The sequence below is a fragment of the Neofelis nebulosa genome, chromosome 8, assembly GCF_028018385.1.
Source record: "Neofelis nebulosa isolate mNeoNeb1 chromosome 8, mNeoNeb1.pri, whole genome shotgun sequence".
Lineage (NCBI taxonomy): Eukaryota > Metazoa > Chordata > Mammalia > Carnivora > Felidae > Neofelis > Neofelis nebulosa.
The window spans coordinates 126,698,004-127,632,979 of record NC_080789.1 but is presented as its reverse complement, the minus strand read 5'-3'; the positions used below and the strand labels follow the sequence as shown (position 1 = coordinate 127,632,979).

Here is a 934,976-nt window from a genome sequence, read left to right as displayed (position 1 = left end):
AGAGGGAGGGAGGGAGGGAGGGAGGGAGAGGGAGAGAGAGAGAGAGAGAGAGAGGATCCCAAGTAGGCTCCACGCTCAGCAAGGAGGCTGACATAGCACTTGACCTCACAACTCTGAGATCACGACCTGAGCTGAAATCCAAAGTTGGATGCTTAACTGACTGAGCCACCCAGGTGCCCCCTCATGAAGTACATTTTACTTACATGGCACATGAATTGTATTATGTCTAATATATATTGATAGGTGTATGTGTGCATATACACATATAAAATACACATATATATTTGTATGTGTGTGTTTATACATAAACAAGGTCAGAAATAAGGTTAAATGTAAATGATAGTTCTATCCTAGCGGTGAGTTACTTTTTAAAACTTGTATTTTGGACTGCACTGTATTGCTGGAGTTTCTTTCAGGCATGTGTACTTTTTTGTAAACAAACACAGTTATCATGAAGAGGTAAGGGGGTGAGGAGTGGGGTAGGAAGAGGGTCAAGAGGAGAAGCATTTGATGCAATGAGAGAACTCCGGGGAAATAGCCAGGTTGGTGCGAAAACAAACACATACAAAATGGAGCATGAGGGTGTGGCCAGAGGCAAGATGAGGGCAGAGAGAGATCCTGATGACCTAGGACCTTGAAGGCTGCTTCAAGGACTGAGGACTTCATGCGAGTTTGAAGCAGGAAAGAATGATGAGATTTGTGAAATAAAAAGATCCCTCCTTTACAAACCTACCGAGGTGGCTGCTGTTTACAGAGGATTAGTAATGGAATATATTCATCGCTGGCAAACTTTAAAAGAAAAAAAAAAACCCAGAATATACCAGGAGTTTCACCTGAAATGACGTGACTTTTTTTCAGTCCTGCTGGACTCGTCTATGCAGCCAGCGTTTCCACCCTGACTGGCTTCTGTGGCTCTGAAGTGGGTTCTGGTTTTTGCTTTTGGTTCTGCCGCCATTAGGAGATTACACAGACATAATCTCATCTGTGTTTTCCCGGCACAGCAGAAAAATGGAGCTGTGATTAGTTATAAAAGGTAGTTCCTCGCTGAAGACTGACAGAGAGGGGAAAGGGAGGGGGTCCAGGGGAGGGAGAGCGAGGAGAAGTAAAGGAGAAAGACAGAACTGCAAAACTAAGTACAGTTGGTGGAGGCACATAACGGAGCTGAAGGCAGAAAACAAAAAAAAGAAAAAAGAAAAAAGAAAACAAAAGAAGGAAGGGAGGGAGGGTGGAGAAAGAAAAGAAAGGAAAGAAAATGGAAAGAATCAATACCAGCAGATGTGGGTTGATCCCTTCAGGCCCCAGCCTTGCTGTAATTATTTAGCTCAATGGGTTTGGGCACCAGAAGGTGAACCCCAAAGGGCTTGAATCAGACCCATCACTGTGATCAATTAGTTTCACTGCATCCCCGGCTATGCCTCAGCCACTTTTGTTCACCTCGGGTCATGTACTTCACTTTCTCACACCTCAGATTATTTTTCCATAAAATGGGAGCAGCAATATTTTTTTTTACCTCACAGGACTGCTTTGAAAATTTTGCATAACTTATTTGAAGGAAGCCAGAATGTCAATATTTAAAACAGAATTCTCGATTGAGAGCTAATGTTTTTGCTTTCCTCAGTTTGTCAATAAACAGAGAGTCACTAAGGGACTACTTTTGTGTTTAAAACACTCTATTCGAAATTCAAAGCTGTGGGGGAGACAAGCGTAGGTGTTAAAAAGAGTCCCTTTTTATCAAAATTCACAACTTCTGGTCTTCCAATGACAATGTTAAGAACATGAAAAAGCAAGCCACAGACTGCAGGAAATATTTGTCAAATATATATAATGTGCATACACACACAGACACACACACACACACACACACACACACACACACACATACACAGATGACAAAGGACTACACCCAAAAATATACATAAAGAGTCTTATAAGATGAACAACCTAATTTTAAAAAGTGAGCTAAAGATATAAATAGACCTTCACAAGAAAAGATATATGCATGGCCAGTAAGCACATGAAATGATGCTCAACATCAGTAGCCATCACTCACAATTAAATATCACTATATACCCATTATAATGACCAGAACTAACAAGACCTGACAATAACAAGTATTGGAAGGTATATGGAACAACTGGTGGTAGGGATATTAAATCGTTCAGCCCTTTTGAAAACAGTTTGACAGTTTCTTAGGAAGTTAAATATGCACTTGTTATGCATCCTACCACATTACTACTGCATTTTTTAAGATGTAAAGCTTTCTTTATTTGTAGATGACATGATCTCCAATACAGGAAATCCTAGAGTCGACAAAAAAGTCACTAGAACTAATAAGTGAGTGTAACTACTACTGCATATTTGCCCGAAAGAAATAAAAACATACGTTCACACAAAAACTTACTCATGAATGTATAAAGCAGTTTCATTTATGATAAGCAAAATGTAGAAACAAACTAAATGTTCATCATCGAGTGAATGGAGAGTGGATACACATATGTGCTACCTTCACATAATGGAATACTAACATTAACAAACAAGAAAGGAATGAATTACTGATATGTGCGACAATGTGCATGAATTTCAACAGCATTATGCTGAGTGAAAGAAGTCAGATGCAAAGTACCACACTCTGTAAGATTCAATCTCTATAAAACTCTAGAAAAGACAAATCTAATCTATAGTGACAGAAAACAGTTTAGCAGTTGTCTAGGGCTGAGGAGGAAGAGAAGTGACTGGGAGGAGACAAAGAGAACTTTTGGGGTGATGAAAATGTCCTATATCTTGACTGTGGCAGTGGTTATATCAGTATACAGATTTGTCAAAACTTACTGTTTTGTTTAAGAATACAAATGTATTCTTAAAATGGGTGCATTACACACACACACACACACACACACACACACACACACAAATATATATATACATCTTAAAAATTGATTAACTTTCTAAAAACAAAAAACAATCCTTACACCAAAGGGCTTGCAGTCTAAGAAGCACCGTATATCTTTAGGGTACTTTATTCCAAATTCTATCAGTTTGAGGAGGGGGAGAATTTTCTACTAAGGGATCTTAAAGCCTGTTCTAATATTAACATACTTTCTATATTAATGTTACCATCAATCATATCTCAATCTATAAACTGACAAAGATGCTAAGTAAATCAAATAGCATACCAACTCCCTCTACTGACATCCTGACTATCCTTTATAATGTCATCTGCCTTCAAACAAATCGAATTTTGTCCTAAGAGGTACTATTCATAATATTTGTGCCATCAGTTTTACATTGACTGCACATGCTGGCTAATAACAAGGTTTTTTAAGCTTAAGAGACTTAAGTGACATTTGAAAAATATCTGAGATGAAAAATATAGTAGATGAAGAATTTCCTTAATCGGTATAATCTCCTACAAATTGATTATCACCATTTATAACTGGTTCGTGGGAAAAATGTAAAAGTCTTGGACTATTGTCAAAATAAATGTGTTACCAACGATCATTTATATTATGAAAAGAGAATTAATAATCAAAAGCTACTTTTTCATATCGCTTTTACTCCAATTATTTCCAATTACTGTCACTCATTCTTTTGTGGAACTTCTTGCCATTACCTTTCCATGACAAGTTTGAGCTCTGGTGGATCCGGTGGATCCACAGGGAGCAAGGATTTTTGTGCCACTGCAGAGAGTGCTGGTTATAGCAAAAATAACGGACTTTGGCTACCCAAGAATGACAATATTTCCTTGCTGCCTTAATCCTCGCAGTGTTCCTTTTCTGGTTCAACCTAAAGGTGCTGATCAGAACCGTGTCAACCAACATGTGATGAAATGGTCCCCTTTTGTGCCAATTTTTTTTTTTATTTTTATTTTTTATTTTTTTTTTTAATTTTTTTTTTCAACGTTTTTTATTTATTTTTGGGACAGAGAGAGACAGAGCATGAACGGGGGAGGGGCAGAGAGAGAGGGAGACACAGAATCGGAAACAGGCTCCAGGCTCCGAGCCATCAGCCCAGAGCCTGACGTGGGGCTCGAACTCACGGACCGCGAGATCATGACCTGGCTGAAGTCGGACGCTTAACCGACTGCGCCACCCAGGCGCCCCCTTTTGTGCCAATTTACAGTGGCTTTTAGTGTGGGGGGATGCAGGGACCTCACTTTCTCCTTGATTTGCAGCCATTAGGGAAACCGAATGCTAAGGATAAACTGAAAGTCTTCTAGAGTTAACCAATATGGAAACCCTACCTGATGTGGAAAATAGGATTTTTGGTCTGGCATCCACCTCTGGTATCTCTTTTTATGTCATACTCAGTAATGGACTTCATTCTTGATTGAGCCAAATTTATCACTACCTTAAAATGAACCAACAGGTGCCCCTGGTTCGTAAGGTGCTGGAGAAAGGGTTTTAATTTAATCCTCTGAACCTCTCTACAAAGTAGGGTTATTTGTTATTTTTTTCCATTTTGCACAAAGGAAAACTGAAACTCAGAGTGGTTATATAATTTCCTCCAAGGACACACAGCTAATAATTAGAAGAGGTAGGAGTCAAATGTAATCTGTCTGATTCCCAAGTCACTAAGGCCCGAGACTTTCTTATCAGGAAACTTGGTGGCGACTTATTCCGACATCAAGGACAGTCCAACCACATTCAATGCGAGAGAGATTTTGCACAGAGAATATGAATAGATTCACACTAAATCTAAAAGTCAATCTGAGATATAGTTTTGACCTTGCAATATACTGAAAAGAAATTAGAATAAGAATAGTAGTTACATACATTCATCCTCTACTGAAACTCTACTAATTTATAAGGTTGATAAAACAAATTCATTATTTTAAGACCTAATCAATAAATATTTTGGAGGTTAGATTGGCAGCATCCAACAAAGTTTAGAGTATTTTTTTTGACTCAGTATTTCTAATTCTAGGATCTGTCTTATGGTAAAACTTACACAAGTATTGAAATATACATACATATATATATACACACACACACATATATATATGTGTGTGTGTGTGTGTATATACATACACATATACGAAAACATATATGTATATATATATATATATATATGTATATATATACACATAAAAAACATTCCTTGCAAAGTTGCTTATAGGAGCAAAAATTGAAATAGTCCAAGAAGGCATCACTGGGGACTGGTTTAAAACATTTTGCTGCATTTATTCAATTGCATTACCATGTAGGTTTAAAAGAAAGAGGTAGATTTACATGCTGTAGGAGGTTATCCAAAATATATTAGGTAGAAACATATGTTGCATAACAATATGTATACTATTTTTGTAAAAGTAAAAGATATCTATTTGTATGGATAGAAAAATCTGGAAGGATAGATGCTAATTGTTAACAGTGGTTATCCCTGTGGGAAAATATTGATAAGAAGGGAGGGGAATCTTTTGTCACCTTAGGAACTCCGAGATGTTTGCAGTGCTAGTGTATGTGTGTGTTTAAATAGAGGGATTTGAATTTACAGTGCTCTTTGCTTTTTATAACATGTTCATATATATATTCATTAAAATAACTGAAGAGATCAAAATGCTAACAATGGTTATCTCTGGATGGTGGGGGCTAAGATTTACTTTTAATCTTGTGCTCTCCATATTTTTATACTTTAACATTTTCTTTAAGGAATATGCATTAATTTTATAATCATAATAAATTGTTGGGGAAACAGCCTTCTTTCTGGAATTTGGCTTTATCAGCCACCACAAAATGGGTTAGCTCAAAGGAGTAGGATGTCCTTTACCTCTTGAGGCAAAACAATGCATTGTCAACATTTAGACTGACAAAGCGGACTGCTGTAGTAAACTGAGCATATATAGACATTCTCTTATGTCTCAGGTGGCCTGGCAGTGTTTGTTTGAGACTACGATCGTTCAGTCACTCAACACAGACTTCTTAATCATTTGTTGCGCTCAGTAGGCAAGGTACTCAAAACGAATGCAAGAATGAGATACAATACTCATCTTTAAGGGGAAGAGCAGGAACTAACTGAGCAGAGAAATACCCATACGAGAAATAGCAGGCAATCTCCAACACATAATCTGAAGGTTTAAACGGTGTAACAGAGGTCAACAAGCATTACAGCCATCAGGGGGAGTCAGAAGAGATGCCAGTGTCCATGGCATGGCAGCGCATTTTCTTCGTTTGACATGTGAGATGCATCAGCCTTAGGGAGCTAACTGCTGTTACTTAGCAGAGCTCAGATTGACTTCTGTTTCTTGTGCCCCTTCCGCTAGGGTGGGTTTTCTCAGTCTTGGTGCTATTGACATTTGGGGCCCCTTATTCTTTGTTGTGAGAGGCTGTCCTGTGCATTGCAGGTGCGAGTCAAACTCTACTGCCTAGCTGTAACAATCAAAAATGTCATTGCCGTAAACTACCCCCGGTTAGGAAGGCTGTACTAGACCAGGCTGATTTTTGATAGATTATGAGAAAAGAGGAAGCATTTAAGATAGGGGATGAGATGGTCAAATATGCTATCCACTTTGGGGGCATGTGCAGGAAATGAGTCTGAGTCGGGTGTATTCAGTACTACACCAACATATATTAGCGAATGGTAGAAAATACAGTTACATGGGCAAAGTAGGATAAGACTCTGGAAATACAGATGTACCTAGACCTAAAAGGAAATGTAAGGTCTTTGTGAAGTTTGAATAGGGAATTGTCATGATGAAATAACATTTAAGGGAGGCTGGCTTGTGTGCAACATGAGGATAGATTTTATGGGGAACAGACTGGATTTGGGGAAACAAGTTGTGAACAAATAACAATATCCCTGACAGCTAAGGGAGTGCGACTGGGTGGTGGCAATGGTGACAGGAAGGGAGGGCAATAGATTAAATATATTTTAAGGGAACGTGAACTGGGCTTGGCTTGATATGTAAGAAGAGGAATTAATCAAAGATGTCAAAGTTTCTGATACCGCGTGACCGCAAGAATAAGGCAAAAAGGGACAGTTACGGGAAAAGTCAAGAAAGGAAGCCAGCTTTCATTCATCAGTAATCATGAGTGTCTCCATTATTCGAAGAATTTGAAGTTATGAGGAGACATCCAAATGGAAGTGACCACTAGACAACTGGAGATACAGGCCAGTGTGAAGGTATGTAGTCCACACTTACCAGTCCCAAATGTGGAGATATGATCTCAAAATGGTGAGACCAATGTTGTGGATGGCTTATGGGCTTGCAAATCTCTTTTTTGCAAATGTGAGTGACACAAAATACAAAGACCTGAACTCACAAGCTTAAAGAAAACAAAACAAAAAAACTACCCATGAGGCCCAGACCACAGGTACAAAGTGTTTCCAATCCTATTCATTTCTCACTCGGCCATTCCCTCCTGAAGAACATATAGGATACAGGCTGAGAAGACAAGATTATTTCTCTGAGGAGTTCATTTTATGTTTTTAGGTATCATCCACAGAGATTTATTTACTGCCAAATTAAACTGGAGCTATATCAGCTACTGTACAAAGATAACACAGATGTGGTCCCTGGCTTCTAGACTTACTTTTACAAATAGATAAAGTATTCACAGATAGAATACAAAATTCTAAACAATGCAGAAATAGGAAATATGCACATGGGGTATAAGTTGAAAGCATTGGAGAGGAGAGTAGTATTGGGGAGAGGGTACCACAATCATACAAAATGGTACCCAAAGGCAATGCAATATAAAAATGAGGGGGCAGGGGTCCCCCACCACCTGAATAATGGATCTACTCCATGATCTTAAGCAAATAAGTTCAATTCTATCTGCTCAATGCTACTGATACTATCTGTTTGAGAACACACTCATCCATTTGCTTCTTTAACAAACACTGATTTAATTTTACCTCCATATGCTGGTCCCTGTGGGTAGGGAAATGTAAAAATGAAAGCAACATAACCCTTACCTTCACAGGAAGTTGGTAAAATAACATAAAATAGGAGGGGATTCTATCAGTTAGGATGCTCTTGACTACAAGAAACAAAAGGTCCAACAAAGTGTAGCTTAAATAGTAAAGATACTATCTCGGATAAAAAAAAAAAAACACGCCTCAAAATAGAAGATTCTAAGGTTCGTTAATTCAGTCAACCAGTGTCATCAAGAAGGACCCAGGTATTTTTTTGCCTTTGCACTCTGACATCCTCACAATGATGGCTTCAGTATGTAGGCTTGTCTCTATTCATGGATAAAAATGGCTGCCCACAGTTCCAGGCATCACGTCCTGAGGCAACTGAGATTGAAACTGTTAAGTCTAAGAGAAGCAATGCATATATAAACCATGGATCCTGATGCATAGAAATTACTCAACGGATGTTGGCTATTATTATTTTTGGAATTATGTTACACTATTTAGCGCCAGAGAAAATGCTTGTATTAGTTTGCTATGGCTGACACAACAAAGTATCACATTGGGTAGCTTAAATAACAGAAATTTATTGTATCATAGTTCTGGAGGCTAGAAGTTTGAAATCAACCTGTCAGCTGGATTGGTTCCTTGTGAAGGAAGGATCTGTTCTAATCTCTTTCCTTAGCTTGAGGATGTCTACTTCTCTCTTGGTCTCTGCACTTTATCTCATTTCTTTGTGCCTTTCTCTTCAATGGCATTCTTTTTGTAGGGACACCAATCATATTGGATTTCCAATTTCCAAGTAAGTTCCATTTGGAGATACAGGAGGTTAGGACTTAAACACGGAATTTGGGGGAGAACATATCGATCCATATTACTGTTCATCAATGTGCTTTAGTTTAGGTGCCTTTATTTACTAGTGCTTTAGGGGCACCTGGGTGGCCCAGGCAGTTAAGCATCTGACTTTTGGTTTCAGCTCAGGTCATGAATTCATGATTTGTGAGCTCAAGCCCAATGTTGGGCTCTGCACTGACAGCACGAGGCCTACTTGGGATTCTCTCCCTCTCTCTGTCTGCCCCTCCCCTACTCATATTCTCTCTCTCTCTCTCTCTTTCTCTCTCCAAATGAATAAATGAACTTAAAAAAAACAAAACAAAGACCTGTCTTTTTTAAAAGAGAGGAAATTAAAAAAGAGAGAGAGGAAATAAGTGGGGAAACAGGAATTTGGCCAAGTGTTCTATGTATCAGATCTTCCTTCCAGTTAGCAAATTCTCTTTCTCTAGGAGTGGATTTACCATACACTGGGAGACGAAAGCAATTGCAGGATATTTCCCATTAAATGAGCTCTTTTTAAAAAGAATTATATTATCTTTCCCTGGTTTTATTTCCTTTACTCTTTTCATCTCCAACTTCATCTCATTTATTTCCTGTTCTTTTTAAGAAAAAAAAAAAATTCTGGGCGCCTGGGTGGCTCAGTTGGTTAAGCAGCTGACTCCTGATTGCAGTTCAGGTCATGTTCTCACAGTTCACGAGTTCAAGCCCCGCACTGGGCTCTGTGCTGACAGTGTGGAACTTACTTTGGATTCTCTATCTCCCTCTCTCTCTGCCTCTCCTCTACTAGCGCTCTCTCTCTCTCTCTCTCTCTCTCTCTCTAAAGATAAATAAATAAACTTTAAAAAAAAGAAAGAAAAAACTTCTGCTTTATTCATTTGCAGACTTCCCAACATGGGGGAAAAACCCAATGGCCAAGAGACGGTGAGCACATTCTTGTTTGTTGCCATCCTTTCCTCTCTAAGACACTGTGTCTGGAATTCAGCCATGGTTGATGCCAACCACAGACTAAAACAAAGCATAATACTTTTTACCAACTTATACATTCTCCTGGGTGCAGGAGGAATTTGTAAGCTATTAAAAGTTGAGTGAGTGTTCTCAGCTGCTCGAGGGAAACACCGAGACCATCTGCATGGTCTGTCCTTTTTTCATCTGGGGCCATAGCAACTCTGTCCTTGGCCTGGAGGGAAGATGGATAGAGAAGAGCCCCGGGTTTCATTTCTGGAAAGGGAGAAAAGCTGAGTGGGCACCTAATAGGGATTCTCCCTCCTGCTCCTCAGCAGGACCGCAGGCTTCTTCATTACACCAAGCTGAGAAGCAGTCTGGTCTCAGCTCCTTCTCCTAGCCCAGCCTCCTGTCTCCCTCCCTCTTCCTTCCCCTTTCTTTTCCACCAGACCTACTAGTGTTTGGGAACCAGGGTTTTTAATTTTGTAAATCTGAGCCATCCAACCCAGAGGCACTTCTACTCGCACATTCTCTGCATCCGCTTGGTGAAATGAAGGACTGGGCGTTTGCCCGGCTCCTCAATTAAAATGATCGGGTTCGCTAATTGTGATTACTCGCAGATGCCCTATTCACACTTCCAGGTACAATTTTTAATTTCAAACTAAGCTTCTGAAAACCAAATTAAATACTTTTCCTTTCTTTTTTAATGCTTACCATTAATATTTTGTGAGAAGAAACGAAAAAAAGTTTTAGCATCTCCAACAGTGTGTTCCATGAGTTTCCTGGTGGGAGGTGATAAAGGCATTTTTTTTAAACTGACTAAAAATGGTTAGCCACAGCACCATGAAAATATCTCAGAATGTTTTAAAATGAAAAAAAAAATTCTGTGACATGGAAATAGCAATTTAGAGGGGGGTCCAGGGTTTGTTGGCAGCTTTGAATGGCCGATTTTAGTCTTCTCTGGACCTCCCTCATGATTTCCACACCAATTTCCATCTACATCAAAAAAGCAAGCCTCCTGAGGTACAGAGGGGGGGAAAAGTATGGGACCATTTGTTATTTTGGACACAGATGATTCCAACCGAGGGAGGACATTAAAATGTTTCAAGAAACACAGCCTTTGAAATACAGCAATAGATTCACATCTATAACAGACTCTTCTGTAATATAAACCCCCTCAATGGAGTGTGGAACCCTTTTGTGACTCTCTATGCTTCAGATCCCACCCCCTAGGCACCTTTGTAAGTCCTGGAATTTAGCTTTAGCCTTTACTGATGCTTAACAACCACTTGTGCCACACGCAGATCTAGGCATAAAATTATGGCAGACGACATCATTCTAAAAACTTCTACCATTTTAAACTTTCTGGAAATCCACTGCCTTGCTATATATTCCCAGGGGAGGAGGAACACTGCACTTGTAAAGTGCTTTGCATCCTTTAACAGGAGGATTGCGGTTGATGTGGCTGGAAACCAAAAATAATTTAACCTAATTTGCATGTCCAGAATGGAGGTGTGATGGAGGCTCCATTAGTATTTCCTGTTACTTCAAATAATACTGAATGAAAACTCCCATGATCCCAGGTGTTAATTCCCCAAATAATTTTATTAACATGCAGATTTTTCATGACCATTTCTCTGCCACCCCTGTCTCTCTCCTCAATGTTATTCTAGTAGTGCTAGGCTTCCGATGCCCACAAACCAGCCTACTCAACAGTTTCCACTCGAACATCTTTCTAGATGCTTATTCATTCTGGTCGTTCCTTCTTTTTCATTTACTCAGGCTCCCCTTAGTTCGGAAGAGCTGCTTAGGGCTGGGAACCTTCTGGAGGAGAAGGAGGATGCCAAGGGTGGCAAGAGAGGGCAGGGGAGACGGAACTACAATTACGATGTTTCTGCGCATCTCGCAGAATGTTTCGGCCATCCTGCAACAGTGAGAAAGAGCACCGAGCGGAGATATGCAAACCTATCATTTAGCACTACCATGTTATGCTGGGATTACTTAAACTTCCACGAGACAGCACACAAAGATCCAGGCACCTGGGAAAATGGGAGATAGTTCCCTTTGGCCTCCACCTCTTTGTTACTTCGGGAAGGAAAGAAATCTAGTCCCGACACGAACAGGTTGGTCTACAGAGATTCACTGACAGTGTGTGTCTCTGTTATGGTGGATTAGAATTTTACTCAAATACAGTCCTCTGCTTTAGGAAGTCTTCAAAATGTGTATGAGACTGCCAGTTTCATTTCACTAGCCCTTGAATGTACTGGATCTTTCTCTAAGTTTTCCTAACCAACCAGGCTCGTCTTTGGGAGAGTTTGGTCTATTTTTCTCAGATAACTATTGAAGGGGGTTTGTCTTTGCTTTTGGGGGTTGTTTCTGCCCATCCCCAAACAAATCTCTGGGATTATCCAAATACACACCTTGTTACATCACATTCCGGACATGGGGGCTTTTGCCACATGGGCCTTGAGCCAGCTGTGATTTGACCTGGGAAGTCTGCCTCCATGGGTGGTGTTAGCACTGAGTTTAGCAGGATGACAGAATAACTGTAATGTCATGTTCTTGGGCTACTGATGATTTGCCTTTGGTAACTCTAAACTTTGCCCAGACATCAGAGTTCTACATCACTCTGTCACTGTCACTCTTTGGAAGAGGAGTGAGGCGCACTTATGTACGGTGACTATGCAAGTCTTGTGGACCCACCACATGGGCACGCCTTCTGTCAGTTTGTGTCTGGTCTTCTCTTCTAGCATTTTATTTCCCGATCCCTGACTTGTGCCTGGACATCCAAATTCTTGTCTTGATGTGTTAGCTAATTTGCTTTCAAGAAGACTTAAATTTCTGGGGTCAACTGACCTCTCTGAGTTTCAGTTTTTCCCTCCTGTCAAGTGCAGGGATTGGACAAGATGGCCTCCAAAAACCTTGCCTGAACAAGTCTTCCAAGGTTCTCTGACATCCTGTTTTCATGCTAGGATCTTTTTTATTTAAGGCGGGGGGTGGTGGTGATGCATATAGGACAGCAGTATTTCATTTCCCAAAGCTTTGATCAAACTAAGTTGTCTGAGTACAGAACTGGTATCTCCACTCTCGTCTCCATATAAAATGGCATAAGTTGCTAACTATATGCAAGGAAGCATTTCTTGAGAAAATGTGAAAAATGTCAATGTGGTTAGAACTCTTTTACGATGCATACATATGATCTCTACTTTACAAAGTTGGTGATCTCTGTTCTCTTGCGGCCAGAAATCAACAAGAAAAAAAATCAGTGAGCAGCTAGGGGGGCTGTGTTGCTGCCCTTTGAAGAGTAAAATGGCAAACTAAAAGTTATAAAAGAAACATCATTAATTGACTGAGGGTGATGATTTGGTGCTTAGTATTGTTCTGGTGTCATTATATAGCCCTGAGTTTTTGACGGTTTGCTAAATGATGGTGCAATGGGAAACTTAATTTGTGTTAGCTGCTCTTCATGGTGGAATTAAGTTTACTAGGTTATTTAAAAGCAGTGGTCAAGGGGTGCCTGCGTGGCTCCGATGGTTGAGCATCCGATTTTGGCTCAGGACGTGATCTCATGGTTCGTGGGCTCAAGCCTCGCATTGGGCTCTCTGCTGTCAGCGCAGAGCTTGCTTTGGATCCTCTGTCCCTCCCTCTCTCTGCACCTTCTTGGCTCATGCTCTGTCACTCAAAAATAAATAAACACTAAAAAAAAAAAAGTTAGTGGTCAGAACAATCAGATTAAATATCACCATCTCAGCTTTTGGTTTCCCACAAAGACTTTTTCAGAATGGACAAACCACTACTGTGGAACAGAATGGCCATCATTTTGAAAATGCCAGAAAAATAAATGGTGGAACTGTTAACCTTTGGTATCCACACAGCAAAGTGGCCTGACAAAGCTTATCACCCAGGTACTACTGTGCCAAAGCACAGTACATCTATTTTCTGCTTCCTCAAAGTGGCCTTCTAAATATCTACATCAGATCATATGAATCCTCTATTTCAAGTCCTTCTGTGTATTCCTTTGGCACTCATGATGAACTACACATTCCACAAGATGGCTGAAAAATCCCTATGTTTATTTACTCCGTGTTTCCAGTGCTGGGACAGAGCAAGGCATGTAGTCTGCATCTGATGAACTTTTGCTGAATTAATGAAAATCCTGTGTCATTGTTCTGCACAAGGCTCCAACTTGAACCCCTTTTCTCTGTCTGGTTAAATTCTGCCTTCTTCCAGACAAAACATCATTCTCTCAGGTTTTCAGGGATGCTGTAATCACGTCCTTTGTATTGTTCTTTCTTATAGCACCAAATTCTTCTATTTCAGAAGATTATCAAATTTCTTTTTATTTTTTTATTTTTTTAATGTTTATTTATGTTTGAGAGAGAGAGAGAGATGCAGGCGAGTAGGGGAGGGGCAGGGAGAGAGGAAGACACAGAATCCGAAGCAGGATCCAGGCTCTGAGTTGTCAGCACAGAACCTGATGTGGGGCTCGAACTCACAAACCACGAGATCATGACCTGAGCCAAAGTCGGATGCTTAACTGACTGAGCCACCAAGGAGCCCCAAGATTTCTAATTACATAATTTCTAATTACATAATTTTCTAATTACATAATTACTTATTTGAATATTAGTTTATAATGTCTCCCATTAGGCTACACGATCAATTTCCACGGGGGCAGAGATTGTGCCTACTTCAAAACTGTATATTCTGTAAGTAATACAGTCTAGTGCATGCTCAATAAATATTGATTCAAAAAATTATTTCAGAGGAACCACTGGCATGTTAAAATTAAATTTTTATTTACTTATCCTAAATATGTAATACACGTAGACAGTTTTTTTTAAAAAAGAGGAGACAGTGAAAAGCAAGTCCCCCAGTTTCTAGCCCCAGAAGTGACTTCTCCTATGATATATGTATCTATATATATGTATCTCCTTCCAGAGATAATCTGTGAGAATAAGCACATATTCATATCCACATTTATATCCAGTAAATGTTCCCTGAGGAATGAATTAGTAAATCACTTCTATTTTCACAAACCCATTATGAAAGTTTTTAGGGGTTACCTGGATGAGAGCTTTTCATTTTGTGCATAAAACTATATAAAATAAGCCTCACCTAGGCAACAAAGAAAAAAAAATAATTTAGCCAGCTCAGAAAAACAAGAAAACCTTGTCATATTGATTCTTTTTGTCCTTGTTTATAGCTCTGGATTAGAAAATAAGCATGAATACAGAATGTCACCCAACAGCTGTAAAGAAATGAGATTTCTTTAATGAGGTGACCAAAAAAGTTTTTCATTCCTCAAAAGAGAAAATGACATTTTTAGCATGTTCCCCCGCCCCCACCCCACCCCCCGTAGTGGAAACTTCCTGATGAAAGAGAAACCATTCGGGTTCTTAACTGAGGAACTGGAGGCACAGCCAGGAATGAGGTACAGCATCTCCACATAGCACTCCTGGGACTCACAGTCCCAGCTAGATCCTAGGATGTTGGCCACACACAGTTCTGGCTCAGCCAACAACAGAATAAAAACCACATACATCTCTGGTTTGCTCTGGTTTCTCCAATCCCACCAGAGGAGCAATAATGGCCAGCCTCACATTGTTCTGTGGTCCTCACTGGCCTCTTTGTTCCGAGAAGGTCTGTTCTGAGCCGGTTCCCAATGCCTAGATACATTTCCTAAAGCTGCTGTCGCAAAATACCACCAGCTTGGTGGCTTCAACCAACAGAAATGCACTGTCCCATAGTTCTGGAGGTAAGAGGTCCAAAATCAAGGTGTCAGCAGGCCACGTGCCCTCTGAAGACTCTATGGAACGTTCTTTGTCCAGTGTTTGATGTCGCCAACAATCCTTGGCATCTCTTGCCATACAGCTGGATCACTCCATCCTCTGCCTCCATTGTCACATGGCCTTTGCCCCACGGTCCCCCCCCAGTGTCATTACATGGCCTTCCTGTAAGGATACCAGTCATTGGATTTAGGGCACACCTAATCTAGTATGACTTCATTTTAACTTAATTATATCTGCAAAGACTGCATTTCCAAATATCATCACATTCTAAAGTTCCAGGTGAGCATGAATCTTTGGGGGACACTATACAACTCAGCCTAGTACCCAAGGCTGATGACCTGTGACAGAGGGAAGTGGATGTCAGCGCCCAAAGGAAGGTCTCCATAAACGCAAACATGGCGGCTCCCGCCGACTGCAGCTTCTTCCCAGCCCACAGAACCCAAGTTTCTTCACACGTGTCCCCCACGCACCTACAATTAACACCACCACATTCTCACACTGCTTATTTTTAGGTCGAGGATGACTTTTATTGCCTTTCACAAAAATCTTTTTCACTGCTGATCCTCGCAAGACAGCAACAACAAAGCTCCATCCTACACTGGAGTTTTCAATGGTTGAACAATCTTGGAGCTAAGACCTCGCCTCCAGGCAGGGCCTTCCCTGATGGAAACATTGGTCTCGCACTGCGTTGTGATTTAAGAAGTGGCTCTTTGTTAAGATCCCGGTTATACAAGTGAAAAATACACCACCCACACAAGCAGCGAGACTGTCCGCCTGGTGTGACGGGGATATTTTGGGTGGTACTCTGGGGGAGTTATGAATGGGTTGGGCCGCGTTCCCTATTTTCAGCTGTTAGCCAGTGGAAGCTGCTTTCCTCCTGGGGCAGGAACGAACCTGTTTGGCTGACGACACCTGTGCACAGAAAATACCACTTGCAGAGCCCACCGGGCAGTATAAACATCGAAAAGACGACACCTCCAGAGACAGATAAAGTTGGCCCACAGTGAATGTGGACACTGAGATGATTTCTGAGGTGGTGAAGCAGAATCCTTGACCTCAAGGAACTGTGTGCATGGTCAGCTGAATAATCAACAGCCTGTTCCGTTCTTACACGAGGAACCCAACATGTTCTCTTAGTAGCGGTAAAGACCCATTTCCCTGATTAGGCGCCTTTCCTGATGACACCACCACATTCTTATCCAACCCCGTTTCCTCCATTCACCTCCAATTCCTGGCCCTGCAAACTTATTAGAGGTGTCGCCTGATTCTTCAGCAAGTCTCTAAGTATCCCAATAGGAGACACGACCTCACCATTTATAAAATTAGTATAAACGCTCAGATAAAATAGTAACAAGATGTTTGCACTATCCTGTGGAAACAGCATTCATTCATCCACCGATATTGGAATGTCCAAAATGCTCTAGGAAATCTGCTAGGTACGAGGGCAACAGAGTGAATAAGGTGGGGTCTCTCCTCAGTCTCTGAGCTGCTACAAACAAAGTCACAGGTGGTCTGATCATGTCGGGCCAAAACTACTTGAAAAGAAAACCCAAGGAAACTTGCCTCCTATTTCGGGAGGGAATGTTCCTTGGGTGGGTCACATGAGAGAATCCCCTTTGGAGTAAAATAGTTCCTCGTGGAGGAACTATTTCTGCTGCATTTCTGAACGAGATAAAAAAGGCCAGAGCTGTTCTCAGGAGTGAGGCTTTACCTGCTTTGGTCAATACATCACTTGCCATCAGAGAGATGCTGTCACCTTACCAAGCACGGAGAAGAGAGAGAGTAGAAGCCAGAGTCAGCATTTATAGAAGCAGGATAATGCTTCACTAACCCTGCTGTCATCATGTACTCACTCGAATGTGTTAATAAAATGAACACTTCAGGAAACCAAAAGCAGCAACTCCAATTTAAGAGATGATGTGAAGGGAAACTGTTGCCTTTTACAGAGACTACAGGAGTCTTGCTTGACAGAAGAGTGGTAATGTCAGATGGAGAAAAGGACGTCTGCTCTAGGAATCAGAAGAATCTTCTCCTACATCCTTCCTCCACCACTCACTAGCTTTGGGCCCTCGGGAAAGCTCTCTCGTTTCTCCGGGGTTAAATTTCCTAGGGAATGACAATGTCCGTACCAACATACTGTGCCCGAGACATGAAAGTCCCTCAGGAAATAAGTTATATGGGTCCTATGAAATAAATTCAGGAGGAAACGAGGCAATGGCAAATTACCACATTCTATTATGTATGAAATGAGTATGGGTGAGAGGCAATACCACAAAATATTTATATGTGGTACTAATAGAAACTTGACATTTCTAAAGACCACAGGGATCTCCTCGTCTCCTATTATTATTTATGGAAAGACGAATGACACGTAGCCACATACTTGTGGATGTATATATGTATATATACGTGTGTGTGTGTATATATATGTATATATATGTATGTATATGTATATATATACACACACACACACATATACATACAGAGAGAGAACATGCAATGACTTACACACATTACACTATATGTACACATATATAATCAAAAATATACATGAATGATGAATGCCTAATTTGAGGTCACAGAGGGTCCAGGGTAACAACAGAGACCAGAAGTACTTGGGTTGCTGGTTCTTCTGTCTTTAAACGTCACATTCCAGACAAGTGTATTTTGGGGAACATCCACAGGTTCTTCTGAAATTGACTCACACTGGACTCTAGAGCACATGGATTTAAAATTTTTTTTTTAATGTTTATTATGTTTTGAGAGAAAGAGAGAGAGAGACAGAGACAGCATGAGTGGGCAGGGGCAGAGAGGGAGGGAGACACAGAATCCGAAGCAGGCTCCAGGCTCTGAGCTGTCAGCACAGAGCCTGATGCGGGGATTGAACTCATAAACCGCGTGAGCATTACTGAACCATAGCCAGACGCTCAACCAACTGAGCCACCCCAGGTGCCCTTAGAGCACATGGATTTTGCTTTGGGACCCTTCCTCTAGATGTCTTAACAGGTAAATTAAATGTAAAGTCGTAATAGGGGTATAAGGCCCTTCCAGTTCAAGCTGCTACAGGAGAAATCAATGGTTATTTGAAGACTTTAAATAACCAAGTATGAAACAGTTGGGTCACTGCAAGAGAAACCAAAAATTCAGGTAAAAGTTCGAGTTTTTCCAGGGTTGAATAAAGTCTCACCTATAGTATTCAGAGGTTATTTTTCTCTTGTGCAAATTTGAAAAAAATAAATCAAATGGACACAAACCATGCAACAGAAAAGTCTACAGGTATGCCTAAGAATGTCCCTTTCTTTCTTCCTTAGTATTAGCTTTGTATTATCCAAATGGCAGTAGTATTGAATTCAATTAAACAAACATTTATGGAGCTCTTAATGTGTACCAGGCATCAGTCTAAGTGCCGGGGACATAATGGAATGGAATAATCGGGTGACTTTTTTGGTGAAGGGCTAAAGAGTAAATACATTTGGCTTTTGGGTCATACTCTGTCATAAGTACCCGGCTCTGCTGTAGTGGCACCAAAGCGACCTCATGGAGACTCTATTCTAAGGATGACACAACCAACATTCTGGGGTTAGAGACAGGCAACAAACAAAATAAGTGCAATTTATTTTTAAAAAAAATTTTTAAGTTTATTTTCAGAAAGAGTGCGGGGGTGTGCAAGCAGGGGAGGGGCAGAGAGAGAGGGAGAGAATGTCAAGCAGGCTCTGAGCTGTCAGCACAGAGCCCAATGCTGGGTTCGATCCAACGAACCACGAGATCATGACCTGAGCCAAAATCAAGAGTCAGCTGCATAACCGACTGAGCCACCCAGGCGCCCCCGAATAAACTGCAATTTAAAACAGGGTGATCAAGGTAGGCCTTATTGAGAAAGTGACTTCGTAACAAAGATTTGAAGTTGGTGAGAGAGTTATATTTGGGAGAACATTTTAGGAAAAGGACTGAAGGCACAAAAGCACTAACATGGGAAGAACCTGGAGGCCAGTGAGGCTGGAATAAAAGCAAGTGAGAAAAGAAGAGGAAAGGCAGATAGATGATGTGAGGTCTTGCAAACCATGTCACTGGAAGACACCGATGGAAGATTCTGAGAAGTGTGCTCTGATGTCTGTGTTAAAATGATCACTGCTGACCAGAGATTGTAAGAGAGCAAGAGCGAAAACAGGAAGATATTCTGGAAGAGATTCTAATAATCCAGGTGAGAAGTCGGAGTGCCTGGACCAGGGTGGAAGAAATGTTATGAAGTCTGCAGTCCTGGTTATATTTTGAGGGAAGAGCCCAAAAGAACTTCTGAAGGGTACATGGCGGGTATTATGACTGTAGAGTTTTATTGGAAACTGCTAAAAACTTAACTTGCAATTGAATATAACACACAAGTTATTTAGCACATCGTGGATAAGTAAAAGTAAAAACAGAGAAAGTTAGGGTCAACTTCTGTTCTGTATTTCTAGCAATTAACACTGACACAATGACTAAGAAAACCCAATTCCTTTTAGATTCAGAAAACTTTCATTCTGTATCTACTCCAAATTATCATCATGAGGATTCACCTATGTTAAGTGGTTTCTAAGCAGTTTCTATCCGACAGAGTAACTCTGATGAGGCTCTAGGCCAGTTGCTTGATCCTACAGACAATATATCCCAATACGAGTTCCAGCAATTATAAGTGTGGCATCATGCTTAGTGAAAAAGCAGTTCTGTGTCAAATGTTCCTGAATACCTTAGCTCCTTCTCAGAGATTCAAAACACACAGTAAGATGGGAAAGACTCTGTAACCCTGCAGGAAAAAGAGTTTCTTTACCCACAAATCTATTTAACCCTAACCTTTTTCTCTTGCTTCCACCTTTTCTACTTGCTCCTATCCTGACTGGGAAAAAAAAAATTCCATGGACTCAAGATAAATAGAACATTTAACTTCTAGCCGAGAAAGAGAAACACTTCTCTTCTAGATCTAAGAAGCATTACACAACTTATTCCCAAATAATCTTGTCCTGCTTATTTCACAAAGTAGTTGCAAATGCAACTACGTACACACAAGTATTCTGCGCACTGTCTAAGGTATCCAGCACATGGGCAAAGTAAGTGTTTTACATAAAGAAGAGAAGTCCAAGGAAAGATGCTTCAAACCAGGAACAAACAAAAATAGTCTGGGTTCCCACACAGGCTTAGAACACTGGAATAAAGGCAACCTGGAGACCGCAAAGCATTCCCAGTGACAAATACTCTCATCATTGTGCTGAAAAGGTCAGGTTATTTTTGTTAAAAAGCTACTCTTTGGAGAGAGTGACATTACCAAGATGGCAACATAGACTGTCCCTGACACTGTTCCCCTTCACAAGAACAACAAATGTTCCTGTAAGAGACACCACTGAGAAAACCCTAGAGCAGACAAAATTGACTTTAAACCAAAAACAGTAAAAGAAGAAAAGTTCATCATAAAATTATAAAGGGGTCAATCCATCACAAAGATTTAACAAATGTAAGCGTTTATGCACTCAAGAATGGAGCACCTAAATATATAAAGCAAAAGCTAACAGAGCTAAAAGGAAAAAGAAACAGCAATACAATAATATTTGGGGGTTTTAATACTACACTCTTTAATGGTGGATAGATAACCCAGACAGCATCAATAAGGTAATAGCACATATGAACACTACTATAAACCAAATGGACCTAACAGACATATATAGAACATTTTATCAGTCAACAACAGAGTACACATAATTACCAAGTGCACATGGAACATTTTCTAGGGGAGAACATGTGTTAGGCAACCAAAACAGTCTTAAGTCTTAGCAAATACAAGAAAACTAAAATCGTGTCAACTATCTTCTCTGACCATAATGGTATAAAACTAGAAATAACAGGAGGAAAACTAGAAAACGCATACATAAATGGAAATTAAACAACACTCGCCTGAACAACTGATGAGTCAAAGGGGAAATAAATTATTATTAGACAAATGAAAATGGAAACAACATACCAAAATTTATGAGATACAGCAAAAACAGATCCAAGAGGAAGGTACATAACAATAAATACCCATCTTGAAAAAAATCTCAAAGAAAGCACCCAACTCTATACCTCAGGGACCTAGAAAAACAAGAACTGAGCCCAAATTTAGCAGAAGGAAGTAAATAATATCAGAGCAGAAATAAATGAAACATAGAGCAGGAGTGCAATTGAAACGATTGACAAACTTACAGTTAAAAAACAAACCAGAGTTGATGCTGTGAAAAGATAAATTTGGCAAACCGTTAGCTAGACCAAGGAAAAAAACAAAGGACCCAAATCAGCAAAATTGTAAATGAAAGAGACATTACAACTGATACCACAGAAATACAAAAGGTCATAAGGAATTACTATGAACTATATGCCAACCAATTAGACAACTTAGAAGAAGTGGAAAAATTCTCAGAAAAATGCAACCTACCAAGACTGAATCAGGAAGAAATAGAAAATCTAAACAGGCCAATTACTAGCAAGGAGATTGAATCAATAATCAACAATTTCCCAAAGAGAAGTCCAATACCATACTGCTTTGCTGATGAATTTTACCAAACACTTAAACAAGAATTAACATCAAGCCTTCTTAAACTCTTCCAAAAACTCAGAGAGGAGTGAGCACTCTTGAACTCATTTTATTAGGCCAGCATTACCCTGAATGATAACAAAGCCAGAAGGGATACTACGAGAAAACGACAAGTCATTATTTCTAATGAATATGGATAAAAAAATTCTCAATAAAATACTAGCAAACTAAATTCAATAGCACATTAAAAGGTTAATTGATCATGATCAACTGAGATTTTAGTATATGTGCTGCCGAAGCAAGCACAATGATCAACTGAGATTTATCCTTGGGATGCAAGGATGGTTCAGTATACACAAATCAATAAATATGATAAATCATGTTAATACAACAAGAGAGAAAAACATATAATCGTCTCAAAAGACACAGAAATAACTTTTGACAAGATTCAACATCCATTCATGATAAAAAAAAAAACCACTAAACAAATTAGGTATTAGGTATAGAAAGAACATACTAACAGAACAAAGGGCATATTTTCATGAAAAGCCTACAGGAAGTCCTAGCCAGGGCAATCAGGCAAAATAAATAAAAGACATCAATACTGAAAAGGAAGAAGTAAAACTGACTTTCTTTGTAGATGACATGATTTTATATATACAAACTCATGAAGTCTCAACCAAAACACTGTTAGACCTTATCAATAAATTCAGTAAGGTTGCAGTCAATGAAATTAACACACAAAATCAGTAGTATTTCTACACACTAACAACAAATTTTCTGAAAAAAAATAAAGAAATCGATCTCATTTATAAGAGCATAAAAAACAATAAAATACTTAGGAATAAATTTAACTAAGGAGATGAAAAATGTCTACTCTAAAAACTGCAAAACAGTGAAGAAAGAAATCAAAGAAGACACAAATAAATGTAAAGGTATCCCATGTTCATGGACTGAAAGAATTTTTATTGTTAAAATGTCCAACCACCTAGAGCCATCTATATAGATTCAATGTAATCCACATCAGGATTCCAATGGCATTTCTTACAAAGGTAGAAAAAACAATTGTAAAATATATATAGAATCAGAAAAGACCCCAATAGCTAAAACAATCCTGAGAAAGAACAAAGTGGGAGGCATCACACATCCTGATTTCAAGCTGTATTATAAAGCTACAGTAATTACATAAAACTATAGTAATCAAAACAGTATGGTACTGATATAAAAATAGATACATAGATCAATGGAAAAGAATCAACAGCCCAGAAATAAACCCACGCATGTACGGTTAATGGATATTTGACAAGGGAGCCAAGAACACCCAGTAGAGAAGAGATGTTGTCTTCAGTAAATGGTGCTGGGAAATTGGATATCCACATGTTAAAGAATTAAACTAGACCCCTGACATTAGTCAAAAAGGATTAAAGACTTAAATGTAAGACAAGAAACTCCTAGAAGGAAACATAGGAAAAAGGCTTCCTGACATGGGCAAAGATTTTTTGGATGGGACACCCCAAGTACAAGCGACAAAATTAAAAATACACGAGTGTAACTACATCAAACCAAAACACTTCTGCACAGCATAAACAACAATCAACAAAATGAAAAGACAACAACATACAGAATGGGAAAAAAAATATTGGCAAACTATATATCTGCTAAGAGGTTAATATCCAAAATATATGAAGAACTTATACAACTCAAAAGCAAAAAAATCAAATAGTCCAATTAAAAAATGGGTTCTTCTATTCAAGAGCTTGAATAGACAATTTTCCAAAGAAGATATACAAATGGCCAACAGATGAAAAGGTGCTCAACATCACTAACCACTAACCAGAGAAATACAAATTGCAATCACAGTTAGATGACATCTCACACCTGTTAAGAATGGATATCACTGAAAAAGGAGATAACAAACACTGGCCGGATGTGGAGAAAAGGGAAGCCTCATGCACTGCTGGTGGGAATGTAAGTTGGTGCAGCTACTATGGAAGACAGTATGGAGGTTCCTGAAAAAAATTAAATATAGAACTACTATATATTCATCAATTCTGCTTCTGCGAATATATCCAAGGAAAAAGAAAACACTATGTTGAAGAGACATCTACATCCCCTTGTTCACAGCAGCACTATTTTTACAGTGGCCAAGGCAGGGAAGCAAGCTAAGTGTCCAGTGATAGACAAATGAATAGAGAAGATGTGGGGTATATACACAACAGAATATTATTCAGCCATAAAAAAAGAAAATCCTGCGATTTGCAACATGGATGGACCCCAAGGGTGAAATTAGAGAAATATAAACGCTGTGTGATCTCATTTATTTGTGAAATCTAAAAAACGAAAACAAACCAAACCATAGAAAAAGAGGTCATTTGAGGTTACCATGGGATGGGGAATTGGATGAGAATACTCAAAAGGTACAAACTTCCAGCTATATGATCACTGAAGTCCTGGGGATGTAATGTATAACAGAAGGACTTCAGTTAACATTGCTGTATGGTCTATTTGAAAGTTAAGAGAGTAAGTCTTGAACACTCATCACAAGGAGAAAACTTTTTTTTTAATCGATATGAAATGATGGACGTTAAATTATGGTGGTAATCATTTCACAATACGTGCAAGTCAAATCATGACGTTGTGCACTTTAAACTTACACAGTGCTGCATATCAATTATATCTAAATAAAACTGGTAATAAAAACTACCTTGTAAGCTGTGGATAAAATGTTAATTAGGGTATCAAGTAACCAAAAAGAGTGTGTGGAAAAACGTGAAAACCCACGTTAGTGACAAGGGAAAAAAAAAACACCCTGAGATTTTATACTATGCTTGAATTCAAATATATGTTATTTTCTGGACTGCTTAAGATATGCATTTCATCTTGAAAACAAATATTTAATATTTTTTGATTACAAAAGTATACATTATCACTATAGAAAATTAAAGTACAGAGTATTTAAAATTAAAAAAAATAATAGATGATGGGGACTAAAGAGTACAGTTAACATGATGAGCACTGAGCAACATATCGAATTGTTGGGTCACTCACCTGAAACATAACACTGTATGTTAACTGTACTGGAATTAAAATTAAAAAACTGAATAAAAATTAAAAAAAAATTTAAAACATTTATTTTGAGAGAGTGCATGTGAGAGTGAAGAGGGGAGGGGTGGAGAGAGACAGGGAGAGGGAGAATCCCAAGCAGGCTCTGAACTGTCAGCACAGAGCCCCAGTGTGGGGCTTGATCCCATGAACAGTGAGATCATGACCTGAGCTGAAATCAAGAGTTGGATGCTTAGCTGACTGAGCCACCCAGGTACCCCAAAATACAAAAATGTTTAAAAATAAAATTAAAAAACAATCTTAACCCACCACAGAGAGATAATTGATCAACCATAAAATCCTGGTCCATTTCCATTTAATTTTTCTACATGTACGTATTACAAGCACAATTTCCTTTTTATACAACGAGGACCATATAATTTTTTAATTTTACTTTTTTTTACTGAACTGGATAGGACATCTCCCTTTGCCCTTATATATTGTTCCGTAAGTTTAATGTCTTCAGAAAAGTCTGTCACGTGGATGGATACATGGGGGGTGGGGGTAGGTATTCTTCCATGAGGGGTGGGGCAATGGCTTTACCCCTCATGTCCACTGTGTAAAGAGTTGAAAGGGCGATTTTCAAACACAGCTCTCTGCGCACATCTCTGACAGGGTCCTCAGGATAAATTGCCGGAAATAAAAATTCTGGGTCCGAGCACACAATTTTGAGGTTTTGCTACATGCTATCAAAATGCTAGCACCTTCCTGGAGAGAAATTTATATTCCCAACAGCAGGTGCCTAAGAACGTTTAGCTCATGTTACTCCCCACCACTAACTACGGCCTTGAAAAAATATTTGCACATTTCTCATTGTTACATTTTATTTTTGGTTTGATTTGTATTTTTTTGATTACCAGTGAGCTTGGACGTTTTTTCATGCTCCTTAGAGAGATTTCCTCTCTGTGAATTTATGTGTACTGCCTACATTTCTATTGAGAGTGTTCATCTTTTAAAGAAATTATTCGTAAGAGTATATTGTGATATTTTTACTAATGCCTTGTTGCCACTTCACTTTTAGACAAAAGTCTTTCCGATCCACAACACAGGCATTGTCTTTCCTCCAGCATTATGAGCTAAAAAATCAAATTAAACAATTCAGGCCGCGGCAAAGATTGCACCTAGAAAACTTCAGTCAGTCTTAACCCCAAACAGGTGAGGACACCTGGGGATTCCTTAGCCCACAGGAATGTTCTATCAAGACCTTTTCCAGAAACAGTGCCTGTGATCCACGGTCTTTCTGATTTAAATGCCACGTCCAACTCCTAAGTAATTCAGGATTCGTTGTTGTCGTGTTTTGATTCTGGCTTTTCCTACTTCCTGGCAGTCCTGGTCTTGGGGGTTCCGCTGTGAAAGTGAAGGGAGGGGATACAGAGGTAGAGATGCCCCGATCTGTCTGACAGTGTTATGCCTTCACACTCCTTTTGTTCCAAGGCACTGGTGTTGGCAGGCCTCGTTAGCACAAGGGTCCTGTGCCTGGGTTTATTTTCACTTACATCCACATGACTGTTGGTAAGAACACAGCTGCCTATCACAGATGCTAAACAATCGGTTGTTTAATGACCCTGCTGCTGCGGTTTCTACCCCACAAGTGGGGTGGGGGGAGAGCGTGCCCGTTTACACAACCTCGCTGGCACCATCGAAGCCACGCGGAAGAATGCTCTGATGTGAGATTTTCTGCAGTGATGAGAAACATACTTGAGTTTTTCTCCCTCCGTTTCACAACTTTTGTCTACCAGCCACTGGCAGAAGTCACCATTTCTTCAGCTAAGAAATGCTGCTTTCCAAAATCCTTTGGCAGAGTCTCCCAGAGATTTGTTTTTCTGCTCCTTCCTAATTTAGAAACAGTCTTCAAAGGAACACACACACACACACACACACACACACACACACACACACACACACACCAACTAACCAACCTAACAAATCCATGTGAGAAGACACCAACTCTGATGTAATTCTGTATTTCTTTCCCACAAAGTTTCAGAGTTTATCATCTACAACCAATACAATCTGGACGGCATAGTTTGATGGGAGAAGGTAAACAAAAATGTGTATACCCCCAGATCATTCTCTATTCAAGGAGCACCATGTGATACAAATTCAAGATTTTATTAAAAATTACTTGTAAGTTAACACAATACCTTGATGGTTAAGGAAAGCTTTTCACAAAGCAAAGTAATGAGTTCTGTGAATAAACAGAAGAGCGAACAGTGTTAGTGGTGACATTTAAGTGATCGCATGATTTTTTAATTATTCTTTTCAGAACACGCACCTTAGTGAACATCTATTCAAGGAGCTGCGGTCTGTGCCTCCTCTGGAATTTGCAGTTGAATTAGAGCTTTGTTTCCTGCCTTTGGCAGTTGTAAGGAAACAAATGGAAATGATTTTGAGAACTTATAAAAATCTACCACCTACCAAAAGCATGTTAAGAGGTGAAGTGGTTAAGTGCTAGAAGGAGAGAGTGGAAAAGCGACACACACATTGTATTTATTGGTGGTATACAGTAACAGGGAACAGAAGTAATAACAAGGAAGAGGAGTAACGAGAAGTCCAGCCCATGCCAACCCTTTATTTGTTCTTGGCTGTCAGGGGTTTCCGGCTGATCTTTTTCGATTTGTCATTATTTTTCTTCGGCGGTTCTGGGTTCGCCTGCATGTGTCTGCCGTAGAGGCTGAAAAGAGAGAGGAAGAAACGTGAGATCCACCTTGCTAACACAGGAAAAGCTTTTACTGGTAGGGCTTTGGAGAACAGATTATTATTATCCAGGAATATTCAGGAAGCCAGAGAAGACTAAAAGATGCCTTCTGCTGTCTCCGGCTCATACCTTTTATTTAGGAATTTGAAATTCTCTTCCACATGTGCGCACACACACGCAGTGCATGATGAGGTCAATTCTGGACAAGTGTCCCGGAATTTCACGTTCACTGGGCAGAGTGTGACAACACCAAAGGCAGAAGAGATCTGGGGCTGTGAGAACCGGTAATGCTCAGCCCAGCTGTTCCGGAATGAAGCTCTAACGGCTGTGAGCGTTTAAGTCGACAATGACAAAAACTGGGTCGAACTGAAGAGACAGAGTGTCCATTTAGTGAAAAGTGAGCATCACGCCTGGCCGGAAAGCCCAGGGGCTGGATAATGTGACAGAGAGCAATGGTGTCCGAGCCTGCTCAGGCTGCTCACACGTGATTGATGGCAGTGGGATGGCGACCACACATCAATGCCGCGTTAATAAGTACCGTTGATTAAATGTTGACAAAGTACCCGACAATTACAGCGGGTGGCATTCATCCCAGAGCGATGCTAGCCTGTGGCGACGAGGATTGAACCAAATGGCAGATAATAATTAATCGATAATTTATGAGTGCTTCTGATTAAACAAAATTAAAAGCCACCCTAAAATAAATACGGCTCAATCTTAACCCCCCTTATTGATATAATTGTGTCCGAGAGAGAGCCTGGCATGTGTCTCAGTTCCTCCGGGGAAAGACAATGCCTGATCTGCCTGTTGTGATGGTCTTGTGCCAAATGAATGGGACGGGATGACACAAGGACTGACCTCCCGGTACAAGGTGTCCCTCGTTCTAAAGTCCACTCAAGGCATCGACACCTCTCTTGATGCTCGCACCCTGCCAGGCAAACTGGTGGCATCTACCAATGCTCTTGAGGACGTGGACAGCGTGGCTGGCAGGCCAAGGGATGGACCTAGCACACAGAGCTGGCCAACTGATGGAGCAGTTAGAGAGGGTTGACAGGTGATAGTGTGGTCTATCTTCTCCAGAGGCTTCCGAATGTCTCCCTAGAAGTGCTCCGAGCAGGTCCCACCGGCAGTGGCCATGAAAATAGGTCTCTGCTCCCAAAGAGTTCAGAATGCAGGGTCTGGAGCTGGCAGCACGGACCTATTAGCCGGGGGACATATGTGCAGCCAGGTCCTGGGAATGTTCTCCAGGTGAAGTGGAGGGGGGGGGGGGGGTGTTGTTAACCACATGCCTGACAGGTAACATTAGAAACTGCAAGCTCGCTTTCAACTTCTGTAGAAATGAGCTTTAAAGACTCTTGCTCCTCTCACGGAGAGGCCCAGTCCTGCTCAGCCTGAGAGCGTGTCCCTACAGGAGAAACACCTCCTTCCCCAGGACAGCTTGTCCTCTGGGAAAATGGATCTTTTTGAAATCCACATGAGCCCTCCTCCAATGCTCCTCACTTTAAAAAGGGCCAGGGATGCCCCTGAAGTCTATGTCACGGACACCAGACGTCCTGGAGCCCAGGAAAGGAACCACTGGTTTCAGCAGAGAGTAAGTTTCTGCCCAGCTGTCCTGCTGTTGCTGCCCCGACCCCATTGATGTCCCTGTCCCAGTTCCTGGGACTTGTGACTACCGACTTACACAGGCAAAGGGGCTCTGTGGAAGCAATTAAGCATCTCGGCGATGGCAAGCTTGTCCTCTATTATCTGGGGACCCCCCCCCCCCTTCCTTCAGTCCTGCAGCATCTCTCCCACCACATGCATCAAACAGGTTAAAGAAACAGCCACGGTAGACTCATCTATTATATCCCTCAGCTTTAGCAACACATGCCCTGAAACGTACTTTTTCCTCTAAGAGCCCCGGCCTAACCCCTCATCCCAGGATGCGGCTTTCTTTGCGTTAACACAGCAGTGTGGTGTGGGGTGTGCCCGGGAGGCCTCTGCTGTCCAAGCTCCCCTCACCCGGCATATGGCAAAGGTCTGATTCTGGTCTGTGCATTCATAGGTTCCCTCCAGCCTCAAGGATCTCTCCTCTAGTTTGCAAACCCCTACCCCCATAAGGGGGAACAGTATACATGTTCTTGCTCACAGATAGCATTTAACTTTAAGGCTTACAAAAATCTGCAGAAATAGTTTATGAACTGGGAAACCCGGCAACAGCGACACAAATAAGAGGTCAGAGGAGGGAAAAGAGAATAAAGATCTGATAAGGGCCCCAGGTATCAATCACATCCTGAATGAGTAAGAGCCGAGGTGGGCACAGAAGGGTTCCCAGAAGAGGTCGGGGTTTCGCTGGGCCTGACGGTGGTAATCCACCAAAGTCATTTTAGAAGGGGGTGCAAAAGCTGTTTGGAACTCAGCAAGGCTCCCCTTGTTAGGGAGGAACCGGAATGTTCCAATGTTTCAATGTCTGCCTTTTTATATTCAGACCCCACTGTGCCTGGATCTCCTGGGGCGACACAGCAAGTCCCTACAGAGGGCCAGATCAGAGAGAGCATTCCTGAACTTGACGTTGAAATCCTCCTTTTGCAAGTTATTAGCTGCTGACTCTGGGCAAATGATTAGCATCCCCCCCCCCCCATTCCCTCGCTGTGCCTCAGTTTCTTCATCTGTAAAAACAAAACAAAACAAAACAAAACAAAACAAAACAAAAAACGATGCTGCTTTCTTAGCAAGGAGGCTGCACTAGTGAAATAAACCCAGTACCTGGTATGTCTACCAGAAGCGGTCAGTGGATGCTTCCTGAGACACAGGACTGATGTGGAGTTAGAGTCGGAGGGATTAAAGACAGACAATTAAATGATTACTTCCTTAGGACTTTTTGCTCTGAAAAAAATGACATGGTATTTTCTATCAGTGCCAAACCCACGTGTCTCTAGGAGAAAGGTTTTATTCCTCTCTGAAGAAAGCAACTAAGGCAGAACTAAATGCATCCCCGCCCCCCACCACCCACCACCCATTTCCTCGGTGAGTCACTGCCAGAGCCGGGATGATGCCGTGTCCTCCCGGTGATCCCTTATTCCTCCAGCTGAGTGGGCAGAGGAGAGTGGTGATTTACTAAGTGGCCATTCCCACATGGAGACATCACTGGGGCAGAGCGGTAATGACCAGCATTTTAGGGTCCTAAGTCTGGGGTTCCATTCCTGGCTCTACCAGTGATTAGCCATGGGGCTTCCATTGTGTAAGTGTGGTAGGCAGAATAATGGCCCCCCAAAACAGGGACATTCTGATCCCTGAAACCTGTATCATAAAGGGACTCTGTGGAAAAGGTTAATTAAGGATCTAGAGCTGGAAGATTACCCTGCATTTTCTTGGTGGGCTCAGTGTCATCACCAGGGTCTTTAGAAGAGGGAGGCTGGAAGGTCTGAGTCAGAGAGATCTGAACATGGTACACTGATGGCTTTCAAGGAGGAGGGAAAGGGCTACCAGCAAGAAATGCAGGTAGCTTCCAGAAACTAGAAAGGCGAGGAAATGCATTCTCTCCTGGAGCCTCCAGAAGGAAGCCACCCTGAGGACACCCTGATTTCAGACTTCTGACCTCCACATCCATAGGAAGATATATTTGTTTTATTTTCAGCCACCAAGTTCATGGTACTTTGTTACCACAACAGGGACCTAATACAGGAAATAACCTCTCTGGGTCTGACAGGGCAGCCTGGAAGTGAGAAGTCTGCTTACCTTCAGCAGAGGAGGAACGGGAGACTTCTGGGGTAGCAGCTCATTGAAAAGAATGACAAGTTAAAAAACTGTTTCAAAAAGGACAAAGGATGCCCCAAAGGGGGCAGGGGAAAGGGTGCTGTTTCTATCAGAAGAAAAGGAAACAAGTGGAAAAACTGTCCTCTCTGTACTATAGAAGGATTGGACGCTCCGTGGCCCCTCTGTTTTCTGAAGCTAATGCCTTGGCCCATGTTTTGAATGGACCCAGATTTAACTTCTAGAGGTGAATGAGTGAGACGTGGAGAGGTCAATGCCTTTGAACGAAGCTTCTCAAGGGGAGGGTGCACGCCACACCACACAAGGCCGCGAGGGGAAGTACCAGGGTCCATTAGGAGGGAGAAGGAACAAAGCAGGAAGCAGAATCCAAGTACTTCAAGGTGGTTTCATGGGAAGGAAAGGACGGGGTTGAGTGGATTTAGGATTGCACAGTTTGAATAGTTCCCAGGGGCTCAAGGCTGTCACGGTGGTCTCCAGGTGTAGGGGACCTGGTCCTGGGGTGATTTAGGGCAGGGGAAATACTGGCTTGGAGTGTGAGTTTGATACAGGAGGTGGTCAGGTGTTGGCTTCGAATCGGTTGGTTTGCGTATCAAAGGCAAAGTAGCAGATAAGTTGGTCGCTATCTCTAGGAATTAAGCTAGCCCTGGAAAGGGCAATGTCTCTCCAGCCAGTAAGACCTCCAAGATGTCAAAACATCATAAAAGACAGAAAATAAACAACATGACTAATCAATGCAGTCATGGCCTTCAGGATGGCTTCTGTCTTCCTGACCCTGTATCTTCCTCTCCTGACACACCTGCCTCTCAGCCTTCCTGAAGATGGCTTCTCTCTTGCCCCACCTGCTAGGTCTACCTCCTTCCCCTGGGAAATACCCCACCAGCCCTCAGACCCTGGCACAAGGCACTTCCCAAGCCAGCATGTCTCCCTCATGCTCCGTTCAGGTGGCACCTGTCCGGCCCCACGTGAGCCCATGGCACCCTGCCCGGGGGACCCAAGACAACAGACCTGGGGCTTCACTTACCTCTGCATTCTGGCACCCTGCTCGCCCTCAATGACGTGTGACCTCGGGAAAGTGACTACTTTCCATAGTCAAAAGTCCTCATCTGCAAGGATGAGGCTCCAGGAGAGAATGCATTTCCTCGCCTTTCTAGTTTCTAGAAGCTACCTTGGAGGGCTTGGGGGAAGATTAAATTAGACACAGAAAAGGTCTGGTCTGTGCAGGTACTTAGCAGATGTTCCAGAATGGCAGCTGCCGCCTTTAACCTCTCACAGGAGGTCCGAGACTCAGGCTAAGCTGGCCAGCCCCTTCCACTTGAGCACACAGTTGCCTTGGAGCACACAGCAGATCCAGGAACGTGGCCCTGCCAGCTTGACAGTGGTGACAAAAGGAGCCTGGCTCAAGGTCACCAACAGTGCAGCCGCTGCAGGTGGACGAAATGTTCGACCCACAAAGTGGGGGGACCCCATGTCACACAGTCTTAGAAACTCTTCTCTCCCCTGACATCTGAGGTTTATGGGGGGAAACTGGGAGATGATAAAGGAGTGGAAAAAACCAACAAAGAACAATCCAAAGTGACAGGAACGGTTCCATTATGCACAGGAGTCTGATGAGCATGCTTCTGTCACTGAAGAGAATCTCAAAGGCTCTCCCATGGCTGCTCTTGGCTGTGGGAGATGAGCAAGCCAGCACCGATCGGCCCCCCGGGGGCTCTCTGTTCTCATCTGTGCAGGAGGTGGGGGGTGGGGGGTGGGCCCTGTCCCGAACAGCGGCTGAATTCCTGCTGAAGACCACCCCTGGAGGAATCCTTGTGAAACGAATCCAGGGAGAGCCAGGGTCATCTGACTGATCACTTCGGACGCATCTGGTTACAAGCAGCCTGAGCGCCGGCCACTTGAAGCAACTGAACACGCCTGCCCGTTGATGTCTGGGACTGCAGCAAAAAATTCCAGCCCACCAGAATCAGAATAAAGTTTGCAACTAATATCAGGGCAGGTGATATGCACGCTTTTCAATTACTGCTATGTAAACTTGCCATATGTATATGGGCATTTTCACCGTGGGAAAAGATCCATTCGAGTCTTATCCTTTCTTTTGGATCCCAGGCTCTCTCACAGACCCCTCAGTCCCTCCAAGCTGCGGCAGAAGACCACCGTGGGCCCACCCCCTTCCTTCCTGAAAATTTCCTCCCTTGGCTGCAAATAGACTATCTTGGTTCTTAGTCTCTCCTTCTGACACTTCTTCAAGTCCTTATGTTTCTGCTGTCATCTTTGTTTTTTCTTTCCTAGAAAGGACATCTAATTTTCCAGCTTCAATGATTACCTCTTAGAAACACCTCCACGTCCCCACCCCCTACGGAGCCAACCACCGTCTTCAAACCCTGCTGTGCCTTATTCCCACCTGGACACTGAACTATTAAATCCAACCAGGGCACGGAACAGTTCCCTAGCCCGACTTTCACAGGTCTGTCCCTCTGTGTCTCCAGACCTTCAGGATCAAATCACTTCAGTGGTTTTGACACCTGCCTCTTTTTTTTTTTTGGTTATCCCATGAATGAAGTTTGAGTGAAGCTTCCCCTGCAACAGGCATTCTGAGTCTGGGCCCAGGGAAGTATCCAAAACTCCAAGCAAAGCTCTATGTGTTTTTTCAGCAGAAGGAGAACGCAACTTTCAACAGCTTCTCAAAAGGCTCAGTTATGTAACTCAATGGATTAATTAGTCACTTTATGGTGCTTACTCTTATTTTCACAAACGTGTGATTTTATCTATTCTTTTTCGCCTTCCCGAATAGAGGCCCCTATCAGATGGTCATTAGATTATTATAATGGGTCCTTTCATTCCTCCAACGTGTCCTACGACTGGCAGAATAGTCTCTCCTTGGTTTACGCATGGAAAATGGCATCCACTGTCCACCAGGTCGTATCCCCAACCTGATATGTGTTATAAAGCAGCCACAAAACGGATCACGTGATGCTTAACTCCGCCAACCTTGTCTCTCTGTCCACCAGCAGACCGGAGCACAGTAAGGCTGTTCTGGAGGAAGGCAGAGGGGAGCACAGTAAAGGGGAACCGAGGGTGAGCTCTGCCACCTGTTAACTGAGTAACCCAGAGTCCTTTCTCTTTCCCCAATGTGTGTTACCTTAACTGGAAAATGGGAATACGTGCGGTCAGACCGGCTTGGGCTCATGCGTGTGTTTGAAAAATAAAATGGTGCTAAATCGATCCAAGCCCTGGAATTAGCTCTTCCTCCTGGGCAGCATTCCTTTTGGTCTGTTTCTTGCTGATCTGGGTTAGTATCATCAGGAATGCCTGCCTGCCTGGGTCCTTCTCTGCAACTTAGATCCCACCCGTAGTTTTAGGCTTTTCAGAGCTTTCGTCCCCCTGCCCCAATTTCTGCCTTCACAAAACACTACGCGAGTTATCAGGATTGCACCATTAAGTCCATGATGATACACAGGTTCCTGCTCTTGGCTTGTTGGTTTGAACTACCAGCAGAGTGCCGTGATAACGACACGTTACAGTTACGGCTACCAGCCATTCAGCGTTCGCTGCCACGACAATCCAGGGAAGAAGGGGCGTTTCTTATCTCCGTTTTTCAAAGGAGGAAACTGAGGCTCAGCAAGTTTAGACCCGGATCAAACCCAGGCAACTACGCCAAAGTTCGAATCCTTAATGCACTATGTTATCTTGTTTTCCATCTTTTTTTTGCATTTCCTAGATCTGTCTTCTCAATAAGCCTGCCATTTTCTTGAGGGTGGGGACTGAAGAGTTCACTTCTTTTGTATTCTGTATACTCAAGGCACTGGTAGAAGCATGTTGTGTGCTATGTAAATATTGTGTTTCCGAATGCCAGGTATATGAGAGGTACAATATGCTGTTCTTAAGTCATTTGCTCGTGTCATATGCCTCCCTCCTGTTGTTTTGGGTGTTTCCATGGAAAGTCCTTATACAGACCAAGAAAAGAACCAATTTGAGAATCCAAGTTATATGGCCAGTGACAATAATAGAGAGAAATAATTCTGTTTATAATCTGTAATCTTATGGTAAGTTGCTAAATTTAACATGTCTACAAATAAATCTGTGGACAAAGTGTGAAGCCTAGATTATTAACAAGCGTTTGCAGTATCTTTATTTATCCTATCTAGCAGCTATGAGGGGCTGGTGACAGAACCTTTAGCACAGAAACTGCTGAGTCTTAAAGAAGAAAAAAAAATTAATAGTTAACCATATTCCCGGGAGAAATCTCATTAATTCAAAAGGCAATGATTTTTTGAGATCAAGCCTCCAAGAGATGGTTCCATGCAGGTCGCTAATGGCAGTATGTGTCTTTCACGTTTTTCTCCATTACAACCCTCGCCGCTCTCCGTTCCCCAACACCCAGTGTAAAGGAAAGTATAAACATGCATTTGAAATCCACGGAAATAGCCAAAAGGAATTTGCAGATGGCCTAAGATACAGATTAAGCTATACGACAATATAAAATATAAACCGGGTTTTAAAACACCCTATACATTCTAGACTTACTCTCTGCCCCACTGGAGGGGACAAATGAGGCTTCTGGCAGAGCAAAGCTAACAGTCTCATGCACAAAAGATGCTCATTAAACTTCATCATCCTGTCTACTCTAATGATGCTTTTACTTAATAAAAATTCCCCGAGCAGTTGCAAGGATATTAGGCAAGGTCTTTGGTTATGTATCAGAGGTCCGAGCTGTCACGAGCAAGCATGCAGTTCAGGGGGTATGTTCCCTGGGGAAGGAGCAAATCCAGCTTTCACGGAATACATGCAGAGCAAAATCAATAATTCCAACTTGCTTCCCTGCTTAAGCATTTAAGAAAATAGGTAATCCTTTTAAATTAAACTGTGAAGTGCTAAATGTTGCAATTTCCAGAATAAACTAAAAAGCAAGAGGAAACAAGTCTAAGGGCATTTGTAAGTTTCCCAAACAAGCTTCCTTAATAGACTTCATACCTGGACTGCATATTTTTTATGGAGAGAATTATTTTTTGATTTCATACTTACCACTTGTAGAGATTAAAAAAGAGACATCCAACCACATATGTGTGTGTCTGTAATACACACATATATGTACAGACTTCACCATAAACACAAAGGAAAAATTATTTTCATATGTGCAATTCACCCTCTTCAAAAATTACACTTAAAAAACACTACTATTAAAATTAACTAAATGGAATCTGACTCTCAAAAGCTAAATAATAAAGTAATTATATAATGGATCCCTTAATGCGGACAGCTGGATATTAATACTACATAACCGTGAATTATGTATTGAGATTATATAACTTACTTTTTAAAATTTTGATTTCTTTACTCATTTATTTTTGAGAGAGAGAGAGAAAGAGTGAGCAAGGAGCAGAAAGAATCTCACAAGGTGCAGAGAGAGAGGCGGGAGCGAGGGTAAGCGTGTGTGGAGCCTGGAGTAGGGCTTGAGTTTACCCGAAGTGGGGCTTGAACTCACGAACCAGATCATGACCTGAGCTGAAGTTGGGTGCTTGACCTACTGAGCCATCCAGAAGCCCCTATATAATTTCCTTTAGAGTTCACGACCTGCCAAACAGACCTGACTGGAGAGGTCACATCAGTTAGGGCAAGAGTGAGGCACCAAGCAAACTCCTGAATTTAAAGGTAAAAAAGACTGTCCAGCTAGGTGTTCGATGATAACATGGACACAAAATGAATCAAAGCATTAACGGGAAAAATCATTCCGAATATCTCCAGCTCAACTCCAATGAGCGTAGACAGTAAACTGACTGATGGTATTAACAAAGCTGGAGAGAGAATCTGTCCCTCAGAAGTGTTGGTTTTGGTCAGCGATACAAACAACGGGATAAATGCTCACAGTGGGCATCTGAGGCGCCTTCTGGAGAAAGGGGAGTTCTGGGCATGCCCGGCCAGGGCTGTCTCTAAGAGGAAGCAGCGAAAACAAACACGGAGCTGCCCCCCCCCCCCCCCTTCACACTCTGAGCCACACCTGTCAGCTCTCTCCCCTCTTCCACTTCTACCCTCCCACATTCCCAACCCCCAGCATGTGGGCAAATGGGTAAGGCCCCTGCCCACTTCTGAGGTTTGTAGTTGCTATTTACCTGGAATATTCTTCTCCTGGTGTCCCGGAGACAGGCACTATCACCATCCCCGTTTTACAGATGAGGGTATCGATGCCCAGAGAGATTAAATGCCTCTGAGGTGAGTAGCTATGCTGCCTCAGTTTTAGTGTCAAAACACAACTCAGTCACAGGGCGCCTAGATGGCTCAGTCGGTTAAGCGTATGACTTCGGCTCAGGTCATGATCTCGTGGCCTGTGGGTTCAAGCCTCGCATTGGGCTCACGGATTCTCGCTCTCTCCTCTCTCTCAGACCCTCTCCCGCTCATGCTTTCTCTCTCTCTCCAGATAAATGAATAAACTTTAAAAATAAAAACATGACTCAGTCTGAAACCTTTCCCTTTTTCTGGGGGACAGTGACTATTCATACATGAGCCTATGGCTAATTTAAGCCAACTGGAGAAAAGACTTAAGGTTTTCCCTCAAACTGCCATGGGGAAAAGTCCTTTGTTTTCTATTTATTTCAGTTAGGAGCCCAGAGCTACTGTCAGACCTGCTGACATCTTGTGAAGAGAGCGTTCCTGGGAGAGAAAGCAGCCAGACAAAGCAGAATTGGAAGACGGAGAGACGTGGGTCTGACGACATCGAGCCCTCACACCACGCCGGGCCTGAAGTTTACCGTTATCGCTGATTATTTTTAGTAGAAAATGACCAAATAATCGCCACTCCTCTTAGTTTTGTGTTTCCTGCAATCAAAGGGACGCTGAGTCCTGAAGGACACATCGGTCTCACCTCATCGGTCTCATCGGTCTCACCTTTCTCCAAATGCGAAATCCTAGGGGAGGTCCTTTTGCCCACAATATCCATCACATTCTTTTCCTTCATATCAAGAGTCGCCATATAATTATTTTATTTATCTGATTGTTTGTTCTTCCCAGCCTCCCTTAACAGAAGGTTAACTGTGGGAGAGTAGGAACCCTTCTGTCTTGTTTGGTATCCTGTGTGACTGGATACCACGGGCATGAAATGAACACTTGTTGACAGAGCGAATAAAAGCATACATCATCGCACTTCCTAGGGTATACTCAAAGTATCTACGTGGGCTTCCTCCCAACTGGATTATTAGTGCCTCTGAAACAGGGACTGTCTTAATCATTTTGTTTCTCTAGGGCCCACCAGCCACTAGTCACCTAATACATATTTAATGGCGGACTGAAAGAGCATCTTAGCCAACGCATACGTTTCCCAATGTCCTCAGTTCTATGCTCCTCGGGCTGAGTATACATCAGCTTCCCACTGAGAGCTGACTACTGAAAGAATATGTGCTATGCAGACCGAGGCAAGTGTTCTGGCCTTTGGAAGCAGCTACCCTCTGTTAAGGAATCTTGGTTTGTACACCAGTTTCCTATGTGTTTTCCTGTGTTTCTGCAGCATTTCTGAGGCTGGAAGGCTGACAGTGCGGCTGCAAGTTCAGTAAGCGCATCACCGCGCAATTCCGCGAGGCCTCTTGGGACCCCGGTCTGCCATCCTCTCGTGGATACTCTCTCCCATAGCCCTGTGGCCAGGGTCTGCCAAAAATTCCTTTAAAGCACGGTGGACTTTTATGGAATACTAATCCTATCTGATACTAGTAAGAACTCACTGAAGATAGTAACTTTATAAAAAAGAATTAAGCTGAAATGAAAATGATGAAACCAGTGGGGTCCCCCCTGCGTTTCCTTTGGAAAAATTAAAAATCGGAATAAATTTTTCTGGTCATGGAAAGGTAAGAGTCTTTGTGGCCACACGTGGGTCCTTCACAAATGGCTCAGGGTTGTTCACGACCTCTCACGTGATTCAGCTAGTGAGTGAGCACAATAGCAACACCCATCTAGCACTTACTGTACGTTAGCATTTCTTTAACAGGCTTCTGTGGCATTTTCCATCTAGCAGCTCGCGTAAGCTTTAAGCAGTATCACATGAATGACAGAAGCCAGGTGACTCCAAATATAAGTGATACGACAAGTGAGGAACTAATGGCACAGGACTAGGAACACTAGCGTCTAAACAGAAGCTTTGCTTTTTCTTTTTTCCATCTTTCAGACAAGGAAAAACGGTAAAAGCAGATTGAGAGGTTATTATTCACACCCCCCCCCCCCCCCCCCGCCCTTAACAATTTGGACTCTCTGTTCCTGAGACTGTTCCTTCCTCAGTTTCTCTCTGTCCAGCTGGCTTGGTGATTTGGCCATGGCAGGGGACTCATGGCCAAGCCCACAGAAAGCTAGCCATCTCTTCAAATTTAAGTACAAGCCTATAGGTTCCAGATGCAGGGCAAAGAACTCTGAACTAGATTCACAAGTCTTTGGAATTAATCTTGTTATCTGGGTAATCTGTTTCCCCAGATGGAAGATGGGGTGTTTGGACCTAAATAGGGGCAGTAACTGTCCAGCCTGGATGCTGCCACACCCCTCACGCAATGACTGAGCACAGCCTGACGGTACCTCAACCCCTGTCCACCTTGAACTGTCCAGGCCACGGCTTCAACCCCCTCAGCGTTGGACATCTGAATGGAACTTGCCGACTTTACACATGAAGCTTGCATAAGCACTCTGCTTTTATTAACTTGTCTAACCCTTAAGCAAAATTATGTTAAATGAAACCTTACAGGGCTCACATCTCTGAGGTTCCTTTTATGTTCTGCTCAGATTAAGGCATGATGCTTGCGGTCTATAGACCACACTGTATTACTTGCCCCTACTTTCTGTGCGTGGATTTTCTGTGAGGTGACTCATGTTCTGCTCCTAGATAAAGCCAAGACATTAAAATAAAAAATGAAAAGATGAAAACGAAAAAATAAAAACCAGAAAGCATCCATCTACGTACAGGTGGACTTATGCACACAGCGCTCTATCCATGAGGCTCTCAACGGAGGGATTTCAGGAAGTGGCAGGTACAGACCAGTAAATGCTGCCCAAATGCCCCAGCCTGCTTCCCTGGTGAAGCAGAAAGCCTCAGATAAGCTGAGCTCTCTCTAAAGCGGCAGACCCCACCCTTGCAACATGGCCTATCAGGTTGAACTGTGCTTTTCATCCATTCCTGACACCAATGTTTGAATCACTGGCCATGAATAAGGAAAGACTAGCAGGAGGGGAGGAGACCAGCTTTTGGTGGCTGAGAGACAAAGTGGTATTTGGGAACAAGCCAACAACTGTCAAAAGAATAACGGAGAAGACACGTATGGGAGCTCGACAGGAGACAAGCCTGTAGGTCCCACCCTTCTTTGGTTACACTTTCATGTTTCTGAGTTTTGTGGAGAAAACCTACTCCCAAAAGGAATGGAACATTTAAAAAATACTTTTAGCCCTGATGTATTCATCAGACTTAGTGTGTGTCATCCATTTCCTCCTAGATTTTGTAAATCAGATTTTTAAGAGTCTCGAAGAAATTTATGGTCTTCAAGGGCAAAAAGGTTAAAAATGAAGATGTCTGTGGTTTGTGCTTGATGTTAAAAATTATATCAAGGATCCATCCATGCGCTAGCAATAAATCTGAGTGGGGACCCCAGGAACCTATCAAGAGGAGGAGAGGACTCTGTCTTGAGGCTCAGGTTTTAGTTGTTTGATGCCCTCGACAGGCCTTGTAGACTCAGAGCAAAACTGTGGCCGTGGGCGGGGAGGGGAGAGCTCATGCTTGTCACAACAGACCTCATCCAAGAACCTCAAGTGTTTCATCTAGGAATCTCACCCACAAAACACTCCTGGAAGGTGTGAGAGCATTCTAAATACAGATGGTGAAAGTCAAAGCAGGAGGTGGAGATGCCAGAGGACCAGGGTATCTGTGGAATACCGCCCAGGGCTGCTCTTTTCTTATGCTTTCCAGGATATCCAGTGGTTGTGGCCATGATGTGGCCAACAGGATGACACTTGGGCAAAAAATGACGAAGGAAGGGGGGCACAGGAGTTATTTCAAATACTGACAAACTGTCTGCAACAACTGAATCAAACTGACCTATGTTCTCAGGGAAAAATACCCCTGAATACCTGCTATTCAATAGCTATTCAAGATGTCTGCTCAGGACACCTGGGTGGCTCAGTTGGTTAAGCATCTGACTCCTGCATTAGGCTCAGGTCATGATCTCGTGGTTCATAAGATCGAGCCCGGCGTGGGGCTCTGAGCTAACGGTGTGGAGCCTACTTGGGATTCTCTCTCTCTCTGCCCCTCCCCATTTGTGCATTATCTCAAAAAAAAAAAAAAAAAAAAAAAAAAAGATTTCTGTCCAATATATTTCCTCCAGAATGGCAAAAGCCCCTTTTAGTCAGTACTTACTATACTGAATACCTAGTGATTCCCCTCATCAATATTTCAGAAAGTTCTTTTTAAAATTTTATTTTTAAAACACATATTAGTACTTCTAATTTGTAGACACGTACTCTATACTTTCATATATCTATAGACTAGCTCCGTCCGAAATATAAAATCCATACAGATAACTTTCACTTTTCTAGTAGCCACATTAAAAAAAGTAAACAAATGAAATCAACTTTGATATACTTTTTAACCCAATATATCTAAAATATGATCATTTCAACATGTAATCAATATAAATGTGATTGACGACCTATTTTATCCTTAATTTACAGACAAAAGACTTAGCAAATCTATCATATAAGTTTAATGATTTTTTTTTTTTTTTTGCCCTAAGTGTCTTTGAAACCTGGTGAGGATTTCACAGCACATCCTAATCAGACAGGTTACAATTCAAGAGCTCAAGAGCTGCATGCTGTTTGTGGTCACATGCTGCACAACAGAGAGAGACCATGTGAATATGGTGGGGTCAAGCCTTTCTTGTACTAGATGAAAGGCATTCTGAAAGCTGATGGGACTCTTTCTTGGTGCTTGGGTAGTTTTTGCACTTCAGCAAAAGGAAGGATGGACACACACACACACACACACACACACACACACAGTACTTTTTAAAAAAGTAATCCCACTTAGCTAGTAGGTTCTTCCCTGTTTCCAATTGCTTACAACAGTTCCGAGTATGAGCCTGGAAAAGTCTTCAGGCCAATACAAGTAAGTCCTAAAGCCCATGAACACTACTTGGCTGGAGAAAAGCATAGTTGGGCCTTCTCTTTCCCAAAAGCAACAACACATAAAAACGGCTTTAGGAGCCAAAGGTCCTGAGCTCACAGCTGACCAGGCTGCACTTTCCACAAGGCCTTCCGTAGCAGGGGCTCAAAAAGAAGCAGGTGTAGGTCATGTGGACTCATGAGTTTTGCCATTTCCCAAGCAAGCCAGGCTTCCTCACTCAGCTGCTTCTTGTGAAGTGGCAAATACCAAGTCTAGACTCTGGCTCAGTCTCCATGTCCGTCTCTGATCTCTGGGCCAGGGAGTCTGGAGGGTGGGTCTACAGAAGCTCACTGCAGATGTCCACAAGGCACGGCATCCGAGTCATGGCTGTGCTTACAATAGACTGGGGACAAATGTTCAATGTACTGGCTCTCCCATGGCTGACAGTAGTTTTAAATTCTCCATTCCTCACCAGGATATTTTTTCTATGGAACTCAGAAATAAGAAATTGAAACCTAAAGGAAGGGTGAGAGCCAAAGACTTGTCTACTATGGAGCTCCCAGACATGCCTTTGTCGTTCTTTTGACAATTGTTGACTTGTTCCCAAACGCCACTTGGCTTCTTTCCACCCAACAATACAGTCCCCTTACCCACTAGCCTCTTTGGGCTCCCTTGCCCTGCTCGTGTCTCCCATATTACTGGGGCCTGTCATCATTGTCTTTGGCTAACACTGATGGTGACCGTCTCTTATGGGGGCACTTTGAAACTGCCCACAGTGAACAGTGTAATACTGGCTAGATATAAAAGTTCCAGACAGAATTAGTGGCTGTGTAGCTTGAACTATTCTAAGCCCAGTTCTTCAATCTATAAAATAGGAATTTTATTCAGACCTACACTGCCTACAATTGTGAGGAATGAATGAAGCAATCATGCAAAAAGCTTATCACCGTGTCTCGCCACCCATTAAGCATGAACTATTTTTTTCATTACAACTACGCTTAAGAGAGGTTAGGTCAGTTTTTCAGGATTTCTAGCAAATGAAAAAGGAAGGGCCCAAGTCCCGATGTGTCTGATTTCAAAATCCAGCCAGCTTTTCCAGAAATAGAGAAAGTGAGTGACAAAGAGCCCAAGAGAGTCCAAGAGAGTGCACGCAGGAGAGCGAGAGAAAGCAAGAGAAAGGGTAGCTCTCTCTGTGCTCAGCATCTGTGAGGAAGTTAAAACACCTGGCAGACGTTAGTCCTGGTTTTGAAGTTCATCTATAACAACTGGCAGCTGGGTAACCTTGGCCAACTTACCTAACCTCTCTGAACATGCTGTGCCATCTGGGAAGTGGGAATGACACTCATAGTACATACCTCATAGGGTCACTAGGAAGATGAAACCAGAGTGTTTAGCAGGTACCACACAGGTGCTCAGTAAACCGAGGCTGTTACGCACACTGTGCCCTGAATTGGGATTGCCCATTGTAAGCTTGGTTGAAAGCCAGAGCTGAAAAACGGGGTTGTGTGCTACAAGTTTCATGCAAAACACAGTCTTGTCCCAAAGACATGGTTTTTTAAAATGTCACATGTGTGCTTGAGGAAAAAGGCAAATGGCAGAGAAAATCAGGTGAGGACCTTCAATATAAAATGGCTAACAAGCCTGGTCACTTTCTGACCCTGGTCTTCATTGAATATTACACAGGGCCATGCTAGTCAAAGAGAAGAGAATCATGGCGAATCTTCCAGCAAGAAGGTTCACGGGCTTTTGCTCTGTCCGGGGTCCTGAATGGGCGGCTTCCCAGGACTAAGTGAAAAAAATGAATAAGGGCATTGAGCACATTGTGGTCCTCCTCTTGCTTCAGCTCTCCCATTCACAGGCTAAGCTATTCTCAGATCTATTCAGATGGGAACCACATTACGTAAGAGTCAATAATCTTTATGGTAACTCTGCAGTGAAAGTGTCATTTGTTGTAATGAACACTGATCGTAAGTTAAGCCCCTAGCTACTCTCTCTGTTATTTTTCATTATACTGTTCCTTGCTCTGTTATATTTCAGGAGTACTGAGGGAATTCATCCAACTATGTTCGCTAGTCAGCTCTTCGTTACTCAGATTACATTCTGCTAAGATGCAACGAAGCAATTTGCAAACACACGGATTCTCAAGGAAATGCATCAGACGCTGGTTATATGTTCTCCTTGCCAATGCCAGCGGGCACCCGCCCCTCCCTGGTCATTTGTCCCCTTAATTTGCTATTTTCCTCTCTATTTATCTTCCACTCAATTCACAGTATGGTTCTTTGGACCCAAATCCGAGAGACTGTTAAAGTGTTTCTGGGTAGTTTTTCCTTCGGTAATGACTCTTTGTTCAATTCCACACCCAGAATAATGTTTCCCAAATCATCATCGCCTTTCATGTAGCCCTCACTTGCAAACACCACTCTGCTTACATTACAGTCATTCCCCCCTCCGGCTGCTTTAAAGGGCACTAACTCCAAAAGGGACACCAGTGAGGGAAAGCTGGAGGTTTTCCATTTCTTAAAAGCCCAGTATGAAAAATTCATTTTGCATGGTGTATATTAAGCTCGAGAGTGGAATTTCCATATGCCTCTGTGCTTCGTGCTCTTGGACGTGCTTACGGGTAGGCTGGGAGTCCTCAGAGGGACCACGTCATCGCCATACCTCAGAGGTCCCCAGCATAATGGCTTGGAGACCAGGTGGGCTGGACCTCTGGCCACAAACACTTGCAGGTTTCACCACTCTTACTGAGTCTGAGGCTTCCGTCCATCCCCAGCTAATACTGGGCATCTCCACTTTTTCTGTGGCCATCAGGTTTGATCGTGTTTGCCATGGTGCCAGGCAATTTAATTTAAAATATTAAGAATAAAAAAAATGGCACCTGCAGACACCAAAGTTCTGGGTTTGCCACCCTGGATATCTTTTTAGGGCAGACTTGGCTGGGGATGTTCCCTTTTCAGAGAAATCTAGCTCAATGAAGTGAAATGGATTCAGACAGGCAGGCTACAGTAATGCCATATCTCTTTTACTGTACTTTTCTCCGGATATACAGCAGACAAAAGCTGAGGAGAAGCTTTTATTAAAATGTCTACAGCTCTTTAGAAACATTAAAAAAATTTCCCCCAGACATGATACAGTGCTTCTGGTGAATGCAGAAGGCTATCTATTCACGCATATGAAGATAACGTGTACTGCAAACCAGTATCCAACAATCCTGTGCCAGGTGGTACTCCTTGGGAATTTTGTGGTTGTGGGGAGGGTGGGCATAGAATCAAGGCCACAAAATAAGAGTTCAAGAGAAGGGTAAGGAGGCTAATTTCTTTAAAGGTGAGGTGAGCCATATGGACTCTAACATAACGAACAAGAAGGACAAAATTGGTAAACGAAGTTCCCCTCTACTTAAGGGAAATAATCGCGCTGAGTAGTTAATTAACCAAAATCTCAATTTCACATTAGGTGTAACACATGGAAACAGTAAACAAGCAAAAGCATCAGAAAATTTTAGCAGATATAAATTAGGAAACAGCTAGCATTTGACAAGTATAACTATATGCAGAAGCTAAAAAGAAAGCTTGCTTACAATGGTACAGATTTACCCCACGTTCAAGAAGAATCATTAAGGAATCTATTGGCAAACAGAACCTGTCTGAGGCTCATTTTACTCGTACATGAAAGAGGCATTCTCTGTGCCACCTAATAGGGTTAGTTATGAGGACCTAATGTCAGGTACTCAGCACCTTAATATGGTTCCCCTTGAACATTAAGGGAATAACTACTATCCAAATGGCCCAAAGTACATGTATTTGTTGTCAAATACTAAGAAATTAAAAGTGAATGGGAATGCATAGATGGAAGGATGCTTAAGTAAATACGTGAGGTAACAGTCCCGTCATTTAAAAAATGTTCTAGGGGTGCCTGGGTGGCTCGGTCGGTTAAGCGTCCCACTTCAGCTCAGGTCATGATCTTGCGGTTCGTGGGTTCCAGCCCCCCATTGGGCTCTGTGCTGACAGCTCAGAGCCTGGAGCCTGCTTCCAATTCTGCATCTCCCTCCTTCTCTGCCCCTCCCCTGCTCATGCTCTGTCTCTCTGTGGCTCCGAGCCAATAACTGTTAAACATTTTTTTTTTTGGAAAAAAATAATAAAAAATGTTCTATACATTCTGCCGGCAAACAACTATCACTGTGGCTTATGTAGCAGTACCAGTCATGTTTCTACTCCAGTCTTGTCAATTTGGTCCAGTTACAAGTCTTCACTAGTGAAAAAGTTGATGGTGACATGGTCCATAATGAATTACCCTTCTGTGACAGCAACATGAATGGCCGCTGTCACAAAAAGTGAACTGATCTAGGCATGCGGCAAGTTCCTCACCCTTTCTTTTTACAGGTAAGGCCGAATCTCATCCCAGAGGCATTCATATTAAAAACCAGTCACAACAGAGGGAGTGGCCCCACCGCCCGCTTCCCATCAGGACGTATTTTGGCTGTGTACCCCAAGGAAGGAGCCTGCATGCTTCCTTCAACAAAAAAGTAGCTTCCTTCAGCTGTCTGCCCCAAGGACAGCAAATCAGCTCTGAAAGACTGCTGACCCCAGACCCCAAGGACACATGTACATTTATCTGTAATGTGCAGAATATGGACGTTTCTTCGCTGGAATTGTAGAGAAAAAGTAACTGTGACAGGAATCTAAACTGTATCTTCCTTCATTTTTAACTTACAAATTTCACTTTTAAAACAAATAGAATATATTACAACCCATTTAGAAAATCAGAACAGGGTTGGGTGCCTGGGTGGCTCAGTCGGTTAAGCGTCTGACTTTGGCTCAGGTCATGATCTCATGGTTCATGGGTTTGGGCCGCGCATAGGGCTCCGTGCTGACAGCTCAGAGCCTGGAGCCTGCTTCGGATTCTGTGTCTTCCTCTCTCTCTGCCCCTCCCAGACTCATGCTTTCTTTCTCTCTCTCTCTCAAATATAAACATTAAAAAAAAAAAAAAAAAAAAAAAAAAAAGGAATTCAGAACAGGTTGAAAAGAAAACAGCCAAAAGTCTCTCACTTAAACATAAATTCTACTAGCATTTTTTTTGTGAATATTTTTTAAGTTTTCTTCCAGAGTATATATGTTTTAATAGTAATCATCATGGCTTATATTATAGTTAGGTTTCTATTTTTTTTTGAAGATTTTTTGGATAATTTCTACACGCCACATGGGACTCAAACTCATAACCCTAAGATAAGGAGGCACGTGCTCTGCCAGCTGAGGCAGACAAGTGTCCTTAGATCGAATAATCTTAAATAGATGTTACTGCATTAGTATTTGCCACATCATAAACAGAATTATTGGCAGGCCACCCGTGAATCCATACTGTATGTCATAACTGAAGCAAACATTTCTTTGTTTTGGGGACAGACTGCTTCCAATATTGTTTTTAACAGAATTGCATCTTTAGTAGTGTGGCTTTGGGCAAATCATGTAACCCAGCCAAGCTTCAATTTTCTCAGTGAAAACAAACAAACAAAACAAAACAAAACAAAACAAAACAAAACAAAACAAAAAATAGGAATAAATGATATTAACCAGCATCATTCAAGAGAATACATTTAAAACAGTAAGTATCTCGCAAAGACACAGGCCTCCACTGGTGTTTACTACTGGTGGTAACAAATGAAATCATTTCTCACAATGAGCCTGTCTGCATCTAGGTCAGAAACACACGAGGGGGGTCAGGGAGATCCAACCTGCTCTTACAGGGAAGGGACCAGGTGCTTCCTGAGCAGGTATCAGGAGAGGCCAGGGCCACTTCCATTTTGGGGGTAGGGAAATTATGGGCACAGTCACAAAAAAACTAAAATGTGGTCACAAAAAGTACAGTATATTTTATATTTTAAAATTTATTTTTGATATATACACATATACGTATATATAGAGAGAGAGCGAGAGAGAGCGAGAGCACGAGAGCGAGAGCGAGCTAGGGAGGGGCAGAGAGAGAGAGGGAGACACAGAATCTGAAGCAGGCTCCAGGCTCTGAGCTGTCAGCACAGAGCCCGGTATGGGGCTCGAACCCACAAACTGTGAGATCATGACCTGGGCTGAAGTTGGACGCTCAACCGACTGAGCCACCCAGGCGCCCCAAAAAAGTACAGTATATTTTAAATATATATACCTAGCAAACCGACAATTTAAGACAACAACAACATGACTCATATATAACACAGTGCTACTCAACCAGGCTCGATTTTGCCCTCCACCAGGGCTCTTTTTGGCAGTGTAGAAACATGTTTGGTTGTTGCACCCAGGGGGTGTGTGGCTGGCATCTCCCATCTAGTGGGGGTGTGGTGTGTGTGGCTGGCCAGGGATGCTGCCCAACATCCTATAATGCACAGAACAGTCTCCAAGAACAAAAAATTATCCAGCCCCAAAGTCAATAGTTGAGGTTGAAAAATCCTGGTGTAAACAAAACTTACAAGTCAAATGAAACCAGAGGCCCTTACTGAATATTAAAGCCCGGAAGAAGTGGGTCTGTTTCCCGAACCCCACTCAGCCCCCGAGGACGGAACATCTCCCCCCAAGCAATGTCTCCCAAGGGTGTTCTGTGAGATGATTATGTGTGGAGATTCCAGCCTTAATTACTATGTATGTTTATTAATTGTAAGTGATGCCAACTTATCATCTAGAGTACGGCTAAACCATTTCATTTAAAAATCATTTAAAAATAAATTTAAGAATGAGAACGGATTTAAGGAAAAATATTAAACCTGTAACAACAGAGGTGCTACCCGGCTATGGTGAAAGTCACTCCCTTAGACAACACGGTTTCTGTACACATTTTATTTTTTGTACAGATACTCTTTAACAGATTCGAGGCTGACAATAACATGAGGTTAGTAAATTTCTCCAAGTTACATAATGGAAAGAGCAGGAAACAGCACAGCCCTACTGTTTCCAAGGTTTCTTTTTCTCTGAAGGGAACTGTGCTTTTAGTGACGCTCAGAGATGTCAGAACCAGGCCATCAGGGCGGCATGCCAAAGACAGGAACCGTTCAGGACTGTATCAAAAGCAGAGGGTAGGATTCTGGAAAATGCTCCAAGAGTTTCTTAGTTGGGCCAGGACTGTTCTGGATATCTGGATTTAGTGGAAAAGGCCGTTTATAAAGCAAGGCTGGGCAGGGTTCATGCCCACACACAGGCGGGTACAACCGGGATGGAAGTCACTAATGCGAAGAGATGTACAAGGTCCGAGTTCTGTGGCAGTGTGAGGACAGAGAGGGGGCGCACTCAGCCCCCTGAGAGGAGTCTGAATCTATAGACAAAAATGGGCACGTCTAAGGCTCAAAGTTCAGGACTCTTGACTGAGAGCTCTCCTTGGATGGTGTGAGGGAAGCGCTACCCAAGAAAGTCCGTGAAGCAGGGTGGAGACTTGTGGGACCGCTGCGCCCGCCACGGCGCTGGGTCGGGTGCTTTCACGGAGTTGTCGGTTTACAGATTCAACGCTGCAACCTGAGTTTCTAGGGATGAAATTAAGAGAGAATTGAAAATTGGCCAATTTGAGCTTGAAGAACAAACACGCAAACTACCGCAGAAAATTAACACTGTCGGGCAAAGTAAAAATAAATAAATAAATAAAAGCCTATTACAACTTAATCTTCATATAACCCTTCAATCGCTAGTGATTCAAGGAACTAGAACTTGATGGATATTACCACATCAGTGTCAAAAGAGACTTGGAACACAGAAACACGGACGGACGTTCTGAAGGGCTTCCTATTAAGCCCCTTGTCTGGGCACTAGTTTATTAAGGAGCTGAGTGGTCCCTTCGCGAATACACAGCGCACTGAGTTTGTGCTCCAACCACCACCTCTGCCCTCCAGCTCAGGGACCCAGGAACCTACAGGAGACCACGCCTGAGCCCAAGCGTAGGTACGAGCAGCACCAACAGGGTCACTCTTTTTTTTTTTTTTTTTTTAATTTTTGTCATGTTTGTTTATTTTTGAGAGACAGAGACTTACACAGAGCGTGAGCGGGGGAAGGGCAGAGAGAGAGAGGGAGCCACAGAATCCGCAGCAGGCTCCAGGCTCTGAGCTGTCGGCACACAGTGTGACATGGGGCTCGAACCCACGAACCATGAGATCGTGACCTAAGCCAAAGCTGGATGCTCAACCAACTGAGCCACTCAGGCACCCCAGCAGGGTCACTCTTAAAACAGCTGGTGGACAGACTGGGCACGGAGGAGCGGGAGCAAACGTGCCGGCGTGCCGCCCGTGACTTCCCTTTCAGGTTCAACCGGCCCTGCTCCCTTCCTCCCCTGGGGCTGCCCAGGGCTCCGCACCCCTTGGAAGTCTCCCACTCCTCTTCGGAGCTCAGCTGTAGTCATCCCAACTCCTTCTGCCTACAACTGTGGTCTGCCAGCTGGTCCTCAAACCTTTTTGTCCATGCCACTGTAACTGGGGACGTGATGCTCTCCCAGCCCTTTATGCTGGCTCACTACTGGGACGCCAGCACAGGGAGGACACCGCGTAGAGAAAGCGGTCTCCCACCCCAGTGCCATGCTCCTGTTCTGCCGCCTTTCCCTTCCCTGTCCCGATACTGCACTCAATTCGGTGGAGACCCTGAAGGCCAAGACAGTATCCTATAAATCTCTGTCCACACGGCCTGGTCTCGTACACACCAACTATACTTAATACAAAATTGCTCGTGTGCTGATGGATTAAAAGAAGCTCCGACTCACTCCCTTCCTAGGTTCCTAAGAAGAAATACACCATAAAGCTGAAGGATACAGCTGGCTTCCTAATTAATATTAGTCACTTGGCAGTTCTTAATTAAGAACTCCAAAATAAAGACCCACCTTCCTACCATGCCAAGTACATCTCACCTTCATTAGTATTTAAGAGCTGTACCACGACTTCATTTTTATGCTCTTTTCTCTGGCCTGCCAGATGGGAACATTAGCTGCACAGTATTTATTAATATAATAAACAAAGACAAGTGCAGAAGCTTGGGGGAAATTCAGGCAGAATTAGTCACTGCACTCCTTTAGCACAAGCTTTACATGGAAGCGGAAGGAAGCCTTCTCTTGTCGTGCAGGAAGCAGCTCTCTGCCCCAGTCACCACCTACAAAGAGCTTCTGTGCCCTGGGGGTCTGGTGTGGGGTCCCCAGGCCCGCCCCCCACCTATTTTTGTGATGCTCTGAGGGGCACTGATTCAAGGCTTGCCTGTCCAAACCACCTGTGCCCTTGGGAAGGCAGGAATGTCAACTTTGCAAACCGGGGAAAGATCTCAAAAGACAAAAAGGTCCTATCCCTTTCAAGATGGTCACACAGTCACTGTGGGTAGCAAAGCAGGGTTCCTGTGGGAGCCAAGTCCCCAGCGTGTTCTGACCAGGAAGCACACGGCATTTTCTAGCTCTGTGTGTGATCGTCAGTCACCAACTGGTGAGTGTTCCCTTCCTCAAGCCTCTAAGCTGGCCATCGCTGAGTGACCCACATCCGTGTCCTGCTAAGAAGAGCGTCCGCTTTCATTCTCAAAAGTGTCCTCTTTTGGCCAATCAACTATTTGGTCACCTTACTGAGGAGGAAATGAGAAAGTAAAAGGACATCAAGAAAAGGTGGGCGAGTGGTTATCAACAGGTTATGCATGCTCCCTCCTTCTAACGGCCCAGCTCTAACCAGGTGTGGGAGCTGCTGTCGGCAGTTAAAATGAACTCGAAGCCCAGTTCTGTTTCTCACCGGCTGAGTGACCTTGGGGAAGAGGCTCACACTCAAGCGTCCCAATTTGTGAAAAGGCAATCAACACAATGGCATTGCAGGTTTGTCGTGAACATTAGGTCATGCATGCAAAGCACCTGGCCAGAGGATATAGCCACAGCCAGGGATGAGGGTGGGTGTGTGTGTGTGTGTGTGTGGGGGGGTGGGGGGTTCAATGAATCTCACATCACAATTCTGAGAAATGACCTGCAAAGCCTACATGTGTTTTAACGCAGGTTAAATGCAGGGATTCTAGCGTCAAGGACAGTCTGGAACCCAACTTCATTATTTCCTGCCTATGTGCCTTTGGGAAAATGACAGAGGCTTCAGTTGCTACTCGTGAAAGACAGAGATGAAACCAGGGTATCCTTGCCTCATGGGGTGACCATAACCCCCTGAAGACCTTTTCTAGAAATTGGTGGGGGCGTTTGTGGTTGTCCTCATGCCTGGAAAGCTATAGTGGCATTTACTGGATGAAGGCTGGGGAGATGATGTCTTCTGATAAAGCCAGACCTGGTATGTTGAGAGCGGTCTCCTGGGCCCCAGGAGTCCTCAACGTCCGTGGGACATTCGTGTAGATGGAAATCCTAGAACCTCAATTTGTTTTATGGAGGAACACAAAGTATTTTCTGTCCAGCATCGATGTAGACTGGATATTCCAGCCATGCAGCTTTTGTGCAAATCGAGATGAGGCCATATTTTGCTATGTTTTTGGAGCTTTGCTAAGATTCGTTCGCCATCTTGGAAAATCACATCACTGACATCGAGACATCTTATAGTATCTGGGTAGCCCATCTGTCCTATCTCTTTCTGCCTGTTTAGAGCTGCCAGATATCCAGATAGGATTTCTATGCACAGCTGCAAACATCTGACCACTATGACCCATCCCCCAGGGTAGCCAGGAGCAGGCTTTTATACATTCAATGAATTCAGTAATAAGCCACACTCTTTTCATTTCTCCACTATGTTACAGTTGGAAAATTACAATGACTTTGAAAAAACTACGTGTGTTGGTTACGGTAGCTACAAATCTGTTTCAGGACCGCAGTGGCATGACCCAAACAATGGTCACATAAATGATGTGAGAGGTTTGGGAAACACTGCACTTTCTCTTAGGGCTGCCGGGAATATAAATGTGGTAACTGAAATCAGAGCACTGCACAGAGAGCCTCGTGTATAGTAACTGCTCAGGAAACGTTAGTGACTTTTCGTATCAGTAACGTTACCAGTAACCACCCCTTTCACCTAACGCTGCTTGACTAACCACTAGTATAAAATGAAACTCACCTTCTGGTTCTCTGGCTAATTCCATCCAGAGGTGAGACCGGCAATGGTGAAGGGCATTCTTTCCTGCATCAGAGGGAGACTAATAACATATGGCAAGATGCCCAGAAGGGAGAGAGACTTTTCCCAATAGCTCTGACACTCACAGAGGGTACTTCATTAGCCTGTCTATTACAAACCACTTCAGACACATATTTATTGACAGCAATCTGCCAATTGATTAAACATCTCAATATATGAAACTGACTTTACATTAATTAGCAGTTTGGAGAACATGATCCTAGAAGTTAGGATGGATAGTTTTGGAGATCCTGGCAACACTTCATTTGCTTTAACCTTTCTGTAAAATATCAACAACACACTATAAAAACAAGGAGCTGGTAATAATCTTCCTCCATATCACATTATGTACACACACGTATTAACACGTTTACATACGTTTCACGGGGGCTCGATTTATAGTGTCCTCTGTTTATGTTTTTGCACGTAATACTTAATTTTTTTCAATATATATCTTAAAACCCTCATTGAACATGTAATATAACTGCCTCTACATGATCTAAGTTTCAATTTTCGCTTGTTAGGTAGAATCCAGTGACTGCAAGAAATGTTACATTTTTCCTGTATGTTCTATAAAACGTTGTGCATTTAAGAAACAGCCACGTGAGACAGGAAGGAAAAACATTCGTTGCTGCATGCTGCGTATTCGTTCTTAACGATAAATATGAGTAATTATTTTACACGACATAGGATTTTTCACTTTGGAGCTGTTTTATAAGAAATATGAACTTTGAGGGGAAAAACAGAGGGCCGGGGAGTCCTGCAATTAGCTCAAAATAATAACCCTGAGAAGTATGGCTTATCACTAAGTTTTAGCCTTCTCTCTTTTTATTAATTCTTACTGTTTACTAATTGGACTTTACTGTTTGAACTCCCAAGCAACCCGGGATGGTTTTTTTTCCAAAGTAAAAACAAACCCAAAAAAAACCCCTGTGTTCAACTCCATAAAAAGCAAGGTCCACGGAAAAAGATTTCTCTTTTTCCAGCTTCTCCTGCGTTCAGGTCCTATGCCTTCCTCCTGAGTGTCGCGGTCTTCTGTCGCGATTTGAGAATCGTATTCCTCAAATTCTTCACTCCTGGCCACAACACTATTAATGTGGTTATCGTGGCGTGATACTCAACTGTGCTCTTCTGCCAAGTAGCACAGGGTTCACGTGCAGTCCTGCCAGACGTACAAAGCTCCCAAACTTCTGTGTGCACGGGAATTACCTGGGGCATCTGGGCACGTGCCGATTCTGAGTCAGTGGGTCGAGGGGCCCGAGATCTTCCATTTCTGACCCATTACCAGGTGACGCCCAAGCTGCCGGTCAGGGCACTCCACTGAGTATCAGGGGACCTGAGATCGGGTCCTTGTATTAATTAGCGAAGGTTTAAAAGAAGACCCATTGGCAACAAGATGATCTAGGAACAGTGTGGCCTCAGTGCACAGTGACACAGAACGTGCAGTAACAGGAAAAACAGAGGGCTACCTGAGTACACGTCTTCCAAGTGATCACATTACAAGTTTCCATCTCATTCCACCCGCCATGCACCCACCAATTACTGAGCCCCGCCTTTGTGACAGGTGGTGTCACTAGCAAGCTGATCGGAACATTATGTGATGGTTCTGTGAGTCATAAAGAAGCTCTGGATTCCAAGCCCATCTTAACATTCCCTGATGTGTAAACCCAGAGAAGTTCCCTAGTCTCTCTGGGTCTCTATCTCCTCATCTGCAACAGGGACAGTACCTACATACACCCTACGGGTACAAGGACACTAACAGAACCTCCCTCTTAAGGTTGTGAAGAATGAATGAGATCATGTCTCTGTCAGTCTGGACACATCTAATTACTCATGAAATGGCAGATGTTCTTAGAAATAGTGACTCTAACCTCAGGCAGCACAGAGGATGCTACTTTTGAAATTCAACTTGTCCCAAATGGAAAAAAAAGTAATTTTGTTTGGTTTTCTTTTCCATTTTGGTAGCACAACTATTAGACCCATTAAACTTGAAAATCACCTTTTTTACCCACTAAAATTAAAAAAAAAAAAGTATAGATTTTAAAAAATGAGGGTGACCTAAATTCACTTTGGTTAAATGTGTTGTTCCACAGATGAGAAATTGGGGTGTGGTTGGGCCAAATGAGTCGACCAAAGTGACAGGTGGTCGATGGCAGAAATGTGCTCAGAAACTCCCGGAAACCCCAGGCCGGGCTCTTGTCCGTCTGACTGCCTGGCCCTAGCCGAAGTCACCCAAAAGGTCTCAGGCAAGTTGACAGGATCCAGAGATAGCCACCTGATGAAACCGCTGTCAGTGTGTGATTATCGAAGATCCAAAAACTAAGGAGTGCAAAATGGTAAGTCTTGTGTCCATTTAAGAAAGGAACACGCCCGGTTGGTGATACAGCTCTTGGGCTGTATTAACTTGGCGTCCGCGGGCTCTGTAAGGACACAGGGCTGCTGCAATGCACAGCTGGGAACAGACCCCGAGGGTGGGGCCCATGCTCTCTTTACCAGGATGGGCAGGGCTCCCATTCACATACCTACTTGAAGTAATGCTCAGCAAGTCTCTGTGAACTAGTGAGTGCACGAACGAGTGTGAGAATAAACGAAGATACTCCCGAGCAAAGCCAGTGTTCATGCTGTTGGCTTGGCCCCTGGCCTCGTCACCCCTTCATCAGAACGAAAATGCCCATCTCTACCTGTGCAGGGGTACTCTGCCACCGCCCAGGTTTCTGTGGAGCAGAACTGGGATGCATGGGAGGCTCGGAGTCTCTTTAAACACAGAGGGTTTTCCTCCCTGGCTCATAAGAGGGAGAAGTAAGGCCACTGAGTTGCTGCCCGGTAAGAATTAAAATCATCAAGAAAAGGCTGAAAGAGGCACAGAGAAATGAGATTTAATGAGTGTCATTCCCTTAAACTTCCTGTTCATCATACCTTGCACTTATACCCTGGAAGCAGGAAAAACTTTCAGGAAATTCAACCGAAAGGGTAAGTGCAAAAAAATTTCAAAGCCTTTCAAATAGCTCCTTCTGACACAACTGTATCCTCAACTGTGCCAGGGAACAAAGCAATGGATCTTTGTGGACCTGTCTTTGCCTCTGTCTACGTTTTTTGGGCTAAGAGTGGTGCAGGAGTGGGGGCACTCGCTGTACTCTGACTTCCCCAGGTAAGGCCTAAAGGCAAGTTTGTTTCTGCCAGACAATCTTATCTGATGATTATGGAAATGCAACATTAGACAAAATTTATTTTGTATATTGTGACTATATATCAGCCACCGAATTTAATAGGAATTATGAGTCACTTCACTTTCCTTGAGGAAAAAACACTATTTAAAAATCCATGGAATCCCAAAAAAAGTACGTAGGGGTGTCCTTTATTTACTTAGTCATTAAAGATGATTCAAGCACATATGCTGGAACGTTGCCTGTAGCCTATCAAAAAGCCTTACTAAAGAAAGCCAGCCCATTCAATACATACCTACTTGAAATAATTAAGACATTTCCTGTTCTTTTCTCTACTTTCCCCACTAATGCTGGATTGCCTTTTTGCAATCTCCCAACAGGTTTTCATCCTTTCCAGCGATCAAGGATCTGCTGGCCTCCTCCTTGCTTGTCCCCAACCGGAGCCGGCGACAGCATCCGCCGTGCGTCACACGGCCCCGTGAAGTACGCACCTGCCTTCATGTCTATACCTCATTAACGTAACCGATGATGAGAAAGAATGACATGGTACCCAAAGCCCGTATTAGCGCAGGCCAACTCCCAAAACATCCCTTTGTGAGCTGGGCAGCTTTGTTCACTACATGATTCCACGCTACAGGTGCGTTTCATGGTTCTTTCTCCAGTGCTCATGATCCATTTAATTGAAAATAATTCTTCCCAGGTAGAACCTGCTAGAAATTTTACACAAACCCAGGACACAGCATGAAGTCAGATTGGATAATCAAACTCAGACATTATGAGAACACCTTCCCAAATGTCACCTCAAATTTAATCAATGCCTATTTTTGCCTTTGCATTGAAATATCCAAACTCAAACCCCTCTTCACCGGGAAGTAACAATTAATTAACCACTTGTTCAGTCCTTTCCCCGTGAACACAGAGGGAGAAGCTGTTGGCTCAGGTCACAGTTAACCAAAGCTGCCTGGCTTGATCTGCCTCGCTCTGAGTTGTTCCCCAGGACCCAACCCACAAAAAAGAAATCCTTTCATATTTTATGGTGTTTCCTTTTCACCGCCACCAACAAACATCAACAGATTTGGGTGCAAGGGCCCAGGGGTCCCAATCATAATTAGCATCCAACTGTCTGCCAGCAAACCACTTGTGATAATTAATCCGGCCGTCACAGACAAAACTGTCATGTGCCATGGGAGAGGATCGGAAGACAAGCTTTTGCCTGAGAGCTGCACTGCCGTCATCGGCCAGGGACGGTTCAGACCACGTCTCCAGAGGGAACAATTTCCAGCACTAAGATGACTGAAGCCGCAAACAAGCTCAGGGCACATCGGTGCTGGGTCCTGCCTTCACGGCGGGGAGCACTCACTTTTCGGAGAGTGCACTTGCCCAGTGCTGTGCACTATCAGGACCTCAGCTGACCCTGTGTTGCCATGAGTCTCACAAAAGGAAACAGAGAAGGGTGATTTTATATATATATATATATAAATTATATATATATATATATAAATAAATAAATATATATATATGTATATGTGTGTGTGTGTGTGTGTGTGTGTGTGTTTTACCATGAATAACTAGTACTACCAAAGGATGATTTCTAGAACACCTTGAAATCCCAAATGGTCCCCACTCCTTCAGCAACAGCTCACTCTTCTTAGTTTTCATTTAAAGGTGACAACAGTCATTCGATGTTCATGCTAACCAGCCAGGAAAGAGAAAGGGAACTTCGGCGGGTGGGGCAATTCAGAATCCTCCAGTAGGCCTCTGCTGCCACTATACTCCTACCACGGTGTTGTCTCCCTGAGTTACATTCACTGTGGGCCTGGGGAACCCCCCGAACCCTCCTATTACACCCCTAAAGAGTGTGTGTTTCCTGTTTCCATCCCGCACACAGCGGGGACCCCAGCAGTGCTCACTCCCACCATTTTCAAGTTTGGTTTTGGACGGAGTCAAAGAAATGGGGGAAGAGGGAGCCTTCACTGACACTCAGAGCAAATGTGACAGGGTGTGTGCTTCTGGAAGCCGTCCAGAGAGGCACTGGAGCTAATCTAATTAGCTTCTGCCTTGACTGACAAGCTCTTCTGCGTCCTCTCTCAGCATGGGTTCTACCCCTAAAAAGGGTGGGTGGGAAATTATTCAGCGCCTGTTCTGTTCTCCTACTATTACACATCAAAACCTGCACTGAGGTCGAGTTTGCCTTCTTCTGACAACGTGAAAAACACATTCATGTGATTTTTTCCCCCTTTTGTCTCCCCTACTACAAAACAAAATCCACAAAACAAGCCCTCCACCAAATAACCAACAATGCACCAGATTTAGCAAACTACGTCAACTATGGAAAACAAACTGCTTTCTGGAATGTATGAATATAGGAGTGAAAACACAAGGCCTTTTAAATCTCTTTGATCTTGACTGCTCACTCTTCTCTTAATTAGAGGTAACCTAGACCTCATTGGTTTATTAGCGAGAAGTGGGATGTATCTTAAAAAAAAAACCCAAGAGGGCTGTAAAAATAAGTCCCTGTTTAGGATTCAAAGGTGTCTGCCACTCTGAGTTAAGTTACGGATGAAAGCGAGCGAAGAGCAAAGCCGCCAACATCGTATTCTAACCACACACCCCACAACTGATTCTCAATGAATTCTTTCTATGGTGAACTACTTGGCTCCGCTCTAACTCTTCTGTAAGAGCCACGGAGAATATAAATAACTGCAGAACCTCTGCTGCTCATGAAATTAAGACTCTTGCATCTCCCTAGATACCAACAAAGCTGAGTGCCACAGCACAACCCCGTGAACTGTGCTGGCCACCAACGGAAGGGGCTACCGGTGGGCTTGCAACCACTGGCTCCTTTAGTCCAGAGTTTCCCACTCCCACCGCAAAGACCTTTTGGACCAGGTAGTTCTTTGTTGTGCAGGGCCCCCCGGTGCACTGCAGGCTGTTCAGGAGCATCCCTGGCCTCTACTCATTAGCTGCGCGTAGCATCCCCACATCAGATATGGCAACGGTGGGGTCTCCAGTAACTGTCAAATGTCCCTTGGGAACCAAACTGCCCTGGTTGAAAATCACTGCTTTTGCATTACAAATACGTGGACTTTTGAACAGCTATGAAGAATGGAAGCCCAATGGAAGAAAGGAGTCATCTTTAGAGATCAAAGTAAAGACAAATCAGAGCCACTTAAGAGATGATGGTCCCTGACTGGGGAAAAGAACGCTTACTTGTGTGGTTCTTCACCCCACTGAGAAAGAACAAAAATAAAATGCCCATGATCTAGTCCCCCCTAGGGAGAGAAACAAAACCAGACACAGCTGCCACTCCATGCTAGTGGTGCAGATGCTTTTGGCTTTAGATTCTTTCCCCATGTCACAGAAGAAAGGTCCCACGGCATGGGCTCGGTAAGGTTGTACCCTGTGGGCATGTCCTGAGAAGTACGTGTGTTCTACAGTGAATGTGCTGAGGTAGTGAGTTCTAGGTCACTCTAGGTTCTCAAGCAGATGCTGGCTGACAATCAGGCCAGGGATGCTGTGGAAGGCACTTCGCACGTTGCAAAGAGTTCGGCCTGACCTCTAAAGTTCAAATTCAAGATCCCCTATGAATGCCTTTCAAAACCCAGGTCTTTCAGAATCGCTTCTGAGAAAGCAGAGGGCATTCATCTGTCCCTGAGTGGATGAGGACCTCACAACCCCAGGACCCCGAGGGGTGACGGGCACCAACTGGCCATTTGCCTCCACTGCCAATCACAGCTTAGTCAAGACTCCCCACTGGCTTGGAGCGGTCTCCCAGTGGCTTGTCCCTCCCCTCCCCTCCCCTAATTCTCATTACCCTGAAAGGCAAATTATACAGGAGAATGTGATCTCACACTGATGTTCAACCTGTCTTTTCTAGCATCCTCTATTTATCAGATGGCTTCAACCACGGGAACATGGCGCCCCAGTCTTTGCTGAAGCACATCCTTCACTGTGCAGTGCTGAAGGGTGGGAACAGACAGCTGAGATGTCTCGGAGACATGCAGCCACGTACACGGAAGCCCATGTATGGACAAGACGTACAGAAAGACGGCAATGGGGTGCTCTCTCCCGTCGCTGGAAGGAAACAGAAATGTTCTCTGCTCTCGGCCGGAGAGCGCCCAGATGAGCAGGACACTTGTCCAGTGGTTCTGCAGTAGTAACAGAGGCCAATGTTGCATTCCTCTCATTTCTAAGCAAGCCACAGCAATCCCAACAGTGCACGTGTAGGGAGTTTGTTCTTAAATCACCCAGCTGTGTCTCCCAGGATGTACGTCCTAACAAAAGCAAAATGGGAGCTATTCACAAGCACACAACTTTTCAATATAAAATTCTGAGTTGAATTCTCTGTCACCTTACAACATTTTCTTCTAAAGACTACATCATTTCCACATGAAACTGTGTGCTTCATATAAGCCTAATCCGTTTGCCTCTGCACCTTACATTCTAGATTTTTTTCCTGTGTCCTGCACATTAAACGCAACTCAACTCCCGCAGAATAAAAATGTGCAGGTATCAGGCTTTCTGTCTGTTTATGACCATGTGGTTGAATTTCAGCAAAACTCACAGAATGTGGGATCTCAAAAGGGAACTTGCAGATGACCTCGTTTATATCTTCCGTGTAGCTTCTGGGGAAATTGAGTCTGTAATAGTTCGGTGACTTTGCTAAAACTCGGTAATTACTAAGCCGAGACCATGAATTTCTGCTATCTTGCATTTCCCATTTACTATACGTTTATTTTCTACCCAACAGGGTGAAGCATTCGCCTGGTTACTTTTGCAGAACAGCCACTTCAGAAAACTGGCAGTTTCTTTCCAAGTTAAATATATGTCTATTCTACGACCCAGTGATTCTGTTTCTAGGAACCTACCCAGGGGAAATGAAAACATATGTCCATATAAAGACTTGTACAAAAATGCTCATAGCAGCTGTATTCATAATAACCCCCAACTGGAAACAATATTAATGTACAATAATAGGCCAATGGATAAACAGATTGTGGTGTATATATAAACTGGAACATTAGTTATTTTCACAGGTATTCTGGGCAAGCTCTCCTGATGCAGTGAGCACAAAGAGGCAAGTTCAATTCGCGTGGATTATCACCAGGGTCCTTTGTAGTCCTGGCCATCTTCACTCATTTCTTTGGTACATCCCTTCTCCCACTGCTAGCCGATTTTATACCTTCTTCTCCCAAACCTCAAATACTTTACAACTTCCTCATCCATCCTGCCTCCTCTCATTACCCTGCATCAAGTGCCTGGATCCCTAGCCAGGTCAACCCCTCTGCTTGCTTTCCGGACCCCCAGCCCTTCTACCTTCACGATGACATTGCTCTAGCAACTGTCCCGTCTCCATCATCGATCCTTCCCCCAACACGTTAACCGTTCACATTAACACAAAACACACTTTATTCTTGCCTGTCTGGACCCAATATCCTCCTCCTGCTATCGCCCATCCCTGCCTTCCCTCGGAGCCAACTCTCCAAAGACATATCTGTGTTTTTTTTTTTTTTTTTTTTTTTTTTAATGTTTTTTATTTATTTTTGGGACAGACAGAGACAGAGCATGAACGGGGGAGGGGCAGAGAGAGAGGGAGACAGAATCGGAAACAGGCTCCAGGCTCCGAGCCATCAGCCCAGAGCCTGAAGCGGGGCTCGAACTCACAGACCGCGAGATCGTGACCTGGCTGAAGTCGGCCGCTTAACCGACTGCGCCACCCAGGCGCCCCCGACATATCTGTGTTTAACACATTCCAAGCTAATCCTCCTATTCCAACCTCTTTGTTAACAAAACAAGCTCCTAGTTTTGATGAGACCTCAGCATTGTTAACTCCAAAGGGCAATCTCAAGTCTTATCTTACCCCAGTTTTCCACGGCAGCTGGAAAAACTGATAAATTTCCACCTCTCTGACACCACTAATTTATATGCTTTCTGGAACATTACGCTTTCTTGGCTTGCTTTATGATTGAGGGCTCGCTCTCAGTTCCCTGTACTGTTTTTTCCCCTCCTGCTGCCTCTCAAACACTGGGGAGCCTGGGGCCTGGTCTCTGGACCTCTTTGTACTCCCTAGATGATGGTCTTCAGACTCATGACTTTCAGTCATGCTACCCACCCTGGACGCTCACACTTGGATCTCCATCCAGGTCCTTGTCCTGCCTCCAGAATATGACAGCCACCTGCCAACCAGCCCCTTCAGCACATCCAAGCTCCCCCACTCTCTCAAATCCACTCCAATCCCAGGATTCCATTCAGGCAATGCCAACTTCTGGCTTTCCATCCCACGTCCAACTCACCAGCAAACTCTGTCAGCCTCTCCCCTTGTGCTGCTTCTAATCCATTCCATCTCAGCCACCCCACCACCACCCTCCTGCTCGGGTTACTGCAATGGCTTTCGAGTTGTCTCCTCTGCTCCCCCTTTCACCCCCCAGGACCAGTGATCCTTCTAAATGATTAACCAGATCTTGTCGCTCTTCTGCTCAAAACACACCCATGGCATCCTGTCTCATGGAGAGCAAAGCCAACTTTTGTCACCATCATCTCTTTGAGCTCACAGTGGCTTCACTCTTTCTTCCCGCGTGGGTGTACCTGTGTGGACCACTCCTCGCCTCAATTTCTGCACGTCCTTCAGGTCCCTGAGGCCTTTCTTGACACCTCCCACCCTCTCGCTCTCTTGCCATCTAACATTTGTTCACTGACTGTCTCTCTCCACTAGAATGCAAACTTCCCCAGGACAGGTATTGTATTTTATTCCCTGTTGGACCCAGGGCCAGTAATAGGCACTGTAAATCTTGGTGGAGTAAACGAATAACAAAAGAATACTACGCTTTGTATTGAGTGGAACACGCTCCTTCTACTTCCTGCAACCAAAGCATTATAAATAAATTACATTAGCAACAAATTAGCTCGCTGAGACCATCCGAGCTCTGTTCTCCAAATCGCCATGAGAGAATCAATAGCAGCGAATCAAACCATGAAGAAATTCAATCTTGCCTCCACATGAAATCAAAACAGCATTTATGGTATGCAAAGTTACTTATTAATTTGATAAACATTTCCGAACAGGCAACTGTGAGCAGAAACTAGCTGAAGAGAAAAAAATGAGGCGGTTGGAGCCAGAAGGAGGTTTCTTGTAGTGCAGGCTGTCTACATATCTGTACAGCAAGGGATTTGCCGTGACTTTCACTCCCTTTGCCCCCCTCACCCTTTATTTAGAGTTTAAGCCAATCTGGAAAAGCTGACTGTGGGAAACAGACAGCTAATTATAGGGTTGTGTTAATATAAAGACAAAACTGATTAGGCAATATTAATAACTGACAGCGAGCAGTTAGAAGACACTATAAACACAACTAGTAAAACCACTTAAAACTAACGCTCAGATCAACCACATGCTATAAAGATCATTTTTTGCAGTTAGTAATGTGGACCCTTAAAGAAGAGATTTTCCCAGCATACAAAAGAGTTGGGCGGGAAGAATAAAAGACACAGAGAACAGTGTCCAGACCACTAGAATCTGAACAATTAAAGAATCTGGCACACGGTTTCTCTGACACTCTATTTCCAAAAAGATCAAAGCAGAAAACCGTAATTGGTTACATTTTTTATGGTACTTCACAGCCTTGAAAATCACATGAACGGGGCGCCTGGGTGGCGCAGTCGGTTAAGCGTCCGACTTCAGCCAGGTCACGATCTCGCGGTCCGTGAGTTCGAGCCCCGCGTCGGGCTCTGGGCTGATGGCTCGGAGCCTGGAGCCTGTTTCCGATTCTGTGTCTCCCTCTCTCTCTGCCCCTCCCCCGTTCATGCTCTGTCTCTCTCTGTCCCAAAAATAAATAAAAAACGTTGAAAAAAAAATTTAAAAAAAAAAAAAAAAAAAAAAGAAAATCACATTAACAATCATCATTATATCTTCTACCCTGACAAAATTTGTGCTGTGGACAGCACAGTGTAACTAATGTTTAAAGCAACAACAACAAATAAAAACCACAGACCCAAAATGGCATCACTTAGGTTAAGGCCCCATGGCGGTAAATCAAGACTTCCCACCTAACCTAACTGCAGTTTCAACCTTCTAGATATGTAGCCTTCAATGAGTTAACATGTTTAGTACTAGGAAATTTTACTGATAGACCCCTTCGGCTCCGCGTAGGAGGGCAACTTTGCCTCAACAATGCATTTCTTGCTAATACATTCCTTTCTTCTTTTTTAAAAAAATTTTTCTCTGCCTTTTAAAGCCTTTCTTTTGTGGGTGGCTCAGTCAGTTGAGCCTCTGACTTCAGCTCAGGTCAGGATCTCACAGTTGGTGAGTTCGAGCCCCACGTCAGGCTCTGTGTGGACAGCTTGGAGCCTGGAGCCTGCTTCGGATTCTGCGTCTCCCCCCACCTCTCTCTCTCTGCCTTCCCCTGCTTGCGCTCTCTCTATTTAAAAAATAAACATTAAAAATGATTTTAAAAATACCTATAAAAGCCTTCCGTTTGTTGGGCTCCGCGAAACTCCCCTCTACTTGCTGGATGGGATGCTGTCTGATCCACAAATGGTTTACTTATTAAACCACATTATTAATTATTTTATTAATTATTAATTTAACAATGATTTAATAATTTTATTAATTGATTATTAAACCACAAATGGCTTAATAAAACCAATTACATCTTCAGATTTACCTGATTGAACTTTGTTGAACTCCATATGCTTTTTACATGTTTTATATATTTTGATTTGTATATTTCATAGAGAAAGAAAGTGAGGGTAGGACACTTCCAAAAACAAAAACAAAAACAAACAACAACGCTCTAGGGTCAATAAAGTTTGGGAAATGCTGCACCCTGCATACCCTACCTAGACACCAAAGATGAACACTCACCTATCAGCGAACAGTTTTCCCCAAAGTTTTCCAAGCTTCTTTGAACAGAACGCCCTTTAACGGGCCTATTAACATCCTTGCAACATACACAGATCACCCTAGCCTCAAGAGTCTCCAATATCACTGGGTGGCCTCAAAAGACTTTCCAGAACTGAGGCCCCAGTGGGTTTGTGATTTAAAATAAAATCTTGATGAAAATGACAAGCATCAACTAGCCGGGTGCCTGCTGTTACAGTAGTCAATCACCGAGTGTGAGTTTCTTTGCTTCGGTGTAAGGACAGGGGCTGGAGGTGTTCTCTCAGGGGCTTGTTGAGAAGCAGCTTGGGATGGGATGAGACTGTGCTTTCCCTGAGATGACAGTGGCTACCCAGAGGCCAGCACGCAAGGAGGCTCTGAAAAGCCTGAGCTAAAGTATGCCACACGTGCCATTAAGATACACAGAGCACAATCTAGTCCATCTGATAGCTTCTGACATGCACTGAAGCCTGGAGATGCTGGGCTGGAGGAAGAGTGTTAGACAAGAAAATTCTACAATGCAGCATAAATTCAATCCCTTACAGTTTTCCCAACTGCAAGGATGGATGTGGACCTCACGGGGTAATCATGCTTATTAAATACACGTGAAATGATTGTGATACATCTTCACTCCCGTTTCTTAAATCACTTCGTGAAAGCCAGACTTGGCGTCCACAGAAATAACAGAAGGCCGTACAGAATGATCTCATTATTAAAAGTACCTTTGAATGTAAAATGATCTTGGACAATTATTCGGTTGTGATCCTGCAGGACTCTGCTGCTGTTTATGAGTGCTAACGTATGGGGTAAATTATTTCCCTGATATCACGCAAATGGAACTTCTGAATTCATTATGCATAAATTGTTAAGTTATAAAACACGACTGCTAATAAAACCGTGGCTACAAGAAGTGTGATTAAAGTCACACGTGACTGTGACCTATTAAACAATAATGTATTAATTCATAAAGCTGTATGCAGCTTATCCAGTTCCTATAATTAAAATATGCTTCATCACTAATTGCCTTACCAACCCTTAAATTTCCCCGAAACTATTCACAAATGATGGCAAAACAGCAGCTCTTGCTATTATACGTCTTCTGGCATTGGTAACTAAGAAAACACTTGTAATAAAAACTTTTTATCTCTGTTCTAACGCAATCCTATTGATTAGTCGTAGATTTACGGCTGGAAAATATTTTGGTAAAATGAATGCGTGTTTAAAGGTAGGGGGAAAAATATCCAGGCACAGAAATTGAGGGGAATAACAATGTTTCACATATTTCTGCCAACATATTAACTAATACAGCAAAAAAAGATCCTTGATATGTCATTTGCTGACTGATGCGTGCACAGAGCTGAGGCTCCAGCACGGAATTTTATTGCCGAAGACATTTTCATCTGCAGCCAAATCACCAGGGAAACACTTTGTCAAACAACTTCATTCTGCATGGAGACTTTGTGACAATATTGGCATCCTAAGAATTTGTTCGGGCTTTTCCTATTGTATCTACCTGTCTGTGCCTGGAAATATTTACAGCAACATTGCAATTCATGCAGACGTTTGGTTTTAGCACCGAGAAACAACCTAGCCAGCTCATGTTTTATCTCCCAGAGAGTTTAAAGTTAAGTGCTCCGAAGTTATATGTTTTTAACATAAATGAGACAATATATTTTGGGAAAAATTCATATCAAGCCTCCAATTCATATTAATAGGAACGGATCTGGCATGGGGCACTTGCAAAGTTAGAGACCAAAGTTCCTCTGCAAGCAGCTAATCTTTTTGCTTGAGTTGGACCAGAAAGTTAAATAATTAAGAAAGAGGGAGAGGGAGGGAGGGAGGAAGGGAGGGAGGAAGTGAAGGAGGGCAAAAGAGAATGGGGAAGAACATAATACATGGCTTGTTGGATTCCAGTTATTTTGAAGGGTACTTTTAATTTTAGACCCTGCATTTATTTTGTCTAAAGTGAGAACACAACCCCTCAAAACAGCCCTGGACACTTCACCCTTCCTCCTATCCAATCATCACACACATGCTTCCAACTTTTTCCCCTCAATAACTTTCTCAACCTCTTCATCATCCCCTGGTCCAAGCTACACTGCCTCGTATCTGGGCCCCTGCTGGGGCCCAGCAAGTGGTCTCTGTACCTCCACCAGCCCCTTCACTCTGTTCGGTGCGCGGAGTCGAAAGCGACCTTTCCAAAAGCGAACCCGCTCACACTCCCGCCCTGCCGCACTGGCCATTTTCCCTTCACTCCGGGATAAAAATCCTCAGATGGGCTACCGGCTAGCACCAGGTGGTTCGCGCCCAGCACTGACCTCAGCTGGGACCAGTCTCTTTGCTACAGGCAGAGTCAGCTCCTCACATGAGCCTTGCCCTCTGCTGCCACAAGGCCTTGGCGTGTGCAGCTTTCCCCGCCAGGAATGCCCTTCCACACTTGCTGCTGGACTCCCCTTACCCTTCTCATTCCTTCACTTGTTAGCTCCTGCCACTTCTCACAGCTTTCTGGGCTCTCAGGTCCCCTGCTGCAAGATCTCACAGCACAGTGGACTTCTCCTTTTCCATACTTAACGAGTTTCTGATACGTATCTATATTTGAGACTGCGTAGAGAGTGACTTCCCTATTGCACTGTACCGTTCACATGGGCAGGGGACAAATCTAGCTTCACATGAGTCCCTGTCTTGAATGCAGAACAGGCGCTCAATCAATGCAACTGAAGCAGGGAGCCGAACAATGGGTCCCCTCCTCTCAATATTAGGCAGGAAGCCTACTAGCCTTCCCACCACCACCACCATTGAAACTAGGACTCTGCAGAGCCACACAGGCAATCACCTGATGGGATGGCCTGTCACCAGCAAACTGTTTAGGTTATCAAGGTTTTTTTTTTGCCTCAAAGTGGAGGGAAGAATTAAACAAGGCTATTTACACTCTCACTCTCACTCTCTCTCTCTCTCTCTCTCTCTCTCTCTCCCCCCACCCTCTCTCTCTCTCTCTCTCTCACACACACACACACACACACACACACACACACACACACACACTCCTATATTGGTATGGGCTGTTGTGGACACATCTTTATTGAGACAGTCATAGAGAAGGGCTTGGTCTGTGTGGAGGTGCTCACGGAAATCAGTTTGATTTTAGTCTGATTTTTATCAGACTTCCTCCATCATCTCACACATTACCTGGTGACAGAAAAGCACACTGACGTTATTAAAGTTACAAAAAAGCAGATGGGTGTGCAAAGGCAGGTAGGGGAGGAGGGAAAGAAGCAAACGACATGGGAAGAGACGGTTTGGGAAAGCAGTGAATGATCGGCTGAGAACCGCAGACCAACCAGGCGCTGCTCTGTGGAGACCCGGAGATCTGGACAGAAACCGGTGGAAAAGGTAGAAACTGTACCAGTACCAGCTTCTGACTTTGAACTCTGGTTGGCAACAGAAATCTCCCACCAGCTACGGCATCTGGATCTCTAATTTTTTTCATCGGCATTTTTTTTCACACACTGCGTGCTGTAGGCTGAGGAAGATCCACTTTCTTTTGTCTTAAATTTTCTGGCCATTAATTATATCCAGGATGGCATGTTGCCATACAGTAGGTAAACAAAGAAATATCGTGCCTGGATTTGGAGGGATATCGGTGTAATGTAAAATTATATTATTCATAAAACCCATTCTGTAACATTCTTTCCCATTCATACAGATAGACAGTTTCTTCAAGGATGCTGAAGAACAATCGATTAGGTAAAAGCACCAACCTTAAGCCTATTTCCAAAAGACTAACCACCTCATAGAACAACATCCTTGTGAATGCTCCATTTGAAATTTATATACGATTCTTTGCTAGCCTCGAGATTTCAAATATTTATGCTTTTCTTTACTTTTTAAAAGTTATATATATACACCAGGTTTCTGGTATATAATATATGCAGCACAGAAAAATCTCACGCTTAATCTTTAAGTAATAAGCCAAAAGAGAAATTTATCAGTGTGTTAAAATTAAAATGTTAATTCTAAAAGGTAAATAGTTCTTTTTGGTCAACACATGTGTTTATTGCTTAATGTACACAGGAGACAAAACCAACCAACCAACCAACCAACAATCAAAAAAGAAACTCTGAACAATATTTTCATAATGAAGGGATGTATAAAAGAGGATGGCTATTCAGAGATACTACTATGAAGGATTGTTAAGGATTTGTACAGAGCTCCTTTACTTAAAAATCAGAATGAGATTTTTATGAGAAGCAAACACAATAACATCCTGCCATGTGAATCATATAGATTTGTCTGGACAACATCAAACACACAGAGATGATTTGTGGAGAAGGGTAAGGAATGTGATCTGTTACCGAGAAGAGGGTTACCCTTTACCTCAGAGTGGGTTTATTGTGGACCCTTGAAGATGTAAAAATGGTTTTTGCTATGTGAAAAATGGTATAAACTCTTGTTACACCTTACTCCACCTGCTTCCAAGAATTAAAATGACAACTTGTGTCATAATTCACTCCCACCCAAGTAACATATAAAAGTGATAATACGTCAAATGATCCACTTCGTTACAGATCCTGGTACCACCTGTGTTGACCATGTAACCTTGGGAAAATCACCTAACTTCTCTTTGCTTTGATTTCCAAATCTACATAATCCTGACAGGGTTGCGGTTCGGCTGAATTAGAAAATACAAGTCCATCACCTCCCACCTCCAGCCCCTGAGCTGTGCCTTGCACAGCCCAGCCCAATAAAGAGAAGCCGTGTCAACGATCGACAACGTGCCCACAACGCACCCGGATGAAGACGACCTACAAATGACACAGGGGATTCATGTTTCCAAAGTGAGTTATCACCACAACAGTAACGTTTCCGGACAGTCTAACAGATTTGAATTTAAATACTGGCCTTTCCCACTAAGTACAGCGGGACCACAGTGACAAGGACAGGGTACGGAAGTGGGCTGTCCCACCTGCCAGGTGCCCTGCCCTGGGCTTGCCGTGCGCGATCTCAGTTATTCCTCACGCCAGTCCTAGCAAGTAGGCAGTATTTCTGATTTTATGTGTTACAAAAGAGGATATCGACATGTAGGTGAGGTTAAAGGACTTGCTCAAGGTCACACAGCAATGCTGGATTGGAACCAGACTCTGTGAGTCTCCAAGGCCTTGGAACTAACTGCCACACAGAGTGCAGAGTTCCGATGTGTGCATACTGAATGGGTCTGCACAAAGAAGGGAAGGGAAGGGAAAGGAATTATTTATGGTGAACTGGAGGGTAATGTTCACAGCACAAAGCACTAGGAATGAGAGTTTTCTCATCGCTATTAACAGCGATCTTACGCTAAAATATGTAACATGATGTATATTTAATTATATTTAAGAAAACACTTGTACTAATAACTGAGCTTCAATTATTTCATAGCATTTTTGCAAGAGCTTATTTGCCGTGAAGGCATTCCAGAAAATTCCCTGTTCTGGATCTAATTTTATCTACAGGAAAATAAAATCTGGGGAATTGTGTGACAATAGTTAATAGTTCTGAATCCTCAGCACCCTCTTTCCGGGGGAAAAAGTAATGCTGGAAAGGTTCCAGAAGTTTCAACAGACAAATCTATTTCTCCTTAAGCCATCAAACATCAGAACCAATTGGCAAAAGCATGTTATATGGCTTTGTAAAATATCATGTCAGGGTTGCAAATTTAGTAAACATAAATGAGGATTTGAGCTCATTGGGGATGCTGAAAGTTGCTTCTCCTGTACATCTTTTCAAGATGATCTTGGAGTGTCTTTAAGAGGCAGAAGTGTACTAGGTGAGATTTAGTACCAAAGGTGGTTTTATCTGTAAGCTCCACAGAAGCTGATCTTTTTCTACAAAACCATTATAAGTGCTATCAGAAAGAGAACAGAAAACAAAACACCTGAAAATAAATATTTAATCAGGGAAAAGAGTAAAATATTTTACAAAAGAAAAAAATTATTTTACACACACAGAAGACCCAGGGAGGTCATTTCATATTTCATCAATTTCAGACTACAAATCACACATTTTTCTAAAAGGAATTTTTTTTGGGGGGAGGGGGGTCAGATATCAGTTGGGCACTAAAAGGGATTCTCATGTGTGTTAAAAAAAGGACAAGTAACACAAGCAGCTTCGGCACCAAATGGACACAGCTCTTATTCAGCTGCTGAGTGAGATCCTGTCCCGTCTTAACAGATATGAGAAAGCACTTTCCCCCATCACGAAGGCTGTCGTAAAGGAGAAAGACACCAGCCCAGCAGTGCTATACAAAACTGTCGCCTACAACATTTTGACAGTCAAGAAATCAAGATCCACAATGGCCACTCGTTGTTCTCAAGAGTCAGGAGCTGTGTCTTTTCATTCTGATTGCCCCCCTTCTTGGTTCAATGACTGAGACAGAACTGTTCACGGTATAACGAATATGGCCTCTGCCACGTTTTTCTTTCCCCTCTTGATCAAAGCCCTTCTCTCCAGCAGAAGTAAACTCTTCCACCCTTATGTTCCCACTGTTTGGTGTTCATGCTTCCTTCCACCATCGCGCCCCAAAGACTTTACTTCATATATTCGTTAACAAGTACTGTCCTTCCTTTTACCCTGTATGCCACCGAGGCGGCGCCCAAAGCTCTTCTCAGCTTAGGTACAGGCATGGCACACGGTAGCAGATACTTCTGGCTAGCAGTTTCATCAGGTCCCACGGTAGTGAGTACCAGTTTGTAAGATACTCTCCCAACATGAAAACCTGTGAATAAGCACATGAAAACAGGCTCCACATCACAGCCGGGATGGAAATGTAAACTAAAACCATAGTACCATTTCACATCCACTAGGATGGCTATCATCAGAGAAGACGAAAAGGAACACGTGAGGGCCAGGATGTGGAGACACCGGAGCCCCCACACATCGCTGGTGTGAATGCAAAATGGCGCACACCCTCTGGAGAACAGTCTGGATGCGAACTGTATGAATATGCTAAAAGTCACTGAACTGTACAGTTCCAATGGGTGAGTCGTATGGTCTGTCAATTATTATCTCAAGAAAGCCGTTAAAGAAGCAACAACAGGTGAGCTTTCAGCACGTGACTGTTCTCTGGCCCATAAGCAAGAACTGGAACGGTGTCTGACTGATGCTCTCCGAATCACGTTTTTCAGTCAGGTTCGTAACTTGAGGAACCAGGAAGGACACAAGGGTGAGTGAGGCAGTTATGCAGATGGCGGAGACAGACAACCAACATTCGCTTTTCCCCCAAAATTCAACAGAAACTTCAATGATTCACTCTCGTACTTAAAAGCAATGGCTTTTTTTTTTTTTTTACAGAGAATCAAATGTACCTGGATTCTATACAGAAGATTTCCAACAAGGGTTTCCATAATTGCTGTTGAAAAGCAAGATAATGTTTTCTAATTACTAGCTCTGCTTAACCCAACTATTAAAAACAGGGAACAATGGGGGTAAAAAGTGCTACATTTGTCCAAGTCTTAAAGTATACAAGCATTAGTTATGGCAGATGACTTTTAGGTTTCTTTATAAGGAGGTAGTATATTCCTTTTCCTCTTTCTGCTAAGTGTCCTCTAAAATGAGATTCTGTCCTGAGACTTCTAAATAGTTAAGGGAAATCCACTTAAATATTTCTTGAAAAAATACCACGAGAACTTTATGAACCTGGACATCAAAGACCTTAACAATCTCATTTTTATTTTTAATTTATTTTTTGAACCATCAATGCAGCTTTAACTTCAAACGCGTTTTCACTCAAATTTATTCATAAGACAAACACCCTGACAAAATGTAGATTAGGAGGGGTCCTTGTGAATCGCGAAGACACAATACTCAGCGTGTTTGAAAACAGAATTAAATTACTCTCCCTCTCTGAGATACGCATCTTATTCCTTCAATATCCAAACAACTAGGATAACTTATTTATCCAAGTCAATTAACAAAATTAAAAAGAAAAAGTGCGTTCAAAGGGAAGAATCTTATCGGCATTTAAAAAGGAGTACGGTACCTGAAAGAACCCAAGACAGAGCTTTGTAAACCCTAAGAGGTCCTTAAATACAGAGCTAAGAAAAGAAGACAAAGACGAAGATTTTAACTTTGCTACATGGGAGAGGCACAAAAAGAAAGAAAAGGAAATCAAAGACTTTGTTACCACTATCTTGCAAATCACGATAGAGAAAAATGCACCAAGGGGTAGAAACATCCTCTCCTCTCCTCCCCACTAAATTCTTCACAGGCAAGTGATTTCTGTAGGGGGATGGATGGAACACAACTGAGTTCTTCACTGAGCTCAGTATGAAAATCCTTGGCAGGAAAAAGACACAAGGATCTTCACACATCATGAGTGGTTGACTGAACGGCCCAACGTTACTGGAAATCACTCCTTAATCTTGATTGAAATGAAATTTGGTAAGACATTAAGGACATTTGTTGGAAAAAAACCCATTTACACACAGTGATAAAATGAATTCCCAACTTGATAACCATCGAAAACTTTTTATAGTACTGAACACTAGTTCAGGACTTCTGTTTAAAAAACAAGACGTGTTCTGCTCTCGAAAGCTCTTCCCCAACTCCACTCCCTACAAAGGATGAATTTGGAGCAGGCATTTCTCATCACAAAGTAACACACCTGTAGAATGCTTTGTCAACTTACACGTATGCAATTATCTCATTACTTTAGACAATAACCAACTTGCTTCTTTCCCTTAGGCTCAATCTGTAATAATGGAATAATGCTAATACAAAACTAAATTAAAGCACAAAGACACGGGCATTGAGGAGGGCACTTGTTGGGATGAGCAGTGGGTGTTGTACGGAAACCACTGTGTCAATAAATTATGTTTAAAAAAACAAAAACAACAACAAATGAAACATGAAGGCATGTCCACTCTGTAAAAGCAGAGACCATCTTCTTAGCTCGTTTTGGTTGTTTTAAAGATCCTCTGTATCTGCGGGCACGTCACAAGGTTGAGAAGATAATAAGCAGGCTGGTACTGTTCCATTTATCACCTTCCCGATACAACAGAGGTTTGAATAAAGACTGTACGGTAAGTAGTAGCATAGACAGCGAAGCATGAGTTTAGCAACATTTTTCTTCCTGCTCGAAATAATGGCCTACTGTCGGTGTTTGTCAAACATGGCACACAGTAGTTGCTTCATGAACACTCGCTGCTACTGATAACCATAGTGAAAAGGGTATCCTTTGAGGAGAGACTCTAACAGACAGGTACCGAAAAGAGACACGATGGCAAGAGGTGAATTTAAACTAACACTCTGAAAATCAACGAAAGGAAGCCCTGAAAGACTTTTTATGTTTTTGTCTACAAAAGAGAAGGCAGTGAATTTTTCATAATATATATTTCATTCGGGTTTTTAATATTTATAACTGATGCGTATGATTTATGAACAAAAATGTGAACTATGGAATTTATTTAGATCTGATTTACTAGCATCATCTTTATTAGATAAATTAATTTTTTATTGTCACATATCCAAGATGATTCTCTGCCCATGAATTTTTACTACGAAATAGTTTAAAAATTTAAATGCTATAGGCTATAGTCTAAGTTTTTACTACTGAGCTATCATGTTTCTTTTGATGTTACGTCTAAAGTTTATTTTTCAAGCTGATGTCAAACAAGGCATGTGCGATCGAATCAATGACACGAAATTACCTCTTCATTCTTTTCTTTCCAGGTTAAAAGGTGCTCTATTCTCTCTAGGCTAAAAGGCGTTCTGTGTTTAATGACGAAACTTATTCACTTATTTTGCCTATTTTTCATCTAAAATTTATTCGAGGAAGAGCCAGTTCAAATTTACATTTGAAGGAAAAATGCCAAATGCTCACCCTTCAAGATTGTATTTTTTACCTTCCTTTAGCATAAGCAGATAAATTCTCCATGTCACTGCTGCTGAGTTTCCCCTGCTATTTTTATTTTCTACTGACAGAATATTCAAAGCTGACAAATGTTGTAGAACAGACATAGTTATTAAAAGCTTCAATTTACAGCAAATAGTGACAGTTTGCTTTTGCTGCTCATAAAGCAAAATCGAATAGGTGTAAATACACAGGGAAGGTAGAACAAACATACTTTCGATCTTTTTAAAACAGTTCCAATAAGCAATGCTCATTTGACGAATTATTCCAAAAGTATTAGTTTAGTCATTGATTCAAAAGATAAAAACAGAATGATGGCTGGCAATGTTCAGTAATACTTTAAAAACCTTACTTATGGTCATCCTTTATATCTAAGGAATGCTTTTAAAAAATCACAGATAAGTGACTTAAAACACAAGACGGAGAGTTCTGTACTAATCAAGAGCCATCATCTATCTGCAGGAGGAAAAAAAAAATAAGGCAAATAAGCAAAGTACTTCCTGGTTTGCCTCTGAGATGAATTTCCTAAAATTGACAATCACCCAGATTTTTAGTACATTTTGCTAATTTCTGAGGGGAAGAAAGACTTCTGTACACAACAACTACGGAAATTCTGGGTAATGGAAGGGGTCAGATAATGTCAAACACCAAAACGTTTCTGATATGGAACATTCCAAAACCCTTACATGACCTCCGTGGAGGCTGAATCACAGTAGTGGTAAACCATAAAACATACTGCCAGCAGAATTTAGTAATGGGAAGAGAGACCTGGAGCGGGGTGGGGAGAATGGACACGGGAAAAATCATATAGAAAAAGCAAGCAAATTGTCTCCCATTCAAAAGTCATGTCCTCGGCCAAGGGGCTAATTCAGAAAGTCTGCTGTAAGGCTATGGACGAGGGACAGTCAACGTGAGGAGGTGATGGACAATGCCCCAAAGCAAGAAAATCAAGGAGGAATCTGGAGAAAATGAACCATACCCAAACACAGACAAGCTTCTGCCAAAACTCCCAAGGTGACAGGAATGTTCTATATCCTGACAGGGGGGACCTCGATATATTCATTTGTCAAAACTCAGGGAACTACATGCTTACGGTCTACGCATTATATTATGTAACTTCAATTAAAAAAAAACTTACAGATGCATTCCAAACATATATTTATTTTATTGCATTAGATGCAAAATTAACAGTCTTCTGTTAGTTTTTTTTTTAAACTTTCTTAAAGAGAAGAAAAATATAAAAGGGAGAACTGAGAACATCTGCCGGGGGGGGGGGGGAGATAAAAAAACAGGAATGGAGCAGAGAGATAAACCATCAAACTCTGAGTCACCATTGAAAAAAAAAAAAAAAAAAATCTTTCCAAAGACTCAAATGGTGCTCCCGGGAGCAAGTGAAAAAAGGGAAGGAACGATGCCTCATATTTTTGTATGACTTGACATACATTATCTACATTTAATAAAGAAGCTTTTGTTTAATAAACTAGGCGGTGAGGAGCATCTCCGTTGTAAAGTCGATGAAAGACACAGAAGAGTTCAGTGATGTGCCTAAGGATACACAATTAGGGACGAGCCAGGATGCAAATAGCTCTCAGACTCCCACACATAACTCATCTCACAAAACAATACTCTGTGTGCATAATGTGTGTGTGGTGTGTAAAACATAAAAAGAAGGACCACTGTTAGCTTCATATAGTAGAGATGAGGCTTTCCGCCTCGCCTCCACACAGGATGGGCGAGTATAAATGTGCTGGAAACTATGCACATGAACTAAAACAATCAAGGGTTCTTTTTCTTAAATATTCATTCATTCCGTGGCTTCAAATCTGCAACATTATACTTGGGTATGCAAATATATATCAGCTAAACGCTTAACAGCCTAAGAGCTTCTGACTAGATATGTTGAGTATAATTTTATTCTCTTAGCACAATTTTTAATTACGATTTGATTAAAGTTAGTTGTACTTGATTTTAGGAGAGCAGGCAGAAGAAAACGCCAGACAAGACTGCGTTTTCCGTGGATTAGTTACCAAGATGTGCTTTTTGGGAATCTCACAGAAAGTGGGAAAGCATGGGACTCTCAAAGGGATTACACAGAAGTTCACTGAGGCCCAAATGTGACACCAGAGGTAATGGATGCCTTGGCTGGTCCTGGAAGCAGTGTTCTCACTTATACCCCTTAGCTTCCTACGCACACACACACACACGATTCTGCACTAGCAATGCCCTTCCTTCCATATGCTCTCTGGTAACCTCAGCTGCCCAGCCTCAGTCACCGCATGACCTCGAAGCACAAATAATTTGCCCTATGTGGTTCACTGCACTTACTCACACTTAAAACACACATCCCCACCCCCACCAAGCAGCAAATCGGTATAAATTTCAAAATCGCAGTCACTGAGGCAACCCACATATATCTTTCCTTCCTAAATAGAAACATACATTTTGCATTCCTCTGTAAAATGTGCAAAATACAATCTACTGACTACTCAGTGGATGTTTCAGAATGTCATATGGGTGCGAACCACCCATTTCAATTCAATTGTGACAATCTGTAATATTAACTCTCAAATGGAGTTTGTATGTTCTTCCACCATGAGAAATGGAGACCAGTTATAGGATGATAAAGGCAAAACCACTGCTAACATTTAATGACAACCAAAAAAAGGGCATAATGACAAAAGTGTGGTGCTTAAGAGCACAGGCTTGAGTCTCAGACTCCTGTTCAGAGCTGGGCTCTGTCACTCAGTAGCTGCACGACTGAGGGCAAAAAATCCAACTGGCCAAAGCCTCAGTTTGCTTATCTATAAAGTGGGGATGATTATTTTCTTTCAACTTCATAAATTATTCTGAGGAATCAATAAGAAAACTTACATGAAGGGCTTAGCAATAAAACATGTGGCATATATGATCAATAGTTATATAACTGTTATATATAATTTTGTATATGTGTATACATAATAACGCATATATAACTAACTCTGTAACAATTATTTGAACAGTGCTATAATAACAAAAATGCACTAAGTGTGTGCTTCCTTTTTTCCCTTAATACTTTACGAAATTTTATTAGAACATCTATTTACATGATGTGACTGAAAATGTTAAGTTGTATGTTGTTAGAGAAAAATCAGACAGTCATAGAAAGCATAAAGAATAGACACCACATACAATACTACCACTTGCAAAAACTATATATACTATATAGTATAATACAAGCCCATAGTTTTTTTTGTTTGTTTTGTTTTTTTTGAGAGAGAGCGTGCGTGTGAGTGGGAGAGTGGCAGAGAGAGGAAGAGAGAGAATCCCAAGCGGGCTCCACTCTGTCAGTGCAGAGCCCAATGTGGGGCTCAAACTCATGAACTGTGAAATCATGATCAGAGTCAAAATCAAGAGTCAGGTACTTAACCGGCTGAGCGACCCAGGCACTCCAAGAAAACTATAGATATTTAAGGTCCATCCTTCAAAGCTTTTTTTTTTTTTTTTTTTTTTTCTAATACAAATGGGCTTGTAAGTATAGGTATATAGGCTGCTTTCTAAATTCATAATATATTATGAAAATTCTCCAAAGCCTTTCGTTTTATACATTAAATGGCTGTGTAGCATTCAATCATATTCCTGCATCATTATTTCCTTAATCATATATGGTGGGGCCTCTGGTATTTCCCATCATTGCTATTATAAATGAGGTTAAGTTTTTGTTGACTTGTCTATCTGTTAAGAGTACTATAATCATGTACAAAATAAAGTGAAATAAAGCAAGCTAAAGAATCCCACTTCTTTTAAGGCTTTAGCCAGTGACTTTCAGGTGGGGTTGTGATGAAGTACAAATGATTTCTTGGTGACTGCAAAACTCCCTTCCATCATGCATCCTTGGCCAAGCAAGCATGCAAACCATATGCCCAATCACGTACTTGAATTAACAGAGGTAAAACTGGAATGACTCACCTGACCTAACAGAAATGGCTTATGATGTACTTCCATAAACACATTATGTAATACACAAAGTAGAGTAGCCTTAACAAAAGTGAGAAATTTTACTCAGGGTTTTACGGGAAAAAATTGTGAGAATATGTCATTTAATAATAATAAAAAAAATCTCTTGTACTATTTAATCAACAAAATTAGAATCAGCAGAAACAAAATGAGACACTAAACATCTTAGTAGCTGTCTATAATGTTTTTCAGTACCATAAAAACAGAAGAATCAAAAGGATAAATAATGTTTCAAGGAAAAAACACCCTTCACTTAAATCCTGGAAACATGCAAATACAATACAGCTTCGTACACTCAGGAAACTGGTTCTTTATTCCGCAGAGATTTTTCTGTCAGTGTTACAAGCTAAAAACAAAATATGAATGACAAGTGCACATACTTAGCTGATGGAAAATACAGAGTCCAACAGTAACCACATTAATCTCTCATAGAGGTTATGTGACTTCCAGGCAGAAATATTGATTCAGACCTAGTCTCCTGCCACCAAGTTTGACAAGTATTCTAATCTGAGCTGGGAAATTTCTCCCCAAAATGGTAACTTCCTGTATTTCCTATAACTCATCTGGCTAACCAGCTAACTAACTTGATGGTCTAGTTTAATTCATGCATTAAGACCTCTTCAATAAAAAGGCTGCTGGATAATAAGAGTATGTATACACAGATTTCACAGATACTGAGTTATTCAAAAGCTACCAATTGAAAGAAGCAGGCAACAGTGTCCATGTAGTTATTCTAGGTTAGATTTTTAGCTTTGGCGGGGGGGGGGGGGTGTTTCTCTGCATTTTTTTTTAACATTACCACACATCTTAACCATGCTCAACAACAGCAGCTATTCAGTAACAATTCTAGAGCTTAAAATTAGACTTTGGTGCGTGCCTAACTGAGAGTTTGGAAAATTCTCATCCTGCCTCTCCCAGAGTTTCCTCTAGTTGCCCCAGGGTCATCCCCACAGACCGCTCTTGAAACCGTGGTCGTCTGAGTCTTCAGTCCTCCTTGGCCCATGTCACAGCACAAGATTTTCCAAAGGATTCTTTTTCTAGTGGATAATTGGGTTTTGTGGCATGAATGTCTTCATCTCAAACACAAGGAGTTCTAGTGGCTTATGCCTTTTCCTTTCCTCTAATCACCGTGCGTCTTGTGTTTTGATTTTTCATTTTGCACGTAACTTGTATGCCAAGTTAAATCACAACAGAAATAAAAGCATGATACAGGAGACTATTCCTTAACATTTTCTTTTGAATTATCTAAACTTGGGGGTTGGGATTAAAAACAAACAAACAACAACAACAACAACAAAAACCTGGTATCATCTGGTATGTTGTGAATCTCTCAGCAGATCTTTCTTTCCTCTTGAAAATATAAACCAAATCTACCCCCGTGCTCAAGGTTTGAGCAGAGAATATTTTGGCTTCAAAGATAACTTAGTGCTTATTAAGAAAGCAATGTAACTTTTTAAAGTTACTTTTCTCCTTACATGTGATAAAACGCAAGGAAAGTCAGACTGTATTTGGCTGCCTGGGTCTTGGAAGGGAATAAGATGATGAGAACATGAGAAACCCCTCTACTCTCATCCTTCCCCACCAACAGTACTGCCCCAAATTTTCATCTGGCCAAACTGGTAGATATCAAATGGTATCACTGTGATTTAGATTTCCGGCTCTCAGATTACGGAGGCTGATTGCCTTCTATGTTCATTCACCAGTCATGTTTCCTTTTCTTTAAAAATGTGTGTTCGTACCTCTGACCTATTGTTATTTTATTCATATGATTTCTTTATCTGTTTTAGATACTAATCCATCGTCAGTGATATATGTTGCGAGATTACTTCTCCCCACTGGGGTTTGTCTTTTCAATTTGTTCAAGATACCCTTTGGGGTGCCTGAGTGCTCAGTTGGTTAAGCGTCCAACATTGGCTCAGGTCATGATCTCACGGTTTGTGGGTTTGAGCCGCACATCGGGCTCTGTGCTGACAGCTCAGAGCCTGGAGCCTGCTGGGGATTCTATGTCTCTGTCTCTCTGTCTCTCTCTCTGACCGTCCCCCACTCGCACTCTGTCTCTATCTCTCAAAAATAAACGTTGAAAAAAAAGATATCCTTTTGATAAACCATTTATTTTGCATATAGTTGAATTTATCAATTATTTTCCCTAGCAGTTTGTGTATTTTGGGTTTGGTATGAGAAATCCTCCCCCCTCCCCCCGCTTTTTTTTTTTTTTTTTGCAGTTTCTTTTATTTTATGATAAGGCTAATTTCAAATCTACATTAAACTAAGTTGAATACAAAATCTTAGTGCAGGAAGTCTGGTGGTCTCATTTATAAAAACGTATGACCACCGTGCTTAGGTCTTCGAGTTTCAGGAAGGATCCTTCAGACGGCTTTGTATTTGCATGTTTCAGTGCTGGAGCACAGGGAGAGACCTCGTGTTCACTCGGCTTTCACCAGCCCCCAGCACCTCGTCTCCTCTGCAGATCACTTTCAGCTAAAGAAATTATGTCCACAAACTTTCCATCCCCTGGCTTTGCCTCAGGTCTTAAATTTTCAGCCTCATCTTCACTAACAGTTTCTGTCATAAGGTGTATGATACAGTCTGAAAACCATGGATCCATACATGCAGCTAGACAGCACTTACCACCATCACTTTTGTTGCCAGTTTCTTCCTTAAACTCCCAGAGAGAATCTCAGTCTTAATCTCTCTCTCTCTCTTTTTTGGTTCATTGAAAATTCCACAGTTTTGAGGCACCTGGCTGGCTCAGTCAGTTAAGCCTCTGACTTCAACTCGGGTCATGATCTCGTGGTCCGTGGGTTCATGCACGGAGCCTGCTTTGGATTCTGTGTCTCCCTCTCTCTCTGCCCCTCCCCTGCTCACGCTCTGCCTCTCTCTCTCTCTCAAAAATAAACAAACATTAAAAAAAATTTTTTTTTAATTACAAAAAGGAAAATTCCAGTTTTACTTTCCTCTTAAAACTTTGTTCCATGATTTAAAGATTCAACTATTTAGGGGCACCTGGGTGGCTCAGTCAGTTAAGCATCTGACTTTGGCTCAGGTCATGATCTCCCGGCTTGTGAGTTCAAGCCCCACGTCTGGCTCTGTGCTGACAGCTCAGAGCCAGGAGCCTCTTCAGATTCTGTGTCTTTCTCTCTCTCTCTCTGCCTCTCCCCTGCTCACACTCTGCCTCTCAAAAATAAACATTAAAAAAATTTAAAGATTCAACTATTTAATCTACCTGGAACTGACTTTCTGTGTATGTCAGTCTGTTTTTTTTTTCTTCACATGTATAATCTTGTAACTGCATCGTTAATGAACAGTTCATCCTCTCCCCACTGATCTGCAACATGCATTCTGTCATAAAGCAAGTTTGCATGTATGCATGGTACTGTGTATAGGCTTTCTATATAGTTCCAGTGGTTTCTTTGTCTACACCAATACCCTAATTCCATAGTCTTGATTACAATAGTTTTTGTTTTTTAATGTTTAAGAGAGCGCAAGTCGGGGAGGGGCAAAGAGAGAGGGGAGCAGAGGATCTGAAGCAGGCTCTGTGCTGAGAGCAATGAGCCCGATATGGGGCTCGAACTCAAGAACCGTGAGATCATGACCCGAGTGGAAGTCAGACGCTTAACCCACTGAGCCACCCAGGCCCCCCAATTACTATAGGTTTATAACAGACCTTGGTCTCCATAAGGCAAGACATCTTATCTCTCCTTTTCTGGTTCTTTTTTGGAAAGGTCCTGGTTATTTTTGACCCTTTGCTTTTCCAAAGAATTCTAGAACTAGCCTGTCAATTTGAACTATGCTTTCTCTTTGGGAGCCTGCAGTGCCACCATGATGTGTCTAAATATGTATTTACGTTGCTTGTTATGCAGGGTGTTGTCTCCATATGAGCATTCTAATCTTTCAACATTTCTGGAAAATTCTGTCTTGATACCTTAAACAAATTACCTCTCTGCTACTAGGAAATAATTTTCCACTGGACTCCTATTTCTGCATGTTTTGTGAGCACAGGCACTGATAGCTTTGGCTCTGGGATAACTTTCCAAGGATATCTGTATAGCAAACAACCTTAGAAGACAGTCTCCCTCTGGAGCAGAGAGCAGATTTGTTTACTGTCCTGGAGATAAAATAATGTCTCCCTCCTGGCCAAACAAAGAGCAGATTTGCTTATAGTCCATTTTATTTTTATTTTCTCCAAAAAAATTTTTTTTTAAGTTTAGTTTTATTTATTTGAGAGAGAGAGAGAGAGAGAGAGAGAGAGAGAGAGAGAGAGAGAGAGAATGAATCCTAAGCAGGCTCCATGCTATCAGTGCAGAGCTCGATGTAGGGCTTCATCCCATGAATCATGAGATTATGACCTGAGCAGAAGTCAACAGTCGGATGCTTAATCGACTGAGCCACCCAGGTGCCTCTATAGTCCATTTTAAAAGATTGAGGGGTCTCTGGATGCGACTCTGACTTTCTGCATGTCCCACTCTGCATCACCCCCGGGAGACATGGGGGGCAGGGGGAGCTGGCTTGAACATATAGCTCATGCTGCTTACTACGCTGTAATAAGATCCTTCGCGTTTGGCCCAGGAGTCTCGCGTCTTCAAAAACCATCTGTGAAATTGTAGCAAGCTCATTTACTAAAATAAAGACAAAATTTTCCTTATTTATTAAATTGTTATTTGGATGACGTTTCAGATCCTTCAATTCTGGACCACTCCCTCCATTTTCAAGATTTTAACATCTGGAATTCCAAATGGACATATGTTCCACCTTCTCCTTCTATCAGCCCTCTAACTTACTCTCGACTCTTTCCCACCCCCGCCGTCTCTCTGCCCTTCATGTCAGATGTCCTTCCTAATCTTTGAGGCCATTCACCCCTCTTCAGCTGTGTGTAATCTTCTACTTAACCCACTAATGAGTTTTTATTTCCAACTATTCTTTTTTTTTTTCTTCTTCTAATTCTATTTGCTTCCTTTTCAGATCTTTCTATGTTTGATGGTCTCTTATTCCTTGTTCAATTTTGTTCGTATGGACTTCCTGTACATTGGTTTTATATCCAAAACCAGCATCCCAGTGTTCTTAGGCATGGCGGATCTAATCTATTGTTTCTGTTGACTTCTGTGAACTATGCCTTGTGTTATTCCCCATTTGGTAATTTCTGGATTTCTCTGTTGAGTGTCTGCCATTTTTTTTTTTTTTAATAGGTAACCTTGTATAAGCTGAATCTGTAGGACCTTCTGAGAGAACAGGACTGTTAATGTTTTCCTCCAGAGAGGACTTAAATGCTTATATTTACCAGGTCCAGAGGGTTCTGCCAATCCAGAAACTTGTTATTTAAGTTTCTTAGGCTAGGGTTTCCATGACCTTGCAAGAATTGTAAATTTATGCCCCAGACTCACTGAAAACAAGCTTGTAGTAACAAATGCTCAAAGATGATGACTACAACGTTACTACCTTCCTTCCCCTTAGACCAACAGCAAAACAGTTTTCCTCAACTGCTCCCTTTTCCTGGGGAGCTCATTTTCTTGTCCAGCTCTCACTCGCACCTGCACCTGAGGGTACAGTTTCTATGAAGGTTCTTGCTCTGTGAATGTTTCATGTTTGGCCTTCCGACTGTACTCAGACCCCAGAACTCCTCGTCTCTTTTTGCCCAAGGCAGTTAAGCTGCGAGTCCCTGATGCAGGCAGTCCCAGTAGGGCAGTCCTGGCCTCTCCACCATACCACTTTGGTTTCAAATTACTATACAGACTTTTTGCCTTACAGATTTCCCTTACTCTCTTCCAAGTTGAACAGAACATCTACAAGGCAAGTTTCTCTGATTTTTTTCTGCATCTAGTCTTTCAGGGTGAAAAGGCTTCCAGAATATCTGCTTTCCCACACACTACCATTTACCATGTTTTCTTTTTTGTCCACCCAGCCAAACCATGGTCATCTTTTGTTCTGCAAGTGCCTTTTAGAGATGTTTGAATTTAGCTGACCATGCAAGTAGGCAAGAGAGACTGAAATAACAGCTTTTCTGTAAACTACAACATTTAGACCAAAAGCATTCTGCAGCTCCCATGCAGCTGGTCTAATCTGATACTACATTCATCAGGCTGACGTTTATATGTTCCTGTGAACAAATGCTTAAGACAAAGCATTTGCACTTATCATTTTACCCCATGTGGCCAGGGTAGCTATAGGTACCACTTTTCTTTGAGAAACATAGGTGAATTCTGTGACTGAATATCTCATGAAGCAAAAGACCGGAAATCCTTGCGATCCAATATTTAAGATACACCATAAACTACTACCATATACTTGAAAGAGAAGCCGCCTTAAATTTTTGTTGAATAACATAATACAGCTTAGTTTCTTAAGGTCCCACAAAGACTTCTCCATGTTCACTTTCCTAATAAAACTACACTGCCACTTTTTAAACCATCCTTCTCGTACACATCCTGACCTGTCGTAACTCTTAATAGACTTTTGGGCATCTTAATTTTGGCCGTTTTTGGTCACAGCTTTAGAAATATGTGTTTGAGGGACACCTGAGTGGCTCAGTCAGTTAAGCGTCTGACTCTTGATTTTAGCTCAGGTCATGATCTCATGATTTATGAGTTCAAGCCTCACACAGGACTCTGCACTGACAGCATGGAGCCTGCCTGGGATTCTCTGTCTTCCTCTCTCTCTGTTCCAAGCTCTCTCTCACAAAAATAAATAAATAAACTTAAAAAAAAAAAAAAGAAGTATATTTTTGGCTATTGGAAACATGAAAAAAAATCAGAGACTGTAGAGAAGAATCAATAAACGAAAACGCCCTTCAAATTCTGTGTGTTTAAAGCCCAGATGCTTCCAGACATCAATTAGTTAGATACTCTCTGATAGTTCATATGCTAATTCATGCTTACTTTAATTAAAGAAAAAAAACTGGAAGCACTTTTTCTTGCCGTTTTGAAATGAAGGGACAAAATAAAGGAATCAAGCAAAAGAAGACTATTCTGTGGCGTTAAAGAGAAGATTAAATTTGAATGTAAGCCAAGGCTGACTGGGATGTTGGCGGTGGTGATAGTTTGGGGGGCATCTCTCAGCAGTCTTTGAAAAGCCCCTCTAAATTTGAAAGCATGAAAGCATATTTACTCATAAAAACAAGAAAGGAGTCAGAAATCATGACATCATGAAAAGCCCACTCTTGTTCCTTGGACTGTTGCCTTCTCTTCACGTGGCCTGTACACCTTGAAGTATCCACCAGTCACCTCTCTATGGGTCATGACTAGACTAGCACCCATGTCCACTACCGTTCTGAAACAGGTTTTTCAGGATGGTCCATCCAAAGTCATCCTGCTCTAAACCAGGGGCACTGTGTGTTCACATTCACCAGGAGGAAGAATCATTTGTAACGGCCTCCCTCGTTCTGCCCCTTTTTGTGCCCTCCGAGTGAAGAGTCTTTACCTTGGGAAGATGAAGGGATTAAAAATAAAGATGGATTACTATTTTAGGTTATAATTTGTTCATTTGGGGATCTACTTTCTTAAATGGAAGGAGCTGCAAAGCTTCATCAAGACTCTGAACATTTCCTCCTACTGCTCCTGGTAATGGGTTAAAAATATTCTTCAATTAAGCCTCAACACTGCTCTGCAGAGCAAGCCTGCGACCATTAGCTCTCCCATCGTGTGCTCAGAGCAGGAGGCTGACAGGCTGGGAGCGGTGCTGACAACCAGAAAGGTCACAAAACTCGCCACTCGTGGAGCAGGAACCACCACCTGTGTCGTCAGTATGCAAAGGTCAGCCATTGGTCACTCTCAGTCTCACATGTGGTCTCCATGAAAACACACAAGAAGGACTCCACTCAGCACACCCCACAAGGCAGTGTGACAACAATCTTGTTACTTTAACCACAGATACAAAAGTGCAGCTGAGTGGGAAGGCGAGAGCCTAACCCCATGCTGTTAAAGAGGTGAAATCACTCCTTTTCATTTTTTCCCATGATGAAAGACTGGCCCCAGACTCAGGGTGGTCAGTATCTCCCAAGAAAGAGAATGCCCAGGCAGGCAGTGGGGTCAATCTGGGAGTTGGTGAGCAATGGGGCACTTTCAAAGAGGAGCAAGTTCGATTAATATACACTCCAGGAATTCCAAAAGGGACTGGGGTTAAATATGCCCCCGTGAACACTGCTTACGGTACAAACACTGACCTTTCCTTTACTGAGAATTTTATAGAACACACTAAAACATAATAGCTGAGAAGCATCTAATACATCTCCTTTAACACATGACTCTGATTTATAAGGAAGAAAGGGTTCATTTTAATGTTAGAAATTTATGAGATCTCCAGGGAAATTCTACACCACTTCAAGGGCATTCCCTTTTCCGACGGATACGGCTATTGTCCCATCGAGGCATTCAGATAGAGCTGCTCACATTCACTGAGGACATTGCTAGTTCGAGGACAGTCAATAGTTTTCTCCATGACTCTTGGGTGTACAGAAATGTATTTCTAGAGGATTAACAACCACCAGGACATCAAATCAAGAGGAGCTAGAAGTGTTATATACTGGATAAGAAGTCACATACATAACACAATGACATCTAGGACAGGTTCAATGAATGTGCCTGTGGATAAGTCAGCATTTTAGTAAAATAGATGGAACACTTAACTTTGAGCCAGAAGACCTGGGTTATAGAGTCTGCTGTCCTAGCTTGATAATCCTGAAGAGGTCACTCAATCTTTTACAGCTGCCTTTTTCATCCACACAAAGAGAGAGGGGATTAAACTAGACTGTCTGAGACTCCTATGAACTCTAGTATAATTAATATTCTCTAGTTTAAAAAGCTTTTATTCTTCTTTCCTAACATCATCTTCTGAGTTTGTACCAATTTAGAGATGTGTTCTCAGTGCTCTGTCTACATCATCTCATGGAATCTTCTTTAATAACCCTGCAAGGCAGACACCATTATCATTCAATACTAGAGATGAGACAGTGCTCAAAAAGTTAAATAAATAAGTAATAAGTGGTGGGCTTAGGATATGAAATGAAGGCATTTCAGCTCCAGAACTCACCACCACAACTACTGTCACACTGACTACTACTGTGGCCACAGCAACACACGACTCAACAATACCTAAAGCAAACACAGCTCTCCATAAAAATCTACATAAAGATTGCGCACTTCTATTTTCTATTATTCTGAAGAATACACATCTTGTCCGAATTTTTAGGTAACAGGAATATTTAGATACCTGAAGATTAATGATACAATAACTTTCCATACTAAATAAAGATTTCTGTCTGAAATACACTCCCTTAAGAAAAAAAAAAAAACAACTTGTGATTTTCCTATGGAGACAGATGATTTCTTCTAAAGCTATGTAAAAGATCACATTAGGCAAAATAGAAATGATAAAATATGTATTTAGGAGATGGTGATACTGAAAATATTCCATGGATCATTCTAAAATTTAGACAAAGTTCTATTACAGTGCCATGATAAAATGGACAAGATAATATATTGAATCAAGGAACAAGAACTCAACAGTTCATCTGGGCAGCTACGCAGTTATGAATAATTTTAATAAATATGCAAAGCTGGTATTCTGCCACATAAAATAGCTAGGCAATTGTGAATCTGAAATATATTTTTAGACTATAATGTATCTGTCCTTGGAATTAAATAATTGATTGTCACTTTCATGAATACTACTATTTTTGATTTTAGGATATCTGCATTTTGTCTTGTTCTTTCTTAAGATTAATTCTAGTCTCTTCACCATTTTATCTGTGACTATTTTATAGATTAATTTTATAACTCAATTTTTATTCTACAGCTAGGTTTTTGCATACCAGAATACACTGCTGATCACTTGCCAAATGCATTTCTATACCCTAGAGATAACACCGCTGAACTAAGTTCAAGGATATGATTTGAAATAATAAATCCTATCTGCACCACACAAAATATATACACGATGACATGGAATACACACAGAAACAAATGCATCTTAAAGACCAAAGAAAGGACAAAGAAGTACTCACCTCTTGCTGTCTATGAATGAGGACATTAACAACTACACCGTCGAATTACATGCTAATTTGAAAATATTTACTCTAGCCTTTCCTAATGGTCCATACCCAAAAGACTGGTTCAGACAGTTATGTTAACTACCACCATATCATAAAGACCCTGGATCCATCTTGTTCTCAAGGATAAAACCAACAAGTTTTTCATCCTTAGCAAGGATGAAACTTATACCTAGCTGCCGATCTAGTTAAAAAATCAGCTCTGGAAAGCAACAAATTTTTCCAGATTCACTTTTCTAACTGTATTTAGTACGGGTACCAAAAAGAAGTAGGGAATAAAAGTTAAGAGCCTTGGATACCAGGTGAGACTCTGTCTTGGGTCTCAAGCTAAGTCACCTCTAAGCCTGTTTATAATTAAAGCCCCTCAATTATTGAGTACTTACCAACTGACACGACCTAGTGTGCACCAGGTGTGCATTTTCTCAGAGTTCTTCTAACAATGCAGTTGTACTATGGTACCACAGACAACTGTATGACAGTGCAGTGCAATGAGAATAATACTATAAAAATACAGTAGTAACTCTACATATGAAAAAATATATGCAATGAGCCTTGTATCACATAATTTCACAGATAAATATAACATTATAAGAGCAGTAAGTGCCAAGACAGGCACAAGGTATCTTGACAATAGAAAAGTGTGGTGAGTTGACCTCAGACCTTGAGTAAGACTGCGTTTGAATTCTGGTTCTAGCACATTATATATTATATCGCTGGGCAAGTTAGTTAGTTAATGCCCCTGTATTTCAGTTTCACCCTCTGCAAAGTGCAGCTAACCTCTATCTACCTCATAGAGTTGTTATGATGATTAATTAGTAAGTCTTCAATAAACAGATGTGGGTGCTTTCTTGCTATTGTAATTATCTGATCTTATCAAGGGGTGAGGGCAGTGGGGTAGACTCCTCAGATAAAGGGATCCCTAACTTAAAATTTGCAGAATGGTGGGGGAGGAGGGGTGCTGGGTAGGAGAAATATTTCAGACACTTGAAGAGGTTCAATGAACACAATATGACATGAACTAGCTAGCTAATCTTAGATCATTTAATCATTTGGGGATTCAATTTCATCACCTGAAAAATAAGGAGGGAAATGAGATAATCTCTATGATTTCATGATACTTATACTTCTATAAAATTTGAACACAGTAAAACAAAGCATTGGAAACAGATTTGAAACAAACAGGTTTTACTCCTTTTTCAGTTCCAAATGCAGCCCAAAAGGCCTTAGATGTAAATTTTAAGACCATTCCCACTTTATCTCCTTTCTACTCCCCTTGTTCTGGTCTCCCTCATTATTAACTTTCCTACATCTGTAAATAAAAGTAATCACGCTGCAGTAACCTTGTTTTCCACCTGTGAAGGTGGTTTACATTTCTCTAACTGTAATGTTAATTTTCTCCTTCAGGAGTATCATCCATCGACATGATTCCAGGTGGCTATGTTTTATCAAAAGGACTGCTGTATATAAATATGGCCGGATGTTTAAATTTATGTTTACATTTACCAAATTGCTGATATGACGTTATATATATTTATGACCAAATCTTCCTCCTTAGTTGGCAGGCTGGTGTCTAGTTAAAGGAGAGGCCCTGGGAAGACTTAGCCAAAAGAAAGATGAACTCTATCTCTAGCCTAATTGGCTTCCTAAATTCTAGGACCATAAAACATCATCCTTATTAGATCTCTCTCCATTGAGGGTAGTCCAGAAAAGTCAAATTCAGGGTATATAACACCAAACTCATCTTTCATTCCTTCCTGCCCTGCCTCCTCCCTTTCCTCCTGGGTCCCTGTTGGACAGCACTGGTCAGCACCACGGATAGCTCCACAGGCACTTTTAGCTCCAAACTGTGGGATGAAAAAACCATCTTTTACAGCTTGCTGGGAAGAAATGGGTGGAGGGCATGGGATCTGAGCTATTTTTTATTATTTTAAGGTCAAATAATGTAACATGGAGTTTAACAGGCACTATCTCCACAACGATTCTATCACAGTGGCACTAATAATTCTTCATTCGTTACATTTAAAATACTGTCAACTTTATTTGGAAAATTTTTACCCATACTCAAAAGTCAAGAGAATAATATAAGTCCCCATGTACCCATCCATCCCGTTTCAAAAACTATCTATACAGGGCATGTTCTATTTCATTTATTTTCACTTCTACTTCTCTCCTCCTTAACTATGACCAAATCTAAAAATTCCTTACTCTCATCAAATATCCACTATCCAAATTTCCTGATTATCTAATATATCTATTTATCTATCTATCTATATACATATAGATAGATAAATAGATAAATAGATATTTGCATTTTGTTTGAATGAGATTTTCTGAAAACATACTGAATGTGTTTTAATAAACTGTAGTTATTATTCTTACTGATAATCCAAACAGTCCCAGTTTTGGCCAGTGGGACCCTCTTCAACCTGGCATCTCAAATTCTTCTGACACAGTCTTTGATAGCTTCCTTGCTTTCTAGATTGAAAGGATATTACAGGCTCCATTGTATATTCTCCTCATAAAGACCTGGAATTAGCTTTTTTATTTTATTTTTTTTTAAAGATCCCAGACTTCTTTCAGTGGGAAATGGTATTTAAAGACACAATCCAGGGGCACCGGGGTGGTTAAGCATCCGACTTCAGCTCAGGTCATGATCTTGTGGTCTGTGAGTTCGAGCCCCACATTGGGATCTCTGCTGATCCTCTGTCCCCCTCTCTCTACCCCTCCCCTACTTGTGCTCTCCCCCAAATAAATAGATATTAAAAAAAAAAAAAAGACAACATTCCAGAAGCTAAGAGTGGTATCGCTACTGTATTAGTCATTTTTTTTTTCTAGGTCTCTTTGGTGGGCAGGGAAAAAAAAAATTTTAAGGGAAAAAAAAAATCATTAGTTTTTCCTGTATTTCCAATTCTAATTTGTGATTGTAGGATTTAACTTCTCTAATTTTTGTTATCTCCTTGCTCTTTTGCTGAAAATTTTAATCCTTAATTACACTAACATAATTACTCTTTGCTTTATACTATAATAAATACGCAATCATTTCAAAAACAATGCAAATGTTATTCCTAATAATATATCTGAAAACATATCACTTCCTCCAGTTCTTTCTGTCATGGGAGTTTAACCTAATAGAATGTAAAACCAAATCACTGTATTTTCAAGTCATTTATAACAGTTTTTAAACTGTAAAAAAGAAGTATTACCAAAAAGTCCACAAAATATATATCCTTTTAACAATGCAAGTTCATTTAACAAGAATTTAAAAATGAATAATCATGTAACCATTACCTAAGACAAGAATGAAAACAAGGTAGAGCCACTCTCCCTGACATCTCCTCCCTTTCCTCCAGAGTTAATCAGTATCCTGACTTTTGTGAGAGATAAAAAAAGATCCAAATAATCATGAGATGAAAACTATAATGAGATAGTTATCAATTTTTAATTCAAAGTAACAAAAAAGATCTAAAATGACACTCAGAACACAGGATTAAACAAACGAACAGAACATAGCTGTGGAACAACTACAAGAGGCTAAATAAAACATGTATAAACAGAGTCCTGAAAAGAGAGTCAAGCCTGGGGGACAGGGATGGGGAGGGAGAGTGAAAAAAATATTTGTAAAAACAACAGCTGAAAATTTTCAGATTTGATGAGAACTATAAACCCACCGATCCATTAAGCTCAGCAAACCCCAAGCAAAAAAACAAACAAATGGACAAACAAACAAAAAGCGAGGAAAACTACACTAAGGCACATTAAAATCAAATGCTCAAAACCAGTGATAGAGACAACCTTGAAAGCATCCAAGGTTGGGCGAAAGGGTTACATACAAAGGAACAGAAGGAACACAGCAGATTTCTTGTCAGGAACAATTCAAGTGAGAGACAGTGGAACAAAACCTTTAATGAAAGACAAAAAACTGTCTATCCAAGATTCTACACCAGTGAAAATATCATTCAAAAAATAACGTGGAAGAGTTCTGGAGGTATATGAAATCTGAAATAATTCATACGTGGAATATCCACACAATAAGAAAAGCTAACAGAAGTCCTTCTAATAAAAGGAAAAATATAGATAGAAATACAGACCTACACAAAGGAGTGAAGAGCACTAAAAATGCGTAAATACCTAAAAGCATAAACACATAACAAAATGTATAAGAGGCTTTACTTCTATTTAGATCTCTACAAAATAGATTTCACTGATACAAAAGTAATAAAAATGTAATGTGGAGTTAATAACATTAGAAGTAAAATGTATGACAACAAAAGCATCTGGAGGATGAGATATCCAAGTATATTATGTTAAAGTTCTCCTAACTCTATGTGAAGTGATAACATCACTGTGAAATGTCAAAGATGTAAATTATAAACACTAAAGCACACCCTAAAATTAGAAAAGATTACAACTGGTAAGTCAACAAAATAATGATAAAATGATGTCTTCAAAAATATACAATCCAAAAGGCACAAAAAAATAAAAGTGGGAAAAACAGATGGAATAGGAAAAAAACATATACTAAAGGATAGATTCAAACCTGTCCACATCACTAATCACATTGTGTAAATGGTTAACAAACCCCAATTAAAAGAGACTGTCATATGAGATGGAAAAATGGGTCCAAACTATATGCTGCCCACAAGAAACTCACTTTAACATAAAGATATAAAGAAGTTAAAAAGCAAAAAAGGAAAATGATATACCATGCTTACATCAGTGAAAATAAGTATGGAGTACAGCTACATTAATATTTAGCAAAGTCGATTTCTGGCCAAAGAATGTTACTATCGCTAAATAATTTCACTTCATAATGTAAAAGGAGTCAATCAACAGGACATAAACAAACTAAATATTTATAAATCTAATTACAGACCCTGAAACTACATGAAGCATAAACTGACAGAACTGAGAAGAGAAAGAGACAAATTCGTAATTATAGTCTGAGACTTACACCCCTCTCTCCATAACTGATAGAACAAGCAGACAGAAAATCGGAAAGGATCCAGAAAACTTAAACAACATAACCAACCAGTCTGCACCCAAATGGGTAGAAAATACTGAATATGCAAAAAAATATGAACTTTGATCCACACCCCACACCATATAAAATATGAACTCAAAATGCATCACAGACCTAAATGCAAAACCTAAAATTATAAATTTTCTGGACTAAAACAAAGGAGACAATCTTATTAATTTGAATTAGGCAAAGAATACTTGGATAGGACACCAAAAGTACAATCCATAAAAGAACTAACTAGACTTCAACAAAATTACAAATATTCTTCAAGAGACACTGCAAAGAGAATGAAAAGAGAAATCACAGAAAGACAGAAAAGCTTTGCAAAGTATACAAATGAAAAAGGATTTCTATCTGAACACATAAAGAATCTCAAAAGAATAATAAACTATTAAAAATGGATGGATTTGAAAATTTCACTAAGGAAGATAGACGGATGGCAAAAGCTCAACATCATTTTTCATCAGATAAATGCAAATCAAAACCATAATGGGAACCTACTATAATGGATAAAAATGAAAAAACTGGCCATGCAAAGTGTCGACAAGGATATGGAGGAACAACACTTAGACACTGCTGGTTGGTACAGAAAATGATACCATCATATTGAAAATGGCTTGGCAGTTACTTAGGAAGGTAAATCTGTACTTACCATACGATCCATCCATTCCACTCCACATAAAAAAAGAACAGCACATATCCAATCAAAGACTTGCACACAAAAACCCATCACAAGTTTATCTGCCATAGCCTCAAACTGGAAACAACCCAAACGTCCCACAAATAGGCAGCTGGATAAATGAACTATGGTATCCCCACTCCATGGACTACTACTAACCAATACAAAGAAATGAACTACTGATGCATGCAAGAACAACTCTCAAAATCATTACGCCGAACTAAAGGAGCCAGTTTAAAAAGAAAACAAAGAATACACGCTGTATGTCTCTATATAATACTCTACAAACGTATAGTTAGGAAGTAAATCAGTGCTCACCTGGAGACGGGCTAAAATGAGGGACAGCATGAGGCAGGGATAAGGTCCACACAGGAGCACAAGCAAACTTTTGGGTGTGACAAATAAGTTGACTCTCCTGATTCTGGTGACTACTCTACAAGTGTATACCCACATCAAAATGTATTCAATTATGCACCTTATATATGTAGTTTATTGTTTAACAACGACTCAATAAAGATGCTAAATTAAAAAAAAAAATCAAATTGGCCCAATGTTATGAAGCTAGCAAAAGGTAAGAGTGGGATTTGAACCAGGGAAACTGCCTCCGGAGCCAGTGCTCACATCCACTGGTCTCCTGCATGCCTCCTGGAGCGCGTTTATGCACCGAAGCCGCACAGGCTTGATGTTAAGTGACTGAGCCCTCCTCTTCCTGTGTTCCCTCCCAGGTAGTACCAAGAGACACTTCACTGTGTGTTTACATTTCCTTTGGGAGAATCCAGAAGCCCTTTGGGTTCAGGAAAATGCTTCTCTAGGGTCCCAAGTTCGCCTGGCACAAGTGTGCACCTCCAGAAGCCGGCAAGGCTCTGAGCCAGAAGTAGGCTGATCCTGGCTGTGGTTCTGACGGCTGCCGTGCAGCCTCTAGTTCTCTTTTGTAATGGAGGCAGTTACATTTATTGTCGAAAGCAGGAATCTTGGCATAACGTAAACAGAGTGGTGACAATTCTTTCACTCACGTGCTCTGTTTTGGTGGTGCACGTAAATTAAAACTAAGTCACACTGCTGCCATCATGTGCCATGCCACCTTTTTGTCCTTCAACACACAATTAGCAGTAAAAATTTGACAGAGAGAATTTTGTTTGCAATCTACAAAACTAATGAAACTTGTGAGACAATTTGATATCAAACTTGGAAGTAGTGCCCTGGCAGATCGTTCTGTGTGCAGACAAGCCAAATATTTCTACGAGCACACACACTACTCACCCTTGTTGGGAAACTCCTGAGTTCAACAAGTCAGACAGCACATCAGTGACACGGGTGAGGGAGGGAAGTAATGGCAGGCAGCCTCCTCCAGGCTATGGCTCCTCTTCAATGCAGCTGATGAGAAGTCGATTGGTTCCCCAAAGCCGGGCAACTACTGAGGGCTTCTCTATACCCTTTCACATCTAGGTTTTTACGTTCAGAGAATGGGCTCCAAGTACTTTTTCTAACCTGTCCACCAAACTTATTTCGAGGGCTGGAGCTAGGGGGGGATGAACTATCTCCCATTCCCTTCCTTGGGCTTTTCTATATGTTTCTAAGCAGTTGTTATAGTTCAAAGCCTGCCAGTTCACCTTCTACAGAGTCTCTCACACCATCATGATGGAAGGCAGCAGCCACACCTGCATCATGGGGTGCTCAAGTGGCCAAGAGCTAGGTCCCTCCCATTGACCCCCGACAAAGGTACCTGTTAGAAGATGGAGCCTGGCTGATTCAAAAAACAGAAACACAAACAGGCTCACGGGCTGAACCTAGGTCAAATACCCCCTTGAGGGCTGTTAGTTTTTTCCATATTACCCTCAAACATTCCACGTGTGGGGTTTCTTTCAGAGCCTAGCCGAAAAGAGCTACGAGATATGATGGGGAATGGCTGGCTAGGGAAGGCTGCAGCCTTGGAAACATCACAGAAACATTTATGGTGATGGAAGCGACACTAATAATATCACGAAATCTTAGCAACTCAGACACGAGAAGAAAAAGGGAAACACTTAAGAATGTGTAATGGATGTGCGACAGAAGGTTTTTAAAACTGTTCCTCCAGCAGCAACGTCGAACCTGCAGGCAGCAACGTATACTTGAAAGAAACACCAGTCTCATTCACCGAGGATTTCGAGAGCTGAGGGGGTGCCAGGCACTGTCTGAGGCTCCTGGCGATGCACAAGTGCACAAAACAAAGTCCCAAGTCTCGGGGGAACCTTCACTCTAGAAGTTACAGGCAGGGGTGCGTGGTGGGGTCTGTTTTAGAGACGGTGATACAGAAGGTGTTTTGCTGAGCTGACGTGTGAGCAAAAACTTGAATGGGATGAGAAGGAGCCAGACGTCATTTGGAGGTTAAATCCAAGAGCAAAACTATGTGTGTTTACAGACAGATATTAGTGCCCAAGAAAACAAAGACGGTGAACACACATCAGAAGTTCAAAAGGTTGTACTGGTATGTCTTTCCTGCTTCTGTCTTTCTATCTTTTAACTGAATGGGAGTCTATCTAGAAACCAGGTGATCCACACCTTAGTGTTACTGAGCGGCTCACACCTTTGGTTTTTTTCACTATAAAACCCAGAAGGAAATTACTGTTTCTTTCTCTTTTTGGGTGTTCTGGGGATAGCGACAAGGTTTCCTAGACTTCACACACTTAGCAGTTCATTCCAGAACACTTGAGGCCGGGTCAGGAAGAAAATAACGGCATGCAAATGTGGAGTTGCCAGTCATGTAAACGCATGCATGATTTAGTATGTGGCACTTGGCAAAGGGGGAACTGGGTTAATAAACTCCAATAACTGGGTGTCCGGGTGGCTCAGTCGGTTAAGCGTCCGACTTCGGCTCTGGTCATGATCTCGCAGTTTGCGAGTTAGAGCCGTGTCAGGCTCTGTGCTGACAGCTCGGAGCCGGGAGCCTGCTTCAGACTCTGTGTCTCCCTCTCTCTCTCTGCCCCTGTCCTGCTTGCTTGCTCGCTCTCTCGCTCTCTTGCTCTCTCGAAAATAAACATTAAAATATCTTAAAAAATAAAAATAAACTCCAATAACAGAGTAAAGCCAAGACAGATTTAATGTTCAGGTAAACCGGAATGGTCAACGGAACTGCACGCTCCTTTGAACACAGGTAATTTTTCTGTTTTGTCACTCTAATGGCTGGCAGATCTCATGTCACTCTAACTTTGATGCCTGTTTGGAAGATACATACTTCTGGACCTTAGGTTTTGAATTCTAATGTTATCTGCCACTTAAAAGAACCAAGACTCCTTGGAGAAAAGTCAGTTCTTTTGTTAAGAATTATAACCTGGGACTGGCGTTAATAAGAAAACTAAGACACAGGGGAGCCTGGGTGGCTCAGTTAAACGTCCAACTTCATTCGGCTCAGGTCACGATCTCGCGGTTTGTTGAGTTCGAGCCCCACGTCAGGCTCTGTGCTGACAGCTCAGAGCCTAGAGCCTGGAGCCTGCTTTGGATTCTGTGTCTCTCTCTTTGCCACTCCCCTGCTTGTGCTCTCTCTCTCAAAAATAAATAAACATTAAAAAATTCTTTTTAAAAAAGAAAGAAAAGCGAGACACAAAGAAGAGATCACAGGGAAAACTTGGGAGGGGCTGTAGCAGCCAATCTGATTTCAGTCGCTGGTACCTGAATGTTATATCCTATGCTTTCAACTATAGGATGGGGATATGGCCCTACAGGGCACTGGGATTTAAAAATTTTTTTCAACATTTATTTATATGTGAGAGAGAGACAGTGCATGAGTGGAGGAGGGATAGAAAGAGAGGGAGACACAGAATCTGAAACAGGCTTCAGGCTCTGAGCTGTCAGCTTGAAGCCCGATGTGGAGCTCGAACCCACAAGCTGTGAGATCACGACCTGAGCTGAAATGGCATGCTCAACCGACTAGGGCTGGATTTAAGAACAGAAAAGCTGAATGATGATAACCGTACCATTAAGCGTCATACTTTAACTTCCTTTTGAGAATGTCGGTATAATCTCGGCATTTCCTTTCTCTTCCTAAATAATACTCAAAAAGCAACAGGTAGAATATGAGAATATGAATTTTTTTATTAAATTCTTTTTTAAGTGTTAATTTATTTACTTTGAGAGAGAGAGAGCATGCGTGTGAGCGAGCAGGGGAGGGGCAGAGAGAGAAAGGTAGAGAACCTCAAGCAGGCTCCACGCTGTCAGTGCAGAGCCCAAAGTGAGACTTAATCTCATACACTGTGCGATCATGACCTGAGCCCAAATCAAGAATCAGACGCTTAACAGAATGAGCCGCCTAGGCACCCCCAGCAGTGCTCTTTTGAGTAAGATTGATGGAGTTTGTTGTCTGGCTCTACCACTCGGGTAAACCTTGGTCATTTTACTTAATCTGCAACTCTCCATTTTCACATCTGAAAGCCAGGTGAACTGACACTTAAGTCTTATGGAGTCATAAAACTGCAGGAGATGAAGCCTGCAAGGAACCTATCAGGGCCTCGAACACAGCAGGACATCCATGAATGTCAATTCTCTCTCCTCAGTGTAACTAAGGCAACTTCTCTCACTCACTAATCCACCTGGATGTTAGTCCATGAATAAAAGAAAAATGGAGGAAGCGGAGAGGGTACTGGACATCCGCATGTTCCGAATGTTTCTAGTAAAAGCTTGTATAATGTATTCACATGCTGGTCTCGAGGGAGCATTTGCCTCGTATCCCATTGTATCTTTCTCTAACCGTGTTTCAGTATCAAAATAATAAAGATAATAGACATTTTCATTCAATCAACCTCATGACTGGTATGTTCCCTGTTGATCTTATTAAAAGTTTATATAAAAATAAAAAAGTCTGTTTCAGAAAACTAGAAAAAAAATACAGTTCCAAGATTTTAAGTATTTCAAAGCAAAAACTGTTATTAACAAAATTTGCATTCCTTAGGAATTATCTAGAATTGAGTACCAAAATAAATTCCCTAGTTGCAAGACATAGTCTATTAAAAGATCACCACTCACGCAGTTTCTATTGAGAATGCACAGGAACAGATTAAAAATGCTCATAATCTCACATAAACAGTCTGAAACACACACGTCATCTTAACTTACAGCCAAAAAAAATTAAATGAGAGAGAAGAATTATAACAAAAAAAAAATCCATGTCTTATATGAGAACCTGAAGCTTAATCTCATCATCTCATATGTAATGAATTCTTCGAACATCCATTCTTTCTTATTTCAAACTCTCATGACATTTCAAATATAGAAAAACTTACTTTCAGTCACTTCAACTCTAAGGGGGGAAAATACCTCTATTTAAAGAAACTCAGCGCTCAAGTACGTTGTTTTTTTCCTTATTTTCCTCTGTTACATCTTTGTGAATGACCACCTTTTCCCATCTCACATTGGATTATGACAGAAAAATGGATTGTTGCAGATTCTTCCAAGGATGCAGGAAAGCCTGATGCTATATCTGTGACATGTTATAAAAAAACATAGGATTTCACAATACTTAAGCAAAGAATAGGAATGATCAACCTCATTAAGTAAGAAACCTTCTTTCAAGCTCTCTCAGAGAATCCCTTTCTAAGACTCAGGACTTCTTTCTTATGAACCTTCTTTAAGAAGGTTTGGGTGTACCTGGTTAAAGAAAGACTGTAAGAAGGGTTCTACTCAACTGAGCCAAATGAACGGAAAAGAGTTACCACAGGAGACAAAAACCAATCACAGGCATGCATTCCTCAGACATAGTGAGGGTTTGGTTCCAGGCTCTACAATAAAGCAAATACTTATTTACTTATTTTAATCAGTAAGCCAAACGAATTTTTTGGTTTCCCAGTGCATGTAAAAGTTGCGTTGACATTATCCTGTAGTTTACTAAGGGTGCTATAGTATTATGTCTAAATAAATGCATATTTTTGCTAAAAATGCTGACCATCACATGAGTTTTCAGTGAAATCATCATCTTTTTGCTGGTGGAGGGTCTCCCCTCGATGTGGATGGCTGCCGACTGATCAGAGTGCTGGCTGCTTGATACTGGAGTGACTGCGGCAATTTCTTACGATAAGACAATAATGAAGTTTGCTGTCTCGACTCACTCTCTTTTACCAACAATTTCTCCGTATCACGTGATGTTGTTTGAGCATGCTATTCACAGGAGAACTTCTTTCAAAAGTCAATCCTCTCAAACCCTACAGCTGCTGTATCAACCAAGTTTGGGTAACTGTCTAAACCTTTTTTGTCATTTTGAACAATCTTCAAAGCACCTTCACTTCACCAGTAGATTCTGCTTTAGAAGACCACGTTCTCTGCTCATCCATAAGAAGCAACTCCTCATCCAGTCAAATTTGACCATGAGACTGTAGCCATTCAGTTCCATCTTTAGGCTCCACTGCTAATTCCAGTTCTCTTGTTATTCCTACCCTATCTCTCAGGGAAGAGAGGCCAGAGGAGTAGGACAGAGACAGGGGAACAGCCCATCAATGGAGTAGTCAGAACACACAACATCTATCCATTCAGTTTGTGTCTTAGATGGGCGCGATTCATGGTACCCCACAACAATGACACTAGTATCATCAAAGATCACTGATCACGGATCACCATAAGAAATGTAGCAATACTGATTGGGATTGCATTGAATGTGTAGATAGCTTTGGGTAGTATTGACATTTTAACAATATATTTTCTTCCAATCCATGAGCACGGAATGTTTTTCCATTTCTTTTTTCTCGCAGCTACAACAAGCAATCCTAAAATTTGTATGGAACCACAAAAGACCCCGAAGAGCCAAAGTAATATTGAAGAAGAAAGACCAAAGCAGGAGGCATCACAATCCCAGACTTTAGCCTCTACTACAAAGCTCTAATCATCAAGACAGCATGGTATTGGCACAAAAACAGACACATAGACCAATGGAATAGAATAGAGACTCCAGAATTAGACCCACAAAAGTATGGCCAACTAATCTTTGACAAAGCAGGAAAGAATATCCAATGGGAAAAAGACAGTCTCTTTAACAAATGGTGCTGGGAGAACTGGACAGCAACATGCAGAAGAATGAAACTAGACCACTTTCTTACACCATACACATAAATAAACTACAAATGGATAAAGGACCCGAATGTAAGACAGGAAACCATCAAAACCCTAGAGGAAAAAGCAGGAAAAAACCTCTGTGACCTAAGCCGCAGCAATTTCTTACTTGACACACCTCCAAAGGCAAGGGCATTAAAAGCAAAAATGAACTTTGGGACCTCATGAAGATAAAAAGCATCTGCACTGCAAAGGAAACAATCAACAAAACTAAAAGGCAACTGATGGAATGGGAAAAGATATTTGCAAATCACATATTGGACAAAGGGCTAGTATCCAAAATCTATAAAGAACTCACCAAACTCCACACCCGAAAAACAAATAATCCAGGGAAGAAATGGGCAGAAGACATGAATAGACACTTCTCTAAAGAAGACATCCAGATGGCCAACAGGCACATGAAAAGATGCTCAACGTCGCTCCTAATCAGGGAAATACAAATCAAAACCACACTCAGATATCACCTCATGCCAGTCAGAGTGGCCAAAATGAACAAATCAGGAGACTATAGATGTTGGAGAGGATGTACAGAAACGGGAACCCTCTTGCACTGTTGGTGGGAATGCAAACTGTGCAGCCGCTCTGGCAAACAGTGTGGAGATTCCTCAAAAAATTAAAAATAGATCTACCCTATGACCCACCAATAGCACTGCTAGGAATTTACCGAAAGGATATAGGAGTACTGATGCATAGGGGCACTTGTACCCCAATGTTTATAGCAGCACTTTCAACAATAGCCAAATTATGGAAAGAGCCTAAATGTCCATCAACTGATGAATGGATAAAGAAATTGTGGTTTATATACACAATGGAATACTACGTGGCAATGAGAAAGAAATATGGCCTTTTGTAGCAACGTGGATGGAACTGGAGAGTGTTATGCTAAGTGACATAAGTCATACAGAGAAAGACAAATACCATATGTTTTCATTATGTGGATCCTGAGAAACTTACCAGAAGACCATGGGGGAAGGGAAGGAGGGAAAAAAAAAAAAACGTTAGAGAGGGAGGGAGCCAAACCATAAAAGACTCTTAAAAATTGAGAACAATCTGAGGGTTGATTGGGGGGGGGTGGGAGGGAGGGGAGGGTGGGTGATGGCTATTGAGGGCACCTGTTGGGATGAGCACTGGGTGTTGTATGGAAACCAATTTGACAATAAATTTCATATTAAAAAAAAAAAAAGAAATGTACCAATAATGAAAAAGCCTGAAATGTGAGAATTACCAACACATGACACAGAGATAATAAGTTGGCAAATGCTATTGGAAAAATGACACCAACAGAGTAGTTCAACACAGGGATGGCCACAAACGTTCAGTATATAAAAAACCTCATTATGTGAGAAGCATAATAAAGCAAAGTGCAATAAAACGAAGCATGCCTGCATACAGCTACATGCTTTGTGGTTTCTTAGCTTCAAGGGCCCTACTGGTTATTCTTTGGTTTTTAAACAATCTGTTAAATAGTGATATTAATATTTAATAGTGTACAAAATGATACATATTATATATACATGTAATATATGTGTAATATATACACATAATAAACATGTGTATATATATATATGTAAACATAAACATCTATGTATACATTGTGTACATAGATACAGAATGATATAACAGCTAGTAATGCACAAAATAGAACATTCAATCGGTTCCAAATGGTAAAAAGGGAGACTATGTCTTGCCCTGCCTGCCTCTACCCATAAAGTTTCCCTGCCTGGAGATAACCACCTATACCAGCCGGTACACTATGTCTCTCTCGAAAATATTCCAAACATTTAAAACACAACCACACACTCCAGACAGCATGAAACACTCTTCTTGATGGACAAAGAGAAGGCACAAGAAATGAACACAGAGTCTGCAGGTTCACATAGAGGAAGGTCTCGCTTTCCAAATACAATTTGTTTGTGAAGTTAAAACACAATTTCATTTCTAATATGGGAGTATGGCGGGAAAAAGAGATCAATAGAAACAATGAAAGACTACTGTGAAGACAGAATTTTCACTCAATACTATACTGTATAGTGAGAATGGATTTTAATGTTTTGACTATTGTTTACTGTGCACAGCAAAAACAAAAACAAAAAACTGTAACTTGGTGCATTCTAGATGCCAGAAAGGTGTTTTGTTTTTTGTTTTTCTTCTTTCTTTCAGGAATCAGGGCAGCCTATCTGAGGCTCCTCTGCATGAGGCAGGTCATTTACAGAAAACACAGAGGCTATGCTACAAACAAAGCCCAGGCATGAGGGAATCTTGAGTAATGCTCTCAGAAAGATTACAGCCTCCTAAGGGAAAGAAAACATGTACTCAGTTCCCTTTGCCAACAAATAAAGGTGGTATTCACAGAAATGATCAACAGCATTTATAATGAGTTTAGCACAATGCCTGTCACATGGTAAATACTCAATAACTGATCATTATCATCATTAAAATTGCTACTAAGGAAAAAGAAAAGGCACTGAAGAAGGATGATAAAAGGGATTTGGAATAGATGGGCAATAGGGAAATATTCACAAAAAGGTCTCTAAGGAAGCAATATTTGATACTTGAAAAACACCTGGGCATTCAATAGGTAAGTACGGGAAGAAGGAACATTCCAGGCAGAGAAAACAGCACTTAAGGAGGTGCGAGGTGGGAAGCAGGTTGTATCTCTGATGGGAAGCAACCCAGCCTCATCTTTTGGGTCCACTCCCAGTGGTTCCGTATTTAGCTCCTCAGTGCAGCTCAGCTCTTCCTTGGGCCACTGCCATGACCCTTCTGTCTTGTAGACAATTGGGAGTCTGGTACCCTCAGGACGGGGCTCAGGTGATGGAAAAGCTCCTCTCCCAACAGCTCATCTCACACGATGAGGATCCAATCTTTTTTTTCCACGCTGTCAGAATGGTGTCAAAAACAGGGACAAGAATACAGCAGACGTAAACCTGTGCCTCATTTCTCAGAAGGTACACGCGGAGCCCGTCCACAAGAGCGGCAGTCTGCCTACTGCTGCCTCCCCAGGCCACTTCAAAGAGTTCAAGCTTAGTAATCTCGCTCCAATTGGAAAGGACAGAGCTTGATAGTTCTGAACTCTGGATGACAATGGTAACAGAATCCCAAAGAAAAATGTAGATCCTCTTTTAAAATAAATGCTGTAAGCGTATCATTGGAACATGATGTTTCGTACTTTCTGTCTGTTTAGCATCCCCAGTCCTACAGTCAGACCCAACGGAATATTCTACTGGAGAAAAACAAAGAAAAGAGGTTTCACCTAAGAAGGTAACGATCACCCTGCTGATTCTTCGCATGAAATTGTAGGTAAGTTCCCTGATACTGGTTGTAAATATAACACACAACCGACAAAAAGCACAGTCTTAAACGATCCTTTACATGCCACTTTCTCTACCCTATTAAGATGCTCGTTGTTTCTTTGATTTATCTGATAATAAATTTTTGATGACTGGTAAGTCTCATAAAATTGCTCTGGTGCTGACTACACTGATTAATAAGTCTGAGGAATCGAAAGTGTCAGGAATTCATGTGTAGGAATAAGTTACTGCCAAACATATATTAGGTATTCCATAAAATATAGAATAAAAAGGTTGATCTGGTAATTTTATCTTGTATCCATTTTCCTGTAACAATTTATATTCAGGGTCATCATCATCTTCTGTTGCCTTAAAAAAAAAATCAATGAAGTAAAGCCATATGGAGGGGCAAATTAAGGAATTAAACTAAATTTTTTAAAAATAATGAATATAGACAATAAAACATGTTTCCCAGAGGGGGAAAAATGGAATTAAAAATCATTGCTGGGGGGCGCCTGGGTGGCTCAGTAGCTTGGGCGACTGACTTCGGCTCAAGTCATGATCTCACAGCTCGTGAGTTCAAGCCCCGCGTCGGGCCTGTGCTGACAGCTCAGAGCCTGGAGCCTGCTTCAGATTCTGTGTCTCCCTCTCTCTCTACCCCTCCCATGCTCATACTCTGTCTCTCTCTCTCTCTCAAAAATAAACATTAAAAAAAAAAATGATTGCTGGGGCAACTTTGAGATGATCTAGTTTGAATCACTCACTTTGAGATGGGGAAGTTAAAAGTGGGTGTGAAGAGGCCGTCTGCCACCGACCAGAAGGTGGGACAAGAAGCCACCTCTAAGGACCAGGACATACACTAAGAACAGACTTCTTTTTCCTCAGATCAGAGTATGCCTTTGTCTTTACGTCTTGGTGCATCATAAGAAAATATGCACGCTATCTCTGATGTCTCTCTCTCTCCCTCTGCTGGGAAAGCAAACCTGTCTTAATTAGGTAAGAACAGAACTCCCTACTTTGTTATGAGTAGTCTCATTCTTGCCTGTAAAGACTCTGGAGACAAGGTAAAGAAAATGAAGCAAAGTTACAGGGCTCCAAATGTGGTTACCGCAACTCTGAGACGAGTCAGGAAATCCCTGATCCCTTACTGAGTACAATGCTAGGAGCTACCATTCAAGACCACAAAGTCCCAGGGAGAAGATTCCTTACTTACTAGCATGGGTCCCACGGCATGAAGCAGACAGGGGGACAAACAAAGGCCCCCTGCACAACATCTCCCCTCTAGAAGATTCTGTGAAAGAAACAGCATGGGGTCCAGGGGTTGGTGCTCTATGTAAGCCTTCCTTGTTGAATTCTCTAGCCAAATGGGACAAAGGAAGGGGCTGTGTTAGGTGCCTTTCATTCCCAAGGAACGTTTAAATCCTGACCAGTTTCTGTTTTAATGTGGTCTGCTGTTACAGGAAGATGAGAAGTAAAAAACACTGACTCCTCTGCCAGGAACAAGAGCCTATCACATGTGTCCCTGAAATCAAACAGGAGTCAATCTGCATGCTTTGGGGGAACAGAACCCCAAAAGCCAAGCACATTAGGAGAGGCATGGGGTGGGTGGGGGGTAGATCAAGCCTCACACAGTCAGTGAAACATACTAATAAACAGAACATGCCTACAGTGAAGCTATGGGGGTGGTGGAGGAAAAGAATAGAGAAAGTGGTGGACAAATAGAGAACTGAATGCAATTTGTGGGCATCTGAGTAACAAGAGTGCCATGGGTTAACTGTACCCCTATCCGCTCCCAAACTCATCTGCTGAAGTCCTAGCCCCCAGCACCTCAGAATGTGATATTTGCGTCCTTATAAGAATGGGAAATTTGGACGCAGAAACAGATAAACACGCAAGGAAGATCATGTGAAGACACACGGGGAGAAAATGGCCATCTGCAGGCCAAGGAGAAAGGCCTGGAACAGATCCATCCCTCAGAAAAAACCAACCCCTCCAACCCTTGATCTCAGACTTCCAGCCTCCAGGACAGTAAGATAATAAAGTTCTGCTGAATGGCTTCAACAGCCACAATTAGACAAAACTAGGTATCAGCAGGAAGAAAAAGAAAAAAGCTATGTGCTTATCTGGTAAACGTGACATCTAAAACAACCACATCCTCAATGATAATTTATTTATTTTCTAAAAACACACTATCTACTTGGATGGAGAATAAGACATACATTTTGAAGGTGATGAAACAGTGTATGCTACAAGTGAGACTACCTAAAAATTAACTGTTGTGGGGAATATGCCTGAGGAACTGCCGGAGCTTGCACTCCTGGGTTAACAAGGCATAAAGAATTAGGAAGCCACAGAATGTAAGCATCCAAGATTAGGTAATCAAGATTACATATTTTGTGACAACGCCCCCCAACTTAGTACAATAGCTGCTTTCACAGGAGAGAAGGACCAAAATAGGTAAACACCTAAACTGGGCTCTAGACCAAACCAGGGTGAAATTGCCAGGAGCAGAGCTAATTAGCAAAAGAAAGGTGCCTTGTTGACCCTGAGGTAGCATGCTGGGTCTTATCCCCTAGGCTAGCTAAGATAAAAAGACCCAAAGGGGAGCCTCTTGCCCACCCAAACAACCATCTGCCTGGCTCCAGGATTTTGTTTTGTATTGACCCAACCCCTAACACAGCAGTATCTTTGAATCCTTATTTCCCCACACGCATGAGTTAATGTTCAAGGTTTCACTGTCTCTTTCTGCACATCTATCACGCGTGTAAGCCTTCTGATCCTAATAAAAATGGAGCACGGACCCTCACTCTGGGCTCTTGTCTCCTCCTGAACATTAGCCTCTCTTGCATTTTAATCCTGTGTCCGCTCTCTTGCTGGACGAGACAACTTCAGACCCAGAGTCTACGACAAACTATTACAGTGGAAATAGTATTTTTTTAAATTTTTTTTTTAACGTTTATTTATTTTTGAGACAGAGAGAGACAGAGCATGAACAGGGGAGGGGCAGAAAGAGGGGGAGACACAGAATCTGAAACAGGCTCCAGGCTCTGAGCGGTCAGCACAGAGCCCGACGCGGGGCTCGAACTCATGGACCGTGAGATCATGACCTGAGCCGAAGTCGGACGCTTAACCGACCAAGCCACCCAGGCGCCCCAGAAATAGTATTTCTTGACCACAAACTTTTTGTACCATGAGTCTTTTTTTTTTTTTTTAAGTTTATTTATTTAGAGAGAGGGTCGGGGGGAGCACACAGGAACAATTGAGGGAGAGGTAATGGGAGAGGGGGAGAGGGAGAATCGCAAGCAGACTCTGCACTGTTAGCTGCGGGGCTCAAACTCACAAACTGTGTAATCATGAGCTCAAGTTGGACGCTTAACCAACTGAGCCATCCAGGCGTACTGATACCATGAGTCTTAAAAATATACATGAAATAATATACACACAGAAGAGGATAAAATATGAAAAGTTGTTGCCCTAATGGCTGACAAATAAATTGGAACATCAACAAGTGCCTATAAACGTAACTCACAGTTGAGTTTTTTATAGGATAAAGCTGATTGAAACTCCTTTCATATTGTAAACATTCTAAACCAGAATAGCTGACAGTACTGAACTCCCAAAAATTTACCAAAAACTCCTCCTCAAAACCCTCCAGTAATTCGCAACCAGAATAGGAGACCAGGCCTCAATGAAAAGCCCGCATGTAATAAAACAAGGTATTGCTGTGTAGAGAATAGAAACCACAAGGTTTTTCTTTATTATAAAAGCACCACTTATTAATTTATCTCTCAAATAAAAACTGCAAATACAGGCAATAACTCATCTTAGCTGGACAGAAAGCATCAAGCATTGAACTTAAGACGAATGGAAGTTAAAAAAAAAAAGTTGTCAATACGCAAGGCTGATCAATTTCATTTCACTGAGGAGGTCAATACTCAATAGATCAATGTGATTCTATCAAGTGAATACCATCTAAAAATGGAACTCAAAATAGCTCTTGAAGAGGAAGTAACCTGACACATTTCCCTTTCAGAGGGCAAGCTGGGTCTAGGCTATGTTGATTTTCTCCTGTCAAGTGGAACAAATTATCTGTATTCTATTTACTTTAAATTGAAACTGTAACGAATCACGCTGTACATAACAGTACAGCTGTACAAGACAGGCTTAATGCAAGCTGGACAGTCAACATACAAGCGAGGAGATGGGGTGGGGGAGGGAGGACATGAAGGTTCTGTTCTTTACAGTATCACATAAAGGTGTGAGGTTCAGAATAAACATCACTCTTCTCCCTTTGACGTGGAAGTTGTGTTTTTTTCCCATTTATTCTAAATGTATTCAACTTTTTTTTTTTAATGTTTGTATTTAGTTTTAAGACAGAGAGAGACAGAGCATGAGCAGGGGAGGCAGAGAAAGAGGGAGACACAGAATCCAAAACAGACTCCAGGCTCTGAGCTGTCAGCACAGAGCCCGATGCGGGGCTCAAACTCACAAGCTATGAGATCGTGACCTGAGCCGAAGTCGGATGCTTAACCGACTGAGCCGCCCAGGCGCCCCTAAATGTATTCAACTTTTTAGTGGTAAGGACACTAGTGGCTACATAAAATGCAGAAAGACTGACACAGCTCCTGCCCATCGGCCAAATATGCCCGAACCTGTCCCCACAGGGCTGGCAGGCCAGCACAATGTGGCTACAGCGTGACCACACTGGAGGACCACAGCAAACATGGGTTTGGGAGGGAAGCTTTTCCAAGTGTATGCATATATTCAAGTCAGAGTAAAAAACATCGTGAAATATGTATAAGACAGGGTTTCCCAGATGCGTTCAGGAATAACAGGTAGCATCCTGAAGCTAGCTTGTAAACCCTGGCAAGGTTCAACTTTGACCTTACTATGTTTAGGGGGTAGAGGTTCCCTCCTTTAACTCTCCCAAACTTCAGGTGCACCGGCAATATCGAATGGGAAACACCTTCCATTTAAAAAACCGAACCACTTTGCACGAACTATAAAATAAAATAAAACTAGAAAAATAAAGCTTCACAAGGCATGTAAAAACTTCATGTATTGAAAGAAATGTGCACATGTACAAAGAAAATGGAAAATTACTAATTACCTCTCAAGTTTACCTGAATAATAGTGCTAAACAAGTTAAAAGCAGAAGAGCAAAAATCCTTTTAAATGTAAATTACATTAATCTAATCAAAAAACTTGTAAGAGAGAGAAAATTGTTATGTACTCTTTTCTCACGTGATCTGTTTGCTTCCTGTTACCTTAAGAGGGAGGTATTAATTTACCAGAGCAATGAATCGCTCATGGCCACAGACAGCAACAGGTGAATGAGTATGTCAAAGGACGACAGCTGATACTACATCCCAAATTACGTCTGTTCAGTGGAATAAACAGGTCTCAACTCCTTGTGCTGGTAACATACTATCTGGAGAAAAAGGAGCGCTATGTAATTTTACCACTGAAGGTAACATCAGATAAGGGATATGACCTCATACTACCCAAAATATACTTTATGGACAGTTTCCCTTTTCTCTTTGCTATTTCTTAGCGATGTTAGATAAATGCAACATATTTGCATGCAAATAGATCTGGAGATGTCAAGAATTTGAATCATATTTTATGTTATGGTGCAAATGTGATAATATGTTTATTAACAAGAAAAAAATCCACATATATAACATCTATAGAGGAAATATAAATTACCAGGCACCCAATACACAGTCAACCTTTAAAAATAAAAACAATCTTTTATGTCCAAAGCTTTAGGGGGGGAAAAAACCCAAAACTGGTTCTTCATTTTCACGTCTACTCTAAGGAAATATTGTTTTCCTCTGACTTAATTTGAGCTGTTTTCAGATACAGTAATGAAAGAGAAGTCTACGTTTTTTCTGCATTCCTAAGTCACTATGTAAAATTCACTAACTGCTAGAAAGGTCCTGGAAGTTTAACACTCTCCTTCATCTTTCCATGATATTTATAAAACCATCTGCTAGTTCTGTGCATCCATTTTTATACTTCACCAGAGAATAATAAGGTTTGGAAAGTTTTGTTAAATGGGATTTCCTTCCTGAAAGGCCTGTCTTAAAATGTACGGGTGGGGGGGGGGTCACCTATTAGGTTTGAAATGCTTTAGCCTTTTGGTAGACCAGATATATCTGTTATCTAAGGATCTTCTAGGTCACAGACTCAGCAGGCATTAGAGGATATGACAGTTGTTTAATAAAGCCCATTTACGTCCACTAGAGCCTGTGATAGGTTGGCACACAGTGAAGAAAAAAAGAAAACATTACTTAGTTTTAACTGTACGAGTAAAATAAGTTTGGAGATGATACCCAGAAGATCAAAGTATTCCTCCTTATAAGCCGAACAGGATGACTTATTTTGCTAGATTTGTAGTGAAAAGAAATTGCTGGCATTTTTCTCATCACTGCCCACCATCCACCAAATACTGCTTTGTTAAAATGTTTCCAAGAACCGGCATGAATAATAGTATGGCCAGTCTCCACTGAAGATTAAAAAAGAAAATAAAGTAAGTGAGTGTGGCGTCTTCCCCTAGAGACAAAAGCAAGTCACAAGACAGGAAAATGCCAGGGAAGCATCCTTTGAGTTATGCCGCTCTGGAAATGAGGCTTAAGGACAGCCATGCTTCGCAAATTGCAGCCTTCATGAGGGTGCCTGTTTTCCAAATGCCTCTTTCAACCAACACATTTTCAGCCTAACATTTGTCAAACCTCTTCTTTTGTTAAGAGTTAACTTGTCAGCTTTTAAAATGGCTTGCGGTTCCCATCCACCCTCCTTGATGGAAATGTGAAAAGTGTGAGTTACTCCCTTTCACAAAGAATCTTGTCAAGGATCCTGACTCTAATCTGACTTCTCCTCCTGGAGGTTAAAAAAAAAAAAAAAAAATCTACCTTCTGGAAACTAAACAAGTGGTGACTATTCTATCATAATTCTGCTTCACAGAAATAAAAGAGGTCAAACAAGGAGCAAACCACCACCGGATACAGCGTTAGGAGGTGACCCTATGGCCTAAGGACAGCCTGAAAAATGCTAATGTACTTGTAGGGTGTACTTGTAGGGTTTGCTCCTCAAAAACTGGATGAGCGGCTTTTTTTATGCAATGACACCAGCCAATATGTTCCCTGGCTGAAAGTATGACAAATAACAAAGAACAGTCCCCACCTGAGAAATGAGTTGGAAGGCATGATGAATGCCCCAAGCGTGTTCTACAGCACGCTACCATAACATGCTCCCGGCCACACCTACCCGCGTCTCCCCGGCCCCTGCTCCACTGTGCAAGTTCCTATCTTCCTCGTGTCAAATCCTCTCGGAACATTTTAATTCTTCCTCAACACTGATTGCACTGTTTTGTTTCCAATGTCCGCGGCTCCTCTTGGAGTCCATTAGAGCCTGGAAATCAGATAATCCGTCTTCTCCACCTGCCGCTGCTCTACACTCAGAAGGCCTCTGAGGATGTGCCTGGAACGTGAAGGTCGCTGTGAAAGTCGACCGCAGACATGAATGAAAACGAGACATGCCGGTGAGGTGTTTACTGATCTCACTTAGGAATGGGTCGATTGGTTAGAAAAAAGGAAAAAAAGGAAGCAGAGGCGTTGGCAAGTAAGTGCCAAAGCAAAATGAAAATGTGCTTTCATGGGAGTCGTCTCAAGATCGATACACAAAAAAGGGACTTTTTGCTGGAAGGGCTCTATGTGGCTTACACAAAAAAGGACAAGCGAGAGTAGAAACCGCAGCTTTTAGAACGGAATATCTAAGGTGAAGGTGCTGAATGTGAAATTGGCTTTTTTGAAAAAAATATGTGTAATGAATAAACCGGCTCCTTCAAAGTCATCACATGCCCAGCTTTAAAAAAAAAGTAGCCAAGCACCTGCTTAATTAGAATAACATTTTTTCAGGTAGTTGATAAGGATGCAAAAGGTCCTCTAATTAGGAAGTGGCTGCTGAAAAAAATTAAAGAATTAAGTTGGGTTCTAGTTACATGAGGACACAGTAATGTACAGCTATTCATATAAAAGAGGTTCTTCCCTTTTATTGTATTTTTTAAGTTTACTTATTTTGAGAGAGAGAGAGAAAGCACGAGTCAGGGAAGGGCAGAAAGAGAGAATCCCAAGCAGGATCGTCAATGTCAGCATAGACCCCTTCACCGGGCTCAAACTCACGAACCGTGAGATCATGACCTGAGCCCAAACCAAGAGTAGGAAGCTTAACCGACTGAGCCACTCAGGCGCCCCAAGAAGACCTTACATTTTAACACTCAGTGAAACATAATGGTGGCATTTTTGTGTAAGTACTATTTTAAAAAAGACTAAGAGTCTGACTTAGCATCTAACTTAGTTAATAGGCCACATGTTCAGGTAGTACGTTCAGTAAAGGAGTGAACCCAGAAGATGTGGGAGAATGGGCGAAGGACAGAAAGCTGAAATACCAAGCCACTAACACTTCTCTCCTTCCTAAGGAGAAGGGGAGAACTCTGAGGGAGAACTCTGAAGGGTCCCTGCCCTTAAGGAGGTCATATCAAGTGTATCCTCCCAGTTGAGGCTCCCACAGACTCCTCTAAAAGCAGTGAACGTTGTACTAACTGGTCCCCCAAGAAAGGGGGTGATGACTCCCCTACGCTTACTTATGCTTGTGGATGCTCATGTCACTGTATAAAGGATAACGTCGTTCTCCAGGAGGAAATCAGAACATAGGCCAGTGGGCAAATTGTTTACATTACTCTGATCCTCAAAACTAGGATGCTAGTAAGAGAGACGGGGCCAGAGGCAACAAATACGCTACTGATGAAAATGCTGTGTCATATACAGTCCCTTTCAAAGAGCCCACTAACGAACTCAATCGAAGCCGTGAGCCTCATTCATCCAGCATCCTAACCATGTTCAAATAACCAGAAATAGTTCGTAACATACAATAGTTTGTGTATGATGGTGATTAGTCAAGGACTTGGAGTTAACACAATATCCATCAATTCAAAATGTAATCTTTTAAAATGAAATTAAAATTAGAAGTGCTTTTATAGGCAATGTGCTCTAATACTCTATAGATTATAAATTAATGGATGATAAAACAAAACAGGGTTATCTAGAATGAAAAACAGAATATTTTCCCCAGTTCTGAGTTCATAAAAGCTCGTTTGTGTATTTTTCTCTATGTTAAGGTATATACAATGATTTTCTGAAAAGATAACCTACAAACGAAGATCTATGGAGACTCCCATTTACTGAGAAAATATCAGACCTCTATCTAAAACTGATGATAGCAATGATTAACAATTTAAGAGGAAAAAAATGAACAATACGCTGCTCATTTGCAATTATATTTTCACACATTTTCATCATGAACTAATTTCCAAGGCTGAGCTATATTCATATTTAAAGACACTATATATATCATTGCAAGTAACTAGGAGGCTCATGAAACAATAAAACACATCTTCTGCTTCTCTCAGTTTACTCGAGGTAAGTCTTGAAAGGCATATTGTAAATGTCACGGTATCATCTTAAAAGAAACCTAAATTGTGCTTTAAGCGGCTTTCACATATGAGGATATGCTATCATTTCAGCAATTTAAGCGTATTTAATTTTAACGCCATCGTTCTTCCCGGATCATCTTCTCTGTGGCTCTGCCCGAGGCAAACAGGACTACAACAAGTCCTAGATGTGAGACCAGGAACACGGTACACGGGAGGAGGGTCCAGAAGCACACAGCTGACAATCTACCGGCAGGGATTCTGCCCTGTGGGTTAATCCTGACCCGCTGCCCCAGCACGGACTCAGTGAGGCCTGTGTTGAGTGGGGGGGATTTTTTTTAAGCCCCAAAAAGCAAACTCCTAACTGAATGTGACCTTTAATGATTCTCGCGCTCTTCTCTAGTAGCTGGGATGTGAAATTCTCAAAGGATGGTGCTGGACACAAAATCTGATTAAATCAGAGTATGGATTTTTTTTTTTTTTCCTCCAGTCTCTTCTGTATTTGTTTAACACTAGAAGGGACTAGATTTCACCATTAAGGATCGGGAAGCACTGCGATAAATGATCATTTCAACTGAGGGATGGGGGTGGGATGAGGGGGAAATAACGTCAGAAGATGCAGGAACCAACAGGGCAAGTGGGGATGGAAGAATTCCAGCTGCCCTTTGACACAATGAGGAAGAAACAGGTGTGGACAGTTAGGCCCTAGAGCTGGCTCCCCAAGGTCGCCCTTGACCCAGGGCAAGGACTTAAGGGATTTTGATGCTGTGACTAAAGCTGGCTGATTCCTCCTCCTCTTTTTCTGCCTTTTCTTTTTCTCTTAGAGAGATTATCATCTTGCTAGAGTAAGAGCTTCTAAAGAATAGAATGATGCTTTCCTAGTATCTCCTCCTAATGCTATAAATAAACTGCTTAACAATTTTGTTCATAACATTTCTTATTCTTTGCATTCAAAGGAGAAAAAAGTACGTGCTGATCTTAATGTGTCTGGTGAATTTCGTTAGTGCCATGAATATGCAACCAATTTAATGCCTTAAAATTTTTCTCAACAACTTTGGTGTGAATTCCCCTTGAAAACGTCAATTAAGAATAATCTATAAATAACAGGGGCAATTACTACCTGTGGTTATTAATAAAACATTTAAAAATACTATAAGCTAACTGCCACCAATATGACAAGGTCATATGATAGTTTTTAAAAATGGCATAATTACAAATACTGTAAAACGACAGTCTACTAATTTAGAGAATCAGTCTACTTACTATTTGTATGTCTCAGAACGGATATATTCAAACACGTGGGACACGCCAAGCTGGAACTGGTCAGCAATGGGGGTAACCCAGGGATTGTTCTCTGCTTTGAACACTTGCTTCTGACCAGTTAAATCCAAGTTTCCTGAAATGATGGAAGGAAAAGAGGAGAGGTGACGTTCATTTCATCTAACACAAATCAGGTCTAAGGAGTCCTGCCCAGTAACCACGGCACAACCCAAAATACCTCTTGGATCATTTGAGTTGATTTTTTAAAAATGTTACTTCAAGTCCTCACTGGTATGCAAGAAATGTTAGTGATAGTACCCTGGCCCAAGAAATTAACAACGGAAGGAAGGAAGGAAGGAAGGAAGGAAGGAAGGAAGGAAGGAAGGAAGGAAGGAAGGAAAAGGAAAGGAAAGGAAAGGAAAGGAAAGGAAAGGAAAGGAAAGGAAAGGAAAGGAAAGGAAAGGAAAGGAAAGGAAAGGAAAGGAAAGAAAAGGAAAGGAAAGGAAAGGAAAGGAGGGAGATAAAAAGGTAAGAAGGAAGGAAACCTGGAAGGAGTTCTTGCAAATGCAGCACATACTTTATTTTTCTAGGTATTTTTTACAGAGAAGGAAATGACCCATCCAAGACTGAAAGATACAAGCCTTTTAGAACCTCCTGAAATTCTATTTGACAATGTATATTATTGCTTGTCCAATCTCATCTAAACCCAATCCAATCAACATCACCATTCATCAAAGCAGACCATGAGTGAAGGAAGAGAAGAACGTTGCCCAAGTAAAATTATTGTTTTATTACTCAGGGACCATAAGCACATCACAGAATCGGCACTAAATGAATCTCATTAACACAGCTGGAAACTCACATCTGTATACTCCTTACCAGCTGATGAATTAGCTTTAAAAACCATTTCTTCATTTGATTACCTACCAATCCCTAAGGTCAATAATTGACATCGCTTTATAGATGGAGAAATGGAAACATGGCAAAATTAAGTAATATGTCCAAGATCAGAACATGTCAAAGTCGGGATTTGAACCCAAGGCTCCTGACTCCAAATCCTGTATTCTTTCTACGCTGTCTGGTGAAGCTTTCAGGTTACATATTCTAGATCAACCACGGATGAGTTAAGGAAGGTAGCATAACAAAGTCAGCAAGTGCCACCCATCTGAATATCATCTGTTAATAGTCAGCTGACCTTTTCCCCCCCGTTTGGTATATTCAAAAATGGTAAAGGCTACGTGTGAAAGAGCTTCCCACCACACGCTTGCCTACACAAGAGACAAGGACAGCACGGTGTTGGAGCAGCAGCATATTTAGGTTACTTGGCATCAGACTCACCAAAAGCCTTCCCCTAAAGGCCCTACTGAGGAAGTCCACTTTCAGACTCCCAGCCTGCAGGACAAGAGACTCACCGATTATTCTTCCCAAGATACATCCAACGTGCCTTGCCTGTCCAGTTTTGAAACTTTACTTGCCAATTGTGTCACAACTGATAACTCAGGATAAGGAAAATACATTCTGGGATGCAAGTATACCATGAAGCACATAATGTCCTAGCTGATCTGAACTTAAGAAATGCACAAACATTTGTACTGGGAAGATGGTGTAATACTTCTTCTTAAAACAATTGATGGTTTCAATTTGTCTTCTTGTTATACGAACTTGTAACTATTCAGAAAAATAAAGAAAAGACCAATATAAAAGTGATTACAATTTAATAAAATGCTTCTCAAGAAAACAGATATTACCAAATATAATGAGTGAGTAATTCGTCATTTTTCCAAAGCTACTTAGAATTTGTTGGTGTCAACTGCAAAAATAAGCAGATAAATTTCTCTCCAAGATTATCAATATTGTCAGTTTCCTCATCCTAATGGTTAAACATCATTAGTCAGATATTAAATCACTGGGTAAATTAATAGGCTTTATTCTCTAAACCAGGAGTCAGAAAACTGCCTCAGGCAAGTCAAAATCCCTGAGTTGTCCAAATTCTCTTAGCTGCATATCCTACTTGGGTGTGAGCTCTAAGTCCTGAGCTATTTGTTTTTTATCTTCTCCTGGGGAGGGGTTTTAGCTTTCCAAGAATAAAAATTTGTATCTTGTTTAAATTCCTCTGTAATTATTTTTTTCTTTTAGGATCTTGTTTGCTGTCTCTATGTCCTCTCTTCCACATAATTCTATTCCTTTTTCCAATTTTTTCTTTTCCTAAAAATGAATATAACATCTGAAAAAAAGTCTTCCGTTTAAAAACAATTCTAGGGGTGTGTGGGTGGCTCAGACGGTTAAGTGGATGACTGTTGATTTCAGCTCAGGTCATGATCTCACACTTTGTGGGATCGAGTCTCACATCAGGCTCCATGCTGACAGCACAGAACCTGCTTAAGATTCTCTGCCTCCCTCTCCCCCCTCCCCTGCTCTCTCCCTCTCTCTCTAAAAATAAAAACAATTCTAAAAGAGACAATAAAACCAATTCCATATTTAAAAAAATGTTTAATGTTTATTTATGAGAGAGAGAGAGAGCGCATGCAAGCAAGGGAGGGGCAGAGAGAGACACACACAGAATCCGAAGCAGGTTCCAGGCTCTGAGCTGTCAGCACAAAGCCTGACACCGGGCTTGAACTCACGAACTGTGAGGTCATGACCTGAGCAGAAATCGGATGCTTAACCGACTAAGCTACCCAGGCACCCCAACAATCCCGTATTTCTTAAGTGGCCTGTTTTAAACGTACAGTGAATATGCTGCCCATTGTTCTTAGGAAGCATGGTCACTGAGGGAAGGCCCCACAGCAGGCAACAGTCACCATGGTATAGCAAATTCACTAATAAGCTGGGAGTGGAGGCAGTGGAAGTAAACACCTCTCTTAAAATCTTCACCCCATAAACAAGCTATGTTTATCCTGCCTCTGAGGCCTGCCCACTGACATCGGCATGAAACCAACTATGAAAAAATAAATAACAGACATCTGGAAAAATATACGTATTCCAAAGTGGCTAAGAAAAAAAGGAAGAGAAGCCACAAAAGGCATGAATGGCATAAGGAAGCAAACCATTTCCTAAACAAGGGGATCTCCCTGTTAGTGGCTACTCTGACCTGAAGATCTTTCCTCCTTGTTCCCCAAATCATCTATCCTACTGAGAAATACAGTCTGAATTTCTAATGGGTATAATTTAATCTGGTGAACATCTGGGACTCCCCAACATTCGCATATCACCAGGAATTAATTCAACGGGATTGCTTTCTCTTAACATGTGGTTCAGACTAGTCTGCGGAAGAGGGGGAGGATGAGGGAAGGGAACTCGATACCTGGAGCACAGAGCACTTCTCACCATGCTGTGTTTTCAGGGCCCTGGGTCCATGTGAGAAAACTGTGGACCAGGGACAGTCTCCAGGAAAGACCCCACAGGCAATCCTCAGCTCGGGGATGACGTCTATGGGACAGTGAGAGAAAGAAGACTCTCTTTTCTCCTGGGCTGCATCATAAGCTTGCTTCCACCAAGGTCCAAGGGTTGTCCCGAAAATGCGGGAGTACAGGTATGCTCTGAGCGAAGCAAATCTTAATGGATCATCTTTGAGCTTGAGATACAAGTACATGTCTCTGTGCGAAGGAAGAGCCTGCTTCCTACCACCTACCCACTTGGGAATGCACGTGGCCTCTTGTTAACTTATTAGCAGCCTCTTACGAAGCCGGCAGCCTTTTTAGTGGTAATCCTCTGAAAATCACGTACTAAAGTTCTATGCTCCCTGACTGCCACACATGGAAGACAGAGCTAGAGGAGTAATGCCAAGAAAGGTCAGCCGTGTTCTCTGGGCCCTTTTGTCTGAAGCCTCTAACCCCCTGGAGATCTGTCAGTCCCTAGCAATGTCTCTATTTAAGCGCTGTCAACGGAGACAGAAGAGACGGAGGGGACTGCTAATGACGTCTGCTAACTGGAGCACGCAGGAGCAGGAGACGCTGGATGCCAGCTAGACACGTACCCTTTGGGGAAAAGGAGTGCGAAAGTCGGGGTACAACACAAAGGATCATGGGATATTCATGAGCATTCTCGTTTCTACCACTTTACACTCATCTGTGCATTCCAGAGGGGGAGGGGGCCTGGGGCACCCTCTCCCCCACCCCCATGTGCTTAATTTTAGTATCAAACACAGCTACTGAGTCAGATTCCCAGATCTTCACCGGGCTGCCAGAATTGGCAGGGAGTGATTCAAGTTCCCTGGGGGGAGGGGGCGACCCAAAACAATAGCTCGGTGGTGGTCGAAGCTGCTCTTGTAAACAAAGAAGCAGGAAGACCATGTTTAACATCCACAGCAAACCCTAAAGCAGACGACTGCTGCAGGTGACAGAGACGGAGATCGGATCGTGCAAGCCAAACCCGGGCACTGCCTCTTCGGAGCTCTAACCCGGCTCGGGGTAATAGGACGTGCTTATTTTGCTTTTCAACTTAATGTCATCGGCGGAGAGCACAATACCTGCCTCTGTGCGGCTGGAATCTTCCCAGCCGGCTATTTGTCTCCGGCCTCCCTACCTGCTGGTGTGCCAGCCCAGAATGCAGCAATTTCAGAAGGGGGTTAATATAATTAGAGTAAAGCTGGACCATTATACTATGTGAAAAGATGACACCCGTCTCATATTGGCCTAGCAACAAGTTACCCTTGCCTCAGCAAAGCTCATCTGTCAGCTGTCGGAGGTAGGTTCCCTTTTAAGTAATAACATGCAGGAAGCGTCTCGCCCCCGCTGTCAGTCAGGATGCAATCCCCCTCACTGCCGCACGCTTCAGTGCGTCTAGTTAGGCGCCCTCGCCCAGCTCCTTTATTAGAAGCCTGAGCGGCGCTCTGGTGGTGTTCTAACAAGGATCAGGCAGCAGGATTAAGCACTGTGACAAAGAGGATCTAATAAGCTAGAAAGTGGTGCATCTACAGACAGGCTGGCTGGCTCCCAGACATAGATTCACTCTGCTCACTCTTCGGTGGGAAGGCCCGGGCCACAGGGGAAGCCAGCCAGCCAGCCAGTGATTAGCGGTGACCCCCTGACCGAGGCTGCTATGAAGATCATATATCACTCAGAGGCTTATTCTGTAATCGCAAATTGGATTTGCCATTTTATTACCTGCAAAAGGACCACATATGCTTCTTTCCAAAGCCGCTGGTACAGTAAGCTTTGCCGTGCCACCGTAATTTTGTAAGCACTAAATCATGCAAAACAATCGTTCTCCTTGCTGGTTACAGATGGGATTGAATGCAATAGGCAATTGCGGCCCCATTAATAAACATGGTCATTTTCACTTACGGAAATTGGTTATTTTCATAATCACCCTGTTCAGAATTCTTCCTGTGTACTTGGAATTCTGAAACATGTGGCCGGTAAATATTATTTATCATATATTAGGAAATCCAGAGGATCTGGGCCAATTTTTCACACCATCAAAGCGGCATTCCCTTCTTTCGTAATTCCAAAATTCCATGGAGCGTTTTTAAATTAATGCACTCTAAAAGCCAGGTGCTCACTCCCAGAAATCTAAGGCCATGGTCTAACAAGGTAAAAGTAGCAAACCGTGACTGACTGGGCAGTCTATCATAAGTGTACTAGGTTCGCCCAAATGCAGATAATTGATTTGCTCTGGAAGGGGTCTAGATGGGACATTATGACAGCCGAAAGATCACCCCTGCTCCTCAGTGAATCCACACACTGAAGCTAACCACAAATGACTCCAACACAAAATACAAGCTACATTTACGGCTGCTCCATACATAAAGAGATACTCTATACCTAAATCTGTATAATTCTTATTACCACATACCATACCACTCATCGCAAAAGTACGTGATTATAGGTAACAACTCAATATGGAAGGCTCCAACTTTTCCCCTTCTTTAGCAAAACACTTTACTGAATGGAAAATGATCATATGGCTCATAAAATAATGCTTACATTGTAACAGTAAATGTTTGTGGTAATAAAACACACCGGAAACAAACAGAATGTTCACCAACAGGTGAGAAGCAGAATAATTTATGTTCCAGCCCTACAGGTATGGAATGGATTTATTTGCATGTCCTGGCCTAGAAAGAGGTCTACAGTATAATTAAAAATAATAATAAGAGTATTCTAAATTTGCTCTTATTTTTGAAAAAAGTACCTCAAAAAAATCCCATATATGTGCATGAGTAAATGTTTATGTGAAAAGTAAAAGAAGAAGGCACATACGTCAAATCGTGAATGTGGGTTTCCCTGAAGAGGGGAAGTTAAGGCAGGACAGGGATTTGAACCAGCAGAGCAAAGGATAAACTACTTATTTTCTCTTTTGAGAATTCCATGTGCTTACAAGTATGGATTATTTTTATAATAAAAGCATAAAGTACCCTGAAAGGAAATGCCAAATACGATTTCAAAATACATGAAGCACATTAATTAGCACAAGGGAGCCAATCTTATTTAAAATGGCATCGTCCATGGGGCGCCTGGGTGGCTCAGTTGGTTGAGAGGCCGACTTCAGCTCAAGTCATACAGCTCGTGCGTTCGAGTCCACGCTGGGCTCTGTGCTGACAGCTCGGAGCCTGGAGCCTGCTTCCGATTCTGTGTCTCCCTCTCTCTCTGCCCCCAACCCACTCACATTCTGTCTCTGTCTCTCTCAAAAGTAAATACACATTAAAAATAAAAAAATTAAATGGCATCATCCTACTACAGTGAACACCAAACTTCGTAGATGATGGTCTATAAAGCCGTAACTGGACTGAGAATCTAGATCTGAAGCTGCTTCTCTTTCTGGGCATCATCAATGCAATCAAAGTAAGCTGGGATGTCTCATGACAGCTCTCAAATTTATTCCGTGGGGAATTCGAGGCCACACTGTCATTCTGGCAATTGTCTGCTTAGCCTTTCTGGCAACACGTCATTCATTTAATACACCCAATGAATGCACTGCTGCTTTAGGATACATACTTAAATAGACAGCTGTTCTTCCGATCTTGTTGGGGAAGAGTACAAATAAAAAAAAATAATAATAATAATATCCTGCCAAATGGCTCCAACAAAGTGGCCTCTGATTTATATGTATCCCTGTGTACAAGGGTTCAGAAAGCCTTTTCACCAATGAAGAAAAATCGCATGTTACATAGGTTTCCCTCTGATACTCTTCTTGGCCATTTGAGATCTGTGTTCCAGGGTCAGATGGAAAAAGGGGGCCCTCGGTCACTTATAAACATGACGGCCCAACAATGGAACCGCAGCAGCCCCAATACACACCACCATGGTTGTTTCTTCCTGCAAGGCACCTTCTATGGATGTTAAATAAATAATTCGTGTTTTAACCTGCTGCTCATATAGGATTTCCCAATCATCCTTTCAAATGTGGGAGGTAATCTCATTTGTGCTTGCCAGATTTCCCTTTGTTATGTAATGCTACCAAGGGTAGACAGAAGCCCAGGAGATCTGGCCAGAGGACCTGGCTCCCGATCCCAAATAGCACACATCAACTTTGTGACAGACACGTTTGGGGTCAATCTTTGTTCTTTTTTTCTGAGGTTTGCCTTCCTCAGCTGTCCTGTGGGTATAACAGTACCAACTGATAGGACTACAGACAAGAGCCAACAAGTGTACAGAATGGTTCCATAAACTGGAAAGCACTATATACATTATGCTCCTCGTTATTATTACTTCAAGTGAAATCTGCAAAGGAGTGAAATGTATACTCGAAAACAATGTGCCTAAAGTGGGTTTGCTGAACGAATTTATAACCCCCGGAAACAGGAGGTGCCCTAAGTCAGTTATTATTTATGCGGTGACACTCTTACGAGGAAGGGGCCCTGTTCATGATCTTCTCAAGGGTCTGTGATTGAAAGGAGAGGAAAAATAAAATTTAGCAACACTGATTTCATTTCCTGGAAGTCTGAATGATGTCTAAACAGCAGCAGTCTGAGGCACCCTCCTGGAGTCAGTTCCCAGAGTACACTGGGGGCACCCACCGTCCCCCTAGGCCTCATTCTCTCCATTCTAATTCCCGAGTTCAGGACATCCTTATGACTGCCTGGGAAGCTGGGAATGTCAACACCGAGGGAGCTTCCGTTACCCTGGAGACTCCAGAAGTCACTAATTAATGCAACATAAACTAAAATAAATTTATGTTCAAAGAATAAGTTTCAGTATAATCTTTTTTAAGTTTATTTATTTTGCAAGAGAGCAAGTGAGCAGGGGAGGGGCAGAGAGAGAGAGGGAGAGAATCCCAAGGAGACTCTGCACAGTCCGTGTAGAGCTCAATGCAGGGATTGAACTTGAACTAACCATGAGACTGTGACCCGAGCCAAAATCAAGAGTTGGACACTTAAGTGACTGAGTGAGCCACGAAGGTGCCCTTCAGTATCATAACTTTTAATAGGATTGATAAATATATATCACAAACCAGCCTTCACCATAGCTGTTTAAGATAAACGTATACAGAAAGGCCACCTTCTTGATAATACTTTTTTTTCAGCCAGTGTAGCATTCAGTTCATCTTTTATCTCAGGTTCCTTCAACAATTCCCTCATTAGCAAGATTTAATATTTATAATAGCATTACCTAATTGATTCGTGATACTGCAGACAGGAAAAATTTGTTGTTTTCTTCCTTGAAGGCCCTCTAGTCCCTAGTTAATCCCTACAGGTATATGGGGCTCACCATCACACCCACATTGCCTAGTTATTTTTGTTCCATAGCACACCTTTAGAAGACCTGCAACTCCCTTTCAATGAAACATATGGAGTCTTGAAGAAGTAAGGAGCAGGCTGTATAAGAAGAGTAAACTGTATAAATTAACACCATTAGCATGTAAGAAACAAAATCCAAGACAGCATCTACCATTCATGCTTGTGAACACACAAGTATAAGGAAACGCAAAGACTAGAAGACAGTGAGTTCTATCCTGTTCACTTGCAGTTCAGAAACATCCTCCTCTCAAATTAGCACATATTCAAAAAGACTGGGGCTCCCAGGGTTGGCCAAGGGTTGAGAATTAGTTCCCAATATGGCTGGTCAGAGTACAAAATGGCACCTCTTTATGGAAAGGTAATTTGGCACTATATATTCAGAGCTATAAAAATGTTCATACTGTTTGACCTAGTAATTCCATCCTGGTAATAAATTTATGCTAAGGAAATGATCATAGATATCCCCAATGATTTATGAATACAAATTTTCAACTCAGTGTTGCTTATGTTCCTCCACAACATCTGTAAACAACTCAGATGTCTAAGGGCTTGGTTAACAAATTATAAACACTCATATTATGTAGCCACATGATTAAAAATGTTTTCAAATAAAATTTAATGACATACAGTGATGGTCATGACTTAATATTAAACTGAACACAATAGGCTATTGAACTCATAAAGTATGGTAGGTTTTTTTTTTTTTTTTTAAATAGGTATTTACACATACACGTAAGGAAAAAGGCTAAAAAAATACACATAAGTACCAACACACAAGAATAGAGAAAAGGTGGGAGGGAAGTACACTCATAATCCTAACAGTGGTCATTTCTGAACGACAGGATCAAGAAAGTTACCCCTTTCTGTGTTTCTCAGATTTTCTAAAGCAGTGGTTCTCAAACTTGGGTGTGCATCCAAATTTCCTGGAGGCCTTATTAGAACTTACAGAGCTTGTGATTTAATAAGACTTGGGGGACACAAGAAACAACAGGGGTTGGTGAGAATGTGGAGAAAAAGGAATCCTTGTGCACTGTTGGTGGGAATGCAAACCGGCACAGCCACCATGGAAAACAGCATGGAGGTTCCTCCCGAAGTTAAAAATAGAAGTACCCTATGATCCAGTAATCACACTACTGGGTATTTACCCAAAAAACACTAAAACACTAATTTGAAAAGATGTATGCACCCTTATGTTTACTGTAGCATTATTTACAATAGCCAAGATATGGAAGCAGTCCAGGTATCCATCAACAGATGAATGGATAAAAAAGATGTGGTACACACACACACAACAGAATATTACTCAGCCATAAAAAAGAATGAAATCTTCCCATCTGCAACAACATGGAGGATCTAGAGAGTATTATGCTAAGTGAAATAAGTCAGAGAAAGACAAGTATCACAGGATTTCACTCTTATGTGCAGTTTAAGAAACAACACAAAGATAAACAGAAAGCTAAGAAACAAAGACACACAAAGAAAAACAGAGGCCAACCAAAAAGATGGAACTTAACTCTAGAAAACAAACTGATGGTTCTTACCAGAGGGAAGGTGGTGGGGCTATGGAATGAGTGAAACAGGTGAAGGCGATTAAGAGTACACATATCATGATGAGCAATGAATAACATAAAATTGTTAAAAACACTATATTGTACACCTGAAACTAATAGAACACTGTATGTTAACTATTCTGGATTAAAATTAAAAAAAAAAAGTAGGTTAAAGCAATATAGAAAATAAATAAATAAATAAATAAATAAATAAATAAATAAATAAATTTTTAAAAAGACTTGGGTGAGGCCCAAGAGTTTCCATTTCTAACAAGTTCTTACAGGCAGATGATGTTTCTCGTGGAGACCACACTCAGAAAAAAGTCACTACTGATAACCGTAATTAGAAATTAGAAATAACTGTATAATGTGTAGGCATTTTAAATATAGACAATTATATCTGTCAATTACTCCTCAATAATGTTAAAAAAATTTGATCAAAGGTTTTTTAAATTTTAAATAAAGCAGCCAAAAAATAATAAATCTTGACTACTGAGAAAGAAATCTAACTTTTAGACAATATTACTAGTACTATTAAAGACGTCAAAAAAAAAAAACAAAACCACAGATCAATGAATACTCACCATTACCATCATTTTCATCACTGTAATTACAATAGCTCTTATTTGCAGAACGTGTACCATATACCGGTCATAGCTTCAGGTGCTTTGCGTACACATTATTCTAAGCAGTTACTAAGATCTTGCATGGGAAGTATTATCATCTCATTTAAGAAAAGCAACAACATTCAGGGCGGTTAAGATCCACATCCAAGGTCACATGAGTAGTACAAGGCAGAGCTGGGATTCAAAGGCCAATTTATTTGGGCTCTTGGTCTTTCCAGGACAGGACACGCATCTCCTACCACAAAAAGGTATTGATTGAGGAAGCACTGGAACAGTCAATAACTTGACCAGGTTTAATTAGCACCAGGGAGGCATCTGCGGAAATACACTCTTTACCTCCCTCACAGGTCTAGTATTCCATTATCAGAACCATTATCTTAAAGGTTGAAAGCCTAGTTGCCTCTAGGTTATTTTCTTTTTATATTAAAACACCCTGGTAGAGTAATGCATTATTAGGCTAATACACTTTCATTAACAGGACAGAGTGACTACTTTTAAGAGGTAGCATTAATACAGACAGGCATGCACTTCCCTATTCGCCGTTTTTACTCAAAATCTGCAACTATGCTTTGAGGTGGCTCATGTACAAATACACTGACTGTAACATTACTTATACGGAAGCTGATCAAGATCGAGATGTCAGTTTAACTCAGAAGCCCATTCAGGGAAGTTGGGAGGGAGGGGTCTTGTGGGGATGGAGTCTTAAACATATGTAGATTTCGATGCGATTTTATTTTCCAAATCATGTGAAAAGAGGAAATGACTGCTCAGATAACATTATAGGACATAAAAAGCCAGAGAAATATAAACTGATTCAATTAGTGTGAATACGGTCCCATAATCTTAATAATAATACTAATGGTGGGGAGCCTGGTAGCTCAGTTGGTTGAGCATCCGACTTCAGTTGAGGTCACAATCTCCCTGTTCTTGAGTTCAAGCCCTGCATCAGGCTCACTGCTGTCAGCGTGGAGCCCACCTCACATCTCTGTCCTCCTCTCTCTGCCCATCCCCTGCACTTTCTCTCTCTCTAAAGTAAATATTAAAAACAACAGTAATAATAACTGTAATGACCTTTCCAAAAGGCAACAACTTGTTTAATGGCTAACCTCAAAAACGGTTACTAAAAAAGTATGGCAATTGTTCCGCCAACAGGACCAGGACTGAAGTTTAAGTGTCATTGTAATATATTACCAGGTACTTGCTCATGAGGAAGTATGAAACGAAATTAATTTTATTTTTTATTTATATATAAATACCCCTGAATCCAACTTTATTAAAGGTTAAGTAAGGGATCAATCTACTACACAGGACCTAAACTTAAGTTATATGTAAAAATGGCTTGTTTCGGCTTTGCTCCTCACTCTGGAGCTTATATTTTTATTACTTTGGTGCCAGGTGCCACGCTCTCTGCAGAGGCTGTAGGTGGTAGGAGTGTGGATATTATGTCACGTAAAATATGTACTAAGATAATTAAGAATCGTGAGTGACACAAATGCTAAAACTACATGAAAAACTGCAACAATTGTAACTTAATTTCCAGTGAATTCAAAATTACTCATGCTAAAAGAAACCCCAAATGTTTTTTAGGTAATGTACTAACAGCCCATTTTAAGAAGTTTGATGAACTTACTTTTGCTTATTTTCAAGTGTAACAATAATAGCTTAGAACCAAGATGTAATGGAAAGAAAATCACAACTATCTTGAAGTGGTATTTCCATGTGTGTGAATACACACATGCATGTACGTACCCACATACACACTCACCCTACTGTAGCATCTGACAAATAAAAGCAAAGCAAAGACTACACCCAAAAGCAGAAAAGCCGTATAGTTGTGGGGAGCGGGGGGAAGTTCAAAAAATGGTAAGTTTCTACTTTTACAGATACCTATATACTTCTTTTTCAGTATAAGTGATATAAGGCAAATAAACATCCCAAACTAATATAAACAAGAGGACCTTACTGTCTGGTGCTAATCTGGAGTCAAGCACAGGCCAAGGATACAAGCTGATGACTATGTTAAAAAAATTTAATAATAAGCCTTAAGAAACAGGAAAGCCAAAGGACAATACAACTCAAGGTACAAAAGTCTGCCCCACTTCCCAAAGCTCTACTTAGACAATTTGCCATTCCTAATGTACGAAGGAAGTATTAACTATAAATAACCGAGAGAAAATGGAGATCTACCACAATTTCGGATTTGGGTGAGGATGATCACATCATGAATTTGTTTCCAGTATTTTTGGAAAGCCAACTGTCTTGGGTTAAAAATATGAAATCCTGTCACAGTTAACAAACAATAAAAAAGGAAAGTACTATGATACTCTACTCAAGGGAAAAACAATCAACAACTATGAGACAGTTTTCAGTGTGTGAAGGTGTTTCAGAGACTCAATTTATTTACCGAAGAATAGAGTTTGAATTAGCCAACTCCTGGCTTGGTTCCAGGCAGTGGCACTTCGCGACAAGTGTCGTGATTGCTACTGGTTTACCCAGCGTGGTCTATCGGCAAACTCCATCTTGCTACCGTCAAGAGTCAGACTATCCTGAGAGTCCTTAACCATTATCATCATAAACACTTATCAGAAGAAAAGAGAAACAGAATTAATGTCTTTCCAGTGACACCACCTGTTTAAAACACAAAATAACCACCTTAAGAAGTAAATAATTGATATGAGACATTTTTGACGCTATTTGAATTTATTATCTTATTTGATCTTCACCATCCGGAGACCTAAAGAGATGTTTAAAAAAAAGGGAAACATTTTTGCTTGGTAGTAAATTTGACATCAACAAATAAAAACAAATGGTGTCCTATGGCTTCAGCAAGAGCCAGGTCCCTCTCTTCGATAATGCAAATTTATAAGAGTAAGAGGGGCAAACCTAGAATAAATAAAGTAGGCTCCGTGCAGTGGCCAGAACAGCGGCTTCAATTTTTAAACAAGTGTATTTTACAAACGGTATTGTGGGGGCACCTGGGTGGCTCAGCTGGCTAAGAGTGTCTGACTCTTGATCTTGGCTCAGGTCACGATCTCATGGTTCGTGAGTTTGAGCCCTGTGTCGGGCTCTGGGCTGACAGCTCAGAGCCTGCTTGGGATGGTCTCTTTCTCTCTCTCTCTCTCTCTGCCCCTTCCCCGCTTGCACACTCTCTCTCTCAAAATAAATTAACTTAAAAAAAATTTTTTTTAATCATTCACAGGACATTCATACTCACTTTCCATCAACAATGTGTGACTTACTTGGGACGACCATGAGCAAACATACCATAGTGTTTCTTGCTTCTACACCTACCTCCATGCTTTCTCCCCTGTGCCTCCTGACAAAAACCCCATTCCATGTCACCTCTTCAGGGAAGCCTGCCTGGACTTCTCCACAGAAATCTGAGCCCTATGATTTTTGTCTATCACAGCACTTACTTGTTTTGCAGTACTTATTACATTGTATAATTTTTTCCTGGGTTGTTTTTTTCCTTTGGTCTGTTTTTCCACCTCCACTGGAAGCTCCGTGGGCACAGAAGCTCTTATCGACCGTCTTGCTCTGTGAGGTGCCTGGCTCCTCTCACAGCAGCGGCTGCTGTGTCTACACTCCCATTACATAACCAAAGTGGAATTACAACCAAATTGTTTCCCTTTCGGAGTCCTTCATGAAATAGGGTGGGCATTTTGTCTTACACGTTTTTCTTTTCCTGGCGTCTAATGCATTATGATGATGCGTTTCTCCAACGGGATGAGAGGTGGTCCCTCTCTGGGTGCCTTTCATCTGAACTGGGATAGAGTTTTAAAGGCAACTATACACTTGTCCACCTACACTTCATCCCAGGCCCACCACAGATTGCGACGTGTCCCCTTCTGTCCCACTTGACAGTAATGACTGGCACTGGAGACGTCACTGAGCTGGGCATGGAAAGACTACCCGGGAGGGGGAGAAGAAACACTAACAGCAATGCAGCAGGCTCTCACAGGTACGTCGAATCAGCAGACTATCCGTGTTTATTCCCAGCGTGCACAATGGCTTAAGTGATAAGCACATAATCTGAAAAGGAGGAAAATGCTTCTTGGATCTCCGCATCACCGACTAGCCTAGATGCCTCATCCATAGGATCTCAAAGGTGTCTGAGAAGGGGCCACAAAGTTAAGGAACAGAGAGGTTCAGAGAGGATTCTGTCGTTTCCTGAAGGCGCATAGCAACATTGAGATTCACACCAAGGTCTGCTCCTTCCTACATGCCACGGTCAGTCGTCAGGAAGGACCAGTTTGTCTGTTTGCTCATTCTTGCCCATTTTTCCTCCTTCCTCTCTCTTCCCTTTTCAAGAAAAAAACCACAGTGACAATATAAACACACTTTCAAGTGTGTTGGGGTCAGCACAAAATAGCCAACTATGCCTAGAACAGCACCTAACCATGGTTGTGATGTAAAACGTAGCTTATCCCATAAATTATTCTAGAAGACAAATAATTATATATACATATGTGTTTCAGAAACACGTCTGCAAATATCAATACCAAATAAAAATCAAATAGAAAACAGAAATGCACAGAATCACTGAGTACAGACAGTAGCTGAATTACACAGATGATCCTCATTTCACAATACAAAACATGTATGTGATGATGTATGTATGATACCAATAAGAATGTTTAGGGAATGAAAACGTCCTGAGTCTTTTACAGCTAACTCAGGTTCAGGTTCAGGAGAAAACCCTCCTTATTTCTCGCTAAACATTTTCTCACGTACTAGAGGTTTCTTATTAAGACTCCTACACCAAAAATGAATTACGCCAAGGACTGCAATTCTCTTTCACATGTTGTTTATGTGCACACACGCGACTTTAGAGATTACACAGGTTTCAGAAGTGATTTTATATGCCACCACAGTCCTATGCCGGGACTGCCGTCCAAAACAGCACAGACTAGGTGCCTTACACAACAGAAGGTTATTTTTTCACGGTTCTGGAGGCCAGCAGCCTAAGATCAAGGTGTCGGCAGATGTGGTTTCTCCTGAGGCCTTGCTCCTTGGCTTCTAGATGGCCACCTTCCAGCTGTGAACTCACATGGCCTGTGGGAGTACCAGCCTGGTGTCTCTGTGTCCAAATTTTCTCTTCTTAAAAGATACCAGTCAAATTGGATTAGAGCCCTCCCTAAGGGCCTCATTTTAACTTAATTACCTCCTTAAAGACCCTATCTCCAAAGAGAGTCACATTCTAAGGTGTTAGGTCTCCAGCATATGAATCTTAGTGGGGGTGGCGGTACGGATGGGCATGGAAACCAGTTCAGCCTGTAACAGCCACTGTCTCCATTTTCTTAATAGTCAAGTGGCTGGAGTTTCAGAAAGTCTGCCCTACATATCTGTTTTTGATTAATCAAGGTACTTATCCACTCACAAACACCTGTTTAGTAGAGTTTATGTCACAAAGATAAGAAAACTTGTCCCCAGTGAGCTTGTGGTCTAGTGATTCAAATGAATACAAAACAGAGATAATTACAACACAATAAGCCCTTGATTCAGAGTGGAAATGGAGGCAGAGGGTAGGACCAACTCGGGGAGTGACTCTTAACAGGATCTCAGTGGAGTCTCCAGAAAAAGGGGACAGGGGCAAAAAGCAGAAATCACAATGACAACAGGAAGACTGGGAGCTTTGTCTGGAAAGGCAGGCAGGGGGCGCTAGATCACCGGAAGCCTTATCTCGCAGAGCACCTGGGGCTTTATCTGCGTGTGCTTACACCAATGGAAGGTTTAAAGCAGGAAAGCCACAGCTCACATCTCCACAGACTACAAAGGTCAGTCATTTGGTGCAAAACAACGGTCTTTGCTGCAGAGGCACTCTGGTATGTGGCATGAGCCCTTAGCGGCTTCCTAAGCCGTGTCCTACACGGATTTGTTACTGAGAGTCGAATGATTTATAAAATGTTCTTTAAAAATCAGACTGGATCTGCGACCAGCTCTATAATGTCAACATGCTTATACACTCGGGTGAGAAATGGATGGAGAACAGCCAGTGTACCCATAACCGCAAGAGAAGAAACAATGCTCGGGGCGATCCTTATCCATTTCCATATACGGTATTTCCATTCAAATCCCAGATGCATTTAACTAAGACTCTAGACAGATCACACATGCTCTCCTCTGCATGATGAAGAACGTTAAGTGTTTACCTCCCAGGGTTATTAAGGGACTAGAATGGTTAATAAATGTACAGCTCTCAGAACGTTGTCTAACACACAGCAGTACAACAGAAATATATTCTATTACTACCACAGCAATTGATACTGCTCTACCGTTAAAGACGGTGAGAACTTCTGATCTAGAAAAGTGATGTGACTCTTATGTGGATCCTGAGAAACTTAACAGAAACCCATGGGGGAGGGGAAGAAAAAATAAAAAAAGAGGTTAGAGTGGGAGAGAGCCAAAGCATAAGGGACTCTTAAAAACTGAGAACAAACTGAGGGCTGATGGGGGGTGGGAGGGAGGGGAGGGTGGGGGATGGGTATTGAGGAGGGCATCTTTTGGGATGAGCACTGGGTGTTGTATGGAAACCAATTTGACAATAAATTTCAAAAAAAAAAAAAAAAGAAAAGAAAAGTGACGTGAAAAACCCTAAGAATGGACACCCTGGCTTTTACACGGCAAACACATGAAGAGTGGTTTTCACTCTTTGACACAGTTGTGTCTTCAACACAATTCAGGAAGAGAAGAACACTATTTCAAACATGATGTGACGGACCTATGGGATATCAACATGGAAACGGTCACGAGGCATAGGATATAGGGCCTGCATTCTCAGGTAAGTGGAAGAGCTAGCTGGAGATTATGAAGGTGGAACTTATAAGTAATACAATACACAGTAAGTTAAGTGTCTTTAAAACAGGCCTGCCTAGCATTTATGCAAGAGCCAAATAGACAACATTCCAGAAAACACAGGTGGGAAAAAAAAAATGAAGCTTTCTGAAGAGCAGACTACTTGTATGTAATCCAAACTACTATATATTTATATAAAATATTATGTAATTTAATATATTAATTGACAAGGCACTTGGGTGGCTCAGCTAGTTAAGCATCCAACTTCGGCTCAGGTCACGATCTCACAGTTCCTGGGTTCGAGCCCCATGTTGGGCTCTGTGCTGACAGCTCTGAGCCTGGAGCCTGCTTGGGATTCCGTGTCTCCCTCTCTGTCTGCCAATCCCCCACTCACACTCTGTCTCTCTCTCTCTCAAAAATAAACATTAAGAAAAAAAAAAAAAAAATATATATATATATATATGAATTGACATAATGTGAGCTGTAGGAGTAAAAATCTGATTTTGTTATTCTTTTGGCATTTCTAGCTATGGACATCATTTGGTGGGTCAGAAAGACAAGGAGACTATCAGACATAAAGATTAAATTTCTCTTTAATTATATAACATCCAGTATTTTCTCATCCTTTAGATAAAAGCGCTTCCTCAAAACCGTTGCTGCCACTTTAAATCTTTAAACTGTGTATATTCTTCAAAGAAGTGCGGCTCCTTTGTAAAGTCACCACTCTGTTTTCAGGGGGCTGCCATGGTGGTACCAAATGGCACGCAGCAGAACACGAGGCACCTCACTACAGTTCAGTGAGGCATGGGAGCAGGAGCTCCGATGGCAGTTTTCAGATGCTATTTGATGATGAATGATAATATTAAGCTCCTACTCGAAGGCAGCATACAATAATTCTCCATTCCCTGATACTGAAAACCTGTAAAGGAACATAAAGCTAGCCTCATACTACAATTTACCCCCACTGGTGAAAGCACTCTTCTGAGGGAACCCCTCAACGAAAGCAGGGGGAAAAAGAGACAGGTCAGCAAGAGACTGGGCACGGAAGGGCGGTGGCCCTATGCCAGGTAAATTAGGAAGAATGCCGAGATGGCACCAAAAAGCCACTGTTTTCCCATAATGGTAAATCTGCACGATCGGCCTTAGATTTTATACGTACTTTTTCAGGGGCACCTGGGTGGCTCAGTTGGTTAAGTGGCCGACTTCAGATTGGGTCACAATTTCAGTTTGAAAGTTTGAGCCCCGCGTCAGGCTCTATGCTGTCAGCGCAGAGCCTGCTTTGGATCCTCTGTCTCCCTCTCCCTCTCCCTCTCCCTCTCCCTCTCTCTCTCTCTCTCTCCCCCTCCCCTGCTTGCTGTCTCTCAAAAAATAAATAAATAAATATTTAAAAAATATTAAAAATAAATAAACGTCCTTATTCAAATCTAAGGTAACTTAGGAGACATCCAGTTAACCAGGATGGAGTAAAAGCACTTTTCCATCAGGGGAAAGGGTTTCCCAGAGAAACCCCCTTCCACAGCAAACTACACAAGAGGAGCTGACAGGTGAGATGCAAGATGCCTCTTTGCCCCCTGCTGCCCAGGGCAGCAACGAGGGAGCAGAGGCAGTGGTGCCACAGTGGCACTCTGAGAGCCTCCGATCCCACAGCGGGCCCCAAATGGGGAAGGTCTCAAAGGTGGGAGAGATTTTGCTTTAAGCAAATACATAGCTCAAGTGAGAAGTGGGACACAGGCACAGCTAATTCCCATTGTAGGACTAGTGGGAATGAATGAAATACAGCCATATGCGACCACATAGATGGGCCTCTAAACACAGAATAACCTACTGAATGGTGCCCTTTATGTGAAATTCAAAAACAGCAAAATTCAATAATAGTATCAGAAGTTAAGGCAGTGGTTACCTGGGGGCAGAAAGGAAGGCCTTGCATATGACCAAGAGGCCTGAGGGGGACTTTTGAGATGCTGTTGGTTTTCTATTTCTTGATCTATGTAGTTGTTGCTTGAGTTTCTACAGGGTGAGAATTCACTAAGCCATAAGCATATGCCACATGACTTTTATCTATGTGTTATGCTTTAATAAATATAGTGGAGAAAGAGGGAGAGATAAAATAAGTAAGTATTCTTACACTTCCTCAGTCAGTGAAAAATCAGACCGGCCTCTGATGTCTGTCTAGCAACATTCAATGTCAAAAGACAATGCCCACAAAGATCCAGGAAAAGAAAAGGTTATTCAAGAATTTTATACCCAAATTATCTATCAAATAAAACAGGACAGATATTCTCAAGTATGCAAGAACTTAGGACATAAAACAGCCTCTCTGAAAAACAACTACCTAACAAATCTAGCCAATTAAGCAACAGAACAAAAAGCCATCAATCCACTTTGAAAAATAGTTTAAAAATGTAATTGTATTTACATATAAAACTTTGGTATTTATCTATAGATTGACACCTAGTGTAGGACACCTCAATATTATCAGTAATTTTTATTTTTACTTCACATGATCTTTTCGGAATTAATACCTTAATATTCTTGGTCAAGTGGTACAATTTTCGTAATTTCCTCATTTGATTGTCCTTTCTTAAATTCAAATAAAATTTAACATTTGAAACAATATTGTTTTTTACTTATAAATGTAGTTGCCTTTCTACCTCCTGACACACCCTTCTGTCCACATCAGAGACTCGTCTTGAATGACAATCACTAAAATGTAGTAATTAAGTTGCTGAGATTTTTTTAAAAAATGTTTATTTATTTTGACAGAAAGAGAGAGAGAGAGGATGTACATGTGCATGTGCATGAGCGGGGGAGGGGCAGAGAGAGAGGGAGAGAGAGAATCCCAAGCAGGCTCCTCACAGTGTAGAGCCTGACGTGGGACTTGACCCCACAAAATGCGAGATCATGACCTGAAATCAAGAGTTGGACACTTAACCAACTGAGCCACCCAGGTGCCCCTAAGTCGCTGAGATTTGGAGTGAATTTTTTGACCTTTGCGAATGTTTTAGTTATTTAAAATAATGAACATAAATTATAATAGCAATATGGTGTTTTTTTCCAAATTGAATTATTTGGTACCAAAACTGGTGTCCCTTCATTTTGTTCACCACTATCCCTACCCCTACCAAAGACGAGCAAAAGAAAAAGAAACCAGTATTTAATGTACTAAAAACACAGACCTCAGTATCTATGATTCGTCCCTACTGGACTAACTGAACCCTGAGTTTCAAGGAAGATCCGGTGGCTCAATGACAAAATAGGATCCCACACAAGAAAAGGAACTGTATAGGACTTGACTGTTTTACAAACAAAATTACCGTGGGGACACCTGGGTGGCTCAGTCCGTTAAGGATCCAACTCTCGATTTCAGCTCAAGTCATGATCTCACAGTTTATGAGGTTTTGAGTTCAAGCCTCACATCGCTCCATGCTGACAACACACAGTCTGCTTCAGATTCCGTCTCCCCCTTTCTCTGCCCCTTCCCCACTCTTACACGCACGCCCTCTATCTCATCAAAATAAATAAATAAACTTAAAAAAAAAGATGACATACTCTGATGACTGTGACGGCTAAACTTGCTTTCTTGTTGTCAAAACCAACACTTTGTGCTCCAGAACATTTTCTCTAAAAACTCACCTGGAGTGAACGAGGCAAGAGTTTCAAGCAACTGATCACTGCACATCCCTCCCAACGCAAGACGCCAGTCGGCGGTGTCCGTGGAGAGGCCCACCAGAGAAGGAACAGGTTTTCACCCCCACCCCTGCGGTGACAGCAGCCACTGACTTCAGAGGCCACTCATCTGGGAGGCAAGAGTAAAGACGTTCCACCTGGCGGAGTAGATAACTAAAATGGACACAAACGGATACGAATCCTCCCAACGCACCCCATTCAATTTTCCCATTAAACAAAAACCAGCTCTACCTTTTCTGAGATAAATATGTGTTTCCGGTAAATTCACAATCACCGTGAAGGCCAGTTAAAGTTCAAACATAAGCCAGCAAGCATTTTGGAATTCCTTTTTCTTGACCATGGCAGACTATGTGTTCAACTGTGGATGACATCTAAGTGTTACTGATCATGCAGGGTAATAAGAGAGCTGGAATTTCAGAGTTCCCATCTCTCAGAAGACACGCTACGGCTCACTCATGGCCACTGTTTTTGGCACAAGTTTCAGGAGACTCTTTAGGAGAACGTTTTGCATTTTTCACTCCAGATCCATACTGTGAACCAGGGACTGAAAATTCCAGTGGTGAAATGAGTAAACATTAACAGTAAAGCGATAAAATAAGAAAAATTTAAAAACAGTATCGAAGACACCTCTAGCCAAGCGGCGTCGTGCTAATGACTTCTACTTTTAGATGACAAGTCGTGCTATTTAAACAACAAATTTCACTGCAGACATCCTTCAGGAACAGGTACCAAGGCAACCGCATTGGTGCCAGGCTGTGGGGGGCTGTGGGAGGCTGCGGGGAAGCGGGGGCGTCAGAGCGCCTCGATATACTGATAACGATCCAAAACACCGCCACACACTTGAAAAATTATCTGAGGAAAAACTAAAAAACTGGACCTCATTCAACATCCATCTGGCATCCCCAAAAAAGAAATAACTTAGGACTCCCTGTCTCTTCAAAAACTTTGATATTTCAAAACTGCAAGTAAGGAAGAGTCAAGTGTTCTGAATGAGATTATTTTAACGAGGTTTTGTGGTTGACACTTTAGAGGTATTTCTGGACATGCCGTCGTCTTTGGCTGATTACTCAGGTACGGGATACGAAGCTAGCATCCTGTAACTTACTCCTCTCAGAGCAGCTAAAAGCACGACAGTGCTTCTGTCAAAATACGTCATAAAAGACTCCTATTTCAAAAACGGTTTTGTGTTAAAAACTATTAGTCATAATACCAATATGTAGAATGAGGGAAGAAACACAAACTTCATTTCTCCTCGATCTGAATAATGAAAATCAAGTTACACATACACCCACATGCTTCATCAAACTCAGACTCAAATCCCAGAGGAATGAGGATCCTCCAGTCAATAGATACACTACAGACCAGCCAGCTTACGTGATTCTGGAGGATGGGAGGTGGGCCCACCAAGAAGCGGGGGAAAAAGAAATGATTTTCACGAAAGCAGCTGCATTCTGAAGCTCTTGTGTACTTTACCATGTGGGGTATGGAACAAGCATCCCCCAAATATCTTCATGTCCCAATCCCCAGAACCTGTGGATGGCAGCTTCTATGGCAAAAAGGACTCTGCAGATGCGATTAAGTCAAGGATCATAAAATGGGAAGATTACGTGGGTGGGCCTGATGTCACTGCAGTGGTCCCGCTATGAGGGACGGAGGAGCCATCAGTGGGGTGGCCACAGACCAAAGAATGCAGCAAACACCGGAAAAGCTGAGAAAGGCAAGGAGCTTGATTCTCCCACTGAGCCTTCTGAAGGAACCAATGCTGCTGATACCTTGACTTCAGGTCTGCGCAACTGACTTCAGATGCCTGACCTCCAGAACCGTAAGAGAATAAATTGTACTGTTTTAAGCCACTAAATCTGTGGCAATCTGCTACGACACCAACAGGAAACTCATACACTGTGAAAAAATATTCTGGGTGCTTAACTACATTAGGACTTGCAGGTATTCATTCACAACATCACCTTTCCCCAAATGCCTCATGATACTATTCACAAAAGGTCTATGAACGTTGTTGCCTCCTGTCACACAAAGTGAGAGCAACATAATACATTTCTATCCTGATACGGAAAATTTCCAAGTTAAATGAAATGTTTTCATTCTTATAGAAGCTGTACAACAATATTAGCAATAGTATAAAAACAAATATGTACTTCACATCACACCCGGAAAACTGGGCATTCCTCTAATAAACCTATTAACCCTCCATGCCATTTCCATTTGACTGGTTGTCTTCTGTGTGTGTTAGGAAGTTTCAGTTAAAGAGAAAGAAAAATTAGGGGTGCCTGGCTGGCTCAGTCGGTAGAGCACGCAACTCCTGACCTTGGGGTTGTGAGTTCGAGCCTCACACTAGTGGTAGAGAGGACTTAAAAATAAATAAATAAAATCTTAAACAGAAAAAAAAATTACTGGACAATCACAAGCTCCTGGCTACTCTGCCTGGGGAAGGGAGAAGGGAAAGGAAGGCTGGAAAACAAGTGGAAAACTAACTGTATGTCGTTATTGGCTCACTACCTGCCTTCCTACTCATCATGACCAAGAAGGAATATAAGAAGAACTATGATGTTGGGGCGCCTGGGTGGCGCAGTCGGTTAAGCGTCCGACTTCAGCCAGGTCACGATCTCGCGGTCCTTGAGTTCGAGCCCCGCGTCAGGCTCTGGGCTGATGGCTCGGAGCCTGGAGCCTGTTTCCGATTCTGTGTCTCCCTCTCTCTCTCTGCCCCTCCCCCGTTCATGCTCTGTCTCTCTCTGTCCCAAAAATAAATAAAAAACGTTGAAAAAAAAAAAAAAAAAAATTTAAAAAAAAAAAAAAAGAAGAACTATGATGTTATCGAAACAAAGATATTAGGACTCTCAGAGGCTGTCAGATTAGGACTTCAAGTTGATTAGGGGTTTCTTTTAATTTTTTTTTAATGGAATTTAAATATCCTTGCTTATGTCAAAGATGGCTTAACAGAAACAGCTGCAGTAACACCCCCCACCCCCATAACCAGGCCCTTATTTCCTTTGAACATTGACCCTGGGCTTAGTCACATGACTTGCTTTGTCCAATGGGACACTAGCAAATGTGAACCAAGCAGAGACTTGGAAAGTGCTTGGCTGACAGCCTGCCAGCCCCCAAACATGTGAGCGAGACCATCCTTCGTCAACAGCCATCAGCCAACCCCCAGCTGACCCGGATCCATGAGAAAGCCAAGTAAAAACGAGCTGCTGGGGCAGTCTGCACCAAGAAGTCTGACCAAATAAAATGGCTCTGTTTTTAATCCACGAGGTTTGAGGACGGTTTGTTGTACAGTAAAAGCTAACTTGATATCGTTAATAAAGTTAACACAAATACGTTGTAGAAATTTTGAAGAATTAAAAAAAAAAGTAGACCAACATACGAAGATACTAGTCAAAAACTTTTTGATTAATTCATTTCACTGTAGCTATCTAAACACTCTCTATAATTAGAATCACACTGCAAACTCAACCTTAGAGGGTACTGATGTTAGCATTTACCATGTCATTTTATATTCCATAATCTACCACGGTTTATTTAACCATGATTTTATCACTGGACTTTAAGGTGGCTTCAAAATTTTCATTATAAATACTGCTGCAAAAAAATTTACATATAGAAATTATTTATATAGATTTCCCCAGAAAGAAACATACTACAACAAAAGGTGAGGGGCTTCTGATTTTTTTTGAATTTATTTATTTTTGACAGAGAGGGCACAAGTAGAAAGGGGGCAGAGAGAGAGGGAGCCACAGAATCCGAAGCAGGCTCCAGGCTCTGAGCTGTCAGCACACAGCCTGATATGGGGCTTGAACCCACAAACCAGGAGATCATAACCTGAGTTAAAGTAGGATGCTTAACCGACTGAGACACCCAGGCGCCCCATGGTGATGAGCTTCTATAGTGCCTGATACATACAGTTAAAATACAGTCTGGGATGACCACACTAATTTACCACCCAACAGCAATGTACGAAAATGTTCATTTCACCAAACACCCACCATCACTTTGTATTACTATATTTTAAAGTCTCTGTTAACTGACATACTTAAAAATGGCAATATGACTTAACTTGCATTTGATTGCTAGTAAGGGTGACTACTTTTTCATATGGCTGGCCACCCATTGTCTCCCGTGAAACATGTGTTCTTATTAATTTTTCCTACTGAGATATGAAAAGTACGTGCCATCTACCTCCAACGCCTTTAACTGGAGCTAAGATAAGTTGATGAGGTCAGGGCAGAGATTTTTAACCACAGGTACAATGGTGCTCTGTATAGAAGTTGTTTGTGTGTGACCTGTCATGTACTTCTGTGCCCAGGGCCGCACACACGCCATTGTGGGGGGCTTAGTTGGCTTGTGCTCTGTATCCAGCCTTGGAATCAGAACTGGCCCTTCTGTTCCTGATGCCAAGAGGGATTAACTTGCTTCACCTCCTTGAGGCAGACCAGATCTATCTGGAATAGGTCAGGGAGGACAGAGAAACATGCAGACGCCCAGGCTCCTGAGATCGTGAGATACGATAAAAGCAACAGAAAAACCAGCTCACTCAGGACTCCACTCAGGCAAACCTCGTGACTAACCGGAGATCACACACGGGTGGTGCACGTACTGCCCTGGTGGGAAGAGCCAGTTGGAGGCCCCACCAGAGGGAAGGACGCTCTGCCCGGGACCCTCAATTCCAACTCCCAATAAGCCTGCTCACCGAGGGGCATCCCTAGTCAGAAGGTTGGATGCTGGGAGTATCTGATTTGATGTACTAACCCTTCTTTGCTCTTTTCTATACTCTCTCCCTCTGTATGCTTACTTTAATTAATTCCACACATTCCCTTTCCCTTATACTAAAGTTTTCCTCCACAAAACATAAAGTGTGGCTATCCTGAATTGCTATTACTCAGAACAAATGGTCAGGTGTATACATTTTTTTTCCCAGGGTGAATCCACTGCCTTCATCAGCTTCCTTAAGTAGTGCATGGATCTCATAAACTCTGAGAACCAACTGGCCTAAATGGTAAAGAAGAGACAGCATTAACAGGTTTCACCATTGGGATGCTCTAAGTTGTCCAACCAGTCACAGAATCTGTAACTGAATGAAAGGCAGGAGTTCTGGTTAGTGACCGAGGAAGATATATGAGGAGACAGGAATGATGGCAAAACCATAGGTTAAATGTGTATTTAAGTCCAGAAATTTAATACATATCATGATTTCCTTTTTTTTTTTTTTTTTTTTTAAAGGCCAGCTGTATGCTCATCTCTACCTGCTACGGGCTGTCTCATTATTGAAGTCCTAATCACCAATGTGATATTTGGAAGTGAGGCCTTTGGCAAGTGATTAGGTCTTATGGGTAGATAGATCCCTCCTGTTGGAATTAGTGCCCTTATAAGAAGAGACACAAGAGAATCTCTCTGTCCGCCATGTGAAGACATGACAAGAAGGAGTCTTTTTGCAAACCAGGAAGAGGGCCCTCACTGGAAACCAAATCGGCCAGCACCTTCATCTTGGACTCCCCAGCCTCCAGAACTGTGAGTTTAAGCCTCTCCATCTGTGACATCTTGCTCTAGAGCCCAAGCTCAAGTCTTTGTAGACCACCTGAAGCCATGACGGTCTTTGCCTGGGCGCAATCCTACCGCAGTTATAGCGGGTATCCCAGTTTATCAGTCCCTTAACTGTTCTTCAGGTTTCATTAGACTATGGGCTCCATTAAGAGAGAAGTCTGTGTCTTTCACAAGGCCTGGGAAGATATTAGAGAATACACACTTGATAAACATTTAACTGATTCCTAGTCGCTGCCACGGAACATACATATTGGGTGAAAGCAGAGAGTCTGACAGACACAGATTCTCCCTGTGGCACTCTGTCAAGGCAGCTCCTCTAGCCTTCAGTTTCCTCACCTGTAAATGGGCAAAACAGTAACCCCACCTCACAGGAGTGCCTTATTTAGGAATAACTATCTGATTTAGAAGAGGTAAGTGCTCATAAATCCTAGCTATTAGTATCATCATCATTATTAGCAGCACACTTTCAAGGTCACACATTTATAAAAACTGCTCAATTTAAGAGAGCAAAACGGCAACTTATGAAAAATCTTACCAACACAGAAAACTCCCTGTTGTTCAAAGTGGTGTTAGCTACAGTCTGTGCGTCGAGGTCATGATCTGACATAGCAAAATCTGCTAGTATGGAGTAAGAGAAAGTTGTGATAAACTGAGGTTCAAAACATTAGGAAGGATTCAAACACAGACCAGGAAGAGTTTTGTTAAAGAAGTAGGTGAACAGCTAAAGTAGCATAAAAATTAAAGAAAAAAGTATACTGAGTGAGGAAAAGTTCTGGAGTATCAATTAAAAGCATGCAAGAAAAGACCAGTCTTGATCTTTTGATCTTCTGGTCACTGTCCTAGGAACATAGTAAGCTGAGAAATCTTCTCCACACTGTTATAAAGTTGGGCAACTCACTTTTCTGCATTCTATTTCAGCAAATTATAGCTAGTGAAGTCTTTCAGATAGCAATTGCTTTTACTTCGGTCAACCGAAATGACCAAACAATGAACCTTTAACACCAACCATTGATCTTGTTAATTGCATCTGCCACTATATTTGTTTCTTTTGTTTCCAGTCAGTCCTCTTTCCAACACTATTCCAACTGTTAAATGGTCAGAACACACAAAGTGACAGATTTACTGCTCCACTGGCAATTTATATAACTGACTGCAACGTTGTTGTTGTAGTGAATCATGATTTATTTGTCTCACATTGCAGCACATAACCTTTTTAAATGCAAGGGGAAAAAGGCAACACCTCCTTAAAGTTTATATATTACCATCTACCACTATAACCTATGAACTAGATTTGAAAGAGAACAGGCCAAATAAGTCATGGATTTCTTTTCTCTTTCTGTAGCTATCACTTTATGCACAAACCATTCATGTATCTTGGGCTCAATATTCTTTATTTGCATGTAACTCACAGGAAGATCTGAGATGTACATAAATGATGCCCATCACAGTTAGCTAACAGAAGCCAGAATTAAAGGGTTCAAACAAGGAATACTTGGGGTGAGAATTCTAGATTTAAGAGTCCATGCATGGATTGGGGGCATCTTAAAATTCCCCAAGTTATACCTAAAATTTCCTATATTAAAATGCACATTTTGGGGAGAGTAGCTCTATAGTTTTCACTGGTTTCTCAAAGGGGTGATTCTTGGAAAGATTAAAAATGATGGCTTAAGGGAGCTAGACCTATTGTTGCAAAATAAAAGGGATCAAAGGCATGAAGAAGCTCGTGAACAATGAAATATCCAAAGACATCAAGTTTTACACCAAGGTTGTAACTAAAGAAATGAGAGAAATGATTGGTGCTATGGACTGAATTGTTTCTTCCCCCCTAAAATTCATGAAGTCCTAACTCCTAGTCCTTCAGGATGAGAGTATATTTGAAGATAGGGTCTGTACAGATGTGATCTGCTTAAAATGAGATTAGGATGGGCCCTAATCGAATATGGCTATTGTCCTTACGGGAAGAGGAAATCTGAACACGCAGAGTTATATGTGTATGCACAGAGGAAGAACCATGAGGACACAGAGAGAAGGTGGCCATTTACAAGCCAAGGAGAGAGATCTGGAACAAATCCTTTCCATACGGCCCTTGGAAGGAACCAATTCTACTGATACCGTGATGTGGAACCTCCAGACTTCACAGCTGTGAGAAAATAAATCTCTCTTGTTGAAGCTAACCACTCTGTGGTACTTTTTATGGCAGCTTTCACAAATTAAATATTTGGTCTTACCTACAACAGTGAATTAAGAGATAATTCAAAAAACAGTTAAGACCAGGGCACCAGGCTGGCTCAAATGGTAGAGAAAGTGACTCTTGATCTTAGGGTCATTAAGTCTGAGCCCCATGTTGGGCATAGAGTTTACTTAATAAAGAGTTAAAAATTAAAAAAAAAAAAAATGCAGTTAAGACCAAGAGATTATTTGGGGATTAAAAACATAGCAATACCAAGAGTGAAAGTGTAAAAGGTCTTGAGATATTTAAGTAATATGGAAGTTGACAACCATAATACTTCCACTCCTGCTACAGTACCCAGCCAGTGAGTGCAAGGTTGAGCAGATAAACAGTAAAAATCACATCCTGAGAACACCGTAAACAGGCAAGAAAGAGGCAGAAGATATTTACATTTCAACTGCTCACCCTGAAAGTTATCGAAAATTCATACAGACTTCTGCTTCCAGCCATGGTAACGTGACTAGAAAAAAATGTATAATGTTAATTGCTTCTAGATCCTGGACAAGCAGCAGCACCAAACTCATCATCTCTGAGAGAAAAGAAACAAGTGTGCGGAACCCCACGATCACCCTAATTTTCCCCTGGAAGCATCTCCAGACAGTCATGGAGGAAGTGGGAGATCAAGCAACATGGTGTCGCTGTTCAGCTAAAAGGAGAGAGATCAGAGTTTGAGGCTGTGGAGGGAGGAATAATGAGCCGGCGCAGGTTAGTAGAAACAAAGTAGCTATAAAGAAAAATAGCTCCAGAAAACTGCAGAGGGGATCTTTGAGTCTTTGGCTGAAGAGTAACTGCCATGTCCAGGGCAAGGCTCCTCAAGGCTAAGAAAGAAAGATAAAACAAAATAACAAGGGGAAAACTACAGAGGAGATAAAGCCAAATCATCACTGGCATTAGCACAAGGCTAGGAAACATTCATTTCCAGCAGCCAGAGAGGAGATACCTCACTGAACACCTTGGTCATTCGACAGAGATTTCAGAAGCCTTAGGAACGGACTCATCTAGCCCACAAGTAAAGGTGAGTCTGGACCAACTCCAAGCACGATTAAAGGCAGGCCTTAAAAAAAAAAAATCAAGCTGGTCACAAAGAAATTGCTTCCTTAAATGAAACTCAGCAGCCCACAAAAGGAGACAATAATATCTCTACATCAAAAACATACTATTCATATCTACAATGACACCATAATAAAAAAATACTAAGCATGCAAAGAAACAGAAAAAGGTGATGTATAAACAAGAGAAAAATCAGTCAACAGAAGCAGAATCAGAAATTAAATCAGTAGACCAAAAAAAAAAAAATTAAAACATATTTAAAATGTGTCCAAAAATTTAAAGGACAATGTGAACATAATAAGGAAATAAAGAGGAACTATTCATAGAGAAGTGCAATTACAAGAACTATATGGATATAACTGAACTCAATGATACAAGATGTGAAATGAGTATTTCATTGAATATATGCTTGTCAGGAGATTAGACACTGCAGAAAGATCTGTTAACTTGAAAACACAGCAAAAGAAACCACCAAAACTGAATCCAAAGAGGGGCACATGGGTTGAAAAAAACAAAATAGAAGAAAAAGTTTTGGGCAGCTGACTTGTGGAAAACATCAAGTGATCTAACCTAAGTGTAATCTGACCTCCAGAAAAGGAGTAAGAAATAGGAGGTAACTAGCTAAATAGGTAATAAGTAGGTAAATACATAAATATAGAAATAATGGCTAAAGTTTATCTAATTTGGTGAATATTACAAACCATATATCAAAGAAGTTCTACACAACCCTTGAGAAGAAGAAACAATGGAAACCGCAGGAAGGCACATAATTAAACTGCTAAAAATCAATGATGAAGAAAAAATTTTAAAGGCAAAGAAAAATAAGACACAGTACATATTACGGAGAACAATGGTAAAAATGACACCAAAACAATGCAAATTAGAAGACAACGGAACACTACCTTTAGAGAGTTGGAAGGAAAAAACAAAACTGTCAACCTAAAATTCTCTATCTAGAAAAAAATTCTTCAACATGAAGGCAAAATAAAGGCAATTCAGATGAAGAAAAGCTGAGAGAATTTGTGGCCAAAACAATACAACAAGAAATATAAAAGGAAATTCTTCAGGATGAAAGTAAGTTACACTCATATCTCTATCAAGGGCTAAAAAGCACTGGAAATGGTAAGTGTGCCTTGAAATACTAAAGATTTTTTTCTCTCTTGTTAACTTTTTAAAAAGATAGCTGACGTAAAAGAAATTATAGCACTGTTACTTGAGGTTTTAACAAATCAACTAATTTGACCTGATATTTATATAACACTATAGGATACTTAACCTTTTAATGTGCATATAGAAAATTCATCAACACAGACAATATACGGGGCCATAAACCAAGGCTATGAACTTTTAAAAGAGGAGAATCATACAGATTATGATTTGTGACCATAATTAAGGTTTAAATCAATAACAAAATGACTACAAAATCTTTGAAAACAAATCACCTCTAAATAACCCACATGCCAAGGAAGAAATTATAAGGGAACTGGAAAATATTTTTATTTATTTTTTATAGAGAGAGAGATAAAGAGACATGTAAGCAGGGGAGAGGGGCAAAAGAAGAGAGAGAGAAAGAGAGAGAGGGACGGAGGGAATCTTAAGCAGGCTCCACACTCAGTGCGGAGCCTGACATGAGGCTCGATCCCATGACCCTGGCGTCGTTATCTGAGCTGAAAACAAGAGTCAGACATGCAACCGACTGAGCCACCCAAGTGCTCCGAAAATAATTTTAAATGAAATGATGGTTAAAACACAAAATGTGTGGGATGCAGTTCAAACAATGATTAGAGAGAAATACATTTCTTTATTTCTAGAAACGCTTATAGTAGAAAAAGAGAAAGACTGAAAATGAATGATCTAAGCTTTCCCCTAAAGAAATCAGAAAAATCAGAGCTAATTGTTCTCAAAGTGAACAGAAGATAAGGAAATCAATGAAATACAAAACAAAGAATTAAGAAATTCGATTAAACACCAGTTTTTTAAAAAAGAAATAAAATTGATAAGGCCTAGCCAGACCAATCAAAAGCAAAGAAAAGAGAAACAAACCTAAATTACTAGTACCATAAATAAAAATGGGGATATCATTATAGATGCTACAGACCAACTTAGAAGAAACAAAAATTACCAATGCTAAAAGAAATAGAGAAAACTGAGGAGCCTTATATCTATGAAAATACTGAATTCATAATTCAGAACTTTTCTGCAAAGAAAATTCAAGACCCAAAGAGCTTCACTAATGAATTCTGTCAAACATTTAAAAATACCAATTTTACCAACTTTATGAGACCAGGATATCCCTGATCCTGTACAAAGATACTGTTAAAAAAAAAAAAAAAAAAAAAAAAGTACAGACCAATATCTCTCATGAACTGAATGAAATGGAAAATCTTTCGAGAAAATATTAGGAAATCAAATCTAGAAATACCTAAAAGTACAAAAAACAAAAACCACATTATCATCTCAATAGATGCAGGAAATGCATTTAACAAAATCTTAATACCTTTTCATGATAAAAATCATCCTACAAAGAACAGAGGGCACTTTCTACATCTGACAAAGGTCAGCTACAAAGAACTCACAGGAAATGTACTCAGTGGAGAAAGACCAGCAGCTTTCTGTCTAAGATCAGGAATAAGATAAAAATGTCTGCTCTTGTTACTTATATTCAACACTGTTCTAGAGGTTGTGGCCCAAGTAGTCAGGCAAGAAAATGAAATAAAAGGCATCTAGAAGAGAAGGGAGGAAGTGTAACTATCTCTAATTGCAGATGACATGACCTTGGACACAGAAAATTCTAAGGAATCCACTAAAAACTAATTAAAACAAACAAGTTCAGCAACATTACAGGACACAAGATCAGTATGAAGATCAACTATATTTTTCTATACCAGCAATGAATAAACTGAAAATAAATTAAGAAAAGAATTTTATTTACAATAGCATCAAATAGAATAAAATGTTGAGAAATACATTTAACAAAGGAAGTGTAAACCATATACTCTGAAATTGACAAACTATTGTTGAAGGAAATTTAAAAAGATCTAAAGAAAAGATATTTTATGTTCATGAATCTCAAATTTAATATAAGACAGCAATACTCTCCAAAATAATCTACAGATTTATCGTAATCCCCATCAGAACACCAGTTGGCTTCTTTGCAGAAATTGATAAGCTGATTGATTCTAAATTTATTTGGAATGTCAAAGGACTCAAAATAGTCAAAATAATGTAAACGAATAACAAAGTTGGAACTAACAAGTCCCAATTCAGAACTTACTAAAAAAGCAACAGTATTAACAACAGTGCAGAACTTATATAGGATACAACTATATACAACAATAAATAAACATGAGTCCAGAAATGAAATCACATATCTATGGTCAAATAAGTGTTAACAAGGATGTCAAGACCCAATGAGCAAAATAGTCTTTTCAACAAATGGTGCTGTAACAACTGGATAGCCACATGCAAAACAATGAAACTGGACCTTTATCACACCACATACGAAAATTAACTCAAGATGGATCAAAATTCTAAATGTAACTGACAAACTATAAAAATCCTGGGGGAGAGGGGGAATTGTGGAATGCTAGCTATAGGGTATTGAGTTTCTTTTTAAGCTAATAAAAATGTTCTAAAACTGTGGTGATGGTAGTACAACTCTGAGCATACTAAAAATGCTGAACTGTATACACCAAATGTGTGAATTATATGGTATGTAAATTTTATCTCGATAAAGCTTCCACCCAAAAAAAAAAAAAAAAAACCAGGATAAAAGAGTAATACCAAGTGGGATTTAGTATAAAAATACAAGACTGATTTAACATTGAACAATCACTGTCATTTGCCACAATGACAAATGAAGCAGACATATTAGTTATGCACTACTAAAGAACAGAGTACTGCAAAACTTGGAATTTAATACAATTAACATTTATTATCTTAACATTTTCCCAGGGTACGAATCTGAGAGTGACTTATCTAAGAAGTTCTGGATCAGGGGCTCTCAGGAAACAGTCAAGTTGCCAGTCTGGGGCTTGTCTAGCTTGACTGGGGCTGGATGATCCACTTCCAAGTTCAGTCAGTAAGGTTGTTCACAACAGAACAACTGGCTTTCCCTAAGAGTAAGTGATTCAAAAGAGAGTGAGAGAGACAAAGGACAAGACAGCATACCCGAGATGGAAGCTGCAGTGTCTTTTATAATTTAATCTCACAAGTGACATGCTATTATTTCTGCTGTATTATATTGGTCACAGAAACCCATAGGAGCAGACCACACAAGGGTATTAATACCAGGACACAGGGATCATTAGAAGCCACCCTGGAGGATGGCTACCAGAGGAGAAAAATCATATGATTGCCTCAATAGAGGGGGAAAGAAAAAAAAAAAAAAAAGCTTTTGGCAATATTTAATACCTATTCATAAAAACTTGAAAGAAGCCAGAAATAAAAGGAAACTTTCTCAACCTGATAAAAAAGTGTTTTTCTAAAGACATATAACTAGTATCCATTTAACAATGAACAATACTACTCTCCCTCTAAGACCAAGATAAAGCAAGGATATTCCTTCTCACGGCTTCTATTCCACACTGTAGTGAAGGGCCTGGCTGGTGTAATAAGACAAGAAAAACAATAAAGAATAGTAACCAGAAAAAAAGAAATACAATGGTCTTTTTTGGGAGACAAGACTACCATGTACATAGAAAATCTTAGGAGATATGCTGTGCTACGCCCTGCCAGCAACAACAATGAAAAAGCCAAACAAATAGATAAACAAAAACCCTATGAAAACTAGACTCATAAGAAAATTAAGAAAAATCACAGGAACCAAGGTCAATTTACAAGAAGTTGTTGTATTTTTAAGTACTAGCAATAATTAAAAATGAAATTTAAAAAGTTCCACTCACAATAGCATCAAAAACCGAAAATACTTAAGGATAAATTTAACAAGATATATGCAAGTAAAAACTGTAACATTGCCAAGAGAAATTTTAAAAACCTAAACAAATGGAGAAAGAGATCATGTTCACAGATTGGAAGGCTCTATATTGTTAAGATGCAAATTCTCTCCAAAATGATCTGTCAGTTCAGTCAAATTCCAATCAAAATCCCAGCAGGCTGACTCTGAAATCTATATGCATGTACAAAGGACACAGACTAGCCGAAACGATTTTGAAAAAATAACTTACACTACATGATTTTAAGACTTCTTATGAAGCTATAGTCATCAAGACAACATGGTAGTGCTATAAACGCAGAACAAGGAAACATAATATACAATCCAGAAATATATCCACATTTATATAGTAAATTGGCTTTTGACTAAGACCAAAGCAATTCTTTAGAAAGAAGAAACTCTTCTCTACTAATGGTGCTACAGCAATTACTTATACAGGAAAAAATATACATACCACACACTAAGTTTAATTCGAGCGGATCAGAAGAAAAAAAAAAAAAAACAGCATGCCATAATAAAAAAATAACAGGAAGGGGCTGGTGAGATAGTGAACGGTCAGGAGAGGGATCACTGAGGAGAAACCACATGTGAGTTGACACCTGAAGGTACCACCTATGCAACTATTCAGGAGAGGAAAATTCCAAGCAGAGTGCAAAGACCGTGAAGGACCACGAAGCAGACACGGAGGGTAGCCCATGAGCAACGGAGGGGCCAGAGCAGCATAAAAAACAGGGAGGCAAGATAATCTTGGGCCTCCAGACTCAACAGGGTACCTTCAAGAATTCGAAATCACAGAAGTGGTCAAAAAAGCACCTGGAGCGCTGTGTGAAGAAGGGATCGGATGGAGCGAGGTAGGAAGCAGGGAAACCGGTCAAGAGGAGGCTCTTGTGGCAACCCCAGCGACAGAAGGCGGTGGCACACTCTTGTCTTCAAGGATGGATGTTCCAGTCTAACACCAGAGCTGGCATTCCAGCAGATTTGGGTGTTTATTGTCATTTCTGCCAGTCATTTTCAACCGTTTGTTGTTTCCTTCAAAGGTTCCCTTTATGAGGGAAGGGATCATGTCTATTTCACTTACTGCTCTGCGTCAAACCCAAAAGGTCAGAGGAATACACCGTGTGAGGAGCTGCAGGTCAGGATGTGACATGGTAACATAGACAGGGGCTGTCCAAGGAGACGAGCCATTCTGCTTAGAACAGCAAATATGAAAGGTAACAGAGTACTGAGGTCTATTAAAATCACTACACAAACGTTGACAATGAACATGAGTGTGTAGGTTTTGGGTCTGTCACTAAATTTCTGGTGTTGCCAGCATAAAGGTCATCATCCTCCACTTCACCCCATCCCAGCCGTGACCCCCAAAAGACACTCACACAATACCATTCAGGACTAAGTTAGTATAAAATTGCTTTAAAAAAAAATACAGGAATAATGTAATATTCAGGAGATGCTTTGAGGGAGATGCTACATAAACGTAAGATATTATATACGTATTCGGGTGATAGGAACTGTATTTACAGATATGCCACTGGAATAAAAAAAAATTAAATCTAGAATCTCGGTACTGCCGATATTTCTCCCAGGGCAAGAATACATTTAGTGTCCTATTAAATCAAAGAATGGTCCACTGCAAAGAGTCGCATGCCTTACCAGCTGGTGTTAACACAGAATGATGCACATGTTCAATCACAGTGAACCTGACATTGGGCTTCCTGAAATTTATAATACGGAATGGAAACGTTTTATGTGTTGCAACTTCCCACCCCCTTTAAGGCAGTAACTCACCAGGCAGAAATATAATTCACTTAGCATTTTTAAAACCCACACTTAGAGCATTCTCTGGGGTTAAAAATTCACTGAAATAGAATATATAAAATGGAACTTGTTAAAAAATATCATGTAGGAGACTGACAGGAATCATTTTTGATTATCAACTAAGACCATGGGAATGAAAGAATAGGAAATATTTCCTATGAAGTATGTCAAAAGAGTATTAACATCGAAATAAAATGTAAGAGGATGTAATATAATTCAAACCAAAAGTCAAAGTTTGGTGAAGATTCTCTATGCCTCACGCTTTATTTTTCAAAGAATAAAATTAAGGCCTATGTTTGGAATCACTGTTATCTGTCATTTAATGATAAATGATGTTCTTCTAATTGGTTCAATACTGATACATGTACAGATATACTATTTAGAGGAATACTTTCGTTTTTGAGGGGGAGGGTTCTTTTAGCTCCTTAAAAAAATTTTTTTTTGAGTATAGTTGGCACACATTTCATCAAGTTTCAGGTGTACAACGTAGTGATTCAACATCTCTCAATGTGAACGCTTTGTTCACCCCAAGTATAGCTACCACCTGGTACCACACAACACTATTACAATATCGTCCATCCCGTAACTGGAATCCCGTATCTCCCACCCCCCCCTTCACCTATTTTGCCCAGCCCCCCACTCCCCTCTGGCAACCATCAGTTTATTCTGTGTATTTATAGGTCTCATTCTCCTCCTTGTTTTGTTTTTCAGATTCCATGTAGGAGTGAAGTCATACGGTCTGTGTCCTTCTAGGACTTATTTCACTTAGCATAATACCCTCTAGGTCCATCCATGTTGTAACAGATGGCATGATTTCAGCTGTTTTTATGGCTGTATAATATCCCACTGTACACGTCTACCACATCTTCTTTAGATAAACGCCCGTTTTTGAAGTCGACAGACCTGAACTAAAAATCTGGCTCTGTCAGTAACAAGCTGTGTCAGTAATGGAGCTTAGGGCACGTCACAAGCTCCCTGTACACTTTGGTTTTGCCACCTTCAAAAAGTGACCCAAGAGGGGCGCCTGGGTGGCGAAGTCGGTTAAGCGTCCGACTTCAGCCAGGTCACGATCTCGCGGTCCGTGAGTTCGAGCCCCGCGTCGGGCTCTGGGCTGATGGCTCGGAGCCTGGAGCCTGTTTCCGATTCTGTGTCTCCCTCTCTCTCTGCCCCTCCCCCGTTCATGCTCTGTCTCTCTCTGTCCCAAAAATAAATAAAAAAAAAAAAAAAAAAAAAAAAAAAAAGTGACCCAAGAACTTTCCTTGCCTACAGTACAGAACCGAGATTAAAGTCTATGGAACCATTTTGTAAATTACGACATTTTGTGTAACACTCAGGTTTTTATGTAATTCTATCAAGCCTAAAAGCAACTTCAAAGAAGTGTTTATGATCAACTGCCAAATTCAATTTTGTACAAGCAGCACAGTTTATAATTCCATGAAGTAAGTACGTGCCACTCACTACACTACGAAGCTAACTTATCATGACATCTGGCAACCATTTCACAGACTAACAATTACCTCTTGGGAGGTGCGTGTCTGTTAGCATCCGCTCCAGAGAGACCTTTTCCCTACAAAATGCTGCATTTTTACATTTTCCTGAGTCCTAGAACAGACGTAAAGCAAAAGCAGTAAATGGTCCTACCCTTTGATAACTTGGGGTAGTTACCACCGACTGGGGACAGGAGTTCCACCTTCCAGGGTAATTTGTGAAACTATAAGTTTGTTATTACAGAGGGCACCTAGGTGACTCCGTTGGTTGGGCATCTGACCCTTAATTTTGGCTCAGGTCCCGATCTCACGGTTCATGGGTTCGAGCCCCGCACTGGGCTCTGTGTTGGCAGTGCGGAGCCTGCTTGGGATTTTGTCTGTCTGTCTGTCTGTCTGTCTCTCTCTGCCCCTACCCCCCTTGCTCTGTATCTCTCTCTCTCAAAAATAAATAAACTTTAAAAAAAATTTGTTATTACAACTGTGACCATGGAATTGAAAGGACGCCAGTGCCAGGACTGTCCCACACCAAGTGTCTGTCACGTGGAGCCACTCCACGGGACCTACACTCTCCTCTATGCGCAGCACCCCCGCATGCCTCTCCCTACACCTACTGTGCTTCTCCTCGGCTTCCACGCCAGAAGCTGATGCACAGCCATTCTTCCACCCACAGGATAAGCCAGCCCATCACAGGGTGCCACGGGGAATCTGGATTTTTGACCTTCTCGGTCATTCTTCCTCTCCGGGTGCTCTGCGGTAAGTGCTTCTCCCTGTCAAAAGGGTGGGACTCGGGCAACCCCTATGGTTAGACTGCGTGAGAGGAGCCCAGGCTTCAGAAAACCAGCCTATAGAGAGTGAAAACTCTACAGTATGAAATCCAGCGTCTGTACACGTACACACACACACACACACACACGCGCACATCTGTGTGCCTGTATTCGTTTACCTAAGGTTTCCTGGGAAGTCGTCCTTACTCCTGGCAAGTGGCTAAATTCTCCGGATGGATTATTCTCTGATGCTCAGGACAGCACTATGAGGTGGGACCACTCTTACCCCCATTCTACACGAGGCGCAGAAAGTAAAGTAATTTGTCCAAAGTCATAGAGCATTGAACCCAAGCCTGGTGATGAAGAGGTAAGTGTCCACATTCTACTGTACACATTAAAACATGTGTTGTTGGTTTTTTAGACTTCTGGGTTAAGATAATTGGGAAACAACTGACAGAGTGAAAATAATGCAAAAGACAATGAACAAGACACAGCCTGGGACTTGACTGCCCAAAAAGAAAACTGCATTTCCTTCCTGCCTGCCTCAGTAGAGTATTTTTCTTTAGCTTCTCAACACCATAAAGAAAAGGATTAAGAGGTGTAATACAAAAGAGTTTAGACAGGTCTATACCCTCTTTCTTAATTCTGTTCCTTCTACAGAATTATAATTGGAGAAAAATTCCCAATTCCTGACATCACTTACTCTTTGAGTGGAACTAATATTTGTCTCTACTCTTCACAAATATGCTAGAAAGAATACATATACTTCTCCTATTTCTGTAATAAAAAATACTATTGCTTCCTGGCCTACACAGTAGGACACCAGGCCAGCCAGCCCCAGGTGTATGTGGCACTGCACACGTCCCTCCTACAGGCGGCTTAGATTGGTGCAGACAAGGTTGCAACATCTAAAACACTTTGCTCTGCTGCATACCCACTGACCAAGGCCATTTCCTTCTCTAATGGCAATTATCTGGGTGACAGATACGGGAGAAGAGGTCCCAGGACTGTCTAGGGGCCAAGAAACCAGAAACGACTCCAGCAAGAGCAAGTAACTGAACCCTGGACAACCGAGCGGAGACCATGCAAAAACCTGTAAGTCACATCCTCAGTTCACAAGACAACAGCGGTCTCGGGCGAGAGAGGAAATGCCAGAGCAGAGCAGAGGACCGCCGCTCAGACAGCACCTCCAGGAGGCTGTCCACTCTGGCGCTCTGTCTGTTCTGAGGACTGCTCGGGGCGTCCGTTTTTCCTTCCTCCCTACCGATGCAGGCCTTTCCTCCACTCCGCTCACTCATTCTGCCACTAATTAAAACCGGGTGAAACTTCATTCACTCACATCGCTGCTTTTGGCTAAAGGACGGGTCCTGAGGAGACATTCGGATTCAGGCAGGCTCCGGACAAGATTTCGACTGTGTCTGTTTCATGCTTTCACTGGCAGAATTAACTGCACATGTCAGGAAAAACATTTTTCCTCTGAAGCACAGCATGCCCACTGCACCAGCACGAGGGAGTCATCGTGGAGCCAATCAGGGGAAGCCACAGTCCCCAACCTGCCCAGATACCTGCCTGGGAGTGAGCCAGACACATCCCTCTGGCTTTAGGGTCTAGGAACCACAGTGCTCCCAGGCTCTATCTTCTACAGTCACACCCGGGGGTTCTCGTCCACTCGGTGGCATTACATTTATGTTCATAACGCCCCAAATCATCTATTAGCCCAGACCTCACTTCCAACTTCAGATCGCACTACCCAGCTATCCTCTCGATTAGACATCCAAAAAGGCATCTCGATCTTAAGACACCCACAACTCGGCTAATGACTAGCTCCTCTCCTCCCCACGTCTCCCCACCCACCCTTCCTGTTCTCTCTCCCATCCTTTTAGCTCCCGGGGTCTGAAACCTCCACTCTCCCCCTCACCCAGGTCATCACCAATTTCTGTTCGATCTGCCTTTGAAACAGACCCAGAAGCTGACCATTATCACCATCTGGATGAACGCAGCTGCATGCCTTCTGGAGGCTTCGGAAGAAAACACACTGCCTTGCTTTCTTCAGCTTCCAGAAGCTACCCGCATTCCCTGGCTTAAGGCCCCCTCCACGACAATCCAACCTCTTGGTTCTGTCATCACACCTTCGACTACTGACTACTGTCTCTGACCCTCCTGCCTTCGTCTTCTAAAACTCAGGTGATTATACTGGGCTCACCTTCGTAATCCAGGATAATCTCTCCATCTCAAGATTCTACATCACACTGGCAAAGTCCTTTTGCCATGTGAGGTGACAAATGCCCGGAGACGGGGGCATCTTTGGGGGCCATTATGCAGGCAGCCACGACACCTCACTCAGAGAAAAAGCCAAAATCCTTAACAATGCCCACAAATTCTCATGGGATCTAGTCCCCACTTCCTAACTGAGCTCCCCTCTCCCCACCCTCCTCTTGGGAGTGCTAAGGACTCATGCACTTGAAGTGTATTATATGCGTCCCTGCTATTCCTCAACACACAACTCATCTCAGGACGTTGGCACTTCCTGTTCCCACTGCCAGGAAAGTCCCCTCCCTTGTTCAGGTCTCTGCTTAAATGACACCAACTTATAGGCAAAACTTTCCCTGTTGACTCTGGTCAACAGAGTAATATTGCCCCCACCACAATCTAGACACTCCCTTCCATGCTTATTTTTTTCACAGAGTATTTACTATCTAATATGGTATCCATCTATCCACTCATCCACCTTCCCCCATTGCAGGATCTGTCCCTTGTCCTATCTCCAAGAAACAAGCATGAAGCAGGGGCCCAATAAACAGTTGAGGAGTTAGTGAATTTGACTTTATTGGAAAGTCAGTTCCTTGGAGACAAGACCTGGCCTAAAGTAGGAACTTAATAAATGTCTGAATGGGTGAATGACAGACCTGATTTGTACCTAATTTGCTATATGCATATGGACCAACATGAAATCAAGTGTACTACTTTCTAGGAATCAGACACAGCACGTAAAGTAACTTATTCAGGGATTTCCAACAAAAGGAAAGTAATAGAAAAACAGAAAAAACTCCAGCCAAACTCCTGACTTTATTTTGCCGTGTCCATGAACATTCTTAGACCTGACAAGTCAGAACACATCTGGATTCCACTGCTTGGTTCAAAGACGCTTACCAATAAGGCTTCAAGTTGTTAAACTCCAAATTTATTTTTATTTTCTTTAACGTTTATTTATTTTGAGACAAACAGCGTGAGTAGGAGAGGGGTAGAGAGAAGGAGAGAGAGAAAATCCTAAGCAGGCTCCACACTGTCAGCACAGAGCCTGATGTGGGGCCTGAACTCACAAAACCATGACATCGTGACCTGAGCTGAAACCAAGAGCTGGACACTTAACCAGCTGAGCCACCCAGGCGCCCCACCTCCCAATTTATTTTTAAAGGAAATTTCACAGAAATCTCAAAAGCATTTGCCTTGCTTATGCCGATATGTATAATATGAACATACAGGGGAGAGAGCATCATCCACACTTGAGGGTGCACCCAGAAGTAAGCCCGTAGCCAGTGGGTGCTGTCGGGACAGATATAATGCACTTCAAGGACATCAGTCCTTAGTGCTGCTCATTAGCTAGGCCAGGGCGACTCCAGACGATCATCTTAGCTACTGTGGACAAGCCAAACCAAAGACATTTCTGCTGTGGCTGTATGTCTATGGGGACAGGGTCGGGTGGACCCAGGGACCATGCACTTTGGAGGGTCTAGCAGAAGAGCACTGTTTTACAGAGGCCGTCTCATCTGCACTCTGCAGGGTATTACAACCTGCTGCTTACACCCCCACCCCCCTCCCCATGCTGGCCATCCAACCACCAGAGGAGAGCAGCTTTTCTCCTGCCACTAGGGGGAGTGAGCGGGTGCTGCACTTTCTGGGAATCCTTTTGCGGGCTGGAATGGAAATGAGAACACCACAGTGGGGAGGAATACTGACCTGGAGGACAGCCTGACACGATGCCAATCAAGCCTCTGTGACTCTTTAGCTGTGCCCCTACAGACAGTGCTAAGCTTCAGTGTTCTTACCTCTCAAAAGTCCGCTGACAAGTCTTAGGACAATTACAGGAGCTAGGGCAGGAAAAGCACTTGTCACAGCACCCTAATATGTACTATTATAATAATTATTATTACATTACTATGTATTAGATTATTCTTGACTCAAAAAAAAACCCCACCATTTAAAAATAAAGAATACATCTGTCTTCATCTCTAGTTTCGACCTCTAACAGAAACTCCCAGGGGGTCATGATTTATTTCCAGCTAAGTACTTGCCTGTCATTAGGGAAATCTGCCACGAGGCAGACGTTGGGATTAAGCTTTCCTAGGTATGGCTTGAAAAACAGTCATTTAGTGACTTTCTCCTCAACTGTACTCTTGAGTAAAATATAAATATATATATATATATATATATATATATATATATATACACACACACATACACATTAATAAATTATATATAATAATAAAAATTAATATATATATATATACATATAATTTGTTGCTGGAGAGCTTAACAGAAATGTTAGATAAGTAGGACTAGATTTTAAGCAAGATATTTAAATGGATAAGCAATATGATTTAAGATTTCAAAATATGTAAGGACATAGGTGTTCACTTGGGTTTATCTTCCTAACAAAGTATTACCTGACAGAAATCACTGATCAATGCCCTCACTCGCTTCTCTGCTTGAAAAATGAAATAAAATAACAAAACACACTTCAAAAGGAAGGAAGGAAGGAAGGAAGGAAGGAAGGAAGGAAGGAAGGAAGGAAGGAAGGAAGGAAGGAAGGAAGAAAGAAAGGAAGAAAGAACAGTTTCTCCTAATCACACTGCCCAAGAACGCACGCCAGAAGCATGGAGGGAGCTTTTCCAAATGGCACGAGAACTCGTCTCCTGCAGGGGGATTTTGATTCACCAGGTCGGGGAAGAAGCAGGTATGTGTATTCTGCCAAAGCCCCCCAGGTATCACTAATGCTACCAACCCTGGTCAACAGTCACAGTACAAACCTTTTCTTCTGACAAGGAGTTTTTCGACTTAAAAACGTTCGCAACGATCTTTCCTTGGTCCCGCAGCCTGCTCCTAAGTGACGCATGACAACTTGTAACTGTGAGGAAAACGTGCTGAGCTACTTCTCAGCCCTTCAAATTGGCTCAAGTTCCTCCAGACCTTTTACAACGACAAAGTTGACCAAGGAGATGGGGCAAGTGGTGCTGAAACTTTCCATCGTTCCATGAAACCACGGGAATGTTTTTCCTTCACACCAGCGCTGCCCAACAGAACACCCTGTGATGAAAACGTTCTGTACCTGGGTTTTCCCCGGGGGTAGCCACGAGCCGTACATGGATACTGAGCACTGGAAATGTGGCTTGTGGCTTCCACGAGGGGAGCATGGCTCTGGGCAGACGTCAAACTCTGCCTCCGCATGGCCTTCCCGGCACCTTGCCAGGTGAGTCCTCATTTCATTAACTCATTCAGTACCCATTCCTCAAGCACCAACCTGAAGCCTAGAGCATGGCAGGCACGGGGCATCCAGCAGGGAGGGAATATAAAACCCCACCCCGCTCTCATGGAGCTTTCGTTCCAAGGGGCAACCCCTGGCCTCTTTCAAACGGCCAGGTTCACTTGAGGTACTTGCTCAAAAAACTCTGGGTTAAATGTGGGTTGTTTTTTTTTTTTTCTTCAAATTATGGGATTCTGGAGCAGAAAAGCAAATATTCACAGTTTGAGGAACAATGCAGTTCAATGGATTGAAGGAGTGAGAGAACACGGAGGGTCTGCACGAGAGAAGAGAAGTAAACTCATGAAACCTTTCCAGAAGGGCAGAATACGTCGGCAACAGAGTAACAGGTTTGAACGTGATTTCCGAGGGACGTCATAAGCCCACCCTGGGCCATGTGAATGAGCAGGCAGAGGACTAAGATTCATCTGCCACAGAAGCAGGACCAGGGAATTCTCAGCTGGAACATATTTAGCAATTCCCATGGAAGTGGAGTCAGGCTAGAACCAAATGCACGATGGCAAAAGGTATCTTCACACAGCCATAACAAATACTTTATGTGGCAAAAGTTTTCAAGGGATTAAAACTACAAACTAAGAGATTAAAAAAACAAAACAAAACATAAGAGTGGTGGGTTGATTAAAAAGTTGTTGGGGTGCCCAGGAGGTTCAGTTGATTAAGCACCCGACTTTGGCTCAGGTCATGATCTCACAGCTCGTGGGTTCGAGCCGCGCATCGGGCTCTGGGCTGACAGCTCGGAGCCTGGAGCCTGCTTCCGATTCTGTGTCTCCCTCTCTCTCTGCCCCACCCGTTTGCGTGCCCTCTTTCAAAAAATGAATAAATGTAAATAAATAAATAATTAATTAATTGTTAAAGAAATCATCAGCCAGCAAAGGAGGAGACGCAGACAAGACCGCTACGACTACTCTAGGGCTGTTTCCCCCGACCCCGTGCCCAGGCCAAGCTGGGTTATTCTTCATCAGCAGTTTCTCTGGGTGCTCGGGCTGCCGAACACAGCAGCATGCCAGGTCAAACCCTTAACAGCTGAACCCTGGTCAAGGACAAATGCTTCTAGAAATTATCAGAAGGAGCACCTCGGAGGAGGGTGCTTGCCAAGAGGAGAGAGCGTTGCTCAGAACTGCCGCACCGGGATCACTGATATTAATGAAACCCCAAATTGACATCATCAGCAACCTTACCTAGTTCTGGGGGCAGAACGGTCAGGCGGTTCCCCTGAATGTGGAGTTCCTTAAGCTGAGTAAGCTCTCCGATTTCTTTAGGCAGCGAGATCAGGTCGTTATCCCTAAGGCTGAGCTAAATATAAGAAAACAAGGGGTTGTCAAAACAGTTTTCACGTAAAGAGGCGCTCAACAGAAACTCTCGTCCTTTCCATGCCCTCTCTTCTTTGAAGGCTCAATGCTTTCAATTTATTTACAAGTGCCTACAGATGAACAACAAACAGTATCGGGAGTGGTGGCTGATTCCTGCACAACAAACCTCACCCCTGCTCAAATTGACTTGATTCTACTCCTACAAGGGCTGCAGAAGTGAATTGATTTTCCAAGAATTTAGATAAATTACTTACTATCTGCAACTTTGTGAGCTTCCCGATATCTGGCGGCAGGATTTCAAAATCGTTGTCACTTAGATAGAGTGCGCGCAGGGTGGCTGCGAATTAAACAGCGATATATAAACAGGGTGGCATGAAATCCAACCATTTGAGGTCTGATCAATACAAGGGAGTCAGCTTTGATTAATAACCCCGGCTCGGTGAAAAGCCTGTGACACACCTAGGGCTCCCAATAATAAGAAGCAGGTCAAACTTAGATTTACTGGCTTATTGTGGGGCTGGTGTGGTCAGGAAAACATCTATATCCAAGAGGACTGACACAATTAGCAACCGTGGGCATCGGCAGTTTCTGGCACAGGGTTTCAAGACGCTTTCAGGAAAGAGAGCGACTTTTCTTCTATCATTTCCGATTCACATTTATGCTTTGCGTCCCTATGTGTAACAAAGAAAACCACTGTGACATTGGTGTCAACGCTTCAGGCAAAAAGGTTCTGTCGTGTAAATGCAACTATGTTAAAAATAAATAACTAAAAGGCTTTCCGGTGATGAAGGCCATAATCACAGTTCATTGTTTAATAATCGGGCTAATTATTATTAATTGTTTCTCTAGCCTTAACCACAAAAAATAAATGAGAATGAGAAATAAATGAGGACAAAGGAGCTAACATGACGACATGGGAATTCACAAATAGAGAAACCCTAACCCAGGCAGAATATCAGCGGTCAGAAATTTGTTCACAATATTACACAGCCCCGAACTACGGAAGGAAAAAATCCTAAGGCATCTTTTTTATCGCTGACCAAAAAGGAGAAGTATAATCAGAGGTCTGTTTTGTTTGCTTACAGGTATTCAATTACACTCAAATGTTTTAAAATTCGACAGAACTCTGTGTTAATATACACAACAAAATCTCCTTCATGGCCCATGAAAATATTTTAGAATTGGCTTCATCATGTGCTTGGGAAAATCTGGGGGAGAGAATATGCATAAGGTTATAAATGAAGTTTTGGAGACCAGCTCAGAAAATTCAGAATCTCTGGATGCCATACGTGTCACTATTTGGAGAAGCAGAACACTCATTTAAGGAAAGCAAATCTTTCCTAAATATTTTGTGAGTTCTCAGAAAAATCAGTTTTCCCTCATTTTTACGGGTATCTGCAGCAAGAAATCTGCTTGCAAAGAATACAGTCGAAAAGATAAAGTGTGTTTATCTATGACAATTTCTTGACGTTTGATTGTATTCTATAGATGAAACAGACCACATCATTGACAGTATTTTTTAGGAGGCTTAAAAAGTTGTCAGTAGCTTACTAATGCATATTTTTATATATAATTGGTTGAAATATCTTTGGGGAAATAGCTTACAAAGAGTTAATTGCAACATGGGAGAACACATACATTATTATTATTTTTTTGCATGCTCTTTAAGAAGGAAGTCAAGTTCTTTAGCTAAATGTGAGACTTGATCTCATTTAGGTACATAATCTCTATCTGGAAGTTAATATGACATTACTAAGTCCACTTGAGCTCAATGGTGTCAGCTAACTATATATCAAACATATATACTGCTGAGCTATGAAGGAATATTCAAAGAAATGTGCGAAGAAAAAAATATATACGTCCAATAATTTCTCTTGGAGTTTGGGCCCTGGCAAATAAATTTCACTTTCAGAACGCAAAGTACCATTTTAAGGAGATTTATAGAATTAAAAGTTTCTTACTAAGGTAGAAGAAGTTTCCGGGAAGAGAGTTTTCATTCAAGTTGTTGTAAGTCAAATCAAGGACCTCAAGAGCTGGGAGAGAGCCAAATCCTCGAGGCAAAGTGTTCAGTCTGTTCATGCTGTGGTTGGGGAAAAAAAAAATCCAAGACGTCACACACAAAACGTTTATGTTCAGACATCACCTCTGTGTCACAGGCCGAAGAGCCGTGTGTAAGAGACTGAAAACTCAGAAGAGGCCATGATTCTGCAATCACTTTATGTTCTTTTAACCAACACAGTAATTATAGTTAGAGAGCCTCTATGCTCATTAAACATCTGAAAATGTCTCATCATTTTCTGCAAGGAAGCTCAGTCCCTGTGTTACACAGAAACTTCAATCATCACAAAGTATCTGTCCATCCAGAGAAAAACTGCCTCACGGATGTGGCAATAATAATTCCTCAAAAGATACAGATTAAGCTTTGTCGTTTTTAGACATTTGCTTTATTTCATTTATTCCAATGGAAGAAAAAAAATCACTTTCTTGTTATGCAATTACTAACATTCAAAATGATCTCCAATTACAACAATGGTTGCCAGGGGCTGAAGGAGGGAGAAATGGGGAGTTGTTGTTTAATGGGTAGAGAGTTTTGCCTGATGAGTAACTTCTGGAGGTTGGTGCACAAGAACGTGAATATACTTAACGCTACAGAATCATAGATTTAACAATGGTTAAGATGGTAAATCTTATGTGTATTTCTTCATAATTGAAAACTAATATATATATATGTATGTATTTCCACTGAAATCTAAAGTAAATATACTGTTACTATCTTTTATTATTTTCTTTAAGACCCTTACTTTTCTTAATGTGGTTCCCTTTGAGCATACTTAAAAGAGGATTTAAAAAAAAAATTTTTAAATATTTACTTTTGAGAGAGATAGAGAGACAGAGCATGAGCAGGGGAGGGGAAGAGAGAGAGGGAGACACAGAATCCAAAGCAGGTTGCAGGCTCCAAGCTGTCAGCACAGAGCCCAACACAGGGCTTGAACCCACGAACCATAAGATCGTGACCTGAGCCGAAGTTGGACACTTAACCAACCGAGCCACCCAGGCACACCCCAAAATTTTGTTAGTCTAATATAAGATTAAAGGTAGGAGGATTGAAGGGTAGGAGGAACTGTGACATTAAAATGCTTCGATTGGGGCGCCTGGGTGGCTCGGTCGGTTAAGCGTCCGACTTCGGCTCAGGTCACGATCTCGCGGTCCGTGAGTTCGAGCCCCGCGTCGGGCTCTGTGCTGACAGCTCAGAGCCTGGAGCCTGTTTCAGATTCTGTGTCTCCCTCTCTCTCTGACCCTCCCCCGTTCATGCTCTGTCTCTCTCTGTCTCAAAAATAAATAAACGTTAAAAAAAATTGTTAAAAAAAAAAATAAAATGCTTCGAGGCCTCGATCCTTCTCATACTAGATACAATCCTATCCACAGCTGCCAATCACCCACCAACCAGGCCTCATAAGAAAAAATTGATAGCACAAGTAGAAACCGAGGTCAAAGCGATTTCTACCTTTTGGGTAGGAAAGTCACTGGTTAACTTTACACTTAATAAAAGTAACCTCCATGACCCTTTGCCATAATGACAACAACGGATTGTTTCTACCAATTCACCGTGTGTTCACCGTGTGTGAAGCACACTGACATCAAGTTTCACCTGGGTCACCAGAACGATCGCGTAGTTCAGGCAGGACAGCGCTTACTATCATCTCTTTAGAGCTGACACGAATTACGTGACAAGGACTTCTGGCTCGCCTGGTGAGGGTGACAGGTATCTGGGAGCACCTAGCCCCTCCCCCCGATGCCTAGATTCCAACGCAAGGATCTGAGGAAACTGAAAGAAAAATCACCAACACTGGACACAGCACGGAGGTGTACATTAGGTGTTTCTTTACCGCTCTAAGTTACCTCTTTTTGAAAATCACCAAGAAAGTTCGTGTTTCCAAACACAGTAGACTTTGGAAAGATGAGGTGCAGGAAAGCGCCAGTCAGCCTTCCTCAGAGCAAAGAGACATCTCCAGAAGGAGATCTCCATCTCCAGCCCAGAGTGAGCCTGAGTCTGTCCACCTGATGGACACAGGTGGTTCTCTTTGCTAAGAGAACCAGAGGTGGTTCTGAGCCAGAGGTGGTTCTCCTTGAGACAGAAACCAATACCCCCAGGGTGTCCGGATCACTGCAGAGGCCCCCCGTGCAGTGACAGCAGTGACGACAGGGAGCTCGCCAACCTGGCAGGCAGAAAGGAAGCCCCAACTCAAATGCTTAAGAGGGCCTGGAGGCGCTGCTGGCCACAAACAAGGAGCCGCAGGGGCGCACGTGGTCCCCAGCCATCTCCACGCCCACGCGTGGGACCGCGGCTCTGGGGGCCCCTGCGGGTGTCCGTGAGAGGTTACAGCAGGGGCAGACAGAGCTGGGTGACAGTCGGAGTCCAGCCTGGCGCCGCTAGCTGGGTGAGCTTGGGGAGGTTGCTCAGCTTCTCTGAGACCCAGTTTCTTCGACGGGAACATGAGGAGAGCAGTACTTTCCGGAAGGATCGCCAGGGGGCTGACAGCTGAGATGTCTGAAGCAGCTTGGAAGATCTGTGGCTCGCAAAGGGTCCTCGAGAAAGGAGAGTCATCACTACCACTGGTTTTCAGGAAGCCTGAGAGAAATTTTGACTGTTTCCAACAGGTAAGCTCACCCTGGGAGAAGACCGCTGTGGGCAGCCTGAACAACTGAGCGGGGCTTTCTTGTTTGGGTCGCCAGCTTACCCTCAGATCACCTCCAGTGTTTACACACAAAGTTGCTTACGGCGCTCATGCGTGCCATGATGGTATGAATTCTTCTGTCTGCCGGTGAACCTTGTCTCCAGTGTGTTTTGGAAAAGGGAAAGCGCCTGCACACGATGTAGAAATTTATAAAAGCAGGGGGTCGAAGGCTGGTCGACATCTTTTTCCTTTCTCTTTTTCAAAAGCTAGGAAGGTCCTTCCTAATGCTTCCCTTCTGGAACGTTTTGACTTCCAGAGGTCCTCTTGGGCTCCTCTTGCTTCAGTAAAACCTTAGTTATTAGCTAAGGGTAATAATTCTTCTCACGTCCACGGTGACCCACTCACACACACAGCCACTCAGAACTGTACTTACTGAAAACTTCTAAGTTTCGCATGATGAGCTCCAGCATCTCACGGTGTAAAAAACCATTCCAGAAGAGTTAGCCCATGGTGCTACTGTACTGAGATTATCCCAGAAATAATTACCAGCAAGTAGCCAATGTGGCTTTATATTCTGTAGAAAATGACCACAAAATGAACCACATTTAAACAATTAGAAACATAATAAAACTTTATTCAGAGGGCCTAAAAATCCCTTCAGGCCTTGCCATCATCAGGACAAACAGCAAATACCGTATATAACTTTGAAAGCAACTTCTGGTTGAGCGTGCTGTTCAGAATATGCATATACGTGGCCTAAATGCTGTGCTGTAGGGTCTCGTCTGTGTGTGTACAGACGCAATTTTTATTTTAACTCCAGTACAGTTAACATACGGTGTTACATCTATACGTAAGTCTCGGGTGTACAATAGTGATTCAACGCTTGCATGCGTCACCCGGTGCTCATCCCAAGTGCACTCCTTAATGCCCTTCACCTATTTCGCCCATCCCCCCACCCACCTCCCCTCTGGTAACCATCAGTTTGTTCTCTTAAGACTCTGTTTTGTGGCTGGTCTCCGTTCTTCTTTTTTCATTTGTTTTGTCCCTAAGTTCTGCATATGAGTGAAATCATATGGTGTTCGTCTTTCTCTGACTTATTTCCTTAGCAGCAGGCCTTCTAGATCCATCCATGTTGTTGCAAATGGCAAGACTTCATTGTTTTTTGTGGCTGAGAAGTACGTGTACACATACACACCACGTCATTCCTTCATCTACTGAAGGACGGCTTCTATGTTTGAGCTATTGCAAATAATGCTATTAACGCAGGGGTGCATATATCTTTTCAAATTACTGTTTTCGTATTCTTTGGGTACGAAAGTAGTACTGGGTACTAACACACAGTAGTGGGGTTACGGGATCATATGGTAGTTCTGGTTTTAATTTTTTGAGCAACCTCAAATGTTTTCCACAGTGACCGCACCAGTTTGCATTCCCACCAGCAGGGCATGAGAGTTCCTTTTTCTCCACATCCTCACCAGCAGTTGGTGTCTCTTGCGTTTTTGACTTTAGCCATTCTGCCAGAGGTGAGGGGATGTCTCATTATGGTTTTGGTTTGCATTTCTCTGATGATGAGTGATGTTGAGCATTTTTCAGGTGTTTTTTGGCCACTGAATGTCTTCTTTGGTGACATGTCTGTGTATGTCTTCTGCCCGTTTCTTAACTGGATTATTTGGGGTTTTTTTCGTGTTGAGTTTTTTGGTGTCTCCTGTGTGTCTATTTTTATTCAGACTGCTTCCTCTAAAGAGTCCTCTCTCTAAAACTTTCCTTAAACAGGGCTATGCAGGTATAATTCTTTATGCCATTTGAGAACAGAAATATCCTTTATTGAAACTCATGTTAATTCCTCTCCCAGAGAGCTAAGAATTTTTGTTCAAACTTTGACAATTCCATCTATATAGCAATGTAATTAAATACACAGAAAGTTTTACACAATGAATAAAACACCGAGAGCCAAAAATGCAAACAGCTCCAAAGACAACAGAGAGGGAACTAAGATGCGTTTGACTAAAAAAAGAAAACTTTTTAACTCTGTCCTAAGGTACCTCCAACCCAACTGAACAAAACCTGAGCTCACGATGTTATTCCCACAGCTGTCCCCATCTTTATTTCTATTTCAGCTGCCCAGACAGACCCCAGGCCTCACCCATACCATCAGTGACCGTCTTGTGAGTTTTAGCTCTTAAGTATTTTTCACACAAAACCCCTCTCCTGGCTGGGCATTGCCACTGCCCTAGTTCACCTGGAACACTAATTCAGCGTGCTTAGGGGTGTCCTGACCGCTTCTTACCCCAACCTCCCCTCCGCATGACCTTTCCTACAAAAATCCAATCTTTTCTCATACCTCCTGTTCTGCCTGCCGTAAAAGCTCCTCATGGTCCGCAGGATAAAATCAGAGTGCCTTTATTTGGCACCCAGGGCCACCCTGCCATTGTAGACATTTATTTATCGTTGGTTTCCCCAACTGTGACGAACGCTCCATAAAGGTTGGATGGCTACTACCTAGAATGGTGCCTGGCACATAGTTGGGAGCTCAGGAAATACTCAGGAACGAAATAGCAGACACTCGTGCTTCTTTACCTGGCCGCACCTCTTCCCTCACTGCTTCCTGCCTCACACTTTACACTCAGCAACACTGAACAACTTGTGTGGAACACGCAGTACTCTCAGCTTGTAAGCATGTCATTCTTTTATTTATTTATTTATTTATTTTTTATTTTTATTTTTTTTTCAACGTTTTTTATTTATTTTTGGGACAGAGAGAGACAGAGCATGAACGGGGGAGGGGCAGAGAGAGAGGGAGACACAGAATCGGAAACAGGCTCCAGGCTCCGAGCCATCAGCCCAGAGCCTGACGCGGGGCTCGAACTCACGGACCGCGAGATCGTGACCTGGCTGAAGTCGGACGCTCAACTGACTGCGCCACCCAGGCACCCCAACATGTCATTCTTTTAAAAAAAATTTTTTTTTAATGCTTATTTATTTTTGAGAGAGAGAGAGAGAGAGAGAGAGAGAGAGAGAGAGAGAGACAGAGAGGATGAGGGGGGGAGGGGCACGGAGAGGGAGACACAGAATCCAAACAGGCTCCAGGCTGTCAGCACAGAGCCCGACGCGGGGCTTGAACTCCTGAACCGCGAGATCATGACATGAGCCGAATTCGGACGCTCAACCGACTGAGCCACCCAGGAGCCCCACAATCATGTCATTCTTGTAGCCTAGGATGCATTCCCTCTGCCTCTGAGTCTGAGAAATTCATTTCCATGCATCAAATTTTGGCTCAAATACTGCCCCCTATGGGAATTTTCAGACAACCTCACCTGTTGACTAACCCCCTTGGCGGTCTCTCCCACCTGCCTTCAGACAACCTCCAGCATGTCAGTGATGTGGCTGTGAACCGTCACTGCTCATTTACAGCTGGCTCCGCCCCCACACTTCAGGCCAGGGACTGTGATTTTCACCACTGAACCCCAACACTAGAAAGGTTCCTGACACAGATGAGACACTTACATAGTCCTGAAGTAAATGAAACAAGGAAGAAAGTGATGATGACGGCGAGGGCGATGGACACAGCCAACACAACGTACTGCTTACCGCGGACCGGGTACTGTGCCTGGCACCTTATATATAAATGACTCGTTAAACCACTTAATCAAAAAATTAACAGTAAGAATGTACCTAGTTTTGTACAGCTAGTATACACATCTAGTTTTAGCTTCTTGCTTACATACAAATTAAAATCAAGACTTAATAATTCCCAAAACAAAGATATAAATGAGGGATCCTTTCTTTTCTGTTTTACCAGATGGGTACACAATCTCCATATGTGTAGGGGTAAAAGCCATCTGATTTAAGTCACATTCCCCTTTTCCTTTAAGCTCTACTTCCCCTCAGACATTAGGAAAGAGAATGCTCATGGATCTTTCTAAGATTATATCCTAAGCAGAGTGAACATCATATGAGTCTCTAACCAAACTCCCCCTAGAAAGAATATGCTCAACTAAAAATCCTTCCATGAATAAGATGTTTCTTTTTTCTTCATGATTGCTTCCTATGAAATTGATAAATACCTGGCCAGCTTCTATCACCATTCCATGTAAATCACTAGCTTAACTAGAGCATTTAATGGCTATAATTTAATGAATATGCAACTTCACACAGCGGATGAAGCATGAGCGGACAGCTTCACCTCACAGCTTTAACAATGAAGCTGGGATTCAGAAGCCCAAGTTCTGGTGTCATCTATGGAGTCTCATGGAGAGGGCTGGACCCCAGATAATGGGGTCCTCTGCCTGGCTCGGTCACTAAGCTCAGGGGCAATCAGGAAAGAGTCACTGAGGCTCTCGGAAAGGGCCTGACTTCCACTCCACAAAATGAAAACTACTGCCCATCCTACGTCCCTCATAATTGTTGAGAGGGTCAAATCCCGGCATGAGGACTTTGAAAACTGGAAAGTGACAGATGTATTATTATTATTCACTGCTACCTGGTTCTGCCACCTCAGCTGAATCGAACCTCCTCTCTTCACCTTTGTACAAAGAAAGACACGGGATTATAACCTCTCAACTACATAAAAGAATTGTAAGAATCAATGGAGCAGTGTTCGGACATGTATCTTCCCTCTCCCCCCTCACTTCTGTGGAAGGAAGACGTTTGTAAACGATTTCTACTTAAAACAGAGAAAAAAAATCAACCACACTGCAACTGGTCTGAACAGTTAACGCTATGCAAATAAGTCCCTTTCCAGTCAATGTAACTGAAATAAAATTTTGTTAGAAACCAAATATGACAAAACACACACACACACACACACTCCCTTACTGCACCAACAATTAGCTTTGCAATTACTTCTCTAATAGATATGCATAACGCAGCCCACTGAAAAGACATATTAAAAGCAGTAAAACTTTTGTTAAAGTCCTACCACACAAAAAGAAATTAGAAGTCAGTAACAGACACAGTCCCTCCTGTGCTCATAGCCTGCACGCGCCCTCCCCCTCTTCCTCTTCTTCTGTTCTTTTCTCCTCCAGGGATACTCACCCCAGATTCAGGTGTTTGAGTTTTTGAAGGCTGCTGATCTGTGTGGGCAGCTCCTCAATCTGGTTATTAAAGAAGTTCAGCACTTCCAAATTCTTCAGCTCTGCTATGTTTGGCGGCACAGCTAGGGAAACAAAGATGCTGGGTGTGAATAAAGGAACCTCGCTCTGCGTAAGGAACGCCAGCAACACACTGTGTTTTTCTTGCCCAGGAAAGAGAGATGAAACTCCAGTATGACCATCTGATTCACATATACATACATATTACTTTTTGTAGGTTTTTCTTAGGTTTGCAACTCACCATCGAGTAGAAATGAAAACGCTTCTTTAAAGGGCAAGAGAGAATTTCAGGCTGCCATTAATAGCCCATAGGTGAATATTCCAAAGCATAAATTCTTTTATAACTGCCATACGATGCCTCACAAGTACGACTGTTTTCTTCCTTTGGGTTTCCTTGCACCTCTACCTGAAGGGAGACCACAAACGCCAAAGCCCTTCCTGGTTAATGATACCTTCATCAAGGTGTTTCAATAATCTGATATCTGAAGAGCTGTTTTCTTTTTTTAAAGTTCATTTTTATTTATTTTGAAAGATAGAGTATGAGTAGGTAAGGACAGAGAGAGAGAGGAGAGAGAAAATCCCAAGCAGGCTCCCCACTGTCAGTACAGAGCCTGATGCAGGGCTCGAACTCATGAACCGTGAGATCATGACCTGAGCTGAGATCAAGAGTCAGACACTTAACTGAGCCACCCCAGGGGCCACATGAAGAGCTGTTCTCTTTACAGTGCACTAAATCACAATGTAAGTTCAACCTCAAATGATGAAATATTCAACCAACCTCTTTCATGATTTTGGTTTCTGGTCTTTATACCTTGATCGATCTCACACACACACACACACACACACACACACACACACTTTACAACAGATTAGCAACAGATCAATGCACTGTTATTACACAGAAATATGAAAAACCAACTCAGTAGCATTATATGAATACTAGCATGCAGATCAAAGGTTAAAATAAACCAATGAGGACCTAAAAGAGTCTTCCTTCCCTAGAGCATATACTTGCAAATATCAACTTGCAGGCCAAAGGCATCTTTACCTCAAAAGTACTAACTCTCCATTGGTAGCAAGGAGATCCCAGCCTTCCTACAAACATTTGATACAAACTGTTGGCTCGTCCACGGTTCACGTCAATTCTAACACCAAGACTACCCATGTTACCGAAACCACTGACATGGGCCTTGGGTACAGCACAGCAAAGGGTCATGTCAGTGCCTTTACTTCCCATCCCAACAACACCCTCCAGGGCGCACTCCGGAAGACTGGGAAAAACCAGGAGCACCTTTACTTAGAACCACTACAAAGGTATACATCCGATTCCAAACAGACATCTGAAATAGTTAAGGAGGGAGCCGCTGCGGGAGCTCTGGTGCATAACTCCCAGCGGAACAAGAATAAGGAGGACAGGCACACTGTTCGTTACAGTTCTGAGTCCTCAATTTCAGCTTCATAAAATGTCTAAGGTATTGATGATCTGACTTCTGTTAGAGGGAAGAAGCCTTGGTAAAGGCAAGGGAAATGCTTTCACTGGAGGAAGGGATTGTGAGGAATATGAATCAGTCTGGATTCAGACACTTGGGAGGTGGCAGCGGTCCCGATGGAAAATGCACAAGGCACAGTTACTCAAGGGGACGGTTTGGGGAGGAGATAAAAGGGTGGGTTTCCATGGGAAGATTGAGGCAGCTAGAAATTAACCTCCAGAAAGTGTACTCTTGGATACCAACATGAATGCATAGAAGCCCTACCTGTACAGTTTGGCCTTAAAAGCACATTTATAGGTGTGTGGTCGGGGAGACACTTTGCGGGGAATCAACGGCATTCACGTTGCATAAAGGATGGCAGAGAAGTTCACTCAGGTGCACCTGCTGAGTCGCTGGGTGTTGTCAGCTGACTCTTCTCTCCCCACAACGTTCAGCGTGTAAGGCACAGCTCTACTGATGACTACACCTCTGCTAGTCAGCCCTGCTCGGGGACCTCACCCTTTTCCCCTGTGCACCCTCCAGCTACCACTAAGCTTCTCTCACCGCATTCATCTGATTAGTTTGAAGAGCAATAAAGAAAGTTAGTGCAACCAGGAGAAAATGATGATCTCAATTTAGCCACAAACCAAGAATAATGCAGCCAGAATTACTGCTGCCTTCCCCAAGTTACTCTGCCAATGCAATTAAATGCTGGTCTGAAGGTATCGCCTTTTTGACAGCATGAGAGATTATTTCACTCTCCTTGCTAAATCAGTCCAATTTAAAACCACAAATTATGCTAAATGTGATTTAGGGCTTTGGTTTGTGGACACAAACAATAACCCTGCATTCAATTTACTCTACTTCTCCCAGCCTTTTGTATGCATATGAATTTTGTGGTTGAGACTCCATTCAAGCTAAAAAGGGAAAAACATTACACAGCTAATATTCTCTCTCAATTACAGAATTCCCGCCACCTGGCCGTAGCAAGACTCAGAAGAAATTAACATTCAGACCTGGCTGGATGGGACAGCGTCCACTCTTTCAGCCAGTATTTAGAGAATGCTTATGATGTGTATAGAGCCACACTTTTAACACCTAGCATTTCAATACGTCTGGGATTAAAGTGAGAAAGGTGATCTATTTAAAGAAAGTGAGTTACAAAAGAAGTCTCAGAGTCGATAAAGGGAAACAGCTCTTGGGCTTGGAAAACTAATTCTAATGAAATTATACATAAAAAAAGAACCAGTTAACAATATGAGCTGTGCAATAACTAAATTATACACACATGCAACATGAACAAATGCAGCCTTTAGGAAAAAAATGGCAGTAATACGTCACCGGTCAGAATACTCTGGTGAAATTTTTCAAGATCTCTGCCTGACACATTAGCATGAAGTATTTCAAAACATAAGTGAATGGTCAGCATCGATAGATTTATTTTCTTTAAAGTTTATTTATTTTGAGAGACAGAGACAGAGAGAGAATCGCAAGCAGGCTCCGCACTGTCAGCATGGAGCCCAGAGTGGGGCTCGAACTCAGGAACCGTGAGATCATGAACTGAGCCCAAAACAAGAGTCAGATGCTTAACTGACTGAGCTACCCAGGTGCCCCGATGTATTTCTAATTACACCCTTGCAACATGCCTTTTCGTCGATCTGTTCTGTTTGTGAATGTGACCGCAGCTGAGCACAAAGTCCAGAGACGACAAGGAGCTGAGTATACAAGGGAAACAGCGGGCCATGTGCTGTGTGGACACAGGAGTCCTGGCTGGATTGTGACCCTTTCTAAGTTCTCTTCCACCTGGCTTTAACATTCTACAATTCTCCAAAGAGCTGGATTAAGAAAATCAACAATATGGATTTAAATAATGCAACAAATGAGGTCCTCAATTAGGAAGCTCAGTCATGCAGAACTTTGCTTATGACAGAGCACTGAGTGTCATTTTCTGTCAAAAACGGCTGCTTTGATTTTAAGACTCCAGTTGCCACGTTTGAGAGAGAGGTCCCTGACCGCTCTCAGGTGTTCCCTGGCTCCTAAATGCCACATTCTGCTTTAGTCACAGGATCAGAGGACCACTGGGAACACTCTCGGGCCAGAGTTTCTGCTGTATTTTAGCAAGGGTGACAAAGATGTGGTCCTGCCACCCCAGGAACTATACCCAGGGACTAGCCTCAAGTTATCTTCTGGCAGTTAACAACAATTCAGACTAACGAGCCCAGCAGGAGCCTCTTTTCCTTCAAGCCCTCCTAAATCTAGAACCTGAACGTTATTCTCATTTGACGTGAGGAGCATGAGCCAGCCAGACTTAGCAGTCGGCCTCTGCAGTTCTGGGACAACCCTACGAGAGTCAGCCCAAGTCCCAGGGTGGGCTCCCCAGTCAGGGCCGGAAGGGGACCTGCCTAATCTCCTACATTAACACCCCCTGCGAGGCTCCCTCTGGCAGGAAGCCTCAGAAACCACTCGCTGGACATAATGGACAGGCCAGAGCGCTCCAACTCTAATCAACAGTTGACCCAGTAGCGAGCAAGAGTCAGCTGTCTCGTGCAACGGAAAAACCTGAAGAAACGACTGTTACGGCAATCGGACCTTCACTTGAGGAGTGTTTTGTTCGGGGATGTAAAATTAACAATTCCATAACCAGTAATTTGTTTTTAAAAGCCTACTAGTTCATCCACACAATAAAAAAAAGTACAGGTACACCCTGGAGCTGGGCTGCCCAAGGCGCAGTCACGACGGAAAGCAGTATGGACGTCCCTCAAAAAATTAAAACTAGAATTACCATATGATCCGACAGTTCCACTTCCGGGTATTCATCCTGAGGAAATGAAATCACTGTCTCCAGAAAATATCTGCACCCGTGTTCACTGCGGCATTAGTCACAGGGACCAAGATGTCCACCGATGCGTGGACGGACAATGAAACGCGGTGTGTGTATACACGACGCAACACCACTCACCCATAAAAAAGGAAATCCTGCCATTTCCAGCAACATGGATGGACCTGGAAGGCATCATGCTAAGTGAAGTAAGTCAGAGAAAGACGAAAATGGTATGATCTCACTCATATGTGGAAGCTTACAACACACACACACACACACACACAAACTCACAGAAAAAAAGAGATCAGAGTTATGGTTACCAGAGGTGGAAGATGGGGGGAGGGAAGGGAATTGGATGAAAAGTATTATAAATAAAGAAAAAAGAAATAAATTTAAATCTAGATTAGTTGCAGTTAGGTACAATTAATAATTCAGTTGCCTGGTCACACAAGCCACATGACAAATGGCTGGTGGCTGCTGTTTGGATAGCACAGATAGAAAACATTCCCTTCACTGCAGAAAGTTCTAGATAATGCTGCTCTAGGGTGGGGGGGGGGGGTCTCAAACTTTCGATGTAATTCGAGTACATCGGAATTACTGGAAGGCTTCTGACAGCACAGATGGGGGGTGGGTAATGCAAACCACAGAGTTCCTGACTCAGTAGGTTTGGGATCGGGCCCAAGATTCTGCATTTTCAACAAGTTTCCAGGGGATGCTGATGCTGCTGGCCCAGGGACGACAACGCTTTGTTCAGAAAACTTTTAATTTACTGAGGACATCAAAATCATTAATCCACTACGTATGTCCCTTCCTTCACGATATAATGCTAAGTAAAATCACCCAAATTAAGACTTCTCTGTCACCTCAGTAAGCTACTGAGACTCTGAGTTGATGAAAAGTGGGGGAAAAAAACCCCACAAAAGGCAATCTAGATGGTTGACTGACCCACCCAATCTGGGGGCTATAATCCTATACTTTCCAGTCAGCTTCTGCTTCCCCAGGAAGCTAGCATCCACATCCTCAGTTCAGAGGAAAAAACAAACACTAGAGGTCATATGGCGCCCAGGCACAGCTGGGCCTGGCACACACAGAACCAGGCCCAAGAGGCGGGACTTCCTGCTTATCACTCAAAGGAACAGGAAGTACACAAGCCCACTAGCTTACACACGTACCCAGTTATCCTGAGCACCTACAGGCAGCTAACCAGCAACGCCCTCAACACAGAAGCACCAAATGCCCCTAATGAAATCTCCAACATGAAGAACAGAGGTATCTTTCAGATTCCAAGTATCTTGGGATGGAACCCCTTCCACGGGAGCAGATGAAGTAGCACCAGAAGTAACTAAGCAGTATCTGTTAACGTGACTTCATGGGCCTCCCGTCAACAGCATCCACCTTCTCAGAAGACCCTGCCTCAAACCGTGCCCTTAAAAATCCTCACTTGTGGGGCACCTGGGTGGCTCAGTCAGTTAAGTGTCTGACTCTTGATTTCAGCTCCGGTCATGACCTCAGGGTTCGTGGGATGGAGCCCCACGTGGGGCTCTGAGCTGACAGCATGGAACCTGTTTTGGATTGTCTCTCTCCTCCCCCCTCTCTGACCCTCCCCCACTCTTTTTCTCTCTCTCAAAATAAATGAACTTAAAAAAATCCTCACTTGTAAGCTACTGGGGAGTTCAGGACTTTGGGGTATTAGCCCCCCAACTCTCTTGGGTGGCACCAGACCAACAGATAAAGCCTATTTTCTTCCACTGCAAAAGCTTGGTCAGTTTTTGTTGATCTGCTGTGCGTCGGGTGGAAGAACTCTCATTTGCTTCAGTGACACCCATACAAATCTTTATGGTGCAATCAGTACTGAGGAAAAAGAACAATGTAAGAGGCAAAGTTCTGAATTCCCTAGTTCATCGAATTAAGTCACTTAGCAGCAACTTCATCATGACCAAGCGTGGTCCTATGAAGAGATGCCCCTTGCTACACTTCTGGCCGTCAAAACACGGAGAATTAAATGGAGAATGCTGGGTGGTAATGACAGCACAGACAGACCAGCTGGGGTGCAGCCGATCCGGGGGCTTCTCGAACAAAAGCATCTTGTGGCCCGAGGCAAAGAAACAAAACTGAGAAGAGTGACAGGCTCTGGGAGCAGCAGGCACCCCGCAAAACATAAGGACAGGCGCTCGCCTGTGTGCAGCCCACGGAAGGGCCGGCGGGTCAGGCATTGGTCTTTAGAGCCATATGGTTGGCACCGACAGCCGGGTCCTCTTCAGCTACAAAAGGGCAGCAATAGACCATGCACCACGTTACCACCCATGGCTGCTGGGAAGCCGGAAGCCGCTCAGAACACATGTAGGTTTTCATCATAAGCACGGGTATGAAATCCGGAGTTGTGAACCCTACCCGCCACCTTCCACCAAACTTCTGAGTACTTAGAACTACGCTGTGCCTAACTATTTTTGCAGAAACACCAGGCTTTTTTGTTTTGGGGGGTTTTAGTTAATCTGGAGATTCCTACAAAGGAAAGGCACTAGGCTATAGCATGAAGGCCAAGAGGATTCGGCTTGCATGCCTCTTTGTAAAACTGAATTCAGGGCTCAGCCATTGCCTCCACATGGGAAACCAGGGGGGGACTGCCACCCGCCCCAAGGGTCCAAAGAGGGAGACTCAGAGAGGGTTCTTAATAGGAACCACTGCCCACGGCCAGGGCTAAGACCAGCACATGGCCGAGTGGTGGGTGTGCTCGGGCCCTGCAATGGGTGAAACGCTACCAACTCGCGCCAATCTCCGGAGTGCCACTGACCCACAGGCCACACAAAGCCCAAAGACACCATCATATGGAATAAGGCAGAGCAAAATAAATCAGACAGCACTCCTTCCCCAAACCTTTCCCCAAACCCTTCCCCAAACCCTATATTTATATTAAAAAAAGGAGACTTGATTGCCATAACAAATGAACATGTTCGGTTAGACTTTGACATGCTTCTGCTGCTTTGTAAGATTTCTTTAACAGAGAAGGATAAGGGAAGGTGGCAGGTAGTTAAATGAGGCCAGTTATTAGATCCCTAAGATAAAGTGCTACAAGAAAGTTATTAGAAAAATTACGAAAACCATGCGAATACTTCCAAAGGAGTGAGATTATTCATTCTCTGTACAATGAGGGAAGAAAGGTCACATAAGTGGTGAAAGCAAACGTTTCCTTGCCCCAGTATTGGATGAATTCAGTCCTGGTCAACCACCATCCATCCCCCTGTACTCTGAATGAGGTAAGGTGGGAAGAAACCAAAAGAACAGAAACCACATGAACTATGAACTTGGGGCGTTCCTGGCCAGAGTAAAAGGACAGCCCCTTTAATCCTCAGTAACAGGGACATTCGTCTATTCCTACCACAGACAGGACGTCTAGACTCATTATATAGAGGCCAATTCTTCCAGCAAATTAGCAATCACAGTCTTGAATGCCATTTTAATGATTACCTGTAAAGAAGAATCTCTTTAGTCTCGCATACAAATAATTACGCTCTTCAGAATTTTATACGCGAAAAAGGTCATTTGTATTTATAGTGATTAATGACTTTTGTTTTCTGGCCAAAAACACAAGGTGGGTAACGAACTAATTATATCTTAGCCCAAGAATGTTTAGTTCAAAAGTATACTAACGCTAACCAGCTTTACAGATTTCATGGGATTTTCCCCAAAGCAGCTATTAAAACAGTGAATTACAGTAGTTATGGGTTATTTAAAAACATAAAGTTTATGAAACAGTAAAACAGGTTCTCATTTAAAAGGATCTACATGTTCCTCAAGGTAAAAGTAAAATACCAAAATATCTAAATGTCCACCCAATAAAGGCCAACATCCCCCAAACCATTATTAGCTTTACAAACGACAGCAGCAATGCGACTTTAAGCTAATCAACAGTATTTACTAAGCACCACACCTAGAGGTACACATTTATTGTATCCTATCATGGGCCTCCTTAAGGTTCTGCAGCTTAAGTAATTTTACTAACCAAAAATATCCTGACTTAATTCACTGCAAAAAAAACCAAAAAACCAAACCAAACCAAACCAAAACAAAAAACCCCAAAACAAAACCCTCCTCTTTCAGCAACATTGAGAATAATCAATTCCACAAAAATCAGGGAAGAAAAGATACAAGCAAGCGTTACGGCAGATTTTACAGTATAAAGTCAAACATGCAAAAATATATGTCCCTGGGCTATAAAAAATGTGTATGCAAGGCCAAACAAATCTCCTAAAAAGCTGACAAGCACAGATTTCTGCTCCTCTGAGGATGCAAAATTTACTTGATTTCTGAATCTTTTATTAACTGCCCAGAGAGAACCAAGCAATGGTCTACACAATCTTGAGGAGGACTTCCAAAGCCGGAATTCTTTTAGGAACATACCTTGGGAATTACAGTCCAGGGCCTGAGACTTCACTGCCAGCAAGGCAGGATGTCAGCGAACAGCTTTAAGCAGGGAGCTGGGTGAGAGAAGCAGCACTGGGAGGAAAGGCAGTGGCATTCGATGGTCTGGAATGGAGTGATACGTAGTGAAGGACAAGCAGAGGACAGATATTTCTCTAGAAAAAGATGCCTAAGAAGTTCTGAGACATGGTGAGAAGGAAGAAAATGTGAAAACAAAACCAAAGTTCAATCAATGCAGAAAGCAAGCTCTGTGTCATAAAAAGAGCTATTCCAGGCTCTTAAATATCATTATATGATACACACACACTCAATCCTCGAATATTTTTTAAAAATGTTTATTTAACTTTGAGAGAGAGAGAAAGACACAGAGCACGAGTAGGGGGAGGGGCAGAGAGAGAGGGAGACACAGAATCCAAAGCAGGCTCCAGGCTCTGAGCTGTCAGCACAGAGCCCGACGCGGGGCTCGAACTCACGGACCATGAGATCATGACCTGAGCCGCAGTCAGACGCTTAACCGACTGAGCCACCCAGGCAGATGCCCCTCAATCCTCGAATATTAACATGAAGAGGGAGACATCAAATTCATACACAAACACAACATGCTTTGCCAACAGTTTGTGTCTTCTTTTACAGTTAAGAATGACTTCAGCAAGAGAGCACGCAGGGCTGCTTCTCTTCTTTCCCCATCTTACATTTCAATGCCAAGGAAGGCAGTAATTACATGAGGAAGAAAGAGAGTGGGGGATAAATGCCCATGGCTAGAAAAATCCACACAACCTGCACCAGTAGCTTTGGGAAGGCCCCCTCTAAGAATAACACCTTCGCCTTTTAACTTCTGGAATTCTCCCTACTTTTCCATTTGAATATGTTAAGATCCAGGGCCAAGCTTCCTCCTAGATGGACAGAGGTGGGATATTTAAACTGCACACCTACATCATTGGGAGGGGCAGCAGGGCAATGGTGAACACAGAAGCTTGGAGGCCGTGAAAAGCCCTCCACCTTCCAGCTCCAGCTGCTTGATGGCTCCAGACCTGTGGCTTCTATCAGACATAGAGTAGGACGTCAATACATGCTAGTTCTTTGCCTCCCTTCTTTCCACGCTCTAGTCATGATGTATGTAAGGTCGGCCCTTCAGAGTCTAAGAAACTTGGGAGGGCCTTACACGTCATCTGCCACACAGTGCACGTGGTGGGACAGGCGGACTTTGTGGGGCAAGAAGAGAATTCATCTCAACTTTCTGAAGGATGAGTAAGATTTGAAGAGGGGCAGGTCCTGCAGATACGAACCAGGTGATCAGAAAAGCATATATTCAGGCAGGAGGAAAAGGCTACAGGAAGAGTCAAAAATCAGACAAGAGGGTTCATACTAAAAATATCTGAAAAGGACGTGGATGAGTTTGCTAACTGGTGGCCAATCACATCAGAGTGGCGTTCTGTCCTAGCAGGCTGACTGGCAAAGAGAAAGAAAAATTGAAATGGGAAAGGCATTCATTCTCAAGGTTTTAAGGGAACTGAAATATGTATATACTGTGAAAATTACCCAAGGGAAATCTCACTAAAATGGACTTGGGAGGCCAGCAGGGGGAGCACACACGTCCTACCGCTTGCCAACTGTAGCTCCAAGAGGAAGAGCTGGAACTTGCACACAGATAACCACTTTACCATCTCTGCCGGAGGAAGAAAGGCTTACCTCCTCCCCCTGGCAACAGACCAGCCAATGAGAGACAGTCACAACTCAGCCAATGAAAAACCACTATACTTCCAGCAACCAGTTTACGCCAACCGGCTTTTTGTTTATAACAGCATCCCCAACTTCTCCCTCTCCTCCACAGAGGAGCTGCCCCTCTCCTTTGTTCTCCCAACTTGTCTATGGTTTTGCCACAGCAAATTGCAATTCTCTGCTATTCCCGAATAAGCCCATTTTTGCTGGTAAAACAATGGGTAGTTTATATTCAAGGTTAACAATATATATGCATTCCGCTCAAGATTACAAATTTTTTTTTTCAACGTTTTTTTTTATTTATTTTTGGGACAGAGAGAGACAGAGCATGAACGGGGGAGGGGCAGAGAGAGAGGGAGACACAGAATCGGAAACAGGCTCCAGGCTCCGAGCCATCAGCCCAGAGCCTGACGCGGGGCTCGAACTCACGGACCGCGAGATCGTGACCTGGCTGAAGTCAGACGCTTAACCGACTTCGCCACCCAGGCGCCCCAAGATTACAAATTCTTATTTAACAAAATGTAAATTTCAGCAGCTAAAGTAGGTGGAGCTTTTGAACATTTTTTACAAGTTATCAAAAGTGAATTTCACATTGTACTGAAAATCATCTTTTTAGGGGCGCCTGGGTGGCTCAGTCAGTTCAGCATCTGACTTCGGCTCAGGTCATGATCTCATGGTTCCGTGGGTTCGAGCCCCATGTCGGGCTCTGTGCTGACAGCTCTGAGCCTGGAGCCTGCTTCGGATTCTGTGTCTACCTCTCTCTCTGACCCTCCCCTGCTGTCACTCTGTCTCTCCCTATCAAAAATGAATAAAAGTTTTTAAAAAATTATTAAAAAAAAAAAAGTCATCTTTTTAAAGTTCTGTACAATTTTCCAGCAAATATCTCTAAGAAATAGCACCAGTATATCTACAGTGCAAATATACTGTTATCTTTCCCCTACTCTAGGGTTTCTAAATCTGAGTTACATGCACCCCTAAAGAATTTATGGATGGTTTTTATAGGATCCACAAAACCTATGTGCATTTTTCTAGGGGCCATTGACACAGTTTCACCCTATTAAAAAAGGCTGGTGAGTTATGAAATATTAAGAACGTCTGTAAAGAATATATAGACCGATGAAATGTAGCTCCTAGAATATCTTCTCCCACCCTTCTCCATAGTACACACATGAACGTGTGTGCACACACGTGCACACACACGCACACATACACAAAATTTAGGAGAAATAGTCAACAGATAATTTAGATATAAATTTTTGCTATTCAATCAATCGTGTTTGAGAGTCTTACTATAAATAGTAAAACGAAACGCTTTTCAAGATCAGCTTCCCCAGACAGGCCAGTTATGACCTGCAAAAGGACAGATCCAAACTGCCCCCACATTTATTTTCTCCACAGCCTGCCACCGTTCTCAAATTCTCATAACTGAAGTCATTCCATTTAAAAATAGACCGTGGAAGGATTAACACACTACACTTCAGCTGGCTTCCTTGTAGCACTGAGTAGGACCCCAAGAGAAGAGATCCTAGAATAGGAACGTATCAGTTTGTGGTGCGGGATCCGTGCGTCACCGTCTCTGAACTAAGGACACGTTGAGAGTCAGCTTCTCCAACTTCACCCAGTGGCCTCAGACTCGGCTGGTCCCGGACTACAAGGGCAACAGATTCTTCCGCATGATGACCCTGCAGGCTCATTTACTAACTAGAACCAAAAGGAACGACAAACTCCCAAGTGCACGTCACTTTTTTTATGGTAAACTAACCACCGGTATCATCGGATAGATACTGTCTAATTAATAGCTGCTAGACCCCAAGATACTATGTATGTAGTTCTCCAAATCCAATCATTCAAATGATGGCATAGTAACAAACTGATAAATGTGCACTAATTAAAAAAAATAAGCTATTGATCAAAGCCTCTGTATTATAAATACATTTATACTCTCTTAAAATGCAAACAGCAAGCTGTTTTGACATTGTCACAAGATAAATTCATGACACACAGACGATTTATTTTGCATATTCCCCCTCGATTTAATTTCATACAAGCCATGCACAAGAACTTTTGCATAAGGCATGACAAATAATCTATGGAAGAAGAACTGACTAGAGACTTCAGAACAGAAAGGTGCTGCACACTGGTGAAGGTCATTCTTATGAGTTGGGACAGTTAATTTTTCTCATTCATCTCAACAATCTATGAGCTCTGTAGAAAAGGGTTTAATTTATCAGGCTTTAAAAAAACTGCTTCATTTTCTTCAATATAATTGGATCTGCATATTCTGAGAATTATGCCATTATTTTCACGTGGAAAATGCCACTTAATTCATTTATAACAACATTTACCTTTAGCTATCTTATCAATACACATATCTACATAAAATTTTAAAACATCGTATTAACCTCTACGTATTTAAAACCTTACCTTCTATAAATTATTGAAATAGCTAAAAAAAAAAAACCCTAGTACTTCTTATTCATTATAATTTCAAATTCATACATAAGCTGTAACTAATAGGAAATAGTCTGTTAAAAAAAATAAAACATGTTTCGCCATAAAACTTAGGTTTACTGCCTGACTAGCCATTTCCGATACATTAAATGACAAGATACGGTCACATTAAGGCCTCATACTGCAGGCAAAACTCCTAAAAGCTCAAGGAAAGGTTTTATATGACAGTTCAGAGTTCAAAGTATAAAAGTGAACAGTTACATCCAGAGACCTGCACTCATGAAAGGTTTACACAGAGCTGGCTGTTCAACGTTTACACACAGTGAAATGATATCCTCTGCATTTCTTACACAAAATGATGAGTAGTTAAGCCTCAAAATGCATGAGTCATAAAATATAAAACACTATTGTCATATTCAAGGTGCTAGCAATATCTGTATGTGGGTTTTGCTACAAAAATAAAATTGTTTGTAAAATTAAGAAAAGCTTCATGTTAAAAAATTATGCCCAGAAATTGTTTTATCACTGACTCAGAGTGTAATTCATTTCATAAAGCATAGTATCCTTCCCGACACAGTGGTGTTTAGTAGAAAAATCTGTTAAAGTACACACAAAATGCACATTTCCCTGAGTTTTACATAGTTGTTTTTCTCTTTTTGATTCAGATCAAAGAAAGTCATTTTAATTAAAACTTCTATTAGGGAAGAAAATATTTAAAGAACTGTGATCTCTTTTAATGTCTCAGATTTGGCAGATTCGAGAAAAATAATACATGCCTATAGTCATCTGTTCAAATGTTTGGAGATTATCAAGATTAAGAATTTATTCTGTAGCTTTACATTTGAAAAAATACATGCTTATTAAAATCTGGTTACACATATACATATTTTAAACTTTCTTCCCCAGGAATAAAATCTCACATGTGCCAAATACAAAATACTACAGAAGGCGATAAAATTCTTCCGACGTAAAGAAGAAAACTTCGTAGCTTGAGAAAGCAGCCATAATAAACACTAAAAAATAGTATGTTGAGACTGAACGATAATTACAGGAGCAAAACAAAAAAATAACATATATCCTTAGAGGGATCTACCTCAATTATGGCACAAGCTGCACCACGTAAATGGCAGCAGCAACATACCCTACTGGACACAGCAGAACAGCCTGCAAAAAATTTAATCTGACAACACAAATTTGGTTTTTAATCTTTGGGCAAAAGACCTGGGGGGGAAAAAAATACATATCTCAACAGTGACCTCTGGTGGAAAAGTCCTAAAATGACAGCCTCAAAATGAAATTCTAAGACTGAAAACAAGTAGAAAACAAAAAGCACTTACAAAGCTAACGCTTCCAAACCACCATAAAAACCAGGTATGAGATTATGGAGCCAAATAAAAAGACTCAGCTTACACTGACTTAAAAAGCGGAGTAATGACAAAGACAAGGACTGGAACTGAGGGACAGACGCACAGGAAACAGCCTTTGAAATCACCGCTACGTTCCCTTCTTCCAACACACGGAGAGCTGGCAAGCCCTTGGGTATGTCATGTGTCTGCTCTGACTTAGCACAAAGCACAACTCATCACCTGCCAATCCATTAATCAACCAGCATTAACTGAGGGCCCAGCATCTGATGTTCACCATGCTTTTGGTACTTTTCTGAGGGTAGATACAAAACAGCATCAGACAGGGCTCCTCAGCTCAAGGAAATGATAAGGCAATTACCTCAGTGAAGGAATCAGTAAGTAACCTAGGCCCTTAAACATAGAAAACCACCTTTCAGTGTTAGAGGAAGAGGCCCAGAAGCTGTCACATCCGTAAGAGCAAAAGGACGCCCTCCTGAGAAGTGACAGCTGAGTCCAGGGGGGCCTCTGGGGGAAGGTGTGCCCTTGCTTCCTCCTAACATCAGCGCCAGTGTTCCCACCTGTGGATTCTTAGATGCACCTGAGGGGCGCCCTCCCAGCACCTCATTCCTCAACCAAGAAGGGTCCCTATGACTAGGAACGTGATAAGGACATCAATTTCCAGGACATAAGGTAATGCTTTTTTTTTTTTTTTTTTTTAAATAAGTTTATTTATTTTGACAGAGGGCAAGAATGAGCAGGGGAGGAGCAGAGGGGGAGAGAGAGTCCTAAGCAGGCTTCCACACTGTGGGCACAGAGCCTGATGCGGGGCCAAATTTCACGAAACGTGAGATCACGACGACCTGAGCTGAAATCAAGAGCGTGGACACCCAGGTGTCCCAGATAACGCTCCTCTAGGGCACTCATAGTCCAGTAGGTGTCGCACGAACCCACGAGTAAGAAACAGAGTGTGTGTGGGGGCCACATCGACTCAAGTCCCCATCCCACTTAGTCCTGACACCGTGCAGTTTGGACACAGACTGCTTGACCTCAGGCCAGCTGTCTCCTGTCAGGACCTCCCTGTCACCTACTGTTCCCCGCTATCAATCATTATTGTTTGACACAGGCAACTGCTGGCAAGCCACCACGTGCTGGGTGACAAGTGTCAAAGTAAGAAACGAACGGTCCCCACTTTGGAGAAAACTTCCGATCTGTCTGGAGAGAGGGAATAAATATCAAGCAGAGAAGGACAAGCGGGGCCACACTGGTGTAAGGGTCTGTGAACAACAGGAGTCTGGGGAAGAGAGATTTCCCACTGCCCAGGGCAGTCAGGGGAGCCTCGGGCAGAGGATGAGGAGGCAAGTCCGCGCAGAGTGGAAGAGAAGAGGCAAGGTGGCACAGGTGCAGAGGCAGGGCCGGCCAGGGGAGAGACCGACCCCCCATCCATCTGCCGCACTGGAGGAGGACACACTGGCTGGAGGAGGACACACTGGCTGGAGGAGGACACACTGGCTGGAGGAGGACGGGCCAGATGAGGGCGGGTTCTGAAAATCAGGCGAACTGCACCTTCCCCCAGGGGTGCTTGCTATCACAGCACGAATGCGGTTTCAGAAGGGGCAGCCCGGCGCCATAACCTCATCTTCACTCTGAAACCAGTCTCCCTGGGCCACGAAGAACCTGTGCTGGGCTCCCAGCTAGCACCTGCCCGATCAGAGCAGAAGGGAAGAAGGGAAAAGACTCACTCATTGCTCTGCCTTTCCTCTGAACGCGTCAGGGAGACGCTCCCATCTAGGAGAGTTGTTTCAGGCAGGGTGAGCCCCCCGGACTCTACCAAAACCCGTCCACGCTGCCCCAGTTCTCCCGGCTCAAATTTAAATAGTGATGCTGTAATCATGATGAACCTCTCATAGCGACTGGCTTGACAATTTGTAAGTATTCTTTGTGAACTCAGATAGGGAAAACTACAGAATCTCGGGCGAATGAAAGGATCATGTGACTGACCACGCCCAGCTTCCCGTGGCCTCACTTGGACCACGTGGACAGGACCCGTCGACGTCAAAACCACCAACAGGGAAAGAAGTCCATTTGATGCCATACGGTCCCTGATGGCTCTGCAGACACTGACTCCAGCAACACACGGTGTCCCCAAATCGAGGTCCCGGTCTGTGCAAGCCCGTCACTCATTCGCTAAGTACACAGGTGGAAATGTCAAACAACAGCGTAACTGGCAGACTCAGAGAAAAACACCACTACTTTTGCAAGATAAAAGCAGGGCTGAGCGGTTTATCTTTCGTGTCCCACTGGCTTTAATGTAGCAATGTCAGCCAGGTCCTATTAAAAAACACAGAAAGTGAAAGACACTGATTACAATACAAAGTGACAGGAGGGTGTGCTCAGCCTCTTAGATTTCATGCATATTTATATTTCCATCAAATGGACATATTTACTATAAATACTGGAAAAACCATAGCGAAGTCATTCATTTAAATGCCAGAAAAATAGTAAAAGATGCTAATTTGACCTTAGTGGAACAGATCGAGTGTCACTGACACTGCACACAATGGCTTGAAACAGAATTTACCAAGACGATTAATTAGAGTTTACTGGATTAGGTCAAGAGTGTCTCACATGGGGGGAAAAAAAAAGAACAAAAAACAAAAAGCAGGGAAGGAAGAAATCTGAAGTCTGAATCCATTCACAGTCAATGTTTTTAAGAGATACAATTTAACTCCATGTTTATGCCTCTCTAAATTCATCTTGTCTTAGATGCCTGGAGAAACAAACAGATTCACCCATCTAAGATTTCTGTCTTTGTGGACATGTAAAAAGAAATGAACTACAACTGAAAAAAATCTCAAAACGCCTGAAAGGTTTCTCTTTCTTTCTTTCTTTCTTTTTTCTTTTTTAAAGAACAGATAAATTAATGATGTAATAGGAACAAAGCATTTAAATGTAAACTCTTTTCGCTCTACTGATGATGCAAATCTAACCACGGGAACCTTGGCAATTAGCTATTTTTGTGAATTGTGCAACAGCTTCAGGAACTTCTCACGCAGTCTTGGGGAATTCAGGGGTTACACAGTCCACCTTTCAAGATAAAACTGCAGTACCCTCTAAACTAGGACCATGGTCTTAGTGGACAGCTGGACTGTTTGCTTTGAAACCCATGAAAATGCCAGCATATCAGCTAGTCGGTTAAGCGTCCAACTCTTGATTTCGGCTCAGGTCATGATCTCACGGTTTGTGGGTTTGAGCCCCCATCTCAGGCTCTGCACTGACAGTGTGGAGCCTGCTTGGGATGTGCTCTCTCTCTCTCGCTCTCTCTCTCTCTCTCTCTCTCTCAAAAATAAATAAATGAACTTTAAAAAAAAAAAAAAGGTCACATGAGACTTGGAGCCCTTACTTTCAGCTTCTATGACCACCATTACTCAAACGTGACCATTGTGCCACTCTGCCTTGGCCTTACAAGTATGTGCTTTTTGCTGAAAAGGAACTTATCTGCCTGCTTCCTGCACATGAGGGGCCTTAACTGCCTTCTTAATTCTCAATAATCAACAGCTCAATGACAATGTCTCGAGCACTATATAATGCACCCACACACACACAGATTCACGACACAAATCCCTCAACATGACACCCAGCTCAATTTCATGGGACTCAGAAAGCTCCCTAACAAATTCTCACCACATGATTAGAGAATCATTCAAGTCTGCAGGAAGTATGGCAAGCACAAGGAAGTGACAGTCAATTAGGAATGAGAAAGGAGAGTGGGTCCCTGTCATTACAATCTTTAAAGGCACAGCTCTAAGAATAAAATGTCCCATTATCACTCACATGAGGTATTGTCATAAAAATAGCTATCAAATGTCCTCTAGGTTAACCAGGCCATGACACCACCCATGCCCCCAGGGAATTCCTCTTGGGGACCAGACTCAAAATGTGAAAAATACAGATGCAGATTGATAGAACTTCTACAATTTTGTGGGTTTCCCCCGCTTTGATCAGAGAAGAAAAGTATCACTACAGTTAATTATTCCCCTTTTCAGGAGAAGTACAGAGAAAGCCAAGAACTCTTACATTATTATTTTGGAGTACTTTTTTTTCATGAAATACTAACGAATCTCCTGGCCATTCAGATCGCTGTAGCACTTACCACCCCTGAATGGGACCATTTCCAGAGAAGCAATGTCATTCTGTCTTCAGTTTACACAGGTTAGGCGAGAATTCTCAAAAAAGCACAAAATACAGGACAATATGCTCATGTATCATAGTGTCACCAAAAACGATTTTAGGTTTCCCCCAAATATCATCTGTCATGAGTGTCTTCAAAGGAAACAAAAGAATCTACAGTATCACAATATTACCTCAAAGTCAGAAAGTGTCTAACAAACGATAAAGTTAACTCACTTGTTAGCTTGTTATGGCTGAGGACCAGTTGTGTGATGTGGGATAAGGAGACTGTAAAAAAAAACAAAGAAACAAAAAAATCACAGTCAGTAAATGTACACAAATTATCCCCACACTCCTACAAGGTAAAGCGTTAAATTATTTTCACAGGTTGAAATGCTACCACTCACAAAAATGGAAGCAAGCCTTCATGTAACACTGTTAAATGTTAAGCCAAATTAAGAAAAGTTATACAATTAACACGGCAATTAGCACAGCAAGTTAGAGCTAACGAGATTGATGTCACAGGATCAAACATTACGAGGGCCGACTGGCTTTGCTAGGCGAACTGTTCTGCTGGCCTAGCCTGAGGCATCCATCTCAATAACGTGTGCCAGTCAGAAGAAGGGTCCCCAGAGCCTGGAGAGGCACAATGCCTTACCTGTACTCAAACGAACATCAGGGGCGCCTGGGTGGCTCAGTCAGTTAAGTGTCCGACTCTTGATTTCTGCTTAGGGCATGATCTCACGGTTCATGAGCTCGAACCCCACATCCGTGCTATCAGCACAGAGCCTGCTTGGGATTCTGTCTCTCTCTCTCTGCTCCTCCCCTGCTCATTCATGTTCTCTCTCTCTCTCTCTCTCTCTCTCTCTCTCTCTCTCTCTCTCTCTCTCTCTCAAGATAAATAAACTTAAAATTTTTTTGAATCATGTGAAGACAGAAAGATCATGTCACAATAAACAGGTAGCACAGTACTTCATCTATGTCCATTGGCAACCCAGAAATTCTTCTACACGCTATCAAGTTACTAACATATTAAAAAAAAATCCTCTGAAATTATTTTGGTTGATGTTGCCAAGCCCCTGCACATTGTTCATCAGTTTCATATAGTATTGTGAAGTTTTAAACTAAACAAGAACAGACTTGATTAAAAGAAGGTTTTCCAACCATAAAGAAAGAAAATACACATAGATCCACCAGGAGAAAAAAAAAAAAAAGTCCAAGAAGAAAAGTGACCTGCCTTCCATTTTGGGTTCTAAAGCTCCACAGGATGACCAGCATATGTTTTAAATACACATTATACATAATAAGCAAACAGATTTAGGCATCTTTCCAATATTCTTTCTCTAAGAACATTATTGTATTAATGCAGAATTTCTTCCCTAAGAAGAAGACAAAAATGTTTCTCAAGCAAAGTCTTAGCATGCCTGCAAGAAAATGAATAGATCACTCCTGACCATAACTTGTATTTTTTTTTTCAGTCCTCAGAAAGTTACAGGAAATTCAAAATGCAGTACAGAGACCTATTTTCCTGCCCTGAACCATTAGAGATTACGCCGCGGGCCCGATGCCCCATAAGCTCGGAGTATTCGTACGATGACATCCTATGGCAAACCACAGCACAGCCACCCAGGCCGAGGACTTCCTGTCACCCGTCGGAATCGCCTAATCGTTGGCCCTCACCTGTCTCCACCAAATGTCCCAATCATTTGTTCTAGAGAAAGCAATCCGGTTCAGGATCCCGTTGCACGCAGCTGCCGGCCCTCTTAGGTCACCTGTCGCCTGCATTTCTCTCTCCTGGACTTTCATGAGCTTGGCAACTGTGAAGGCTGCGGGCCAAGTTATTCTACACTATGTCCTCCGGGCAGGTTTGTCATCTGTTCTTAGATTTAGGTTAAGCATCTTTGGCAGGAGCGTCGAAGAAATGCTGCGCTCTTCTTCCTATCAGGTGGCACATGATTTCAGTCCGTCCTGTCACTGATGATCTTCCCTGGATCACTTCTGCCTGCCAGGCTTCTCCACTGAAAATGTATTCTTTTCCCCTTTGTAATTAATAAAGGGGAGAAGGGGGATGAGGAAGGGAGAGTACTTCATGTTTCACATTTCCTGTTCCACATATTTCATGATCCCCCACCAGGATAATCCTTACCCTCACGGTACGTCTGGCAATGTCTGGAACATTTCTGATTCTAACAACCATGGCCACTAAGAACCTAAACTTTCCCATGTGGCTCTCACTGCATCCGTATTAGGACAGCACCGGTCTAAAGCAGAGGCGTCTTGAGGGCAGGGGCCAGGACGCTTCTAAGTGTCCTACGAGGCACAAGGCAGCCCACTGCCTTGCAGGAATGTCCAGAGCTAAAAAACAGTGTGGGCGCTCCTGCAAAAACAGTTGGGCGGAGCAGGGTTTTAACTACTCAGGATCATCCAGCCCAAATGTCAACAGTGTTGCTGTCGAGACACTGCAATGTACTTCTTTATTTTTGTAGAGCTTTGTGATTTCCTATTGCAGTCAATGGATTATTATCTATTGTTATTATTCATGTCAGTGTTCAGATTGTCTGATTTGGCCAGAGGGAGCCCATCCAAGCTGGCTGCTGTCCTTGTGACAGGTCTCCATTGCTCCCTGAGCACCTCCCTGCTTGCTGGCACAGGATATCCCGGATCATCTTGTCCTTTTTCTGCCACAGCCCTGAAATCACCATTTCTCTAATGAGCTCTGGGTCCTTTTTGTGGAAAATGGTATTTATAAGACACAATCTGAACACCAGATGTGCTCACTGCTATTTGGGGCTCAGTATTCTCAGCTCCTCTCAGTGGACAGAGCTTGCACACGCATACACATGGACATACACACGCGCGCGCGCACACACACACACACACACACGATCTATACCGATTCACTATTCAAAACCTTGAGTTCACAACAATACATGCAATTCTAATACAACATCATTCGGTTCATTCTAGCTTTTTCCCTTTCCATATTTGTAATTCCCTTCTCTAACATGAGCACCCTGGCTTCCATTATCTCTAACCTACTTACCATGTAATCAATAAGCCTATATATAACTGCATGAAATGGAATTCTGTCACAGCTGGGCGGGGACGGCTCTATGCGTATTTGCAGGGGGACCCGGAAATCTGGTTCTGATGCTTGGTCAAGATCGGGACAAACAGAGTAGTTAGAGATGTACAACGTTCAGCTTAAACTTGAAACCCCCAGGGCCAGCTTGTTTACACTGTTTAGGGATACGGAGGCTGATGGCTTATGCCTGGCTACGAGGTACATGCCCAGTTGGGCATAAGAGACATTGCTGGACATTTCTGCCCAGGCTCTCCTCAAACACTGATTCCTCACTCACGTCTTGATGGTTCATAAATCTGGAGAGCAAGGTCCTGAGCAACTAAGAAACGACTCTGGGAAGCAAACCCAGTGAGCCGCTGAGGCCCCAGATGTTCACCAATGCTTTCTCACACCTGGTAAGCCGTATCCTGTGCCTTTATTAACTCCTTAGGTGAAGAGCCTCTGGGGAATTGGTGTCCTTTCCACTATCCAACTCAAGAACCAATGCAGTAACCAATCTCTCCTACCTCCCTCCCTCCTTCTGGGACACCTTTGCTTTGCACTCTGCTCAGACTCCCCTGCTCACTTGTTCCTCCACAGCGACACGCTCCTTCTCCTGCTTGGGCTGGAACCTCACAGGCCAGGCTCCCCCACCTACACAGATGCTCACCTCTCCCCGCACAGGTTCCCACACCCCGTTCTAGGCCACCAGGCCCTCCTGACCCCAACCACCTCTCTTTTTCTGTCCCACTGACTGGTTTTAGGATTGAAACATTAAGAAGGGGGAAGAGAAAGGCAATGGGGGAGGAGACGAGCATTTTCATGGTTTTTCAAAAGAGTCACAGTGGTGGCTTCTCCCATGATGTTTAAGATTTTAAACAGTGCAAAACATCTTGCACATTTTAAAAGTCAAGATTCCTTGTCCACCAATGAAGCATTCCTTGATCTGAGGTATACAGTCTGATATGGGGGGTGGGGGGAGGAGAATCTCAAACAGCTACCCTCATACCAAACCAGATGAAAAAAATTTATAGATGTACAGGTTAAGATTACGGTCACCTTCATGTGACAGCAGGCCACAAATAACGAAGAGTACACACAATGGGGGTTTGTCTCTCACTCACTCACAGGCGATCCTGTGTGTGCTGAGCAGGAAAACATCAGGGACCTTGCTCAACCATCCCCAACACATGGCTCCCACCTCATGGTTCAAGATGGCTGCCTGAGCTAAGCCATCCAGTCTGCATCCCTCTCAGGAAGACAGAAAAAAAGAAGGCTTCCTCCTTCTGAATACTTCTAGGAAGCTGCACATGGTACTTTGACTTGCAAGCAATTAATCACAATTTTGTAATACGGTGAGGCCTCGCTGCAAGGGAGGCAGAGAAACGTAGTCTTATGTTCCAGGTGACCTTGTGGCAGCTAAAAATCAGGGGCAGAAGATGGAGCAAACTGAAACCAGCAGACAACGAGCAGCCTCACATACTAGCAGACCACTCCTCTTGAGCGCCACAGGAATCAATCCTGATTACAAAAGAAAATGAACAATCTCCCGTCTCTTCCTGTCTTAATGTTTCCTAAAATATCACAACTAATTAGAAAAAAACTTTTTCGGCTCTTTCTCCCAGCCACCATTCACAATGGGAGGTTTAGTTAGGGAAAGCGGATTCTTTTCAATCATTTCCTCACGTCCCTTCAGCAAGCATTTAGCAGGAGAGAAAGTGACAAAGTTTACAAGTTCTTTTTTCTGGTTTAATAAAGAGAAATGCAGTTGTGGCTTCACCTGATAGCATCGCGAGGACATACTTTTTCTCTCATGCTATTGGGACAGAGCTACATGTTAAAGTAGGTGGGGGGGGGGGGGTTGGGGGGGAATTAGAGCAGTAAAGAGCAAGCTAATAAAAGGTCTTTGAGAAAATATTTAGGGCAACAAAGGACTCCAGGCCGGGTATGCGGGGAGGGCAGTTAAGTTGGACAGAATCAGAATCACAGAATCAATCACAAAGCCTGGAACAGGCAAAGACCGAGTTGCGACAAACGTATTTATACAGTCCGCCACTCCCCTCCACTTGGCAATGGTGAGCTCATTGTGAGTCTTGTATAGAAACTGTGCTGTTAAAAAAGAAGGGAGAAAGGGTCTACCAAAATAGAATAGATTATTTAAAAGCACAAAAGCCGCCATGGTCAAATACATTGGGAAAATGGAAGCAGGTGGTACCCACCGACCTACCTTGCAAATCTTAATCACACACTAGGAGATCTTTCACCGTGTGAATAACATACTTTAGCGGTCCCACTAGCCACAACCCATCAAGCATGAGCAGCACCAGAACAGGACGAACAAACTGTTATTAAAATTCCTCAAGCAGTATTAGACTATGCCTTGCCTAGGCATTTTCAAAGCAGAATATATTTCAAAAATCAACCAGATGACTACAGAGTGTGTTGACATACACAGTTAAAGCCTGCGGTGTCTTGCCCATCATTCTGCCTCTAGCCTTTAGAAATGGCACTTGGGTGAATAATGTTCTTCAGGCCAGAACGAACAGTGGGAAACAAAATTGTTGTGAAGGAGGTATTAGTGGAGGAAGGAGGGATGGGTGAGGTTGCTGGCACTGGACACGTGATTTATGACTATTTATTCTCCAGCCAAGAATGGAATCAGCAGGAAAATGCTCAAAAAGGAACCGGCCGGTTAAATAATTTCACAAGAAATATAATCAAGGACTCATTCAGGCACTCAGCACACTCAGAATGCTAACAGGCTCTACCTTGGACATTCTCTACGAAGTACCATCGGCTATGCGTCCTGCTGAGTCTGGGGACGTCTTGGATTATGCGGACTGCCCCTCTCGAAACTGTCCCGGTTTGGATGGCAAACTACGTAGTTTCTCACTTTAGGGGACACAGAACATGCCCCAAAATGCTAAAATGGAGGCTATGAAAGGAACAGCGACACAAGAGTAGCAGATTAAAAACGACAAAAGGTAGTTGAGAAAGAGGTGTTACTTATTATGGGGTGACACATCCAAAAATGCTTTAGGGCAGAGGGTATACCTGCAGGACCCAGAAACAGGAGGTTATGGATGCCATCCCAGGTTTCCCTGAGCAAACGGATGGAAAACAGGCAAAGTACGGGACTGGATGGGACAGCCAGTATTTTAATGGAATCAATCCAGAAAACTCAAAGAACTAAATATTCCTAGGAAAAGAATCGTAATTTCTAGATAACACATGGAAGCAGATATTATCATTATTATTATTATTATTTATAATCAGTTTGGGGGCACCAGGGTGGCTCAGTCGGTTAAGCACCCGACTTCGGCTCAGGTCACGATCTCGCGGTTTGTGAGTCTGAATGCTGCATCGGGTTCTGTGCTGACAGCTCAGAGCCTGGGGCCTGCTTCATATTCTGTGTCTCCCTCTCTCTCTGCCCCTCCCCCACTAGTGCTCTCACTCTGTCTCTCTCTAAAAAAAAAATAAACATTTAAAAATATATAAGAAAAAACAAAATCAGTTTGGCTTTTTCCTTCTCTCAGCATAAAGTAGGCAGCATAAGAAAAAAACCACTTGATGAGATCCACAGCACCATAAGATGACATTACAGCCTTGTTTTCAAAATAACCTAACATAACACAGTGATGGGCCCACTGGAAATTGTCTCTACGTTTTCTATTCGGCAAATGAGAAGGCAAATGTTTCCTCTGGTAGCCCTTCAGAGAAGGGACAAAGTTGTAACTTCACAGAATGGCATTTCCATCCAGAGGGAAAAAACAAAGCCAGTGTGAACCACAGGGAAGGAGACCTGAAAACACGCAATATGATATGGGACCTGAAGGATTCTGCTATCTTGCTATAGGTCAGAATTGGCCACCTCTGGATTTCAAATAAAAGGTTCTTAACTGGTGACAGAAATTGGACTGGAATTCCCAGTTTACCTCAGAGACTGCGTCCCAGAGGGAAGAAGTCAGAGAGACACTGCTGTCACCAGAGGGCAAATGGTTTACCCCTTTCTGACAGTTCTTGTGGAGGTAAAGACCTCCATGTTTGAAAAACTACCATACTTCTGGATATTCAAAGAGGGCGGCCTTGTTTGGCAACTCTGGGGGCATGATTCAAATTCTGTGCAATGACAGATTAGATCACAAATAGTGCCCTCCATTAATTCAATTCCCCCCAAAGTTGTAGGCCAAAAAAGAATTGATTTGAACTTGAAATATAGGACGGTTCAAATGGTTTTTCCACTTTGGCTCCCCAGTAGGCTGGAAACAGCCACAGCCCTAAATAACCCTGATTCGGAGACTCCAAAGGGATGTGGAAGCCAGCCAGATGTCAGCATCCGAAAGCAATGCTGACCAATTTGGGTTCTGCGTCTCTGTGATGCATGATTAAAATGCCTGCCTGTGTCGCATGGCTGAAATTATTTCACCCCTGGTAGTAAGATACAGATCGGATCTTCTTAAATATGCAGCTTTTGCCAATATATCAGAGTGAAGGCAGAAAATAAAATGTTCAATACTAAGATATAATACAAATATCATATTCATCAACACACCCAGAATCATAAAAACATTTTTTTTCTGAATATTGCTCATAACTAAAAACCTAAAAAAATAAATATATATATATATATATCACCAGGATATGAAAGCTTTCCCTTATTTCACAACTAATTATTGAAAGTGAGTTGAAAACTCTCCGGTAGCAAGGTTTTGAAGCTGCTTGACTAAATTATACTATTTGCAGATAACGGGTCTAACAACTGTAATTAAATTGCCCTTTCATTCAACAGGAAAGCAAATGAATGTACGTGACCAAAGAATTCACAGGTGTTGAGAACCCCCGTGAGCAGGTCACTGATTGGGGGCTTTCTGCCCATTGGGACATTAAGTCAAGAGATACTAGTCCCGAGTCACTGCGTGATTAAAAAAGTGGAGGCCACACCATTCCTGTTCAAACGCACCACCTCCCAGTCTCTCCTTCAGGAAAAAAATACAAAGAAAATCTGTACCTCTGAAGATGGCTGGGAGAATCCAAGAGAAAAATAGGCCAAGTCACCTAGGGTGTGCAGTCATTAATTGCTCCTGAGGTGTAAGGAGGGCCGTATTAACACATGCTCAGTGAACTGCAACTGTTTTGCAGGACCGAACTTGGGCAGTGTGACAGGGACAGCATGTGAGTGGGGCACACTGACTGCCCTCGACAAGATTACTCTGTAATAATAAGGGGATGCAAGAGAACACGAGGCCACATTGTGGAATGTAAGTGCCATAAAGGAGATAAGCTGATTTGAAAGTCCCGTGAAAAGGGAAAGGCTTGAAAATTTTTTCAGGGTTGGTAAAATCTTCACGGTCCAGACTCAATTTTATTCTGCATCCACCTACCTACCTACCTGCGTGGTGTTACAGTCTACACTACTTTTTCTAGCATAAACCACGTTATTGGTGTAACGAAAAACAGGTGCAGCTTTAGAAGTCAGTTACAGCATCCTAGAAATCAAAATGCTGAAGCCCCTCCCATTTTCTAGGTAAGGAAACTGCGGCCCACAGCGGCCAAGTGGTTTTTCGGGTGTCCCACCGACCACCGGACTTGGAACTAAGACGACAACTGAGGTCTTCAGATTCCACCCTGAGCTGCTTCTTTCCAAGACGGTGGAAATTCCAAACCATAATAAAAAGTATAAACGTGAATGGAAAACTCTGTTCTATCATCCTGAATAAAATATGACAGTTACATGAAGGGACTCAAAGCAAAGAATAACCAAATTCAAGCAGTGTGACATCCAAATCGTACTGCCACGAGATCCTGAGAAAATCACTGGAATTTTCTAAGGTGCAAAGTTCTCATCTTGAAAATGAAAGGCTGAATTAAATTATGGGACTCTGTGAAAGAAGCAAGAGTGGAGATAAGAATGAACTAGTATTTATGTAATGCTTACTACATCAATGTGCTATGCTGGGCACTTTAATAGCATCAAAACTGTTAAAACAAAATAAGGGAGTGACCACAATAGCCCAGGTTTGCCAAATGCTTGAGAGGTAGCTGGTACCATCCTGGGAACTGTACCACCTCATCCGTGCCTCACAGCGACCCTACATGCTAGTACTGTTATTAATCACCTCCCTCCCAATTTTAGATCAGAAAAATGAGGCAGAGGGCGGTTAAATAGCTCTGCCATGGTTTCAGAGCTCATCAGCAGAGACAACCCTTCAAAAGTTGTTTCCAAACTAAAAGCTGATTAATTTTCACTCTGGTTTTTATTGGCCAAATAAAGCAAATAAACGTCAACAAGAGGCCAACTGTTCAACATTTTTAAGACATTCGAAAGATTTAAAAAAAAAAAAAAAAAAGCAGCTTAATTCATAGGTTCGTTTTTTACCAAAATCAAGAATGGTTAAAATCAACACCACAAGAAACAACGGGTGTTGGTGAGGATCTGGAGAAAGGGGAACCCTCTTACATTGCTGGTGGGAATGCAAACTGGTGCAGCCACTCTGGAAAACAGTACGGAGGTTCCTCAAAAAGTTAGCAACAGAACGACCACATAGTCCAGCAATTGCACTACTAAGTATTCACCCAAAGAAAACAAAAATGCTAATTCGAAGGGATACATGCACCTCGATGTTTAGAGCAGCATTGTCTCTAAGAGCCATATTACGGAAACAGTCCAAGTGTCTGATGAACGGCTAAAGATGTGGCACACGGGCACAATGGAATATTATTCAGCCGTAAGAAAGAATGACATCTTGCCATTGACAGTAATATGATGGAGCTGGAGAGCATGATGCCAAGCAAATGAAGTCAGAGAAAGACAAACACCATATGGTTTCACTCATATGTGAAACTTAAGAAACAAAACAAACGAGGCAAACCAAGAAACACAGTCTTCACTAGAGAACACACTGATGGGGACCAGAGGGGAGGTGGGTGGGGGGCATGGGTGAAACAGGTGATGGGGATCAAGGAGCGCACTTGCGATGAGCACTGGGGGTTGTTCAGAAGTGTTGAATCGCTCTCTTGTACCCCTGAAGCTAATATAACACTGTACATTAAATAACTGGAATGTAAATAAAAACTTTAAAAAGACCAAGACACCAACAGTATCAAATATGTGTGCTTTCTCCATTTCAGACAACATGGTGCATTCTTTTTTTTCCTTTTTTAATTTTTTTTTTTTTTGATGTTTATTTAGAGACAGAGCACAAGAGGGGGAGGGGCAGAGAGCGCCAGGGACAGAATCCGAAGCAGCCTCCGGGCTCCGAGCTGTCAGCACAGAGCCTGACACGGGGCTCGAACCCACGAACCATGAGATCACGACCTGAGCCAAAGTCGGACACCCGACCGACTGAGCCACCCAGGAGCCCCCACCATGGCGCAGTCTCAACTTCCATGTGTCCCTGCGGATAAACAGGAAGGTAGGGCACAGGTATTTTTTTTCCTTCCCAGGGTGCGACGGCAGACAGTGCTATTTCCTCATTTCTCTGGTTCTCGGCTTCCACTGCCATCTCTGTCCACACGTCTTACTCCACCCCCAAAGCCCCACGTCTCCCTGCAAAGGCAAGTCCCCTTCAGAAGCAGGACGAGCTGGAGTCCTACCCCTGCTGCCTACACAAGAGCCATGCGGTTCCCCGAGCTGGAGCTCTAGTCCTGCCGGCCACCAAACACTTGAGGACCCTGTGCCACCTGCTCTCACTCACACACAAGACTTGATTTGGTCTCGTGCCGGTTCATCTTATTTTCACTCCTGGCGTTCAGCCTCTCTCTCCACATCGTCAGACACGGACCTCCGAGTGTAGTAAGGACCAGTCCTGGCAGTCAGTCTCCGGGACAGACCCATGCTCAAACCTGGGCCTGTCTCCTGTGACCCGCTACAGCATCTCCCTAGACCTCCCCCTGGCTCGTCATGTCTCCCCACGCTCCTGCTCCGATGCACCTTTCCATCTGCCTCCACCCTCTCCATACACGGATCCGGCCAGTGGATGTGTTCCAGGGGACGCCACCACACCCTCCCCTGAACCCATCACCCCCAAGACCGTTCACCTCTTCACCCCCAAACTTCCTGCCCCACCGGAGCTCACACAATGAGATCTTCCCAAATGCCCGAGCCTCAGCTTGACACACACACGATTTCCTAATTACTGACCGTAACGGCCACCAACTCCGCACCGGGCACTACACAGACACCGACTTTCATTGAAGGAACAGCGTGGTAGGTTTCCCATTTCCCCACTGACAAAACTGAGGCATGGGGACGCCGTGAGCTCTTTCTCAGGACACGTTAGTAATAAATAGCAACACTGGGATAATTGACTAAGACCATGCCTCCAAAGTCCATGTGCTGAGCCAGGACATGACACTCTCTCCTTAGATCAATCCTCAGGGTGTCGAAATATACCCGAAGAGGAAGCACTGCAACAACGAATCTCTCTTGGCACAGAAGGTCTAAGACTAAGTGAAACAGAAAGGATGGCAGACAGGGCCAGGTGTGAGAGGACCTCTCTACGGCCCCCTTGCCCACGGAAGCCCGTGCTCCCTCACCTGCACTGTAACAGCTCTGGAGCAGGATGCTGGGCTCCTAAGAAGCCACTGTCCAGCCTTCCCTCCCGAGGCAAGGAACAGACGGTCCCCGAGAGCCCCGAGGAGGGAGTGTGGCTTTGCCAGCACCCTGACTTTTGGACTTCTGGCCTCCAGGATTAGAAGAAAAGCAATCCCTGCTGTCTTAAACCATCCAGTCTGTGATAATTCATTACAGCAGCCACAGGAAACTAATACACCTGAACTTAAAGGAAAACAGTCTTTTCAGCACCTAACAAGGACTAAGCGTTTATGTAGAAAATAAGACTACCAGCAGACCTGCGGAAAGCAATGCTTTTTGTCAGAAGAAAACAGTAACACATTTACAATACTCCAGGAAAAGAAACTGTGAGTCTTTCTATCTAGTAAAATGGACTTTCAAGTAAAAGCAGCACAGGCTTTTACCCATCAGCAACATGTAAGAATTCTGGTGTTAATATCCTCATGACCCCTACTGAGGAATCTAACAGGTATAAGTTTCAGAACAGGTACAAGTCTGTGGGCTCTTCCCAAGGGAACCTGAGGGTCTGCTCTCCTACCAAGCTAAGACCTAGGTGACCTGCTGGCCACCTAGCTCTGAATAAGCGGGTGAGGATGATACCCCAGGTGGCAGAGAAAGGAATGGAAAAGAACGGAGATCCCTGGATGTCACAAGGAAGAGAGATGCCCACTGACCGAGAAGCGCACGTCTTGGACTGTGCTGTGAAAGGGACGCACTTTTTCCGCGCTTTAAGCCACCCACCAACTTTTCGGTGGGTCTTCTGTGCATGCAGCTTAGCCACTGACTCCAGATAATCACCATTTCCCCTCCCACAGTGAAAACTTCAGAAACCCGCACAACAGCCACATCTGTGTTACAGAACAAGCCATGGGAGTTGGACAAGCTGGGAGACTCCAAAGCTCAGGCTCCCAGAGCGCACGCTGGAAGACACAGGTAGGTGCCCGTCCGCAGTAGGACAGAAAGCCGAGCGATCAAGGCCTGGAGCCTGCCAGATTTAAGAACACAGTGTGTGTTCTTGGGAGATGGCAGAAGCCTGGCAGCACATTTTAGGAATCTTGATCCCCACATAAGAATAGAGAACAGACAGCAATAAAAAACCCAAGGACAGGAGCACCTGGGTGGCTCAGCTGGTTAAGCGTCCAGTCTTGATTTTGGCTAAGGTCACCATCTCGTGGTTCGTGACACTGAGCCTGGAGTCCCGCTGTGTGCTGACAGCCAGAGCCTGACTGGGATTCTCCCTCTCCCTCTTTCTCTGCCCCTCTCCCATTAGCGCACGTGCACGCTTTCTCTTAAAAAAAAAAAAAAAAAAAAAAAAAAAAAAATTAATAAACATTAAAAAAAATCTAAGGACATAATTTACAACAAAACTAGAAGATAAAGTAACCCCCAAAATTCCCACATACAAGTGGGTCAGAACAAACACCCCACAAGACCAACATGACATCAGCATCTGTGATGAAAGCAGAGACCGGCAACAGGGAACCTAACAAGCCTGGGAACACTGACCCCTAAAGAACTAACCAAATTCACTAGAAAGGGCAGTGCAACAATCTGAGGGAAGCAGCCAAAATTGGGGAGGGTCTGTCCACTGCAACAAAGGAGGGCCTGTAAGACCTGACTGGACAGGACAAGCCCAGCCCCTGTGACCTGATCACCCAGCACTACCTTCCAGGACAAGCCTATATTCAAAATTAACCAAGACAGGGAAAAAAAAGGGAACCAGTGTAATATTATGATTTATAATAAGTACTTATTTGGTCTTCCTCCCCTTTCTGGAACAGGTGTTAAAATCCTAGCAATATCTTAAGCTATAAAAGCTACAAAGACTTCTTTTATGTTAATGAGGTGACTTTTGGGAAGCACCTAAGACTGGGTGTGGTTGCCAGTGGATCCAACTATGTGATTAGAGTCTTACCCCATTGACCTCCAGGGGCGGGAAGGGAACTGGAGGTTGAATCAATCACCAATGGTCAATGATTTTATCAATCATGCCTATGTCATGAAGCCTCCATAAAAACCACGAAGGTGGGATTCAGAGAGCTTCCAAGAGGGTGAACACATGGGTATTTGTGGGGAGTGACGCTCCTACAGAGAACGTGGAAGTTCTGCACCCCTTTCATCATAACCTGCCCTATACATCTCTTCTATCTGGCTCTTCCTGAGTTGTATCGTTTTATAATAAACCAGTGATCTAGTAAGTAAAACCTTTCTCTGAGTTCTTAGAGCCACTCTAGTAAATTACTTGAAATAAAAGAGGGGTTCTCTGTAACCTCTTACTCATCTCCAGTTGGTCACTAGCACTGGTGACAATCTGGACATGCGACTGGCATCTGAACTGGGAAGGGGCAGGAGGCAGTCTTACAGGACTGAGCCCTTCACCTATGGGATCTAATACCATCTCACGTGAATAACATCAGAACGGAGTTGAATTGCAGGACACCCAACTGGTACTAGAAAGAATTGCTTAATGGTGGGCGAAAGTCCCTCCACATTGTAACTGGTGCTCCATCATAGCTGGGGATCCAAAGTGAAACTGACATCACTGAGAATCAATACCAAGGACAGAGGAGGTTCAGATACAAGTGCAGAGGGGAACTGGGCCAGGTCGTCATCGAAAGCAAGCTACTATATTTTTACCACTACGTGATAGCAAAAGAAGAGAGAGCTCTGGGATGTTAGAAAATCTATCCAGTACCATGTCTCCCTCTGAAAGATCACAAAAACATCTCATAAAAATGAGCAGCATAATAGTACCAAGAGCAAATCCAATGAAGTCAGTAGGAGAAACAAGAAAATAAGATGTAGAATACCATCCATCCGTATCCATAATGAAAGCCCACCAACCAGAAAGTTGTGCCCAGAAAACAGATCAAAACTGTTATCTACTCTTTCAAAACAAGGGAAAACACATTTTAAAAAATTATGAGACAAGAAACGACATAAACCAGAATTGGGAAAACTCAGGAATGAAAGATCAGAACTCAAGAAAGAACTGAAAATAAAAGAAAAAAATATCCCAGAAATAAAGATGGAGGAGGACGACCAAGATGGCAGAGCAGGAGGATTCTGGGCCTGTCAACTCCAATGGACACAACAAGGCTACAATTACATACAGAGCAACTCTGACAATGACATGAGGATTACCAGAATTACCAGCCATTCTACAGCTACAGATATGAGGGAAAAACCACAATGGGAAGGGAGGGAGTAGCAGGGATCTGGTCTGGTTGGGACCCACACCCTGACACAGCAACCCACAGGCAGGAGGGATATCACATCCTTCCCGAGCAGCAAGAAGTTCAAGACCCACATCAGGCACCCTCTCCCTGGGAATCTGCACTGGGGAGACAAGTCCCCATAATGTCTTGCTTTGCCAATCAATCAGGAGGGCTTAACTCTGGGAGAGCTAGCGGACTACAGGAAACCAAGACTCAGTCCTTCAAAGAACCATACACGAACTCATTCGCTCCAAGATCCAGCACAGGAGCAGCAGTGTGAAAAGTACCTGAGCCAGGTGTGAAGATTTATGCCTAATTTTAAGGGGTATGCTGGAGAAACAGGGATCTATAGGAATTTTCTCCAGGGATGAAAGTACTGGGAGGGTACCATTTTTCTTACCCTCCTTCTGCCTAGCCAGCCCAGCACTGGTGGGTGCCATTTCTGATACTATCCATCCACCTTGCTAGCACAACTTACTCTCCCTTGGCATTTCCCAACAGACCAGTCCCACTAACCCACCATGTACCCCTTCAAAATGGTTCTCAACCTGCTACACCCAGCAAGTGGCCTCAGCCTGAACCATTGCCCCACCCAAAGTGGTTGCCACTCAGGGTGGGGATCCCAACCATGCCGACCAGTGGCCTCACCACCAGCCACACTGGGAGCAAACCCCTAAACAGCATGCCCATGGCAGTCATAGTCCAGACATAACAGGGGGATGCACAAAACCCACACAGAGGATATCCTAGGAGAGCCTGGGTCTGGTAACCAAGGGGACTGCACTTCTGTACCCAACATGTCATCTTCTACATAAAGCCACTTCTTCAAACAGGGAGCCATAAGGGATTGACACACCACAGAGAAACAGAGTCAGGCAAAATGAGGAGACAGAAGAATAGGTTCCAAATGAAAGAATAAGACAAAATCTTGGAAGAAGAACTACACACAGGGAAGATAAACCATCTACCTCATAAAGAGTTCAAAACGATGGTCATAAAGAAAACCATCAAACTCGGGAGAAAAATGGATAGACACTCAGAATTTTAAGGGAAAGGCGTGAAATACAAAAAATTAAAGAGATTAAGAGACCTCTGTGCAACATCATGCACATAACATTGCATTATAAGGATCCCAGAAGTAGACCGAGGGAAAGGGCAAGAAAACTTATCTGAAGAAATAATTGCTGAAAATTCCCCTAGCCTAGGAAAGCAAACAGATATCCAGGGCCAGGGATCACAGACAGTCCCAAACAAGATGAACCCAAAGAGATTCAGACCAAGAAACTAATTAAAATGTCATGAATAAAGATAAACAGAAAATATTAAGAGAGCTTCAAGAGAGAAGCAAAAAGTTACTTACAAGGGAAACCCTATTAGGCCATGGGCTGATTTTTCAGCAGAAAATTTGCAGGCCAGAAGGAAGTACCATGATATAGTCAAAGTGCTGAAACGAAAAAACCTAAATATTCTACCTGACCAGGTTATCATTCAGAATTCAAGGAGAGAGAAAGAGCTTCCCAGAAAAACAGAATTTAAAGGAGTTCGACATCACTAAACCAGTCTTACAAAAAAACGTTAAAGGGAAAAAGAAAAGGCCATAACAAGAATTAAGAAAATTATGAAAGAAAAAAACCTCACTGGTAAAAGCAAATGTATAATAATGGCAGTGGATCAACCACTTATAAAGCTTATGGTAAAAGACAGAAGTTGTAAAATCAGCTGTATCTACAATAATTGGTTAAGAGTCCACAAAAATTTTAAATGTAAAATATGGTATCAAAAAGAAAATCTGGTGGGGGGGGGGCGTTTAAAAACGTAGTGCTTTTAGAATGTGTTCCAACTTACACAACCATCAACTTAAAATACTTGGGGTGTATACATAGGATGTTATATACAGACCTCATAGTGACCACAAACCAAAACCTTTACCAGGTACACAAACAGAAAAGAATCCAAACTGTTAACACTAAGGAAAGTATCAAATCTCAAGGGAAGAGAGCAAAAGAAGGAAAAGAACTACCAAACAACCAGAAAACAATGAAACAAAATGGCAATAAGTACATACCTATCAGAAATTAACTGTAAATAGACTAAATGATCCAGTCAAAAGACAAGGTGACTGAATGGATTTAAAGAAAAAAAAGACCCATTGATATATGCTGCCTACAAAAGGCTCATTTAAGACCTAAAAATACACACAGACTGAAAAGAATGGAAAAAAATATTCCATGCAAACGGAAATGCAAGGAAAAGCATGGGCAGCGATACTTGGGCAAAACAGACTTTAAAACAAAGTCTGCAGCAAGACACAAAGAAGGGCATTACATAATGAGAAAGGGACGAATCCAACAAGAATTGGACAATTGTAAATATCTAGGCACCTAACATAGCAGCACCTAAACATATAGAGCAAATAACTGACAGACATAAAGGGAAAAACTGACAGTAATAATCATAGTGGACTTTAACCCTCCACTTACATCAATGGATAGATCACCCAGGCAGAAAATCCGTAAGGACACAGTGGCCTTAAACAACATTAGATCAGATGGACTTACCAGATACGTATAGAATAATCCATCGAATAACAGCAGAACACACATTCTTTTCAAGTGCAAATGGCACATTCTCCAGGACAGATCACATGTTAACCCACAAAATGAGTCTTAGTAAATTTAAGAAGACTAAAATTGTATCAAGCATCTTTTCAAAACACAACAGTGTAAAGCTAGAAATCAATTACAAGAAAAGAACTGGAAAAAGCAAATAGATGAAGGATAAACATACTACTAAACAAACAATGGGTCACAAAGATCTCAAAGAGGAAATCCAAAAATGGAAATGGAAACATGGCAAAAATCTATGGAACATAGCAAAGGAGTTCTAAGAGCGAAGTTTATAGGTGCCCATAGTACCTAATATACAGACGCACCTCAAGAAACAAGAAAAATCTCAAATAAACAATCTAACCTTACATCTACAGGAACTAGGAAAACAACAAACAAAGCCCAAAGATAGTATAAGGAAGAAAATAATAAAGATCAGAGTACAAATATAGGAAACAGGGACCAAAGAAATAGAAAATATCAGTAAAACTAAGAGCTGGTTTTTGAAAAGATAAAGTGATAAGGCCTCTGGCCAGAATCATCAAGAAAAAAAAAGAGAGGGCCCAAATAAATAAAATCAGAAGTCAAAGACAAAGTTACAACAATATCACAGAAATAAAATATCATTACAAAAGACTACTATGAATAGATATACGTCAACAAATTTGTCAGCCTAGAAGAAATGGATAAATACACAAGCTTCAAAAATACACAAGAAATACACAAGCTTCAAAGACTGAATTAGAAAGAGATAGAAGGGGCTTCCGGGTGGCTCAGTCAGTTGAGCCTCCGACTTTGCCTCAGGTCATGATCTCGCAGCCTACGAGTTCAAGCCCCATGTCCGGTTCTGTGCTGACAGCTCAGAGCCTGGAACCTGCTTCAGATTCTGTGTCTCCCCCTCTCTCTGCCCCTCCCCCTGCCCATGTTCTGTCTCTCTCTCTCTGTCAAAAATAAATAAAACATTAAAAAAAAAAAAAGTTAAAAAAAAAAAAAAAAAGAGATAGGAAATCTGAACAGACCAAGAGCTAGTTACAAAACTGTATTGGTCATCAAAAAACTCCCCAAAATCAAAGTCCAGGATCAAACAACTTCACAGGTAAATTTTATCAAACATTGAAAAAAGAGTTAATACCTATCCTTCTCAAACTATTCCAAAAAGCCAAAGAGAAGAAATGCTCGTAAATTCATTTTACAAAGCCAGTATTACCCTAACCAAACCAGACAGAGAAAGACATTACAGCAAAAGAAAATCACGAGCTGATAACCCTGATGAACACAGATCCAAAATCCTCAACAAAATGTTACCAAACCAAATTCAAAACACAGTAAATGGATCATACACCAACGTCAAATGAGATTTAGTCCAGGGATGCAAGGATGGTTCAGTATTTGCAAATTAATTGAGATATACATCAACAAAACAAAGGATAAAAATCCTATCTCAATAGACAAAGAAAAACCATTTATCAAAACTCAACATCTACTTATGATAAAAACTCAACAAAATGGAAATAGAGGGAATATACCTCAACATAATAAAGACCCATGTATGACAAACCCACAGAAAACATACTCAATGGTGAAAATCTGAAAGCTTTTCTTCTAAAATCAGGAGCAAGACAAGGATGCCTATTCTTGCCACTTTTTTTTTAACATAATACTGGAATTTGTAGCCACAGTACTCATGCAAGAAAAAATAAAGGAATACAAATTTGGTGAAGAAAAAGTAAAACCGTCACTACTCACAGATGACATAACATAAATAGACAGCCCTAAAGACTACACCAAAAACCTATTACAATAAACTCATTAATGCCGTACAATACAAAATTAATATATACAAATCTGTTGTGTTTCTATATACTAAAAAGTATCAGAAAGAAATTTTAAAAACAACCCCATTTATAATTGCATCAAACAGAACACCTAGAAGTAAATTTAACGAAGAAGCTGAAAGACCTGTACTCTGAAAATTGCAAGACAGTGATGAAAACAAATTAACAGAAAGCAGTATCATGCTCATGCCTTGGATGAATATTGTTAAAATGTCCATTCTGCCCGAAGTACCCTTACAGATTCAAGGCAATCCCTATGAAAACAGAATGGCATTTTCTAAAACAAAGAATCCAAAAATTTGTATGGAACCAAAAAAGACTCTGAATAGCCAAAGCAATAGTGAAAAAGAGGAACGGTGTGGAGTTATCGTGCTCCCAGATCTCACACTTATACTACAGGGCTTTAGTGATCAAAACAGTATGGTAGCAGAACAGCAACAGACACAAAGGAACGAACATCAACCGAACGGAAGACCCAGAAATAAACCTATGCTTATATGGTCAAATAATTTACAAAGTAGGACCCAAGAATATACAATGAGAAAGACAGTCTTTTCAGTAAATGGTATTGGGAAAAACTGAACAACTACATGCCAAAAAAAATTAAAGTGAAACACTTCCCTGCACTACATAAAAAATACATTCAAAATGGATTAAAGACCTAAATGTAAGACATGAAACCATAAAACTTCTAAAATAAAACACAGTCAACTTTTGGGCAATAGTCTTATCAGTATTTTTTGGATCTATCTCCTCAGGTAAGGGCCACAAAGGCAAAAATAAACCACCGGGACTACATCAAACTGAAGACTTTTGCAAAAAGAAGGAAGCCATCAGCAAAACAAAGACATGCTGCTGAATGGGAGAAAATATTTGCAAATTATAGACCCAATCAGGGGTTAATATCTTAAATATATAAAGAACTCCTACAACTCAATTCCGAAACAAACAATCTGTTTAAAAAATGGACAGAGATCCAAAATAGACCTTTTGCCAAAGACATACAAATGGCAAACAGACACAGGAGAAGATGCTCAACACTGCTGATCATCAAGGAAATGCAAATCAAAACAACAATGAACACCTCACAAGTGTCAGAATGGCTACCATCAAAATGACAAGAACACAAGATGTGTTCCCAGTGTTGGTGGGAATGGAAAACTGATGCAGCTGCTATAGCAAACAGTATGGAGGTATCTTAAAAAATTAAAAATATAAATACCATACGACCCAGCAATTCCAATTCTAGTATTTATCAAAAAAAAAAAAACCACTAATAAAAACTAAACCACTAATTTGAAAACATATATACACCGTGTTTATTGTAGCTATTTACAATAGCCAAGACTTGAAAGTAACTGAAGTGTCCAACAGATAAATGGGTAAGGAAGATGTGATATATACATACTTGGCTATAAAGAAAATGAAATCATGCCATTTACATCAACATGGATGGACCTAGAGGATATTATGCTAAGGGAAATCACTCCGAGAAGGATAAATACCACACAAGTGCATATATGAAATCTAAAACACAAAACAAATCAATCAACAGAACAGAAACACACTCGTTGTTAATATAGTGAACAAACTGGTGGTTGCCAGAAATGAGATTGGGAGACGGGCAAAATAGCTCAATGAGAGTAAAAGGAATAAACTTCCAGTTATAAAAATAAGCAAGTCACAGGGTTGTAAAGTACAGCATAAATAATACAGTCAATAAAATTGTAACAGTTTTGAATGGTGACAACTGGTAACTAGACTTATCATGGTGATCATTTTGCAATGTGTGTAAGTGTTGAATCACTATGTTGTACGCCCGAAACTAACATTGTTATCAACTGTACTTCAATCAAAATTAAATTAAAATGCAGAGCTTAAAAAAAAAGATGAGACTCAAAGGCAGAGAAGAACAAATCAACATGGGGCACCTGGGTGGCTCAGCCAGTAAAGCATCCAACTCTTGATTTCAGCTCAGGTTATGATCTCACGGTTTATGGCAACCAGCCCCACATCTGGTGAGTGCAGGGCCTGCTTAAAATTCTCTCTCCCCCCCTCTCTTTCTGCCCCTCCCCAGCTCACGCTTTCTCTCGCTCTTAAAATAAATAAACATTAAAAAAAAAAATCAACACAAAAGAATGCCTTACAAGAAATAGGAAGTAAAGTGGAGATTTCTAAAAAGGAAGAAATAAAGAGATAAATAAGATTTGGGAGAAAATAATACATATGAAAGGCAGGCAAGATTAACAAATACAAAAAAATGCCTAAAGAAGAAAACACAAAGGGAACAGATATATACATATATAAAATAATGTGGAAAAAAAATTCCCTGAAATAAGAAGATTTCATCTTCCATAGTGCAAATATAAAGAGCATACCACATACCTGGGAAATAATCTACAAAGTCCCTTACCAAGACATAACTAAAATTACTGGACTTAAAGGAAAAGTAGGAAATCTGCTCAGCATCTCAAATAAGGAACTATGGTTTATATAGGAAATGAGGATATCAGGTTTTGGGGCAGCAGTGGCTTATGCTAGAAAGAAATGATACACATTTGAATATTCCAGGTAAGACACTGTGAGTCTTTATATCCAATAAAACTGACCTTTAAGTAAAGAGGATACAAATACTTCTCTATCATGAACGTGCAAGAAAAAACAAAAACAAAAAACAAAAAACAAAAAAAACCAACCCTGGAAAATACTCATTTTAGGGTCCTTCCTGTGAAATTTATCACGGCATGAGGCTCAAGCAATCAACATAGCAAGAGAGACTGACCTGAGGACTGGTGTAAATATATACAGGTAAAAACTATATAAGTATCTGTAGAACAAAGAGTAGATGATAGTTAAACAGGGAGAGAGTATAATAATGGATATATGCCCTAGAAGTTTAGATATGACTCATGTATTAAAAAACAGGGAGACGCACTATAAGAATTATAATAAAGCTGTATCTGGTTTCTAGGCCAGCACATCAAGAACCTGGAAATCGTTATTCTCATCATCACAAGAAAAATGCTGATTAAACAGAATATAAACAACTCGTCTTCAGGGCGCCTGGGTGGCTCAGTCGGTTAAGCGGCCGACTTCGGTTCAGGTCATGATCTCGCAGTCCGTGAGTTCGAGCCCTACGTCGGGCTCTGTGCTGACAGCTCAGAGCCTGGAGCCTGTTTCAGATTCTGTGTCTCCCTCTCTCTGACCCTCCCTCGTTCATGCTCTGTCTCTCTCTATCTCAAAAAAAAAATAAACGTTAAAAAAAAAAGATTTAAAAAAAAAAACAAAAAAAAAAACTCGTCTTCAATCCATAAGAGAAATGAGGTCACAGAGCAAACGACCACACAGAAAACCGCAGAGCCAAGTGATCGAGAATCACAGCCTCCCAGCAGCAGAAACAGCCAGTACTGCCGGCAACTGGTAGCAACACTTTCAGGGTGGCTAATTTCTGGAGACTGAGTCATCAAATCACTTGAGAGAGGAAAAACTCCTAGGCAGGAGCCCCACCGGGTTCTCAGGCTGAAAAATCACTGAGAAACATCCCCCGTTGCTTCTAGCGAGGAAGGGAGTAAATAAAAACCTTGAAGGGAGACAGCATTCTGTTTTTCTTAAAAAAGGAGAAACGATGTACCACACCCTAACCAACATGGGAGACAGAAATACCTGAGTCCAGTCTCCTCTCACCCTCCTATCTCACCTAAGGAAAGAAAAATGCTGAAAAGCAGTTTGGAAGGTAAAGGCCCAGGAACTCCCTCTCCACACCTCACCAATAGGGCTCCCATACAGTGACAAGGTTATAGCTGAAAAACTACAATGATCAGACACTACTAAGGAGGAGTCTCTAGGGAAACTCAAAGACAACAGGAAAGACAAAAACAAGGATACTGGAGGAAATTCTAGCCTATGAATCCTGTAGCCATAGCAAACAAACCTTCAACTAAAAGCCTTTTTACATCAGTTTTGTTTTCTTAAGACATCATGTCTGGCTTTCATCAAAATTACAAGGCATACTAAAAGGCAAAAACAAAACAAAACAAAACAAAACAAAAAAAACAGTCTAAAGAGACAAGGCAAGCAATAGAATCAGACTCAGATATAACAGAGACTTCAGAATTACCAGAACGGGAATGAATATAAAATAATTCTCATTGATATGTGAAGTGCAAAATTAGCCAGCATGCAAAAACACAAGAACACATGATGTAGGCAGAAGGCGACTCTAAGAAAGAATCAAAAGGAAATGTTAGAAATTAAAACAATGTAACAGGTATGAAAAAGGTCTTTGATGAGTACATCCGTAGACTTGACAGTCATGTGAGCTTGAAAATACGTCAACATAAACTTGACAAACTGAGAGAAAAAGAATGAAAATAATGGAACAGAATATCCAAAAACTAGGTGACAATTCCAAAAGGTGTTAATATACATATAATGGGAATACGAGGTGGGGGGAGGGGAGGGGGGACCACAGGGGTGGTGGTGATAAGGAACACGAAATATCTGAGGTACTAATGGCTGAGAACTTTCCAAAATTAATGATGGACACTAAACCACCAAACCAACATATCCTCTGTAGGTACTTACCCAAAGTTAAGGAGAGGATAATTACCTACAAGGATAATTACCAAAATAACTACACCTAGGCAGACAGTATTCTGCCAAAGACAAAGAGTAAACATTCACAGAACTCATGAAAGAGAGAAAAGAAGACAAAACACTACCTGACACGAACAAGAATAAAAACTGCCTTGGCCTTTTCTTTAGAAACCACGCAACGAAGGAGAGAGCAGAGTGAAATACTGAAGCGTTGAACAAGCAAACCCACCAACCTCCAAGTCTACATCCAGCAAAATTATCCTGGACTTTCTTGCACTAAGAAAAATCGAGAGATTTGTCTTGGGGAAAAAAAAAAAGTATTAAAAGAAGTTCTTCAGAGAAAATGCTAAAGGTCAGAAACTCAAAACTACATAAAGAAAGGAAGAGCATTAGAAACGTTATATAAAGTTATTATTAAATGGTCACACAGATAACAGTTTATAATTACAGCAACCAACGTATTCATTGGTTATTGCTTATGGATACGTACAATGCACTAAGTGACAAGAAATGGGAATGAGGATACTATTCACCAATTCAAAAAGATCTATGCGCTCCTATGTTTATTGCAGCATTATTTACAACAGTCAAAATAAGGAAGCAGTCTCAGTGTCCATCAATAGACAAATGGATAAGGAAGACATGGTCTACACATACATACACACCCACATACTCACACGAAATATTACACAGCCCTAAAAAAGGAGTGTGTTATGTCATTTAAGACAACATAAACAGACTAAAAGGGTATTATGCTCAGTGAAATAAGTCAGACTAGGAAAGACAAATGTCATATGATTCCACTCATAACTGGAATCTAAAAAAAACAATAAATAAATAAATAAACAAAAGGCAGAATCAGACCTATAAATACAGAGAACAAACTGATGGTTGCCAGAGGGTAAGGGGGTGGGCAGCGTGGGCAAAATGGTGAAGGGGAGAGGGAGATACATACCAATTAAAAGACAGAGACTGTCAAATAAAAAACAAAATCAATTATATGTTGTCTGAGATAAATAAACCACTTTAAATATGAAGCCACTGATAGTCTAAAAGTAATAGAGCAAGATATACCACACTAACACTTAAAAACAGAAAGGAAAAGCCAGAGTAGGCATATTAATTCCAGATAGACTTCAGAGGAAAGAATATTATCAAGGATAAAGAGGGGATTACAGAATGATAAGGGGGTCACTGATCCAAGAAGACATGACAATCTTCATCGTGCATGTAAATAACACAGCGTCAAAATAACGTAACGTAAAAGCTAATAGACCTGCAAGGAGAAACAGGCAAATCAACTATGGAAGTTGGAAATTCAACACCCCTCTATCAGTAATTGAAGGTCCAATAGGCAGAAAAGGAAAAACTAAGCAGCATCCATCAAGCGTACCTAACTGACATTTGTAGAATACTTCCTCAGCAGAATACATCAACAGGAGAATATACATTCTTCTCAGGCTCACATGGAACATTTACCAAAACAGACCACATTCCGGATACCTAACACACCTTAACAAACTTAAAATAACAGAAATCATACAAAGTATGCTCTTGGACCACAATGAAACTGAACTAGAGAATAGTAATACAAAAAATACCCAGCAAATCCCAATACGTGGAGATTAACAACATACTTCTACATAATACATGGGTCAAAGAAGAAATCTCAAGAGAAACTTAGAATATTTTGAACTAAGTGAAAATGAACTATGACTTAGTAAAATGTGTGGAATCCAGCAAAAGCAGTGCTTACTGGGAAGTTTATAGCATTGATGCCTATATCAGAAAAGAATGATCATCTCAAACGAGTAATCTAAGCTTCCATTTTAGGAAACCAGAAAAAGGAGAACAAAATTAAATCCAAAGCAAACAGAAGAAAAGAGACAATAAATACTAGAGCAGGAATCAAGAAACTGCAAACAGGAAACCGGTAGAGAAAATCCCTGGGACCAAAAGTTGGTACTTTGAAAGATCAATAAAATTGATAAACCTTCAGGCAAGTTAGCTATGAAGAAAAAAAGAGACCCAAATTTTGGAGGCAACCAGAAATAAAAGGAAGGTCATCACTACTGATCATGTTAATGTTAAAAAGGATAATAAAGGATCATGAAGAACTCTACATCCATAGATGCAATGTAATCCCAATCAAAGATCACGGCAAGTTTATTCTGTGGATGTCAATAAATTAACTTTATAAATGGGTGTCGATAAATTAAACTTTATATGAAAAAGCCAAAGACCCAGAATGGCCAATAAAATACTGGAGAAGAAAAGCAAAGTCAAACTCAGAAAACTGATACTACCCAACTTCAAAATTTACCATAAAGCCACTGTAATAAAGACAGCATGGTACTAATAAAAGAACAAACAGATCAATGGTCAGAACAGAGCCCAGAAACAGACAGGCGCAAATACAGTCAAGCGATCTTTGACAAAGGAGAAAGGCAATTCCGTGGGAAAAAAGGTAATTTGCCGACAAGGGGTGCTCAAACAACTAGACATTCACATTCAAAGAAAAAAAAAAAAAGAATCTAGACACAGAACTTAACGCCTTTCACAAAAATGAACTCAAGATGTATCACAGACCTAAGTGTAAAATGCAAAACCTTAGAATAAACAAAGGAAAAAATCAAATCAAGGTGGCCTTAGATTTGGAAATGACTTTTTATTCGTAACACCAAACACTATCCAAAAGCAAGAAGGTGGTGAGACTTCATTAAAATTTAAAACTTCTCCTTGGTGAAAGAAAATGGTAAGAAAATGAATAGAAAAGCCACAGACTGTGACAAAATTTATGCAAAGTAAGTATGTGGTATAGGATTGCTATCTAATGCACACCGATTTTAAAACTCAATAAGAAAACAACCCAACTAAAAAGTGGACCAAGAAACACCCCTCATCAAAGAAGATACACAAATGGCAAATTAGCATGTGAAAATATTGTCCACACCTCACGTGATTAAGGAACCGGAAATTAAAACAAGATACCACTATACACTACTACAATGGTTAAAATCCGGAACACTGACATCACCACATTCAGGCAAAAACAGAACTTTAATACATCATTTGTGGGAACACAAAATGGTACAGCCACTTCTAAAGGCATTTTGTTGGTTTCTTATTCAACTAAATATACTTAATCACCCAAAAATCTGTACGTGAATGTTTACAGCAGCTTTATTCATAATTGCCCAAATTCTGGAAGCAACCTAGATGCCTTTCTGTAGGTGAATGGATAAGTAAACTGTGGTACATCCAGACAATGGGGCATTATTCAATAATAAAAAGGTATGTGAAAAAACAAGTGAATAAAAAAGCAGGGGCGCCTGGATGGCGCAGTCGGTTGAGCGTCCGACTTCAGCCAGGTCACGATCTCGCGGTCCATGAGTTCGAGCCCCGCGTCAGGCTCTGGGCTGATGGCTCGGAGCCTGGAGCCTGTTTCCGATTCTGTCTCTCCCTTCTCTCTCTGCCCCTCCCCCGTTCATGCTCTGTCTCTCTCTGTCCCAAAAATAAATTAAAAAACGTTGAAAAAAAATTTAAAAAAAAAAAAAAAAAAAAAAAAAAAAAAAGCAAAAAGCAGGTCAGACCTATAAACACAGAATAAACTGATGGCAGCCAGAGGGAAGGGAAGGGAAGGGAAGGGAAGGGAAGAGGGAGATAAAGGCTTCCAGTTATAGAATAAGGCATGAGTATAAAAGGTACAGCACAGGGAATACAGTCAGTGATCCTGTGATACAGTGTGGTATCCTGACAGATGAGAAGTGCACTTGTAGGGAGCACAGCGTAAGGTATACAGACAATGAATCACTATGTTGTACACCTGAAACTAATGGAACATGGTGTGTCAACTATACTCAAAAAATTTCTAAGTAAAAAAAAAGATAGGCGCTCTCAAGGCAAGAAAAGACACAGAAGAATCTTAAACGCACAACGCTAAGTTAAAGGCGGCTTTCTGTAAAGATTACATACTATATAATTTCAACTATATGACATTCTGGGAAAAACAAAACTACGGAGACGTAAAATTTCAGTGGTTGCCTGGGGTTCGCAGGGAGGTAAGGAAAGAGAGAGGGAAAAATAAGTAGAGCAGAGGGGATATTTAGGGCAGTGGAAGTCTCCTGCACGACACTACGCATTGGTTAAAACCCACAGAGCGTTACAACACAGAGTAAACAGTAAACTGTGGACTGCAGTTAACTTATGGACACTGGTCTGTCAATTTTAATAAATTACCACACTTATGCCAGATGCCAATGACAGGGGAAATGGTGGGGGTTTTAATAATAGAAGAAACTGCTTTAAAAAATAAAGTCCAGTTTAAAAAGAAAAAAGAAAGAAAAAAAAAAAAAGAAGGGGGAGAGAATGGGGACAGCATACACACAAAACAACTGTTTTCAGCACTATCAGTGGGGACCCTGGTGTTGACCAAGTAAGTGAGACATTCCAATTCTACCAGTTTGTAGCCCCGAGGATCAGGATGCTCAGTGTAGAAGGAAACAGATGTGGAGCGTGAAGAATAACAGCCTTACGGTCCTACATTTGAATTGGAATTCATTAGTATCTTCTCCTTAAAAACATACTCTTCTTAGCCATGTCCATTAAAAAAGCCTAAAAACCACCAATGACCCAGCAGTAAAAAGTACGCATGGAGCCCACTTTGGGCCTAAAATACTTCCCAGTAACACATACAAACAAAACCAGGGTTTCTCAGAGGACTGGCCGATTCTACGTCTGGGGCAGGAAGTGACAGACACATCGGGGACGGCTTGGTACCTCACGTGGCAAGGAGGTTGGCGGAGACGGTCTTGCAAACGGAAAGGCCATGTCAAATGGATGGGAGAGCAAAGCAGAAGAGGCTCCCACGGGGCAAAAATGAACAAAAGGTGTTTGAACGAGGACAATGGCTGCACAGCTATGGTGCGCAAGCAAACACACTCTTTTAAGAAGCAAAAATTCTGATACCTGCTTCTACACTCAGAGCTTCTCATGTAATCGGCCTGGGGTGTGGCCTAAGCATCAGAAACTTTAAAGGTCCCCTAGGGTCTAATTTGCAGCCAAGTTTGCGAGCTAATAGCATAGAAGGTATTGGTCAACAGGCAAGGTCCTTCTCAGAGACAGGCTTGAGGTGTGGTGTGAACAAGCCTTCTGGGAAGACGGACCGGCCGGGTCGGACCAGCACGGTCTGTGAGATCTCATTATGCGTTAACAATGTTTACCCTTTGCCCATCACAGAAGTTTCCAGTATCCTCCCTATTTGGGGAAGTCTTGCCTTCCATTTTTACAAGTATGTAAGAGCACATTCCAGACCCAACAATTCCACTCCTGGGTCCACAACCCACAGAAATGACCGTGTGTGTGTTCACCAAAGGCATGGGCTCATAGGTTTACAGCAGCACTATTCATAACTACCCTCCTCTGGAAATGATCCAAATGTCCATCAACAGCAGAGTGGAGGAATAAATAGGGGCAGGACTCACACAGCGGATCCAAACCCAACTTTACGGCATGAATGACTGTCACATGATGCTAAGCAAGAGAATCAGACACTCAAGCGTGTGCACATATACTCCTCTTTTTAATTTTTTTTTTTTTCTTGAGAGAGTATGCGCAGGGGAGGGGCAGAGGGAGAGAGAAAAATCCCCAGCAGGCTCCACGCCCTGCACAAAACCCAACTCAGGGCTCAATATCACAACCGTGAGATCCATGACCTGAGCCCAAATCGAGAGTCAGACACTTTAAACCGACTGAGCAACCTAAACACCCATATAATTGTCTTTTATTTAATGATGCGCAAAAACAGGCAAAACTATGCCTTCAGGGTCAGGACGGTGTTTATCCTTGAGGGGACAGTGACTGGGAGAAGAAAGGCTTCCGGGCTCTCGATCGTGTTGTTTCTCGGTTTAAGAATGTGTCAGGCTGTACAGTGACACGTGCACTTATCCAAATGGTTGCTTCAAGAGTTTTTTGGAAGTGGATATTTTTTTTAGAGTGTGTGTAAGCGAGGAAGAAGTTTCCTGCTTCCTCGGCCCGATCGGTCTGAGCACGGGCAGGTCGGCATCCCCGAATGTGCTCCTACATCGACACCGAACTGTTAGCCCACAGACGGCAGTACCCTGGCGTCTACGACAGAACCGGACTGCTAGCGGTCGCTCACTGTGCACCTGCTGAATTAGCCGCTCTGTCCTTGTATGTGCATGCGCCCGTCGAAAATGTTAGGGACAGGAGGCAAGACAGCATCAGCTGAGAACGCAGCTTCTGAAGTCTGACGGCCTGGGTTCGAATCCTGGCTCTCTTTCTCATTAGCTGTGTGACTGGAAGTTAACTTAAGTTCTCTGAATCTGCTTCCTCAGCTATAAACTGGATGAGGATGAAGACAACAATCATAATGAAACTGTGGGTTTAAAAGAACTCATCCATAAGGAGAGCTTAGTACAATACCTGGTGCCTGGTAGGCAATGTGTGTTTGAACATCTGTGTGTGTGTATCACTATACTATGTATATACGGCATAGTATTTTAATTACGTGATCATTTTTCATCCTTCTAATAAAAAAAATTAAAAGGTACAAACATGTAATAGGTTAAACAGGTACCTTCCTCACGACCTAAAGGCTTAAGTATTTATAGCTCTGAGAAACCAATTTACACCTGAACATTTGCAAAACCATTAGTATACTGAGGCTGCAAAGCACGTCAGCAGTCTCTCGTCTCAGAGGCCAAGATCCCTTCCCAATAACCTGGTGTGCTGTGTGCCTTTCAGCCTTTCAATGGGCTCAGTACGGCCTAAAAATTGCAAACTATTCTGAGTCCAGAGAAATTACTAACATATATGCAGAGAAATATATTAAACGAAAAGATGCTGCATAAAGTACAGGTACATTATAACTAAAGTTACCATTTCATGTAATTCAGGTTTCTTATAAGAAGCAATATTTCCCCAACACAGTCTCTCCAGCACCATACTTCGTCGTGTTTTAAACTAACGTTCTGTTGGAAGACGGGAGAAATGAATCCATATACAACAGAAAAAGATCTCGCATTTGGTCACTAAATTCAGTTAAGATTTGTAAGTGTTTCAGAAAACCATAGAGGGGGAGGGTCACACTGACCAGATCAAAGAGTAAGTTGCTTCTAGTGGTTTCTTCGACCATTAACGTTCTGCAACAGCATGATAAAACTAAGTTTCCAAGCCGACGGGCCGGCCGAATGCACGTTATTTGCCCAGTGCGGGGTTTTTAAGGAATTCTGAAACTGACGGCCTTGAGGTCAGGTCTGTGCCCCAGTCGGCCCTGGAAATCATCACTCCTTAACATCTGAGCCAGGCCCTCACTGTACTTCAGGGGTGCAAAAACGTGCCACAGTGTTACAGAAGCGTCCGACACACTGCAGCGTGTACCCCACCACCGGGACTTTATAGACCCTACATAACCTTCCGACTCGCCATCTGTAAGATGCTGACAATTACCATGTGCACCACAGGGTGATAGAATGCAAGCGTAACAACCACTCACCCCAACATAAACATGTGTAGATCATTCAGGACCTCTGGTGTAGACGTTATGAGCTGAATTGTGGCCCCTCAAAATTCATATGCTGAAGCCCTAACCCCCGGTGTCTCAGAATGGGGCTATATCTGGAGACAAGACCTTTAACGAGGTGATGAAGTCGACACAGGGCTGTTAGGGTGAGCTGTCATCCAAGCTGAGTGGTGTCCTCATGAGAAGAGGAAAGTGGACACGCACAGAAACACCACACACGTGTGCGCACAGAGGAGAGACCGTGTGAGGACGCAGTGAGGGAGCCGCCATCTTTAAACCAAGCAGAGAGGACTCAGGAGAAACCAACCCTACTGACACTTTGAGCCTGGTCTTTCGGCCTCCACAACTGCGAGGCGTAAATGCCTGTTCCGTAACCTTCTAGTCTAGAGGGTTTTGTATGGAAGCCCTGGCAGACGAATAAAGCAGGGAGTGTTATACTATCATTTGTCTTCCTGGTTTAACCAACACCTCCAATCCAAAGTACTCTTTTACATCGGTAGGCATCACACACGGGTGAAATCTGCCCAAAGGGGGCCCTGCAGATTCCAGTTCTCTTGTGTTTCATTGAGAGAAATGCGCTGACTGGTCAGCACCTCTCCATTCAGAAGCCCCTGGGTCTCCAATAGGGTTCAGGCCGGCAAGGTAATTATGAAACATGACAATATTAAAGATACTGGGAATCAGAACATAACAAAGGTGAGGTTGCTTTGACTGTGAAGTTCATGGAAGTACCATAAAGGGGGCTATCTCTACCCAAAGGAGGCGGCATGAGGAGAAAGGAAGCAACCGCCTAGGTAGCACTGGATGACAAAGCAGGAGGAGGTGTAGAATGTCCTGAGGAAAACAGAGGCTCAACAGTGACCTCTGCCGGCCAGACACTTGATCTACATGGGGCAGGAAGTCCCATGAGAAGCCCTGAGGAAAACACAGTCTCAACAGTGACCCCTGCGGGCCAGGCATTTCATCTACATGGACTGTTCCTCAGCCACATCTTTATGCTGAAATTGCTTTAAAGAATAAAAAATAAACCAGGGTGCCCAAACATGCTATTCAAAGCAAAGGTACTGTAAAGAAATCATCTCTAGCTTTTGCTTGGCAAAACTATAACTACAGGAGTGGATCTCCTATAACTAGATAAAATTTCTTTGAACCAGGTTCCTGTAAATTTATGGAAAGAGGAGACGTGATGCGGCTCTCAATTAGTAACCATATCGATTTTAGCACTGATTAGCACAATTAAGAGCTGGCTGTAATGGCAAAGCGGTGGGTGTTAACAGTTTCTGATGCTAAAAATCCAACTACTGCAGATTGATTACATAGTTCACAGTTTTCTTAACATAGCAAATATTAATTTATCAATGGACAGTTTAAAGTTTCAGTAGGTTGGAAACTCCCAGAGACTTGGCTTGGATAGCACCCATCCTGAAAAAATGCTAGGAAGTTCAACACACAGTTATTGGGGGATTTGTGGTACTTCACTTAGTCGAAAATGGCCACCATTTTTCCATGCCTGTCATTCTCCATAGACACAAGCACATCACCACCAACATCCTGTGAAATGCCCTGCTGCCTCCCCAACTACCTCCCACGTTGACCAAGGCTCTGAATTTGCCGTGTGAGGCCACGGTTCTTCCTCCTGACCTTGTCACACCAGACATGCCCATCTAACTTCCTGGCAATTCTCAATCGGGTGGGGAATGAGGCACTGGGTGCCCAGACACCATGCAGCAGAGAGATAAGCAGGCGAAGGTCACTGGAGAAGCACCATTACCGAGAATTCTAAAAGCTAAACAGACACTGCTTTGCATTTTTTTTACACAATCATGGATAAAACAGATTTTCAGATATTAGAAATAGTGAAGATGAAGACTAATACGTGCCATGCTACTGAACTAAAGTGTGTGGCCCCAAAATTCATATATTGAAACCTAATCGCTATCTGTGATGGTATCAGGAGGTGGGGACTTTGGGAGGTGATGAGGTGAAAAGGGTGGAGCCCTCAGGAATGGGATTAGCATCCTTGTAAAAGACACGTGAGAGAAGCTCATTCTCCAGTCACCATGTGGAGGTTCTACGAACCAGGAAGTGAATCCTGGAAGCGAATCCTCCAGGAATAATGAATCCGCCCGCGCCCTGACCTTGGACTTCTAGCCTCCAGAACTATAAGAAATAAATTTCTGTTGCCTGTAAGCCGCCCAATCTAAGGCACTGTCACGACAGCCAAACGGACTCAGACATGATGCACCAGATGGCCCTCTAGGTACTTTACAGATAATGACTCACAGCGAGTCTCTGAGGTAGCTATTTACCTTCATCATCCCCACTTTATAGATGAGAAACCTGAGGCGCGGAGAAATGACGTGACTTGCCCAAGGTTACACAGCTAGTAACCAAAAAGCTGCTTCCAAAAAATAAGAGGCCGAGGCTGACCGAAGCCGCAACGTCAATTGACTCATTATTAAATGTTCAGTCACACCAAAGGCATCATATTTTTTCTTTCTTTATTTCCTATCTGGATGAGACATTTTCCGTTTTTACACTGTCCTAAAATCAGAACTAGAACACTGAGCAGTTTATAGCATGTTCCTGATGGTTGTAACCAGGCTTCCCTCTGGAGAGTCAGGGAGGGGGCCGGGTAGGGGAGTCCTGGGTCGTGTTCCCTCCCCCGCGCTGTGCTTTCTACCCTAGCCTGCAGAGGCACAGCTCTTAGCAGAGACCAATCCTTCTGGCGGAGCTTTCTCCAAGCACTGTGCCAGGTACAGAGGTAAGAGAGGCATGCACACCAGGACCAGAGGAGACATGTAAACCAGGTTGGATGGGATGGTGGGTTAAAAACAGCACCGGGGCGGGGCACCTGGGTGGCTCAGTCGGTTAAGCGTCCGACTTCAGCTCAGGTCACGATCTCGCGGTCCGTGGGTTCGAGCCCCGCGTCGGGCTCTGGGTTGATGGCTCAGAGCCTGGAGCCTGCTTCCGATTCTGTGTCTCCCTCTCTCTCTGGCCCTCCCCCGTTCATGCTCTGTCTCTCTCTGTCTCAAAAATAAATAAACGTTAAAAAAAAATTAAAAAAAAAAAAAAAAAAAAAAAAAAAAAACCAGCACCGGGGCAGGGAAGTGGATGGATCAATCATACCGTCTGTCAGCAAGCACTGACAGGGGTACAGGAGGCTGGCTGGGGAGAAGAGGGGAAAGGGCTTCCCAGGCCAGGATACCACAGGGTTAAAAACACAATGGTGGGCGTATCTATGCAAGTTAGAAAAATAAAAAAGGAAAGGTCTAAGAATTATAGCTAACGTGACATGTCCTCCAGCTCCTTTATCTTTCCTAGAAGACAGCCTATATTGATAAGAAAGTACTAAGGGGGTGACCACCTCCAGGTTTAACAGAGCTTGTGAAACAGCCCTTCCAGAAAACCCATGATTATGTTTGTTGATTATCTTGCATGGTCCTTTAGAAAGACCACTGCCTCGGGGCGCCTGGGTGGCTCAGCGGGTTAAGCATCGACTTTGGCTCAGGTCATGATCTCACGGTTCTAGAGTTCGAGCCCCGTGCCAGGCTCTGTGCTGTCAGCTCAGAGCCCAGAGCCTGATTCTGATTCTGTGTCTCCCTCTCTCTCTGCCCTCACTCTGTCTCTCTCTCAAAAATAAACAAAACATGGGGCGCCTGGGTGGCTCAGTCGGTTAAGCGTCCAACTTCAGCTCAGGTCATGATCTCGCGGTCCGTGGGTTCGAGCCCCGAATCGGGCTCTGGGCTGATGGCTCAGAGCCTGGAGCCTGCTTCGGATTCTGTGTCTCCCTCTCTCTCTGCCCCTCCCCCGTTCATGCTCTGTCTCTGTCTCAAAAAATAAATAAACGTTAAAAAAAAAAATAAAAAGAACATTAAAAAAAAAAAAGACCACTGCCTTGAAGGTGAGTTATTTTTCTTTATAATTTATCTGAAAGATATTTTAGCCTAACCTGAAAAAAAAAAAACCACCAAAAAACTGATAAAGGTTTGACATCCAGAGGGCAATACACTTGAAGAGATTAAAAAAAAAAAAAAAAAAAAGTCACAAAAGACTTAAATAAAAGAAATGAAAAAAGTCTCCCTGGCTACTAATGGGATTCTCTGCTCCCACAGAAGCTGATTACAGGGCCCTTCAAAAGCGGCTTTATCATCCAGGTGAGGACAGCTGCACACCGCACAGGTCTGCAGCGAAATCTCTTCAATAAAGAGAACAAAATTGCTACCATTACTCTTGGAAGCTTTAAGGAGAATGTGTGTGCAGATTTCACGCCACGTAGGAAAAAAAAAAAAATAAGAAGGAAATAAAATGAGGGAGTAATTTCAAAGAAAGAGCAACCTGAATCTTTAGGAATCCTAGGCCAAAGTGCCAGATGCTTCGGGATCTGTAAAGTTACCACAGAAAACGTCAACATCTGACACAAATGCCTGACCCAGCCTAAGGAGCCCGCTCTCCTTGGTCCAGACTGTCGACTGCGACGGAACTGGTTACGTCTGAGGCTTATGGGCTCTATCCGGATATTCCTATTAAAGTCAACATTCACTATGTGCTCACGCAGTACCAGGCACGGTGCTGAGCACTTGACATGCATCAGTGCCCTTGTGGCTAATCCAGTCCTACGAGGTGGGCACTTACATTTCCATGTGATGATGAGGACTCAGAGAGTTTAAGTAGGTTCTCTGAGGTTCCACAGTATGAAGATCTGAACCCAACCTATGCAACTCCAGGGCCCCACTGGTAAGCACTGTATTCTCCCACTCGGGGGGGGGGGGGGGGGGGGCGCTGGCTCCGCCCAGAATCTGGCTGGATGGAAAACAGCAGCATCCGTCTGATGTCTGTCTCTGGCCCATGAAGACTTCCCCATCAAAGCTTTTGGGACCTGAACGCCTGAAAATATTTTTTAAAGACAATTTACTGTCTCAGAGAAAGCAAAGTGCTGCATTTATAAGACACGATTCTCCCACGCAGAAAGGCAGACGGTTCACGCACTTCAAGGAAGTACAAAACTTCCATTCTTAGTTTCAAAACTTATTTCTTATCTTTTGCGAAACTAAACAAAGTAAAGGATAATGAAGGGAAAACTTGAGACACAACGACCATTCCCTGCCCATGCAAATGAGTTGTTCCCCGTGGTGAATCTTCATGCTAAGACAGAAAACCTCATGGTTACAGTTAAAATTTTACCAGTAAAGAAATAGGGGAATTCTTATGCTACAGTTTAAGTAACCAGGTCAAACACTTTAATATCTAGATTGTTAAAATATACACAGTAAGCATTATGCGTACTACCAATAAATGAGCCCCAGTCAAGAAATGGGCTTCTGGAGGCATCCTGGAACCTTCCAGACTCCAGGAGTCCAGAAGTCAGGCAGTTACAGCAGAGAGGGGCCACTCGGTGGGTCTCCACACACCCCAGAAGCTGGAGGAGGTCAAAATCTCCGAATTTACTCCCCCAACTCCCCGAGACGCAGCCTTGCTCTTCCTTAAGCTACTTCCCTGGGAGAATAAGGATCTTGCTCTGCACCACCTGATATTACACCGGAAACAGCTTTCTCAGGAAGCAAGTGGCTATCTTTTCTTCTTCAGTAAAAGCCAAGGCTTCAAAGAGATAATGCGAGTGAACCGAAATAGCTATGCCACTCTCCCTACTTATAAATATTACATCAAGAAACGTCTTCAAAGCCGAGGGCTAGAAAGCTCCTCGGCCATGATGGGGAGCAGAAAGCCACGGGGCCACAAGTACTACAGAGAGAGGCCTCCCGCTCACGCTCCCCATCCTCGGTTCCAACAGAGCCTCCGGCGGTCACCATGACCTAAGCAGAGCCGGGAAGCGGCAGCACAGGCACACATCCAGATCTGCAACTGCCACTTCAGTCCCGGGGACAGTGGCTCTGTTGCTGCCCCCAAGATGCCATCACCACTTGAGAGAGGCCGACACATCTCAAGAGGCTGAGATGCTAATTAGCACAAAAGCTAAAGCTGAAGGGCAGGCATCTTAGGGTCACCAAATACAAACACTCTAGGACTTCTCGCCCCCGTTCCTTCTGCAGAGATGGTTCAAGAGCACCAGCGCCCATCTGTCCTGGGCACAAACCACGCGTTCACAGTAAAGTTGACTCTGCTCTCTCCATGCCTAACAAGGAATCCATCATCTTTTAGGTCTCCTGGATATCTCCCCTCCTTCTCCAAAGTCACGTCCTGGTGTGGGTCTCATCAACTCTCGGGCCTAATCCGTCAGGCTTTCCGTGATCCATCCAACTTTTCTGAGCACCCACTGTGTCCCCGGCACTATAGAGCAGACAAGTATGATTACCGCACGACAGCGTTGCCCCCACTCTCCAATGTGGAGAGACATCTCCATGAAGAACACATCACAGTCCCGTGTAACAAGAGTCACGAAGCAAGGCATATCCAACTTCACAGAGAAAGGGCGGTGTTTGCTCGACACTGACAGAGAGGGCTTCACAGAGGCTATGACAACTAAGCTGACTCTTGACAGATAAGTAAAAAGATGTGGGGGGGAAAGGAGAAGAAGAAAACAATACTTCGAAAGCACAAAGACCTGAAAGAGTGTGCCCTGGTTCGGGATGGGCAATCTATTCAGTGGCTGGGAAAACAAATGTGTGGAAAGGACAGGCACTAAGGTAGATTTCAGTAAGATTCAGAATAGCTCTGCCTGTCACGCCAAAGAACCTGGAGCATTACTGTTGGTAATGAACAACCAGGAGAAGTGTTGAAGGGAGAAGGTCCAACCTTAAGCCACGTTCTGCCTGAAGAAGAGTTTTATTTCACCTATAAATTATTTTTCAGGGCGCCCAGGTGGCTCAGTCCGATGAGCATCTGACTTCGGCTCAGGTCATAATCTCGCAGCTCATGAGTTCGAGCCCCACGTCGGGCTCTGGGCTAACCGCTCGGAGCCTGCAGCCTGGAGCCTGCTTCAGATTCTGTGTCTCCCTGTCTGTACCTCCCCCGCTCATGCTCTCTCTCTCTCTCTCTCAAAAATAAATAATAAACATTAAAAAAATTATAAAGAAATTATTTTTCAAATTTTGGAATTGGTTGTCAACGTCTAAAACTTAGGAAATTTCATATAAAAATCTGGATTCTTGGCTTCTTAAAAAACAACTCTGGCAACACTAAATCCGCATCCCCAGGTGGTGACAATTGTTTGGATGTGAGTAGCAGGTGTAGCAGCCGCCCCCTTCAGATGAGATACCTCTCATGAAGTCCATGACCACCTTCACCTGGCCCCAATGGACATGCGACTTTGCAGTCTCTGGTTTAGAGAGCTACACAGTAAGGTATGTTGCAGAAAAGCAACACTTGAAAACAAAAGTGGGTAAACAGGCTCAGCAAAACCGGAAGAGGGAAAGTTAGGGAGACATCACAGTAGCACAAGAAGGCGGTAACAAAAGCCTCAACTAAGTAGAATAAAGAGCCAAAAAAGGGTAGAGAGTCAAGAAACGTTTAACATACTCCAGGCATAAGAATAGTGATCACATAACTTTTCTGTGGCAATTGTTCAAGGATCAGAGACTGTATTAGGAGAAAGGAAGCATGATTCAAAAATTATTTTCTTTTTTTAATGTTTATTTTTTTATTTTATTTTTTTAAGTTTATTTATTTTTCACAGAGAGATAGAGAGAGTGAGAGCGTGAGCTAGGAAGGGGCAGAGAGAGAGGGAGACACAGAATCCGAGGCAGGCTCCAGGCTGTCAGCACACAGCCTGACGAAGGACTCGAACTCACAAAGGGTGAGATCATGACCTGAGCTGATGTCTGCCGCTTCACTGACCCGAGCCACCCAGGCGCCCCAATGTTTATTTTTTTAAGAGAGAGAGCTTGCGAGCCTGCCCGCAAGCAGGGGAGGGGCAGAGAGAGGGAGAGAGAAATCCCAAGCAGCAAACTCAAGAACTGTAAGATCATGACCTGGACAGAAACCAAGAGTGGGTCTGACGCTTAAGTGACTGAGCCACTTAGGCACCCCCAAAATGATTTTCAATTGAAAATAAAGTGGGTATTAAGTACACTGTGTGGGAAATCCACCCAAATGCAAACGATCAGCATAGACAACAATGAGGTACAGCTACACCTATCTGTGTGATTCTTTCCCTGGACTCTCAGGTTCATCTTCCAATCGGAACGGAGCGTAATTCTGATTGCAAACTTTCTGGGCTAAGCTCTCCACAAGCGAGGTTGACAAGCAGGGAGCGGGATGTAAATCTTTACAACCTCTCATACCGGCCGCCAGCTACTTGGAAAATTTGTAAACCCTCCAGCGGCTCCAAGGGGAAGACCCTGCCCGAGAACTTACACAAGCCGTTGACATCCAGCATGTTGGAGATGCCCCGGTCACTCATGTCCACTTCCGGCTGGTTCTTCTCCCGGCTCTCCTCCACCAACTTTTTCAGAGACTTGGACATGTTCTGTAGCAATGACAACAACAAGCACGTGGGCGACGGCCAGGGTGGTGCAGGGAGAGAAAGGGGAGACGCCCCGGGCTGGCACTGTCCAGTTTTCCCCCAGGCTTGGATGGTGGGCAACAGCCGGCAGGGTCCGGGTGCAGGGAGGGGGCGGGGCGGGGCAAGAGCGTGGGAAGCGTCCAATACTACTCCGGTGGCGCGGAGAGAGACGAACCCAAGTGCAAACCACACACACTCACCGCCGAAGGCAGCACCTAACAGGTGGGGCGAAAGAACCACAGGTTTCCGCAGGGCGCACTTGAGTGGCAAGAGATGCACTCGTTCAGAGCAAAACGCGGACCGGAACGGGGAACACGCCCTGTCCCGGAGCTCGGCGCAAGCGCACACCCTGCGGCTCGCCGCTCCACGCCCCGCCCGCGCCTGACCCTTTCCAAATTAGGAAAACAGTTTACTAGACGTGGCTCTAGGGTGAAGCTCCGCCCACAAAGGAATGTGCACCCGAGGGCTGACCAATCACGTCCGTCATTTGGCCTGGCGACTCCGCCCCACCCCGAGGTTCGTTCGTCCCCCGGAATGCCTCCGGGTTTGCAATCCGCGCAGACCCGCCTGGGAGCCTGCGCAGTAGTGTTGGCGCAGGCTCGGTTCGTGGGCCGAAGCACTGAGTGCTTTGGGAGGAAGCGGGAAGGTTTGGAGGGGCATTGCGGGGTGAGGGTGTTGTAGCTGGGCTTGGGAGGTGGGGAAGGGAGAAGTTGCCTGTGTACTTCTTCTATAATTGAGGTTCCATTTATCAGCAGTCGCTGCTTCCCGCTGTATCAGGAGCTCAAACGCAAGAACTGCACGGGGTCTGTATTCCCAGCAGCACCCAGCTCGGAGTCCCGGACCTCTGTGTCACGTGAAGGGGAATACACACAGATAAATGACTTCTCTTTTCTTATACTGCACTCAAAATTATGACATACTTTAGTTTGCTTTCTATTGAATGATGAGTTTTTAAATGCAATTTTCATTGTTGGTTTTTTGTTTTGTGTGTGTGTGTGTTTTACTGGAGTTTCTAACTGCTTTTCTTTTTCTTCCTGTAAGCCTCTTTATCGTATCTCCCGTTGCTTTAAATCCACTCAATTCGGGGCGCCTGGGTGGCTCAGTCGGTTGGGCGGCCGACTTCGGCTCAGGTCATGATCTTGCGGTCCGTGAGTTTGAGCCCCGCGTCGGGCTCTGTGCTGACAGCTCAGAGCCTGGAGCCGGTTTCAGATTCTGTGTCTCCCTCTCTCTGACCCTCCCCCGTTCATGCTCTGTCTCTCTCTGTCTCAAAAATAAATAAATGTTAAAAAAAAAAATTAAATCCACTCAATTCTTCTTGAAGACTTTAGGAACCTACTAGCTTTCTGCTCTAACTTAGACTAATTATTTCTGCTCTTCCAGCTGAGAGCTGATCTGTGGTTTCTTTAACTGGGTTCCTGGGTTTAAACAGACCTTTCTTGTATACATCTTGCTGGAGTACCGCTCAAGTAAACTTCTCTGTGACCATGTATAGGAGGCACAAATTTTGAGTAGCTCTGTGTTTTAAAATGTTCTTATTTTGCCCAACCCTTTCTTATTTGCCTAGCATGGAATTCTAGGTTCAATATCAGTTTCTCTTAGATCTCAAAAGCATAGTTCGATCGATCTATGCTTCCAATGTTGACGCCCAGAAATGTGTCAATCTCCTCCAGTCTTTGCAGGAGAACTATTGTTTTCTCTTGGGAAGCTTTTGTGATCTTTGAATTGTTTATCATGTTCTGAAATGCCACCATAATCTAATTGGGGGTCTTTTTAAATTTAATCTGTTTAGCATCCGTTTGGGCCCTTCCTTTTTTAAATTTTTTTTTTCAACGTTTTTTATTTATTTTTGGGACAGAGAGAGACAAAGCATGAACGGGGGAGGGGCAGAGAGAGAGGGAGACACAGAATCGGAAACAGGCTCCAGGCTCCGAGCCATCAGCCCAGAGCCTGACGCGGGGCTCGAACTCACGGACCGCGAGATCGTGACCTGGCTGAAGTCGGACGCTTAACCGACTGCGCCACCCAGGCGCCCCCCGTTTGGGCCCTTCCAGCTGAAGATTCATTTCTCTCTTCCTCTCTGGAAATTTTTTTCTGTTATTTCTGTGAAATGTCTTTCCAGCCATTTTCTCTGATTTCGCACCTTCAGGAAATCTGTCAGAGGGCAGCATCCTAGGACAATTTCCTATAGGTATCTTGTTTTCCACCTCATGTATTTCATTAATTTATCTTTTTTTTACTTAACGTTTTCGGAGATATCTTAATGTTGTCTTCCAAACCTTCTATTAAAATTTTAAGTTCTGGCTATTAACCAAAAATACTGCCTAAGATCTCCTCCTTGATTACATTAGCCCCGAACTTTTGTTTGATGAGCGCACTCTTCTCAAATATCTCTGAGGATAACACTTTTAAAAAAAAAATTTTTTTTAATGTTTATTTATTTTTGAGAGAGAGAGAGAGAGAGAACGAGTGAACAGGGGAGGGGCAGAGAGAGGGAGACACAGAATCTGAAGCAGCCCCCAGGCTCTGAGCTGTCAGCACAGAGCTCGACACAGGGTCTCCACCTAAAGGGGCTCCATCTCACAAACCTGGAGATCATGACCTGAGCTGAAGTCACAGGCTTAACCAACTGAACCACCCAGGTGCCCCTTTGAGGATAACAATTTTCAGATTTCTCTTCTGTTGACTGAATTGTGTTTTCTTGTGCCCTTTTTCTGTTATGTTATCCAGTGATTTCGCAGTCACACTACTGCAGTTCTTCCTGTCTGGTGATTCTTGGTTGTTTTTTCATATTCACGCATGAAGATCGGAGCTAATTTTTCTAGATAGCCAGGGTGTGGTTGTTTTCCTCTTTTATTTGTGATGCGTATTTGTTTCCTTCCTAGGTCAGCATTAATTTTACCTGGGCTGTGCGTTAAATTTCTTCAGAGGAGGTGTCCCAGTTTTGTGCCTGCCGTGTAGTCACATGGCTGCCTTTGCAGGGGCAGGGAGACGGTGAGTGGCGCGCTCCAGCTAATACGGTACTTGCATTGCTGGTCTCACCTCCTCACGCTGCAGCTGCCAGCCCCATATCCACATAGTGCCTGGAAAGCCGATTCCCAATTCTGCTGCATATCTGTCTGGAGATTACTTTGGGCCGCAGTTTCTTTTTTTTCTGATTCACTTGTCATCATGCTTTTGTTCACTTCCTCTTTTCCAGAAATTTATTTTCATTTCTTCATAGTTCTCCTCTCCTTCCCTTCCCTTTTGCAAGTACAGTTGTTTTTTTTTTTTGTTTGTTTTTTTTTTTTGAGAGAGAGAGAGAGCGCACATGCTCATGTGTGAGCGAGTGGGGAAGGGATGGAGGGAAAGGGAGAGAAAATCCTAAGTAGGCGTCTTGCTGTCAGTGTGCAGCCTGATGCAGGGCTCAGTCTCACCACCGTGAGATCATAACCTGAGCCGAAATCAAGAGTTTGACACTTAACCAACTGAGCCACCCAGGTGCCCCTTGCCAGTGTAATTATTAATAAAACATGTCCCTAAGTTCCAGAATTTTATAACATGGAAAAGGGGCCCAGGCTCCTTGGATATGTGACCTGTGCAGTAACACAAAGTTCCATGCTTAGCTGGGCCCCATGTTTGGTTTAATGCTCTGCTGTCACCATCTTGAAATGTCTAATAAGATTTGAACAAGGGGCCCTGAGTTTTCCTTTTGGACTGGGCCCTGCAAATTATGTAGACAGTCATGCATGCAAAAGTTAATATTTATCAGAGCTTAAATCCCTTCCACAGCCTCACTGCCAAGTGCTCTGTGCTTGCATACAGTCTGTGCTTCAAAACTTCCTTCCCATTGGGAGAAATGTTCTACCCCCCACCCCCAGCCCACAGAGTGCTCCAATCAAAGATAGATATGGAAGATGCCTGGGCCATACGAGGTACACTAGATTATGGCAACTAGCAAATTTACATAAATTATTACATATGTCATTACTTCTAAAAATGCCTTTTTATTCTCTAGACTTCTATACATTTATATATAGTTACCAAATTAAAATTTGAAAAACAATTTTTCATGAAATATCCAATAGTTAAATATATAATTTTTCTTCCAATAGCTTCCTGTTTAAATGGATAGCCATGGGGTGATTTGTAATCCCATAGGTAAAAAGTTTTTTTTCCATTAACATTATTTTTGATGCTGTTGTATAATCTCTATTTTTTTACTAAACTAACAGCAATTACATTTAAAATTTTTTTCTGGGTCATATAACAATCTTTTTAAATAACTTTGACAGGCCTATGAAAATAGTTTATAATAATATTTAATAATATTTCATATTTAATAAGTTCACACCTACTGCTTCAGGCTGAATGGGAGGCACACTCTTGGGTGGTTGTCAAGGTTAGAATCATAGCTCTGTCACTCAAGTTTTATATAAGTTTTCAGACCTCCTTTTTCTCAACTGTAAAATGGGGGTGATCATTCTTAGTGTTTTATTTCAATGAGTGATATATGAGAATGACACCTCGCAGAGGGCAAGTGTTACATAGATATTTGTTCTAATTATTCTTAGGGTTTTTTTTAAGTTTATTTATTTTGAGAGAGAAAGAGAGAGAGGGAGCACCTGGGAGCAGGGGAGGGGCAGAGAGAGAGAGAGAGAATCCCAAGCAGACTTTGTACTCTCAACATGGAGCCCAATGTGGGACTTGATCCCATGAACCATGAGATCGTGACCTAAGCCAAAATCAAGAGTCAGACGCTCAACGGACTCAGCCACCCAGGCATCCCAGTTCTAATTTTTCTTAATATAATTAATATTGTTAGTACTCCCTTGGTAAGTGTGTGGCATATTTTTAACAAATTCCTTCCAGTAAACAGAGTTGAAATGTAATAGAAAATTATGGCAAATTATGACATCTCTTAGCCCCCAACTGTCACTGGCCCCGACCATGCCCTAGGGATTCACAAGAATGCCTGGAGTGACAGAATATTCCACTGGGTCCAGAAAGAGCCAGTGGTGGCCTCTTGCTGAGCTACCTCAAGGGTAAGTCTGGCCATTATTGGCCAATAATGGCCAGACTTACCCTTGAAGACTAAAAGGCATGAGGTTTGTTCTTCCTGCTAAGGTCCAGTTGTTTAGGGAGACAGAGACTCAAAGGGGAAAGAGATCAGGTAGTAGTGGAAGCCTGGCTCGCCCCAGTCCTGGGTTGCCAGATATAAGCAGGTAGGGATGGGTATTACCAGGAGAACTGAAATCGGATCGTGCTGGAAAAGGGTCCTAAAGCCACCTTCTATGCCAAGCATCAGCCCTTTGTTTGCTGGATCCTGGGGAGGCCGGAAGGGCGAGGTGGGTACTGGAGTCTGTCTCTTGTCCCCGCCCTGCTCTTCTCAAGTTCCCAGTGTCACCTAGAGTGGGATGGGGTCAGAAGGTAACCATGAGACTTTCCCTTGCTTTACGTTTGTACTTGCTTGTATTCCTTCAGACCCACGCGGACTATCACGTTCCATTAACTTCCAAGTAAGACCTCCCCTCACCCGCCCCTCAAACTCATTCATTTTTTGTTATAGCTTTTTGGATTCCGCTTTATGGCCTGCAAGCAGCATTTGGGTGTATCTCGATATTTAACAACCAGGAGGCCTGCACCAGTGTGAACTTGTTGATTGTTAGCTCTGTGCAGGGCTGATCGCTCCCGATGGAGCTCCGTGATCATGCAGTTTGGGAGCCAAAAAGTTATCACTTGGCCACCAGATCTGCGAAGGTGGCTTAACAAGTTTCACCAGCTAAGGAAATTAAAAATTTTGCCTCGGGACAGGCTCAGGAAACCAGACAAGATGGACGTGGGTAATGGGGTTTTTGAAGTAGGAGGACATCAGTTGTATGTATGGCTGTCTTGTTCACTACTTTATCCCTGGTTGTTCTTAGTACATGTCACGTAGTAAATGTTCAATAAGTATGTATAAATAAGTGAATTAAAACAGAACCAGCGGAAATTAGATGCATCTTATTAATGGGAGATGATATGATCTTATATATAAAAAACCCTAAAGATTCTACTAAGAAAACAAACTGTTAGAACTAATTAGTGAATTCAGTAAAGGAGCAGGATGCAAAATCAACATACAGAAATCAGTTGCATTTCTATTCACTAACAACAAACTGAGAGAGTAAAAAAGCAATCCCAATTACAACTGCATCAAAAACAATAAAAAAAGAACACTTAGGAATAAATTTAACCAAGGAGGTGAAAGACCTGTACATTGAAAACTGTAAGGCAATGATAAAGAGATTGAACAAGACGCAAATAAATGTAAAGATATCACATGTCCTTGGGTTGGAAGAATTAATATTGTGAAAACATCCATATTACCCAAAGCGATCTACAGATTCAAAGCAATCCCAATAAAAATTCCAAACTCATTTTTCATAAAAATACAAAAACAATCCCCAGATTAGTCCCCAGGAAAGACTCTACATAGCCAAAACAATTCTGATTAAAACAAAAAGATGGGGTGCCTGGGTGGCTCAGTCGGGTAAGCGTCTGACTTTGGCTTAGGTCACAATCTCACAGTTTGCAGATTAGAGCCCCGCTTTGGGTTCTGTGCTGACAGCTCAGAGCCTGGAGCCTGCTTTGGATTCTGTGTCCCTGTCTCTCTCTGCCTCTCCCCTGCTCTCTCTCTCTCTCTCTCTCTCTCTCTGTCTCTCGCTCAAAAATAAACATTTAAAAAATTACACAATAATATTGCCTATGTTTTCTTGAAACTTTGTGCCTCCTAGATATTTTAATGTACCTCCTGGGAAAGTGCATCTCTCTGTGCATAACTCTTGTGGATACCATTACTCTCATGACGCGACCTGAGATCAAATCCTTTTACTGTCTGACAGCTGCATATGTTTGTCTTGCCTTCAGATAAAATTCCCATCCTTTCACATGTTAGTGTCAAATTTCTCTATATCCTGTACCTTTGTGATTCATTTTCAGGTAAAAGAGCAAAATGTTGTATCTCCCCATACGGAATTTCATCTTGAGTTTTTGTCCATTGCCCCGGCTCGTCAGGACCCTGTGGATTGGATGGTTCCGTTCGGTGCATTCACGTCTCTGGCCAATAACAGGTCGTCTGTGAAAGTCATGTATCTACCCATAACACAGAGTTCAAGGAAGCGGGAATTGTAAAGGTGAGAATGTTTTATTCATGTGGCTCTGTACTCTGTGCAGAAGCAATTTTTCTGGCACTTGAGTATCCGAGTAGGATGAAGTCACACATTCCACAGCGCCTTCCTTTCACTTTGTCCCATGTTGTTAGGAAGACTTAACTTTGCATATTTAGCATAACATGTTTGGTTAAAGGCAGCAGAAAACTTTACAAAAGCGTTGTTAAGCTATGTAGGACTTTACATTCAGTGCTGGTAAGCTAGAAATGGACAATGGTGGGACATAGGTAAATGAAAGCTCAGAGAAGTTAAGGAAGCTTCAGCAAGGAGGGCTAACAGTCAATGCAGGCAGCATGGCTCCATAGTTCGTATTCTGAAGGATCTGCGTACTTCATCCACATGTAAAAATTCAACTTGAAAACCTACACCTGCTAGTGAAGGACTAAATGCTAATGAATTAAAAATGAGTGCAGCGTCATCACGTACAATTCATTACTGTTTATTACCCCTCATTTGACATTCACAGCGAAAATCATACTCCTGTTTTATCATTAACTTTTGACAGTTTCCATCACATTTGCTATAATCATTTCCAACTTTTTAAGGGATCTTAGGAACTTTTCGGCTCAAAGTGTTAGAAGGAAGGGTGACAAGCACAGCCAAGGCTAATGAAGCTACATTCTATATTAAAACAAAAATATAATGTATGCATATTGATTCCACACACACGTTGGTGAAAACAAAATTCAGATTATTCCCAGTGGCAGAGGCAGAATCCTGCATCAGGATGGCAGACATGTGCTCATGCCCGAGGGCCCCTGCAGTACAGCCGACACACCGTGTTACATAGTTAGCTGTCCCAAGTTAACCGGATGGCTGATGGCCGCAGTGCATACTCTGCATGAAATTTTACGAAGACCCGATGTGAGGAGGCCACAAAGGGAGCTATGTTCGTGTCCTAAAATTGGAAAAAAAAAAAAAAAAGTAACCAATTACACATTTTGCACATTTGAGCATCTTTCTGGAAACGTTAGCCTAGGAAGAAAGTACTACATAAAGAAATTTTGTTGAATTTACATAAACCTGCATATTTTTCTAGAAGGAATCTTGCTAAGAATTAATATGGATACCTCAGAAAAGAATATTGGTGGTGGGAGGTGAGGATCAAAGGGAAATGGAGATTAATTGGTAGTGGATACAGGGTTTCTTTTGGGAGAAAGGAAATGTTCTAAAATTGTTTGTGGTGACAACTCTGAACTACATAACTCTAAATCTACTAAAAACAATTGAATGTACACTTTAAGTAGGTGGATTCTATGGTACGTGAATTATACCTCAATAAAATTGTCATAAAAGTTGAATTTCCAATCCAACTTCGTACTAAAATTTTAATTTTTCTGACGGAAACACATACTTATTCTTCCAACTAAAACAATCATATCAGTAAAGTGTACGACTCTCCCCTGTTAACATCTGCAGTTTCCTTTTAGGGTTTATTTTCATAACCTTTCTGTCTTCAATAAATGGCGCCGTGAAACATGGATATTCGCATATAATAGAACGAAACTACACCACACATAAAAATCAACTCCAAATGAATTAAAGACCAGAAACCATGAAACTCCTAGAAGAACACATAAGCACTAAGCTTCTTGACATCGGTTTTTGGCAATGATTTTTTGGATGTGATACCAAAAGCAAAGGCAACAAAAGCAAATATAAACAAAAGGATCTACATGGAACTAAAAAGCTTCTGCACTGCAAAGGAAGCCATCAACAAAAAGGCAATCTACTGAATGAGAGAAAATATTTGCAAATTATGTATCTGATAAGGGGTTAACATCCAAAATACATAAAGAATTAAAAAACAATCAAAATTGGGGCGCCTGGGTGGCTCAGTTGGTTGAGCGCCGACTTTGGCTCAGGTCACGATCTTGCGGTCCGTGAGTTCGAGCCCCGCATCGGGCCCCTGTGCTGACAGCTCAGAGCCCGGAGCCTGTTTCAGATTCTGTGTCTCCCTCTCTCTGACCCTCCCCCATTCATGCTCTGTCTCTCTCTGTCTCAAAAATAAATAAACATTAAAAAAAAATTAAAAAAAAAACAATCAAAATATATAAAGAACTCAACTCAGTAGCAAAAACAATCCGATTTAAAAAATGGACATAGGACCTGAATAGTCATTTTTCCAAAGAATACAGATGGCCAACAAGTACGTGAAAAGATGCTCAAAATCACTAATCATCAGAAAAATGCAAATCAAAACCACAATGAGATATCCCTTCATACCTGTTAGAATGCCTATCATAAAAAAGACACGAAATAACAAGCGTTGGCAAGGACGTGGAGAAAAGGGAACCCTCGTGCACTGTTGGTGGGAATGCAAATTGGTGTGGCCACTGTGGAAGGCAGTATGGAGATTCCTCAAAAAATTAAAAACAGGACTACCATGTGACCCAGCAATTCTACTTCTGGGAATTTATCCAGAAAAAACCAAAAACACCAACTTGAAAAGATATCTGCACCCCTGTGTTCATCACAGCATTATTTATGATAGCCAAGATGTGGAAGCAATTTAACTGTCCATCAATGGACGAATGGATAATATATAGGATCTATATTTATAATATTATATATTTGTATATTTATAACATGATAAGGGAGTATTATCCAGCCACAAATTGAAGGGAATCCTGCTGTTTGTGACAACACGGAAGGTCCTTGAGGTCATTATACTAAGTGAAATAAATTAGAAACAGAGAAAGGTAAATACTACATGATCTCACTTATTTGTGGAATCTAAAAAAACGAAATGAAACGAAAACAAAAAACCAAATTCTCAGATATAGAGAACAAACCGGTGGTTGCTAGAGGTGGGAGGTGGGAGATTGGTGAAATGGGTGAAGGTTGTCAAAAGGTACAAACTCCCAGTTATAAGTAAGCCCTGGGAATGTAGTGTCTATTTGAACGTTGCTAAGAGAGTAGAGCTTAAAAGTTCTGGTCACACACACACACACACAAAATTCATGTCATACACCTGAATCTAATACGTTATATATCAATTGCATCTCAATTTAGGAAAACCAAACAACTCTTTAGATTTTTAGCTGCTGTAGTTCACTGCCTTATTAACTAGCAAGGCTGATAAATAAAGAGCAGAACGGTAAGAACTGATATTCTCTCTACTGTGGTCACATTTCCCTTACTGGAAAGTTCCGTATCTACTTTCACATAAAACGAGAAGGTGGCGAGGACAGACGCAAGCAAAATTGAGTCCCTGTCAGAATCCTATCTTGACGTTTAAGGGAGATCTATCACACCAGAACTTTACAAGAACAACTACTAGTTACTAGACCCATTTTCAATATCTCTATTTATTTCTTCAAATAATTCCTACGATTTTCAACAAGAAGTAGATAAAATGGAGTCAGGTGTTCAAATGGTCTGTAGTTGTATTCACGGAGAAAACAATATGGGTATTCAACCCTGGGAAGTGCATTGAAATCATGTATGGAGCTTTTAAAAAACAACGTACAACAGCCCCTGTCCTAGAAATTCTGGTTCAGTGGATGGGAGCGGGCACTGGAAGTCTGGACCCCTACGTGGCGGCCCAAAGCGATTCTGATGCAGTGGAGTCTGGGAACTATTACTATTAATTTAACGCAGTGCCCACTAGGTGGCACTCGTGCTCCCCAAACAGAAAGGAAAATCTGGAAACTGCTGAAATTTGCAAAAGGCTTGTGCTTTGTACTTTGCATGTGTCTGCCTTTAAAAGTGTACAGTAAGTTATCATTTAAAAATAATAAATGGGAATTTTATTTTTTTTTATTTATTTTTTTTTCAACGTTTATTTTATTTTTTGGGACAGAGAGAGACAGAGCATGAACGGGGGAGGGACAGAGAGAGAGGGAGACACAGAATCGGAAACAGGCTCCAGGCTCTGAGCCATCAGCCCAGAGCCTGACGCGGGGCTCGAACTCACGGACCGTGAGATCGTGACCTGGCTGAAGTCGGACGCTTAACCGACTGCGCCACCCAGGCGCCCCAAAAATAAATGGGAATTTTAAAATGTTTGTTTTACTCACTGCCCCACAATATGGTCCAGAGGCTGGAGAATTAGCATCCGGTCCATTGTAGAGTATGAGATAGTTCTGGACACAGTCTCCGGGATCATCAATGCTGACAAAGTAAAAGCTGACCGTGACAGGTCTGCCAGCAGGAGCAATGATGGTCCATTCACAGTGAGTGTTGTTTGGGTAAGTTCCCGGGTAGCCAGGGCTGGTGAAGGAGCCACTGTGTCCGTAAAGAGTTCCACCACAGCCTACAAGGAAACCAACACAGGCCGTTATATTCAACAAAGTGGAAACCATCTCCTTGTGAGGCAGGAAGACGGTTGCTATTTTCTCAAGGTGCTGAGACACTCTGCAAGAACAGAGGTGGCAGAAAGCCCTTTCCAGTTCCTTCTGTGGGCTATATCCCTCCCACTGCCTCAACACCACCTCATCCCACCTTCCCCCACCCCTACCATGTATTCTGTTCCCTGTATATCATGACTTGGGACCGCTTCCTCTGAGTCCTTTCTTTGAAAACAGTGGGTTGGGAAAACAAAGAACTTGATAAAATAGCTGTAGGCGAGAGTAATTCAAGTTGTTGTGTACTTTTGATGGCGTGGGGCTCTCCATATGCAGCAAGTTGATGATAATGACGGGAGTGAAGTAAAATTAAAAGTGGAATTCCAGGGCTGACCCGAAAGACTGTATCCTTGTAGGTTTTGACAATAATTATTTAATTGTAAAATGACTTTCCTGGGCTTATAACTGACAGTACTGAGATTGACATACTCAAAAACAGAGCCCTGTAAGTATTGGTGTTAATTTGCAAATGCTGTCATTATTTAGGCCAGATACCCTGGGCACCCAGATATCCCACTGAACAGAAAGAAACCTCATGGTAAGATTAAATGGCGCTGGGCTGGGTGTCTAACCCCTGGAGGTTTGGTCTTGCTTTTGCCAAAATCTTGCTGTGCATTCTGGAAAACTCATTAACCTCATTTTTATTTCCTCCACTGCAAAATCAGGGCATCGGAGATCATCTGTAAGCATCTTTAGCTGCCAAGATTTAAGTTATTTCTTGTCCCTCAGTATATTTAAGTCATTTTTATCATCCTTACCTGGAAATTTTTAGATATTTTGAAATACCTCAACGGGACTTCTCATAAAGATATTCCTCCTCTCTTGAGTGAAATATATTAACATGACTTAAATTTCCTCCAGTTACTTGATAACCAACCAACCAAACGTGCAGGAAGTTACTTGACTTCCCTGAAAAAATGCACTTTCACCCCCGGGACTGCTGAAAAATGACTGGTGCTATCAAAGGCACAGCTGTTTACTTACACCCAAGTATGTGTAAGTAATTTGGCTTTAGGTACACATTTTTTTTTAATTCTCAGAGAACTACCTTGATGATCAAACCGAAAGTTAAAAATATGGCAAAATCAGAATTTATAAAGGAATTTAAAAATGTATATCATATCTATGCTTTATATGTATGTATATTCATATATCTACTCTTTATATCTCTTCATATTACAAGAAACATGTAATGTAGAAATAATGAGTGAGAGTAGAATTGAAAAGGATATCTGTACTGTCATTGTTAACAAAAATCTCTATATTTATTGGAAAACAATACAGTATACAGATGGCTAAGAGGTAAGGTCACTTTTAATTGTCCTTTTTTATGAGACACCACCCCCCCCCCCAAGTTTTTCCTCACTTGCATCAATTTCCCTTACAAAGTGCAAGTGTCTTACCAGAGGGTGATGAGGTCCAGACAATTTCATACCCAAGACCGGAAGTTGCACCATCACTCTTAAACCGTAGGTACAGTTCATTGTTTTGAGAAAAGATAGGATTTGGCTGCAGGGTTCCACAGTATGTGCCCAGTAAGGGCGAGCTGCTGTCACTGCCGTTTCTTACCTTGAAAAATGAGCCATTAATTATTATACTTAAGCATTTTATTCTTCCTTCTCTGACTTTCCGTTGCCATCCACTGAGACATGAGACCATCTGAATGACAACCTCTTTTGGAAAAGCTTTGTCTTTTTGTGTACTTAAGAATGAAGAGTTTTCTGAACATACACCCAGAAGTCACGTTCTCTTGCAAAGGAGAGAAACATCCAGTTTGTAGATCAAAAACCATTTGCATTTGAATTCAGAAATATCTGTGAAATTTCAAAAAGATGGGAGGGGGATATTGCCTGCTCCATTTCCAGTCGCTTCTATTTTAGTTTATTCATTATACTGTGTGTATGCTTTTTTCCCTTTGAAAATTGCTTGGCTATGAAGGGGCTATGAAAAAAAAATCAATGTAGGATGTATAATAAAGTCCAAAACCAAAGGAATTTCTGTATAGGAAAAGGACACAACTCAATAAATTTATAAAACTTGACTATTAGGTAATTTTAAAAACATTCTGAAGCTGAATAGTTTTTTGTTTTTTTTAGATTCACTGCTTGGAGGAGAGGCATATAAAAAATGGCAATGAGTCAGTGTGTGAGAATGGGTAACCACAGTGAACTTGACTACCTTCTGTTCCCAGTGTTCCTTCTGCACATTCACAGCCTCCCTATTTGGAGGAAGACTCTTGAGGAGTATTAAGGAAATGTTACCCAGGCAATGGAGAGCTGGAACCAGCTCAACATGTATGAGTGGAGATTTTACTGACATATGTATTCAAAATTCTTGGAAGTTCCTCCGTTGCCTTTATAATTTCACAGTTTAGCATTTGGCTAATTGCTGGCTGTCTTAAGTCATAAGAGGCACAATGGTTAGTCTTCGTGTTGATCTAAACCGAGATTCTTTTTAGGTCTATGCAGTAGCCAGTGGGAGAAAACAGTGCCTTTTTGTCCTTTTTGGATTATGCTGCTAAGTGGCCTTGCCATAGTTGGCATAGCCAGTGAACTACCTGCATTCAGAGAAGGCTGCCATATTCAAGAATGCTGGAAGGTCAGACCTGCTACCACTCTATTCTTTTTTTTTTTTTTATGTTTATTTATTTTTGAAAGCACAGCGGGAGAGGGGCAGACAGAGAGGAGGACAGAGGATCTAAAGTGAGCTCTGCACTGAGAGTAGAGAGCCCAACGCGGGGCTCCAACTCAGGAACCGTGAGGCCATGACCTGAGCTGAAGTCAAACACCCAGCCGACTGAGCCACCCAGGCACCCCTACCACTCTATTCTTCCCTTTGGGTCTCTTTCCTCTGGGCCCTGTTTGAGAAGGCTGTGCTCTGAGAGCTTAAGTTCGATCTCAAGTCCCACTAGCATCCTATTCATTTATCTCTGTAGAGGGGGGATGGGACAATGAGAGCAAGAGACATCCTTGAGCCTGCAGACGATCCTGAAAAGGGGGGATGAAGGCACTAAAAACAAACGCAGATTCCATATGTGGTCCAGAGCTTGGCTTTTGTGTGGTAGTAACATGGTCCGAATCCTCACCAGGAAGTTTCTGTTCCTGCCGTGGTTAACGTCAATGGGATGGGGAGGTTTGCTGTTACGGCTGCCGATAAGCCCTGCTACGGTCTTGCCATCAAAAACCAGACTTGGCTACACTTTACAGGCCACACTTGCAGTTTCCTGTCTTTGCTTACTGGACAGGAAGTTTCAAACCAACTTCCATGGGATAGGAAGGGCAGCCAGGAGGAGTAGTTCCCACCTCTGGTGCTGGAGAGCTAGCCTGCACGTCCCAGCATCCAGAGGAAAATGGCAACTGTTAACTCCAGTCACTGACGGTCAGCTCAGGCTTGAGGTGGACCCAGGGTAGCTGCACTGTGACTCTGAACGGACGGGATTATTCTGTCCTTTCTCTGTATCCCCTCCTCTGGCTTCTGCCTCACACTTCACAGAAGTGGGTGAGGCACAAAGGTCTGCGTTTAATGCCCTGATTGATGCAAACAATACTGCAGTACTCTCATTTCCTCCCTGCTACATTCATCTCCTCCTCATTTCCTACCATGACAAGGATATTTGCCATGATAAAGGCCCAGGCTTCCTTCCAGCACTTGCTACACTATAGATGCAGAATATTCATTAGCAAGGGGCACCTATGTGGCTCAGTTGGTTGAGCATCGGACGCTTGATTTCGGGTCAGGTCATGATCCCAGGATAGTGGGATCGAGCCCTGTGTGGAGCTGCACACTGAGCGTGGAACCTGCTTAACATTCTCTTTCTCTCTGCGCCTCTCCCCTGCTCTTGCTCTCTCTCTCTCTCTCTCTCAAAGAAAAACAGAATGTTCATTAACAAAAGATTTGGATTAATTCTATAGGGGAGAGCTTCCCAGAATAATAAACTCCTTAACAGCTGTAGAGGAGCAAATAAACTGCTTGGAAACCTTACAGAAGACTCTTGTTTACATGAAACAAAGCCCATTTAGAGCAACTTCAGGTATGATTTAGATTCAAATTCATTTCATGGAGGAATTCAGCATTTTGTATATACAAGCCTCAGGTTTCACCTTAGTCTGCTCCCTAAGAGTGAATACATTTCCAAAAGAGTGTGCAAAGAACACCCGCGTGAGCTCTGGGGTTTTCATGGTAAAATATAGGCGCTGTGCTCCACGCACTGTCTGTGCTGGTAATGGGCTCATCTTCCTGTGAACAGCAATGTAATGGGTCTTCTCACTGAGTGTAGGTGGTGCAGGGCAGAAGGAATGCAGAGGGCGTTTGCATGGTACTGCTGAAGAATCACAAAAGTGCCAGCCCCCGGCCCCAGGAACATGGCTCTGCTTCCTCCAGGTCCTTGCCGGTTCTCTCTAAACCCACACATCGCCTCTCTCCACCCGGAAGCTTCTCTTCCCCAAACTGCATTAGGTCTGCTGACCGTGCTGATGCTGTTAGTCCTTTCCAGGTGTGAGGGAATTGACTCTTTCCTATCTGTCTTTCCCATGGACTCTGAGCCTCGGGGGCCCTGCCTATGTCTTGTTCCCTACTGGATTCCCGGTGCCTATACCTAGAAGGATGCTTGGTAAATATTTATGGGATGGAAGAATAATGAATAATCATGAACAAGTAAGGGATCCAAGATTAGAAGTAGCAGAGAAAGAGGTGAAAAATCTTCAGTGATCCATCTTTTAAATAGTTCTTTAGATGCGATCAAATGTACATTACCTCCAAGAAATCGTGCGTGCATTCACTTGAGTCCTCGATGCCAAATGAATGAAAAAAGAGGGAAATGGTGTGGTTCTGAGGGGCCGTGAGAGTAACAGTGCAATCCATGTTATTGTTATAATTATCTGGCCATCCCGGACTCTTGAGATTGCCAAATGCCTTGTTATACTCTCTGTTGCAACCTTAGAGAAAAAAAAAAAATCGCAATTAATGTAGGCATCCCAACTTTTAGTGTTCTTTCAACCTGACAGAATTCAAGATTATTACATTTGAACACACTTTAGAAAAAAAAGCTATTTCAACCCTCTCACCTTTGGGATAACTGGGGCCATAGGAAGTGAGGTAACGGCAAATAGCGCGGATGCAATGTGGTGTCTCGTTAACGTAAAACGCCCCCATGAGAAATATGAAATATGAGCATTCTCCTTTGAGGATGAACTTTCTAGAATTCTCTGTTCTCTTCTGATCACATTTAAGTGGAGTTGGTTGACGTTTAGGCCTTTTTTTAGGCACAAAGACTCTGCAACCATGACTGACTTTTGTATGAAGATTTCTATTTATATCCTTTGATAAGTTACTCATTCTGATAGAATCGGTAAATTGTTCATCCTTACCATTTTGGGTGAAACCACCAAAAGCTTTTCTATTTGTTTGTGGTTTGTTTTTAGGCCGGTTCCCGCCCAGTTTGGAGCCCAACATGGGGCTTGAACTCATGACCCTGAGATCAAGACCTGAGCTGAGATCAAGGGTCAGACACTTAACCGACTGAGCCACCCAGGTGCCCCACTATGTGTTTGTTGTAATCAAAAGCAGCTGTAGTTTTAATCAAGCTTGAAATGAACATCAAATAATTTCTCCTGGAAATAAATAAACTTCTCAATTGTTACTGTAGTCAAATAGCCCTTTCAAGATTTGTTGTTTTTTGGTTTGTTTTTTTTTTACAAAATAATTTCGTAAGACACAGTGATTTCTATTTGTGGCCAAGTGGATAATTAATAAAATAACTGGTGTACATTTAAATTAAATTAACTACATGGATTTGAAAAATATGCTGGCATTCTAAACATTTTAATTAGTGTTATTTTCACTTTACCTCCTCAGAAACCAGCTTTAGTCACCTGTGGACGTGGGCCTGGCTTCTAGTTACAATTTCTTACCTTGTTGTGGACATGGTTTGTGGTAACAGACCCAAATTTGCTTACAGGAGTCCATTCTAGCAGGAATTGGGATGGTGGCAGGTTTTCTGAATAACAGACAAAGTTCCACGGCTCACCTGCAATCTGATACGTGAAACCCACTCTGGAGTTTCTGTCGAGAACTTCGGATTTGAAAACGACAATTGCCGTACTCGCAGAAGAATAGAACGTCGGTATAGCCGAAGCATTTCTGCCACAGAACTGAATTCCTGGATTTCCATCTCTCTGAAATGAAATGAAAGCCAAATCACACTAGATTGAGTTTCAAAAGAGAATAGACCTTAAATCGAATGCACATTAAAGGGTGGCCTCAATATTCACCCACAGAAACTAGTTACAGTGTTCCAATCCTGCTTCACCCAGGCTCATGCTGGTCTTGGAATCCACAAAAGTCTCACACTCCCCGAGGGGTGCTAGGGGGAGGCCAAGCTTTTGCTGAAACCAGGAGACAGACACGAAGGACAAGACCCTTTCTCCCTCATGCAGCCTCACAGCCAAAGGCCTGTGCTGTGGCTCTGCACACACCCAGGCTGACTGAGCTCAACACAGTTGAGCTGGGGTTTTCCCATAGTCCGGAACTCCGTTGAGAGCAACCCAGGGGCACCTGGGTGGCTCAGTCGGTTAAGCCTCTGACTTCAGCTGGGGTCATGATCTCACGGTTCACGGGTTTGAGCCCCACGTGGAGATCAGAGCTGGGAGCCTGCTTCAGATTCTATGTCTCCCTCTCTCTCTGCCCCTCCCCAGCTCTCTCTCTCCCTCCCCCCACCCCACTCTCTCTCAAAAATAAGCAAAAATTAAAGAAAAAAAAAGACCCACCCAGTGCTCCTCCCCTTAGCTCCCAGCTCACCACCCCTGAGCTCATCCAACCACACTCTGGCCGCACTGTGAATCCCAGGAGGCAGTCCCTGCCTGCAATGAGGTCCCCATTTCCCCCTTGTAAAACCCGGGCAGCCCTCCTTGCCTCTCCGGATAGTAGGGTAATAGGGTCCAGCGCCTACCCATCCTTCCATAAAAGCCACTGGCACCGAAGTTGAGACATTTGTGGCCTCTAACTTTTGGGCGCCTACTGACAGGCCCGCTTCCCACTCCTGCTCAGAAGCTCTTGTTGCTGATGTATGTTTCTCCCCTGCACTGTCTCCTGCTGCTGGTCCTTCCCTAACCTTGCCCGCTGCCTCCTCTGAACTCTCACTGCAGTGATAGCTGCCCCCTGTATACATCCATCCATTTCCACTTTGTGGCCCTGAGTGAAGCTTGGGTCTCCAAGCCTCCACCAGGGGGCTGCAGGAGGCCATTCTTTCCCCATCCTCCACCCTTCCTTGAGTAGGACTAGTGGTGGGGGGCTGGGATGGTGGTGGGGGGGGGGGGTTCTCCAGGCTGCATCTATCCCCGGACCAGATCCAGCTCTCCCCTGAGGGTCTCCACCTCTGGCCAAAGGCTCCTCTGACCCTTCTCACCATAGCCACTTTCCCTCTGGCGTCTTTCCCTCATTAAAGACTTGGGGTGTCTCAGCTCTTGGCCATCCTCTGCACCCTTCTTCCTTTCTCAACTCATGGAGGTTTCAGTGTCTTTCCAGACGATCCACTGAGCACTGTAATCTGCATTCCTCCACACCAGCGCCTTTCTCTCCACCCTCCATGGCAGCCCCTGCCAGAGCCGGCCGTGGTGCCTTTGCCACACGATTCTTGCGTGAATGTCCAATGTCTTGCCACTCTCAGACGTGGTGAGAGTTCCAGTTTCTCCTAGTTATCAGTCACTTTCCTACCTCTCCTCCCAATCTACTCACGCTGAAACCCTTTGTTCTTTCCTTTATTCCTTCAGTCAAAGGACATCCTTCATTCATGACAAATACGGGGTCTTATTCAAAGCCAGTCCAGCTGCGGTTATGATCCAGAGCTGACCTGTGCACTGGAAGTAGGCTTTCTGCACCCAGGTGGTGGTCTGCTCCGATCCCCATTGTCTCAGCTTCAGGAAACAATGGGAAACTGAGAGCTTTAACCAAAGGGCCTTGTTCCACTTGGCTTGAAGACCCTCTAGGAAGGCTACCACCAGGGAATAGGAGTCTTGTTCTGAAAACCACTACCAGGGGAGTGATGGTAACCTTGCATGCGGACCATGGTGGGAGCCTAGGCTGTGTCTCACTGTCTGCCTTCTGAAAATTCAGCAAATACGGTATCTGATCAGAAGTCAGCTCTTCTCAGATCTCTCCAATTGGAGTCAGCCAGACTGGATTTTTCTATACCCACCAAGATCCATACGTAAACGAGGGGGCCCTGGATTTATAGCGAGGAGACCCTGAAGACTCAGGAAGTGATAGATTGGATTCTCTGCAACTGCCAGCCATCGGGGGGTTGAATATGACACTCTGGGAACGAGCTGGGGTGAATTAGCTGCTTCTCAAACTGCTAAAAGATAATTCAGGTATTCCGGGGGGTTCTCCCCAGGTATCTGGTCATGCCTTCTCACTTTACAGATGCTCCCTGAATAATCTCATTACTCGCATTATTGTAGCTACTGATCCATATAATGATGACACCCAAATCTTCAGGCCTTCTGTGAATATTCATGCATCTATGTCCAACTGTCTTCTCAATGTCTTGGCATCTGGGCAATTCTCTCTTTCTCTCTCTCTCTCTCTAACTAAAACAGCTTTTCCTTTTTTTCCCTCTCATATTACCATGAATATAGTCCCAAAGGACTGGTGCCAAACGGCCTCGTAACTGATTTCCCTGTGTTCCGCATGGACCCCTTCAGTTTGTCATACACACAGATCCCCTTCCTGCACAAATGTTTCTCTGGGCGTGGCCCTTGGAGCACTAATGGCAGAATACTGAAGATGTGCATCGAAAATTTAGGTTCCTGGGCACTGTGTAGGGAAAACGGTATCTGAGCGGGAGGTGGGGAGCCCTGGGGCATGCACTTTTATCTAGACACCCAGATGTTTCTTGTGCACATGGCAGTTTGACAGCTCCTCACCTACAAGACCAAGTGCAAGTTTCTTAACACCTAAATAGAGGGTTTTGTATATGGCAAAAATAGAGGGGTTTGTATATGGTTTTGTATATTTTGTATATGTGAGTTTGGGAATTTAATTATGCCCTCATTACTTCATGTGTTTCGTAAATACTGGTGAAAAGGCCACTAGATGTCACTGTCCTGCATCCTATAATTATTACCTCAGGTGAGTCCTGAAACTCTAAGTAGTTCTGGTCACAGTCTCGTGGGTGCAGTTGCAACGCCCACACAGTGATCTTGACCTGCTGATGTGGAGGGGCTTCGAGGACCCAAGTACACGTGGAAAATGGGATTTCTGGGTCTGATGAATTGGGTGACGAAATACTCTGGGGGGTCCAAGTTGCGTTATATGTTCCACCACAAGGCACTGGGGAAAAAAAGAAAAACTTGTAAGACAAGTTTTACTCATGTCTCTTCATACACACAATATTTAAAATTCACTCTTCCTTATCCTTCCAGTCCAAAGAACTCTGTTTACATCATTCTATAGAGAAGTTAGGATATTCTTGACTAAGAATTATACCAAATGCGTATGACCGATGAAACACAGAGTGATTACCATGGTGTTTAGAAACTGACATGGGGTTTACATAGGAATTAACACTGAGTTTGGTAATGAACATTGAGTTTGGTAATTAACGTTGTGTTTGCATATAGGCATGGCATTATTTTTAGTGCATAAATATACATATGTTTCATAGCAGTTAAAAATGTCTCAGTCTACTCACTGTCCACAATGGTATACGTAGCATTAAATCCTTGTCGTTCTACAGTTACGTCACTGACAAATTGAACCGTCAGGAAATTGCCAGAAGAGATAAAGGGAGCAGGTACAGTGGAACCACAAAACATTCCAGCCAAGTTGGCATTTTCACTATCCCCATCATACAACTGAAAAGAAAAATAGTTCATTAGTTATCCATTACTCCCCAAGAAGCTGCAAGCTTTACACTGAAATGGATGCGGAGTCACAACAGGTCATGATTAAGAATCTTACACTGATGTTGTTAGAGCTAGTTTTAGCTTAAGGACAGTTGCTAATGAGTCGGTGCAATTATAATGATCTTCAGTAAAAACCTCGTATGATGCCTAGAAATCTTTCCTCACTGCAAAGGTAATACCTGATTCAAAACTATCATGTCATTAGAGCCAGCAAATGCCTCACTGTCTTGCCCTGCGTTGCTCTCTCTTCTACTCCGGTGCAAGCCCCTGAAATCGCATGCGTGGGTTCTCAATGTGGCTTCCGTGTGGGGCTCCCTGGTTCCACTCTTGTCCCTCCCTAGCCTGTCCTCAGTATGTGAGCCAGAGGATTCAGTTCTGTACGTATGTATGTATGTATTTATATTTTTTAAATTGGCTTATTCATTTAAGTAATCGCTACACCCAATGTGGGGCTCCAACTCACAACCTCGAGATCAAGAGTCTCACGGATCAAGAGTCCGACTGAGCCAGCCAGGCATCCCCCAGAGGATACAGTTAAAATGTTAAGTCAGCCCGGGGCACTGCTAAAACCTCTCCTAGCTGCTCCCCAGTCACTCACTATAAAAGCCAAAGCCAACACAGTGGCCTTTAAGGCCTGAGAGAATCTGCTGTCCACACCACCCCTGCCGCCTTACTGTCCCCACGTCATTCTCTCTGCAGCACACTGCTGCTTCATGGGTGTTGAGTTTGTTGTTCCCTCTGCTGGAACATTCTTCTCCTATACACCCATACGGTTTGCTCTCCTTCATTCCTTCACGTCTTTACTCGAGTATCACTGACGCACTCAGGCCTTCCCTGACCACCCTACTTAAAATGTCAACTCTCCCCGAATTCCCTTTCTTACTTCCTGTTTGATTCTTCATTTAGAGCGCGCATTATCTTTACATACTACATATATCACTTAGTAATTGTCTTCCACTCTGAAGACAATGCAGGTTCACGAAAGCACAGGTTGCTGTCTGTTCTGTGCCCTGCCATGTCCCTAGTTTTTAAAGTTTATTTTATTTATTTTGAGAGAGAGAGCATGAGCCAGTGGGGGAGAGGCAGAGAGAGACAGAGAGAGGGAGACAGGGAGCTCGAACTCACTAACTGTAAGATCATGACCTGAGCCGAAGTCAGATACTTAACTGACTGAGCCACCCAGGCGCCCCTGTCCCTAGTTTTTAGAAGTGTCTGGCACATAAAAGGCACCCAGTAAGTGTCTAATAAATGAGTAATGCTTTGATTCCTCTCTCCACTACACACCCCTCCCAAACCTATCCTCCCCGTCTTCTTGATATCACTAATCTGCTCAGGCCTGAGACTTTAGTCATCCTTGATTCCTTTCTCTCACCCCTCCTGCCCCACATAGCTTCCACTCTACCTTCAACATCCACCCCAGAGGGCTCCTCCCCGTTATGACCATCATCGTCCTCCACCTTGGTTATGGTAACATCTTCCTAAGAGATCCGTTTCCAGCAAGCAGCCACAGTACCGTCTGCAAAGCTGACGGCTGAGTGTTTGCAGACTTAAACCAGATTACACTCCTGCTCAGCCTTAAATGCTCCAGTGGGTCCCCACTGCACCTGACACGAAAGCCCACGTCTTTATGGGGGTCTGCAAGCCCCTACCTGGAGTGGCCGGTTGCTTGTTCCAGGGCCCCACTCCCTGCCCTATTCCCATACCTTCTCCTGCCAGGAGGGTCTCTGTAAGGCTGTAAGCTCTGTAAGCTCCGGAATTGGGCACCCCCCCCCCCCCTTGTCATATGGTCTCAGCTCAAATGTCATCTCCTCAGACAGACCCAGCCCATCTAATGTTGCCTGGCCCCCAACATCTTCCTATTCAAAAGGCAGCTTATTTGTTGCTTATTTACTTTTCCTGGTCTCTCTTCCAATAAGAACATAAGTCCCAGGGCGCCTGGGTGACTCAGTCAGTTAAGCATCCAATTTTGGCTCAGGTCACGATCTCCCAGTTTGTGGGTTCGAGCTCCACGTCAGGCTCTGTGCCGACAGCTCGGAGCCTGGAACCTGCTTCACATTCTGTGTTTCCCTCTCTCTCTGCCCTTCTCCAGCTCTCACTCTGTCTCTCTCTCTCTCTCTCTCTCAGAAATAAACATTTAAAAAAATTAAAAAAAATAAAACAAAAGAACATAAGTCCCGTGGGTCGGAAGACTGATCATACACTGCGGTGTCGCCAGCAGCCAGAACAACTCCCAGCCTTGAGGAACCTTCTTCAACAGACACCTGTCCAAATAGTGGATGCCTGAATTCTCTTCAGGTGTGTTACCAGAAAACAGATTTCTCCAGCTGAATAATCTTCACGGTATTTCCAAAACAAGTATGAGTGTGTATAGCCAAACATTGAATTTATAACACAACTATGATGTGCTATAAACTTCAGAATAGCCGTGACCACAGACATTATTCGAAAATGCTGGGAATATGTAAGATAGAAATAATTTAAAATAAACAGAAAATAAATTTACCACTAGGTGGCACTGTTTCTCCCACTTACGTGTGAATTTGGTAAATTTAGATGGATAATCTGATCCCTCCCATTTTAGGACACAGCAGATTTGCCAAGTTTTAGGTAATGTACCTTTTCTGGTAAACAAGTTAAAATGTTATTATAATGGATACCACATTCGTACCAGCGTTTTAATTCTACATACCGTGTGCCAGATCCTATGTATATGAGGATGTCTAAGGCACTTTCCATATGTTCAATTTACTGACTGATGCTAACTAATTAGAGAGATCCATACATTGAATATACATATATATTTGTGTTTTTTCCAGTGCTTAGAGCAGTGTCTGGAATGTGGTAGGTACTCAAATAAACATTTATTGGAACCTGATGCCTTGATAGAGTACAGATCTCCCCACACTGTCTGACCACAGACTGAATGGTTAAGCCCAGTGGGTTAAGGCAGAGGTTCTCAGTGGGGGCTGTAGTATCTCCCAGAGAGCATTTTTTTTTGCAAAAGTGTCTTGTTTTGGGGGTCATCACAATAATTTGGGGCTATGACTGGCATTCAGTGTTTAGAAGCCACCTTGCAGAATCTCATGCTGCAATTCACGGGACAGCTTTGCAAAGTGAAGACTGATTCTGTCCCACATAACTTTTCCATGTTCTGCCAGACATTTCTGTAACAAAACTGTTCATTATTGTGTGACCCTGGAACCTAACTCCGTTCTCTATATAAACACAAAAACATTTTGCATAATGCAATTACTGTGTCGGTGGAAGGAGGACTCTACTTTGTTTTATTTGGAACTATTTTTTTTGAGTTTTTCCACTTTCTTGGAAATTCATATTGCAGATGGTGATATTAACGGCACTTAGTTGCAAATACAAGCCCCCCCCCATATTAGTTTAGATTTATGCTTTTGCATTTGCCATGATGCCACATAGAAGAATCTTGACGACTTTATCATGTGACATAAGGTAGTTGTATCAGCATTTACATATTTAAGTGTGCCCTATTTTATATACTTTCCTTTTATTCCTCCTTTTTCATTGCATTTAGTATGTTAATATTAAGTTTCTGAAGCTATGGATATGGGTAAGCTATAGCGTACATGAACTCAACTTCAGATGGTCAAGGAAGCACTATGAAATACTGGCTGTTCAAATGGGCAGATTAGGTTGAACAGGAAGTGCTCCTCTGTGATATTCCTCCAAAACTCAGCTCAGCCATCGCACAGAGGAAGGCTTTCCCAAACCCCAAAATGACGTCAATCATACCTTCTTCTCTACTTCTGTTCGCGGTTCGTATCTATTGTTTTTGTCACATTGTATGATAATTTATATGCTTATGTGTCAGTCTCCTCCTTTTTGCTGACAGCTCCTCGAGGAACCCTAACTTTATCCCTCCTTAACGACGGTGTGGGATGCCTGGCACATAATTATGCCACGTGACTCTTTATGGAATGGATGTGATGTTAATTTCAACAGACACGTTCAGTGAAACACACCGTCACGATGTACTGCAGCTATCTTAGTAACTTCCCGAGTCAAACCTTTCAAAAGCAAGAGTGATAGGGAGCCTGGGTGGGTCAGTCAGTCGGGCATCTGGCTTCAGCTCAGGTCATGATCTCTCAGTCTGTGAGTTCGGGCCCCGCGTCGGGCTCTGTGCTAACAGCTCAGAGCCTGGAGCCTGCTTCGGATGCGGTGTCTCCCTCTCTCTCTGCCCCTCCCCTGCTCACACTCTGTCTCTGTCTCTCTCAAAAATAAATAACCATTAAAAAAAACTTTAATAAAAAAAGCAATAGTAATATAATTATGAATGAATGATGGAATCACCACATTTTCACTTGTATATCTACCTACAGAAATGAATTAAATTAGCTTTTCTAAAAAGTGATTTGATCATAATATCTAAGAAACATTCTACAAGGAATCAAATGCCCCATTTATCACAGAGAGTCGCTTTAATGAAGATACCTCCAAGACTCCACATTCCAACCAATGTTCTTTGATCTGCCAGTTTAGTAAAAGCTGGAAAAGTTGCCAGTACAGGGACATTGCTTTCCTAAGAAGGAAAGCCAGAGTAGACCTGAACAGAATTTCTTCAAAAAAAAAAAAAAAAAAAAAGGAATAGGAGGAGAGGACATTTTATATTTAAGCTAGATGGTAACTTCTTGTTTTTGATATTGCTATTTTTCTCCCAAATAACTTGAAGAAATTCAGAAAATTGCTAGTTGTGTTAATAACAGTATCAAATCACACTCAGCAAATGAGAAGAAGGTCAATCGACGGTTCTCCTAGCAGGACCACACCCAAAACACCCTACATGAATTTACACCTATAATAATTTCTATGTAAATCAATTATCTTTAATATTTTAAGGAAAGGTGATTCCACAGCCAGCATGCCCATCCGGAATTACACAAGCTTGGGGAGGGGGAATAAATTTGTTTTTAAGTTGCATTTCAGACACAGTGCTGAACACTCCAGCATTCATTATCTTTATCTTCAAAATAGCCTTGCAAAATAGGTATGACTATTTGATTTTCTTCATTTTTTTAAAGCTTATTTATTTATTTTGGGGGGAGTGGAGGAGGGGCAGAGAAAGAGGAGAGAGAGTATCCCAAGCAGGCTCCAAGCTCAGCAAGGGACCCATTCGGGGCGTGAGTCCATGATCCAGGGATCATGACCTGAGCTGAAATCAAGAGTTGGACACTTAAACAACTGAGCTACCCAGGAGCTCCTTCACTTGTTTTTAAATAGATGAAATGATGGGGCACCTGGGTGGCTCAGTCGGTTAAGCATCCAACTTCGGCTCAGGTCGTGATCTCATGGTTCATGAGTTCAAGCCCCACATCAGGCTCTGTGCTGACAGCTCAGAGCCTGGAGCCTGCATCGGATTCTGTGTCTCCCTCTCTCTCTTCCCCTCCCCCACTCGCACTCTGTCTCTCTCTGTCTCTTGAAAATAAATACATGTTAAAATTTTTTTTTAAATAGGTGAGGTGATAAAGAACTGGGGAGGTGAGGAATCTTGTGGCAAAACTGAGTTAGAGTCCATACTACCTGCCTCCAGAGTTTACTACCTTCCTGTAAAATCAGGGTAGCTCTCAAACATTTAAAAAAAATTTTTTTTAATGTTTATTTATTTTTGAGAGAGACAGAGTGTGAATGGGGGAGGGGCAGAGAGAGAGAGAGAGAGAGAGGGAGACACGGAACCTGAAACAGGCTCCAGGCTCTGAGCTGTCAGCACAGAGCCCAATGCGGGGCTCAAACTCATGAGCTGTGAGATCATGACCCGAGCCAAAGTTGAACGCTCAACCGACTGAGCCACCCAGGCACCCTGCTCTCAAACAGTCTTGAATGTCAGCTTTGTTGTTGTGCAGGCCATCTGGTGTCGTTTTAGAAAAGAATTCAACCCGAACCGACGTCCCTTGTTATCTCCAATCTTTCACCAACTCCCTCTGATCTGACTTCTGTGCCAATGCTTTAGCTAAATGGCTGTCTATCAGTCAGAGGAGTTTCTTTCTTCGTCTTTACCTTTCTTGGCCCCTAACTTATCATTTAATGGTATCGACCACCCATCCTTGGTGGACCACTCTTCTCCCTTGACTTCAGGGACCCTCCACTATTCTGGGCTTTTACATGTTTTCCATGACTTGTCTGTTTCTCGTCCTGCGTCTGCTGTCCTCTCTGACCGCCTCGCTGCGTCCCTTTCCCAGAGTGGAGCGGAAGCCTGGCTTCCTAGTTCCATGCTGCCTTCCTGGAAAGAAAACAGGACTTCTTCTGACGGTAGAAGCAGTCCTTTGCTGTCTCCTCTCTGTGCTGCTCTCTTCTCGCTGGAGCCCTGTTCCAGCCTTTGCTCACCTGTCTGCCCTGCTGTCACCCAAACTAAACCCCTACCTTACAACACAGGGTCTTCTCCTAATTGAACTGACATTCTTTGGGCTTAGAGCTTAGCACAGTAAAAATACAACAGTATATAATTAAGTGCCCAATGGGTACTCCAACTCTGACTCTTCCTTCCCCCTTTTTAAAGAAAATGGCTTCTTTAAAATTTAAGACAAGTTTTAAACTTAAAAGTGCTTGCACCAGCTTGTGATTTCCATCTCTATCCCCTCCTTACCTAACGGTAACCTCTCCCTGGGGTCCTAACTCCAGACTCTCCGCTCACCATCTACCTGCAGTGCTGATTCCATATTAGTCTTCTGTAAATGCTGCTCTCATCATATTACTCAGTGGAAAGCCTTCAATCCTTCTTTATTTTCAACTGCATAAAATCTGAAGTCATTAATTTGACTTTTCAAGATTCTTTGTGATCTGGGTGTATCTCCACGTAGGCGATCTTATTTCTTGCTACTTTTTTGCAATATTCCTCTCAAAAAAAAAAAAAGGCAGTCCCTTCACCCCTTCAAGAACACACATATGCCAACGTCCATACTCCCCTTCTTTTTATGTGTACCTTGCCTGGAATGCCTTCTCTCCTGAGAATATGCTTTCCAGCACCCTATGAAGCCTTTCTTTTTAAAAAAAAATTTTTTTTTAACGTTTATTTTTTATTTTTGAGACAGAGAGAGACAGAGCATGAATGGGGGAGGGTCAGAGAGAGGGAGACACAGAATCTGAAACAGGCTCCAGGCTCTGAGCTGTCAGCACAGAGCCCGATGCAGGGCTCGAACTCACGGACCGCGAGATCATGACCTGAGCTGAAGTCGGACGCTTAAACGACTGAGCCACCCAGGCGCCCCTGAAGCCTTTCTTGTTCAAGCCAGGTCATCATGAACTTTCCTCCCTTTTAAACTTGCACATTGCTTCGAGCCTCTATCCAATGCATTAGCTGGCCCTTCAATATTGACTGTCCTGAACTGTTTATTATAGATTTGCACGTGTCACCCACTACCTTAACAATCAGATTTAAGTTCCCTTGGGCACAAATCTTGCCACACTTGTCTTCTGCCCCAAAGCATTGTAGAATACACTGGCTGATACTACTTAGATGGTTTAATCTGAAGTCATCTAGCCTGATGGGTACAGTAACTTAATATTAACGAGTCAGCAAAAATTCAGCTTCCTTTTAATGGGATTTCAGAACTAAGTTATTTTCTACATCTACAGGTCATATGGCCAGTAAAGATACAAACTTTATTCTAGGATTTGCCAAAGGTCTTTTGAGTGTCTCTTTCCATACAGCCCACCTTTCCACTGATCATCTCTCAACAGAGCATGAATGAAGAGGGAATCTTAAAGCTAATGTTATAAGCCACAAGCAATTTCTGGCTCATCCATCCAGATTAAAGATTAACTTGAGATGAAGATAGGACATCTGTAATAATAAATGTTATATCATTGAAGAATATGTCATTTTAACCACTAGCGGTACTCAACATTTCATGACTTCCTGAATGGCGCCAACTGGCATGTATCATATTAAAGTCCGGGTTAGAAGACTCTGTTAAGAAATACAATGGCCTTACCTTTACATAATCATATATGCATCTTTGTGCACTACTTGGTGCCTCCAGAGCAAATGTTTTGAAGGTGAGTTTAATCACTTTGTTTACAGGTGCAACTATGAACCATACACAGTTTAAATTCTTGTCATATCTTCCATTGGAGTCAGAATCAGGAGAGGCAAAGGTATCGCTTGAACCTGTCAGATAACCACCACATCCTTGCTGAGGCCCTGTGTTAAAGACAAAGACACATCACTACACAGACCAAAGGGAATAGATCTTAAATTTTACAGGGAGGGTTTTAAAAATCATATAGTTTCTAGTTCGGTCACACGTGCATGGACATTATCAGATGGTGCCCGGAGCTTCAGGTGGACACTATCAGATGGCTTATGCGGGTGTTGTTCCCACCGCATTAGCTTTTTTGTTCCATATTTCCTTTCTGCTCCTATCACCGACACTTTAGTCCCCGTCTAGTCACCTAAAAAAGTGGGGAATTGTATTTAGTTTTATGGGCATTTCGAGAACTGTGGATGGGATTTATTGAAGTTTTTCCTATCCTTGAAAAAATCCAAAAAAAAAAATTCAATTTTATAGAAAATAAAGTATTTTGCATAACAAAACTTCTGGAAAGCATGACCATATTTTACTTTTATGTTCTGCGTTTATGAACACTATCAGATGGAAAACTGAATTTATGAAGAATTTACCCAGCACTCCAAGAAAATTGGTTCTCAAGAAACGTTTTACTAAATAATCTGTCAGAAAGAGGCTGAGGGGCATCTCATCTAACACTATCTAACACATACTAACACTAACACATCTAACACTACTAACACTCACCTAACACACATCTAACACTAAGGTCCAGTTTATATTAAAACACTCTACATGTGTGATTTTTATTCCAAAAAGAAAGGGAAACTGAAAAGGAACTTAGTTGGGGAAAAAAAGTCTACTTTGAAATTCATGATAAAAATACAAACGACAGATAAAGAATACTCTCAAGGTGACAGAAAGTTCTACTACAAAAACATATAGAACAACATTATCAGAACATAGGACTTGGTTTTGTCCATTTCATAGTCCAAGTCAATTACTTCAGAAGTGACGTCAGAAGAGAGTAAAAGGAAGACAAAGTTATTGATGATTTTGAAACCGTGCACATGAGCTAAATTCAAAACAACCCTAGTAGGAATTGGGATTAAGTGGTCCAAAATAGTGTTCATAAAGCTTACATTCTGCACAAATATAGATCATTATTAGTTCCAAAGTTGAATCTCACTGACCCTGGCCTTTCATTTATCCGTCTCATTGTATTTATTGATCTGTTAACAGGGAAAGGATTGCTTTCGACATTAGGGGGCACCAGTATTTTGGACTTGGAGCTCGGCAGGAAGTGGAAACACAGCAGCCCTCCTGAAATGAGGAGGGTATCAGTTGTGCAGTGTTTCTCAGTACAGGTGCATTATTTAGTAGGTCAGGCTGCCCTGTCCAGAGCTTCTAAGTCAGGTAAAATGATAGATTATTTGCACAGTCAGATGTTTCCTAGAGTTGAAATGCATCCAAAGGCCCAATCCCTGATAAACCCATAGATGGTATCTAGGACAAAATTATTCTGAAAAGAAAGCAATGCCCAGGGCTGAACTTCATATTGCTAATGATTCTGCTCGTGTGAAACAGGCCCGCAAACTAAAGAAAGAGCTGGAATTTGCACAGCTTTTGTATCCAATGCGGACTGACTGTTACTTAAGAAAACCACTTAACCTGGGTGCCTGGGTGGCTCAGTCGGTTAAACGTCCCCCTTTGGCTCAGGTCACGAACCATGTTTTGTGAGTTCGAGACCCGCATTGGGCTCTGTGCTGACAGCACAGAGCCTGGAACCTGCTTCAGATTCTGTGTCCCCCTCTCTCTCTGTCCCTCCCCTGCTCATGTTCTGTCTCTCTCCCTCTCTCTCAAAAATAAATAAACATCAACAAAGGAAAAAGAAAACCACTTAACCTGATTGACACGCAAAACAGGGAAGAACAACTTCCCCTAACCGGGAAGAGTTAGGGTATTAATGAACTGACAAATGTATTTATTAAATATTGTTTTAATAGTCAAAAGAAACATATTTAACATTGAGGGGGGAAAAATAAATGGTAGTCCAACAGCAGTGACAAGACAGATAAATGACGATAATACAATTCAGAAAATAATAGGCGCCATATAAGAGGCAGGAAAGTCTGGTGAGTTCTGCAGGAAGGGAGAGATTACTTCGGGCTGTGAAGGATGTAGAACGTCCAAGGAAGAGGTGACATTTGATTTGGGTCTTGAAGGATAAACAGGACAAGACCGTGTGGAAATGGGATTGGTATTGGCACGTCTAGGTTCCTTCAGAACTTCACAACCAAAGGCGAAGTGTACAAGGATTTGGGTTATATGCATAGGAAAGCATGGTTCTGTTAGTAACAACGATAGAGTCCATGAAGGAGAATAACATGACTGGGAAACAGGACTCGCTGTTCTGGGGAGGGCCTCAACTGTCAAGATCATTGAGTTTGACCTTGAGAACCGTGTGCATTCTGTGCATAATGGGGATGCATTTGAAAGGTTTCAGATTAGAAGAGTGGAAGGGTCAGAATGCACTTTCTAATCACATCTGATGGAAACCCTATCTGATGGTAGCATCTCACGCAAGGGAGCAGGATGGACGGAGGAAGGTAAGACCAGGAGAGGGGACACGCCAATGGTGTGGGCTGGGGAGAAGAAGGGTGTAACACGCGGAGGTTTCTATGTGGGAAACTGGTGTTGCTGGGCTTTATTCTGTTCCTGCGTCAGCTTTAAAAATTAACTGTTATTTTTGGGGCGCCTGGGTGGCGCAGTCGGTTAAGCGTCCGACTTCAGCCAGGTCACGATCTCGCGGTCCGTGAGTTCGAGCCCCGCGTCAGGCTCTGGGCTGATGGCTCGGAGCCTGGAGCCTGTTTCCGATGCTGTGTCTCCCTCTCTCTCTGCCCCTCCCCCGTTCATGCTCTGTCTCTCTCTGTCCCAAAAATAAATAAAAAACGTTGAAAAAAAAAATTTAAAAATTAACTGTTATTTTTAAAAAGCTCCAACTGTCTTAGTACCACTTGTGTATTCATTGTTACTAACAGATTAATAAGGGCAAAATGATGACTGTACTTGGGCAGAGTGGGGGCTCTTATACACACTTAATATTCAGCAGTACTGGTGCCCCCAGGACTAAGGTCATAAGACAGACACACCCTCCCTCCAGGGAACCCAAAAGCAAACACACAAAATTCCTTGGTGTGGGCTGTCACAGACTGACTGATCGAATGGATGATTCTTAACTCTTTAGCCTCTCTCTTGGCAGTTCATTAGAATGGACAGGGTTTACTTTTCTGTGCTCTGATGTGAGGCTTGCCCGAGTGACCTAAGAATATTAATGGGCTGGAAGTAGGAAGGGGTCTGAAGTGGGCTTTGGGCTTTGTGGTTTTTGGCTGGTGCTCCTGTGCGCCATCCACCGGGAGCTCATGCCCTAGGTAGCTTCTGGTGAAAGACAAAGCGGGGTCACATAGAGCAGACTTGAACGCGCTCTGAAATATAAAGCCAAGTGCCGTCCTTCTGTGGCCTGGAACAGGCAGACGACGAGTCTGATGAGCCCCAAGTGACAACAATACATGCTGTGGGGATGAGCGCTGAATTTGGGTGATTTGTTATGCAGCATTGCTGTGGCAATAGCCGACCAAAACACAAATGGCTGGTTCGAGTTATTAAACTGTAATAGAGTGCATTGCTTAATTCACAGAATATACACACAGAATTTTAAAAAAGGAGAATTAACACGGTCTTCAGACAATCCTGGCCAGAATATTCAAATAACTGAAGTAAGCATAACATTATGTGAATGAATTCTATGATTCATACTATGTTTGAATAATATTGGGGCGCCTGGGTGGCGCAGTCGGTTAAGCGTCCGACTTCAGCCAGGTCACGATCTCGCGGTCCGTGAGTTCGAGCCCCGCGTCAGGCTCTGGGCTGATGGCTCGGAGCCTGGAGCCTGTTTCCGATTCTGTGTCTCCCTCTCTCTCTGCCCCTCCCCCGTTCACGCTCTGTCTCTCTCTGTCCCAAAAATAAAAAAACGTTGAAAAAAAAAATTATATTTGAATAATATTATATACTCAAATATACTATATTTGAGTAATATATTAATATGAGTGAATATAATTGACATAAGTATAATATTATATGAGTAAACACCTTTCGGTGTTTGTTTGGTGAAGGAAATGGGTATAGTTGCCCTATCCCCCCACTTTAGTACTTAAACATGGTACAACTGCTCTGTGCTTCTGCTCCTCCTACAGCAAATGGAACCATAAATGTTTGTATTTGGGGAAATATAGAGAGAAATATTAACCAAGAAGGATCCTTTACCAAAAACGTGCTTTGCCACACTACCAGTTCTGTATTTCTTTTCTTTTTTTTTTTTTTTTAACATTTAATTATTACTGAGAGACAGAGCGTGAACAAAACTGGAAGCAGGCTCCAGGCCCTGAGCTGTCAGCACAGAGCCCGACGCGGGGCTCGAACTCACACACCGCGAGATCATGACCTGAGCTGAAGTTGGACGCTTAACCGACTAAGCCACCCAGGCACCCCCCCAGTTCTGGATTTGTATAGTTCAGCAAAAACATGACATAACACGAAGAACTCTGTGACTGTGAAATAGTTTCATACCCAAGAAATTAATATCTGTTTACTATATTCATATTTTTAAATCTCCCTGTCCTTTTTAACTAGTATCAACCCTTAACCTTGACATGTCGTTTAGCACCATAAATCCATCATCTTCCTTGTTACTACACACATTCTACCATCCAGCAAACTCTCATCCATCAGCACCCAGTTCATCAGTCATGTCCTGTCGGAAACGCTCTATAACGACACTCCCTAAGCCCGAGAACAAATGCCACTCCAACCGTCTTCTCCACGTTGGAAACACTTCCTACAAAAGAGCTACTTCTTTAGAGAAAGAAAACGTTTGGCTACAGAAATAGTGGAAATATAAACCCATTGTAAGCAGTGAAATGTGGGTTGAGCTCTACTTAATTAAAAATCAGTAACCGAATCCTAAATTATTTCCCTCCAGGAAATTAAACCTCAGAATGAAGCTCAAGCCAGGACAAATCTGACAAAGCAAAATAGTTATATTATCTAAGACAAAACATCTTGAAGCCTTTAGTGGGGACAGATACATTTCTAAATAGTTATCATGAGGATTGACATTTTTGTGGCTGACGTTACATTGTGGCTGACATGCTATGGAGGTCTTCTGGATAGGATCTCTGCCTGCCTCTGGACGGCTACCACTTGGACACATGGCAAACGGGAAGCCATACTTACAGATAAAGACTGGCCTGACTTCAAGCATTTTCCTGTTCCCCAGTGAGCCAGCTGGGGCTTTAGCCGGTAGTTAAAGGAAACAGATAGAAGCACAGGAAACAGAACACAAACCCTTTAAAGCTGGTGCTTCAGGGAAATGGGGTGCACCAGATTAGCTTCCCTTCAACCACACAGGACACAGGGCTAGTGCTCCAGAACCCTTTCTTGGAATAAATCTGTGATTTTCAAAGCTGCATTATTCAATTGCCCTAAAGCCATGAATTCATTTTTAAAAATTCAGCTAGGTTCCAGATGAACGTGTTTCATCTTTTTCTCTAAAAGCAGATTGGATTTATTTTTCTACCCCCCTAACCTCAAACAGGCATGACCTTTTAGGTATTATATTTATGTTATACTAGAAAAACAATTTAGTGGTTTTTGTAACACAAATTATGTGTTCTTGTTTTCATTTGTTTGTGTTTGGTAACGTGACTCAATTGGACTCATTGTAAAAATCCTAATTTGAGACCCAGCCTAATTTAACTTAGAATATGTACTTAGTCTGGTAATACTTGGGAAGCATAAAACTAAAATACTAAAAGAAGGGTAATTTCAGCAACTAATCAGTAGCTATAGTCACTAGAAAAAGAGTAATACAATGTATAACAAACTTAGGAGAATTTTATCATTATCTTTCTACTAATTTCGCATTATTTAGATATTACTGAAAACACTTTATGTATGCATCATCAGTCTACATGCATTTCATGAGAATTAGTCTCACTAACTTTGAAGTTTTAAAAATGATTTGCTAAATCAAATGTTCTGATCATATTATCATGTCAGCTGTTGCAGGAAAGGATTTAGTATGATCCGACTTGCTTTCATGATAAAAACCCTCAGCAAACTAAGACTAGAAAGGAATTTTCTCGACACAAAGTATCTATAAAAATCTGCAACTAACATGATATTAATGGTGAAAAACTACATGTTTTCCTTGTAAGATCAGAAACAAGGCAAGGATACCTTGTTTTCATCACTCATGTTCTACATCATTTTGGAATTCTTGACAGTTAATAGGCAAGAAGAAATATATAGGCAGACTGGAGAGGAAGAAATAAAATTGCCACTATTTTTTTTTTAATTTTTTTTTTTTAATTTATTTTTGGGACAGAGAGAGAGAGACAGAGCATGAACGGGGGAGGGGCAGAGAGAGAGGGAGACACAGAATCGGAAACAGGCTCCAGGCTCCGAGCCATCAGCCCAGAGCCTGACGCGGGGCTCGAACTCACGGACCGTGAGATCGTGACCTGGCTGAAGTCAGACGCTTAACCGACTGCGCCACCCAGGCGCCCCAAATTGCCACTATTTTCAGATGTAGAACATCCCAAGGAATCTGCGTAAAAATTCAAAAACTACTGAGTTCAGCAAGAACTCAAAATATATGAACAATACATAAAAGTCAGTCACATTTCTATATTTGAATAATAAACATATGGAAACCAAAATTAAAAATATGATTGCTCCAAAGAAAACTAAATCCTTAGGTATACACTTCATGAAACACACACAGGATCTATGTGCTGAAAATGACAAAATGATAAAAGAAATCGGAGGAGACCTAACTAAACGGAGGGACATACATGTTCATGGACTGGAAGACACAACATAGTAACAATGTCAATTATTCCTAAATTGATGCACAGGTTTAATGTAATTCTTATCAAACCCCCAGCAAGATCTTTCTGTTTCTATTAAAAAATGCTCACTTAAAAAAAAAACCAACACGCTCATTTTAAAATTTAAATGGAAAACTATAGGCCCTTGAATATTTAAAATGATCTTGACAAAGAAGAATAAAGTTGTTCTCCACCTTATATCCCAAAGCATCACCAAAGGATGTGCCGATCAGTCTGTAGCCTCTGAAATGGCATGACCTACAACATGATACGTGTTTCTCCTTCTTCATAGAATGTTTTCCCAATGAATGCCTTTTCACCCTCCCAAGCCAGTACCATTTAAAGCTAAGATTTATTACATGCTAAATGAATGCCAGGGAATTTTTTAGTCTAACCTTCACCACAACCTCATCAGGTAGTTATTATTAGCATGCCCATTTCAGAGATGAGGTAATCAAGATGTAGAGAGGAAAAGTGTCCAAGGCCAAACTTGTTGGGATGTACAAGAACTGAGTTTGCACCTAGGAAGTCTTGCTCCTGAGCTTACACTCTTTTTTTTTTTTTTTATAATTTTTTTTTAACATTTATTCATTTTGAGAGACAGAGAGAAACAGAGCGCAAGTGGGGCTGAGGCAGAGAGGGAGACACAGAATCCAACACAGGCTCCAGGCTTTGAGCTGTCAGCACAGAGCCTGACGTGCAGCTTGAACTCATGAACTGTCATGTCCTGAGCCAAAATCGGATGCTTAACAGACTGAGCCTCCCAGGCGCCCCTAGAGCTTACACTGTTAACGATCACACTACAGTTCAGGGTTCACACTCTGTAATGCTTTCTCTAACAATCCTGTGTCCTTTTTACTCAACACCAAGGAAACACAGGTCCTTCTTTTCTGCCTCCACTGTCCTTGGCACATTCTTCTGTCAAAAAGCACTTATTATCCCAAATTTACAATTACTTACTCTTCTACTTTTTTAAAAAAAATGTTTATTTTATTATTTTTGAGAGAGAGAGAAGAGAGAGAGAGAGAGATGGGGGAGGGGCAGAGAGAGAGACACACACAGAATTTCAAAGCAGGCTCCAGGCCCTGAGCTGTCAGCATAGAGCCTGACGTGGGGCTTGAACTTACAAACCGTGAGATCACGACCTGAGCTGAAGTCGATGCTTTACCGAATGAGCCACCCAGGACCCCCTAACTCCTCTACTTTAAAAAAAAACACAAAACTTTATTTAATGAGAAAGAAAGAGAGAGAAAAAGAGAGAGAGAGAGAGAGAGAGAGCTCCTGTATGCACGAGCAGGGGAGGGGCAGAGAGGGAGAGAGGATCCCAAACAGGCTCCATGTTGTCAGCACAGAGCCTGATGCAGGGCTCGATCCCACACACCGTGAAATCATGACTTAAGGCAAAATCAAGTGATACTTAACTGCACCCAGGCACCTCCTAACTTGAATCAACCTCTCAAGAATACGGATCTTGTTCAGTTCATCTTTGTATTCGCAAGAGAAGTTCACTGCCTACACAGCAAGTAGCTGGTGAATACTTTTGAATAAACAATGAAGGAATGAATAGAAAATGTAAATAGTTATTAGGTGGATCTTCACATCTATGCTGAGTTTACAAGGGGAATTCTTGGAATTAAACATATTTCTTGATTTATAGAGTTGTTATTATATTATAAACACGTATTCGATGTATACAAAACAACGTTTTTGTCCTATGTATTAACCTGTTTTTAAAGCTAACTTAATTGATTTTTACGGCATATTTGATTGTCAAGAGACAATTAGCAGGATAACAATAAAACATCACTAAAAGATTTAAAACACCGCCTGAGCAGTGGAAAATGCTTCTGTAGCTAAAAATTTGCAATGATAAATCATGTTAGGTCTATTACTTAAGAAAATTTAATCTCTGAGTATTAGGTTTCAGCAAGCAGAGCAAATTTAATCATTTGTAAAACAGAGGATACATGAATTTGCAAACTACACTATATAAAAGAAGTACGACTTACACCGAAAGAATGGCTATTAGCAAAAAGACGAGAAAGAATGAAGCATTGGCGAAGATATGGAGAAAAGGGAGGCTTCTTGCGCTGTTGGTGGAAATGTAAACTGGTGTAGCCACTGTGAAAAACAGTACGGAGTTTCCTCCAAAAATTAAAAACAGAGCTACCCTATAGTCCACCAATTCCACTTCTAGGTATTGATCTGAAGAAAATGAAAACAGTGATTTGAAAAGACACAGGCACTCCCATGTTCATTGCAACATTATTTAAAACAGCCAAGTAACGGGGGCGCCTGGGTGGCTCAGTCGGTTAAGCGTCCGACTTCGGCTCAGGTCATGATCTCACGGTCCGTGAGTTCGAGCCCCGCGTCGGGCTCTGTGCTGACAGCTCAGAGCCTGGAGCCTGCTTCTGATTCTGTGTCTCCCTCTCTCTGACCCTCCCCCGTTCATGCTCTGTCTCTCTCTGTCTCAAAAATAAATAAACATTAAAAAAAAAAAAATTTAAAAAACAGCCAAGTAATGGAAGCAAAAGAAATGTCCACAGATGGATGAATGGATAAAGATGAGCAATATACATACAAAGATGCGTGCACACACACACACACACACACGCACACACACTGGAACATTACTCACTCATAAAAAAATGAAATCTTAAAAAAAAAATAAAAAAATAAAAAAAAATAAATGAAATCTTTCCATTTGCAACAATACGGTTGGACCTAGAAGGTATTATGCTAAGTGAAATAAGTACAGACAGAGAAGGACAAACGCCATATGACTTCACTTATGGGTTGAATCTAAAAATCAAAATAAATGTGGGGAGCCTGGGTGGCTCAGTCGGTTAAGCTGCTGACTTTGGCTCAGATCACGATTTCTCAGTCCGTGAGTTCAAGCCCCATGTCGCGCTCTGTGCTGACAGCTCAGAGCCCGGATCCTGCTTCGGATTGTGTGTCTCCCTCTCTCTGTTCCTCCCCTGCTCCTGCTCTCTCTCTGTCTCTCAAAAATGAAAAAATGTTAAAAAAAAACTTAAAAAATCAAAATAAATGATCAAATGAAACAAACGGACTCATAGATACAGAGAGCAAATGAATAGTTGCAGGAGTGAGGGGATTGGATGAAGTGGGTGAAGGGGACTAAGTGGTACAATCTTTCAGTTACAAAAAAAAAGTAAGACATTGGGATGTGAAGCACAGCATAGGGAATACAGTCAATAATATTGTAACAACTTTGTATGGGGACAGATGGTAACTAGACTTACTGTGGTGACCATTTTGTAATGTATATAAATACTGAAACACTATGCTATACACCTGAAACTAATGCAATATTGTATGTCAATTGTTCTTCAATAAAATAATAACAGAAGGATGGCTTTATTTACTTAACATTGACAATTATAAAATCAAAGTCAGAAAAAATCTTTAAATGTTCTGTTTGGAGAGAGCAGGCTTAATAGCAAAGCACTATTTAACCGTCATAAAATAGATTGTAATATAAAAGAATTTACGGAATTCATAAAGCCAGACAAAGTTTCCCACAGCTTTTTAAAAAATCATTTAAATGGGGACACAGAACCATTTGGTTGTTCTTCTTGATATATTAGCTTGTGCACTGTGCTCAGGATATTTCAACTTTTGTTACTCTGGTGGAGACAAAATGGAGACAAGGATTACTTTCCCACTTCTGCTCAAGACTTGCTAAGTGACCTTGGCAAGTCACGTAATGTCTTTGTGACTTAGTTCCTCATTTCATAAACTCATCTTTATAAGAGTACCAATCAGGGCTAAACCATAAAAATACATGTCCAACTCACTTCATTTTGTCAGAATCCTGTGGTAAGGAATTTTACTAAATTGGAAGGCATAATTTGGGGCTAGGTTTTATTTGTTACACAGAGATTTATTACCCTTACATTCCAATGCAACTGTATTCCACATAACTGTGCTAATTCTTTATCAAAATGCCATGGAAAGCCAATAAAACAGATGCGACATTTACTTGTCAACATCAGAAGACAATGTTATTTTATGGCATATATTCTGTGATATTGTAGAATTATACTAATATAATATGTATTGTGAGCTATAATATACATCTATTAAATGTATATTGCATATACATATATGTTATATATTAATACATGATATTTCATGTAAACATTACTTATAATATAAACATTACAAATATATAGTATTAAATATATGACTATATATTTATTTATAAATTGTAAATATAGCCTAGTATAACAAAAATATAACTGTTTTAGAATATAAAATTATAATACAAATATTATATAATATTAATCTTATAGATATGATATAATATGATTGCTGTAGTTACACACACTGTTTATGTAATATAGCCTATGGGCTAATGTACTATTTGGGGCTCGGTACAAATTGGAATGCTGTTATTAGAAAGCAGGTAGCAGCAAGAAGATGAAAGCAGAGAAAAGTAGCTCAGTCTACCCCAAACAGGAATTAGAGACATGACCTGCCTGTCAGACAACTCACCCCAGAATCCCTCTTCGTCCCTGGCTATGTTTACTGACTGCCACAGAGATGATGTGGGTTGATTAGGAAAAAGGCGAATCTGGGAGACAATTACACATGGTTCAAAGCTTGGCTTTGCCTCTTACAACACGTTGACCACAGACAAATAACTTAATCTCTTAACTTCCTATTTCTTCCTTTGTAAAATGGGACCGTCCCTGTCTTGTGGGCAGTTGTGTAGATTAGATGAGACCATCCAGGGAAAGCCCCTGTGCTACATCCAGAGCATAATGGATGCTCCGGGACAGGTGGCCACTGTCATCATGCCTTGGGAGTTTGTGATGTCTTCACTTGGGAGTGAGAGGAACATACGGCTACTGCACATTAACAGATTTGTTTGTGTATAAAATGACAAGAAGAATACAGCTCCATGGTCCTAGTGATGTTTTGTTTCTGAACTGATTTATAACCAAAGAATTTTTTAAGTGTTTATTGCTGACCAGAGATAGTTTGCTTTTATGCTCCTGCAAACGCTACATCAAAGTCAAGCTGTTCTGAGTAAGGATGATAATTATTATAGGGGATCTATGGTTACAAATAATGTAACTCAAAGCACCTGGGTTTGAGAACACCTGCGATGAGGCGGGGTTCCATTTTGAGAAGAGCTTATGTGGTTTAGGTTATGCAGAATAATTGCTTTCCAGGTCTTGTGCATCTGAATGTTTCCCAGTGTTATCTTACGGTTTACCACTAACTCAATTTTGTCACTCAGCTTGGTCTCCACAGCACCAACTGGTTTTATTTCCCCAGTGACAGCTCTACTCTTGGAGACCAGACACAGCAATCAGGTCATTGCAGAGGTGGGGGTGGGGGTGGGGGTGGGAGCACAGATTCTGATGTTGGAATACATTTTAATAAAAATCTTTCCTTTCCTTTTACTGACCTGGAATTTTACTCCTGTCTACTTGCTTTCATAAGGTTTTGGTGAACCAAGCATTGTTGTTTTCTTTATCGAAGCCCTGCGTTCTCGGCTCAGCAAAAAAACCTTCTCAGCAAAACCCACCAAGAAGAGACTGCAGATAACCTTGGGTTTGACATCATCTCTCAAGGGAAGTCCAATCAACAGTGAAATTTAGAAGGCTTAACAAGGGCGGAAATAAGCTTAGTCTAATTTTCTACAAATGGGTGTACCATTTCAGCTCACCTCATTCTCAGACTTCATCAGAGGGAGCAAATGACATTAAAAGAACAGACAAACGCCAGTGCTTTCGAGTAATACCCTCATTATTGCTAAACTGAGAGTTACTAGAGGAATGATTTATAAAATTATTCAAGTTGTAACTCAATTCTCTTATTGTATTTGTACTTTTAAAAGTAATATGGTTTGGCAGCTTTTATCTGGCTGTCAGGAAGCACATGGAAACGTACCCATATCAATATTTAGAGTTACTGGATATACTTAAGTTTATTCTTTTATTGTTTAGCTACAGATTTTTAGAGTGCCTCTCAACGTCCAAACATAACACCAAAACTGTGAAACTAAGAAATAACTAGAAACCAGAGTCTGATTCTGACATGTTGTGATATTTTTCTCCATCTGTTTTGACTATATTTTCCATCTTTGGGGCTGCAACTCTCGTTGCCTTTGTCAGTCTCCCTTTCCTTCTTCTCCTGTCCCCTCTTACAAACAAAGTCAAGTTCAGCTCCCTTGGCTCTCTCCCACTGCTCCTGGTGCCTTCTTTCAGCATGTTAGGGAGCCGTTTTCCACATGTTACGGCAGTGGGCAAAAATCCAGAGAGCAGACGCACATGACCCAAAGGTTGAGTGTCATCTAGAAGTCCTGATTCTCTTGGTATGAAAATGATCCAAGTTTCCACCCTGAGTCACAGCTGAACTGTATGAACCATGATTGGGAAGGAGGCGCATCTAGATATAATAATGTAGAGTCTATCATTTATATTACCTATAAGGTAATTGTTAAGGAGGTGCAATGTGCCCATTTATTCTTCAGAACAGTCAACCAGCCAATAGTGGTGGAGTATTACGTGCTAGACCTCTGCCAGGCATTAGCATTTAACCAGAATTTAGCTTTTGATTTCAGTTATAGTTATAAAACAAACATTAGGGTTTGCTAGTTAGATTTCAGTGCAAAGTGAGTAAGAACAAACAAAAAGATCAAGGCACCCTGGAGCGGTCCTGTTGATGATAATGACCCCAGCTGTACACACACCTCTTCCCCACCTTGGAGATAGGGTGGGGAAGGTCACGCAACCTTGCAGAAATCCAAGACCTCAACATTACTTTCTGATGACATAACAGCCTCTCTCTTTGACATCTAAGGAACTGTGCACAGGGATTAGCTACTTTATCCCCATCACATTCTTAAAAGAAAGAAAGTGATAATGTTTCAAACTTTTCTTTTTTCAGTAGATAAAAATGGAGCTCAAAAATGTTACAGGACCTTTCTAAAGCATCTTACCAGACAACGATGCAATGGAGCATTTATGTCATGGCCACCTGCTTTCCTGTCTATGGCTCTTCCCATCTGGGCACATTCCCATCTTGTGGAGCACGATTCATTTTGTCCTTGTTAAACATGCACTTTGGTATTTTTGCCATTGTCTCACAGCAAGGTCTGTGAACCTGACCGTATTGCCACCTGACTAGTTCTCCATATGGTGAACACCCCAGCTAGCAACCGGGAGTGGCCTCATCCTCAGCACGTGGGCTGTGGGTAACAGGGGGGCTGGGAGCTTTAGTCATACATCCAGTGTTCACAGTCTTAGGGGAAGAGAACCTCTTGTCCCCAATCCTGTCATCTTCCCCAGGGTGACGTCTTTGTCCTTCTAGGACATGTCATCCTGAAGGGTCACTTTTTACTCTCTCCTGGGCTACTCGCTGAGCAAAATGCCTACCAACCTCACACCTAATTAGGCCAGGGTCAGTTTTGACCCCAACATTTTGCTGAAGTATTATAGAAGACATTACTTTAAAACACATATGAAAGTACCACGGCACTGCATAAGTAAATGTACTTTAAATCCCTGATCTAATCAAGTATCTAGAAGCCTGACGCCTAACGTGACAAGCATGTTGTGAGTAAGACTGACTGAGCAGCACCCTGGCATGAGACCGGGACAGTAAAAGGCAACAGGGGCCTTGATGGTTTAAAAATACATTTGCAAGCCTGAAATGCTTCACAGGACATACATGTGAGCACAGTCATGGCCAAAGCAGCCCCTGGTGGTCAAGGAGGGACAAAAACTCAACTAGCAGAAGTGAACAGACTATAGGGCACTTAAAAGTGTCAATTCTGCACTATATACAGCATTCCCATTTCAGCCAAACCCACAGGACTGATGGCTTTTGAAACTTGATAAGATCATCGATACCAGTGACAATCAGAGGAAAGCAATGCACGCTCTTGAGAAAACACTCAGATAATTTCAGAGTTGCACAGATCCCTAAAGCCCAGGATGATCCCTTTCCTGGTTATCTTCTTTCAGGATGAATTATTCATGGAATGCTGGGGTGCAGGGGGAGAGAGAGGAAGGCAGATTAATGTTACAGTTAGATGTGAGCCCCCATGAAGGACCTGCCTTCCTTTCTTTTTACCTTATGCCCTGTGCATTACAGGCCTGGAATACAGAAGGAAACCCCATTTCCCTACACATTTAGTAATTGACACAAACTATAGGATATTTCCCCCAAATTTGTTCTGACCCATCAGCAATACAAAGGAGTTCACCTTATGATCACAGACTTATACGAATGGGGCTCTTTACTGACCTCTGAAACGTTGAAGTAAATTACTGTCAAGTGTATAATGTAAATAGTGAATGTGCAAAACTCCAGTGCGTGTCAAGATGAACGAAACTGGGATGTCACAGGCTAAAATGGTCTCGTCTTCACAGCAATTATTTACTCTGTGAAAATACTGTTTTCCGGACTGACCCGCAAATCCCCCGTCAAAAATTCAGTTGACTGTTGACTGTCGGGTCCACACAGGCTCTTTCCCCTCTTTACAGAAAAGTGGGGTGGCTTTCGATGGGTGAGACAGATGTGAAAGGTGCAGCTTACTGGCTAGTTTTTTTGTTTTTTGTTTTTTGTTTTTAATGCAGATCTGTAACTAAAAGGTTCTATAAGCCCTAGAATTCAATCTAATGTTATTGCTCTTTCCCCCACTTCCTTACCACAAACAAACAAACAAAAATCAAAATTGAAAAGTTATGCAGAGTGATCAGCAAACTCACCTGTGTGGTCTTGAAAGCTTTGTGAGACCAAAGCAATACGAAATGGTAACACCGAGGTTTTCAGTAAAAAATTACTATTAAAGATTACCTAAAATTACTTCTTAGATATTTCCAAGTGGCCAACGGCAATTACACAGATGAAAAAGAGGTCAAAGTCATGATCATGAAATGCAGTGGTCACACAACTCGGGCAACTAATGAGAGTCCACTTTTTGTTCCCTGCACTTGAACCCTTCCTATAACCGTGACCAGAGGAAAGCAGTCATTGACTGATAGAGCAAAGTGCTCATACGTGAACAGTGCCTCTGACAAGGCAAGAATTTTCCTCCTGTGCTGCTTCACTCCATCAAATCACAATAAGTCCACAGATGCCTTCTTTGTAGCTCAGAAAAACAACACGGTCATTAACGAGGCTGGGGAAACACTGACTAACTCGGGAAGCTTTGTGCAGATGACAACAGCGTGGAGCACTTTAAGACCATTTCAATAGTCATGTGAGAATAGATTAGGAAAAAAGGAAAACAACTTGAAAGCAGGTAGCAAGAACAAATGCAAATATATGTCATTTGATTCTAAAGTCTGTGCTAAAGGCAAGAATGTGTGAATTCTTTCGTGTATTAAAAAATAAAATCTCCAAAGGTAAATGAATTTTTCTTTCAAAACAGCCTCTGCGTTTTGCACACCACTTCACATAGGCAAGTCTATTGAGGCAATACTCCCTGTCTGCCCGTGAGACTGGCTCTCAAGTTATTGTTGATCGAGCCAAGTACGATAGGTGGCAAAGTGGTTTTCTGATACAATCTGTCATGACGTCTGCATTTTGTTAGGAAGCCTTCACACCACGAACGTCTAATTGCTTCCCTCAAGAAATGCACAAAAAAGCGACACATCAAACGTAAAGAAAGCTTAAGGTAAGCTTTGCTCTGTATCAGAGGGATGAAGGTGATCCACAGCATGGGGTAAAGAGAAAGAAAGAGTTTCAATAGTGACTCAGAAAGCTTATTGCAGAAAACGTCTCAGGTCTCTATAAGTCTTCACTCACAGGGAATGTGATTCGTTTGGTGAGCTGTTCATTTGCAGAACATGAATCACATCTATATCCAAATGGAGGAATCAAAGCACTTTGCAGAGTCAAACGTAAGTTTTCTTATACTGTGCCATTGACGCTATGAATATAGATAAACAGAATGGATTAACTCATTTAGAGTTTAAATGACTCAAAGCTCTGAGTCAATTTTATATAATTACTTCTCACACGCAGTGGGAATAAACGGTCTTCAATTTAACCTCACATCTAGCTTTTCCTTTCACCTCTAGAAGACTTCCAGATCATTCTCTCCAGCCCAAATTGCTTCTCGAGGATCAATTTCCTCCTGTATTTCTCCACTTAGGTATCTCTGAGGCCTCCAACCACAACTGCTCCAAACTAAGTCGAGTATTTCTTCCCTAAATCTTAGCCTCCTAAGGTGCCACTATCCAGAAATCGTCAAATCCTCTCCTCCTGCAATATGTCACCAACTTCCACACTGTACTTCCCACGCACTCTACCTTCTCAGTTTCTCTGAATTCTTACCTTTCCTTCATTTTCCATTCCCACTGTGCCAATGTGAGCCTTCAACCTTTCCCATCCAGAATTCTGCAGTGAGCTTCTTCTTGTCAGGTCACAGGTTCCCTCCTCTCCAGCCTTCCTCCACCCTGCTACCACTGTCACCTTTCCAGAAAGAAGTCAAGTCTGGCCATGCAGTTTTTACTTAAAATCCTCCCAAGGTTCTTCATCATTTTAAAGATAAAGGCAACACAGGTCATGAGGCCTTTTTTCCTTGATGGAGCCCTTGCCTGCTTTTAGGCTAAAATTCCACCATTTCTGTCAGTGATAAAATGAGGCTCAGTTCTCATTAGAGATGGTTGTGTACGTAGAGTTTACCTTTGTATACCTAAGAGGTATATTAGTTGAGTCATTTTTTTTAATGTTTATTCATTTTTGAGAGACAGAGACAAAGCGCATGTGGGGGAGGGCCAGAGACAGAAGGAGACACAGAATCCGAAGCAGGCTCCAGTCTCCGAACTGTCACAGAGCCCGACACGGGGCTCGGACCCACGAACCGTGAGATCATGACCCGAGCCGAAGTCGGATGCTTAACCAACTGAACCACCCAGGCGCTCCATTGAGTGATTGTTTTTTTAACCAAAATACAGCATATGTAATTTTTAAAACCAAAACTTTATGTGACCTATTCCTCAAAATTTAAATGAAAAGCAACTTTGGTCAGGTGAAAAAAAATAAAGCAGAAAAGTAACAGTCATGAAAGATAGATTCATATATCCACAATTCTTACCCAGTGTCTGATGGAAAGTTGTTTTCCAACCTCTTGCTGTTTGAAATGAATCTGTCTTGAATACCAGAAGCATGCTGTTATTGTTGCTCTTAATATTTGGTGGAAGAATGGACCCACAGAATTTTCCAAGAAGAGGATTACTGATGTTAGAACCATCATAAATTGCCAGATAGTCTTGGGAGCAGAAGGTGGAGGGAACCACATCAAAATCACTAAACCTGTGGAATGAACCTTGTTAATACTGAGATGTTCTCCATTTGGATTTCCATTACAGTATACCTTTAGTTCTTGTAAAAGAACAAAAGGAACCAAAAAATCAAAAAAAAAAAAAAAAAAAGACAAAGACAAAGACTAGAAGCAGAATATCCATGCTTTACTTGATAGAAAATATTAGAAACAATATGCTGTGTTACTGATTTGATTGCTATAAGCAAAAACTGACATTTAAGATCACTGTGGTTGTTAATAGGAACTTCACCACATATCTCCAGCTCTCTGCCTTCCTGATGTTTGGGAGAATTGCCCATCTGTGCACACTCTGAGGTTCACCATGGCCCCAAGACTTGCTTTGGCCACAGAAATGTAAGCAGTAGTGATATGCATTACTTTTTGGAAGATGTTTTTAAAAAGTTACTACTCAGTTGGCCATACTGCCTTCCCACTACACTGATGGACCATGGATTCAAATGTAGAAATGAAGCTTCTGTCAGCCTAGGCTGCTGAGTGACCAGGCCACATTGGACATACTCATACAGGTGAGGGTGAGAAATGAGCTCATGAAGCTACTGTGCTTTGGGCTTGCTTGGTACCACTCAAAACTATCCTGACAGATACATCCTTAGTTTTACTTTTATGGCCTGAGATACTATATGGATCTAAGGCCTACACTCTGTCATTTCAAGGAACTAATCCCAGAGTTCCCAAACAATCAAGCCTTTCCACATGGTTTATCTTTAGGATTTTAGGGTGTGTTGACTATAACATTTTTTTTCTTAAACCTATTTGAATTATTTGATATTCTTCCCTCATTGTTTTGGAAGTTCTTCTGCTTTCTCAGTTTTTTTTTCTTTTTGCTAGCAGCTACAATAAATAACATATCGGCAGAATAATTTGAAAATATCTAATTTGAAAATTCCTTTTAAGAGCCTGAAGGAAAAAAAAAAAGATCGGTAAATTCTTTTAAAGCTTTTCATTAGTTCAATTTTTTCCAAGCTGGTGATTAAGAACAAGATGAAAAATTCTTTATTTTCTTTAACCACATGTAATATTTAATGTCCTGATGATGATGATGATGATGATGATGGTGAGGGCAGAGCAATAGCCAGGTCATTTCTAAAAATACTGCATTTATTTTTATCCTCCTTGGATGACGCATTTATTTTCCACAATGTGCATTCACAAAGAAAGATGAAGATGTGAGTTTCCTAGAAGACTCAGAGAGGCTTTGGCTTTTTATGTTGTATCATTTTTCCCAGAGCACAGAAAATATGTGGAAAGTCCCACTGATAGAAAAGTTTATGTCACCAGCATACTTTGGGAGCACTGGTGGAGGAAGTCCTCTTTTACAACTGTCTACAACCTCTTTAATGCCTGAGGTAGTATCTCTTTCATAGGCTTTAGGTTCTTGGAAAGAGCCTAATAAATAATTTTCCAAACATGCTGACATGGACTTTGACTATGATGAGCCCAGGGCCCAGGGAGGAAACAGAAATCTACGTTATCAACATATGTAGTATATAGATCACCTATAATCCTGCGGACATAGAAGCAAATGCTGTCACATCATGGCAGATGACAAGACTGACTCCTTACACTTCTGTTCATAGGCCTCCTGCTCTGGACCATCTGACAGCTTTGGTTTATTCTTTTGTTCCTAGGACTTAAAGGGCTTTTTCACCCTTTGGGCACAGCTTCATTACAAATAATCCCAGGGGAGATCGGCTTTCTTCAAGATCCAGTCTAGAGACCACTTACTGTCTGCTACAGGAACCCAGTCAGGCTGGGTGAGACTTGTCTTTACGTCCAAAGACCCGTTTGATATATGAGGTCCCTGGAGGCAAACTGCAGAAAGGATATCGTTTTTAGGGATGAAAGTGATCACAAACATTTAGTCGGGGTGGTGGGGGGCTAGGTAGGGGAGAACCTAGCCCGTCAACCTTCTATAAAGAATTCTAGATTGCTGTGAACCACACCAGCTTTCAGAATTTTCTGCCTTAAACTGTATATCACTGAAATACAAGACTTACAAATACGTCATCTCAGATGAATGTGATTTTGAACTTTATCACTTAAAACTGCAGGTCGTATTCCCTTACTCAGTCCTGCAGGGAGTAGGTAGGATTAGGGGACAGTTTTACTGATGATATAGGCGATATTGAATAGTACCAGTTTAGAGGTGTTCTGATACATGGATAAAAATACACTTCTTAAGTAGTCAGGAAATATTTGCCCTTCAAGAGATAGCTCAGGAAAATATTAAGGACATGGCTTTGGGAGAAAATATGATGTGAATCCAGATTTTGAGTCTTCATTTAATAGCATATCACATTGAGAAAGTTATTTGACCCTTCTAAGCCCCAGTTTTCTCATCAGTAAACAGGGTTTAATAATAAATACCTCATATGACTGTTTTCAGAATGAAAGAAGGGAATTAAGTGAAGTGTCAATTAAAGTCCCTTGTGTATATAATAAGTGTCCAACAAATGGATACTACTTTGTCTTGCTGTTCCCAAGACAGGTTTATAATTTTACAACCCATTATACGAGGCTCTTTGGAAACTGTTGGAAAATTATAATATTCATTTTCACTGGCGGAGTGCCTGCTTTTCTCCCTAATCACTACTGGCTTGTGTGGGAGGAAGGACACCCATTTCCTGGATTTATACTTCACTCTCAACAAAAATTTCACTCTCCCTTCCTCGAGGTTCCCTTATATACCTCCAAGAAGAATCAGTGTTCTTTATCGTGAAGGACTGTCTTTTCCGTAAATAGAGCTGAACATATTTTAAAGAAGGTACATCTGTCTTACATACTTGAGCTGAATTACTCTGTCCTCTCTGCCGATGATGGTGTACAAACAGTATATATTGTTGGGGTAGTCTGAATGTGCATAGGCAGGGCTCCTGATGACCCCGATGGAGAAGTTGAACACACCGCCACAGGCTGCAATAGTAAACAGAGAACAAGTATTACTCATAGTATGAAAGAATAATTTTGAGATATCCTTTCTATTGTACCTTTTCCCCTAAGAGATATAACAATCATCTGTGTTAAAAAACTCAACCCCCCCTTCGTTGTTGTTTACAAATAATATTGATTGTTCCACTGAGCTCAGAGAAAGAGACAGTAAGGGAGTAGAAGCAGGGAAGAATACTTTAAGACACATCTTGGAATAGAATGAGTCTGAGTCAAATTAATGACCAGAATGAAAATAATGAGAAAGAACATTTCATGTGGTTGGGGTATAACTACCCTTTCCTTTCCTAACGTGGTTTTTTTTTTTTTTTAAGTTTTTAAAATTTATTTATTTATTTATTTATTTATTTATTTATTTATTTATAATTGTTGCTAGAGAGAGAGACAGAGCACAAGCAGATGAGGGGCAGAGAGAGGAGACACAGAATCTGAAGCAGGCTTCAGGCTCCACGCTGTCAGTACAGAGCCCGACATGGGGCTCGAACTCACAAGCTGTGGGATCATGACCTGAGCTGAAGTCAACCATTTAACCAACTGAGCCACCCAAGTGCCCCTTCCCTATGTTTAACTGACAGATTGAGAGGGATGACAGAGATAACTGGAAGCTTAGAAAAGGCATGCAGATTTGTTGTGAGCATCTGAACCCAGGAAGGATTGTGATCTGGAAATCTTTAATACAGATTAAAGATCTTAAATATAGAGTCTCCTCTGTCAAAGATAGACTATTATAAGGTGAAGTGTTGGAAATAGTTTTTAGAACTTTCAAGGTTAGTTCCTTTCATGGGCTCAGATGCATATATTTTGGGTCCTTTGTATTTTCATTTAGTTGCGAGACTGGTAAGGACTGTATTGCCCAAATTTGGAGTAATGGTCTTTAATTTAGCAAGCATGAAGAGGCTAGTTCTACTCCCCACCCTAACTCCAGCAATCAACAGCCCAGAGCCCTCAGTTATTTCTATTAATCAAAAAACAACAGCCATAAAAAGAGAATCAATTCCCATTATTAAAAATATAAAATTATTATTTTTGCTTGGCCTTACATATAAGGAGGATTGGATTATGCCACACAATGATAGAAAGTGCCCCACTCCTTACAGCGAGAAAGGCTTATGTTTATCTTATGATCCCAAAATTACAATGTTAGTATATTTTGATGATATCTCTATGGTTTATATAATGCCAATAGATATATTCCATTTACATCTCTTATAAATGACAAATTACAGCTGCCATTTAAGGTTAGTAAGGTTATTTGTTGGTTGGCTGCTTGCTTGGTCAGTTTATAGTCCCTCAGGTAAGCCCATTTTTCAAGGAAGGCAATTCTCTACATGCCCACAAGTATTCACACATTCAGACCTCTGGAGACAAATGTAGTGAATTAAACATAAGATTTGTGTAACCATTATTTTATTTCAGCTTATACACATTTATTTGGTCTCTGAAAGCTTATCAATGTCCCCAAGCCCCCAAATTTGTACCTTGTCAGAATTTGAAATCTTAAAGTCAACACTCTGTAAATGAGACTCTCATCATAGATACGGTAAAGCTTACCTACAGTATTTTGGGGAAAAGGAGAGATTAAAAACTAGAAGAACATAAAGCAGCATCTAAGTCCCCAAAACACCAGTGATGCCACAAGAATAAAACAACCTGATGCTCCTCTTCATTCAACAAGACAACTGGGGGAAGGAATGCTTACTGTGCCCACATCCATTCTCTTTGTGCCCATGGACCTACGGAACCACACAGAGCCACACTTTACAAATGGGGTTATTAGGACTCAGGTCACAGCTAATGTGAATGACTTGTAGAAGCCTTTTTCATGAGTCAGTTCCCAGTCTTCTCTGTGGATGGGGGGCAGTGAAAGAAAACGATTTAACTTTAGCAATGACCTTTGGTCAAGTAAAGACATAACAAAACAAAGCTTTGGCCAGATTTGTGTGCCCATGTTACTGAAACTGGGATGGCGTGTTAAAAATGGCCAGTGACCTGACCAAGTTTATTGCAGGAGAGGAAAAGACTATTGAAAATAGGGAAACATAATCTTATGGTTTTCAAATACATGATTAAATCGTCTATAGCGAATGAAAAGATCCTGGTAGCTACCAAGGTCGTTGCTCAATCCATGACCTGCCTTTTCACTTTGCCTTTGAAATAAAGAAGTTGCAAATTATAACAGAGTTGAATATATCAATCTTTTCTTTTCTATTAGACCTTATGCTTTTTGTATTTATTTAAAAATTATTTCCGAACAGAACATCACAACAATATTCTCTTCAACTTTTTTTCTAAATCATAAAATACTGCTTTTCACATTAGCAAAGTGATTTGGAGAAATGAAACAGGTATCTGGATAGTCGAGGCCAAAAGTCACCTTTATATAATACACTAACAACTAAAGACAGCAGGAACGTTAATTCTAACTTAAATTACCAAAAAAAATCCCAATCTTCCATTTGGTTTTCAAAGAGTAGTTCTACCCAAAGTTCATTGAAAAGGTCCCCTCCCCCCATTTTTTTGTTTTTTGTGTTGATTTTTGAAGAAAATGCCTGAGTATTTGTAGAGCAGGCATCTAATTGATAATTTTTCCCCTTAATGTGTCTGAGTCTTCAAGTAGTGATGTATGAATCACCATTAAAACTCCTTATGGGAATGACTCAAGAAAAGAAGCAAATTCCAGACAATATCTTTATAGCTACTCACGGGTTATCTTATAGTCAAGCTTGAATCCCAAGGCAGTGGTGTATGCATTTGAGTAGAAGTTGAACAGCACCGGGCCTACGATGGTGACAGGAGGCAGGATCTCGTCACCACATATGGTGGCAAAAGGCGTAGAAGAGAAGCTGGAGCCTCTGATAATGTGAAGGCCATCACTGTCACAGCTACCCGTTACGGCTGAGCGAGCTGCATAGAGCACGGAACAACCAGCGTTAGAATCAGAAGCAACACGAGTGATCAGTGCTCTCAATGTTCAGACAAAAATGTAATGCAGATTCATGCAATGTACATAGAAATTAAAAGAAGAGTCAAGAGCTATTTTGGTAAGTCGCTATTTAACTTGGTGTCCTGATGAAACCATGTTTACCCTAGTTATAAAGCAAGCGGTATGAGAAAACAGGTAGATCTCCACAATAGATAAATCCCGCTCTCAAACAATCCAGAATTTTCTTCCTTTATAAAATGGCTCCTTTCATTCAGTGACTACAGACTGAGAACAATTTTGCCTGCCAGGGACACTGGGCAAGACGTAAAGACAACATTTCGTTGTAACGCTGGGGTGCACTAGTGGCATGGAGTGGGGAGAGGCCAGGGGTCCTGCTAAACATGTTCCAGTGCTCAGGGCAACCCACACCTTCCCCTCCTCCCACCAGGACAAAAGTCACCTGGCCCAAAATGTCAACCACACTGCTTTTGCAAAACCCTACTCTAAAAAAATGTCTTTGATGTTTATTTACTTCTTGACAGAGAGAGACAGAGCATGAATGGGGGAGAGGCAGAATGAGAGGGAGACACGGAATCCAAAGCAGGCTCCAAGCTATCAGCACAGACCTCAATGCGGGGCTCGAACTCACAAGCTGAGTGATCACGACCCAAGCCGAAGTCAGATGCTGAGCGCAGTGAGCCACCCAGGCATCCTGCAAAACCCTGTTTTAACTTAATGCATATGTACAGATAAGGGACTCCTACCATGGAGAGATAGTGAGAAATTCCTTAATATTCACTGAACAACATTTTTAAATATTCACACAAACAACATTAGTTAAGAGTTTAGTGACTGTTAGATATACATATCTATATATCATTGTTTTTTTCTAATTATATATGCATAGAAATATATACTCTAAGCCATTCCACAGAGAAATGCAAAGCGCTATAAACAAAATATTTAAAAGACTTATTACTGCACCCTATGCAGTCATTTTTTACAGGTTAATGACACTGTGAAAACATTAATGGGATCATACTGAGCATGATCTTTTGTAACTTAATTTTTATTAACATAAAATAACATAACCACACATTTTATGTGATTAAATATTCTTTTAAAACATTGAATTTAATGCATACATAAAACTCTAACATATAGATGTACCATATGAAGTTCAATTAATCCTCCGTTGCTTGCTAATTCTACCTTTTCCACCTTATTTTGATTAAAAATACTATTGAAACAAACACTCTTGTACATAGATATTTGCCGAAGTTTCTCATTATGTCATTAGGATATGTTTTTAGAAGTTGGGTTACGGGTACAAAGGTAAGGTTCTTTTTAGGTTTATCAAGTGGCCCCTTGGAAAGTTGTTTTTAACTTACAGTACCACGGCAACTGAGGTATCTAACATTGTCCCCAGTTCTACATTTGCATTCTCCTGGGGATAAACTCTGCCCCATTAATAATCACTGCCCATTTACCCCTTTACTTTACTGCTCTCCCAACCCTAGGCAACCACGAACCTACTTTCAATCTCTATGGATTTGTCCACTCTGGACATTTCACATAAACAGAATTGTGTCACATGCAGTCTTTTGTCACTGGCTGCTTTTACTCAACGTGATGTTTTTGCGTTTCATCCATGTTGCAGCATGTGTTGGTATTTCATTCCTTCCAAGGCTGAGTAGTATTCCAATACATGGATAGACCACAGTTTGTTTATCCATTCAGCAATTAATGGACATTTGGTTTGCTTCTACCTTTTGGCTATTATGAATCATGCTGCAGTGAACATTCATGTACAAGGTTTTGTGTGGACATATGGCTTCAATTCCCTTGGGTATTTAAGCAGGACTAGAATTGATGACTCATATGGTAACTCTCCGTTTAACATTTTTGGGACCTGACTATTTTCCAAAGATGCTACACCATTTTACCACCCCACCAGCACTATATGAGGGTTCCAGTTTCCCACCCCCTCACCAACACTTGTTATTGTCTGTCTTTATTTAGCTATCCTAGTGGGTACAAAGTAATAGCTCATTATGGTGTTGATTTGCATTTCCCTGCAACTAATGACACTAAGCATCTTTTCATGTGCTTATTGGATACTCTCTTTGCATACTCTCTTTGAAGAAATGTCTATTCAGACCCTTTGCCATTTTAAAATTAGGTCATACATCTATTATTGTTGACCTGTAAGAGTTCTTTCATATTCTGGACACCAGCGTGGTCACAAATCTCTATTTCTTTTGGATAAATACCTAAGAGTGGAATTGCTGGGTCAGAAATTATAATTCCAGGGATGATCATAATCGTAATCATTGTTATTATTTTTATAGAATCCCACTACCCTGAGCACTGTTGATAGATTGATTACTTCAAGATAGGATGTCGGACCCAATCTAGACCAATCAGGTGTGTTCAAACTGTAACTGAGTAAGAGGGAGTCAATAGAAGAAGCCACAGATGTTCAACTTGGAAAACATCAGCAGCTGTCTCCTGACATGTGACGGAAGGTCCGCTGCGGTAAGAGAAAATGAAGTTGTCGTGCGGAAAGCAACAAAAGATGGGGGTGGGGCGGGAGTGGGAAGGAAAGAGAGCATTCTGAAGGATTCTTGTTCTTGCTTCCGCTTGTTCTGGAAGCCCATAACTCCCTTCTTATTTTTAAACCTCCCATTTATGAGAGAAGATAGCCCAGCATTCTTCCTATAAACTCTGTATCAATGCTAACCTGAAGATCATCTACCACTTCTAACTGAAATAAGCTTGATAAATGCATTTTCTTTTACATATCTGTATATTAAAAATCCCCCTCTCCTTTTCAGATGCATTATCTTAGAGAAAAAATTGATGGAGGACATTTGGCTCCCTAGCTATGTTTCTACCCAACTTCAATCTTGAGTATGAGTTCAAGATATTTATTAAATTAACCTCAAAGAATTTCTTCATTTTGGAAATCCTGGAATAGGAATGCTTCTAATTGGAGATAAATCTCCTAGAAATGTGAAAGACTTAACTCCATGACAATACCATATAAATAGAAGCAATATGTTGTTGGGAAAATAGGACAAAAAAAGAAATACATTAAACTCAGATGCATAGTTTGAATTCTGGAAGATTATGTACCCTTAATTGTAACCTCTTAATTTGTGCTCCAGCCACCAAAATCTTTATTGGAATTTTAAAAATTCAGAGTAGGTGAGTTTGAGAATCAAAAAATATTATGCATTAGCTTAAAAATATCTTTAGCCATCAACAATATATAAAGTTATAATAGCAAAATCACAGAATGAAAGGAAATATTGCCAATGCTACATTAAAAGCTTGGTTCCACTTTGATCCAATAGTTTGCTATGCAGATATCTGTTAAGTATTAAAGAGTTAGTTTTTAAGTTGTTGACCTAATGATATAGACTATCACAGTGGTGGTTGTCTTAGAAAATTACGGAAAGGCTGTGAAACAGGGGTAAAACGTGTCATAGAGTTGATCATGTTTCCAAAATATTAATTAAAGGAACCAGTTCAGTTCTAGAAAGTTTGCCAAATAGCAGTGGTACATCTATAACAAGATGCAACCAAAACTCATTAACTGTTCACAAAAGATCTATGTTCAACAATAAGGACATTGGGTAGGGGAGAGGCAGAGGAAGTTGAGAGAGGATTTTATAATCTTTTTGTCGATGGTGAGAGAGTATCAAACAACTAAACCATTCAAAAAAATCTGCTCATCTGCACAGCCTGACTCAATATTATGAAAGTTATGATATTTGGCAAGTTGCTTGGCGGGTTAAGACATTCTTATATCCTTTCCAGCAGTCATTTCTTGAAGGTAGGATGTCCTTCTAAATTTTATCCATAAAAAAATCAAACACTACATGATATCAGAATTTATAAAATTTACCTGAAGTCTAAGAACATAACAAGGATTAGCGTAAACAAGGTAAAGTATAAGAAAATGAGATATAACTATCTTGATAGGGATAAAGTAATTCACACATATATATCCTTTCCTCAAGCTCTACTTATCACATCACCACACAGTCTGATTCTTGGTGACAAAGACCACAGTTATCAGATAATAATATTAAACACTCTTCCATAATCATAGGGGGAAACCAATTGAATATACAATAAAAATAAACACAAACCTCTCAAATAGAATATAGTTAAATGCAACTAGCATGATCGCCTTCTAGGAAGAGAAAGGAACTTGGTCAAGGCTTGAAGAAGTTCTTCAAGGACCAAGGTAAATATCCAAGTTGAGTTTATGGCCAAGAGGTAACATTTATTAGACATATGAGGACTTAACAGGAAGAGGTAACCTGAGATTGAATGATGCATTCTCCTTGGACTAGAGCCTGTATCATGAGAAAAGGAGCTCCAGTCATTCTTAATTCTATCTTTAGTAAATAATTTGATGTATATTTACTACTGAAATCTCTGAAGTGTAAAGCAATCCTCCATGATTTGTTTTGATGATTATTTTCCATCCTTCTAAAAAACTTTGAGATTGTATTGTTTGAAATGGGTAAGGCTCTATCCAATGTATTGAAATACAATTTTTATCACACTCTTCTGACTTTATTACCGAGAAATGTTCAATTCTGAACGCCATTATGATTCCAAGAACTTGGAGAGAACTGAAAGGAAACCAAGGATGAGTAATTCAGCAAATAGTATAAACTTGTAAAATTTAGATTCAGAGTGCAATTCTTCTTGAGAGCCATGACAGAGACACAGAGATATCTAAGAGGACTATAGATAGGGAAAAATCATTTGGGTTGGACTATTTTAATACTGTAGATAAGATAAAGTCTTTTCAGTAAAGCAGTGAAGAGCTCTAGGAAAAGGTACATGAAGTAGGGGGCAGCAATGCCTAGTCAACATTGCTCCTAGTAGCTTGGAGACTGGATTGCCCAATGGGGGAATGACCGAGTGGGACCAAGAAGCATGTGCCAGCATAGAACTAAGCTCTACAGGATGTGCAGGCCAAAGTCTTATAACCCAGGCAAGCAGGGAATCCCACACAACTGAACTCTCACCTCTAGCGCTTGACCAATTTGAATAAACCATCAAGAGTAACTATTCCAAAAGAAGCATTGCCCAATGCTTTCTAAAATAATACATTGTGAAATGTGCCTACATTCTGATTTCTTTAGAAACAGTTAAGAAAGCAAAGAGAAGAAATGGTTAAGTAGTTGAAAAATGCCTTTAAAAAATAAAACCTTAGATTATACGGCAGGGGGTAACGTGAACTAAGACAATTGACAAAATGTAATCATTGGGCTTCTTTGTGCGAAAAAGAGCAAAAGGAAAAATCTAAAACTAAATTTTCTTTTCTTTTCTCTTTCAGCTTATATGAGGTATGACCTGTAAACCAGGAGCTCTCAGTAAATTTTAAAAATTCAGGCAAATATTACAAAGGACTTACCATATGGCCACTCTGTGAATCTAGCCCTAATCTTCTTGGGGCCTTTCAAGGCCATCTTTAGAGGAGAGTGAGCAAAACATTTGCCTTTCTGTTTGTCTCCAATTTCTGTGCCAAGGTGCTACTCTACTATTTAGTTCTTATCAACTGATCTGAGAAAAACTGAATTTAGAATTTTCCTAGGGGTGCTTGGTTGGCTCAGTCGGTTAAGCATCTGACTCTTGGTTTCAGCTCAGGTCACGCTCTTGTGGTTTGTGAGTTTGAGCCCTGCATCTGGCTCTGCACTGACAGCACAGAGCCTGCCTGGGATTCTCTCTCTCCCTCCCTCTGCCCTTCCTTTGCTTTCTCTGTCTCTCAAAATAAATAAACTTCAAAAAAAAAAAAGAAAAAAAAATTTGCCTAGATTTAGGATTTTTTAGTTAAGAATTTTTAAACTTTTCATTGTCACTAAGGTGAATCAATGTTATAATTGATTTTAATGATAAAAAAAATCAATAAATAGAAGGCCTTCACTTGCCATAGGGTACCTCATCTATAGTATCTTATCTATAAGGTAGAAAATAAATCAATAAAAATAAAAATAAATGGTCTGTCATCTTCCCAGCAATGTCGAGGCATCTCCTTGGGCACATGAATAATGAAAACACAAAACTACACTTTGTGACCATTCAATATTTGGGAAAATTAAATATTTCTTTAAGAACGTCTGATTCCAAAATAAGCACAAACATTGACAGTTTCTCTCTCACACTTTGTTGTTAGCTTTTGTCTGTTTTTGGTGTTTCCTTTTTGACCAAAAGAAACGTATTGAATTTGTCAATTTTCTTCTATTTTACGGCCTTTTTTTTTTTTTTTAAGAGATAGTGCGAGTAAGCGAGAGTGTGAGCAGGGCAGACAGGCAGAGGTAGAGGGGAGAAAGAGAGAAAATCCTAAGCTGGCTCCACACTCAGCATGGGGCCCAACACAGGGCTCAATCCCATGATCCCGGGATCATGAGCTGAGCCAAAGTCAAGAGTTGGATGCTCAACTAACTGAGTCACCCAGGTGCCCCTTTTTAAAAATTTTTAAATGTTATTTTTTAAGTTTTTATTATTTTATTTTTTTAATGTTTACTTTTGCGAGAGAGAGAGAGAACACAAGCAGGGGAGGGGCAGAGAAAGAGAGGGAAACACAGAATCTGAAGCAGGCTCCAGGCTCCAAGATGTCAGCACAGAGCCTGATGCGGGGCTTGAACCCATGAACCGTGAGATCACGACCTGAGCTGAAGTCAGACACTTAAGCAACTGAGCCACCCAGGCACCCCTGGTTTTCATTTTTTATATTTTACAACTTTTAACACCACTGTTAAGAATACCAAGAGCCAACGGGCGCCTGGGTGGCTCAGTCGGTGAAGCTGCCGACTTCAGCTCAGGTCATGATCTTGCGGTCTGTGAGTTCGAGCCCCGCATCAGACTCTGTGCTGGCAGCTCAGAGCCTGGATGGAGCCTGCTTCAGATTCTGTGTCTCCCTCTCTGTCTGCCCCTCCCCTGCTTGCTTGCTCTCTGTCTCTGTCTCTCTCTCTCAAAAATAATAAACATTAAAAAAAAAAATTAAAAAAAAAAAAAAAAGAATACCAAGAGCCATTTCAATCTTGAGGTGACATTCAGGGGAAAAAAAATGTTGCCTTGTAAATGCTCAAACAGAAATTTTTCCCATGACTTTTAATTGATTTCACTGCAATTTTTATATTTCATCAGTAATTATATAGAATATATATTATAGAAGATTATATATGATATAATACAGAAGATCACATAACCTCCTGTAGTGGAAGGTAGGTCACTGAACGTTTGCAGTGTCCCGATGGTGAAAGCACCAGGGTACAGTGGAGTCATCAGTATGCTAGCCTGAACAGCAATACCTTCCTTAACCAATTGTCAGTGTTTGGGAGATACAACATACAAGTATATGGCCCCGTTGTATTTTGTAGTCTGGGATAGCCCATCTTGTTTTTGCCAGATCTACCTTTTATGCTGATGACCCACCAAAAGAGTAGATCTAGAACCCTCATTTCTGCCAAGGTCAACAGGGCTCTGTTGATGTGCTGGGCTCAGAAATGCTTAGACAAATGTGGACAGTCTTTCAGAAACAGTTCCTTTGGCCTAGCTAGAAAGACTAAGTCTCCTGAAAAAAAATGAAATGAAACGAAATGAAACGAAATGAAACAAAATAAAACAAAATAAAATAAAATAAAATAAAATAAAATAAAATAAAATAAAATAAAATAAAATAAACCTGCAGCTTTTTGAGGGGAACAACTTTCCGTTTTATCACAACATATGAACATGAATTCCTCAGGCTCACTTTGGAAGAGGTGGAAGGTTATTTTTACTGTAGCTAATGAATATCTGGCTTGTTAATGATATTCAGTGAATGTCACCATTGCTATGCTTAGCGATAAGAATCTAATTACAAGATAAATTTGATTAATGTTACCCTTTTTGGGAATCATCATAATTCAATTAATCTATAGCCGGAAATTACTCACTTAAACATGCTAAGTACCTGCAACACTGGAAATGGCACAAGACATTATCATAAGCCTATCATCTTATTAAGAAAATCAACCTTTCAATGGGGTGAGGGTTAGCAAATAACTTAATCTGGGAAAAACAAGTATTTGTTCTAGGCAACACGTGTTAAGTTCTATCTGGAGAGCCAGAATGGTGGCAACAGCAAAAATAACAAAACAGTGGCCACTCTGATATATTATAATTCACAAAATAGGCTTCTACAAGCATTATTTGAGTTTCATAACTATTATTTCATATTTAAAAAAAATTGAGTTTGAGAAAGAAAGGTTAATTTGCACAAAGTCACCTGACTAGTACATGGTTGACGTGGCATTGAGACATATTCTAATTTTTTTTTTAATTTTTATTTATTTCTGAGAGAGAAAGAGACAGAGACAGAGCATGAGTGGGGAAGAGGCAGAGAGAGAGACACACACAGAACCCGAAGCAGGTTCCAGGCTCCGAGATGTCAGCACAGAGCCCGAAATGGGGCTTGAACTTGTGAACTGTGAGATCAGGACCTGAGCCGAGGTCAGAAGCCCAACCGACTGAGCCACCCAGGTGCCCCGGGATACATTCTAAAATGCTGTGCACTCTCCCACCACTCCAGGCCAGTGGTCCCAAGGATGCTTAGGGTCAGTATGGGTTCCTTTGTCATAAAACATATACCATTGGCGTTGGCAGTGTTTTTGTGGCTATATTATATGGTATATCTACCAGCGTCTCTTTTTTTAATTCTAAATTATATTGGCAGATGACATTTTTATGGTTATGTAATTTAATGAGAACAAATGCACAATCCAAGCCACGTGCTTTTCTCCTGCTATTAAAACAACTTTTCCCCAATTATAAAAATAATAGAAAAGGTATGAAGAAAATACATATCACCTATAAATCTATGCACAGTGGTAAACTCTTAAAGTACTGCTTTATAGCCTTACACATGTTATTATTATTATTATTTTTGCTCTTATAATACTTCTATTTTTTTATTTTTTTTCAGGAGTAGAATTTAGTGATTCGTCACTTACATACAACACCCAGTGCTCATCCCAACAAGTGCCCTCCTTAATGCCCATCACCCATGTAGCCCATCCCCCAACCCAACACCCCTCCAGCAACCCTCAGTTTGTTCTCTGTATTTAAGAGTTTCTTATGGTTTGCCACCCTCTCTATTTTTATCTTATTTTTCCTTCCCTTTCCCTTTGCTCATCTGTTTGGTCTCTTATGTTATTTTTAAATACAAAATTGGATCATTTTAGATACACTGTTTTACCTTCCCCTAATACTTCACATACTGTGAACACATTTTTATACTACAGAGATGTTGTGCCAGCAAATGCTGAAAAGATACATTTTACTTCATTTTCCATTTTCACAGTGACAGACATCAATTCATACTTGGCATTTTTTAGCAAACACATGTGCCAAAATTTACAACCTGTAGAGATGTGGGAAAAGGAGGTCATAGAAAAAGGATAAAGTGAGAGAAGCTTTGTATAATTTATCAATGTAGCAGTAGTGACATGTCATTCTTATCTTTATGAAACATAAATTTTCTCAATGCTGAATACTGTAGGATATTTTGCTTACTGTAGCTTTTCACGGGCATGGGAGACTAACCCAAACAGAAAGAAATTTGGGTTACACAGAGGTAGCGTGACAAATCTACAGGCTAATTATAATTTAGAAATGGAAAGTTAATTTGTAAAGAATAAACTTTTAAAAATCTTAAAAAAACAAAACCTCTATCACTAACATGTGCTACCTTTCAAGACTTTTTTTTTTCTTTAAGCAATTCATATGATGCTTCTGTTACATTCTTAAAGCTCTTATGTTACTTTTTCATATCTGGAGGGAATATATAGAATGGTACATATGGTCTTAAAATACCAAATGGAATTTTAATCATGTTTACATCAAAAATACTCTAACATTTTATTTTTTTAATGTTTATTTATTCTGAGAGACAGAGAACATGCCCGCGAGCAGGGAAGGGGCAGAGAGAGGGAGAGAGAGAATCTCAAGCAGAATCCACACTGTCAGCAGAGACTTTGGAGCTTGATCTCACATATCCTGAGATCTTGACCCGAGCCCAAATCGAGTAGAACACTCAACTGACTGACCCACCCAGGTGGCCCCAAAATACTCTAACATTTTAAATATTTCCTTCAAGTGATGAATTTATACCACCTCTGGCTCTATTTATCACTCATTCATTTATTAAGAATCTAAATGTAATTTACATAAGAATAAACTTACCTTCCAAGTGGAAAGACACAACAGTCAGGAGGACCAGGGACAGAGGATCAGCCTCGATGATGTAGGTGCAATTCATGTCATTGTCATAGTGCTTTGGGTAGTTTGGAGAAAGGATGTAACCTGAAGGGTTGGTGAAATTACCTCCACATCCTATGTGGGAAGAAAAAGGCATAATCAGAACATTTGTTCTCAAGTGTAGGATCTTATCAGCGAGGGAAAGACTCAAGTTCTCTAGAGACATATTTCCTGACATATTCCAAATGAAAGAAACAATAACTAAGGGGATGGGGCTCTGATTTTTAAAATACATATGCCGCCAAAATGAGTACATTCTATGTGCTTTAGAAAATGGTGCAGAGTTTGGGGCTAGGTAGTAGACATTTTACCAAAAATCCATTGCAGGTCACTTAATTTGAAGATAATATGGAAAGGATAACTGGGCAAAGATCGAATATGGTTCATGTAGATAAAGACATAAAACAGATGAAGTGATTTGTACACTTACATGGTTTTGTTCATTTGTTTGTTTGTTGTTTTTTAAGGAGGCTCTATGTTCAATGCAGGGCTTGAACTCATGATCCTGAGATCAAAAGGAAAATGTTCTACTGACTTGAGCTAGACAGGTGCCCCCACTTAATGGTTTTAAAATATCTTATAATAACATTAGAAAACTATGTTATTTTCATTAATATTGTAATCAGGCCACAAAAGCAATGCCTGCTTTTAAAAATGTTGAATTTACTAATGCCAATTCTTATCAAATTCTCACATGGATGATTCCCTGGTGTCAGAAATAGAGAGCCATCCTCTTACTGATGTGGAAAACAAAGGCAAAAGAAATGTAGAAAAAAGTCAAATTTCCTTACAACTTGCAGCCCATTGACAAGGACTTACGGCAGGCAGCGTGACCTTCCTCTAGGAACTCATCTGCCTCAATGGTAATACTTTGCTAGGGGCAAAAGGCAACCTTAGCTTGATATTAGCCCCGACCTCCTGTAAGTCTCCTTTAACATATAAAAATCTCTTTGGGGGAGTCTGGGTGGCTCAGTTGGTTAAGCTTAAGTGTCCAGCTCTTTGTTTCAGTTGAGGTCATGATCTCATGGTTCATGAGTTCAAGCCCCACATCAATCCACAGGGATTCTCTCTCTCTCCCTCTCTCTCTGCCTCTCCCTCTCTCTCTCAAAATAAATAAATAAATAAATGAATAAATAAATAAATAAATATTTTTATATTTATATGTATATATTTAGAATATAATATAAAATAATACTATAATATAATATTTATTATATATAATTATATTATATATATATAGCCTCTTTGGAAACTTCCTGTATTTCTTTCTTTTTTTTTTTTTTTAACGTTTATTTATCTTTGAGACAGAGAGAGACAGAGCATGAACAGGGGAGGGGCAGAGAGAGAGGGAAACACAGAATCTGAAACAGGCTCCAGGCTCTGAGCTGTCAGCACAGAGCCCGACGCGGGGCTCGAACTCACGGACTGTGAGATCATGACCTGAGCCGAAGTCGGACGCTTAATCGACCAAGCCACCCAGACGCCCCTGAAACTTCCTGTATTTCTAACCACCCTCCCCAAGATATAAGTTAGCAATCATCCTGCAAACGTATGGCACACTGATACACATCTGAAGGGTCTCATGACTAAGGGTTTACTAGACAGTAGTAAATGACCTTATTCTAACAACATCTAGCCCCTCAAGGTCCTGAAAACCTTGCTTCCAAATTCCTTAGAGACTCAGCTATCCCTAACGTCCTCCCAGCCTGAAACTATATAATCAGTCAGTCCTCACAACCCCAGTGCAATTCTTTCTGCCTACGGGTCCTGTCTCCATGCTTTAATAAAACCACTGTTTTCGCCCCGAAGATGTCTCAAGAATTCTTTCTTGACCGTTCACTCCCAGACCCCAACATTTCACATCAGCACCACTAAAATGACATTTGTTTGCATATAACCACTAACTAGTTAATCCACATCACTCCCTGACCTATCACATATGAAAATATCAGTATCCTTCTAAACGGATATTGAAACATACAGTCATGCACTCACACACACATGCACAAGAACCAAGCGAAGGAGGACCCGGAATTAGGCCTGGGCCGGCCTTTCCTTCCTCCCTTTCCACCACACTGTCTCTCCCTCGTGTCTGAAATACCTATTCACTGCATCACTCTCTCTAATTGTTTTCACCAGACTTGTTCCGAAACAGTGGTTTGTGTTTAGTGGCTACTCCTCTGAATGCAGCCAGCAGGCACACATCACTGCTTCTCAGACTTGAAACCCGCTGCATTTCTCGCTACTCTGATCTGTGAGTAGTAATCACAGAAGGAAGGGAAAATCTTGAAGAAAGTGACGCAAAGTTTACTGACTTCGAGAATCATCTGGGTGAGAGTGAAAACATGCAAGTCCCCACAGGTAGAAATTGTGAGTTCCGGTGGGTCAAGTGAGGCCCGACCATCCAACACTCAGTGGGTTCAAAAAGCCCCAGGGTGATTTCCATGGAGGCCAGGGTGCCACTCACCAGGCACACCGATTGTCTACTAATTACCAGCCTCCTGCGCTTCCCTAATTCTTGCCCCACACTGGGTTTTAGGGTCATTTTTAGACATTGGCTGGTGGCACTCAAGCCCTCTCCGTCATCTCTCAGTTGGCCTCCCATTGAATTCAGGTCCAACTCTCACTGGTTTTTGAAAGAAGAGTGTGCTATCAGGATCAGGCGACCCCACCCCCACCCTCTCCCCTTGAACCCCCAGTTCCAGCCAACCCTGGTTCAGCCCCCACTCTCCCACACACTTGCCTGCGGCAGCCCCACCCTTTGAAGGGCCACTCGGTTTGGCTTTTAGGGCTACTTACGGCTCACAAAGGATGCAGAGAAGCCCTGAGCCGGGGCTTCCTGAGACTGGAACACGGCTGTGAATGCATTTCTTGGTGTCATGATGGAACCGGGAGCCACATTGCCACAGCTCGAGGCTAACAGGGCTTTGTCCATTTCCTCAGTTCCTGCCCACACCTAGCAGAGCCATAGACACGACTTAATGCTTGAAGTTTTCCCCTGTAGATAGTCTAATGTGCTTAGGCTGGAAAATTCACAGAACCGGGGTGTAATAGACCTAAACACGGTAGTAAATCAAACACATGCAAATCTATAATATTTTCTTTTGAGAATAGTGTTTTTAAGCTGCTTTTTAATGAGATATCCCATTCTTGACTCTTGCAAAGAGACTGACCATTTTCATGTAGCTAGGCAGTGATTTCTAAAAAAAAAAAAAAAAAAAAAAAAAAAAAAATCAACCACTACTCATATTCTTACCTTCTCCTCATTGGCCTGATCTAGCTAAGATCATAAGGTGTCAAGGGAGACAGAGCAGTGATGTGTGCTACTGTGAGGCTTAACATTTGTCCCGGGTAGACGGCAGACTGTGGGCTGCAAGGAGACAACATGTACCAAGAAGCCCATGGAAATTAATACATTTGTAGAGCTTGAGGAAAAGGGACATGAATTCCAAGTATACATGTAATCATCATGAACTGGAATAAATCATGGAAGACTTCCTGGCAGTGTTCACCTTTAAGGTTCATTTTGAAGAAAGGGTGAGATTTGGCCCCGAGGTGCTATTTACCGAAAACTGGGTTCCTAACTCCCAAGTGGACTTAGGCTGTCATTTCATTGGTCTGGCCACTCTAAAAGGAGTAATTCATATTTGAACCCATGAGAAAGGTCGTTGCTGAGGAATAAATTGTGAGCATTAAAATTCCAAATCAAGCCAATCCTAACCAGCCTAACCAGAGAAAAATAGTAATCATAGAATCATTTAAAAAAAATTTAAAATGTTTATTTATTTTTGAGACAGAGAGAGAGAGAGAGAGAGAGAGAGAGAACATGAGCGGGGTAGGGGTATAGAGAGAGGGAAACACTGAAGCAGGCTTCAGGATCCAAACTGGCACAGAGCCCAATACAGGGCTCGAACTCACTAACCGTGAGATCATCACCTGAGCTGAGGCTGGACACTTAACTCACTGAGCCACCCAGCTGCCCCCATAGAATCACTTCCAATGCAGAGTTCCAACTGTGAAAGGAGCTGTCATGGAGCTAGCTAGAGTATATAATGGGGGGCTTCACCTGGGTTGGGGAGGGTGTCACTGCCTGAAGAAGCACCTGTGACAGGAAGGGGCGGGGCTATTTCAAGGAACAGAGAGCAAACTGAATGAGGAGTGAGGAGGGTTGCAGAGTCCCCGCAAGCCTCCAGGCTAAGGTCCTGAAAATGGCAAGGGGCCAGTGGAAAACAGGCTCTAGGACACTTTTGAAAATCATTATGATGTGAAGGGTGCTGGGATGGTTCAGTCAGTTAAGCTTCCGACTTCGGCTCAGGTCACGATCTCACGGCTCGTGAGTTCAAGCCCTGCACTGGGCTCTGTACTAACAGCTCAGAGCCTGGACCCTGCTTCGGATTCTGTGTCTCCCTCTCTCTCTCTGCCCCTCCCCTGCTCATGCTCTGTCTCTCTGTCTCTGTCTCTCTCTCAAAAATAAATAAACATTAAAAAAAAATTAGAAAATCATTACAATGTGGAAAATAGGAGGAAAAGAGAGAATACTGGGAGTTCCTCCAGGAGAATTCTGTAGTCATTCAGGCAAGAGATCACAGCAACTAAAATGTTGGGTGACTCAAGGAAAATATTGGTATTAAGTAATAACTATATGTTACTGGGGAAAAGAGACCATTCAACACGTTTAACCAGGGAAGACCCCCCTCCTTGAGTGAGGCTCAACCAGGAGCAACTGTGCCCTCCCAAGGGGACATTTGGCAGTGTCTGGGGGGCATTTTTGATTGCAACATTTGGTGTGGGGGCTGGCACATAGTAGGGGGCAGGGGCCAGGGGCCAGGGAAACTGTAAACCTCCTATAATGCACAAGACAACCCCCATCCCCACCCTCAACTAAGTATTACCTAGCCCAAGAAGGTAAATGGGTTTGGATTAGTCTTACTTGACTATTCAACATTTTCTTCATATCAAATTATATGAATGAAATTATTCATTTAGAACATATTACTTTCAGGAATATTCCTCAAAGAAAGCAAAGAAATAACAAGCCATTAAAAATTATTTCTATGGACAGATCAGTCCATAGGAAGAGGTGTGAAGTAAAACTGATTCATAGCACTGATTTACTATTTCTCAGTTCTTTAAAGCCATATTATTTCCAGTGATTTTCAAACACTGGGTATCCAGCTGTTAATTACATTACTGAAGTCAAATTATGTTGCCATTTATCAGATATAGGTGTCTGTCATGGGAGTTACTAAGAACAAAGGCACAGATATTCTGCCAAATATCTAAAATCAAAAAAAGCATCAGGAGGGGGCGCCTGGGTGGCTCAGTCAGTTAAGCGTCCGACTTCAGCTCAGGTCATGATCTTGCGGTTTGTGAGTTTGAGCCCCATGTCAGACTCTGGGCTGACAGCTCAGAGCCTGGAACCTGCTTCAGATTCTGTGTCTCCTACTCCCTCTGCCCCTCCCCCACTCATTCTCTCCCCCCTCCCTCTCTCCCTCTCTCTCAAAAATAAACATTAAAAAAATTTTTTAAAGCATCAGGAAAGAATCACACACTTCCAAATTTCTGTAATATATCCTTTAAGATGCCCCCTTTCCTATCCAGGAAAATAGTATACAGAACTTTTCTATTCACATGTTTAAAAATTATAAATATGACTTAATGAGAGAGAGAGATATTTGCATGCACGATTTTTACAGTATTACTAAAAAGGCAAAGTGACAGATAAAACTTTTTATAAAGAATCTCAAGTTCTTTAATTAAGAACTTCAAGAATGATCAAGGGCTTATACTTTCCTGAAGCCATTAATTATGGATCTGACATCCTACCTTTTGGCCCAGGGACATAAGCGTTGTAATGATAATAATGGCAAAGAGTTATTCAATATTCATTGCTGCCTTGTCAGTCAAGAGCTCATTTCATTGCCCAGATGACCCAGGACTCATCAAAACCATATTGGATCTACAGAATGTCACAGAGCTGTCATTAAGTCAAAAACTTTCTGACTTTTGTTAAGGTTTGTATAATTCCAACTGGCTGTACATGATATCTTATCATTCAAGTAATTTTTTTAAAAAATATTCCTTACTGGGGTGCCTGGGTGGTTCAGTCGGGTAAGTGTCCAACTCTTGGTTCAGCTCAGATCATGATCTCGCTGTTTTGTGAGTTTGAGCCCTGTATCGGGCTCTGTGCTGGCAGCATGGAGCCTGCTTGGGGTTCTCTTTCTCTCCCTCTCTCTCTGTGCCTCTCCTCCACTCCACTGTCTCTGTCTCTCTCAAAATAAATAAATAAACTTAAACAAAATTATTGCCTATTAAGATACCTACAGATTCACATGCAGTTATAAGCTATAATCTAGAGAAATCTCTTGTACACATTTCCCAGTGACCCTCAACCTTGACATCTTGCAAAATTAGAGTATAATATCATAACCAGGATGTTGATGTTGATATAGTCCGCTGATCTTACTCAACTTCTCAGTTTTACTCATACTCATATGTGTGTGTGTGTGTGTGCGTGTGTGTGCGCGTGTGTGTGTTCAGTTATGTACCACACATTCAAGATGATGAATAATCCCAACACCATAAGGGTTCCTAGAGTTGCCCTTTTATAATCATATACAATTTGCTCCCACACCCACATCTTTCTAACCTACGGCTGTCGTTCATTTTTAAGTATTATTATTTTGAAAATGTTATATAAATAGAACAAAAGAGTATGTAACCTTTGGGTATTGGCTATTTTCACCTGCCCCAATGGTTATCTGTCCAAACGGTTAGTGGGTCAGTGGTTGGTTTGCTTTTACTGAGGACTTGCATTTCCTGGTAGGTATGTGACAGCTTGGCCATTCACCTGTTGAAGGACATGTGCACTGATTTCAATTTTTGGCTACTACAAATAAAGCTGAAATGAACATTTGTATACAGGTTTTTATGTCAACATAGTTTTCATTCCTCTGGGATAGATGTCTAAGAGGGCAGTTGCTGGATCTTACAGCAAGTGCATGTTTAGTTTTATAAGAAACTGCTGAACCATTTTCTGAGTGTCTGTACCATTTTACATTCCCGCTAGCAATGCGTAAGTGATGACAGCTTCTCCACCACCTTGCCAGGATTCAGTGTTGTGACTACTCTTTATTTCAGGCATTCTGAAAAGTGTGTCGCAATATCTTCTTGGGGCTTTAATTCTCATTTTTCCTAATGGCTAGTGATGTTGGACATCTTTCCATTGTCTATTTACCATCTGTACATCCTCTGTAGTGAAATATCTGTTCAAATCTTTCCCCCATAGTCCAGTTGGATTCTTTGTATTTTTACTGCTGGGCTTGACTGTTCTGTATGTATTCTAGATAGCACTCTGTTGCCAGATAGGTGGTTTGTACGTCTTTTCTCCCGGTCTGTGGCTTGTCTATCCATCCTCTTCATAAAAGCTTTCACAGAACAAAAGATTTTTAATTTTGATGAGCTAAGATTTTATTTTAATGTTTATTTATTTTTGAGAGACAGAGAGACCAAGCACGAGTGGAGGAGGGGGAGAGAGAGAGGGAGACACAGAATCCGAAGCAGGCTCCAGGCTCTGAGCTATCAGCACAGAGCCCAATGCGGGGCTCAAACCCATGAGCCGTGAGATTGTGACCTGAGCTGAAGTCAACATTTAACTGACTAAGCCACCTAGCCGCCCCAATTGATGAGGTAAGAGTTATTAATTTTTCTTTTTATGGATCACTCCTTTGATGTTTAATCTAAGAAATGTTCATCTATCTCTAGGTCCTGAAAATTTTCTGTTATTTTTTTTCCTAAAAGCACATAGCATGTACTTTACATTTCAGTGTGTTGTCTATTTTTAGTTAATTTTTGTATAAGGTGTGAGGTTAAGGATCGCTCACTGGAGCTGGTCCCTCTTGCTGGCTCTGCCCACCCTGCTCAGTGTCTCCTGGCAGAAACAGGAGGCTCAGTCCTGGCAGGGAAAGAGTGCTTCCCAGGCCACTTAATTTGAGCAGGGCTCCCAGTGGATTCCACCTGCCAATTATGTTGGCTTTGCCAGAGGTCAGAGGGGTTCCCGTTCGGTCCAGAGGAGAAATGGGCTGGGGTACCTGGGTGGCTGAGTCGGTTAAGTGTCCAACTTCAGTTCAGGTCATGATCTTGAGGTTCATGAGTTCCAGCCCCATGTTGGGCTCTGTGCTGACAGGTCAGAGCCTGGAGTCTGCTTCAGATTCTGTCTCCCTCTCTCTCTGACCCTCCCTAACTTGCTCTCTCTCTCTCTCTCTTTCTCTCAAAAATCAATAAGACATTTAAAAAATTTTTAAAAAAGAGGAGAAATGGGCGTAAATAACTTTTCATATTCCATTTGTACAACTGATGAATGTGAAAGGCTTTATGTATGTCTATGCATTTGCTATTGACTCAGTCCCTGAGAGACAGTTCATTTGTTCCATGAAAAAAGCAATTAGGAAAACTCGTATTAAATGTGTTTTATTGTAGACATATTTTATAAAAGTATGGGATTTTTATTTAAACAGCATGGATCAGGTAGATATAAAACATAATGTGAAAGATGATGTAAAATAATAACACCCAACAGAAAAAGGCCACTGCTATTCATTAGGTGGTTTCACATTCTAAGTACCTAGCACTGTTCGTGTTATTATATCATATTACCACTAATGCTTAAGACAGTCCCACTGAAGGGTGAATTGTTCTCTTTATTTTTAGGTTGAGTCATTTAAGGACAAATGTGTAATTAGCTCACAGAAGAACAAGCAGGTAGTAAATGCAAGAGACATGAATGAAGTCTAGGCTAATGTGAACTTAAGGCCGATGTCCGTTCCATTAACAGGTAGAAAGGTCTCTTAGAGATGTAACATACGATATGAAAAATAGCACAGATGGGATGAATTTATCTCACTGTCATCACATTTATAAATCAGTGAAAAGTGAGGTCGGTGCCACCCAAAGTGCTTTTCTAAAGCAGTAACTTTAGAAAAAGAGAGCCTTGGGGCGCCTGGGTGGCGCAGTCGGTTAAGCGGCCGACTTCAGCCAGGTCACGATCTCGCGTCTGTGAGTTCGAGCCCCGCGTCGGGCTCTGTGCTGACAGCTCGGAGCCTGGAGCCTGTTTCTAATTCTGTGTCTCCCTCTCTCTCTGCCCCTCCCCCGTTCATGCTCTGTGTCTCTCTGTCCCAAAAATAAAAAAATAAAAAAAAAAAAAACATTGAAAAAAAAAAAAAAAGAAAAAGAGAGCCTTCGTGACCGCCCCACTGCCATCATTTTAGGTGAGCCTCCCATGTTCTTCTTAGCTTGTGGGCTCCTGAAGCCCACAGTGGGGGCTGACACCAGCCACATCTCTAGCTTTCTGTCATTTTTATAGCACATTTTAAATGTTGCCTTACATTTGTTTTGTCCTGGAGGGTCTATTAGAAAACAAAACCAAAAATGAACGAATGAATGAATGAAAGAAAGAACATAGCAAAAAAACCCCCTGGCCTTCTTTCTTTAGTTTCCATGGTAAGGAAGAACCCCAAGCGCTCAAGAAGAATTTAATAAAGCCAGAAAACAGTGTCCTTAGTTAAGTCACTTGCCTATGTACTCGCAAATGAAAAGTCACAATACGTTGGGTATTGTGGTTCAAATGTTAACTCCAAATAATTGAGATTTTTCATGCTTTTATTCAAGAAACCCAAGCAACAAAATTGTCTTTTTCTTACTTGTAGAGGCAATGAGTCATTTCTGGTCTAAATGTTTATGTTCACAAAACCAGTTCGGCTCCCATTAAATAAACAAGCCCACTCACCTTCACAAAGCTGTTCTGACACTGTCCGTCACCACTGGGGATTAGGAAGTTGTTGTCAAAGCTGATCTCCAACTGCTTACTTTCATGAGTAATGACTGTCCAGGAACATCTGCTGTTCTCGGGAAAATTCTGAGGCCAGTGAGGGGATCTGATTGTACCATTGTCTGAATGAAGTATTCCCCCACAGCCTGAAAAATTGTCACGGAAGAAGTCATTAATTTGAGAGGAAAATAACAATTTTTGTAGCCCAAAACTTCCAGAGGAGACACATTTCTCAATGTGAGAGTTCAGTCTATTTTTCCTTACCTGTGAGTCACTGGCCTTCAGGGCAGGTATGCGACAAGAACTCCCCATAAGTGTAAGGGGCACTGAATCCAGAGGAAGCTTCAGCTGTTTCTGTTTTGTTACATTTCTATTGAACTCACCGGAGACCACTAATCCTTGCCATAAAAAGGATAGATTTCTATTCTGTTTTCAAACAATAGCACTATTTTTCACTCCCCTTGAAGCTATATAGTATTTGAGTAGCAACAATTCTGCGTTCTGTGTTTTGTTACTGCGAACACATGAGAATACAAGTCTACACTCATTTATGATTTTACTCTAACATCCAGGACTAGAGAAAATGATTTTCAGGAGGATAGATTTCTTCCATTAAGGAATCTGCTTCGTTCATATTGAAACATTAATGGATGAAAATAAATTACATGGATTGAAAGAAAGAAAATCTAGAATTATTTTATACTATTAAAATATGTCCTTAAGAGATGACAAAAGAAAAAATATGAATTCCAAACAAAATGAAGTTAAGTTAAAGAGTATTCCCTGTTACCTTTTGCTTTTAAACCCTTGGAAAGCCAGTGGTGCATCTAAAACTCCCCTATGACTTCAACAGATTTAATAAGATAAAGTTTGACTCATTCCACAAAAAGCTTTTCACAATAACTCTGACTCTTCTAGAAAGAATTGCCCTGTGTGATGCTGCAAGGCTTTAAAGTAATCCTGACTAAAGTATCCAGTGCAAGTTCTTATGTTTTCTGGGAATTTCCATGAAGTTCATACTTTACATAGAGAAAAACTACCCTTTTGAAATCAAATCTATTATATTTTGCCACATACAGAGCATTCACTCTAAATCACAAATCTTGTCACTTTGCTGCTCAGCACTCTTCAGTGGCTCCCCATTGCTCACGGGACAACAGAGAAGACAAGGCTCTTCGTGATATGGACCACCTAGATTCCTGCCCTCAGCTTACCACCCAGCCTTCTGCCTCCAAGCTCCAAATATTCCAAACTACTTGTGATTCCAATACATATTTTCTATTATTTTCTATTCTCTGGTTATGCCATGCCTTTTTGCCCATTTAGGCAACATGGTGAAGTGTTAAGATCAAAGTTTCTGGGCCCAGTGACTTTATTCAAATCCTGACTCTACCAATTATTAGCTTCACGACCTGGAAAAATTATCAACCCACCCCCCTCAGTTTCTATCCATGCGAAATGGAAAAAATATGTATTGATATTGTATCTTCCTTACGAGGTTGTACATGAGATGACACGGGTATAACATTCTGGGTTCAGTCTGGCAGAGAGTAGTCACAAAACATACTTGTTAAATTAGCTAATACATTTTAAGAACAGATCAATTAAAAATGCATGTTCCTTTTACCTAAAGTTTGTGTGTTCCATGTAGCATAAAATCCACCATTTTGCACCGAATGGTCCGAGTTAAAAATCACCACCAGCTGGTTGGAACCAGACTGGATCGTCCTGGGGTTTGAACTTCCACAGTATTGTCCTATTAGGGGCGATCCAGGAGAACCGCCATTTCTGACGGTTACAGAGTCCCAAGCGCAGGTTGCATGGGCTTCGATATCAAAGTCACTAAACGTAAGCTGCAGGAGAAAAAAAAAAGAAAGAATGAGGCACTCTGTGTTGTTCACAGACCTTTTTATTTTGTTTTGATTTATCTAATTTTGTGTTTATGTCTCTTATTTCATTCTCCCCTGCCCTCTTCTCTTTTTCCTTATTGGAGGTTCTACTGGAAATTTTGAGAGGAGATATTCCTCCTGGAACCGCAGTCACTAGAGAGACTGCCACAGTCCAGTGGGCTGGGATGGACGCTCACATCAAGAATGCGACTGCACTTCTCTCCTGGGTGGGGAACATCGTCTACATATACGCTCTCCTATGCTTGCAAACTAGATTTCTTCAGTAACCGTACACTTGGAGATGCCAATGTCTGTACTCTAACGAGAGAAGACTTGGGGAAGATGATGATCTGATTGCAGGATCAAAACCTATTCTAATTGCTTGCTTATTAAAAGAAATCCGTTTCCACACAGGATGTGGTATTTTTGTTCCAGAACAGAATCAGAACTCACAGTGATGGTATGGCCTTGTGGGGCTTCTAACAACCAGGAACAGTGAGTCGAGCTGTCGTAAGAGGCTGGATAGTTGGGACTTGTGATCACTCCACTCTCACCCAGCTGTATTCCACCACAGTCTGAAATGAGATTTGTAAACTTCTAAATTAGATACAAGAAAAAAAAAATCTCCGCAAAGCCAAAGTAAGTAGGTCTTACAGCCATGATTTTAAAAAAACAATAAATGAATAGAAGAAAGTGGAAAAAGCAAAGTAAAACTGGGGAGAAGATTAGAAATTACCAGAATTCCATATAGTGTTAAACAGTATCACACAGTGAAGACAGGACCATTTTTTAACGTTTATTCATTTTTGAGACAGAGAGAGACAGAGCACAACCAGGGGAGGGGCAGTGAGAGAGGGAGACGCAGAATCCGAAGCAGGCTCCAGGCTCCACACTGTCAGCACAGACCCCGATGTGAGGCTCAAACTCATGAACCACGAGATCATGACCTAAGCCAAAGTCAGCTGCTTAACTGACTGAGCCACCCAGGTGTCCCAAGACAGGATCATATTTAGTACAAAAGAGAAGGAAGATAATCTGTACCATAAATGGAGAATAATTAGATGTGCATATAACCCACACTGTGTAATAACATTGCCTTGCTTGAAAGAAAACAAGCCACTGAAAATAAATATAAGCTTGAAGAATGTGATGCATAGCATAACTAAAGAATTTGTCATTTGATAAAAAGCATTTATGTCGGTGGTCAGCTATCAAAGTATAGATTAGCATGGCAAGTTGAAGAACAGATATATTTTTAAAACACAGGATGGTCTGACATTCTACATGAATAATACTGCTTCCTGAAACCTCGTTCTTTTCTTCCAGTTCAATAAAGAAAAGTCAACTGGCGAGTGGTTGACCAATTTTACTCCCTCTTCCAATCAACTGTTTGTTTATAACACAAAGAGATGTTAGATAAAACTATAACCAAAACGTATTTTGACTAATAGGTAAACTTAATAGAAAGAAAGGGGATTTCCAAAATCTATAAAAAAATTAAGTGTAGGGGTGCCTGGGTGGCTCAGTTGGTTAAGCGTCCGACTTCGGCTCAGGTCATGATCTCACGGTCCGTGACTTTGAGCCCCGCATCAGGCTCTGTGCTGACGGCTCAGAGCCTGGTGCCTGCTTCAGATTCTGTGTCTCCCTCTCTCTCTGCCCCTCCCCCACCCATGCTCTGTCTCTCTCTGTCTCAGAAATGAATACCTCTCACATTCTGAGAGGTAATCCTCTACTGAAAGTTCATCAGTTTGAAAGGATGTAGAACGAAGATGTGGGCCCCAGAGATATGGGTCTGAGGTTTTGAACACCTGCACAAGAAGAACATACGGCCTTGGACCCTCACAAAAGGAAGGGCTGGAGTTGAGACTTTTACATAATGTTGAGGGTCTAAAAGGATGGCAATGTTAGTAGAAAGGGACCCTAGAAAAACTCTGATGGCCCAGAGAAGCAGCAAAGAACAGTGCTGCCTGTCTTGGGTTGAATTTTCAGATATAAGCAGAATGTCACAGATGCAAATCCAGTACAAAAACATTAGCAAATAATATGTAGTAATATGTTCAAAACACATGTCACACCAACTAGGGTTTATCCTGGAAATTAAAAGATGGTTTAATGAGAAGAAAGTCTTTTAATATACAACTTGTCATATTAATATATTAAAGGAGGAAAACAGAATCATCTCAAAAGATGAATCAGTTGGTAAAATCTTATACCCATTCAGAATTTAAAAAAAAGTACACTAACAATTGAAGGGATTTCTTTAACCTGATAAGAAGTATTTACTGAAAACCTAAGAGAAATCAATAAATTTAACAATAAAAGGTCATAGGCATTCACATTAAGGTCAGAAACAAGATGCTATCACCCCTTCTGTTCAACATTGTGATGGTGGCATAGCCAGTAAAATAAGACGAGAAAAAACATTAAGTTTTGGGGTTGAAAGAAACAAATACTATCATTTGCAGAAGACAGGATTGTTGACACTGAAAAAACACAGATAACCCACAGACAAAATACCAAAGCTAGTAAGAGTGTAGTGAAATCTCTGGGCTAAAGATCCACGTGTAAAAAATTTTAAATTCCTGGATATCGGCAACAAACAATTAGAAGACGTAATTTGGAACATCTCATTGACATTAGTAACAAAACTAATAGCTACCTAGAAATGAATCTAACAAAATAGATGTAAGATCTTTGTGGGAAAAATTGTTAACTATTCTATTGCCAGAGTTTGAGAGCTTAATCACAAGTCTTACCTGTAAAAGAATACTCCGCATGAAATCCAACATATTCTACACGTTCATTGGTGACGAAGTGTATCCACACCTGAGGATAAGGTATGACCAGTGGCACTGTAGGTTTTGAAGGTCCACAAAGTCTCCACATCAGAGGCCCATCAGCATCCCCTGAGCAAAATAATACGCCAATTGCCATAATTTATGTAGCTTTTGAGAAAGACATTCCATGAATTCAGTAGGAACAAATAATAAAAAAACATTTCAAGGTATTTATTGACACACAACAAAATTCTGATGTAGTAGCTGCCATTTCACAAAGTTCCTTTCTATGTTTGTCAACTGCAAAAGAAAGAGTCCCTCCAACAGGGTAAAAACAAACAACAACAACAACAACAACAACAACAACAAAACAAAGGAAAAAAACCCATGCTTTTTTAGTATGGGCATCTTTCTCCACTGTAGGTGCCATTTTGTTCCAATTTGTGTTTTCATAACTATCTTAGCATACCTAAACAGAGATACAATTAATTAAAAAGAAAACAAAACCTTTTGGATGTGCCTTTTTTTAGGAAGTAAAAAATATAATACCAACAGTGATAAAATATATCATCAAGATAAAAGTGATAATTAGCTAAAATTTTAATGATTTCTTTACTGCATTTAATCAACTAAAATGAATAGAATATTCAGTACTCAGGCTAAGAGTTGAGAGAGCTGAGTATTTTTACGGAGATTATTTTTCACGGTAATTTGATTAACCTTTTTTAAAACACCTGCAGAGCTCACATTTAATCTTCTCTTTATCCTGTCAGATCAATATTATTGATCGCATAAGTCAACAAAATATAGTATTTTAACTGTCTCTAAAATGAGGGACTATAAGAAATTTAATATACAGCTACTCTGCTTAATTCAATAAGCCAGTGGTTTTGAGCCAGGTGGCAGTGGTGTGGGTTTGTCAGAATCACATGGAGAACATTCTCAAACTACAATTTCCATTTTCCTCGTAAGTCTCCTCTAGATTCATCTACCTAGAAGGGTCCAGATGATTCTCCTGCTGAGTCCCTTGGTCTGTGACCACAGACTTTATCAAGTTCTCCCTGAAAATTCTGTCCAACATGGTCTCAAAGTCAGCAATGATTTCCGTAGCCACCGTAGAACATTGCCACCACCTAATTGTACTAGTTTCTGTTGCTTTCAACCTCCTTTAAAAAATTTTTTTTTGCAATGACATGGAACTCAGTGAACCTTAAATAGCAAAGAGGATCTACAATGTTACGTTATTTCTCTTTTTCAAACCACAGAAAGGGTGTCAATGTAACAATGGGGGGGCAATTTGATGGATAACCCACTCCTCAACTGCAAGAAAGAACTAAAATGGATTCATCTTCTATGAATGCAGATTTTTAAAAATTCTGGAGACTTATGGTTTACCAAGTAAACCTCAATCCATTTCCATCATGAAAACAAAGACAAGCTTGACTCCTCTGGGGATAATTCCCCAAATAACTTCCATGTGCTTCTCCATCTGGTACACTGCAAAACTTCTTTTGATTTCTAAGTAGAATTCCTGTAAATTTAGGAAATCACTGATACAGTTCTGACCATGCCAAGTCCCAGTCTCTGAGGAAAGAAGTCTTGAGTACTAAAAGATTATTGAAGGGACCACCTGAACTCATGAGGAGAGAACAGACAGAGGCACCTGGGTGGCTCAGTCGGTTAAGCATCCGACTCTCGATTTCCTCTCAGGTAGTGATCTCACAGTTCCCTTAGTTGGAGCCTTGCATTGGGCTCTGTGCTGACAGTGCGGAGCCTGCTTGGGATTCTCTCTCTCTCCCTCTCTCTCTGCCTGCCCCACCTCCACTTGGCCCTTTGCTCTCTCTCCCTCTCTGAAAATAGATACATAAACATTAAAAAGAGACAGAGAGAGAATACACGCAAACCGAATCTCTCCTGGGTAAGTCTCACATCAATTGAAACACTGACCCAACTCACTCACTGTTAATAGAGCATGTTACCTCAGCTGGGTGTCCACAGAATTACAGCTTTTTTCTGACCAACATTCTTTTGGATTCTATGTACATATATTGTAGGCACGTGAGTCCCTTCATTGTTGGTGGTCCCCAGGTATAAGAAGAATACCATGGATAAATGGGAGAACAGTTGGGGCGCCTGGGTGGCTCAGTCAATTGAGCATCCCACTCTTGATTTCAGCTCAGGTCATGATCCCAGGATCGTGGGATCGAGCCTGGAGATGGGCTCTGCACTGAGCATGGAGCCCGCTTAAGATTCTTTCTCTCTCCTTCTGCCCCACTCCCCTGCATGTGCTTTCTCTCTCTCTCTCTCTCTCTAATAAAAAATATAAAAAAATAAACTGGGAGAACATGTTCTTTGATTGAACTCACCCACTCGTAGCTCAAGGACATCAAACTGACAGTCTTGGTGACTTTCCAGGTAAAAATCTTCAAAGTGAATGTAAATGGATGAATTTCCCTGATTTGGATTGCTGAGAGTCCATTCACAATTTAAGTTTCTTGAGTAATTACTGACTCCGTCATAGCCAGGGGAAGTGAAGTTTCCTTTGGCAGAATTTGTAAGGGACCCACCACATACTAAGAAAACAAGGGGCAACAGAGAAAGTAGCAGTGAGGTCCAGGCCATAACAGAAGATGTAAATAATACAATAACAACGAAAATAACAATAAGATTTTTATTGCTTTGTTTTTGTAGATGACGTTAAGATTATGGGTGAAGGGCTGGTTCGTGCATGGAGAAGTTTCTGTGAGTTTCTGTGAGTGTCTATGGAAGTTTGTGTGAATTTCTACGGAAGACGTTTCTGAGAGTTTGGAAATATGTGTAAAACTAAACAGCTTCTTTATTTTCCTGTAGGGTAGATTAGGTGGATTTGCGGGTTTGGCTGGGCATCTCTTTCTCCTAATTTAAGCCTATTGTTCGTTAATATTTAATTTGGAGAAATATCTAACTACAGTGGTGGTCTCAGTGGCTTCTCATTAGCAATTCTCCACTTGAGCCTTGTTATTTCATCAAACAAATAACATCATGGGAGTGCCAATGAATTCGCTCCTTTTCATATGGGAATGAATGCTCCTATCAATGAAACAAAGATTTTTTAAACATTCAGTTCCAACTCTTTCTACTATTTAAGACTCTTAGATAATAGCACCAATCCAGAAAGTAGGCGAATATTTAGACCGGAAAGGCCATATCTTGCATAAATTTTCAATACTCTGTATCCAATGTGAACCCTCATTCATTTACACTGGAAATATATATACAGATGGCTGGCTAAGAAACCATAAAATCTGTCTATCTTCAATTAGTCACTTTCAGGGAGTCAGTTACCTTTTAAGAGATAGAAGGTCACTTTCAGCAGAAAATAATTGACCAAGGACTGTGAAGTAGGCAACCAGTATTTCATGGCGACATTATACGGGACTGAGCTAGAAGCTCTCCTAACAGCATTGTTTTTTTTTAAATTCACAATGGCAGCTTTCTTTCTGAAAGCATAACTTTTTTTTTTTTTTTCCTGCCTGGCATGGGTCTTCTCCCTGGTTATATGTGTTTACCTGCTGTAGAAGCTCTTAGGTGTAATTTTGATCTCGAAAGGGAAAATAGACGGCTCGGCGGCTATTGGTGGTAGCTGTGCGAACATCTGCGGTGCCCATGATTGAAACAGGTGTGTTTACAACGTCTTCTCTTACCTGCATCTTCACTGGATGTGTAGGAAGCACTGAAACCTCCATATGGCCTGGATCCATCAGTGAAAAACACGACTCTCATTTTGTGTCCCGAAGATTTGATCTCCTCGCTCACGTTCACACTGCTACACAGTTTCCCTAGCTGGGGTGAGTTACTTCTAATGCCATTGAATATCTGTTGGAAAAATCATTTAACCTTTAGTCACACAGTCCATCTTACTGAATATTTCCTGGGAGATTATATTCACAGCCCAGATACACTTCCTTCTAAGGAAACTCTGGGCTAAAATGAATTACTTAACAGTCCGGGCTCCTAGCCCAGTGCCACAAGCCACTTTGTTGCCCGGAGCACATTCTGTGGCCTCAGGGTCATTTCACTAAAATGAGAGTATTACAGTAAAGCCCTCCTGCCATGTGCTGACAAATGAAAAACTGCTGTACTCTTTGCAACTGGAAACCAAGCTCTAAATGTAAATTAGACAGGCCAACGCTCTTACATCTTAGTTCACAGAGTTCACTGATGGACCATTTTTCTTAACAATGTATCAGGACCTTTCGCATTTGGAATGAAGGCTTAAATGTTAGTCTCTGATGATTTGAAGCCTATAATAACTCAAATATTTTAAAATGCCTTGAAAAGTAACTTTAAAAAATCAATATAATAGTTCTTTCCTGAGTACTTATGGATCCAAAGCCTCACTTTTCTTATTAATTTGAATTTTAAAAAATGGTTTTGAGTAGTGCTGACTCCAAAATATTAAACAGTAATTCTAGTTATGCACATACGTATAATAACTGGAAAGTATTATTCCATTTCTGTGCAAGACCAAGGGGGTTTTAGCCTGCCCGGTTTCCACGGTTCAGGAAAGGTCCAGAAGTAACTAAATAATAATTGAGTAATTGATATTCCTGTTTTTAACAAGAATTCGAATCGTTCACAATTAACAATAATGATTCAGAGGATGGGCACTGACAGAAACGAAAGAGGAGGACGCACTCCATAACAGACGGTGTGAGCTTTTTTGTTTACTATCCTTAATTATTAAATTGAGTGCTGTGGGCTTCGGGTTTAAATTGTCTTCTGACTCAAAGGACCAGACACAGCATTTCCTATTGCTAACTGAGCACCAGGCTCTGCTAATAGCCTGCTTGTATTACTTGATCCAATTAGCACAATGCCCTCTCAGACATAAAATAGCATCCCTGTTTTCCAGATTAAGACAGGAGAATTCAGAAAGGGTTATGCAATTTGCTTAAGTTCAAACAACGAATGATCGTAAAACTGGATTGAAATCGTCCCTCTGATTGCAAACCATGAAGTCATGTAGAAGGCAACAGAAGATGACAAAATTTCAGTAATACTGGAAACAGGAATGGGCAACATTTTGCCAGAATCAGAGGGATTATCAGCAACTACAGACTAATGGAACACATTGGAAACCATGACCATTGGCGGTTACCCTTGCGCCAACGTCTGCCTGAGCTTAGAATCACAGTGACTGATAATGTTCAGGCATCCATTTATAACATGAGCTCCTGCTTTTAAAGGCCACCAAAGTGCTGTTTCCACTTTCCTCCTCCACTCACATATGTACGCAGAAACTGCAACTCCCAGAAAACAATGGGGCAGCAAGTAGGCATTTGAGATTCAGGACAAGCTCTAAAATTTGCTATAAGCAGGAATAAGATCAGGCACATGTCTCATTGTAGTGCATTTCTTCTTTATTTCTCTCTCTTCCTGTCTCTTTCTTCCTCCATCTCCATCTCTTTCTCTTTCTCCTTCTTTCTTTTCTTCTTGCTTCACCCCCACCTTTTTCGAGAAGTTCTCAAAGTAAATAAGGTACAGGCAAAGGGCAAGCCACATCCCCTTATTTATAGCAGAGTGAAGAGGAAACAAAGCATGCAGTGAACCTATAGAAATAGATTTTGAAGAAAAAGAATGGGGACATGATATTTAAGATTCATAAAAGAAATCAATTCTGAGAGGTATTGTCAGAGTTTTAACCTCCCCAGGAAAAAAAGAGACCTGTAGACAGGACATTTGTAGTTTCCCCTCATTAATTGGTCAAGTCCCTCCCCTCCCCACCCAATGAGGACCATCAATTGACAATCCCATGCACACAGAGATTCCAAGCAGCATTTTAGTACTTCATTCTTGAATATCAGTAAGCAACCAAGCGTCACCACACATTTAAGGAGACATCTAATGTAAAAGGCAGAGACCATTCAATATACATAAATAGGAAACAGGAACTTGAAAGACATGGACCCTTCCAAAAGGAAGCAACATAAAACTTTAAAATTATGATTAACATGCTTATATCCATAGGTGAATGTATCAAATACATATGATATTTTAATGGAGAGAGTATATTCAAAGATCAATGGTAAAATAAGGATAATTCCAGGTACACCCCTTCTCAAAAAGCTTAACATCCATGCCTACGTCCTTATGGAAATACAAGAACATATGCCTCCCCGAATTAGGAAATGAGCCAAGACAGGGAAATGCACAAATCATGGAGTCTGGGGCCAGCCCAGGAGAGGAATGAAGGGGCTTGCAAAGTTGCTGGTGAAGGGCATGTCTGGTTTGACAGCTGGCATCAGGCATGTAGCTGATGGAGAAAGGTTCCATCATGGAGAATATCTATGGAGAAAGGATTTTGCTAAGGAAAACAAATGAACTGGTGGGTGTGCTTTACTGTACAAGGTGGGGACGTACACCAGGAGCGAGAGTGTGTGGGAGAATCAGTGATATGTGCATCAGCACTAAATATTAGAAAGGACACAATTATTGTCATTACTCAGAAAAAAAAACAAGAAAATGCTACCATAGTATATTACTTGGTTGGGTTGGGAATGGCATCTATATAATCATAATCTTGTAAACACTGAAGAGAAATTTAAGCAAAATCTGTGACATATGTATTTTGGGAGCAAGTTGGCAGAGGCTATGAATTGTGTGTAGCCCTGTGAGCATCTGGGCTAAGGGGGCTGGATTGTGAAGAGAGCTCAACCCTCATCTTCCAGTTGCATGTGGATAGATAATGTCTAAGACTGAAAAGCAAACAAGGAGCAGAATAGGAATATTATTTTGAAATAATGACATATGCACCCAAGAAAAAGCTAAAAGAGTTGGAAGTAGACACCTTTAGCATATATGATTCAGAGATGGGAAAATGACATGTAAGATGTGGTTCAGAATTTGTGGTTGTTGCTGCAAATTTTATTTTCTTATTCAAGTTCTGAAACTATGACTCTTCATATTATCTTTCCTGCACAGCATGTGAAGATTCTGCTGGTAAGCATCCTAAAAACCATTATATTCAATATTTCAACTATGGAAACAATTTCAAAGGGAAATAAGCTGTTGTGTGCATCAAAATTTTAGCAATGGATTGGTTGCTAATTGGTTGAAATTCAAGTATTTTTAATATTTTTTATTTTCTGAACTCTCCAAATTTTGTTCAATAGGCATCCATTATATTTATAATCAGAAAAATAGATGAAAATTAGCATGCAAATGAATTATGCCACATTATTACAACTACATGATATATTCATTGACAAGAAAATACATCAAAATATGATATACTGGGAGTGGTTAATTTTTTTTTTTCTACTTCAACCTTGCCTCTATATGTTCAGTTGTTAATAGGGAGGAAATGTTCCTTTAAAATAAGCAAGCTTACAGGCACCTGGGTGGCTCAGTCGGTTAAGCATCCAATTCAGCTCAGGTCACGATCTCATGGTTCACGAGGTTGAGCCCTGCATCGGGTTCTGTGCTGACAGCTCAGAATCTGGAGCCTGCTTTGGATTCTGTGTCTCCCTTTCTCTCTGTCCCTCCTCCCACTCTCTCACTCTCTCTCTGTGTCTCTCCCTCAAAACTAAAATTAAAAAAACATTAAGAAAATAAAATAAGCAAGCTTAGTCCAAAATTCCCTGGCTTTCAGATAGAAGAAAACACCTGGGGCCCCATAATTTTTAATATCTGACAAAACAGATCATTTCAATCCTTCAGGTGTTAGAAGGGATACAGGAGTACTGATGCATAGGGGCACTTGTACCCCAATGTTTATAGCAGCACTCTCCACAATAGCCAAATTATGGAAAGAGCCTAAGTGTCCATCAACTGACGAATGGATAAAGAAATTGTGGTTTGTATACACAATGGAGTACTACGTGGCAATGAGAAAGAACGAAATATGGCCCTTTGTAGCAACGTGGATGGAACTGGAGAGTGTGATGCTAAGTGAAATAAGCCATACAGAGAAAGACAGATACCATATGGTTTCACTCTTATGTGGATCCTGAGAAACTTAACAGAAACCCATGGGGGAGGGGAAGGAAAAAAAAAAGAGGTTAGAGTGGGAGAGAGCCAAAGCATAAAAGACTCTTAAAAATTGAGAACAAACGGAGGGCTGATGGGGGGTGGGAGGGAGGGGAGGGTGGGTGACGGGTATTGAGGAGGGCACCTTTTGGGATAAGCACTGGGTGTTGTATGGAAACCAATTTGACAATACATTTCATATATTTAAAAATAAATAAATAAAGGATTATAGCTAAACTATAAAAAAAAATCCTTCAGGTGTTAGAACCTGAAAGCAAAATTTGAAGCTTGAATATGATCATTTTAGGGCAACACGAAGTATTATAGTAACGTACAAAGTTGCTTTGTATTTCTGAATCTACTACCCAACAGGAGACAACTAAATTGAAAACAAAAGTGACTTGTCTTTCAAAAAGGACAATGATAGGGGTGCCTGGGTGACTCAGTCAGTTAAGCATCTGACTTTGGCTCAGGTAATGATCTCACAGTTCATGGGTTCCAGCCCTGCATCGGGCTCTCTGCTGTCAGCACAGAGCCTGCTTTGGATCCTCTGTTCCTTTCCCTCTCCGCCCCTCCCCATCTTGTGCTCTCTCTTCTGTCTCTCTCAAAATAAATAACTAAACTTAAAAAAAAGGGGGGGGGGACAATGATAGTGCTTCTATTCATTCATTCAATAATTATTGTTTCTATTCTGTGCCAGGCACTGGGGACTCCACGGGAATGAAACAGATGGCACATCCTGATGGAGCTTACATTCTGGCTGGGAGAGCAGACAATAAACAGACAAACAAATAAATGCGTGGGGAATGTCAGTTGGTGTGAAGTGCTGTGAAGGCAAAAATGCAGGGAGCAGGATGGGCCAGGGTGGAATCGATTTAATGTAGGGTCGCAGGGAGCAGGTCGTTTGAAGAGCAGCGAAGAAGAGAGACAGTGAACAGACAGCCGTCGGGGAGATGCAGGCCAGAGGCCGTAGCACAGGTGCAGTGCGTTGTGGAACATTCTAGCACCCTAAAGGAAGCCAGTGGGACTGGATCCTAGTGGGCAGGAGGGGAGTTTGAGAGGAGATGCAGATTCTATAGGGCCAGCTGGGCCAGTGTAATGATCTGGGATCGTCCCCTGAGTGAGAGGAGAGGCCAGTAGAGGATTTTCAGGGAGAGCGGCATGATGTGCTTTACCTTTATACCCGTCACACCAGCTGCTGTACTGAAAGTGCAGGGAGACAAGGGTGGGACTAGGGAGACAGGCCAGAAGTTATTAAATTACATTTAAGTGAGCCGTGATGGCTGTAGTAGGGGATATGGTGAGAAGGAGTTAGATTCTGGATCTCCTTAAAGATACAGTCAGTGGGGTTGATTACGCATGTAATACAAGGTGTGAGAGAAAGTTCTCCAAAACAGACATCAATGTTTTTGACCTGAGCATCCCCAAGTTTGAAACTGTTATTTGCTGAGATAACAAGGACTGAGGAAAGGTCGAGTTGGGTAGGGAAATATATTAATATTAATGTATAATTAATCCTGTATGTGTCTATATGTTTATATGCGTATCTGTCATTTAACAATCTTCATTCCCACTCATGGGTCTCCTTTGTTTTCCTTTGCTAAGGGAAGCTAAGAATGCTGACGGCATATTCCCAAGCATTTGACCTTGGCAGCACTGACCTTGGCAGGCAGCCGTGGTCTTCCAAAGGAGTCACTCAGTACCTCAGGCAGAAAACAGTAACTGTGCAGGACCACTCAATCGCTCAGAACTTTTGGTGGTGGCCCTTTCTGTGACTCTGGTCCCAGTCATCTATGTGCTACCCACGGGCTCAGCTTTTCTCCATTTACCCGTTTTGCCATGTGTAATGATCATTTGCTCTTAAAATTTATCCTGCCTATGACCCTGATGTATTTTGTGACAACAAAGAGCCTCTTAAAACAGGTCTTACAAATATCATGGCAGTTTACTGCATTTTTGTTCTATCTAAAATACTGAGAATGTGTCTGAGGTACAGTTGCACAGATGGGAATATTCCCGACCTACTTTTCTGACTACGATTGATAGGTCATTAAGCTCCTTCAACGATGGAACGTGATATCCCTGACTGCAAGGAGACACTCACTGTCACATGCTCACTGTTGCAGGATGGATGAACTTCCAGCCTCAGGTTGTTAAACGTCAGGGTGACCCGCCTTCCTTCCTCCACCGTGATCCTCCACTCACAGAGCCGGCCGTGAGGATTTGGGTTCGGGAAGTTGGGAGAAGTGAATGTTCCGGTAGGGCCCTGTAGGTCTCCACCACACTCTGAAGGGGAAGAAACCCAAGAAATCATCTTCCAATCTGATCAAAATGACCCCTTCCACAGGGAGTGTTCTCTAAAATATTTTCTTTAGTATTCCATGGGATACTAAAATTACGGCTTTTATTTTTCACTATGTGTATGTGATGACTTAACAGAGAACGTTGGTATTCACTTCCTATCTCTAATATTTAACTTTTAATTCACATTTCCATGGATGACAGTTCACTGGTAGTATTCTATCATCATGGCCCAAGAAGCATGAGAGACCAACGGCTGTAGTAATCTCAAGAGTCAGAAGATTCAGAAGACTTTTGTAATTACACAGTTTTTTTCAGATAAAATCTGTGTTTTACCAAAGTATTTCAGAAAGGCCAATTCTGACAACTGTGGGGCTAATGGACTGGCTTTCTTAGGATGAGTATATGTGTGTGTGTGTGTATATATATATATATATATATATATATATAGTATTACTAATATTATTATATTATCTACTATACTTAACAAATCAGTGAACTTACCTTCCATGCTAGATTCAAACCGTAGTCTAAATCCTGAGGCAGTCAGAGAGCCATCTGTGACAAACCTGACCAAAGCGATATTGCTAGAAGTGTCTATGCTGTCGGGAATGGTGTTTCCACAGTATCTGCCCAATAAATTTCCTGTGAGAGTCAAATAATTAAGTATATACACATTCAGGTGATTGATTTCATTTAACCTCTACTTGAGGTGTTCTACAAGTACAAAGAAAATGATAAAAGACAAGGCTCTGCCCACGAAGAAATGGTGACCTCTGTTGAGAGGAGGACAAACAGGAATAAAACGAAGATATTCAAGTATGTGGAGACGTGTAACAAAACTGCAACCAGTTAGGGCAAGGCGGTCTCAGTGCAACGAGGGAGCTCATTTGGTTAAGGAGATAGTTCCAGTCAACAGAGTGGCAAAGTGTCCAACTCACATGATTTCTAGGATACACACACACCCTCTCCTCTCCTTAGCCAACAGGATGCCCCTCAAATAACTGCATATGGGCCTGGAAAGTCTCAACAGAAAGAGGATGTCTTCACAATACAGTGCTCTCTCAATGTGATCTATAAAGATAAGCTATATAAGGACCTGGGGCTCCGGACACCCACTGTTTATGAGGGGGAACCCAGGGAGGGAAAAGTTGGCAGAGGTCCGAGCTGACTGCCCTTCTATGCAAAGAATAGATGTAGTTTGGCCTTTCTTGAGGCAACTTCAGAGGCTGAATGAGTACCTGTGAAAATAAACACCCCCAAAAGACAGCAGACGTATTTCACTGACCAGAGGTGTGGTTTTCCCAGATCTCCACAAAGTCTTTTTCACAGCCAGAGGAATTCTGAAGGTTAAAGTCTTCAAAATGGATGCTGAGGTAGTGTCCCGAGGGACCCTCCAGATGCCACTCACACAACAAATTGTCTCTATACGGCAGTGTTGGGTATCCGCTGCTTTCAATGACGCCACTTTGCCCTGTCACTCTTCCCCCACACGGGGCTGCAAAAAAAGAACAATATTCTGTTACAGCGTTGTTGTTGTTGTTGTTTTTAATTTAACCAGTGCATTTATAAACTTTCAGATGCCAATTGAATATAAGTTAATGCTTTAAAAATTCTGAAAATGTTTAAGTTAGTGTTTCCCTTATGATTTGAAATCTACTCTTGATGTAAAAAGAAAGGATACCCCAGGTCCAGTCAAATAATGAGAAATGGAAAAGTGAATGGCATATTCTGTAACATCTCATTAATCCTCATGGGACACGATGTAAGAGCTATTAGCTGCAAGAAAGTTTCATTTCAAGGACCCACTGATGGACTGAGAGGGCCTGCCTACGACTCTGTGTCTGTGATTCTGAAGACTGAGTGCATGCTCCACTAGAAGGGGTGCTGTGATTGATTAGTGATGCCTACCCTGTAATTATCAAGTAAGTGTTTCACTGGAGTAACTGGTATCTCAGGGCCTGGAAAATTCCTACTCAATTCTTTCTTATCAGCTGGATGTGACAGTTACATTGAATTATACACAGTTTGCCTCAGGCTATAAAACGACCTATGGTGTAGGTTCAATAAGGCTTACAATAAGGCTGTCCAACTTTTGACTCTATTAAGTATGTTTGGTTAGTGTTCAGACCCACCAGGTACTAAATTCTATGTAATTGCGACCCTATTACATTACATCTTCAGTAAGCATGTGTGTTGCTCATTTTTTAAGTAAGGAAATCAAAACACTGAGGAGACATATTTGTTTTTGTTTAGTGACTGATTTGGCACTAGAGACTTAGGGGGAAAACATTCTCCATTAGTGATGACTTCAAAGTTACTGTTCTAAATATAGTTATTTGAATATATATGAATAGTAAAGTGTTCTACTAGTTAAAGTAATACGATAGAGATGTCATGACAAAAGGAAAAAAAGCAAATATTTGATTTAACTGAATATGCTTTCACAAACAAGTTAGGAAAAAATACAAAATATTCAAGTCTACTAAAAAGAGTGTCTTAAAATGGAAAGCAAGGTAAAATTTTAAACTGATAAATGACTTTGTGGTTTCAAACATTTATATTTCTTACTTATTTCTATTAAAATTAGGCAAATACAAAATCTCTAATTTTTTTAAATTTTTAATGAGTTTTTATTTATTTCTTTTTAATTTTTTTAATGTTTACCTATTTTTGAGAGAGAGAGAGAGAGCAAGAGAGAGAGCGTGGGGGGTGGGGTGGGTAGCAGAGAGAGAGGGAGACACAGAATCCGAAGCAGGCTCCAGGCTCTGAGCTGTCAGCACAGAGCCTGATGCGGGGCTTGAATTTACAAACCATGAGATCATGACCTGAGCTGAAGTCAGACGCTTAAGTGACTAAGCCACCCAGGTGCCCCTAACTTTTAATGAGTTTTTAATATTTTATTATAATTAGTCTGTCATAACTTTCTTACCATGTATAAAAAAATGTTTTTACCTATACCATACTTGATCTTGAACCCCACATGTGTGGGGCTGTTGTCAGATCGGAATCTCAAATACATCACCTCTCCTGAGGACAACTGGCTGTTGGGCAAAGATGTTCCGCAAACCTTGGAAAGTACTCGTGCATTTGAGTCAGCCCCATCACGCAATTCAAGGTAATTGGATGCGCAGCTACGGTGGAAAGAAAACTCCATTTAATATGTAAAGTCAATTGCTTTGACATATTTAAAAAATAAAGACTTCACCAACTTTCTCCAAGAGCATTATTAAATCATCATTTCTGCAGAAGACACGATGACAGTTATTTTAAATCATATGTCACTTCAGAATGCTGCACACTATTTTTCCAATCGTAATACGTTCTTCAGTTAGTAGCTCAAAAAGATGGGTTTTACACGTGCGACACCAAAGAATATTTACTTATCTTCCTCCATATTCTGTGCTTGTTTTACAAATATAAAAGTCATTCTCAAATTAACCCCCAGGAATTTTAAAAAAAAAAAGTACTTTGTTTCACATGATGATGAGACACATGTCACATGACAAAGAAGAACCCTCTCTCTTGACAGCCCTGCCACCTGGGGTTAATGGAGAGTCATAGCCGGAATCTTCCGTGTCCATAAAAGTGAGTATTTACCCAATATGTCTTAAGAAAGTCAGCCAATTAATGCTCACTGACTAGGACAGTGGCATTGTGTCAGGTGCCCATAAATGGTAAGCAAAAGCTCTCATACCTAAGTTTTCTTTCATACATATATTCTTGCAAATGTATATACACGTTTGTTACATGAACAGAAAAATTCAGGTTTTGTCAGCCAGGATAGTTACTCTCTTTGTGTTCAACACAGTAAGACTTACTCCCCAGTTTGTAATCCCGTAAGCGTTCTCATTAAAGAAAGACTGGGAAATTGGATTGTCCTTGCGTTAGTCCTTTTTCCGACACTGGTGACCTCTAGTGTCACGTAACACAAATGTCCATTTGTTGAACAGGCATTTTATTATTTATGACATTGAGTATGAGGCTGGGAAAATAAATATTCATCTACCAGAGACACTATATTTTTCCTGTGGGAGGAAGAATGGATAACATCAATCTCAAACAGCCATCGTCAGTGTCTCCTGGAGGACGTGTGTGGTGTCAGGAGGAACAATATCTGTGTACATAATCCACTCAGCTAATGACAGAGTGGCTGGCAGGCAATGTTTTCAGGCTCGAGGTATAATGCATGTCCCTTTTCCATCCCTGGATGTTCTACGCGTAGAAAAGAAGAGAAATTATTCTCAAACACGACGGCTGAAGAAAACTAACTCTGAGTAGGAGAAAAATGAAATGGAATTGACTTGACATACCTGGGTGTTTCTTCAATATGGAATTGATCTTCAAACTGCAGCCTTATGAGCTTTCCAGGGGGAGCCGCTATGAGCCACGTGCAATCAGCGTGCTGGGGGTAATTGTCAGGGTGGTTGGGGGAGGTCACATACCCAGCAGAATCTGCATCGTGGATGTAGATATTGCCCCCACAGGCTGTTGAGAAACACAATGAAATCAACCTACAGTCTGGAGAAAGAGGATGCAATGCTACTAGCTTCTTCTTCTTCTTCTTTTTTTTTTTCTCTTTTTGCACTGTCTTGTGTCTTTATAGTGGACACTCACTGTCACATTAGTTTCAGGTGTACGACAGTGATCTGACAAGTCTACATGATTTCATTTGTATGTGGAATCTAAAAGACACAAACAAACCAAAAGCGGAAACAGACCCATGAACACAGAGAACAAACCAGGGGTTGCCGAAGGGGAGGGAGTGGGAGGATGGGCAAAATGGATGGAGGGGAGTGGGAGGTACTGACTTCCAGTTATGGCATGAGTAAGCCATGGGGATAAAAGGTACAGCATAGGAAATGCAGTCAATGGTAACAGAAGAACGTTGCATGGAGCAGATAGTAGCTACAGCCTGTGCTGAACACAGCATAACCTCTAGACTTGCCACTATCGTTTTTAAAAGTCTCTTTGGGGTGCCTGGGGGGTTCACTTGGCAAAGTGTCTGACTCTTGACTTTGGCTCAGGTCATGATCCCACGGTGCGTAAGATGGAGTCCCGCCTGGGGCTCTGCGCCGACAGCACGGAGCTTGCTTGGGATTCTCTCTCTCCCTCTCTCTGTGCCCCTTCCTTGCTCTCTCTTGCTCTCTCAAAATCAATTAAAAAACAAACAAACAAAAATAAAGTCTCTTTATCTGTATTTCCAATCTCAACGTCCCTTCCTCGAGAATTATCCTCATTTCCTTTTTTAAGCAAATGACTCTGAATTTGCTATTGAGGGAGCTACCCAGTGTGTCGTGTTTTAATTTGCCCAACCGTAAATTCTTGCAGAGAATTTCTCTCTTCCTTTTTTAAAAAAAAAATTTTTTTTAATGTTTATTTTTGAGAGACAGAGAGAGATAGAGTGGGAGCAGTGGAGAGAAGGAGATGAGACACAGAATCTGAAGCAGGCTCCAGGCTCCGAGCTGTCAGCATGGAGCCCGATGCGGGGCTCGAACTCAGGAACCGTGAGTTCGAGAACCATGACCTTAGCTGAAGTCGGACACTTAACCGACGGAGCCACCCAGGAGCCCCAAGAATTTCTCTCTTCCTTAAGGCCAATAAAATGATGACGGTGCATAGAACATGCAGTAGAACATCATCGAAGCACTAAAACACATTCACCACTTAGATAAGCACGTGAACGCAGTAGCACTTAGGACTTCCCACTGACCGTGCAGTTGAATAGAAAGAAGCAGAGCTGTGACCTCCATGTTTAAAAGACTAAGCAGATTATATACATATAATATTGCACAGCTCTGTGGGCATTCGCTCATTATATTTCTGCAGGATTTAGATGCATTTGAAAAGCAAGGGACGAGTGGCATGAGAGAATTTGTTAGCCACTTTCTGTAAGAAGATAAATGAGTTTTTAACACTTCTTTTCTAAAAAACCTAGGTATTATGTAAAAATACTTTCCTTTTGTCAATAAGCATTTTTGGGTAATCTCAGCAAACAATCCAGGCCAGAGTGAACTGGGTACTTACAATGCCAATGAAATGAGCCTACTAAGTTAGCCTCAGATCCCTGATCTGCTAAACGCTATCGGCATTTATTTCTGCTCCCATTCAGTCACTTACGGTCCTATCCTGAATTTTGCCATGCCCTAGAATGCTTTTAGTCTCTGAAACCCTAAATGGCAGATTCCTCTGACTGCCTTCAATACCCTTGCCCTTGGCCCCTCCCTTAGACTCACCTTGCAAAAAAAAGAAACCAATTTCATGACCGTATGCAACTCAGACCGTTTGTGGAAATCAATGCCAACAAATGTGTGCTCTCCACGCTCGACACGGCCAAGCAACCCTGCTGTCTCACAGAGATATAAAAACTGTGTGAGACTTGACTCTATGCCCTAAACCTATATTCTCCCCTCTTTCTTTAGCCTCAGCATGCCAACTCGTGTTCTCCTTTAGAGTGCAATGGGAGAAATCAGATGGGAACGCCTTCAATTGTTTACCATCCTAAATGAATTCATCTGCATCGCTGCCTCCTTTATCTTTCTCTGCACACTGTCTTCCTATAGCTCGGGGTCAGTCTCGCACTCCACTGTGTCCCCAGGGATCATGCTATGTGGAAGCCTTCCCCTTACCCTGTGCTCACACTCTCTCTCCCTCATTCTCCCCTCCCGCACCCCTCTCTCCTTCTTCCTTTCTTCTTTCCACTCACCGTGGGCTCAGGTCACTTAAAGTCACTTTCTCTGACCTCACTGCCCTCTTTCCTCCTTCCCCCTTGGTGCCCCTTGTTGCCTCACGGTTGTGTACCCAAGGATCTTTTTGATCTTTGTTTTATATCCACAGCATTTAACCTGGTTGACCACATCTCTCTACATTTCTGTCCCCCAGCTGCTTGGACACGGAGCTCTCCTCCTCCTTTTATACCTCACACCATTCCTCCTTCGGTCCTTGGGTGTCTCTTTCCGGGTGTTTCCCAGAAACTGGAAGTTTGTGTCTCTTAATCCCCATCACCTATTTCACCCATCCCCTTGCCCCCTCCCCTGTGGCAACCACCACTTTGTTCTCTGTATTTAAGAGTCTGTTTGTTTGTTTGCTTGCTTGTTTTTTAGATTCCCCATATAAGTGAAATCAAATGGCATTTGTCTTTCTATGACTGGCTTATTTCACTTAGCATAATAATCTCTAGGTTTATACATATTGTCACAAATGGCAAGACTTCACTCTGTTTTCATGGCTGAATAATACTTCATTGTGTGTGTGTGTATACATATAGGTGTGTATATATATGTGTGTACATACACACACACAACCCACATCTTCTTTATCCACTCCTCTAGCAATAGACAATAGATTTTGAAATCAAAAGAACTGCAAGTCTAATACTGAGGGCAGAAAGATGGGGAGAAGATAATGGCCATACAATTCTTAGATGAAAAGAGGGCCCACAAAGGAATAAAAGAGTCATAACACCGGCAAATAAACCCTTAGTGAACCTGAATTATCACTAAATTTTGAAATCTGTATTATCCAATTTCGAGAAGCAAAGATTTACTCTCCACTAACATTACTCTTTCTTTTGAAACTATGCTTATTTACTTATTTATTCAATTAAGCATTATATAAAAATAAATGCCATAAAACTAAGTCATTACAGTAGAATTAAATATAATTATAATCAAGTGTAATTAAGTAAAGGTAATTAAGTTAAAGTCCACTGCCATAATGTATAATTAAATGGGTAATAACAGAATCCCAGGAATACATGTTCATTTTAAAAGAAAGCATACAAATTATCATAAAACAATGTAATTATCATTCTTACAATGTTTCTATAACTGAACGTAACTTATAGTTAGACATTTTATAATGGCAAGGACTAAGGAATTTCAGAGTATCCTTAACATCAGTTTAATTTATACTCGTGGAGAATTTACTTTGCTCATTCTCTTGATAAGAAGGCTTAGAAAAATCTAAGCCTCATTTTACTTATCTGTAGAATGGGAATGATGTCTTCCTTAAAAAAGTAGTCATGATGAGATAGTGAATGTATCAAGCATATAGTAAGTAGTACTTAGGATAGGTAGAGTAGGCGGCTATTCTCATTAAATTATTGATCCTAGTTTAGAAAAGAAAGGCTTACATATTTTTTTCCTTGAATTTATTTAAACAAGGAAAACCAAGAAACCGCAGGAAAAATACAGGCTTTAGTCTCAGTCAAAATGCTTACCTAAACTCTTTGCCTCATATTTGGTTTTAAATCCTTGCCCTCCATTACTGCCATCAGAAATAAACTGAACAAACATTTGATTATCGGAGGTGAACAGAGTGGATGAAGGGCGACTGCCACAGAAACGACCATTTCCTCCATGGCTTCCCAAGGGTGGAGAATAGATATCAGGTCCGTTTTTTAGCTAGGAACACAAAACAAAATTGCATAAATCCCTTCATCCAGAGAGAGCTGAAAGCACACAAGTCCTATCAATTTATGTCCCAGGAGAGAAGATTCATTTGTTTTTTGCAAGAGGTCTGCAAAGATAGTAATGCGAAAAGGTGAGAAGCACGACTCACCACCAAGTAATCGCCCTGGCTGCACGAAGAATCTCCATTTGGAATCTGGAAGGGCTGTTCAAAATGGACAGCAATGGTCAGACCGCTCTGAACCAGGACATGCCACGAGCAGTTGAGGTTGGGACCATAGGTCTCCGGATACTGAGGTGATGTGATGATCCCCCTGTCTGCATGCAAATATCCACCACAACCTTTCCAAGAAAACAAAGGTATTTTATTTAAGTAACATTTGCAATAAGATTTTTATGTTTCCCTGTTTTTCCTGAAGATTTTTAAAGCACAGGCAATAGAAATGTGGTTTGAAACCAATTGGGACCAAAATATAAGAAGCAATCAGGCCAGCAGGCATTTGTTGAGCACACACGACAGGGTACTCATTTTGTGGTTGTTGCTAAGATCAGGATCTAGAAATAAGTAATAGAGGCAAATGATTCACTTTATGAAGCTTACTTTATAGGTGAGTAAGCCATACAATAAATGCACACATAATATGTGGATGGGGATAATTCTACAAAGAAAGGTGAGGGGGAGGGAGAAGGGTACAGCATTGTCTGGGGTCGTTAGAGAAGGTCGCGTCATCACAGAATCACCTCAAGAGAGACCCGGAGAAACGAGGCATTAAGCCAGATGGCGTTGCAAGAGAAGAACATTCTGGTTCAGAAAACGCTTGCTTTAAGGCTGGATACAACATGCATGTCATGCATGTCAGTGGTACAACATGCAAGTCAGAATGAATGAGACACGGGGACAGATCGCAAAGGAAGCAGGGCTGGATCAGGCGGCGAAGTGAAAGGACTTATTCTGAGGAACAGAGGAAGATATTCAGGGGTTTGGAGCGTCAGCGTGGCATGACGTGACTTAGATTTTTAAAAGCGTCACTCTGTCTGTAATACCTAGACCGTAAGATGGGGCAGAGAGAAGCTGAGCAGAGTGTCCGGTCGGAGGTGATTGCCTGGGTCCAAGGAGCGATGACAGAGCCTGGACTAAGACAGTACAGTGGCTGGGGTCTAGGTATATTGGGAAACTAGAATCATAGTGATTTGTTGATGGTTAGGACGCAGGGTGTGAGAGAAAGAGAAAGATCGAGAATGACATCAAGATTTTTGGCTTACGCAACTAGAAGGATGCCCTTTCCGTCTATTAAGGTTGGAAAGAGTGTGGAATGAACAGGTTTGGAGGGTGGGAGAAGGTGGGAAGCAAGAGTTCGAGTCCCACGTGTTAAATCGGAAATACTTCTAGATACGCAGCTGTCCAGGATGTAGGTGTGTGCACGCACATGTACACATATGTACATATATGCATGCACACATACATCTGTCATACCTAAGTACAGGAGAGAGAGGCTGGGAGCAGAAGGAGAGAGTGGAGGGTGGGAGCAGGGATTAATTTGCCAGTTGTCAGGGACTAAACAGCTCAGTGAGGGAGTGCAGCGAGATTACACAACTACTTAATCACAGGTGGAAATTTATCTCAGGTCCGTCTGATTTCAAAGCCTGTTCTTTTAAGCAGCCATGTGACCTGCCTCCCTTGAGTGTGAGGAAGATAATTTATCTTCCATTGCTCCCTACTCTATAAAAGACATATATAATAGTGCAGGAAATATTAGATAAATGTTTAATGTCTATATCAAGAGTCGACTTTAAAATTACACCTCTTTGGTTAAAAACATCAGAGTCTTTCAATGTTCCATTTTCCATGAACTGCTTCTTTAATTTTAACCCAGTTTGGGTTTACTGGATTTATTACTGGACTTCCCATTTTATCAAGTTTTGAAAGTCTCGGTCATACCGCACATGATCACCTCCCACATATCGTGCACATTCTCTGACTCATCCAATTCATATTTTAAGAGAAACATAGTCTTCCTGCCAACCCTCAGATAAGGGATTTAAACCAAAAGATTTCTGAAGATACCTTCTATATTACTTCCGGTATTTCTTAGATTGAAGAGGACTCTGGCTTATTGTTCCTTTGATGGGTGGTGGGTAAGGGCTGTCTAGTTCTGTCCTAGCTGAAGCCCTCAGATAGGCTGAAAAAATGTTTTAAAGATGTCACCCTTTGTGCCTACCATGAATGCACCTCCTTTTGGGGGGAAGATGCCATGCCCAGGGACCTGAAGGTAAGGAATCCTTCTGTGCAATCCTGGCCACAGTTTTTTGGACCAGGACTCAGTACCTGGCATAAGGATAGCCAGCCAGAAGCTGGGCAGAGACCCGTGTGCTCTCACTTACAATCTCTGTCCTGGCATAGAAAAATAAGCAGAGTATATTAGAGAGAGAGAGAGAGACAGAGAGAGAGAGAGACAGAGGGAGAGGGAGAGAGATGATGAGGTGAGATGATATGACATGACATAAAAAATAATGGAACTTAGTACCCTTATGAAAGGATGCATTAAAGCCCGGTCTGGTGACACTGAAGTCAGAGGTGAACCGGATGAACATGTACTCTCCAGTGGACCGGATGGGTCCAGGGATCTCTCTGCCACAGAGAACTGCTAGCTGCTGGGCCTGGTTATTGTCTCCTATGCCAAAGAAAGGAAATGTCAAGCGTGAAAATATAATGCCTTCAGAATCTCCTCCACCATCATTTGCAACCCAGACAAAGTGGCTCATATGTTTTTTACAGAACATCACCATTCCTGGGAGATAATGAGATTCTCAAGTACAAGGACGCTCCAGGGGTTACATCATTCTGGCTCCAGCTCATGATCGAACTGCCTACCTTTCTCTTTACCCTTTATGTTAAAGTCTCCCTTGGCAGTTCCCACCGTCTTTCTAAAAACAGGGCAACCATTCCTCCTGGCACTAAAACTCAAAATCGGAGCACATGAGAGTTAGGAATGACGGAGGACCAGTGCTGACGTGTGTTAGAGACCCTGCTAAATTACTCTGATCACTGAAGGTCCAGTATCTGAAAGAGAAGAAAGATTGGCTTTTAGGCAGCAGATCCTGTACTATTGTGGCAAGGTCATTTGCCAAGAAGTGTGAAACTTTTATATGAACCTCAGCTCCAGAGAGTTTTTTGGTTGTGGCTGTGTTTTTTGTGGGTTTTTAAAACTTCATTTGTTTTATATCGTTTATTCATGTTGCTATTAAACGAACACACATATGTCCACCCGTGGAGGATGAGAAACGTTTCAGCCAGGGTGCCCTCCAAGGAGAGAGGCAAAGGACAACTGGGTCACTTCATGGCTCTTTTCCTTTTTACGACTCTTGAATATAAGCAACATGGAACAAAGCCGCAACCAAAGGCAGAATGGAGCACAGGAGATGATAAAATATTTGGATACCTTGGCTGGGATTTTTTTTTTCCCTCTAAGGCAAATAATTAATAAACTTCAAGCTGATAAAAACCAAAAAATAGAGTACGAGACATGAGGAAATTTTCCCCTGTAAAACAACAATCAGCGAAATTAATCCTTCCGCCATTGATCGCCACCTAAAACGCACTAGTATTAACTACTCTAGAAAACCAGGTAGTGTGTGGGATTACAAATGCAATGGTATAGCTATAAATAGGAGACGCTTGAAAGGTATTCTTTGGAGGGTTTGTGACCTCTGAAAATTTTTGGTACTTTATAATTCAAAAGTTTCTCTCTTTAACTCCTTTTGCACGTGTTATTTTGCTACACATTTTGCCTAAATTGTTTTGGTGGACTTACTCTCTAATTACCAATGTCACAAAATTTGGAAGTTCATGGTATGTTGTTATTTATTTCATAGGTGCAAATTTTCTCTCTCAGTGAGACTGGATAGGATCTACTGATTTGTATTTCTTTTCTAAACTTCACCTCAGACCATGTGATGAAACAGTGCTTATCTCTAAATAATTACTTAGCGATCACCTAACTGATGAGTTGGTAGATAACCCAACAACCGTAAGATGGCTTGTTTCTCCCCACAGTATCCATAATAAATACGGAGGTATGTCTAGAGCCTTCCATGATTTCACCATATGGATGGTAGCAGGGATGAATCTGATCTTTAAGGGGAGGGGGAAATCAAAGGTAAACAGCCAGGGCTAGAAGGTAGTCTGGTGATTCTCTTTCTAGTCCAGACTCCTCATTTTAGAGATGTGGCTGCTGGGGCCCAAGATTACCAGTAGCTGACATTTATCGAGCAATTATTATTACCAGTTTGAGTGCTTTACATACAATATCAGACTTTATCATCACAATAATGCTATTAAGCAGGTATTTTTATTATCCCCATTTTGTAAACTGGAAACAGTCTTAGGGAGGATATATAATTTGCCTGAAGGCATAGAGCATAGAAGTCAACAAGGATTTAAAACCCTGGCTAATTAACTCCAGATGCTCAAACTATACTATTATATGATTTCCCTAAGATCACAAAGTACCTTTTATATCTATAAATAGATAAAAGGATTACTGATTTTTGACTTTTTTCTTTTTTTTTTTTCTTTTTTTTTTTTTTTTTTTTTTAATTTTATCTAGGTCCAATGTAGTTCCATGGAACCTCAATTTTGGGGAATCTTGGTATGTAAAATTTGTTGTTACATAGTCTGGAAAAAAATTCATTCAGTCTTGAACCATCACCAGCCTGTAAAATGAATAAACAGGTGGGAGAGTGACTCAGGTCTCCCAGGAAGGCTGCAAGGCCCTCTCTGGGGTGGCCCAAGAATGTTCACAGCCAGCCTTAGACCAAGGGACAAAGGCCCAAGGCCTGTGATGACTGGCCAATTGCACAAGTGGCCTGTAAGTATCATTGGCTGTGGTTAATGGCTTTAGATATTTCCTTCAGGATGGTATATACCCCTGCTACTCGGAAGCAAAAACCTGGCTGAACAAAGAACAAATAATTGAAATGGGACTTGAAATTTTATTCTAAATGTAGACAAACACTGAGCCAATGAACAAAATACCCACCAACCGCCACATAGTAGGCACTCAACAACCACATCTTGAATGAATCAATAAACAAATGAGGAAATAATGAACCTATTCAGCACCAACTCATGTTGTAAATAAAAATCTCTTTGGATAGGTTGCACACCAATTTAAAATATTATCATTGTTTTGGCATAGAAGTCAATCTGCAGAGCTCTCCAAGTTCTATGCCTCAGCAAGAACATTCTATAAAGTGGATATGATGAAACCTATTTCAGAAATATCTCTAATAAAGTAAATTGAAATCTAAATTAAGCAATTCCAAGTTCTGCATCTACAAAATGCCAGGGCTTTTGCTAGGGAATTTTGTGTTTATTATGTTCCCTAATACAACCACCTCACGAAGGAGATATCAGCCGCTCTTTCACAGACGATAGAACAGACCTGGAGCCATTTAGCAGTTTAGCAAAAACCACCTCAATAGAAAGTGATTTTTGAAAGAGTAGCCACACTTTACTTCATTAATGCAGTTACCTACTGAAGATGTTTTTTCAAAGTTTCTACTATATTCTGAACACTCAGAATATGTGTGCAAGGACACACTCATTTCATCACATGAGAAGTTTTAAATGTTAACATCCACAGGAATGCCTTGATGTGAGAAAAGACGGCAATTTCTCTGAGCAATGCGCTGGATGATGGTTGATGGAAAAGGGGGGAAAGTTAAGGTTTATCATCTCCTGTTTTGTATGACTGACTTGAGCGTTAGTGTCCAGCCTCTACAGAAGGAAAATCAAGCACCTCTGCCGTTTCCTAACTGCCTTTCACGGAAGTCTAGCGTTGAGGGGATAAGGAAGACACAAGCTTACACGTTAGTAACCTGTGGGCAAAAAGCAAGCACATGTTTGTTTGGTCCAGAAAAGGCTCTGAAGCTTTTTTCATTAATTTCCAAAATTTAACAATTGGGAAATTCATAGAAAATTCTGTATCTTTCACATCTCTTAAAAAAAAAAAGAAAAAAAGGAAGCTAAATAACACTGAGCCAGCCTTCCTAGTAGCTGCCCCTTCAACTCTGTGCTCCAGATTAACACTTTCCTTGTTATGTCCCCTGTTTGTCTAGGTAGGCATGTGAGGTCGCAATGTCTGTATCTTGTGGTTCTTAAACTTTAGAGACCATCATTATCACCTGGAGGCAGGGACAAGGGTCAAGTGAGAGAGGCACTTGCCTCATGGGCAACATTCAAGGAGGTCCCAAAGACCTTAGAAAGCAAGATAAATAATATTTTACTGCAATAGTTAAAAACTGAAATTTAATGTAAAATGGTCAAAATATCACCATTTTCAACAAAGACAGAATCCAACCGTGCAGTTTGCATAATCTTGCCTTGCTTTCCTCAACCTAAATGTGGCCCCTGCCTGGAGGGCTTTTTAAATCACAGACCTAAGACCCACTTGGAGAGTTTCTACTTTGGTAGATCTGGGGCGTGGCCATAAGATTGGCATTTCTTCCCTGGTGACACTGATCCTGCTGGTCCGACGACCACACTGGGAGAAACACTGGTCAGAGGACATGGCTTGCCTCTCCTCCAGCCTTGTGAACCGTGAAGCATGATTTTGTACATGTTGCATATTAGCATTATTCTTATCCCCCATCATTACATAGCCATACCACACCTGTGCATAGAGGAAAACATGAAAAAATATAAGCCCTTAATTCTACCTATTCTACCCAGAGATTCAGTAGACAAAGGGAATTGAATACAAGCAATTATATATCTATAATAATATATATAATAATAATAATAATAATAATAAATATATATAATAATATATAATATATATATATTTTTTTTTTCACACTGGTATCTTAAGGTCATAGGTATAAAATATCAAAATGTATCTCCAAGACCTTTCAAAAAGAAGGCAGCACCACCTGGAAACTCAGACCATTATTTCCTACTTAAGCCAAAGATAGTATTTTCTCTTAGTAAGATAATGCTGTTCCTGAGATAGTATGTGCATTAGTTTGTTACAGGCAATTTAATATTTTCCTTATGTTCTTGAGAAATTGTAGCCAATTCTGGTATGGGATGCCTTCACTGACCATAATGTCAGGGAACTTCCATACAAAACGGATGGAGGCAGTAAATGAGTTCAGTTCACTATAACTGAACGTAACTCTGTATGTGTCAAGGTTGAAACTCGTAGTTTTGTGTTTTGCTTAAATGTTTCTCACCATCTCTTATCACAAGTTTGTCATAGTCACATGTTCTGTGAGCTTCGATGTCCAGGGAAAGGATGTTGAGTTCCACAGTAGAATCTGGGGCCTGAATGAGCCACATACAGTCAGCGCTGTTACTGTAGCTTTCGGGCCAGCCTGGGGAGAAAAGAAAGGCTGGTGCATCTCCTGTCCTCAGGAACCCACCACAAGCACCTGTAGAATGAAAAACAACATCTATGAGATACCTCTGACGGAGGAGAATCTAGCCCGTTCATTTTAAAGTGGCAGCTCTGTACCAAAAGGACACAACCAGTTACAACAAAGTTCTCAAAGAAATCTAGAAATATTTTATTAAACCTGCTGACGCACAAAGCTGTGATTTCTGTTCATTTATTTTTTGTGTAAGAAAAAGACTGCATTCTGCTTTTTTCACCATAGCCTTGCCACACGGCCCGTTTATTAGTGTCTTAGTGTCTTTTATTTGTTAAGCACGAAGTTAGTCCACGTAGAAGACCTTCTTTTATTATCATCATCATTATTATTATTATTATTATTATTATTAATGTTTCCTCTGTACTTTACCTTTTTTGAGAGAGAGAGAGCGAGAGAGAGAGAGAGAGAGTACCCAAGCATGAGTTGAGGACGGGCAGAGGGAGAGAGAGAATCTTAAGCAGGCTCCACGCTGAGCATAGAGCCTGACACAGAGCTCAACCTCACGACCATGAGATCATGACCTGAGCCCAAATCAAGAGTTGGATGCTTAACCGACTGAGCCACCCAGGCGTCCCTCCTCTGTATTCTAATCTTTACTTTTTTCAGCATAGCTGTTCACCATGTTATTTATATGTGGGCAATTTTAAAATCATTTTCAAATTAGTAAAATGTATAACAATAGCCTTTCTTCATTTCTTATTAATTTTTTAAACAATTAGCTTCGTTAAAGTATTCTTTGTTTGTCACAAAACGTACCTTTTAACATCTACAATTCAGGGGCTTTTAGTTATAGTTACAAAGTTCTGTAACTATCAGGGCTAGTTTTAGAACACTTTCACCATTCCAAAAAGACACTTTATACCAATTACCACTGATTGGCTATTTTCCACTCTACCAGTCCATGGAAACCACTAATTTACTTTCTGTCTCTGTCTATGGATTTGCCCATTCTTGCCATTTCATATACATATAATCGGACAACATGTGGCCTTTTGTGACTAGCTTCATTCACTTAGCATAATGGTTTAAGGTTCATCCGTGGCATATTTCAGTATTTCTTTCATTTTCCTTCATTCTTTTCATTTCCTTGCTTTAAGCCTGTCCAGTACTCCACTGTATGGATATATCACATTAAGTTTTATCAGTTGTGCGATATTTGGGTTGCTTCTGCTTTTTCACTATTATGAAGAATGCTTCTATGAACATTCAGTTTATACATTTTTATGTGGACTATATGTTTTCAATTCCATCAGGTATATGACTAGGAATGTAATTGCAGGACCATATGATAGCCCTGTGTTTCAATTTTTGAAGAACTGCTAAACTGTTTTCCAAAGGGGTTATAACTTTTTATAATTTTACCAGCAATACACAGGGTTCTTATTTTTCCACATCCTTGCCAACCCTTGTTATTGTTTGCTTTTGCCAACCCTTGTTATTGTTATTGATTGATTAAAATCATCCTGGGAATGTTAAATATATATATATTTTTAGTATACCATTTTAATTCACCTGTTCTTTTTTTTTTTTTTACTATACATACATACATACATATATTATTTTTATTGAGAGACACAGAGAGAGAGAACACGTGCAAGTGGGGAAGGGGCAAAGGAGAAGAATGCAGAGAATCTTAAGCAGGCTCCAGGCTCCGCATGTGGCCTGACACAGAACTCGGTCCCATGACCGTGAGATCATGACCGGAGCCAAAATCAAGAGTCAGATGCTCAGGGGCACGTGGGTGGCTCAGTTGGTTGGGCGTCCGACTTTGTTTCAGGTCATGATCTCATGGTTCGTGAGTTCGAGCCCCACATTGGGCTCTGTGCTGACAGCACAGAGCCTGGAGCCTGCTTCAGATTCTGTGTCTCCCTCTCTCTCTCTGCCCCTGCCCTGCTCACACTCTGTTTCTGTCTCTCAAAAAAGTGAATAAACATTAAAAAAAAAAAGAGTCAGATGCTCAACTGACTAAGCCACTCAGGCTCCCCTACTATGTATATTTTTAAGTTATTTTCTCAGTGGTTGTTCTGGCAGTTACAATTTACATCATAATTTGAAACAATGTAGTTTGGGTTAATACTAACTTAATTTGAATGGTACACAAAACTTGGCTCCAATAAAATTCTATTTCCATCCCCATCCTTTGATGCTATTTTTGCCATAAAAATTATACATTTAAACATTACAAATCCATCAACACAGTTTTATAGTCATTGCTTGATACAGTTGTCTTTAAATCAGAGAGCGGGAGAATTACAAACAAAAATGCATTTGCAATGTCTTTATATTTACTTATGTCATTATCTTACTGCATATACTATTTATTAGTTGTCAAGACACGCTATGGTACTTTCATTTCAGTCTAAGGCCTTCCACTAGAATTTCTTTTAGAGTAGATCTGCTGGCAATAAATTCTCTCCATTTTCATTTATCTTGGAGTCTTTGAATTTCTCCTTAGTTTGGAGGATATATGTGCTGGGTATAGACTTTTGACTTTTAATCAACAGTCTTTTTATTTCAATACTTTGAATATGTCATTCCACTGCTGTCTGGCTTTCATGGTTTCTGATGAGAAGCTAGGTGAGGACTCCTTTTACATGATGGATCACTTTTTCCTGGTGCTTTGAAGATGATCCCTTTTTCTCCAGCTTTGATAGTTGGTGACTTATCTAGGTGTAGATTTCAGACAGCTTATCCTATTTGGAGTTTACTGGGATTCTTGGGTGTGTAGAATAATATTTTTCATCAAATTTGGGAAGTATTTGGACACTATATTCAAATATTCTTTGTCCCCCTTTATCTCCCTCCTTTTCTGGGGCTTTCATTGTACATATATTAGTATAATTGATAGTTTCTGAGGCTCTGTACAATTTTTTTCAGTCTTTTTCCTTCTTTCCCGTGGACAGGCCAATCTCAATTGACCTATCTGCACGTTCGCTGATTCTTTCTTCTATGTGCTCAAATCTGTAATTGAGCCCATCCAGAGAATTTCAATTATTATACTTTTCAATTCTAACATTTCTAGTTGTTTTTTTTTCTTTTCATAATTTCTATCACTTTATTGATAGTCTCTGTTTGGTGATATATTATTCCCATATTTTCTTTCAATTCTTTAGACGTGGTTCCTTTTAAGTTTTCAACACATTTATAATAGCTAACTTAAAGTCTACATGTGTTGGGATATGCCTATAAAGCTCTAGTAGGCAGTTTACAACTCTGCCTCAGTCTTCACTTCCTGCTTACACAGACCCTCAAGATCACATAGAGTTGAGAGATCAGGGCCCTCACGTCCTCTCTTGGACATGTGCACAGTCCTGCACCTGTGTGTGGCTTTCTAAACTTCCAGAAATATGTCAGAGTTTTCCAAAGCTCCCTATGGGTATCTCATTCCCCAGGATTTTCCTTTTACAGTTTTATTCACCCTCTTGTTAGCTGCACCTGGTATTACTGCCACATACAACTGTGACGTTAAACAGTCACCACTGACTGTTTTCTACAAACACCCTGGGGATAGGGCTATGGGCACAGAACAACCGCTGAGGCAGGTCAAATGAAGACAAGTCCTGAGAATGGAGCTTTCCTAGGAAGCTGCCAGATAGGTCAAATAATGGTAATTCCTTAGGAAGAGGAGGTTTTCTGTAGCTCTCAACCTGTTCTACTCCTTCCAGTAGTCACTCAACTACTGGTTTTGCAGCTACTATAGTTGAGGATTCTGCGAGGCAACTGTAAAGCTGAGGCAAGGGGAGAGATGGAAATAGGGAGAATTAAGATGCCAGAAAGCTGACTATTTTTCTGAGATTCAGCCATCATTCTTGAATAAACGCTCTTTAGATTGTTGCGAGCTTTGATGAATTTCCAGGGTTCTCAAAAGCTGATCTTGACAATTTTGACAATGTTCTCATTGTTTTCCTGCAGGAATGCTTTTTCAGAGGTCCTCACCCCACCATTCCAGAGGTTTCTGACTTTTATACCAGTACATGTTTGAATCTTACTAGGATCACCAGGAAGTGAGAGCAAACTTTTATGGGACTAGGTCCTAATTCTTGTGTCCTATTTCTACACAGGCTACAGAAGTAAAGAAAAAAAGAGACAAATGAAAGAAATTTTCAAGTGGAAGACTTTAATATTACTCAGGGTCTTCAAATGTTAAGATTTTCCTTTATGTAAAATATTTCTTACCTTGAATTTATAAAAGGCAGTTATTAAACTAACTGACTTGGGGTCATTATTCTTTTTGGTCAAATATTCATTTTCCCTCATTTATAAACACATGCTGACATTGCAATTCCTGATCCTTTTGTGGTTGAGTGAGGTCATTTGACCAGTTTGAGCCAATGAATTATGAGCAAAATAATTTTGTCACTTTTAAGCTGAGCACTTTTGTACTGAGACATGCCAGAGCTCTCCTTCCTCTGGCCATGATCACAGTCAATGTCCCAAACAATGTCAGCTCCAACAGCCTGGGCTATGCAGTGATACTGATGACAAGGCACTTAGTTAATCCAAGAAGAATATGTAACACAAACCAGAAAGAAACTTTATGATTTTTCACCAACTCAGAGTTTGGAATTGTTTGCTATCGCAGCATAACTGACTGTGTCCTGACTGATATGCTGACTAACCTTCTACTCGATGTGTTTAATTTCCTTCAAATGATCCTCATCCACATTAAGCTCAGTTTCCTTTGCTTTCTTTTCTTCTGCCTGTACCACATGCTTTGTCATGAAATAATTTAATTACTAAATTGTTATTTAACTGACATATGAATACTTTGTCTTTCCCAAGTATTTTTAAGCTCCTGGAGAGTTGAGGTCAGATCTTTGTCCCTTTACTTAATTGTCTCGGTGTACCTATAGCAAATCCTCAATAAATATTTATTGAATTAAACTAAACATATGCATGTGTAAGAAATGCTGATGGTACAATGTGCAATATATATTTTAAAATGTTAAGCTTTTTACATTTTTTTTAGTTTTAATGAATCTTTCAGAATGCGATGCCCCCCTATCATCTAGGTAACTAGTAAATTATAAAATTCTCTTATCTTCTTACTTTCACCTTCCCTTGTTCTCAAGGAAAATGAAATTTATGATATAATCACTCATCCACTTAACTCATCTAATTACAGAGCTTAAGTATGAGAAGAAAATTTGTCATTTTTGAGTACTAAATTATATTTGTTGATATAATATTTTCCATGAGTAAGTGGTTCTTTCTCTAACTTGAGATTCGTGGCTATAAAAAAAGCTTAATTCAAGTTTACTTAGAAGAGCTATCCAGAATTAAATGGATGCCTTCAAACTGCATTTGGCAATCTTGCTGATGGTTCTTTGCTCTTAGATAAGTAGATTAATATTTTAAGAAAGAGATTCATATTCAATTTTATGGAAACATCTTGTAAGGGGGGGTGGAAAAAAACATCTCAGAACAGAATACTCTAGGTGCATTAAATGAAAACAAGTATGAATGATACATTTATCAGTTACCTCTGCCAATACAAATTCCCAAGAAGTTAGAAGCAAATAGACTCTAATCTTTTAGGATATATTTAGTCTTAGAACAAGTTCAAAGTTTGAATATTCTTCAATGAGAACCTATGATAATGTGTCTCAATCAAGTACAGCTGATCCTTGAGCAGTGCAGGGCTTAGGGGTGCCAACCCCCAACACAGTAAAAAAATCCACATGACTTTAAGTAGCCCATGTGCCCAGCATAGGCTCAAGCTCACGACACTGCGATTAAGAGCCTCATGCTCTACTGACTGAGCCAGCAGGTTCCCCCAAAATCCATGTAACTTTTGACTCCCCCAGAACTTTATTACTAATCGTCTACCGTTGACCAGAAGTCTTACAGATAACAGTCAATTAACACATATTTTGTATGTTACATGTATTACATGCTATAGTCTTATAATAAAGTAAGCTAGCTAGAGAAAAGAAAATGCTGAGAAAATTGTAAGGAAAAGAGGGGCGCCTGGGTGGCTCATTCGGTTAAGCGTCTGACTTCAGCTCAGGTCATGATCTCATGGTTCGCAAGTTCAAGCCCCACATCCGGCTCTGTGCTGACAGCTCAGAGCCTGGAGCCTGCTTCAGATGCTGTGTCTCCCTCTCTCTCTGCTCCTCACCAGCTCACACTGTCTCTCTCTTTCTCTGTCTCTCAAAAATAAGTAAATGTTAAAAAAATTTTTTAAATAAGGAAAAGAAAACACATTTACAGTACTGAACTGTGTTTATCGAAAAAATTCTCATATAAGATTTTTTCAATCGCCTTCATTTCAAACTTGTGTTGTTCAAGGGTCAACTGTATACCAAGGTTGGCAATATCCCCCAAACTGGGCTGTCAGACTTCTATGACAACCCATAAAAGCCATTCAAAATTGTTTAAATAAAATTTTAAGGAAAAATCAGTCTCCCCAAACACTGCTTACCAAGGGAATTAAGGATGTCTTAAACACAGTCAAATAAAAGTTTAACAATTAGGCTAATTTTACCTTAAAACATGAAGGTTTATGACCAACTAAGGAGAAAGTGAAGCATTTCTGAAGGCACATTTAAAATGAAATCTAGAAAAGGGGTGCCTGGGTGGCTCAACTGGTTGAGCTTCCCACCTTAGCTCAGGTCATGATCTCATGGTTTGTGAGTTCCAGCCATGAATCGGGCCCTCTGCTTTCAGCACAGAGCCTGCTTCAAATCTCTCTGTCCCTTCCCCACTCACTCACGCTCTCAAAAATGAAAATAAACATTTTTTTAAAAACTTAAAAAAAGTGAAATCTAGAGGAAAAACAGTTACTTCTGTCTTCTAGTTGACCCATAATATTGTGTGTGTGTGTGTGTGTGTGTGTGTGTGCATGCAGAGCATTTACAAATCAAATTTTCAGAGATCTCTAAAGGAGTCTCTAGAAGTTATAAGTAGAATGCCTCATGGATATCAAACCCCTAATTAATATAAAAAATATAATGGGAAAAATATAAAAAAAACACAAATGTACAGTTTTTACAAAAGGCCGTATTTATGAAATTAAAAGAACACCTGATATATATGGAGGGTTTTAGGGCTGCACTTATTCTTAGTAATTTACATATTTGCCACCTATTAAGGGAAGGCCCTTTGAAACCTATTATGGGAAGGCCCATGCAGTGAAACCCAAAAACAGAATTTTATTTATTACCGTTTGGTAATACGTACCTGGAGCAATCGTAGGGGAAGGTCCAACAGAGACATTCATTGCAAACCACTCCAGAAGAAATCCTTTCCCTGAGATTGAAGAGTCAGAAGAAAACTGAAATGTCAAGGAATTTCTAGAGGAGCTAAAAGATTTGGTCTGGGTACCACAGTAAGTTCCAATTAGGCGGGAATGAACACCAAGCCCATCGTAAATCTGCATGTAAAAAAAAAAAAAAAAAAGATAATACAGCACTGAATTCAAGTAATTACCTCTATTTTTCTTCATAAAAAAGAAAACTAAAAGGTTGCCTTGTTATTATAATTTCATCATAATGAAAAAAATAAACAAGTAAACACCCTATATCAGTTGAAATAGAAAGCACCATTAAATATAAAATATGACTGCAAAACATTTTAAGTGTTTTAAAATAATTTCATCTTTGCTGCAGAATTATATGAATACATAAGCTGTATGCAATATAGCTCATTATTTGATCTACAGTAAAATTTAGGGGTGGAAAATTAGGAATCAAGATAGTTGTACAACAATAGAACTTATTGAATGTGCTTTGGGGCCTCAAAGGAAGGAATTAGAAAGTAACAGAAAAAGAAACAAGAAGAAGGAAAGGTTTAAACGGACAGGTGTCGGAAAGTAGCATTAATGACAACAAAAGAGTGACAGCTTGCGAGGGCTCAACACACATTCAAATCAATTATTTTTTTTCATTTGGTTGAAAATATGAAGTTACCTATTTAGAGACATATTTTTATAGTTACAAACACATAGCATGGAGCACATTGTTTTTTTTTGGCACATGTGGAAAAATGCCATCCAACCGTGTTTCCTATCCTTCACTTCACTTTGTAAATAATTTGGAACAAGTTCATTGAAATTGTTATAAATTTCTCTGCCGAAGCTATGAGATAAGCTGTTTTTCAAACTATGTAATAATGATTTCCACACATCCGAAGCACCTTTAGGTACTGAACTCTGGGTGAGGCCCTGCAGACCCAAGATGAATAAAATGGAATCCTGGCCTTTGAGAATCTGATAACGTAGTTAAACTCACAGAAGGAGAAAGTAGACTGATGGTTCCCAGGGGCTGGGGAGAGAGGGAAATGGGGAAATGTTGGTCAAAGGTTACAAAGTTTCAGTTATGCAAGATGAATAATTCTGGAGATCTAATGTGCAGCAATGTGACTACAGTTAATACTGAAATATATCGTACTGCTTCTGTATTATATACTTGACATTTGCTAAGAGGGTACATCTTAAATATTCTCTTTCACACACACAGACATATACGCACACAAAATCCAAATGATAACCATGCAAGGTGATACAAGTATTAATTAGCTTGACTGTAACAATTATTTCACAATGTGTACATAGGTTACAATATCAAGTTGTACATCTTAAATATTCCCAATATTTATTTGTCGAATATACCTGAATAAAGCTAAAAAAAGAAAAAAAGAATGTGACAGTGTTTTTGAAACTGATGCAGTAACCAAAATCTGGATGGCAATAGCCACCACAATTTTATCTTTATTTATTTAAAAATGATCCTTCAAACTTTTAACACTCTAACATAAGAATACACAAGAAAATGAGATATGAGAGAGAATACTTAACTAAGATATACATATACACATAGACAAAGCCCAAGAGGTAAATTACAATAATGCTAAAAATAAAACTTAGAGAATCCAAAGATAATGAATATAATGACAGAATTACCTTTTTGTAGGTAATCTAGAAGAGGTAATCATGATCTAGGGAGGCCACCCCATGTGATTTACAAATGCTTCAACTGACATTAACTTGATTTGTTTTTGCAAATAGAAATTCACCAAAATTTACTAACACTGATTGCCCTTGGATACTCACCCTTAATTTGTCATAATAGCAGTTTTGAGTTGCTTCAATGTCTATCTCCAAGATTCTACCATGGATAACTTGAGACGCATCCACATTTATTATCCATTGGTAATCAGAGTTGTGGGGGTAATGTCCAGGCCATAAGGGAGAGGCGACTTTCCCATGAGTTCCCACAATATTATCATTGCCAAATACTAGGAGGGAAAACAGAGCAGTAAATCAGAAGTACTTAGAATAGCTCTTTAATCAAATGAAAGAAACAAAAGGCAAGGGGTGTTGAAAAGGATGGACTTTTAATTGGCTGTGATTTCTATTCTGAACACTGAAAGAAATATTGCTTCCCTTTTGATTTCTGTACTATCTACTAATTCCTTGGAGAACAGTGATTTTGTGAATGGAATTTCATCTCCTAAGAAGGTAGCATGGTGTGAAAAGAGGAGATAACTTCTCATGTGAAAAGGGGTTCCCAGACCCCAGGAGACCTGATGACAAGTGAAGGGGTATTACCAGGCTCATTCTCTATTTTGTTTACCTATTTTCCTTTTTACAAAAGAATGGGACATGTTTTCAAATTTTTGGCAAGAGAAACAGACATATTGGAATGCCATGAAAAACAGCTAATTATGGAAAAGTCAAGTTAGAAAATAAAAATATTAACATTATATTCTATTAGAAGAAAACCCTGTTGTTATAATATCTGAGCACTTAATTCAATCCTAAAATATACTCAGTGTTTTGAATTTGAAGAATAGATAGTTTGTGACTTCAAACGAAATACCCTTGGTATCAATATGCTCAACCTGAACTAAATACGTTAGAAGTTTCTAACAAAATATCATGTAAAAAGTTTAATATAACATTAGGTAGAAACGAGCTTAAAACGATTACTAGAGCCACTCTCCCTTGCTCCTGGTGGGCCATGCACATGTAATTTAGTTTTTGTAATATAGTTTAAAATGAAGTAATTCCACAAATACAACAAATCTAGGAGAATAGAGTTCAGGATTCTTCACTTACTGCATTACTAAAAAATTTGTTATCCTTTCTAGTTTGTAGGATGTTCTCTGGAAACCATCGATAAAAGAGAAGCAACTTACTGTTAGTAAATGTGGCTTGGAAGCCTATGCCACTGCCTGAGCCATCGGAGACAAATTGGATCCACAGTCTGTGCCCAACAATGGATGAATAATTGAGGGGGAGGACATTTCCACAATATCGCCCCACCAAAGTACCAGTGGCGTTTCCTTCGCGGATCTCCACAAAATCTCTGTTACAGTCCTGAGAATCCTCCAGCTGGAAAGTTCTAATTTGAAGAGAGAGAGAGAGAGAGAGAGAGAGAGAGAGAGAGAGAGGTGTTTTGGAGGATTAAATTGATAGAATAAGCTTTGAGATTATCCCGAAACACCTGCTGATTTCTTTATAACTATTCTTTATAAAACTTTAACTTTAATCACGTTATCTTTGAGCCAACTCCAAAAATTTCTTTTCCCCAAATTTGCTGAAATGCCTGTTGCAGAGATACAAAGATTAATACACGGCCTTCAAGGACTTCTCTTTCTAGGGGGAAAGATTGGGCAGGAATACAGGAAAAGACACATTATAAGGTAGAATATCATAAAGTGCCCTCGGAGCTAGAAGCGTTCGAAGATTCGGAGGCAGACGTCTCACATCGGATTGTGAGGCTCAGTCACAGCTTAACAGAGAGATTGTTTCTGAGATGGAAATATAAACATTAGCTGGATTTAAGGTACAGAAATGGTGAGCACAAAACGCATGTCGATAAGAGCACATACACAGAAAAAGGGTGAGGCTTATTTAGAAATCTGTGAGAGTTCTAGTTTGGTTAGAACATTGAGTACTTTTAAGAAAACATTAGGAGACACAGCTGAAGCAGTATCATGGGCTAATTTTGCCAGAGCTTAAGTGACAAAGGCATCTGTACTTAATTTCTGAAAAGGTAGGCGAAATATGGGATTTGTAACAATATAGGCTAGAGTTCGGAAATGCGGCCTATTCAACTTGTATTATAATCTGCAGTTATGATGACATGGGAGAATGAAAGATAGGAAACAACATCTACTCAATGATTGCCACCGATAACATATAGAGTCTGGAACATGTAAGTGTTAAATGAATGCTTTCAGAATGTAGCTTTAGTGCTTTATAAACTTGGACATAATCAAGACGGTGTGAGGGGCGCCTGTGGGGTGCAGTCAGTTAAGCACCCAACTCTTGATCTCGGCTCAGGGCATGATCTCACAGTTCATGAGTTCGAGCCATGCGTTTGGGCTCTGCACTGATGGCACAGAGTTTGTTTGGGATTCTGTCTCTCCTCTCTGCCCCTACCCTGCTGATGCTCATTTCTCTCTCTCTCTCTCTCTCTCTCTCTCTCTCTCTCTCTCTCTCTCTCAAAATAAATACACTTTAAACAATTGTTAAAAATCAAGATAGTGCGGTATTAGTGCAAGGGTAGACAAAGAGTTGAATGGAACAAAAGAGAAAGTCCAGAGAAGATCCCACCAATACAGCCCAATCCACGCTGCCAACATAATTCAATGGGGAAAAGAAAGTCATTTTAACACGTGGTGTTTCAATTACTGAATATCCTTATAGAGGGAAGAAAAGTCAAAAAATCCTCAACCTCTACTTCTCTCCACACACAGAAAGTAATTTAATATTCCTCCTAGATATACACATAAAAGCTAGAACCATAAGGCTCCTAGAATAAAACAGAGAATATCTTTACAACCTTGGGGAAGGCATATATTCCTTAGATATAATGCAAAAGGCATTAACCATAGGATTTAAAAAATTAATAATTTGACTTCATCAAAAATTAAAATTTCTCATTAAAGACATGACGAAGAAAATGAATAGGCAGGTTACAGACTGTGTAGGGGGAAGAAGAGATCATTACAAAACATATATCTAACAAGGGACTCATCTCTGGAATATAAAAGGAATTCCTACCAAAAAAAAAAAAACATGAAAAAAACAAATCACCAAGTTAAAAATGACAAGAGATTTGAACAGACACTTCAACAAATTTGAGTGAATAGCCAATGAGAATGTCCAAAATATTTGATGTCATTAGTCACCAGAACAGTGTAAATTAACTATCACAGTAAGCTATCATTTTATACCCTTCAGAATAGCTAAACTAGAAAAGACTGACAAGATCGAATGTTTGGCAAGCACATACAGCAACCCGAAGTCTCATGTGTTTCTGGTGGGAATGTATACTGATAGAACCACTCTGAATAATTATTTGGCAGTTTCTTGTAATACTAAATATACATCCAGTTAATGCCCTGGAACTTCCTCTCCAAGATATTTACCCAAGAGAAATAAAAAATGCAAGAGCATACTAGTATCCTGAATATAAAAGATCTCTTACAACTCAAAAATAAAAAGACAACTCAAGTAATAGCAAAAGAACTGAAAATGCAGTGCCCCAAAGAAGATATATTATGAATGGCCAATAAGAACATGAAAAAATGCTCAGTCACTAGTTATTAGAGAAACGCAAAGGGAGCCTACAATAAGGTAACACTTCACCCCCATTAGGATGGCTATTATTTAAAAAATGGAAAATAACAAATGGTGATGAGGATGTTGAGAAATTGGAACTCTCAGGCATTGTAGGCATGTAAAATAGAGCAGCCACTGTAGAAAACAATTTGGCGATTCTTCAAAAAGTTAAGCATGGAATTACCATATTCTACTTTTAGGTATGTACCAAATTCTACTTTTAGGTATATACCCAAAGAAATTAAAAGCACGGGCTGAAACAAACATTTGTATATCAATATTTATAAAAGCATTATTCACAATAGCCAAAAGCTGGAAACAACTCAAATGTCCATCAGAAGATGAATGGAGAAACAAAATGGATAAACAAAAATGTATAAACAAATGACTGGACAAACAAAGCTATATATAGCTATATAATTATATATATTATATATAAATAAAATTACACATAGTTATATATAATTTGATATATAAAATGTTGATAAACAAAACAAGATACAGCTATGCATTTATCTATCTATATATAAAATCACATTTTATATACACACTGGATGATTCAGCCTTGAAACAGAATGAAATTTTGATACATGCTGCAACATACATGAACACTAAAAACATTATGCTCAGTGAAATAAGCCAGACACAAAAGGACATGTATGATTCTACTTAAATGTGAAAACTAGAATAGAGAAATTTGTAGATTCAGGAAGTAGAATAGTTTACCGACGGTTGGGGACAGGGAGTTATGTTTAAGGAGTATAGAGTTTGTTTAGTATGATGGAAAAGTCTCAGAAAAGGATGATAGTGATGATTGCACAGAATTGTAAACGTATCTTATGTCACAATAAGCTGAAGAAAAAAAAACAAAAACAAAAATAAAAAAAAGAAACACCTAAAAAAAAATCAGTATTTAAAGTTGCCCACAGATGACACAAAACAGAAATCTGTGCCCAGATGATTTTCTGGGGGAATTTCAAAGCTTCAATGAAATCAATAGCCCAACCTCAATGTTAGGCAAACTGTAACAACGCATAGAAAGGAGTCTCCAGCATTTCAAGGTTAGTATAATCTTGAGAACAAAACCAGTCAAGGGAAGCCAAAGAAAGAAAAGTATAGGTCAACCTCACTTAACGATATAGATGAAAAATCCTAAATAAAATATAAGCAGCATGGATCCATCAGTTGGTAAAATATATAAATCTAATCAAGTTGGACTAATAATGCTTTAAGATTAGAAGACCTAGGGGTGCCTGGGTGGCTCAGTTGGTTAAGTGTTCAACTCTTGATTTCGGCTCAGGTCATGATCTTATGGTTTGTGAGTTCGAGCTCTGTGTCAGGCTCTGCACCAAAAGTATGGAGCCTGCTTGGGATTCTCTCTCTCCCTTTCTCTGCCTTGCCTCTGCTCATTCGCTCCCTCTTTCTCTCTCTCTCTCTCTAAAAATAAATAAATAAGGGGCACCTGGGTGGTTCAGTTGGTTAAGCGGCCGACTTCAGCTCAGGTCATGATCTCACAGTCTATGAGTTCGAGCCCCACGTCGGGCTCTGTGCTGACAGCTCAGAGTCTGCAGCCTACTTCGGATTCTGTGTCTCCCTCTCTGTCTGCCCCTCCTCCACTCATGCTCTGTTTCTCTCCCAAAAATAAGCGAACATTAAAAATAAGTAAGTAAATAAATAAATAAATAAATAAAACTTTAAACATTTTTTTAAAAAGATTAGAAGGTCTATAAGAAAATTCACACCACACACACACACACCCACACACACACACACATGCACACACACACACTTAACAAAGATAGATGCAAAATATATTAAGAGAGAACCCATGACAATTGCAGGAAAACATTGGATAAAACTCAACACCCACTCATCATAAATACTCAGAAAATTAGGAATAGAAGGAAATTTTCCAAATGGGATGACAAATGTCTACCAATGCCTGCAGCAAATATACTTAGAAGTAAAAATTTCAAAGCATTTCCTTCGAATCAGAAACAACACAAGGGAGCCTGCTCTCATCACTTTGTTCCTCATTACACTACAGTGTTTTCCAGAGAGACAAGACAAGGAAACAGGGGAAAGGTTGTAAGGATTGGAAAAGAAGAGCTATAAGTTAATATTTAGGAGAGCTCATTCACTGATAAATACTTATTGTGCACCTTAATGTGTGAGGTCCTCTTCTCGGCACTAAATATACAGCAGTAGAAAAGAAAGAAGAAAATCTGTGTTATTCTAGAGAATACAGTGGTGGCTGGATAAGACATACAGAAATCGGTAGGGATTCCTTATACCAGCAACAAAAAATTTAGAAACTACAACTTAGTTAACACCTACTCAACAATTTTTACTGTCTTCCATGTTGCCAGACATTGTGGGGTAGGACGGTGAAGAACATAGAGAATTTTCCGCCCTTTTGGGAGCGGAATAAGTAGACATATAATGAGGTAGTGAACAATTCTAGGAGGAAAAATTAATTTGAGGTGTTATTTTTGGTAAAGTGGCCAGGTTATGTCTGTAAATTTTAACTGGATTCCCTTTGCAGTAGCAGCAGCCAAAAAAAGGTGTCTAGCGATAAGAGCTCTATTTTTAAAAATGTGAAAGTTTAACAAAGAACATAAAAGAAGAACACAATAAATGCGGAGATATTCCAAATTCAAGAACATGAAGAGTCAATAAAGATACTCCCGAAAATTAATGTATAAATTCAGTGTAATTCCAGTCCAGTCAACAAGTAGGATTCCATTTCTATAAAACATAAAACAGAAAGCAATACTATGTAGTGTGTATAGAGATTTATACATGCTACTCATATTATACATATGTAATTTAGTGTATATATAGAAAAACAAAGCTATAAAGTTATAAAAAACATGCATGAAAGTGATACATATGCAATTCAAGATACAGGGTAACTCCATGATGAGTAAGTAAGGGGGACTTTTGCTACCCTGCAACATTTTATTTATTTAAAATTAATTTTTAAAGAAAAAAAAGTAACGGTTAAAAACTGTAGAGAAAGTGTATGCAAACTATTCTTTTCCAGAAGTAATTGGAAGGAGTTTTTCCTGAGAAGAGGAAAGACAAGATAAAAAGGAGAAAGAATAACCTGGAAAGACTATAGAGGAGAAACTGCCAGAAAGGGGGGGAAAAAGTCACAAGAATAGAAAACTTCCTTCTCTATTGTGTGTACTTTTCAGTCAACACTCAACATTTTGTGTTACAAGATTTCACATGATGGTAAGTAGAGGGTTCTCCTGGGACTCTATCTCAGCTAATGGATTAGAGTGACAGGGAACCAGCCTGGAGGTTCTGGGCGCCTCAAGCCCTTCAATGGGACCAGTGTACCAGGCACACCTCTGAGCATTCGCTCCCAGGATGCTGGAACAAAGAAGTCAGATTTGCTCTACCACTGCTTCTCAAGCCAGATGCTAGCATTGGTAGGTCTCTAGCCAGACCAACAGTGAAGCTGTCGCTCTCACAATCCTACCAAGGTGAGGTACTACAATATAGATCATCTGTATCTATATTCTAGACACAGCTTTAGCAGCAAGCTATGACCCGTCACTGAATAGCAGAAGAAATCAAGAAAAATCCACATCAAGCTAACCCAGCTCCACATTTGCCCTTAGGCCCATTGCCTTGCTTGACAATTCATTCTTTGTAATACAAAGCTTCTATCCACAATCATTTCTGGCAAGGAATCATTCTGAATCCATCTTTAGGATGACTGCCATGTTTAGCACTTAAATTCAGGCTCGGTGTTATTACCCATAATATCATCAACAATGTGAAATATGCTAAAACTGTTTGGTTTTGGGTTTGCTTCCCCGAAAGTAAGAAGAGAAGAAAGAGATCATTTTCCTCAGCAGGTGGTTTACATGAAATTGAATCTAAACCTTTCTACTAAAGGCAATCTGTGGTCCAGCAGCACCCGCACTGCCTGAGAACTTGCTGAAATGAAGAATCGGAACCCACCAACCAACTAAACCAGAATGTGGGTTTTCACAAGATCCCAGGTGACTGGTGTGTACATTTCAGTAAGGTCCAACGGTCCAGGAGATTACTAAGTGGAGGTCTTTCCTATTTGAGTGCCATACTGGTGCCATCAGTGCCAAATTACAGAAAAGACATTTGATCAGAAATGATGGCAGGATGATGCCTATAAGAGTCAAATTAAACTTCTAAAAAAGCTTATTGTTTTCTTGGAAGTCTTTGTTTTAGGCCGGTACATTTTATAAGCAAATCTACCCTCTTTCCAAATACTTTGGCTGAAATCTGTTAGTAAAAATATGATGTGGAACAAAAATAGTACAATCGCTGTTTCTCATTATCCCATTTTGATTCTTGAACCAAGATCAGTCACTTTCTAAAAGTACTCTGCAAGCATAAAATATATTTTCTGTTAATTCCTTTAAATATCTGTTTTACAAAAAAACTCCTTTTTAGATTCTATTTCTCCCTCCTCCTTTTCGTTACAGATTCAACCATAATTTCTCCAGTTTTTCTCCCTATTGAATTTCACCACAGGGTCCACAATCCAAACCCTATGATTTTGAACTTGACGTATTCCATATGCTTCTCACACAACCCCAGGGAATGTTTCCAAGCACCCATCTGGAGACAGTTTAGACCAGGGCAGAAATAACTCACAGGCCTTGCCATAAAGCCCTTCTCATTATCCTCTACATAAAGAGGAACATCTTGCATTCTACAAAATTTGTTTTACAAAGAAAACTCAAGCAAGTAACACAAAATAACCAAAATTAACTTCTTATGGATGAGAAAGGAAAAGGCTGAGTCGTTAAGATTTGCCTATGTGATAACTGGGATTTAGTGAAGTGGATGAACCAGCATTTTGTGTTTATCTCCTATCTTCTAGAAAGAGCTCAGCATCGCCCTTCTTATTTAACTGTGAAATGCCACACAAGGTATTTTAGAAAAGGCAGAGTGAGATCACTTAACATGCGCTGAGCATCTGGTGTGCATCAACCTTGTGCTACACATTTGACATTTGACATCTTTACCGGTGGTCCTGTAGATGGAATGGATCTCTTTAGGTTTAAATAAATAACTTCTTGGCCTGAATTTATTAGTGACTCATCAAGAAATGGGATGTCTATCTTAAACATTCCCTTACCTGGCCCATTCCCACGGAATGTCAGATTAGTCAATAATGTGAGTATGGGAGAGACTAAAAGGAAAAAGACCAAAAAAGAAGCCCATTCATTTGGCAGTTATGAGGCCTCGGAAGCCACGGGAAGGACTTTGGGCTTTCCCACAAGAACAACAATCATGTTTTATTCATCATTGTATATAAAGCACTGGGCATGGGAGTAACATGTGCTAACTATGTGAGCACACAGTAGGGGCTTACACATATTTGTTGAAGAAAGGAAGACATATGTATCAGGTAAAAATTAGAGAGAGACAGAACCCCCCCCCCCCCCAAAGAACTTTGAGCTTTTAGCAAAGACAAAAGCAAACAAAAATTTCTTTCCCATGTGGCAGCTTAACCTTGCTTTGCCTTTCAGGCCCTCAGCGGGTGTCTTTGTTTTAGCACAATGCCACTTGTTCCCTGAAGAGCACTGTCTGATTGATGGACTGAAAGAAAGCAACTTCAGATGTCTGAACATGGCCCACAAATGGGACTGTTCTTTCATTTAAATCCTTTCTTGATGCGCAGTACGGCTCCTCGAGGACAAGGGACAAGACTTTTGAATAAACAGGCCGGTGTCCTCAGAACAATCCTCTGCTCTCTACGCGAAATTGTTCTATTCTCTTCAAAAACGGAATTAGCAATCCCAAACGATGCCCAATAATGTGGAATACGATATAACAAATAACTTTTCATTTAAAGCGGCAATGTAAACACTGAAATCTTTTCGCTCGGTGTTTGTTAAGTGGTGTTTGTCTACCACTGGTTTGGCGCGTCACAGGTACTTGTCTACTGATGGATGAAAAAGTCTTATGTCTCTTACCATGTGCTTTTCACTATCCACTTCTAGGAAAAGCACATTATTGTTATTTAATGTAATCTAAGACCACTCTGAATGTGGCAGGATCCTACTATTAATTCCATATCCATAGTTTAATGAGGAACATGCCAGTGATTGTACAAACCAGCCACTAAGTTCCTAAAAACTTCCAAAATTATTCTTCTGGATGGAGTAGAAGGGTAAGGTGGATTGGGGTAGGGACATGGCATACGGAGTAAGGAAGGCTTGATTGTGATGGGCATTCCTGCTGGAAGAAAGAAGGTTAGTATCTCTCCGGAAGATTCTAAATGTGTCTGATTCAGAAAAAGATACAGCTACTGTTCTCTGAAAATAAACATTCCACAAATTAGTGCACTAAGAGTTTAGGCATATCTTTCTCATAATGTTAGGCAGCGTTCTAGAACCATTCTCAAGAATTTTAATACCATTTATAACCCAAACTATGACTAAACAGAGGAAATTTGGAAACAGTCTTCTTAAAGTTCCCACCATGTTCTCTAACAGTTGCTTGGACACATGCTATTAGTTGTCCATTCTATTAGTAACCGTGCTTCCTTCCTGCGGATTTATTCACACTGAAACAATACCCCGTAAAAAAAAAAGGGATTTACATAAAAGACAGCTGGAGCCGGTTGCCAGGGGAACTGACAATGTTCCAGACACATTCCACGTTAGAGGGATAAACTTCCGGGTAGCCAGGGCTGTTGAAGATGCCTTCAGCCATGTGGAAGGTTCCACCACAAGCTGGAAGAAAAGAGAAACAAAGTGAGTGCCAGAGTGAAGATCGAATATAAGATACCATAAGGGCAAGGAGAAATAACTCTACAGGGGCTGTTAGCAGGATCAAAAGATATCCTATTTCCATTTCCAATGAAAAAACAATCCATGTCATATACAATAAGGAAAAGATTATGAAGACTGAAAATAAGCCACAGGATATGGTAGATCAGAAGGAATCTCTGTCGTTTCTCTTCTCAAAGCCATTTCTTTTTGCAAACTATAACTTCACGTAATAAAAGACTTATTTTAACTCCACAACCACTCACTATTTCTGGCCAGGATGATTTTCAACACTGGCCCTGAAAAGAAGAAGGCAATGTTCCAGCTTTTGTCTCTCAAGAGAACACACACACACACACACACACACACACACACACACACACATCTTCTAGGTGTTTTGTGCTTTTAACTGCCAATAACTAGGAAGCTGGCAGCTGACAAACAGCACACCCCTGGCCGACAGACCCAGTACCGGTGACTCCTCCCTCCCCTCCTCCCACCATGCCACCATCCATCCTGCCACCAGTGACAATACCCAGACCGGCCTGAGCCCAGCCATGAGGCCAGGGAGACTGGAGAACAGCAGCTGTCCATTCAGAAGAGATGCCGACGGACACTGCCAGTCAGGGGCTGGCTTAACAGACGTGTCACGAAGGAGCGAGCACGCTGGCCATTCCGACATCATCCCAACCCATCCTCCCCACTCCCAGAGCTCACTATCAGCATGAGCCGCAAGAGCCAAGGTAAGGAAGTACCCCAAGCGTCCGCCAGTGGATGAGCGGATAAAGAGGACGCCGCACAGAGTTCACTACTGTTAGAATTTACAAGGAGGTTAACCTCAACTGGAAGACGGAGAGGTTCGTCCCAGAGGTAGGCTCAGGGAAATGGCTCCCAATTCCAAAGATACGGCAGTCCCAAATAACAAACTGAGGCTTTCTATCACATCCCTCTTAACCCAGTAATGCCATTTGCTGACTCCTCTTACCTGATGATGACGCGGCGTATGTAGCATGGAAACCCTCGGAATTCACTCTAGAATCTGAGACAAACCTCAGCGTCAGAGCATTGCTAAAGGAAGTGATGGGATGCGGCATGGAGGCACCACAGTAGCGGCCTGGATAGAAAAAGGACAAAAAGAACGAGCGATCACGTGGCACATGGCACAGACTGTCACTTCTAGTAAATGTGCATTTATTAGAACCACAGGAGATGGAAGCAAAAAGAAGAAGTCACTATTTGGAGAATTTAAGGCAGGGTCGGTGTTTGGGACAGTGCCTGAGAGTTAAATATAAACTATAAAGACAAGTATAGGAGATATGATTTATAAACATTGAAGAATATCAGGGGGAGGTTAGAAAGATGTAGACAACCTGGCTCCAAGCGGAACGAATGCTAAAATCTCTAGCCAAGTATGGACCTGCGCAAGTAAATGCACTAATGCTTCAAAGCAAAGCATTATAGCCAAAAAATAAATGTGTGGATGCTGGAGGCAGAATACATGGATTCAACTCCTAGCACTGCCATTTGCTAGAGGCGCGACCTGAGATAAGTCACTGACGTTCTCTGTGCCTCAGTTTCCCCACTGGAGAAAAGAGACTATCAATAGTAATGAAACCTCTATCATAAGGGTATGAGGATTGACCAAGTTGCTATTTATAAAGTTCTTAGAATAGCACTCAGCACAAGTGAAGTGCTATGTAAGTGTCTGTTAAATAATATCCCTTCATCCTTGGTCAAATGCTTACAGATAAACATCCCAAGCAATGCAATCAGGACCGCATAGAGCAGAGAGGAATCAATTGCCCACTACTGTCCCAGGCTCTGCTCTGGGCCCTGGAAATAGAGCAACCAGCAAAACAAAGTCCCTCCTCTGATGGAGTTTGTCTTCTAGTGCAGGATAAGAAACTTGTATGCCAAAGCTCAAAGATGGCTACCTCATGGAGAAAGTTCAAATAACCTGAGATGATTTTACTTGAAGATATTTCAGAAACTAGATAGTAGCATTCTTTAATTTCACCGGGATGTCCTGCAATCAGAATTCCCATGTGTGTGTTTGTTGCTGTATTTTTTGCTTTGTTTATTTAGTTATTCCTTCCTTCCTTCCTTCCTTCTTTCCTCCCTTCCTTCCTTCCTTCCTTCCTTCCTTCCCTTCTTCCTTCATTCTCTCCTCCCTTCCCTCCTTCCTTCTTTCCTTCCCTTCTTCCTCCCTTCACTCCTTCCTTCCTTCCTTCCTTCCCCCAATGCTTCTACTGAGGACAAAACCAGAAGGACCATGCTCAATTCGAATATAAGAACTGGTCATATACTAACAAGAAATTTCTCACGGAATGCTATCTAATGCCAGGACGGACTGAATTTCATTGCTCTCTAAAGCAGTTGCAACTTTTAAAAGAAAAAATACATAAACTGTTCATGTCCTTGAGTGTGAACAAGCTGTGTTTCTTGAGCCCCACCTTCACTCTTGCTATCCTACCCTCTAACTCTCTTTACTTGGCTTATATTGCTCTTCCTATCTGTTGGAACCATTCCAACCTCCAATAACAGCATATACGTAGGTAAATATATAAATACGACCCAGTCAGGGCCACAGACGAGTGCGTGAGCGCTGCAGTACCTCGGAGGGGTGCGTCATCATACTTGCCATCCAAAATTTCTAAAAAGTCTTGTGTACACATTGCAGTGCTTTCAAGTCCAAAGTGGCTGAAGGAGAGGGTGATGTGATTGACTGCAAGAGAAGGAGAGAGGACTAAGAGAGCCCTGGCAAACAAAACATACAGGGAGCGAGGTTTATCCTTTGATCAATTCCTTTGCAGGTTCTCCAGCAGGGAAGCGGCGCATTTGGCTCCTCTGAAGAGCGACAGAATCAATGTTTTTTGAAAGTGCTTCCAGAATCTGAAATGCTGATGGTGGTAAATAAGAGGGCCCTGGGGTATGTTCATTCCACGGAGACCACGTGGAGTGCTTGTCGGAATATACGGTCTTTACACTTTTTGCATCAGCCATTGCTGGCTGACTAGTTTGCTGACTTGTAAATGAGATGCTCCTACCCCCCTGGCACGCACAGCCTAGCTCTCTTAGTTTTACCTGAAGCCCAGAGCCAGGACCCTAGAGGTTTGGAGTCATTTATAAAGAAAGCTTTGAATTACTTGCAAAACAGCAAGTGCTTGGGTGTGTTTTTTCTTTTGCTATTCATCCAGGGTCCCTAATCTTCAGAATAGGATCTGTCTTTGAACCAGTGAGATCTTTCATCTAAATGCTTTACAACTCATTAGAAATTATCCTTACATGCAAAACCGCTCAGCTCAAGGCAGGGGGCTCCTTATCGAAGGCTTAGTTTCTGGCCAGCAGCTGGCAACTTTCTTTGGCTAAGGATTACTTCGCCAAGACCCCAATCATATGCATGGTAATAAACATATTCTTTTGTTACCTCTTAACATCCCTAGTCAGAAAATATTGAAGTGTTAGAAAATATTGAAGTCAAACTTATCATTTTTTAGATTAGCTAATGGGGCCTTGCTGGCTTAAGTGGATTTGCTTATTGTCACAAAAGTGATTAATCATAAAGCAGAGTAAAGAACTTAATGCCTTTCCTACATTATGGCTGAAATCATAAATTTTTCCCGAATACCTCAAGGAAGGGCAGGGCCCCTCTGAAACATGCGTGATGGCCCCGGGATCACCCTCTTTGCAATCATTTTGCTTTGAGTCCTGAGAGGTCTCTTCCTTTTCTCTGTCTGGAAACTGTGGACAGTAATTCTTACCACCAGCTTGTTACCAGGTCAAAAAATATGATTCTAGAATTCTAAAAAGACAATTATGTAAACACTCACTAAGTGTTTCTTCCAGGCCGTGTGCTAGAATTTTCTGTAATACATGCATTGCACGAGAGGCCCGGTTTAATAATCAGCTTCCACTTTGATCGAAGATCGATATGCTTATGGCATCACATTCCCAAACTATGAGTTATTAATTCTTCAGTTTGTGGTTCTTATTCATCATTTAGTCATTTGGCAACTGTCCCAAATATCTACCACACTCAAGGCACATGTGTCAAAAACTATTTATCAGTTATTTTTGCTTATCCCCAATTTCACGTGCCTGTCAATACAGCAAGGTTACAGGTTTTTGTTTTTTTTCTTTTTCCTCTGTTAGGCCTTGAACCTTAAATTTTTTTTTTTTTTTTTTTACTTAAGAATAAACAGTCAAAATTACTTTCCTATCAGATTAGGAAGTGCTCGTTCTTGTGCACATCAGGAATGGGGACTTCCAAAAAAAGAAGAGGAAGGCCATCAATTGTTACCATTGAGGAGACGGGAACATTAGTCATAGATGGACTTTCCCACAGACACCATCCATCCTGGATTCCTTTCCTTTTTTCTTTTTTGTTACTTACATGGAGGCTGAGCTTGAATTATCCAGCTGCAGTTCTGATTGTGTGGATACTTGGCAGGGAACAATGGAGAGGATATAGTATCAGATGAGTCGGTAAGGATGTAGCCCCCACAGGCTGAGGAACACAAACACACACACACACGCATGTCAGATACTTTTGATTTCTACTGACCGCACAGAACAATTATTTGATGAGTAAAAACACAAATGATGTTTTCCTATTTCTGAAACACATGCCCAGGAAGTACTCTGCCAAGGAATCTGCACATAAACCATGAGAAAATGGAAATGCACCGTACATTTATAACAATATTCTTCAATTACAGGAAGTGGGGAGGGGCAGAGGACAAAAGATGAAGTGGCTATGAACTGCTTGAGCCACTGAAACAAAACTCTAGTATGGGTCCACTTACTCTGCCCGCTCATAAATTAGAGGTATAGGGATAATCTGTTTCTGAGCAACTTTATTTATTTATTGTTTGGAAAATAAATAGTCAATTGAACAAGAGTGCATAGGATGGCTGTGTGTTATCAGAGAAACGCAAAACTCTGTGGCGGTGCAGACAGGAGAGTCTGGCCAGCTGGGGAGCGTAAGGGGTGTCTCCCGGAGGAGAGTGGCTGGAGGAGGAAGTGGGGCTGAGGAAGAATAGTCCAGCAAGAGACACAGAGGAGGGTCAGGCCTGCGACTGTGCGGACTTGGCTAAAGTATGGGGCTCCTGAAGGGTGTTGGGGAAAAAAAAAGACTGGGGAAGGTTCCAGGACCCTTGGGTAACATCTGGAGGAATTTGTGGCTCCATTCTCCACACGATGAAGAGCCAGGACAGATTCACGGAGCACACAAGGGCATGGCTGGAGTGGGGCTTTTGGGAGCTGACTTTGGAGGAAGATGGGGAAAGGGTGGGTGAGCGGGAGGAGGCTTTGTAATAATCCAGAAGAGACCTCCTGGGGACATTGTTTACTCTGAAGCAAACCATAAGTAATTAATTAAATGAGAAATGAAATGCATTAAGAAACTATTCTTTTCTTTGCAGAGTGGCTGATTCATGCACTCTGTCTTGCTCCCAAGTCTACAATGCATCTTTGAGAGACCCCGACCCAGAAAACATCCCTAGCCAGGGCTCTTTGCTGTAGGATACAGGCAAGCTCCAAATAGACTAATGACTAAACAGACCACCCGTATTTGAAATGACAAGGACCATCTGAGTAAAAGTCAGAGGCAAACTGAAGCTGGCCAACAACTCCTTCCACCTTGCACTCTATCCCTGACATGGGAATAAAGGATTCATCTTCAGGAACAGCCGGATGAAAGGCAATGGTGAAAAAGTCTAGAAGGATGAACTGAGAAGTGGTGAGTTAAGAACAAAAACAGTGGAAAACAACACCGATTCCTCAGGTGGACAAGAGCAGGATTCAGGGCACCACTACCTCAAGGGTTAGTTACCACCAGACTCTACATTGCACGCAAGCCTTGTGATTTATAATTGTCCCAGAAGAAAATCCTGGACAAATGCTAGATAATTTATCTACTCATGAACAAACATGGAGAAACACTTTGTTACAGTGACCCTAGTATTAAAAATGCTCTGAAATATCATTCTGAAAGCTCGTTTGAGAGACACACAGATCCAAAGGAAGTCGGTGTCACCTGTTAGACGATCGTAAACTTAAAGGATCGGGGCGCCTGGGTGGCGCAGTCGGTTAAGCGTCCGACTTCAGCCAGGTCACTATCTCGCGGTCCGTGAGTTCGAGCCCCGCGTCGGGCTCTGGGCTGATGGCTCGGAGCCTGGAGCCTGTTTCCGATTCTGTGTCTCCCTCTCTCTGCCCCTCCCCTGTTCATGCTCTGTCTGTCTCTCTCTGTCCCAAAAATAAATAAAAAACGTTGGAAAAAAAAAATTTAAAAAAAAAAAAAAGGATCAACAGGTGGAATAATTGCAAATCGTAGTTCCTTTCCTCTATTTAAATTGTCGCCTGTTAAGTAGAAAGCTGGGACCGATTTCTGAGCACTGCCCTCCTTTTTTCTGCGGCACCAGGAAGGGCACTCCAGAACAGACAGCGGGTACCTCAGGGACACACACAGAGACACGCGGCACTTGCCTTGGCTGAAGTGAGCTCGGAAGCCCCTGCTCTGTCTGGAAGGGCCAGACTGAAATCGCAACAAGAGGCTATTTCCTGAAGAAACGATGGGGCTAGCCAGCGGCTGTCTTCCACACGTTCTGGCAAGGCGGGCAGTTGTGGGGCTTATGCCATCATATGCCTACAAATTAAGACAACAGGGTTAATAGTTCAGAACTTCAGATTTACATCTATGGGGCCCACGGTCCATGGGCTATGTACACATTGGTGAGCTGGTGGAAAGCAATACATTCACCGGATCTAGTGCTTTATGTCATTGTCTCGTCAAATAGCCCATGGGAGTGTCTGAATCATTGGTTATGTCTAGGGAACTTATATGGATTCCAGTGGGAGTTCCTCTGCCGGAGCCCACAATTACATCCCTGGATATTTTACTTTCACAGCCCTCCTTCCTCCCCTGACCTCGGCGCATCACATCAAGTGCCATGCCCACAACATGTACTGAAATGTTTGAGGCAAGAATCAAGATAGGAACAAATAGGTGAGGAAGAAGGAGGAGTAACCATTTGTTTTCAGAAACCCAACCTTTGCCATAACTTTTTGCTTTCCATAGGATAGTGGTCAAGAAGGAAGAATATTGGTAGAGTTCTTTCAAGTGATATAGTGAGTGAGCCTAACTCAGAAAATTATCTACTTAATTAAAAAAAAAAGGTACTAGGTTCTATGTCTGCCCAGGGCTATGTTGGGACTTAGCTGACCCTCCAGACGTACTGATGGAATAGAGTTGACATTACATGTACCCAAAGCACTGTATGGGTTTGTGAAATTGAAACTTGGTTAATTTCCTCGGAACTCGGTGTGTCTGGTGTGCAGTTTTTAACACAGTTATGTATAAATGGGGGAAGTGAATTCCTTTTCTTTGGATGATAACAAGAATAGCAACCATTCATTTAGTGCTCACCCTCTGCCAGCAACTGGTTCAGACCTTCACGCACACTATCCATTTCCTTTTCCCCAATTGTCCTCCATTTTTAAGAAGACAATTGCTACACAGAGACAAAATTGTGTGGCCGACTTCCACAATTCCTAAGAGGGAGCAGCTCATGTTAAACCAGACAACTAGATTCTAAAATTCAGAATTGAAACTCTCATATTGTCTAATGCAAGATACCAATTAAGCAGGATAGGATCAACTGTCAACTACCAGAGTGGGATTAAAATATGAAGTTAGGATACGGCTGTTTCACCCAAGATAAACTGTCATTTATATTTCATAAGAAACACTTGGGGAAAAAAATAGAAAGTTCGGGGATTTGACGCAAAGAAAGTTCACACAAATTATTTAAAAATATCTAGTGAGGATTATAATCACTGTTCTCTCTAGCACATAAGTATGAGTGGGAGGCAATTCTCAGTTTAGTTCATCATAAGCACATGAATCAAACATCAATAAGATGTTTAACTCTCTACTGAGGGGCTAAAACTTTTACAATACTGAACTTTAAATAAATGTGGTTCTAGAACACCATTTCTTTCTTTTTTCTTTTTCATTGCTTTATTTAATGTTCGTATTTTAAATCCACAGGTCCAATAAATAAAACCTTAAAACTGATTTTTATTTAACATTTTTTTCAAAAAATTTTTTTAATGTTTATTTATTTCTGAGACAGAGGGAGACAGAGCATGAGTGGGGGAGGGGCAGAAAGAGAGGGAGACATAGAATCAGAAGCAGGCGCCAGGCTCTGAGATGTCAGCACAGAGCCCAATGCGGGGCTCGAACTCACAAACCGTGAGATAATGACCTGAGCCAAAGTCGGCTGCTCAACAGACTGAGCCACCCAGGCGCCCCGGCCTCTATTTAACATTTAAAGATTGATTACAAACTCAGTTACATTTTCTTAACCAAGTCAAATTATAGTTTTCAATCTAGTATGACTGCTTCTATTGAACACGTTGAACACCATCAATAATAGTCAAAACAATGTATAAATCAAGGGGCGCCTGCGTGGCTCAGTTGGTCAAGCATTCAACTTTGGCCCAGGTCGTGATCTCATGGTTTATGGGTTTGAGCCCACATTGGGCTCTGTGCTGACAGCTCGGAGCCTGGAGCCGGCTTTGGATTCTGTGTCTCCCTCTCTCTCTGTCCCTTTCCCCACTCACGCTCTCTTTCCTTGAGTAAAAATTTATTTTACTCAAAAATAAATAAAAACTTAAAAAAAAACAGTGTATAAATCAAGATTACAAAACCTCGTTACTACATTTATACTTCAACCTACTCTCAAATGTTACCAGCATTGTTTTAATCCAAGACTTTATTTTTGGTATACTTGGCTTTATACTTTCCGAAGGTGATACAGCTATAACATTCTTAGAGTTCAGTAATGTTAATACTGTCTTGCTTTAAAGAATACCTTCCTAGAACGCCTTGGGAGTCTAGAGAATATGCCAATTGACTCTTGGTCAAGACTATCCACACGAGACTATTTGCTTCTCTTGGGGTGATGTGTTTGTTTAGCACAGCATTTCTTATACTTCAGCAGAACACCGGGGTTCTGTGAGGTATACAGACTCCCCCACCAAAAAAATACCACCAACAAAAACAACACATACACTAAGAGGATTTTTACAAGTCCATACACTCACAAAGGCAGGACTCTTTTAGTCTCCTTTATTTCTCCCCAAACTCAGAGGCCTAGTGAGTAAGTAGGTATTGTTCCTTCTTTTCTAAATGGCTGCAATCCTCTTAAGGCAAAAAAGTAAGGTAGAAATTTAGGGCTAAATGGTTTAGAAAGTCATAAGAATGAGCCATTTCCCAGGGGATCCTTTGAATGGGCACATCTTCCAGGATGTCTATGAGTTTCTCAGACCTCCCTCCCCCAGAGACGCTGGAATCAAAGGGCCTTGGTTGCAGTTCATACGGCTGGAGCATTGCTTTTCAGGAAGTGGATCTGAGGTAGAAGGTTTCCAGATGTCCCTGAATCAAAATTATATACCACTGAAACACTACATTTGATTAGCACGTTGTAATTTTATAAGGACCATCAGAAACATCCTAATCTAGTCCTCAACACCATGTGATTTTTTTGTTTGCATGAAGAAAATGAGACTTAGTGTGCTAGCTATTAAAGTATTGCCTCATCCAGTGTAAGCTAGTGACTAATCCGAGTTCGTACACACAGTAAGTAGAGTCAGGAACTTACGTCCCCTGTCTCCAAATTCTATTATATCTTGTCACTTCTCTTTAAAATGCTGGCGATAGTTATTAAGATATATATATATATCCAGTTGTTGCTTTATGGAAGTGCAAGACCTCAGATTAACAAGGAAACAACTGATTTTTTAAATAGTTTAGAATAGCAATTCTTTTATTTTAGATGGTTCCTAACTCTTGTAATACCAAATAAATTTAACTTTTTTTTTTTTTTTTTTATATATTTTTTTTTAATGTTTTTTATTTATTTTTTTTGGGACAGAGAGAGAGACAGAGCATGAACGGGGGAGGGGCAGAGAGAGAGGGAGACACAGAATCGGAAACAGGCTCCAGGCTCTGAGCTGTCAGCCCAGAGCCTGACGCGGGGCTCGAACTCACGGACCGCGAGATCGTGACCTGGCTGAAGTCGGACGCTTAACCGACTGCGCCACCCAGGCGCCCCAACTTTTTTTTTTTTTTGAGAGGGAGAGAGAAAGAGAGAGTGGGGGAGAAGGGCAGAGAGAGAGGGAGGGAGAATCTTAATCGGGGCTCCATGCTCAGCGCAGAGTCTGACGTGGCGCTTGACCTGACAACCATGAGATCGTGACTTGAACCGAAATCAAGAGTCAGATGCTTAACCGACTGAGCCGCCCAGGCATCCCCAAATCAATTTAACTTTTAATTTATAAAATTATAAGAAAAAAACTGCAAGGAAGAAAATATGAGAAACCTTGATCCCATTTATTTAAAATTCTAAAGTCATGGAAATTATCAATATGCATTTCCCCTTATTTCCATTTAGTTCCCAAGGCAGACCTAGCAAATTATATTACTATTGGAGACACATATAACAGTCACATAACTTACAGATATATAATTCCTATTTAAGTCTACTGCCAAGAGTTTGCTAGGCCTGAGAATTGGTTTTCTGATCTGTTGCTCAAGTGGTAAAAGTCAGAGAAATAGACTACCCGCCCCCCGCCCCCTGCAAAACCAGTACATTTCCATTAACTCATTTCTAGATGACATTAGTAAAACTTTGAAGTTGAATCCACAAAAGAAAAAGTAGCCATACCCCTGAAAGCTCCAACTACTGGGACTCTAAAAACAAAGGCATATCTGGTTGAGGGATAACCTAATTTCTACAAGAAGTTAATCGGTCCCTTCACAAAGTACCCAGAGTTTTGTCAAATTTCCGGATACAAACACAGACATTCAAAATGCCTAAACTTATATTTATCACATGAAAATAGGAGACTAAGAGAGTAGACTTGGGCACATAACAGACAGTAAATATTTGATGTATGGATGAGTGCATGAATTACATAGGTAAGAGTATATGGCCTCTAAGAACAGAGGACTAAGAATGAGGGAAAGTCCAGAGTTAGGAAATAGCTGTCCTCCCTCTCATGGATTGGAATGTATAAATGCATAGCAGGCATGACAGTGAGTAAAAGAGGCTATTCACAGTGGGAAAGAGGTCAATTGGGGCTGCTTTCTGGGCAGGCTTTTTACATTTTGGCCCCAATGGGCAATGGAGGAGGGTCTAATCACAGGACATGGCTTATGCCAAACACACAACTGCCCAGTGCCCTTCTCACAGGCAGTGCCAATCTTTTGCCAGCACTGCGAGAGAACACGGAAGGCAGAAGGTGGGCAGAGGACATCAAGCCTGTCCCCAAAGCCCAGAGTATTCAGGACACATGACATTATGACGCTCTTGGGAACCCTCCGCACTCTAAGCTCTAACCAGAAGTTAGAACTGAGCCAAACATTTGTGTACTTGCACAAACATTTTAATACTTGATGCTTTAATATCTTAAGGAGATCTGAGAAATCTTTTTTTTTTTTTTTTCAGAGTTAACACGTGTCGGCTCCGGCATAAAGTGACATTGGGGTGGGGAGCCATTCAGGTACAAGACTAACAGTCCTTTGTGATGACATTTATAGAGGCCTGGGTCAGGGTCCTAAGCACTGGTAATTTGCGAAAAGAGAGGGAACTTCTGCCGTCCCGTACACTTACTGATGATAGAAATAAGTGTAACTGACACGAGTGTAAAGCTCAGACTGTTCACCAGAATTAAATGATTACAAAGATACAAAGCCCTCACAACACTTCCTGGCACACAGTACATACTTGAGAGATATAAGCCTCTATTTGTAAAGGGAGACAAAGAGAAGGATAAATTGCTCTGTATGAAACGAATAAAAGTAGGAAGCTATTGCAGCAAAACCAAAAAGAGGTCTGAGAGAAGGGGTTTGTCCAGCAACACGGATGAGGCTGGAGCATAACCCATGGATATTACCAGCTGGGACTGTTGGGGTGGGGTGGCAGGGAGCGGGGCAGTGGGGGCAATTCTGACCTGGCTCCCAGTGATTCATGTCCCCGTGTAATCACCCCACCCCCACCCTGCCCAGGAGTGCGGGCTGCACCTAATGACTTACTTCTTCCAATGAAGAGATGAGAGCCACGGTGATGGGATGTCACTTCCATGACTAGGTTACAAAAGAGGGACCGTTCCATGTCGTCAGCTCTTTCTCTTGCACTCTGCACTGCCTGCTTTGATGAGTCTAGCCCCTGTGCTATGAGATACCCTGCAGAGAGGCCCTCCTGGAGAGGAGACGAGGGAGGCCTCCAGCCCATTTTCTGCGGGGAACTGAATCCTGCTGACGACCATGTGAGCCAGCTAGGAAAGGGCCAGGTACCCGGCACCCTCATTCTTGGCTCACAGAAACGTTCAATGCTGTTGTTTTAAGGCATTGGGGTTTGGGGATATTTGTTATGCAGCAATCGATAACTACTGCAGGAGGTGTGAAATGAGGGACTGAGAGAGAAATGAACAATGGAGTCTTAAGGACCACTTTTGAACTCGACTGCTCTGCTGCTATTTGCAGTAAATACCTGCCAGTGCTCCAAAGAGTTAGTCAAAGTCTACTACACAAAGGAGCCTCAAGATCGTGGTATTTTGGAGAAATTAGAAACAAAGTGTAAGTTCCAATATTCTCTTAACAAGGGGGATGGAGAAAGGGAATGGCCACAAGAAGCAAGAGACAGTGGGCTTAAAATGTGAACCGCGGCAAGAAATAGCCATCTGGTTGACCTCCTTCCTTCTCTCTTCACTTCTCCTGTCTCCTCATTTCTCTAAATAGAAATCCCTGAAAATATCAGGGGAGAATAATGAGTTTCCTAGACCCCTGAGTCTCCTTTTCCTCACCTGGAGTGATCAACCACTGAACACTACTGAGGGAGCAAACATTACTCATGAACTTAGTGACATGGAGGTCGCTGGAGGTCTAATGAGTTGTTTGGACAAAATTATGGACAGACACTGAGTGGACTGAGCTGTGTGTGCAAAGGGGAGAAACAGAGGACTAAGTGTTGACACCTTCACTTCTCTTTTAACAGTTGGCTCCTCTAGGGATGGAGGAAGGAGCCATGAGGTAATACGTGCTGCCTGGCACAGGAGAAGTACTCAGTGAATCCAGTTATCCTGTTTTCTTTCTTTGTTTCTTCCTTAGTTCTTTGGAAAATACGGCTATCACAAACTGTTTGGGAATTTGTGATAGGATCCATTAATGTACCAGCTGACTTGGAGATAACAAAGTACCTGACCTCTTTGAGGAAAGGCAATGATTTCAAATATGGGTTCCTCCCCAAACACCTTCCCTACAAAACCTTCCCAGCTCCACAACACAGCTTCATAAACACTCCACAAGTGGAGCCTCAATGGATGTCCATATCCATGGTTAGTTCAAACCACACTGTTCATATCCCTTCTGTTGCATGGCCTTTGCTGACAGGCTATGCACAGGCTCCAGCCTGTCTGACATTTTCCATCAGATCAACTAAAGCCCAGGGGCAAGCACACTGACCTTCGATTAAAAACACCCGGCAAACACAGGGACCTTATGGTCAGAACACCTGGAAGCATTCTGTTCTTAGGTCCCAACACTTGAGTCCTGGGTCCACCGAGGGTATTTGTTTTCTTGCCAAGGCACTTCAGAAGCCTCTGGTTATCGTTTCATCATCTCACAAATGGGGGTGGAGAATCGCTCCCTCTGTCTCATCATTGTAAAGATCAAGTCAGACAATGCATTGGAAGTGTCGCAGAACGAATATAGTATGAATGTGAAGGTAAGTTTCTCCCATTCATTATGGGAATCCTCACGCATATATTTCTAGTAGGATTTGGCAATGCAGAGTAAATATAAAAGCTAGCACTTCCACGTCAATATGTCTAACCTAGGGAAACTCTTGCATGATTGCATTCGGAAATACGTCCAAGAACGTCCATTGCTATAAGAGTTGCAACAGCTGAATATCGGAAGCAATTTGCACATGCATTCACAGTGGAATGGGCATGCGACTCGTGGTAGACTCATGAAATGGAGTATTGTACGATGGCAAAAAGAATGCATTAGGGGCACCTGGGTGGCTCAGTCGGTTAAGCGTCCGACTTCAACTCAGGTCGCGATCTCGTGGTCTGTGAGTTCAAGCCCCGCGTCGGGCTCTGGGCTGATGGCTCAGAGCCTGGAGCCTGCTTCCAATTCTGTGTCTCCCTCTCTCCCTGCCCCTCCCCCGCTCATGCTCTGTCTCTGTCTGTCTCAAAAATAAATAAACGTTAAAAAAATTTAAGGGCGCCTGGGTGGCGCAGTCGGTTAAGCGTCCGACTTCAGCCAGGTCACAATCTCGCGGTCCGTGAGTTCGAGCCCCGCGTCAGGCTCTGGGCTGATGGCTCGGAGCCTGGAGCCTGTTTCCAATTCTGTGTCTCCCTCTCTCTCTGCCCCTCCCCCGTTCATGCTCTGTCTCTCTCTGTCCCAAAAATAAATAAAAAACATTAAAAAAAAAAAATTTAAAAAAAAAGAATGCATTATATCTAAATGCATTACAGAGTAGACAAACGTTAAAAACAGAATGTTGAGTGAACAGAGCAAATAGAAGGGTATTGTATTTGTGGTATTCCTTGCTTAAGGTTTTAAAACTTGCAAAATAATATATGCTGTATATGAAAACTACAAAAAAATGAAAAAGTATAAAAATAGCCATGGGCGCCGTAAACCCAAATTCTGATAAGCAGTTTCCTCTGTGATGAGAATAGGGAATAGTGTCAGTGCGGGTGACACATGGGACTTCACTGTCTCTTTAGTAATTCCTTTATTTTGGGGGGGAGAAAAGCACTTGAAGCAAGTATGGGAAAATATTACAATTTGGCAAGTCTGGACAGTGAGATGACTTTGTTCTTTATACACTTCACATGTATTATATAGTCTATACTTTTTTATATACTTAAAATTTTCCATAATAGAGTGTTCACTAAAGAAAAGAGCATTTAGATGAAGAAAATAATAGGGAATGTCGAGTCAGATTCACATATAAATATGGTCTTCATAACACTACGATAATAAAGAAGTAATCAAAATGGTCAATAATAAGCTAGCGGTTAAAGAAATTCTAGTATGTCTATATAATTGATTAAATAGCCAAGGATACTACTTTTGAGGAGAAACGTATTAAGTGTTAAGTGGGAAATGTAGGATACAAAATGATATGTGGTATTAGCTTAACTATCTATGTGTACGTGTGTGTAAGTGTGCATGTGTGTGTATGGATAGGTATGCAAGTGTAGGAAATAAGCTAAAATGTTTCAGGGTTTGTCCTTACGTTGCAAAATTATGGATGGCATTAATTTCTTTTGTTCTTCTTTCCTGTATTTTAGAAATTCAACATGAGGAGCACGTAAAACTTTTAAATACTGTATATATTTAAAATGTTTAAGTGTGCAGCCAGTCAGACATGTAAGGAAAGAACTCCATACAAAGACAAGAAAATATGTTACTCATATGACAGTGCCGCAGTATCTAAGGCAGATGGTTATTAATGCCACTTAATCTGGTCTTTGCAGCCCGACAAGAATGTAGTTAAACAGATATGGGTTCTGTTTTAAGATCTCCAAGGCATTTGCTAGTTGGTTAATATCTCCAACTGTAGTGCAGACCTCTCTTCGAGCTCCAGGCTTATCTATCCAACTGCATTCCAGACACCACACTGCTCGTATGGCCCCACAAACCTTGAGCATTGATGTCTCAAACTGAAGTCATCTTTCCTCCCCTAATTCCCCCTTCACCTTCATTTCTTGCCTCCATAAATGCCCACAGCAGGTTTTGCACTTGGTGAACATTTTCAGACCTCTCCCATATTTCCCGAATCCAATGGATCTATGTGTTTTGCCAATTCTCTCTCCGATGTATCTCCTGGACCCATGCCACCACTTTCCCGCAGGGGCTCCTCTGGGTGTGGGATCTCGCCACCTCTCCCCTTGGTCACGACGCCTGAACTTTTCCCTGCCTAAATATGTGTCCCCTTTAACTCAGGCTCCAAACAACTGCCACTGTGGGGCACTCTTCATAAAATGTAACATCTGATTCAACAAGAAAGCTGAATACCCCAATGATATAAAATACTGCACTAAATAAAGACAAGTAATTACTGATGCTTCGCTTTGAGGGAAAGAACAGGTGTCTGACTCGGATGCAGTGCACAGCCCTGAGCCCCAAGCCCCCTCCCCACTGATCCAAATTCTGGCTGATGGAATGACTCATGATCACCTCACTGGAATAGTCAGCACGCACAGCCTGAAGCATATGACCCAGGGGGAAAAATGAACAGTAGCTTCCTCAGTAATGTTTGTATTTTCATCTCCAGAAACTGGAATCTATTCCCTCAGATCGAGTTGGAGAGGAGGAAGTGAGAAAATATTTCTACTGTATCTCTTATTTTCTTGTTTTACTAAGTTTCATCTTGCTCGAGGAGGAAATAAACCAACTAAATATGCATGGGCTAAAACTATTACAAACTGGAGGACGAGGAAACTATTTTAATTCAAAAGCAAAAACACACGGTGTGTTTTATAATCCACAAAGTATGACAGTGTTTGGTCTGAGCTCCAGAGTTGAGCTTTCCCTCAAAACAAATCATGAATGTATATGAATAGATATAAATGTATATGAATATCCTTTTATTGGCATTTTCTGCACCACTACCTTTTTTTTTCTGAACTCATTTGTGAATCTTCTGGAAGGTATTAAAATAACACATTTATGAAGATTTATGAAGTAATAAAATTCGTTGAGATGATATGGTGAAGAATGTGTGAAAACAAATTATATGTTTTAAGATTTAAAAAATTATTTTAAGATAAGACTGGCCTTCATAACTAATGATGGTAGTCAGCAATGAACTATGGATTATGGATCCAGTTCTGGGTACCTACGGTTCACAATTTTTGAAAAGATAAGACCTTTCACATGGTTTCAGTAGTAACAGAAGCAGTAGCAGGAAAATTGGGAGTAACAATTAACACTTATCTATACCAGACACTATGCTAAATGCTTTACCTTTTAAAAAATTCAATTTTTCTTACAATTCTACTTTACATTTGGTAAAGTTGAGGCTCAGAAAACAGAACTTGCTCACAGCCACATACTAAGTAGTATAGAGCCAGTAATGAATCCCGTCCATTGGACATCTGATCAATTATCATGAAATCAACTGAAAAGATAAAATCAAGTTTTATCCATGACCTCCAAGAAAGATAATCATGGGAGCTCAGGAAATAGAATGGAAGTGTCTCGTTTATTTAGACCTGCAATAAAGCATTCCTACAGTGGCATTTTAGAATTTGGGGCCCCCATGGATTTCAGAACAGTTGGCACCTGTCATGGATTCCATCCCACTGAACATGCATGGGATTCCCAGCATGGCTTATACAGCACATTGTGTAACAAAGGGCACAGTGTCCAGGGCCAATACATAACCCTAAGATTTCTATCCCTGATTACTAAACTCAGTTTTATTCTTTTTTTTTTTTTAATGTTTGTTGATTTTTGAGAGAGAACAGAGACAGAGAGAGACAGAGAGAGAGAGAGCGCGAGCACGAGCGGGGGAGGGGCAGAAAGAGAGGGAGACACAGGATCCAAAGCAGGCTCCAGGCACAACGCCCAATATGGGGCTGGAACCCAAGAACCGGGAAATCATGACCTGAGCACTTAACCCACGCTTGACTGACTGAGCCACTCAGGCACCCCTCAGTTTTATTCTTAGGTTCAGATCTAAATCCCCTTCTCGTCCTTCTCTGGTCTAAAAAGCCATAACCTGTCTGGTCTAGAATGGCCTGTTCCCTCACCTGGGCCCCCGGCTTACTTTGGTTTTCAACCCAGCCTTTATCTTTGACTTCATTTTTGACTCCTTGCAACACGCGTCTACTGCTCTGGATCGCCTTAAAGATGATCAGGGTGAAAGGATAAGATACCTGGGGTTCAGAAGAGACAGTCTGCATTGCAGGAAAAAGTCAATTTGGAGGATGGGAGTCCCTGAAAGATTTTCACGTGCTGCACATGGTGGTGTAGCTGCTAACAGAATTCCCATTTTGGAATGGGAACTGTTCCAAGATAGAGGAAATATTCAGTGATAGGGAGGGGAATCCCTTAGGAAAATATCCAAGTTGTTAAAGTCATAAGTGTATGTGAGGAAGGAAATGAAAAATATTACTCATTATAGCAGCCTTTGGTGAGGGTGGGGGGGATAGGGGGAGGAAGCATGGGGCTCCTCAGTCAGCGGTGTTTGCCAGCCAGGTGTCTCTGAGGTTAAATACCAGGTGACATTCACGGTGGCACATCTCACACATCAGAACTTCATCACCCCTATTCCTTCGTTCTACATTATTGCACTCGGTCCTCAATTTTTACAGATTCTAACCTCTAGCGATTTGCCATCGTTGCAAGCAGGGACTCAAAGATCCCCGGAAATGTCGATAGGCAAAGAAATCCAAGAAGCTCATTTTGTTTTCACAAATAAACAAGCATTTAGCGACATTCTGAGCTGAAATGCAAACCAAACAAAACAAAGCCTGTGCCCACAGATTGAGAACTGTGGCTTCCGTTCAGTTAGTCTTTGCTTTGGGGATGTGAATTGTTGGCACCGTTCTTGGTGACTAATTTGGCACTGGAAGGCCAGGTTATCAAAGGCAAGTCCCAGAATAAAACATTTTCAAGAAATCCGTCAGAGATAGTCCTCAAGTATCAGCTAGAAACAGAAATGAAACTTGCTGTGGGGAAAAGTGAGGGAGAAAGGGAAGACAGGGAGGCAGGGAGAGGCGGATTCTTGTCATGGATTTATTTGTAAAACAATAAATATTTAAAGAATCGCTTCCATCTTCTCTTTGAAGCACTGAGTTCTATTATTCCTGGGTCTGTTTTGGAACAGATCAATGTTTTAAAAGGAAACACATCATGGGTAGTATCTAAAACTAAATAAATAAATCAAGCAAAATACGGATTCTGCGTCCTGTGTCTGCCCTGTTCCACCCAGGGTCTTACAGTGAAACAACCTGTGCAATGAGCAGACCAGACGTTGTGGCTTTGGGTGGGGGGAGGGGATCTGGTTTTCTTCAAATCACACACTTTGTTTTCTTTCTCCTGGATGGGGGCAAAAAGCTTCAGAAAGAAAACAGTTACTCATCATGTGCCCTTTTTTTTGTACTAGGCTCTGTTCGCCCTAATGTATATTTTCTCCAAAGCAGAGGCTGGATCTGGACTGTGCTCCGCTTGCTTTTATCTGTTTCTGACTGATTCTCCCAAGGCGGACATTCCATTGTGCTGAGCAAAGAGGATGCTGAAACCAGAGGCGGGAGGGAGTCTCCAGGGCCCCGCTGGGGCTGCAGGACCGACCTCTCCCTCTCTCGCACTGAGCTACCACCAGCATTTCTCAGAGATCGGTAAGAGCTTGCAGAGCTACGCGGATTTAAGGCTCGGAAGAGAGACTCTAATTAAGCAATTAACTGTCAGTTGGAGGTCACTTTAATACTCAGCCTTCATGAAAGGCAACATAATGGAGCCATTTGCGTGCTGACCATACAGAGTCATGCCCAACCAGTGGGTCCCACTGCTGCCTTAGCAAGAAATACTCACAATGTGTCATTCAGGAGAGCCTGGGGTTAATTACACTAGCCACTCAAAGGGGACGGAGCGGAAAGTGCAAACATATTACCAAATTAGCTGAAACCCGAGTGCCAGTGGAGCTTTCCGATTAGCTCCCCACGATGCCCACCACTTCAATAGAAGTCAGAAAATTCCGTTTCTCTCTCTTTTTTCATTACAGCAGCATGAAATTCTAGAAAACGGGCTTCTGCGATGTTATCTAAGTTCTCATGCGGCTCAAACTAGTGAGATCGTATATCAATAATTGTGCCAGGGAGTGAACTCAGCACAACACATCCCCAAATGTGTCATCTGCAATTTTCCACTGAAGTACTGACAATTGCAGGAATAGGGACCGCAAAATTCATGCATTCATTTATTCAGCCCTGCATCTATTAGCAATTTGTGTACCAAACAGACTGCTGCCTTTGGGATACAAAGACCACTGCTGTTGGTTGGTCATATGAAAGAGGATAGAGGCTGTGTATTACTGTTCCATTTTAAGATTTTCACTCGTTTCTTCTACTCGTTAAATTTTGCCTTCAGTTCCACAAAGCCAGAGGGATGGCTTGGGGTTCCCCGTGGGCTCACTCCGCCTCCTTTTAGGACTGCTGGGGACCAGGGCCTGCCACAGGAAGAGCTCTCTTTTGCTCGGCAAGTGGAGTGTGGAGATGACCTCTTCCCAATGCCAGATCTTGCTCCCCAGGGCAGAACCCGAAGCTTAGCCAGTCTGTGCGAATCTGACTGTGACCTCTAGAGCGAACCCACACTGACGTCACCGGACCCTCAGGATCTGTTTCTTCATGTTCACCCTGTGAACCCCCACAGACACAGCTCCTAACTGGATCCTGTTTCTGTGTGGGTCTCCCAGGCGCTCGATTTTGTAAATGGGCAAACTCAGATCCCCCGGCCATGAAAAGAGGGAGTGGTGGAGCCATGCCTGGACACCAGTGCCCAGCAGGGTTGGGCGCATGGTTGACACCGAAGATTGAACGGGTGGATGGAGCCCAGGCCACCTGCCTCCAAAGTAAAGACACCTTCCTCCTCGTATCTGGAATCCTAACACTTTTCCTCATATTGACAAATGAGCTCTGGGTTCATCCAAAAGAGAATGCAAATAGTTTTATTTTTTCTCCCCCGATTTCTCAGCTGTCCGCGAGTCTGCAATTTGGTTCCTTGCGTGTAGCCTGTAATTTTTACATTTTACCAGAATACTACCTCTTACTTTAGGCTTGCTTATGTTTTAGTGCCGGCCCTGCTATTAACATCTACCAGGTCTTGATGCTGACCACCCAGACTTCACTTTTCTTATTTTTAAAATAAGAATACCACACACAAAAAATTGGGATATGGCAGTAAATTATCTCTAATCTCTCCTCCTGCAACCTTAACATTCTATGTATCTATGCGTTTGCAACTATTAGCCATAATGTCTGTTAAAATTTATATTTCTACTTCTGACAATCCAAACTGTTATAGGAGTTTTAAAAAACACGATGGCTGGTCCCATCCAACCATAATTTACCTTGGTATTTAATAATACACTTGGGCTCTATTAAAAATCCCATGAACACAAACATTACCTGGCAGCATCATTGGCAGCTGAATATTTTTCTCTTTGCTAATGACTCTGTCTCAGCACCGGGACCAAGAAATTAATCTGAATTCTCCAGAATGAATGATGGGCTTTGTGTGAACTTAAGCTGCAGAGATATTATGTAAGATACTGGACTGCTGGGTACATTTCACATCCAGTGTCCACCTAGCTGTAAAGGATAGATGGTTGGTGCCTCAATGCTCGCGTTCATGAGCCCCCTGGACAACTAACTGTAACTTGGAGCCAAGCTTCCAGCCTCACCAGGACACCGCCCTCCTGGTTCCAAGCTCTGCAGGCCTCCTATCCCATAACTGGGTCCACTTGGCAACCACACACAGCAGATCTCTACCCCACTCTACCAGAATAGTCCTTCTCCGCGTTACTCTATCTTTTTTGTAAAGGTAATTCATAAATGGTGCAAACAAAAAAATAACTTATCTTGTGTGTGATTTCTGTAATTTTCAGTGTGAATAAATTTGCAAATGAAAATTATATGGCTCAGCATCAGTCGCGTGTTTTAATTTCGCATTCTGAAAATATGAAATTTATAGGATCCCTTTGTCTCTTCTTCAGATCGCCACCTTGAACATGACTGCATCGATTATTCCCTTTGTCTCTTATATTGAGCTGCTCTTCTTCCACCAGTGCCTTGCCTTTTTCACATGGTCAAGCTTCTCCACTTTCCATTGGTCTCGCCTTACCTGTAGGTTACAACCTTTCATCCCCTTATATCATTCACTGCCATCACTTTAGGAAAAAGCTAAGAAGTTCCTGCCCCTGCTGACCTGTTGTGATCTAGAGTCTTCTACTACTATGCACACCCATCCTGCTCCTTACGAGGTCATCAAAGACTGAATTCAGTAGCTTTGCTCCAATCCTCTTCCTAGTTGACCTCTGCTGGATTTGATACCTTCGATCACCCACTCTTAAAACTGGCTTCGTCCCACATTTCTATACTACCGCTCTCTCTGGTTCTCCGCCTGCCTCTGAGTGCTCTTTCTCAGTCTTCTTTTCCTCTGTTTCTCCATTTGCCCCATAAATGGTGGTGTTTCCCAACGAGTTTACTTGACCCTTTTCTCTTTCGAAAATACTACTGTAAGTGATCACACCTACTTTTGTGGCTTAACAGCTACCCAGATCTACAGAAATTAATCATACCTACACATCCAGCTCAGATCCCATCCTGAGCACTAAATTCTTATGTCAAACTCTGTAAGGGACATAGTGTAGACCTCTAAACTGAAAAGTTTCCGAATCACACTCACGATGTCTACCCCTTTACTCACTTACTTTCTAGCGTCATCACTCACTCGTTCTTTAAGTGAATAGTCTTCACTTCTTCATCACTGACACCCACCTCACCCTCCACCGTGTCATTAGCCTATAAATTTCAGTGACTATATGACCACCATGAGTTCTCCAATACGTCTCTTTTTCTCCATGCCCAAGGCCACCACCCCTGATTTTTCCATAGCTTCCCAAATAGCCTTGTTGCCATCTTTCTCTTCCTCTGCAAACCTAGTCTTCACACAGCTGCCCATTATCATTATAAAACACAGTTTTGAGTTTATGATTCCTCTGTTTTACAGAAAACTTTCATCAACTCATACTATCTATAGGATAATTTCAGATTCAGAGAGTGTAAAAGAGTTTGTCCAGTCCTGAGGCCACTCACGATGTCTTCTATAGACTCTTGGTCTCTGTGTGCTCCCACACATAGCTATACTCCAGGATAACATCTTTCCTATTCCCACACATCTGTGTATATTCACGCCTCTGTGAACAATTTCCCCTATTCTTTTTCCAAAGCCTCTTCTCCTGGTCTCACCACCACATTTCCACTGGTGAAATTCTGCCACTCAAACGTCGTTTCCAAAGTGAAACCTTCCCTGGCTTCCAGATCCAAATGAATCCCCTCTTCTGTTTTCTCATGATTATTACTATAGTCAGTGAGTCCAAGGTATAGGAGATGTCAGGTGCTGTGCTAGGAGAAAGATGCCTAACCGCGTTCTTGTTTCACTGAGGTCCTTGAGGCCCAGAAGGGAAGCACTGGCCCTTAAGCTCACTGCTCCTTCTAGTATTCCCTGCTGTCCCCTCTTCCAGTGCTCATTGCACACGCCTCTCTGTGGGCGCTCACCATCAGCATCATTATGACCAGGGCTGGCATGAATCAATAACTTTCTATATGCATAGTAGGTCACTTAACATGATCTCAAACATCCCAACAACAAATCTGACACAGGTACTTACTATCCCCATGTCACAGTTAAAGAAACTGCATCTATATGTGACTGGGTTACTGCAGGGTAACACAGCTCGGGAAGGGCAAAATTCAGACTCAGCTCTAGGTCCACCCCCCCACAGAGTTAGATTTCTTAACCATGGCACCATGCCATTGACGTGGTTCACTTTTTACGTGTAAGTCTTGCTCCGGTGATTAGCGGCATCTGTTTCCAAATGCTCTATCTGCCCACTGGCAGGGATACCCCAACTCCTTCACACGGGATTCCCTCATTTTGACAACTTGTTTGGACTACTACACTTCGTATGTTACTTTATCTGCCAGACTGAACTCCTCCCAGCACCTGTTTTTGGGTTTATTTTCCTGTCTCCATGCCTATGACCAGTTCATACTTGAGGTTTTACTTCCTTCTATCTGTTGCCTTCTACTACAGTTTGTTAAGTCAAGCCCAGCTGCATGCTGAGATATGGCAGCGGTTAAGAGAAAACCCCGTCTATGTATTTATATCTCATATAGGTGGAAAACTCTATTCATGACCGTAGCGGGGGGAAATGTAGCCATGCTGGGCATGCCTTTGACCTAGGCTTTGTTTATACTCTTTCGTAAGTTAAATTCTATGGGTTGTGGACTTTACCAAAGAGAAGAGACTATACTGTACCTGGCACTAACCCATTTGGGAAAGGAAGCAAATGGTGGAGAATTGCCCACTGCAAGCAAATCAATGAGGTAAACAACTTGTTTCCGGCCCATTTGAACGTCTCCTGAAGATCCCTTTTTGGTTTCAATGCTTCATTTAACCTTCATTCTTAAAGACTATTTTAGGAGAGTACAAAGTTCCTGATTGGTAGTTATTTTCTTTCTTTAGACTGAAGATAACATTCCATTGTCTTTTCTCCTTCTTTTCTGTTTTCAAGTTTATGTGTTTATTTTTCGGGAGAGAGAGAGAGAGAGAGAGGGCGCAAGTGCATGAGTAGGGGGGAGGCAAAGAGAGAAGGGCAGAGAGAATCCTAAGAAGGCACCATGCTGTCAGTGCAGGGCCCGATATGGGACTCAATCTCATGAACCATGAGATCACCACCTGAGCTGAAATCAGGGGTTGGACGCTTAACTAACTGAGACACCCAGGCAACCCTGACTCTTCTCCTTCTAATTATCACTGTTGAAAAGTCAGAATTTAGTCTGCCACTTCCTAAAAGCAATTTGTCCCCTACCCACTCCCCTGGCTGATTGTAACATTTTCCTTTTATCTTTAGTTTTTTTTAGATTAGCATGTCTTTCTATTTATTTCTCTTTCTATTTATACTTGCTTAGTTGTTTGGGTTCCTTGGGATTCTTGTTTTTGTAAATGTGACATCTTTCATCAGTTTTAGAAAAGTCTTAATCATTAGCATTTCAAATATTGCTTCTGTTCCATTATATCTCTCACTTTTCCTTCTGGGGTGACAATTAAATGTATATTATATCTTTTATAAGCATACTGTATGTGTCTTAACCTCTCTTCTATATTTTCCATCCTTTTGCTTATTGTGATTTTTCCCTAGATTCCTTTGACTTATTTTCCAGTTCACTATTTTTCTCTTCATCTCTATCTAATCTGCCTAAAAGACAAAACACACACACACAAAAAACAAAAAACAAAACAAAACAAAAAAAAACCCACTTCCATCGAGATCTAAATTTCAGCTATTCTATTTTATCCAGTTTGGAAAATTTTAGTTGGTTCTCTTCCATATTTGCAGTGTCACTTTTTATAGTTTGCAGTTCCTTGCTGAGAGTTTTAAGTTTGACTTTTATCTCCATGAGCTTGTTTACCAATCATAACTGTTTACCAATCTGTGATATTAGTATGTTTGTTTCCACTGTCTGTTACTCATATTGCATCTCATTTATGTTATATCCCCTCCTCATGTACGTGAGTATCTTTGATAGTGTGCCGGCTATTGCATATGAAAAATTATGAATAGAAATGAAATCTAGGCTGATTTTATCCCCCTTTGAAGAAGATTCTAAATTGCTTTTGCCAGATGTACAAGGATGTATTAACAATCCAGGGTCCTCTCTCAGCCAGGGTCCCCCTCAGATTTTGGGGCCACTCAGGTGACTTAAAGCTGGAATACAGTCTCTGTGAAAGCTGTTTTAATTTTGTTTTACCTAGGATATGGTTTACCAGGACTTCCACCCTGTTCCGGCTCTGGCCTAAAACTCTGATCCTCTTTGTCCTGAGAGGCTCACAGAGGTGCTGCCAACCCCTTCTGAATCAGCAAATGCCCTGTAGACAAAAGGTATCTGAAATACTAGGCTCACATCTCTCTCAGATATTAACTCAAAAATTTCACATTACCTTGTCAGTTCTTTGCTGCATTTAGGAAGATGTTTTTTAAATATCAGCTTACAAATTTTAAATTGTGCTTTTCAGGAGAGTTGGTCTGAGTTACCTTTATGGAAAGTAGGTGTTCTATCCTTTATGTCTGTACAATGCTTTGCCAACTTAGACCCTGAAGACTCATTTAAAAGACTAAAACAGTCATGAGTCAACTGATCTTTTAAGGAGATTACTTTTTAATCTTGTAAAACAGTATCTGAAATCATACCATGACTGCACTACTTTGAAAAATGTGAAACAACTTTTGAGTTTTCTTGAGCTAAATTTGAAAGCAGGCCAATTGGAGTTTGTGTAAGAAACTGTCAGGAAACTAAAATATAAAGTTCCATCAGCCAAGAGAATCTGGTTTATATTTGAGTGAAATGTCTCTAAATACAAATGAAATATGGAAAATCTTTTGCTCAAAAAAAACCAGGTAACCAAAAAAATCAATTTAAAAACAAAAAGAAAATCTCAAAATACATTCTCATTCACTCCTACATTCAGGATACATCCTTAATTTCAGGTGAGAATGCGTTAAAGCTGAAAGTAGTGATAGAAACTTTGGTCATCTGACCAATTAATACCCATCTCTCTTTCCTCCACCCCCATCCCCAAATCTATTCTGTCCTGGGACACTGATTTGTTCAAGTAGCAGATCGAGATATCCTGAGCTCAAAAAAAGTAGAACCCTGTGAAAACCCCCGGAGGCTTAATAATAATTGATTTAAAGTAGTTATGATAAATTCATTCTACTATAAATTCCCTAATCTCTCTTGCAGCCAATTCTGGCCAATGATGTATGTAAGTAAGCGGACTTGTGTGAAAATCTTCTTCCTTGATTAAAAAAATACAAAATCGAAACAAATAGAATTATCCCTTCTCCCTTGTTCTGCATCTGTAGTCAGACAAGATGTTCAGAGCTACTGCAGCCATTTTTTGACCATAGGAAACAAACACAAGATGACAAATCAACACACGAAGGATGGTAGAACAGAACCCGAGTTGCTAAACAAACCACGAGATCATCTACCTCCTGATTTGTATTTAGATAAAAACATAAACATCCTTATATTTTAAGTTGCCAGCAGTTGGGTTTCCTATGATCTGACACTGAAAACATCCATAACTAATGTATTTACTAAATATGCTCATATTGTAATGTTTGGGCCCAGGCTTGACTAGAGACAACGCTTGAAATTTGTGTCACCTACCATAATACAAGAGTCCTGAGGTTCAAGGTCAAAGTCAGTGAAGTTCAAGAGAACACGATGATTTCTTTCCACCCGAATGACCCAGGAGCAGTCAGTGTTACTCCTATAAGGACTGGGGTAATTTGGAGAATGAATCTCTCCATTGGGAGCCTGGAAAATGCCGCCACAACCTGTAAGTAGGAAACCCAGTTCAAAAATGAGAGGAATCCCTGATGGATAAAGCTTTGCCCAATTACCTGGTAGCATAGAACAATATGATGCTTTGTTTGACCACCAGTTTTATGTAGTTGATGATATAATCAGCGTGCAGAACTAAATATCCACCATTCATTCATTCATCCCAACAAAATGAAGGATGACTAAGAAAATACTTCAAATAACTTAAACACTGATGCCAAAAGTAATTTCTAAAATACTCAAACGTAAGTGCAAATAAAATCATGCTCTCATAAAGCCATAAAATGCTTCTTCTTTGTTCTCTAAAAATATAATATACTGTAAGAATAGCACATCTCCTAAGAATTTTGATAATTTAGTAGGAGATGTTTTTAATAATTTAATATCTGCTTTTTAAAATTTAATATTCTGGACCTGGTATAGTTATTCAGTCTTTTTATTCCTATGATATTATCAAGTAAATACCTATCAACATCTATCTCTATGACTTATCATTTCTTGGGTTTATGATAATATAAACCTATAACGGAAAAATGCAAGTATTTTCTAACAATTGACAATAATTGGATAATCTAAACACTATGTGTATACAATCATGTATATAGCCCTCACTAAATTCATGCATCATTAACTTTAGGAAAGGCCTAATATAATTTACTGTATCACCTTAGGGTTCCCAAAGTGGGGCTACAAGGTAGCCTGGGGTCACATCTCTGCTTTAGTATTTTCTACCTATGTGACTTTGGACAAATCACAAACTTCACTAAGTTTCAACTTCCTCATTAGTAAATACATTTCCCTCATAAGGTGGTCGTGAGGATGAAAAGAGGTTGTCCTTGTAGAAGAGTTAGATTAGATGCCTGGCACATAGGAATCGTCCAATAAACACGGCTATTCTTAGCAGTGATAGCAGTTAACATCTGCTTAAATATTTTGTGTATTAATTTTTTTATTTAAAAAATATGCAACAGTAAATATTTTTACACTGCCTAAGACCCTGCGTAGAAAATCACTATATAACACACGGTAATTCCTTGCAATTCACAAACTTAACTTTTACAGTCTGGGCACCTGCCAAGCATCCAAAGATCTACACTATGGCATGAAGTAATTTACCACTTTGCTGATGCCCAAATTTGAGGTCGGTGAATGGGCCCGAGTCCCTTGGAGGGTAAGTGAGTCTACCCAATCGCCCCACTTCTGTTTTCACCATGGACTTGCACACTTGCAAAGACTGGCTTTCACATATGAGGTGACTCTGGAAGTAAATTCTATCAGAGTTTTCAGGGAAGAGTAAATGCCAGTGCAGTGTGTGCCATTTCAGGAGTCATGAAGTTGTCCCTATGTTGGCCTTTGCACCACTGTCTAATCATTTCATAAAATTTATAAGGGTTCCGCTTCAGTGTCTTGAGATACCTCCTTGGTTTACTCACCTCCAGGGACTGCCTGCCATGTGGCATTGAAGCCTCTCCCATTTATAGAGCTGTCGGTCTTAAAGCGGATGGCTAGCTCATTTCCAGTGCTGGAGACCTGCAAGGGACTCTCAGATGACCTTTGGGCACATAACTGGGCTATTCTGGGCGCGTGGAAATCAGGGCCTCCATAGACCTAAGATGGGATGCAGAAAAAAGGACTGAAATTAAGAGAGAAATTTAAGAAAGGATAACCCTTCCCCTGGCTCCGTTTACCACCATTTCTTGGATTCTATTTTCATTAGAGAGTGAAATCTCAGTCTCCTTGGGTGGGGATGAACTTTAAACTTGAGCTGGATCTTCAAAGGCACTCCCTCAGCCCTAGGAACACACAAGTTCAACCACCCATAAAATGCCTGCTTATTTTCTCAGTCAGAATTGTAGAGCTGAACTGAACAGACTCTTCCAGAATCTTCCCTATCTCCTCTCTTCCTCTTTCCACATCTTCACAGGATTTCCTGCTTTCTTTGGCAGAGGCATTGCAGATAAAACAGTATCAAGTGTGGCTGTCTAACTCTTCTAGGCGCATATGAATAGTCTGAGCATAAAGCCATGTTGTTTGTGAAAGTCAATTCTCTGAACCCTGATCTCCCAGTTACATTTTGTAGGATCTGCTCCTTTGCACCCTGAATAGTGTATAAGATTAGGCATTTAAAGTAATATTTGCTTCTTCAGAGAGAGTGGAACATATAACCTCTATCAGCGTGTTCTGTGATTTCCTCAAGAAGGGACTCCCCCAGATTCTCTCTGAACCTACTCCCAGAATCCCACTGGTGGGAACATGACCAAGAGCAGCCAACTTCTTCTGGGGAATTGCCCTGGAGTCTGCCCAGTATCAGGATGTCTCCTTCTAGATGCATCTCACATGCCCTCAGGTCTCCTAGGCTACTCCAGTTTGCACCCACCTATCTGACTAGGGTCCAGTGCCTCAGTGACACATTCCTCCCAGCAAGTGCCCCTGGGGTCTCACAGCCACATCTTGCAGGCTGGTGGCACCCAGCCCAGGCCCCGTCTCTGACTCCTCACACATGGGTTCCCGGTGGGGACAGGGGACAGGAAGATAAGACTCAAACAGTATTGAACCCCCACCTCTGGGCCCTGCCAAACTCGAATTTATAGAAGAAACACTATTTTTGATGACAGTTTTCAGGCATAATGGTGTCTGGGTCCTTCCCTCTGCCCCACATGGATAGGCTACATAATTCTGTGCTCCGGGTCAAAACCGGACCAGGGAAAGCGGTGCTGGGTGAATTTGTACACAGCGCCCTCACACCTCTGAAATCTGTGCAGCCCTCCCACCTAGCTGTGCTCTCCCCGATTCCCCAGGCCCCCAGGTCCTCACCCACCCTCAGGGCAGCTGTTGACTGATAGGGGGAATCACTCAAGAGTTCTCCAAGAGGAGAGAGGGAGAACAAGAAGCCTACTTTTGGTGAGGAGTGTGTGATTTGAATCCATAATGATTTCTTTGTCTGATTAATTCCCCCCAGCGATGCGAGAAAGGCCAAAATGAATGAAGCTGCTGTTTCACGGAGGGCTGAGCACAAGGGCTTTAATTGCAAAGGAATGAAGCAGGCGGATGGCTTCAAGCTTATTTTCATAGGAGGAGCTATGTTTGTGTGGCCCCCTAAGTCCCATCGAAAGCAGGACTTTAGGAGGAGCCCTGTGTGGCCCTTTACACGTACACATATGCAAATGGCAGAAACAGATTGCTTCTGGTTTACCCCGTCCTTTGCTGTTTGTGGGATGTGCCTGCCCCCCCCACTCCCCATCCCCCCTCCCGCCCAGAACACAGCCCTCAGAGCATAAAACTGACAGCCTGTGCTGCTAATCAGCCATGCTCAATAAACAGCGCACATTTGGAGAGAACACTGAGCACAAGGCTTTGGTTCTGACAAAGAAAACTTGCACGTCGGCAAAATATTCTTTGTTTTCCCTGCCCAGGGTCCCCTTAAGATCACAAACATAACGGGGATCAGTCGGCGGGGCCCAGAAGCCTCCAGAAGAATCAATACTGCCGCTTTCGACATTCTTTGCTTCCACTCTAACAGGGCTGGGCTCGCAACGGACCATCGCAGAGAGACCAGAGGGAATAAACTGACCACACCAAGCAATTGTCCTGATTTACTGCCCCAAGGAGTGGATTTCCTTTTCTGCTTTCTGCAGGTTCAGGCTTCTTTCTCAGAGACTGAAATAAAATCAGCCCAGAGTGTTTCCATGACCCAAACAATAGAACGGTACTTTTGGCTTCCACAAATAAAACCGAGACTTAACGCGTGACTCTTCAAAAGAGGAAAAAGATGGAAAGAATTTCAGGGTGTGGTTCATTCGACTACAGCATATGACTAAACTTCGGGGGGAAAAAAACCGGGTCTGATGATCAGAGATTAAGAAACGTGTTTTTAGCAAATGCTCAGGATATAGAACATTTCAAAGCCTATGGTTTTAATCTGTTTTGAACATCGCTTTCTGCACTGTTAGCTCCATTTATTGTTACAATCAAGTCAGCATTCCAGGGTTATGAGTAACCAAACGGCTGTTGCTTTAATGCAACTGGCCACTTTCCGCACACTGAGTTTTTAGGGGAAAAAATACTGGCTCTTGGTAAAATCTGGTGAAACCCAGGTAAGCCCCAATACCTGCTGACAGAGAGGTCCTACTTGGCTGTGCTCAGAACAGGAGGGGATAGTGTGCAGGCTGAGAAGAGTGGGTCAAGAAAATCAGCAGTCTCAAGGCCACATACCTACCAGGGGTAACATTCTGAAACCTATAGCTAACGTGTTATCAGCAGCTACGGTATGAGATGGAAAAAAATCATTTTATCATCATTAGTGCAAATTTATTACAGCACTTTCCACCTGCCATGAGCATGTGCAAGGATGTCAAGTAAGGGTTTTGAACAAAAGGCAAGGGGGTGACTCATTTCAGCCTTAAGTAAGCTTTCCCAAAACACTTAAGGGGCTCAAGATTTTGATGGATTTTGATGGAACATGGGAGACCACCTTGTCCTAATATAAATAAGCCCCAGGCTGACTTGTCCCAATATAAATAAGCCCCGGGCTGACTGTAGCCTCTTCTCAGAGCCCTTTTTGTGCAGACACAGGACCCTGCCTAAACGCAGCTGCCTGGAGACCCTGCTTTGTCCCCCTGTCCCCAAGCCACTTACAGCGAGGAGCCCCAGTCTGCTTTCTCCCATAATGGGCGGGACAAAACGCAAAGCACAATGAACCCATTTACATTTTGCCAAGTGGGCAACAATCACAGGCACTTCGGAATATGAAAATGAAGGGTTCGGAACATTTCACATTACTGTGGAAAAGTCTGCTGCCAGCCCTTTGTAAGTGTTAAGGGGTTTTATGCCACCGAAAAATTCCTTGCTGGCAAGAAGGACCATTTGAACCTTCCACATGTGAGTGTTGCTCCTACTCATACTGGGAGTGTGAATTTCAAGAGCCACCTTGTTGCCCTAAAACCTTTCCTCTTCTGAGATGGAGCCAGGACTTGGCAACACCCCGTACTTACATGAAGACAAGGGTAGAGGTTTTAACCCAAGGACGTACCTGCTGTCTCTGATTTCACTTACTGAGCATTATCCGCCTTTGGAGAGCCTGGCACGGCTAAACGCAATTCTGTGAGTCTGCGTCCACTCCGTGAGGGCACGGTTTGGGAACCCCACTTCTTTTCAAGGAAAGGACTTGTTTTCTAAGTAAAGTTTTTAAGTGTTAAAGTTTCCTACGAGGTCTGTGCTGCTCATTCCAATAACTTGCACATTACCCACCTCTGTCTATCTTTACGTACTGGCTTACGTGCAGCACCGAGGAGCGGATGAGCTCAGTTCTTAGCTTTTCCACCCACTATCCTCAGGGTCATGGAAAGACCCATCAATATTTCCAAGCCCCTGTTTGGACAACAATAAAACGGGGACAAAATCCCCTTCATACCCTGCTGGATTATTTAACATTCAAAGGGGAAAATGGATGTCACAGTCCCTTTGCAAGCCACCACCAACACACGTTATTATGGCATGTCAGGGATTCGTATGCTTTCATTCTTTCCACAAATATACATCAAGTGTTCACTATTTGCCAAGTAGTCTGCGGCAGGTATAGCAGGAAAGCAAAACCGAAGCAAACAAACAAACAAATACCCAGGCTTTCATGGAGTTTAAGTTCTACTAGATATGGAACCTTGCCATGAAACGCTCTAGCAATCTCCAGAGCTGAGGCGATAGGCGCTTTGTCCATAGGAAGCCATTCAGTTTTGCACTCAGTTTCGGTTCCTAATGACCAGGGCTCTGCGATAAATGGCTGGTTGTAACAGATCCTCAAGGTCATCCCAACTATCTGAGATAAACCCTGTGCAGTAGTGTTGCGTTTCGTGCCCTGCACCATGTTGACCCCCCTCAGATTGCAGCTGCCCTCTCACCCCCAAGCCCGCCCCTTCTCTACACTCTGCCTCCTCACTGCCTTGCCTAAGGGAGTTTTCTCAGACTGAAATGGAGGGCATTAACAATCCCCAGTGCAATCCATCAATGGGGACAGGAGCTGGGGGACCAGTGCCTCAGACTCTCACCCTTAGGGGCATGGTTCTGACGAGCAGTCCCCATAGCCCCTCAGAGGGTCCCAGTGGGATAAAGCTCAAGTAGCCCACAGGGGCTCCCATCACTGGCTCTTCCTCCTTTACCCTCCCTCCCACTGTCCCCTTTCCTCCTGCTTTCTGATACCACCTGCTAGTCCAACTGCCTGCCCCCAAGTCCTTCAAGAGTCACTGCTTTTAGGGAAAGCCAAACTGAGATAGTAATCCCATTTGCCCATAAACATCACTCACAAAGAAGTGATACTCATCAAAATGTCTAAAAATAGAACACCACTGGCCTCTGCAAATAATTTGCACAGTGATCTCCAGTTCTACCCCAAATTTGGCATGCGCTGGAAAGCAATCTAAATTCCTACCTCCAGGACGTCAAAGTTGCACCTTGTGTGATACTCCACATCAAAGTCGTGGATGGTGAGCTGAATGCTACTCCCAGGGGCTGTGTTAATGTACCAGATGCACTCCTTGTTGGGGGGGTACGTGTTAGGGTACCCGGGGCTGCTGAAGGTGCCCGTGGTCCCAGACAACTCCCCGCCACAGCCTGTTAAAACAGGAAGGCTCGGTCAGTTCAAAGTGGACACTGGCCATTAGGAAAAACTCAAACATCCAACTACCCAAAAGATAATTGAAAATGCACAATGCCTAATTTAGGGGAAAACTCATAAAGTTATAATAGAGTTATAATTGAGCAGTTATAAAACAATGAGAAAAAAATCATGGCTACAACTTACTAAATTTCTTCCTAAAAAATATATTGATTATAACATTTGGTACAAAAATTCTAAGTCCTTATTCTCACCACATCAGAACTTTGGTAAGATGTTTTAAATAGAATTCCAATTTTTAGATTTTCTTCATTATATTTAGGAAAAAATTTCACAGTAGGAAGTACAATGAACTACATAAGCAGTGTTAGCAAATACCATGTCTCTCGACCTTCAGTTTCCTTGTATGCAACATGTTATTTCTAAGTCCTTATCAGACCCAAGATCTAGAATACTAAGAGCTAAAAGTTATTACCTTTGTATGGGAGCCTACAGGAAATTAAAAAAATAAATAAATGATATGTCCATAGCAGCTTTATTGGTATTGGTAATTGTTTCCACGTGGAAACAACCAAGATGTCCTTCAGTAGCTACAAGGATAAATACATTGTGGTCCATCCACGCAATGGAATATTATTTGACTCTGACAACAAAGGAGCTACCAAGCCAGAAAAAGATGTGGAAGAAATTCACAAATAAAAGAAAGCAGTCTGAGAAGCCTCCATACTATATAATTTCAAGTCTACGAAATTCTGGAAAAGGCAAAATTGTGGGGACAGTAAAAAAGATAAGTAGTTGCCAGGGGCTAGAGGAGAGGAGAAATAAATAGGTTGAGCATAGATTTTTGGGGCAGTAAAGCTACTATGTATGATACTATAATGGTGGATATATATATTACACATTTGTCAGTCAGGTGGGACAATGCCAAGAGTGATCCCTAATGTAAACTGTGGGCTTTGGGTGATAATGCAGTGTCACTGTAGGTTTACCAGTTGTAACAAATGTCCCCCTCTGGGTGGGGGTGGGTGCAGATGTTGATAATGGGAGAGGCACTGCATGTATGGGGATGGGGTAAATGGGAACTCTACCTTCTACTTAATTTTACTGTGAACTTAAAACTCTCCTAAAAAATAAAGTCTATTTCAAACAAAAACAGTCAATCATCAATTCAATGATACAGGTCCTGACCCAGAAAACTTACATCTAAAAACCAACTAAATAGGGGCGCCTGGGAGGCCCAGTCAGTTAGGCATCTGACTCTGGCTCAGGTCATGATCTCGTGGTTTGTGAATTCAAGCCCCGTGTCAGGCTCTGTGCTGACAGCTCGGAGCCTGGACCCTGCTGCGGATTCTGTGTCTCCCTCTCTCCCTTCCCCTCCCCTGCTCATGCTCTGTCTCTCTCTCTCAAAAATAAATAAACAATAAAAAAAACTTTTTAAATTTTAATTGAAAACCAACTAAACAAATAGAAACTGGGTATATAAAACCCAAACATGAAGCTTATGTTTTATGAATGTTTACACAGCATGGCTTAGAAAGTAATTAAGGCAAATCAATACAACAACCAACCCAATATTGCAACACACGGTATATAGTAAGAAAAACTGCCACCACGCACTTAGATGTGCTTTACTGCTTTTCCCCCTATTTGAATACCCATAGTCACCATGTGAAGCAGCTGTTAAGATTATCTCCATTTCTCAAGTGAGCAAATCAATGGAAATAGAGGTCAAGTGCCTTGCCCAAGGTGACCTGGCTTATAAGTGGTTGGAGCAGGACACCAGTCCAGGAAATCTGATAGTGGCCCAAGGACTAAATTACTGAATTCTGCAGACTCACGCGGTGTGTAGAAATCCAGACAGAGATTTGAGGATGGAGAGGCAGAGAAAACTTTGTGAAAGAAGTAAAATTTGAGGAAGGCTCAAATTTTCATGACAAAATTGGAAAAAAATAAAGGTAAAATTAGGGGGAAAGGATAGATCACTTTTTTTTTTTCCAATAGCAATTTTTGGTGATTAAAAAACATTGCTTGCTCTGTCAACATATCAAAGTCACCTTTTTTATTTTTTCAACATATTCTTTACTGGATGGCAAATTGTTCCAAGTATCTCCTCTTATTCCGTATCAAGGCCTTTTGGGTTTATAAAATGACAGTACCAGGGCAACTGGGTGGCTCAGTTGGTTAAGCCTCCAATTCTTGGTTTGGGCTCAGGTCATGCTCTCACAGTTTGTGAGTTCGAGCCCTGCATCATCGAGATTCTCTCTCCTTCTATCTCTGCGCCTTCCCCCCTTGTGCTCTCTCTCTCTCTCTCTCTCTCTCTCTCTCTCTGTCAAAATAAATAAATTTTAAGAAATGGCAGTACCTCCTCACTCCAAGATGAACATATGTGCATTGTCATGTGAGTACAATTAACCTGCCATGACTTAAAACAAGCCCCTAAAGCTGAGGTCATGTCTACTCTCTACCCCATGCAAATGTGCTCTGTACAGTGAGTTAGTAAAAGGATTTATAAAGGATTCAGAAGAAATACTCTCCATACAGAATCTCGACTTAGCTGAAAAGAGCTGAGGAGAATTCTAAGAACCTTGATCTCAGTACAGAAATCTGATTCCAGCTCCAAATGCCACCACCTTCTGGAGTGCCCGTTTCCTCCTTCTAGTTGAAAACCTGTGTTTTCAGGCTTCAAGTTTGTTGCACAGGGTAGTATCTTTCCTGGGGCCTGTAAAGTTCCAACCTTTATTTCTCATTAAAACCCTTTGGGCGGGGGGGGGGGGGGAATAGTTTAAAGTTAGACGCACTGATATTGTTTATAGACTCTGGTGAATGTCACAAAAACATGAATGCCATGAAAGATTAGAAAATATTTTTCCTACTAGAACAACACATGGAAAATGTTCCTGAAGCCAAAATCAGCACAGTTTACTCAGCACCACTGCACAACTGTGGGGGGCACCAGTCACAGTAGATGCCACCAAGTGATGCCCTCTGGAGTCTTGTGACACAGTGACCCCCTAAAAATTATCGGAAGTTGTAACACCTTCTATTAAAATACATCACAGGGAAGCAAAAGCGTTCCGTTACCCCACCCTCTTCCTTTCAGCCTACATTTTCAGCTTCTGTGGATCCTGAGACCGGTTGTATCAGATTAAAAAAAATCCAATGAAAAAAATCTTTGGAGGAAAATACCTTGGTGGCCACATCGCATAAAAGAGAACAAGGAAAGGGAATCTTGGGTATCTCCCAGTTCTCATTTTTATTTCACTCCAGTTCACCAGACAATCTAATTCCATTTTTTTTTTATCATAGTTGATTCATCTAAAAATCTGCCTGACATTTTCCATTGTCTTTTCCAGTGGTTTTAGGTTACCTTGTAAATTCCTTTGTGAATAACAGGATACGAATACCCTTAAACTAGTCAGTGTAAAAGCTGGAATGATAATATCAGGTTCTTGGCAGGCAGTGATGCTTTGAAAAACTACAGCACTGATTTTATTCACCCACTTACAGCTCTGGAGACCCACAGTGTACTTTTCCCCAAGATTTAAAACAAACATAAACAAGGTTTATAAAATACAAAACCAGATCGTATTTTTAAATCTGTTATGGTTTCTTCTCATCAATAGCACTTATGTGTGTGCCTTTTAAAGGCAAATCCCAGTATCATTAAAAGTACCCTATTGGAAGACTTACCCTATGACCCAGCAATAGCACTGCTAGGAATTTACCCAAGGGATACAGGAGTACTGATGCATAGGGGCACTTGTACCCCAATGTTTATAGCAGCACTCTCAACAATAGCCAAATTATGGAAAGACCCTAAATGTCCATCAACTGATGAATGGATAAAAAAAATTGTGGTTTATATACACAATGGAGTACTATGTGGCAATGAGAAAGAATGAAATCTGGCCCTTTGTAGTAATATGGATGGAACTGGAGAGTGTGATGCTAAGTGAAATAAGCCATACAGAGAAAGACAGATACCATATGGTTTCACTCTGTGAAACCAGAGATTTTAAAACCAGAGATTTTAATCAACATTTAGCCTGCTATGCCTCACTTTCTTGGGTTTTATCACATTTTCCTTGATTTGGGGATTCTTTGACAGATGTGTAGATGATATCAGGCAAAGGAAAATCTGTCAAAATATACATTTTAAAAACTGAAAAAATGAATGATGTCTGGGGCTTTTTCTATGCTCTCTTTTAGTGACAAGAGAAAACATATTCACAAAAAAATTAAGAAAATTTCTATTAGCCAAAAAATTAAATAGGTAGTGAATTTATTTGATACTTTCATAAATTCAAGCTATCATTAGGCTAAAAGTGAAACATTACAACATGAATTTGGAATTGTATGATTATGGATGAAAATGGAAAATTAGAAAGTCACACCAAAAGCTGGACTTTTTAAATTATAAATGAAAGCAGGGACACCTGGGTGGCTCAGTCAGTTAAGCGTCTGACTTCAGATCAGGTCAGGACCTTGCAGTTCGTGACTTCCAGCCCCGCGTCGGACTCTACTGACATCTCAGAGCCTGGAGCCTGCTTTGGATTCTGTGTCTCCCTCTCTCTCTGCCCCTCCCCCACTCTCACTTTATCTCTCTCTCAAAAATAAACAAACATTAAAAAAATTCTTTCTTAAATTAAAAAAAAATTTTCAAATTGTGGGGTTTTTAAAGAATGTAGAATGTGAGTCTTCCAAATTTGATTTATGCATCATTTTCCACTTAATTAGCTGTGGAAAAGGGAGTCAGTTCCAATACAAGAAATGGGATTTAGAACCTATATTAGCCCATCATCAAGGAAAAGGAATATGAAGACAATTCAAAAGTCTCACTGTGTATAATTCTAAAACAGAGAAAATGTGTGCCAGATGCTGAAATGAATCAACAGCTAAGTTTAATTCTGCCTCATCAATCAATATCTTATTCATATTGGGTAACACGGCTGTTCATTTTGATGTACTATTCTGCACCTCCTATGGAAGACAGACAAGGTGGGTTTTTGTTTTGTTCTTAACAAGGTTTATGGAATTCAAAAATATACCTGTCAGGGAAGGTGCTTTACCTCTATAGTTGTTATCACTGTTGCTAATGTCCAATACTAAAAACTTTCTACACGAACAATTATCCTCAGTTTACTTTCTTGTTAAATTTAAATTTGGGGGGCGGTGGGGGGCCTGGAAGAGGAAAAAACGTTTTGTTCACTGCACTATTTCCCTTGGTGTGGGACTTAGGTCTTGACAATCTCTTGTTAAAATACACTTTCTCCTGAAAGAATCGCAGAAGGAAATGCATTTCTAAATCCATCCACCCATTCTGGAGACAGAAACAACAAGGCTTCTGGAAAATCGCACATGTCAAATCTCTTTGAGAGCAGAAATAACGGTACAGACACATGTGTGAATATCACACCTGATGCAACTATGGAGAAGGCACACAGTTGTGGGCAGCTCTGCGACAATCTAACATCATGTTGTTGTCAATCACGCCCACGATTTTGAGGGGTGATGGCGGGGGGGTCACAGGAAGGGGAAGGAAAGAGAGATGGAGGCCAGACAAGGCTGGAGATGAAGGAAGTCACATCAACCAGTCAATGGCTATCAGGAAGTAACGTGGGAGGTGATGTGTAGACTTCCAGCATTCTCTCCATCATCATGTTACCTGACCAGTCAGATGAATAATAAAATGTGACAGAAATAAATACGTTTTCTGTAACCGGGCTTTGGGAATCTCAAATAGAGGACAATGATTCAGGAGAGCATTTCAGGGGTCAACATAGGGAAAATAATAAAGCAAGGTTTTAAAAGGCTGACAAAGGAGCAGACAGTGGAGTGATGAACAAAGGGTTGTGACAGAGACATATTTGGAAGAAATAGAAAGTGGCTCTTTGTAGCCAACTGCTAAGAGAAGATTTTCGTGGAGGAGACAACATGACTTCAGAGTTGTGTAATTTGCATGCTAAGTTGCAAAACTTTTGAAAATATAATAATATTCCAAGTAAAACACAGACTATGGCATAAGACCAACCTTGGCTCTGTTACTACTTGGATAACTAACCTTTCTATCCTCAGTTTCTTTATCTGTAACAGCACTAATACTTAATGTCGTAGGGCTGTTGCACAGATTACATGAAATAACCAAAGTAAGACTGTTAGCTAACTGTCTGGCACGTGATAGTCACTGAATACATTCTGTACGTTAAAATTTAACAAAAATTCATCCAGATATGAGGTGAGATGAGAGAAAGATTTGGAGATGGAACCACCATATCAGCTAAATAGCTTTCACAAATACTCGATGAAAGGTAAGAAATCAGTTATTCATTAAGCTACAGCAAAGATAGTTCATATTTGCAGGGTGGCTCATGGTTTTTCAAACCAGTTTTAATGAGCACATGACGATCTTATCTGACATTCCTAACAACTCTATACAAGAGGCAAGAATGATTGTATCAGGCCCATTTTACAGATGAACAAAGAAAGTATGGGTGCCCGGGTGGCTCAGTTGGTTGAGCGTCCAACTTTGGCTCAGGTCATGATCTCATGGTGCATGGGTTCGAGTCCTGCATCGGGCTCGCTGCTGTCAGTAAACAGCCCGCGTCATATCGTCTGTCCCCCTCTCTCTCTGCCACTCCCCTGCTCACACTGTCTCTCTTAAAAATAAATCAACATTAGAGTTGAGCAAAGTGAGGCTCCAGAGGGCTACTGGACTCACAGGTCACCTTGTAAATGGCACATTTGAGGCTACCCCCATCTCTATCCATCCCTCCTCCACACCTACCCCCACGCCCCTTACTCCCAGTTCTGTGTTCTTTCCACTGTGCTTTTTGGACACTTGAGCCCAAAGGCATCGGAATGGCAGTATTGAACACCACCCTCATTACTGTTCTGTCCATCTAGTGAGGGGAAAATCACCACAGCAACCTGAAAAAAATAAATGAAGCAAAAACTTTTTTCATTTAACGTGAGGCAAATCTGATGAAATCTAATATATTAACATTATTAGACATCAGCTGAACTGGAATAAAATAAGGTCCTACAGAGCATCACATGTTTTTCAGTTTTAATTAGTTAATCTTTCTAAAACTTTTGTACTGGTGACTGATAATCTATTTGATTTATTTTCCTCCAAACTCCCAGTCATCAGCTGAAAGGAAGTGCTTACCTTATCATCAGGAAGCACGTTGATCTACTGAACTCATAACAAGGAAGAGTTAAAAGCTGTTGCTAAACCTGGTTACTTGTGAAGATCATTTAAATCTTTTTCATAAAAGGACTTTGCTATCACTGTTTTTTTCTCTTGGTCTAAAACAAGCAAGTTATAAAATTTCAGGATGCACACATAAAAATGAGGCATAATCTATGTATGTTCCATCCTCAAAGTTTTGAGTTGTTGTTTTTAAATAAAAAAGTTCTAATAAAAGCAAACCAGCAATGAAACAGGGAAATGGAATCCCAGGCACAAAGTGTTTAAAGCTCTCTCTGTATTTCCCTACGATTGCTCAGATGTAGTTTTTACTTTATACTTGGCATTTTTCTGAAACTATTTTCCATAAACCAATAGCACTGGGAGGACTGTCAGCGTGGAACTGGTGTGTTCAAGGCCCACCGAGGCTGCAAGAAAAGGAAGAGAACAGATCCAAACAGGACATCTTCACATCCATATCCTTAAATTTCTGAGGGAAACATTTGAGAAGTCAGTGGTCAATGTTAAAAAGGAGCTGAAAAGCCAAAATATGGTAAAAGAATAAGTTTTACACACAGTAAACCATGATGCTCCATACACTTCATTAAAATAACTGATGCATGTGTTTCTATAATTAAAAATTAAAAATGTTCTCTCTGATAATGCCTTGAGGGGTGCCTTACAGGGTAGCCCAACGCCCCTCTGACATGCTACAAGGCAGCATGTGGAGGCAGTGGGGTCGCAGGAGGAAGTTGCCAGAATTCTTCTGGTGGGTCAGGTAGGATGTAAAACGGTAACTTAGAAGCTCAGGATTTGGGGATGGTCCAACCCAAGGCAAGGCTGAACTGCTCCGTGGACTACAGAGGCCTCACTTCTGTTTCATCTGTGAGATATGCAAATAATGTAGTTAAAGCAATTCCGACCAGAAAAATTTAAGGATGGGGTAGAGGGCAGAGGTAGAGAGAAATGTGAGCTCCCTAAAATGGCCAAAGCTGTTCAAAGGTGCCTGTGACGTGTAGAAGAGCCCCAGAAAGTCAGCAGTATCTGATCTGATTTTACCAGTTAATTTCTCAGTAGTTTAGAAGTGGATGCTGTTCTCCTGTGATGCAGGAAAAAGGCAAATGGTAGGTATCTATCCTACTAAAAGAAAAACATGAAAATCTGATCACTAGACTCTTTGAAGTCAAGACCAATGGTGGAGCCCCTAGAATCCATCTGATTTTAAGGATATGATCTGATCTTAAGGATGTGCATATTAATTTTCTGGGGGATTTTGTGGGTTAGCACAAGATCGGGCAATCACAGGTGAAACCAGACAAGAAGATCAGGTAACAGAGAGACCAAGGAATGTGAGGTTCTCCTGAGAATAAAGGAAGAAGAAAGAAGACAAAGCATGGTGACTCCAAGAGAAGAGAAAGTTGTCAAAAGCTGCAGAAGCTCATGTACGAGGGTGAATAGTGTCCCCCAGACATCACATCTACCTGGACCTGTGAATGTGACCTTATTTGGATGCAGCATCTTTGCAGATGTTACTAAGATGAGGGTCACACTGGATTAGCGTGGGGCTGAAAGCCAATATAATTGGTGTCCTCAGAGGAAGACGGAAATCTAGACACAGACCCAGAGAAGGAAGAAGGCTAGGTCCTTGGAGTTCTGCATCTAGAAGCTAAGGAAAGCCAAGGGTTGCCGGCAACCAGCAGAAGCTAGAAGTGGTAAAGAAGGACCCTTCCCGAGAGCCTTTGGAGGAACAGCCCTCCTGACATGTGCAGTTTGGACTTCTAGCTTTCAGAAGTCTGAAAATAACTTCCTGTTGTTTGAAGCCACCCTGTTTGTGGTATTTTGTTACATCAGCCTTAGGGAAGCTAATCTACCCCCATTGTTTTCCTGATAGACAGGGCGGCCAAACCCAAAGACAGACGCAAAATGACAGCCGTTCCGAGTGTAACATCTGAAGGAGCATGGGTTGGTAAGCTCTCCCTGCTCCTTCTTGTATCAATTACTTCCCATTTATCACACTGAGGTTTAGATAATGGTTGCTTAAGGATAAGGTTAGAGGATAGAAAAGGTTTGTTTCAGCCTGTTTGGGCTGCTATAACAAAATGTCACAGACCGAATAGCTTATACACATCAGGAATTCATTTCTTACAGTTCTGGAAGCTGGAGGTCTGAGATCAGGGTACCCTCATGGTAGGGTGAGGACCTTCTTCTGGGTCACAGACATCACATGGCAGTGGGAACTCTTAGGACTAATCCCAGACCCCGCATGAGCTGATCACCTGCCAAATGCCCACCTCCTAATACTATCACCTTAGGTAGTAGGGTTCAACACATGCATTTTGAGAGGACACACTCATTCAGACTCAGGAAAGTCTACGGTTGAAGAAGCTACAGACAGACTTAGGGCTCAGTATCACCTTAGGAGAAAAGCAAAGCCAAGAACTAAGGATAATGATTTTTAGCACCAAGAAATCAGTAAAGGTTTAAAAAGTTTCCTCTTCCATAAGGACCTCATCCCAACTCCATACTCTGACATAATCATGTGTCTGACTAATTTCCATACAGCAGGGATCTGTTTTCAGTGGTAGGGACAAAAAAGAGAGAGAAAGAATAAAATCATACCACGAAGTTAATGACCTGGAAAACAGATGCAAGGAGCTCAAACTCGAGTCTGTCCATGGTTATAAAATGACTTCTAGGGGCGCCTGGGTGGCGCAGTCGGTTAAGCGTCCGACTTCAGCCAGGTCACGATCTCGCGGTCCGTGAGTTCGAGCCCCGCGTCGGGCTCCGGGCCGACGGCTCGGAGCCCGGAGCCTGCTTCCGATTCTGTGTCTCCCTCTCTCTCTGCCCCTCCCCCGTTCATGCTCTGTCTCTCTCTGTCCCAAAAATAAATAAAAAACGTTGAAAAAAAAAAATTTAAAAAATGACTTCTAAATGACAATATAAGATGTCATAGAAATATTCAAAATTAAGATTATCGTAGCTCTCTGACTCTCTGAGCTATCCTGAGGCTGCATATTGAAGTATTTTGCCTTAGTAGCCCACTAAAGAGAAATGAACCCAATGGAGCCACATTTGGGGACTTTTCACATAGTATAAATTTTCACTTCCTGTACATGAAAGGATAAAAATCTTTCATTTTGACCCAGAGAAGTATAGCCAATCTCGTCATCTTTTCATTTTGATTAATATGCCCTTTTTCTTCCTAATCTACTCATTCCAGCCAAATTAAACAATGGTTTCTCAGTAGCAATTCTTTGCTTACAATTCAGGAGAAGTCAATCACTCAGTCCTTTTCTCTTATACGTTTTAAATTATTGAAGATTTCTGAACAAAACGTCTAAAAATAGTGTAAAATATCTTCCAAGGAAATGAAATGAGACCAAGGCGACTGGACTAATTTCCCCCAAAAAATACCTAAGTAGTCCTGCCTAAGGCTACTAATAGCTCTTTTATGAAATCCCCCACATAAGCAAAGACTGAGGGAATGTGTTCTCTTGATGTGATTTTCCAAGGTCAACACTCATACTTCTCTTTAAAAGTATTCATTCTAATCCTGCTTTCTTTTGGTGTGATCGTTTTGGCCCTCAGTATCCTTATCAGGAAAAGCTCAGGAGCCTCCCCTCCACCCCCCAGGGCTCCGCATCACCCTCACCACCATTTCTTTCTCTCTTCTTCCTCAACCCTGAACGTTTCCTGCACAGTGAGGGTGCTCCGTATGGACACATGGGCAGATGTGGGAGGGAGCACCATGCCAGTGGTGGTCATGTCCTCCAACCATCCATGCTCTGTGGATCATTTTCTGTGATTATACCAAGGGGTGCAGTCCGCTCGCAGGGCAAATGCTGATTCAGGCATCCAGCCTGGCCAGGAAGTTTCCCTGGAGGAGGGCAGAACTTTCTCGGGGCTGGGCTCCTACAGTAACCAAATCAGGGGATCCACTCTGTCCCCCATTGTTGACCTCCAGTCAAACCAAGCTATTTGGGGGGCAGCCATTCTTTTACTCTTCACCTTAATAAAACTCCTCTTGTAAACTAGTTTGGGCAGCTAAACCATGGTGACAGATGAGATGATCTCTGTGGTTGATCCCAGCTCAGAAGCATATGATTCCATCAACCATATGTAGCAACTCCAAAACAAGAGCACTTTCTAAATGAGTAACAAAGCAGATATTGTGTTGAAGGACAAATAACATCAGCTATTTTGAACTAGTCATTTGCTAAGTAATATGCTTCCCCCCATTATTGCTCTTTGAACCTGAAGAAAAAAAGGAATTGTGTAGTCTAGTAGAGAGGCCTTGGAACCAGAATATTATTCACTGGGAAAGAGTGTATATGTTCATTTTAAAACATTCATTATCCTCAGTGGGAATTTAGTTGCAAAATTACCTGCTATAAACACTGGCCATTTCTGCATTGCAATATAGCTTAATCTTTTCTGCAATGAAAAGTTGTGGGGAAAACTTTCTTACTAAATAGGCAGCATGAAGCTGTTTATTCATTTTTTTTTAAGTTTATTTATTTATTTTGAGAGACAGAGAGAAGTAGAAAGGGGCAGATAGAGACTCCCAAGCAGGCTCTGCGTTGTCAGCATGAGAGCCTGACATGGGGCTTGAACTCACGATCCTTGAGATCACAACCTGAGACAAAAAAAGGGCTGGCTGCTTAACCAGCTGAGCCACCCAGACATCCCAGAGCACAGCTACTTAAAACATAGGAGCTTTGGAGTTCTACACCACACACTCTTTTTGTGTTCTAATTCCATCACTTACTGGAATTGTGAGTTTGGGCAATTTGTTTAACTTCTCTAAGACTCCTTCCTCAGTTTTCTTATCCATAATGTGATGATGGCACTTACAGAAGAGAATTATTAGACAAAACATGAGATAATATTAAAAGCACTAATCACAGGGCTCAACGCATGGTAAATATTTCTTAAAATGATAGCATCAACATTTTCCAAACAACATCAACATTTTTAAAATAATTACTTGGTCCAGCAATAATAAATGAGATGTCAATTGAATTAACGGACCAAGCACTTAAATCACATTTTCGTTTATTCTTTATATGGCAGTGTGGTTTATTTTTATCATAACGTCTTAAATTTAAGATTACATTACATTTAAGTGTAAAATCTATATATTATTGAGCTTGTGAGGAGTCTGTAGGTATAACTGGGAGAAAAAAATCATGGACAAAATATATTAATGTCATGACTTACATAGAGAATATAAAATTTTATTAAATCTTCTAGAACGTAGTTACTCTCCTACACCAGAGATCCCTTCTTTTTCATGTGAATTAATGCCACTGAAGGCTGGCACTGGTTTCTCTGAGTACACAGTGGCATACAAATAAAATAAGCCTTTGGATAAATATCACAGATAAATATGGCAATATTTAAGTAAATGCTCAAAAAGAGAAACGTCTGGGGACAAAAATTAATGCTCTACACCGAACACTGTGCTTGTTCTGTGTTGGTTTAGTCATTTTTGGTTGCCACAAAATTTGAAACTGTGAAAAAAAAAAAAGCGTGGTTTCTTTTTTTCATGTTGTATGAAAAAGTGTGGAATCCCCTGGAAAGTGTGTGCAATATCTATCAGGGATGTTGTTGCCAGGGAACAAGAACACAAATAGAAGATTCAAGAAAACCCTTCCTTTGGCCCAAATCTGAAGGACTATTATAAATTGTGCAATATGTGATTTGGGAAGGTCATGGCTGTATGGGGTTGGTTTTTTTTGTTTTGTTTTATTTTGTTTTCTCTTTCTTTTTATAACTGATTCAAAGAGTAGCAATGGAAATAGAACTCAAAAGTTTTTCAAATAGTAGGGACATGGGAATTGGGATGCAAGGCTGCTAAAAGGCCCTCCCTGGTTGCAAGACTGAGAGCCAACGTTAAATGAAGGTCAACTGTGTGTATGTGTATCTTCTGTTGTCAAGGAGGCAAATAACGTCAGGATTTAGCTTTCCCACTCATTCTGAAATGTCTGCATATGTTTACTGCTGTCTCAGATTATGAGGACCTTGGTGGAAAAGTTCTCAAGCCAATGCAAAAACGGATGCATGGTTTTTTTTTAGCAAATTATTATCCCAATTTAACAAACGTGAGTTAATTTATAAACAGATTTTTTTAAATTAGCATCATCCATTAAGAGCTTCTTTGCAAAAAAGATATATGAGAATTTGCCATACATAAAAATAAGACAATGTATCCTAATGCAGAAATCTGTTCTTGGTTCTATACTAAGACTGTCCATTTGCTGTGGGTATCGCAAAGATGAAAGTTCAAAATACCAAATAGGCTGAACTAGCCAGGGGAAGCAGGATAGGATATAACACATATAAATGTAAAAGAAAGCCTAGTCAGTGTTTATGGAAATAAGTTTTAACTTAAACAGAACTAATGTTTCTTAAAAGCTTCTCTTTTACTTAAATTTCTACCCAAACCGGACAGGATTTATCTTATATCACACTAAAGAATAAGACAATCACAGAAGCCTATGTTTTTACCCATTTGTCTTTACCAAGAGACTGCTTACTGACTTACTGAATAAAAGGCACAGTCTTGATTGTCAATGAGGCTTACTTTAAAGGCAGACAGGGACGGGTGTTTCAAACCAGTTTCTCTCTATGACATTATATCTATCACCGCCCAACAGGAAGTAACACTATGAAAGCAATTCGTCACCAGCAGAGAGAAAGGCCTCTGTCTCACATTAGGACCAGACGGTGTGATTCACATCCCGGCCTTGTGAGCGTGCCTTGGATCTTTGCTGACCACAATTCATAAAATCACTTTCACTGCGATCATCATACCTCTAGACTATTGTGAATTCCTTCATCATGCAGAGGCAGGCTTGGGACAGGCCACAGGAAATAAAATCCAAGTTCTTGCAATGGTTCTTATCAACTGATATCTGACCACATCCCCTCATGCCACCCCCCACCGCTCCGTGTGGCTCAGTGTTTCCCAACTGTTTGTTCATTATTGCCCTTCTAGGGAACCTTCCTAGATATTTTTTCCCAGGTTCTCTGCCACGGAGTGTTAACAGTACAGATATACTATATGTTATGTATGATACATATCTGAGCTTTATCCGTTAAGCACAAGATTTTTTTTTCACTCTCCTAAGAACCAATTTTCACGCCTTTAGAGTTGACATTGAGAAGCTGTGCTCTAACTGAAATACTTGCCCATTACAAAACTTTGGTGCTATCCCAAGCCTCTCTGCTTCTACTTAGAAATGTCCTCCTCTCCCAGATATTTGTCTGACTGATCAATTCTTGCTCATTCTTTAAGAGTCAGCTTAAGGGGCAGAGCCTGAAGCCTGCTTTGGATTCTGTGTCTCCCTCTCTCTCTCTACCCCTCCCCTGTTCTCTCTCTCTCTCTCAAAAATAAATAAACACTAAAAGAAAAAAAAAGTCAGCTCAAGTACCAAAGCTGTCAGGAGAGACTCCCACACTCCCTCAGGCTATCGCCCATTTCCTCTGCTCCCACAGCATCATGGATTATGGATTTATTTCTACAGTTGGTTTATTTGTCTGTCTCCCCTACTAGATGACTAACTCCCTAAAGTCAAGGATGCGCTCTCCTTCTTCTCTGTTATGGCCTGAGCTGTCTCCCCTGAAATTCTTATACTGATGTCCTGACCCACAGTACCTAGAATATGACTGTATTTGGACATGAAGCCATTATAGAGGTGATTAAGTCAAAATGAGGTCTCCTAGGGGTGGGTCCTAATCCAGTCTGACTAACGGCTTTATGGGAAGAGGAAATGTGGATGCATGAAGAGACACCAGGATGTGTGCTCACAGAGAAAAGGCCATGAGAGGACTTAGAGCAGGAAGACTGCAATCTGCAAGCAAGCAGAGAGGCCTCAGGGCCCAACACCTCGATTTTGGACTTCAGGCCTCCAGAACTGTGAGAAGTAAGTTTCTGCTGTGTAAGCCCACCCGGTCTGTCATATGTGCTCATGGCCACTCAAGCAAACTAATACACTCTCTATATTCTCAACATCATGCGCTGAACCTGGTAGTGAAAACAATATATGCTGGTTGGTCGGTAGGTTGAATGAATTAAAAACACGATCTTGATAAATTCCTGCTTACAAAGGCTACGTACAATCACTGTAACACGATGCACAATTGCAAACGGTCTGTTCTTTGGAAAGCAGGCCTGGATGGCCTCAGAAAGCCAGGTCTGGGGTGGCTCAGTCGGTTAAGCATCTGACTTTGGCTCAGGTCGTAATCTCACGGTTCGTGAGTTTGAGCCCCACATCGGGCTCTGCACTGTCAGTACAGAGCCTGCTTGGGATTCCCTCTCCCTCTCCCCATCTCTCTCTCTCTGCCCCTCCCCTGCCCTCTCTCTCTCTCTCTCTCTCTCTCTTTCAAAATAAATCAATAAACTTTAAACAAAACAAGACAAAATAAAAAGCCAGGTTTACTCACCCTCGGACACGAAGAGGGATGACCCGCCATAAGGCAAATGGATAATATGATCACAAAAGATAAAACAATTGTCCTCAAAGGATAAACCTCCCAGAAACCCCAGTACACATACTCTCAGTCACAAAAGGAATAAAAAATTACCAGTGAGAAGGGATTCCCCTGAAAGACCCGAAGTAAACAAAGACCACTGAAAAGACCATGTGAGGGAAAGAGAAGCGGAGGGAAGGTCAAAGAGAAACACTGCTGACCTCATGGAGGTGCTTTGCCAGGGCTCTAAAAATACATTCTTTTTTTTTTTAAATTTTTTTTTTTTCAACGTTTTTTATTTATTTTTGGGACAGAGAGAGACAAAGCATGAACGGGGGAGGGGCAGAGAGAGAGGGAGACACTGAATCGGAAACAGGCTCCAGGCTCCGAGCCATCAGCCCAGAGCCTGACGCGGGGCTCGAACTCACGGACCGCGAGATCGCGACCTGGCTGAAGTCGGACACTTAACCGACTGCGCCACCCAGGCGCCCCTAAAAATACATTCTTTTAAAGCCTTTTCATCCGGTGCCACACGGCCACAGGTACTCAAGGAGGCACTGGCTCATGTTCAAACCAAAGCAGCCGAGGAGGATTTTGATAAGGGTTTTTAAATGTTTCCCCCCAGCCGATTTCTGAAAACCCTCAAGCCTTGGGAAACCTCGTCAACAGCTACAAAGAAGGTAAAATGGAACCAACCCCCGTTGGAGAGGCTGATGTCATCTATCTCCCCAAAGAAAAGGCCACACTTTGCTTTGTGAAAAACCAGGGTGACATCACCTCCCGATCACATGCCACTTAGCCCTTCCCCTGCTATTCCCAGCTGAGGGGTTCTCTCCTTTTGCAAATGTCATTTTTTCACTCACAAAGCTCCTTGCCCTTGTCTGTGCACCGGAGTCCACTGCCGGTGAAAGAGGGCCCCCAGGAGGGACAGCCGAAGAGGCGTGGGCTGTGCACGGCTGGCCGGGAGGCCTCTATTCACACAGCTTGCAAGAGACCTTAGCAACCCAGATGGAGGCCCCGGAGGCCGAATGCAGCCCCTGGACAATGCTGTCAACACTGAATACCGGGAACCGTTTAGCCAGGCAGGGCAACTGTGGCCATTTCTTTCTTTCCAGAGTGGGATTCTCTTTGATGGTTCGAATAAAGGCGAGGCGGTGCGGTTTAATCTCCCATCTACAGAGCCGCTTTAAATTTGGATCCACGAATAAAGCCTGATTGTAGATCCATGCTCTCAGAGCAAATAGGAGATCTTAGCAGTTGACAAAGAAGCACATTTTGGAAACAGGCTTATTTATTAATTGGCAAAATAAATGAAGTGTTGGGGGAAGGGGGGGGGGCAGAATTCTCCCTAAGTAGCAATGTTCGGGAAAGGATGCCAGTGTAGATTCTGAATTCTCAGTGAAGAGCTTTTGGGGGTTCTTACCGTACAGTTTGGAAAAGAGCTAGGGGGTGGGGGCTGAGAGCCTAAAATGAGACATCTCGAAAGAAGAGAGGCCAGGGGTTTAGGGACACTTCCTTCCAGCCAGGGAAGGAAAAGGAGCCTCAGGGCTAGTGTCAGGCCTGGTGGCCTGGGCCCCGGCCATGTGATCCTCACTCTGACACCGAGGTCGGGAGGGGCTGCGCAGAGAAGTACTTCTTGAAATACATTCACATAGGCACGCGCACAAGCACACTCAACGGTACTTTCACACTGAGACCAGTTTTTAAATGTGTTTTGGATTTTGCATCTGTTTCTTTTGCATTTATTTGTATTTGTATCTTAGCTTGTATCTCGAATCCCACAACACACCGTGTTGCTTCGGTGCTTCAAGGTCTCATCAGAACTCCTTTCTCTGAAATCTGAAGGACTTACATGAAAGAGAGGGTGTGGCCCCATACCAGCCTGAGCCCTTAACTGTGAGTGACCCAAATGCTGTGGCCATGGCTCAGGTCTCCGGCACTCCTCCCCTTGACCTTAAACCCCAGCCACCCCAAGCTTTGAGTCCCCCATACTGACCCTGCTTTCTCTCCCCCCACAGGGACCTTATTCTACTGGGAAACCTTTTCCTTCTCCTATTTGCCTTTGTAACCCCTGCTCCTTCTTAGATTTTAGTTCATAGGTCCTATTCTCACGCAGGACTTCTCTGACCTCCTGTCTAGATCAAATTCCCTTTTCTGTGCTCCCATGGCTCTACAAAACCAGGAACCAGGCCTGCAGGTGGGAGTCACACACTGGCCCCAGCCCCATCACAGCACCTGGCCCAAAACAGCTCCTTAATATCTGTAGACTGAACATGCAGTCTGTGTGTTCACAGACACATAAATCTGTGAAACCAGATTTATGTCTTCAGTCTATCTCTGCTGGGTAAGAAGGGCGGGAGCCTCTCCCATCAAAGAACTCTTCTCTGACCCTCGTCTTTTCTGTTGGCCTCTCTCCTTAGGCTATCTCAAGCTAAAAGACTACATCAAAATGCAGAGTAGAAACTCTGTGTACATGCAGTGTTGTATAACTATAGTATATGATAGTTAATTTTGCACTGATCTAGACTACCAAGAATCCCTTTCCAGAAGGTTCTTCCCAGGGGCACCTGGGTGGCTCAGCTGGTTAAGCAGCCTGCTCTTGATTTTGATTCACATTGTGAGCTCATGGTTTGTGGGATCAGGGCCCATGTTGGGTTCTGAGTTGACAGCTCAGAGCCTGCTTGGAAATTTCTCTCTCTCTCTCTCGCTCTGTCCCTCCCCTGCTAGCACTTCTCTCTCTCTCTCTCTCAAAATAAGTAAATAAGTAAACATTAAAAATAAAAAAAGAAGGTTCTTTTGAAGTGTAATTTATATATAGTGGACAGCATAGAGTTAAAAAAGAAAAAAAAAAAAGTTCAGTTCTGGTCCCAGCCATCAAAATTTGGTTGTACAACTCTGATTCCAAGCTTAGCAAGTTTTCTGCAATTGGAAGAAAGTTGTGAAATAGTAAACAGGAAGAGAGAATAGACAGAGAGTGTCTTTGACCTTTCCAAAGGAAGACAGATTCAAAATAGAGCTAGTAGAAAAAATTTTCCCAACAAAAACTCAAAGCTTTCAGCAGAGGATTCAACTGTGTCTAGCATGTTGGCTAGAAGAATCCAGTGATACAATAACCCAGTGTAGCCAATAACATCCTTGAAATCACACTTCTTAAGTGTGGCCTTGAGGTAGGATAGCTAGAACAGCCTGGAAGGGAGAGGAAGCAACCCACTGAGAAGAAAAATATAACCAGCATCAACAAAATCACTGCTCCTAAAACCCTCCACCCTAGATGCATTGCAGAATTCCTTAGGGAGGTGTTTTAAGTTAACAATTGTCAGGGTCCCACCAAGGATTAACTGAATTCTATCTCTGAAGGCTGAAACCCAGGCATGGGTTCTCTTTACAATTCCCAGGCAATTCCAATGTGTATCTAGGGTTGAGGACCCTAGATAACCCTTCTGGTTACCATTTCCTCCTTTCTACCCTCTGTCTCACATGCAAGCTTTCTCCCCTTTGGATCTCGGAAGCACTAAGGTTCTTTCTCACAGAGGCCCTAGTTCATATCCTCCTGACATTGAGAGATTGATGAGATTTTTCTGCTGTTAGTACAACAAGACCTTGAAGCACCTTACAAGCTTTCTCTAGTCTCTAGAGATGCTGTCTTCCTACCATTTTCTTTCTCCCACCTTAACATCTGCTCTCGCCTTGTTCCTCAAAGTGTGGTCTACAGGGTGGCAACATCAGCACGACCTAAAAGCTTTTTAGAAACACCTCAGCCTCCTTTATCAGACTCTGCATTTTAACAAGATCTCCAGTGATTCACATGCACATGAAAGTCTGAGAAGCGCTGTCTGGAAAATATCCCCAGCCCTTGAAAATCTGGGTCATTTCTCAAGACGTTCCTGTTTCTTCTAGGTGTTTTCATACTGTTTTCTAGTTACCTTAGAATCACGCCATTTCTGAATCACAGAATACTAGAGATGGACGACAGTACACAGATAAATCAATCCAGTCCCTTCACTTAACGGATCAATAAATTGACCTTCCAAGGTTAAATCTACCCACTTGATGAAGAGAACAGTCCAGAAATCCCACAGGCTTAATTATCATAGCTCGTTCACTTTGGGAATTCATAATCTATATTTCAAGCTATAAGGAGCATTGTGGATTACCACTGAATACTTTTAAATGCTGAAAGCCCCACACTTGTATTTTTAACAGAAATAGACTCTGTCTCCAGTTCATATTAACAGAACACCTAACACTCAAGTCTACAATAAGGGTACTCACTTATGTACAATGCTATGATTCATATAATAAATGGCCTATGATTTTAACAACACTCAACAGTCAACCACAATACACATTTATGTGTGCTCACCTTGGGCTCACCCCTGACTTTGACAGTCGGGCCACAGCTTACATGTCTGCGTGTGAGTCCTGGTATAATATCGCAACTCTACCAGTGAGCCCCAAGCCCTTGGTTGAGAACTGCTACTATAATAGTCACAAGGACTTATTTTGTTTTTTTAAATGTTTATTTATTTTTGAGAGAGAGAGAGAGACAGAGCGTGAGAGGGGAAGGGCATAGAGGGAGAGGGAGACACAGTATCTGAAGCAGGCTCCAGGCTCTGAGCTGTCAGCGCAGAGCCCAACATGGGGCTCAAATCATGAATCATGAGATCGTGACCTGACCCAAAGTCAGACACTTAACAGACTGAGCCACCCAGGTGTCCCGTACAAGGACTATACTTGTTAGGTGTGGATCACTCTGGGAGAGTGGATCTCAAACTTTAATCACCAGGGAGACTAGTTAAGGCACAGATTATTGAGCTTCCACAGGTCTGGGATGGGGCCCAAGAATTTGTATTTCTAACAAGTTCTGGGTGATGCTGATGCTGCTCTCAGGGGACCACATCTTGAGAATTGCCACTTTGGGGCCTACTCCCTTTAGACTGGGCCACAAGAGGTCAATCTACAAGTTTCAGAACCCTTGTTAAACATGAATTTTCATCCTCAAAGGAATAATTATCCCTACCTACTTTCTGAAGCACCAGTTCGTAGGTGGGTGGCCCTACTCTGTCTGGCTGGTACAACACACACCCTGGCTTAGTGCCAGTGAGTTCTCTACTCCTGCTCCCCTCTCAGCCCAAACCATGCCCTTCCCCTTCTCTCTTGGATTGACTCATTCTTGCCCTTTGATCCCCACCCTTCCTTCTCTGCTTCTCAGAATAAGCCTGGGACCTCCTTCCATTCCACTCCCCCTGGGAGACCCCAATGCCACCTTGCCATTTGCTTGCCACACCCACGGACAGGTCTTTCTCCCGCCAGAAACTTCACTCTGCTCCCCTCCTTTCTCTTGGGCGATTTATTGTTGCACTGACTTCAGTAGCTCTCCTAGTGCTCTCCTCTCTTAACCCTGCCGGGATTAACCCTCCAGTGTCTGAGGAAGGTTTCCAAGGCCTTGCACCAGATTGTGACCCAAGCCCCATTATTTGTGGTAGTATCGTTTCCAAAGTGAGAGCTGGGAAAGGAAGAATTCTTGGTCAAGTAGCAAGCATCCAATACAACTAAGATCAGCCCAGGGCTTACCATGAATGAACCACTGCATCTGAAATCCTCTCTCATGGTGACCGACCCCATCGGTGTGGAACAGCACTTGAAGCCTGGAGCCTGTGGTACTCCCTGCAGGCGGTAGGTCAGCTCCACAGTAGCGCCCCATCCGCTGGGGGCCGTCGTAGAGCTGGAATCAAGGAGAAACTTCCCAGGGTGGGGAGCTTTACATGGTGTGTCACAGGGAAAAAGTAAAGTCTGTTCATGTAGCAAAAGCTGTTCCTTGGCTGAGTTTAAGGGTAAATCTGCTAAGGTGGTTTGAACACAGGAGGCTTAATATAAGAATTAACAAATTAAAAATAGGTGATTATATAGAGAGACTTTATGGGTGAGTCCTAAGCCCAATAAATCTGGAAATCCAAATATTAGTGTTTGGTTTTATGTCAGCCTAGCAAGTTCCCTCGAAAGTGTAATCCAGGCACAGAATAAGGAAATGGTGGGCCAGATGAGATGTGTTCACACGTTAATGACATATAAGAGATGCTCATTGAACAGCAATCTTATAATTGAAAGATACATATATATAAATATATATATAAATACTAATTTATATAAATATATATAAATACTAACATAAGCATTTAGACAGCTTAGAGAGCTATGTAAAAAATGAATACAAAATTTAATTCCACTGAAGATAACCACTGTTAATATTTTGTTAATACCAGAAGTTTCTCTTGTCAACATTTTTTTTTCATTGCTTGTGTATGTATACATATACCTATGTGTCCAGGTATATATGTGTGCGTACAAGCTTGGGCTATACATTTAAGTGTGTTCCTTATTTTTTTCTAAGCATGTCAGCAAATACTCTGTGTAAACATTTTTAACGGTGGCGTAAAATGCTTCTAATACTCTATTGTTGTTCATTTAAGGACATTTCCAATTTTTTGCCAATATGGATGTTTTTTTGATATTTTAAATGTCCCTCAGGAAAGATTTCCTATAAGGGGAATGAATCAGAGAATATAATCTTTTATGGCTCTTGATCTATATTATTAAGTCTCTTACCAGAAAGTTTATACCAATGCATCCCCCACCAGCAATTTACTACAATGGGACTTTGGCAATTACAACTGCTATTCTTTTTTAAGTTTATCTTATCTATTTTGGAGAGAGAAAGAGCACACACACACGCGTGCATGGGATATGGGTCAAAAGAGAGACGGAGAGAGAAAGAATCCCAAGTAGGCTCCATGCTGTCAGAGCAGAGCCCGATGCGGGCTCGATCCCGCAGACTGTGAGATCATGACCTGAACTGAAATCAAGAGTTGGATGCTGACCACCTGAGCCACCCAGGCACCCCGTGACTGCTATTATTTTTAGAGCTGATACCGATAGGGAAAATATGTTTGGTTTTGTAATTGGCTCAACTTATGTTACTTTGAGGTTGAAGGTTTTTCGTGCTTATTAGGCATTTATAGTTCTTCTCTTGGAACTTTTCTGCTGTGGTTTTTGCTCACTTTCCCATTGAGGTATTTGTATATCCTGTCGTGTACCCTTTATCTGCCTCATTTATTCATTTCATCAGATATACACCTCTAAACTAAAAAATAAATAAACTCTGCCATATCTCTTTCAATCAGGAAAGATCATGATAATCCAAAACAATTGGCTCCTCGTGACTCAGGCCATTATATTTTTCTTTTCCTCTACTAACGTCCACATTATTGTCTACTTTGTTCTGGTTACCCTTGGGATGAACTGTCCATGAAACAAAATTGAAAATACCTGATCATAAACTAACAGACTTCCTTGATTATTCTCCTGTAGAGTACACATATATAAGAGTATGTGTGAGTGCATGTGTTTGAATGAATATGTCTGTAGGTACATGTGTAATCTGGATTCAATAAGTTCCAAATTGGCCAAATTATTTTTATTTACTGAAATGTTATGATATAGTTTGAAACATATTGATGAGAGCATGGAAAACTTTATCATCAAATTCTACAAAGCACCCTATGGAGCCTTCCCTAATCCCTAGGGATTCACTCACGAATTAGTTTTCCTTTGAAACCCCTCATCTTTTACTCGTGCTTCTTTGTAGAAATGGTTCCATTCCCCTCTGTTCTACTGCCAGCCATGTGGGCCTCATCTCCCCTACTGATTATGGGTTTCCTTAGAGCCCAGAGCACCTCTCCCAGTCTCCTCTGTCTAGTTCAGGGCTTTGTCGAGGGCACATTCCCAATACATGTTCAATGAACAAAAACAATGGAACAAACACAATGATTTCCCCCACAGCTGCATTTATTTCAGTGGGATTTAATCTGCCCTATTACTTGAATCCTACATAGTTAGGTACATATTAGGGTCTTAGAGTCCTAAATTTCAGCATGATTCTTTTAGGCAACAAAGGGTCTGGATCCTTTGTGGGCCTCTCTGTAGAAGGGCTGGTGGCAGGGATCAGGAAGGGCCTTGTTCAAGATCATAATAAATTACAGATTTCTAAATCTTGGCCTGTCTCATGGAGTTCTCAAAACTAGCTGGTCATCAGTCATACATGCCTGTGATATTTGGGGGAAGGTCAGCAGAGATTTAAAGAGAGACATTCAGAAGTCTGTTAGATAACTCGCCCTTGGGTAATAAACCTAAGCATTTGAAGCAAACGAATAAAGATGAAATTTATTTTTCAGGCTTATCGCTTCAGTTTCCTTTGTCTTTTTTAAGGCCGCTGCTGCTTTGACTAGGTATATTAATTAACAAGTGTCTCCTTCATAGGCTAGTTGACAGAAGCCATAATGAGGGAGCAAAAAATGGGAGAAAGAATAAAGCAACACAAAAAGAGGAGGGAAAACCCAAAGCCCTTCGTTTCTGCTCTCAGATCCCTCCATCTAAGGTGGGAGGTACCGGTAGGGGAGGAGGGCCATGTTGCAATCTGTTTACTCCTAAGTTACTGCTTCACTGTAGGGTATTTATCCCAGCTTCAGAGGGTTTTTTTTTTTAATTTTTTTTTTAATTTTTTATTAAATCCAGTGTACCGATTCCAATCCCAAACTAATTAATACAAAAACAAACATACTGTTCCCAGGCAGAGGTATAATAAGCAAGAAACACTCCACTATTTTCCACTCCAGAAGGCTCATTCTTAACTCTGGGTTGTAGTTCAGTGACCAAAGCTTTAATTATTTCATCTTTATGCCACAAAACACGAGGTAAGATTTCCCCACCACCGCAATCGCTCTCAGCTTGACGGGTCTTCTGAAATGGTAGGCAGTGACATTTTGAGGAAGTGAATTTTAGATTCGCTACAAGGCCGTAAGCATTACAGTAGTTTTGCCTCCCCAGCTCAGCAAGGTTAAGAAAGCTGACATTTTCACATGACTTGGAGGGGACTTTTTTCTCTTCCTTCCGGATAGGATTACCTCATTGAAGGAGAGCCCCTGAATCCCAGTCCTTCTAAAATAACACATTGTGAATGGGATGGTGGGGGGCGAGGGGGGGCACAGGGAGTGGGGGTGGGTGGGGGGGGAACACTGATGAATGACAATTAGTTTCTTTTTGCCTTTGGAGGGGAGAAAGTGATGCACACTGAAACATCGAATAGACATTGATGAAATGCTTAAATATGTCAAATAAACAAATGAATGAATTAGTGGAGAACAATACCTCTATACAAAAGCACCCCAACCCCCAACCCTATGTCCTTCTGAAGTTTACACTTAATTAAATCGGGGGGTTTTTTGTTTATATTCACAAAGATGGCTAACGTCACCTCAACAATTCATTCCCGCGTAAATTTACCACACAAAAAGGAACAGTCATTGTTCAAAGTACACAAATACTGGTTGCCATGGAAACCAGTAGGTGCCTGCTGCTCCTGATTCTGTTTTCAGAGCAGAAGGCTAACCACAGGACATTCCAGCTGTGACTCATTGCCACTACTGGCAAGCATTCTGGCTTGGTCCCGCGAAGGGTATGATTTCCCCTGTGTTTAGAAAGCCTAAAGATCCACAATATCTAAGCTTGGAATTAAGTCCACAGAAGGAAACGAGTAGAAATTAAGAAAAGAAAGATGGAGACTCTCACTTGAAATATGCAGATCTAAGTTCTATAACCATGTGGAGAGGGGTGTTTCTTGTTTGTTTTTTTTAAATATCTGCAATGCTGCTTCCGTTTTCAGGTTGGCGGTTCAACGTATCTTCAAATGTAAATATGTGTATATATTACAACCTCCTGTGTAGAATCCTTTCAATTATTCTCTTAAGGAGCCTGTTCGTTTAGGATTTATGTGGTGTAGGTCTCTGCACCCCCGCTCCACCCTCAAATGGACACACAGAGAGGAAGGAAATCTCTTGCCTAAGCCACATTTACCAATTTCTATCAACTTCCTTTGCATGGGTTTGATAATTTGGCACATGCCTAGTTTCTTAGACCATTAGGGACTTAAGACTCCAGGTGCAATATGAAATGATCCGTGGACTCCTTCTAATTAAGAACCATACATGCAAGGTAGAAGATATAAAACTGAGGATGCCTCACTGACAGAGAGAGTTGAATTTTTGTAAGAGTAAGGATTTTGTAGCAACTCTGGAACTCGAGTCCGGAGGAACCCAGTATCAGCTAATGTGAACCTCAACCTGTTCTCTCAAGGGGAATCAACTTTATGAATTGCCAAGAACTCTCAGAACAGAAATGTGCTTTTGAAGTACTTCTTTGCTGCCAAATTTCTTTTATGATTTTGAATATTTGTGACTTTGATGAAAAAAATTATAATTATTTCATATATTTATAAGCATGGGATGTATGGATATACTACCTTTCTAAACTCACTTTAGCATTACAGGGAGTAATAACTAGAATTCAGTTCTTTCTATTTTAGATTGGCATCTAATTCATACTTTTTCTAATTCATACTTTTTCTTATTTCCTTGACATTTTTCTGAAATAAAACTTGCTTAGAGTGGATCATTAATTTTAAGAATTAAATATAGACCAAATAGAGAAATTAAATCAAGGGGCTCTTGGCAAGATATTACTAAAATATGGAGAAACTTCAGGAAAAAGTTTTGGTTCCCCTTCTACTACAAATCTTTAAAAACAAAAATAAGGTTATCCTTTAGAGTTTAACATGTATTGAAATATCCCACCTGCCATGAGGGAGAATTTTAGGTGCAGTAGAGAATCACCTAATGCTTATAGAAAGAACACAGTTAAACTTTCTGAGACCTATACTCAATGAATTTTTAGATTAGCTTTGTGAAGCCAGTGTCACCAACAGATTGTATTCAAACGCAAGCCAGGAAGTAATTTTATTGTAAGAGCAGACTAGAGATATTAATCGTGATCAGCCTGTGGGTACACAGTCCAGTCCAGCTCTAAACTTTCCTTAGAATGTAATCTTGTGAAAAGTCCTCACCCTCTCCTAGCTACAATTTCTATATAAATCTGGCACCATAATGGTATTTATAAGGTTGGTGTAATTAGCAAATGAGACACACTGTGTAATTAGGTTGAGTGTGAGACTTGGCATGTGGAATGCACTGAAAATGTTATTCTAACCCTTGGCATTTTTTTTTCCCCAAAGAAACCACTCTAGAAATACTTTTGAGAGACAAAATATGACGGGTGTAGAGAACTTGAGCTGACTCATGTAAAACACTTCACAGAAATCATCCCCGGCAGACCAGATGGGAAAGCAGTGAATCAATGAATCACTTGTGAAGAGATGGACGGCCAACATGAATCGCTTGCAGCGTGTTGCTATGACAACCTGCTTCTGTGTGGACACTGAGGCCATTCCCAAGTGCGGGGTGCGTGGCCCAGAGCAAACCATACCGTGGGGGACAGCGTAAGCCTGGTGCGCGTGCCGGGGTGGAGGGAGGTGGTGGATCCTAATGGGATGGTGGTGGAGACAGTGTTAGGAAATCTACCAAGGCTGCGCTGGCGAGGTGGGGAAGGGAGAGGCAAACGGTAGGGAAAGCGTCTCTGCACGTGTTTCTTCGTGTCACTGCCTCCTCTCCCATGACAGTCCAGCCAGCCTGCAGCTCTAGCTGCTTAGCCACCGGTGCTCCAAAAGGGTGGCAACTGGTGAATTCTTGGGGCGTTTCTTCAGATTTTCCCCCACCCCCGGAAAACAGCTCTAAAGGGACCCATGAAAATTGTCTCATGAGGGTAGTTATTAAGAGCGTTTACACATAAATCTCTCGGATAAACCTAGAACCTTTCACATTTACTTTAAATCTGAAGGGCTTCATAATATTCCTGGAACCACAGTAAAAGCTTCCAAACAAGATTTGTGGAGTCGGGCAAAAGTTCCCCTAGTGGATGAGAAAAGGCTAAGGCAGGGGTAAAAACGTCATCAGATTGTGGAGGGTAAATTAGGCAAATGTTAAAGAGGAAAACTAAGAATCAGAGCCTGGTAGATTGTAGATGGCTCCGCGATGGCCCCGGGAGGCCGCGTCTCCACCAGACACGTGGCCACGCAGTGTCTGATATACAGGCACACGTCTTCCCCGCAGCACAGGAAAAGCCATGCTCCCATGTGCTGACAGGGTGGGGCAGGAAATATGAAATACCCATCTAAAATTAAACAATCACTCAGAGTTCTGGGCTTTGCATGACAGCAAGAAACCCATCGAAGACCACGTTCTGAGTTATTCTGTGTCACTCTGAATTAGATGTCGGTCTCACGCCCAGACGAGATCGTCTCCTTCCCATGTGGCAGCTAGCCGCGGTTCACTCTTCATAGCGCACTGACGCTTCTGTTTCTGCTTTCTATACATTGCTCATTTTAGGAGCCACAAAGGCTGATTTGTTTTTTTCTTTTTTGGCTTTTGTTTGTTTGTTTGTTTGACTTTTCAAGTCATTGTCTACACATGTATATGTGCACGGATTGAACTACAAGAATGTTTATCTCAGCATTGCTCATAATAGTGGAAATTTGAAAAAGTTCTAAATGTTCCACAAGAATAGGTGGCCGTATCGTGATGATGGGATGTGCAATGTCATAAATGATGTGGCATAGTGAACAACACGGAAAAACATTCACAAGCTAGTGTGATCGGGGAAAAAGTCATTATAGGATAGTTGTGTCCAGAAGATCCCCTTTGCATATTAAAATAAAGTATATAAGGAGCGACTACAGGAAATAAATACCACCAAAAATTATTAGGAGTGATGTTATTATTGAGATCATTTTTATTTTATCTAACTTTCTCTATATTTTCCAAACTTCCTGCAATGACTGTGTATTCCTGTGTCATCAGATAAGTTTATTTTTTCAAGGATTATCTTTGGGGACCTATTGACATAGCATTGCATTGACATAGATATGCATTGGTAATATTTTTCCACTCTCAGAATTCCATACCCTTTTAGGTTCGCAGACACCCAGCTGGTCTACTAAAAATATTATACTCTCTATTTCTGTAGTCTTTTATACGGATCTCAAGTTTATACATGAAAATTAGCCCATTAAAATGTTATTATATAAGGTAATCTCCTTCAGCATTAATTTAAAACCATATTTTGCCCCTAATGTTTCCTTTTTTTAAATCGTAACTAGGTTTTTATGATTAATTAGACTAATTCTTTATTTAAAAAGAATTCCTTCCGCTGTTCAGGGACTAAAGACTTCTTACAAACGTAAGTTCTGAGAGTTGCTGATGGAGTAGTAAATGCCTAATTCCCTCCCTGGTGGTAACTGAGATGCACTGAGAGCCAAGCCTACTCTCCTGCGTGTATATGAACATTTAATTCCATGAACCGAGGAGTTCCCTCTGCCAACTGCATCACTACAGCGAAACACTGAACTTTTCTTAAAAAAATTACTCTGCCTCCTAAAAGCCTCACCATCTGCTAGAGATGGACTCAGAAACAGGGAGAAATCTGCTTCACAGAACAACATGAAGTCATTGAACCTTGAGCTGGAAGGATCTAGAGTGCTGCCAGGCAGACTTTTCCCAGTTCAGGGAAGAAGAGGGGAAAAGCCTGTTAAATAAAGAGTAAATATAAGGACCGAAGGGTAAACATGGCATTTATTTTTTTAATTCTGAAATGTTGCAGTTGGAAATCTTTCCTATTTTATTTATTTTTTTAATGTTTATTTATTTTTGAGAGAGAGAGAGAGAGAGAGAGAGAGAGAGAGCGTGCATGAGCAGGGGCGAAGCAGAGAGAGAGAGAGGGAGACACAGAATCCGAAGCAGGCTCCAGGCTTCAAGCTGTCAGTACGGGGCCCAACACGGGGTTCAAACCCACAAAGTGCAAGATCATGACCTGAGCCAAAGTTGGACACTTAACTGACTGAGCCACCCAGGTGCCCCTCTTCCTTATTTTACAAAGTGGACAATCAAGCTAATTAATGAAAATCCACAACGATAATCCCTAATTTTAAAATTTAGCATTCTGAGCTATGGGTTCTCATTCAAGCCACGTGCCCCTTAGATGGTAGAAGGGAACTTCCATGCACTTGCTGATGGTCTGAGGAGAGAGCTAGGTGAGGTCCCCGAGGGAAGGAAGTGCGGATAGGGCAATTTCAATTTGTAAGCCTCTGATGTACTTCTTCCTGTCTTCAGGGTAGAGTGGAAGTTATCTGTAGGTCTGATTATTAATCATCCTCATTCTGTCTTTCACATTTGAGAGAATATTGAGAGGGGAAACACACAGAGTTTCTTTGGAATACAAGAGCAAAGGCAATCTTTTGAGGGCTGGTGGGTCTGCCTCATTAACTGCAGCAAATTCATGCAATCACATGAAAATTCTTCACTGTGAGGGATGGCCAGGAAAAGATCAGCGATTTCCTTCTGAGGAAAGGGATTTTGATTACACTGAGACAAATAGCTCTCCTTTTAATTTTTCATGATTTAAAAAAAAAAAATCACCCTTTGCTTGGACAACACCAGAATCTTAAATTTCTTGTAAAATGCATCTTGTTACTCTTAATGATAATATGAAGTATGTGGCTTAATAATCAATGAATACACTGCATTCTAAACTTTTGCACCCAGATCATGATTGGTACAATGCAAGATTCATATCTAGTACAGAGACATAAATTGAATTGTTTGGTATATTGTTGTCAGTTTTTATGAGTGTTTTGGGATGGCAGTTGTCCTCAGAATTAAAAGAGCTTATCTCTGAATTCTAAGCCAAATGCAAGGTGTCCCAGAAGCAAACTTCCTCTGACAGACAGTTAGAGGAAGCGTGACTCATCTGCCCAGGAAGTGTTTAAGGAGGTGCCATGATGATGAAAGTCGGCTCAGACCCATTGTTACTAAGACATAAAATCTCAAATGCTTTTCTCCCGTTGGCAAGTGGGATACTGACTACCATACTTTTTAGATTCAGATATAGAATTCCCATGGCTTTTGTAGAAAGGCTGAGAGGCCAGGAGACAGAAGCCCTGCTTTCAATATATGGGACCAATCTATCCTCATCACAATTGGGAAGGCTGTTTTGGAAATCATAGCTTTGCACGGACTGCAAAATATTTTAGATAGCAAAAGTTAACCCACAAAATCGTGTTTATGTTGAAATAATAATAAATAATACTTAGTAGCATTTAATAAGTAATATTTATTAGTGGAGTATTATTCTAAACCCTTCATGTATGTTTCCTAAATTTAAAATTCCTAGCAGCTCTATAATGTAGGTATACTGTTCTCCGCATTTTAGAGTTCTGGAAACTGAGCCATGTAGAAGTTTAGTAATTAAAGTCCTCAAGAATAATTTCTTTATGTTTTCTTCATGGGTAATTATATTTTAAAACAAGAATTGTCAAATTCAAGGATACAATAAAGTCCTTATTCTCTGTAATAATAGAGAAAACTAAAAATAATTTCTAGGGACACCTGAGTGGCTCAGTCGGTTAAGCGATCAGCTTCAGCTGAGGTGTTGATCTCATGTTTTGTGGGTTCGAGCCCTGCATCGGGCTCTGTGTTGACAGCTCAGAGACTGGAGCCTGCTTTGGATTCTGTGTCTTCCTCTCTCTCTGTCCCTTCCCCCCCCCCCCCCCCCGCTCAAAAGCAAATAAACATTAAAGAAATAATAGTAATTTCTAAATCATAATGATCACATGCAAAACTCCATTAGTCAATGGAATCAACATATTCTTTGTTATATTTAACAGAGCTTCGAGTGAAGTAAGCGGACTAAAATGTTGGCTGTATCATTTATCCTTTGTGAGAAGTGCCAAATGCATCAGTGACGCCAGCTGCAGACAGAAAGCAAGAGGAAACTCAAGTGTCTTAAGAGATGAACCATTAATTATATCTCAGCCTTGTCTTCGCCTGGACCAGCCCCAGTCCCATCCAATCATTGGTCCACTTCTGCTGATTTTACCTCCTCGGTGCTCTCAAATCCTTCTATTACATTCTCCCTCCTCAGCCTGCAAGGAACTGGTGCCCTCTCTCTCTCGCCTGGGCTGCAGCCACCCCCTCACTGGATGTCCACAGTTACTTTCACCTCCCTTCCATTTTCCCTTAAAGCCAGAGTCTTTAAAGGCGCCAGTCTGAGCAGACCATTTCAGGCTCACACTCCTGAAAGACCTCTTGCTGCTCCAGGGGAGGTCCCTGAAACTCCTCATGCCCCCTCAGTGCTGGGCTATGCTCACTCGCTCTCTGGCTCGCAGGGTCCCATCCACCCAGAAGCCCCACACTCAGCCTCAGCCACACTGGACTTCCTTCAGTTCTGACAAGGATTTTCTCCTGGGCTCGACTCTAGCCAGGCCTCTCTGAACCTTCTTCCTGACTAAGCCTCAACCTTGGCCTACAAAAAATGAGGACTCTGGGCACACGTGCTTTCATCCACTCACGCCCCCCATATTAAAAGACTTAAACACTAACATGGTTTCTAACAGCTCAAGGTCACATCCCCAGGATGACCCCTGCCCCGCTTAAAGTGCCTGCCTGAGAAAAGCTCAAGGCAACCAGAAGAACTGACGGTTTGTTCCAGCCAACACCTGAGGCTGGGCCCCTGACCACCCTTTCATAGAACACTTACTAAAAAGGGCTTATAGGTGTGAATCCTTCCTCTGTCCCTTTGAGATGTATGTGTGCCTCCTAGGACTCAGGAGTACTTTCTCAAGGATCTGAGAGCCATGCCTTTGAAATGTAATCTTCAGGAAGGATGGGACCCTGGCTCCCAGTCCATGTGGGAGGGCAGAATCCTAATTCCCATGGCTGCAGCCAACAGCATGCTGCAGCTGGCCTGGCCACACTGACACGGACTAACCTTTTGTCATTTCTCACTTCCCTGAGTGTTCGGGCTGCTGCCCCCTCCCAACTCCCTCATTCTCCCTTTAAAACGTCCAGTCACCTCCCTACAAAGCGAAGGGAGTGCGGTTCGTGCTGGATCCCACTGTAGGAGCACATGAAGGATTAAACTCTACCTTTGCCACTCGAACTCGCAGCTGCGTTAGCTCTGACAGTTCCTCCAACACAACTTCTCTTTGAACTTGGTAAGTTATTATTCCTCGGGGAAGACAAGGAAGGGACACAGTCTATGTGTCTGAAATGTATTTGAATGACCAGATGAATGGATATGGGAATGAATAATGCATATTTAGGGTGGTATAGCTTGAGGACATACCGCAGCAAATGCGGAACAAAACAACAACCCCTATTTGACTGTGTTTAATTCAGCATTTCTCAAACTGGTATTTGTAAAACATCTATCGACATTTGCGGCAGAGAGAGATATGAGGGCTTCCCCAAATCGACTTCCCTTTTGTCTGGGTTCCTGAATCACCATGTGGAAGGCAAGGAAGGCATGATCTCTAACACGACTGAGAAATAAACTTGTAGTACACAAAGCATCTGAGAACGTATAACAACAGCTCGTGTTATCTTAACTAATCACAATATCACCCAGGCCTGGTGTTTCACAGTTGCGGTATGGAAAATTGCGTAGCTCAGGCCGCAGACTTAGAAAACACAAGTGTAGGACTTGAAGACTCAGTTTGGGTCCATTCTTTCGCTTGAAATGCATGATTTTGTAATTGGAAGAGGACACGGGAGTGTAATTAACAATAATATAAACGTCTGGTGGACAAGATGACATCAGAGAGAGGATTTGCCAAGAGATAACATCAATCTTATGAAGACTGGGAAATGCGTTGGACAGAAGTCACTGACATAATCAAGAGGATTTGAGAAGGGGAGGGACTGGAAAGGTATATAGAAATGAGCTGGAGAAAAAAAAAAAAAAAGAAATGAGCTGGAAGATGACAGCGGCAAAGGTGCCAAATAAACACGGGTGTGGGAGAAAAGTTTCGAATCAGAACACAAAAATCGCAAAGTAAAGCTGATGTCTTTATATGATGAGATAAATATAATGATGGTATCACTGCGTCTTGGTGAGAAAAAGATGTGATTCATCTTATAGGAATGGACAAGTAAGACCTATTGAAAGAGAAACATTCAATGATAGCACTTGAAGGGACACATTAAGAAGATACCTATTAAAAATATTTATAACTCCCCAAAGAGAGCTTTGAAGTGAGGGTAAAATGTGCTGTCAGAGTCAAAGTGGGCTGCAGACAGTGATCTCAAGTGCTGGCCCAAGAGCTCTGAGGGTGGGGGGGTGGGGGTGGGGTGGGGTGGGGTGGGGGCGGTGGTGCTGTCTCTAGTGAGACTCCCGGAGACTTTGGTTAAGTAGGTCTGGGGTGAGGTCTAGGTATATGTTTTTCTAACAAGATCTCCAAGTGACTCTGGAATGCAGCCAGTTACAGGGGCTTCACCTTCATGTGGGCTTCTTCCTCAGTAGAGATTCCAATTTGTTCCCAAGGAAATATGTGGACACTAGTGCAGCACAAAGAGACACGCAGGGGTGGCAAAGGGGAGATCATTTCAACCATCTGGACATCTCTCAGATGTCAAAACTGGAAAAAGCATGGAATTTGATGAATTCTTTAAATGCTCTCCTCTCTCAAAAAGTAAACAGTGAAGAGAAGTGCTACTCTGGATTAATTCTGGACAGCAGAAAAGTGGTTGTTAATGTAGAACAAAACACTAGGAGACACTGATCCATGTCCCTGGAGACTGTGATACTGACTATACCAGCCATGGGCCTAAGGTTTTAGGGAGTCCAACATCAAAAGGAGATATGAGCTCATGGACCAAACCAATTCAAAATTAAAGAAAAAAGAGAAGCAATAGAGAAAAGAAAGAAAATTCAACACAGATGACAAATTCTCATAAAATTAAATTCTGCCCACAAAGTCAGGAATAACTTTTGGGGCAATAAAAAGGGAAACCTCTGAAGAAATCAATTACGAAGGAACAATGGAGCTTATATAGCTTTCTGACCATTTTATGAGCACACAAATTGGCTCAACTTTGGGAAACTGCACAGTTAGAAAAAATGTCTACTTTCTAAAGCTAAGATTAGGGCAAATGAAAGATCAAAATATGGATGGATCGACACTTTCAGAAAAGAGCATAATGTGATGAAGGGAAAACAGAAACATATCTAGTATAATTCTGAAACTAGAAGAAGAGACAATGAGATCCAATTTACATGATAAGGCAGTCAATTACTTTAAATGAATTTTTGGGGCTTGATTGAATTATATCCTGCACTACAGAAAGGTATAGTTACCACAAATTAATTGTGTAACCTTACTGAATTTATGAGTGTTAAGAAATGTTTTAACATGCCAGCAGAAACCATGCCCCCACACACAGTCTATGAGCCACACTGGCCAGAGGACTGGACTTCACTTCTCCTGGCCAGAGCCGTCATACTGCCCAGAGGGGCATGCATCCACAAGTGGGCCAGATCCATGCCTTTACTGTCAGGCTCAAAAAGATGGGACCCCGGGGCACCTGGATGGCCCAGTTGGTTAAGCATCTGACTCTTAGCTCAGGTCATGATATCACAGTTCACTGAGCCCCATGTCAGGCTCTGCACTGATAGCATGGAACCGGCTTGGGATTCTCTCTCTCCCTTGCTCCCTGCCCCTCCCCTGCTGCTTCTTCTGCTTCTTCTTCTTCTTCTTCTTCTTCTTCTTCTTCTTCTTCTTCTTTTCTCTCTCTCTCTCTCTCAAAAATAAATAAACATTAAAAAAAAAAAAAGATGGGAACTCCGTGCTGGTAACTGGTCACCAAGGGGAAGCCTAGTTGGTTGTAAGAGCTCGAGGCAAATGGTCATGTGGAGTCATGGCTGGGGCGGCCATATTGAAGGTAAAGTTCTGAGGCTGCAGAAAAGCAGAGGAAGCTTTTGGGAAGACAGATGGAAATGGAGTATACATGTGCAGGGAGAGGCCACTAAGCTGCTTTTGTTCCTGCCCTTTTCCAGCTTCTTAGTTTATCCTGGGTCATGAGGCTTTTTACTTTCCTCAGAGGACAACACTTTCACAATTCTAATGGTTTAGTTCAAGTGTGTATCTGCAACCAAGAGCATAAAACACAACAATGAAAAATAGTAGAATGGCCAGAGGTCTCAAGGAAAATGTTTCAACTTCCAAACTGAAGAAAAGATTTATTCTAGAATCTCATGGGTAAGAATGACAGCATTTTTTGGAAAAATTCTAAATTGGACACTAAAAATAGTTTGTCACTATATAGCAAAAAAAAAAAAAAAAAAAGGTGATTATAATAAATGACCAGTGCTTATCTATGAAGAAGTGTGCTAAAATAATATAGACTTCTCTCTGTGACAGTATTATGGTAAATCTGCAGGCTCCATGGACATCTCCTCATGTCATCTCTGAAGGTGACAGAAAATTGTGAGTGTATGCACAGAGGGTGTTTAGTGTCATAACTAAAAGCATTGGCCATGCCACAGGGCCTGGTAGAAAGCCCGACTTCAACACCTCTAATGTTTGTGACTGTGGACATTTGCCTCAACTGTCTCACCTGTCAAATGGGGTAATATATCTTACATTATAGGGTTGCTGTAATAATTACCTAGCAAATAATAAGAAGTGTTCAAGAGAGGTCAGCAATTACTATCATCAAATTGTTTGAATAGTGCTATCCCAGAAGTGTCTGACAATACATCATCTTACCAAAGAAAGATGTTATTTTGGAGTATTTGAAACAGGCGCCATCTTTTTTGACATTTTTATCAACTACTTTTGAAGAACTAGTAGGCCAGAGGCCAGTAAGTCTATATGCAAATGGATAATTCACAGACCAAAGAAGCGGGGTTTAGAAGGTTCATAATGAGTTCAATTCGCAGGCAAAATAGTCAAATATAATTTAAGTAGGAATGATATCCTATGTATGGCTCTGAAGCCATTACAGTTCGTATAAAAGTGACCTGGAGAATACAGGTATTAATATAGTCCAACATTATACCTTGACTAACAATAAGCCCGTGTAACCTCAGCCTACATACAATACCAGAAGTATATGAGCCAGATAATACAGTCCCAGCATACTTGACCCCGGCCAACTTCACTGGAGTGTTGAATCTAACCCAGGGCCACATTAGAAGAGACACTGACATACAAGACAAAATGCAGAGGAGGGTGTCTTGTGAGAGCTTGCCTCATGAGGACGAGTTAGGGAAATGTAGGATGAGGACTGGAGAAAGGAAGCTAGGACTTAATGCCATTTCTTTAAGAGAACTCAGTGAATTCATGGACTTAAACCTCTGTCTACGCTCACTCTCTGCCCTTTGTGCTTCTTTGTACTGTGGTCCCACTCTTGCTCCCCCTTCCCCCAAACACCACTTTGCCTGGAGTCACAGTGATCTCCACGGGACACTTCTTAACCCTGAGATCCCCCTTGGCCCCTGGGGAGCCTCTCCCCCTTGTTGATCACTGTCACCTTCTTTATACTCTCTGCCCTTAGCGTCCATGGCACAACCACCTCAGAGTTTCACTCTTTCCTCCACATGCCACGAACACATGCTCCCTGTCGACTTAACACAGGCTCTGGCCTTCCTGCACATCTCTGTGCTGATGTCTCCCAAACCCATCACTTTCATTTGTATACTCAATCAGCTATTAGAAATCTCCTCCTCTGTGCAGAGACTCAGACTCAGCATAAAAATTAAGAAGTGAAATCAAGTTGTGGGATGCACAAAGAATCCTTAAGTTTGACTTCCCATAACTGCATGAACAGTATGGTCTTACTTATTCCTTTAGGCAAGTGACCCTTCCTCCCATTGAATATTTAGTTTCCAAATCTGAATCATTTTGTTTTTCCCAGAGGACAAATAATAAAGGATGGTTTAGCTTCCCAATGGGCACTCTACCAACCCACACCCCTCAGCAAGGTTGGGCACAATGTCCGACCAGCACCTAATCGAGTCCTTCCATAATCTCAGCTTTATTGATTCAAAATAACTCAATTCTGGCCGCAGTAACAGTCACTCAGCTGGGACCTGGCTCAGTTACTTGAAAAACCCTTTAACTACAAGTTATGAAATTAATGGAAACTAGATTTTGTGTTTGTGGCTTTTCTCTTCTTAAGTGGTTATTTGTGCTTTTAAAATTTTCATCATAGACCAGCCATTGTAGCAATAGCTCTGACCTTGCCCCTTGGCTTACAGAAGCGGAAAAAAATCTCCTCCCTCTGGCAACACTGTCATTCTTTGGAAGGCTGTGCTGAGCTTTTGGTTCTCATTCTGTACTTTTGCTGCTTTCACCATCAATGTTGCACAAGATAAATGGCATATCTCTCACGTCATCGATGGAGGGCCTTTAATTAGTGGCTCTGTGGTTGTTGGAAGAGGTATTTTTTGGTTGACGGTTTTCAAACACTTCCAAAAATTATCTGATGGGCCTTTCTGTTACCTTTCCATCTTCAAGTAAGCCCGAAGGGGAGGTGGAGTCCAGTCCCTGTAAACATTTCATCTCATTTTCTCCCCATTCTTTCTTCTAAAGCTTCCTTTAAGGTCCAGGTCGGAAGCTTCCCCCCTCCCCCCCCCCCCCCCCCCGCTTCCTCCATTGTACTTTTATCAAATCACTGCTACGGTGCCTAACATGTGCTTATGCACACAGCGCTCTCCAAGACCATGACTTGTCTTTTGCTTTGTGCTCAAAGCAGTAGAACTGCGCTGAATGTGTAGGAATTGGACAAAAAGTTCAGTCTGGAATTCAGTCCTTTCTCATTAATTAATAGCTATCGTCAGGCTGATGCTAATATATGGCAGTGATATTCAAGTTATAGTGAGCTCACTGGATTCCTATAGGATCCCAAGTCCATAATCAATGCCTGGGTCACAAATTCAGTAGAAGACGGCTCGCACCTTCAAAAAGCTCATAGTCCAGTAGGACATGTGGGCACCATCACAACTGGTAAAAATGTGGTAAGGTAAATTGCTGTGTTTGAAGTATGAGCAAGGGGCTTTGCGAGCAAATTTCCATTTTCTCTACAGAATGCACAAGATCTTACCGCGTGAAGAAAATAAAAGGATGGCTACTCCAGGTAAATGGAGTGAGACAACCATGCCATTATTAAGCCTGTGAAGACCATCTGAACACTAGATGAAGAAAGATGACTTTAAAACCATTGTCAAGTTCATGTTTGTAAGTTTGATGTTATATCATACTTCCTTTGAATACTAGTAAATATAACTTTCTAATGGGTAAACACTATGGCTGCTATTTCAAAACTATCTGTTTTGAAAAACAAAAGGGCTATTTGGAAAAGTTATGTTAACCTCAAACAGCCTCAATCAGTGCTAATTTTTTTAAAGAACTGGTGAAAAGAAGGTTAAGAAACTTTTACAAGGATGAAGTTTTCCTAAGACTATGTCCTTAAAGTTACAAGTGCTGAGGGTTGGAAGTCTTTGTAAGCAAGACTTCAAAAAGGTCAAGAGCTCACGGTTTATGGGTGCGAGCCTTGTGTCAGGCTCTGCACTGACTGTGCAGAATCTATGTGGGATTCTCTCTCTTTCACTCTCTCTGCTCCTCTTGGGTGTTCTCTCCCTCTCTCTCCCTTTCTCTCTCAAAATAAATAAATAAGCTTAAAAAAACCCAGAAACCCACTAAGTCACTAGGTGGCACAGAGGGAATGAGGGGAATTTCATAATGTTAGCAGAGTGAGTACTTGTCACTCAAGAAAAGATTTTTAGTGAAAACATCATATGTGATTCAAAAGTATTATACACAATGTCGATGAATATAATGATGGTATTTTAGATGGGCTCAAAAGGGATTTTATTAATGATGAAAACCTGACGTCAAAATATGTCAGTGGCTCCAAATTGTTTTATGAAGTGTAAAAGCAGAAACGATAATTTCTAAATTAATATAATAGTTTATAAGCCATAAAATTTTATATACGAATGCATAGTTACATTAATAGAGTAAGTAAAACAAGTAGGTCCCTAACGTTTCAATCTGTAGCCCTAAAAAGCCACATATGCAAATCAGCAAAAAATCTTTTATAAATAAAACATCTTATTGTAAAAACAGCAGATTACCTGATATTTTGGGTTGGCTAATTTTCAAGCAAGTTTCATTGAATAGCATTGTATACAGAGTTGAATAAATGCCACAGGTGGTCATTATTGTAACAAATAGAAATTTCTGTTTTACCAAAAGAAAAATGAACTGAAGTGAAGTTTAAAAATAAAAACAAGAATCAAATCATGATTTCTAGTTATCGGGCAAATTCGTTATTAAATAAAGCCATGGCACCCAAACATTTTCTGATCTCCTGTTTATAGGGAACAAAAGTAACAAAAAATAGAAGTTATTCTTTTACGTCTGGGATTATCTAAATAACATGAGGTCAATCAGTCCAGAAGTTACGTTGAAAACTAAAAACATAGGTAATCCTTTGTGTATATAATTTAGTGGATTAAATATCCTTAGTATTAATACGATGCAGTGAAAGTGACACAAAATATACCTGTTCAAATACCATGGGTGGTTGGCATATCACAGATGTGTAGGGCAGGGTTGGAGATTCGGTTCTATGAAGCACAATAGTTTGGCTTGCCTACCTGAATCTGAAAATGCAGTAACTTATTTAGGTTCAGAATACATACCTCTAAGTAGTCTGTGGAGCAGTTTGTGTGGGTTTCCAACTCAAATGCTAAAAATGTATAATTCACCGTGTTGCCCGCTGTCGCTTGGATGGTCCAGTTACAACGCTGATCATCAGAATAGGGATGTGGATAATGTATACTCTCTAAGATGCCATAGGATCGGTTCACAATTACCACGTTCTCACAGGCTGAAAAAAAACACCCATGATTATTAAGAACCACTATCATGTCTTTCATAATTGCCCCAAGATGTGTGAGATTTTCCTTTAACAAAAGATCTAGATTAAAGTATATAGTTTATATATTTTATATTTGTATGTTATGCAAATGTGTATGCAAACGTATATATCTGTGTCTATATACGTAGTACAGCATTTTACAGTGAGTCTCCATTTAGAACAGATGAGAAACAATACTTAAGTGAACTCAGAAACTTTAATGTGCCATGAAAATCATCGATTCCCATAAAGAGGCATCCAATTCCTATGCACTGGTGAAAACCAGGATAGCTCAGCGCTACTCAGGGTGCAGTCTGATTTGTTTACAAAAGTGTATTAAATATTCTATGCTTCTGTTTTTCTAACTTTAACGTTCGAAAGAACAGAAATCCTGACCTTTAAATTCAACGGTTTAAAAACACAAAGTTCTATGTGAATGCTAAAAACGGACAACAACATGGCTTTGTTGAACATTCAGAAGTCAGCATGAAATTCACAATAAAGCCTCCCTTATTCCTCTGGTGAGTCATCAGGAAGTCCAGAACGAATAGAGGCGATGTAAAGGATTGGAAGAAGAAATGAACATCTTAAGTTCTGAAAAAAAGGCTTCCATTTTGAAAATACCAAAAGCTGGTATTTTCCTCAGCTGAGTTTTCAACAAAACTGTACTAGGTACCTCTAGGGGTGGCTGGTCCCCGGAGTCAGTGCCAAATTCAGCCCAAATTAATGACCTGAACAAGGCATATACATGCCTTTTCCTAAGCCTTTTCCATATTATCTCCATGACGTGTGATAAAAGAGAATGAGAGGATAAACATTATATTGAAAAAAATGGTCTCTGAAAAAGGTGGTTCATAGATGCATTTCAGCTACTATACTTTTTCTGACAGGTGACTAGGACAGCGTTGATAAACTATGGTATGGAAAAGTATACATTTGTGTCTCCTCAGAATAGTCCTTTGCTGGAGCGAGGGAATACTCAGGCTATTTCTCTTTAGGTGACCTTTTTGTCCACAAAGGAATTCTAAGTAATAATTTTCTGGGTTTTGATGCCTGGGAGAAGTTACAGCTATGCAGCACAGAGGTATCGTGTTCCTCAGTGACTACAAGTCAGGGCAGAGGAAAATATACTCGCCTAAGCCATATGGCTGCTCTCTGTGTTCAGAAATTATTCCGTCTGCAAACGTCCAATTTCAAAAGGTGAATTTTACAGAAAACCTCACTGGTTAGCTCTGATTTTTGCCTTTAAGGACATATATCCCACCTGCACTGAGTTACTCCTTAAGTGTTCTGAAATTATGAGGGAAAATAAAATATCAGGGAAATAAAAGGGAGGAATCCTTAATAAGCAATCTGACTATAAGCAAGAAACAAATTAGCACAGCAATAATAAAATTAGAGAAATGATTATATGCTCAACCAAAAAAATGCATCCCTGAGAAAATTTAGGAGAGCTTTTCATATACTTGATGGATTTCTGCAGAATAAAGTTTTTCATCATTAAAACTCAGTTTTCAAAACTATATAGAATTTAGCCTAACCCCAAATGTAGGTGAATGTGAATATTTTCAAAATCACACCTAGTCAAGGTCAAACATTAATATGCCTTCAATTAATTCAAAGGGATATTGTATGTTCCCTTCAGATCTCAAGACTTTCAATTCTATTTTTAGGTAACTGTGTCAAAATATGGATACACTTAGGTTTAGTGGGGCAAGGTACTGTGCTTTCAAACGCACAAGTAAAGTGTTTATTAAATAACAATTCAAGGAAACTTTTCTTAAATGTCCATTTTGAAACTAACATTAGAATGTATTAAATTCTAGACCTAGAAGGGAGATTTCATAATGGCCTTATTTAATCTCCTTTTTTAAGAGAAGAAATCATAGAACCCCATGGAAAAGTGACCTTCTCAGGGGTCAGGGGCCAGGGACAAACCCCTGGGGTCCTCGATTCTTTGTGCAATATTCCTTTAATTCTACCATGTTGCCTCACAGGAAAGTAGATTTTAAAATGGCATCTCTACAATGACTGGATTTTTCCACGGTAAAGAATGTGCTTATTCTCCATATGACTTACAAGAACTGTAGTTTCCCTTAATAAAAATTAAGGTAACTTTTGATGTACAAGACCAAAAGAAAAACCAAAAACAAACAAACAAACAAAAACAAAAAAAAAACCCAAAAGTGCGGGAGATGCTATGTGCAGTGGAATGTCTAATTAGAAGACTGTAATGTTTGATACAAATGAAAACCCATTAGCCGTTAACCTGTTACACTGATCTTTAACTGAATGGCAACTCTCCCGGCATATTAAATACTCTATTTTCTAGAGCTTACCACATGCTTTGGTTTATGGCATTAAATTTAATGTTAAGCATTTTTCTCTCAAATAGAATTAAATCTTTCTCATAAGGAGCAAAGATTTATTTCAATTGCTCAATCCAATGGGTTACACTTATTTCAGTCTGTTTCATTATCAGGAAATTGAAGACCCACTACGGGCACTAGGCAGCCAGTCTACATACTTACTCTGCCGGTATTTGGCCAGGAAGCCACCTCCTTGTTGACCTTCATCTGTTCTGAGTTTTAAAAACATGCTGTCTCCACTAGAACGGATGAGAGGCGGTGTTTCATCCCCACAAAGCTGACTGAGCAAATGAGAACTGGTACTTGAGCCATCATATACCTTTAATGAAACATTTTAAATGTCAGATGACCGTGGCTATAAACGTCATCTAAAAGACTCTACCTCTTAAAAAGTGGGGAAGAAATACATAAAAATACAAGAAATACATGACAGAACACAAGAATAGCCCTGAATCACAATATCTTTTTTTCTATTTTTTTCAATATATGAAATTTATTGTCAAATTGGTTTGCATACAACACCCAGTGCTCATCCCAAAAGGTGCCCTCCTCAATACCCATCACCCACCCTCCCCTCCCTCCCACCCCCCATCAGCCCTCAGTTTGTTCTCAGTTTTTAAGAGTCTCTTATGCTTTGGCTCTCTCCCACTCTAACCTTTTTCTTTAAAAATTCTATTTAAATGTCTATAAACTTGGACCATGAACTTGAGCCATTAGCCAGGGCTGTGTATGGAGGGAAGGATGGGAACCCAGGCTGAAATCTGGAGATTAAAAATGAAAGACTAACACCTATTTTTGAGACCATAGCTGTTATCAGTAGTTCTCCTTGCTTTTTTATTTCATAGTTCACAATTTGTGACATTCTGATGCATTTTTTTATTCAGATTTTTTTTTTTTAATGGACAAGGGTCAGTTGCTGCTACTGTAAAAAGTCCCACCTTGATGACATCAAGTACCTTCTCCAATTACCAGTATAGTCCTCTACATTGCTAATTTTCAGTGCATATATATAAATTACATAGGTAATAATCATGATAGAGCTCATAACCCCTCTGGGGAGATTTTAACCATCTCTTAACAGTTCATATTCAATATATTTTAAATACGTACAAGCTATTCAGTGATACATGCCATATTCAGAGGGCTGTCATTTTCATCAAATTTTCTTTTTATTTCTTCTTTTAAGTTTTTTATGTGGATATTTTAGATGTTCTCCTTTCCCGAATTTCAAAGATAAAAATAAATGCATTTATGTGTGTGGGTAAGATGGGAGCAGTGAAGGAAACAACTGAACTTTATACATACGGCCAGATAATCTAAAGTGCAGTTTGGGTGGTACTCCAAGTGAAAGTCTTCAAATTCCAGTTCAAATGGGCTGCCGTGGCTGGATTTCAACCACCAATAGCATTCGGAGCTGTGGTAGTAGGGCATCGGGTAGTTGGGAGATATGAACATGCCAGTGGGGGTGGTGAGATTACCCCCACAACCTACGGGAGAAAGAGACCAGGTGACACATTTCTCTTTCTTGACGGTAAAATGGAATCTTCTCGTCTATATCCAACTGGGGCTACTGTTACTCTCCTTTCACCAGGTCGCAAAACAAGACTGCATCACCAAAGAGTAGCTAGCCCCTGTCAATGTCCTTTCCTTCTCTTAACCAAGACCACCAGCTTGAGGTAATATACCACGAAACAAGGATATTTCCCCTTACTTTGTCCTCAAAATCAAAACCCAAACAGCGCTGTTATTCAGCAATATTTTCAGTGTTTAAGTTTAGTATAAACAGGAATGATAAAATGTAGCTAGAAAAAAAATGGATAAGAACATGGCAGTCTAAGAATCAAGAAACCAGTCAGACTGGACTCTCCAATAAAAGACAGCTCTTTGCCATTTACCTGTTAATGATCCATCCCAGTAAGCTGAGAATCCAGATGCTGAGCCAAAGAAGTCACTCTTAAATTTTAACCATAGTTTGTTACTATGAGAGATGATTCTTGGAGGTGGATCTGAGCCACAGTATTTTCCCAGGGGTGGTGAACTTTCACTGCCTCCATCTCTGGGGCAAGACACAGATGCGGTCATTTACTCGTCACTGATAATATTACTGTATAAACATTTAATATTATTTGAACTTTGAGACTGCAAACAGATCAGTTTAGGTCGGCCCACTTTTCTTAAAAATACTCTAAATCACAATTTCAAGTTTTCAATTTTTCACCTGATTAAAAACATTTGAGTAGCTTAATAAAGAACATCATTTATGGTTTGCACAACATTTTATATAACCAATTTCAAGCTGAGAGGAAGAGTTTAATCTTCTCTCTCTCAAATGAAGCATCTGGTAAATGTGTCAGAGAACATGGGATAAACAGACCATAATTATTAACAGTATAAACAAATGTTGCTTCATTTTACAGAGAAAACTTAAATGTTTGTCTTCTAACTTGAATTTTTTAAAATTTAATGTTGTATTTTACATATTTAGCAACATTTTGAAAATAATTCTTCCCCAAGGACTTTTAGCGCCTTAAATCTACTTTGTAATCTGTAGCTTTTTCAAGCATAAAAAAAAAGGACTCACTCAACATTCAAATCTAATGATTAGTTATTGTAAATCAAGAAAATTATGTTATTTTGCCATGATATGATACAACTCTGATTTATTTTAGTACCATACCTCACATTATAGAATAAAGTTTATTATAAAAGTATACTACTCTAGGCTTTTGAAAGGTCAAATAAAAATCTGAAATAAATACACACCAAATTGTGTGTGTACAAAGCCTAATTTATTTCTATGTAAAATGATCTGCATAGGTGGCAATATACAGGTCAACTTACCTTTACTGCAAATAAAACTTTTTAAATTCATTCTCTCTAAATACCATAGCATTAAAGAAAAAAGTTCTCACGCTGAAATTCACAAGCCTAGACTTTTATTATTTGAACACAAAAAACTTGGTGAAAACGTTACGGTTCTTATCTTATCATCATTTTTTTGGATATAATTATACCAAATGGACAAAAAACAACCTAAAATTCTAAATTGATTTTCCATAAAGAAAGTAGGTATTCTGGGACACCTTGGTAGCTCAGTCAGTGAGGGGTCTGACTTTGGCTCAGGTCACATCCACAGTCGGGGAGTTCAAGCCCCACATGGGGCTCTCCACTCTTAGTGTATACAATCTACTTTGGATCCTCTGTCTCTCTCTGTCTCTCTCTCTCTGCCCCTTCCCCCGCTCTCAAAAATAAGTAAACATTAAAACCATTTTTTTAAATGCCTGTTTAAAAAAAGAAAAAAGAAAGGAAAAAAGAAAGTAGGTATTCAATAATTGCAAGTATCTAATTTCAGAGTAGTAGTACATCTGTTTACTCTGCCCAAATAAAATCTAGAGTTTATTTTCAAATATTCCCCATAAAATAATCACTTCAAAATAACCACTGAATCTTAGGCAATTTTCTGTTTTTCTTCTGTGAAGTCGGGCTCCACATGACAAACTTTATATCTTGCAAGAAAGAGCACAACAGGGAGCTTTACAGAGAATTTCCATGCGTTTTCCTTAACTTTTCCAGGAAAGACTATGAATGAAAACAAATAAGGAAAAAGGTGATAAAATAAAGGTGCTTACCTGATTTCCACAAAATCTGCTATGCACTCTCCACCAATGGCCTCCTCCAAGGAGAAGTTTGTAAAGTGCAATGCAATCTGTTGGCTGGTTTCCACCGTGATCCTATAAATGCATTTCCAGTTGTTGGGGTAATTATTGGGGAAGTTTGGAGAAGTAAAAGTCCCAGATTCTTCTGTATAGTCTGTCATGCATGCTGTGAAAAGAAACAAGAGCATAAGAGAGAAAACAGAAAACATCACGCTACATTTATAAGACATTCACTAACACACACTTCACTAATTTGTGCCAAGGGGCTTGATTTTCAATAGACCATTCTAGAATGCTAACGAACGATTTCCTTTCAAAACAAAGTTGTGGTTTTTTTTTTAATCTCAAAGGCAGAAACAATTATTAATAGCAAACCTAACCCATGTAGTGGAAACTGTTACATATATCATGCCTTTCTAGATCTTGGAGGTGTTATAATCTATTAATCGATGCACATTACCATAAACATTAAACATTTAGGCTGCACCACGGAAATCCTAGAGGGGACCTAGAAATAGCTCAGTTCTGTTCTCCTTTTCCTAACCTTCCTTTAAAATGGTTTTCACCAAAGCATGCATTTATGACAAATGACAAAGCAGCACCTCTGCCACGTGAAGAACAGAAGGTAAGTGTTGGGAATCAGACAGACCTTGAATCAATGCCTAGTTCAAACACTGACATGCTGTGCAACCATGAGCAAATTACTGCATCTCTGAGAGCCTCATCTCTCAAATGGGGATGGTAAGTATCTTTGTCTGTACATGTAAGGGTTAGAGATAATGCAATGAAGGGGCTTGGCACTTGGTATGTAACTCAATAAATGGTAGTGATCATTATGTTGCAAAATAATTTAGAAAAGTGTATGAAAGTAGAGCATAAATGATGAGGAATAAATCAGATCATTCATATAAAACATTCAGATGGTACTTGGACAATTTTATATTGCAAGTAAATATTAGCTTCTACTTTAAGAGTTTTAACTTTACCCATTCTGTCCATCAGACTCCATATTTACTAACCAACCCGCTCAATCTCCTGTGTCCTTCAAATCTGAGATATTTTCTAAAGAAAATCTTGTTTGGGGGAGCCTGGGTGGCTCACTGGGACAAGCGCCTAACTTCAGCTCAGGTCGTGATCTCGCCTTCCGTGAGCTGGAGCCCCGCGTCGGGCTCTGCGCTAACAGCTCAGAGCCTGGGGCCTTCTTCGGATTCTGCGTCTCCCTCTCTCTTTGACCCCATCCCCTACTCCCACTCTGTTTCTCCCAACAATGAATAAATGTTAAAAAAGTTAAAAAAAAAAAAAAGAAAAGAAAAGAAAAAAGAAAATCTTGTTTCAATGCATTTAAAAAAATTTTTTTTTTTAACGTTTATTTATTTTTGAGACAGAGAGAGACAGAGTATGAACAGGGGAGGGGCAGAGAGAGAGGGAGACACAGAATCTGAAACAGGCTCCAGGCTCTGAGCTGTCAGCACAGAGCCCAACACGGGGCTCGAACTCACGGACCGTGAGATCATGACCTGAGCGGAAGTCAGACGCTTAACCGACCAAGCCACCCAGGTGCCCCTCAATGCATTTTTAATGTACTGTACCTTTGATTGTATCTAGTAATAACATAAATCTAAGGTCCAGGAGTAGACACAAGCCTCCTGAAAGGTGTTGAGGGAGAAAGAACTATTATACTTCATTATAAGTAAAAAAAAAGAAAAGGAAGATGTTTTGATGTAGAATTTCCCCCATTTGCTCTGGATGATCACACTCAGAAAAGAGGCAAGGAGCCACTGGCATTGACAGCAGGACGCAAAGAAAATAGTACAGGTTCTACTACCTATGTATAATGTTCAAAGTAAGAGGCACTCATCAAATAATTGGCTTCCTCTATTTTAAAACGTTTATTTATTTATTTTTGAGAGAGAGAAGGGGGAGGAGCAGAGAGAGGGGAAGGAAAAGAATCCCACTACCAGTGCAGAGCCTGGTGGGAGGCTCAGAAACTCACAAACCTCGGACCATGACCTGAGCCAAAATCACGAGTCAGACGCTTAACTGACTGAGCCACCCAGGTGCCCATGGTTTACTCTATTTTAAATAGCAAGCAAACAAGGCTTTACTTTATTGAAAAAAAAAAAAAAATGAAAGTGATATTTAACTTCAAAGATGAATATTGTATACTTTTATATTTTTCTATAGTCTGCCAAGAAATATCTCTTCAAAGATCAAGGAAGGCAGGAAGGCAGGAAGGAGGGAGGGAGGAAGGAAGGGAGGGAGGAAGGAAGGGAAAAGGCAAGAAGAAAGCAGGGGGGGAGGAAAAAGAGGGGCAGAGAGTGAATGGGGTTGTAGAAATGGCATATTAAGTATTTCATATTTGGAATGAATATTACTAAGATAAAAATTCATGGATCAAATGGACATTAAATGAAGGTTATGACCCAGTCTCCCTGAGCTGACAGAACCAGCAGACTCGTTGACCACCCCCACATTCACATAGCTTTAGCCAGTCAATTAAACGTCTAGAGCAAATCTGTTTGTCAACTGTTCTTAGAGATAATGTTCCTTCTTTACCCACTCTACTCCTAGAAGGGAAATACAATTGTATTGAATATTTCTAGTGCAACTTGCAATTAGTCTGCAGGAGAATGGTTTATATAATCAGAATCTCATGTAAAGGAACCAATTCAACAAATATTTGAGAAGTAATGATGCATAATTTCCCTGTACCTTTGTCCATATGAAAGTATTTATTGTGGCACAGTTGGTTGTTTTTCATTTCAGACTGAAATTCTGATTTATTCATTAAGTTTCTTTTCTTTTGCTGGCACAAAAGTAAACACAATCCCTTATGAAATGGTCCTCACACTGTTTATTTTGTTTGAAAGTCTTTAACAACTTCCTGTTCGACCCCAACAAGCCACTAGACAAATAAGCTCACGTATCATTTAAAGCCAAATTCAATACCACCACCTCTGTGAAATTTTTCCAAATCGAGCAGAATTAATTTCCTTGTGCTCAATAAACCTTTAGGCAAATAGCAACTGGAGCCCCCGAAATATCACATTGTAATTGTTTTATGTGAGTACATTTCCTCCACTGTTTGGAGAAATTATTAGCAATTATTAACTACCACTTACTACATTATCTGGCCCATATCTAAAAAATATTTGTTAAAATTATATTACATAATGTATTGAAAACTGAGAGGATAGGACAAGTATCTAATTTCTTCCCATTCTCTCTACTTCCATCCTTTTACCCCCTCCACTTTTCTTACCTCCTTCCTATCCCCTCTCCTGGGTAGGCTGAGATTCTTTAATATTTTATAATGTTTATTCAGTCTAAACTATAGACATCTCTGCTTCCAGCCATGACAAATAAACTAGTACTAAACTAGCCCCTCTCCATAAAAACTGTGAAACTGGGAAAAATATACGAGGCACTGGGCAATGGGCAGTTCAAGATTGTGATCCTTGGCACAAAGGAGGTGGGACTCTATTTCCTTGACTCTTTACCTGTGTGGAATTTTCTGATCCCAGCAGTTTGCTGAAGTCCAAGTAGTCAATGACAGTTCCGTTGAGCTGAGGAAGCAGGGATCAGAATTTAGGGCTGTCAAAGGAGCTGGAACTGTAGGGACATATTCCAGCAAGGAAGAACTATACAGAGAGGAGAACCAGACATCTGTGTAAAGTCCCTTAAGAATTCTTGCGTGAGCCTGGGCTGGGCAGACATGAGGTGAGACTTCAAAAGCCATGCTAGAGGGTAGCTGCTAATAGGCTGGAAGCTACAGGACAGGCAATGCTCCATGGGAGACTACGGAGTTCTCCCACCATCAGAATCCCCTCATTTACATGCCAGGCACCCAGTTGAGACACAAGAAAGGCCACACCTTAGAAATAAAGACCATGACCTACAGTAAGGCTTTCCTATCAATGTTTAAGTCTTAACAAGAACTTGCAGGAGTGATAAAAACTTAGAGCTTGAGACCTACCTAGTTTGAAGGAATTAGGAAATACCTAGGTATTTTTCACAAATACACCTTAACAAATAAAAAAAAAATACAAATCTACACAAGTACAAGATAATCAGCTAAATATTGAACCGACGTAAACTTCAGAGAAAGAGAAGAGAATCCAGAGTCTTCATAACATATCATTCACCATATCCAGTATAAAACTCAAAACCTGCCACTAATACAAATAAACAGAGTAATAGAAATCATGGTCAAGAAAAAAGTGCAACCTTGTGACTTGAAGACGGCCCAGATAATTACATTAGCAGACAAAAATTTTAATGCAACTACTAGAAAAATGTTCAAAGCCTTAAAGAAAAATATAGCCTCAATGGTAAATAGATAGGGAATCTAGGCAATACAAAGGAAACTATTAAAAGAATCATATAGAAATTCTATAACTTAAAAATATACTAACCTGAAACTAATATAACACTGTATATTAACTATATTGATTTTTTAAATTTTTTTAATTAAAAAAATGTTTTAGTGTTTATTTTTGAGACAGACAGAGCGTGAGCTGGGAAGGGACAGAGAGAGAGGGAGACACAGAATCCAAAGCACAGAGCCTGATGCGGGGCTCAAACTCACAAGCCATGAGATTATGAACTGAGCTGAATTCAGACACTTAATGAACTGAGCCACCCAGGTGCTCCTATATTGAAATTTTAAAAAGAGTAAACTAATTGAAATTTAAAAATCCATGTATGAGCTTAATAGAAACTTTGAAGTAGAAGAAAAAGTGTCATTAAACTTGAAGGTATACCAATAGAAACTATTTAATCTGAAAGAAAAAAAAGAAAAAATGTGCAAAAAACAGATTCTCAAAAACCTAGGAAAAAATACCAAAGAGTCTAGCACTCATATAATCAGAGACCCAGAAGGAGAATAGGATGAAAATAGTAAAATAAATAAATAAATAAATAAATAAATAATATATAAATATAAAATATATAAAACTATATATATATATATATATATATATGTGTATATATATATATATATATATATATATATATATATATATATATAAATATAGGCTAAAATTCTCCCAAATTTGATTTAAAAAATCAAATTAGCTACAAGGAGTTTAGTCAATCCTAAGCAAGATAAATAAAAGAAAATCACACTTGGGTACATTAAACCATTGAAAAACAAATACAAGGAAAATAAAGGAGTTAGAGGAAAAATGACACACTATATACAGAAAAACCATGATATGAATAGTAGCTGGATTCTAATTAGAAACAATGGAGGCAAGAAGAATATGGAATACATTTTTACAGTGTTGACAGAAAAAAAAACATTTAATTATCCCCCAAAAAGTATTTTCAAAATGGGAATGCAAAAAAAGACATCTTTAGACAAACAGAAGCTGAGAACACTCACCCCTAGAAGTCCTATACTACATGATACTAACAATGTCTGTCATGCCAAAGGAAAATGACACCAAAGGTAAACATATATCTAGAAGAAGGAATGAATAACACCAGAAATGGCAAACAATTGGATAAATGGAAAGATTGCTCTTCTTCCCTGATTTCTTTAAAAGAAAACTAACCATGTAAAGCAAAAACAATAGTAAGGTGGAGTTTATAATGTAAGTAGAATTAAAGATACAACTAAAGTAGCATAAAGAAGAGGGCAGATAGAATTCTACTGTTGTGAGGTTATTACATTTACAAAGAGAGATGTGTGTGAAATACAGTGTCAGCTATAAAATATAAGGTGTGCAGTGTGAAGTAGCAGCATATTTACTCTAAGGAGACTTACCGATAAGCTAACAAAGTATTTTGTTAGCCTCTGAGCAAACACACAAAAAAGAGGTACAATTAAAAAGCCAGTGAAGGAAATAAAATGGAATATGAAAAATATTCTGTAAACAAAAAAGAAAACAAAGTAGTAGCAAAAGAAGAAGGGCATCTATGAAAAACCCAAAGGTAACGTGATACTTAAGTAATAAAGGACTAAATGCTTTCCTGTTAAGATTAAGAACAAGGACAATATGTTCATTCTCATCTTTTCCATTCAACATTAGGTGGAAGTCCCTAGCCATTGCAAGAAGGCAGAGAGGGACAGAGAAAGAGAGAGAAAGAGAAAGAGAGGGAATGAAAAGGAAAAAATATAGCTGTTCTTATTCACAGATATGACCATCTATGTGAAATATACTAAGTAATCTATTAAAATGTACTAGAACTAATAACTGAATTTAACAAGGTTACAGGATACAAGGTAAATATAGAAAAATCAGTGTAAACATTTTTTTAACGTTTTATTTATTTTTGAGACAGAGAGAGACAGAGCATGAACGGGGGAGGGGCAGAGAGAGAGAGGGAGACACAGAATCCGAAGCAGGCTCCAGGCTATGAGCCATCAGCCCAGAGCCCAACGCGGGGCTCGAACTCACGGACCGCAAGATCGTGACCTGAGCTGAAGTCGGACGCTTGACCGACAGAGCCACTCAGGCGCCCCTAGAAAAATCAGTTTAAATGGCAGATATGAGCCAAACTGAAAATAAAATTTAAAATAGCAATTATAATAACATAAAAAACATAAGGTACTTGATAATAAGTTTAATAGAAATATGAAAAAAAAGCTATAGTGTAAACTTTAAAGCATTGCTGAAGGAAATTTAAAAATATTTGAGTAAATGGAGAAGTAAAATATGTTTATGGACTGGAACACTCTATTTAAGATGCTCTTTTTCCCTTATTTATCTATAAATTCAATATAACCTCCATCAAATTCCCAAAAAGTTTTATTTTGGTTTGGTGTGGGTTTTTTTTTTTTTTAAGTAAATATGGGAAAGCTGATTCTAAAATGTATATGGAAATGTAAAGGATCTAGGATAACCAAAACAATTTTGAAAAATCTGGAGAACTTATACTCCTGCTTTTAAGATACACTATTATATTACATAAATATTGTAATATACTGTCCTATGGGAGAAGAGAGATTCCAGAAGCAGACCCAAACATCCATGCACAATTAATTTGCAATAACAATGCAAAGGCAATTTAGTGCAAAAAAAGGAGAATCTTTACAATAAATAGTATTTGAACAATTAAACACGATTCATTCCCTTAGACACATAATTCACATGACATAGAAAAATTAACTCAAAATGGATCATAAACATAAATGTGAAACTTCAAACTATAAAACTTGTAAAAGAATACATAAGAAAATCCTCACTACTTTCGGAGGCACAGATTTCTTAGACAATATACAAAAAACACTGACCATAAAAGGGTAAAAGGACATAATATACTTCTACCCTTCAAAATACCATTAAGAAAAGTAAAAGGCTGGCTGCAATGCATTTGCAATGCATTAATCTGACAAGGGACATAGTTATATGCAGAACAGATAGCATAAGACAAAATAAGGCAAATAATACAAACAAAAGTGAACAGAACTATATAATGGACACTTCATAAAAGAAGATATATAAATTGTCAGTAAGTATGTGAAAAGGTCCTCAGCACTATCAGTCATCAGAGACATGCAAATTAAAACAACAACGAGGCACTACTACACAATGAGTAGAGGTTAAAAATGAAAAGATTCAAAATACCAAGTGCTGGCAAAGATGCGGAGAAAGTGTAATTCTCATTTGTTGCAGGTGAGAATATAAAATGGTATAATCCCTTTGGGAAAAAAGCCTGATAGTTTTTCATAAAATTAAACATGGAATTATCATATGATCCAGAAATTCTACTTTTAGATATTTTATCTAAGAGAACTGATGACGTAAGTCCACAAAAAAACTGTACATCAAAGTTCACAGCAGGTTTTTTCATAAGAGTTAGAAACTGGAAACAATCCAACTATCCAAAAGTAAGTGAATGGATAATCACATTATGATATATCTATACAATGGAAGGCAATCCAGCAATAAAACAAAAAGAACCATTTATAAATAGAACAACATGAACAGATTTCAGAAGCATCATGCTAATGAAGAAGCCAGGTATTTGCTTTTGAACAGAAAAAACTAATCCATAGTGATAAGAACCAGATCTGCAGTTGTTGAGGTGGAGTATGGAGAAGGATAGATCAAATGGCTAACAGATGCATGAAAAGATGTTCCACATCACTCATCACTAGGGAAATACAAATCAAAATCACGATGAGATATCACCTCACACCTGTCAGAAAGGCTAACGTTAACACAAGAAACAACAGGTGTTGGCAAAGCTGCAGAGAAGGAGGAACCCTCTTGCGCTGCTGGAAGGACTGCAAACTGGTGCAGCCACTCTGGAACAGTATGGCAGTTCCTCAAAAAACTAAAAACAGAACTACCCTATGATCCAGCAATTGCACTACGAGGTATTTACCCAAAGGATACAAAAATACAATTCAAAAGGGTACGTGCACCCCAATGTTTATAGCCCCAGTATCAACAATAGCCAAAGTATGGAGAGAGCCCAAATGTCCATCGATTGACAAATGGATAAAGAACATATGGTACATATATACAATAGAGTATTACTCAGCCATCAAAAAAAAAAAAAAAAACCCACGAAATCTTGCCATTTGCAATGATGTGGAGGGAGCTAGAATGCATTATGCTAAACAAAGTAAGTCAATCAGAGAAAGACCATTATCATATGATTTCACTCATGTGGAATTTAAGAAACAAAACAGCTGAACATATGGGAAGGGAAAACCAGGAAAAAAAAGAGAAGAAAGAGAACCGAATCACAAAAGACCCTTAACAATAGGGAACAAACTGAGGGTTGATGGAGGGAGATGGTTAGGAGATGGGCTAGATGGGTGATAGGTATTAAGAAGGGCACTTATGATGAGCACTGGGTGTTGTATGGAAGTGATGAATCACTGAATTCTATTTCTGAAACCAATATTGCACTGTATGTTAACTAACTAAAATAAAGATTAAAAAAATTTAAGAGATGCCTGAGTGGCTCAGTGGGTTAAGTGTCTAACTCTTGATTTCGGTTCAGGTGATGATCTCATGGTTCATGGGATTGAGTCCCACATTGGGTCCCACACTGATCGTGCAGAGCCTGTTTGGGATTCTCTCTCCCTCTCTTTCTGCCCCTTCCCTGCTTGTGTGCTTGCTCTCTCTCTCTCTCTCTCTCTCTCTCTCAAAAACAAGTAATGTTAACTTTTTTTTTTAAAAAGGGACACTAGGTTACTTTCTGGAATGATAAATTTATTCTATAAATTTAGAACAGTGTGGTGATTACATGCATATACATATTTGTTGAAACTACAGAAGAATTTTACCTGAGGAAATTATGAAATAAAATCTATGTTTTATTAAAAGTTTGAAAGTTCCATGCAAAGACAGGTTGAGTTCTTGAAAGGAAAGCCAATAAATAATAAATAAAACTAAAATAGAGAAATAAAAAATATTTTGAAGGTACATCTGCTATAAATATTAAATAGAGTATTTAATATTAAAGTTTGATTGTAGCTTCATGAGATTCACATGTCTTATTTTGTGGTGAGAAAAAACAAAGGTTTTCTGAACTTATCTACTTCTGGAGAGGTTAGTAACTCCTCTTACCTAACACTGAAGTCTATACAACGTTTGTGTTCTCTTCCCTTGACTGTATAAATGTCTCTTTCTAGAATAATATTAATCCCGAGATATATTTAATGCTAGGCTTTGGTTTTGTCTTCCACTTTGCAGTAATGCACAAATAATTAAAATTGGATAAATTTCCACAAAAGGAAATTCATGTTTTGCCTGATGTTTATTATATCTGGACAAAATGCAGACATAAAAATGCCTTTTCTTTATATCTCATGTTACCAAAGGAAAACTCGTATCCAATGGCAGTTTGCTTTTTATCATGGTCTCACATTGAGAAAGAGATGAAGGAGAAAAATACATTTCTTCCATCAACCATTTTCCACTGAGCAAGCAATGGAAAAGCACATCTCTGAAAATCAAAAACCACTACCAACAGACCTCACCTATCTTTCTTTTTGACCAACAACAACAACAACCAAAAACAGTGAAGAAAGGAAAGAGAAAACACTACAAATGTCTTCTGTGAACCATTACAAAATCAGAAAACTACTTTTCTAAAAACGTATTTCTGCCTCCACTAAGCATTTTCAAGTACGTTTTAATAACGTAGCATTTGGTTCGTTATCAAAAAGGAAAATCCAAAACATAGATAATCCTCCAATCCACAAAGCAATGATGACCTCAGCCCCAGAGGATCTGGGATACAGGAAGAGGATGAACTGATCCTGTGGACAGAAGCATGTTTACCTTGGGAGACCCTAGATCAAGGGTAACTGCTCCACCACCTCCCTGCTTTGCCATTTGCAATAACTTATGATTATCCATTTATATCAGGGATCAATCTACACGTGGTGCTTTCTGATATCATTTATGAGACTTCTGTGTCTGCATGAATCCATATGACCTTCCCAATATGTGCTAAATAAATAGTCAGCCTAGGAACCTTCACCTGCTTCCATTGGCATATTTGGTTAACATTCTTCAAAGTAAAGACTTCAGGGAAGAAAAAAATTCATGTTCGCATGCTCCTGAAGAAAAAAGAAGCCTCCTTAACCAAAATCTAACATTTTGCTACAATTTGCTCCTAGGTGGTCACAGCCATGGCTTTTTCTTTTCACTCACAGGTGACTAGTTTAAATGAATATGAATCTAAGTTAACTCACTAACACAGCTATTGTGAAATTGTACTTGGGCCTCAGCAATTCTATTTTAAACAAAGAACAGTCATGGTGCTTTGCAGCTGTTATGTAATTTTCACACTGAACGTCTCAGTTAACCTTCCCCAACTATGTGAAGCAGCCAGGCGTCCCAACGTCCACTTTTTAGACAGGTGTAGAAAAGGGATCTGAGACTCCTGGAGGTCAAGTTCTGAAGACCACTTAGTTCAGACATGACAAAGATAAAATGCAAACCCAGTTCTCCCTTTCCAAATCCTGTGCTCTCCAACAATCCCTGGTTCCTCCACGCGGGAAATGTCGATTTAGACATTAAGGTGCGCAGAAGGCTAGGAATATCACAGATGTTTCATTTAGCATCTTCATTCTAAGGATGAAGAAACATAGTAGCTTAAGAAAAATCCCCTGAGCTGTAAAGTGCTGGGCTACCTGTATATACAAAAATATGAGCACACAGTGACCAATGAGAAACTAAATCTTTAAAAGATCGATAGACTTACTAAAAACCTTTCCCAGAGGGAAAATATCTGACTATCTCATAGCAGAAAACACAGAATTCAAGGTGGATGGAAAGAATAAGAGAACTGGGTACTTCTCCAAAGCAGTGTCAAGGCTGGCCTAGAACCAAGACTCGTGATTTCGCCATCAGCCTTTCTATATCATGGAAAGTACTTTCCGCCATGACTGTTACAGTCCAATTCCCACTACATCTCACTTGTAACTCTGTAGCAACTTATGTGCTAAGACTTAGCTTCCAGAGTCTCTGAAGAACTTCAAAGTTTTATTAGAACCACCTGAATTGGTGAAAACCCACCCTAGACATATGTGAACCAAAGTGCTGGCGTGTGGGTGGGGGGTTGGGGGGTGGGGCCCTGATACCTGAATTTGTAACCAGAAAATCCCACTCCAAGTTTCTTATAAACACTAGAGTTCGAGAATACTGCTCTACTGGACTGAAGTTTGAAAATAGAAACAGTATTCCCTATTGATTTCTTCTGAAGAAACCCTCTTTTGCCCTTTGGTGATCACTTCTCAACTTCTTACTCTTATATGCCTCTTCTGGGCTCATTCCAGGGTGACTGATGAAAAACAGCCTTAAACATCTGCCTTGGGGTGGATGGGAACCCTGAACTGGGAAAGAGGAGGTTGGGAAACCCCACTTTCAATCCTATGTTGATGTGGTTCTGATACTTCCTGACCATTTCCCCAGACAACTGTAAAATCCTGCCTTTTTTTTTTTGCAGAAAATATTAAAAGCTCATTACAGTCCTACCATACCTCTCTGAGCTGAATGCTACCAGCCACACCATCCACAGTTCATCCAGAGCATTTCAAGAGCTAATCAGGACATGATAAGACAAATGGATTAGATGTTGGAACTGGATTCTTTTGGTTTGGCTTCTAAACCCACTTGCTGTATATTCTTGAGAGGACTTCACTTTCTCTCATTTAAAAATAAGAAATTAAAGTGGATTTGTGTTTGGAATTTTCAGACACACCATAGAAAAAAAAATACATTTACATTGGAGGCCCTGGATGGCTCAGTCTGCTAAGCATCTGACTCTTGACTTTGACTCAGATCATGATCTCACAGTTTGTTAGTTCAAGCCCTGCATGGGTTCTGCACTGACAGTGGGGAGCCTGCTCAGGATTCTCTCTTTCTTCTCCTCTCTCTGCCCCTCTCCTGCTCAGTCACTCTCTCTCTTTCTCAAAATAAATAAATAAACCTAAAAAAACCATGCAAAAATACATTTACATTAATTGTGCACACACACGGATATTACAAACAGATTTCATGAGGGAACACCAAACTTTGTATAATAAGCTGATACTTTCTAGTCTATTCTTTTCTATTCCATACTTTGAGCAAATTTCATGACTGACTAATGAGTCATGAATGTTTTAGTGTTTGAAAAACATTGGAATAAGTGTTATATGGGTTTTTGTCTAATGTTAAAGTAGAAAATGAATCAAGTACATTTGTCTATTCTCTTGTCCCCTCTTGGTAGGATTATATTAATGCATATGCAGTAGATACTAATATAATATAAAATTGCAATTTAAATTAGTAAAGTTAGCTAATCAACTACATTCTTTCAAGATTCAAATATCTTGTACTTTAAGAAAACATTTAAAACAGTCTCACAATCAGCTACTAAGAAATTCTTCAGAATTTCTACCTATAAACATTTTACTTGTTCCTTTTTTTCTTTGTACTTCCCAGGCACATCTGGATGCAGGCAGAAACAGTGATGAGGGAGGGAGTCAAAGTAATAACCAGAAACTGATCTCTTTCCTTCCAAACACATATTTAGGGGCTGACATCATAGCCCCATGGCATGAAATACAGATGGAAAAGTAACTGGATTCAAGTCAGGAAATTTAACCTTTATCAGATAAAGACAGGAAAGCCTTCAGCAGAGAAACTCACACCTGCTGTGAACTAGAAATCACCAGCCGAATATTGTCATTATTGCTCCGAAAATAACTTCGGCTAGAGCAATAAAATAGGACGAGGGCCAGTGATTAAGCTTCCACTGATGCTTTTTCCTGATACTGTTTTCTTCTACGGTAAATACAACAAATCAGACAACTGGAAAGAAGGCATCCCAACACCTCCTAGTTGCAGGTGGGCAGCTCCCTGGGACTCGGGCTGCCTGGAGGGTGAGCCCACTGGCTAACCAGCAGGGGCCCCACATCTGCCTCCTGCGCCCAGTCCCTCTCTGAGCAGTCCTGCGGAGCCACCCTCAACAATTCACGACAGCCAATCACTCACATCCTGCCGTATGGGAACCTGAGACAGGCTCTAAAGTGGTAAGTTGAGTCTGCCATATGGCTTCCTGGGTCCGTCGTCTGATTGCTGTTTAGAACATCTGACTGTGTTAGTCAGACCGATGAGTTCATCCAGTCAAAGGCAGGAGCACAGGGGCCAGCCGGGCTTGGCGAAGGACGGAAAGCAAACACTCCCTTGTCTGTGATTTCAGCGCTGTCTGGGCCAAACAGAGGCCAAAGTAATGATTATCACACGGGGAGGCAGATCGAAGAGTCTTTTGAGTTGGCCATGTCAGGGTCCCTTTCTCATTTTGTCAAATGTCTTTTCTTGTGTTGTCTTTCTTTGTTAGTTTCTTTTCCTCTCCAGTTTGCTTTTTTCCCCCCTTTTTCTCAACTTTCTTTTATTTTACTGGTCTCTTATCTCTCTGAAAACCTTTTTTAAATTAAGGTCTAGCTTCAATAGCCTTCCTGCCAGATTATTTTGATCACTCTTGGTTCTTACTGCACTTGCTTTGCCCTATAAGCAAGTGTGGCTGTGTCTTACTTTGCATATCGTTACAAAGATTTCCATGGTATTTTCAGGAGGCCCCAACAGCATTGTATGTTATCTAAGACACAGCTAGTTTATTCATGCAGCAAATTAGACTTGTGTTCACAGTTGATTACAGCCAGGAGACATCACAAAGATGATCAAATCCAATCCCTTAATTTTACAGATGAGAAAACTGTGGCCCAAAGAATTCAAGTGGCTTGCTCCCAATCCTAACCTAATATTCAGTGTGGTTTGGGCCAAATGTATGAGACAGATAAGACTACAGACATATGGAAAATTGTGTGCACCCTGTAATTTCTTACAAAGCCAATTTTGGTCAATGGATGTTAAACCCTTGGACAAAGTCCAGTGAATATATCAATTGCGTAACATAACCTATTGTAATTGCTGGGGATTCAACTCCCCTGCTCTCGAGCTGGATAATAAACTGTCTCCGAGAAAGGGGCCCTCAGGACAGAAGGGTGTATGATTCACTCACACTCAGGTTTCTGGAGAAATCTAAAGCCATACTACCAAAACACAGAACTTGAACTACCAGAGAACAGCAGTTTTGCATGGAATACAGAATAGTGGCCAGCCACTCTGAAAAGAAATAACTGAGAAATTGGGAAGGGATTCTGAGTGAATGTTTTTTTTTTTAAATATGTATTCATTCATTCATTTATTTATTTATGAGGGTGGGGACTTTAAAAAATAAGCACCTAAAGATCTCTGGAGGCAAGTCTATGTTACAGGGAGCATATCCTGCACAGGAAAACCTTCCAGTACTTTCTCAAAAGAACATCAGTGAATCACATCATGCTGTTGGGGCAGCTCAGAGGCTGTGGGATGCGTGAGAAGCTTAGCCACCAAAGGTATATACTAGAGCTATACTGGATGGCATTTTTGTCCAGTAAATATCTTTCTAAATATGATGCCAAAGACCAGACTCTCTAAAAGGGCACACATCCCATGTGGGAACAGGAGCCTAATAAAACATGATACCCTCATGAATTCCTTGTGCTTTTGGGGCTGGGGGCATCTCTGGTTTACAAACTACCTCAAAGACCCTGCTTGCAGAAGATGTTTATTTCCCACACTGCACTTGCAAAGAGCAAAGTTAGGATGAGAATTAAATAACAGGAACAATAATAAAAGAAATAAATGCTAAAAAGGTTCATTTTCATTAAGTCAAATTTAGAAATACATTTTTGTTAAGAAATGTTCCATTTCCTGCCACAGGGTTTCATGTAGTAGTCTTTTATTCTTATGTGCTGCTGTCCTTTCTCTAATCTCTTTTTCCTCTAAGTTTTTTTTTTAATTATTTATTTTGAGAGGGAGACAGAGAGAGCACACGCACATGAGTTGCGGAGGGGTGGATAGAGGGAGGGAGAGAGAGAATCCCAAGCAGGCTCCACTCTGTCAGCACAGAGCCCAGGGCGGGGCTGGATCCCACAGACTGTGGCATTATGACCTGAGGCAAAACCAAGAGTCAGATGCCCAACTGACTGAACGACCCAGACACCCCCCTTTCTCTAATTTCTTAAAATTAGTATTTAGTCTCTTAAATAATTTTTAATTTTGATAGAATTTTAAGCTTGAAAGTTTAAGAACTAGCTCCCAAATTCCTCTCACCTAGATTTACTACATATTTGTATTTTGCCCTCATTGCTTTATCTCTGTCTCTTTCTCCAACTTACTCCCTTATTATCTGAACCAATTGAGAATCATTTGGAAACATGCAATGTCTTTACCTCTAAAAACATCGATGTATCATTCCTAAGAAGGAAAACATTCTCTGACAAAACACTGTACAATTATTACAATTAGAAAATTTAACACTGATACGGTACTCTGGTCTAATCATTATTTTTAAGAAGGAAGGTACTGGAGTCACCACACTCTTTTCTACATCAGCTTTCATTGTGCACCACGGGTTCAAAGATAAAGTATTCTCATAGTACTATCTTGTAAGGAACCAAGTTGGTACCAAGGAGACGAGGCTGTTTTGTTACCTGCTGACATGTCAATTGCTTCATAGTTTATTAAAAAGCCTTCATATGCAAGGTCAGAGTCAGCCACAAATACAAGCATTAATGCATTGGTACTGCTGGTAAGAGAGGGCGGGACTGATTTTCCACAGTATCTGTTCGAAACCAAGAAGGAACAGAGGTTTAAATTTTTATTAGTATACTTGAAATGAGGTACCAAATATTAGGACATGTAAAAATAAAAATAGTATCCCCTATTAACCTTAAAAACCAAATATATTTCAGGCACAAAACATTCACAAAGTTGCTGAAGATCATCCTATTCATGATTACTTCCCTGAAATGGTTTTAAGTGTTATACTTACCTGTGTGGCTTGTCGTACATAAGAAGTTTAGTGAAATGAGATAGCAGAAGCTCTACTAAGTCACTGTACATCATATGAATTAACTTCTTAACAAAAATGTAATAAACTTACACAACAGCGGGAAACCATATACCATAAACTACAGTTTATAAACTATAGTCAACTCCATCATTGGAGGCATTATGACTTTGAGCAGATGACTCAACCTTGGCGCCTCAGTTTTCACTTCTCTAAAATGGGGGTCATGATAGTAACTACTTCACAGAATTTCATAGAATTGTTTTCAGAATTTTGAGTTAGTATACTGTATAGAAGAGGCTTAGAACAGTGCCTAGAATAGTGAGCCCTATAGAGGTGGACTCTATTATCTTTAAACATCTGGCCTGTGCAGAGGTAAAAGTTTGGTTACTGAGCCATGTTAAATTTTTGCCTAATAGAACGAATGTGACTCAGAAAAACTATTCTAATAATGCTGAAAATAGAGAGTAATGCTCAAATTAATGCTAAAAGATATTCCAAGAGCTTATTTCTAGAGAAACACCTATGAGAGTGATTAGAAAACAGAAATCTCAAATCAAAGCAAATTAACCAAATGGAATCGAAGTAAATTAACCAAATGGAATCAAAGCAAATTAACCAAATGGAATGGCATGGGAAAAATATATAAAAACAAAAATAAGAGGTAGTGATGAATATGGGAAATAGATGAGTTAAGTTCCGAGGGAGGAAAAGAAAACTCTGCATTGTTAAAGGATTTAATATCTCGATCAAAACAAAGGTAAGTGAATGAAAAATTTACATGTCTTTTTTTTTTTTTTTAACATTTATTTATTTTTGAGACAGAGAGAGACAGAGCATGAATGGGGGAGGGTCAGAGAGAGGGAGACACAGAATCTGAAACAGGCTTCAGGCTCTGAGCTTTCAGCACAGAGCCTGACGCGGGGCTCGAACCCACGGACCGTGAGATCATGACCTGAGCTGAAGTCGGCCGCTTAACCGACTGAGCCCCCTAGGCGCCCCTACATGTCTTTTTATATGCACATATTTACCAAATTTGGGCAAGATTATTACAGCTTATGTCACTCATCAAAAATTATATATTTTGCAGTGACTATGATCAAGTCTCATAAAAAAGAAGAAAAATTGTAAAATGAAAGATTAAGAGTAAGAGAAAAAATGAAGAGGGAGAAAAAACTAGGAGAAGAAATAAGTTTAAGAAAATAATGAATAAAGGGAAAATGTTTAAAATAGATGAGAAAAAATAAAATGAAATGTAAGAAGAAATAAAAAAGAAATCATCAGATCCCCATTTCCAACAAAGATGTAATAACAGGGGCTCGATATAAACTTTTACATGAAACAACTAAAAATGTGGACAAAATATATAAAGCAATGGATCTCAAGACACTGGAAATCAAACAAGAAGGACAATGATTCTTCAGAGACAACAAACAAGTGAGTTTGAAAGCAAAACTGGAAATGATTAAGTTGTTCCCAGGTAACTTAATATATCCTTAAAGAAAGCTCAACATATGTGGAATTTAAGAAACAAAACAAACAAGGGGTGCCTGGTTGGTTCAGTCAGTTGAGCATCTGAATATTGTTTTTTGCTAAGGTCATGATTCCAGAGTTGTGGGATCAAGCCCTGCGTTGGGTTCCACACTGAGCATGGAGCCTGCTTAAGATTCTCTCTCTCTCTCTCTCTCTCTCTCTCTCTCTCTCTCTCTCTCTCCTGTCTCTAGCTCTAGCTCTAGCTCTAGCTCTTTCTGCCTTTTTCCCTACTCTAGAAAGAAAGAAAGGAAGAAAGAAAGAAAGAAAGAAAGAAAGAAAGAAAGAAAGAAAGAAAGAAAGAAGCAAGCAAAGGGGGAAGAAAAGGAGTGAGGCAAACCAAGAAACACACTCTTAACTATAGGGAACAAATGGTGGTTACCAGAGGGGAGGTGGGTGGGAGGATGGGTGAAATAGGTGATGAGTGCACTTGTGATGAGCACTGGGTGTTGTATGGAAGTGTTGAAACACTATACTGTACACCTGAAACTAATATGACACTGTATGTCACTAACTGGAATTGAAATAAATACTTGATAAAAAAATAAACCTCAAAAACACGTATAGGAATACAATAATGTCCAGTACACAAAAATACAAATTTGAAAAAATATCTGGCATCTTATCAAATATTACCAGGCATGAAAAATAAGAAAGTAGAGTCCATAATGAGAAGAAAATTTTATCAATCAGAGCACAGCAAGAAATGACATCGATGACTGGATTAGCAAACAAAAATATTAAAATAGTTATAACTGTATCCTAAAGATTTAAGAAGAGGAAAAAAATAATGTGTAGAGACATGGAAGATACAAAGATGGCCCAAATTGAATTTCCAGAAATGAAAACTATAATGTCTAAGATGAAAGATACACTTGGTAGGATTAATAGCATAAGAGACACTGCAGAAGAGAAGATTAGCACCCTCGAATACACAGCAATAGAAGCTTTCCAAAATGAAACACCCAGAGAACAAAAACTCAAAATCTAATGAACAGAGTTCATGAATGAATTCTGAGACAATATCAAAGGGCCTAAGACACCTATAACCAGAGTCCCCAAGGGGACTAAACTAATGGCCCCCAAATTTTTCAATTTGATAAAACTACTGTATTTCAAGAAAAAGTATTTCAAGAACTAATGGCCAAAAAATTTTCAATTTGATAAAACTATAATCGCTCAGATCCTAGAAGCTCAATGACAAAAAATTATGCTAAGAAAAGCCAGACCCCCCCCCCAAAAAACACATACAATATAATTCCATAGTTATACAACTCCAGAATATGCAAGCTAATTTACAGCAATAGAAATGGTGGTGCTTTCCTAGGGGTGGGGATGAAGGATGGAAGTAAGGAATTATAATAGTCAGAAAGTTAGAGGAGTGATGGATGCGTACATTACCTTGATTTTTGTAATGTTTTCATGGGTATGCTTAACTTACACAAAACTGAATGGCTGAAGACTAAGGCTACAGAGCAGTAAGGAGTGAAGCAGAAATGGTCATTAAGAAGCGTGTTGATCTCATCTGGTTTTTATGACACAACATGGTACATTTTAACATCCTTCAACACAATAGGAAAGAAAGAAAGCAGGAAACTTTTGTGTTAAGAAAAATAAATAAAAACAAAACATTCTCACCTCCCAAGAAATGTCCCAGAACCAGTGTCATAAACTTCCAAGTAGTCATTTGTGCAATTGTAATGAAACTCCAGATGAAATCTCCTGAATATCAAATGAATCAGGTAGCCAGGTTGGACTAATATATGCCAAGTACAGTTGATGCCATGAGGGTAGATATTTGGGTGGCCAGGACTTTGAATGATTCCTGTTGATTCTGTGAGAATTTTTCCACATGCTGTTGAAATAAAAATAATCATCACTATTAGAACCAGTAACCAACAAGCTACCTGAAAATTCAAACTAAAACAATTGGACCATAACCTCTTAAGAGCTGAAAAAGAAAAATGTTCCCCATATGCCACTTAAGTGAACTTAGGTCCTCCCTTATTAATAGAAATCAGTTAACTATTGATATGTACTGATTAAGAAATATATTTTTTCTTTGGCTTTGAATGTACTTTAAAATTTTTACAATGTAGATAACTACACATCTACAGTGTAGATGAATTTTCTATAATAATTTATTTCCACTGTTTACTTTTTCTGCCAAGAGACAAAGCAGGAGAAAAAATCAGTATCTTACCTAATTCTGCAGTACTGAATTTAGCCATGAAACCACGATTTTCAGTAGAAGAACTTTTCACAAATATGACATAAAGAAAATTGTACACAGATGTTATAAATGAAGGTATGTCTGTGCCACAATATTTTTTATTTTCAGGAGAACCCAAAATGGAACTACTACCAATCTAGTAAAAAAAAAAAAAAAAAAAAAAAAAAAAAAGATATATTTAAATTTATTTTGTTAGGTATTATTTTTGAAAATTGCTTTGAAAATAATTATTTTTGAAATATTTTTATCAATGCAGTAAAAATAAATTGTGGCCACCACCAAAGAAACTCTATATCCATTATCAGTCATTCCCCATTTCTGAACCCCAGGCTCAGATTGTCCATTCTGGGCATTTCAAATAAATAAAATCACACACTACATGGTCTTGAGTGACTATCTTCTTTCACTCCATCTGTTTTCAAAATTCATCCATGTAACATGTGTCATTTCTTCATTCCTTTTTAATGACCTATAATATTCCATTATATGGATATACCACTTTTATTAACCCATTCATCATTTGATGGAAATTTATATTGTTTCTACTTTTTGGCTACCAAGAATAATGAGTATAGTCATTTATGTATGAATTTTTGTGTGGACATGTATTCATTTCCTTTGGATATGCACCAGAAGTGGAATTCCTGGATCAAATGATAAATGATAATTTCTAGATCAAATGTTTATTTTTTTGTGGAACTTGCAATTGTTTTCCAATGCGACTGTACCATTTTATATGCTTACTAGCATTGAAAGTGTAAAAGATTCCAATTTCTCTATATCCTTGTCAACACTCATTATTTTATGACTTCATGATTATAGCCATCCCAGTGCTTGTGAAGCAGCATCTCATTACGGTTTGATTTGTATTTCCCTGAAGATTAGTGATACTGAGCATTGTTTCATATGATTATGGGGTATTTGTATATCTTCTTTGGAGAAATATATATTTAGATTATTTACCCATTGTAAAAATTAAATTGCTTTTAATTTTGATGAAGTCAAATTTTTCTATTTTTTCTTTTGTTGTGCTCTTTGTGTAATATCTAAGAAGGCTTGGCCTAACCTAGGTGACAATGTTTTCTTCTAAAGTTTCATTGTTTTAGCTCCCACATATAGGTCTATGATCCATTTTTAATTAATTTCTGTGTATGGTGTAAGGAAGAGGTCTGCTCTCATAATTTTGCATGTGGATATTAAGCACCTTTTGTTGAAAATACTATTTTTTCTCACTGAAATGTTGTGGCACCCCTTTCCAGAACCATAAAGGTTGCTGGCCATAAAGGTATGGATTTATTTCTATATTTCCAATTCTATTCTGTTGTTCCATATTTTTGTCCTTACTCAACTAACATACTATCTTTATTACTGTAGCTTTGCTCCAGGTTTTGAAATTGGTTAAGTGTGAGTCTTCCAACTTGGTTCTTCTTTTCCAAAAATGCTTTCTGGCATTTCCATATGAATTTTACAATCAGCTTGTGAATTTCTGCAGAACGTGTCAGCTGGGATTTTGATAGGGATTAAATGGAATCTTGAGATATATTTGGGGAGTACTACCAACTGAACAACATTAAGTCTTCTAATCCATGAACATGGGATGTCTTTCCACTTATTTAGGTCTTTAATTTCCTTCAACAATGCTTTGAGAGCACAAGTTTTACATGTCTTTTTAAAGACGTATTTCTCAATGTTTATTCTTTTTTTATACTGTTGTAAATGGCATTGTCTGCTTGGTTTCATTTTCAACTTGTTCATTGCTAGTGTATAGAAAAGCAAAGGACTTTCATATTTTGATCTTGTATCATGCAACTTGCTGAATATGTTTGTGTGTGTGGATTCCTTCTAATAGTTTGTGTGTATGTATGTGTGGATTCCTTTTGATTTTCTATATACAAGATCATGTCACCTGTGAAGAGAGTTAGTTTTACTCCTTGCTTTTCATTTTGAATGCATTTTCACTCCTTTTATTTGCTCAATTGCCCTAGCTAAAATTTCCAGCATAATGTTAAATAGAAGTAGTGAGAACAGACATCTTTGCCTTTTTACTGACAATAAGGGCAAAGGATTTAGTGTTTTATCACTAAATATGATGCTAGTTATGGGCTTTTTATACATGCCCATTTTGGGATGAAGGAAGTTCCCTTCTATTGCTAGTTTGTTGAGTATTTTTATCATGAAAAGATGCTGAATTTTGTCAAGTGCTTTTTTTGCATCTCTTGAGGTAATCATGTGGAGAGTTTTTCCTTTATTTTATTTTACATCACTGATTTTTGAATATATACCAACCTTACATTCCTGGGGTAAATCCCACTTGGTCATGGTGTATATTCCTCCTTATATGCAGCTGAATTCAGTTAGCTAGTATTTTGTTGAGGATTTCTGCATCTATATTTATAAGAGATAGTGGTCTATACAAACTAGTTTTGTTTCATATAGCTGATCTGAGGATAACATGACATAATATTTTTAATTATATTCCGCCAAATACAAATATCCAAAGTTATTTCACTCTTACCTCAATATAATCTGTATCACAGTGGGCAGAATTTCCTATTTCAAAGGCAGTGAAGTTGAGAATAACTACTTGGCTTTGGGGTTGGTAGATTGTCCACCTGCAGACCCTTTCTCCTGGGTACACATTAGGATAAAAAGGTGAGCGAATGACCCCTTCTCCAGTTAATTCTCCTCCACAAGCTGTAAATATGAAAATGATAGTAGAGTTTGTTCAGAGATAAATGATTTTTGCCTTCACGTTCATTGCGAAGTTTAATTCTGCATAGAAATATAAAGGAATGCAATCTTCCTATTAGAATTTTTTCCTTGCCACTAAAGGACATAAAAATGACTACATTATTTCAAGAAATTAAAATGTTACAGTCAGACAAATTAGAGACTTAAAAATTTTCTTACCAACTTGATAAACAGCTCTGAAACTAGCTCTCACAACTGAACCAGCTATTTTAAGCCTGATCCAGATACTATTAGTAATGGATTTAATCTGAGAGAGAGTTTCATTGCCACAGGCTTTTCCAAGCAAGGTTTGATCATCTCGAACCTAAAGAGAAAAATAAAACATATCTGTAACCCTAATCAACAAAATTACCTTGGCAATGGTGGATTATTTGGAGATGAAAAAATGGCACTTTAAAAAGAAGTTACAATCTAACTTGGGTTACATATTTATATTATTTTTGAAAGTAATCAATGGGTCATTTTTTTAGCACCATGCAATAACATTAAATATTGATAATATCTTAAACCAAAAACAAATCCAAAAGCATGCATTTAAACTGTTCTCCTAATAATTTCTACAATGTCAAAAGGGATACAAATGTACAACTTCTGATTATTTAGAAAACAACAAAATGTGAGAATATGATATACCAAAATATGCGAGTGTCAGCCACATCTGTAATTAAAGTAAGTCACAGATTAAACTGCTTTTATTAATGAAAGAAAGAGACAGAAATGTAGATTACAGAAAGAAGATTAAAGGAGTCCACTTAAAAAATTGGAAACAGGTATCAAAATGAGGGGTAATAAAGTAAAAGTGAAACCTAATAAATAAAATACAAAAGAAAGTTGAATTCAAGAATACATTCAAGGGGCGCCTGGGTGGCGCAGTCGGTTAAGCGTCCGACTTCAGCCAGGTCACGATCTCGCGGTCCGTGAGTTCGAGCCCCGCGTCAGGCTCTGCTGATGGCTCGGAGCCTGGAGCCTGTTTCCGATTCTGTGTCTCCCTCTCTTTCTGCCCCTCCCCCGTTCATGCTCTGTCTCTCTCTGTCCCAAAAATAAATTAAAAAAAAAAAAAAAAAAGAATACATTCAAGAACTGCATTGGGGAGGTAGTTTCGGGGATGGGGATATTTAAGACATATCTTTGTCAATAAAGATAAAAGAAAATAAAGAAAAAATAAACACAAATACACAAATCCAAAATGAGAAAGATGATACAAATACACAGATACTGATACATTCATTTCCTATGAATAATAATTCTTTGTAAAACTCTATGCTAATACAGTTGAATGTTCTGTAAATAATTATTTACAGAAAAAATAGAAAATCCTAAAATTATCTCAAGGAGAAGGAAAATAAAATCTGAGTAGACAATAAACCATGGATTAAATTGAAAACATTATCAAATAGCTACGTCCCACCGCCCGCCAAAAAAACTTCCAGGAGATGCTCTACCTTGTCAATTATTTCAAGCTTTTAAGGAGCAGATAATTGTCACATATAATTTGTTCTAAGGTACCCTCACATATGGAACAATCTCCAACTAATTGCTCTCAGAACCATCTTACTAATTCCAACAGAGAATAATACAAATGAAACTATGCATTGATCTCACCTATTTACACCGATATAAAAATCTTAAACGCAATTCTAGAAAAACAAATTCGCTTCATCATTAGGCTTATAAACCAGTCATATGTGGGAATTTGAATAATGCAAGGATTATTTGAAATTACAAGTTATAAATTAAGCTAATCAATGGATCCAGTAAGATAAACCATCTGTTTCCATAGATGTAAAAAAGAAAGAAAGAAAGAAAGAAAGAAAGAAAGAAAGAAAGAAAGAAAGAAAGAAAGAAAGAAAGAAAGAAAGAAAGAAAAGAAAAGAAAAGAAATGTCAGCATTCCTGTTTATTAAAAGCAAAACTCTTAGAAAGTTAGGAGGAAAAGAAAATTTCCTTCATACAATAAAGACCACCCGTTGTAAATCAATAGTCAGTGTCTTATATTGGCCATAAGCACAGTCTATGGAGTCATACAGACCAGGCCAAAGCCTCTGCACTCTTGAGCAATCTACTAAATCTAAGCCCAACTCATGGGCTTGTTCAAGCAAATGCATGAAACACTAGGATGAATTCCTTAGCAAAATGCCTAGTAATAAAAAATGTGAACTGAAGAATAGCTATTGCTATTGTTGACATTTTTAGAGGTGAAACAATAGAGGGTCCTCACAAAACCAGGAATTATTCTACGAATATAGATACTACTCCTGTTACATAGAATTCTTTTGAGAGGTCTAGCCATCCAAATATTAATTCATTCCCTCAACTAACATGATCAAGGCATCAGAAAGTGCCAGGCCCTGTGCAGGTGACGGTGCTGTGAAGGACAGTCAGCACGCTCAAGGATTCTACAATAAGCAAGCATGTTTTTCTAAGAGCATTAGTGTCATGTTTGGGAAAGTACAAGAGGCTGTATTACTACTTAACACGACGGGTCTCGATAGGTAGTGAGACATTTGAGAAATCGGTGAAGGCATTTTTTTGTTTTTGTTTTAATCAGTCAACACAATAGTGGTAAGGCATTATTGCATTTAGTGGCTGGGGACCAAAGACACTAAACACCCTGAAAAGTGAGAGACAGACACACCCCAAAATTCTCCTATTTCCTGTGTGACCTTCACGTAGTGGCAGTTCTGTTACTAAGTATAAAACCTAGCTCTATTTTACATACTAAACCCAAAATATTTTTGCCCAATTTTAACACACACTGAATTTTCCAAGATTGTAAGTTTTGTTTTGTTTTCCTGGAAATCTGACAAGAGTTGGTAGCCATTTCAGAAGATTTGTCACCAACCTACACAGCCACGTCAGCCTGGGTTTGTACGGTGGCATTCACAGTGATTCAAAGAAAACATTTAAGGTTTCATTTTGTCGTCTAGTGCAGCTTGCCCAGGCTTTTAACTTAATGACATAAGGAAATATATATTTTACATTATTTCTCCTAAATCCTATACTTCCAACTTTATTTTTTTATATATATATGTGTATTCAGGCTATATCATCTATGATTTTCATTTCAGAATAAAGAAACAAGTAATATAAAAAGGCCTTAAAGGAAACTGACTTTACCCTAAAACCCTGAACTCAAACAGGGCATCATAGAATATTTGTCAGTGGAAATAACCTTTAAGTTGAGATTTGAAGGATTACCCAGGCTGAGGAAAATGGGCAATAAAGGGAAGATTTTAAAAGTCTGATACTCAAAGCAGAGGGCGAGGGGAGGGATATGGTTACTCCCATCCATAACTGGTGGAAGCATATATAAATTTCTGGAAAATAATTCAACTATGTATCAGGAGGAGTCTTCAAAATGTTCATGTGGGACTCAGTAACCTCACTCCTTAACATCCATCATTGGGAAATCATTCGAGATACAGGCAAAGACACACAAGGATTCCGATTGAAGTTGCTCTATAATTAGAATATTGAAAATACTCCCAGTGTCTAATAATAGGAGGGTGATTAAATAAATTATGGAACAGCTGTATGATAGAATCTTACACAGATGTTAAAAATCACATCCCTCTCCACTGACTCATAACCAAACCAGTTTGTTTCTATGAGCCGTAACATGAATTTTGCATATTGTCTTAAAGTTATGCTAAATATCTCTCTAACCAAACAGATCTCTGGGGGAGGAGATAACGTCTGTCATGCCTTTAGCATCTAACAGACCTTTGCAAACAGGTATTTGACAAATGTTTGTTGATTCATTAATTTTAAGGTGTGGTATAATGGTTCAATTTTTGTTAGAGACACAAACATACTGGTTCTTGGAAACCAAGAAGCATGAAACACAGAGTAATATATCACCCTCCTCTCTGATCCTCTGGGACTCCATGCTCCTCTGTTCAGACTGAAGTCTCTCTTTTGCATTTTGCCTGTTAGAAGATGACAAGAAGGGAGAAAAACGGCCAAATAGCATCAGAGCAAGCTAAAGTGGGCCATTCCCCCGGGACCTTGCTAATGAAATTCAAGGATTTTAGCAAGGAGAAAGGCAGCTGCAGTCCAAATGTTTTAAGAGGAACTTATAGGGCTTAAGGGCCCTAAACCTCGAAGGTACAATTGATTTGGGCTGCATTTCTCTCTCTCTGTGGAAATGAAACCTTATTAATTCTGAATGGCAGTATTCTCTGTGGATCCTGGACATGACAATATCTTAACCACAAATCCTTTGAAAGAGACAAATAAAGTTCATCAAATGTTCTAAAGTGATCCCCAATATTTGTTGCAGCCCATTCTGCATTCAATACTATAGGACTTATAAATTTGCATGCCGCCACCGCCCTACAAAAATACACTCTTTTCTTTGTGCTTTGGCACCAGGATAGACTGTATTCTTTTTCCTAAATATTTATATTCCTCCCTGTAAGGGGATCTAACATCTCTGCTCATTGCCATGTAACTTACAGCACCTTCCCATGGAGAATTAATACTTATTCTTTCCATTGACTGGGCCTGGCCTTAGGGTTTGCTTTGCCCAGCATAACACGAGCAGAAGTGATAATGCCATCTATCTCCAAGCAGAAGCTTTGGGAGTAACTGAAGGATTCAACCATCTTTTGCTTTCCTTTATTACTTTTTTTAACGTTTATTTATTTATTTTTGAGAAAGAGAGAGAGAGCACATGAGAGGGAAGGGGCAGAGAGAGAGAATCTCAAGCAGGCTCCATGCCACCAGTGCAGAGTCTGATGCAGGTCTCCAACTCATGAACCGTGAGATCATGATCTAAGCTGAAATCAAGAGTCAAGACGTTTAACTGACTGAGCCACCCAGGTGCCCCTTTTTCTTTCTTTTCTTACGAGATCAAGAACCCGGGTCCCAGGGACAAATGGAACAGAGTGAACTGCCTGGCAACAGAACTGTCACTGACCCAAAACCAACATGTTTATGTGGGCAAACAATAAACGTATGCTGTTGTAAATCATAGAAATTTTTTGTTTGTTATTTTGATTTGTTTCATTGATTGCTATAGACAGTTTGCTATTGCAGTATAATGTACAGAAAAGTGATATGTATTTAAATCTGGATTATATTGGGGCGCCTGAGTGGCTCAGTCGGTTAAGCGTCGGACTTCGGCTCGGGTCATGATCTCACGGTTCATGAGTTCAAGCCCTGTTTCGGGCTCTGCACCGGTGGTGCAGAGCCTGCTTGGGATTCTCTCTTTCTCTCGCTCCATCCCTCCCCTGCTTGTGCTCTCTCTCTCAAAACAAATAAACTTAAAAAAAAACTGGTTTATGTTAAGAGGTTTTTCTTAACAAGTCAGGTAAAGCCCTGAGCCATCAGAACAAATTCATTCTTTCCAGTGGATCTCATTTGTAAAGAAATGACTAGGGCCAATTCAAAATTCCAGTGTTCTGTGGACCTGGCCCAGGTTTCTCTTTGATTGCCTTACTTATCCAGCTCAGACTGACTGTTTCAGGCCCAGAGACACAGTGTATAACCCATGACCCATGATCTCTAGCCTATGAAATAACCCAAATGGCTTCTGATTTTTGCATTCTTGGAGAGAAACTACTCATTAAAACAATAACAACACAAACAGAGTTCTTACAAACGAACTATTTCCTGGAGAGAAAGCTAAAATGAACTGGGCCGAGAAACACAGTTCATATGAAATTGAAGGTTGAGCCCTTGGAGCCCAGTCAGCAGTAAGCTTTAACATCTGCAGTGGACCAGGTCCCAAAGCCACATCTCAATCCATGTGCTCAATGTGTTTGTATCTGCCATGTATCCAGATATGTTTTTATATAACAATTCCAAAAATCTATTTAAAGTATTAAATGGATTTAATTCAAAGCAACCAAATATGCGGGCATGTAAGCTCGGCCTAACTAAGAGCTGTAGACAGAACCCTCGCATGCAGCAGTGTTTGAACATGCAGCGTCTTGTGAAAGGAGCTTCAGGCTGAAATGCCCCTTAGCTAAATAAAGACTTGATCCTGCAGACCAGTCTCGGGTTAATTTGGGCGTGTAGGAGGAGGATGTGGCCCCACTGCAAATGAGAGGATAAAAAGGTGAGGAATAAGAAATGAGAGAAGCCACGCAGGGATTAAAAGCTATTTCCTTATGTTATTACCATTCATTATTTGTTATTATGTTTCATGATTTCATTTCATTTATTTTTTTTTAATTTTTCTTATGTTTATTTATTTTTGAGAGAGAGAAAGAGAGAGAGAGAGTGAGAGAGACAGAGCATGAGCGGGGGAGGGGCAGAGAGAGTGAGACACAGAATCCAAAACAGGCTCCAGGCTCCCAGCTGTCAACGCAGAGCCGGACGCAGGGCTCAAACCCATGAATTGCGAGATCATGACCTCAGTGGAAGTCAGATGCTTAACCGATTGAGCCACCAGGCGCCCCCTCATAGTTATAATTTTAAAGTGTTGTATGCCTCATGAAACAGTGCCCCTTCTAATATCTCTATCAGTAAACTTATCCTTTATCTAATTTTTTAAAAAATCTCCTTCCCCCAAATCAAGAAGACTTGACTAGTTTCACCTAGAAGTGAGAACCTACATGATCTCAAACTCCATTATGTCACCTTCTCCTCCCTTTTTCTTCTCCCCAACATCACGATCATAATCACCCTCCCGTTAACTTTTAGTAACCATTCACACGGGTGCCAGGCACTGTGCTGAAAACATTCTAATTGTTTCCCTTTCCACTGAGCCAGTCTGTGTTCTTTACCTCCATCTACAAAGTCTTACAAGGTCTAGCTCCTGCCTAATTTTTTTCTCTCCCTCTTCTTTGCGATTCCAGCCACACTAGTCTCTTTACAATTCTGAGTTTGTCAAGATTTTTTTTTTCTCAATTCACTCTCAAAGGCTGTGTTGGCATTTCCAGCTGGAATCATCCTTCTCTTGACTCGTGGCACTCACTGCTAACTCCTTCTCATCCTCAGACCCAAAATGTGACATCTTTGGGGAAGATATTTCTAACCATTCAATTGAAGTCATCAGCCCTATGATTTTCTCCCATGGGACTGTTTCTTTCCTTCATGGTATGTTTCCCAACCTGAAATTACATAGTTGGGTGCTTGCTTGTTTAATATCTATTTTTTTTCATGTTTATTTCCCAGAGAGAGAGACAGAGAGAGAGCGAGAGAGCGAGTGGGGGAGGGGCAGAGAGAGAGGGAGACACAGAATCCAAAGCCGGCTACAGGTTCCAAGCAGTCAGCACAGAGCCCGACATGGGGCTCGAACTCATGAACTACAAGATCATGACCTGAGCTAAAGTCAGACACTTAACCGACTGAGCCACCCACGTGCCCCTAATATCTGTCTATTTTAAACACCCATTGCCAAGCACAGTGCCTGGTATCTAAGTCATTTGATAAATATGTAGAGAATGAATAAATAAATTGATGAGCCTTTTAATTCTTTTGAGAAGACTATATTACTATTCCTATTATAGATGAGGAAAACTGAGGCTTGCAGATGATACATGTCTTGTCCTTAGTAAAAGAGACAGTTGAAAACCTTTTGCATGTTTCCATGCAATATTGTGTTTGTTAATATCAGAGAGAACTGGCCATCCTCTCGATTTCTCCAGATGGTTTGTAGCACTCCAGATAGGTGCCCTTTCCAACACCCTCTGCATCTCCATGTCCCACTGGGTTTGCGATCTCCCCATGAGCATGCAACTCCTTCACATACAGCAAGGATCTGTTCTGTACAAGGCCTCACACCTCCCAAACTAGGTGGGACTACCATCTCACTCTTTTCCCCGGCTCCCACTACACCAGGCTATGGGATGCTTTCACCTGAGCAACGGCGTGTTTTGTCACTCCACGACAAAAGACCAGGATGGCCAAGCAATTGTGGAAAGACCGCGCTGACCACAGAGCTAAGATAGTAACCCAGTGTTTCCAGTTGCTGCCAAAACCCCAAATCCAATATGCTCAAGAAGGCAAGCTATTGAATATCACTTCATTTCCCCTTTTTTTCCTGCCATCTCTAGAAAGACTATTTCTCTGAGCCAAAATTAATTTCAACACGTGCTTAACTGGAGAACAATACTCCTCGGCCTCCGCTGGTTGTTCGCTTACTGCAGCTGCCTTCCGGTTTCGGTTGTCAGAAGTCTCTCTCTGCCATTCGGGTTTTTACTCTTAAGAATTATTCGGTGAGTCACAGCCATGAGACTGTAACCGGCATGTTCCCTTGAGGATAACAAGTGTCTTCAGGCGGACCAAACGTTGTCGTAGCCCTCCCTCAACCAATCTCAAGGATGGAGATGAACAGCTTCAATGCCTAACAAAAAGCAAAAGGAAGTCTTGTGTGGAGATGTGGGAAAGCTGTGTGGGGCCAGCTGGGCAGGGTGGGGGAGGGAAGGAGTGGGAAGAAGAGGGGGAAGTGATAAAAGATCAGAGGGAAGATAGGTCTCCAGTCTTTCAGCTTGTTGTACTCCCTCACTCTTCCAATTTTTAGCTCCTTCTTTATAAGCTTGAAGATTTTACCTGGACATTGAGTTTTATCATGTCTCACAGATTTTGATACCTAGCATTTTCTCTTTCTTATTTTCTACATTGTCTTTCATTTCATTTTCTATTTCCTTCCTTAACCCAGTAATTATTTAGGAGAGAGTTTATAGATTTCCAAGTATTTGGACATTAAAAAAATTTTTTTTTATCAATAATTCTAGTTTCATTACGTGGTAAAGAGATATGCGTACAATTTTTGTTTTGTGAAGTGGCTGGGATTGGCAAGAGGTCTAAAATATGGCTAATATGGGGGCGCATGGGTGGCTCAGTCAGCTAAGAGTCCGACTCTTTATCTCAGCTTATGTTATGATCTCATGGTTTGTGAGTTCGAGGCCCAAGTCTGGTTCCACACTCACAATGCAGAGCCTGCTGGAGATTCTCTCTCTCCCCACCTCTCTCTCTGCCCCTCCCCTGCTCGTACATGGAGCTCTCTCTCTCTCTCAAAAATTAATTAATTAATTAATTAATTAAAAATAAAATAAAACATGGTTAATGTCATTCAATGACACTTGAAGAATAGGTACACATTCCCTATATTTCAGACAACAGATTAGTATAACTTACTTCTCTCTATCTTATTAGAGTCTTCAACTCTTCTGTGCCATTGTTCTCTGTTTGCTTTCCACTTCTAAGAAGGAACAACTTTCTCAGAAGCCCTCCTATTTCCTCAGAAGGCACTTCTGCTTCCCCTTCCCTTATCTGCCTCTCTTATGTGGTTCCCTTTCCACTTACCAGAATTCTTGGCTACCAAGGGGTCAGAGGATCCAGGATTGGTCAAGGAGATTCTATTCATTTCTTTCTATATCCCATTTCAAGCCCTGTCCTTAGCATCATATAGGCTTCTAAAATTATTATTCGGCCTACTACTTGCACTCTCTGGGATTAAAAATTAAACTTTCATGACTTCCTTATGTGTCCTTCACTTAGAGTTCTGACAGCTTAAATCACTTATGAAATATTAATGAGAGGTGCTTTTTTTTTCTGGAAAGATGCTTCTGCCCGATTCATTGATTTGTTCCATACAATGTAAAAGCTCTCTTTGCCAAAAACAGATGAACTGACAGTTGATCTGTTCTTGCTATGCTCATTATTTTGTTACCAGCCACATTACATCACCCATGGGCAATGTGTGTTTTTAAAAGCAGAAACCTTAGTTGAGAGAGAGATATAAATCCAAGAATTAATTCATAAAGGTGTGCTTCTTGTTAAACAAAAGAAAAATAAAGATTTGCTATACTAGGTCCGGCCAATACCACATTTATTATCTTCTATAGTTAAATTTTATTCTCAATAAAAGTTTTACAGAGCTCTCTTACTGAGCAAAAATTCTTCCAAAACTACACTATACATGAAAAAAGATAGACTAGGCAATAACATCGTCATTTAAAGGATATATTCACATGGCAAAAGCCAACTGGAACTACAGAATGAGAAGATCTAGGATTTTTAGAGGGGCATCTATTCCTTCAAAAGAAAGTTTTCTATTATCATTCTCCCAGATCTCTCTAGAATTCCCTCTCTGCTTTTCACTCTTTCTAAAATTTTGGGTGGTCTTTTCTCTCTCAAAGAGTTAGTAAATGGCAAAGTCATCTGCTCTCCAAACCATTAATGTACCTAAAATACCATTATTCTTTTTTTATTCCTTTGCTTAAACATTAACTTTTTAGATATACCTTTAAAAAATGAAACCATCATTTCAGGGAGCAATATATTGATTCATAATAATGCCATTTGAATTTGGTTCCAGCACCACTTTCTTCCATGCCTACTGTCTGAAGGACATGAAAAGAAATATACGTACTTTTTAAAAAAAAAATGGGTTAATTCACAAATTACCCCAATAGAGGGATATGATTTACTGGCAAGAAATTGATGTGAGTCAACATATGTCTATCCAGAATCCCATGAAGGTACATCTAAATCCTATTCTGACAGTAACTAGAGTTTGATCTTTGTGACCTCAATTTCCTCATTGGTAAAATTAGGAATTTAAATTAGATGACCTCTGAGGCCCTTGCTGGTGCTAAAATTCTATAAATCAATTGATTGTATGCCTTTAGGATGGTCAAGGACATAATAGAAAATCTATTCAATTATTTAAATCACTATACATGTCCTGTCCTTCTAATAGCACTCTTGTATTTTTTTCCATCAACAACCCCTGAGGGAAATCTGATCAAGACTTTGAGTGTGTGTGCACATCAGAATCTCAATACTCCAATGGGCAGCCATGAAAGGTCTTATCAGCTGTCTCTGAACTGATAAATTCAAGGCAGGAGTTAGAAACTTGGCCTGGGAAAACCTTGCATTCTTATTATGTTTTTAATTGCTGACACTTCTTTTATCATTCACTGCCTTTACTTATTATCACAAAGTTTGAAGGATAGGTAGGGCATCTTGTGGAAGTAGAAACTGAAACATCCAGATGAAGAATTTTCCAAGCTTCTACAGTCATCAAATGACTGAAAAAAATAAATAAGAACTTAGATAAATTAACTATAATCCTCTTCTGGCCATAAAACATTCTCCCACTCTGTTTTATAAAATTAACTCTTTTGATGCTAGTTGTTGTTTTTTTTAATAACTTTCCACAGCAATTCAGAATTCATGTAACGCCTTATGGAAATTCAGTTAGAGAGCACTGCAATGCCAGAGAGGATATATCATTCCAGATGCTTTGATGACTGCTTCGAGTCATTAGAACCACCACATAGCCCCTAATAGAAAGGTACTCAGATTTCCCTAAAAATTAGAATTACAGTTCTTCCTGTCTGAGAAAAGCATTGTGCCTGGTTCCGTGTTATAGTCCTGTGACCAGGGAGCCACATATGGAATTGGGAAATTCATAAGAGCTTCCTTCTTATGGAAGGTGAGCCACCTTTTGGAGTCATAGCTACACAATTGTGTTTCTGTTCTTATCAGAGAACAGTACAACTGGAACGAATTCAGCGTCCAGCTCCCCTACTCCACAGACATGTAACCATGGGCAAGTGACAACTTCTCTGGGCCTCAGTTTCCTCATATCACAAAGGAATAATAACAGTTGTTGTGAAGATTCAATGAATTAACTCATGTAAAACGTGTATCACATCCAACAGACAGTAGGAAGTTAGTAATGGTTATCTACTTAATTTATTAGAGTGTTTTATAGTAAATCTTATATTTATATTTATATTTTATATAAATCTTATAGTATTTTAAAGGCTTAGAATAGCACTTGGCACATGGTAAGTAGTCTCTAAGTGCAAGCTATTTTTACTGTTCTTAAAGTTAAAAAGCAGATGTTGGAAATTTAATTTTTATTTACATAAATGTATCTAAAATAGATAGCATAAAACTTTAACGTATTTTTTTTAATTTTTTTTTTTAACGTTTATTTTATTTTTGAGACAGAGAGAGACAGAGCATGAACAGGAGGGGCAGAGACAGAGGGAGACACAGAATCGGAAGCAGGCTCCAGGCTCTGAGCCATCAGCCCAGAGCCTGATGCGGGGCTCGAACTCACGGACCGTGAGATCGTGACCTGAGCTGAAGTCGGACGCTTAACCGACTGAGCCACCCAGGCGCCCCAAAACTTTCACGTATTTTATGAGATACTTAAGAGAACATAAATGGAATGAGTATACACGTTTACCTCACCATCTAAGTCAAAAGTCTCTGGTTTAAAAAAAAACAAAAAAACAAAAACAAAAAAACAGCTAGGTTGCTGAATCCAGAGAAGCAGTTTAAGATGACAGCATAGAAAGTTCCTGAACTCACCTCCTCCTAGGAACACAACAAGTCTACAGCTACATACAGAAAAATTCCCTCTGAAGATGACCTGAAAAATACCTGAACAAGCTCCTCCACAACAAGAAATAAAAAGGGGACATCAAAATGGGAGACACAGTCTCTCCAAAAACACCCATCTCCAGTACAGCAGCCCACGGTTGAGGCATCTCACAATCTCCCTGAGGAGCAAGGGGGTTGTCCCCACATGAGGGACCCAAATCTTGGAACCTACACCAAGGAGATGAGACCCCAAAAATGTCTGGTTTTGAAAACCAGTGAGGCTTAGGTCCAGGAACCATATGGCTGTAAGGGATGGAGACTTCACTCTTCAAGAGCTCACACACAGACTCACTCACCCTGGAACCTAGTACAGAAGCAGCAGTTTGAAAAGCACTTAGACCATAAGTAAAGGAGATTCATTTACTGTTCTTAAAGCACCTGCCAGAAGAGCAGGAGCCTACAGAAACTCCCTCTGGGGACAGAGACACTGGCAGGTACCATTTTCAGCATTTTCCTTCTAACCTGCTAGTGCTGGTGGGCATGCTCAGACTTTATGTGCTGCACCCCATGAGCCCATCTAAGGTGGACAAGCACCCCACTCCTGTACACCACTATTCAGCAGTTTACCCAAAGTCAGCTAGGTGAGTGCCCCACCCTCATATGCCACTCCACCTTGGCCTTGCCAATGATGACCTAGTGAGCGCCCCACCCCCGCATGCTCCTTCACAGTGGCACCACCAAAGCCAGCCAGCTGATGCAATCCATACAAGGAATGTCCCATGAGAATATGTCTGGTTCTCATGGCCAAGGGGGATTGGGCCTAGGTCCTATGGGTCTGAAACAAATGGAAAGAAAATTCTTGGCAGGCTATCACCATAGGGCATTGCACAGACAGCAGACTGAAACACATTCCCAGACTTGCTGTGAAAAAGTCCTATCTACCTGACAGGAATTTCAGGTTACGAAAGTGTTCTTGGGAAACAGAGGCTATAGGAAAGCATCTTTGAGCTCGTACTTGATCTTACTACATCTCAACAATACCTCCCAGAAAAAAGTCCAAACACTCATATGGAGCCTTGAAATTTGCAACTGTTGCTAAGGGGACACATCTAGATCACTTGAACCAGAGCCAGCAGAGGGTACAATTGAGGTCCCACAGGATTGTATATATTTGCATACCATAAAAGCTGCTGCCTGAGGATCTAGCCTCTAACCAGCCTGAAACTAAGTGCTGACTGAGATCGTCTCTCAGGAACACTCATAGGTCTTGGCATACCCTCAATAACTGGGACCTACCAAGAAAAAGTCCGGCTGCTTAGACTATCACAAAGGTTTGAAAGACACCGAAGGCTTAGGGCAAGGTTAAATGATAAGGTTTATTTCCTACAAAAGATCATTCATATAAGACCTGGAAAGATAGCTGTTACACCTAATACATAGAAAGGGACACAGAGAGATAAACAAAATGAGGAGACAGAGGAATATGTTCAAATGAAAGAACAAGATAAAACCCTAGGAGTGTGGGCCGGGCGGGGGGGGGGGTAAGGAGGCAGGGAGGGAAATACCTTAAGGAAACAAAGATAAATAATTTACCTGATAAAGAGTTCAAAGTAATGGTCATAAAGATGCTCACTGACCTCTGAAGAAGAATCGATGAACACAGTGAGAACTTCAACAAAGAGACAGAAAGTATAAGAAAATACCAAACTGAAGCCACAGAAATAAAGAACACAATAACTGCTCTGAAAAATACACTAGGAGGGTTCAACAACATTTGAAGCAGAAGACAGAATCAGGGAGCTGGAAGACAGGACAGTGCAACTCACAAACAGAGCAGCAAGAAGAAAAAAAATTTAAACCAAAAATAGCTTAAAGAACCTATCAGACATCATCAAGTAGAATAACAGCCACATTATAGGGGTCCCCTAGGGAGGAGAGAGAGAGAAAGGGGCAGAAAACTTATTTGAAGAAATAATGGCTGAAAAAGTCCCTAATTTGGGGAAAGAAAGAAACATCCAGATCCAGGAAGCCCATAGAAGTCCATAGAAAATGAATTCAAAGAGACCCACACCAAGATGCACTATAATTAAAATGTCAAAAGTTAAAGAGAGAATCTTAAAAACAGTAAGAGAAAAACGTGTTATATATAAAGGAACCACCATAACACTGCCAGCAGATTTCTTAGCAGAAAATTTGCAGGCAAGAATTGAGGAGCATATGTTCAAAGTGCTGAAAGAAAACAACTTCCAACCAAGAATACTCTACTCAGCAAGGTTATCATTCAGAATTGACAGAGAGATATAGAGCTTTCCAGATAAATAAAAGCTAAAGGAATTCAACACTAAACAAGTTTATGAGAAAAATTAAAAGAACTTCTTTAAGCTAAAAAGAAAGGGTGCGTATCAGTTACAAGAACAAATATGAAAGTAAAAAATCTCACTGGTAAAGGTAAATATATAGTAAAGAGTGAATTAATCACTTATAATATTAGTAAGAAGATTAAAAGACAAAAGTAGTGAAAAAAATAATGATAACCACAATAATTACTGAAGGGATATACAGAATAAAAAGATGTAAAATGTGACATCAAAAAGATAAAATGTAGTGGGGGTAGTAAAAATGTAGAACTTTAGAATGTGTTAAAATTTAATTTGCTGTCAACTGAAAATAAATTGTTATAAATATAGGCTGTTATATGTGAGCCTCATGGTAACCACAAAGCAAAAACCTATAGTAGGTACACAAAAGATGATGAAAAAGGAATCCAAGCATACTACTATAGAAAGTCATCAAACCACAAGAGAATAAGCCAAATAGAAGAAAAAAGGAACAGAGAGTAACTACAGAACACAAAGAAAACAATAAGCAAAGTAGAGTAAGTACATACTTACCAATAATTGCTTTAAATGTAAATGTGCTAAATTCTCCAATACATTGAGGGGCTGGATGTATTAAAAAAATAAAAATAGAAAAACAAGGCCCATCTATATGCTGCCTACAAGAGACTCACTTCAGATGTAAGGACACACCTGAGTTGAAAGTGAAGTGATGAAAAAGGATATTTCCCACAAATGGGAACCAAAAGAAAGTTGGGGTAGCTATACAAATATCAAATAAAATAGAGTTTAAAACAAAGATGCTTATAAAAGACAAAGAGAGGCATTACATGATGATTAAGGGGTCAATCCAACAAAAGGTATAACATTTATAAGTATTTATGTACCCAACAGGAAAGAACCTAAATATGTAAAGCAAATACTAACTCACCTAAAGGGAAAAATTGACAATAATAGAGTTTTGGTAGGAAACTTTAGCACCCCATTTACATCGATGGATAGATCATCCAAACAGAAAATTACTATGGAACATCAACCTTAAATGATACATCATACCACATGGACTTGATAGATATATACACAACATTCCACCCCAGAGCATCAAAATATACATTCTCCTCAAGTTCACATGGAACATTCTCCAGGTTGGATCATATGTTAAAACAGAAAACAATTCTCAATAAATATAAGAAGACTGAAATCATATCAAGCATCTATTCCAACTACAATGGTATGAAACTAGAAATCAATTATAAGAAGAAAGCTTTAAAAATCACAAACGTGAACATTAAACAACATGCTACTGAAAACCAATGGGTTGATGAACAGATCAAAGAATAAATTTTTAAAACTACCTGGAGTCAAACGAAAATGCTAATGCATCATACCAAAATGTATTGAATGCAGCAAGAGCAGTTCTAATAGGCAAGCAAGATTTAGGCTTACCTCATGAAATGAGAAAAATCTCACATAAACCACCTAAGTTGACACCTAAATGAACTAGATAAAGAAAAACAAATTATCTCCAAAATTAGTAGAAGGTAAGAAATAATAAAGATCAGAGTGAAAATAAATGAAATACAGATTTAAAAGAGAGCACAAATTAATCAATGAAACTAATAGCTGGTTCTTTGAAAAGATAAACAAAATTGACAAACATTTAGTGACAGTAACCGAGAAAAACAGAGGGCTCAAACAAAAGAAAACCAGAAATGAAAGAGAAGTTATCAGATACCACAGTAATACAAAGGATCATAAGAAACTACTTTGAAAAATTATATGCCAACAAATTGGACAAACTAAAAGAAATGGATACATTCCTAGAAACATATACCTATACTGCATCATGAAAAAGAGAGAATCTGAATAGACCAGCTATTAAAAAAGAGATTGAGCCAGTAGTCAAAAATCAACCAACAATCAAAAGTCCAGGCTTCAGTGATGGATTCTACCAAACATTCAAAGATTTAAAACGTATCCACCTCAAACTCTTTCAAAAATTTGAAAAGTAAGGAATGCTTCCAAACTCATTTTCTGAGTCCAGCATTACCCTAATACCAAAACCAGACAAAAACACCACCAAAAAAAAGGATCGTAGGCCAATATTCCTGATGAACTTAGATGCAAAAATCCTCAGCAAAATACCAATAAACTGAATTCAACAATATATCAAAAGAGTCATGTACCACAATCAAGTGTGATTTATTCCAAGGAATGCAAGGATGTTTTAGTACATGCAAATAAATTATTGTGACATACTACATTAACAAAATGAAGGATAAAAATCATACGATCATCTCAATAAAGAAAAAGCATTCGAATAAATTCAACATCCATTTATGATAAAAAGCCTCAACAAAGTGGGTATAGGTAGAGTAACCTCAACATAATAAAGGCCATATATGACAAGCCCACAGTTAACATTATTCAGTGAAGAAAAGCTAAAAGCTTTTCCCTTAAAATCAGGAACAAGATAGATGCCTATGCTTGCCTCTTCTATTTAACATAATATTGGAATTCCTAGCAAGTGAATACGCAAGAAAATGAAAAAAAGGGGGGAGGGTATCCAAATTGGAAAGGAGAAGTAAAACAGCAACTATTTGCAGAAGACATGATTTATATATAGAAAATCCTACATAGCAGACCAAAAACCATTAGAGCTAATAAATTCAGTAAAGCTGCAGAATGTCAAATCAACATACAGAACTATGTTGCATTTTTATATACTATTAACAAGGTCTCAGAAAGAGAAATTCAGAAAATAATCTCCATTACAACTGTATCAAAAGGAATAAAATAAATTTATTCTATAGAATAGAATAAATTTAACCAAGGAAGTAAAAGTCCTGTACATTGAAAACTATAAAACACTAATGAAAGAAATTGAAGAAGACACAAATAAGTGTAAAGATATTCTGTGCTCATAGACTGGAAGAATTAATGTTGTTAAAGTGTCCACATTACCCAAAGTGATATGCAGATTCAATTCAACCCCTATCAAAACTCCAACAGCATTTTTCACAGAAAGAGAAAAAACAATCCTCAAATTTGTAGAGAATCACAAAAGATTCTAAATAGCTAAAGCCATACTGAGAAAGAAGAACAAAGCTGGAGGTAGCATGCTCCCTGATTTCAAACTATACTACAAAGCTAGAGTAATCAAAACAGCATAGTATTGGCACAGAAACAGACACAAAGATCAACGGAACAGAACAGAAAACCCAGAAATAGACCCAATTATATTGGGTTTATTATTTACAATGAAGGAGGCAAGAACGTACAATGGGGAAAAGAAATATCTTCAATAAACAGTGTTGATAAAACTGGACCGCCCCATGCAAAAGAATGAAACTGGACCACTATCTTACACTATTCACAAAATTAACTCAAAATGGATTAAAGTCTTGGACATAAGACCAGAAACCACAGAACTCCTAGAAGAAAACATGTGGGAAGCTCTTTGACATTGGTCTTAGCGATATCTTTTTGGATCTGACTCCAGAAGCAATGGCAACAAAAGAAAAATGAACAAAGACTACATCAAACTAAAAAGCTTCTGCAAAGTGAAGGGAACTATGAACAAAACAAAAAAGCAACTTAATGAATGGGAGAAGACATTTGCAGATCATATATCAAATAAATAGTTAAAAACCAAAATATATAAAGAAATCACACAATTCAATAATAAACAAAATCTGATTTAAAAATTGGCAGAAGATCTGAGTGGACATTTTCCAAAGAAGACATACAAATGTTCAGCAGACTCGTGACAAGATGTTCAACCTCACTAAATATCCAGGAAATGCAAATCAAAACTGCAATAACTCCTCACACCTGTGCGAATAGTTATTCTCAGAAAGACAAAAAAATAACAAATGTTAGCAAAGATGTGGTAAAAAAAAAAAAAAAAAAAAGAACCCTTGTGCACTGTTGGTGGGGGTGTAACCACTATTGAAAACAATATGGAAGTTCCTCAAAAAATTAAAAATACAAGTACAATATGATCCAACAATTCTACTTTTTAGTATTTAACCAAAGAAAAGGAAACCACTAATTTGAAAAAGATATATGCACCTCTATGTTCACTGCAGCATTATTTCCAATACCCAAGATATGGAAACAACCTACGTGTCCAATGATAGATGAATGGACAAAGAAGATGAGGAAGAATGAAATCTTGCCATTTGCAACAACACAGATGGACCTCATGAGTGTTACACTACAAACTTTCAGTCATAAAAGAAATAAACCATGAGGAGGTAATGTACAACATGGGGTCTATAATCAATAATACTGTACTGCAAATTTGAAAGTTACTAAAAATGAAATCTTAAAAGTTCCCATCATACGAAAAAAAAGTGTTACTTTGTATGGTTACAGGTAGGTAAATACACTTATGTGGTGATCATTTTGCAACGTATACAAATGTTGAATCATTATGTTGTACACACTTGAAACTAATGTGATGTGTATCTCAACTGTGCTTCAATACAATAAATATTGCTGGGGTGCCATGGTCAGTGTACTTCATTTTTCAGCTAAATCCAGATCTTATGCTAAAATTTTTTGTTTCCTCACCACACATAAAGGAGGGAAGAGGGCAAGGGGTTACAAAGGTTTTTCCTGGAAAAATAAATTGGGTCTAACTCCATGAACAAACAAAACTGTCAATGCCTCTCTGAGTTTATATAAAATGATTGCACCCAACAAAAAGTGTTTTGTCTTTCTTGCTAAACATTTTAATTTGTGGCTTGACCGATAATTAAGCAAAAGAAATACCAGGCCAGGCAAACAAAAACTGCCTTTTTGTTTCAGATATTCTTTGTTATTACAATAATTACACACACTTAAATCAGAGCTAAAGTTTTTTGAGAAAGCAAGTAGTGCTGATGAAGGAAAAAGAAACTAAAGTCCAAAACAAGGGCTGTTCAACACCCTGACTTCTCTGCCACTGAATAACCAGCTCACCTGGGCAAATCCTTTTCCTTTTCTGGGTTGAGTTTCCCGGACAATCCATGAAAACGATGTCTTATTAGTACAACTTATTAGTCCTTCTTATTTGCACTCACCTTAGTTATTAAGGGTCAGTTTCATAGCATCTGAGTTCCTAGTCTCAGCTTACATTTCTGTCCTTTGCTATTTCATTACCAATCTCCTGTTTCACCAACTATAGATCTATTTTTGGCAAATTCTTTCATACTCTCTAGAACAGTTGTTCTCAGACTCTAGCCTGAGTCATAATCACTGGGACGGTTGGGGTGCAGATTACTGGGCATATATCCCAAGAGGTTCTGATTCAGTAGGTCTGAGATAGGACACAGAATTGCATTCCTAACATCCAGATCATCCAGAGAATCTGCACACTGCTGGCCCTACAACTGCTTGAAAACCACTAGACTGTAGAGAATATAAAAATGTTGATAAACATCATCTAAGAGCCTAGGAGTAGTAAAAGTTACCTCAATATAACTCTGAGCACAGCCACTCTGGCCTTCCAGCTCCACCTGGGTGAAGTTGACCTGTATTTGTTCTCCTAGGGGCTGCTCTATAATATAGATGCATTGTCTGTTGTGAGTGAAAGGTCCAGACAAGTCAGAAAAGAGAAGGCCCTCTGGGTCTGTGTAGTTTCCTCCACAATGTAGATCCGCTGAAGAGAACAGGGAAGAGAAGGGAAAGGTCATGCGAATGGCCATGCCTGTGGCTCTCAGGCATTACATACCATTTTTAGAAACTTACACCCATACACACACAATCATATATCCACCTAATTCACCCTGTACAGGTTTATGTCTTCAATTATATTTTCAGTTTGTTGTGTGCTTGTGGAACATCCCTGTAGAGCCTAAAGAAATAGATACAGAGATGCGTAATCTAACTTCCAATCTAACGTCCTCTTCTACAAATTGCTCTTTGATTGTTTTAAGTTTATTTATTTATTTTGAGAGAGAAAGAGCATGAGCAGGGTAGGGGCAGAAAGAGAGAGGGAGAGAGAATTTCAAGCAGCCTTGAGCTCACGAACTAAGAGATCATGACCCGAGCCGATCTCAAGAGATAGACGCTTAACTGACTGAGCCACCAAGGTGCCCCTACAAATTGCCTTTTATTTTTTTATTTTTTTATTTTTTTTTAATTTTAACATTTATTTATTTTTGAGACAGAGAGAGACAGAGCATGAACAGGGGAGGGGCAGAGAGAGAGGGAGACACGGAATCCGAAACAGGCTCCAGGCTCTAAGCGGTCAGCACAGAGCCTGACGTGGGGCTCGAACTCACGGACTGTGAGACCATGACCTGAGCCGAAGTCAGACGCTCAACTGACCGAGCCACCCAGGTACCCCCAAATTGCCTTTTAAATACGCTTATGTTCTCCTTCATTCCAGAAAGATTTGAGGCAGTCTATAAAAGACATGTGACAAAAAATATATATACAACTAGACAAATGAATCCAGTTAAAGGAATAATGAACAGAGAATAGCAGGATGTGCTCAGGGGGGAGTGACATGCACAGAGAACAAGTATGCACCGACCACACAGATTACAAAAAGTTTACTATAAATTCAGCCCGAAGGCAGAGTAAATTAAGAAAGGAGACCTGTGGAAGGTGTTCACTGTTAGTTTTCCTGATATTGAGACTTGAAAGGTGTTTTTCCTGTGAATTCTCATCAGAGCACAATGATGTATGTTAAGAATAAAAGCCCCAAAGTAAAAATCATAGAGGGGCCACCTGGGTGGCTCAGTCGGTTAAGCATCCAACTTTGGCTCAGGTCATGATCTCGCGGTTTGTGAGTTCAAACCCCGCGTCGGGCTCTGTGCTAACAGCTCAGAACCCAGAGCCTGCTTCAGATTCTGTGTCTCCTCCTCTCTCTGTCCCTCCCATGCTCATGCTCTGTCTCCCTCTGTCTCTCAATAATAAATAAACATTAAAAAACTTTTTTTAAAATCAGAGTATTTTCTTGTTTTTCATTGTTTGCTGGTTTGTTTTAAGATGCCAACACAAGCTCTAAGCATAAAAGCACAGCATAGTCCCTCACATTCATATGAAGCTCCCAGTTGTTCAGGTTACTTACATGCTGATGTTAAGTAGGTGATATGGAAGCCTTGGTCATTAATCTGGTTGTCAGAATGAAAATGAATTCTGGCAAAGGGACCTGTGGTCTGCAGTGGTGGTACAGAGAAAGTGGTGCAGAACTTTCCAAGAACGGGGTCCTGATACAGAGGACCATCTCGAATCTAAAACAAAAGAACGAACCATTAAGCACAAAGTGGTCAGATGTTGACAAAACGAGTCATTTTGTACCTTAACTTCAGAAAACCTGTCATTTGAAACTGGTGGCTCTTACAGGTTTTCCCATCTCGCACATATCAGCTGCAGCTCACTAAAGGGTAGTCCCCTGCACCCATCATCCCTGATGCCGTATCTTCTGTCTAAATCTTAATTCCGAGGCTAGATGTGTACTTTGAAATCTTCTCATGAATCTTTCTCTATGTTTTCTTTCCTAGGTTCCCCCCCACCACCAGGTGTTTGTTTTGAAATGATAAATTAATTCCTAGTAATTGAGAAGGAGAAAATGAATATATTGAAAGAAAATAGAAGAAGGAATGCTAACAATGTTGACTGATTCACAACTTGTTTCAGAAGGATCAGAGGTGGAAAGGAAGTCAGATCAGACACAACATAAAGACAGTTTAAATGTATTTTAAAAGTATATAATCCTAATACTAATTAGGTACTGTGATAATGATCGTATGATCTGAGAAATTCTTTTTAATTGTTGGTTTTTAATTTCTTAAATAATCACGGTAACGTCTCTATAACTCTGTTGTAACTGCAAATCCTGTACATCATAGAACACCAAACATCAATGAACAAAATAATATTTTAACATGGCGAATTCCGTCCACTCAAATTACTTTTTCTATTGGCCACAAAGCTATAGGACAGCATTATTCTATTCCTATATATAACTAGTTCCTTGAAATATTGTTGAGAAGTGAGAAGCATTTCAATATTATCAGAATGATTAATGCTTTCTATTATATATGTATCAAGGAATTATGTAGGAGCAAAAAACAAAGCCTCTAATTTTAATATGATGGAACTCACTGAAATTAATTTCAAAAAATCCATGCTACCGTCAACATTTAAAGGATTATGTTGCTGAAATTTTCCAGGGAGGGGTAGATCTTCCAGTCATTCCCAAAGGTTTCAAATCCATTACAACTGCTAAATTACTAATGACTTTGATTTGCGGAGATCCCTGTTTGTCAGTCACACCTTTCTATCCTTTGTGAGTAATTCCAAAGCCTTCCATTCTCTAATGGACTTGGAAGGGCATATTGTCTTTTAACACTACTGCAAGGACTACTGTGATTTATGGTAACAAAAAGACAAGAGCAATGTAAAAACTCAGTCTTCTCAACGATCTTTTCAGTCTATAAATGGAGAGCAACATTTCAGATATACCTATACGCTTAGGGCATTTGAATCAACAGCCCATTTTTCTACTTGTATAATTTAAACTTTTGCTAATGGTAACCAGGAGGGACACAGATTGGCTCTTCTTCTCCCAGTGACAATTATGAGTATATTCTAGGCTCACCCTTTAGCAATGCATTACAACACAATTGCTCTTAAGTTATTTTTCTTCATGGAACACTATAGCCAGCTTGTGGAAATAACATGTTGGGTTCCCATAGATAACTGAAATCTTGATTCTTCATTGGAAAAGATACCCGTTACTGAATGTTTATTTTGTTAATTCTTCTATTCCCTTATTAGGGGACTGGGCTTCCAGGAAATGACAGGGAAAAGTAAGGCAGTCTATTTCCCAGATTCAAATGAGACCCAGAAGAAGCAACAAGCTGGCACAATTAAGAATAAGGAATCAGCAAAGGCTCAGACATTGGCTGCCTTCTGAAAACTATATCTAACTATTGCAAGGAAATTGAAGTCATCCACAGGTATCACCAAACCATAGCTCTTTGAGTTCTAACCATATCATGACATGTTCTATCTAATTACATTTATTTACCTCAAGATAATCTTTGCTGCAATCATCATGGTGCTCCAGACTCAAGGTCCCAAAAGTAAATGTTATCAAGAGGCCAGGACTGGTTATAACTTTCCAGACACAATCTCTTCCTGAAGGATAGTTTCCAGGATATCCCGGAGACTTAATAGAACCATAAGTGCCTGTCAGTACACCTCCACACTCTAAAATAAGAGGAAAAAATAACTTGACATTTGTATACATGTTATAATTTATATAGCATTACGGAAGCCTTTATTGCAAGAAGACAAGCTTTGTTGAAATATCTATGTACAGTTTGGGACACCCTCATAAATTAAACAAGGCTTTCAGTTTTCCAATTTGATACAGTTATAAATCTAGGAATATTAACTGATAAATGAATGAGTCACATGCATTGAGCTCTGTGCTTATCAGCTATTACATGGTGATATGATTTTAAAATACAGTGCTGAACTGTCTGAGGGATGAATAATGAGATAATAGATATGTTGTTTTCACTTTGAGGGAGGTTAATTTCTGCATAACTTTTACAAGTTCTGGTTCTTAAAGAGTTCCCTTTTTTGTAAAGTTTTTTCATTTGTTTTTGAGAGAGAGACTCAGAGCACGCATGCTCAAGTGGGGGAGGGGCAGAGAGAGAGGGGGACACAGGATCTGAACCGGGCTCTGCACTGACAGCAGAGAGCCTGATATGGGGCTCAACTCATGAACCGTGAGATCACGAGCTGAGCCGAAGTCGGATGCTTAACCGACTGAGCCACCCAGGTGCTCCAAAAAGTTATTTTTAACTCTTAAAAAGTTCTAGAACTTCTGTTACCCCTATGTCTTTCAACAAACCAGATTGTTTCATACATTAGAATAGTTAAGTGCTACATACTTTTCATGTGAGAAAATTTCTTAACACTAGGATAATAGTTAAACTCTTCATTTTATAAATTGAACATATTCAAATATGCATGGGCAGTTGCCTTGCTCAGGAATGGAGTGAAAGAAAGGTGGGACCAGGCTTTGTGACACCCACTCCACTACCACTCCATTAATTACCCCCCAGAGTTGTATGTCAGTGACTGGAAGAATCTTTCCTTTATTAATACTCACATTTACTTAACGGAGAGTCTGTGATGGCTTATAAGAAATACTAATGTAAAATTGAAAAATAGAGATACTAAATAAAAATCTAGACTGTAGTAAATATAAATTAGAAAAAATAAAATAAGGTGGTATCTCAGATATGCAAGATGTGGGATCTACATAACTACACAGGTTACTTATTGGACAAGTCTTTTGCCAAGGCAAAAAATGAGACAAGTTAGTTACATGATTCTCACTGTTCCTAATACAAAAACACCTCAGTTGCTCAGAGGCAGAGAAGTTTCCTAAAATTTGGAAGTTCAATTACCATATGGTAAAAAGAATTACAATTCCATAAGCAAAGTAAAATGTTAATGGAGACCTGGGGAAAAAAATTCAATATGTAATACAAAGAATTAACATCTCTAATATATGAAGAGCTTCTAAAAGGAGTAGAGACATAAACAAAGAGTTCACTGGTAAAAATTCAAATGTCCTTTTACATGGAAAAGATGTTCAGCCTCACTCTCAACAAGGGACATACAAATAAGAACTTTGGTGAGACACCATTTCTTAGCTCTCAGAATGATAAATATCCAGAATATTGAAAACAAATTCTGGCGGTGCTGTGGGGAAACAGGCACTCTCATACATTGCTGATGAGAACACAAGAGAGTACAATTCTTACAGAGGAGACTATGGCAAAGTCTAGCAAAAAGTTAGGCATTTATTTTTTGACGAAGCAACCACACTTTTAGAAATTGATCTCAAAGATACATTGGCAAAAATGCAACAAGACAAGTTCACAAGGACTTTGTCGCAGTACTATCTGGAATTCCAAAAGGCTGGAAGCAAGGCAAATATCCGACGAGAAAGTCCTGGTTGAATAGACAGTGTATGAGATGTCTATTAATGGCACACTATGGTCTAGTTATGGACTAGTCTCTATGACACATCAAGTGAAAAAGCAAACTACAAACCAGTGTATATTGTATGTTATCTTTTTTTTAAGGGAAAAATATGATTATATGTGATTATCTGCTTATAGTTTTGAAATGGAAGGATAAATCCAAGACTAATACAAATTGTTACCTTTTTTTAAATTTATTTATTTGTTTTCAGAGAGACAGAGACAGCTCTAGTGGGGGAAGGGCAGAGAGAAAGGGAGAGACAGGGTCCCAAGCAGGCCCCCCGTTGCCAGCACAGAGGTCAATGCCAGGCTCGAACCCACAAAGCCAGAAGATCATACCCTGAGCCGAAACCAAGAGTCAGATGCTTAACCTACTGAGCTACCCAGTTGCCCCCAAAATTGTTACCTTTTAAAGAAGAAAGGAATAAAATGGAAGGGACAAGGATAAAAGCTAGACTTCTCTAAATTTACCATGAAGTTTGATTTGGCTTTGGAACTATGAATATGTTTCACATAATGATAGAGCAAAATTTAATAAAAATGAAAAAGTGAAATCTTTAAAATCACAAGCAAAACGAAATGACTATATTAAGCTAGCAGTTTAAACAGGGAGAGGAGAAATATTCCAAGACACTTTAAAACACTGTAAAGTTTGATTGCAGAACTGGAGTGAAACATATATTAAGTACAAAAAGAATAATTGAGAAATACTAAATGGCTTTCAGTTATCATGTTATTAGTAATAATATTAGTATTGTTGTTTTGAAAATTCACACAGTAGGATTAGGTACATAGGTAATATGTGAATGTCACTGGGAACCAGGATTTTTCACGAAGTGAGAAGAAGTACAAACATAAAGTTAAAAAACCTATAATTTCAATATGCCAATATTTTGGAAGATCACTAAGAATACATGATATACCTTTCCTTTAAAAATAATAAAAATATTTCCCAGTTCTTTCCACTGAAAGTTCTAGAGACTTTGTTCAGTCTAGTAGCAATAGCTACTCCTAGCACCCAGGTTATGAAACCTAAATACCATTTCCCAGTAGAGGAGTATGAACTGTTCCGGTCCTAACACAATAAATATGTATGAAGAACCTAGAAAATCTTTCAGGGCAGAAAGCAAGAAAGTTTCTAAAGATAATAGAAACTTGGGTCAAAGAGGCTTAGAAACTAATTATCAGTTCTCCCACTAGCCAAATATGGAACATTTTAACATTAAAAAGTATAGAATGGATTAGATCAAATATGATAAAATGTGTGTTCCTGAGTATTAAAATCAATAAAAAATAAAAGAAATAATGACTAATTGTTCATTCTGAAGAAAGCTAGGAAGCCAAGTCATTAATTTGAATACTGGGGAAATATTAGGGAAAGAATCAAGTATGTACCCTATGTTTCCTTTATGATCTATATGGGAGCATAACCGAATAGTTGACATGAGAAAGTTCAACTCTATTGAAGAACTCCAGACAATAAATAAAGAAGAAATGATAAAATTCAACTGTCATCATTTTGAAAGCCCCAGTGAACAACTAACCTAAACAATGAACCTAAGGGTTGCTAAGACCATTACAGAAAGTGTGAAGGTTTCTAATGGAAAGATCAACCAGGGACAGTCAAAACACTCGAATCAATGCTGCAGTCATAATAGGGAGACAAGTGGATATCCAGTACATTCTAATGTGATTATTTTTGTCTCCTCAAAAATAAAACTGAACTGGATCAAACCTCTAGCTTGATTTAACTACCCGTTTACAGCATGAGGAATGGCACATGGGATATAAACAGCAAAATCTAGACTCTGGGATAACAGCAGTTTCTGTAATAAATACATGTGAGCAATGATTAGGATTCTGTAATTGTAAGGAATTATTGTTTGTTTTAGTTTTGTTTTCAGGCACTGAGAAGCAAACAGTGAAGGGCTGTGATCTTGAGGGAAGGGAAGGGAAGCACATGTGATAAATCCCATGTTCCTTCCAGGATTCTCCCTGCAGGCAGCTTCCAAATTACACACAGCACAGGGCAGTGGGAGTCCAAGAAGCAGCAATCCTCTTACTGGGTGAAAGAAACAAAATTCAGAATTTGGGGCTACTAGAGTGGCTGGGATTTTCGAATAAGGTACTATAGAGAAGACAGCTGCATGACAATGGCACCCCAAAAAGGTATAGGAGTTTCTTTGGGCCCTTAGCTGAATCTTAAGCTGTATATGCACAGGGCAAGACTCTAGAAGGCCTAATAAAAAATATAAGAGCTACGAGACATAGTCAAAATCTCTAGCATATGTGTAATTTGAATCCCAGAAGGAGAGGAGAGAAGAAAAATAAAAGAAGCATCATCTGATCACCTCCATAGATTTAGAAAAAGTATTTAATATACCTCAACATCCATTCATGACAAAAACTCTTGATAAGCTAGGGATAAAAAGTAAGATGGTTTAAAAGCATTCAAAATATCTTTGACACTTCTTCCATTGAGATGGGGTCTATGTCTCCTCCCCTTGAATCTGGGTGGGCTTATGAGTGCTTCAACCAATTAAAAGTATGGCAGAAATAACAATATGACTTCCAAGATAGGTCAGAAAAAGCCATGCAGCACCTGCCCATGTCTGTTGAAATGGTTGCTCTAAGAAAAACCAAGGACCACGAAAGAAGTTCCACTAATCTAAGACCAACATCACAGAGGCGCTACATGTAGGCACTCAAGTCAACAGCCTGGTTCAACTCTTCTCCAAAAGCCAGCATCAACTGAGCGAGCTTGGGTTTCTAGCCTCACTGAGCCTTTAGATGACTACAATCCCGGCCAACATCTGGTAATAACTGCTCACCAAATCAAATGACAATTGGTCTCTTTCCAAATTCTTGGTCCACAAAATCAGAAACATAATAAAATGATAAATGTTCTACAACACTAAATTTGTGGGTCATTTATTATACAGTAATAGTAATTTGCAGCAAACTTCCTTAATCTGATAAAAGTTATCTACAAAAACTTACAGCTAAAACATTATATTCAATGGTGAAATACTGAACATTTCCCATGAGGTTGGGAACAAGATAATAATGCCCAGTCCACCACTTTTGTTCAGCATTGTACTGGATGTGCCAGCCAGGGCAATAAATAAGTTGAGGGAAAGAAATAATAGTTACAAAGATTGGAAAGGAAGGTGTTACAAGGAAAACCACAAGCCCAAAATGGTGCCACTTAGGCCAAGTCCTCCAACTTGGGCTTAATACCTAGTCTAATTGTACTTTCAACCTTCCCCGGAAATATAATCTTAACCTGTCAGGAATTTTCCACTCAGCGCCATGAGTCTGCCATATGGGCTTTCTCCATCTCCCAAAGGAAGATGAGGTAATCTGCATGATCAGACCCCTTACTCTTCCCCCTAAGGGAAGACCTTGCCTGGATCAATCTTTTTCTTTTGCTAATAACTTCTTGCCTTGCCATTCCTTCCTATAAAAACTTTTCATTTTATATAACTCCTTAGGGCTCCCCTCTGTTTGCTGGATAGGATCCTGACCGATTCAAGCATTATTTCATAAAAACAATTAGATTCAAATTTACTCCATTAAATTTTGTTTCTTAACAAAGAAAAACAGGCTTTATTCATTGAGAACATAGCTATGTATGTAGAGAAATCCAAAAGAATCTACTAAAAAAAACTATTAGAATTGATTAATGAATTTAGCAATGTGGCTAGATTCAAAATCAAATGTTTTTTAAAAATACATCATAATTCTACATACTAACAACAAATAAAAATGCCATTTTAGAAAACGGCATCATTTTACATAATATAAAATATTCAATATCTAGAAAAAGACAACAAAATATAAGGAATCTATAAACCATCGCTAAGATAAATTATAAGAGGGCTAAATAAATACAGAGATGGTCCATGTTCATAAATTGGTAGGATCAATATTTTGAGGAATCCCAGAAGACTGGGGAGGGGGGAAATTAAAAAATTGATTCTAAAATTATAATATATATATTTATATATATAATATGTAAAATATAATATATATTTAAAATATAATATATTTTATATATATAATAAATATGTATATATTTTTAAAAATATTTTTAGAGAGAGAAAGCAAATACACGAGCAGCAGAGAGGGGCAAAGGGAGAGAGAAAGAGAATCTTAAGCAGGCCCCATGCTCAGCACAGAGTCCCTATGGGGCTTGATCCCATGATCTTGGAATCATGACCTGAGCCAAAATTGAGTCGAATGCTCAACCAACTGAGCCACAAGGTGCCCCATATTAAGCATATTATAAAAGACAAAATTGTAAGATTTCACTACCAGATTTCAAATTTCAGTAGTTAAGCCAGTGTGCCACAAGGATAAATAGACCGATTGAAAAGATAAGAAATTCCAGACATAAATGCACAGATTTATTGATGAATGAATTGGAGGTTCAGTGTACTGCTCTCTTTACTTTTTTACATGTTTATAAAGTGTATAGTAAAAAGTAAAAAAAAAAAAAAAGTAGAGCTCCAAAAGGCAAAATACCAACGCAAAGAATGAAGTATCAAATGGTCACTAAGATAAGGAATACTAAGTGAAGGAGTAGACAATGTCATCAACAATATCCCTGCAGTAATTTACTAGTAAAGTTTATAAAAATGTTGTTCAGTAATTTCATAAGGGGTCCATTCAGATTCATGATTTCTCATCTTTTTCATTCATCCAAATTTTATTATCTCTGAACACAAAATGAAATTTCAATGCATTGCAGATTTATTTGATGTGAAAGGAATTACAAAAGTATTATATAATCCTTAGATCTCAAAACATGTAATGTTGTCCACAAGTCTAATACTAATCAAGAAAATTTACTGATCTCAAGATTTTGCTCTATTTTTCTTCTTGTTTACACTTACCTGGTTGCTGTGTTTCCCATCTTATTGTGAAGCCTCTCTCATTTCTTAAATGTTCAGAGTAGAGATGAAAATAGAGGGCATTGTCACTACTGAGGAGTTCATGAGGGGGAACAGAGCCACAGAATCTTCCAAGTTGAAACGCCGCAGAGGAGTCTCCATCGTGAACCTGAAGAAACTCGTGTGGACAATTGTTCACTGATTCTAACTGGAAAAAAGTGAAAGTGATACGCAGCACCTAAAAACATAAAGGTCACAATACATTATTTTTCACTTCCATGTCAATTCTAAAGCATTTCTCCCAATAAGGAAGCATTCATATTAATTCACCTTTCAAAAGACAGATCTATAATTTCTCAATTATCTGCAAACACATATGATAACCCTACATATTATTAGATAACTTGTGTTAAAAATTGCTTAGGCTTCTGCCAATATCAAAATATATCAAAAATCTTGATGTTAATGAAATAGATTTTTAACAGCTTTATTAAGGTATACTTGATATACAAAGAACGATACATATTAAATGTGTATAATTGGATGAGTTTGGACATATACCAACACCTGTGATGCCATCACCACAGTCAGTGTGCTAGGCATATTCAACACCTCCCAGGGTTTCCTTGCGTCTCTCTTTCTTTCTTTCTTTTAGTGGTCAGAACACAACGTGAGATCCACTGTCCTAACAAATTTTGAAGTGCATGATATGGCGCTGTTAACTATAGGCACTATGTTGAACACAGATCTCTAGAACTCACTTATCTTGTATAACTGAAAATACCCACTGAGTTGTTACTGAATCGGTTAATGAAATATACGTACCTAGATTTCATTTAACTGTCAAGTCCATTAAACGTAGGCACTTCAAATGTAGAGCTGACAATCATGCTTCGAAATCAGTAAAATACAATGGACATCTAAAAAACCCACCTTGAATTAAGTTTAACTAACAAATATGACCATTCACAAGAATTTATACCCTGATCACCTGAATAATCTGTAGTGTGCAGCATCCACACAAATGTTCACCGATCCCCGGAAATGCTGATTCCTGAGGGTTCTCTGAAGCTCTTAATGAGATACTAACAGATTGACAACTTCAGGTATAGACTAAGCTAGGCATGGTATAGATATGTGTAAAGTCCCCAAGTCTTCAGTGGTTGGATATCATTAAGAGACGGGTGACACCAAGAGTGGAGAACAGGGAAAAAGTAATCTGAAGTGTTCTGAGCATACAAGTAGAAGAGAATAAACCCAAACATACATTTCCAAGTTAAAATGTTAGAATGTACAAACTCAAATATAATGATATAATTCATATAATAAAAATTTTTTGGATAGTATCATTTAAAACAGCCAAACTGCTAAAAGGAAGCTGTTGAATTTGATATCCACAGCGATCTAAAACAACAACAGCATTCAGCTAATGAAAAAGGATATCAGGATATTTTTGAAATTCTATGCTAGGGTATTTTTAAGATCTGTTACCCAACATTACATCATTTTTGTCCTTGAAGAAATTTCAATAAAAATTGAATAAATGTTCATGAACTGAACTATCCTGATTTCTATAAAATTTCTACTATATTGTGCAAATTGTGGAGATAAGATTTAAAAATCAAAACAACCAAGGAAAACAGCTGAATTTATTTTATAAATCGATAATAAAACTATTAACATTTTTTCACAAAATGACTTTTCTTGAAAGAAAAATGTTTTCAATGTCAGGAAATAGAATTCATGAACACTAAATGGAAGGAAGGAAATTCACATAACATACCCACTGGGAAATTGATTTTGGAGTTTATGCTATTATAGGGTCACCAGGCTCCAAAGAATCCTCCCTTCTCAAGGGAAAAAATGTTTTGTGACCATTGTACAATGACCCCCTGTAACATCAGTTCACAGGGAAAAGTTCACAGAATTGCAAGGGAACACCTTATCTATCCAGACACCCAAGTTCATTTTAATGAGTCCAGGAGTTGGTTGAGAAATAAATATTTGGAAAAGTCTGAGTAATGAATGCTGGGGATAGAAGAACTAAAAACTTCAGGGTCAGATCTGAATTTGAGGAGTGTTCATGCAGCAGTTCAGAGTCATCAGAGTTGAGTGGCCTGGGTTTGAGTCACTGCAGGCCACTTACAAACCATGTGACCCTGGACAAATTCCTCAGCTGCTCTAGGCTCCACTTCCTCATAGTAAAATGAGAGTAACAATTCTTATCTCTCAGGGCTACAAGGGTTAAAATACAATGACACAATGTCTGTGAAGCAATTAGCACAGCACAATGGCACACCCAATGGCACAAAGAAGCACTGATAAGAAACCCATCTTAATAGCAGTCCCTATTTTTGCATAATAATCAGCAGAACACTGAGTGGTCTTCCTCAAACACTAGTGTCTCAGTGAGAGCAGGACTTTACAAATTCCCTGCTTGCAGTCAGCCAATCCCTGCAGAGAATTATCCATACTGGACAAAGCCTGGACTTTGAAACCAGACAAACTTGACTTTGAAATCCTATTCCTCTAATTACCAGCTAAGAAATGCTTTCAAAAAATTACTTAGCTTCTCTTTGTTTCCCTTATCTTATCTATAAAATAAGGACACTATTACTTTTTTCAAAGAGTCCGTGTAAGGTTTAGGAAAGATGCATAAAATATCTAGCCCAAAGCCTGACACCGAGCAAGTCCTCAATATATGATAGTTGATTTACCACTATGTGTATTTTATGGAATATATACACATATTACATGTTCGCATAGATAAATGAAATGTGCATTTAGACAGGAGGTATTACATTTACCTTTCCCTCTTCAGTTCGGATAACCCAGAAGCAGTTAACATCATGCACATAACCAACATCAGGGCTTTTATAGCTGAAGCTTCCATTCATCCCAGAGAGGGACCCTCCACAAACTGCCAAGGGAAAGATGAACTGTTCTTTACAGAGACTCTGAAAAGGAGGAGGTTAGGTATCTCTATCTAACCTTACTGCTGAAATATTAGAGAAGTCTGAGTGATTAACATTGGAGACAAATGCCCTGCGGTTCTCTCTTCCCCCCACCCCTTTGTCTTTGGACACCCACCTAAATCCCACCTCTTGTTTGAAGTCTACTTGGGATTTCCTTGCCCCCACCATGAACCTCCTCTGCCCCTTTTTGTTTTCTCTGGCTCCCATTCTCTCCACCTCCGTGATCCTTGATTTGACCCCAAGCAACTTAGTTCTTATCTACTTCTTGTCTCTCCTCTGCCATTTTGGATTAGATGTGCCTCCTCAACCAGAAGATCAGCAAGTAATATGTGGAGATAGTGTTTTATGCTTATTTTCCCACAGTATCTACCATAGTCCTGAACACATAGTGAGGTCTCAATAGACGTGCTGATTCAGAATCAAGAGTTATGAGAGAGGACGAGTAATCAGGAGAGGCTGGATGAAGGAGATTGAAGCTTGAAGGTGAAGTACTCCTGAAGGACAGATACATTTGGATGTGAAGCAATGGAAGAATTCAGAGAAGTATGGAGAAATAAATATCTCAAATATTGGAACACAGCATGGTGGCACATGGGATCAAGTGACAAGAAAAGATGTCTAGATTGGAAAGGGAGTATTATTAGGAAACTAGTGAAAAATAAGGTTGATTGGATAGGGTAAGGCCTAGTTATAGAGGATAATTGAGAAACAGTCCCAATCTTTAACAGGCGACGGGGAGTGACTGTATGTTCTAGAGCAGGAGAGTGATACGATTTAATGAGTAATGTTATAGGGAGATTAAATGGCTGCTGTAGAGAAAACTTCCCTTAGAAAATGACAATATCTTAGCATATTCTGTTTTCAGAACAGACATAATAAAAACGGCAAATACCAATTTACTTCTTCCTTTGAAGGAAGGTTCTTCTTGGCCTAAATTGAGATAAATACTTACCTTGTAAATTCTATACTAGTGCTTGAAGGAAAGACTTAGTTGGAAGCATTTGTGCAACTAGACAAGAAAGTGGAAGAATCCGCAGCAGGACTCACTGAGGAATGATCCTTCTAAGCTGTGGTACAAGAGACGCTGAGCATACCTTGCTGGGGAATCTGACACAGAAATCCAGTCCAGAAACGTGTGCATTCACAACTGAACGCATTGACGCCATCCACACAAGTCCCCCCATTCAAGCAGGGGTTGCTCAGACACTCATTTATATTTTCTGTACAGTTGATGCCGGCCCAACCTGATTCACACTTACAAAGATAACCAGAAACCGTTTCCTAAGGAAAGAAAACCATAATGCCATGAAACAAATAAATGGACGATAAACGTTAAGCCAACTCAAAGAACAAAGAAGGGTTATGTGATGTATGTAGCAGGTGTTGAGCCACACACACCTTCTAGAATTCTTGTAATAATTCATTTAAATGGTAACTACTAAGGAAGGAAGAACAAGGACTCACAATGCATTGTCCATTTAAACAGGGGCGGTTCAAGCAAATATTACTGAGCTGCACGCATCCATTTGGCCCATAGCCATTTCCAGTATATCCCGGGAGACAAGTACAGAGAGGTAAAGAACCTGTCAGAAATAAAAATGGAAGCGTAAATACAGGTCTCCTTCATTCAGACCCAGTAACAAAACTCAGGCTCTGTTGTCTAGACAAGAAATTGCCAAAATCAAGTCTGCATATCCCTAGGGGCAGACATGCCAACTATAAAGAGGAAGTATTAGGATCTTTTTCTATGTTTCATCTTAAAAATAAAGAAGGCATTACATTCCAATACTTGATGCACAAATTGACATTGGTGCTGTCAGTCCATATGTCACAGTCCTGAGTTGCGTACAAATGTGAGGTATGCTAAGGGAAAAAAGAGTTTCTCACGGAGGGGTTGAGAGAAAAGAATATTCTTATGAAAAAAGACGGTATCTGTTGCAAGCACTGGCCCTATATGGACTATAAATAGGTACTCTTTTAATGCCCGTTTATAGATGAGAACAAAACACAAAAAGGTTCGGTGGCTTGACCCAGGACACACAGCTGGAATACAGTGAAGCCAGGGAGAAAATCAAAATCAAAGCATTATTTTTCTAGAATCCACGTTCTTAACCATTTCAGTACGCTCTGAATCATTTAATAAACATTTAAATAGTCATAAATGTACATGTATGTGTGTGTGTATACATCTATATTCTTTTACATATGTGCTTATATATATATCACATATATCACTCGTAAAAATAAAAGTAGTATTTGGAAATAGCAAGAGATATGATACTTTATTCAATGAATGAAGTTGGAGCCACCCATTTGAACAAAACTATCAAGCAAAATGTTTGATGCCATAGATACAAATAAAACTTAAAAAGATCCAAGATCTTAATGTTAAAAATAAAAGAAAGTATAAAAGAACAAGCACCTGACTATTTTTAGAGTTCGGTAGGAAAAGCCTAATTCTAAGAGGAGAAAATCCTATAAAAAAAGATTTACCTTTTTGACTACATAGAAATTTTAAACTTCTAAATAGAAAATACCACCACAAAATTAAAATAAAAACAATATGCCAGGGAAAATACATGTAAACCATAAAACAGATAATGAGATATTATTCTTAGTACATAATGAAATTTTACACATCAATGAGAAAACAGATGAACAAAGGACATAAAAAAAATAGAAAAAAAGGCAGTAAAATATAAAAAGTATTAATTATTAGTAATCAAAAAGGTAATTTTGATATAGTCAAAATCAAAATAATAGGAAGGCAATTTTTGCCTGTAAACTTGACCAAAATGAAAAATAACAGTAGTATCCATTATTGCCAAGAGTGGGAAACATGTAGTTTTCATACACTGTTGGGAAGTATAAACTGATACATTTCTGTGAGAAAACTTAGCAATATATATTTAAAAAATTTTTAATGCTTATTTATCTTTGAGAGAGAGAGAGAGTATAAGGTGGGGAGGGGCAGAGAGAGAGGGAGACACAGAATCTGAAGCAGGCTCCAGGCTCCGAGCTGTCAGCACAGAGTCCCGTGCGGGGCTCAAAGCCATGAACTGTGAGATCATGACCTGAGCCAAAGTCAGATGCTTAACCAACTGAGCCACCCAGGTGCCTCAAGCAATACATATTTTTTAAATTATAGGAGGTGAAACTTCTTTTACACAGCATTGCAAACACTGTTGGTTATCCCCCTAGATCCACTTTTCCATTCTTTCGTAGTGAATTCTTTTTTAACTGAGGGCATAAGCTCCTGAAATAAACTACATTTCCCAGCCTGACTTGCAGCCAGGGTTAGCAACAGGGCTCAGTCCTGGCCAATAGCATAGAAATGAAAGAGGCCTTAGAAGGAGTTGACAGGTGGTCCTTCCTCCTTTTCTCCTTCCTATGTGCTCAAACACAGTCATAAGTTTAATTAGCTGGCTTGATTATCTTGGGAAATATTGCTAATTTAGACCAGACCACAGAGAGCATAGTCTACACATTTAAAAAAAAAAAAAATCCAAACGTATAGTTTTAAAACATGGATTATTTTTGGTTTGAAGATCAAAATAAGAACTTTGAGGTTAGAGGATTGTTTTCAAAATGTTGATTTGTTTCAGAAGGCCATAATGAAATACCCCAAACCAGAGGCAGAGAGGAGTCATCACCTAGAACTGAGGAGCATGATGCATGTGGGTGGCAGCCTCCATTATCGACCAAGCAGACATTGACGAGCGTGCACACTCTTCCATTGCCTTGGTACCCTGATCACAGAGAGAACAGGGCATGACAAACAACATTAAGAAGATGGAAGAAGAATCCCAATCCAAGAAGCAAACACCATCAAATCCAACCAGAGAGCTTCTATCATCACAACAGAAAAGGTAAATATGAAGTGTCATAAACAAATTCCTATCGTTAAGAAAAAGGACAACCATTTGGGAAACTGACTGCAGAAACCATGTTCTAATGGTGTTTCTAAGGACAAAAAAGGAAATGAATAAAGATGAAAAGATGCATGAAACTACTGGTAGACTGAGACAGTTGCTGACACTAAGCAAGTTGACATTTTCTAATTACAGTGACTTTAACGATCTAAGAGCTAAATTACTGTAGAAGTCCCAAGTACTAACTTAATAAAGCAAATAGGGTTTCAGTTTATCCCTTAGAACTCCATTAACTTCTTGGATAGTCACTCAGTTTAGATCACAGAATACCAGTAATGACTTCTTTCCAGAAGAGAAGAGAAACTCTGAACAGGTATTATATGCCTACTAGTCTGCCTGCTACTGAGTAAACTTTATATGCAAAACATCTCATGAGTATTTGTGGGAACAATGGAGCTGTAGGTCTGTGATCCACAGAGAAAACTTTTCAAATTCTGCATTATCTCCAGAGGCTATTTCACAATTTGTAAAGTTTTGTTGTTTTCCACTGGTATTAAAAATATTTGTTATTGCTTTTTATAATAGAGCTGACCTAATGTGCCCTGAATCTGTAAGTTAAATAAAACTTTCTGCACTGTGCAGTACATCTCCTTAGACAGAGTCATATTTAAAATGGAGCACAAAACCATGTTTCCAAATGTATGTTTCGCCTATAATGGTGTTGGGAAATTTGGCGTAGCACCTGGTGGACAGGCCTGACAGTGGTAAGACCCAAATGTATTCACACACGTAACAGGTGGAACCACAGAACAACCGCCATTATTTATGTCACATTCATTGATATCTTGGCAACTGTATCCGTTTCCTTGCCAGCCTAGAAAAACCAGAAGATTTGAAAAGTTAGCTCTATAGACAAGTTAACAACGAAGAAACGCATATAGCCAAAGATACATAAAAATTTGCTTCACTCTGAGAAACTACATATTAAAATGAGATTTTCATTCTTAAAAACAAATTCTGGCAAAGAGGCGGGCAAGTGAGGTTCTCATATGCTTTTAGTCAGAAGTCTATAATTAGTAAAACCTATCTGGAAATAGATCTAGCGGTACTCATTAACATTTTTTAAAATATATACCTTTGGGGGCATCCGGGTGGCTCAGTCGGTTAAACGTCCAACTCCTGATTTCAGCTTTGGTCAGGATCTCATGGTTCATGAGATGGAGCCCCACACTGGGGCTCTGTGCTGACAGTGTGGAGCCTACTTGGGATTCTCTCTCTCTCCCTCTCTCTGCTCCTCCCCAATTCACTGGTCTCTCTCAAAATAAATAAACTTTAAAATATAAATATATATATATATATTTTTATATGTATAAATATATATATATATATATATATTTGACTAACAAGTCCACTTCTTTTTTTGACTAACAAGTCCTCTTTTAAAAACTCTCTTGCAGTGACAAAACTGCCAGCATCTACAGATGTAGGCAAGCAGAGGTCTACTGCAGTGTTGTTTAAAGGGGGGGAAAAACCCTCTTGATCATCAATATGATTAAATATATTAGGACTCATGTTTACTGTCGAATACTATAAGTATTTTTAATAACATGCACATATTTAATGTTTTTCAAATATATACATTAGCTAATAACACAAAATTTTAGAAGAATATGCAAAGAATGATCCCAATTTGGAGAAAGAATTTTTTAAAAACCCGCATACGTGTCTATGTGTTTGTAGGAGAGAAGGAAAAGGAAGAAGAGGAGAGAGAACATGTGTTCACAGTGGTCTCGTTCAGAGCATGAGACTGAAGATGAAGAGAGAGTGTCATTTTACTGTTGGTATTTCTTTTTTTTCTTTTTTTTTTTTTTTAACATTTATTTTTGAGACAGAGAGAGACAGAGCATGAACGGGGGAGGGTCAGAGAGAGGGAGACACAGAATCTGAAATGGGCTCCAGGCTCTGAGCTGTCAGCACAGAGCCCGACGTGGGGCTCGAACTCACGGACCGCGAGATCGTGACCTGAGCCGAAGTTGGCCGCTTAACCGACTGAGCCACCCAGGCGCCCCTTACTGTTGGTATTTCTGCTTGTATCCATTGTTACCTTGAGTTGTATTACTCCTATAATAACGATTAAAATTCTAAGAATGTTTAAAACCTTTTACATTTTTAAAAAATATTTCTTTTCATTGACTGAAACAGTCCCTCTCTAAAACCCTAAGAAAATTATTGTATTTGTGGGTGAAGAAATGAATACACAGAAGAAAGCTGGAAGGAAACACATCCACATGTCAATGGTGGCCCTCTGAGTGATAAGACTATGGGTATTTTTTGCTGTTTTATTTTCATATTTTTAAAGTTTCTTTATATTTTATAAGCAGCATGTATTACTTTAATAGGCAGGGAAAAAATAAGGTCATTAACAGGAAAACAAAAAGCTTTTGTTTTTCTTTTTTCTCTACAATGATATAAAGAAGAATCCTTTAATTCAAATAATTTATTTTTCCGATTTCTAGTTTTTAAAGACTGTCACTGGCAAATTACCTTCAAGAATGTGGTTATTTGCTAATTTTATGTGCCCCTGAGACCTAAGAGGGAAAAAGTCTTCACGTGGTTTTTTTCAATTTCTTTCTAGTTACACAAGATCTAACCATGTACCATGAAGAAAGTCACTAAACCAACAGTCACAAAAGGAAGCAACTGGTGTGTGTGTTTCCCTTGATCAGACAGAACAATGGACTATTCAGCAGCTCAGCTCAGATCCACAGATCTGGGTTTGAATCCCGACTATGGGATTTGGGACAAGTTCTTTACCTTCTCCGCGTGTCAAGATCCTATCATTTCAAGTGGGAATAATACTAATTTCTAACATTTCTTGATTTTGTCACAGTTGTAAGAATCGAAATTTGCCTAGCACAGTGTCTCAGTGAGGTTTTCATGGAAGAACAGCTGCCATTACGTTCTCTTACATGTTCCACCTTCTAACAACACACGAGGAGTGCCAACGGGCCTTGGAGACTCCCTGAGGTCTGGTAAACTGCTTACCCGTGCACCCACCAAGTGCTTTCATTGCTCATAGTAGGCTCTACAAACATGCCCTGAGTGGATGATAATGATCTCATATGGTGAGAGTTGAAGCGTGGACTCAAGCCCAAGCAGTCTCTGAGTCCAGAGTCCACGTTTTCAGTGACTTGGCCTGGAGATTCGGTCTCTGGGGGGCTGAGCTGGAGTCAGACATCCCTCTTTACAGCAAGGCCACAGGGCCTTCCAGTGACGTGCCCTGGTGAGAACTACAGGGGCTCTAGAGGTGACACTAAGAGGTCAACTAATCTGCCTAGGTACAAACACCTGGCCAGTAAGGTGGGACGAGAGCAGGTCTAGTCAGCTGATGGCCTTAAGGATCAGATGTCTGACCTCACCACCTCCCCGGCTAACCCTGCCCCCCAGTGTTTGGCTCTGGCCCTCTGATTTCTGAGGCTGAATTATTACAGAAGGAAGACGGCCTGCAGTGCGATGTAGGGAAATAGAACCTGAGATGGGATTGGGATGCTTCCTAAGATCGGTCTCCTTATCTTTTGGCAGGGGAAGGAAAGCTGTTCTGGCACCTTGCCTGGCTGGGCGTGGCCGAGCCCACATACCTGTCGGGCAGGCCCCGCAGTAGAAGGAGCCTGGGGTGTTGAAGCACTGGGCAAGTGTGGAACACGGTGCAGGCTGGAGGCTGCACTCGTCGATGTCCAGCAGGCAGGCCGAGCTGTTCGGCGGGGACGTCCACCCCACATCACAGATGCAGCTGTACATGGGCTGGCAGAATGACAAGAGTGTGAATCAAAGCAATCAGGAAAATAAGCAAGAAAAGCTTTTGAAAATCTCACCAAGCCCCCGACTGTTTATCCTCTAGCGTTCATTTCCATAAGGCCAATTGAGTGGCTTCTCTTTTTCTTCCCATATGATTAAGCATTTAGACCAGACCATGCAAAAAGAGAAACATCTTTATTTCAGAGTAAGGAAAACCTATAATTTGCCCCAAAGATGCCAGGGAAAGAGCAACAACAATCAAGAACTGTAAGTCAATATAATTAAAGTCAATCCACTCAGCCCACTATGTTTTTAGAGGGAAAAACACCCATGGAGGCACAGACCTTGGAAAATCCATTCTGTTTGTTTCCTTTTTGAAAGTCTTTCCTTCCCCTCCCAGCCACTCCCTCCTCCCACCATCACTGGAAAGGAACCATTTTCTATCAATGCATTTAAAAATATACAGAGAGAGAGAACTAAAAATAAAGACCGGAAGGTCTCATACAAGGCCAAGCGGGCCTTGTATGCTGAGTGCTCTTGAGGGTCAGGAGTCAAGGTTGTCAGGATCCAGAGCACAGGGAGAAGTCAGGCAGTCTGCAGACAAACTCAGGGTCCACAGCACTCAAAGGTGCTCCGGAGCCAGAAAGAAATCCAGACTCCTCAGAACTGCGTGCTGCCACCAAGAATGGGCCTTGGTGTTTCCATGTCTCGTCACTGTTATAGCTAGCGAGGCCAAGAGAAGGTCATGTCTCACAGAGAGATTTATGAAGTAAAAACAAAAAAGGCAGTAATTTCTATAATGATACCACCTCTGCGTCCAGTTTTCTGTTTATTTATGGACAACTCTCATCTTTTTCCTCACCTGTGCCCCCCTGAGAGCAGGAAGTATCTTCCTCTCTGGAACACTGCCAGAACGATGCTCCTCTACAGACATGCAGGCTAAGGGACTAATAGCAACCGTGACTCCCTCCACGAAGCCACGTTCTGGGAGGGACTCACCTCTCCAGCCTGCACTCGGACTAGATCCTCACAGATGCCGTGGACGCAGAGTGCTTTGGAGCCCCCTTCACAGTCATTGTATCTGGATGCACACTGGGGGCCGTGTGTCTCGGGGGAGCATAGACACCTGTTGGTTACACAAGAGCACAATGTCAGCGCCTGTGCCTCAGCACAAGTGCCTGTTTCTTAGCACCAATTAAAGAAAAGTAATAAGTCCGACTACAAGTCAATGACATTCACGTGGAATCATAAACTAGAAAACCAGATCTACTGGCTGGAGTCTTAGAGGAAAATCACTCTGCTCCACTTCAAGCAGTGGGTTGAGTGAATGCGTTATCTCTCTCAAGAAGTAAGAGAGGGGCACAACTTACTATCTGGGCAAGACTGCCACCATAAATTCTTCTGGTATCAGGTCATCAAATAGCACTTTCAAAGGTCAGACATTCATAAACTAAGGGGGATGGAGTCCCTTGGGGATGGTAAAGGGAGAGATCAACAAGTCCATTCATCATCCATCCAACCAGACCCTCCAGTAAGCACAGGTGACCTTGACTGAGCTGATGTATTCCCAAAGGTTCTCTGGGATTGTAGAACTCCACAGACAATGGTACGTCCACATCTCAGAGTATGCAATCCATATTATTGTATTACAAAGGGCAATAGTTCCATCTGTTAGAGATGTAGCTTAGATAATAACATTTCTTTCATAGCCACACTTTAACTCACAAATGCAATTTGACATAATACCCAAGCTTGCAGTGGGTGTTTTGCTTTGAGAAGATTTCAGTTCAATAACAATCAAATAAGGAAATTTGTTTTAAACTATTGTCATCCTTCAAATTGCTGAGTTAGCTTTCTATCTGTACTGTAGCTTCCGAGGGAATGTGGAAGGTATGGGAAAGGCAGGTGGGAATGGGAAGGACACAGAGGGGTCATAGAGCCTCAGCCTATTTTCGCAGGTTTGAGGGCATCCGATGGAGTGGAGAGCCAGGCCCAGAGTCGCCATTTGTCTGCCTTGAGCAGCACTGGCCCTCACGGGGGAAGGTGACCATAGGGGTCAAGGATCAGAGACAAGGAACACGGAGTGCCTGCATGGCCATGAACTAGTTTCTGAGTATTCTGGAAAAGGGGCCATTCTATAAGGCAAAGAAGCTCTTTTAACAATCTTGCTGAGGCACAAGGGACTCATCTCATGTCCGAAGATGAAGACACATGTGTGATTGACAGTGTGGGAAATGAGAGTCTGGCTGTTTGAGAAGCATCCGGAGCCACACTCTGGGCACAGAACTTGATGGGCCCATGGAGGGTTCCAGAAACAATTGCTGGGGTGGCACCTTTGAGTGGGTTCTAAGGAAGAAGAGACAGAGAGTAAAAACATGGAATCACTCACACACTTCCATACAGAGTTGCCAGACCTAGCAAATAAAGACACGGGACGCCCAGTTAAATCCGACTTTCAGACCAATGAATACTTTTTTGGTATAATTAAGTCCCAGGCAGCTTTCAACATCAGTATTTCATTGTGTAAAACCTGTTCATTAAGGTTTCTCAAAACCTTTCTCATTAAGACAAGCTCATAGACTAACCACAATAGATGATTAAACTTAAAAAACTTTTCAATTATTCATTCCCTATGTATAACTATTTATCTTCCTCTCATCTCTCTCTTTCCATACTCTCCCTCTCATACCCCCTTCCCTTTTCTCTTCACTCGCCCGTCCTTACACAGAATATTCTTTTGGGAAATTTCATTAGATTCTTGAGATAATAGAACTTCACACTAGTTCATATATTTGAACATTTGATTCAGCTAGCTTCCTTGCTGAAAGTTTATTCTACCACCACGGCCAGCCACCAAAAAAGATTTTTAAAAAATCTTTAAACCAACTTTACTAGCTTTCTGAGCCTATCGTATATAAGAGATCTGAGTCTCCGAGACCAGATGGGACAAGATTGCCTGGATTTAAATCCTGATACTATCTATTAACTGTTCGCCTTAGGCAACATCATAACACCATTTCTTATAAAATAATAGTGCCCATCTATGAGCACTATTTTTACCTTGGGGTCATCTAAAGACATTTTCTGGTAGGAAGCGCTTGGGCAACTGTGTTTATCTTATCAGTAAGTGCTTTACTATTGGAAAATGACTTAAGATTTGAGAGGAGATTCTGGTTCCTGGACATGCAGGTAAATCCTCCCTATCTCCTCCTTCTCACTTGGAGAAAATGAATGAATTTTAATCGCACACTTTCTGCTAAATAACTACAAAGTATATTTCTTTCATTTAAATGTAACTTAATGTGAGAAGACGGGGGGGGGGGGGGGGGGGTGTAGGCAGTGAAGCATATCACCAGCTTCCTTGCTATGATCCTCAAAGACAAGTATTAATCTCATTTTACTGGCAAGGCTCACGTTGCCCAAGGCCACGGAATTAGAAACAGGCACAAGATGAATTAAAACCTAAGTCTGTGTTATTCTTGCTCCGATGTTTTTCTGTGTCACGTTCCCACGTTGTGAAAGGTAGTTAGTTAAAGACTTTCCATTTCTGTGTGTCTTTTTAACATAACAGTGTTTGCATGCAAAATATATTCTCAAGGCGGCTGCATGTGACCTTTAAAGTAAAAGAGTGACCATCTATATACCTCCCCGCACAAGTCACTTGCATAATGGCTTTCTATTGCTGATTTAGTTCTGGCGGAACAAAACTGGGCTTGTCAGTCTTCAAAAGCACTGCGAGGGCCTTTGGCAATTGGGAAGAGGTCAAATACACTTTCAAAGTCATAGTTTAACTTGCATTAGAGTCCATGGTTCAATATTAACGTAACTGACTCACTGAAAGAGGTAATGAGTTTAATACCTAACTACCATCCGAGCTAAAACCAGATTGTCCTCATCATTTAAACTCTGCATGTTTTAAAAAGCCACCAGTGATGACAGTGGAAATAAATAAAATAAAGTGTGCTAATCATCATTGCACTCCTGGAGGAAACACACAAACAACAAACTCAGCGGTTTTTTTTCTAGAAAGCCTTCTAGATCTGAGTGTATATGGCACACACCATCCATGCTTAGCAAATCTGCATCCCAAACGCTGTCTTCAACCCAGGGTAAGCAGCAGGATGATAAACATCAATTCTTCAGAACAAAGAGGCAATAGCAGAATCAGGAAGTGGCAAAATATTGTCTGTTAACTCTTTGAAGATTTGGGGGCAAGACTTCAGCCACGGGAATTGCTGGAAACAGAAAATGGTCTCCTTGCCCTAGTTTCATTACTGGGGAAAAAAGTTTTTACCAGAAAATTTCCTAGGAAATAAGGCTTCCAATTAATTAGTATCTGCATAGTGCTTTATCTTTCAAAGGTCTTTGTAATTAGGAATTATTAATCTCTTTAAATAAAGACTCCTTTGTCCTTCCCCAAGTAAATGGGTTCCAAGAGTTAGAGGCTGAAGTAGGTCCCAAATCCAGAGCAAACCCTTTGCCATGAACACATTTCTGCAGGTCCAGACTATTCAACAGTGGCTCATTTCCCTTTAACAAATGTGTACTGAAGATTCCCAAATAGTTTTCTAGCCTCAGAGAAGCTACTGATTAAGGGGCATTTAATCTCATGTAATTAATAGCACACAAGAAAATATCTAAATGTTCTCTGTTTCATTACACAGATTCCACAAAGCAAGCATTTAGTCTTTCGCTCATACACATTTTTCTATTTTCTGATATTCCTCCAAAAATTCTCCATCAAATGCCTGAATAGGAGTCTTTAGTTCGTAGATATCAACTGGAATTCATGGAGCTTCATAAACTATCCTCACATCAAGAAGAAGAAACCAGATCTAAATATTCTGTTCTTAACTGCAAATCTATGAAGGACAGAGGCTAGAAACCAAAACCACTTCCAGAGTCAGCATAGTGAGTTCTTGGGCATTTTTACAGGAAGGTGCAAGAGAGAATTCAATATTGCTCATATAAAGTTGAATTTTCCCTTTAGGTAGCTCTCAACAAATAAAAATGGTTCTCTCTCTTTCTCTCTCTCTTGTTTATGCCTGGAAAAAGAACTCCTTCACATGCAGCAAATAGTTACATTATGGTATATTTTTTTCTTTTCCATTTTTCAGGAGTAAAAATAATTTACTGGGGGGAGAACAAAACAATTTTGGCTTGATCTCTGGGTCTTCCCCCACCTGCTACACATCTTTGTTATTCTATTGGCTTGTGAGACCCCACAACACATGATGATACAGGAAGACCAGGAGTGAAATCTAATCTCCAGGACATTCCTCGATATCAGGAAGACAGGAAAGTATTAGTTCTAGGAATAATTTTCCTCCAGTGTCTCCAAGAAGCAATTCTCGTTGATAAGTGCCCATAAACAGACATCAGGAGATAATGCTTTCAAGGGAATGAAAGATTAGACCTGCATTTTGGATCTCACCCAAACTTGAATGCTCATAAAAGCAGGAGTCAGGGGGTTCACCAAAATGGGAAACAAAGTCCTGAACGCAGAAGTCTCTGTAATAAAATAATACTTAATTTAAGTCAGAGGTGATTGATTTTGGTTCTGCACAATGGTGAAGCTCATGAAAAAATCAGAAGTTTGAATGAATTCAGTTTGTGACTTGGAATGAGCAAAAAATCTTAAGATCAGATCAAAAGAACAAAAGGGTCAGTTAAATGAAAAAGAGAAGGATTGTGACTGCCTTTTTTGACAGACGATGAGAAAATAACAAAATTACTGCACTCATTTTTGCTGGAAAGAATAGGATGGATATTGTTACAAGGGAATGGAAGAACAAGAGAGCAGAGGCATTAGTAAGAAAGCAAACAATTGCTCTTTACTCCAGTGAGATTATACCCCTGAGGACTGAAAGAATGTGTTCACGTTATAACACAATCAACTTTTTTCACCTTTTAATAATCACAGAACATAGGAGCCCAACCAAAATATGGGGAAAGATCATGTCTAGAGTTCTTGAGTTTTTTTTTTTTAAGTGACTTTAAGGAACTATACAAAAGTAAGTTTGATGTTGATCTGCCAAAAATTTCTAGACTTGATGAAAAGATAATGTGTCAGCCACTAAAGCTTTAATAACCAATACTCGGACAGTCTGATGGGAATGTGGAGGTGTGGCTATGCCTAACTCAGCTTAGTAAGGGAAGGGACGTTTTCTTAGGGTGATGCCTGAGCTGAGCCGGAGGACTCTCTAGACAGAGTAGGTCAGAAGATAGGAACTCTGTGATGATTGTGGTAAGGGGCCTCACAGGTCCTTCAAAACAGGCAATGAGAGGTAACTACGTGGAGAAAACCTCAGTTCAGTCTCTGGTCTTGTTATGGTCAACATTTTACATAGCACTTGACTGAAGATATCCTTACTCAAGCTAGCAGCTCACTTCTCCAATGAATGAGTGCAGCAGGGGCTTGTGGGTATGGTGGGGTAGCCCTCTTCTGCTTAATGCTCTTCAACAGCAGCCCCTTCAGTGCTCTGACTTCTACTAAGTCTTCAGCCTTGTCTTCCCCATGCTGTCCCTACTCCCTGTGCCAGCCACCGGGTCCTTCTTCCCATTCCTCCGGGACTCCAGAGAAAGGGGGTAAGAGTTCATGGGGTAAGAGTTGAGGACGTACAAGGGTTTCTTCATCTAAATAAATAGTTGTGTGTCATTAAATAAGAGTCATATATTTCTCATGGATGCTCTTGACTATGGGATGTTTAAGTCCTTCAAAAACATACCCTAATGTTAAGAAAGAAAGACAGGGGTGGGGGGAGGAAGGAAGGAAGGAAGGAAGGAAGGAAGGAAGGAAGGAAGGAAGGAAGGAAAAAAAAGAGAAGAAAAGAAAAAAGAAAAGGAAAAAGGAAAAGAAAGAAAAGAAAAACATTACCTGTAACTGCCTGCTGTATTTACACACGTGGATCCATTCTGGCAGCCCAAGGGTGTTTCTGAGTAAATCTCACATTCGTTCACATCAACTGAGCACAGAGGACCCTGCATTCATGTAAAGAATGAAGTCAGGTGCCATGGGTCACAGAAGCATCTGGGGCCAATATTCATACGATATGGTTAAGGATTTATATATCCACTGAAGTCCTCAGTCAAGCGAAATACAATCATGCTAATAATAATACTAGTTAATATCCAGTTATCCTTCCTCTTGAACTCAGATTTGGCCTAAGGGAGCCAAAGAGCTCTTGGTAAAATCATGCCAGTTGCACAAGAAGAATCCTTTTACGGGGGCCTGGGTGGCTCAGTTGGTTAAGTGCCCGACTTCGGCTCAGGTCACGGTCTTGCAGTTCGTGTGTGCAAGCCCCACACTGAGCCCCGCGTTGGGCTCTGTGCTGACAGCTCAGAGCCTGAAGCCTGCTTTGGATTCTGTGTCTCGCTCTCTCTCTGCCCCTCCCCGACATGTGCCCATGCTCTCTCTCTCGCTCTCTCTCTGTCTCTTTCTCTCTCTCTCAAAAATAAATAAACATAAAAAAAAAAACTTAGGCAAATCCTTATACAAAGTAATCCTCATGTGACTATGAAGCTATGCCTGGAAATATTCACTTAATTTTTTTTTAATGCACATGTCAGGAACATTTTCACCATTAATAGAAAAGGACAAGAATATTTACACAGCTATGTCAAGATTCACTTAGTACTGGGGCGCCTGGGTGGCTCAGTTGGTTGAGCATCGGACTTCAGCTCAGGTCATGCTCTCATGGTTCCTGAGTTTGAGCCCCTAGTTCAGGGTCTCTGCTGTCATCACCGAGCTGGCTTTGGATCCTCTGTCTCCCTCTCTCCTGCCCCTCTCTGCTTCTGAGCTTGAGCACGCATGCATGCACTCTCTCTCTCTCTCTCTCTCTCTCTCAAGAAACAATTTTTTTAAAGATTCATTTAGTACTTTCAGTGCTGAACAATTTAAATTGATGCTAGCCAATATATCACGCCCTCCCATGTAGCTATGCAGCCAAGTGATCCCCTCCTTAAGACGGCTTAATGTTCAGTGGGTTATATAATCATGCTCACCACCGTTTGGATTTTGGCATTCTTGGTGTAAGTCATTTGATTCAGGAGACCACAGAATCCTAGAAACTTCAGATGGAGAATGAAACATGTCTGAATGCTTCCAAAGAAACCACTGATGCTGACTCACCAGCATTTTCAACCAAAGATGGAGCGACTCACCTCCCACTGTGAGGTGCAGATGCAAACAAAGGAATTGTGAAGATTGAGGCAGGTCCCACCATTTTGGCAGGGGTTGCTGCTGCAGACCTTTTTGTCGACCGTCTGAAACAAAGACAGGGCAGTCAGCGAGACCATCGTACTCTCAGCAGGCAGCAAAGAAAGGCATGTTTCAGGGCAGGTGCGCGTGTAAAGCACATTCCACTCCTCCTCCAGGGAGACTCAGCCTCCATACTTTAAAGCAATTACCCAAGTTCTTCTCCGAATCAACTCTCTCATGAAAAACAACAGCAACAACAAAGTGTTTCACATTTTCAGTCTACGCATGTGCCTTCGCTATTTAGAAGCATTTAGCCAGGGATGGGATGACGCACGAGGGGAGAAGACGCTTGCTCTACTCTTTGGAAAAGCATTGTTCACCTGGGAAACATACGTTGGTGGACAAGAGTCAAGATTTCAGACTGGGAATAATAATGGACATTCCTATTGTACTAAGAAAACCAAATGGAAATTCCGGTTCTTTTTTTGTTATTCTTATCTTTGGTACCTCCAGATAAGCATGTGAAATCTGATCGTCTTTTGCTGTCACCCGTCCTCCCATGGGTAAAGATGGCTGAACTCTTCTCACCCCGAGTCCCTTTATTTGAAATGCGGGCTTATATACACCCTCCACTCCTGTGCTCACGTGACGACTTTCAGACCAGAATCACAAACAGACCTGCCTTTGTCTATATGACCTGGAGAATCTTCCCATATGTCAGCTACCAGTTCCAATCTCGTAAGCTTTGTAATACCTCTGGGGGACAAGAAAACTTCTTTAGAGAGGACATGCGATTGTGCAAGAAAACCTATTTTATTAACTTCGCCTAATCATAGGCTAATTCTCTAAAAATGGGGCGAAAAAATAAATTTTTAAAAATTAAAGTTTTTAAACAGGGGCAAAGTAATTACTATGTTCTTTTTTTATTCAGTGACTCACAGAGAAAGTCATGTCTGTTCCCCTCATTTTACAGATGAAACTGAGAGCCAGAGGGTTGCCCACTGACTAAGCACCATTTATAGCCAAACCATCTCTCTCTTCCTTTGTCAAAAGTCAGGTGACCATGCATGTGGGGGTCTCTTTCTGGAGTCTGTTTTCTTTCATTAGTCCATCTATCTTTGTGCCAGGATCACAATTAGCCCTGTTTGTCAGAGGACACTCTTAAGGAAATTAACCACAACTCATTAGAAGTTTGCTGGCATACAAAAGCAACGTTGTCTGGGGCTTTAAAACTCAAAAGCGTATGGGGGCCCAGCAGGAAATGGAATCAGTAAGCAGCCAGGAGGAAGACAATGGGGAACGATGGCTAACTATTGTACCCAGAGAGCGTTGACCTATTGGAATGCATAAAAGGCATTTATATCCAAAAATCATTAAAAAATTCCTCCTGGGGGGTGGGGAAAGGGACACAGTCTGAAGTAATTTGACCATGGCCTCCAGCTCTTGACCTTTCACAGGAATAATGAAGCACTCTAGGAGACTGGAAACTCTAGCACTGTGTCTTCTCGACAGGTATGATTCCTTGCTTGTTTCATTCATTCAACTACTCCCTAAGAAGATAAAGGTTGAGGGGCAATTGATTATCAAGGTCAGGAAGAGAATACATAATGTGAACTTGCCTGCCAAATTTAAAACACCAAAGTAGAGAGCAACACTTGAAGCATCATCACAACAGACCCAGAATATTAGAACAGGGATTCTTAACCTGGAATCTCCTTACTTTATTTTTATTTAAAATTTTTTTTAACATCTTATTTATTTTTGAGAGAGAGAGAGAGACAGAACACAGTGGGGAGGGGCAGAGAGAGAGGGAGACACAATCCGAAGCAGGTTCTGGGCTCCGAGCTATCAGCACAGAGCCTGATGCCGGGCTTGAACCCACAAACCATGAGCTCATGACCTGAGCCAAAGTCGGATGCTTAACCGACTGAGCCACCCGGCACCCCTGGAATCTTCTTACTTTTATTCAAAAATTTTAATATGGGGACATTCTGTGCATTTCTCTGGGTAGATGGTTGTAGCTCCTATGAAAATCTTAAAAACACCAGCCAACTTCAGAACAGGTGAGAAGTCTAAAATCACAAGGACTAGTTTACAAACATGTACTAGTGAAGTCATGGAAGGGTTGCTTGAAGAAAATGCTCAAATTTAATTACCAGCAAATGTACCTGTAAGAAAGTTTGAAATATTTTGTGATACACCCCAAGCCTCTGAGTTTAATGTTGGAGAAGATGCACAGCCTTTCGACACATCAGCAAGTTGGGTGGTCACACTTACGCCCACATAACATGGTCAAAGAATGACAACGTTAAGAGGCAGAGCACGTGAAATGCTGAACTCAGAAGGTTTCACATGCTCACATGCTTCACATGCCCAGGTACCCGGGGCCCGTCACTTGATGTGACGCTTGGGTTCCTCGTCTATGTCCTGGGCGGCATAAACGGCGATGAGAATTGGATCACGGGAAAGAGCCAAGTCCTTGATACGGATCACCCATCTACCCTCAGGTGAGAACGCCAGCTGCATCAGTGGTACCAGCACATTTCCAGTGAAAGATGTCAGCCAAGTGGTAGTTATGGGACTTACCTGCTGTAGGCTTTGAAATTTTCTCTCCAGATCCGCAAGCTAAGCGGTGAGGAAGAGAAAGCATTGGTTAGCATTTCACATGTGCTACTGTCCCCTGGCCTATTTTCCTAACACCCTCTGCTGGGGGCTCGCTTGGTTTGTCTGTTCCTTTTTTATTGCTTTTCCCCTCCCCATCCCTCTCTCCTCCAGGCTTCCCTCCTTTCTACTCTCTTCCATCATATACATCGTTTTTTTAAGGCATTAAAAAAAAAAAAAAAAAAAAAGAAGTACAACCCACTGATGAGTTGATTCATTGCTCCTCTGCACACAGTGATGGGATTTTCATAAACGACAGTGATTCATCCACTTCACCAATAAGAAGCTTCTATCAGAGCGGGAGCAAGACTTACTTATGCGACAAGTTCTTGTCACAGCATTGTCAACCTTCTGCCCATCGCTACCTCTACGTGCCCTGTTAGAGCTGTGTCATTTAACCAGAAAGTTCATCATCACAATGCTAAATTTCTAAAGAGGACCCAAAGTTGGTATATCACCTGCAGAAATGGATGCTTACAAAGTTGAATGAAGGAGAGCTATTTACTCTAATGATGTAGATGGCAGACTTACCTTAGAATTAAGCTGATGGATTTGACTGGAGATATTCTGAGGCAGACTGACAGCACTCTTTTTTAAACTTGTAATATCATCTTTGTTTTTCTGGATCTAATTTTAAAAAGAAAAAGGAGGAGGAGAATGCTTGCTAGCAAAAAGATCATGTGTATGTTACAGATACAAAATTTTTAAAATTTGAGTACTGTTCTATTTTAAACACTAAGATCTTGCCCATCATTATAAAATTCAAAACAATACCATGTATAATAAATTGCAGACTAAAATAGCCATGGCATAATTCCATTTACCCCTTTCAGGAACGACATTATCAAGGTACTTTCCATTTGCATTTTTTCTCATAACAATTTGGAGTGCTTGTTAAGAGGCCTGGCGTGGAATCAGATTGCTTGGGTTTGAAATCTTGACTCAGTCATTTACTGGGTGTCCTTGGGCAAGTTGCTGTGCTGCTGAAAGTTTCCTTTACCTCCCTTACAAATGGGGTGATAATAAAGCTGGGGTCTCCTGGGTGGCTCAGTTGGTTAAGAGTCCGACTTTGGTTCAAGTCATGATCTCATGGTTCGTGGGTTTGAGCCCCGCATCAGGCTCTGGGTTGACAGCTCAGAGCCTGGAGCCTGCTAAAGATTCTGTGTCTCCCTCTCTCTCTGCCCCTCCCCCGCTCATACTCTTTGTCTTTCTCTCTCTCAAAAATAAACATTAAAAGAAAAATTTTTAAATAATAAAGCCAAACTCATAGCGTAGTGGTGGGGGTTGGAGGAGGTAATGCACACCAGTGCTGAGTACAATGGATAGCCCATAGAAAGCTCTAAATAATGTCAGCTTTCAACATTACAAAGGATATACTAGCATGATTTACTAAACAATGAACACTGAAAACAGTAAGGCAAGAGAATAATTGACCAATTCTGTTCTCTGGCAGAAGTAAAATGTCACATCCAAACCTTTCTCTGGCCCCTCTCCTTCCTTGATCCTCATGAGAAGGAGTCCCCTGTACTACCCTGTGTACCTTCTCTGGATTAGAAGACATAAACCCACACAATGAGCCACTTCCTACTAGAATCACTCCTGCTCATCATTAACCCTAGGGCATTGTTTCTTCACTAGGACTTATCTCACCTCTGGTTATGTTCCCTGGGCTAAGGATTTAAGGTGTGGATTCATATAGACCTCTTGAATTAAGTGACCATATGCAGATATACAAAATTACTTCAATATATTTCCATTGCATTACCTGATGTAAACATTCGCCGAGGTCTTCATCATTTAATTTGATTTTTCCCAGGGATCCAGTTCGAAATTCAATGTTTTGAGCAGACCCTGTAAGAAACACTAGATTTCCCTTCTCTGCAGCCATTCGAGGCCTATATAAATCAAACCAGAGAATGCATCAATAATTAGCATATAATTTTAAACAACAAAGTTTCTCACTGAATATACATAGACTGTATACACATTTGCCATGTGGTCAACTCAACCACATTCTCCGTGGTCATCTGCCATTTTTTTCCCTGCAAATTTCCTAGAGACACCTACTAATTGCATACTTGCCTTGTTTGCAAAATGCTAAGTGAATAATTTACGTACAAGAAGATAATCCCATACATCAGTCTCAATGTTCTTCCCTATTTGTTTTTAACATCATTGTTTTCCTCAAGAAAAATTACACCTTTGCTTATCTGGCTATTTGTGGAAACTAATGACCCCACTGCCCTACACCCTCAGCAGCAATGATGCACGTGTCTACTTACTGTTGGAGGTCAGTATTTCTTTTCTGTCTCTGCAGCACGAGCTCTCCAACTTCCCCATTTGATTCAGCAAATGTCACCAAAATAACCAAACTCCATAGAAAAGGTGAGGACATATTCCTCACCAACCCTCCTAGGTTGTCAGGTAAGAAGGAAGCCAGCCCAGCCAAGTGTGGGATTTTAGAGAAAGCAAACCAGGCAGATGTACTTTGGCCTGTGGAATATCCTGCAACTTTCAGTCCTCTCTTCTTTGCCCTGGAAGGCTGTGTTACTTTTCCTTCCCGAGGGAGGTAAATGATCTTAGATCTTCAGTACTCTTCAACTTGTGAGAGGTCAAAATCTACCTTTAAGTGATGCACAATTTAATCATTATCTGTGTGACCTTTGAGACAGTAACAACTGCTTTGGAAACATCCACTAAAACAATCCTTGCTTCAGAAGCAGCTACCTTTCATAAACACTAAAACAAAGTAGACACCCTTTCAGCAAATTATACTGAAACAAGTGGATATCCACATGCAAAAAAAATGAGGTTGGACCATACTTTACACCATATACAAAAACTGACTCAAAATTAATCAAATCCCTAAATACAGGAGCTAACACTCTTAGAAGAAAACAAAGGGGGAAAGCTTCACGAATTTGACTTGGCACTGATTTTTTTTGGATATGACACCAAAAGCAAAGGCAACAACAACAACAAAAAATGGGTAAGCTGGATACTTCAAAATGAAAAAAAAAAAAAAAAAAAAAAAAAAACCTTTTGTTTCCCAAGGGACACCATCAACACAGTGAAAAGGCAACTCACAGAATGGGAAAAAATATTTACTAGTTATATATATGATAAGAGGCTAATATCCAGAATGCATAAAGAGTTCCCATAACTTAACAAAAACGAAAAATAACCTAGTTTTAAAATGGGTAAAGAAAATAGGCATTTCTCGGAGGAAGATGTACAAATTGCCTAAGAGCACATGAAAAGATGACCAACATCACTATTCATTAGGGAAATGTAAACCAAACCCACAAGGAGACCCTACTTCACAGCCATTACGATTGCTACTACCAAAACAAACAAACAAATATACAAACAAACAAAAGAAAACAAAAGTCTTGGTGAGGATGTGGAGAAAGCTGAGCCCTTGTGTGCTCTTCGTGAGGATGTAAAATGGTGCAATCACTACAAAACAATATGGCAATTCCTGAAAAAATTAAACGGAATTACCTCATGATCTAACAATTCCACATCTGGGTATGTACCCAAAATAACTGAAAAAAAAAAAGAGAGAGAGAGAGACTCAAAGAGATATTTGTACACCCATGTTTGTAGCAGCTTACTCACAATGGCCAAAATATGGAAGCAACCCAAATGAACACCCACTACAACATGGGTGAACCTTGAGGACATCATGCTAAGTGAAATAAGCCAGACACAAAAGGACAAATACTGTATGATTCCATTGCCACAAAGAACCTCAAGTAGTCAAGTGCATAGAGACAGAATGTAGCACGGTGGTTCCCTGGGGTAGGGGGAGGGAAATGGGGAGTTATTGTTTAATGGGTACAGAGTTTCACTTTGGAAAGACGAAAGAAGATTCTGGAGATGGATGCAGGTGACCATTGCCCAACAACGAGAATGTATGTAATGCCACTGAACTTTGATTAAAATGATAAATTTTATGTTATGTATATTTTACACTTAAAAAGAATTGAAACCAGGGGCGCCTGGGTGGCTCAGTTGGTTAAGCATCTGGCTCTTGATTTCACCTCAGGTCATGATCTCACAGTTCATCAGTTCAAGCCCCACATCTGGCTCTGTGCTGATGGTGCAGAGCCGGCTTGAGACTCTCTCTCTTTCTCTCTCTCTCTCTCTCTCTGCCCCTCCTCCACTCATATTCTCTCTCTCTCTCTCCACGCCCCCATCTCCTCCCCTCTCTCTCCCTCCCTCAAAATAAATAAATAAACTCAAAAAAAATTGTAACCAGAATTAGAAAGATGGAATGGGAATCTGTTGCTATAGGAGAAATAAAAGGCTGCTTTGCATGTAGGCTCATTGTTTTCAAAAATTTAGAAAAAGAGTCTGTGAAAAACTTGGGGGTGCCATCTGAAATTTTAGATAGTATCTACATAAAATTACCCTCTTAAAGAAAGTGGTATACTTGATACTATGAATAAACATAATACTGCTTCACACCTGTTCTATTCAAACATAGCCACAAAAACTAACTGGCAAGATGTTGTTTACTTGAGACGGGTACTGAGGTCACGCAATGAGTTTTCTTGTTGTTTTGTTTGTTTTAAGCAGAGGGACATAATACAATAAATGGTATCTCCAGTTGAATATGTTCTTTTAAAGTTACATTTGTCCCAATTTTGTTTAAAACCTTCACAACTTGGGGGTAGGGGTAGGGGGAAAGCTTGACCTGGTGAAATATTTGTCAGCTTAGAACCAGACGAAATAAGACGGGTTCCATTCTTCCAACACAAAGGACATTTCTGTTCCATTGAGCTATGAACATAACTATTTTCATGATTGTATTTTCCTGAAGATCATTGTACTCGGCAAATCTTTTCTTGCTATCAAAAAGGTCTGCAGCATGATCTTGACAAGAACTTCCTGTTTTATAGGATTTTCCTGGGGTACTAATGTGCTTATTATTAAACAGAGTAAAGATAATTTCTTTGCTCCCGATCTGGGCATACAATCCTAATCGTCTCTCACTATAGGAAAACACACACAACAAAAACAGAAACAAAACAAGAAAGAAATATCCTCGCAAGCTCTGAGTGACTTGGTGAGGGGGAATTTTACGTCCAGCTCACCTACTCAGCTCTAGCTGAGATCAGTAGACAAGTCAGACCATCTGCATATGATGACTTGGGGAAGCAATATAAAAATATAAAAATCAATTGCTGCCTCCACAGCATTCGCATGCATTCTATTTACTTGCCTTATTTGGAATTTCTTCAGGAAAGAGAAATTAAAATAATCTTAGAATCCAAGACCTTCAGACTCAGAAGGTGAATAATCACCCCTCTTCCCTCCCCCAAGGTAAACTTTCTATGGACCTGAAACCCTGTCTTTCATTGACTAGCAAACCACCCATTTCCTCCCTAATCCAGAATGCATTCCACAAAGCCTAGATGTGCCCTTTACGTATTAGCCACACTATAAAAACGACAGGAAAACAGATGAAATACATTGTGGATTCTTCCCTTCACAGTCATATCTAGGGGGACACCATGTGGTTAAAGGGTTACGAACATGGGGTCTGAAGCTCACTCACCTGGGTTCAAGGGCTCCATCGCTTCCTAACCATGTGGCCCCGTTTCTTCATCAGGAGAAAGATAATCATCATAGCACTGGAGGTGTATAAAATGTTTAGCACATTCAGTCTCTTGGCACATAAATACTTCTCCACTAAATAGAAAGCGCTATTGCCATGTAAATAAATATAATAATACCTCTCCTTCCTCTCCCACCACTTGGGTTTGGGTTCGTTAAAATAAGAAGTGATAGAAGAATTCACAGTCGATTTTAAAATCTTGGGTACAAGGAAAGTCAGTGGGGTCTCATCCCTCCTCTTTTGGAAGAGGATTCCAGAACAGAGACATGCATCGGTGACCTCGAGTGCAGTCTATGGAGTTCGGAGTGTAGCATGCTGTGTGGCGTGCAGCTAATCCACACCCGTCCCAAACCGGCCTTGCGGTCTGGCTTCCCTACCTGTCCCTAGGGCTCCACAGCAATTCTTACAGAAGTCTCACCTCCCTCTTCTCCCTCTTTCTCCCCTGACGGAACCGCCAGAATCCAGTTGTAAGACTCAGAACTGTCTTTGCCTTTCTTCCTCCTTTAACTTCTCCAAGATGTACAACCTTTGTTCTTTCTGTGTGTCATCTGCTTCACCCCCTTCTTCTATTCTGAATCCTCAGTCCCCACCCTTCTTAGTAATTCCCAACACAATGCACAAATGAAAACCCTGTGGTCATCAAAAACGTATGTGGAGGGAAAGCCCAATATGCTAAAATTTCACATGAGGAAAACTGCTGGTTAACAAGGGATCACTGTAGTCAGGACACTGATAAGGACAAAAAAGAAAAAAAAGAAAAAGAAAAACACTAATAGGAAAGAGAATTAACTCTGCCTGGGAAGAGCAATGCAGGTTTCCCTGGAGACCAGCTGTGTCTTACAGAATGAACAGTTCTCCAGGCAAACTAATAGGACTGGGAGTTTCAGACAGAGAAAATGGACACCCAGTTAGAAAAGAAGTCAACTTTTCTAAGTTAGAAAAGAAGTCAACAGGACCAGAGCAGTGTGGGTCTGTGGGAGATGAAATTTCTAAAATGGACCAGAAGTCATATCAAGAAGGACTTTGAAATGTCATTGCAATGAGCCCCATATTTTAAATAATTAAGAATTATGAGAGTGTTTTAGGCAGGAGATTAATTCACATGGTCACGTTTGTATTTAACAAGCATTCCCGCAGAGACAAGTCTCGGACCCAGAGCTAGTGAGGACGATGGTGTACAGTTAAAGAGCCACGAACTGGGAAGGCCCCACTGGATGCACTGGCAGAGAGAGCAGGAAACAGTGCAATAAATATTTAGGAAATAGAAGTACTGGGACAGTTAAGGGGGAGGGGTTGGTGTTCAGGTTTCTTGTTTGAGAAATTGGAAGGACAGAGGTGTTGATAATTGAATAAGAGAGAATAATCAGGGGGATGAGGTTTTGGAGAGAATACCCTGAGTTCAGATTTGGAAGCACAGAGATCTGAGGGACACCTGCCATGCACTGCTGTCCCACGGCTTCACTCTGCAAGTGGTTTAGTCATCCGCGATGGGTGCAGAGAAGATCGATCCAGAGATGGCCCAAACGACACCCTTGCTACCTACTTAAAGCGTGATCCACAGACCCAGCACAGGTATCAGCCAGGAGCTTGTCAGAAATGCAAAACTCTCAGGTTCATTCTTGGACTCACTGAATCTGAATCTGCATTTTACAAAGATCCTCCTTTCCTCCCCCAGGGGGGTGAGGGCATCTTCACTCAATAAGGAGTCACGTGGTCTCCAAATGCATCTTTTATTTCCATTCTCCAATCTATTTCTTAGATTGACCTAGCTTTTCATAACTTTCTTTTCTATTTTCTAATTCTTTATCTTCTTTGGTTCCACGTCGTGAAGAGTTTTTTGGATTTATCTTTAAGATTCTTATTTTAAAAACTTTCCTATTTTTAATTTTAAAAATGCTTTCTTATTCTTGTTTCATGGTTATAACATCTCGTATTACTTGAAAAATATTATAGTTGCTTTTCTGAAGCTTTCTCCTGTTTACCACATGGTCTCTGGTTTCTCTAAGCTCTTTTTCTCCTATTTGCTTGTTAGGTCTTTCTATTCTGTGTTGGAGGCTTTCCTCAAATACCTGTTGATCCTTTTGTGTCCATTTAAATTTAAGCGTAAAACACTAAAGAGTGGATGACAAGCTCTGTGTGCATGGATGGTGTTCGTAACCAGAAGTTTTAGCATGGGGGTGACCAACAGCAACCTGAGGTAATTTCACTGAGGAACTCCAAACGTCCATTTTTGAAGGTATTTTTCCCCTGGGGACATTCACTTTCTTCAGAAAAAAAAAAAATCCTCTAGCTTTATACAGGGGTGAGGAAAGTTGGCGGGAAATTTTACTGCTAAGTGTATAAACTTTATTTAGACCCTTGCTTTCTATCTTTTCTCCAAATTCCTGGAGAGCACAATTCTACGTTAATGTGATTCTGCTGTTACTTTATATACCGAGGCTCACTTTTCATTCCTACCAGCTTCATACAAATTCCATTGTTTTATAGTCTTAATTAATGCTTAATAAGCACTTACTGCGGACATTATGACATTCTCAGCAATGAGGAAAATTCAAAGAAGTAAAGGTCATGACCTCCTGTAGTTTGTAATACAGGCATATGGACACATCTAGAAAGCTCTAATAGCACAACATTATAAAGATGTGCATGACAACGGGGGACAAAATATATACCAATATGCTATTAGAGAAACAGGATGCACCAAACTGAAAGAGAGGTCCTAAACCTAATCTAGGCAGACTTATAGACATAGTGGTTCTTTCTCTTTTGGAGAAAGGTGGCTGGGTAAAGGTGGGGGCATTGCCTGAGGATCTCAAGTGGCAGGTTGAAAATGTGTGATTTAATCTGGAGAGCTGCTCTTATGTCTTGAGTGAAATAACACTGGTGTGGTATTTCTGGCAGGCCAGTTGAACTTATCTGTGGAGGGCTTGATCGGTGTGGGAGTGAGGAGAGGGGTGAACAACAGAGGTCTTTGGAAGAAGGGCTAGATTCTCACATCCTGTGTCTCGTTCCCATCTCATTTTATAGCTCCAATCTGCCTTTACTGCATTCTTTGGTCCCTTTTAATTTTCATATCAGTTTAAAAGAAAACGCTGTAGAATTAATCTGCATTTTTAGCCATTAATGGAAACACTGGTGAATATAATGATCTCTTGTAACCTTTATGACACTTAACTCATTCTCTTTTTCAGGGACATAACTTTGCTTAAAAGGCACATTTACATATGCTAGTTTTGTGATTTTCTACAAAATTTCAAGGCAATACAATATTGTTCCAATTGTCTATTCAATTTTCATGAAGGATTACATAAAATAATTATGGAAATTGGTGTAAGTTTAAAACCATTCATTTGCTCATTTTATGGGAAATGCATTACCTCCCAGGAAATTACCAAATCCACTACTGTGATGAACTGATCTTTTTGAAAGCAGTGTGGTCTTGACTCAGGGAACATAATCCAGGCATTTGTTCTCCACACTCATTACGATGATGGTTGCAATTATCCTTGAGTAGAATGGGAAAGAATTATGAGTTAATCATTACCATTTGGATAATTCAGGTTTGGCAGAGATTTTCCTAAGAAGGTAGATTTACACACTGTTGAGAGTTCGGAAGACCTCCCTGGGTTTTTTTGGGTTTTTTTTTTTCAGATTTTTTAAAAGTATGATAATCCCTACATAACCAGGAAGGATATTACAAGAAAATTCATATCTAGAGGAAGGAATGTAACACAGGACTACAGCTCCAGGGGTGTGAATGACAGAGGTACACACAGACACACACATACAATCTACATGTTAACTCAACCTCGTGTCACCTATTCTAGAAAATGTAAAATATGTACTAGGGGCTCTTGTGTCCTCGCGAGATGAGGACTGGTCAAAGATAAGGCACATACCAGAGGCAACATAAATTGCTAGGATTGGTGGCTCCAAAAGCCACTGAGGAAACAACACAGCTTTCTCTACCTCCAAAAGCCTCTACCTACCAGGATTTCAGCACGTCACTGGATTCATCTGAACTTATTTCCATGAAGGTGTGAAGCAGTGACATGGAGGTTACCTTTGGTGAGTACCATGGGTAAACCCTCCTGACGTTCCTTTTCCAAAGTGACCTAAAAAGAACAAAATAAGTTTTCTAATTGGTGACTCCTGAAATTCCCTGAACAAGGCAGCGGAGTGGAAGATTCAGACACCGTGGTTCATACCACTGTCAGAGGAAAATGCCAGATTGCACCAACACTGGATGTGAGGGACACGTAGGCGACAATTGCAACTTGCACTGGATCTGATCCTTTGAAAAGGGGGAAATGCAGTTTTGTTACAATATTTTGTGTATGATGGAGGAGGAGAGCAAGTGAGGTGAGCCTGTCACCACTGAGCAGGGGCAGGGAGAAAAAGACGACTTTGGGGACATTGGCACACTACAGAATTCCGCCTCTTGTACTTCTAATCGTGGAGAAGCACACAGAAGCATCTTTCTCTGGCAATGGGAGGCTTTGCTTCATTGATGTGATTTATCATGGGAGGAGTGTTTTCACAAGGCTGATGCCTGACCAAGCACCATCATTCCCAGGAGATTCGTTAATTGAAGTGCCACACAGATCTGTGGGAAGATACAAAGTGTTGTCATCAGGGCAGGAAGAAGGATGAGATGACCTCACCTCTCGGTCTTTTTCAGTGCCCTTATTCCAAGATCTATAAAAACCAAAGCCTTTGTCCCTTTGTGTGTGTGTGTGTGTGTGTGTGTGTGTGTGTGTGTGTTTTATAGAAGCTTGGGCTATATTTATTACAGAAGTACTGCTAAATCAGGTTTTGTCAACAATTCCTAGACTATGTTTATAGGAGGCATAAACAATTCCCTAGGAGTTTTCTGGTATTAAATACTTTTCATATAAAACCTAATGTGTTTTTCTTATTTAGGCTGACTGAGAGAATGATTCCAACGATTCCCCAGGTCATCAAAAACCATAATGATTGTGCGGTGAAATGCAGCACACTCATATTCAAGTCAGATTAACTGGACAATTATTTATTAGGGACCCACCATTTGTCAGCAGCTGAGAGAGGTGCTGAGGAAACAGAACAGGTTAAGATGCAGCCTCTGTTTGAGGAGGGGAAGGGGCAGGGGGGAGTCTGGGGAGGAGACTGTATTATGCACCATCAGAATGCAAATGAAGCAGTGAGCAGTGACTTCCAAGCCAGCTTAAAATGACCAGACTCCACGGTTGAGACTTGGAATCAAGTACTGCTTTTGAAATAAAGAAAGTTTTTAATTATAAAAGTAATGTAACTGTACTATATTCAACTTGCAAAGTATAAACCAGAAAACTTAGAAATTCAATTACTCTCTTGTAACCCTTATCTATTACTTGATTGCAGCCTATTTTCAGATGAATCATTTCATAGTTATAATCATAGGATATACATGTATAGACTTGTGTCTTCGCCTCTTTTTTCACATGAGCCTAATCCAGTGTCACCACCTAGTCTCCTTAACAATAACCGTACAAAGCTGCATAAAGTTATATATACTCATATATTATTTATATGCTAAATTCGCATACCATTTTCCCCCTTGCAAAAAGAAAAAAAGAACAAGACAATGTAAACAGTGTGAACAGTTAAAACAATATTTTATCCTCTCACTTATTTAAAATGGTGATTTATAAGTATTTGAAATCTACAATAAGAGAGTGAACTCCATTTCCAGGGCTGTTCTTGCTTCTGTCATATTAGGTTGTTACATTTATTACGTGCTTTTGTTTTATGTACTATGTTGCTTTCACAAAGTGGTCTCTTCTTCTGTTGTAGCTTTTTCCTTAAGAAAACTTTTTTATTATGAAAAATACCAAACATATAGAATTACAATAATACATTATATGTTTACCACAACTATATTTAATCTATTTTATTCTTTTGCCATATTTGCTTAATCTATATGCATGTGTATGTATTTTTTTTCTAAACTATGTAAAGGAAGTTGCATACATAACATTTCACCCTTTCATAGTCAACCTGATCTCCTAAGAATAAACCTGCATTCTCCTATAGACTCACGATGCCATTATAACATCCAAGAACACCAACAAAAATCTTCCAAAACCGTCTAAAATCGGTCTAACTCCATATTCAAATTCCTCCAAGTGTTCCCAACATATCTTCAGAGCTTTTTTTAAAACCAGGATTTGATTAAGTCTTTTTAGTATCTTTTAATTCTTCTTTTGAAAGATACTAATGTACAGATACAAACATTGCACAGATGAGAGAGATAGAGAACAAGCAAGGGAGGAGCAGAGAAAGAGGGACACACAATTCCAAGCAGGCTCCACCGCTGTCAGCACAGAGCCCACATGGGGCTCAAACCCACAAACTGTGAGATCATGACCCAAGCTGAAACCAAGACTCACACTCTTAACTGACTAAGCCACTCAGGCACCTCTAGCATCTTTTAATTCTGAAAAATTTTCTCACCTTTTTCATGATGCCAACTTTTTTTTTGGGGGGGGGGTGGCAAATTTTAGAATTTATTTATTTTTAAATATAATTTATTGTCACATTAGCTAACATACAGTGTATACAGTGTGCTCTTGGTTTCGGGAGTAGATTCCTATGATTCATAGCTTACATACAACACCCAGTGCTCATCCCAACAAGTGCCCTCCTCAGTGTCCAACACCCATTTTCCCCTCTCCCCCACCCCCATAAACCCTCAGTTTGTTCTCTGTATTTAAGAGTCCCTTATGGTTTTCCTCCCTCTCTGTTTGAAACTATTTCCCCCCTTCCCTTCTCCCATGGTCTTCTGTTAAGTTTCTCAAGTTCCACACATGAGTGAAAAATCAATGACATCTGTCTTTCTCTGACGGACTTATTTCACTTAGCAGAATACCCTCCAGTTCCATCCACATTGTTGTAAATGACAAGATTTCATTCTTTCTCATTGCCAAGTAGTATTCCATCACACACACACACACACACACACACACACCCCACATCTTCTTTATCCATTCATCACCTGATGGATATCTGGGCTCTTCCCATAATTTGGCTATTATTGATAGCGCTGCTATAAACACTGGGGTGTGTGTGCCCCTATGAATCAGCACTCCTGTATCCTTTGGATAAATTCCTAGTAGTGCTATTGCTGGGTCATAGAGTAATTCTATTTTTTATTCACATACCATAAAGTTCACCTTACTTCAGTGTGCAGTTAAATGTTTTTTAGTGTTTTCAGAGTTGTACCATCATCACAACTCCAGAACACTTTCACCACCTCAGAAAGAAATCCTACACCCCTCCATTTCTGCTTCCCCTGGAAGTCACTAATCTACCTTACCTATTCTGAACATTTCATACAGACTGAAATTGTATAACACGTGCTCTTCTGTGTCTGACTTCTCTCACTTAGCATGTTTCCAAAGTGCATCCGCGTTTTGGCATGTGTCAGGCTTCATTCCTTTTTAAGGCTGAATCCATTGTACGGACAGATACACACACTGTGTTTACTTGTTCAACTGGTAAACATAGAAGTCTGTTCCATCATGAATAATGGCCCTTTGAATAATGGCCCTTATGAATAACGCTGTGAACATTCATGTACAAGTTTGTGTATTTTCAATCCTCTGGGGTCATATGGCAGTTCAAGTTTTTGAGGAATTGCCAAACTGGTTTTCAAAGGGGCTCCATCATCACGTAATGTTTGGGTTGGTTTCATCATTGTCTTATTGTTGGCCATTTAGTAGGCTTCCAGTTTTTCTGGGTTTAATATCTTCATTTCTATAGCCTTTTGTCCTCTTGAATTACATCATTAAGGTAGATTTCTCTCGTGATTCTTGTTTTTACCATCATGTTTACTTTCAACCCACCCACATCACTTAATTTGAAGTGAGTTTCTTGTAAATAGCATGTAATTAAATGCTTTTTTTAATCCACTCTGCCAATATCTACATTATAATTAGTGTATTTTCACCCATTATATTTGAGGTAATTATTGATATGGTAGAGCTTGTATGCCATTCAATCACTTTTGTTTGTTTCTTCTGCTTCTCAGTCCTGTTTCCCCTTTCTTGCCTTCCTGTGGGCCAATGAATGTTTTTTAGGATCCCAACTTGATTTAGTTATGGTGTTTTGAGTGCATTCCTTTGTGCAGTTTTTGCAGTGGTCGCTCTGGGTGTTACGATATACACCTATGACTTATCACAGTCTCCTGGTATCAGCATTTTACCACTTCCCACGAAATAAAATCTCACTTCCATTGAGGTCCCTTTACCTTCCCTTTTAAATATCGTCTTGCGTGTCAGATGGAATTACAATTTTTGCTTCAATTATCAAATGTGATTCATAAAACCCATGAGTGGCATGTTTATTGTATGTATTCCTAATTCTATTCTTTCCATTGTTCTTCCTTTCTGATGCTCCAAGCTGCCGTTTATCATTTCCTTTCTGTTTGAAAAACCCCATTAGCCATTTTTACGGGTAGGTTTGCTAGCAAAAAATTCCTTCAGTTTTGCTTCACTTGAAAATATCATTATTTCCCTCTTCATTCTTGCAGGATAGTTGGGAGGGGTATAGAATTTGCACGGACAGTTCTTTCTTTTCTTCCAGAACTAGAAAATGTTGTGCCACCTCCTTCTGGCCCCCATGGTATCTGGTGAAAATCTGCTGTCATTCAAACTGTGTTCCCCCTTTAGTAATATGTCACTTCTCTCTGGCTGCTTTTGATTTTTCTTTCTTTGTTTTTAGTTTTCTTGTGTTTTAATTATGATGTATCTTGGTATGGATTTCTTTAAATTTATTCTATTTGGTTCACTCAGCTTATTGAACTTTCACAATTGTATCTTTTGCTAAATTTGAGACATTTCCATCCATTTTTTCTTTGCATATTCTCCCAGCTCTATTCTTTTTTCTCCTCTACCTCTGGGACTTCAAATATACAAAAGTTGACACTTTTGTTATTGTCCCACCAATCACAGAGGTTCATTCCCCACCCCCTACAATCTTTCTTCTCTCTGTTATTCAGATTGAATAAACTCTATTGGTTTATTTCCAAGCTACTGATTTAATCTTGTGTCATTTCTACTGTACCATTCATTAAGTTTATTTTGGTTATTGTATTTTTCAGTTATATAATCACCATTATTTCTTTTTCTAAAAATTGGGATATAACGCACACATCATTGTGATTCTTTTATTAACTTTTAAAAACTTTTTGCTACCTATTTCTTCACTGAAGCCTTTCTATTTTTTGTTCCACGAGAATTTGTAATTATTTGTAGAGGCATTTTTATGATGGCTGCTTTAAAATCCTTGTCAGATAATTCCAACATCTGATTCATTTTGGTGGTGTCATAAGTTTACATTCAACTTGTGATTTTATTTGTTCTTGATACGACAAATAATTTTGGATTGTGTCCTGTATATTTTGTCTATTATGTTAGGAGACTCTGGGTCTTATTTTCATCTTTTATTTTAGCAAGCAGCTACTCTGTTTATGTTTAGCATGCAGATCTTGGCCTACTTTTTGGTTTATGGTTCCAATGGCAGTTTAACTTTCAGAGCGCTTTGGTCTGCTTGGTTTATCTGTACCACTGGGGCTCTATGTGGTCCTCGACAGTCCTACATTAGGGGGAAGAAGTTCTCACCAGGCCAACTCACTGGCACCTATAGGTTAAGGTAAGGAGCCTCCTGTCCATGGTGATGAAAAGGATTCCTGGATCAGGCCTTTTGGGGTGGGATCCCTTTGCCAGTGTCCTCTGGCTGTCCAGTGTCTCAGTAAGTGAAATGAATCTCAGGCATTCCAGAAAAGTAGAGTGCTTCCCCTGGACACTTGTCAGTGGGGATCCCTATATATTGCACTTGCTGGTGATATCAGACTCACCTGGTGTTGGCAGCAGGACCCCAGTTCCATCTGGGATAGGAATGAGCCATGCCGGGTTCCCACGTGAGGTTCGGAGTCAGGAAGCACCCAACTTGGATCATCTCCTTCTGTTGGATGGGAGACTGTAAGACATCCTGCAACCATGTTCCCTTGCCAGTCTTGGGATTACCTAGCTGGTTTGTTTTCTCTTCCCTCCTTTAAGAGTTCTCTTTCTGATGCCTCTTGCATTATTTTATAAACATACTTACCCAGAATTGATCACTGTACTTAGGAAGGAGCAAAGAGAAATGAGCCTGCCCTCTTGTCCAGACAAGAAGTCAGAATACAATACATATTTGTTTAAATTTCTATCTGCACATCTTCCTCAAAAGCCAAAAGATCAAGCCCTATCCTAGAACTGTTTTTTAAATCATGTGTTCCAAAGTTGAGTAAATTTGGCTATTCCCCTAAGTATGGAGGAAGTGGCAGTAACAGAAATAGTTCTCAGGAGAGTGACTCTGTTTAAATTCCACAGTGTGACGGCCTTTAGACAGCTTCTATATCAGTCCAGTATGGTGGCCATAGTCACTCATTTAACAAATATTTATTAAGTGCTCGCTGTGTGCCAGGTACCATTTTAGTCCCTGGGAAGGTAGCAGTGGAAAAGAAAAATCAAAAACCCCTGCCCTCCTGGAAGTCTACATTCTCCAAAACATGGGATATTTTTCACTTAAAACAAATTCGAATCACCACAACTATCCAGCTCATTGTCTAATCGTCTGTAGCATGAGCTTTTTGAACAGAAAAGTCAACTTATATCTACTATCTAAGGACTTTCACATTCCATCAGGTATTTTCAATCATTTGTATGTGTGACATTTAATTGTACTTGTGTAAGGAACTGAGTAAAATAACAACTATCTTACTAAAAGTGATATTCATGCTAGATCAAATTCAGAAGGCTGAAATTTGCTCAATGTCCAAGTGTTGACTCAAGCATACAAATCTGGTTGCAAATGGGCATGTATGTCTTTAAGTTTCAAAGTGACTTCTTCTGTTTTCCTAAAGTGAATCATTGTGCAGGGAAGGCCTTCTTAGGAAGACTACTTTATTAACCGAAGCTGATAAATGGAAATAGAGTGAGAGAAAAGGTGATGATGACCTTGGGTGATGAGATTTGAATTTGGGAGACTGGGAGAGAAGCAGTGTGGTGTCATGATGAGGAATATTGAAATTAATCATGAGTGGAACTGATTTTTAAATGGAGGACGATTCACTGTTTTCAAATACGCTAAGTTTGATGTGACAGAAAGATACTCAAGTTAAAAATATCCCAGCACAAAAATTCTAGAACAGGGTTGAGGAACAGTATCAGATCTGGAGTTACCTGGGTATCATGGGCAAAAAAACCCAGAAGTTGTAGGAAAGGGTGAGACCTTAGAAAAAATGGCTTGGATGGTAAAGGGTAGGGAGGCCTGAGGACTGAATCTTCAGTAATGGATAAGAATTCAACTCCAGACCTCTGCTCTCCCCTCTCTCTCTTTAGACTCTTCAGGTGATCTCATCTGATTATAGAGCCAACTTGGCTAAATAAACATGTTCCCTACTTGTGCGCTTATAATTTAAATCTGCCCTGATATGAATAGGCATAAAGGTGCAAACAAAATAAAATACAGAGCAAATCCTTGAAGTAAACAATGGAACCGTGCTATGTACGAGCAAAGAAATGAGAACATCCCAGAGCTATGCAGAAGAGCTCTTTGGGAAAATTACCTTCCTATCTTCTCCTTTGTGAAAATTTCTATCTAGGTTCATATTAGTAGGAAAAATAAGTTTGAGAAAGCTTTAGGAATCAGGTACAGCATACTTGAGAGAGAGCTCTCAGTGCTGGATGTAGTTGAAAATAAGACTCAGAACCTCTGGTGACTACAACAAATTTATTTGAGTAGTTTGGGAATCAGAAGCCAAAAAAATTCTCTGCACAGGTTCATATTTACTGAACAAATACATTTAAAAAGGAATAAACTCACAAATCAAGACAAAAATAGTGAAATTGTTTGGGTCATGGTTGCAAATGATTTTGAAGAGCATGACCATCTTAGTGTAAAATGTTCTTAGAAGTCCTAAAGAGAGAAACAGACACATAGAGGTTAGGACAATGTTTTTGTTTTTGTTTTTAAAACTGAAGGTTTAAATTTTCAGTAGCAAAGTAAAGGAATGACAGGAGAGGACAGGAAAGGAAAAAATGGGCTGACAGCTTGACTAGTATAAACTGAAGTTGAGGAACTTGTGTACGATTCTTACTGCTTTTCAATAAAATGTGCAAAGGGGCATATCTAGATATCTGGGTGAGTCTGCTGAATGGAGAAAGAGGATTGGACGGGAAGTGGATCCAAGAAAAACAAATGTTAAGAAGTTGACAGGAGAGTTGTCTGCGGTGCACTTTGACACTGGAAGCTGAGAGGGAGAGAGTTCTGGTCCAGGAACGTTGAAAGGCTGTCTTGAAAAATTACATGAGTTCACAGGCTGTAAGAAAACTGCTGAGACCATATGACCCTCACTCAATTTCAAAGTCCAAAGCTATCTGTAAATCAGTCTACAACTTGTGACCTAAAAGACTTGTAGTTCCAAGCTGAAGGCCAAATTATGAAAAGTTAGCCTTCTTTTCAATAACATAACAACCTGAGGAAAACACACTTTAACTACGTTGTCTATATGGGCTTCAAATTAGATCCTTATGACGTTATCTTGGCTTATTTGGGAACTTCTTGATTCTCAATTCTGATTTTAAACTATAAATGTATCCCCTCCACCCCCCTCATTATGAGATTTGTAATAAGGTTTGTCTTTAAACACATGTACATAATGTAGACGTGAACACTGATACATATACACATTGGCCTATATCCATATGTATCTATGAGTTTTTCTGAAGAAATGGTGGTGAGGAATGACTTTTTTTATTTAAATGTGATAAGATGTACATAACATAAAATTTGCCATTTTAAGGATTTTTAAGGATACAGTTCGGTGGCATTAAGTACATTTCCATTGGTGTGCAACCACCACCATTAAGCATCTCCAGAACTTTTTCACCACCCCAAACAGAACTCTGTACCCATTCAATGCTAACTCTTATTCCCCAGGTACCCCGAACCTTGGTAACTCTTAGTTTACTTTCTATCTCTATGAACTTGATTCTTTTACATACCCCATGTAACTGGAATTATAGAAAACTTGTCCCTTTGTGTCTGGCTTCTTTCACCGACCATAATGTCCTCAAGGGTCATCCATGTTGTTGCATGTATCAGAATTTCTTTGTTTTCATGGCTGAATAATATTCCACTGTATGTATACACTATATTTGGTTTATCCAGTCTTCACCCAAGTATGTTGGCTCTTTCCTCTTTTTGGTTATTGTGAATAATGGTGCTATGAACATTAGTATACAAATATCTGTTCGAGTCCTTACTTTCAATCCTTTTGGGCATATATTCAGAAGTGAAATTGTTAGATCATAAGGTTAATTCTAGGTTTAATTTTTTGAAGGAATCATCATCTATTTTCTACAGTGGCTCACCATTTTACATTTCTACCAGCAATGCACAGGGTTCTGATTTCTCCACGTCTAAATGATTGTCTTTTAAGAATAAAAATATTCTGTCTGCTGTCAGCACAGAGCCTGCTTCAGATCCTCTGTCCCCCTCTTTCTCTGTCCCTCTCCTGCTTATGTGCACTCTCTCTCTCAAAAATAAATGAACATTTTTTAAAAAAAGAATAAAAATATTTTTTATTTTGTGATACAATTTCTGGTCTTATTTCTTTTCATTTCTCTTCTTTTTGTCACTTGCTTTTATCACTGAAATAAAACCACAGGGTTTATAATACAAACAGTCTGATAAGAAACCGTAATTCCAAGAAGTCTGAGAGAGAAAGAGAAAGTTTAAAAAGCTAATTCACAGAACAGTCATATAAAATGGGGTCGGAGAGCAGAATTTCCTCCCTAAAATCTGAATGCCACACTACATTCCCTAGAATGTGATGCAAATTCAACTTACAACAACAAGCTAAGAAGGAAGACAAAAGCAAGTTCTGATGACAGCAAAGTAAAAGAAAATATTTATAAATAAAGAACGGACAATGAAGTTTCGCATTTTACATGGAGGTAGAATTAAAGATAATTGGATAATGTTTACCTACATTTTCTGTAGCTTCCTGACGGGGACATAATCAAGAATTTAGGATTATTTTTTCTGACACTTTCTTCAGACGGCTGTATAACACTCATAATTTGGTCTAAAACATTATATGCATTTGTTTAGATATAATTAAGAAATGTTTAAAGGATGGAATTCAGTAAAACATTCAATATTTGAAACAGGCCAGAATTAGAAGCATCATTTTAAAATCAGGAATAATCAATCTGACAATAAAATAAAATAAAATAAAATAAAATAAAATAAAATAAAATAAAAATAAAATGATAGGATTCATAAAGCAATTTGTTTAAGCAACATACAAAAACATAATTTCTCAGGTTCACTATACTATGTCTATCATGACACTTTGTAAAATATTCATGTAGATATTCAAACTCCAATGTTCCTAAATTTCTATATACCATAATGTTATAAAGAGAATATTTTACATGTATGTTTAGCAATTTCACATGAAAATATATTCTTGTAAAGCATAATAGCAATTTTTGCTTTACAAAATACAGTAATATAAATTTTTTAAAAGTCAGCATTTTTATGATAAATCCAAATTTCTTTTTAAAGAGAGATAAAGAGAGTTTAGTAAAATTTCATCAAAATCAATTCAAAATAGAATTTCAGAATTACTACCTGGATATGAATAAATAATGTGACCATCTTTCAGAGTTATTTTTAAATTATTCATATAGGATTTTGATTAGTTTAGCTACTACATGCACATTGAGACTATTTCCAAGTAGACGATAACGCTGTTTCACTGTTATCTTCTCAGGAAATCCTAGAAAAGAGAGATAATAATTTACAAGACAATCATTTATAATACTAACTTCCAGAGACAAAAGGATGCATCCTTGAGTAGGAGCACAGTGGTCATTCACATAAATAAGTCTCTAAGGTCTCCACGAAGTTCAGTAAAGAAATTAGAATCTGAAGCCAAAAATATTATCTAAAATTATAATGCCTACACCACGTGACATTATCATATCACATAACATATATTATGCTCAGTGCACACATAATTACACACATACCCTCCACAAAACTCACAGAAATCTGTATATTAACACACTTTAGGAAAAACTGTGGCTACCATTATTTCACAGTTGTTTTCCTTTAGTTAAAAACAGCTTTATGGAGATAAAATTCACCCTTTTAAAATATACAAGTCAATGGTTTTTAGGACAGTCACAGAATTTTGCATACATCTCCACTATTTAATTCCAGAATATGTTTAGTGCCTCACAAAGAATGTGGCCCACAGCTAATAACATACTCAAAAGTAAAAAGCTAAACATTTTCCTCTAAGATCAGGAATGAGACAAGGATGCCCACTTTTGCCACTTTTATTCAACAAAGTATTGGAAGTCTTAACCAGAGCAATTAGGGAAAGAAAAAGAAGTAACAGGCATCCAAATTGCAAAAGAAAAAGTAAAACTGTCACAATTTGCTGATGACATATTATACACAAACCCCCCAAAGACTCCACCAAAAAAGCTGTTGGCACGAATACATGAATTCAGTGAAGCTTCAGGATACAAAGTTAATACACAAAGATCTGTTGTGTTTCTACACACTAACAATAAGCTATCAGAAAGAGAAATTAAGAACACAATCCCATTTACAATCCCATAAAAAAGAACAAAATACCTACGAATAAATTTGATCAAGAAGGTAAAAGATCTGTATGCTAAAAACTGCAAGACACCAAAGAAAGAAATGAGACACAAATAAATGGAAAGATATCTTGTGCTCATGGATTGGAAGAATTATTATTAAAATGCCCAGTATCCAAAGCAATCTACACAGTCAATGCAATACCTATCAAAATTCCAAGGGCATTTTTGACAAAAACAGAATACACAATCCTAGAATTCATATGAAACCACAAAAGATCCCAAACAGCCAAAGCAATCTTGTAAAAGAAGAACAAAGCTGGAAGCATCATGTTCTGATATACAAAAATTAACTCAAAATGGACTGAAGACTAGAATGTAAGAACTGACACCATAGAACCCCTAAAAGAAAACAGGCAGTAAGCTCCTTGACATCAGTCTTGGCGACAATTTTTTTGAATCTGACTCCAAAAGCAAAGTCAAAAAAGCAAAACTATACACGTGGGACTATATCAAACTAAAAACCTTTTACACATCAAAGAAAATCATCAACAAAATGAAAAGGCAACCTACAGAATGGGAGAAAACACTTGCAAATCATATATCTGATAAGGGGTTAATATCCAAAATATATTGAGGGCATGTATATTAATTAGTGCAGCCGCTATGGAAAACAGCATGGAGGTTGCCCAATGAATTAAAAATAGAACTACCATATGATCCAGCGACTCTACTTCTGGGTATTTATGGGATAAAAATGAAAACACTAATTCGAAAAGATATATGCACCCCCATGTTCACTGCAACATTATTCACAATAGCCAAGATATGGAAAGAACCTACACACACACACACGAATTATTATTCAGCCATAAAAAAGGAATGAAATATCACCATTTGCAACAATACAGGTGGACCTTGAGGACATTATACCAAGTGAAGTAAGTCAGAGAGAAAAGGACAAACACTCTATGATCTCACTTATAATGTGGAATCTAAGAAACAAAGCAAGCAAAGAAAAAAAATATCACTCACAGATACAGAGAATAGACTGGTGGTTGGGGGGAGTGGCTAAATGGGTGAAAGAGGTCAAAAGGTATAAACTTCCAGCTATAAAATAAACAAGTCATGGGAATGTCATTTACAGCATGGTGGAGACTACAGTTACTAACACTATATTGTGTATTTGAAAGTTACTAATAGGTCTTAAAAGTCCTCATCACAAACAAAAAATGTTTGTAACTATGTCTGATATATGGCAATGGATGTTAACCACACTTTTTGTGGTGATAATTTCTCAATGTATACAAATATCAAATCATCCCATTGTATACCCAAAGGTATTATAATGTTACATCTCGATTATACTTCAATTTTTTTAAAAAAAGGAAAGCTGGTATCCATTAGCAATCACTCCCCAGCTCCCCTCCCTGCCCCTGAAGCACTAATCTACTTTCTGTATCTATGGATTTGCCTATTCTGGACATTCCATATAAATGGAATCATACAATATGTTGTCTTTTGTTTCTGGCTTCTTTCACTTAGCATATTTTCAAGGTTCATTCATTCATCACAACATGATGTAGCGATACTCCATCCTCTTTTTAACTAAATAATATTCTATCGCACGGATATGCCACATTTTATTTATCCACTTATCCATTGATAGATATTGGGTTGTTTCTACTTTTTGAGTATGAATTATTCTCTTGTATACATTTTTGTGGAGACAAGTGTTTTCAGTTCTCTTGGATATATACCTAGGGGTGAAAATGCTGACTCATACAGTAACTCTATGTCTAACATTTGAGGACTTGCACACTGTTCTTCAGAGCAGCTGTACCATTTTATATTCCCACCAGCAGTGTACAAGGGATCTGATTTCACCACATCTTTACCAACACTGTTATTGTTTGTCTTTTTGTGAAGTGGTATCTTATTGTGGTTTTGATTTACATTTCCTTAATAACTAATGATGCTGAACATCTTTTCATGTGCTTATTGGCCATCTGTCTATCTTCTTTGGAAAATATTCAAATCCTTTGCCCATTTTTTAATTGGATTATTTCTTTTTATTGTTGAGTTATAAGAGTTCTCTATATATTCTGGATACAAGTCCCTCACAGTTGTTTTTTATATTCTGCTTCCACAAATGGGCTTTCTCACATTGGACTTCTATTTTGCTACATTCTTTTTCAAAACAAATGGCCCATACATACAACATTTGCTAGAACAGAACCTTGCAAGTATCAACATAAAAGACTGTCCGTGAAGTATACCCTATAAGGTTAGTTACAATTTTCATATTCAGTATCCTCTGGCACAGCAATTAAATAAAGGAAAGGCAATTTAGATAATAAGATGAAGGAAATAATTAAAAAGTATTAAGAAAAGCAAAATACATATTTTGTGAGGACCAGAAGGTAGAGTTGACTGTGATAAAATTGCTTCATCGACACTTTACATTATACTTACTGCAATAAAATAAGTGGTCACATAATAAAATTACATATGCAATTGAGCAAGATCATAAAATTGCCATTATAAAGATAATATGTCTTAGGCAAGCGCATTAGTCATCTAAAAAATTATTTCATTCAAATGAGCCAAAGATGCAACAGACTTTTAGAATATCCCAGGGATGACCTCGTGTAATATTAAGATTATATCACAGGGCAAGAAATGTTTGAAAGCAAACAAGTGAGATTTGTAAAAATGACATATATGTAAGGGTGCTTGTGTATTTTATATACAGATACAGCTTTTTTTAAATTAAAAGGTGACTTTTTAGAAACTTAGGTACACCAAAAAGAAGAATGATGCTCAAAAACACAGAAACATAGCATTAACAAGGTCAAGATAGCAGCTTCCATTCTGTAAGTGTAGGTTAGTGTCCGCTTCCCAAGCTCACTATCTCACGAGTGCATACCACTAGTGACAAAGAAAACCAGCACACAATGTACGAAAGGATCGATGCAAAACCCTCGTTAACAGTGCAGCTCAAACAACGCCCATTTCAGATTCAGACTCGAAAATGTTGGAAGCACACGGGAAGGACATTTCTGTCACAGTGCTGCTCAGGGGTGACGTCAGGTCAATCCTGATCATACAAATATATCACATATTTTAAAAGAAGGTGAAGTAATTTAAAGACTTTCGTGTATGTGCATTTGCAGAGAGCTTTGAAAAATTCTAACTTACATATGTGAAATTTTCAAATGAGAAGTATTTATGAAGTAAAGGCTATGAAAGCAAATAAATGTCCATTGTTTTACAAATAAAAGCTGACATTTGAATTTGACGTTATATGTCAGAAAGCGTGTAAGCATTTTACACGTTACCTCATTTAACTGTCACTAGGACCCTCTGACCCTGGCGCTGTGATGACCCCCACTCCACACATGTGTAAACTAAAGCAGGGAGGGGTTGAGGTGCAGCTAGGACTCAAACTTGGCCAGTCTGACTCTGGGGTCCCTGCTGCCTTTCAGTGTTACCACAGTGACTGCTACTACTGAAAGAAAACGAGCACTCAAAACGTAGGAATTTGTTATTAGACACTCAAGTTCTTTTCTCTCTTTAGTACTATGGAAAGTACCTTTGATTGTTTATCCTAAAAAAGAAAAAAAATAGTAAGCAAATGAGCAGACTGGGAATTAATTTCTTGAGTCCAATTCTCAGCTCTTTATTTGTTTTATGATGTTCTCACTTTACTGTGTGACGTAGACTAAGACAAGGAAAGTTTGTGTTTTCCTTAAATAACACTCCCCAGGATATTTGTGACTGAATGAGATCACCAAGAAAAAGGCAGAGAGTTACAAAATAAACCTGGTTGCCGTGACTACCCTTCAAGAACCAATTACCAAGAGGACAGTCAAATTATATAGTCAGTTTCTTCCCAACGTACAGAAGGATGTGCTCCAAAACCTCATCTGTAAATCCACCATTTAGAATTTAAAACGTGACCTATTTAACCCGTCATCTGCTTGAAAAATAGTACTGTATTAATATTACAACAATACTGGATTTAGACAAGTTCCACTTTTCTGCTTTCAAACTCCCAGAGTTATCAAAAACACACTGTGTCCTCGTGTAGTCCTGGAACACGTTAGGGAGGTCTGTCTCTCTCCGGTCGGCGCGAGCCAGGTACTGGGAACACAGCCACCCCAGCCTAAGACACTGATGGTGTCAGTATGGCCGAGAGCACAGGCACCAAGAAAGTGGGATCAGGGATGGGGCAGGGACTCTGCAAAGCCAAAGCAAAGACAACGTGTCCAATCTCTTAACAGCATCCATCCCTGGATTTCCTGGACTACGAAGGAGCTAGCACTTTGTCTTTCTCACTCTGTATCTGCATTTTTGTTCTTGAGATTCCCTGCTTTAGTTTAGACTCCGTAATCTTTGGTCGCTTCTGGCAGCTGTGCTCCTGACCCACCCTTTCTTTCCATGAGGAAGACTCCTTCCTAGACCACCTCTCCACCTTCTTGTTTCTCTCCTTATAGGGAGGACAAAAGGTACATAACCGATAAGAATGTATCTCTGAGAAGAAATACAAATACACCTACCACCAAGAAAACAAATTCCTCAGCCACCTTTTAATTTCTTCACAAAAAGGACAAACCTACACATTATTTCACAAGATCTATGTGGGGTTATTAGAACAGGACCTCTGGTATCAAGAAAGTAAGTTGGAGAAGGACATGCTATTAACAACCATCGGTGGGGAGAGGTGAGGAATTGCAAATTTGGCCTTTCTCCCCTGAAAACCACTTGGGACCATGACTGGAGTAAAGGGAGAGAGAATGGAGCCTGAAAGGAAGGGTCTGAGGCAGGTTATGAACAGAAGCAGAAAGAAGAGGGAAGGAAAATGTCAAAAATGGCACCATCAGGAAAGGAAGAAGGTTTCTTACATCCATCTGTCTGGGCAAGGGTCTATTCATCAAATACACACAAGAGTCCTTGATGAATTCTGGGACCTTAAACGAAAGCTGGGGTCTGTGTATCTCACATACCGAAGTCTGGAGGAAATCCAAGGAGATTTGCTATTTCTTTAGGAGTGAAATACCGAAGTTTAAGCATTGATAATTTTGTTATCTTTTCTTCTTGTGACAAATTGGTGAGGGATTTGTAGACATTCTCAATCTGTAAGAAAACAGCCAGGATAACTGATAAAGTAGAGTGCAAGCAGATTTGTTAAGATAAGATCATCTCTTGTGATTCAGTTTAAAAAGGATGAACATACATGTATGTATTGTATGTGCTACAATACACGGGAGCAAAACGCACAGGGCAAAACATCCCCTGCAATAAACTCTATAATTGCTTCATCAATGGCAATGTAAACTTTGAAATCGTAATGTTTAAAACTGAAAAGCTTAATGTTGAACAAATCAGGAAACCCTCAGTTTACCTGTCATTTTTGAGCCCTCAAAAATGAAACCGTAAGAAATAAACAATGGCAATAAGACGTGAAGAAATACAGTGAAAGATAAGAAGAAACCCGATCATCCAAGGAAATCAAGTTCACAATGCTAATAAGTGGATCATTAAAATGTTCAATGTTTATGATCAATTTCATCAAATTAAGATATTTTCTTAAAATGATAAAATATACTTGGTAAATTTAACTTCTCAGATTCATTCATTTGCCTCTGATAGGATTTTTACCATGGGTAAATTGTACTAATGGGAAGTTCAAATCAGGATAAAAGAAGATAATGTGATTTCAGTCCAAAATTATGCAAAAATATAAGATATTTTTGCAGTAAGTATATCAAGCTTGTTTGTTTTTAAACTATCTTTTTTTTTAAGTTTATTTATTTATTTTGAGGGAGCAAGAGAGAGAGAGTGCATGAGCAGAGGAGGGGCAGACAGAGAGAGGGAGAGAATCCACACTGTCAGCACAGATGCCAACATGGGCCTCGATCTCACAAACCACGAGGTCATGACCTGAGCTGAAATCAAGGGGCAGATGCTTAACCGACAGAGCCACCCAGGAGCCCCTCAAGCTTGTTTTCAACCATGATGCCATGAAGAGTTTACAAGTGAGGTATTAACGAAGAGTCTTGCTGAGATGTAGATTTCTGTCCCTAAAAGGCAGTTTTATAATGTGTGATCCAAAGAAAGCCTCCAATATTAAGATATTTGTGCATAATTTTAGAGAACATTAACTACTGTATGCTGCATTTCAATTTACTCCTTATGGAATAAAAAGAATACCAAAGGTAAGAATAATAACAGAGAAAGTGAAACAAAATATTCTTTGTACATAAACTCATCTAGCAACGAGAAACAAAAAAGATTTATCCTATAGTAAAGAATTATTATATACACTATATTATATGAAAATATGAATAACATGTATATGAATTCTGAATTAGACATGTAAAATTACTTTAATATTCTCAGATCTTAAGTCTTAAACATAGTTTTCAAGTATTTTAGCTCTAAAGCATATACGATACCTGCACGTCCTCTGAGGTCTGCAACACAGATCCTGTCCCTTCTATGTAGCTTCCATAACTGAAAGATTAATATGTATGTTATGTAGCATCTGATGTATTTGTTAATGTGAAATTTCTTAAATATTTCTTGAATGAATTAATCAATCTAAATAGTTACATCCTTCTGAAATTGTCTGAAACATATCAACATGCTTTGTAAGTGAAAAGTTGCCAGATGAGACACAAGATAATTCTATTTAAATTTCTCAGACACTAAATTTGGCATAGTTTTTTGAGTTGTGTAAAAACAACGCTGAGTCATACATTATTACCATTTCTTTGTATCAACTGTCAATTTCTTACTGTTCATCATAGAAAGCATGAATTTGTTAGGATTTTATATCCAAAGGCTATTCAGTATCGACACTCCTGGCATGTTAAACCAAATGTTATGTAGGTGAAAACAAATTGTCACTATTTCTCCTAATGCCTGAACCATCACTGCTCCTCATGAGCTGGAAACCACACTCTCCAAGACCACAACAAACACAGGCCCACTGAATGTGCGTCTCCCTCTCACTGTTAACGCAGGTTTGCACTCTTTTTCATACAACAAAGAGACCACTGTGTAAGAAACTGTATTAAAAGTACAAAACCCTACAGAAATGCAAGATATTAGTAATATTTCTTCCCCCAAAATCACTGCCAAGCTAGCTGCTTAAAATATTATCATTATTTTTTTCCCTAATAGATAAAGTGAGAGAAAGTTACACCAGGAAGAATATTTTTGCAAATCTGTGTTCTCACAGATCATGTATGTGTGTGTGTAGATAGATAGAAAGAAAAATGTTTATACTATTTACACTAAAAAATACATTTATGTTAAGGCTTCCTTTATACCATCTTTATAATTACAAATGAATTTCAAGGTTGTTTTTTATTACCAAATTGATAAGTCTTGTCTTATCGGACTTGGAAACAGACAACAGCTGAGTATAGTCTTTGAAGGCAATGGAAAGTAATAAACCTGTGCCCCTGGAAGTCCAAGGGCAGAGCACGATAAAAATCAGAATAAATCTGGTATGGTTTTATCAGGAGCAGAGTGTGCATGAAAGCTAGCTAGCTAGTGGGTGAAAAGAGAAGGCCTCAAGTTTCAAATCATATGGTTTACTCATCCCCAGGAGTGGAGTTAACAAAGCAGAGATAGGGGTCTTTTACAAAATTTTCTGGAAAGGCCTAATTTTCCCCTCCTTTGTAGGTTTTAAAACATTGATGAAAAATATTTTAACATTCAAAAAATAACCCAAAGGTAACCAATAAAAGACACTGTGATATATATACCATGAGAATAGAAAGTTCTTTATGTACTCATGTGTAATAATATCCAATTTATATTGCATAATGAAAAAAGTACATAATAATAGATATAGTATGTTACCATTTACTTAATAAGGTGGTAAAAGTATACAAGTATATTTAAATACACCCTCATACATAATACCTTGGGAAGATTAGACAGCAAATTGAAATCACTAATTTCCTCCATGTAGGCAGGAAAACTGGATAAGCAAGAGATAGAGAAAGGAATTTCACAATCTTTGTACCTTTTGAATTTGGAACCATAAAAATATATTACTTATTTTAAAAACTGAATGAAATTTAAATATGCTCTAATGTGCATTAGATGATTTAACTTTATTTCTTGATATTAAAATTTAATGTCTTCTTATACATTTGATCATGATAGTGGACATAAATTTTGAGGTCTGATGTGCCATAAAAAGAAAGGTGCTAAAAAGTAGCAATTCAGTATCAATAGAAACCATGTTTCCACCATGGGTAATTAAGCTCTTATGAAGGTCACCAAACAAATGCCATTGTGTTTTATGAGCACTTTTGTGGGCTGTGCACATAATGTTCTGCCAGAAGGAATTTTTACTCGTGCATTCTATTGGAACACGAAAGCAGGCAATTAAGAGCAAAAAAAAAAAAAAAAAAAAAAAAAAAAAAAAAAAAAAAAAAAATCATTCCAGTAGAAACATTTTCTAAAATGGTCCTTATTTTGAGAAGAACTAATAGAAACAATAACAATAAAAACCTGTCTATTTTGAATATGCCATTTTAAAAGTCTCTTTAAAACCTACCCTTTGGTAAAGCATGTGGACCTTCTGCAAGTGGGCTTAACAATGTCTAACAAAAGAGCGTATCGCAACAGTGACTTTGGTGGTAAAAAATACTGATTCGTGTCAATGTCATCTTCAAGAAAATCTTTTAGCATTTGCACAGAGAGATCACTGTCCTGCTGATGTTTCCGGTCAATTTCTTCTATAGTTTCAAGCTTAAAAAGAATGGCTTCTTTTCCAGAACATTGTCTGCCATTATCAAAGCAAATATTTGGTTCAATTTTCTTTCTTTCAATTTTATTTTCTGCAACTATTGTATTTTTTTCTGGATGTTCAGATTCAAGTTTGGGGAACTCCTTCAGCACCTGGCATTAAGTAAAAATACATGACCTGTTAAAAGCTTTATTAAAAAATAAAAGATAAATTAATAATGCCCCAACAACATTAAGCAAAAAAATCTCTTTAGCCTTCACAGAGTTGTCAACAAAAATACAGAAACTGGATTTACTTGTATGTATACAAGTTATTATTATAAGTTTTTCATCATATAGCTGTAGTGTCCTCAGGCTACAGATGATTTATTTCCTGGAGTTACTGTTTCCTATATTTATTAATGAAAACATTCAACAAATAGGAAGTATGTTGAATATAGATACAGTATCATATTTAAAAAAGAAGTTTAGAAAGCAACTTTAGTTACAGAATGACTAAGTCAGCAGAATAAAAGGCACAGCATTTAAAAAAAGAAAAAGAAAAGAGAGACAGCAACATTAACATTTCCAGAAAACGTGCACTGGATCAAAATTTGCCATATTCCTTCATTAAAAAAGAAAAGCTGGAACATACCCATGACCTACAGGGAAACTAGTAATTACGAAAAGGAAAGCATGTTTCCCCCTGAAAGGTTATTTCTCTTTGTGAGTCCCATAGGAAAACTTTGTTCCTGCAAAACATATAACCATACATAATGTTCTATTTTGTAAAAGAAAAATAGTTCCCGGAAATTTTAATGATGATGTCTTTGTGAATATAGTTTACATACCATTTTGGGAACTGACCACCACGGAAAGGCAGATGTACTGGTATCGTATTGCAAGGGATCCAAATGACACTATTGACCCCCTGCTAGTAGGACGTGGCTTTTGAGTTCTTACCTGTGATTGTTAAGAAGAGCTTCACCGAACCAGTGATACTCCCTGTTTTCCACAGCAATTTTAACAGAAGTATGTACAGTTGTTTGCACAGTTAGAGATCCTATCTATAGCAATAGAGCATTTTATTCTGGCTTGTAGTAATCACTGTATTTTAATTAATGAAGGCTATATAGCACTGACCTCAAAGAAAATGCAACCAATGTGTTAGAATACTGTTAAGCCAGTTTTAAGATAGTATAATTGAGTTTTATCTGAAATAATCAATGGCTTCTTTTGGGGGGAAAATGATAGATGCAAAATAGTCAATGGTCAGAAGGGAAATTACAGGGGAGAAAAGGAGGATAACAGCACTAATAATAGTTTTTTCAACCTTTAACTTCTATTTTCTTCTAATAATGAAAGAAAAGTTTTTATTTTTTGTCTCCTTTAAAGCAATAAACAGCATCGGGAGAGGAAAAAGGTCTAGGAGTTGGACCTAGGTGGTGGTCTATATTATAGGCTCAACAGGACACATGTAAGCTCCTACAAAGTCATTCTTGAAATAAATTAGCAGACTGAAATAAACTTACATAATAATAATAATAATAATAATAATAATAATAAAAATACCACCTGACCAGGAGCTTGAAAAGGCAATGGTTCTGACTGAAGCTTTGCAATAAGGAAATACCGTAGCCTTGAATTTGGAATGCCGAGCTGCAAGTAAAGCAAGCAGTTAGTTACTGTAGGAAATGAAAGAGACATGAATCAACTGTGAGCACCCAAGTGGAAAACGACTCATACAGGAATGCATTTAGTTTCTGTCCGAAAAGTTCTATTATTGATTCGTGGAAGATATTTTTGTAGCAAATTCTCAAACCTTTTAAGTTGCTTTGTACCTTTACTTGAATGAACAGAGATTGCAGGTGATGAGTCATAGGTCTCTGAGTCACTTTCATTTTGTAATTCCCAGGTAAGAAATTATACAGACATCCTTACATTCATTATTAATAGTAATCATAAAAAGTAACATTCGACTACAGCTATTTTTGGCAATTTATTACCTCCTTTTATTAAAAAAAGGAGGATACACTAATTTTAAAGTTAAAAGGCAATAAATACGAAATAAACCTAATGAGACCAGACATAATGCCGATTTCCATAGTACATGTACTTTTTAAATGGGTTTTCTTTTGGGGCGCCTGGGTGGCGCAGTCGGTTAAGCGTCCGACTTCAGCCAGGTCACGATCTCGCGGTCCGTGAGTTCGAGCCCCGCGTCAGGCTCTGGGCTGATGGCTCGGAGCCTGGAGCCTGTTTCCGATTCTGTGTCTCCCTCTCTCTCTGCCCCTCCCCCGTTCATGCTCTGTCTCTCTCTGTCCCAAATAAATAAATAAATAAATAAATAAATAAAAAATGTTGAAAAAAAAATTAAAAAAAAAAAAAAATAAATGGGTTTTCTTTTAATTTCAGGACAAATAACTGTACAATAGGCTAAAGATAATAAACAGGAGGTTAACAAACACAATGGCAAAAGAAAAAACAGACGGTGATACTTGTAATATAAAAGATCTACCAAATATCTCCTCTTAACCACCTACTTTGATTTCATATCCATGAAATAGAAGTCATGTTTGCATTTTGTTTTATTTTAATTCAAGTCTAGTTAACATACAGTGTTATATTAGCTTCTGGCGTACAACACAGTGATTCAACACTTGCATACACAACGCGGTGCTCATCAGGGTGAGTGTACTCATTAATCCCCATCACCTATTTCACTCATCCCCAACCCTCATCCTTTCTTGGTAACCATCAATTTGTTGTCTGTAGCTCAAAGTCTGTTTCTTGGTTTATCTCTCTTTTTTGTTTTCCTTTGCTCTTTTGTTTTGTTTCTTAAATTCCACATAGGAGTGATATCCTATGATACTTGTCTTTCTCCGACTCATTTTGCTTAGCATTACCCCCTCTCGCTCTGTCCCTGTTGCTGCAAATGACAACATTTCACAATGTTTGCATTTTAGTGATATGTCCCCAAAAGACTACCTAGAAAATTATCATATGTTCATTTTGCTTTCTATTTTGGATTATTTTGAAGCATTATAAACTACGGTACACCCAATTTGGAAATACCAAATGTCACAGATTTCAAAACACGGTGTCCTTTATTTTCTGTGTGGAAATAAATTTACATTTTCTGTGAGCTTCAAGCTATATAATACATATTTTCCATAAAATATGTATATAAATGAATCTATGTGCCTGTACTACATTCTTCAGAAAGTAAGACCCATGTCTGAACTAATTTCAAGATTTACATAAAATATTCAAAACAGATCCATTCTTTTTATTGAGTCAAATTCCCTTTGGGAAAATTTATAGAAAAATTTATAATTTTGGTACCTACAGAGGTTGGAGATAATAGAAATTCTTGGTACTGAAAACCGCAATTTTCTATTGTTTGTATTAACAGGTCTCTGAAAAGACAAAGACAAAAATAGAGAAAAAAGAAAAGCTTTCACTCTGTGGTTGGAAATGGGGTCCTTATACAATAAATTATACATAAAACTTTATTTTATGTGAAAACTGTGTCGCTACCCAAATTGTTTAGGAAGCGAATGATCCTAGGTCTTTATTAAGTGCAGTACTTGAAAAATTACATTTCTCAAAACAAGATAGAGATAATTTCTATTATAAATAAACAAAGCTGCCAGATAATTTATCCCAACTGGTGCGAGCTAGAATCACTGGTCTACTGATGATATATTTGCTATGGGGATAGAGCTCTGTCTGTCGCAAATCAGATGCGGGAGCCGTTACATACAGACAGTGGCTGATTCAAGGACACAGATACTCTCCCGCTGGGCTACCATCTGAAAGGGCTCTGACACAGGGCTTGCCTCTCCTAACTGGAGGACACAAAATTACTGTCAACAGGGACATGTCTCACTGAAAACATTCCTACTTCTAAAGAAACAGGCAGCAACATAAGCAGCTGAAACTGAGAAATACCATTCTCATTTAAATGCGTGATCATGCTGCAAAAATTCAAACGTATCAAAATGGGAATCAGGCGAACCTAACTTTGTGAAACTTTACATTATTAATTAGTCAAAATCTGTATTACTGAACAAAATATATAACATATATAAAATGTCAGAATGTATGCGTTTATTTTTAAGATCTTTATTTCACAACGGCTCCCACAATATACCAAGTTTAAGATGAACACAAAGCAAACACATTTTTACCTTGTAGAAGATACTTCAAAACCTTTAACATTTTCTAAAAGAATGTATTTCGGTAATTTTTGTAATCTAAAAACAAAAACAAAAACAAAAACAAGTGGAATTCCACACATGTCATTACTAAGTAACAAGTAAAGAAAATCCTTACTTGGAGATATGAGGTAAGTCATTTTTCTGAATTCTTTGTTTTCATAAAAGAATTTTAGAGGGGATAGAGGCAACTCATATTTTATTCATTTTCCCCATAAAAATGGCATACCTAATGAAGCTCGCATTTGAAATGTTAATTTCCAGTGAAGTTTGTCAGAAAACATGGGTTCACACAGAGGCTCTGGATTGCACAACTTGCAAAGGGGCTATCGTTTACATAGCATGGCAGCTTCTAGGGTTGGCCCCACGTTCCAGGCCATGGGCACCAGGACTCACCAATATTAGCCTTGTTTCCATTGGTACCATAAGGAGAGGCGATAGAATTTAACTATTAGACTCTCATTCCCTGTCACTCACTGTAGTGGCAGCCGTGGAAATGGCAAACATTTGCGTGATTCTGTCAGTCGTGGCAGAAGAAATAAATGACATGCAGAGCCTCTGAACGCTGCATGGATAAGCTGCTAATGTCTACAGAATGACAAATGCCACATTCTTCCAGATCCAAAATTGTAAAGTTTGGGTAAGCTGGTAAAAAAAAGAAAATTAAATTTTTACCTTGGGAGAATATCTAGAATATGTAAGAGGCTATTTGTCCTTGGATCAGTCACATCACCTTGCAGGCCAATTCTAAAGGATAAAGAACGTTCGGATAAAATTCACCATGGATCTTACTTACAGAAAGATACCAAGTCACTTTTAAAACATAAAGACTGAGAAAACTAAAATTAGATGGTCTTCACAAAAAATACGATCATGTTTGTTACTACAGGGAACAAAATGCATTTATCCACTTAATTAAAAAAAAAAGCCTTACCAATCTAATAAATACACTTCTTATAAAACAGTATGCCAAATGACTTACATGAAACAAAGAACAAATAACCAATAAAGACTAAAATCAATTAACCTGTTAAAATCACTGTTTAGGAAACACACACACACACACACACACACACACACACACACACACACGCTGGCTGATGACACCTTTTGCTCTGTCCCAGATGAGACAACAATAGTTCAGATGAATGAGCTGGTTGGGTAGGGCGGCAACCATAGAGGAACAGCACTGATAACTAATCATCCAAGCAGACCATAGTAGGAAAGACTAAGACAATCTTGTCCAATATACATTGGAGAGACCTGAAAGCTTGATTCTACAAGCAGGAGTTGCAACTTGGTTAGACTAACTAGGTCAGAACAGGTCATGGAAACAGGCAGTATTTGGACTAGCAATTAGATATTACAAGCAAGTTTCAATATGACCAAGAATCACGCAGAAATGAAGACTTGGATTGGGTTTAGGTGGTAGAAACAGAAACAGGTTTAAGACTTTGGTACTTATTAGCTCCATTGCCTTAGATGAGTTGCTCGATGTCACTTGTCAGTTTCCTCCTGCCTTCCAGCAAGGCCAGAACCATCCATGGATGTGAGGCTCAGAGGGACACTTACAGTGGACTTGAGTATAGGCCTCAGAAATCTTGGGTTCTTCTCACTGTGGCCCTTTCCTCTCAGCGCTCCAACGATGGCAGTGTTACCGAATCGGTTACTGCTGCCATCGGCAGCTGGAGATGGGCTGTTTCAGTTGGGAGCGGTAGTACGGAAGACACAGGGGGCCCAGGGCAATAATGTAGGAGGCTGCACAGTGCTGGGGCTGCTTTCTGTTCTGTAGCTCTACTTACTGTAAGTTAAACAGGCCTTATGACTGCATATGCTTGGAGGCATTTTTACACGGATTGCCCTCTGCCTTCTCTGATAAATTCCCAAACTGCTTTCAGATACAGTTCAGATATTGCCTCTAAAAGAATTCCTGTCTCCTGACAAAAAAAAAAATTGTCAAAATCCTGCCTCCTGGTATGCAGCAAGCCATTTTCTCCTCCGTGCTCTCATGGCACTTCCAGCATTCACTTATTATATAGCTTATACCACCTTATAAGAGAATTCTTTGTCATTCATCTCCCTTGAGTCATAAGCTCCTTGAGGATGGGAACTATGGCATCAAAAGCAACGTCTGGCTTCCAGGCACACAATAAATCCTTGGAGAATTAATTTCCTAGAGAGTTGTTTATTAAAGCAAAACTTATGGGGTACCAGAGTGGCTCAGTCCGTTAAACGTCCAACTCTTGATTTCGGCCCAGGTCACGAACTCATGGTTTGTGAGTTCGAGCCCCACATCGGGCTCCATGCAGATGGTGCAGAGCCTGCTTGGGATTCTCTCCCCCCCGCCCCCCACCCCCGCTCCTTCAGCACTCTCTCTCTCTCAAAATAAATAAATAAACTTTTAAAAAATAGATAATAAAATAAATAAAGCAAAACTTAGCTGGACATTAAGCCTGAAAATACTCATTTAAATTAGAATATTTATGATATGTGATATCCCACTTAAAATTATCTTACACATTTAAATAGAAATATATAAAAGAATTGATAAATCCTTGCTGACATTTTCCAATTGTACGGCCTTTAAAAAGTTACTTAACTTTTCTATGCCACAGTTTCTCACCAATAAAATGATGATAACAGTAATGCCTATCCCATAGGCATGTTAAATTAAATGGCAAACTCCATGTAAGACACGGGATTATCCTCATTATTTAAAATAATTAAAAATATCTAAATGAAGACAGACTGCTCAAGATTTCATCTAAGATATAATTTCCTGAAACACACAGCCAATAAATACAATAAAAAAATGAATTTCAACATAGCTATAAAAAGTCACAATTAATTATTCAATGTATGTATGAATTGAGAAATGTAAAATTTACTAATCCATTCTTGATTAGCTTTTAAATTTTATAGTTAGTTAAGAACTGAATATTTATTATAGAAACTTACTTTATTAATCAGTTAAAAAGATACTCTTGAATGCTCATGAGTTTAATGTAAGGTACTTTGGGTCAGAAAAAAATATCATATCTTAGGTAAGTATAAAAGAGGTCCCATATAGTCTCTGCGTATCTTCTACTGACTGAATTACTTTGCTCATTTGGTAGTAACTGCTATTTCCTTTTGGATTAATGCTGAATTATAAATGAGCAGATAAAAGGCACTATTTATGACAATTTTCAAAATTATGAAAATGCAGCTGACAGTCTTCAAAGTGTCCATGCTTGAAACTATGGTATTATTTGATTTAATGAATCCCTCGAAAGTACTCTTCTTCAACAGAGAAATATTTGTCATACATACCTGGTGAATGGCTGACAGGGAGGGCTCATTAAAATCATATTGAAAGACAATTTGTCAAACTCTTCTAGTGTAATTCCCTAAGGAATGAACATGTGGGGAAAATATATAAAAACATGCATAGAATGGGGAAGAAGGAAAAATGCTAACTAATTACAACTAAATATATCAGAAATTATAATGCTTAATAGTTTTATTTAAAACACTTAAAAGTTTATTTTATATATGTGTGTGTGTATATATTATATATAAAACAAACTTATACACGTACATATATATATATATATATATATATATATATATATATATATATAAAAAACACTTACCACTTTTCAAATCAACTTCAGTTAAACTAACTGCCCAAAGCAATCTTATGAAGAAATTGGAGAAGTAACACGAAGCTAGGAAAAGCTTAGTGACTTCCCCGAAGTCTCAGAGCTGGCCAGAGCTGAGCTGGAATGCTCCCTGAATCCTAAGCATTTCACACCCCTGTCATACCTAAAGCGTAACACTGCTATGTTTCTGGAGCCAAATAGGGAGAACTTCATTTTACAATTAATGAATCTTTAGCATAGTGTCTAGGAAAATGTTCAACACCTCTGTATCAATATTTTTTATTTAGTAAATGTGACTGACCAGTCACCATCCCTTCCAAGCATGTCTCTGCTAAAATATCACCAGATGAAAAAACGTCCCATTTTCAGGTATTCACAATTATTATATTGTTTTACAGTTGTGTGTAGTAAAACAAAACTTTAAAATCTTACAGATAGGATTAATCAAAATAATCCCTATTGGGCTAAGTAGTTGAAAAATGTGTTATTTTGACTCTATTTTATATATCAGAAGATAAATAGGGTAGAGTAGTCCTCCCTTATTTCACTTTCACTGATTTCACTACTTTCCGGTTTCAGTCAACTCCAGTCAATCAGGTCCTCCTTCTGACATAGGGTCAGATCAGTAACAGCCTAACCCTGCAGCCACAACGCCTGCATCATTCACTCCCCTCATCTCATCATGTGGGCATTTTGTTATCTCACGTCATCACAAGAAGGGTGAGAGACCACATTCACCTTTTATCACAGCATATTGCTATAACTGTTCTATCATTAGTTATTGTTGTAATCTCTTACTGTGCCTAATTGATAAATTACCTTTATCATAGGTATGTATGTATGTATGTATGTATGTATGTATGTATGTATGTATGTATAAGAATAAACGTGGTATATACAGTGGCTTTGGTACTATCTGAGGTTTCAGGCATCCACTGGGGTCCTGGAATGCATCCCCCATAGATAAGGGGGTCTGCTGTATAGACAAACAAGTCATGGGCTTTCCAATCTTCATGAAGCTTGGCCAGAAACAAGCAACAAGCCTAGGACCACAACCTTCCTAAATATGACACATTGCTAAGAAGTTCAAGTACATGAAAAGGACGAGCTATATTCTAAGTTCTGTAAAGAGTGAATTAACCTGGGGAACCAATCAGTTGTCTCTACTGTACGTAAAGCATAAATATATGTGCCTGTCATTTTTAAATCACAGGCTTTTAAGTAGTTTAAGGTATATATGTAAAATGAAATCAAAATTAAATACTGAAAAGTTCCTAAAGCACCTCTGAAACTCTTGAGTTCTAGGGAAAGCAGTCTGTAAATCATACACTGAGAACACATGGGGCAATGCAGTACAATTAGCACATCATACTCAAGTTAAAGAGCCTGTGAGCACAAGACTATTGTGATAAGCAACTTACTAATTTTGTAACTGAAAGTAGATGGATTAAAGCTAAATTCCTAAAACTAAAGTAAAAAGAAAACAACTACCTTTTACATCAGGAGCATCCTATGTCTAAAATCTAAAGGAAGTAAACAGAGTTACTGCCTCCAATACAGCTTGGCATAAAAACTTACAATTTTAAAGGATTCTTCAAAATAGTGATTTTTAAAAATCAAATGATAGGGCAATATGCAAGAAATAATTACTCGATTAAGTGATTTTTTAAAAATTGTTTTAATGTTTATTTATTTTTGAGAGTGAAAGTGAGAGACACAGCACAAGCTGGGGAGGGGCAGAGATTGAGGGAGACACAGAATCCAAAGCAGGTTCCAGGCTCTGAGCTGTTAGCACAGAGCCCGTTGCGGGGCTTGAACTCACAGGCCATGAGATCATGACCTGAGCCGAAGTTGGACGCTTAACTGACTGAGCCACCCAGGTGCGCCAAGTTACCGCCTCCAATACAGCTTGGCATAAAAAATTACAATTTTAAAGGATTCTTCAAAATAGTGATTTTTTAAAAATCAAATGATAGGGCAATATGCAAGAAATAATTACTCAATTAAGCCATTTACAACTTTATTTAACCTGGCATTCTAGGTCATTAAATGTGTCAAAATTCAAGAAAGTAGTTATGGAGATACACAATTATCTTTAATAATCTTACGTTTGAAAGCTGATGGAAATCTATTCTTTTGTTATAACCGGGCCATAAAGTTATGAAAACACCTTTGCTTTCAGAGAACATTAGGTCAACTCAGTGCAGTAACACTGTTTATCACCCAATGATGAGCAGTTTAACAGTTCCCCTACTAACTTTATTACTTCTTTTTGCAGAAAGTCTCCTCTCTATTCTTATACTTAACTTTCATTTAAACTTTAGGAATAACTTGGTAGGTTAGAAAACTTTTGACTATTTTTAGTAAATTTATAGTTAACCTAAAGAGAACTGAAATTTGTACACTATTCAGTCATATTTCCATTTTTCAAATCTTTTATTCCCATGTGGGTCCTGCAGATTTCTTAAGTTTATTTCTCGGTGTTTATAAGTTTCTTGTTGCTACTATAAATAGGAACTTTCTTCTATTATATTTTCTCACAGGTCTTTGTTTATATATATAAGCTACTGGTTATCATATGTTTTGTAACCAGTCTCCGTATTAAACGTACTAATTGTTCCTCATCGTATTTTTAGCACAGTATGTTTTCTGTTTTCCAGGCCTATACAATTATTCTTTAGAATCCTCCTTGATAGTTATATGCTATTTCCCTTGTGTGAGTATATTACCTAACATCTACAACAATATTAAATAACAATGTCAATGGTGGACATCCTTGTTTTATTCATTATTTTAGCGAGAATGCTTTTAAAGTTTTACTATGTTACTGGACTTGGAGATATATGTGTGTGTGTGTGTGTGTGTGTGTGTGTGTGTGTTTAAACAGAAATATACACGTGCACACACACACGTAAAGCCACTAAATAACATATGTGTCTGTAGTAGTACACATATGTCCTAATTTTATTAAGGGAGATTAAAAACCCAAATGCAGAAAACCCTGCATTTGGTCAACTATTTTCTAATACATAGTTTTGCTGTTTCCCATTATTAACATGTTGAATAGTATTAATAGAATTCCTAAGTACTAAACTATTATATTCCCCAAAACAAAATCCATTTTGGTTATGCTACATTATTCTTTTAATGTGCTTCTGTCATATTTTACTTAGAATTACTGTGTTTATATTCATAAGACAATGATTTTCCTGTATTGTGGCATATGGTAGGTATCCAATAAAAACTGAGTGGATATTTCCTACCATTTCCTGTTCTGTGAACTCTCATGTTATTTTGTGCATAAATATGACAATCCTTCTTGAGGACCGTACTAATCATCATTATAAAGTAACTTTCTATGACTCTTAAATGCTCTGGCCTTGGAATCCATTCTAACTAATACCAGTTCTGAAACTGTTAGCCTTTGTTTCCATTTGCCTGGTATTTGTCCTCGTTTTTAACCCAATATGTTGCTCATTCAACAGTGTTCAGAAAGTAATCCACCAATATTTCAGAGGATCTACCCTCTGCTAGGCACTGTGCCGAGTCTGCGACAAGGAACAAACCAGACAAGGTTTCTGCTCACGTGAAGTTTGTACAGTACTACTAATTCCTCATTTTCTACCTAGATATATTAGCCTGCAGTTTTATTACTAGCTGTCTTTATAACCGAAGAGTCCTGCTCCTGGTTCTAAACCTCCCTGTGATTTTTTGGGCCTGACTGTGGGCAGTTACAAAGGCTGCCCTTCCCACTCCAGACTCCGAACACAGCCAGCACGTCGCAGGCTCTGCGAGCTGTCACAGTCGAGGATGCAGGCGCCCTGGCCAGCACGGTCTTCACAGATTTGCACGTCTAGGTCACTTCAAGCAGCTCTGTCAAGGCCTCCTTCCCGGAGAAGGTGGTGGAAACCTTGAAGACACTTCTCCCCACTCTGAATGGTACTCAGCACTTGGCATTCCTAGCCCTCCCCTCTCACAATTTCCCCAAGGCCGGGGCTCCCTGGACGGTGAGCTGACCCCCACATCTGTGCTGACACCCCGGGCTCTCCCTCCGTACGCTGTCGCATGGGGGAAATGCAGCAGGGGGCCCTGGCGGTTCCTCTTATTGCACAGAATTGCTTATACCACCGCAGTAAGTGAAAAAGGCTTCACTCTTTCATTTTCGCCTTGCTGTTTGAATGAAAACTACTCTGACCCCTGAGAGCTCCGCTGTCTTTCCCAGCCCAACTAAGCTCCTAACAGTAACATCAAATAATGTCCTAAAAATCCCCACCTTCATTTATCTTTCAAATAGACATATTTTTTGAGTCTCACTGTCCTACTTCAATCACATTATTATCTCTACAGCGCGAAGATTCACACAGTTTTACACATCTGTTTTCTAACCCTAATTTCTTTCCTAACACGGTAGCTTTATTCCTGGGTTCTCTACTTGGATTCATCTCTTGGTTAGATTGAGTGAGTCATTTTCTCAATAAGGGCTCACAGGTACTATGGCTCATGAATTGCCGTAGGTTTTATTTGGGGAATTTCCCCCTCTGTTTCTGTTAATATTTTTTCCCCATTTGCCTTATTGTCTTCTCCAGAGGTTCTAATTACTTTTTTTTTTTTTAACGTTTATTTATTTTTGAGACAGATAGAGACAGAGCATGAACGGGGGAGGTTCAGAGAGAGGGAGACACAGAATCTGAAACAGGCCAGGCTCCAGGCTCTGAGCCGTCAGCACAGAGCCCGACGCGGGGCTCAAACTCACGGACCGCGAAATCATGACCTGAGCTGAAGTCGGCCGCTTAACCGACTGAGCCACCCAGGCGCCCCAGTTCTAATTACTTTTATCTTAGATCACTTTTGTCTTCAGCAGTTACCATTCCTTCTGCAAATTGTGATCTGTATTTCTTTTCCGTTTTAATTTGCTTTATTTTTCTCAAGCTCTCTCCTGCACAATTCTGGTTGCAGCCCTGTACACTTTATTTTTTGCTACTCTGACATGACTTTCATTTTTATAATGGTTTTATTTTTCTCTTTTTTTTCCCAGACTACTGGTAACTTTTCCAGCCCCAATTATTGTCTTACTGCTTTTTGAACTGTTGTATACATCTGATTGAATTCTTGGGTTTTTTTTTTTTCAAGTTTATTATTTATTTTGAGAGAAAGAGTGCACGTGTGAGCAGGGGAAGAGCAGAGAGGGAGAGAGAGCATCCCAAGCAGGCTCTGCACTGACAGTGTAAAGGCTTGATCCCACCAGTGTGAGATCATGAGCTGAGCCAAAATCAAGACTCGGTTGCTTAAGTGACTGAGCCACCCTGGCGCCCCAAGTTCTTGTTTTGAAGATGTGTTATTTAATGCTTAAAGCTCATAGAGGCATGTATGTTTGAAATTTCCTTCTAGTTCTTAATATAATTTTCTGTTGTATATTCTGCTTTTTGTTTACACATCTTACCTTGTTTTAAAATTAGTATATTAGTATAGCCTCAAATAGGTTCCTGTCTAATTTTTGTGTTTTTTTGTTTTTTTTTTTTTTTTTTTTTTTTGCGGAAGGGGGAGGGGCAGAGAGCCTTAAGAGAGAACCTTAAGCAGGCTCCACACTCCGCACAGAGCCCTAGGCGGGGCTTGACTCAGGACTATGAGATCATGACCTGAGCCGAAAGCAAGAGTTGGATGCTCAACTGACTGAACCACACAGGTGCCCCTATTACTCATTTTTTGACGCAGGCCACGTGAATGGAGGAGTCTGCTGGGAAATAAGGTGAAACAGATACATGGCTGCCACACCGCTCCCAGGAAGGACCTGCAGTGGCCTCTACCCTAAGGGCTTGCCTCTGTCCAGAGCCTGATCTCACATTCAGGGCCAGCAGGAAGTCGGCCGCGGTTACCACCGCACTTTCCGCCAGTGATCTGGGTTTTTCAAATGTCTCCTCTCCTGACCGAGAACAAGCAACTGCTGGTGCATTTGGTCCTCTTCCTTGCCATTCCTTCCGTCTTGATTCTGCACAAGACACGCAAAGATTTGCCTGCAGCTGTGCCGTCTTCAGTCAGTTCCGTCTCATTTCCGTGACACTGGACACTATTCTTCACAGTTTTCTTTCTTGTTTTAGCTTATGTCTAATCCCTACATTCATTAATAATGGTTTTTCATTCCCCTTTTCCCCTTCTTTTCTTCTTTCTATCAGGAAAAGGAATAGAGTTATGTAATAGAAGTATCTTCTCAATGCCACATTTGATCAGAAATCCCAAAGAAAACCATTTACAAGTTCAAGTTCTGTACTGGTCGATAAATTCGTGAAGGCAAAGACTATAGCTTCTTCAGATCTGTGCTCTCTCCAAGGGCTCAATACCCTGCATGTATTAAATGCTCAAATGACCAATATATGTTGTTTTATAAAACTGAAAATCCCTAGAGCCTCTCATCACTCCTAAGTTTTCCATTCAATTTCTACCCCCTTTTGAAACATGACTCTCAGCCTAGCTCCTATATATTTGACCTAGACATGATAACACTCTCTCCACATCAGACCAGGGATATAAGGAATACCAAAGAAGAAACTGAAAGCCATAGGAAGGCAAGCTTTTTTCTTACAGACAGACTTACAGAGCTTACAGACAGTGAGCTGGAGGTACCTATCTCCATTCTTCCCTTTTCCTAGCCTTCTTAGATCATAAGCAAATAATATGACTTATTATCATCTATTAAAAGTGGCAGTGAAGTATAATTAGCACTAAAACAGGGCAGAGTGCTAGAAGGCAGGAAGCTACACAGGGAAAGAGAGGCAGAAATCTGCATGGCATTCACTTTGAGTGTCTGGTTGGATATCAATCTATGAGCGCATCAGGGGACATGCCATGAGGGAGGGCAAAGGACTACTGCTGCGAAAAGCACAATTACTGGGGAGCTGTAAGCCAAAAAACTAGGACACCCAGAGTAGGAAGACCTAGTTGAGTACATGGGCTATTTTATTATTATTATTATTATTATTATTATTATTATTATTATTATCGGAGTGTAGTTGGCATATGATGTTATATTAGTTTCAGGCATACAACACGGTGATTCAATGAGGGTTCATTTTTCTCCACATCCTTGCCAACGCTTATTACTATTTCTTGTCTTTTTGATACTAACCATTCTAACAGCTGTGAGGTGATACCTCATTGTGGTTTTGATTTGCATTTCCCTGAGGATTAGTGATGTTGAGCATCTTTTTCTGTATCCATGAGGTATTTAATAGAGATCTAAGAAAGGTCATATCTTAGTAGTGGGATGAGACTAGCCTCACAGTAAAAGCTAGTCAAGACCCACTTGAAAAAAATGCTTAAAAACATACCCTGAGAGAATTAAGCTGATCTGCAATTAACTGCCTGTGAGAACAAAATCCAATATTCCTTAAAGGGTTACAACAAACTGGCTACAATGCCAGGCTCCTAATAAAAAATTACGAGAATGCTAAGAAACAAGATAATGTGACCCATAAGCGGGAAGGGGGTGAAGGGCAAGAGGTGGGGGTGGGGAAGTTCATCAGTAGAAAGAAACCCAGCAATGAGAGAGATGATGGAATTAGCAAAGGTTTTAACAGTCAAAAATATCATCAATTTTTTCAAAGGCCTAAAGAAAACAAAAACATGGAGACAAATTGAATACATGAAAAAAGTTAACTGAAACTTCTAAAAATGAAAAAAAATTGAAACAAAAAGTTACGCACTGAAAAAAAATAAGAACTTGAAGATATAACAATATGGCATGTTCCCAAATGAAGCATATAGAGAAAAGGAGAGTAAAAATGAATACCTTCAGTGACCAGCAGGACAATATGAAGGGATCTAATACATGCATAATTTGAGGTAAAGTGAAAATAGGGAACAGAGAAAATATTTGAATAATGACTAAAACCTTCCCAAATTTGATGAAAACTATAAACAAGAAAAGCACAAGGCCCAAGCAGAATGAATAAAGAAAAACATACAAAAACATATTAAATAACATTTCTGAAAACAAGTGATAGGGACAAAATGTTAATTGTAGGGGCGCCTGGGTGGCGCAGTCGGTTAAGCGTCCGACTTCACCCAGGTCACGATCTCGCGGTCCGTGAGTTCGAGCCCCGCGTCAGGCTCTGGGCTGATGGCTCAGAGCCTGGAGCCTGTTTCCGATTCTGTGTCTCCCTCTCTCTCTGCCCCTCCCCCGTTCATGCTCTGTCTCTCTCTGTCCCAAAAATAAATAAAAAAACGTTGAAAAAAAAAAAAAAATTTAAAAAAAAAAAAAAAAAAAAAATGTTAATTGTAGCCAGAGAAACATATAATATATTAAGAGAAATGAAAATAAGAATTATTAGACTTCTGACCAGAAATTAAGCAAACCAGGTAAAGATGGAAAGTGCTGGAAAACTGTTTTAATTCATAGAAAATATGAACTTATGAAAACATCTTTCAAAAATGAATGCAACCAAGGATTCAGTGAAAATTCTATTTTACAATAAAGACAAAGTAAAATACTTCTGCACTCACAAAAAACTGAGAAATTGGTCACCTGCCAAATGCTCATGACAGGAAATGCTAAAGGTTCTTCAGGAAGAAGGAAATTATACCACATGCAAACTTTGATTTCAAAAAAAAATGAAGAGTGTTAAAAATAGTAGATGATATGTAAATAAATATGAAACATTTCAGGTCTCTTTAAAACTTTTAATAAATATTTGACTACTTAATCCAAAAACACTAACAATATATTTGAGGTTTTAATAAACATAGGAGTAAAATGTATGACAATAATAGCAAAATATTCTGGAGAGTAAAATGGATGTATATACTGTTGAATTAATTTATGAAGTGCTATATGTTATTTGAAGGTGGGCTTCCATAAGTTAAAGACGCATACTGTAAACCCTAGAGTAGCCACTAAGAAAATAAGACAGATACAAATAGTAAGATATACCTAATAGCCATTAGTGGAGAAACAGACGGAAAAATAGAAAACAAATAACAAGGTAGTAGAATTAAAATAATATTAATAACAAAATTAAATGTAAATGTATTCCAATTAAAGGGTAGAGGTTGCCAGACTGAATAAAAAAGCAAGACCCAGCTATACACTGTCTACAGCAAATCTAATTTAAATACAAAGATATAAGTAGGATAAAATTTAAAGGATGGAAAAAGATAAACATGCAAACATTAATCATAAGAAAGAAGAAATGGCTGCATTAATATCAGGAAAAGTAGACTTCAGAACAAGAAATACTTCCTAGGGTTAAAAAGGAACATTTCATGATGATAAAGGGGTCAATCACAAAAAAAAAATTACAAAGTATGTACACTTAATAACAGAGCTTCAAGATAAAATGAAGCAAAAACCGACAACACCGAAAAAAGAGACACATTTATGACCGTAATTGGAGATTACAACACCCCTTTCTCAGCACCTGATAGAAAAAATCAGTAACAATATAGAAAAATTGAACACTAACAACCAACTTGACCTAACTGGCATTTACTGAGTATTCCACCCAACAAGAGAAGAATACATTCTTGGGGCACCTGGGTGGCTCAGTCAGTTAAGTGCCTGACTCTTGATCTCGGCTCGGGTCATGATCTCAAGGTTTGCGAGTTCAAGCCCCACATGAGGCTCTGTGTTTACATCGCAGAGCTTGCTTGGGATTCTGTCTCTCGTTCTCTCTGCCCCTCCCCTGCTGTGCTCTCTGTCTCTCTCAAAATAAATAAACTAAAAGAAAAGTTAAAAAAAAAAAGAAAAGAAAATAATACATTCTTTTCAATAGCATATAGAGCATTCACTAGACAAAATGAATTCTGGCCTATAACAAAGTCACAACAAATTTAAAATAACTGAAATCATACACAGTATGACCAAAATAAAACAGAAATGAGAAATCAATAACAGAAAGCTATCTGGAAATATCATGAATATTTGGAAAGTTAAACCCATACTTATACATAATGCAGGGGCCAAAGAAGAAATCAGAAGGCAAATTGGAAAATATTTTGAACTGTATGAAAATGAACACACAACATATGACAATTTGTGAAATGTAGTCAAAACTTAGGAAAATTTACAACACTAAATGTTTATACAAAAAAAGGAAAACAATCTCAAGTCAATCATCTAAGTCCCACTGTAAGAAGTATTAAAAATTTCAAATGCAAAGTAAGTAGAAAGAAATAATAAAGATAAACAGAAATTAGTGAAATAGTAAACAAATGAATAATAGATAAATTCAATTGCATCCACAGCTGGTTACTTAAAAAGACCAATAAAATTGGTAAACCTCCAGCTTCATTAGCAGAGGAAAAAAAAAAAAGATACAAATAACTAACATTAGGAATGACATATGGTGCATCACTATCGAGTTCACATGTAGAAAAAGGATATAAGGAAATATGAAAAATGTCAAGCCAATACATTTGACAAATTAGATAAAATGGATAATTTCTTCAAAGATCACAAATTTCTAAAACTAAACAAAAAAATAAATAGAAAGCTTTACTGGTATTGTAACAATTAAAGAAATTAAATTCATAGTTTAAAATCTTCCCACAAAGAAAACTCTAGGCCCACATAGCTCCATTAACTCAATTCTATCAAACATTTATAGAGGAACTAATACTTGTTTTTCAAACTCTTACAAAAAGTATAAGGCTAATATGACCCTAATATCAAAACCATACTAAAAAGCTGAGGAGAATGTAAAAATATCTAACAAAATATTAACAAATGAAAACAAACAAATTTTTATTACATAAAAAAGATAGTAGATCATGACCAGGTGGGATTTATCCAGGAATGCAATACTGAGTTAATATTCAAAAAAAGTTATTGATATAATCACTGTATTACCAGAATAAAAGGGGAGAATGCTATAATCATGCCAAAAGATGCAAGAAAGATAGCATTTGAAAAACTAAACATCCATTCCTCATAAAAATTCTCAGAAAATGTAATAAAAAGAAACTTAATAAAATGCATCTATAAAAAATCTACAACTAACATCATACTAAATGGTGAATGACTGAAGGTTCTGCCCCTAGAATCTAGAAGAAGGCAAGGATACCCAAGCCAATCCTATTTAATCAATACAGTACAGAAGATCCTATACAATGCAATAAGAAAAAAGTAACCCTGATTGGAGGGGAAAGCAAAACTCTTTATTCTCAGATAGTATTTGTGTGTATGTGGAAAAATCCTAAAAAATCAAAGCTATCAGAATAAATTAATATAACAAAGTCACAAGATACAAGGTGAAGGTCAAGAAACACAATTACGTGTATTCTTATATGCTAGCAATAAACAATTAAAAATATATTTTTTAACAAACACCACTTACAATAGCATCAAAACCCACAGGTATTTAGGGATTAATTAACTAAAATGTGTGCAAGACTTGTACACTAAGTAGTATAAAATATTGCTGATATAAATTAAAGAACATCTAAATAAATGAAGAGAGATACCATATTCATGGACTGAAAGACTCAATTTTATTAAGATATCAGTTCTTCCAAAACCGATCAGTGCAATTCCAATAAAAATGTTTTTTTTTTTTTTTACTCATAGAAATTGGCAGGGTGATTCTGAAACTTACACACAAATGTAAATGACAGTGTAACCAAAATAATGTTGAAAAAGAAAAACAGAAATTCGAGAACTTACACCACCTGAATTCAATACATATTATAAAGCTATAATAATCACAAGAGTGTGCTATTGGTGTAAGGAAAAACATACAGATACTACTGAAGACAGTCTGGAAATAGACTCACACATTTATGACTTAGTTTTTTAATAAAGGTGTCAAGGAAATTGAGGAAAGGATAATCATTTCAGAAATGGTGCCAGGACAATGTTATATGCACTTGGAAAAAAATAAATGCTACTTCAAATTACACACAAAAAGTAACTCTAAATGAGTCAGAAATCTAAATAGAAAAGCCAAAACCATAAAATTTCTAGAAGAGGGAAAAATAGGGTAAACAAAGATTTTTTTTTAGAACACATAAAAACGTGACCCAAAAACAAAAAAAAAGATAAATAACATGTGCAATTTGATGAACACAGTTAAGGAAATGAAAAGACAAGTTACAGAACTGGAGGAAATCTTTGTTATATATATTCTGACAAACAACTTGAATCCAGAAAACTTAATAAGCCTTTCAACTAAATGATGATATTACAAACACACCAAGTAATAAAAATTGGGCAAGAAATTTCATCACCGAAGAAAACACAGAAATAGCCGAGAAGTACATGAAACGATGCTCAACATTATTAGCCAGCAGGGAAATGCAAATTAGAATCAGCACACACGAAAGAATCACAATACCTCTGTATGCTCACTGGAATGGCTACAATTTTAAAAACTGACAATATCAGGGACACTTTGGTGGCTCAGTCTGTTAAGTGTCCAACTTAGGCTCTGACCATGATCTCGTGGTTTGAGTTCGAGCCCCGCGTCGGGCTCTGTGCTGACAGCTCAGAGCCTGAAGCCTGTTTCAGATTCTGTTGTCTCCCTCTCTCTCTGCCCCTCCCCCGCTCTATCTGTGCGTCTCTCTCTCAAAAATAAATAAACGTTAAAAAATGACAATATCAAGCGCTGTAAGGATGTGAAACAACTGAAACATGTACGTGGATTATGAGACTGTAAGACGGTATAAGCACTAGAGAAAGCAGTTAGCATTTTCTCATAAAATTAAAGAAACCTACTATATGACCCAGAAATTCCAGTTCTGGGTATTCATCTACAAGAAATGAAAACAAAGGTTCACACAAAAACTTGTACATGAATGTTCATAGCAACTTTTTTGTGATGGTCGAAAACTGGAAACAACCTAGATGTCTAACATCATGTGAATGGACATATACACTGTAGTGTAAAATATTCACTGTACAGAATATGACTCAGCAATAACAAAGAGCAGACTACCGATATGCACAACAACATGGGTGAATTCAAAAAACATTATGTTACACAGAAAAGTTACACCCAAAAAACTCACCCTCATGATTTTATTTGTGATGTATTAGAAATGGAAAATTTAATCTGTAATGACAGAAAGATCAGTAGTTGCCCGGGGTTCGGGCACCAAGGAACACTGTAGGGGATGGGCGTTCTAAGTCTTGATTGCGGTGGTTACGCACTTGTATGTACTGGTCAAAACTCAAACTACACGCCTTAAATGAGTGCAATTTATTGTATAAATTATGGCTTCATGAGAAATTCATTGTAAAAGTCGTCACAACAAGAAAATGAGAGAAAAAAACAATTTCATATTATTTTTAAAATAACTATTATTTACTAACACTATTTAAAAATAGCGTTAAATACCTCTGCTGAGTTCATCACATGTACTTTTAACCTTTAATTTTGACAGGCTTGCTAAAATAAGAAGCATTCAATAAGTAATAGCCAATGACTGCCTCTCTCTCTCTCTCTCTCTCTCTCTCTCTCTATATATATATATATACACATACATATTATAGATGTGACTATTGCTTGAAAGTAAAGAATTAATCAAAGTTTAATGCCATTAGAGAACCATGAATTTAGGAGTCAAACATATTCTTACGTTTCATTCCCTTGTCTCAGAAACCAAAATACTGAACTCTCTCACTCTCTTACACTGAAAATTAAAAATAAATAAAGGCAAAATAGAGTATGCCATCTTCCGACAGAACAGAAAATGTCGATGCCCTTCTCCTAAACTTCTCATTCGTATATAACTTATTCTCCGATTAACACACCATCAATCAGTATCATACAGTGTTTTTCAATCACGTTTTCCTCGCCATCTACTTATCAAAGCAATAAGCATGATTACTCACTTCAATTGTCTTGGCCAGTAACTGAGTGTGAGGAAAATTGTACGCGTACACTTCATTAGCGACAGTGTTTACATCAATGGCAGCCACCACTTGTGCAGGAATACAGCTTTCTGTAATGACAAATGGAATATCTTAAAATGCAAAGTCCTCAGTATCAACGTGTTCACTTTACAGAGAAGTCAAAGTAGCAGAACTGTGCAGCGCGTTTCCTCACTAGCCAGAGCTCAGACTTCCGTGGCTGACCAGGCTGCGGGAGTCGGGCACGAAGTGAAAGACGTGCATACTTCCGGCTCATTACTCTAAACAGCATTCTGAAGCTAAAAATGAGAATTAAATGTTTTAGTCAGTATTTCTGACCTTTGCCTTCCTCACTCCATTAAGATACACACAAGTTAAATAGAAAGTTCTCGTAAGTTCAAACAAACCAAAAATAGGATAGTTAAGTATATTCTTAAAAACTGTATCACGTGGAAGTTTATATAAATAAATTAACTACCATTTGCTCTTCACCTTCTAATGTTAGTATAAAGCTGCTTCCCAATATCACTACAAATGCTTTTAGTTAAATTTGGGGGATTTCTTTAACAATAATATTATTGAGATATAATTTACCTTCCAAAAAAATTCACCTGTTTGAGGCATAGGCAAGTTTTGAAATGAAATGAACAGTTAAGTGGTGTCCAAATGTATAAAACACATAGACTAAAAAAAATATATATATATTGACAGCCTAGGACAGAATGTAAGAAGAGCAAGGGAAATAATTCCAAGGGCATGCCTTCGCTGCCCTTCTATCTTGCTGCTAAAAAAATAATAATAATAATTTTCAGAATGGTATCAGATTCAGAGTTCTGCTATAGCCCTTCACTGGCAGTCAACAATGAGGCTATGTAAACACACATAGCTGCTGTTAGATTTTGCAATTACCACCCCCTTGCACTCTTTACTCAAACACATGCAAAACTAATCATGTATATATACTGACCTAAATCAGGAGAAAATGTGAAGTTTTAAAAATAATAGTATTTGAGACTTCTGAGGAACACCATAAGAAAAATATTACAAAATTGCATAATACCTCCCAATAGCTATTTCTTTAATAACCATTTGCTGTTAATAGTTAGCACAGGTAGACCAAATATCAAAAAATGAAAAGAAAATTTAGTGGTGAGAAGCTAGGGCTCATGCAGCAGGCACCAGAAATAAAACCCAGATCATAGAAGATGGAGTAAAGAGGAAGGCTCACACACACTCAGAAAATAATCACAGCCATTCACTGAGGCCTAAGAGTGAAGATGCCAGACACAAAACAAGGGCGTGAATGTCTTTAAGTACATATTTGCTGAAGACACTCGGCCAGGCCCAGCTATCTCCTAGGTATATATCACTGGAAACTCTGAGGTCCGGAGAGTAATATCGTATAGCTGACTCCAACCGAGTTTAAAAGCAGTAACTAGTCCCTTGCCTTGATATGAAGTTGTACATAATATCTTTGTCAAGGGCATCAGAGAAATCTTGAAACACAAATCAAGAAGGCTTTTAAACAAACAAGAAAATGAGTATATAAGGATCATTTTGCAAAATCACAGACCTGTTATAATTCAGGTCAAGAACTAAGTTACTACTAAGCACTGTAAGAGAGCTCAGAATTAAATCAACTTTATTGAACTATTTTACTGTTCTGCTGAATAAGATATCTTATGAGCATGATGTAGCCTGCTTGCATTTCCACAATATATGCAGCAAACTGGGATTACCTGGAGTTGATTAATATGACTTTTCTCTTCTTTCAGGCTGATTGACAATCTACAGTGATGTGCTGAATCTGTACCACAATCAATAATTAATTTTATGTTCTTGCATCATGTGCCCGAAAGACATAAAAACTTACAAAAATAACTGCCAAATAAATGTTTTATGTGGCTATCTAAGAACTGATGAACCGAAAATTCTCAGAAAACAAGAGATTTTAAAAGTCAATAAGCAAATGCACTGTTTACACATTACTGTGGATTGTTGTAAAATTAGGATCCACTGCATGACCTAAAAAGTTACTTCCATGATGAGAAATGGATGTACCAAGATATTGCTGACAGTAATTCAACTTGCTTTTTCAAAACAGAATTGTTCTGGGGTATGGACATGTTTCTAAGGAAACATTTAGACTTATAAATAACAATTTAAAAAAGCAAACCTGTCAATTCTGTCAAAATCTGGACTTGAGATCCAAAGACAAGTTGACTAATATTTTCTACTATATACTTGAAAAATCCAAAAATCTTTGTCAAGCCACATACACATATTTTGAAAATGTTTACTAAAAGTATCTAAGTGAATATAATTCACTTAGTGAATTTTGTACAAGTGAGCTAGATCTATTACTTAAATCATGCAGCAGCAGTGATTCTTGAAAAGAGAATTGGGGAAAGGGAACCCATCAGGATCTTCTAGTGGGATGGAGCATGGGATGTGTTTTCAGCACTTTGGTCTATTGCTTTACCTGGATTTTATTCATGATATTTCAGTTATTACACTGGACTGTGTACGTATCAACAGGAAACATGGGTATAAAAGGTGAGACACTCTAGTTAGAGAAATGCGTATAAATGCTGTGAAAATATTGTCAGATCAGATGTACAAGGAAAGACAAGAGGTATCGTACTATTTACATGAGGACTGAATTGAAAAAGGTAGATTTAGTTATACCAGGAGAGATTTCTAGGGAAATGTAAGAAATGTCACTGACAATACATGCATAAGTCCTGTTCTCAAATATGTCTCAAGTAGGCAAGAATATCTCTCTCTCTCTCTCTCTCTCTCTCTCTCTCTCTCTCTCTCTCTCTCACACACACACACACACACACACACACACACACACACACACACCCTATGTGAATAGCAATAATTTTCCTTCTTTTTCTGATCACTCTTTCTGGAGAAGTTGTAGGAAAAACCTCTGGTTGGTAGTAGTGAAAAGGCACAAGTTCACGCTCTACCTGCCTTTCCTAACCAAATAAATCAGAAAGTTTAATTGTGCATAGTTACTAAGGTGGGGGAAAAATTCTGTTTTTAAAAATGTAAATATAAAATTAACCAGTCCACTTGGAAATAAGAAAAGTAGCTTAATTTTTCTTTGTTTTCTTTATCATTTATTTTCTGACTTGTACCTTATATGGGTGAGTAATTATTTGAATGAGCTCATTATAATCACACCTGAGACACCGAATCAGGTACGTTAATATTGACACCTAGTTGTGAAATGAAAGGTGAGTTGAACATATCCAATGTCTATTTCCTTTCATTCAAAGTGATAGCTTAAGAATAAAAAAGTACTATGCAAAAACAGACCTGAAAGGATTCTGGATTTAAAATGATTACTAACGAGGCACCTGGGTGGCTCAATGGGTTAAGCATCAGATTCTTGATTTTAGCTCAGGTCATGATTTCACAATCATGAGTTCGAGCCCCGCATTGGGCTCCAAGCTTAGCATGAAGCCTGCTTAAGACTCTCTGTCTCTCTTCCTCTGCCCCTCTCCCCCACTCACGCACTCTTTTTCTCTCAAAAACATAAATAAAATAAATAAGATGATTGCTAAGTGTTTTATCACTATTAGCAAAGTATATTTCTTTTCTTTTTAAAGATTCTTGCATTTTAAAACTTGCAAATAAATTCTCTGAATTAAATAAAATTTAAAATAAGTCTCAATTTTTTTACAAAGTCCATTAATTTCCTTAGAAAATCGCCTTAGGGGGCGCCTGGGTGGCTCAGTCGGTTAAGCGGCCGAAATCGCTCAGGTCATGATCTCGCGGTCCATGAGTTCGAGCCCCGCGTCGGGCTCTGTGCCGACGGCTCAGAGCCTGGAGCCTGTTTCGGATTCTGTGTCTCCCTCTCTCTGACCCTCCCCCATTCATGCTCTGTCTCTCTCTGTCTCAAAAATAAATAAATGTTAAAAAAAAAATCGCCTTAGAAGTTTAGCTAACAGTAAACCAAAAAAACTTACTTTGGGTCAAGATATACACTAGATCTTTCTTACTAAGACCTAACTAAATACAAGAGCTCATCAACCAGAAAGTAGACAGGAACCACTTGAGACCTGTGTACAGACCAGAGCTGGGGAAGTGGGACAAGAGACAAAGGTGCCAACTAATATTTAAAAAGGAGCACACTGAATTTACATGGAAAGAAAAATAAAGATGCTATGCCAGATAACAGTGCAATGTGGAGAAGAGGAGACAATGCATTCTGATTAGGACCTTGAGAACGGAAATGAAGATGTTAAGAAAAAAGAAGAACGTGATAGTTTGTGCTCTCTGGCCTTTCTACTATCGGTTTGTTTCTACTGTGGAAAAATAAATGGAATGGCTGCACTCTAATCACCATGTTAGTCCATGAAGAGAAGGGCCGCTTTCCAGGCTGATGAGGCAAAGAAGGAGAAGGAGCGGACGTCCTGAAGGATTTCACAGAGTTGCTGTAGCATCCCTGGATTACTACGTCTAGACATATTTTATGTGAGAAACAAATTTTGACCTTTTGGACACCATTATTTTGGATGTCTCTATCATGGACAGTTGAACCTAATCCTAATGAATGCATGAACCCAATCCTAACAGTTACCCCCGCTGTTCAGCCAGGGTGTGTGTGCACACGCGCGACGAGAGAATTTCAGGTTCAGTTCCTATTTAGACCAGATCAATGTACTTGGGCAAACATTTATTGAGTCATGTGTGCAAAACATTTTGTAGACCCACAGGGATGGATACACTAAGTGTATATTTATGGAGGTCAGGGGAGTCTTAAAATTAAAACATTGTTCTTCTCTGAAGTACAAGAATCCCTCCTTTAATATAAAGTTTTCCTTATGAAGGGGATTCCTACTAAGCAAATACTTTCTTCATTATTTTTTAATTTTTATTACTGAAGTACAGCCGGGATACAATATTAGTTTCAGGTGGACCACACAGTGATTCGACAATCCTGTACCTTACTCAGTGCTCACCATGGTAAGTGAAGTCACCATTAACACTATCTCTTCATGATGTTAAAAGTCACATCTATGTTTCCCTGAGAACAACTCTGAAGACTTGATTTAAGGAAATATAAAAAATTTAGAAAACTAAGCAAAATCACACATCAAATAAACAACTCAAAAATCTAATTACTAGCATTACTAGCAATACCAGCACTAATAACACCACCATGATATACCTCAAAATCTCAAAAGCAAAACTGCTGAAACTCTGCAACAATCATAATCAACCTCATGTATTCTCTAACCCCAATAATCTCTCACTGAATACTTGTGCACAGCAAGACTTCCTCAGATGAGTTATCATAATACTGATTAGAAGGTGACACAATAGCTCCCACTAAGGAAGTTCTGGTTTCCTTTTGGAATGATGGCTTGAGTGTTACCCAACAGCCTCTGTGGCTCTTGACATAAAACAAAGGTCAAACTAAAAATATTGATAATGATTACTAAAGAGGGGACACAATCATAATTTCTTTAATTTCTCAGGCTTTCATGCAATAGATCTTTTAATGATTACAAGTGTTCATAAGCCCTTTTTATAAAAGGTGCTTGGTATTTTTAAATGATTTCTTGTCCTAATATTAAGAAATGTCTCCTTCTGGGGTGCCTGGGTGGCTCAGTCGGGTAAGCGACCGACTTCGGCTCAGGTCATGATCTTGCAGTTTGTGAGTTCGAGCCCCACGTCGGGCTCTGTGCTGACAGCTCAGAGCCTGGAGCCTGCTTCGGATTCTATGTCTCCCCCTCTCTCTACCCCTCCCCTGCTCATGCTCTGTGTCTGTCTCTCAGTCTCTCAGTAATAAATAAACATTAAAAAATTAAAAAAAGAAAAAAAAAAAAGAAATGTCTCCTTCCAATTGAAGTTTGATAACTTTTTAAAACTTGGGAAGCAATATCAGATTGCTTATTTTTACATTCTGGTTTTTTTTTTAAAAGAAAAATAAACCTTCATTTGCTTTTGCTTCTTATAGAAAGTCTATATTTTAGAAACTTTATTAAGGGAGATGGTCAGTGTTCAACGGACATGTTTATTTATAAGCTACACACATCAATACATGTAACACTTGATGTCAATTTTTTTAAAAACATGAAAGCTGCTCTTTTTTCTGAACTCCTATCAGTAAATCCACACTTCTTAGTATGATCTCATGGTGCATTGCTGTCTAGCTTTCTCTCTTGACATTGTCCCTCAATCAACCACTTTCTTTCAACTCATACCCACCACACTCATACACATACACTTTTTCCCCAGGTAATACCCAACTACTTATCATGCCCCAGAGGGGCCATAACTTCTCAATCCTAATGCTTCTGTACATAGTTTAAAAGCCTATCCTACCCTGCCCAAGGTCACCATCTTTCTGGTCCTAGCTCATTTTTATTGGTCCCTCAGGACCCATTCAGCTCAGGCATGACTCCTCCAGGGGGCTTTCACTGAGCCGGCCGGATTGAAGTGGGGGCCGGTCCCTCGGGCTGTCACTGCACTGGGTAGTTCACACGGTCAGCACATTTATCCCAGGACACCACCTCTCTCACTAGACTCTGTGATCTGATAGAGCCCACGCCACGGCTCGTGCATCCCAGCCTGACTCACAGCACCCAGACATTTCTACAACTGGCGCCCAATAGGCCTTCAGTAAACATCTGAATGAATAGTATGAAAATGAGTGAATTTGATCTCTAACTTCAACTCCTGATTATTGTTGATTACCCTCTTCAGTGTCCTGTTCCTGGGAACAGGACTAGCTTAAAAGCCTTTAATAATCCTGTACCTAAGTGTTTATCGATGTCTGAAAGACCGTGTTTAAGTAGATTGTTTGACATTCGGGTAAAATTTTAACCTCGGAAACACAATGAAGTTTCCAGAATGGCCTACAAAATTCTATTCATTTTACAAATATGTTAAAGAATAGCACCAATAGGGCTAGCGTCAGGCAGTTATAGACATTCGTTAGAGTACGTATCGTGTACTAGGCACCCGAGATGAGTGGACACCTGTGTTGTGCTTTGCCAGCATCCAGTACCCTTTTTTCTGGCAATAGTCCCAGAGTTTCTTTTGGGGATCTCACCTCACTCACTTTCTTTCAAGTGGTTTAGATAGCCTCAACCCCGTCCCCTAGTTTCTCCGAAAGCGCGTGTCAGATGCCTGAGCCAAGACTTCCAGAGTGGGTTCAGGAAGGGCAAACAAGACAAAATAAGCAACTAGGCACAAGAAGAGAGAACACCTGACTTTTCCTTGGGCAACTAGGAAGAGATGCTTGCTCTTTCTTACCGAGTTTAACCATGGAAGGGAAGGATATTACGTGCAGCAGCAACTACAGCCTTCTGATGCAGTAACGGGAGCATGTATATAAAAATGCACCCACTCTAGAGAGAACAAATTTGAGATAGATATACAGAGAAAGAAAACTGGCTCCTGGCAACATGATGCAAGCCCCTTTAAGCTGCATCCCAAACCAAGCCTATATTTGATTTCAGTCATTACATGAGTATTTACATCTTTTATGTAAACCAGTTTGCATTGTTTTTTGTAACTTGGAAACAACAGTTCTAATAGGCATTTAAGAGAACACACACTGAAATATCACTTGTCACTCTGAAGAAATGCATTTCAAATTCCAACTTGGCAAGCAGAACAACATGAACTTTATCAAAAGCCTTGTGAATGAGAAATTAATTAACCAAACAGAACCAAAATTAATTTACCAAACAGAAGCACATCTCTTCATCAAACACTCCTCAGGTGTCCTAAGTTGAGGCAATAATCGCAGGAGTCCCAATTTGGGGGGCAAGGACTTCATTATAGGGTTACCTAACTACCTTACCCTCTACGTGTATTCTAAAGACAACAAATATGTAGAGAGCACCTGTAAGCTGTATCTCCAGGCTCTTTCAAGGAGCATATAATATTTTCAGTTGAACGGTCTTAACGATTCCTACAAAATTCAAGTTCTGAAAGTAAAAGCAGTCAAAATAGAAATTTCAATTACAGGCAATTCAAAATAAAGAATTGTGTATGATCTATTAACATATAAAAGGATGCTGCACTTCACCAATAATGACAGAAATCCACATTAATCAGTTTTACTTTTCAGATTTAGGAAAGGTCTTATAAAATGAACACTGTCTAGTGCAAGCGAGTGTTTGCAAAAATGTGCCCCTCCTCTTGTTGACCGTAGTATACATGGATTCAACTCTTCTATGACTAGTCCTAGTGATTCTACTTGTGACAACTTATGCTAAGAAATATTTGGACAACATAAGTGTAAGACCGCACAGATGTATGAGAACATCCATATTAAAAATGATACCCATATATACTAATGTGGAGTGACAGAAATTTTTAAGGACAAAAAAGTTACTAAATAATCTTGTTCAGTAATAATTCAAGTTTTGTAAAGTGTATGTGTATGTACCCATATTAAGAAAAAAAAACAGCAAATGTCAACAGGGGCTATCTCTTTTGGTACAGAGAATTTGGGGGTAATTTTTATTTCTTCCTTTAAACCTTTTTGGATTATTTGGTCTTTTTCTTAACAATAAGAATAGAATGCTTTTGTAATCAGTGAAAAGCAAACAAACGTAAAACTATTTTTATCTTGGAACAAAAGAATTCAAAGCTTCTCTTGGTTGTGACCCTGAGAAATCACAAAAGGAAGGTGTCAAGGACAGACCAAAAAGGTTTGGATACATTCTCAAAACATGCCCAACTGACTGTAAGACACCCCCCCCCCAACACACACACACCAGTAAACAGGTATAACTCGATGTATTATTTATCCCACAAACTCAACAACAGTCAAAAGAATAAAAAACAAGAATTAAACTACATTGCCATGGTTCTTTAGAGATTAACAAGTAAATAGCATATGGCCAAAAATGTAGAGTTGAAAGCTATCTATTTATATATGTAGAATTCAAAGGATATAAATCTAAATCTGTGTTCTCCATTTTCCCATGACATTTAAGCCTTCCTATTAATCTTTTAAAGACATGAACATGTTTAAAAACATTTATGTAAATAGTTAAGAAATAAGCAATATAAAGCACATGTTATCCACCCTATTACAGGTTTAAATAACAAAGACTTTGTTTTCCATAGGTTTGCTTTGAATGAACAAACCTCTATGAATTTTTCATCACTATAAAAATGTAGAAACATTCTTTGTTGAGATTTTCTTACAATTTAAAAGATCATTTCTGATACACTCATGGAAGTCAATGAAGAAATGATGTATGCATTAGTACTCTGTGCCTAACCAACTATGAATGAAAAAAAGAGTTGCAAAACTATTATTATGTTATCAATCATAAAAATCCCAAAGATTAAACTAAAAACTCTTCCCTAAGAAAATTAAAAATAAAAAAAATAAAAACTCCTCTCTAAATTTGTCCTGCTATTCTGAGCCCCTCTTTGCTTTACATAAAGTAGACCTTTCTTAAAGCTTATTCTTTTCATTATTGACTTCATAATGTTTTAAACCCTATCCTGAATTTCTGCTACAGGCATCTCTAAAAGGATTAAGTTTTACAATTTGGCACAGAATCAGAAAGTATAAATTAGCCCTAAGACCTCAGGGGATAAAGCACTTCAATTATCTCATTCCTCATTTTCCTCTTCTGCGTCTCCTCCTGACTATATATTTCTTTGCAAACCTTTTTCCATTAAGCCACGGGGTATTCAACAAATACTGGCTATCATTTTTTACTCAAAACTCTCATAGGCACACCCTACCGAGATCTTTTATTCAGAGCATATATGTATGTGTGTATTCACAAGTCCTCAGAAAGAAAGATTTTAGGATATGGACATCTACTTATCTAGCTCTTTCTCAGCTGTGTTTGAAGTGTAGCTCTATGATTTCCAGCTATGTGACTTAGGCAAGTTACTTGACTTCATTAAGTCTCAGCGTCTTATCCATGAAAGTGAGAGAACAGAGGTAATAAAGTACCTACGTCATAGAGTTTTCTGAGGATTAAATTAGCTAACACCTATAAAGCTCTTATATTTGTGCTGGCCATGAAGTACTTAATAAATGTTTGCCACGATAACTATCAAGAGTTCAAAGATTTTTTTTAAATAAGAATATTGAATATCAAATGCTAGAAAGGACTAAGTGTAAGGACCTCTCACTGCAGGTGTATCAATCGAGGATTCAGTGTTTCAGAGGGCAGTTTGGCAGTATGTATCTAAAGCCTTCAAAACTGCTTTGGCCTTAGCGATTTTATATCTGGGCACATATCCTAAGATGTGGTAGGCAGAACAGTGACCCCCCCAAAAATCCATCCCCATCCTAATCCATGAAACATACAAAAATGTTACCTTACATGGTAACAGGGACTTTTGCAGATATGATTAAAGATCTTAAAAAGAGGAGATCATCCTAGGTCATGCAGGTAGACCCAGCGAGATCACAAGAAGGATGGAGGAGGGTTAGAGTTAGAGGAGATGTGATGAAGGAAACAGAGGTCAGAGAGAAAAACTAGAAGATACTGTATTTGCAGCTTTGAAGATGGAGGATGAAGTCATGAGCCAAGAAATGCAGGTGACCTCTAGAAGCTGGAAAACATAAGGAAACACACTGTCCCCTGGAGCTTCCAGAAGGAAACAGCTTGGACAAAACCTTGATTTTAAGATGTTTGACCTCCAGCACTATAAGATAATCAGTTTGTGTTGCTTTAAGCCATTGTTTGTGGTGATGTGTTACACCAGCAATAGGAAACCAATATGTAAGGAAACAATAAACTAACATGGAAGATTTATATAAAAAATAAATGCTATTTTATTTATAATAGCAAAAGATTGGGGCGCCTGGGTGGCTCAGTCAGTTGAACGGCTGACTTCGGCTCAGGTCATGATCTCATGGTCCGTGAGTTCAAGCCCCGCATCGGGCTCTGTGCTGACAGCTTAGAGCCTGGAGCCTGTTTCAGATTCTGTGTCTCCCTCTCTCTGACCCTTCCCCGTTCATGCTTTGTCTCTCTCTGTCTCAAAACTAAATAAATGTTAAAAAAAATTAAAAAAAAATATAATAGCAAAAGATTATAAGCAACCTAAGTGTCCAAAAATAGTTGATTGCTTTGAACAAGAACTTCCATAAAATGGAATATTACACAACCATTAAAAAACAAGTTGGCAAATATATTTAATGACAAGGAAGGAAAACTTCAAGATATTCTAAGTGAAAAAAGAAAGCTATAGTTTATTTTAATGTTCATGAACACATGTTGAACAAAGATCGAAAAGCTATAAATCATCCAGTGTTTATCACTGCATGAGCAAATTTTTATTTTTAAATTTTCTTCTTCATTTGTGTAGCATCAGTTTTCTCAGTAAACCATAATCTCTGGAGAAAAAGAATACAGCTGTCTTGTTACTGCTGTATCTCCATTGCACATCAGAGTAACTGACACAGAAACCACTTAAAAATTACATGCTGAATGAATGAATACATTTTCAGTGTTTCCTAATTCCATCCCCCCACCTCAAAACTTCTGGTATTCTGGCAGAGTTATGGTTCCCAAGTCCAAATAGTACACTCTCTTACTACAATGGAAGATAAGTCTTGGTGAATCCACTATAAATGCCACATTAATGTGTACAATCATGGGTTTGGATTGGTTAAGTGGGGGATAGCTTAAAAGTGCAAATTATTTTTTTTTATTTAAAAAAAATTTTTTTAACGTTTATTTATTTTTGAGAGAGAGAGTGAGACAGAGTGTGAGCAGGGGAGGGCCAGAGAGAGGGAGACACAGAATGGGAAGCAGGCTCTGAGCTGTCAGCACAGAGCCCCATGTGGGGCTTGAACTCACGGACCGCGAGATCATGGCCTGAGCTGAAGTCGGACGCCCAACCAACCGAGCCACCCAGGTGCCCCAAAAGTACAAATTATTAAACGGGTGAGATGAGGAAGTATTTCCCAATTTTTAAACAAATGTATTATATAAACATAAAATGAACAATAAGTGTAAAAATATGTGTAAATATTCAACTTCACTAGTAATAAAAAAATTAAAATAACAATTTTATGTAGTAAACTATATATAGTTTTAAATATTATATTGGCATATTTGTGGTCAAACACTATTAGATATAAACTGGTATATCCTTTTAAAATGCAAGCTGACAATAACATCAGTCTTTAAACTGTTCGTGCTCCATGACTTAAACACTCATTCAACATCTGCTATGCAACAGGCACCATTCCAGGTACCAAGGATACAACAGTGAACAAAACTGAATAAAACAAAAAAATCCTCACCCTCCTGGACTTACATTTTAGAAGGGGAGGCAGTCAATCTTTAAAATAGTATGGTAGGGGCGCCTGGGTGGCGCAGTCGGTTAAGCGTCCGACTTCAGCCAGGTCACGATCTCGCGGTCCGTGAGTTCGAGCCCCGCGTCAGGCTCTGGGCTGATGGCTCGGAGCCTGGAGCCTGTTTCTGATTCTGTGTCTCCCTCTCTCTCTGCCCCTCCCTGTTCATGCTCTGTCTCTCTCTGTCCCAAAAATAAATAAAAAACGTTGAAAAAAAATTTTTTTTTTAAATAAAAATAAAAAAAAAATAAAATAAAATAGTATGGTAGGCAGAAATAAGTGTTGGGGGGGAGGGGAATTAAACAGGAAGGAGAACAGGGAGGCAGAGCAGAGAATGTAATTTTTTTTTATTTTTTTAAAAATATTTATTTATTTTTGAAGGAGAGAAAGACAGAGTGTGAGTGGGGGAGGGGCAGAGAGAGGGGGAGACACAGAATCTGAAAGAGGCTCCAGGCTCTGAGCTGTCAGCACAGAGCCCAACGCGGGGCTCGAACTCACGGACCGCGAGATCGTGACCTGAGCCGAAGTCTGACGCTTAACTGACTGAGCCACCCCAGGCTCCTGAGAAAGTAATTTTTGACAGTGGCCAGGGAAGCCCTGAGAAGGTGACATTTGAATAAAGACAAGGGACTAGTCATGTGTCTATCAAGGAGACAGCATTCCAGGCAGAAGGAACAGCACAGTGGCTCTGAAGCAGGAACGCTCTTGGTATGTTTAAGGATAGCAAGGAGCTCACTATCCCTACTCCACTCTCCAGGAGCTTACACGGAGAAGAGGACAGGGTACCTCCTTATTGGCCTTTTCCTACGTCCAAACTCACGTACATTATACACACACACACAAACACACACACACGCATTCTGTATATGCACTACATATACAAATATACATTGCCCCAGTATAAGACAACTAGAATGAAAGTCAATACCCAGGGTCTGCAGGAGAATATCCAAAATTATGTGGATATGGCCATTTTTGTTATACAGATGATGACAAGACATAGCTGAAATATTCAAATGACTTCATTTTACATAATTTCTTAATTTAGTTATACAAATATATATATTTTTTTTAATTTTTTTAACATTTATTTTTGAGAGAGAAAGCGACAGGTATAGACCGTGAGTGAGGGAGGAACAGAGAGAGAGGGAGACACAGAATTAGAAGCAGGCTCCAGGCTCTGAGCTGTCAGCAGAGAGACAGACGTTGGGCTCGAACCCACAAACCGTGAGATCATGACCAGAGCTGAAGTTGGACATTTAACCAACTGAGCCACCCAGGCACCCCTAGTTACACAAATATATTTTAAATAGCACTATCTTACTAGTCCATCTAGAAATACTGCTTTTTCCACTCAAATTTCATGGAATAATTTTATTCTACTTTCTCAGCTGCATCTTTGAAATCAGAGTCTTTATCATCAACAGTCACTTTTAAGTCATCTAACAGTTTTGAAGAGCACATCAACTTCCCTTCCGAGTTCCTTGAGATCTAGCACTTTTTGAGTTCACAAATGATGATGTCACTGGAAACTTTATACCAACCTCAAATACCCATTAACTACTTGTGATCTCCACAAAGTAACCCCCTACCGTATTACTCTGAAAAGTAATTTCCAGGTTTGTTTCCGATGATATCTAATCCATGTAACTGCAAGGTCATCCTCCTACAAATTATTTCTAAATCTTTTAATTCATCGGTATGATTTTTCATCAATTCCATCAAGTGACTTCAATAAGCACCCAACAATGGTATGACATTTTTTCAGGCTAATGTAACTTATCTAAGCAACATTTTATTACTTTGCTCTTCAAAAGACAGTAATTGAGGAATATGAAGATCCTTCTTGAAAACTAAGATATAAGGCCATATTCTCTTTTCAAAGCCTAACATTTTGGGGAAAAATGAATATACTGTACCGAAGAATTTATGACAAATATGTCTATAAAGGCATATGTATACAGGTTTGAGTTTTGTTTTTTGGTTTGGTTTTAAATAATAGAATCACAAGCTCTTTGTTTTTTATAATCACAGAAGAAATGCAAAAGATAATCTCTTCAAAGAAGCAGAACTCTGGATTTTATGTTTCCCTTGGCAAATATAAAAATGCTAACCCATAAGACAGTCTAGTAAAATGATAGATTCACATATTTTCCCCCAAGCCATGGTTACCAACATTCTGACATTTCAAATTTAATAGCAAGGGACAGACAAATGGTCAGGATTAAGTCAAATCAACAGACTGCCATCAAGTTTAAATATTCAAAGACTATAATTTAAACAACTGACTCAGCAACAAGAGTCAATTGAAGCCACAAGAATAAAACGCTTCTGAAGAAGCAGAGAAACTCTGCTACTTTATTAGCATTTAAATGTCAGGGTTTTCAGGAAAAATGTAAGCAAGGCGAAACTACTTACTTAGTATGTCTAATTGGATCTATGAGAGTTCAAAGTCTAACTAGATTGTATTAACTAGAAGTCCTTCATATTCTGGGTTCTTCCTGGACCAAAATTCTCCTATAATTAAGGAACATGCCAAAGCCTATGAAGGTCATGTACATGCTAAAAGGCTCAGACACTTGTTTCTTAAATTAAGTCTCACTCACTAAGGGATTATTAAATTCACTATTTTGTTTGAACAAAAACTTACTAATGGATGCTGAAGAACTATGACCAACTTTCTGATGGACTTGTTTTACTTCAGTCCAAGGTTTTTTGCTCAGTTTGTGGCAATTTAAAATCCCAGAATGAAAAGAATTCATGGATAACAGTAAAAGCAACTATTGGTTCACATAAAATAATGGTATTTATAGTATTTTTTAAAATCTCAACTACATTCTACCTACCCTGCAAAAATGAGATACAAGTCTTGCTTTTAGGCAGGGTGAGAGCCGACTGGCACTATTTCTGAAAAGCACTTTTTGGGGGATATTACTGGATAGTCTTCCATGGGCAAAGCAAAAGGCCAAAAGAAATCCTAAAAAGGCTCTCAACACCAACAAATACCAAATTCTACATGCAACCTTAATCGCCCTGTTCTATGATAATAATCCTTCTGTAATTACTTACAGATTTGCTGTCATGTATCAACCTCTTCTATTCAATCTTCCATACAAAGAGGTAATGTTTCTTGACATGAATAAAAGGATAAAAAAAAAAAAACAAAACACTTTTTCACCATAATTCACTTTAACATGTGATTAAAATTCTACAGTGAGTTAAAACCAAACACTTGTTCCCAATACACTTGACACTTTGGAGAAAATTTCACATTTTATCATGTAGTACAAAAAAAAATTATCTATTAAAATGTCACATATAGTCATGAAAACCCTTCAGGATTCTACTTATTTGTCCACAGTCCAACACATACACACACACACACACACGCACACACACACGCACACACACGCACATACTGGTTTATCTCCTACATAATTCCTATTAACATCCTTCAAAACACTATCCATGGACCACACTTTGAGAAATGCTGACTTAGCTCATTCCTCCAAAGAAAAATGACCTTTGTGATTCAGACTTAATACCTAAATTTAAACTTATCACAGTACAATAATATCTACTTCAACCTATGCATATTTCATAGCAAACATGACCCTACTACATTTATTCACTTATTCATTCAACAAATAGGTATAAGCAATGTTCCAGACAAAGGCTATCTTATTATAAAATTTACATCCTTGTGAGGTGGGGGAAGACAAATCATAAACAAATAAGTATATAATATGTCTAACAATGAAAGTACTATGGGGGCAGGGGAAAAAAAAACAAAACAGAGTAAGCCAGATAGTATAGAAGGGATTGGTTCTATTTTTATATAGGTTGGTTAGAGAATGTCTCAACAGCAAAAACCTGAAGGAGATGAAGGAGCAGGAAAATAGATATCTTGAACTTTCTAGAACACAGATGGGAGCATGCTTGTTTTGTAAGGGGAACAGCAAGGAGACCTGTATTATGGACTGAATATTTGTGCTCCTCTTCAAATTCTTATGTTGCAAGTCTATCTCCCAATGTGCTGGTATTAAGGGATGGTGCCCCTGGGAAGTAATTAGAATCAGATGAAGTCATCAAGATGGGGCCCTCAAGAATAGGATAAGAACCCTTGTAACAGTCATGAGAGAGCTTACCTCCTCCCTCTGCTCTCAGCCATGTGAAGATACAAGGTGAAGTCGGCACTCTGAAACCTGGACAGGGCTCTCACCAGAATTCAACCACACTGCCACCCTGATCTTGAACTTCCCAGCCTCCAGAACTGTGAGAAATAAATTCTACTGTTTAGAAGCCACCCAGTCCGTGGTACTCCTTTACAGTGGCACAAACTTACTAAGACAGCCAGCAAGCCCGGAATGAAGAAAGCAAGGGGGTAGCACAAGAAATGTGCTCAGAGACGGAAAGGGGCTGGCTCTAGACCAAGGAGGATTGAAGCTCTCATTGAGTGATAGGAGAAACCTCTCAAAGGTTTTAATCAGAGGAATGACTTGTCTAATGCATTTCTAAAGGATCACACTGACACGGTGTTGAAAAAGAACTAGAGGAGACAGAGCAGAATCAAGGACAGCAGTAAAAAGGCTGTTGCAATAACCTTTTGTCCAGGTTTCCTAAAAAAGGACCCAAGGCGAAGCTTCACAGCAGATGCTCTTTCTGGGAGGGAAAACTCCAAAGTAGCAAGAGTACAGGACAGTGAGGCAGGGAAGGGGGAAAAGGAAACAGAAGGCAGTGCATCACTACACCGGCCACAGCTTCACAGGAGAACCCAGCCAGCTGCTCTCTCGTGAAGGACTGGTAGGGCAGGCTGTGTGGACCACCACTCCCCACAGCTGCAGCGGGAGGGATGTATTGAAGGTGACAGGAGCCCTGCAGTAACGACACTATTTGGTTTAAAGCAACACTTCCACATCCCCACATGTATCTGAGCAGGGAACACTGGTGGGGAGACAATGACAGAGGATGTACCTGCTGACTCCTTCACCATGTCTCTTCCTGATGAGAAGTCATCTCATGAGGCACGTATAGGAAAACACTCCTGTGGTTCTCCTTTACTCACACACTACTACTATATTCACAACACTTCTGACACTAGGTGGATATCCACAATTCACTTTGACACTAACCAGAGTTAGCCAAGGCCCCTTAAGAGCCCAGACCCACAAGACTTCCCCAACGTCAGACACCAAGGGCAAGGAGTAGGTCTCTAGGTTACCGACGACTCTGTCTTACTTGGCTACAAATCAAAGGTTCCCACAACCCCTTCCTTGGATTCCATCATTTGCTAGAACAGCTCAGAGAACTCACAGCGACACTTATGTCTGACAGTTGATTACATAATAAAGGATATGATAAAGGATACAGATGAACAGCCGCTGAAGAGATACATAGGGCAATGTATGGAAGAGCCCGGAGCACAGGAGTCTCTGTCTCCATGGAGTTGGGGTGCACCGCCATTATGGCACGTGGATGTGTTCACCAAGCCAGAAGCTCTTTGAACACTATACTAGTAGGATTTTTATGAAGGCTTCATCACATATGCACGATCAACCATCAACTTCCTCTCTAGTCCCTCTCCTTCCCAGAGAATGGGAGTGAAGCTGAAAGTTCCATGCTAATTACCCTTAGTCTTTCCAGTGACCACCCCCCATCATGACGCTAACCAGGAGCAGATCAAGAGCCGCCTCATTAGAACAAAAGACATTCCTACCACCTAGAAAATTCCAAGGGATTTAGGAGCTCTGTGTCAGGAACCAGGGTCAAAGACCACATATGAGAACAAAACATGCTCCTAGTGCTCTTATCACTCAGGAAATTATAAGGGTTTTAGGAGCTCTGTGCCAGGAACTGGGGGCAGAAACCAATATATAAGTATTTTCTATTGTTGCAGAGGCAAGACTCTTCCTCTCCTCTCCACTTCTAGCTGTGTTACCCGACCCCTCCAGGCAGCTTCTGGAGCAACATTTCAGTCTGGATACTGGGGGTGGAATGAGCATTCTGGAAGTGTTAGGGAACGAGACAACAGCGGCAGAGTTGGGGAACAACATTGAATAAGCAGCTCAGGGGTCAGGGGGCAGGTGGGGCCAAGTGAAATCTGGGGTGGCATGCAAATTAAGGCTGATAAAACTTAAAAATGAATCCAGAGATTATGGATGAGGTGGTAAAGGTGAGGCTAGAGAGGAAGGATGGAAGTATAAATAGAGTTTGAAGGGAGATCCCGTGGCATTTGCCGAGATGAGTAAAAGAGAACAAAGATGGCCCCAAGACACAGGTGTGGGCACGAGAGAAAAGGAGACACCTGATATGAGGATGAGGAAGGCTGAAAGGGGGAAGGAGAAGCAGGAGTTCAGTTTTGTACACCTTTAGAAACAACAGAGATAACGGGAACATTAAAAATCTGGCCTTACAGAAAAATTGCACAGAAGCTCACTTTAGAGCCAGTCAGCGTTGTCAGCATCATCAAAGGTAATGCACATTTGTCCCTGTGCATCGCCCTGGCACTTCTCAACTCACCAACCCACTGGACCTGGCACCTTCTCCCATGGCACCATCAGGGCCCTCCTGTTGCCCAGAAGGCATTTCCCAAGAAGCGCTCTAAGGAACGTTATCTTACAGGATGCTAATAAGTGTGACCCCCTTCCCCACTTAGAAAAAAAAAAAAATGTTCCTTACTCAAATACATATGGGAAGTGTGGATTTAAACCACACAGCACCCTTTTTGCAGGGCTTCTCAACACTTTTGGTCTATTAACGTGTCCTGAGACTTTCATGGGACAATATCGTATGAGGAGCTTCCTAAACTTATTTGACCATCAAGGCAAACTGATTAATACCTCTCAGAAGGCTACGACGTAGGATACCAGCCAGGAAATGGCAACTAGCCCAAGAATACATTTTAGTCTTTATTTTACTTGGCTTTTAATATCAAATCACTCCTTAAAATCCTCTCCTCCATTTATTTTCATGGCACAGTGTTCTTTCAGTCCTCCTTCTCGCTCTCTAATTCTTTCTGCTCAGTTTCGCTCTGTGGATACATCTTCTCTCCCTGGCCACACGAAGTCGCTGCCCCCCAGCATTCCATCTTGTTGGTCCTCTTCCCTACACTCAACACATACACAGAAACAAATCTTTATTTCTGGTCTCATCGACCCCTCGGGCCAAAATTGACAAGCAGCTGCCCATGTGGCATCTCCATGGGTGGTACAGACAACTCAAAACTCTGCAAGTCTAAACCGGAACCTATTATTGCTCTCCCACCTTGACAATCCCATCTGATAAACTACCCACGTCATAAACCTAGGAAACTGACACTCAAATAACTACCAGGTTTTGTTGATATTTAGATCCTGTATATAATCTAAGTCATCGTCTCCATTTATTGGATCTGCCTAAATTCATGATCCCTGGACAATAATCTCCTCACTGGCCACCATGCCTTTCTGCTCCACTTGCCACCACTACCACATCATGGTCACCCAAAACAATTTCTGGAACACAAATGACAGTTTCATTAACTTAACTTTCATTTGCTAACCAGACCTAGGAGATAAAAATCCAAGCATCTTATCAGGTTGTATGGCGTTGCATGATTTGGTACCTCATAAAAATCTATTTTCTAATAGCATTTATATTGCAATGATATTTTAATATTTGTATGTCTCCACACAGACCATGCGATTTCACGTCTGTGTGTCTGTACAGGATGTTCCTTCTGTCCAGTATAACTTTTCCCTTCTTGACTATCTGAAAAACTCTATCTTCCAAAATCCTGCTTGGAAAAAACATCATAACAAAATGGAATAGCAAATCACCAATTATAAAAAAAGAATAAACCAATGGCAACATGAACACATCACAAAACAAATACAAATAACAAGTATCTGATAATGTTCGACGTCCTAAGTAGCATCAGCAGTATTAGTTATGATATATTATATACTAGGAACTATACCACCTCTATGTATACAGTTCTATCAAGTCCTCCTACCAAGCCTGTTAGGTTAGTTATTACCCTGATTTTATCAATGAGGTCATCCAATGCAATTAAGTAGGGAAAGCCAGCTACAAAACACTGTGGGAAGAAGAAAAGGTGCTAAGATTTACTCAGTACCTACACTGTATTTCCTACATCCGCTGTTTCATTTAACATCATTCACAACACCCTGTGAGAAGGTGTTACTGCATCCGTCTCACACAGAGTTCAGGCTCAGAAAGTCACACAACTTTCCAGGACTTATACAGCTCATACTTGGCAGTTCGGTCTGACTCCTAAATAATGGCATTCATTTTGTCACTCAGAGAAATATATGGAGTAGTTCCAAAAACACTGAATAGGAGGCCAGGAAAATGCACAAAGTAGATCCAGTGAGGAAACCTATTCCCTAGTGGATAAGGAAGCTTTCTAGAGAATCAAGAGGGCGAAACAGAATTTTCTGCTCTCTTCATTGCCCTTCTCTTTTACCTCTTCCTACATATTCATTCCATATTATCTTCTATAGCTATAAATAATTCTTTCTTTCGCTGATCTAGTCCTGCAGAATTCAAATCTAGTCTGAAAGCTCTTTGACAACTTCAAATACTTAATAACCAGCTTTTTCTAAAGGCCATTTTTAACAACATGTAATAACTTTCTATAACTTTAGTATTTTTGGTAATAGCTGCCTGTATTTACTGAGCACTCAACACATTCCGAGCACTAGTGACGCGCTTTATGTTTATTAATGTATAATTTTCATACCTCTGCCTTGAGGTAAGTACCATAATTGTCCCCATTTGATAGAAAAGGAAACAGACACGGAAAGTTTAGTTTCTGTCCAAGGTCACAAAGCTAGGAAGTACCAAGGCCTTCTGACAACAGAACCGTGTCCTGTCGACAAGAAGATGAAATGGTCTCTCCCTGAAACTGTCCCACACAAACACTGTCTGATGCTACTATCTCCCAGTGCCAAACACAGGAGGATTTAAGACCAAGCTGCTACAAAAACAAACCACCGTATTTCAAATTACGCGACGCTACCAAATAACTGTCGGGGACGGTTTAAGTATCAAACATTAAAAGGCTGAGAGAGCATTTGAAAAATAGAAAAACCGTGACAGCTGAAGGATTCCTACAAGCATCTGGCATGTGAAGTGTACGTGTTCCTGCTCCTGATGTTTCTTCCACGTGAGCGCTTTGTGTTCATTTTAAACCCCTTCCCCATCCTAACCCTTCACCACTTCCGTGGGAAGGAAGAGTGACTGCTCTAATCAATGGGCTAATTTGAGAAGAACCAACTGGGCCTGCTGGCTCGGCTCCACCCGTCTTCCTCTTGGGAATAAGCTACCCACAGGCAACATGTGTTCTGCCTGCTTCTCCAGCTGGGCCCAAAGGTGTGCTGCCTGATCGTCTGGCTGAATATTAGCTGACCCATCGGGCCCTCTCACTAAACTACATCCTCCGACGCAGACTTCATCAGGAATAAAAAGCATACAGATTCTTATTTCCTGTTTGCCTTCCTCCTGTTTTATTTCTCTCTTTGTTTGGAATTACGAAGAGGGATACGGTTTATTGGGCCCCTAAAAGCCCCAGTAGGTAGGTCACAACACAAATTAAACCGGTCATCTACACGTTAGGACAGGGTAAATGATCTGATCTGTGCAAAACAGTAATAAAGACTCTGTGCTGAAGTAAACGTTCATTTTCAACACATAAACAATAGGTACTTCTATCATCCATTGGAAAGTTAGGGTTCTCCTCTGTTGAATATACAAAATCCATCCTACATATTTCATCTTTGTATTTCACGTTTGGAAAAAACAATCTGATAACTTCTATAGATAATAGAGAACCAATGATACATATTTTCAAACAGGACAAATTTTTATGTCACTTCACTTTAAATCTGGTAAGAAGTCATAAGAGCAACTATGGGGAAATAGGCAAAAAAAGAGGACATTTTTACAATCCCAAAGACAATAAGAGAGAAAAAAAAAATTAAGCGGCTCAAATTCTAGCCCCTTACAGCTACTGCTCCAGAAACATCCCCAGGTGGCATTCAGACCTACATTTAATAATAATAAACTTGCCAGATTCAGTTTTAAGCACACCTAATTCTAAAGTGGTTTGGGAGAGTCCCAGGTTGGCATATAAGTCATTGAGAAATGAAGATAAAGAAATTCAGAAAATAACTAAAGACTGACAAATGGCTTAACATTTTAACAGAAAATATTAAGGCTGAGTAACTCCTACTAAATATGAGTAAGTGTTATGTAACTAAAACTCAAAATCAACACCTTTAGAAATTATTTGGTAGAGCAGGCCTTTTTACTTTTAAGGATGTCTCAGTGGCTGACTCACTCTCTCTCTCTCTCTATATATATATATATGTAAGCTAAGTGTCCATGTGTTTATTGGTCATCTGTGTATTTTCTTTGGAGAAATGTCTATTTATGGCTTTGCCCATTTTGGAATTGGATTGTTTTTTATTCTGTTGTAGGGGTTCTTTATATATTCTGGATATTAATCCCTTATGACATATATCCCTTAATCCTTTATGATATATATATATGTATATATATATATATATCAGCTAGAGCTTTCCTTTATTCAACACTTTAAACCACATTTTACTTTTTTCCTGATACCTCATTTTATGAGAGAAACAAAATCTTATTAACAAATAAGATTTACATCTGCAGGTAAATCTTATTTACATCTGCAGCTTGCCTTGCAGGCCCCACCAACATATAACTCACAAAACAACCTCTCCCACTGCTTTCTGAATGGAGGTATTTTCATTTCATTAGCCAAGACTTTATAGACTGTGTAGGCATAAATAATGTCAAAGCAGTAATAAGTGGACCCTATACAGTGCAACATATTTTAAATAATGTGAAAGATATTTGTTATACTTGTGGCCATCTAGAATCTCTGCCTGTGTCTTTTATGTTTGAAAATTTTACCATATTTTGAGTCCCTTCTTTCCAAAACAGAACCCAGAACTCACTCTCCCAGCTTTCTTTGCTGGCAATGGGATCTAATGTGCACCAATCAACTGCATCCATATACAGCTTTAATTCAGAAGTAGCAATGTGAGGAAGCAAATGAAAAAAATCCATCATTTTGGTGACAGAGATGGTAGAAGCATCCACCCATCAGGGAGAAACAGTGATGACACTTCTCACACGTGGCCCCCAGCAGTATTGGGGAAAGCGGTGATGTCGGTATGAAGCTGTGTAGGAGCAAAGCCCAGAATGTTGTTTGAGAAGTGCTCCTATTCACCTAACCTCTTTGCTGGGTGTTATGTAGATTCTGTGAGCTTCCAAATGTGTGTGTGTGTATTTTTTTTTTTTTTTTTTTTTTTTTTTTTGCTTATGTTAGCTAGAGAATAGATTATGTGGTTTGTAATGAAGAGTTCTGTATTATATAAAAATTTGGGCTAAAAAAACCATGCTTTTATCAACATAATGGTAGAATGATTACCAACTCAATAATAAACTCAACAGCCAACCACAGACAACCTGTCACAAGTGTAGGACTGTGCTAGAAGCTATACAGGAACAAAAAGAAATACCAGAAGATATGGAGTAGGTAAACACATGGACATGCAGATAAAAAATAAAGTTAAATGAAACTCAGAAGATAAAGAAGTATCTACATAGTGACTGCAACAATATAAGAGCACATTGCATTTCCTTCTTAAGATGAAAATTTCAATTGAGGTATTAAAATGTCCATTGGTTTTCACACAAAACTATCATGCTGCCCAAGCAATTAAATTTATCTTTTAAAATTCAGTTATGTGGAAGCAAGTATCTGCAAATTATATAAATCATAAGGGATTAATATCCAGAATATATAAAGAACCCCTACAACAGAATAAAAAACAATCCAATTCCAAAATGGGCAAAAGCCATAAATAGACATTTCTCCAAAGAAAATACACAGATGACCAATAAACACATGGTCACTTAACTTCAGTTGTTAGAACAATCAAAATCAAAACCAGACTAGAATATCACTTCACACCCTTTAGGATAACTATTACCAAAAAAAAAATAAATTAAAAAAAAAATATATATATATATATACACACACACACATACCCATACACACACACACACAAATATATTGGAATAAGGAATCATTTTGATAGATGGAGAAATTGGAACCCCCCCCCCCACATTGCTAGTACAAATATAAAATTGTGCAGCCACTGTGGAACAGTTTGGCAGTTATTCAAAAAGTTAAACACAGAATTATCATATGCTCCAGCAATTCCACTCCTGGGTATATATTCAAAAGAACTGAAAGCAGGGAATCAGATATGTTGAAACCAATACCCATAGCAGTATTATTCACAAGAGCCAACAGGCGGAAACAACCAAGACCATCAACAGAGAAATGGATAAACAAAATGTGGTAAATGCATATAATGGAAAACTATTCGGCCATAAAAAGGAATTGAAGCACTTCTATGTTACAAGATGGATGAACCTTGAAAACATACTAAGTGAATCAGATACAAAAGGGAAGAGATGATGGGGAGTCCTTGTTTAGAGGGTACAGAGTTTCTGTTTGGGATGATGAAAAAGTTCTGGAAAGGATGGTGTTGATGTTTGCACAACACTGTGAATTTAGTTAATGCCACTGAAGTGTACACTTAAAAATGGTTAAAATGGTACCTTTTATGTTATGTGTATTTTACCACAATAAAAAAATGTTTCGATCATAAACCTTACCTAGAAATCTGAAGTTATTATTCCTCTTGTGCTTATTATTATATAAACTGTAGATTCAAGTAGTGGATTTAAACATAAAAATGGCAGCATAGCATGGTTAAGAGGTCAGGTGCAGAAACCTGGGTTACAATACTGGCTTTACCACTAACTAGTTTATTAAATCATTAACATAGAGCCTGACATGTAAAAGGTCCTTAATAAATACCGCAGTTAGCGCTCTTACCTTTGGTCTTTCTTACTGTATAAAAACCACATGGGAAACAGCAATGCATTTTATTACAAAAAAATTTCAAACTTTGGTGCATCAAACAAATGAACACCGGAATACAAACATGTGGGGAAAATATTTGCATCAGATAGGATTAAGAGTCAATACTCCTTATAGGTAGGCCTGAAACCAAAAGGTGAGAGTCCATCAAGGTGGAGACACAGCAGGAAGGCTACTTTGAATCACAGGGTCAGCCACGGAAGGCTACGCTGAAGGGGCCACATGTGAACTAAGACAGGAGACATGAAATGCAGCTGCAGCGGAAAAGTCTGGGATTAGAGTACTCTGGATAGAGACGACAGCAAAAACAAAGGCCAGAACATCACAGGAACCTGGAGGGTTTGAGGGGCCAGAGAAGGACCAGTGAGTCTGGATATGAGAAGGAAGAGGACAGTGGCACATAAGGTTGAAGACGCAGACAGAAGGCAGATCTCCAAAGCAGAGGAGAAGACGGGGCTGTGATTCTAACCTCAAAGGGAAGCCACTTAAGCAGGGAAGTGACATGATCTGATTTACTGTGCAAAAGATCATTCTCTTTTGTGGAGAAAGGGTGGAGCAGGGAAGAAAAGTAGAAGCAGGGGATCAATTGGGAAACTATTTTAATAAGGCTTACATTCAGGATGGTAGCAGTGGTAACAGAAATATGTGTACAAATTCAGGTTGCACTGGTTAATAGGAGAAAATATACTTATATTTCATTAAACAAAAAAAATGCAAGTTAAAATTATACAATTTCTCCTATCAAATTAGCAAAGGTTAAAAAATGGATATTACAATTCCTAATGAATATGTAGTTCAGGGAGGCACTTAATTTGCTATATCATCTATCCAAAAACCTTAAAAAAGATTCTCATAATTTTACTTTGTTAAGTGGCACACAGGCTCTTATTGTTAAACAAATTAATTTCACTTTTAGAAAAAACGGTTAAAGAGAAAATTAGAATTTATGCACAAGGATGTAATTGTAGCACATTTATACTTGCAAAAAATCAGGGGATAATCTTATGTTCAACCCTTGAAGAGTAGTTGAGTTACAGTTTATGATAAAGTACAAAACAAGCTTTAAAATTATGTTCATTAAGGGTTTTCAAGATAAGGGGGAAAATGCTGACATTATAAAATCTTACAAAATTAACTAAGAGAATAGATAGTTCTAGAATTTTCTCTTTTTTGAAACTTTATTCGTTCATTCGTGTTACGTGATCTCTACACCCAACATGAGGCTGGAACCCACAACCCAGAGATCAAAAGCCCTGTGCTCTTCTGACTGAGCTAGCCAAGCACCCCTAGAATTTTCTTTTGTTTTCAAGCTGGTAAATTTTGATAAGAGAAGTGAACATAGAGAGCCAGAAAATAATTGGTAAGTAATAAAAATGTAATAATCACTGACCTCATCTACAACCAAATATATATGCTCAGAAAAGTGATCATGCTCAACTCATTATATATTCTCTGTATCTTACAGTAGTCTTTTCTTGCCCTCGAAACTAAAAAAAGGAAGCAGGCAAGTTTCAGTTTTGTGGTTGTCTTAGTAATTTAAGAATAAACACGCATGCTCCAAGTCTATTTGTCACGCTGTTTCTCCGGTGCCTCGACAGTACCTGGCACAGTACAGGAGCTCAAGAATTATTTTTGAGCAAACGTCACCAAAAACGAAACCTTTCAGCTCCAACTTACCACTAAAGAAATTTAAAATCTCAAAATCGAAGACGTACATAAAAGAGAGGTACTAATAATTTATAATGCTTTGAGGGGCTACAATGTACTACGCACTATTATTAAACATTTCACTCGCCTCATCTCTGATCCTCACAAGCCTTCTCTGAAAATAGATTATTTTTCACATTTTAAAACCAGGAAACATGTTCAAAACTGTGAAGGACCTAGCCCAAGGTCACAACGAAGTTTCAACTCCGTTCTCCTGGCGCCTAAGTATCTAGACAAGACCAGCTGTTTCTTTTCAAAGGCCAGAAAGGAGCAGGTTGTGACTCAATGCCTTCTCTCCACAGTGTATTTAGGCTTCCCTAACTTCGACCTTGAACTGCAGCTATCCCTTCGAAAGTCCATCCCCTCACCGGCCAAGACCCCCAGCGACCTCCCCTCCCTCGTCTCCACTTCGTCCAGGGCAAAAGCAGCAGGTGTCCACGCCTCTAGGTGGCAGCCACACTTAGAATTGGGGACCCGCACCAGGCAGGGGCTCGCCTCTCCCCCCTTCGCGGGTACCATTTTAGTTTGAGTTTCTAGCCTGGCCTCGCGGATGAGCACTCACAAACGGAGTCCTCTGAGACGTGGGGCCCGCCCTTCAGGCATCGCTCGGGGCGGGAGGAAAGGAGTCTCCGCCCGCAGCGCCGGGCGGGGACGGCGCGCTGGGGCGGTTTCCAAGACAACCGAGCGCCCCCTCCACCTCCATTCTCCGCCCCCAGCGTCTCGCCGCTTCGCCCCTCCCCCGCACCCAGGCTGTGAGCAGCGCGGAGGGGTGAACGTAAGGAGAGGCGGGGTGTGCTCCTCACCTCTCAGCGCCTGGTGCATGCCCCCAATGCCGCTGTACAGCTCGAGGACCCGCAGGGGCTCCATCTCCACGCCGCTGCCGCCGCCTCGCAGCTAGGCCTGCCGGTTCCCCATCTCGTCCTTCCTCCGCCCGCGCTGCTCCCTCGCCTCTGGTTCCGCGGCTTTTCAGTTCCCCCTGTCCCGCAGCTGCCGCGCTCCAGAGCTTCAAGCAGCTTGGGGGGCCCGGGGGTGACAGGGGTCAGCGGGAGGACAACGGACACAAAACACTACGGCCTCCCAAGTGAATAGCAGCCTGATTTACGCTCCATCTTCCTGCCAGAGTGCATTCAGGGACTTTGGAAGAAAACACTAAGCCGGAGCTCAGTAGACGGGCGAAATCTACCTTTGCCTCAAAGTGAATTAACACAGACAGGTTAGAACCCAGAAAAACTCATTTTCCAGGCTCGCTGCTTCACTGTCACTTGGAAGCCTTAAGTGTCCAGACCTCACTAACGTTGGTTTTGTGCACGTACCACGTGCCAGGTTTTGTGGCTGTGCTGGGGTGACAGAGATAAATCAGCCTCCTCCCGCGAGCGGGTCCCAGAGTTAGTTACAAGTTCAGAATTCAGCGGCCATGCAGCAGAGAGCCCCTGTGCACACCAGGACAGAGGACGCTTGCTGTAATTGTTAGTGGGGTTCGTTGTACTTTAACGTGGAAAGTATCCTGAACAGAGGATCTGCTGTTAATATAATGCGGAAGTATTTATGTCCCTCCAAGTGCCGGGGCCTTGCTTCTCCAAGATGCTCCAGTGACCATGTCGTCAGAAGCCGGATCACAAAGTAAAACATGGCCATGTGCAAGGGAGGAAATGATCTCATGGTGTGGTGTCATATTGTTCCCATTACCACCACACGTTAACTTTTGTTAGGAAAAATTGGGGAGTGCCACTTGTAATAAGTTAAGAACTGATTTGTTAGAAACTTTGCAAGTGCCCCAATGTAATGTTATAAACAAAAGTATGACTACCCTATCTAATTATGGAACTGCTCCATTCTGATGTTTCCTATGAAACTTTTTCATTGTAAATGTGTATTGGCCTTTAAATGTTTTTGTTGGTCACTTATTTCAGATACGACGGTTGGCAGAAAGACAGCAGAGAACAGAATCTTAGCCCTGGCATTGGCAATAACTGATTATGTGACTTTGCACTGAGCCTGGTTTCCCCATCTACAAAATAAAAGGGAAGGAAGCAGGAGAAATGGGTGCTGAGGGCCCTGCAGCTCTAAGATTCTAAGCCTGAATTAGTTTTTGAGAAAGTGAGTCCCCTTTTGGCCACATGTCAATTATCTGCTCAAATTGAAATTATCCAAAAGACATTTTTTAAATCTGGTGTAAACAAATGTACTCTTTTTTTTTTAATTTTTAAAAAATATTTATTTTTCAGAGAGAGAAAGAGTATGTGAGTGGGGAAGGGGCAGAGAGAGGGGAAGACACAGAATCTGAAGCAGGCACCAGGCTCTGAGCTCTCAGCACAGAGCCCAACGCAGAGCTGGAACTTGTGAACGGCAAGATCATGACCTCACCCGAAGTCAGATGCTTAACCGACTGAGCCCTGTGTTCAGGCGCCCCTCAACAAAGGTACTCTTGGGGCGCCTGGGTGGCTCAGTTGGTTAAGTGTCCGACTTCGGCTCAGGTCATGATCTCGCAGTTTGTGAGTTCGAGCCCCGCGTCGGGCTCTGTGCTGACAGCTCAGAGCCTGGAGCCTGCTTCAGATTCTGTGTCTCCCTCTCTCTCTGCCCCTCCCCCACTCACACTCTGTCTCTCTCTCCTTCAAAAATAAATAAACATTAAAAAAAAAAAATTAAAAAAAAAAAAGTACTCTTAAGCCAACTTAATTTATGGAAATCATATATACACAGTAACATAATAAATATAATGCATGAAACAAACTTTTCTAGTATTTGTTACATAATATTAGTACAATAAACATATCAGCACCTATAAAGGGAGCTATGTAGTCACAATGATTTATATACGGTCAACAACCAAAATGTTACACAAACCTAAAATCTGTTTAGCATGGGTACTATAAATCAAAATAAATATGACAACGATCTTACCCTGTAGGGGAGAGACAGGCCAAAACTATGTGGACGAGTTCGTGGAAAATGCCAATCTCCTGAGAGGGAGGGAGGTAGACCCCCATTCCCACACAGGCTGATTACAAACTGTTCACGCTGATCCTTAAGGGTCTTCACAATACAGCCCCCGACTTATGTTTCTTTCTTAACTCTGTTTTCTCTCCTTCTTCAGCTCTGCTGCAAACTGGAACAGTGGGCATTCCCCAAACATCCTTCGTGTCTCAGTTTCCCCACTCGTGTTCCTTGCTCATGTTCTTTATGTTGCCCAGAAAGGCTAGCCTTCTTCTCCAAATTCTCTGTCAAACAGATTCTTCCTTCTAGAATCCTAGGCTAGAAACCCCGATGTGTTTGGTTCCCTGATCCATACCTTGCCAGCGTTCTGAAATAGAGATCCTACCTGTTCCTATCGTGAAATCTTTTCAATTCTTTCCAACCCAGTTTCTGCCTGATCCACCACATCTGGATACATGGTATTTCCTCTCTAAAGCATATCACGTGTGATAATCATTTCAAGACTGAAAACGTTCACCATAATCATAATGTGCAACCATCTCCATGGAGACAACTATAGATGTTAGATCCCCTCAGATTACGTATGCATTCATGTCCAAACCCTGGCACAAGTTGTGTGAGGTGAGGGTGCCACAATCAGGAGTAGTTCAGGAGGAGGATAGGATGGGGAGCACAGAGAAAATGAGGATACACATTGATGACTCTTTCCCAAAGCAAACTACAAATGTTCTTAAAGGAGAAAAACAGCTTTCTAATCCTATAGTTTCCCATAAAGTTATCCTCAGTGACATGTCCCACAGAGCTTATATTCTAATTACAGAAGCTCGACACACTTTCTGACAATACAAATATCAAAAATCAAACTTGAGGACATTCAGTGTTGTTTTCCCTCAAAACACACAAAATACACTTGAAAAAAAAAAAAAGCCAAAATGCTAGTTAACACCTGGCACAAAGGAAGCATATCAGAAATAATTAAGGAGCACAATATAACACTAAGACTATGTTAAAAAAATAACAGCATATCTCAGTTATTTAAGAGCTCATCGTATAACTTAAAATCTATCATATTTTGTTCTTCCTCTCCTGCCTGTCATTCCCGTGAACATTAATATCCAACAGAACTAAGACAGTCCGCCAAATGTTTAAAATACTTTTGGCAATCATCTTTGAGTTTCATGATCCAGGCCATTCTTTATTCCCCAGTGAAACGTGATGTGGATTCTTACGCAGCCTGGCCGAAAGGAGAGAATACCCTGTTTATGCAAATGTGAACGATGAATACATTACATTCTGGTTTCACCCAGCAAAAAGAATGGTCTTTATGAATTGCATGGAAAATAAAAAAAAAGTAGTCATGTGGGAGTAAATTGGCAATAAATGTCCTCAAGAGAGGAAATTGTATTCAGAAGGGATCTGAATCAGAAAGGCCCTGAGAATTCATCTTCCACGTGCAACCTCCTGCTTATTCAAGAAGGCCTTTACATCACAGTACCCATGCGCCAGCATTAGGCCTCAGCTGTGAGCTGTTCCTGAGGGGCACGGCATACTTCGCAGAGGGAGACGTTTGAAGTGAAGGCCTTAAATTAGTAGAACATCCTTGTTTATAGTCACCTAAAATCTATTCTTTCTGCACTGATTTTGAAGACCTGTCCCTCTTCAATAATGAGAGCCAAAGAGCGTAAACAGGAATCGTAGATCTGCTGCTTCCTAGCTATGCAACTTTGGGCGAGTCACTTACCCTCTCTGAGCCTAAGCACATGTCTAAAATATGTACAAATAGGACATGTGGTGGCTGCGAGGGCTAGAGGAGAATCTGAAGCGCGTAGCCCAATGCCTAGCACAACATAAAAGTGTGTTTCATAAACAGCATCTATCGGATGACGTCGTCTAAGTGATGCATTCTCGGTCCCTTGAACTGTGTCCAACAGTGTGATCCTGACCCCTGCAATTGCTCATCCCCCAATTGGGTGATGCCGGTTTTAGGAGCCACAACTGAACAAGGTCACATCAGCACGCTGCAGAGAGGTGCTTATGGCCACAGACCTCTCAGGGCCCTAAGTGGGGGTTGTGGATGGCGGCTAGGAATGGTCTGGCTTGGAGAAGTATGGATGCGAGGCTGGAAGTCTTCAAGCCAGAGGCATGACCGAGGGGGTGTGGAGCCTAGGAGCGCTGGAAGTCAGTAGACAGCAGCACACATGACTGTCTCGCTCTGAACTCCCACCAAGACCCAGGCAGCTTGAGAGGTAAGTCTACAGGTCTGGCAATCTTAGGGGAAAATTGTTAGTGACCTCACCCAGGATGCATCAGATACATGAGTTGCTGAGACTGGGGGTGGAGTAAGGGGAGACCCAGTAATACCATCCGATCACTTACTGACTTTTATGTGCCAAGCACTGAAGAAATAGTTAGCTTAAGATGGTTTTAAATGGAAAAACCTCTAACCTATTTCCAGCCATTAAAGTGCCAATAATAAAAACAACTTCGTGCCTTCTGTCCCCTGAACATAAGACTATTTTACCAATTGTATTGACCCTCCAGAACCACACTGTCCAATAGGGTAACCGCCAGCCACATTTGCTGATTGAAGTTTAAATTAGCTTAATTAATATTGAAAACTTAGTTTATTAGTCACGCTAGGCATGTTCCAAGTATTTAATAGCCACATGTGGCTGATGGCTACAGTACTGCTCAGCCAAGAGAGAACACTTCCATCATCACAGAAAGTTTTATTGGAGAGAGTTGCTTGAAAGTCAGTCTCGTGAAGTCATGACCTTAACAGGTAGCCCATCAATAAATGAACAATGTTGAAGTGTGCAGCAAGTGCTTAATTATTGTACTATGAACACTGATTTAAAATAATTCCCCCAAGGGGCGCCTGGGGTGGCTCAGTTGGTTAAGGGTCTGACTTTGGCTCAGGTTCATGGGTTTGAGCCCCGCATTGGGCTCTGTGCTGACAGCTCAGAGCCTGGAGCCTGCTTCAGATTCTGTGTCTCCCTCTCTCTCTGTCCCTCCCCTGCTCATGCTGTGTGTGTGTGTGTGTGTGTGTGTGTGTCTCAAAAATAAACATTTAAAAAAATAGAAAATAAATTAAAAATTAATAAATAAAATAAGTGCCCTAAACCATAAGAGACTCTTAAATACAGAGAACGAACTGAGGGTTGATGGGGGTGAGTGGGGGGGGACGGGGAAAATGGGAGATGGGCATTGAGGAGGGCACTTGTTGGGATGAGCACTGGGTGTTGTACGTAAGTGATGAATCATGGGAATCTACTCCCGAAGCCAAGACTACACTGTATACACTGTATATTAGCTAACGTGACAATAAATTATTCAAAAAATCACAAAATAATTCAATTCAATTCAGTTCAATTAAAAAGTGTCCTAAAGATATAGAGGAAAAGGAACTCACACGATAGCAAACCTTGTAACCAAATATTTCAGTTCTTCCTCTGATGTCCATTCACCTTGTTCACAAACTGTCACAAAAGAAAAGAGGCAGGAAACAACAGGTGTGTTATTTCAATGACATGATGAACTTCCAAGAGAAAAAGAACAGATGGAAAATGATGAACTTCACGGTGTCTTGAAGGAATAGTACTTTTCTTTTATGAAGTGTACTCTAGGGACTTCCAGTTGTAAATACTATCTTATGCTTACCTCAGAAAAAGGAAGAGAATAAATGTGGTTTTCTTAATCAGAATCATGAGGAAATGTAATTCTAGATTTTTCTGCTGAAAAGCATAGAAACCATGCAGTTGGCCCTATAGCTTACCATCTCAAAGTACTCGGTCACAGATTTTTGACACAGATTTTTCTCTTTCAGATTATATCTGAAATGTCTAATTTAAAAATGTTTGGCAATAAATGTTAAAGATTATATTTTGGTTACATTAAAGATAGGGGGATTCTCTATCTTTAAAACTGCTCTCCTACACCCATGGAAATTTAGAGCCGGAAGAAATCTTTAGGACTATTTGCCAGTGTTTTTCCAACTATGTTTAGATGTAGAACCTTTTCTTCGAACAAAATTTCCCCTAGGATCAGGCACAGAGGGTGTGTTCACACACACACACACACACACACACACACACACGGATGCACACAGCTGTTGTGTTGTTAAAGCATGGGTAGTAGGGGCCCAGAAGGACTCCAGATCACCTCCCCTACCCTCACCCACCCCTGCAGCTGCCTCTAAGTGACCCCATATGACCCTGATTTCACCCAGTCTTCATCTGACCTCCAGAAAGTTGAGGTCACTTGCCCAAGCCCACGACAACAGGGAATCTGTTATTTGGGTTTCCTTCAGAGGTCTTTCTAGGGCCAGCTATATCACAAGTTAGTACAGAAGATACTCAGAAGGCTCAGCTGTCCCACGCCTGCTGGGCCTCCACCCCCAGAAGGAAAGCCAAGGATCCAAACTAAAGCAGCCCTGATTCCCAGAATACACTGCTTCCTGAGAACAGGTTGGCCTGAGGAATGAAGGCAAATTTGAGATCCATGAAGGTTACCTTAACTGATAGGGCAATGCGGTTTATAAAGATTAAACAAAAAGGTTAATTCTGCTTCACAAAAGAGAGACAACCTCAAAGACACATGACTAAAATGTATAATAGATTCTGGGCCCAGTTATTTCTACAAAGACACCTTGATGCAGTGCAAGGAACATGGTCCTTAGAATAAATGAGTCAATATGAATCCTACCTCTAATACTTTCTTCATTTATGTAACAAGGGTAATATTTGCTAGCAAGGTAATGTCTGTATTTAATCAATAATTAATCAACACAGGTAAAGAGAGACAGTGAGAGAGAGAGAACCTCAGTAACGTGCCTAGAACAATGAATACCGGTTTCCTTCCCTCTCTGAACAACTGTGTCATAACGTAAGTTACATTTCATTCTTTTCTAACAATTACACACAGAGAACTGTTTTCCTGGTTGGTATGCTTTCAAAAAGGGTATATTACCAAGATACTAATTTGCATTTTCTCTACAAGATGTCTTTCCTTATTGTTTTCTATGATAGCCTTTGTTATGTCAGGCAGGAAAACAAGACTCATGATGGGAATAGAAGAGATAAAAATGAAAGAGAGCTATTCGTACTTTGCTCCTTTACTCTGCTAATTCATCAAACCTTCAGAACTGTTTGAAGTAACCAAATCCCCCTAACCAGATCCAGCAAGGCCAGGAAGAGGAAAGCATGTATGCACATCCCACATTCACCACACATACACACACGCTCTATAAAATGCTTCATTCTTCTTCACAGCCTTTTTATTTTTCAATTGCTACTGTTGTCAATACTGACAAATTAAAATCCAGATCCAGAGAAAAATCATACAAAAGCATTTTTCACCTTACCCTTGCTAGTCAGGTACTAGTTTAGATACACGACAGTATCACTTGGGATCATTATCACACAATCCATTAGAGATAAAAATAAGCAAAATATAATAACATTATTACTAGGTCTATTCACTCCATAAGAAAAAAAAAAACCCTCAACTTTGTATTTACTTAAAACTGTTAAAACTGATCTTACAGCCTTTCAAAGTCACTTCAGTAAACCTGATACAACATAAGTACCACTTAACCCCAAACTTTCTATTCATGCTGGAATGCCCCAGAAGCCATTAACCCTTCTATTACAGGTTACGCTGACTCCCGAAGATCAAGATTGAGTGTTCCATTTCCATCTAAGGTAATTACTGCGAAGTTAAAATATAGTACAAGTCCCAAAGGGATTTGCTCTATGTTTAGTCATTCAGAGAATACAGAGTGACCAAAATAGACTATATTTTAGTGGATGGCAAAGTATGCTTTAATAATAGGATAGTATCCATCATACACATTCACACAGGCCTGTAAGTTTCAAAGAACTTTATGAATGTTTAAAATGCTCATAAATCCGTCTAGACCCTATCCGTTTTCTTTTTGAATATTCAGGTGTTTTTTTTTTTAACAAAGAATCTAAAGAAGAAAACATGTGATTTGCTGAACGTCCCATAAATCAATATTCCCCAGATGAACAGATTTATTTACAAATCACCAAAGTGCTTTTTTTTTTTACAGAAATCAGAAGATAGCATTAATTTTTTTAAAAAATCTAGAAGATATCAAAGGGAATGAAAGAAGACAGCTGGTATATATTTTGAGGGGGAAAAATCACATTAGGAGTTAAAAATCATTCTGGTTAGGAAAAAATGTCAGGAATCTGCAGGGCCCATCTTTTTTTACTCCTTTCACTTTATGGCTCAATCCTACAATAGGGTGGGAAAAGAATGAAACCAAGAGCAGTATTTATGCACCCTTATAGAGCTCACAGTTTGAAAACCCAAAAGCTTCAGACCTCAGTTCAGTCCCATTACCTGTTCCCTATAGAGGTGAGACATAATTATTTGGAAAACAAATTTTTGTTTATCACCCAAAGTGAAAGAGACCTAATAAGCATACATCAGAAATGCCCAGAGTATTGAAAGCCCAATCCAACTATAAGAGAATAATTCTTTCTCTTTTTGCACTACTAATAAAATATTTACGCCCATCACACGTAATCTGGAAAACAGGAAAATATATGAAAAAAGAAAATTTAAAAAACTACAAGACATAACTATGGCCAACACTTTAGTATTTCTCTCTCTAGTCTTTGCACTAATTATGTTTTACCAAAATCATAATCTTACTGCATTTGTGTTTTTTTAATGTTTTTTCATGTTTATTTTATTTTGAGAGAGAGAGAGAGAGCATGAGCAAGGGAGGGGCAGAGAGAGAAAGAGGGAGACACAGAATCTGAAGTAGACTCCAGGCTTTGAGCTGTCAGCACAGAGCCTGATGCGGGGCTCAAACTCACAGACTGTGAGATCATGACCTGAGCCGAAGTCGGATGCTTAACCGACTGAGCCACCCAGGCGCCCCTGCATTTGTGTTTTATACCTTGTTTTTTTTTTCATCTAACATTTTATCATGACCAGTTCTCCATTTTGATCGAAGAGATGTATCATTCTTTCACATGTTATCTTTAGTTTTTCCCGAATTTTCTAAATAGTGCATGCTAATTTGGAGGGGTAAAGCAAATCACAAAAGTAAAAGGAGGAAAAAGACATACCCTTCTAAAAAAAAACCTTGATTTAATCCCTACCCCTAAAAAACAACCACTTTTAAACTGTTCCCTGGGTATCTTTCCTTCCTTGTTTCTGTAGTCCATAAACAACCATAATTTGTGTTCCTAGTCTGTCAGTATTGAACATTTAAGAGGATTCAGTTTTTTGCTACCATGAACAGTACATGAATATTCTTGCATATAAATATTCAAATGCTCTGATATTTTCATCAGCTAGAGTCTAGAGGGGGGGTCACAGGTGAAAGTCATAATTATTACGTAAGTTCTTGATGCATATTGTCAAAACTCATTTCCAGAACGATTAGAGTCCAAACTCCCATCAGCAGTGACTGAGAACATTCACCTCCTACATCCACATGAACAAGTGATGTCATTTTAAACCTTTGTCTATCTTGTAGGCCAACAATTAGGGTGTCATTTTTATTTTCCCTTTTTTTGGTTAACATCGAGGATGAATTATCACATCTTTATGGGGCATCTGTAATTTTTTATTTTGTCAATTATTTTTCACATTTGTCCTTTTGCTTCTGGGATGATAGGAGACTCTTATTGAATTACCACAATTTTATTTTTGTTGTTATAAAGCCGTCAACCACGTGTATTGTAAAAACACTTCCCCGTTCATCAGTTTCCATTGAATTTGGATTGTAATATTTTATGACACAGAAGTATTACATTTTCTGCCATCAAATATACATAGTTTTCCTTTGTGACTTATCCTATGTCTCTGTATGTGCTTCTCTTCCTTACGTTTCATTTTTTAAAATCCATTTTGATATGGGGTGCAAGGTGAGGTTTTAAACCTAACTTTCCCGCAAATATCTAGTTTTCCCTTCCCTGGTGGTGCGTAACACTTCCTCTTTCCTCTTTCACACACTATATTCTAAGGTCGTATCATCCCCACGGGGCCTCACTCTTCTTGGGATGCGTCTGCTATTCTGGCTGGCGAACCACACTTGCAATTACTGGAACTTTGTCGTACATTATCACACCTAGTAGGAAGTTCCACAATGCCTCTCCTTTTGCAAACCTTTCTTAGCTATTCCTTCTTGTTCTAACATCATTTTGGTATCCCCTCGAGATTTGTTACCAGTTACCCTCCCAGCTCTTTTTGGTGGCAGAGTGGCAGAAATAGGATCCCAGGCGCTAGGGGAACACATTAGATGTTCCCCACACAACTTCTGGCTAAAAGGAGTGTGATACAAGCGGCAGTCTAAACCCTTTCAGCTTCACAGGGGAGCTTTTTAGAGTCTCCAGTTCATCTTGAGGCTTCCAACTTATTTTTATTGTATTTTTTTAAGTAAGCTCTATGCCCAAGGTGGGGCTTGAACTCATGACTCCCAAGATCAAGAGTTGCTTTCTCTACTGACTGAGCCAGCCAGGTGCCCCTTAATGCTTCCAATTTATTAAAACCTTTCTCAACCTTGTTAACATACACACACACACACACACACACACACTTTGCTTTGTCTAATGTACAGCTCCTCTCAGCTCACCATCTTTGTATCAACTTTGATACACCATACAGTGAGTTGCCATGCCAAATCCTGTTTAAATTACAGTGTCACACGTGGGGTGCACGGGTGGCTCAGTCAGTTAAGCTGTTGACTCGATTTCAGCTCAGGTCTTGATCTCACGGTTTGGTGAGTTCGAGCCCCACGTCGGGCTCCAAGCTGATAGGGCAGAGCCTGCTTGGGATTCTCTGTCTTGGCCCCTCCCCCTCTCACACTGTTTCTGACTCTCTCAAAATAAATAAATAAACTTAAAAAAATAAATCACAGTGTTGCACAAGATTTAGAAGCATCTCCTTCTTTCTTTCTCTTTCTTTCTTTCTTTCTCTTTTTTTGACTCTTGCCTCCTTATCTTCAAACTGGCTCAAAGTTTGACAGACCCAGATACTCTTTCCAAGTACCATCATCTCCCCTGAGCACATCCCCAGATATCTGGGAAAACAAGAAAAGAAAGACACAGGGAGAACAGGGAAGACGAAATGGCAGGACAGGAAAGAAAAGAACACTATGGTAGAAGGCATTGCCAATATTTATTTTAGTAAAGAATTCTAATATTTTAGAAGTCCCTTTGGGGCACCTGTGTGGCTCAGTTGGTTGAGTATCAGGTCTTGATCTCAGGGTTGTGAGTTCAAGTCCTACACTGGGCTCCACACTAGGGGTGAACTTAAACTAAACTAAAATAAAATAAAATAAAATAAAAGGAGTCCCTTGGGTGGATGGATGCATAGATGAGTATTTAGTCATTATGTTAAGGTTTTGCTACTCTAACTCTACTACGCCAATCAAGCCCATTTGAAAAAATAACCAAATTGATATTAAGAATTATTAGACAAATACCTACCATACCCAATTTTCAAATTCCCAGCAAATTTTGAAAGGTCCATATAATTTTCACAATAGCATCTGGTCACTACAAAAACACATGGAAAAATGAGGCTTACGTGACATTCCAAGTCCAGGTTCATTTTCTTAGTGTACTAAGACACCACCCCCAGAAATACCACAAGACAGACACAGACATCTGGGGCCTGAGTTCAGATCATGGTCTCATAGTTTCACAAGTTCGAGCCCCACGTGGCTTCTGCTCCGACAGTGCTGAGCCTGCTTCAGAGTCTCCTTTTTTCTCTGCCCCTCCCCCACTCACACTCTCTCTGTCTCTCTCAAAACAAACTTAAAAAAAAAAAGATAAAAAAGAAAAAGTTATGCCTGCAATGCAAAAAGATAATTTAAACACAATACATAAAATTTTTTGTTTGTCTCCAAATGAGTTTATTTAAGTACAAGTGCGAATTGTATTTAACAACTGATAAAAGTTAGCAGTTTTTTAACTTCAGCTGAACACCATTTTTAAACACATTTTTAGCTCCCAAAACAATAAGAGAAGTCAGTTCAAGGGTTAATAACGTAAGACAGGAATACTGTAACTCAGTCACTTTAGAAAACAAAAAGCTACCTATGAGGAAAAGATGAATATCTAAAAAAAAAAAAAAAAAAAACAAAACCCTTGCTCACATTTAAAGCTTAACTTTGGAATTATGTTGTGATTTGGGCACGCAGGAGGTTCCCAATTACATTTGCATGGACACACCATTTTCTCCCTGGCAGCGACCACAATTCTGGGGTGATTGAGGAGTGAGAGCCCCCCCAAAGTGGTTCTTTCCCTTTTTACCTTTGATAGGAGTTAAAGCAAGTTTCATGTAAAGTAGCAAGCAGTACAAACCACCTGCCAAGGTGAAATACAACAGTACAACGCAAAGGAAGGGTTCCACAAAGAGTTACATCAAACTCTTACAACCAGCTATGTATCTATGTGGAAGGTATAAACAAGTTGGAGATGGTTGCAGAGGAAAGTTTTCGGAGAAAGTTGCCAGCGTGCTGTGTGGACTGACCTTTCTGCCAAGAAGATCTTTGGGGCTGTTTGCTACTCACCTCGGGTCCAAGGCAAAGAGTGTCTGTCACAGGACCACCTGGGAGTTTAAAACTCTGCTCTCATCCTCCTCTGAGTTCTGGTAGGTAAAGTATTTCCCTTGGACCAGATCTGAGCCATATAGGGGAGAACTTGCTGTTTTAGATTCTGAGGGAGGATGAGCCCCTGGAAAGAAGTTACCACAGCAAAAAGAAGCAGAGTGTATTTCCGAATGACTTCTTGGGACTGTGGAAGACAAATACGAATGCACCTGTGCATGTCAAGGGCACTTTGGGCAAGACAGCCCAATGATGAGAAGTTCCCACAGAAACACCTGCTAGAAAAAGGGCCCATTTCAAACACATGCCCAATGGAGCGGTGTAAACTCTAGATCACCAACAATAGTTGTCAAGAAAGAACTTTCTTTTCCCCTTCACCTCTTCTCAATGAGCCCTAACCCTAACCAGCAAGAGACCTTAGTCAGCAAGGTAGGGAAGGACGAGGAGAAACACTTGGTAAACAGAGAGAGAGGCGGGGAGGGGGAGAGAGAAATTCAGTACTCCCTTTTCCTTGTATCTAGCACACTCAAGCCTGGAGAGGGAAGAAACAGAACTTTAAAGCAAAACTGAAATGTTGATTATGAGGTAGACGCACAGATTATAAATCACTATATTAATTTTCTCTATGAGCAACCATCAGAGAATTGTTTGATTTCATAAGCGTGACCGGAAAAGTCATGGGACCTGAATTTTCATGTGCCAAATGGTCGGGCCATTTCACAAGCTGCCTCCTTGTCTTCTTATTTTCTCCTTCCCTCGACTATTCAGACACATTGCCCCTCTTCAAGCTATCGTTTCATAACGATAACAACACTAATAACAACCCACATTATCGAGTGCTTACCATGTAGCCCTCAACTATGTATTTTATATACATCTCTCACTTCGTCTTCACACGCTTCTGTATTAGCAACACCTTCCTTTTACATTCGAAGAAATGGAGACTTATCCACGGCCTGTGAATTTACCCAGAAGCTGCCATCTTTCCCCGCAAGAATGAGTGAAATGTAGTCCCTCGGTTCAAAGGATAAAAAATATCAGGCTTGCTTTCTTTAATAAAACATATGCGGATCTCTCTCGTCTCATGAGAAAATGAAAACATTCCACTAGAGGAGAATTAGTAGAAAAGTAAACATGGGTATTTTTTGTAATCATAAAATCTGCTGACATACACACTTATTCCAAACTCCTGGATGTCATTATGTCAACAATCACAAAGCCTCCCAACCCAGACACAAAATACCGACAGTCCTAACAACAATATCTCAAATGTGTAATGTTTGACCTTTACAAACTGCATTTTCATATTTTAATCTAATTTTATTCTCACAGCAATCCTCTGAGTAGGGATCATAAATGCTACATTTTTGTTGAGGGAACTAAGATGAAAAGCTTTTAAAAACCGTGATTTACTTAACATCAAAAACTAATACACGACAGAGCCAGCAGTCAAGGAGGTGTATGTCAAAGGGAAGTTGAAATATCAATCCTTTTTTGTATCAACTTCTAAACCACCTCTTTGCCATCAATATCTCTACTCATGATTCTTGATGCTTTGCTTCACATTTTTCAATAATCAAAACACTTCACACATCCTCTTACATATTTTGAATCTCTGACTTCATTCTGATGAGATCATTCGTGGCAATTAACAACGCATATGGTTTTCAGTTAGAAACTGTGGCCTCAAGATGCAAATGAATTGGCAAAGCCAATGGAACACGAGAGTCTTCTAGGATTTTACACACCTGGGTTGAATTTATGTCCTAATATAGAAAGCCGTGCCTTTTCTCACGAGAGTTTATTCTAGAATTTCAGAGCCATGCCAATATATTTCACAGTTCCCTAGTCATCAGATTGCCCTTCCCTGAGAAAGCAAGGTTCTTGCAAGCAATCAGTCCCCCTAATTAAATTCCAGGCTTTTTAATTTTTTAGTCTTGAATTCTAAAAGTTAAAACATTCTTTTCTATTTATTCTTCATTTCCTCGCCTCTCCAGCCACTATATTGTTCATGTTCTTCATGGCCACAAATACTAAGAATTCACTAGCATAGTGGTTCTCAGACCTCAGCCCTCCTCAGAATCATCTGGAAGTCTTATTAAAAAACAGATTGTTGGGCCTCTGCTCCAAAGTTCTGATTCAGTGCATCTGGGGTGGGGACTGATGGCCTTTCCAACGCCAGGTGATGCTGGTATTGCTGGTCTGGGTACCACACTTTGAGAACCACTGGACTAGTGGGTCCCCTTAAAGGGGCCCCTCGGAAAAGCACCCAGGCACTAAGCCTCATGAATCACACAAATGGTGCTTCAGTGCCCTCGCCTCACGCTGAAGGCTCCTATCTGGAAGAAAAAGAAATGGTTGTCATGACTCATTGTCTTTTTCAGGCTTTTCCAGCCACAAAATTAAAAACAGAAAAGGGCTGCATTAAAAGCAAAATGAAAACGGCTAAATTTTGAGACTCCCAGCACGATTTCTGGGGTTAGAACAAAAGATGTAATGAGGACCCAGGTAAGCCCTGTGCTGACCACACTGAAGGTTGGAGCCACAAAAATTACCAGGCAAGACACCTGGCTCCCGGTTTTCTTTGCCTGTAGGAAGTTCTCCCATATCGTTCTCCAAACACATTATAGGCCTATAACTCTTTGAATTAATTCATTTCTTCTGCAACTTCTTTACTATATTTTAATGCAGAGAAATATCAATTGTCAATAAATACTGTTGGAACATCTTTCAGGTAGACAGTTAACCTGAAAGGAGAAGCGGGCAAAGGCGTTTCCTTCAAGTTCCTTTATTTTCATAATTATCATCTCCAGACGACTCTCAGTGGAGACTTTAAGTCCAGTTTTTCATCTCCTTGAGGGAAAACTAAGGCATTTTAGGTTACGGTGCAAAGTACCTCAGTATTTTGGTTTACTTGCCAAAAGTACAACCAGTCTTTTGAATAACAGTGTTGCGTTAAATAACAAAAAAGTAACCAACAAGAGATGTTGTTAATATAAGATATAACACTTCTGCTTAGAAAATAGGCTTTAGTTCTACATTTAATATAGCAATATATTGCAAGAACTACTGACCTTTTACTCTGATCACCACTGAGTCCGTTAAATTTCAAAACATGAGCCAGCCAGCGAATGAATAATATGCTACTGAGTAATAAACCCATGCCATCCAAATGAAGCTTTTTCTGTCCCTGTCCAAAGAAAAAGGAAAACAGAAGCATAATGGTAAGGTCACCGAAAACACAGATTTTGAAAGAAGTCGTTCTGTACGAGCATGAGTCACCAAAACTATTTCCTTAGTGATAAAAGTTGTCAGAGCAACCCAGAGGCCTCCCTACACTAACAAGTACATGGGCAGTGTGTTGAGTTTCAAACCCACCAGTCATTTCCTTTACTTAATTGCTAACTGCTCTTCACCGGCTGCATTTGGGGCCTGTGTTTTATGCAGTCACCCGGCAACTAGTTATTATGCTATCTTTTATCAGGGAGAACAAAACAGTAAACTTCATATTTCCATGGATTTCAGGGTAAAAGTCGATGTTATTTCACCAAAGCACTTTGAACCTTGGGTGGGGGCGTTATGAAACGGCTGAACTAGATCTCAATGTGGCAGCACAATCATGCAAGACTGAGAGAGAAAAAGATTGAGCAGAGAAGAGAGAAGTATTTTGGGTGCCCCCTGCATGCAAGGAAGGTGTTTTATTCATTTCTGTGTCCTTTGCACATAACGGGGATTCTGGCACATACTAGGACTCAAATATGTGGAAGGAAGAGGGTCACTGGTTGTCTTCAGAATAATCCAATCTATTAAAGTAATTGTGCCACTACGGAGTTAAGATTTCATCCGGTTTATAATACTCACATGCATTCTTTTCCTCTTGGATCTACAATGGGACTTTCTTGCCCTTGCCCTTGTACATGTGTGATGCTTTAAGGATGCTCTATTTTAAAAGAACTGATGCTGATGAGCATTACTTGGAAAAACCTGATATGCAAAAGCGATAAGATTATTATTGCGCAAGAAATGTTTTACCTGGGTAGTAAGCTTATACGTATCCTCAGTAACACTGTTTAGTCTGGCCTTGAGAATCTTGGTTGTCAGGTAATCACTGAATCTCCCATATTTCAAAACTCTCCCATTATTCTTGGCCTATGCAATGTTAGTACCCCAAACGTTAATAAATCTCCCTAAAATTCAAACCAACAAGACAGTAAGTCAAAGATGCTCTTACTTACAGAGGCTACGTGTTCCAAAAACGTTGGTTCATTTCTTCTCCACCAGCAATGTGGTTGAGGATTTTCATTCTTGTAATTGTACGCAGGAGTCATATGCCATAACTATCAAATCATTCTGGTAGGCTGACTCAGAACTAAAAACTGAGATCTCCACAGAAAGTCCCTGAAAATGTCCATGGTCATCCTGATGATTCATTAAGGGCACCATATTCTCTGAATCAAAGAGTGTTCTGTTGCTGCATCAGAACAGGAACAAAAGAAATCCAAAGAGATAGGACAGATAACATGAAAAGAACGCAAAGGGTCTTGGGCACATCACCAATTGTAGTGCAAAAATACCACAGTGTGTGAGGTACTGCCTTACAGTGAAGTTTAGAGTGTGGGATCTGGAGCCAGAAGTCCTGGGTTCAAATCCCAGGTCTGCCACTTCCTGGCTGTGTGAGCTTGAGGAAGCTACTTAACTTCTCCGTGTCTCAGTTTCTTCATATGTATAATAGGGCTGTTGAGAGAATTCCGTAAGTTTATACATGGCAAATAAGTTTACACTTGGCATATAGTAGGCACTCAAAATAAGCAACGTCTCATGATTACCATTAGTTTTCCAATCTGGGCCAGACTCCAATTTTAGTAATGATATCATGGTATGTCTGGTTATTATTATCATTGTTTAGAGTCCACTAGTCAAGAACTGTGAAAAACAATCCAGAGTCAGCAAAACGAAAACTGTGATCTTGACATGTAAATCTCTCTGCACTATATTCTGCTCACACATGTCAAAACTCCCGAAGTTCTGGAGATGACAGATGAAGAAATTACAATACTGTATCAGAACAATTTGTCATGATTTATGACATGACGAAAACATATTTAATCTATATTAAGCTCAAATTCCATAATATTTTTGTACTTATTCCATATATCCACACGTGTCCCATTAGAGGGCATGTTTCCAGTACTTAGCTAATCAGAAATACAAAATCTTACTCAATATTTTGGAAACCATTGCAGTAGAATTATGGAGAAAGCTGTCAACTCAAAATGGTCTTTCTTAGTTATTTGTCATAAATTTAGTGGGTTTTCTTAATCTTTTGCCTTACATAGTTTTATCATTATGCCATCTTATATTTCCTTCCATTTGCATTTAGGGTTACTTTGATTTATGTGTTTACTGTTTTTCTATTTCTTTGTCTTTTGAGTTTCATTTCTAATCTCTACAAATCATAATGATCTTTGTCAGCACATGTAGAGACCAGTGTTTTATGGGGCATATTTTAAACACTGAGTTTATCAAACATATCTAAAAGTAAATGCAATAGTCATTGTTTCTGAAGAAAATAATTTTGCTGGCAAAGTGAATGTGATATACCAGAAATAAAACATCTCCACATTTTTGGAAGGATTGGTCAATTAATCAGTCAGTTTTGAGATAAGTGGGATAGAGTTCTTTGATTGGTCTCAAATATACAGGAAAGACATTGTGGCTATCCAGATAATCAATATACTTCTGTTCCAACCTCACAGGTTACCACAAAGACAAATCAGAACTTGAAAAAAATTTTTTTCAGTTCTTGAAAAGAAAACCGTGCTACTCAACTGTTACTATCATTAGACCATTAATGAAATATCTCCTGAAAAAAAAAACTTCCGCCCCTCAGGAACTAGGTGACCTCAAAATAGGCAGAATGACTTCCCAAGATGTCAATGCGCTTGGCAAATGTTCTGGTGGTGATAAGACCTTCTCTATCCTGAAACATGGGAAAAACATTATTACAGGCCACAAGCGAATACTGCTTGTTTTCAGGTAGTCTCACTTGGCCAATACCTAAACTCTGACAGTATCATTTAGGTCTCTTTCAAATAAGGTCTGGTTTTTATAACTGGGCTGGTTTTGTTCTGTATTTTGGATCTAGTGAAGCAATACGGAAAATCTAGCTTCACGCATTTGTCTCACATCAACTTGAGTTTTTTGCACTAGGTTTTCCCTCCATCTGTTAATTAATGTCTTTCTCTCCCTCCTACATACTCACCACCTTCTGTCTCCTTCATCACAGACTGTACATTAGACTTTGATGAAGCTGTAAGTAATAAATAGCTCTAGGGGGAGACTATGATCTGCTTTTATTTCCCCCAAAAAGATTCAGAAAGATTTCTAGGAATGTGTCTTAAAGCTTTTTCTCTGAACTTTAGAAACTGTTCTAGAGGGTACTAAAGAAGTCCCCAAGTTTACAAATCTGTGGAAACCAGACCAACATACTCAAATCAGATAAGGAACAATATAAGGTCATTGATATTAACTCATATGAACAGGCTAGAAGGGCCATAAAGGGTAAAACGGCATGATCCAGCTTATATCTCACCTTCCTCTTGTGGTTTTATGTTATTGTTTTTTAAAGTTTATTTATTTAGGGGCACCTGGGTCGCTCACTCGGTTAAGCATCCGACTTTGGCTCAAGTCATGATCTCGAGGTTTGTGGGTTCAAGCCCTATGTCGTGCTCTGTTTTGACATCTCAGAGCCTGGAGCCTGCTTCGGATGCTGTGTCTCCCTCTCTCTCTGCCCCTCCCCTTCTCCTGCTCTGTCTCTCTCTGTCTCTCAGCAATAAACAAATGTTAAAAATTTTTTTTAAAAAAATAAATAAAGTTTATCTATTTTGAGAGAGAGAGAGAGAGAGCAGTGGAAGGGCAGAGAGAGGGAGAGAGAGAGAATCCCAAGCAGCACAGAGGCTGACAAGGGGCTCAGTCTCACGAACCGTGAGATCACGACCTGAGCCAAGATCAAGAGTCAGACGCTTAACCAACGGAGCCACCCAGGTGCCCATGGGGTTTTACTTTACATCAACTACAGAAGGGAAGATACTTCCAGGTAAGAGGATACAAGTGAATTCTCTTTCACCTGAGATTAATTTCCCACCACATATACTTCTGTGTATACCACATCCATTCTCTCAGTTCCTGTCCAGAAAGTTCTGAGCCCTTTGACAAGCATGTCTTCTCTCTAACTTCATGGTCTGGAACAATCATCCCCCTGTACCATCACAGGACACCCACCTCTCCCCCTTCAAGGGCAGTCTCCTTTTACCATTCACCTGATCTATGGCAAACAGCCCTCAAATCACTCTCCTCGATTCATCCCCCAGATGCCACAACAGTCTTCCTAAAGCACAGCCACAACCATGCCTTTCTCCCAGGCACAAATGGCAGTGAATTCTCACTGCCCACCACATTAATTATAAACTCCTCTCTCTCTGGCATTTCATCCTCCAACGCATGGTTCCCTATTAGCTTTTGATGCCCTTTCTCCCCTACAACAGCTCCACAGTCGTGCTATACTGGGATTCTAGTCTTCCCTCAATGCCCCCCCGAAACCCTGCCCTCTATGCGATTTTTTCTTAGTGGGGTTCATCAGTTTCGAACATTCTTTCTCTACCACGATAAGCTATAAAAATTGTACCCATTCTTCAAATACCACCTTTTCTAAATATATTTTCTTGTCTCCCCCAAGGGGATATGATCGTTCCTCCTAAAGCCCCTAGTATTTCATTCCTATCTCTATGGGAGCACTCACCACATTCCACTCTGCATTACAGATCTTTATGTGGTTCCTAATGCTTTTACAAGGCTAGGAGCTTCCTGGAGCCACAGGCACTTTCTTACTGACCTGAACTAACAAGCATTGCAGAAAGTGTAGAAAATGAGGACACCTGTCTGTTGAATGGAATCTGAGAAAAGGCCTGAGCATGGGGAAATGTGGTATATTCGTGGAACAGAGAGCAGCTTAGGGCCCCCCTGAAACTGCTGTCCGGGGAGGAGCAGTGGAAAGAAGGATGGATGTTCACACCGGGCATGGCTTTCCAAGGACACAGTTGAATGTTATGAGCCTCAGCCTCTTCCTTTAAAAAGGTTTTATTTATTTTTGAGAGAGAGAGAGAGAGAGAGAGAGAGGGAGAGCACAAGCAGGGCAGGCGCAGAGAGAGAAGGAACAGAGGATCTGAAGCAGGCTCCATGACAACAGCAGAGAGCCTGATGTGGGACTCGAACTCATGAACCTCAGGTGAGACCATGACCTGAGGCGAGGTCAGGCGCTGACCTTATTGAGCCACCCAGGTGCCCCAAGCCTCAACCTCCTTTGCAGCAAGACTTCTGTTTCCTTTGTCATCTTTATTACAAACTGTAATTCCTTCCTTTGTCCCTTTACCTGAGTATTGCATCTCTGGGTCACGTATGTGCCCACACAACTCAAGTCTACATCCCAACCAAGGGTGCCTGCATTGCACCTGCCTTGCTCACTTTCCTCAGTGTTGAGTGGAGCTCCTGGCACATGGTAAATATTCAATAAATGTATTTTGAGAAAGTGGATGAAATCTGTGGATCATAATACACTGTAGAAATTAAATACAGTCACACGTAAAGTCACTAGCACAATGCTTGAACATTGAATAGAATACTAGAACATTGAATAGAATACTAGAACTAGAACATTGAATAGAACACTACAATATTAGCCTCATCTCTCCCTTCTTTCCTTCCTTCCCTCTTCTGTGAATGGCTCATGCGTTAATCCATGCACTCAACAAATGCTCCAGGCTTCTCTAGGCACTGAAGATAGGCTAGTGAACCAAAGAGAGAAAAATCTCTGACCTCATGGAGGGCATTCTAATGAAGGAACGAGTGATTCACTTTGGGTCTTCAGGGAGTCTTGAGAATGTAGTTATTAAGAAGAGGTTGTGGCTCGAAGACAGACACGTTGGGAGGGGCGCGCAGAGCCTGGGGGTAGGACAGCCAATTCCAGCATCGCAGGGGTGAGACACAAAATGACTCGGATGAGTGACGGCCACAAAACCGAGGAGTGGATACAGGAAACAACGAGCCAGGACGCCCCCTGGATCCGAGTGACCTAAGAGTAAGCAGTGGCCATGGTGATGACGGTTTCCAATCCGGGTAACGTGCCGTGTTGCCCTGGACTGGGAAGTTAGGAGGGGAAGCCGTTGGGGTTGGGGGGTTTCAGGGTGTGAGACGAGCTGTGTCTGCTTTTGGATATGATGCTCTGAAGAGACGGAAAGATGGAAAGAAATCGAGGTGAAAATGTTTAACTCTCAAAATTAACGATCTAGGGAGCGAGTGAAAACCAAACTCCCTTCATATCTACTAGGAACCACTGTTCCATCCCCTGAATAACAGAAAGCATCATAGTCTCAGCACCTGTCAAGCTCCTTTCAGAGTCCTGCTACTTCACAGCGTAATCTGATAATTAACCTGCCTCTTCAGTTCCTGGAATGCAGAAAGGCCCTAAATAATATGTATGAATTGAATTGCTTGATAGTAAGCAAGATCTCACCCTCGAGGAAGGCGGAGAGAAAAGAAAAGTGCATTTGGAGTCTGAAAGGCCCCAGGAGGAAGTCTTGCCCCCTCTCTCCCTCCTCTCGTAGTCACGTAGTCACGGGGCCATGAGCAAATTGTTAGCCCGCCTCTCAGACTCCTCAGCTGCAAAATGCACAATCAAACCCACCTTGCAAGAGGCTGAGAGAGCATCAAGTAAAATGCATGCAAAGTTCCCATCACCCAGCAGGCACAAAAATTAAAGCGCTGATGACATTATTGAGTATTATTATCTTTGTTACCACGCCTTCTTGGCGTTGCCAGGTTTCTCACGTCTCGCTTTATCCACCTTCTCGCTTCTCACATTCCATGCAGGCGATCCTGCTAGCGGCTGTCCTCCTGGCATGGCCTCCCGCCAGCCAGCTTTCCGAAAGCCCCCACGGGCCCTAAGCTCGTCTGCACATGGCTGGCTGGTCCGTCAGTTCAAATCGCCCCAACTCAACTGACATCACCACAGCTTGCAAATTCCAAAATCGCTGTGAGTGCTTTAGATTTGGTCATGTTTACGCCTGGTCTACAAGTTCTACGGCGGTGTCCTTCTTTATCCACGACCGGCACCATGTTTGAAGCAGCTTCAAGGTCTGGCATTTGAACACACCACTGAGAGAGGCTGGCGTGGCCCTCAGAAAACACATATGAAGTGAGAAAGCTACGTCTGCATACTGTTTACTTCCAAAAGGTGACTGGGAACGCGGGGTGCAGAGATAGCAGGATTACTTGTCACCCTTGAGAAAGGTGGTTCAGACAGAGGGCTCGCCCACACGCATGACTGGCCCACTGGCTGAGGCACTGCACGAGGCACACGTATCTCTGAATGAAGCTGATTCTCTCCTAAGTCTCACGCGTTCTACATGAACGATTAAAGTGTTTTTGTAATCTCCACTTTTCCACGCCCTACAGTCCGCCGCTAACTATGGCAATTTCTAATAGGAAGGACATACTGGATATTGCATATCTGTGTGTGTGTGTGTGTGTGTGTGTGTGTGTATGCATGCATTCTATGCCAAATGCTACGGATGGATAGTTTGTGCCCTCATCTCCAATGCAACCCTATATGGAGACAGAGCCTTTGGGAGGTAATTAGGTTTAGATGAGGTGTTGATGGTGGAGCCCCCATTATGGGCTTAGTGCCCTTTTAAGAAGTGGAAGAGACCACAGTTTGTCTTGGCTTCGCCACATGACGACACAGCAAGAAGGCAGCTCTCTGCACAGGAGAAAGCAGGTCCTTATCAGACACTGAATCTGCTGGCACTTTGATCTCGGACTTCCTGCCTCCAGAACTGTGAGAAATGAACGCTTGTTGGTTAAGCCACACTGCCTACGGTATTTTGTTATAGCGCCTGAGGTAAAACAGCCAGAGAACATACCACGGTCCTGCCCGCAAATACAGATCACAGACGGGTTAGAAAGGAGAAGGGGTACCCTCGAAATGATGAGGAAGGCCAGAGTCCACCCCAGAGGAAGTCACCATACCCCGAGGAATTTGCTGTGGTCACCGACAGGGCACTCTGCCACACCACACCAGAGCCTTGCCCTCATTTTCCATGGTGAGTCAGTCAGCAAGCAGCACCACCTCATTGCCCTGGGATCAGCATTTTAGGTGGGAGTAGGGCCCACCCTCGCCTCCTCCCCTGGGGAGATGGCTTTTTTCTCATCCTAAAAATGCCAGGCGCACTCACAATGGTGACATTTGCTGAGCAATGGCTTGGATCAAGAGCTCTCATGGAGCAAGAATAAAGGAAACCCACAGCAGGGGAGCTATGCAGCAAAGGTCCTGCACCTTGACCTTGGCTGTGCCACTTGCCAGAGCTCTCTGAAATGAGGTCAACAAAATATTACCTAGCAGAGGCTTGTACAGAGAAGCTGGGATAAACCCTTAATTTGGTCCCAAACTATTTTTCTTAAATGCCGGGTAACCTCCAGTACCACACCCACAGCCTTCACCCACCCTCCCACTCCCCCCAGAAAAAGGGGGAAGGATTTCACCACTTTTCTCCAAACTATCCACTATAGACTTTTACGGTGGTTTTGCAGTGAATCCATCTGGTACTCAATGTGTCCTCTAAACACACAACAACAACCACAACAAAATTCCATGATGTTTCAATTGCTGCTTAATTAACCACAGTAAGACTGTCAGGCCTTTCCTCCCTTCATCTCCCTTTGGGGGTAAGTACTGTATTCTGCATTTACTAACACCGCAATGATGGCCCTTTACCTAGAAAGATTTGGGCGGCGGAATTCGACACTCCCTGGTGCCCTGGACCAGAAGGTTTTTGCTCTGTTTGCTCTGTAGACAGTTTTATCTCCGTCACTGGAAGACCAAATGCACTAATTCTTCTTGGAAAATAGGCCAAAAGGACCGGTGACATTTCCCAGACAAGTCCCCAGAATCCCACAATGTGCCTCGCTGAACCAAAATGAACACATAAATCTATTTCCCCCAAACATTCTGTCATTTGAGTTATATAATTGCCTTTCATTAATCAGGTCGGAGCTTTAAAGCAACACCTAATTAATTCTATAATTGGCACAGATTATGCCTTTAATGACTTCCACTATAGCAGAAAAACCAATGATCTCTCAATTTGATTTTGAAACTACGGACGGACGCCGGGTTTCCTCTTTCACCCAGAACTTTCAGATCTTGTTAAAACTCGGGTGTGGTTTCACGGGGGTGGGGGGGGGGCACTGAGGGGAGCCCAGAGGGAAGGGTGGGAGGGAACTTTGCAAGAAAACCCTTCCCCGAGTGCGTTCGTGATGCCAGAGACCGGTGTTTGGCAGCTCTCTGGGGTCTGCAAGAAGTTTCCTGCTAATGGGAAATCCGCGCATTTGGAGCAAAATCGGGCTTGCGCGAGTTCTTAACAACTTAGGGGTGCTCTAGGATCCTCGCGGGCGAACCGCACACAAGAAAGAGGAGGCCCGACTAGAAGTTGGGTAAAACTTAGAACCAACAGGGCGTGCGCGGCCCGAGGAGACTTGAGTCAATCTCGTCTAACGGTTTCCCGAACCGCTAGGAGCCCTCAACCTCGGCGGGCAGCAGGGCTCGGTGACTCACTGCCAGTGACTCAGCGACCCCACCCCTCTCGCCCCCCCCCCCCGCCCCTCGGGCTTTCCTCGGCCGCAGCCTCGAAGCTCAAGCCGTCCAAAGCCACACCGAGCCCGTTAGGTCCCTGAACCTAAGGAACCCCCACGACAAGAGGCTGGAAAGATTCGTGGGCCAAAGCGGGCGGTGCGCCAAGCCTGCTCGGGACCCCAGCTCCGTGTCCTGGGCTGTGCGCGCCCCCAACTCCCGCTCCAATCTCAGGCGTTCTTTGTTCCTTTCTCCACGCCTTCCAAGCCTCGGGATCCCCCCCCTCTTCCTGCCCCTTTGCCCGCGGGTCTCCCCACCCACCAGCCCCGAGCAGAACACTGGCCTGCAGCGGAGCGCCCCTCCCACCCGCCCGCCTCCTCCCAGGCCTCTTTGGCCCAGTGCCTGGGGACCCCTCAGGTCCGGTCCCGGGCAGGGTTCCCTACCACCGCGCGACCCCGCCTTTTTCAGCACCCACTGGGAGCAGAGCTCAGGCCAACATCAGGAAAGCCCCCGAAAGTCCCAGCCCACCCAAAAAGTAACGGGAAGGTGCCCAGTCCCGGGCTGCAGAGGGGCGGAGAGGAAGGCTCGAGGGCGCCCCCGCCCCAACCCCCGCCCACCCTTCCCGCATCTCGTCGGGTCCCCATTGGCTGGCGCTCTCCGCGGCTGGGATGGCAGTGGGAGGAGACCCTCTTTCCCAACCGGGTTATAAAAACTGCGCCCTCGGCCCGGTCCGGTCCTCTGCCACTCTCGCTCCGGGATCCCCCGCGCCAGAGACGCAGCAGCGCTCCCACCGCCCACACCCACCGCGCCCTCGCTCGCCTGTCCTCCCCGAGCCAGTCCGCGCCGCCGCAGCCGCCCAGCCCACCGCCACCGTCTCAGCCATGTCCACCAGGTCTGTGTCCTCGTCCTCCTACCGCAGGATGTTCGGCGGCCCCGGCACCGGGAGCCGGCCGAGCTCCAGCCGGAGCTACGTGACCACGTCCACCCGCACCTACAGCCTGGGCAGCGCGTTGCGCCCCAGCACCAGCCGCAGCCTGTACGCCTCGTCCCCGGGCGGCCCGTACGCCACGCGCACCTCGGCGGTGCGCCTGCGGAGCAGTGTGCCCGGTGTGCGTCTGCTGCAGGACTCGGTGGACTTCTCGCTGGCCGATGCCATCAACACCGAGTTCAAGAACACCCGCACCAACGAGAAGGTGGAGCTGCAGGAGCTGAACGACCGCTTCGCCAACTACATCGACAAGGTGCGCTTCCTGGAGCAGCAGAACAAGATCCTGCTGGCCGAGCTCGAGCAGCTCAAGGGCCAGGGCAAGTCGCGCCTGGGGGACCTCTACGAGGAGGAGATGCGGGAGCTGCGCCGGCAGGTGGACCAGCTCACCAACGACAAGGCCCGCGTCGAGGTGGAGCGCGACAACCTGGCCGAGGACATCATGCGGCTCCGGGAGAAGTAAGGCGGCGCCCACCTCGGGGCTGCGGGAGGGAGGGAGGGGGGTTCGGGGCCCCCGCGAGAAGCCGCCACGCCCTTGGGGATGTGGCTGGGGCGGTGGCTGTCTGGGGGACAGCGGGTGAGCGGGGCGGTGGCTTCGGCGGCGCAGCCCCGCCCTGCACCCAGACCTTGCAGTTCGCATTTCCTCTCCCCTCCCCCCCCCGCACTCATTGCCCAAGAACACCCCGCTTCAGGTTACAGATTTCTTAAAACTACCACTTTGTAGCCGAAGGCCCTTAAAAGCAACGAGCGCGATCTCCCCCAAACTTTGAGAAAGTTTCCTGGCCCCTTCTGGCGTGCAGCCATCATGGGGCGGGAGAAGGGAAGAGGGGAGGGGTGTGGAGGCAGCGAGACAAAGGGATTGCAGAGGTTCCTCGGAGGCGGGGTGGGGGCGTTCGCCGTGCGGGGTGGGGGCGTTCGCCGTGCAGGCTGGCGTGCCGGCCGTGATTGCTTTTGCACACTGCGGGCCGAGGTCCCGCCAAAACTTGCGGAGGGCGGCAGTCCTAAAAGCCGCAGTCGCCGGCTGCCCTCAGAGGTGGCGCAGCGGATCTCGTCTCGCGGCGCCGCGACGTGGTGGTTGGGTGTGGCCGCCCCACCCCTGGCGGGGTCCCAGTTCCCTTTTGGTTAATGCGCGACTGTTTCAGGTTGCAGGAGGAGATGCTTCAGAGAGAGGAAGCCGAGAGCACCCTGCAGTCTTTCAGACAGGTTTGTAGATTCTGTTCCCACTTGCACAGCCACCGGACCCCGCCCCATCAACCCACGGGCAATTCTCAAAAGTTACTCAACCCAAGTCTAGAGAGCGCAAAACTTCACTTCTGTGCGCAAAGCCCCCTAGCGGCAGAAAGACCGCAGATCGGAAATTGTCCGAATGAAAACCCTTGAATGGGGTGAAGCCTTTCCTTAAGACATAAAGAAAGTCTTTGATTTTTTACTTTGTTTCGACGTTTTTTTTTTTCAAAAAAAATTTTTTTTTCCGTTTTGTTTTTGAAACACATTGGCATTCAGATTCTGAACAGTTACAGTTTGATGTACATAAAGGCTTGCTAAAGTCAAGTTGGCTAACTTTTACAAGGCCACCAGAAAGCACAGTTATGCCCTGTACTTTAAAATGTAAATGTACAGGGGGACAAGAAACTTAGTTTCACTGGATGGAAGCCAGCAAGTGTCTTTTCTTCTCTGCAAGTTCCATGGCGGCTTTAAAGTTATATGGAACTATCCCCAGGCACAACTATTTTGTGATCTAATAAGGGTGAAAAGGAGCCATCTGTCCTCTGGGCTGAAAGGTATTAATGGTTTCTACGGGCTTCACTATGGAATGTAGATACAGACATTCTGGCAAGTGTGGTGGCTCAGGACAGAAATAATAGGAGTCTTTGTGTTCCCAGAGAAGCTTTGCAACAGGCTGCATTCTTATTGAATATGTAATGATGTAAGCACAGTCCTAGTCAGACACAAGTATTTGCTAACATCCGTTATCTAATCTCTGGCCCAGACTTGTGAAGTATATTCTTAAAGCTACAATCATAATTCACATTTTGAAAGGCCTTTCTTGATTTGGTTTCTTAAATTCTTTAGCACATCCTCCACAAGAACCTAAGGCTGAAGAACGGATTTTCAGTAAAGGACTTTTTGCTCCAAAGTTAGATAGACTTAAAGGATTTTTAGCTTGAAATTAGAATTCAAAAGCAGGAAGAGCTGCCAGCATAGTTTTCTTCCCCTGAACACTTACTGGCATGGCTATAAAAGCTCTCCGAGGAATAGTCTAGAATAACATTTTGAAGCAGAAATACACTTACCAGATTAAGTTAAACACTGCAGTGTGTGCTTCATTTTAGTAACCGAGCATTTATGATCATCATATCTATAACGTTTTCTGCAGAGCAGTGAGTTAATATGAAACAATATTATTATGAAAGATCTCCTGTTTAGGGATTAGGTAAAATCCCTCATAGTCTCATCAATGAAGTAGAATGTCCCCCGTTGAACTTTTTTATAGAGGTCAGTAAATTATCTTTTGCATCTCTTTTAGGGCTTAACAAGCAAAAATGAATTTTGCCCAAGCCTGTTTTTTGTTATCACTCATTCCTCATTCACGTTTCCATGAAGGTGATAGAGGTGTCTTTGAAGACTAATGCTATAAACCGTACACTGAGTTCAGTTGCTTACAAAATAAGAGGTGTAAAGATTCTCGTGACGTTTCCTCGAGGGGACATAAAATCTTTGGGACGTAGCAGGTTACAAATGGTGGAAACAGAAGAGAGCCAGAGCGGCAAGAATTTTTCACATAGTTTCATTACATGCATTTTGAGCAGTCATTCTGAAACAAACCTAGTAACAGAATTTACACCGTGCTCAGCGGAAGGGACGGACACACCCTTGTAGGATGTGCTACGAGAGGAAGCAGAGAAAATACAGTCCAGAATTTACATTTCGTTTCCTTACGTGCCTAAACTGAATCTTTGCCAGTGTACGTCTTGAGTTGGAGTATAAATCTAGCCTGTAACCTGAATGCCAGATGACTACACACTGACTTTGAATTCTAAGGATAAGTTTCAGAAGTTTGAGTAGAGAAAAAAAAGAGAGCTCATGGATACACTGACACTTTCAAAGCACAAATTTCTGTTCTGCGTACTCTCAGGTATAAATGAAGTGAGATCTGGCCATCCCTATGATCGTCACATTATCTCGCGACATGATAAAAAAAGAAATCTTAAAAATGCTGTCACGTGGATTTTAATGACCGATGAAGTACGGTTTGCCCTGTGCAGTTTAGCATTTATCTGCATCCAAATTGCTTATCGGCCACCTAGAACACAACACAGTGGGTCACAATTCAAATTAGGTAACGAAGCAAAGAAAGTATGTTATAGTACTGGGTGACTCACGGACCTAATGCAAAAGTCATAACATCTGTCAACAATCTCTTCACAGTGAAGAGACTAAGCTCATGTGATTAATTTACAATGAATCCATGAGACAGGCCTTGGGCTTCAGCAGCCCCCCAATGCCCGTCTCTTCTCTTTTCCAACCAGGATGTTGACAACGCTTCTTTGGCACGTCTTGACCTTGAGCGCAAAGTAGAATCCTTGCAGGAAGAGATTGCCTTTTTGAAGAAACTACACGATGAGGCAAGTGGAGCCCCTTTTTGTGGGTGAATGTGGGTGAAGTTGTCCCCAGATGTGGCTTGACCGACCTCCTGTCTGTTCTTTCTTCAGGAAATCCAGGAGCTACAGGCTCAGATCCAGGACCAGCACGTCCAAATCGACGTGGATGTTTCCAAGCCTGACCTCACCGCTGCCCTGCGGGATGTACGCCAGCAATATGAAAGCGTGGCTGCCAAGAACCTTCAGGAGGCCGAAGAATGGTACAAGTCCAAGGTAGGACGCTAGTCTGTGTGGCTAGAACAAAAGAAGAGCGTTTTGCTCTGAAAATGCTTGCACCCGTCTGTGATTCCTATACATACCCGTTAGCTCCAGTCAGAAAGCTGGCTTGAACGTCTTCAAACTTCTTGAACTTCTTGTTCAAGTTTAATTTGTTGCTGCAGCCTCCCCATCACTCACACCTTCTCTTTTCCACCCCTCCTTCTTAACCCTACATCAAAGTAACTCCCAACACCATGCCCTTGACCTCCACCCTTGAACGAGGGCAGTAGATCACGTCTCTACTTGAACATATCAGTGTCGGCATTCCATCGCTCCCCCTCTGCTTTTCAGAACAGGAATGCAGACGTATTCTGAGAGACAAGGAGATTTGAAGTTAAAAATACGGAGCGTGGTTTGGATTATGTGTTGTTTATCTGTTTGGTCACCGTCTTTAAGATCTGCCGGTTTTCTGGGGAAGGTAGAATCTTAGAGGATTGGAAACCAAGTCGCTTGGCGGGGGTCTACATTTTTGACTTGTTTTTTGACAGTTTGCTGACCTCTCTGAGGCTGCTAACAGGAACAATGATGCCCTGCGCCAGGCAAAGCAGGAATCAAATGAGTACCGGAGACAGGTCCAGTCCCTCACCTGCGAAGTGGACGCCCTCAAAGGGACTGTGAGTATCAGACCCCCGTAAAAGAGGGAACATAACCAGTCTGCACCATCCACATGGACCGAGCTAATGGCGATATCTGAACAAAACTTCAAATGAAGAAAAAGTGATTTTTTAGTCCAAAGACCATGAGTTGTCAGGACGGGTTCAAAAAAACACTTTGGGGTCTGAAGATTTGAGCTTACACGGGCCTTATTGTTCTAATACTTGAGCCTTTCTTCCTCCCTGCAGAACGAGTCTCTGGAACGCCAGATGCGTGAAATGGAAGAGAACTTTGCCGTCGAAGCTGCTAACTACCAAGACACTATTGGCCGCCTGCAGGATGAGATTCAGAACATGAAGGAGGAAATGGCTCGTCACCTTCGCGAATACCAAGACCTGCTGAATGTTAAGATGGCTCTTGACATTGAGATCGCCACCTACAGGAAGCTGCTGGAAGGCGAGGAGAGCAGGTATGGCATGAGGGCTTGTGTGCCTGAATTAATAGCCACCGTATATTAGGTATTCTGTCACTCATTTGACATTCCTCACCTCATTTCATCTTGGGAACATATCTTCAAGGTAGCTACTGACCACTTTTTATAGATACGGAACCTTCGGTCAGGAGGTTTAGTAACTTGCCCAAGTTAGAGTTAGTCAGGGGCAGAGCTGGGATTTGAACTCTTCACTCTCTGAGCGCCAATGCTTTTCCCACTCTGTGAGCCTCCAGTTCACGCCCCTGTGGAGAAGTACTTGGGGTAAAAGATTGTAAATGTACTGAGGCCACTCATAGGTAAATATGTTTGAAGCAAATCCCTCACACCATGAACTACAGGAATACATTGTCTCCTTTGATGAAAACAAGAAGTGAATGAATTTGTGCCTTATTGTTTGAGCTGTTTTCCAAAAATTTTACTGTTTTTATCTTTTTATAGGATCGCTCTGCCTCTTCCCAACTTTTCTTCCCTGAACCTGAGGGGTAAGCATGTGATTGCCCTTTTTTGAAAAATTTTAGCAGCTTTGTAACCAGTCTGTTCATGATAAAGCACTCATTTGTTAAATGATACTTGGAAATGCCATACAAATTAAAATCCTGTAAAATATCCATAGTTTTTCGATCCAAGTACTGGCTTACAGTCTGTGCTTCCAGTTAAATTTAAACTACATTGACTTCTTCCTTTGGGGTGTAACTGAAATAGTCCATCTTGATGCTGGGCTTTCAAACGGGTATTCAGTCTCTAGAATTCTTTTGGGAGCAGCACTTTGAGCAATTATGAACCACAGTCATAATTCTTTGGCCAGTTACTTGTTTTTTTCAAATGTCCTTTTTCCTCATTTGGGGCTTTTTTCTTTATTCAGAAACCAATCTGGATTCACTTCCTCTGGTTGACACTCACTCAAAAAGAACACTTCTGATTAAGACGGTCGAAACCAGAGATGGACAGGTTGGTATCTTTCACTCAAAATCGGCATCCTCTCAGGCCGGCATTGATAGCCTTGTGAATCACTAAGTCTGTATCTCAGATACACCTGGTTAATTGGGGGGGGGGCTTCCGTTTCACCGTGACCCCTCAAAAGAGAATAGGCCTCTTCTCCTGGCATGACCCCCAGCCAACTAATTATTTGGTTCTTCAATGTGGAGGTGAGATCGCAATCTACCTATAGTCCAAAATAAAGGATTTCTTTCTATGGTCCTTAATTTAAAATGGGAGCACAGCTTCTTTCCATTACTTTCTAGACTCGTTTCATGAGCTCCTTCCTTAGAACCTCAATCCCAGGAATGTTTTGATACCGGACATATGGCCTTCCCTACTGACTGTACCTCCTCAATGCTACTGTGTCCTTTGACGTAGTGCAGGGACATGCCCTACGATCACTTTGTTTCTTGTTCGTTCCCTATGCCACGAAAGAAATGGCCGAAATCTATTGTAACCTTCGTGGAATCTTCCCTTGCCCATAAACTTCAAGTGTACGTTCTGTACAATTAGAATGCCTTCATTGCTTTTAAACTTTGCTACATAGGATGATCACAGCATCCTTCAGAAACATAGTTCAGTTTTCTTTTCTTAAACGCTAACATTCCATCAGATACTTAATCTGCTTGTAGGTGAAGAGCGGCTTTCATACGCATCTGTCCCTTCTAGCTGGGACCCTTCTTGTGTATAATCAACATGACCTGCCTGTTTTCACAATAAATTCTATTTCGTAGGGATTTTTCTTTGTCGTGCTCAATGGGGTAACTGAATCTTTAGCATGTAGTACCGTATTTGATTTGAATTTGAATTTTTTTGCAGGTTATCAATGAAACTTCTCAGCATCACGATGACCTTGAGTGAAGATTGCACAGACTCGGTGCAGCAATATATTACCAGCAAGAATAAAAAAAAAAAAAAAAGAAATCCATATCTTAAAGAAACAGCTTTCAAGTGCCTTTCTGCAGTTTTTCAGGAGCGCAAGATAGATTTGGAATAGGAATAACCTTTAGTTCTTAAGAACCAACACTCTTAAAAGATTTAGAGAAAAGTTTACAAACATAATCTAGTTTACGAAGAAAACTTGTGCTAGGATACTTTTTAAAAAGTATTTTTGAATACCATTAAAACTGCTTTTTTCCAACATGTGTCTGACCAACTTGTTTCTGCTTCAATAAATCTTTGGAAAACTCTTCGGCTGTGTTACTTATTTGATAATATCCCCACAGTTCTCCAAAGTTTACGAGGATATATGTGTTAGTCAAATACTTTTTAGTCCTACTGGTTCATTTGTCACAAAAATCTAGGCTAACTTGATAAATCCAACTTATCTATGCTTGAGGTATAGTTCTTAACTGGGTCATTTATAGGTAGACTTCCCTTCTTTTCAGTTACATTATTTGAACTTAACAAATAGACGATCTATCATAGAATAACTTGTACGAAAATGACAGGTCTTTTCACAAGATGAGTTCAGCAGGGTCCATGGCCAGGTGTGATTTCATTCTAGCAAACAGACTTTCTAAACCCAAAGACTTAGGCTGAATGAAAACTTCTGAGGGGATGCAGCATATGGGAAGCTCGGACTCCCCCATGGGAGTTAGAATATATGGCAATGGCAGTGCATCGGGTGCATCTCTGTTAGCAAGAGGCAGGAAGGGACAGGTCCATCAAGTTTCAGCGAATGACACTTGCATTTCTGTGTCTAACTATATATATATGATATCTATAAGTGTACTTTTTAAATGTTGGTTTATGTTTGAGAGAGCGTGAGTTGGGAAGGGGCAGAGAGAGAGGGAGACGCAGAATTCAAAGCAGGCTCCAGGGTCTGAGCTGTCAGCACAAGAGCCTGACGCGAGGCTAGAACTCACAAACCGCAAGATCGTGACCTGGGCTGAAGTCGGACACTTGACCGACTGAGCCATCCAGGCACCTCTATCTATAGATATTTTTAAAGACTTTGGTGTTTGCAGACAGAAAATAAGGGAAAATCCCTACCTTCTGGCTGAGTGGTTTAATACTTGTGAATCACAAGGTAAAGTGATGCTAACTAAGCGTAATGAGCTTGCAAAACCTGGAACAGTGAGAATAAATGGTACAGTCGGGAGAAGCTTCAGGATCCAGAGGATGGATAGAGGGATAGAGTTGAGATAAAACAGGAGACAGAGGGTTGGGGCACCTGGGTGGCTCGCTCGGTTAAGCATCCAACTCTTGATTTCGGCTCAGGTCATGATCTCATGTTTGTGGGATCAAGCCCCGTGTGGGGCTCTGCACTGACAGCACGGAGCCCGCTTGGGATTCTCTCACTTCCTCCCTCTCTTCCCCTCCCCTGTCCACACTCTCTCTTTCTTAAAATAAATAAACTTAAATTGGGGGCGAGGGGGCACCTGGGTGGCTCCATCAGTTGAGCGTCCGACTTCGGCTCAGGTCATAATCTCATGGTTTGTGAGTTCAAGCCCCACATCGGGCTCACTGCTGACAGCACAGAGCCCGCTTTGGATCCTCTGTCTCCCTCTCTGCCCCTCCCCCACTTGCACTCTCTCAAAAATAAATACATCACACAAAAAAATTTTTTTTAATAGGGGACAGAGGGTATTGCCTGGAGGCAAAGGAATTGTAATGGTTGGTAGTGTGTGTGTTCTGGGGGGATCTCCTTTGGGTAAAACCCTGTACTTCTCGACCTCCCGGATTTCCTCTATAATATGATCCCCTCTCCTCCAGGAATGATGTGGCGGGCGTTGGCTGTAACGTTCAGGCATTCGCCTCTACCTCTCTTGAGTTGCCAAGGGGAATAGTAGGTAGTGCATGCAAAGCCCGCCTCAGTGCCAGACATTGTGTGCTGAGTAACACTGGCTGCCATTGACATCGCTTTTGTTGTGGGGGCCGCGCACAAGTAAAGAAAGGCTTGGCTGGGGAGATGACCCCCAGCTGGGGTGACTCTATCCCAGTTTGCCCCATGGTCTTGTTGTTTAAACATTATTTATGAAGACTGCCCTATTCAGACTCCTAACTGTATTCATTCAGTAAATCTTTTTTTTTTTAATTTTTTTTTTTAACGTTTATTTACTTTTGAGACAGAGACAGAGCATGAACAGGGGAGGGTCAGAGAGACAGAGGGAGACACAGAATCTGAAACAGGCTCCAGGCTCTGAGCTGTCAGCACAGAGCCCAACGTGGGGCTCGAACCCACGGACCGCGAGATCATGACCTGAGCCGAAGTCGGACGCTTAACCGACTGAGCCACCCAGGCGCCCCTCATTCAGTAAATCTTACAGAAAAGGGTGTTTACCCTGAGAATCCTTGAGCGTGCCTGCCCCTCCCCCAACCCCCATATATACACAACTGGTGTGTTGAACGGTGCAATCCGCGTTAACACAGCAAACATCCAAGACTTCGGGCCCTGAGAGGCTTTTGCTATTGGACTCTTGGTTTTGTTTTCTGTCCGTTAGCCATTCCCACCACCATGCCCCCAGCCTCCTAACCCTATTTTTCATGCCTCCTCTGTCATTTCTCCTCCACCTCTGGCTCAGGAGGGTCATCCAGGGAAGACATAAGCCCCATGTTGGTCTTCTTCAAACATGTGACCTTTTATTATTATTTAAAAAAAAAAAAAGTCAAGCTATGGTTTTTGTCCCGGGGAGGAAAGGAACCAGGGTAACAGGGAGTTCTGCCCCTCTACTTTGAGACTCATGGGCTCCCCAGCCTTCAAAATCCCTTCCAGCTCTTTCTCACATCACCTCCCCAAAATGGCAAAGATGAGCCAGCGTCCCTTATCTGGGACTGTCAGAAATTAGCCTCTAATGAAAAGCCTCGTAGGGGCCCACCTCATAGGAATTCAAATCTATTTAAGCCTTTTTTCTTTTTATCTTTAATTATACTTCTAGCATTTTCTTATCTTCCACTTTGAAAAACTAATGAAAAGAAACTATGTTCTCACCACCTATGGTGAAACAAAGATTAATGCTCGGTTCTTTTATATTTAACATTAATCCGAGATTAATGGAGATAAAAAAAAAAAGGAGGGGGCAGGGTGAAGGAACAGTGACATGAAGTGAGGGCTGGGAAATTTACCCGGGAGGGGGGGTGCTGGGAACCCCACAGAAATCAGGTGATAACTGAGTCCTGCTAAGTTGTCTCACAGTCGTGACGGATGGAAGAGACGGCGGGGAATGAGAGAAACGTTTGATTTAGTCGCAAGGCGCCTAATGGAGGATACAGCTTCCGGGGATGAGCCTCTGACAAAGCACTGGGACCAGGAAACCTCACTGGGCTGTGGTGACCCATGAGTGTTGCCTGATGATGGGGGAAGGGACGGCATGGAGAACACCGGCTTCCCCTCCTGTTTTCCCAAAGAAAGCGAGGAAAAAACCAAACACTATGCCGGCAAGAGGGCTTTCTCTGCAGGCTGCCAGGCTTCAGCTGAAAAGAAAAGGGTCAGTTTTCAGCTGTGATGGCCGCCATAACAAAATGCTACAGACTGGAGGGGGCGGGCCTTAAACCACTGACATTCATCGTCTCCCAGTTCTGGAGGCTGGAGCTCCAGGATCAAGGTGTTGGCAAGGTTGGTTTATTCCGAGGTGGCTCTCCTTAACTAACCTCTTCTTACAAGGAGACAAGTCACATTGGATTAGGGACCGCCCATATGACCACATGTTACCTTCATTACTTCTTTAAAGACCCCATCTCCAAATACGGTCACATGCTAAGGTACCACCATACTGGGGGTTCGAACTTCAACATACGACTATGGAACTGTGGGGGAGGGGAGCCTCCCGGGGAGGGGACACAATTCAGCCCATAACAGGGTCCCGGTTAAACATTTGGAGAACATTCTCCTCATCTGTCTTCAAAATAAAGCCTGTGAGAGAGATTTTCAAAAGGCCCTAAGTTTCCGAAGTCACCGATGGCTAACACACTGATGACAGATTTGTGGCCATCTGGGACTATTCAACTTCTTCACCTTTTCAAATCCCCTCTCTAAGAGGAGAGCAGTGTGAGGCAAATCCTTCGGAGACTTTCTACAAACAGCTATCGTGTAAGGCAAGCACTTCTTTAAGGGCACTGTAGGAAGTGAACAGGGAACTGTGGAAAGCCACAGCTGTGGAAGAGGCAACAGAACCATTTAGTAGGCTTTCCTTGGAAGATTTTCCACAGTCCCAGACCAGTATAAAGCTACATTCTCTTGGAAAGTTCAACTCTCCTGGGTGTATCGGGCACTGTGTTGGGCACTGGCTGTACAACCACAAAGTCAGCCTCTTTACCGAGTTCATACATAGCCTATCAGTGCAGCGAAGAAGAACCGTGCTATTGACTGAAGACCGGTGTGCCCCCAAATTGCATATGTTGAAATTCTAAACCCCAGTGTGGTGGCATTAGGAGGTGGGGCCTGGGGGAGGCAATCAATTAATTAATTAATTTGGGGAGGTAATTCACGAGGTAGAGCCCTCATGAATGGGATGAGTGCCCTTGAGAAAAGACACCAGAGGACATGCTTTCCCTCTCCTCTGCTTTCTGCTCTGTGAGGTACTGTGTGAGGTTGCTTTCTGCAAACCAGGAAGAAGGCTCTCCCCAGACACTGGATCTGCTGGCACCTTGATCTTGGACTTCCCAACCTCCAGAACAGTGAGAAGTGCATTTCTGCACTTCTGTTCAATTTAGTTCTCTTCAGCTGGAGTCAACATGGAGAAGGGGCAAGTTCTGTCCTCGGAGTTCAGACTGGGGATCCTAATCCTGATACTGGTCATAGTGCAGTGTGGGCCTTGTCTCTCCAGTATATGAAAAATCTCCGGTCTTCTCCTTTACCTTCTTGGTTATATGAATTATAGTTATAGATATTTTTTCGTCCTTGTCTGCTAATGTCAAGACATGAGTCACATGTGAATCACATGTGACTTTGTTCATATTGTTTGTTTTCTCTTTTGGTTTGTGATTATTTGGTGCTGTCCTTAGGATGCCTCATAATTTTTTAACTGGATGCTGAAAATCTTTAAATGAATACTCGTTCAGGCTCTGGACAGCATGCGCATCCTCTAAAGAGGAAGAAAAGTTTTCTTTGTACAGACAGAGTATCTGTGGATCACCTTGATCCTGGGAAGGGTTCATCTTAGCCTTTGTGAGGGCTGGTGTATTTTAACTCCATTATCTTAATACTGTTGCTTACCTCTCAAGTGTATCTCTCAGCCCTAGTGTGGGGGACATTTCTGAGACTCAACTTTGTCATAAACTGTGTTTATGAAAGCCCTCCCACCTTGGCAGAGCTTAAACTCTAGCCTACGCTTCTCCAGCACTGAACTCTCTGCTCATTTTTTTTTTTAGCTTCCCTCCTACTGTCTCTGGTAAGCTTCTTGGTGTCTTGTCCTAAATAAATGCAGCTCCTGAGATGGCCAACAACTGGAATGAATCTCTGTCCCCTTAGCCTAATGGGAATCCATTCCATGTTTGAGTTCTCCTTCATTTAGAAATTACCCTCTTAGGAAAAAATGAGTGTGGATTTTACCTTGGATACTTTTCTTCTCTTAAGGAGTACAGCCCTCGATCTCAATTCTTGACCCTGTTGGTTGCTCTCAAACATATTCAAAGAGGTGTGCGTGTGTATTCCAGCTATTATACTGGAGGAGATATTCAAGTTGTCTATTGGCACTAGGAAACATACACCTGCAAAACTCAGCTTAAACCAACAATATGTGGTTCTCTGGGTTGACTGGGCTCAGCTAGGGAGAGTTCACTTGGGATCATTTATGCAATTGCGGTCAGTTGGTAGCCGAGGCTAGGTCATCGGGAGGCTCAACTGGACAGGACCTAGAAGATAGCATCTCGTTATTATGCCTCTTGCCTCAGTGCTCCTTGGTTTCTTTAACTACCCTCCTATGGTCTCATAATCTGAGGCGTGGGCTTCTCACAGCGTAGTATCAGGATAGTATCCTTACAGTGTGACCCACTGCTAAGAGGTAGGAAACAGAAATTTCCGGTTTTGATAAGGGCTGTGTCTGTGAATTAACATGGCATAGCTTCCAGTATAAACTATCAGTCAAGTACGTCACAGAAACCACCCAAAGTCAACAGTGGACAAATAGACTCTATCTTTTGGTGTGAGAGTGGCAAGGTCACGACACAGAAGAACACGTGGAATGAGAGATACTGTGGCCATCTTTGGAAAATACCATCTGCCACACAAGCTCCTCTGTTGGGGTTGAAATGGGTAGTCCCAATAAAACTTAGCTCAAGAAGATACAGAAAACTTGAGGTTTTTCTTGAAAGAAAATATCAAGAACAGATCTCCCAACAATTGAATTCTACCAAGCATTTAATGTACAAATTCCAAAGCATCACAACAAACACTTTGAAATCATAGAAATGAAGAAATATTTTCTAATGCAGCGTATGAAGAGAGCACAACCTTAATTTTAAAAGTAGGCAGAGATACAAAATAGGACATGAATAAATTTGCAGATCAACTTTATTCATGGATATAGATGCGAATATCCTACTGAAACATCAACAAACCAGATTAGGTTGGCTAAGTTTCTTTGAAAAGCCAAAGGCGGGACGAGCTGTACAAGACATGTGTTGTGAAGGAGAAGTGTAAAGACATAGGGATAGACGGGTGAGCCCTTAGGCTGCATTATAGGTCTGACGCCAGAGAAAGGAGAGGACTTTCTCAGAAGGACTGACTAATAGGAATAGTGTCAGACTGCAAGGCAGATTCAAGAAAGTTCCAGCAAAGCCTATGGGGTGCTCCTCAAGTCAATCACTGGCTAGATGAATCCCATGTGCCACGGGAATGGATCAGTGTTATTATTTCAGTATGTTCAGTCATTGGTTTGGGAGCAAAAGGTTGGCAGTGGGGCAATCACTCAATTACGCTTTCTGAAACAGCAGATCCAAGTGATGTATTTCCTTGCCACTACACAAATCTAGCAATATATTTTTAAAATCCATATATGTACATAAACGTATAAAAATATAAAGATAATAAATGCTGTGTATGGCTCAGGAATACAAGATTACTTAAATATTAAAAATCAATTAGCATAATTTAACATGTTAACATATTAAAGGGGAAAACCATACAAACAGCATAACAGGTACAGAAAAAAATTATGTAATATGCAACATTTAATCATTATAAAAACATTTTAAAAACAGTAACATAAAGGACCGTTCTTAAATTGATATGAGGTAGCTAGAAGAAACCGGGAGTAAACATAAAAAAACAATGGTGAAATAACATAACTATTCCCTTTAAGACCAAGAACAAGGATACCCCGTTCCTATCCAGCATCGTGCTATCGGAAAAAATAAAGAACTAAAAAGCAATGTAAAGAAGAGGGAAAACTGTCATTAATTGCAAATGATAGTGTTGCTTTTTTGGAAAACCCAAAACTATCTACACACAAATCATTTACAAAGAAACGCAAAGGGCTGAGAAGAGATGAGACCCTCTTTTCGATGAGTTGAGTGAGATGAACGTCAAGACGGGAAGATATCTTACCACGTGGGGAAATCGTAAAATAGAATAATGTGCTATTGATGCAGAGATAGACATCAAGAGACATTAATAGAGTACCCCCAAATAACCCAAACCCAGGTACCTTAGAGAGTTCGGGCTACTATAACAAAATGCCATAGACTGGGTGGCTTAAACAACAAACATTTATTTCTTGGTTCTGGAGGTTAGGGGCCTAAAAACAAGCTGGGACTGGTGAGGGACCACTTCCTGGTTTTCAGACAGCTACCTGCATACTGTGTCGTCACAGTATGATCTCTTCTTATAAGGGCACAAATCCCACTGTAAGGACATCTCTGTCATGATCTCATCTAAGCCTAATTACCTTCAAAGTCTCCCCGGTACCAAAGACCCTCCCAAATACCATCAATCGCATTGGGGTTTAGGGTTTTTAACATATGAATTTTGAAGGGACACAAACATTCAGTCCCTGACACCAAACATACGGAAATTTGCTCTATGATACAGTTCGTATTGTTCTAAGATGCATAACCGGAAGAAAATCATTTTGAGAAAACCACTTAAAGGTGTTGGGAGAGGTCAGCGAGAACACGTGACTGCTAATTGACCCACGAGCTGAACATCAGCCATCAGAATCTCCTCCCTCCCTTCCCTGTCCTTACAATGTACATTCTGCTTGCCTTCCCTACACCCAGAAGCTGTCTGAAGAGTACGGCCTTAAGAGAGTGATGTGGTGTTGAGATTATCTGATGGTATATCCAGTTAAGACCTCTGTATAAACGTTCAAGAGTAGTTGACAGGCAGGTGTGGAGATCTACTCCTCTCGGGCCTCCCAAGACAAGCCTTGTACATAAGTTCCCTTGCTTATTAAAACTGCCACCTACGAAGCTGATGTGGTCTGCCTCTCTTTGTGGTCTCTCCCTGCCCTCCACGCATGGGTGCTGGTTTCAGATTTTACCTAGGAAGCTTGGGAGGACAATGCAAAGCAACGTAAGGGGAGATGCCACCATTATGTACCCAAAGATTTTTCTGAAGGCTTTTTGTACAATGGACCCAATGTTTTCTTTTTGGCCACTTTCTTGCTGAACTTGAAGGGGTGGGTGCTTCTTTGAGAAAAGAGATGATGATTGGATGGTTTTAATGTCTCTTTATGTCTTGCCAAAGATTTCTTTGACAATGCACAAATTTCATACGTAATTGCTCAACATCTGAACAAAATTTATTTTCTATAAATATATAGTCTAACATTAACTCTAGGAAGCCTACATTATGTTTGACAGTCTCAGAAGCCTTTCGTTCCTATTCATTGTCTATTTCACCACACCACACAAATCCCATCTTTCAATTCCAATTAGGTATGGATAACGCAAACTACCTCCGTATAATCTCACATGTGTAGGGTTACGGGTGCAGTCATAACTGAATGTTCTCCCCACCACCTCCAGATAAACTCTCTTCCCCTATGTGATTCACTGATCATAAAATGGTTTACTGCAAGAAATAAAAATGGATATGTTGAAGCTGTCTCCAGGTGGTAGATAGGATGAACTGCCCATGAAACAATGCAATCAGCTCCAGGCAGAATACATTTCAAGATGTTTCTCCCTATGGGATTTGACAGAAACAGGCAATTTTTTGTTCCAGTTGCCATGTGCTTCAGCAAATCATTCTGGCTGTTCTGAGTAGTCACCTTTAAAGCCCACGAGTGACCATTTGAGTTCTTTTTTGCTTCAAACTGACAGAGCACTGCTGAAGCAGAATGTCATCCGTGAAGTTCCAGTCTGTTCTGCTCAAGAATTGGATACGCTCAGACCTATGCCGGCTTTCCGTACCATGGGATGATGACATTTTTTGGCTTGACCGGAAAGTCCTCTTGATAATACTGGGTTGATGAGATTTTATGGTTTCCAATGAAAGCAATAACAAGTGAGACTGTGTGACGGGAAGAACCATCTAAAATGGCTGATCACAAAAACGACGAGGTCGCTGTTCCAAAGTAACTCTGCATTCACATGATTTGGCTAATCGACCTTCGTTGAAAGAGATATCTGTAAAGAAGGTTTGGGTTCGTAAAGTTTGAGTCGATCACAGGAACACAAAGTTGAGTTTCGAATAGTGTTTTCTGGTGTGTCCTAAAAATAGGTTGTAAATATGTTCCTTCCAGGGATGGATTACTATCTTTAGGCCAAAGCTTAAGAAGATGAAGGAGAGCTTTCAACCAGCTGCCCAGAAGAGAGAGAGGCAGGCATTTTGAGGACACAGGATCCCCAAAGCTACCACGTGGCCGAGGGCAGTCAGACTGTCTTGAATGTACTAATCAGATTCAGCAGTAGCTGGACTGTTGTTGGGAAAGGTATCCCTGCAACCGGGCCCGTGTGTAGCCTCGAAGCTGCCATTGTGGCCACCCTATTCATGTGTCCATGGTTCTAGTTCCAGAGTGATTGACAACCATGGCTGGCTAACGTCAACTGGCTGAATCATTTTATCTACTCGGTGGTTCAGTGTCTCTTTTGGTGGTGAGATGCCTTGGGGTGGGCATTAATATGGGCTACAAAAATCTTCACACTTTGTGCATCTCTATCCCGGCCCTCTTTAATGGTCCAGACCTTCTCTTTCTAGGCCCTCGGCCAGCCAGCTATGCTATTGGTCTCAGTCTCTAGAGTCCATATGTTTTAGACCTTGAACGCTGGCTCAGAAGTGAGCGAGGCGTCCAAACTTTTTATTGGGTGATTGCCTTCTGCTCCTTCATTCTTGCCTCCTTCCGGTTGTAGAAATTAAGAAAGACGCTATCGGCTATTTTGCCTGTAAGGGAGCCAGGGTCTGTTAACCATCTCCACAGCCTCCCGTGGGTCAAGCCACTGTGGCTGCCCTCCCAACTTCACCAGTCATTATGGGTAACTCTGGCTCCTTGGCTTCTAATGGTTGAGGGACCCCTCGTGGCCCCATCCTTTTTAAACATCCCATATTAAAGGCCCGGTAACAAAACCAGCTCTGTGTCTGTCTCACCTACCATCCGTCCCACCTGCAGAATTCATCTTACCACCTGTTTTCTCTAACTCTTCCTGGTCCCAACTCTCTGTTCAGGTCTTCCAAGAAGTAGAAGCCAAGACAGGATTAGGCTGGCTATAGCCTAGTGGCAGCAGTGGTTGGGAATGAAGACAGAAGTGGGTCCCAACGTTTGACAGCCTGAGACAATCAGCCATGTTCTATAGCGAGTTTTCCTGAGGGGAGTTCAGGACCTCCATGGTTCACCTCACCCAGGACCACACAATAATTCTTGTCAAGGAAGAACCTTTCCTCAGATGCCACAGAATCTGCAAAGATTCTTCTGATCCTCCAATGAGAAGAAATGAGCTGAGATTTGAGTCCAGCTCCAAAGTGTGTGCTCTCAACCATGACAGGAGGCTAACGGAAACAAGAACAACAAAACCCCCAAATCTGGCTGCTAAATTGATAAGTTCTGAGAAATACTAAACTAGCTCCATCTCCGAACTTCTCGAGTGGGATGGCTCTCACCATCAATCTCCATCTCTGCTTAATTACCAACTAGGCGTTGTGAATGATGTTCTAGCACTCCTAAATTTCCCAGCCAACAACTGCTTACATCCTCTTTTGCAAAGTACAACTGTTTGCTAATCAGGCCTCAGGAGGGCTTAACTGTTCCACGCAGAGTATCAGAAATCTAGAGAACCATTAAGTCATTACCTCGTGCCAAAGTGAATGCTACAGCATATTTTTCTGAGATCTTAACCTGTCTAGCATCTAATGACTCAGAAAGTGTGTCTCTTATTTAACCCCTCTCAAGATGCGTTTCTCACCAAGAAGCTACTAATGACCTGCCTTGTCAGGGGAGTTAGTCCCTTTAGGTACCTGTCAAATGATTTTGTGCAGTTAATCTAAAGCAAAGGTAAAAAAAAAAAAAAAAAAAAAAAAGAAAAGAAAAGAAAAGAAAAGAAAAGAAAAGAAAAGAAAAGAAAAGAAAAGAAAAAAAGACAGTGGCAGAACGATTCTGGAAAGCAAACAAGAAAAAGCTCTCAGCTGGGAAAAGTCTAATTGTTATTAGCACATGCACTCCTGGTAGGGGCATGAAAAAGCCACACAAATCAAACACCGGCGTCTAAAATCAAATGCACGTCGACTTAAATCCTAGTCTTCCATTAACCTGATAAATTATTCAGCCTTCTTACACATTTAATAAAGCTGAGAAACAGGCTCCAGAAAATATTTGCATGTAAGATATTATTCGAGAAATAAATAAAGCCTTGGTGGAAGGCTGTGGTCTTACCCGACTAACTGATAGAAGGACCCAAAGGGAGCGGTCTGTCCCGCAGGTTTCTAAGTCACTTTCTTCAGAGGGCAATTCTTTTTGGATTGGTGCTTAGCATGGTGGTAGTTGCTTAACTCCTGGCGAGTGGGGTGGGCTTGATTTGCCAGCCAGAGGTCTTGATGAAATCTGGCTTTAGTATCCTCAGATGTGTTTTCCCCACCTCTGAACAGAAAGATCTCCTTGGGAGAAAATCCTCTGTTTGGGTCTTCCTCATAAAAATGTGTGTGTGTGTGTGTGTGTGTGTGTGTGTGTGTGTGTGTGTGTGTGTGAGAGACAGAGAGAGCGACAGAGAGAGAGAGACAGAGAGAGACAGAGAGACAGAGACAGAGAGAGGGAGAGAGATACACAGAGAGAGACACAGAAAATCCTGTTTAGGTCATGAACACCCTTGGCGATACCTAAGAAGAATCCTCCAGCCAAGTAAAATGTAGAAGAAGGGACAGAGGTCCCTTCTTCAAAGACCATTGATCGCTTGGACAAAGAAAGGTGAGGCAAAACCTAAGAGGTCATTGTGGTGTCCAAAGAAATACTGACACCTACTGGTGGGTCTAGAAGTCACAGGACTTTTCCAAGGGCCACATTTAGCTGTAATGGAATTGGAGGGATTAAAAGCCAACAGACAAAACTCGGAACTCCCTAAGTAAAACATAAATTTGTTACAGCTATTAAGAATAGTTTTCAACTTTTCTGGTATTTGTTATGGTCCTTTTGTTGCCAGATAATCATTGACTAAATCCGTTCACCTGAACGTTCAGCCAGCGAGAAGCACAGCCAAGGCAACAGTAAAATAAACCAAATTCCTTTCTTTCTCGTGATCCCAAAACGTACCTCCTGAAAACGGTGCCTTAAAAAGCAGCAGGAATGACGGGAAGTAGTGTTGCTTAATCAAAAGATACACCTATGTTTCCGGTCTAGAAACCACCATTTGGCTTTGTAATTTCTACTGCATTACTTACTCTCTCGGAATGTCAGTCTTCTCAGCTGAAAAGAGGATTAAGAATGCCTCCTCCCCAATGGTAGTTTGAGGCAATTAACACAAAATGCTTTGCTCACAAAAAATACTCCATGGGGTTGTCATCATATTTAAATAATAATAAAAAAACAAAACAGGAAAAAAGTGGGACCATTTGGTTCTTGATGACCAAGCTATGATTTCGGAGAGCGCCTCTCAAACTTTAATTTGCACACAAATCACGAGGGAATCTTGTTACAATGAAAGTTCTGACGCGTCAGTCAGGGAGGAGTCTTTCATACCAGATTTCTAGCAAACTCCCAGGTGATGGAGCTGCTCCCGCGGGACCACGGCGAGTTGCAAGGACACATGTGTCCACTGCCCCCTGGTGGTCAGGAGTGTTGAAATGGCCTCTCTCCACTGCCGCCTTTTCTGAGGGGCTTTTTTTTCGGAAGGGTAAATCGCTCCGAAACTTGCAGACATCCCAGTACATGGACGAAGAGAGCACAAGAAATCGCTGGGCCAGGAAGAATTTGGCTGATGTAGAAAAATGGAAAACGTTTCTTCTCGTGCCTTTCCAATGTATGGATTCTGCTTCTTATAAGAGAGACGAGGCATGTGGGGTTCTGAATCAAAACCACCCTTTAAAAGGGGGTTCTGTGACTGAAAGCCCAGCAGTTAATTTGTTGGGGTGCAGCTCAAGGCTTTCTGCAGGCTCTGACAATGATGAGCAATTCAGAGTCACAGGTGAGTTTGCCTATTGGCTTTGCCACCTGCCACCGGTGAGGTCACAGGCAAGTTCCCTATCTTGTCTAGGCCTTAGATTTCTCAGCCTATATTGGGAAAGCTAATCCAGGTAACACAGATAAGGCCTTAGCACATGTGCTGCTCAATACGTGATAGTATTATTATTGTTCTCATGACAAAACAGCCCGGCTCTCATTTCCCTTGTTTTTTAGTTTTTTTTTAAATTTTTTAAGACGTATATATTTAAGTTTTTTTATTTATCTTGAGAGAGACAGAGAGGGTGCAAGCAGGGGAGGGGCAGAAAAAGAGAGAGAGAGAGAGAGAGAGAGAGAGAGAGAGAGAGAGAATCCCAAGCAGGCTCTGTGTTAGTACCACAGCGCCTGACATGGGGCTCGAACCTATGAAACTGCAAGATCATAACTTAAGCCAAACCAAGAGCAGGACGCTCAACTGACTGAGCCGCCCAGGTGCCCCTCCTTTGTTTTTTTTTATCTATAGTACTGCTACTTTAGGGAACAGTGTGTTAGAACAGGCCGTGGGACATCACAGAAGCAGGTCTGGGAGGAAGCAAGATGTGGGTTCAAATTCTAGTTCCACTACCAGCTGAGATCAAAGCTATACACCATCTCCGGGCCTCTGGGTCCATCTGCACAAGAGGGGAATTATAATTTACTGGGCTGCTGGGAGGACTAGAAATGTGAGTTAAACTGATACACACTAAGGCCATGAAATCAGTTGCTATTAATATCAGTAAGAGAAAAAACAACAACACACTGTATCTGAGATCAGACTTGAGCTGTAGAGCTCTTTGTTCTCCTGAGTCTTCTACCTACACACGGTCCCCTACTTACAATTCAACTTATGATTTTTTGACTTTAGGACAGTGTGTGAGCGATACACGTTTAGCAGAAGCTGTACTTTGAATTTTGAATTCAGATCTTTTCCTGGGCTAGCGATATGTGGGAGGATCCTCTCTCCCGTGACGCAGGGCAGGGCAGCAAGCCACAGACCCCAGTCAACCCGCCAGCGCGGGGGCAAGCGACTGGTGGGCTTATGACCATTCTGTACCCATCCGACCATTTTGTTTTTTATGTTCAGTGCTGTATTCAACAAATTACATGACATAGTCAACACTTTATTACAAAATAGGCTCTGTGTTAGAGGATTTTGCTCAACTGTAGGCTAATGTAAGTGTTCCAAGCACGGTTAGGGTAGGCTGGGCTAAGCAATGATGTTCAGGAGGTTAGGTGTATTAAATGCAATTCAACTTAGGATATTTTCGGCTTAGGATGCAACCCCATCATAAGCTGAGGAAGATCTGTAGATACACCTCATCTTAAGCAAATCAATTAATCTCACTGGGCTAATAAAATACAAAATGGAGGCAGGAATTGTGGTCCTTCCTATAGGTCAAAAGGTAACTGTGAAAATTGGGGTTTTATTTTATTTATTTTTTAAGTTTATTCATTTTGAGAGAGAGAGAGAGAGAGGGTTTGTGAGCAAAGGAGGGGCAGAGAGAGAGGAAGAGAGAGAATCCCAAGCAGGCTCCATATTGTCAGCATAGAGCCCAACATGGGGCTCGAACTCACAAACCCTGAGATTATGACCTGAGCCAAAACCAAGAGTCAGACGCCTAACCAATGAAGCCACCTGGTGCCCTGAAAATCAGGTTTTAAAAGCTCATTACTGGGGCGCCTGGGTGGCTCAGTCGGTTGAGTGTCCGATTTCAGCTCAGGTCATGATCTCACGGTCTGTGAGTTCGAGCCCCGTGTCCGGCTCTGTGTTGACAGCTCAGAGCCTGGAGCCTGCTTCAGATTCTGTGTCTCCCTCTCTCTCTGACCCTCCCCCATTCATGTTCTGTCTCTCTCTGTCTCAAAAATAAAATAAGAAAATATTTAAAAAAAATAAAAGCTCATTATTATTATAACCAATTAATTATTGTAACCAATTAAGTTGTATTTTAAATTATTTTAAAATTATACGTAATTTTTTAAAGTATGCAGAAGGCTTTCCTTACACACCATCACAATTATTCTGTACGACAATGTCCTACGTGGGCAGGTGGGCATATTTGCGTTTTTGTGCAGGTAGAGTAAAAGAGGCTCAGAGAGTAGGCAAGTTGTTTAGGTCCATGAAGGTGGCAAAACACACCAAACAAAAACAAAAAGTTCATCTCTTGGAAATTGTCAAAGAGATTTGTGGAGCAAAAGAATACTAGTTAAGTGAGCCACATTAACAAATGCTCCATATTTTCACTGCTCAGACTGCAACCTAACATTGAAGGACTGTGACTCCATGACTGATAGATAAGGGCACTCTTGGTGGGCTCGGAAGATAGGAGTTCAAGTCCTGACACTGCTACTTTCTGGAGGTGATGCTGGGCCAGCCACACTTTCCCAGAATTTCACTTTAACTATAAAAGGGAGACTTTGAGCTAGATAATGTCCAAGAGTATTCTTTTCTTTTTTTTTTTTTAAATTTTTTTAACGTTTATTTATTTTTGAGACAGAGAGAGACAGAGCATGAACGGGGGAGGGTCAGAGAGAGGGAGACACAGAATCTGAAACAGGCTCCAGGCTCTGAGCCGTCAGCACAGAGCCCGACGCGGGGCTCGAACTCACGGAACGTGAGATCATGACCTGAGCCGAAGTCGGACGCTTAACCGACTGAGCCACCCAGGCGCCCCAGAGTATTCTTTTCTTTTAATTGGGCATCAGGGTGGCAGTCACCGACAGAGGAAAAGAGACGGTATGAAATGTGAGAATATATTACATTCTCCTTCGTAGCTAAGCTTGTCCTTGAGTGTTGGGGATATATGCCATCCAAGGGGTTGTCCAACATCCAAACTACCCTTTTATTAGTTCCCTATCCTCCCTTTTAGGAAATCCCCCATGCTCTGGAAATCTTTCTACTGACGTCACCCACCCAGATCTTTCCTCTTGCTAGCGAGGAGCACTCAGGGAACCAAGACTCGGCTTGGAGGTCCGGTCCGCAGCGAATGATAGGAAAGAACAGTCGTGGCCTCATCACTGGCGATGTCAGCATCCCCTTTGCTCTTTCTTCTTTGCTAAGGCTGCTGCCAAAATTCTTGGGAATACAGAGCGAATACAGTTCAAACTATAGTTCATAATGGTGCAAGTTACATGAGGACTAAGAAAGGCAGGGTAAGGAATTCAAAAGTAGTTACTCTTCCTTTCAGATGCTTAATTTGAATCCCGCCTCACTCTCCGTGAATCGGGTATTAATGTCCCCTTCTAAAAATGTACCACATTCATAAATGAAACTCTGTTCAGTAAGATATATTTACGCACATGACTGGCACCTCGCAAGACCGTGAGCTAGTGGAAAAGTGCTATGTGCTTCGTGAATTTAGAACCACATTTCCTAAATGTCAAGTGTTTCTTACCTGGAAAAAAGAAAAGAAAAACAACTCTACATTTTAAAAATGTTCTGCGGCTTCCTTGATGAGACGTTTTAAGGACCATTAGCTGCCTCAACAGAAATGTGCTTTAGGGAGGGGAAGCATGTGAAAGATTGTTCTCTAGTTTAAGATTATACCCTCCACCTTGCAATAAAGCTGTAAACTCAGGGCACCTGGGTGGCTCAGTCGGTTAAGCGTCCAACTTCAGCTCAGGTCATGATCTTGCAGTTCGTGGGTTCCAGCCCCCCATCGGGCTCTGTGCTGACAGCTCAGAGCCTGGAGCCTGCTTCGGATTCTGTGTCTCCCTCTCTCTGCCCCTCCCCTGGGGCAGGTCCTCTGTCTCTGTCTCTCAATAATAAATAAATGTTAAAAAAAAAAATTCTTTTTTAATTTTGAAAAAAAAAAAGGCTGTAAACTCAAGCAGGCCTTTTGCACCCTGGTTATTCCAAATCATCTTTCTCTCTTGCCCTTAAACTCCTTTCTCTGAAAGACAAATGCATATGAAGGCATTCAGCACAGGGCCAGCCTCAAGCGAGGCCTGAAGAGGTGTGATTGCCTGAGCCTTTTCTTTCACTTCACGTGCAGGGTAAATGCTGCATCTATAGCCTAAGCGTTAAAAAAAGTTCACCCCTGAATTTCACGAAGGTGGCATATCTTACGCATAGCTTATGGGGTTCCCGGAAATGGGTTTGGTCGGAAGGCAATGATCATTTTGGAAAAAAAAAAAAAAAAAAGAGTTCTGCCCAAGATTTTCCGAAAGGGTAAGAAGATAAAAAAGTATTGGTTTTTCTATCTCTGGAAAACTGGCAAACTGTTCTTCATCTGATTTCTTTTTCATCTTTTCTGCTTTAATTTAGGACCCCAGGGAATAGAAGCATCTAATCATCAAGCGTTTGCTTCAGAGTTTCCAGGCCTCAGAGAAGTTCAGCTGGTTTTTGGCATCAGGATGTATGATAATGGACTACCTTTCATCAGTTACCTCCTTCATTTTTATTTCGCTTTGCTCTGTGGAATCCGGGGTGTAAGTACGCTCAGAGCTGATATTTCCTGGGAATTAGTGTCAAGAGGTTAATTCTGTAAGAGGCGCTTTCACAAGTAGGAAACATCAAGGAGAGCCATCTCTAACGGACGCGTGCTTTGTTGTAAGAACACTCACGGATGAGTAAACAAATAATCCTTTTGGAGGAAGAAAGCAGTTTGAACTGGCTTCTCTTGACCTTACTTTTGTAGATTGCGGAGCTGATTTCAGAGTGGTCCCGCTAAACCTCCGAAACTTTTCGGAAATTGGCGCTTGCCGCAAGCAACTGGAAAGTCTTCCGTCACTTGCCACTCAGGCAACATTTCCAACACCTACTATGCGTGGAAAACAACAGGGTAGGGTGTGGAACTTTACAGTGGTGACACACGTTTTCAAAAGATGCCCAAGTTCAACAACAGGGGCAAAGGGCGCTTGTATCACAGCAACTGAGGTCCTAATACCCCTTAGGAAGAGAGACAGGTTAGCGGCAAGAGGCAGGAAACCTCTCTGATGGGACTATCAGACAAAAAAGAACACGTTAGCCGGCCGTGTTCCCAGAGAGGCGATGGTCCATCCCTGCGCTGGGAGAAATGGCAGATTCTCGAAGCGGGAGCATGGAAATCAGTCAGCTGGTGAGGAACTTGGTCGCCAATGGTACACCGTTGGAGGATTAACTACTTTAGCAGCTGTGGTAGTTTCAAGGTCAGCAAATTGTGCCCTTATGCTTCCACATCGACCTAGTATCTCAGGTGACTTGTTGGCTCCCCTCAAGACAGCTATCTTGGCTTAAAGAATTTGGGGTCTTCTGGAGAGTCTCTGGTGCAAAGACGTCTAGTTCCTGGACCACGCTGAAAGCTGAAATAGAACCCTCTTGTATGAGATAGCAGTACTCATTTAGAGGAAATGCTTCTAGAAAACCGAAGCCTTAGTTCTACATCTAGAGTGATTAACATAGATTGTATCATTGCTGGCATTTTAACTGGACATCTTAAAAACCTAACATGTGAAATAAAATAACGATGAACCTCAAGGTCAGAGGTCCACACTGCTCCCGGCTCTGCCATTCACCATCTGTGGGGCTGACATGGGGGTCACCAAACCTCACTGAACCGCACCTTCCCCTTCTACAAAATGGAGAAGGGCACCCCAGTGGGCTACATGAGATGGTGATACATGTAAAACCACTATGAAAACAACAATATTCCACTCACCGATCAATGCCTCATTTATTATTGATGACCAATAATTTGGAAAGAACAGACTCTGATATATGATCCACTGAGAGTGAAAACTCAGGGAAATTAATGGGGAATAAAATTTTACATAATCAAGAATGGAGAGATGTGCCAGGGCAGGCAACCTTTTATGTTCCTTGCGAGTTCCATGTGATTGTGATACATAAAGCCACCCAGAAATGAGATGAAATCCATTTCGCTGAGGGGTTATGCAGGGAGGGCAATTATTTCCTATGAAACGCACATAACAAAGCCGGGAAGCTTCACTTCCCCTCAGAACACACCGCTGCTCTATTAGCTGGATTAATTAAAATGTTTTCTATCTCAAAACACTCCTGATATAAAAAAAGGAAGCAAGCATGTTTTATTATGATAGTGCCGGTCTTATGGCATGAGTAAAGAAGGATCAATATGAATTCTTCTTTCTTCAAGAATAAAACGTTCATTTTAACCTGAGAAATAAAAACCACGTTACCATACAATCTATAGTTAGCCTATCAAGAACTCCATAAAAATATGCACTGTTTTGAAAAAAGCTTTAAAGCATACTGCATAGTAAACCCCATTGCCAGAAGATCAAATCCAACTTATTCAGAAACTGTCTCAGTCAAAATAGCTCTTTCCTGCCTAGCCCCAAACCCTCTAATTCCTTCCTTAACCTTAACCTCTAAAGGAGTTCCATTCGATTTATGATGATGTTTTTATGTAAAGTTGATAAGAAACGAATTTTGAAGTTTGAATCAGATGCTCTTACAATTCCTTCCCACTCCTCATTTTGCAGATGGAGAAAGCCCAGTCTCGTGACAGGACACACATTCCCACTCTGTTTTGATACCTTCAAAAGACAATCACATAGAACAACTCCAAGTGAAAGGACAAGGCAGCCTTGTTTACTCAGAAGCATTTCGTAACTTTTTTATTAAAGTAAATGAAACTTGTTATCCTGTTCTTTAAAATTCATCCTGAAATTCATCCCACCTATTTCAAATTTAATGTTAAAACTGTATTTTATTCTTATTTTTGTTGCTTTCCAAATCTGAGGTCATAGCCACTCGTCCATCTAAAAATAAGACACAACCATCCCCTACTATCTACATTTCTTTGTTGATTCTTGTTCCTTGCAACTCTCTTGAGCTGCATGTCTAAAAATCTCAGGTTGATGGGTATCTCAGATTTAGAGGTAAATTAGCACTGCATAGGACTGTGAAATAATTTGGCTTCTGCACACGCAGCATGGTATATATCATTTCTGCAACAGAACTCTAAAATACCTATGACTCTAGTAGATCAAAGTTATGGAGTCCATTTACGCTCTTGCATTTACTTCAAATCCATTCAAAAGACCTTAAAAAATATGATACGTTGCCCTATTTCTTTCTTACCAAACAGACAGGATCACAATACTCCTAGAATGCTAACCTCATTACAGGTTCCACTTTTATATATTTATTTCCTATTAGAGAAAAATGAGTCATGGTGAAGTTTCCTTGGAAACCTGAAAAAAATTACTTTTCAGGATCTCATCCCCAAGACTTATATAAATGCCCTCAAGGGTGTTACTTACTCTCTCTCCTTTTACACCAGATCCTTCCTGTGTAGATTAAGGAATATTTTGTACTTGTTGCTTATTTTTCCCTAACGAAGCAATAACTACCCAAGCCTCATGGGCTCTCCTGTGAAAATAAACACTGGAAATGATATCTTTGAAGTGATAAAGCAAAATGAAGAAAAATAAGATGAAACACAATAAAGCAAGAGAAGTAAATGAAAGCTTTATTGAGAAATCAGATACATAGAGTCTACTCCCTTCTTGTTTTATTAACATCTGAAGTTTGATATGCATATTAATATCCAGTGAGGGGGTTCTCTGTGGCTGCAGGAAAACATTAGAAAACCAAAATACATAACCCAAGATGTTAAAGCGAGAGCAAGAAAAATCACAAGAATAAAAAAGATCCATTCACAAAAATTCAAAAAATACTTCATCCCTACTGTGTGCCAGGCAGTATTTTAAGTGACAGGGATACACTATGAATGAGACAAAGACCCTGCCCTCTATGGTCACTTAATATTGCTCATATAAACTCAAAAAAAAAAAATTTCATTCTTACTTATTCCTTTCTTAGACTATAAGTTTGAAGGGAAATTTTGGAAAAAAATACACTTATGGAGGTGGACAGCAACAATATGCCAATTCTCACAAGTGAAATACTAATCACCCTCCTCTCCAGGAATGAAATCTTTTTTCTATATTAACCACCTGCACCAGAATTACTCACCCTGGTTAAATGCTCATCTGCGAGGCTCCTGTGATTAATTGCTATTAACTAATTCATCGAGTGTCATATAAAAGATGCCGTCAGGTGGTAGAACAGATGCATTCAAAGTCAGATGGGATAGGGTCCCCAGTTTTTAAAAAAAATTTTAATTTTAATTTATTTTTGAGAGAGGGAGACAGAGCGTGAGTGGGGGGGGGGGGGGGTGGCAGGCAGAGAGAGAGGGAGACACAGAGTCCAAAACAGGCTCCAGGCTCCGAGCTGTCAGCAGAGCCTGACGTGGGGCTCAAACCCTAGAACTGTGAGATCATGACCTGAGCCAAAGCTGGACGTTTAACCGACTGAGCCACCCAGGCACCCCAATTTTCAGTATCTCCAGTTTTTAAGGCACTTGGAATTTACATGTATGAAAAACAAACAAGTAAATCTAGAGCAAATTAACATACAAACCCTAAGTATCTTCCTAAATCATATAAAGCAGAAGGTCTGCTTTGTAGATGAATGATGTATTTTGACTTAAGGTTTCTGTTTGCCTCATCCAGTTGAAGGTAAATAGGCCAGCGTCTCATAAAAATTATGTCTCCAAAACATCTCCCTGGTCCCCATCTCTGCCTTCAGTCCCTTCCCATTTCTGCCTCGAGAAAACTCCTTAATGTTCTAAATTTCAGGCACCCAGAATGCTTTTTTTTCATTCCCTCCCCACTACCCAAATCGGGAAGGTTTCCACATAAAGGAGAGACCCTGACAAAAAGCGATTCACTCTATAATGTTTGCCTAACCCATTAGTGCATTTTCTTTAAATCTCATATCCTACGCCTCCCCTGACCCCCATCCTCCTCCCACTGTCCCACCGCAAATTTCCAACAAAAAAGGTAGAACATTTTCAGGATCCAAGGGACCCCTGAGATCACATCAAGGCCTTTCAAGGGGTCTCAAAGGAAAACCTGATGTTGGCTTTTTGGCTAACTGTCAGGGGGAGAGTCAAAATGCAACTGGTTTCATACCTCAATTTTTATATCCTGCAACTTCTCTGAATTTGTTGATTAGCTCTAATGGTTTTCGGTGGCGTCTTATGGTTTTCTGCTTACAGGATCATGTTACCTGCCAACAGGTAATTTCAGGATGTGCCCCCATCAGAGCTGAAGGAGGCCAGTTCCTGTTGCTAAAAGAGAAAGGTGCTGGGTCTCTTCATCACTGACACCTTTAAACCATACAACAACAACAACAACAACAACAACAACAACAAAACCCAAAGCCCAGGTAAGCAGTTTTCAATTTTGCCTTTTCAGCTGATATTCGTGGTTGAGATGGGCTGTGTCCATAACTCCCCTCACTCTCAGGGTTACTCGGGAAACACAAATCCTGCTTGAGAGCTACAACTATCTTTTTCCCAAAGAAAGCACACCAGACCTGTTCATGGGGATGATCTTGAATCCACCCTATTTTATTTTTCAGAAAGTAAGTCGTTTGTGAGCTTGAGCAATTTGTAATTGTAAATTATAAATTTACAACTGTAAATTTGTTTTTTGGGTTTTTTAAAGCTTATTTATTTTGAGAGAGACAGAGATAGTGTGAGTGGGGGAGGGGCAGAGAGAGAGGGGAAGAGAGAGAATCCCAAGCAGGCCCACTGCTGGCAGCGCAGAGCCCGACGTGGGGCTCGAACCCACTGAACCCCAAGATCATGACCTGAGGCAAAACCAAGAATTGGATGCTTAACCGACTGAGTCACCGAGGCACCCCCACAATTGCAAATTTATAAATAGTAACTTGTAAATACTGTTACTAGTTATGACTTAATCAGAATGAACCTGACAGCTCATCTCAATATTTCTATTGAGAGCTCCTATCCCTAATGAAGGGTTCCGAAAACTTCTGGAAAGGGCTAGGTTGCAAATATTCTCACCTTTGTGGATCATAGAGTCTTTGTGGCAACTGTTCAACTCTGTCGCTGAAGCGTAAAAATGCCCAGAGATGATACCTAAGGAAGGAGTGTGCTGTGTTTGAGTAAGACTTTATTTACAATAACAAGGAGGCTGGATTGGGCCCTTGGGGCATACTTTGCTGGCCCTGCCCTCCCCAGCTCTTGCCCCCTTCACAGGCTCCCGGGACCCCGCCCTAGGGTCTTGGCCAGTCTCTGGTGGCTTTCTCTCCTTGAATGCTATACACTCTCCTCTCCCTTCCCGACAAAACTTCTCAATACAGATTTTATTCTTTCTTGAACTTTTGATGTGATTTTACTTCCTTTTCTTAAACCACTGTTTTCCTTCAGTCGGCTATCCTGAAACATATTCCTCTGTCTTCCATTTTATTTATGACCATGGTAATACATAGTTTTGACAGAGAAGTACATTTCCCTTCATTAAATGAAGAGTGCACTTCCTCTGTTAAGAAAGAGCACTACTGCATGTATAAATTTTCCAGTCGGCAGTAATTATTGCCAAATAGAGCTAGGCTTCTAATTAACAAATTCCAAGTTCAAATGGTGTGCCAGTCTACTCAGTCGTATCTGTTGCTTTTTAATTCCCTCACTGGAAGTCTTGGGCTTGGCTTTATCCCCACCGTCACGTCTTGTCTTTAGCCTAATCTCAGTTGGACTCTAGGTCACGTTAATTATCTCCACTAATTTGTTTGTTTACCTCGGGTAGAGGACCTCTTAGCCTGTGGAGTTCAGGGAACGTCAGAATCACTCTGACCCACAGTTGTACTCGTGTTACCTCGCAGGCAATAAAAGCAACACCTGACTATGGCTTTGTTTGCTTTGCTGGTTTCATATTCTCTCTCTCTCTCTCTCTCTGTCTCTCTCTCTCCCCCCTGCAGTCTCTACATCTACAACCTAACAGAACACTAAAATTCAAACAAAATGACACAGAAGAATAGTAAGTACTGCCGTGTCAGCAGAGAATGAAGTCCAGGAGGTGAAGGTGAAGGTGAAGGTACGTGCTAGAGAGCGGCAGGTGCAAGGCTGAAAAGGGAAGTGACAAGGCAATTAGCAAGGTGGTACCTTGAGTGCCTTCCTGATGTCCTTGCCTCTTGACTCCACCTTCCAGCTGTTTCTGTGCAGCCTGGCACCTGTTAGCTTTGAGCGGGCCTGGAGGACACGTGCAAAGTCTCCGTGCAGGTCAATAAGAGAAAGCTTAAGCGCGACTTTTTTTCCTCTTGATGTGAGGTCAACTGTATGCGTTTCCTGTTACTGCTGTCACAAATTATCACCAGCTTAGTGGCTTATGGCAGCACAAATTTATTATCTTAGGGGCGCCTGGGTGGCTCAGTCGGTTGAGCGTCCGACTTCAGCTCAGGTCATGATCTCACAGCTCATGAGTTCGAGCCCCACGTCGGGCTCTGGGCTGATGGCTCGGAGCCTGGAGCCTGCTTCTGATTCTGTGTCTCCCTCTCTCTCTGCCCCTAACCCACTCGCATTCTGTCTCTGTATCTCTCAAAAATAAATAAACATTAAAAAATTAAAAAAAAATTTATTATCTGACAGTTCCAGAAGTCAGAAGTCCCAAATGGGTCTCACTGGGCAAAAATCAAGGGGTCAGGCAGCAGGGCTGAATTCCTTGGGAGGCTTTGGGGGAGAATGTGCCTCCGTGTCTTCTCCAGCTTCTAGAACCCACCAGCATTCCTTGGCCCCTTTATCCATCTTCAAAACATCACTGCAGCATCGTCAACCTTTTTCTGACTCTGACTTTCCTGCCTTCCCCACTCACATATGAGAACCCTAGTGATTATACTGGGCCCACTCAGAAAATCCAGAATAATCTCCCCATCCCAAGGTAAACTGATTAGCAAGCTTCATTCCAGCCACAACTTTAATCCTCCCCTTGTGGTATAATGTAATATATTCATAGGTTTGAGGGATTAAGACATCGTTGACAGTCCAATATTCTGCTTGTGGCATTAACTGAGTCTGGAGTTCAACAAATGAGGGTTCCAGAGGTGTCCCTGTGCATATTCTGTCAGATTTTCTGCATTCTAAAACCAAAGTTTTACAGGACTTTAGACAGAAAATATAATAATTTTACACACACTCTCTCCTATCAGACTGGCATTAAGTTCATCTGTAGAACGAACATAGAAGAGGACGGACATCTGCCGACTTGTGGGGTAAAGAACACCCTTGCAGGAACACCTGGGTGGCTCAGTCAGCTCTTGGTTTCGGCTCAGGTCATGATCTCACTGTTGGTGGGTTCGAGCCCTGCCTTAGACTCTGTGCTGACAGTGTGGAGCCTGCTTGGGGTTCTCTCTCTCCCTCTCTCTCTGCTCCTCCCCTGCCTGCACTCTCTCTCTCAATAAATAAATAAACTTAAAAAAAAAGAAAGAAAATAAAAGCACCCTTGCAATTCAAGAAACATGTCTCCGTCTAAGACATCATTCACGCATCCTGGAAGGTAAAGATATTTGTTTATGTATGGAAGGATTCCAAAAATACATATTCCATGAGCCTCATCCAAGGACAATATTATTCAAGAAAAAACTTTTAGGCAAGCAAAAAAATATTCACAAAAGAGCTCAGAAGATAGAAAAGTATGGGAAGAGAAAAGAGTGGTCAATAATGAGCTCTGAAATGTACAAATCATTAAATCTAAGGGAAGAATGGTCATATCTGAAGATTAAAAATTAGAGGCTTACTTTATTTGACTGGTCTTAGTAACAAAAATATAATTCACATTTTTAATTGATGAGAAGCCCTGGGAGAAAAACTAGTCTTGATGACACAGGTCTTCAAGGGTTATGTTGCTATGCTTTTCTTAGCAAGACAAGAAAGAGAATGGTGAAAAATATTTCCATCCTGGTGACGCCCACAGTCCTCGAAACAAGCAAACAAAGAGACAAACAGTGCTGGGAACTACCCAGAAGGGTCCACGGTATGGAAGATTATACTAACTCGGAGATGCTGTCGTTAAATTTACTCGCAGTTATGAGAAAAAGCAGGGCTTGTTGAGAAATATAAGCACTTGACAATCAGGCCTGTGAATATAATGGTTTAACCACAAAGCTTGAAAACATTGTTATAGGAAATTGATTTTGTTCACTTCAGCTGTAAATTAACTCATCAGACTTGTGATAAATAACCTACCACTCAGGATGTGAACTTTCTGGTCTTGTGAAAATGAATCCACCACACTGCACGTTCTGTTTTTCAGAAGGCTTTGTGTGTGTGTTTTTTTTAACCAGTTCCCTTCCCAACAGCTAATCAATAGAATAGAACTATGTCAAGCTGTCTCTGATAGATCTGATCCACACACAACACAGAATTTCTTTCTTCCACACACTGTAAGTGAAATGCTAATAATAGTCTTGAACTAAAAGTTCTAAATTCAGCAAGACCTAGGAATTGAGGGAATGGGAGAAGATTAAGTCAAGTTAGAAGTATCTTCTTTCTGGCTGTATGGAGGAAAGCAGTGGAGAAATCGTGTATCTGAACCATAAAGGAAAAATATCTTATCTTCACATAATAGTAAAGAAATGATATTTGATTATGAATGTTCTTGTTTACAAGGAGAAAAAGATGAAGACATTTCCAGAAGTTGAAATTTTAAGGACCACGTTCTTTGATGATAATCAACTGAAATTAGATTAAAAAACACACATATGCCTCTATTCCCCCAAAAAGCAGAAATTCACTTCTAAATACATCTTGGGTAGAAGAGAAAAATAAACATGAAATCATGAACTATGCAGAGAAAGTAGCAAAAGGAAGACCACTGCATTCTAAAATCTCTGGAACACAGTGAAAAGTGTACTTGGTGGAAAATTATAACCTGGAATGATGTCTCTGGGGTTCCCAACACCACCCACAGACTCAACGATTCACGAGAACTCATGGGACTCAGAAAAACTATTATACTCACAGGTATGGTTTATTGCAGGAACAGGGTATGGATTAAAATCAGCAAACGGTGGGGCACCTGGGTGGCTCAGTCAGTTCAGCGTCCAACTTCGGCTCAGGTCATGATCTCACAGTCCGTGAGTTCGAGCCTCGCGTCGGGCTCTGTGCTGACAGCTCGGAGCCTGGAGAGCCTACTTCGGATCCTGTCTCCCTGTCTCTCTGCTCATCTCCCTCTTTCTCTCTCAAAAATAAATAAACATTAAAAATTAAAAAAAAACAACAATCAGCAAAGGGAAAAGGTGCAAGTGATGAAATCCAGAAGAAGCCAGATGCAAAACTTCAGTTACTGTCTCCCAGGAGAATTACAAGGATGCACTTAATTCTCCCAGCACTGATGTGTGACAACACGTGCAAAGTATGGTCAACCAACGAAACTCACCTGGTCTTGGTGTCACTTTTGCTGGGAGGCAGAAACATAGGCACCCACAAAATATTCAAATCACACACACACACACACACACACACACACACACAAATTCACACATACACAAAAACTCACACACACAAAAAAATCACACTGTTAGCATAAAGCATCTGATTAAGCTGGTTACACATGGGCCAAGGCCTCAGGCATGCAAAACACTCTGATCAGGCAGAATATTCTAAGGGCTCAAAGCTCATTTCCCAGGAGTCAGCAAAGGGCCAATCCTGAAGACAGGTTTTTCTTGGCTATGTGCAGAGTTTGAGCAGCCAGACCTGCTGAGTTAGCACTTTCCTGCACAAATACCATTATGATTATAGAAAACAAAATTTAAAAATGTAATGCTAGTTTTAAGAAATTAGAAACAAAATAAAGATAAAACAGCAGAAAAAGGACTCAAGATAACAAAAAGAAATAGAAAAGAAAAACCCAAAATAGATGGAAGTATCTCAAAGCCAGTTCTTCCAAAAGACCAATAAAATGGACAAACTCTCATGGGCTCAGTCAGGAAAGAGAACATACACTATAACTGATGCCACAGAAATAAAAAGGATAAGAGAATATCATGAATAATTATACGCCAATAAACTGGGTAGCGTAGAAGAAATGGATAAATTCCTAGAAATATACAGCCTACAAAGACTTAATCATGAAGACACAGAAAACTTGAACAGACCAATAATCAGTAAGGAGACTGAATCAGTAATCAAAAACAACTTCCCAGCAAAGAAAAGCCCAGGACCAGGCGGCTCCTATGGTGAATTCTACTAAACATTTAGAAAAGAATTAATACCAATATTTCTTATACTTTTCCAAAAAAATTAAAGAAGAGGAAACATTTCCAAACACATTTTATGAGGCCAGAATTACTCTGACACCAACATCAGACAGACACTACAAGGAAAGAAAACTATGGGCCAATATTCCTAATGATGAACATAGATGCAAAAATCATCAAAAAAATACTGCCAAAATGAATTCACCAGCATGTTAACAGGATCATACACTATGACCAACTGGGATTTATACCTGAGATGCAAACATGTTTCAACATATGCAAATCAATTAATGTGATACACTGTATTAACAGATTGAAAGATAAAAATCACATGATCATCAAACTAGATATGCAGGAAAAGCATTTGACGAAACTCAACATCCTTTCATGATAAAGTCTCTCAACAAACTAGGTATAGAAAGAATGTGCCTCAACACAATGTGAAAAGCCTACAGCTATTATCATACTTAACAGTGAAAAACTGAAAGCTTTCCCTCTAAGATCTGGAGCAAGTCAAGAATGGCCACTCTTGTTACTTCTATTCAACGTACCATTGGAAGTCCTAACCACAACAGTTAGGGGGGAAAAAGTGATAAAAGGCATTGGAGTTGGAAAGGAAGAAGTAAAATAATCTCTGTTTTTAGATGACATGATCATATAAATAGAAAGAAAATCCTAAAGACTCCACCAAGAAATCAATCGATCAATCTGAAGACTAAAAAAAGAGAGTAAGTTGCAGATATAAACTCAACATACAAAAATACATCAACAACAAACTATCTGAAAAGGAAATTAAGAAGACAATCCCATTTATAAGAGCATCAAAAAGAATTTAAAAACTTAGGAATAAACTTAACTATGGAGGTAAAAGAGTTTTAAAGCAGCAACCACAAATCAGTGATGAAAGAAATTAAAAACAAATAAATGAAGGGACATCCTGTGTTTGTAGATTGGAAGATTTAATATTGTTAAATGTCCATACAATGCAAAGTGATCTACAGATTCAATGCAATCCCTATTAAAATATCACTGGCATTTTTAAATAGAAAAACCAATCTTAAAATTCCTACAGAACCACAAAAGACTCCAAGTAGCCAAAGCAATCTTGAGAAAGAGCAAAGCTGGTGGCATTACACTTCCTAATTTCAAAATATATTACAAAGCTATAATAATTAAAACAGTATGACTTGAAACTAGTATAGCGTTTTATGTTAACTACACTGAAATTTAAAGAAAAAAAATAAAAAACAGTATGGTACTAGTATAAAAATAGACATAGACCAATGGAACAGAATATAGAGCCCAGGAAAAAAGCCATGCATATTTAGTCAACTGATCTTTAACAAGGGGGCCAAGAATACACAATGGAGAAAGGACAGTGTCTTCAACCAATGGTTCTGGGATAATTGGATATCCATGTGCAAAAGCATGGAATTGGATCCTTCTTGTACACTATACATAATAAAACCAACACAAAATGGACTAAAGACATAAATGTAAAACCTAAAACTCTAAAAATCCTAGAAGAAAATGGGTGATAAACTTCATGAAATTGGTCTTCGCAATGATTTCTTGGATAAGCATAAGCAAAGCATAAGCAACAAATCCAAAATTAGTCTTGTGGGACTATATCAAATTAAAATTTCTCAGGGTGCCTGGGTGGCACAGTCGGTTAGGTGTCCAACTTCAGCTCAGGTCATGAGCTTTCGGGTGAGTTTGAGCCCCGCATCGGGCTCTGTGCTGACAGCTCAGAGCCTGGAGCCTGCTTCAAATTTTGTGTCTCCCTCTCTCTCTGCCCCTCTCCTGCTCATGCTCTTTCTCTCTCTCTCAAAAATAAATGGACATTAATATTTAAAAAATTATTAATTAAAATAAAATAATTCTTCACAGCAAAGGAAACAATTATCAGAGTGAAAAGACAACCTATGGAATGGGAGAAAATATTTGCAAAAACTATATATCTGACAAGAGATTAATATCCAAATTATATAAGGAATTCTTATAAACTCAACAGCAGCAAAAAACCCGAAGAGCCCACTTAAAAAAAGTGGGCAAAGGAATGAGTAGACACTTCTCCAAAGAAATGGCCAAAAGGCATCTGAAAAGATGTTCAACATCCCTACTCATCAGGGAAATGTAAATCAAAACCATAATAAGCTATCATCTCATACCTGTTAGGATAACTATTATTTTTTTATTAAAAAAATTTTTTTAACATTTATTTATTTTTGAGAGACAGAGAGAGTCAGAGCAGGAGCAGGGGAGGGGCAGAGAGAGAGGGAGACACAGAATCCGAAACAGGCTCCAGGCTCTGAACCGTCAGCACAGAGCCTGATGTGGGGCTTGAACTCACAAACCATAAGATCATGACCTGAGCTGAAGTTGACGTTTAACCGCCTGAGCCACCCAGGCATCCCTAGGATAACTATTATCTAAAAAATGATAACAAATGTTGGTGAGGATGAGAAGTTGGAACCCTTGTAACATTCTTTTGGGGAATATAAAATAGTTGTAGCTGCTATGGCAAACAGTATGGTCGTTCCTCAAGAAATTAAAAATACAACTACCATAGAATTCAGCAATCCCACTTTTGGGTAGTTAGTTATTCAAAATAATTGCATTTGAAATATCTCAAAAAGATATTGGCACTCTTAGGCTCATTGCAGCACCTATTCACACATAGCCAACATAGGGAAACAAACTAAATGCCCACTGAAGGATACATGGATAAAGAAGGTGTGGCATATACATACAACGGAATATTAGCCTTAAAAAGAAGGAAGTCCTGCCACAGGCAACAACTTGGATGGGACTGGAGCACATTATGCTAAGTGAAATAAGCCAGTCATGGAAGGACAGGTACTACCCGGTCCTACTTACATGAAGTATCTAAAACAGCGAAACTCGTAGAAGCAGGAAGGAGATTGATTGGTGGTCATGGGGAGCTTAGGGGTGGGGGAAATGGGTAGTTGTTGTTCAATAGGTATAAAGTTACAGTTATCCAAGATGAGTAAGTTCTGGATATCTATAGGTACCACCTGGTGCCTATAGTTACCAATATTGTATTGCACGCTGAAAAGTTTGTTAAGAGAGTAGATGTAAAGGGAAGTGGTTTTTGTGTGTGTGTGTGTGTGTGTGTGTTTGTTTTTTTTTGTTTGTTTTTTTACCACACACACACACACACACAAAAGATGAGGTAGGGCTAAAAGAAAACTTATGAATGTGATGAAGATATTTATTACCTTGACTGTGGTGATGGTTTCAGAGGTATATATATATATGTTCAAATTCGTCAAATGTATACATTAAATATGTGCAATTTTTTTGTAAATGAATTATGCCTCAATAAAACTGCTAAAAAATCAAATCAAATAAAGAGCTTTCAAGAGAAAGAAAGAAAGAGGGAGGGAAGGAGAGAGACACAGAAAGGAAGGAAAGAAGGAAGGAAGGAAGGAAGGAAGGAAGGAAGGAAGGAAGGAAGGAAGGAAGGAAAGGAGGAAGGGAGGGAGGGAGGAAGGGAGGAAGGGAGGAAAGAAGGGAGGAAAGAAAGAAGGGAACAAAAATGTACAAGATTAGGACTAAGAAAGAAAACACGAAAAATAGATAACACAGATGAAGTCATTTTAAGAAAATGTTAGATATAATTCATAGCAATCAAGTTCAAAACCTAAAGAAAATGTATATACTTTGAGCAAAATATCAACTGCCAACATTGATCCCAGAAGCTGTGAATACCACGAATAAAGAAATTACTATATGAGGGATTGCGAAGATGAGTAAAGATTTACCATACAAGAGACAGCAGTGCCAGAAACTGTCACAGCGGAGTTCCAAAAATAAAAAGTCTAATTTTGGTGTTAAATAAGTCTAGACCAGAAGTAAATATTAAAAACTCCCAAATTCATTTTATGGAGCTATCATAGCATCTATTAAAAAAACTGATGAAGGTGACAGAAGAAAAAAGAGGAACATCTTACATAAATATAACCAACCTTACATAAATATAAAATGCAAAACATTCTACTAGAAAACACAATCCATCAACTTTTTCAAAGGAATAATACATTATAATCAAGATTTGTTTCACAATTTCATGGGTGTTTTACTATTATAATATCTGTCACCATAATTTATTATGTTAACAAGTTAGAAGAGAAAAAGCATATATCATGACAATGGGTGATGAAAAGTCAGTTGATAAAATTAAACAACTTAGTCTAATAAAATTCTAAATAATGTAGGAATAGAACTATATAAGTAAGATAAATTCTGTTTACAAAAAACAAAATGAAACATCATCCTGAATGATGTAGTGCTAAGGCCATTTTCATTAAAATCAGAACAAGGTGAGGATACTGGTTATTCACATTAATATGGAATGCTTCATTAGAAGTCCTTATAAATAAAAAAATGCCAGAAAAAAAGTTGATAATGTACTTGAAAAGAAGAGATGAATTTTTTTGCTGTTGATAACACTGCATACCTTAAAAAACAAAAACCTTAGTTGAAAAAAAAATCTGTTAGATTAATAAGGGAATTGGGTAAGGTGTATAGGTACAGAAAAAAATATTTAAAAATCCCTAGAATAATGTCTATACCATAATAACAGCTAGGAATTGCGATAGGGGAAATTGCATTCACAATCGTATCAATAATTGAAAATATGTAGAATAAATTTATTCTAACAAAGAACCTATAATATAAACTATGAAGTTTTATTGAGAGATGTAAAGCTAGAACACAACAAACTAAAGATATAGTATCAGGGGGCGTCTGGGTGGCTCATATCATGATCTTGTGGTTCGGGAGTTCAAGCCTTGTGTCAGGCTCTGTGCTGACAGCTCAGAGCCTGGAGCCTGCTTTGGATTCTGTGTCCCCCTCTCTCTCTGCCCCTCCCCTGCTTGCTCTCTCTCTCTCTCTCAAAAATAAATAAACATTAAAAAAATTTTTAAACATTAAGTATCAGAAGTCATGAAAATGTCACCCCTTGAACAGTTCCTTTGTAATTGCAATTCATGTATGATTTTGTAATATTTAATTTAGATAAATCATCTAAAGTTTACATGAAAGAACAGCGTTTAAGACTAGTCAAAAGATTATTAAAAGAAGAGTGAGATGAAACGTAAGTATTTTAAAGTCGTTGTAATGCAAACGTTATTATTTGCATTTGCTTAGACAGATTAGGGACACAGAATAGATTTCCCAGAGATGTATACATATTATATATATATATATATATATATATATATATATATATATATAATATACATATATATATTACATATACACATAAACGTATATATATAATTGGGTTGGATATACGGGAGTTTAATATAACATTCAATTCACTACAGGAAAAGATGATTTAATAAATAAGTAATTTTGGCCGTGTGTCAGTTCTGGGTCTGTTTGGTCTCAGATTCATTCCTTGCCTTCCGGCTGCTCTGCTTTGAATGGCATGGGCTGACACCTGCAGGCTGCATTTTCCTGTCTCCCTTGACCAATGGCCTGGCTGGGTACCAGTCCGTGGTAGACTATGAGGGGGTGTCCGGAAGTCAAGACGAAAGGAAAAGACAAGGCATTCCTCCACCTCAGGTGGCAACTCCAGCAGCAGCTGTGTCTTTTCCTCTTTAACTTCAGCTCCTGTGTGACTGGTCTTCTGGGGAATCAAGCTCCAATCAAGAAAATGTGTCAATAGGCAATTCCTCGAGGATAATACAAGTGACTAGCTTTCAGGCCAGGTTCCCCCAGACATAGACTCTGGGGTCTATGGGAACAATACCAGTATTTGGGAGGTGAGAGAGAGAGAGAGAGAGAGAAGGAGGTGCCCATGATTAAATAATATGTGTGATACTTATGTATTGTTCCATATATGTATGGGTATAAACCCAAAGATTTGGGTGCAAGTGGCTTAGTTGGGGGTGGGAAAGTAAGACAGGGACGTTAAGGAGCCAATAAAAGTTACACCTTTAAGTAAATCACCAGTTTTAGAAACTGGAGCATAACGTTGCTGGGGAGCTCCGGGGAAAGGTTGCGGACGTGCACTTCAGAGTTACCGCGCTCAAGTTAGCACCAGTCACGGGTGGAGGGTTGCTTCCAGCGAGCATGAACTCCCCAGCATTTTGGTTTGTCATGTGTAGGGGCTGACTGGATCCTAGCGGCCAAACAAAGCCAGAGATAGGTCAAGACATTAATATCATCTGCTACAACCATTAAACACAAAAATCTGTCCCGTTGTCCTGGTAGACAGGAAAATGCAAATTAAAACCATCGATAGCACTGTACCCCATAATACCGGCAAACTACAAAGAGGAGTGACAGACACCTACCTGCTGGGGCCCACAGGAGAGAAGGTTCTCTTACACTTGGGAGTAGCAACAGGAATTGTCGCGATCTTCTGAAGAGCAATCTGATAGGCTCCACTACGAGTCAAAGGGCGTGTGTGTAGAATTGTGTCTATACATAATTTACATGAATATAAATGGTTGTAGCAGTCCCAATGCTGGACTGCATCTCAGCCATTTCAGAAATAAGCGCCATCGTCTATAGGAATATATGTCCAGAATGATTTTATTTTATTTTATTTTATTTAAAAAAATTTTTTTTAACGTTTATTTATTTTTGAGACAGAGAGAGACAGAGCATGAACGGGGGAGGGGCAGAGAGAGAGGGAGACACAGAATCTGAAACAGGCTCCAGGCTCCGAGCTGTCAGCACAGAGCCCGACGCGGGGTTCGAACTCACAGACCGCGAGATCATGACCTGAGCTGAAGTCGGCCGCTTAACCGACTGAGCCATCCAGGCGCCCCTTTTTTAATTAAAAAAAAAAAAAATTTTTTTTCCTGCCATTTTAGAAGTAGGGAGCACTGTGAGACTCTAGTATTCCTAAGGAAAGCCACTGAAAGTTTTTGAGCAAGTGAATAAATGTTTTAGGAAAATTAATGTAGAGTGATGTGCTAGATACTAATGGCTTCTCCTCTCAAACTCATAAATCCCAGCCCAGTGGTTGAATATTTCACAGGCTGAGATCATTACTGGAACATTTTTTTCTTCACTTTGTCACTTAGCTGTCCCTCGTGATTTATGTAACTTCGCAACCTTGGAGTCTATGGAATAGGGAGTAGGGGAGAAAAGGGGTTAATATAGACTAGCTGCTAGGATACCTGGCAGGAAAGAGACCTCATGGAATCTCACCAATGAATTTTGCTAAAATTGGTGTTGAAATAAATGGAGCATCACTAGAGCAGTCTTCATGAATGATATTAGCATTCATTATTATAAACCACTCATACTTATTTTTAAGTACACCAAAGCCTTTATTTTTACTGTCTATTTTGTAGAGGTCCAACGCAAAAGGCCCCTTATCTGTGCAGTCTTTCCTAATCCCTACCAATGAATGGACTGGTCTCTTTTCTGAATCTCCAGAGTATTTTAACTTCAAATACCAGTTCCAATCCTCCAGGAAAGATACAATTGGAACAGCAAAAGATTTAGTAGGAGAATCACCTGTGAAAGGTAAGGAGGTGAGGACAAGTGTAGGCAGACTTCAGGCTGCGATGGGAGTCTGGCACCCGTGAAAGAAAAGGAAGGAGGGCTGGCTAGAAGAACCCAGAGTGCAGGACAGCTCTGCGGAAGTCTCACCAGGCTGGGGAGCTGGGGGGCCCCAGAGCAAAGATGGTCGGTTAAGCATCCCACACTGGGCAAGAATGGCTGTGCTCCAGGACCCCATCCATCCCTCGGGTGGGTCACCGGCCAGGGAGGGCATGGCCTCAGACATCAAGCCACGCCACCTGCAGCCTGTAACACTCCCCAGCCACAGATTCCTTCCAGAAGGAAGATCTGTGCAGCATACCATGGCGGACACACCTCGTATCTCACATGCCACATCTCACTTCCCGTCTTCGTTAGAGTTATTAACTATGTATCTTACTTCCCTAACTAGCTTGTTCGGTTCTTGAGCCTAAGGTCCCCATCTGATTTATTCCTGGAAATGTGCCCAACTATGGCATACTTGGAAGGGCCCAGAGACTCGTAACACAAAACAAGTCATCAGTAATTTATTTCTGCAGTAGTAATCATTTCTCTAATATGTAATGCCTCATGGCACGAAGTCAAGACTTCCCGAGCTACTGCAATTATTCAATTGGTTGCCCTTGGCACATTTTGAGTACAGCAGTTTACTATCCTGACAGCACTCTCTTATTTACTCAGGAATTAAAGTTTTCACCTGTTTCCCAAATACTTTTCCTTCTTTGACAGTGGCGTGAGGTTAAGCTAGTCCAGTAATCTATAGTAGTCCACACCCCATTGCCAATCCCTTCGGCACAACATTCCTTCTGACGCCATGCTCGTGAAACATTCATTTCATACATTTCCCAAATTTACCGTGCACCTGGTAAGAGTTCAAGTTCGATGTAGAGTTGGCACCGACTACAGAAGGCACTCGATAAATATTTCTACTTGGAATAAACCAGATTCAACTTTTCCTTCTTCTTACATGGTTGGGTACATAATACCAACAGGCAAAAACAGACTACTGCTCTGTTTACTGGGGGCAGGTCCAAATTCTCTTCCTCTTCGATGCTTTTGAAGAAAAAAATATGGGGTCACTACTGCTGCAGTGTAGAGTTTTTCCTTTTAAATGAAAATAGAAACATTATTCTTTGGCAACTCAGTAAGAGCCGACACCTTGAAGATGTCATAAAAAAAATTAAAGGACAAGAAGTCATAATTCTTTTTTATAATCTCATGTCAGTGTTACTCTGGTCAAGTGGCTCCTTTTTAAAAATTCTGCTTAATGTTTTATTTTATTTTTGAGAGACAGAGCGCAGGTGGGGAAGGGGCAGAGAGACAGGGAGACACAGATTCTAAAGTGAGGTCCAGGCTCTGAGCTGTCAGCACAGAGCCTGACACGGGCCTCAAACCCACAACTGTGAGATCATGACCTGAGCTGGTCAGACGCTTAACAACTGAGCCATGCAGGCGCCCCTGGCCAAAGGGCTCTTTGTAGCACAACTATTAGTGTTTTGCCAGTAACAGAATCAGTTAAAAATACAGGAGGCTTACATACCTTCAAACATGCATATATACACAAAAAGAAAGAAATAGTTCCTGTGAACCACTATATTTTGGAATGACAGGTGCACCACAGGGATTAACATCTAGCCTGAGAAAGAAGGGAAGAACTCCCTGTTTACTGAGTGCTATTTTATTTAAAAAGAAACACTTATTCTTTCATTTTCCCCAGTTGCTCGCATCACATTATGAAATTATGAATCAATAAATATTTTTTAGTTCCCACTAAATCATTTATAACGCAGAGGACCCACTTCATGAAAGAGATCCAGGCTAGAATTTTTTAAATTGTCTACAATAAAGATCCCATGGGCTGAAATTTATGAACACCGGAGGTTTTACAAGCCGAAGCCGGAGCAAGCGAATCGAAGCATCTCTTCTATTGCACATTTATTTGAGGATGTAAAACTGTCCCCATGGCGAGGAGGTGAGGATTTCATTTTATCCCACTGAACAAAAAGGGGCATCGAGCCCTGAGCAAACCAACGGATCCTCAGAAACCTTTGCAAATCAGAGGGCGCGGGTTCCCACTACCTCCAAGTCACCATTTAGCTCGGTCTAATCCTTAACGAGCCCCATTGTGGTGATTTCAGGAGTGGTGGTGCAAAGGTTTAGGCCATCCAGAGTTGATGGCTTGTGAGTAGCATTCTGTGTGCGAGACAGAACCATCCAGTAGAGCAGAGCTGTGTCCACGCGGCCACCAGCATTCCGCATTCCACTGGACACCTCCGCCTTCCACGGGGTGCCAACCAGCCTCACCTCTTGTAAGCTGCAGAAAATAGAAGCTTACATCAAATGGCCATTTCGGCACCTGCAATTCCCCGAATCCTTCATTTCGGTAGAAGAGCAAATCTGATTTGGCCGCAGCACAAGTTATTAGGGGATAGCGGGGATTATGAAATTTCCATCCCTTGATAGCTACTCTCAGCTTAAAAAAAAAAAAAAAAATAATCCTTTAAGAAAATAGGACTGCACTCCCTTCCTCCGCCCTTCAAAGTATCTGTTTTGTGCCCAGCGAATGAAGTCAAATAACACACCGAAGAAAATCTCTTGACGGCAAGATTGAGCTGTAGACCTGTGTGGCCTGAAGCATTATCACTTCACCTCTCGTTCTTGGGTCTGATTGAAATGAGCTTTGGAGAGTGTGGTGCAGTCCCTAGAGGGCCCTGCAGGACAGTAAATCTATATCAAGAAGTCATCGTAGGTATGAATTCGTGCTGATTTTGTGGGACAGCCTGTTTCCACTTTAGACGGGTTCGAGCGCCACGGGACAGAATCCCTTCTTGCCTCCTTGGACGATTAAAAGTGGAAGCATTTTTTGAACGGAGTCCCCCACGTGGTATTCCCTTTATTACTTTTGTTTTCCCGGAATCATGCAATCTTCGTGTCCTGATGACAGCAAACCTTTCACCCTCCGTCACCTTCACTTCTCCTTGCAGAGAAGAAGTGTCTTAACTAGGAAACTAGCTGGCTCAAAGCACGTTCCTTCATTTTGGTTGCAAAGGAGAATTACAAGGCTCCAACAATGAATCACCAGCCTCCAGAGTGTCATCTCCTGAGAAACTATATTGTCTACTCAGTGAGCCCTCATATTTCTGCCTACCGATGAATTACGTATTTTTTTTTTTTTTTGTATTTAATTTCTGGGAAATCCAAATGGGTTACATGGAAAAGTAAATTAAAAGAAAGGCTTTGAAGTCTGACTTATTTCTTTGGTGTGTATTAACGTGGGAAAAATCCTAAAGGAGAAGATTAGTCCATTGAAAATTTATTGAAATCTCTAAGAACAATTGTTATGACAATGATTATGACAGTAAGGGCTTATCTGTTCATTTAGGATTTATACACACCTGAACCCAGGTAGTAAGAGCAGAAGACAGTCTTTCAAACAACTGCTGATTCATACTCTCCACTGTAACCTGAGCAGCAAAATTCAACATTATGGGCTTTGGAGGCACACAGACCTGTGTTGAAATCCGGCTGGCATCTCCTCTTATAAACAGTTTGGCTAAATTATTCATCTTCTCAATGTGTTTCCTTATTTTTGGAAAGGCCATTGAGGTATATACTCTTTTAGGGCTTTTGGCGAGCCCACAACAGACCCTTTCTCGGAGTGGTCCCCTCCTCAGACTCGGGCGGGCGGAAGTGGCCGTGTTTTGTGCTGTCACCTGGAATGGACGCTTGACCCAAACCGGGACCTTCATATTTCTTCCCTGAAAGTTATCACCATGATGCAGTCGTAGACATTGTCTCTGCTTGTGGGCTGGAACTGGAGAATGGCAGAAGGGAAGGTAGTGTGTGTAAGGAGAGCCAGAGAAAGACAGCAAAGAGAAAGGACACTAGGACCAGACGTAGCTCTTGGCTGAGCTCACATGTGAGGCCAAATCGCACTTGAGTGACATAGTAAATTTTAGTAAATTTCCTTTTTTTGTTTTACGCAGTGAATTTCCTGCAACTAGAAATCAAAATAACCATGCCGGCTATAGAAATGATTGTACCTGTGGAAAAGGGCAACTGTGAATGCTAAATACGATAGAAGTAAAATGTTAGCTCAGGGTGCCTGGGTGGCTCAGTCAGTTAAGCCTGTGACTGGATTTCAACTCAGGTCATGATGTCCCCAGTCCTGAGATCAAGCCCTAGATCAGGCTCTACTCAGAGTGTGAAGCCTGCTTAAGATTTTCTCTTTCTCTCCCTCTCCCTCTCTCCTCTGCTCATGCTCTCTCTGTCTAAAATAAAAAATAGGGGCGCCTGGGTGGCTCAGTCGATTGAGCGTTCCAACTTTGGCTCAGATCATGATCTCACAGTTCGTGGGTTTGAGCCCCGCATCGGGCTCTCCGATGACAGCTGAGAGCCTGGAGCCTGCTTTGGATTCTGTGTCTCCCTCTCTCTCTGCCCCTCCCCTGCTCGTGCTCTGTCTCTCTCTCTCTCAAAAATACACATTAAAAAAATCAATTTAAAATACATTTAAAAAATTTAAAATGTTAGCTCAATTACATTCAGTAAATGGAAGCTATTATTAGGAAATCACTTCTCCTATGAGTAAAATGAGAACACACTTAGCATGAAGGCAAATATCAGAGATAGACTTTAAAGTATGTTAATGGGGGAAAACACTAAGTTGGTGGAAAACATAATTGTTATAATTTACGCTAACATTCTTTCCTAGTAACCAGATAGGAAGTTTCTGTACTCTTTCTCACTGGCCCTGCTAATGGGCCACAGGGCTCTTACTTGGGTGTACATGTGTTTGATTGCTTGTGAATGTGCACGTGCTGTGCATGCACATGCATGTATATTATTTGTAGATGAAGATCATTTATCATCATCACGTATTGGATTCAGATTATTATAAGGGCACTGAATATCAACTAATGAAGATTACATTAGATTTCATTACATGCTTATTCTATTTATACAATCGTTAAGTAAACTGGCAATTACAAGCTGTATTTATGAGCGCTAAAAGTGTTTAAAAAAACTAGCAGCAGCATCTAATACCTGAAAACCATAATGTTTGGGGGCACCTGGATGGCTCGGTCAGTTAAGCCGACTTCGGCTCAGGTCATGATCTCACAGGTTCGTGAGTTCAAGCCCCCAGTCAAGCTCCATGCTGACAGCATGGTGCCTGCTTAGGATTCTCTGTCCTCCTGCTATTTCTCTCTCAAAATAAACAAGCTTAGAAAAATAAACATTTGAAAATAAATAAAAGTGAAAACATCATCATGTTTGGCCAGTGGCGGTCTTAGAAGAAACATTTTTTTTGGTATTATCTCTTTCAGAGCCTAGGGCCCAAAAGGAGGGGCTTTCCCACCTTTCGAGTCACCAGATTTACGATCTCACTCTATTCCCTTCCATTTCTGTCTCAAACCAGCCAATTCTTGCCTGAGCTCAACTCTTTCTTGTGATACCTTCCTATATAGAAGTGATAACAACTAACATTCCTAATGTGTTTCCCAAATTCTTGCCTTCAAGCTCGAGCTTCACTGGTATTTGGTCAGCTTTCCTACTTGCTTGCAACGTCACCTCTGCCAAATTTTATTTATATATATAAAAATATCTATTTCATTATATATAATATATAAATAATATCTTTATAAACAATAGTATGTATTTATATAAATACTTATGTATTTATAAATGATGTGTGTGTATATATTTGTGCGTGTGTGTATATATATATGTGTGTGTGTGTGTGTGTATATATATATATGTATATATATATATATATATATATATACATATATATATATATAAAATAAAATTGTAGAAGGAAGGAAATTAGGGAAGGAAAAACCTCCTGGAAGGCTGGGTTAGGAGTCATTAACAGGAGAATTCTTCAACATGGAGCATTACGGATGTCTTTCCAAGAAGAGGACCTCAATGTCTGCCTGTACAACAATCCCAGTAGGATTTCACCACTGCTTTGGAACACTGACTGTTGTGTGTGTCTCATTCTTCTTTTCTCTCTTTCAGAGATTTTTATTATGTTTATTCTGACATTGAGAGTGAGGGGGTGCAGATAATGCTCCTTTTAATTCATAGATCCCCAAAATGCTAAGAGCCACATCTGGGCCTTATGGAGGAGACTGCTCATCACCTGGAAACTCCGGTCTCCGAGCTCTATTTGGTAACTGGGTGAGTTACTGGGTGGTCCTCCTGTGGGAAGAGAGTATGTTCCATGTGTGGAGAAAGTGTGTAAAAGAGAGGTCTTATTTCTAGAGATTTCCAGCGGTTCACCCAAACCTGTTTCCTTTCCTCCCTCTCCACAGAGATCATGTTTCTTACCCTTCTCTGCGGTAGGACCTGTGATGGGACTCTGCCATTGACCTGTGAGTACAAGTGTGAGGCACCACGCACACCTGGCCCAGAAAAAGCACCCAGATCCGCACTCCTCTGTGTTTGCTCTCTTTCTGTCGGACAGAGGTAAACGGACACATTTTAGAAGTCGCCAGTCACAGACAGCAGAACACAAAATGCAACATGTCAAATCCTTAGAATGAATGCTTGGAGGCGGATTCCCAATCAGAAACTCCTCTTGAATTTAGAAAACTTACAAAGAAACGTCGACACCGTTTGAAACGCTCTACGTTTTGAGGTTTGTTGGCCACGCTTACTGGCCTTCCCCCACACCACACTTCCATTATTTCCAATTCCTTTAACGTTCTGATAAAATTTCCTGATAAAAGTAAATGTGCCACGTTTCAGAAATTTCCTGAAATGCGTGCGGCGAGAGAGGTGAGTGTATCCTACCCGGCAACAGTCCACGAAATTAATTATCTGGAGATGTTTATTAGACAAAGGCTCTGGTTTAGGATTGACATTAAGGAAAGCACAGAAGCATGGACAGCACGTCTTTATTATTCTGAAATGTAAATACTAAAATATCAATAGGTACAGACTTCCAAGGAAGTGATCAATAATGAACCAAATGGACCTTTACAGCTCTTCAAGGATTTAAGCATGAAGCAGTCACTGAATTATCTTAATGTTAGATTTATACTTCATAAGCAAGTACGAATGCATTAATTTTGCCTTTTTCAAATATTAGTATTTTAAAAATCTAGCCATTCAAGTATATCTTTGAAGCTGGCTACTATTACTTTACTTTGAAAAATAATAATTCAATTATAAATTTCTAAAACCTATGGGAAGCTACTATTATAGAGTCCACTAAATTGTAACAAAAAATGATGTAGAAACACGGTACCAACTAAAATCCATCTATTCGGGAATAAAAAAAAGACAATCATTTATACACTCGAAAAAAAAAGCGTAAGATACTTTACAACGTTGATTAACTGCAGTGTAAATAGCAGGGAAGTCTCTTTAAATATATGACACTGACTTTATTTCATTAGAAGTTACATTTGCATTATCATTAGCTCCTAGGATTTTCTTGGGGACACGTTGAAAAGATACAAAAAGAATTTAGATGAGGGGTGCCTGGGTGGCTCAGTCGGTTAAGCGTCAGATTCTTGAACTTCAGCTCAGGCCATGATCTCAGTTTGTGAATTTGAGTCCCGCATCAGGCTCTGCCCTGACAGTGCAGACATAGCCTGCCTGGGATTCTTTCTCTCCCTGTCTCTCTGCCTCTCCCCTGCTCTCTCTCTCTCTCTCTAAAATTAAACACTAAAAAAAAGGACTTTATATGAGATAATCATCACCCTCATCCTCGCCATCCATCCTAACAGCAATGGCTGCACCACTTAAAGGGATCTTCAAACTTCCCCATAGCCCTGTGGGCAGGTACCGACAATAATGGCCGGACAACTCCAGGGGGCGCCACTCGTATACTGGTCTATGTAAATGGTGCCTCTTGGAGTTGTGGACGGCCTCCGGTGCCATATGTGGCAGTCTTGACTTTTATTATTCTCACATTACAGAGGAGGAAACTGAGGGTCATAAAGAGGGGGAAAAAAAAATGAAAGAAGATGAAATTTATACCAGAGGCTTGCTTTGCTTTAGGAGTAGGATTAAAATGAATTCATTTTGAAGAGACAAATAAGTGCTGCTAATAAGTATTAAAGCAATGAAATTAAGTTTGGCGAAAGTTAACCCTTGCCTGTTCCTGGGCAGCTGCCCATCAATGAATGGTGAAGCCGTCTACTAACCAGCAACCAGGACAACTTAGGGCACCTCTTCTGTGTTCCTCCAGCTTTCTGGGCATTTCTCTCTGATCATATCACTGCGCTCTATTATAGTTCTTTAACATGCTAGTTCTCTCCCTGGAATCTAAATTCCTTAGGAGTCAACTGTCCCATATTGTTATCTCTAGAAATAAGCACATAATAGACATTCTATCAGTTTTGGGGGGAATTGATGAAAGGAACATTAGTTTTCAAATAAACCTGAATGCTAGATTTTTAAAGTTGGTTTTCTACCAGTCACATTTGAGAATCAAAACCTCAACACATTTCAGCAATCAAGCTGCAAGGAAATGGAGGAAAATGTTATTTGACAATCAAAGGCAGCTTTGTAAAAGAATTTCCTTATCATGAAATCCCAGGAGTTGAACTATGTGTGGTATGCTGGCAAAAAACAACATCACATATCTCATATGAAGACAATTTTAACAGTAAAAAAAACAACGTGTCCTCTTAGAGAGTTCCACGCAATTGTTCATTTCCCCAAGTTTGGACTAATTCGAACTCGAAGATTATTTAATGTTGAAGAAAAAAAAATATTTAGTTACAGTTTAAAGTCACGTACTTCGCAAAGTTTTTAAGGCAACTTGAAGAAATAATGAGCCATATTTAAAATTATTTCAAGAGGTGTATTGCTTCTAGAGTGTCCTTTTTCTGGTTTGTTTGTTTGTTTGTTTGTTCTTATCTTGGACAAATATTTTCCACTGGTTTGTTGATTTTTTGGAATAAAGTAAAGAACTTTCGAGATGAGGACAAGAAACCCCAAAGGACATACGTCCCGGATGCCTTTTCTGAGACCTGGCAGATGGTTAAGCAGAGGGAGGGAGTCATACTCATAAATTTGGTGGCTCTGATGCAGAGAGAAAACTTTGGAAATTTAAAGGATAAGACAGCTTTAAGCTTTGAGATCTTAGATATATGAAAAACAACACTAGAATATCACTGTCTACTCAGGAACCTATTATATGAAGTGTCTGAGGCAAGACAGAGGCTGTGTTTAGTGTCAGAAATGCCATTTCTTATTATTAAACAAAAGTGCTTTGCTATCTCGTATGTCTCAGAGATTGACAAGTCCTACCTCAAAGTGTCCACTATTATACGATACATACACTTTTCCTGTGTATCTACTGAGGATCCTGAATTAGAAGTCAAGCTCGCCACTTGGGATGGAATAATGGGGACGGGTTTTTTTTTTTTTTATCTCGCCTTGCAAAGGTGCCAATGTTGAGGGTTGACAAAATGCTAGCAGGTGCGTGGCTCAACTCAGGAAGTTTTTATGAAGTCATGAAGGTCGGAATTCATTGGTTCCAACACATGTCATGAAGAGGAAGGGAAAACATGCCACAGGAGACTTCAGAGTTCCCTGCTCAAGGACATATTTATAGTAGTCTCGAGGTGTCTGGGTGGCTCAGTTGGTTAATGTCCGACTCTTGATTTCAGCTCAGGTCAGGATCTCATGGTTCATGGGATCGAGGCCCGCATCAGGGTCCGTGCTGACAGTTAAAGAGCCTGCTGGGGATTCTCTCTCTCCCTTTCTCTCTGCTTCTCTCCCTCTCTCAAAAATAAACAAATACACTTAAAAAAATTTTTTTAAGGAGTCTCAACATTCTGTTGGAAGTCTGGGGAGTGAAGATGGGGGAAACCATAAAAATTCCAGTCTTTAGTCATAACCCTCAGAAAGCTTGTGATAGAAGAAACTACCTTAAGGTTTTCTCAGGGCATATGGAAATCAGAGACTTTTGAAGACCCAAGGATTCTGTTTTGTTTGAGTCACTGCAGTAACTTCACTGAATAATATACTGTGGGAGAGGAAACCCGCTGACTGCCATTTCCTACTACTTGGTTTCCTAATTTGTATCCAGAGGCCATAGAGGCTGTTAAAAAGCTGGCTCAAAATGAGTGATAATAATGAGAATTTTGTGAACAGTTTTCAGACTGCATTTACCGACAACTCAAAATAGCACTTGCTGGCTGACTACACATACGCCCAAGTACTGCAAAAACTAGAAAACGGTACTCTCAGGAACAAAATCGATGCGCTGACTCCAGGGTTAGCTACGTAACTAACGGTCATGCTCTTCACCTAGATTAGGGAAACAATCTAGCAGATCCGTTGAGAAGAAAATATGCTTCCTGAAATCCATGACTAATCACATTGTGCTTATGTAAGAGAATAACCTTGTTCTTGGACAGTACATGCTGATTTAGGGTAAAGGATCATGGTATCTTCACTGTACCCTCAAATCAATAGTTGATTCCACAGGTAGGCATAGATGAGGTGCTCATCATACAATTCTTGGAAATTTTCTGTAAGTTTGAAAATTTAAAAATAAAAGTTTTTTTTTTTTTTTAAAGATGCATTTTCTGGGCACCTGGGTGGCTCAGTTGGTTAAGCATCTGACTTTGGCTCAGGTCGTGATATCGCAGTTCGTGAGTTCGAGCCCCACGTTGGATTCTGTGCTGACAGCTCAGAGCCTGGAGCCTGCTTTGATTCTGTGTCTCCGTCTCTCTCTGGCCCTCCCCAGCTCGTACACTGTCTCTCTCTCACTCAAAAATAAATAAACATTACAAATAAAAAAAAAAAATGCATTTCCCCCCATCTTCCATTTCTCAGATGTGTCATCTGGTTCAAGTACCTTACTGTTTTGAAACTTCAACGTTACCATCTGGAAATAATACTGGTGACAACCTCAGGGCACCTGGCTGGCTCAGTCGGTTAAGAGTCCAACTTGGTTTTGGCTCAGGTCATAATCTCATGGTCATGAGATTGAGCCCCACATCGGGCTCTGTGCTGACAGCACGGAGCCTGCTTGGGATTCTCTCTCTCTGCCCCTCCCCTGCTCTCTTTCTCTCTCAAAATAAATAAATATTACCAAAAAAATACTGGTGACAACCTCAAGGAAGTCAATGAAATAAGCCATAACTCAAAAAATTTAGTGATAGATCATCACAAATCTGAAAAATTTTTTCTACTTATACTTGATTGTGCATTTTGGTTTTGGCCAATTAGAAACAGCCTAGTACTCATGTGATGTCCACTCTGATAATAAAATATGCTGATATTATCTTTATTAAATGACCATCAGTGCTTAGTGATATTCAGGTTTTGTAAATGCAAATATTGTAAAGCAGGCTATTACTGAAGCACTCTGTTTAATGATAAAACAAGTATATGTATCCAAAGATAGTTATTAGGTGAACCTGACTGGATCGGGAATTTGTCTGAAGTTAAACTTGGTTCAGAAATTTGAAACTTGGTGTGGAAATTTCAGCAGTTTCTCTAAAAACAGAAAAGAGAGAAAAAACAGGAAACAAATGTTTCCTTAAGTATTTCTAAATGCACTCGAAATGTTAATCATTATTTTCGTCATTTAGAGACAATGAAGTCATTTGCTGTTATCAATGTGTCACGGTGGCAGAAGAAATATTTTATCAACAAAAAAAATAAATATCAACACCTCCTCTTGAGTAAGAGGATACCAGTGTTCCAATTAGGATCAAGGCTATTTTTCTTTTTTTTTTTTTTTTTTCAACGTTTTTAATTTATTTTTGGGACAGAGAAAGACAGAGCATGAACGGGGGAGGGGCAGATAGAGAGGGAGACACAGAATCGGAAACAGGCTCCAGGCTCCGAGCCATCAGCCCAGAGCCTGACGCGGGGCTCGAACTCACGGACCGCGAGATCGTGACCTGGCTGAAGTCGGACGCTTAACCGACTGCGCCACCCAGGCGCCCCAAGGCTATTTTTCACACAATGGACTATTTTTCTGATCCTCACGAGAGCTACAATCACTCTAGCAACTTCAATGTCTAACTTTAATTCCACTTAGAAATATTTTGACACACTGACGATAGTTACATATGTTACACCAGTGAAAATGAGAGGTTGCTTTTGCCTTTAGAATACTGAACATATTACTTTGTGAAGATATTCTGTGGGGCGAGTACTTCCATCCACATTTCTTTTTTTTTTTTTAATTGTTTTTAACGTTTATTTATTTTTGAGACAGAGAGAGACAGAGCATGAACAGGGGAGGGGCAGAGAGAGGGAGACACAGAATCTGAAACAGGCTCCAGGCTCTGAGCTGTCAGCACAGAGCCCGATGCGGGGCTCGAGATCGTGACCTGAGCCGAAGTCGGCTCCTTAGCCGACTGAGCCACCCAGGCACCCCCCATCCACATTTCTTAGCATAAGAAAAGGAGATGAAATATATTCATAGCCCCAAAAGAAAGCTGGTAATGGAATGAACTAGGGGAGAAATGGAGCGGAGCTGACCATACAGCCTTCTAATTTGTGTCTTTTCTAGAAGGCTGTACACGCAGAAGACAAAGTCCATTCACCATGGACACACACACACACACACACACAAACCGTTGAAAATCCAAGCCAATTCTTAAAAACCTGATCTGCAGTGAGACCAGCTATGGCTGTTCTCTTGAGTCTCAAGGGAGGTGGAAATACTACATTTCTGGTTAAGAGTATTTAAAGCCCTAACTTTAAGCTTTTGGCTGAGTTATACGGCACAGCCCCTCTGGGTCCTGTTTATGAAATTCTCATTTCGAAGAACCTGGGGGACCACACATGTTCGACCTGGACACCTTGGAGAATAAAAGGGGATAAACCAGGTCTATGAGAGTAAACCAGGACATAAACGTTTCATAGACTACTGCCTTTTACTGATGGAAAGTGGAAGGAAGCATTCTCTTCAAGAGATGTTTGCTACTAGAGGACCAACCATTCCTCTATGACTACAACTACCATGGTGCAGCTAATATATAGGGAATTTCATGAGTCTCAGAAGAGCAACTTGGATAAATACCTAATGAGAAGGGTACCATTCTGGGAAGCCAACAGCATTGGGTACTTAAGACAATGTTGTTGAGATATCACTGTATTGACTTAAAGATCAGTGAGCTCAGAAAGTCTACTGTAAGGGCAAAGTCTTAATAGCTTATTTCTAAAACTTCACACATGAGCAAACATTTCATTTCACATATTTGATGAAAATTAATCAAGGCAGTGTCTTACAAATAAAGCAAATAAGAGTATGGGATCCTACATATTACATTCTGATTAATACCACAGAAGGATCTGTGCCCCAAATGAAAATGTAAAAGGTATTATTTATATAAGAATTGCTTCTGGAGTTAATGCATTCAATGTCTAATAACTAATTTTATGGAAAAAAAAATTGAAAGCCACATCACGTATCTTCTCCATGATCAACAGGATAGCATACTAACAAGCTTCAGGGCTTGCAAGAAAGACCACGAAATTTGGAGTCAGAACTAGCTGGATTCGAACTTGAGATCAATCACTCAGTTGGTGAATGACACAAGGAACACCACTTGTAGCAGCGAGGGTTAGATATCCATCCAACATCTGTTTTTCCTTTCCTTCTTCTCAACAGAACCCTACATTTGTTTAGGTACACACTTGTTCCCCTTGTGTATCCCCTATCTTATCCCAGGGGTAGGATTACTTGTAAAAGTTGGCTCCATATTCCCTTTATTCCCTTTGCCAATGACTGGTTTAGGAGTGTGCATGTGACCAACGTGAGCCAATGAGAAACAAGGAAAGGTTTGATGGGACCATGGGGAAAGTTCTTTCTCCTTCTTTTGGGACAGTGTCAAGAAATGACTCTCGGGGCACCTGGGTGGCTCAGTCGGTTAAGCGTCCGACTTCGGCTCAGGTCATGATCTCACAGTCCGTGGGTTCGAGCCCTGCGTCGGGCTCTGTGCTGACAGCTCAGAGCCTGGAGCCCATTTCAGATTCTGTGTCTCCCTCTCTCTCTGCCCCTCCCCTGTTCATACTCTGTCTCTCTCTGTCTCAAAAATAAATAAATGTTAAAAAAAAAAATTTAAAAAAAAAATGACTCTCTCCTCATCTCTGGATATGTTCAGGTGTACATTTATGAGGCCTGCATGTGCTGAGTTCGTTCAACAATGAGTCTTAGGATGAAGTCAACACACAGAGTTAAGCCTAACTATCACTCTTGCAGGGAAATGAAGCCAGAACAAAAGTTCTCAGCTTGCCCTGTTTTGGACATCTAGATTTGTGGCCAAGAATTCTACATGACTGAAGCCAGTTTGATGGAGCTTTCTGATATTTTCAGCTGGAGGTACTCTGATCCTCCTGAGTCCTTTTCTCATCTGTGAAAAGCAGACTGACAGCTACATCGCAATCTTGCAAGAATTCATGATAATACATGTAAAGTATTACACACAGTGCTTGGCACATTAATACAAGCTTCCAGTAAATGGAGTCATATTTGAGTTTGCCACTTGCCTGGTCACCTTGGCTAACCATGATCTTTAGCAAATTTTTAATAGCCTTGATTTCTGATTGCTCACATTTCCATATCAGAGGAGACTGGAAATATTAGCCTCCAAAGAACACACTGTAATAGCTGAAGCAAGGATCTCAAATCTCTTTGAGGCCCTCAAAAGGCAAGGAATGGAATAATGTGTTGGTATTTTATTGGCTAGCACACACACACACACACACACACACACCCCTTAAAGCAAATAAAATAGAACCAGGCTGAGAAAAGAAATTAATCTATCCCATTAAATGCTTATTTCAAAAAGAACTCAGGAGAATGCAACATATTGGAAACTTACAAAATTAATTAAACTTTAGAATGACTACAGTAGGATATATAGAAACGTACTGTGTAAGCTTGAATCATCATTCCTTAATTTAGAAAAGTTAAAATTTGGGACTGAGCAAGAAGAACATGACAACTAAAGAAAAAAAAAACCAATATGATGAGGATGTAATTCCAAAATTAAAAATTTTGGATAATGTTATTTTTTAAACAAAGCAACATGAACAACACTGAAACTAAAGAGAGAATAAAATATCAAGCACACCAGCTTTAGGCATAAAACCTGAATTTGAAACTGGTCTCTGACACTTGCATGCTATGCAACCTTGGGCAAGTTTCTTAACCTCTCTTAGCTGGTTTTCTCACATATGAGAAATAAAAAACGGAGATAATAGATCTACCTCATAGACTTAGGCTTAAAAAAGATAAAATAATGTACAGGTGCTGAGTATATAGGAAGCCCTTAATAAAATATTTTTACTATATTCTTATAATAAAGTGAGTCCCATGGAATCCCAATGGCTTCTGGTAGTCTAGCATAGAACCTGGGGTTTAAGAAAAAAAAAAAAAGACTCAAACTTTCAGGTTCTAGCATAGAACCTGGGGTTAAAGAAAAACAACAACAAAAAAAATAAAAACAGGCTCAAATTTCAGATGGGCCAAGGAAATTTCTAGATGCTATTTCCAGCAACCCCAAGAAAAGACAGGTGACAAGCACTACAAATATAAAATCATATGGGAATTTCTCCTGGATAAGACAGAGAGGCAGGGACTAGATTTAACCTGCTATCTGAAACAATTAAAAAATAACAGACAAGATATATGAAACAATGTTCTTCAGATATTGAACATTAGGCAACTCAGGAAAGTAATCCTTGAGAAAAAGACTCCAGGTTAGCAGAGTCCCACAGTGGCCCTAGCTTACTGCCTAGATGGTTACCAGGCCACAGCACAGGGAGGGGACACTCGGGCAGAGTCTGGTGGTCTCTGTGAGTAGGAGTCAGGGTGTGCCAAGGTAAATCCAGAGTGGAGCGGGCTTCACAGAGAAAAATCTCTGCACAGGGTTCTCCTCTAGCCTTCAGTGATTACAGACCAGCACATGTGAGGGAGGAAACTACCTAAATCTGGAAAAGAATCACCCAAAAGGAGAAGAAACAAGTCCTAAAAGTTAAAAGGACAGAATAATTCACGCTGTTCCCAGAAAGAAATGAAAATCTTGTAATTCATGGGGGTACTGGGTAGGGTACTCATAAGGGTATCATCTCAGTATGAGAAAAACTTGAAAGAGAGACATTGAGCGAGTGGGGGAGGGGCAGAGAAAGAGAGCGAAGGAGAGGGAGAGAATCTCAAGCAGGCTCTGCACCATCAACACAGAGCCCCACAGGGGGCTTGAACTCACCAACTGTGAGATCTGACCTGAGCCAAAACCAAGAGTTGGACACTTAACCGACTGAGCCACCAGGCACCCTAGCACTTCTATGGTTTTTAACGAAGTCTAAAAGTAAGCCTCGAAAAGGAACAAACTGTTTACAAGTACCTGAATTTCCCCCCAGAAAAAATCTCAACATATTTATAGAAACATCAAAATATTCAACACCCACCAAAGTAAAATTCACAACATCTGGCATTCAATAAAAAAAATTCCAGACTTTCAAAGAAGCAGGAAAATACAACTTATAGTGAGGAGAAAAATCTATCAGTGGAAACAGATCCAGGAATTACACCAATGATGGAATTAATAAGGACACTGAAAGGGTTATAAGTATATTCCCATATGTTCAAGAATGCAGAAGAATTTTTAAAAAAGGTAGAGGAATGAACAAGCCTGTTAAATAAAGACATGGAAGCTATAAAAAGGCACGAATTGAACATCTATCAATGTTTGAAATGAAAAAACATACTGGATGGGATTGATGCCAGATTAGACACTGGAGAAGAAAACATTAGTCAAGTTGAAGATACAGGAATAGGAACTATCAAAATGAAAGACCCCCCCCAAAAAAAAATTATTAAAAAAAGGAAGAATGAACAGAGAGTCAGTGAGCTAGAGAACAAATTTCAAGGAGCGTAATGTATGTGTTAACTGGTGTCCTTGAAGGAGAAGGAAGAGGAACAGAAAAAATATGTGAAAATAATGTCTTTTCTCCATTATGTAAGCAGTGTATCTTTATCATGTATCGCCCACATTTTCCTGATAAAAAGAAGAGTGCTCCTGGAAGAGTGATGACCCAGAGAAGATACAGGCATGAGAAATATCCCTGTCCATCCATCTTCTGGAAAAGTAATGGTGACTTTTACTATGGGGTCAGGCTTCTCGAAGCCATATGCAAATAGGAAGCCTTTAACTTATCCGGAGGATTGTTTTTAATCAAAGATAAAGTAAGAAGGGCACCTGGGTGGCTCAGTTGGTTGAGTGACTTCAGCTCAGCTCATGATCTCACAGTCTGTGAGTTCAAGCCCCGCGTCGGGCTTGCTACTTTCAGTGCACAGCCCGCTTCAGAACTTCTGTCCGCCACTCTCTCTGCCCCTTCCCCACTCATGCTCTCTCTCTCAAAAATAAATGGAATATTAAACATTTAAAAAAAATTTTAATGTTTACTTATTTTTGAGAGACAGAGCATAAGTGGGGAAGGGGCAGAGAGTGGGAGACACAGAATCCGAAGCAGGCTCCAGCTTACAGCTGGTGCTTACAGCTCAGAGCCTGGCATGGGGCTTGAACCCATGGACTGGAAGATCATGACCTGAGCTGAAGTCAGATGCTTAACTGACTGAGCCACCCAGGTGCCCCTAAAAACATTTTTTAAAATAAAACAGTAAAAGTAAGAAATAGTCTTATTAGGTCAAGGGCTTCAGATATTTCATGAGGATCTCTGAGATTTCTTGTGTTTACTAGCATAACAATGTGTTTGCACGTCATGTTACATAAATAAAATGTTTTGCATGTCATAAATATACTACTCATTGCATCTTAACTATACTTCTCAGGTAGCTATTTAGGATGGGAGCAGATCTGTTATCTACAAGATTTTCCAATTTTCCTAAAGCTTCCTGAAATTCATGGAATGATTTAAGGTACATGACATGATATAGTATTGAGCTGGTACATTTTTTGTAAGCAAGAAAAAAAACCTAGCCTCAAACAGGTCTGATTTATGGCTTAATTCAGTATTCTATACATACAAAGTCCTCAAAAGAAAAAAAGAAAGTCCTTGGCTGATTACCTGGCTGAGAGCCCACATATTTACATGCAGAAGAAAATCTTCTTTCATGAGAGTCATGATCTATTTGCCTTCCTCTTTTGTTAGGAGAAAAAAAAAATCCGAGACTTCAAGGACCATTATATTGTGTAATGCTTAACTCTATGCAGTCGTTCACGGAGTCCTTTCAAGGGACCATACAGCACTATGGACTATATGTTTAACTATATAATCTGCCTTACCCTCAGATTTAGATGAAAATTATTTTAGAATCTTGCTATTTGGTTACATTGTCCAGTGGCGCTGAACAAGTAAAAAACAGAATCAAGCAAGCTAGTATTTCCCCTAGAAACTAGTGACATGTGGTATTACGAACAGGAGTCCTGACTAAAGTTTGGTACTTTCTAGTACCAGTAATCAGACTTTCTATTTTCAATGCTCACAGATGCACTTCAAGTTTAAGAGCGGAAGATCAAATCCAATCCATCAATATTTAACCAATGCTCATTATGCCCGTAGATTCCTGAGAGTGTCACAGTCAGACTTGGTGGTTAATCTATAAGATGGAGTTCACAGTTTTCTTTGTTTTGATCTTGGTATAAAAACTTGTAATAATTTGCCATTATAGAACAAAAAGAACTGTGACTTATGATTTACAGTTCACATAGCTGATATATTGTATCATCAAAATTTATGGGTTTTTTTCCTTTTTTTAAAACTTTTTTTAATGTTTATTTATTCTTGAGAGAGACAGAGACAGAATGCGAGTAGGTTAGGGGCAGAGAGAGAGGGAGACACAGAATCCGAAGCCAGCTCCAGGCTCTGAGCTGTCAGCACAGAGCCTGACGTGGGGCTCGAACTCACGAACTGTGAGATCATGACCTGAGCCGAAGTCGGTCACTCAACCGACTGAGCCACACAGGGTGCCCCAAAACTTATGTTTTATTGTATTTTAGAAAGTTAAAAAAATTCTATTTTGGCACAAAAGGGCATTATTGGCACATCATAATGGGACATGTGGTAGGTTGTCCTCCACCAAAGAGGAAATGTTGTGATGTGAGTGAGGCCTCCCATTGGTTTCACAAGTTACAGACCAACTTGGGAAAGAGAAACAAAGAAAACGCATGTTCTTTTTGATCAAAGACTTTTGGTTAATGCGACCCTAACCTAGCCAGGATTGTTGCAAAATTTCAACGTGCTTTTAGGATGCCAATACAAATATTAATATAAATGTTAAAAAGAAAACCAACTTCAGTTATGTTCATGTAGAAAGGTCTGCAACTGTCTCCACAACTTGTTTTTTCTTCCTACTGAACTTTTGCTAGAATGTTGGTATCCTTAGGATGCGGCTTCTTGATCTCACAGTGTTGGGGGAGGTCATCAAGAGGACACGATTGCCAGTTGACCCATGAGCGGGACCCCAGCCACTGGAGGCTCCTTATTCCCTCCCCTGTCCCTGGCATGTACATTCTATTTGCCTTCCCTGCTCCCAGAAGCTTCCCCAAGGACACAGCTCTGAGACAGTGATGTGGTGTTGAGACCAAGTGGACAATTTACACGTCTGACCCCAGTTAAGGCCTCTACATAAACTTTTAAGTTTAGCAGACAGATGTGGAAGCCTACTAGCCTTGTGGCCACCCAAGACAATCCCATATGCAAGGTCCCTTGCTTATTTAAAGGGCCACCTACCAATCTGAAGTGGCCTGCCTCTTTGTTTGGTCTCTCCCTGTGTTCTGTGGACAGGGGCCAGTTTTGGATTACACCTGGGAAGTTCCAGAGAAGTCTGCGATCCAACACGTACCATTTCAAATACTTCTGAAATTTGTTATCAGTGACACTGAAGATTCTACTTTGATATTCTAGAGAAGATTTCCTCAGGTGAAACAGTAAGTTATATGGGGGAAAACGTAAGTAACCTCTGCCCTTAATCATATATAATTTTTACTAAAATAACTTCTCAATATCTACTCCTTCATCACCGCAAAACGAAAAGATGAATAAATTAGACTTCATGTAACTAAAAGCATGCTCCTTTTAGACAATATTTATATATGACGTTTTAAGCAATTTATGGAGCCAACAGGTTTCATCTGCTACAGAAGAACAAATAAAATGTGAACAAAGAATGGCATAAAACAATGTCAACCACAATGAAATGGAAGAGGTACTTTACCAAAATAAGCAGCTGACAGCAGAGTGTTCTTAAAAGGGAACCTTTAGTAAAACAGCAGTCTGGCTACGGTTAAGAATTCAGAATTGTATTTGTAATTAATTCAGCATGCTGCCAGTCTGCTCCACTCCTATTTCCGCCCTCCTTGCAATGGTACAAAGACAAGCAAGACAAGCGGGGGAAAGTATAAACACAGCTACTCAGTTCAGTCAAATAACTTATGCAGCCGATGCAGGGATGACCTATGTTAACAGGTATCGTCGTCATGTAAGGGACTGGTATAAAAATGGCAGTATTTGATATCACTGAAGCTTTATTTGATGTTTGAATTATTAGTCTTACTTCTCATGTGAATATACACCTTTCCTTGCGAGAATTAAATTTTTGTGTATTTTAATCCTTACAGCTTGCCTATGAAATCAATCAGGTCACGATTACTGCCATTTCACAGAGGCAGGCCCAAGCCATCATTCCCATGCACTATAACCCCCCTTCAAGTGATAGTTTTTGGGGCAAAGACCATGATTTACCTTCAAATATCCTCATTTGCGTGAATCAGAATCAAGGGGACAGCTTTTTTCCCCATCACATTCCCTCTACCTGGAATCTTCTTCATTTGTAAACACCTGACTCATTTTCAGGGCTTCACTCAGTAATGACCTCTTCTCTGAAACAGATTCCACCGAAATAGATTTATTTATTCCTACCTCTGTTTCCTCACAGTACTTCATTCATAGCTGTCGTAATAACATTTATTATACTGTATTACAGTTGGTCATACACGTGTCCATTTCTTCCTGAAGGGCTTGGTCTTTATGTCCCTCTCACAGACACAGCCTGTTACAGGGTCTGGCATGAAGTAGCTGTTTGATAATTAAAAAAAAACAACAACAACAACTAAATTGAATGTGTGACCCCACAGATAAGAACACAGGTAAGAAAAACCGGGTACTGTAACTCCTCATGCTCTTGAAATAGGTTCTCAGTGGAAAAGGAAAATGCTTAAGAGTAAAGTCAGGAAGTTAATATAAATTATAAAGAGTGACTTCAAAATGTAGACAAAGGAGGAAAAACATTGGCCTAAGTCCAACCAACACACTGTTGCAGCTAACGACACAATTCGTGAAGGTAATCAGAAGCAGGCACATTATCACCCAAAGAGAAGGATTTGATTCCTGAAGAATCAAGGGTTTGCTGTAAGTCCTTATATGCACTCTTCGAAGACAGGAAGAAGGACAAGAAGGATATGACCCATAATAGAGAGGCGTGCTGAGGAAAGAGCCCCAGCGAACACTGGCATTTCACAGCTGTTCTCTCCAGAAGGGTCCTCAAGACCACCCGCCTTTTATTATCGGTCTGGTGAGAGTGGAAACGGCTACGATAGATACCAACAAGGAAAAATTCGGGGAGTCCCTACCTCATCAGGCCAAATCCTTTGCCAAGAGTTTTCACAGATTACCACATTTGCCTGAAGCGAGTTAGATTATCACGGTCCCCATTTCACAGGGAGGGAAGCTGCAAATCCGAACAAGTTCATGAGCTGCTGAGGACACAAGCTTAGCGGGGAGCTCTGATCAAACCAGGTTTCAGGGCTCTTTCTCTTCTCCCTACAGCCACAGCTTTTCCTGTGGGGAAACACTGTCAATCACCCACCGCGTTGTATCAAAACCACCCCCACCTTAAGATACTATGCTTGGGCTATTTCACATTTGCTAAATTGCAATTTGAGGATTCCCTTCAGGTGAAGTTGGAGAATTTGTCTATATTCTTTGGGCATCTCATGGAAACCGCGTTTAGGGAGGTTGTTGTCGTAGTAGTGATGGCTGACGGGTGTGTCTTTTACCGTTCTAGAGAAGGGCCAAAAGCCATACAGCTTCACGTGCTCACACAGTTCCACGGCCACACTTGTGATCATCAGGCCAGAGGACAGGCGAAACTCTGTCACACCTTCAGTTCTCCAGAAGAGGGCGAGATTTCTCAGGTACTTGGGATGGAAAAAGAGAACCTTTTGTCTTGCGTGAGCCTCTTTGAGCGTGTTATACACTTTAAAAGAGGCAATGGTGTTGGCCCTGAAAGAAAACGCCGGCAGAAGAAGGAATGCGTCTCCGTAGGTTGCAATGTCCTCCAGAAATATTTCTTTCTTTTTCTTTAAGTTCCCATACCTGCCAGATTAAAACAAAAACAAAAACAAAAACAAAAAAACCACCACCATCATCATTATGATCAAAGTAGCAGTTTGGGTTACATAAGGCTGAATTGACCACTGGCCAAGCAACTGAACCACTTTTAAGAGACAAACAATGGACTCAAGTACAAGGAAGCATCCTATAAATATCAAGGGGTAGGTCTTCAATGCTCTTTTGAGGTATCTGTAAGCCTTCATTTATATTTTCTTTCTTTTTTTTTTTTAATGCTTATTTATTTTTGAGAGACAGAGAGAAACAGAGCGTGAGCGGGGAAGGGGCACAGAGAGAGGGAGACACAGAATCGGAAGCAGGTTCCAGGCTCTGAGCTGTCAGCATAGAGCCTGAAGTGGGGCTTGAACCCACAGACCGTGAGATCATGACCTGAGCTGAAGTCAGATGCTTAACCAACTGAGCCACCTAAGTGCCCCCCATTTATATCTTCTTACCGGGCTATATCCCCACTGGACCACACATTTCTTACGTTATTTTAGTTTCCAACTCAGTAATTTCTTTCTCTAAGGTTGCTTTTTGATACACAAATACTTCTAAATTAATAATGATTGATGTTTTCTCAAACAGTACACTCTTAAAATGTCTACACATTAAAAAAAAGTCACTGAGCTGTACAGCTGTTATTTGTGTATCTTTCTGTGCGTGTGATCATAACAAGTTTCCTCTGAAGAACTTAAAATATCTATATCCATACACACACCACACGTCAAATTTATCCCATGTATCGTGACATCTCTGTATGTGTGATTTAAAGAATACCTTAGTAAATATACTAATCTGTGTGATTGTGTTTAGAAAATAAACTTTTGGGATACAGGTACAATATTTTATATTATTTTAAGGTATACTAGAACTCTCTGAATATATATTTCTATTGTGTATTTTATTAATAATGATTATTGGTCAATTTTGATGAAAACAATGGAGCAAAACTATGTATGGGATTTTTATCAACCAGCAACATTTTGTAGTAGTTATGCTGCAAAAAATGAAATAAAGGAATTATTTTTTGTTAATAAACTATTTGAAGTAAAAACTTTTTTTTGGGGGGGGGGGGCAGGTTCTCCCAAGGCTCACTCTCTGAAGTTTCTAAACTCTTTATCAAGAAACTGCTCTCAAAAGTAATGCTAAAACTCTGAAAGAAAATTCTCAAAAGTAACTTTACTATTGTTACAAAAGACAAAGAGATAAATGAGCTTGCATTTGATTAGTAATGTTCAGCTTATGACATTAGAAGTACAATTGGTCAGGGCACCCGGCTGCCTCAGTCAGTCGAGCATGTGACTCTTGATCTCGGGGGTTGTAAGTTCAAGCACCACACTGAGTGTAGAAATTACTTAAAAAATAAAGTAACATCTTTAAAATAAAATAAAATGATTTCCTTAAAAAAAAAGTACAATTGGTCATACCTCTTATGAGGTATAACCTTGAGAAAAAGTAAAAAATTATGAAAATATTCTTCTATCTTTTCCCCAAAAGTCATTCCAGGTATATTGCAAGTCAGTTTCAGCAACAAGATTAGTGTTTTTCAGCAACTAAGAAATGTGTTTGACAATGAAACGAATGTTCTCAAACAGTTGTGTAACTTGGAGATACTTACTTTAGTTTTATGATACTGGGATTTACAGTCACAACATTGGTTTTACTGCCAACGTCTTTACTAACATTTCCTGTAATTGGGGGGAGGTTACACCTGAAATTTGAAAAAAAAAAAAGTGTTTTCAAAATACCATTATAAAAAAAGCACATGTACACATATGATCACTGTCACTTTACTGGAGAAAACTGTTGCTATCAAGGGGTTCTGAATTGGTCCGATTTCCATTTAAAACTGTTTAATAAGTACTGAACTCTTTCTTTTTAATTAAAAAAATATTTTTAATGCTTATTTATTTTTGAGAGAGAGACAGACTACGAGCAGGGGAGGGGCAGAGAGAGACACACAGAATCCAAAGCAGGCTCCAGGCTCTGAGCTGTCAGCACAGCTCAGCTCAGAGCCTGATGTAGGGCTTGAACTCATGAACCATGAGATTATGACCTGAGCAGAAGTACCCACCGAGCCGCCCAGGTACCCTCGTACTGAACTCTTAACTGGCATTTCAACAGTGTATGAAACATACAAACTTGATAAATGTTTTCAATATTAAGACCCTTATACCTATCAAATGAGAAATGACAATTACCTTGCCAAGCTTCTGAAGAGTTCATAATCCCGTATTAAAATTATTATTTCTATTGATTATATTCCCATTGTGGTATGATCGCCAATTTACAGATTTAAAAAAATTGAGGCATTGGGACTAAGGTTACAGTCTGCCAGAAGCAAACACTGTATTAAAAAAAATCAAAATCTCCTGATTCCCATACGGATAGTTTTTCTTGTACCAAATTATGCTGTTAATAAATAAAACCTTAATGTTCCTATAATGATGTTTTCATCTAAATGTTCTCTTCCTCTTTTGAGTACTAATTTGTCTTTAGTACTCAAAACAAATTAAGAATTGTAATTTTGAGTAATTATATTCCTTTCACAAAAAAGAGACGGTTGGTTATGAGTCCCCAAGTATTGCTTATAGAATTTCAAGTAGACCATTTCTTTAAAGCTATACATACAAAGGAAGCATATTTGAGTGCTTCCTAAGGCAAGCTGTTTAAAGTTCATGTGTTCTGCAGTGACTGAGGTTGAAATAGTATTCCACACTCTATGAAACATAAAATCAAATGAACCACGTGCATCTCTCATTGATAAAAAAAAATAAAAAAGATATACCAGAAAATAATTAAATATGGCACCTTGGGAAAAATAAATATTAATCACAGATAATAGTCCACAGAAATGCCCTCATTAATGGACATCCTGTAGTAACAAATCTACTTTCTTTAAAAAGAAATATTTTTTTAATGTTTTACTTATTTTTGATAGAGAGAGAGAGACAGAGCATGAGCAGGGGACGGGCAGAGAGAGAGGGAGACACAGACTCCGAAGCAGGCTCCAGGCTCCGGGCTGTCAGCACAGAGCCCAATGCAGGGCTTGAACTCCCGAGCTGTGAGGTCGTGACCTGAGCGGAAGTTGGACACTCAACCGACTGAGCCACCCAGGCGCCCCACAAATCTACTTTCTAAAACAGTCTCATACTCTTTTGAAAACCAAAGGTGATTTCCAATATAGTGTCATAGGAAACTCCAAGGCAAACTACATATACAGTAGTAGTTGGTAAAACCATTCATCACCCCTCTTTTTTGTTCCTTACATACTTAACTGGGAGCTCCCAGTCTCTTGAAAGGAAGAAATGAATAATAAGCAGTTTCCAGGTTGTTTTTATAAAACTCTGGACACTTATTGCCAAAATCTGGTCAGGCTTCAAATTTAAATAAATTTTAATGACTCTGACGACATTGAAACCCTCATTTGGCCTTTCAGTCTGGGAGGCTAACTTCACAGGGAACTCAGCATCAGCAACATATCTGAGCCTCAGCAAATGCAGACTCTAGAAATGTACACACCTACTGTAGAGTTATAATTTTTTTGATGTTTATTTATTTTTGAGAGCGAGAGAGAGACAGAGAGCAAACAGGGGAGGGGAAGAGAGAAAGCGGGAGACACAGGATCTGAAGCAGCTCTAGAGTTATAAATTAAGAAGTTGTTGAGTTCTTTGTATTTGTTTTTAATGTTTTTATTTATTTTTGAGACAGAGAGAGACAGAGCATGAGCGGGGGAGGAGCAGAGAGAGAGGGAGACACAGAATCCGAGGCAGGCTCCAGGCTCTGAGCTGTCAGCACAGAGCCCGACGCGGGGCTCGAACTCACAGACTGTGAGATCATGACCTGAGCCGAAGTCAGATGCCCAAGCCACTGAGCCACCCAGGTGCCCCTGCTTGTATTTTTAAGTCTAAATCTGTATTTCCTGTATCTGCTATAAGGTAAAGTGAACATTAGGCATAAACGTCCCCACAGATGTTTTGGGAATTTTAAGTCTATACAAAGTCTAGCACAAGAAGAATTATGTATCTTTATTATGGCTTTTTCAAAATGGCTAAATCCTTCAGGTATTGGTCATTTTAACATTAATCGTGAGGAGCACACTCAGTGACCTGCTGGAGTGTCAAATCTATTGGTCTGTCATTACCTTCAGCATAAAAACTTTAAATGAGATTAAAGTGAGGCAGTGGGTTGGGGGTGGGGAGCTACTGACTGAAAATCTTCCTTTTCAGTTGCTAAAAAGGGCAGCCTGACATCAATAAAGATGAAAGGATGTCCTCTGATGTATGAAATCAGTACCTCGGCAATAGGAAGAAACAGATTTCGACTTACTTTTTAAAAAGGTGCATTTCAATTGAGATCCATCGTCACAGGGATGAATCACCTTTCCATCGAATTCTGAAAGCGCAGAAACTCTGTAGCTTGGCTTGTTAGCACAGGCAGACAGAGAAACCACTTTTGCATCTGTTTTTGCAAGCTAGCAGGTATTGAGACACCAACACTTTAAAAGACCAGAATCTAGAAGCCCCACAATTTCTTGTTTTTTGTTTTTTTTTTTAATTTCAAGCCAGAGAACTAAATAAACAATGATGTAGCATGGCAATAGGGTGCAGGTCAGCATTTTCTTAAATTTTATCTGAGAACAAAACTCTCGAAATGCTCTGTTAAAAAATATTTTTTTAAATATATATAAACCATAATTATATCTGTGTATCTGTGTGTGTATATATATGTATGAATATATATGTATATATATATATATGTGTGTGTGTGTACGTGTGTGTGTGTGTGTGTGTGTGTGTGTGTGTGTGTGTAAATCTTTTTTTTTTCAGGTGAACCTGGGAAATATTGTTCTCCAGAGTCCTTCTCAGGGAGCCATGGCATCCTTACGACACTGAAGGCTCTGAGAAGTCCTGCAGTGAAGATCCTTTTTCACCAGTATCTCAAGCTGAGTTTCTGCAAAGGGGCCACAGCACAGTTTTATCCTTCTGGTATTAACATGCTGAGGAACCCGTGATCCATTTCACACTTCAGGAGAGGCCATCTACGTCATTTGTAGACTTAAGCAACACAGCTCAAAGGTCAAAATTTACACGGAGTACCTTTACACTATCCTTTTAAAATATCCAACTGATCTTTGGTTTCAAAGGAACCAATTTGACAGGTCTTACCTAAAAACGAAGTCGGATTTGTCTATTTCGGCTCCACAAAGAGACTTATTCAGAATCCCCCCGTTTCCAACCACGGCACACCGATTATAAGGGTGCTCCATAAAAGGCTGAGACTATCAGGAGAAAGTGAAATATCTTTAGTTTCAGAACCATAACCATCACCGCTTAATTCCAGCAGCTTAATATTTAGACATGCTAAGGAAAGAAAAAAAGCGAGGAAAAAAAGCAGAAGTAGCAATGCTGATCAACTATGACTTATAATAAAATATGCTGTAAACTTATACTATACCTCTCATTTCTCTTGAGAGGAATAGACAGTGTATCGAATACCATATAATGTAGTAATAGAAAATATAATACATTTGCTCATAAAATATGACTTAATGTATTTTACACCACGTAATTAAGTAAATAACATTAGAATGGCAAAATCCCACATTGGGCCTTTCCAACAAACAGGAACATTTTCAGCAAAATGGAGGAAATAAAGCAATTAGAAAGTATCATTAAATCCTCTATTCTCGGGCATAAAATTAATAGCTAATTTAGCGGAAGTTTCCCGTGCTTCTTAAATAGCTAGACCTTCAGGCTCAGTGCTGACATAAGATTGATGCCTGTCATCTCTCCGCAAATGACCAGCCGCGGTTCCTTAGGGAGGCCCTACTGACTCTGTGCTGACATCTTTCAAATTAATTTCCAAGGCCTGAATCTTTTATATTTCCTCCAAGGACCGGACTTGCCGACTCCAAAGGACGTCCCCCTTCTACCATATCCTTCCCAGTCGGAAACCTAACTTCTCGAGTCAACAGCACGCTTTCCCCTTCCTGGTCGCTTTCCCTGAAAGAACGATGTGACCTTGGGCAGCATGAAGGATGGCAGCTCAGACACATGGTCCTCATTTACCAGTTTCGTCTTCGGAATTCAGGTGGAGGTCTTCAAGGGCACAGAGGGTGTTTCTGACTTTTAGCTTTCCCTCTTCTGTCACCACAGACCTCGCACAGTGCAATGGACACGGTGATTTTACCGTAAGTGCGGGCTGGCTCGATGGCCTGCCCTCGTGCAGCCTCCAGCCTTGTGCTGGGGCGCACCTGTACCAGCGGGTGGGAGCCAACCGGTAAATATTCAGGAATTGTGTGCACTGTTGTTAAACCACGGGTAAATATGGGGGGCCTGGGTGGCTTAGTCGGTTGAGCGTCCAATTCTTGATTTCGACTCAGGTCATGATTCCCAGGGTTGTGGGACTGAACCCCGTCCCGTGTCAGTCTTCAAGAATGTGGAGGAGCTTAAGATTCTCTCTCTCCCTCTGATCATCTCCCCTGCTCACGCGCTCTTACTTTATAAAAGAAATAAAACAATAATAATAGTAATAGTAATAATAATAATAGTAATAAACATTGGTAAATTTAAATCGGCCACAGTGGGGGTACTTACACCACCAAAATCGGCCAACACTACAAATCAGGGCACCCTACTTCCCAAAAACAGTTTACCAGTACCAATGGCAACACCTCAGGGCCAACAGGGTTCTCAGAAGCCCAAAGTAACCCACGAATCCTTATGACTGTGATGTGCTCCTGACGCTCTACCTGGGGGATGCCAAACAAGCAAAGTAAACCCTAGTTCGGTACTAGGTTTGTCTCTTGCAACTAAAAATCCTATGGTGCATATGGTGCACAAGAGACACTGATCCAAGTGCAAGACTTATTAACGCATGTAATCCAAACAACCTTATGAGCGTTTTACAGACGGGAGATAAAGACATGGGTTTAAGTAACGGCTAGCAGGTGCCAGAGGTGGGATTCAAACCCTTGAAAGAGTCCACGCTCTCATTCACAACACATTACACAGCTTCTCATATTCGATGAATAAAATGTTAATTTAATTATGTATCCGATTCCTCTTTGTATCTGCAACGCCCAGCGGTGCCTGGCTCTTAAATTAATGGTTCCCAAATACCTCAGGGTATTTGAAGTTCACTGCACTGCTAGCTCAAGGTGTCTTCCAACCGTGTTTACTAAACACGACCACAATAAATTCTGAATTCCATACCCTGGGTAGAATGCAAATATTCTCTAAATGGTACAACAGAAAAGATTACTGAAGGAAACATCATCTCCAATTAAGCACGCGAAACAATGTTTTTCTCTGGCTTCTCGGTCAACTGGGTGAAAAAGCCCATATGCTTTGGGATTTCACGTTCGGCACGCGTTCACATGAATTACAAACTCCAATGGTTCTTAAAAGAAAGCTCCCAAGAAAATGGAAAATTTGTGCCACGCTGAGCAATGCCTGCTCATTGCTCACCCTGGTTGAAAACCAACTTTGTTTTCTTTTTAAATAACTTAGCAAAAGTGTTTGGAGGAAATGACTTCACGACATTCATCAAAAGTATCTATTGTCACCTTCTTGCTGCATGTTCCACAGTGTTCCAGAGTGCAGTGTGGCAGAGGAGAGCACGGCGGGGGGGGGGGGGGTGGGGGGGGGTTGGTGTGCGGGGAGCAGGGTGAAGAGGAGGTCAGCTCCCTCACATGCCTCATCCATGGAAAGGGAGTGGCCTAGCTCTGCAAGCCTTACTGTACTGACTTCAGAATTCCCTCCCCCTAATTCGGAAAACTCAGTGTAAATTTGGAAAATGGATGCTGTTGTTATTAATTGCACACAGAATCATCAAGTTTCGGTTAAGTTATTCTTTTCAAGGCGACAATTAGAAGCAAAAAAAAAAAAAAAATACCTGCTGCTTCTCTGTTCTAGTCAGTCTAAAGCAAGGAAAACACTAGAAAGAGTTGCTCATTATGAAACTCTCCCAGGCCGTCCTTGATAAGGAATAGAAATATTCTTTACTTATTATCTTTTTAATTATTGGTAATTTCAATGGATCATGAGGGCATTTTTAGAACGCTTTGAGTTATTTTTGGTCCCCCTTTCCTCCCAGAAAATTTGCAATATTTATTCTCTATCATTTGCTATTCAGTTCTCAATCATTCCCAGCAAATTCGTCTTCCTTTGAATTATAATATCAAAAGAAAATCTGGAACAACTTGCATGACCAAAAAATTAGTTGTGAGAGGTCAAAGTTCTAACAAAAGGGAATTAATGGCAAGAACTGAATATTCTACAGTTGGTAAAGTCATCCCATGTTTGACCACATTGCCTTAGCTTAACTGCTTTTAATCAAATCATGAAAAGATGCCCGAGAGTATGTGTTTATGAGCAACAGGATGTTCTTCAGGACAAAAATTTTCCCCAAGTTCGGGTTTATATTCAAGGAGAAGTTTCCTCTTACGATGACACTGTGCCATTACTCACTAGTTTATTTAATGAATACATAATGAACGCATATATATGCACTGGGAAATGTTCCGGAGCTTGGGATACATCAATGAACACACTACCCAGAAATCTCTGCCTTGTGAGGTTATGATCGTTGACTGCAAATCCTTAACATATTTACTTCCCAAAGACTAGCCACTAAACCCACAGTTCTTTGTGGACGAATTGATTCAGTCACCAAAACTGACAACTGGATGAATCTCATTCCAGGTGAAAAACGGTCCTCTTCCCAAGCCCCAGTAATTACTGTGCACAAAGCCCAAATACCTCATCTCATTCAAGGATGAGTCATGAAGGACTCAAGGATTCGGAGAGCTTATCATGTAAGATATAAATACATTCCCCACAGAGCTACTTGCATTCAAAATTGCCTTTCTATTTATTTATTTATTTTTTAGGGAGATTGAGTGAGTATGAGCAGGGGAGGGGCAGAGAGAGACAGAAAGAGACAGAGAGAAAGAATCTCAAGTAGGCTCCACACTCAGTGCAGAGCCCAATGGGGGGTTTGATCCCACGACTCTGGGATCATGACCTGAGCCCAAATCAAGACTCGGACGCTCAACCAACTGAGCCACCCAGGCGTCCCCCAAAAGTGCCTTTTTAAAATGGACCCCTACAAACATCTTACACAACAAAACCACATACGGTATTTTAATTCTAAGTTAACCCCTCTATTCGTCTAAGTTACAACATAAAGTGAGAGGAAAGTCACCTGGAATGGTGACACAAATAAACCACAACAAGCCCTTACTCACCACTGGAAACATGTTAAAAATGTTCTCTCTAATTAGGATTTCATTTTTGCTTTCCACCTCGTAACTCATGTTGGTCCCAGCTGGAGTGTTATTCTGAGAAACAATGAAGTTTTGGGCAGCATCACAACAGGAGGCAAGTTTTGCTCTGCAAAGGATAAGAAAAAAAGCGAACCAAGGAATGAGATCAAAAAACCGGAAACAGAGGCTACAATGGAAAATGCAAGAGGGTTCTGCCATAGTGACTCTCAGGAGGAAGAGGCATCATTCACAGAGACATGTTCATCTCATTGCGTCCTAACTGGCCTGGATGGTGAAATGGTGGCCTGGGTGGAAAAAAGGGCAAAGAATGTAAAACATACATTCAGGTAGGGACCCTCTCACCAGCAGAAAATACTCGTTGACATAACGGTTCACATATACAAATGTACGCCTAAGCTCCCGGCTGGGGGCACCAGTGGGGAAAGCCCGGGGGTCGACGTCCCCCTCCCGGGCAGCAGCGACTCCTCCACCCTGCTCCAGGCCGAGGTGCTGGATCTGGACGAGGACGAGGACGACCTGGAGGTGTTCAGTAAGGATGCCTCTTTGATGGACATGAATTCCTTCAGCCCTATGATGCCAACGTCTCCTCTATCAATGATAAACCAAGTCAAGTTTGAAGATGAGCCAGATTTGAAAGATCTTTTCATTACAGTTGATGAACCCGAAAGCCACGTTACCACAATTGAACTTTTCATCACTTACAGGATTATTACTAAGACATCTCGTGGGCAATTTGACTCCAGCGAATTTGAAGTTAGGAGACGTTATCAAGATTTCCTTTGGTTGAAAGGAAAATTTGAAGACGCACACCCCACTCTGATTATTCCACCACTGCCTGAGAAGTTTACCGTGAAAGGTATGGTGGGGCACTTTAACGATGACTTTATTGAAACACCCAACTCGATTGGGCGATCACCCGACTCTAACATTTAATGAAGACTTCAAAGTATTTCTTACTGCACCAGCTTGGGAGCTCTCTTCTCACAAGAAGCAAGGGCCTGGATTCCTCAGCAGGATGGGGCAGACAGAGCTGTTGCACTGCAATGAGAGGAGTAAAAAGCCGCCCCGAAGAGTTCACGGAAATGAGTAACTTTGTTGAAGTTTTTAGCCAGAAAATAAATTTGATAGACAAAATATCTCAGAGAATTTACAAGGAAGAAAGGGAAGGTTCCGATGAAATGAAAGAATATGGCCCAATTCATATTCTGTGGTCGGCGTCAGAAGAAGATCTGGTTGATACTCTAAAAGGGATTGCCAGCTGCGTTGACAAATGCCGCAAGGCCACTGAAAAACGGATGTCTGGACTCTCAGAGGCCCTGCTTCCTGTAGTACATGAGTATGTACTTTATAGTGAAATGTTAATGGGTGTATGAAAAGGAGAGATCAAATACAAGCAGACCTGGATCCAGAGAGGAAGCTTTGACCTATAAAAAGGCAGATACTGATCTGCTTACAGAAGAGATTGGAAAACTTGAAGATAAAGTGGAATGTGCTAATAACGCCCTGAAAGCAGACTGGGAAAATGGAGACATAATATGCAAAATGATATCAAGTCAGCATTTACAGATATGACTGAGGAGAATATCCAGTATTATGAACAGTGCCTTGCTACACGGGAATCCTTCCTTGCATCACAGACTGACCTCCACTTGGAAGAAACCTCTGAAGATAAACCTGAATCCCACTGAGGACTTCTGTGCTATCTTTGGGAGACAGCATCTATTAACCAGTTACTCTTTCTGGATGGACTGTGTCCTTTATAAAGTAGATGAAAAACATTTAGCACTATCTGGAAAACCAACAGATTGAAACTCAGGTATTCCAGATCATTGACATGAATTGGATACACTCGTGTGTGTGTGTGTGTGTGTGTGTGTGTGTGTGTGTGTGTATACACACACATATGAATATATATACATGAATATATATATAAATATTTAGCTTAGTTTTTATTTTAAATTTATGTGCCAATAATTATATACAGAAAATTTTTTGTCCAAATATTTGTTTGTGGAACATGTCCTTTTAAATATATCATGAAGACTCAGTTTTAATAAAAAGTTTAATATAAAACAAAACAAAACAAAACAAAAAAACAAATGTATGCCTAAGGATCACATTGTAACATTGAAGAGAAAATGACAGGATGCACTGTAGTTATTTCATAGTAATTATAAGGTACAGAAGGTACATTAAGAACAGTGTTACAGTCACCAAAGCAACATGTAGTCATTTACTAGGAAACAAGCCCAATGAAAGGAAGAATCATTCAATACAGTGATTTGTTTCTGGCTTCAGTGGTTTAATTCACAAGCACAAAGTATTTCTATTCAAGGTGTACGACTTCATGTTTTGACATGTTTGTACATTGTGGGACAGTCCCCACCACAATCGAGCTAACTTACCTACCCATCACCTCACATGGCTGTCTTCCCCCCTCCGCCTTGTTTTGTGGTAAGAACAGTTAAGATTTACTCCTTTGGCAAATTTCTAGCATACAATTTAATATTGCTATCCACAGTCACGCTGTTGTAAAGTAACAGTGACTTTCTAAGTGAACTTAAAGTTGCCAGTCCTTATAGAAAGCCTAGAAAAATGTAATTTATGTTTAAAAAAATTTTTTTAATGTTTATTCATTTTTGAGAGACAGACAAAGAGAGACAGAGCATGAGCTGGGGAGGGGCAGAGAGAGAGGGAGACACAGAATCTGAAGCAGGCTCCAGGCTCTGAGCTGTCATCACAGAGCCTGACGCGGGGCTCGAACTCACGAACCGTGAGATCATGACCTGAGCCGAAGTCAGATGCTTAACCGACTGAGCCACCCAGGCGCCCCAGTATTTATTTATTTTTGAGAGAGAGAGAGAGAGAGAGTGTGTGTGTGCAAGCAGGGGAGGGGCTGAGAGACAGGGAGACACAGAATCCGAAGCAGGCTCCAGGCTCCAAGCTGTCAGCACAGAGCCCGACGCGGGGCTCAAACCCGCAGACTGTGCGAACATGTCCTGAGCTGAAGTTGGATGCATAACCAACTGAGCCACCCAGGCACCCCAAGAAAAATGTAATTTAATACCAAGCTGTGTTTACAACTCCTACATGGAGTGAAACATTATTAATAGAACGTAGGCCCAGTCAGGTCCTTTCACGGATCATCTGAGTTTTCCCCTGACTTCTGGCAGGTCAATCTAGATCCACTCAGAGTTTCTATTTTGCTTCCATAATTTTCTAGGGATGCAGGGTCCACAGCATCACCTGGTAATTATTCCAGAGTCTGATCAACCTTGAAGTCCAGGGATTCTCCCATTTGCACAACTCCACTATCTCTTAACTTCAATCCATTTCCCTTGTTAGTTTTCATAGGATCTCTCCGTAAAAACACTTCATGTAATTGAAAATGGTAATAAATCAAGCAGAACTTGAACCTTTTCAATCTTGAAGCCTTCAGAGAAGTTTCTCTTTTCTCTCAGATTTTCCTCCTAGGACCAGTTTTTCATTATTTTAGTCATCTTGTTCCTCTTTAAATCTTTACTTATTTCTCCATATTACTTAAAAATATGTATCAAACGGGCTCTTAAGACAGAGAACAAACTGAGGGTTGCTGGACAGGAGGTGGGCAGGGGATGGGGTAAACAGGTGATGGGGATTATGGAGGGCACTTGTGGTGAGCACTGGGTGTTATATATAAGTGATGAGTCACAAAACCCTACTACTGAAACTAATATTATACTACATGTTAACTAGAATTTAAATAAAAAATTGGAAAAGGAAAAATATATATAACAAAGCTGAATTCAATCCTAGCACAAGGACAGTGAATATTCAGTGAAAAGGGCTGACTGTGGTCGCTGCTGACACCCTAGATTCATAACTGGTCCTTCCCCATTGGTTGGTTTTGGTCTGGAACGGTATATTTTTGTACGTGTTCCTATTGAATTTTGTCCTTCTGAAAAAATACAATGCTCTAATCTGTCACGATCATGTTGAATTATATTCCAGTCTTTCTCAATTTCAGTAATTCTCAGGGTATAAAAAGTCAGTGCTGTGATATGATTTGTACCCTAAAATCAATATTTTCAACAATACTTATCAGTTCATCTATATCATTTAACTAGTACATTCCTCTTAATCGAATTCTATCACCAGCTTATCCCTCTTTGGATTTCAGAACCTATCATGTCTTAAAGATAGTTCATGGAGACTGACAAAAAGAAAAATTAAAAATGAAAGGATGTGTAGTCAAAAACATGATCTTAAGTAGTTTTTAATTATAAATTTAACTTCATAACAATTCGTATTGTGAAATCAAAATTCTTATGTGTTTATTATTTTAAATGTCTCTTTTATGCAGCATTTTGAGCAAAGACAGTAGAATAAATTCTCATTTACCTTTAACAAGTAGCTAAACTTCTCTAAGGATATTCAGTGCTTAAAAGAATATTGTAGGGGCGCCTGGGTGGCTCAGTAGGTTAAGTATCTGACTTCAGCTCAGGTCATGATCTCTCAGTTTGTGAGTTCAAGCCTCACGTCAGGCTCTGTGCTGACAGCTCAGAGCCTGAAGCCCATTTAGGATTCTGTATCTCCCTCTCTCTCTCTGCCCCTCGCCCATTCACACCTTGTCTCCCTCTCCTTCAAAAATAAAATAAAACATTAAAAAAAAAAAGAATATTGTATCACCAAAAAACACTAACCACTGCATGCTTTGTGTTTTCTTATATTAATAGGGTTTTTTTTTCTGAAATTGCATTTTTAACATTGTATTATAAAATTTTCAAACCTATAGGAAAATGCAAAGAATTGGCCAAGAAGTACCTGAGTAACTACCAGCTAGATTCTATAATTCACTTTTGCATTTGCCTTATTGTGTTATTATTGTGTATTCATCAATCCATTTTTGTTATAGTTATTACAATTCAAAGTCAAATACAGATATCGGTACACTTCACTGCTAAAGATCTCAACACTTATTATTTTGTTTACATTTGTGGGTAAATTTTACATACAATAAAATCATAAGCACATTTGATGAGTTTTGAAAAATGTACACACCCCTGTAACCCAACCCCTATCAAAATACAGACTCTTATCTACACCCTAGAGAATTCCCTCATATCCCTTCCCAACCTGTCTCTAGCCCTTACCCACCTCCAGGTAAGCACTTTTGTCATTAGAGTTTTTGCCAAAGATTGGTTTGCTGGGGTGCCTGGATGGTGCAGTCGGTTGAGCATCCAACTTTGGCTCAGGTCATGATCTCACAGTTTCTGAGTTGAATCCCTGCATCGAGCTCGATGCTGACAGCTCAGAGCCCGGAGCCTGCTTTGGATTCTGTGTCTCCCTCTCTCTCTGCCCCTTCCCTGCTCACTCTCTCTCTCTCTCTCTCTCTCTCTCTGAAAAATAACATTAAAAAAAAAAAAAAAGAAAAAGATTAGTTTGCCTGTTCTAGAATCCATATAAACAGAATCACATAGTGCATATGCTTTTGCGTAAGACTTCCTTCTCTCAGTATATAAATGCTTTTACAACCCATCTACATGGCTGTGTGTATCACTAGCTTGTTCTTTTTCATTGGTGGAGTACTATTCCACTGTATGGATATGCCAGAATTGGTTTAGCTAGTGCCTTTGCAGGTAAAAAAAAAATATCAAAAATCAATGTGAAACACCTCATAATAACCTCCCAGGAAAAATATCAGAATAATTATCTCAAATTTCATTTGTGAAGCTTGTCTTCGCTGGCCAACGGGACTTTGTAAGGCTTTATATTCAGTGGCAGAATTATAAATGCATGCTGTCACTTCCCAGCTCATCCATGCAGTAGAGACCCCTGTGGTAGCCAGTGTCAGTATAAAGTTGAGGTACTTAGAGTAAAAAGAAAAAAATGGAATTTTATCTCTGCTATCCCATTTCCCATCATTCCTAAACAGAGTCACTTCTGGTCTCTGGAGACTCTAAAGTCAGCTAGGTATGTTCACAATAATGAACAATTTTCCCTTCTTGTATAAAAAGAGCAGGAAACATTTAAAACATGGACACTGTTGGTATTACCTACACGTGATGGTTAACTTGATGTGTGAGTTTGGACCAAGGCAATGCCCAGATACTGATAAAACACTATTTCTGGGTCCGTCTGTGAGGGTGTGTCCAGAAGAGATGAGCATCTGAACTGCTGGACTGAGTAAAGAAGACTGCCCTCCCTGCCCAGTGCAGCTGGGCGTCGTCCAATCTGCTGATGGCCCGAGTACAACAAAAGATGGGAGAAGGCAAATCTGCTCCCTGCGTGAGCTGGGCTGCCCATCTTCTCCCGTCATCAGACATGGGTGTCCATCTTCTCTTGTCATCAGATATCAGTGTCCGTCTTCTCCTGTCATCAGACATGGGTGTCATCAGACATCGGTGTCCATCTTCTCCTGTCATCAGACATCGGTGTCCGTCTTCTCCTGTCATCAGACATCGGTGTCCGTCTTCTCCTGTCATCAAACATGGGTGTCCGTCTTCTCCTGTCATCAAACATGGGTGTCCATCGTCTCTTGTCATCAGATATCAGTGTCCGTCTTCTCCTGTCATCAGACATGGGTGTCATCAGACATCGGTGTCCATCTTCTCCTGTCATCAGACATCGGTGTCCGTCTTCTCCTGTCATCAGACATCGGTGTCCGTCTTCTCCTGTCATCAGACATCGGTGTCTGTCTTCTGTCATCAATCAAACATGGGTGTCCATCTTCTCCTATCATCAGACATCGGTGTCCATCTTCTCCTGTCATCAGACATCGGTGCTCCTGGTTCTCAGACCTTCAGACTCAAGATGAGAACTCATACCCCCGCACCCTCTCCCCCACTTCTTGGGTCTTGAAACTGAGACTAGAACCTTCACCATTGGCTTCTTTTTCTTCCAGGCCTTCAGTTTTGGTTCCCACCGGCTTTCCTGTGTCTCCAACTTGCAGATGGCAGATAATGAGACTTCTCAGCCTCCATAACTGTGTGAGCCAATCCCTCAAAATACATCTCTATCTATCTAGATATATCCTACTGACTCTGTTCCTCTAGAAAGCCCCAATACAGATACAGGTACAAAGAAGTGGGCTGCTCCTATGACAAATATGTACCAAAAAATGTACAAGTGGCTTTTGAACTGGATGATGGGGGGAGTTTTTAGGCACATGCTAGAAAAGGCCTAGACTTCCACGAACAGAATTTTAAAGGTGTTTCTGTTAAGAACTCAGGAAGAAAAGAGGAGCTCTGTAGAGAAAGATTCCATCTTCTTACAGAGTAAGAAGCAGAATACTGGAAGATACGTGGATGCTACCTAACGGCTGTTCTGATGAGGTCTCAGATGGAAATGAGGGACATGTTATTATCAGAAGACAATGGAGAAGAGGTGATCCTTGTTACAAAGTGGCAAAGAACTTGGTTTTGAATTGTGTTTTGGCTCTAGAGTTTTGTGGAAGGTAGGTGCTCAAACTGGATATTTAACTGAGGAGATTTCTAAGCAAAATATTGAGGGAGTAGCTTAGTTCCTCTTGACTGCTTATCACAACATGCAAGAAGAGAGAGATGATTGGAAGACCGAACTACTCACCAAGGGAGAAGCAGGACTTACAGACCTGGAAAAATCTCAGGCTATCCACATTGCAACAAAATGAGAAAGCATGTTCAGGAGAGAGCACTAAGAGGGTGGTCAAGAATCTGTTTGATAAGGAGATTAATATGGGTGTGAACCAGACTTAATCAACCACCCAGCAGGAAGACTACCGGTTTGAACTAAAGAAGAGGGACACAACAAGGAGCAAAGGAAGGCTGTCAGAGTGAGAATTAATAGGATGGGACCACAGAGCTACCTGGCTGCAAACACGCACTATTCTTCAAGATCAGGGAAGAATGACCCCAACATTGATTCAGGCTATCAGGGGTGCATCCTTGGTTTCAAGAAGGGAGATATGCCTTTGACAGGCCAGACAGACTCTGCTCAAAGCTGTGCAGGTGGGGCCACTTGGGGACCCATCCTTGCCTGCAGAGCTTGGGGACAGGACCCCAACCCAGTGGGCCTGGAGGGCAGAGCCCAAGAGTTCAGGAAGTTTGTCTTGCTAAGTGCTGTACCTGCTTGGGACCTGTCATTCTCTTCTTTCCTAGTTTCCCCTTTTGAAATGGGAATGTCTATCCTATGCCTGTCCCACCAGGGTTATTTTGAAGCACATGCCTTGTCTGGTTTGACACAACTGGAGAGGAATTCTGCTTCAGGATTAACTGTACCTCGAGCTCACTCCTATCTGATTTAGGGGATATTTAGATGAGACTTTGGACTTCAGAGTTGATGCTGGGACCAGTTAAGACTTTGGGAGCTGTTGGGATGGAATGGATGCATTTTGCATATGAGAAGGACATGAATTTGGGGGGACTGCGCGTAATACATCATGGACAAAACATCTGTGTCCTCCCATAGACATCCTACCCACCACATGATGGTGTTAGAAGGTGGGGCTTGTGGGAGGTGATTAGGATTAAGGGAGGTCACAAGGGTGGAGCCCTAATGATGGATTAGTGCCGTCAGAGAGTCCTCAGAGAACCTGCTTCCCCTCTCTGCTCTCCGCCACATGAAGCACAACGAGAAGGCTCAGTCTGCAACCTCGAAGAGGGTCCTTACCAGAACTCGACCATGCTGGCCCTGATCTCAGACTTTTTAGCCTCCAGAACAGTGAGAAATCCATGCCTGCTGTTTATTAGCCACCTAGTCTATGGAACTTTGTTATAACAGCCCAAACTGACTAAGACGCTAGAAAATATGATCTTTACCATGACACCTAAATTGTCCAAACTGTGTGGTTTCACATTCCACAATAGTAAATGTCCAACAAGACGAGCACGCACAAACCACACACCTGGAAAGCACCCTAGACTTTCCAGAGCATTTTCACATCCACTTATGTCATCTGATTCCCGTGACAACCAGGGAAACAGAAAAGATTATTCTCATTTCAGAGATGAGAAAACTGGAGTTGAGAGAGGTTAAATGACTTGACCGAGGCACCCAGCTTATAAATGACCCCGACCCAAGTCTCCTCTGACATTCAATTCTCTGCAGTTTACGCTAGAGTATGTTATAATTGGGGGTGGGAGGTGGGGGGTAATAATCTCATTGGGAGTTTCTTCCTTCAGGACGCTTTCCATAATGGCACCACCACAACATAATGGTTCCCCCAAATAATGTTGGTAACGCCTCACTGAAAACTTGCCCATTCACAACTCAAAGGTGGCAAGAAGTTTACATATAAATACTCCAATCCTATATATAACTGAGATATTCAAGGCTCTTGTTTTACATGACATACAGGGTCCCGCAGGGAATCAAGGTTAAAGCGGTCCAGCCAACGTGCTTCCCTGTGTCAAAGGGAGAAGAAACCCCCAGCTTGATGATGGTCTAATGCTTGTTGTTTCATACCTTCAGACAACTTCCTCTATACACTCTGGTTTCAAAAATCAAAGATAAGGGGCACCTGGTTGGCTCAGTCGTTAAGCGACAGACTCTTGGTTTCAGCTCAGATCATGATCTCACAGTTGGTGGGATCAAGCCCCACGTCAGGCTCTGTGCTGAGTGTGGAGCCTGCCTGAGACTCTGTCTCTCTGTCTCTGCCCCCCCCTCTTTCTCTCAAAAATAAATAAATAAAAGGGGAAAAAAAGCAAAGATTACTCCCCTCCATGCCCAGGAAAGAACCAAACGGAGTTCCAGAACTGAAAAGAATTTACATACTTTCCCACGTGCTTACTTCTCAAGAAGCAGGTTGGTCCCGAAAGAATCGGGCTTAACCCCTGTAGCCTAAACCTAAAACACCGGAGTCCAGAAAATGTGCATGTCATCTCCGTATCACGTCTGGTCCAGGAGATACCCTTCTGAGAAGGGGATCTTTCTTAGAACCGCAGAAATTCCTTTTCCTTTTACACTGCCGGGGCTGAGTGTTTCCTTTGTTTTTGTTTTGTTTATTTTGTTTTGTTTTGTTTTTCCTATCCGTTTTAGGTCTCAGGTCAGAATGCTCCTTCGGTTCTAAACGGGATGCTTCCTGGGTTTCCATGAAATGTTGATGAGCGCCTCAGGCTTAGAGCGTGACGGGCTGTGGAATACACTTGTGAATACTAACGACCTGACCGCCCCAGCTCGGAGCTCACAGGCGTCTCTTCTGTTTATCAAACTCCCCCAAACTCCTTAATAAGATGTGGGACGGTCAGGGTGAGGCAGAGGGTACAGGCACTTGCCGAGTGTTAATAAATAGCACCCTTCCTCTGAGATCCATTCTCGAAGACTCTAACGAGGATCCGAGGAAAGGGAGCTTTAAAACTGAAGTGCTTGTACAACCTAATCATCCTAATCAGGTCCAAAACAGTCACATTTCTTTTCCGTCACCAAAACCACCACATGCTTGGGCTAAGCAATACACCAACTCACTGCCTCTTTCCTCGTGATGTCCCCCGCCCCCCGCTTTTTCCTTTTTTCTTTTTTGGTCTTTCTTCTATGTCTACTCTACATTCTATAATTCGTTGATTGACCACTAACAAAAATATCAAACACTTAGTGCACTCTGACTATATGCTAAATATTTCACATATATTATCTCACTAAGCCCCACAATAACCCTACAAAATAGGTAGAGTTGCCATTTATTTTACAGTGGAGGACGACCCAGGCTTGTCAGAGGTGAGGAGGTCACACATCACGCATTCATTCATACGTACTTAGCACGGGGGTAGTTACTGAGCAGTGGGAGATGCCCTGTCTACACGTGAATGAATAAACCCAGCACTGCCTCTGTCTTAATGATATTTGCGATCTAGTAAGGAAGAAAATAAACAGGTTTTCAAGGATGCGCGGGAAGGGTAGCTGTTTATGACACCCGCCCTCAAATACGCGGCGTTGCTACGTTATTTTGAGCTGCAGGCAGTTGAAAAGCAGCAAATGCAGGAAGTTTTCTTTGAATTCCCCTTATCTGCCTAAAGGAGCTTAATAGTCATAAATACCCTGCTCAGTAGTTCCACCAACGAGGGAAGATGGGTCCTTATCGCAGGAGAGGAAACGAGACATCACACGCAGACTTTGTCATAAACTATCACACCTCCCAACCGGTCTCCTAAGAACCCTCATCTTTCCTAAAACCCACGGACTCTCCCCTAAGAGGCCTACGTGCCCCTGCTCCTTCCCCATGAGGATGGGATCTCAGCCTGAATTCGAAGTCCCCTCGGGGAGACACTCATCTTTCCGCGGGTGTCACCCACGGGGTCTACATGTCCGTAATGTTCTATTTGTTTTTCTCACTCATTTCTCTTTCGTTACAGGGGTTTCAGCCAAGAACTCAGAAGGGGAGAGGAAAATCCTTTTCCTCCCCAGAAACTGTAGAACAGTAAAGGGTAAGGCCGAGATTCAAACTCAGAACTCAAAAACCCTTACTATAAAGCCCCTCTCAGCCAATGCCCTACAAAGTACCATGATGTGCAATGCTCCCTAAAAAGGAATTGGGGGACATTAAGTAAGTAAAGTGTGCTAGTTTGAAGCACCGTATCTTACACTCTAATAGATTTTTCTAGAACCCTCCAGTTCATAATTGGAAGCCACTGTCAAAAAAAGTAAGAGAGCGCTGTGGGCTCAAAGGGCCTTTTGTATCCTGTAACTATCGGTATCACATGACGTGACATCCCGGCCCCGTCTCCACGCACCTCGTCACACTCTCGTGGCCACATTGGGCTCTGTGTGAGTCCGGGAGTTTGTGTGTGAGCCTGTGTGTGCAGCACTGTGGTGTGGGGGCATGGGGAAGGTGGAAGAGAAAGAATAATTTGGAACTGGAGTGCCTGGGTGGCTCAGTCGGTTAAGCATCCAACTCTCGATTTTGACTCAGGTCACAAATTCACGGTTCAAAAGTGAGTTCAAGCCCTGCCTCGGACTCCGCGCCGACGGTGCTGAGCCTGCTGGGACTCTCTCTCTCTCCTCTCTCTGCCCCTTCAGCACTCTCTGTTACTCAAAATCAATAAATAAACTTGAAAAAAGAAAGAAGGCTTTGGTATGAGAGGTTGAGAATAAGTCATCCCTGGCACGGAGGCTTTGAGGAATGAATAAGATTTCCAATCAGGGTTTAAATGGACTCGTGATAACAGCAGCGTGTAGTGGCTTACTAAAATTCAAATGTGATGTGAACCACATAATTAAAGGAACAGAGGCCACACAAAGTGGGGAGAGATGCACTGTCCTCTGTCATGCTCAGGCGACACTCCGTGTGCTTGGGTCTGTTGTGTAAACTCTGCTTTCAAAAGCACATTGAGAAGCCAGGGCCCCTGTCTGGAGGCAGCAGGTCTGCTGGTGGAAGAACTGAAATTCGTGACAGGTTGAAAGCAAAACAAAACAAGACAAACTAACAACGTCCAGATTGGAGAAGGACAGATGCAGGGGGGAATTAACAGCTGCCTGCAAATATTATATGTACGTATATCCAGAAGGAATTAGATTTACCTTGTGCGAGTGTAAGATCCAGAATTAGGACCCATGCACAGAACAATTGAGCACATATTCGCTGGGCTCTCATCAGAGGACGGTCCTGAGGATCACACCTTACAACTCAGCGCAAATATGAGTCAAGTATGGATAGGCCCTGGCCTCTGGGACCTTACGTACATTAGGAGAGACAGACACAAAATGTAACTGGTATTTCACTGTCATTTCAGGATCATACAGGTTGACACGAGATGAGGCTATGATAAGAAGCGGAGGAAGGGCACAGCAGATAAGCGGGGGGAACAGGGAATATTGTGTGAAAGTGTTAGTACAGTGCTCAGCACACAGGAGACACAGGAGAAATATTTGTTCAATGAATGAATGGTCCTGTGTTTGTGAGCATGGACAACAGGGGCGGGAGGCCGGACAGGAAGGCCCATTGGGGGTCTATGACTAGAGTTTACGTAACTAAAGATTAAAAGGGCCTCCACTAAGCAAGTGATTCCAGGGTGAAAGGGCAGGGGTGGGGGAAGATGTGAGATCTATTTAATGGATGAAAAAACATGGGTGAGAGACAGACAAAGGTGGCCAGGAGAGAAGACGATGGCTCCACCAGAAATTACTGCCAAACTCAACGTCACGAAAATTTTCCCCAATGTTTTCTTCTAAGAGTTTTATAGTTTTTGTCCTTAAGTTGATGTCTTTGATCCATTTTGTGTTAATTCTTGCATATCACGTGAGGAAGGGGTCCAACTTTATTCTATGCGTGTGGTTATTTTCTGCACCATTGTTTGAACAGACTGTCCTTTCTCCATTGAATGGTCTTGGCAAAAATGAATTGGCCATATACAGGAGGTTTATTTCTATTCTATTCTGTTTATCTATATGGCTGTCCTGATGCCAGTAACAAAGTAAATGTGTTTTATACATGACATTTAATCCCCATAATATTCTTTTGAAGTAGACATTCTTATTTTCATTTTATAATTGAGGAAACAACCTCAGAAAAATTAATTCCCTGAAGGAATCACAGCTAGTAACTGGGAGATTAAAGATTTAAACCCATCCAATTCCAAACACTGGAAATAAAATCAAGTTCCTAGAAAGACATTTCTCCCCGGGGAATTGAACCCAGACAGTTAAAAGCACTGAAACAAAATAAACTTATAACTCTGCAAAGTTGAAACTCTTTTAAAAAAGCAAAAACAAAAACAAAAACAGAAGATAATGGCTGCACGACAGGGTGCTTCTCCAGATTTTCCAGGACGCCTGATGTTCCCCAGGGGAATTCCTTTATTCCCAAGCTTCTAAATTTTTGAAGAATAGGAAACGATTTAATTAATCCAGAAAATATTTTTCAGCTTTGAGTTTTTACATGAGGCCTAGCTGCAGAGGAAAGGAGAAAGACGAGAAAGAAAGAACAAAGCAAAACTGCGGGGAAACCAAGAACATAAAAACAGACATAAAAGTGACACAGAGAGGAAGAAAATTCCACGAAAAGCAGAGGGGACGAAGACAGAGGCAGGAGACCGTCTCTCTCTCTCTCTCTCTCTCTCTCTCTCTCTCTCTCTCTCTCTCACACACACACACACACACACACACACACACACACACACACACGACCAGGACAGAGAGACCCATCAGAGAGAGAAATGCAAACATTCACGTGATCCCCAATTTCCAGATGCAGAAGCCGAGACAGACAGGCTAAGTTTCTTGTCTGAGGCCACACAACCAGGACTCCAATTTAAACCCCAGTCAACATCTGTGTGCTCTTACCCACTGCTCTACACTTGCTCTAAATGTTGCCTTATGCCACACAAATCAGAGACCCACAGAGGGAGAAGAGTCCCTGATATAAGACCTGTAGATAAAGGCTCTGACCATCATGGGAAAATACCTGCTCTTGAGACATTTTGTAAAGTGTGATTAAGTATGCAAACTGCTGAATCTTCATGATTACATGCATAAGAGAGTAAAACAGTATCCAAATCCATCCCTTGGGGGCCAAACCAGACGGATACAGGTTAAAAGGCTGAGAGGTGGGAACTGGCATTCATTTACAGAGTCAAGGCCAAGGCTGAAGATTCTTGTCCAGGCAGGAGTTTTCTTGGGGCTGGGAGTGAAGGCAGAGCTCCTAACCCAAAGATAGGGTCTGACACTGAGAAGAACAACCATGAACAGTGAGCACTAAGAGAGTAGAGTCACGAATCAAGTTTAGTGACATGGGACAGTATTCAGGGTAAACTCAATTATTCACTCATCTGTGTGTATATTTAGTGAGCAAATGAAGCTCACAGTACTATTCTCTGTACCAGGGATATCATTTAAAAATTTTTTTAAGTTTATTTATTTATTTTGAGAGAGAGAGAGAGAGAGAGAGAGAGAATATCCCGAGAAGGCTCCATGCTGTCAGCACTGAGCCTGATGCAGGGCTCAAACTCACCAACCGTGAGATCATGACCTGAGCCAAAACCAAGAGCCAGATGCTTAACCGGTGAGCCACCCAGGCATCCCAGGATATGATTTTTAAAAAAAAGAATGAATGCCAAAGGAGAGCATGCGGTCCGATGGGAGAGAGACGACTGCAGACAATTAGAACACCACACCATCGGCCCTACACTGTGGTCGGGGAGCAGAGGTGAGTGGCTGGGCTAGGCCATGCCAGGCCGGCTGCATACCCCTGATGCAGAAGAGCCTGGAAGGGTAACACTGCAGCCCAGTGGGAACTTCGTTTTGTGACAACAGGGCAGACCTTTGAGACTGACATGATGTCACTGTGACGTACGGAGTGCACCAACTAAGGTCTGGGCTCCTTCTTCACCCCCCAAGGGCTACATAAACCACAGAAGCTTTCGGTGCTGCTCCGAGCAGAATAAATAATCCACTTACTTGAATCCTTAATCTTGTGCTGATGTTTTGCTGGTTCAATAATAACACAAAGTAAAAGCGAGTTTAATGGAGTCTGATTCCATATGCTCACAAACCCAAGGACCTGGGCCAGCCCTTGAACAGGAGCCCAGAGGAAGGTATCCAATCCCGACCCGGGGTGCCAGGGCTCAGCACTCCTGAAGAAGCAAGGCTTAAGTGAAAAGCCAAAAGATGAGCAGAAGTCGGCAAGGCAAGAGAAAGAAACGGAGGGGCCAAGGCTGTTTGGGAAAGCGCAAACGGGGAGTGTGAGAGCCCAGAGGAGAGAGAGAGCATAGAACATGCAAAATGCTGCAAGAAATTCCATCTGGCTGGGGAGACACGGTACTAGGTGGGGAACACTGCAGAACTATATCATGAAAAATCTTAGCAGCAAGGCAAGGTAAACAATTTGGCTTTCTTCTACAGGAAAGGGCAAGGTGCTTGGGCCTTGGGTAAGACAGTGACACTAGAAGATACGGGAGAGGCTACAAAGTCATTGTTTCCAGCCACTGGGACGATCCAACAAATTCTAGAGCAACAACAGATAACCAGAACACCAGTTAAGAGACAACTAGGCAATAGTTAAAAGATAATTAGAGCAGCTATATCAGTTAGGGCTCTCCCAAGAAACAGAAGCAGTAGTCTATCAGTGCATGGATGGATGGATGTAGCTATCTATCTATCTATGTATCTATCTAAAGAAGCTTATTTTCAGGGATTGGCCCACACAATTGTGGGGCTGGCCAGTCGAAAAATCTGTAGGGCAGGAGCCAGGCTAGCCATTCAGGCAAGAGTTGATGTTGCAGTCTTGAAGCAGAATTTCTTTTCTGGGAAACCTGTTTTTGCCCTTAAGGATATCAACTGATTGAGTCAGGTCTGCCCACCTGATGGAGGGTAATCTCCTTTACCTAAAGTCAACTGATGGTAGATGTCAACCCCACGGATAAAGTACCCTCACAGAAACACCTAGATTAGCATTTGATGAAGGAGCTGGACACTAAAGCCGAGACAAGGGGACACAGAAAAGTAACCATCTCAGTGACTCAGATCAGAGTAGGGATAGAGAACAGAGGAAAGCAGATCAGTTTGAAACACACTTGGGGTGTGAAGTTGTTACAGTTTTGTGGTTGCCTGGAAATGGACTGAAGGACAAGTGTCAAGGGTTTCTGACACAGGCCACCGGGAGAAGGGGCGTGGCTTCCCTGACTCAGGGAGGGCACTGGCCTTTTCATAACAAAGTGGTGACCTTTGATCGGTTCTAGTCATACAAAGCCTGGCTCATTAAGGGGAAATGGAATCATGCTGCCGCGGGAGAACTGGAGGAATAAATCTAGAAGTTAGATTGTGAAAAAGCAGGGCTGAGAAGTCTCCGAAAGGAGGAGAGACATTCAAGCACCTGGCTGGCTTCAGATGCCCTTCTGCATGAGGGCAAAGCTGTGGCCTGACTGCCCCCTTCCAGGCCCCTGCTTCTGCTCCGGGTCGCATGACTGTCCCCTGCCTTTTTAAAATTATTAGGTTTAAAGTCAATTGCGAATTACGTAAGTGTGGAAAACACAAGTTCTAAAAATACGAAATCAACTGCTAAGATGAATGTTCAGATTTCTGAATATATTTTACTCTGCAGACCAAAAACTAAAAAAAAAAAGACAAAAAATCCAGGTCACTGCCCTTCATGTGCCATGCGTGAAGAGAATGTCAAGGACTCATTTATACAAAACCTTTATTGACAGAATTTATACTGCCACTTGGTCAGATATTTTGAAGGGGAGAAAAAGGGAGAGTAAGAAACCTTTTTGTTTGTTTCAGATATTGTCTGGCAACATATTTAAGATCCTGAATTAATTTTCTGAACCCTGTGAAAACAGAGTTGTATCATGATAATGGGACTCAACCTTACGCGTAAGTGCACTAACATGTTATTCTGTGAAGCATCTCCTGAGGAAGTGTGTTCAGTGTATTAGGTTCACACCACTTTCTTTCCTAAAAAGGTCTCATTATTCCATAATTTTTAACTTACTAAGCCAAAACCTAATTGTATGATTCAGTGAAAAGTGACGCACGCGTACCACAAAGGGCTCCTTCTGGGCTAAGGATGGGAGTCTCCAGTCCTGGATTGTTAGAAGGACAGGTAAGAGGCCGGTTCAGCCCACAGCCATTTAATGAGCCTGATTCAAATGCACAAATGAGCCCTAAGTGCTCCTAGAAAGCCACCGAAGGCCAACCCACATCTCAGGTGCCCATCCAGGACAGCACTCGTGGCTCCCTGTGCAATCTACTATCTTCTGCTCTTTTGGCTTCAGCCCCAAACTCAGCTTCTGTTTCTGCCTGGCCTCTGGGAACTCTATACTTATTTTCTTGCTGTTTCTGGCTTTCCTCCATATCCTGACTTTTAATCTCTGCCCCCAGGCGTCATACAACAGATAAAATCCTCCAGTCCTACTCTGAGTCGACAGCCCTTATTCTGGCCCAATGGGGGGCTAAATCATCTGGAGAAAGGGCAGAACGTGGAACTCTTTGCTCTGCCTGTCATCAGGCTGATTCATTTTCAGGCAACGCAGAGTCATTCCTGGTTAGACATGAGAGGATGCTACCACATTACCAAAGAGAGGGAGGCAAGCCATAGGCTGTGCCTACAAAAGTCCATCCTTTTCTATTGCAAATAATGCACAGAAAGATTATAACCTAGAAAGTTGAAGCTTAGTATCTCCTGCTCTGTGTGACCTACTTTCCATCAATGAAAAGATGAAAGAACATTGAAATAGAACAAACTAAATAGGAAATGCTGGCCCTTATCAAAGGGCATGGGATAATCCACATGAAATGCATCACAAAAGCAAAACTGAGGCTTAGAAATGTTTACATGTTTCCCTAGGCAGAGGATCGGAAGTGAAACTATCAGAGCTTTGTTGCAACTCATAGACGTGCTATATTTACGACAAATGACAAAAGTTTAAACTATTTATAGTGAAATATTAATTGTAAGCTAGAAAGATGATGTTAAACTGAAAACAGTAACAGCTCTCATGTATTGAGACTTTAACATATAACAAACTCTGTATTAAATGTTTTACATATGCAATATTCATAAAAACTTCCTGAGGAAGGTATTATCTCTTACCAATCAAGAGACTGCCCAGGAGAAGTGGCTTAGCCAGAGAGTGTTAGTGATGATGTCACAAATAAATTACTCAAAGGCCTCCGGTGAAAGGTGCCTTCAAGATTTTCTATTGGGGGGCGCCTGGGTGGCTCAGTGAGTTAAGGGTAAGACTCTTGGTTTCAGCTCAGGTCATGATCTCACAGTTTTTGAGTCCAAGCCCTGCATCGGGCTCTGTGCTGGCAGTGTGGAGCCTGTTTGGCGTTCTGTCTCCCTCTCTCTCTGCTCCTCCCTTGCTTTCTCTCTCTCTCTCTCTCAAAATAAATAAAAATAAACTAAAAAAAAAAAAAAAGAGATATTCCAGTGGGGACTCAGCCATTTATAGGGGAGACCAAAGTGAAAATGAAATGAAAGACTATGGAAAACAAACAGGAAAGGTCAATGATAAGATGTGTGGGGCCAACCTAAGGCTGAGCCCGGGCTTATGAGCTCAGAAACCAGGCTGTGCTTCCCAACCCCTGGTTCCTGACCCATTTTTAGAACCATCTAGAAAGACTCTTGGTTCCTCCCCATGAAAATATGCTCTGATCATTATTTTGCACTTTATAAAATACGTGATGACAGATTAGCCAAGTCTATTAAGTCATCACCCACACAAAATGGAAATTCATACTAGCGATCAGTGTTTTGAAGGAGAAATTTGTAATTACCGGACAGCAGCACTGACCTAATCAGGCTGTTCAGGGAAGGCCTTCTCGAAGAAAGGACGACTGATTTGGAATCTGAAAGATGAGCACATATTCACTCAGGGAGGTCAGGGAGGCAGAAGGGAGGGCGCTCCATAAAGGCTCTATGGCTGGAGCACATAGAGTACATCTGATGAAGAAAAAGACCAACAAAAGTGGAACAATAAAGGTGTGGCGTGCAGTGAGGCTGGAGAAGCGGGTAGTGGCCCACAGCACAGGGCCTTGAGGGAGTTCGTTCAATGTTTGTTTTGAAAGCAATAAAATAAAAAAAAAAGCCACCAGCAGATTCCAAATTGTTTGGGGCAGTGGTGGGAGTGGCAGAAGCCTGTTGTGACCATAGACCATTGTCTAATTTCCATTCAGAAGAATCCATCCGGTCATTGCACAGAGAATGGATGGGAAGGATACCAGCAAGGTGGATGAGGACCAGGGTGCAGGTCACTGCAATGGTCCACAGGAGAGGCAACTATGAGGCAAACAGATTGCACCCAACCACAGCCAGTCCTGGAGTGCCTGCCATGCGCCAGCAAGGATTCCCACGTTCTTAGAGAGAGATTCCGAAAAGGGTGGACTGATAGGGAGAGGAGGAAGGACGAGTGACACAGAAACCAAGCATGAGAATCTTCCAAGGCATAAGGAATGGTCTAAAATTTCAGAATGTTGATAAGAAGTGAGAGATCGAGCAAAATGGGAATGGAAAATGCCTTTTGGAGGAGAAAGTTTTGGTGTAAGAAGGGAAGTGAAAAAGAAAATCGGGATGCCATGCTAAAATACTGTCATTTTAGAATCAACTGGCCCATGATGAATCTATGTCTCAAACGAAAGGAATAGTTTGTATCATTAAAAACACAATGATCTAAGAATTCCAGTGATTTACAGGGTTTCTAAAGGCATTAAAGCATTCCTTTTCAGCCCCGACAGATCAGAAGAATGAAGGGCTTCAAACAGATAGTACTTCTTTTTAGCAATATGCCTGTATGTAAATTAAAATAGAGCTGTCCATGAGATTGAACTAGCTGCCCAGAGCACTGGGAAAAATTCCAGAAACCCAGAGGGCATCTGCTCTTAGTCCGTGTGATTATCAGGCTGGCATCACACTGAAAAGTATGATGGGGGTATTGATAGTTACCCCTGGTTCAGATTAATTCATGACACTAATCACACAGAGAAATTTTATCTCCAAATCCCTGGCTCTCTTGCAAAATGAGGAAGGTGCAATGGCCTATACATTTGGAATTACAGAATCAGACATCAGTGATCACCCTTAATGAATCCAGTTAGATACAGGATAGAGGGAATGGGGTTCAGAAAAGCCCATCCACTGATCATTCACATCTTAACATGAGTTAGTACATGACATTTCAGTGGAGATCTCTCAACAAGAAACTGGAGTTTTAAGGAAGGATAAAGGAGAAAACATTTGGAAACATGGAAACGTGCCATTGCACAGTGCCTCTGAATCCCTGAGGCATTGGATGGAGAAATAAGAGAGAAGCAAAAAGGGGCACCTGGGTGGCTCAGTTGGTTAAGCATCAACTTCAGTTCAGGTCATGATTTCACGGCTTGTGAGTTTAAGACCCACATCCGGCTCTGTGATGATGGCTCAGAGCCTGGGGCCTGCTCCAAATTCTGTGTCTCCCTCCTTCTCTGCCCCTCCCCCGCTAGTGCTCTGTCTGTCTCTCTCTGTCAAAAATAAATAAACATTAAAAAAAAAAAAGAGAGAGAGAGAGAGAGACAGAGAAGCAAAAGAAGAAGCTTTACAAAGTATCCAGAAAAAGGGGAGTGGGGGAAAACCCAGGCAGCTGAGACAGAGTGGAGGCTCAATGCATTTGGAAATAGATATGAAATGTACAATGAAAGAATGCTTCACCTACTTTGCCATTGTGCCCAAGGGTCATCCTAGCTCTACCCCAACCCTCTCAAAACGGTGCTTCATAACCTGGCAGGCATCGACAAATCCAACAGGATGTGTGATCCAGTGTTCAATACGGAATCAATACAAGTTGCAGGCTAAGGAAGAGAGTAACTGAAGACGAAATTCAACCAGCAACTCAGATGATTGAGTTTTTCTCTTATTAGCTAACACGTGCACTGATACTTTGATGCTTATGAAAGATCAGCCCATGTATTTGAGTAGGATATAAGAACTAAACCGAGATAAAATAAAGTATAAAAGAGTATGATTATCAAAAAAAATGACAGGGAAACAAGAGAAACTTGAACTCAGAGTAAAGGAGCAATGTTGAGACACTGGAGAAATGTCTATACACTGGGACGTCGGTACCAGGGTTAGAACAAAGTAAGGGACCAATGAGGACACTGCAAGCAGTGGAAGCAGGGTTTGAAAGGCTAGGCAGCCTGAAAGGAGGCTTATCTGACACAGCTTCATAAAGCAATATACTTAATACTGAGTACAACTGGAGAGATAAATTTCCAAGTGAAATTTAAAAGATCAGTAAACCTCATGTGGGTCTGATGCATTTTCACAGCAAACCTTATATTCTGAAAACTAAGACAGGAAGTACTCCCTAAATGCACAAGAGCCAGTCGCTATTATTAAATACGGCAGGTGTAATGACACAGTGTGGTTTTTGTGGCTTCTCTAAATGCACGGGCATGCTGTATGGTGTGACAAATAGAAGATGATGTGACAGGATATTAACGGAGAAAAATGTTCCCGATGCAGAGGGAACGAGGAAACGGAGCTTTTTCAATCTGACAACTGACCCAAAACACCTCTCACAAAGTGCACACATCTTCTTACATTGAAAAAAAAGTAAAATGTGTGTTTCTTTGAGCTGTCATCACAGTCACCCTGTATGAATCATAAACAGCACACATTTAAGGGGTATGAGGACGAGGGGAACGGTGGCTCGGAAAAATGAACATGGTCTTGTATAATCAAAAGCACCCCCTACCAGAGATGATTCCCGCTTCTCTCCAAGAAATCTGGGGCGCCTGGGTGGTGCAGTCGGTTAAGCGTCCGACTTCAGCCAGGTCACGATCTCGCGGTCCGTGAGTTCGAGCCCCGCATCAGGCTCTGGGCTGATGGCTCGGAGCCTGGAGCCTGTTTCCGATTCTGTGTCTCCCTCTCTCTCTGCCCCTCCCCCGTTCATGCTCTGTCTCTCTCTGTCCCAAAAATAAATAAAAAACAAACAAAAAAAAAAGAAATCTGTGCTACAAAACAAAATGCCTGGGACATAATAACGTTCAGTAAATGTTAACTAAATGGGGGGAAAAAAGTGTAAGCTCTCATGAAATACTAACCAAAATCAAACCATAAGCATGCTTTTGGAGGAATATTTCAGAAACTGGCTGGAAGCTTCGTTGGTTAAACGAAGTCTGGTTGCTCAGTTCTATGATTTCTCGAAAAACATTGATGAGCTTATCCATCTGTTTATCCACAGAATTTCTGTCCTTTCACAGAGCTAACTCATTAAATGACACTGTTTTGGTCACGTAATTGTCATGTACTAAGAAAATATTAACATTTGTGATATAAGGTATGTAAATTAACAGCGTCGCTCTAGTTTTTCCAAGGAACTTTTCTAAGGAAAAGCAGCACACTGGCTGATGTTTTATAAAACTCAATCTACTGATACAACATTGCAACCTTTTCTTATAAATCCTGCACAAGAAAAGCAAAGCAGTAACTTTCAAGAAAATTTAATCTAATCAAACCGGAGTGGATAATTCCATTTTTAATAAAATTGCTACCATGTGACAGATCTCTGTAACAAAGTAATCAGGTACAAAAATACCTGTTTTACAAGTCATCTGAAAGGTATCTCATTGGCATGAGTCTTCAAAAAAATGTGTGCATTTACGTAATAGCACTGTTCTCTGCCACTGAGTTTTCAGCAAAGATGTGACTGATAACATTCAGTCATTGTGGCTGCAAACTCACAGCCATGAAACCCAGGGACGTTTAAAGAAATCAAAGGGTATTACAGGATCCAGAAGAAACCGAAAACAAAATAATAATAAATGACACCACGAGTGTTTGTGGGGGTAAAAAGGACAGTCAAGTGAAAATCGAGCCCTGTTCCTTTGCGTACCTATTAGTTTTCCATAATTGATTACACAAATGAATACAGTTCTTTTAAGTAAGAAGACAATTCATGAAAGCTAATGCGGTAATTACCATGCAAGTTCCTAGGGAATCCAAGACTAATTATTGAAGCTCAGAGATCTTCTGCTGGGAACAAACCTGCTTACCAGAAGTTCCCAGAGCTTTGCAAAGGAGTTTTCGAGGGTCACCTAGAGGAAGTGGAGAAAGAAATGTAGGGAACACTTCATATAATGTTTAATTTAAATTTGAGGACCTTGGTATGATTCTCAAATAATCTGAGTATCCTGCTGAAGCAGATGATTATCCATCCATCAGTTTCTAAAAATATGAGGGAGAGAATGCAAAGAGTAATAATTCCTCAAACTGAAACCCAGGTTCGATTTTCCGCAAATCTATTATATGTGTTATCAGCTCCTGCTTGGGGCGGGGGGTGGGGGAACTGCGGTGGGTAATAGGAGACTCCATTGATTTTAAGAGCAGAAAGCAGGGGTGCCTGGGTGGCTCAGCCAGTTAAGCGTCCGACTTCAGCTCAGGTCAGGTCTCGTGGCTTTTTGAGTTCGAGGCTCGCATCAGGCTCTGTGCTGCCAGCCCCGAGCCTGGATCCTGCTTCAGATTCTGTGTCTCCCTCTCTCTCTCTGCTCCTCCCCTGCTCATGCTCTGTCTCTGTCTCTCAAAAATAAATAAATGTGCTGGATGTTCTAGCATCAGCAATCAGACAACAAAAGGAAATCAAAGGCATCAAAATTGGCAAAGATGAAGTCAAGCTTTTACTTTTGGCAAATGACACGATACTATACACGAAAAACCCAGTAGACTCCACCAAAAGTCTGCTAGAACTGATACATGAATTCAGCAAAGTTGCAGGATACAAAATCAACGTACAGAAATCAGTTGCATTCTTATACACTAACAATGAAGCAACAGAAAGACAAATAAAGAAACTGATCCCATTCACAATTGCACCAAGAATCATAAAATACCTAGGAATAAACCTAACCAAAGATGTAAAAGATCTTTATGCTGAAAACTATAGAAAGCTTATCAAGGAAATTGAAGAAGACACAAAGAAATGGGAAAACATTCCGTGCTCATGAATTGGAAGAATAAATAGTTAAAATGTCAATACTACCCAAAGCAGTCTACACATTCCATGCAATCCCAATCAAGATTGCACCAGCATTCTTATCAAAGCTAGAACAAGCAACCCTAAAATTTGTATGGAACCACAAAAGACCCCGAATAGCCAAAGTAATATTGAAAAATAAACCAAAGCAGGAGGCATCACAGTCCCAGACTTTAGCCTCTACTACAAAGCTGTTATCATCAAGACAGCATGGTATTGGCACAAAAACAGACACGTAGACCAATGGAATAGAATAGAAACCCCAGAACTAGACCCACAAACGTATGGCCAACTAACCTTTGACAAAGCAGGAAAGAATATCCAATGGAAAAAAGACAGTCTCTTTAACAAATGGTGCTGGGAAAAGTGGACAGCAACATGCAGAAGGATGAAACTAGACCACTTTCTTACACCATTCACAAAAATAAACTCAGAATGGATGAAGGACCTGAATGTGAGACAGGAAACCATCAAAACCCTACAGGAGAAAGCAGGAAGAAACCTCTCTGACCTCAGCCACAGCAATTTCTTACTTGACACATCTCCAAAGGCAAGGGAATTAAAAGCAAAAATGAACTATTGAGACCTCATGAAAATAAAAAGCTTCTGCACAGCAAAGGAAGCAGTCAACAAAACTAAAAGGCAACCGACGGAATGGGAAAAGATATTTGCAAATGACATATCGGACAAAGGGCTAGTATCCAAAATCTATAAAGAACTCACCAAACTCCACACCCGAAAAAAAAATAATCCAGGGAAGAAATGGGCAGAAGACATGAATAGACACTTCTCTAAAGAAGACATCCGGATGGCCAACAGACACATGAAAAGATGCTCAATGTCACTCCTCATCAGGGAAATACAAATCAAAACCACACTGAGATACCACCTCATGCCGGTCAGATTGGCTAAAATGAACAAATCAGAAGACTATAGATGCTGGCAAGGATGTGGAGAAACGGGAACCCTCTTGTGCTGTTGGTGGGAATGCAAACTGGTGCAGCCACTCTGGAAAACAGTGTGGGGGTTCCTCAAAAATTAAAAATAGATCTACCCTATGACCCAGCAATAGCGCTGCTAGGAATTTACCCAAGGGATACAGGAGTGCTGATGCATAGGGGCGCTTGTACCCCAATGTTTATAGCAGCACTTTCAACAATAGCCAAATTATGGAAAGAGCCTAAATGTCCATCAACTGATGAATGGATAAAGAAATTGTGGTTTATATACACAATGGAATACTACTTGGCAATGAGAAGGAATGAAATATGGCCTTTTGTAGCCACGTGGATGGAACTGGAGAGTGTGATGCTAAGTGAAATAAGTCAGGAAGAGAAAGACAGATACCATATGTTTTCACTCTTATGTGGATCCTGAGAAACTTAACAGAAGATCATGGGGGAAGTGAAGGAAAAAAAAATTAGAGAGGGAGGGAGGCAAACCATAAGAGACTCTTAAAAACTGAGAATAAACTGAGAGTTGATGGGGAGTGGGAGGGGGCAAAGTGGGTGATGGGCACTGAGGAGGGCACCTGTTGGGATGAGCGCTGGGTGTTGTATGAAAACCAATTTGACAATAAGTTTCATATTAAAAAATAATAAGTAAATAAATGTTAAAACAATTTTAAAAATGTAAAAGCAGAAGGCAGACAGCTCAACATTCTTAACTTTGTGCAGCTCTATGTAAATTAAATGAGATGGCAAGAGAAAAACAGAAGGTAGGACACCTTCGACTCTTGCTTATTAAATCCCTCTTTAGGGTCAACTGGGATCTCACAGAAATGCCATTCATAACTGAAATGGAGGATGTCCAGAGGACAGGGAGGGATAAATCTGCAGTAGGGCCGTGGGGGGACTTATGGTAATCACACTTACAGGGAAGACGAAACAAGCAATAAAACCCCCAAGTCTGAAATGAGTCTGAAAAGAGTCTCTTGTAGGCAGCACATAGGTGGGTCTTTTTCTGTCTGTTCCGTCACCCTATGCGTCTTGATTGGGGCATTTACATTCAAGGTAATTATTGAAACACAAGGTATGTGTTTATTGCCATTCTGTTACTTGTTTTATGGTTAGCTTTCTTTAGTGATAGACTTGTGCTCCTTTCTCTTTATTTTTTGCATACTTGTTACTCATTTTTGATTTGGGCTTACCATTTGGCTCGTGTGTAACATGTTCTGTACATAGCAGTCTGGATTAAGGTGACGGTCACTTATGTTTGAACCCACCCTTTACTCCTCTCTCCTCACATTTTAAGTATTGGGCGTTCATATTTACATCCTTTTATCATCCCTTGACTGATTTTTACGGATACAGTTGTTCTTACTGTTTTCATGCCTCCTACTTCCCTCTTTCCTTCCCACTCAAAGAGTCCCCTTTAATATTTCTTGTAGGGCTCATTAATGGTCATGAATTCCTTTAACTTTTATTTGTCTAGGAAACTCTTTATCTCTCCTTCTGTTCTGAATGACAGCATTGCTGGATGGAATATTCTTGGCAGCAGATTTTTTCCTGTCGGCACTTCGAATACATCCTGCCACTCCCTACCAGAGAGGGCCACGTTTCTTACACGAGCCAGCTTTACTTGGCTGGCTGACCTTTCTTCTTCAGAAGAGTCCAATTTCACTTAACATTTACACGAAAGAGATGTCTTCTGCATCTGGCTGTCTCAGCGTCTACTCAAACACAGCCTGCTCACTAGGGCCTTGTCTTCTCAAAAGCGATTTCCTTCTGAAATCTTTCTGCTTTGCACTAGCATGGCTATTATCCCAATCAAACGGTCTCAACATTTCACATTTGTCTTCAATTCTCTTTTGCTTCCTCGATTTGAAACCCAGGAATCAATAAGCAAGCGAGTCCTGCCAATTTTTCTGTCATGTCTACTGCACCCATTTACTGTGTTCCCTCTTTGCGATGGGCACTGGGGACACAAAAGCTAAATAAGGCACGCCACGCTGCCAAAGAGACCGCTGTCGAGCGCCCCTTCCTTGATAGTTTTATAACGACCACTGATATTCTAGATGTGCATCATCCTACAGCCAGCCCCTGACAATGTTATGGCTTTCTTCCTTCAGTCTATTCGCTCGCTCCTGAGACTCCAATTCACATGACATTTTTCTGAGCAGATTCTTTCCTTAAAATAATAAATTCATCGTGTGATACCCTTGCTAAGAATACCTCCACGGGGTTCTGGGGTGTCTACAGGAAGTGTGTGGGCTCTACTCAGATCATCAGAGCTGTGTGTGTTTACCTGAAGGCTTCCCTTTATCCCAAGTACCCTTTAGTTTTGATTTCTTTTAATGTGTATTTATTTTTGAAGGTGGGGAGAGGCGGGGCAGGGGGGGGGGGGGGACAGAGGATCCGAAGCACTGACAGCAGCAAGCTCAATGCGGGGCTTGAACTCACAAACTGTGAGACCATGACCTGAGCTGAAGTCGGATGTTTAACCCACTGAGCCACCCAGGCGTCCCTCCCAAGTACCCCCCCTTTAGTACAATTCTCTGCTCCAGTGAAGCTGGTCCTGAAACTGACTGATGTTTACTCCTGGTCTCAGGACCCCTCCCCTTTCTATTGGTCCTCCAAGTCAAGGCTCAAGTCCTGTCTCTTTCTGCAAATGTTTCAACATTTAGATGCTGATCATAAGTATTCCTAGTTTTATTTTCTATCTTTCCGAACTGACCACAATTTCTTGTGTTTTACTTGTGTACTTTCATGTGTCCATTCATCTGAAATGTGTTTATTGAGGTCCTACTTTGTGCCCTGCACTGAACCAGGCTGAGGGGGTCTACTGAGCTTTAAATAGCAAACCCTAAACAGATATTGGTTGATTAGCAAAATGCATCCCTCCTGCTAGTAAGTGGCATATTTATTTAAGGAAAATAACACTTAGGCATGCCTGGGTGGCTCAGTCAGTTAAGCGCCAACTCTTCAATTTGGCTCAGGTCATGATCTCATGGTTTGTGAGTTTGAGCCCCACGTCGGGCTCCGTGCTGGCAGTGCGGAGCCTGTTTGAGATTCTCTATTTTTTTCTCTTTGCCCCTCCCTGGCTCGTTCTCTCTCTCTCTCTCTCTCTTCCTTTCCCAAAAATAAAATAAACCTTAAAAAAAAAGAAAAAGAAAAGGAAAATAACTCTTAAAAACCATCTTATTTTTAGACCACGTGGCCAGAGAAGTCCCATGATTTCCCAACAGCCCCTTCGTGTCAACAGTTGGGAGTTTCAACAATCAGGCTGGAGGTGAATTTAGAATACATTCATTTGCTCATATTCAGCATAATTGAATACACCTTTTAGAATCCCTTTTAAAATTACGCTATCACCTTTCTAAGGGTCACATTTCACTTTTTTTCAATTTGGTGTAAAATGCTCACATAAAGCAAATGGACAATCGTCCATCGTTGATAAAAGGAGGTGTTTCTGCACTACCAGTTTTACAAATAAGCCCGAAGCTCCCCAGATTTGGCCAGTTGTATTAGCAAAACTTTCGGAAAGTGGGCAGCTTATTATTACTTAATTGCACAGACTTCTGTTGAGGGTGTGCATAATTTAGTTTATAAATATGCCCATAAAAAGAACATTACAATATGATAAATATTCAAGCAGATAAATAAATGTCACTGTGACTCTTCTCTCCCATGACAACAAAGAGTAAGTGTTCTAGTCCCAGCTGTTTACGTAAATTGGTCCTGGAGGGACAGACGGGCCGTGGGGAGTCATCACGGTTACTGATGTCCTTTTTATACTAAGATGGTACTAAGGGGGAAATGGTCATTCTGTCTGCATTTCCTCTATTTCCACAGCTTCTATTTGCAGCAGCGACTCTCAAGCGGCTTTGGATTGGAAGACTCTTGATTTTTAGCATAAAAAAAAAAAAAGAAAGAAAAAGAAAGAAAAAAGGAAAAAAAAGAAAAAAAACCTTTGAAGAGAATTACTTTTTTACTTGGGCTAGATGTGTGAAAATTTGCACAGATTATTTAAGGCCCAGAATGAGGCTACCTTCTTCTAGAGAGGACTTGCTTTGGTTTCTATCAGACATCTGGGCTTAGGGTAGATCCAAATCCAATCGAGGGTGGAAATGATTCACATCTGGGCTTCGCTCCTTTAGAGGACTGGTCTTTTCTAGGGATTGTCGGAAGCTCGGCCCAGCTTCTCTGCCGGTCAGCCATGCTCTCGCTTTTGCATTCAGCAAGTTTCTTGTGAGGAAAAGTGGCCTCAAACGCAGGGCTCACCTCCCTTGGCTTCCTTCTTCTTCTGGACTTTAGTTCTGACAATTCTCCCTGCCTTGGTAGCTCACCAGTGCCCTCAAACAGCGTGCTTTGTTTAGTATACTTTGTTTTCCTTGTATTATCTGCGGGAGGTTCAAGCAAAGGCAACGTCACAGCTGGAAGGAGAAGTTCCTCTCCCCCCTGCTTTGTGACCGGTGTCACTTCTCATCAGTCTCGCCAGCTGACCATTTTGGACTAATCTTTAATACCTCAATACCTCAATATCTCCCTCTTCCTTTTTTGTCTCTTCTGCACAGGTAGAAAAGTCTCTCTAAACCAGACTCTTCTGCCACTCATTGACCCTGTGATCATTTAAGTTACAACTGTCCAGGTTAACTTTCTATCTGGTCTCCTGGTCACGGGAATCTCTCAAGTGTAGTCTTGAGTAGGACTGTGTCCTAGTCCGTTTCAGCTGCCATAGCAGACCAGTATCCACTGGATGTGTTATAAACAACAGAAAAAAAGAAGTGTTTTTTCAGAGTTCTGCAGGCTGGGAAATCCAAGGTCAAGGTGCCAGCAGATTGAGAGCCCACTTTCTGGTTCTTAGATGGCCATCTTCTTGCCGTGTCCACACATAGTGGAAGGGGCATAAGGGCAGGCTGAGACCTCTTATAAGGTCATTAGTCCCATTCATGAGGGCTCAACCCTCAGAACCTAATCATATCCCAAAGGCTCTACTTCCAAATACCATCACGTGGGGAATTAGGCTTTCAATTTATGACTTTTGAGGGGACACGTTCATTCTATATCAGACTATGTAGCATAAAATATCCTGGAAACTAAACACAGAAGAATCCCTTTATCTAGCCCCTTGCCCTGAAATGTCAGTTAGGAAAGATGCTTAATGGTATCCTACAGGAAGTCAATGACATCCAGGAGTCTACCCAACAGAGGGAAAATATTCACTCACTCTGAGCTCTAACACAATCAGGAAGTTACTCTTTCATGCAGTGGAGCTGGCCACAACCCCTCTCAGACTGGCAGCAGAATAAAAGGCAGTTGGTCCAATGACCTGGGCATAAAGTGACTGCAGGTGGGACAGGCTGAACCACAGGGCTGTGTAAGTAAAGAGAGCTGCCTTCCCACAGAAAGCAAGCCAAGGAGCAGAAACTTCTTAAGAGAATCTCCGGGGAAGGGCACCTGGGTGGCTTAGTCAGTTAAGTGTCTGACTTGGGCTCAGGTCATGATCTCATGGTTCATGGGTTTGAGCCCCGCATTGGGCTCTGTGCTGACAGCTCGGAGCCTGGGTCCTGCTTCATATTCTGTGTCTCCCTCCCTCTCTGCCTGCCCTTCTCCTGCTCACACACACACACACACACACACACACACTCTCTCTCTCCCTCTCTCAAAAATAAATAAAAATAAAAACAAACAAAACAAAAACCCAACTTTTAAATAAAAGAGAATCTCCAGGGAAAATAATCTCTTTAAGAAGGACTTCAAAAGACTCAAGGCTTCAAGTCTGAAAACATGAACCAGTGAAGATAAAAACATATTTCTGGATTGTAACATGACAAAATAACTTAGCACCAAAGAAAACCTGTGTTGCATGCACAGCAAAGAATGAGAATGCGGGCAAAGAAGGGCAGAGCAAGGAGGACCAGGCCAGCCCAGAGACAACTGGCTAGGGTGGGCCGTATGACTGGGAGTAAAGGGTCCCACGTAAGGATCATGCGCCCCCGGCAGCACAGTGGTTTGACCTCATTTATTTCTGTGTTAAGTGGCTCCAAGTTATCCAAGGGCAGGAAAGCTCTATAAGCACCCACTGATAACCTGGTCTTGTCAGTTTGAGTTCCTCTCTCGGTTATTAGCTGGAGCAACTCACACTCCTGAATGTTGCTCGTGTTAAAAAGCTAACAAGGATGGGGCGCCTGGGAGGCTCAGGCAGTTGGGTGTCTGACTTCGGCTCAGGTCATAATCTCACAGTTCATGAGTTCAAACCCTGCTTCAGGCTCTATGCTGACAGCTCGAGCGTGGAGCCTGCTTCGGATTCTGTGTGTGTCTCTCTCTCTGACCCACCCCTGCTTGCTCTCTGTCTCTCAAAACTGAATAAATATTAAATTAAAAAAAAAAAAAGCTAACAAGGAAACTGGAGGGGAAAACACAGAAAGGAGTGTAGTTTTTGCTCTGAAGCGATGGCACCTTGAAAGACATTTTCCCTCTACGTTTTCTTTTTTCTTTTTTTCTTTTTTTTTTTTTAATGTTTATTTATTTTTGAGACAGGGAGAGACAGAGCATGAACGGGGGAGGGTCAGAAAGAGAGGGAGACACAGAATCTGAAACAGGCTCCAGGCTCTGAGCTGTCAGCCCAGAGCCCGACGCGGGGCTCGAACTCACGGACCGTGAGATCGTGACCTGAGCCGAAGTCGGCCGCTTAACCGACTGAGCCACCCAGGTGCCCCCCTCCCCTACGTTTTCCAAACATTCACTAATGCTATCCTGTTATATATGTGGTTATATGAATCAGATACACAAAATAAATAAATACCAATGCAAATGCTCTAAAAAAGAAGCCATGTCTTCTAAAATATCATAAAGAGTCCAACAAAATTTTCTTTCTGAATTCAGGATTTTTGTAATTAATTAATTCCAATAAAAGAATTAAAATTTCTAAATAGGGAGACGGGGGCAGAGTGCCACGTGCCTCGGGGCGGGGTGGGGGGCCTTAGAAGTAAATCAATCTGGTGGTCAGCTGACCCTTTCTACTCTTCTTTCTAACAACACGTTATTTCCCTCACAAAGCAAATATACAAGACATTTTTCAATCTCATAATACTGATGAAGAAACATCTTACCTAAAATTCTCGTATTCTTCTTCTTGTCGTCTCCATGGGCAGCTCTGTATATTTCTGATAATCGGAAGATAGTCACTCTCTAAACACCTAAAAGTTAAATTGATGAAATTAGAAAACAGAGATCTCACATATTGCTAAACGAATGTATTAAGTGTCCCAAAGGACATTATTATAATCTACTCACTTTAGCTCTCTAAATATTTTCTGAAATAAGGTAATGTAGAAATAACTAAATATCATACCCATTTCCAAAAACCTAGGAACACAAATTTGGAAAGAATTATTATGTTGATGTAGGAATGTGTAATTTGCATGTAAGTCTAGAATTACAAATAAACCATGACTGCACCCCAACTCACACTCATATTTTATAGCCATTTCATTTTGCTGTAACTCACTGACAAATATATCTTATAGATGTTTCCCATAAATACATGGTTTATCCTTTTTTTATACTCTAAGTTGACCGATATACCTTGGGATATATAGACAAAATTTCCTTAAAATAATTATCTTAAATTTTAACTTTGAATAGTAAAAAAACAGATGAAACTAAGTTAAGAGAGATGTATATTAGCATAAAATATCTATAGGCTCAGCGGTACAGTTTTGCAGGATTCCAGTCCCCAGTAAATCTCCTTCTATCCAAAATTCCATTATTAAGTATTAATTCCTTTAATCCTAGAATAGCCTATTTATTCTTTAAGGGTTATCATTTAAAATGCAAGTACCCCTTTGAGTGAAAAAAAAAAACCCTTAAAGTTCTTTCAATGAATATCTTAGTCATTATTTCCCTGCTACTTGAGATCAAGGCTCTGCAGTAAGGAGATAGAGTGTGTGTGATAGGTGGGTGGAGAATGGACAGGGCTGTGGAAAATCCTGTCAGAAATCACTCCCCCATCCCCATCCAGCAAAATGCAGACCCCCTAAAGCTTAACTCTGAAAGAGGTATTTGTTACAGGTGGGGAAGGTCATCAACCTTCTGACAACTCCTCTCCCCTTGAACGTTACCTATCTTATGGGTATCTCTCTCTTCAAAATAAATCAAAAATAGGGGCACCTGGGTGGCTCAGTCAGTTGAGCATCCAGCTTCGGCTCAGGTCATGGCGTCGCAGTCTGTGAGTTCGAGCCCCGCGTCGGGCTCTGTGCTGACAGCTCAGAGCCTGGAGCCTGCTTAGGATTCTGTGTCCCCCTCTCTCTCTGCCCCTCCCCCACTCATGCTCTGTCTCTCTCTGTCTCAGAAATAAACATTAAGAAAAATTTTTTAAAAATCAAAAATATTTTCCCTTGGCTGCCATTGGCCCAGCTAAGAAAATCTGAAAATCTTGAAAAACTGTTATATACTAAAGGAGAAGCAAAGCAAAAAGCTACCACTGGAGAAGTTAAAAATAGTTTTACTTGCATTCAGGTTTCCAACTGTAACAGATTTTTTTTGATGTTTTTTATTCATTTTTGAGACAGGGAGAGACAGATAATGAGCAGGGGAGGGGCAGAGAGAGAGATAGGAGATACTGTCACATCGCTCAGGTAAAAAAGATACAAATCACCACCATGAGACCAATGGCAGAGGCTGCAGGACTGACAGTCCTACAGACATAAAAGCAGAGTAACAACTTTATGCCAAAAAATTTGACAACTTAGATACAATGGACATATTTGTTGAAAGACACAAACTACAAAGGCTCTCTCAAGAAGAAAGAGAGGTCAGAATCAGAGGGATTTCCTGTTCTCTGAACAGGAAAATGTTCAGAGAGAGGCAACGTTGCCAGCTTTGAAGGTGGAGTTAAAATATAGAAGAGATCTGGTTCAAGACGGTGACGTAGAACGATCCTGAACTCACCTCCTCCCACAGACGCAGAGTCTACAGCTATATATACAACCGTTTCCTCTCATAAAAACAAAACAAAACCAAAAAAAACCCTAAAAAACTAAACGCTAGCTGAGCAACAGCTACACATTGAGCCGAGGAGAGGGAAACCACATCAAGGTAGGTAGGAAAGGCTGGGACACAGCATTACCACGAACCCCACCACTGCCAGTGCAGTGACCCACAGCCAGGAGGGAACTCAAAACCCAGAGCTTCTCCCTGAGGAGTGAAGGGTTTGAATCCCACAGCGTGCATTTCAATTTTCAAGACATACAGTTGAAAGATGAGCCCCCAAACATCTCACTTGGAAATACAGTGAGGGAGGCTCACGTCCCAAGACCCACAAAATTGAAGCAGTCTGAGAACCTTCTAATAAGTGCTTGTGTCCTTGGACTCCGTCTGCCACTGCCCCAGGACCCAGCGCCACGGCAGCTGACTGCCCTGGACTTGAAGTGAAGGAGTCTCACCTGTTCTATGAAAGCACTGGGCTAGGGGGGCAGGCATCTACTTTAACACTCCTATCTAGGAGCCTCAAGGACCATTCTCCAGGGATGGAGACTGACGGATGCCACACCTTCATGCTCCCCTTGCTGTCTCTAGAACAGCAGAATATCCCAGGAGCTTCCACACATCCGGTGCCCTGATTTCTGCAGCTGCCACCTTCTCTGCCTGGCTCGAAAGGCCAGGGGAACTTGCAATCCTGGCTCCACGGGACTGCAATAATCAGTGTCAGCCAGAAAAGAGCTCATACCCTTCCTCGTCTGGCACCCTGATTTTGGGGATTGCTGTTAGGGGATATGACCTGGCTCTGGTGGCCAGTGGGGCCACTCATGGATCCCACAGGACTGTAACCAACAGAGAAAGAATTCCTAAACACTGACCATCCTCAGGACACAGCAAGAGGCAACAGGCCCGGGAATTTGGTCTTTAGTGAAGGAGGCCTACTGACTAATCATCACGACTGTGCCCTGAGAGGCAGGCTTCCAACTGAGCATACACCTGGGGGCTGACTATAATCCTTTCCAGAGTCCTTGAGGGCAGGTGCTGTCCTCACACTCATCCTTTGCTGTGCTCCAGAGTGCCAACGTCTTCTGGAGAGGGGCATTCCATGTCTGGCACCCTGGTTATTTTGTCTGACACTCCAGCATTTGCGGCTGCCACCCAGTGACACTTTGTGGTCACCTGGATCTGGTGAATGGAGGGGCTTGCCTTTCTGGGTCCCATGGGACTGTAGCAGTCAGTATGATAGTTCTTGGGAGGCTACCGTTCTTCTTTCTGTGAAGGAGGCTTTTTTGCTCATCCTGGAGCTATGGTCTGAGGGGCAGGCTTCAGGTTTGGCACACATTGATGGCCTACGGAGTTGCTTTCAAAGAATGCAGGCTGTGGATGTCATCTTGGCCGTCTCTCTCTGTCTTGCTCTAGCTTGCCAGTTATCACCCAGAGAAGAGGTTTACATTCATCGGGGCTTTGATTTTTGCTATTGCCATCACCTCCAGATCACCTGATTCTGGTGGATGCAGGGCTTGGGCTTACAGTCCCATAGGACTGTATATACTGGCATACTTTAAAAAGCTGATGTCTGAGGGTCTGGCTTCCAGGGCGGACCTGGTGCTGAGATCTTCCCCTCTGGGGCACTGGCAAGTACTAGGACACACTTAACTACTGGAAACGCTCAAACATATAATAGTCTGCTTGGACAAGCACAAAGGTTTCAGATATAACCAAGAGCTGGGGCAGGGTTGAGTCACAAAGCTCATATCCTGCACAAGGCCACTTATTTAAGATTAGGTGAGGTTATTTTTTTTTCATCTACTACTATAGAAATCAACACAGAGAGTTAAGTAAAACTAAGAAAGAGAGGAATGTGTTCCACACGAAAAAACAAAAAAGCGTCAGGAAAAACCCTCAATAAAATGGAGGTAAGTAATTTACCTGACAAGGAGTTGAAAGTAATAGTCATAAAGATGTCCACAGAACTGGGGAGATAAATGGATAAACATAGCAAGAACTTCAAAAAATAGAGAAAATACAAGAAAGTACTAAACAGAAGTCACAGAGATGTAGATAATAACTGAACTGAAAAATATACTAGAAAGGTTCCACAACAGACTAGATGAAGCAGAAGAAAGGATCATTCAACTCAAAGACAAGGCAGTGGAACTCATCCAATAAGAGTAGCAAAAAGAATAAAGAATAAAAAGAAAGTGAAGATAGTTTGAGGGACCTATGGAAAACATCAAATGGTCTACCATTCATATCATTCAGCTCCCAGAAGGAGAGGAGAGAAAGGGGCAGAAATATTATTTGAAAAGATAACGGCTGAAAACTTCCCTAACCTGGGGAATGAAACAGACTTACAGATCCAAGATTCCTGGAGAGTTCCAAATAAGAGGAACTCATAGAACCCCAAATCAAGCCATATTATAATTACAATGTCAAAGTTATAGACAAGGAGAAAATATTAAAATCCAGACAAGAACAACGTTTTGTTGGGAAAACAAACTTTTTATGTGGGAACCCACATAAGACTGTAAGATTTTTCAGCAGGAACTTTATAGGCCAGAATGAAGTGGCATGACGCATTCAAAGTGCTGAAAGAAAAAGAACTTTCAACCAAGAATGCTCTACCCAGAAAAATTATCATTCAGACTTGAAAAAGAGAGAGTTCTAAAGAAAAGCAAAAGCTAAAGGAGTTCATCACCATTAAACCAGCCTTAAAAGAAATGTTAAAAGGACCAAGCATTGAAAAAAAGGAGAATGAACTAGTAACAAAAACTATATATATCTATATATAGATAGATAGATAGATAGATATAAAGAAGAATATATCATACACTGAGAAGGTCAATACATAGTAAAGGTAGTCGATTAATCACTTATTAAGCTAACATGAAGGCTAAAAGACAGAAGTAAAAATCACTATGAATACAATAATTAAAGGATATACCATAGAAAAGGATATAAAATGTGACATCAAAAAACAGAAAGCGGGAGAGTAACAGTATTAAGCTTTACAATGTGATAAAATTTAAGCTGTTATCAACTTAAAATAGACTATTATAGATATAAGTTTTGATATGTAAGCCTCATGGTAACCATAAAGCAAAAACCTACAGTAAATACACAAAATATAAACAAAAAGGAATCTAAGCATACCACCAAAGAAAGTCATCAAACCACAAGGGCAGACAGCAAGAGAAGAAAGAAGAACCAGAGAGAAACTTTAAAAACAGCCAGAAAACAATGAACAAAATGGCAGTAAGTACATACGTTCAAATAAATACTTTAAATGTAAATGGACTAAATTCTCCAATTAAAAGACATGGAGGGGCTGAACGGACAAAAAACAAGACCTACCTATATCCTGCCTACAAGAGACTCACTTTAGATGTAAGGAATCACACAGTCTGAAAGCGAAAGGAATGAAAAAGATATTCCATGCAAATGTAAACCAAAAGAAGCCTGGTATAGATAGCTATGCTTATATCAGACAAGGTGGACTTTAAAACCAAGACTGTAATAAGAGCCAAAGAAGAGCATCACATAATGATAAAGGGGTGCATCCAAAAGAAGACAAAACATTTCTAAATATTTACGTAGCCAACACAGAAGCACCTAAACATATAAAGCAAATATTAATACACCTAAAGGGAGAAATAAACAGCAAACAGTAAGAGTATGGGACTTTAATAACATTCTCAGATCAATGAATAGATCAATCAGATAGAAAATCATTAAGGAAACATCAGCATTGAATAACACATTAGACCAGATGGTCCTAACAGATACCTACAGAACATTCCATCCAAAAGCAGAAGAATATACATTCTGCTCAGGTACATATAGAACATTTTCCAAAATTTATAATGTTAGGACAAAAACAAGTCTTAATAAGTTTAAGAGAAATGATCATATCAAGCATCTCTTCCAACCACAATGGTATAAAACTTGATATTAATTGCATGAAGAGAACTGGAAAATTCACAAATATGTGAAGATTAAACAATATGCTACTGAACAGCCAAATGGGTCAGAGAAGAAATCAAAATTGATATAAAAAAGATCTTGATACAAATGAAAATGGAAATGTAATATACAAAAACTTATGGGAGAAAGCAAAAGCAATTCTAAGAGAGTAGTTCATAGCAATAACGCCTACATTAAGAAGAAAGAAAAGTCTCAAATAACAACCTAACTTTATACCTCAAGAAACTAGAAAAAGAAGAAAAAAACTAGGCGTAAAGTCAATAGAAGAAAGGAAAAAAAGATCAGAGCAAAAATAAATAAAATAGAGATTAAAAATAAAAAAGGACAATAGAATAATCAATGAAACTAAGAGTTGGTTCTTTGGAAAGATAACAAAATTGACAAATTCAGCTAGAATTACCAAGAAAAAAGAGACTCAAATAAATAAAATCAGAAATTAAAGAGAGGCAGAGACACCTGGGTGGCTCAGTCAGTTAAATGTCCAATTCTTGATTTCAGCTCACGTCATGATCTCATGGTTTGTGAGACTGGGCCCCATAACGAGCTGCAGGCTGACAGCACACAGCCTGCATGGGATTCTCTCCCTCCCTCTCTGCCCCTGCCCTGCTTGTGTACATGCTCTCTCTCTCAAAATAAATAGGGGCGCCTGGGTGGCTCAGTCAGTTAAGCGTCTGACTTCGGCTCAGGTCATGATCTCACGGTCCATGAGTTTGAGCCCCGCGTCGGGCTCTGTGCTGACCGCTCAGAGCCTGGAGCCTGTTTCAGCTTCTGTGTCTCCCTCTCTCTGACCCTCCCCCGTTCATGCTCTGTCTCTCTCTGTCTCAAAAATAAATGAACGTTAAAAAAAATTAAAATAAATAAATAAATAAATAAATAAATACAATTAAAAAAAAAAAAGAAATGAAAGATGTGACAATTGATACCAGAGACCAATTGGATCATAAGACATTATTACTAACTATTACATACCAAAAAGTTGGAAAACCTTAAAAAACTGCTTAAGTTCCTAGAAACATAAAACCTACCAAGACTAAATCATGAAGAAACAGAAAAAATGATTAGATCAATTAAGAGTAAGGAGAATGAATGAGTAAATCAAAAACTTCCCCACAAACAAAGTCCTAGACCATGGCTTCTTTGGTGAATTCCACCAAGCTTCCAAAAAAAAAAAAAAAAAATCTTCTCAAACTCTTCCAAAAAGCAGACAAGTATTGCACTCTGCCAAACTCATTTAACAAGGCCAGCATTAACCTGATACCAAAACCAGGTAAGAACATAACAAAAATAAAAGAAAAACAAAATTACAGCCAGATATCCCTGATGAACAGATGTAATACTCCTCAACAGAAATGTATTAGCAAACTATATTCAACAATATATTGAAAGGATCACACACCAATACCAAGTGGGATTTATTCCAGGAATGCAAGCAATGGTTTTCTTTAGGTAAGAGAAAGAAATAAAAGACTTTCAATCAGAAAGAAAGAAGTAAAACTGTCACTATTTGTAGATGACAAATTATATATAGCAAATCTTAAAAAACTCCATCAACAAACTTAGAATTTATAAGCAAATTGAGTCAAGTTGCAGGATACAAAATTAATACTCAAAATTCTGTTGTGTGTTTTACGCACTAAAATAAACTATCAGAAAGAGAAATTAGGAAAACAATCTCACTTACAATTCCATTGAAAAGAATAAACTACTTAGAAATACATTTACCCAAGGAAGTAAAAGACCTGTATGTTGAAAACTATAAAATATCAATGAAAGAAATTAAAGAAGACACAAATAAATGGAAAGGTATTCCACACTCATGAATATGAAAAATGTTATTAAAATATCCATGCTACCCAACACAATCTACAGATACAATGCAATTCCTATCACAATTTTTCACAGAAATACAACAAGGAATCTTACAATTGGTATAGAACCATAGAATACCCCGAATATCCAAAGCTATCTTAAGAAAAAAGAAAACGCTCCCTCATTTTGAGCTGTATTACAAAGCTATCGCAACTAAAACAGGATGGTAAATAGATGGGTGGAACAGAATACAGAGCCCAGAAATAAATCTACACATAGATGGTCAATTAATTTATGTCAAAGCAGCCAAGAATATATCATGGGGAAAGAGGGCAGTATCTTCAACAATGTTGGAACAATCAGACAAGCACATATGAAATTGAACTACTACCTTACATCGCTCACAAAAACTTACTCAGAATGGATTAAAGATTTGAATGTAAGGCACAAAACCATAAAACTTCTAGAAGAAAACACAGACCATAAGCTACTTGACATGAGTTTTGACAATAATTTTTTCAATCTGATACCAAAAGCAGAACTAAGTAAGTGGGACTATATCAAACTCAAAAACTCCACATAGCAAAGGAAAGCATCAATAAAACAAAAACGCAGTCCACTGAATGGGAGAAAATGTTTGCAAATCATATATCTGATAAAGAGCTGATATTTAAAATGTATAAAGAACTCATACAACTCAATACTAAAAACAAATCCTTTTTAATAATGGGCAGAGGATCTGAATAAACATTTTCCAAGAAGATATACAAATGGTCAACTGGCACATGAAAAGATGTTCTATGTCATTAATCATTAAAGAAATGTAAATAAAAGCCAAAATGAGATGCCATCTCATACCTATTAGAATGGCTATTATAAGAAAAAAAGCTAGAAATAACAAGTGTTGGTGAGGATGTAGACAAAAGAAAACCCTTGTGCACTGTGGGTAAAATGTAATTTTGTGCAGCCACTCTAAAAAATAGTATTGAGGTTCCTCAAACAATTAAAATAGGACTACTATATGATGCAGAAATTCTACTTTTCGGTATTTATCCAATGAAAATGTAAAGAAGAAACTCAAATAGATATATGTACCTCCATGTTCACTGCAGCATTATTTACAATAGCCAAAATAGGGAAATAACCCAAGTATACATCAATAGATGAATGGGTAAAGAAAGTATGGTATATACACATTATTTAGCCATTAAAAAAAAATATGTAATCTTCAGCACCTGGATGACCTGTCAGTTAAGCATCCAACTCTTGATCTCACCTCAGGTCATGATCTCATGGTTCATGACACTGAGCCCTAGGTCGGGTCTGTCCTGACAGCATGGAGACTGCTTGGGATTCTTTCCCTCTCTCTCCTTTCCTCCCCTGCTCACACACTCTGTCTCTCAAAATAAATAAGTAAACTTAAAATATAGATAGATAGATAGATGATAGATAGATAAAAATCTTGCATTTGCAACAACATGGACGGACCTCAAGGGCATTAGGCTAAGTGAAACAAGTCAGAGAAAGGGAAACACAGTACTATTTCTCTTATCTGTGAAGTCTAAAAAATAAAAATTAAAAATACCAAGCTCACAGGGATAGAACAAATTAGTGCTTGCCAGAGGCAGAGGGTAGGGGTTAGGGTAGGAAAAATGGGTAAACTGGTTTGTTTCGTTTTTGTTTTTCAGTTTAAATAAATTGAATTTAAAAATATAAGAGGTTATATATAAGTTTATTACTTGATCATTTTATCAATACAATGCTAAGGGATTAAGACACTAGAGCAAGAAAAATTTGATGAGTGTAAAAAAAAAGAAAAAAAGATGTGAATAGTCCTACAGCTATTAATAAAATTAAAATTATAATTAAAATCCATCCCAGCTCAATGTGTCCTTAAAAAACCCCTCCAGGCCCAGATAGCTTCACTGGAGAACTTTATCAAACATTTCAGGAATATTAATACCAATTCTACATAAATGCTTCTATAAAATTGAAGCAGAGGGACACTTCCCAACTCATTGTATAAAGTTACCCTGATAAAGAAAACAGAAAAAGACACTAAAAGAAAAAAAATGTACAGACCAACATATTTCCTAAATGCAGATGCAAAAATCCTCAACAAAACACATTGGCAAATTGAATCTAACAATATGTATAAAGTATAAAGCACTATGGCCAATGGGGTGTATCTCAGGAATGGAATGTTGAAAATCAATTAATGCAACTCACCATACCAATAGAATAAAAAGGAAAAGAACAAATAATAATTTATGTACATTTAAAAAAAGCATTTCACCTAAGTCAACATTCAGCCATAATAAAAACTCTCAGCAAACTATAAAAAAGGGATTTTACAAAACTTCATAAGAAGTATCTACCAAAAAAAAAAAAAAACAAAAACACCTGTCAGCTATAAGCCTACATACTGGTGACAGACTGAATGCTTTCTCCCTGAGATCAGCATCAAAGCAAGGATGTCCATTCTCACTATCTCTATTCCATCTTGTACTGAAGGTCTAACCATTGCAATAAGACAAGAAAAAAAATAAAGCCATTTAGATTAAAAAGAAATAAAACTATCTTTATTCAGAGATAAATCTGAGGAATCTACAAAAAACATTAGCAAACTTGCCAGACACAAGATCAATAATTATATTTATAATTTATAATATTATAGACCAAAATTATATTTCTGTACACTAGCAATAAAAAATTGGAATTAAAATTTAAAACAATTCCATTTACAGTAACATCAAAAATATAAAATACTCAGGAATAAGTCTGACCAAAGATGTGCAAGACCTTTATATTTAAAAGAACAAAATAGGGGCACCTGAGTGGCTCAGTCAGTTAAGCATCTGACTTCGGCTCATGTCATGATCTTGCGGTTTATGAGTTTGAGCCCCACATCCAGCTTTGTGCTGACAGCTCAGAGCCAGAAGCCTGCTTCAGATTCTGTGTCTCCTTCTCTCTCTGCCCCTCCCCTGCTCATGCTCTGTCTCTCACTCTCTCTCAAGAATAAACATTTAAAAAAATTTTTTTAATAAAAGAACAAAATAGAGCTGAGAAAAATTAAAGAAGACCTAAATAAATGGAGTAATATCCCATGTCCACAGGTCAGAAGAGTCAAGATAATTAGAATGGTGGCCATGTATATGTATATGTATATATGTATATATACGTGGATATATATGTATAGATAATAGACACGTGTGTATATATATATGTATATATATATACATATACATATACATACATATACATATACATATATGTACATATACATATTTGGTGTAACTGTAACCAAAATTTGAGAAATAATTTCTGTAGAAATTGAAAATTCATGTGGAAATTTAAAGACCTGGACTAGCCAAAAGAATATGAAAACAGGGGCGCCTGGGTGGCTCAGTTGGTTGAGCGTCTGACTTTAGCTCAGGTCATGATCTCATGGTTTGTGATTTCGAGCCCCACATCGGGCTCTGTGCTGATGACTCAGAGCCTGGAGCCTGCTTCTGATTCTGTGTCTCCCCCTCTCTCTGTCCCTCCCCTGCTCATGCTCAGTTTCTCTCTATCTCTCAATAATGAATAAACATTAAAAAAATTTTTTAAAAAAAGAATATGAAAACAAATTTGGAAGAGTTATACTACCTGATTTCAAGACTGACTACAGTGTTATAATAAGTGGCACAGTGTCTTATATATATCAAAATAGATAAATAAATTGATGGAAGAATAGGAAATCCAAGAATAAAGCTTTTAAACAAGGTGATTCAATGGAAAAAGAATAATCTTGTTAACAAATGCTGCTGGAAAAATTAGATACCTATCTATTAAAAAACAATCCTCCCCATTCTTATTTTATTCCACACCCAAATATTAACCTACAATCATTTGGATCATTTATCTAAGTATAAGAATGAAAACTATAAAACTTCTAGAAGAAAACTAAGAAAAACCTTAATGACTCTGTTTTACACATACTATGCACAAAATGTACATACCAGAAAAGAAATCTATAAAGTACTCTTAATCAAAATTAAAAGGTTATTTCTCAGTAACCACTGTAGGTCAAAGACACGACACAGACTGAGAAAAAAATACGTGCACAACACATACCTGATGAATAACTTACATCCAGCATATATAAAAAATTTTTACAACTCAATGATAACACAAACAACCCAATTAAAAATTGGGAAAAGATGTGAACGGACCTTTCACCAAAGATGGTAAGACAGGTGGCAAACCAATGCATCAGAAGATGTTCGACAACATTAGTTAGTAGCGAAATACAATTTAAAATCATCATGAGATGCCACTACACACCTAATACAGTGGCTAAAATTGAGGGGCACCTGGGTGGCTCAGTCAGTTAAATGTCTGATGTCGGCTCAGGTCATGAGCTCATGGTTTGTGAGTTTGAGCCCCGCATCGAGCTCTGAGCTGACAGCTCAGAGCCTGGAGCCTGTTCAGATTCTGTTTCTCTCTCCCTCTCTGCCCTGTCCCTGCTCACTCATGCTCTCTCTCTCTCTCTCTCTCTCTCTCTCTCTCTCAAAAATAAACATTAATTTTTTAAATAAAAATAAATGAATATTTAAAAAATGGCTAAAACTGAAGACAATGTTTGTCAACTGGAACCCTCACACACCACTGGTGGGAAGGTAAAATATGCAACTACTTTGGAAAGCTATTTGATAGTTTCTTCAAAAAGTAAACACCTACCTGCCATGCAACCCAGATATGCTACTCCTAGGTTCGTAGGTATTTACCCAAAAGAAATGAAAACTTATATTCACACAAAGATTTGTGCACTAATATTCATAGTTTTATTTGTAACAGCCACAAACTAAAAATAACCTAAATGTCCATTATGATGTGAATGGATAAACAAATCGTGGCATACACATCAAATGGGGTAGAGTTGCTTTTATGTAGTGAAATAAAGAAAGGAATTATTGGGGGTGCCTGGGTGGCTCAGTCAGTTAAGTGTCTGACTTTGGCTCAGGTCATGATCTCGTGGTCAGTGTGTTCGAGCCCTGCATCAGGCTCTGTGATGACAGCTCAGAGCCTGGAGCCTGCTTTGGATTCTGTGTCTCTGTCTCTCTCTACCCCTTCCCTGCTCAAGCTCTCTCTCTCTTTCAAAAATAAACATAAAAAAAAACTAAAGAAATGAATTACTGATACCTGCCAGAACAATGATCAATCTTAAAATAACTATGCCTGTATGAACAAAGCCAGACAAAAAGAGTACACAATGTAGATTACATTTCAGAAAATGAAAATTAGCCTACAGTAACACAAAGCATACCAGAGGCTGCTTGGAAAAGAAGGCTAGCATGTGGGGCTGGACAATGGTCAGGATAAATCAATTTCATGAGACACCTTTCGTGGGAGGTGTAGATGTTCATCATCTTGATTGTATTCATGCTGCCTACATACGCCAATATTCTGTACATTGTACACTTAAGTCATACTTTGCTGCACACCATTTACACCTCAATAAACTTTCAAAATCTTCATTATTGGGCTAAAACATTGTATTTTCCATGAGATATAACTCAGATAATAAGCAATGTACATCAGCCATTGTTAAGGATCAAATATCTAGTTACTATGAATTTACAGTGTATCTAAATGGTTTTCCCTTTAAAAGAATTCCCTGGAGAGCTAGTAAATTGCTACTTCCTACCTCCCAGAGTACCTGAAACCAATACTCCAACAATAGCCTTTTTTACATTGAATTTTATTGTGTTTACATGTTGGTTTCCCCTTCTAGACTGTCTCTTTCTCCCCACCCCCGCCCAGGATCTCAAGGACTGAGCACTTTGAGCCCAACACAATCCCAAGGACAGGCTGGTTGTCCTTGTTAATCCAGAAAATGCATGTTTAAACCTAAGCATGAAATGTGACAAGGTCATAAACTCCTCTGAGTAAATTCAAAGGAACATTTTCCCTATTCCATGGATTATGGCTTCTACTTAATATTTTTTTTCCAGTGCTGACTTTCAGTTACTTTTCCTGTTCACAACGCACCCTATGTTAAAGGGAAGCCCTCCTTCACTGTGGTGCCTGAGAAGCTTGGATTTGAGCTCAATAGATATTCATTCAGTTGTTTCAGCCAATCCATTAACCCAGATAACCATTCCTGCCTTCTAGTTTCTTAGCATGAAAGAGAAGGGGTATGCATGTGTGTGTCCTGTTAAATGTTTACCCCCCACCTTTTTAAAAAATGAGTAATTGGGGCGCCTGGGTGGCTCAGTCGGTTGAGCGTCCGACTTCAGCTCAGGTCACGATCTCGCCGTCCGTGAGTTCGAGCCCCGCGTCGGGCTCTGGGCTGATGGCTCAGAGCCTGGAGCCTGCTTCCGATTCTGTGTCTCCCTCTCTCTCTGACCCTCCCCCGTTCATGCTCTGTCTCTCTCTGTCTCAAAAATAAATAAACGTTAAAAAAATTTTTTTTTAAATGAGTAACTGTCTCCATCAGTTGGGATTTCAGCCTGCTCAATAGTGATCAATGTAGAATTTGTTGAAGATTTCACATGGGAAATGGAGGAAAGGGGTTATGTTGCTAGATAAGTAGAGATCCAACCTAGGCAACATTTAAAAGCAAAAAGCACAACAAATTGCTATCTCATTTTGGGCAACTCTTGGAATTGAGAGTAACTTCTTTTCTCAACCTTCCTTGATGGCACAGGATGGGTGTGGGGATCCCCACGTCCCTTCCTCCATACTTTGTCATTAGTGCTCCAGAGCTGATTCAGACAAGCTTGTGAGAGCTACCTGTTAAATTGTTGGGAATGCTGTGAGCAAACTGTTAAACCATCATTAGCTTAAAACTGGCCAGTGTGGGTATATTTACACCATGGGCATTGCCAAATGTGACCAATCAGGGCTCCCTCCTCCCCCAGCAGGTTGCTCAACGTGAACGAGCGCATGGCTGCTCCTATAATTCAACCCAACTGGGAGACCTGTTGGCTTAGCTCAAAACTTTGCCCTCCCCACAACATCCCAGTTTGAGCTTTATGGAGGCCCACCGAGAAGGCCAGGAGAGACTGCTGCCATATCTGACTCTTCTGATATCTCTTCTTCAAATCTGACAAGACTGATCCACAGCAGTCCTAAGCCTCAGGGAAATGAAACTATCATATTGGATCCAAAGAGCAACTGTTATCTTGGAAATTAAAGGTGACTTTATGTCCATCAGGATTTTAAACAAATGCTCAAGGGGGACAAAAAAGTATATTATATTTTTACTTTGACTTCCTTGAAAAGCAGAGTTTGTATCAGTTTGAAATCATTCTTGCCTATCAAGCTTAAGCTAGAACATTAAAATTAGCATCCATTGCCAAGTAGAATAAAGGTGCATTGGGCCACGTGGGTGGCTCAGTCGGTTAAGCATCCGACTTTGGCTCAGGTCATGATCTCATGGTGGGTGAGTTCAAGCTCTGAGTCAGGCTCTGTGCTGACAGCTCAGAGCCTGGAGCCTGTTATGATTCTGTGTGTCTCTCTCTGCCCCTACCCTGTTCAGGTTCTCACTCTCTCTCTCTCAAAATAATAAACATCAAAAAATATTTAAAAAAAAAAAAGAAAAAGAATAAAGGTATATTATATAATATGCATAGTCTTTAAAACATTTTGTTTTCGTGACATATATCCCCCAATAAATTGTAGCTGGCTCCAATTTAACTGAATATTGAAAGATGTCAATCATAATGTATTTTACTAGTATGTTAGCTGTGTAGAAAGGCTTCTGACTGTACACTGATATTTAAAACTAAGTTAAGGGACAGCTGGGTGGCTCTGTCGGTTAATCTTCTGACTCCTGATTGCAGCTCAGGTCATGGTCTCATGGTTTGTTAGTTCAAGCCCCACATCGGGCTCTGGGCTGGCAGTGTGGAGACTGCTTGGGATTGTCTCTCCCTCTCTCTCTGCCCTTCCCCTCCTCACACTCTCTCTCTCTCTCAAAAATAAAATAAATAGACATTATTAAAAACAAAAACAAAAACAACTAAGTCAACACACAGCAGATCTACCAGGAAGAAATATTCCTGACCATTTTACATAGGATAGTACTCAAGCTACTTACTGCCTAAGGTTGCTACGTTCAGAGAATCCTTTTCGTGTCCACTCTAGAAATGAAGCATCATCCGCCAATACTACAAAGGGAAGACTACAGAATAAGGAATATCAAAGAATGCTTTTTTCCCTACATGCTTGCCTGTCCTCCTGAAAAATAAATCACCATCCAGCTTTTTTAGAAAATTAAAATTACCATTGTGATTTGTAAAGTGCGAGCATGGCTGGAGTGGAAAATCACTGAGGAAGGTAAATTACACATATGCTATAAGGGTGGGCTCATCCGTGGGAGAAACGTGTCCCTGTAAACGTTTCCTGTCAAGTAAAATGCTCTCAATCGCATCATACTTTCTGCAAATTTACATTTATAGTTGGTTTTCAGTTACAAAGTATAGCCCCCATCCCACCACCCTGAAAGACAGCTGTCTCTGTACTACCCCATTTTTATGGATGACAAAACTAAAAGTTCTGAGAAGATGAACAGCTTGCGAATATTGTGCCGTAAGTGGCAGAGCTAAGAATTAAACTCGTGACTTCTGATTCACAGTCTGGCTCTCTTTCCAATGTATCACGCTGCATCTCATCTATTTTCATAATGAAACTGAAATTAATCCCATCAGAAACATTTTCTGGTCCCAAGATGTACAATAAATCATACTAAATAATGCAGCAAGTTATTTTCAAAAGAATAAATAACATCTATTTAAATCATTATCAATAATACTCGAAATGAAATACAAATTATAAATAACATTTGAAATGACACTAAGTGAACATATTACAGTTTAAAAGATTCTTCTAGAAACTTCTCTTTGGAGATGAAGACCCACATGCTATGACCAGTTTTACCTCAATGAAGATGTAGATAGGGTTTTTTAAAAGCCCTCTATAACTCTGGTTAATTAATTTCATCATTAAATACTTACTGGTACTTATTAGAAGTTATCTTGAAGACATTCATCTATTAGCTCCATTTCAGCTGCTGAGATACTGATTAGTTTCCTACAACATCACTTCATGGTGAAAGCCAACCTTTCCGTCTAATGAACTGCGTGAAGAAATCCCAATAATATCAAGTCTGTAGGTTTCTCAGTGGCATGCCATGTAGATCACTTTTTTGTAGCTAGTTTCTACCAAACCCTGGAAGAGCTCGGGTCTACATGAAACCAAACACTGCAAATCAATATAATGCTATAAGATTTTCAGTTAATACAGCCAATCATTTTCACTGGGCAAAACTTGTTAAAGGAACAGTTGATGAGTGTATGACAGGCAACCAAAACACATATACAGCAGGTAGACTGAGTTGAGCTACGAATACTACAGACAAATTGTACTGACATTTCATCCACTAAAGGTGGAAGAATTCAATTTGCTTGGTTTTCAACTCTACATGATAGCAGCTTCTAATTAGAATGCTGTGGCTATTGTCAATTGGCACAGGGGAAAAGGATCTTAAACTTTTATTCTCTCCATACTCTTATCCCTCAGACAAGTTAAATATTCTAAAACAGCCTCAGGAATTAATTCCTAAAAATGCCAATGTTCTTCACAGCTCGTGAAATCCCCGAACTGCCATATGTAAAACAGTCAGATATTGATTTCGTAGGAAAGAACACTTTCTCTGCCTAGGCAATTAGCTTTTGGAGTTTTGATATTAATTACATGTTTAAGACACATAGTAAGAAAGTCTGCAACAGGGACTAACCTCAGCCAACCAAGAAGGAATTGGGTGTCTATTTACAAAGGGGTGGGACGTGGCATAGGGAAGGTAACAAGGATTGGTGACGGACGCTCTAAGGCTAGCAAAAGGGGTAGACTAGGAAAGCTGTTACTGCCCCAAGTCTATAGGCTACCTGGAAAGAACCGTGGTAGGTTCAGAAGAGGGCCACTGGACAGGAGGGATGGCCTTTGGTAGCCATCCCTAACCCAAGCCTAACTCAAGCCTACAGAGAGCATCTGGGGGAATAAATATTCCAAATTTTCTCTCCTCCCACCTTCCACTCTCCTGCCAATGACTCGCATAGGACTGACCCTAACCAGAAGCCACAGGCAATGAGAGTCCACCTAGTGTAGCCCAAGGGAGTCAGCTTCCTGGAGCACGCAGCACGGACAAAAAGAGTAGATTTGGAAGGTTAAAAGGGAATTTTATGGCACAAATAAAAATCCATTCATGATGCTATTTTTGGAATTATTTGGGGGGTAAGTGAATTTCCTTTGCTGGTCTAATTTGATAGCATGCCCCAATAAAGCAGTAACTCACAGCAAAACAAAAACAATCATTTTTAAATACCTCCCTCACAGAGATCTGCAAGATGCAAATACATTACCAGGACAGAAAGAATGAAGAAACAAAGAATGAAGATGCTCTTTAGGATTTTCCCATTTCCTCTCACGACACAAACACAACAAGATTTCCAAACATGTAAAAAAATGATGACCCACCTTTCAAGTTCATAGGAATAAATCTCCAAGACATACACAAGAAGTTCCAAAGATGAAAATGCCAATTTAGTGATCTTATACTATCAATTTTTAGAAACAGGATCCTATATATTTTAAGGGATCTAAGAGAACCAGTAAATTCAGGGTTTCTCCATCTCTTGAACAGTTACATTCTATAGTTACAATGAATTAACAACAGTGAAGGAGCTAGCATGGAGAGTGTACCAAGTTAAGATTTTTTTTTAAGTTTATTTACTTATTTTGAGAGAGAGAGAGAGTGCACGGGGAGGGGAGGGGGGGGGCAGAGAGAGAGGGAGACAGAGAGAAACCCAAACAGGCTTGGCACTGTGATCACAGAGCCTGACACGGGGCTTAGACTCATAAACTATGAGATCATGACCCAAGCTGAAATCAAGAGTCAGATGCTCAACTGACAACTACCCCTAGGAGGTGAAGATTTTTAAGCTATATATAACTATTAACCTTCTGCCTTTCAATTCTTCTCACTCATATAAGCAACCCCCTGTATCTACTATATGTTTCTATACCACTTTCTTTTGTGTGCATGGATTTACTCAAGAAATACCTAATGGGAATCTGCTATATGTCAGGTACTATTCTGGGAACCAATAATACAATAGTGAACAAAACAGACTGTTTAAAAAAAAATCTATGGGGGGGTTCCAGGAAGATGGCGGCATAGGAGGACGCTGGGCTCACCGCGCGTCCTGCCGATCACTTAGATTCCACCTACACCTGCCTTAAGAACCCAGAAAACCACCAGAGGATTAGCAGAACGGAGTCTCCGAAGCCGAGCGCAGACGAGAGGCCCACGGAAGAGGGGAGGAAGGGCGGCGAGGCGGTGCGCGCTCCACGGACTGGCGGGAGGGAGCCGGGGAGGAGGGGCGGCTCGCCCGCCAAGCGGAGCCCCCGAGTCTGGCCGGCAAAAGCGGAGGGGCCGGACGGACTGGGTTCCGACAGCAAGCGCGACTCAGCGTCTGGGAGGTCATAAGTGAACAGCTCTGCTCGGAAAGCGGGAAGGCTGGAGGACAAAGGGAGGGAGAGCTGCTGAGCCCCCGGACGACAGAGCTCAGCTTGGCGGGGAACAAAGGCGCTCGCCAGCGCCATCTCCCCCGCCCATCCCCCAGCCAGAATCCCAAAGGGAACCAGTTCCCGCCAGGGAACTTGCTCGCTCCACGCAAACACCCAACTCTGTGCTTCTGCATAGCCAAACCTCCGGCAGCGGATCTGACTCCCTCCCGCTGCCACAGGGCCCCTCCTGAAGTGGATCACCTAAGGAGAAGCGAGCTAAGCCTGCCCCTCCTGCCCCCCGTGCACCTTGCCTACCCACCCCAGCTAAGACGCCAGATCCCCAGCACCACAAGCCTGGCAGTGTGCAAGCAGCCCAGACGGGCCACGCCATCCCACAGTGAATCCCGCCCCTAGGAGAGGGGAAGAGAAGGCACACACCAGTCTGACTGTGGCCCCAGCGGTGGGCTGGGGGCAGACATCAGTTCTGACTGCGGCTCTGCCCACCAGCTCCAGTTATACACCACAGCACAGGGGAAGTGCCCTGCAGGTCCGCACCACTCCAGGGACTATCCAAAATGACCAAACGGAAGAATTCCCCTCAGAAGAATCTCCAGGAAATAACAACAGGTAATGAACTGATCATAAAGGATTTACATAATATAACAGAAAGTGAATTTAGAATAAAAGTCATAAAATTAATCGCTGGGCCTGAAAACAGTATACAGGACAGCAGAGAATCTCTTGCTACAGAGATCAAGGGACTAAGGAACAGTCACGAGGAGCTGAAAAGCGCTTTAAACGAAATGCAAAACAAAATGGAAATGACGACGGCTCGGATTGAAGAGGCAGAGGAGAGAATAGGTGAACTAGAAGATAAAGTTATGGAAAAAGAGGAAGCTGAGGAAAAGAGAGATAAAAAAATCCAGGAGTATGAGGGGAAAATTAGAGAACTAAGTGATACACTAAAAAGAAATAATATACGCATAATTGGTATCCCAGAGGAGGAAGAGAGAGGGAAAGGTGCTGAAGGGGTACTTGAAGAAATTATAGCTGAGAACTTCCCTGAACTGGGGAAGGAAAAAGGCGTTGAAATCCAAGAGGCACAGAGAACTCCCTTCCGACGTAACTTGAATCGATCTTCTGCACGACGTATCATAGTGAAACTGGCAAAATACAAGGATAAAGAGAAAATTCTGAAAGCAACAAGGGATAAACGTGCCCTCACATATAAAGGGAGACCTATAAGACTCGTGACTGATCTCTCTTTTGAAACTTGGCAGGCCAGAAAGGCTTGGCACGATATCTTCAGTGTGCTGAACAGAAAAAATATGCAGCCGAGAATCCTTTATCCAGCAAGTCTGTCATTTAGAATAGAAGGAGAGATAAAGGTCTTCCTAAACAAACAAAAACTGAAGGAATTTGTCACCATGAAACCAGCCCTACAAGAGATCCTAAGGGGATCCTGTGAGACAAAGTACCAGAGACATCACTACAAGCATAAAACATACAGACATCACAATGACTCTAAACCCGTATCTTTCTATAATAACACTGAATGTAAATGGATTAAATGCGCCAACCAAAAGACACAGGGTATCAGAATGGATAAAAAAAACAAGACCCATCTATTTGCTGTCTACAAGAGACTCATTTTAGACCTGAGGACACCTTTAGATTGAGAGTGAGGGGATGGAGAACTATTTATCATGCTACTGGAAGCCAAAAGAAAGCTGGAGTAGCCATACTTATATCAGACAAACTAGACTTTAAATTAAAGGCTGTAACAAGAGATGAAGAAGGGCATTATATAATAATTACAGGGTCTATCCATCAGGAAGAGCTAACAATTATAAATGTCTATGCGCAGAATACCGGAGCCCCCAGATATATAAAACAATTACTCATAAACATAAGCAACCTTATTGATAAGAATGTGGTCATTGCAGGGGACTTTAACACCCCACTTACAGAAATAGATAGATCATCTAAACACATGGTCAATAAAGAAACAAGGGCCCTGAATGATACATTGGATCAGATGGACTTGACAGATATATTTAGAACTCTACATCCCAAAGCAACAGAATGTACTTTCTTCTCGAGTGCACATGGAACATTCTCCAAGATAGATCATATGATCATATACTGGGTCACAAAACAGCCCTTCATAAGTATACAAGAATTGAAATTATACCATGCATACTTTCAGACCACAATGCTATGAAGCTTGAAATCAACCACAGGAAAAAGTCTGGAAAACCTCCACAAGCATAGAGGTTAAAGAACACCCTACTAACGAATGAGTGGGTCAACCAGGCAATTAGAGAAGAAATTAAAAAATATATGGAAACAAACGAAAATGAAAATACAACAATCCAAATGCTTTGGAATGCAGCGAAGGCAGTCCTGAGAGGAAAATACATCGCAATCCAGGCCTATCTCAAGAAACAAGAAAAATCCCAAATACAAAATCTAACAGCACACCTAAAGGAACTAGAAGCAGAACAGCAAAGGCAGCCTAAACCCAGCAGAAGAAGAGAAATAATAAAGATCAGAGCAGAAATAAACAATATAGAATCTAAAAAAGCTGTAGAGCAGATCAACGAAACCAAGAGTTGGTTTTTTGAAAAAATAAACAAAACTGACAAACCTCTAGCCAGGCTTCTCAAAAAGAAAAGGGAGATGACCCAAATAGATAAAATCATGAATGAAAATGGAATTATTACAACCAATCCCTCAGAGATACAATTATCAGGGAATACTATGAAAAATTATATGCCAACAAATTGGACAACCTGGAAGAAATGGACAAATTCCTAAACACCCACACTCTTCCAAAACTCAATCAGGAGGAAATAGAAAGCTTGAACAGACCCATAATCAGCGAAGAAATTGAATCGGTTATCAAAAATCTCCCAATAAATAAGAGTCCAGGACCACATGGCTTCCCAGGGGAGTTCTACCAGACGTTTAAAGCAGATATAATACCTATCCTTCTCAAGCTATTCCAAGAAATAGAAAGGGAAGGAAAACTTCCAGACTCATTCTATGAAGCCAGTATTACTTTGATTCCTAAACCAGACAGAGACCCAGTAAAAAAAGAGAACTACAGGCCAATATCCCTGATGAATATGGATGCAAAAATTCTCAATAAGATACTAGCAAATCGAACTCAACAGCATATAAAAAGAATTATTCACCATGATCAAGTGGGATTCATTCCTAGGATGCAGGGCTGGTTCAACATTCGCAAATCTATCAACGTGATACATCACATTAATAAAAGAAAAGAGAAGAACCATATGATCCTGTCAATCGATGCAGAAAAGGCCTTTGACAAAATCCAGCACCCTTTCTTAATAAAAACCCTTGAGAAAGTCGGGATAGAAGGAACATACTTAAACATCATAAAAGCCATTTATGAAAAGCCCACAGCTAACATCATCCTCAATGGGGAAAAACTGAGAGCTTTTTCCCTGAGATCAGGAACACGACAGGGATGCCCACTCCCACTGCTCTTGTTTAACATAGTGTTGGAAGTTCTAGCATCAGCAATCAGACAACAAAAGGAAATCAAAGGCATCAAAATTGGCAAAGATGAAGTCAAGCTTTCGCTTTTTGCAGATGACATGATATCATACATGGAAAATCTGATCGACTCCACCAAAAGTCTGCTAGAACTGATACATGAATTCAGCAAAGTTGCAGGATACAAAATCAATGTACAGAAATCAGGTGCATTCTTATACACTAACAATGAAGCAACAGAAAGACAAACAAAGAAACTGATCCCATTCACAATTGCACCACGAAGCATAAAATACCTAGGAATAAATCTAACCAAAGATGTAAAAGATCTTTATGCTGAAAACTATAGAAAGCTTATGAAGGTAACTGAAGAAGATATAAAGAAATGGAAAGACATTCCCTGCTCATGGATTGGAAGAATAAATATTGTCAAAATGTCAATACTACCCAAAGCAGTCTACACATTCAATGCAATCCCAATCAAAATTGCACCAGCATTCTTCTCGAAACTAGAAGAAGCAATCTTAAAATTCATATGGAACCACAAAAGGCCCCGAATAGCCAAAGTAATTTTGAAGAAGAAGACCAAAGCAGGAGGCATCACAATCCCAGACTTTAGCCTCTACTACAAAGCTGTCATCATCAAGACAGCATGGTATTGGCACAAAAACAGACACATAGACCAATGGAATAGAATAGAAACCCCAGAACTAGACCCACAAACGTATGGCCAACTCATGTTTGACAAAGCAGGAAAGAACATCCAATGGAAAAAAGACAGTCTCTTTAACAAATGTTGCTGGGAGAACTGGACAGCAACATGCAGAAGAAGGAAACTAGACCACTTTCTCACACCATTCACAAAAATAAACTCAAAATGGATAAAGGATCTGAATGTGAGACAGGAAACCATCAAAACCCTAGAGGAGAAAGCAGGAAAAGACCTCTCTGACCTCAGCCATAGCAATTTCTTACTCGACACATCCCCAAAGGCAAGGGAATTAAAAGCAAAAATGAATTACTGGGACCTTATGAAGATAAAAAGCTTCTGCACAGCAAAGGAAACAACCAACAAACCTAAAAGGCAACCAACGGAATGGGAAAAGATATTCGCAAATGACATATCGGACAAAGGGCTAGTATCCAAAATCTATAAAGAGCTCACCAAACTCCACACCCGAAAAACAAATAACCCAGTGAAGAAATGGGCAGAAAACATGAATAGACACTTCTCTAAAGAAGACATCCAGATGGCCAACAGGCACATGAAAAGATGCTCAATGTCGCTCCTCATCAGGGAAATACAAATCAAAACCACACTCAGATATCACCTCACGCCAGTCAGAGTGGCCAAAATGAAGAAATCAGGAGACTATAGATGCTGGAGAGGATGTGGAGAGACGGGAACCCTCTTGCACTGTTGGTGGGAATGCGAATTGGTGCAGCCGCTCTGGAAAGCAGTGTGGAGGTTCCTCAGAAAATTAAAAATAGACCTACCCTATGACCCAGCAATAGCACTGCTAGGAATTTACCCAAGGGATACAGGAGTGCTGATGCATAGGGGAACTTGTACCCCAATGTTTATAGCAGCACTCTCAACAATAGCCAAATTGTGGAAAGAGCCTAAATGTCCATCAACTGATGAATGGATAAAGAAATTGTGGTTTATACACACAATGGAGTACTACGTGGCAATGGGAAAGAATGAAATCTGGCCTTTTGTAGCAACGTGGATGGAACTGGAGAGTGTGATGCTAAGTGAAATAAGCCATACAGAGAAAGACAGATACCATATGTTTTCACTCTTATGTGGATCCTGAGAAACTTAACAGAAACCCATGGGGGAGGGGAAGGAAAAAAAAAGAGGTTAGAGTGGGAGAGAGCCAAAGCATAAGAGACTCTTAAAAACTGAGAACAACTGAGGGTTGATGGGGGGTGGGAGGGAGGGGAGGGTGGGTGATGGGTATTGAGGAGGGCACCTTTTCGGATGAGCACTGGGTGTTGTATGGAAACCAATTTGACAATAAATTTCATATATTGAAAAAAAAAATCTATGTTTTCATGAAATTTATATTGTAATATGGGATGACAGGCAGTAAAACAAATGTATGGGCTGAATTTTATTTCCCCAAATCCATATGTCGAAACCCTAACACTCCTTTGAATTTGATCGTATTTGGAGATAAAGCCTTTAAATAGGGGATTACATTAACACGAGACCATTAAGGTGGTCCTCATCCAATCTGACCAGCGTTTTTATAAGAAAAGGAAATTTGTATACACAGAGAGACACCAGGAATGTGGCATGCATAGTGAAAAGACCACAAGAGTACACAGAGAGAAGGCAGCTGTCTGCCAGCCAAGGAGAGAGGCCTCAGGAAAAATCAACCTGCTGACGCCTGAATCTCGGACTCCCGGCCTTGTGAACTGTGAAAACATTAATTTCTGTTAATGCTCTGTTATGGAAGCCCGAGCAAACTAATATGCCAAATAATATGTATATTAATAGCATGTTGGAGTGCTATGACTTAGTACCATAAAGAAAAATACTGCAGGAAAAGAGGGAAAGTGTGTGAAACAGGGTTACAATTTAGGTAGGGTGATCAGGGAAGATGTCACCGGGAGGTAAGAGTTGGGTAATGACTTGAAGAGGTGACTAGGCAAGCCATGCACATATGGGGGGTGGGGGGTTGTGTGGAAATGGAAGGGCATTCTAGGCAAAGGGAATGACAAGTGCAAAGATCAGAGAAAGGGGCAGGCATGATATGCTTGAGGAATATCATATCCACAAGATGGACAGGATGCCTGGAAATCACCCATGAGTCACACAGGAGTCCATTCACGGGTGGCAAGAGATGAAGTCAGAAAGGTAACAAGAAATGTGACGGCAAAGGCCTTGCTGTTCAAAGTATGGACCTCAGGGGCGCCTGGGTGGCTCAGTCGGTTGTGTCTGGACTTCCACTCAGGTCACATCTCACAGTTCGTGGGTTCAAGCCCCACGTCAGGCTCTGTGCTGATAACTCGGCACCTGGAGCCTACTTCGGATTCTGTGTCTCCCTCTCTCTGCCTCTCCCCTGTTCGCTCTCTATCTTTTTCTCAAAAATAAATAAACATTAAAAAAAATTTTTTTAAGTATGGACCTCAGACTAGCAGTATTAGCATTACATGGTTAAGTCTGTTAGAAATGCAGAATCTCAGGCCCTATAGACCTACAGAGTCAGAATCTGTATTAAAATAAAATCCACGAGTGATTTCCGGGCACACTAAAGTTTTTAACAGCTTTTTGGAGGTACAAAGTTGACCCTTGAGCAGCACAGGTTTGAACTTCACAGGTCCACCCATACATGGACTTCTTCTCAATACAGAACAGTACTGTAAAATGTATTTTCTCTTTCTAATGATTTTCCTAATAACATTTTTGGTCTAGCTTACTTTACTGTAAGAATACAATACATAATATATATAACATACAAAATATGTGTCAACCAATTGTTTATGCTTATCAGTAAGGCTTCTGGTCAGTGGTAGTCTATTAGTAGCTAAATTTGGGGGAGTCAAAATTATAGATTTTCAACTGCATGGGGGAGTGGGGTCAGTGTTACTAATCCCATGTTGTTCAAGGGTCAACTATAATTCATATACCATATAATCAACCCATTTAAAGGGTACAAACCAATGGTTTTTAAGGAGTATTCACAGATACGTATAACCATCACTGCAATCAATTTTAGAACACATGTATCACCTCAAAAAGAAATCCTGTACACTCTGGTTATCACCCCCGGCAACTCATAAATTTTGAGATGTTGTGTCTTCATTTTCATTCATCTTGGAGTATTTTCTGATTTCTCTTTGTATTACTTTGTGGAGAATTGTCTAATTTCCACGTATTTATGAGTTTCTCAATTTTTTTTCTGAATACTGACGTCAAATTTCATTACAATGTAATAAGATAATTTTGCAAGCTATAATAACACTTTTATTCTATTCTTTTACATTTATTTGAGATTTGTTTTATAGCCTGGCATATGATTTAATCCTAGAGACTGCTTTGTATGTATTTGAGAAGAATGCACATTCTGTTGCTGTTGGGTGGTATATTCAATACAAGTCTGTTAGGTCTTATTGGTTTCTAGTATTGTTCAAGTCTTCCATTTCCTTGTTGATCTTCTGTCTCATTGTTTTATTTGCTTTTAAAAATAGGATACTGCAGTCTCCAATAATTACTGACTTGTTTATTTCTCCCTTTATTTCTGTCCGTTTTGCTATGTGTATCTTGGTGCTCTGTTATTAGGTTTCTAATTATTAAATCTTCCTGTTGAATTGATCCCTTTATGATTTATAAAAATCTCCTTTTATTTCTATTAACATTTTTTAAAGTCTATTTTGTCTGATATCAGTATAGCCACTCTCCCTTTCTTGTACTTGCTCTATGCATGTTATATATTTTTCCATCCTTTCACTCTTAACCTATTTGTAAATTTGAATCCAAAGGGTATCTTCTGTAGATGGTATGTGGTTGGATCATGTTTTTAAATCCGGTCTGACAATCTCTGCCTTTTGATTACATGATTTAACCCATTCACATTTAATGTTACCATTGATACAGTTAGACTTACCTCTGCCAGTTTACTCTTTGTTTTTATTTTTCATGTATTTTTTGTTCCTCTACTTCTTTATAGCATTCTTTTGCCTTAAGTGAATATTTTATAAAGTAGCATCTTAATGTATTTAAATAAGTTTTAACTTTATCTCTTAGTGGTTGTTCTAGGCCTTGGCATATACATCTTACTTTGTCAGAATCAGCTTCCAATTAATACTACCTTAATTGCACTTTTATATACAGTATTACTTATAGCTCTATTCCCTTCCCCCCTACACGTTGTGGAAATTTTGTTACACAATATGACATCTTTTCATGTTATAAACCCACTTAGACATTGTTATAATTATTACTTTACGATCTGTAATCATTTCCTTGGCCCAATAACACCTTTGCTCTCACCCGCCTCCTTTGTGCTATTATTGGCAAATATATTACATGTATGTGTAAGAAGTGCTCATAAGGGCCTTGTAGGCTACTGTAATAATTTTGTCTTTTATTTTGAGTGAAATGGGAAGACAGAGAGTGTCACACAGAGTGAAATGGGAACAGAGAAGTGACTGGATCTGACTTATATTTTAAAAAGGTTTCTTCTGTTGAGAATTGCCTCTAAGAGAACAGGAGGCCAATTAAGAGAAGTTTCCCAAGGGCACCTGGGTGGCTCAGTCAGTTGAGCGTCCAACTCAGGTCATGATCTCAAGCTCAGGTCATGATCTCATGGCTTGTGAGTTCGAGCCCACGTTGGGCTCTGTGCTAACAGCTCAGAGCCTAGAGCCTGCTTCAGATTCTGTGTCTCCTTCTCTCTCTGCCCCTCCCCCATTTGTGCTCTGTCTCTCTCTGTCTCTCAAAAATAAATAAATGTAAAAAAAAATTTAAAAAAGGGGCGCCTGGGTGGCTCAGTCGGTTGAGCGTCCAACTTCAGCTCAGGTCACGATCTCGCAGTCCGTGAGTTCGAGCCCCGCATCGGGCTCTGGGCTGATGGCTCAGAGCCTGGAGCCTGCTTCCGATTCTGTGTCTCCCTCTCTCTGCCCCTCCCCCGTTCATGCTCTGTCTCTCTCTGTCTCAAAAATAAATAAAACGTTTAAAAAAAATTTTTTTTAAAAAAGAGAGAGAGAAGTTTCCCAGAATGCAGGAGAATAAAGATGGCTTGGACCAGGCTGGAATTTACAGAATTAGTAAGAAATAATCAGCTTCTATATATGATTTGAAGGTAGCCAATGAGATTTAGAGACAGATAATGAGATGGATAAAAAGAGAGGATTCAATAATAACTCTGAGAATTTAGGCCTGAGCACTGGAAGAACAGACTTGGTATTAACTGAAGCTGGGAAAAGTGCTGGAGTACAAAGCATTTCCCTTTAGGAGAAAGTCCAGCAGATCCTATAAGATGTATGAAGTTTCAGATACCTTGCAGACATCCCAGCGAAGTGCTGACTGGGCAAAAGGAACACCCAAATTTGGGAAGAGGTTCAGGCAGGAAACGTAAGTTTGGAAATGATCAGTATGTACACGGTATTGAACTCCAAGAGACTAAATGTGGTCCTTGAGGACTGAGCATGAAGAGAAATGAGGCCTAAGGACTGAGTTCTGGGGGCACTCCAGTGTCAAAAGTGAGAAAAGATGAGGCATCTACGAAGAAGAATGAGAAGGAGAAGCCAGTGTATTCTGAATATCTGACTTTCTTAACATACTATGAACGGCTAAAAAGAAATAAATTCTAGGGGTGCCTGGGTGGTTCAGTCAGTTAAGTATTCAACTTCAGCTCAAGTCACAATCTCGCAGTTTGCGATTTTGGGCCCCATGTCTGGCTTTGCACTGACGGTGTGGAGCCTGGAGCTGCTTCAGATTCTGTGTCTCCCTCTCTGCCCCTCCCCTGCTTGTGCCTGCTCGCTCTCTCTCTCTCTCTCTCTCTCAAAAATAAATAAACATAAAAAATAAAAAAATAATTTATTATCATGTTTCTTATATAAGAGTTCTCAACCACACATATTTTTTTAAATTTTCTTTCTTTTTTTAATATAATTTATTGTCAACCGGCTAACAAACAGTGTATACAGTGTAGTCTTGGTTTTGGAAGTAGATTCCCATGATTCATTGCTTCCATACAACACCCAGTGCTCATCCCAACAAGTGCCCTCCTCAATGCCCATCACCTGTCTTCCCCTCACCCCCAACTCCCCCATCAACCCTCAGTTTGTTCTCTGTATTTAAGAGTCTGTTATGGTTTGCCTCCCTCTCTGTTTGAAACTAATTTCTCCCCATCCCTTCCCCCATGGTCTTCTGTTAAGTTTCTCAGATTCCACATATGAGTGAAAACATAGGATATCTGTCTTTCTCTGCCTAACTTATTTCACTTAGCATAATAGCCTCCAGTTCCACCCACACTGCTGCAAATGGCCAGATTTTATTCTCTCTCATTGCCAAGTAGTATTCCATCGAATACTATATAAACCACATCTTCTTTACCCATTCATCGGTTGATGGACATTTAGGCTCTTTCCATAATTTGGCTATTGTTGATAGCGCTGCTGTAAACATTGGGGTACATGTGTCCCTATAAATCAGTACTCCTGTATCCTTTGGATAAATTCCTATTGCTATTGCTAGGTCATATGGTAGTTCTATTTTTAATTTTTTGAGGAACCTCCACGCTGTTTTCCAGAGTAGCTGCACCAGTGTGCATTCCAACAGTGCAAGAAGGTTCCAGTTTCTCTACCTCCTCGCCTACATCTGTTGTTTCCTGAGTTGTCACACTCTGACCAGTGTGAGGTGGTATTTCAACGTCAAACACACATACTTTGAAAATGCTTCCAGGGGCGCCTGGGTGGCGCAGTCGGTTAAGCGTCCGACTTCAGCCAGGTCACGATCTCGCGGTCTGTGAGTTCGAGCCCCGCGTCAGGCTCTGGGCTGATGGCTCGGAGCCTGGAGCCTGTTTCCGACTCTGTGTCTCCCTCTCTCTCTGCCCCTCCCCCGTTCATGCTCTGTCTCTCTCTGTCCCAAAAATAAATAAAAAACGTTGGAAAAAAAAAAATTAAAAAAAAAAAAAAAAAGAAAATGCTTCGAAGGAGTCTGACGTGAACCTCTAGGTTGAGAATAGCTGTCACTGTACCTGTCCCAGTGCTGAGCACAAAGAACTTGTTGGGTGTTCCTGCAACTGAAATTTACTACGCAATTGGAACACAAAAACATCCAAAGGTTTCAGGTATTAACTTTGAACTATGACAATAATTAGCCATCAGCCTTTATCTTACCAAGAGAAGCCAGACTGATCCCAAAGTTGCAATTTGGGTACCTGCTGTGCAAGACAATGCCACATCCACACTATTTACATTTCAGAAGCTTAAGTAAAAGAAATATTAAAAAGTGAAGAGAATGTACAGTATTTTTCAGATGCACCACTTTTCAGTAGCTTCTCGTCACAAAGTCAAATGTTTTATATTATAAAGTCTTGTATTTGTCACTGGTAATTCTGCTCTCATTAAGAGCAGTACCATAGAGTGCTGAAAACAAAATAGTCAGAATTTCATCCAAATCCTAGTTCGGACTGTCTGATGCTCTTTAAGCCATTTAAACCCTCTGGCCTCGTTTCTTTCACTTGTGTAATCAGAATACTGAAACCCACTCTGAAAAAATATTGCAAGGACTATAGATGCGTTGAAATTCTCTTGCATACCGTAAACTTACAAAAGTAATAGCTGTTAATTATCACTATTTAGTAATTCTGGCAATAATAATTGTCATTATGATAAAAATAATACAAAGGATTGTGGATAGTAATAATTAGTTATCGATGGATATGTAACAAACTACCCCAAACCTTAGTGACTTAAAAAAACAAGAAACATTTATTATTAAGCAGTTTCTGTAGGTCAGGAATTCACCAGCAGCTTAGTTGAATGGGTCTGGCCCACTAGTCCTCAGTAAGCTGCAAAGTCAAGATGCTGGGATCTACTTTTAAGAAGGCTCACTCACATGACTGACAAGCTGGTGCCAGCTGTTGGCAGGAGACCTTAGTTCTCGCCATGTGAACCTCTCCATGTCTTCATGACACAGTAGGCGGCTTCCCCCAGAGCAAACAATCTTTGATGGCAAGGCAGGACTTTTATGACCTGGCCTTGAAAGGTGGACTTTGTTACTTCTGCAGTACTCTTACACCGTTAGCTGGTTACAAGGGAAGCCCCCTTCAGTGAGGGAAGGGAAAGCATGTGGATACCAGGAGAGAATCACTGGGTGCCATCTTGAGAATGTGGCTACCATAAGGAGTAAATAAACTATACTTTTAACATTACCTGCTCTATTTTTTTTTGAATGTTGAGTAAACATAATAGATTTGTTTTCTTTCTCTGTACCACTTCTAAAATTAGGAATAATCTCCATTATTTCTTAATGCCCTTAAAGAAGGTTCACTATTTTTATTGTCATTGTCTATTAAACGTTTCTTTCCCATAGCTAGTTATTTGAGCAAGTATAAGGAAGCCTTCTGATATGAATACATAATCAACTTTGCAGCATAACTAGAAAGCCAGCATTTCAATTTTCTTCTGAGGGCAAACTCAGCTTTGTTTCCACTGATAAATACAATAAAACAACACACTGTTTCAATCTTCAGCATGGCAAAAAAGATATACTAAGCAACTCTTACCAAGTATCAATTAAGGAATTCAGATTAAGATTATGTTAATTATTTTCCAGCATCAACAACAACACACACAAAAAATCTTTTATTTTCCCAACTTCTCATTAACTGGTTGCCTAACATTAAACAAGCCGTTGTCTCATTGCTTAATCTTTAAACTAACGCAATCGATTTTGTAGAAAAATTAAAGCCATACATACTTTTGGTAAGAACAGAAAAAAGTATATGGATTAGAAGAATTTGAGACTATTTCTTCGATTTCTTAAACTGTATGCTACCTATTTCTTATGTACTCTCTGAGGTCCAGAATGATGGTTAAGTAACCTTTTAATAGATCTGGCATAATTGTTTGGCATAAACGCAAAAAAAAGTTTTACAGACTTCTTTCATAGCCTCAATATTAGCTCATCTGCCTCAACTTAATTTTTTTTTAATGTTTATTTGAGAGGGAGAGAGACAGAGTGCCGATGGGGGAGGGGCAGAGAAAGAGGGAGACACAGAACCTGAAGCAGGCTCCAGGCTCTGAGCTGTCAGCACAAAGCCCAAAGCAGGGCTCAAACTCAAGAACCTCGAGACCATGACCTCAGCTGAAGTCAAACACTTAACTGACTGAGCCACCCAGGCGTCCCCCACCTTAAAATTTTAAATCAACAAACACGGCACTGCTTTGGTTAACAAGAGAAATTTCCTGAGATATTAAAAAATGCACCATGTTGGTACAAATGGCTGTTTTGTGTTAACTTCTCCTTTCTGACCTTTCTACCAAGGAAAGAAAACAGTGCTAGATTCTGGAGCCCTTAAATCTGATATAAAAGGCAAGGTAAAGGGTCGGAGGTCAAAAGACAGAAGTGTGGGTATCATTTTAAGAAGCCATGAAAGCACCATAGATTTAAAGCTGAGCAGAAACAAGTCATATATCACCCTATGCCAAGAAAATCTTGTACAGGAGCAAAAATCATTTTTCCTGATAGACAACTTGAAACTTAAAAATACTTGCTTTGTTAGCAGGCTGTCAAGTGATATGCTCACATTTGGGGCTTTTTGAAGTCTGATCCACCATAATTTATACCTCTTCTTTTCAAACTGCAATTCAGGTCATGTTGTACTCTCCAAGATAATACTGAAGAACATTTAGGGTCAGTCTTCAACTCACTTTGCCTTTCACCTTGCAAAAGGGTGTGTTCTAACTAGCATTTCTGCGATGCCTCATTGAGACGATACCTTTCAGAAAATTCTACTCTCAGTTATTTTATTTTTTTTTAATTTTTTTTCAACTTTTTTTTATTTATTCTTTTTGGGACAGGGAGAGACAGAGCATGAACGGGGGAGGGGCAGAGAGAGAGGGAGACACAGAATCGGAAACAGGCTCCAGGCTCCGAGCCATCGGCCCAGAGCCTGACGCGGGGCTCGAACTCACGGACCGCGAGATCGTGACCTGGCTGAAGTCGGACGCTTAACCGACTGCGCCACCCAGGCGCCCCATACTCTCAGTTATTTTAAATGGTACCGCATGACATAGCTCATCAACCATGTGCAATCACCAAGTAGTGCATGGTTTAAGCCACACTTAACCTATGCAATGAAGTGTTGTTCCAAATCTTAATCCTGAGAATTTGGATCTTACCCTGCCCCCAAAAGTTCTGAATGCAAATGAGTATTTTATGCCTCAGTGATTACCCAGGAAGTTACACATAATGTAACTATATACACATATGTACACATAATGTATAATTACACATTATATATTGCATTCCTAAAAAGATCTATTCTTTCCATAGAGATACTATATAAACTTCTCAAGTGTTCAAAGGATGTAAGAGACTGCTGCTTGTTTGTTTCTTTACGTTTTCTTCTTTCTTTAAGAAACACTTTAAGAGGAGTGCCTAGGTGGCTCAGCTGGTTAAGTGTCCAACTCTGGATTTTGGCTCAGGTCATGATCTTATGGTTCGTGAGCTCAGCTGACCCCCACCCCTGCCTGCCCCACCTTGCACTTTGTGCTGATAGCATGGAGTCTGCTGGGATTCTCTCTATCCCTCTGTCTCTCTGCCCCTCCCTTGCTCATGCTCTCTTTCAAAATAAACAAACTTAAAAAAGAAAGAAAGAAACACCTGAGAGGCCAAGAATCAATAGAATGATGAGAATAATAGAGCTATTTGATATATAGGTGGCAGAAATATCTCATTGACCACTACTGATTGGTGCTTTCTTTCTATAGTGTATAGCTGGTCAAAACTAGCTGTATGACTGCAAACATGGAGGTGGGCCCAGCTCTAGCCAATAAAATGTGACTGTAAGTGATGTGTGTCCCCTCCAAGCCATGTGTGCTTTGTCCACAGCATCTTCTTCAGCAGCAAGCCTGGGATCCTCTATTGTAGATGGCTATAATCCTCTTCATAAAATGGAAGGAACCAGATTCCCTGAGTCAATACTCAAAGAAAAGTCGCCTGATCAGAGTCTCTACACTGAGCGTTGTAGGAGAGAGAATCAAATTTTGTGTTACAATGTTGCATTTTGGGAATTTTTGTTATAACAGCTCATCTACCCTGACCAAATGGAGGAAACTGGACAAATGTAGGTGTGCATTTTCTTGAGATCCAGGATAATCTGACAGAAAGGAAGGGAAGCATGAGGAGGAAAAAAAAGGCACAGCAACAGAGTCAGAAACACTCAAGGAGAAAAACGAGTTCATCTCCTGGGTCAGCTGGTCTCAAGTTTCTGCTCTTAGAAAAATTTCTTCATTTGTCTGAAGCAATGGAGACTAAGATGGAATGCTTGGATATTCACAAAAATCATCATTTTTCAAAAAATGTAAGCAGAAAACATTACACATAATCTTTGCCATACTGAAAAATGAGCAAACTAGCATTGATCATATAGCTAGATAGCATTTTTAGTACAGCATAATATTTTATCTGGGACACAACTTGATGAGAAGGATTGGGCTGGAGAAACTCAGAGAAATATTCAAGGGGAAAGGATGGCCTAGGAAAAAATGGACAAAACTAGAGATTCAAATTAAGGAAAAGAGAAAAATAACTATTGGTTTCAAAAGGAGTTCAAGTTTATGGATTTATGGCTAATTTTTTTAAGAGCTAGAAATTAAAGGTAGGATACAAAATGCTTTGGAGACCTAAGAAATATATTCATTCACTCATCTAATTATTCATCAAATATTTACCAAACAACTACTACGTGCTGAGGCCAGTGATAGGCACCCGGGACAAAAATGTGAACAAGCTCTTTGGAACCAGTGTGTTTTTTTGTTATTGTTGTTGCTCTGTTTTGTTTTGAGGTATAGTTGACATACAATATTATGTCAGTTTCAGGTGTACAACATAGTGATTCAACACTTGCATACACTGAGAAATGACTACAGTAAGTCCAGATACCATCTCTCACCAAAATTAACATTATTGACTCTATTCCATATACCGTACCCTGTACCCCGTGTCTTATTTATTTTATAACTGTAAGTTTGTACTCCCTGACCCCTTCACCCATTTCAACCACCCTGCTCACCCCCCTCCTCTGTAGCAACCTCCCATCTGTTCTCTGTATCTTTTAAGTCTGGGTTTTCTTCTGTTTTGTTTTTCACACAGAAGTGAAATCGTGTGATATTTATCTTTGACTTATTTTACAACCTAATACTTCAAGGTCCATCCATGTTGCTGCAAATGGCAGCATTCCATTCTTTTTTTATGGCTGTGTAGTATTCAGTGAGAGAGAGAGACAGAGACAGAGACAGAGACAGTGAGAGAGTTTGTAACACATCTTTATCCATCCATCCGCCGATGTACACTTAGGTTGTTTCCACATCTTGCCTACTAGAAATAATGCTGTAATGAACATAGGGATGATGTATCTTTTACAATTAGTGTTTTCATTTTCTTCAGATACATACATACCCAATAATGTAATTCCTGGACCATACGGTAGTTCTATTTTTCTTTTTCTTGAGCAGTCTCCATGCTGTTCTCAATAGATGCTGGACCAGTATACATTCCCACCAATAGTGCACGAGGGTTCCCGTTTCCCACATCCTGGCCAGTACTCCTTTCTTGTCTTTTTTTTTTCTTTTTTTCTTTTTTTGTCACTGAGCTGTGTGAGTCCTTCATCTACTTTGGATATTAACCCTTTTGGAAATACGATTTGCAAATATCTTCTCCCATTTAGTAGGGTGCCTTTTTATTTTGATGAGGGTCTCCTTTGTTGTAAAGATGCATAGTGTAGTCCCATTTGTTTATTTTTGCTTTTGTTTTCCTGGCTTTTGGAGTCAGATCCAAAACATACACACACACACACACACACACACACACACACACACACACACACATTGTGAAGACTAGTTTCAAGGAGCTTACCACCTGTTTTCCTGTAGGAGTTTTGTGGTTTCAGGTCTTATATTAAAAACTTCAATCCACTTGAGTTAAAATTTTTGTATATGGTATATGATAGTGTCAACCCTCATTCTTGCATGTAAGGTACCCAGTTTTCTTGACACCATTTATTGAAGAGACGGTCGTTGCCTCATTGTATATTCTTGCTTTCTTCGTGGAAATTGATGGACTATATATACGTAGATTTATTTCTGTGCACTCTATTCTATTCCATTGATGTATATGTCTGTTTTTGTGCCAAAACCATAATGTTTTAATTACTAATCTCTGTAGTATATAGATTGAATTCAGGGAGCATGATACCTCTGACATTGTTATTCTTTCTCTAGATTGTGGTGGTTATTAGTGATCTTTTGTGTTTCCAAATACATTTTAGAATTATTTGTTCTAGGTCTGTGAAAAATGGCACTGGAACCTTGAAAAAGATTGCAATGAATCTGTGCATGGCTTTGGGTAGTATGGACATTTTAACAATATTAACTTTTCCAATCCATGGGCACAAAATTTCTTCCCATTTATTTGTATCTTCTTCGGTTTCTTTCATCAATGTCTTACAGTTTTCAGACTATAGGTCTTTCACCTCCTTTGTTAAATTTATTCCTATGTATTTCACTCTTTTTGATGCAATTACAAATAGGATTGTTTTCCTGGTTATCTCTTTCTGATAGTTCATCATTAGTGTATAGAAATACAACATATTTTTGTATATTAATTTTGCATCCTGCCAACTTTGCTGGATTTATTTTTTAGTTCTAATAGTTTTTTGGTGAAGTTCTTGGGGTTTTTTAGGTATAGTAGTATCATGTCATCTGCAAATAGTGACAGTTTTAATTACCTCTTCCTTTCCAATTTAGATGCCCTTTCTTTTCCTGCCTAATTGCTGTGATTAGAACTCCCAATACTATGCTGAATAAAAGTGGGGAGAATGGGCATCCTTGTCTTGTTACTGATCTTAGAGGAAAGGCTTCTAGGTTTTCACCCTTGAGTATAACAACTATGAGTTTGTCATATATGGCCTTTGTTACGTTGACGTAATTCTCTCTATACCTTCTTTGCTAAGAGTTTTTAATATAAACAGATACTGAATGTTGTCAAAACTTTTCTCACATCGAGATACCATATGATGATTTTTTTGTTCTTTTTGTTAATGTAGCATATCACATTGACTGATTTGCAGATGTCGAACCATTCTTGCATCCCTGGAATAAATCCCACTTGATCATGGTGTATACCCTTTTAATGTATTTCTGAATTTGGTTTGCTAATATTTTGTTGAGGGTTTCTGCATCTATGTTCATCGGGGATATTACCTGTAATTTTCTTCACTTTTTTTGTTTTGTGGTTAACCTTGCCTGGTCTGGTATTAAGGTCTCATAAAATGAGTTGGGAAGTGTTCCCTTCTCCTCAATTTTTTGGAAGAGCCTGAGAAGGACAGGTATTAAATCTTCTTTAAATGTTTGGTAGAATTCACCAGTGAAGCTGTATGGTCCTGGACTTTTGCTGCAAGGTTTTTGATTAGTGGTTCAATCCCTTTACTCTTAACCAGTATATTAAGATTTTCTATTTTTTCACAATGCCATCTTGAAAGATTGTAAGCTTCTAGGAATTTATCCATTTCTTCTAGATTGTCCTGTTTGTTGGCATATAATTGTTCACAGTAGTCTCTTAAAATCCTGTGTGTTTCTGTGGTACCTTTTGTAACTTGTCTTTCATTTATGGTTTTATTAGAACCTTCTCTCTTTGTTCTTGGTGAGGCTACCTAAAAGGTTTTTTTCCCCATCTTTTCAGAGAGCCAGCTCCTGTTTTTGTTGATCTTTTCTCTTGTCTTTTTAGTCTCTATTTATTTCCAGTTTGAGCTTTAATGATTTCCTTCCTTCTATTAACTCTGAGCTTCATTTGTTCTTCTTTTTCTAGTTCCTTTACATGTAAAGTTAAATTGTTTATTTGAGATTTCTCTTGCTTCTTGAGGTAGACCTATATTGCTATGAACTTCCCTGTTAGAACCACTTTTGCTACATCCCATAGATTTTGGTATGTCATATTTCAGATTTTATTTTATTCTAATTATTTTTAAAATTTCTCCTTTGATTTCTTCTATGACCCAGTAGTTGTTTAGTAACATGTTTATCTCCACATATTTGTAGTTTTTGCAGTTTTCTTCTTGTTACTGATCTCTAGCTTCATACCATTGTGGTCAGAAAAGATGCTTGATAGTATTTCAATCTTCTTTATTGTTTTGTGTCCTAACATGGAATCTATCCTGGAGTATGTTCCATGTGCACCTGACAAGAATGTATCTTTTGCTGTTTTGGGATGAATGTCCTGTATATATGTATTTAATTCATCTGGTCTAACATGTCACTTAAGGCCACTGTTTCCTTATCAATTTTGTCTGGATGATCTACCCATTGATATAAATGGGGTACTAAAGTCCCATATTATTATTGTACTATTGTCAATTTCTCCCCTTAGATCTGTTAATATTTGTTTTATATATTTTGGTGTTCTACATTGGGTGCAAATATATTTATAAATATTATGTCTTCTTGTTGGATTGACCCCTTTGTTATTACATAGTGCCCTTTTTTGTCTTTTATTACAGTCTTTGTTGTAAAGTCTATTTTGTCTGATATGAATACAGCTATACCAAATTTCTTTCCAATTTCCATTTGCATGAAATATCTTTTTCCATCCCTTCACTTTAAGTTTGTGTGTGTCCTTCCTTCTGAAATGAGTCTCTTGTAGGCACTATATACAAGTGTCTTTTTTTTTTTAATGTTTATTTATTTTTGAGAAAGAGAGAGAGAGAGAGAGAGAGAGAGAGAGAGAGAGAATGCACACAAGTGGGGGAGGGGTAGAGAGAGGGAGACACAGAATCCAAAGCAGGCTCCAGGCTCTGAGCTGTCAGTGCAGAGCCGAATGCGGGGCTCAAACTCATGAACTGTGGGATCGTAACCTGAGTTGAAGTTGAATGCTTACCTGACTAAGCTACCCAGGCGCTCTTTTTTTATTTTAATCCCTTCATCCACCCTATGTCTCTTGACTGCTGAGTTTAATCCATTTACATTTAAAGTAATTATTGGTAAGGTGTCATCTTGTTCATTGTCTTCTGGCGGTTTTTGTGGTTCCTCTCAGTTCCTTTCTTCTCCTCTCTCTTCCCCTATGGTTTGATGACTTTCTTTAGTGTTAGATTTAAATTCCTTTCTCATTTTCTTTTGTGTATTTACTACAATTTTTGCCTTGTAATTTACCATTAGATTCATGTATATCACCTTAGGTATATAACATCTTATGTATAGATTTTAAGTTGATAGCAATTTAAATTTAAACACAATCTAAAAATCTACATTTTTTTCCAACACTGCCACATTTTATATTTTTGAGATCACATTTTACTTCTTTTTATTTTATGTAGACTTTAATTATTGGAGTTTTAGTTGATTTTAACTATGTGTTTTAACTTTTATAATAGTTTTTTAAGTGATTAATACACTATCTTTACTATATATTTGCTTCTCCCAGTGAGATTTTTACTTTCAGATTTTCTTGTTATTAATTAGTGCCATTTCTTTTCAGCTTAAAAAGTCCCTTTTAACATTTCTTGCAAGGCCACCTTAGTAGCAGTAGGCCTTTAGCTTCTGGGTTCTGGAAAACTCTACGTCTCTTTCAATTCTGAATGATAACATTGTTGGGTAGAGTATTCTTGGTTGTTGTTTTTTTCTTTCCTTTTAGCACTTTGAATATATCCTGCCACTCCCTTCTGACCTGGCAAATTTTCTGTTGATAAATCTGTTGATGGAGTTACAGGTTTTCCCTTGTCAATAACAATTTGCTTTTCTCTTGCTTCTTTTAATATATTCTCTTTCTGACATTTTAATTATAATGTGTCTTGGTATGGATCTCTTTGGACACATCTTATTTTGGATTTTCTGGATTCTTAGACCTGGATGTCTTTTTCCTTTACCAGGTTGGTCAGGAAATTTTTCAGCCATTATTTCTCCAAATAAGTATTTTGCTCCTTTCTCTCCCTCTTCTCTTTCTGGGACCCCCATGATGTAAATGCTGTTCCACTGGATGCTGTCCCTTAGGTCTCTTAAGTTATCTTCATTTTTTAAGTCTTTCTGTTTGCTGCTCTAAGTGAATTCCACTGCTTTGTCTTCCAGCTTGCCGATCTGTTCTTCCATTTTATCCGGTCTGTTGCTGAACTGCTCTTGTGTATTTTTCAGTTCAGTTATCGTATTCTTCAGCTCTGTGACTTCTGTCTGGTACTTTCTTACATTTTCATTCTCTTTGTTGACGCTCTCATGGTGTTTATCCCAAGTTCAGTGAGCAACTTGATGGCCATTGCTTTGAATTCTTCATCAGGTAGATTATTTATCTGCATATCATGAAGGTCTTTTTCTGAGGTTCTGCCTTCTTCATTCAGTAGGAACATATTTCTCTGTTTCCTCAAGTTGTTTGACTCTGTGTTTGATTCTGTGTAATAGGTGAAGCAGTTACCCCTCACAGTCTTGAAGAAGTGGCCTTGGGTAGGTGATGAACCTTCTTGTTCAACCTTGCCCTAGCTCTTGCACCTTTGTGACTGTCTAAACCACACAATTTATTCTTGATTTGTCTCTGTTTTTAAGAGTGTGCCAAGAACTGTGAGCGTTCCAAGGGCAGGAACCCCATTTAGCACCAAGTTTCAGGCTGACTGGAAGCCAGACCCTCAGGCAACAGCTTCTAAAGTATGTGAATATATACACTCCTGTGGGGTCACAATCATGCAGGAGATCCAGAGGTGTCCTCTGGTCAAGAGTGCAAAAATCAGGGCTCAGGATGAGTATATAACCTTCTCACTGGGGGGTCTCATCAAGCTGCAGGGAGGCCAGGGTGCTACTCAAAGATAGTGCCTCCCTGGAAGCACTTCCTCAGCCTCCAGATATGTGGGGAATCTAAAGCCTGTCCCTCAGGCTGAAGCTCCAGGCCGAGGAAGGAGGCCTTTTTCAGAGGATGACGGTTGTTTTTCAGTCTGCTGTCCGTGTGGTGCCCCAGGCGTGGTGGCCTGCCAGTAAGTACCCTCTGAATTGTTACCTTTCTGGGAAGCTTAAGGACTCCAGCCCCCTCGGCCACCGTGGCCAGGCAATCAAAGGGTGTTCCCTGTGTGGACTGCATATGCCCACTGGCTTTAACTGGGCAGCCAGTGTTGGGGTTGGGACATGCTTGCTGACTTCAAAAAGGCAGCAGGAAAATGTTTTGACAATGTGCGCCCACCAGTGAGTTTCGGGAATAGTGGGATGCGCCTTGTCTGTGAGTGCATGCCAGCTCTTGGCTGGGTGCAGGAGAATACCATGACCACTCCCACTCACCTGCCCTAGCCAGGGAGCAGGTGAGTGCTACAACCACCCACACTCTTTGGCTTCAGCAAGGCAACGGGATGGTACCACATCCCCAGAGCTCATAGTCTTAGACAATAAAGAATTGGGATACACAGTTCTCATCCTGCTGTCCTCCAAGTGGCAACTGTTTAATTTTCTTTTATTTAAAACTGGACTAAAGACCAAAGGAGAAAAAGAGCAATTTCCCTCCCACTATGACTCTGTCTTCCTAGATTCTATTTTAGCAAACTGAAAGAGACAAACTGGCTGAAGAATGAGAAGATTCTAAGTCTTTAACGGACCATGACAAAAGACAGAGCTAAATAATTATTTCTAAGAAAATGAAATTACTTTTTATCACTATATATTGAATGGCCTTCCCGATTGTCCCCTGTAAATCCGTAATAACACCGAGTCGCAGAACACACAATTCCTGACAATAGACGATACAGCTGAAAAAAAATTAGTCTCCTGTGTGCAAAATAACACTTTCATAACAATGGGCAATTCATGCTTGCTCTCTCTAGACCTTTGCCAAACAGAACACCAGCGCAGGCTAATTATGTGAGCTAGTCGAAAATTGTGTGCATAATGGAAATGCATCCCCCTAAAGAATGGCAGAGAAGAGGTCTTAGCACCAAATCCAAAACAATAGAAAAGTGAGAGAGCAAACATAAGGGCATGCACACAGACATTCTCATTAGCACACTGCAGCTAACCGTCCTTGTTGACACACGTAATAAAGTTGTTCAATTCTGGCCTTAAAAAAAAAAAAAAAAAAAAACACACCTTCCACGATTAAAGAATTTTCTCCCATGCTGACTCAAGTGCTTTGCTCCAATGCACAACTATGGATGGTCCTTATGTTGAGGACTCTTGTCACTTTGGGGAGCAAGAACAGTTCATGTCAGACAGAACGCTGAAGAAAGTCAATGGCAACTTTCACTTGCTGAGTCAGACAAGGAGTCCAACTGGCTTGTGACAGGGTAGAGCATGGACCAGCTTTTCAACATGTGCCGCAAGTCCGACGCATGGAGCATGCGGCAGGTTTGGGATTCGAGATCCGTGGGACAAGTTTCAGAAAAAGGCCTGTAAACCCCCACACCCAACGAACAAAACAACAGTTACAACACGCCCAAAAGAGACGCGCTGCACCATCGGTGATGCATGTGCTACTTTAAGTCCATCCCCAAATTCAATAAATCGATCATGTGAGGAGGGAAGTGTTTCTAAGAGTTTCTTCTGGCCCATCTTCGGTGAGCAAGAGTCCTGGCAGAAATGATGGCCCACTCAATTGTGTCATTTAAGAAGAGCTTAAAGAGGGACTTTTTCAAAAGGCTTGGACTGGATGCAGGGAAACACAAGTATGATGCCAGGGGACTGTTAACAGCTTCTTCCTGAAGAGTCCAATGAAGAGAATGAAGGCAAAGGGAATGGGACAAAGAGGCACCTAACAGAAGTCACGACCTTCATTCAAGATACAGCACTTTCCTTTGGTCAAGGAGGTAGTTAACCTAAAGCAACACCACCAAGCAAGATCTTTTTCCTTCCTCCCTCTTTCCGTTCTCCTTCTAGTGCTCCCCTCTGGGTCAAATCCAAAGAAAACTAGATGACAAAAGGAGCAAGGAATATATTGATGAAGTTCTCATTGGTCAACATTCCAGGGCAAAGAAAGGCACAGACTAAACTTAGGGAGAGGAGTAGATCAGGTGTGGCAGATGTAAGGTACAAGGCACAGTGGATTTTTCCAGGAAGCTTAAGGCCCATCCGTTGGAATTTAAGGAAAAGAAAACCAAAATTTTATTAGGGCTATCCTTTTGTAATTAACTGAGCTAACATACAGGATTGGATGGTCACACCCGATTAACTCAAATCAGAGATCTTACCCAGGATCAGGCCTCGATAACAATTTCAAGGATCCAGGCAGTCACGAGGCTCAGACAAAGAGAGACGCTCGGGACGTCAAGGGTGATCACCCTGGTACCGTCTTCCTGCACTGGATGTGTTCCTCTGGCCCAGAATAGTAGCTGAGGTCTCCAAGTAAAATGTGTGGGGTTCCTTACACAGCAGGAACACTTACACTGCGAAACATTTCCCTTTTCTGCCCAAAGAGTTGGGACAGTCTATGTGCCACTCTCCAGGGAGACCTACCTCACAGATCCTGGGTTCCCTTTAGTATCATTAATACTATATCCAACTCAGCTTTGCTCCTCTGAGGAAGATTACAGGTGTAACCACAGGCCCCCCTACCCCACATGCCCAGCCTTCACCCAGCACTGTCAGATTCTGCTCCTTCCAGGTATAATCAAGGCAATACCACCCCCATCAGTCTCAGGCCACCAAGTGCCCTTCCATATGCGAAGCTTGGAGCTTTTAGATCCACCTTCCCAGTATGAAGAAGATGGTCTAAAATACAGAATTAGAAGCAGGGGGGAAGTTTAAGGTGACCCACAGTTAGGACGAGGGGTAAATCTGTTACCCTTCTGGATATAAGCAATTCAGTACAAATACATGTGCCTTTTGCTAGGATAGGGTCCAATGATGGCCTAGAAAAGTCTAGCCAGTAAAACTACATGGTGTTTTAGTGAACGTGGATCCAGGGACAGATACATTGAATCCCCGCTACCCTGGTCTGCACTGTCCACTCTCCTCGCCAGAGAGAGCTTCTCAGAGCCCAAGGTCAAGCCACAGCATGAACACAGTCTTATTTTCCAAATGGTTTCAAAGGTGCTGTAAAATATGTTGAATGCAAAACACCGATTTTACAATTAAATTGTGAAAAGTAGAACTTACCTTTTTACTTTGCTAGATAAAGTCGCAAAGCCGTGTTGCAGACTTTTGCATGTTTCCGTCAGCCGGAGCGACTTCTCATTCAGATATGTGCTGTTTCATGAAAGAGATTTTAAAAAGATTGATTTAAAATGAGAGGTATAGGATGTTGTTAACGAAATGCAGATTTAATTGATAAAGCACGCCCAAATGAAGTCTGAATTTCATTCCATAATGGATTTCCCCATGGAAAAAGAAATGGGTATTTTCACCTCTGACGGGTCTCAATTAAAAAAAAAAAAAAAAAAAAAATCTCGCACTATAAAGTCAAACGGAAATGAACTCTCTGTGGAAGACTTCATATTTTCAGGTTTTCATATTTTGTGGTTCATATTTACAACGAACACATTATTGACTAGTTTTAAGACTGCATAGGACATAAACATTTTTCAAAGACATTGTCTCTGGCAGGAAGCACACAGACACTGGAGATCAGTAGGTCTCTCCAAAAAGAAAGCAAGGGAAATCTGGCGCTTGATTTTTATAATGCCGTGATATAAAGGTCTGTTGCTATTGTTTCACGAACTTGGAAAATTGGAGTTGGACAGAAACCAAATTAAAAATCAAGGGAAGGAAATGGATTATGGAGTTGGGCGGCCTCATGAGCCTTGAAAACACACCTGTATATTTAATCACACCAGACCTCAGCTTCCACGTCTCTAGTCTGACCCCCCCCCAATTCTGTTATCATCGTGATATATACATGATATAGAAAATAATGTAAAGCCCTTGGTACCATGACTGAAACAGTAAATCCTCAAAAAAATATCCAGTATCACTTTCCTGAGACTTCCAAAATACATGTACAGTTCTGACTTAGCATTAAATGCATTTATTTATTCATCCTGAACATTTTTGCTGAGAACCTGGTATGGGCTAGGGGCAGGCACAGGATGCTTAGGCAGCTGTAACAGACAAGGGTCCTTTCCCTGACACAGCAGGCCTTCGGGTCAGGGAGAAAGATACTGAACAAACAAAGAGCCACACAAATGAATACAGAATTAGGAACTGTCACTGGGATCATTAAAACAGCAGTGGATGCGACGGTGGAGTGTAACAAGGAGACCCCCCCCCCATCCTGAGGGGGCCTCTGAGACAGTGGTGCTTAGGACAGAGATGGAAAGGATAATCTCTGTGAGCTGGGTGAACCTTGGGAAGTGGGGGGAAGGTTCCAGGTAGAGGAAAAAGCAGGTACAAAGGCCCCAGAATGGGGGCCAGCCCAGAGTGTTATAGATCTATCCTAATAACAAGGGGAAGCAGGAGACTAATGTGACACTGATGTATGTTTTAAGAGGTTTGCCTCGCTGAGAAACGGAACGAGAGGTGATAGGGCTGCCGAAAAAGGGGGCAGGTTAGGAGAGAGAGGAGGGCGGTTTGTGTCACTAGTCAGGATACGGTGGACTGTGATGTGATCACAACACACCCAGCTTTACACGGCAAGGTCTGCCCCTCGATCGCTCGCATGCCCACCGAGCTACCCTGGGCAGCTGTGCTCCTTGTGATGCACGGACCCAGACAGCTCCGGTCCTGTGGCACCTTCATTTCCACAACCCGCTTCAGTACCTGCAGTGGCAGGAGAAGAAAGCGCTGGAAAGTCCCACCCAGCACCTGAATGCATTAGCCCAGCCAGCGCCAGCCGCGGGCCCAACCTGATCGCAAAGCGGGAGTCATGAGCTGACAGACTTGAGATCTATTCTGGAGGTGAGATGGACAGGACTTCGGAATAAATTGGATATGGGAAGTGAGGGGAGCAGGAGCAGGAGGTGTGGAGGTAAAGATAGACACAAGACAGCCTCATAATCAATTCGCTGGTATGGTGCAGAATGCTTTCTAAAAACACAGAGCACTTAGAGGCTCACAGAATCCCTCTTCATCCTGATCCGATTTTTCTCCCCCTCCCCCGCTGCCTTCCTCCTTCTCCCTCCTCTGCCTCCATGCCTGACCTTCTGTGCTTTCCAATTGTATCATCGTACCTTCCAAGGATTTGTTTATTTCGAATTTGCTGTGTATTTTATTCAGGCAGCACCGCTAATGAAGCGAATTACCCAGCCAACAGTGCTTTGAATTATGATGGCTTTGCAATATTCAATTGTGGAACTGTGACCAGGAGGCACCAATAAGGGTTGAGCATCCTCCAACTTGCCTTAAATTGGAGAGGATCTTTGTTAATAAAAAGTCAGAACAGTTTTGCCCAACTGAAATCACAGACAGACCGATGGAAAGCAAATGAGAGGATCTGGTATAAAGTGAAGACAGAGTAGGAAGTCATAGCAAAAAAACAGAGTCTGTAGTATAGGTAGGGCCAGGCTTGACCATTTCCTTTTTAAAAATCTTTGCTCAATAGAGTAGTTATAGGGATGCTACAGAGGGAATGTCTGTGTCCCCCCAGAATTCGCATATAGAAATTCTGACCCCTTGGCAGGTGATGAAGGTCACGGAGGGGGGAGGGAGCCTCATGAATGCAATCAGTGCCCTTATAAAATCAGCCTGACATGCCCAGTCCGGTCCCCTTCTGCCATGTGAGGTTACAGTGACAGGAAGACCGTCTCTGAGGAAATGAGCCCTCCCCAAATCTGAAGGTGCCACCATCGTGGACTTCCAGTCTCCAGAACAGAGACATGCATTTGGGTTGCTTATAAGCCACTCAATCTATAGTATTTCATTACAGCAGCCTCAACAGACTAAGACAAGGGCTTACACGGGTGTGTATAAAAATACACAGCAGTTGGGGCGCCTGGGCGGCTCAGTCGGTTAGGCGTCCAACTTCGGCTCAGGTCATGATCTCACAGTTCGTAAGTTCGAGCCCCACGTCGGGCTCTGTGCTGACAACTCGGAGCCTGGAGCCTGCTTCCGATTCTGTGTCTCCCTCTCTCTCTGCCCCTCTCCTGTTGGCCCTCTGTTGCTCTCTCTCAAAAATAAATAAACATTAAAGAAAAATTTTTCAAAACCCACCCAGAAGTCACTAAATACATGGTCCTTTTGTATTCTCCTAAAGGCATCATTGTATTCCTTCCCCAAACCAGTCATGGTTATGAACACAGGGGTCAGAAACTTCTCCCACCTCTAGAAGCTGCTTCACCATGAGAGGAACAGAAAGGGAAGTGCCCGGAGTTAGTTCTCTTTGCTTTCTGTTTTTTTCCTGTCCTCTTCTCATTCAGAGACTTCATAAGTTTTCTTCCTTTTCATCTAATGTCCTTAAAACCTGCCTAGGAAGGCATTAAGATACTCATAGGCAGAACCTGTGAACTTCAGACATTTGTCTCCCTGAGGCATCTGATCGATATAGCCCCTTTTGCTGCCCTCTAGAGAAGTCTCCTCCTCGCACGTGGTGTTTTCAACTATGTTTGTTATTCAAGACAGAAAAACAAATTAACAATAGAACTGCCATGTTTTGAAATGCTTGAATACCTGAGACCCTAAGAGACACCAGGAATCCTGGGAGATGTGGAGAGCATTAGGCATTCCAGGGAGAAGGTGAGATCATCTGGTTGGGCTAGCCCGTCAGACCTCTCTGCTGTGAGAATAAGTAAGAGTTAGATGTGGCTTGGATCTGAGAGCTTTAGGAAAACCACAAAAGAGTCCCTTGCTCTTCGGAGAGTAAAAGAAGAAACTTTCGCCGTTCTGATTTGAGAGCAGACACGACCCGGAGACAGACCCTATTTGAGAAGCTGGCCCCCACCGCCAATGAAGATAGACGTCTGAGTCCTCTCTAACTTCTGGATTTGGGGATATCTCTCAGACAAGTCAAAAGAGAAAAAAATGATCAAGGTACAAGTAGGGATTCTAAAGACCTGGAGTCAGAGCCAACCTGGAGGAGCAAGAGATTGCCACGAGACAAGTGTGGGCTGATATGTAACCCAGAAGGGATTCTCGGCAATCGGGTTGGAACGGCCCAGCTGAAAGCAGCAGGTGTCAGGGAGAACTTGAAAAGGGAAGCTACGGAGGTGAAGCATATCACAGCCTGCTGTGCGGAAGTTCCTACGCAGGCAGAAGTCAGGACATCAATGGAGGGCCCCCTTCCCACAAACTAACTCAAGTTCATAGTCTGAGCAGTTGAGTCTAGGGAGAAAAAGCACAGGAATGAGGAGGCCTGCCAGATGAGCTCTAATAACCAAAACCCATGGGGCCAGACTTTTTCGGGCTCAAAATAAGAATTCTATTTCTGTTGACTCAGACTTTTTTTTTTTAATTTCAATTTTATTTCAATTTTTTGGTGAAGGCTCTTCTAACATACTTCTTACCAGAATTAGGTAAAGAGAGGATCGGGCGACCTATGACCTACTGAGCTACACAGCTTGCTCCCAAGACAAGTCACAGAAGAGACACTGGCATGGGGAGCCTGGGTGGCTCAGTCAGTTAAGTGTCCCACTTCGGCTCAGGTCACGATCTTGGGTTCATGAGTTTGAGCCCCGTGTTGGGCTCTGTGCCGACAGCTCAGAGCCTGGAGCCTGCTTCGGATTCTGTGTCTCCCTCTCTCTCTGACCATCCCCCGCTCAGACACTCGTGCTCGCTTGCACTCTCTCTCTCTCTCTCTGTCAAAAATAAACATTAAAACAAAAATTAAAAAAGAAGAAGAAGAAGAAGAAGAAGAGGAGGAGGAGGAGGAGGAGGAGGAGGAGGAGGAGGAGACACTGGCCATCCTCCTAGAGAGGCACTAGACCTTGGACCAAGTCAGCGCTTGCAGCCTCCCAGATCAGAGAGCAGAGGTGGCTCTAACTACCCGGCCAGTGCCTCTTTAATCACTCCATTATGAGATCACAGTCTCTCCTCATGAGTCACTGTGTGAGACTGCCTACCTACTCATTTGTGACATTCGTGGCATCCTTTCAGTGCTCTCAGTCGTCTGCTCCCTTAGCATTCTGTCACTTCACCTTGCAAAGCTGCAGTAATGGAGCACGACAGCCCCTGGCATACTACCTGGCTGCACCTGACCCCTCAGGACTGCTGGGGAAAAAAATCATACAGGTAGGTGGTTGGTGCCTTGATAGAGGCATGGTGTCCGATCCGTTCAGCCTGTTTTCCACCTTGATGATAATGTTACATGTCGCCAGCTACCTTTTCTTCCCATTTCCCTCAATGGCTACCTACCCATTTACCGTTCTCTGCCCTCTGAACTTCTCAATCATGCGTCCCATCTCAGACAAAAATGTCACTGCCACGTGTGAACTGATCTTTAGGGATCAGACATCCTTACTTTCCTTCTTAGAGGAAAAAGTCTCTCTGCTCCACAAAAGGATAATCCACCTGCCATCCCCTCCCTCCCCGTCTCCCCTGAGATCTGGACCCGCCCCCTTCATTTTGCTCTCCATTGAACCTTCACCCTTTCCCTCCCACTGCCCCCTCCTCCTCCCCAGGCTCAATTCTCTGCCATCTCAAGGTCAAAACCAAACAAAACTCATTCTGCTCTTCTCCTTTGCCTAATGCCTTGCCTCGCCTTCCAACTGTACCCCGCTGCATTCACTCTTCTTTCCCCACAAATCTGCCAAACTGTTCTGGGGAGGCATCACCAAAGCCAGGGGTTATTTCAGTCCTCCTTTACGTCCCGCCATCTCAGCTGCAGACCCCCCACGCTGCACCTGGTTCCCATCACAGTCCTCTCTCCCTGTTCTTCAGGGTTCTTCTTCCTGTTCTGCCTGTTACTTTTACATAACTGGCTGGTCTTCAGTGACAGCATTCCCCAGGACTCCCTCCAATCGCCTTTTCTCCTCAGCCAGCCTGCTTTCTCCAAACACAACCAACCTCTCTCCCCCTTTGCTCCATCCTAACTGCCCCCTGGGGGTGGTGTTACGCATGCACATTGGATCCTGTCATTTCCCTGGGCTAAGTCCATCTGGGACCGCCCCCCCCCCCCCCCCCCCCCCGCCTCCAGCCACCTCAGGACAGGCTCCACACTTCTTGACTGGACCTACAGAGCCATCCATCCAGGACGCAGCCCCAAAGACTCTGGGCTCCTCTTTCACCGACAGTTTGCTAACTGCTAAACGGTACAAATTCTCCATTCCTTGCAAGTCTTACATTATGGATTCTGATGGCTTGTATTATTTAATTATAGAATTTGTTTATTTGGTTCTGGCAACCAAGACTTCAGGCACATCTTCAATCACTTCAGTATATGTCAGAGGGAAAAAAAACTCTTTAATAAGAACTGGGGGGAAAAAACGCACACAGAAACAAGCATTTCTGCCATCGTTATCTGTGTGGCTGATCTGTTTTTTAGAAATTCTGTCTCTTTAAGTCAGCCTTGAGTCGAAAGCGATCACTTTACAAAACCACCTGGCAAAATTTCACAAAATAGCAGGAAGCTTAAGGACCACACAGTTCCTGCAAGAGGATAAAAATTAAGCCTCTGAGGATGCAAAAAAATACCTCTTTAAAAAAAAACAAGTGATTCAACCCCTACAAAATAATGTGCCCAGTACTCAGTGGGCAACCACTAGGACCTCGAAAACAGAGTTTACATCACCTTCTGAGCATCACTTGCAGTGAATGCCATCATGCCATTGTCCCCTGAACAAGTAAAATATCCCAAAGAATAATGTCCATAGGTGACTAAGGACTTTCAAGACCATGCAAATCCTTTGTCCGGTGGCCATAAAGGGGGCAAAACTGGAAGGTGTTATCTAGATGAAAAGCGTAAAGCCTAATCAGTTTTACTCTCTCAGGAGAAAGAATGTTTTAACAGATGGAGAATGCAGCCTAAAACTGGAAAGAGCCCAATGAATGGGAATTTTCCCATTTACTTCTCAGGCTCCTTCCCCGCTCCCGGGAAGAGGAGCTATAAAGCCAGGAGTGTCTCCTGACCACCAGCGGAAACCCCCTATAGAGACGTGTAAGAGGTGACAGTGACCACCTATGCTCTGACTTCAACGTTATCAAGCAAAGGTTCTAATTATTAATGTGCCCCCCCACCCTATAGTTTCCCTGAGAGACAAAGGCCAAGTACCCAGCCTACTGCATAGCTTGATTATTCTAGCAGCCTGGTTAACACAAGTCTGCCTTTACACACAGGAACTGGCCAAACCAAGTCTTGGCGCCTTACAGAGATGAGGGGCAGACCCTGGGCTGCCTCTTTGTTCAGTCGTTAGCCATGTATCAATGGAGCCCATAGCCTGGGCCACTGGCAGTGGTGGCTATCGGAGATAGGACAGTGGACAAGACAGTGTCCTTGCTGCCTTAAAGCAACGAGTCTGGTGAGGAGGACAGACAGGTAAACATGCACTTATCAGGCTGACTTTGCAGAATGAGTGCTGGCTGTTTTCTGTAATATTAATTTCAAGGAACCGTGAATCTGTGTTTTGGCGGATGTCACGTAATTCAAAATAACAGTAAATGCTCTCAAAATGACCACGCAGAACTTCATTCTTTTCCACATGAACACTGCAGCCAACTGAAAATGGAGGTTTCAGCAAAACAATCTCTTGCTAACTTGGTTTCACCTTAATGTTTGCCTGTCTTTGGTCACCCTTGACAGAGATTAATTGGGTAGCTCTCTCCCACTAAATCAGTAGCCATAATGTATTCTGGCCCCCTACCACTGTTGAAAGATAGCTTTCAAAAATGCAAAGTCATACATCTCATACAGATGTGAAATGAACACGCGTTAAAGATTTTGTTCTATTCATAAGGAGAGAATCAGTTCAAAGGAGAATCCACAGCACAGACACATTTATAGACCAGGAATATCGAGATGAATGTCCAAAGGGGGGCAAAACCAGTGGAGAGGGGGTGGGGAAATCAAGTGGACCTCTACCAGGTAGGACATCGTTTGCATATTGCTGAGTTAACTATAACTTACAGAGTTGTGAAACTGCTCCCAAAGGATCAGGACCAGATAACTCGGAGGTGCGTTGTCTGAACAATGCAAACTTAACCAATGAAGCACAAAATTTTCCCTCGACCATTTACAATATTGCTGCCCATCGCTATGATGTTGAAGGAAAGATCCATAGTAATGAACCTCACAGACTCCCACTTATGGTAAATTTCAGCCCTTCCGCCCCACAGCTTGCCCTGATGGGAACAGGCTGGCCAGGCGCAGGTGTGAGTCCTTTCTGGCAGACGGGAAGCACTAACGATGAGTTACCAAAAGGACAAGTCTGATCCGGAGATTAATTAAAATTTCAAATCCAGATGGGCAACAGTAGGGTCAAAATAGAGATGAAATAAAATAGAAGCACGTTGGGAACAAAAGGAAGACAAGTGACAAGCATTGGAGCATTCGTGTCTCACTGCACTGTCCTTAAGCGTGAGATCCTTGGGGATTGGAGATAAGCTCACACGTGTGGAGTCGGGTGGGATTCGTCCACACTGTGGCATTTCTAAGTATTTTTTTAACCCACCATCAACAATATCTTCTTGCACGATACAGCCAAAATCATTCTGACTTTTTTTAAAGTCTATTTATTTATTTTGAAAGAGACAGACGGGGCGGTGGTAGACAGAGAGGGAGAGAGAGAATCCCAAGCAGGTTCCACACTGTCAGCTCAGAGTCTGACGCGGGGCTCGAACCCAGAAATCTGTGAGATCATGACCTGAGCCCAAACCGAGAGTCAGATACTTAACCAACTGAGTCACCCAGGCACCCCTGGTTTGACTTTTTCTTAACATGCTTCGAATTTGAAAATCTTGGACAAACTGAGTATATTTTCAATACTAATATCTATACTCCTTGAAGCAAAAATTCCACTATGCCTTCCTCGTGAAGCATAAAGACAATGGCAACATCTATTGCATGGACATTAGGCACCAGGTGTCGTTTCAAACACTTCATACATATGTCACCTCATTTATTCCTCAAATAAATATACAAAGTAGGCACTCTGTCCATTTTACAGATGAGGAAAACAGCACGGTAAGATTAAAGGATATATCTACAATCACTGTGCTAGTTAGAACTGGAGTTTTGAAGCCACGTGCTATCGCTCTGTGTTCTTAACCACCATCTGATGCCACTTCCACTAATAGGGGGGAAATCTACCTTCAGTGGAGGGCTATTCACGGTCTATAGCAAGCACCACTTGCCCCCCCCCCCCGAATCTGAACCTATGGGAGCTGAAAAGACCCTCTCCTTGATCAAACTGTCGTCAGGTTCCTTGAGCTTTTTCAACTAGACCCCGTCCTGGGGCATGTCCTTCAGAGTCCAATTTTAGCAAAAATCCTGCTAAATCAGTTTGGCCCGAATCCCTTACCCTCCACATGTGATCACGCTGAATATCTAACCCAATTCCTGATCCCCCACTGTTCCCCAGGTGATATCTGACCACCCTGGCCTGCCTTCAGGGAGAATCCTGCCAGGCCAGTTCAGCCAGAATGCCCCCTTACCTGGATGCCTCCTTTCAGTAAGTGTTCATCCACTAACCCCTGCCCCCATGTGCTCCTTAGCTATAAAGTCCCCCATATCCTTGTTGTCCCCAGAGTTGAGCCCAATCTGTCTCCGCTAAACACCCCATTGCGGTGGCCCCCATACCTGTCCCGAAAGAACTCTATAGTCTGCTTTACCGCTTTAACAAGTGTCATGAATAATTTTTTCTTTAACAGAGCTATTTTGCAATTCTATAAATTGCAGCTAGCTGACAGCAATGCAAAATAATTCTTGTCAACAGGCATACAAATGAATTATGTCCAGTGGAGAGACAACGCTCCCCCACAGAGGGAAAATTAGGTTTGCCTCCATTTGGTCATTCGTCTCAATATTCCTGATCTATAAATCTGTCTGTTCCTTTGAACTGGTTGTAACACCTTACCAGTTTCTTTACGGATGAGTTAAACACAATCTCTCAAAGGTGTTCATTTTCCTATCTACATGAGAGGCATGATTTTACCTTTTTAACAAAACTATGTTCCAACACTCCGGACGAGAGTGTTGAAGACATTTCCGAACTGAATAAACAGATCACCCTGATCAAGAAGATACACTCTGGTGGCAAACAGACCACAGTTCAGAGCCGTGGCACGCTACGCGCTTAGCTCCAAGAAAGTTCTTTAACTCCTCTGTGCTTTCGGCTTCGTGCGCAAAATGGGGATAATACCGTCTGCAGATCTGATGCAGTTTGTAAGAGACAATGCGTGAACACGCTCAGCACAGTAAATGGAACAGAGAGCTCGCTTCAACGGGACTCAGCAGGAGCCCTCGAGGGGACTGTCATTTTTGAGGGTGCCTCTTAAAGCAACACTCCTGAAGCTGCAATGCGCCTCTGAATCACCTGGGAATTTTACTAAAATCCAGATTCTCAGTCGGGAGGTCTGGGATTGGGCCTGATATTCTGCATTTGTTTCTTTTTTTTTAAGTTTATGTATTTATTTTGAGTGAGAGAATGGGGTGGAAGGGGCAGAGAGAGAGGGAGGGAGAGGGAGGGAGAGGGAGGGAGAGGGAGGGAGAGGGAGGGAGGGAGAGAGAGAGAGAGAGAGAGAGAGAGAGAGAGAGAGAGAGAGAGAGAGAATCCCAAGCAGGTTCTGTGGTGTCAGCAAGGAGCCCGATTTGGGGCTTGATCCCATGATCCATGACATGATGACCTGAGCTAGAATCAAGAGCTGGATCCTCGGGGCGCTTGGGTGGCTCAGTCAGTTAAGCACCGACTTCGGCTCAGGTCATGATCTCATGGTTCATGGTTTCGAGCCCCGCATCTGGCTCTGTGCTGACAGCTCAGAGCCTGGAGCCTGCTTCGGATTCTGTGTCTCCCTCTCTCTCTGCTCCGTCCCCACTCATGCTCTGTCTCTGTCTCTCAAAAATAAATAAACATTAAAAAAAATTTTTTTTAAATGAGCTGAATGCTTAACGCTGAGACACCCAGATGCCCCCGAATATTCTGCATTTCTACCAAGCTCCCAGGTGATGCCAATCCTACTTGACTAAACATTGCACTTTGAGTGACAAAGTCTTACTCTTTTTTTAAAAGACTCTTTTTTTATGATTTTTGTAATGTTTATTTATTTTTGAGAGAGACAGAGCACAAGCGGAGGAGGGGCAGAGAGAGGGGGACACAGAATCTGAAGCAGGCTCCAGGCTCTGAGCCATCAGCAGAGAGCCCCACACAGGGACTGAACCCAAGAACCATGAGATCATGACCTGAGCCGAAGTCAGATGTTTAACCGACTGAACCACCCAGGTGCCCCAACAAAGTCTTAAGCTTGATCGATGATCACGTTCTTCTACCCTGATTGTTCTCTCCTAATAGCCTAGAATAAGACTTTCAAGAAATGCAGGACTGCCTCACAGCCAGTAGCGTTAGTGGGAAAAACGATGAAATAATTTGAAAAATTGCAAGAGTAAAGTGAGCTAAGTTACCATGTCACTAACAAGAGTTTGTTGCGGTTTTTAAATTTTCAGATGAAAAGCTCAAGGAGGGAAATAATTTAAGAGGAGATTTATGGTACTGAGAACATTTAACATGATTGCTTTTCTGAGTCAAGACACAGCGCTCAGCCTCCTGGGAGCTCTGCTACAGAGAACACACAACCAGCCTCCATTGTCACTAATACCTCCATTCGGCCCCACCACCCCATCAAATGCAACCCTCTGATGGGGACTGTTCCAGAAAACTGGACGGTAAGTGAAGGACATGACCTTTTCTGAGAGAATGCCAATGGACGTGAGTTGCAAATGTATCTAAAATGGCATTTAAAATCCATGTTTAAGGGGCGCCTGGGTGGCTCAGTCAGTTAAGCGTCCGACTTCAACTCAGGTCACGATCTCGCGGTCCGTGAGTTTGAGCCCTGCGTCGGGCTCTGGGCTGATGGCTCAGAGCCTGGAGCCTGCTTCGGATTCTGTGTCTCCCTCTCTCTCTGCCCCTCCCCCGTTCATGCTCTCTCTCTGTCTCAAAAATAAATAAACATTAAAAAAAAATTTTTTTTAATAAAATCCATGTTTAAGTGTCCATATGAGCTATGCAATCTCAATCAAAGCTCTTCATCCCAACCAAAAAATAAACAAATTTCTCTGTCAACTAAGTATTTCATCAATAAACCTTGGAAAAGTAAATAGTAAGATAAAGATTTAACTGGGAAAATAACTTTTACCTATATTCCATGCTGAGCCTATAGTGGTGTCTGAGGTAGCCATATGGCCACCGGATAACACTTAAGAATTTAAAAATATGTGGGGTGCCTGGGTGGCTCAGTCGGTTAAGCCTCTGACTTTGGCTCAGATCGTGATCTTATGGTCTGTGAGTTCGAGCCCCGCATGGGGCTCTGTGCTGACAGTGCGGACCCTGGAGCCTGCTTCGGATTCTGTGTCTCCCTCTCCTTCTGCCCCTCCCCTGCTCGTGCTCTCTGTCTCTCAAAAAATAAATAATAAACATTAAAAAAAATTTAAAAATACGTAAATATTTGAACCACAACTACAGTTTTAAAATAATCTTAGTCATGAAAGAGTAAAATCTGCCTTATAACCCATAGGTCCATAGCTCATTTTTATAAAATCATACTTCATATTCATTTTCAGAAAAGCATTAGGGTCAAACACTAGGAACCTCCTGAAGACGCTTTTACAGACTCTTCTTTAAAAAACAAAATGAACAGGGGTGCCTGGGTGGCTCACTCAGTTAAGCATCCGATTCCGGCTCAGGTCATGATCTCACGGTTCGTGGGTTTGAGTCCCGCGTCGGGCTCTGTGCTAACAGCTCAGAGCCTGGAGCCTGCTTCAAATTCTGTGTCTCCCTCTCTCTCTGCCCCTCCCCTGCTCATGCTCTGTCTCTATGTCAACAATAAATAAACATTAAAAAAATAATAATAATAAAAAGCAAAATGAACAAAGGTGGTGCAACGGTTTCTGATCATCGGAGCAAGGAGAAATTGACTCAATACAAACTACGGCAAAGACCGGGTACCAACATGGAGGAGCTGCCTAATCAATATTGAAGCTCCAGGGAACTATTATGCTATGAAAACATAAGTATCCCCAAAGCTAGGCACTGAACACATCTGAGAAGTGAGCAAAATCCTAATTTACTGGTCTAACATTAAAAAAATAGCATATGGTGGGACACCTGGGTGGCTCAGTTGGTTAAGCGTCTCTCGGTTTTGCTCAGGTCATGATGTCACGGCTTCCTGGGTTCAAGCCCCACATCGGGCTCTGCACTGGTAGCATAGAGCCTGCTTATTAAGGTCCGTGTCACCATAATGAAAATCAGCGGAAAAAAGTCTTTCAGAAATCACGTCCAAACATTTGGGAGCACCTTAGATATGAAATAAAATGGCAATAAGGATGTGTCATAATAAAATAAAAGTAGCCAGTAGAATATTTCATCTTACTGTGGCAATTTTATAAATGTGAAATGAGGCAAAAGGCCCTGTCACAGAAAAATGATTTTCAAAATCCTGAAATTACTTCATTCAGTTCAACAGGAAGTACACAGAATCTCCCTATCGATCAAGATGTTTTGTGTGACTCATGTTTTATGAGACAACGATGAAAAACTATAAACTAGAGTTTGTTCAAAAAGCAACTTCCGGAATTTGCCCTCGATTCACTGTTAATACATCTCTATATGGGCCTTTGACACGACTGTGTCTTCCTCATCTCTCAGAGGCCCCCCTCTAATAAATCTGAACAAATGGGTGAATGAGCAAATGGCAACTAAAACTGAGATACCAGAAGACTATAACTCATGGAGGGGAAAAAAAAAAAAAAAAGGAGTCTGGAGCCATTCAGACTGAAAAGAGAAAATTCTAGAAAAAAAAATTAACAGCAAGAACTAGAACCAAAAGGATTTTCTGATTAACCCCCCAGCTAATTGTAAGATTTAAGTACCCAGAAGAACCTAGTATCTCTTCATTTTATTTGAGATTTTACTGTGTTTAAAATGATGCTGTCCAAGCGTTCTTATTAATATTGAATGAAAGTGGAAGAGAATTGGCTAACTGAATTTCCTGAGCTTAGGTAAACCGTAATTAGGAAGCGTTAGGAGAGTATCCCAAGAGACCTATCCATGTCAAAATGGAGCGATAGAATTACAGATGAAATCCGACAAGCAAACAACACTACGTAATCATGCCTGAAAAGACGAAACACAATTACTGGAATGTGGTGCCGGGTTCTACGCAGTGCACTCAATCGCGTCACGTCTCATTCCGTGCACCTCCAGAGCAATAACCCTACTCAACAAACCTCAACTCCCAATTACATTAAAATCTACCAATCTCCTTTCTGCCATTCGCAATTTCCTATCTGATAAAATGTGCTGCTGTTATTTCACTTAAAATCTGGAATAATCTGAACCTGCTTCAATCAGAGCTCCTGCGTCTGGGTATGGATTTGCAGGGAGGGGGGTTGGATGTTTACTTTTCGCTTTGCTGTCTTGCGTCTGAGCCTGGAAGACCTCATGGGCGCTGCCTGCCAGACTCTGAAAGGACCATTTCAGGCCATTTCTGAGAGGACCTCTTTCCCTGGGCTCAGGTTCTCCTTTAAAGTGCCTTCCCTCTGGAGGCTATCTCCTCTTGCTTGTTAACTAGTTCCTACTCCCATTTCCTACTCATCCAAAAAACTAGCCTCTGTGAACAGGATCATACATGGCAATGAGTTCTAATGAGTTTTTAATGTATTGCACTTCACAGTGAACGAATTTGCATTAAAAAAAATGCTTTTAAAGATGTCTTCTTCTGTCCCTAAGTCCAACCCCATTTGCAAGGAGAGCCCCCACTGTGGTCTAGGCTGAGTACTGCCATCGCTTCGAGCCTCTGGCAGTGCTCTGGCCCCTCTGGCCTCCCTAGTCCCCACAACCCAAGTCCCTCAACCCAAGTCTCAACTTCCGACCCCACTCCCAAGGGACAGATTTGCCTTTCCCGGTTTTCACCTTAGGGATCCCTCTCGGCCATGGCCAGCAATCACTGCGACTACCCTCACATCACTGACATCTGGCTCCTGTTGCCCTGGACAATAGCTGCCCTCACCCAACCCCCAGCTCTAGCCTCCCGGAGCCTCACACCATCCCACCCATCCACCAGTGGCCAAGCCAGCCCCAGCCCCTCTTGACGGGCTCAGAGAAATTAGTAATCCAATCAAGGGTGCTAAAGTGGGAACTGAGACTCTGGAGCAGCCCCAAATGTTGGACAGAGAGGAGCTCAGGCCCATGGGAGCCCCCGTTCGCCCGTTAAGTGTCAAGCAATAGGCCTGACGAGGCCACGCACAGGGATGACCCTGAGTGGGGACCGATGTGCTATGAATCCCTAATGTGAGCCTAGGGGCTCCATCCACTGCTACATCAAAATGGCTGTATCAGTTTGAAACTGCATGTTCCCCAAACACAGGCCTTTTAGGTACTTTGCCTACAAGAACTTTACGGGAATGGGTCTGTAATCCACGTAAGTGCATATTAACGCCACAGAATCAAGGAGAAGTTCAGATAAAGGCACACGCAGTACTAGCGTTTTCGTTATCTAACACACCTCTTTTTTCAATTCTATCAAAAATGGAATCTGTTCTATTTATTCTATCCACTGAATGCATTTTTTTTAATTCAAGAGATACAATATTCAGAATAATTACTTTTATTACAGCCATGGGTTTTTCCTTAGGCAATGAACGATTCCATCTAATTCAGCTGCTTATTATCTTTTTTTCTCAACTCCTGTATTTCTTTCCCAGTAATAACATATATTTTCTCAAGTTTTAAAATCTCTTTATTAGACACAATTGAATGTAATTTGGGATTTACAAGTCTTATCACATTCTGCTTCTGCCTGAGCGATTCTGAACACAGGAAGTACAGACTGCATGTATTTCTTCAGAGTCCCTCTAACTTTTTGCTTGAGATTTGTGAAAAAAAATTATGGTTCTTTGACATCTTTTCATCTAGTCACTGCTGCAGCACCTGGAAAACACCAGGAGCCTTACTTGCCCAATGCCCCACTCTGACACTTCTCACTTACAGCGTTGTTTGAAATGGGCCATTTTGCCGAGGGGGTTGGCCACACAGCTAAAACTAAGGAGAACCGATAATTTTGGATGCAACGATTCATCCATTCATGAAACCTATTTTACGTGCTATCATTTACATATTATGATTTTGCTCATGGGTGTGAGAGCTAGAATGGAGGGCCTTCAGGAAATCGAGATATATTATATCCATTGTATTACTTTAGTTTACCAGCCTGATACCTCCACTTACCGTGTAGCAAGTATTTTCACCCGATATTCAGAATAATCCTGTGAAGTGAGTATTTCTATCACCAGTCTCATATACCAAATAGAATTTATTGCTGCTAATTTTAATACGTTCTACTCACTTACGCCAGTATTCTCCCTGCAATCGTTCTTTAATTGTATGGAGACTTCCCTGCAATACACACACCTGCCTTCATTTCTCTCCCTGCCCAACTCATGTCCCCGAAAGCATTCTGAATTCCCTTGCCTCTCTCTCTCCGTTGGCCTCGCCTGGAAAATTCAGAGCCCTGAATATACCCAACTCTCTGCCATCTGGGCCTGCCCCCAACCAGCCAAATCCTGCTGGAGAAAAAAAGCACACAATTCCAGTGAATGAGTGCACTTCAAATTTGGCTCTACAAACTTCAAATTGATTTCTGGCAGTCCTATTTCCCTAATAAATTTCAATCTTTTTTAAAATCATTAGTTCATTTCTTCTCTGCTCCAACCTCCCTAGCCCCCACCTCTCCTTTCACCTCAGCTGATGGCCTCACCTCATACTTCAGTGAGGAAAAAGAAGCCCACAGAGGGCCCTGCTTTCAAACACCTTCTACTAGATCTAAAACCTCTCGGCTTCTGTGCCTCTCTGTCTGCTTGGCCCGCCATCACAAAATAGACTGGGTGGCTACACCTACAGGCATTCATTTTCTCACAGTTCTAGAAGCTAAACGTCCAAGATCAAAGCATCAGGCTCGGTTTCTGGCGAGACCTCTCTTCCTGGCCTACAGATGGTCACCTTCTCACTGTGTCCTCACAGGACCTTTTCTCTGTGTGCACACACATGCAGAGAGAGTTCTCTGGTATCTCTTCCTCTTTTTCTAAGGACACCAGTCCTATTGGATTAGAGCAATGCCCTTACTTCCTCATTCAACCTTAACTGCCACTCTAAATATTTGCACGTTGGGCATGAGGGCTTTAGCATGTCAATTCTGGTGAAGATACAAATCAGTCCCTATCAGAGACCATCTTCTTTGCTTACCATGAATTACATCAGAAGAATGTCTCTGCCCCTATCAAGAGCCAACAGCCCCCCTCTCTTGCTCTGGATCCCCAGCCCTTACCACCTGTGTAAGAATATCATTGATGGGGCGCCTGGGTGGTCATTTAAGTGTCCAACTTAATCTTGATTTTGGCTCGGGTCACGATCTCACAGTTTGTGAGTTTGAGCCCCGCGTCCAGCTCTGTGCTGACAGTGCGGAGCCTGCTTGGGATTCTCTCTCTCTCTCTGCCCCTCTCGTGCTCTAAGTAAATAAATAAACAAAAACAAAAAAGGAAACGAACATCACCGACCCACTCACCTCCCCTTTCCTGTGCACAACCAGTGTCTGCCCCTCTCTCCCTTGGGTCGTTCTTGCAAGCGTTCTGACATGCTCCTCCCGGACTCACAATCCCTCTCCATCTCCTAGCTGCCTTCTCTGCCCCCCTTCAAACAGTTCCCCCAAGCACTGTCTACATCACTGCTTGCCTCTCCTCAATGATTTTTTCACTCATCAAAACCACTCAAATCTGGCTAAAACTGCTTGCCTCAAAAGCTCCACAACATCCCAACATGCTCCAAAAGTTAATGGAAACAACTTCTTATTTCACTCAATTGTTCAGTTGACCACTCTCTTCCCCCAAAATTCTCTTCTTGCTGGAGCCATGCTATCACACTCTCCTGGGTCTTTCTGCTCTGCTTCTCCTCCTCTTTCGAACCTCTAAATCTTGGAGCGCCCGAGAACTCGCTCCTGTATCATTTGGCATCATCATCTCTTGCCCAGCTACTTCTAACCCGATGTGATTTCAACCCTGTTTCCCGGCTTTCCCTGCCTCTCTGACGGTGACACACAAATTTATACGTGCAGCTCTGACCTCCCGGCTGAGCTCCAGACTCATTTATACGGTCCAAATGTGTGACAGCTCCTCTTGGATGTCTAATGTTCTTGTGCAATGAGGCATATCCAAAACATAACCCTTGACTTTCTTCTCCCTTTCCAGACTTCCCCATCTCAATAGATGGCAATGAACTGCTCACACAAAAACTTTTATCACCCTTGACTTCTCCCCTTCCCTTATCTCCTACTTCCAGTCTTTGGCAATTCAGCCTCAAATGCATCTCCCTCTCTGTATCTCTAGCCCAAGGCACCTCATCTCTCCCCTGAACCGCACACAGCCTCCTAACTAGTCTTTCCGCTTCCATTCCCGCCCCACCGCCATCCATTCTCTATGCAGCTACCAGAAGAACCTGTTAAAAACTTACATCAGATATTTCGTCTTTCCCTTACGCAAAACCCCTCCGAGATTTCACTGATCGTTGGAACAAAACTCAAAATCATCACCAAGGCTCGCGTCCTACATTATCTAACTGACTAGACCTCTCTTCCTCCTCTGCCCCGTCTCCCTCACCTCCCCAGCCCCATTCTTTCTGCTTCTCAAACATGTCAAGGTCAGGGTCTATGTACCCACTGCTCCCTCTGCCTTGAACACTCTGGCCCGTCATGCAGGTCTTAACTCAAACGTCAGCCCCTCAAAGTGATTTTTCTGACGCCCTGTCTAAAGCAGACCCTCACCCGTCCCCAGCACTGACTTTCTATTTCCTTCATACCGCTTATCACAGTGAACTCCAAGAGGGGAGAGTTTCGGTCTGCCATGCTACGTTCCCTGCTCTGTCATCAGCACCAAGCCCACAGCTGGCACACGATGAAAACTCACTGAAAGAATGAAATTGGTCGCACGCACTCTCTCTCTCTCCTCCAGGACGCCAAAGGAAACCCGTAATTGCCTTCCCCAATCCTCCATTTGTCCCCACCCCATCTATCTCCTAAGGAGAGCTGTCTCAGCCAGACCGGTCCTGGGCTCTTTGTACATCAGAGTCAGAGAGCTGACAGAGAATTAATAGAGGAAGATAGAACGTGAAAGGCTTAGGAAGGGAAAAACTTGGGAGAAATCGGCTGTCAGTCAAAAATAATAAAGAATAGAGGTCTGAGTGAAGAGATGGGGGGGAGGAAGCAATGGGAAGGAGGGGGAAATGCATGTGGTCTAGACGTAAGCGAGAGAGTTCTTTCTCCACTTGTCAAATCTGACTCTCTGGAAGGAGTGAGAGACAAAAAAACTGAGAAGAGTCAATAGGATACGAAGAGCAGAGCTGAGGATTCTGAATTGAATCCGTTTTTATGTATTTTAAGAGGAAGGAAAATAAGAATGCATTTTTTTTTTTTTTTTTTTTTTTTGCATGTTGAATCGTGCTTCCTCAAATACCAGCTTGGAGCTGAACTACACAGGCCCATGATTTCCAAAGGGAAGAAAATAAAGTTCTGAAATCGTGTGACATGAGCACAGTCATTCAGTTAACAGTGGCAAAATGAGGAAGCCAGGTCTCTTGCCTTCAGGGCCCAGGTTTCTATGCCTAGGCCACCTCCGTCCTTCCAAAGTAAGAAATGAGGTTCAGTGCACGGGCCTTGTTCCTAATCAACAATGTGGCCTCCTTCTGTTACTTCCTTTCTAAATGCTCACCATAATTTAAGTCAAGCTCTCCAACTCATGCTTTCCAAAATATATCTTTATCCCCCCTCCAAATATCGAAACAGCATCGGTTCCATTTTTCGTTTTCTATCATCTCTCCTCTGTGATTCCTAAACCATTACCAGGAGTGGGCATCCAATTCCATGTGTAAAGAACACTAAGTTCCTGGCAGATAATCTGTCTACATCTGGAGAAGGGAATTATTTAAAGTGACAAGATGATCTCTGACCAGCTCTTCACCTGTCTTGGGTTTCCATTCTTCTTTCCTGTGAGAGGTTTCCTACTGGAAGATCATTGTCCTTGAAAGAAGCTGGAAATGAGAGTGGAATGGAGTTCTGATTTCCCCACCTTCAGGGAACAGGATCCAATCGGCCTCAAACACAGAACATACCCTTTTCTCATTCTTGCTGAACACATGGCTATGGAAACACACCAGAGGTCATCAGAGGTCACCGTACTCCAGCCTTCTCGCGACCTACCCGCAGCGCACCTTTGCGGAATGCCCTTACTTCATCCTTCCATCCACCTTTTCCGGCATCTGAGGTCATGCAGTTATCCACAGTCTAAGTGCACCTCCCAAAATTTTCATTTGCATTTCAGTCATCAGAATGAGTGGCCTTCCCACATGGCAACCCTTAAACTACACACCTGTTTTCTTTTTTTTTAATTTTTTTTAAATGTTTTTATTTATTTTTGAGACAGAGAGAGACAGAGCATGAATGGGGGAGGGGCAGAGAGAGAGGGAGACACAGAATCGGAAGCAGGCTCCAGGCTCCGAGCCATCAGCCGAGAGCCATCAGCCCAGAGCCCGACGCGGGGCTCGAACTCACGGACCGCAAGATCGTGACCTGAGCTGAAGTCGGACGCTTAACCGACTGAGCCACCCAGGCGCCCCTGCACACCTGTTTTCTAAAACAGAGGAATGAGACTGTGAGATGCTAACTATGATATAGACAGTTTTAATTGTTACCTCAATGACTGAGAAGACTGAAATGCTTTGGAGAACAGAGCACATTTTTCTACGATGGTGAAGTCATGTGAATATTGGTGCCACTTCTGATCATCCCGCAGAACTCTCTCTGAGGGTCATCCCGAGAACACGCACGGACAAATACCTCTCGGAGCCAATTTAAGAGCTTCCATATTCAAGTGCTGTGAAATGAGTGCTCACGTGTGTAGAGGACGCTATGGAATGCGACACAACCCTTCCATCGGGACCATGGCGTCCACCCTTCCCGCTGCTGGGACTGCTGTCTGCTGAGGGCCCACCTGGATCCTTCCCCAGGAACAATACTCGGGAAGGATCTGCCTCCTCCAAGGTCACGTGCCCTGGAAGGCAGATGCCTCCTACAACCAGTCAGTGCCCTTCCCTTTACCTCAATTCAGAGAAGCCAGTTTCCCAATCTGCAGCCAAGGCCTCCATGGCAAGTGCATCAGGGTCCAAATCCTCCCATGTCTCAATTCTGCTTCCCTCATTCCTTCAGCAGCATGGTTCCTGAGAGCACTTCCCTGCACACAAATCTCCGTCCCAGAATCTACTTTTCAGGGCATCCAATGTCTAACAATCCCTAATACAGTAGAAATTACATAGTATGTACTTTAATTCATCTGTACTTGTCACTAGTATGCTAAAATATCAGGTATATAAACTGTCCAATTAACTAGCCCTGAATGAGCAAGATCCAAGAAGTAAAAAGATGAATACAAAGTTAGAACACATTATAAACTGAATTTTATTTCCTTTCTGGGACATTTTCCACAGGTATAACCCTCAAAGTATTAAAAAAAAAAATACCTTGGAAGAAAGCTTACATTTGAAATGGTCAACTATTCTAAAACTTTTGTGAATTATCATTTTTTAATTTTTTTTAACACTTATTCATTTTTGAGAGACAGAGAGAGAGAGAGAGAGAGAGCATGAGAGGGGCGGGGGCAGGAGGCAGAGAGAGAGGGAGTCACAGAATCTGAAGCAGGCTCCAGGCTCTGAGCTGTCAGCCCAGAGCCCGACGCGGGGCTTGAACTCACAAACCGCGAGATCATGCCTGAGCTGAAGTCGGACGCTTAACCGACTGAGCCACCCAGGGGCCCCGAATTACCATTTTTAACCTTCAGTTTATGCTCTGGGTTATCATTTTGCCTAAAGCAACTCCCCACAATAGTAATTAAGAGGACTTTTTTTCTTTTTAACGGCCTCAATTTAGCCAGTCCGAAGCAATTATGGAAGATCAGAAAAACAAAATTTAGATACCACTTTTTGTCTTCCTACAATACTGACCTCCTCTTTACCAAATGGTAGCCAACAGCTGCTTTCACCATTAACAGCAGATAATGTACTACTCCATGGCAAACACAGCCGTCAATAATTCTGTTCCTGCCTTACCGCCATCCCCGGGCTCAAGTGAAAATACATTGATGTCGTTACGGCTCTCGACACATTGATTAATCAGGTCATACACATTCTAAACACTTAGTGAAATGGACTGTAAAAAAACTATTTTACTGACTCTCAGGGGCAACGATTTATCTTCTCTTACTCTAACAGCAGTGCTGTATCTGTGTCTTTGCAGTCAGTGGTACTTAAAAATCATCTGAAAATGTGTGGGCTTTGTGGATTCAACATCATATAAAGTTCACTGAATTTGGCTAAAATTAAAAAAAAAAAAAATTAAATGGACAACACAAAGCATGCTAAGACCCAGAGAGAGGAACAAGAGAAAATATTAGAAACTGTTTAACAATATGGACCGGACAGGATGATGGACAGTGTTAATTTCACTCTGAATCCAGCCCACTGGAAAATGATGACGATCCCTTTCAACACAACAGGAAATAAATACGCACGGAAGCAATTCTTAATAGAATACGGTTGCCATTCATCTGGCAGTACCAGAGCCAACAAGACACTCAGAGAGTGTTTGGTAACAACAACAAAAAATATGTGCCTGATATATTATGCAGCCAAATTAGCAAGCAATTAGATAGAAATATTGAAACTGCACCAGAAGCAACTGCCATCCTAAAATTCCCTCTGTATCCAAACAAGTAAGCGGAAGCTTGCGAAATGTACTGAATTTACAACCTCTCGTTCCTGTTTTCCAAATCCTAATAATCATCTCCCCAGGGAAAACGTTTTCAAATCTTCCAAAGTGGGTCCCCTTGCTCTATGTTTTCACAGCACCGTATTTCTTTTCCTTCATTTAACTTGATGTTGTTGGGTTCTGTGGTTAATGTCTCCCTGCGCCACCTGGACTGCCAGACCCCACGATGGGAACCCTGAATGCCTAGTGCTGTGTATGATACGTTACAGGTGCTCCAAGTATACATTTTATTTTTTTTTTTTCAACGTTTTTTATTTATTTTTGGGACAGAGAGAGACAGAGCACGAACGGGGAAGGGGCAGAGAGAGAGGGAGACACAGAATCGGAAACAGGCTCCAGGCTCTGAGCCATCAACCCAGAGCCTGACGCGGGGCTCGAACTCACGGACCGCGAGATCGTGACCTGGTTGAAGTCGGACGCTTAACCGACTGCGCCACCCAGGCGCCCCTACATTTTAAATGAATAAATGACATTCTTGACACATCAGCGATTTTCTCCATTTTCCAGCCTCGTTTTGGTTGTCACTTGCATATCTCTAGACACTGACTCTCTCTTCTGCTCCAAGTCTGATGAGAATACAATAGCAGACAGCATCCCTAGAACAATGTGACACTTACAGGAAAAGGACACATTCCTCCTACCCCTTTTGTTCTGTGTACACGAAAACAGACTACTTGTTAAAGTGCATTTAGGTACCTGTGATAGGTCCCAGAATACACAAGCAATAATCTTAAGGGAAATTTTACATCTTTGTCCGAAATCGTCTTCGGAAAAGTACTATGTATTCTACACCAAGCCCTTTATAGATAAGCAGGAATCATAGATATTAATGGAGTGTTATAATCATAGGTATTAATTAACTAGCAACATGCTCCAGTTATTAAGAAATCATCCAACATCAAGAACAGAGATATAACATCTTCCCATTGGATTCTTTTTCTTTATGTTTATTTCTGAGAGAGAGTCAGAGTGTGAGCTGAAGGAGGGCCAGAGAGAGAGGGAGACGCAGAACTCGAAGCAGGCTCCAGGCTCTGAGCTGTCAGCACAGAGCCCGACGCGGGGCTCGAACTCACAAACCGTGGGGTCATGACCTGAGCTGAAGCTGGACACTTAACTGACAGACACCCAGGCGTCCCTCGCATTGGATTCTTTTGTCCAGCTCTGGTGGTTCTCACACTTTCTAGCTTCTGGCTTTGGAGTGACATTCCCTCCATCACCCCCCACATCACACTGTATACTGCTATCTTACCTTTAGTGACTTTGACAGCATTATTCCCAAGTTCTGCTTCTTCCTAACTGTCACTGTGACAGACACCATATTGCAGCCCTGACTGCAACCCCCCCAATGGTGCGTGTGTATGAAGCCTGTCATCTATTAATGGACTTATTAATGGATTTTAACCTTATTGTCAATTACAGAAGAGGAAAAATTGCATTTTCATGATACATTTTGAGAGCCACTTTGACACATCTTAATTCCCTCTCATTCCATTCAGTCATCATTATTTCAACATCTCCATTTTTTTTTTTTTACTTATAGCTTTGTACCCATCAAACATGGATTTCGTTTTTCAGTTTTTCTTTTTAGAAAGAAAGAATATATAACATCACCAGTGTAGGGATCTAAAGAGCTCCCTCACCCTGCCACCAGCTATTTGAGATTCAAAACTAGAGTAACAACCTAGGAATGAAAACAGAATGACTTTCGGAAACCACGGAAGTTACTGAGTTTCCTGCACAGAAACACTTTGCCGGCAGGACCGGCTTGCGTGACTACATGCGGTTGATTGGTGTTCTTAGTTCTTAGTCCGGGTTCCCCTAGAAGCGGACCAGGAGACAAAAATTTGAATGTGAAAAGCATGCTTGAAAGAGGGCTTCAGGCAAGATGGGAAGGGAGTGAGATGCTGTGGCATCAGGCCCCACATTAAGGCCCTGTATTATGTGGGTCTTGATGATGAGGGGTCCCAAGGCAAGCTGAGGGCAAAGCACAACCTAACGACACCCCTGCCCCCAGGTGAGATATGTGTGACCTTCCTCGGCACTCCTGGCCGCCCAAGAGCAGAGGACAGGAAAGCACATCAATGGTTAACTGATAGAGATCACCGTCGTGAAGGACGGGAGTCTCCATGGGTTTACAAATATCTTAGGAAACTGCAAGAAAAAGGCAATCTTATCAACAGCCTAACTTCCAGAAACCCACAGACTCAGTTTCCTGGAGCCCTAACATCACCCTCCCCTCCACAGTGACGTGGGGAACACAGGCAAGAAGAAAATGTAAATAACGTTACATTTCTTGATAGCCTGCAGCCCCGTTGACATACACTTGAGGCAAAAACAGAGTATAACATTCCTTCAGGAACCCCCTACCGTCTGAATGTTAATACTTTGCTACAGGGAAAATTAACTAGCTCAATAAGGCAAGGCGCTGGGTATCTTACGAGTCCTCTTTAACATACGAAACCACCCTTTTTCCTTACCCACCCCCCCCCACCCCCCGGCCAACTCTCAGGTGTGTTATCAGTCACTCCTCACAGCCCCAGCGCAGCTCTTTCTGCAACATGGGTCCTGTCCCTGGGTTTAATAAAATCACCTTTTTGTACCACAGACATCTGAAGAACTCTTCCTTGGCCATCAGCTCCAGACCCCCGCCACTGTTACAGAACCCGGTCTGAACCACCCTGTAGAAGAGCCAAGAGGTACTCGGAGATCTTGGAAGGCAGGAGGTTTGTTTCACACCAGCAGGCTCAGAGGAGATCACTCTCCAGAGATCTGAGCCCCTAGCATAAGCAGAGGGAACGATTTATAGTCTGTTACTTCCACATTTCGCATTAGTAGTAATTTGGCACACGAGGCAAGCAGGGCAGGAAGAAGAACCTGGAAAGGGAGTCTTTGGCTGGGGACTGGAATTTCCCTATCAGTCCTGTTGGCCATCTTACAGCAGCCCTAACACCACCACTCCAAAGGGGCATCACTGACTTCTGGGGAAAACTAGGAGGGCCCTGAATGGCCTAACCACAAGCTCTTCTCTCCACTCTGCTCCCATAGACCAGGCCCCCTGACTTGTCACAGGACCAGGCACAGCCTCTGTCTATCCCTTAGTAGTGGGCTTCAGTCCCCCACCCGCCCACAGAATCACTCCCAACAGATCACATCGTCCTGCAAGAACCAATGGACACCCCGCCCTCTTGTTCCTACAAAGCCTTCCCTGGTCCCGCGGTCCTGCTCCCGAGTGCGATCTCCGTACAGTTCCACGCGGCAGGCAGTGTCCTCTTCCAAGGCTGCGAGTCCGTGTAACTCACAAACTAAGGTTGGTCCTGATTGTCCGTGTCCCTGTCATGGGTCTGGCCATCTCCATCACCCTATGGCAGGAGTCTCTTCCTCACCAGTGGGGACGAATAGGAGAAAATTGAAACAGATACAGAAGGAAATATAGCTAATGAAAAGTGCCTTAGCAGGTTACTACTCAGAGCTGCTGGGTATCTGTCCTAAGACCCTCTCGAGAGTTCTGGGGGCCAGAGTAGAAATACCAACCCGGTGTGCTGAAAGAGCTAACTTTGCCAGGTACAGTTGAGGGCTGCCCCTGGGGCATTCACCTCCCACACCAGACACGCGGAGGCTCCTCCGCCAGCCAGAGCGAGCCCTGAGGCAGAGATGCAGAGCCGGCAGGTGGGTCTGCTGGCAGGACAGCTGTGAGGGGGTACGGGCAGAGGCCCCTGGAGCAGTGGGAAAGAGCAGTGGTCCATTTGGCCAAAATCCTGGTAGCTCCCAAGTTGTTCTGCGAAATTCACTAATCCTCACATCTTTTGGCACCAATAAAGCTCTAGGGAAGAAACGAGGATTGGTAAAGGGAAAAAAGAAAAACGTTGATGGTCTGATAGAGTCGCTAATTCATTCCTCTACCCACGAGCAATCAGGAACGACTTCTTCTTGGCTGGGGCTTCTCAGACTCTAGCACGTATCAAGATCGCCTGGAAGGCGTGGGGCTCAACTCCAGAGTCTCTCCTCAAGCGGGCTGGTGGGAGGCCTGAGAGCCCGCGTTTCTAACAAGTTCCCTGGTGGTGCTGATGCTGGTGGTCCAGGGACCACAGCTGGCCCGAAGCCAGGGCTCTGCCACCAAAGGTCTTCAAACACGGAGCTGTGGAGACCCGGCATTCATGATAAGGATGTGACAGAGTCAAAATGACATTACAGCAGGTCTCCTCAACAGAGAGATGGACCATCGAAGCATGAGGTTAAACAAAAGAAGACAAATCAGCAGCTTTATCTTTGCAGCATTATAATTCGAGGAGACAACGAGATTTCCTTTATATAGATCACGTCCGGGTAAAAGCAAGTGAGGACAGTAAGGATGGCAGCTAAACCTGTATTCACACAAAGTCCTGGACATTTTTTCCATGACGGGGTGACCAGGGGCTTCCTAAAGAGATGGTACTGAGAACTGGAGTCAGGGTCACTCTTCCCCGGGAGACAACTGGGCACTTCTCTGTTGAGAAGGAAATGTCTTGCGCTTGCTTTACTTACTTACTTACTTGCTTACTTATTTATTTATTTTGAGACAGAGAGAGACAGAGCATGAACAGGGGAGGGCCAGAGAGAGAGGGAGACACAGAATCGGAAGCAGGCTCCAGGCTCTGAGCCCTCGGCCCAGAGCCCGACGCGGGGCTCAAACTCACGGACCGCGAGATCGTGACCTGAGCTGAAGTCGAATGCTTAACCGACTGAGCCACCCAGGCGCCCCAACGCTTGCCTTTATTCCTCTAGTCCGACAGGAGTCTGGTTTTGCCTTCGGAAACAGCCCCAGTGTCCTGATCTCACGGAAGGTCCTGCTTGCGCATAAAAAGAGGACCACCTGACTAGCCCTTTAACTTTGGCCTCTGAATTCAAGTGCTCAAGATGCTATCCCCAGATCCATTACTGCTTGAAAAGAAAGGAGAGGAAAAGCCTGAAATCTCACCATCAGGTGACGTAGGAAAGCCCATCACAGTGCTCTTGCTGAGATGTGAGACAGCATATCGATACAAAGCACAAGGAAGTCTTTCCTCCCCGAAATCTCTACTGAACCTTGGCATTCAGCCCCCAAAGGAGCTTTCCCTCAGAAGCTCTAGCTTCCCCGGCCATTATTGAAAGGACCTGGCTCATCATTCATACAACTGTCATCTTCCAAATGCGTATTGAGTGCCTTCTGTGTGATAGGTAATGTGCATTCTACAAGAGCACATTCAGAACGCGGTCTGACAGGTGTAAGAGGCTCCCGCGAGGGCCTATGTGTCCCGGGAGATCCAGTTGAAATCCTGCCATTTCAGATGCATTCCTTGCTAGTGAGGTATGAGGTCTTGAAGGGACTTCCAATGACCTGAAATACACCTGGTGAGCACCCCAATACTGACCTGAATCCTACAGGAACACCTCGGTGGACATTAACACACACGATCCTGTTTGCCAATCCGGATGGCTCAGCACAGAACCACACGGGTATGATACGGAAAAGGCAGTTTGGTGGTGGGAAACACGGGGTATAAAATGCTCGAAGAAGCAGTGAGACATCAGCATTAGGGGAGGTGCTCCAATGCACGACCTGAAAAGCGAGGGGGAAACAGTAATGCCCTAGAGGTGGTGGGCGATCCAAGGAGCCCTGGGTGCTCCCGGCAGGAAAAGAAGGCTCTGAAGGGTCTATTTCACAATTCCGCATACAAATCGAGAGCGAGGCTGCCAGTCTGCGTGTGTATCTTCCTGCTCCCTGTCCCTGCGGAGGCAAAGTCAGACATCTTCTAGGAGGTCAGCCGAAAGGAGAGGCGGACCCGAAGACAAATGGAGTCAGCAGGAAGGCTTTTCTCTCTGCCTGAGACACAGCCGTCTCCTTGTACGAAGACAAGAACCAAGATCATTGTGTTTATTGTCAGAGCGTTTCGAGGCATCGCTTTGACTCGATTTTAAGCTCTGTTAACTTTCAGCATTATCCCTCTAAGTTTTCGTCCCTTGCTAGCTGAACGACCAACCCCCTCTGAATGCCCATTTCTTTCAACACAAATACTCGACCAGGTATTCCAGAGGCTGCTGCGCTGACGGAGAAGCAGTACGTGAACGTGTCAAGCTGGGCCGGGCTCCTTGTAACTGAGTGTGAGCTTCCAAAATCCGCATCCCTCCCTCCCCGCTCTGTGCTCCCCCCACCCCATTCGCAGTCATGATGACTGTTTTCTCTCTGGAGTCCAGACAGCATTAGACACCCTAATACTTTCATTCATTCATTCGGCAAATACTTATTCTCATTTGTGATACAACATTGAAGTAAATGCCGGAGACACAAAAATGACAGGCAGAGCCCCCTCACGCATAGCTCTCTGTCTCCCCAGGGGATGGGCAAATACAGAGTCCATTTACCGGAGTGTGATAATGAGCTATTCCAGAGAAACACAGAGGGAGGGAGTTAGAATCAGGAGGAGAGGCAGCTGGGATGGTCCCCAAGGGGAGAGGCAGCTGAGCTAGGTTTCCAGGGAAGAGCTAAGGAATGACACAGGTAGAGACAAGGGAGTGAAAGAAACAGCAAATGTGAGGGCACAGAAGACAGAGAGTGAGACGCCTCTGAACGCTAGGAAAGGGGCCAGAGAGGCAACAATGAAGGACGGGAAGGCGACGGTGGATGACAGGAACAGCCAAAATGCTGGCATCACGCGAGGCAAAAAGGAAACCATTCAGAAAGGAAAGGAGGGGTCCGATCGGAGGAAGCAAGTAGTACGGGAACTGAGAAGTGTTCGTCGGCTACGTTGCTGAGAATCTCAGCAACGAGAGTCAGAGAGCAGCAGGGGCAGAAGTCAGTCCGCAACAACGTGGGAAGTGAAACGGAGTCGAGCATAAACATACCACATGGCTTTTGTGGCCAGATCTGCACCACCTCCCCCCTGTCCCTGCCCAGCACCGCCTGTCGTGTCAGGGGAGTCATGGTCACAACAATGCAGTAGGCACAGAGGTGCACCGTTGTTCGCTTATAGCTGGTATTTGCGGAAAAGTCTTCCTACATCCGTATTTCACACTTTGAAGTATATCTATTGCCCTTAGAGCTTATGACCTCTTCACATTTATACAGCCGTTTGGAGATAAACCACTGGAGATAAACCCCCCCTTTGGAGATAAACCATTACCACCACTAACCCCACTACCGACCCATACCTCCACATACTCCTGGGTGCTCATTCTGCTTTGATCTGGACCTGGTCTGGGGCTTCATTTAGCATCTTGGACTGTTCTGCAGCACCCTCTCCTTCCAAGTATCTATATTCTTTTTTTTTTTTTTTTTTTTTTCCAACGTTTTTTTAATTTATTTTTTGGGACAGAGAGAGACAGAGCATGAACGGGGGAGGGGCAGAGAGAGAGGGAGACACAGAATCGGAAACAGGCTCCAGGCTCCGAGCCATCAGCCCAGAGCCCGACGCGGGGCTCGAACTCACGGACCGCGAGATCGTGACCTGGCTGAAGTCGGATGCGTAACCGACTGCGCCACCCAGGCGCCCCCCAAGTATCTATATTCTTTATAACAGGGTTACACGAAACACTTGCTCAATGTGCCTGGGGGCTCCCCCTTGTGGCAGAGAGCAGATCGACAGTCCCAAAGCCATTCACAAAGCCCCTTTGCATTTCTCAGGCAGGAAAGCTAGAAGGTTGATCTTTCTAGACTTCTTTGCAGCCAGGCAAGGCGTGTGACAATTATGGCCCAAAAGATTTAGGCACAAATCTCTGGGTAGGGGTTTTGTTTCCAAGTGTACAGGTGACGCCTCATTAGGAAAAAGCTCTTTGCCTTGGACCCTTCCCTCTTCTAGGCAATGCAGACCATCCAGCTGCCATTTGCAGACATGAGGAAAAGAACCCCACACACACACACACACACACACACACACACACACACACACACAGAATGATGGAGAGGAGCCCTGGGACTCTGATGACATTGGGGAGTCGCTACACCAGTCTGAGCTGTTACCTAAGGACTCCTGCTAAGCGAGAAGCGTAAACCTGTTACTGAACTAGCTAAAGATGATTTATTCTTGGGGCACCTGGGTGGCTCAGTTGGTTAAGCATCCGACTTTGGCTCGGGTCATGATCTCACGCTTCATGAGTTCAAGCCCCGCATCAGGTTCTCTGTTGTTGCAACACGGCATGCTTTGGATCCTCTGTCCCTCCCTCTCTCTGCCCCTCCCCTGCTCATGCTCACTCTCTCTTTCTCTCAAAATAAATACATAAACTTTAAAACATAAATAAAGATGATTTACTCCCAAGTGCGTCACTCGTGGAAGCATCCCAGGCAGGCACTTGGTAGGTGGCCACTGTTCTGTGTGGCCCCTTGAAAATGGAGAGCCCTCCCATGGCCATGCTACCGTGGGAGGATCCGTCACTTGGCAGTTCGAAGTGTAAACAAATGAACCTTGGCCTCACTGTTTGGTGTCTCTAGTGCACCCACAGCTTCTGCCAAGAACACGTCCTCTCAGACACCCTGAAGTCTGATTTGATGGGTTCCTGGATACTCTTGGTTCCTGGACAAAAACAGGAGAAGGACCCAGAAGCTTGCCTGGGTTTGAAAGCATGAAGTTGCATGGGTCACACCTATGAAAGTGGGCATGTGCCCCCAACCCAGTGATATAAAATTACTGAAGGAGGGGAGAAGCAGGACAGGACGAAGGGATGGGGGGAAGAAAGTCTACCAGGATACAGAGACGAGCAGGCAGGGTCCTGAAGCCTGACACCAGGGACCAGCCTGAGAGTGCAGGAGGCAGGGGTACGTTGAGATTAAATACCGGAGCCTACATGGCTCCTTTAGAAATGCAGATTCCTGGGACCCAGGCCCAGGGAATCTGATGCTATAGATCTGAGGTGGGGCCTAGGAATTCTCATTTTCAGTGAGCACCTCGAGTGATTGATTATGCCTGTGATTCTCAGTTTTAAAACTCTGCTAAAGGCTACAAAACTATGAGCTAGTGAAGGGAAGACTTGACTGAGGGTTAGAGAAGCTCGGTGAGTAAGTAGCTTTTCTGGACCTCAGCTGGAAAATGACTAAGCAAACGGTTCTCAAACTCTTGTGCCATGGAACCCCTCCTTTTTTTTTTTTTTTTTTTTTTTTTTTACTAATAAGATTTAATACCGATGCTTAACGTATCAAATTGATGGAACAGATCCATTTCGAACTGAAGCAGAGTGGGAAACTCGAAGTACCACCCGATCCCCACCCCCGCCTCACCCTGTCACGTTCCTCTGAGGAAGCTGGAGGCTCTCAGCATCTCTGGGCCAAGCAGCTTCCTGAGTCCATTCCAGTGAAGACGTGTGACTTGACAGAATGCCACATAATTAGGGGAAATCTTTGTGGCCCTTGTTCTGAGGTCAGGTAGATTCCATCCCGAGATGGAGGTTAAAAAAAAAAGTCAGAGCATATATTTTAAACCACATTTATAACCTTTACATAAAAGGGTTTCTTCACAGTGCTGTTTTAAAGGTATTTTAAGCACATCACGTCAAGGTGTGACCAGAATAATGCTACACTGATTTGAAACCGGTCATTTTAGTAAGCAATGAGAGCTTAAAGCGGGGGTGGGGGGCGGGGGACTGTAATTGTGATTTATTTATATTTTTGAAAAAATACACTGAAGAAATTATAAACATAAACCAGAAGGACAGCAGGGGCCACAGAGGAGGAATCCAGAAAGCCAGTGCTGAGACCCTTTCTGTCACAGAAACATCCCCGCAGGAAGGCGTCCTGGTTCAAGTCCCAAGTCTTACACCTGCTACCTCTGTGATGTGGGGCAGATCAACTCAGTTCCTGGCACCCCATTTTCTTCAGCTGTAAAACAGGACGTGACTTGGCAAGTGTTCACGTGGTAGCTACGATGTGCCAGGTATTATTCCGGCTGCACGTTCAACAGCCAAAGAGTTCCTTACCCACATGAAGTGTATTTCTGAGCAAGAGGGGACAGGCAACAATAACTGATGTGAAACAGAGGGTAGGTCATAAGGTAAAAAGCAGCGGAGAGAAAAATAAGGCAGGGAGAAGGTAACCAGAGAGTAGATGACCTGACAATCTGGAAAAGGGCATAAATGAAGGAACAGGTGGATAATTGGGGGTGAGGGTTAGGGATCGATGGTCTGGACAGAGGACACAGCCCAAGAAAAGGCACCAGAGCATGGCGTGTTCTAGAAGTGGGAAGATGCTCTGTGTAGCCAGAGTACAGGGAGCAAGGAGGAGACTTGAAAGGGACGAAGCCAGAGGCAGTGGGGCCAAATTTTATAATGACTCACGGGCCATTGAAAGGACTCTGGTTTTTGCTCCGGAGCTAGACAGGAAGTTGCTAGAAGAAAGTGATGCGATGGAGTTTACATTTAAAAGGACCACTCCGCTCACTGTTTTGAGAATCTGAGGTTTCACTCGAGAAGGGCACGGGTTCCAGTTCGGAGGCAATATAGCAATCTAAGCAGGACGGTGGATATGTGCCGTTTCTACCCCACCCGTGTGTCAGGATTTAAGGTGTGTAAAGATAAGTTTCAAAACACTGCATGTATTTAAGGCTTATTACTGTTGCCATCTTATGGCCTTTGCACTAGAAACACGCTAGCAGGAAAAAATACAGCCAACAAACAGTTTTGTATTATGAGCTTGTGGGTGATGAGGAAGATGTCAAACAATCAACCCTAGATTGGTATCGTATTTAGAGCCTGTTTAATGGCCCACTGGAGACGGCAGACAGGGCACATCCCAACTTTTCTGGCTTCGTGTGACCCAAGAAACTAACCGGTATTCTACATCTGGAAAAAAATAATATCCTCTCCTTTCCTCAACAGGACAACACATTCCACATCAATCTGTCAAACGCAAACACACACACACACACACACACACACACACACACAGAACCTTGCTTTCATAACTGTTGAACACCGTCAGCGAAAATATCATCTAACTTAGGTGTAAGTTAGATGGAAGTTCTAAGATACAGCTTTAACACTCAACTATTAATAATCAAAGAGATTCTAATTAAAGAGATACCATTTTCACCCATCAGATCCAGGTCTTCGTACCTTGGTCGAAACCCACAGAGTGTAAAACACCAAGAGCGAACCCCAGTGTAAACTGTGGACTTTGGGTGATTATAATGTGTCCATGTAGGTTCATCTATTGTAACAAACGTCCCACGCTGGTGGGGGATGTTGACAGTGGGGACGCTGTGCATGGGTGGGGCGGGGGAGGCGGGTCTATGGAAAATCTCTGTACCTTCCTTTCAATTTTGGTATGAATCTAAAACTGCTCCTTACAAATGTACATATTTAAGAAAAAAAAACACACAAGGAGAAAAAAGGGAGATGTAATCACAATCCAGTATAAAACTCAGCTCTGAGCAATATTTACAGGCTCATGACAACATAAACTGAACATCAAATTCATTTAAAATTAATAAAACTAGGGGCAGCTGGGTGGCTCAGCCGGTTGAGCATCCAACTCTTGATTTCGGCTCAGGTCATGATCCCTGGGTCATGGGATAGAGCCCCGCGTTGGGTTCCACTCTGAGCATGAAGCCTGCTTGGGATTCTCTCTCTCTCTCCCCCTCTCTCTCCCTCGGTCCCCCTCCCCCACTCGTGTTCTCTCTCTCTCTCTCTCTCTCAAACTAAAAAAAAAATTAACAAAACTATATTAGGAAAGTGGGGAGAACGAGGTGTGAAGGGGTAAGGTGTGTGTGCATCTATTTGTCTCTTGGAGAGGGGGATACAGAATAAGGGGACTAAACCTATTTCTGCCATAAACAGACTTCAATACAAAATTAAATTTAAAAATTCAATTATAAAACTAAATTAAATAAACTTTAACATTAATTAAATTTTATAAATGAAGAAGCAGAAGTGGAGGTGCATTGTTAAAAAATATCAAAAAAAAAAAAACAGGAGAAAAACAGCTAATGTGTTTGAAAGTTATTACCGCAGAGGTGGGGGGACAAAAAGGCAGGAATTGCTAATCTTCATTATGTCTCTCAGTCCTAATAAATGACACTTACATAAGGTGCCAGGTACTAACACTAGCCTAAGCCACAGATGTAATTGTCTTCTAGAAGAAAATATGTCATCATAGTCTGTGGCTTTTTAACTATTTAATACACTACTTAGAAAACAACAAAAATTGACTTAAAAATAGGGCACAGTGGCTCTCAAACTAGGTAATTTAATTACGGGACTCAGGGGTTTCTAAATTATAATACAAAGTTCAATTCCTATTGAGCACATACCATTAATGCTCTGCAACACCACAGACAGACACCCTGGCGTGAGGTGGCTTTTGCTGAGAGCCCCACTCTGATACGAGATTCACTGTGGGGCTCACTGATTGGGTATTTCCTCCACACCCCGCTCTGATGAAACATGGGAGAATAAATGCATGAGAACTGAGCGCATCCTGTTATCTCATTTGATCCCCTACCACCTGGAGAGGCAGGCATAGGCTGTCTGTGAGAAGGCAGGTAAATGTCCCAAGGTCACAGGACGGTGCGATGGACTGAATACCCATGTCTCCCCAAAACTCATATGCTGACGTCCCAGCCCCCAATGTGATGGTCTTTGGAGACGGGCCTTTGGGAGGTAATTTGGTTTAGATGAGGTCATGCCCCTGGGGTTCTGATCCGATGGGATTAGTGCCTTGTAAGAAAAGACACCAGGAATACCTGGGTGGCTCAGCCGGTTAAGTGTCCATCCAACTCCTGATCTCAGCTCGGGTCATGATTTCAAGGTTCGTGAGTTCAAGCCCTGCATCGGGCTCTGGGCTAATAGTGTGGAGCCTGTTTGGGATTCTGTCTCCTCTTCTCTCTGCCCCTCCCCTGCTTGTGCACACACTCTCTCTCTGAAAATAAATAAATAAACTCAAGAAAATTTAAGAAAAAGAAAAGACACCAGAGAGCTGTCTCTCTCTACCTCTGTCTCTTTTTCTATCTCTGTCTCTAGCTCTATCTCTGCGTCTGTCTGTACCTCCCTCTCTCTTTCTCTCTCTGCCATGTGAGCACAGAGCAAGAAGGCAGCCACGTACAAGCCAGGAAGATAGCCTTAACCAGAACCCAACTCTGCTGACACCCTGACCTTGGACTTCCAGCATCTGGAACTTTAAGAAATAAATGTCTATGGTTTAAACAGCCACCCAGTCTGTGGTATTTTGCTACGGCAAATACACTGTTTAAACCACCCAGTCTGTGGTATTTTGCTACGGCAAATACACACACACACACACACACACACACACACACACCCCATTCAGAACTGCAACCATTAGACGATGGCCGCTCTAGCTCTCCAGAAGTATCCCACGGAAACCCCCTGACACCCAGCTAGTCTCTCCAGGCATCAGCTATGAGAAACCAAACGAACTGCACTCACCTTGAGAAAATGTGAATTTCCAGAACTATGTAAACATCTGCCACCTCAACCTAGTTCTTAGGATTTTTTCCATGAAAGTCGCCCTCCCACCTTACAAATACCACACATCAATTCAGGTCACTGGAAGTACAGGCAAACCTCGTTATATGATCCCTCAGAACGACCAACCTTCACTGGCTCCCCGGTTTTGTTGATGTCTCCATGTTGTGGGCAGAATTGTGTCCCCACCCCTCAAAATTCATGTGTTGAAATCCTAACCCCCAATACCTCAGAATATTACCTTTTTTGGGGATAAAGCCTTTCAAGGGCAGATTAAGTTAAAATGAGGCAAGTGGGACACAGATATGTCCAGAGAGAAGACCACGAGAGGACACAGGGAGAGATGGCCGCCTACAAGCCAAGGAGAGAGGCCTGGAACGGACCCTTCCCTCACAGCCTCAGAAGGAACCACCCTGCCCACACCGTGATTCAATTTCTTGCCTCAATAACTGAATTACACAAAAATGAATGAGAAAATACATTCCTGCTGCAAAAGTCCTCCAGTCTGTGGAACTCTGTTACAGCAGCCATAACAGACTAATACAGCCCATGAGTGCACACATCCGTGATCAGGCTCTTTTCACCCCCCACCGCCGCTCAATCACAAAGACTTGAGGACTCAGCCTCCTCAAGCTTCTCCTCACATTGCTGTCCACTCCCATCACTTGGCTTTTAACTCAGGCCCATCCTAGTTTCTGGCTGTGACGGCCTCCTGACTGGTTTCTCAGTTCTTTCCCCTTTCCATCTATCATCTGTACACGGGGGATGTTCACAACAGACCCCATCCACACAGAAATAGGTGCCAAGTGCCTGGTGCCAGACAGGGTACCAGTCATGCACGTGCCTGCCCAACCAAGTGGCCACCCCTGGTGTCCCCGGGAGAAGGGGCAGAGGCCAGGGCGGCCCTACCCCGGCCCCAGAGTCGCTTTCCCAATCACAAAGCTTAGCACGTGGCCCCCTCCTGAAAGCCCTTCAGCGGCTCCTGCACCCTGTGTTACCTGGCCAGGAGCATGCCTTTGCTCTGCGGTCCCATGTCCCCCACCCCGCGCTCACGCCCCGGGCTCCGGCCACCCTGGAGTCTCGGCTTCACGGGCACACCGCGTTTATACGTCTCCAAGCCTTGGTATATGTCATGAATGTCTGCTTCCCTCTGCCCACTTGTGGAATTTCCACTTCTGCACCCTCATCTGTCCAGCCACCCCTGGGGCGCCGCCCTGTCCTGCAGACATGTCTCCATGACAACACTTGCAGTGGGTGGTCCTCATGGACGCTTTCGGCTCCCTCTGGAGGCTGGGGCTCCTCGGGAGCAGTGACTAACGCTTATTCAGGGCTGTCAGGGCCTCTGGGGACCAGAGTGGGGCCTCGGAAAACGTCTGGAGATTACAGGATCGATGTGCTTTGCCACAACCACGAGCTGAACTTAGCAAATGCCTCCCTAAGGAAAGAAGGCCGTTTTTACCCAAATCGAATTAGGCACCGCCCGCAGATCCACCCCTCCTGGCACCCAGCTCTAAGAGGAGAGCACAGGTTTCCCGCAGCATAAATATCCGCCGAATGGATGAATGAAGCCATTAATAACCTTTGGCTGTGTGTGGGAATCGGTGCTGCTGGGAAGAATGTTTTCAAAAGAAAAGAAAATCACCTCTGTGAGTGAGTCAGGATAAAATCGTTTAGATACAAATATAGTCCTTTCTTAGGGGACTTGCTCTCGGTGAAGTTCCTGGAGGGTGTGGTGGATGTGTGTGTGTGTTCCCTGGGCCCTCCTCGGCAGGCTCTCTGGTCTCCCAAGGGTGGCCAACAGAGCGGGAATAGAGAGAGAACCCACACCCCTGACTATGGGGGGTGGGGGAGACACACGCATGCATACAGGTGCACACGTGGGCACAACGGGAATTCTGTAAAGCTTGGGAGGGCTAAGTTGCCTGAATGGGTTGGTTCCAGCTTGGGCAAAGGAAATAATGGGGTCTCAGTGCACTTCCTCCGGCCCAGTCTGTGGTTTTCCCGCAGCCTGAGAGGGCTGCCTTCCAGAGGACGTGGGCACCCGGAGGCATCCGCAGCCCTTGAGGTCGGGCCCAGACCGCCCACCCATGCAGATCCAGACGGCTCTCCTCCGGCCGGGCTGCGAACCTTCCAGACAGAGGACAGCCCACCGGCCCAGGGATGTTTTCCAAGCGCGCCCTGGGGCCCGGAGCAGCTCCCTGGGGCGCAGAGATGTGGGACCGCTGGTGAGCCACTGAGACGACCCTCTCCAGGCACGCTCTGCTCTGTGTCCCACCCCCCCGCCCTGCTTCGGCACACCTGACTTCACCAAGAATGACCTTGGGGTCTGAAGGGACTCAAAGCTCACCCTCGGGCCAGTCCCCTGCCTTCCAGGGCTGTGAAGCCTCCCGGGCTCCCACCCCCACATGTCCCGGAGGCCCTCCGTCCCAGCAAGTCTCAGTCACGAGTGACCACTCCCTGTCATTCTCTCCCACCGCGCCCTAGATGACCAGCAAGATCACCCTGCATTAACGAGGACACAGTGCGACTTGCCCCTGCTTCTCCGCCTGGAGCACAACCTGGGACATGAGTCAGCTGCCCCTTCCAGCACTGTGGCCTGGGACCACTGCCTAAACCCTCCGGGTCTCAGTTTCTCCTTCTGTAAAATGGGAATGCTAACAGTCCTGCAGAACACCGTCGCTGGGACAATGAAATGAAGTCAGACTCATAAAGCTGCTAACGCTGGGCACATCATTACAGCCCAAGAAACCGCTAAACCTCTCGGATGCTGTTGAGCTTGACAGAGAGCCGTATGCATCCCAGGCGCCCACATTTGGGTGATTATTCTCTATCTTAAATAAATAGCATTTCAAACCTGACTTGAACTGCATAGAAAACACGGCAAAAAAATGTAGGAAATCCGCATGTGAAGGGGGAACTTGTCACGTTTTGTGTCATCCTTACCTCACAATATTGTGGATTACCTAAGAAGACTTTCCGAATTGGGGGCTCTTCAGAAATACTTAAACCCTGGGGCGCCTGGGTGGCGCAGTCGGTTAAGTGTCCGACTTCAGCCAGGTCACGATCTCGCGGTCCGTGAGTTCGAGCCCCGCGTCAGGCTCTGGGCTGATGGCTCGGAGCCTGGAGCCTGTTTCCGATTCTGTGTCTCCCTCTCTCTCTGCCCCTCCCCCGTTCATGCTCTGTCTCTCTCTGTCCCAAAAATAAATAAAAAATGTTGAAAAAAAAAAATTAAAAAAAAAAAAAAGAAATACTTAAACCCTCTGCATATCCCAGTAACACAGCCCTCACATACTTCAGCGTCCTGTATTTAAAACACACACACACACACACACACACACACACACACACCTGCATAAAGCTTACACAGCTCAAAGCGGCCACAAACATGCATTTTCTCACAAGATTTCCCGCACATAAAAAATTTCGAGCGCACAATTCAATGACATTTCGTAACTTGATGGAGGTAAACCACCACCAGTTTTATCACAACCCAGTGCTCGAAGATTTCTGTCTCCCCAAAGAGATCCCTCGTTCCTAATTTGTACCCCACCCCCACCCCCCTCAGACAACCACTGATGGGGTTTTTACCTCTGTGTCCTACAGGATTTTGTGTCTGGCTTCTTCCACTTAGCATAATGTTTTCTTCCATGTTGCAGGGTGTCATATTTCATACCTTTGTGTTGCTAATTAGCATTGCATGTATAGATATGCCGTATTTTGTTGATCCATTCACTGGCTGATGAATGTCTGGATTGTTTCCATTGTCTGGATATTATAACTAATGTTGCCATAAATATTTACATGCAAGTCCTTTGTATGGACACATGCCTTTTTTTTCTTTTGGGTAGGTATCTCAGAGTGAAATTCCTGGGTCACGTGATGAGTTTATGTTTAATTGTGAGAAGCCTTCACTTTTCCAGAGTAGTTACACTTGGACTTCCACTGATGATTGGTTGAGTGCCAGCAACCTTAAGGCTCTTGCCTGTGTCCTGAACAATCCTGACAGCTCATTCCACCACCACCTCCACCTCCAGTGTGTCCTCGACGGCACCAGGCAAACAGGGAAGCACAGCTATCACCATAGGCTGGCCTGCTAAAGCCCATCGCCCGAGGGAAAATGGTCCCTTAGAACACCAAGAGCACCAAATGTCTTTGCAGCTCCTTCTGCCCTTGCTTTGCTATAGAGATCCTGGTCTCAGGGTTACCGAGGGATTCACACTTGGTGCCCAGAAGCTAAACCTCAAATGCTAACCAGCCCTAAACGCTTTACCTCCCCACCTACTAAGGATCACATGGAAACCAATGAGTTCGTGAGCCAATATAAAGATCACCGACAAAGATGGATCCTCCTTAGTTCTCCAGTATTTCAACAAATGCCCAAGAGTGACAAAGGCCAACGAGTGAGACTGAGATTCCTGAGACAAGAAGGCCTGTAACGATTATCCTGGGGATGATAACTTCCTGGAGGGAGACCCCTGGAGTGGTTGATCTAGTTAATGTACTTGGTTCTGTCCCCATTTCTTCACCATTACAGACACTTGTACATTCACCTGTGAGGTGTCCCAATGTACTAAATTACCGAGGGGGCACTCCATCTTCATACCATTTATGCAGACAGAATCTTCACAGGCTTGCTCTGTTCTCAAGCACCCCGGCTGTGCCCTTACACTGACAACATCCTACTGAGGGGAGAACTCATAAAGCTACTACACAAGACATTCGAATGCAGTCTGTACTTAAACTACCTGCAGTAGACTAACAATGCCACTAGTCCTATCTGGTGATTCCTATACTGTGGAAGCCCTAGTCACTAATTCTCATGTTTTCTAGAATCTCCTTGCCCAAGTCCATGGGTCCAAGAAAGATCGTCCCTTCCCTGGTCTTCTTGGCCATTTGCAGGGTCTCGAGTCCAGGAGAAAGGGAATCCATTCATTTTATGGACAAGAGCAACACCATCACATGTGATGGAATGCACTGGAGGCTGCTTTTTTCTATCCCATTGCTAAGACTCAGTTGATAAAGGATGGGGATCCAAAGGTTGGTCACTTTGGCACTGGAGGATTCCCTCAATGAAGGTAAATTCATTATCCATATTCTTACAGACTCTTGGGTAGTAGCTAACGGCCTCACTGTTTGGTCTAACCAACAGGCACAAAGTAGATTTCACATTCAGGATTGTTCCCTCTGGGGTCTTCCACACTGGGAATATACAGCTGTTCACACCTCACATATCACAATTAGAGTCTGCCATGTCTCACCTAATACTCAAGGTCTCATGGAGAAGGCTCAGTGTGAAGCTATAGCTGACAAACTAGCTCACATTTCTTAAGTAAATTCATATACTACCCCCATTCCCTGGGCCTAAAGGCCCAGTCATTGTGGCCTTTGGACTCTTTAAACATGAGGCTGAATACCATGGCATCCCCATGCCCCTGGCTTTAGCCAAAACCCTAACCTCCCAATGTGATTTCGCGCCATTTTGTGTCCTGGCATCATGGCCAATGAGGATCATCTCAAGGAGCAAATGCCCCTTCGCTCATTAGCAAACGGATTTCATTGGGCTTTTGCCCAAATCTGCAGGCACAAATCACTATGCCCTCACAACAATGAACAAGTCTGTGGGCTCACGTTGGGCTTATTCTTCCCCGCATGCTAGTGCTGACACCACTATCGTAAGTCTCACCAAAACTCTGTTAGTTCTCTTTGGGCCCCCAGATATGATCCACTGTGACTGGAATAAACACTACTCATTCAGTGTAGACATGGCTCTTAAAACAAGACATTATTGGGAATTCCACTCTTCTTATGTATCTTGGTTTAAAAGGATGTTCCAGGGGCGCCTGGGTGGCTCAGTCGGTTAAAGCGTCTGACTTCGGCTCAGGTCATGATCTTACGGTCCGTGAGTTCGAGCCCCGCGTCGGGCTCTGTGCTGACAGCTCAGAGCCTGGAGCCTGGAGAGTGTTTCCCTCTCTCTCTGCCCCTCCCCTGTTCATGCTCTGTCTGTCTCTGTCTCAAAAATAAATAAAACATTAAAAAAAATTTTTTTAATAAAAAAAATAATAAATAAATAAATAAATAAATAAAAGGATGTTCCAGCAGAAGCCACTCAGTATAAACCTGAGTAGCCCTGAACTTTTGTTTTGAACATGCATTTTTTTTAAATCCTTACATATTTAAATATACATTTAAATAAAAAGTTTCCAGTGCTCTGTGACTTTACAAAGAATCTTCAAAACCCCACAGAAGCAGGGGTTCTCAGCTGGGCTACAGGAATATGTGATCACTAATGTCTAAATTTTTTATTAGAAATAATTCCCCTAAGTACAAGTATCATAAGACAATGTCTGTTTATTCAAATTCTGTATTAATCTCAATTTCCCATTTACGAAATAATTACAGATCTGAGTTTTCAATCTTGCAGGCTTAATCCATCTTCCTCTAATCACCAACTTTATTTTATATACTTACAAGCGTGCAACTATAAAATCAGGTTTTATCACTGATATTTTACCATGTGAAACTCACTATGTGTCTCTCTCAGAATGCAATATGATAAAGTATAGCCCCCAAAACCTAGTGCTGTTATTGAGACAAGGAAAGAAGACTCAAATCCCAACACGTTGGGGTTCCAGATTATAATGGGGATACCACGGTGAAAGAAACAGACAAGGCACATACCTCACCAAACTTCAATCTATTACATGAATAATATTCCCTAGACACAGAAAACATGAGTACTTTGGTATCCCCAAAATGAAAGGGGAGTGTGAGATGAACTGCCAAATCAAAGACACAAAAATCTGTCTGCAAACTTGATGCTCAAAGAGTAAAGCTGTGCTGACAAATATAAACATGCAAAATCTGGGTCTTCCCCTAAAATATTAAAGTAGCAAATATACTATAAAATACATACCAAAGCAAAACACAAATCATTGGGATCACCCATTATACCCCCCAGAGTAAGGAAATCAGGAGATACAATCTCAAAAAAAAAAATACAGTTGACCCTTGAACGACACAGCATTAGGGGTGCCAACCCCTGTGTACTCACAGATCCATACAGAACTTTTGATTCTCCACAAACTTAACTACAATAGCCTAGTGTTGACCAGAAGTCTTACAGGTAACGGTCCAGCAACTGTTATATGTTTATATGTTCTATGTATTATGTCCTGTGTGGAAATTAACAAAGGGAAACCACAATAGAATGTACATAGGAGGCTGGCAGGGGGAGCACCCATGCCCTACCTCCTGCGGTCATCTGCACATCCAACAGGAAGAGACGAACCTTGCACATGGATACCACTTTACTATGCTGCCTGAGCAAGAAAAGCTGACCTCTTCCTGCTGGCAACAACCCAGCCAATGGGAGAGTCACAACTCAGCCAATGAAAAGCCACTATACTTCCAGCTCCCAGTTTACTCCAATGGGCTTTCGGTTTACAACAGCATTATCAACTCCACCCCCTCCTGTATAAAAGGGCATGCTTCTCCTTTGTTCAGTGGACTTGCCTAACTAAGGTGTGTAGGCTTGCTTGTCCTTGGTTGCAATTCTCTGCTACTCCTGACTAAACCCATTTTGGCTGATAAGGTAACTGGCAGTTTTAGTTTGAAGGTTACCAACTGCATTCTTCAAATAAAGCACGCTAGATCAAAGAAAATGGTATTAAGAAAATCATAACGAAGAGGAAGTATATTTACAGTACTATACTGTATTTATTTAAAAAAAATCGCATATAAGTGCATGCACAGATTTCAAACCCATGCTAGTCCAGAAGTGACTGACTGTATATGGCACATTGAATATACCCCCCCAAAGCAGCATGTAAGGTCACCACTTGCCTTCCAACTGAGATTCTAGCAACTAGTGAGAGCTCTTAATCATTTTCAAAGTTAATGGACCTCACAACTCACAATTCCAGTTTTCTGGAATGCCAGTTTAAAAATTATATGTAAGGGGCGCCTGGCAGCTTAGTCGGTTAAGCGTCCAACTTCTGCTCAGGTCATGATCTCACAGTTCGTGGCTTCGAGCCCCACATTGGGCTCTGTGCTAAATGCTTGCCCAGAGCCTGAAGCCTGCTTCAGATTCTGTGTCTCCCTCTCTCTCTGCCCCTCCCGCACTCCTGTTCTTGCCCTCTCTCTCTCTCTCAAAAATAAAAAATAAACATGAAAAAATTGTTTAATTATGTTTGGGAATCTTAGTGTTTTTATACGTACTTACTGTAACTAACAAGGTAATGGAAATTATTTTACAATGATTTCAAAAAGCACAGGTTATGCCCTATAAAATTATCTTCAGAAATAATTACGCCCATGGATATGAAGGTTCCCACGAATTACTGACTGATTATCCAAAGCATGTACAAAGCATTCTTCATACTTCCTGAAACAAAGCTGTTGTTGTTGTTCTTAATCTGTGAAGGGGAGCAAATTTTGCCACCCCAAGATATGCCTCTTTGACATATTATTTTAAGCTGGTTATTTTTAGGAAAGGACAGATCCAGATGAAGCTCAGAAAACTGAATACAAGTTACCCTTTTGTAAAAGACATTTACATTTATAAGACAAAATCTCCATTTGTAAGGGTATCTCCCTCCCTCTAGCAAGAAAAGGAGGATAACTCAATCTCTAGAAACTCTCAGGCCACAATTTAAATCTGCACAACCCTACCCTTGTTTCTAGTGCTTTTCCTGATCAGCATCTGCCCAAAACTGAATCCCCAACCCCAACATCTTTTGCCTTTAGCCGAAGATGGTATTTAACGTGCTGGCTTTGGCCACTTTGGAGGGTTACTCAGTTTTTCTGGGTCTCTCCCATATACATGCTACCAAACTTTTGCTTTTCTCCTGTTAACCTGTTATAAATCAATTATTTAACCAACCAAGAAACCCAGAAGGGAAGAAAGGAAAACTTTTCCACCACTCCCTTTGAGAATACAGGCAAGACAGATCTAAGTGTCCTCACAGAGAGCAAGATGGGAGTCACTCCTGGTCAAGCGGTGACTCATGTCAAGCAGTAGGTAAGCAGCCAAGAGCGGTGCACCTGAGACCAGATATCACCAAAACCAGGACAGGTGGCCAACACCCAGAAATGATGACCAGCAGAACCTGAAGAGAACTGCAAAGGCCCAAGATGGATGAAACTCCTGGGAGGACTTTTGCAGCCAACTGTCAGACTCTCCAGACACTGAGCCTTTCACAGCTGACCATGCTGAAAAGGCCACTTCGGCCAAAGACTCTGTCCAAGTAATCTCTGAACATAACAGAGATCATCCACTGCTTGAACATAAGAAGCAGTAAGCTCCAAGAGCTGATCTGGACCACACCAAGTCCTCGTCCAACTGTGCACTCACGGACTGACTTCGCATTGGGCTTAATTCCTACCCCTGGTTTATCTTGTGGGTTGTGTGCCGTTGTGTCGGGCTTTGCTTTGTGTGAAGTGGATGAAGCCAAGTTAAATGCACAATGAAATGTCATTGAGTTTGGAATCCTGAACCTGCTTTACAATTATGTTAACCTTGTTTTATGACTGAACAAAGCTGATGTTGTGGGAAGACATGACTCATCACAGTGCACTCGCGACAGACCTAGATTAGCTAGCTTCCTAAGTGTGTGTAGATAAATATGCTAAAACAATAATATATTTTATTTTTTAATTTTTTTTGATGTTTACTTTTGAGAGAGAGAGAGAGAGAGAGAGAGAGAAAGAATGCAAGCTAGGGAGGGGCAGAGAGAGAGGGAGACACAGAATCCAAAGCAGGCTCCAGGCTCTGAGCTGTCAGCACACAGCCTGATGCAGGACTCGAACCCACGAACTTTGAGATCATGACCTGAGCCAAAGTTGGACACTTAACAGATTGAGCCATGCAGGCACTCCAAAACACAATTTAAAGCTTTTTTTTAGTGTTTATTTATTTTTTGAGAGACAGGGTGAGACAGAGCATGAGCAGGGGAGGGGCAGAGAGAGAGGGAGACACAGAATTTGAAGCAGGCTCCAGGCTCTGAGCTGTCAGCACAGAGCCCGATGCGGGGCTCGAACCCAAGGACTGTGAGATCATGACCTGAGCTGAAGTCGGACGTTTAACCGACTGAGCCACCCAGATCCCCCAGTAATCATATTCTTAATGGTAACAGCAGCTATAAAACCATACATCAAGACACAAGAACACTTTTCTCAAGTTTATTCATGGCGTCACTCGCTCTTTAAAGGGCTTCTTTTTCTGCCCCCAAAGGAGAGGCTGTAGAAACCTTTGCACCCTGAAACTACAGAGCAGCTAATATTAGTGACTCTAAAAAGAATCACTGCACCTGGCCGATGAGAGATATATTTATTTCCTTTTCTTCTCTTCAAATCCTTCTGCTGTGCCCAGGCTTCTCCTCTCTTTAGTCCTCTGTTAGCACCTAATCTCTCAAAATGTTTGCTCTTTTCCATAACTCTTAAAGAAAATCTTCATCCCTACTACCAGGAAGTCAGACTTATTCTGCTGGTGTTTCAAATTCATCCTGAGGCTTATTGGCTCAAGGAAAATGTCTCTGAAAGGCACACCAAATTAATATACAAGGGCCAGACGACTCATGGGGCCACCCTAGTTGCTGTTTCAGGGGAACCACCTTCACTGTGACATACATGTGTGAACATTGTCTGCTGGAGGTTGCTTCTCAAGCCAGGAGGAGAAACCCCCAGCCTTCTGGTGAAGAAAGGCCCTGAAAAGGAAATTGTGGAGTTATATGAGCCTAATCGAAAATATAAGTCCACCTCCCATCCCGGCTTTCCTGCCTACGTGGCAAGGAGCCCACGGAAGGCCAACACTGCCTGCAGCCCGTGTCCTACCGCCCTCCCTGGGACAGCTCCCCTGGACAATTGTGGCCCACAGCTTTCACCAGATGACAGGAAAGCCAGGAGATAGGTGATCAATATCAGAGCAGAAGTGAACTCCCAGTAAGCCTTGAAAAGAATGGCTCCAATTAGGACACAGGATGAGGGAGTAGAAAAAGAGGCAGAATACAAGATTTAAAGCCTCATTTCAAATTATTTCAGAAACTAGACTCAAGGCAACTTTAAAATGGACTCAATTTTTAAAATCAGGATACACACAGTATCATCGCTCCTAAAAGCAAAGGAGTAAAGATACCAAAGTGAATTATATTGTTCTCAAAAATAAAATCCAATAGCCTTCATCTATTTGGAGGGTGGGGTAGAGAGGAAAGGGGTAAAAGAGAGTGAAAAGCAGCTGTTGCAGAGTTATGTTTAGCTCTATGGCCCTTTTACAAGCCCTAGTTCACACTTATCTTGGATTTCTGAAGCTCACAATTATGATCCCTGTGTGAACATAGACAACAACAAAAAGTCGAATAAAACGTTATTACGACTTTCAGTTTGAGGCAGCAAAGAGCAAAAAGTGCCTGATTCTCTCTCTTCCAGACTATTTACATTCTTACGAAAGTACACAAGTCTACACAAAATGACAACCGCACATTGTGATGGCAACAGATAGCTGCTTCAGAAATTTGTCAGATTCCGGGGAGAAATACTGTTAACAAGAGGGTATATGGAACCACACGGAGAAATTACCAGCAGCTGATGAATCAGCAGGTCCGGGGAGAAAAAAATCAGGGTGGTTTTGATCTTTCTCCCACTGTCTGCCTTTCTCTACCTGAGCAAAGACAGCCTGCCCCAACCAGAAAATCCGGTGGCTGTTCCCACACAAGAAGGACCTGTTTCCGGAGACAGTGGAGGCTGTTTGAATGCTGATGTGCCAAGTACTCATTCATTATTCCCTTTCTACATTCTCTTGAGATTGTATCTATACATATTATTGTATTATATTATATTATATTATATTATATTATATTATATTGTATTATTATATATTATATTATATTATATTGTATTGTATTATATTATATTATATTATATTATTATATATTATATTATATTATATTATATTATATTATATTAATTATATTATAACACTGAAGGAATGGGACAGGAAAGGGAATCAGTCACCACACCCTGGAATGTAAAGGAGGTGGCAGCTATGAGGAGAGCTCCAGGACCCCAGCCCTCTCTGGATTTCAGGTGATATTTGGCATGCACTACTCCTCTCGGCAGCAAAAGTCCAGGTCGTTTAGGATAACTTAAGAACACATGCACTTTCTGGCAGTCATGAGATCAATACATGAGAACAAGACAGATTTGAGGCTCTGTCTTTAAAAAACTCAAATTAGTAAACTTTATGTTACTTGTATTTTACCACAATTTATTTTCAATTTGAGTTTTAAAAAAACAGACATTTGTTTATGCGCTATATGGCTCAGCCTCTCACCTGGTGTGTGCTCTAAGAAGGGTAATCTTTCAGCCCCTGGTAGGAGCCAAAAGGAGTTCTAAGATATCCTGTCTGACGAGCACAAGGCTAGAGAGAAGCCTTCTCATGCAGAGATATCTAAATCAAAAAGAAGCCAAAAAAAAAAAAAACCCACAAAACAAAATATAAAACGTGTTAAAAGATTCTCTAACTGGATCCCTCTGGAAGACGGAAGCAGAGTAGGAGGACCCTAGGCTTGTCTCTTCTCAGGAACACAACTAGATAACTATCAAGTCATTCTGAATACCCCAAATATCAACCTGAAGGTGACAGGACAAACTCCACAACTAATGGGGGAGAGGAGGCCACATCAAAGAAGGTAGGAAGTGGTTTAGGGGCGAAATGAATCGCAGTTGCTATAGAGGGGAGAAAGCCATGGTCATGGAAAAGGGAAAGAGACAGAGAGAGGAGCACATAGGTGAAGGCACAAAGAGAACGTTTCCCCAAAGCCACTGGTGGAGAAAAACAAAAGGGGCTGAATTTCGTAAGTTCTTGCAACCATTGGGCTTAGAGCCTGGAGTGTTAAATAAAGGCCAGCGGAGTTGGCTGGGATACAGCCTTGAGGGCACTGCCCTGTTCCTGGAGAAAAGGCAGGCAAACAACCTAGGGGCGGATGGCATGGAAACAGTGATGTGAAGAATGCCTGGGCCACACAGTGGAGAGATAATTCACTCTCCACAGAGGGCACCCTTGAGAGGCAGAGTCCACAGAGACACCTCTCCGAGGACAGGGCAGATGGCTGGCACCATTTCCCTCCCCCATCCCTCAGCATAAACACAGAGCCACCTGTGGGAAGCAGCAAAGCTCCAACACTGGCTGCCTAACTTGCTTGCACCAAACTCCACACCCCTGCACTCTGACAGGACTGCCCTTCTCAGTCAAGCCTGCCTCAGTCCCAGTGTGGCAGACCCCTTCCCCAGAAGACCAGGACAAACCCTTGCCCACACCATGTCTCCAGACCAGAGAGTTCTGCAGGGCCTCAGTTCTGGTGGAAGTGGTGTCAGGTCTCATATCACAAGCAGACCAGAGCACTCCTAGTAAAAGTTACGCCAAAGACCAAACACTGCTCACAGCAGGTGAGATGAGCCTCTCCAGACAACTGGCTTGAAGGATAGAGCAGCCAAAGCACAACAGTAGAGTGCACACAGCACACAGTAGAGACACTCCTAAAGCACCAGCCCTGGGCACTACATGACCTCTTCTTCATAAGGCCATTACTTTCAGGAACAAAAAACAAATGGGCTTCCTAACACAGAGAGGAAGGCAGAGACTTAGACAAAATGCCAAGATGAAGCAATTAATCCCAAATGAAAGAACAAGATAAGGCCATAGCCAGAGATCACAGCTAAACAGATATAAGTAACATGTCTGATGGAGAATTTAAACCACCAATCATAAGGATATTCTGGCCTTGAGAAAAGAATACATCAGTGAGACTCTTACCACAGAGATAAAGAGTTAAAAAAGGATCAATCAGAAATGAAGAATATAATAAATAAGATTAGAAACAGACCTGATGAAATGAAGAGCAGGCTAGGAGAATAAGAGGAATGAACTAGTGATACAGAAGACAAAACAGTAGAGAATAATTGAACTGAACAAATGAGAAAAAGAAGAATTATGGAACACAAGAACAGAATTAGGGAGCTCAGTGACTTCGTCAAACGTGGTAACATCTATTATAGGAGTCTCAGAAGAAGAAGAGAGAAAGAGGGGGCAGAAAATTTATGTGAGGAAATAATAGCTGAAAACATCTCTAATCTGGGAAAGGAAACAGGCATCCAGATCCAGGAGGCATAGGGAACACCCATCAAAATCAACAAAAGCAGTCCATATTGTAATTCAATTTGCAAAATATAGTGATGAGAAAAAACATCTTAAAAACAACAATACAAAAGAAGTCATTAACTTACAGGGGAAGACAAATAATGCTAGCTGGAGATTTCTCAAGAGAAACTTGGCAAGCCAGAAGGGAGTGGCATGATATATTTCAAGGGCTGAATGGGAAAAATCTGCAGCCAAGAATACTTTATCCAGCCAGGCTGTCATTCAGAATAGAAGGAGAGATAAAGAGTTTCCCAGATAAACAAAAACTAAAGGAGTTCATGACTACTACACCATCCCTGCAGAAATATTAAAGGGGATTCCTTGAGTAGAAAGGAAGGACCAATAGTGGCAAAGACAAGAAAGGAACATAGAAAATTTCCAGAGGCAGCAACAAAACAAAAAATAAAATGGCAATAGATACGTATCTATCAACAATTACTCTGAATGTAAAAAAATAAAATAAAAAATAATTACTCTCAATTCAAGTAGACTAAATGCTCCAATCAAAAGACATAGGGTGTCAGAATGCATTAAAAAAAAAAAAAACAAGATCCATCTACATGCTGCCTGCAAGAGACTAATTTGAGACCTAAAGACACCTGCAGACTGAAAGTGAGGGGATGGAGAAACATTTATCATGCAAATGGATGTCAAAAGAAAGCCAGAGTGGCAATACTTATATCACAAAAAAAAAAAAAACAAACAAACATAGACTTTAAAACAAAGACTGTAACAAGAGATGAAGAAGGGTACTATATCATAATAAAGGGGACAATCCAGCAAGAAGATCTAACAATTGTAAATATTTATGCAGCCAACATGGAAGCACCCAAATATATAAAACAGTTAACAACAAACATTAAGGAACTAATTGATAAGAATACAATAGTAAGGGACTTTAACATCCCACCTACACCAGCGGACAGATCATCTAAACAGAAAATCAACAAGGAAACAATGGCTTTGAATGACACGCTAAACCAAATGGATTTAACAAATACATTCAGAACATTCCATCTTAAAGCAGCAGAATACACATTCTTCACAAATGCACATGGAAAATTCTCCAGAATAGACCACATACTGGGTCACAAATCAGCCCTACAAAAAGTCTGAAATCATACCATGCATATTTTCAGATCACAACACTATGAAACTTGAAGTCAACCACAAGAAAATATTTGGAAAAAAATAAAAATTAAAAATAATTAAAAATAATAAAAAAACAAGAAAATATTTGGAAAGTTCTCAAATACATGGAGGTTGAGGAACATCCTACTAAAGAATGAACGGGTTAGCCAGGAATTTTAAAAAGAAACTAATAAATACATGGAAGCAAATGAAAATGAAAACACAACAGTCCAAAACCTTTGGACTGCAGCAAAGGCAGTCCTAAGAGGAAAATACATTGCAATTGAGGCCTATCTCAAGAAGCAAGGAAGGACCCAAATATACAACTTAACCATATACCTTAAGGAGCTAGAAAAGGAACAGAAAAAAAAAAGCCTAAAGCCAACAAAAGAAGAGAAATAATAAAGATTAAAGCAGAAATAAACAATACAGAAACAACAACAACAAAAAAAATGGTAGAACAGGTCAATGAAACTAAGAGCTGGTTCTTTGAAAGAATTAACAAAATTGCTACATCCCTAGCCAGAATTATCAAAAAGAAAAGAGAAAGGACCCAAATAGGTAAAATCATGAATGAAAGAGGAGAGAGAACAACCAACACCACAGAAATATAATTATAAGAGAATACTATGAAAAATTATATGCCAACAAACTGGGCAATCTTGGAAAAATGGATAAATTCCTAGAAACTCACAAACTACCAAAACTGAAACAGGAAGAAATAGAACAGACTGATAACCAGAAAAGAAACTGTATCAGTAATAAATCTCCCAATAAACAAAAATCGAAGGCCAGTTGGCTTCACAGCTGAATTCTACCAAACATTTAAAGAAGAGTTAATACCTATTCTTCTGAAACAATTTCAAAAACTTGTTCAATTTCAAACAGTTTCAAAAAAATTTGGAAACTTCCAAATTCATTCTATGAGGCCAGCATTACCCTGATGCCAAAACCAGACAAAGAGTCCGCTAAAAATGAGAAGTACAGGCCAATATCCCTGATGACCATGGATGCAAAACTCTCAATAAAATACTAGCCAACTGAATCCAACAATACATTAAAAGAATCATTCACCACAAGCAAGTGGGATTTATTCCTGGGTTGCAACCATGGTTCAATATTTGCAAATCACACAACAGGATACACCACATAAATAAAAGAAAGACTAAGAACCAAATGATCTTCTCAATAGATGCAGAAAAAGCATTTGACAAAGTACAACATCCATTCATGGTAAGAAGCCTCAACAAAGTATGACATTCCTCGACATAACCAAGGCGATAACAACAAAAACCCACAGCTAATATCATCGTATGGTCAGGAACAAGACAGAGATGTCCACTCTCATCTGTTTTATTTAACACAGTACTAGAGGTCCTAGCCACAGTAATCAGACAGCAAAAAGAAATAAAAGGCGTCCAAATCGGCAAGGAAGAAGTAAAATTTTCACTCTTTGCAGATGACACGACCCTATATACATCAAAAACCCGAAAGGCTCCACCAAAAAATTGCTAGAACTGATACATGAATTCAGTAAAGTTACAGGATACAAGATCAATGTACCGAAATCTGTTGCATTTCTATACATCAATAATGAAGCAGCAGAAAGAGAAATTAAAGAATCAACCCCATTTAATTGCACTCCAAACCACACGATACCTAGAAATACACGTAACGAAAGAGGTGAAAGACCTGGATTCTGAAAACAAAACGCTGATGAAAGAAACCGAAGAGGGCACAAAGAAATGGAAAGACAGGGGCACTTGGGTGGCTTGGTTAATCATCCGACTCTTGATTTCAGCTCAGGTCATGATCTCACAGTTCATGAGTTCGAGCCCCATGTCAGGCTCCATGCTGACAGAGTGGAGCCTACTTGAGATTCTCTCTCTTCCTCTCTCTCTCTGCCATTCCCCAGCTCTCTCTCTCTTTCTCTCTCAAAATTAATGAATAAACTTAAAAAAGAAGAAATGGACAGATACTCCATGCTTGTGGGTTGGAAGAACAAATATTGTTAAAATGTCGATACTACCCAAAGCAATCTACACATTCAATGAACTCCTTATCAAAACACCAACAGCATTTTTCACAGAGCTGTAGCAAACAATCCTAAAATCTGTATGGAACCACAAAAGACCCAGAATAGCCAAAGCAACCTTGAAAAAGAACAGCAATGCTGGAGGCATCACAATTCAGGATTTTAAGTTATATTACAAAGATGTAGTCATCACAAGAGTGCAGTACCAGCACAAAATAGACATGGAGATCAACAGAATGGAATAAAAAACCCAGAAATGAACCCACAACTACATAGTCAATTAATCTTCAACAAAGCAGGGAAGAATCTGCAATGAGGAAAAAGTCTCTTCGACAAATGGTGTTGGGAAAATTGAACAGCGACATGTAAGAGAATGAAACTAGACCACTTTCTTACATCATACACAAAAGTAAATTCAAAATAGATTAAAAACTTAAATGTGAGACATGAAACCACTAAAATCCTAGAGGAGAACACGGGCAGTAACCTCTTGGACGTGGACTGTAGCAACTTCTTACTAGACGTGTCTCCTGAGGCAAGGGAAACAAAATCAAAAATAAACTATTGGGGGTGCCTGGGTGGCTCAGTCAGTTAAGTGTCCAACTCTTGACTTTGGTTCAGGTCCTGATCTCACAGTCGTGCGACTGAGCCCCGTGTCAGGATCTGTGCTCAGTGTAAAGCCTGCTTGAGATTCTGTCTCTCTCCCCCTCTCTCTCTGCCCCTACCCCACTCACCTGCACATGTGCCCTCACTCTCTCTCTTTCTGTCTCTCTCTCAAAATAAATTAATTAATTAATTAAATTAAAAATAATAAACTACTGGAACTACATCAAAACAAAAACTTCTACACAGTGGAGAAAATAATCAATAAAACTAAAAGGCACCCTATGGAATTAGAGAGGACATCTGCAAAAGATATATCTGATAAGTGGTTAATATCCAAAATATAGGAAGAACTTATAAAACTCAACACCCCAAAAAACAATTTAAAAATGGACAGAAGAAATGAATAGACACTTTTCCAAAGAAGACACACATATGGCCAATAGACACAGGAAAAGATGCTCACCATCACATATCATCAGGGAATACAAATCAAAACTATAATGAGATAGCACCTCACACCTGTCAGAATGCTAAAATCAACAACACAACAAACAACACAAGGTGTTGGCAAGGATGTGGAGAAAGGGGAACCCACTGCACTGTTGATGTTGATGAGAATACTCTGGAAAACAGTATGAAGGGTCTTCAAAAAGTTAAAAATAGAACTACCCTAGGATTCGGCAATGGCACTAGTAGGTATTTACCCAAAGAATACAAAAACACTAATTCAAAGGGATATTGTACCCCAATGTTTACAGCTGCATTATCTACAATAGCCAAACTTTGGAAACAGCCCAAGTGTCCACTGACTGATGACTCGCTGAAGATGTGATACATACATACAATGGAATATCACTCAGCCATAAACAAGAATGAAATCTTGCCATCTGCAATGATGTGGATGGAGCTAGAGTATTACCCTAAGCAAAATAAGTCAGTCAGAGAAAGACAAATACCATATGATTTCACTCATATGTGGAATTTAAGAAACAAAACAAATGAGCAAAGGGGAGAAAAAAGAAAAGGAGAGGTAAATCAAGAAACAGACTCTTAATTACAGATAACACACTGAAGGTTACCAGAGGGGAGGTGGGTGGGGGGAATGGGTTGAATAGATGATGGGGATTTAGGAGTGCAGTTAAGATAAGCACTGGGTAACGTATGAAGGGTTGAATCACTATATTGTACACCTGAAACTAATATAACACTGTATGTCAACTAACTGGAATTTAAATAAATGTTAAAAAAATATTCTCTAACTTGGGAGAACAGTGTTCCCAAGATGTAAGAAAAAATTATACTTTTTAAAGATATTCACTATAAGAAACAGAAGAAATCTTGAGAAAGCATTTGCTTTGCGTTCTCAATAAAATGCAAGAAAACTTGAAGTTAGAAATGGAGGGTGAGGTTTATTAAAAGTTTACTTAGATGCTTTCTAAGATGTAAGTAAATTGATGTGATAAGGTGCAGGCTGAGAGGAGAAAAAAATTGTAAAGAATAAAAATGTAATAGATTTACTGTTTTAGACAGAGCAAAACAGAGAACTGACACTACAGAGAAATAATTCAGTAATGTAGAGGACAGCTTTGAGCAGCCTTCCCAGAGGGCAGAGGGAAAACACACAAACACACACACACACACACACACACACACACACACACACACACAAACACACAGAGAAAACCACACTAAAAAAAAATAATAATTGTTTACATGGAAAGGCAATGGTGGCGAAGAAGTATAGCAATGCAGGACAGAAAATGAAAAATCAATTCACAGAATACAGTCAGAATGTGTGGAACACATCAAATAATCCATGATAGGACACAAAAGAGAATAAATAGGCCAGTGGATTAAAAAAGTTTACCGACAAAATTAACTGCAAGAGGTCACCCAAAAGACATATCGCTGGAAAGTTAACAATTTTTAAGTAGAATGAAAAATCCTCTCCGGATCCATAAAACAAATCATCAAACAGGTGACTTTTGAAAAAATAAAAGTTAAGGGGAGCCTGGGTGGCTCAGTAGGTTAAGCAACCGACTCTTGATTTCAGTTTGGGTCATGATCTCAAGGTTCATGAGGCTGAGCCCTGCATGGGGCTCTGTGTTTGTGATATTCTTTCTCTCTCTCTCTCTCTCTCTCTCTCTCTCTCTCTCTCTCTCTCTCCCTCCTCTCTCAAAATAAATCAATAAATTTAAGAAAAGAAAAATAGAAAGTTAAGACTGCTCCTATTTGTTTTTCAGGACCCTAAAAGGCAGACAATAGAAGAACAGAAATCTTAAAAAATTTGAAGACAGAAACCAAAAACAGTGGAGTCAGGATGCAATATTTCAGTACTTATATGTGAAAAATAACAATTGCACCCTGAGGCGCCTGGGTGGCTCAGTGAGTTAAGCATACAACTTTGGCTCAGGTCACTATCTCACGGTTCGTCGGTTTGAGCTCACAGCTCAGAGCCTGAAGCCTGCTTCAGATTCTGTGTCTCCCTCTCTCTCTGCCCCTCCCCTGCTCACACTCTGTCTCTCTCTGTCTCTCTCTCTCAAAATAAATAAACATTAAAAAAATTTTAAAAAAAGAATCTATACTCAGTATTTCTAGATTTGTAAGCAAGAGTTTAATTCAAATTTAAGAAAAAGAATTCTCAAAGGAGAAAGCACATGATAGAATAATAGCTTAATAGAAGCTCACCCCGGGGTGCCTGGGTAGCTCAGTCGGTTGAGCGTCTGACTTCGGCTCAGGTCATGATCTCCCGGTAGAAGAGTTTGAGCCCCACATCGGGCTCTGTGCTGATGGCTCGGAGCCTGGAGCCTGATTCTGTGTCTCCCTCTCTCTCTGACCCTCCCCCACTCATGCTCTGTCTCTCTCTGTCTCAAAAATAAATAAACGTTAAAAAAAAATAAAATAAAAGCTCACCCATTTTGCCACACGCCAAAAGAAGTTGTACAGGGAGTAAAGGTTTAAATATGTAAGAGTGCATTTAAAATGTACACTTAGCATAACAAATACATCAATAAATGATCAGTAAGTTTATCAATTCAGAAGCAGAATTGAGAAAGAAAAGTAGATATAAATGACAGGAATACAGAAAGGTTGAAAACTTGTACAGATTACATAACCACAGACGTAATTAAATGTTAACTAAATTAGAAAATCAATTTAAATGCACGGTAAATAACTTTTCTATTTTTGGTCTTCCTAAACCTCTTATAAATCACTAAGAAAACAGCATCTTGATATGAACATCAAGAGTATGAAAAGCCAACTTAGAAAAAAATAAAATAAAAAACATCTTAAAAGTTAAACACACTGGTAAACAAATAAATACAAATTGAGACATAAATAAAATGATTATCTCTTGGGAATGAAACTGGAAAGATGAAGAGAGTCGAATACACAGAACAGAAGAGTTGTAGGGGCGCCTGGGTGGCTCAGTCGGTTAAGCATCCGACTTCAGCTCAGGTCACGATCTCGCGGCTCGTGAGTTCGAGCCCCACGTCGGGCTCTGGGCTGATGGCTCAGAGCCTGGAACCTGCTTCCAATTCTGTGTCTCCCTCTCTCTCTGCCCCTCTCCTGTTCATGCTCTGTCTCTCTCTGTCCCAAAAATAAATAAACGTTAAAAAAAAAAAAAATTAAGAGTTGGAGTCAGTGGTCACTCTCACACATTGCTAACGTGAGTGAAAGTTGGAATCAACTATTATTGCTGGACGAGTCACAGCAACGTTTTGAAATGTCACACATCCTTTGATCAAGCCCCTCCACTTCTATTAATTTATCTGAATAATCAAGAATATGTGCAAGGATACAAAGCGGTTCATATTAGAGTGTAAATCAAAATCAAAAAGAATAAATACCTCAACAGGAAAGAATACGTAAATTACGGTCCAGGCACACATTCAAACACTATGTTCTAAAGATGATGTTGCAGAAGACCAGTGACATGAAGAAGAGTTGAGATGTTGTTAAAAAGCATTACCAACCCATACCAAAATATGCACAGCAAAATTACCAGGTATGTGTATGCCAAGTTATCAAAAATATGAAGAGCACCCATCTTTTGGACGCTGAAATGACAGGCAGTTTTTATTTTTCCCTCTGTGTTCATCTAAAAAACATGAAGTAAGGGGTACCAGGGTGACTCAGCCGGTTGTGTCCAACTTCCGCTCAGGTCACGATCCCAAGATTAGTGAGTTTGAGTCCTGCATCAGACTCTGTGCTGAAAGGGAGGAGCCTGAAGCCTGCTTCAGATTCCGTGTCTCCCTCTCTCTGCCCCTCTCCCGTTTGCAATCTGTCTCTCTCTCTCTTAAAAACAAGTAAACTTTAAAAAAGCTTTTAATAAAAAAAAAACCGTGAAATAAAATCTCTGCATGACGTTCCCTACAGTAATGACTTGGGATATAACACAACTGATACTTGATGTCTGCCCTCCCTGGAAGCCGGGGCCTCAAACAGGGAGGAGTCAAAGTTCTACCGCAGGGAGAAAGGGTCACAGGGAGTGCGAAGACAGCCCATTAATGGAAACAAGCAGGTGAAGCTCTATGGGAGAGCAGAAAAGTAGAAGGAGGGTCTCCACATCTCCGGAAAACTCACAGTCCTATCATCCCAGATGGCGCACTGACGTGGGCAACAACAAGCAGGACTTTCAAAGCACAGCTGCTGCTACCCAGGAAAGCCCAGCCAGCCACAGCTCCTGAATCCCCACTACGGATGCTGAAGCCAGAATGGACGCTGCACTAACAGGTGCCAAGCCACAACGGGCACCTGGATCGTTCCACGGAGGGACCCTGGAATCCCAAGCCGGCTAGTTATAGAGCCTTGCTCTGGCCACGTGATTAACATCGCCATAGTCCAATCTCTCCTAATTTGAGAACTTTATGGCATTATAGCAGATTTTCCTGGACTTCTTTTATAATCAAAAAATGAAATTAACATGAAGAAAAAAGTATTCAAAAAGAAGAGAATATTCAATTAGTATTTTTTTTTAATTCCAACGACTTGTAAATTTAAAAGTACTCTTGGGGCGCCTGGGTGGCTCAGTCGGTTAAGCATCCAACTTCGGCTCAGGTCATGATCTCATGGTTGGTGAGTTGGGAGCCCCACGATGTGGGCTCTCTGCTGTCCCCTCTGAGCCCCTCTGTCTCTGTCCCTCCCCCACTCTCTCTTTCTCAAAAATAAATAAACACTAAAAAATTTTTTTAAAAAGCACTCTCCTCAATAACTATGGAGATAAAAATTATTTAAAATTTTAATGTAATTATAAACAATTTAGAATATATTTTTAAAAATCTGAACACTATGTATCCAAACTTAAGGAACAGATCCAAAGCTGTATTCAAAGGAAAAATCACAGTAGTAAATTTTAGTAGAAAATATTTAGTAATAAATATTTCTGTTACAAAGAAAAATGGGGGGAAAAAAGCATTCACTTCAAGGCATTAAGTTGGAAAAAAAAGGTATGACTTAAAAAAAAAAAGGTAACACAAAGGAAATACAACATGGAAAAAATATCAGAATTGACAAATAAATTCAAGAGCTGGTTGTATGAACAAACCCATGACAGACTTTGGCAAAGCTTATTAGAAAGAGAAAGCACCCATTGTAATGGGGTTATATTTTGAGAATTATTATTAAATTTTTCTCTTTTGTCTTTCTGACTTTGACATGACTTTTCCCGAAGTCATTTTAAAGCATCCTTTGGGGGATTCTGGAGAGAGAAAGACTTGTTACTGAAAAAATGCAAAGAGAAAGCATAAGGTGATATTCAGCTTTAGCTAAGCAAAACAAGATATGCTACTGCCCCAAGAAAAGATTTTCCAAATTCCTCTCATTCTGCCTCTTTAGCAATTAGCCATCTTACTTGGAAGACACAGCTCCTGGAGCTTTCTCAACCTTTTTACTCCTGGTCCCCACAAATCACCATTAAGGCTTAGGTTTGAATCAGGCCTGGAGGTCTGAGTCAGGACAAAAGAAAATAGGAAGTACAGGGGTAACCTTCACATTTCTAACTGGGAGCAAGGGTGGAAAGAAGACAGAAAAAGGAGGAGGAGAGCTCTGGCTTGGGGACAGAAAGGTAAGGGTAACCACAAAGGGTAGAGGGGGTTTGGCCTCCTCCCCCAACTGGGACTCTGCAAAGAGATCACCTCTTGGGCCACCTCCCATCCTGAAATTAACTTAGAGTAGGGCATGGGGCAAGTAGAGGGAGGCCCTGATAGTTAATTTCCTGAACCAGCTTTGGTTCTTCTATGTTTAGATGGGTTCCAGAAATAGCCAAGACTGGCTGTGAAGCGAGCTGGCCGGAGCTAGTTGAGAGAGCATCAGAGCAAATGTCGCAGAGTGACAATGCAAGATAGGACTAAAAGAGAATCTTCACCAGATCCCTGAGAGGGAGCATCAGAAGCTCACTCAGGTGAGGTTGATACAGCGGGGTCCCAGTAGGGTAGAACACCTGAGGAAGAAGAACGAACCACAAGCTGCAGCTTTCCCAACTGGCTTGAGCTAATAAATGTAAAGTGCTTATATCAGTATCTGGTCCATTAAAACATTCAGTAAGTGTTGGCCATCCTTAACTGCTATTAGCATTACTGTTATATGATAACTTTTACCTATTACCTGCAGTGCGGGGCTCATGAAGGAAACAGCAAGCAGATCAGCTACAGAAAAATTAAGAAATTAGAATTTCCTACATAATCTAGTAGCATAAATTAAAAATCGTACCCCTGCTACATAAATAATCAAAATCATAAGTGATAAAAGGGAGATAAACCAGACAGGGTTTTAAAAAACATAACAGAATGGTCTAAAGAATCTTTGAACCAGATTCAGAGAAAACATATGAATTACCTCTATTAGCTCAAGAAGTATGCAAAGTAGAAAAGAAGTATGCCAAAAGAAGCTGAAAAATTCATCAAAGAATTACCTCAAAAAAGGCCTAGGACCAGATAATTCAATTAGTGCATTCTTTCTAATGTCCCCAAGGGGAAACGCCAAAATGGGTAACAGCACTAAGGCCTGGAAAGAGATGGAATGTTCCCCAAATCACTGGAAAGCTATGCTATCTAGAGTATATAACCCTGCAAAACATAAAACTAGAGGCCACCGTTTTTCTCAAAAGCCTTGTGACTCCAGGATTTCTTTGTGCCTCTAACATGCTGTAAAATTCCAGCACAGGAATTTTGTGAGAGGTTGTTTCTGCACTTCAAGATTTCTTCCAGGCTCCCCCTCCCCCCCCCCCCCAACCCTTCTCAGGACCATGCAGGAGCCACACAGGAGTCTGGGGTCATGCAATCCGAAGATTCAGATGGTCCAAGAGCCAAGAATATACAGAAGGAAACACAGAGGGAAAGGGAGTCACAAGAGATAAGCAGAGGAAAAGAGACAGGACACAAAATTGAAGTAATAATAGCAATGCTGAGGCCCAAAGCAGTACATTCTTCGGGTGAAAATGTAAATTGAATCAACTCTTCGAGGATGTAATTGGCCATGTGTATTTGGAACCTACGATGTACATACCCTAACCTAATAATACAACTTCTCTCACTCGATCCTGGAGAATTTAAGATGAAGATAAAGATTTACATACACAGATACACTTAATGGAATTATTAACACCAAATAAAAACAGAACAGGAAACAATCTAAATATCTGGAAGCACAGTTAAACAGATGATGGCACATTCATATGATAAATTATGCAACAATCAGAAGCAATGTTGCCGTGGGGGGTGGGGGGGGTTAATGAAATGTACTGCATGTGTCCAGGTTTTTAGGAAAAAAGGCAGAACACAAACAATAAAGTATAATCTTCAGTATATTTTTTAAATATACCTACAGAGGAAAAACTCCTGGAATACAGACCAAAGCCTTAATATGATCTCTGGGTGGCAGAGCTCTCGGTGAATATTTTTTAATACATTTCTCATTTTATCGAACTTTCTGCAACAAGCCTGAATTACTTTTATAATCAGAAAAAAAAAAAAAAAAAAGATTTAAACCAAAAAATGATTGCACACGGATAAATAGTCCTCGAAGTGAAAAAGAACAATTTTAAGTCTCCATTCACTAAGGAGACAAAACATTCTCAACGCTGTGCACAGAATTCCCCAAACGTGAATCTTACCCGGGTGCACTGGATAGCATAAAGACAAAAAGCACACCGACCAAATCCCTCTATAGACAGGCTGAGCTGCCTCTCTTGGGGGTTTTCAACACACGGTTATGCAGAAGGGGCCCGGGCACCCATTTTTTAAAATGCAGCTGTTTGAGCATCTCCCTTGGTTCCAAGAACCTCTACACGGAGGAACAGTCTTTACAGAGGAGGCTGAGGGAGTGTGAGGGGCCACACACACACACACACACACACACGACCAAACCCACTCAGTCTTGCGGTCCCAGCCAGACACCTCCAAGCGAGTCCTCCGGGTGCAGCCGTGCCCCACCCGCGCCCCGCAGCCGCCGAGCCCCCGCTCGCCCGCCCGCCCGGCGCCGCGGGTACCTGTTCGTGGGGCGCGGCAGCTGGGTGGCCGGGCTCCGGAGCGACCTCAGCGCGGCGGGGGTGCCGCGGGTGGCGTCCCTGCTCTCCTCCACCGAGAGCCTGCACAGCCGGGAAGAAAACTAAGTTGTTACACCTCGCTGGCAGCCTCGGCAGCGGCCGCGCGCTCGCACCTGGCCGGGGCGTCCCCGCGCGCCCCGGCTCCCCAGGCGGCTCCCAAGCCCCGGAGTTTGAAGCCGCGTAGGGCGTGGAGGGAGGGAAAGCACGGACCAGAACGGCGAGCCCGGGACACTGCCGGGGACCCGACGGCAGGTCCCGCTCCGCGGCGACGCCCGCCGGAACCCTCGCAACCCTCTCCGCCACGGCGGGTGCCCACCCGGTCCGAGCGTCGCCCCTCGGTCACCCCCACCCGGCCAGCCCTGCCTCCTGGACGCCCCGCTTCCCGGCCCACCCTCGTGCGGCCGCCGCCCGTCGGCTGCCCTCCGCGGCGGCCGAGAGTCCGCGCCCCGAGTGGGGCGGCTCGGCGCGGGGGTCCCCGGGGCGGGGGCAGGGGGGCTGGGCGCGCGCGCGCAAGGCGGGGGTCGGCCCGGGGCGCGGCGGCTGGGGGTACCTGGAGCGGGCGGGCGCGTCGGTGGAGCACCAGAGCAGGCGCAGCAGCAGCGACAGCAGCAGGCCGGCGAGCAGGGCGAGCAGCGCGCCCCCCGGCCGCATCCTGATCCCCGCGCACGGCCGCCGCCGCGGCTGCCCCGGCGAAGCGCAGCCCGGCCGGCCCGACTCGCCGCTCCCGCCGCCGCCGCCGCCGCCGCCGCCGCCGCCGCAGCCGCGCACACCTCCAGTGTTCAAAGGCGGCGGGGAGGGGCGACGACGGCGCGCGGCGCGGGCCCGCACTCCCCGGCGCCCCGGCCCAACCCGCACGCCGTGCGGGGGCAAAGGGAGAGGGCGCGTGTGCCGGCTCTCGCCTTCTGGCGCCCAGCCCCGGACCGCGGAGCTCGGCGTTCGGGTGGCGGTGGCGACTCGCCGCGCTCGCCTCCTCTCCTGCCGGAGGCGCTCCGAGCTGCTGCGGGCTCTGGTCGCCGCCGCCGCCGCCACCGCCGCCGCCGCCGCTGCCGCTGCCGCCGCCGCCGCGCGGGGTCACCTGAAGGTTGGGACTCGCAAGCTGGACTCGGTGCTGATTGGGCTCCAACTTTTGTGCGCCCTCGCCTTCTCCCGGGTGCCCGCGGGCTCTTCTCCGGAGCCCACGCAGCTCGCCCAAGCACACCACAACTCGTTCTGCGTCCCTGCGGGGCAGAGCGAGGACTTGGAGGGGGTGGAAGAGGAGAGAAGAAAGGGCCCACTTCAAAACTTTCAAAACTGTGTCGTCGTTCAGCTGGACCGCCCCACGCAAAGGTCGCTAGGGACTTGGTTTTGTTGGGTAGATCCTGGTACCCGAGGGAAGGAGTACCCTCCCCTTGCTGCGACGCAGATTCAGAGGCACAGAGAATGGATTTCCAGGGGCCGTGCAATCCTTAGGAGTTGGCAAACTACCACCCGAAGGCGGAATTGGGCCGCAGCCTGTTTTTGTAAATAGTTTTCTTTGGAACACCTACGTGCCCGTTCCTTTGTTTTATCCATGGCTGCATATGGCCGTGTTACCTGTGGCTGCTTTTGCGTCGCGAGGGCAAAGTTGAGTAGTGGCGACAAAGATCCTTTGGCCCACAAAGCCTAAAGTATTTATTTTCTGCCTCTTTTCAGAAAAAAAAAAATAATAATAGCAGACCCCTGATCTAAATCCTATTGGTCTAGATCATATTGGTTAGATCTCATTTCTTAGTATTTCATTGTAGGAAAATGATTCTGTGACAGTGTGATAGAGCCTGGCTCTCCTGTTCAGTGTCTCTGGCCCAACTACCCCCAGCTGCGCAAACTCAGTTTTGCTCCTGACTCAACCCTTGAGGAACTTCATTAAATTACAAACCCCATAATTGTTATGTGGGGACTCATTAGACCGGTCTCTAGTTCTGTACAGATTTGAGATTTTTCCAAAAGCGACCCCTGGACTCTACCGTATTGCAAATACCTCGATAAGTTATTTGGCAAAGGCTTTTAAACTTTTGAAAAGGCTTTCATGAGTTAGCTTTCCCGAGTGACAGAAATATTTGTATTTCAGTTGGAGTCTCCTAGAGGCATCAGGTCTTAACGTGGAAGACCCACGTGAGACCCTTTGGGGGAGCAAGTTGGCCAGACAGCTCGACGAAGCTGTTGCCAGGGATTTTGTTACTGAAAAAAAAAAAATAAATAACATATATCAAGAAAAGACATAGGGGCTGCCTAGTTGCATTCTGCTAATCCTGCATTTACTCTCATTAAAAATATTTAGTTGAGAACAAACCAGAGCTTTGCGCATAGCAGTCGATCAATAAATGTTTGGTCCATGAATAAAACGCCTAGGAACTTACACTTTTCTTAAAGAGAAAAAGGAGAAAACACTGAAAATAGGTGTGACCGGAAATCTGTTTCCTTCCATAGCTCACTCTCACTGTTAAAATACGTACCAATCAGTAAAGAAAAATGTGCGCCTTTTTACGTAAGACAGACGTTTTTAGGAATGTGGCTGTTAATCTGACTATGGTAATGATACATTAATACTGTGTTCAGGTGGTGCTAAAACAATAAAGAAATCCATTACTACGTGTTTGAAAGTTGAAGCATTCTGTTAGATAAGCAGGAGACAGCACAATTATCCTGAAAATGAAAAGTTGTCTGGATTTGGAAGATAGTCTGAATTTTATTTCTCTTAGAGCAGAATTGTGCAGACAACTCATACTGGAGATGGTTTGCAGAAAAAGAAAAGGGCATTATTGTATCAGCCAGGAAGCTGCAATTTCACCTAATTTACTAAAGTTTAATATTTCAGCACAGCTGGGCTCAAGGCAACAGCAGAAGAGGCAGCCTGCACTGGGCTCCCTTAACACCCTTGCTGTAAATGAAGTTACTTTTTATCAAGCCAATGGCTATCAGCAGGGGACTCACAAAAGCCCATTTTAATTGGAAAACTGAGTGTAAATTTGCAATGGGAATTCTGAACCCAGTGTTAAAATTTGACAGTAGGGAACTTTACCACAAGCTTTGTAAAGGAAGACTTGGGTTGGTAAAATATGAATTATCCTGCTTATCCTTGAGAGATAAAAAAAAAAAAACTGACAAAAACATGGGTCCTTAAATATTATCAGCCATAGAACCCAAACTGGAAAACGGTGTCTTTGGTAATTTAAGATTAGGAGGTTTGACCAGCAACCTCAAAGATCTGTGCCATGTGATAATTTGAGTAATCTGCTGAGACCCAAAATCTAAACAGAAACTCAGGCTGTTGTGCAGAAGTCCAAGCAGGGGTGTGACCTACCTCGCTCATCCAGTCTGCCCAGCATTTGCCTCTCACTGGCCTTTGTTATTCTTCATTTATCACCATGAATGCCCTTACTTTCCTAAAATAACTTTTAAAACCTGGTTGGGAAGTAAGGCTATATAAAAAATGTCCAAGTAATTGAAAACCTTTCCTGGACGTTGGGGTTTCTCATCTTGGGGGTAAGGTTTTAAAGATTTCCATGTGCACGGATTTGGGGACGCATGAAGAAGAATCCCAAATATCAAATGGCTACTGTAGCCACTGCTACACATGAGTGGAAACTCTCAATATAGAGAAACACAGAAAATTGATGCACCCAAGATTCTTTTCCTTCATTTGGGTGACATTTTTATCTCCCTGATAGAAAGGGTGGTTTCTAATGTCTTCAAGCAGCTTGATTGGTTTTAGTAATATTAGAGATTTGTGAAGGCTACTATAGCATGTTCATAAATATTGAACTATTCCTTAGAGGAGGAAATTCATAAGGATAGTATAACCAAGGCTACATATTTTCAATAAGTCATAAGATATAAATAAAAGTAGAAATCACTTCAAGAAATCAGCAGCCTTGTATGAGAGGGAGCTGTGTGTCCAAGTATGTTTTATTACAGATTTTTCCCACTGCTAATTGAATATAAAACATTGATGAAATTCTGTGCATAAAGTAGTTTTAACTTTAAAGATAGAACACCTATCGTCTAAAGATGATATACAAATTTCATATAGGGTCTTACATATATAAGACATCCAATTTGCAGTGTAGCTAAAATTACAGAATAAGAAAATAAGAGCTATTATTCACAGTGTGAAACACATTTTTAATGTATAAAACATTCAGACTTCTAAAATTCCTCTCCCTGAAATCCACCTAAAAGATCATCAAGGACCGAAAAGAGAAATGGAAACTACTTATCCTGAAGCTATAATACAATGGCCATAATCCCATTCCACAAACTCCTGAGAATATCTGCGAAGGGTGAACCAAATGGCCAAGAATACCATGTTCAAGACTCATCTACCCTCTTTATGAACTTAAATTTGTGGTGGGTGGAGGGAATGGAAAAGTTTTTGAAGGCCTTACTAACACACAATTTGGAAGAGCTAAGTCTGGGAGTAGGTCACAACAAAAATGAGTAGCAATTAGTGTAAATGGCCAGAGTTAGGGAGTTAAAAGAGAGATGGTGACCTAATTTCTGTTTCCAGTGAATACAGCTTTCTAGGCAGAGGAATGATGATCTAGAGATAATGCTTATCTTGAAGAGAGATAGTGCAAAAAAAAAAAAAAATTATAGCTACTGATTAACTTACCAAAGAAACATGAGTACTTTTCTATGTATTCAATAAACAAAAGGTCCTCAAGCCATTGGTTTTTATACTGAATTGGCTTCTCCCAGAGTATCCTTTCTGATTCCAGAGTTTGCAAGACCAGGCAGAACCTCAGCTATTTCAAAAGTCTGGAGGATGGGAGTTGGAGGTACAGAGATAATATACCTAAAACTGCCATATTCTCTCCTCAACTTCTCTCCCCCACTGCTTCATTGTGTACCACCTAAACTGTAAGCAGAAAAATAACTAAATCATATCCAGTAGGAAGCCCTTCACGCAAAACTAAGTTTCAAAAAGTGGGCAAATGAAAAGGAAGCACTGTGGAACAAGACTTATTCCAGGAAACAGCAGAAAAGGTAAGCAACCATCGCTTCGTACTAACCAGGAAATGACATATAAACATGATGACAGAAAAACCCAAAGAAGAAATAAGAACTGGAAAAAGAGATGGCAAAGCAACAGTATAAGAAGTGAGCTGACAACAAGAGAAAAAACAAACAAACAAAAGCCATTGCAGAGCTTACATCTTAGAAGCCTGAGCAGAATTTGGATGGCAAAAATCTGAACCAGTGTTAAGGAGATTAGGCTGATGAAAATTACAGAAAACACAAAGGAAAGGGACAAGGAAAATACAATGATTAGAAAAACAATTGTATGTATCAAAGACAGGTATTACATATATACAGTGTAAGCATTAGAGTTCATTTTTAAAAGCAAAAGAATGAAATATTAAAAACGATTAAGGATATAATGGAAGAAAATTTTACTGAAATAAAATAACATAAATCTGCAGATGTTTTGTGTTCTCATTGTCTGAACTCATGTGAAATCATGATGTTCTAGAGAAATTTACAGAAAACAACTAACTTCATGATTCATTCTCCTGCAGAGATTATTCAAAAACAAAGAAACCTAAGAGCCTAAAGACAGAAGAAACAGGTAGAAATTAATCCTACTTCTGACTTTGACTCAGCACCATTAGACTCAGAGAGAACAAAACTATATTTCTAGGGTTTTTGAGTGGAAAAGATGTGACCTCAAAATTCTATACCCAGCTAAGATAGCTTTTATAAAGAAAGCAAATATTTTTACATATGATGTTTTCAAAAAACAAAAAACAAAAACAGGGGCATCTAGATGTCCCAGTCAATTAGGAGGTTAAGTAGTTAAGCATCAAACTGGATTTCAGCTGAGGTCAGGATCTCACAGTTCGTGAGTCCGAGCCCCCAGTGTTGGGCTCAGTGCCAGCAGTGCAGGGTCTGCTTAGGATTCTCTCTCCCTCTCTGTCTCTGCCCCTCCCTAACTCATGCTGTCTCTCAAAATAAATAAACTATAAAAACTAAAATTAAAATAAAATAAAATAACAGAATATATGTTCCTTATGTATATATCCTGGAAAAAAATCGATTGGAGCCATAATCCAACCATAAAACACAAATCAAAATAAAGAATTCACAATGAAGAAGTATGGATCATAAGGAATTCAGAGGAGCAATAGATTATTTTGAAAATAGAATTGAGTCTAAATAATAGACTCACAATGTGTTACCTTTTCTTTAAAAATCACTGCATAAATATAAAATTAGAAGTTGACACAGTAAATCTGGGAAGGAAAATCTCTAGTTCACAGTAAATAGTGGGAAATATGAAATAATAATAATGAAGGATGGAGTACAAGTACATTACTTTCCTTATCTTTCAGGGTGAATATATAGAATCAAATCATCACAAGGCAGCTATGTTTTAAAAAGTAATAATTGTCTTATTACCAAAAAAGGATAAAAAATATATAAATATTTTCCAACGAAGGAGAGAGAAAGAAAGAAAACTCAGATTTTTTTAGCTAAGGATAGAAATACCTGTTGGCACAATACATGGATCTATTACAAACACCTAGAAATGTTTTATAAAATATAACCAAAAAAGAAAATGCATAGCTGAGCTCTCAATAAAGAGAGGAAAAGTCCCAGGTACGAGAAATGAGGAAAGAACTGAAAAAAAAAAAAAGAAAGAGCAGCGAGTGTGCGATGTGACCAGGAACTCACCTGGAGTACGCGATTGTCCTGGCACCCTGGAGGTTTGCTTTTAACATCTTTTCGGCAGGTGAAAGGGGAGTACTGGCTAGTCCAGGGAGAAAGAGTTAGAACTAAAATTTCTGTGCAAACCTTTGTTTCGTGTTAAAAACAAAATATGTGAACTAGAGAAACAAAGATCCACACACCTCACAATGACAACTGTTTGTCTCCATCGGAGCTCTGGGTGAAAGCATTTTGTTTTATTCTAAAACTTTGGCTTCATTTGAGTATGTGGCCCAATTTTATCCCACCCAAGTTTTTTCTGAAGTTGACATAAAGATTGGTCCCTGGCTAATGAAGTTCTAAGGTGTATAGCAGGAAATTGCTCATTATCCTGGTTCCATTAAAAAAATCTCAAAGAAAAGGAAATCTCACTAAAAATGAGCTCAAAAGACAAAAATATTTTCTAATATTACTATTACAAAATACTTAAGGAATTCACCCATAAGTATGTCCCAACAGTTATCACTAATGGAAGGATCATGAAACCAGTAATCAGAAAGACAACATAAAGCAATGAAGTTTAAAATCATTAAGGACATGGAAGGGTGAATAGACACAGTGGGGAAAGAATGATAATAAAAGAAGAGTTCCTAAAGAACCAACAGAGCTGTGAGAAACAAATATATAGTCATTGATATCAAAATAGTCAATGATGGGTCAAGTGGTAAGATAACACCTGGCTGAAGAGAGAATCAATGACCCAGAAAACCAATCTGAGACAACTCTCCATTGAAAGATAAAGAGATAGAAAATATGAAAGCATGGCTAAAGACCTGTAGAAAAGAGGAAAATCCATCCTGTTATCTACTGCTGCACCCCAACACCCACTGGTTTAAAACAATAACATTTTATTATACCTAAAGATTTTGTAGGTTAGGAATTGAGACAGTACCCAGCTGGGTGATACTGATATATCACATATTATCAAATGTGATTTGGAAGGTTCAATATGGTTTCACTCATGCCTTGCTCTTTGATGAGATTGTTGAAAGGATAAATTAAGCTGAGATTATCAACCTGAGTGCCCACACATGAACTCTCCATGGTAGTGATTTCAAGGTGCTCAGACTTCTTACATTAAAGCTCAGCATTCCCAGTGACACTGTTCTGACAGACCTGGATAGAAGCTGCATGTTTTTTAGAAGCTAGTGACAGAAATTCCAGGACATTGCTTCTGCTCTATTCTATTGATCAAACAAGTCCCTAAGTCTAGCATATACTTAAGGGGAGAGGAATTAGACTCCTTCTCTAAGAGAAACAATAAATAATGTGTGGCTAACTTAACCTACCACAATCCAACATTTGTGTAACAGGAATTCCAGAAGAAGAGAATAGAAAGAATGGGGAAGGGGTAATATTTGAAAAGTGAATGTCTATAAACTTTTCAGAATTAATGAATGATCTGAAACCTTATTTAAAAGTGACAACAAGTCCTGACCAGGATGAATAAAAATATATCCAACTCTGGGAGCACCTGGATGGCTCAGTCGGTTAAGCGTCCAACTTCTGCTCAGGTCGTGATCTCACAGTTGGTAGGTTTGAGCCTGGCGTCGGGCTCTATGCCGACAGCTCAGAGCCTGGAGCCTGTCTCAGATTCTGTGTCTCCCTCTCTCTCTGCCCCTCCCCTGCTCATGCTCTGTGTCTGTCTCTCAAAAATAAATAAAAATGTTTTAAAAAATTTTTTAAAATACATCCAACTCTAGATACACTGTAATAAAACTATGCAACTCCAAAGCAAAGCCTTTGGAAAGAAATGTAACTTACAAAGAAATGATAATTAGATTACAGTATATTTCTCATCAGCAAAAGTAGAGCCCTAAAGTTAACTAAATCTTCCAAGAGCCAGGGTAAAAACTTATCATTATTAAATTTTGTAACTGGCTAAACTATCACACAAATGTGAAGGTAAACTAGAAAGTGTTTACACACACTGACAATGTTTACCGCCCATAGACCCCTGTTGAAAAGAAAATCTATAAATGGTCCATTCCAGGAACAAACAAATGGATTCCAGAAGGAAGGAGTGAAATGCAAGAAAAAAGGTGAAGAAGGAAAATGGCAAACTGACACTGGCTTATATAATACAAAATAATGACTGATCTACAAAGGGAACCACAAAGCGAGATCAAACTGAAATAATAGTAATAACATGAAAGACAACAGTGGCTACCAGAGTGGAAGCACACAAAGACCCTTGGTCTATTCAGGAGACGAGTAGCAATAGTAATTACCTTTATATAGCGTTAAGTCAAATACGTACTTTTTAAATGTTAAGACATCCACTATAGGGGCGCCTGGGTGGCTCAGTAGGTTAAGCACCAGACTTCCGCTCAGGTCATGATCTCACAGTTCATGAGTTCGAGCCCACATCAAGCTCTGGGCTGACAACTCAGAGCCTGGAGCCTGCTTCAGATTCTGTGTCTCCCTTGCTCTTTGCCCCCACCCCCACCCCCGCTCATACTCTGTCTCTCTCGCTCAATATTAACAAAAAAAGAATTGAAAAATAAAGCATAAAATAAGATCATATAAATAAATGCAGTTATGTTCTTTGTCATAGTGGATATAAACAAACTCAGCAGTTAAAAGAAACTCACAGATTAGATAAAAATAAACAAAATGTTATTGAAAAGAAGAAAATAACAGTATATAAAATCATATACAAAAGAAATACTACCCAAAAGGAAAGCTACAACAATATGAGACAAAACAGACAGGGAGGTGGAAAGTATTATTGAAAGCAAGGTAGGTCATTTCATAACAATAAAAGGCACAATGCGCTAGGTAGAAAAACCGTGAATCTGTAGGGAACAATCAACAACATAACCTCAAATTGTACAAAACAAACTTGATAGATTCAATACAGCTTTCTCTCAAGAAGACAAAAAATTAGAAAATCCGTGAACTGCACAACACAATTCAAAAGAAATATTCTTTTCAAGCTAACCTGATATCCCTCTGAAAACTGGCATATTCTACTCCACAAAGCAAGTCACAACAAACCTCGCAAAAACCCTATTATAGACATTGTATTCTCTGATCACAAAGCAGGAAATCAGAAACCAATAACAGAAAGATTAATAAAACCATTCCCATACTTAAGCATACTTTCAAATAATTAATAGGTCAAAAAGTCACCTTGGTTAAATTTAGAAAATATTTAAGACAAAACTAATAATGAAGAGACAGCATATCAAATTGTGGGCTTTAGTAAAAGCAGGCATGTGTAGAGCCTTAAATGCATTTTTTAAAAATTTAAAAATTGGGCCACCTGGGTGGCTCAGTCAGTTAAGCATCCAACTTTAGCTCAGGTCATGATCTCACAGTTTGTGGGCTTGAGCCCCGCTTTGGGATCTGTGCTGACAGCTCACAGCCTGGACCCTGCTTCAGATTCTGTGTCTCCCTCTGTCTCTGCCCCTCCCCCACTTGCATTCTGTCTCTCTCAAAAATAAACATTACAAAAATTATTTTTTAATTTAAAAATTGAAAATGAGTTAAGCATCCAACTCGAGATGCTGGGGAAATAAAGCCAGGTAAAGCGAAAGACTATTGAAATATATCAAAAACGGCATGATAAGGTCAGACAAATGGGAGATTAGTCCAAGGATCCTATTATCCAAAGAGCCCAGGTCTTCCCACTCAATCTCCAAAAGCAAAGTTGAACAAAGGCTTTTGTGCAGGTCGTTTGTTTAAAAATAAATCCCCAGGAGCAGGAGTGCAAAACTGAAGACAGTAAAGCAGAGATGAGAAAGCCAGCACGAATGCACGTCATTGAATTGGACATTCCTGTGGACACTGAGTTTCATCACACCCAGAATTCTCCGACGAACCTCACAGAAGGTGCCTCGGCAGGGTCTGCCCGAAGGATGAATGGCGTTTCCCCATCTCCACTGTTGCCCAGGTACATTTTCAGGTTGCACAAGAATGAGTGGCAGGTGTCCTGCGGGGGGACCATGGCCCCACATCAGACTTCAATTCACAGAAGAGTGCTCCCTTATTAATGAATTCTCCCCTCTTCGGGTGCAGATTCTACCTTGTCTGCTCCAGTGCTTTGAAGATCCACAACCGGATGTACGGCTTGGTTTCTGCCAGCAGGTACTGCAGTATATTTCACGTGTATTCTCTTTCCTCCAGGAATATAGACTATGTTTTCCTGCCTGTGCCATGCTGTGACTTGACCTTGGTAATTAGTCTGGAGGCAATGAGAGGAGAGACAGATCTTGAGGAGGAAAGACATGATAATAAGAAGTGTCTGTCTTTATTAAGGGCAAAGATCTAGGCAGGGTAAAGCTGATCTCCCTCATCAGGGTGGTGGGAAAATGGGGAGGGGATGGCTTGGGCCAGTCTGGAGAGTTTAGGAGAAACTGGGGCTTCAAGATTCTCCAGCTCCTCTACCCAAATGGCCCAATGACGGGTCTCAAAGCCCTCCCCTTTCCTCTTATAACCTTGGCGTGTGCTGTAGATTTAATCCTCTTTGTAGCACTGCAACCCACAGAACTCAATCTTGAGCCTGAATATTCTGCAGCCCCAAGTGATGATACTTTCTGTAAGTGCTGACACACGGGTCTTCCAGCTTCCAAAGCCTGCTTAGAGTTGATAGTCAGCTCAACTCGAGCCTGTCATTTTGTTATTTTAAGATTCTTTTTTTTTTTTTAACTTTTTTTTAACGTTTATTCATCTTTGAGAGACAGAGAGAGACAGAGCACGAGCAGGGAAGGGGCAGAGAGAAAGGGAAACACAGAATCCGAAGCAGACTCCAGGCTCTGAGCTGTCAGCATAGAGCCCGATGCGGGGCTCGAACTCACGAACTGTGAGATCATGACCTGAGCCGAAGGTGGACACTCAACCGACTGAGCCACCCAGGTGCCCCAGCTTCTAAAGCATTAAGCAAAACCAGCCAATCTGATCCTTCCCATTACCATTGCCCCACACCGTTCAAAGGCCTTGCTTGTCTCCCAACTGAGCATTTTATTTTCGCCTATACCTCACCCCAACTCACTTCAGTGAGAGTCTCAGTAATTATGATGTCAAGGGATATCACCATGCCAACTGCCACCAGCAACGGGGTCCTCATTGTGGTCTCACTGGTAAGCAGTTCAGTTCCAGAACTGTATCCTGAGATTCTGCTTTGTAGGGCTGATTATGAGACCAGCTTTTGACCTGCCCACCACTCACCCATCCCCAAGCGAAGCTGAGGCAAATGGTTACAAGTAGAAACTGATTTGAGAAGTGATCCCCGGAAGTAGGACTGAGAGATGTGGGAACAATAAATCATTCCATTGGAGTCTGGAGCTCGGTCCCAGTAGGCACCTCCTAAGGAACCATGGAGAATGGAACCTCAGAATTTTTCATGTGACAGCCAGTCAGGAGGAAGATGTATCCCTCAGCTCGTATCGCCATCTGTCAAGGGTTGTCTTCTGAGCTACAAACTCCTTCACGCTTTCAGGTTGCATATGAGTGAGGACCCGGTGGGTTCTTGGAGAAATAGTATCAGAGAAGAAATGGTATCGGAGAAGCCCCAGAAAGGAAGCAGGAGATATACACAGCAACCGAAGTTTACACAAATGTGGAAATCTCAGCAGTGGATACCAGATTTAAAACCCGATCATGTACAAAGGATCAGGAATTAAATTGTCATGAGAGGTGATACAAGCTAGCGGTCAAGAAGGAATTCACAAAGCAGACTACTTGGGTTTACAGGCAGACCTTCCCACTGGCCTGCTATAGAATCTGGGGTAAGGGGCGCCTGGGTGGCGCAGTCGGTTAAGCGTCCGACTTCAGCCAGGTCACGATCTCGCGGTCCGTGAGTTCGAGCCCCGCGTCGGGCTCTGGGCTGATGGCTCGGAGCCTGGAGCCTGCTTCCGCTTCTGTGTCTCCCTCTCTCTCTGCCCCTCCCCCGTTCATGCTCTGTCTCTCTCTGTCCCAAAAATAAATAAAAAACGTTGAAAAAAAAAATTAAAAAAAAAAAAAAGAATCTGGGGTAAGAGATCTATGCTTTCTGTACCTCAATTTCCTCATATTTGAAATGAGGATACTAATAATAGTATCTTTCTCCTGATGCTTTTGTACATAATAAATGAGATATTTTACACAAAGAGGATGCCAACATATAGACACCATATACATTTTGCTATTACATTCTTGACAGCAACAATGGCAGCTGAAAGTCAATGGAACAATAGCTTCAAACTTCTGAGGCAAAATTATTTCCAATCTAGAATTTTTATACCAAGGAACAGAGTAGAAATTACCTAATCGCCCTTCAGTAGGAGAATGATGAATATTTTGTCACTTATTCATTCATTCAGCAATTAAAATGAATGGACAAGGCCACAGGCCAGAAATCTCAACAACTACCTTAAAAAGAGCCATTAGCACTTTATGCTTCCACCTATATGACATTCTGGAAAAAGAAAAACTATGGAGACATAAAAGGATCACTGATGGCCAGGGGTTGGGGGGTGGGGAGAAAGGCAGAGCACAAGGGGGATTTTTAGGGCAGCGACACTACTTGGTGTGATATCATTATGGCGGATCTGTGCCCCACCTTCGCCTAAACCCACAGAATGTACAAAACCAAGAGGGAACCCTAATGTTAACTATGGGCTCTGGGTGATAATGATGTGTCAATACAGGTTCATCCCTTGTAACAAATGTTGATAATAGTGGCGGTTCTGTGCGTGCGGGGGTAGGGGGCCTTTTTGCTCAACTTTGCTGCGAATATAAAACAACGGTAAAAAATAAATTTTTTTAAGTCTTTTAAAAAAGGACCACTAGCATTTACTCTCATGATGCCAAGATAGTTTAACACGAGAAAATCTAATTTTATTTATCCTATTACCTGATCGTTTCAGAAAAGCGCGATCATCCTAGCAAAATAAAAAGGCATTTAATAAACTTAAGCAACATTGTCTTAGATTTAAAAACTCTTTAGTAAAACAGGATTTGACAGTGGTTTCTTAAAAAGTGATAGAAAAATAATAAACATCTCAAATCAAAAGGCTTCTCTTGTTTCACTGATAAAAATTTGTCTATCAGGAATGAGACGAGCCCTCAATAAATATTTGTTACACGAAGTGTGTCCATGGTCCTGAGCAGGTTCTTGACAATGGCATTTGACTACTCAACACACTAAAAATAAGTTTCAAAACTTTAAGTAAGCCCAAGTGGAACTATGTAAAAACACTCAACACTTTCATCCATAACTCAAGACCCAGTATAATCGCAAGTTGCCAATTGTTCTATTTCTTTTTTTTTTTTTTAATGTTATTTATTTTGAGAGGGAGAGAGTGAGCCCGAAGTATGGAGGGACAGAGAGATAGAATCCCAAGGAGGCTCCATGCTGTCAGCACAGAGTCAAACATGGGGATAAATCCCCTAACTGTGAGACTTCTCATGACCTGAGCCCGAATCAAGAATTGGGCGCTTAATTGACTGAGCCACCCAGGCATTCCCCAAATGTTCTATTTCCATATCTAAGACTCAACGTTAGGATTGATTCTACAGCTATCTCTAAAACTGGAGAAGAGAAAATAAGAAAATAAGCCTGATTTTACCGCTGGTAGCAATTAACCCAAATAATATTCCTCACTATTCATTTGTGTGATCGATTTGATCCCTACCTAAATGCAGATTTCATTATTTTTTTTTAATGTTTATTTATTTTTGAGAGGGAGAGAGAGACAGAGCATGAGCAGGGGAGGGGCAGAGAGAGAGGGAGACACACAGAATCCGAAGCAGGCTCCAGGCCCTGAGCTGTCAGCACAGAGCGCGACCGGGGGGATCGAACCCATAAGCTGCGAGATCGTGACCTGAGCCGAAGTCAGACGCTTAACATACTAAGCCACCCAGGCGCTCCCTAAACGCAGATTTTAGATGCAGTAGAAAGTTGCGAGCTCTGTTAGCACAAGTAATTCACCTTTTGTTGTCACTGGCCATTCAGAATCCCTAAAGGCACCTTTCTTCCAGACGTATCTCTAGAACATGATCTCATAATTCAAAATTGAAGAGGGACATCTTAGAAATATTTTGGAATCAGGAATAAACTTCAGATCATTTTCTTCTTGTGTCCTTTCTAGCTCTTTTCTCCCAGACGAGGAGGAAGGGACCATACAATACACACGGGAAACAAGAGGTCACATTATTTTGTCACAGTGCTTTGAGCTTGCAATCCTGTTGCCTCTGCCAGAAATTCTCTTGTTCCAGATATGTCCAGGGCTTATTCCCTCTTTCTTCAGTCTGACCAAACATTACCTTAATAAAATGAGAACTCCCCCTTAACCCTAGGTGCCCAAAATTTCTTACCCTGCTATACGTTTTCCATAGCCCTTATCAGCACCAAGCACATTATATATTTATTTGTACATTGTCAATCTCTCCCAGTTACAATGGAAGCTTTGTGAAGGCACAGATTTTTTGTCTATTTTGCTCTATCCCTGCATTCCCAGTGCCTGGAACACATAGAAGCTACAAAATAAATATTTGTTAAATATACAAATGCATGTAAATTCTAGAACATTTAGAATACACAACCACTATTTTTCTGTAGCTAACCTAAATACTGGTTTTCCTCTGGAAATTTGAATGGCCCTTAGAAATGCTGGGCACAATAATAGTAATAATACAAGAGCAAATATAAGAAGGTTTAGTCCCTAAACAATGCAGAATAAAGTATAATGAAAGACCAGGAAATTGTATTAGCTACAGACTGGAAAAGTCTAGCAAGTCGTTTCCCTATTAAAATATTTTTCCCACTGGGGTGCCTGGGTGGCTCAGTGAGTTGAGTGCCCACCTCTTGAGTTCACTCCAGATCATAATCCCAGGGTCATGGGATCAAGCCCCACATTGGGCTCTGTACTGAGTGTGGAGCCTACGTGAGATTCTCCCTCTCTCCCTCTCTCCCTCTCTCCCTCTCTCCCTCTCTCCCTCTCTCCCTCTCTCCCTCACTCATGCTCTCTCTCTATATCTCTAAAATAAAATATTTTTCCCATTAAAAATGTCAATTGGATGGGGCGCCTGGGTGGCGCAGTCGGTTAAGCGTCTGACTTCAGCCAGGTCACGATCTCGCACTCCGTGAGTTCGAGCCCCGCGTCAGGCTCTGGGCTGATGGCTCGGAGCCTGGAGCCTGTTTCCGATTCTGTGTCTCCCTCTCTCTCTGCCCCTCCCCCGTTCATGCTCTGTCTCTCTCTGTCCCAAAAATAAATAAAAAACGTTGAAAAAAAATTTAAAAAAAAAAAAAAATGTCAATTGGAAACACTTCTTTGGAAAAGGTGATACATACGTACAATTGCAGAACTAAGACTCGAATAAATTACTCCCTGATTTTCCTATTCTGACACTCAAGAGTACTTTGTTGTAAGAGAAAGAGCGCGAGCTTCTCATTCAAAAAGATCTGGCGTGTATCCTGGTTCAGCCACTCACGGGGTGTGACCGTAAGCGTATTTAACCTCGTCAAGTTTCTTCATCTGCAAAGCAGGGGTAAAATGAATGTAATCCAGACTCAATTCTGCCTCCTGGTTTGTCTAAGGGAAGGACATCATGAGTCTGCAAGTTGCCCACACCTCCTGTTCCGCACCACTACCCCACATCTGCCCGATCAATAAGCCATTTCTGTTCTGTGCCATGAAGACATCTTGAATTCATTCGTTGCTCTCCATCCACACTACCATCTGCCACATCCATGGCCCAGATCACCATCGCCGCTCTTCATCTGGGTTATTGCAACAATCTCTTAGCTGATTTTACAGCAGACAGTTTCCCCTCTACCATAACCGGTTCCCCTCCATTGCCCACACATCAGAAGGAAAGATCACTCTAAAACGCACACATGAGAAGGAGCAGCAGACGTTTCCCTCTTTTCCTGGCAGTCTAATATTCTAATCCCTCTTTCCACCTTTGTCCATGTTCTGGGAGAATTCCACATTTTCTGAATTGGGGCAGGAAAAAAGCCAATCTCCCACTATCAAAGTCTGTAGGAGTCAGACGTTCTATCTCATAACCCTCTGGCAGCTGAGTTATGGGCCTGTGATCCAGGTACAGCCAATCATCCACGAGGATTCAGTGGCTTTTCAGTGGTGTTCATCCATGGAGAGGTATAGATTACAAAGCCCTGGCAGGCTCGTTGTCCCTGTCACCTGGTCCCCTTTGATTCAGATCCATTTTCCAAGCTCTATTCTCCAGGCCTCCTGGTATTTCCAGAACTACCCAAGACGTTTCCTTCCCCTAAATTCCAGTCCTGCCCATGTCAACTACCTCTGCTGGCAACCAAGAGCACTGCCGGGTAGATCATGAAACACTCACCCCCTCCAACTCCTACAAGCCCTCCTACCACTTCCAGCGGCCTCATGCTAACCCCCACCATCCTTAGACCTGCTTTTGGACTCGAGTACTGCTCACCTGTCTGGCTGCTGCTTCTCACTTTACACCCCAACCACGCGTCCCTTCCTGCCCTTGGGCTAGCAGGGTGTGTCCTCTCTTGCTTCTGGACATGCTTGCTTTTCTCTACCCAAAATCCTCCCCCCCCTGCACATAAGCTTCCTTCCCTCCCTTTGCCAGAGGATTCTTCAACTAGCATGGAACACAGCTAGAGGCACAACCATACTGACGTCCTTAAGTTTCATGAAGAGACTGCTTTTACGCTAGCTGCAGTTAAAGAACAAATTCCAGAGCAGGGCCCACTTTGGGTCACGAGCTCACTTTTCTCATAACACAGATGAGGTGTTGTGACTGTCTCACGGAGGTCAAGTGCCCACCTGTGTGGCCTGGAGGGAGAGTCTTTGACTGTCCTCCCTCTGCCCCCCTTTGGTGTACTTTGCCTACAGAGATGACCCAATATCTAGCTATTTTATTTAGGAAAGAATTTCTTTTTTTTTTTATTTGTTTTTTATTTTGAGAGAGAGAGACAGCGAGCGCAGGGGAGGAACAGAGAAAGAAGGAGACAGACAATCTCAAGCAGACTCTGCACTGCCAATGCAGAACCTGAAGCAGGGCTCAAACTCCTGAACCATGAGATCGTGACCTGAGCTGAAATCAAGAGTCAGCCGCTTAACGGACTGAGTCACCCAGGGGCCCCTAGGAAGGAACTTCTGAGCTCTGATTGTGAGTGGGGGAGAGAGATTCTCCCTCTTTAGGAGATTCTCTTTAGGAGAGAGAATTGGAGGGAAGCAGTAGGCACTTCTGGAGAAAATAACAAAAATAGAGCTCTACAATGAGGACAAAGCTGAAGTTGAGTGTTTTGAATTGTCTGAAGGCAGTGGACACTCAGGGCTGGGAGGGAACTCTAGGAGGTGGGAAAAGAGCACCTGTTAAGTGACAGGAGAGGACAGAAGTTGCAGGTGTTTTATAAATCTGCCTAGGCTTCTTGGTGGCAGTCATCGCCATTTATGGATGGAAAAGCGTCCCGGTGCGTTAAGTGACAAGGAGAAGTAAGATGAACTTGAGATTTAAAGTCAGGCAGACATGAATTCTCAGTCCTAGCACCTTCAGGTTCAGTCAACTTAAACTCTCTGAGACTCAATTTCCTCATTTGAAAAATTAGAATAAAATACCGTTCTCAGTATTAAATGTCCAAAGCAAGATGAAGACCCATGTGTATAGTATGGTCCCATTTGTCTTTTTTAGCACAGGTGGTATAGTCATCAAATATCACTATATCTGCATGAAGTAGAAACAGTAGTTACTTCTGGGAAGGAAGAGGAGTGAGACATTCCATTATAGTATATTCCTTTGTCTTGTTTGATTTAAATATGAGGTATGAATTGTATCTCTTCTCATTAATTAATTACACAAAAATATCTATTTTACAAAGTTGTCGCCAAGAAAACCCACCCTACATGGGTTCCCTTCCCCTTTGCAAGAGTTCATATATCACGCATCTGGATTAGCATATGACATCTGGAGACCTTCTAGTGTAAACCCCGTTGGTCACTGTGAAGGAGCCCACACATGTACTTTAGTCTGAGTGTGTGTGTGTGTGTGTGTGTGTGTGCGCGCGTGTGTGTAAATCTTCCAGGTATATAGTAAATGGGCATCAGACAACTTGAACCCATATCCTATTGAGACTCACTAAGTCATCTTCAAGAAAACTTACGAAGTTTGAAGGCTCTTAGATCATACCTCAATCTATAACAGTTCAATTTTTAATAGGGGGAAAATAAACATTAAATATTGAAAAAGCAACTTGGACACTTTCCAATTCTGAACATTGATATACAAGGTGAAGGTGGTCCAATCTGAGCTAATAATTCTGAAAACTGGGGGAAATGTTTTGGTACTTGTAGAATAACCCTCATTTCTACCCATCGGGAAACCACTGTCTGTGACAGGTCCTCTGACTCACTGACCATCACCTGCTAAGGTCTGCCCGTAATTCTGCACCCTGGGCTCCCATGAGCCATTTCACCAACCGAGTCTCTAAATCAACAGCATATTCACCCACCTGTTCATTTTTCCACTCTATGAATGGAAAAATGGAACACAGGGCCAAAAGCAAGGGTCTTTTGACATGAACAATCTATTAACCCAGAATAAGTAGTAATAGGCAGAACCCACTGTGACTTACCAGTCTGCATTGGATATTCATTAGAAGCAAACACATAAAATATATTGTGAATCTAAATATATAACTCATGCTGTGTAAAGGTATTCCAAAGTACCAGAGGCCCAGGTACCTATCAAGTATTCATGTGGTTCTTCCAAATACATGTTTTATTTACCATAAAATATATAAAATATTTACTTTTTTTTTTCTAAAAAGATCCTGTGAATTATTCAAATCCCAAAGAAAGATCATTTCACCATTTCTTTCCATGGGTAAAACAGGTTTCTTGGATCAGTAGCAATTTTTTTAAAAAAGCAATCCTGACATCCCAGGAAAGCACAATTCAGGAAAATCAAACACTCACACAGGAGACTTAATTGGTTCAAAAGCCAACGTGAAAAATTGGATGTCTGTATGGAAAAAATCAAAAGTAGTCATGGGGATTAACAAATAGCACTATCATGATTAGAGAATAGTACAGAAATTAAATATCATTCTTCCATACCTTATTAAAGCAGGAGATGAAAAACTAAGGTTTGGGGCGGTTTTTTAAATCTAGAGTCACCTGAACAGCAATGGAATTTCTAGTTAAGCCAAAACTATTTTGACAATTAAGCAAATCCTTGATGAATACAATACTCCATTTCAGACCCCTTATTTTTTTTGTTATTATCTTTTCCATCCTGTTATAAACAGACATGTAAATAGCATTTCCCCAGAAGAACAATTGGTAAGGAGACACCTGCTTACTATTTTACCTTGGAGTCGCCGTTCCTTAAGAGAACATTTTCTTAATCTCTTAAATTCAATGAATTGCTTAGCCTGGCTCCATGCCAAACACATGGATCCCTGCACAGTTCCAACTCACATATGTTATAAACTCAATTCTTATTTTCTTAGAGTCTACATGATGTGTCAATGGTAATTTCCCTTTTAAGTTAGGAGATAGCCATATGTTTACCCATCTTAATTAATTTTCCCTTGGAAAATGTTCCTTTAATGATGTGTTTCATATTTGAATGAGTCCCATTTCCCACCTGTGTTCAAAGGCACCTGATTCTAATGGGTTGATTCTCGAGGTTAAAAAAAGGATACTTTGATAACGACCTTACATGTTTGATGTAACCTGTTGTTTTATCACCTCATTACTCCATTAAGACTTTTCAATGTTATTGAACATCTTGTGGATATGTAGCTAAAATATAAATGTAACCAGATTTGTATTATAGCCAAAATTATAGAGCCAAGACAACTTGGCCTTTTCCTCACGGTTTCTTCTAGGGGCTTTCGTGAACAACGCTGAGCCTGTCTCGGCCAATCATCTTCACTGTCTTTCTTCCACGGGCACCTTTTTTTCTCTTTAAGTTTTCCTCTGTGTATCACTTTGCCTCAGTTAGGTTTCCAGCACGCACAGAAAATAAAAGTCTGAAGGAGTCATTCAAATCATCTGAGCCAATAGCATGTTTCGTGTCTGGATCGCTGGAGGAAGGCCAGCAGGGCCAGAATTTTCTTTCCTGCCTTATCCAAACAACAGCCTAATTACCCTTTCTATTCCAGCTGTGAAAGCCCAGCCAGTGGGAAGCTAACAGATTTTTCCCTAGTCCCAAAGCAAGTGATTAGCCGCTGAGGACCCAGGAACCTCCACCATCTCCGTGGGTGCCATCAAATATTACCCCATGTGCAGCTGAGCTGGAAGATATTTCTCCATCCACCTTCCTGAGAACAGCTGTAGGCTGTTGAAGTTACTGGTCACATTCTACTTTAGACTGACTGACTGTGCCCTAATTATTTTAAATCTGTTCCAGAAAATAGTACATACGTACAACAGTAAATACGTACAATAGTTAATACTACTAAATACAGAAAATAATACCATTTACAAGTAGTAAATACGTACAATAACATGAGTACTAACATTAGGGCTTTCACTCGAGTGAAAATACCTTAAAAATTAAAAGGCTTTTAGTCAGAATTTTGTTTTAGGTGGGTATAAATTATAGGAATTTGTCAGTGATAGAGAGAGAACCAGCTAGGAATAGGCCAGCGTCTCTCAGAAATGTTTAGGTGTTTAAGTAAAAGCAAGGACAGCTAGAGAACTAAAATGTAATACAAGAGATTGCAAAAAATCTAAAATTACCGACCAAGGATGAGTTGCCATTTTAAGAACACATCTTTTTATAGAATCAGTCACCAAGTTTGAGCAGAACTGAACAGATGAATATCATCCAACACAGGTAAGAAAGTTTCCTCGTCTGTGAAACAACATGGCACAACAGACACCCGAAGGAAGGAAAATTCCTCTGGCTTTTTTTTCTCATCAGCTATTTTTTAGCAAAGCACATTCTCCGAATTTATAATGTTGCAGTACAGGTATTGAAATAACATGACTTAATAACACATAAGTAACTGGTCACTCTTTCATACCTTTTCCCCCCAGGAATAACCAATTAACTGTATACATCCATTTTTTTTTTTTTGCATTTCTAGGTATTTAAGAAATTTAAAATTTCCCATTTTTTTCCTAGTTCCTTTTTAAAATTTTTAATGTTTATTTATTTTTGGGAGAGAGAGAGAGAGAGAGAGAGAGAGAGAATGAGTGGGGGAGGGGCAGAAAGAGAGGGAGACACAGAAGCTGAAGCAGGCTCCAGGCTCTGAGCCGTCCACACAGAGCCTGACCCGAGGCTTGAACCCACGAACCGTGAGATCATGACCTGAGCCTAAATTGGATGCTTAACCAGCTGAGCCACCCAGCTGCCCCTCCTATTTCCTTTTTACTGGTCTTTTTTAGTTAAGGAAATATACAAAACTCAAGAGTTTTTCTGTTCATAAGTCCAAGCTCCCTGAGGACAGGGGTGCTGCCTACCTTGCCCACCCTCTAACCTTGGCATTCAGAACGACACTATTCCTTGAGCAGGTATTGTCAAGAGTTTGCAGCATAAACGGAAAACTCACGGAAGGAATGGAAAAATCACTTGTGCAATACGCATCATCATGATGTCTTACAAATATAAATTAATTCCATACTACCTGGAGCTTTTAGGAAATATAAGCGGCTTCTTGAATTTGAAAATGACAGATCTGTGGAACTCACTCCAGCAGCAAACAGAGCAAAAGACTTTCTTCTGAGACCACTGGCAGGCCAGACTAAAATGTCATGTTTACTGGGGAAAAGAGACGAGTTCTATTTTAGAAGTGGCGACAGCAACACCAGCTACTTTCTTTCAGGAACAGGAAAGCCGGATAGTATAAAATAAAAACTTGCGGACGAAGAGTCACAGTTAGAAGGAGTGGACGTGCCTTTGAATGCACAACCTCCCACACCTTAGGACGGAGTGGTTAGCAGGCTCTCTTATCATCAAGCGTTGCCTTCACGATGGCTCTGGTTATGCTCCCTTACCCTAAAACCAAAGCGAATCATACCATTAGCAGTTGAAGGCTCTGTTCATGCCATGCGTATGTTAATGTGTCCCCGGTTTGGGGGGTGGAAGAAAGGATGAAAACCACTGAAAAAATGTGGGCGTTTTCTCCCTAAATTTCAATCCTCAGTCCCTTCCTCTCTGCTCTGCTCCTCGGGGAACGCGTCCACGTGCCTGGATTGGCTCCATCGCTCTGTAATTGGATGACTTCTACATTTGCCCTCCAACTGCGTCCTCCCTGGTACACAGAACACTCCTATTTCTGGAAGGCTGCCCAGTACCTCCACTTGGATTGGCCACAACTTTTATCTGTTCCTCCTCCCAGACCGCGTCTTCCTCATGGCCTCCCTAGTCCCTGCAAGGATACTATCAAGCCCTGTCATGCCACTCAGGCTAGATTTCCCAAATTCATCTCTGCCCCACCCCCTTCCCTCCCCTTCAATCCACTCCCAAGGTCACCGCTTTCCCCTGTTATAGCATCGGATCTGCTCCCTTGACATCAAGTTCGTCGTCTTGTGGTCTATCCTACATGCCACTACCGAAATAATTTTCCTTAAACTTGCCACACTGCTGTTTCAAAATCTAATATTCAGTGTCCTTCAATCGCCTCTCCGTTGAGATGAAATTCCGTGATCAACTCTTCTCCCCTGTTATTATCAGCACCGAGACAGCAGGGTTCAATATCCTGGGTTTGTTACTATCGGTGTGATCTCAGCCTTCCTATCTCCATGCCTCAGTTTCTTCACCTGAAAAATGTCCTCTTGGGGTTGTGTCAAGATGAAATGCATTAATGTACACTAGGAAGTTAGAACGGTGGCAAATACTTAGTATGTGTTTTATCGGTATTTCTTGTTATGACTGATCTCGTCTAACACATGGACATTCTCACCATTTCCCACACGTGTCTTCATGGTTATCATTCCTGATCTGTTCACCTTGTTCCCTCTGCCTTGAGTGACCTTTTCTGCACCTGAAATCCACCCACTTTTCAAAATCCACCTCAAATACCAAGTGTTCCCTTGAAACTTTCACTTAAAAGATTTCTTTTTCTGAACTTGAGGTAATAGATCTACCCCATCTTTATTCACAATAAGTGAAATAATACAGATTTTTGTATTTTTAAAATCTCTGTATAAAACGCTGTCTTATAGAGCCATTATTGCAGCCACCTTCCAAATATTTTTTGTTATGGTGTTTTATTCCCTTTGTTTGTAAGTGACTTTGAATTTGAAATCGCTTTCAATGGCAAAACCAGAAACAAAAACACGGCTTTAGAAAGAAAGAAATTAGAGCTTTCTAAAAAACACAATATTCTAGGCTTTAGGAAGCTTTTTAAGAGAAAAGATAGTAAATCTTTTTTGAAAGCATTTCTGAGGAATCTGAAGAAACAGACGTAGCCTTATGCCAGTGTTGTGCCATTTGCTAGTATTACAGATGATTTTAAAATTTGGATGACTCTTTGTTTCCCTTCAGCTTCCTTTTTTCCCGCTGTCCTTGATGCATTGGGAGGCTTTAAAGGTTGGCCTCTCATGGAGACAGATCACACCTGGGGAAATTCGTAGAGGTGCAGCCAATTAATTGTGGAGTCAGACACTCCCCAGGGTAGTGACCGTGCGTTCCCACTACCCACTCGACTTTAGGCTTCTTCTCACATGATAGATCGTTGCTTTTAATGAGCGAAAAGCGCCCCCGTGAGGTTCGGATCTGACCCTGGGTTTGTTTGGTTTTTTTAACCTAAAGATGATGCACTTTCCTATGGAAAATCTGGCGGCACTCCGAAAACCATGCTCTCCCCGGCGCCCCCTTCTCTCCCCTTTGAGGTCCTTATTGGTAGCAGATCCCCCCCAGGTGGTCCCTTCACTCACCCACCTGCTTCCAGTCAATGGCCACACACCATCTTCCACCTGTCCTCACTGGAATGTTCCATGCTCTATGCTTCCTCGGGGCAGGATCCCTTGGTGGACCCATCCATTCCAATGTCTTCCTGAGAGAACCAAAAGAATGACTTCCACAGTGGTCAGTGTTGGGCCCCTACCTCCTCTCAACATCTGATTCCCTTGGTTTCTCTCTCCCACTCTCATCCGTCCCAACCCTCTCCCCTAGGCTTTTTAGTATCTTTGACAAAGATTCTCTTATCTGTGTTTATTCTTACAAAATGTATAGTTTGGATTTGTGGGCATTTCTTAAAGCCTCACAGAAATGGTACTGGGCCACCTTCGTTCCTCAGCACCGCCTCTTTAAGACATCCACGTTGTTGTATGTGTGGTCAGTGCATTGCTTCTGGCTACTGCCTGTATTCTATCTAATGTTCCACTTAGAATTTTACATCTATGTTCTTCCTCAGTGTAGACAACCAGATGGCCTCCAGTTCCCACAAACAGTGCTATGATGAACACCCAGGTTCCACTGTGGACCCGGGCGCGAATTCCTTCGAGAAATTCCAAAGAAGAGAATTCCCAGAATCTACGATATGCACATACTTACTTTGATCATTTTCTGCCAGGATACCCTTTGGGATGGCTACCCCAATCTGAGGGTACCTCATACCCTCATGTGGCAACTCTGCATCCCCCTCATTCTGCCAGGCTAACGTGTGTGAGGAGACATTTCACTGTAATTTTAAATTACATTTCTAATGAATAATGTATTTGGGTAACTCTTCGGGGCTGGTTAACCTCTGGGGTTTTCCCTTCTGTAAGTTGGCTATTCATGTTCTTAGCCCATTTTTTAATATTAGGTTTCCTACTTGCTTCTGGTTACTTTGCAGACAGTCCCCATTCCTTATGTGGTAGGTTTCAGTCCTTTGTCCGTTTTAGGCACTGTCAGATAATCTCCCATATTTGTCGCTTCTGACCTTGTCCATGGAATCTTTTATTGAATGGAATCCTTGGTTTTGCTTTATGGTATGTGCTTGTGAAGGTGTAGGAAATCCCTTTGACCCCCATATGAGAAGTTTCTCTCTGACATTGTCTTCTATGAAATTTTAATGCATATTTTCCACATTCAAGTCTTGAATTCATCTGGAGTCCACCTTTGCAGATGACATAAGATATTATGTTCATTTTTCTTATATGGGGAGCCCATTTTCCCAACATCATCTATTAGCATGCAGCTTCCCCATTAATTTGAGTGCCATCTTTATGATATATTAAGTCACTGAATTGTCTATTCTATTCCAATGTATATTTGTTCTTACGCTAGTGTCATTGTTTTTACATTAATGTGGCTTTGTAGTATATCTTAATACGTATCTTGGAGGACAAGAACCCTCTCTTTTCATTTTTCTAAAGACTGATTTAGCCATTCTTGGATGTTTATTCTTTCACATACATTTTATAGCACATCCAACCAGGATTTTGAAATTTCCCTTGAAAATGTAGATTAAATCATGAAAAACTGACATCTTTATATTAACATTCACCCAAAGACAATGAAAATTAATTATTTGAATTCACTTTTGCATCCTTTATTTAGCATAAAATTTTTCTCCAAAAGTGTTTGTATTCTTTGTTAATTCCTAAATGCTTTTACATGCTATTGGAATTATGAATCATATCTCATATTTTCTTGACAATGCATACAATTATTTTTTTAATGTTTCATTTAATTTTAAGAGAGAGCACGAGCAGGGGAGGGGCAGAGAGAGGGGGACAGAGGATCCAAAGTGGGCTCTGTGCTGATAGCAGCCAGCCCTGATGTAGGGCTAGAACTTAAGAACTTCAAGATCATGACCTGAGCCAAAGTCGGATGCTCAACCAACTGAGCCATCCAGGTTCCCCAATACAATTATTTTTTTTTAATCATTGATTTTGGTAAGTCTAGATTAAGTCTAGACTAGTAAGTCTAGTCTAGATTTTGTATATCTAGCAATCTTCCTAAACTCCCTTAATTGTTCTAGTAGCTTGTATATTAATTCTGTGTTTTTTTCTGGGTAAATTATATCATCTGCAATAATGACAGTTCCATCTCTTTCTTGACCAAACATTGTATGTAATTTCCTTCCTTTTCTTCCAGCATTCACTAGAATTATCATAGCCAGTATTAGTGCTCATAGACACTCTTATCTTTCCCCTACCTAAAAGGGATTTTTTTTAGTGTGGAATATACAATGGTGGCAAACATTTTCCACTTTCCCCCCATTTCCCATTATGTTACAGAACCTCTGAATTTTTGGCTGGACTCACAACCGACCAGAATCAAGACTACCTTCCCCAACCTCTCTTGCAGCTACATATGACCTCGTGGCTAAGTTCTGATCGATGGGATGTGAGTAGACGTGATATATTCATCTTTTGGTTGTAACTTTACAAAAAGAAATGGAAGGGTGCCTGGGTAGCTCAATTGGTTAAGCATTCGACTTTTGATTTCAGCTCAGGTCATGATCTCGAAGTTCACGGGATCAAGCTCTGAGTTGGGCTACTCACTGACAGCGTGGAGCCTGCTTGGGATTCTCTCTCTCCCTCTCTCTATCTCTCCCCTGATCGTGCTGTCTCTCTCTCTCTCAAAATAAATAAGCATTTAAAAAAATAAAAATAGGGGTGCCTGGGTAGCTCTGTTGGTTAAGCATCGGACTCTTTGTTTCAGCTCAGGTCATAACCTCATGGTTCGTGAGACTGAGCCCCATATCGGGCTCTGCACTGACAATGCAGAGCCTGCTTGAGATTCTATCTTGCCCTCTCTCTCTATGCCCCTCCCCTACTTGTGCTGTCTCTGTCTCAAGATAAACAAATGTTAAAAATAAAATAAAATTAGAATTAGAGTTACATTTAAAAGGAAATGGCATGGCTCTCCTTTCCTCATTCCTGGTGGCTGAAATATGCATATAATGTGATAGGTAGAGTAGCCACCATGGATCATTGATGACACCAGCCCCCTAGGGATGTCACACCTATATGATAGAGGGAGCCTGGGCCCCCCAAACCATGACATTGCCCTGTCGGTCCTGAACTGTTATACAAACAACACACTTGGAATAAACACTTAAACTTTTATTTATACCCTATGTATAAATGCTGATAGGGCTGGATTTAAGTCTTAGCACAAAGTTCATCTCTTTTCAATTCTGTAAAAATACCAAGCCACCGTCGTCTTGTATCCAGTGCTGTTTTGAAAGTTTGATTTTTGTTTCTCTGTAGGTCATCGTCTGTCTATCTCTAGAAATTTTCATAATTCGCTCTTTCTCCTTGAAGTTCTTAACATTTAGTATCGCCTCCTGGTATGTGGGTTTTGTTGTTTGCTTTTTTTTTAATAAAATATTTTTTAACGTTTATTTATTTTTGGAGCGAGAGAAAGAGACAGAGTGTGAGTGGGGGAGGGGTAGAGAGAGAGGGAGACACAGAATCTGAAGCAGGTTCCAAGCTCTGAGCTGTCAGCACCTAGCCTGACTCGGGGCTCAAGCTCACGAACCGCGAGATCATGACCTGAGCCAAAGTCAGACACTTAACCGGCTGAGCCACCCAGGCTCCTCATCTGGTTTGCTTTTTAACAGCTATGACATACCCGGCATTTTATGAGGCACCTGTTCTGGTCAGATTCACCTCTAAACTCCTGAAAAGAGTAGGTATTATGAATAGATAGTTCCCCTCTGTTGCAATCTACTAGCCCTAGGGGTTTAGAGACACAGAAGTGAACACATTGCCAGAGTGTGGCTGGTCATACCTCGTTTATTTTTATAAACTCGTCAGTCCTTTAAGTCTTCTGTTCTGCCTTAATATTAGCCCAAAGGCCCTGGCATCAGAGATGTGGGCCGTAACGGTTGATTTCTGTAATGAAGGGTCCATCAACTATTGACTCAAGACCTTGTAAGGAAGAAGCAAGGACAGAACATAGACACTCGTCTGCATCCTATTGTTTCACTGCACCTGCACTGTTCTCAAACTACTCCTCTTCCCTCCAATCTGCCCTTCATTTGCCCCCCACACAAACACAGTTCACCATACTGTCACTCTCCCGAGGAGGTTCCTGCCTTTTTTGTTAATTTCTCAAATCCATGCTTTCCTCTCACTTCTAGGTTCTCTAAGGTTGATTTGACGAGAGGAAGCCAGCAACCTATCCTAGTTTGCCATCCCTACGGGAAGCCAAATCAGATACAGGAATTTTTTAATGGTCTTATGGAGATACTGGCACATTAATAATAAATAATAAAACTTTTGGACCTGCAAGGAAGAAAAGATGCCTTTGCGAGAGGCTGGAGAGGAATAAAAAATCAAGACAAATTAAGACAAACAGGACCTTGCTGGACCACCCTATAGGCGGTCCACTCTGTAGGCAGCTACAAATTACTCAAACCATCAGTGAGGTCATCTCTGGGGAAAGGCATGACCAGAGTAGGGACACAATAGGAATTCCTCCAGAAAATCCCCTACTGAGGACCCCTTAACTGATTGGAATGGTGAATAGGATTCAGGTAAGAAGAGGGATCAAATAAAGCTTTCTTTCCCATTACTGATCAGTATATCCTAGAAACACATTGCAAATGCAACACAACTGAAATGAGTGTGCTGGGTATCCTCAGTTTTTCTTTTCTGAAATTTGCATGGGCCGCTCATTATCTAACCGGAGACTTGCCCTAGCGACTTTAGGGAGGTCGTCATTCTGACGTGTCATAGTCAAAGGAATACGAATGCCAGTGTATTTGGTGCTGCTGAGTCGATGTGACTTTACTGAAGTCCAAAGACCATTGGAAATCACAGCCTCTGGGCATTGTCTTAGCCCAGTGCCCCAAAGAAATCCCAGGACTGTAATTAAACTGATGGGTGTCAGGAGAGAGAGTAAAAGTTCTAAAGTCTTGCGTGTGAATTTTGATGAGTCTGAGTTTTTTCTCCTACCTCTTCTAGAAAAAAAGTAAGGATGTCTGGTCTTTTAAAATAAGCATGAGAGGATCCCAAACACAAACCTCAGAAGGGCCATTCTAAAGAGCAAAACAGGGAAAATATCATCAGAGGATACTACTGTTGGCAATTGAACTGGATTGATCCCGAAATAATACTGTCACACGCTACCTTAATAAAGGTATTGGCGTCTCAGACTTCATTCTATCACATCATCCACCCCTAGAGACAGCCGTGCCCGTTAGTATTAATTAAATGTGAATGTTAAAATATAGAAAGATTTATAACTTCCTCGGCCTGACAGGTATGCTGTAGCCGAAATGCATCAAGGAGGATGAATGACCCAGTCTACCAAATGTGAATTACGATCCACTTCCCCAAATTGACCAGAGCATTTTAAAAGTATTTCGGGGAACTTGCCAAACAAGCCCTTTCCATCCTGTCTCCTCATCCCCATTCTACCCACTCCAACTATCATAAAAGAAATGTATCTACACGAAGCAGTGTATAAAATTGGGGCCCAGGCTCTAAAAGGGGAAAAAGTGGGTAGAAAGATCTAGTGATCAAGTGCCAAGTCGCACAGTTGTGAAGGAAAACGGCGTGGGCTAGAATCCCCCCTACATGGACCGCAGCCAAACAGAACTATATATTTCATATAATCTACCAGTACAGATTTAAGGTGGGTCAGAAACAAAATTCTCGTCTTATTTTACACTCGGGGTTAGATGCCAGAACGAATGGATGTCAAAACATCTCTGAAATTTCACAACAGAAAATAGACCACAAATGTGATACTGACAGTCACTGCTCATCATGACACTTCATGCTGCTTTCAAAGCCAACGTTTTTCAAAACCTAACCAATTTACCCACATTATGATTTGTGGGAACTCACGTGAAGTTCTGAAACCCTGATTTTTATATATTCAATGTACTTATCTGGTCAGAGTGTCTATGTTAACATGACTTTATCATCCCTTTTTCTTTACAGCTTTATAGCATGACATTACAATTCTAGGACACTCTTCCCCGGGAATAACTCAATTGATCAGTACAGGAGCTTCCCCAAAGATCCACAAAGCCTTCCCTACAAAGCATTGACAGTGGGTTTACACTTCCCTTCCCTCTTCAAACGTCTTGCCTCAAATTTCTTGCTTTGTCATTTCCTCTAAATCCTCAAGTATTAGATCATGATCCTTATCGAATACTGACCAAGCCTCTGCTTTGAAAGCCCCACCTTAGACAAAGTTTCAAATTCTTCACGGAATCCAACTTGCCTTTCTCCTCTGAGACCCTGTAAAAACTGTGGAGGTGCTGTCCCCCCTTATTACAGTAAGCAGTAAACTCCGTCTTGTGCACAGCTTGTGTGGGTAATATTTGGGAAGAAGTTGACAGCAGATAATGTAGGATAGCTGCACGTTCATTAAATGCACTTGGAACTTGTGGAGAGAAGGATAATATAAATGACAAATTATTTTTCACCTTAGTAAAGGCTCATCTGGAAGAAAAGCTGACAGAGGGAACTTTAAATTGTTGTAAATAGTGAAGGGGTGGGTCTTGTCCTATATACAGTTCTGTATACCCTATATAAAGTAGTAAGCCTCTCCTACCCCCCCCCACAACTTCTATCCGCCCCCCCCCACCCCGCCATCATATCATCTGTCTTTTTTGCAGGAAGACATAGAGGGTAGGGATCAGCATTCATCTGACATACTAAACACGTATGTTCAAAGTTGCTTATTTGTTTATTGTCTGTCTCTACACACAGTTCCAACTCAAATGTAAGCTTCGTGATGTATTCCCAGCACTCAGAACAGTACCAGACTTACAGTAGATATTTCAGGAAGGAAGCAATGAAGAACCGGAAGGGAGAGGGGGAAGGAAGGAAGGAAAGAAAGCAATACAGGGCTACATTAAACGAGGCTGCTTAATCCAGCGGCAAGTGCCCGGATTTGGAAATAAGAACAGAACGCGAATTCTTCCATCAGCTTACTATTTCTATGAACTTGAACAAAATACCACAATGTTGTGAGCCCCTAGTCTCTAGTCTATACCAGGGAGATAATAATGTCTATTTTACACAGCTGTAAGAACAACAAATGTGTAAAAAAAAATGTGTTAGTATGGTGTCTCACAAGCAGTAAACCATTAGTAAGTACAAGACAGGCATGGAAAGAGAAGACACTCAGTAGGAAAAAATGATGGCTAAGCTCTGCACTCTAACAGATGGGGAGCATTTGCCCGTTGATTTTAGTGGGAAATGGAGTTTGGGTTGAAAAACACATCGTAAGGAGCCTCTGAGCCTCTCGGGTTTAGAAATCAGGGCACCTTTGGCAAGTCACAAAGAGAGGAATTAGCACATGGGTGCTCCAGGGATTCTGCATGATGAAGTGCCAATGCTGGGGGATGGAAACTTCCTGGTGGGACCACAGGAGGGAGGAGGGCAGGGTCCTGGGTGGCAGCCGAGGGCAGAAACCGGGCGTGTGCTCTAGAGCAAGGGGCTGGAGGCAGGCTTTGCAGAGAAGGGCAGCCGGAGCCAAATTCCCTGGGGCAGGGAAGGCCCAGGGGCCTTCAGATCAATGCCAGCCATGATTCGGGTTTCAGTGTTCTGTGCTCTGGTGCTATCCAACCGTCCGGTACGGTCGGCTGCTGGGAACATTTGTCTTATGTTCCTGGCATCCTGGGGGATTTAGGTAGAAGCAGTGAGCAAGTGCCGCTTTCTGGGATCATCCAGCTTTAGATTCTAGCGTGGCTGCGGTCATATATTAAAGCGAGAGCGGGCGTCTCCGTGAATACTGACTCAGGAGCAGGTGCGTGCAAACCCCACTCCCCGGGGGGACCCTGGAAGGCAGCGGAACAGAGCCTTCGGCCCTGCAGCTCCTGTGATCTGGAAGGAAGATGTGAGAGAGGAAGAGAGGTTCAAGGGACCCCAGCAGGGCCCGACTAGGGTGAGGCAAGGGAGACATGCCTCAGTGGTAAAATATTGGGGCTCTCTGGAACACTCCATACTCGAGAGAAATAATATTTTCATGCATTAGGTTAATAAGCCAACCTAATGCAAAAATATCCCTCATGAGCAAATATCAAATTTTTAAGTAAAGACAGGATCATTAAGACTCTTTTTTCCTTTTTTAAAATGTTTATTTATTTTTGAGAGAGAGAGAGAGAGAGTGCAGGTGGGGTAGGGGTAGAGAGAGTGGGAGAGGATCCAAAATGAGCCTGATGTGGGGCTTGAACTCTTGATCATGAGATCATGACCTGAGCCAAAATCAGACACTCAAGTGACAGGCGCCCCAAGACTGATTTTCCCTTTTGCCTCACCCTTCAGTAAGGCTCAGCATGGACCTGTTACTGATTCTGACTTTATTAAAATACTGATATTTTGGTCTTCGTGGATATTTTTATATTGCTTCTGATGTGTTTTGTGTTAAAATAGTGGATTACCATTTAGTGGAGAGAAATAAATAGAATATATATAATATATATAAATGTACATATACGATTATATGTAATATATAAAACCTGCTTCACTCAGTCTACCAGTTCAGGGCTAATCTCTTCCAGACACACCCTCATAGAAACACCTAGAAATAACACTAGGTATCTGAGAATCTGTGGCCCAGTCAAGTTAACACATAAAATGAACCATCACAAACATTATTTATCTCAATTACTAAGCTTCTTTGGTACTCCCTAAGTTTTGGACAGGGCTAAGCTTTGGACCACCCAAAGCCCAGTCCTGGACCACAGATACTGTGTTAATATACATGGAAATCTTAGTGAAGTCCCAAATTTCAAGAAACATTAATTGAACACCTACTGAGTGTTGGGCAGTGGGTTCAGTTCTAGAGACTGAATAGTAAGCAAGACAGTCAGCCCCTGCCCTCAGGAAGATTACCGTTCAGTGAGAGAAACATACACCAACAGTCAAGGGGATGGTTGTTATGGAGTAAGCACAGAAAACTCTGGAAACCTAGAGCAGCAGCCCCCCCCCAAGTCAAAGGGTCAGCGAAGTCCTCTCTGTAGAAAGGATATTACACCTCAGTCCCAAGAGATACACAGGAATTGCCTAACGAGGAGGTAGAGAGCAGATGAGTGTTCTAGGCAGAAAGAATAGTATACGGAGAGGCCTAGAAGCAAGGAAGCTTGCCTTGGGACAGGCAGCGAAAGAAGGTCAGTGCACGTGAGGCATAAAAAATATTAGGCCTGTTATAAAATAACCAGGTCCTGGAGATGTACCGTCCAGCATGGTGACCATAGTTAACAATACTGTATTACATACTTGAGAGTTGCTAAGAGAATAGTTCTTAGTTCTCATCCCAAGAAAAAAAGTGAGTAGCACACCGTGCCGATGGATGTCAACAAGACTTAGCGTGGTGATCATTTGACAATATATACAATTATCAAATCATTATGTCGCTCATCTGCAACTAATATAATGTTGTGGGGAATAAACTGAGGAATTCCCTGAGCTTGCACCCATGGGTTAACAAGGCATATAGGAATAGGAAGCCTCAGGATGAAAGCACCCAAGATTAGGTAATCAAGATGAGGTATTCTGGGTGGAAGCACACCCCAACTGAATATAATAGCAGAAAGCTGCTTTCACAGGAGGGAACGACCAGTATAGGTAAACAGGTAAACAGGGCTATACACTGCAGCAGGGGGGAGTTGCCCTGGGCAGAGCTAATTAGCAAAAGAAAGGTGCCTTGTTGACCCTGAGGTAGCATGCTCTGTCTGTCTTATCATCTAGGCTAGCTAAGATAAACAGACCCAAAGTGGAGCCTCATGCCTCCTGTAAACAACCATCTGCTCGGTGCCAGGACTTTGTTTTGTATTGACCCAAACCCCTAACGCTGCATATCTTCCAAACTCCCTTTCCCTCACACACGTGAGTTAATGTTCACAGTTTCATTGTCTCTTTGGGCACGCCCATCACCCTTCTAAGCCTTCTGATCCTAATAAAAACAGAGCAAGGACGCTTACTCGGGGCTCTTGTCTCCTCCGGGACATTAGCCTCTCTTGCATTTCAATCCTGCATCCGCTCTCTTGCTGGACAAGAGAGAACTCCAGACTCAGAGTCTATGACATAATGTTATATGTCAGTTATATCTCAAATACAGAGGGTGGAAGACTCGGAAAGTCACATTACGTGCTCAGAACGTCATCTAAATGGTGATCAGAAGACTTCAAAGATGTTTAAGAGAAGGAACAGAGTAAGATTTGTGCTTTGAGAAATCAAAATTTGGAGATGGTACCAGAAGAGGGAAATGTGGCAATGGTCCAGGTAAAAGGGAGGGCGCTCAGAACGAATGTTATGGCAGCAGGGTCACAGAGAAGTAGGAAAATTCTAGAGACATTCATAGACGAAATAATCAGGATTGAATGCCTCTTTTATAGGAGTAGTGAGGTCGAAAAAGGGAATCAAATCCGATACCTTGGGTATCAGTATTGCTAGCTTGGGCAACCTAGTGGTTGATAGAGTCATCTCCTAGACAGTAGCATTAATGAAGGTAAGCCCTCGCTGCACATGCGTTAGAACCTGAGACCTGAACTGATTGTGTGTGTGACCTATGGTACTTATTTACTTCCCCCAAAAAGAATCGGATCCTTCCAGACAAAGAAAGTTTATTTAAAAATAGAAATCAATTACATAAGTTGACTGCTATACCATGTGATAAGAAATTACAAGTTGTCATTAATCATTTTGAAAGGAATGTAAGTGATCTAAGATTTGGAAGTCACACATAATACAGTACTGGAACAGCAATAGTTGAAAGTGTAGAAGTTCATTTCCTTTTAATTCATCCAGTTTGTGTGGCTTATTATTCATACATTCTGTAAGCTTACATTTCTGAGAGGCTTATCATAGAAAAAAGGTCATAATTCTCCATATTTATTTTGAAGGGGGTTGGAATGATTTATTCCATAATATTATAAATGGAGACAAAACAGCCTTCTCTCCTGAGACCCTTGATATTTTCCAAATCTTGCTCAAAGATTTCGTTGTATCTTCAAACAGTATCATGTTTATTATCTGATATGTTTAAGGGGTGGGGGGAAGGACAAAGCCATTACAAAGAAAAACAAATAAAATTTCACCTTGGGTTTTATATACTCAAAAATATGTACAGCAGCACATTTGCTCCCAAATTACCCACAGCCAGAAAGATTGCAGCAGTGGCAATAACACAGGACAGGACAATTGAGAGAGCAAAGCAAAAACCCATGGACAGCAACTACAACATAAGTGACAGGGACCTATTCCCATAAGCAGGAAGGGGTAAAGCACTAGCAGCATCGAGAAGTGTAGCGACAAGTACAGGAAGAAGCAGGACAAGGGACTTTCAAGGAACAGCTCCGGAATGGAATTAACAACAGTTAGCCACTCCCACAGGGAAGGGTCCGCTCTGAGCACTGAGAGTTCTTTAGACCAATCAGACAAGAGTAACCAAACTGCGGAAGGGGCTTTGCCAGCTCCAGATGCCCTGCAAACTCTCTGACTCAGACAACAATGCATTTAAAAGGATAAAGAAGCCTTTGTAACTCTAAAAGCTAACATTTACCATGAAATTATGACAGGACATTAATATTTCTGCACTCAACACCCAACACCACTTTCATAGAACAGAGACCACAGGAAATCCCCGAAAGAAACTGTTGTGTGTTGGCTGCAAGCAGAACAGATCAGGGACACTAAAGGCAAAAGAGAGAGAGAGTGTGTGTGAAAGAGCTAGACCACAGTGGGAAGGGTAGCAAAGGCAACACATCTCAGACAGGTTAAGTCCATAGAGCCGAATGTACCACGGTAACAATAGAAAAATGGAGCCCTATGGCATTTAAGCTAGGAAGGATGCTCAGGGTACCCTCTGCTCTAAGAGCACAGAAAAACCACGAGCAATAGCCAGTTGGTGGTTGAATCCATACCATGTTATTTTAAAGGAAGAAAAAGATAATAATTGACAGAGAACACTATTCCTACAGATGGTAAAATCATACTGTAAAGATATGATCATAAAACAATAAAAACCATAATGTTATACAGTAAAACCTTGGTTTGCGAGCATAATTTGTTCCGGAAACATGCTTGTAATCCAAAGCACTTGTATATCAAGGCGAATTTCCCCCTAAGAAATAATGGAAACTCAGATGATTCATTCCACAACCCAAAAATATTCATGTAAAAATGATTGTTAATACTGTGAGATAATACAAAATCGTAAAGAAAATACTAACTACAAGGAAAAATAAGCAAATAACCTTTGAAATTTGAATTACCTTTGCACTTACCTTTGAAAACTTTTGTGGCTGGTGTGAGGGAGACAGAGAGGAGGGTTATTGTGCAGGATGATTTTCACTATCACTGATGGAATCGCTGCTATCTACTAGCTCAATGGAATCTCTTTCTTTTCGCGCAACTTTAACAAGGAACCTATCCATTGACACTTGCTTTTGCCCCCTTTTGAGGATTTCATGGAAATGTGGCATTGCATCGCTCGCACTGCTACAGCCTTATTCGGGTGGTGCTTTTTTACAAAATGTTGCACTGTTTCCCACGTTTTACACATCTCCCTAATCTCATTTGAAGTGAGGGATTCTTCCACCTTTTTCTCCTCCTCCTCTACCGATGAAATGCAGATGTAGACTTCTTATAAAATTTTGCAATTTTGGCCACTCGCATATCTCATTTGTACTTCTCAATGATTTCCCTCTTAATTTCCACCATAATCATCATCTTATCGCCTTTCTTTTCAACCTCTTTCTGCATGGTGGCCATTGTATATGCTCGCACGGATGTTGACTACAGTACAATATTGATAAACTCTTGTCATATACCATATTTAATGTAACTGCAATAAGGCAGCAGAGGAAAGGGTCTATATCCGCAGGCAGCCTGACCTAGAATGAAGCAAAGCATTCCTAAGCTTACTCTTGTATGGAAAAGCAAAGGACTGTCCATAGGAGCTTTGAAGTGACAAAAAAAACCACACAAGTGCCAGTTGTGGACACCTTCCAACATTCTGAAAAATCACTGATTTCTGCCAAAGACCAAGACCTGAGACTGAGCATCTGAGCATGGGAGATGATCACCCACAATCCCGCAGAGAGAAAGGCTCAGTTGTGATCATATGATGTTCGGCATCACATACTACTCGCATTACGAGACATCGTTCATTTATCAAGTTAAAATATATTAGAAATGTTTGCTTGTCTTGTGGAACACTCGCAGAACATGTTACTCACAATTCAAGGTTTTACCGTGGTTCCAAGTGAGCTAAGAATTTCAGAAAATGATAGAAGCTATGGCAGAATGTCATAAGACAGGAAGAGAACATGAGATGACTGGACAACAGAAAAGCTTGAAGAGTGGGTTGAGAGAATTTGAGAATCAGAAGTAAAAGAAAAAAATAATTTCAGAAAGGAACAAAAGCAAGGAGAACGCAGTTCAAATCAGCATCATAAGAGAAGACAGAAAATAGAATGGATAGAAAATAAAAAACAGAAACAAAATACAGAAAAAGATTAAAATCATTAGGCAGAAAATAATAGATTATTCAGGACAATGTCAATATAAAGACGATCTGAACCTACATATTTAAAGGGCACCTGAGGATCCTGGAAAATCAGCTCAGAGTGGCCAAAATGAGACATGTTTTAGTAACTCTACTGAACTAAAAGAAAAAGAGAAAAAACATCAAACATCCAAAGCAAAATGACCAAGCTCCAACACTGGACTTTTCAATAGCAACACTCTATGTCATAGGACAATGGAGTAACATTTGTATTACAAGGAGTAAAAAAAAAAAAAAAAAAAAATGTGGGCATGGATTTTCTATCCAGAAAAATAGACATTCAACTTTAAAGTCATATAAAAACTAATGAATATGTAAGAACTCAGGGAGTGCTGTTCTCATGTGCCCTTTCTGAGGAATCCACTAGAAATGACTCATACAACCATTTGGTTGAAGAACCGGCATAATGTCTGGCTATCAACACTTTGACTATGTATGTATGTGTAAAACCAACACTAAAGTGAGGGGCATAAAGAAGACAGTATACAAAAAAAGGGGGGGGGCACCTGGAGGCTCAGTCAGTTAAGCATCCAACTCTCTATTTTGGCTCAAGTCATGATCTCACAATTCATGGGATCGAGCCCTGTGTCGGGCTCCTCGATGACAGCCGAGAGCCTGCATGGGATTCTCTCTCTGCCCCTCCCCCACCTGTTCTCTCCCTCTCTCTTCTCTCAAAATAAATAAATAAATTTTAAATAAATATATGCATAAGTATTATGATATAGCAGTATTATAAATAATTATAATTTTAAATTTTCTTTAAAAAGCAATCCCTATCAATCAAAGCAAAATACAATGAATAAATGCAACTGTTCATTCATTTGGCAGCATAAGCACAGAAAGAGGAAATATTTCAAGTGACTTTAAAATATGCCAATCTGGTGATATATCCCTAGCGATATGGGCCCTGAAAATAAACACAATAAATTTTAAACTATTTTTAGTAATAATACTGGCATTGCCATTCTGTAACTATTATACATTCTATAGGGGAAATCGAATAAGTAATTCTGTGAATGTTCTTAGGAACAAACCAAGATTTCCAGTGTGAGGGAAAAAAAGTTAAAATCAAAGAATTGTTCGCTCTTATAAACTATAATCTAATCTAATTCTCTATTATCTAAAATTTCTGGGTTTTTTTAAAATAAAATTGAAAAAAAATGTAATGTTTATTTATTTTTGAGAGACAGAGAGACAGAGCATGAGCAGGGGAGGGGTAGAGAGAGAGGGAGACAGAATCTGAAGCAGGTTCTAGGTTCTGAGCTGTCAGCACAGAGCCCGACATGGGGCTCAAACCCATGAGCCAAACTTGGACGCTCAACTGACTGAGCCATCCAGGAGTCCCTAATAAATTTTTTTTTAATGTTTATTTATCTTTGAGAGAGAGGGAGAGACAGAGCACGAGTGGAGGAGGGGCAGAGAGGGAGAGGGAGACACAGAATCCAAAGCAGGCTCCAGGCTCTGAGCTGTCAGCACAGAACCTGACACAGGGCTGGAACTCACAAACCGCGATATCATGACCTGAGCCAAAGTCGGCCACCTAACTGACTGAACCCAGGCGCCCCTCTATTATCTAAAATTTGCATTGGAAATGTAAATACAAACTAATACTATAACTTAAAAATATATACACCTGCACATATATGTCACAGAAACCAAGGCTTCCCTTGGGTAAATGGCCGATCGCAGGTCTTGGGCAAGAAATGTACAAGGTGAGCCTAAAATGTCTTGTCATGCCAAAATAAACCTAAAACATCACATCAAAAGAACTTAAGAGCCAAACTGGAGAGTCTTTAACTGGCCAACAACAAGACAATTTGAGCATCAACTAAATATTAACTGCCACCAATTGAAAGACGTCAACTATGTTTAAATCCATTAGCCAGTACTGATACCAAAAAAAAAAAAATCTCATTGGTCCCATTGGGGAGATGTGAGGGAATCAATTTGTTATTTCGAAAAGTGATGAGGGTGAAAATGAATTCAAGTAGTTATCTTACCTGATATGTTTGAATGGTACTTCAGGAAAATAACTGATGAGGGAAAATTGGACAGCATTCTATCTAACGAAGAAAGAGTGATAAAATTAGAATATCACCACCTTGGCAAACCTGAATGAAATAATGCATCTAGATCTACGCAATGATTGTTAATGATTGTTGATAACCCAGACAGCCAATCAGATAACAGGTACCTCCTGGTGGAAAGAAACACTTTTATGAAATATTACTATCAAACAACTTGAATCTGAATAATTAAGCCTCTAGATCTCACTACCTGATTTACAGGAAATGCAAGAAAGAGTTAAACCATATAGTACAGGGATGCAGTTAGAAAATTTCAGGAAAGGGGAAGCTTACCAGACAAGTATTCTGGTTTCCTTAAATCCATTATAATGAAAAATGAAAGAGGGAGCCCATAGATAAAAAGAAACTTAAAAGATTGATCAACAGATTGCAACCTTTAGATCTTATGTCATACAAACCAACTATAAAAAAATTATGAATCAGACAAATTTGAACACTAATCAACAGCCAATAATATCAGGAAATTATTGTTAATATTTTCAGGTTTAATAGTGATGTTCTGGTCATATTCTGAAAAGGTCTTTAGGCTGTAGGGATGCATATTAACATACTTTTGGATCAAAGACTGAGAAGAATATCACAGCATTTGCTTCAATAAAAGATGAACTTGCTCAAAATAATCTTGTAAGGAGAAGAGTATTAATTGGCCAGTATTAGCCTTGAGTGCATAATTATTCAAATTGAGTGATGAAACCTGGGGTTTCTTATACTGTTCTCTATACTTTTGTATATGTTTGGAATTTTCCGCCATGAAGACTTTTAAAAACACTAGTGTCATTTGTTTTTAACTTTTTAAAATGTTTATTTTTGAGAGAGAGACACAGAGTGCAAGCAGGGGAGGGGCAGAGAGAGAAGGAGACACAGAATCCAAAGCAGGCTCCAGGCTCTGAGCTGTCAGCACAGAGCCCAACGAGGGGCTCAAACTCACAAACAGTAAGACCATGACCTGAGCCAAAGTCAGACGCTTAACTGACTAAGCCACCCAGGTGCCCCTATTTTAGTTTAGTTTAGTTTTTGTTTTTGTTTTGTTTTGTTTTTTTACATTCCAGCTTGATTGATCACAATCAGTCCATCTACAACGTGCATGTTAGATTAACTTTCCAGGTTACCAAGCCATCTGAAAATGGACCGTTAAGTTGAAAGAATAAATCATACCACAAGTGTGACACATTTCCCCTGAAGTTCGTATATATCATCTGTCAATGAATTTTAATAAACACTAGGTGGCATCATGATTGCTTTATACTAAACAGGCAAAAGGGAAAATGGATTATCCACCCTGATGTGTGCAATGCCATCTATCAATGCTGTGGCACGGTGACATCACTTTTTGAAATGATCCCATCTCTTCATAGATGAAAGTATCTTTTCTCATTTCAAAATTATAATTCTGTTTCTGCATTACAAGTTCACCAAAACATAATTTATTAAATCTTCTATTTACCTAGTAATTTTCATTCTTGCATTTTTTTTTTTTTTGGTGCAACTTTTAGTTGTTTTTAACATGGTTGTGCCCTGCCAGGAAGAGGCTGGAACTAAAGTCTACATAGTTAAGCAGGAGGAAGAGTGTTGTTTTCTTCAAACTGGATTGACACCAAGTATTTTATATGCTGCAAAAATTAATATGAGATAGTCTTCAGCCTCTTCTCCAGTAGCTGCATATTGCTTCTAGTCTTTCCATTCTCATGTCATTAATTGGTCCCAGATCTTGTTTTAGCTATCTCGACATTCCTGTCAGATAATATACCATTCTATTTTTACAGTGCATGACTAATTTAGAGAATCACTGTTTTAATTAATGGCTTATGATTAAAGGATGCAGCTTCAAAATCCATTATTGCGGACAGGAAATAAACTTACCCCCCAGTGAGATAGTAAAAAGAACAGTGGATTTAAATGTCTGGAGGTCTGCTGTGCCACATGGCATCGGTCCCTTCAATTCACTTCTCTGCATATGTTAGTTTCCTCCATGCAGTGTTCCATTGAATGGCTCTTTATGTACCTACTAAGTGGCTGGCTTTGTGCTAAAGCTAGGAACGCAGTGCGAAGTGCGGTATCGCATCTCCATGGTGGGGGTGGGATGGAGACTGGAAAAATGTTTAAGGGTCAGAGTGAAGAGTGGGGGGGCGGGCGTGTTTGGGCAAAGATAACAAGCTCAGTGGTGCTGAGGAAAGGAACTGGCATAAAAATTGGTAAGCATGATTTCGAATGAAGAGCGGAGATAAGAAAACAGAGAGACCTGCCTGCTAAATGGAAGGATTAAACCAAACAATCCATTAGATCAGTGCTCGGTGCTTCTCCAGTTGGGTAGCAGTTGAATCAGAGAATCTTGGCTTTGCCATTTATTACCGTCGTGATTATCTGCAAATTCTTGGTGTTTCTAAACCTCAGTGTCCTAATCTATAGGACAGTGAGTCTACCTACCTCAAGACTGTTCTGGGGCTTAAATGAGGTTATATATTTAAAGCCTATGTCAGGGGGCGCCTGGGTGGCTCAGTCAGTTAAGCGTCCAACTTCAGCTCAGGTCATGATTTCACAGTTCATGAGTTCGAGCCCTGCATTGGGCCGTGCTGACAGCTTAGAGCCTGGAGACTGCTTCAAATTCTGTGTCTCCCTCTCTCTCTGTTCCTCCCCCGCTCATGCTCTGTCTCTCTCTCTCCTTCAAAAATAAATTTAAAAATTTTAAAATTAAAAAAAAAAAAAAAAGAAAGCCTATGTCGGTATATACAAAGCATTCTGTAGAGAAATGGTAGTGATTGGGGCACCTGGGTGGCTCAGGGGGTTAAGCAACTGACTCTTAATTTTGGCTCAGGCCATGGTCTCACAGTTTGTGGGTTTGAGCCCCATGTTGGGATTCTCTCTCTCTCTCTCCCTGTCTCTCTCTCTGCCCCTCCCCTGCTTGTGTTATCTCTCTCAAAATAAATAAATAAACCTTAAAAAATGATGATTATTAGCTTATATTTTACCCTTCTCAAAGAAGCTCCTGCGTCTTATATCTGATTTTATTCCAACAAATGTCCTAGAAAAGGTTTATGAGATTTACGGCAGAATATTTTTGTTTTACAAATGAGAAAACATGAAGTCAAAGAAGCGACACTGGAACTGAATGAAAGAAACTGGTCTCCTGGCTTCCTGTTCAGTCTTTTTTTTTTTTTCCCTCATCACACAATTCCCTTCTGACCACTTTAACTTCTTTTGAACAAATAGGGAAGCTTAACACAGACTGGGGACTTGTATAGACTTGTTCCTCTTAGAGTTCAAGATTTCAGGTTTTCCTTTTTGGTTTTTTTTTCCTATTATTTCAACAGATCGATCTTACACAGAAGCTATTTCTCTCATGCTAAGCCTTCTTTTTGGAGTATTGAGGTTATGAACGTCCTGTCAGTCAATGACCTGTTAGAATGAAGGCCAGCAAGTGTTTTTAATCATTTTTATGTGCCCCCTAGTCTCTTCTCTGTCATTCTTCCATTCCTTTGGATTTGTGAGTGAAAATTTTCTTTATAAGCTATTTCTCAAGAAATCAGTAATGCTTCCGCTAGAAATTGCCTCCATTGGATGACAGACCTCAAATACAAAGTCAAACTATCTTGCACTGTGTGCACATCTTCTCTTGACAATTCGGTAGAAGTAGGATCATTAGACTAGTTTTTACTCGAATTGCAGACAGTCAGGAAAACCCCAAAAGCAACCATGATTGTATGTCCGGCGGGGGGAGAAGAAAGGAGAAAGTTGGGTATTAACGGACATATTTCAACAGCCTTTTCCACTTTTCAACACTTAACGGAGCTGACCTCTCTGCTATTTAAAAATGACTAAATGGAAGTTCCTCTTATCAGCCGCTGTGCAGTTGGGTGTGTGAGTACAACTCCAACTTCCTTCTCTTCCAGGCAAAGTTGTTAGTTGGTCCAGGAAGGAGAACAAGACATTTTCCTCCTGAAAACAACTCAAAGGGAAACTGTTCAACTTTTCGGTTTCCCTAACTCTATCAAGGAAATATTTTTTGGCTGTCCACCTGAAATTTGCTTGGATATTAAATATGTAGTACAGCTGAAGATGTTTCTTAAATATTAGCTATCTATTTTGAGTGTGTTGACGAGTACGACAAGTTAATTTTTACTGATATTGTCACTCCTATTTCTATCCATCAAACTTCTCCCCACCTTTATGAAATCTGTCCTGGTTCTCCCCACCCCTGTCCCGTGGAAACTTGCCTAGACTTGCCTCTCCACCCAACCCATAGCTATCTGTACCTCCATTGAGTTGTGGTTATTTGCATTCTGGTCACGGCTCTTTCTAGACTATATGCTTCCTAAGCTAAGCCTTTGGTTTCGCACCTCCCTGCAGGACGTATTGTGGTTCTCTGCACATAGGAGGTAGGAACCTAGGAAATACATTAGAACTGAATTCTCCTACCTCAAACCAAAAGTACTTTATGTGCCAGAATGATGATGCTTGGAGCAGGGCGGGGCGGTGTGGGGGGGGGGGGGAATGCATTCCTTTGAAGCCTTTGGGAAAAAGATATTAGCAATGATACAGTATACTTCAAATTATGGATCTTAGACTTCTCAGCTTTTAATACAAGCCACAAATTTAGGCATCAAATTGCTCTTCCTCCAAAAAGAAAGCATGAGTGAAGGTTTTGGTTGTATGCTGATGATTAGGGCTGCTTTCATGATGGGAGAAATCTGTCTATCAAGAGACTCAGAGTGCTGTGTGATGCATAATCATTACCGCTCAGTACAGGGCTGTCAAAGGTCTTATTTTAAGAGTGTTTCCCTGAAAATTATCCCTGGCCATTTGCCCGGAGTAGCTATATTTCAAAAATAAAATCTTTATGGAAAAAAAGTAAAGACAAAAGAGAGAAGAAATGGACACTGATGAAAGACGTCTCACTGGAAAAGATTCACAGAATAAGCACAGTGACACAGCTTGATTCTGTAGGAATCTTGTCTTTTCACGGGCCTTGGAATGATTTCTAATATAAAGTCAAATCTGCAGGTAGGATACCATTGTCAGTAGAGTTCTATGCTACAATTTGACTGATACACCAACATGGCCATTAATTTCTTAGACGTAATCAATGAAATATGCACATGATAAAAGAAACTCACAAGAAATACCTAGTCAAGTGTTTAAAAACTGGTGATTCACATAATCTGTATGTAGTCTTTCTGTGAGGTACAGAAGGAGAATGAGACCACTCATGCTGTCTCTCGTCCAGTTCTCACTGTACCTTGAAAAGCACCAGCCGTGATGGACAGATTTATTCTCTGTTTCCTTACTTTGTACTTCATTTGCCTTTTTATCTTTATGCTGTTTGAACCACAGTGCCACCCCACTATTCCCACTGGAGAATTTCTCATCAAAATCTACACAAATGGGCTCCTTCTATTACCGAAACCAGAATCAGATGACTAATTTCATTTGATTTCTAGGCGATAACCACCTTCAAATCCACATGACTACCAGTTGCCCTGTTTGTCCTTAGGAAATGCCACGATTGACATGGGTCAGATCCCAGGGATGATATGAATTTTGCAGCATTTGGGGTTTCCTGTTTGCTTTGGCTTCCTGGATGTTCAGAGTCCAATTTGTAGCCCCATTGAGTAAACTCAGAGGGCCCTGTTCTTTGCATTGATCCATGATATTTTCCAGCTTGTCTTATCGTGAAAGTGAACTTGTATTTTCTCTGGCCTGGATTCTATTTTTCATTACTCTCACATTTTATATTGCTCTTAAGCCACATCAAAATCTTCCATGGTAAACAAGTGTACAGACACATAAATAATTACTTCGGCTACAGAATGCTGTCCAGAGAGCCAGAGCCTTCTTTTGGTGGTGGGGGAGAGGATGACAAAGACAAAAGATTATGTCTCTTTAGCAAATCATATCCAAAGGACCTCATGGTGCAACAGTAGTGTGTCTGACTCCAGAAAATTATATCTCAAATAAAATAACATCATGCCTAATAATTATCCTCTAATTGTTTGCCTCCATTCTTACGCCATTCTAATCTAAGGTCTTGAAATTAATGATCTCTCTTAGGCATAGATATTACTTTCCTGCTCAGATACCCTAGCTGGTGCTCCCTACAGAATAAAGTTCAAGTCCTTTACAAGATGGCACCATCTTACCTGCCTAGCCTTTTCTCCCTGCCCAGCTCCAAGGTACCCTGCCCTCAAGCAAATTTGTACAATGTGTTTCTTTACGAGCCTTTCCTTTTAGAAAAAGCCGGTTTTGTTACTTTCTTATTAACATCAAACATTCTACTTTCGCCACTTCTTCCCAAGCTCACTTCAAAAACTATACGTTTTAGCTCAAAATTCTCTCTTGTGATTAATGTTTACTGTGTAGCATATTTGGAAGTGATACACCTTAATGATGGAGAGGTTTGGCTTTGGAGTCAAACGAATTTGGATGCAGCCACTCTAACCTTACAGGTAAAATAAGTTCATAATATTCATTGATGTTTTAAAATATGTCTGAAAATTTCTTGACATCTCTCCAATGAAGACACGAGTCTCCATATTCTGTTAAAACTAGGCGCATTTACAACTTGTTTATAATCGACAGAATATAGGAGAAATGATCTGGGCAATTTCCAAGATCAAGTCAATAAAAGGTATGCAGCTTCTGCCTTATTCGTCGAGATATTCACTGTTAGAGGCTTGAGTTATCATTTAAGAAGTCCAACTACTCTGAGCCACCATACTGTGGGGAAGCCCAGGCCACATGAAGAGGCCATACGGTAGGTGTTTCAGTAGGCAGCCCCATCTGAGATCCTAGCCAACAGCCAGCATCACTTGCTTGGCATGCGAGTGAAGTCCAGACGATTCTAGCCCTCAACTGTCAAATCAATGCCTGCCCGTTGAGTCTTCCCTGGAGAGGCCCCAGCCATCATGGAGCAAAGGCAAGCTATTTCCGCTGGCCCTGTCCAACTTCCTGAGCCAAAGGATACATGAGCATAATGAAATGGTTGTTTTAAGCTATTCATTTTGGAAGCAATTTACTATGCAGCAATAATAACTAGGACAGATATTTGGTACCTAGAAGTAGAGTGCTACTATTTCAAAAACCTAAAGCATGAGACATTGGCTTTGAGGCTACAGCTTGGCTGCAGCTGAACCAGAAGGAGACAGTTAATGAAAGCCTGACAAGGGTAGAGTGAGCTGCTGGTAAGGATTTGAAGAAAAGCAAGGAAAATGTTATAAGAAGCTAGAGGAAAGTGAAATCTTATTACCCAGCGGTACAAAGTTTGGCCAAACTATCACATGTGGTAATGTGAAAAATTGGAAATACACCCAAGGAATTTGATGCTCTGGCAAAGCGTATTTCCTTGCAGAATATTTAAAAAGCCCCCTGACTTCTTCTTGCTGCCTATGAAAAAATGGCTAAAAGGCAAAGTGTTTAGTGTTGAAGCTAAATTTTGAGCAAACACACAAGAGCTAGACGTTACTGAGCTCAAAAGTAAAACTGTTTCATATTCCTGGCATCTTCAAATGTCAAACAATTTCCAAATTCAGAAGTAGTTCTAGGGCAAAGATAACATCTAAAAGGGAAGCTGTGACATCATTTGTTGAGGCCTCAGAGAAGATCTCAAAGATGATCACAGAAACTTTCAGACATACAAAAAGACCCCTAAGGATATCAAAGGCATATCTCATAGATCCTCCCTTTTAAAGGGCTTCCAGTAATTTCAAGGGCTTTGTCACTCAACAACCTCTCTGGGACGTCAAGATAGAGAAGGTATCTTAATGATATCTGTGTTCATGGATTTGGATAATGGAGTGAACCTTAAAGAGCCAGAGAAAACCCACAAAGTTTTAAGAAACCTGTACTGATGGAAACATGTCAGTTTGTACTAACAGGGACAGAACTAGTACATGAAGGGAGGCCTTTGGACTGAACCCATATTACTATGGGCAGGAAGCAGGATGAATTTTCCCAGTTGCAAACATGAGTCAATTCTAATGGAAAAGAAAGGACAACTCAAAGGGTTGAACCAAGAGTTGAGAGAGAAGAGTCCAAAACCACAGAAACAAACTCCTAAGAAGGAGAACTGAGCTCTACTCAAGTAGAACTGAGCAGCCCATGTCTGACTGGATTTCAGAAGCTATGGACCACTGGCTGCTGTGTGCCTCCATTCTGTAGCCTTTTGAACCAGGATGCATTAACAGTTATCTATGCCTGTCCCATCCTGGAATGGTGTTAAGCTGGGTGTGTATAGGGTAAATACTTGGTTTCTTGGATCCTCAGATTCTTGGATAAAGAGGAACCATAACTTGAAGAGCTTCCCAAGGAGTCTCAACCACACATGGATTGATTTTGATGCAAGATACTAGACCTCAAGCCTAAGCCTGATGACATGTCACTTTCAGGGCATCTTGGGAAGAAGCTAATGTTTTTACATGAGTATAAACGGTGGTTGCTTTAAAACATGTCTGCAAAATCTTTGACATCCTTTCTTTAAGAGGTGGGAGTCTAGGGGCACCTGGGTGGCTCAGTTGGTTAGGGGTCTGATTTTTTATTTAAGCTCAGGTTATGATTCCATGACTCATGAGTTTGAGCCCCACATCGGGTGCTGTGCTGAATTGTGGAGCCTGCTTGGGATTCTATCTCTCTCTGTCCCTCCCTCACTCATTTGCACATGTACACTCTCTCTCTCTCTCTCTCTCAAAAATAAATAAATAACCTTAAGGAAAAACAGAGGTGGGAATCTATGTACCCTCTCTGTGAATTCAGGGCAGACTTGAAACTCCATCGTAACCAATAGAGTGCGTTAGAAATAATGCTGAATGACATCCAAAGCTATTCATTAAAGCCAATGCAGTTTCCTCCTTGTTAGCTGGAATAATTAATCACTTTTGGAGGTCCTGGGAACATCCTGCTGTGAGGAAGCCACAGCCACACGGAGAGACCAAGTGTAGTGGCCAAGTCAACAGCCCCAAACAACAGCCCCAGTCAACAACCTTAGTCAACAGCCCCAGTCGACAGCTAATATCACCCACCAGGTATGTTAATAAGAACATTTCCAGATGGTTTTAGATACTGCTTTCAAACTGTCACTGCTGAGACCTGAGACTTCACGAATCATAAACAAGCCATTTCCTCCGTGTTCCGTCTAAATTTTTGACCCAGAATCTGTCAGCGTAATAAAAAGTCATTGTGAGCTACCAAGTTTGGGATTGCGTGTTGTACAGCGATAGTAACTAGATTAATACCCCAAAGATTATTATGAGGATTAAAGATACATAAAGGAAAAAGCTTGGTGTTTGTCAAAATAAACATTGGGTGAATGGGACTTATCGAGGGCTAACTCTCCTCTCCTACTTAAGTAGCTCTGCTCAAAATAGTTAGCATGAGGCATACAAGAGATGCCTAATAGATACTTGTTGACTTGAGATGATTACAGACTTGAAGACCAAAAGGAGGATATTGCAGAGAAATCACGACCTCATTTTTCTGACCCGAGAGGGATTTGGTTTTTTTCAATGCTACTAAAAGAAACTGAATTCTCTCAGTTGCAGCCTACCAAATTCTGAAATTTATCTTGGTGAGAAACCAGATCATGCAATGCATTTCATTACTGCCTTCTCAGTGAAGTCTACGGTAAGAAAATTGTAAGTCCCTGGATTCAGTGAGTAATAGTTAATTTGGGAAACGAGGGAGCCTGGCTAGCAGATGTGAGATACGGATACTGCAGTGGCTCACATCTGTCCCAACTTTCAGTGCAGCTGTGAAGTGAGGTTTCTGCCCTCTCATCCACCCTTCCACACCCTCAAACCCTCTCCACATTCCAGCCCTGTCCCTGTCCTCCTCTTCTACGACACCTCATCATATGCAGTCAAACACTGGAAGGAATTTTTGTATCAAAGCATTACATTTTTTTTTGGGGGGGGGGGACAAAACCCCATCTAAGGGTTGGGCCATCCCCACCAGTTTGGGGGTATTTGTATCCCAAGTACCACTTTCATAAATCACTTTCATAAATACTTTCGTAAAATACAAACATATCACTACTTTCATGAAATCACACTGGATGAACACCGTCCCTAATTTCTTACCTACTTGGTTACAGCTGGTTTAAGAGACAACACAAAGTGGTGACCCTGGTTCCTAACCTGTGGAGTCCTAATGTCCCCAAGCAAGCACTGGGCGTGCCTCACGTAGAGGGACTCCGCAGGGCACTAGCTCAGCCCGTAACAACATTGTGAGGTCTGTGTTCCGTGTCTGACAAATGGTCTTTGCCTCATTTCCCAGTTGTCAAAGTTGCTAGAGTCTTAGGTCTTCTTGGACTAAGGTCCTGTTTGCTGTTACTAATCAATTGCTCGGGAAATTCTCATTTTCCTCCTAAACCCCCGAGTAGTGGCTGGACGCCTTGCCAACACCAATAGGGAGCCCTATCACTAAGGGTTCCAGATCAGGACTCCCAACAATTATTTGTGCCCATTTTCTCGCTCGCGAAAGCCAGGCTAGCCTTTTGGAGCACGGTTAACACCTTTGCCAGACTCCCCCTGACCTCACGCCACACCTCCCGGAACTACCAGCCGGCCCAGCTGGCCTGCTGATCGGCTGATGTGCCCTCGGAATAGTGCATTCGGCCTCGACGTGGAATTTTCCAGCATCTGCCACGTCCAGTGAATGCCGACTAGTTTTGTTCTGGTTAAGCAAGCCACGTGGAATAAAATGACAGTAACGTGAAGAAGAAAACCTTCGTAGTTTTTTAGAGGGTTTGATTTTACAATTACAGCATGACAAATTAAATATGCAAATACCTTTGCTTCTTGAACTGCTCTTTAGAGAAGGAGAACGAAATTTCAAAATATCTGTAAAACGAGGCCAAAGGACATAGCTTTCAGTCATTTGAGTAATTATCCCCTTGCTGAGAAAAGGGCAAACAGTAAATAATTTCATTTTATTTAATACTGAAGATACAGAAAATGTGTCTTTTAAATTCATTTCTAAAACACTGTCTAAAAATTCTCTTGGCTCCAGGGCAAATCTTTTAATGGAACCAAAAAAAATAACAGAAAGGAGGATAAGAAAAGGAAGAGAGACTTTTTGTCCAAAAATTGGACTCATGCTTGTTTTTAACACAGGGTACACTCTCTGAGGAGCGGGTGTGGGAAGAAGGGGAAAAGGACTATAGACCTTAGCCTTTACATCAGGAGAAACTCTGGGAGATAATGAGACAGAAATGCTTGACAGGTCTCCCCAAGGACGAGACCAAGCTGCTTCAAGTGGCAGTTCCAAAAGTACGTCTGTAAGTTTCTCAGATTTCTCACCCATTAAAATTCTAGGAAAAGGAGGCTAATCTTGCAAAGTAGCCAACTCTAACTTCCTGTTGTATGTGCCTCTCCTAAAATGACAAGAAGAGAATTACACGATCAGAAGACTTAAATAGCCAAGGCAGCTTTTCCAGGAACTCATTTGGTAAATAGATATCTTGAGATGCTTGCAACCTTTGGTTTTTAAACAATGAATTAGATACAGGCTTCCAGGTATGGGACGATTAATTCCTGGGGACAAAAGGTACACCACAGGGAATATAGTCAATGGTGACAGATGGTAGCTACCCTGTAATGAGCAGAGCATAATGTGTAGAGTTGTGGAGTGACCATGTTGTACAGCGGAAACTAGTGTAACATTGTGTGTCAACTACACTTTCAACAAAAAAACTAAACTCAAAAAAAAATTTTTTTAATGTTTATTTTTGAGAGAGGGAGAGAGAGAGAGAGAGTGCAAGCAGGAGAGGGGTAGAGACAGAAGGAGACACAGAATCGGAAGCAGGCTCCCAGCTCCGAGCTGTCAGCACAGAGCCCAACGGGGGGCTCGAACTCACAGATGGCGAGATCATGACCTGAGCCGAAGCCGGACGCTTAACTGACTGAGCCACCCAGGCGCCCCCAAAAACTAAACTTTTAAGCACAAGCGGTACTACTGAAGCAGTTACCAAGAGTACGGCCAACACTATTACGTAAAAGTTATCTCAGCTATTGTACCCAGTGGTCTCACTATGCCTTGTGGAATATGTGCAAAAGAGGCACATCACGTAGAAAGGATTGGCATTGGTAGATGCTGAGGAAAATGAGAAGAAAATCTCTGGCCCAGGTAAGCTAAATAATTGGGAGAAGAGAAACAACATGAAAGAACCAGTGGAAGCAATTATGTGCTCTGGCAGATCATTTCCCAAGATGGCACCAACAATTCCTCTCATTTCTATAAGCACATGCTACTCCTTCCATCAAGAGGTAGAATTTATTTCTCTGCCCCTCGAATCTGGGCTGGCCTAATCGCTTGCTTTGACCAAGAGAGGGCAATGGAAATAATGGCTCTTCACTTCTCTGGGACCTCTGAGTCAAGTCTTTCAAAGATCTTGTAGCTTTGGCTTTCACCTTAGAAGCCCGCCACCAGGTAAAGAAGCTCAAGCTAGACTATCAACACAATGACAGACCAGATGGGGAAAGAAAGGCCCAGCAAGCCCTAGCTATTCCAGTCACCAGCTGAGGTACCAGACGTGTGAAAGAAGCCATTGTGAACATTCTAGCCCAGCAGACCTCCCAGTGGGATGCAGCCACATGAGTGATCCTCAAGAGGAAGAAAAGAACATCCCAAGTGAGGCCAGAGAATCCATGGAATCATGAGAAATGACTGGCTGTTGTTTCTTTTTTTTTTTTTTAATGTTTATTTATTTTGAGACAGAGAGAGACAAAGCATGAATGGGGGAGGGGCAGAGAGAGAGGGAGACACAGAATCGGAAGCAGGCTCCAGGCTCCGAGCCATCAGTCCAGTGCCTGACGCGGGGCTCGAACTCACGGACTGCGAGATCGTGACCTGAGCTGAAGTTGGACGCTTAACCGACTGAGCCACCCAGGCGCCCCTACTGGCTGTTATTTCAAGATAGTTTTGAGTAATAGATAACCGAGACAGATTCTCCGTCCCCAGTGTCATTGAAGAGATAGTTTGGCAAAATAGATGCTTGAGTGGTGAGCAGACTAGATGTGTGGACAACTTCTGGGTAAGCCAGTGGGCTTCTGGAAGGCGGGCAATAAATAGCGAACCACCTAAGCAACAAAAAGCTTTTGCTAATTCTAAATGGATGAAGAAAGGGCCGATAAAGAGGGGTGAAGCAGAAAGATTTTCCTGACACTTTTAGAGTCAGGTCTGTGGCGGATCCAAAGAGCTGAGTGATACAACTCAGAAACAATCGCTTCCCAAGGTCTCTCATGCCAGCCGGGGGTAGGGGGTGGGAAGGAATGAAATACAAGTGACTGTCACATGTCTTACTTTCGGTTTCCATGGAAGGAGACCCCGGGCCACGTATTTGAGAAGGAACACAGACCGGTGAGGGGGAAGTTTGATACAGAGAAGGGGAGGCAGCCAAAGTTAGTGAGCCAGTTACCAGAGCTGAAGACAGAGAATCCCCGAGAAATAGCACAAAATACACACTTTCAGAAAGTTTCAGGCCGGGCTGTGAGAAAGCCAGAATGAATCTACACACTGCCTCATATATATACATATACATGTATGTATGTGTGTATGTATATATATATATATATATACATACACACATACATACATGTATATATATACATACACACATACATACATGTATATGTATATGTATATTATATGTATATGTATATGTATATGTATATGTATATGTATATGTATATGTATATGTATATGTATATGTATATATGTATATATATAGGATTATGTGCTGGGAGAAGGGGTAGAAAATGCTTCCCAATATATTCCAGGAACTTGATTTTCTGGAAGAGGCAAAATAACAAATGCACGGATGAAGGCTTGCCGGTGAATCCACAGACAGTCCTTGTGAAAAGGAACCTCACAGGCCATGCTCTTGGCCAAGTTCGAAACCAGACAAGCAGCAGCCTTATCCCAGAACTGAAGGGAATTCCCCGACGGAAAGGGTAACTACAAGTTCAATGTATCAGAAGCTTTGGAGTCAGAAAGCCATGTCTTCTCCCTTCTGCTTGTCACAACAGTCTACAGAGGCAGGCAAGGGACAAACTAATTACTACACTCAAGCCTCCAAAGCACTACTAAGATAATAAAAACTGTGTTTCATGAGGACATAAATTTGAGACAGTAATGAGATAAAATGCAACTGAGAAGCCTGCTATATCGAAACATCAGACAAATGAGTTCTTTTCATGACAGAAGTCTTCAAGGTGATAAGACAGAAATTGTGTATTAAACAACTTTAGGAAAATACTCTATATAAAATGAATGAAAAAAAATAGGTTGGCACTGTTACTTTCTAATTTTTATCTCAATCAGCTTCTTGGTGAGCCAACTTAATTATTTATGTCCTTAATATTTATTAAAGTGTAGATGTTTAAATATTAGCTTATTAAATTCCTCATAATTTTCAGATATTTCCACTGCTAACCTATTCAAAGCATATGTTTCATTTCTAATAATTCTTTAAAGATTTTCATAATTTTACCTTTTCTTCTATTTTTGTGCACTTGCAAATGAATTCGTTAGGCAGAAGGGCTCCTTTCTAGAAGATACGAAAGTATGTATTATAATTGGATGAGAATAAACTAGGTAATGACTAGGTTATTTGTTCTTAATTCTCTAGTTTTTTATTCTTACTCTCTCAAGAATATGGCTATTCTAATAAGAATATCCGATTTTAAGAAATCAAAACATAGCAAGCACATCACTTTGTGGTATTGAGATTTGATTTTAAGACAACTCAGCAATTTTTGCATATTAAATAATAGCATGTGTTTCACAATCAATAGAAACTAATTGAAAAACAATGAAAATATTTTTAAACAAAGAAAAACAGTGAAGAATTTCCTTCTGTTAGTACAACGAATTTAGAAAATTCTAATAAACACCTACCCTTTACAGAGCAATGCTATCTGTAAGGCCTTCTGATCATTATTTAATCCATACATCAATCCTTATTTTACAGATGGCAGAAAAGAGAGACTAAGAAACCAGCCCACGGTCTCCCAACCACCAATGAACATGGTGCCTGAAAGCTTATCCTCACAGTATTAACCCCAAATGAGAATTTTGGTGGCCTTTGGAACATCAGAGATGATTTCCTCTTTTCAGTTCTGGAGTGTCAGGTTGACACTGCTAAAGATTTAGGATCAAGATCATACTTCCACTACATGTTTCAAATAACATAGAGGGGTGCCTGTGTGCTCAGTCAGTTGAGGGTCTGACTCTTGATTTTGGCTCAACTCATGATCCCAAGGTCATGGGATCAAGCCCCTCATTAGGCTCTGTGCTGAGTATGGAACCTGCTTGAGATTCTCTCTTTCTCTCTCCCTCTGCACCTCTCCCCTAGTCCTGCTCTCTCTCTCTCTCTCTCCCTCTCTCGCTCTCTCAAATAAAACAAAATAATTATAAAATAAAATAATATATGGAAACCATAGTTCCATCAACCAAGTTTCTTAAACTTCCAACAGTTCAACAATTCTTTAACTGGGAAAACATATACTAATAGTGCAAATTCTTTATTAAATAATTTTAACTAGCAATAAATGCTCATTGTATAATATTCGGAAAAAAAGGGAAAAAAAGACAATTATCCTACTAAGAAACATAGTACAAAAGTTTAGCATCTATACAGACATACGACTGTTTTTAGAAAGACCCTAAGAGATTATCTGGTCCAGCTCCTATCTATGTCACTAAGGCATTTTTTTTTTTTTTTATCCAGTGAAAGTCAGTAACTTTCCTAGGTCACGTGGCCAATAAGTGGCAGAGAGAAAACAAGAACCCCAGTCTCTTCCTTCTCCACGTATTTTTCTACAACATGATGCCATCCTCTTTATAGCACCTTACAGACTAGTCAAAAATAGATACCTTTCATCAGGCGCATTAAAATAAATTTGAAATACAAGCATGTCCCTTTGGAGGACAAGCTTCCACTTGATTAGACCCACAGTCCATCAGACGGATGACTATGCATTACTTCAGCCTACCTCTCCTGATTGTTACACTTCTGATGGGACTCACTGTCGCTTTGGAAGGCATTCCTTACTGTTTGAATTTCTGCATCTGTTTCTGGAAGTTGTAGGGGAGACTTTGAATTAAATTTGGATTATCAGGACCACTGCTGAGGTCTAGAAAATGCATTGCAGTATTTCAAAACAAGGGCTAATACAAAATTACTTCTAAAACAAGCCTCACGTGTGTTTTGCATCCTAGGTTGGATTCCTCCTTTATTCCTCAATCCTGGCATTGCTTCCAAGTCTTCATACACTCATAAAATGAAAATTAATTATAATATCCATCTAAAGAATATTTTAGCATGACTATCTAGCTACTTTCAGACACAAAGTTATAACTCCATAATTAAGTACTCCAATCCCCACTGGCCCAGAATTATGCAAGAATTCTGGAAGTTTCTTTAATCTAAAGTGGCCCGTCTGGCTTCCAAATAGGAGGTAGAGAGAAAACTATAGATTTGATCAGTCCCTACTTCATCACCAGTGCTGATGTTGCTACCAGAAAATTCTCTGAAGGCCATGTACCATTGTTCACATTTTCATGATTTCATGAAAATGTTAAAATGTTCATGCCATACATCTTTTTTTTAAGTTTATTTATTTATTTTGAGAGAGAGAGAGAATGCCTAAATGGGGGAGGGGAAGAGAGAGAGAGAGAGAGAGAGAGAGAGAGAGAGAGAGAGAGAGAGAACCCCAAGCAGGCTCCCTGCCATCAGCGTGGAGCCCAATGCAGGGCTCTATCACAAACCATGAGATCATGACCTGAGCCAAAATCAAGAGTTGGACGCTTAACCAGCTGAGCCCTCAGGCACCCCCATACTTTTTCTTAAAACAAGAGCGATCCTTCCGTCTCTTGATGGAAGGGGACTTAGAGTTATAGTTCTTTCATTTGTGTTCACTTGCTCAGTCATTGTCCCCCAAGCCTGTCCACGCTAAAGAGAGGCAGGAGAGATTTGCAGCCTCATCCAAAGGTTGTGCTGGACCTAGCCCACCCCATCCAAGGGATAAGGTCTCATGAGGATCCACGGCCATGTGTCCAGATACCCCCCTCCCTGATGTGATCTCCATCTTGGAAAACTTTGGAACCCTTGCAAGGCATCTAGACATCAATCAGCACCCCCTCAGTCCTCAAAGGGATTCTGATATACGGACCTTTAATAATAGAAATGATGATAACAGCTAATACACAGGGTGTGTTCTCAGCATTTTTGTTCATTTAATCGTCATTCAGACCCCATGAAGTAAATATCCATTTTTGCTCCACTCTTCAGATGGAGGAACAGAGACACAGAGAAGAAAGGTAACATAGCTAGTAACTGACAGAGGGTATTTGAACCCAAGAGGCCTGGTTCCAGAGTCTGTGCTTTCCCTAAGGTCAGAAGGGAAAGGATTGAAGCCTCTGCTTCCTGCAATTTCCCTGAGCCCCATGTAAGGCTCTCCACCATCCCGGCCTCAATACCTCAACAGTTAACAGAGCAGAGACTTCGTCAGACTGCAAAAGACGCTGGTGATCCATTCTCATGAGCAAGCTGCACAACCGCATTCTGCCTCAGTTTTCCAAAACGCAAAATGGGACCATTCCTCCTCGCTTCCCAGGGTGAAGCGTGCCCTCAAAGTGTTAATACACACGAAGTGCCTAGAACAATGCCTGCCACAAGTCCTCTGACTCCAGTCCCACTAATCGCTACCACCCTCAATACTATTATTTATAGTTTTCCTCATCATTAAGATCATACACAGGGGTAGGAGGACTAGGTAATGCTTTTCAAAGTAAAATACCGAGTGCTTGAGTTAGGTACCACTTAGGATGTTGTGTATCTTGGCCCCTGTCTATTAAGAGGCTGTGTTAGTCAGGGTTCTCCAGAAAATCAGAACCAATGGGCACTGTGCGTGTGTGCGTTAAGGAATTAGCTCATGTGATTGTGGGGGCTGGCAAGGCCAAATTCTGCAGGGTAGGCCAGCAGGCTGGAGACCCAGGAAAGGGTTGATGTTGCAGCTTGAGTCCAAAGGTAGTTTGAAGGCAGAATTCTCTCCTCCCCAGAGGACCGTGGTCTTTTTTTTTTTCTTAAGGCCCTCGACTGATTGGATGAGGCTCACCCACATTATAAAGGATAATCTGCTTTCCTCAAAACCTACTGATTTAAATGTTAGTCACATTGGGATGCCTGGGTGGCTCAGTCTGTTGAGCGTCCAACTCTTGATTTCAGCTCAGGTTATGAGCCCAGGGTCACGAAATCGAGTCCTGCCTTGGGCTCCACACTTCACACAGCAGATTTTCTCTCCCTCTATCTCTCTCCTCTGCCCCTCTGCTCGCTCATGCTTTCTCTCTCTCTCTCTCTCGCACTCGCTAAAAAACAACAACAAAAAAAAAAACCAAAAGACGAAACAAAACAAAATTTTGAAAACCTCACATCAATAACTAGACTGGTGTTTGACCAAATATCTGGGTACCTTGGCCTAGCCACATTGGCACATAAAATTAGCTATCTCAGGCATAATGGCAACTTGTTTTGGCTTTGGAAAATAGTCATGGACAAATACTACATTTTGCTCCTCCGAGTCAGAATCCATCCCCCACCCAGACTTAGCTGCAGAAAAGAATAGCACAATCTTCTATGCAGGTTATCAATTCTGCTAAAACATATGTGCCACAGACAGTACGCTGAAAGCTCTGAGAGCCATGTTGCGACAGCCAAGTCAGCGCCATGGAAGATTTTGAGCTTGGAATCCCAAACTGCTGGAATTCTGCTGTCTCTTCTCTCTCCTGGCATTTACCAAGGACAGGAATTGTCCGTGTGACTGCAAACCACAGAGCTCTAACGGTGCTGTTGCCATTGCGAAACACCACATCTATTCTAATATAATTTAATTGGAAGCAAGACTGCATATAATCCCAGGATGGAATCCTCCTCACTCATTCATAAATGGATTTCTCCTGATGAACTGCATCTTCTAGGGTAGTTGACAGCTCTCCCATTGAAAGCTCACTTGGGGTAGGAGACTTTTAATTGCCAAGGGGTTCCTCTATTATGGAGAAATGTCAGCCTCTTCTTCTACTGGGCTGTGGGGACCTAGATAGACTATGGTCCAATTTGCAAAGCCGAACAATAGGATTGAAATGATTATCATGGAAATTTGGCAAATAATTTTTAATTTGTTGCAAGTTAACCTACGTGGTATCCACAGAGAAGTACCTCTCAGATCTCCCCAAGACCTGCTGTGGGGAATCTCTAGCTGCCACTCCTTGGGATCCAATATGGTGCCCCTGTTGAGGCCAAGCTTCCAATGTGTAGCTCCCACAGTAAGGGTGCCAGTATCAGCCTGTTCCTGCCCAACGTGGGACTTCTCCAACAGGCACCCTTTGCTTGGGGATCCTATCAACCTGGTCAAGTCTTTCCCATAACTGTGCTACAATCTGAGGCTCTTCCTAAACAATCTTCTCTCTCTCCTTCTCTCCCTCCCTTCTTTTCATCTCTCTTTTTATAGGTATCAGACATGCCTCACAGACTGAAGCTTTCTCCACATCCTCCTGATCCCCATTCCTTCAGCCGCCACAGGAGGCTAACCCAATCTCTGGCTCATCCTGTACCTGCTTCTCAGAGAACCTGAACTGACCCAACCTACTTATATCCTATTGCTTTTACAATGTTCAAAGGATGATAATGGCTATTTCAGATCCCTTTTAAGCTGTAACATTGAAGATCTCACACCCTAGTTTGCCCAATGCAATCCCACTTTATACTTATGGTCAAGCATAATTACTAATAGCTCTCTGCATATTCTCAAAGACTTACATGTTGGGTAATAAATTATATGGTTACCCCAGCTGTCACTTATATTTAAAGCTTAGTCTAGTAAAATGTTGCCCAAAGTCTGTTTGGTGGAACACAACTCTTGGAAAGAGGCTCTAGGGAAAAGAGTTCACTCGTCAAACTTGGGAAATATTCCTGTAGGTTGACAACATCATTAGTGTGTTCCCATCTTAGAGAGGGCCTGCAGTAGAAAACCTTGCTTAACTTTGTCTTTCTCGATGTTTCCCAAGCTTATTTGACCCAATACGACATTTTTATCTTGAATTCATGACACCGTGGACAGAAGCACAGCCAAGACTGGATTCTCTTTGCTCGAAGCTACCCTTAAAAACAGTTCAAAATGTTAGGAGGCTCGGAGTACGGCAGCTGGTTCACTTAGCGGTTCTGGCTTGATGCAGCCAATAACTGGCCGAGTCTGTTCTGGCTCCTGACTCACCTCTGAGTGCTATTCACATTAGTAACTGTGATCCACAGAGGCATTTTGGCCCTCGGTCAAGTGAAGTCATTTGGACTTGGATACTGCTTTTAATAGCCTCTAATTTTACTCATAAAAATTTTCAATCACAGAAAGCCTCATTTTTACTACCAAATTGGGGATTTTGTTAGCAAATCACTTGATCCAGTCACTAAGGTGATTTCAAAAGGCCCTTTCCATCTGGCCAGTTCTCCTGCTCCCAGCCCTGCCAAAACTATGCCATAAACCCAGCTTCTCAATTTGGAAAGCAGAGGCTGGCTGCTCCCATGCTTAGCACACATCCAACTCATTCCATCTCTTGGATCACCCGCTCACACCACGTGCATGCATATCTGTGCTTTAATATCAGATGCAGGTTCTTTAAGGGCCACGTCATGCTGTAGAAAGCTACATGTTCCCTGCATATCTTGGCAAGGTGTTTTGTGTCAAGTACTTAGTTGAAAGAAAGGAAGGAAGCAAAGGAAGAAGAAAGGGAAGGAGGGAGGGAGAGAGGAAGAAAGAAAGAAAGAAAGAAAGAAAGAAAGAAAGAAAGAAAGAAAGAAAGAAAGAAAGAAAGAAAGAAAAGAAAAGAGAAAGGAATGGAAGGAGAAAGGAAAGGAAGGGAAGGGGAGGGAAGGGAAAGGAGAAAGAAAGAAAGAAAGAAAGAAAGAAAGAAAGAAAGAAAGAAAGAAGAAAGGAAGGGAATGGAAGGAGAAAGGAAAGGAAGGGAAGGGGAGGGAAGGGAAAGAAGAAAGAAAGAAAGAAAGAAAGAAAAGAAGAGAAAGGAAGGGAAGGAGAAAGGAAAGGAAGGGAAGGGGAGGGAAGGGAAAGGAGAAAGAAAGAAAGAAAGAAAGAAAGAAAGAAAGAAAGAAAGAAAGAAAGAAAGAAAGAAAGAAAGAGAGAGAAAAAAAGAAAGAAGAAAGGAAGGGAATGGAAGGAGAAAGGAAAGGGAGGGAAGGGGAGGGAAGGGAAAGAAAGAAAGAAAGAAAGAAAGAAAGAAAGAAAGAAAGAAAGAAAGAAAGAAAGAAATACAAGGAGAGAAGTGGGAAGGTAGGAGGGAAGATGTTACCAACACAAACACTAAAGACGGCTTTATGTTTGCACTAAAAACTAATGACATTTGGCTAAATTAGTGTTTGTGTTCTATTAATGCCCCCAAATATTTTACATATTGTAATGAAAATATATTTTTTCAAGAATTCATCAAGCAAGAAGTGTTAGGTAACTAGGAAAATGAATAAAATACATTATCTATTGTTGTTTGGTTAAAGAAATCCTGAAGAAAGACATAATTTCAGTCTTACATTATTTTCTGTAATCTCCCAACCAACTGAATTAGACACTAATTATGAATTACACTGAAAGCTATATTAAGCATTCTTGATATGTAGGAAACAAGTAGTGTTTAAACAATGATTTTTAAAATCCTCATGCAAGGTTAGGGTTCTCTTGTTGCTCTATAAATACCAAGACTTGCTTTTGAAACATAATAGCAAATTTCCTGGTTTGAAGAAAACATAATAGTCCAATATATTACTATGATATTACTACTACTATGTATTATTATATATTATTATACTCTTATTATTTTTCAATTATTACAGAATTATCATTATATTACTATTATACTATTACATTATTATTATTATTATTATTAAATCACTCAATGGGATAAAAGAGAATGTCTCATTCATGCTAAATATTCACCTTTTAAAATCAAATTTTTTAAACTAAACAGGTCCTGGGGCACCTGGGTGGCTCAGTCAGTTAAGCGTCCGACTTCGGCTCAGGTCATGATCTCATGGTTCGTGAGTTCGAGTCCCACATCCGGCTCTGTGCTGACAGCTCAGAGTCTGGAGCCCGCTTCGGATTCTGTGTCTCCCTCTCTCTCTGCCCCTCCCCTGTTCATGCTCTGTCTCTCTCTGTCTCAAAGATAAATAAACATTAAAAAAAATAAATCGATAAAACTAAACAGGTTCTTATTGTTACCTTAAATTTTCTGTCTTTAAAATTTCAGAGGAGTTATTTAAAATACAGTGTCAGTTTTCGTAAATTTCTGGTTAGATGTAACAGAAAATGCCTTAAACAAGATAGCTATGATAGAATATGCAGAATCAACTAAATCCATAAAAACTATTTTTTCCTTTCCTGTTTCCCCACCCCCTTTCTCCCCTCTCATTTGGATAATCTGCTACACATATATTGAACTGCTTGAAGTTTTCCCACAGCTCATTAACGATCTTTTCCCGTTTAAAGGTTCTCCCTCTGTGTTTCATTTTGAATAGTCTCTATTGCCGTGTCTTTGATTCATGACTCTTTCCTCCTGCAATGTCTAATCTGCCATTTATCTCATCCAGTGTTTTGGGTTTTTTTTGAGAGAGAGAGAGAGAGAGAGAGAGAGAGAGAGAGAGAGAGAGAGAGACAGAGAATGCACAAGCAGGGAAGGGGCAGAGGGAAGGAGATAAAAAATCCCAAGCAGGCTCTGTGCTGTCAGCATCGAACCTCACACGGGACTTAATCTCTCAAACTGCAACACCATGACCTGAGCCCAAACCAAGAGTCAGACACTTAACCAAGTTCACGTGCCCCTAGAACATATGGACTATAGTAATAATCACAGTTTTAATGTTCCTGTATACCAATTTTAACATCTGTATCAATTCTGTGTCACTTTTAATGAATTAATTTTTCTCTTTATTAGTTGTATTACTTTTATTAGTAGTATTAGTTGTATTACCTGTAATTTAAAAAAAAATTTTAATGTTTATTTATTCTTTGAGAGAGAGAGAGAGAGAGAGAGCAAGCATGAGCAGGGGAGGGGCAGAGAGAGGGAGACACAGAACCTGAAGCAGGCTCCAGGCTCTGAGCTGTCAGCACAGACCCCAACACGGAGCTCGAACCCACAAACCTGGAGATCATGACCTGAGCCAAAGTCGGACGCTTAACCGACTGAGCCACCCAGGCACCCCTACCTGTCTGGTAATTTTTTATTGGATTTTAACTTTGTGCGTGCTGAATATTTTTGTATTCTTCCTATTACTATTAAGCTTGTTTCTGGGGCCTGGTTAAGTTACTTAGAAATACTTCAATGCTTTTGAGTCTTGCTCTTAATATTTGTTATTCAGGACCAGTGTGGTGCTCATGCTATTTCTCAATATTGAGACAAGGCTTTCCGAGAATTCTACCCCATGCTTTGTGAGTTGTACTGACATGATTCCTGTCCCCTACTAAGAGCCAGGTAATTTCCTTCTAATTCTTTCCCCTGATTGAGGTAGTTTCCTCACCTGTATCTGCTCTTGGGCATCCCAATGGAACTCAAGGAGGACCTTTGGCAGGTCTCTGATGTCCATTCTTCCATTCTCTATGCAGCCCTCCTTTCTCCAGTATCAGTCCTGCAGACTCTTCCTGCATTGATCTTCCTGGACTTTCATTTCTATCTTTTCAACCCCAAGAGTCTGATAGGCTCTGCCTGCCTGTGTCTTCTCTCCCTCTGCTGGAAAGTCTCTCAAAGCCACAAGCTGGGATAATTGTAGGGCTCATTTTTGCTTCCCACCTCTCAGGACACAGTCCTTCATCGGCTGACCTCCAGTGCCTTTTAAACTGTGGTAAGACAGTTATGCAGAATCAACTAAATCCAAAAAAAATTATTTTAAAAGCAGAAAGTCAGAAATTTGACTGCTGGTTTAAAATTATGTCTGTCTGGCCACCTCTGATCCAGCTTTCTGAACTTCCCTTAAACTATGCTGCACAAAAACCTCACATTGGGGGCGCCTGGGTGGCTCAGTCGGTTGAGCGTCCGACTTCAGCTCAGGTCATGATCTCACACTCCGTGAGTTCGAGCCCTGCATCGGGCTCTGTGTTGACAGCTCGGAGCCTGGAGCCTGCTTCGGATTCTGTGTCTCCCTCTCTCTCGGCCCCTCCCCTGCTTGCACTCTGTCTCTGTCTCAAACTAGATAAAAAACATTTAAAAAAATTTTTTTAAAACCCCTCATATTGGAGACGATTTCAACTTAATATGTCCAATGGACATATTAATAAGTCCAATGGAATTGCAAATAGAAGGCTAGCCCTATGAAGAGACTAAGGAAAGACTCTTTATTTCTGCCTTCGGATGATTTTCCAGGCCCAATATACAAGATCTAAACCACTGAGGAAAGTGGGCATTCTGCTTACGTAATTTTAAGACACCCAGATTGCTTTTGGTCTTCCCTCCCCTTCAACGCACTCCCTCAGCCAGTGTCATCAGTTCCTGTCTTCCAAACTCCACCTGGAAACTGCGATCACCATGAATTCAACTGGGCGGACCAGTAGGTGGAGGTCTGGAAGCGCTGTTTTTCCTTCTAGAAAATTCTAGTGTGCCCACATTGGGCCAAAACCAAAGCATCTACACACTAATATCCTGGACCTCCCCCTTTGCTCCAAATTGTCTACTTCGTATTACTATACTTGGAAGTCCCGTAGACATTTTGACTTCAGAGGAGTTCAAAATCTACCCCCTCTCGCCCCCGCCCAGGTTGCTATCCCTCCAGGGTAACCTCATCCTGGCAGACGCAACCTTGTTCACCCAGTCAGTTACCCTAGAAAATTGGTGGTCGTTTTGGATACCTCCCTCTCCCTCCTCCACATCCGAGTCTATCAGTCTGTCTCTTCAAAATTTTTTTGGAGATACCCTCTGCTCCCCATCACTACCGCCACCCTGGGTCTAGCCGTCATGACCTCCTTCCTTCTGCAACAGCCTCCAAACCATCTCCCCCGTGGCCCTTCCCCGACCCTCACTATTCCAGCCTCTCAGGGTGATCATTAATGATCTTCTCAAACTACACATCCAACCACAGCACCACGCTGCCTAAGGTAGAGGCCTTAAAGGCCTCCTATTCATCTTAGGAAACCATCCCAAATCCCCAACGTGGACTGCATGGTCTGCACAGGCCCTTGCACTCAGCTGTGGCCACTTTCGACTTCTTTAAATCCAAATGTTCTAAGCTCTCTTCTGACTCAGAAGCTTTGCACATTCCATTTCCTCTGCCTGGAATAGTTGCATCTCTCCCTGATACGAAGCTCACTTTAAATCACCCTTTATTACGTCAGCTTGAGGAAATTTCCACAACTTCATAAACCTTCAGTTCTAGGAAAGAGGCCTCATTATGTCACATCCTGCATCTTTCTTCTATACCGCAAGTGTTACTAGAAGTTACCCATGGGATGATTTGTTTAATTCTTTCACAAATCTCTGCAATTCATGCCTGTCATGAGAGGGTCTCCAATACTTAGAGTGGTTGCACAGAGGAAGCCCTCGGCAAATACTTGTTAACAAAAATAAGTGAATACACTACCTTCGAGAAACCGACATAAAAAAATAACACCGCCAAGTAATAAAAGAATTGGCCAAGACAGTATTTTCTGTCAAAATAAAGGAAAGTCATTCAAGTACCAGAGCATAATACCTACTGCAATGCTTCTCCCTTAGCATCAGACTTGGTCACTATGCTTAAATTTAGCTTGCGAAAGCGTAATGTTTTATTTTAAAAACCTGAATCATGGGCGCCTGGGTGGCGCAGTCAGTTCAGCGTCCGACTTCAGCCAGGTCACGATCTCGCGGTCCGTGAGTTCGAGCCCCGCGTCGGGCTCTGGGCTGATGGCTCGGAGCCAGGAGCCTGTTTCCGATTCTGTGTCTCCCTCTCTCTCTGCCCCTCCCCCGTTCATGCTCTGTCTCTCTCTGTCCCAAAAATAAATAAAAAAAAAAACGTTGAAAAAAAAAAAAATTAAAAAAAAAAAAAAAAAAACCTGAATCAGCAGGGCACCCGGGTGACTCCGTGGGTCAAGTGACCAACTCCTGATTTCAGCTCGGGTCATGATCTCACAGTGGTGAGATCGAGCCCTGGTTTGGGCTCAGCACTGTCAGCAAGGAGCCTGCTTGGGATTCTCTCTCCCTCTCTTTGACCCTCCCCTCTTCTCGAAATAAAAAAAGAAACAGAAAAAAAGAACTCTACTGAAATATTTTTGCAGAACCTGAATTGGCACCTTAACAAATAATAAAATACGATCTCGGATACACAGGTATAAAATAAAACTACTTTATTTATTTAAAGTCACATATGCCATCTGGATCGAAAAAAGGGAGAAGCGATGTGGTGATTAATTTTACGTGTCGACCTGACTGGACCATGGGGCGCCCAGATATTTGGTTAAACATTATTCCGGTTGTTTCTATGATGGTGCTTTTGGATGAGGGATAGCAAACTGGTAGACTGAGTAAAGCAGATTGCTCTCCCTAATGTGAGTGGGTCTCGCCCAATCAGCTAAAGGCCTGAACAGAACAAAAAGACCAACTTTCCCTCAAGCCAAGGACACTTCCTCCACCCCGTGGCCTCTGAAGGAAGACATTAGCTTTCTTCCTGCCTCTGGACTCCACCTGAAATAGCAGCTCTTCCTGGGTCTCAAGTCTGCCAGCCTCCAGACCAGAAATACGCCGTGGCTCCTCCTGGTTCTCGTGCCTTGGCACTCACACTGGAACCATTGGCTCTCCGGGACCTCCAGCTCGCTGACTCACCCTTGGGATTTGCCAGCCTTCATAATCACCTAAGCCAATCCCTTACAACAAATCTCTTTTTATATACACATCCCGTTTGTTCTCTTTCTCTGGACAATTCTCATACATGGAGGTACCTGTGAAACTAGAAAGGTTGGAGAAATAGTAAATGCGGGAAATGTTAGCAGACCTACTAAAACCTGCATCCTTAGGTGCTTGTCGGAAGCCCAGTGGGGACACTAACACAGGGAAGATTTGGAGAGGGACCAGATTGCTTTATGCAATTTAGGGGCACCAAACAATGGGGGGAAAGACCTTAAATGTAACTTAATTCGTACTAAGAGTCCTCAGGAAGTTTGGGTTCCATATGTAAAATACCTGGCCCATCATAGCTTAATAAATTTCAGTTACATCACTTTTGAATATAACCTCGGTGATCCAATTATTTTAATCGGAAAAGGTTAATGAACCAGATATCTGTAACCAAGTGCCTTCTTCTATCGTCTTCCCCCAAGGTCACATATTCAAACCTTACTGTAAGAAATAGCTGAGAGTGCTTTTATTTTTTTTTCAACGTTTTTTATTTATTTTTGGGACGGAGAGAGACAGAGCATGAACGGGGGAGGGGCAGAGAGAGGGAGACACAGAATCGGAAACAGGCTCCGAGCCATCAGCCCAGAGCCCGACGTGGGGCTCGAACTCACGGACCACGAGATCGTGAACCTGGCTGAAGTCAGACGCTTAACCGACTGCGCCACCCAGGCGCCCCCTGAGAACGCTTTTAAATGCTGACTCCTAGATTCATCCCCTGGAGATCCGAATTCAACAAGCCCGGGGCGGGGCCAAGAGTCAGTATTTCAACACGCTCACAGGAGTTTCAGGTGCGGATGGCCAGTGAGCACCGTCTGGGAATCACTGAGGTAGAACCAATACACAGACCTGTGATAACTATACTTTAAAACTGTCACACATAGGATATTGGGATATTCGACTGTAAATAAAATAGCCTTCTGGAAAATACATAAAACTGACTGATGGGGTTCTTAGCACTCTTACCTTACTTTTAATACTTTTCTGTACTTCCTAACCTTTATGTCGAGACTCAGGATTTAAATTTTTTTTTAAATGTTTGTTTATTTTTGAGACACACACACACACACACACAGCATGAGCAGGGGAGGGGCAGAGGGAGAGGGAGACACAGAATCGGAAGCAGGCTCCAGGCTCTGAGCTGTCAGCACAGAGCCCAACGTGGGGCTTGAACCAACGAACCAAGAGATCATGACCTGAACTGAAGTCAGATGCTTAACCAACTGAGCCACGCAACTGCCCTGAGATGCAGAATTTTAAAATCAGAAAGCAACGTTTGAGAAGTCATCAGTATGCGCTACATTGTTTTCAGCATCTGTTTTTAGTCGTGGGTCCGCTCATGCTAAACATGAAACACTGTAAATACTCGAAGGAAAAAGCACTAAAATATCAGAAGTGGTTCTAGCCCTTGGGGGACAATGACATTTTTGTTCATCCCCACCTTTTTGGCGCCCCGCTCATTTTTTTGGTGCCGAACATCAACTCTATTTTTCAAAGAGAAGAAGGGTGTTTTCTCTTCGAAAGTTCTCTTCTCGGGGCGCCTGGGTGGCGCAGTCGGTTAAGCGTCCGACTTCAGCCAGGTCACGATCTCACGGTCTGTGAGTTCGAGCCCCGCGTTGGGCTCTGGGCTGATGGCTCAGAGCCTGGAGCCTGTTTCCGATTCTGTGTCTCCCTCTCTCTCTGTCCCTCCCCCGTTCATGCTCTGTCTCTCTCTGTCCCAAAAAATAAAATAAACGTTGAAAAAAAAAAAAAATTTAAAAAAAAAAAAAAAAAAAGAAAGTTCTCTTCTCTTCTCCATTCACTTCATAAAGTACTTGACAGTTTGGGCAGAAGTGCAAGCAAGTCCCCATAGCGATTCCCGCTCGGACACAGGAAAGAAAGCGAGGGCAACCGTGAAGGCTGCGAAATCGTTCATTCATGTGTGTCTCCAACCTCCCTTTTAGGTTACATTCTCCCTCTTGCCCTGGTGTGAATTCCTTCACCTCACCCCAGGTGTTCAAGCCCAGCGCTTCCCCACTTTTAAATCCCCCACTCCTATCCGAGCAGAGTAACAGTGAGTATTTCTCCTCGTTAAGAAACATGCAGAGATGACAATAAATAAATATGGTAACTTACCTTGGAAAAGAGCCGAGTGTGCCTACGGACGAGGACGCGGGAAGCCTTGCAGCTCGCGCGTTATTGTGGGGGGTGGAAGGAGGATCCGCTGAAATCAGAGGGGAAATTTGCAACACCGGTTGTGGGTGGGCGTTGCCAGTAACGCTGACAGTAAACTGAGGCAGCTGGTAGCTGTTCAAGGTTGTGCCTTTTGTGTATGCCTACCGAGCTCCTGTCAGCCCAGTGCAGCTGCCTCTGTTCCACTTAGTAGAGGCATACTTTGTTTCATTACGCTGCTTTATTGCACTTCACAGATACGGTGGTGGTGTTGTTGTTATTGTCTTACGAACTGAAGGTGTGTGGCTCCCCTGTGTCCAGCAAGCCTACCGGCACCGTTTTTCCAACGGCATTCGCTCACTTTGTGTCTCTGGGTCACATGTTGGTAATTCTTGCAAAATTTCAAGCATTCTCATCATTATTACATTTGTTATGCGGATCTGCGGCTAGTGATCGTTGACGGCTCTATTGTAACTGTTTTGGGGAGCCCTGAACTGTGCCCATATTAGATGACACTTTCCACAGAACAGAAACTAAAATAACCTGTTATACAATTAGTCACAAATACAGTCCTCGAGTTTTTTTGCCCATACACATGAGTATTGTCTAAAACATGTCTTCTTTGTAGCAGCTAGGCCCTGCCACCACTGTGCTTGGCTGAGTTCACAAATCTGTTGTAACCTGTAGCTTCCCTGTCACTTCTCTGGCTCTCCTCTCCTGCTAAGCTTTGTTTCCTGGCAGTAATTAAACCCTTCTGCCATTGCCATAGCTGCTGCTGCTGCTGGAACTGCCACAGCCACCTTGGTTTCGTGGTTTGGCAAAGTATTGGCCTCCACCACCATAGGGGCCAGAGCTTCTGCCTCCAAAATGTCCTCCTTTCGTGGGTCCAAAATTTGAAGATTGATTGCTGTAATTGCCAAAATCATTATAGCTTCCACCACCTCCAAAGTTGCCTCCATCGTTACCAAATGCGTTATAGCCACCCCCACTGCCACCATATCCCCCACCACCTCGACTGCCGCCAAGGCCACCTCGCCCACTGAAGTTTCCTCCGCGGCCACAGTTGTCATTCCCACCAAAACCACCTCCACGACCACCACCGAAGTTCCCAGAACCACTTCGACCTCTTTGGCTGGAAGAAGCACTAGCCATCTCTTGCTTAGATAAAGCTTTCCTTACTTCACAGTTGTGTCCGTTCACAGTATGGTATTTTTGAATGACAATCTTGTCTACAGAGTCATGGCCGTCAAAGGTCACAAAAGCAAAGCCTCTCTTTTTGCCACTGCCTCGGTCAGTCATGATTTCAATCACTTCAATTTTCCCATACTGTTCAAAATAATCTCTTAGATGATGTTCTTCAGTGTCTTCTTTAATGCCACCGACAAAAATCTTTTTCACGGTTAAGTGGGCACCAGGTCTTTGAGAATCTTCTCTCGAGACAGCCCTCTTTGGTTCCACAACGCTTCCATCCACCTTGTGTGGCCTTGCATTCATGGCTGCATCCACCTCTTCCACAGTGGCATAGGTGACAAACCCAAAGCCTCTGGAGTGCTTGGTGTTTGGATCTCTCATTACCACACAGTCCGTAAGCGTTCCCCATTGCTCAAAATGGCTCCTCAGACTCTCATCGGTTGTTTCAAAGCTCAAACCTCCAATGAAAAGCTTCCGCAGCTGTTCAGGCTCTTTGGGAGACTCTGACTTAGACATGACGGTGGTGGGAGGGGAGACTTTCACGATGCTTAACTCGGCGGCGTCCACGGGCAGAAAGCTCAAAACTATTATTTAGAGGTAGCATGGTCTTGTATATAGAAACTATTCAGGGGATCAACAAAATTGCTAGAACTAATCGAGTTTAACATGATTGTGGGATACAAGGTCAACACACGAAAATCAATTGTACCTGTATATACCAGCAACAAACAATTGGGAAATCAAATCTTTTAAAGTTACCATTTATAATAGCATCGAATGACATTAAATACTTTTGAATAAATTTAATAAGAGATGTGTAAGACCTTGAAACTGGAAACTATAAAATATTACCAAAATAAATTGAAGAAGGCAATAAATGAAGAGATATACAATTTTCATGGAATGGAGGTCTCAATATCATTAAGATGTCAGTTCTCACCAAATCAATCTATAGATTCAATGTGATGCCAGCTGACTAGGCGCTGGGGAGGGTGGAATTATATTGCTGAGAGTTTAAAATGGCACAATCTTTTTGAAAAATCTGGCAATTTCTGGGGCACCTGGGTGGCTCAGTCCGTTAAGCATCCAGCTCCCAGTTTCAGCTCAGGTCATGACCTCACAGTTTCGTGAGTTTGAGCCCTGTGCCGGGCTCTGTGCTGACAGTGCAGGGCCTGCTTGGGACTCTCTCTCTCCCTTCTCTCTCTCTGCCCCTCCCCCACTCGCACTGTCTCCGTCTCTCTCAAAATAAATAGATAAGCATAAAGAAAAATCAAAAAACAGAAAAAAGAAAAATCTGGCAATTTCTAATGAAGTTAAACATATCCCTACCCCATGCCCCAGGGATTCTCCTCTTAGTTATATGCCCCAAAGAAATAACTACATGTGTCCACTAAAAGGCTTGTCCAGAAATGCTCCTTAAAGCTTGTTCATAATAGGTCAAAACTGGAATCAGCTTTGTCGTTCATTAACAAGAGAGTGCATAAGCCAAGTATCGTGCACTCACACAGTGGGATGCTGCATAGCAACAAAAAGAAGAACCAGTTGAAATATGTTAGACAATGATTGAATCTCAAAAACATCATCTATTATGATTGAAATAAGCCAGCTATTAAAAAGTACATACTGTAAAATTTCATTCACATGGAGTTGAGGAATAAGCAATACAAGCCTGTGCGGTTAGAAATCAGACCAGTAATTGCATCTGGGTGAGCAGTCTCTGACTAGAAAGAGGCATGAGAGAATTTTCTGGAACAATGGAACTGTCATATATTTGGACAGTTCATTTGACTGTACATAAGTTGAACTGAATGGAACAGTTCATTTGACTGTACATAAGTTGTACCTCACTAAAGTGTCTATATATATATATATATATATATATATATATATATATATATATAGCCCACACTCCCCATCCCCCTTCCTGCTTTATTTTTCTTTATAACCTCTATCCCCTCTTAGCCTACTGCATGATTTTTTATTTAGGTTTAGTTTTCACATTATCTATCTCCCCTAGTGGCACGTAAGTTCTAGAAGGGCAGGGCTTTGGTGCATTCCTGGGTCTCAACAATGAGAACATTAGCATATAACAGGCAGTCACAAATATTTCTTGGAAGAATGAAAGACATCTGAATTTTTGGATCACATGCCTTGTATCTCTTCTACTTTTTCCTCTAATACCGTTTTTCTTGTTGTCTCTTTATCACTAGACTCTCAGACGCTGGGTCTCCTCACAGTGCTGTTCCTGTGTGATACCAACAGCATATCATTTTTACCATTTTTTTTAAAGTAAGCTCTATGCCCAACATGGAGCTTGAACTCATGACTTGGAGATCAAGAGTTTCAGGCTCTGGAGCGCCTGGCTGGCTCGGTCGGTTAAGCGTCCGACTTCAGCTCAGGTCACGATCTCGTGGTTCGTGGGTTGGAGCCCCGAGTCGGGCTCTGTGCTGACAGCTCACAGCCTGGAGCCTGTTTCAGATTCTGTCTCCCTCTCACTCTGCCCCTCCCCCCTCTCTCTTCTCTCTCTCTCTCTCTCTCTCAAAAATAAACATTAATTTTTTTTTTAATAAAAAAGAAAAAACTGTAGAGCAAAAAAAATGCTCTACAGACTGGGGCCCCTCAAGAGCATATCATTTCTTAACACATCCCCTACATAATAAAATTATTTTCAAGAATATCCTTGTGACGAAACAAATAATAATAATGGCCAGAAAAAAATAGAGTGAAAATGCTCTTTGAACTCCCTACGTATGCTCATGACAGAAAAACATTGTGAATAAAAGTTGAAGCAAATATTGTAACACCACCAAGGAAAAATGTAATGGATTGATACTTTTAAATTAGATTTATACTTTCATCTTGCAAAATGGAGGAGAACTTACACGTACATACTGTTCAATCTTAGGAGTGAGTAATAAATAACGTTCTAGTCTTAAGGATGCAATGGCCTCACCAAAACCGATCTTTCCTGCATTTTCATGCAGCAAATGGTGTCGCTAAATTTGTCAACCTATCTGGGCTTAAAGGCGATCGAAACGCACCTTATTAGTTTTATTTCGCATAAAGCAACAGATACAGAAATGGAAAGAGTCTTGAAATCAAACATAAGTTCGATGGAAAATTGAAAGATCCTTTTAAAATGCCAGAAATGGCAACACTGTCCATATACAGCAGCTTCCAAATGGGTCTGTGGTCCAGAAATTTGAAACAAATCTCCAAGTGATTACGCGGAATGAGAGATCAAAGCAATCCAGTTTCTATGTCTTTGTTTTACAATCATCGCACAACCGTTCTTCATTTTCAATCCACAGTGTAAAATATGCACGCTGCAAAAATACGTAGTTTTACAGGGTGTGGATGCATAACCTGATGGGGTTCTGGAGCAAACAGCTAAGAAACAATTCTTGAGACGTCTTTGGTGCAAAAAGGAGATTTTATTAGAGCACGGAGACAGGACCCATGGGCAGAAAGAGCCGCACTGGGGTTGCGAGGAGTGACTTATTATATACTTTTAGGACAGTGGGGGTTAGGGAGAGTGTGCGTCTCTAAGGAACTTGAAAGCAAGGCTTTCAGGACCTTGAGGGGCCAGCTGCTGTTAAGATAAGGTTACTTTTAGTCTCTAATAAGACAAAAACACCAAGGAAGGAAGGCGGGCAGCCATGAGTTGCTTGAGGAAGGTCACACTGCATGTTTCGGGTGTTTATCAGTGGGCTGCGAGCTGTAAGGAGATTTAATTTAAACTCTATTTCTCTTGTCTTGGTTTCCCTCATCATTGACTACAGCTGAGGTGAGCTCCAGATCTGAACTGCGACATATTTACCCTTAATGTTAACATGTAGCTGAGTCCGCGGTCCCTGGGGCAAACATATAACTAGGCATTCTCTGAATCAATTATGCAGAATCCAATGCATATTACAAAATAAGAAGTTAAACTTCTCTTATTTGAACCTTGCACACGTAGCACCAAGACTCAACAGTAAGCCACAGCAGTGGGTTAGGGCTTAGACCGATACGAGATTTTGTCCCACCCACCGGGGCACGTGGAAAGCAGTCCAAACCTCTTAGCACAAAGTTTCACTGCCCAGAACATTCGGTGCAGGGAATGGAGCCATCCTGGGAAGAGAACAGAATCCCCACAAAAGGTTTCAGGAGATTCAGCCCTTGGGTGAAAGTGCAGGGCAAATCCTGGGGAGACTCGGGACCTTTGGCTTTGCCGAGTGGGTTCATAGAATGACGCGGATAGAAAATGGAGCGTAGAAGAAAGGAAATAAATAGTGATTCTGACTCTGAGTCCAGATCCTGGAGAACTCGGAAAATAAAAAGAAAACAAGTGTTTAAAATGGCTCTGTGTGCAAGTAAGACTGATCACAGTCATTCATGCAAACTAATTGCCATTTTCTGACCTCATCATACAGCGTATTAACAATAGTCTGTATCACCACATATGTGTCCATTAACTAAATTTAATTGGACAATGTGTCCTACATCATCACAGCTTATAGCTCATGTAGCCTAACCTAGTCTGTCTGCCCATAGGTTCAAAGAATTTAATGGAACATTTGTCCCATGAATTTTTTCCCCCGTAAAAGCTGAATTCTAGGAAGCTTTGGGCTTCCCACAGTTGGGAACTTCATCACTGTTCTCTCCTTTTGTTTATGCCTCTCTCCACGGCCATCCACGGAGATACAACTGCTGCTGTGCGTCCATCTGTTGGAACAAACCTCGAAACACAAAACAGATACATCCAGTGTTCCAGCAAGAAATTGTTTAGTATCGTCTCATGGCAATTATTCAAGAAGGCAAAAGCGAGGAGCTTCTGAATGCTTGAGTTACTAGCCACCAACTAAGGAGACAATCAATTAGCATTCACGGAACCACACGTATGATCACCGTAGATTCCAGATTTCCCCAAAGCCCAGATTTCAAATAGTCTCTCCTTCAATTTGTGGTTCCGAAAATGTGGTTTCTGAACTCAGGGCCCGTGACTATCTAGCCATACATCACTTGAGTAAAGGTACCTGAGACGGCGATGAAGGGGCTTAGTGGGGCGACGGCGCCAAGAGCTCTGTAGTGCTGTTCGGTGTTAAAACCCCCTCGGAGAGGCAAATGGGATGACAGCAACCATGGACACCCTTCCAGGCTGCGTCATGGAAGCTGGTCACACTCCGCAGCCATGGCCCAAGGCTGCACATGCACACCCGGCTGCATCAATTCAGGTGCTATTCCCCGGTGTTTGGTATTTCCAAGCAAGGGCATGATTTGGGAAACTGTGGTCCATTAAGACAACAAGCGATGATTTGTTGTTGTTGTTTATTTGTTTATTTTGAGAAAGAGTGAGAGAGAGAGAGAGAGAGAGAGAACGAGTGGGAGAGGGGCAGAGAGAAGGAGAGAGAGAATCCTAAGTAGGCTCCACGCTAAGCATAGAGCCCCACATGGGATTCAACCTCATTACTACCAGATCACAACCTGAGCCAATATCAAAAGTTGGAAGCTTAACCAACTGAGCCACCCAGGCACGCCCAACAAGCAATGATTTTGTTATTTTTATTTTTATTTAAATCCAAGTTAGTTAACATATGGCGTAATAATGATTTCCGGAATAGAATTTAGTGATTCCTCGCTTACATCCCAACAAGTGTCCTCCTTAATGCCAGTCACTCAATTAGCCCATTCCCCCATCCAACACCCCTTCAGTAACCCTCAGTTTGTTCTCTGTATTTAAGAGTCTCTTACGGTTTGTCTCCCTCTCTGGTTTTATATTATTTTTACTTTCCCTTCCCTTATGTTCATCTGTTTTGTATCTTAAATTCCACATATGAGTGAAATCATATGATATTTATCTTTCTCTGACTTGTTTCCTTTAACATAATATACTCTAGATACACCCACGTTGTTGCAAACGGCAATATTTCATTCTTTTTGATCGCCGAGTAATATTCCATTGTAAATTCCCCATCTTCCAGTAAGCAATGATTTTAAATGATACTTGTGTTTGTTCCCTATTGCTGCTGTAAAATTACCATAAATTGAATATCTTAAAACAATATATATTTATTATCTTCAATTCTGAACCTCAGACACCCAAAATGGATTGGGAGGAGGCTCCAGGACAGAACCTGTTTCCTTATCTTTTCCAGCTTCTAGAGACTGCCCACATTCCTCAGCCCTCGATCCCTTGTCTCACTCTGACCTCTGCTTCCATGGTCACATCTCATATTCTCCCACCTCCTTTCCTTTATGAGGACCGTCATAATTATAGCAGATGCACTCAGACAATCCAAGATATATAAGGGTAATCTCTCCATAGCAAGATGCCTAAGATAACAACACCCACAAAATCCCTTTTGCCATATAATGGAAAGCAGTCAGTTTCCAGGATTGGGATGTGGACATCTTGGAGATAGGGGTGACTGTTCCACTTGCCACAATGATCAGAAAACATCAAAACAAGGGAAAGCATTTTATTTTTTTAAGTCTATTTATTTATCTTGAGAGAAAGGGAGAGGGTGCATGTGCAAGTGGGTGGGGGCAGAGAGAGAGAGAGAGAGAGAGAGAATGAGAATCCCAAGCAGGCTCTATGCAGTCAGTGCAGAGCCCCAAGCAGGGCTCTATCCCACAAACCATGAGATCAAGACCTGAGTAGATATCAAGAGTTGGACGTTTAACCAACTGAGTCACTCCAGTGCCCAAAAGCATTCTTGATAAGTTAGTTGAAGCAAAATATGCAATTGGCATTATGTGGCATATAAAAATGCACACATGGAGTAGGAAATCAGGTTTGGTTGTGAAAGAGGTTCTCTAAAAATAGCAGGATTGGGGCACCTGGGTGGCTCAGTCAGTCAAGTGTCCGACTTCGGCTCAGGTCATGATCTCGCGGTTTGTGAGTTCAAGCCCCACATCGGGCTCTGTGCTGACAGCTCTGAGCCTGGAGCCTGCTTCGGATTCTGTGTCTCCTTCTCTCTCTGCCCCTCCCCCACTTTTGCTCTGTCTCTCTCTATCAAAAAATAAATAAATGTAAAAAAAATTTTTTTAAATAGCAGGATGATGTATGCTTTTCATCCTCTGTCCTACCTCTAGTCAATCATTTCTTCAATGGTATACTCCTTTTTTTTGGGGGGGGGGGAGAAAGAGAGAGAGCGAGCACTTGAGAGAACATGTGAGTGGGAAGGGGCAGAGAGAGAGAGAGAGAGAGAGAGAGAGAGAGAGAGAACCTTAAGCAGGCTCCGTGCCCAGTGCAGAGAGCACCATGGGGCTCCATCTCATGAGATCATGACCTGAGCTGAAATTGAGAGTCAGTCTCTTAACTGAGTCACCCAGGTGCCCCTTTAATGTACACACAAAGAGAGTAATTAAAATTAAAAAACAGTAAATGTTTCCTTTATCTCAACAAATAATTAAATTAGGACCTCCATTTTCATTCCTGAATTGTAATAAAATGGAAATAAATAAATGAAGGAAAGCAAAACCCAGATTCGCTGGGCCAGATGGAAGAGTAATTATCACTTCAATTTCATGATTTGGTCAAATAAACAAAGGTATTCAGAATATTGAAAGAAAGGGTTTTATGAGAATCTAGAAACCTAACCCTGTATTGATTCTTTAGAAATTCTGTAGTCATCAAGGCAGTATGGTATTGGCAGAAGAAGAGACACATAAATCAATGGACTAAAATAGAGACTCCAGAATTGGACCCACAAAAGTATGGCCAACTAATCTTTAGCAAAGCAGGAAAGAGTATCCAATGGAAAAAAGAGAGTCTCTTTAACAAATGGTGCTGGGAGAACTGGACAGCAACATGCAGAAGAATGAAACTAGACCACTTTCTTACACCATTCACAAAAATAAACTCAAAATGGATGAAAGATCTGAATGTGAGACAAGAAACCATCAAAACCCTAGAGGAACAAGCAGGTAAAAACCTCTCTGACCTCAGCTGCAGCAATTTCTTACTTGACACATCTCCAAAGGCAAGGGAATTAAAAGCCAAAATGAACTATTGAGACCTCATCAAAATAAAAAATTTCTGCACTGCAAAAAAAAAAACAAAAACAAAAACAAAAAAAACAATCAACAAAACTAAAACCGAAGGAATGGGAAAAGATATTTGCAAATGACATATCAGATAAAGGGTTAGTATCCAAAATCTATAAAGAACTCACCAAACTCCACACCCAAAAAAACAAATAACCCAGTGAAGAAATGGGCAGAAAACATGAATAGACACTTCTCTAAAGAAGACATCCAGATGGCCAACAGGCACATGAAAAGATGCTCAACGTCGCTCCTCATCAGGGAAATACAAATCAAAACCACACTCAGATATCACCTCACGCCAGTCAGAGTGGCCAAAATGAACAAATCAGGAGACTATAGATGCTGGAGAGGATGTGGAGAAACGGGAACCCTCTTGCACTGTTGGTGGGAATGCAGACTGGTGCAGCCGCTCTGGAAAACAGTGTGGAGGTTCTTCAAAAAATTAAAAATAGATCTACCCTCTGACCCAGCAATAGCGCTGCTAGGAATTTACCCAAGGGACACAGGAGTGCTGATGCATAGGGGCACTTGTACTCCAATGTTTATAGCAGCACTTTCAACACAACAATGGGCAAATTATGGAAAGAGCCTAAATGTCCATCAACTGACGAATGGATAAAGAAGATGTGGTTTATATATACAATGGAACACTACTTGGCAATGAGAAAGAATGAAATCTGGCCATTTGGAGCAATGTGGATGGAACTGGAGGGTATTATGCTAAGTGAAATAAGTCAGGCAGAGAAAGACAGATACCATACATTTTCATTCATATGTGGATCCTGAGAAACTTAACAGAAGACCATGGGGGAGGGGAATGGGAGGAAAAAAGTTATGGAGAGGGAGGGAGGCAAACCATAAGAGACTCTTAAATACTGAGAACAAACTGAGGGTTGATGGGGGGTAGGGGAGAGAGGAAACTGGGTGATGGGTATTGAGGAGGGCACCTGTTGGGATGAACACTGGATGTTGTACGGAAATCAGTGACAATAAATTATATTTAATACAAAAAAGAAAAAAGAAAAAAAGACATTCTGTTTATCATCTAAACTTCATTAGCAAAGTTTAAAACAGCTTTCTTGAGACATATTTCACATACCATAAAAATCATACTTTTGAAGTATACAAGTTGTGTTTTTGAGTACACAAGAATAAAAATTGTGCAAGAATAACCACTACCTAATTTTACAACATTTTAACCTTCCCCAAAAGAAACCCGATATGCATTGGCAGTCACTCTCCCTTCCACCCTTCCCCCAGCCTCTGGCAGCCACTGGTCCACTTTCTGTCTCTATGACTTGATCTATTCTAAACATTTCTCATAAATGGAATATGGGGTCTTCTGTGACTGGCTTCTCTTACTTAGAGATGTTCTCAAGGGTCATCCATGTGGTAACATGGGTCAGTATTTTATTAACCTTTATGTCTCAATAATAGTCCATTGTATGGATATACCTCATTTTATTATGCATTCACCAGTCGATGAACATTTGGAGGGTTTCCATTTTTTGGCTATTATGCATAATGTTGCTACGAACATTCGTGAACAAGTTTTTGCGTAGACATGGTTTTCACTGTCTTCAGTATATACCTAGGAGTGAAACGGCTGGGTCATATGATAACACTATGTTTAACAAGTTTGAAGAAATGCCAAGCTGTTTTCCAAAGTGGCTGAATCATTTTACCACCCCACCAGCAATGGAGGAGGAGTTCAATTTCTAGAAATTGTTGTCAATACTTGTGACGATCTGTTTTTAAAATTCTAGCAATCTTGGAAGGTCTGAACTGGTATCTCATTGTGGCTTTGATTTGCATTTCTCTAATCATAATGATACTGAAACATCTCTTCATGAACTTATTGGCCATTTGTATATCCTCTTGGGAGAAATGTCTTATAAAAATCACCTGCCCATTATTGTAATTGGGTTATTTGTCTTTTTCTTGTTGAGTTGAAAGAATTCCATATATTCCAGACACAAGTCCCTTGTCAGATCAATGATTTGCAAACATTTTTCCATTCTGTGGGCATGTTTAAACAATTCTTTTTAATGTTTATTTATTTTTGAGAGAGAAAGAGAGAGAGCATGAGCAGGAGAAGGCCAGAGAGGGAGAGGGAGACACAGAATCCAAAGCAGGCTACAGACTCTGAGCTGTCAGCACAGAGCCCAACGCGGGGATCGAACCCATGAACTGTGAGATCATGACCTTAGCTGAAGTCTGACGCTTAACCAACTGAACCACCCAGGTGCCCCTCTGTGGGCATATTAATTTTCCAAAATCAAACACACTCTGGGCACACTTACTGAAGCCTATAACAATGGCAACCAACTTATTCTGGCTCTTACTCTCTTCACATTTATATTTTCCCTCCATTCCTTTCTTTCCTGTCTAAAGTTCAATGTTACCATTCTGAAAATATTTAACATGTGATTGTCAAAGACAAATATTACCTTGACATCGAAAACATCGTGGAGCTCCTCTCTATAAAGCGCTTGGTTTTGTTTTGGTTTTTTTTGTATCTTGTACTGCTGTTTTTCTTTCTTTGTATCTGTAACCAACCAATAAAAGAGAGAGAGAGGAGAGGGCTTTCTAATAAATGCTCTCGTCTTGTCTGTTACTTATAAAATCGAAGATTATGCCCCATCTTGTAGCTGTAGGTTGTCCCCACGGGTTGCTTCTGTCAAAATGCAGAACGTCCTGCTCTGCTGAGGGCTGGTTGGTTTTTTTTTTTTTTTTCCTCTTCTGCTGTCAGGACCCTGCTGCTGTGCTTTGTAAACATGAAAATCTTTTCAGGAGCCGTAATCCTTCACTGTGCAAGTGATAATCTCTATCTAGGCTGTCTCAACATTTTAATAACCCAGAAGTTTGTACTAAAAGGAACATCAACCAAAATAATTGTCGTGGAATAGAATTAGAGTTATCCCAGAGACTACTTTTTCTCCCTTCCTTCCTTCCTTCCTTCCTTCCTTCCTTCCTTCCTTCCCTCCTTCTCTCCCTCCTTCTTCCTTTCTTTCTCTTTCTTTCTTTCTTTCTTTCTCTCCCTCTTTCTTTCTTTTCTTCCTTTTTTTGTTTCTTTCTTTTCTTCCTTCATTTCCTTCTTTTCTTCTTTCCTTTCTTTCTTTCTTTCTTTCTTCTTTTTTTTTTTTTTTTTTGGCTATGCCCATTATTTTTCTGTCTCTCTTCAGACAGCTATTGACATGCTATCAAACCACATCACTTCTTTCTTTCACGAGCTTTCCTTTGACAAGATAACTGTAATCTAACCTGAGGTCTTTATTCTGCTGTCAGTGGTTCTTAACTCCCTGGGCCTTTGTTCAAACCTAAGCTGTTAGCATTTATCCTCTCCCAATACTCCTAAAAGGCATTCTGATAAAATGGTTTCCATAGCAAGATATAGCCTCACTGCCAGGTGGGGGTTATGTTCATCCTTTGGTGATCATGCATGAGGAAATCCTTGACAAGGCCAAGAGTCTTCTCTGTTTTAAAATTATTGGAAAAGGCCAAAGTTAAATTTCTCACTTGTTATTAGGAATTGTAAGGACATTTATTTATTTTTAGGAAAAAAATATCCTGAAAGCCCATATAGTTGATTCCACTGTCACTTCTTTATACTTGACTCTCATTCATATAAAATTATCAGGAAGTTCCATCGTGGCTTGTGAATTTGATAAGCTAAATTATTAATGACACCTCGAAGAGGATGTTATTGGACATCTGCGTAGTGACTACTCCATATCTAGTAAGAATTACCCAGAACTATTAATAACATGAAATCACGCTTGTCATCAAGTGAGAAAGCAGGATGTACAATTGTAGGTTCATTTTGGTAGCCATTATATAAATAAAAACGCTTTTAAAAAACATCGAAAGGATATACCTGAAACTGATCTAACACCGTATGCTAACTATGCTGGACTTAGAATATAAAACGAACAAACAAACAAAAAACATTGAAAGGAAACGCGCTGAAGTATTAACGTACATGACAGCATTCATGATTGTTTCCTTTGTCAGGCATTCCTAAGTGTTCTGCAAAAGCAGTTTTCATTGACTCTAAGATGCCTCCTTTCCCATGTTAACAGATGTGAGACAGGGACACACCTTAGAATCCCTCTCCACGTGCACGGGAGACACGGTTATCATGGTTTGTGCACAAATATCCAAACTGTAGACCAAGTGCCTGCAGTTTGGAAGACTGTCCCCAGGTCGAGGAGAACACTCATTTAAGCAATGCCGCATTCATTAACACCCTGTTCTCACGGAGGACGGAAGCACGTGGAAAACACAAACCTCCATGATCCCGTGTCCAAAAATCATTTAGAGGAGTCGCACTATCAGCTGAAGAAGCTTTAGTAGTACCCTGACCAATTTATTTAGCTAATTATAGTTCTTGGTGCATTCTTATGGGTGCGCAAGAGGGATATATGATTTTTTTTTTTAATCTTTGCAAAAATGAGCCTACAAGAGTGTTTTTTCTAGGAACAAGGTTTTTAAGTGATGGTAGAATTGGGAGATAGTGTATTTGAACGCACATTTTCCTTCTCAGGGGTATAAATAGTCATGCTGCCTACAGTCGACGGCACCTTACGTTGGGCTACCGACACTCCAAATAACCGTGGTTTAAATGAAATAGAAGCTTATGCCTCTGTAGGTCGGTGGTCTGGGGCTGACACAGCCCCTGTGTGACAAGGTCACCTAGGGATTTTGGCTTCTTCGGGCTTGCTACTCCTCCATCCCTAGGGTGTTCGTCTCATCTACATGGCTAACTGCCACACTCATGTGCCAGGAAGCAGGAAGAAGGCAGGTGAGCAAAGAAGTATGCCCGCCCCCTCCTGTAAGGATGTAGCCCAGGTACATAGGCCTGAACTAGGCCCATGACCTACCTAGCTGGCTGCAAGGGAGGCTGAGAAATGTTGCCTATATTCTATATTAAGGGTCAACAAACATATTTCCGTGAAGGGTCAGGTAGTAAATATTTTAACCACATAACATCTCCATTGCATTTTCTTCCTCCACCTCTTCCTCCTCCTCTTTCTCCTTCTTCGTCTTCTTCTTCCTCTTCTTCTCCTTCTTCTTCTCCTTCCTCATCTTCTTCCATTTCTTTTCCTTCTCCTTCCTCTTCTTCTTTCTCTTCCTCTTCCTCTTTCCCTTCCTCCTTCTTTCTCTTCCTCCCCTCCTCCCCCTCCTCCTCCTTCTTCCCCTCCTCCTCCTTTTTCCTCTTCTTCTTCTTTGTCTTCTTCATCTTCTTCTTCTTCTCAACAACTCCTTTAAGATGGCTAATTTTACATGTCAACCCACCTGACTGGGCTAAGAGATGCCCAGATAGCTGGCGACACATTACTCCTGGGTGTGTCTGTGAGGGTGTTTCTAAAAGAGATTAGCGTTTGATTTAGTAGATCCAGTAAAGAAGATGTGGGTGGGCACCATCCAATCTGCTGGTGGCCCAAATGGAACAAAAGGCAACACATGGAACAAGAAGGCAAAGGAGGGGCAAATTCTTTCTCTCCCTTCTTGAGCTGGAACTCCCTGTTTTCCTGTCCTCAAAAACCAGAGCTCCTGGTTCTCAGGCCTCTGAACTCAGACTGAATTATTCTATCAGCTTCGCTGGGTCTCTGGGCTGCAGGTGGTAGATGGTGGGGCTTCTCAGCCTCCATAATCATGTGAGCTAACTCATATAATACACATCCATATCCATATCCATATCCATATCCATAGTTCTCCAGGGAACTCTAACACACGCTTGCAGCTATAAAAAAAATTCTTAGCTTGTAGGTCATACAAAAACAGACAACAGGCTGAATTTGGCCCCTAGTATGCCAATCCCTATTTCTGAGAGTCATGTGCATAGCTGCAAATCTAGAGTGTTCCATTTCTATAGAGTGTTCGGGAGTGGGGGGAAGGCATGAAAATATATTGAAGAATAGCTAACTATTCCTGTCATAGCGTATATTCATGTTAAAATAGTTGTAAAAATTTAAGACTACCACTTATTTGAAATAATGAGGGAGATGCTCATGACATGAGTTTAAAAGGAAAGTACAAAGTTTATTGAATATTTTTAAAGCCCTAAATACAAAAATTACACATGGAAAGAAACCTGGAAGAAAATTAACTAAAAACATTAATATTAACTCTCTTTGGTTGATTTGCTTCTGTGCTCTTTCATACAATTTATCTTCCTATTGGTCTGAACTGCAACAATTTTATGGTAATGAGCACACATGACCACTTAAATGCAAATTTTTAAAAAGTAAAAAAGTCAATCATTTAGACCATCCCCTCATTCGTATGAGGATAAATCCATAGCTTTCATCTAATGTGACTTATGTCATAGTGATGTATTTAAAACATAATATCTGTTAGAATTTTAGAGGGGCGCCTGGGTGACTCAGTCAGTTAAATGTCCAACTGTTGATTTCAGCAGGTCATGATCTCACGGTTGTGAGATCGAGCCCTGCCTCAGGCTCCACACTGTCACCATGGAGCCTGCTTAAGATTCTCTCCCTCTTTCTCTGCCCCTGACTCGCTTGCTCTCTCTTTCTCTCTCTCTCTCAAAATAAAAATAAACATTAAAATTTTTTTTTCAGATCTGGAAAGTACCTTAAAGTCATCTGGTATAACTCCTATATAAAATTTTAATTTGTCAACAGTTCAGTACTAGAAAAAGATGGACTTGTTCCCTAGTTATTATGCGCAGAAATCAGATGTAACTTCTCATCACCGGTTTGAAGGCAAAGTGCTCAAGAATGAAGAAAAGAATAGTCTAACGGGTGGCTCTCAACCAAAACCCACTCCAACCTTTGTGGGGGAAATGGGGCTGCTTAAACTGGCACAGAATTGGGGAGCACTGGTGACAGCTGGTTGGCGGGGATCTGGGAAGCTGGAGCTCCTCCAATTTAGGGAGATTCTTCCCTCACCAGGAGTGGTCCTATGTTTCGTGTGACTTTCATGTAGATGAAAACCCATTAAAAAATTATCTGAGCTTAGGGCCCCTGGGCGGCTCAGTCCGTTAAGCATCTGACTCTTGATTTTGGCTCAGTTTGTGGGATGGAGCCCCACATCCAGCTCCATGCTGAGCATGGAACCTTCTTAAGATTCTTTCTCTCCCTCTCCCTCTGCCCCTCTCCCGCTTACGCATGCGTGCTCTCTCTCTCTCTCAAAATAGATAAATTAAAAAAAAAAAAAAGACTTCTTTTTAAAAAAAAGAAAAAGTATACCTATATTAAAAAAAATTATCTGAGTTTAGAACTTGACTCGGATTTCCATGAAAACCAAGTTATGGTTTTACACACTTGTGTACACTGAATTTTCTAGAACGGCAGTTATCACATTTGAGGGAAACTTCAAATTTGTTTTGCAACTTTGCCAAGAGTTGGTTACCATTTTAGAAAGTCCTATCGCTGATTGCAGCACCGCAGGTATTAGCTGAGTCACAAACGCAATACCCCTGAATGCACTACATTTGTGACTATGACGTTCATGGTGAACTTGCACAGAGAGGCAGGTACCTGATCTCATCTTTTCTGGTATTGTCAGGCCCAAACAATGTACTATGAAGTGCATGTTATTTAAAGGATTATCTTTTCATTAATTTTGATCTTCTGACCTAATATGGGAAACCTATATATAAGCTGAGAGTGATTTTAGATAAGATTACGGGTGTCTCGCTGAAATCCCCCAAAAAGTAGAAGATAACTTGGCAAGGTGAGTCCAAAGCTGATTTTTATTTTGGCGGAATTTTATTCCTACCAGTTTTTCTTGGGCTCAGTTATGTTGCTGCTTTCAAATGGAGGATCCTCTGAGCTAGAAGATCCAAGATGGCTTCCCGCACCTGACCGGCCGGTGGTGGCGCCCGTGGGATGGAGTGCTTCGATTCTCTACCACTTAGCTTCTCGTCCTCCACCACATTAAAGGGACTTCATTTCATGTCTCAGGGTACTGTTTCAAAAGAATGAAGGCAGAAACTGCAGGGTCTCTTGGGATCTACGACCCAGGACTCATACAACGTCATTTCTGCCGCATTTTGCGGGGGGGGGGGTCAAAGCTAACAGGCTAGATGCAAAGGTGGGGTGGTGAACAAAAAAACTCCACTTCTGCAAAGGAAGAATGGCAACATCGCGATGCACAGGCAGACGCAGACGGGGATGGGTCAGCTATTAAACGATCTAGTCAAAGAAATGTTCTTGCGTCTAACTCTTCCTGTCAGTCATTGGCTTTCAATCAAAACCATATGAAATAAGGCAAATCTCTTTTTCAAATAACAGCTTTTCAACTGTTTGAAGAGAGCTGGAATATGACTTATAGGTCTTCTCTTCCTTTGTTCTTTTTGCCACTTCTCAACTTGACTTGCTAGCTTTATTCTAGAATTATAGAAAATAAACCAGAGCAAATACTGGTACTTTTCATTGAGGAATGACTACATTCGGTAAAGAATGTTAAGTGTACAGCTCGGTGAAGGGTCACATCTATTTATATTTATGCAACCATCATCCAGGTCAAGATATAAAACATTTCCAGCACACCACCAGCTCCCAAGTCAGTTCTCCCCCCTCCCTAACAGCGCCAACCACGATGCTGCTGATACCTTTCATCATGAGTGGTTTTGTCTGTTCCTGAACTTCATATAAATAGAATCATACTGTATTTATTCTTTTGTGTCTGACTCATTTAACTCAACATAATGTCTATAAGCATGATCCAGGTGATGGGTACCAGTAGTTCATTCTATGATATTGCTAGGTCAAATTTTATACTCTATGAAAACATCACAATGTATTCATCCTTTCCTGTTCATGGATATTGGGCTGTTTCCAATTTTAGACTCCCATAAGTAAAGTTGCTGAAAACATTGGTATATGTGGGTTTTTTTGTAGACGTACACATTCATTTCTCCTGAGTACATAGTCAAGAGCCTTTGGAACATACTGCCAGCTTTACAGAGAGGTTACCAATCTAAACTCCCACCAGCAGTGGACAGAACAGAGAGCCCGGCAATAAACCCACACATAAATGGTCAATTGATTTTTGACAAAGGAGTCAAGAAAATATGGGGAAAGAATAATCTCTTCAATAAATGGGGCTGGGAAAACTGGACAGTCACACGCAAAAGAATGAAACCAGGCCACTATCTTATGCCGTACACAAATGGATAAAAGACTTGAACGTAAGACTTAAAACTGTAAAACTCCTAGAAGAAAACACAGTTGGTAAACTCTATGACATCAGTCCTGATATTGAATTTTTGGATCTCTGGCTCCAAAAGCAAGGACAACTAAAGCAAAAGTAAACTACTGAGATTATAACAAACTAAAAAAGTGTCTGCACAGCAAAGAAAACCACCAAGAAAAGGAAGAGGCAACCTAGAGAATGAGAGAAAATATTTGCAAATCGTATATCCAATAGAGGGATAACATCCAAAATATATAAAGAAACACACAACTAAGTAGGAAAAAAAATCCAATTAAAAAATGGGCAAAAGATCTAAATACACATTTTTCCAAGGAGGACATACAGATGGCCCACAAGCACATGAAAAGATGATCAATATCACTGATCATCAGGGAAATGCAAATCAAAATCACAAAGAGCTATCAACTCACAGCTGTCAAAGTGGCAAAAATCAAAAAGACAAGTAATAACAAGTGTTGGCAAGGATGTGGAGAAAAGAGAGCACTCAACCTGTTGTTGGAGGGAAAGTAAACGGGGGCAGCCACTACGAAAAACAGTATAAAATTTCTTCAAAATATTAATAGGACCATCATATGATTCAGTAATTCTACTTCAGTGTATTTATCCAAATAAAATGAAAACACTAATTTGAAAAGCCCCCCCCCCCATAGTCATTGCAGCATTATTTGCAAATAGCCAATAGAGAAAAAACCTAAGTGTAAGGATAAATACCATATGATTTCACTTACATGTGGAATCTAAAAAACAAACCAAGAACAAATAAAAACACAAAATTCACAGAGAACAGATCGGTGATTATCAGAAGGGAAGGGGGTTGGAGGCCGGTGAAATGGGTGACTAAGGTCAACTGTACGGTGATCGATGGTAACTAGACTTATTGTGGTAATCACTTTGTAGCATATACAAATACTAAATTATTATGTATGCACCTGAAACTAATAAAGTGTTACGGTCTGCTTTTACCCCAATAAAAGGGTGTTCTCAAATGGCCTAAATAAATGTTTGTGGAGCACACAGAAGTCGTAGAAACTATATCACATGTTAAATTAACAACCAGGGAGTTTAATTCCAATTTTTTTTTTCTGTTGGTCCATGTGACTTAACCTTTACTTGCATTTGTATCCTTAGATGTTCAGCAGGAATGTTCAGTGACCTATTACATTTGGCCATGATGAAGAAAAAACTAAGACCATGTGCTCTAAATCACAAGACAAATCTAAATTATTATCTGGTTAAAAATGAATGATGTGGGGGGCACGTGGGTGGCTCAGTCGGTTGAGCGTCTGACTCTTGATTTCAGCTCAGGTCATGATCTCACGGTTCATAGGACCAAACCCCACATCGGGCTCTGTGCTGACAGCATGGAGCCAGCTTGTGATTCTCTTCCTCTTTCTCTTTCTTTCTCTCTTGCCCTCTCCCCCCCCTCTAAAATACTTTTTTAAAATGAATGACTTTCAGACAGGTTGCTTTCCCTATTCTGACATCTGAGGCTGCTAAAACTACCTTGGAGAAGTCTTTTGGTAGCTTAAAAACCCCCAGCAATTTAACTGAAAAGTGTGAAATTGCAAAACCCATTATTTTCAGAGCATGATCCTAATATAGTAGCACAAAGCCTTACCTTTCCTTTTCTGTGACACAGCTGTCATCTTAACTTGACCATGGCTGTTAATTTAGTCTATGACTACTTCAATTCCAGCTGAGCAAAAGAAACTGTAGTTCATTAAAATCCATTTCTCAATTCAAACAACTGCCAACCATACAAGCTGTCCCGGCAATTCAGGAAATGTAAAGTGATCCCCCACAGAGAGGAATGAAGTCAAGTCAGAAGCTAGGCCAACAAATCATTTTCTCCTTCCAGCTTCCCAGAAAAGCTTTGGCAGGGGATTCGACGACACCATGAACTAGAATAAATAGATGAAGGTTTGTTTGTATCATGCCTCTATATAGTCACCACACGAAAGGACTTTTTTCCCGCCCCCAGACTCTACCAGATTCGGGATTCTGTCCAGATTCCATACACTTCCAATAAAGCTGCTGCAATCAAGTTTTATACTATCAAGAAATCTGGAGAGTTTTAAGTACGATCACCACCCTGGGTGGATCAAGTCCACACTGCTTTGCTTCTGAATTCCCTTCATTATAGATTCAAATAATTCTCAAGCAGTTATAATTCTACTTTTATGATGCCTTCTCATAACTGAGCGATACATTTTTTGCACTTGAATTCTTTTTTGTCTTTCAGCATAAGAAAATATGAATTCTGCACGCAACTTCCACAGTGTTTACTTTTGAAGTCATTTAATCTATGTTTCCCTTAAAAAAATTATTTCATTAAACACCACACTGCTACCATCCTGATAGCATGTTTCCATGTCCTTAATTTTAATACCTCGCGGGGTCGTTTGCTTGATTGGTTTTAGAAAAAACATGAGAACTTGAATTTACTTCATTGCCATGAATGACTCACCTTGAAACCTTGTTTAAACCAGACATTAATAGTCAAATACAGATTTGTGCTCTATCAAGTCTGACCATTCAGAAGCAGCTTGGAATCCATGAAGTCAATAAAGAAACGTAGAATTGCGGTGGCATGAACCCGAGACAATTTACCAGCTACTAGGTCTGCCCCAAACCCCACAATTTCTCACCGATCGCCTCTGTCCTTCGTCACCTCCTCTTTTTTTCTGCTGCAGACACACAGACACCCTTACACACTCATCTGTTATTTGAGAGATTTAAATCAACCCAAAAGAAAAACGTATGCTGAAAATCAAGTGCTCAGTTTCTTCTTTCATATCCTACGCATCATCCCTCCATCTCTGAATACCTTTCAACTATCTACTGTGCAGAACTGACACAAAATAAACATGCAGGGGCACCTGGGTGGCTCCGTCGGTTAAATACCCAACTCTTGGTTTTGGTTCAGGTCATAATCTCATGGTTCATGAGATCGAGCCCTACAGAGGGCTGTGAGCTGAAATTGGGATTCTCTCTCTCCCTCTCTCTCTGCCCCTCCGTCCACCCTCTCTCTCTTTTTCTCTCTCTCTCAAAATAAATAAATAAAACTTTAAAATAAAATAAGATAAACATGCAGACCAGTGGAATAAGACACAAAGCCCCAAATAGATTCTACTCTATATGGATTTCTATGGTTTCAAATAATAGAAACATCACAAAGGAAAATGTAAAGTTTGTGTGCACCAAAGTACTTGTGTTCCCTGGAGGGGGGTGGGGGGGAAGTTGTGGGAAACCTACAACTACAAGACACAATGGAGAGGAAAATAAATTGCAGTAAAACTAATAGACAAAAGATAAATATCTCTACCAAAGAAACAGCTCTTTCAGATACATCAAGAAAACATCAAGAATTCCATAGACACAAAAAAATGTGCATCTTAGGAATCAATATTAAGACAGCTCTAAAGTAGCATTTTATACCTATTGAATTAGGTATAATTTTTTTCAAAAAGCATTTTGTAAATGCTGGTGATGCCCCCCAAAAAAGGGTAACGTTAATAGCACTGAATATTCGTATAAACTTCTGGAAAAGTATCATGACAAAAAAATGCATCCAGAATTATTAAAACATTTATACTATTGAACCCAGTAATGCAATTGATCGATATTTATTCTAAGGAAATAATTTAATAGAAGCAAAACTATCTGCTGAAATGTGTTCCCTTCAGAATTATTTTTATAATAATGCAACAGTGTAATTATAAGAAAACAGCTTAACACATGAAAATATTATCTGCTAGAACTTGCTCATTGCAGCCTAATTATAGTGGTGGAAAAGGAAAAGTCTAAAGTCGGATTAATATACCAAAAGGGTAAATGATATGAATAATCAGTCCCATGAAATCTAACATCGCTATTTTAAATGGCAATTATAATTGCTATGCATAGATCTAAAAATGATACCAGTAAAAACTTATGTGATTAGGAATATATGAAATTATAGAGGGGAATTATGGGCTTTTTCCTCCAAATCTTTGATTTAAAAAAAGTCTTGGGGGCACTTGCATGGCTCAGTCAGTTAAGGGTCTGACCGGCTCAGGTCATGATCTCACAGTCTGTGAGTTCAAGCCCTGCAACTGGCTTTGTGCCTACAGGTTGGAGTCTGGAGCCGGTTTCGGATTCTGTGTCTCCCTCTCTCGCTGCCCCTCCCCCGCTTGCACTCTGACTCTCTCTCTCAAAAACGAATAAACACTTTTTAAAAATTTAAAAATGATATCATTTTTTAGAAATGACTTTTAACTTTATTCTGAGAGAGGGAGTGCGTGCGCGTGCCCATGAGTGCATGAGTGGGGGAGGGGCGGACGGAGATGGGGAGAGAGAGAATCCAAAGCAGGCTCTGCGCCGTCAGCTCAAAGCCCAACACGGGGCTCGGACCCACAAACTGTGAGATCATGAGTCGGACGCTTAGCCAATCGAATCACCCAGACACCCCCTAAGAATATTTTTTTTAAATAAAAATGGGGGCCCTCTGTAAATAGGTCTATAGGAACCTTACAGTGAAAGTAAATTTTCCTTTGAGAAATACAAAGGTTTTTCACCAACTCGTCTCCACTTCTTTTGGGACACCAGCATCGTTCACAGTTCGCTTGGACTATGTGACTAATGGAACACCAGTGAATGTCCCGGCCACATCCGGACCATCACTTCCCGCATGGGAATCTGTGTTTCTCCTTGCCTCCGCTAGCCCGATCTCGCCCGGCACACTGACCCGGGAAGCCACATGTGATATGCGGCACAGCCGTGAGCGAGAACGAGCCTGGGTCCCCGACTTGCTGTTGGCAGCGGGTTGCACACCGATCCATTTTTGGCTGACAGTAAACTGCTGGGACTTTGAATACATTGGGTAGACTAGCCAGCCTTGCAACCTCCTGACTTTCAGTTTGAGGATTTCTAATTCGTTTCAGCAAGGAACTCGTAGGAGAGTTGGAGCTCCGTCAGGCAAAAATTCCAAGTTACAACTTTGCGGCTCCCACGCGGATAATCCAGATTCTATTCTCTCCCCTTCAATGAAAGCTTTTCTGTCTTCTTATCTAATACCCCTCTTCTTCTGGTTTAGATTTTTTTTTTTTTAACCTGATCAAAACCTCAGGATTTTGGCGTCAAATGTCCATGCCAACGAGCATTTGCAAATATCCTTCCCGGCATCATAAGGAAGAGGGGGGAGCGTTAGTGGCTGACTATTCTGTAGCCAAGTACAGCAGGTGGGTGCTTGGCAGACGCAGGTGAATCATGCTTGAGCAGACGAGGCTCAAGCAGAGGCAGAGGATGTCCGAGCATTTATGGCCATGGGATGCATTCGTATGCCAGAATTTAGCCCCTGTGCCTCTTACGGTTCAAAGAGTTTAAATGTCAGTGTGATTACAATCAGTCAGTTGGTAGGTCACATGAGAGACTGACGGCCTGGCTCCAAAGGCTGGGAATTTCTCTAGGGATCTTGTAATTGTAGTTTAAGGCTCTTGCCCTCAGTCGGTGGGAGGGCCTCATGGAGCTGGCAAGATGATTTAAGTCCCTCTAAACAGAAGTAAGCGGGGCGCCTGGGGGGCGCAGTCGGTTAAGCGCCCGACTTCAGCCAGGTCACGATCTCGCGGTCCGTGAGTTCGAGCCCCGCGTCAGGCTCTGGGCTGATGGCTCGGAGCCTGGAGCCTGTTTCCGATTTTGTGTCTCCCTCTCTCTCTGCCCCTCCCCCGTTCATGCTCTGTCTCTCTCTGTCCCAAAAATAAATAAAAAACGTTGAAAAAAAAAAAAACAGAAGTAAGGAATAAAATATATGAACTCGTAAGCCAGAAAAAAAAAGTTTTTTAATTTTAAAAATCACAAACCATACCATGAACGTTACCTGGTTCAAATAAAAGAGAAGCGCGTAACTTTCAGTCTGTGATCAACTTTTCAATTCAATTAATCTAATCACAGTTGATGGGTGATCAGAGCCAAATCTTGTTTATTCTTCAACTTAACCTACAATACTTGAGATATTGCAGGGAGGGGGGGAGTGCTATTAACTAGCACCTGAATTCAAAGTAAACTTTATTTATTTAAAAAACATTTTTTTTAGGGGCGCTTGGGCGGCTCAGTCGGTCAAGCATCCGACTATGGCTCAGGTCATGGTGTCACAATTCATGGGTTCAAGCCCTGCATCAGGCTCTGTGCTGACAGCTCAGAGCCTGGAGCCTGCTTCAGATTCTGTGTGTGTGTGTGTGTGTCTCTCTCTCTGCCCCTCCCCCCTCACAGTCTGTCTCTCTCTGCCTCTCAAAAATGAATAAGCTTTAAAAATATTTTAAAAAGAAACATTTTTGTTTATTTATTTTTGAGAGACAGAGCATGAGCGTGGGAGGGGCGGAGAGAGAGGGAGACACAGAATCCAAAGCAGGCTCCAGGCTCTGAGCGGTCAGCCCAGAGCCCGAAGTGGGGCTCGAACCCATGAACTGCAAGATCATAATCTGAGTTGAAGTCAGATGCTTACCCAACTGAGCCACCCAGGTGCCCCTCAAAGTAAACTTTAATATGGCAACATATAAGCATTGTCTGACCCTCTCCTCCCTACAGGCCCCCATTCCATCACGACATGCCCCTACCCAGTGACCAGCAAACATTTGTGTTATGTCTCCCTCATAACCCGAGCTCATCTCTATCTCCAGCCTCACTTTCCACCACTTCTCAGAAGTTAACTTGTACAGAAACCACACAGAACTACGTCATGTTTTCCACCCCAAACTCCTCCCGAACTGCGTGCCTCGGTCCAGCGTTTGCCCCTTGAATGAAATCTACATAATCCTTCAAGATTCAGCTCCAGCCCTAATATGCACTTGTGGAATCTGGCCTTCTGTCGGTTGAAGTCATTCACACCCTCACTCAATAAGTATTTCAGTGCCAAGCTGTTCTAGGGGTTGGAAATGCAGCGATGAAAGAAAACGAAAAGACTAATCAGTCTGCCCTCATTGAGTTTACAGTGTATTGAGGAGACACAAACTATATAGACATGTTGTTTGCCGGGTGTTATGGAAAATTAAGTTGGGGTATAGTGGAGAGAGAATACAGAGTGGAGAGAAGAGGGTTGCTATTTCCCAGGGGAGTCTGGGAAGTCTTCCCTGATAAAGTGACGATTTGAGCAAAAACTTAAAGGGAACACGAGGGGTAGCAGGAAGCGCAACGGCCCTGAGGCAGAAGAACGGATGGCATTCGCCAGGAAAGGCAAGGCGTCAAGTGTGGCTGGAGCAAAGCAGCAAAGGCAAATGAGAAAGAAGGCGATGGTGGTGGCTGTCGGGGAGAGGGAAGAGATGATGCAGGGCTTCTAGACCCTCGTTAGAATTTTGGACGTACTCTGGGGAACTACTAGGTGTTGAGTGGAGGAATGACATGATTTTACTCGTGTCTTAAAGCTAACTCTGCTGTGTTAAGAGCCGACTAAAGGGAGCCCGGCTCGCCTTGGGGGAAATAGGAGATTCGGCACAACGACGCAGGCAAAAGACCACGGAGACCAGACCCGGCATGGTACTAGCAGCGGAGATGTGAGATGCTTGTGTTCTGGGTATATTTGGAAGGTCAAGCCAACAAACCGTGAGTTATGCGAGGAGGCGATCTATCAGTGATGACTTTAGGTGACAGGGACGGTGCAGTAGATGGGCTGTTCGCTGATATGTAGGACTCCATTAACGTGTATCTTTGGGGGAAACCTAGACTGTGTCGTCTGTATTTTATTTCTGCGTTAGATGGTAAGTTCATATTTATAACTTCTATGCTTCCAAATTCTGAGGATTATTTTTGAGTGTAGAGAGAGGGAGACAGAGGAGGCGAAGCGGCGTCCTCACTGACCGCAGAGAGTCCGACACAGGGCTCGAACTTACAAACCCTGAGATCATGACCTGAGCGGAAACCAAGAGTCGGACTCTTAACTGACCGAGCCACCCAGGCGCCCCTGAAGCTTCTTTCTCAACAACATCTCAGATGTGTCACCCGCCTTCACTTTTCCTGTTGCCTTTCTTCAGTTTAGGCTCTGGGGACTCATGGCTTGCCATAAGGCAGCAACTATTCCTAATCGATCTCCAGCCTTCGATGCTTGGCTCTTCCAGTCTGTCCCATGATGATGAAGAAGCACAGACGGAATTGTCCCCACCGTGTTAAACAATCTCTGATGGCCTTTGACCTGCCTGCTGGACAAAGACCATGTCTCTCCTCTGGGCAAGGATCCACACAGCATGCTTTCTGGGCCACACGTGGCACTGCATGGCCCAGCACATGCCCCTTGCTTCCGTTGTACGTGCTCCTGGTCTTAGATTTATGGGTGTGCACGACCCCCTCTTCCGAACCTGCCCCAGCCCCAAACTTACTGCTAACTGTGCATGTTGGAATATTTCCAATCCTTTTAACATCCACCATTCCAATAGCTTCAAGCTTCAGCCAGTAAGAACTGATCTTTTCCTCTCCTACATATTCACACCCCTTTGGGCGCCTGTTTAGCTCGGTACTGGTGATTTATGTATGTTTCTGTATCTCCTTTTGGATAGTGGCCAACTGTATGAGAATGCAGAATTCATTTTATTAACCACATCTCTACGGTTTTCAGCAAAGTACTGCTCAGAATAGATCTGCGATAAATATTCGGAGTAGGTTTAAATAGCAAATTTCGACTGCAAGGGGAACAGTCTTAATATTAAGAAAAGATTTGCAGAGTTTTCAGTTGGTCCCCACCCACACATACCCGGTACACACAATCATTCTGTAAATGCATTTTCTTTTATAAGATACTATTTATTATCATAGTCTGTTTAGAACAAAACCACCAAAACAATATAAGTATTTTAAAGGTCATATTCAGATTGTCTCAATAAATATAAGCCTCTCTGGAGTAATATTTAGAAAACACTGTAACATAAATTAGATGTTTCGTTCCTCTGAGGCCAAGCGTGTTTTCATTTTTGTGCGCCAATAAAAACATATATTGATTTTTTTTTCTTTACTGGAAAAAAAAAGAGTCTTTAAAACACAGTAGGCAAATAGCCTCCGTGCTGCAGAAAGCCAGATGTCTAAGGGCACTGAGAGAGAGAATTAGTATCGCATCTCATAACTTAAGGATATCTTAAGGGAAAGCTGGTGAAATGTTGTGATTTGGCAACTTGAGGCTAGCCGGTTGCACTCTGCTTCGTAGCAAGAGTGTCCCCAGTGCCCGCTTCACTGCTGCGCAGTAACATTATTGGTACAAATGTCTTTTCTACTAGTTCGCTGTCCCAGAGTCACACTGCCCTCCTGTGTGTTCACGTTATTCGTATATATTTGTCTATATAATGTTTTTACGCTTCTTTATTTTTGGAAGAGTGAGACGGAGCGCAAGTGGAGGAGGGGCAGAGAGAGAGAAGGAGACACAGAGCCCGACGCGGGGCTCAAACCCACGGACCGCGAGATCATGACCTGAGCCAAAGTTGGACACTTAACCGACAGAGCCACCCAGATGGCCCTAAATATATTTTTCTTCACTAGATTATAAATTCCTTGAAAGTGATATTACCTAAAGTGATTGCTGTTTATGAGTGTGTTTTCTGCACTAGACTTTAAGTTCCTGGAGGGCAGGAACTGTCCTTTATTTATATTCCACCAGCGGTCTCCAGAGACCTTGGCACGTAGCATTCACTCAACAGATGTCCAATTCACCTTGTCCCCTGGCTACTATTGTTTGACTAGCTTTCTTTGCTAAAGGACACTACAACCCGTCCCTAATTTCGAAGCTTGGATTACTTGTAGTATAGGTTCCAAGGCGGTACCAGAAAGCCAGAATAATAAGAGTTGAAATAGTCCAGATAGAAGAAGCTTCTCCCGTCTAGCCTCCCTGTGCAGGTGGCTCTGGGCTACTGGCTCCTGTGTGTGGTTGTACAGGATGTATACTGCAGCACTTTGCGGGGCCCTATTCACACTGCCGTCCCTGGGAATGGTGCCCGCAGGGCTGGTGCGAGGTAAGACTGCACGGCTATATTCAGCAGCCCTGAGGCTGGTCAATGGTAGTACAGATCAATGGTCCTTTTTCCTACTGCTCTACTCTTCCTAGGGAGTTCCAAGATGGATTCCAAGATGGATTCCAAGATGGATTGCCACCACATCCACATTCCACGAGCAGCATGCTTACTGGAAGTTGCAGGTGTCACTTTTTCTACTCCCATTCCATGCTAGAACTCAGTCATGCCTAGCTGTGAGGGGGACAGGGACCTGTCTTTATGCTCAGTGCCAAACTGAAACTCAAGGGTTCAATTGCTATACAAGTGGAGAGCAGATCTGGGGGACAATTAGAAGTCTTTATTACAGGGGCGCCTAGGTGGCTCTGTCAGTTAAGCATCCGACTTCGGCTCAGGTCGCGTGATCTCATGGTTTGTGGGTTTGAGCCCCGCATCAGGTTCTGTGCTGACAGCTCAGAGCCTGGAGCCTGCTTCGGGTTCCGTGTCTCCCCCTCTCTCTCTCTGCCCCTCCCCCGCTTGTGCTCTGTCTCTCTCTGTCTCTCAAAAATAAATAAATGAAAAAAAAAATTTTTTAAGAACTCTTCATCACAAACCAGAATGCTACCTTTCATTTTGTCAGTTGCATTTCTATTTCTGCAACCTTTGTAACACCTATCACTTCTCCTTGATTCCTCATAACGACGAACAATTTTTTGGTGCCTAAATTTCTGCAATATTATCTGTGACGGATGACAGTTTTGTTTCTTTCTTTCTCATCCGTACACTTTCCCTGATTCCCCCTTATTCTGCTAGTCAGGACTTCCAGAACAAGGCTGAACTGAAAATGTAATAGTAAACACACTTGTAAGAAGAGAAAAAAAATCACTCGATCATGCCTTACTCTGAGGTCTGGTGTAGGTTCTTTGGAGATACTAGTTATGGGATTAAGGAAATCCCTTTTATTCTCAGCTGGAAGGACAGAGCATCTGTCAGCAAAAGTTTTTAAGAGATTATCTATGGGACCCCCAGCAAGCCTCTTCCTAACCCCCTGAGACTTCTTTGGATGCTTAGGGACTCAGTATTCCCCTGCTTTGGCCCCTCTGTTCAGCAAATTCTTGCTTTCAGCTATTACAGTGTAAAGATGTTTTATCATCATCAGTGATAACAATGTTTTTCTTGCTTCATTCATTCATGTAGTCTGTTGTATTTTTCAAAAAAAATTTTTAGAAGATATATAAGCACCATACATTCAACTGGTAAAGTAGAAATAGACAGCGATGAACTTCATGGAAAATATAGCTAGCGTAAAAGAATCATCGCTAAGGCACAGTTAACATGTAAATTCTTGCAACTCACATCCTGTGGTATTTCTACATATGACCTGCAAACTTTTCTGATATTCTTTATAATAAGTTTTTCATTGATTATAAAAAACAATCCTCACAGGAACTAAAGAGTTCCTAACACTAGGATTTGAAAAAAAAAGGTTTTTTTTGATGCTCTTTACGTACATAGAGGATGCTATACACAAACTCTGAAAGAAATGCAGAAGCCCATTGAGACTGTTGTAGTTTCCCTCAACATGAGCAAAGGGCATTATTCCCAAGCAAACCTCTCTAAACACGACTTTTCAAGCTGCCCAAACAGTCAGAGCTAAGTAGCCTGTGACGACTGCTTCTTTTTTTTTCTTTTTAATTTTCTTTAAGGTTTATTTATTTTTGAGAGAGAATGAGAGAGAGACAGAGTGCGAACGGGGGAGGGGCAGAGGGAGACACAGATTCTGAAACAGGCTCCAGGCTCCCAGCTGTCAGCACAGAGCCCGACGCGGGGCTCGAACTCACAAACCGTGAGATCGTGACCTGAGCCAAAGTCGGATGCTCAGCTGACTGAGCCACCCAGGCGCCCCGAGGATTTTTTATTTTAAATATGAGCTGTGCAGTGGACATTTCAGTTATAATTAATCTCAGTCAAAGGCTTATTTCTGTGACTGGTTAAAGATGAACGTAAATGATTTGTCACTCTCCCTATGGAGAGGTGACTTTATTTCCCCACCCTTGGAGTCTAGTCTGGCCCTGAGTACTGAACCACAAAATGTGTTGTAAATGATTCCGTGCCAGTTCCGGGACTCACCTTTATGAGGACAGCCTCTCCTTCCTTCCTCTGGGGACACAAACTCTCAGAACCCAGCTACCCTGGGGAAGCCAAGCCATAAAGAAAGTCTGTGCGTAGGAAAGTCAGTAGAGGGGCAGCTGGGTGGGTGACTCAGTCAGTTGAGCGCTGACGTGGGCTCAGGTCCTGATCTTGTGATTCATGAGTTCAAGCCCCACATAAGGCTCGCTGCTGCCAGTGCAGAGCCCGCTTCCAATCCTCTGTCCCCCTCTCCTGACTCTCCCCTGCTTGCACTCTCTTAAAGATAAATAAACATTAAGAAAAAAAAAACAAACAAGGAGCCAGTAGAAAGCCCCAGCTCAGCTCCCAGGTGGCAGTCAGCGTCCAACACCAGCCACATGTGTGAGTCACCGGATGTTCTAGCCCATTTGAGTCCCCGGCGGAATGTAGCCTTAACCAGCATCACGTGGGGCAAAAAAAGCCACCCAGCTGAGCCCAGTCAACGCAGAGGATGTGAGAGAGTAGCAGGAAGGTCGCATAAGCCAGTATGTTGTGGTTTTCTCACGCAGTAAAATATATAATCAAAGGACTTCCCACTCACATTTCACTTCACTGCACACAGTCCTGCCTCTGCCACCCCCCACCCCCACCGACCCCCACAGACTCTGTTCTGGTCAAGTTCCTAATGTAACAAATCATTGGGAAACCTCCCAGGCTGCCCCCCATTCCTGCCTTTCTGAAATTCCTGCTGCACTAGCTTAAAGAGGTATCCTTGAAAGAATATGCTGGTAATACTTTCACATGGTTTAAAAACGAGACGGTTTGAAGTTTTCGCCAGTGGGAAGTTTCTTCCCCACACCTGGCCACTTGTGTTGCCACCTCTGTCCCCAACAGATGAAGACCATCCTTATTTTCTTAGCGTTTCTGTATATACAGGCAAATATGTCTCCTCTTCCCACTTTATTTTTTTAAACATTTTTTTATTAAAAATTTTTTTTTCAATGTTTTTATTTACTTTTGAAGGAGAGAGAGACAGAGCATGAGCAGGGGAGGAGCAGACAGAGAGGGAGACATAGAATGTGAAGCAGGCTCCAGGCTCTAAGCTGTCAGCACAGAGCCCGATTCGGGGCTCGAACCCATGAACTGTGAGATCATGACCCCAGCCGAAGTCGGACGCTCAACCGACCGAGCCACCCAGGCGCCCCTCTTCCCACTTTTTTAAACAAAACATGCATTTTATATGCACTATTTCACCTCCTTGTTTCCCCCCCATTCACAATGTATCTTGAGGATTTTTATATGTAAAGAATTTTTAAAATCATATTCCTAAAATAAATAAAGTACAATAAAATCATATTCCTGGGGCACCTGGGTGGCTCAGTCAGTTAAGGGTCCAACTCTTGGTTTCTGCTCAGGTCATGATCCCACGGTTTAGGAGCTCGAGCCCCACATCGGGTTCCTCGATGCTTGTGATTCTCTCTCCCTCTCTCTCTCCCTGCTCCTCCCCACCCACCGGTTGTGTTTTCTCTTTCTGTCAAAACAAGTAAACTTTGAAAAAATAAAATAAAATCATATTGCTTGGGAGTGCCTGGGTTGCTCAGTCAGTTAAACATCCAACTCTGGATCTCAGCTCAGGTCATGATCCCAGGGTTCAAGCCCTGCATTGGGCTCAATGCTGGGCATGAAGCCTACTTAAAATAAACAACAAACAAACAAATAAATAAATACTGGGGTGCCTGGGTGGCTCAGTCGGTTAAACGTCCAACTCTCAGTTTCAGCTCGGGTCATGATCTCACAGCTCATGAGTTTGATCCCCACATCAGGCCCTGTGCTGACGGTGTGGAGCCTGCTTGGGATTCTCTCTCTCTTCCTCTGTCTCTGCCCCTCCCTCACACTCTCACTCTCTCTCTCTCAAAATAAATAAACTTATAAAAAATAAGTAAAATAGTATTTCTTTAAAAAAAAAAAAAAAAACCTTCCACCATATTTCTAGCTCCAGATTAAAATGGTGTTTGTTCCACTCAAGGATTTCTACAAAACCCACAGAAAGCTAAGAAATTTTACACTAGCGGTTCACCTTTCTTCTAGATTCACAAATGGCCAAATCTGCCATTTCTAATTGAGGGCTGCCCCTATAAGAGGAAAAAATAATCCACAGGCGGCTCATAAATGGATTTTTCCTATTTTGCCTTGTAACGTAAGTGCCTAGCAATTTGTTTTTTTGATTGTAATGTAAATAAGTGCCTGGTATTAAGCCTTTGATGGCCGAGGACTCCCATTTCAAAGATCCGTCTCGAATAAACACATGGCCAGCCATACAACTAGACAAGGAGGCTGCCCCAGTGGGGCAGTTCCCTTTTAGAAAGCCCTTGGGTGACCCAGATAGCCGACCACTTGAGGACACCCCGCTTCTCCCTCCCTGCCCTTTAAGCCTTACACTTATGTTTTCAATTCACCCATAAAGAGTGAGTCTGCAAAACCCTAGGCACCCCACCCATGAGCCCAATGAAGGCAGAACCCCAGGTTCATGGTCTCTCTCCATAATCTCACAAGGGTGTGGCCCTTGGACATTCTGTACCCCCTCCAGAACCAGCGTCCCCTGATGGTTGTTGCTGACATGTGTCCTGCAAAGAGCCACAGGTCTGGGTCAGCCACAACATGGGCTGTGATCGGGGAAACGTGTGTGGGGGCTCATCACAAGCATGGGCCCAGATGACTGCCCCAGGCATTTCCGGCCAATGGCATCACTACCGATAGGCTGAGACACAAAACAAATATTTGCAATTTCAGAATGAAAGTAGATTCATGCTCATATTTGAAGAGACACACAGACAAAAGCAGAGTGGAGAACGGGAGCCTAAATGTGCAAATCACCTACCTGTGTGACAAGTGCAAGGCCCTTCCCTTGTCCCCTGACAGCACTGTCTATTCAGGTAACCTTGAAATGAAGTTTCCCTGACACATACCATCCCACTCGGGGCAGAGAACTGGAGGTCGTACTCCATGAGCACTGTTAGAATAATGTGAAATTCATGCAGGTAAGAATAAAATTAGACTCCTATCCTACACCACAACACTCAACATGTCAAATGAAAAGAAAGTTACACCAGCCATAAAATGATAATAAGAGAAAATGTACTTAAGGTTTTGAGGTGTCTAGGTCTTTTCGAACAAAACATAGAGAAAAGACTGGCAAGTTTTGCACTTTATAAACAAAAATAATCATAAGCGCTCAATGGAAAGAAACGTGTATGTTAAAGAATGTAAGCAGATGAAGGGGCACCTGGGTGGCTCAGTCGGTTGAGTGTCCGACTTCAGCTCAGGTCATGATCTCAGAGTTCATGAGTTCGAGCCCAGCATCGGGCTCTGTGCGGACAGTTCAGAGCCTGCTTCGGATTCTGTCTCCCTCTCTCTCTGTTCCTCCCCCGCTCACACTCTGTCTCTCTCTCAAAAATAAATAAAACTTAAAAAAAAAAAAAAAAGATGACTTACGTATGCACTTACACATCAATAAAAATGACTAATAATTCGACAGAATGGGGGGCAAACAATATTCCTGAAAAATTCACATGAAAAATACAAATAATCACTGAACATATGAAAATACATGCGGTTTTAATAATCAGGTGCACATAAATTGGGAAAAAAATTTAAACTGACACTATTTTGTGTAGGAATATGAATGGTACAGGTGCTCCCATGTCTTGCTGTTGGGGACCAAATCGACAACAGCTTTTTTGGAGTACAACTTAACGGCATCAATCAAAATTTAAAACGGGTATTCCCTTTAGCCTAACAATTGACACGTAAGGAGTCTCTTACATATGTGTATCTGCACAAAGGTACAATGTTCTTGGGCCTTACTTAACCTCTCCGAGACTAATCTTTTATTGGCAAAATGTTTATTATAATAGCATGTACCTCCCTTGGTTGTTTTTTTTTTGTTTTTTTTTTTAATGAAGTAAATTAGCCCCTGGCCTGCTACAAAATAAATTTCAATGAATGTTATAATATACTGATGATATTACTATTATCACATTGCCATTTAATTGTGATACGGTTATGTCTGTGTCCTTGTAATTATACACAAGTGCACCTCAATGCAGCAATACATGTTATGGAATAGCACGCACATGTATGTACATAGAACTCTCTAAAGTGTGCGAGCAAAATTCTATAAAACATGTACAGATTACTTCATTTAACAATTACGCATGTGCATGTGTGTGTGTGTGTGTGTGTGTGTGTAAAACAGAAGAGCAAGTGTGTTTTATAAGTCTATGAAGAGGGGCGCCTGGATGGCTCAGTCGGTTAAGCATCTGACTCTTGACTTTCAGCTTAGGTCATGATCTCACGGTTTGTGAGTTCGAGCTCCACGTCAGACTCCACACTGACAGTGTGGAGCCTGATTGGGATTTTCTCTCTCCCTCTCTCTCTGCCTCGCCCCTGCTTGCTCGCTCTCTCTCTCTCTCTCTCTCAAAATAAATAAGTAAACTTAAAAAAAAAAAAAGGCCTATAAAGATACCAAGCTGTTATTAATGCTTGAAGTATTGGAACAAAGGGAAAAAGAACATTTTTTTTACCCTGCATCTGACTGTATTTGAATTTTGACCTTTCTAAACAGCCAATATAAGCTGGCATGGTCTCTCTAAAACCAGTGAGTTTGACTCGTCTAAAACCATAACAACCAGACCATATGACTTCAATTCTAACCAATTTGGTCATCTAGTTTTTCAGATTAGAAATGACAGAAGATAGGGGCACCTGGGTGGCTCCGTCAGTTGGGCATCTGACTTTGGCTCAGGTCATGATCTCATGGTTCGTGGGTTTGAGCCCCACATCAGACTCTATACTGACAGCTCAGAGCCTGAAGCCTGCTTTGGATTCTCTCTCCCTCTCTCTTTGCCCCTCCCCTGCTCACACTCTCTCTCTCTCAAAAACAAACATTAAAAAAAGTTTAAAAAAGAAATGACAGAAGATAATTTAAAATCTAGATTTTGCACACCATTTAGGACGATAGAGGTTTACATCTCATTTTTCTAAATGGGGACTTAAGATGAGCTTAAGTTTTTTGGAAAACCATCTTACTGCTAACAATGGCAGATCAATGAGGCATTTCTGAATAAAATTATGTCATATTCTGGTTAAGGAACTCTTCATTTGACAAACCTATAAAACTTTTATATACTTAATGCCATATGTACAAATTATTAATAATACACTGACATAATGGAATTCTCTAAAAGGATCTCTTGTTGTAAAGATGGTCACATACCCTCAGTCCTGGGACTGCTGTCAGTGGACTGCCAAAGGGGGACCAGGCTGG

At 41.2% G+C, this 934,976-nt stretch overlaps 6 protein-coding genes, 1 long non-coding RNA gene and 1 pseudogene across 26 annotated transcripts; 3 read left to right on the top strand and 5 right to left on the bottom strand.

Moving 5' to 3' along the window:
- Positions 1-27,152: 27,152 nt before the first annotated feature.
- Positions 27,153-230,904, bottom strand: RSU1 (Ras suppressor protein 1). 5 transcript variants are annotated; one of them, XR_009247763.1, is made up of 10 exons: positions 230,749-230,904; positions 230,401-230,512; positions 190,891-190,941; positions 172,206-172,326; positions 164,457-164,575; positions 162,750-162,832; positions 162,364-162,478; positions 116,456-116,588; positions 27,884-28,361; positions 27,153-27,730 (listed from the first exon to the last, which is right to left on the bottom strand). XR_009247763.1 is itself a non-coding variant. In XM_058681817.1 (9 exons), the coding sequence occupies exons 2-9, from the start codon at positions 230,507-230,509 to the stop codon at positions 27,628-27,630; spliced, it is 834 nt and encodes a 277-aa protein (XP_058537800.1). In that variant the 5' UTR covers positions 230,510-230,512; positions 230,749-230,904; the 3' UTR covers positions 27,153-27,627. The 5 variants fall into 5 exon arrangements, 4 of the variants coding, with proteins under 4 accessions (XP_058537800.1, XP_058537804.1, XP_058537801.1 ...); XM_058681817.1 differs by lacking the exon at positions 27,884-28,361; XM_058681820.1 differs by lacking the exons at positions 27,153-27,730; positions 27,884-28,361 and adding an exon at positions 49,460-50,112.
- A 7,249-nt stretch (positions 230,905-238,153) lies between these two features.
- On the bottom strand, positions 238,154-517,123 carry CUBN (cubilin). 2 transcript variants are annotated; one of them, XM_058681796.1, is made up of 67 exons: positions 515,201-517,123; positions 511,400-511,529; positions 510,166-510,261; positions 509,560-509,598; positions 506,937-507,038; positions 505,651-505,754; positions 499,773-499,899; positions 498,617-498,779; positions 495,721-495,852; positions 494,760-494,855; positions 492,571-492,689; positions 492,201-492,387; positions 490,939-491,051; positions 488,135-488,369; positions 481,259-481,440; positions 479,294-479,456; positions 477,687-477,874; positions 457,755-457,899; positions 457,360-457,538; positions 454,815-454,980; positions 454,250-454,466; positions 450,723-450,853; positions 434,699-434,891; positions 432,965-433,125; positions 432,375-432,556; positions 431,232-431,388; positions 428,483-428,670; positions 409,571-409,721; positions 388,147-388,328; positions 383,159-383,333; positions 381,549-381,718; positions 360,990-361,149; positions 358,897-359,010; positions 357,118-357,228; positions 355,489-355,617; positions 354,335-354,467; positions 345,291-345,496; positions 344,203-344,387; positions 342,333-342,525; positions 334,953-335,150; positions 330,242-330,388; positions 327,868-328,058; positions 327,527-327,710; positions 323,619-323,793; positions 322,261-322,439; positions 320,594-320,803; positions 319,810-319,950; positions 319,109-319,290; positions 312,678-312,849; positions 311,361-311,567; positions 308,974-309,123; positions 306,671-306,792; positions 305,956-306,181; positions 304,287-304,474; positions 297,302-297,458; positions 294,428-294,577; positions 283,954-284,154; positions 281,088-281,217; positions 278,056-278,273; positions 259,945-260,153; positions 251,773-251,935; positions 251,206-251,411; positions 248,110-248,257; positions 246,837-247,018; positions 243,488-243,653; positions 241,758-241,993; positions 238,154-238,633 (listed from the first exon to the last, which is right to left on the bottom strand). In XM_058681796.1, the coding sequence occupies exons 2-67, from the start codon at positions 511,520-511,522 to the stop codon at positions 238,526-238,528; spliced, it is 10,743 nt and encodes a 3,580-aa protein (XP_058537779.1). In that variant the 5' UTR covers positions 511,523-511,529; positions 515,201-517,123; the 3' UTR covers positions 238,154-238,525. The 2 variants fall into 2 exon arrangements, with proteins under 2 accessions (XP_058537779.1, XP_058537778.1); XM_058681795.1 differs by lacking the exon at positions 515,201-517,123 and adding an exon at positions 511,917-512,638.
- LOC131483547 (uncharacterized) lies at positions 413,383-447,133 on the top strand. Its single transcript, XR_009247762.1, has 5 exons — positions 413,383-413,507; positions 415,201-415,391; positions 419,661-420,989; positions 426,863-427,013; positions 446,648-447,133. It is a non-coding gene; the product is annotated as an uncharacterized LOC131483547 (long non-coding RNA).
- TRDMT1 (tRNA aspartic acid methyltransferase 1) lies at positions 515,208-608,785 on the bottom strand. 15 transcript variants are annotated; one of them, XR_009247760.1, is made up of 12 exons: positions 561,384-561,493; positions 547,230-547,306; positions 544,593-544,664; positions 543,891-543,956; positions 543,047-543,116; positions 541,276-541,359; positions 539,531-539,874; positions 537,408-537,465; positions 535,956-536,085; positions 519,250-519,375; positions 518,638-518,765; positions 515,208-515,276 (listed from the first exon to the last, which is right to left on the bottom strand). XR_009247760.1 is itself a non-coding variant. In XM_058681812.1 (11 exons), exons 1-11 carry the CDS (start codon positions 589,286-589,288, stop codon positions 527,127-527,129), a joined length of 1,188 nt encoding a protein of 395 aa, XP_058537795.1. In that variant the 5' UTR covers positions 589,289-590,842; the 3' UTR covers positions 521,524-527,126. The 15 variants fall into 15 exon arrangements, 14 of the variants coding, with proteins under 14 accessions (XP_058537782.1, XP_058537795.1, XP_058537789.1 ...); XM_058681812.1 differs by lacking the exons at positions 515,208-515,276; positions 518,638-518,765; positions 519,250-519,375 and adding exons at positions 521,524-527,239; positions 589,225-590,842; XM_058681806.1 differs by lacking the exons at positions 515,208-515,276; positions 518,638-518,765; positions 519,250-519,375; positions 547,230-547,306 and adding exons at positions 528,058-530,111; positions 594,768-594,834; positions 605,027-608,785.
- Positions 608,786-615,354: 6,569 nt separating this feature from the next.
- Positions 615,355-622,794, top strand: VIM (vimentin). The gene is made up of 9 exons (XM_058681798.1): positions 615,355-616,078; positions 616,762-616,822; positions 619,150-619,245; positions 619,333-619,494; positions 620,028-620,153; positions 620,382-620,602; positions 621,065-621,108; positions 621,489-621,574; positions 622,424-622,794. Exons 1-9 carry the CDS (start codon positions 615,516-615,518, stop codon positions 622,463-622,465), a joined length of 1,401 nt encoding a protein of 466 aa, XP_058537781.1. The 5' UTR covers positions 615,355-615,515; the 3' UTR covers positions 622,466-622,794.
- A 56,331-nt stretch (positions 622,795-679,125) lies between these two features.
- On the bottom strand, positions 679,126-830,669 carry ST8SIA6 (ST8 alpha-N-acetyl-neuraminide alpha-2,8-sialyltransferase 6). The gene is made up of 8 exons (XM_058681794.1): positions 830,534-830,669; positions 829,927-830,025; positions 767,281-767,370; positions 722,754-722,840; positions 690,264-690,408; positions 686,179-686,291; positions 682,629-682,721; positions 679,126-680,992 (listed from the first exon to the last, which is right to left on the bottom strand). The coding sequence occupies exons 1-8, from the start codon at positions 830,632-830,634 to the stop codon at positions 680,518-680,520; spliced, it is 1,203 nt and encodes a 400-aa protein (XP_058537777.1). The 5' UTR covers positions 830,635-830,669; the 3' UTR covers positions 679,126-680,517.
- Positions 690,705-692,187, top strand: LOC131483542 (sorting nexin-7-like; annotated as a pseudogene).
- A 69,041-nt stretch (positions 830,670-899,710) lies between the features above and the next one.
- On the bottom strand, positions 899,711-900,947 carry LOC131483540 (heterogeneous nuclear ribonucleoprotein A1-like). Its single transcript, XM_058681793.1, has one exon. It carries the CDS (start codon positions 900,897-900,899, stop codon positions 899,937-899,939), a length of 963 nt encoding a protein of 320 aa, XP_058537776.1. The 5' UTR covers positions 900,900-900,947; the 3' UTR covers positions 899,711-899,936.
- Between the last annotated feature and the right edge of the window lie 34,029 nt (positions 900,948-934,976).

Bases quoted from the DNA above. Each gene is read 5' to 3' on its own strand.
- RSU1 (XM_058681817.1), bottom strand. From the start codon at position 230,509: ATGTCCAAGTCTCTGAAAAAGTTGGTGGAGGAGAGCCGGGAGAAGAAC. The intron at 190,942-230,400 runs GTAAGTTCTCGG...TTTTTTTTACAG, and splicing joins GCTGGATGTCAACGGCTTGT to TCTCCTTATCCCACATCACA. The intron at 116,589-162,363 runs GTAAGGTTGCTG...CCATCATTTCAG, and splicing joins CGTTCTGCCCCCAGAACTAG to GAAACTTGGATTTAACTGGT.
- CUBN (XM_058681795.1), bottom strand. From the start codon at position 512,029: ATGTCCTCACCTTTTCTATGGAGTTTGGTTATTTTGGTGACATTTGCT. The intron at 492,388-492,570 runs GTGAGTCCTTGT...TTCTTTCCTTAG, and splicing joins GTTTAAATGGACAATGCATT to GAAACGGTTTCTGGTTATCT. The intron at 247,019-248,109 runs GTGAGCCGTGGA...TTTTTCTCTAAG, and splicing joins TTTCACGTATCAGATTGCAG to GTTGCAACAGAGAGTATAAC.
- TRDMT1 (XM_058681812.1), bottom strand. From the start codon at position 589,288: ATGGAGCCCCTGCGGGTCCTCGAGCTGTACAGCGGCATTGGGGGCATG. The intron at 543,957-544,592 runs GTAAAAATTTAA...TTTTGTTTTTAG, and splicing joins ATTCTAGATATTCTCCCAAG to ATTACAAAAATTACCGAAAT. The intron at 543,117-543,890 runs GTAAAAATGTGT...TTGTCTTTTCAG, and splicing joins TTTGAAGTATCTTCTACAAG to AGACCTGTTAATACAAACAA.
- VIM (XM_058681798.1), top strand. From the start codon at position 615,516: ATGTCCACCAGGTCTGTGTCCTCGTCCTCCTACCGCAGGATGTTCGGC. The intron at 619,246-619,332 runs GCAAGTGGAGCC...TTCTTTCTTCAG, and splicing joins TGAAGAAACTACACGATGAG to GAAATCCAGGAGCTACAGGC. The intron at 621,109-621,488 runs GTAAGCATGTGA...TTCTTTATTCAG, and splicing joins TTCTTCCCTGAACCTGAGGG to AAACCAATCTGGATTCACTT.
- ST8SIA6 (XM_058681794.1), bottom strand. From the start codon at position 830,634: ATGCGGCCGGGGGGCGCGCTGCTCGCCCTGCTCGCCGGCCTGCTGCTG. The intron at 767,371-829,926 runs GTACCCGCGGCG...TTCATGAAACAG, and splicing joins CTGCCGCGCCCCACGAACAG to CACATATCTGAATGAGAAGT. The intron at 682,722-686,178 runs GTAAGACCTGTC...TTCAAATTTCAG, and splicing joins AAATCCGACTTCGTTTTTAG to GTGTAACCTCCCCCCAATTA.
- LOC131483540 (XM_058681793.1), bottom strand. From the start codon at position 900,899: ATGTCTAAGTCAGAGTCTCCCAAAGAGCCTGAACAGCTGCGGAAGCTT.